This window comes from Sciurus carolinensis, chromosome 9, assembly GCF_902686445.1.
Source record: "Sciurus carolinensis chromosome 9, mSciCar1.2, whole genome shotgun sequence".
In the NCBI taxonomy this organism is placed as follows: Eukaryota; Metazoa; Chordata; class Mammalia; order Rodentia; family Sciuridae; genus Sciurus; species Sciurus carolinensis.
In genome coordinates, this window is record NC_062221.1 from 24,320,046 (window position 1) to 25,353,992 (window position 1,033,947).

The window sequence follows — 1,033,947 nt, forward strand, 5'->3', positions numbered from 1 at the left end:
TTTGGTTCAAAGGAATCATAAATATAATATCTAATAATTATTGAAGGGTGTCTTAGCTCAGATTGCTATAATAAAATACCATAAACTGAATGGGTTAAAGAGCAGAAATTTTTTTTCTCACAGTTTGGGAGTCAGGGAACTCCAGGATCAAGGTGTCAGTCCTTTGGTTCCTGTCCCAAATTCAGAAATATTGGCCTCATCAAGCTGATGATCTCAGCTTTCTGTTGTGGGTCCTTGGCATCTTGTAATGTACAATATCCCCCTGGGAGCAGTAGGAGATTCTCACAATACAGCTCTTTCCACCTTCTTGCCTCTGACAATACTGTATAAATCAGACATTACAAATACAGAGGCTTCCAGGAGCTGAGCAAGCCATGTGGATGACACAGGAACCTGATGAGCAGAGTCGGAGGGATGGAGGGGCTGGAAAGCCTCTGTCCAGAAGAGAGCAGCTGCTACACAGTTCCAAGGGCCATTCGAGGGTGTGGACCTCACACGGTTAGTCCATCTAATATTTCAAAATAAATGAAGAATCTGTTATTTCACATAAAATTTGTTAATTTGCAAATATAAAAATATAATCAAGTTCAAATTTTTTTTAAATTCCTGCAAGGGCCAAAGTATGAGTCATGTGAAAATAGCTCTGGACTTAAGGGATGCAAATTTGGAACCTCTGAGTTATGTCCACATATAGCCCACTCTCCATCAGTTCTCGATGGATACCATGCACTCTTTAGAATCCTTGAGGACTCTAAGAAGATTTTATTTTCTGTGGTTTGTATCTATTGATATTTGATGTATTAGAAATTGAAACTGAAAATGTTAACACAAAAAAGATATCTTAATAAAAATATCTTTTCAAGAGAAAAATAAAATATTTTAACAGAAAAACTACTTTCAAAAGAATAGTGAGAACAGCATTGTCTTATAATTTTACAAATCTTCAGGGTCTTGAATCATACAAGACAGCTGAATTCTCAAATCTTCTCCATGCTCAACCTGTTGTGAAATTGTTTTTTTAAGTTTTATTTTCAATTGACACACAATAATTATACATGTTAATGGGGTGCAGAGTGATGTTTCCATACATGTATATAATGTGTAATGATCAAATCAGGGTAATTCACATACCTATCACTTTCAACATCTATCATTTCTATAACGGAATACTATTTAGCCACAAAAAATGAAAGTCATTCGAGACAACCTGGATGAGCCTGGAGAACATTATGTTAAGTGAAATAAGCTAGGCACGGAAAGACAACTATTGCATGATCTCACTTCTATATGGAATCTAAAAGAGTTGATCTCATAGAAGTAGAGAGTAGAAAAGTGGTGCCCAGAGGCTGGGAAGGGGTGGGACTGGGGAGGGGTTGGTCAACAGGTGCAAGAAGTTTTGGCTGAAATGCAGTGTTGAAAATCCGATCTCACATGGTTACATAGCCGGAAAAGAAAAGGTTGTTTTTAGCATTTTCAGATAATTGTACTTATTCTTCTTTTTACTGCCTCCAAATTTAACAAGCAGTTGTTTTTTGAATGTGGAATATGAAATCATCAATAAAACTTCTCTGGCATTTTCAACTCTTCATTAACCCATGTAGGATTTTGTTTAACATTGTGTCACAGTCATTCGGAAAATATTGAACCACTCAGATGTATTAGATACTCCAAATACTTATATGCTCTACTTCACAACATCAAAAAAAATCATGCTTTATTGCCATTTAATATCAACTAGTCTTTCAAGTATTGAGAATCTGCTAAATTTTGGAGGCAGATTTGGGTTTTCCAAAATTCTAATCTTTTCTAGAAAGTTCAGATGTTATCTTTGGCAGCAACAAATACTGTCAGATGTTTTTCTTGAAGTGACAGGCTCACTTCACTCATTTTCAAGAAAATATCTCCCAAATACTCAGGCCTGAGTGTCTCTACTCTGTCAGTTTTTAGTTGCTGTATTTTGTTTGTTTGCTTGTTTGTTTTTTTAAGAAAGGTGTAATGATGTTCTGTGGGGGGAAAGCAGTTAGTTCATCTCAAAACACAATGACACACGTGCTGTTCTTGGAATAACAATTTTAGATTGAAATGCAGCAAAAGCACTTTACTGGTGTTTTGCAACCCATCACCCAACATATAAAAAGCACGCTGACTCACAGGTCAAGATTTAATGAAATTAAGAATTTTTCTGCTCCATCAAGTGCAACTGCATGAGTTACTATGAAAAATACGATGGTCCCTAGCATAGTGTGATGCCCACTTTCTGGTGTGAGCTAAGATTCCAGAAGTTTTACCTACCGTTACTTTTCACTACAGTTCAAACGTCAGTATACTGGAAAAGGCGAATAACATTTCAGTGTTATTACAAAAATAGATCCAGCTCACAGATTTCCTGAAAGGGTGTCAGGAACCTCAAGGGAACACACTTTGAGAACCACTTGATGTAGACTACTTGATGAAGCGTGGGTTATTTCTGCATAGCACATTACCACAAACTTAGTGGCTTAAAGCAACACTCGTTTATTATCTCACAGTTTTTGTGGGTCAAAAATCCAAAATACTCAGTTGAGTCCTCTAGGGAAGGTCTCATAGGCTTCCATCATCATGTCAGTAGGGTTGCACTTCTCTCTCCAGGCCCTAAAAAGATCTGCTTCCAAGCTTCTTCAGGCCTTCAGTTGTGGCTGTGGAACTGAGGTCTAGCGTCCTTGCTGGCTGTCAGCTGAGAGCAGCATCGTGATCTTGAGAAGCTTCCCATGTTCCTTCACAGGTGGTCCACATGGCCCCCTCCAGCGTTGGTGGGTCAAGTCCTTCTCAAACATTGGATCTCTCTGACTTCTGCCACTGCATCTTTCTGTTTCCAGTCCAAGAAAGTCCTATGCTTTCAAAGGTTCTTATGATTAGATTGGACACTCTGATAAATCAAGATTCACTATCCTGAGATCTGTAACCCTAACTACATCTTCAAAGACCCTTGCATGGTGACAGAACTGGGTTCCAGGCATTGGGCTTAGATGGGATTTGTGGTGCCATTCTTCCCACTCCGGAAGAGATGGAGGACATTGCTGGATGATTCTCAAAGTAAACATGGGGTGTTGAAGAACTGTGAATGGGTTTCCACTGGAAATAGAAGGAGAATGTAGCTGAGGTCAAGGAGTGGTATTAAAAAGTACCTGCTGGTTTCAAAGCTCTGCCTGGGAAAGCTTATCCCAAATTGGTTTGAATACTTCCATTTTCCAGCCTACTCAGCTCTTGCTAAGAATGGTACTGTAGAAATACCAAGAAAGAGCAAATTGGAGGCAAATCCAATGCCTGCTACTTAAGAGTGGGAAGATACCTATAAGCCTCAATTTATTCATCTGTTGAATGAAGAAAAAATTTTTTTTTCTATTGCTCTGAGGGATTGAAATAATGTGTGTGAGCATCTAGCACAATGAGTTCCCTGAAAAGCAAACTCTAAGACCAAGATCAGAGTGCAGGCAGATTACCAAGGAAATAGAAGGAAAAGAGACCACAAGGAGCTTTGAAGCAGGTGGCCCTTCAATGTTACCCCTAGTTGGGGAAAAGGGACCAAGCCTAAATGCCCCTCACAGACCAGCCAGCAGATGTCTCAAGGTTTGTTTAGGGTAAGGCATCTCTCTCTTGAACTGAGGAAATTTCAAAAGAGCTCATTCTATGTCTCAGCACCTGGAGGAATCAACTCTTCAAACCTGAGGAGAATCTGGTTACACAGTTCAACATCCATGATGGAGGATATGGAAATGACAACCCCTAATACAGAGGATATGGAAATGACAACCCCTAATACAGATGGAGGATATGGAAATGACAACCCCTAATACAGTGGCCTGGGAAGAAGGAGAACCAGTGATAACATTGATCCTTCCCCAACGCATTCTTTCCCCATGACAGGTGGATCCCTGGGAAGGAAACGAACATCACCCAACGACAAGACAATCCCCGGGAAGGAGCTATCCATCAACCCTAAAATGACAGTGTCAAGGAAGAATCCAAAACATTGATCCTTCCCCAAATAAATCCCTTCCCAGTGACAGTACTATAGACCCTGGAGGAAAAGACATAAGCGCTGAATGCCGAACTCCAGACCCTCCATCCTGGCCCAGTAAAAACAAATTTTTCAAATTCTCACAAACTATTTCCTGAGTGCCCAGACCGATATGTTCTGATAAAGTCTCCATGGTCAAGTCATCTCCCAGTGTGTGGTCAATATAAGCCCATACCTGCCCTGTAACCAGGGCCATTTTCTACCCAGAAAGTGAGCCTCCGGGGCCTGACTCCACCACTGAATAAAGGCTCTGCTGAGTTTGTGAGGTATGCACTTGTCTCCGTCACTTTGTGCTGACACAGGACACCAGCATATAGCAAGTATTCCATACATTGAGAAATTTACGATTATTATGGTCATCAATTTTTATACTTCTCTTTTTAGACACTGCCCCAACTTAGTTTAACCCTTATCACCTTTTGTCTGGGATATTAAAGATCTTCCTACTGCTGCCTAATCTATGTTGCTTTTACCCAATCTGCTCTCCATTCTGCTACCAGGGATGAAAAAAATCTGAGCATCTCCCTGTTTCTCCCTGCCCAGAAACAAGTCGGAGCCTCTCTCCTTCAGTGGCTCCCTACCAACTTCAGAATGAAGTCCCAACTCTTGACCTTCAACCAAACATGCATGTGATTTTCATCATCTGATCTTTGCCCACTTTTTGCCTACCTCTAGCTACTCTACCCGACACTGCTATGCGCCAGCCTCTTAGAATGACATTTGCTGAACGAGGCTCCATTATGGTTTAGATATGAGGTGTCCCCTAAAATCCCATGTGTGAGACAATGCAGGGATTTTCAGAGGTAAAATGATAGGATCATGAGAGGTGTGGACTGATTAGTGGGTTAATCCACTAATGGATTAACTAAGTAGTACCTGTGCACAGATAGGGTGTGGCTGGAGGCAGGGGATGTGCCTTTGGGGTGGATAATGTCTCTGGTAAGTAGAGTGCTTTCTCTCTCTCTCTCTCTCTCTCTCCTGGTTGCCATGTCCTGAGCTGCTTTCATCCTCCATACCTTTCTGTCATGATGCTCTGCTTCATCTCAGGCTCAGAGCTATGGAGTCAGCTGACTATGGACTGAACCGCTAAAACCATGAGCCAAAATAAACTTTTCCTCCTCTGTGTAGTTCTTGTCAGGTATTTCAGTCAGTGACAAAAAGCTGACTAAAACACCACCGCTTCACCCAGTTAACGACTACTTAGCTTTGAAGTCTCAGCGCAGGTGCCAACTCATCTCAGAAGCCCTCCTGAACCTCCTCTGTCCCAGACTTGGCCAAGTATGCCTCCCATGGGTTCCTCTTTCACCTGTGTATACCTCTGTCAAAACCTCTCCCCAGCTAGAACATTAGTTTCCTCCCAAGAGCAGAGCCTTGTTTTATCTTTCTACATTGGTCCTTAATACGTGATTAGAGCATGAAGGAAAGATCAGTAAGAGAAGCTTTGAGAAGAAAGCCAGTTGTAACATAAAATCACTGCAGTCTTCTAAAAAATTAAGCTGCTAACCAAAATCTGGTGCACTAACTTGTCTTACATCAAAATTCTCAGTTTAGCACAAAGTTTTCTGGGCAAACACTTTTAAGTACAACAAACTTTTAACTTAAGAGAATGTCACCAGTTTCCAAGGTTTATGTGATGTAATCACACAATTCATCCCTGAAATTTCTATAGCCCCCCATCAAAGACCCCACAGGGTAATGAAAATGTTTTGGAACTAGATGGAGGAGGTGGTTTACAACATTGTGAATATAAAGCTGCTCCCCGACCCTTTACACTGCAGTCATTTCCCCCGCCTCCCAACTTACAACCTAGCTTGTCAGTCTGTGAACATCCTAGCTAGCTATTGGTTCATCAGTCAGCTTGCAAGTATCCTTCTCCATTATTGGTCCCCTGTTATCCCGCAAAATTTCACTGCTTAAGAATGGCTCCCCCGACATTTTCTCTCTCTCTCTCTCTCCTCCTCACTTTCATGCTCTCTCCTCCTGGCTTTCACTCTCTGTCTTGAGCACACACTCTCTCTCTCTTTTCCTCTCATTTTCTCTTACCCTACAGGGAGACACTCTGCCTGTTTGCTTAATAAACTCTCGTATGTGAGTGCGCACGTCCAGAGTGATTTCTGGGTTCTTACAATGAATGCATTAAATGCCACTGAATTTCTACTTTTAAGTGGCTAATTTTGTTGTATATGTTATGTGACTATCACCTCAATTGAAAACACACACAATAAAATGTTCTCAGACCCCAGTTCATTAAATTAGCAGACAAACCAGTCACTCATCTGGTTCCCTTTGCAAATACACTCTCAGCTTTTGTTTTCATGTGGCTCCAGGTTCTTCTGCTAATCACCTCCTGCCCTTGTATCTCATTAACAGATTACCAGGAGTCTCCATTTTTCTTTTGAACTATAATTTACTATCCACTACACCTGTCCCCACCATAGACAGTATCCTTGCTTAATTCCCCCAAATAGTGCCAAGATCAGACAGTAGTGTTTAAAAAAGTTTTTCCTGAAACCTTGGTAGTGAACCAAGCAAACTATGACACAAAAGAGATAGACTTCAAACTGGACACTGCATTTGCTTTAAATCATAAGTTATAAAATGTTTCATTAAAAAATTTAAAAATGTTTCATATTTGCCAAAAACACATTTATCCCAAATTCATTCTTCAGTGTCAAAATACACCCATGCTTTCCTTGTACTGTTCAGTTTAAAAGTTCTTCTGCCATTTGCAGTTATACAGATCATCACCAAATAGATATACATATATATACATATACATATATATATATATATACATATACAGGGATTTGTAATTTCATGAGACCCTTATCTTTCTGCATCTTTAAAAGGGATAATATAATTCTGAAACTCACTCAAGAACACTGATGTTTTATAAGCATATTCTTTTGGATGAAACTTACACAGGTTTTTAATTTTAAAAGCCCAGTGTGAATTCATAGAGATACATCAAGCTGCCATTTGATTCTTATCAGGTTCACTTCTGAGAACACAGTAGGCTCCTAAAACTGTAGCCTTGTTCATGGAACAAAGATGCTCTTCACCAGGAAAGTAAATGCAGCTTCCATCTCTGGAATAATTTCTCTAGTCTCACCCAGGAATTTATGAAGAAAAAAGATTTTAAAATATGTTGGTTTCCTTGAGGATACAGTGTCCTCTTATGTATATATGCACATATATTCATTGGTTTTTGCTTTTTTTAAATTAACAGCAAAACTGAATTTGTGGCTCACTCAAAGATGAGTAGACACCATTTTCTCCATTAATGCTCCCATTCTGATCTTGAAGTAAGATTTCTAAGAAACTATTTGTTTTGCTGGTTATTTAAAAGTTTGGTACATTTCAAAAGGAAGTTTTTTTCTTTCCTCTTGCAAAATGAATGATTTTTCCAAGTAACATAAAAATGCTAAAAAGGACTTCCTGCATTCATTAACAACACAAAGGTAAATCCATGGCAACAGTAGGATCCACTGGGATTGTAATCCTCACATCGTGGAAAACAATCAGAGCACTAAATGTCAAACCCAGGTGGACTGGAGTGAGGAATATTAAAAATATGTATGCCCACAGGAACTGAATTAGGCTGAGAAAATAATTTTATAATCTAAACTAATTCATTTAGAATTTAATATGAAGCAAATGAATTGAAAGTGACTAGAAATAACATTAAATTCAGCCACAGTCCAGAAATTACCATTACGTTCTGCCTCGTTGTTTAAAACCTTTGGTTCAAAATGAGCTCAGCTGAGCGGTCATTCTGCAGATTGCAGACCATTCTAGGAAATGCATTTATTCATTCTAACATGAATGAACAAAAAGTTGCCCTAACTCCCATAAGAAGGCAGAATTATGGTTATGAGCAAGAGTTTTTGTGTCCGGCCGAAACATGTTTCCCAGAAACTGTAAGTTGACTTATCTTCTTTGACCCACAAACTTTTCATCTGTAAAATGGAGACAATACTACCTACCTCTTAGAATTCTTGTGAGAACTTGAGATAACAGCTTTAATGCATTTAGATCAAGGAGTGGCAAATCGTAAGGGATCTATAAGTTGTTATTTAAAGCATAAATGGGCAAGTGAGATGGCTTAGGAGACAAAAGCTTGGCCAAAAAAAATGTGTAGGACTGAGAGAAATGCAAAAATCCTATATTATTTAATGACCCTCAGCACAGTGACTGGTTCAGTGGTAGGACTGAGACCTGAGCCTGGTCAGATGATCCAAACCCAGGACTTTTGCTGGGTTTCTCAGAAGATAACTCCTTCAGTTATCTCAGAAGGAATTATCTCAGAAGATAATTCCTACACTGTGAGGACATAAATCTGCAGGTGCAAAGTGCCATCCCACTGCCTCATAGGTCTGAGCCTGAAATAGAAGAAAACAGAACTAGAGAAGAAAGAAGAAAAAGAGAGTAAGATAACATCCCGGTAGTCTCCATCAGGCTCTGGATCCAGTCTTGCCTACAAAAATTTTCAGCTACAAAGGCCTATACAGTTTCTTTTTGCTTAATCCAATTTAAGTTGGACTTTTGTGACTTATAACCAAAGATTTCTGACTGATACAGCTTGGCCCTGAGCAGAGAGGAAATATCGAGGACTGGGGTAGAGGAGGGGTACCATTTCTGCTCATCTCCTCTGGAGAAATGGTCATTCCCCCTCCTTATAGCCATTCCTCTTCCAGCTTCATCAGCCACATAGAATTTCCATTCCCTTGCATTCATTCCTGCCCCCTGAACCTTTGTTGGATGAGAAGTCCCTAAATTAATATAATACTAGTTATCTATTAATATTTTATTATAAGTGTTCTGCTCAGGACCATAGAGAACAGGCTCATCTTTGAGTTAGTTCCCCATAGGGTTTAGCACATAGATATCAGATAACACATAGACGGCAGAGAGAACATAAGATCTAGAGCACAGAATGTGTTCATGGGTATATGAAACAAGTATACAGCCGACTAACCAACATCTATTTCATTTCCTCATATGAGCTGGAAATGAAGTAGAGGAGATACAGACCATTCCTTCTAACCTGGAAGCAATTATTCATGTTGCTACTTCAGGGAGATGTCAAAAGAACAGGTCAGTTTAGTGTCCTTCTCTCTTCCATATTTGGGAGCCCAGTGTCCCTCCCCAGTATTCTCCACTGACCACTCCTTGCTATGTCCCTTGGTGTCCATTATGTGATGGCACGTTACATTTTATTAAATTTCAGGTTCGGAAATGAGATAATTCACACATATGCATGAAACAATGGAGACATTCAAAACAAAACTCTCATTCTCAGAAGCAGGAAGGACATAGTGATTAAGCTTTTTTTCTGAATTTGTTGCAAATCTGAGGGATAGACCTAAGGAAAGTTTAATGGAAAACATCTTCTTGTCCCACAAACTGGCTTATTTTTCCTCCTTAGGAAAAGCTACTGTTTTAGAATCCATGGAATATCCATTATAATTAGTACTTTTCTACTTTTTGCGACCTCCCAAGTGCCCAGTGAGATCAAAGGAGAAAGTCCAGTTTAGTGACCAAGTCTATTTCCCTAAGAATCAACGTCTGATACATTTTAGTTTCTCATATAATCAGGTCCCAAACTTCCTTTTGCAGAAGGACTTACTGATTCATAATGGCATTTTGCATTCAGATATTTCCAATCTAGTTGATATTTCATTTTTAAAATCATTTTCCCCCTTTTCTGCTGGCCATAACTTAAGCAAAGAGCTATTTTATAAATAACTGCTGCTTTCAGTCATCTGAAATAGAAAAATCAAAGGCTGAGCATCATGCAAAGTAGAAAAAAGTGTGATAAGGAACTAGGGGACCTGGATTCTAAATTAGGACATATTGCATATTTAGCTTTCTGAAGAACGTTTACTAGATCTGTGGCCTTGGACAATTTACCTAGCATCTCTAGCCTCAGTAGTTCCCTCATAGATGGTTGTGAGAATTAAATTAAATAATATTTGCAATGCACTTAATATAAGAGTAGACACTATATAAAAGACTCAAAAATTGTATTTCTATTACTATTATTACTACTGTTGAAGTATAATCAATTTCTTTGCCAGTGAGTACATATTCTCTCAAACAAATTATTATTCCCATCAAGATGGGTTCACTCAAAAGACCTGTTCCCTTTTAAGGCCAAGTCTGCATTCATACCTATCATTCTCTGCAATGATCCTAGACTGGAAATTGTGAATTCCAAGGAGCAAGAAAGAGACTGAAGGAAGCAAGGGAAGTGAGCTTAGCATACTGCACCTGATCTAGAAAAAGAACCCTGCCTCCTTGGTGGTGGTGTTAATGTTGATGCTTATAAAACTATTTTTAAACAATGAAAACATTTATTTTGCATATGTTGCATTTACATATGCATATGTTGCATTTCTAATACGAAAAAGTCAGCAAAGGTGAAGATAAGGTATGGTAATTCTGATGACTTTCTCAATATTTCACAATTTCTAGATATTTCTGATGTTTTTGTGGATATATAATTTGAATATCATAAAAGTCATCCTTTGGGGACATTATATTTCAGGTATTGTGTCAAAATACATTCTACTGTCATGTATAATAAAAAGAACAAATTCTTAAAATTTTTTAAAAGTCATCCTTTCAACATGCAGTTTTTAGAGTATTCACAAAGTTGTGCAGCCATCACAATTAAGATTTCCAAGTATTTCTGGAGCCGTTATAAATGTAGTGTTTCTGGGAGAACTTAGGAAATATATGACTCTGCCTATAAAGAATTTAAATTCTTATGAGAAGACATAGTTTATAAACTCAAGTCTTTGCTCTACTTATGATAAAAGATAATGATGCCATGTAAGAGCATGTATACACGTACAGTAAGTGGTAAGAGACGAGAGGAATTAAGAGCCAGGGTTATGTATTATGAGGCAGTCCTCATGCAGGAGGTAGGCCTTGCAGATGAGGGAAAATCGGAGAAAATGTGTGAGCAGGGAGGACCATCAGATGCAAGGAACTGTCAGGCCAAATGACCCAAGTGTTAAACTCTTGTCAAGCATAACTATTTTCCCTACTGAGAGACTGCTGGGACTTCAATAGGAAATAGAAAAGAGATTAGATGAAGCCCAGTGATTTCAGCCAGAGATCGCCTGTTCTATTTGAAAGTAATTTATATAATAGTGACCAGCAGCAACTCTCAGAAACTCAGGTGTAATGCTTATTGGCTTCTGTGGGATGTATGCTTTGTGGAGTGAGGACAGCATTTAGCCCCTGGTTGGAAATTTCTGCTTTAAAAACCCATTTTGTCCCATTTTGAAATAAAGTGAGAGTGAAAGCCGTGCCCCATGATGCTTCATGGTTAATAAAACAGCAAAGCCATTTTTGCCTGGGCATAAAAGATTATTTTAAGCATCGTCTCCCTGGCTCCTCAGTTACTAAGGGAATCCTGTCTCAGCTCAGCAGTGCAGATGGGCAAGTTGCCATGACGATCCTGCTAGGCCTGTTTGGAGTCTAAATACCACAGATGGAGGCACCATTGTCACTGCATGACCCCTGAGCAGCCTGGCAGTGCCCTCTCTGCCCTTTACAGTTTGCCCATTTTTTCTCCTGGACCCACCTTATCTGCCCAGCCCTTGCCTCCGGGGTGCACAGGCACAGTTGGAAGGGAGCTTAAGGTCAGCAGTTCATCCTGTTTGATGGTGACCGTCTCCTTTTGTCCCAGATTGGGTTGTTCATGTTGGGTCATAGTCAAGTCCTCATGTCCTCTGGGCATGTACAATTCTTCAGATACATGAAATTCTTCAGGTCTGATCTTTGCCTCTCTGAATGGAGGAGATACTAGATATTTGTACAGAAACTGCACTTAGGAACAAAAGAAAACATAGAAAAAAATCTTATTTTCTCTCCTTTGAGCCAGCCAGGCATAATCGGAAGCTCTTTCATGGGATAACTCTGCTGGTAGTACAATCCTGCTACCTAAGTGCAACTCCCTTCTTTCGCATGGACATACACATGATATTAGGGGTTATAAGTGGGGCAACAACAACATCTTCCATCCCACATGCTCTTCTTACAATGTGTCTTTGCCACCTTCACAGTCAGTTGGGTCTGTGTCCCTTCACCTCAAAACTGGGCCTGTTTGTGATTGTTGTCAGGTAATATGCGACTTCCAGGGCTTGGTCATAAAAGGTAACACAGTCCACACACATTCTCTTGGGATGCTTGCTCTTGGAAGCCACATTGTGAGGGAGCTCAAGCAGCCAGCATCTACATGCAGGGACCACATGCAGTTGCCAGTATCAGTTGAAAGCCAGCATCTATCATCAGACATAGTCAATAAGCCTACAGATGGTTTTGGCCCCCAGCTGATACCATCCCCATCTTTAAGTCATTTCAGGTAAGGCACCAGGCATCATGAAGCAGAAACACTGTGTCCTTTCTGAATTCCTGGCAAAGAGAATCCACACAGAAAATAAAATGGTGGTTGTTCCATGCCAAGTTTGGAGTGCTTTATTCCTTTGCAATATTTGCTGCAAATGTGTTCCTTTTACTTATAATGCTCTTTTTCTACTCTATGCCTAGGCAATCATCCCCTTCCCTCAAAGAATAATTATGCTACCTCAGCTATAAGTATCAAGTTCAGGTGCTTTGTTCTGCCTTTGCCATTTTCTCTGTTTACTCCTCTGTCTTCCCTGCTACCCTGTGAGTTCCTTGAGCACTGAGGGTTTTTGTCTTGATGTTTTTGAATAGAAGCAAAATCACAGAATAATTGGGAATTTTAGAGTCACGCATAATTATTTTTCAATTCCAGCGGGGCTAGTTTATTAACTGAGTGGGAAAGTGACTTACTCTATGAGTTATGGGTAATCACATATGTAAAATGGTGAACATATCCATCATCATCAGGAGAAACTTTGTGTCTATTCTGAGCCAAGTGCCTGACATATAAAATGCCCAATAAATAACTGGTGTTATCATGATTATTTTAACATTTCCTACAGTTAGTACAGTGTGATTCAAATTCATTTGATTATTCAACCAATATTTTGTTAAGCACCTACTATTGAGAACTATATATTTCATATTGATGTTTAATAAATATTTTAAATATATTTTTAAATAATGCAAATGGCAATGAATTTGGATTCTTAATGGATATGAGCCTCGTTACTAAGAACTATTTTTCTCAGAACTTGAAAAGGAAACTTGAATATAGAAGAGTTATGTTTTGATCTTGATGTCACATCTCAAAATCAAGGCTGTTACATTTTGAACTTTGGTTGATATTAGTTTTATCTTGCTGCTATAACAAATGACCCAAAATTAAGTGACTTAAACAATATAAACATTATCTTCCAATTCCAGAGGTGAAAAGTCTGACATTGGTTTTACTGGGCTACTGTGAAGATGTCAGCAGGGTCACATTCCATTCTGGAAGGCCTAGGGGAGAATCTGTCTAGAAGCCACTACATCCTTGGGCCTTTCTATTGTCCCACACCTCTATAACTTAATCAGTGTATTAATCCATTTGATGGATAGTAATTTGAATGGATTACTGGGTGGTAACCATTGGTAAGTATGGTGTGGCTAGAGGAAGGAGGTCACAGGGGCATTCCCATGGGTTTTATATTTTGTCCCTGATGACTTGCTTGCTCTCTCTGCTTCCTGGCTGCCATAAACTGACAGCTTTCCTGTGCCATGCACTTTTGCTATAATGCTCCACCTCACCTCACCCAGAGCTGTGGAGTCAGCCAACCATGACCTGAACTTCTGAAACTGTGAGCCAAAAATAAAATGTTCTCCTCTAAGTTGTCCTTATCAGATATGTGGAGCCACAGCAACAGAAATCTAACACAGTTCCAATGAACAACTGAAGTCCTAGAGAGGCAAAGTGGTCCCAGAGTCTAAGGCTATTTCTGAAGTATAATATTAGAAATGATGGGAAGCTCCAGATCGGGCACTATGTGTACTAGGGAAGCTTAGGCTGTGTTCTTCAGCAACTAAGACTAGTACTCATCAATTAGAAGCATACTACAGGGACTAAATAAAATATGATGACACCTCACAGTCCCAGGTGGCAATCAGGAGACATGTACTTCATGACAGCAGACAAATCAAGGTTTGCTTTGATTCAGTTCAACAGTGAGTTTCATTTCTTCAAGGTCACCATTCTGGACCAGGAGAGATTTGGTAATAGAGGCAAATGTTATACGGAATGGCTGCCTCATCAATCTTTATGGGCCATTACGTTCGATATATTAACTTACCAGTTTTCTTCTCTACTCTTAGAAGTTTCAAGGCAAGGATGGCAACATATTAGTTATAGAGAAACAAAATTTCTAGAGCACAAGTTCTATTATCACACTGTCCAGATTTAAATCTTTGCTCTAACATTATCTGGATGACCTTATCTAAGTTAGGTAATCTCTTCCTTCCTATTTTCTGAATGGTAAAGTTGACATAGTATTATCACATGGGGTTATTATGAAGATTGAGAAAATATACCAAGAGAGTGAAAATGAATCCTGTTAGCAACAATAATGTAATGTTTATAATAGAATATCAACATAATATTTCTAACATACTATACCACACTACTGCTACAAAATGATTACCAATTCTTTCTTCTGAGTAATTGCACATTCTTTATCTATCCAATTCCATTCTGGTTTTCTTGTCTCCAGAACAAAGATTGAGATGCCTAATTGCTGAACTTACCACTGTTTCTTGATAGCATCCATTTCAAAACAAGTCTCTCTTTCCCTGTTGATACCATGATCATCACCCAGCATATGTCCAAAACTTATAAAAGCCCCTCCCAACTCACTCACATAGCGACATCCCTAGGTGAATGCTCCTTCTTACTATAACAAACTATTAATCTTAACTTTGTATGATTTCATGTATTCTCTCAGTGGTATCTGAATGATGGGCTACCATAACACTGAGCACATGTTACAAGACATTATCTGCACAAGAAATGCTAGCTATTATCAGTAGTAGGGAAGTCTTTTCATTCTCAACTTATTGAATGTAACACACTTCAATACATGTTTATTGAATGAAGGTCCTTTCTTAAGTAACTGTGAATTCAGAATGAGTAGGGTGAAGAGACATACACTTTCTCCATGGTCTAAAGTGTCATTGATAAATTTCCAAGGTAACTGCAATAGCAAAGGATGGAATGGAAGGGCAAAGATTTTGAGACTTACTGAAGTTCAAGTAGTAGCTACAAACTGATCCTTGCTAAACTTTTAAGGTATTTCTTAATTTCTACAAACACTCATCTGACAAATAAGGAACCTGACTAGGGTATAATAGAATGAATGTCCAATGTATATCCATACTGACTAGGCTAGATCCTGAACCCAGAGATTGGTTTGTGCAGAAGTTACATTAGCTCCCTCTTGTTGCATCACTAATCACCCTAAAATTTAGTGACAACAGTATTGATACCGCCGTTTACCGGTGACGAGTTCTGCTTTTTCTAATGTTGAAGATTAAGCACTAGAGAAGCACGCCAAGGCAAGCATATTAAGCAGGTTTTATTTAAAGGTAATAATACAGACTTCTCCCGGCAGGAAGAAGGGGGCCATGGCTGATGTTCTAAAAGTCCCAAGAAGTGAGCACACCCTGCATCTTTTATAGGTTAAAGTCTCTTTTGTTCTCCAGTTCTCTCCCCCCTTATCTCTCTCTCCTTCCTGCCTACATGACTAGGCCCGGTTTTGCATAAGTGAGAAGCCAAGGGCAGGGGGAGGGCCAAGGTGATTCAGGCGGGTAAGGGCCAGGGGGCATTAATTAGCAGCTCCTTGTTTGCAGTCCTTGATAAAGGCAGGTAAATTTGGTAATCAATGGGCTCCGGAGATCTTTGACATTCCATTCTTCCAGGGGCAGTCTCCAACTTCCAAAGGCAGATGGCTTCATGGCTTCATTTCCTCGAATTGACCCGATTTCCTATTTCTACACTAACTACCTGTCCTTAATTCTGGCTTCAGTATTAAGCATTTATTTTCTCAAGCAATTGTGCCTGGTTGGGAATTCATGAACTTCTTGGCTCATGGTTCAGGCTGAAGGGCTTTCAAGAGGTGCAGTCATCTGAAAGGTTGCCTGGGGCTGGTGGATCCACTTCCTACATGGCTCACACATGGTTCACTCATGGTTCACTAGGGGGTTCCCTTCCATACAGGCCTCTCTACAGAGCTGTCTGAGTGTCTGTAGAACATGAACATTGACTTTCCCCAGGGGAGTAGTCCAAAAGACTAAGAAAAAAGTAGCAATAGGTTTTATGACCCAGCCCTGAAGTCGCACAACTTCACTTTGGTCATATTCTATTGTTAACATATGCCAGCCCTGGTTTAGTGTCAACTCTGCCCATCTGCCAGATGTGTTGTTCTGGACCCGCACCTAAATTCTAAATTTGTGTCTCTTCATCTATAATATAAAAATAACAACTTCCTTTTAGAAGTGTTTTGAGGATTAACCAATACAAGATTATCAAAGCACTGCTTAGCACAATGTGTTGTCCCACAGCGAGCACTATTAGAAGTGATTTCTCGTTGTTTAGCTCCTCGGAAAGTCTGTCCTCTGTTCTTCTCATTCCTCTAGAAGTTAAATTCTAAACACACTTCCTCTCCCCCGCCCCGGATACGTGAGTCTATTCCTTCTGCACCGCATTCTATTCAGACCCAATAGTTCAGAACTATTGTCGAAGAGGAACCCTAGTTCTGGGGGGTGACCCGAGTGCCCGGAACTCATTGAGAAACGGACCGGAATTGCCTCCCGACCGGAAGTGGCTCCGTGGTTCTCTTTCCGTCACCTAGGACATTAGCGGACAGTAGCTGTGACGGCTCCTCCAACCCCAGGGCAGCTACGAACGCATGGTGCTTGAGTGTGGACGCTTTTAAAATACAGAGGCGGGGCGCTCGGAGGTGTCGGGAAACGAGTGCCCCTCGGCCGCTTCATGCCAGGTTGGAGGCTGCTGGCTCAGGCCGGCGCCCAGGTGCTGGGCTGCGCCAGCGGCGGCGGTGGCCTGGGTGCTAACCTGAGCTTGGGGTATAGGTAGGTACGAACAAGGGAAGGGGTGTGGGGGTGGTGCAGCTGCACAACAGCGTCCTTGAGCAGTGTCATGGCTTGGCGCGGAGGGGCCTGCCCTGGCTAGAGGAGCAATGGGCTCAGTCCAGACGTGAGGCACAGAATAATAAAGAGCGTTAACTTAGCATCTCCTGGGAGATTGGAGGTGTGATTTTTTTTCCCTATGCTTATGAACCGGCTACTAGCGGCGAATATTATCAGTGGCAATAATATCTTCTAACAAATGAGCATGTAATGTGTGCCAGTCGCTGTGTTCATTGTAGTGTACCATGTAGCCTTATGTGAGCAGCAAACTATCCCACGGCTTACGATAAACCTGAAACTTAGGGAAAGCAACTTACCCAAAGTCATTCAACATATAGTGGACAATCGCGACTCTAGCTTGGCTCTACCTGACTACAAAAGGTAATAGATTGCCAAAAGCTTTACTTCTATTCTGGCCTGCCTCCATGTAAGAATAACACACCTCCTTCCTGACCTTCACCCACTAAGGTCTTTCATGATATGTTCACCTGTTCAGAGACCTTGTCTTTTGGGGTCTTTTAACTTTGTGACGCCCAGTTTCTCCATGTCTGTGAGCCTGGTCCATGCCATTGCTGCATCTTGCCACCTCTACTGGATATAAAAACTATTAAGATATACATCAAATGGATTAGTGACTTCACGTGTCTAGATAGAACTACTTTGTTAGGAATTGGTTTATCCCAGAGGAGCTTAAGAAATTTTCCTCCAGGGAAACCATTTCTGGTAAGATGTGAGCTCCATTTTAATCATAAAGAATATGGGGAGGGGAGATACACAATTCAAACCCTTTCCTCAAGCTGTGACTACATTTTCTAACATGTGGCCTCCCTTACCTTAAATGGGGGAAACCGTGATTTAGATTATTTTTCATTTTTACAGAACAAACCTCTGGCTTTTTGTTAGAAGTCTCCATGGCAAGAGTAGTACTTGGTGGTATGAGCATCTTTCTGAAGAAAATGCCTCATTTGTTAAGCAGTTGGTCTCTGAAGAAAATAAAGCCCAATTAGCAAGTAAACTGAGTCCTCTGAAAGATGAACCATGGCCTATACATCCTTGGGAACCAGGTGATTTTTTTTTTTTTTTAAGGTGATTCTTTTTTATTTGATGAGTTCTCCTAATTTCTGTGTGGCTAGATATCTTTAAAATTATAGGGACCGCTGGATAAATTTTTCATCTCTTAAATTAATTTTCACATCTTTAGTTTGTGTGTTTCATTGTGATTTGGTTTGCAACTTTATTTCTAGCTTCCTAATCTGTTAGTGAAACACCTCCTTGAGAAACTGTTTTGAGGTGAAAGGAGACACATTGTGCATACATTCTCATTTTCTTCAGATAAAAAGAATATAAAATGAACCAGTAAAGAAAGGGTGGAATAAAATGATGTAAAAATTGAAATGTGTCACAAAGATGTTTTCAGTTGGAATGTTCTAACACTCTTGGTTTGCCAAAAATGACCCCAAAATTAGCTCTAGCTCTTTGTATCTGGTGGGATACTAAGCCCATGTGTGGCCGGACCAAGAAGAGTAACGCCTTTCCCATTGAGTGGGTGGTCTCCGCTTGAGTACATTGTGACAGTTGAATTGTATAGTAGCCAGAAGTTCTTAGAGGAGCAACTTGCCAATTTATGCAACAAATGTAAGCGTTGAGATGGAAATTAACATATTTTAGTAATATGACTAGTTGTAACATAACTTCTTAGAATTTAAGTGGTAGATGTGTTTTAGTTAATAAAGTTGGTCATGACTTGATACTACGTAAGCATAATGATGGATTTATATGCCCTATGTATATGCAATTGTTTAAAAACTGGAATGTGCCAGCCTACATATTTTCTTCATTTAGTATAATTTTCTTACATTTGTTCATTTTACAAATATTTATTGAATACCAGTATATTATACCAGGCATAGTTAAAAGTCTGGCATCTATTGCATCTGTAAGGGTCAATCTTGTTTTACCTCATGAATATGCTAGCATATTTTTTATATGCCTGCTCCTTATATTAAAACCAGATTTTCAGAAAGACTGTTAGACCATATTGACAAATGTTGAAAATTTTTGTTTTAATTTCCAGGTTCTTCTAGAGTTGGCCTTATTGCTGTGAAACTGGGTATGATGCCTCTGTGGACTAAGGATGGTCAGAAACATGCAGTCACATTACTTCAGGTAAGAAAAAAACAGAGCTTATAAGTGATTTTAGTATGTCAAGATGTCTTTCTTCAAACTTTCATAGGCATTTTTTGTATTCTGAAATATGTAACTGTGTGGCAAAGAAAAGGGTAATGTCAAACATAGATAATATTAAAGAACTTTATTTATGATGGTTTAAGGAATTTTTGAGTCTTGCCTGAGCAGTGACTGGGTACTGGTATTGGGATAACTGGAGCTGTTCACTGGAGATAAAGTGCAAACCTAGCTTCTCACAGACCTGCCAGTTTAATTCATTATTGGAAGTATCCCAAATGTCCATTAGCAGTAGAATGGGTAACTTAATCATTGCATAGTCACAAAATAAAAATGCTATACAGCAATGCAAATGAACATCATAGAGTTACACACAACACAGATGAACCTTACAAAATGATTTTGAGTGACAGAAGACATGAGAATTTATACAGTCTGAAACAGACAACACTAGATCCATTATTAGGCAGTGCTCCCAGAGATAGTAATTATAGACCAAAGTGATTACTATAAATGTCAAGAGTTATTTCTAGAGCACTGCTTCTGAAATTGTAGCGAGCCTCAGATTTCATCTGGAGGTCTTATACAGCAATGGGTCTGAATTGGAGTTGGAGAGTCTGCACTTTTAGCAGGTTCCCAATTGTTGTGAGTTGTCTGGGGATCACACCTTAGGAACCCCTGCTCTAGAGTGAAAAGGGAGGGAGATGATTGGGAGAGACACAGAAGCTTTAGGGATCCTACTTCTTGACCTCAGTACTAGTTCTATATTATCTTTATAAGGATTCATTTCATTATATATTTATATTTTATGTGCTTTTCTGTTTGTTGTATTTGGCAGTTTTTTAAAGGTTTAGTTGTATATTTTTAAGATTGTGTTTGGCATTAGAGGGATGATGAATTAAATAACTTTGGGGAATTCATAATTATCCTAGATCCTCAATGTGGCTGGTGTGTTATGTTAAAATGTATTTTGACACTTTTTTTTTTTTTAGGTACAAGATTGCCATGTTCTAAAATATACTTCAAAAGAAAACCATAATGGAAAAACCGCAGCCCTAACTGTAGGAGGAAAAACTGTATCACGCTTCCATGTAAGGATATATTTTCCTTCCTAGACTAGTACATTTCATTAATTTCAGATCTAAATGCTTTCATGTTTTGAGATCATTCTATAGCCACAAATTTGCATTTTCTATGAGGAAAATTGTGTGTTTGGGGGGAAGCAGTTTAATGGGTCCATTTTGCTCAGAAGTCTGAGGAAATTTGAATTAGTTAATAGTCCCTCCCCCTTCATCTGGAACAAGTGATTTACCTCTCCAAGCTTAGTATTTGTACATCTGTAAAATGGAGATTAAAAAACTGCCTAACTGATAATGTTTGTCACAAGGATTTAATGAGGTTTTTCAAATTTGTGTGAAATATAACAGACACTCAATAAATTAGGTTATTTTGTTGTTTTATTCTGCTATGCACTTGAAAATTGACAGCATTTGACACCAACAGCATGTGAGGCTTCCTTTTTTGTCTTTTAGAAGGAATTTTCAGTTCTTGGGAGAAAGCTGTGTAGGGACCCTCATCAGATTTTTTTTTTTTTAATAAAACATTTTTTTCTAAGTAGAAAACTAATAGAATGTTGACTATAGTTTAAATTAGAAAAAAACCTGCCCAATTAGTAATCTCTGTTGTGTGACCTTTCTAGATGGTGATGGTTTTCACTAACAAAACATCTTTAGATTTATTGGAACATACTGCTTATCTCTAAGCAAACACTGTTTCATTATAACTTGTTTATGAAATGAATATGGACAAACAGGGTACTAGCAAATGTTTGTTTTCCCACTATTTCCTTGTCATAGTTAACTTTTATTGAGCATTTATTATGTGCTAGTTACATAAGCATTAAGTCTTTTACATTCATTACCTTAAGTAACCTTTTCAGCCTCTTAGGCTAAAGCAGTTAAATAATCCACTGAGGGCAACCCATTAATAAGAGGAATAGTCCAGAATTCTATGTACTTAACTATTTCTTGGTAAGAGAGATGAAAAAATAAATTAGCCAGTTCAGTACAATATTATAAACCCAAGAAGCACAGAACTGGAGATAGCCATTTGGGAAAATCTCAAGTGGTTTCACAAGGAGAAAACCAGAAAGGAAAATAATGCTGAAGGCATGCTAGTGGGAGTGGTTTCTCCAGAGACAAGTGGGTCATGTGTACTTGGGAAGAGAAGCATGATATGAGTGCATCTTAGTGTGTGGGTGCAGATACAGGCGTGGGCCAGTGAACAAGAGTGGCAAGGTAGCTGTCAAGATGAGTGTGAAGGAGTTTAGACTTCAAGGAACTTTCTGAATTTTTTAACCAAGAAAGTAATGTGATCAAATTGTTATCTTGGTTAACTACAATTAGAAGACTCTAGTTTCAGGGAGTACTTTTAGGAAGTTGTTTTAAAAAACTAGGACAGTTTGACTCACCCAGTCCTTTATAATGTGTTCCTTTCAGTCAAAATGCCTTGGTTCAAAAGGACCGGGTAAACTGGACGTGGTGGCACACACTTGTAATCCCAGCAGCTCAGGAGGCTGAGGCAGGAGGATCTCAAGTTCAAAGCCAGCCTCAGCAAAAGCGAGGTGCTAAGCAACTCAGTGAGACCCTATCTGTAAATAAAATACAAAATAGGGCTAGGAATGTGGCTCAGTGGTTGAGTGCCCCTGAGTGCAATCTCTGGTACTCTTAAAAAAAAAAAAAAAAAAAAAAAAAAAAAAAGAGAAAGAAAAAGGACTGGGTGCACATGAAAAATACTTATTTGTCAATAGGTAGCAGTTGAGTCTTTTTAAACTAGCCTGTTTCATAAGTGTTAGAGAAGTTAGGTGGTTTTGCATATTATGGTAGCATAGTCCATTTTTTTAAATTTGAGTTTTGTGGTAATATCTATTCTGCTACTAATTCTTGACTGTTAATTATATCAAACTTAGGTTTCAATTAATAGCACAGTGAGATATTTGTGGAAACTTTAAAAATATCAAGTGTTCGAATTTTTTAGTTGTATAAATGTATATCAGGCATCATGTGAATAATTCTTTGGTTGGACATAATACTACTGCTTTCTAATTGATTTTACTTTGTTTTTGTCTTGTAGTAGTTATTACAAAAATTATACTAGTTAGTATAATTTTTTCATTATCAATTTTGTAAATTCATAACTTTATGGCCTCACTCTAGAAGTCAAACACTGGGTTGGGATCATTTATTCTGCTTCAACATATTTGTGACCATTGCTTCCTTCAAAATAGGAGATAGTGGGAAAACCAGTGGATGTAAACTTGAGTTCCAATCCTGCATTCTGTCTTTAGCTCACTTCACTCATCTTTCGAACATCCCTTTTCTTTCCAATAAAGCAAGGTATAGTACTTGATCTCTAAATCCTCTTCTGATTGTGGAAGTCTCACATTGGTTCTTTGAATTTTAGTTCTCAGGGAAAAAACAAAAGTTCCAAAGTAAATTTGATTGGGAGCTCAGTTTAATTTATTCTATCTTACTTAGTTTTGAAGATGTGTTATGGATAAGATTTTATGAAATAATATTAGTAGTATTGGTATAAATAATGTAGTATTAGTAATTAAAATACTACAGAAATGATACTGTAGTTTCATACTCAAGGCTGTGGTCCCCATATATTTTCTCATGGTTCTTATAGCTTTATCTTCTTCACAGCAAGGTGATTGGGATGTTGGTATTCTTATATTGTATATTTTGCCCCTCTCCTTACATGAGCTTTCAAAACTATTCACTTCTTTAGTATAGGAAGCACCACAAAGGACCTTATGTGATTTCTTCAATGTATAGTTTTTATAGATCCAGAGGACATTTATTACAATATTAAGAAAAAGCTTTTCTATAAGTGACCTTTCTTTACAATGGGATGTGAATATGAAGTTTCAGAATTCTTTATAAATAAAAAATTTTATTTGAAAAGGGGAGATTTTTAAAGTATATAACCATTCTTTTGCATATTTTATGCAAATAGATTCTATAAAGTAAAATAAAGGTGCAAATAGATTGATTATAAAGGGTTTCTTTCAAAGCAAGGTCTATGAATATAAAATATCAAATAGTTAAGCATTCAAAAAACAAGTTTAACACATCAGTTTCATTTATAATAGAGCTAGAACTGTTTTAGGAATTGTGCCTTTAAGGAAGTAGACTACTTTGCTTTTGCTATTTTTGTATCTTATAAATAAAAACTAATATGGTACATACTGTTTTTGAATAGGGAAGTTAAGTGGTTTTATAAGTTGATCTAATCAGTTCATCTTAAGAGCAGAGAAGCATTTTCATTGTGGGAAGGATAATTACAGAGAACGTTGAAGAGGGGGAAATGTGATCTCATCAATGGGGATTATTCAAGTGTGACAATGCTGCCAGTCTTTTAAATTGCCTTTTGAAATCACTTATTTGGAAACTTTAAAAAGAGAAGAGGAAAGAAAAAAAGAAATGTTTCTGGTTTCAACTTAACTTGAGCATTTTTCTCATGACTGAGACCTAATTAGTTTTGTAATATTATGATTTTAACAAAAAAAATTAAACTATTCAATTTTGTTAAAATTGAAAAATAATAAGAAGTAGATGTTACCTTAGTTCTTAAGTCAAGGAAAGAATTTTTCTCAGAAACTTTTTGGTATACTTTGTTGTCTAACCTGTCGGTGCGTGCTTGGATCTAAAGTTAGAGGTGCAGATAATAAAACCATCTAGGTACTCACAGGCCAGCAGGAAGGCAAACAGACATATAAGTAGATAAGTGATAGTGATTCGAAAAATAATATATGCAGGTTCTAGGCTGGTATGGACAAGGGAGCAATACATTCCAGCAAGGTTGTTCAGAGAAGGATTTAGACAGGAACTTTAACTGGAGCTGGGATGAGAAACAGTTAACACAGTTTTAATGAGCTTCGTTTGGAGGTGCAGGGTGGGAAGGATACTACAAGTCAAGAGTGGCAGAGACAGACACAGGTATGGATACATTGCACACCATAGTCCATGGGGGAGCCTGCAGGTCCTTTTATAATTAGAGGGAAAGTTGAGGAAGAGGAAATAGCAGGGAGATAGATATACCGGTGGTGGTTATATTCTGATGAAAGAGGCACTCGTTATGTCAGAAAACATAAAATGGTATGACTTTTTTAGGCAAACCCTATAGCAGTCTTTATTAAGAGTTTCAAATTAATTAAAGGAAGGTTGGAAAACTGGAACATTATTATAAGTAAATGAGATGTCCATTAAGTTTTATTTTCAGGGATATTGATTTTAGTTATATTCACAGTAGCAGGGGGAAAGTTAGGGTTGAGAGGAGCAGACAATAATATCTACCAGAAGCTGGTGATACAGCAGCAACTAAAACAAGTCTCTGCCTTCAGGAAGCTTACATATTGGTGGGATTGGGAAGCTGTTCTATAGAAGATAAAACAATTTTTAAAAGTGTGTCATTTTGAAGATTAAATAAAATATTTAAAATCTTTGAAGGTTAATAAAATCAACTGAGTGGGTGGCAAGTGACAAAAATGGTGCCATTTTAGATCGAGTAATTCAGGAAAGGCAAATTGATATTTAGAGGAAGACAAGTATGGAGCAAGTCACCCAGAATTCTGGTAGTAAAGCTCAGGTAGGCAGGGAAAATCATATACATAAAGGACCTGGGGGCCAGTGTTGGATGTTTTCAGATCAGTAAGGGAGTTCATTTCTTCTGAAGCAGGGTGAGCCAAGAGGAGAATAGAAGATGAGGTCATTGTGTAGATCCTTATAAACCAGGGTCTTAGGACTTGATTCTGCATTGAGGTGGAAGGCACAGTACAGACATGATACAGCTGAAGTTTTAAAATAATCATGGCACCCTGGGAATTGAGAATGGACCAGGGAATCAGGAGTATGGAAACATGGACCAGCAAAAGATTGTGGTATGAAGGGGAGGGGATTTAGGAAGTCATTGGTGTGGGCTGTATTTTTAAATAGAACCTATAGGGATTGCTAATAGATAGGACATGTCATGTGAAAAAGAGCCAAGGGTAACCACAAAATTTGACCCAAACAATAGATGTTGGCATTTACTGAGATTTGGAAGACTGAGGGAGAGCAGTCTTGGGAGGAAGTTGAGTCAATTTTAGTTGTTAACTTTGAATTGCTATTTGATGTTGAGGTAGCGATAATGCAATTGGACATGTGAATTAATAGTTCAGAACAGAATTTGGAATTAAGTTAGAAATGTGAAGACATTTACATGTATGAGAACTAGAAGGGTAATGACTATAAGCCAGGTGAAAGTCTTTCATGGAGGGAGTAGTCACCTGTTACTGACTATCCCTGATCAGTACTGGCCATTGAATTTGAGGATTGACCTGTGTATTTGACCATGTGAAGATCATTGATTACCTTGCAAGCCTCTTTCTATTGAATGTTAGAGGCTGAGAGCACCTAATTAAAGTGGGGTCAGAGGATAGATAGAGAAAAAGTAGACTCAGAAAGTCGTTTGAGGAGCATTGCTGTAAGCAGGAACAGAAAAATTACCTGAAGAATATATGGTCAAGGAAAAGTTTTTTTTCTAATATTTGGGTTATTGTGACATGTTCATACATTAATAGGAACGTTCCAGTAGAAAGGGAGAAATTGATTTAGAAAAGAGTGAGACCATTTCAGGAGGAAAGACAGAATGAGTGAGGAGATGGAACCCATGCTTTTAATAGGAGCATAGACAATTTGTCCATTTTTCAATATGACTTTCAACCTTGGGTTGTTATAGCTTATATGAGGTACTATAAAAAATTACTGGTGCCTACGTTCCACTGTAGAGCAGTGAAGTTAGTCTCCAAGCAGAGGACTGTGACATTTTCTAAAAGCTCACCCAAGTGCATTTCATGTGCAACAAGGAGTGGGGTGGGAGGATAGCAGTACAGTAATTCTGGGGCAGGTAGTTTGACTTATTTGAAGAAGTTCTCTTGATTCTTCTTATTGAACAGCTCAGAGGGAAGAGAATTAAGGAACAGTGCTGGAGATTTTCAAAGAGGATGTGTCATTGTTTTAGTCAGCTTTTTTGCTGCCGCAACCAAAAGACCTAACAAGAACAATTAGAGGAGGAAGTTTATTTGGGGACTTACAGTTTCAGAGGTCTTAGTCCATAGATGGCCGACTCCATTGCTGTGGGCAGAACATCATGGTGGAAGAGTGTGGTGGCACAAAACAGTTGGGAACATGGCACCAGGAAGCAGAAAGAGAACTCTCCTCACCATGACAAAATATAAACTCCAAAGGCATGCCCCCAGTGACCCCTCCTCTACTCAGTTAATCCCTATCAGGTGATTAATTCACTGATCATATTAATTAAGCCTCTTATAACCCAGTCATTTCATCTGTAAACTTTCTTGCATGTCTCACATATAAACTTCTGGGGGACATCACATATCTAAACCATAACAGACTTAATTGCCTTGGAGTGTGCAAGAAAGATTTAGCCAGGGAAATGTGTTTGGTCAGACCACATTTGGGACTTACTTTGAAGTTGGTGCCATAACATTTAAATGTGACTTACTGTGTTTTCTTCCAGTTGTTTTAGAACAGGTGCAGAGTAGACAAATAGTTGATTTCCTGGGGTTGGGGTCCTTGATACAGTCTCTAGTCAGAAATTCAAATATGAGCAGAACTAGTTGTGGTGATACACATCTGTATTCTCTATTACTCAAGAGACTGAGGCTGGAGGATCACAAGTTCAAGGCCAGCCAGAGCAATTTAGGGAGATCTTGTCTTTAAAAAATCGAATATGAGCAGGGCACAACTCTCTTTCTTTTCCTACAGAACAAAGATCTTTACAGCATACTAGTTTTGAAACATACAGATGGTTGGATCCTAAGCAGTTAGATTATTTGTTTCTAGAGTTATAATGGATCATAGACGTAGATCTCACCTCCCTTAAAATGAAGGGAAGTGGGTGTTCTTTGTTCAATAGGGAAATAGTGTGCTTTCATTTTTTTTTTTCCTGACATGTTAGTAACTTGACTTGGATCTCTATGCATTCATCTCCACTTTTTGTATTTAATATGTTACTAATATGCACTGCTTTTCCTCTAGAAACCTACATCTGTATTGGAATTTTACCGAGAACTTGGATTGCCACCAAAACAGAAAACTAAAATCTTCCATGTAACAGATAATGCTGTAATTAAACCAGGTAATCTGAGGTCGGGGAGAGGAAGGAGGTAAAAATACCCAATTATATGACTTGTTTAATGTCAGCTATTTCAATAAAGCTGAATCTAAAATACAAAGTCCCAAACACTTTATTTTTAAATATAAAATGGTATCTGATTTAATCACTAGGAACAAACAGATCCTTGTCTAAGTGGAGAAAACTGTGGGGGACCCTTTGTTTTCTGAGAGAGGGAGGAGCTCTTTTGTTTTTAGTTTTAGAGTTTCTTATTTGAAAAAGCCACTTTCAAATAAATACACTAAGTTTTAAAATTCAAGGTTCATTGCAGGCTGGCATTCTGTTATGTGAAGAATAACTAGGCTCTCCTTTAGTGAGAAAATGTAGCATGAAACAGGAGAGTGACCTTTAACATTAAGATTCTTATTTAAAGTTTTCAAAGTTCCTGATCCATGGAGTGTCAAAAATTAGAAATTGACATATGATTTTATTGGTCACCATAGTTAACAAAATACAACTTTTGAACTTCAGAAAAGTTTCCTGATTTTTTTAATGTGAGTTCTAACAAGATTGTAGACATTTTTAAGTTTTATAACTTGAAGGCAAAAAGTAAATGGAATTAAACTAATGAGTATAAAAATAGGGTAGAATAGAATAATAGTATAAAAATGAGCGTTTTCCATTTAAAAAATAAAAGGATAGTTCTAAAATAATGTATAGACAGTTTGTTCTGAAATGGTTTTAAATAATTCTCTTTGGCATTAACACATCTAATTTTCTTAAATCCTTTGTGTACATTTAAGGTAGAGATAAAAATTGAGTCCACACCAACTTTTGCTGTTGCTCTAACCTTATGAAATTATTGTTTTGTGGGTCAAAAATGATCAAATAGCGGTTCAAGTTGTTCAGCTTCATAGAAATGTACTTTATGTAATATTCTTGGAATGGCCCCAATTTTCCTTTTTTTAAACTCATTTTTGATTGATAGATGATTAACCATATCTTAGTGGGGTACATTGTGATGTTTTGATATATGTAGGCAATGTGGATTGATTAAACTCCTATTTTTTCTCAATTCAAAGTCTTTCTCTTCCCATATAAATCCAGGTTATGTCCTACCTTAAAGAAAACTACCCTCTGAAATTCCATTGTACTTTACTATTATTAAACAAACTTAACTGAAATCAACTTTCAGTTACATTGTCTACTACATTGGTTCCTGGGTTTTTTGTTTGTTTTTCTTTTTTTGATGGCATCTTGTTGATTCTTTAGCAAGATGATAAATTTCTTAAGGTTTGGGGCCATCTTTAATACTTTTGCATTTCTAGCTGTATATGTTTGTAAATGCCCTATGAGTATTTTTAATAATTGCCAAATTAAATAGTTTTCATAAATGTTAATGTTTGATTTATATAAATAAAATATTGTGGAAGTTTTTATCACAGAATTTTAATTTACTTAGTAACTTATTTCCCAAGTATATTTAAAGTAAGATTTTATTTACATATAACTAAATGTGTATAAATAGACATTTTGTAAATGTTTCTATATAGTTAGGAATACCTATATTGACAAATTTTTTGCTTCCAGATATTGGGGCACATGCTAGGAGAACTGTATTTTATTGAAACAATAATCAATACACCAAAAGTCTGATACATATGGGCTTTTTATGGATATTATACATACATACCATACCATAATCATTACCTAGCATGAGGGTCCTGGGTTCAGGTAAAGTTTTTATTTTTATCCAATGGGTGATTAAAGACTTGATCAAGCCCCAATATGTTTTTAGTTCTTATTTTCTTTCTGTGAAATAGATAATATATCCTAGTTCCTTCTACTTATTTACCAAAACAACCAAGAATTTTCAAACTTGTGTGTTCACCAGCAGTCATGGAAATTACTCATTTTGACCACTTCCACTTTGGCCTGTGACTGGTGGCTCACTCCAGCACCATGCCCTCATGCTGGGCCACCATGTTCTTAAGCCTGCACTTAGCCAGCTAAAAGATATGTTTGTTGAATAGTTTCATTGTTTGGGTATTTTTAACGTTTATAATTGTAGAAGAGACTTTCCTCTTTTCTTGAAATCTAATAGCTAGCAGGCTTCCTGGCTGTACTTTGTTTTAAAAGTTTCCAAGCTAACACATTTCATGTTGATTTTTTTCATTTTCTTTTCACAAAGGCACTCCTCTTTATGCTGCTCACTTTCGTCCAGGACAGTATGTGGATGTCACAGCCAAAACGTAGGTCCTCATAGCAGTCTCTTTTACTTCCTATATTAAAAAGGAATAGGGGGGAGTGAAGGTACAGTCTTTTCAAGTCAGTGAATAAAGGATAAATCCTCATAATTTCAGTCTTCAGTATCACTGTACAGGTTTTAAAATTGCACTGAATTAATTGTTTGTGAAGAGTTCACATCAGAGCACAGCTTTTAGTTGAGATGTATGCTTCTTGAAATAAAGCTAAGAGGACAGTCACATTGCTTAGATTCTTCGTGAGTTGGGCCCACTTCTATCTTGAAGACCAAAGACAACATACAGTTTGATGGTGAAATACACCTGAGCAATGCTGATTGAATTCTTTTGAGATTACTGTTACCAATTATAGGAAATAATTAACTTAGTGACATTTTATACTATTTGCAAAAAGTGGTTGTTGCATTTAAGGGTCTCCAGAATAACTAAAAAATACTTTGTAACTGTGTTTAAAGCTTATCAGAAACTATAAGAAGTAACATCACATCTTAATCTTCTAAGCAGCATTTTGTTCCTCAGTGATATAAAAGTGATATTTCTTTGAAAACAAAACTTTTTAAATATGTTAACAAGATTCTAATTTGGTAGACATAACATTTAGTTGTCACTAACAAATGTTGACTTTGAGTCGTATTTAGACTGGACAGTGGTAACTTTGGTACTGTAGCTTTTTCATATCTTAACATTCCTACCAGATGGCTTAGTACTGACTAGAAGAGCTCCAAGAAACACCTAAATGTTTTCACAAATTTTAGAACTTTTCAAAAATTGGTTAATGTTACTTCACTATGGAAGGAAACAATCAAGCTCTTATGTATGTTTCTATAGAAATTATTCTGTATAAGTTGCTGAAATTCAAATGACCTAGAGTAAATAAAACTCCAGGCATTAGCTGTTGTCCATTCCTCTCTTCCCTCACATAGGTCATCCTGTCCCTTCTGTGCCTCTTTGTCGAATGACATTCGTAACGATATTCTGACTTAGAAACCCTTTGAAAAAAACAGGTGATCAGGAGTTGTCTTGTGATCACAGTGGTTGAATAGATTTTTGTTGTTATGTTTTGTTTTGGATATTCTTGTTTTTTTGTGGTATTGGAGTCCAACAGAAAGCTTTTCTCCAAGGATCAGATATATTCTTCATTTCCACACCATCATCATCTATTTTCAATATGGGCCATTGCCAGTGCTGCTAATACCTTTACTTTACCTCTGTTCAGCTGTTTAGAAATGAAGCAGGATAGATTGGAAGGGTGAGTTCTCTTTTTAGAGAGATATATGAACCTGTTCCTTTTTTTTTTCTTCCTAATTATCATGGTCTTGTCCCAAGAAATCGCATGTTTTTTGGTAACTTTGTTCTGCTTTCCTTTTCAAGAACTTGAAATATTGATGCTCTAGAGCTTTGATTTGGCTAGTTGAGGAATCTGTTGTAAATCAGATGATATTATTATATTTCTTAATTTATTTATATTTTACAGAACTAGGATTGAACCTAGTGGTGCTCTACCACTTAAATACATCTCCAACCCTTATTGTTTTGAGACAGGGTTGCCATAAGTTGCCAAGGAAACTGACCTCCAAGTGATCCTACTACCTCCTTGAGTCACTTAGATTATAGGCATGTGCCACCACACCTGGTTAGATTAGTTTACTTTTTTTTTTTTTTCCTTTTGCGGTGGGGGGGTGGTATTGGGGATTGAACCCAGGGGCATTAATCCACTGAGCCATACTCCAGCCCCTTCTGTTTTGAGAGAGAGTTTTGCTAAATTGCTAAGGCTAGCTTTGAACTTGCAATCCTCCTTCCTTTGTCTCCCAAATTGCTGGGATTATAGGAGTGGGCTACCATGCCTGGCACAGATTATTTTACTTTTTAAATTCTGAATTAGTGTATAAAATACATCACAATAATTCTGTTAGTTTACACGTAGTTCATGTTGTGTGAATTTCATTATATGTTTTACAGGGTATATGGGATCTTCTGAGAAGCCATGCAAAGTTAGGAGCTTTTGTTAGCAGATGTCTTGTGGCTGGGTTTGTGGGCAACTTGAATTAGAGCCTAACTTGACAAATGCCTATGTTCAGGAAAAGATTTCATCTCATATGTTGCTATTGAGTTTCCTTGGTTTCTTTTATTTTAAAAGTTATTTTCAAAACTTTAGCCCGATTGTGAGTACAGAGTGAAAGGGAAAGTTCTTTTGTATTCCTAGAAAATAAGAGTGTATAAAGTTGTGTCCCAGTTGCCAGACTAAAGAGCTGCTAAGAGCTGAGAGAATAGCCCAGGGATTTAAATAGTAATCATCAACTCTGGAGAAGGGAGGACCCTCTACACGCATATGAGAAGATCCTCACTATTGCTTTGGCTTCAGTACAGTATTTTATTTAACTTTAACTGTAACAGTGTGTTGGGAGAGTTACCCCACACAGAGGTACATTGTATTCTAGTGTACATACCTTCATGTTGCATTTACTAGGGTCAGATTGAATTGGATTTTTTGCTAAATGTTTCCAGTGACTACAGCTCTTATAGCTGGTATGTTGTTACATTGTAAGATGCTTTCAAGTGCTTGTAAACTTAGAGGATGCCTTATTCTCATGTGGAGCTTGATTTAAATTCCTCTGTGGCATTGGCTCCTGAGCTGCACACAGTCCTAGTTACTTACTGTTGCCTCCTTGCCACCCACTTCCCTGGATTGTAGCATGTGCCCCCATGCCAACGTCCTTTTATATGCATTTGTTTGCTTTTCTTCTATAGGCTCTGTGTCTTCTCAGTTCTTCACCACTGTGACTCATTTAGGGCCAGAGATTTTCTACCTCATCTTCCTTGGTTTTAAAATTTTGAGACACCTAAGCTTCATCCTCTTGATTATTAATCTTTTTACAAGTGCGAATACACTAGAGGAAAAATTTGTACAGTGTCGTGGTTGGGGAGGGGTGATGAGGGGACATGAACTTACAGGCTGAAGCAGTGGCTTTCTCACTTGAGTAGTCTTTAGAATCTCCTGAAGGGCTTGTTAAGGAGACTGATGGGCCTCTCCACAGAACTTCTGATAGTTCTAACAAGTTCCCAGGTGATGCAGATGCTGCTAATCCAGGAGCACACTTTGAGAACCACTGGCCTAGAAAATTGTTGAGCTCATCAGTTAAACAGCTTTTCTTCCTCACTTCTTTACCCAGCACAGAATTCAAAATGCCTTTCTTTCCTTAACTCTGGTCAAGTTGTAACATTCAAATGTGTTTAAAACACACAAGTTAAATTTATCCAATTTCAAATAACATTGCCTGTTTACTTCTTACAGTTTAGCATAAAATTGAAAATTATTATTTGCTTATAGACTTCATTATCTCCTTTTCATTAGAAAAATTTTTAATTATTAATCTCTACTTATATTTTGACTTTCAGTTTTTTTTTTTAAGCTATTATCCTCAGTTTTAAAATGTTGAAAGGAGAAAACACTCTGCTTCCAAAAAAAATTAGTGTTAGTATGTTAGTATAGAATCTGTTTACCTCAGGAAAGAAATTTTCTGCATTTTTTTTTTTTTAAACAGGATCAGTGACCAACAGTAGCAGCTTTTTCTTGAAGATAATAATTTACTCAATTCAGTTATAGTTCTCTGTATAAATAGGTACATTTATCAGTATCATTTTGGGATGTGTGATGTATATGTATTTACTAGAATTCATTTTAGTTTTGACTTTTTTTATTGTATACAAATGGGATACATGTTGTTTCTCTATTTGTACTTGGAGTCAAGGCATACCATTTGTGTAATCATAAATTTACATAGGGCAATGTTGTTTGATTCATTATTTTTTTCCCTTCCCCCCCACCCCTCTTTTCCCTCTATACAGTCCTTCTTTCCTCCATTCTTACCACCCTCCTTATCCCTAACCCTAAACCTAACCCTAACCCTAACGCTAACCCCTCCCACCCCCCATTATATGTCCTCATCCGCTTATCAGCGAGATCATTCGTTCTTTAGTTTTTTGAGATTGGCTTATCTCACTTAGCATGATATTCTCCAATTTCATCCATTTGCCTGCAAATGCCATTATTTTATCATTCTTCATTGAGGAATAATATTCCATTGTATGAATATGCCACAGTTTCTTTATCCATTCATCAACTGAAGGGCATCTAGGTTGGTTCCACAATCTGGCTATGGTGAATTGAGCAGCAATGAACATTGATGTGGCTGTATCTCTGTAGTATGCTGATTTTAAGTCCTTTGGGTAAAGGCCAAGGAGTGGGATAGCTGGATCAAATGGTGGTTCCATTCCAAGCTTTCTGAGGAATCTCCATACTGCTTTCCAGAGTGGCTGCACTAATTTGTAGCCCCACCAGCAATGTATGAGTGTACCTTTTTCCCCACATCCTCGCCAACACCTATTGTTGCTTGTAGTTTTGGTTTTAATACCAGAAAAGCTTTTATACCTATAAAGGGTCAGAGAATACAGGTTGAATTTTGATTGTATGGGAAAAAATTTTTACATCTAGTATGTAAAACCATCTAGCAGAATAGTTTTATATATTTTTATCATACTGTTAATAGATAATAATGCCCAGTCTTTGAACTGTGACTGTTGTATGTAATTCATACTTAGTAAAATTTTTAAACTCACATGTACATATCCTCCACCCCCCACCTCAGTATACTTTTAAAGTTTATTTTCTTTTTCTGTAATAGTAATAATATATTTCATTGTATCTTCTAATAGAAGTAATAATATATTTCCTTGTACTTTCTGAATTAGAAGATAGTTTGGAGTCTTAATATCCCCCTCATTTTTTAATCTCAATTTTGAGGCGGCAGTAGCTATAGATAGTGAACAAGTATAAATAGTGGATGAGATGAGGTATGACTGTTGATTCTATTCCCAGCATAGGACATTTAGCCCATTTTTTCCTATTGTGTTCTAGCAGTGCTTATTATAATTTGTAGTTTCAAAAAAAGAACAAATGAGAAAAGAATGAAATAAAGAACAAATAAAACTAAAGACGCATTCTGCTTTTTTGGGGGGAAGAAGTTATGTCTTTGTCTCAAAGGACAGAAATGGTGGTGATGCATCCCTAACAGTGGACACAGTAGCGGGGCACTTTCCCACCTGGTGTCTTACTAAACTTTGAATTCATGACAGTGCCATGCCTGAAGTAAATTTTTCCTGGTTGTCTGGAATTCTTTTATTTATTATTTAAATATTGAAATCAGAAGTAGCTTATTCCATTACTTAAATGGATGTTTTTCTTTGTGGAAGAAGGATAAAGTAAAGATCTTGTCTACAAGCCTGGGCTAATTGGAACAATCCATGTATTTTCAGATATAATCTGTTTTTTTTTTTTTTTGAGGGGGGGGCGTACTGGAATTAAACCCAGGACTGCTTAACCACTGAGCTACTTCCCCAGCCCTTTTTATATTTTATTTAGAGATAGGATCTCGCTGAGTTACTTAGGGCCTCACTAAGTTGCTGAGGCTGACTTTGAACTTGAGAGCCCCTGGGATTACAGGCATGTGCCACTGCACCCAGTGTAATCTTAATATTTTAAAGGGATTGGTGTCCTTTAAATTCTCATTGCCCTTTGATATCAAAATAGAAAAATAGCTATTCATCTTGATAGTGTTCTCCTTTGTAGTAAAAATTAAGGGAGATGGAGTAGGTGAGATTAACTGATACCACTGGACCTTTGCACATTTATTGAGATTCATTTAGTTTGGACTTTTTCATTAAAATATCAAAATGGATAAAGAAGTCTTGTTACCCATCAAAGCCATAAAGGTGGTTAAAAAGTCAGGGGACTTCTTAAAGGCAAGAACTCCCTGGGTTTTGTGTATATCATTCAGGAAGTCTGCCTACAAACCATCAGAAACCCTTCCAACTGGCTTGTTCTTCTGCTTGTAGATGTTTGCTGTGAACTCTGAATGAAACAAGGTATGTGCTGCCTTTAATATGTAATTACTGACTGGTTCTGTACAATTTTAGTTTAATTTTAATAAATGTTTACTAGCCATTCAGAGCAGTAAATCTGTAAAAATATGAGTGAAATGATTTTCAAAATAAGTGATTAGATTTTTTAGAGAGATAATCTCTTTGAAATATATTCCCTCTTCAATTGGTGAAAGTAAATGTCTGTTTTGAGATAAAGGCTAGAGTTTGGAGAGTAATGTTTTAGAGTGACATTTTGTTGTATTGTCACCTAAATATTTTTTAGAGTAAGTATCTTTAATTTCTTTCCTGCTTAACTCTACAGAGCAACAGTTTTTTCCCCCCTCAAGGTCAACAAATTAAAGACCTAATAAGTAGGAGGCAATATATGGTAGTAGCTAAAAGAATTAACCTTTAAGTAACTCTGTGACCTAGCCAGCTTTCTTCACTTCTTTATTACTTCATCTTTAACATAAGAATAATGATAGCACCTATTTCACAATCTTTTAATATCTGATTGAGATCATTCATGGAAGTTCTTGGTTCAAGGCCTGGCAGATAATAAATGCTCAGAATTATTGGCCACTATCACTTGTTTTAATTTGCTTAAATTTTAAAAGGAAAGTTTTATGTGTCCTCAATAGGAAATACTTTTTTAATTAACAGAAAACATGAAGGCATTAGGAATTAAATTCTGGTGTTTTCTCATACATCACGTATTACCTTCTCACATCAGACTGTATATAGCAATGTAGTAACTTTATAAAACACTAGGTGATTTTAAAAATCACACACCATCTATTACATCTAGAATTTTTAGACTAATGAGGATACCCTTGAAATAGCTTCGTGTTGCTGGGATATTTTTATATTTGTGTTCTAATCTGTTTCTCAAGAGACATTATGACCTGGGTTAAAGTATGACCAGATGTTCTCATTGCCAGGGATTTGATCTTGGGCAAGTGGTTTAACTTGTCTGGATTTAAATTCATTGTCTTTAACATTAGGGAGAGTGTTAAATAGTTTCTAAGGTTTCTTTCAATTCTAAAAATCTGTTTCCAAGAAACAAAAAATAATCCCTTAGTTTTCCAAGTCACATACCTCATCCTTATCAATTATTAATGAAGAAATAATATAATAGTTTCATAGCATGGGGCCATGTCATTTCTATGCTCTGTGGCTGAATTTCTTCAGAAAACTTTTGTCCTTTCATGATATTAAGGAATTGGTTATTCAATGAAAAGCAGACTTCACTCAGAGTAGCACATATTATGTACTGAGTTTATTTAGGACAGTCAGGAAATCAAAGGAACCACTGCATATTTGACCCTTTGTACTATCAGATGAGCAGTTATAACATCAGAAAACCTATAGGCAATGTACTTGGAGAAGACTCTGATTGATAAAAGTGTTCCCCAGTATTGATGGGAGGTTTACAGTTTGGGGACAGAATCCATTTCAGGTCATTCTGTCACAAACTTGTCCTAGAAAGTTAAGCCACAGAAATAGTCCATGCCAGCTTCTAACTAAATGTGACTGGAACACAAAGCAACTGGAAAATTTCACCGTGACTCACTTTTGGATTCAAGAGCCGTTCATTGCTGATCAAATAAGTTTACACAGCAACACTGAATTGGGTAGAAATAAGACTCGGACTTTACAGGAATTTTAGGTAGAGACACTATATATCTTTGAAATGCATGGAGATGAAATTAAGTACATAACATGAGTGTGTTGTTAAATGAGAAGTTACTGACAGAGATAAAATGCTGCCAGACAGGGTAATCATGCTCTACCACTGAACAAAACTCCCAGCTCTTTTTAATTTTTGAGTCAGGGTTTCACTGAATTACACACGCTGGCCTCAAATTTGCCATCCTCCTCCTCCTCAGCCTCCAGAGTACCTAGGCTTATAGTGTACACCACCAACCTGGTACTGTTTCAGTTTACAAAACAGAGGACAGACCTATGTGATAAGATGATCATCTCGGGAAATTCATTCCAGTGGTTGTGAAGAAGGATAGCATGAAGAGGGGGAGATGTTTGCGTTGTTTCTGAAACACAGAAATTGAATGACTGAGGCACTTCTGATTAGATATACTTGGTACATGTGTGGAATGGAATGGTAGCAGAATTCTTGTCAGAGGTGGAACTCTACCTTGTTAGTAATAGCTTCAGGGGTCAACAAACTTAAAAGCCAGATTAATATTCAGGTTTACAGACATTGTAATCTATGTTCTAACTACTAATTTTGCCGTTAGAGTTCTAAAGCACATCTAGACATTGTGTAGAATGTGCATTTCTGTGTTCCAGTGAAACAGATAGCCAGGGCAGTCTCTGCCAACCCTTGGTTTGACCCACAGTGAAAAAAGTATCAGAGGCAGGACTCTGAGATCATCTTTTCATGTAGCAATAGGGGAAAGTGACTTTTCAAAGAGCATAAGGAAGCAGAAAAATAGAGAGCAAATGGTGACCGTGGGGCAGGGGGTCAGAAGAGGAGAGGTAGAGGACACCCCTGTGGAGAGATTCTATTTTAAAAGAGGCCACGAAAATGACACTGGCTTCATATTAAATACAATTACTAATTTTTAAGGTGATAATGGCATTGTGGTTTTGTTCTTTAAATGAATCGTTATCTTTTAGAGCCCCATAGTGAAATATTCATGAATGAAATGATAGATTATCTGGAATTTACCTCAAAATTGGAGTTGCAGGAGAAGAATAGATGAAACATGATAGGCCTTGAGGCAGTAATTGACAGTGGATAATGAATGTGTAGGAGTTCATTGTACTACTCTCTGCTCCTTAATATGTCTTAAAAGTTTCATGATATAAATTATTTTAATAGCAGGTTTGCATTTTGGATTAGGGAATTAATCTCAGTGATTTCCAAACAGTAATTGGAGAGGCAGACATACTCAGAGGGCAGGTAGTAGATGGAGGAGAAGCAGTTTCTTCCCAAAGAGGGAGAGGGTACAGGGAGAAAGGAGATAGGAGAAGCCAGTGGTGAGGAGGAGACTCCCAGAAGGGAGTTTCTGAGTGCCTTCTCAGAGGACTTGGATGTGTATTGGAGCATGTGTATGGTCACTGCTCACCTCATGGACATCTTATTTTGTTCCTATACACAAGTATATCCAGAATCATGCAATGAAAGGTATTGTCCCACAAAGTAAAGAACACATTGGATTTGTTTTAAAACCTATGTGTTTGCTGTTGATGTGTGGGCATTTGTCACAATATGACTAAGGAATGAAATTTCCTTGGTAGTAATTTCTAGAGATTTATAGTCTGCATTGGGAAACATTAAATTATGCATTCCCTTCTGGAAGATTCTTATGGTCATACATTTAAGGCACTCCTCCCCTTTACTTCATGCCGTGTTTTTAAACCAAAAGGCATACCCCTTTACAACATTTGGAGACTATAGGACAAAAGAAAGGGAACTAATCTTCCCTGTAAGTGACAGATTTTATGCTAACTTCTCTGGGCTAGAAATGGAAATAAATAATGCCTGATACTTGGATTTAAAGTATACTAAGGAGAAATGGGCTGAGAAGCAAGGGCAATACATTTTTCTAAATGAAATGCTTCCTCTGATTCTTTTTTTATTAATTTTTGGTTTAACAAGTATAGTTGCTTGAAAATACATTTTAAATGTTTTCCTCCTCTTCAGTTAAATCTCACCAAAGTTGAGATTTCTAACATTGTGTTCTTTTAAACCTAAATTTTCATTCATTTGATTTATTTCTGCAGCCATTAATTAAAAACTGCAGTTGGTAAAGAGTGAGGAAGATAGTGTGTGTTGTATGTAATTTTCAGTAAAATGAAGAGTTTATTCTATATGACATTTGAAAATGTTATACTTGTATTGTGCCTGGGAATGCTAAATATAGCTTAATTCATTTCTTGTTTCTGTTTTATTTTTGTCCTTAAGTTGGATAACAATTGAGAGAAATAATAGTATAGATACCTGTACCACCCATGGATCAACAGGTGCACTCTGTTCTCCCTACACTGAATTAAACCAGTAATTTGTCATGTCATTTGTGTTTTGTCCTTTTGTTTAAAGGTTATCTACTGAAGAGGTTCCCATTGTACACATTATAACTACATGATGTATTCTAGAACTAGATTGAAAAACAATCTGTAATTAGCCGACAGATAATTAGTACTTTTTTAGGATGCCACTTTCATCTTATTATCATTTACTCTTAAAATGAGCTGTTTCTTCTGTAATTTACCTGGCATGCATTTTATTGCATTCATGCTATCTTTCCAAGTAAGAAATAATCAGTTTGAGAACTCAGAGAAACTAGCAAACTTTCTAGCAAGAATGACCAGTATTCAAATGTGGCATTTTTTTTTTTTTAATGTTCATTTTAGAATGGTATTGCTGGTCCTTCTCTCTACTTTTTCTTTTAAGTGTTATTTGCCAAATAATAGCATAGGTCCAATGACTCTTTAGTTTTTTGGCTTGTTTTTTTAGTTACCAAGCTTTTTACTTTCCAGGTGTGCTCTCAAAATTCATTGTTAGAAATATTTGTTAAATTTCTGAAGCATAATTTCAGTAAATTGTTTAATTACCATGGGTTCTCTTCTTCATGTTAATCTCTTTATAAAATTATATTGTTTTTTATTGAATATCTGTTACATTTCTACTTTAGGTCTTTAATCAGGAATAAGCATTATTTTGAATTTTTTTAGTTTAAAAAAATATATATGCATAGTTTCAGAGTGTGTTTAGTTGACTGACATAAAGAAAGTGGTGTAAGCTACATTTATAAACAAACAACTTTTGATGTGTTATCTGATAATGTGTACCTGTTGGGTTCTACACATAATTTGTAATTGTTTTTATGTTAAATTTTTGGCTTATGTAAAGCGAACTGTTTTATCCATGTGGGCTTTCTTCAGTCCATCCTCTGATAAGTCTGTGTTAACAAATGCATAGCATAGCATGGTTTTCATTATCTTTTTCTTTTGGTCCTTTTTGTAATAGGCCTGTAATCATAGCTAACTTTGGTGAGATTGAAGAGCACTGCATTAAAAATATGTTGACATATATAATGAAAGGTGAAAAAAAAAATCTTCATCTTCAGAGTATATAAAAACATTTCTGGTACAGTCTATGGTTCCTTCTAGCTCTGGCATTGTATCATTTGTATTGACGCTTTTGACATTGAGAGATACACTTTAATAATTCTTGAACTTAAGTATTGTTTACTCTCTACCTGCATCTCATAATGTTTCTCTAGCTAACAGAATTTGGAAATAAAATAATTACATTTAAAAATGAGTTTTTAATAAGAAATTTTGTTCTCTGATTCTCTCCATTGGTTTCCTGTTTAACCCTAAGACCAAGAGCCTTAACATTTAGAGCATTTTCATTTGTGTTATTTAGTGCTTTATTATATTAGTTATCTATTGCTATCTAATACATAACCATAAAACCTAATAGCTTAAAATAAGAAATATTACCTCATAGTTTCTGTGGTCAGAAATCCTAGTACAGCTTACCTTGGTGTCTCTGTTATTGTCTCTCACAAGGGTACAATCAAGGAGTTAGCCAGGGCTGCTATCATCTCAGGGTTCGACTCAGGGAGAATCTGCTTCCAAGCTTACTAACATGGTAGTTGGCAGGCCTTGGGGTCCTCAGTTGTTGGATGAAACCATACTTGTCCCACATCTCTCTTATGTGATGGCAGTTAGTTTCCTTCACAACTTAATAAGCAAGAGCTACCAAGATGGAAGCTGCAGTCTCTTTGTAAACAAATCTCAGAAATGACATCTCATCACTTTAGCCATATTTTATTCATTATAAGTGAGTTGCTAGATCTACCCAGATTCAGGGGGAAGAGAATTAAGTGAGGGCATGAGTACCAGGAGGTACTCATGGGGTTCATCTTAATGGCTGCTTGCCGTGTGTATAATAGTACATTGAAACTTCTAGAACTTCATCACTTCATCACTTTTACTTTATCATCTTCACAGGATTATGATGGTAAAATTCATTGTTCAGCTAAAACTTGCTATGCTTAGCTTGCTGTTGTCTCATAATCTTGAATTAATCATTTTATATAGAATTAGACTGCAGGAGAGGGTACAAACTATGACAGATAAAGAATGTTCATTTGCAGTTTTGCTTGTAGAGTAGCCTTTTCTAGTTATTTAGATAAGAAGCTTTGTTCAAACTCTAAGGTTCTATCAAGAAAGTGTACAATTGGGAATGTTTTACACTCTGTTCTTATGTAAATTCTAATGTTTGTTTTGTTCAGTATTGGTAAAGGTTTTCAAGGTGTCATGAAAAGATGGGGATTTAAAGGCCAGCCTGCCACTCATGGTCAAACGAAAACCCATAGGAGACCTGGAGCTATTTCAACTGGTGTGAGTATAACGAGTGGTGTTCTTTTTAATGTAACTGCTCTTATTAATATTATTTAATGTACATATGGTGCTCAGTCATTGCTTTAGATCAAGTCACATAATTTTAATCTGACTCCAGGTGGAGTTACCTTTTTGTGGGTCACCCCTTTTATGGATCCTGGCCTCACTTATTTTCCAGAGACAAACTTGAATTATTTCATTCTGTTCCCCATATTTATGACCAGTACTCCCAATACCTTCCTCCCTACTTTCCCATCCCCTTCCATGTGTTCTGTATGAGATGTTGAAGCCAGCTGCAGAAATAAGGATGCCTTCCTAACTGGTGTCACTGCTTCCTCCATACAATTGTTTTCACCTTAAAGAAAACAGTTGGGAAAGATTGTCAAGGACAATACCATGGTGAGGAGAAAAGCCATAAAGAATATATGGAGAAATAAGTAATAAGAGAGAAGAAACCAGGAAAAGACTCTATATTGCTAATTCAGTCTTGTTCTCTGAGAGGTATAGCATAAAGTACGTAAGGGGATTTTGTTCTTCTTTGGAGCCCCAGAGTAATGCAAGGTCAGCCTCTAAATGTTGGTGATATATTCTGTTTCTTTTAAAGCTACCCTGAGATACTGTGTTCTCACATCGCAGATTGTATTATCAAGCTGCTTAATTTTTGTCATATTATCTAATGAAACATGTTAAAATACGTTAACAAGAGTGTAAGAAAACAGACACTGTCATACATCCCTGATGGGAATACAAAACAGTGCAGCCTTTAAGAAGGAAAATGTGACAGTATTTAATAAAACCACACATGCATTTATACTTGTCAAAGCAATCCTACTTACTAGGAATTTCTATTTTTGCAAAAAGAAGGGCCAGGAAGGTAAACTAGAAACTAAAGATAAATTGGAAGCTACAGGGATGGATGGAAGTAGTATGGAAGGGCCTAGGAGTGGCAGGAATGACACTTCCCTGGGTAGACCTTAAGAGGGGAAATAGAAGAGGGAATATAACCAGAAAATGGACTTAAGTATTTCAAATGAATAACAACTACACTGAAGAGGGAGGAGGAAAAAAATCCCATTAACTCAATTACTTTTGAGCATAGTAGTTTGGTATATACCTTTAGTCTAAATTTTAAAATGTACTCTGTACAAATACTAAATTCTGATTAGGTTTGTTTTTTGCTGTGGTATCAATTAGTTCTGAAGCAATTTTCTGTGAATTGGATGATTGAGCAGTTAAGTAAATATATTGATATAGGAACCAGGTTTCTTTCAGTATATTAAAGATGGTCATTTAAGGCATGAAAAGGGGGTAATTAGAATGAACCCTATAGTGCTGAATTTCAAATTCAATTTCAGATTATAGGTATCATTATATATTTATTTACTCTCTGTGTGTGTAAAGAAAAAGAAATAGATGTGATTCTGTTATTTGTATCTTAGCTCTTTCTGCTAGAATGATCTAAAAGCAAAGGTATTCCATTGCAACGAGTATACCTAGGGCTCAAATCTTGATTTCTAAACACTTTTCCCCACTGTCCTTGAATAACTGACTTATTTAGTAATGCCTGGGACTGAAAGAACACAAGACAAACCCAAAACATCTTGTTCAAGAAAAAAAGTGCTTAACAATGATAGACACACAGAAAGGACATAGAAGCCAGCCTAAACAGGCTACTATTTGGCAAACTGGAACTGTTTGGGCTTAAAACTAAAAGAAATATAGTAAAAGAATTCATCAAATAAAATTAGAGTTTATGAGTTCATGAGTCCACACTGATAGTAACCAAATGAATGAATAGGTAAATAAATAATAGGATAAATGAGGAATGCTCTTTCTTACAGTATCATGCCAGCTAACATAGTAGGAATAATAATATGGTTAGAGTATCAGTTTTTGCCAATCATTATAGAAATAATTGATTCAGCCAGATATATATAGATGCTAAAACAAATGGTGAAAGCTTAATGGGACTAGGTATTTACATAGTCTCAAAACTAATAACCTTGGAAAGGATTAACCTACCTAACATTCTTAACTAGGTAATTAGTTATACATCACCATACCATAGTTAGACAAACCATAACTCCTGATAAGTTTCCCAGAAATGAACACACCATCATGTCTTTGTTGATTCCCACCAAAATGCATCCACCCGAATCTGATTGTCAGGAAAACATCAGACAAACCCAAAGTGAGCAATAATCTACAAAATATAATTGGCTTATGGCCTTTAATGATGTTCAAGGTCATGAAAGACAAGGAAAGGCTGAGGAGCTGTTCCAGATTTGAGGAGGCAAGAGACAGGACAACTAAGTGCAATTCGTAATTCCAAAGTGAATCTTTAACTGGAAAACAATAGCTTATAAACATTATTGAGCCGGGCCCAGTGGGACGTGCCTATAATCCCAGCCTCTCAGGAGGCTGAGGTAAGAGGTTTATGAGTTCAAAGCCAAACATAGGCAACATAGTGAGATGAAGAACATTATTGGAACAGATAGCAAAATTAGAATAGACATGACCATAGTGTTTACTTTTCTGAGTTTTATAATTGCACTATGGTTACATAAAAGAATGTCTTTGGGGCTGGGGAGATAGCTCAACTGTAGAGTGCTGGTCTTGCAAGCACAAGGCCCTGAGTTCGATCTCCAGTACCGCAAAAAATAAATAAATAAATAAATAAATGAGCTTGGTGTTTGTCACCTAATTTAAATGACAGGGAAACATATACAGAGAGAGTAGATAGTAAAGCAAAACAGGACAGTATAAACAAATGGTAAATTAGGGTTAAAAAGTATGAGAATTCTTTTCATGTTGCCACTCTGTAAATTGAAATCATAAAATTATACATGTAAAAATTAGGTAGCTCAAAGACATAAATTTAAGAGCTAAAACCATAAAACAGTTTTGAAAAAACAGGTAAATATTCATGACCCTGAACTAGGCAAAACCTTAGATACAACACCATAAGTACAACAATGAAAGAAAATATATTAGATTTTATCACCAAAATTAAAATGTGCTGCAAATCATACCATCAAGAAAATGAAAAGGCAGCTCACAGAATGCAATAAAAGAGTTGTGTACATCATGTATCTGTTAATACTTGTATCCAAATATATAAGGAACTCTTATAACCAATAGTCCAGAGGTAACCCAATTAAAAGATGGGCAAAGGACTTGAATAGGCATTTCGTCACAGAAGATACATAATTGGCCAGTAAGATGTGAAAATATGTTCAACATCTTTAAACAGTAGGAAAATGCAAATCAAAACTACAGTGAGATTACAACTTTATATCCCGGGATGGCTATAATTTAAAAGACCTATAATAACAAATGTTAGCACAAGGATGTAGAGAAATTGCAACCCTCATACATTGAATTCAGGAATGCACAGGAATGTAAGAAAATAAATTACCACTTGTTAGGAAGGTTAAATATAGAATTATTATGTGACCTAGCATTTTTTTAAGAGCCTTACAGTTATACATAGTAATTGGGTTCATTTTGACAAAATCATACTTACATGGAATCTGATTTATTCCATTTTACTCCTGATTCCCCATCTCTTTTCCCACCTTCCTTCCTCCCCCTGGTCTCTTTCCTCTACTAATCTTCCTTTAACTCATTTGCTTGCTTGTTTGTTTGTTGATTCCAGCAGTTGAATCCAGGGGTATACTTAATCACTGAGCCACATGCCCTGTCCTTTTTATTTTTATTTTGAGACAGAATCTCACTAAATTGCTTAGGGCACCGCTGAGTTTGCTGAGGCTGGCCTTGAACTTGCAGTCCTTCTGCTTCAGCCTCCCGAGTCACTGGTATTATAGGTGTCCACCACCATGCCCAGCTCATTTATTTATTTTCGATTGATCCTTTCTGTATATAAAGACAGAATTCATTGCGTTATATTTATTTATGCACATAACGTAATTTTGTTAAATTCATTCCCCATTTCCTCCCCTTTCCCATCCCTCCTCCCTCCCTCTCAGTCTCCTTCTACTCCACTGAAAATTCCTTTATGATATCCACTCCCCTCTCCTTTTTTTCCCATATTTTACTCTAGCTTCCATGTAAAAGAGAAAATGTTTGAGCCTTGATTTTCTGAGTCCGGCTTATTTCACTTAGCATGATGTTCTTATTCCATTCATGGCAAGCCATAATATTGTTCTTCTCTATGGCTGAGTAAAACTCCATTATGTATATATACCACATTTTCTTAATCCATTCACCTATTGATGGGCATCTGGGCTGATTCCACAATTTGGCTATTGTGAATTGTGCTGCTGTAAACATTGAACATTAAAGTAGCTATCTCTTACTGTATTCTGATTTTAGTTCTTTTCAATTAATACCAAGGAGTGGGATAGCTGAATCCATTCCTTGTTTTTTGAGAAATCTCTATATTGTTTTTCAGAGTAGTTGTACTAATTTGCAGTCCCACCAGCAATATATAAGTCTACCTTTCCCCCACATTCTCACCAGCATTTATTATTATTTGTATTCCATTCTGACTAGAGTGAGATGAAATCTTAATGTAGTATTGATTTGCATTTACCTGATTGCTAGAGATGTCAAACGGTTTTTTGTAAGTTTTTGGCCATTTGTGTTTCTTTTTTAAAGAAATGTCTGCTTAGGGTTTTTTTGTGGGGTTTTTTGTTTTGTTTTTTGTTGTTTGGGGGTTTTGCCCTTTAATTGATTGGCTTATTTGGTTTTTTGGTGTTAGGTGTTTTGAGTTCTTCATATGTTCCAAATGTTAATCCCCTGTCAGAGAACTCGTTGGCCAAGATTTTCTCCCATTCTGTAAACCCTCTTCATGCTGTACGGAGGCTTTTTAATTCAACGGCATTACACTTATTTATTCTTGGTTTTATTCTTGAGCTTTAGGAGTTTTAAGGAAGTCAGTACCTATCTGATTGTTGATCCTGTGTTTTCTTACAGCAGTTACCAAGTTTCTGGTTTGATGGCTAAGTCTGTGATCCACTTTGATTTCACTTTTGTACAGGATTACCTATAGGGATTTTTTTTTTTTTTTTTTTTTTTTTTTTTAGGGATCTTATTTCATTCTTCTACATATGAATATTCAGTTTTGCCAGCACCATTTGTTTAAATGGTTGCCTTTTCTCCAACATATATTTTTGGAACCTTTGTCAAGTATCAGATGACTATAAGTATGTGGGTTTGTCTCTGTGTTTTCTATTGTGTTGCATTGGTCTTCATGTGAGTTTTGGTACCAATACCATGCTGCTTTTGTTATTATAGCTCTTTAGTATAATTTAAGATCAGGTGTTGTGATGCCTCCTGCATTGCTCTCTTGGTCTGGATTGCTTTGGCCATTTTGAGTTTCTCATTTTTCCAAATGAATTTTAGGACCATTTGGGGTTTTTTGTTTTTTTGTTTGTTTTTGTTTTCTAGTTCTGTGAAGAATATCATTGGTATTTTGATGGGGATCCCCTTGAATCTGTAAATTGCTATTGGTAGTATGGTCATTTTGACAATAATTCTGCCTATGTAAGAAGGTGGAGGTCTTTCCATCTTTTGAGATCTTCTTCACTGTTCTGTAATTTTCATTGTAGAAATCTTTCACCTCCATGGTTAGATTAATTCTGAAGCTTTTTTCTTCTTCTTCTTTTAGAATATTGTAAATGAGATAGTTTTCCTGATTTCTTTCTCAGCAGAATCACTGTTGGAGAATAAGAAAACTATTGATTTATGAATGTTGATCCTTCTACTTTGCTTAATTGATTTATCATCTCTAGAAGTCTTCTGGTAGTTTCTGAGTCATTAGATATAGGATCATGTCATCAGCAGAGATAGTTTGACTTCTTCTCTTCCTATTTGTATCCATTTTATTTTATTTTCTTGCTTGATTGCTCTGTCTAGAGTATCAAGAACTATATGAAACAAGAGTAGTGAGAGTGAAAATCCTTGTCTTGATCCTGATTTTAGAGGAAATACTTTCAGTTTTTCTCCATTTACTGTGATATTGGCTTTGAGTTTGTCATATGATGCCTTTATAATGTTGGAGTTAGTTCCTTCTGTCCTTGGTCTCCATGGTTTAACATAAATGAGTGCTAAATTTTATCATCTATGGAAATGATCATGATTCTTGTCCTTAATTTCTTTATGTAGAGAATTCTATTTTTTTAATTTGCATATATTGAAACAACCTTGCATCCCTGGGATGAAACCCACTAGATCATGGTATATTATCTAATCAATATGTTTTTGAATGTGGTTTGCCACTATTTTACATGTGTGTTTATCAGGAATATTGGTCTGTAGTTCTCTTTCCTTGAATTGTCTTTGTCTGTTTTTGGTATCAGGGTTATACTGGCTTAGTAAATGTATTTGGGAGTGTTCCTTCTCTTTCAATTTCATAAATAATTTGAGAAAAAGTTATGCTAGTTCTTCTTTAAAGCTGTGGTAGAACTCATCTGAGAATCCAGCTGATCCTGGGCTTTTTCATTATCAGAAGGCTTTTAATTGCTGCTTCAATTTCATTACTTGATATTTGTCTCTTTAGGTTTTCTGTATCTTCCAGGTTCAATTTGAACAAATCATATGTGTCTAGAAATTTGTCAGTGTCTACTAGATTTTTCAGTTTATTGGAGTATAAATTTTCTAAATAATTTCTAATGATCCTCTATATTTCAGAAGTATCTGTGATGATACCTCCTTTTTCACTTCTAATTTTGTTTATTTGGATCTTTGCTCTTGGTTAAGGATTTATCAATTTTATATTTTCAGAGAACCAACTCTGATGCACTGGTCCTCTATATTTTTTATTCTCAATTTCATTAATTTTGGCTCTGATATTTATTATTTTCCATCTTCTACTAGTTTCAAAATTAGTTTGTTCCTTTTCTAAGGCCTTGAGGTTGAATATAAGCTTATTTATTTGGGATCTGCTTTTTTGTTTGTTTTTTTCTTACCCAATGTAGACACGTAGTGCTATAAATTTTCCTCTTAGAACTGCTTTCACACTGTCCCAGAGAGTTTGATATGTTGTATCTCTGTTCTCCTTGTTTCAAGGAATTCTTGATTTCTTCTTTCATTTCTTCAAAGATCCAATCTTCATTTAAAAGAGTATTGTTCAATCTCTATGTTTTTATGTGGTTTCTTGTACTTCTCTTGCTGTCAATTTCTAGTTTCATTCCATTTATTAACTGACAGAGTGCATGCGATTATATTGATTTTTTTTTTTTTTTGTATCTTCTAAGACTTTCACTGTGTCTTAAAATATGGTCTGTTTTGGAAAAATTCCATGAGCTACTGAGAGGAAAGTAAATTCTTTCTTTGTTTTACGGTGAAATGTTCTGTAGATGTCTGTTAGTTCCATTTGATTTATAGTGTTGTTTAGGTTGGAAATATCTTTATTGATTTTGTTTGGATGACCTCACCATTGATGATAAGGATGTGCTGAAATCACCCTATATTATTGTATCGGGATCTATCTAGAATTTAATGTCAAGAAGTACATTTTTTATATATATAATTAGGTACACTGACATTTTGGACATATATATTTGCTATCATTATATCTTCTTGTTGGATTGTTCCTTTTACCTATGTGTAGCTTTCCTCTTTGTCTCTTCTGATTAATTTTTTGGGGGGGTGATACTGAGGATTAAACCCAGGGACATTTAACCACTAAGCCACATCCCTAATCCTTTTTATTTTTTGAGACAGGGTCTTGCTAAGTTGTTTAGGGCCTTGCTAAGTTGCTGAGGCTACCTCAAACTTAAGATCCTCCTGCCTTAGCCTTCCGAGTCACTGGGATTATAGACATAATCAACATTTCTGATTTTTTCATTGTAAAATTTGTCCAATACAAGAATAGTTATCCCTGCTTGTTTTCATACTCCATTTGCATGGAATTTTTTTTTTTTTTTTTTTTTTTTTGGCATCCTTTTACTTTTAGCCTGTGGGCGTCTTTGCCTATAATTTGAGTCTCTTGCAAAGAGCGTATAATTAGATCTTGTTTTTTAATCCTTTCTGCTAATCTACATCTTTTAATGGGGGAATTGAGACATTTACATTCAGTGTTATGGATACACGTTTATTGTTTCTTGCCATTTTGGTTTGTTTGCTATACTTAATTCTGTTTTGATTTCATTTTGATGGTTGCTCTTCTAGTGATCTTCATCTCTTTGGGAACTTTGGGCTTCATTTTTAGGTTCCTCTGTGTGTAGCATATCTTTGAACATTCGTTGGAGTGCTGGCTTCATGATGACCTAGCACTTTTACTCCTAAAGTTTATATCAAGAGAAATGAAAACATATACACTGAATTTATATGTAAATATTCATAGTATCAGTATTCATAATTCTCCAAAAGTAGAAACAGTCCAAATATTCATCACTTGATGAATGTATAATTTAAATTGGTTTATCTATACAATAGAATATTATTTAGCAATGGAATGGAATGAAGCATTGATACATACTGTATCATGAATGAACCTTGAAAACATGCCAAGCTGAAGAGTCAGACTGCATTATTTTATGATTCCACTTATATAAACTATCCGACCTTAGCAAATCTATGAAGACAAAATTAGGTCAGTGATTGCACAAGGCTGTGGCCACTAATGAGTATGAAATTTTTGTTTTGGGTTAATGAAAATGTTCTAAAATTGATTGGGGTAATATACAACTCTGAATATACTAAAAACATCCAATTGTACAGTTTTAAAGGGTGACATGTGCAGTATGTGAATTATACCTCAATAAAACTCTTTAAAAAATTAGGCATATAGAGGAACCTACTCTTATGACTAAAGTGAGTTATTTATCAGGAAATACTGTACTGTTTATGTACTTTTCTTAAGGATTAGCTAATAAATGACTTTATAATCCTAAGAATGAGGTTATACTTTTAATGAGAGTATAATTTTTACTAGGAAGGCTGAATTAGTCCTTTTTTAGTAACATTAAGTACAGTGCTTATCAAAGCATATATATGTAGAATAAACGAGTAATATTTGGTCTGTTATACTCAGAATTGTCTTTTGAGCTATGTTGGTTACATAGTAACCAACTCTAATACTATGATGAGTCACTTCCACTGGGAGTTTTACCTGTTCCTGTGAGAGTAGCTGATGGAAGTATATTTATAGTCTTAAGAATTCATGTCATGAGAAGCTTTCCATTTTAGCTGTAATTCAAATTTGTTTCCTTAGATGTATAATTATTATCCATTATCAGAGTCTGTGTGAAGTTGTTTGATTTCTATGAATCAGAGACAACCAAGACAAGCTATTCCAGTAACTAATTCTGTCCTTGAAGCATTTTGGTAAGGAAAGCAACATCAAAAGCAAGGAGGGTAGGACCGTTCCAGCAGCAGTGGTGCGGATGAAATCCATTAAGTCAGTTACAGAAGATTACCTGAAAAAGGCCAGGCGAACTTTTTCTTTTTCTTCGAGTAGTGATTTGATGTGTGTGTATATCTCCTTTATTTTTTTTTTCATCATTTATTTATTTATTTATCTCTACTTAATCAGTATTAGGTTACTATTCTCATTATTGAATTCATCTCCTAATTCTGTTCCTTAGTACATATTTGTCAGTATAATCAAATTTGGAATGGAAATCCTCTAATAGTAAGTACATTTCAGTCTCTATCAGTTCCTTACTAGGCCTATCAGAATAGGAGAAAAAATAAAATGTAATAATTCCTGGTCTTTGTTTACATTATGATTTGATCAATACTGTTTGAAATCAAATCTTTGTTTCTCTCATTTAGGATATTGCCAGAGTCTGGCCTGGAACTAAAATGCCTGGACAAATGGGAAACGTAGATAGGACATCATATGGACTGAAAGTAAGTTTGTAAAATGACTCCCTTTAAGAACAGAGTAAGTAAATGCATCAGAGTAAGCAAAGGCATCAGAGTATGTATTTAATGTGTATTTGCATACTGCTGTTCTAGTAGGTTTTATTAAGAGGTGGAGGATGTATGATTGAGTTGTGTGGGCGTGGGTTGTCATGGTAGTACTACTGGTAGTATTTATTCATTTAACATCCAAGCCATAGACTATACAGTCATTAAACAGAAAAAAATCAATGACCTGCTATTTGACCTGGAAGATTTCCATAAGATATTGCATGAAAAAAGAGTAAGAATCAGAAAATTAGGTTTAATACTCTCTTTTTATAAAGAAATGAGCAAAAACTTCCTACACATACATTTTGCTATGTTATTATTATATAATCACCAAAAAGGGTGAGGTTATATACCAGGTTGTCTCAGATTATATGTCAGAAGTGTGGGTAGATGGATGTTTTTGAGTAAGGAGACAATCAAAATAGAAGGAAAAAAATAATACCGAAAAAGGATTGCGAAGGAATACATTTATATATATGTATGTGTCTTTGTATATTTTAAAGAGGGGAAGTTGTGTTCTCTGCGAACTTGAGAAATGTATGTAATATCTAAATGATTTTGAGTTGTACTATAGTGGGTGCTATATAGTTTAATTTTTATTAAAACAAACAATTACTGTTTATATATGTATGCACATATATTTCAAAACATGGAAAGTACAAAGAAAATAAGCACCCAGAGAAACAACACCCAAAGGTAATCACTAACCAGTACATGTTCTTCCAATCTCTGTTCTACATACTTCTTATGTATGAATTTGTTCCCAAATTTTATATAACTAAATTGTATTAGGGTTTTCCTGAGAGAGATGGATGGATGAATGGTTAGATAGACTGATAGATAAGTGATGGGATACATTCATAAAAGAATATTTGAGGGGAATTGACTCTTATGATTATTGAGTCTGAAAAGTCCTACAACAGGCCAGCTGCAAGGTCAAGCTGTTGGGATCCTGTAGCCTGGCTTAGTCCAAAAGCCTCAGAACCAGGGAACCCAATGGTGGAATTCTCAGTCTGAGACAGAAAGCCTGAGAATTAGGCAGGGAGACATGAAGGAATGGTAATGGTGCTGATACAAGCCCTGGAATTCTAACATACAGGGCAGTGTCCCAGCTGTAGGAGAGAGGAAATATTTTTCTCTGCCTTTTTTTGTTCTGGAGAGGGATGGGGTGGGTATACAGCCATTTGGATGGTGCTCACCTATGTTGGGCAGGAGTATCTTCCATACTTAGTCCACCCACTTACACACAAATCTTTGGAAACATCATCACAAATATACCCAAAAGTAATGGTTTACCAGTTCTCTTAGTACTCCACATTGACTCCTAAAATTAACCATCAGATAAATCTAAGACTTTTTTTCTCTTCTTTTACTTTTATACTTACCAAAGCCCATCAGTTTGTCACTGTGTATGTGTGTGTGTGTGAGTGATTTTAGTTTCTGTAGTATTTAACACTGAGCCATTGTTATGTATCAGGTGTCGGTAAAATTTGATTTCCTCTCAGTATCATTTCTTGATCAGTGATTCTTTTCTATTCATGTACTTTTTTTCTCCACCTGAAGATCTTTTGTTTATTGGGTTTTTTTAGTTATACAGGACAAAACAATATACTATGACTTAATTATAAAAGCATCGTTTTGATTCAGTCCCCAATATTTCCTCTTTCCCTTCTTCCTCTCACCCCCTGTTCCTTCCCCTCCAAGGTCTCTCTGCTATTTAATTATAGTTTTTTTTCTTTTAATGAGTGTATGTGGATGTACATGATGGTGAGATTCACTGGGGTGTATATTCATTTATGTCCACAGCAAAGTTAGGTCAGATTCATTCCACTGTCTTTCCCAATCCCATTCCTTCTCCCTTTCATTCATTCCCCTTCATCTACTCTGCTGATTTCCTATTTTTTTTAATCCCTCCCTCTTATTTTGGATTAGCTTTTAAATATTAAAGAAAACATTCAATTTTTGACTTTTGGGGACTGGCTTATTTCACTTGCTATGAGTCTCCAAATCCATCCATTTACCCACAAATGCCATAAAGTCATTGTGAAGATCTTTTTGAAGGCTGTTGCTCATCCCACTTATTTTAGAAATTAGATCTAGTGAGTCGTGAACTCCTAGTTTCTGGTTGCAGCAGGCTAGTATTAACTAAAAACAAAATTGAATTTTCACTTTGCTGTTCTTAATGGTTCCAACAGAGTGCATTGAGATATTCAAGTAGTCTTGATCATTCAGTCAAATGTCTTTTTTTGTTGTTGTTGTTTTGTTTTGTTTTGTTTTGTTTTTTGGTACTCAAGATTTAACCCAGGGACTCATTACCACTGCACTACATCCCCAGCCCTTTTTGTTTTTTTTTTATTTTGAGACAGGGTTTTATTAAGTTCCTTAAGATCTCAGTAAGTTGCTGAGTCTGGCTTTGAACTTGTGAGCCTCCTGCCTCATCCTTGTGAATGACTGGGATTACAGGTGTACACCACTACATCTGACAAAATTTCTATTTTAAATGAGAGTTTTCTGTTTCTTCTATAAGACATATCTGTTATGATCTTATATTATAAATCATCAGATCGCATTTGAAGTTTTTCAGTTCTTACTCAACATTTGATGTGCAAATATTATTATACTTTCATAGGCTACTTTCTCAGCTTTTATAACATAATGCTTATTTTAATATAAGCATATTCTCAAATTTTCAACTTTTTTTTTTTTTCAAAACTTGAATGATATTTTATTACCAAACTTATGCAGGGTTAACTCTTTAACCCAGCTAACAGCAAAAACTGAATCTCCATGGAAATCCAGACCTATAGATTGTCCTTTAAAAAAATATGTATCTGGGCTGGGGATATAGCTCAGTTGGTAGAGTGCCTGCCTCGCAAGCACAAGGCCCTGGGTTCAATCCCCAGCACCGCAAAAAAAAAAAAAAAAAAAAAAAAAAAAAAAAATGTATCTGCATATCTTACAAAAATATGGAATTCTCCAGTGATGCAAGGAAAAAAAAAAAATCCAAGGGAGTTCCAGTCCATAAAAATAGCATCTGGCAATCTGTCCCTCTTTAGAACAACTCAATAGATAGCCCCCCACCCCTCATGAAAACTCCTTAGGGATCCTTGCCTTTACTACAGTCAGGAAATTCTGATCCTTAGCTTCTGGGACAGATTCCTAGAAACTTGGCAAAAGGTCCTCCAGATTCTTCCAGGAAATGGCCTGAAGGCTCCTCCAAATATCAAGGGGACTTCTCTAAACCAAACCACCCAATACCTTGTAACCTACATCAGCTAAAAATGCTAGTAGCAAGCACGTCTCTCCCCGCTTGAACCACAGAGGTGAGGTTGGAGGGAACCCAGTATATGACCTCACAAATGTCTTGAAAGAAGTGTGCTTATTTTAGGCTGAGCCACCTGTGCCTTCCTTGAGCCCTCATCTTATTGTGTGCCCGGAGAGTTCAAATGCAGAAATGGTCAAAATGTCTCTCTCTTGTACCTGGCGAGGCAGCCTGGTTAAATTTTTAACTCTTAAAGGTTGGTTTCATTTTATGTTTTAGGTGTGGAGAATAAACACAAAACATAATATAATCTATGTAAATGGCTCTGTACCTGGACATACAAATTGTTTAGTAAAGGTATGTATAACTATATGTATTTTTTCTTGTTCATAGATATGCCATAAATTCTCCTTTGGCCCAAGTAGAGGGGTGTTTTTTGTTTGTTTGTTTGTTTGTTTTGTTTTGTTTTCCAGATTTCCTCTGCTTCTTAATAGTACCCGAGTAGAGGGAGGAAAATAAATGTACTACAAAGTAATCTTAAGTCCTGTGCCTATAAAAACAAGAACTGTGAAAGAGGTAGAGCCAGTAGGCAGAAGGATCTTTAGGACTATAAAGAAGATATTGGGATTAAACAGTTGCCAAAATAGCAATGTATTTCTGCCTCCCCCCCCAAAAAAAAAAAAACGGTTTTGTTTGGTTTGGTTTTTATTATTGTTATTGTTGTTTTTTTTACTTTGACAGAAGAACTGGAAATGTGTGAGGTGAGAATTTCAGAGTCCATCCAGAAAGGTGGCTCAAGTGAACATTTTCAAAAATGACATTTTATTGTTAGTGCTAGCACTGCTGATTACACCATTAAGTGTTTTCCTAAAATATATATTTTTATTTTAGAAAAATTCAAAAAGGAAAGAAAGAAAACAAACATGCTGTGCAGATGGATTTGAAGGAAAAAATTCTTAAACTCTCAGGGACTTATTCCCATCAAATAAAATGCAAAATAATTATTCCATCTGGGATTTAGGCCAATGTAATACAAATTCTATTACTTCTGAGTTTTGAATCTTCCATTCTGAAACTATATGTGGTAGTAGAAGTGATGTCAGCTAATCCCAGAAGTACAATTCTTCATTGATTTTCTAACAATAGCCACGAAAAGAAAACATGAAACCTCAGGGTTAATTTGTTGGGATTTTTTTGTTTTGTTTTTTGTGATACTGGCGATTGAACATCTATATCACCAGTCCTTTTTATTTTATTTATTTATTTATTTATTTTTTTAATGTTGAGACAGGGTCTCACTAAGTTGTCCAGGCTGGATTCAAACTTGGAATGCTCTTACTTCTGCCACCCTAGTATCTGGAATTATAGGCATGTGCCACCGTGCCCAGATAAACCTGTTTTCTTAAATTGGGTGTTTCATTATGTATTCTGTCATTACTAAAGTAGGGTCCATTAATAGCATAAAATATATATTTTTAAATCTTACAATAGTTAAAAAGTTTTGCCTTTTAAAACTCCTTTTCTGAAATACTTCTCTTCTTACTTGGATTATTCTCATTTATTTTAAAGAAAGAAATGTATTTGATGAATTTCTACAAGTTTTTTTCCCCCCTAAGTTTTCATATTTCACAGTAAGCTTCCAGTCCCTAGCAATCCAGTCATACATAACATTATAGACTTCATAATTCAGTGTATCCCTAGCTCACATTGCCACATCCTGTGCAGCCAAACTTGCGGTTCTGGCGAGGAGCGATGAGGAGTTAGAAAACAAAGACTCACACACTCAGATTTTGAAGATTAAAGCTGGGATCAGGTGGTGTGCTGCTCTCTAAAGAGAGAAGCAGATCTAAAGAGTTAGGCCAGCAATCTTTATTTATATTTGTCTCCTTATCAGTTTAAAGACTATGCAAGCATTATTCTTTGTACTCAGAAAGTTACAGAAACTTAGAAACATCTATCAAGAAGGTCCATTATTTAAAGTTACTTAAGTGGGCAGGCTTAAGAGTAGCAGAGCTGGTGAAACATTGTGGTTGTCTAGTATGAGAATTCCTCTGTTCCCAGGAGCTCTGTGCCTGAGATCAAGGTCAAAGCTGATAGGACTCTTGCAGAGAGCCTCCTCATGCAGAGTATTAACAAAACAGCTAGGCATCCTATGCCTTTGCATAGAAACGTTCCCAGGTACCAGGCATACCACAGCCATGAGGTCAGCAGAGACCCCCAATCTCAGTCACTGCTCTCCCATTCTGTCACCACTCTCCACAACACATTCCAGATTCGTTACTGGATATGAATACCACAGCTTATTTAATACAGGAGGAAAAAAAAGATTTCTTTCCACAATAGAATCATACTGAATAGCAGATCAATCTTTAAATGTTGTCAGAGCTTCCTTTTTTGCCCGACTACACACCAGGTTCTCCACTGGCTTTCTAGCTGACCCTTACCCCTGCTGGGACTTCTTAGGCTGCATAACCCCTTAGGCACCAGCAGAAAGAATAAGTCAATTTTCTTAAAAAAGTATAGAGTATACAATGCTATTGTGATCTGGTCATTACAAATGGTTTATAACCAGCAATACTTATTATTCATATTTACTATCCATGTTAATAAATGATTGCTTCAAAGAACTCTATCCTCTCTATTAACCAATGATGGTTTGTTCTTATGGAAGATATTCAGTAGGCACACTGAAGACTAGAAAGAAGAGTCTAAATGTATTTTGAGAAATTAGAACATCAGAGAAATGTCTAGTCTATAGTAACACACTAGTGAGTATATTACCAACAACCCTCTTTCAATTAAACAAAATAAAAAATAAAAAAATAAACTTTGAATATATGGTACCTAAATAACTTAAACAAATGTCTGTCCCAAAGTTTAAGATGTGGGTTTAGGGGAGTGTCTGGTGGGTTTACTTTTTAAATATCAACTGCTTCGTGAATCTTTTCCCTCCATTGTTTCCATTCTTCCAGTGAGAGCAGGTGAATGAGCCTCCCTTGCAAATGGGGATTGAGCCATTGGCTGGAGGCAGATACATTAACAACGTTGTCTCACTTCTCAGGAAGTTTGCTCCTTCACAGTTCTGGGCTGCCGATAACTTGCTTTTGAGAACCTAAAGTTAGTAAAGATAGTCTTAGGAATGACCAACCTGTTTAATTAGCATGAGTGCTTTCTTTGTGCTGTTTGGATTCACTAAATGTATTAAGAGAACTTAAAGAAGTATTGTTTACAGCATAATGTGGTATATGTTATTAAATTCTACTTATTTATGTTTGATCTTATGTCCTAATACAGAATTTGGGTTTATTTTCATATATGCATGGTTTTAAAGGATGTGAACTAGGTTGCCAGAAGACAGAAATATAAAATGATAGTTGAAGGACTCTTGGTGAAGGCAGGGAGATAATAAAGCCAAGGTAAAATTACAGAAAAACACATACCATACAGTCTTACACACTTGTTAAAGATTGACTACAGACTTGGCTTTTAACTGTAGAATCACCAAGACAAAAATATGTAGATGAGACATTATGTTTCAGATCAATGAGTGATAGTACTGTAGCGTTTACACTTAGAATATATTATCAGTGCTTTTGTTGTCTCAAATATTCCCCGGTTACGATAGAAAATCAACTGTTTGGATCATTTATGATAATTTTTATATATCAAATAAGCACAGAAAGTTTAAATATCATTGAATTTTTTTCCTACTTAAGGCCCAACCCAAAATTAGTGAATTGGAAAATAATAAATAAGTTTATTTTCTTCTGGGCAACTTTACTGATCATTTCTTGGAACAATTTTAGTAAGAGATTAAAATACACCAATTTTTCTATACTTAGTTGTTCTGAGCAGCTGTGTAGTTACTTCAACTAAATTATTCATTTCTTATTGCCAAAATGAATGTGCTTTATTTTATTCTGTGTACATAATTACATTTTTTAAAAATTTCTTTCTCAGTAAAGGCTATGGAATGAGTCAGAAACTTTGAAGAACCCAATAATTTTTCTAAAAATAAAACCAAACATTTGAGATCATATCAATATCAATGCTAAATTCCCTGGGCTATGAAATCACAAACATAATTAGGATTTTTTAAGAACATACAGAGTTAACAGCTATTATAAAGACTTATTAGTTTATTATTGTTTTTGCTAAATATTATTCTCTTTAACTTCTCAATAAGAATGCTGTTTACTAAATGTAAGCTAATTTCCTAAATAGAAGGTGATATTTTTAATTATGTTCTTAGAGTTAAGATTAACATAAGTGCTAGTAAAATTTGTTTTTAAATCTCAGCTCAAAAAATTTATAAAATGTAGAAAATAAAGTTAGAAAAATAGATAAGAAAATACTAAAGTGGATAATTGTTAGGTACCATATTTATAGTTTGTATCATCTCTTTATATTTGAAAAGTGAACCTGGATTTAATTTGTATTTGAGTAGTAATTTTAAAATATGATTTCACAATTGGACAGTTAATTTATGTTATGATAAAATAAAAATTGATAATAGGTGATTTTATTCCGATGAGGTAGCTGATTAACTGGAGTGAGATTGTTTTCTGAAGTCACTGAATTAACCAAATTTATTGGAATTAAAAAGAATGCATTAACTGAGTTCTTTTTATTCTGCATATGTAATCCTTGTTATTTGTTAGAAAAAAATGTAGGAACCAATAATCTTTGGTTATAAATAATAGGTAAAATAGGCTACTTCCTCTCACCTCCCCATAGTACTGAGGACCAAAGGCAGGTCTTTGCAGATGCTAGGCAACACTCTACCCCTGAGCTATATCCCCATTAGACTACCTTTAAGTAGCTTATTGGTAGCACTTACTAAGATTTTTGCCTTCTCCCCCCAGGTCAGAGATTCTCATCTGCCTGCCTATAAGGATTTCAGTAAAAATCTACCATTCCCTACCTATTTTCCTGATGGAGATGAAGAAGAACTACCAGAAGATTTGTATGATGAAGATGTGTGTCAGCCCAGTGCACCTTCTATTACGTTTTCCTAACCCATTGGACTTGGCAGAACCTTTCATAGTCTGTGAACCTTAATGAACCAGAACAATAATATTATATATTTCTTTCATAGTCGCAACAATACTGTACCTGTCAAAGGGCATAATTATATCACCTACCCCAACTGAGTTTTGTTAGAAAAATTCCCCCACATTAAATAAACCAGTTAAGTAGTTTGCATTTGCCAAATTGACAGTTTGTATATTAGCAAAATATTTTTAATTTGCGGACTTCCTTTTTTTTTTTTTTACATATTTCCTGAGCTGTCTTAAGGTGTTTATAAATTTAACTTTCATTAAAGGTTTGTCATTGTTTGTGAAGGGATGATTATGAAACAGAAAAACATATGGGGACTATGGTGTGACCTATTTGGATTAAAAAAAAAAATTTTTCCTAAAACTCATTTTTGTTTTTCTTATACATTTTAGAGCCTTAAAGGGAGAAAATGAGATTTTTATTTAAATTAAAGAAACAATTCTGTTATAAGTCACAACTATGGATAGGGAATACATAGTCCCAGCACTGGCCTGCTTACCTCTTTTGAGCACGGGCAATGCTAGATACCTTCTCTTGAGCAATTTTGAATGTAGAGACAATTCATTTCTCAGTGGTAGAGCCCTCTCAGGTCAAGTTCTGATTTGAGCTTGAACCTAATTTATGACCTCAGATTTTGTCTTGAAGTGGGGAACCTTTTTGTAACTGAACTTCATTCAGTTAGACATTTGTTCCAACATACTTAGTGTTAACTGCAAATAATAAAATAGGGAAAATGCTGAACCTTATGTAATTTCGTAGGCTTCGGGCAAACCAAGAGATCAGACACCTGCTTTAAAGTTAAACTAAGTATTCATAATCCTTCTTCCTTTCCAGGAACTTCCTGCCCCCACTACCTGCTGGGGTAGCAGAAACCTAAATGCTAATATTGATTTGTCCTGTCTCCACAAGGGCACGGGCAGTGGTGAATCTGATAATGTCAGTTGTCACACTAAACTCTCAGTGAAAGCATTTCTTACACATGACGAATGTAAGGGTATATTTACAAGACTAAGAAGTATTTCAGAGTCAATAGGAGTGCTTTTTGAAACCTTCAATACTCAAGTGCAAACAAGGACTAGAATCTAAGGATGACTTCCATGGCTTGTTCCCACAAGTAAATTTAAATGAAACCTGAACTGTGGCCTGTTTTTCTTTTTTTAGTGTAAAGAGTGTTAGAACACAATCACACACAAGAAATTAAGGGTGCCTGATATGCAAAGTAAATTCCACCAGTCTGCAGGAGTATTCACATTCAGCAGCTTATTTTGTTTTGATTGTTTCAGTAGTGAAAGAACCAGTCTTTGAAAACAGATGTGTCAAAATGAGAGCCCTTCCTGTTTCCAGCAAAGCTGGACCTTCATCCTAAATCATTGTGTCGCAGTGAAAACCCAGTGTGGGAGGAAAGAGCCCCATTCAAATTACTGACCTGCATCTATTGTTGGGACCGGGGACAAATATGTGAGTACCTTTAAATGTTTGTATTACTCAAAGTAGAAATACAACCTCAGCTTCTTATGACATCCAGTCTTGGAAAATTGCCTCCTACTCTACAGTGTGATGTCCTCCCACCATCTACCTTGTTTGCTTCTCCATGACTGATTCACTTGGTAGACTGTACATTATTCCAAAAATGTCCACTGCTACCTGTTTTGCCTGAATTCCTCTTTGGAAGTTCTCCCCACTTTTGCAGAACTGTAGCTGCGACAGTGGACTTGTGCTACTTACCATGTTTTTATAAATAGATTTAGAGTGGAGCAGTTTAGTGATGAGGTAGGACATGTTGCTGATACCTGTTTTGCTAAACTGCTGAACCAAGAAACATTTGAAGATGGGCAGGCAGAAGTAGGCTGCCAGGCTCCAAGGCTGCCTTGGGCAGATATGTGCCATTTCATGGCTACCTGTTTTCTGTATAGGAAGATCTTCACAACAGAACAGACACTGTCCAGGGGGTCACAACAAACCATTCCAGTTTTATTGTTGTAAATGACAGTCTCTGAAGGCATGCCTTACCAGACAGACCATGACTACCATTCGGTTTCTGCCTCCAGCAATTTCCTAGGATTCCCTGAAATGAGAGTATTCATAGTGTCCTTGCCCCCCAGAAAGCTGGAGATGTGAGTACGCAGGGTTGCCAGCCTCAATTTCATTTGCTTTTCTACTTTTAGATGCTATTTGCAAAGAACTTACAGCAGTCTGTGTCATGCGTTGTTTTTCATTCTTTTTAGATTAATGAGGTGGTCTACTCAAGTTAGATGGGCCAAATTAATCTTAATGAATGCAGTTCGTATCATCAAAAAAGCAAATCTGATTTTTAACTGGCGAAAGAATCTTGGCATAGGAGGTGCATGAGGAAGTGATGGTTGTGATCTTGATTCTCCAGAAGCAGACTAAGCACCAAGTATATTTTAGGGCATTTAGAAAGTTTGTTGTTTTGAAGAAGAAAAAGAAAAGATAAGGCATCCATCAAGTTCTGACATTGCACTGAATTTGCTTTATTTGGGAAGGAACTAACTAAATACTCCATCACAAAACTCCTGACAAAGAAACATGGATGACTATATTAATGGGACTGTGTCAAAAGGGAACAATAATAAATGGATTCTGTGAGCATGTAAAGCAGTGTGTTAATATGATGAAGTAAAGATGGCATCAAAGCCATTGGCTGACTGTCCATTTTATTCTGCTAACTGTCTGATACCTCACTGCTCTGTGGATCTTCCCCTCCCCCAGTTTGACAGGTTGCTAATAACAGCCAGCCTGCTGCTAAAATATCACCAACAATGAAAGAACAGGTGACAATATATAGGCAAGAGTGAGCAAGTAAGAGGGCTGGTGGGACAGCTCAGTGATAGAGCGTTGGCCTAGTTTGTGCAAGATCCAGAGTTTAGTCCCAGCACTGAAGGGAAAAAAAAAAAGGGAAAAGATCTGTTGTATAAAAACTTAAGTTTCCTGCATACCAAACAGTCAGCATCTCCTCACCTGGCTCGTTTCTCTTTCCCTGGCCAGTAAGCAATGAGGAAGGCTCTGCTGTGAGTTTGATTTGATCTAAAACCCTCTTTTAGACACCACATACCACAAAGAGAGGACCAAGTTTCTGTTAACCAGGAGTCATTAAGATACACATTTATGATGAGGTCAAGAGAAGACAAAGGGAACACACCAGGCACAGGTAATCTCCACAGTGGTACCTTCACCTGGCACAGTTCACTGGTTGCAAGTTAAGACCTCACAGGCTTTTGAAACCACAGGCCAGTATTTCCAGAATCTTGGGGAGGGATCCAGATTCCGGTTTTTAAACCTCCTCAGGTAATACCAATGTACAGACCACCCACCTAAATCTACATGCTGTACAGATAAACAAGTCATTTGTGGAACCCAGGCCAGTTCATTGGGAATCTCCCTAAAGCAACTCAAACTGGAGAAATTTTTATAAAAATGTAATGAGTAATATTTTTTAGGTGTATTGTATTTTGCATTTAAGGTGTTTTTATATTTGTGTGAGAATATTCTCTTGGGAAAATGCTCAACATCCTATAAAACTAAACCAGTGTTAGGTATCATCAAGTGTGTTAGAACAAAACAAGCAGCGGAAAGGGACTAGGCTAGTTTTTGTTTTGTTTTGTTTAAGGTTTTGTTAGTGGCTGATAAAACCTTTTTATTTTGAAGTGTTATTTAATCTCATACCTAAATATGTGTTGTATTGGTTTTGGTTGCTTTAGAAATGTGTTACTCTATACTTCAATATCTTGAATCAATGGTAAAATCACCAATGAAACAAGCAGTCTTAACTTGCCTGAAGTTTCAAAGTTAGCATTATTTTTTATTTACTCTTATTTCTTTTTCTTCTCCTGCACTTGCAGCAAGTGTCAAAAGTTTAGGAAAAATTAAAAAATAATCTGTGTAACTTGACTCTTTTTTCTATTAATTAGGCTAGATCAAGACTACTGTTTTCTTTTTGTAGCCAACATGCTTTAGACATCTTAAGAAAAGCTGGTGTGAAGTTACACCAGCAGATCCTCAGAGTTGACTCAAGCATTGAATCCTCCCTCCCAGGCCTCAGTCGGGCCCTCTCCCTTATGACCTGAAGGTAGGAGTTAACCCACTTGGCATTTATGGTGTACTCATTGTATTGAATGTTTTGCACGTAGTTGCTCATGTAATCCTCAGCCACCCTGCTCCGTAGTTGTTATCTCTGTTTATAGATGAGCACATTGAGACTTAGAGATTATGTGATTTTTCCAAATATACAGCAAGTGGCTAATGTAGAAAAAGAACTGAAGGTCACCTTTGCATTCCAAGTCACCCATTCAGGGCAGAGCCCCAGCTTCCATTTGCACAGATTTTCTACTCATTCTGGTGAACAACCACTGAGAAAAGCCCTCTCTTCAGCTGTGGGGAGACAGGAGTCTCCTGCCCCACGGCTACACCAGTAGACATGGCTTAGGCACATTTTCCTGGAGTTCTTCATGCATCTGAAAGAATCACGAAAGTTACATTCTCCACTTCCCACCTCTCTCCCATCACCTACAGTGGAAAGGGAGCTGTAAGATTGGTTTACCAGAGCTAACCCTCTTCAGAGCTAGACCCACCCAAACAAGAGGACAAAGGAAGGAAGCACATGGGACACACAGGTTCACAAAGCCAAGTCTTAACATTAACCTAGCAAAGTTGTCCACTCTGGCTGCATGCCACAACGTCACAATTTCTAAGACCCCAGTCCAATATTTCCAGAATCTTGAAGGGCTGGGATGGACCCAGACTCCCAAGAGAATGTGAGGAAGAACAGACTTGAATGTGGGGCAATTGACCACTGGAATGTGGAACTGGTTCACGACATTCCTGTTTATAGTTGAGTGAAATCGATGTCTGTCAGCACTCTTCACCATCCTCAAACAGGAAGAAGGTTGAGGATTTGCCTGCTGTCGATGGGTGTTTCGTGGGGCAGTTCAGCAGCACCAACACTCGACAACCACAACTGTGTGTATCTGTGTGAAGTCAGGAGAGGGCAGGGGTTGTCACGGCCCTGCTTCAGAGGACATTCGGTACACAGGGGGCTGCATGACAGTCCCACCAGGGAGAAGTGTTGGAAGATCCTTGTCCCTCCTGTCAGAACATGCTTGCTCAAATCAAGTAATACTGAACCCTTTATGTGTCTTCCTTACTCCCCAAAACTGTAAACTATTTCTAGCCTGGTTTGTGGACTCAGGATCTCTCCCTACTCCATCTTTCCTATCTTTCTTGCACAGCAATAAAATAATTAGTTATGTATATTTTCACGTATATACAGTCTTGCCATATATGTGGCCTTTATGGTAGGTCAGGCTATCTCTCAAAAGAAAGGAAAGACTGAGGAGGAAGGCAGGGATGGAGGCTTTTGTGAGTGACTAATTTGAAACTGGAACTGAATCCTAGGTTCCACTTAGATTTCCTTTATTTCCCTTCCATTTATCCAGAACGATTTGGACATAGTAAATGTTCATTATATTACTGTTCACTGATGACAAATCGAGAAGTTAGGAGAGCACGGGAGGTAGTGTTAGGATGAAGGGAGGGTGAAGGAAGCCCAGAACTGGCACTACAGAGCGGTTACACAGGCCACCTCTCCCCCCCAGACGCACGAGGCTTGCACCTGAAGGCTGCAGCCTAATCTGACAGATGAGTGATCCCAACCACATCCCAGGGCCCCCGGTTCTGCCAGCATTTACAGTAACACAAACTGAAGTCTCTAAACAGACTTGACAGATTCCCAAAGGTGCTGAAAAGCTGATAAAGGCTAAAAAAGGAGTTGAGTGCACCTGAGACCCATTCCTTGTGCAGCCAGTGTTATCTGGTGATCTTAATTGTTTACTGCAGAGCGCAGAAAGCAAAGATCTGCACACTCTCCAATGGTACTGGACGTCTCTGCCCTTTGCAGGCAGTTCTGTTCAGTGGGGCTGGATTTAAAGAGGGAAGCACTCGTGATGAGGTAAAAAGTCAGACATACCTTTTTTCTGCTTTATGTGCTCCTATCTAGCATAAATAAGAACGAATCTCCCCAGCTTGTACATTAACACATCGTGAATTAATAGTATTACATTTTATCAAATCACATCATCAGACTCATTTTCCAGTCAGCACTTCAGCCCTGGTGTGTTAAGCAGGTTTCCTATTTCTATTCTTCTGTCTGATTATCTTATTTGCTTTTCTCTGATCTGGTTTTCCACTCGTGTCCCTTTGTCTACCACAGTGCCTGGCAGGTGATATGTAGGAACTCCAGAAGGTCTATTTGGTGAATAAAATGAACATACTAAAAAATCTTTTAGTTTGTTTTTTCCATTTCCTTGATTATTTCACTTGCTTTGCTCTTATTGATGGCAGAACCACAATGATGTCCTTGTGAAAGTTTAGTCATTCTAGAATCCCACAGAGAAATAGCACATCTGTATACTCTGCTTTTTACAGAATATATGCCCATTAGAAATGTTATTGGCCAGCTTGAAACTTGAATAAATGGAAAGCAAACTTGCTGCTGGTGAAAAGACTACATGTTATAAAAATTGCCCATTACTTGTAAGTTTGTAGATTCACTGCAGATCCATTGTAATCTAATTCCACCAGCATTGAGGGAAGTAGTGAGAATGAAAAGCGTGGGAGTATAATTTTATTAAAATGGTGAAATGTAAAATTCATCCAGAGTAATAAAGCCATAGGAGGAAGACTCATCTTTCCAGACTGTAAACCAGACACTGCTGTAAGAATGAACAAATCTCATGTGGTACAGTCAATAATAAGTAAATTTTTAAATTTGAACAAATCCAGAAACATACTTTTAAAAGTCAGCATACTAATTTTAACAGAAAATGGAAATCCATGGGCCTATACCTATAGTAACAACTCAATGAGGGAGAAGGAGGGCCACTGGCTACAATAGTTGGATAAATATGAAAGGAGCACTAGAGTTGGAAAATTCAGACTTATTATTAACTTTGTGTCATTTTTCAACCATCATGGTAAACATTGGTTCAGACAAGAAACATCAATGGATACTAAATTGAGGTGAGTTTTATTGGGAAGCAGCACATCTATTTGTAAGGTCTTAACGTGTCTCCCCACAAATTGCTTATTATTGAAAGGGAGAAGTACTAACCATAGAGTGACTACCAGGTGGTCAAAATTAGCATGACCTGTGAGGAACGGACAACTGCCATATGTCACCAAATATGATCCACTGAAGAGATAACTCACTTATGTAATATCCCACCTGGGAATGCATCACCTAAATCTACCATTAGAAACATAGGTAGATCCCACCAGAGAGAGAATGTATTCTTCAAAAACATCAGCTTTCTGCTTCCAGATCCCAGACTGCAACCACCCACCCCTCACCATTTCTGAACCCCTGACTCAGCGCCCGCCTGAATCATGGATGCCCCAACGAGTTTGGAGGCTGGTGCAGACATTTTGAATTACCCCTGAGGGCATGGCCACCATCTTTGGATGTGGCAACTCCCATCCTGAGCCACCTGCAGGAGACTGACAGGTACCACGTTCGCATCCAGATATTGAGGACTGGGGGTTTGAGTGGTGGATGACTATGAACCACAGACTTTCTTTTTTTTCTTACTCTATTTTCCTTGTGTTTACCTATTTCCTCAGAGTCTCTTTCTCCCATTTCTCATGCTAAAGACCAACTTCTTTTGATCCCGCTCTCACTCTTCCCTTGATCTGGGACCTCTATATACTCACTTCTTATCGCATTAACAGTTACATCCTATACCCTCCCCCATCCACTTTATCCACCATTAGAAGTTGTAGAACTCATTGCAAGCCTATTGGCTATACTGTTAGATAATAACTGAACTCATCCTATATGTTTTTTACAATACTATTAATGTCTTCATAGGGGCTATCTGGTTTAGGACTGCCTATTGTTTGTATTGGATACTGCTAATATTGATCTCCCCCTCAAAGGAAAGGTACTGGAAACGTACAGGTTACAACAAACCTAGAGGGGGGAAGCTGCAATACCTCAGCTCTTCACTGCTAGAGGGGAATATACAGAAACAATATGAAAAAACAGGGGAAGAAAATGTCCCTAACAAACCAAGATGCTATTTTGATAGAATCTAATGACACCATGGTGGTAGGAATGACAGAAAAAGAGTTTAGAATCTGCATAATTAAAATGATCTGCAAAACAAAAGATAAGAGAGCAAATGCAGGCAATGCATAATCACTCCAATAAACATTTAAAAGAGCAAATGCAGGAAGCAAAAGAGCACTTCAATAAAGAGATAGAGATTCTGAAAAAACTCCAAACAGAAATACTTGAAAGAAACAATAAACCAAATAAAAAACCCAAAAGAAAGCATCACCAACAGAATAGATCTCGTGGAAGTTGGAATCTCAGATAATGAAGACAAAATATTGAATCTTGAAAATAAAGTTGACCAAACTGAGAAGGTAAGAAATCAAGAATGGAACCTCCAAGAATTATCATGAAAAGAACAAATTTAAGAATTCTTGGGGTTGAGGAAGGCACAGAGATACAAACCAAAGGAATGAACAACCTGTTTAACGAAATAATATCAGAAAATTTCCCAAACCTGAAGAATGAAATGGAAAATCAAATGCAAGAGGTTTACAGAACACCAAATGCAAAAAATTACAATGTGTCCACACCAAGGCACATTATAATGAAAATACCTCACATATAAAATATTTATTTATAGGATTTTGAAGGCTGTGAGAGAAAAGTATCAGATTACATATAAGGGGAAACCAGTACAGATTTATTTCTCAGCCCAGACCCTAAAAGCTAGAAGGACCTAGAACAATATATTTCAAGCTCTGAAAGAACATGAATGCCAACCAAGAATCCTATACCCAGCAAAACTAACCTTCAGATTTGATGATGAAATAAAATCTTTCCACAATAAACAAAAGTTAAAAGAAGTTATAAATAGGAAGCCTGCACTACAGAAAATTCTCAGAAAAATATTTCGTGAGAAGGAAGTGAAAAACAACAATACAAGTCAGCAAAGGGAGAAACTACCCTAAAGAAAAAAACCAATAAAAGGAGAAACCAAGTCAAGTTAAAAACCAAAAATAAACCAAAATGACCAGGAGTCCAAATCATATCACAGTAATAACCCTGAATGTTAATGGCCTAAACTCATTAAGCAAAAGACATAGACTGGCAAATTAGATTAAAAAGAAAGACCCAATAATATGCTGCCTTCAAGAGACTCATCTCATAGAAAAAGACATCCACAGAATAAGGTGAAAGAATGGGGAAAAACATACCATGCACATGAACTCAGTAAAAAAGCAGGGGTCGCCATCCTCAGATAAAGTGGACTTCAAACCTAAGCTAATCAGAAGGGATAAAGAAGGACATTTCATACTGCTTAAGGGAAACAAATCAAAAAGAAATAACAATCATAAATATTTATGCCCCAAACAATGGAGCATCTATGTACATCAAACAAACCCTTCTCAATTTCAAGAATCAAATAGACCAAAACACATTAATACTGGAGGACTTTAACACACTGTGCTCTCACCACTGGATAGATCCTCCAAACAAAAACTGAACAAAGAAACTATCAAATTAAATAATATAATCAATGATATAGACAATGGACATGTATAGAGTATTTTATCCATCATTAAGCGAATACACTTTCTTCTCAGCAGTTCATGGATCCTTCTCCAAAATAGACCATAAGCTATGCTACAAAGAAGTCATTAGTAAATACAAAAAAATAGAGATACTACCTTGTATTCTATCAGACCATAATGAAATATAATTAGAAATCAATAATAAAATAAACAAAAACTACTCCAACACCTGGAGACTAAATAATATGCTTTGAATGATGCAATGATAACAGAAGACATCAGGAAAGAAATAAAAAAATTCATAGAGATAAACAATAACAATGACAAAACATATCAAAATCTCTGGGACACTTTGAAAACAGTATTAAGTTCATTGCAGTGAGCTCATACATTGAAAGAATAAAAAGTCAAAAACTAAATGACCTAACATTACATCTCACAGCCCTAGAAAAAGAAGAAAAGAACAACACCAAAAGTAGTGGAAGACAGGAAATAATTAAAATCAGAGCTGAAATCAATGAAATTGAAACAAGAGAAACAATTCAAAAAATTGACAAAACAAGGAGGGACTGTATAGAGGGAAAAGATATGTGGGGGGTGGGGAGGGAGGAAAAAATAACAGAATGAATCGAACACCATTACCCTATGTAAATGTATGATTACACAAATGGTATTCCTCTACTTCATGTACAAACAGACAAACAAGATGTATCCCATTTGTTTACAATAAAAATAAATTTTAAAAATTGACAAAACAAAAAGTTGGCTCTTTGAAAAAGTAAACAAAATTGATAAGCCCTTAGTCACACTAACAAAGAAGAGAGAGAAAACCTGAATTACTAGAATTTGTGATAAAAAAGGAAAGATCATGACAGACACAATTTAAATACATAATTAGAAGCTACTTTGAAAATCTATACTCCAACAATATAGAAAATATCAGAGACATTAACAAATTTCTAGAGACAAATGATCCTCCCTAACTAAATCAGGAAGACATACACAATTTAAGCAGATCAATTTCTAGCACCAAATTAGAAGAAGTCATCAAAAGTCTACCAACAAAGAAAAGCCCAGGACCAGGTGAATTCTCAATCAAATTCTACAAGACCTTTAAAGAAGAACTAGTATCAATACTCCTCAAAGTGTTTTATTAAATAGAAAAGGAGGGAACCCTTCCAAACTCATTCTATGAGACTTGGAATCACTCTGATACCAAAACAAGACAAAGAGGCATCAAGGAAAATTTTAGACCCATATCTCTGATGAACATAGATGCAAAAATCCTTAACAAAATTCTGGCAAATCACATACAAAAACATTAAAAAAATAGTGCACCATGATCAAGTGGGGTTCCATGCTCAAAACACTAGAAAAAATAGGGATAAGTAGAAACATACCTCAACCTTGTAAAGGCTATCTATGCTAAGCCCACAGCTAACATCATTCTAAATGGAGAAAAACTGAAAGCATTCCCTCTAAAAATTAGAACAAGATAGGGATGTCCTCTTTCACCACTTCTATTCAACATTATCCTTGAAACACTAGCCAGAGCAGTTAGACAGACCAAAGAAATCAAAGAGATAAGACTAGGAAAAGAAGAACTCAAGCTATCACTATTTGCCAATAACATGATTCTATTTTTAGAGGATCCAAAAAACTCCACCAGAAAACTTCTACAACTAATAAATGAATTCAGCAAAGTAGCAGGATATAAAATCAATATGCATAAATCTAATTCATTTCTATTCATAAGTGATGAATCCTCTGAAAGAGAAATTAGGAAAATCACTCCATTCACAATAGCCTCAAAAACATAAAATACTTAGTAATCAATCTAACAAAGAGGTAAAAGACCTCTACAATGAGAAATACAGAACACTAAAGAAAGAAATTAATGAAAACCTTAGAAGATGGAAAGATCTCCCATGTTCTTGGATAGGCAGAATTAATATTGTCAAATGGCCATACTACCAAAGGCACTAAACAAATTTAATGCAATTCCAATTAAAATCCCAATGCCTGGAAGAATAAGAGACCTTGAATAGCCAAAGCAATCCTGAGCAGAAAGAGTGAAGCAGGAGGTATCATAATACCAGAACTTAAACTATACTACAGAGCAAAAGTAACAAAAACGGCATGGTATTGGCACCAAAATAGACAGGCAGACAGAATAGAAGACAAAGAGACAAACTCACAAAATACAGTTACCTCATACTAGACAAATGAGCCTAAAACATACAATGGAGAAAAGATAGCCTGTTCAATAAATGGTGCTGGGAAAACTGGAAATCCATATGCAGTAAAATGAAATTAAACCCCTATCTCTCACCCTGCACAAAACTCAACTCAAAACGAATTAAGGTCTTAAAAATTAGACCAGAGACCCTGCACCAAATAGAAGACAAAGTAGGCCTGAATCTTCGTCATGTAGACTTAGGACCAGACTTCCTTAACAAGACTCCCAAAGTATAAGCAAACAAAGCAAGAATCAATAAATGGGATGGATTCAAACTAAAAAGCTTCTTCTCAGCAAAGGATACAATCAATAATGTGAAAAGAGAGCCTGCAGAGTGGGAGAAAATCTTTTCCACACACCCTTCAGATAGAGCACTAATCTCCAAAATTTATAAAGAACTTTCAAAACTTTACACCAAAAATACAAAGAACCCAATCGATAAATGGGCCAAGGAACTGAACACTTTACAGAAGAAGATATACAGGTAATTAAAAAATATATGAAAAAGTGTTCAACATCTCTAGTAATAAGAGAAATGCAAATTAAAACAACTCTAAGATTTCATCTTACTCCAGTTAGAGTGACTATTATCAAGAACAAAATAATAGATGTTGGTGCGAATGTGGGGGAAAAGGCACACTCATACATTGCTGGTGGAGTTGCAAATTGGTGCAGTCACTCTGGAAAGCAGTATGGAAATTCCTCAGAAAACTTGGAATGGACCCATCTTTTGACCTAGTTATCCCATTCCTTGGTTTATACCCAAAGGGCTTAAACTTAGCATACTACAGTAACACAGCCACATCAATGTTTATAGCAGCTCAATTCACAATAACTAGATTGTGAAACCAACCTAGTTGCCCTTCAAAAGATGAATGGATAAAGAAACTGTGGTGTATATATACACAATGGAATATTATTCAGTCACAAAGAAGAATAATATTGTGTCATTTGCAGATAGATGGATGGAGTTGGAGAATATCATGCTAAGTGAAATAAGCCAATCCCCCAAAACCAAAGGTCGAATGTTTTCCCTGATAAGTCGATGATAATACATAATGGGGGTGGGGATGGTGGTGAGAGAAGAATGGGGGAACTTTAGGTAGAGGGAAATGAGAGGGAGGAGGGGGCAGGGGTATGAAAGATGGTGGAGTGAGACAGACATCATGACCCTATGTACATGGATGATTACATGAATGGTATGAATCTACATCGTGCACAAACATAGAAACGAAAAGTTTTACCCAATTTGTGTACAATGAATCAAAATTCAGTCTATAAAAATTTTTTAAAAAACAACTTTTATGAAAGACATATATACCAAAATGAAAGACATTAAAGAGCCATACAACTAAATATACACCTGAAGGTAGACTAGATCCTGTAGTGGGCCAGTTGAATATGAACTTCAGATAAAATGTTAAGTTGACTTAAATTGTAATAACCTGCTGTAGTTACAGAAAAGAAATTCTTATAGATGACAGATACATAGACAGATGATAGCTGGTAAAACAAATGGGGACAAAATTTCACTGGTAGATAAATATGGGTAAAAGGCTTTGGATATTCTTTGTACCACAACTGCAACTTATCTGTGAGTTTGAAATTATTTCCAAGCATTTTTTTAGGGATACATAGTCATGTTTCCATTTCTATGAAGCTCAAGAGTAAGCAAAACTAAGATAGAGAGCTAGATATCAAAATTGAGGCTGGCAGTTTACCTTCACGGTGGAAGGAGAGGATGTGGACTGGGAAGGACCCCACACAACTGGACGGTGATCAGGAGAATGCTGCGCGTCCTGGTCGGGGTGCGACGGCTGTGAGTGTGTACGTTTATGTGAAAAGTGTACGAAGCTCTTCACTTGAAATTTGTGCCCTTATGTGTGTTAGATCTCAACTAAGTGGTAGACTTTAAGCTTTCTCTTATTGATGGTGTTGAGAGCAAGTCTTTTGTATGGAAGAATGGAAATGGGAAGTGGTGGATGACCGAGGGGCTCACAGGCAGGTCAGAGAGGATAATGGAATGGTGGCAAAGAAAACTGTTCCTCAAAGTTTATCTCAGAAATTTCACAGATGTAATAGCTAATCTAAAGTTCCTTGGATGGTAGAATGGTGCAGCTTTACCATCCGAGCTCATCGAATTCTAAGACAGAGAAGGACTGGCAGAGGTGTTGGTCAGGAGAGAGCCCCAGGAGCCTGGAGCCGGAGCTTACAAGAAAATGTAGGCGTTGGGGAGGAAAATAAGTGCTTAGCATAGTTCCACCTGATGCCTCTTCTGTGATCCTTTATGTAAAGTCTGGGGTCTGTGAGCTTTCATTTGAGACCAATTTGGTCCTGTTTTTAAAGCACAAATGTAGAACTGAAAAGAGTCCTATCTATGGGATGAAGAAATAAATGAGAACATATTATCTCTCTGAAGAGAGGCTTTTGAAAAGGACTTTGGTGACAGATTCTCAAAACATAGTCTTCAAGAGAAGGCTGGTGCCGGGTGCAGTGGTGTATGCCTGTAATCCCAGCAGCTCAGGAAGCTGAGACAGGAGGATTGCAAGTTCACGGCCAGCCTCAGCAACTCAGTGAGGCGCTGTCTCTAAATAACATACAGAAAAGGGCTGAGGATGTGGGGCTCAATGGTTAAGCACCCCTGGGTTCAATCCCTACTACCAAAATACAGAAGGCTGGCGCTGAGTTCAACACATTCAGTTAAACCAGCATATGTGGAGAAGCCTCGACCATGTCCTGGATTCTGTGCTAACTCTGGGGAGACCAAGACGTGTAACTCACAGCCCCTTGCCCTCCAAGAGCTCATGTCCATAGGGTTACACAGCAGAAAGCAATACTAAAAATGGCAAGTTGGGATTTTGAGCCAACAAAGTCAAATAAGATCATTCTTCTTTATACCTCCTCTGTCTAAATCATAACAATGATACACAAAAAACATAAATAGACATAGCTATGTTTCTCAAGATGAAATAGAAGAGGAAGACAAAATCATGAATCAGAGAACAAAATGAAGCCCATGCATGACATGGTTAAGAAAGAAAATCGTAGCAGTGGGTTTGAAGGGATAAACATGCTTCCACCAAGAGGGAAGCCAAAGGCAACTTGTTGCATAAATCCAGAAGTTCAGGATACTATCACATTTCAATATCTGTATCAAATACAGACAAGAATGAACTACTGTGCTGCTGTGTGGGCATTTGCTGGCCTGCAGATGTGAGTTACAATCTAAATGTTGCAACCAAAAGATAAACCAAGTTACTACGGGCTCAGTAACTGAATTTGTAAAGTCTGCATTATCATCAAAGGTCAAGGATCTAAGACCCTTCTGAGGAAGGCCCAGGAGTCAAGCAGAAATAACTACAGAATCTTCACATGAGGACAGATAAGCATTGATGTTTAAAAAAAAAAAAAAGGAAATATGTTTTTAAGAGTAAATAAACAAAACACATTTTTCTAAAATGAAATTTACTTTATTTCAAATGAGAGATGTAAATGTACATGCAAGATTAGCAAAGTCGGAAAACAGGATTATAGAACAAAAGGAAATAAAAACCACCTGTAATTATCATGAACTAATTACTGCTCTCAATTAAATACTTTCCAATAATATATGTGTGTCTGTCTATATGTATACATAAGTATAAAATATTAAAACTATATATATATTTGTACTTTTTATATATATACACATATATTATATATACATATCTTCATTTCCTTTCATTTATTTCATATTTTGAGGGTTATCTGATAGATACAATTTCATGTATTTTTTTACATTCAGTATTATACATGGAACACCATTCCCTTTTTTTTTAAATTTTGCTTCATTGTACACAAATGGGGTACAACTTTCATTTCTCTGGTTGTACACAAAGTAGAGTCACACAGTTTCTGTAATCATACACGTACACAGGGTAATAATGTTTGTCTTATTCTATTATCTTTCCTTCCCCTGGTCCCTTCCCACCCCTCATTTTCCTCTGTACAATCCATCCTTCCTCCATTCTTGTCTCCCTCCCACCCCCTGTTATATATCACCATCCACTTATAAGAGAAAACATTTGGCCTTTGGTTTTTTGGGATTGGCTTATGTCACTTAGCATGATATTCTCGAACTGCATCCATTTACCTGCAAATACCATAATTTTTTTCTTTGTGGCTGAATAATATTCCATTGTGTACATACCACAGTTTCTTTATCATTCATTTATTGAAGGGCATCTAGTTTGGTTCCACAATCTAGCTATTGTGAATTGAGCAGCTATGAACATTGATGTGGCTGCATCACTGTAGTATGCTGATTTTAAGTCCTTTGGGTATATGCCAAGGAGAGGGATAACTGGGTCAAAAGGTGGATCCATTCCAAGTTTTCTGAGGAATCTCCACACTGCTTTCCAGAGTGACTGCACCAATTTGCAACTCCACCAGCAATGTATGAGTGTACCTTTTTCCACACATCCTCATCAACACCTATTGTTGCTTGTATTCTTGATAATAGTCATTCTAATTGGGTTGAGATGAAATCTTAGGGTAGTTTTGATTTGCATTTCTCTTATTACTAAAGATGTTGAACATTTTTTCATATATCTGTTGATTGCTTGTAGAAATTCTTCTGTGAAGTGTCTGCTCATTTCCTTAGCCCATTTATTTATTGGTTATTTGTATTCTTGGTGTAAAGTTTTTTGAGTTCTTTATAGATTCTGGAGATTAGTGTTCTATCTGAAGTGTGTGTGGCAAAGATTTTCTCCCCCTCTGTAGGCTCTCTCTTCACATTGCTGATAGTTTCCTTTGCTGAGAAAAAGGTTTTAGTTTGAATCTATCCCAATTACTGATTCTGCTTTTATTTCTTGTGCTTTGGGAATCATGTTAAGGAAGTCTCTTCCTAAGCCAACATGATGAAGATTTGGACCTACTTTTTCTTCTATAAGATGCAGGGTCTTTGGTCCAATTCCAAGGTCCTTGATCCATTTTGAGTTTAGTTTTGTGCAGGGTGAGAGATAGGGGTTTAGTTTCATTCTCTTGCATATGGATTTCCAGTTTTCCCAGCACCATTTATTGAACAGGCTATCTTTTTTCCATTGTATGTTTTTGGCACTTTTGTCTAGTATGAGATAACTGTACTCATGTGGATTCGTTTCTGTGTCTTCTATTCTGTACCATTGGTCTACCTTTCTATTTTGGTGCTAATACCATGCCATTTTTGTTACTATTGCTTTGTAGTATAGTTGAAGTTCTGGTATTGTGATACCACCTGCTTCACTGTTCATGTTAAGGATTGCTTTAGCTATTCTGGGTCTCTTATTCTTCCAAATGAATTTCATGATTGCTTTCTCTATTTCTATGAGGAACACCATTGGAATTTTAAGGAATTGCATTAAATTTGTATAGTGCTTTTGGTACTAAGGCCATTTTGACAATATTAATTTTGCCTCTCCAAGAACATGGGAGATCTTTTTATCTTCTAAGGTTTTCTTTAATTTCTTTCTTTCGTGTTCTGTAGTTCTCATTGTAGAGGTCTTTCACCTCTTTTGTGAGATTGATTCCCAAGTTTTTTTTTTTTTTTTTTTTTTAGGTTATTGTGAAAGGGGTAGTATTCCTAATTTCTCTTTCAGAGGATTCATCCCTTATGAATAAAAATGCTTTAGATTTATGAGAACAATTTTCTATTTGAAATTAAAATTCCAAAACAGAATAAGAAATGTTAAGAGCCAATACAATCAATAATCAGAACAAATACCTCCAAAATAAAATTAAAATATACAAAGATCTTAAAATAAATTCGATCCTCAGCACCCAAAAAAAATAAAATAAAAAAATAAATGAGTTTAGGGTATTGCTATGATCTTAACCTGTTCCCCCCAAATTCATGTGTTACAACTTAATTGCCAATGTGATCATATTGAGAGGTGAATCTTTAGGAGGTGTTATGGGTTGGATATGAAATGTTCCCAAAGACTCCTGTGTTGAAGGTTTGGTCTCCAGTGAAGGAATATCAGAGGTGGGACTCTTGGGAAATAATTGGATCATCAGGTCTCTGGCCTCATCAGTGGATTAATCTATGGATAACTGAATGTACTACTGGGAGGTGGTGGAAACTATAGGTACATGGAGTATGTTTGGAGGATGTAGGTGACAGGGGTCATGCCCTTGGAGACTATATCTTGTCCCTGCCCCTTCCTTTCTCTTTCTCCTTCCTGGCTGCCATGACCTGAGAAGCCTTCCTCTGCCAGGCCCCTCCTCCATAATGTTCTGCCTCACCTCAGGCCCCAAGCAATGGAGTCAGCTGACAATGGACTGGAACCTCTTAAACCATGAGCTCAAATATGATTTTCCTCCTTTAAGTTGTTATTGTCAGGTATTTTGGTCACGGTGATAAAAAGCTACCTAACACAAGAGGTGATTAAGTTATGAAGGCAGAAACCTTATATGAGATCAACACCCTTATAAAAGGGGGGCAACAGAGTTTTTCCCCTCCCACTATTTGACAACACAACAGGAAGCACCATTTTGGAAGAAGAGAGCCCCTTCACCAGACACCAAATCTGCTGACACCTTGATCTTGGATTTTCCCACTTGCAGAACTGTGAGAAAATAAATTTGTTTTTTATAAATTACTCAATCTTAGGTATTTTTCTATAGCAATAGGAACAAACTAGAACATATTCCGAAAGAGGTGACTAGAACTATAAAGTCCATTCAATGTGGTAAGATATTACAAAATAGAGCTAGGTAGAAAGGAAACAAGAATGAATTATTATGAAGAAGAATTCATTTAAACTACTAGAAATGAAAATGTTAATATTTGCTATAAGCATTAGATGATTAAAAGGAAAATTAATAAAGCAGAAGATACTATTGAGAAAATCATGTAAACTACAATAAATGCCAGAGGATTAAGTTTGTCTCTAAAATACAGAGATTATGAGATTAAACAAAGAAGGTTTAAATTTTTTTGAAAGAAACAATATGTATACCAAGAAAGTGTTAACAAAAAGAAATCTAGTGTAACTCTATCAACACCACAAGGCAAAGACCATTAATAGGAATAAAGAGGGACACTAATGGTAAAAGGAAAAATCTACCAGGAAGGTATAAATATTATGAAATGGTATGCATCTAAAAATTTAACTTCAAAATATGTAAAGAGTACACATGGAATTACAAAGGAAAATCATCAGTCCATAAGTAAAATTTCCATAAGTAGGACCTTTTAACATTTTTGTATCAGGTATGTTAAAATAAATTGATGGAAGACAGACCAAACTCAATAAGGATATAGAAGAATTGAGCAACATTATTAACACAGCTAACAAGTCTAGTGAACATTTATGGAACTGCTGCTTCCTAACAGCACAAACTTCTCTGGACTCTTTCAGGAATGCGCTGGCAGTTGCCTCCCTGCTGTAAGTGTCATCAGCACTGCCCTAGATGAGATTCCTGTCATTTATTGCATCAGTGACAATAACAGCAGCTCATATCTATGGATTCAGGACAAAGGATAATTACTTTGATTGCTTCCTAATTTAATCTTCAGCCAATTTTCCGTGGTTGTGCTTTATGGTAGCTACCATCCATGTGTGACTCCTGAACACCTGACACGTGGTTGGTCTGAATTGGGACGTGAGGTCAGCATAAAATGTACACTGGAGTTCTAAAACTTAGTGCAAAAAAAGTTAACTATCCATTGATCATTCTATACTAGACATCATTTCTTGCACTCGGCAGTAGACAGAGCTACTCTATAATCATGATGGAGCAACACAAAACGAGACCACTTGAAGCTGTGTCCAAACACAGACAAAATGAGAACACAACTCAAACCATAAAAATGACCAAGCGTCTCCCTCTCCTAGTTCATATGGGGACTACTTCATAAATTATAGTTTTTACCCTGCTTTATTCCTCTCACCTCCTACATAAAATTATTGAGGTATAATGATTGTTCACTTGCAGACTGCACCCAATCCAGGACAAAACCACACTTTTTTTAATTATTTCCCAAGTTCCCTAACACAAGTTCAAATCCTATAACCCCTCCTAAATCGCTGTTTCTGAGATGCCCCTGACCCCTTGGGATGTGCCGTGCAGCAAGCCACCAAAAGAATTTTGTTTAGTGACCGTGTATTGCCCATGGTCTTGGACTGAGGGGTATCGACACACCCCATTTAACAGATAAGAAAACAGGCAGGGAGAGTCTGCCCATCAGACTCTCTGGAGATGGGGCTTAAGTCTTCGTAAGGTTTTAAATCTTCCCATGGTCAGGCAGCCAAGACTGTGAAACAGCTGATGTCTACAGCAGCCCTTGTCCGATTTCAACATCACCATGGATCACTTGGGAATCTTGTTAAAATGCATATTCTGACTCAGTAATTCTGTGTGGATCTTGAGATTCTGCTTTTCCAACAAGCTCCCAGGTGATGCTGACGCTGCTGGTCCACAGACAGCATTTTGAACAACAGGGTCTAAAATTCTAGAATTCTAAAATTTGCAGCTCCAAAACACTGCCTTTCTAGAAAAGTGCTTAGTTTCTCTATTTACCAAAAAAAGTATTTTATTTATTCATTTATGAAGTCCCTATAGTTCACTGAACACTCTACTAGTTGCTACGGACCCAGCAATGACATAGGCAGAAAATGTCTCTGTAACACAGAGCTTACTCTCTGGGGACTGAGAGGAGGCATCGGCCGACCGATCCAAGCAGGAAGTCTAGGGACTGACGATCAGAGGCCTTGCTCCCCTCTCACTTCATGATGCAGATGATGCTGGGACCTCCATCTCTTCCTTTCAGCATCATCATTTCATTATTTAATTGGATATGGGGAATCATGTTTTTTCCAGAAGCATTTATTTGCTAAAATAGTAGTCATGTAGGTGAAGAAGAAAACCAACACATTCAAGGTCATGAAAATAGAAAGTAGGTTGTTATTAAAAACAAAACAAAACAAAACACTGTAATGGAATTTAAAAGTAAATTATTTAGCATCCTCCAGATAACCGCGGGAACTCACGCAAGAGATTCTATTAAGTGGACAGGCAGAGTGTCTGCACGCAGGGTGAGAGAGAGAGAGAAAGAGAGAGAGCACGCACAAGAGAGGCAGCAAGAGTGAGGAGGAGAGAGCGAGACAATGGTGGGGGAGCTATTCTTAAGTAGTGGAATTTTGCTGGCTAATAGCAACAGATCAATGACTGACTAGGAGGTTCGCGGGCTGACAATCTGTGTTTAAAAGTGATGTGGGGGAGGCAGAATAATGGTGGCAGCAAAATAGCAGATCTGATGCCAATAAAAGTTATTGTTTGTAAATTAAATTATAGAAAATTTGTAAAATGGAGAATAGAAAGGAAAAAAATGATATGCCCACTTTTTTTGGTTTTTTGTTTTTTTGTTTGTTTGCCTCCACCAACGGTTAATGTGTCTGTCTTTCTTTTGCACCAGTTTCCTTGTTAGAAAACTAGTCAGAGAGGTCTACAGTTCCCCACCATCGCCTCTGCAGAGAGCTGGTGCCTGACACACCATTGGACGGGGCCTCCTGCTTCCTGGCTCTCCAGCACTTAACCAGTTTTTATTTTCATCATGCCCTTCTTGGGTGACATTGTTGCTTCCTGGTACATCGAGGGCTCCTCCAGGGACTTTGTCTTGTGCCCAGCCCCAGATGTCCGGCACCACCCATAAATATCTGCAGAGTGACTTAATTGAGGCACTGAGTTGCTGGGATTATAGGCCAGCACCACCAAATCTGGCAAATAATACAGACTTCTTTAAAAAACAGATGAAGAATTGTTGGCTCTAAGATCTGAGACTCCCCTGGGGCACCGCATGGCTTCACACTCTGGGAGCTTTTCATTTTTCTTTTCCATCCACACAAGCCTGGGGAAAGATACATTCATTATGTTCCCTTTTCTATTAATGCTGTATCTCGAATATTTTTCTTATGCCTCTTTAGATGTTAGCCTGCAGAAAATATGATTAATATGTAGTTTCTTCTGAAAAACAAAAGCAAAAGCCTGATTGCCCAGCATCCTCCACACACAGAGAGCCCACTCTGGCTTTGCTCCTGGTCTGCTCATCCCAGTTCCTTCCTGACCTGCAGTCCAGGTAAGGTCATGATAGGGCGGAATCCAGGAAGAAGGGACCGAAAAATGTCACAGATGGTAGAAATAAAGTTTGGATAAAAGGTGCCAACTCTTGATGCAAAGTGGCTAATGTGAAAACTCGGACCTGACAGTTGATTCTCACTATCCAAAGATTCTGTTATTTGTCGTTGCATGTGCACTAAACGTCAAGGCAACCTCAAGGCCGATAATCACAGGCTTTCAAGGTCACTGCTGAAGCAGTGACCAGCAGCAAAGCAAAAGCCTTGCCTCACCAGGTGCGCACATTCCCAGCGCAAATCCCTGAGGTCGAGCTAGGGGGCGCTCTGCCGCCTCATTCCGCCCTCATTCTGGGAACTGGCTGCTTTCCATTGGAATTAGGACATTTCCACGTGTATGTGCTTGTTCTCCGTGATGCTGCTGTAGAAATTGGCCCCAGGTAGTGTGCTTAAATGCTCTCCAGTGGTCCTCGGTCTAAGATAGCTGCTGCTGTGCCTCACAGAAAGAAATACGTATGTTAGATGAGTTTAATACAGGCGTGAGTTATAGTGCCATTGACTGTGAGTTCAACGTTAATGAACCAAATTTTCTTTTAACAGAAATACATGGCTGGGCTTGGTGGCTCTCGCCTCTAATCCCAGCATCTCGGGAGGCTGAAGAAGGAGGATCGGAGGTTTTGTGGACCATGACCGCGGCAAATAACAAGAATTGACTGTATTTCTTTTAAAAAATATTTCTCTGTTCTTTTACATAATTTTATCAGCATGCAAAAAGAAAAACTCACCCATAACAATCATCAGTGTGTGTGTAAGAGGTGGGTGGAGAGAGTGAAACACAAGAGGGAGAGAGAGTCCTGCTTTCTTCTTAGAAATCACCCTTTACATTTACCCACACGTTAAAAATATGATAAAAGGCATCGTCAAGGGGGTTGGAGAAGTTCCAGGGCAAAAGTGGATTAAGGAGGAGGAAGCTGAGACAGGGCCCGGTGAAATCAGAAGTGGTATGCTGCTGTACACAGAACTGGGTTGTATTCTTAGATTAACCTGTTTTCAAATCACAATTCTGTGAGACCTTGGGCAAGTAACTTCACCTCTCTGTGCCTCTGTGTCATGATGATCCCAGAGGCTGGGAAGACTGATATATTCTCCCTTCACTTGTGGTAAAAGTTAAAGAAGGCCGGTTGTGGTGGCACATTCCTGTAATCCCAGCCTCCTGTAATACTCAGGAGGCTGAGGCAGGAGGATCTAGAGTTCAAAGCCAGCCTCACCAAAAGCGAGGTGCTAAGCAACTCAGTGAGACCCTGTCTTGAAATAAAATACAAAATAGGGCTGGGGATATAGCTCAGTGGTTGAGTGCCCCTGAGTTCAATCCCTGGTATCCCCCCCCACAAACAAAAGAGTTAAGGAAGATCATTTATGTAGAGTACTGGTTTTTCTCTATTTTATAAAATTAAATGTCACCATATTGAGCTTTTAAGATTACCATGAAGTAGCTACAAGAATGATTACTAAAAAATTATTAAATAATTTGCTAAACAAAATTTTAATTATAAAATTATTACTTGATAAACTGCAAAACACATTTTTGTATCACTCCTTTCACAGAAGGAATTATTTATAGTTCAGGCAATTATAGAGTTCACAGTTGAGAATGTAGAAGTTTTTACACAGAGACTGCATGCCCTAAATCTGCATAGCCACCAGCAATGGACATGCTACAAATGCAGAATAAGTAATAACATTGTCCTTTGTTCTTTGTTTACAATTTCCAAATACAAAAGTAGATGCTGTCCTAAAATCATACGATATCATTCTGCTTCAAACAGTGCTATTTGCAACAAGAGCAGAATCAAAGGCAAAGGAAAGGCTATTTGGTTTGTGTCACAACAAACATCCAGTATAACTTGCAAATACTTTTGAAAATGCTGTTAAAATGCTATTGGAAAGAGAAGGCGCAAATGTCTGAACACTAGATCCTGGCTGCTTTAGAGAGAAAATGGAACACAAAGCACACTTTCCCTAACCAGTTTCCCTCTGTGACATTCCTCATATGGAGAGCATGTCAATATGAGTCACCTCATTGCATCTCGATGATTGCACAATGAAGGTCTTATATTTCCCCACTGTGTAAATGAGGGGCCTGAAGCTTAAGTAATTTACCCCAAGTTACAAAGTTATTGGTGACACAGTTGGATTGAAACTCAAGCAGTCAGACTCCAGAACCCACACTCTTTAAAGTCAGAACTGTACCCTCTTCTAAAGTATTAGACAAGCAAAAGATGAGACAAACTACTTAGTGACCTGGAAGAGCTGTCTTGAGACCACACTTTAATAGTGCACACATCACTTCAAAATGAGAAGTAGCAAGATCCCTCTGTACAAACCATTATTTAAAACTGAATTGAAGCCAGGTGCGGTGTTGCATGCCTGTAATCCCAGGGACCTGAAAGGCTGAAGAAAGAGGAACACAAATTTGGGGCCATGCTCAGAAACTTGGTGAGACTCTGTCTCAAAATAAAAAATAAAAAGGGCTGAGGATGTAACTCAGTAGTAGAGCATCCCTGGGTTCAATCCCCAGTACTGAATTTTTTTTTTTAATTGCATTGAAAACATTTGAGGGAAAAAAGAAAAAGATATTTCATGAGTTAGGAGGATTTTTCCCACTAAAAGTATAAATTTAGAAGATTTCAACATGTGTAAACTGTAAATAGACCAAGTGCATGGGTATATCTGGGTCCAGGTCTGTGTCAGGGACCACTGGCAGCCACCCCAACATCAGCTCTCTTCTTTGTCACTAACAGCACACCAATTTCGAGGTAAAAATCATACAACTAAAAAAAATTGGATTTCCCAGCCTCCTTTGCATTTGGCAATGACTATAAAATATCAGCAGGTGTGTTTGGTTGTGTTCTTCAAGGAGCCTGGTTCAGTGGGGCACACAGTTTCTTAACCCTTCCTTTTCTTCTATGTCCTTCCTGTAATATGAATGTAATAGCTGGAGCTTCAGCAGAAATCAAGGGGACTTTGACGACAGAGACAAGGAGCTGTTCAAGGAAAAAAAAATATTTTAACGCTTGTTAAAACAATAAGGAAAACTTTATTCAAAACTATTGCAGTAGTGGAGAGAGAACTGACTTAACTCCAAATACAGCAGGGCACATGGGAATTCCAGCCAAGAAGCAGGAGGAAGGATCCATGTGTAGAAACTCACTAACCAAAAGCAGCAAGGTAGGAGGATTCTTGTTAAATGGGCCTAAGACTGAGGCATTGAAGGTCGGGTGAGAACCTGATCAGATATCAAGGGATTCTCTCCAAACTGACCAGCAAGATTCTTGCTAAGGACTGTGTAAGGAATCCCACGAAAACCACGCCGGTCATGGGAAATCACATAAGGAAATTTATTAAGCAATCAGAGTGTCTCCCTGCAGGCTAGCCAGGATGTTCACAGACTGACAAGTGGTTGGGAGGCGGGCAAAATGGCTGTACCTGATGGGCGGGGGAGCAACTTTATATATTACATTCTCCCATTTCTTTTTTTATAAGAAAATCTTTTGCTCTCCAGTTCTTTTTGAAGCCTTCTCTCTCCTTCCTGCCTAAGTGACTGGGGCTGGTTTGCAGGTGAGATGTAAAAAGTCCATTCTCCTTCCAGACTTCCAAAGACAGATGTTTTCACGGACTTCATTTCCTCGATTTGACTGATTCCTTATTTCTACACTAACTGCCTGTCCCCAATTCTGACTTCATTTACCCCTCTAATACTAGGAACTCCTTCACTGCTGTAGGGAAAGGGGGTGATGACCGATCTGGCTTCTTTGAGCTGGAAAGGGGCAGCATGGGGCAAGTAGTTTGGAGTTCCCTTTTTAGAAATCGGGTCAATTGAGGGGTTCATGGTAGAAGTCCGTTTGGGAAGAGCAGGTTGTAAAGGCATCTGGGGATGGGTGCTTCTATGAGAGAAGAACAAAAAGATATGAGTACTAAAATGAGATTGATACAATATAAATGTTGCAGAATCTGGAACATGCCAATGCATATCATAAAGATGACAGAAGTCAATAATTCCTCACCAGGGGGTGGAAGAACTGAGAAGTTGTTCCCATAACAAGGCCTAACAAAGGCTGGAGAGGACAATGCTTTTATTTGGGAACTTTAACATTGTCTAGGTTATCAGGAATGTAAACACATTTAGTAGAGATCTCTATACTTCTGTTACTAGCAAACATAGATTAAGCCTACCTGTGTCTGTAGGCCTTAAACTGACTAAAAACTTCTGACTCTGTCAGTTTCTCTTGATAGTTATCAGGCACATTTGCCTAAGAATCTCTCTTTTGTAGCTTTTAGTCTTTATTCTAGTGGGCTAACGTAAGTGTACATCTTAAGTTACATTTAAGTATTATTTCTTTTAAATGCCCAAGAATGGCTATATTTTGGTTGTAACTGTTTTGCTAGGTGTTTAAGATCAAGTTGGTCAAAGTGACCTGTTCCTGTCTGTTAAAGAGTCAGCTGAGTTCCCACAGAGGTCACTCATAGAGAACTTAAGAGCAGCTTCTTAGCTCCATTAGTGCCATTGTAGGCAGGGTCTCCTCCATGAGGTGGCTTTCCTTGAAAGCACCATGGATGTCTCCCTTTTTCCATGACCCTCCTCTGCAGCAGATACACTGAGTGATTTTTCATCCTCTAGTGGTCTCATTAATCTCCTTGGTCAGGAGGTTGTGTGACCCAGAGTTGCAAAGCTCCTTGGAGAAGTCCTCTTGTTCCCTGGGTTCAGGCTGACTTTGAGGGCAAGACCCAAATATGGACTTTTCTTGACCTCTGTATTTAATCTCAATCTCTAAGTTTGACCTTAACCATCAAGCAAGCCAGTCTCACCAGTCATAAAGCAAGAGAACTGGGCCTTAACTTCAATGTCTATAACTTTACAGTTATTTACCCCCTTTTATCTAATTGGGGTCTACATTATTTGTCCTATAGGTGATGGCTTACTATTCCAAGTTAATTTATGATGTTCACTCTTTTTTTTTTATTGTAAACAAATGGGATACATGTTGTTTCTCTGTTTGTACATGGCGAAAAGGCATACCATTTGTGTAATCACAAATTTACACAGGGTGATGTTGGTTGATTCATTCTGTTATTTTTCCCCTTCCCCCCACCCCTCCCATCCCTCTTTTCCCTCTATACAGTCCTTCCTTCCCCCATTCTTGCCCCCCTCCCTAACCCTCACTCTAACCCTAAAACTAACCCCTCCCACGCCCCATTATGTATCATCATCCACTTATCAGCGAGATCATTCTTCCTTTGGTTTTTTGGGATTGGCTTATCTCACTTAACATGATATTCTCCAATTTTGTCCATTTGCCTGCAAATGCCATAATTTTATCATTCTTTATGGCTGAGTAATATTCCATTGTATATATATGCCACAGTTTCTTTATCCATTCATCAACTGAAGGGCATCTAAGTTGGTTCCACAATCTGGCTATGGTGAATTGAGCAGCAATGAACATTGATGTGGCTGTATCTCTGTAGTATGCTGATTGTAAGTCCTTTGGGTATAGGCCAAGGAGTGGGATAGCTGGGTCAAATGGTGGTTCCATTCCAAGTTTTCTAAGGAATCTCCAGACTGCCTTCCAGAGTGGCTGCACTAATTTGCAACCCCACCAGCAATGTATGAGTGTACCTTTTTCCCCACATCCTCGTCAACACCTGTTATTGCTTGTATTCTTGATAATCGCCATTCTGATTGGGGTGAGATGGAATCTTAGGGTGGTTTTGATTTGCATTTCTCTTATTACTAGAGATGTTGAACATTTTTCCATATGTTTGTTGATTGTTTGTAGGTCTTCTTCTGTGAAGTGTCTGTTCATTTCCTTAGACCATTTGTCGATTGGGTTATTTGTAGTCTTGGTGTTGAGTTTTTTGAGTTCTTTATAGATTCTGGAGATTAGTGCTCTATCTGAAGTATGATTGGCAAAGATTTTCTCCCACTCTGTAGGCTCTTTCTTCGCATTGCTGATAGTTTCCTTTGCTGAGAGAAAGCTTTTTAGTTTGAATCTATCCCAGTTGTTGATTCTTGCTTTTATTTCTTGTACTATGGGAGTCCTGTTGAGGAACTCTGGTCCTAAGCCGACATGTTGAAGATCTGGACCTACTTTTTCTTCTATAAGATGCAGGATCTCTGGTCTGATTCCGAGGTCCTTAATCCATTTTGAGTTTAGTTTCGTGCATGGTGAGAGATATGGGTTTAGTTTCATTCTGTTGCATATGGATTTCCAATTCTCCCAGCACCATTTGTTGAAGAGGCTATCTTTTCTCCATTGCATATTTTTGGACCCTTTGTCTAGTATGAGAAAATTATATTTATTTGGGTTTGTGTCCGTGTCCTCTATTCTGTACCATTGATCTACCTGTCTATTTTGGTACCAATACCATGCCGTTTTTGTTACTATTGCTTTGTAGTACAGTTAAAGTTCTGGTATTGCAATACCCACTGCTTCATTTTTCCTGCGAAGGATTGCTTTAGCAATTCTGGGTTTCTTATTCTTCCAGATGAATTTCATGATTGCTTGTTCTATTTCTGTAAGGTACATTGTTGGGATTTTAATTGGAATTGCATTGAATCTGTATAGCACTTTAGGTAGTATGGCCATTTTGAAAATATTAATTCTGCCTATCCAAGAATATGGGAGATCTTTCCATCTTCTAAGGTGTTCTTTAATTTCTTTCTTTAGTGTTCTGTAGTTCTCATTGTAGAGGTCTTTCATCTCTTTTGTGAGATTGATTCCCAAGTATTTTATTTTATTTTTTTTTGATGCTATTGTGAATGGGGTAGTTTTCCTAACTTCTCTTTCTGAAGATTCATCACTTATGTATAAAAATGCATTAGATTTATGAGCATTGATCTTATATCCTGCTACTTTACTAAATTCACTTATGAGTTCTAAGAGTTTTCTGGTGGAATTTTCTGGTTCCTCTAAGTATATAATCATATCATCAGCAAATAGGGATAGTTTGAGTTCTTCTTTTCCTATTCATATCCCTTTAATTTCTTTGGTCTGTCTAATTGCTCTGGCTAGAGTTTCAAGGACGATATTGAATAGGAGTGGTGAGAGAGGGCATCCCTGCCTTGTTCCAGATTTTAGGGGGAATGCTTTCAGTTTTTCACCATTAAGAATGATATTAGCCATGGGCTTAGCATAGATGGCCTTTACAATGTTAAGGAATGTTCCCACTATCCCTATTTTTTCTAGTGTTTTGAGCATGAAGGGATGCTGTATTTTATCAAATGCTTTTTCTGCATCTATTGAAATAATCATGTGATTCTTAACTTTAAGTCTGTTGATATGGTGAATTACATTTATTGAAAACCTGATGTTGAACCAACCTTGCATCCCTGGGATGAAACCCACTTGATCATGGTGCACTATCTTTTTAATATGTTTTTGTATGCGATATGCTAAAATTTTGTTCAGAATTTTTGCGTTGATGTTCATTAAGGATATTGGTCTAAAATTTTCTTTCCTCGATGTATCTCTGTCTAGTTTAGGTATCAGGGTGATATTGGCTTCATAGAATGAGTTTGGAAGAGTTCCCTCCTCTTCTATTTCATGGAATACTTTGAAAAGTACTGGAATGAGCTCTACTTTAAAGGTTTTGTAGAACTCGGCTGAGAAACCATCAGGTCCTGGACTTTTCTTTGTTGGTAGGCTTTTGATGACTTCTTCTATTTCATTACTTGAAATTGGTCTATTTAAATTGTGTATGTCCTCCTCATTTAGTTTAGGCAATTCATACGTCTCTAGAAACTTGTTGATATCTTTGAAATTTTCTATTTTGTTGGAGTATAGATTTTCAAAGTAGCTTCTAATTATGTTTTGTATTTCAATCGTGTCTGTTGTGATATTTCCTTGTTCATTCCGAATTTTGGTGATTTGGGTTTTCTCTCGTCTTCTCTTTGTTAGTGTGGCTAAAGGTTTATCAATTTTGTTTATTTTTTTAAGAACCAACTATTTATTTTGTCAATTTTTTGTATTGTTTCTTTTGTTTCAATTTTGTTGATTTCAGCTCTGAGTTTAACTATTTCCTGTCTTCTACTACTTTTGGTGTTCGTCGGTTCTTCTTTTTCTAGGGCTTTGAGCTGTAGTGTTAGGTCGTTTATTTGTTGAGCTTTACATCTTTTATTGAATGCGCTCCATGAAATAAATTTTCCTCTAAGTACTCCTTGCATAGTGTCCCAGAGATTTTGATATGATGTTTCTTTGTTCTCATTTACCTCTAAGAATTTTTTAATTTCCTTCCTAATACCTTCTGTTATCCATTCATCATATAATAGCATATTGTTTAATCTCCAGGTGTTGTAGTAATTTCTGTTTTTTACTCTTTCATTTATTTCTAATTTCAATCCATTATGATCTGATAAAATACAAGGAAATGTCTCTATCTTCTTGTATTTGCTAACGTTAGCTTTGTGGCATAATATATGGTCTATTTTAGAGAAGGATCCATGTGCTGCTGAGAAGAAAGGGTATTCACTCTTCGTTGGATGGTATATTCTATAAATGTCTTTTAAGTCTAAATTATTGATTGTGTTATTGAGATCTATGGTTTCTTTGTTCAATTTTTGTTTGGAAGATCTGTCCAGTGGTGAGAGAGGCGTGTTAAAATCACCTAGTATTATTGTATTATGGTCTATTTGGTTTCTGAGATTGAGAAGGATTTGTTTGACATACCTGGGTGAGCCTTTTCATGATATCCCATAGTTCTTGGAGATTCTGTTCATGATTTCTTACCATCTTCTCTGTTTGTTCAACTTTGTTTTAAAGGTTAAATATTTTGTCTTCAATATCTGAGGTTCTGTCTTCCAGGTGTTCTATCCTATTGGTTGTGCTTTCTATGGAGTTCTTAATTTGGTTTATTGTTTCCTTCATTTCAAGGATTTCTGGTTTTTTTTTTTAATATCTCTAACTCTTTATTGAAATGGTCTTTTGCTTCCTGTATTTTCTCTTTTAACTGTCGATTGGTGCGTTCATTCAATGCCTGCATTTGCTCCTTCATTTCATCGTTTGCTTCCCTTATCATGTTAATTATGTACATTCTGAACTCCCTTTCTGACATTTCTTCTGCCATGCTGTCATTGGATTTTATTGATGTAACATCCAGATTTGTTTGAGGCATTTTCTTCCCTTGTTTTCTCATGTCGTTCAGGTATCAGTGGACTGCTGAGATGTTGCAGATTTCCTCTATTGACTTATAATGTCCTTGAAGATTGCTAGTGTATCCCCTCTTATCCTTCAGTAGCCTGAAGTCTTGGAGGAAGTTGATAATGCGGTGCTCCCCAAGGAAGCTGCCTCTCTAGGGGTGGTGGTCTTCAGGTGGGGTATATTCCCTGCTAGAGGGCAGATGTGCCTCCACTTGTTGACCAATGGTCATCCAAAGGGGAACTAGGCTGCGGGCTGAGGCAAGACCTGTTTGTGCCTGCATCTCTGGTTTTACTGTCCTTGTGGGAAAACCTTACCCAGAGGGGAAGACTCACCCGGTGGGGAGGTCTCGCTGGTCAGTCCTCTCCTAGAGTTTCCCGTCAGGCCACAACTACCGCCTGGGCTGGACTGCCTTCCCAGGCAACGTTCCCAGGGGCCCGGACCTACCTCCTGGGCCTGGGAGCCCTGCCCTTCACAGACGAGTCTCCTTAGGTAGCCCCTCCTCAGAGAAGCTGCCCACAGTCCTGGAACCTTTGCTCCGCCCCTCAGCTTGTCTCTGTGTAGCTCTTTCAACAAAAGGCGCCTAGGTCCCCGGACCGGACCGTGCTTTGCTCCTAGTCGCCTGGCTATGTGACCCGTCCTCTGAGCAGCCACTTGGGAGTCTCGTACATATGCTCCAAGCCCCAGTGACCCGCCGCTCGCCTCTTCCTCCAGGCAGCCACCCGGTGTTGTGTGGGCGCTTGGAAACCAAGCAACTCACTGCGCACCTCCACCTCCTCAGGACAGCCCCCCACCCCTGTTGTTCAGGCGGTTGCTGAGTCCAAATAGCTCGCCGCCCAGCTTTTCCTCTGGCAGCCGCCGAAGCCCCGGCAGTTTGCTCTGAAACCAAGTGCTGTGCTGCGTGGCCTCCTCTGCAAAGTTCCCCACTGTCCGTGTTTACCACTCCAGCGGGGGGAGGGGCGTCTCGCCGAGCAACTCTACTTCACAAAATTCCCTGCGTTCCAGGGCTACCGCCCCATCCGGGACGCCTCCCCAATGGGAGAGACTCACCCGGCGGCTTTGAGTTGGTCCCAAGTCACTCACTATCTCTTCTTTTGAATCTTGAGTCCTGGAGCAATATGAAATGCAGCCGCCCTCTAGTCCGCCATCTTGAAACCTGATGTTTGCTCTTGAAGCAATACTTCTGCAAAATATTGATCAGGCAACAATTAGAGTTTACAAGGAAAATACAAAATGGAATCACCAACAGTAAAACATTCAGTTTGTGCAATAGCTATCATGAATTTTGGCTGAGTTCCTATTTGAGATCACAGTAATCTTTACAACAAACATCAAACTTTTGAATACAACTTTAAATGAGTTAAAGTCAGGCTTACTTTGGAGCCATTGTAATGTGTAGCAGGGTTGTGAGGCAGACCCTTATCTCAGGTAACATGGGGCTTTTCAGTGAGGGGCAAAGGAGTATTAGAAAATAAAGGGTTATAAACACAAATTTTGAAGATTAAACTGAGATCAGATGGAGCTCTGGTCTCTGATGGAAATGTGGATCTAAAGAGTTATGTCAGCAATCTTTATTATATGTGCAATGTTAGGTTCCGAAGTTACTGTCAGGTGGGCAGGAACCAGAGAAGGGAGCTGATGAAACACTGGTTATCTAGCAAAAGAATTCCTTCCTGCCCAAGAGCTGTGTGCCTGAGATCAATGTACTGCCACAGCAGTTAGGCATCTTGTGCCCCTACAGGAGCACTCCCAGGCACCAGGCATGCCCCAGCCATGAGGTCATCAGAGACCCCAATCTCAGTCACTGTTGTTCCATTTTTGCTACTGCGCAGTACATTCTTTCTTAAATGTCATTTTACCCTATTGATGACATGTCCTATAACAGAACATTAAATGATAGGTTTACCATTACAGACAAGTTTAATTTGGAGAACAGCAGCTTGGTAAATTTTCTGCTTTAAAGGTTTGTATACCTGGAAACTATGAACACATTAAGTATACAAAGAATAATGTTTTTAAGTATGTTACTCCATGGAATAACTTTATAAATTAATCAGATGTCTCTAACAAACACATTTGAGTAATCCCATACATGTCGACTCTAATTCACTCATCTTATTGTAGAAAAACCAAGATATCAGACAAGTGTACCAACAGTATTTGCTGTCTCTTTCCTGTTGAAGAAAAGTCCTAGAAAAATTGATGTTAGACAATTTATAAACATTAACATTTTATTAATTTGACCACCTAGAGACTTGTGAGTTAATTTTAAGGACTTTTTACTTCTATTAGTTTACCCAATTTAAATTGAACCTCTTTAAATCAGGTGAATTAAAAATATTTGGATCCATTTTAAAATTTTTAATTTTTATGCACACTTATATTTAACATAAAAGCAAAGGCCTTGTAATATTTATCTCCATTGCAATGTAATGGATGTTCAAAAATAACTCTAGAGTTGGATAAAAAGAACTGATCAAAAATCATTAACCTAGGTATGTAGGATCAAAATTGTGAGCTCAAAAATATAACATTTAAGAAAAACAATAGTCCTAGAAGAAAAATGATAATGGTTATTAATTAAAGCATGAAAAAATGAGAAGGAAAGTAAAGGTAAAAGGGAGAAAAGAATTCTGAGTTGTAGCCCAGGAGAAATTTAAAATGGACGCTTTTTTTCCTTGGGTTTCAGACTGGTTTCCCACAACACCTTCCCCATTTACATTTCAATGTAAGCCTTGACTGAGATCTGAATCTGAAAGAGGCTAAAATGTTCCTTTTAATTTAGGTTTGGAGGCGCTTGAGCTTGCAGGAAGAGCCAAGAAGTAAGAAAGAAAAGACTTGAAGATAAGGAATCCCTTTCCATCTGCCCGCTGGCTCACGGAAGCTGTGTGCCATTACACAAACGGATTTTGATGGCTTTAAGTACCAGGGGTTCCCAGGGTGGGATCTGCCGTATTGGAGGACCCAGATTCCATGGTGGGACTGATGCAGCCGAGTCTGTGGCCAGGGCGTCCTGAGGCCAGAGTACTGGGCTGGAGATGAGGGGCAGCACATTGATTGTGTCGTCACACGAGCATGTGGGGCCAGGCAAAAGCCGAGAAGAGTTGAGAACCTGATATCAGGGTTTTCGAGTGTGAACGAGATGAGCTTCAACCCTGAGAGAGATCTCCACCATAAAATCAGGAATCAACCCAGCAGATTAACCAGCGTACTCACCAACCTGAAGTCTGGTGATAAATGCAGAGCACAGCGACCAGGCAGAATGGAAGGTGGAGCCGTGCCCGGGGGGGCACTGGGGCTTAGATGAGGTTCCACTCATGACAGTGGAAGGACCCATCCCAAGTCACGGCACCAGATGTAAGGAATCCCACAAAAACCATGCTGGACACGGGAAATCACATAAGGGAATTTATTAAGCAAACAGAGTGTCTCCCTACAGGGTAAGAGAGAAAATGAGAGGAAAATAGAAAGGAAGAGAAAGAGCGCGCGCTAGAGAGAGAGGAAAGCCAGGAGGATAGAGAAAAGTGTTTAGGACAGACAGAAGAATGGAAAAAAGATGGCGGGGAAGCTGCAGTGAAGCAGTTGAATTCTGCTGGGCTAACAGGGGACCAATATGGGAGAAGGATACTTGCAAGCTGACTGATGAACCAATAGCTAGCTAGGATGTTCACAGATTGACAAGTGGTTGGGAGGTGGGGAAATGGCTGCACCATTACAGACTGAACTGGGCAAGTCAAAGATAGGATGGGGACCCAAATCAAAGCCCAATCAAAAAGGGCTCAAAGAAGCCTGACAAGGATTTGGTCAAAGAGGGAGTTGTTACACTAAAGAAGAGGAAAGAGCTCTGGTGATATCACAGACTCACGTGCAGAAATCTCATACTCATGACCTCCAGGGTCGGTTTGTTTGTGGGAGAGCAAAATCCAATCCCAAATTGATTTGGGAAAAAGAATGGTTTCTGATACTGAGCCAAATATAGTTCCTGAGACTACATCCCTGAACCTTTATCCCATGATAACATGGGTTCAGTTTTACCATACCAAAAACTATTTCTTTATTGCCTACGCCCAATTTTGTTGTCACAGATGGTCCACAGTGCCCCATAGGGCTGGCCGAAGCCTCGTCAATCTGCATCTCTGTTCATCTTCCTCTGTCCCATCCCTCTTTCTGCCCCTGTCTTATAGAGGTATTCATCTTTAATAAGCATGCTGTGCTCCAAAGTCCAGCTCAGCATCTGCTGCAGGAAAATCCACCTCTCTCATCTCTTTCCTGGTCTTGTGTGGACAGACAGGAAGACACACCGTACAGAAGGCAAACTTCGAGGGAATCCTTATCCTTTGCTTTCCAGTGGGTGACCTCGAGTAAAGGACTGAATCTTTACATCTTTGAAAGGCAGATAAAAATCTCTCCTTTAGAGAGTAATTGTGTGAACTAAAATTAGTTAATGCAGGTGAAGTGTCTGGCATATATAATGGTAATTATTATTAATAATATTTTATCTATTCCCTTGGCAACGAAGTGTCGTGGTCTAATCCGCTTCATACATAAGAGTTACATACTCACTGGAATAGAGGGCACCACCAACAGTTGCAATTCCTAAGCAACCTAGCTCTGTGCTCTTGGCCAGCACCCTTGACCATGCCCACGTCCACAAAAAGGGAAACTGGAGCAGTTGCTTTGCTTTGCTCTGACTCCACCCCTAGTCCAGCCTCTAGCAACCATCCCTCTGTGAACGTCAACACCCCACACCAATGAGATGCTGTTGTGCCCAAAGGCTCGAGACCCCACAAAGACCACCAGAGACCATGATCAATGCAAGCAACAAAGAGTCACTTATTAGCAAGCTCGAGCCTGGTCCTCCGCGCCCTCGGTGACCGGTGACGCTAAGAGGCCCCGAGTCCTCGTTTAGCAGGGTTTTTGTAATGAAAGGCAAGCAGTTTTACAGTGTTCTTTTAATTGGTTAACATTTGAACAGCTAAACATTAGTCCTCCTCTGGTTGGGTCCTGCCAATCTATTTGATTCTCATTGGGTCCCGCCAGAACTGAACGGTCCTAGTGGAAGAAGGGAGGAGAGAAGGGGTGAACTATGCAGGAGATGAGTCGGGGCTAAGCGCCCCGTCCTTGATAGATAAGGTTTCCAGGCAACTGCACATTCCTCAGACAAATATCTCTTAACAGCCTTGGTAAGCACGGGGTCCAGCAGTCCCATTTGTCCTGTATTGCCTGCATCTGGGTGATTGAGACAGCAGCACAGATACCACCCTGTTCTCAACAATGCCACTGCTCACTCTCAAGCTAGCCCACATTCTCCCTTGAACTTGCCTCTGCTTTCCTAAATAAACCTCTGCCTGTGCCTCTGACTGGTGCATACTGAAATTCTTTTCTGTCATTTATGCCAAAAACCCAGTAGTCCTGAGTCAACCTCCCCCTTCTCTCCAGGTAGGTACTCCTCTGGACCCTTCGTCTGGGGATAAGGGGGTTTTCTTGTGTGACACTGATACCGCCGGTTACCGGTGACGAGTTCTGCCAAGGCAAGCATATGAAGCAGGTTTTATTTAAAAGTAGTAATAATACAGATTTTTCCCAAGGGAGAGAAGGGGGCCATGGCTGATGTTCTAGAATCCCAAGAAGTGAGCACGCCCTACATCTTTTATAGGTTAAGGTCTCTTTTGTTCTCCAGTTCTCTCCCCCCTTATCTCTCCTTCCTGCCTGTGTGACTAGGCCTGGTTTTGCAGGTGAGATGGACAGGGGGAGGGTCAAAGTGATTTAGTCAGGCAAGGGCCCAGGGGGCATTAATTAGCGACTCCCTGCCTGTAGTCTCTGACAAGCACAGGTAAATTTGGTAATCAATGGGCTCTGGAGATCCTTGACATCCCATTCTCCCAGGAGCAGTCTCCAACTTCCAGAGGCTTCCAATTCCTCAATTTGCCCCATCCCCTATTTCTACACTAACTGCCTGTCCCCAATTCTGGCTTCAACAGCCCCAGATAAGGGGAGGCCAGGGTATTGGAGAACATGAGACATCTGGTGGTGTTGGGTCAGATTGATTGGAGACAAAGCTGTGTGGACTCTGCTCGATGTCTACGCTACCGTCCCTGCACTAGCAGAGCAAGGATCCAAGACCTGCAGAGCCAGGATTTCTTCCCAACAAATATCTTAACCTACTCAAAGAGAGGAGCTGACCACCCTGGGACATGTGAGTGTGTGTGCAAAGAGTAGGAGGAAGGGAGGAGGATCCTCTAGGACCGAGGCTGGTGCCTCCTCCCCCTTTTCTTAGGCTGCAGCCTTCAAGGTTTCCCAGTGCTTTTGAGAAGAGAGAGGGAGAGCCTAAGAAAGGTTTGCTGGGGCTGGAGGGAGTCATGCATATGAATGGGCTCCTCAAGGACCTAACCTTTTCCCTTCTCCAACTGCAGTAAAAATAAATGCTGCTGACATCAATACTTAATGAGATTAAGCTCTGCATGCTAATGAAAACCTCTGTAGAGGAGCCACCTGGAGGGAGGAAAGCTAGGGGAAGTTATTAACTGTCCACCAGTGAGACCACATCCCCCAAAAGGCCTTCCAAGCCAGACAAGGAGGCCCTCCCAACCCTGCCTAGAAGTGAACTTGCTCAGTGATTCTGTGCTGCTGGGGCAGGGGCTTGGGGGAAGGGCTTGACCTTCTTGGGTCACCCCCCCCCCATCAAAGCAGAACCTCTCCCCTGGTTGCCAGTCTCTGCAGTGACAGAGGCCAGGAGAGGAGAAGCAGCTGTGATGGGCCCCTTGGTTCTTTTACACCCCACTGCTCACAGTAAACACTAGCCTAATCCACCTTTTAATTTCATTTCCCAAGGTGTAGGGAGCAGCAATGGAAAGGCAAGACAAACTTGGGTCCAAAGCCTACTCCCAGCATCCATCAGGTGAGCCACTTCTTGATGCCTGTCTCCTTCCTGTCCTGTACTCACAGGAGAGTTCTAAAGAGGAAATGTAACAGTGCTCCACTTTATGCTTTGAATATAGCCCTTGCTGCTGCCTCTACAACTTATTTTTTAAATGGACATGTTTCTTTCTTTTCCTCTCTCCCTGCTCCTCCCTAATCTCTCCCCCTCCCTAATCTCAGGGAAAGCAGGAGTACCTGTAAAGAATTTCCACGGAACCACGCCAGACACGGGAAATCATATAAGGAAATTTATTAAGCAATCAGAGTGTCTCCCTGCAGGGTAAGAGAGAAAATGAGAGGAAAAGAGAAAGGAAAAGAAAGGGCGCACGCTAGAGAGAGAGGAAAGCCAGGAGGATAGAGAAAAGTGTGTGGGACAGACAGAAGAATGGAAAAAGATGGCGGGGAAGCTACAGTAAAACAGTTGAATTCTGCCGGGCTAACAGGGGACCAATATGGGAGAAGGATACTTGCAAGCTGACTGATGAACCAATAGCTAGCTAGGATGTTCACAGATTGACAAGTGGTTGGGAGGCGGGCAAAATGGCTGTACCTGATGGGCGGGGGAGCAGCTTCATACATTACAGTACCTTTCTCCCCCATCCTAGGCAGAGCTATCTCTCCCTGAGTGCACACCCACCATAGGAACAAAGTAACCCAGACTTTGGGGATGGTACCAGAAGATCTCAGAAATGACCATCTCTCAAATTAACAAGTGAATTACAACTCCAGCAGAATGTAGCCCCCGTTCCTGCTGATGGGGAGAATCACAGCCTTTGGTGAAGGAGTCCCCTGTGTTTCTCCTTTGCTAGCAAAGCAATAAACCTTCTTTTTCCTTTTTCTCAAAATCGCATCCTCATTATTGGATTGACATCAGGAATGAGGACTGAGATTTCGGCAACAGAAAAACCATCACAAATAGAACAAAGAAGGTGCCTAGCAGATGGTAGATTACATTTCCTCTTCAAGAATTTGAAGTCCTTCACAATTTTCTCTTTCCCTAAGTCAACTAGAAAAGGGATACCAGAGGCTCATAGTGAGATGAGCAGGAAGATAAATATTTGCAAGCCCCATGAATCAGATAAGGACTTTTCTAAAACAAAACAGCAAACTAATGGAATATCTAAACAAAGAACTACCTCCTCTGCCCAACGTGTGGATCCCAATTTTCTCAGAGTTTCAGGGCAGAAAATGCCCCAAATTTACCCAGTGATGTATATATATACATCAGGGAGGCCCAGAGAACTCATAGGAGGTAGATGATAGTGTTACCATCTGGGGGTGCTGGGTTCACTGTCTCCTCTCAGCAAAGATTGAAGAACAGGATACAGAGTAGCAGCAAGCAGCAGGTTCATTGTAAAAATGACAATAACATACTTCTCCAAAGAGAAGGGGCCCTGGCAAGGAGTCTGGTGGTGGAGTTTTGGCCTGTTCTTCTTATGGTCTCTGGAATTTCCTCCTTCCCTTATCTCCTCTTTGTAAGAAATCCCATGAAAACCACACCGGACACAGGAAATCACATAAGGGAGTTTATTAAGCAAACAAAGTGTCTCCCTGCAGGGTAAGAGAAAAAAAGAGAGGGAGAGAAAGGGCGCGTGCTAGAGAGAGTGGAAAAGCGAGGAGGAGAGAGAAAGCAAGTGAGTAGGAGAGAGAAAAGCATGAGAAAAAATGGTGGGGTAGCTACCGTGAAGCAGTTGAATTCCGCCGGGATAACAGGGGACCAATAACGGAGAAGGATACTTGCAAACTGACCGATGAACCAATAGCTAGCTAGGATGTTCACAGACTGACAGTAGTTGGGAGGCGGGGAAATGGCTGCAATGGAAAGGGCAGGGGGAGCAGCTTTGTACATTACACTCTTGGTCTACGCTCTTCTCAATTTTATTGATTGGTGCCCCCTGTGTCCACACATGTATTTTAGTTTTTCTACTGGATCCCCTGCTTAGGAGCGTGAGTGTGGACTTGTCTGTCTGGTTGGGTCCCCTGCTTATGTCCACAAACACTTTCACCAAGCAGGAAGTTGAACTCAGTAGAAGATCCTCTCCACGCTCCTTTGTTCTGACCCTGTCCCTGACCTCCTCACTCACCATCTTGGCCTGGCTGCCAAGGCCCTTCTACATCTCCCTCAATGGTAGGTGGATGATTGATAGGTAAGTGATAGACAGATATAGAAGAGAGGATTTATTTGGGGAATTGGCTCATGTGATCCTGGAAGCTGAAGAAGTGCCTCGATATTCTATCTGCAAGCTGATGATGTAGTTCAGCTCAAGTTCCAAAGTCTGAAAATCAGGGAAACTGGTAGTGTCTATAAGTCTCAGCCCAAGACCCAAGGCCTGAGAACTGGGGAGCACTGGTGTCAAGTGCTAGAGTCTGAAAGGCCCAAGAACCTGGCATTCTGACACCCAGGACAGGAGAAATGGGCATCTCAGTTCCAGGAGAGGAAGTGAATTCACCTTTCCTCTGTCCATTGATTCTGTCCCAGCCCCTGGATGAAGGCAGATCCTTCCTACTTAATACACTGATTCAAATGCCAGTCTCTCCTGGAAACATCCTCACAGACTGTAAGTGCAAAAGGATGGGAGGCAGACCTCGACGTATTCAGAGAAGTCTTTTTTCCTGTGCAGACTCGGACACCATTGGGGCCCATTTTCTGAATGGGTAAAATGGCCCTAAGTTATGGAGGGATGTAATCATTGGAAGCTGTGTACATGTGGTTTTGACCATCAGGGGCTAGTTGCATAGGTTAAAACTTTAACTTAGAAGGGTGGTTGAAAAGGTTGACTCATTGTTCTTATTCTGGGATCCATCGTTTCCCAGAGTTTCAGTATTTGCTGTGCCTCCATTTAGGACTAATTTGTGAAAGATCTAAGTTTATTAGACAATTTATTGGGAAAGGGTGCACTAGGAGAGGTTTAATGTTTGACCAATTTCCCCTCCCTTCTCCCGAGCCACGCTGTCCCTCTGTTTTTCTTGGGGAGCTGTCTTTTAGGAGTATTATTTATTTTCCACAACCCTTCACAGACATTCCCAGGAATACTTTCCAGCTGTCTGGGTATTCCTTAGTTCGATGACGCTGACCCCTAGAATCAACCGTCGTTGTAATGTGTGGATACGAGAATGAAGTCCAGTCTCATGAGCCTGGTTGCAAAGTCAGCAGAGACATGGCTGCTCATCTCTCTGAGCTGGTTTCACTGTGTAGAATAGAGCTGCTCTGCTTGCACCATTCTTTCCTAGAAAGCAAAAGTCTTACACTGCTGGGGGAGGGACACAGATGCCTCCAAGGCACTGACAAAGATCAGTTGCATCAGGGGATGATTAGAAGAAAATCTCTACCCCTCCTCGTGGGCTTAGGGGAAAGCAGCTACCATGCTGGAGAGTATTCACACAACCCTGGGAAAAGGGGAGGTGTGCTCAGCCAACCGCCAGCATCATCTTGCCAGCTGGGTAAGTGGAGTCCTCCTGTCTTTCTGGCCCTGTCAAGCCTTCAGTTGACAATAACCCCAGCTTGATAGGTAGCAAACCAACATGAGCAGCAGGAACATGAGTTTGGGGGATAACTTTATAAACTGGGCTTACTCTGCTGAACCCCAACACACTTTATTTTAAAAAGCAATTTACCAAAGGTCACCCTGGTCCTGCCCTGACTTAAGTCAATAGGATGTATTACATTTTGTAAGCTCGGGGTCATGGGTAGTGGTCAAATAAAATCGGACAGAAAGCAGCCCAAGCAAGCTTTATTGGAATTTGGCTCTCGGGCGAAATTCCCAGCCCCCCAGGGTACAAGTCAGGGTAGGGAGCTGGAAAAATCACATGTGGCCCCGGCTGCCCAGGGTCTTTATAGGCCAGAATGGGCAGGGGGTTGGGGGCGGGTCCTGCTGAGTGATAGGAGGAGGTAGGGGTCAGTGGTGTTATCCTGCCCGTTTGATTGGTTGCCATGTGGTGCACTGTCCTCTGCCTTAGTTGCTCTGCTCTCCCTCATATAGTCGCCCGAATTCCGACCTAACACATTCCACAGTAAACAAACCAGTTTCTGTGAGAGGAAAAATGCAGGCCTCAAAACTCCTCCCTGCTGATAAGAGGAGTACAGGGGGCCTTTTGACCTTTATATAGACCAAAGTTTCCAGGACTTATGAAGAAACAAAGTCCACCAACCGTAAAAAATATAAAAACAATGCACAGGCCAAGTGACCCAGAGCTGCCTTGGATCCTTAACCTGTCGTCCTGTGGGGACCTGGAGGTCTGATGCAATCCTGCTGTCAGTCAGAGTCAAGAGGTGAACATGGTGAAATTCTCTGGAAACTTTCCTGGGATCCCCAGTAAAACCAGAGGTGCATTTGCATTGTCCCTTTGCTCTCTGAGAGGACTCACTCTCTCTCTCCTTTTCTCTCTTTAGGGTGTCTCTTTTTCCCTTTTCCTTTCCCTGCTAATAAACTGCTGCTTGCTACTAGGGTGACTTGATTAAAATGCTTCCTGCTGGATCACAAAGAACCAGTGGTTGCAGATTCCCCATGGCCAACTTGGCTCTGCGGGCAGGTCTCTTTCACCCTATAAGATGCTGACATCTGACTTCCACTTTATAGGGGAGGAAAAAATAACTTCCCCTGTTCCATTCTGAGTTCTTAGCTAAGACCCCTATAACAAAAGAGAGATTAACAAGAGAAGAACAAATGGGAATGTGCTAACATCTATACTTCATATTTACATAGAAGATACCCAAGGGGCAGTGGTTCCCAAAGAGCTGACTTAGGACTCCAGCTTATATCATCTTCATCAAAGAATGCTACAGTTTAGAGAAGAGAGGACAAGGGAATAAGACCTCAAGTTTTTGGGGTGCAAATTGTGGGAAGACAAATTTATGGAAAATTAATGGTAGATAAACACATCTTTGAAAATTTGTTATACAGATTTCTCTGATGTCTTCTCCAGAGTGATAAGGGTCTAAACTCACTTCCAATGATCAACCTTTGTCCTTCCTGGTAAAGAGGGGAGGGGAACACCTTTGTAAATTTATGTCTCCCTTCTAGGCAAATGGGGGAGGGCAGAGAGCTTCTCTTGTACCTGCTCCTTTTCAATCACCTTCTACTTAAAGTCATCTTTATGCCAAAATGCCTGGTGGTTGGGCAGCATATTCTTGCCCCTCACCTACCCAGATCACTCCCAAATTCCCAATTCATGGAAACTTCGGAAGATAAAAAATTAATATTGTTGCTTTAAGCCATTAAGTTTTGGGATGATCTGTTAGACAGCAATAGAAAACCAAGATATTTCAGAATGTCAAATCAAATTTTATTTGAAGAACTCTGTTACTTTAAACACAACAAACAAAATAGTTTATAATAATTTAAACCAACTTCCCTAATTCATTCATAGACAAATGGATTCCAAGAAAAGCCAAGACAAGTTGACTTTAACAAGACAGGGCAGAGTCAAGACCAGCAGGCAGATTGATTTCTGTTTCATTCCAGAATACCTGGCTTTATGCTGCAATGCTCTATGCTGCCCACTGCCAACAATTCAGAGGAGGTGGCCCTGGTCATCTTCCAGACAGGAAGTGCCAAAGAGAGGATTCCATTCAACAAGATCAGATATTCAGGAAGCAGATGCTAAAAGTTTGGAGAGAAGACCGCTTTATACAACTGAGATAGGAATTTAGGATAAAGAGAGAGAGAGAGAGAGAGAGAGAGAGAGAGAGAGAGAGAGAGAGAGAGATGCTGAATCTTAAAGGAAACACCCACAAGCCATTGAGATGCAGAAATCACAGTTGTAAATCTTGAGCAACATGCCCTTATAAAATGAGGGAAATATGTAAGTGCAGGGAAAACTGACAGGAAATTGTGCAGCTCCACCCTGGATGCACCTCCATCTGGCCCCTGATATAGCCCTTCTATAAATACGGGACCCCCAGCCCAAGCCAGGGCTGCTTCTCACCCTAGCGATAGCCGATAGCCGATAGCCAACAGCCGCATTCTCCTTGAATGTGTATCTATCTTCCTAAATAAACCTCTATGCCTTTGTCTTTTCCACACCTTGCCAAGAGCCCTGCTGGTCCTGAGCTGAATTCCTTCTCTTCTGTAGGAACTCCTTGAACCCTTCTCTGGAGACATCTCTTCTCCCACAACAAAACCTGGTTATTAAGGCAAGTGCCAAGATGTTCTTAAATAAAGATTAGATAAATAGGGTCTTCAGTATTGATTAAATGCCAAGCATTGAAGTAAATAATTTAAAAAAAATAAAAGGGGTTACTGTTTATTGCTCTCCTGAACATAAGGAATGATGAATTGGAATTTTAAGGATCTTATTTTTTTTTTAATTTATTTTACAAACAAGTTTAAAAATCATCAATCCATTAACTAAAAGCTTTGCTGCCCCAAACATGGCAATTTCCCAAACATCAAATCAGTGATTTGCAACATAAATAAAGCAATCAGAGTGATGAAAATAGAAGGCTTCCAGCAAAATTCACTCCCGAGAGCTACTGCCGAAGGGAGAAGGAAAACATTTCAAGCTAAAATTTTGACTGAAATGAGTTGAGAATAAGCGGGAAATTATCACCTCTCTCTGAAACCCACGGGTAATTACGCTGTTTCACAGCGAGGTGGGTACAGATGGAGCTGGAATAAAAGAGACATCAGTGTACCTTCAGAGAGAGCTCAAACCACAATTCCTTTGATGGTGTATCACATAGATTTTTCCCTTTTTCAAGCATAGGCTCGGTTGTAAGCACTGTGCTGACTTCAGCAGTCGTTGTGAAATTATTAGATGGCTACAAGACCTTTACCGACACTTCACATGGCCAGGTCCCAGATCTCTCTTCTCAGTACTCCCTTGTCATTGCTTATTCATGCTCCCTGTCTGGAGGCATATGGCAACGTCCTAGGAGCGAACTCACGGGGGCTCTGGGTGCTTCCATAGACTGTCTCAAAGGGGCTACTTTGGGATCTCTAAAAGGACATTGTTTCCCCTGGACTCAAGGTGCAATTTAATTATTATTTAGTCTTTATGTAAATGCCTTCTTTTTACATTAAAAAACAGGTGTGATGGGCCTATTAACACAATTGTACTGACGGGAGTAGCCCATGCGGCAGGATTCTTTATTGAGATATCAATATGTGGGTTTCCCAAATCCACTCTCCTCCAGTTCTAACCTGGTATCCAGGTGGTTAATATTTTTTATCTTAGTGCTTTGGGGGGAGAAAAAAATATGCTTGAAGTGGAAAGCCCTTCTTGATTGTTTGAAATTCTTGAACTCAACGAAGAGCCCAGTCTGAGAGAGGCAGAGGACAGAGTCCCTAGAAAAAGTAGCAAGAGGAGAAACTTCCCCTGAGCCAGGGAAGAGCATGAGCCATCTGGGAGCCAGGGACCCACACCCTTGGAAGGGGTGCCCTTGGAGACCTGGATGTGTAGAGACACTCTCTTCTCTCACTTGTTTTTTTTTTTTTTTTTTTTTTTAATGTTGTTGTTTGTTTGGTTGTTTGGTTGGTTGGTTGGTTGGGCTTTTTTGTTTGTCTGTTCCTATTTTTGTTTTTGTTTTTTTCAATGCTGTGGATCAAACTTGGGGCCTTGGGGCCTTCCCTGGCAGAGAAGCTTGATTCTTCATTTCCACACTTTAGGGTAGAAGAGAAAATACCATGAAATTTCCAAGTTCAACTTGAGATTCCTGCGTCACTTAGTTGATCAGTAGTACATGCTATAGATTTGCAAAGCAAATTCATGGAAGTTTATGTGGTTATTTGATACTCTCTCTGCATCTATTAAATAATCAGGCCAAATCTATTGAGAACAGTCTTTTCTGGGATGATGAAGTATCTTTGCAGATAATTTATGATCACAAAGAAAAAGCATCCTAAACTTGAAAAAAGGAAGAAGAGATTATTGAGTGTTTTCTTGGTGCAATATTCAGAGTAGACCTTTGATTGATTTTCTATTGATCAGGCCATTTTACTTGTTACTGGTTCACTTGTAGAAAATGTACGGCAATGCAAATGATTTTTATCTGGAAGCGATGCAAATGATGCTTGAGAAATGCAAAATTTGACTGTTTTTGAGGCAACTGATTTCCATTTGCAGGAAAGATAACACACAAATTTATAGTTTATCATCTGAGGGATATTAACCAATTTCACATCTATTAACAAATTCATTTCAACACTTTTTTGTCTGACTATGTAAATCTGTTCTTCAAATCATCATTTGAATTAGGTTTATCATGTTACTAGTTCCCTAAGGACAGCAAAAAAAAAAATCTTTGATATGATTATTTGATGTTTATACGAAGGTCATGTACGTAACCTTTTGAAAAGTATTCTTTAACACCTGACTAAAAATATTCCAGCTGTTTTGCAGTGTTCTTCCTTAGCGCAGTCTTACCTTCAGGTCCCAGTATTCAGACAGATTAAACCTCCCAGTTTCCTGCTCTGACTATATTACTTTCCAGCTCAAAACTCTTCCAGATCTCCCTCCTTTTAATATAAGAAGGCTTAAATATTACATTTGTATCCAAAACCTCTTAGCATCATACCCAGCCTCTCTTTATTTATCCTTGGCTGGAGGCAGACAGAATTCTTCCCTTTCCCAGACACATTTCATTCTCATACCTCTTCGTGATTACTTTTATTATTCCCTCTGCATAGAGGGGTATTATTGCCAAAACATCATTCCTTGTCTCCAGTCCCAGTCCAAAAATGTGGACACATTGGATTGGCAATGAGAAAAAGGAAAAAGAAGGCTTATTGCTTTGCAAACAAAGGAGAAACACAGGGGACTCCTGTCCCAGAGGCTGTGATTCTCCCCATCAGCAGGAACAGGAAGCTTTTAAAGAGGTGACTCGAAGGCTATATGCCATGAGTTCCCTGTCTGGAATTGTAAAGCACTGTTACTTTGGGAGACAGTCATTTCTGAGATCTTCTGGTACAATCCCCAAAGTCTGGATTACTTCATTCCTATGGTGGATGTACACTCAGGGACAGAAAACTTTGCCTAGGATGGGGAAGAAAGGTAATCCTGCTTCACCTGAGATTAGGGAGGGGGAGAGATTAGGGAGGAGCAGGGAGAAAGGAAGAGAGAAACATGTCCATTTAAAAAATAAGTTGTAGTGGCAGAACAGCAAGGGCTATATTCAAAGCATAAAGTGAACCACCATTACATTTCCCCACTTTCAATGTCTACATTCCATTTCTATGGAAAAATGGGTGATGACATCTTCAAACCTATTCCTGCTGAAAGGGGGCAAAATTGGGGTACGTAACCCAAAGTCCTTGTTCTCTATCAGGTGGAGCATGAACAGTTAGGGTATTCAGCATCAGAGCAGTTCAGAGGTCCACAGTGGCAGATGGCAGGTGACTGGACAAGGCATATATAGGACAGGGATCATGCTAAGACAATAATAAGACAGCAAAGCATTACTTTTGTGTAAACAATCAGCACAAAAGCAATTAGTATTTCAGCCAGTCTCTGAAAACCATGAGGACAGTAACTCACAATCTTATCAGTGAAAAACAGATCAAGTTTATCAATGTAGGAGTTAGGAAGATTTGTAGGTCTATGAGATCAGAATCAAAATTTGTGACTCTAGAGTCCTCTGTGATCATTATTATTAGGCATTCTCACACAAGAACCCTTCCTTTATAACCTCTAGCTTTACTTACCTTTGGTAAGGCTGACACAAGCATACATCTTAAGTTACATTTAAAAAAGCAGGTATGCTGTGATGACCTGCAGTCTGCCAGCATATTGATGCATTTTTTGAGTGCAGATTGCTCACTGTCAGGCACCTATCATCCACCATTTGCCTGCCTCTCACCTGTCCATCACCCAATGCACAAGGTTCACCTTCTGATCGTCCAACAACAGTCAGCAAACTGATCGCCGACCACCAGTGGAGCACCAGCTGCCTGCTGTTGCCTGGGAGTTCACTCTTACAGTACCTGCAGGTTTGATTACACGTGGCTGCCACCATTTTGAGACAACAGCCAGGCCCTGTAGGACCCCTGGCCGGACTGACTGAGACCCATCTCCAGGATCCCTCAGCCCAACCAATCACTCCCTGCCTCTGGGGCCCTCACATTGACTGACTCTCCCTGCCGCCAGGACCCCCAGACCAACTGACTGTGTCCTATCCACTGGACCCCAGTCCGACTGATTGCACCCAGACTCCAGGATCCCACAACCACACCAAACACACCGGACCTCCAGGAACCCTGCCTGACCAACCGCATCCCGCCTCCAGGACCTCCAGATGACCACGTCCACCCCTGAGCTACAGCTCCCCATTTGCCAACACATTTCGAAGCCAGAGTGGCCATCTTGGATAATCCTGGAAGCTGGAGCTCCGATCTTTAGGTGGGGCAAATCCCATCCTGAGACGCCTGCTGGAGGCTTGAAGTTCATTGTCAGGTACCTCTCATGCATCAGGCTACTGAACACTGGGAGATTTCATTACTATATGACTGTTATACTGTAGATTTTCTTTTTTCTCCTTATAGAAAAAATTTAAGTTTTCATTTCTTTACTTTTATTGCTCTCTTTTCCTTTTGTTTACCTGTTCCCTCAGATTCTCTTTCTCCCTTTTCTGCATACTAACATCCAATTTCTTTTGATTACACTCTCACCCTTTCTATTATCTAGAACTTCTGTATATTCTTTTATTATCCCATTAACAGCCACATTCTACATCCCTCTGCATCCTCTTTGTCCTCCATTAGAAACTGCAGACCTTATTGAAAATCTGTTTGTTTTATTGAAGATAATATTTTAACTCATCCTGTTTATTATGACAATTTTGTTATTGTCCTCATAGGGGCTATTGGGTCTAGGATTGCATAGTGTCTGAATTGGGCACTGCTAATATTGATCTCCCCTTAAAGAAAGGGTTTTGGAAACTTATAGGGCCACTATAAGCCTATAGGGGGAAATTTGCAATACACCAGATCTGCACTGCTAGAGGGGAAGATACATGATCAACATGAAAAAACAAGGGAAGAAAATGATCCAAACAAATCTAGATTCTATATTAATAGAATCCAATGTCAGTATGTTAGAAGAAATGTCAGAAAAGGACTTCAGATTATACATGATTAAGATGATGATTTGCAAAGTAAAGGATGAGATAAGAAAGCAAATGCAGGCAATGAATGATAATACCAATAAGCTGAAAGAGCACCTGCAGGAAGCAAAAGATCATTTCAACAAAGAGATAGAGATTCTAAAAAAAAAAAAAAAAAACAGAAATCCTTGAAATGAGGGAAACAATAAACCAAATTAAAAACTCAATGGAAAGCATCACCAAAAGACTAGACCACTTGGAAGACAGAACCTCAGACAATGAAGACAAAATATTTAATCTTGAAAATAAAGTTGCCCAAACAGAGAAGATGGTAAGAAGTCATGAACAGAATCTCCAAGAACCATGGGACATCATGAAAAGACCAAATTTAAGAATTATTGGGATTGAGGAAGGCACAGAGATACAAACCAAAGGAATGAACAACCTATTCAATGAAATAATATCAGAAAATTTCCCAAGCCTGAAGAATGAAATGGAAAATCAAATACAAGAGGCTTACAGAACACCAAATGCACAAAATCACAACAGACCCACACCAAGGCACATTATAATGAAAATGCCTAACATTCAAAATAAAGATAGGATTTTGAAGGCTGCAAGAGAAAAGCATCAGATTACATATAGGGGGAGACCAATACGGATAGCAGCAGAATTCTCAACCCAGACTCTAAAAGCTAGAAGGACCTGGAACAACATATTTCAAGCTCTGAAAGAACATGGTTGCCAACCAAGAATCCTATACCCAGCAAAACTAACCTTCAGATTTGAAGATGAAATAAAATCCCTCCATGATAAACAAAAGTCAAAAGAATTTACAAATAGAAAGCCTGCAATACAGAATGCTCTCAACAAAATATTCCATGAGGAGGAAATGAAAAACAACAATGGAGATCAGCAAACGGAGGAACTACCTTAGAAAAAACCACTCAAAGGAGAAACCAAGCCAACTTAAAAACCAAAAATAAGTCAAATGACTGGGAATACAAATCATATCTCAATAATAACCCTGAACATTAATGGCCTAAACCTCATCAATCAAAAGACATAGACTGGCAGAATGGATTAAAAAGAAAGATATGCATAAAAACAATATGCTGCCTGCAAGAGATTCATCTCATAGAAAAAGACATCCACAGACTAGAGGTGAAAGGATGGGAAAAAAACCTACCATGCACATGGACTCAGTAAAAAAAACGCAGGTTTCCATCCTTATATTAGATAAAGTGGACTTCAAGCCAAAGTTAGTCAGAAGGGATAAAGAAGGACATTTAATACTGCTTAAGGGAATCATAAATCAGGAAGACATAACGATAGTAAATATTTATGCCCCAAATAATGGTGCATCCCTGTACATCAAACAAATCCTTCTCAATTTCAGGAATCATACAGACCACAACACAATAATTCTGGGTGACTTTAACACATCGCTGTCACCACTAGATAGATCTTCCAAACAAAAACCAACCAAAGAAACCATAGAACTCAATAACACAATCAATAACCTAGACTTAATAGACATATATAGAATATTCCATCTATCAATGAGCGGATTCACTTTCTTCTCAGCATCACATGGAACCTTCTCGAAAATAGACCATATGTTATGCCACAAAGTAGCCCTTAGGAAATGCAAAAAAGTAGAGAGACTGCCTTGTGTTCTATCAGATCATAATGGACTGAGAGTAGAAATCAAAGACAAAATAAAAAACAGAAATTACTCCAACACCTGGAGACTAAAAAATATGCTGTTGAATGAAACATGGATAACAGAAAACATCAGGGAGGAAATAAAAAAATTCTTAGAGGTCAATGAGAATGACGATACAACATATCAAAATCTCTGGGACACTATGAAAGCGTTACTAAGAGGAAAATTCATTGCATGGAGCGCATTCCAGAAAAGAATGAAAAGTCAACAACTAAATGACCTAACATTACAGCTCAAAGCCCTAGAAAAAGTAGAACAGAATAACAGCAAAAGTAGTAGAATACAGGAAATAATTAAAATCAGAGCTGAAATAAATGAAATTGAAACAAAAGAAACAATTCAAAAAATTGACAAAACAAAAAGTTGGTTCTTTGAGAAAGTCAACAAAATACACAAACCCTTAACCACACTAACAAAGAGGAGAGAGAAAACTCAAATTACTAAAATTCATGATGAAAAAGGAAATATCACGACAGACACCACTGAGATATATAACATAATTAGAAGCTACTTTGAAAATCTGTATTCCAACAAAATAGAATCTACCGAAGACATCGACAAATTTCTAAAGATATATGCTCCTCCCAAACTGAACCAGGAGGACATACACAATTTAAACAGATCAATATCAAGCAATGAAATAGAAAAAGTCATTAAAAACCTGCCATCCAAGAAAAGCCCAGGACCAGACAGATTCTCAGCCGAGTTCTACAAGACCTTCAAAGAAGATCTCATTCCAATACTTCTCAAAGTATTCCAGGAAATAGAAAAAGAGGGTACCCTACCAAACTCATTCTATGAAGCTAATATCACCCTCATACCCAAACCAGGAAAAGACACATCAAGGAAAGTAAATTTTAGACCAATATCCTTGATGAATATAGATGCAAATGATATCACTGTTTACTGGTGACGAGTTCTGCTCCTTCTAATGTTGAAGATTGAACACTAGAGAAGCACGCCAAGGCAAGCATATTAAGCAGGTTTTATTTAAAGGTAATAATACAGACTTCTCCCGGCAGGAAGAAGGGGGCCATGGCTGATGTTCTAAAAGTCCCAAAAAGTGAACTCACCCTACATCTTTTATAGATTAAAGTCTCTTTTGTTCTCCAGTTCTCTCCCCACTTATCTCTCCTTCCTGCCTAGTGACCAGGCCTGGTTTTTCATTAAGTGAGAAGCCATGGGCAGGAGGAGGGCCAGAGTGATTCAGGCAGATAAGGGCCCAGGGGGCACCAATTAGCAGCTCCTTGCTTGCAGTCCTTGATAAAGGCAGGTAAATTTGGTAATCAATGGGCTCCGGAGATTCTTGACATTTTATTCTTCCAGGGGCAGTCTCCAACTTCCAGAGGCAGATGACTTTATGGCCTCCATTTCCTCGATTTGACCTGATCCCCTATTTCTACACTAACTATGTTCTTAATTCTGACTTCACAAAGATCCTTAACAAAATATTGGCAAACCATATCCAAAAGCATATTAAGAAAATCGTGCACCACAATCAAGTGGGGTTCATCCCCGGAATGCAAGGATGGTTTAACATCCATAAATCAATAAACATAATCCATCATGTCAATAGACTTAAGGATAAGAATCATATGGCTATTTCAATTGATGCAGAAAAAGCGTTCAACAAAATACAACACCTCTCCATGCTCAAAACACTAGAAAAAATAGGGATAGTAGGAACATACCTGAACATTGTAAAGGCTATTTATGCTAAGCCCATGGCCAACATCATTCTTAATGGAGAAAAACTGAAACCATTTCCTTTAAAAATGGGAACAAGACAGGGATATCCTCTTTCACCACTTCTATTCAACATTGTCCTCGAAACTCTGGCCAGAGCAACTAGGCAGACTAAAGAAATTAAAGGGATACGAATAGGAAAGAGGAACTTAAGCTGTCACTATATGCTGATAACATGATTCTACATTTAGAAGATCCAAGAAACTCCTCCAGAAATCTTCTAGACCTCATCAATGAATTTAGCAAAATAGCAGGCTATAATATCAACATGCATAAATCTAAAGCATTTTTATACACAAGTGATGAAACAGCTGAAAGGGAAATGAGGAAAACAACTCCATTTGCAATAGCCTCAAAAAACATAAAATACTTGGGCATCAATCTAACCAAAAAGGTAAAAGATCACTACAATGAAAACTACAAAACATTGAAGAAAGAAATTGAGGAAGACCTTAGAAGATGGAAAGATCTCCCATGTTCTTGGATAGGTAGAATTAATATTGTCAAAATGGCCATACTACCAAAAGTACTATACAGATTCAATGCAATTCCAATTAAAATCCCAATGATGTTCCTTACAGAAATAGAGCAAGCAATCATGAACTTCATCTGGAAGAATAAGAAACCTAGAATAGCTAAAACAATCCTTAGCAGAAAGAATGAAGCAGGGGGTATCGCAATACCAGAACTTCAACTATACTACAAAGCAATAGTAACAAAAACAGCATGGTATTGGCACCAAAATAGACAGGTAGATCAATGGTACAGAATAGAGGATATGAACACAAACCCAAATAAATACAATTTTCTCATACTAGACAAAGGTGCCAAAAGTATGCAATGGAGAAAAGATAGCCTCTTCAACAAATGGTGCTGGGAAAACTGGAAATCCATATGCAACAGAATGAAATTAAACCCCTATCTCTCACCCTGCACAAAAATCAACTCAAGATGGATCAAGGACCTTGAAATCAGACCAGAGACCCTGCATCTTATAAAAGAAAAAGTAGGTCCAATCTTCAACTTGTTGGCTTAGGGTCAGACTTCTTTAACAGGACTCCCATAGCACAAGAAATAAAAGCAAGAATCAACAACTGGGATAGATTCAAACTAAATAGCTTTCTCTCAGCAAAGGAAACTATCAGCAATGCGAAGAGAGCCTACAGAGTGGGAGAATATCTTTGCCACTCATACTTCAGATAGAGCACGAATTTCAAGAATATATAAAGAGCTCAAAAAACTCTACACAAAGAATACAAATAACCCAATCAACAAATGGGCTAAGGATATGAACAAACGTTTCACAGAAGATCTACAAGCAATCAACAAACATATGAAAAAATGTTCACCATCTTTAGTAATAAGAGAAATGCAAATCAAAACTACACTAAGATTCCATCTCACCCCAATTAGAATGGCGATTATCAAGAACACAAGCAACAACAGGTGTTGGCGAGGATGTGGGGAAAAAGGTACACTCATACATTGCTGGTGGGGCTGCAAATTAGTGCAGCCACTTTGGAAAGCAGTGTGGAGATTCCTTAGAAAAGTTGGAATGGAACCACCATTTGACCCAGCTATCTCACTCCTTGGCCTATACCCAAAGGTCTTAAAATCAGCATACTACAGAGATACAGCCACATCAATGTTCATAGCTGCTCAATTCACAATAGCCAGACTGTGGAACCAACCTAGATGTCCTTCAATTGATGAATGGATAAAGAAACTGTGGTATATATATACAATGGAATATTACTCAGCTATAAAGAATAATAAAATTATGGCATTTGCAGGCAAATGGATGAAATTGGAGAATATGCTAAGTGAGATAAGCCAGTCTCAAAAATCCAAAAGGCAAATGATCTCACTGATAAGCAAATGATGACACATAATGGGGGGTGGGAGGTGGGCAAGAATGGAGGAAAGAGGACTGTATAGAGGGAAAAAAGTGGTGGGAGGGGTGGGGGTGAAGGAAAAAAGTAACAGAATGAATCAAACATCATTACCCTACGTAAATGTATGACTACGCAAATGGTATGCTGTTACTCCATGTACAAACAGAAACAACATGTATCCCATTTGTTTACAATAAAAAATTTTAAAAAAAAGAAAAAGAAAAGAAAAGATAACTCACTGCAAAATCATTCAACTTGGAAAATATCTACCTCAGAAATTTAAGAAATTAAAAAAAACTCTTTTAAAAGATACACTTTGTGCTCACTTAATTAAAATACTATATTAATTTTGATGTATTGTAGCCAAGTACATATGTGTACAAAGTTTTTTAGATATGTTTTTGAAACAAGTATATTTTGTGAAGTTTTGTTTTGTCATTGAACTAGATAACTAACCAACTCTCCTTTCTCTTAATTGTTGATATGGACAATTGTTTAATTATGACTAAAATTCTGTACTTTATTTTATAAATAAGTAAATCAAAACATTTTCCAGAGAATAGTGGAAGAATTTCTGAAATAGAATGGTTGACTAATTTTGACATATGAGAAATAAATACAGTATATTAAAGGAACATATACTGTAAAAAAAAAAAACAAAAAAACATTGTTTTTCCCTTTAAATGTACACGTAGGCTATATTCTCCTTCCAGGTGTTTAAAACCAAGTGGGTCAAAACTGACCTTGTTCCTATCTTTTTTTAAGAGTCAACTGAGATTCCTCAGAGATCACTCTTGGGAACATGTGCAAAGCCTCTTGGCTCCTTTATCTTTCTTCTACCAGTGGTACCATCTGTCAGGATGGGTCAGAGTCCTGCTGACCATATGTGGCTTCTCTTGGAAGCATCAGGGATATTTCCATCTCCAATGACCCTACTCTTTACAGAATGTGCACTGGTTGGTTTCCTGCTCTCTAGGGTCCTCTCAATCTCACTGATCAGCTGATTGGGTGACTCATCAGAGTTGCAGGGCCCAGAGGGTAGTCCTGTTGTTCTCTGGGGCCTGAATGACCTTAGAGGACAAGGGCCAAAATGTTGGTTGCTTTTTCCTTGGCCCCCCAATCCCCTTTTTTTTTTTTTTTTTTTTTTTAGAAACAGTACCCCTGCAAAATACTGGCAGGCAATAGTTATAAAGTTTACAAGGAAAATACAAAATGAAATTAACAAAGCAAAAACATATTCAGTTTGTGTAATGGCTATGACCCAAGAAAAATGACTTTTATAATCTTGAACCTTTACTTAGGTATACATTATATCCCCTGTTTGAGATCATAGTAATCTTTACAACAAGAATCAATCTTTTGAACACAACTTTAAATGGGCTGAAGTCTAGCCTATTTTGTAGCCATTTAAGATGAAGGAAGGTGGGAGGCAGAGCCTTATCTCAGTTAAGGTGGGGCTCTTCACAAATAACACAAGACAACATACGTCTGAACATGAATCAAAGAAAGGCTCAGAGAGCTGTTAACTTTCTTTTTGTAGAAAAAGTGTCAGAAACCTTACATTTTTTTACAATGTCACCTTTAAACAGATCAGGTTCTGTTTATTGTATTCCAAAAATACATTTAAATTTCAATACCAGTGTGAAGAGTAACACAAAATTGTGTGTATGACTTATTGACAAGGTTACTTTATCCAGTTATAAAACATCAAATGACAAGAATAAATACCCACCAAATTTGTTATTTCTATACAAATCCAAGATTTTTGCTACAGATAATGTTAATTTGGAAAACACCAACATGGTAAAGTGCTCTCCTAAGCTTTACATTTAGCTAAGTTTACTTTTAAAGTACAATTTAGAATCCAGAGTGTATGGTAACAATAATCACAGGCCTGCCTGTGTTAGAAAAAAATCAAAGGACAGCCTTGACTCCCTTACACATTTAGGAAACTGTGTTAATGATCAGAAATTGACTTTGTCAAAGCAAACAGATCTTCAAATGACAGTGTGACCCTTCTATGTCAGACACAACTTATAAAGGAGAGCACTTATTGGTTATCTTGCTCATAAAATCATATAAACTTTCTTTTTTTATCACTCTTTTTTATTTGTTCTAATTAGTTATACATGACAGTAGAATGCATTTATGCCTTTTGATAAATCATACATAAGTGGAGTATAGTTTCTCATTTTTCTGATTGTACATATTGTAGGATCATGCCATCATGAATGTATATGAGGTAATAATGTCTTTTTCACTCTACTCTCCTTCCTATTCACATACCCTTTCCCCTCCCTTCACTCCCTCTGTCTAATTCTAAGTACCTCTATTTTTCCCTTGCTCTCCCTTGCCTTATTGTGAATTAGCATCTGCATATCAGAGAAACCATTCAGTCTGGCTTTTGGGGTTTGGCTATATACACACCCACATAAACATATATATATTATATATATAAATATAATATATATATATTATATATATATATAATATAAACCACAGTTTCTTTATCCATTCATCTGTTGAAGGGCATTTAGTTTGGTTTCATAGTTTAGCTATTGTGAGTTGAGCTGCTATAAACATTGAAGTGGCTGTGTCACTGTAATATGCTGATTTTAAGTCCTTTGGGTATAAATGGAAGAGTGGGATATCTGGGTCAAAGGTGGTTCTACTCCAAGTTTACCAAGGAATCTCCATAATGGTCACAGCAATCTGTAGTCCCACCAGCAATGTACAAGTGTACCTTTTCCCCACATCTTCACCAACATTTATTGTTGCTTGTATTCTTGATAATTGCCATTCTGGCTGGAGTGAGAAGAAATCTTAGAGTAGTTTTGATTTGCATTTCTCTAATTTCTAGAGATGTTGAACATTTTTTCACTTATTTGTTGATCAATTGTGTATCTTCTTCTGTGTAGTGTCTGTTCAGTTCCTTAGCCCATTTGTTGATTGTCAGGGACCAAGAAGAAGTTCTCATTTTGAGAACGTTCTGACCTTTACGATAAGCAGCAGCCCAGGGAACATTTTGAGGTTGCCTCCCCTGCGCAAACACCCTGCAGCTGACGCAAACACACTGCAGCTGACGGCTGACGGATTCGCAGAGCGCGCCCCTCCCCCCTCCCAGCTGATAGTTCTGACGATATGGCTCCTATGGCGCCGTCTGTTTCTTCATTGTCTCTTCATTCCTTCTCTCTTAGGTTTGCCGTCCTGCATTGATGTCCCACGGGTCGGGACAGTTGGTGCCAAACATGGTTGACTGGAGCCTTTGCCTGAGAAGTGAACGCAGCCCTCCGGGGAAGCCTTGGCCAAGCACGATTCGGGATTGCCTCGGTAAACGCAACCAGGAGTCAGATCCAGGAGGAGAGTGAGGCCGGCGCAAGGTGAGTGACACACCACGGGACAAGCAGTTTCGTCACACGATTTTTTTCTGATGGGTCTCAAGGAGGCCCTCAAGACTCGGGGAGTGCATGTTAAGAAAAAGGACTTAAAATTATTCTTTTCATACATAGAGGATTTGTGTCCTTGGTTTCCCCTCGAGGGGTCAATTGATGGTAAAATGTAACTCAGAGTAGGAGACTGCCTCAAAGATTATTACGAGACTTTTGGTCCTCAAAAGGTGCCTGTCACCGCCTTTTCTTATTGGAATTTAATTAATGAGATTCTTAAAAGTTCACCCTTTGACAGTGGTATTTTAAAACTTGTAAAAATTGGGGAGCAGGCAATGCAATCCACCTCTCGCCCCTCCTCGGCATGCCCTTTGGTTAGTATTCAAATGCCCTCTACTCAGCCTTCTCAGGACCCTGGGACCCTCCCAGACGCCGGGACCCTCCCAGACCTCACCTTACCAAAGGAGTCCCCTAAAAATCCCCCTAAGATTTATCCAGTTTTAAATCCCTATGATGAGGTGTCCCCAGAGGATGAGGCCACCCTGGAGGAGGCAGCGGCTCAATACCATTCTCCAGACCTGCCACCTCTTAAAAATCCACTTCCCTCTTATATACCTCCTGCCTTTCGTGCTCTGGCCCTTCAGGGACCTACTGCCCCCCTAGACATTTTTTCCCCGCTTCCTTTGCCTAATCTAACCCTTTTACGCGAGTCTCTCCAACATAGGCGGGAATAAATCCAACTTTTAAAAGAACTAAAAGCCCTTGATGCCGAACTTCGCTCACTAGCCTTGGGCACGGAGTTAACACAAACTGGCCCAAAACCCCTCGATACTCGTAAGGTGAAGCCGTGTGGTCAGCCTGTTCTTGCCTCTCCAGTCACTCGCAGTCAAGCAGATCAGCTCGCACAGACTGAGGCAGAGGGTCTAGAAGGAGGTCAGAAAAAGGAATCAGGGGAGAAACAAGAGGTAGAACCAGAGAGAGAATAAGAGGAGGACCAGGAATCAGGGGATGAGGAGGAGCCCACCTCTGTACAGAGTGGAGCCCTTGGTTCTTATAAAGGCTGAGCCTCCGCTTTCTTGAAAGACTTAAAAAGGCTTGTACACAGTATGGCCCCACTGCACCTTATACACTGGCCTTGCTAGAGAACCATAGTACACAATGGCTCACCCCTAATGATTGGAAATTTTTGGCCTGAGCCACCCTCAGTGCGGGTGACTTCCTGTTGTGGAACACAGACTTTAGGGAATACTGTCGGGAAACTGCCCAAAAAAATTCAACCAAGGCTTCCTCTAAATCCTGGACCTATGTTAAACTAGTGGGTAATGCGCCATTTGATACTAACACTAAACAGGCGTGCTTCCCTACTGGGCTCCTAGCACAGGTTCAAACTGCTGGTTTGCACGCTTAGAGACAGCTCCCTCAGAAGGGCTCAGCCACCACCTCCCTAGCAAAAATTCATCAGGGTCCTGATGAGCCTTACAGTGACTTTGTTGCCCGGCTTAATCTAGCTGCGGAGCGCTTACTTGGACCAAGTGAAAGCAAGAGCTCCTTTGTAAAATATCTTGCCTTTGAAAATGCCAACCCAATATGTCAAGATGTTCTTCGGCCCCATAAAGATAAAGGGGACCTTTCTGACTTCATTAGGCTGTGTGCCAGGGTAGGAAAGGCCCATGCCATGGGTCTCGCCATTGGCGCCGCCTTCACCAAGACCCTTCACAAACTTGGCCCACGTACTTGCTTTACTTGCAAACAACCTGGCCATTTTGCAGGAGAGTGCCCAACAGGGAGACTGGGTCAAGGACCCATATCTCCTCAAACAGAGGCTAAACCACCTCTGCTCACCCTTTGCCCTAAATGCAGTAAAGGCCGCCACTGGGCCAAGGAGTGTAGATCCAAGACCAATGCCCTTGGACAGCCTATTCCCTCTAACTTCTCGGGAAACTCCTCTCGGGGTCAGCTCCTGGCCCCAACCGCCCCCAGAACAAACCCAGGGGCAATAAGGTTTGTTCCCTCTCAGACTCCCAACCCAATCCAGGCCCCCTCTCCTTCTCCACAATCACCTCCCTCCAACGCGCTACCCTAGGCAACGCAGGATTGGACCTCTGTGCCTCCACCGATACAATATTAGACTCTATGCAAGGACCCCAAATAAAACCCACTGGAGTTGTAGGCCCCCCCTCCACCTCATATGTGTGCTCTTATTCTTGGGAGAGCTTCTACCACCTTACAAGGTGTTCAGGTCTTCCCTGGCATCATTGATGATGATTACACTGGAGAAATTAAAATACTGGCCACAGCTATTAACGGAATAGCGGCCATCCCTGCAGGAACAAGAATTGCACAATTAATACTCCTTCCCCTCAATTCAGGAAAACTCCTGCCACCCAAAATTCACCACGAAACACGGCCTTTTTAGGTTCCTCTGATGTGTATTGGGTCCAACCTATCTCCCACAAAAAACCCACTCTTACCTTATTTATTGAAGGAAAGAAATTCCAAGGGATCCTAGATACTGGTGCAGACGCCAAAGTTATTTCTCAAAAATATTGGCCTTCAGAATGGCCCCTCACCTCATCACTAACTGACCTTAAAGGAATAGGGCAATCAAAAAACCCCTTAGTTAGCTCCAGGGCACTCAATTGGACTGACACAAAAGATAACACAGGAAATAAAGGAACTGTTACCCCCTTCATTGTTCCTGATCTCCCTGTCAACCTTTGGGGACTAGACATTCTAAGCCAAATGAAAGTTATTCTTGCTAGTCCTGACTCTTTAGTCACTCATCAAATGCTTTGTATGGGCTTTATCCCTGGTACAGGCCTTGGGAGGCTAGGACAAGGACAGGTTGAGCCTGTACAGCCCATACAAAAAACAGACAAACTTGGACTTGGGTATTTGGATTTTTAGTGTCGGTCCCTGATCCTCCTGTACCCCATGCAGACAAAATTATTTGGGAAACTCAAACTCCTGTGTGGGTGGATCAGTGGCCCCTTACCCAAGAAAAATTAGAGGCTGCCTCCATGTTAGTACAGGAACAGTTGACAGCCGGCCATGTGGAACCCTCAATCTCACCCTGGAACACTCCTATTTTTGTTATTAAGAAGAAATCAGGCAAATGTCGCCTTTTACAGGATTTGCACGCTATCAATAAGGTTATGCGCCTGATGGGGGCACTACAGCCAGGCATCCCTACACCGGTAGCTATTCCTAGGGACTATTATAAAACAGTCATCAACTTAAAAGATTGCTTTTTTACTATTCCTTTACATCCTGAGGACAGACCCTATTTTGCTTTCAGCCTCCCCCGCATCAATTTTCAGGGCTCTATGCAAAGATTTCAATGGAAGGTCCTTCACCAGGGTATGGCTAACAGCCCTAGTCTTTGCCAAAAATATGTTGCTCAAGCAGTAGACCCTGTGAGAGAGCGGTGGCCACAAGTTTATATATTACATTATATGGATGATTTGTTAATCGCTGCACCTAATACCTATGATCTTAACAATTGTTATTTGGATCTCTATAAGGCCCTCACTGCCTTGGGACTTCAGATAGCCCCTGATAAGGTTCAGACACAGGACCCCCACACCTACTTGGGCCTCAAACTTCAAACTAATCAAATTCAAATCCCTAATATACAATTGTGTGTGGACCATCTCCACACTCTTAACGATTTCCAAAAATTACTAGGGGATATCCAATGGCTAAGACTATATTTAAAACTACCTACCTATGTGCTTTTGCCTCTTAATGATATTTTAAGGGGAGATTCTGACCCCTCTTCTCCTTGAGAGCTTACTCCCGAGGCGCAGCAAGCATTAATTCAAGTCACAGAAGCCATTGCTCAACAATTTGTTACACAAATATCTTATAACCTTCCTTTGGTTTTGGTTTTATTACACACCCCTCATACACCCATGGGAGTATTCTGGCAGTGGGATCCACATTTTAAAAATAAATGTTGCCCCTTGCTTTGGGTTCATTTGCCCACCACATCCTCTAAAGTTATTGCTGTCTATCCTGCTCAGGTAGCTTCTATCGTTATTAAAGGTCGCCTGCTTTCTCGACAACATTTTGGCAAAGACCCTGATAGCATTTTGATTCCATACACTAAGGATCAGACCCAATTTTTACTACAGACAAGGGATGAATGGGGTATTGCCATTCATCATTCAGGCTTTTGGGGAACAATTGATAACCACCTTCCCAATGACCCCCTTTTGCATTTTGCTCAATTACATCCATTTATTTTTCCTCGGGTTACTCGGAAGGCTCCTATTTCACAAGCCCTTCCTGTTTTTACAGATGGCTCCAGCAACAGCCGTGCAACCTTTGTTGTTGATAATCAGCCTACCACCTTTGACACTGCTTATCCATCAGCACAGCTTGTAGAATTGTTTGCTATAACACAAGTCTTTATGACATTTTTTGATAAACCTGTTAATATTTATACAGACAGTGCTTACATGGCCCATTCTGTGCCCCTATTGGAGATTTCACCTGCCATTAAGGCTTCCTCCAACGCAGCCTTTTTGTTTAACCAGCTTCAACAACTAATTCAGGCTAGAAAACATCCATTTTTCTTAGGACACATTAGAGCACATTCTGATCTTCCCAGTCCCCTATCACGGGGTAATGCTCAGGCTGATGCAGCCACTCGCTCCCTTTTCCCAGTTCTTATTGGATCCATCCAAGAGTCCACAGATTTACATAATCTTCACCACTTAAATTCTCAGAGCCTTCGGTTACTTTGTAAAATTACCAGGCGACAAGCAAGGGAAATTGTAAAAGCGTGTCCTGCTTGCGTTTTCTCCCTTCCTATTCAACATCTGGGTGTTAACCCTCGAGGATTACTGCCCAATCAGATTTGGCAGATGGATGTTACTCACTTTCCTGAATTTGGAAAAACAAAGTACATACATGTTTCCATAGATACCTTTAGTGGCTTTATTTTTGCATCACCGCATTCCAGAGAAGCTACCAAGGATGTCCTTTCTCATCTTGTCTCAGCCTTTTCCATAATGGGAAAGCCAGCACATATTAAGACAGATAATGGCCCTGCATATACCAGTACCAAGTTCAAACAGTTTTGTGCCACTCTTCAAATCTCTCATACTACTGGAATTCCATATAACCCTCAAGGTCAAGGCATTGTGAAACATGCACACCTCACCTTAAAAACCTGGCTTACCCGCCTTAAGGCCTCTTCCCTTGCATTTACCACTCCCAGGGATCACCTTAATCATGCATTATTTGCTCTTAACTTTCTTACCCTAGACAATGAAGGACATTCGGCCACGGACAGACATTGGCATCCCTCTTCTAATTCTGCTCGCCCATCTGTTATGTGGCGCGATCCTTTAACAAATAAATGGAAAGGCCCAGATCCCATCCTCAATTGGGGATGAGGCTCAGCTTGCATTTTAGATCAAGAACAAGCAGCCCCAAGATGGTTACCAGAACGCCTGGTCAAACAGGTCAATGACGGAAACCTTCCCCCTGAGGATGAATCTTCCTCTCTTACAGATGCAGCTGACAATCTATGCAAAAAATCCCCTGAATGGCAAACCCTGTGACTGCACACCATTGCTTCTCTGGATAATGGCTGCCTGTTCACTGCTCTCCCACAGCCATGCAGGACTTGAGGACCCTGCTAAGGTCCTCTCCTTTGCTTGCTGCTTATCGTATCTATAGGTCCTTTGATATTCAACAAGATCATGGCTTTTTTTAGAGCTCATATTGAGGTTATTCTGGCGAAACCTATTCAGGTTCATTACCATCGACTGGAGATGATGGATCGCGATGGTGATCTTAAAAGACCATCACCCCTGTGAGTTGAACTGGACAGCCAATGATGGGTAAGATTCATGAGAGCTCATACCAACCTAAGACAGGAAATGAGGGCTAGAGCCTCATTATCCAATGACGGGTAAGGATGTTGCTCTGCCACGGACAACCTAAGACAGGCGCAGTTCCCGAGGGATTGTCACTCCAGCTCTGCACCTGTTCAGGCAGGCCACGCCCCTGCCTCGCCACATAGCCTCTATCACCCCCTTAAAATATGGCTATCAGAATATGGTCAATAATTTTATATAAGAAAGGGGGAGTTGATTGGGTTATTTGTGTGTATGTGTTAAGTTTTTTTTTTTTTTATTTCTTAATATATTGTGGAGATTAATGCTTTATCTGAGGTGTATGTGGTAAAAATTTTCTCCCATTCTATAGACTCTCTCTTCACATTATTGATTCTTTTGCTGAGAAGATTTTTCATTTGAATCCATCCCATTTATTGGTTCTTGTAATGTACGAATCTGCTCCCCCGCCCTTTCTGTTGCAGCCATTTCCCCCGCCTCCCAACCACTTGTCAATCTGTGAACATCCTAGCTAGCTATTGGTTCATCAGTCAGCTTGCAAGTGTTCTTCTCCGATATTGGTCCCCTGTTAGCCCGGCGGAATTCAACTGCTTCACTGTAGCTACCCCGCCATCTTTTCTCACGTTTCTCTCTTTCCTACTCACTTTCTCTATTCTCCTCACTTTTCCACTCTCTCTAGTGCACACCCTTTCTCATTCCCTTTCTTTTCCTCTCATTGTCTCTCTTACTCTGCAGGGAGACACTTTGTTTGCTTAATAAACTCCCTTATGTGATTTCCTGTATCCGGTGTGGTTTCCTTGGGATCCCTTACATTGGTGCTGTGACTTGGATGGGATCTTCCACTGTCTCTTAAGCAAGTGGAACCCCACCTGAGCCCCAGTGCCCCCCCGGACACAGCCTCACCTTCCATTCTGCCCGAACGCTCTACTTTCCATCCATCACCGGACTTCAGATTGGTGAGTCCCCCAGGCGAATTCCCCTAGGCCGATTCACTCCCAGCCATGCCTGGCCCCCTTAGTCAGTCTTTTCTGCCGGGTGGATTCCTGATTTTATGGTGGAGATTCTCTCTCGAGTTGAGGATCATCTTGTACTCACATTCACAATCGAAAACCCTGATATCAGGTCCTCAACTCTTCTCGGCTTTTGTCTGACCCCACATTGATGTTTGTGTGATGACACCATCTATGTGCCACCTTCTTGTCTCCAGTCAACTACTCTGTGGCCTTGGGATGCCAGGGCACAGTCTCGGCTGTATCAGTCCCCACCATGGAATCTGGGTCCTCCAATCTGACAAATTCAACTCTGGGAACCCTTCGCCCAACCCCCAACTTAAAGCCATCAAAATTTGTTTGTGTAATGGCACACAACTTCTGTGAGCGAGTGGGCAGATGGAAAGGAATTCCTTATCTTCAAGTCTCTTCTTTCTTGCACTTATATGCTCTTCCTGCAAACACCTCCTTCTTCTCTCCCTCTTAATCCCTCCTCCTCCTCCAACTTTAACTCAGCTGTTTCTGTTTCCATTCCCCAGCCCAGCCCACCTAGTCCCCCTGCCACAAGGTCCTGCATACCCCAGTGTGGAGGGAGTAATCAGTCCAACCATCAGTGGCATGTCCCGGTAAGGAGTATGATATAACAGCCCCATTCCCCACAAGTAGTGGGAGATAATTGTTTCACAATTTTCTGTGTCCAAGCCTAAATTGATTACTAACCAGGAAAAAGGGTTAAAAGGCCCTAGGCATCAAATTTCTGCTAGAACATTTTAGCCCCTTTCAGATCCAGATCTCAGTCAAGGCTTACATTGAAATGTAAATGGAGGAAGCCAGAATGCTCAGTGGGAAACCAGTCTCAAACCCAAGGGAAAAAGTGTCCATTTTAAATTTCTCCTGGGCTGCAACTCAGAATTATTTTTCTCTCCCTTTCACCTCTTCTCTCTTTCTCATTTTCTCATGCTATAATTAATGACCATTATCATTTTTCTTCTAGGACTTTTGTTTTTCTTAAATGCTATATTTTCAAGCTCACAATTTTGATCCTACATACCTAAGTTAATGATTTTTTATCAGTTCTTTTTATCCAACTCTAGAGTTATTTTTGGACATCTGTTACATTGCAATGGAGCTAAACATTACAAGGCCTTTGCTTTTGTGTTAAATATAAACGTGCATAAAAATTAAAATTTAAAAAATGGATCCAAATGCTTTAATTCACGTGATTTAAAGAGGTTCAATTTAAATTGGGTAAACTAATAGAAGTAGTTTATGTCCTTAAAATTAACTCACAAGTCTCTAGGTGGTCACACTAATAAAATGTTGATGTTTATAAAATGTCTAACATCAATTTTTCTAGGACTTTTCTTCAACAGGAAAGAGACGGCAAATACTGTTTACACTTGTCTGACATTTTGTTTTTTTACACTTGTCTGATATTTTTTTTTTTTTACAATAAGATGAGTGAATTAGAGTTGACATGTATGGGATTACTCAAACGTGTTTGTTAGCGACATCTAATTAATTTACAAAGTTAACTTTGAACAGTGGACTTCCTTAAGAGCTACACAGAGCTCCTAACATTGCATTTTGCAGCTCTGAAAAAAGTTATGTTAATGTCCTAGTCTCTGTAACTTTCCTGAAAACAAAGAATAATGCTTACATACATATATAAAGATTGCTGACATAACTCTTTAGATCTGCATTTTAATCAGAGAACAGAGTTCCATCTGATCTTGGCTTAATCTTCAAAATCTGTGTTTATAAACCTTTATTTTCTAATACTCCTTTGTCCCTCACTGAACTTTAGAATTTGGTCATGCTGGTCATGGCAAAAGAGGAAGTCCTGCCTTACCTGAGATAAGACTCTGCCTCACAACCCTGCTGCACATTAGAATGGCTCCAAAGTAAGCCAGACTTTAACTCATTTAAAGTTGTGTTCAAAAGTTTGATGTTTGTTGTAAAGATTACTGTGATCTCAAAGAGGGGATAAAATGAATAACTCAGCCAAAATTCAAGATAGCTATTGCACAAACTGAATGTTTTACTGTTGGTGATTCCATTTTGTATTTCCTTGTAAAAGCCATCACCTATAGGACAGATAATGTAGGCCCCAATTAGATGAAAGGGGGTAAATAACTGTAAAGTTATAGACATTGAAGTTAAAGTCCAGTACTCTTACTTTATGACTGGTGAGACTGGCTTGCTTGATGGTTAAGATCAAACTTAGAGATTGAGATTAAATACAGAGGTCAAGAAAAGTCCATATTTGAGTCTTGCCCTCAAAGTCAGCCTGAACCCAGGGAACAAGAGGACTTCTCTAAGGAGCTTTGGAACTCTGGGTGGGTCACACAACCTCCTGATCAAGGAGATTGATGAGGCCACTAGAGAATAAAAAGTCACTCAGTGCACCTGCTGCAGAGGAGGGTCATAAAAAAAGGGAGATACATTCCTTTATGCTTCCAAAGGAAGCCACCTCATCAAGGAGACCCTGCCTAACCAATGGCACTAATGGAGCTAAGAAGCTGCTCTTAAGTTCTCTATGAGTGATCCCTGTGGGAACTCAGCTGACTCTTTAACAGACAGGAACAGGTCACTATGACCAACTTGATCTTAAACACATAGCAAAACAGTTAAAACCAAAATATAGCCATTCTTGGGCATTTAAAAGAAATAATACTTAAATGTAACTTAAGATGTAAACTTGTGTTAGTGCACTAGAATAAAGACTAAAAGCTACAAAAGAGAGATTCTTAGGCAAATGTGCCTAATTACTATCAAGAGAAACTGACAGAGTCAGAAGTTTTAGTCAGTTTAAGGCCTACAGACACAGGTAGGCTTAATCTATGTTTGCTAGTATCTCCACTAAATGTTGTGTTTACATTCCTGATAACCTGGACAATGTTAAAGTTCCCAAATAAAGGCCTTATCCTCTCCAGCCTTTGCTAGGCCTTGTTATGGGAACAACTTCTCAGTTCTTCCACCCCCTGGTGAGGGATTATTGACTTCTTCCATCTTTTTGATATTCATTGGCATGTTCCAGATTCTGCAACATTTATATTGTATCAATCTCATTTCAGTACTCATGTCTTTTTGTTCTTCTCTCATAGAAGCACCCACCCCCAGATGCCTTTACAACCTGCTCTTCCCCAACCAGACTTCTACCGTGGACCCCTCAATTGACCTGATTTCTAAAAAGGGAACTCCAAACTGCTTGCCCCATGCTGCCCCCTTCCAGCTCGAAGAAGTGAGATCGGTCATCACCCCCTTTCTCTACAGCAGTGAAGGAGTTCCTAGAATTAGAGGGGTGAATGAAGTCAGAATTGGGGACAGGCAGTTAGTGTAGAAATAGGGGATGAGTCAAATCAAGGAAATGAAGTCCATGAAAACCAATTGCCTTTGGAAGTCTGGAAGGAGAATGGACTTTTTACATCTCACCTGCAAAACCAGCCCCAGTCACTTAGGCAGGAAGGAGAGAGAAGGCTTTGGAAAGAACTGGAGAGCAAAAGATTTTCTTATAAAAACAGAAACGGGGGAATGTAATGTACAAAGCTGCTCCCCCGCCCTTTCTGTTGTAGTGATTTTTCCCACCTCCCAACCACTTGTCAATCTGTGAACATCCTAGCTAGCTATTGGTTCATCAGTCAGCTTGCAAGTGTCCTTCTCCATTATTGGTCCCCTGTTAGCCCAGCAGAATTCAACTGCTTTACTGTAGCTACCCGCCATCTTTTCTCACACTTCTCTCTCTCCTACTGTCTCTATTCTCCTCGCTTTCCACTCTCTCTAGTGCGTGCCCTTTCTCATTCCCTTTCTTTTCCTCTCATTTTCTCTCTACCCTGCAGGGAGACACTTTGCTTAATAAACTCCCTTATGTGATTTCCCATGTCTGGCATGGTTTCTGTGGGATCCCTTACAGTTCTTGGTTTAACTTCTTGTGTTTTAGGGGTCTTGTTAAGGAAGTCAGATCCTAGACTGACATGGTGAAGATTTGGGCCTACTTTTTCTTCTTGAAGTCACAGGGTTTCTGTTCTAGTGCCTAAGTCTTTGATCCACTTTGAGTTAAGTTTCATGCAGGGTGAGAGATAAAGGTTTAATTTCATTCTGTTACATGTGGTTTTCCATTTTTCCCAGCACCATTTGTTGAATAGGCTATCTTTTCTCCAATGATTGTTTTTGGTGCCTTTGTCTAGTGTGAGATAACTGTATTTATGTGGGTTTGTCTCTGTTTCTTTTATCTGTACAATTTGTCTATGTGTCCATTTTGGTGCCAAATATCATGCTGTTTTTATTACATAAACTTTCATAGTATAAACTTTTACATAACACTGAGACAATGCTTAGACAGATATAGTTCTCAGATGCATACATATACCTAACTGCATATATTTGGGGTGTCAACTATAATGTGATAGCCTAAGTAACAGTTGTTTAACCAGTTTCAAAGTAATCATTTAAGACTTTAAAACAGGTACAAACCCTAATCCTTTAAGACTTAGTTTCCCCAAATAATAAAACCTAGCAAATACAAGAAAATTATCTTGATAGGAAAGAGCAGATTACTGTTTCAGACTTTGCTTCATATCAATACATTAAAGTTCAAATAATTTTGAATGACTGTACTAATTATAGTCAATTTAATCACAAACACAAACTTCTTGAGCTTTAACTTCTGAAAACCTTTTGCGACTTACTTAGGCATTCACAACTTTACATCCTTAGTTTTGTCCTCTTTCATCTTGGACTTTCTCCCAAGAATATTACTTTACCAGACAAAATGCTTTCTCATCTAGAAACATTTCTTTTACCTTCTAATTTTCAATCCAAAATATATTTCTATATCTATAACTTTCTTTTATCTTTTCTAGTTTGGGACCCTTTCTTAAATTTATATTTTGAAACAGACCTTATGAATGTTATCAGTGCATTTAATTTACACAACAAATTTCATCCCAGGAGAGGGATCAGACAATCTGGCATATACAAAACTGTGTCTTAATCTTCTCCCTCCCAGGTGGCCCTTCTGGGGTTAGAGCATAGGACATATTTGAGTCTGGCCTGTCTGCCTTATCATTATCATGATGCCATCAACTTTAAGCTAGTTCCCCGCTGTCAATTGTACCCAGAGGCTCCTTTTTCTTATACGAGGCGTATTGATATGCAGTGGAGGAGGCCCTTTCTATACTTTCCTTTAGGCTTCCTTGAAGATCCCTTTGCAGAGGTTGCCTACAAAACAAGGGTGGGCCTTAGTTTTGTCTTTTTCTTTTCTAGGTGCAGCTGTTTATTCTGCCAGCCTCCCCAGGCATTTAGTTTGATGGCATAATATTATAGCATGAATTGCTTTGCCCCAGTGAATATCCCCTAGCTAAATGGGGTGTTATGTCAGTTCTTAACAGGTGAGACTATTCTGGTCTCCAGGTCATAACTGACAGTACTGAAACCTACTGCCACACCCTTTGAGGCCAGCAGCCTCTATCCACCCCCAGGAGCAAAAGGGGCAGGAAGGCCATGTAGAGGCCATGTTCTCTTTGGTCATTCTACAACCCAGGCAGTTTTCCTGGGATTTTTGTTTTGTTTTGTTTTTTGTTTTTTGTTTTTTGTTATTTTTTGTGCTGGGGATTGAACCCAGGGCCTTGTGCATGTGAGACAAGCACTCCACCAACTGAGTTATATCCCCAGCCCTTAAACCTTTTTTAACCCTTTCTTCTGGTGTCCTTCTGTCCTTGCATACCAGATTCAGTGCCTTTTGGCACCTTCAACTTAGTTCCTGACGATTCAGGTCCCTTCATGCAACTGCATAAATGCCTGTACACACACTCATATACTTTACCCCTGATGGACTAACTCCAACTTCAGAATTGTATAATAATCCAGAAAAACCATTCAAAGGCCCTCTTTCTCTTAGATAGGCCTGTCCCTATAGGTGGCCCATGCAGCCAAGAACTCTCCACTCAAGAGACGACCTGTAAGATCAATGCCGTGTGGCCCATGTCTTAGGGCCAGTAACAGATACAAAAGACACAGACGAGAAAGGATCACAAAACCAGGACTGACAGGAACCTTTAAAACAGACAGACCTGCACATACAAATTTTTTCCACTTACTTTACCTTTGACAGACCACTCCAACTGCAGGATTGTACAGTAATCCAGGGAGTTATTCAAAAGTCAGATCATTACTCTAAAACCTTATTTTAGGCAGACTGATACCTACAGCTGCACATCATGAAGGGTGTGGAGCACCCCCACGTGGTGTGGTTGCTGGAAATCATGACACCGCTGTCACTTCCTATGTGATGGAACTTGTGACTGGGGGGTCAACTGCTGTAGCACATCCCGGAGGCCATGGCCTGCAGAAGGAAGAGGCCCACAGGGTGTTCGGGCAGGTGGCCAGCATCCTGGGCTACTGCCATGGTCTGCTCTGCAGGTTCACAGCAGAACGGAAGCTGGACGTGCTCTGTGGCATTGTCCCTACTGGGCCCTGAAGCTGTACCAGTGTGAGGAGTACAGAAGGCCCTGCGGTGGACGTCTGGAGCCTGGGTGTCCTCCTGTTCCTCATGCTCCCCGTTTACTGGGACCATCTTTGCACAGGCCAAGAAGCAGGTGCTGCAGGCCAGGTAGGACCTCCCCTCCCACCTGTCAGCTGAAGCACGAGGCCTCATCTCTGGGATGCTGACGATGGAGCCGGTGCCCAGGCCCACGCTCGAGCAGATCCTGGAGCACCAGTGTCTCAGCATCTGAGCCAGGGTGAGAAATCTTGCCGAGTCCTCCAGCTGAGCTGCCCCCCAAGCACCCGGACACCTCCATCTTGCTGGCCATGTTGGACCTGGGTTACAGGCTGCAGGAAACCTGGGTGTTAGTGTCCATGGGCCGATTTGACCAAGGCCATGGTGACTACCTCCTGCTACACCACCAGACAACCCAGGGGGCCGGCTGCAAGGTGAAGCCAGGCCTAGGCGGCTGCAGGTGGGGCCTTACCCATCCTCCTCCATCCCTTCCAGCTTGGCTCTGGGCCCAAGGAGGCACACCAGTGGGCCTGCCTTTAGCTCTTGGCCCCTCTGGACCTGTGAGCGACAGCCACCTGAGGAGTACAAGCCCTCAGGGCAGAGGGGCAGCAGAAGAGCAGGTCTACCTGCAGTTCCCACGTGCGACTTGCCGGCCAGCGCCCCCGCTCCCAGTCCTGTGGCTCCTCTGCCCAGCTGCTGGCCTAGAAGCAGCGGGCCAAAGGCACAGAGCGAGTCCCCCAAGACCCTGGCCTTGGAACCAAGCTCCCACTCCACCGAGCAACACCCCGCAGGCACTGGGACCCCTGGCCCAACGGACCACTGCCAGGGGCTGGAGGCGAGAATGGCCACCTGTCTGGGTGGGCTGTGCTGCTGCATACAGGCCCCCAGATGCCAAAACAGAGTGGCTTCTGGCCAGGATGTCACACACCACCAGCCACATTGACAGACCCCTCACCCAGTGACTTCACCCAATGGTGGGCAGGCCCACAGAGAACCTTCAGGACCAGGGTGGCTTCCTGGCCAGCGCACTGCTGATGCCCGCAGAGCCAAGTAGGTGGGGTGGTGCTGCCTTTGAGTTCACGTTTGCCTTGATTCGTGTCATTTCCAAAGGACAAATCGGCACCTTCCACACTTGCTGGGTGTGGTTAGGTCCACCTGGGCGCCACGGGGTGGTTCACTCTGGCCCCTTCCCTGATCCGCGTGGGCAGACAGATGACAACCGGGTCTCACTTGGGAGGACCAGCTGCTGGAGGGAGAGGTGCGACCTGCCGTGGCCGCAGCCTCACTGGTTCCAGGCGGGACACCCGAAGCCACCTGGAAACCACGGGCCCTCCGCCCCACCCGGAGCAGACGTGGGACACCTGGCCGTGCCCTGCTCTTTTTTTTTTTTTTTTTTTGTTTAATTAGTCATACACGACTCTGCTCTTTCTCCCGTGTTTCTGGGGTAAAGATGCTTCCCAGTGTGTTCTCGATCCGTTTCCGTTTCCGTTTCTCACAACTCTTCTCATAAATGTGGTGCCCCATCCATGATCAGATATTCATTCCTTGGCCTCCTCCTGGCAGCGTAGGAAGAGGGGGTAGTAACGTCTTAGCCGGAATGTGTGACTGCCGAGCCCTGCGGAGGTCTCCCAATGGCAACGCGTGACTCAAAGTGTTCCAACGGGACAAGACTGAACTGCTCCGGGGGCAGAAGGCGGACCTTGTGTGTGACCTGACACCAATGGTGCCCAATTGCCATTTTCAGAAGGGAACCATCGACAGGAGGAGCCCTCAGCAGCAGTTCATCCTGCGGAGACACCCAGAATAGCACAGGGAGGCCCCCTGTCACAGACCACGATGGCTGTCCAGGTAGCACCGGGTGCCTTCCCCAGAGGGACTTGGGGGCTGATGCTTGCTCTGTTGTTTGACCGTATGGTGCAGAGAGTTCAGTCCTCCTTTGTCCTCTCTATTGCAGCTCCACAGGGTGGTCCCTTTGAGAGTCCTGAGCCAGGGGTGGGCCCTTCAGCCACCCTGAGTTTCCCAGGGGTCCTGAGCAGTGAGCCAGACAGCCTGGAGGAGTGAGGGGTGGCTGGCTTGCCCTCCTGGGCAAGGCTTTGGAGGAAAACCTTTCTGTTTCTCATCACTTTAACTTGGGGCATGTGCTCTGGTCCTTTCTTTGTGATTCCCGTGGGTTTTCCATTTAACCTGTGAAAGAGATCCGAGTTTGCTGTGAGTCTACAGCAGCCTCACTTCAATGATATACTAAATGCTGCTCCTGTACAGCCCAACCCCAGCCCCCTTGGTCACTGATGTCACAGAGTCCCCGGTGTATGCACAGTGTGTCAGTATCATAAACTCTTAAGTGTGTTTTCTAAATTAGTCCCTTACATGTAGACAACAAAAGTAAGTCCAGCTGTTATAATTGTCATGAATTTCTGTGTCCAGACTGTGTCTTCACCCACCTCTGAGTCCCTGTCTAAGGTCATTCAGTTCATCATGAGGGACTCCTCTCATGAAGAGCAGGTCCAGGGGCAACCGAGTCCCTGGCCTTTTGTTTCCCTACGCTGTAGTGTAAAGAGTGTGTCCCTCCAAAAGTACTGTTGAAACTTCAATGCCAGTGCAGCATATGGAGAGGAGGGCCTTCAGGAGGTGGCGAGGCCATGAGGCTCTCTCTGCCTTCCTGGACAAGAGGTGAGTCTTACAGCCAGACATTGTCCAGAGGCAACAACAAGGTCTGGGTTCCACCCTCAGCACCGCACGTGTGCATGTGTAGGCACACATGCCTACACACCACACACACGCACACACACACACACACACACACACACAGACTTATAATGCTGGGCATGGTGGTAACTGCCTCTACTTCTTGTTGGTTGGGAGGCTAAGGCAGGAGAATTGCAAGCTCAAGACTAGCCTAGGCAATTTAGTGAGACCCATTGTCCAAAGAAAATAGAAAGGGCTAGGGAAATAGCTGAGGAGTAGAACACTAGCCTAACATGTATCACATCCTGGATTTAAAGACAGTGCAGGATCCTGCTTAGAGCTATCCCAGCCAAGCAGCGAGGATGTTGGCGGGTACTAATCTACCAATTCCTTGTCTGTCTTTGGTGAATGCTATTTCTAGGGACGTTATCTCCTGAAATTGCAATAGGCCAACCATAGTCCTGTGGCCAGACAAAAACTCTCAAGCTGAGAGTCAGTGGAATTCACATTAGGCAGTCATCAGTGTGCCCATGGAATATGGGTGGGGCCCTAGAGCCCAGGCTGTAATGGGCAGAGAATCTCCCAGTCAAGTAACTCAATGTATTTACTCTAGATAAAAGGAAAATACAAGCACCACTCTCCTGTGGACTCTCTAGGTGTCTTAAGCTGAATTTTTGCCTCATCATATTCTAACAGCACAGGGTTCCATTACAGTCCTAGATTTAGCATTATGGTTTTGGAAATGTTAAAGGGTCTTAGGAGTTCATGCTTGGCCATGAAGGAAACTAGATGTCTGCAATTTTTTGCTAAGATTGCATAACATCTCAATTATGAGCATATGAGGTTGATTGGGACTCCTGTTTGCCTTAATGGCATTACTTCTCCATGCATTTAATTTGCTCCCTCTGGGCTCTGTTTAGCATGCAGATTACTATGCTGGAAAGCAGAGGGGGGGAGAAAGGTCAAATGCTGGAAATCTGAATCATCCTCCTTAAAAGATATTCTCCATTGCAAATGAGGAAGGAGAGGAAAGAGGCTCATATCCCTTTACAAGAGGTGCTGAAATAGAGACCAAAATGGAACACAGCCTTGGGAATCCAAAGGATCATAAAGAATTCCAGCTGGTGACAAAACATAACCACCAATGTGCTTCAGTACAGGTAGAGTAAGGCTGACTCTTGGAGAAATGCTGTAACCCCTGAGCTGCCAGGACACTACCATTTCCCATTGTCTCTCCTTTCCGTTTCCAGCATGCTGATCTCCCCAGGGTTGCAGCGTTCTTAGAGAACATTCAGATTCGCAGTTGTACTCAAGAAAAATGTTTCCCAAACTTTAGCCACATGAGAATCTCCTGGAAGTCTCGTTAAACACAGATGACTCCACTCTACTCCAGAATTTCCAATTTCCAATTTCTGGGATGAATTTACATCTCTAACCTGTTTCTAGATGAGGCTGATACTGTTGATCCAGAGATCACACTTTGGAAACTACCACTGTAGAAAGAGGAGGGCCCTGGAATTGGATCTGCAGAGGTCTGCTAGTCCTCATAGAACTGGGTCCTGAGGATCTGGCTCCAGTAAATGGTAGACCGCTGGAGATCAGGGCCTCCAGTTAGACCAACAACTTGGCCCCACTGAGCCTTCATCCTGCAGGGAAGAGGCCAGAGGAGGCCAGAGTGGGGCCCTCCAAAGCCCAAGGTCCACAGTCTGAAAAAGGTACTGACCTTGGCCAATTATTTAACCTGTCTGCACCTGTTTTCTCTTTTACTATAAAATGAGGGTTAAAATAGCACTTATCTCCTAGGATCGGCATGAGAACTAAATATGTTAATATTTGTGCAGCTTAGTGTTGGCCTGGAAGTGTTTCATAAGGGTTGTAACAAACTGAGCGAACTCTGGCACCTTGAAGAGCACACTGACCTGGGAGGCTAACATTCTAGACTCTAATCCCTGCTCCACCATCTATTAACTCAGGGCCATTCCCTCTCCTTTCTGAGACTCAGTTTCCTTGTCAGTAAACATGGGAATTGAACCAAGTAACCTTTAAGTTTCCTTAATTTACCAAGGCTAATTTTTTCAACTACTGAAGATTCCAAAAGGGATCTAGTAATCTCATGGGAGGGAAAGATGAGATGATATCTATAGGGGGAAACACTTGTATCTAGACCTAGTCTTTTTGACTGAATTTGAATTTTAACCACATGCAATCAAACATCATTGAAATTTTTCCCTCCCTGGAATAGGTACTTGGCAAGGTCTTTGTGTTAATTATTGGGGTTTATTTTTTTTTTTTTTTGGTACTGGGGCTGAACTCAGAGGCATTCAGCCACTGAACCACATCCCCAGCCTTGTCTTTTTTTTTTTTTTTGTATTTTATTTAAGATAGGATCTCAGTTGCTTAGGGCCTTGCTAAGTTGCTGAGTCTGGCTTTGAACTCACAATCCTCCTGCCTCAGCCTCCCGAGCCACTGGGGTTACAGGTGTGCACCACTGCACCCCGCTTGGGATTTAGTATTTTGAAGACATTTACATTTGAAGAATTTCAGGCTGATCTTCCAAGGCCAGAGGCAGTGGAATGACATGCCACCCAGCAAGGCTACAGATTTGCCTGGCAGTGAGGTCCCACATAGGTGGTATCCAATCTCCACAGCTAGTCTAGCCTGCTTCTTCTTCTTCTCAGCAGTGGTCAAGGATTCTGTAGCAGTTAATCCATCACTGGGTAATAAACTAGCTCAAATGTGGCATAAACAGAAATTGTCATTTATTTTCATCATCTTTCACATGTCTGGAGGTTGACTAGGCAGATAGGTGGTTCTTTCTCAGGTCTCTAATGCATTTATGATCAGCTGTTGGTCAATCATGGGGTCATCTCAAAGGCCTCTTCATCCATATGTCTGAACTGGGAAGGTTCAAACAGATGAGAGCTAGACCAGCTAGGGTTGCTTAGACATTTCTCTCAGTCTCTCTATGGGTTCTATACATGGTCTCTCCACTACACAGCTTTAGAATACCCCTACTTCTTCCATGGTAGCTCAGGGCACCAAAGATGCACATCCTAAAGAAAGGGAACTCTATCGCTTTTTACCTACTCTTGAAAGTCATATAGCATCACTTTTGCCACGTTCTGTTCTCTAGAAGTCATTGTTAAAGTGTATTAGTACATTTTCCATTGCTATAACAAAGTACTTGAGGCTGGATAATTTTAAAAGTAGAGGATTATTTAATTTACATTATTGCAGGTCCAAGAACATGGTGGCTTTAGCTTGACTCTGGTGAGAGCTTCATTGCAGGTGTACCAGGGTGGGAGCTACAGCAAACTCTGAATAAATAACTTCTGTTTATTTTCATTAGAATGGTCTTCAATGATTTCCAAAACCCAAGGTGGGAAGACAGACTCATTCCAGGGAGGAGAAAGAGCATGTGCAAAGTTTTTGTGGAAGGAAGGAGATTGCCACAAGGGACAGAAAGAGCCAATTTTGACTCTGAGCTGAGAGGTGGAGGGGTAGGGTCGTCTCATAAAGAAAGGTAGTCAAGGGTCAAACCATTAGGCCAGGGAAACATACACAGATTTTTTTGTTCGTGTTTTTGTTTTTCCTAAAAGCAATAGGAAGTCATTGGAGGATTTTAAGTGTGGAATCTACAGTATCAGATTGGTTTGGAATACAGGTTTCCAGAAGCCATCCTAGAGATTCTGAAGGCTGGCTGAGTCCTAGATTGCCTGCATTTTCAGCAAGCACCCTAGAGTATGCTGTCACCTGCAGCAAACTCTTGAACCCTGTGAACATTTTGAGAGTAAAAATGGAGTCACCTTTGTCAAACCCCAACAATAAATATCTATATAAAACCAGGAGGTCAGGAAGGGTTTCACACACCTATGCCTGATAACAAGACTGCCACATCCACAATGATGCACAAAAGCCATGACAACCTGACACAGAAAATACTTTGATGAGGATGTCATCCAGCGTAGGACTGATCCAAACCTTGCTATTGATCTTTTTATCCAAGAATGTTCAGTTCAAAGCAACTTATGTAATTCTCCTTATTTTGGCTTTTAAAAATGTCCCCTTGCTTCAGCCTCTTTGAATGCACTCCTATTAATTTACTAAGTTATGTGGATTGCAATGCTTTGGAATTCCAAATAAACTTTTTAATCTTTAAAGAATCTCTCTCCATTTGTTATTTAGGTTGAGAGCCCCTGCTTGAAAGACTGGAACTCTCCGATACTGCAAAGCGTTAAGCATCCAGTAACACTGAACAAGACTTGGGCATTGCAGAAATTTGCCTTGGAAAGGGACACCCATGGGGTTTTATCAAGGCCAGATGGTGCCCGATTAAAATAGGGGAGGGAATACAAGGAGAGCTACCTTGCAGGGACAAAGACAGGGGACTGTCAGTCAGTTAATCAAGTGTGTGCTCCTGATTTGAGCTTCCTTCCTGTTCATGGTTGTTAAACCCAGAATTGATTTTCTAGAAGGTGATTTTCAAACTGCAAATTCATGATTCCCTACTCAGCCTGATTATCTAGCAGAAATCAAGACTTGTGTGAAAGCATCAGCTCCAAACATTGAGCAATGCTCATCCGTGATCCTCTCCCAACTCTCCTAATGCTGGTACAATCTCTTCTCTGAGAAGCCAATGGCCGCCATATTTGCTTCATCTGCTAATTTGTTGGTAACTACCACTAGCTCAGCCTAACTTCCCTCCCCATCTAACACACAAGGATATGCCTGCATGCTCCTTGAATTCTGGAACTGAAAAATAACAAAATAATCAGCAACTGTGAATTCATTACCTCTCATATTTGAAGGTGTATTAAAAACATGATTCAAAGGATATACAGACAAACAGATACTTTAAGGCTTTTTGTTATTCTTCTGAGAATCAGGGCAGGTGGCAATAGTTTGAACTGAAGTTGTGATGGTAAAGAGGGAGAAAAATTGATAAATTTGTGAAAAAATTTGGAGGCAAAGCAGCTGCAATTCCACCATGAGTCATTTGCCTAGATTGCAAAACAGTTATTAAATATTGGAAATCAATCCAAACTTTAAAAAAATATTCTCAGAGGTGGAAAAAAATAAAAGAAAAATAGGATTCATAGGCCAAACTTTGCAGTACTTTTGGAATTTCTATTCTAGTATCTTTCAACTGTAACTCATTTTAATCTTTCCTTTAATCCTATGAGGTTAACTATGATGTATCTATTCTGCTGATGAGAAAACAGAAGCTCAGAGAACCTGCTACATGCTCTGTATTCATCTGGGATGGTGGCCCTGAATTTCTATGCCTGTAAAATGAGGACATCATGGTTTCTGAATCCCTGAAGTTGGATGCATAGGTCTATACAAATGGAAATTTGGGCATTTTTCTTAGAAAAAGATTGATAAGCTTCATCATATTTTCAAAGAGATCCCTGACCCAAACAGGTGAGTATCACTAGCTGAGGATTGAGCAAATGACAGAAGGTAGTCAGATGTCCAATAAACAGGCAGATTCTGGGCTTCTCTGTAGTGGGAGGAATGCCAGAGAAAGAAATGAACTTGACTTAGAGATGAAGCCATGCATGTCTAAGTACGCACTGTGGGGACAGTAGATCTGTAAATGGCTCATGAAATCAGTCACGGTTCCTTTGGTTGCTCACGTCTCTCTTACTTGCGTAACTGTGGCAATTCCAGAGCCAATGCATGCCCACTTGTGCCCAGCAGCAGCACGATTTCTATGCACCAAACTTAAAGGAACAGTGTAAAGCTACGTGCTTCAGGGGATGTTATTCAAAGCCAGTTCCCAGGGTCTGAAAACTTTTTGTGTCTTTTTAATCATTTTATAGTACCCTGCCCTGTTCTTTACAAAAAAGGACTTTCAATAATAAACATGAAAGGAAAACTAATGATAGTAATGATCACAAAAGAAATAAAAAAAGACTCACAGTTCGTTTGTATTTGTTTCTTCTACCCTTTTGTAATGTTCAGATGTTTCTATAGTTATTAATTAGTCAACCAGGTAAAAAATCAGGGAGAAGCAGTGTTTGTACTGATTAAAGGTTCAGACTTGCTTTCAGACAGCCTGGTTCAAATCGTGTCCTTGCTTATAATTTTGAGCAAATTACTTAAACTCATGTTAGTTTCCTCACTGTGCTTCAAGTTTCCTGACCTGTAAAATGGGCACGATTATAATCCCTATCTCATGGGGCTTTTTGTGATTAAATAAGCTTATATATGTACTTTGAACAATTTCTAATGCATGCAAGTGTTTGATAAGATTAGCAAACAGAAATATATCAGTTGTACATGTCAAGGTCTGAGTTTCAAGTAATAGAAGACTCTGGCTAAGGAATTTACTAAACAGATACTGGCGAGCTCACAAAAATGTTGATCCATTTGGAGGATCGGAGTCAAGACCTAGAGAGCAGGTGAAGCCTCACTGACTGGCTCTGGTGAGAAAGTCACTGGATGCAATATATGTTGTGTGGAAGCCATCACCTCCCTTCCGTTCCGAGGTAAAAGTCCTGCCTGCCTGCATGTATCAGTTTGGCGGAAACTAGACTATATCTGCACCAGCTGCAAGGGAGTCTGTAAAGGCAAACTCTACACAGCACTTCAGCTTCTTCTGGGAAGATAGCCATATGTTAGGAGCTCCCCACAAATGATAATATGTATTATACATTACATGTAAAAGGACACACACACTATAAATTCTTTTCAAGCCAGAGAAAGGCTGGGGAGAAAGAGAAACTAATGTAAAGTTGTTAAGTAAGCCTGGATTCTGGGATCATCGAATAGCATTTAAAAGATAACTGTTTTACTGGGCCCGCCCCCTGCCAGAGGCTTGACTCTGAGGTCCCAATGGACTAGATTTGGTCATTAGGTTGCATCAGGAGTCTAGTTAACAAAAGAGGGAAGTGGTAAAACAAAAAGAAATGAATTTATTCATAGTTTGGCCAAACCCAAAATAGAACATAATTTTATAGGAGGAGAATACAAGCCGAGGAACAAATACGTTGCAGCTTCGATTTGTAAATCCAGTTCTTCTGGCAGGTTTAGGGGCAGGGTTCATCCTCAACATGCAATGAATCTTTGCCAGAAGAAGGAAAAACTTAAAAAGTGCAGGTTCCCAGCCTGTACTTAAGAGATATCTATTGGACTTGGAAGCCCAGCTACTCCAAAGGTCAAGGCAGGAGGATTTCAAATTCAAGAACAGCCTTAGCAGTTTAGATCAGGAGGAGGTTGAAGGACTCCAACCCTTGACCACCCCAGTCCTAGCCCAACCACCCTGAGAATGGAGTGCACCAGCAATGCCACCATCAGTATCTCTTTCATGGTTCATCAATGTGTGAAGGGCTCCTTGGAAAGCTGAGGCCTGACCAATGAGAAAATTAGGTTAATGTAGCAAAGCACTCTGTACATAAGATTTTCCAGGAAGGATCTGCTGCAGCATGCAATGGATCAGAAAGGGTACGTTTCATGAAAGTGAAGAGACGGGTGGAATAGCCCAGCACCCATCAACAGGAGAGTAGTTAAAGAAACTTGTATATTCTCACAATGGAATTATCTTGTCAAGAAAAAGGCAAGAAGTACTGATTCCATGCAGGCACACAGGTGAATGTCAACACTAAGAGAGTGTCTCACAAGGCAACAAACTCTATTTTTCCATTTATGTGAAGTTTTAGAACATCTGAAACTAATCTTTGACAGTGAAGTGGGATGGGGTGGTGAAAGTGGGGGTTGACTGGGGAGAAGCATGGAGGAAATTTCTGGGGTGCTGCAGCGCTCTTTATCTTTTTTTTTGGCGGGGCTGGGGATCGAACCCAGGGCCTTGTGCATGCAAGGTAAGCACTCTACCGACTGAGCTATCTCCCCAGCCCCTCTTTATCTTGATAAGGTTTGGGTTACACAAGTGTATGCATTTGTCACATAAGATTAGTGCATTTCAAGGTACGTAAACTTTATCTTAAAAGCAAACAAAACACAATAAATAATTGTTGAAACTCTAGTTAATGATACACATGCTGAAATTTTTAAGAGTGAAATATATTGGTGTCTGTAACTTACTTTGAAATGCATCAAAAAACATTTGATAGAGTTGGGCATCCTGGAATCCCAGTTATTCTGGAGGCTGAGGTAGGAAGATTGCAAGTTTGAGACCAACCCGAGCACTTTAGTAAGACCGTTTCAAAATAAGAAAGGGCTGGGGACGTAGCTCAGTGATAGACTGCCCCTGGATTCAGGATTCAATCCCCAGCGCTGGGGGGGAAAATAGTGAAAAGATGGAATGATGAATGGATAAGGGAATGGAGAGACAGACAGAAATGCCGTACAGCAAGTAAAATAAGTTAGCAGTAGCATCTAGAAGGTAGGTCTATGAATATTCATTATCTAATTGTTTCAACTCTTCTCTTTGTTTAAAAATATAATGCAATATTAGATAAAATATCAGTAAAATGATAATAATGTGGGAAACTCAAAGCATTTTTTTATTCTCTTCAGGGTAGGAAAGTTCTTGTGTATTTATAGATGCTAGAGAATTCTAGACTGGTAGAAGGCCTAGGAGATCATTTCAGTTTATCCATTGAGTAGATCAGGAAACAGAGAAAGAGAGATTAAGGAACTTACCTTAGGTCACTCAGCCAGCTGAGGGCAAGCCATGACCAGGCAGCCAAGCCGAGTTCTATTATTCCTCGATTATTTAGGAGACATTTTGGTCTCAAACAGGTGCACGGATATAAAATGTGTTTTAAAATCATGGACTTTTATTTATGTATAATAATATATTTCTGCAAATTATAATCCTTGAGATCTACCCAAGCAATTAGTTCAAACACTATTTTGAAAGTTTATAGACACTGGGTTAAAAAAAGAATGAAATAGTACCTTATTTTAAGTAGCTTAATTAAGGTCTTTAGCTACTCATCTATTTATTGCTTTATTCTAAAGTATTTTACAATACCCAACTGCTTTGGCAGAGCATAGAGAAATACAGTTATTAATTACTATTATCATAACCACTTGAGAAAGCAGTAAGTGCTCAGACCTTCACCCATACTTTCTGGGAGCCAACGCCTCACACCAACATTCCTCAAAGACAAGTAACTTCAGAGTAAAATATTCCTATGAATCATCAAGAACTATTTATTAAATCCTTTTCTGTCCTTTCCAGGGTTTCTGAGTCATTACCTATAAGAAGATTTAGCTTAGGCTTAATTTGAGGAGAAAGTAAGAGCTAACATTTAATATTTTTTTTCTTCTCCTCTAAAAAGTACTGGTCCTGTACCATGTTTCCTTATGTCGCACGCCCTACCACTTCTCTGAAGAAGATGCCAAGGTACACTGGTCTTCTACAAATGAGAAATATGACTGCAAAGAATGTGTTTAGGCTTTTCCTAGGTCAAGGGCTGCTGGCTCCCTCCCCCAAGACCTACTTTAGAACAACCACAGAGGCAGATGCAAACACGGATCTAAGAAAATTATCAGTCACACCCCAAACCATGAAAAACCCCTGGGAAGGGAGAAGGCTGTCTAGAGCAGCTTTGTGGGTACAGCAATAGATAGACAGAATGGTTAGGGAAGGTCTCTAAATTCTGCTCTCACCTCTCCACTGCCTGGCTTTGAATGGATCATTGGAACGAGCAGCGTAGGTGTTTGGGTTTGGATGTGAGGTGTCCCCCAAAAGCTCACGTGTGAGACAATGTAAGAAGGTTCAGAAGAGAAATGACTGGGTTTTGAAAGTATTAACCTAATCAGTGAATTAATTCCTGATGGGATTAATTGAAGTGGTGGGGTGTGGCTGGAGAGGTGGGAATTGGGTCATGGCTATGGGTATATATTTTTATCTGGCAAGTGGACTCTCTTTCTCTCTCCCTCTCTCCCCTTCCTGATGATGCCAGCTGCTTCCCTCCGCCACGCTCTTCCACCATGATGTTCAGCCTCACCTCGAGCCCTGAGGAATGGAGCTGGCCTTCTGTGGACTAAGACCTGTGAAACTGTGAGTCCTCAAATAAACCTTTCCTCCTCTATAATTGTGCTGGTCAGATCATTTAGTCACAGTAGTGAAAAAGTAGACTAAGACAGAAAGCACAGCCTGCCAGGGTTGTCAGGGTATCTGAAAGTACTTCAAAATCCCTGCTGGGCTGAGGTTTGGTGAAAACAGAACCAACCAACTGGTTTTTAGCATCCATTCATTCCCCTCTTCCCAATTCCAGAGATGGTAGATTTTAATCTAGGAGATTATTGTCTGCAGGAGTTGCCTCTAGTGTGACACCAAAAATAATCATCTGTTAAATTACACAGTGTCTGGAGCATCCAGTATGGGGCTTATCCCTTCCTCTCTCCACTAAATCCTCCTGAAAGGATTCAACTCTTCTGCAAAACACATTGGCAGATAGGGAACAAGATTTCCCAGGCAAAAAAATCTTTTCCACACACATCTTAGATATAGCAGTAATTTCTAGGATATATGAAGAACTCAAAAATAACAACAACAAAATAACCCAATCAACAAATGGGCAAAGGAACTAAACAGACACTTCACAGAAGAAATACAACACTCATACATTGTACACTCATACATCGCTGGTGGGATTGCAGATTGGTCCAACCACTCTGGAAAGCAGTTTGGAGATTCCTCAGAAAACTTGGAATGGAATCACCATCTGACCCAGTTATACCATTCCTAGGTTTATACCCAAAGGACTTAAAATCAGCATATTACAGTGATGCAACCACATCAATGTTTATAGCAGCTCAATTCACAAAAACTAAACTATGGAACCAAACTCAGTGCCCTTCAACAGATGAATGGATAAAGAAACTGTGGTATATAAACATAGTGGAATATTACTCGGCCTTAAAAAAGAATGAACTATGGCATTTGCCAGTAAATGGATGGAATTGGAGAATATTATGCTAAGTGAAATAAGCCAGCCCCAAAGAACCAAAGGCTGAATTTTTCTCTGATATGCAGAAGGTAATTCACACAGAGGTATTCAATAGAGGTATTCAATAGAGGTATTTTGGACTAGACAGAGAGTAGTGAAGGAAGGGGAGGAGGCATGGGATAGGAACGATAGCAGAATGAATTGGACATTATTACCCTATGTGCATATATGATTACATGACCTGTGTAAAATCTACATCATGTACAACCAGACAAATGAAAAGTTGTACTCCATTTATGTATGATGTGTCAAAATGCATTCTACTATCATATACAACTAATTAGAACCATATAGATAGATGAAAGATAGATAGCTAGATAGATTATATATAAAATAGTGTACCTGATAGTGTACCTGAAATAAGTCTGTGTTCATAAATCATATTTAAAAAAAAGATTTTCCAGGCAAAATAACAATCCACTACAAGCAAGAAATTGAACACAATGAATATTAATTGGAACCTAAGGAGCAAGAGCTTAAAGCAAACATAATAACTGAAAGAGATAAGAAATTAGCATTATGAGACAGGCGAGAGAAAGCACAAAAGAAATGAATGATAATATTAAGGATTTAAAATGTAATAATTATAAAAAGAAGATGATTTTAAAAACAGGATGGATTTAATTGATAAGTGAACTTATGAGTTAGAAAGATCAGTTGAGAAATTTTCCTAGATGGTAACAGGAAGGAAAGAGTAAAGATAGAAAATACAAGGCATGGGTGTAGAGGGTAGAGACAGAGGCACTAACATTAAGAGGAGAATATATTTGAAGAAATAATGAAATAATGAAAAAAATTCTTAAAGTTAATAAAAGGTGTAAGGCATCAAATTGGAAGGTCTTATATAGTCCCAAACAGCAAAGATCAGGAAAAATCCACACCTGTATACATTATGATAAAATTTAATAATATCCCAGTACAGGAGAAAGTCTAAAAGCATTCAGGCATTTAAAAGAAAACCCAGCCAGGCACAGTGGCTATAATCCCAGCAACTCAGGAGGCTGAGGCAAGAAGGTCACAAGTTTGAGCCCCACCTCTGCAACTTACTGAAGCCCTAAGCAGACTAGTTAGGATCAATATGAAATCAGACTTCTCAATATTAACACTGGCTTCAGAAGAGGTTTGGGGTTTTTTTGTTTTTTTCTTGTTTGTGTTTTGTAGACCTCTGATTAGCGAGTTCTTTATTCACCAGCGGAGTCAATCAGTCAGACACCTGATGTGGCTCATTTTTGTGGCTCATTTTGGTAAAATGACTGCTGGTACCACAAGGGTCTGATACGTGCAGCCTTAGCAGAGCCAGGTCATAAGAGGAGAAGAAGAATTTTAATTATTAGAGAAAAGAACTTTGAATGTAGATTTTTGTGCCAGACTAAACTGTCTTTTTAAACGTGAGAGTGTGATAAAATATTCTAAGCCATATGGGGGCTCAGAAGATTTGCCACCCAAACAGAAATTAAACCAGACTTCTCAATATTAACCTTTTAATTGACATTTTTAATTTTATTTTGAGACAGGGCTTCCCTATAGTTGTATAACATAGTTATGTATAGTTACATTTTATAATAGACATATATCCATTAGATATATATTGCATTCATTCCCATAGGGGTATATGAATATGAATATGACCTTAAGAGTAACAACTATAAAAATTAAATTTAAACCTGCAGAATATTGATCTAGTCAGTGATGAACAAGGAAGCAAACAAGAGAGAGAAACAAGACGAAAATATAGGGTAACTGGAGGAAAATACAAAGTAAAATCATTTAGGTCAACTACCCCGAGGACAGCAGAGGATTCTGAGGGAGCACAGGTGGCCCATGTGTGCCCAACACAGTCTCAGAGGGTCCTAAAATGTGGCCCTGCATAAGGTGCCTCAGATCTCCAGGAGGAAGAGGTGTGGACCTGGTCAGCTGTTAAAGACCTGATAAGGTTTTGGTTTAAGGATGACAAATTGATGTCTAAGTGTTCTGGCCAAGTACAGCCCCTGAAATAAATCCACAAGGCTGCCATTAATTTGAAGTCTAACCAGATGACTAATAGTCACTTAAGCAAATAAATGCTTCAAAACACTCTTTCTGGCCGATTTTGTGATTTTTTTTTTCTTCTCTGCGGTGCTGGGGATCGAACCGAGGGCCTTGTGCTTGTGAGGCAAGCACTTTACCAGCTAGGCTATCTCCTCAGTCCTTGTGATTTTATTTTTAATTGACAGTTTGAGATATTGCTGCTGGGGTTGCAAGATTTATTTTTGACTTAAAGTAGAACAGTAATGACTGACAGAGAGGCCCTTTGACTCTTTTATTTCTGCCCAAGTATTCCAAACAATAAAACTAGGGACAGGAGATCAGCTATCTTAACTAGCTACCGTGGCATATAATTACAAAGTCCCTTTCTGACTTCAGTGTCTTATAAAATATGGGTGGAAGTGGGGAGACTGAAAGAGAATCAATGGTTTCACATAAATCTTTTGATTTCAGGGAACTGTTTAAAATCAGGCAGAACAATACAAGTTTTGTCTTGTCCCTTTCATACTTTGTCAAAAAAAATTATGTACTTAATTCAGAGACAATGTTTTGCTTTACATGGTGCCATTATTGCCAGTTCAGACACTATAGTTTTCTTCCCCTCCTCATTGAAGAGCAGCCATGAAATGTGAAGAGACTCAAACCCCCACTTAATCTTATTCCTCTCAACACAGTGATCAATTTAGGTCATTAAAGTCAATCAGCGTGTAGCCTTCCTCTGACTACAGCAATTGGTTCAGGGGTGGCCAAGGATTCTCCCTTGGATACAAATAAGGGGAACCAACCTTGAGATGGAGTTCTCACTACACATATTAGACTCAAGAGGAAAAAAAATCGAGTCATTGAGGTCCTGTATTAAATGATCCTGAAACCCACATATCTCTGAGTTTTCCAGGTATATGAGCTAAAAGGTTTAAATTGGATCTTCTGTTACTAACAACCTCAAAGTTCATAAATAATATGATCAACAAATGGAAAAATATTTGCATTTCCAAAATTGTATTTGATTTCCTACATGTCATGACAGGAGGCTTAGCCCACAATTCCCTGAAGTGGTATGTATAATAAAGGTAGATGGTCTTGCTTAAGCAAAACTCACGTTCGAAGTGGAAGTCAGGTCTTGAGTTTGCAACTTTGTGCATGAATTTTGCATTTAAGCTATGAATTCCCATCATTTTGGCCACTTCCATGAAGGCTGATTGGACAGTAAAACCCCAGAAAGTAATGCAGAATTGGGTCCGGCACCTACCTGATTGGTCCAACACGAATTAGGCAACCAGTCAGTCAAAACACCTTACCATCTATTGGCAATGAATGGGTCAGTAGAAATTAAGGGGAGTGCCAACCACCTCTACAGGGCTCAACTCGAGAGGACAACCTCTCTTTCTTGCTTATCATCAAGAAAGAGAAGATGGGTTTTGTTTGAAGAGTTTGGGATGAAGTTTATCACTGAGTTACTTGCTCTTTCCTACTTGTGCATCTTGTTGTCCATACAGAATGAGAGAGCAACGTTTACTAACAAATGTCACTGAAATGAAGTTCTGGAGTAGGTTTCCCTTCCTGCTCAGAGATTCAGTCAGAACCACCCAGATACCCAAAGCTCAATTAATAATATATATGAAGGCAAGAACAATTGGATAATAATTGGGTAAGTCTAGTAGCTTGTGTTTTTTGTTTGTTTGTTTTTTTGTTTGTATTTTAATGTTCCGTTCTTTGAAAACCCTGAATGTTCTCACTGGAAAGATAACATTGCAGGCCACAATCATCTTAAATGATACCTGAAAAATCCACCATTCTTCTAATAGACTTGGTTTACCACTTAAGTTGAAAGGAAATGATACCTGCTATGACAGGTATCTTTGAAAAAGATATTGGGTGAATTGTATAAATGTCTTTCTTTTTTTTGTTGTTTTGTTTTGTTTTTTGTTTTTTGTTTTGGTATGGGGGATTGAACCCAAGGGCACTTAACCACTGAGTCGCATCTCCAATCTTTTTTTATGTTTTATTTAGAAACAGAATCTTGCTGAGTTGCTGAGGGCCTCGGCCACCAGAGCCACTGGGATCATAGGCATACACCCAGCATGTATTAATGTCTTCATTCTTCACTCCTGTGATCTTTCCATTCACACTCGTTATCATGTGACTTTGCAGTTCCTCTTAGCAAAAGGCAAAGTACATTTTCCCACTCCTTGACTTTGGTCCTGCCATGTGACTTGCTTTAGCCAATGGAATGTTAGCAGTTGTGATGTGATCAAAGTCTGGAAAAGTTCTCTGTAGTTACTCTTTGCTCCTCAAATGTGACGTGACCAAGAGAAGAACACTTTGCTCCAGTCGGCTACTCCCAGGAGGATGAGACACACATGGAGCCAAGTTAGTTCCAGCCAGCTCAGCCCGGAACAGCTGACTCCAGGCTGGCTGCAGGGCTCCAGACCAATGAGCCAAATAAATGCTTATGTTGCACAGTTCAGATCGGATGACTGTTAGGTAGCATTATTGTGATGATTATTACTCAATGGAGTGTTGTTCAGTTAATTACTATTTAATGGAATCCAGATGCCCCTGGCCTTCTGAATATGCCCTCCTAACCCCAGCCATTTTGGCAATACCTCTCTCCCTCTCCTCTCTCTTTCTCTTCAATTTTTATCTTTGAAACGTGTTTTCTCCCCATTTAAAGAGTACACTTCCAAGCCCGACACAGTGGTGCATGCCTATAATCCTAGCACTGGGAAGGAGGCAGGCAGGCAAGAGGATCACAGGTTCAAAGCCAGCCTCAGCAACTCAGCAAGACTCTGTCTCAAAATAAAATAAAAAAGGGCTGTGGATGTGGCTCAGTGATAAAGTGCCCCTGGGGTCCATTTCTAGTACCAAAAGGAAAGGGTGCGCTTCCAGATCTTTCTTCATGCACTGATATAAATGAGTGATACTATCTTAATAATCTAAGTCTAAATCTAAATATCCAATACATGGTCCAAGGGAGATGTGACCTGCCTGAGATTTTTAGCATAGACTTTTGTCATATAATTAGCTACAATATAGGAACTGCAGGCCTAACCCTCCCACCACAACTAGTGTATGACAGCCACCAGATGTCAGGCTAGCAGATCCGATGCAAGGATTTACTAATTTAATTCCCTTCAAATAATGTCATGAAATTGAAGCAATATGACCCTCTCAACTCACCAATGTTATCTTTAAAACTTCCAAGTAGTCAATACATAACGATATTTATTCTGACATTGGGCATTATTGAAAAAATTCACGGAAGTTCTATTTTTGTTAAAGGACATACAGGCCTTCACAAGGCAAATAACAGCATTTGCCAACAACTAGAAGGGAATATAAACAGCATCTCTGCATACCATTAGGACATTATTACATTATTTCAAGAAGACTAGTCCTGAGTTCTGAACCTCAACATGCACCTTAGGTGAGCTCATCTGCATTGTACCCATCATTTAATGATAGGAAGGATAACAGTTGCTAGGATACCTTCAGGCATTCTTATGAATTAACTTGTAGCCTATGAATTTAAAATGCATAAGTAGTTTGATTAGATGAGGTAAAGGAAAGTGTTTCTTTGAATGATTAGAAAGTCAAAGAAGGACTTTTGAGATAATTAATCCTATCCATTCATTTGTTTTGCAGATTACTTTTTTCAAATAAATATTTATTGAGCACATACTATGTTCCAGGCTCTGTGCTCAGTAACTTGAGATGTTTACAATGTGGGGACCAAGACCCAGCAAAATTAGAGAGTTGTCCAAGGTCACATGTCCACAGATTTGAATCCTAGTTCAGTGCTATTTGCTATAACATGAAAAGACTCTTTGGAAAAGAATTCTTATGAATTAATATTCAAAATGAACTTCTATATTGAGGCTTGTTTACTCTCTTTAAAAGTAAGGACTTCCAAGAAACATGCATTCGATAAGCTTTTTACTGAGTGCTTATTGAATCTACTTTATAAACAACATAGCAGATGCTGGGGACATAAAGTGGTGTTCTAGTAGGGCCAGAAGCAATTTAAAGAGTAATTGCTGGGCAGTGCAATATGTCGCTTTGAAGAGGCATGCTCGGGTTGCCTTGGCAGCCCAAAGAAGGGGGGCAAAAGCTGTCTTAAGGGATGATGAGTTTTGAAGGACCAGTGGGCATTGGAGGGACTGGGGACCAGTGGGACATTTCAGGAATGGACAGCATGTGAACTGCAGTTGTAAATGATAGGCCTAAAAAGAGGATTGACATTTTCTCAGTGGTGCCCGGGAACAAGGTTCCTGATACCTATGGAAAGCATGCATTCAGTTTTAAACATTCACCTCCTTTGTCCTCAACAGTTGGAAGCACCTCGACAGATGACAGATCATACTCTAAGAAATGAGGAAATGAAGCCAACATTTGAACAGATCTTAACATACAAGGTGCTGGAGTCTCTACAAGTGGTTTAGGTGGCTAATTTATTCTGAACAAAGCATTTGACCTAACTGCAAAACCAAATGCCATATTCATTCCTATAAGCAACAGATCTAAAAAGGTTTCGATTCTGCCTGTGCCTGCCTCACCAAGTCCACCCTTCCTAACCCACTAGTCCACTGTCTTTTGAGACAGGTGCTCTTCATCTGTAACCTTCCTCCCATGCTTGACTGGGACCTACAGTCCCTTCCATAGGATACTTCAAACTTGATCAGGTCATCCAGGGTATGAATAAGCAGAAGGCGCTCACAATCCCAAACCCTGAGCCTTTTTTTCTAACCACCTTCCCATTCCGTGCTGAAGAGGCCTGACCCAGCGTAAAGCTCCAATGTCCCCCAGTGCTGCTTTAAGCACAACATTGTTTTGTCATGACCTGGACCCCTTAGTTTCCACGCTCAGCATTGCCAGGTCCTGGACTCTGCCCTGATGCCCCAGGGAGGGGAAGAGCACACAGCCTCCTCCATGGCACCTCTATCTCCTTGTCTCTCAGACATCACTGAGACCACTGACTGTGTCTTAGAAGTTACTTGCAACTCAGCTGCCTCTGAGGTGAGAAACAGGCTTAATTTCCTCTCGCATTTCGCCCACTCCAAGGCAAAGTGCAACATGCCTTATTCATTGCACCGTGCACTATTATTTAATCTTCATTAAGAAAGTGATTCATTTGGGGCTGGACAACAGATCTTCCCTGAACTACACAAACTGCCATGTTCTTCTAGGATGGGTCCCACATCCAGCTCTGAATCCTGTTCTTGGTTCTTTAGATTTTGTTGGCTGGTTTTTACAAGCTCATTAAGAGAAATATTTTTCTTTTTATTTTTTAACTAGTCATTTTATAAGCATAGAATACAAAGGTATAGTAAAAGATTTTGAAAATATGAAAAAGAAAAATCTAATAATGAAAAAATAATACAAATGCAGTGTGTCTATCCATGGGATTTATTTGTTTTATTACATAGTGGTCAAAGAACACGGCATGTACTCTATAATTTCCAGAATTCAATAAAAGAATAAAGAGGATTTACTGAGGTTTTATAAGGCCCAATATGACTAACTTGGTAAATGATTCCAGAGTCCTTAATGGTCTATTTTATCCTTAAAGTTTCAGAGATTGATATTTATTTGTTGGCAAAAGTATATTAATTATATTGTTGACTGTGGGTTTTTATTTGTACTATAGAGATAACAGTATCTCTACCCCATAAGGTGGTTTTAAGGACTAAATATGTTAATACATGAAAAGACCTCAGAATAGTCCCTGCACACAGAGAGTACCCCCAAAATGTTGGTGGTTATCATCATCATTGGTTTTATTATTTTTGGATCCTAGATACCCTTACTGGCATTTATCATCAAGACATTAGAAATATGTTTAAACCTCATTCCTGCATTTCCAATAGATTTTGTGATATATAATCTGAAATTCATGATAATTCTCTGATTATTATGGCCCTCCGGATCAATTAAAAATTTTTATAGTTTTAACAAATCACATTTCATTATTAAATGATGATGATTTCTTGCTTTATGGCCATAATAATCTGACATTCTTTGCCCACCCTTTCATGTTCGACCAGAATCATGTTGCTAGCATGTCCCTACAACTAGTAAAATTTCAGGTTTTCCCCTAGACTTAGCATTTTGTAACTTAAGAAGGCAATTAGTACCCACTCCTTTCCCAGTGAAATAAGTACCTTTTTATTATTATTCTCCTCTCTTCTTTACTGTCTTTGAGGGGAGTAATCTAGTATTTTGAAGTTAGCATATTAATCAAATTATTTTTTTACTTTTACATTATGCATATTCTCTTTCAATTTGTGCCATTTACATTGTTTGACAGCCATCGTTAACCTAATTACTTAGCACTAGATAGTATGTAACAGGAGGTACTACTCACGACCAACTCACTGACAGCTCACTCAATTGCCACGGGTCCACTCTTTACTGAGACTCACCTTATACATTGCTAAGAAACACCTGCCTTGTTTTCAGATTGAGTACAAGAGTAATACCCATGTGTTTGCCAGGGAGGTCATTGTAGACAGATGTTAGTCAGTTGTTTTGTCACTGTGACCAAAGGTCTGACAAGAACAACTTAGAGGAAGAAAGTTTGTTTTGGCTCATAGTTTCAGAGGTTCAGTCCGTGGTCAGCTGACTCCAAAGCTCTGGGCCTGAGATGAGCCAGAACTTCCTGGCGGAGGGGTGTGGCAGAGGAAAGCAGCTCAGGACATGGTAACCAGGCTCCTCTCACTAGGGACAAAATATAAACCTCAATGGCATGCCCCCAGCGACCTGCTTCCTCTAGCCACACCTTGCCTGTCTAAAGTTAACACCCAGTTAATTCGTCAGTGGCTTAACCCACTGATCAGGCTAACACTCTGATAATCTAATCATTTCACCTCCGAAAATTCTTGCATTGCCTCACACATGAGCTTTGCGGGGACACCTCAGATCTACACCACCACAGCAGATATGAAGTTAGTTCTACTAACTAACTAAGCTAGGTGATCTCATTTTCCTACCTCACAAATGTCCTGCAAATGAAAAACACTCTGAGATTATTTTCCACCGTCGTCTTTATTCCACTGAATGGTGAGTTCTGCCAACCTACAGTTGGAGATTCTTACAGTGTAGGGAAGATTTCTTCTTGCTCATTCTAATGTCTTGTACTCTTATGGTGTATCCTGCCAGTTCCTGTTTCCATTTTATCAATTAACAGTATGCTGAATTTCCACCGTTTGATCTCTATTTCTATCACGACCTCTGGCAACTTTCCTTGCTTTGTACTTTTTCTTAAGGTATTAGGGCATTTTAGTAAGTCTGCTTTCTGCATTAGAGGTACTTCTTATTAGTGTGATTATGCTCCGAGTTCTCTAGAGTGTTGTTTTCTGACAGATTCATCTCCTCAGATCCCTCCCTTGCTGCTGCCAATTGTCTACAAGCCTTATCTCCTCTTGCATCTCATTTCAGTCTTCCTTAAATTCCCTGAGCAGCCAGGTGTGGTGGCACATACTGCCATCCCAGCAGCTGAGGCAGGAAAATCACAAGTTCAAAGCCAGCCTCAGCAACTTAGTGAGGCTCTAGGCAGCTTTAAAAGACCCTGTCTCAAAATTAAAAAAAAATAAAAACTAAAAAGGCCGGGAATGTGGCACCTCTGGATTCAATCCCTGATACAAAAAAAAAAAAAAAAAATCATCACCTACTGTCACCTACTGTTTCTGTTTCTGTGCCCAGGAGTATATTTTCCAGAGCAAGCTTTTCATTATCTTTATCATGGACATTCAGAGTTCACTTCCCTTCCAATTTTGTAGCATGTGGGAATAGACCCAATGCTATTTCCTGTTTACTGACATGGATTGGAGGCAATTTTTCCACTCTTTAGTCTCCAACACAGGTCATTCACTCTTTCTCTCCTCCCTGTTCAACAGGCCTTTGCCAGCACACACCCCAGAATCAGGACTAGATACCAGGATGTTGTACATCTGCCTGGTCTGTCCTTCCAGAAGCCTAGGGGAGGGGTGGGACCTGGGCATGTGAGGGACAGGGTCCTGCTGGGGACTCTTGATAATTGTGGAAACCCCAGGAAGTGCTTGCTGGGCTCAGTGGCAGCACAGTGTCCTTGACTACTGCAGGGAGAGGAGGAGAGCCTGTGCTGGGCCCTGGGTGGGCTGGGGCTTGCCACAGCCATCAGGGGAGCGGGCACTATGGGGAAAACCTAGGCCCACAGAGGCCATGGGGCCCTGGAGCTGATGGGTGAGGAGCTTCCTGTGTGTCTCACTCCTTCCTGGGCCCTTCACTACTTCTGCTCTTCACGGGTGTGGGAGCAAGTGTGAGTGGGGCTGTGGGTGTGCTCGTCTCTGCCCACGTGGTCTCTGCCAGACTGTCCACCACTGAGGGAGCAGGAACTGCCACTTTCCTGCAGGTCAGAGGGAGAGGGGGACCCAGGAGAAGGCCAAGTGGTTTCTTTTTGGAGTGAGGTGAAAGGGAAGGGGTCCAGAGGTTAGAAATCTATGGAGTACAGTCTTCCTCCTTTTCCTTATCCATTCATCCTTGCCTCAATAGTGGTGTTATGGGGAGCAACTTAAGAACAGACCAATCAAAGTCCAAATTTGAGAGTCTTTATTAAGCCGGCCACTGACTGTCTCACACAATGCCCCAAAAAACGGCTATTGGGAGAACAGCCCCGACCACAGGGTTGTAGGGGTTCTTATACCAAAAATCACATCAATCATAAGTGTCTGTTGCTATGATTTGAAATTACAAACTAACATCATGAGATCATCAACAGAGGGGGAAGTGGGTCAAAATGACCCTTACCTAGGTACAAACTAAAGAATGGTTACTAACATCCACACAATCACCATTCACATGGTACATTGTTTAGGAGCAATAGGAATCAAGAGAAAACAATTTTTCTTCTCATAAGAATTGTCATTTTATAATGCTAAACATGTCATGCTAAGTAACTGATGATGGGCACAGAGGCGCAGCGTTCCCATGGGAGAAGCTTATTTCCTACATAACATGGAGTCTCAGAGCAAAATGGAGTCTGTTTAGTCATTTCCCTTAGAGTCTGGCCTATAACATTCTCATGGAACCAGATCTGTCAACCCATCACAGTGACAGTGTTTTAAATACAAGCCCAACATCCTGACTTCCATCCCTCTGTAATGGAATATGACCCAGAATCTTTTACTTTGGCTCAAATTGATGCCAACTGTGAATTCAATCACAGGTGGAATGCATTACCCACATTATTTGCCAACCTGTCCCCCTCTTCTCTGGTCTGTGTGGGGTACAGGGTTTAAATGTTTTCCATGCAATAAACTAACGAAAACCCTGCTTTCCCCTCATTCACTGGTCTCGTCTGGGCACAGTCACTCTTTTCCCAAATGTTTCAGCCCAGAAGTAGCAGAAGCACTTTGGCTCAGGACGAGAGGCAGCCCTAAAGTGTCTCCTCTGCCCCAGCAGCCAGCATGCTGCAGGGAAAAGGCAGGGTTGACACGTGGAAAACGCCTGCTGATTATGCTGAGAGGCAGGGAGGTGGCCTGGGCCTCTCAGAAGCACATCCACTAAGGAGCAGGAGGGAACTGGGGTCCTGTGCTGATGCAGTTCTGTGCATTTCTCCAAAGCTCATGCCCAGTGCCACCTCCATTAACCCTCACCCCAGGATCCACAGCCCAACCCTTCAGATAAGGAAAGGAGGTCCAGAGTTGAGCTCACAGTCCTCACAGCAGTTAGCAGAGGCTGCAGCGGGGGGTGAAGGGGTGTTGCATGGAGCCTCCATCTTCTTTCCACTCCACAGGACTGGACTGCACAGGGCCAGGGAGCATCTGAGTGGCAGCCTCCCCTGGCTTATTCAGCCCTCAGCAGGATGGGAGGAGGTGGGAGGAGGAGAAATGCAGAGTCTGAGCTAGCCTCTCCTCCTCTGGTCCATCTGCACACTGCTGGGAACAAGCCGGTGACATTAACTCAAAGCGCCAATCAACCACCTTTATGATGGCTGGTGGAGAAGTCACCTACTGCCTGGCCGGTACATTTGCTGGAGAATTCACACACTTATGGACACCTCCCCTCACCACCTCCAGGGACCAAAGGAAGTTTAATGGAGATAGAAGTCTGTAAGGACCAAAAAACTGGTGAACATCATCAGACCAGATTGAATCTGAGGATGAGTTCTGGGTGCCATCACATGGGGACCAGTCCTGAGCTGAGGGGCCTGTTAGAGGAGGGACCACAGGTGACTTTCTCTGGTCTCTCAGTCTCAGGGTCCTCTCGTCCCTTCACAGAGATGATGAGGCCCAGAGGTGTCAAGACAGATGAAGCTGGTCCATCGGGGACCCTGGTGACACTCATTGGTCCCTTGTCTCTGGTTTCCACCCTCAGAGTTTAGATAGCAGGGAACAAAAGGGACAGGTGTAGAGAAGACAACAGAGTAATTAACCCCTTCAGAATCTACTGGATCTTTACCGCTGCTCCCCATCACGCTCCCCTAAACTTCAAAGGCCAGGAGCTGCCCCTGGGGCCCATGTGGCTCTCCAGTGCCCTTCCAGACCACGCCCCACCCCCAACTTCAACTGCCTCTTTCCTGGGAGGCTGTGTCCTGACGCCCACTTTCACCTCATGGCAGCTGTCACTGGCCGTGTGGTCACTTGTCTCAGTCACTGAGGATGCTGGCTCTTGATTCATGCCATCCTCTCCAACATCTCCGTGTCTGGGCTCCTCACCCAGAGGGTGCTCATTCCACCCTCTCACCTCACTGACTCTGGCCAACCATCCCCTGTCCTGACCTGGACCTTGACTTTACCTAAGATCACCCCGCCTCTCAATGTCCAAAATACTCATCTCTGGCTCAAATAGAGCTTCTGCTCCCCCTCACCTTGCTGGAGTTCCTGCCTCAGCCAGACTTCTCATTTCCTAGTCCACGGCACTGTTCATGTCTCCTTTTATCCAGATTAAACTTTGGCCCCACATCCCATCATTATTTCTCATCTGCCTGTCGTCTCAACCACCTCACCTCTCTCCCTGTCTTTGAGTCCCCTGCAAAGCCCCAGCTCAGCAGCCTCTGCACACTGGTGAGGGGGAAGCAGGTGTGTGCTCAGCCCCAGGGCCATGCATGCACCCAGCCCAGGGCCTAGCTTCCCACTCTAGCAGACCACCTTGCAGCTCCATCTTGCCCTGCCATTCTGCTGTGTTTAACCAGCTTGCTTCTGATAAGGAAGGAGGACTTCATGCCCTCTAAGATTATCCTCACCCATGTTGTGTTGATGGTCTCACTCATTTCATCCAGGAGAGTTTGAGGCTGGGGAGATAGCTCAGTCGGTAGAGTGCTTGCATTGCAAGCACAAGGCCCTGGGTTCGGTCCCCAGCACCAAAAAAAAAAAAAAAAAAAAAAAAAGACTGAAGAGTTTGAAAGTTCATCATGCTGCCTTTATTTTAGGCATGCTAATCTCTATTCTTGCCCCATCCTCTGGAACTGACCTGAACCTCTTCTCCTTTCTCTGTATGGATGACTTCAAGACAGAATTTCTATACTGTCTTCATGTAGGTGACTCACAAATACGTGTTGCTGCATATCTCAATCTCTGTCTTGGGCCTGTCCCCTTCAAATCTTTTTTCCTCTCCAATCAGGTTTCCTTTCATACACACCTTGAATCCCTTAAAGCACAAACTAAAAAGTCACCCTTGAATCCTCTCCTCCAGCATCCAGTCCATTAGCGGGCCCTGCCAATGACCCCACCTTGACCACTCTCCAAAATGTCCACTTCCATCCATATCCACTGCCCCCACCCTTGTGCAGGTCACCACCTTCTACCCTGGATCCCACTCTGTGTCTTCCTTCCTCTTCTGTCCCATTCCAGTCCATATTCCAAACAGCAGTAGTGGCTTCCTTGAAACAAACACCAGACTCCTCACTATGGCCTAAAGGCCCTGTGCCACCCAGCTCCAACCTACTTCTGCTGCTTTAGCCTTCTGTTTACCTTTGCCTAAAGACACTTTTCTTCCTAGACCATCTTAGTCAGTCCAAGTTTTATATAAATTCTTTGCTATTTCTCTATCTGATCCCTCATCTCCCATCAAGAAATAGAGTCTAATCCCCACTTGAATGTTAGCTGACCTTAAATGACTTGCTTGACCAACAGTGTGACAAAAGTGACACTATGCAGGTTCCAAGGCCACATCAGGAGTCTTTGGGTTTCTATCTCGGCCCCCAGGATACTTCTCTGGGAGTCATGAGTCATCATGTAGGGATTTCACCTACCTAGACCATGTTGCTGAGGCCACACACAGGAATGTTGGTCCCACTCTGCCCAGTCTTCCCTTCATCCCTGCCATGGTGCTAGACCCGTGATGGAAGGTACTAGGACACTGCAGACACCTTATCTGCCAGCCCAAAACCATCAGGCCTGTTCAAAGGATCTGCAACCGAGTCACGTGGAGCAGTTACCAGCAGGGCCCCTTAAACATTTCTGATTCACAAAATCATGAAATCTAATGAAATGGTTATTGCTTAAAATATTAAGTTTTGGGATGGTGTGCCAAGACTCTTCCCCCCTCAAAGCCTTGACACATGCTTCTCGCTGTGTCAAAACAGTTCCTACCTATGTGATCACTTCCTTCTCTTATCTGCAATGTTCACCAAAGAGGACCCTTGCAAACCAGCCCAACTAATTTAAAAGTACCAAAATGGGACTATAGCATAGCTTATTTATTTGCTTGTGAACTTAACAAGTAAACAGGCACAAATAAATTATTAACCTTACTTCCCTCCCAGAGCAGACATTTAGTAATCTATAGATCAGAGGCTAGACAACTGCTCTTTTATTAGTTTCTTATTGGGCTACAGTAACACAAATAGATTTATGCATTAGTATTTTTGTTGTTTGTTTTTCTGAGGATTAAGCCCAGGGGTGCTCTACCACTGAGCTAGAACCCCAATATTTTTTTAATTACTACTTTTTTGAGACAGGATCTTGCTAACTTGCCAAGACTGGCCTTGGACTTATGATCCTCCTGTCTCAGTCTACTCATTAACTGGGTTTATGGACAAATGCCACAAGATTTGATTTTTACAGGTAATTTTGACATGGCAGAGTAAAGAAGTTGCCACTGAAACCATGTGACAACAAAGCCTAAAATATTTACTATCTGGCACTTTACTGTCTGCTCAACCCTTGCTCTGGAATCTTGAAGAGCAAGAGATATGAATACCTACACTTTATGGTACCTGGCAGTCTTAGGTACATAATTAGTGTCTGTTGAAAGAATTGAAAACTTCAGTTGCCCAGCTATAGTTCTTCCTTACTGAGAGGCTCTTTGTAGTATGGCCAGGCTGGTCAGGGGCTGGGTCAGTTTCCTGCTGAGTTCCTCAGTGACTAAGGCAATACAAAAACAAAAGCCCTGGAGGCCAGACACCAGGACTGAGTGACAGCTCCATGATCAGCTCAAGAAGACCTTGAGACTGTGTGACCACTTATGCTCATCTTTGAGGGAAGAAAGGGTGAGGTATCCATTAGGAACTCCGCCATTTTCAGGAGCCCACGGCTATGGTCACCCCTCAGGTAAGGGTGGGGGCATCTCAGGGAGCAGAGGGTCCTCTGCCTCTGCCCTCCCCAGTGAATATGGGCTGGGCTAGACCCTGGAGAGCAGCCATGCAGGAGAGGGGAAAGCCCCTCCTCAGGAAGGGGCAGGGAGGGTGCCAAGGCCGGCCATACACATGCCACTTCCTGGTTAACCTGGACATCATGGGACAGAGGGTCAGGCTGTGTGTGGTCACAGGCTGTACATGGGCAAGCCTGGGGTTTCCAAGCTGTGTGTGCACGTGCACAAAGAGGAAGCAGACCCTGAGAATCTGCCAGGACCACTGGGATGATCTATGGATTTCTGCCCCTGATGCAATGAGTTGGGAAAGCCATCTGCTCAAAACATATTGCACACACATCTCCTTTTAATCTGGTATACCATCTCTCAGGCCCAGAAGAGAAAATATTCCCCTTTCCCTCCCTAGTACCAAGGTCCCCATCAGGTTCCATGGGTCCATAGAGGGTTGCATTTAGTGATGAGCTGGGGTCTTAAGGCCTGAGAAAGAGCTAGATTCTAGGAGGCCCAAGTCTTGGAGGGCTTCCAGTAGCTGTTCCCGGGCAGCACCAATAAAGGAATTCTCCAGGAAGGCAGGCAAGCCTCCCACACCATCTCGCAGGGTATAGAGAGGCACCCGCACAAGGCCCAGCACCTGTGAAAGCAAGGAGACAGGAGACATTTGGACCCCATGTAGCTCATCATGTTGCCTCAATCCCTCTGCAACAGATCTCTCTGGAGCAGAGGTCTTACCTCCCTTAACAATCAGGCAGAACCAGTCCCAAGGCTCATACCTCAGTGAAGCAGACTGGGCTCAATCCTGAGCATGCAACTGACCCACGACATGCTCTCCAGCTCCATAAATGCTAATCCTTCCTACCTCTCTACTTGAAACCTTTAGTGACACCTGCCTCTAGGATGCAGGCATGGCTCTATAGCACAGATTCTTGAATGTGGAACCTACAGCAGTTGTATTAGCATCACTTGGGACCTAGTACTTCCTCCAGCCCTACCTCTCACCAGCAATTGGAAGAATGGGGTTCAGGAATCACTGAGTATATGTTGCCAAAGTGAGCACAGTAATCATTGTTTTCATAGCTTCTCCTCCCTGTGATTCTGATATGTGCCAGAATTTGAGAAAATATCTCTATATGCAATCTGTCTCTCCTAGCCTTTAGTATGAGCCATATTTTTTACCTAAAAAAACAAAGACCCAAAGTTAAGTGCTTAGGGTGTCTCGACTGACCATTATTATATTATCAATAAGGAACAGCGGAGAAACTTGGATGGATGTGCTCTAGAAAGATCTCAGTAGAAGCTGGTATCCTGGGGGAAGAGGGCAGACCTCCACAGGGAGACTGGTTTGACAGTACTATTCTGATTAGAGATGACCAAAATCCCAACTACTCCTAGAAACTGGGGAAGACCCCAAGGTCTGAGGGGTTATAACCTCCTTCCAGGGGTGTTTTCCTTGGGCAGGGGACCCGGGATGGCCCCACCTCCAGCCCATGGTCCTTGGCTTGTGGTGCGCCAGCTTCCACAGCCTCCAGCTGCTCTAGGGTCAGACGTTTGGCATAGAAGTGGGCCACCACCCGCGGTCTGGCCCCGGCGTGTGAGCTCCGGTAATCAGTGCGCTCCACACGGAAGGCAGACACCGCTTCGCCGAGCTCCTCGCGCAATTCTCGGTTCAGCCCGTCCTCCAGGCTGCTGTCCTGAGCGTCCACAAAGCCGCCTGGGAAGCCCAGGCGTCCGTCGAAGCGCATCTGCATCTGAGGGAGGGGAAGTGGGGTTGGCTGGGGTACCCATAGGACGCGCCCCAGGGATGGTGCAGGGCTGGAGAGGGGAGTGGCCAGGCGCGCCCCCTCCTCACCAGCACGGCGTACCGCAGCGGGATGCGGCCGAAGAGCATCCCCGGGTCGGGCGCGTAAAGCAGTGCGTGGCACGCATGCCTCCAGCCAGACCCCAAGGCCAGGGCCTCCGCCAGCTCCACCTTGCGACCCCCGGCCATGGCTGGAGGATCTCTCTTCCTGGTCTGGGTGGACCACGTGGTTTTGCCGGGGGCGGGGCGTCTCATCTCTCACCTATAGGGTTCTGGGCGGGGCTGCCAGGGCCAATCCCTGCAGGGTGTATGGGCGGGACCGAAAAAAAAAGGCTGTACTACCGCAGCAGCCAATCAAGGCGGGGCTTTCAGGCAGAGTCGCTCGACAATGGCTGTGGGGAAACTGAAAGCTCTCTCTGGGTTGGGCATTAGACCGAGGCGGGCCTGAAGGTGAATCTGGAGCCCTGAAACTAGCCAGGCCAGTAAATAGATGCTTACGTCACAGTCTGAATCTCAGGCATTTCCGGGCAAGTCTTTAAAGCTGGGAAATGCTCCTTTGTACCCTAAGCAGGATTTCATTGCCCTGGAGTCCCGGTAGTGGGAGGAACAGTATAGCATGGTTTACTCTGACTACAACAGTGCAAGGGGCCTGGGGTTGAGGGAAGGAGGGACATAGGCCAGTCTGGCTTCAGTGGCCTATAAGAGAGGTGGAGTGATCTGAGGTACAAGAAGCCCCGAAGGCTTTCTGGATTTTACCCATAAACACCCTCAGACCTTTGAGCAGTGAGGGAGGGTGGGAGACAGGTGGCTCACCCTACCACAGGGCAGGGACTTCTCCAGGCATGATGCTGAGGACTAAGGATTCAGGATCTGGCACCCCAGCTGAGGTTGTCCCTGCGCCAAAAGTCTATATGTATTACACAAAGGAAAGGAGGAGACAGCTCCTTGAGAGGGACCTGGGCATAAAGTCACAGCCAGGAAGTGACAGCCCATGGGGAACCCAGAGCTGGCCCAGACACAGCCTTGTGACTTAGAAGTCACTTAACCTCTCAGGCCCCTGGCTGCATCTGTTCCATGGAGATGATACCGACCAGTTAGGATGCTGAGAGGTGTAGAGCACTGTGCACGGTGCCAGGCACAAAGTGAACGTAGCCCCTCTTGGAACTGGGTGGGGGCCCGGTGCTGTCTTAGACTGAACACCAGGTTTGGAACTTAGCTCGACTCCTGAGCCCTCTGCTCTGCTAAGGAATGAGCTCTTCCTGGCATCATCTTTCCTAGCTTGGTCTTCTGAGTAGCAGGGCAACATCTAACATCAGGCAACTGGATGGAGAAGATGGGACCCTAGGTGTGGTGCAATCGTCATCATCCCACTAAGAGTTCTAGGGGGCTGGAAATGCGGCTGGGAAATGCCCCTGGTTAAACATAGGGTCACCTTGCAAAGAGATTATAAAAGCTTGTAAGAACTTAACAATTCCTGGGTCTTAACCAGACCAATTAAATCAAAGTTCATGGGGGTGTTGCAAGGGGATGGGTGGTTTTAAAAACATGTTTCAGTTGACAAACAACCAGGGTCGAGAACCAATGCCATCACCTCCTCCTTTCCCTCCCACTAGCATTCCGGGGTGATTTAGAAATGGGCTCCTTTAAGTATATAGGGTCAAACATGCCCTTTCCAGAGCATTAGCTCTTCTGTTTTTCTTTCCTCATTGCTTGAGAATTGTAAAGATAAATTTAAGTATTTCTAAGGCAACATAAGTAACTAAAATCAGGGAACCAGATATATAGGAATTAATGACTTTGTAGACCAGAGCTTTTCCAGGATGAATTGATTTAGAAGCACTTAAGATCTCCCAACCTTGCCAAGTCTTTTGAATTGCTGTCTGCCTATGACCCAGCTCCCACTTCCCAACCCCTGTTCCACCATACTCAGGCAGATTTCCCTGTAGTCAAGGTTAGAAGTAGAGGGCAGAGCCTAAAGAGCTGCCCCAACTTCATAATGGCACTCAAAAAGAATAATTGCTTAGCGGTTATCCTTGAAAGATGCTGGTGAACTAATTCATCTTTTTTTTTTTTATTTTTAGGGGGGTGGGTTACCTGGGATTGAATTCAGGGGCCCTCAATCACTGATCTGTATCCCCAGCTCTTTCTTGTATTTTATTTAGAGACAGGGTCTCACTGAGTTGCTTAGCGCCTCACTGTTGCTGAGGCTGGCTTTGAACTTGTGATCCTCCTGCCTCAGCCTCCCAAGCTGCTGGGATTACAGGCATGCACCACTGAGCCCGGCTCATTATTTTAATAATAAAGAAGAATTAATCATCTCTGTTACTTTTAAAAATATGGACTCCACCTTAAGGTTATCACATAGTTGAACAGGAGAAATTTCTATTATGCAAGTGTTTTGGCTAATGAAAGCAGGAACTAATCAAGAATTTGCCATTTTTAAATTTTAAATAGTTAATGGATCCTAGGCAATATTCACCAATGGTTTCTAACCTCACAAAAGATCACCCAGCTATTGTATATATCATGATGGATGAAAACACCATATGGTACGAATAGGCTTGGGTCATATTCCTAAAAGACAGAATCCTGAATCCCATAACCCCAATGTTGACATTATGAAAGATCAAAATTCATAAACTCCCCAATCTTGAAATGTCAAAATCCCCAAACTATAACTCTGGAAAAAAGAATTAAAATATTCTTTAAGAGACATTCATTTACATTTCTAAAAGGTGTTTTATTGGAAAAACATAAGAATACAAGAGAACACTTCCTAGGCCACTTTGTACAATAGAATAGATAATAAAAATATTTTTACAAGCATATTCATATATGCTAATGTACTCTACTATATTAACAATAGTTGCATGGGTATAACATTTATGAACAGATGAGCCATATTCACTAAGAAATGGGTTGACAAAGTTAACTGTATAAACACATATCACTGGTTAGTAATTGTGTGCACCCAGATTTACAACTAATCATCTGGAACTTTGTGAGTCTTGATGAAGTTTAAAAAAACTGCAGTGAGTCACCACTGCACTTTACCCAGCATGTGTAGTTTCCCAGAGCTGAGATCTCAAAAATTTGTTTCATTAAATGCAGATGTACACACAGGACATCTTGTTCATTGAGGAGTCAACATTATGATAATGCACTTTCTTGGAATCAAATTTGCATAAAATGAGTTAGAACACCCAAAGTCTTTACACAATTTATAGCTTCCTTATTGGAAATGACACAAAGATAAAATGATTTCATAGCCAAGTGTAGAGAGAATGCTGGCAATTTTAAATGATGAGGAAAAACCTCAAAAAAACTTTGACACACTACAAAGACATAGTACAGAGATAAATTATGGGCAGTCGCACAGAGGAAGTCCATCAGAACTGGCCGACCTTCAGGATCATTATATTTTGAAGTCTTGCATCATGATAAATATCTGCTCTCTTTCTTTTAAGGTTTGGCTCTCCTTAGCGAACATATAGGCATTCATTTTCCATGTGGTGCTTTTCTTTTTGAAATTCTTTTATGATTTGATATCCACTGACATGATCATTCCCTATTAAGTTTTCCCGTCTTCCACACTATGTGTCTGTGGTGTTTGGGGAAGGTGTTCTGCACATACTTGTGTACAGAACCCAGATTTGGTGGAACTTAGCCTGGTGATCGAACAGCATCATTATTTCAGGTCTTCTTATCCCACAGTGCACACGATTTCAAAACAGTAGCTTCACTGGCTTTTTCAGGCAAATGCCACTTTAATTCATTTAAAATTCCTGGAGGCTGGGGATGTAGCTCAGTGCAACACTTGCCTAGCATGCATAAGGCGCTGGGTTCAATCCCCAGTGCGAGTGCACGCACACACACACACACACACACACACACACACAGTTTCTGGAATTCCGTTAGCTAGAAGGAATGCTAGTGCAAATGAAGGAATGTTTAAAGGGAAGTTTTCGTTGTTGCTATATTTTATGGTCAATCCATTCATCTGATTTTTCTGCCAAATGTACTGGTCTAAATGGAAAAAACAATCTTGACTGATAACACCTTAGAAATTGACTTTTAGAAGCCTTGATTACACCTAATTCCAAATCTGTCATTATGGTTTGAAAATTTACAATTCACATTCTTCTTCAAAATCCACCAAATCTTCAAAAAAGCACTTATAAAGTACTTCACTTTTTCCAAGCATTAGCACATAGATGAACGTATAAACTCTAGAAATTTCACATCCAACAGGAGGGTAAATTGTATATATCTGATTAAAACAGGGGAGTTTCAAAAGCGCCATCCATTACCCAAAGTAAATCATGTGCTTGTTTTTCTATGTTAGATTTAGTGTTAAATGTAAGAAGCCTGTCTTCCTCAAAAGTCAAATCTCTAACCAAAAGGAGTTCGGTAATTAAAAAAATTATTTATATATAAATATTTTATTCATATATATATATTTGGTACTGGGGGTTGAACCCAGGGATGTTTTACCACTAAGCCACATCCCCAGCCCTCTCTATTTTTCATTTTGAAACAGGGTCTCCATAGTTGATTAGAGCCTCATTAAATTGCTGAGACTGGCTTTGAATTTGCAAAACTCCTGCCTCAGCCTCCCAAGCCACTGGCTCCCAAGCCCAGCAACAATAGTTCATCATTTAACACACTTTGTAGCACTGGAGCAACCTCTATATGAGCAAGTGTCTTGTAGAAGGTTACTGAACTTGTTGAATTTTTATTCTCTGTCAAAGTGTTTTTTTTTTTTTTTTTAAAGCAAGCATGGTGCTCTGTGTGAAGGGGCACACCACTGAATAATTTGGCAATTATCCTCTGTACCACTGAAAATGTACAGTTACCTTCCCCAGAATTTGACTTTGTATTGCTCTTATATACCCTCCCTGCCCCCAACCCCCACCCCATGGGGATAGCAGTTTTCAGGATTTCAACATTTGGGATTATGGTGTTCATGACGGTATCTTTCAGGATTATGATCAGGATTGCTATTACTATTAATTCTTCTTGCTCCTGAATTGAATTTAAATTTCAATCTTAATGCCAATTTATAAGAAACACAAAAATCTCTTTATCAAGAGAGTAGAATGATCCAAAAAGTAACAGATTGGAGTTTGATACAATGTATGAATTCATGCCAGGCTTACACAGATAGATGACTACATGTATACAAACACACACAAGGGTTAGCATGCACACTTAAATTCCTTGCTCCATCAGTTGAGAAGCAACAAGGAGACCTTCAGTAAGAAAAAGCATACCCAGTGCCCAGATCTTGGGTTATATCACAATTTTCCAACAAAAGGAACCAAGGCTCCATGAAGAAAGGCCTAATCCAGCAGAGTTGGGCAGGAATATTCATGATGAGGATATGAAGAGCTTGGAGCATCTTGTGATGTCTGAAAATAAGGAAGTTCACACTGCCCCCCATCAAAGAGAAGGAGAAATCACATTGATAGGGGTACCGCAAAGGGACAAGGACACAGGAGCCTACTGAAAGAGTGGCCAGAGTTGAAATAATTTGAGAAATAAATTAAGAGTACTGAATTGTAATTCAAAGTAGAAAGTAAATAAGTACACAACCATACTGCTGTACAGTACAAAAGAATAAGGAATTAGTAAATATATGGGGTAATCTCCCATGTAGAAGAATGGGAAATAATATATGCAGCTATTCTGTCCTTGAATAATTTATGTAGCATTACCTACCTGCTCCCTATGCTTGTGTTTGAATAGTGACTTCCAAAGAGTATGGTATGGAACCAGGAGGGTTGGGTATTCCTAATTTTGTAGAGAAATTTGACAGGTATTACCTCACCAAGGCGTTCAAGGTCAACACCAACACTGCTACGTCATGCTGGGAGACTGTACCCTTGATATACTGTGATGAAGATGGTACTTTGGGCTGTGATCCTTCTTCCCAAAAGATAACCCTGATGGATTCATGACAAAAGCACCAAACAAGTCTCAGGAGAGGAACACTCCTCAAAATGGCCAAGATCATCATCTTGGACTGTTAGGGCTGTGGAATAAAAAACACCATAGACTGGATGCTTACAAACAACTGAAATTTATTTTCCACAGTTCTGGAGGCTGGGAAGTCCAAGATCAAAGGCCTGGCAGATTTAGTGTCTGGTGAGGGCTCATTCTTGCTTTCCAGAAGACAGACTTGTTGCTGAAGCCTCACAGGTTGGAGAGGTCAAGGGCGCTCCCTCGGGTCTCTTTTTTAAGAGTACTAGCCCTATGCATGAAGGCTCCACTCTCATGACCTACTCACCCCAAAAAGGCCCCACTTCCTCTTACCAACACAGTGGGGGTCAGGATTTCTACATATGAATTTGGGAGTAGGAGTTACAATATTCCATCATGAAATACAATGAAAATCTGAGAAACTGTCACATTAATAAAAGAAGAGCCTAAGGAAACAAGACACAACTAAATGAAGTGTGGTATCCTGGAGCAGAAAAGGGACATTAGATAAAAACTAAGGAAATGTGAATAAAGTATGAACTTTGGTTAATAATAATGTATCCAAATTGACTCAGTATTGTAAGAAATACACCATATTAATAATGTAAGATTCTAATAGAAGAAACCCGATAGAGTATATGAGATTTCTTTGTACTCTTACCTTTTTTTTTCTGTTAAGTGTAAGCTGCTGAAAACTAAGCTTACTTTTAAAATATCAGGAGAAAAAATAAAAATAAAAAATTATCAGGAAGGTGCAGTCAGTAAAAACAAGATGAAGGGAAGTTTCAGAACAAATGACCTGGTTTCTACAGTAAATGAATCACGGTGAGAAAAATGACAATGGAGGCAGCATCTTACAGTAAAAGAGAGTCAGGAGACATCAACTGATGCTGGTAAGAGAAAAATGCTGAGATGTCCTAAAGGAGAGACAAGAGAAGCTACCCAGCTAACAGCATGGGCTGCCACTGGGGGAGTTCTTGCAGAGGGCACCTTGATTCAGGACAAGAGCGATCCTTGGTATACATGACAGAAGAGAATTTCAGCACCTGCCAGTCAAAGGCACAGGCAGAGCCTTATTTAGGAAAGCAGATATATGCTCAAGGGAGAATGTGGCCATCTCCAGGGGGACAGACCCCAACCCCTTAGACTGGGGTGTTAATGTTTATAGAGGGAGAGTAGCTAAGGGGCTGGACTAAAGAGGGAGTCAGAGAGGAATCACACAATTTTGTGCCACTTTTCCTTGCATTTGTGTGTTGCCTGATCTTGCTTTCTACAGGCAAGGATGGGCCAGGGATGTGGGTTAAGGACCTGGGCTGGGTTGCTTCCTGGAGTGCTTGTTTTGCATTCAAAGGTTCAAGGGCATTTCAACCATTCCAACAGTTCTTGGGCACCTTGAGGCTCAGTATATCCTTCTTTTTCTGTATCCCCAAGTTCCTTTCTCAGGGCCAAACAAAAAAATCTGCTTCACATTCCTAAACTTGAGTTACCCTTGACTCCAACCCCACAAGCATGACCATCAGAACTTAGGACTCAATCAAGGAGCAGCAAATACTTCTCATGGAGGTTCTCCTATCCCAAAGTTTTCTGGGCTTCTTGTGATTCCACCTCTCTTAGGTACAGCCAGTGCTGGGTCAATGAAAAGAGTGCTTTCCTTCCCTGACATTTATAAAAAACGCTCTTAGTTGTTGGTCCAGGGGACGTTTTCCAGCTGCTAGTTAGCAGGAACCTGTCCCAGGACCTGGTCCTCTTTTTTCTGCCTAGAATCTGTGATGGCTCAATAAGCTCTTTTATTTCAGGGAGTCCCCTGGTCTCAAGAGTTTTTGTTTAACAAAACAAATGAGCCCTATTTGAATTCTAATTTGAACAAAGAAAAACACACAGTGGGGGATATGTGGATACTGATTGAATATTCATATGCAGTAATTATTATTTGAGGTGTAATAATAGTACTGTGGTTATATTTTTTTAAGGGTTCTTTACCTTTTAAAGATACCTACTAAAATATTTATGATTAATGTGGTAAAAATAATCCAGGAAACTGATAGGGGTTCAGGGAATAAATAAATTTTTTAAAGCTGGGTTATGAATCCATTAAGGGATTATTACATTATTCTTTTATACAGTTCGATGCTTTCCATGATAAAAAAAAAAAGTAAAAATAGAAAGACCCTTGACTTCTCAAGAAGGTAAAGGTAAAGGTTACAATTTACATTTGAATAATACTTTGCATTCACAAAACCCTTTCACAGGATCCGTTTTGGTCTAGGAGACTGAAAGAGAGGTAAGGGTCTAGTTTCACTTTTTAGGCATGAAAAAGACAACCAACACCTATAATCTCTTTTTTTCTGTTGTTGTTTTGGTTTTGTTCTTGGTATTGTGGGTTGAACCCAGGGTGCTTTACCACTGAGCTACATCCCCAGTCCTTTTTATTTATTTATTTTTAAATATTTTGAGACAGGGCCTCACCAAGTTGCTCAGGCTGGCCTTGAACTTGAGGTCCTCCTGCAAAACTTAGTCTGCCAGGTAATTTTACCCCATTCCATTTTAATACTCATAAAATTTTCCAGGTGCTTCAAATGCAGGGCCAAATTTGAGAACCACCTGGGGGAGTGAGGAAAGGAGGTTCCCCCAGGAAAGAGCTACCAGCTAGAGCCAGTTGGGGTTATTCCCATGGGACTTCCTGTAAGGACAGTCCACCTTGCAAGGGTCATTTTGATTGCTTCCAGTTTGGAGCTATTACAAAGAATACAAGTAAGCAAAGCCCCTCCCTCTACTATGAAAGCTAAGGGCAGGCAAATACTTCTCTCTGGTCCTTGGTGCCAGAATGCAGGCTCAAGATGAAAGCATAGCGAATCAGGTGTCCCCACCTAGGGCATTGGTTTGGAGGAAGCAACACAAAGTATATGATCCTAAGTAATGGTTCAATCCCACAGTAGCGAGCATGCAAGGGATGGTGCCCGCGAGCGATAGCAGGAGTGCTGAGTGGGGAAAGCTCAGGAGGCAACATTCCAAGCCTTCAGTCTGAGACCTGCCCAATCCTGTTCCCCTTCTTCCTTTAATAGTGAGCATCCGGTACCTTTCCAAAGAACTAAAGTTCTGCATAAATAAACCAGGATCCATTTCTGTCATTCACAGCTAAGAACCTGGAGGACGACAAATACTGAACGACAGATGAAAATGGATGATTGAAAACTGTGCCAAGTGGTGTGAAGAGAAGAGGCAGGGGTGAAGGCTTTCGGAAGGGGCGGGGGCGGGGAATGCTTTCTTTCCTCAGGGACTTGGAAACATAAAAGACAGAGTTGGTGAGGAAAACGTGGGGAGGGGGAAGGGGCTGGAGGGGCAGGGGAGTGGGAGCTGCTTTGCCAGGAAGCCTGCCACCGGAATGGCTTTCTTAGCCTGTGACGAGCTGGATGGTAAGCAGCTAAAGAGGACGTGAGACAGTGCAGGACAGTGCAGGCGGAACGCCCCCGGGGAACCCCGGGATCCTTGTGGAGACCACGTGGCAACATGGAGCAAGGCGTACACTTGAAAACTAGAGATGGGCAGTTTCAGAAGTATGGGATCGCACGACTGAGGTCCCTACGGGAACGAAGGGAAGGTTGGGGTGCTGGCCTTTCCTCCCCTGTGTGGAGGACCCCAGGTCTGTGCCCCATAGCCACACTGCCTCCACCCTTGCAGACTGCTCCTTCCCCAGAACTTGATCTTCCAGGCTGCCATTCACAGCTCTCCACCCACCAGGCCACTCTGAGGGTCAAGGACCCGGCCTGGCCAGTCAGACTGCAGGATCCAGTGACCACAGGGAGGGCCCCAGAGGAGCGGTGACCCAGACTCACTCACTCAGGCTTTTCATGGACTTCTCCATTTCTGGACAAACAAAAGATTTTGCCTGAACTCCACACATTGCCCCAGTGTTCTTCCGGGATGGGACCCATATCCACCTCTGAATTTTTTTTTTTTTTTTTTTTTTTTTTTATTCCTTAGATTTATTTGCGCTGGTTTTTATAAACTTACAGGAGAAAAAAAAGTAAGTTTCCTTCTTACTTTTTCTTAGCTGGTCATTTTATCACCATGGAATACAAATGTATTGTAAAAGATTTAGGAAATGTTAAAAAAAATGTACAGTGCTATTCCTGAAATTTATTTCTACTTCTATTATTTGGTGGTCACAGAACATGGCAGGTACTCTGTAATTTCAAGAAGGTGATAAAAGACTGAAGAGGATTTACTGAGTTTTAATAAGGCCCCAAATGACGCATTTGAAAAATGCTTCCTGGGTCCTTTTTAACTTTTTAAAATTTTTTTGATTCATTGTACACAAATGGGGTACAACCTTTCATTTCTCTGGTTGTATACGAAGTAGAGTCACACCGTTTGTGTAATCATACATGTACATAAGGTAATGATGTTTGTCTCATTCCATTATCTTTCCTTCCTCGCCCCCTTCTCACTCCTCATTTCCCTCTACACAATCCATCATTCCTCCATTCTTCCCTTACCACCTCCCCCCACCCCATTATGTATCATCATCCATTTATCAGAGAAAACATTTGGTCTTTGTCTTTTGGGTATTGGCTTATCTCACTTAGCATGATATTCTCCAACTCCATCCATTTACCTGCAAATGCCATAACTTTATTCTTCTTTGTGGCTGAGTAATATTCCATTGTGTATATATATCACAGTTTCTTTATCCATTCATCAATTGAAGGGTATCTAGGGTGGTTCCACAATCCAGCTATTGTGAATTGAGCTGCTGAAAAAAAAAACATTAATGTGGCTTTGTCACTGTAGTATGCTGATTTTAAGTCCTTTGGTTATAGGACAAGGAGTGGGATAGCTGGGACAAAAGGTGGTTCCATTCCAAGTTTTCTAAGGAATCTCCACACTGCTTTCCAGAGTGGTCGCACCAATTTACAACCCCACCAGCAATGTATGAGAGTACCTTTATTCCTACATCCTTGCCAACACCTATTGTTGCTTGTATTCCTGATATCCTGGGTCCTTAAAGGTAATTCTCTCCTTGAGGTTATAGACATCAATATTATCAATATTTATCTTTTGAGCAAAATATATTAATATATTGTTGGTCATGGATGTTCTCTCTCTCTCTCTCTCTTTCAGAACTGGGGATTTAAAAAAAAAAAAAAAAAGAACTGGGGATTGAACTCAGGTGCCCAAGAGTGTCCTACCACTGAGCTACATTCCCAGATCTTCTTTTCAACTTATCTCTTATTTTGAGACAGGGTCTCGCTACATTGCTCAGGCTGGCCCTAAGCTTATGATCCTCCCACTCAGCCATCTGAGTAGCTGGGATTACAGGCATTTGCCATGATTGCTGGCTTGGGTTCTTTTTAAAATATGCATTATGGAGATACAATATTCCTATCTCAGAAGGAATATTGTTTTAGTACTAAATATGTTAATACATGTGAAGAGCTTAGAATAGTCCCTGCACACAGTGAGCACCCCCAAAATGTTGGTTGCCGTCTTCATCATCATTGGTTTCATTGTTTTTAGATCCTAGACATCCATGCTGACACCTTGACAATCATCCGTCAAGACATGAAAGAAATGTTAACTGCCCCCCAATGTTAGTCTGTCAATTAATTCTGGCATTTCCTATAGATTTTGCTGAATATAATCTGAAATTCATAATAATTCTGATTATTGGGGATTGCTAGATTAATTTAAAAATGCCAGTGCTTTTGAACATTGAATTTTGATATTAGTACAATGGTGATTCTTTGCTTTTTGACTGTAATCACCTGGTATTCTTTGCCCACATTTTCATACACAACCAGAATCATATTGCTCTGGCATGTCCCTGGAAATACTAATAAGTTTCAGGTTTTACTCCTTGAAAGATCCAAGAGGATTTACTGTGGTTTTATAAGGCCCAATATGACTAATCTGATAACCAAGCATCTTAACTTCAAAAACCAAATAAACCCACTAATTTCCCCAGAAAACTTGGCACATATTTATGTTTCTTCTCATACTTCCCTACTATCTATTAGGGAAACGAACTAGGATATTGAGACTAGCACATTAATCAAATTATTCATTATTTTATTTTTACCTTACGCACATTTGCTTTCTATTGGTTCCGTTTATATTGTTTTACAGCCACACATTGGGCCGATAATGGGGGGCTTCTCACGACAAGCCCACGGAGCGCTCACACATTTTCCCAGTTGATCAGTTCTTTACTGCAATTCAACGTGTACATTGCTAAGACACAACTGCATTATTTTCCAGGAGAGTACGTGGGGAATGTCCATGCTTTTGCAGGTGAAGTCAGTTTAGAAAGATGTGAAGTTTGTATCTAATTGCCCTACCTCTTAAATGTCTTTAGAATGATAAATTTGACTTGTTTGGATCTTAAATGTCCCCTAAAAGCTCATGTGTTAAAAGTCTGATCCCCGATAGTAGTCCACTTTAGGAAGTGGGCCTGACTGGAGGAACCAGATCTTTGGGGGTGTGCACACAAGGGGTACCCTGGGCCCTGGCACCTCCTCCCCTTCCGTGCTCTGTCGTCCCTCTGCTTCCTGGCTGCCATCAGCTGAGCAGCTTTGCTGTAGTACATGCTCCCCATGTCCCCACAACATGATGTTCCACGTTGCCAGAGGCACAAAGTCATGAGGCCAATTCCCCATATGCTGAAACCTCTGAAAAAAATTCACCAAAATAACTCCTTCCTCCTTTTATTTTTGTCAGGTATTCTGTCACAGCAAAGTAAAGGTGACTAACACAAGTGTCATCTTTATTCCCCTGAACAGTGAATACTGTAGCCTATAAGTGCAGGCTCCTTCAGTCTAGGGAAGTATTCCTCTTGGTTATGCTGAAGTTTTAGGTCTCTTACACGTGGACACATGTTAATATTTTCATTCTATCAATCAATAGCATGTTGACTTTCCACTATCTGAATTTTTTTTTTTAACTTGAGATTGAACCCAGGGGTGCTCAACCACTGAGCTATATCCCCAGCCCTACACACCCTCGTGGCTGAGGCTGAATTGCATACGGAGATACTCCTGAGTAGCTGAAGTTAGAGGCAGGCACCATCATGCCCACGTCTTACTGATCTCTGTTTCTGCCACGTCTTCTGGTCATATTATTTCCTGTTTACTGACATGGATTGGAGGCAATTTTTCCACTCTTTAGTCTCCAACACAGGTCATTCACTCTTTCTCTCCTCCCTGTTCAACAGGCCTTTGCCAGCACATACCCCAGAATCAGGACTAGATATCAGGATGTTGTACATCTGCCTGGTCTGTCCTTCCAGAAGCCTAGGGGAGGGGTGGGACCTGGGCATGTGAGGGACAGGGTCCTGCTGGAGACACTTGATAATTGTGGAAACCCCAGGAAGTGCTTGCTGGGCTCAGTGGCAGCACAGTGTCCTTGACTACTGCAGGGAGAGGAGGAGAGCCTGTGCTGGGGCCCTGGGTGGGCTGGGGCTTGCCACAGCCATCAGGGGAGCGGGCACTATGGGGAAAACCTAGGCCCACAGAGGCCATGGGGCCCTGGAGCTGATGGGTGAGGAGCTTCCTGTGTGTCTCACTCCTTCCTGGGCCCTTCACTACTTCTGCTCTTCACGGGTGTGGGAGCAAGTGTGAGTGGGGCTGTGGGTGTGCTTGTCTCTGCCCACGTGGTCTCTGCCAGACTGTCCACCACTGAGGGAGCGGGAACTGCCACATTCCTGGAGGTCAGACAGAGAGGGGGACCCAGGAGAAGGCCAAGTGGTTTCTCTTTGATTGCAGTAGGGGATCCAGTGGCCAGAAGCCCAAGGGGACAGACTCTTGTTTCCTGCAATCTGCCCACACCTGCCTGCTCCAATACTGTGCTTTAAATAGAACGCCCCACCTCCTGCTCTTCTGTTCTCCTGAGGCGAGTCCAGTTCCGCATGTTTCAGTTTGCCAACTGTGAATTCAATCACAGGTGGATGCTTTACCCACATTATTTGCCAACCTGTCCCCCTCTTCTCTGGTCTGTGTGGGGTATAGGGTTTAAATGTTTTCCATGTAATAACCTCACGAAAACCCTGCTTTCCCCTCATTCACTGGCCTCCTCTGGGCACAGTCACTCTTTTCCCAAATGTTTCAGCCCAGAAGTAGCAGAAGCACTTTGGCTCAGAACGAGAGGCAGCCCTAAAGTGTCTCCTCTGCCCCAGCAGCCAGCATGCTGCAGGGAAAAGGCAGGGTTGACACGTGGAAAACGCCTGCTGATTACACTGAGAGGCAGGGAGGTGGCCTGGGCCTCTCAGAAGCACATCCACTAAGGAGCAGGAGGGAACTGGGGTCCTGTGCTGATGCAGTTCTGTGCATTTCTCCAAAGCTCATGCCCAGTGCCACCTCCATTAACCCTCACCCCAGGATCCACAGCCCAACCCTTCAGATAAGGAAAGGAGGTCCAGAGTTGAGCTCACAGTCCTCACAGCAGTTAGCAGAGGCTGCAGCGGGGGGTGGAGGGGTGTTGCATAGAGCCTCCATCTTCTTTCCACCCCACAGGACTGGACTGCACAGGGCCAGGGAGCATCTGAGTGGCAGCCACCCCTGGCTTATTCAGCCCTCAGCAGGATGGGAGGAGGTGGGAGGAGGAGAAATGCAGAGTCTGAGCTACCTCTCCTCCTCTGGTCCATCTGCACACTGCTGGGAACAAGCCGGTGACATTAACTCAAAGCGCCAATCAACCACCTTTATGATGGCTGGTGGAGAAGTCACCTACTGCCTGGCCGGTACATTTGCTGGAGAATTCACACACTTATGGACACCTCCCCTCACCACCTCCAGGGACCAAAGGAAGTTTAATGGAGATAGAAGTCTGTGAAGGACCAAAAAACTGGTGAACAACATCAGACCAGATTGAATCTGAGGATGAGTTCTGGGTGCCATCACATGGGGACCAGTCCTGAGCTGAGGGGCCTGTTAGAGGAGGGACCACAGGTGACTTTCTCTGGTCTCTCAGTCTCAGGGTCCTCCCGTCCTTCAGAGATGATGAGGCCCAGAGGTGTCAAGATAGATGAAGCTGGTCCATCCTGGGACCCTGGTGACACTCATTGGTCCCTTGTCTCTGGTTTCCACCCTCAGAGTTTAGATAGCAGGGAACAAAAGGGACAGGTGTAGAGAAGATGACAGAGTAATTAACCCCTTCAGAATCTACTGGATCTTTACTGCTGCTCCCCATCACGCTCCCCTAAACTTCAAAGGCCAGGAGCTGCCCCTGGGGCCCATGTGGCTCTCCAGTGCCCTTCCAGACCACGCCCACCCCCAACTTCAACTGCCTCTTTCCTGGGAGGCTGTGTCCTGACATGCCCACTTTCACCTCATGGCAGCTGTCACTGGCCTTGTGGTCACTTGTCTCGGTCACTGAGGATGCTGGCTCTTGATTCATGCCATCCTCTCCAACATCTCCGTGTCTGGCCTCCTCACCCATTTAGGTGCTCATTCCACCCTCTCACCTCACTAGCTCTGGCCAACCATCCCATGTCCTGGCTGCACCTTGACTTTACCTAAGATCACCCCACCTCTCAAAGTCCAAAATACTCATCTCTGGCTCAAATACACCTTCCCCTCTGACGCGGTTCAGCGGAGTCAATTTGGTGGGGGAGACAAACGGGCAGCGAGACTCTTGAATTTGAAGCAGTTTGTTGATGATTCAGGAACCCGGAACAACGGCGCTCGAGGAGAGCCGGCTTATATTCCCTCTAGGAGGCGGAGGGTAGGGCCAACACTAGCTAAGCAAAGATCAAGTGAGGAGCTAGCTGACCAATCACGGTAAAGGTCAAAAAAACGAGCAGGCAGGAGCAGGAGCACTCGGGAACACATGTGCACGCGTTGTGTGTGTGAACTTAATTGAATACGGCCAATGATAAAACACCTGGGTGTGCTTATGTTAACCCACTTCCTCACCGCCCATGTGATCAAAACAACTTCTGGCTGGTTGCCAGGCGCCATCTTGGCGTAGTCCACATGGCATAGCCCCCAACACCCCTTCCCCTCACTTTGCTGGAGTTCCTGCCTCAGCCAGACTTCTCATTTCCTAGTCCACGGCACTGTTCGTGTCTCCTTTTATCCAGATTAAACTTTGGCCCCACATCCCATCATTATTTCTCATCTGCCTGTCGTCTCAACCGCCTCACCTCTCTCCCTGTCTTTGAGTCCCCTGCAAAACCCCAGCTCAGCAGCCTCTGCACACTGGTGAGGGGGAAGCAGGTGTGTGCTCAGCCCCAGGGCCACTTTTCTTCCTAGACTATCTTAGTCAGTCCAAGTTTTATATAAATTCTTTGCTATTTCTCTATCTGATCCCTCATCTCCCATCAAGAAATAGAGCTTAATCCCCATACCTTTGAATGTTAGCTGAACTTAAATGACTTGCTTGACCAACAGTGTGACAAAAGTGACACTATGCAGGTTCCAAGGCCACATCAGGAGTCTTTGGGTTTCTATCTCGGCCCCCAGGATTCTTCTCTGGGAGTCATGAGTCATCATGTAGGGATTTCACCTACCTAGACCATGTTGCTGAGGCCACACACAGGAATTTTGGTCCCACTCTGCCCAGTCTTCCCTTCATCCCTGCCATGGTGCTAGACTGGTGACGGAAGGTACTAGGACACTGCAGACACCTTATCTGCCAGCCCAAAACCATCAGGCCTGTTCAAAGGATCTGCAACCGAGTCACGTGGAGCAGTTACCAGCAGGGCCCCTTAAACATTTCTGATCCACAAAAATCATGAAATCTAATGAAATGGTTATTGCTTAAAATATTAAGTTTTGGGATGGTGTGCCAAGACTCTTCCCCGCTCAAAGCCTTGACACATGCTTCTGTCTGGAAAATACTTCCCGTATTCCTGCTTAACTACTTTCTTCTTTTCCTTCAGCTTATATGTTCTCCAATGAGTGCCCTTCTAGACTGGCTCAACTAAACGTTAAAAACATCAGAATGGGACTGCACCAGTTTCTTACTTATTCCCTTGTGAACACTTAACAAGTAAATAGGCATCATGGTTAACATTATTGATCTTACCTCCCTTCTGTGCTGAGGGTTAGCAAACTACACTGCCTAACAAAGAACTCAAAATAATTGCTTCAAGAAAGCTCATCAAATATCAAGAAAATACAGATGTACGATTCTTGAACATCAGGAAAACAATAAATGACCCAAAATAGAAATATGAGAGATGTTGAAATTATGAAGACACACACATGCAATGAAAGACAGTGAATGAAGTGATAAATGAAATGGAGTGCTATTTTTAGTTAGTTTTCTGTTATGATATTGTACTTGAGACTGGATAATTTATAAAAATAAGTTTATTTTGGCTCATGATTCTGGAGGCTGCAAAGCAGAGCATGGCACTGGCATCTGCTCAACTCCAGATGAGAGACTCATGCTGCATCATCACGCGGAAAGCAGGAAAAACAAGTTCATCCATTAGAGAGGCAAAACATGGGGAGTGGCTTACTTTATAGTGACCCACTCTCGTGGTGATGATTCCAGTCCCATTAGAACTGCCTTGATCTCTCTTAATGACAAAATTACCTCTTAAAGTTCCCATCTCTTCTCAATACCATTACACTGGGAATTAAATTTCAATATGACTTTTAAAGGGAACAAACCTTATTTGAAACCATAGCAAGTGCTGACAGAAGAAGTGATCAAACAGAAGAAAGTTTGTGAATTCAGACAGGTTATTGGAAAGCACAGAAGAAAAAAGAATGAGTAAAAAGAAATGAAGACACCTTACAAGGTTTATGGAACAGCATCAAAAGGACAAATGTTTGAGTTACAACAGTGAAGAGGAAGGGGGGGAAATAAAGGGGTAGAAAGTTTATTTAAAGAAGTGAAAATAGAAAACTATCCAATCTAGGGAAACCTATAAAAAGCTACATAAAGAAAAGTCAAAGATCTTCAATCAGGGAATACTACTCAGTCATAAAGAGAAATTTAATTATGGCATTTGCTTGTAAATGGATGGAACTGGAGACTATCATGCTAAGTGAAATAAGCCAATCTCCCAAAAACCAAAGGTCAAATGTTCTCTCTGCTCTGCAGATGCTGACTCACATAAGCAGGTAGGGGTAGGGAAGAATAGAAGTACTTTGGATTAGACAAAAGGGAATGAAGGAAAGGGAGGGGAAATGGGAATGGGAAAGATAGTAGAATGAATTGGACATAACTTTCCTCATTCATATATGATTATGTGTATTTCTACATCAGGTACAATCAGAAGAATGAGAAGTTATACTCCATATATGTATAATATGTCAGGGTACATTCTACTGTCCTGTATAACTAATAAGAACAAATAAAAATGCAAAAGAAAAAAATCTACAATCGGATTCAATACAAACAAGAATATACCAAGACATATTAAAATCAAACTGTCAAATGTCAAATAGAAAGAGAACATCCTGAAAGCAGCAAAATATAACATATAAGGGAACTCCAACAACACTGGCAGAAGATTTTTCAGCAGAAACTTATAGGTCAGGAGAGAGTGGAATGATATATTCTGAGGACTGAAAGAAATAAACTTCTAAGGGCTGGGGATATAGCTCAGTTGGTAGAGTGCTTGTCTCGCAAGCACAAGGCCCTGGTTTCAGTTCCCAGCACCACCAAAAAAAAAAAAAAAAAAAATTTAAACTTTCAGCAACATCCAGGAAAACTGTCCCTCAGAAATGAAGGAAAGAGGCTTCTCTCTCCTACACACTTGCTTTTTCCTCCTCCTCGCTTTCCACTCTCTCTAGTGCTTGCCCTCTTTCCTTTCTCTTTTCTTCTCATTTTCTCTCTTACCCTGCAGGGAGACACTCTGTTTGCTTAATAAATTCCTTTATGTGAAAAAAAAAAAAAAAAGAAATGAAGGAAAGATAAAGACTTTCTTACATAAGTAGAAGTGAGGAAGTTCATTACTACCAGACCTGTTTTATAAGAAATATCTTCAGTTCAAGCCAAAAGTAAAGTATGATTATTAGTAACACAAAAATATATGAAAGTGTAAAACTCATTTGACACATAGTCAAGTTCAGCATATTTTAATACTGTTATGATGGTGTGTAAATCACTTATATCTTGATTAAAGTTAGAAAGACAAGATTATTAATAGTAATAATACCTGTAATTTATTAAAGAATATACAATATAAAAGAGGTAAACTGTGACATTAAAAACATAAAAGAGGGATGGATTAAAAATGTAGAATTTTTGTATCTGATTAAAGTAAGGCTGTCATCAGCTTAAAGTGGCCTATTATGGTTATGAGATATTTTATATATGCCTCATGGTAATCACAGAGCAAAACTATAGTAGATACATAAAAGATAACAAGAAATCATAGCCTGCCATTAAAGAAAATCACCTAATCACAAAGGAAGACAGTATGAGTGAAAGGAACAAAAGAGCTACAAAATAACAAGAAGACAATGAACAAACTGGCAATAGTTCTTACCTATCATAATTACCTTGAATGCAAATGAATTAAATTAACCACTCAAAAGACAGAGTGGTTGAAAGGATTTAGAAAACAAGACCCAACTATATACTACCTACAAGAGACTCGCTTTGCTCTTAAGGATACAGATATATGGTAAGTGAAGGGATGAGAAAAGATATTCCATGCAAATGGAAGCCAAAAGAAAGCAGGAATAGGTATACATATATCAGATAATATACTTATTTAAAATAAAAAAAAAAACTGAGCTAGGGGTGCAACTCAGTGATAGAAACATGTTTAGCAGTTGCAAAGCCCTGGGTTTGATCCTTAGTACAATTAATTAATTAAATAAAAATGAAGTGAAACTAAAAACTATGAAAGAGACAAAGTCTTATAATAAGAAATTGGTCAATTCATCAAGAGGATATAGTAATTATAAATACATATGTATTCAACATCAGAGCATCTAAATACATAAAGCATATACTAAGAGATCTTAAGGGAAAAGTTGACACTAAAACAAAAATAAGGGACTTGAATACCCCACTTTCACCAATAGACAAATCATACAGACAGTAAATCAATAAGGAAACATTGGGCTTATACTACATGTTAGACCAAATGGACATAATAGACATATACAGAACATCCCATTCAGTAGCAGCTTCAGACACATCATTCTCGAGAATACACAAACATTCTTCAGGACAGATCTTATGATAGACCACAAAAAAGTCAACAAATTTAAGAAAAATGAAATCATATCAAGGTTTTTCTTTCAACCACAATGGCATGAAGCTAGAAATTGGTAATAGGACGAGATTCAGAAATCACAGATCCATAGGGATTAAAACTGTTTCTGTACAACCAATGGGTCAAAAAATAAATGAAAAGAAAAATTTAAAAATATCTTGAAGCAAGTGAAAATGAACACACACCGTACCACAATTTATAAGATGCAACAAAAGCAGTCCTAGACAGTAAGTTAATAAGAATAAATGCTTACATCAAAAAATGAGAAATATCTCCAATAACAACCTAATGCTGCACCTCCAGGAACTAAAAAAAGGACAAATTAAGCTCAAAGTTAGTATAAGGAAAGAAATAATAAAGCAGAGAAGAAATAAGTGAAATTAAGCTAGAAAAAGGATTAATGGCACCCCAAGTCAGTTTTTCAACTGATAAATTGACAAAGCTTTAGCTAGATTAAGAGAAATTAACTTGTTAATAAAATCAACATGAAAGAGGAGATATTAGAACTGATATTATAGGAATACAAAACATCCCAACAGGCAATAATGAATAATTTTTTGCCCACAAATTGAATAGAAATGGAAAAAATCCTGGACACATACAACTTACTAAAACTGAATTATGAAGAAAAACAAAATCTGACAGACCATTAATAAGTAAGACTGAATTAGTAATAAAGTTTTTCTCATCAAAGAAAAGTTCAGGCTTCACTACTAATTCTACCAGACATTTAAAGAAGAACTAATATAAATTCTTTCCAAACTCTTTCAAAAAATATTGAAGAGTAAATACTTTCAGATTAATTTTATAAGGATAGCATGACCCTGATACCAAAGTCAGACAAGGTCAGTATAAGAAAACTGTAGATCAATATCCCTGTTGAACACAGATGCAAAAATCCTCAATAAGATAATAGCAAACTGAATTTAACAGCATGTTAAAAGATTCATTCACCATGATCAAGCAAGATTTATCCCTAGGATGCATTGATGGTTCAAAATATACAAATCAATAAACATGATATACCATGTTAACAGAATAAAGAGGGAAAATTATTGTGATAGTTGCAGAAAAATATTGACAAAGTTTGACATTCTTTCATGATAGAAACTTTCAATAAATTAGGTAAATAGAAAAGCTCAACACAGTAAAGGCCATATATGACCAATAGACAGCTAACATCATAGTCAACAGTGAAAATTGAAAGTTTTCCTTCTAAGATCTGGAACAAAACAAGAATGCCCATTCAACATAACACTGGAAGCCCTACCCAGCGCAAACAGGCAAGAAAAAGAAATAAAAGGCACTCGAATTGGACAGGAAGAAATTAAATTGTCCTTGTTTGCAGGTCACTTTATTGTATACATAGAAGCCCCTACAGACTCCACCAAAAAGCTATTATAACTAATTTAAAAATTCAGTAAATTTGCAGATATGATGCCAAACAAACAAAAATAGGCAGAATTTCTATGCATTGATGACAAACTATCTGAAAAAGAAATAAAGAGAACAATCCTATTTACAACTGATTTTCAACAAGGTGCAAAATAGGGAAAGGAGACTCTCCAATAAACGATGTTGGGACAACCCTGTATCCACATGCAAATACGCCTGTAATCCCAGGAGGCTGAGGCAGGAGGATTGTGAGTTCAAAGACAGCCTCAGCAAAGGCAAGGCGCCAAGCAGCTCACTGAGACCCTGTCTCTCTAAATAAAAGTACAAAACAGGTCTGGGGATGTGGCTCAGTGGTCGATTGCCCCTGAGCTCAATCTCCGGTACTCACCCCCTCAAAAAAGAATGAAATTATACCTTTATCTCACACCAAATGAAAAAAAAATTAAAATGGATGATAGATGTAATTGTAGAACATGAAACTGTAAAACTACTGGAAGAAAATAAAGGGAGAAAATTCCATTTTTTTTTTCCCCTATGGCCTAAAAAATACAGGCATCAAAGGCAAAAGTAGAGAAATGGAATTGTATCAAATGAAAAAGCTTCTGAACAGTATACAATAAACAGTGAATAGGCAATCTACAGAATGGTAGAAAATATTTGTAAACCAAACATCTGATAAGGATTTAATATCCAAAATACATAAAGAACCTAACTCAATAGCAAGATAACAGCCTGATCAAAATTGGGCAAAAGGCCTACATACACATTTCTCAGGAGAAGACATACAAAAGGCCAACAGGAATATGAAAATACACTCACATCACAAATTATCAGGGAAATGCAAATCAAAATCATAATGAGCCATCACCTCACACCTGTTAGAATGGTTATTATGGAAAAGTTAAAAGGAAAGAGTTAGCAAAGTTGTAGAGAAGAGGGAACCCTTGAACTCTGTTGGTGGGAATGTAAATTAGAACAGTCATTATTGAAAACAGTGTGGAAATTCCTAAAATCATTAAAAATAAACCTACCATGAGATCCAACAATCCCACTGCTGAGTATATATCCAAAGGAAAAAAAAATCAGAATGTTGAAGAGATTTTTGCCCTCCCCTAGTTCATTGTAGCATTGTTCACAATAGGCAAGATGTGGAAAGTACTGCATGTTCTCACTCATCTGTGGGATCTAAAAAATTAAACTCATAGACTCAGAGAACAGAATGCTGGTTGCCAGGGACTGGGGTAGATTGGAGAGATCTTCATCAAAGGATACAAAATTTCATTTAGGAGTAATAACTTCAAGGGCTAGATCCATAACATCCTGCCCATAGTTAATAAACAATGCAGTGTGTTCTTCAAAACTGTTGAGTAAATTTTATGAATTCTTACCACAGAAAGAAATGATTAGTATATGAGGTAATATATACATTCATTAGCTCACTTTAGCCATTCCACAATGTATACATACTTTAAAGTCTTGTTGCATGTGATAAATATATACAATTTTTGTGAATTAAAATATAAATATTAAAAATGAGACTCGCAAAGCTTAAAATATTTATTTGTGGGGTAATTTAAAAGAAAAAAATTTTGGCCAGGCCAGGGTGCACGCCTATAATCCCAGTGGCTCCGGAGGCTGAGACAGGAGGATCTCGAGTTCAAAGTCAGCCTCAGCAAAAGTGAGGTGCTAAGCAACTCAGTGAGACCCTGTTTCTAAATAAAATACAAAATAGGGCTAGGAATGTGGCTCAGTGGTTGAGTGCCCCTGAGATCAATCCCCAGTACCCCCCCTTCACCCCCGGCTCTGAAAAAAAGAAAAAGAAAAAAAAAATTGACCCTGTTCTGAAGCCTTGAAGAGCTGGAGAGATGGCTTTCTGTACCGTTTGCCATAGCTGGCATTTAGTAGTTACCTAACTTTTGAAACAACAGAAGGTCTCAAGGCCCAGCTATCAGTTCTGGGAAGGCTTTTGACAGGGAAGGGCTAAACAGGGACCCGGACAGTTCCCTTCCTCAGAGACTAAGGCAGCTAATAGATAAAAGCCCTGGAGGCCAGACACTAGGACTGAGTGACAGCTCCATGATCAGTTCAAGAAGACCTTGAGACTGTGTGACCACTTATGCTCATCTTCAAGGGAAGAAAGGGTGAGGTATCCATTAGGAACTCCGCCACTTTCAGGAGCCCACAGCTATGGTCACCCCTCAGGTAAGGGTGGGGGCATCTCAGGGAGCAGAGGGTCCTCTGCCTCTGCCCTCCCCAGTGAACATGGACTGGGCTAGACCCCGGAGAGCAGCCATCCAGGAGAGGGGGAGCCCCTCCTCAGGAAGGGGCAGGGAGGGTGACAAGGCCAGCCACACACATGCCACTTCCTGGTTAACCTGGACATCATGGGACAGAGGGTCAGGTTGTGTGTGGTCACAGGCTGTACATGGGCAAGCCTGAGGTTTCCAAGCTGTGTGTGCACGTGCACAAAGAGGAAGCAGACCCTGAGAATCTGCCAGGACCACTGGGATGAGCTATGGATTTCTGCCCCTGATGCAAAGAGTTGGGAAAGCCATCTGCTCAAAACAAATTGCACACACATCTCCTTTTAATCTGGTATCATCTCTCAGGCCCAGAAGAGAAAACATTCCCCTTTGCCTCAATCCCTCCATCTCTCCATCCCTAGTACCAAGGTCCTAGTCTCAGGTTCCATGGGTCCTTGGAAGGTTGCATTTAGTGAAGAGCTGGGGTTTTAAGTCCTGAGAAAGAGCCAGGTTCCAGAATTTCTAAGTCACGGAGGGCTCCTAGTAGCTCCTCCCGGGCATTGCCAATAAAGGAATTCTCCAGGAAGGCAGACAGGCCTCCCACACCATCCCGTAGGGTATACAAAGGCACTCGCACAAGGCCCAGCACCTGTGAAAGCAAGGAGACAGGAGACATTTGGACCCCACAGAGCTCATCATGTTGCCTCAATCCCTCTGCAACAGATCTCTCTGGAGCAGAGGTCTTACCTCCCTTAACAACCAGGCAGAACCAGCCCCAAAGCTCATACCTCAGTGAAGCAGACTGGGCTCAATCCTGAGCATGCAACTGACCCAGGACAAGCTCTCCAGCTCCATAAATGCTAATCTTTCTTATCTCTTTCCCCGAAACTTTTAGTGATTCCTGCCTCTAGGATTCAAGCATGGCTCTATACCAAAGGTTCTCGAACGCGGAACCTACAGCAGTTGTATCAGCATCACTTGGGACCTAGTGAAAAATGCAAATTCTCAAAACTTCCTCCAGTCCCACCTCTCACCAGCAATTGGGGATACGTATGCTGTTTTAATATATGTACTGCCAAAGTCAGCACAGTAATAACTATTTTAATAAGTTTTCCTCCCCTTGATTCTGATCTGTGCCACAATTTGAGAAACTACCTCCATATATAATCTATCTCCTTACTGTCCTAGCCTTAAGCATCAGGGCTATATTTTCTACCTATAAAAAGCAGGGTCCCGAAGATAAGTGTTTAGAGTGTCTCAAATGACCGTTATCACATTATCAATAAGGAGCAGCAGAGAAACTTGGACCGCAGAGGCCAGTAGGTGGGGAAGAGGAGCGACCTCCTTAGGGAGACCAGGTTGACAGTACTCAGTACTATCCAGATTAGAGATGACCAAGAACCAATTACTCCTGGAAACTGGGGGAGAGTGCATGGTTTGGATGGGTTTTTCCTTTGGCTGGGAACCCATGGGGAAAGAGAGAGAGGCAGATTGGGTGTGGGGCGGGACCTTGGCTGACCCCACCTCCAGCCCATGGTCTTTCGCTCGTGGTGCGCTAGCTTCCACAGCCTCCAGCTGCTCTAGGGTTAGACGCTTGGTGTAGAAGTGGGCCACTACATGTGTTTTTGTCGCAGCGCGTGAGCTCCGGTAATCTGTGCGCTCCACGCGGAAGGCAGACACCGCCTCTCCCAATTTCTCGCGCAACTCTCGGTTCAGCCCGTCCTCCAGGTTCCTGTCCTGAGTTTCCACAAAGCCGCCTGGGAAACCCAGGCGTCCATCGAAGCGCATCTGCATCTGAGGGAGGGGAAGTGGGGTTGGCTGGGGTACCCATAGGACGCGCCCCAGGGATGGTGCAGGGCTGGAGAGGGGAGTGGCCAGGCGCGCCCCCTCCTCACCAGCACGGTGTACCGCAGCGGGATGCGGCCGAAGATCATCCCTGGGTTGGGCGCGTAGAGTAGTACATAGCAGAGGTGTCTCCAGTTGGGACCCATCTGCAGGGCCTCGGCCAGTTCCACCTTGTGGGACCGGGCCATGACCCTAGAATTCCTTCGGTTGTGCTGTTGGCCCAGGTGTTTAGGCTGGCAAGCCTCGCCTAGGAGTCGGGTCTGGGCAGGGCTGTTAGGGCTGATCTCTGCAGGGTGCATGGGCTGGACCGTGGCGCCTTGGGGCGGGGCGTAGTTCCTGGGTCGGCAGCCAATCAGGACGGGGTTCTCAGGCCAGGGGGATTACGAGGGCCAAGGGACCCTTGGGAAATTGAAAGCTGTCTTGGGGTTGGGGCCTTAGGCAGGGCGGGGCTAAAGGTGTGGCTGGTGCTCTGACTAGAGCTCAGCTGGTAAATGCTTAAGTCACAGTCTGGTACCAGCAGGAGGTCCCAGGGAGCTGCGGGGCACAGGTGTTGTAGTGTGAGCAGGATGTAATTACTAAGGAGTCCTGAGAGCTGAAGGAACTAGGATGATGAGAGAACTACCTCCGGTTGGATCTGGATGGAACCCGAAGCAGGAGGGTTGGATTTGGTTTATGAAAGAAATGAAGCTAGGCTGGCTTCATCCTACGGCGACGGGAATGGAGAGGAGAGATGGGTGTAAGAACTACCTTGAATGGTGACGTGTGAATGAAAATTGGGGGAGAGTTGGGCTAACTTTAGGCTGTGGTGTATGGCCCGGCTGAGTAGGGCTGGCATTTTCCGAGATGGGATGGGATGGTAGGAGAGATTTTTCTAGGGAAGGGAGGGAAAAGACGGTGCTGTTGTGAGCTCCGTGGCCAGGGAAGAGAGGTGGAGTGGTCTGAGGTACAAGAAGCCCGGAAGGCTTTCTGGATTTTACCCATAAACACCCTCAGACCTTTGAGCAGTGAGGGAGGGTGGGAGACAGGTGGCTCACCCTACCACAGGGCAGGGACTTCTCCAGGCATGATGCTGAGGACTAAGGATTCAGGATCTGGCACCCCAGCTGAAGCTTCCCCACCCTGAATATTGCCCCTGTGCCAAAAGTCTATATATATTACACAAAGGAAAGGAGGAGACAGCTCCTTGAGAGGGACCTGGGCATAAAGTCACAGCCAGGAAGTGACAGCCCATGGGGAGCCCAGAGCTGGCCCAGACACAGCCTTGTGACTTAGGAGTCACTTAACCTCTCAGGCCCCTGGCTGCATCTGTTCCATGGAGATGATACCGACCTGTTAGGATGCTGAGAGGTGTAGAGCACTGTGCACAGTGCCAGGCACAAAGTGAACGTAGCCCCTCTTGGAACTGGGTGGGGGCCCGGTGCTGTCTTAGACTGAACACCAGGTTTGGAACTTAGCTCGACTCCTGAGCCCTCTGCTCTGCTAAGGAATGAGCTCTTCCTGGCATCATCTTTCCTAGCTTGGTCTTCTGAGTAGCAGGGCAACATCTAACATCAGGCAACTGGATGGAGAAGATGGGACCCTAGGTGTGGTGCAATCGTCATCATCCCACTAAGAGTTCTAGGGGGCTGGAAATGCCCCTGGTTAAACATAGGGTGACCTTGTAAAAAAAGGTTCTAAGAACTTCCAGGGTCCTACCAGAATCTATGGGGTTGTCTCAGGGACATGGGTAATTTTTTCAGATTTGTTTCAAGTGAAAACCCAGGACTGAGAACTGCCATCTCCCTGCCACTTATCACTCCAAGGTTGCTTGGTTTCTTTCCTAGATGACTTTTTTATAGAATATAAGGCCAGACCTGTCCTTTCCAAATCATAGACTCTTTCATTTTTCTTTCCTGGTTGCTTGAGGCTTTTAAAGATGGATTCATGCATTTCTAAGGCAACATGAGTAACTATAAAACCAGGGGACAAGATATATAGAAATTAATGACTTTGGAGACCAGAGAGTTTTTTCAGGATGAATATAATTTGGAGACACTCAAGATCCACCCCCCCCCAACCTTGTCATGCTTTCAAATTGTTCTGTGCTTATGCCAATCTTGTCCCTATCTCTAACCCGTATTCTGCCATGCTCAGGCAGATGGCCCTGTAGTCAGAGCTGGAGCTAAAGGCTGAGCCCTGTGCTATAGTGCTATAGTCCAAGATTATAATAGTCCAGAAAGACAAAAATAACTCCATGGTCATCCTTGGAGGATTATACACAGTCAATTCATTATTTTAAAAATATAAAAGAATTAAGCATTTTTCTTCCTTTTTAAATATGGGTTTTACCTCAGGGCTAGTCAATAGTCAAAGAGGGATAATTTCTTTTATAAAAGCATTTCAGCTAATCAAATAAGGAGCAAGTTAATCAAAATATTAAACTTAAAAATGAATGTATCCTAATTATCAGCAATGGTTATAAACATCATAGTTTATTATTTACCTCTTGATGGAAGAACACACCACCTCCTATGAACTATTCTTGCCAAAAGCTTGAAGTTGAATCTCAATCTAATTTAAAAGAAATACAAAGGAACAATATTATAAAATATCAGGGAGAAGCTAGCATGATCCATGCCATAGTGGATTAGAATTGGAGACATTAATGTGAACTAATGTTTAGATATAGATGTTTAGATATACATGTAGAATTATTTACAGGTCTGAATTTGTACAGGGCCTAGTGTACACACTTATAATTCTGTGCTCTGTCATTTGAGGGTCTAGAAGCAAAAACAGTATAGTAACAAGAAGCTCACTTTTTGCCCTGATTTTGGTTTCTAACATTATTTTCTAATTAAAAAAAAATACAAGGTTCCTTAGAGAAATAGCTGATTCTAGTGCTTGGACAGGAAATAATGAGGAAGAGATGATGAGCTTGGAGCACCTGGTTATGCCAGAAGTATGAGAGAGAGAGGGGAGGGGGATGGGAAGAGGGGGAGCAAGTAGATAGAAACATGTGGAATGTCCAAGTGAGAGGGGCACAGGAACCTAAAAAGAGGCTCCATAGAGCTGGTACAACTTAAGTAGCAAAATAAAGTAGTACTGGATTATAACCCGAAGTACCATATATCTACCATTTTATGCTGACATAAATCAATAATGGATATGTAAATAACTATGGGATAAAAGAAAAATCTTCCATGCAGAAGTATTGGAGACACTTTGTGTAGTACTCTGCTGTCAGGGTGGCCCAGCATCAGTTCTCTACCCTCCAGGGTGCACTGTGAATAGTGACTCCTTCCAGAGACACAGGATGAAATCAGGGGGGTTGGGTATTCCTAACTTTGTGGAGAAACTTGACAGGCACTACCTTACCCAGGTGTTCAAGGTCAACACCAACACTGTTAAGTCATGCTGGGAGACTGTACCTTTGGTATACTGTGGTGAAAATGGTCCTTTGGGCTGTGATCCTTCTCCCCAAAAGATAACCCTGATCTAATCATGACAAAAGCACCAAACAAGTCTCAGGAGAGGGACACTATGAAATACTTGACCAGTAAGCCTCAAAACTGCCAAGATCATCATCTTGGACTGTTAGGGCTGTGGAATAAAAAACACCATAGACTGGATGCTTACAAACAACTGAAATTTATTTTCCACAGTTCTGGAGGCTGGGAAGTCCAAGATCAAAGGCCTGGCAGATTTAGTGTCTGGTGAGGGCTCATTCTTGCTTTCCAGAAGACAGACTTGTTGCTGAAGCCTCACAGGTTGGAGAGGTCAAGGGCGCTCCCTCGGGTCTCTTTTTTAAGAGTACTAGCCCTATGCATGAAGGCTCCACTCTCATGACCTACTCACCCCAGAAAGGCCCCACTTCCTCTTACCAACACAGTGGGGGTCAGGATTTCAACATATGTATTTGGGGGTGGGGGACACAAATATTCAATCTATAGTCGTCATGCTATTTCTCAGAAATGACTGAGAAACTGGTATAATAAAACAGTCTATTATCTTGCAACAAAAAGGGATATTAAATAACAAATAAGGAAATCTGAATAAAGAATGAACTTTAATAGTAATGTATGTAATGTACTCATTCTTGGTTCATTATTATAAGAAAGGCATCATACTAACGTAAGATGCCAATAGTGGAACTTGACCGTAGTATTGGGAACTCACTGTACTATCCTCACAATATTTTTGTAAGTATAAAACTTCTAAAAAATAATGTATTTAAAAAAATCATGATGATGTGGTCAATAAAACTAGACTAAGGAAAGTTTACAGGACAAATGACCTGGTTTCGTCAATAAATGAATTACCAGTGAAAAGGAGACATGGAGGCAGAATCCATACATTAAAAGAAATTCAGAAAACAACATCATATTTGAATTTTAACTTGAACAAATAAATTTAGAAAAGGTCATACAGTGGGGGACATGGGAATACTAATTGGATATATGGTATAAGGAATTATTGTTAATTATTTGGGGTATTATAACAATATTATGACTATGCTTTTAATGGCTCTTTATCTTTTAGAGCTACATACTGAAATATAAATGAATAATGGGATAAAAGCAATCCAATGAGGGGGTAGATGTTGTGGGTATAAAAAATAATAGTGGCCATGAATTCATAATTTTTGAAACTGGATGTTGGATTTATTAACAGCTTATTGTGTTATTCTTTTTATAAAGTTGAATGTTTACCATAGTAAAAAGTTAAAGAGACATTTGGCTTCTCCTGAAGTTAAAGGTAAAGGTTACAATTTACATTTGAATAAAGCTTTGCATTTCACACAACCTTTTCACTGACAGAATCCCTTTTGGTTTAGGAGAGGGAAAGAGAGGTAGGCTCACTAGTCTCACTTTTTAGGCAATAAGAAGACTACAGGGACTGGAGTTAGAAGAAGGGTGAATGAACATGATCAATCTACCATATATGCACGTATAAAAATGTCACAATGAATCCCATTGATTTGTAAATATTTGTAAACGTGTTAATTCTAATAAAAGTGGTGGTTAGCAACAAACGAAAAATACCTACCATCTGCCAGGTAATTTTTTTTTTTTTTTTTTTTTTTTTTTTGCAGTACTGGGGATTGAACTCAGGGCCTTGTGTTTGCGAGGCAAGCACTCTAACAGCTGAGCTATCTCCCCAGCCCCTGCCAAGTAATTTTAACCTGTTCTATTCAATCCTTGTTTAAGAGTTTCCATGTGCTTCAAATGTAGAGCCAAGGTTGAAGCACTGATGTAGAAAATTATATGATGGGGTAGGGAGGAAGAGGTGCCACCAGCCAAGAGCCATTTGGAGTTTATCTAATAGACTTCCTGAAAAGGCTGGGTGATATTATTTTTTTCGGGTATTCACTTACCTGAAGTCACATGCAGCAGCCTCAAAGGCGATGGCATTCTCAAGGAGCCAGCTCTGGTTTTGAACATTGGTGTGGACAGCCTCAAACATATCTTCTGTGTGTTGTCTGGTGTCATTAAGTAGATTCATTTCACCATAAGGGCTAACTTTCTAAGACACTTCCAGTGTCAGGCCTGGATCTTTTCACTGCAATACCTGAGAAGCACCTCTAATCCGATACACCCCAGACTGAAATCAGCATTTCTTCCATCTTCTAGTCAGCTTCTTTCTGTATCCCAGTTCTGAATCCCCCACCCAGCCTCCTTGCTAGAACCTAGGATCCTCCAGGACATCTTCACCTCCTCTCCCTATCTAGTTAGTCCTAGGTTGTCTCTTTTCCCTCTCATCTCAGAGTACCTGGACTTCATCAGATGCAAGTCAGGTCTTCATCTTTACTCACTTGGACTACACCTCTTACCAACTCCATTCCTACCTTCCTCAAACACATCCTCACAGGGTGCCATGATTCATCCAAAAGTCACATACATCAATACCTCATGTCTGTCCCTGACTACAGAGCACAGCAGAGCAGATTCAAGAGCTCACATTAGAGCTTTGCCTTCTGTTAAGGTGATCTATTGCTAAAACATTGTAGTGATGACACAAGCATTATTTCAGTGTCTGGAGGTAGGAATTAAGGAATGGTTTATCTGAATGGTTCTGGCTCAGGGTTTCTCATAAGGTTTTAGTCCAGATGTCAGTCAGAGCTGCAGCCAAATAAAATCTTGACTAGGGCTAGAGATTTGATTCCCATAGCTCATTGATGTAGCTGGCAAGATGGTGCCTGATATTGGCAAAAGACCTGTTTCACACCACATGGATCTCTCTCCATAAGGTTGCTTGAATGTCCTGCCAACATGGTGGCTGGCTTCCTCTCCAGTGGGTGATCCAAGAGGAAACAAGATGGAATCTGTCTTTTATGACGTAGTCTCAGAGGTCATACACCATCATTTGTACTGTATTCTATTGGTCACACAGGTTACCTGATGCAGTGTGATAGGGATCTATACCAGGCATGGATATCAGAAGTGAGGATTACCAGAGGCCATCTTGGAAGCTGGTGATCATGTCTTCCTCTCTAAATCTTACATAATCACACTTCATATGCCACCAGCACCAAAAGATTTCAAGTCCTAGAATCCCACATGAATCTGTCCTTCATTCTTGTGTTCCTTATGCTTACAAGATCTTTTCCTATTATTTGCTAGGTAGATTCTTATCACTCAAAATTGTGTGCCTAAATTTAGAGCCTGATATAAGATGGGAACGGAATACACATTGAGCTGAAATTTAAAGTAGAATTAGACCATAGCTGCAGAAAAGATGATCCAGGTAGGCTCCATGTGCCCCATGAACATTGCCTTGAAACATACTGAAAGCCAGGAAAGATAGCATTCATGGTTCACCTGGGCTGTTTTGAAAAGGGATATCCCTATTTCTTTTCCTAAGAAGTCAAAGTAATTTCATTGATGATAAACTTTCCCCAGATTTATAAAAATAAATGCCCCAAAGCACAAAGCTTGAGGATTTGGTTAAGTGTTAGAAGAAATGATGTCAGGAGAGGAAAGGTATTGGTTAGCTTGTTGCCATAATAATCTGCATAACAGTCACAAAACCTGAACAGCATACAATAACAAACAGTGGTTTCTTGCTCAGAAGTTTGCAGATTGCCTGAAGTGACCTTTGCTTTATTCCATAGTGGCTGGGGTGACATCGCATCATTCTATGGGTTACCTCCAGAGCATTCTGCTCCAGTTCTCTTATCATCCTCCCCTAATACGTGGGCTAGCTGGCAATGACAGATGTGCAAGTGAACACAGTCATCTGCACCAACACATTTCCAACCCCGGTGTACACCACTCAGCCAAGACAAATTCCATGGCCAAACTCCGAGGGAAGGGATTGGGAAAATATCAAGAACTACAAAAGTGACAAGGCAACAGTCTGGAGTATCAGGAGGGAAGAATCCAGCTGGAAAATTCAAGCCATTGAGGCAGGAAAATGTCACAGTATTTTGGAAAGACAAAACTTTCTCTAGCTATAGGAAGATTGCCTCCCAAAATACACCCACAAATTTACTTTGAAAATATTCCTGTTAGAGTCAGGTTTTCAATTCTGGATGTCTCAGTCTGTTTTCTGTTGCTGTAATTGAACACCACAGATTGGGTAATTTTATAAAGAAAAAGATCTATTCAGATCATGGTTCTAGAGGCTGGGAGGTCCAAGATCAAGAAGCCACACCTGGTGAGGTACTCTGCAGAGTCCTGAGGTGGCACAGGGCATCACACAGTGAGAAGGCTACTTAAAAGAGATAAAGCCAAACTGGCTTTTATAAGACACCCACTCAGGAGAAATACCATTAGCCCATTAGTCCATCACTCCATTAATGGACCAGCTGTGAGGGCAGAGACCTCCTGGTTTCATCACTTCTTAAAGGTCACACCTAGTGCCACCTCTTACTACCTCACAATGGGGATTACATTTCAACCTGAGTCTGAGTAGGAACATTCAGACCCTGACTATGGTACTTTTAGTGAATATTTGTGAATATATTATTTTATAATGTATATTTTTTGGACCAAATTTATAAACTTCCTTATAAAATTAGGGAATAACTGGGAATCCTGGGTTCTGGTAATGATTACTTTGACATCACATGGGCAGGGTGGTGAGATGTAAAACCGGTTGAGACTGTAAAAGGCAAAGCTGGTCCCAGGAGCCCACTCACTTGCCTTTTCTGAGCTGCTCGCTGCATGGTTTTCTCACTTGTTTGCTAGTTCCCAACTAGTCAAGTGCTAGCTGAAAATGTCTGAAAGTGATTTCAGGAGTGCATTTGTATAGAAATAGCAGGATCTCAGAAGCCTAAGGAAGCATTCAGGGGTAAAGTACTCATGATGGAAGACAGAGCAGCCTGCAAAAAAGGTGAATGATTTCTCCTCCAACGTTGAGAGCTTTTTACAGCATTTAAAGCACTTCTACGTAATAGGCTGAACCACAATGACAATTTCATTTTATTTAACCCATTAAATTATTTATATTCTCTCCAGCAATGGTTGGACATAGGCAGGAAACAGGCTGAGAGGAAATGACTTGCTCTAGATCACACAGTAAATGGCAAGAATAGGTCTAGAATCCAAGTCTTCTGGCATCAAATTCAATTTTTTTTTTCCTCCATCATACAGGTTGTGGCAGAATTATCTGAAAATATTATTTTCTCTGTCCACCCCAGTCTTCCTCTTCCCCATTCTCTTATTCTCTCTCTCTCTCTCTCTCTCTCTCTCTCTCTAACACACACACACACACACACACACACACCCCACAACTCTGCTCCTTCCCATTGTCTCCCTACTGCTCCTTTATCATCTTTGTAGTCTGGTCCCATTCCCTTCTGACCCACTGGTCATCCTATCACCTTAAAAGACTGTGGTGTGTCCCCCTGCCATCCTCCCCCTTGAGTTACTGCCTAATTTGTCTGCTTCCTTTATCCTGAGCCCACTGTGATGGCTGAACTCCTTCATAAAAGACCTAGAGCTTTTGCTCCAGCCTCAGTCCCGAAGACATTAAATAATTAACTTCTATCACTCTCCTTTATCTCTGCATCACCCAAAATAGCTGGTGGCATTTCCTCTGCATAAATAGAAAGCAGAAAGGTCAAGACGTTTGTGAAATGTGTGTGTGTGTATTTTTTATAAAGCAGTGAGGCAGCAAGTTCCCTTATTCCCTGATACCTGTAACTGTTTCATACCAGCAACTTCCTAGTTCTTTGATTAGTTATTAATTCCCACACTGAAATGACTTCAAATTAAGACTGGGTATAGCTAAAGGAGAAAGAATTTTCCCAGTGGTAATGATAAAGAAATATTTCCTTCAAGTCTTGTTAAATTATTCTCCCAACTCCTACCCCAGTAAATCAAAGGAAAGATAAACCTGAATGAGCTTCCCTTAAGAGGCATGGAATGATGATCCAGAATATTTCCCCAGCTCTCTTTTCTTATAAGCCTGAAGTGGTATATACAACACAAATCCCTGGAGGGTAAGATATTTTAAGTCTGTACTTATCTCCTTAGAAACAGGTTCTAAAGTGCAGGGCATGATTCCCCAGGCATGTTAATCTGTTTGTGAAAGATGGTAGAGACAGAATTTGGCAATTTCCTTGTCAGACCCAGCAATTGGCACAAGCCTTCTCCTGCTCTAATGTTGTAAAAACCATCAGCAGGAGGATTTATAAACTTTTCATTAACTTAAATTCACTTAAATTCCCCCTTCTTCCAGACCTATCTGCAATCCATTTGGTCATCGAAGGCCATGGGGACTGCAGGGGGCTCTTCCTTGGGTGAGGTCTCCTCCCTGTTAACATGTGCTTTCTCCTCTCCTCTCCTCTCAGTAATAATTATTATTTGATGGTTGCATTACTTTTAACAAGATACTTACACATAAGGAAAAGATAAAAATAGGTGATTTTGTAACAACGGAATATATATTTATTACAAATAAAAGTCTTCAATTCTCCATGGATAAGTCCAGGGAATAAATCGCAGAAGGGAACTTTTTGGATTTTTAATCCAGGTCTTTGTAGTCATGTACCTCTTGCTTGCTAGTCATGTAAGGGAAACATGGACAAAAACAGGTGCTCAGCAAAAAGAAGCAGCAGCAGGGTGGGAGAGCAGGAACCCTTGTGAGGAGCTGTCATCTGGGCAGAGACCCTTGTGAAAAAAGGGAAATACAGGGGTAAGAGAATTTGGGTCCCAAAGCTAAAATGTGTTGGAGAAACAGCCAGAAGCCTAGTATGGCCAGTGTGAGGAGAAAACAGGTGAAAAGGAGCGTGAGATATAAAATCAAGTAACAGTTAATAGTAAAAAATAATAATTGGGGGGAGGAGGGGGAGAGAGAGACAGACATGGTTGACTCCTGGGCAGCTCAGCTTGTCAGAGGCCAGTGTCCAGCAGCCCTTCCAAGCAAGCTGGTCACAGTGCACTGAAACTAAAGGCAGCCAGGCCTAAGCTCTGTCCTCCAACTAGAAATAGTGAAGAGCTGCTGGCTTCTCCCCAGGTATCATCAGAGCATGATCCAACCCTGTCGGAAGCCCTGAGGCACACCTAAGGAAAATCCTTTTCAGGATGCCAAGCTTGATATATAAGCTTATCTCAGGACACAGATCAAGCAACACATAAGACTCATGACTCCAAGAATAGGCAGCCACGCTTACTACTCTCTAAAGGAGGCATTCAAGAGTGAAGTTAAAGATGGTAGTCCAGTTATGTGCCCATTTCCCATAATAAAGTCCAGCTTATATAGTTCATGGATTTTCACAGAAATTCATCTATTTGAACTTCTGCTTGTTTTCCACAGTTCGTTGGTGAGGGTCCTGGAGAGTGGGCTCTTTCCCCATAGTGATCAATAACTGTTCCTCAAAGTAGAGGAGCTGGTCAACTTCAAAGCAGTCGCTGGCCCGAGGGACCACTTTTTCGAGACACTCGCGGATCTCTGTTTCACTGGCATTCTGATGCCTTGCTCTCTTGAGGTAATCGTAGACCTCCTCAAATACTTGTGCTCCCAGCTTCTGCATGGCTGATCTACCAAAAGAGTTAGAAAAGATTATGAAGAGTTAGACCTGGAGATGGCCTGCCAGAAAATATGGTTTTAAAATCATTGATTATACAAATAACATTGTCATCCTAGGATTTAGAAAGAAGAAAAGTGAGATACAATGTCTCACCTAAACATTCAAAACTATTCAACAAAGAATGCCCGATTAATTAGCATTAATGCTAACTAGTAATGATGGAAATGTTGACAATAACATTGAAGGCATTAGAGATTTTTCATTTATTTTATAAGTTTTTCCTGTTTGGGTGGTAGAGTTTAAACACAAGTGCAGATCTCAGAAACAACCTCCCTTAACTTTCACATACCTCTCAGCTCCCTGCCTTCTCGACCAATCTCTTTCTTAGATCTCTAATCCCATTAAAACTTTCTGAAAGAATTCTGTAAAGTTCTGTTTCTACTTTTCTCTCCACATTCGTTCTCAATCCACCCCTCTGAAGACTTGCTCCTCCATACTTCCCCCAAACGACTCTTGTAATGGTGCTAATAATCTCTGTTCGGCCAATTCCCCTGGTCACTCCTCTGTGGGTGTGGGTGTGAGTGTGTGTGTGCGTGTGTGTTTTTCTCTTAAAAAAAGAAAACAGTTGGGGTAAAATTCACATAACATAAAAAGGAACTATTTTAAGATAAAAAATTAAGTGTCATTAGTGCATTCGCAATATTGTATAAACATCACCTGGACCTAGTTCCAACATCAGCATCACCCCGACAGAAAAATGTTAGTTTATTCAGTTTTTTGTTGCTGTGACCAAAAGACCTGATGAGAACAACTTAGGGGAGGAAAAGTTTATTTTGGTTCAGGGCTTCAGAGGTTTAGTACATGGGTGGCCAACTTCATTGCTCTGGACCCAGAGTGAGGTAGAACATCATGGTGGAAGAGCATGGTGGAGGAGTGCAGTTCTGAACACGGCAACCTGGAGGCAGAGAGCACTCCATTCAGGGATAAAATAGGAACCCAAAGACATGCCCCCAGTGACCTACTTCCTCCAGCCACATCCTACCTGCCTACAGTCACAGACCAGGTTGCCCAGTCTTGCGTTGGTCCCATTCCTTCTCTCTATGGCCTGATTTCGCCCTGTGGAATGGAAATGTTTACTCTGTGTCATTATATGTTCAGCATATGTAACTTTATAGGGGAAAACATCTAAGAGTTTGCTTTGAGTCTCAGGGGAGACTTTGTCCTTGGACTTTTGGGTAATGCTATACCTCTTAAGACTCTGGGGACTCTTGAAAATGAACTAAATATAATTTTCATTGTGAGATAGGCATGAGCGATGGGGGGCCAGGGACAGAATATTATGGTTTAGATATGAGATGTCCTCTGAAAGCTCACATGTGAGACAATACAAGAAAATTTAGAGGTGAAATGACTGTGTTATGAGAGCCTTAACCTAATCAGTGGATTGATGCACTGATTAGGTTAAGGCTATTTCACTTATCACAGTTCTTCCACTTATCACAATGTTTTCAAAGTTCATCTGCATTTCAACATTTACTAATACTTCATTTTTATGGCTGAAGAATACTATGTTGTATGGCATACCACAGTTTGTTTATCTACTCACCTGTGGAGGAACATATTTCACATGACATCTCAGGAGCAATAAACTCCTTCCGTAACACACTCCTTTTGTTTCCTCTGGTGATACCACCTTCTCCTGGATTCTCCTGTCACCCTGGGTGCTGCCTCATAACCTCCTCTGCTGACTCCTCTTCTGCCTATCCTGGGTCTCTACATTTAGTAGTACCTCTAGGCTTAGTCCCAGATTCCCTACCCACCTTTTTTTTCTCTATTTTCACACTGCCTAAAAGAAAAGTCACTCCCCCCTAGTCCTAGATCTTTAACGTTTTTCATATGCTGAGGACTTCCCGGGTCTCCACCCTGCCTTTCAGTCAGAACTCCAGGCTTGTGAACTAACTGCCCACTTTATGTCTCCAATTGGTAGTCTAACAGGTATTTCATGTGACTTCAGTATGGCTAAAAAAAAGACTCTTAATTACCTCCTCCCTCCCTTCCTCTAAAATGAATGCTGGTTTTATGATATTTTCTATCTTAAATGACACAAGTAGCTATCCAATTTTGCAAGCCAAGTTATTCTTTTTTCCATATTTTCATTGGTGCATTATAATTGTACATAATGGTGGGATTCATTGTTACATATTTGTACATGCATACAGTATAAACAATATAATTTGGCTAATAATCCCCAATATTTTCCCTTTCCTCCCCTCTTTCCTCCCCCTGGTCTATTTCTTTCTACTTTACTGATCTTCCTTCAATTTTCAGATTTCCCTCTCCCCTTTCTTTTCCTTTTTCTTTTGTAGCTTCAACATATCAGATAAAACACATGAACCTGGACTTTCTGAGTTTGGTTTATTTCAGTTTACATAATGTTCTTAAGTTTCATCCATTTTCCTACAAATGGCATAATTTCACTCTTTTTAAATTTTTTAAAAAATTATTTTTTAGTTGTTGATGGACCTTTAATTTTTTTTTATTGTTTATATGTGGAGCTGAGAATCAAACCCAGAGCCTCACACATGCTGGGCAAGTGATCTACCACTGAGCCACACCCAAACCCATAATTTCACTCTTGGCTAAATAAAGCTCTGTGTGTGTGTGTGTGTGTGTGTGTGTGTGTGTGCACATACACACACATACACACATGACATCTTCTTTATTCATTCATTCATTGATGGACACTTAGGCTGGTTCCATAGTTTGGTTATTATGAATTGTGTTGCTACAAACATGGGTATGTATGTATTGCTATAGTATGCTGACTTTAATTGTTTAAGATAAATACTAAGGAGTGGTGTAGCTGGGCCAGTTATTATGTTTTTTTTTTTAAATTGTATATCTTTCTATTTATTTAGGTCATCTTTTTTTTTTATAAGCCTGGGGGCCAAACCCAGGGTCTCATGAATTGTAGGCAGGTATTCTACCACTGAATTATATCCAAAACCCTTCTTTCTTTTAAAAAATTGTACATATTTAAGATGTACAACATGATGACTTTTTTTCTACAGTTCTAGGGATGGAACTCAGGACTTTGCACATGCTAGGCAAGTGTTCTACCACTAAGCTACATCTTCAGGCCCCATGATATCTTGATATATTTAACTTGCTATACCTTTATTTCTCACATTAATCTCATAGGCATCAGCTAGATTTCTTGTGCTCTACAAACTGTGCTGAAGAAACAGTTTTTCTTTTTTGATTTTTAATTCATCATGGACTGATACATGGATCTATTGATCGTAAATAATAGGTAGTCTATGTCTCAAAAGGACTTTCCTGCCCAAGGAAATTTGACAACATTCACAGTAGTTTATACCCTACTCAATTGGACATGTCCACTTATCATATTTGGATATTGCGGAATGTTAGTCTGTTATAACACTTTCTATAACCTACTTTCTTTCAACTATGGTCCTATATCAGCTGGACTGGGAACAAGAGGTTATAAGTGTACCAGCACTGCTGCTCAGACTACACTTTGAGAAGCATGTTGTTTATCTTATTTCCAAACAAAATCCTAAATCCATTTGCTCTATCTTTATTACTAGCATCACAGTTCAACCTTCTGTCATCTTTCCTCTGAATTTTGGCAATAGCTCCATTTACTACCCAATAATCCATTCCAACAATGCTGTGACTAGTATGTGCTTTTAAAAATGCAAATCAAAGTCTATCATTTTCCTGCCTAAAACACTTTAGTAAACCCCAGTCACTCCTTCTTTTTCAGGCCTTGTTTAAAATGTCTCTGCCTTCCTCTCTCAGCCTCTCTGTCTTGTCCAAACTCTCTCTTAGCAACTGTGTACCAAACACACCCACCTCACTTCTGTTCATTAAATACAGCACAGGCTTATCTTCACCTCCAGGCCTTTGCATTGACTGCAGCCTCTTTCCCAGAGTGCTTTTCCCATTGATCTTTCTATCACTGACTCCTTATTACCATTCAGATCTTGGCTTAAATATTGCCTTCTCAGAGAAACATCTCTTACTACCCAGTCTAAAGTAGCTGTCCAGTTATTCCATAGGATCACATCACCTTAACTATGCATGGGCTCTGCTTCTTGATTGCTATGTCCTGAGCTGCCTTCCTTCTCCATACTCTTCTACCATGATGTTCTGCCTCAACCAGGACCCAGAGCAATGGAGTTGGCCATCTGTGGACTGAGACCTATAAAACTATGAGTACCAAATAGCTTTTTACTCCTCTAAAATTGTTCTTGTCAGGCCTTTTGGTCACAGTGACAAAAAACCTGACAAACAGAAATTGGTACTGACAAGTAGGGTTATGCTGTGACTAACCTGACCAGGTGGTTCAGACTTTGGAGTGGTTATGGCATTTGCAGATAAATGGATGGAATTGGAGAATATCATGCTAAGTGAAATAAGCCAATCCCCCAAAACCAAAGGCTGAATGTTTTCTCTGATAAGTGGATGATGATATATAATGGGGGTAAGGGGGGTGAGAGAAGAATGGAAGAACTTTGGATTACATAGAGGGAAATGTGAGGGGGGTATGAAAAATGGTGGAATGAGACAGACATCATTACCTTATGTACATGTATGATTACACGAAATGGTATGAATCTACATTGTGCACAACCATAGAAATGAAAAGATGTACCCCATTTGTGTAGAATGACTGAAAATGCAGTCTGTAAAAGTAAAAAAATAATTAAAAAAAAAGGTTGGAGATGTAAGCTGGAAAAGTTTTAGAATGTTGTAAATGGAGATTAATGGGCAATTCTTATGGGGGATCAAAAGACCAGAATGTGGACAGAACTGTGAATGGTGAAGACAGGGATCATAAGGTTTCAGAGGAGGAGGACTCTATTGGAATTTGGACTAGAAGTCATTCATGTTATGTTTTGGCTAAGTAGACAATGTTTTTCCCATGTCCTGAGACTTTCTATGAGGATGAATTTAAAGATGGCGGGCTAATTAATCTGGTGGAGGAGATTTCAAAGCGGCACATCATGCCAGGGGTGGCATTGATATTGCTGGTGACTTTTAGTCAAGTTTACTATAATAATGAGCAGCAGAAAACAGAACAGCAATATTTGAAGAAACTTGCAGTTTGGCCAGAAAAATGTGAGTAAAACTGCGGCTAAGGAAGGTGTGGTTGTTAAAGAGATTGCAGCCACTAAAGAGATGCTGCTAAGTACTTTACCCAGGAACAATAGCAAAGATGGCTTAAGGGAATCTTAGGAATTGGCATGACTAAATCTATCTCAGGCTCAAGGATATAAAAGTAAAACTTTCTTTGAGAAGAAACCATGGGGACAAGCTGCTTACTAGGAAGTTATGGCAGCATACTCAGCCACTCAGATATGCTGCAGCATCCTAGGTGCTAGAAGGCTTGTCTACTGCTTGAGAGGGCAGCAGACCTTGGTAGCAACCATGTGGCACTGGTTCTTCAGGAATGCAGTATGCTGAAGTTAGAGGGTCATGGAAGCCTCCACTGAGAATTCAAAGGTAGGCATGGCAGCCAGGTAAAGTGTAGCAGGGTCAGAGTCCTTGTCAGTTGCCTCTGACTGTGTGAGGCATGAAGTGAGAATGAAGCCAAAGTTGCAGTGGAGTATCCCTGGATAAAGAGATGCCAGTAACATGGGGGAATCTGCCAAGGAAAACTGCAGGAATTGAGCAGAAATGAACCAAGAGAGAAGCTGTAGGGGCTGCAACCAACAAGACCATAGAGATGGTGCAGATCTTTGGAGAGAACATCACAATGCACTGTGATGTTGGACATGGAGCCCACAGAATTTGTTTGGCCAATCTTGCATTGGTCCCATTCCTTCTCTCTATGGCCTGATTTCTCCCTTATGGGATGGAAATGTTTAACTCTGTGGCATTACATATTGAACATATGTAACTTTATAGGGGAAAACTTCTAAGAGTTTGCTTTGAGTCTTAGGGGAGACCTTGTACTTGGACTTTTGGGTAATGCTATAACTGTTAAGAGTCGTGAAAATGGACTAAATGTACTTTTCATTGTGAGATATGCATGAGCTTTGAGGGGCCAGGGATGGAATGTTATGGTTTAGATCTGAGGTGTCCTCCAAAAGTTCACATGTGAGACAATGCAAGAAAATTTAGAGGTGAATGATTGTGTTATGAGAGCCTTAATCTAATCAGTACATTCATCTACTGATATGGATTAACTGGGTGGTAACCGTAGGCAGGTAGGATGTGGTGGGAAGAGGTAGAACACTGGGTTTCACTGCCTTCTCTGTTTTCTGATGGCCTTGTCCTGAGCAGCTTTCCTTCTGCATGCTGTTCCACTATGATGTTCTGCCTCATTTCAGGCCAAGAGCAATGAAGTTGACCATCTATGGACCAAGACCTCTGAAACCATGATCCCCAAATAAATTTTTACTCCTCTTAAAAACAAAAACAAAAACTATGCATAGAACTCTGATATTTTTCTGTTATGGTTCTGTGTGCTGTTGGTCTCTCCTCATCTCCTTAATTAGCATTTAAGTTCCATGAGAGCAGAACCCAGTACCTAGAATAGGGCCACATTTGCAGTAGGTGTTCAGGAAACATTTACAGCATAAAGGAATGACCCATAAAGCCAGGAAGGATCATGAGAGAAATATAAAGTGCTATGAAAGTTTACAGTTGGGGAAGTCAGGGAATAATCTATGAGTAAGGAGGAGGCACCATTTAACTTGGGCCATAACAGCTGGAGGAAGCTAGGGAACCAACCGTGGAAGCACTAGGAAATCTGTGGATCAGTTTGGCAGCTAAGTAGGACACACAGAGGAAGATGAGAAACACATGGACATAATGTTTAAAAAACAACCCTAGAATTTGACCACAGGTGTTGGCTGACTTAGCATGGTTTGATTCATGATCTTTTCTTTTTTCACTTTATGATGGTACAAAATAATATGTATACAGTTGAGACTGTATTTAGAATTTTGAATTTTGATCTCCTAATGATATGATTTCTCTTGTGATGCTGGGCAGCAGCAGTGAGCTGCATCTCCCAGATAGTTACATGCTTATGAGAGTAATCAATTTATATTCTATTGCATGCTGCATTGCCAGTGGTTTTTGGCTATGGGTATTCAATTAATTACACAAGATAGTAAGTTTTGTGTTAGATGATTTTGCATAAATGTAGGCTAATAAAAGTATTCTGAGCATTTAAAGTAGGCTTAGGCTAAGTTAGGACATTCAGCATGTTAGTATATTAAACATATATAAATATATATTTTTGGGGGGGTATGGGGGATTGAACTCAGGAGTTCTTGACCACTAAACCACATCTCTAGCCATATTTTGTATTTTATTTAGAGACAAGGTCTCAATGAGTTGCTTAGAACCTCACTTTTGCTGAGGCTGGCTGTGAACTTCAGATCCTCCTGCCTCAGTCTTCTGAGCTGCTGGGATTACAGGTGTGCACCACCATGCCTGGCTAAACACATTTTTGACTTGAGATATTTTTAACTTAGTATGGGCCTATCAGGACATAACTCATCATAGGTCAAGGACCATCTGTGTTGATGTCACCTATTGATGATAAGGGAGTCTAAGAAGGTGCTCTTTGCAACTATAACAACTAACAGTTTTTTGAGCTTTCTCAAATTGCCAGGGCTTATACTAACCACCCCCCATATCATCACTTAAATCTGCATAACGCTTTGAATAGATATTATTGGTATTCTGTTTTGAATGAGAAAATTGAGATGCAAAAAGGGTAAATAAATTTTCCTCTGCCACAGTTTTTAAGTGGTTGATGAGAACTTGCATCTCAGTAGTTTCACTCCAGGGCTTTTTCTTTTCATCAGCCTAATATGGAGTTTGGATTAAGACTTAGGTTGAATCTTAGCTTGGCCCTTCACTGGCTATGTGATCTTTGGCCAGTTATCTAATGTTATAATCTAAATGTTGATATCTCCCCCAAATTCATTTTTTAAATTTTTTAAAAAAATTTTAAAGACTGCATTTTGTTTCATTGTACACAAATGGGGTACATCATTTTTTTCCTATGGTTGTACACGAAGTAGATCCATACCATTCCTGTAATCATACATATACATAGGGTAATGATGTCTGCTTTATTGCATGATTTTTCATACCCCCTCCCTCTCATTTCATTCTACATAATCTAAAGTTCCTCCATTTTTCTCCCACTCCTCACTCCTCCACTCCCATTATATATCATCATCCACTTATCAGAAAAAAACATTTGGCCTTTGGTTTTTTGGGATGGATTTATTTCACTTAGCATGATATTCTCCAATTCTATCCACTTATTTGCAAATGCCATAATATTATTCTTCTTTATGACTGAATAATATTCCATTGTGTATATATACCACAGTTTCTTTATCCATTCATCTGTTGAAGGGCATCTAGGTTGGTTCCACAATCCAGCTATTGTGAATTGAGCTGCTATAAACATTGATATGGCTGCATTACTGTAGTATGCTAATTTTAAGTCCTTTGGCTATAAACCGAGGAGTGGGATAACTGGGTCAAAAGATGGGTCCATTCCAAGTTTCCTAAGGACTCTCCACACTGCTTTCCAGAGTGGCTGCATCAGTTTGAAACTCCACCACCAATGTAAAAGTGTGCCTTTTTCCCCAAATCCATGCCAACATCTATAATTGTTTGTATTCTTGATAATAGCCATTCTAACTGGAATAAGATGAAATCTTAAGTTGTTTTAATTTGCATTTCTCTAATTACTAGAGATGTTGAACACTTTTTCATATATTTATTAATTGCCTGTATGTCTTCTTCTGTAAAGTGTCTGTCCAGTTCCTTGGCCCATTTATTGATTGGGTTCTTTGTATTTTTAGTGTAAACTTTTGTAAGTTCTTTATAAATTTTGGAGATAAGTGCTCTATCTGAAGTGCATGTGGAAAAGATTTTCTCCCACTCTGTAGGCTCTCTTTTCACATTATTGATTTTATCCTTTGCTGAGAAAAAGCTTTTTAGTTTGAGTTCATTCCATCTACTGAGTCTTGGTTTGATTTCTTGTGCTTCGGGAGTCTTGTTAAGGAAGTCTGATCCTAAGCAACAAGATGAAGATTTGGGCCTACTTTGTCTTCTATTTGGTGCAGTCTCTGGTCTAATTCCTAAGTCCTTGATCTATTTTGAGTTGAGTTTTGTGCAGCGTGAGAGATAGAGGTTTAATTTCATTTTACTGCATAAGGATTTCCAGTTTTCCCAGCACCATTTGTTGAACAGGCTACCTTATCTCCATTGTACATTTTAGGCTCATTTGTCTAGTATGAGGTAACTGTATTTTTGTGGGTTTGTCTCTTTGTCTTCTATTGTGTACCATTGATCTGCCTGTCTATCTTGGTGCCAATACCATGCCATTTTTGTTACTATTGCTCTGTAGTATAGTTTAAGGTCTGGTATTGTGATACCTCCTGCTTCACTTTTTATGCTCAGGATAGTTTTGGTTATTCGAGGTCTCTTAGTCTTCCAGATGAATTTCATGATTGCTTTCTCTATTTCTAGGAGGAATGTCATTGGGATTGTAATTGGAATTGCACTGAATCTGTATAGCACTTTGCAATGTTAATTCTGCCTATCCAAGAACATGGGAGATTATTCCATTTTCTAAGGTTTTCTTCAATTTCTTTCTTTAGGGTTCTGTAGTTTTCATTGTAGAGGTCTTTCACCTCTTTTGTTATTTTATTTTTGTATTTTATTTTTTTTTGAGGCTATTGTGAATGGAGTGGTTTTCCTAATTTATCTTTCAGAGGATTCATCACTTATGAATAGAAATGCATTAGATTTACACTTATTGATTTTATACCTGCTACTTTGTTGAAATCATTTATTAGTTCTAGAAGTTTTCTAGTGGAGATTTTTGGATCCTCCAAATATAGAATCATGTCATCAGCAAATATTGACAGCTTGAGTTCTTCTTTTCCTATTCGTATTTAATTTCTTTGGTCTGTCTAATTGCTCTGGCTAGTGTTTCAAGGATGATGTTGAAAAGAAGTGGTTAAAGAGGGCATCCCTGTCTTGTTCCAATTTTTAGAGGGAATGCTTTCAGTTTTTCTCCATTTAGAATGATGTTGGCCGTGGGCTTAGCATAGATAGCCTTTGCAATGTTGAGGCATGTTCCTACTATTCCTATTTTTTCTAGTGTTTTAAGCATGAAGGAGTGCTGTATTTTATCAAACACTTTCTCTGGATCTATTGAAATAATTGTATGATTCTTAACTTTAAGTCTACTGATGTGATGAATTACATTTATTGATTTTCAGATGTTGAAGCACCTTGCATCCCTGGGATAAACCCCACTTGATCATGGTGTGCTATCTTTTTAATATATTTTTGTATGCAGTTTGTGAGTATTTTGCTAAGGATTATTGCATCTATGTTCATCAGGGATATTGGTCTAAAGTATTCTTTCCTTGACGAATCTTTGTCTGGTTTTGGTATCAGAGTGATACTAGCCTAATAGAATGAGTTTGGAAGGGTTCCCTCCTTTTCTATTTCCTGGAATACTTTGAGGAGTATTGGTATTAGTTCTTCTTTAAAGGTTTGCAGAATTTGGCTGAGAATCCATCTGGTCCTGGGCTTTTCTTTGTTGGTAGGCTTTTGATGGTTTCTTCTATTTTGGTACTTGAAATTGATCTGTTTAAATTGTATATGTCTTCCTGATTCAGTTTGGGAGGATCCTATGTTTCTAGAAATTTTTCAATTGTGTCAGTCATGATCTTTCCTTTTTAATCACAAAAATTTGAGTTTTCTCTCTCCTTCTCTTCGTTAGTGTGGCTAAGGGTTTATCAATTTTGTCTACTTTTTCAAAGAACAAACTTTTTGTTTTGTCAATTTTTTGAATTGTTTCTCTTGTTTTAATTTCATTGATTTCAGATCTGATTTTAATTATTTCCTGTCTTCTACTATTTTTGGTGTTGATCTGTCCTTTTCCTAGGACTTTGAGATGTAATGTTAGGTCATTTAGTTGTTGACTTTTTATTTTTTTAATGTATGAGCTCAGTGCAATGAACTTTCCTCTTAGTACTGCTTTCAGAGTGTCCCAGAGATTTTGATGTGTTGTTTTGTTGTTCTCATTTACCTCTAAGAATTTTTTTTATTTCTTCCCTCATGTTTTCTGTTATCATTACATCATTCAATAGCATATTATTTAGTCTCCAGGTGTATGAGTAGTTTTTGTTTGTTATTTTATCACTGATTTCTAATTGCATTCCATTATGGTCTGATAGAATACAAGGTAGTATCTCTATTTTTTTGTATTTACTAATGGTTTCTTTGTGGCATAGCATATGATCTATTTTGGAGAAGGATCCATGAGCTGCAGAGAAGAAAGCATATTCGCTCGATGATGGATGAAATTCTCTGTAAATGTCCATTAAGTCTACATCATTGATTGTATTATTTAGTTCAACAGTTTCTTTGTTCAGTTTTAGTTGGGAGGATCTATCCAGTAGTGAGAGCAGTGTGTTAAAGTCACCCAGTATTATTGTGTTGGAGTCTATTTGATTCTTAAAATTGAGAAGGGTTTGTTTGATGTACATAGATGCTCCATTGTTTGGGCATAAATATTTAAAATCATTATGTCTTGCTGATTTATGCTTCCCTTAAGCAGTATGAAATGTCCTTCTTTATCCCTTCTGACTAACTTAGATTTCAAGTCCAATTTATCTGATGTGAGGATGGAGCCCCCTGCTTTTTTGCTGAGTCCATGTGCATGCTATGTTTTTCCCCATCCTTTCACCTTTAGTCTGTAGATGTCTTTTTCTATGACATGTGTCTCTCGAAGGTAGCATATTGTTGGGTCTTTCTCTTTAATCCGATCTGCCAGTCTTTGTCTTTTGATTATTGAGTTTAGGCCTTAACATTCAGGGTTATTATTGTGATATGATTTGTATTTCTGGACATTTTGACTTATTTTTGGTTTTTAGCTTGACTTGGTTTCTCCTTTCATTGGTTTTTCCTTTAGGGTAGTTCCTTCCTCTGCTGACTTGTATTATTGTTTTTCACTTCCTCCTCACAAAACATTTTGCTGAGAATGTTCTGTAGTGCAGGCTTCATATTTGTAAATTCTTTTAACTTTTTTTATTGTGGAAAGATTTTATTTCATTATCAAATCTGAAGGTTAGTTTTGCTGCATATAAGATTCTTGGTTGGCATCCATGTTCTTTCAGAGCTTGAAATATATTGTTCTAGACCCTTCTTGCCTTTAGAGTCTGGGCTGAGAAATCTGCTAATATTTGTATTGGTTTCCCCTTGTAAGTAATCTGATGCTTTTCTCTTGAAGTCTTTAAAATTCTATCTTTATCTTATATGTGACATATTTTCATTATAATGTGCGTGGATCTGTTGTAATTTTGTGCACCTGGTGTTCTGTTAGCCTCTTGCATTTGATTTCCCATTTCATTTTTCAGGTTTGGGACATTTTCTGATATTATTTTGTTGAACAGGTTGTTCATTCCTTTGGTTTGTATCTCTGTGCCTTCCTCAATCCCAAGAAGTCTTAAATTTGGTCTTTTCATGATATCCCATAATTCTTGGAGGTTCTGTTCATATTTTTGTACCATCTTTTCAGTTTGTTCAACTTTATTTTCATGATTAATTATTTTTCTTCATTGTCTGAGATTCTGTCTTCCACAAGATCTATTCTGTTGGTGATGCTTTCTATTGAGTTTTTAATTTGGTTTATTGTTTCTTTCATTTCAAGTATTTCTATTTGTTTTTTTCAGAATCTTTATCTCTTTATTGACGTGTTCTTTTGCTTTCTGCATTTGCTCTTTTAACTGTTATTGGAATGATCATGCATTGCCTGCATTTGCTCTCTTATCTCATGTCTTTTGCTTCATGGATCATTTTAATTATGCAGATTCTAAACTCTTTTTCTGTCATTTCTGCTACCATGCTGTCATTGAATTCTATCAAAATAGTATCTTGGTTTGTTAGGGACAATTTCTTCCCATTTTTAAATATTGTTTCTGTGTATTCCTCTCTAGCAGCGAAGATCTGAGGTACTGAAGTTTCCCCACTGCAGGCTTATTGTGACCCTGCAGTTTTCCAGTACCTCTCCTTTGAAGGGGAGATCAATATCAGTAGCACCCAATACAGAGAAAATGCAACCCTGAACCAGATAGCCTCTATAAAGACTTTAACATTATTGAATAAACAGGATGATTTTGATTACTATTTACAGTATTTCTAGTGGTGAATGAAGAGGATGTGGAAGGGTGTAGGTAGTAAGTGAGTAAATAGAGGTACCTGTCAAAGGGCCCCCAGTCTCCTATGGGTGTCTCAGGAAGGGAGCTGCCCCTCCAATGATGGTGGCCATGCCCTCAGGAATAATTCAAAATTCCTACACTAGTCTCCAAAGAAGCTGAGGAGCCCCAGCGAGGGTGCACCAAGTCAGTGCTGGGGCAGGGGAGCAGGGGCCAGGCTCCGTGTCAGTCTGAGGTGGGGCCCAAATTCCTTTGTTAAAACTAAATTCCCATTGTGATAGTCTTAAGATGTAAGGCTTTTGAAGAAGTCATTAGATCATCTGCAATGAATGGGCTTACTTGTTCTATAAAATAAATTGAAGGGCGTGTCTGGCCCTTCCATCATACAGGACACAGAAGGCAACATCTATGAGGAAAATTTCCTCACAGACACTGAATCTGCTGGTGACTTCATCTTGGACTTCTAGCCTCCAGAACTGTGAACAATGAATTTTTGTTGTTTATAAATTTCCTAGTGTCAGGTACTTTGTTATAAACAGGAATGGACTAACATAATTAACCTAAACCTGACTTTTTTCATTTTTAAGGGGATTTTACACACATACACATGCACACGCACACATACAGCAGAGAACTTGCCACCAGACATCCAATAGCTATTGCTTTACTATTATGAACATTATTGTTGCGTTCCCAATAATGAGTGGCACAGCAATATTATTTATGTTTAACCGGAAGCCTCAAACAATTTTATACCTTCATCCTTGGTTAAGGAACTGATTAAAATATTTTTTATTTTCTCTAGATGAATTTAGAAAGCATAGAAAACATAAAGAGGCAAGTCTCACAGTAGTAATAGTAAAAACATGTAATTAAATAGAAATAATCATGAAAACTTAAGTTTAGCAGAAAGCATAAAGAAAACACATGAATTGTTCTTCACACATAATTTAAGAAAACTCTGACAATTATTTTAAGTACTGTATGAAATCTTGCACATCAAGTATGTATGAGTCACTGAAGGAATAGTATTGGTGCAACGTATTGCCCCTTTAACATTGCCACTTCAATAGCCATCTGGGGGACTACCAAGCATCAGGGATCTCCCTTAAGGATGACTTTATACCTTTCCTCTCCTCCTCTAGTGTTTTAAATGACTGTGTATGAACCAGCAGGGTGAAGACAGAACGGCTCTCTCCACAGAGGCAGGCAACTCTGCTAGCAGATGCTTTAGCAGCATGCCTCATGCCCAGATGGGACTTTAAGGAACCTTTCTGTCAATGGTGCATCCCTTCTGCTCTATCCACCTCGGGCAGAATCTTGAGTTCAACTGTTGGTTTGGTATCCTGTTAAAGTTAATCCTAAATGAAAGGATTCTTTTATTTGTGACCTAAATTCCCTCTATTACATAATCACAGTAAATGAAGATGGATTAGACTCACTAAAAAACAAAATCCAACTAGGTGCTGTTTATAAGAGACATAACTAAAATATAAGGTCTTGAAAAGATTTAAAGTTAAAAAAAAAAAGGACATCAGGTAAATAATAACCAAAAGAAATATGGGGGAGCTGTATTAATATGAGGCAAATAGATTTTAAATGTAAGAAAACATTGTTAGGGATAGAGTTATTTATGCAATAGTTCAATTTAAAAGGAAGAAATAAAAATTCTAAACTAGTATACATCTTTTTTTGGGGGGTTATCTGGGATTGAATTCTGGGGCACTCAATCACTGAGCCATATCCCCACCCCTATTTTGTATTTTATTTAGAGTCAGGGTGTCACTGAGTTGCTTTGTACCTCCCAGATGCTGAGGCTGGCTTTGATCTCGCAATCCTCCTGTCAGCCTTCCCAGCTGCTGGGATTGTAGGCATGCACCATTGTGCCCCGCTAAACTAGTATACATCAAATAATGTAGAATCAGAATATATAAAGCACCACATAGAGAAACTATCACGTGTATCTTTATAATATAGAATTTTAATATGCCTTGCTCAGTTATTGATAGGTGAAGCATTCGACATATTAGTACTGTTATAGATGATCTGGGTCACATACTTAATAAGCTGGGCTTAATATACACAGGACCCATCCCTCATCAACAACTAGGAACACACATTCTCCTCTGTCTCTTAGGTGACTTTTGCAAACTGACCATCCAAGTCTCAATACATGAAATAAAATTTTTAGAAATATGTAATAAAAATATACACTGCACATTTCCACATATGAACAAATTTTAAAGTTTTTAAAAATAAATTAAGGGTCAAAGAAGAAATTGATCATAAACAAACTCATTTTAGGCCAACAGGGAAGTGAGAAGCGGTCCCGCACTGAAATGCCATGGTGTGTGAACCCATTCTTACACTTGGAAAACACGTGTGATATTCTGCAGTGAGACATCTGAATATTTGGGATTCATGATACAGAAGATTCTATTTAAGGGGACTCTTGCTGCTGGTTATGATTTGAGAAGGGAGGGCAGGGCTCTCTGTGCAGTTCAAATTAGAGGAGTTCAAAGTTTCTTCAGGAGAGAAGTGGGGTTGGGGATGGGGGCAGGGAATGATCCCTTTAATTAACTGGGTCTCTCAGGTAAAAAGAACTTTTTCATTTTTTCCCCATCTATTTCTTTCTGTGTTTTATTTCCTCTTTTAATTTTTTCATCTTGTTCAAGAATAAAAATCTTTTAAGTTTTTTTAAGGAACTATTAAATATCATTTTAGGCTTGTGCAGTGATGCATGCATTAATCCCAGTGGCTTGGGAGGCTGAGGAGGCTGAGGCAGGAGAATTTCAAGTTCAAAGTCAGCCTCAGTAACTTAGCAACTGAGCAAGCCACTTAGCAACTCAGCAAGACCCCTGTTTCTAAATAAAATATTAAAAAGGGCTGGGGATGTGGCTCCATAGTTAAGTGAACCTGAGTTCAATTCCTGGTACAAAAAAAAATAATTAAAAAAAAAGTGTGTGTGTGTATACAAAATTTTAGTCTAAATGCTTCATTTATTGATTAAGTACTTTGCCCAAGAAGCAGTTAGAAACAAACAGAGGACTAGATCCTGGGTTCTAGAAGCAGGCCAGGAATCTTTGGGCTGCATAATGTACCTGAATACAGGAAACCTGAAGGTAAGTTTCCTAAGATTTCAGAGTTTGCACAGCTTGAGGCAAATCCTGACTATGTGTATGGCTGGTTCCCGAGCTGGAAAGCTCCATTCGAATCCAAGCAAGCATTTCCTCTCTCCATTACCCGTCCTCTGAGTGCAATGTTTTGTTTCCAAATCCCTTTACTTACCTCTTCCTGTGCCTGCTTTTCATTTGTAAACATTTTATCACATCTATGTATTTGCCTCATCAATTAATTATTAACTACTCTGTGTGGCCTTTCATTACTTATCTATATCTCAGGGGCTCTGAAGAGGAAGGCCATATGTGCTCAATGAGTTCCACATCACATAAAAATATCCTCACATTTTAAATTTATTTTAATTTTGAAACAATCTTACACTTACATAAAAATTATAGAAAAATTACAAAAAGGTATTTTTGTTCCTGAGTCTTTTGAGAATGAGTTGGTAACCTGATGCCTTCTGCTTTTTGTATATGCAAAGAAACTTTACTACATAACTAAGAACAAACTCATTAAAACCAGAAACTGGAACAATAGGATCCAAGATGGCGGACTAGAGGGTGACTGCATCTCCCGTCGCTCCAGAACTCAGGATTCAAGAAGGGGAGGCATTGAGAGACTCGGACCAACATAGAGCCGCGGGGTGAGACTCTCCCACAGGGTGAAGCTCGGCCTGGGCGGTAGGCCCAGTCAGTGGGCAGCTTCTCGGGGCAGGGCAGGGCAGTGAGAATCTTCCCCAAGCAGCCCTGCTCCCTCCAGCAGCAGGTGCGATCCACAGCCAGCTTCTAGGAGAAGGCCCGCCCAGTGAGAGCTTTTCTGCACAAAGCCAACCCCAAGCCCTGAACCCAGTGGCGGCCCCAGCCCGCAGATGGCTTCTGGGACCGAGGCAGGAGCGAGAGGCTTTCCCCTAGCAGCCCGGCTCCCTCTGGCGGCGGTGGGCCCTGTCTACAGCTAGCTTCTAGGAGCAGGCCTGGCCAAGTGAGAGGATTTCCACGCAGAACCAGCCCTCAGCCCTGGACCCAGTAGTGGGCTAGGGGCAGCTTTCTTCAGAAGCACTGCATTATCAAGTTCCTCCAAGACTACAGGCTACTGAAGGCTGGGAGGTGATGTACTGGAAAACTATAGGGACACTATAAGCCAATAGAGGAAATCTGCAATATCTCAGAGTCCCACTGATAACTGACCAATATGAGAAAACGAGGGAAGAAAATGTCCCAAACAAACCTAGATGATAATATATCAATAAAACCCAATGACAGCACAGCAGAAGAAATATCAGAAAGGGAATTCAGATTGTACATAATCAAAATAATCAGGGAAGCAAATGAAGAGATGAAAGAGCAAATGCAGGCATTGAAGGAGGAGATGAAAGAGCAAATGCAGGCATTGTATGATTGCATCAATCAACTGTTAAAAGAGCAAATATGGGAAGCAAAAGATCATTTCAATAAAGAGAGATACTGAAAAAAAAAAACAGAAACCCTTGAAATGAAGGAAACAATAAACCAAGTTATAAACTCCATAGAAAGCATAACCAATAGAATAGAACACTTGGAAGACAGAACCTCAGACATTGAAGACAAAATATTTAATCTTGAAAACAAAAATGACCAAACAGAGAAGAAATCGTGAACAGAACCTACAAGAATTATGGGATATCATGAAAAGGCCAAATTTAAGAATTATTGGGATTGAGGAAGGCTTAGAGCAACAAACCAAAGGAATGAATAATCTATTCAATGAAATAATATCAGAAAATTTCCCAAATCTGAAGAATGAAATGGAAAAACAGGTACAAGAGGCTTATAGGACTTCAAATATACAAAAATACAACAGACCCACACCAAGGCACATTATAATGAAAATACCTATCATACAAAATAAAGACAATTTTAAAGGCTGCGAGAGAAAAGAATCAAATTACATTCAGGGGGAAACCAATAAGGATATCAGCAGATTTTTCAATCCAGACCCTAAAAGCTAGAAGGGCCTGGAACAACATTTACCAAGCCCTGAAAGAAAAAGGATGCCAACCAAGAATCTTATACCCAGCAAAACTTACTTTCAGATGAAATAAAATCATTCCATGATAAACAAAAGCTAAAAGAATTTATAAAAAGAAAGCCGGCATTACAGAACATTCTCAGCAAAATATTCCATGAGGAAGAGATGAAAAACAACTATGCAAATCAGCAACAGGAGGAACTAGCCTAAAGGAATAGCCAAATAAAGGAGAAACCAAATCATATCAAAAAACAAAAATGAGTCAAATGACTGGGAATACAAAGCATATCACAATAATAACCCTGAATGTTAATGACCTGAACTCATCAATCAAAAGACATAGACTGGCAGATTGGATTAAAAAGAAAAATCCAACAATATGCTGCCTGCAAGAGACTCATCTCATAGAAAGAGATACCCACAGACTAAAGGTGAAAGAATGGGAAAAAACATAACCATGCACACAGACACAGCAAAAAAGCTGGAGTATCCATCCTCATTTCAGATAATGTGGACTTCAAGCCAAAGTTAGTCAGAGGGATAAAGAAGGACATTACATACTGCTTAAGGGAAGCATAAATCAGCAAGCCATAACAATCATAAATATCTATGCCCTGAACAGTGGCTCATCCATGTATGTCTAAGGAATCCTCTTCAATTCCAGAAATCAAATGGACCACAACACAATAATACTAGGCGATTTTAACACACCTCTCTCACCACTGGATAGATCTTCCAAAGAAAAATTGAATAAAAAAACCATCGATCTCAAAACAAAATCAACAATTTAGACTTAACGGACATATATAGAATATACCATCCAACCAAGAGCGAATACACTTTCTTCTCAGCAGCACATGGATCCTTCTCTAAAATAGACCATATTTTATGCCACAAAGCTACTGTTAGCAAATACAAGAAGATAGAGATACTACCTTGTGTTCTATCAGATCATAATGGATTGAAATTTGAAATAAATGACAGAGTAAAAAACAGAAACTACTCCAACACTTGGAGATTAAATAATACACTATTATGTGATGAATGGATAACAGAAGACATCAGGAGGGAAATAAAAAAATTCTTAGAAGTAAATGAGAACAAAGACACATCATATCAAAATATCTGGAACACTATGAAAGCAGTACTTAGAGGAAGATTTATTTCATGGAGTGCATTCAACAAAAGAAGAAAAAAATCAACAAATAAATGACTTAACACTGCAGCACAAAGCCCTAGAAAAAGAAGAGCAGACCAACACCAAAAGTAGTAGAAGACAGGAAATAGTTAAAATCAGAGTCGAAATCAACGAAATTGAAACAGAAGAAACAATCGAAAAAATTAACAAAATAAAGAGTTGGTTCTTTGAAAAAATAAACAAAATTGATAAACCCTTAGCCACACTAACAAAGAGAAGGAGAGAGAAAACTCAAATTACTAAAATTCAGAATGAACAAGGAAATATCAGAACAGACACGAGTGAAATACAAAACATAATTAGAAGCTATTTTGAAAATCTATACTCCAACAAAACAGAAAACCTCGAAGACATCAACAAGTTTCTAGAGACATATGAATTACCTAATCTGAACCAGGAGAACATACACAACTTAAATAAATCAATTTCAAGCAATGAAATAGAAGTCATCAAAAGCCTACCAATAAAGAAAAGTTTGGGGACCAGATGGGTTCTCAGCTGAGTTCTACAAACCTTTAAAGAAGAGCTCATTCCAATACTCCTCAAAGTATTCCATGAAATACAAGAGGAGGGGACCATTCCAAACTCATTCTATGAAGCTAATATCACCCTGATACCTAAACCAGACAGAGACATTGAGGAAAGAAAATTTCAGACCAATATCCTTAATGAACATTGATGCAAAAATTCTCAACAAAATTTTAGCAAACCGCATACAAAAATATATTAAAAAGATAGTGCACCACAATCAAGTGGGTTTTATCCCAGGGATGCAAGGTTGGTTCAACATCTGGAAATCAATAAATGTCATTCACCATATCAACAGACATAAAGCTAAGAATCACATGATTATTTCAATAGATGTAGAAAAAGCATTCAATAAAATACAGCACCACTTCATGTGCAAAACACTAGAAAAAATAGGGATAGTGGGAACATTCCTTAACATTGTAAAGGCCATTTATGCTAAGCCCATGACCAATATCATTCTAAACGGTGAAAAACTGAAAGTATTCCCCCTAAAAACTGGAACAAGGCAAGGATGCCCTCTTTCACCACTTCTATTCAACATCGTCCTTGAAACTCTAGCCAGAGCAATTAGAAAAACCAAAGAAATTAAAGGGATATGAATAGGAAAGGAAGAACTCAAACTATCCCTGTTTGCTGATGACATGATTATATATTTATATAATATATAATTCCACCAGAAAACTTTTAGAACTCATAAGTGAATTCAGTAAAGTAACAGGTTACAAGATCAATGCTCATAAATCCAATGCATTTTTATACATAAGTGATGAATCTTCAGAAAGAGAAGTTAGGAAAACTACCCCATTCACAGTAGCATTGAAAAAAATAAAATACTTGGGAATCAATCTCACAAAAGAGGTGAAAGTCCTCTACAATGAGAACTACAGAACACTAAAGAAAGAAATTAAAGAAAACCTTAGAAGATGGAAAGATCTCCCATGTTCTTGGATAGGCAGAATTAATATTGTCAAAATGGCCATACTACCTAAAGTGCTATACAGATTCAATGCAATTACAGTTAAAATCCCAATGACGTACCTTACAGAAATAGAGCAAGCAATTATGAAATTCATCTGAAAGAATAAGAAACCCAGAATAGCTAAAGCAATCCTTAGCAGAAAGAGCGAAGCAGGGGGTATCGCAATACCATATCTTCAACTATACTACAAAGCAATAGTAACAAAAACGGCATGATATTGGCACCAAAATAGACAGGTAGATCAATGGTACAGAATAGAGGATATGGACACAAACCCAAATAAATACAATTTTCTCATATTAGACAAAGGGGCCAAAAATATGCAATGGAGAAAAGATAGCCTCTTCAACAAATGGTGCTGGGAAAACTGGAAAACCATATGCAACAGAATGAAATTAAACCCCTATCTCTCACTCTGCACAAAACTCAACTCAAAATGGATCAAGGACTTTGGAATCAGAACAGAGACCCTTCATCTTATAGAAGAAAAAGTACATCCAAATCTTCAACATTCTGGCTTAGGACTTCCTTAAGAGGACTCCCATAGCACAAGAAATAAAAGCAAGAATCAACAACTGGGATAGATTCAAACTAAAAAGCTTTCTCTCAGCAAAGAAAACTATCAGCAATGTGAAGAGAGAGCCTACAGAGTGGGAGAATATCTTTGCCACTCATACTTCAGATAGAGCGCTAATTTCCAGAATCTATAAAGAACTCAAAAAACTCTACACGAAGAATACAAATAATCCAATCAACAAATGGGCTAAGGAAATGAACAGACACTTCACAGAAGAAGATGTACAAGCAATCAACAGATATAAAAAATGTTCAACCTCTCTAGTAATAAGAGAAATGCAAATCAAAACTACCCTAAGATTCCATCTCACCCTTATTAGAATGGCAATTATCAAGAACACAAGCAACAATAGGTGTTGGCGAGGATGTGGGGAAAAAGGAACACTCATCCATTGCTGGTGGGGTTGCAAATTAGTGCAGCTACTCTGGAAAGCAGTATGGAGATTCCTCAGAAAGCTTGGAATGGAATCACCATTTGACCCAACTATCTCATTCCTTGGCCTATACCCAAAGGACTTAAAATCAGCATACTACAGAGATACAGACACATCAATGTTCATAGCTGCTCAATTCATAATAGCCAGATTGTGGAACCAACCTAGATGTCCTTCAATTGATGAATGGATAAAGAGACTGATGTATATACAATGGAATATTACTCAGCCATAAAGAATGATAAAATTATGGCATTTGCAGGCAAATGGATGAAATTGGAGAATATCATGCTAAGTGAGATAAGCCAATCTCAAAAAAACCAAAGGACAAATGATCTCACTGATAAGTGGATGATGACACATAATGGGGGGTGGGAGGGGGGCAAGAATGGAGGAAGGAAGGACTGTGTAGAGGGAAAAGAGGGGCCAGAGGGGTGGGGGAGAAGGAAAAAAAACAGAATGAATCAAACAACATTACCCTATGTTAATTTATGATTACACAAATGGTATGCCTTTACTCCATGTACAAACAGAGAAACAACATGTATCCCATTTGTTTACAATAAAAAAAGAAAAAAAAGCAGAATCTGACATTGATAAGTTATTGTCCTCTAATACTCTTATCCTGTATGTAAAAACATTCATTTTCCCCAATTATCCTATAACACTGCATTTTAGCAAAAGGCTCCAGAATAATCATGAGTCACATTTACTTGTCATGTCTCTTCAGTCTCCTTTAATGATCTTGACTCTTGAAGGTTAGAAGCCAGCTGTTTAACAGAAATGTCCCTCAATTTGTGTTGCACATGCACACAGGATTTACCAATTCTTACCCTTAGGCATCCCCCCTTTTATCTATCTATCTATCTATCTATCTATCTATCTATCTATCTATCTATCATCTATCTACCATTTTTCTGTATTTAGATATTAGCCTAAAAGGTGATTTTAGGATTGAGCCCCCCCTCATCTTGGGGTATTATTAGAGCACTCCATGTATACTAGTTCAAGGTTCTCCCTTGTATTGGGTCCAAAAATAAATAAATAAAAATCCCTGGTAGTGTTCAGAGAAGGATCTTGTTGCATGCAGGCACTTGACTAGTGATTCTTCCATACAGCTCTATACCTGTTATACTATAAGGAATAGGACTTCTCTTATGGAAAGGAAGCTGTTTGGAAAGTAAGAGTCCAGTTCAAGAAAGAATGCCCGGACCCAAATGTTTCCCAGCACCCCGTGTCACGTCATGTGAGTTCACACTGCAGGCACACTCAGAGAAAAAGGGATTGCTTCTCAAAGCACCTATTTGCTTCTTAGAACAAGGTTCAGGGGTTACAGAGCTGAACATGATGGGAGGGAACTGAAGCCCGGTCAGGATACCACACACTGGCTGGGATTCTGCCACCACCTTCCTGCATGTGGCATTTTCAGAACCTCAGTTACTTCATTGGCAACTTAGAGTAGAAGACTCTGAGACTTCCTCCAGCTCCAAATGCTCAGACTCTTTTATGGGTTAGAGCTTGGGAAGATATTCTGTCTAGAGGTGACCCATAAATATTTGTTAAAAAATAAGAAAATAAATTCTTCAAAGGCCTCAAACGAGGCACTCTGTAAGCCAAGAATTTTACACTTTCTTAAACTATCAGAAGAAGGAAAGTCTTAAGAACTTGTGATCAGATGAACAAATATTACTCTGGGAAAGAAGGGTGAAAGGGAAGGATACCTGTTGTTTTTAAGTGTTTTAAAGTACCACAAACTTTTTGTTTTGTTTTGTCTTTGTAGGAAAAAAACCCAGATAGCTAGCTAGCTAGCTAGCTAGCTAGATAGATAGATGTGTGTGCATTTAAATTCGAGATAAAGTTACATATAAAATTTCTCCTTTTGAGTGTTCAATTATGAGATAGAGAATAGTTCTATTCTCTACCCACCCCACTAAATTCCCTTGAACCCTTTAGAACTTGATTCATTTCCTTGCCCCTTGATGATAGTGATCTATCTTCCATTCCTTTATTTTTTTATTTTCCAAAATACCATATGACTGGAATAATTTAGAATGTCTGTATAAGTCAACTTTCCATAACTGTAATGAAATACCTGACTTATAAAGTAAATACAGGTTTATTTTTGGCTCACAGTTAAAAGATTCAAGTTCAAGAACAGGTAGTCCCATTGACCTCTAGGGAGGACAGCACATCATGGGGCCAGGGAGTATTGGAGCAAGTGAGGTGGGAGGGGGAGGGAGAGGAAGAGGAAGAGGGAGAGAAGTAGAGAGGGAGAGAAGGAGGGAGAGAGGGAGGGAAGGGGGAGGGAGGGAAGGAGAGAGAGAGAGAGAGAGGGAGGGGGGGGGAGAGAGAGAGAGAGAAAGAAAGGAAGGAGAGAGGCATAACCCCAAAAAACTAAGGACTTCCCATAAGCTCCCATAAGGCCCACACTCCCAGAGGTCCATAACACCTCCCATACCATCTTTTTGGGGACCAAGCCTTTACATATGGTCCTTTGATGGACACTCAACCAAACTATAGCACTTTTTTGAGAACTGGCTTTTTTCACTTGGCATAATTTTTCTGAGATTTATCTAAGCTGTTGTGTTTATCACAGTTCATTCCTTTTTATTGCTATGTAGCATTTATGGATAGTTGTACCACAACTCATTTGTTCATTCACAGACAACATTTGGGTTGTTTCCAGTTCTGGAAGATTATGAATAAAGTTGCCATATATATTCATATATAAGCCTTAAATGTACATTTATTTAATTTCACTTGGATAAATACCTAGGAGTACAATTGCTGGGTTGTATGGCAATTGTACATTTAACTTTATAAAAAATCACCCAACTGTCTTTCAAAGAGACTGTTCCATTTTGTATTGCAACCAGCAGTGTATGAGTTCCAGTTCCTTCATATCCTTGCAAGAATTTGGTATTTTTAAAAAAACTTTTATGCCACGTACTTTATATCTTCCTTTTAATTTATTATTTGTAGAATCATGAGTATGCAATAGAACCCTTATTTTACAGTTGAGGAAACTGAGGCATAGCTATTAAGTAACAATATAAATGGCACTAGATGGTTCTTGTTCACGCTTTGCTCCAAGCTGCCTGTGTGGTCTGGTCCCTCGCCTCTCCAGGCCAGTCACTGTTTTCCTTCATAAAATGAAGCCATTAATTTCTGGAATGAACTCCAAGTTCATCTATAATATCTATGAATCCTTCATAATTTGGAGATATTGCTAATATTTTAATGCATATATAGATGATTTTTATCACCTAAAATTCGTTAACCAAGTCCCCAAATTTATAAGGTTTTTCTAGGGCATCAGAACATGAAAAGATTTACTAATAAAATGGATGTGTATAAAATTATTCCACCATGAAAGATGACTTTCCACTCAACACTAGCTTCTATTTCTCTCCCTCACTCTAAAAGAGCTGTTTCTCATGGGCTCCATGACCAGGTGAACACAAAGAGTAAACCCAATGTAAACTGACTTCAATAAAATGGTAGCACAAAATTGAAAAAGATGCAAGATTTCACAGTGATAAATCATGCTGGAATCTTGTCTGTCATTGATAATCAAGTTTCTAAGCACTTAATAGTAGTCAGCTAACTATTAAAGGACAGAAAGATCACCAACAATGACAACAGATGCCTCAACAAGGCCCTTAAACAATTTTCCAAAGATGATTTTATGATTTTACTACGCTGATTCCTCCATGCCTTCCTGATCTCTCCGTGTTGGGAGTGTCCAGAGCTCAACTGCTGGATCTCTTCTGTCCTGTATCCACATTTACTCCCAAGGTGGTTCATCTAGTCTGAAGGCTTTACAAGCCTCCTATAAGCCAATGGTTCTCAAGCATGTACTTCCAAATGAATTTCTGATCTTTCATCCAAAATATCCTAAAGTTTCAGCCTTCCCCACTTCTGTTTGTCATCTCCTGCCTTCCAGTTGCTCAGGACAAAACCTTTGGGGCATCTTGATCACTGTCTTTCTCTCATACTGTTACTCTTATATATCAGCTCCTTTCCAGGATCTCAACACTTGTCACCATTTCTACTACAACTCTGGTCTCAACTACCATGATTTCCCACTTGACTGCTAGTAGCCTCTCAGTTGTCTCCTGCTTCTAGTCTATCTTCAACTCCACAGCCAGAGTGAACGAGATTCCTTCACTACTTTGAACAAAATTATTGGACTCCATCTCACTCAAAGTAAAAGCAAAGTCCTTCTGGTGGTCTACAATATCCTGAACAATCTTTAATCATATATCTCCAAACCTATCTCTCTCCATTCACTCCACCCCAGCTGCACTGGCTCCTTGCTTTTCCTTTAATACACTAGGCGCATTCCACCCCAGAGCCCTTGTACTTGTAGTTCCTTCTGACTTAAGACTGCTCTTTCTTCAGGTATCCACAGTGTCTCTCCTTCATCTCATTCATATCTTTCAGATCTTCACAGAGATATACTCTGACCATTCTCTTTAAAACTGTAGCTTTTACCTCCATTTTGTACAACTTATCTACCTTCTCGGCTTTTGCATTTTCTTTTTCATACTTCTTACTTTCTAGCATGGTCATCTTTTCCATAATACTTTATGATTTGACCATATTCTATGATAATCCATTAGAATATAAGGTCCATGAAGGCAAGGGATATTTTCACTTTTTTTGTTTATTGCCTAGTGAAGTGCCTGGCACATAGTTAATAATAAATGAATGAATAACTGTCTTGAAAGTCAAATAGGAACAGCATATGGTAATGTCATAAAATTTTATTTAAAAATATACATGCCCCTAGTATTTATTGTATGAATTAGTGAATAGTGAAATTATAACCTAATTTGTAAACATCAGCTCAATTTTATGGTTTTTAGTTGTTGTTTTTAAAGATAAACTCTCCCCAAAGACTAGTTTTCAGTATTTCTTATGATATTTTCATTCCTACTTCAAGTAGATTGGCTCTATGGGGACCACATAATCATCTTTGGATAAAAATTACCTCTGATTATTTCTCTGAATAGGAAGAAACATTTCTTATTTTTAAAAAAATTCTACGTGGAAGGGACTATGTTTTTGCCTGTCTTCCTTCACACTTTGTACACCCAGGCCATCTGAGGAGGAACTGAAATCTGCCCAAAGCTTTGGGGGCCCCTAGCTGCCCTGCCACCTAAGTGAGGCCACCAAGAAGGGCAACTCCAGAGGCCCTCACTTCATGGAGGGGGCCATGCTGACAGTCTGCCATGCATTAAACAAGGCCAAGAGTAGTGCCAGAAGATACTGTACCCTCTGTTCTAAACCGTATTTTAGTTTAACAGCAGAAAATGCTTAGATATCCCCCCTCCTAGAAAAACGATAAACATTTCTCTTCAGGAAGAGGGAAGGGACAGTTTCCATCCGTTCTGGGCCATAAGTTTCAAAGTTCCCTCATCCCTATCCTTTCAGAAAAAATGACAGGAGTTTCATTCCTTTCACCTGAAGCTTGTTTAACTAGCACACTTGTTCTTTGCCTAGAATTCCACCAATAATATTGCTGATTAATTAATGACTTGAGGGATGTAAAACTAAAAGCAAAAGCAATTTTTTTCAGGATGTCTCTGCACTAGAAGCTCCTTGGACAGTTAGCATGTTTCTAGGTCATCTTTGTACCCTGCACAGTCCTGGCACAAAACAGCACCAAATCATTCAGTCAGCAAAATTTCAATGAGCATTCATTATGGGTCAAGTACTGGGAATACAGTCTCCTGCCTCTGACCTCAGAGAGCTCATGTTAAACAAGTAAACAAATAAGATAATTTCAGGTTGTTTCAATACTACAGAGAACATAAATCAGGGGAAAGAAAGAGAGCAATAATGCTAAGAAGATAGGTTGGGTGTGGCTGGAGGAGGTGAATCCCTGGGAGAACGTCTTTGGGGTACATATATTTTGACCTTGGTGAGTTTAAATGCTCTCTGCTTTCTGATGGTCATGTCCTGAACTGCTTTCCTCTGTCATGTCCTTCTGCCTTTTTCTGCCCCATCTTGGGCACAGAGCAATGGAGTCGGCCATATATGGACTGAGACCTCTGAAAGTATGAACCCCAAATAAACTATTCCTCTTCTAAAATTGTTCTTATAAGATTTTTTGGTCATAGTGGCAAAAAAAAAAAATGCTAACTAAAACAAGGAGGGAGGTGTTTGGAGGATGCCACAGGGCCCTGAGCAACCCTCTTGCCTGGGACCAGGGGTAGTATTAGGTATTTGAGGAGGGGAGGCTTTCTGTTCCTGATTAAGAAAAGCTCCTTCCAGGTTGGGATGGGACTGGCATAAAAATGAAGATGAGTCATTCCTGTTAGAATCTGTGAGATGAGCATTCCCAATTTTGGGGAGAAGAAAGCCCAGATCCTATGGCCCTGAATGGAAGAGAAGATGACTTGGTGGTTGGGGCCCAACTGAAAGAAGAATGGTAAGAGATGAGGTGAGATGGTCAGCAGGGGCAGGGACCTGGAGGCCTAGGTAGGGGTCTTGCCTTTACCCTGGGTGCATGTGAAGCCTTTGGAGGGCTGACATGATGGGTTTTGTTATAACAAGATAACTCTGTGCTGTGCAAAGCGGAAGAATAACAAAGAACCACCACCGGAGGAGGAAATCTACAGAAGCACCACCCGAAATGCCACAGTGCCCTTCACATACAGATCCTTGTGATTAGTTCTTCCTCCAATTTTAGAGCCAAGAGAATCCCAACTCTCCCACTGAGCTGATTTCTATTACCCTCGGGGTTTCTCTTGTTTAGACCACCTGAAAGCTCAGAGTTGAGTTTGTGCTTATTTGCAGAGTAAACTGCTCATTTATCAATCTGGCACCCAATCTCCATTTTATATCCAACTACCCAGATGTTTCCATAAATCTTTCTCCAAGTAGTATAAATTATAAGTAATTAATAATAGCAATTATACAAACACAACAAACTGATATCTGACCAGTAGTTCTTTTAGTAACATATATACTGGAAGTTTTTTGTTTGTTTTGTTATTTGGTATGTTGTAATCATGGTGCTGGTAGCAAGATTCTAAATCCACATTAGCCTTTGCTGCTGCAGATTCGTGGTGACTCACTGAGCCTCTATTTCTAATCTACAAAGGTGCACAATGACTTTTCATAACTTTATCATAGGATGTCTTAAAATATTTTAATGGAATACCTTCATTTCATAGACAGGGAAGACGATGTTCAAGAGTGGGAAAGGGGTGGGCCAGTGGTGAGCACTGGGCTACAGAGGGCAGCAGATCCCTCATGGAGCCTCCACTAGGGACTATAAGAAAACCCCTCTTGTTTTTCCTTCTGTTCCCTGAGCCCCACTCAACAATGCACTGTGAAATGAGGGTCATTCCATGAAGGCCTTCCTGGCTGAATTATAAATGTCTTCCCGTGATCAATTCAAACTACATTTAAAAATTTTTTTTCAAGTTAATTTCAGCCCAGCATTACTGAAGTAGAAGCAAAGATCAGAAGATAAAATAGGTTTCCTAATCAAATACAACAAAAATAATTAAAATTGCAAAGGAAAATGAAATCACAAAGGAAAACAAATTAGAACAAATAAGTCTGGAAGAATTTCTCAGAGCAAGGATGAGTTCTTATGACTAGAACAGGGTTTCCTTCCTGTACAGTCAATTGAAAAGCTGCTTTGTCGTGTTGATATTTGACAAGGACTGCCTCCTCCACAACACTTTAATCAGGTTCCTCCTTTCTAAGCCCTTTTCTGGAAAGGCCTCATTCTGCTGAGTCTAGGCAACAAATTTCCCACCTTTGACACCTAACTAAATTTCGCTTTCTCATCCACAGACCCTCTCACCCTGCTCATTGGCTATAAATCCCCAGCTGTCCCTGCTGCATTCAGAAATTGAGTTTAATCGCTCTCCTATTGCAATATTCTTGAATAAAGCCTTCCTTGCCTATTTAATTTGGTTTGGTGCATTTTTCCTTTGACAGATTCACTGTCAGTGCCAAACTGTCACTGAGTCAGTCCCACATCACAAACTGCCTGCAATTAGAATGTCCATGTGTCTCAGTCAGCTTGAGACAGTCCCAGGCCTGATGTGGGAGCACCAGCGGCTGCCCTTCCACTCTCAAAAGCATCTTGGTTTACACAATAAATTATGCTCACCCTCATATGTTGTGAACTCTACTGATTAGAGACTTTCATTAAGAAGAGGGCCTGTTGAACTTTAAAAACAGAGCTACAGCAATATTACAAAGAAAAAAGGAGCAGATTCATTGTTTCTCTGTAAGTAAAAAATGATTTCCACCAGTTTCTTTCTCAAACACATCCAAATGCTTTATTACACCTCTCCTTTGATGATTATAGATGGGTTTATTACTGAACACTTGCCAGGAATGTGACCTGCATTACAGAGGTGGTGGGGGAGGGAAGGAGGGAGAAAGACCAGGAAGGACAATGTGTGGTAGAGGCCTTAGGAAAAGCGGTTGAGACTGGAGAATCAATACCTCATTCTCCTATGAATTGCATTAAAGGACTAAAATGAATTTGCAAAACAATAATTGAAGCTGTCACCTGCTCTTGACAGAAGGGGATGAATCAAGACTGAGCTGTGCTTTAGCACCTGCTGCTATAAGGGGGAAGGGCCGGAGGGAACCTGGTAAATCCTCTCACCTACAGATGCTGGTTTTTAATTGCCTTCTGAAACCAAAGGATTTCATCCTTCATTAGAGTGCATTTTGCTGAGTGGTTTTGAGCAATATTATTATTATTTTTTTTTTTGTTACTTCCACTTATTTGAAAATACCTGCAAGAGGCTCTTATACAACAGAGCTTTACCAGGACCCCTGGGATATGACTAGAATAACAACTGCAGACTCAGTGGTTAAAATCTCAGGAATGAGCTTTCAGGCACAGATAAGAGGGGGAAAATAGGGAAGAAGTTGGATCGGATAATCTCCAAAGCGCCTATAAGGGGAAAGTCTAAGATTCTGCCCTTCAGTGGGCTCTACAACTCCATTTTTACAGGTGGAGTCCAATGAGGTGAGAGCAAGGTCACTAACAGGGAGTGAGACGCTCTTATTGTCAGGGTTGGACCAGTGATCTAGAAAAGATGAACCAAGACCATCATTAGGGTACTTTACTGAAAAGCCTCACCATTCAACATATAATCTAGTATTCTGGGTATAAACTGAGGAGTGGGATAGCTGGGTCTCATGGTGGGTCCATTCTAAGCTTTCTGAGGAGTCTCCACACTGCTTTCCAGAGTGGCTGCACTAATTTGCAGCCCCACCAGCAATGTATGAGTGTGCCTTTTCCCCACATCCTTTCCAACACCTATTGTTGCTTGTATTCTTGATAGTCGCCATTCTAATTGGAGATAGATGAAATCTTAGGGTGGTTTTAATTTGCATTTCTCTAATTACTACAGATGATGGACACTTATTCATATATTTATTGATCATCTGTATATCTTCTTCTGTGAAGTCTCTGCCCACTTCCTTAGCCCATTTATTGGTCAGGTTCTTTGTATTTTTGGTGTAAAGGACTTAAAATCAGCATACTACAGTGATGCAGCCACATCAATGTTCATAGCTGCTCAATTCACAATAGCTAGATTGTGGAACCAACCTAGATGTCCTTCAATTTATAAAGAGATAAAGAAACTGTGGTATGTATACACAATGAAATGTTACTCAGCCATAAAGAATAATTAAATTATGGCATTTGTTGGTAAATGGATGGAGTTGGAGAATATCATGCTAAATGAAATAAGCCAATCTCAAAAAACCAAAGACTAAATGTTTTCTATGATAAGTCAATGATGATACGTAATGCGGGGAGGGCGGCAAGAGAAGAATGGAGGAACTTTGGATGGTGTAGAGGAAAATGGGGTGGGAGGGGTGGGGGGGAAGAAAAGTTAGTAGACTGAGACAGACAGTATTACCCTATGTATATGTATGATGATTACATGAATGGTGTGAATCTACATTGTGTACAACCATAGAAATGAAAAGTTGTACCCCATTTATGTACAGTGAATCAAAATACAGTCTGTAAAAATAAAAATTAGGAAAAAAATATATAATCTAGGCAGTATTGCATCACATGTGAGCTGGTTAGAAATGCACAATTTCGGACCCCACTAGACCTACTAAATCAGAACCTGCATTTAAACTAGACCTTAGGCGATTCATATGCATATTAGAGTTTGAGAAACACTGGCTTGTGCCATGATTCCAGTTTGAGTAGCAAGACTCTAGAAAGCAGTTCAAGCTACAAAGAAGATTTGACAAAATTTTGATTCTCCCCTAGGATCAGGCCAGCTTCCTAAATTCAGAGGCACTGTTTCCCATACCAGAACCTTCTGCTAAAGTACTAAGTTAACCTTTTCACAGTATGAGTTTATCTAAAATTAATAGAAAAGGGACAACTATCAGATTCAGGCTGAAGATTTCTCTTCTCTCCCTCTCTCCTCTCCTCTTCTCCATCTCTGGTGAATAGACTTTTTTAATAGTCGGCTTTGATAAATGATAAATGTCTGAGGTGACAGATATGCTAATTACTCTGATCTGATCATTACACATTATATACATGTACCCAAATACAATTACTATTTGTTAATTAAAAGTAAAAAACATAAAACAAATAATAAATAATTCTTGATTTATAATACACCGTCAGTATTAATCAAACTACAGTTCTGTGTCTTAAGAGGACCCCCTGCGTGGGGCGGAGAGTATACATCAAAGCTTGTTTGGTAGTTCCCTGGGCCTGCCTGCCTAGGTTTGCTCCTGAATCTTAACTCTTCTTTGACTAGAAATCTTTTTGCTTAAATGAGCAGGAAACCTTTCCCCCTTCAATTTGGGAAATACTGTGTTCCAATTTTGTTTTACTGATGATCTGGCTAGGAAGTGTCAAATAGGCATAAGACTATGTTAATAACTTTTTTCTTCTTTTCTTTTTACTGGGGCAGGTATTTCAGAAGTCATTTTGTATAAATCAAAGTTCTGATTAGGTTTAATGTATGGGCAGTTAGGAGGAAATAAGAATTAAATCAAAGGTTTCATGTTGAGCCACATGGAATTGTCACTTTTATAGGTTAAAAAGTCAAATATTGGCAATTTCAAATTCAACCAAATTAAAATATTCATTTTAGAATTTCTTGACCTAAGAAACATTGAGGGTAGACAGTGTTATTTGTGGAGCCAGGTAGCTGGGTTTTCTCCTTTTCTTTCTTTCTTTCTTTTTTTTTTTTTTTGGTGGGGGGTGGGTATGGTTTACCTGGGGTTGAACTCAGGGGTGCTTAACCCCTGAGCCACATCCCCAACCCTTTCAAAATACGACTGCGGTAGGGGTTTTCAAGATGGCGGCCTAGAGGGCGGCTGCATTTCATGTTGCTCCAGGACGCAGGATTCAAAGAGGAGATAGTGAGAGACTTGGGACCAACTCAAAGCCACTGGGTGAGTCTCTCCCGTTGGGGAGGTGTCCCGGATGGGGCGGTAGCCCCGGAACGCAGGGAACTTTGTGAAGTAGAGTCGCCCGGCGAGACACCCCTCCCCCCACTGGAGCGGTAAACACGGACAACTGTGATCATCATAGAGGAGGCGGCTCAGCACAGCGCTTGGACTCGGAGCAACCACTGGGGCTCCGGGCGGCTACCTGAGGAGGAGCTGCATGGCGAGCTGTTTGGACTCAGAGTGATTACTTCTGAACACCGGAGGGCTGCCCGGAGGAAGAGGAGAAGCGCGGTGGGTCACTTGGTCTAGGAGTGACTGCATCACAGCCACAGGCGGTTGCCAGAGGAGGAGGTGAGTGGTGAGTTGTTTGGACTCAAAGCGACCACTCCTGAACACCGGTGGCCTGCCTAGAGGAGGAGCGCAGTGGGTCACTTGGTCTCCGAGCGACCGCTCCTGAACACCCGGGGGGCTACCCCGAGGAGGAGGAGGAACAGGGCAGGTCACTTGGACTTGGAGTGACTGCCTAGGGCTACGGGCGGTTGGTGGGAGAAGGAGACGTGAACCGAGTTGCTTGGACTCCTAGTGACTGCATCGGAACACCGGGCGGCTGTCCAGAGGAAGAGGCGTGTGGCGGGTCGCTGGGTCTCGGAGCGACTGTATGGGGCTCCAGGTGGCGGCTCAGAGGAGGGGCTGCATAGCCAGGTGATTAGGTGCAGAGAAGGGTCCCAGGACCTAGACGGCTTCTTGGTGGAAGAGCTGCACAGAGACACGCTTAGGGCAGAGCGAAGTTTCCAGGACTGAGGGCAGATTCTCTGAGGAGAGGCAGCCTAAGGAAACTCATCTGCGAAGGGTGAAGCTCCCAGGCCCAGGAGGTAGGTCCGGGCCCCTGGGAATGTTGCAGAGGAAGACAGCCCAGCCCAGGCGGTAGTTGTAGATTGAGGGGAACCTCTAGGAGGGGAACTGACCAGTGAGACCTCCCCACCAGGTGAGTCTTCCCCACCGGGTGAGGTTTTCCCACAAGGGCGGTAAAACCAGAGACACAGGCACAAACAGGCCTTGCCTCAGCCCGCAGCCTAGTTCCCCTTTGGATGACCATTGGTCAACAAGTGGAGGCACCTCTGCCCACTAGCAGGGAATATACCCCACCTGAGGGTCACCAAACCTAGAGAGGCAGCTTCCTTGTGGAGCACTGCATTATCAACTTCCTCCAAGACTTCAGGCTACTGAAGGATAAGAAGGGATATACTAGCAATCTTCAGGGACATTATAAGTCAATAGAGGAAATCTGCAATATCTTAATGACCCACTGATTCCTGAACAATATGAGAAAACAAGGGAAGAAAATGCCCCAAACAAATCTAGATGTTACATCAATAAAATCCAATGACAGCATGGCAGGAGAAATGACAGAAAGGGAGTTCAGAATGTACATAATTAAAATGATCAGGGAAGCAAACGATGAGATGAAAGAGCAAATGCAGGCATTGAATGATGAGATGAAAGAGCAAATGCAGGCATTGAATGATAGCACCAATTGACAGTTAAAAGAGCAAATACAGGAAGCAAAAGATCATTTCAATAAAGAGTTAGAGATATTGAAAAAAAACCAAACAGAAATCCTTGAAATGAAGGAAACAATAAACCAAATTAAGTACTCCATAGAAAGCATAACCAATAGGATAGAACACCTGTAAGACAGAACCTCAGATATTGAAGACAAAATATTTAATCTTGAAAACAAAAATGACCAAACAGAGAAGATGGTAAGAAATCATGAACAGAATCTCCAAGAACTATGGGATATCATGAAAAGGCCAAATTTGAGAATTATTGGGATTGAGGAAGGCTTAGAGAAACAAACCAAAGGAATGAACAATCTATTCAATGAAATAATATAAGAAAATTTCCCAAATCTGAAGAATGAAATGGAAAATCAAGCTCAAGAGGCTTATAGGACTCCAATTACACAAAATTACAACAGACCCACACCAAGGCACATTATAATGAAAATACCTAACATACAAAATAAAGACAGAATTTTAAAGACTGTGAGAGAAGAGAACCAAATTACATTCAGGGGGAAACCAATACAGATATCAGCAGATTTTTCAATCCAGACCCTAAAAGTTAGAAGGGCCTGGAACAACATTTTTCAAGCCCTGAAAGAAAATGGATGCCAATCAAGAATCTTAATCCCAGCAAAACTTACCTTCAAATTTGACGATGAAATAAAATCATTCCATGATAAACAAAAGCTAAAAGAATTTACAAAAAGAAAGCCAGCATTACAGAACATTCTCAGCAAAATATTCCATGAGGAAGAGATAAAAAATAAAGAAGCAAATCAACAAAGGGAGGAATTATCCTAAAGGAACTGTCAAATAAAGGAGGAACCAAGGTGTGTCAAAAAATAAATAAATAAATAAATAAAATTTTAAAAATGAACCAAATGACCGGGAATACAAATCATATCTCAATAATAACCCTGAATGTTAATGGCCTGAATTCATCAATCAAAAGACATAGACTGGCAGACTGGGTTAAAAAGAAAGATCCAACAATATGTTGCCTGCAAGAGACTCACCTCATAGAAAGAGATACCCATAGACTAAAGGTGAAAGGATGGGGAAAAACATACCATGCACATGGACTCAGCAAAAAAGCTGGAGTATCCATCCTCATTTCAGATAATGTGGACTTCAAGCCAAAGTTAGTCAGAAGGGATAAAGAAGGACATTTCATACTGCTTAAGGGAAGCATAAATCAGCAAGATATAACAATCATAAACATCTATGCCCCAAACAGTGGCTCACCCATGTATGTCAAACAAATCCTTCTCAATTTTAGAAACCAAATAGACCGTAACACAATAATACTAGGTGATTTTAACACGCCTCTCTCACCACTGGACAGATATTCCAAACAAAAATTGAACAAAGAAACCATAGATCTCAATAACACAATCAATAATTTAGACTTAACAGACCTTTATAGAATATACCATCCAACCAAGAGCGAATACACTTTCTTCTCAGCAGCATATGGATCCTTCTCTAAAATAGACCATATATTATGCCACAAAGCTACTGCTAGCAAATACAAGAAGATAGAGACACTACCTTGTATTCTATCAGATCATAATGGATTGAAGTTAGAAATAAATGAAAGAGTGAAAAACAGAAACTACTCCAACACCTGGAGATTAAACAATATGCTATTATATGATGAATGGATAACAGAAGATATTAGGAAGGAAATTAAAAAATTCTTAGAGGTAAATGAGAACAAAGAAACAACATACCAAAATCTCTGGGACACTATGAAAGCAGTACTTAGAGGAAAATTTATCTCATGGAGCGCATTTAATAAAAGAAGTAAAATTCAAGAAATAAACGACCTAACACTACAGCTCAAAGCCCTAGAAAAAGAAGAAGAGACCAACACCAAAAGTAGTAGAAGACAGGAAATAGTTAAACTCAGAGCTGAAATCAACAAAATTGAAACAAAAGAAACAATACAAAAAATTGACAAAATAAATAGTTGGTTCTTCAAAAAAATAAACAAAATTGATAAACCTTTAGCCACACTAAAAAAGAGAAGACGAGAGAAAACCCAAATCACTAAAATTCGGAATGAACAAGGAAATATCACAACAGACACGACTGAAATACAAAACATAATTAGAAGCTATTTTGAAAATCTATACTCCAACAAAATAGAAAATTTCAAAGACATCAACAGGTTTCTAGAGATATATGAACTGCCTAAACTGAACGAGGAGGACATACAAAATTTAAATAGACCAATTTTAAGTAATGAAATAGAAGAAGTCATCAAAAGCCTACCAACAAAGAAAAGTCTGGGACCAGATGGGTTCTCAGTCGAGTTCTACAAAACCTTTAAAGAAGAGCTCATTCCAATACTTCTCAAAGTATTCCATAAAATAGAAGAGGAGGGAACCCTCCCAAATTCATTCTATGAAGCCAATATTACCCTGATACCTAAACCAGACAGAGGCACATTGAGGAAAGAAAATTTCAGACCAATATCCTTAATGAACATCGACGCAAAAATTCTAAACAAAATTTTAGCAAATCGCATACAAAAACATATTAAAAAGATAGTGCACCATGATCAAGTGGGTTTCATCCCAGGGATGCAAGGTTGGTTCAACATCAGGAAATCAATAAATGTGATTCACCATATCAATAGACTTAAAGTCAAGAATCACATGATTATTTCAATAGATGCAGAAAAAGCATTTGATAAAATACAGCACCCCTTCATGCTCAAAACACTAGAAAAAATAGGGATTGTGGGAACATTCCTTAACATTGTAAAGGCCATCTATGCTAAGCCCATGGCTAATATCATTCTAAATGGTGAAAAACTGAAAGTATTCCCCCTAAAAACTGGAACAAAGCAGGGATGCCCTCCTCCACCACTTCTATTCAATATCGTCCTTGAAACTCTAGCCAGAGCAATTAGACAGACCAAAGAAATTAAAGGGATACGATTAGATAAAGAAGAACTCAAACTATCCCTATTTGCTGATGATATGATTATATACTTAGAGGAACCAGGAAATTCCACCAGAAAACTTTTAGTTATCATAAGTGAATTCAGTAAAGTAGCGGGATATAAGATCAATGCACATAAATCTAAGGCATTTTTATACATAAGTGATGAATCTTCAGAAAGAGAAGTTAGGAAAACTACCCCATTCACAATAGCATTGAAAAAAATAAAATACTTGGGGATCAATCTCACAAAAGAGGTGAAAGACCTCTACAATGAGAACTACAGAACACTAAAAAAAGAAATTAAAGAAAACCTTAGAAGATGGAAAGCTCTCCCATGTTCTTGGATAGGAAGAATTAATATTGTCAAAATGGTCATACTACCAAAAGTGCTATACAGATTCAATGCAATTCCAATTAAAATCCCAATGATGTACCTTACAGAAATAGAGCAAGCAATTATGAAATTCATCTGGAAGAATAAGAAACCCAGAATAACTAAAGCAATCCTTGGCAGAAAGAGTGAAGCAGGGGGTATTGCAATACCAGATCTTCAACTCTACTACAAAGCAATAGTAACAAAAACGGCATGGTATTGGTACCAAAATAGAAAGGTGGATCAGTGGTACACGGACACAAACCCAAATAAATACAATTTTCTCATACTAGACAAAGGGGCCAAAAATATGCAATGGAGAAAAGATAGCCTCTTCAACAAATGGTGCTGGGAGAATTGGAAATCCATATGCAACAGAATGAAACTAAACCCATATCTCTCACCCTACACAAAACTAAACTCAAAATGGATTAAGGACCTCGGAATCAGACCAGAGATCTTGCATCTTATAGAAGAAAAAGTAGGCCCGGGGCTTCAACATATCGGCTTAGGACCAGACTTCCTCAACAGGACTCCCATAGCACAAGAAATAAAAGCAAGAATCAATAACTGGGATAGATTCAAACTAAAAAGCTTTCTCTCAGCAAAGGAAACTATCAGAATGCAAAGAAAGAGCCTACAGAGTGGGAGAAAATCTTTGCCAATCATACTTCAGATAGAGCACTAATTTCCAGAATCTATAAAGAACTCAAAAAACTCTACACCAAGAATGCAAATAATCCAAACGACAAATGGGTTAAGGAAATGAATAGACACTTCACAGAAGATCTACAAACAATCAACAAACATATGGAAAAATGTTCAACATCTCTAGTAATAAGAGAAATGCAAATCAAAACTACCCTAAGATTCCATCTCACCCCAATTAGAATGGCGATTATCAAGAATACAAGCAACAACAGGTGTTGGTGAGGATGTGGGGAGATAGGTACACTCATACATTGCTGGTGGGGTTGCAAATTAGTGCAGCCACTCTGGAAAGCAGTGTGGAGACTCCTTAGAAAACTTGGAATGGAACCACCACTTGACCCAGCTATCCCACTCCTTGGCCTATACCCAAAGGACTTAAAATCAGCATACTATAGAGATACAGCCACATCAATGTTCATAGCTGCTCAGTTCACAATAGCCAGATTGTGGAACCAACCTAGATGCCCTTCATTTGCTGAATGGATAAAGAAACTGTGATATATATATATATATACACACACAATGGAATATTACTCAGCCATAAAGAATGATAAAATTATGGCATTTGCAGGCAAATGGATGAAATTGGAGAATATCATGCTAAGTGAGATAAGCCAATCTCAGAAAACAAAGGAAGAATGATATCGCTAATAAGTGGATGATGACACATAATGGGGGGTGGGAGGGGTTAGTGTTAGGGTTAGAGTTAGGGTTAGGGAGGGGGGCAAGAATGGAGGAAGGAAGGACTGTATAGAGGGAAAAGAGGGGTGGGAGGGATGGGAGGGAAGGGAAAAAATAACAGAATGAATCAAACAACATTACCCTATGTAAATTTATGATTACACAAATGATATGCCTTTACGCCATGTACAAACAGAGAAACAACACATGTCCCATTTGTTTACAATTAAAAAAAAAAAAAGAAAAACCCAGGATCAAAAAAATAAAAAAAATGACTGCATGACCAGTATGATCCTGTAATATGTACAATCAGGAAAATGAGAAATTACATTCCATTTATTTATGACTTATCAAAATGCATGAATGCATTCTACTGTCAAGTATAACTAATTAGAATTAATAAAAATTTTAAAAAGAGAAAAACATTTTATTTAGAGACAGGATCTCTCACTTAGTTGTTCAGTGCCTCACTAATTTCCTGAGACTGGTTTCGAACTTGTGATCCGCCTGCCTCAGTCTTTTGAGCTGCTGGGATTACAGGCATATGCCACCATGACCAGTGAGTTTTCTCTTTTCTTTGAAGATATTTTTGGAAGTTGGTGGAAATGTTTTTAGAGTCTAGACAACCATCTTTCTATTCTGAGCAATCAGGGGAAAATGGGGTATTAGAAAGTCAGGTTTGGCTACAGATTCAAGATGAATGCATGCACATATCCTTGAAGGAGGCTTATTTTTGAATCTGTAAAAGAAATACATAAATGGTGCCAAACCTTGACAGTACAATTAGAGTTAACTTTCTTTTCTACTTCCTTTCCTTTTCACAGGCAGGTGCAGTTCATAACTGAACTATGACAGGAATAAAGAGAGATGTTTCCCATAACAGACCCACCACCAAGTTAATACTATGCTCTAGTTGGAGGTGGGAAAGGAAGATTCAACCAAAAGAATAGTAATCTAGCTCTGATTTGGTTAATGATTACAATGATTACAATTATACTAAGTATGCCGAGTTGCCATTTTGCTGGGCATGAGTCTATAATAGCCCAAATCACATGATAGTGTAATTGTACATTCAAGTGTCTATTTCCTCCATGCCAGTCCAAGATCATACTTTGAGTAGTGAGGCAGAATCAGATCTTATCTGTAATGGTGAGCCCAGTGCCTGTGAGGTAGGTAGACATTAAAAACAGTGGGCATTAATAACTATATTGCTTAAAATTTAAAAGTCTGTCAAATAAACCATTACTCGTTATAACCAATCACATTAGCAAAAATTGAAGTACCTTACTATAAATCTTTGTGGATTATGGAAACCAATATGGCAATATCAAGGGTCATATCCTATGAATCAGTAATTATAATAAAAGGTCACATTCTATGACCCAATAATTATAAGACATTTATCTTAGGAAAGAACCTAAAATTTTAAAATAACATTAGGTTAAAAATGTTTGTTAACATTATAAATGAGTTGGAGAAACTGAAAACAATCCAGAGGGATATTGCATTATAGAGAAAATAATGACTTTGGGGGGACTATTTAATTACATTGGAAAACGCTCAAGAAAGGTGGACAAAAACCTTGACGCTAAGGTCCTTTTTTGTTGTTGTTGCTAGCATTACATCACAAGGATGTCCCAAGTTATTCAAAGTTTTGCCAAAATACTGTTTGTAATGGCTGTAGAATATTGTGTTTGATATAAATATAGTATATTAACTATGCTTTATAAATACACACATGTACAAGTGCACATGCTAAAAAATAACATGTGGGTGGGAATGACACCATGCTTATGGTTCTGTACCTTGCTTTTCTCAGTTAATAGTATAATTTAGAGAGCTCACCACATAAGTACATACAGATCTTTCTCCCTTCTTTTTAATGCCAGGACAGTATTCCTTTACAGAGACATATGCTAATTTTTCAAAATAGTTCTTACTGATACCATTAATCTATTTATAACTTTTTTAAAATTAGAACAATCCTATTAACTTGGTGCAGTGGTTCATACCTATAGTCCCAGCAACTTGGGAGGCTGAGGCAGGAGGATCACTTGAGCCCAGGAATACAAGAGCAGCCTGGGCAATATTATGAGATACTGCCTCAAAACAAAACCAAAAACAAACAAACAAAAAAACCTTTGATAGATACATTGTGCATTTATACAAGTATTGCTATAGCACAAACTCTGGAATTGCTAGATTAAATATTTTCACTTAAAAATTTTGAACAAGCATTGCCAAACTACTGTGCATTATTGCATTAATTAACACTTTTTTTGTTTTTGGTAAGGAGAAAAGGTTTATTTTAGAGGTTCCAGTCCAAGATGGAGGCACTGCTTTGAGGCACTAATGAGGCAGTGCATCACAGTGGGAACGCATGCCAGAACAGAACCAGGCCACAAGCCAGGGAGCAAAGAAGGAAGGGGAAGAGACTCAAGCCCCACAATCCCCTTTGAGAGCATGCCTCAGTGACCAAAGGACCTCCTGGCAGGACCTACCTCCCAAAGGTTCTACCACACTTCAGTAGTGCCACCCTGGGGACCACTTTAGCACATGGACCACTGGGGACACTTAAGATCCAAACTGTAGAAGACGGTACATTAGTTTCCTAGGGCTACTATAGCAAATTTCTACAAACTAGTGACTTAAAATAACAATTTTTTTTTCTCTTCCAATTCTGGAGGGCAGAAACCTGAAATCAAAGTGTTGACTATTTCTTCAGCGACTTTGGGGCAGAGTCTATTTCTTAACTCCTCCAGCTTTTGACTCTGGACATTCCTTGGCCTGTGTAAGCATTACTCCAAACCTGCCTTGTCTTCACATGGCCTTCTCTGTGTCTTTCCTCTCCTGTATGTCTTTTCCTCTTATAAGCACACTGTCACTGGATTTAGGACCCACCTCAATACTTCAAGATGATCTTGGTTCAAGATCTTTAAAATAATTACTTCTGCAGAGACCTCTTACTAAATGTGGTCATATCCACTGGCTCCATGTAGACATATCCTTTGAAAACCACCATTTGACCCACAATAAACATTTTCCCAACCTTGCCATTATTGACATTTTGAGCCACATAATTCCTTGGGGGTACAGAATGGCCTGTGGTCTCTGGAATGTTTACTAGTATCTCTAGTCTCTTCCCATTATATGCCAGTGATATCTTCCCAACCCACCCCAGCTATGACAACCCAAAATGTCTCTAAGCATCATCAAATGTACCAATCAACACTCTAACACTGTATGAAGGTAACTGCTCCATTTTAATATGGAGATACTGAGTGGGATATAATTGCATTTGCATATTTGTGTAGATGTGAAACAGAAGTCAAGAGCTCCAAAAGATGACACAATTGTAAATGAGGTCACCCTCCTTCCTATTTCCCTTCTCACACATTCTTCTTTTCTCCCTCCTTCCCTTCCTTTCTTTCCTGTCTTTCTTCCATTCTACTGTATTATTTTATCTAATGGCAGAAGAGATTGAGGGAGAATTAGAGTGGAGGCCACTGAACAGTTCAGTTCAGTTCACTGGCACTTAGAGGATCAGAAGACAGGGGAAAGAGGTGTGAGCTCCCAATCATTACCACTCAGTGTTGAGGGCTGTGAGCATTGCTCCTGAGACCCAAGGATGCCTCCTGCAAATGTTATGAGGTGACAAAGGTACTGAGCTGGTGCAGTCTATCACTCCTACCTCAGCATCAGCACCAGGAACAAAATCACCACTCCATTTAAAACAGTGCTTAGTTTTTTCAATTCTTGCAAGGAAACAGATGGTATTTGTTTTGCTTCCTCTCCAAAATTTCATGATTTTGTTACAGAATCCCTTGAAATTTCCTTGATCACATACTACCTGGTGCTGCTGACAATGGCCTAGGTCTAAGTGGTAATTCATTATTTGCCTCAGCTTTAGTCCACAAACTGCAGCTTGTGGGACTGAAGTCTTACCCCATTATTTCCATGTAGGATGAGAAGAACAGAAGGTCCAGCAGTTTGAGTAGTTTGAGCACCTCAAATTCCTTCTGGAATTAAACCGTTTTAAAGCTCCTCTCTAACCTCCCCATGTACTACTATCATGTTCTCTGAGGTGTTAATTCCAGCAAAGATGAAATTGCTCACATGTTTAGAAACCAGCAGTTTTGTATTTAATTCTTCCTGTGTGATGGTTTCTTTGCCATCAGTTCTTGCAAATCAAGGGAAATGCAAATGCTAACTTCAAAAATTCACAAACTGAAGTTTAGAGGGACATTTTTCACCTCTCTGATTCAAGCCAGACATGTCTGATGCTGTCATACACAGGTCTTCCCTCTCGGTTGCTGCCTAAGGATAGAGAGACATGAAGACACTGTTTAAAAACAACAACCACATGCCACACACAATCAAAATAAAGGCAGGAACCCAGGGTGGGAGCCTAAAGAAAATTAGTTAATGCATGTTCTGCTTTTAAAAAATATAGGCAAAAGGAGAAAACTTGGAACAGTGTCTCTTAAGAACTTTGTCACCTAGAAAGGCTATTAAGTTTACCCTCTGTGTTCATTCCTAATAACAGAATCAATGTGAGTAAAACAGTGTTTCTCTAAAATCAGGGAGGACATGTAAGCTTAGCTTTATGAGTGAGATACCAATTACAGATACATGTAAGAATCTAATATTCTTGTTTTCACTTTAAATTTTGCTGTAATTAGGGGCATTTAAAAATATGGTGATTAGCAATTAGATTGTTTTTATGCTTGATTCATGCTTTCATTTGCATTAAAAATTCTATTTGAGTAGAAAATCATAGAGGCATAATGTTTCTTTCCTTTTATAGGAAATTAGGCTGTTTGAATCAAAAGTTTATACTAACTACAGAATGACTGTCTACCTGGTATATGGAAGAAAACAAACAGACTTTTGAGAACTGTCTTTGCATATATGTGTACATGTAGAAAGTCATAAAAATCTTTATGCCTTTGTGTTGAAGACTGACTAAAAAACTATGAACATGGAAAGTTATGGAAACAATCTGTGTTGATAAACAGATAAATGGATAAAGAAATTATGGCGTATATATTTGGGATATTATTCAGCCTTAAAAGAGGAGATCCCACTATCTGTAATAACATGGATAAGCCTAGAGGAATTGTGCTAAGTGAAATAAGCTAGACATACAAAGAAAACTTCTGTATGGTCTTATTTATTTGTGAAATACTTTTTAAAATAAAAAACAACCAAATACACAGAATTAGAGAGTAGAATTGTGGTAGTTGCAGTGGAGGAAATGGAAAGATGCAAACTAAAGGGGACAAAGTTATAGTTATATAAGGTGAATAATTCTAAAGATTTTTTTTTAATACCAGGATTGACCCCAGGGGTACTTAACCACTGAGCCAAATCCCCAGCCCTTTTTAAAATTTTATTTAGAGAGAGGGTCTCACTCAGTAGCTTAGGGCCTTGCTAAGTTGCTGAGGTTGGCTTTGAACTTGTGATTCTCCTGCCTCCGTCTCCTGAGCCTCTGGGATAATAGGCGTTCACCACTGTGCTTGGCAATTCTCAAGATCTAATGTACAACATAAAGACTAGAACTGATAATATTGTATTCTATGCTGGTATTCCGCCCCCTCCAAAAAAAAAAAGCAGATTTTAGGTACTTTTACTACACACATAAAGAGAAAAGTAACTCTATGAGACAATATGTATGTTAATTTGCTTGATTATAAGTATATCAAAACATGTTGTACACATTAAATACATGCAATTTTAAAAAGAAGTTAAATGAAAAGTAAAATGTAAAAAGCTCCTCAGCTTTTTTTTTTTAATCCCTTAAGAGAACTATAAGTTACTGGTTTGTTGATTTTTTATGTTTAACTTGAAAATTGTTCAGGTGTTGTACTTGATCCTGAATAATGAGAATATAAAGTAATAAAATAATTGTAAGAAAACATATAAGTGCACTTACAAAGGCTTGTCCCACAACAATAGAATATCAAGATTCTTTTCCACTAATACTAAAGGAATTGCACACTAGCATAATCTGCTCCAAGAACGCCTTTAGTGTGGAGTGGGCAGGCAAGCTGTACCAGTTTTTAAGCTACTGTCTCCACTCCAAACCTATTCTTCTGTACTCTGCTTTGAGGTGATGAGCCCAAGGCTCTGATGAACTAAATTTAGCTTTCCAGTCTCTATACTAGGCTTTGCCAACAGGAGGTGCTAATGAGAGACTGGAAAGTTGGAGAACAGAAAAATCAGGAGTTACTCTACACTGGCAATGCTTTCTCTGTAACAGCAATGGTATCCAGTTTTCAGTTTTTCCAATGCTTGGAGATCCAGTCTCACTGTTTCCCCTCAAAGGCATAGCACAAGCTGGCTGGCACCCACTCCTCCACAATATGGGTACCACTGCACTGGGTCCCTCCTCCAGATTCAGAGATATCAGCAGGAGCTAAACCACACCTCCTCCTTAAAGGTCTGAGTCCTTGCTCCACAGGGAACCCCCACGCCTCTAAGTGTTAATACTTCCAACCCTTCCTTTTATTGTCCCAGCCTACTTCTGGTCCTGCAATTACTATTCCATAATACTCCAGTGTTTTAGTTCACTGGTGTTGCTATAACAAAATACCTGAGACAGGGTAATTTATAAAGAACAGACATTTATAGCTTACAGTTCTGAAGGCGGGAAAGACCAAGATCAAGGAGCCAGCAGATTCAGTGCCTAGTAAGGGCCTATTCCTTATTAACAGTGCCATCTATGTGTTTTTACATGGCAGAAGGGTAGAAAGGCAAAGGGCCTGGCTACTTCCCTCCACAGAAGAATTCGAAAACAAACCACAGAGCTTCAATATGGATGAAGTTCCCTAGAAGAACAACTAAATGAAAATCAAGTCCAAATTACATAGAAAACAAACCAGAATGGCAGGAAATAATGAACACCTATCCATAATAACATTGAATATAAATGGTCTCAACTCTCCAATTAAAAAACATAAATGGACAGATGGATTAAAAAATAAGATCCAACTATATGCTATTTGCAAGAGACTCATCTCATAGGCAAAGACATCGATGGTCTGAAAGTAAAAGGACGGAAAAAGATATTCAGTGCAAATGGAGTCTGAAAATAAGCAGGAATAACTATTCTCATATCTGACAAGCAGATTTCAATCAAAAGTTAATTGGAAGAGACAAAGAAAGTAAAGGAAATGATACAATAAGAAGATACACTAATTGTAAATATTTTAAGCCCAAAATGTCAGTGTACCAAATTACATAAAACAAACACTTCTTGACATTAATCCCAGATAGACCCCAATACAACAGTTCTGGGTGATTTCAACACACCCCTCTCACTCATAGACAGGTCATCCATACATAAAATCAATAATGATACTTCTGACCCAAATGTAACTAGAAATCAAATGGGTAATCAACATCTATAGAATATTTCATTTAAAAACAGTTGAATTCATTTTTTTCTCAGCAGCTCATGGAACCTTTTCCAAAACAGACCACATTCTAGGTCACAATGTAAGTCTTAGCACATACAAAATAAATTGATATAATCCTGTGTACTTTATCAGATCATAATGGAATAAAATTAGAAATCAACATGAAGAAAAATTATAGAAACCATATAAACACATAGAGATTGAAGTAAACTATTTTAAATGAGGAATTAATCATAGAAGAAATGATAAAAAAAAAGTTTTAAAATTTCCTAAAACCAAAATAGAATAGTGGTACAATATATCAAAATATCTGGGACACTATAAAGGCAGCACTAAGGGAAGTTTATAGCGTTAAATGTCTATATTTTTTTAAAAAGAACTTTCCCAAATAAACAATCTGATACTATATCTCAAGACCCAGAAAAGCAGGAACAAACTAATTCCAAAAACCAGTAGAGGACAGGTAATACACTTAGAGTAGAAATTAATGAAATTGAGAATTAAAAAGCAATACAAAGGATCAATGCAATGATATTTGTAAACTCTTAGCCAAACTAACAAAAACAGAGAGACGACTCCAAATCAACAAAATTAGAGATGAAAAAAGATATATCACCATAGACATTGTTGAAATCAAGAAGATTATAAGGGACTATTTTGAAAATATATATTCTAATAAACTGGAAAATCTAAATAATATGAACAAATTTCTAGATGCTTAAGAGCTTCTCAAATTGAACCAAGAGGATATAGAAAAACTAAACAGACCAATGTCAAGCAACAAATTTGAAGTACTAGTAAAAAGTCTTCCAACAACAACAAAAAAAGCCCAGGTCCAGATGGATTCTCAGCTGAGTTGCCAGACCTTTAAAGAAGATGTAACATGAACCCTCCTCATAATATTCCATTTCCCTCCAGAAAGGGAGAAACATTTTACAAACTCACTCTATGAAGCCAGTATCACCTTGATATCAAAACAAGTAAAGACATTGAAGAAACATACAGACCAATATCCCTGATGAATATAGATGCAAAAATCCTAAACAAAATATTAGCAAACTACTTCTACTACTATGATCAAGTGGATTTCACCCCAGGGATGCAATGTTGGCTCAATATATATATTCAAAAAACATATTTCACTGCAAAAATAGAAACAAGGACAAAAATCCCTGATCATTTCAATAGATGAAAAGAAGCCTTTAGAAAATCCAACACTCATTAATGCTAAAAACACTGAAGAAACTAGGCATAGAAGGAATGTACTTGAATATCAAACAGATAAACCCATGCCAACATCATACTGAACAGAGAAAAACTGAATTTCCTCTGAAATTTAGAACAAGATAATGATGTCCATTTTCACCATTCCTATTCAATATTCTTGAAACTTTATCCAGAGCAATCAGGCAGGATAAGGAAATTAAAAGGTCACAATTAGGAAGAGAAGAAGTCAAACTATCTGGGATGTTGACATGTTCCTATACTTAGCAGACCCCAAAAACCTCCTCCAGAAGACTGCTAGAGCTGACAAACAAATTCAGTGACATTGTAGAATACAAGAACAACACACAAAATTCATTAACTCTCCTATACTCCAATAATGAATCTGCTGAGAAAGAAATAAAGAAATACAGAAAACTCTTACAGTAGCCGCAAAAAATTCTTGGGAATAAATCTAACTAAGGAGGTAAGACACTTCTACAATGAAAATTATAGAACACTGAGGAAAGAAACTGAAGAAAACCTTAGGAGATGGGAAAACCTAGGTAGAATTAATATCATCAAAATGGAACCAACTGAGGTGTCCTTCAACAGATGAATGAATAAAGAAAATGCAAATACATATATATATATATATATACATATATATACATATATACCACAAATTTCTAGATATTTAAGATATATATATATATATATATATATATGATGGAATATTACTCAACTGTAAAGAAGAATGAAATTATGGCATTTGCTGGTAAAGGGATGGAGTTGGAGAATATCATGCTAAGTGAAATAAGCCGAATCCCAAAAACCAAAGGCCGAATGTTTTCTCTGACACATGGATGCTAATTACAATAAGGAGGGTAGTGCTAGGAAAGAATAGAGTTACTTTATATTAGGTAGAGAGGAGTGAAGGGAGGGGAAGGAGTATGGAGGTAGGAAGGATAGTACAGTGAAACAGACATGATTACCTCATGTACATATATGACTGCATGATTGATGTGATCCTACAATATATACAATCAGAAAAATAAGAAATTACACTTTTTATGTATGATTTATCAAAATGTATAAATGCATTCTACTGTCATGTACAACTAATTAGAACAAATTAAAAATTTTTAAAAAGAATAAAACGACTCTATTTCCAAGAGCAATCTACAGAATCAGTGCAATCCCCATGAAAATATCAATGATATTCTCAGTACTAGAAAAAAATAGTCCTAAAATTTATATGGAAGAATAAGAGACCCAGAATAGCCAAAGCAATTTGGAGCAACAAGAGTGAGGCTGGAGGCATCACAATACCTGGTTTCAAATTATACTCCAGAGTTATAGTCACAAAAACAGCATGGTTTTGGCATAAAAACAGATAAGAACACCAATGGAATAAACTAGAAGACAGACAAATCCACATAAATACAGCCATCTGATCCTTGGCAAGGCACCAAGAGCATAAGTTGGAGAAAAGATAATCCCTTAAACAAATGGTGCTAGGAAAACTGGATATCCATATATAGAAGAATGAAACTAGATCCTACCTTTCATCCTGCACAAAAGTCAATCCAAAATGGATCAAATACCTAGGAATTAAACCAGAAATAAGAAACTGCTAGAAGAAAATATACAGGCAACATCCCAACACACTTGTGTGGGCACTGACTTTCTTTCAATCTTTCTTTCTTTTTTTTTTTTTTTTTTTGGGGGGTGCTGGGGATTGAACCCAGGGCCTTGTGCTTGCAAGGCAAGCACTCTACCGACTGAGCTTTCTCCCCAGCCCCCTGACTTTCTTTTTTATTTTTATTTTTCATTTGTTCTTTTTGGATATACATGACAGTAGAATATATTTTGACATATTACCCATACACAGAGTATAATTTATTCTAATTAGGATCCCATTCTTGTGGTTGGTACTGACTTTCTTAATGAGACTCTTATAACTCAAGAAATAAAACCAACACTCAGTAAGTGGGCTAGCATTAAATTTAAAAAAACTTCTTCACTGCAAAGAAACCAAGAAAATGAAGAGAAAGACTACATAATGCCATTTACTCTTCCAGTAGGGGATTACCAGAATATATGAAGAAATTAAAAAACTTAACACTAAAAAACTAATAACCCATTCAACAAATGAGCGAAATATCTAAAGAGACATTTTTCAAAAGAAGAAATACAAATGTATGAAATGTTCAACATCCCTAGCAATCAAGGAAAAGGAATATCAAAACCACCCTGAGATTTCATCTCACTCCAGTCATAATGGTAATCATCAAGAATACAAATAACAATAATTGCTGATGAAGATATGGGGGAAAAGGTACACTTATACCTGTTAGGTGAAATTCAAATTAGTATAACCATTTTGGAAAGCAGTATGGAGATTCCTCAAAAGACCAGGAATGGAACCACCACATGACCCATATATCACACTTCTTGGTATTTACCCCAAAGAACTGAAGTCAGCATATTAGAGCAATACATACATACCCATGTTTTTAGTAGCACAATCCACAATAGTCAAGTTATGGAACTAGCCTCAGTACCATCAATAGACAAATGGATAAAGAAAATGTGATATGTATGTATGTATGTATGTATGTGTCTGTCTATCTATCATGGAGTTCTACTGAGTCGTAAATAAGAATGAAATTATGTCATTTGCTGGTGAATGGATGGAACTGGAGACTATCATACTATATGACATAAGTCAGACTCACGAAGTCAAGGACTGAATGTTTTCCCTATATGGAAGCAAGAGAAACATAAGGAATATAAGAAGGGGATCTTGAGAAAATAAGAGGGAGAGCAAAAGAGAGAAGTTGGGGACCAAAGATGTGGGGGAGGCAAAGGGGAATAAGTGGGGAATAAAGGTGACCAAATTATGCTATGTGCTTATATGAATATATCACAATCATTCCAATTTTATATAGAACTATAGTACACCAAATAATAAATAATAAGTAAACAGAAGGAAGATCAATAGTTTAAAGGAAGGAGATTGGGGGAGGGAGAAAGAAAGGGTAATATTGGGGATTGAAATGGAGAAAACTTGTTTTATGTCTTTATGAATATGTCAAAATGAACCCCACTATTATATAAAACTCCAATGCACTAAAAATAAAAAAGAATTAAAGATTAAATTTTATGGGCAAATCCATTATATCTTCAGTGACTATAAATCCTAATCATCTTCTAAGATTTCCTCCCCCTATCTGGTAACTGTAAGTTTCTAATATTTTCCTCAGATATACTAAAATAACCAGTTCCTTAAAAAAAAAAAAAAAAAGAAGAAGTAGGGACCAGGGGTGTAGCTCAGTAGTAGACTATGTGCCTAGTATGCACTAGGCCCTCAGTTCAATACCTAGTACCACCAGAAAAAAATAAGTTCAGGATCTCCAGCTTTTGTGAGTTTCTATTAAATTATACAGCAGCTCTCTAAAACAGGAGCCAGTGGCTTAAAACTTTTGCTAAATCTTCATAGTATCTAGGATGTTCATCACTAGACTTTACTTATTTGCATACACCAAATATTTGCAAGAACTATACTCTTCAAAGACAACTTTGCCAGTGTCATTCTATAGCCTCACTTTCAAGTGGCAAACATCACCTTCCTTGGTATGTTCTGTTATACTTCCGCTTTTCCATATGTACCCAAATCCCTAAAGCTACTCATTTAGCAATACTCAGTCAGCAACATGGAATAAAACAATGTGTCTCTGTTTGCTTTATTGCATTTAATTCAACATTCATAATAAACAAATGGAAGTATTTAACATTTTCTTTCCCATGTTATGGATCAGGAAAGGGACATTCAGAAAGCTCAAATAATTTGTCCAAAGATATAGATCTGGTAAGCCATAAAGGTTATATAAACATTCTGGGTTTTCAAATCTCCCAGGGTTGATACAGATCTGGACACAAACAAGGGATGAGAGATTCTAGGAACCCCACTGATCCAGAGTGAAATTTACATAAGGAGAAAAAGAGCTAACGGGGCAATGGATATTTTCTTTTCCCCTAATTTTGGCATAGGAACAAGGTTTGTGATGCTCAGACTGGGGCTAGAAGTGAATAACTGGACTGCCTATTTATAGATCTTCTGTCAAGGGTATAGACAATATCTGCTTTAAAAAATGAAACATCTTCATTTAATAGCATTTCAGATGGTGCAAACTGCTTTGGATGCCATATCATGTTGTTAAATAACTCCTGTCTTTCCTTATATTTTTCATTCTTCGGTACAGATACACACTGTGCTTTTTCCTGCAGATGTTCAGAAGCAGCTGACAAACACATCCCACTGCAGTTGATAATGGAAAGGTGTGAATACCAGCACCTCTGACATTGATTTCACTTTTAAGTTTCAAAATATATGGGTCATGTACAAAGTAAAAGTAAAAAGCAAACAAGAAAGAAAAATAGATATATAAGAGATTTTTAAAAATAAACTCCTGAGAAGATAATAGCTATGCTGCTCATCAGTGAGACTGTCTTACAAAATCTCTCCCTATCTTAAAGAACAAGTCTTTAAGACCTATGAGGGGTCTCTCATAAAAATATCCCAACTCACATGAAAAACCAGTTCCTCACAACAACCATCCATTTGTCCAAGGAAAACAAATTTACAGGTGTCTAAAAACTTCCCCTAGAGTCCATTTTCCTTAAGCCTATTAATAATCCATCTAGGAGAAACAAGGGCCTGATGAATTGTCACAGATTCATGAGCAACTTTTTGGAGACTCAGGGGTCCAATAAAGAAGAAAACCTATTTTTATATGACCTCATATTTCATTCATTCATCAATTCACTCATCCATCAGCTATTAATTGAGTGTCTAATCTTTGTTCTGAAAATCAGCAAAGAACCAAAGAAACCTGTTTAAACCATTTTAGTATTTTCCTCTGTTGACAATATGCAGCAAGGAAATCAGGTAAGCTTATCTGATTTTGAAAACAATTTTTTTCTGCTTACATTCTTGAGTGAAAGGGGAGTTTTCTCTACAACATTCTTCAGGCTATCTGACAAAATAACTTGCTTCCTAACTTAATTTGCTCATCAGTCATTCTTCCATTTAGGCAGACAATATCGTCAAGGAAAACAATATTAGAAATCTTTTGTTTTGTACTTACATGTCCTAGTCTATAAAGAATCTTGGTATAATTTTGAGGGGTAATGAAACCTCATTGTGTTTACTAACAACACCTTCCAGAGTTACTGCAGGAAGGGAAAAAGGAAGTCTTATGGTGTTCATGCCTATGAGAGTGGAAGATCCATATCAGCCCAGAACTAGGAAATGATATTTTATGCCAATAATTTCTAACAATCCAAATAATAATTTGAGAGCTCAACTTATGTTGCTTTGTTTTTCCCAAAGCTTCATTCTCTCCCTCTCTCTTTCCAAATTGAAATTTCAAAGTGTCTTTCTCAGTACTATGGTATAAAGAATATTCACACAGGGAACAAGAGTCCCAACATTAGAGAAAGCCACAGATCTAGGAAAGAGAAGAAAGCATTCTGGGGGAAACTAAGGAGTACCTAGCATTTTACAGAGTGCACTAAAGGGTGCATGAGTTACAAAATCCAATTTCACTTAAACTAATTGCACAAAAACTGATTGCAGGCCAGGTACAGTGGCACATGCCTGAAAACCCACCAGCTCAGGAGGCTGAGGCAGGAGGATCATGAGTTCAAAGCCAGTCCCAGCAACTTAGTGAAGCACTAAGCAATTCTGTAAGGCCCTGTCTCTAAATAAAAAAAAAAAATTAAAAAGGGCTGGGTATGTGGCTCAGTGGTTAAGTGCCCCTGGGTTCAATCCTTGGTACCAAAAAACAAAAACACAAAACAAACAAAAAAACAAAAAACAACAGAAAACTCAATTGCAAATAGTAATCACACTTAATTTGAATCTCTTTTTAAAAAAATTTTTGTTTATAGTTGTAGATGGACTTTTATTTCATTTACTTATGTGGTGCTGAGGATGCAACCCAGTGCCTCATACATTCGAGGCAAGTGTTCTATCACTGAGCTGTACACCCTCAGCTCCTTAATTTGAATCTTAAGAGTCATTAAGTACACATATAAAAAGCTTTTAAAAATTATAAGTGCCAGGCTGAGGATATAGCTCAGTTGGTAGAGTGCTTGCCCTGCAAGCCCAAGGCCCTGGGTTCAATTCCCAGCACTGCAAAAAAAAATAAATAAATAAAAAATAAAATAAAAATTATAAGTGCCTTTGGGTTCAAACCCTGATACAAAAAAAAAAAAAAAAAAAAAAAAAACAACAAAAAAAAGACTCGTGGAACTAATAAGCAATTATGATTAGGTTGCAGAAAATACAAGGTTAATGAATAAAAGTGAATCAATCACTTTCCTATATACCAACAATAAACAAGTAGAATTTGAAATTAAAACCATAATACCATTTTATTTAATATTCCTCCCAACTTAAATACATAGGCATAAATCTAATAAAACTTGATCAAAATCTATATGAGAAACTAGAAAACTTTGATGAAATAAATCAAAGGAGACATTTAAAAATATTTGCAAAAGACAGATCTAATGAAGGATTATCACACAAAATATACGAAGAACTCATAAAACTCAACAGTAAGAAAAAAAACAACCTGATTAGAAAATGGGTCAAAGACTTTAAACCAAGGCCTCTCCAAAGTAGATACAAAGGTGGGGAATAAGCATATTAAAAGATACTCTGTGTCATATATAATGAGGGACATGCAAATTAAAACAATGCCACACCTATTAGAATGGTCAAAATCCAGAGCACTGACAACACCATGTGCTAGTAAGGATGTGGAGTGAAGGGGATGCTGATTCACTGCTGGTGAGAATGTAAAATAGTTTAGTCACTTTGGAAGACAATTTGGTAACTAAACTTATTTTTATCATATGATCCAGCAGGCATGCTCTTGGCATTTACCTAAAGGAGTTGAAAACATGTTCACACAAGAAAACGGAACATGGATGTTCATAGCAGATTTACACACAGTCACCAAAACTTGGAAGCAACCCATGTCCTTTAGTAGATGAATGGATGAACTGATTGTGATACATCCCAAAATGGGAAACTATTCAGTGTTAAAAAGAAATTAGTAATCAAGCCGTAAAAAGACAAGGAGGTACCTTAAGTGCATACTACTAAGTGAAAGAAGCCAATCTGGAAAAGCTACATATTGTACCATTGTAACTGTATGACATTCTGGAAGAGGCAGAACAATGAAACAGTCAAAAGACCATGTTTACCAGGGTAAGAGATAAGAAAGGGATGAACAGGCAGGGCACAGAGTATTTTTAGGGGAGTGAAACTAATCTATATGATACTGTGATAATACATATCTTTATATATTTGTCCAAACCCACAGAATGTATACCAAAGATAGGCCCCATAGTAAACTATGTGCTTTGGGTGATTATGATGTATCAAGTGTAGGTTCATCAACTATAGCAAATGTATCCCTTTGGTGGGAGATGCAGATAATGAAGCAGGCTGCACATGCGTGGAGGTAGGGGGTCTATGAGAAATCTCTGTACTTTCTTCTCAGTAGGCTATGAACCTATAACAGCTATATAAAATAAAGAGAGGAGGAGATGATGATGGTGGTGGTGGTAGCAGTGGAAATCTTGATTTCCCTAGTCAGCAGTTATCTGATCTTGGAGAGTATGACAGATTTATAGAAATCAAGTGCCAGGTGGGGTCACAGAAAGCATGACAGTTTTGTAGTAGCAGGGGACACCCTGAACCCTCCAGAATGCTAATAGAGAATTGTCCAGGAAATAATAACTGGAACAAGAGACAAAGGAAATAAAACCCTTGGCCAGGGCATGATGAGCTGCATCCTTTCACCTGCCCTGCTTCTCTCAAAACTCAGTTAGCCACTTATCGGATTTTTGTTATGAGAAATATCATAATTTCTTGGGACCAGAGCACTTCTGCTGACAAAATACTGTAAAAACCAACCCTTTCTTCTTTCTTCTTGTGAGGTCATGCAAAAGCAGAAGCACCCATCTTATCTGAAACTCCTTGTGCCCATCTCATTTCTGGTCTGATGTTGGTGAGGTCACACATTATAATGTGATACATGATACACATGAGCTCAGCTTCCTGGCACCAAGACAGGTCTGTGACAAAGTACTAGAGCAGGCTTCATCACACAGCATAATCAACAGTGCAAACAGGTCGAGCCATCTCTGGCTTGCTTGGGAAAATACATTCCATGTCTAATGTTATTTGTATACTGAGAGACCTAGATAAGGTGTTGGATCTCTTCTGGCCTCCCTGGAGAGTTCACTCAGTTGTCTGCTTCCAATCAAAGGATCGCCTCTTTAACTGCTGGACTCAAGAATTTGGACAATTTTACTTGCAGAGGCACTGTTTAGAAACCTGAGTTCTCACTCTGCATTTGGATGACAGGTAGAACAAATGAGGGCAAGCTGTTGCCCTCCTCTCTCTCCACGCTGTGCAGCACCACGACAGTGGGGTCATCAGCATGGGGGTGCCTTATCAAGAGACTCTGGGCAATAACAAAACCATGCTAAGAGAGATCTGTATGGACCTCACTGAGTGTCTTGGACCAGCAGTGGTCAAGACTCAGGTTGAAGAGCTGCTGGCAGGTCAGAAACTGCACCATCCAGAACCCAGGATCTGGGCACAGGGGTGGACAAACATTCCCAGTAGGAGTGCATCAGGCTTGTCCCTATCTGTCACAAGTGACATAAAGGCTACAAACCAAACACTGCCAGTCATGTCTGTTCCATAGATACAGGCCCTTTGGGAGGCATTTGATGGTACCACTATAATAAGTGTAAGTGGTTTCTAGAGACTCATGCCTACCCCTCTGGATTGGAGAGAAAAAGTCCCATAAGAAAACTCTTATACCATGAGTTAAAAAACCCCTCATATTATGGGTTGAATCATATCTCCCCCACACACACACAAAACAAAAACAAAAACTAAAACAAAAACCCCACCATTGAAGACCTAACCCTGAGAACCTCAGAATCTGACCATATTTGAAAACTGGGACTTGAAAGAGGTGATTAAGTTAAAACAAGGTTGTAGGGTGAGACTTAATCCAAACCGACTGGTGTCCTTATAAGAAGTAAGTTGGACACACAAAGAGACACCCATGATGCACATGTGTATAGGGAAAGGACATTTTTCTCACTGTGAAGACACAGTCAGCAAGTAGAGTTCACTGTGAGTTGAGAAGAGACCCTTCAGGAGAAACCAAGCCTCCAGTATCTGATCTTGGACTTTGAACTTCCCAAACTGTGAGGAAGTAAATTTCTTTTGCTTAAGCCATGGTATCTATAGTATTTTGTTCTGGCAGCCCAAACAGACTCATACATTTGATTTTTTGATGAGTTCTGATGAGTTGCTTTTGTCAGGGGACAGTGAACATTTCAATCTCCATGTTGTGATTCTTCTATTTACTTACTTGATACCTTGTTTATTTATACTCTTTCATTTCACAAAGCATTTGAGGAATTCTAAAAAAATAGTGTATAAAATATTAAAATAATTAATTGAAAACAGTGTGAAAAGAAAGTCAGCAAAGCAATAATCTAAGAGTAATATTAATATAGAGAAATTCTACAATATAATCTTAGAGGGGAGAGGAAAATTTGATTGTATGATTTCTGGTGGCCAAAGCACAGAACAAAATATAGTCAGAATGCCCACCTAGCTAAGCCCTCCAATCACCAGTCCATCTGCTTCCCAGATGCTAAACCTAGAGAGAAAGAACACTGTGGAGTGGAGGAGGAGGCCCCGACAACCCTGCACAGTACAGAACCTGACGAGGAACTGACTGGCTGTCTCTGGCCACATCCTTAAGGCAAGTCAACAGCATGAGCTGTAAGCACATTCAGGACAAAAACTAGAGGCGAAAACCAGAGGGTAGAGGTGACCTCGGTCCTCAAACATAGTCACGGTAATGGAATGGGTGGATTCACTGGGAGATTTAGAAGATGTGGAGAAATGGGTGGTGTCTGTCTTTTTGCAGCAAACCTCTATTAATATGGTATCTTACCAGCAGGTTTTTGATGAATATTGGGAAGAAAAAGAGTTCAAGATGGTTTCTATGGCAGGAACTTGGAAATTCTGGAATGCATAATTTCCAGAAGGAAGCATCTCCCTGGGATAAGGAAAGGGGTAGCATTTTTTTAATTTGTTCTAATTAGTTGTACATGAGGGTAGAATGCATTTTGATACATCATATATATATGGAGTACAATTTCATTCTTCTGGTTGTACATGATGTAGAATCCCACTGGTAGTATAGTTATATATGTACATAGGGTAATAACGTCTTATTCATTCTATTCTCCTTTCTACCCCCATACACCTTCCCTCCCTTCACTCCCCTCTACCTAAAATAACTCTTTCCTAGCTCTCCCCCCTCTTATTGTGAATTAGCATCCGTGTATCAGAGAAAACATTTGGCTTTGGGATTGGCTTAGTTCGCTTAGCATGATATCCTTCAGCTCCATCCATTTACCTGCCAATGCCAGAATTTCATTCTTTTTTATGGCTGAATAATACTCTACTGTGTATATATACCATATTTTCTTTATCCATTCATCTGTTGAAGGGCACCTAGGTTGGTTCCATAGTTTAGCTATTATGAGTTGAGCTGCTATAAACATTGATGTGGCTACATCACTGTAATACACTGATTTTAAGTCATTTGGGTATAAACCGAGGAGTGGGATAGCTAGGTCAAATGCTGGTTCCATTCCAGGTTTTCTGAGGAATCTCCTCACTGGTTTCCATAATGGTTGCACCAATTTGCATTCCCACCAGCAATGTATAAGTGTACCCCAATCCTCATGAACATTTATTGTTTTTTGCATTCTTGATAATTGCCATTCTGCCTGGGGTGAGATGAAATCTTAGGGTAGTTTTGATTTGCATTTCTCTAATTGCTAAAGACGTTGAACATTTTTTTCATATGTGTTGATCAATTGTATTTCTTCTGTGAAGTATCTTTTCAGTTCCTTAGTGAATTTATTGATTGGGATATTTGTTTTTTTGGTGTTAAGTTTTCTGGGTTCTTTATAAACTCTGGAGATTAATGCTCTATCTGAGGTGCATGCACAAAACACAACTGAAAGACAGGTACTAGAACAGAGACCTATCAGATGAAAAAGTAGGCCCAGATCTTCACAATGTTGGTCCAGGATCTGACTTCCTTAATAAGATTCCTAAAGCACAGGAAGTAAAATAATCAATAAATGGGATAGATTCAAACTATAAAGCATCTTTTCAGCAAAGAAAACAATAATGTGAAGAAGAGAGCCTACAGAAAGGGATAGCATTTTGAGATACTTTTATGACTCAGATATTAGTTGGCATTTTAGTCAAGGAATAACAATGTAGTCCTTAAGAAATCTCATATGGAGCTGAGCTCAATGCAAGGATCTCTGAGCCAGCTATGATGCAGATCAAATGGTCAAATTTGGTCCAATTTCTACAACACAATCTTGACCCTTTCATCCTTTTTGGCAGGGACCTCTGTACCTGTTGAACACTCCTTAGTCACACCAAACCACATGCCTGCTCTTATAAGGTTAATCTTCTATCCAGCCAGGCTTCTATGGGCACAGGAAGATGGAAACACCTGCTCTTTCAGATGGACTTGAAAATATCATGGTTCATTATTCTTCCACTTTTTTCTAAGGTTTTGCTCATTATTCTGTGCTTACTGAGAGTGCCTGAGGCTGTTCCATTTACACACTCAGGTTGCCCAAGAATTACTTGCCTACATGGACTTTTATACCCAGAGGGGCTTAACAAAGGACAGCTCTGACTCCACCCCACCTTATCAAAAGTCCAAAATAATATTTGTTTAGATTATTTCTTTGTCAGCATCTCATTCTTTACTGTCAGAAGGAAGTTGCCTCTTTTCCAAGATCCCATGAATTGGGATCCCAGATATGACAGTTTATTTCATGCCTAGGAAATAAGAGGCTTGTGTTGCATGCTTTCTCTTTCCAATTTGGCAAACTGAACACTATTAGTCAAGATAATAAGTATAGCAATAAACATGAGACTTCCTGCTTAACTTGGGGTACCTGGTGATGTTAGGGTTTTTAGCATCAGACAAGTTATAGATACTCCAAATAATATTTGAATAGTTATATTAATATACTATAAAACCATTAATAAAATACTTGGAAACCTAATTCAACAATACAAGAAAAAGATCAGACAACATCATCAAGTTGGTTTCATTCCAGGGATACAAGGATGGTTCAATCTATGCAAATCCATAAGATAATACACATAAATAAAACTATAAAACTATATGATCATCTCAATGGATGTAGAAAAGGCCTTTGACAAAATCAAACATCACTTTCAGATTAAAAACCCTGAAGAAGCTAGGGATAGAAGAAACTTATCTCAACATAATAAAGGTTATATATGACCAATCCGAAGTCAACATCATACTAAAAAACAGAAAGCATTTACTCTTAAATGAGGAACAAGAAGGATGTCCACTCTCAGCACTACTATTCATTATAGTATTTGAAATTTTAGCTAGAGCAATTTGGTAAGAGAAAGAAATCCCTATTTGCAGATTATGTGATCCTATACTTAGAAGATCCTAAAGGTTCCACCAGAAGACTATCTAGAGCTGATAAGCAAATCAATGAAAGAGCAGGACATAAAATCATCATAGAAAAATCAATCATCAATAGCTTTTCTCTACATCAATGATTGATCCTCTGAGAAAGAAAGCAGGAAAACAATTCCATTCACAATAGTTTTTAAAAATTCCAAGGAATAAATTTAACTTAGGAAGTAAAAGATCTCTTACAGGGAATGCTGAGGTGTCTATGTGAGAACGAGAGGAAAGCAGATGTCAGAAAATTGGAATGAAGCTGGGGACAAACACCATTCTTCAGACTGGAGAAATCTCATTCTTCGACTACTTGGAGGGACACTGGGAGACAGTCTTGGCCATCAGGCCTCTTAGAAAGTCTCCTCGGTTCCATTCAAGAGTTGCCTTGCCAGAGCTCACATCCCATCCTGTACCCAGGATCCTCAAGCTCAGCCTCCTTGAGCCAACTGGCACAACTACCTGTAGGCTGTCCCGGCTTCAGTGCATTTTAACCTGGTGACCAGCCCTTGCTGAGATCATACACAGCCCGCTCCTCTCTCTACCCAGTCCTGCTTTCTGTCCCTACATAGATGAATCCAGAGAGTCAGTCCTGCCTAGGAAGTTTTCACATGAAAATCATCTTGGAGCTGCATTCCAATGACTCTTCCTGCAATGGATAGCTGAAGAGCAATTTTTTAAAGAGCAGGGATGCTTAATGATTAATTTGAAATAGTTTATGTTCTTATGACATGATGCCTTTGTCATCAGCTTCCAAATCTTTAGAAAAGTCAAGAAGATTTGGTTGAATCAGTGTATTAGGGAAAATGAACAAAGAGGCTAGATTTTCACTCAGACTCAATATGGTACAAATAGGGACAATAGAGATAGAAGGCCACAGAGATCATCACAAAACCGAGGACTTTGCACAATTCTCAAGAAGAGTTTTGAACTACTGTGGGGCATGGATGAGGTTTGAGCCAAAGTTGCCTAGACCTGTGGGTGCAGGGACAAACTGGCTGACAAATGGGTTATGTGGCTAAATTTTTCTTCACAGAAAGGGGTTAAGTCACTCACAGGGTAGGGAAACAGACACAAAAGGTCCTTTCCAGGGAGAAGTGGTCAACTGAAAAGTGCATGGCTACATCCATCCCTTTGGAAAAGACGGGCTCCTTCTCTGAATTTCCGGTGCTGGCTCCACTAAGGTGGCACTTGGCATTAACTCCAATATTGCTGAATTACATGTTCAGTTGTCCATTCTCCCCAGTTAGATTATAAGGGGCTTCTTTGTTGTGTGCCTCATAGTACAATGCTTCATAAATAGCAGACTCAAGAAAAGTACAATTAATTGATTGCAGACCTTGAGACAGCTGATTAAGAGGTTCAATTTGTTCTTTAAAGGACCTCTTAAATCATCTGTGTAAATTTAAGACCGCTGTTATTTGTTGGTTACCAAGTCTTCCTTATGTATAAGCTTTTGTTGTTTTGAAACAAACCAAGTGCTGGTTTCAGTCTGCTGTTCCTTCTGAAAAGTTCCCTGATCCTGACTTTATATTAAAGAAAGAGAATGTTAGAGGTATAACTAACACCTCTTCAGTGATTTTTGGAAAGAGGACAAGGAAAGAACCATTATGTCATCTGTTTCTCCACTGAAGAGTTATTTCAATCAGTGAGAATGAGTTTTATTCATAAAGCGATGGATACTGGAAATTTGGAAAAAGCAAGTTCTTAGTTCAACAAGGGAGACTCCTGGACTGAATGAATGAGATGCTGTCAAAATACAGATGTCAAATATCTACCAACACAGAAAAGTATGTGAAAAGGCATAAATTTTGAGAGCAGATAGACTAGTCTCAGAGCTAACTTGGGACCTGGGTGTTTCCCCTTAACCTCTTCTATATCACAGATTCTTCATTTCTAAAGTGGGTTTGGCATATACTTATTACTACCAAATGGGACCAAGTAGGTTCCAGAGCAAGATTTTAGGTACATAAACAGCTTGCAGTAGTTAGAGGCTCCTTCAGAGTTCCTAATGGGTCCTAGGTTTTTGGGTCAACCAGCTCTCACTGTCCCCATTTCACCCTGGCAAAGCTTATCGCACTGGTTTTTAATCAGAATTATTCAGACTTCTATTTGGAAATGTAGACTTGCTACTTACAAATTGCTGACAGAGGGAAGCTTTTGTAGCCTACTGAAACACAACATCTTTACATGCAAAATGGGGAACCTGCCCATTTCACAAGTATAAGGTGAGAACCACATGGAACAGAAGGTGTCTGGCTTAGCGCATTCCCTGCACAGAGGACAATACTGAAAGCAATCTTCCATCCACATAAAAATTGCAGTGACTTTGGTTTGGTTAAGAATCTGAGTTGATACTATCAAACCTTGGGACACTTTCATGTTTAACTTTCTAGCAAATGTAATGCTCCACTATTATTTTTACAAGTGATTGCTATTGCAGCTTGAACTGTATCAAGCTAATGAGAAGGACAATAAAGGTCATGGACTTCTCATCTTCAATTTAACCTCCCTTGGGCAAGGTCTTTTTGTGATTAAAAGTAAAAGAAAAAAATCTCAAGAACTTGTAAGTCAGCTACCCAAGACTGAACCAAGTGACCTCAGTAACAATGAAGTCAAACCCTCCTTGTACCTTCTGCAGCCTTTAAATAGTTTGCCTCAGCCCTTATCTCAGCACTCTGCCAGGGCTGTTTTCTGACCTTGTTAAGACCTCTCGGACAGCTGACATGGAAGTTCAACACTGAGATTGCCAGGAACTCACCCCAGCCTCTCAGCACTCAGCAAAGCTCTGCAGTCACAACAAGGAAGGCTCTGCAGACACGATTACTGAGTGCCATCTGGCTATGACACACACACACAAAACACAGAAACCAGTTTCAAGCATCCTATGGGGCAAGCACTTACCAACCATATTGACACAGTCAAGTTGATGAGTGTAGCCTGTTAAACATACTAGGGAGCTAGACAGCTTCTCATCTTTTAAAAAGAAAATTCATTGGTGCATCATGATTCTACATAGTAGTGGGATTCACTGTGATACATTTGTACATACACATAACATAACTTGGTCAATTTCACTCCCCAGCGCCTCCCCTTTCTCTCCCGCTTCCTCCTCCTGATCCCCCTCCTCTGCTCTGCTTACTCATGGTCTCCCTCAGTTCTCATCGTCCCCAATAGAGATCATATATGAAACGCCTGTGACAGCAGAAGCAATGCCACGTGGGAATTGTTATGGTTCGGACCTGAAATGTCCCCAGAAGCTCATGCGTTCAACACTTGGTCCCCGATGTAGCAAAGTTCAGAGGTGGGGCTTTTAGGAAATGACTAGGTCATGAGGGCCCTGACCTCATCAGGGGATTAGTTATTGATGAACTCAACATTTGAATGACTGTTGCAAGGTGGTGGAAACTACAGGAGGTTAGGACCCAGGTGAGGGGAGTGGGCCCCAGCCCCTTGCTGCTTCCTCCCTCAGCTTCCCAGTCACCATAAGGTGAGCAGCTTTGCTCTGCCATGCCCACTCAGCTGTAAAGACGGAAGGAGGGAAGAGGGTGAGGGATCAAGGATAGAAGCTAGTCTCTTTATGTATGTTTTTCTTGTATATTTGACTTTGAACCCATGAAAATATGTTGCAGAATTAGTAGATAAAAGTAATAAAATCAAAAACAAGTTCAAAATATTTTGAAAAAAAAAAGAAACCAATAAACTTGTGTATAGGTAACAGAGAGTAGGGATTCAGCCAAGCAGAGATCAGCACGTGCCTGTGAGGGAATTACTGAGGTGAGGGAAGGAGACCTGAAAAGGTTAGAGAATAGCACTCAGAGCTCACAGGGCCAAGAATGGTACCTCTTGACACCTTCACTCCTGCCAATCTGGTAAAACTGATAATTCGTTGGCCTCTGGATAGTGTACACTGAAGGGTCTTGCCTTAGTAGTGAGAAACAATCATCTTTAGCCTAAATTTTGCCCTAGTTTCATATAACGAAGCTCAAAAGTAAGACCCCCCAAAGTAACAAACTATTTCCAAGTAACTCTATCCTAAAATCAAGATCCAGACTACTTATTGGAACACAAAAATATCTTGCACCCAAACAAGGTAAAATTCATAAAGTCAAGGAAACTAAAATAATTAGTATAACTGTATTCTACTTGTTGAAATAGCTAAAAAAAATTAAACATGTTAAGGAGAGGCAGGAAGTACACACACACACACACACACACACACACACACACACTCTCAAGTCAAACGTCTAGAGATGAAAATTAAAATGTTCAAGATGAAAAATACAATGATTGTTCCACTCAATTTTGCTATGAACCTAACACTGCCCTGAAAATAGCCTATTTAAAAATGAATGCATGTGCATGCACACACACATATTAAATATTAATTTTAAATAATATTAATAATTAATATTAATATTAATACATTTAATAATATTAAATAAGATTAACAGTGGAAGAAAAAAATAGTAAATCTGAAGACATAGCAATAGAAACTATCCAAAACAAAATGGAAGGGAAAAAATATTTAAAACAACAACAACAAAGTCTAGAGTTTTTTAAGGACAATTTTAAGCGGCCTAACATATGTATAATTGTAAAGGCAAAGACATACATTCCTGCAGACAAGTATTTTGGTTTTCCTGTGCTCTCTATATGAAATGGCAATATGAAGGTGATTTAGAGTTGTATTACTGTAATTAGAAAATTTCTCAGGAACCAAATGCTTTTCCTACCATCAACTTCAAACTCAAAAAATGGGCTCAGAAGCTTCCCAGACCCTCAGGCCTTCTTCATGGCTTCCCATTCCCAGGCTGAGTCTTGTTGTGGTGGATTCAGTCCCTAATAATCTCAATTGAGCATGACAGTGAAGGCCACAGCACCCCTGTTGTTCCCAGGCACCAACACCTCTCAGCCACTGCAAAATCCTGACAAGTCCTTGACAGTGAGACCGACAGTTTAGCCTTAAACTTCCCTAGATAGCAAGTTCTTTAAACATCAGACTCTTAGTGGAGCCAGCAACTTTAAGGATAGCTGCCAGTGAGGCAGCTGGGCCTTCAACTCAAAACCTGATTTACCTTGTTACAACAAGGGTCCAATACACGACCATCCATAGATCTAGATCCCTATCCACATGGCTATCCAATTACTATTGGCGTCTGTCATGCTATGATAGTTCCACTTATATGACATTCTGGAAAAGGAAAAACTAAAGGGACAGAAAACAGATCAAAGATGCCAGGGGCAGTGCATGACGGAGAAGCTGACTATAAGGGGTAACACGAGTGATTTTGAGGGAAGAAAGAACTGCTCTGTAATCTTGGTTGTGCTGTGGTTATATAACTATTTGCACTTGTCAAACTGATGAAATTATGTACTAAAAGGTGAGTTTTATTAGAATTTTATATTTTATATAAATAAAAGTGATGCTTTGCCAATATTCATAGAACTAAATAATAAAAAGGCAAGTTTTACTGTATATAAATAGTACCTTCCTTATTTAAATGGAAAGCAAGTAAGTTTTTCAAAGCTTAAAAACTTAGAGCCTTTGGAGCCTTTACAACACAAATATATAAATCTATTCTATGTAGTACTGAATTTTATTAAGACTGATTTCAGTTCACGCTTTGGCAAAATATGTCTCCCCAGGGGGAAAGCCCTATTGGTCAATGCTTCTCCAACTTTAAAGTGTATATAAATCTCCAGAGTTTATTAAAATGCAGATTCTGAGTCAGGAGGCTAAGAGTCTGCATGTCTCCCAAATTCCCAGGTGATGTCAGTACTGCTGGTGATGGAGCACACTTTAAGAAGTCAGGCCTGAGACATTAACTAATAAAAGCACGGAGACAGGTAAAGCTGAGGCTGAGGGAACTTTTCATTCGGATTTAACAAGCCCTTCATGGCATAATACATTGTCTTGGCATGTGTGAGTTAAAAAATCAGTCTCTAGGTGACAGAGTGCCACTTACTCTCCTCAGAGCTGAGAGCTACCCGGCTGTCATTCCACAGGACTTCCTTCTTAGCCTCAGTGGGGACCTGGATGCAGGCCTGGACTTGAATCCAAACTTGTGGTGGTTAAAAACAAAACAAAACAAAACAAAACAAAAAAACTAAAAACTTCAACAGAAAATCAGAAACCAAGTACTGAGAGTAGAGATTTCAAGAGGCCCATTAAACCACAAAGACCCATCCATCTGTCCATCTATCCATCCATCCAACCATCCATCTATCCATCCACCCATCTTTAAGCAGCAACCTCTCTTTCAGTGTACATGGGAACTACTCAGTTGGAAAGGAACTCAATACTGATTCCTTGTCATTCTGCCTACATTTCAATGACTTTGACTGATACCACCTAACAACTGTGAGCTAAGAGCCTCCTGTCCTCAGCAGGGACATTTATTTGTGGAGTGGTCTGCCCACAGGAGTAAGAAGTGGCCATGACAGGAAGCCAAGTGTTGGAGGATGGTAAATGGTTGGCTTTTATATTCAACAACTTTCTGATATTTTCCCAGAACTGGCATTGGTTCTCCTTTTTTTTTTTTTTTTTTTTTTTTTTTTTTTTTTTTGTGCTAAAAATTACTGTATAAGTGTCTTCACAAACACCTTCTTCACCCACAGATACCCTCAGGTATAAAACATCTCTTAGCTACTAACACACGGCAACACCTTCAGAAGTTTGGCTTGGGGCTTTTTGAAAGGAAGCAGCTGCAGATACTAAGCATTTATTATAAATTGTTGATACTTATTAAGTATTTACTATGTGATATAACCCTGCTTAGTGCATTGCACACATTTTCTCAACTCACCCTAAAAACAACTCTGTGAGGTAGGAACCATTATTAGCCCCACTTTATAGATGAGAAATCTGGGCACAAAGAGGTTGATTAACTCTTACAAGGACACGTGCTAGTCAGCAGTAAGTAGTATATAAAACCCAGCAGTCAGTCTGCTGCACCTTCCCCCATGACCACTATGCTCAGTTCTAGTCCATGGCTAACAGTGCATCTACAAATACTTGCTAAGCCCCAGAGTGCCCCAGCTGAAAGAACTTGATGAAGGATGGAAGTATGATCCCCAGATGTGTTGTTCCCCAGCTTTCTCACAGAGTTTTGCTCTCTCCAATAGGAAATGACTATGCCCGTAAACCACCAACACTAATAAGCCTTGACAGGCACTGATTGCTAAGCCGCAACATGTGTTCTTACCTAGATCTTACCTTTGCTTATATAAAGATGGGAGAAGTCTGTAGTGGAGAGGTGTGACATAGAAATTCAGTTCAGTTTTGTACATCTGGAATTTGAGATGTTTAATGGACATCAGGGGAAAATGTCAAAGAACATATTTGCATATTTACTGAATAATAATGAATAAAAGATATGATAAACAGAACTTTCTTTAAAGTAATATGGGAGAACAGGTGAAGTATAGAAAAACTGGACTGGTCATGGGTTGACAAGTGTTGAGCTAGTTGGGTCGATGAGTCCATGGTGGTTAATTATACTTAATTAGTACTTTTGTATATATCTGAACCCTTCCAGAATTAAATTTTTAAATTTCAGAAGGTCATACAACATTGCTGGTACATAACACCATAATAAAAGTGCTACCTGGATCTATGATAAGGAAACACAAAGAAAACAACTGCCTATACTCTTCAAAATGTCAATGTCATGAAAGACAAAGAATGACTGAAGAACTGTTCCTGAATAAATGACAACAAAGGCACACTACCACCGAATGCCACATATGATCCTGGTTTGTATCCCAGATCATGAAAACAACTGCTATTATGGATGCTGTGGGGACAATAAAAGAAAAAATTTGAATATGGATTGGTGCATTTAACATCAGTACGTACCTATTGAATTTACCAAATTTAATCATGGTACTGTGGTTATATAAGAGAAGACCTTGCTCTTAAGAATCACACATTTAAATATTTAGGATGAAAAACATGTTGCACAAAGTTTGTTCTCAAATGATTCAGTAATAATAATAATAATAATTCATAAGTATATATTATATACACAGATATAAAGAGAGATCACACGAAAGTGGCAAAATGTTATCAATTGGTAAAGCTAGGTGAAAGATGTATAAGTGTTCATCATGCTCTTTAACTTTTCTATAAGCTTGACATTTTTCATATTTTTAAAATTAACACAATTAACCTGATATAATCATTATCCCCTATATACATTCCTTACCTTCTCTTCCCTTTGGCAGGAAAAAGCTATCTTAACTCCTTAGCAATGTGTCAAGTCTATTTGATTCATTTAAATTGCCACCTGTATGCATCACTTACACGTGTTCATCACTTACTCATCACAAGAAGACCTTGCTGCTAGTCCCCAGATGCCAGGGCTACCATTGGAGATTGTATTTCAGCTATGGCTGAAGAGAAAGTCTTGCTCAGTTACGGTCCCTTTCCTGAAGTGGCCTACACCCAATGTCTGAGTGACTTAGGTTTTCACCCTCTCGCCCCAACTCAGGACAGTTCTGTAGGGCCACCCAGCTTCAGAGCTCCCTATAGGGCCATTAGAGACTCCCACTGAAGCCGTATCACAGCTTGATTCCCCGTGGCCAGTCTGCTTCCTTCCCCCTCCTTTTACAGGTATCAGCTACATGAGCACTCTCTCAAAACCCCTCCTCCTATATTAACCTTCATCTCTGCATCTGCTTCCCAAGGATTCTGCTGTGGCAATAATATTACTATTTTGCAGAGGAGGAAACTGAATCTTGGAAAAATCACTCGCCAAAGGTCAGGAAGTCATTTATTAGTGAAGCCAAGTCTTTGATTACAAATCTGCTGACTTCCGCTTCTCCTCCATTCTTTCCAAATCCTATTCCTCTATGAAGGTCAATGTCAAGTTTCCACTACTCCCAGAAGGCTCCTGACTTCCCTTTCTAACCTTTGAGCTCTCACCATCTGTTTGTTCTGTTTGGTACATGATCATCGTCCCACGTGGGAACTTCTGTTAACCATAATTTCATATTACATAACCACTGATTGTCGTTTAACCTTTTACACTTAAAGTTTTGTAGTTTCTTAACATTATGATCTCTTTAGGGACAAATGTCAGTCATTGGTCTTCTTTGCATCCCTGCATTTGCTGTCCACAGTGCGAATGTTATAGTTTAGATCTGGAATTCCTCCAACAACTTATGAATTGAAGGCTTGGTTTTCAGTTGGTGGCACTATTGGGAGGTGGTGGAAGCCTAAGGTAAGGTCTACTTTAAGGAAGTAGATTACTGAGGGTGTGTCCTTGTGTATATCCTGTCCCAATCTCTTCCCCTAACCCCCTCATTCTCTCTCTCCTAGCCACAATGAGCTGAGTAGCTTTGTTCCACCATGTGCACCCCACCTGATGTTCTGCATCACCACAGGTTTAAAAGCAATGGAGCCAGTCAACCATGAACAAACCCTCTGTTACTGAGCCAAGGATGAATTTTTCCTCCCTAAAGTTGATTTTCTCAGGTGCTTTGTCACAATGATTGAAAGCTAACTAACACACTGAGCATGCAGTATATCACTGCAGTGAAAGAACAGCAAAGTCTTCTTTCTCTGGCTGTGTTCTAAATCTTAGGCACTAAGGAGATACAACATGCACAAAAGATACACAGCTCTGCAGCCTCAATTTCCTTTTTGTCTTTTCTGGAATGTCATAGAGCCTCATGATATGGGATTATAAGGGGACAGCAGGTTATTCTTCTAAAGAAGTAAGCCCATTGGCATGAAAGAAGCCCAGACTATATTGGTCCACATTAAAAAAATGAGCCAGAAAATACTTGGTCAGATTCAGTCAAGCAATAAGGAAAAAAAAATATACCAGGGATAAAATAACTAGAATGCATCTTGGTCATTTATTTTGGCAAAACTACTTTCATTTTAATTACTTAGAACATCTTATAAAGTGCTAGCAAATGGAACATTGCGTACTCTGCAAAAGTAATGAAATCTTAGATCAAAAATATGACACCATATTATTAACTTTTTAAGGATGAAATAAGTGAGCTGCTTTTGTTCTCTTCAAAGATTATCAACTGGAAGATTAGTAAGTCCTTCTGCATTATCTTGTCCTAGCAAGAAGCAGTGGAGGTAAGTAGAGATGGGAAAGATTATTCCAAAATCCCTTACTTCCAATTTCTGGGAATCACTTGTTGCCATGGTAACCATGTAAGACCACTGTGATAATAGGCAGGGCTTGAAAACAATAAGTGTCTAAACCTATTAAAAGTTTTAGGTTTGGAAATAATTTTCAGCATTATTTTTTTCTCCTTTGCTTTCAAACAATAGCCTGAATGACAATATGTTATATTGCAAGGTCAATGTAAATGCAAATCAACCAAAATAATTGCCAAACTTTCCTAATTATTCAATCAGAATCAATATGGGTAGTAGATTTTAGAGAGAAACTCCTGAGTTGGAACATGTATAGTAGGGGCTGGCAAAGTATACAGCCTCCAGGCCAAATCTGGCCCACCATCTGTTTTTGTACCTCCTACAAGCTAAGAATTATTTTTACATTTTCAAATGGTTGAAAAAAAGGGGTGAGGCTGGGGGTGTAGATCAGTGGTAGAACTCTTGACAACTACACACAAGGCTCTGGGTTCAATTACCAGTACCACAAAAAAAAAAATTAAATAGGAATATTTCGTGATACCTGAAAATTATATGGAATTCACATATCAGCCTCAAAGTAACATTTTTCTGAAGCATAATCATGTACATTTATTTACATATTGCCCACGGCTGCTTTTGTGTTACAACAGCAGAGTTGAGTAATTGTGACAAATCATAGGCCTGCAGATCCTTAAATATTTACAGTTTATTCCTTTACAGGGAAAGTTTGCCAACCTCTGATCTAGAGAACATGGGTTGTATGTGAGATGTTGGACTAGGAGGACAAGTATCTCTTCCTTGGAACTTGTGCTTTTCCCGAGATCTTTTGCTTCTTCCATCCACTGTTGCATGTAGGGAGTTCAACTGTATTTTTGAGGAGACCAAATGGAATACTATCTGTAATGGTTTAAATTGTTTGTGTTCCTTCCAAAATTCATGTTGAAACTTAATCCCCAATGCAAGAGTATTAAGGGGTGGAGCCTTTCAGGGGTGTATTAGGCCATGGGGGTTCCATCTTACAAGAATGGGTTTAGAGACTTTATAAAAGGTCTAGGGGGAACCCTTTGCCCTTCTCTCCAAGGTATCATCTTGGAAGCAAAAACTGACCCCCTCACCAGATAGCAAACCTGCTCATGCCTTGACCTTGGACTTCCAAACCTCCATACCAGTGAACAACAAATTTACACTGTTTGCAAATTACCCAGTCTCAGGTATTTTGTTATAGCAGCAAAAGAGGACAGAGAATTTGGTACAAAGCAATGGTGTGTTGCTATAACAAATACCTGAAAATATGAATGCAGCTTTGAAACCAGGTGGTAGGTAGAGGCTAAACTATGAAGTATCATTCTAGCAAGGGCTTGGAGGAAGAGGAAAGCTATGGAAAGAGCTCAGTCTTCTTAGAGATGATCTAATTGTGAACAGAACACTGGGTAGAAACTATGGACAGTAGAGACTATTTTGATACAGTCTAGGGGGTAAATGAGGATGTTGTTATGGGAAATTGGAGAAAAGGCTCTCCCTGTTATAAAGTAGCAAAGAATCTGGCTGAACTGTGTCCATGTCCTACAGCATTTTGGAAGGCAAAACTTGCCAGTGATGAAGTAGGGTATTTACCAGAAGAAATCTCTAAGCAAAGTGTTGAAAGTGTTGCATGATTTCTTTAGACTGCTAACAATAGATTGTGAGACGATAGGAATGAATTAAAGATGGAATTTTAATCAAAAGGGAAGGAGAACTTAAAGATTTGGAAAATTCTCAGCCTGACCAGGTAAAGAATAAAAGAGTGTGTTTGGGAGAGAACACCAAGGAGATCTGTGTGGGGAGAAGGAAGCCAGGTGCTATTCATCAAGACAATGGAAGGGTGATCCCAAGGCTGCTGCCCCACACAGGCCCAGAAAGCCAGGCCTTCACGGTAGAATGGTGTCCATGGAGGGGCCGCGGGTGCCGATGGGATCGTGGGTCTTGTTGCTCAGCACTGCCTCAAGTTTCTGCTCTGTGCGTCTGGACACAGTTCTCTTTTGCCCTTCTACCCTCCACTATGTAAGGAGCAGCAACAAGGCACCATCATGGAAGCAGAGAGAGCCAGTCGTCACCAGACCTGAAAACCACTGGCACCCTGCTCTTGAACTTCCCTGCCTCCAGAACTGTGAGAAGCAAATTTATGCCTTTTATAAATTATCCAGTATCAAGCAATTTGTCCTAACAGCCGAAAGGGACTAAGACAGCACTGCTTGACTCAGTCTCACACTTGGTCAGTACGTTCTAATACTGCACTCTGCTAGGGGTCAGGCCACATGCTACTCACTCCCTCATGTGTTGCATCTTGGTCATGGTCATCGTGCTGTTGAAAATAGCTGGTCCTGGAGACATGTCCGCAGCCAGGCTGGTAATGGTCCTCGTGTCTGAAAATCAATTCACAGTCCTTATTGATTTCATCAACACTCCTACAACCTCAAGGTGATGTTCAAGGGCAATCAGAGAACAGAAGCTAATGTACCTTTGCCACAGGTAATAATACATTAATTAGAGATGAATTCAATTATAACATGCACATTAAGGAGATTTATTTCAAATGATAAGATTATTTACAGTTTCGATATGCACAAGGAATTATAGGACCAAGCCTCTCTCAAAAAGGATTACTAAAATTAAACAGAATATCCTTATTTAAGAGATGAATTTTTTATACTAGAAACCTCAGAGGGAAGTGTCTTTACAGATAAGCAAACATTCCTGGGGAACCTTCAGTCATTGTCATTTAGCAGGTACAGATATTCATTTAAATAACTAGGAACTTTTCTAATACACTTAGCTTTCCTTTATGATAATCTTACACTTGACCATTAGCTTTTTTGCAACAGAAAGCAGAAAGCTGACCAGTGGGTCATCTGCAGCCTTGAACTCTAGCAGAATGGAGTAGAAGTCCAAAGTTAGTTTGGGAAGGTAAGGAGTTGTTAATGAAAGCTGAGGTGTTACGAAATCTGCAGAGAGCTACAGTTTTTCCTGAGACATCCTTAGAAACCCTCAGAAAACATGTTGGGATTCCAGGAAAAGAAACAGACCACTAACTGAAGCAGCACTACTTTCCATTAAGAAATGAAACCTGACTGGAGTCCCAGCTACTCAGGAGGCTGAGGCAAAAGCATTGCAAGTTGAAGGTCAGCCTTGGGCACTAGTGAGACCCTGTCTCAAAATAAATCTTACAAAAGGCTTGGGGTGTGGCTCAGTGGTAGACAATTTGAGCATTTGCTTCCTTTTTCTCATCCCCATTACTCCCTTTTCCAGAACAAGTGGGAACTTTTATGAAAACAGAGCTACAGAGAGATGTCAAAACCACTAGTTCCACTGAGTTTCCTGTCAGCCAGGTCCACTCCCCCCACTAGTCATTCAGACTAGTGGCTCAGTGGTAGACGCCTTGGATTGTCTTCAATACTGAAAAGGAAGGAAGGGAGGAAAGAGAGAGAGATGAGAGAAAGAAAGAAAGAAAGAAAGAAAGAAAGAAAGAAAGAAAGAAAGAAAGAAAGAAAGAAAGAAAGAAAGAAAGAAAGAAAGAAAGAGAAAGAAAGAGAGAGAGAGAGAGAGAGAGAGAGAGAGAGAGGAAGGAAGGAAGGAAGGAAGGAAGGAAGGAAGGAAGGAAGGAAGGAAGGAAGGAAAGAAAGAAAGAAAGAAAGAAAGAAAGAAAGAAAGAAAGAAAGAAAGAAAGAAAGAAAAGAAAAAAGAAAAGAAAAAAGAAAGAAAGGGAGGGAGGGAAGGAGGAAAGGAGGGAACGAAGGAGGGAAGGGAAGAAACTAAGCCTGGCTTATGAGGGCTCAGGGTAATTCAGAGAGCTGGGCCTAAAATTCAGTCCCTGTGCTTCTTGAGCTGGGGGCCTTATACCTCATCGGTAAAAATCTAGTAGCACAGAGCTCTTACTCACAAACCAGTGTCAGTTTCTTTCTCTTTCACTCTAATTATATACATTTATAAGTTATATCCATGCAGTTGCTATGTCAGAGAAGAGACCCATATTGTGAAATTCCTGCTCTTTTTTCAGGGGATCTCATATAGTACTGTCTGACTTAAGGACCAACCAAGGAAGCTGGGACCAGTCTCCATTTTACATATTAGTGAAGGATTTTATTCTTTCACATTTTTAAATGTGAAAAATCAAATGCTAATTTCTAATACATCCTCCTTTTGCACATTCCCTGAAGGCATGCCTTCCACTTTGATACCATTAAGATGACTTATTTTGCTGCTTAATTTTGTAAAAATCCTGAGCTCTCCTCAGGCTAGATCCCCAGGCTAGATCAACAGGTATGACTTTGAACAGGGCACACTACCATTAGTTCCCTCAACAACCCATTCTTCTTAGTACATGACCAATTAGGCTTCCATGTCAAAGACACAAGTCCAAAGACAGACTGCTCCCCTTTCTCCATTCCTGGAAGGGAAACCTGCCTCAGCACTCACTGTCATTGAACAGAAGCATCGACTCAGCTCTCACCTTCCCACCAGCTCTGGCTGGAACAGGTACTTATGCCCAGGGAAGACCTGCGGGGTGGGGAGGAAGGCTTAGGGGTCCACTTCTATTCATGTGGGCTGCTTTCTACAAACATTTTGCCTAGGACCTGAAAAGTTACTAAACCACACCATATCAAGTAACCCTCATGTGAGCTCAAAAACCAGCACTGACAAGAAGGAAAGGTAAGCGCTGCTTTCCAGTCTCCCAGAGAATGCTGGCACAGTCTGAAGGCTTATGCAAATAAAGGTCAAACCAATTTCTAGGAGAGCTGCAGGTTATTTTAAGCTGGCCGCTGTTCCCATCATAAGGCTCTCAGCATTGCTAGGAAAGATACTAAGCCTTGAACCCAAGGGTATAGAACAGGGGAAATATAATTCCAAGCAACAGAGTTGGCAAAGCTTGGGGCTCAGTGTTCCATACTGGCCAGTTTTCTGACCTCTTTATCTCACCTTCTAATATGAACAGTGATTGCTTTATGTCAGAGAAAAGGACAACACATTTAACAAAGATAAAACAACTGGGGCTAGAACTGAAGACATCATCTAATCGGTTATTAAATCCCAGAGTGTGATTTGCTTCTCAAACTTTAATGTGATGTGAATCACCCAGAGATACTGTTAAAAAAGCAAATTCTGATTTAGGTCCGAATGGAGCTGGGGATTCTCTATTTCTAATAAACCTACAAGTAATACCAGTGCTACTGGTCCTGGGACCACACTGAGTAAAAAGCTCTTAGGCTAGCTACAAAACTTATGGCATCCAGTGCTAAGTGGCCATATAGGGCTCCTTGTTCAGAAAGCAAGAGAAAGCTGTTTTGTTTCTTCTGCATCTGTTTCTGCACCTGTCATGGTGTTTTTTTTGCTTTTTTTTTTTTTTCTCCTGAGTATTTAATGTTCTTCTCCCTCAGAACCAGGATACTTGCAGGAAGCCATCCATGACTGGTATGAGAACCAGGTGAAGTTTGAGCCATTAATCAGGAATGCCTGGCCTTAGGAACTCACAGTCAGATATCCACTGTTTGAGAACACCTGAGTCATGTGGTATCCTGTGTTAGCTCACTGCTCAGTGGAGATGGGAGTGACCCACCAGAACCAAATGGCCTGCTTACCCCAACCCCTATCTTATTTTTCTCAAAGAAGCTTCTACCAGTCGCTTTTGATCTGTACCAATATAAATAAAGCAAGCGGGGGTTTCTTCCTTTGTTAGAGCCAGACCCTTCTGGACAGCCCAACTGGTCACAGCCCTGCTCTTAAAATATTCTTGCCTTCTGTCTTATACTTCTGATATATAAATTTCACAGTTTTTATATCAGAGCCAGTCCATTCCTCCACAGGAACCCTTTCCCTCGCCCACGCAGGACGCGAGTTAGAGATACTCTCAAAGGGAATGCAGACACAGCCTGTGAATGACCCTGACTCTTCCCCACTTGTGTCCAACACCCCTCTGAAGATGGAGATGGCAGTGGTCACCAGGCTAGGTTTAGGGAGAGGCTGATGGAGGACACTTCCCCGAAAGGTATCTAGAAGTGAGACAGCACATCAACAAGGCTTTAAAACCCTGGCATATATTCCACTGGACCATTGTGAGCATCACTCACAAAGCACAAATTCAAAGTTAAAGTTTCATGAAGCTCCAAGGGTGGGGTCCCTCCTGAACCCAGGGTCCTATGTAATTGAACTCCTCACATACCCATGAAGGCCTGGTTCCAGAGCTTGGCTTTCTTAAAGATTTTGCTTAAATATAGGTGAATCCTTAATTCCCAAGTTGATTTTTTTTAATTAATTTTCTCTTTACTAATAAGAGAATTGTCATACATTTGAAAAATAGTATCTATGTGTGAGACAGATACTATTTTAGGTGCACTTGTGAGTTCAACCATTTCCTACAATAACTTCAAACACCCTCTCCCACCAAAGATCTAGCCACCATCTATCTACTTTTGATGGCCTTTGTTTTTGCTTTATCTCCTTCTTTTTCTAAAGAACAGTGAATCCTGGTAAGAAGTATTCCTTAAGCAGTATTTTTCTTCTTTCAATTTCTAAAACTAAAGAATATCCACTGACTAACCACCAGACACAGCTCTTACCAATGACAATGATGATTTTTAAAAAGTGATATGTGTAGCTGTGTATAGTGACGCATGTCTGTAATCTCAGTGACTTAAGAGGTTGAGACAGGATGATCCCAAGTTACAGTACAGCCTGGTGGAACCCTGACTCAAAAGAGGGAGTAGGGGGATGCTGGAGATGCCCCTGGATTCAATCACCAGTTAAAAAAAGTGGTACGTGTAAAACTGACCACTCTGCTCTGCCACTTGTAACTTTCTTCTACTCACTCACTGCTCAGGCTGGCTGCTCCTTAGAAGGGGAGACGCCCCCATTAATACATAGGGAGAATGTCCATTGCCACACTGTCTGAGCAGAGGAGAGTGTCGCTGTGCTCAGATCTCAGACCATTGATTGACATAAAAAAAAAAAAAAAACCTTAGGATTCAGAATTCTAGAAAGAAGATGGTGGGAGAAAGGTCACATGGACAATTTGAGCATTTGCTTCCCTTTCCTCATCGCCATTACTCCCTTTTCCAGAACAAGTGGGAACTTTTATGAAAACAGAGCTACAGAGAGATGTCAAAACCACTAGTTCCACTGAGTTTCCTGTCAGCCAGGTCCACTCCTCCCACTAGTCATTCAGACTTCCTCAAATTCTCCTCCCAGGCTCTCTGGTCTGCTCCCTGCTGTTCTTTCCTTGGTTTTATCCTTCAACTCTTCACCCCACCTTTCCATCCTATGTCCCTTTGTCTTCCAGATTCAGAAGTTTAAGTTTTATTTCAGGCTTTGAATCTGTTTATTGCTTTTGCAGACTTGATTTCTATCTAAATTCATTCTGATTCATCATTAACAAGGAAAAAGCAAACCACCACTAAATCAATAATAATAATGGCTAAACCAGATTCTGGGCTAAACATCTCACCTGTATCATCTAGGTAAGGTTTCTAGGAAATAGATACACTTTTCAGTGAGGAAGGTGAGGTGTTAAGACATTAAATAACTTGTGCAATGTTACACAATGGGTACATTCCTTGGCTGGAACTTGAAACCAAGCCTTGCTCTATTCCATAGTCCTGGATGTTGGCTACCTGCTCTATGCTGCCTAGTTAACATTACTCCATAAATAACCACTCTTTGTGACCCCGGAGTTGGGTGCTAGTTGAGTGGCTACTTGCCACATTTTGCATTTTAATACTCTTAGCTATCAATGTCAATCTCTCCCTCACCCTTTCCAACTAGTTAATAAGCTCTTTGAGCACAGAAATCATGTCCTGTTCATCTTTTTAAAAACATTTAAATTCCCTTTTATGTTTATAATCCAAAAGTGTTAATTACATTGATACTGTACAACCATCACCACTATTTCTAAAAATTTTTCATCATCTCAAACAGAAACTCTTTGACTATTAAATAATAACACCTCATTTTCTTCACCTTCCTGCCGCTGGTAATCTCTAAGCTACTTTCTGTCTCTATATATTTGACTGTTCAAAATACCTTATAAGAGAAGAAACAGACAATATGTGACTGTTTGTAACTGGTTTATCTCAATTACATGTTATATCATGTATCAGAACTTCCTTTTTATGGGTGAATAGTATTCCATTGTATGTATATAATACATTTTGTTTATTCATTCATCTGCTGATGATCAACTGGACTGTTTCCATGTTTTGGTTATTATGAATAAAGATCACTGGCTTTCAAATATCTCTTTGAGTTTCTGATTTCTACTTTCATGGTACATACCTAGGAGTAGAATTTCTGAGTTACATGGTAAGTCTGTTTATCTTAATGAGGAACCACCAAAATTTTTTACACCTGCACAGAGATTTCAGCAGTTTATATTTCCACCATCCATGTACAAGGATTCTCTACAAACATGCCAGCACTGCTATTTTCCTTTTTTGTTTGTTTTTAATAGCTATCCTAATGGGCACAAAGTGGTATCTCATTGTGAATTTGATTTTCATTTCCCTGATAACTGCTTAATGTTTAGCATATTTTCATGTAGTGGTTGTCCATCTGTAGATCTTCTTTGGAGAAATTCTATTCAACTCTTCAACCTATTTTTAAATTGAGCTAGTGATCTTTTTCTTGTTGAATTGTAGGGTTCTTTTAATAATCTGAGATTAAATAGAGATAAAATCCACAAATATTTTTGCCCATGTTCATCTTTGTATTTCCAAAGTTCAATTCAGCACAAAGCATATATTGCATAAATTTTATTCTTTAAGTGGAATTATTTTCTTAATTATTTTTTCTTCTCCTCCTCCTCTCTTCCTTCTTCTCTGCCTGTATTTTGAGATGGGGTCTCTCACTATGTTGGTCAGGCTTGTCTTGAACTCCTGGGCTCAGTGATCCTCCCACCTCAGCCTCCTAAAAATTAGGACTACAAACATGCAACAAGTTTCCATTTTTAAACATGTTTCCCCATAACATATAGAAATACAATTGATTTTTGCATATTTATTTTGTACCCTACAGCCTTTTGAATTTATTTATAAGTTTTAATAGTTTTTTGATGATTTTATAGGGATATTTTATATATAAGATCATGGTATCTGCAAAGAGATAATTTAGTTCTTACTTTATAATCTGGATTTCTCTTATTTCTTTTCTTCACCTAGAATATCTAGTACAATGTTAAATAAAAGTGGTAAAAAGTGGTAAAAGAAAAAATTCTTATCTCATTCCTTATTGAAGGGAAAAACATTCCCTATTAAGAATCGTTAAAGGCTTTTTTTTTCCCCATAGATACCCTTTATCAGGTTTTAGAGGTTCTCTTCTATTCCTAGCTTGTTGAGTGTTTTTAATAAGAAAATGTGTAAAAATTTTTCCAAATGCTTTTTCTTCATCTATTGCAATATAACCTTCTCCTTTTATTCTGTTAACATGGTGTACGACATTAATTTATTTTCTGATATTAAGTCACCCTTGCATTCCTGAAAAAAGTGTCACCTGGTCAGTATAACTCTTTTTATGTTTCTGGGTTTGCCTTGCTTGTATTTTGTTTATAGTTTTCATATACATATTTATAATGAATATTGGTAAGTAGCTTGTTTTTCTTGTTATGTCTTTGCCTTGTGTTGACATTAGGGCAATAATACTGCTTTCACAGAATGAGTCGAGAAGTGTTTCCTCATTTTTTTTTCAGAAGAATTTCAGAACGGATGATATTAATTCTTCTTTGAATGTTTGGTAGAATTCACCAGTGAGGCCATCTGATCCTGGGATTTCCTTTGTCAGAAGTTTTTAAATTACTATTTTGATTGCTACTACCCATGATAGGCCTATTCCAATTTTCTATTTCTTCTTTAATCAGTTTCAGTAATTTGTATCTCTCTACAAATAAGCCCATTTCATCTAAGTTGTCTGATCTGTTGGTATACTGTCCATAGGATACATTTATAATTCTTTTTTTTTTTTAAGTTGGTACTAACGTTTCATTTTTCATTACTGATTTACTAATGTGAGTTTTCTCTCTTACTTTCTTCATCAGTATCAGTAAAATCTGTTAATTCTGTTGATTATTTTTATAATCAACTTTTGCTTCATTCATGTCTTTTATTTTCTATAATTTTTTTTTCATTTATTTCATTCTAGTTTTATTATTTTCTCCCTTCTGCTTAATTTGCTCACTTTTTTTAGTTTATTATGCTTAATGGGTGAGAGTTAAAATCAAAGGCAATATAAATAGTAGCTAGGAGCCCTAACCCATAAAAGCCAAATACTAGGCAAGCTACAGGGAATACAAAGAAGTATAGTAATGGTCTATGGAAAAAGCACTAGCCTTTAGGGGGCCACAGTTACTATTCTGGATCTACTCTCAACAGCTCTATGGCCTTCAGACCACTTCCCTGGCCTCAGTTTCCTCATTTTGTATTTAAGTGACTTCATTAAACTTAGAGTCTTCCCTCAATTCTAACCTTCTATGAACAGGCCTAGAGTGTACTAGGGAAGATAATATCTATACAAACAAAGATAAAGAGCAATCAAAGGGACCAAATACTAAAATGCAAATGGCTGGGACCAAAAATAAATGTCAACAAGAAATGCCTGGAACATCAGGAATAATCACCCTCAAGTCTCTTTTTTTTTTTCCCGCCTGTAAAATATAGAATGACAAGGATTATAACACTTGACACTACCCCATGGAGATGTTTTGACAATGAGATGAAAGTAAAATGATATGAAGAGGCATTACGCATCCAGAAGCTGTGTTTTTTAACAATGCAAAGCACAACTCATAATAATAATATTGTCAGGAATCCTCCTACTTCTATCATCTCTTACCAGCAAGAGCTATTTTCCTCATAGAAGTGACAACTTGATGGTTTTGACATTTTGCCAGCAGAGAGAGATTCTTCTTTCATTTCTTTCAAAATTTCCTTCTGAAATTGCTTTTTACTCATTTTAGTTGCTGGACAAATAATCTTGATCATAAAACAAAAAACTGTGTTTGACCTCCTTGCCAAACCTCCTGCATGTGAGTAATAAAAAGCTGATCTAGGGACTGCAGGGGTGGATATTTTGGCAAACAAGATCTCACTTAAGCACCTGGGACATTGCTTACTCAGGATTCCTTACAGACACTGCCTTTGGTGCACTAAATGCTTCCCCTCTAATCTCCTTTAACTCTCTCTTTCTCTCAATTTCCTCAGGCACATTCAAGAAATAGTAGTTGCTTGATAGACACCACTCTGCCCAAATGATAGCAAAGGCATGATCTCATGGTCCACATTTCTCCTCCAACTCCTTGGAATAGAACCTGATAGAAGATTCACCTAGACCAGGGGTCAACAAACTTTTTCTATAAAGGGACAGGTAGTGAATATTTCAGACTTCAGACCAGTCTGAAGTGGAATGACTCCATTCCACTGTTAGAGCATGAAAACAATCATAAGAAATAAGTAAAGAAATGAGCATGGCTATGTTACAGTAAAACATTACTTACAAAAATAGGCAATGAGCTATTTGGCTATAGTTGGCTGATCCCAGTGAGGGGAAAGCAACATGATACTGAGCTGGGGACAACCAAAGAACTTTTCAAGTCAAATTCCTTCAGCTTTATAGATGGGCAGACCAAGAGACGCTATGTGTCTCACCCAAGGTGGCAGAGCTAGGACTACAGCTATGGTCTACTGAATCCCAAAGGAATGCTCTTTTGAATGCCCCACAATAAAATAAGCATTTTTATGTGTTGATTTTGAAAAATCAGATTATCAGACAAATCCCTCCCCCAGAAAGGTTGAAATTTGGGGATATCATTACATCTGCCATCCTATGTCTCCACCCCTCCAGATGACAGCCCTGCAGTTTATCAGGGATAGGGTCATGAATTAGCAGGGTGTTGTGAAAACTGTTCTACTCTGCTGAGAGGAATGGCTGACTCAACCTTTGTGGAGATTTTTTCTTCAGCCATTCTGTGATGAGAGTGAACATTAAGATGGCAATAAAATTATGTAAAAAGACAAAGAAAAGCTGATTGCTATTTTCACTATGGTAACTCAATGCCCCAGGGATGGCGTGGCACTGTTCCCCGGCCCCTTCAAGGAAGGGCTTGCTACCCCAGCCGTTAAGAGTGATGTAAACCAGTAAGCCTGTGGCTGTGGCCTCTTCAGGAATTGCCTCAGTTGTAGAAAGCTTTCTCACCCAAAGCCATGACCTTCCAGGTGGCCTCCACTTATGACTGATGATGGTAGAGGTAGAAAGTCTGACCATTTTTGTCTATTCAGACAACTCTGATGGGTCCAGAATTCCCCATGGGATTGGCTAAGGTTTGTCAGGCCCGTATCACTGCTCAGTTTCTCTCTCTGCTCCATCTGCATCGTTCACCTTTTATCACCAGTGGTCGATCCCAAGGGCACTCCTGCCCACTCAGTTTTGTGTTAAAGACTACTTTCTGAAGAACCCAGGCCCCAAAAACATGGCTCCTGGGGTTGGAGGGGAGTTGTGAAGATGATTGTCTTGGTTCCTCTGATGAGTTGAGGATTCGACAAGAGCAATAACAGACATGATGATGTGACCATTCCTAGCACTCCATGTCCATTCCCATATCTTTCAGAGAGTTGTTTTTATTGTCACAGGGTAGATGCCACCACATAAGGAAGTTGTCATCAACCCTGTAGCAGCAGCAGCTGTATCAAAGCCAAGTGACATCAGGAGTCTAGAGAAGAAAGGGCCAACAGGAGGTGGGAGAATATGGTCTAGGAGGGAACAACCTCAGGGGCTTTCCACTAGGAAGGGAGCTGGGGCACATTAGCATGAATATGTGAGCTGGCTTAGAAGACCTGGATTTGAGTTCTGACTCAGATTTTTGTTCAATAAGTTATAAAACTATAACTCAGTTTCCTCATTATGAGGAAAAAAAAAACTTCTACTTTCTAGGGCTCTAGTAAAAATTAAATGCAATCACATATATAAAGATACATTATTGTTAGCAAAGGACCACGGTGAATTTACACTGCCTCCTCATCCCTGGAGCACCCATCATACTGCTTTGCATAGGGATCTTCGTAATGAATAAACAGCACCCACCATCAATGCCAACGTTAAATGGTTGGAAGAAAGTGGAGACAAGTAAACTCCCCTGTCATCTCATAGGGGAGACAATAAATACTAAAAGATAGGAATTTTTAAAACTGTCTGTTTTTACTAAATGGTTATTTCCCACTACAAATATTCAGCTGAATTTTATAGACGATTAAAAACAACAACAGTTCAGGGATCTGTAAACTTTCAATTCCTTTTGAATAAGCCAGAAGATGCTTCTCTAAGAATAGCACCTATCAAATAAAAAGAAAAAAGGAAGCGTCTGGTTTGGGACTGACATGTAGCAATTAAATGTGGGTGAAAGTGAAGAAGAGATTCGTGGAAGCCAGATCCTATAATTTTTCCTTTTTCCTTCCCTATAGAGACAGCAGCCTGTGTCTTGGGAATTTAATTATTCTAGGCTTCCAACGTGGAAAATCTTAGCTTTTAAACAAAACTTGCTTTTCTGTAGCAGTAAGTTGGGCTGGAATCCAGACTGACTAAAATACTTAAGAATATCAGTACTTTCTTCTCTTTAGTTGAAAATAATCACGTAAGTTGTCCATGTTCATGGCAGACAAATTAGAAAACACAGAAAAAGAAACCCATACAGAGAAAATCACTATCGATGCTTTGAAATTTCCAAATTGTGTGTGCATATGTGTTTTTTTTTTTTTTTGGTGTGTGTGTGTATGTATGTGAAACTATGAATCAACTACAGTTTTGCATACTTCGTTAGTTTATAACAACATTTATGCCAATGAATATGTTGTTACACCATCATTTTATTTATTTTTATGGTGCTGAGACTTGAACCCAGAGCCTCATGCCTACTAGGCAAGTGCTGTATCACTGAGCCACAATCCCAGCCTCTACAGTATCATTTAAAAAAATAAACTGTATAATGTTTTTATTTTAGAAGCTGTACAAGCCCCCATTACTAAGCATTTATTGTGATACCAATTTTTCACTATTATAAACGACACTGCCATCAGTATCCCCGTAGGTTTATCTTTACACACAACTCTGATTGTTTCTTTCTTTCTTAGGTAGAGCGGTAATAAACAAATTTTATTGTTTCTTTAGGATTTGTGATGTAGATTTGTTGGGTCAAAGCACTTTATTCTTTCCAGTTAATAATAACCTAAATATTGAAAGAAAAACTTTTCCTAGGTTGTAAATAACACTCTCTCCAATGGTGTCATAAATATTAAAAATTGAATGTGAGACACTTTTATTGAAAACTTGGTTCAATTTATTAAAATTTATCACAAATGAGCACCCTTTAAAGTCTTAGATGGTGGTGAGGGCAGAGCACTTCCGTCCCTGTTTTTCTATCATGATGGTCCTCATAGGTGGTTTCTGGACCAGCAGCACCAATAGCACCAGGACTAGTTAAAATGCAGACTCTTGGGCTCCACCCCAAACTTAGTGAATCAGAACCTCTGGGGATAGTGCCTGCTAGAGTTTGAGAACCACTGGTCTATCCCATTCCATCTGCCTCATTCATCTGGGAATTCATTGTGAGCTATCTTGAGTTCTAATCATTTGATCGAGAGTAACACTCCTATTAATCTGCAAATTCCTTGAAAACAGAAACTACATCTGATGTTCCTTTGTGTACCCTGCAATGTTTCTGTGCCTGATATATACTTCATAATTAAGTTTCTGCAGGCAAATGTAGCCTTATGTGCACTTCTAACTTTTCACATAAATAACTTAATAGTACTTTAAAGTAACTGGACAAAAATTCCTTTACTGATCTAACCAGAGTGGCCTCAAGAAGCAATTGGTTTGGTGTCTAATTAGTGCCAGAAAGAAACAGCTTGATGTTCTCCCTGCACAATAGGCAGTCTCTAAAGTTCCAATGTTCAGGTTAATTTGCCCACTTAGTACGGCTCACTAGCAACCTTCACGCCCAGGCAGGCGAGATGATGCTTCCCATGCTGCATGCAATCACATACCCTCAGAAGCATGACTGCACTGCTTCTGGGGATGAGTGGATGACAGGGGATCTGCATTCCCACCACTTCTCCTAAGCTCACGTGGAGCTCCAGTCTCGCTGAGCATTTAGCAAGGCAGATCCAGGGCCAAGTTTTTTGGTCCTGCAAGCAGGCATTCCACACAGTCCACCACCAGCTGCCACTGAAGTGGCCTCTCTCCAGGTGAGAACATGGAACAGGTTCTCACGGTTCACCAGTATCAATCGTGACAATTGCTACATGAAGCACATGCTCCCTCTACAGTCAGCAGCACAGAAGGCAAATTTTAAAAAGAATTATCTTGCATCATGTACTCCTTAGCTTCTGTGAAAGTCAAGAGATGCTTCCATAAGACGCTACAAGGACCATTTCTACCTTTTCCAGTTATTTTTAAGATCTATCCTCACAATAATCCTTATTCATTATTTTGAGCCTCACTTCTTCCCTATGGCTTAGGAAAAGATCTTATTTATTTGAAAAAAAAATCAAATTAACTAGATATTCATGACATATTCACCAGTGGGATGATTCAGCAAATAACACCAAATAGAAGCACTTATCATTCCCAGGCAAAAACTGCCAACTTTTTCTACTGTATGGACTCTATCCTTATCCCCTCATGATCAAATCTAGTGTCAGACATTATCTCAGATGCTATCTGATTCTTAGACTTTCCTTCATGACTTCTATCCCCCCATTAAAGCTATCTTCCCCTTTTCTGAACATTCTTGTCTATCATAGTTATTTAGGCCCTTGTTTAAGTTCCACTATGAAATCAAAAGCCAAGGACGGGACCCAAGTCTAACGTCATCTGCGTAACCCCAGTACAATGTGCAGCACTCCCTGTACAAAATATATCAACTTCAAAGAAACCATAAAGTAGAAGTAACGAAGAAATGTAGGATTAATGATTGCTCAGTTTCTCTTTTAGATATAAACTTTATTGCTGGTAGTTTTTCCCCTAGATAATAGGAATACCCAGAACATTCTTTACTAAGAGTGTAGTAGTAAGGATGATTAATACTGTGGTTGTAGGGACTTATTTATATTATGAGGTCTTTCCCTGCCCCCAACCCATCTTCACACATCTATCAAATGAAGGTGTCTGACAAGGTGGCAGACGTGCAGGAGGTTCTCTGTAAATTGCCAGTAATTCTATATCTGCTCATTCTTTCAAGTTTTAAAGAAGTTGGAGAGGCTTAAATTTCTATAAGACATAGACAAAAGGGATAATGACCATCACATTGTGCCTCCACATCAAAATGATCCAAGTGGCTTATGATCCAAAGTATCCCTCCTTTCCTAGGGTTTAAATGTGTGAGTAACCACAGATAAGACACTATGTTGAAATTGCTTCAATTATTATGAGAAATTATTTTCTGTCAAGATGAAAAACACAACAACACAAGGATAAGTGGTTGTCAGTCATCCTACTTAATAGCCTAAAGTTTGATGGGCTTAAGCGAAGGAAGTTTCTAAGGGAGTCAGAAGCCCTTATGCCTTCTCTAGTCTGTATCAGTCATATCATTTAGTAGACATTAATTATATCAACGTAAATGGAAGAGATTCAGGGCAAAAGTTTCCAAAAACCCAAATTGATCAGATATATCGACACACTAAAGGAATCTTAATGAACAGAGAGGTTTGGAGCATCTGTGAAATTCTAATTACTTCTGTCCAATATCCACTTTGAATGTACAAAGCCTTTTATAAATACAGTTTACCAAGGTCATTCATCATTCTGCTGTTGACTACTCTTTTTAGACCTACAACCAATTTCCCAAACACATAAGAATGTTAAACTTCACATATTGCCTTGGCTCATAATGTGGTTACTAGGAAATATGAAGACAGAATTTTCCTTTCTATAAAGTTCAGTGAAAATGAAGGCAGATGTCATCCATCTTTCCTACTAAATGGTGATGGTCTGAACAGTACTATAGTGATATTTGATCTGCTGTGTAATTTTAGTCCTTTAGTTCTCCATCTCACATCACCCCTTTTAAAGCACTGTCCTTATTGTTTATTAAAGGTGAACTTCTCTGATTTTGCTGAAAAGCTAGTGGTATCCTAACCCTCAGGATAAGGTTCAGATTCCTAACTTGGCACATGAGCTTCTCTGTGGTTTTGGCATTGTATACCCGGGTTTGCCAATCTCTTCCTCAATAAGAAGATCCATGAATACATCCAGTTGTTTTGCCCTGCTTGATCCTTTCTAGAGAACACAACTCCTTCCTGCCCACGTGGCAACTCCACACCTATCTTTCCATTAACTTCTTAAATGATTATTGAAAAAACTCTGTGCCATGCTATGTGCGAGACTCTGGGAACACTATAATGAATTTGACCTTGCCCTGTCCTCCAAGATGTAGGAATTACAAACCTTCCTCTCCTCTCTGCAGCCTTCCTGGGCCTTGCCTCACAGTGGAAGTGCACCCCCTCCACTGACACACCCCATCTCCCTTGCTCACTGTGTGGGCTGTGCTAGTTACAGTGCCCTAGGATTATCTGCCTTCCTGGCTGGGAACTCATTAAGGCAGGGATCTTGTTTCCTTCATCACTCTGTGACATCTGGCTTGTCATAAAAATAAGCTTGTAAACATTTATAGGGTAAGGAGCGAAAAGGAAATATAGCTTACACATCTTAGCTATGAAAAAATTATGTTTAAAAGTATTTACCCTCAGTAAAATGACCTCTGTCTAATTCTTAGCTATCCATCCATGTCCTAGTTTCTAGTCTATCCAGTTCCCTTTTAAATGCTCTCCTCCTTCTCTCTCCTGAGTTTGCCTAGAATCACTCAATATCTGGTTTATGACTAGCTAGCCTTACTCCCCTGAGGAATTTTGAAGTGGTGTCTGGACCTGGAACATTAACATCACATGAAAAATTGTCAGAAATACAAATTCTTGGTTACACACCAGACCTGTGTTTTAAGCTTCTAGATAATTCTGATATGTGCTCAAGTTGTGGGAATCACTGAGGTAATCTGAACTTGATATTATAGAGGAGACTAATACATTGAATTTGGAATGCAAATGAACACTTTCTAATGCATAGGTCGCTCACTTGTGATAAAGAAAGGAAAATATACTGTTCCTGTTTGAAGTAAAAATAAAACTAAACCTGGAATGGGGTCAAAACACTGCATTCAACATTTTCAGGGCTGCAAGGTTAAAACACTTTTGCTCATTACAAATCACAAGAAAGGATATCTCTATTATTCTTTCTTGTTGAGGGTTTGGAGAAGCTCTTGCAGAAGTTTGTGGAAGATACTTAACATCTTAATATGCTCAATGGGCAACTGCACATTTCTTTCTTTTTTGCAGGGTAGGGTAGGGGTGGGTGCTGGGGATTGAACTCAGGGGCACTTGAGCACTGAGCCACATCCCTAGCCCTATTTTTTTGTATTTTATTTAGAGATAGGGTCTCACTGAGTTGCTTAGCCCCACACTTTTGCTGAGTCTGGCTTTGAACTCCAGATTCTCCTGCCTCAGCCTCCCAAGCTGCTGGGATTCTTTTTAGTTATACACGAAAGTAGAATCTATTTTGATATATTTATACAAGCATGGAATATATCTTATTCTAATTTGGATCCCAGTCTTGTGGACATATATGAGGGTGAGATTCACTGTGGTGTATTCCAACTGGATATTTCTGAAATGTATAATCTGATGCTGAACATGAGTGAAGTATGAGTGAGTCATCTCATTTCACAGAGGTTTCACTTCAAACTGATAAGCCTTAAACTCTGACATATTTAAGTGTAAATTATCCCTTAGATTTTAACATTCTTACATATATTAATGACCACAATGATTAATAAACTCTATTATTGCAACTTGTGAGTCTCCTAAAACTGTAGTTAGAGCAAAGCAGATATAACTACCTGAGCAATCCTAAACTATCATCTCCTGTACGACCACAAGAGATTGTCTTCATGGTTACTATATAAAGACAGAAAAGTGCTTGGCACTCTGAAAGCAGCAAATTTCTCCTCAGTAATGAGGATTATTCTGTGAGTTTCCTCCCTAGAAAGGTATTTCAAAAGCCTGTGCTCTCATCATCTCAATGCCAGCAGTCACAATAAAAGCACCCCCTTAATCTGAGCAGCAGCATTAGTTAGACTCCACTGCCCTAGAGCAAAAATGTCACCATAAGAGGTCATCACAGTCATAAGAAGCAGTGGAAGGGTTAAGGGGCTTCCTGTCTCGGTTAGTATTAGAAAACAAGCATTAAGCAGTTTACACAAAGTCAATACTAAAATGTCCTATAAATTGTGCCATAGATGCTAGGACACAAGAACAGGGCACTCCAAACTAAAACATTCAGCCTCAGTGATTTTTTTCCCAGAATTTTGCAATGGGACAATCTGGGAAGAAGTTATTTCAACTTCAAGGTACATGTAATTTTTTTGTTTTACAATTTAAGTTTTATTAATCAAGGTATCCAAAACTCCTAATCCAGCCTTGATAAGAATATCAATGAAGTAATGGAAAAACAGAATTGGGTTCTTTGCTTTCTAATGCTCTTTGATGATGATGATGATGATGATGATGATTTTAATTGTGCAATTTATGGTGGGAATATAAGTTAGTATAGACATGTGGAATAGTATGGAGGTTTCTTAAAAACTAAATATATCTATCATATGATCCAGCTTCTGGGTATATATCCAAAGGAAATGAAATCAGCATATCAAACAGATACCTAAACTGGGCAGAGAAGCACACACCTGTAATCCCAGCTACTTAGGATTTCAAGCTCAAGGTTAGCCTAGGCAATTGAGCGAGTCTCTATCTCAAAATAAAATAAAAAGTCGTGGGATGTAGTTTAGTGGTAGAGCACTTGCCCAGCATGAGAGAGCATGGCACTTTTTAAAGCCAAAGTTAACAATTTGATAAAAAAAAAAAAAAGCAGCTTCCTGCTTTGCTTCTAAGTTCCATTCTCCAAAGTCAACCATATTCAGCTCTTTATTTTTATATTTACTTTTGTTTTTCAATATAACATTTATACAACTACTGTTTATTTTATATTTTGTATAATGTATGAACATCCTACTATGCTGTATGAAGAATTTGAATTGTGTGTGCCTGTGAGTGTGTGTGTGTGTGTGTCTATGTGAGTGGTACTGGGATTGAACCCAGGGCCTCAAGCATGCTAGCCAAATGCTTTACCACGGAGCTATATCTCCAACCCTTTTAATTTTATTTTGAAACAGGGACTCACTAAGTCACCCAGGCTGATCTCAAAATTGGGACCCTCAGCCTCCTGAGTAGCTGGGATTACAGCCTGTGCCACCGTATCCAATGGGAATTTGAATTTTGTTGTTTTTCCCCTGTCTCTGTGATCAGGTTCTCTCTCTCTCCCACTCAAATCTTTCCTACATCCATTTTTCCAATATAGTCATAAAAGTTTTAAAATAATTCAATGTTTAAATTACTATGACTGTAAACATTATACACAAACCCTTAGTGTATGCAGATTAAATTTTTTTCTGTTTTTCCCAATTTTCAATTAATAATTGCCTTGAAGTTTTTTACATTGCTTAGTTTTCTGATTACTTCTTCCTAATTCATCCCTTACTCGCCAAAGAAACTGAAAACGACTTTCATTATAGTCAAACCCAGGGCCTTATATGTGGAGCCTTCTGACCAATTTCAATCAGAATGGATTTTTCTACGAGCCTGTTGTCCAGCTGTCACCTGGGGAACAACTTTCCTTTACTGCCACTATAGGAATCCTGCTAACCTCTCTCCTATGTGGGATCCCCCATCACTTGCAGTTCATGTCTAACTCTTTCTTGATTTACTCCTATATTTGGATGGAGCATAACCTCTAAAAACATCCCAAGAAAAGTCATGGAAAGTAGATATCTGAGACCTCATTTGTTGAGACTGCATGTCTGAAAATGTCTTTATTCCTCTCTCACACCTGATTGGTGGTTTGGATATGTAAAAAAAAAAAAAAAAAAAAAAAAAAAAAAAAAGATCCAGGTTAAAACTTAGACAACAAAGCTTTTACTACTGTTGAAAAATAAGACCCCATTCTTTTTCCTGATACCTTATAAATGATCTGTTTTGTTATCTCTACATTTTTCTTATTTCTTTGATTGATTTTTTTTTATTTCCAGGAATATCTATTAATTAGATGCTGAACCACCTAGACTGATCATTTTGTTATTTTATTTATTTATTTATTTATTTATTCCTGGAAATTTTCAACTTTATCTCCCAAACTTTATACTGAATTTTTAAAAATTTTACTATGAAAATTATAATTTCAAGAGTTCTTTCTTATTTTCTGTATATTCCTTTTTGTTTGCTTGTTTCTTAGAGATAATATCTTCTCTGATTTTTTTAAAAAATTAATTTTTTGAAAGATTTCCCCTACATTGTTTATTTCCTGTGTATTTTGTAGATTTTTGTTTTGACTTCCCTCTTTTTTGTTAGATTTCCCCCCATCAGCTACCATTTAGCTATATGTTTATATCTAAGTATGAAACATAAAAAAACAATTTAAGCTCTTTCTCTGGATCCAGTGATCATCACTGGAAGGGTTTGCTCCTGCCATTTTGTTGGGAGAATGTCATTACCTGTAGGATTCCTAGACGGGCACTCTCAGAGAAATACCTTCTGAGGGGGTCCGTGCTGTTCTCCAGTATTTCAGAGCCAAGCAGGGGCAGTATCTGGGGATTTCATCATCCAACATGCAGACTTCCACTTCATCCCGGTTTTCATCACAACACGTCACCCTGCCCTTTCATGTCCCTGGTGTCCCTATGTCTGGCACCACCCTCATTTAATCCCCCAGAATCAAATCTAGTGTCTTCTGCCTTGACTGTGGAGAGGAAGTCCCTGGTAATGCCAGTGGAGGCAAAGGGACTGGGATCTTTTGATCTCTATGCACACTGTCATCGATCCTCCTATTTTCATCTTCATCCACATCTTGCCTTCAGAGGAAACAGGGACTTCCAAATTCTGAGCCTTTCCAAGATCCTGTGGGTTCCATTGGCTTGCTTCTCCTAGTCCTCCACGTGTCCTCTCTTCCTTCCCATATACAGCTTAGGCACTTGGCTTTCAGACTTGTTTTCTAAATCAGTTACCACTCACACCCATCTGTTTTCTCTCTTCTCAAATTCACCAACAGCCTCCTCCTATTCCTTTTTTTCCTGTAGATTTATCTCAGCTTTATTTCTTTACTGTCACTTTAGTGGGACTCCAGGCAGAGATAAATGTACATTTTGTGTCTAATGCTCATTTCTATAAAATCATACATCCTGAAAGGGAATTTAGATATCACCTACCCAACCTGTGTTATTTGCCATTTTTTGTAGTGGAATCTATCTTTTTCAAAACACAATTTTATGTAGAAATTCAATTTATAAAACAGATAAGAGTGAAGCTATTTTGGTTGCAGCTGATAAAGAAAGATAGTTTATATCTAATTGCTTCCAAAAACATTTTAAAATACTTTTGAAGGGTCTTTTATACATCAGACACAATGTTACAGTATGGAAAAACAAAAGACAAGCAGTAAAGACATAGCTTCTCTCCTCATGCTTCTCGGTACACTTCCTGTTGCCCCATCCTGGAGGTTCCAAGGAGCTGGCTACTTTGAAAATTATTGATCTAATCTGAGATGCAGAGAGGGAAGGTGACTTGGTCAAAAGAAATTCTTCTGAGCCTTCTAGACCATCCTTAAGAGTTAAATTTACTTAATAAGTGTCACTAATATGCAATTAAACAGATCACAGGGTGATGGTCAGGAGAGAAAGATCAAAGATCTGTGTTGGGACTGTGAGTATCCACATGCAGATGTGGCATGAGTTAGAAAGAGGCTATAAATTGTACATAAAGCCCCAAATTGTACATAAAGCTCCTAATAAATAGTGGCGAATGCTTGCTCACTTGAAAGCTTCATTGTTCATCTTTAATCCTACCATTTCCTTTGAAGGGAATGCTTCTGGTTACATAATTAAAATTCCTAAAATAAAAACTCACAATCAAATTTAAAAGAAAAAATTATACTCCTTTCATCTAGGACCTTTAAGAATACTCTGAAAATATATTGTCTAGTGCAAAAAGTTATCACAGTTGTGCTTTTTGGATTAAAAAAAAAAAGAAGACACTATGAAATAGGGTTTTATCCTTGAAGCACAGTCATCCCATTTATCGAGACTGACAATGCTAAAGACATTTCAGCTTTGTTTTTCAGACCAAATCTCTTCCAATAACTGACTGACCTTCAGAGTGATGGTCCTTTCAGCTTGACTGAATGCAATCTGCTTCTACAAGACAAGTTAGGTAAGGAGATTCCCCTTCCAGAGATTGTAAGCTAGTTATTATGTACTATCTGGCCACCATTTGATCACAAGGAACTACTGACTTTCAATTATTTCTTCCTTGGAGACTGAAGGTCATTTATAATAATAATAAGCAATTCTTCCTTGAGTTTCCTGACTCTTTAGCCAGACAGTCCCTATTGGCCTCAGTCTCCTCATCTGTAAAATGAGGAGATTAGGCAAAATATAAGATTCTTTCTAAGCTTTCTAACTTCTTGATATTAGAATAGAATCAATAAATAACACTATCATTTGAAATCTGAAGAAACTTACCTAGAGAGGTGCAACCCAGGACATTTTCCAAACACCTGGCTAATGCTTCAATATCACTGTCCTGTCAAAATGAGAGAAAGATTCACTTTGTAAGGTAGAAGAATATTTAGTGACATAGAGATATGTTCTTGGTATATTTAGGAAAACTAACAAAACACACACATGCAAAAACTGGTTGCAAAATTAGTCCACAAGATAATCTTTATCTGTGTGTGGATGGTGCTAGGATCAAACCCAGATATAGATATATAGACATATATATAGATATCTATATATCTATATATATCTGTATCTATATATCTACATCTCTACATCTCTTTCCATATTAATCTCTAGAACTAATGCTCTCTCTGATGAGAAAGACATACACTAAAACTGTAGTTTTCCAAATTTTCTATAATAAACAAATATTATTTTTAACCTGTAAAATAGTAAATATTATTAGAATTATAAAAAGTTTTATTCAATCAATAATTTATTCAGGATAGCAGGAATGAAGATTTTTTTTTCTGGAGATACCATTTCTTAGGAAATTTATGGCCTTCAGGAAGCTGTAAATCTAAGAAATTATAATCTTCATTTTCTTTAACCCTCATAAGAGCCAGACATATCCATGAGGGCTGTATTTGATAATGAATATTGTCTCCAAGGCAAAATAAATATCTATCCTCCACCCAGCAGGTTGGAAATAATCCAAAATAACGTCCTAATGATTTGAGAAAATGTAACCTCTTCATTATTTTCAGATTTGTGGTTATACTGAGGAAAATGATCACTTATGGATCACCTGCTCCATTTTGAATCAAGAAACATGATTCATATTGCAGCAGTATCTGTGGATTTTAGAAACATGTACAACAGTGTAATGGACTGTTCTAAAATGTTATATAAGTGTGCTAGATTTCATTTTATAACATCTGTCAGGGGTTGGGTAGCTACTTTCTATGCATGTGGTAAAACCCAGCATCCTTTTATGCTCAGAATATATAGATAACGCAATGACAAGGAAAGCATGCCTGGATAGTGCTGGTCAATGAGACCGAATCACTCCATAAAGACCTTTGGTGCCTAGGCCAGGAACAGGAAGACAGGTGCCAGGAATAGAAAGAGAAGGAAAAACAGACCCTTTCCTTCTTCCATAGCCTGTGTTCTCCAAATTTAGAGGGATAGTCAGAGAGGAACATAGTAGAAAGGTATGCTAGAGGAAGCAGATGGCTGCACATGCAGGTGATGACACCAACCAAGAAGTCCAGATTCTAAGCCTGGCTTCTCCACTATGAGGTGGCCTAGGCTTGTAGCTCAACTTCTCAGGTCTTAGTTTTTTGCATCTATCGGACTAGGGGTTGTCTTAATCCATCTGGGCTGCTATAACACAATATCAGACTTGGTAGCTTATAAACAACAGGGATTCATTTCTCATACTTCTGGAGGCTGGAAGTTCAAGATCAAGGTGCCAGAAGATTTAGTTGCTGGTGAGGGCCCATTTCCTGATTCATAGATGACACCTTCTTTTATACTCACCTGATGAGGGTCTTTCACTTGGGCCTATTTTGTAAGGGCAATAATCCACTGAAGAGGGCAGAGCCCTCATGAACCAAGCACTTCTCTAAAGGCTCTGCCTCCTATTGGTGATTATATGTCAATATATGAATGTGAGGGGGATGCAAATGTGCAGAGCATGATGGGGTTGAGTCCTCTGGCAGTTAAGGAGCCTTCCAGCTCCAAAACCCTGTTCTCTGGCTACAGAGATACATGGACTGTGAGGGTAACAGATTGTTTTCAAAAATGGCTACAACAACCCCTCCCACCCTTGTGCTCCTATGCCATTCCTCACATCAAGTGAGAGAGTCCTTTTCTCTGCCTTCCTGAATCTATAACTTGCTTTGACTCATAGAATATGGCAGAAGAAATGCTGTGTGACTTCTCTAACAAGGCCTTGAGAAGCCAGGTCGCTTCCCATTTTCAGTCCCTTGGAAGCCAATGACCACATAAAGAAGACCAGACCATGCTACTGGAGTGAACACATGGGGAGAGGCTCTGGAATATAATTCCTGTGAGGGAAACAGAGGACCTCTGCCAACAGTTGGTGCCAACTGCAACGTGTGTAAGTGAGGCCATCTTAGACCCCCAAGCCAAGCTCCCAACTGAAAAAATCTACATGATTGATTTCAAGCAATATCTGAACTGTCTAGTGAGTTCAGGCAACCCACAGAATCATGAGAAACAATAAATCATTATTTTAATCTACTAAGTTTGGGGGTGCTTTCATGTACAGAAAATGATAGACACTAAACAAATGGAAGTTATTGACCAGGAGTTTTCTATTTTTATGTCCTAGGAACCTAGTACAACCCCTGGCAGATGAAAAATTCCAAATGCATAGCTGTCACATTTCTTCTGGTTTCTGTGTTTTGCAAGGAAGTGAACCAGAAGAGCGGCACCGACTCCTTGGGCAGTCTTGTACTTCCCCACTCAGAGCACAATGTTACTAGGAAAGAACAGGACAAGGTTCACTACTTTTTTTTTTTTTTTATTCATCCCTGACATTTCTTTGGCTATATTTGAGCTTCTGAATTTCCATTATAATTTTTAGAACCAACTTATCAGTCTCTACACAAAACCTGCTGAGATTTTCATGGGAGTCAGAATATGATAATTTGCAACTAATTGAAACCTTTACAACATTGAGTATTTTAATTCATGAATATGGCATATCCCTCCAGTTATATCAGATTTTTTTCCTCAGTAACGTTAGCTTTCTGTATAGGGCTCTTACAATTCATTTGTTATTTTTGTTTTTAAGTATTTCATGCTAATAATATAAAAGGTATCCTTTTATCAAATTCTAATATTGATTGATTTTTGTATATTAAATTTGTATCTAGCAAACATACTAAATACACTTATTATTTCTAACATGTAATGTTTTTGGATTTTCTCTATACATAGTTCCATATGCTGCTGTTATTTGCATATGGTTTGTCTCACAAGGGTTTGTCTTGAGACTTTGTCTCCATTGTGTGCTCATAAGAATAGTAGAACCTTTAAGAGGTGGGGCCTAGTACAGATAAATAGGTCATGGGTGACATATTCTTGATAGGGTTTAATGTAGTTCTCACAGAACACTAGTTTCTGAGAGAATGAGTTGCCATTGAAAAAGGAAATTTGGACCTGAATTTATGTTGCTTCCTGTCTTGTTTTGTGATGTTTCCCTCTCACATGCAATCTCAACTTGATTCCATCCATTATGCTATGATAAAGTTAAGAGGCATCTCACCAGATGCTAAACAGATGAAGTTACCTACCAAAACAGTGATCTAAATAAAAATATTTTCTTTGTGAAACACCTAGCCTCACGTATTTTGTTATAGCAATGGAAAACAGATCAATAAATATGAAAAAATGTCCTTATTTTTCACTTTCCAACACTTTTACCTTATTTATATTTTTACTTTATTTCACTGGTTAGGATCTCCAATACATCAAATATAAGCACTGAATGTAAGCAATGGCAGCAGATATTTTTGTTTTCCTAACATTCTCCAGAGGAAAATTTTCAATGTTTCATCATTAAATATGATGTTTGATGTAAGATATTATTTTATATACTATTACTCACAGCAAGGAAATATTCTATTACTGGTTCACTAAAAAGTTTTTTAATAATTTTAAACAGGCATATTATTTTAATCTTAATTCTAATCAATCCATTAGCTTATCCTAGTATTTTTCTTTTATTTTCCTCTTTTCACATTTCTTTTTCATCGATTTTTATCATTTTAATTGATAAGTAACAAATTGATTTTTATTTACTAAAAGATTTTTATAACTCTGTGCAGCGGCACAACCCTATAATTCCAGAGGCTCACATGCTGAGGGAGAATGATCAGGAGTTCAAATCCAGCCTCAGCAACTTAGCGAGGTCCTAAGCAACTCAGCAAGATTCCATTTCAAAATAAAACATACAAAGGACTGGGAATGTGGCTCAGCCGCTAAGTGCCCCTGAGTTCAATCCCCAACACCCCCCAAAAATGTTTTATTATTATAATGAATGCAATATTCAATAACCTTTTATTAAAATATTTTGGAGAAATGTTAAATATATCATGGGAAAACAAAGTAATCTTAAAACTAGATCTATAAATACTTTAATATATTAATTAAATTTTAATATCATAGTATCTTTGTATTCTTAGAATAAACCCAACTTGTTCATAATAATCTTTAATTTTATCACTAAATTAAATTTTATAACATTTATGAACAATTTTATTTTTATTTATTTATTTATTATTGTAAACTAATGGGATACATGTTGTTTCTGTTTGTACATGAAGTCAAGGCATACCATTTGTGTAATCATAAATTTACATAGAGTAATGTTGTTTGATTCATTGTTATTTTTTTCCTCTTCCCCCCACCCCTCCCACCCATCTTTTCCCTCTGTACAGTCCTTCCTTCCACCATTCTTACCACCCTCCTTAACTCTAACCCTAAACCTAACCCTAACCCTAACGCTAACCCCTCCCACCCCCCATTATATGTCCTCATTTGCTTATCAGCGAGATCATTCGTCCTTTAGTTTTTTGAGATTGGCTTATTTCACTTAGCATGATATTCTCCAATTTCATCCATTTGCCTGCAAATGCCATAATTTTATCATTCTTTATGGTGGAGTAATATTCCATTGTATATATATATATATATATGTATATATATATATATATATATATATACATATATATATATATGCCACAGTTTCTTTATCCATTCATCAATTGAAGGACATCTAGGTTGGTTCCACAATATGGCTATGGTGAATTGAGCAGCAATGAACATTGATGTGACTGTATCTCTGTAGTATGCTGATTTTAAGTCCTTTGGGTATAGGCCAAGGAGTGGGATAGCTGGGTCAAATGGTGGTTCCATTCCAAGCTTTCTGAGGAATCTCCACACTGCTTTCCAGAGTGGCTGCACTAATTTGCAACCCCACCAGCAATGTATGAGTGTACCTTTTTCCCCACATCCTCGCCAACAACTATTGTTGCTTGTGTTCTTGATAATCGCCATTCTAATTGGGGTGAGATGGAATCTTAGGGTAGTTTTGATTTGCATTTCTCTTATTACTAGAGATGTTGAATATTTTTTCATATATCTATTGATTGCTTGTACATCTTCTGTGAAGTGTCTGTTCATTTCCTTAGCCCATTTGTTGATTGGATTATTTGTATTCTTGGTGTAGAGTTTTTTGAGTTCTTTATAGATTCTGGAATTTAGTGCTCTATCTGAAGTATGGTTGGCAAAGATATTCTCCCACTCTGTAGGCTCTCTCTTCACATTACTGATAGTTTCCTTTGCTGAGAGAAAGCTTTTTAGTTTGAATCTATCCCAGTTGTTGATTCTTGCTTTTATTTCTTGTGCTATGGGAGTCCTCTTAAGGAAGTCTGATCCTAAGCCAACAAGTTGAAGATTTGGACCTACTTTTTCTTCTATAAGATGAAGGGTTTCTGGTCTGATTCCCAGGTCCTTGATCCATTTTGAGTTTTTTTGTGCAGGGTGAGAGATAGGGGTTTAATTTCATTCTGTTGCATATGGTTTTCCAGTTTTCCCAGCACCATTTGTTGAAGAGGCTATCTTTACTCCATTGCATATTTTTGGCCCCTTTGTCTATTATGAGAAAATTGTATTTATTTGAGTTTGTGTCCATATCCTCTATTCTGTACCATTGATCTACTTGTCTATTTTGGTACCAATACCATGTCATTTTTGTTACTATTGCTTTGTAGTAGAGTTGAAGATCTGGTATTGCGATACCCCCTGTTTTGCTCTTTCTACTGAGGATTGCTTTAGCTATTCTGGGTTTTTTATTCTTCCAGATGAATTTCATAATTGCTTGCTCTATTTATTTAAGATACATCTTTGGGATTTTAATTGGAATTGCATTGAATTTGTATAGCACTTTAGGTAGTATGGCCATTTTGACAATATTAACTCTGCCTATCCAAGAACATGAGAGATCTTTCCATCTTCTAAGGTTTTCTTTAATTTCTTTCTTTAGTGTTCTGTAGTTCTCATTGTAGAGGTCTTTCACCTCTTTTGTGAGATTGATTCCCAAGTATTTTATTTTTTTCGATGCTATTGTGAATGGGGTAGTTTTCCTAATTTCTCTTTCTGAAGATTCATCACTTATGTATAAAAATGCATTGGATTTATGAGCATTGATCTTGTAACCTGCTACTTTACTGAATTCACTTATGAGTTCTAAAAGTTTTCTGGTGGAATTTCCAGGTTCCTCTAAATATATAATCATGTCATCAGCGAACAGGCATAGTTTGAGTTCCTCTTTTCCAATTCATATCCCTTTAATTTCTTTGGTTTGTCTAATTGCTCTGGCTAGACTTTCAAGGACGATGTTGAATAGAAGTGGTGAAAGAGGACATCCCTGCCTTTTTCCAGTTTTTAGGGGGAATGCTTTCAGTTTTTCACCATTTAGAATGATATTGGCCAAGGGCTTAGCATAGATGGGCTTTACAATGTTAAGGAATGTTCCCACTACCCCTATTTTTTCTAGTGTTTTGAGCATGAAGGGGTGCTGTATTTTATCGAATGCTTTTTCTGCATCTATTGAAATAATCATGTGATTCTTGACTTTAAGTCTATTGATATGGTGAATGACATTTATTGATTTCTGGATGTTGAACCAAACTTGCATCCCTGGGATAAAACCCACTTGATCGTGGTGCACTATCTTTTTAATATATTTTTGTATGCGGTTTGCTAAAATTTTGTTGAGAATTTTTGCATCGATGTTCATTAAGGATATTGGTCTGAAATTTTCTTTCCTCGATGTGTCTCTGTCTGGTTTAGGTATCAGGGTGATATTGGCTTCATAGAATGAGTTTGGGAGGGTTCCCTCCTCTTGTATTTCATGGAATACTTTGAGGAGTATTGGAATGAGCTCTTCTTTAAAGGTTTTGTAGAACTGGGCTGAGAACCCATCTGGTCCCGGACTTTTCTTTGTTGGTAGGCTTTTGATGACCTCTTCTATTTCATTGCTTGAAATTGATATACCTAACTTAAATAAATCAATTTCAAGCAATGAAATAGAAGAGGTTCACTACTTTTTAATTTTGTGGTTTCAGTTTTATCATTCAGTCTCTTTAAAGCTGATTTTTCTTTAATTGTAAAGTGAGGAAAATCATGGCCTCTATTTTACACGGGGCTCTTATGAGAAGCAAACACATAAAAAAGAAAGAAAGAAACCCTTTAGTATTGTGTATAACTCATTGGAAATATCCAATGAATGGAAGAAGAGAATTGAGTAGGATGGGATGAGTTGGAAGAGATTTAATATTTAACGACTCCCAATCACTGTGCCTGTTTTAGGACGTAGAGATTCGCAGTGAGTTGAATTAATGCAACAGAAACAGCAAGAGTCGGGGATAGGACTGTACAATGAACATGGATGACTATGCTACATCATTGATATCTTCCTCATACCGTAGTTAGGGAACATCTCACAGGAATTATTAGAAATAATTCTAATAATTCATAAATCATTAGTTGAATAAATCAGTGAATACTCAAGTTTATTAAGGGCTCAATATGTGTCACTCGTACCAATTTATATTTATTAACTCACTTAAACTCTACACAGTTGTGGTATTATTTTCCTCATTTAACAGAAAATTAGAATATGGGAGCTGGGTATGAAAGCACACACTATTATCCCAGCGGCTTAGGAGGCTGAGGCAGGAGGATCACAGTTCAAAACCAGCCTCAGCAACTTAGTAAGGCTCTAAGCAACTTAGTGAGACTCTGTCTCAAAATAAATAAATAGATTAATTAGTTAATTAATTGAGAGTTGGGGATATGGCTCAGTGGTTAAGCATCCCTGGGTTCAATCCCTGGTACCAAAAAAGAAAGAAAGAAAGGAAGAGAAAAGAAATTAAAACATGGGGTTGGAGCTCTGTGTCTCAGTGGTAAAGCTCTTGCCTAGCATACCTAAGGCTCTGGGTTTGATCCCAATATCACCAAGAATAAAAACCATGAACAGGTTTCATAAAATGATGAAGATTGCCCAACTGGTAAGAGGTGAAACAGGCTATTTGTCTCCAGAGCCTGAACTCTTAGTCAAAACATTACACACATAAATTTAGTAAGAGCAGCATATTTTCTTTGGTGTTGTTTTTTTGGTGGTGCTGGGGATTGAACCCAGGGTCTTATGCAGGCAAGGCAGGAACTCTACCAACTGAGCTACACCCCAGCCATAAGAGCAGTGTTCTTAACTCAGAGGAGCTCACAATACTGTTGAGGAACCAGAGTATAAACTCATAAAGAAGACCGAAGAATACTTGGTGAGATATATACAAGATATAATGCAGCCTGGGGACAAGATACAGGTAAGGAGGGGTTGGGTGTAGAGGGGTGGGTTCTTCATCGGGTGCTTCAGACCCCAGGTTCCGAAGAGTGGTTTAAGAAGTTCTTTGGCCAAACATGGATTTGACAGGAGGACATGCACAGTCATGGGCTGGTGGGCATTGGAACCTCTGCTAACTTCCCTTCCAGCCCCTGTAGACTATGGATCCAAAGGTCATGGACAGTGACGGAGCTAAACTTATATTCCCAACAAGGGACAAGTCATTTTCTATCTCATAACTATAAATAGGGGTATAGAGACCGAAATGGCCAAGTGTACCTATTTAAATCTTTTTGAAATTTTAAACACTGTCAGACTTACAGAAAAGTTTCAAAGACAGTACAAAAATTCCTGTATACCTTTAATCCTGATGTAAATATTTTATAATATTTACTTCTCCCATCTATCTATACACAACAGGATTTCTCAACCTCAGCACTATTGACATTTGGGACCAGATAATTTTGTCTAATACACTGCAGGATGTTTAGCATCAACTGTGGTTTCAAACCACTACACAGTAAGACATTCCCATCACACTGTCCCTACCCCTTAGTGGGAAAACCAAATATATCAGGACACCCTGACAAACCTCCAGTTGGGGCAGGGCAAAGTCTCCTCTGGTTGAGACCTACTGATTGATCTATCTCTATATATTGACACATCATTTTTTCCAATTGGTCAAATCTGGAACAATTTGAGGATCAATGTAAGTGATAAATGGATTATAAGCTGTACAATAACAAGGCAACTGTACCTTTTAATGTTTAAATGAAACTTTCTTTACTTTGAAAAAGAGACAATTCATAATAAAGATCAAGACATATTTTATATTAAAAAACTAACTCATGCCTAGCGTTCCAGAAATTATCATTTATTTAAACACAAATGAACCCAACAGAAAGGGGAAAAAATGGAAGTGAAAGTCACACCTTTCCAAGGATAGTTCCTGATATTTTGCCCTGTGTGAGCATTTTAGCAGAGATCTGGCCATAGAAAACATTATCATGAGTGTATTATGGCTGATGTATTATGGGAATTATATTGTTGACAGAAACTTTTGCATTTTTTTGTTTGTTTCACAATTTAAATTGAACTTAGTGGGAGCTAAGCAGCCCAAGAGAACAACTATGACTCAATAAATATCAAAAGTTAGTGCCACCAATCTCAGTCACCTCAGCCAAGTGCTCTGAAAATAACAAAATGCTAGTGAATTAAGATGTTCTTCAAGTCTCTTTCTCCTACAACCATTATTATGGTTTGGATGTGAGGTGTCCCCCAAAAGCTCACATGTGAGATGATGCAAGTAGGTTCAGAGGAGAAATGATTTGTGTTGTAAGAGTCTTAACCCAATTAGTGATTTAATCCCCTGACAGGGATTAACTGGGTGGTAACTGAAGTGGTAGGATGTGGCTGGAGGAGGTGGGAATTGGGGCATGGCTTTCGGGTATTCAAAATAGGATCTGGAAAGTGGAGATTCTCTCTGTGCTTCCTGATCATCGTGTTGTGAGCTGCTTCCCTCTGCCATACTCTCCTGCCATGATGTTCAGCCTCACCTCAGGCCCTGAGGAATGGAGTAAGCCTTCTGTGGACTAAGACCTCTGAAGCCGTGAGCCCTCAAGTAAACTCTCCACTATAGTTGTTCTGGTCAGATCTTATAGTCACAGCAGGGAAACAGCTGACTAAAACAACCATCAACCCCTTCATAAAAGAAAAGTGCTTTAGAGGCATGAAGAACACCTTGCAATATTTAATTCTGAAAACCTGTTGCACAGCTTCAAGTTCAGTCAAATGCCCATATTTTTTCCAGAACAGATGTGGACAACTGGCTAATGAATTAGAAATTGCTTCTAAGGAGGAAAGGGGAGCTGTTTTCCACAGGACCAGTCAGACCCATAATGTACATGATAACTATCAATGCTTGCCCAGCAGCTATCTACAGCAATCTCCCCATTTTAACAATATTTATACAGATTTAAAATAATATTTCTGCTAGTAATTCATTTATTTTTTAAACTGGAAATAATAAAAAATCATTGAAGAAAATAAATATCACCCCCAATCTCACTATTAATATTAACACTCATAATTTTTCATATATATATATGAAATATATATTTATATATATACATATATAAATAAGACATCTTTCCCATATATATACACATATATATGTATATCATTTGAAGTTTTATTACATATGTATTGTATATGATACATGTGTCTTTTAGAATTTTGAGATATACTATATATTTATGTTACATATGTATATCCATAAAACATACTATGCATATTTTGTTTGAACCTTTATCCTATGTTATCAAATATTCTTCAGAAACATAACTTTGATAATTGAATAATATTGTATTCTAAAGCTATATTATATGTATTTATCTATATCCCTTTCATTGGACATGTAAGTTGTCTCTATTTTATTATGTTATATATAATATTATAATGACTATCTTTACAAATATTTACTTCCCACACACTCCCAAGTAGTATATTTCGTCCACAAAAAGCTAAAATGTCTTCATACTTTTTTTCATCTTCTTCTCTCCTAAAATCTGCTTTCTTTCAAGAAAAGATATGGTGGATCCATTAAAGCTAAAATGAATGATAAGGCTCATTATTTACCTCAGGGCATTTAGATTTCATAAGGGATATAACCTCATGTTAGGAGAAATAATTTCTAATAGCAAAAGCTTAGGCAACAGGAAACAGGCATATCAAAGGAGGAAGTTACATGGGGACTTCATAGGATTGTAACCCTGTGCTGCAGCGGGGTGTGGTGGCATACACCTATAATCCCAGCTATTCAGGAGGCTGCCAAGGTGATGATCACAAAGCTCAAGACCAGCCTAGCAACTGGAATGTAGCTCAGTAGTTGAGCAAGAGTATGCCCAGCTTGTGTGGGGCCCTGGGTTCAATCCCCAGCAGCAATGAAAAAATAAAAATCCCATTGCATGAATCTTCATTTGGTTATCAGGCAGTTTTGCTTTGTTAAATAATCTAGATTATTTCCTCATTTTAGAGAGAGTTGTGGTAAAAGATTTAATTCACAAGAAAAAATGTGTCACATTACTATTCAGCTTTATTTCATTCAAAAAACATTGATTATAAATGGGCTAAGGAACTGGGCAGACACTTCACAGAAGAAGATAAAACAGGTGATCAACAAATATGTGAAAAAGTGCTCATCATCTCTAGTACTTAGAGAAATGCAAATTAAAACCACCCTAAGATTTCATCTAACTCCAATTAGAATGACTATTATCAAGAACACAAGGAATAGTAAGTGTTGGTGTGGATGTGGGGAAAAGGTACACTCACATATTGCTAGTGGAGTTGCAAATTGGTGCAGTCACTCTGGAAAGCAGTATGGAGATTCCTCAGAAAACTTGGAATGAACCCACCTTTTAACCCAGCTATCCCACTCCTCAGCCTGTACCCAAAGGACTTAAAATCAGCATACTACAGTGATGTAGTCACATCAATGTTCATAGCTGCTCAATTCACAATAGCTAGATTGTGGAACCAACCTAGATGCCCTTCAACTAATGAATGGATAAAGAAACTGTGGTATATATACACAATGGAATATTACTCAGTCATAAAGGAGAATAAAATTATGGCCTTTGCAGGTAAATGGATGGAGTTGGAGAATATCATGCTAAGTGAAATAAGCTACTCCCAAAAAACCAAAGGTTGAATGTTTTCTCTGATAAGTGGATGATAATATATAATGAAGGGATAGTGGGGTAAGAGAAGAATGGAGGAACTTTGGATGGTGTAGAGGAAAATGGTACGGGAGTGGGTGGGGAAGGAAAGATAGTAGACTGAGACAGACAGTATTACCCTATGTATATGTATGATTACATAAATGGTGTGAATCTACATTGTGTTCAACCATAGAAATGAAAAGTTGTACCCCATTTGTGTACAATTAATCAAAATGCACTCTGTAAAAATAAAAATAAAACATTGATTATGTACCAAATGTGTATAAAAATGTGGAAGATGGATGTAGCTTAAGCCAACCACTTTGGGAAAGATGATCATTTTTTATATATGGGAAGGAGAGCCTAGGAAGGACAATACTGTTTCTCTAGGGAATCCCAGTTGGTGCTTTCTTAGGGATTCTCTGCTCGTGCAGCAAGAACCCCGCTCCCCACCCCCATCAATTTCTCCACCACCAGGTGGCTGGTAATATTACAGAAGTCAAGTTGAGAAACCAATGCAAAAGGTCTTTTTCTCTTTATGAAAAGAAAAAGAACCATGTATTCAAAGCCAAAGTAAAACTCCAACAGCTGCCCCTGTTCAAGTGGCCCTCATCTCCTGCCTGAACCCAGCAAGTCTCCTTACTTCCTCTTGTTTTCATTCCTACCTCACTTTAATGCATTTCCCTCACAATATCTTTTTTGAATAATGGAAGGAAAACACATATTACAACAAAATACCTATTTCTTCTTTTCAAATAAGGAAGCTTCTTAACCTCATGAAAACTCTGAACATTGTCTCCCACTGAATTCTTTCAGAAGGTTTTATTGGGATGATTCCTTTTTAAGTCCGCTGACTGGGCACCCTCTGCTTCTCTCTACCTTTTCTCCTTGGTTCTCTTTCTTAGCTCACAAATATTCTATCACAAGGCTATTTTCCGACTGCTTTGGAAGGGACCCCTAGAACGTGTATGACAACATGCCCGCCCCAAGAGGGAACTTCCTTTGATGAAATCTCTGTCACGAACTTTCTAGGAAACTTTCTGTGGCTGCCTCTGGGTTGAAGCCTAGGCTACAATTCTCCTCTCTGTGACCACTGTGATGGTCATAAAAATCAACCTGCAACTGTGGGGTACACAACTGTTGGGGGCCAAGCCTCTCAAGGAGAATGTGAGTGGCAGGCTTAGTTTCTCATCCCAAATGCAGTTTTATGCTTATTAGTGTCTCTTGGGCTCTCCTTGCTTTGTGGTAGGTACTTTCTGGGGATGGTTCACTGTTCTCAATTTCATATTCTGGTAACCTCAAAGTTATTTTTATCACAGATCCTGTAACCCTTGAGAAACTGGGCTTTTTTTTTTTTGATTCATTGTACACAAATGGGGTACAAATTTCATTTCTCTGGTTGTACACAAGTAGAATCATACCATTTGTGTAATCATACATGTACATAGGGTAATGATGTTTATCTCATTCTATTATCTTTCCTTCCCCCTGCTCCCGCCCCACTCCTCATTTTCCTCTACACAATCCATCCTTTCTCCATTCTTACATTCCCTACCCCCCTGTTATGTATCATCATCCACTTATCAGATAAATCATTTGGCCTCTGGTTTTTTGGGCTTGGCTTATTTCACTTAGCATGATATTCTCCAACTCCATCCATTTACCTGCAAATGCCATAATTTTATTCTCCTTTATGACTGGGTAATATTCCATTGTGTATATATACCACAGTTTCTTTATTCATTCATCAATTGAAGGGCACCTAGGTTGGTTCCACAATCCAGCTATTGCAAATTGAGCTGCTATAAACATTGATGTGGCTGCATCATAGTAGTATGACGATTTTTGTGTAGGTCATAGGTTTATCTGCCTTGGCCTTAGATCAAAACTATTCTTCATCAACTCAACCTATGAGACCTTTCCTAGTACTACTTGTTACTCAGCAACATGGACTGGCATTACCTAAGTGTATGCAAAAGAAATATGTCCAAAGAACTTTCTTTAAGGAATATATGAAAATGCCTTGGAAATGCTGCATATTCTTTCTTGGAGATACATAATACTCATGGATATATTGAAAGTTCTAAGAATCTTTCTAGAAAAGAAAGATCTGAAACTTTCATGGCTTCCCAAACCTAATTGGTCATGGAAGTCCCAGTAATATTCTTGGGGAACTCCTCATTGGACAAATAAATTAATAAAGCTTCCTGCTTTTAGTTCATACTTTCTAGTTTTCCTGGTTCATTCTTTATTGAATTTATTTGTCCTGAGATTTCTGTAAGCTTCTAGTCTGCATTATTCAGGATTCCCCAAGGAAACAGAAGAGGAAAGGAAAGGAGAGGAGAGGAGAAGAGAGAAGAAGAAAGGAAAGGAGAGGAAAGGACAGGAGAGAGAAAGAAAATATAAAAGATGGCTTAATTATGAAGGCTGGCAAGTCCCAAGATCTGCAAGGCGAGTCCATAAACTCGAGATCCAGGACAACAAATGGTTTAGTTTGAGCCCAAAGCAGAAAATTCCCCAATATCCCAATCTTAAGGCAGCTGGGCAGAAACGATGATCTCTTAGGAAGGGTGGGTCAAACTTTTTGTTCTCTTCAGGCTTTGAACTGATTACATGCTTACCCACATTATGGTGGAAAATCTGATTTACTCAGTTTACTCAATTAAATATTAATCTTATCCAAAACTCCCCTATGGAAACACCTAGAATAATATTTGCCCAAATATCAGGGCACCCTGTGGCTCAGTCAAGTTGACACATAAAATTAATCATTGAATGGTTCTTACTCTTTTTCTTAACTGACTATAGTGTAAGTATATTTCTATAATCCTAAATCATATTCATTGAAAAAATAAATGAGTCCTAAGAAGGGGTGTGTAAGTATCAAAACTCAGGTATTTTTACCTATCCTACAGGCTCTAAGAACATGATGCTCTTTCTTTGCTGAACTTTACACTTAAAATAGGAGATGTATGTGTCCACATATATATGTGTGTGGGACTTTATAACTATATAATTCACATTGAATCCCTGGATATTAATATATTATGTACCTTATACAGAATATATATTTAAAATGATAACAAAATCTCCCCCTTACCCCTGTTTTCATTGAAGAAACATTTGAGGAACTTGAGTGTGTAAAGTATGGTGTTAGATATATTAGTGATGGATTAAAAAAGCAACAGAATTCAATCAAAAAAGTCATGTTTCCATTGAAGTCTTTTGGGTCAGTCACTTTAACATTGTGAATCCTGTGTACACTGGAAATCAAAAGTTCAATTCAAGTGCTAATTTTGCAAGAACACTTTTTTAATGTTCTGAAACATTTGAGGAATTAAAAAATAATCTGTGCTTGTCAAGCATTTCTATTTTTTTTTTTTTTGGTCAACTTATTTTTGATATAATTAAATAATTCATAATCCCAGAAAACATAACAATCTCCCAACCATGAAGACTTTAGTGGTATAAAAAGCAATTTTCTAATCCAGAAAGATTTTCTACAATCATTATTTTATTTTAATCTAACCCTCTGATAGACACATGAACCAAATTCTCAAAAATACTCATGTTTGAATGCTCAAAGAAGAATCTGGTGGTAAAAATGTATTCATCAAATCAAATTTTATACCAGTAGAGTTATACAACATTTTACATTTTATTTTTTGTTTTTAGAGGCAAACCTCAAAAACTGTCATTTGTCCATACTGGAAGGATTGTTTTGGTCTTTGAAAACTGAAACTCTGATGTGAAACTTAGCAAGATGTTGTTTTGAAAATATAATCCAACAGTATATAATCATATTGATAATAGGTATTACTTTAGAAAAAATAATCTTAGGGAATCTATAGTACTTAGGACAGTTTCAGCTACAAGTAACTGACAATGTACATAAAACGACTTAAAAATTACACCATGTTTCTTTTCAAGCATTCCCAGAACTAACCCTCTTTCCAAAAAACAAAAAATAAAAGCAAATTAAAAATATCCTTACACTTTTGGGCCATGATTGATGGATGTTCATTTTGAACCAATCCCTGAAAAGAGGATATGATGGCCAGGCTGGCTGGAATGAATAAGTGTTTATCTAAATCATAAGGGGAGGGTGACCACTGGCACAAAGCTGAGGTTCTGACAAAATGTGGGGCACAGCTTAGTAAGAACATAGACTTTCAAAGTCCTCCTGCTTGAATTTAAATCCAGTCCTGCCATTTGCATGTGTTTTGAGATATTACTTAACCTTTTCATGCATCTATTTCCACATTTATAAAATGGGTTGCTAGTAGAATCAAATGTGCAAGCATTCATAAAGCACATATACCCATACCTGCATATATTAACCATAAGCCTTTGTTAAACAAAGTGCTCAAAAATAGCATCCCATGTGTGTACTGGTATCTACCATGCCTTCTCTGACATGTCTTTGGGGATCGGCATAGACCCCCAGCATCCTAAAGTGAACCCTGTTTAATTTGCTTCTCAAATTGTTGGAATGGAAGGGCAGTTGAAGAAATCTCTTTCTGAGAAAGTTTGTTTCTCAAATGGTTGCCAATAATCACTCATTCAAGAGATTCCAGTTATGATGTACCATTCAAACAGCCACTGAACTCAGTGAGAAAGGGAAATGAGGAAGGAAAAGAGGTTCTTCCAGTCTATTAGGGAACAAATCAATAAGAAGACACTCATGGGGGAAGCCTAGTACAAAAAGGTTTGCTGTACCAGTCGAAGGTCACTTAAGCTATTATGTGGATGAAGATGCAGAGGACGAGTCAGAGGAAGACAGGCACATAGGCCAAGATGATGCATCTCTCCCTCCTCCACTTTCCCCAGTGAATTCCTTCCTCTTTCTAAATGAGTTAAAAGGAAAAATAATTATAGGTTGGCAAAGAAAAATAAAAAAAGTCTTTGGTTAAGAAAAATGTTGGAGATAATAAATCAGTGGAAGGGGTTTTGGTTTAAAAGTCAGTAAATGAAAACAATTTCTACAGTAGTCATTAAAGCTGAGTATAGGAATAAATAATGGAAAGATCTAGTAATGATATTTGTAAAATGACAGCTGCACAAAATATTGGGTTTGGTGACAAATGCGTGATATTGATAGGTAACAGACATGAGGAGTGAAATCAGGAGGTTCAAGGGAAAATTCTACAGATTGTGCTGACCCCTGCATGCTTTATTTTGAAGGGTGATTTGCCTGAGGCTGCTCTGGCCCTGCCTGGCTTAAGTAGATAGGATATGCTATATTCCTCAGCAAACAACCTGCTATCTGCAGGAGAAATGCAGACCCGAAGGCTCTTCCCTACTTATAAGAAGAACATAAGTTCTTCTGAAGCGGGGGACTTCTGTGATCTTTACACACACCAGATTCCAGAACTCAGAGACAGGAATTGAGAAGCAAAGCCCCCAACCATACAATCTGTAAGAACAAGTCTAATTAGAAGTGGTCAACGCAGGCCAAGGTAACCCAGAGTTGCCTTGGATCTTTAGCATGTCATCATAACAGTAAAATCTCCCCTCCATGGAGGAAGACCATGCAGAGTGGGGACTTGAAAGTCTGATGTAATCCTGCTGTCAGTCAAAAGTCAAGAAACTCTCCTGGGACCCCCACCCCAATAAAACCAGAGGGTAGGGGGGATGCTGTCCTTCTCCAAGAGGACCTGCTCTCCCTTTTTCTGAGAGTATTACCTTTCCCCTTTCCCTGGCTCCTTTAATAAACTCATTCCTGCTACTCGGAGTGACTTGTCTGAAATCCTTCTGGTGTGATCACACAGAATCAATGACCACGGACCTCCACAGTCACTTCAGCTCTGTGGATGGCCTTGCTGTGCAACCACATGAGTGAGTAAATGAAAAGTACCTTGCTTTTATAACAACATGGTTTAGAATGAGGGCCCAGCCTGGGCACAACAAATAGTCACTTTGAGATTGTGTATCTATTTCAGACATTCTCAAGAGCCTCCCAGAGGATTATTCTGTTCACTGGTCCCTCACCTTAGGTAGTGCAAACTCAACCACTGTTTACGTCTAGCATCCTCCGTGCTCTCCTGGCTGGGGGCTCTGCTGACTCCCAGAGGCATATTCAGAGGTTTGGCAGACACTAAAGAGTTTCACAGTTAGAGAAGTGTCAGAGGTTTCCAGTGTCTGAAAGCTGCTCAAAGTGAGTGGGCAGGATGCACGGATGCCTTCGTGGTAATGCTGCCAGACCTGACACCAGGTTCTCCATCTGCTGAGCCACCCAGAGCAGGCACAGATCTATAAATATGTGCACGAAGCAGACACAACCTTCCATGACGGCTCCAACCACAGAGAAGCTGGGCTTCATCCTACTGAGACCCCAGGCACATGTTCACACTCACTGGTCCCCTGTATCAGTGAGTGTATAGGTGTGAGTGGACTGCTATATTTAACCTCGGTCAGGTTACCTCTCTTCTTAGAGTCATCCCTAAAGGAAAAACCAAACCATGCAGAACCCTCTTTCCTACTCATCCGTGATCATTCGGAACCCACCTTTTCCTCCTGAGAGACCTCATCTGGTTGTACTCAGGACCTCCTTGAAGCTGCAAGGATACCCTGACAGCTTCTAGAACTTGCCCAGCCCTTCACCATCAGGGGCCTTTCCACATACTGTTCCCTCTCCCTGAAACACTTCTCACCAACTCCTTTTCCTTATCTCATAGCATCTGGCCCCTTTCTATCCTTCAGGTTACAGCTGAAAAGTCATCTCCTAAAGCTTCTCCCTGACTCTTCTTTGTAAGTCTCTCCATACCCCCTAAATGCTCATATCTTCTACCACTTCAACTTCTCCATTTCATGGTTGCTCTTACTATTTGTGTATTGGCTTACTGATCACCTGCCCCACGAGATTATACACTACAATCATTCATTTATTCATGTACTCCACAGTATCTACTGACTATTTGCTCTGTGTCAAACACTATTGAAGGTTCAGGGAATTCAGCAATAGAAAAAAACATAGCATCTCTGTGCTGCTGTCTTTCATTCTAATATGGAGAGATAGATCATAAATGAACAAGCAAGTAAATAGTGTTAACTCAGATGGTGAGAAAGACTACGGCGGAAAATAAAGAGGAAAGGCAGAAAAATGGATCCTCAGGTCAGAGAATGCTATTTTATTTAAGATAGTGGAATTATCCCCAATAAGAGGACATATAAGTAAAGACTTATAGACAGAGAGGGAAAAAACTACTTGTGCATCTGGTGGAGAGAGCACTCCAGACTTCCAGAGGCAGGAACATGCTTGGTGTGTTTATCAGAGGTCCACAAGACTTCTCACTGCTCCCCAGCACACTAGGTATATGAGTCTAGAGTCCTGGGGAGACAAATGATGAATGGAAGACATGTCGAGGAGCTGTCATCAGCACATACACATGAGACTGAGATGTCCATGAAGGTGGGACTATGTCTATTTGTTCACTATGACAAATCTAGTTGCCTAGAACACTTGAATATGTAATATATAAATGAATGGTCCAAGAACAACTCATCTACTTTCTTTTCTGACAGTTGCATTACTAAGCAATTATTTCCTCTCCTTCAAATTGTATCTACAACAACGTCCCCAAATGTCACTAAGTTACAGAAACCAAAACACCAAGGTGACCTTATCCATTTTCTGCACACTCAATGTACCTTTCACATCTCAGTTTGATCTCATTAAAAGTCAAGCCCTGGCTTACATGCATTCATAATTCATGGGAAGGCAGAGGATGTTGTTTAATGCAAAGTCAGAGGACAGTGCTGATGGCACCTTTGTGGGGGTTGCCCTGGATTCAGGAAGATGAGGTCTTAATTCATATCTCAATGCTGTTGGTTGCCTTCTGTGTGATGGCAACACAGCACTATATCTGCAACACTGGAACTGCAAACAAGCCTCCCCGACTTCCCATAACTCTCAGTGCCTCTACTGCTAAATTCACAATGACTAAAACTTGACTGTCAATGCGTCTCCATTTCTCTGTTTGCATTATTAAACTCTTCTACTTGTAGCTGTCTTAATAATGCCCAGGTTCCCAAGAAGTAAGGGCCTGTGGGGTTGCTTTAGAGTGTCAAAGGCATTCATAAGCATTTAATGACAGAACTCCTAAGACATTTTGGATTATAGCTTTGAAATGTAAAAGACAAAGTGAAGAAAAAGGAAAGTTAGAAGATGAAGTGGTGACATGACACCTGCCCAAGAACATGGGCAATGGATGCTCCGGGAACTGGTGAACTCGGACTCTCCTACACCCGACTCCAAGTTCCAGCAGTGTGGAGGGTGAGCCACCTCAATCGATCCCCTCTGCTTGCTCTGGATTTCTTAATATCTTCACATACCACCTGTCTAGTAGTCTAGGAAAGAAAATCCTGCAATTTAAAGGAGGTTTATTGGGACAAAGAGAGAAATAATTTTCAAATTCCAAAAGGAAGCCCTGATGACACACACTTATTTATTGCAGATTACTATTTTCAACTCCAGTTCTAATTTCTTCTCATTTTGATCCTACAGAGTAAGCAGAAAGTCAGGTCCTGTTATTTAAACATGATATAAAAAGTCAGATCATGGTCCATGTTCACATTTTAGAACTTTCCTTTAGGTCTTAAGCGTCTCCTTTCTTCTCATTTACATACTTCTACACTGAGTTCTATATTTGCCCCAAATGACTAGGGGTTACCACATTTGCTGGTTTGAATCCCAGTTTGTCATTGGATTAAGTGAGCTAGGTTAAATTAATTATCCTCTCTTATTTACAGTTTCTTAATTTGTAAAATGGGATGGAAAATATTAACCCCATAGAGTGCTGGTGAGTACAAGATAGGATAAGGCAGGCAGAGAGCTTAGCACTGCATCTGGAATGCTGCAACATAGTTTTGTTTGATTAACTGTGACTACTGGTTTCTCAAGTATGATGTGGCCCCATGTATCTCGAGATTAGAGGTTATACAGGAAAGATGGAACCTCCAACAATGTCACTGATGTGTCACACTCCTTTCCTTCTGGACTAGGTACCATGAAATGGTATTCTCTCTCCTTTCCTGGTGAATAAAATATTCAGAAAGTTAAATCTTTGTGGAATTTAAAACAAAATAGTGGGATGCTAGGGAAATAAGAATTGGTCTAGGGGAGGAGACGGGGATAAGGTTGTTGGAAAGAAAGTTCTAAAGGTACCACTGCAGTTGGTCTTACCAGTTCTGTAAAATTCTCTACCACTCTCCCCGTAGCTCCAGAAGCAGCACAGCAGAGCACAGAGAATCTCACACTGTAGGTCACTGTCCCTTTGCTCTCCCAACAGTTGGTGAACCTCTGCTCATCCATCAACAGGAGGTTATTGGGTGGTGACCCTGTAACTTCACTCACACTGAAACAAATGCAGAAACTTGAATTCCTGTTCAGTGTGGCTTTGTCTTTATCTACTCTAATGTCTCTCTCTTTTCCATGTTTTGGTATTTGAGCAAGAAATGAGGAAATGTCCTAAAACAAAATAGTGAATCTATTTTTAAAGAATGTAGGAACTGTGCTATGCCCTGCAGAAACAGAGTGAGCAACAAACTGGTTTATCCTGGGGAAGGACCATGATAACCACAAGGGCTGGGATTGGGGCATTAGTAGAAACAGGCACAGTGAAGCCACTTCTTTGAGCAACACACTTTAAGTCTACAGAAGGCCAGTCACCTGGAGGAAGGGCACAGAAAATTGGTAGTATCCATTAACACTTCAGCAAGGCTGGCTGCTTTAGAGCCTGGGACACAGCCCAAGGGAACACTGATGGAGAAATGACTCAAAAGCATGCAATCGCTGGCAGGCTGCTCCTTGAACTAATAACCTCTAAGGTTAATTCAAGACAAAAAGTGTTTTCTTCCATGTATGCAATTAAGTGAGTTAGGTCAGATCATGTAAAACAGTCCTTATTGGGACTAACCAGTTCTAGCAATTTCTATTTAAAAAAAATACATGCATACACATTAGAAGAAGATAAATCTTTATCCCATAACAGAGGAGAGAGGTAGTTTTTTTTTTTTAATTTAATTTCATAATTCACATTGTTCCTAGAACTGGTGTAAGTTTTGCCTTGTACATAGCTTAGTAATTCTGCTTTGTAAAACAGGTCTTGCCACAGCACCAGATAATGCAATGGCCCTCAACTGGTTCCTGTGTTTCCTCTATCCCCAGTGGCAAAGGAGGGATTATCATTGTTGTGTAAAGACTGTATAAAAGAGGGGCTAAACAGAGAGTTGAGGTCTGGTACTTAATAGCTATGTGACCCTGGACAAGTCATCTCCCTAATCCTCAGTTTCCTCTTATGCGAGGTTGGGATGTTATAGCAGTCTCATCTTTCATGGAACCTGAGTTTTATAGTTGGCACTTGATGCAAAATCAATTAAACACAAAATATCTGCCACTGCTTCTGTTTTATTAAGCACCAAATGAGATAGTTGACTTGCACTGAGGAACTATTTTAAAAAATATGCACCTTTAAATCACACTAGACTATAAATGCAGTGCAACAATTCAAGCAACAAGAGAGTCACATTATGAGAGGTCCACAGGAACTGAACTGCAGCAGGGGAACTCCAGATTTATAGCTCACAGCTCATCTCACTCTGGGATAGTCATGTTTGATTGAGGTGTCAGGCAGAATTGCCTAAAATCCCTAACTTGGCCCCTTCCTTTCACCCACCCTCACTTTCTTTCTTACCCTCATCCTCTCCCTTATTAGAATCCAGTTAGTTAGATTCTGGTTTGATACAGTTCACCTAGAACGCATGCATCAAAAGGTCCATTACAAGAATTCAATGACTCATCTGTGGCAGCCACGAGGTGAGTCACATCTTCCTTGGAGGATAGCCTGCAACCATGAGCCCAGGGATCCGACAAGGCCCAGCTGTGTGCCTTCAGGATCATGGGAGGTTGTGCTCTCCTGGATGGTTCCCTGCCAGTACGAGCTCAGAGGGGATGCTACAGCCAGGACATTGCTCCCCAGCGCAGGACTCCTGCAAAAAGAAGTCTTTGCTGTAGGGGTACCTGTATCGGCTGCACTTCAGTCTAAAGTTCTCATCCAATTAATCCTGCCTTCTTTTGTCCCTCCTTTCCTTCCCTTATCCAGTCCATCCTTCCATCCTTCCTTCCTCTCTCCTTCCCTCCCACCCTCAATCTACCCATCCCCCCATCCCTCCCTCCCTTACCATAGTTCGAGGCTCTCCCTATCTACCTCATGGGCTTTTTTCTTTCACTTCTAGTTCTGTCTTGTCATCCACTTCCCAGAGGACCTAAGATGATTCAGAATATAAAGTACTGAGAATAAAAGGAAAGTTCTGGGAATGTTAGCTGCTACTGTCACAATAATTAAAATCTGATTACACTAATGCTTCACTAATAGCAGGAACTCTTAAAGCATCTACCTTCATTATGGTCTGATCCAAGGGTTCCCCAGGGGAACCTTAGGCCTTACCTACCCCATACACAGTTTTCTCTCTGTGGCCACATTTCAAGCAGAGGAGCACTTCTGTTTTTCCTAATGCTTTGGTGTTCAGAGAGAATTTCAGACCACTGAAAGATTTGAAAACTTCTGAATTAGCTGGAAAAAAGATGGGCCTCTGCAGTCCTTCATCTTAGTAAGAACAAACACTGTGATCCCGAAAAGCCTTTTAAAAACAAGCCCCACTGAAAGTGGCATGCATTAAACACAGCCTTTCCTGAGGGAGTTCTGGGTCAAGTCATTATTGACCATCTCGTATGTGTATACTAGTGCATCTGAGCCATTTATTAGTCTTAGAGAGGGAAACAAGGGCAGGGCAGTAAAGGAAAGACAGAAGAATGAATGCAAACACTCAACAGCCTGAAGCCCTAAGACATGTCCATCAGAGCACATGAAACACTTTCAGTGACAGGTCCTACAAATTCTGTGGAGAACCCTGTTGTGATGGCAGCTGTAAACTCCATTCTCCTGAGATCTAAGAGGCTGGTTCAGTCTGGTGACCACGGACTTCACAGACTAGCCTTCAACAATATGATAACAGCTTATGATAAAGGTGTTATTGATGTTTTGCTTATCACAGCAGAAGAACAACTGGCAACCAATAGCAATTAGGTGCTTAACAAAACTGCTTTGGAGATGTTAATGCTGCAAAGATTGTCATGACTGGCACAAAGACTCAGGAATCAATCACAGAGAAGCCTGTGGCTGTTTATATTTCTGAACACACTTCCCCCTCAAAATATGATTCCCATCTGAAGAAAATGGAATTAATTTTGCTCTGATTATTCACAAAAATCCACATGGGTATGATGACCAGCAAAACAGACCCTAGCATGCTTAGGGTTCAAGAGTAAGACAGGAGAGAAGAGGAAAAGAGGTCAATCTCAGAGAAGGCTGTAGGTTTCACACAATTCAAAAAGTGAAGTGATTGGGTCCCTGCACCAAGTTCTGGAGTATAATTAATGTGTTGCTAAACCCCAAATGGAAGAACTAACATCCACAATAACCTCTCACCACCACCTTTGGGAATGGAGAAACTACACTGAATCAGTTCTTAAAACACACACACACACACACACACACACACACAAAACAACAACAACAAAAACAACGGAGCTGGGCTCAAGCTGAAGCAGGAAGATTACAAGTTCAAGATCAGCCTCAGCAATTTATGGAGGCCCTAAGCAACTTGGCAAGATCCTGCCTCAAAATAAAAAGGGCTGAGGATGTAGATCAGTGGTTAAGTGCCTCTGGGTTAACTCCCCAGTACCAAAAAAAAAAAAAAAAAAAAAGACAAGGACCACTGCCAACAAAAACAGGGTTGTGATCACCTTTCTCTTTTACAAATTACTTTATTGTGATTTCACTCCTGTTTATGCCAAATCCATACTAGATTGAAAAGCCTTCGATAGAAGGAAAAACACTGGCTTGGGAATATGACCGCCCTGGGCAGGAAGCATGGTTCTAACCCTTACCCAGCTGGACTGCCGGCAAGTTATTCCTCTCTCAGAAACACACTTCCCTCATCTGGAAACAGGAATAAGAACAACTCTCCAACAGAATGTTGTGAGACAAAACACCACCACATATGTGAGGAGCCTTAGCACCTTGCCCCAGCTGATTACTTGAAGTCAACGCAAACTGTCAAGTAACATGTGACAGATACATAGCCCAGAGAGTGAAATTTCTGCCTTCATACTTATCATCTGCCTTAAGACACAGAAGATGGGATTTTAAAAAATACTACAATTGTAAAACCTTGCCTTAAAGAGTTTTATCAGCATCATAAAAAGGTCACAAGATGACTGGGTAACCTCACAATAATAGCTAAGTTATTACATATTTATTAAGTATATAATTATGTTCTGGAGTCTATTATAAGTATACCAATTATTTCATTTAATCTTAAAATCACTCTATGAGGTAGGAGCCATTATGTTCCCATTTTACAGATTATAAACCAGAGGCACAGTTAAGTTTAGTAACTTGCATGTGACCCACAAGTGACAAAGGCTAGACTCAGACATAAGCAATCTGATTTCCAACCCTAGGTTCTGAAAACTATGGGAAAGATGGAGCTCCCCCCAGAGTTGATAACGTTCTATTTCTTGACCTTGGTGGTGTTTGCAGTATACTTTTTTCATGTGGTTTTCTGAGTTGACTTTATTTTATTAAGAAAATTGAAGCTCTGCACTAATTTCCAGGATATATAAAGAACTTAACACCAAAAAAAAAAAAAAAGGAAAAAATAACCCAATCAATAAATGGGTTAAGGAACTGAACAGACACTTCACAGAAGAAGATATACAACTGATCAACAAATATATGAAAAAATGTTCATCATCTCTAGCAATTAGAGAAATACAAATCAAAACTGCTTTAAGATTTTATCTCACCCAAGTCAGAATGTCAATTATCAAGAATACAAGCGACAATAATTGTTGGTGAGGATGTGGAAAAAAAGGCACATTGCTGGTGGACTGCTGATTGGTGCAACCATCATGGAAAGCAGTGTGGAGATTCCTCAGAAAACTTGGAATGGAACCACCATTTGACCCAGCTAGCCCACTCCTTCGTTTATACCCAAAAGACTTAAAATCAGCACACTACAGTGATGCAGCCACATCAATGTTTATAACATCTTCAATTCTCAATAGCTAGACTATGGAACCAAACTCGTTGCCTTTTAACAGATGAGTGGATATAGAAAATGTGGTACATACACACAATGGAATATTACTCAGTCTTAAAGAAGAATGAAATTATGGCATTTGCAGGAAAATGATGGAACTAGAGACAACCATGCTAAGTGAAATATGCCACCCAAGTGGTAGGTGGTGGGGGGTGGGTAGGAAAGAATGAAGGAACTTTGGATTATTTGGGGAGGGATGGGAAGGATGGTAGAATGAGACAGACATTATTACCCTGTACACATGTATGATTACACTACCAATGTGGCTCTGCATCAGGTACAGCCAGAGGAATGAGAAGTTGGGCTCCATTTGTGTATAATGTGTCAAAATGCATTCTACTGTCATGTATAACTAATTAGAACAAATTAAAAATAAAAAAAAATAACTAAATTGATGCTCTGAGAGCAAAAATTGCATATGAATTGCATATGCAACCCAGGCTCAGAATAAAGTTTCTATAATATTGTAATAACATTTGTTTCAGTTGCTTATACCAATGGCTTAGGAGAAAATGGTAATTTTATTTTCAATTTATAGTAGTAGGTACTGTTTTTTTTCCACAGTAAATTGGAAAAGACAGAAAAATGCTATAAGGAAAGTTTGCATTTTGGCATTCTGAATCTTACCCTACTTTCATTCCATGTTTTTGTTAATAATTTGTTTATATTCTCATGTATTTGTCTCTTAAATTCTTTCATCCTTTCTCTTTTTCTCATCTCTTTCTCTGCTTAGCCTTATACCTTTGCACTACAGTTTCCCTCTCCCTTCCATTCTCTCCTTCTCTTAAATAGAACTTGAGAAACATCACTTGTTGGTTCTGTTGCACGTTACGATTGATTGCTCAGTTTTCATTAAAAATGGCTGAGCAGATTATATATACAACCTTCTCTGCATACCAAAAATCATCTCCCCAAATTAAGTTCCCATTGACTCAGGTACTCCGGATTGACTTTTATTTTAGTAGCTGAATAGTTTCCAGTTAATAAAAAGCTTCTATACCTCATGGTAGTATAGGAAGGGTAGCCAGGCTTATGGTTTAAGAAGAAAGTGAGGTATATGTTCATAAGTTTCCCATAGACATCTGTTTTCTCCTCTCAGACCTCTTGCTTAACTCTCCTACAGACACCCAACAGAGAAAACATATGTCAGTGCTATTTCTTGGCCTATCACTCACATTGGGCTTAGTCATGCCACAATTAAAAAGATCTATTATAAGGACATACACTTAGAAAGGCTCAGCAGTGTATGTAAGGATGGGCCCTCAGAAGCTGAAAGTAGCTAGAAAGATCATCCTTTATGTCCAGAACGAAAGTCAGTCTTTGCCAATTTGTATTTGTACTACATTTGTAAAATAAAGACTCCAAAACTGATTACCAAGCAGAAAAACATATTAAAAATTGCATTGTCCCTTCTAAACAGATATTTGCATTTTGTATTCAACATATGAGGCACTTCTCAGAATGCAAACAAGGTACTGAGTATCATCCCCTTGCTCCTCCAATAAGTGCTATGTATGTCGGTCCTTCCCTTGTCAACAAGGCCCAGAGGAGATTCTCAGAATCCTACCTACCTCTACCCCTTGGAAGATTTATACATGGAGCCGTCATAAAAATCCTACTGCTCCTATCCTCCACTTCAGGTTTTAAGACTTCCTTCAGTCTTCCTGAGGTATTTAGTCAGTGCCTCAGACAATTCTGCTACTTCTGATTGGAGTGTTAGGTACCTGTTGGTTTGTTCTGCAAGCTGGCTGGGGTCCCTCATCCTTGAACTCTCCCTCCAGGCCTGAGAATACTATTTCTTCTTCCTGCTCCTCACTACCTTCAGAGCAGGAATCAAACACATCAGTATAATACTCTTCAGCCACAAGTGGGTCTTCAGGGATTTCTGAAATAAATAAATAAGAAATCACAGTCATTAAAATTATAATGAGGCTAGGATTCCCCAGGTTGTCCCAGAGATGTATATTTTGTTTGCACTGACAAGGCTTCCATGGAGTGTAGGGATGAATCTTAGGTTCTTGAAAATATCTGATTGAATAAACAATAAACACTCAACAAAATGAAACCAGTGGAGGAAAGGAAAGACACTTTCATTTACAGCTACTTTTTGCAGGTAGGAGATAAAACCCATGAAACAAGAAGAAATGGTCCTATTTTAACTCTTTATAATTGGAAACATGAATCCTTAATAAAAATAAGGAGATTAAGGAGAAAAATAAGGGCAAAACACACTGATAGGCCTTATTACAAAACACTCAAGTTTTTAGCAGAGATAGTTGGAATAAAACTATGTTAGCATTCTTCTGGAAATTTCTTTCTTAAATAAAATATTAGTAGTGGGACCAAACAAGATGGATAGGATATATAGCAATGGTATTTTGGCAAGCTGTGGAAAATATCACAATTCTTTTCTAACAGGCTATGAAGGCTTTTGAAATGGAGTTCATTCTGATGGGTCCTATTTACACTGACAAAACATCTATTTTTAAAAAAGGAAAAATAAAAAGGAAAGGATACCCACTTTAGTATGCCAATAACCAGTTACTAGACACAACATTGTTAGTAAATGAAAGAAAATTGGTATTTACAGTAATCTTCAACAAAGAAAGGCCAAGGATAGATCACAAGAAAGTATAGCAATATCAACTCTAATTTGCTAATGGGGGCCTAGAAATAGAGAAATATCTTTGGGCTGGGAGCGGAAGAAATTACATGATGAGATGTTACCAGAGCAAAACAGTGGGCATTTTAGACTTTGCACCACACTCTTATAAACAAAATTATTCTTCTAAATTGTGACATAAAACACTGTTTTTCAATCCATTTTTGATATTTTTTGTCTAGTGGGAAAAACATGGAATTCGGGGTCTAAGAATTAAGGTTTGAATCTATCTCTATCTTCTTGTATAGAAAAAAATCGGGGTAAGATACTTAAACTTATTGAGCTCCAGTTTCTCCAGTAAAATTTACGTAAGGGCAACCTATCCAAGTAGTTAGGAAGATCTAATAGTAAGATGCTTTTGAAAATATCTGTACATATGGAAGCTTCATGCAAATATTCACTCTATTTCCACAAGTGTGAAAATGGGTTTTTCATTAATCAACTCCAGAATCCTTTGAAAGTAAAATACTAAATGGCTGTAGAATTTCCTGGCAAGGAAAGACTTTAAAATCTGTTTGTTATCTGTGTTTTTCACCAAAACTTAAGAGGTTATGCAGTGGAATCAAAATTAGTCTGTTCAAAAGACAAAAATTATATATACTCAAAACTGCCTTTGCCAGCTCTTAGCAAGGGGCATATTGGGGATCTTACACATTCATTAATTTCAACACAGCCTGTTTTCCCCTCAGATCACTGATTTTCAGTTGAGTGCCAAATGAGATAGATGATTTGGAAGCAGGAGCCACGCTTTATAAAAATATTTAACTTGCATTCAGAATGATAATAACAACACAGCATGAGAAATATATGAAAGCTAAAATCCAATGAGAGAGCTCCAGTTTTGCCACCAAGTAGGGGCATATGCTGAATAGAATGGTGGACAGAGTCCTGTGACTTCAATATGACCTCCTCCTCCCTGGACTCTACTTGAGTCTCGATGTCCTTCACAGTTGCCCATCCTTTCCCTCTCCTTGTTCGCTTCTACTGTTTCTCCCTCAGTCTTGTGTCTCTTTATAGTCAGTCATTCATTTAGTTTTTCATACCTTTCCCCTCCTGCATTCCCTTTTTCTCTTTCTCTTTGTTCCTCCCAACCCCAACTTTGCTTTCAAATGAGAGTACGATGCAGTAAGAAATATATTCTATGTTGTTTCCAGTACACAGCAATGTACTTATATTTGTGTATATACATGCGTATCTTTAGAATAAAAACAAAAGTTTCATGTATCAAGGCTTACTACCCAAACTACATGTGCCACACTCTAGTGTTCTCCATTCTATTCAGGTCTTTTAAAATGCTATTTGTAACTCCCTAAAGTAACTCCTCAATCTACAATTTGTTTTAGAATGCTGGCTTGGGCATCAAAAAGACCAGCATCTGAATTAAGACTTAACAATGGCTCCATAACATTGGGCATTAATTAATCTTTCAGCAGTTCAGATTCCTCATTTATAAAATAGAGATGAAAATATTCATCTCACAGAATTGTGTACTCTTCACCATGTTATGGGATGTACCCAATAAATGTTAGTTACTAATACCCATACCAGGAAGAAACATGAAGTTACACAAATACATAACAAGTGTAAATAAGTTATTCAAAACAAGATCAGATTGTGATGAATCCATCTCCAGCACTTTTTAAGAAAACTTAACCTTTGTGCTGCTTAAAAAGGGCTCAGTTTCAGTGGGAGAAGTCAAAAGAAATGTAAGCTTGCTTAAACTGTGTTTGTCCAGCTGCATGTTATTTGTACACAAGCCCAATTTGAAGCCTTGTTAGGCTAAGCCTCATTTCCCCTGTCACAGAGGAGAAAATGGGCTGTGATAAATAACTTTAATTTCCTCACGCCCTGAAGTCAGCCTCATAACAGATGCACCGCAGTGACATTCCAGATCGCCTGCGCTGGGTGGGCAGTGACAGAGTGCGGGTATGAAGGAATCCAATAGTGACTGTCTGAGTTTGGACAATAATGTTGCAAATCCAAGCTGGAGAAAAGGGTGGCCTCTGCAAATCCTTCAATTAAGACACACATAGATCGCTTCCTCTAAGAGTAGACTGAGCATCAGGATCACATGCAGGGCCTGTTAAAACACAGTGCACATAGTGCTGGGCCCCACCCCAAAACAGTTGATTTGGTAGGTCTGGGGTGGTAACTGAGAATTTGCATATCTAACAAGTTCTCAGGTGATACTGATGATGCTGGTCCAGGGACCACATTCTGAGAACCACTGCTGTAGAATGTGACCATTTCAAAGAAAAGTACTATCATATATTATATAGAAACACTATAATAAAATACATAAGATTCTATACTATTTCCACATCTTCCAACCTTCATTTGTTAAAGACAACATGAATGACATAATAAACTTTATTTTAGAAAAGCTCAAATTGTGGTATTAGTTGTCTGAATCACAATCTCCATGGAGTTGTAAGTAATGTGACTAATCCCATTTTATTAATAGGGAAGCACAGAGCTCAGGGTGAGCGGCCCAAAGTTATAGTTTTTGTGTTTGCATAGCACTGCACGCTTTCATAAGCACATTCATAGCCATTTTATCTTTGCAATGACTCTTCAAGTTAGACCAATGACATTTTTCTGACTATTTTTCATATAGGAAAAGTGAGGCTAATAACCAACCATAGCTGCATGCATGGTGGACATGAGATTAGAATGCAAATCACCTGAATTCTTTCTTTCTGCCACTGAATTAGTGCTATATTATGATTAACTAGGAATTTTCATCTTTGCTAGTGAAACTTTCAGATCAAAGTTGTGACTGCCTTCCCAGTAATTCTAAAAGATATTGGACAATAAGGGATAGAGTTTTGACTTATGAAATAGAAAAAAAAAAAAAAAACTGCAGCCTAGTCATCCTGGCAAATTGCCTTAAGGGAGCTTAGAATATTGAACACCAAGGGCCCTCACTCACTCAGCCCAATTCTCACTCCCCTCTATCTCAGATATGCTCAAATTTAAGTGTGCATGAGAATTGCCTAGGAGGCTCGTTCAAACAGATTCCTGGCTCCCATACTTGGCATTTTTGAGTCAGTATGTATGGGATAGGGCCTGAGGTCCTGCATTTCTAATGATGTTGCTGGTCTGGTAACACACTTTGAGAACTACTGCTCTGTCTCATAAGGACTTTCAAAGAGAAAATGACAAACAGGTGCAATTGTTAAATAAAAACTTCCCTGTTCCTTCAGCTATCATGGTACCAGCTCTTTAATCTTCTCAAATGATCAGATATACATTAAATAATTTTTCTTAAAGAGTTGATTTTCATAAAACAGGAACTTAACCCAAAGGTAAAAATAAAATTTTCTCTAAAAACAAACAAACAAAAAAACTTAGTTACTTGGGAAGAAGATCTCAGCCTGTGCACCTGCCACCATCCCAAATGATTCTAAGCATTGATAAACCTTGAGCAAATGTATGTGACAGCCTTGGTAGAATGGTTCTCAAAGGCCCAAGAGTAGCAGCAGCAGCATCACCTGGAATCTTAATAGAAATACACATTCTCAGCCCCTCCCCATCTCTGATCCACTGAATCAAAAACTAGAGTAGGGGTCCAACCACGTGCATTTTAACAAGCCCTCCTGGTGATCATGATGCACACTTAAATTTGAGAACCACTAACTTAGCACAAGGATAGGCACTTAATTGTTGCTCAAATAAAAAATAATTTCTACTAATATTCAGGTAGACAGCAAACTTGAGGAGGGCAGAAACCATGCCTGCCCTGTTTACCAGGGTGTGCCCAGTTCAGGGTTCAAAGTAGACACTACAAACTTATTGTTGAATAAATTAATGTATAATATCTAAAAATAAGGCCTTTTAAACTGTTACATAGTATCATATGCAAAAAAAAAAAATTCCTAATCTTTTTGGAGGGGGGATGTTGGAGAGAGTAAGAGGAGAGAAAGGAGACATTATTTTCCCTAAGAGCTCTGCTTCCTTTCCACTTTCTCACATACTTTGAACTTATTATCTCAGATGTATTCACACCTTTGAACCGAAAAACATTCTCTGCTATGGTTTAGGCTTGGTCCCCATCTCATGATGCTCTTGGGAGGTGGTGGAACCTTCAAGAGGTGGGGCCTAACGAGAGGTCTTAGGTCACTAGGGGCATCCTCTGAAAGGAGATAGTAAGACCCCAGGTTTATTTTTTTCTCTTTCACTCCCTGGCCTTGAAGTAAATGGCTTTGCTTCATCATGTGCTCCCCACCTTTCTGTGCAGCCTCACCCCAGACCCAAAAGCAATGGGGACAACTACCCTTGGGCTAAACCCTCCAAAATTATGAGCTAAAATAAATATTTTTCTCTTTATAAGTTGATTATCTCAGGTATTTGTTATAGTAATATAAAGCTGACTAGCACTTTTTCATACTAAAATATCCAGCAACCTCCAACAGGCCTACAAAGTTGGAGGACTCAGTCAGGATAACCCAGAGTGCGATGGCATGCACTGTGGCTTTCTCCAGGTGCCCTGGACTTTACTCCAGCCACAGGATTACACTGCCTCTGTTTGCATATATTATAATAGTGTCAGAATTAATGTTTGCTGGGAAGGGTGAACAAATGACTTGTGATCTGAGAAATCCAACAGACTCGCTTGCACCCTCCCATAAAGTAAAACAATACCCAAAGATATTTTTTTCAAATGGTTCTTACTATATCCAAACTATGGGGGAAAGAATTCCTTTATAGAGAGAGGATGCTATTTATTTGAGCTTTGGTGGGCAGTCTGGGAGAAGGTCAGCAGCAGTAGACAGCTGCCCAGAGATGTCCTTTATTTTTCCTTTCTTTCCTAGATTTTCTCAAAAAAGGATAATAGCAATATTATAGCAAGCCAGAAAATATTGAACAAAAGCTATTATACAACTGTAATAAGAACAAACCAATTTATTGTTACATGTCAATGTGGCTTCTCCAAAGACCACGAACTCTCATTACAAATTGGGAGTGACAGCACTCAGAACAATAGTTACTTTTACACTGACAAGCAGGTCTGAAAGAATTTCCCATTCTCCTAAAATTGACATTTGTGGATGTAGAAAAGATTGCCCAAATTCATTTTTTAATGAAAAATGTTTTATATAAAAATGTCATTTTCTCATATGGTAGAGAAACCTATCATTAATATGTTACAACCTTCTGAAAACAATAGTGTAAAAGGCAATACCTTGTGAAGGGGTGTAGACATTGATATTTTTTGACTGAGCTGCCTCAAGTTCCTGCAGAAGCCCCACATTGTGCAAGGTGGACACAAATTAGAGGAAAAAAAAACAAAAACAAACTGAAGCCCAAGTTAATTGACAGTATCCGCTGCTTCTGACAAAGACTACCTCCCATTAGCAGAGATGACATGAAGTAGTGATGAGGACAGGCCATAGGGTGATAGAGGTTCGAATCCTGCCTCTGATCCTTATTGGCTGTATGACCTTGGGCAGACTCCTTCTCTCCCCTGGGTCACAGTTTTCTCATTTGTAAGTGAATACAGTGGATACTATTGATGCCCTGCCAAATTGCCACACCAAACACATTCTAAAACAGCATTGTCGCATACATCCTCTGGCTGCTGTGCTAGCTTCTATTAGTCAGCTGGGGTTTCCATAACAAGATATCACAGATTGGGTGGTTTAAACAACAGAAATTTATTTCTCACAGTTTTGGAGGCTGGAAAGTCCATCATCACAGTACAGGGTTGGAGTCCTCTGAGGCCCCTCTGAGGTCCTTGGCTGTCCTCTTGTTGCCTCTTCACACCAGCCCTGGCGACTCTGTGTGTGTCCTAGTCTCCTCTTCTTATAAGGACACCAGTGAAATTGGATTAGGGCTAGCCTAACAGCCTCATTTTAGCTTAGTTACTTCTGTAAAGGACTGAGCTCCAAATGGAGTCACATTCTGAAGTACTGGGTTTGGACTTCAATATATAAATTCTAGGAGGACACAATTCAATCCACAGCAGTTGCTAATAGCACACAGATTTCTCCCTTTGCAAAGAATTGCTATTGTGCCGGGGAAGCCTTCTTATCAATGGAGGATGCCTCCCCTATGCCCCAGGGCCAGTCTTGGCCAGTGGCTGACGTGAGGTAAAACCATCTCTGTGATGTTACTCCTGCTCCAGATCCCTCTGTATGATCAGGCTGGGGCTGTTCTCCAGCTGAGACTACATCCTTGGTCAGCAATGTCCCCTGCCCTGTCCAAACATAGTCCCTAGCCCCATTCTAGTCCCCCAAACCTGAGAGCTCTCCAGTAATAAAACACTGGCACCAGAATATCCATCTCAGGTACTGTTTCTAAGGAATCCAACCAAAGACATGGGTATTATATGATATCTTAACTCATAGCTACAACATAAAATATTATAAAAAATAAGTGATACTATATAGTAAAATAAACATCTCTTAAAGGGAAAACACCATTGCTGGCAAAGTCACATTCTTTTACATTACAACTCTAATCTTCAGAACTCCTAGGAAGCAACAGAGCCCACACCTAGGGACACTGCTATAGCGAGTCATTTATCAGTCACTTAAATTTTCTTTCTTGAAAGCTAGTTCACTGGTTCTGTTCAAAGTCTTCTTAAAATGATCCATCTATCACAATGTCCAGAATATAGAATGCTTAATAAATGGCAGTTATCATTACTATAGCAGGTAGAAAGTATCAGTTTTCTTAATAGGAATGAGACTTCTTCTTAAGAAAAACTATTTAGAAAAAATACCTGACACAAATACAAGGAAAGAAAATTATAATTACTTTTGACATTTTGTTGTTGTTTTTGCAGTTCTGGGGACCAAATCCATGACTGTGCACATTCTAGGAAATGCTCTACCACTGAGCTCTAGTCTCAGCCCTTGTATAACACCTTCTGCTAGAGACAAGTGAGGGGGAGAGGTCAGAGCCAAGGAGATGTGGAATGCTGTGCTCTCTGTGAGATGCCAAACTCGCCAAACACTTGGTATAAGTTTAAAAGATATGTCATATTTGATGTCTGAAGAGATAAGAGCCAGTTGGAGTCTTTGGCCTGAGAACAGAGGCAGAGGTGAGGGAGGCCTGCTGCAGCCAGTCTTCACCAATTATGAAGCCAGCTCTAGACCAGCTGCTATTGGAGCCAAGCATCCCAGGGATGGAGAGGTCCACCCAGGTCACATCATTATTGGTATGCAAAGGGAGGATTTGTATACAAAAAGTCAATGGTGGAGTTGCTGGAGAAAAGCACTCCTGAGGAAGAAGTAGCCTGTCATTCAGAGCCACAGCTGAGCTCCACCTACTGGATAAAAAAGTGCCTAAAACCTTGGCCTCCCACACTCCCCATAGCCAATGAGGGCACTGAGTCCTCGTGATATATCTTCCCCTGCATTATTAGAAGAAAAGGACTAACTCTTTGACACTTCGCTGATCTGGAAAGGTATTTGGTCAGTTTCTAAGTGTCGATTCAAAATATGTTGGATTTTTTCTCTTCAACGTTTGAGAACCATCTTTCTCCAACTGTGAACCACCAACAGGTTGATCAAGGTTATTTAGTGAGTCAATGGCTGGGCCTAAAACTCTCTTCTTATGGTGGCCTAGTTTCCAGTGGCGGACATTAAGATTACTTGTTGGAGCTCAGAAATCATAGAGATTGAAGGATACAGTCTAGGCCCAGCAATCAGTCCTTTCCTTGGTGAGTCATCCCCTTTTATGGATACCATGGGTTCCTGTGGAAGTCCCAGAGAAGCTATTACTCCACATTCCAAATGCCTGCTGCATCTCTATTTCATTACAAAGAGCCCCCTTCTGAGCCCATGGGAAGCAACTGTAATTTTCAATCACCATAACATTTAGTGGGGCTGGAGGCTTGCAGCTACATATTTGCTAAGGAACATTTTGAACCAATATTCAGTCCAGGCGAGAATATGGACAGCCCCCAGTGAAATGAACACATTCATACTCTGAGGGAGAAATGAACATTCCAGATATCTTTTAACACCCAGCTCCGCAATCACCTCAAATCTCCCTCCTCCATCTTCTTACACAGGCTGCTGCAAATCTTGCCTAAAGCACTAACTACGTCATTCTCCCCCTTCAATGACTCCCACACTACAAATAAAACTCAGTACCACAATTTCAGCTTGGCATGCAAGGTTTTCTATCATCTGGTTGCAACCCCACTGTCCCAAACCTGCCTCCCCCTACCAGTGAATCTGGAAGCTCTCATCTCAAAGGATCTACCAAAAAGAACTCTGATAGGTACCCCTGGGTTGGGTCCAGACACCTTTATTTTTCTAAAGTTTTCAAGAGAATTCTCATAAGTACCTGTGGGTCAGAATCAATCTTGGCTTTTGTAACCTGAACACTACATTTTTCTCTGAACTTGCTCTAGCTTTCTAGCTTCATTCATTTAAAGTGCTGCTCCTTCTAGAACTGCCCTGTCTAGAATGGTGGCCACTACACAATACTCTTATTTAAATTAAAATTAGTAAAATTACAAATTCAGGCATAATGGCAACACTTCAAGCCACCTGTGACAAGATCAGAGAGTATTCCCAACATTGTACGAAATTCTATCAGATAGTGCTAAAGTGCTGTATTTAAAAATAATAATAGAGTGTTTATCCCTGCTCATCCACAGCCCCATTTCAATTTGGCTAGATTTCTTTGAAGTCCTGGGTTGCAGGCCACTTCATGTCTCTGATCCCTCACTTTCTTCACCATCCAGCACACCATCCACCCATCAGCAAACCTTATTATGCCTGCAAGGAGAAGGTGGAGCTTTGTATACTGTAGAAACTCCAGCTCTCACACTGCTGGGTTTAGCAGGAGAAAGGCAGTGAATCCATCACCCACCAGTCCAAGGCCAGAGCCACATCAAAGGACTTAGCACATCAAACCTAATCTCTGAGATGACTTCCTCTACCTCCTTTTACACAATATCTATGTATCAAGCTTTATCAGACGCCCAATGCTATCCTTGGCCTCAGAGGAAGGCAGCTCTTGGATCTCCCGGGTCCCACAGTAGACATCTTTCATGGCAAGGATCAAATACACCTTGTCAATAATATCACTAACTACAAGTAGAACAAACTTAAATACACACATTATACTTACAGTCTTAGGGGAAGGTACACTGCAGTTGCTTTGTTTTACATCTCTTCAAGGCTTTCTTCTCTGGCAAACAAGCCATAGGTTAGTGCCTTGACCTTCTCTAAAATAAACCTTCAAAACGAGGGCTAAAATTAACTATGTTGATTAGTTTAGCCTACAGCATCACACATGAGGCTATGAAAAGAAATAATTTTCTTAGTCAAAATGCATATTCATGACCCTTTCTGTATGAAGAGCTAAATTAAGTACAGTACAGTACCTTTTTTATATATAGGACAGCAGTTTCTGCTGTTTTTCACAGTGACATCTCTATATTTGATTAAGGGCACAAAAGGCTCTCTGTTCCCCCTACACACAACACACACACACACGACAGAAATAAGCTCCATGATCTTTGTGGAAGTAACTCTCCCCTGAGCACTGGAGTCTGTGATTTTATCCTATGTGTCAAGAGGATTTTCCCCCAGGCAAAACTGTAACATTTCTCTAAACTTTTTTTTTTTTCTTTTTTCTGCTTTGGAGAGCAACAGCCAAAATGGGTAAAATTTGTCTTTCTCCACCAGATTCAGAGAAATGAACCCACTCTCTGAAGGGGAAATACAGGAAGACAGCACAGAGATCCCGAAAGAGTGATACCACAGCAGGATGCTGTCTTCATTAGCAGAAGACACCTTGTTCGATGACTTTAGGCAACTGGTTTACGTTCTCTGAGCCTTATACATCTCATCTGTAAAACAGGGAGAGTAGTACTCAGCAGCCTAAAAATCAAGAGCCTGAATAGATGATTTCAGATTATTTTTATGCTCTTAGGTTTACAAATTTATGACCTGTAAAGAAACTGTGACCAGTGTTTCAGGCTGCTATAACAGGATATCATAAACTTGGTAGCCTAAAGAAGTCCAAGAAAAAGGTACTGGAAGATCCAGCTTCTAGTGAGGGCACTTCTGGTTTGCAGACATCCATCCTCTTCTTGTATCCTCACATGGCAAAGAGAGATGGAAAGTAAGCTGCTTCACATGGGCACTAATCCCTCATGAGGGCTCCACCCTCATGACCCAAGCTCCTCCTGAAGGCCCCCATCTCCAAATGTCACCCCAATGGGGATTAGGGTTTCAATATATGAACTGGGGCATTGGATGGGTACACATGCAGTTCATTACAACCAGAAACTCAGACTCCTGAATTTCTGACATGCTTAGGGGTGATGGAGATGCTTGCTGGGGTGAAGGTGATGGTCCATGAACTGCACTTTAAGTAGCAAAAGAATAGACCACTGCTTTCTGCACCTGGCCACCAAGTATTTGTCAAGATGTGAGATTATAACTAAGATTTTCATGAAGCTAAATAATTTAAATTGACAACAAAATTAGGCCTCTGTTTTTCCTCACTTACTTTACTCTGGCTGTATTTCCTTCCTTTTACGTACATCAGAGTACATTTGGCAATTTATTTGTTGTAGAGAGAACATCTTGTAAGTCAAATAGCATTTCCTCTTTGATGAAATCCTAGAGTCGTAATTTCTCTTTTCCACCTCCAGTCTCCTAGAAAACATTTGTCTCTCATTGGCAGACCCTCTCTGTTAACTAACCAGCTGGAGGCAGTCAGGAAACTGCCAGAAGATACTTGCTGGCATAAGACAGTCTTAATTCACCAATATGAAGAGGAAACTTTATACAACAAGGCAGGCCAATGATCACAAAGGAAAACACAAGGGAAACCTGGTGCATAGATATCATGGGCATGGTGTTCATATAAAATTTACATAAAGGAAGTACACATCTTGCATATCGGTTGAGGCAAATTTTTCTGATTGCACTTAGGAATTGTTACTATGGCAAGTCTATTTTTTTCCTCGGTAACCTGTACTTTTTTGAGTACTTGCCATTGAAATGTCGATCTGATCACAGAGATCAAGGTAAGCTTAATTTTAAAAGGAAATCTTTCATAGCTATAAACTCTGAAAAAGCTTCCATTTATATGCTTCCAAATTAGAAAAACAAAGTTTTATATGAACAAATATATACACATATATACATGTATGTATATGTGTAAACATATGTAGACAGATATAGAATGTGTTATATATACACATATATGGAGAGAAAGAGATTGATTTTAAGGAGATGGTTCACATTTGAACAATTATGGGAGTTGGTAAGTCCAATATCAGCAGGGTAGGTTGCCAGGGCAGGCCAGCCAGTGGAGACTCAGAGAAGAATTAGCATGACAATCTTAAGTGGAAAGCAACTCTGGGGCAGAATTCCCTCTTCTTTGGGGAAAGTTAGTCTCTTTTTCTCAATTGATTGGATGAGGTCCATTGACATTATGGAGGATAATCTGCTTTACTCAAAAATCTAGTGATTTAAATGTTAACCACGCCTAAAAATCACCTTCACAACAGCATCTACTGGTGTTTGAGGAAACTTCTGGGTACTATAGCCTAACCCAGTTAACATATAAAATGAACCAGAGCACTCTTTTCTAATTGGGATTCTGACACAAGAAATGAAGTTGTCAAAGAATTCAGATCTCCTGCTGAGGCTGCAAAAATCTAACAGTAGAATCTTAGGCCTTGTCTAGGACTGAGGAAATCCTGACACTTAAATGCTGACTTTTAGGCAAGGGTGATCACCAATTTCTTAACAAACTACTATCAGAATCTGTAACCTTCTTGCAAAGCTCTTTGTCTTCAAGTATTCTGAGGAAACTGTGAGGATGCTCTGGTAAGGTTCTTTTTGCTGTCATTCTCAGAAAATTCTTGTCATCTTCTCTCTCTTTTTTTGTTTTTGTACCAGGGATTGAACTCAGGGCACTTAACACTTAACCACTGAGCCATATCCCCAGCCCTTTTTTGTATTTTATTTAGAGACAGGGTCTCACTGAGTTGCTTTGTGCCTTGCTAAGTTGCTGAGGCTGGCTTTGAGCTTGCAATCCTCCTGCCTCAGCCTCCTGAGCTGCTAGGATTACAGGCATGCGCCACCATGCCTGGTTGTCATCTTCTTTTTGGAGTTTTCAAAGCTATCCGGTGTATCTTGAGATACACCGGATAGCTTTGCCCACCACGGACAGAGTCAGGCAAACAGGCCACCTGACAGAATGGTGCCTGAACAAAACTTCCTTTTGGCAGATGGGGTGCTTTGTGTTATACATCATAATGTTTTCCTTACTGACTACTGACATGGTGATCCAAATGGTTATCTTGTTACACAGCACACCAATAATGATCACCATTTTTTTTAATTAAAAGCCTAATTAAGGGAAAACTAGTAAGAAAAACCCAACCATATCTCTTGTAATACCCAGAAAGTACTTCCAACTTTTTGAAAAGCTAGGTGCTTCTGAGATGAAGATTGTGGTGAAAGTCATTTCTTAGAAAGCCAGTATGAAGCAGAGTTCCACAAGGCATAACTTTGGCTTAATCTTATAGAGCTTTAAGGACAATGAACTGGGAGGGTTTACAAAGACTGCCTCTGGGGAGCTGAGGGCTTGGGAGTGTCTTCCCAGGCATTTCTGGCCGTCTTTAAGTACAGGCAAAGTGGGCTCGGGCACCTACCCGCAAACCAGAGAGAACCGTGTAGGAGACTGAACGCAAGAAAATGGCAGAGAGATCACTGGGGTGTGGACAGCGCTCTGACGGAAGGCACAACAGTGGGGGCAACGTTTCCTCCTGACTCCTGACTCCATTCAGCTTTTCCCAGCTCTTTCTTTTGGCAATTCCTCTAATCAGACACCCGCTGCCACAGTCACACACCTTCATTAAGAACAGATCATATCCTTTTGTGCATGAACTTAACCTGACCCGCATCTCCAAACACCTCTTGGCTCTCAGCTCTTGGACCAACTCTTTCACTTGCTTATCATTTACATTTCAGCTTGATTTAATTCCACCCAGTTGTGACTTTGCCTTTACCCAACTCAAATTCCAAAGGCAAATGAATATTTAGGTCTCCTCAAGTCAGGCCCACCCATCCTGGTTAATTCCTCAAGGACAGCCCATCTGCCCCATCCCTCCCTCTGATTCACCCGGCCTCCTCACTTGAACCCAGTCCCTTTGCAGTACCCCGATTTGCTCAGCCATGGTATAAACTTTAATTGACATTTAGCTGATAACTTTCCTAAGAAATCGGCACCCGCAATGGATAAAATCTTGAAGTCACAAGGTTCAGCGCCCTCTCTCTGTTAATATTCCACTCTCGATCCCTCGGAGCATGTGTCTGTGTATCGCCACTCACCTTGTGCTGCAAACCATGAGAAAGCCTAGGGCTTTCCTAATGATTCATATCAAATTCTTTCACAAACAGCAGGGCTAAGTCACTGCACTAGAAAATTAATTTTGCCCTATTTAATAACTAGGGAGAAATAGATATGTTGTACATTTGCATGGTAATAGTATTAAAAGTTTTTGTTGAGTGAAGCCTAAGCCAAGTTTCATTGAATGGAAGGAAAATGTATAACAAGCAAATTTATTTTCAAAATTGACATTTTCCAGTGTTGCTAGTTCATCTACATTCAGAATACAAAGGCAATAGGTAGAAGATGACCGAGGCTAAGGGTCAGCAAATTATAGCCTGCAAGTCAAATATGAGCTGCCTGCTTTTGTAAATATATTTGGATGGAACACAGCCACACCCCATATTGTCTATGGCTGTTTTGTCTCTATATTGCCAAAGTTCAACAGCAGAGTTGAGTAGTTGTATCAAAGGTGGTACGTCACAAAGGTGGTATGTCACAAAGCTTAAAATATTTTCTATTGACTATTTAAAACAGTTCATCAATGCCTAATATTGACAATAGGTAGCAGCTGCTAACTCTGAATAAATATTGCACATAAACCATGAAGCTAGGAGTAGACTTTTGTTCAAATTCCTGACTAATTCCAAAGCATCCAACCATAAGTAAACTTGGAAATTGTTACACTTCATGAGCAGTGAAGCCCAGAATCCCCATTGTGAAGCAACTGAGAAAACTCTTGTTTGAGTCTGTTCTGGATTCAAAGAAACATCCAAGGAGTGAGAAAATTACTTTTAGTATCTGCTTTCAGTTCAGGAAGTCAAATATTACTCAAACAACAGTCCCATTGATGAACCCTTCCCTGGAAGTCATTCAGGACAGGGACAAAATTCTGTGTGAGGCTGTGACCTTCTAAAGGCTATAATTTCTGTGATCAGGTAACTAAACGATCTCTACCAATTAACTAGGGAGATTCAAGAAAACTTTGTTAAAAAAAGACTTCCGAAAAATCAAAACCCCAAATGTAGACTGTGTTTAAAAATCTAAATTTCTACCAGACAAGACTCTGGAGGGATATTTCTACAACCTGCCATTTAGCATTTGCTCAGAGAAAAATCTCCACTAATGATAAGCTCTCAATGCAAAATTACTTACATGCTCCAAACAATGTTGCAATGAACATATAAGTTTACAAGGTTTGCAAAGGTGCAGTAATATGTTTCTTAAGGAGGATATATTCTGAGAAAAGATTCACAATGTGATTTCATTGTGCATGAATATAAATGAATGTACTTATACAAACTAAGATAGTTACAATGTCCCAGGGCAATAAAATCTCATGGGACCAGTATTATATGTGGTCCACAGTTGACAAAAATGCCATATGTGGCACAAGATGGTATTCCTGGAAATGCTGGGTTGAAGGGTCTTCAGAGAGAATCTTTCTCCCAGCTAAGTGCATAGTTTGCTCTTTAAGTCTCTATTAAAATGCTACTCCCTATGCAAAACCATATATGTGCAATATAATGAAGAAAGAGTGAATACTTATAAAATTATATCTAGATCAAGAAATTCAGAATTAATCAATGCCCCAGAAATACCATCCCCAGATTTCATATCCCTACTTGGTTGTAACCCTGCTACTCACCCTAGAAGTAGTCAATATTTAAAGTTTTATGGTAATTACTTTTTTGCTTTTCTTTATGAGTTCCAAACTATGTATAATTTGTAAGTATACCAAAATATGTATATATTCTAAACTAGGTATAATTTGATATAATCTGATATGGTTTTGATGGTTATGTAAAAGAAATCAAAGGGAGTCTTTTGGGTCTTTTAGTTATATTTACATGATTTATCTATGTTGTTACAAATAGTTGAAATCACTTATTTTCACTGTTGTATAGCATCACAATATATGACTATACTATAATGTTTACAAAATAAACATTTGCATTTTTTCTAGTTTGGGGTTATTACAGCATTCTTGTGTGCATCTCCTGGTGTACATATGCATGTATGTTTCCAAAGAATATACCCAGGAGTTAAATTGTTGAGCCACAGGATGTGAATCTTCGTTATGATATGCCAAGATCTATTTTCTAAGGAAGATGTACCAATTTATATTCCTACCAGTAATGGACATGTAATTTGTCTTTGTAGTTCCTCATACCTGACAATACTCAGTATTCTCAAATGTAAAAGTTGTCCTTTTTTGAGTAATATGTACTAATATCTCAGTGTGGATTTTAATTTTCCTTTTCTTGATTTATCCTACATGAATTATAGGTTGGAAGTTTCCATCAGCACACTAGGGATGTCAGTGACTAATACCTCCATTATTTCTATGTTATTATGTCAGCAATTAATTTAACTGTCATTGAGAGCAATTTACTCAATTTTCTCTAGATTTTCTTTTCTTTCTTTCTTTCTTTTTTTTTTTTTTTTTTGGTAGTAGTAATTGAATCCAGAAGTTGCAGTCCTTTTTATTTTTATTTATTTATTATCATTAATATTTTTGTGGTACTGGGGACTGAATCCGGGGTTCTGAGCATGCTAGACAAGAACTTATCCACTGAACTACAGCCCCAACCCCTCTCTGGTTTGGTTTTTTTTTTTTTTTTTTTTTCGGTACTGGGGATTGAACTCAGGGACACTCAACCACTGAGCCACATTCCCAGTCCTAATTTGTATTTTGTTAGAGACAGGGTCCCACTGAATTGCTTACCACCTCACTGTTGCTAAGGCTGGCTTTGAACTCTTGATCCTCCTGCCTCAGCCTCCCGAGCCACTGGGATTACAGGCGTGTGCCACTGCACCTGGATCTAGATTCTTTTAAGAATGCCTACATCTTTGGTTGCCTGGAGTTTTAATATGATGTATAGAGCTGTAGATTTTATTTTGTTACATGACATTTGTGGGTCTCTTGAATTTATTGAATGATATATATCATCAATTCTGGAAGTTTTCCACCTACTATTTCTTGAAATATCATTGACAATTCTTTCTGGGATGATTTTAGGTTTCCAATAAGCTGATTTTAGATTTCACTGGACCCTTCATTTCTTTTGTCCTTCTTTGGTAATTCCCATGTTTTGTCTCTCCATGCTATACTATAATGCCTTCCGACTTTCATTCCAGTTCATTACTTTCTGCTTCAGCTATATCTAATCTGCTACTGAACTCATTGAGTTAATTTCAATCTACTGTATTTTTCACTTCCATACTTTTAATTCTTTTTCTAATAGGGTATAGTCTTTTTTATAGTTTCTTAATTCTTGCAAATATGTTTAAGCTTTTATTTATTTATTTAAACACAGGGAACATTATTATTTTATAGCCTATGTCAGATAATTCCAGTATCTCAAGTCTTTGGGCCCCAATCTAATAAAAATCTAGTCTAGTTTAGTGAAAACTTGTTGAAATTACTCAGTCTATATTATCAGAGGTAGAACTTCACTGTGTTTTATATATAAGATACCATATCTTTTTTCTATTTGTGTTTTTTCTTATTCATTTTCTAACTTCTCCAGAATGCTACATTCCATGAGATTAGGAACGTTTCTTTTTGTTCTTTCTTTTTTGGTACTGAGGCTTGAACCTAAGGAGTACTTTAACACTGAACTACATCCCCAAGTTTTAGTTTGAGAAAGGAACTTACTAAGCCATCCAGGTTGTCCTTGAACTTGCAATTTTCCTGCCTCAGCCTCCCAAGTCACTGGGTTTACAGGAATGCCTCCCACGCCACTCCCAGCAAGAACTCTTTTTTTTTTTTTTTAACCACGGCATCTTCAACAACCATATTATCTTATAAAAACGAGTGAAAAGGGTGTGTAGCTTGGTGGTAGAATGCTTACAGAGTATATATGTGAAGCCATAGGTTCAATTCCCTGAATTATAGCAAAAAAAAAAAAAAAAAAAAAACTTTAAAAATAGTATAAAATATTTCCTCAAAACTATTATGTCATTTGGCCAACAATGTATAAACAATCCTGCTTTCTCCACATATCTGATAACATTGTATATTCTTTGTCTTTTAAGTACTTGCCTGTTTTACAAAAATGTGACATCTTACAGTTTTCGATTTTTACTGATTGATTTATTAATAAGGCTGAATCACTATTAGCCATTTATGGTAGTTCTTCATGAAAAGTAATTTTCTTTGTTCATTCTTCATTTATATTTTCCTACTAATCCTATGAAATAGGTAGATAATCATGTATCTTTTATATATTACAAAATGTATACATTATAAGAATTGCAAATATTTTCTTACTTTGTTAATTCTCACTTGTCTTTTATTATATCTTTTGCTATATAGAGGTTTTGCATTTTATATAGACAATTCTATAAATCTTTTGTGCTTTCTGGGTTTATTTCATAATTCTAAAGAAATTTTTTACTCTAAGATTTTTAAATTATTCTTTGACATTTTATCATTTAATGTTTTATACATTAATTTTTCAATTGATTTGACTTCACTTGTGCAGTATACAGCAGGAATCTGTTTTTTCAAACAAGAATTTTCCCAAGAGCACTTATTTAAATACATCTTCTTTCCTCACTAAATATTTTCATATGTTAAATTTGCATATATATTTAGGCAAGGTTTTAGATTCTTTATTTTACTCTATTGGCCTGTTTATCATTGAATCTCTGTGGAAAGTCTTAAAGATTGCTGATAGGGTACTTGAAAAACACTTAAAAATTTTATATCACAGTAAAACCTAGATATTTTACTAATTAACATTTTCCATATTCTATTCACTATTTATCATAAAAAATAATTATCATAATTACTTCAACTTCAAAAGCTTTCAGTACATTACCACACATAATAGTCATCAAATCCACATGAAACATGTGTTCTCACTCATGCATTAAGCAAATAATTACTACACACATTATGCAAATCACTAACTATGCTGGTTAGTAGGCATAAAAATGATCAAAATTGACAGAACTCCTACTTTCACAAAGTATGCAGAGCAAAGGCAAGGTTAAAAATTTCTTAAATGTATCCATATTCTCAAATATACATATAGTATACATATACTAATCATATATAAGTAGGTATTATATGTATATATACAAATGTTGGGTGCTATAGAGGAAAAGAACAGTTTACAGAATCAACTCACTGCACCACACAGCAGCCTTTATACCATCTATGTGAGTCACTGGGATTGTGCAGTACATAGCAGTTACAACTGTGTGCAGTGGACTTGGGAGTGATAATACAGCAAGAGTAACACATGGGGTCTAATTTCTACCTGTGGCTTTGGGAAGGCTTCTCTGACATTTAAACGGAGGCCCAAAGAATAGCAGGAATGAGCTAGGCACATGGTGAGATAACATGATGTAACGTCCAGGAGAAAAGCTTTTCGGATGGTAGGAAAGATGTGGGCACACCCAAGGACAAGAAAGTCTGTGTGGGTGGATCTCTGGGAGTAGAGGTGTTGAACACTCTGGTTTTCAATGCTAAAGCCAAGAAAGTCCCAGGCAAACTGGGTTGCCTGGGCACCCTACCAGGATTGAGATGGAGCACAGCAGGGGTTGAGGTAGTGGTGTGAGGGGAGTAAGCAAGCAGGGGCCTTGGAGGCTGTGGGAAAGAGTTTCTATTTTTGATCCTATGCACAACAGAAAGTAATTGGAAAGTTTTAAACAAGCACTGGCAAACTCTGATTCACAGTTTTAAATCACGTTGGTAGGCACGTGGAGCATAAACCAGTTGGAGATTGGAAACTAGCTGGAGGCAAGAACAACACACACTCAAGAATCCTGATGACAGAGCCCAGAATCCATTTTATAGCTGACAATGTGGAGACTTGGAAGAGTTAGGGAACTCGACTGATGTCACGGGGGCAACGTGGGGTGGCTGGACTCAACCTCAGACCTTCTCACTTTATGTCCTTGATTTCTTATAAAGAAAACAAACGAACACCCACTGGACCAATGTGTCCAATTGCATGTGGGATGAGTTTCTTAGAGAAATAAAAGGGGAAGATATGTTTTACCTTTTATAGATGCTGTGCTTTCTTCTACTTAATCAATTGTAAAATAATTTAGAATACAAACATAATTCACAGTTAAAATGGTGGGGTAATTACTATTAAATATTTACCTAGAAAAGATATATTTATGAAAACAATGCCAATGGCATGAGTATTGTCTTGCTTCACTCAATAAAATGAAAATGATTATTATGAATGGGAAGGAGAAATATTACCAATATTAGAGTAGGAAAATGTGATACATTTCTAACTCTCGGATCTGAATGAACAAACTTCTATTGACAAAGTCCTAGAACACTCTGCAGGACATAATAAGCCTAGACAATGGAAGAGATGCACATCAAGAAATACAAATTTTATCCCACTGGTGCTTTTGCTGTGCCCTCAACTAGAATTGTGTTTATTCCATCAATACATTAAGTGCCTTTGTCAAATGCACCTAATTTTTCATAAGCCATTCAGCCATTCAGAAAATAATTTCATGTCTTCCACAAGAGAAAATTAAACAAAATAAGAATGTACTCATTTAAGAATATAACTGGAGAAACTGAAATAGAAGATAGATACATGTGTAATTTATCAATGCTGACATAGTACAATCCATCTAAAGATGTTCTCTGAAATCTGAGGCCACCAGGGACAGAACACATTTCACTGTCACCATACCTTTCAGTGTATGAGGGCTTAATTTCCATGATGATAAAAGCTGAAAATAAACCTGCTATAATGTGTTGATTGCATTTGCTGATGTTACAGCTCTCCAGGGACTATTTTTCTGAGCATTTAAAGAGAGCACAAAATAATTTATCAGATAATTTGCATCTTATTTGGGATTCCTTGATGATGAATAAACTGCTGTACACAGCAAATGCTAGAGCCAGGTATTTGGGTGATTGATTTAGAAACTCTTAAACTCTGGGAGAAATATATAAGTAAGTGGATATATTTTACCACATGATTATCCCCATAGGAGGCCCCCTCAAACAATTGCAACTATCTACTTAGCACACAAAATGATGTGGTTAAAGCATAAAAGTACTCCATCTCAGTAAGTCTGCAGGTTTTTATGCCCATTATAATAACACTGGCAACATTAATTCTGTTTATTAATGATTTCCCTCTCATGAAATTTGAGAACAGGGCTTTACCTTACAGCACCCTATTTGTGAAATGGACTCCTACCATATCATTATCCCTTTTCCAGTGTATTACGAAATTTTTATCAGGGCAGTACAAATGGAGAAATTATTCATGACATCCTAGGACAGTTGGTGTTTACTCTTTCAGTTTCTCACTTCATGCCGACAACAGTAGCCCTCAAAGAGTGGTCTGGAGACCCCTGCAGGTCACTGAGGTGCTTTCATGGTCCAAAGTCACTATTTCATAACATCATTAAGAGGTTATTTGCCCTTTTTCCTTTATCCTCTCACTGGTACACAGTAGAACCTTCCAGAAATAATATGGCATACAGTATCACAAGAGTATTCTACTAGGCTTGTCAGTACGAACATCATAAAAATGTAAAATAATGCCACTCTACTCAATACATTTTCTAATTTTGGAAAATGTAATTTTTATAATAAGTATGCCATTTCTGTTAACATGTGATAGGTTTCTTACTGTTACTTTTAGATGACTGCTTTAAAAATTCCTGGGTTTACTGTCTGATACAGTATATATCTAAAATCATAAAGCAGAGAAGAGCATGAGGGCAGAGCTCTCATGAATGGGATTAGGATCCTTAAAAAAGAGTCCAGAAAGATGCCACTATATGAGGACACAGCAAGAAGGTATCACCTGTGAACCAGGAAACTGGCTGTCACCGGACACCTAATCTGCCAATACCTTATCTTGAGCTTCCCAGACTGCAGAACTGTAATAAGTAAACCTCTATTGTTTATAAGCCTCTCAGCCTATAGTAGTTTGTTACAGCAGCCTGAATGAACTAAGACAGTATTTATATTAAGTTCCCATGTCTGCTGTAAGAAAGCACCACAAATTTGGTGGCTTAAAACAACAGAATTTTATTCTCTTATAGTTCTGGAGGTCAGAAGTGAAAATCAAGGCATCAGCTGGGTGGATTCCTTCTGGAGGCTCTGAAGAGAATCTCTTCCATGCCTCCCTAGTTTCTGGGGTGGTCATCAACAGTCCATCATGTTCCTTGGTAGTAGATGATCTCTTCACATCATCTTCTCTGTGTTTGTTTTCTCTTATAAGGTCTGGTCATAGGATTCAGGACCCACTGTAATCCAGGGTGATCTCACCTGAAAATTCTTACTTTAATTATATCTGCAAATATCTTTAATCCAAATAACACATCACATTCTGAGATTCCAGATGAACCTATCTTCTGGGCTCTCACTTCAACCTGATACGGGAACAAAAAGCTTGTGAATAGAGGGAACACTTCCCTATAGGCACCACAAAGGTAGAAAAAAGTTTGTCTTGTTCACTACTGTATTCCCTTCGGTTGAAGGAGGAATGTTGAAAATGATGCTCAGGAAAATGCTTTGCCAAAGGATATGTAAGGCAATTGCAGGGCCAGGAAGATCAAATGGAATACAAAAGTACAAGGACAGTGGCAATGTGAAATTCCTAAAAGAAGGAATTCTAGAAATCCTTAAAGGAAGCGCATGAAGATGTAAAAAGAAAGTAGTTTTGAGATTTCTATAGAAACATACAAGGCAACAGTTTTTGAAAGTCAAAGAGGAAAACTGCCACTTGAGGGGGAGAATAAAAGTCGATTATAGTAAGTTATCAGAGGAAAGAGAAACACCACTGGCTAATTTCTGATCACTGTGAAGAACATAAAATTTTAGCCATGCAGGATCCCCCAAAAGTGGACATTTTAGGCCATATGAGCATCCTGGAGATGGGAGTTCAGAGAGCACCACTGCTATAATTTAGGTGGTATAATAAACAGACCCTCCATCACCCAAGTACACATGAGACACAACCAGGCAACCTGGCACTCCAGGCTGGCTCTGGTCCTGTTCTACCTATCAAGCTCTCCTGGCCTGTGACCTCTCATTAACTCAGCTGTCAGTCACTTGTTCACAAATGTCTCTGATGAGTGTTAGCTACTTCACCTCACCCTTTATCTATAAAAAATACTGCATTCCTTCTTTAGTCTTTCAAAATTTTTCTGGTTTGAAAACTTCTGATTCATCAACATGATTGACTGGTTTTCAATAAATATAAGCCTTGTCCTTCACTGATTAGAAGGGGACTGTCACTAGATAAAATATGAAAGGCTTCATTTTCAATCCATGTGACCTTTAGGGTTTTTACATTCCACATGTTTAGTGTGAGGTACTGTAATGGCATTACAGTATTGGGCCCTCATAATGAGCCAGGGGTGGAACTTTGACCAAGCACTGGTCCTCATTTCTTCAGTTTGGTGGAAAGCTATCATAGCATAGAGGAGAGATCTCTAGACTGAAGAAGTTATAAATCTGGTGCTGGTTTTTGGTTCATGGATACATTTTGTCTTTTATCTCTCAGCATCTCACTGTCCTCATTGAGAAAATGGGAAAAGAGTTATTAAAAACATTCATCAGTGTTTGAGAATTTCAGCAAACTACTACAGGAGACTGAATCGACTAAGGCAAAATTCCCAACTAAAAACTAGAAAATGAGAGAAGTAGAATTTTTTGTGGGTTTGATTTTAAATTGAAATATAAGATCAAAATTTAATAATTGTGGTGATTAGTGAAACATAATTCCCACCAGAATCTCCAATAGAACTTTAAAAAAATATAGGTTGATAGGACTTTCTTCAATGATGAAATGTTCTAAAAGTGTGTTATCTAAAATAGTAGCCACTAACCACATGTGACTAATAAGCACTTGAAATGTGGCTAATATGATTGGGGAATGGATTTTAAGATTTTATTTGATGTTAATTAAAATTTAAAACCACATGTGGTTAGTGACTATTGACTCAGCACAGTTCTAGACAAATTGCTTTCAACGTGTGCTCCTCAAATCAACAGCATCAGCATCACCTGGGAACTCGTTAGAAAGGCAATTCTTGGGTTCTACACCAGAGTTACAGAATCAGTGGCTCTAGGTTGGGCTCTGCTAGCAGTGTGCTGGCAGACAAAATCTCGTACTTGGGGAGAGGAAACCTCTGATTAATAACATTTACCAATGCCCCTGGTGTAAATACTTTCACTACAGCCTGATTTCAAGCTACTTATGTGATTGCACTGAGCATGAGACTGGAAAGAGATGTACATAAAGGACACTGAGAGGCAGTGGGAGCCAGCTTCCACTTGCCACTGAGCCTATCAGTCTGAGTTTCAGCAAGCCTTTCAGGTGACTCTTATGCACAATATAGTTTTAGAACAATTATTCCACATCTTCCAAATCAAAGACAACAGAGGTCATTCTGTTTGCATTTTTAAAATCTCCACAAGGGATTTTGATAAGCAGCCCCATTAGAAATCCTGAACTCAACACACACAAGCCAAGTCACCTTGGGGAGCCAGACTCAAGACTGTTAGTCTCAGTCCTGAGCATGGACAAGACTTAGCCTCTCTTCTCAAAGTGGAGGGCCACATCTAGCCTTTATTCCCTTAGAGTAGCCATTTCCACTATCTACCATCTTGATAAGGTGAATGACATCATAGACATAACCCACTCAAGGGGCACAGTCAAGATATAGGCAATATCAGTTTTCTAGTTACAACTCTACTTTTTCCTCTACCCATTTAAGAAAAGCAGTGAGGATTATAATTAGGATAATTTAGGGTCTGCAGCAATTAATTTTTGCTCTAAGAAAATGTCTTGCAAACTGGACAATTTCTGAAGATACTTTATAACTGTTTACAAAAGTTTTTTTAAAAATATTATCTTAAAAATGCCCCTATGTATCACTTCTAGGGCATGTCCTTCTTTAATATAAATTTGACCTTCCCTATCTCAAAAGACTTGTGATGAAGACTGAAATGATAAAACTATGCACACTAAATCATATCTGAAATATTCCAATGCCAGGTACAGCCCTAAGGGAGGCAAAATCATAGGCTCATTTGAATTGAGCACAGAGTTTCCCCTATCTTAGAAATTCATGCTGTGGGAAAGCAGTCTGCTTCAATTTCTTTATATCCTAACAAAAGGAGAAAATAATAAAAGCAATTCAGAGCAACTTGTCTAAAGCCAGGAGGTCACTTACACATGAGTCTCTGAGGTAGAGGGGAGAACAAATCCTGATGTAACAGGCAAATCACCTGATTTCATTATAAACCCAGAGTAGAGAGTAAAATTAAAATAACTATATGCATTATCTGAATATTTCCATTGCAAAAGTCCTAGTCATGCCTACTAAATTCTGTATTTTAATCTATTGAGTTTGGCCTAGATTCCAAATGAGACTGCTGTGGAAAAACTAATTTATATTCTCATCCTTATTATGCTCCTTAGCACAACATATATTTACATTTATAATGTATTTAGAGAAAATAGCTGGAAATCTCAGCTGCCAGTGTACGGACTCTGATGGCTGGCAAAGTAGCATCTTTTAAAGAAAGAACTTTGTTCCCAGGTATTCCAAATTACAATCTAATTCATGTAGTGAAGATGCTGATGAGCTAAAATCAGGAGTTTTACTGAGTGGTGAAAAACTGAAATATTATTCATCACCACTTCAAAGGTTTTATGTGGAACTGAAGAAACTATTACAACTTGCTTTGATACTAATTTCACTTTTTTGGTAAAAGATTATTGTGCATTTTCTATGTCTCATGTACTATGTTAGTTTCTGTGTACCATTTAATTTATTGTCTCTAAATCCCTACTAATTGGACATTATTGTTCCCATTATACAGATGAGAAATTTAGGCTTGAAAATATTACTTTTTTGCACCAATCCACACAACCAGTAAATAGCAAAAATGAGAAAACGACATAACCTGGCTCCAAATCAGGGTATTAGTGGATTTTTGTGAACTGCCTACAGATATTCCGGCTATTTCCGTCATTCTCATTTTGAAAGTATCAGAGGTAAGTTTATCTCAATTTAGAGAAATATACTATTTATCCAAATACTCATCTCAAGCATATGGAATGATTCAAAAGGACCACTCTAGCATCTGTGGTGGTGCCTCTCGGATTTCCTTTCAAGAATTTGCTGATTAGCTGCAGTGATCCAACAGCCTCCATAAGCAGCATACTGGGGATCCTCGAGCATTTGAAATAAAGAGCATGTCACAGCATTTCTGCCCAATGTGACACTCCTTGATGGGAAATCTTTGAACCAGACCTGCTCTATGCGCCCACAGAGGCTGACCCAGAGCTCCAATGCAGCCTGAAACTCCTCCTACCCAGTTCTCCTTCCTTTCTGCTCACCTTTCACAGGTGTCAGACTTGCTTCACAGCCTGAAGGCTCTCTGCCTGATCCCAATCCTGCTGCTATTTTTCTCTCAAGTGACATTACTCTCAATACATCTATTGTACTTCTGTCTTGGTGAATGTTGACACAACCACTAAAGGGTATTTTCACATAGTGAAATAGGCCTGTTGGGTCTGCTAGTTAAAAACAGTGATGCACCAATCAATGTTTGCTCATGCTCTGTCAAATGATGTGTGCTATCATGAACTCCTCAGGGAAATCAAGACAAATGTTCACCTGTAATACAAACCGTACTTCATACAATCATTTTATTCATATGAATTCATGGGCAACAAATACATTTAGAAGTCTTGAAAGATTATTTTGTGGTGGTGTCGCCTCTTCTATTATATACTATTTTATGCTTGTTATAAAAAATAAAATTACATTTTTGCACCATTGGAGGTTTACATAAAAGATTAAGTGTGGGGTATCTATAAAAAAAGAAAGAATAGCTAGGGGACTCAAAAAATATGTGTGGATGATTGGATGATTATATTTCCATGTCTCAGAAACTTATTTACTTTTCATCTTTCTGTTATCCATCTGGTGAAATAAAATTACAATCTCCCTTAACAAGAAAGAGAAATATTTTAGGGGAACACTGATGCACACAAATTAGCCTTTCCTGGAAACTTGTTATTTTACTTTTACCCAACTGAATTAATCTCTGCAAGACATATATGCTATTTATTAGTGTTCTTCATAGCACTTCCCTCCTAGATTTGGTCTTTGATACAACATTTACCAAGCATGAACTCCAAGTTTGTCACTGTAAATAGGTAGAGATAAAATGATGAACAAGACATACATGGTCTTTGGACTTAGAATCTAGATTTGCTTTTCAAACCTCAATTTATATAAAACCACTGGAATTTTGTTAAAAAGACATCTCCTGATCCTATAAGTCTAGCATAGGTGCCAAGATTCTGCATTTCTAATAAGTCCTCAGAATGTTAGTGATGTGGATCCACATCCCATGCTTTGAGTAACAGAGACTGCTCTCCGATGCTGCGCTCTAACATACTTCCATATGGTAAGCACTCCTCAGAAATACCACCCCTAAGAATTTGAGTGAGTGAATATTGCCAAAACAATGGGAAATACATATGTTTCCTAGGAGGCCTCCTTGATGGAGTTTTGCACTGAGAGAGCAATGATTGTAGAGTATGATCTACTGAGAGCACAAAGTAAGAAGCAAGGCAAGGGATGATATCAAGATGGCTCAAAGGATGATGGAGTTCCCAGGGACAGGTAAGAATGTGGCCTGGGAACTTGGGAACACAGGCAGGCACTCGCACAGTCTCCTCACCAATGACACAGAACTAACAGCAACAGGAAATATTTTTTAGAAATGTTCTAAGATCTGCCTTAATCAGTAATCACCTTTCAGCCCTCTCAAGTCTACTACTAAAATTTCTCATTCAAGGTGTTATGAAAACTTGGTCTTATTTCGAATGTGCCATCTCACAAATAAAAGGAGGCTAAATATATGGCTAGAGACCATATGTTCATAAGCAACTGCTTATGCCAACTGCCAAATTATTATATCTGAAAATGGAGTTGTGGGGAGGTGGAGAGAAGCACTGGGTTAATTTAATTCTATGCTATTGGAAGCCAGGAAAACAGGTCATATGGAAATAAACTGGGAGGAGGCTGAGGGTTCATTTTTCCTAGACTCAAAGGAGAAGTCTCCTTGAGATACAAAGAGAGTAAGTCTCTTTGATCCCTACAACCCAAAATGCCCTGGTGCAAAATGCAATGAAAGATTACAAGAATCCAAAACTCATCTACAAATATTTGCTTTGCCAGCTCACGTTTAATAGTAAGAATTTCCATTAATAATTTAAAGGAGTCACGGCCAGGAAAAGTAATCTGGATGGGTCAATGTGGTGGCAGAAAAGGGGGATGAAGACTAGCTCTGAGGCTGGGTCTATATATTTACACTACACATATATTCCCACATGTGGACACCAATGCACAGAACAATAAGATGGATTTATGAAGAATCCATCCTGCCATCTCAGAGACAAGTCCACATGGTGAGCTGTAAATGCTGGTCACTTCACAAACATACTTTCCTGCAGTCAGATGTGAAAATAACTGCTTTTATAATAAATCCAATTTATTATACTATTCATACATAGACACACTACAATGAAACATGACAATCATTTTGGATCTTTTTCTAGGATCCAATTTTTCTCTTCTGAGGGTGATTTTAGAAGCAAGAGAAAAAGAGAAGTCAGTGGGAAATGCTGTTAGTCAGGAGTGACAAAAAGCATTAGATACTGCTGCCATGGTTCCTTGCCAGAAAATTTGTTCATTGGTTCATTTTTCTGGAATTGTGTTATTTCACTTCAAAAAATAAGAGTTTGACAAATAATTCTAGGATACTTTCCCACCTACAACAATTAGTGTCTAGTACTGATGTGGCCCTCACTGTCACAAAATGAGACAAAGAAAATCACTACAGAGACTAAAGGAGAAAAATTTAAATGACCATCAAAACCACCTAAAGTCTGACCTAAATACCAAGAAAAATGTCACTCACCTAACAACAACCTGCAAATCTACAGGGAGATTATACAGATACAATCCAGTATAGCTGTATTAGCTTTCTATAGCTACTGCGACAAATTGTCACAAATTTAGTGACTTAGAACAACTCAAAATTATCATAGTTCTGTAGATCAGAAGTCTGATGCTGATCTCTGAGCTAAGACCCTATTGTTCATGGGTACCTTCCTTTCTGGAACCTCCAGGGAGAGTTCGTTTCCTTGTCTTTTCCAGCTTCTAGATGCTATCTGCTTTCTCTGGTTCATGGTCTTTTCCTGCATCTTTGAAGTCAGTAACTGATATTCAGCCAAGTCCTTTCACTTGCCACCTCTCTCCTTTTTTATTTTTATTTTTTATTTTTCCTCTACTGACTTCCTCTTCCCTCTTAAGGACAACTGTGATTACACTGAGCCTGTTCAAAGTATCAGGATAATCTTCCTATCTTAAGGGCAACTGATTTGAAACCCTAGTTCCATCTGCAACCTTAGTTCATTCCCCTTTGCCAGATAGCCTAACATAATTACAGGCTCCAAGGATTAGGATGTGGGCATCTTTGGAGACCACTCTTATGCCTACTATCATAGCTCTTTTTAGCGGTAGAAATGAGGAGTTAAGGTAGATTACAAATATTGCCCTTACAAATATAACCCTACTCAAGGTTATAACCTTGGCAAGGCTTCATAAGACCCCAAAATAGAATTTTACATATACAAGACTGAAAAAGGCGTTTAAGAACCTACTCAAATGTTTCACATATCTTGAAAGTTTTTCTTTTTAGGTTAAATCATAAAATTTAAAGATTGAAAAATACATTGTTTGTTAATCAGTTTTGTGAAATCTTTACGAAGAAATGAGTTTCCTATTTGGTTCAAGATAATGTATTGTGTGGAAAAACAATACAGGGGTTAGTCTGTCTAACTGATACACAGGCCAACAGACCATTCAAGTACACCTTTGGGCTTTGTTAATTACCCTAACCTCAGAGTCAGGTAACTAGAGAGCCAGCCTGCTGTGCTAGCCATCACCGTGCTCACCTCTTTCTGATTCTATCCTTCTTAGGCACAGGGAGGACAGTACTTTCCACGCCCTTGCTGGGTGACCGAACATGACTAGTTTTAGGCAATGAAATTGAGAACAAGTGATTTCCAAGCTAAGGAATTTGTGTGTGAGTGTTCTACCTCCAGCCTATTCCTTCTGCTGCTGTGGGGACACTGAAAGCCACACCCTGAGGTGGTGGTAGTGGAAGAAAGGAGAAACCTGGATCCTTAATCACTGCATTGGGAAAAGTTGCCCTGGAGAGATTTCTTACCCACACAGATCCTGTTATCTAATTCAATAGGTTTATTTGTCATAAAAGCAAGTCTAGCCTGGCCTGACCAATATAATTGAGGAATACCATATTGTATTTTATTGAATCAAAGACACTATCAATTTTTAAGATGCATGATTACATTATGTATCACTGAGAAAAACACTTTCCATAAAATTTGGAATGCCATCTATTTTGAGAAACATCTCAATGTCACAAATGTTCAAGTGAATAAAAATGTATAATTTAGGCTGGACGAAATATACTACATGTCTAATAATAAAAAAAAAATCTAAAACCTTGCTCCATTTTCTAATAAAAATGTCAAATGTAAATGCCAAATTATTAGGTGTACAAATTAAATTATAAATGTGCAATATTTACTGTTTAGTAACAAATATAAATTAATGTTCTCATATAAAACTAATATATTTAGAGATACTGCTTTTACCACTCTGAAATTTCATGGACACCACTGTCTAAACTCCTCACATACTTACAGACACAAGTGTCCTTGTCACTTTTGGCTACTTCGAGTTGTGCAATCCAATTTTTCAGAGTACTTCTAGATGAGACATTGGATATATAGCTGTCCTTAAGCCTGTGTAAAAAACTGTTATTACAAATTTTATTTTTTGTTTCTTAGTCCTTTGGTGCTACTATAACCAGATACTACAGACTAGGTAGCTTATAAAGAACAGAACTTTGTTTCTTACAGTTTCAGAGGCTGGCAAGCCCAGTGTGAAGGCCTTGGCAGGGTTGTTTATCTGGTAAGGGCTTATCTGTGCTTCCAAGATGGCTCCTTCCTGCTGCATCCTCTGGTGGGGGGAGGAACAATCCTCCCATGGCAGAAGGCATAAGAGCCAGAAGGACAAACTACCTCCATCCAGCCTTTTATAAGGACACCTACTCCCATTCATGAGGAAGGTGCCCCAATAATTCTAATCACTCTGTAGTGGTCCTACCTCTTAATATTGTCACAATGACAACACCTGAATCTTAAGAGGGGACACATTCAGAGCATATCAATCTTAAAGTACAGGTACTATTTGAGTGAAGTTTGGATAGGTTTTTTTTTTTTTTTTTAATGTTGTTGTTTATTCTGTTTCTATAATCTCTATAACTAACCATTTTCTATCTTGGTTTTAAAAGTACTTTGCAAACAGCTTGTTAACAAAGACATTCCAGTTTTACAACCCAGGTTAGAGCATGAGTCAGGTGCACAATCATGGTACTCTTAAGGCAGCATGAGGTAGATTATAAGAAAGGAGAAAAACAATTACTATAGTCAAGGAGTTCTAGCGGGAGACATCAGGAAGACTTCAAAGGAAGCCTTTGAGTCAGGTCTTAAAAAATGAGCTAGAGTGATATGGAATCTCAACATAGTTTGATTTGCATTTCTTCAATTACTAAAGATGTTGAACATCTTTTTCATATATTTGTTGATTGACTGTATTTCTTCTTCTGTGAAGTGTCTGTTCAGTTCTTTAGCCCATTTATTGGTTGGGTTATTTGGGGTTTTTTTGGGTGTTAAGTTTTTTGAGTTCTTTATATATCCTAGAGATTAATGCTTTATCTGAGGTGCATGTAGTAAAGATTTTCTCTCATTCTGTAGGCTCTCTCTTCACTCCAGTCAGAATGACAATTATCAAGAATACAAGCAACAATAAATGTTGGTGAGAATATGGAGAAAAAGGTACACTCATACATTGCTAGTGGGAATGCAAATTGGTGCAATCACTCTGGAAAGCAGTATGGAGATTTCTCAGAAAACCTGGAATGGATCCACCTTTTGACCCAGCTATCCCACTCCTTGGTCTATACCCAAAGGACTTAAAATCAGCATACTACAATGATGCAGCCACATTAGTGTTTATAGCAGCTCAATTCACAACAGCTAAAGTATAGAACCAACCTAGGTGCCCTTCAACAGATGAATGGATAAAGATATTGTAGTATATATAGACAATGGAATATTACTCAGCCTTAAAGAAGAATGAAATTATGGCATTTGCTGGTAAATGGATGGAACTGGAGACCATCACGCTATAAGTAAAATAAATGATCCCAAAGAACCAAAGGCTGAATGTTTTCTCTGAGGCTAGGGAAGAATAGAGGTTCTTTGGATTAGGCAGAGGGGAGTAAAGGGAGGGAAGCGGGTATGCAAGTAGGAATGATGGTACAATGAATTGAACATTATTACCCTATGTGCATATATGATTACATGACCTCTGTGACTCTGCACCATGTACAGCCAGAGGAATGAGAAGTTACACTCCATTTGTATATAATGTGCTAAAAGGCATTCTACTGTCATGTATAATTAATTATAACAAATAAAAAAATTAAAAATTAAAAAAGTGAGCTAGATCCAACAAGTGGACAAAAGGTAATAAGCAGTATGTCTGGCTTGGTAATAATAGATCCTATTATCGATTAGCCAGGTAGAGTAACAGTCATCTGGTACATGTTACCTCACTTAAATTTCACAGTAAAATTCTGAGATTGGCAGTACTAACTCCATTTTCTTGATTAAAATACATAAGTTTTAAAACTACAACCAGAGAAATTAAGGTCTTGCTCAAAGTCACAGTGCTAGCATATAGGAAAGTCAAGATATAGACCTAAATTATTCTCATCTCTGAGTCATGTAGCAGCTTAGCTACCTTCGGGCATCATGATGACATTCTCCAGGTATTAAGTGTGTGACTCAGAGCACAACTGTGAAACTTGCACACATGGGAAATAATCAACTGAAGGAAACCCATATCATGGTATGTCCAAAATACTGTCTGAAACACACATTATGCAAAATTTTACTTTATTATAGATGTATTTTATCTCGCCTAAAAGCCACGATTGATGCGTCTTTGTTTGATTCATTCCAAACGTGAACCATCATAGGCCAAGCAAAGCCTCTTAAGAATGCCCTCCAGGGGCTGGGGTTGTGGCTCAGCAGTAGAGCACTTGCCTAACACGTGTAAGGCACTGGGTTCGATCCTCAGAACCACATAAAAATAAATAAATAAGAATACCCTCTGCCCTATAGGTATGGCCCTTAGTTTAACAACTAAGTATAATTTTATTTAGCTAAGGTGTATGGTCCACAGAATCACATACAGCCTTCCCAGGTGAGAAATTTACTTTGAGAGGTACATAGGTACTGATTCTCTCTGTGAATACCTCATATTCTGGGGATTGTCTCTCCCATGATTTCTATTCCATTTTGTGGTTTAGGAGACCACTGTGAAGTGGCTGGTTGGGCAGGTGTTAGTCTGCATCCATTTTAATTTTTCAAATTGGATGTAATCTTTTAAATTTCAGTTACACAACTGTCATGCAGAAGGAACATTCTAAATTATTAAATATGCCTCAGAGTAGAGAATCAGTACATCTTAATTCAATATTAGATTTATTTTAATTATCCTCTAGAACTCAGAAAATCACTGTGAGACTTCAGCAGCCTTTATTCCTGGGTGTCAATATCAGAGTCAGGTAGAAACACTATCTCGTAACACAAATATAACTCAGCTTAATGTGTGACAAATATGAAATAAAACCACCATTGATTTGTGTTTATAAATCCAATCTTGAAGACATCAAAATCTCTGGAGACCATGGAATATCTAGGAATATGGGAAGACCCTGGCATTTGGTCCTGTTTACTGAGGGCTAAAAAGCCGGCAGTTCCACCAGCTTGTTAGGGGCTAGGTTTAGGGCCTGGGCTAGCATTTTTTGTTCTGTTATGCTCAGGCTGCTTAGGTCCTTTATTATTATTTTTGATCAGTTCTTTTTAGTTATATACATGACAGTATAATCAATTTTGATATAATTATTCAAGCATGGAAGATATCTTATTCTAGTTAGGACCCCATTCTTTTAGTTTTGGTATTGGGGATTGAACCCAGGCACACTTAACCTCTGAGCCACATCCCCATCCCTTTTGTGTATTTTATTTAGAGACAGAGTCTTGTTGAGTTGTTTAGGGCCTTGCTAAATTGCTGTTGACTTTAAACTCGTGATTCTCCTGCCACAGCCTCCTGAGCTGCTGGGATTACAAGTGTGTGCCACTGCACCTGGCAAGGATCCTTTTCTTGTGCTTTTCTTGTGGATATACATGATAGTGGGATTCACTGTGATGCTTTCATATATATATATATATATATATATATATATAAATATATATATATATATATATATAAAATACACACACATAGAAAAATTATGTGATTTGTTCTGCTGTCTTTCCTTTTCCCAACCCGTCTCTTCCCTCCATTCTCCATTGTCTAATTGACTAAACTTCTACTCTCTCCCCTACCCCACTATTGCGGGTTACCTTCCACATATTAGAGAAAACATTGGACCTTTAGCTTTTGTGGGCTTGTTTTGCATTTTTAATACTTACGAATAAGACAGCTAAGAATATTTGTGTACAGATCTTCTTGTACATGTTTTCATTTCTTTCAATTAACTACAAGTGGAATTGCCTGTAGTTACGTGAGAGAAATGTTGTTACTTGAGTCAGTCAGCAGAGGTTTTCTTTTTTAAAAATAAAACAATAAAAAAATACCATGTTTGAGTTCAAATCACCTTATTTCCACTTGGAAGTTTAAAAGGAAGAAATAATGTTGTGAGTCACAGGATAGTCCATGAAGGAGTTAAAGAAATGCCATCTTGAAATAATGCCAGATTGGTGTATTGGTAACATCAAGCTGAAATCACTTGAGGAACTGAAACTGCAAGAAAGGCCATTTGAGCTGTCTTTCCCTAGATGCAGGAAGCCATAAAGATTCTTTTGGGAGCAATATGCTTCACATGCCAAGGTTGGAAAATAGCCTTGATCATTAGAGACTGATAATTGGGGCTGCAACAAACCTAAGGAAATAAACTGTTAGAAGTAATCCTTATCTTCCGCTAGCTTTTATATCACTCCCATATATATCACAGTAACATCCTTAGAATTTACTACTCAAGTTCAGACATCCACATGTCCTGTCATTCCTTCACAAATTTATTGCTTTTTGTCCAAAAGTATAAAAGCACCATGTCTTGTCATTTATTTGGACTTCGCTCTCTTGTGAAGATCTCTGTGTACATGAAAAACAATAAAACTTTATGCTTTAATCTTATTAATCAGTTTTTATATTAATTAGGTTCCTTGATTCAGTCAAAGATCCCACAGAAGAACTAAGGGACAGAAGAGGGGATTTCTCTCTTCCCTACACCCACAACAGAAAAGGGCATGTGGATTTCCTACACACAAGCAAAGTATAAACCCCCTGAGGTCGGAGTTTTCTCCAAGTACTAAAGGGAGGCTCAGGACTTGCTCCAGGAACAGATGAAAGGGAAATTAAGAGGTGGTCGCAGGTCAGGATGTAGGTAGGCATGTAAGGCCTACTCCCCTGCAGCCTTTATGCCTTTCAGTTGTGGGTTAAGGGATTAAGGAATAGGTTGGGCAAAAGGATTATGTCCTGGGCAGGTCCAAGCTCATGAATCTCAGGCTATTTCAACTTTGCAAAAAACACTTGCAAGTCAGAGCTGCTGAAAATAAGACCAGAGTGCAAGGAAAGACTTTTAAAAAATTTATTTGCAAGAAATTATCAGTATTAAATATAAGTAATTACACAAAAATAATTTCTTTAACACTCTAGATGTACTTATTCATTTGAGTATAATAACTTTGGTAACCATAACTTTGGCTAGATGAAATCAGTTATAGCCAACTAAATGCACATCAAATGTAAATAGTGGGCTGAACTTGCCTTCTTTTTCTGCAACTAACTTCATGCATTCCAAAGGGATATTTCCAGCTCAACATCGAAAAATGATTAAATATTTGGTAAAGGAGTTTTAAAAAATAATTGGTAATTTTACTTAATTTTACTTTGTATATACATGCTAGATTAAAAAAATAAACCAAAACTTCCTCTGGGTGCTGAAAGTTGGTGCCAAATCTTCTAAAAAGCAAAGAGATTTGGGAAAATAATTAACCACTTAATCAATCTAATGTTTCAAAAGTTCATGATGCAGCTATGTGATTGACAATTGTCTGATAGTTGCTCACCATTCGAATGAACTATCAAACCCAAAGGCTGCATTTTCACAGATCCAAGTCTCCCTTCCAACTTAATGTTTAAGAAAAAAATGCATTTAGAAAATGTGAGTTTACAGAGAAGAAAAAATAGGGAAAATTCTTAAAGTATTTTACAAGACATCTGACCAACTACTTTTTTGTTTGTTTTATGTTTGGAATTTTGTTTATCTTACAGCTTATTACAGTGATCTAAGTAGTGTTTCCTTGTAGCATAAATAAGGTAGCCAAGGAAATAGATGTGATCATTTCCAGTTTGGCTGGTAAATGAACGTGTTGTCTACCATAATGAAACCTGATGATAAAAGACAAAATGAGAAGTAAGGAGGACATCCGTTCAGGTCTCCCTGTAGCAACGGAGCCTGTGGTCAGAGGTAGCTTAGGAGTAATTTATCCACTACACTTCACAAAAATTAGCATAGAGCCATACAACAAAGACTTTCTACCTTTTAAAAGTCCAATTCACTTATCATGCTTGACTGTTTCTCATAAATCTATTGCTCCTACCCATCACTTTGAGGAAAATGGAAGGGGCGGATGCAATAAAAAACAGGAGCTCTATGGTCCTTGTGAAAACTGTCTTAGTCTTCTCATCTCTGAAATGCATTAATAGGTACTTTTTCCTATTTGAATTCAGGAGGATAAGCCCTAAGTTTTGATCGTAGACTACTCATTCGATATACTGTCCTGGGACAATGGCATTTCCCTACAGCACAGCACAAGTCACCCATATCAGATGCTAAACAAAATGGCCTAACTTTCTCAGTTCTTTATTATTAGAAAGAAGGGTCCATGGAATATTCCTATACTTCCAAATTTCACTTTTGGGAACTAACAAACAATATATTAAAGAAATACCTAAGAAAAGCTTAACCCAAGTCCACCTCATGTACATATTTATTTGTCAATGATATCTGTTTCAAAATGCTGCTGCAGCACCACTGTTAAAAACTGACCTTAAAAGCTTTGTTAGTCTGTATTTAGGTGCGAGTCTCCACACAGCTGAAGGAGGTAGCACAAGCTCTAAGAGCTCTATCAGGAGAATCTCAAGTGCAAATTTGGGCTGGAATGACCAAACAATACAAGCTTCACTATCCTTATTCTCAATTTGAGAAGAAAATAACCTACTGCCCAAGAGAGTTGTTGTATCACTATGCAATCATGTGGGTGCACTTGGCAGAACTCCAACTACAGGGAGTGCAACTGGCCCAGGACCTCCTACTGTGCTCTGAAATCCTCCACATTCTCTCAGAAGCTACCATTCCTCCCCAAAGAGGACAGCTAGACTCCAGTGGATGTCTTTGCTTGAGGACTTTGTAATGCCTTGTGACCTCTGGCTCAGAGCAGAGAGTACACTTCCACCAAGCCTTCTCTCTTTAGTTGGAATAAGACTTTAATCATAGCTGACAGTGTCTGACAGTCTCCCAGCCTCTCTTAGATGCTTTCCTATTACCTTTCATGCAGGTATTTTCCCTAAAAATAACCATGCATTTTAGTCCTATCTTGGTATCTGCCTCCCAGAGGTCTAGACTAATATATTATTCATTCATTTATTGGTTGTTCACTCAAGAAATCGAATGCCTATGTTTCTGGCACTTTATTCTAGGCAACAGGAAAAGTGGTGAGCAAGACTGGGAAGACCCACACATTTATAAACTCCCTACAAAGTGTCATAACTGCTTTTCTTTCTTCAGTTCCTCATGTGTGCTGAGTATTTTTATGCCTCATCTCATTTGTTCTTTACAATAACTCTGAAAAGAGATGTTATTATTCTTGTTTCATGGATAAAGAAACTAAGACCTGGAAGAATAAGTCGCCAGGGGCCTCCCTGATAAGGCTAGCTTTTTTACTCCAAAATCTATGCTTTTAGGTGACAATGTATATCATCCAGTTGGGTTACAGCTCTAAGTACTTTTATTTTCTAGCAATCATTGTCCATCTGAATAGTTGATTTCCACGTATGGTTTCATTTCTTCAATTTATATTTATAAGGGCCAGGGGAATAATCTACAGGAGAGGGAAACAACCCTTCAGAGTCAGCAGTCACAGTCAGACCTACACTGTTTCAAACTCAGGTCAATGATGACAGCGTATAACCCATTCAGAAGTGGTCCCCCACCAGGTTTCCACTTCACTACTACAAAGAAGATAGAAAGGACAGAAAAATGCCTGGTTAGTCTGTTTTTCATCCTGATCATGGCCCATTGCTGGCAAGCTGATGGCAAGAGGTCACAAATATTCAAAGCTTCTCTCAGAGGTTGGCAAGGCCCATTGCAGGCAGCCAAGCACCCTGACGACAGCTGATGCAAACACATACCATGATGTTCAAGGTTGGCTATGACATCTTCAATATTTGAGTCAAGGTCCAGGGAAGGAATAGGCTCAGACTCAGGCAGGTTGTCTGAAGTTGGTTCATCTAATTCCTTGTGGGAGGAAATTGATAATTCATGAGAAGTTGACAGAAATAGCACTACTACAAACGAAGTCATATTCTTGTTTAGAAAGCTATTTGGAAAAAAACACCTACCAATCCTCTCCCTTAAATGTAATAACATTTTCAAACTTTAAGATATTAACTTGGATTAAGAGAAACAGTCCTGAATCAATGAGACAGGTGGCCTTGGGCAGAACATTTAACCTTCATGGCCTGTTTGAGGGCCATGGCAAGGTGGGTCAAACGGGATGCCCAGGGTAAAAAAATTAAAGGCACTAACATTCAGGTTCAGGCAAGGGCAGGCTCCCTTGGGAGCAATGCTTTCTTCTATTTTGCACCCAGGGTACCCCACCTTTGTCATCCCTGCCCTGCTCAGTTTTTACATCCCCAAATTAAAAAGCATTGCATTGGCTTCAATGACTTCCAAGTTCTTGTCTAGCTTTAAAAACTCCACGATTCTATGAATTATAATTTTCTAAAAGCAAAAATCTAAGAGACCACTTACAATTCCTACTTTAAAAAAAAAGGGCAAACTTCACAAACAGGTATTTCAGCAAATCACTGTGTCCTTTGGTCCCTCAGTTTTGAGTATATGTGTTTACAATCTAGAATAGATGGTAAATGGATGTGGAACTATTCTAAGAGTATCTTTTTATTAAGAAGGAAATTAAAAGGAAAAACTAATTTTTATGTTTTTTTGTTTGTTTGTTTGTTGTGCTAGGAAATGAGCCCAAGGTCTGTATGCCAGGCCAGCACTCTACCACTGAGCCACATAACCAGTCCTAATCTTAAATCAATAAGTAAAAAATGAAGATATGCCACACTGTGGTGTAGCACTTGTGAGAATATGGTCATAAAAATGTTATTTAAAAGTTCATTTTCTGTACTATAGACTAATTATTTCAGGAAGGACAATTGATTCCAAATTCAAAGGATCACTGATGGTACACAGAGATCTTCAAGAACAAAGAGTAGAGATTGCACAAAATGTGATTTTACATGTGCTTCAGCAGTTATTTGAAAATAAGTACTTGGACTCGCAAGTGACTTAGATTTGCTAAGGTTCTCTTTGAAGAGAACAGATAGAATTGTTAAAATTGCTTCTTGCAATAAAGAAGGACTTGATCTGATCTTTGATCCCCATTACCACTCCATGCATGATGGAGATCAGTCTGCCACATACTTTTCACAGAAACCCAGCCTCGGCACCAGCACACTATATGTACCACAGGATAAGAGACAAATGGGGCTTGTCTTGTATATTATGGTATATAGTTGTTTTTAAGCTACCATCCTTTAAAGAAATGGTGCCTAATATATTCTACATTCAACTGTGCTTCAAGATTTCAAAGCCCAAATTCAGTCAAGCAGAAATTACCTGCCAAAGTAAAAAAATGTTGTCAGTTAGGGTCTGAAAAACAAAGCAAGTCACTCTCTCAAATGCTTCAAAGAATTTTTATAACATATGACATAGTGAGTCCATTCACTCTCATAACTCTGATTCTCTCCTACAACTGCTTCTGAAATAAAAAGGGGCCTCCTTCAGCCAGTCAAGAGAGAAGGAAGAAAGAATTGAGAAGACAGTCCCCAATGAGATTAGGAAGAAATTAAATTGTAAATATGTGTAGAGGCAAGGGGAAGAAAAGCACTCAAAGATAGGAGCATTTTTCTCTTCTTCACATTTTTCTTTAGCCTCTCACATCTGATTAATCCATTTTCTTTCTAATACTTTATTTCATCTTTTTCAGTTCAACAATGTACAATGTTTAAAACCCTTCAGGCCCCTCCGCAAAGTGTTTGACTTTGGTTTTCTTCCTCCTTTGTTATGTCATTCTTATGTCTGTGAATGTGATTAAACTTGCCTCTCCCCTGCCTGGCTGTCTCTCTCCATCCTTCTCCTGGGGTGAACAAGAAAGTCTTCTCTCAAGTTGCTCCTCCTTTTCTTCTGTTTCCATTAAAGGTTTTTTTTCCTAAAGAGAGTATAAGATCTGTTCATTGGAGGCCTTTCCAGGTCTTCCTTCCTCTGGAGGTAAACAACTACTTTCAGGAGCCCTATTTTCTGTCCATAATTAGAGTATGGTCTTGGGCCAGCAGCCTTGGAACCGGCAGGGTGCTTGTTAGAAATGCAACATTCCAGTCACCCTGCAACCCCAGACCAAATGAATCAAATCTGTATTTTAACAAGATCCATAGGGCTCTCAGGTACATTTTAAATTTTGAGAAGTGTTGCTATAATCCGTAGGAATTTGGGCAAGAGTCAGTTGATTGTGGAGATCGAAGGTCAGAAGGTTTTCCTGAAGAGGAGGTGGACATTTGGAAGAGAGAAGGTGGGATGCTAATAATAGGCCAGAGGAAAATGGCTGATGCAATAGCACAAAAGAGAGCAGGGCCATTTGTGTACAATGTGTCAAAATGCATTTTACTGTCATGTATAACCAATTAGAACAAATAAAAAAGACTGGGGGGCGGGAGAGAGAGAGAGAGAGAGAGAGAGAGAATGTGTGTGTATGCAGGGAGCCTAGATGTATTGAGCATCCATGCAGGGCTGAGCCAGCTTGGAAGAGGACATAATCTGCAAGGAAAATAGATGTAAGATTCTCACATCTACCAGGAGCATTTTCTGCTCCCATCAATACATAACATCAATACATAAACTAGGACGCATGCCTCTGGAAAGCTCAGGTCCAGAGATGTTGGTAACATTAAACCTTAGAAAATCAAAGAATGAACTAAAATCTCTGGCCAGAGCAACACTGGGTACTTCCCTACCTTCTCCCTTTGCTTACTGCTGATAGAAAGAGCATGGAATTGAGAATGCATGAGGAAATTGTGATTTTTGTAAAATCTTCTCTTTGTCTCATTTGTGCCAATATCTGGATGTTTTGTCTAGCTCTCATGTTCTGTGGGATAACATATGGATAACAAAATCTCCTGAGATTCTGCCTGCCATATGGTCTCAGAGTTATCTTTAGTCTTCAGGACACCCAGAGGATTCTGATATATAGGGGGATGGGAGGACATGAAACCAGATAACATATTTATAATACTGATAATAATTATATCAGAGAAAAAAGAACACAAAATTATAATCTTGAAGGGTCAAAGAAGAAAAGCAAAAAGTAACTTATCAGACAATAACATTTAAGATCATACTTGAAAATACACTTTATGTGCGATACAGTAACTTCAGAAATAAAGTCATTTAGTTCATAAAACAAAATATAACTAAGTATACAGTTCTCAATTTCCAATCTTAGTGGGAAAGTCTCTTAGCATCAGGGGTCCCTGAGCATTCCAGAAAAAAGCAACCCAATTTCTGTCCAGAACAAGTAGTTTATGCACATTAACAAACACAGAGTCCTTATAATCCTGCCAGCCTCCTTGTTTGGATCTATGGGAACGTGCAGTTCTCAGTCTCAGAATAAGGGACAAAGAGCCACCTCCACAGGTTCTCCTTGCAGGGCCCACAGAGTAAGAGGAGTTGAAGGAAGGTTCCAGGTTTTCAGAGGGCTTGACTCCTCCCAACATGGTGGCATCAAGTAGGGATCTATCCCTGCTGCTGGTCTCTGGTCCTTTCAGCCAACAATTTCTCCACTAACTAGGGTCTATAACCTCATCTCCCAACTTTCTGGGACCTGCAACAGATTCCACAGCGGGATTCACTTAACGGAGGTACCAGATAGGTGGAGAAGCAGAGTGGGACTGAGCATGTATTACTGGCATTTCCACATCATCTGCTAAACAGAAGGAGATTGTGAGCTCAGAGGAGGCTCTGTCTCCTATTTGGTCCAATATTGAATTTTCAAAACTTTAAAGCCTCTAGAACCCCTAAATATTTGAGAAAGGTAGTTCACTGGCAGTTCTCCTCCTCAGAAGGGCAGAAAATAAGTATTCCTAGGCCTGACTAGCTGAGAGTGAGCTCAGCTAAGGGCTCTTGAAGGTCCCAGGGTTTGGGGCCCTCTCATAATTGCACTACAGCAGAATTAGCATCCTTAGGGTTCAAAGGCTTGTCCTACAGCCTCTGAGGGAGGTTGGTTCTTCCTGTGACAGGTAAGACTCACTTTGACACACAAGTCAAGGGATCTCCACTGAATGAAGAACGAGAAACATCTCTGCCCCAAATTGTTTTTACCAGAAGAGCTATGAGGTGGGTGTTGATGTTGATTAACCAAATACAGCCTCGTAAAGACTACCTTGAGTATCAGAGCTACCCCAAAGCCTATGGAGATATTTTCCACCATTAGTGAAAATGGTATTTGCTATTCAAAGATTTGGAAGACAGAGGATATGAATTTGGGATCCATTTCATGTAAACCTGCAAACTTGTTTATTAACAGTAGTTCTTCAGAGTTTGAATGAAGTCATTAACACAATGTATATGATATAAGTGGGAGAGAGATAATAAAAAGAATAAAAGTAAGATCAATGGACTAAAGAGGTAAGACATCAACATGGGTGGAATTAAAAATTAAATATACATGTATTCTACTATTTAGTTATTTAGCCCATCAACTGTATATTCAGTGCTAATCCTTTATATAATACACAGTAGGCACTCAATATGTGATGGATGCATCACCTGATCCACCTCTAAATGCAGCTGCTTTGAGTTAGTGTTCTCACCAATTGACGGCCTACATTCTAGAGTCCTCCCTGGAATTGGGCAAAGTTGGTCTTGGGTGCTTTTGTTTTCTACCCTGTCCATTTCCTATGCAACTACCTGCAGGAATCTGTAGAATCTGAAGCAAGAAAGAGTTTTATATAAAATTTAAAATAAGAGGTACTTACATGAAGCACATTGATACTCAGCTGCTGAAAGTTCCGAGATCTCAATTCTTGCATTCGTTTGTTATTCTCTTCGTACTTGTCTTCCACGATCTTTCTGCAAATTTAAAGTGAGCATACAAAAGTAACTCAAATTGCCAAAACTGTATCTTATCTACAGACAAGTAATCCCTGTTTAGGGATTATGGGTGGACTAGGCTGTTAGGAAGCCAGGTCATCTGGTCTCTCACTGGGAAAGTGGTATGCTGTGCAGCATACCACACGGGATACTCTGGCTCCTTATTCATTCTTAGAAATTCTCAAATGCAGCAGAAGGAGAAGACAATTCACCCCTGTGCATCCTGAATATGATGATGGGGTATCCTCGGTGCCTGACACATACTAACAACACAAAAAATGCTTTCAGGGTGAACCAACACACAGGAAAAAGAGTTACATATCAAAGAATTTATGAAAAAATATATAGGCATCACTGTGGAAGAAAACTTTCTTCTACAGACAAATTTTGTTTCCTTACTTTGTTTTATTTTTTTTGTTTCCAACTGGGTGAGTTGATTTTAATAGATCTGCTACTAGAACAAAGATTTAAGTTCTTATGATTAGTTGTATGTATGCTAATTTATACTTAGATATTTTTGACAAGTCACTAAACATCCTACCAAATTCTCATGTCTATAAAATAGATACATTACAACCCTTCTGACATCAGTCATTTTCTTGCTAAAAACACGTTCCTTCTTTTATCCTAGAAATAAAGATCAAAATTCCAATACAATTCATTCATAAAATAAAAAAACAAATCTTATGTAAACACTATCACTTTTAAATGTGAAAATATTAGTGCATCAATTGGAAGATTTATGACTTTTGTTTGTCTATAAAATTGTTTTAATCTGAATAATTTGTAATATGCATGTAAATTATTAAGTCTGCCTTTTTAATCCATCCCTATCAGAGATATCCTCAACCATTGACATGAATCATGGTACTGTGAAGATACTAACATTTCTTAAGTATTAGAAACAAATTTGGGACTAAGAGTTGATATAATGGCTCAAGGAATTTGTGTGAATATATTTTCCAAGTAAAACCCACGCTCGGTGCTATAGCAGTTTATAGAAACAAACTAGTATTGGCTCCTATGTACATATCTTCCCAACTGAACTTTCAGTAAAAGGTAGCTAAAATTGGCCATGGTAGAAATATTTACAACACAGGAATAAACAAGCAAGTCAGCTAACTCTAAACCTAGAGCTGGTTGTTAAATGTTTACCAGCATATCACTGTGCTTTGAAGCAAATCTTTCTCCACATATATTAAAGTAAGCATGCATTAAGGGAAAATAGTCTCATAGATTCTTATTTGGTTCATCACAATATTCTTTCTAAGTACAAGGATATCTCTAAATCATGTTCCAGGTGTGTAAACATGGTCACAGAGTAAGCAGATCTGCTATTTGGAATTTTTCTATCCTTCTGGTTCTTGGTTGGGATTTCTAAGTTACCAAAGAGTAGGCAAAGGAAGACAGAAGAAAAATTAGAAAATTGGATAACCTATGAACTGAAGTCTTTGAGAAATGGAGAGTCCAGGGCTCTTTGATATTCTACTCTTTAGACATATATCTTTTTTCAGTTTTAATAAGGTTTAATTGACAGATAAAATAGTTTATATTTATAGTATACATCATGATGTTTTGATATACATATATATTGTTAAAATGATTAGAACAAGTTAATTAACATTCATCACTTCACGTACTTTTTATGGTGGAAACATTTAAGATCTATCACTGGGCAATTTTCAAATCTATAATATCTTATTAATAGTCACTTATTATTAGATCTCTAGAAATCATTCTTCCTAGCTGAATGTAACTTTTACCTTTTGCTTAAATCTCATCCGTGCCCCTTGCCCCTGGTAACTACGTTTTCTACCCTCACAAGTTCCATATTTTTAGATTTCATATATAAGTGAGCTCATGAAGTATTTGTCTTTCTATGGCTAGCTTACTTCACTTAGCCTAATATCCTCCAGATTCATCCAGGTTGGTACAATTGATGGGATTTCCTTCTTTTGTTTAGTTTACTCTCTGAAGAGAATTCTGTTGTATGAACATACCACATTTTTCTTTGATTCCAAATTTGGGCTACTGTGAATAATGCTGCAGTGAACATGGGGATGTGGATCTGTTCAATATTTGATTTCATTTCCTTTGAATATAAACTCAGAAGTACATTTGTGAGATCATGTGGAAGTTCTATTTTCAAATTTTTAGGGAAACTCCATACTGCTTTCCATAATAACTTTACAAGTTTACATTTCTACAAAAAGAGTACAAGGGTTCCCTTTTCTCCACACCCCAGCCAATGCTTGAAATTATACTTTTTCATATAAGTACTCTAATTACCAGCAGCACTGCTCTGAACACAGACTTTCCTAAAGGCTTCGTTTGACAGACCAGAGCTGATTCCATTTTACTGCCTTCTGAAAGCTAATACTTTCCTGCCAGCAAAATCTTCTCCCTGTAGATCAGCTAGGTCTCCTGGTAGAAGAAACATAGCAAGCACCTAGGGGATGAGATTAAAAGAGCAAAGGCTTCTTTTTGGTCTGTTGCATGAGTTTGTGTAGAAGGTATAAGCACCAATGAGGTTTCACTTAAGAGAATGACCCTATTTTCATCACTAATAAATTCCCTAATTTTCAATCTTTCTCTATACTCAAGACTGAAAGCCTGATATATATTGCACCTGCCATCAATTTAAGATTCAATCATCTCTTGACTGAATGAGTAAATGAATAAACAAATAAATATGTAATCATAAGCATTCTGGTTTCTTGATTTTTTTTTCTTCTCTTCTGTGAATTCCTTCATAGCCCTCGAGGTAGCACTGGAGGCATAGGGTACCAGAGGAAAGGCGGCTTACTTCAGCTTCCTGGCTTTCTCATCAGCTGCCTGGAGCTTCCTCAGTCGCATCCTTTCTCTTGGTGTCATTTTCTGCACTTCAGACAGTGCCCGCAGAGTCTGCAGGTGGATCTTTTTTTGCCTATAAATCATAAAGATTCCCCACATACTGACGCACTCAGAATAATTAAACAAATATTTTATAGAAGTATCATTACACTACTGAGAGAGCAAAAGCATCTCAAGACAGGTCAGGTGAAAACTAATAAACTTTGAATAGGTAACGAGCCAACAAGGACTATAGTTAATTGGCAATATTTTTCAATTAGATTTTTGTATAAAAGGAAATTCTGCTCATTTCATTGCTGGTTTTCACAATGTAAGACAAATTAGGATTGTGGTCATTAGGGAGCAAAAAGACTGTCAGAGTAACTCAACCATGTGTATAGTATACAGTCTTTGGGTTAAGCATGGTTTGAATCCCACCTCCATGACTCATTAGCTCTGTAGCCTGGAATGAGAAACGGAATCTCAGTTTTCTCAGCTGTAAAGAATGGTATCATGAGATTATGTATGCACAATATTGGTACCTAAAATGTATTCCAAAATGGTGGTATCATAATAGGTGTATTTTCCTGAGTGTGACTTATACTAGTGCTTAATCACACAAGTTAATAACTTAACCTGGGTTCATATCATACCTCCCGACTTACATTTTATGTGCTCTTGGGCAAGTTACTTAACCTGTGACTATAAAAAAAATACTACCTGCTTCATAGGGTTTTCCTGCATTTAAATGAATCAGTTCATGTAAAGGAAGTCTACCAAATACCAGAGCTGAGTATATGGTTATTAACCACCAAAATGTTAGATAGTATTATTACTTAAGAATCTTTTTCTTCAATTAAAGGAATGTGTTCACATTAATCAAGTATTAAAAGGTCTACAAGCACATTCTCAATGTTATCTGCTTCTGTTCCTGACCTGGTTAGGGACCAATATCACAGAACACCTTTTGCACTTCTCTTTCCTTAAGTACCACTAACAGAAAATTGTAATGATTTTTGTAGGCATTGTCATCCCTCTGTATTATCATCCAGACAGAGTCACCAAGGGAAGTTCAATTCTTCAGGAATATACATACCCAATTTTCTAAAACCAAACAGATTTCCTTAAAAGATCTGTCAAGCCATAGATCTTGAAAATACAAGTGACTGATTGAAATCAATATTTCACAATGTGAAATATCCTCTAAATAATTGAATTCTAGCACACTGTTAATTGTAACTAGGGTCAGGCAAAGAGTCATAACTGCAGTGCAAAATGATAACTAAAATTAGTTCCATATTTTAAAAACAAGATATCTAGTACTCTCACATTTCCAGTTAATAAAATAAAATTTGAAATTCCAACCTTTCTTGAAAGAATAGCTAGTAGTTCAACAAAACAAGGTTATTAGGAGCAATGCTTAAAAATTTGCCCCCTGAGGCACAGTGTACTTCCTCTGGAGATCATGCAAGACACAAAGATTGGATACCTTTGGTGGATAATTTCCTTAGCTTGAATGCGAGGAGGGAAAGGAAACATGGTGTAGTTAAGAAACCACAGGGTTAGGTGTTTGAGAAATACAGCTGGCTATCTGGTCTTGAAGATCAAACTATTTAGGGCCCCTGGTCTCCCCCTACTGCCTTGTATACGGCCAAGGAGTGACTGCTCTGCTCTGTGGGTCTTTATAATATTAAATAAAGCTCTTTTGGCAAAATTATAGATTTAGTCTTTAAAAGCAGTGGTCCCCATTGTGCAGTGCACTGCACGCACAGTCACACATGGTTATTCTGAAGTAACTTACTATTCAAGGTTTTTGCAAGTGATAGCACAAAAATTTTGAATGAGGATGAAGAGAAGTTAGGCCAGGAAATAATTAAGATTCTTTGGAAGACATGCTTTTCTAGTTCTTATATAAGAGGATATATACTTCTTCTGCCAGTTCACATTAAACAAGGTGTGAAAGCCACTTATACTTATGATGGAAGGCTCATTAGCATAAATATTACTAAATGTTTGCAATATTAATTTCTCTGTACACTTACAAGGCAACTGTAGAGCTACCCTGCAGATCTGTAAGTTGTGTAGTGGTTTAAACTTTTATGATTTCAATTGCTACCACCTGGGGCAAATGGCTTTGGAATGCTACATTACTGAGGTTCCTTAATTCCCCGGCAAGACTTAAGTGAATTCTAGGATGCTCCATGCAGTCAGTTTAGTACTAATAGATTTTTAAAGACAAATGCATTTAACGTTTATGCTGAATGGGCTTTTGAAAAACAAAGCAATTACTTACATGGCATTAATTATATGGGCAGCCTCCTTCTGACAATCCAAATCCTTGTCTTCCAGAGTTTTTTCAGAATACATACACATCAGGTGCTGAAAAAAAGAACAACCCTGGCAAACCTAAAGATTCCTCTTCAGTAATGAAAGGAATGAAAGGGCATAAAACTACTTTTTCTGATTCGGGGTATTATTGACTCTGGCAGGGAGATTGAAAAAGGCTATGGTAACTATTTTTCCCTCTAAAAAGGGTTATATAAAATTACATGGTAGCTCATGTGAGCAGATCCTACAGGGTCAGGCTCCTGCCTACCTCTCCAACCTCACCTTGCACGGTTTGCTCTCTTACTCCTCCTCACCACCACCGCAGGCCTTCTCTCAGCTCCAAGAATACTCACACTTTTTCAATCTCCCAGCCTGGAATGAACAATATCTATACTTCTCAGGCCAGAACTAGGGTTAGGCAAATGAGGCACTCACTTTAAGTACAAAATCTAAGTGGGCATCAAAAAACACTCTGACCACAGAAATAATACTTTAATACAATACTATTTTAAAAATCAAAATTAAAGTTAAAAAGCTGTGAAGAACACAATATCAAGTGTTTAAATAAAGACATGATCCAATACTGAACTTGCCCAAATCCATTTCCTTGCTTTGCCCTAATCCTGGTTCTGTTGATCTGTTGTTTAAACTTTAAATATTCTGTTACCAGGAATTATTAGTACTAATTTGGATTTTAGATTATTGCAATAACATATGATTTATCTTGATTGAGTTTTTTGTGTCCTCTTAAGTTTTGCTCCAGGGTAGCTACCTCACTTGCCTCACTCTAGTCTTGGCAGATCCCCTGGGATCTCATGGCACCCTTAGCTAGCACTGAAGTCCCTTTGACAGAGGACAACCGGCAGCCTGCTATGACTGCACATAGGGAGAACTGGAAGTGCCCAGGGACTTAAACCTTCCTCTCCATGTTTTCCTTAGCTTCCCCTGGAGGCATGTGTTTGCATTAAGAACCTTCCCTTCTATGTTCACCTTCCAGGAGCACAATCTAATTTAGGGCTTTTGCACCAGCTGTTCCCTATGATTCAAACTGTTCTTTACGTTGTTCTGGCTGCTTCTCCCATGCTCACAGGTGTTGAAATGGTACCTACTCCTTCTTCGACTACCAAAGCCCCTCCCCGTATCTCACTTTTTATAGCATCCTGTTGACTTTCTTCCTAGTGCTTGTGATCATTTATTTGCCTACTTTTCCTTGGCCATTGGGTTCTCTCACTAGCAGTCAAGCTTCAAAAGAACGGGAACCATACCCATCCCTTTCATTTAGTCTCCCCAATGTCAGCACAGTGCCTGGCACTCATGAGTGAGTACACATCATCACCACCTTTGTTTCCTCTGGATTTAGAACTTGGTCCACTGACGAGAAGATATGCACACTTTGGAAGGTGGATATGCACATTTTGGAATGTGGACAACTGTTTTGTGGTTCTTACTAAAGCTTTTCATGAAATCAGAAGAAACCTGCCTGAGGGAGTTAGTATTGAAAAGGCCTGAGAAGCTAAAAGAAAAGAAAAGAGCCCTCAGGGAGGGAACTATTTGCTTCTTTCTCACCACCAGAGGCAGATCTTCTATATCAAATTTTCTAACCCACAGGAAAACAAAATGAACTCACTTAATAAATAAAAAAAATACTACTGAGTTACATGTAATATAGAGTGGAATAATAAATGCTCAAAGAAAATCCCAAACTTTAGCATCCTTATTGGTACATTCTTGTCCTAGTAGGGATAAAATTCCAATGTGTTGAGGTAACATCTGTCAATTTAAGAACCATACGGTGGATGCTGAGATCAGGCACAAAATGAAAGCTCCAACATCCCATTTCCAGGAACATCTGGGAACTAAAGTTGATGTACAATTGCAAACAGACTGTCTTGAGTAGCTTCTTTTTAATCATCTTCTTTTTAATCTGTTCCTCCTTTCTGTTTCTTAATGCATCTTATTTCCATGGCATATTCTTAAGTCATAGAATGTATATGTAAATGCTAATGCATGTTTCCCAGTATCCCTTTCATTTTAAATACCTGTAGCTGTTCAGCAATGTAAGGGTTTTTTAAAATTTCTATAGCAGATGGTCTCAATGAAGGACTCTTGTTCAACATGCTGTAATGTTCAAAAAGAATATTATTTTTCAAATGAACTAAAGCATAAGTTCATTTAAACAAAATAATAATTTGATTTTTTTGGCAACAGATTTCTTTCCATACCTTTCCATGATGGTATTTAGTTCTCTTGGATATCTCTCAGGGAGGGAAGGTGTGTTGCCCTCAACAATTTTTAAAACAATGGCCAAGAAATTGGAGCCAGTGAATGCATGATCCATACAACACATCTCATATAAAATACATGCCAGTGACCTGAAGAAAAAAAAAATCAAAGAATTTAAGTATTTAAATATGCCCTATTTTAAATGTGCTCATCATCATGAAACCTCAGAGGTACTGGGGTATTGACTGTGAAACACTAACATACATTTCAGTTGTTTGTTTTAAAATTGCAGTTTCAAAGTGTTATTCTCCTATCTAAACAATGTTTCCCCATCAAAAAAAATTAGGAGAAGAAAGAAAGAAAAAGAAATTTTTAAAAAGTACAAAAATAAAGGACAACTAAGTCTGAATGAGTGCTTTTTCCAAAGGAGAATAAACAAACTGACAGAAAGTGCCTACAAATATTTGGTCAATGTACTAAGAAATTTTTGAATTAGACTCTGTGTAGGAAAAATAAAATAAAGCTAAATATTATCTTCCTAAGGCAGTTTTGTTAATATTATGTATGCAAAATAAAATTTTAATTTATCAGCCTAACCTTCCCTTTACAGCATATCCATGCATTTTGATAAGGAAACTAGCATTCCTTATTAGTTTTCTGAATATAATCCATTTGCAAGTACAGTGGCAGAGTAGTTATTTGCAGCTCACATTAAAATGTATAATTCTCCCTTAGGGAGTATGAAACAATATTAAAATTCTAGATCAATCTAACACTGATTTGGATTAGCCATGCAAATCAGCATCTTCTAAACCAGCAGAAAAATATTTTCAAAAGCTCTACATCATAAAGAAAACTAAGGGGTAAATTCATCCCTGAATTTAGTTTTAAGAAATAACTGAGCCAGACACAGTAGCACCCGCCTGTAATCCAAGTAGCTCAGGAGGTTAAGGTAGGAGGATTGTGAGTTTACTAAGTCAGCCTCAGCAATTTAGCAAGGCCCTAAGCAACTCAGTAAGATCTTGTCTCTAAATAAAACATTAAAAAGGGCTGGGGATGTGACCCACTGGTTAAGTGCCCCTGGGCTCAATCTCTGATATGAAAAGAAAAGAAAGGAAATACTGTACTTCTCATAAATAATGGGTTATTTTTATCTTATGGGCATTAGGTATTATATAACTGGCTGGGTTTCCCTTTTCATGTTATTTTCTTGAAATATTAGAAATAAATATATGATTAACCTTGTATAAAGTTACATTTTATGCAATTTTAAATGTACTCAATATAAAGATATAATAAATACATACATGACAACAAAAATTTATTTGTGGTTGCTCATAAAAATGTACAAGTATAAGAAAATTCAGGATTCACACATTGATAATGTTTTTGTTTCAGTAAATAGTAATAATAGCACTAAACTTTTTCAACTAATTGGTACATTTCACAAAGCACTTTCATATATATCTGAACAGAAATCAAAACTTCCCAGTGAAATAGAATAAATATCCTATTTTTTATAGATAAGGAAATTGCCTCAGAGAAGTTAAATGACATGGCCAAGGTCATACAGGTAGTAAATAATAAAATTGACTCTTGAAATAAGGCATTTTTCTTCCCAAATTCTATATTATTTTAATTGGAAAGAAGGGAAATGTTAGGAGAAATACAAAACATTGACGAAAATTATCTGAAGCTCAATAAATGTTGCAGTCATCTGTAAGACGTATGTGACATACTAGCATACATTTAAATTTTTTATACCCAGAAAAAATTTTCCTTCAAATAAAGATAAAATAATGACATTTTTTGACAAGTGAAAATAGACAGTTTACTGCCAGCAGGAAAGCATTAAAAAGTCCTGAGAGGGAGTTCTTATGTTAAAGAAAAATGATCCCAGACAGACACAAGGAATGCAAGAAGAAATAAAGAACACCCAAAAGACTAATTCTGTGAATATGCATAAATATTAAATCTACAAATGATATTAACTATAGCTTGTGGGGTTTAAAAATTTTACAGAATAAAAATTTGTGACAAAAATAATGCAAAGAACAAGAGAGTAACAAGAAAGTCAAAGTATTTTAAGATCCTTGAATTACTGGGAAAATGGTTAAAGTAATTTTTTTTATTGGACAGCAATAAATCAAGGATGCATATAATATTTCTTAGGGTTATCATCAAAAGAATATAATATATATAGTTTGTTTTATATATATATGTATATAGAACAGATAATTACAAGTTACTAGACAAAAAATCAAAATTGAAACCAAAAAAAAGGAGGAAAGGAGAGAAAAATGAACACAAAAAGAAGTGGGACAGGAGGGGATCCAAGATGGGGAACTAGAAGGAGGCTGCATTCCTTGTCACTGTGATTCAGGGTTCAAGTAAAGGAAATACTGATTCTCTGCAAGACAGCCCTCACTGACCACCAATGCCCTGCTCTGACAGCTACCAACCACTGAGCACCTGCCGTTTGCCTGCAGACCACTCACAGCGCCCACTGTCCATTGTTGCCTGGAAGTCCATTATCAGGGTACTGCAGGTTTGGTTACATGTGGCTATCACTCTCTTAGGACACCAGCCAGGACTTGGGAGTCCAGGGCGAAGGGGCCTACAGGTTTGTCGCCACCACTGCCATCTCAGGGTGGGGCTGCCTCAGTCTGGGGTCACAGGCCAGGGCCTGAGATATATTGTTGGAAAACTACAGGTCTGGTTGCACCTGAGGTCTTCCTGCTGGATGTGCCAGGGGCCACCATCTGGCTGCCTCTTTGCAGGGGCACTCCTTTGTGTGAGTGCATCCCTGGTGGTCTCTCTGCAAGATGGAATGGCATTGAGAACTTGGGACTGCAGCAAGGTAGAGCTTGGGGAATCTAAAGCCCAGGTCTGTCAGATTGGAGAAAACCCAGCTCTCTCTAGCTCAGTGAGTCTTGAGGTGCGTGGGGACTTAACGGGCCAGCTACAACGAGTGGGAAGACTGAAAGAGGGTGTGAGGGCATCTTGCTATCAGTTTGCCCAGCCACCCAGTCCAGCAGCCACCTGGTGAAAGAGGACATCCCTGTCTTGTTCTGGTTTTTAAAGGGAATGGTTTCAGTTTTTCTCCATTAAGAATGATGTTGGCCATGGTCTTAGCACAAATAGCCTTTACAATGTTCAGGTGTGTTCCTACTATCCCTATTTTTTCTAGTGTTTTGAGCATGAAGGGGTGTTGTATTTTGTCGAACGCTTTTTCTGTGTCAATTGAAATAACCATATGGTTCTTATCCTTAAGTCTACTGACATGATGGATTACGTTTATTGATTTACGAATGTTGAACCTCCTTGCATTCCAGGAATGAACCCCACTTGATCGTGGTGCACAATTTTCTTAATATGTTTTTGGATACGGTTTGCCAATATTTTGTTAAGGATCTTTGCATCTATATTCATCAAGGATATTGGTCTATAATTTTCTTTCCTTGATGTGTCTTTTCCTGGTTTGGGTATGAGGGTGATATTTGCTTCATAGAATGAGTTCGGTAGGGTACCCTCCTTTTCTATTTCCTGGAATACTTTGAGAAGTATTGGAATGAGTTCTTCTTTGAAGGTCTTGTAGAACTCAGCTGAGAATCCGTCTGGTCCTGGGCTTTTCTTGGATGGTAGTTTTTTAATGGTTTCTTCTATTTCGTTGCTTGATATTGATCTGTTTAAATCGTATATGTCCTCCTGGTTTAGTTTGGGAGGAGCGTATAGCTCTAGAAATTTGTCAATGTCTTCGGTAGTTTCTATTTTGTTGGAATACAGATTTTCAAAGTAGCTTCTCATTATGTTCTGTATCTCAGTGGTGTCTGTCGTGATATTTCCTTTTTCATCATGTATTTTAGTAATTTGAGTCTTCTCTCTCCTTCTCTTTGTTAGTGTGGCTAAGGGTTTGTCTATTTTGTTGACTTTCTCAAAGAACCAACTTTTTGTTTTGTCAATTTTTTAAATAGTTTCATTTGTTTCAATTTCATTGATTTCAGCTCTGATTTTAATTATTTCCTGTCTTCTACTACTTTTGCTGTTATTCTGTTCTTCTTTTTCTAGGGCTTTGCGCTGTAATGTTAGGACATTAGTTGTTGACTTTTCATTCTTTTCTGAAATGTGCTCCATGCAATGAATTTTCCTCTTAGTATCACTTTCACAGTGTCCCAGAGATTTTGATATGTTGTATCATCGTTCTCATTGACCTCTAAGAATTTTTTAATCTCCTCCCTGATGTTTTTTGTTATCCATTTTTCATTCGATAGCATATTATTTAGTCTCCAAGTGTTGGAGTAATTTCCCTTTTTTATTTTGTCATTGATTTCTACTCTCAGTCCATTATGATCTGATAGAACATACAAATGCATTTCTATACATAAGCAATGAATCCACTGCAGGAGAAATTAGGAAAACAATCCCATTCCTAATAGCCTCAAAAAAAGAAAATACTTGGGAATTGATCTCACAAAAGAAGTGAAAGACCTCTACAATGAAAACTGCAGAACACTAAAGAAAGAAATTGAAGACCTTAGAAGATGGAAAGATCTCCCATCTCTTGGATAGGCAGAATTAATATTGTCAAAATGGCTATACTACCAGAAGTGTTATACAGATTCAATGATATTCTTATTAAAATTCCAATGACATTTTTCATAGAATAACAAAAAGCAATTATGAAATTCATTTGGAAAAATAAGAGACCCAGAATAGCCAATGCAATCCTTATTGAGAAAAGTGAAGCAGGGGGCATCACAATATCAGACCTTAAAGTATAATACAGAGCCATAGTAACAAAAACAGTATGATATTGGTATCAAAATAGACATGTAGACCAATGGTACAAAATAAAAGACACAGAGACAACCCCACATAAATATGGTTATCTCATAGGAGACAAAGGCACCAAAAACATACAATGGAGAAAAGACAGTGTCTTCAAGAAATGGTGCTTGGAAAACTGGAAATTCATATGTGACAAACTGAAATTAAACCTCTATCTCTCATCCTGCACAAAAATCAACTCAGAATGGAGGTAAGATTTAGGCACTAGAATAGAAACCCAGAGCCTAATAAAAGAAAAAGTTGGCCCAAATCTTAATGTCAGCTTAGGACCTGACTTCCCTAACAAGACTCCTAAAGCACAAAAAGTAAAATTAAGAATCAATAAATGGAATGGATCCAAACTAAAAAGTTTCTTCTCACCAAAGGAAACAATCAATAATGAGAATAGAGAGCCTATAGAATGAGAGAAAATCTTTACCACATTACCTCAGATTGAGCATTAATCTCCAGAATTTATAAAGAACTCAAAAAACTTAACATCAAAAAAACAAATAATCCTATCAATAAATGGACTAAGGAACTGAACAGACACCTCAGAGAAGAAGAAATACAATCGATCAACAAACATATGAAAAAATGTTCATCATCTCTAGCAATTAGATAAATGTAAATCAAAACTACTCTAAGATTTCATCTCACTCCAGTCAGAATGGCAATTATCAACAATTCAAGAATACAAACAATAATAAATGTTGGTGAGGATGTGGGGGAAAAGGTACACTCATACATTGCTGGTGTGTCGGGGTTTCGGCCGGACCCCTGGCCCTAGGTGGAGCCTGGCCAAGATGGCGCCTGGCAAGCTGCCAGTGAGGTTGAAAAACTGCTATTCTGCACGTATACAACTAACTTCACCTTGAGGAAGTCTCAGTAATTGGTCAGGGCCTCTGCATGATTCTTGCGTGATTCTTAGGTGCTTCAAGTTATACCCATATACGTCTATCTTCTCCCCACATATCATGAATATTCTAATTAGTTGATATAACCTATATAAGTGACAATAACTTCCCTAAAAGAGGAAGAAATAAAAAGAAGAATCAGCTGTTAATAAGGAAGTTTGCCACCCATCACGTCTCCGGGTCGTTCTTGCTGGCGGGAGCGACAAGTGGTGCTGAACCCCGGGAATCTTACGTGCCGCGGAGAGGTGAGTGAGGTGAGCAACGATCCGTGAAAGTGTGCACCCAGATCTGTCAGTGGACAGGGAAGTTTCCTAGAGACGAGAATATTGTGATTGCGATAAAGTTCCTAGGAACGAGAGGTTAAAGTTTCCTCAAAAAATGGGGAACGAGGTTGCTAGATGTAGAATGGAAGGTCCCTTGAAAGAAATTCTTAAAGCTAACGGCACTTCCTTAAAGACAAACTGCTTGGGCATTTTTAAAGCAGGTAGAGGAGATTTCACCTTGGTTTCTGGAAGAAGGATTGTTAACTATCCCACAGTGGGAACACCCGGGGGAAGATTTAAAGCGCTGTCCGGTAACGCTCCCAGGGACGTTAGCAGTTTGGTCATTAGTCAGAACTTGTTTGCGTTCCCCTCGGGAGGCTTTACAAAAGGCAGTTGCGCAGGGAGAGGAAGTGTTAGAAAAGGTAAAAGAAGAGTCACAAAAGGGCTCTGTTAGCACTCAGTCAGATTCTGATGAGAGCGAAGAGGGACTCTCAGAGATGGAGTTAAATAAAATTAGTAAAGAAACAAAGTGTTCTCAAGCTGGTTCAATTAGTCAACAGGCATTAAGGGAATTGGAGGGCATAGGGCAGCAGCTAGAAGACAAAAAAAAGGCGTTACAAAAAAAAGAGTTACTCAAAAGAGTTGAGCTTACAAAAATATGCAGTGGCGCAGTGGAAAAAAAAAAAAAAAAAAAAGGGAGAAAGTACAAATAAAACCACAAACAGAGCACAAAGAGAAAAATCAGTTTAGGGGAGGGTCCCCCTAGGCAGAGAGCTCAGCAGCTCCATTCCTTAAAAGTAGTAAAAAATAATGTTTTGTGATTTTCTGCATTCAAACCTAACCTGATTTCTCAACCAGGTAAAAAAGGGGTTAAAAAGTAAAGTCCTGGGTGATCCTCCCTCCCCCTGCCACATTGGAATGTAACTACAGCGTCTCAAGGAGAAAAGGGGGGTAACCTAAAGATAAGAAGAAAAGAAGAAAAAAAGTGTCCGTTTTAAATTCCTGGGCCGCTGCATAAAACTGACTTATTCTTCAGGATTCTTGTTTTGTTTTGTTTTTTTTCTTTAATGCTGTATTTTTGAGCTCATAATTTTAATCCTACATACCTAGGTTAATGATTTTATTTTTGATCAGTTCTATTTTTTATTCAACTGAAGTTTTTTAAACAGCTGTTTCATTGCAATGAACATTCACCTATAAATTACAAGGCCTTTGATTTTGTGTTATTTGTATGTCGTACTGTCTGGTGTTATGTCTTATCTGCATCAAAACTGAGCGCTCTTAAAATTAAAATTTAAAAATGGATCCAAATACTTTTATTCACATGATTTAAAAGGGTTCAATTTAAATTGGGTAAACTAATAAAAGTAAAATATTTTTAAAAATAACTTACAAGTCTCCAGGTGGTCAAACTAATGAAATGTTAATGTTAAACAATGTCTAATATCAATTGCTTCTAGGACTTTTCTTCAGCAGGAAAGAGGCAACGGATCCTGTTCAGGACACTTGTCTGATATCTTGGTTTTTATAAAATAAATAAATTGGAGTTAACATGTATGGGATTACTCAAATGTGTTTGTAGAGACGTCTGGTTAATTTACAAAGTTAAAATGCTAATTGTTAAATAACATCAAGTACTCTTAACTCCTCAAATTCCATGGGGTATCATACTTAAACATTATTGGTGTTTTCATAGGTTGGTAAATAAAAGGGTTTAAACTTGCTTTGTGTCATCACTAAACTAAAAACAAGGTTACTAAGAGTTATATCCTAACAAGTGGAATTCTATATATAAAGGGTCCCAAAAGTTTCAACTGTGTTTCAATTAAGAGTACTATAAACAACAAAATATTTAATCTTATTAAAATAGGGTGATTTATCTAAATTCAGAAATTTCATAAGAGTTGTTTCAGAATGTGAACAAAAAGGGGTCAACAAATAGGGAAGAGAAAATAAAAGGTTCTGGGTTTAAAAATGTATTTAATAAAAAGGAAAAGAAAATGTTTCTGGATAAAAAAGTCTGTGTGTAACAAAGGGCAAGTTTCAACAAGTCTGTGTGTAACTAAGTTGGTTGTGTGTATGTAAAACAGCTAAAGCTATTTAAGGTTTTTCCTAAGGTGAAATACTAATGTTCTGATATAAGCCAAAGTTTAATCTATATGGTAAAATGACATGGTAAAATGACAAGGATTTCTTAGAAACACCAATTCATTCTTAACTTTGTGTCTCTTAAGTTTTATTAAAAATAGGGGTTTATACAATTATGGTTAAGCAACTGTTAAAAATTTGTACTACGTTATAAAGTCTAAATTTTTCTTTAAAAACTAAAATTGGTAAGAACCAATTCCTCACTAAAATTAAAATAACTCTAACCACAGATGTACCTTATAACCCACAAAAACAAGGTATTGTTGAACATACACATCTCACCCTCAAAAATGTTCTTTATAAACAAAAAGGGGGAATAGAGGAGACCTTCAGGTCCCCTAAAGATAAACTTTCTCTTTGTCTCTTTGTTTGGGGTTTTTTTTTAACTCTGGGTAATAAGGGTAACCCGGTGCTTTACTGGAGCTGCGGCTCAGTTTGTGTGTTTCCACGGAATAAACTAACTTACTACCTCTTTTTAGTCTCTTAGGAGGAACAGTTCAACTATGTAACAAAACAACTGCTTCTTTCAATTGTACTTTAGATTTGTGCTAAAATGCTTCTAGGTTCCTGCTGGCAGACTTAATGTGTGTTCCTACCTTCCTACCAGTCCCAGTCTCTGTTACAGATGCAAAATTGCCAGTGTTACTATCAAGAAACAGGAGAGAATTTGACATCACAGCGGCTATGGTCACTGCAATAGTGGTTTCTGCAACAGCAGCACTAGCAACTGCCATACCTACAACAACAGCAGTCAATCACTTGGCCGAAAATATAGCTGCAGCCTTACAGACTGAAGAGACCCTAAACCAACATCTAACAGCAGGCATACTCCTTATGAACCAGCGAGTGGACTTACTTCAAGAACAAATGGACATTTTACAGGAACTGTTAAACGTGGGATGTATTTATCATCTGGCGGGACTGTGCGTTACACCTGTAGCTTACCATAACTTCAGCTATGCAGCAAACTTGTCTAGAATCTTGTCTGCTCAGCTACAAACAAACTGGTCTTACGAATTTGATAATCTTACTGCTATTCTTAGATCTCAAATTGTTAGTCTCAATGCTACTAGAGTTAATGTAGCCCCTATGTCCGAAGTGCTAAGTTGGCTATCCTCCTCTTTCAGCTTTGTAAGCAATGGGCAGGTATGGGAGCCTTTTGTATGTTCATGGTTATTACTGTTATCTTCCTCACACGCCTTATCATGCGCATGCGCCGAGATCAAGTTAGAGATCGTATCATCTTCCATCAGGCCATGGCTGCCCTAGAGGCCGGCAGCTCCCCACAAGTGTGGCTCGCGAGGCTGGACCATTGACCAGACGGGTAAGGTAGTAGGTAACGCCGTACCAACCTAAGACAGGAGCTGTAGCATGCTCTACAGTTATCTGATGACGGGTAAGGACGGTAGTTGACCACTCCGCCTAAGACAGGCTTGGTCCCGAGCTTTTCTTTTAAAAGAAAAAAGGGGGAACTGTCGGGGTTTCGGCCGGACCCCTGGCCCTAGGTGGAGCCTGGCCAAGATGGCGCCTGGCAAGCTGCCAGTGAGGTTGAAAAACTGCTATTCTGCACGTATACAACTAACTTCACCTTGAGGAAGTCTCAGTAATTGGTCAGGGCCTCTGCATGATTCTTGCGTGATTCTTAGGTGCTTCAAGTTATACCCATATACGTCTATCTTCTCCCCACATATCATGAATATTCTAATTAGTTGATATAACCTATATAAGTGACAATAACTTCCCTAAAAGAGGAAGAAATAAAAAGAAGAATCAGCTGTTAATAAGGAAGTTTGCCACCCATCACGTCTCTGGGTCGTTCTTGCTGGCGGGAGCGACACTGGTGGGACTGCAGATTGGTGCAACTACTATGGAAAGCAGTATGGAGATTCCTCAGAAAACCTGGGATGGAACTACCATTTGACCCAGCTATTCCACTCCTTGGTTTATACCCAAAGGACTTAAAATCATCATACTACACTGACGCAACCACATCAACATTTATAGCAGCTCAATTCACAATAGCTTAAGTATGGAACCAACCTAGATTCCCTTCAACAGATAAATGGATAAAGAAAATGTAGTACATATACACAACAGAATATTACTCAGCCTTAAAGAAGAATGAGATTATGACATTTGTAGGTAAATGGATGGAACTAGAGAATATCATGCTAAGTGAAATAAACCAATCCCCCAAAACCAAAGGTGGAATGTTTTCTCTGATTAGCAGATGCTGATCCATGCAGGGGGGCTGTAAGGAAGAATGAAGGAACTTTGGATTGTGCAGAGGGGAGTGAGGGGAGGAGTGGGGCAGTGAGGATGGAAAGGGTGATGGAATGAGACATACATTATTACCCTATATAAATGTATGACTACACTACTGGTGTGACTTAGCATCATGTACAACCAGAGGAATGAGCATTTATGCTCCATTTGTGTACAATGTGTCAAAATGTATTCTACTGTCATGTATAACTAATTAGAACAAATTTAAAAAAAAATCTCAACAAAGGAATACAAGAAATATAAAAATACAAGGCAACACAACAGCCCGTAGTGTTTATAATTCCCTATAAACTAATTCCAAAGACAGCAAAGTGGATGAAATGCTAGACAAATAATTTAAAAAAATGATTATAAAAAAGTTCAATTAATTCTAAGAAGAGATCAATAAACAGCAGAAGCAATTAAAGAAGACAAGTCAGGAAATGAAAGAGTAATTCAATAAAGAGAATCTCTGAAAAAGAACCAAACAAAAATCTTGGAAAGGTGATCCGAGATGGCAGACTAGAGGGTGACTGCATCTCCAGTCGCTCCAGAACCCAAGATTCAAGAAGGGGAAGCATTGAGAGACTCGGACTAAGATAGAGCCATGGGGTGAGTCTCCCCCACCGGGTGAAGCTCAGCCTGGAGGGCAGGCCCGGATAGGGGTGGCTTATCAGAGCAGGGCAGGGCAGCTAGAGTCTTCCCCAGGCAGCCCTGCGCACTCTGGCGGTGGGCTGCTCCCACACGACCAGCTTCTCGGAGCAGGCCCCCCAGTGAGAGCCTTTCCACACAGAGCCAGCTCCAAGCCTTGAACCAGTAGCGGGCTAGGGGCAGCTTTCTTTGGAAGCACTGCATTATCAAGTTCTTCCAAGACTTCAGGCTACTGAAGGCTGGAAGGTGATACACTGGAAATCTACAGGGACACTATAAGCCAATAGAGGAAATCTGCAATATCTCAGGGTCCCACTGACATCTGACCAATATGAGAAAACAAGGGAAGAAAATGTCCCAAACAAACCTAGATACTATATCAATAAAACCCAATGTCAGTACAGCAGAAGAAATGTCAGAAAGGGAGTTCAGAATGTACATAATTAAAACAATCAGGGAAGCAAACAAGGAGATGAAAGAGCAAATGCAGGCACTGAATGATGAGATGAAAGAGCAAATGCAGCATTAAGTGATCGCACCAATCAACAGTTAAAAGAGCAAATACAGGAAGCAAAAGATCATTTCAATAAAGAGTGATACTGAAACAAAAAACCAAACAAACAGAAATCCTTGAAATGAAGGAAACAATAAACCAAGTTAAAAACTCCATAGAAAGCATAGCCAATAGGATAGAACACCTGAAGACAGAACCTCAGAAATTGAAGACAAAATATTTAATCTTGAAACAAAGTTGAACAAACAGAGAAGATGATAAGAAATCATGAACAGAATCTACAAGAATTATGGGATATCATGAAAAGGCCAAATTTAAGAATTACTGGGATTAAGGAAGGCTTACAGAAACAAACCAAAGGAATGAACAATCTATTCAATGAAATAATATCAAAAAATTTCCCAGATCTGAAGAATGAATGGAAAACTAAGTACAAGAGGCTTATAGGACTCCAAATACACAAAATTACAACAGACCCACACCAAGGCACATTATTATGAAAATACCTAACATACAAAATAAAGACAGAATTTTAAAGGCCGCGAGAGAAAAGAATCAAATTACATTCAGGGGGAAACCAATAAGAATATCAGCAGATTTTTCATCCAGACCCTAAAAGCTAGAAGGGCCTGGAGCAACATTTACCAAGCCCTAAAAGAAAACGGATGCCAACCAAGAATCTTATACCCAGCAAAACTTACTTTCAGATTTGACGACGAAATAAGATCCTTCTATGATAAACAAAAGCTAAAGGAATTTACAAAAAGAAAGCCAGCATTACAGAACATTCTCAGCAAAATATTCCATGAGGAAGAGATGAAAAACAACGATGCAAATCAGCAATGGGAGGAACTAGCCTAAAGGAATAGCCAAATAAAGGAGAAACCAAATCATGTCAAAAAACAAATACGAGTCAAATGACTGGGAATACAAATCATATCACAATAATTACCCTGAATGTCAATGGCCTGAACTCATCAATCAAAAGACATAGACTGGCAGATTGGATTAAAAAGAAAAATCCAACAATATGCTGCCTGCAAGAGACTCATCTCAAAGAAAGAGATACCCACATAGTAAAGGTGAAAGGATGGGGAAAAACATAACATGCACACGACACAGCAAAAAAGCTGGAGTATCCATCCTCATTGCAGATAATGTGGACTTCAAGCAAAGTTAGTCAGAAGGGATAAAGAAGGACATTACATGCTGCTTAAGGGAAGCATAAATCAGCAAGACATAACAATCATAAATATCTATGCCCTGAACATTGGCTCATCCATGTACATCAAACAAATCCTTCTCAATTCCAGAAATCAAATAGACCACAACACAATAATACTAGGAGATATTAACACATCTCTCTCACCACTGGATAGATCTTCCAAACAAAAATTGAATAAAGAAACCATAGATCTCAATAACACAATCAACAATTTAGACTTAACGGACAGAAATAGAATATACCATCCAACAAAGAACGAATACACTTTCTTCTCAGCAGCACGTGAATCCTTCTCTAAAATAGACCATATTTTATGCCACAAAGCTACTGTTAGCAAATACAAGAAGATAGAGATACTACCTTGTATTCTATCAGATCATAATGGATTGAAATTAGAAATAAATGACAGAATAAAAAACAGAAACTTCTCCAATACCTGGAGATTAAATAATACACTATTATATGATGAATGGATAACAGAAGACATCAGGAGGGAAATAAAAAAATTCTTAGAAGTAAACAAGAACAAAGACACATCATATCAAAATCTCTGGGACACTATGAAAGCAGTACTTAGAGGAAGATTTATTTCATGGGGTGCATTGAACAAAAGAAGTAGAAATCAGCAAATAAACGACCTAACACTACAGCTCAAAGCCCTAGAAAAAAAAGAGCAGACCAACACCAAAAGTAGTAGAAGACAGGAAATAGTTAAACTCAGAGCTGAAATCAACGAAATTGAAACAAAAGAAACAATCAAAAAAATTAACAAAATAAATGGTTCCTTGAAAAAATAAACAAAATTGATAAACCCTTAGCCACACTAACAAAGAGAAAGAGGGAGAAAACTCAAATTACTAAAATTTGGAATGAACAAGGAAACATCACAACAGACACGAATGAAATACAAAACATAATTAGAAGCTATTTTGAAAATCTATACTCCAACAAAACAGAAAACCTCGAAGACATCAACAAGTTTCTAGAGACATATGAATTGCCTAAACTGAACGAGGAGGACATACACAACTTAAATAAATAAATCTCAAGCAATGAAATAGAAGAGGTCATCAAAAGCCTACCAACAAAGAAAAGTCCGGGACCAGATGGGCTCTCAGCCAATTTCTACAAAACATTTAAAGAAGAGCTCATTCCAATACTCCTCAAAGTATTCCATGAAATAGGAGAGGAGGGAACCCTCCCAAACTCATTCTATGAAGCCAATATCACCCTGATACCTAAACCAGACAGAGACACATCAAGGAAAGAAAATTTCAGACCAATATCCTTAATGAACATTGACGCAAAAATTCTAAACAAAATTTTAGCAAATCGCATACAAAAATATATTAAAAAGATAGTGCACCACGATCAAGTGGGTTTTATCCCAGGGATGCAAGGTTGGTTCAACATCCAGAAATCATTAAATTTCATTCACCATATCAACAGATTTAAAGTTAAGAATCACATGATTATTTCAATAGATGCAGAAAAAGCATTCGATAAAATACAGCATCCCTTCATGCTCAAAACACTAGAAAAAACTGGGGTAGTGGGAACATTCCTTAACATTGTAAAGGCCATCTATGCTAAGCCCATGGCCAATATCATTCTAAATGGTGAAAAACTGAATATATTCCCCCTAAAAACTGGAACAAGGCAGGGATGCCCTCTTTCACCACTTCTATTCAACATCATCCTTGAGACTCTAGCCAGAGCAATTAGACAAACCAAAGAAATTAAAGGGATACGAATTGGAAAAGAAGAACTCAAACTATGCCTGTTCGCTGATGACATGATTATATATTTAGAGGAACCTGGAAATTCCACCAGAAAACTTTTAGAACTCATAAGTGAATTCAGTAAAGTAGCAAGTTACAAGATCAATGCTCATAAATCCAATGTATTTTTATACATAAGTGATGAATCTTCAGAAAGAGAAATTAGGAAAACTACCCCATTCACAATAGCATAAAAAAAATAAAATACTTGGGAATCAATCTCACAAAAGAGGTGAAAGACCTCTACATTGAGAACTGCAGAACACTAAAGAAAGAAATTAAAGAAAACCTTAGAAGATGGAAAGATCTCCCATGTTCTTGGAGAGGCAGAATTAATATTGTCAAAATGGCCATACTACCAAAAGTGCTATACAGATTCAATGCAATTTCAATTAAAATCCCAATGATGTACCTTACAGAAATAGAGCAAGCAATCATGAAATTCATCTGGAAGAATAAGAAACCCAGAATAGCTAAAGCAATCCTTAGCAGAAAGAGTGAAGCAGGGGGTATCGCAATACCAGATCTTCAACTCTACTACAAAGCAATAGTAACAAAACGGCATGGTATTGGTACCAAAATAGAAAGGTGGATCAATGGTACAGAATAGAGGACACGGACACAAACCCAAATAAATACAATTTTCTCATACTAGACAAAGGGCCAAAAATATGCAATGGAGAAAAGATAGCCTCTTCAACAAATGGTGCTGGGAGAATTGGAAATCCATATGCAACAGAATGAAACTAAACCCATATCTCTCACCATGCATGAAACTAAACTCAAAATGGATTAAGGACCTCGGAATCAGACCAGAGACCTTGCATCTTATAGAAGAAAAAGTAGGTCCAGAGCTTCAACATGTCAGCTTAGGACCAGACTTCCTCAACAGGACTCCCATAGCACAAGAAATAAAAGCAAGAATCAACAACTGGGATAGATTCAAACTAAAAAGCTTTCTCTCAGCAAAGGAAACTATCAGCAATGCGAAGAAAGAGCCTACAGAGTGGGAGAAAATCTTTGCCAATCATACTTCAGATAGAGCACTAATCTCCAGAATCTATAAAGAACTCAAAAAACTCTACACCAAGAATGCAAATAATCCAATCGACAAATGGGCTAAGGAAATGAAAAGATACTTCACAGAAGAAGATCTGCAAGCAATCAACAAACATATGGAAAAATGTTCAACATCTCTAGTAATAAGAGAAATGCAAATCAAAACCACCCTAAGATTCCATCTCACCTCAATTAGAATGGCGATTATCAAGAATACAAGCAACAACAGGTGTTGGCGAGGATGTGGGGAGAAAGGTACACTCATACATTGCTGGTGGGGTTGCAAATTAGTGCAGCCACTCTGGAAAGCAGTATGGAGATTCCTCAGAAAACTTGGAATGGACCCACCATTTGACCCAGCCATCCCACTCCTTGGCCTATACCCAAAGGACTTAAAATCAGCATACTCCAGAGATACAGCCTCATCAATGTTCATTGCTGCTGAATTCACCATAGCCAGTTGTGGAACCAACCTAGATGCCCTTCAGTTGATGAATGGATAAAGAAACTGTGGTATATATATATACAATGGAATATTACTCCGTCATGAAGAATGATAAAATTATGACATTTGTAGGCAAATGGATGAAATTGGAGAATATTATGCTAAGTGAGATAAGCCAATCTCAAAAAACTAAAGGACGAATGATCTTGTTGAGAAGCGGATGAGGACATATAATGGGGGGTGGGAGGGGCTAGTGTTAGTGTTAGGGTTAGGTTAGGGTTAGGGATAAGGAGTGTGGTAAGAAAGGACTGTATAGAGGGAAAAGAGGGGTTGGGGGTGTGTGGGGGGGAGGAAAAAAATAACAGAATGAATCAAACAACATTACCCTATGTAAATTTATGATTACACAAATGGTATGCCTTGACTCCATATATAAATAAACAACATGTATCCCATTTGTTTACAATAAAAAAAAATCTTGGAAAGAAAAGCTCAATAAGTCAGATTAAAACTCAGTTGAATGCCTCATAGACAATCTAGATCAAGTAAAAGAAAGAATATCAGGGCTTGAAGACAAGATTGAAGAATTATCACATTCAGAAAGTAATAAAAAAAATAAGAAAGAATGGAGAGAACATACACATTCTCTTGGATACCATTTTAAAACTAAACATATGCATAACTGGAACAGATGAGGAAGAATAGCTATAAGCTAATGTCATGAAAACCTTTTCAGTAAAATAACAGAAACCTCTCCAAATTTTGAGAAAGACCAAGACATCCAGGTATAAAAGACATTTGGAATCCCAAAAGGACCAGAAAAGAACCTCAGTACAATGTATTGTAGTTAAACTACCAAAAATACAAATCAAAGAAAGTATACTTTAAAATGCAAGAGAGAAGTGCCCAATTATAAAGGTAAACCCATCAGAATAACAGCTTTCTCAGCAGAAGCTCTGAAGACCAGGAGAACATGGAATAATATATTTCAAATCCTTAAGGAAAATAACTGCCAACCAAAACTACTATATCTAGCAGAATTATATCCTTCAGAATCAAAGAAGAAATAAAAATCCTATGATAAGTGCAAATAAAAGAAATTCATGACCACTAAATCAGCATTACAGAAGATACTTAAAGGAATTCTATACCCAGAAGAGGAAGCAAAGATAGGTCTCACTATGAGTAGGTAAGCAAATGAGAATTAAGAATTAACTTGATGTCTGTCTCATTCCACCATTTTTCATACCACCTCCCTCTCATTTCCCTCTATGTAATCTAAAGTTCCTCTGTTCTTCTTTCACCCCCTCAGCCCCCATCCCCATTATATATCATTATCCACTTATCAGGGAAAACATTCAGCCTTTGGTTTTTTGGTACTGGCTTATTTCACTTAGTATGATATTCTCCAGTTCCATCCATTTATCGGCAAATGCCATAATATTATACATGTATGATTACATGAATGGTATGAATCTACATTGTACACAACCAGAGAAGCGAAATGATGTACCCCATTTGTGTACAATGAATCAAAATGCAGTCTGTAAAAATAAAAATAAATAAATAAATAAATAAAACCTGAAGGATACTTTATCATCCCATTTTTCTTCCATAGAGATAATGTCTATTCACTGTTGCTATCTCGGCTTAATATATATTTCTATCTCTATAATTTATAATGGACAATTGCAAAATATAGTGGACAGTTACATAAATTATAAGTCGTCCTCCCTCAGGATTTCCTTGAGAAGAGAAAACAAATATCAACCTTCTTCATTTGTTAGTTTTACAATATCGATGAAATAGCAGGTTATCAAAATTATTTTTCAAATAAATGAATTACTTGCAGAAGACAGATAATTCTTCATTCTAAATTTTCTTCAATAAGAAAAATAAAAATATTCCATCCAAAAAAAAAACAAAAAAAGAATTAGTTTGATTAATTTAGTAACCCATCAAGTTTCTCAGATGAATAAGGGGAAAAAACACCAAACATAAATTACTCAAAACAACCAGAAGAAAAACAACAAAATGACAGGAACAAGTACATGCCTTTCAATAATAACCCTAAGTATAAGTAGTCTTGATTTTTCAAATAAAAGGTGAAAACTGGCTGACTGGATTAAAAACAAAACCTGACAATAGGCCACTTGCAAGAAACTCACCTCACTGGCAAAGACATACACGGATCAAAAGTGAAAGGATGGAAAACTACATTCTAAGCAATAGAATTAAAAGCAAGCAGGAGGGGCTGGGGTTGTGGCTCAGTGGTAGAGCTTGACTAGCACGTGTGAGGCACTGGGTTCGATTCTCAGCACTGCATATAAATAAATAAATAAATAAATAAAGGTCCATTGACAACTAAAAAAATATTTTTTAAAAAAGCAAGCAGGAGTAATATACTCATAACTGACAAAACAGACTGTAAGCAAAATTAAGAAGAGATAAAGAAGGTTACTATATATTCATAAAGGGAGCAATTCCTCAAGAAGACATAACAATTACCCATACCTATGTACCAAATGTCAGCACATCCACTTTTATAAAACAAACACTAATGGACGTAAAGGAAGAGGCAGATTATAATAAAACAATGGGGGGGGACTTCAATATTCCACTCTCACCAACAGATAGATCATTCACATAAAAATCAACCAAGAAGTATCAGTTAAATTACACTATAGATCAAATGGATTTACAAACATCGACAAAGTATTCCATCCAACAGCTACAGAATACACATTATTTCATCAACACATGGAACTTTTCCAAAATATATCATTAGGCCATAAGACAAGTCTTAACAAATTTTTAAAAAACTGAATTGTTATTTTGTATCTTATCAGGTCATAATGGAATGAAACTAGAAATCAATAGCATGAGATATTTAAAAATTATACAAACACATTGAAATTGAAAAATATACCTTTTTTCTGACATTGGAGATTGAACTTAGGACTTTAGGCATGCTAGCTAAGTACTCTACCACTGAGCTATACACTCAGCCTAAACAATACACTTTTGAACAATCAGTCATTGAAAAAAATCAGGGAGGTGGGTGTTGATAAAAACACTCTACAATCAAAGAAAAATTGCAAGACAAGGCTGAGAATGTAGCTCAGTGGTAGAGCACTTGCCTAGCAATGTGCGAGGCCCTGGGTTCAATCCCCAGCAATCCCCCCTGCCCCACCCAAAAAAGCTGAAAATGGAAACAGAAAATAGCAGAAGCTGTAGTGAAAGCAGTATTCAGAGAAAAGTTTATAGCTATGAGTGCCTACATTAAAAAAAAAAAAAAAAAAAAAACAGCAGGGAGATTTCAAATAACTAATAATGCATTCAAGGACTACAAAAAATAGGAATATCCAAAGCCAGACCAATAGACAGAAAGAAGTAATAAAGATCAGATCAGAAATTAATGAAATAGAGACTAAAAGAACAATATAAAGGATCAATGAAGCAAAGAATTGGTTCTTTGAAAAGATAAACAGAACCAACAAACTTTTTTTTCTTTTTTGGGGTATTGAGGATTTTGACAAACCTTTAACCAAACTATGCAAAAGAGAAAGACCAAATAGATAAAATCAGAGGCAAAAAAAGAGGGTATATTATAATAGATACCCTGAAATTCTTAGGATTATTGGTGAATATTTTGAAAAATTATATGACAATAAATTGGAAAATAAAGAAGAAATGGATATAGTTTTAAACACAAATGACTGACCAAAACTTAACCAAGAGGATATAAAAACTTAAATAGATCAATAACAAGCAAGAAGATTGAAGCAATAATTTTAAAAATTCCAACCAAGGAAAATACAGACAGATTCACTGCTGAATTCTATACCAGAAGACTTAATGCCAATGTTCCTCATACTATTCTATAAAATAGAAAGGGAAGGAATCTTTCCAAATTCATTCTACAAAACCAGTATTACCCTGAAACAAAAACCAGATAAGAACACAACAAAATAAAAATCTATAGACCAATATTCTTGACCAAAATAGATGCAAAAATCCTCAATAAAATATTTGCAAATAAAATTCAACAGTACATTTTTTTAAAAAATCATACATCATGATCATCTTGGAATCATTTCAGGAATGCAAGGATGGTTCAATATATACAAATCAGTAAGCATAATAAAACATACAAATGAGAGCAACAAAAAAAAATCACATGATCATCTCAATAGATGCAAAAAAATTTTTGAAAAACATTCATCATCACTTCAAAATAAGATTCCTGAATAAGTCAGATATAGGTGGCTTGTGTCTCAACATAAAGGCTATAGAAGACAAATCTATAGCCAACCTCATACTGGGGAAAAACCGAAAGCATTTTCTCTAAGATCAAGAACAAGACAAGGGTGTCTACTCACCACTCTTATTCAGTAAAACACTTGAAATTTTAACCAGAGTAATTAGGCAAGAGGAATAAAAAAATGAACATAAGTAGGAAATGAAAAAGTCAAATTATTCATATTTGCAGGAATTCCTCTCCACTTAGAAAAGTGCAAAGACTCAGAACTCACAAATTCAGCAAAGCAGAAGGATACAAAATCAGCATACCAAATGAATCACTTTTCTATAGACTAATAGTGAAGTCATTAAGAAAGGTATCAGGAAACCAATCCTAATCACAACAGTCTCAAGCAAAAACAAAAACAAAGAAACCATAAGAATAAACTGAAGAAGGGAAGTGAAAGACCTCCACAATGAAAATTACAAAACACTGAGGAAATAAAATGATGAAGATACTAAAAGATGGCAAAACCTCCTATGTTCATAGTTAATATTATTAAAATGGCCATACTACTGAGAGTGATCTACACTATCAAAATGCCAATGCCATTAAAATATCTTAAAATTCATATGGAAGCACAAAGACCCCACAGCAATCCTGAGAAAGAAAATAGGTGTCACAATGCCTGATTTCAAAATATGATACAGAGCCATACTAACAAAGCAACACAGTATTGGCATAAAATAGATGTAACAGCCAATGGGATAGACTAGAGAACCCAGAAATAAACCCACACAGCTACAGCTAATTGGTTATCATGGAAAATACACACTGGATACAACCAGGGAGAAGCTACACTTGCCCAATTTCAAAAAATCACTAGAATACCTTTGTGTACATAGTAGACTTACAGGTTGAACTGTATCTGAACATATTACTCTATGTTTCAGTAGGCAAATCTCACTAGTACTTCTTAAAGTTAAGCCTTGTTCCTTGCCATAATAAAAAAAAGTCCATTCTGTTAATACACATAAACACACACTGGAGAAAAAGCCTCTTTAACAAATGATGCTTGGAAAAGTAGATAACACATGTAGAAGATTGAGACTATCTCTCAACCTGTATAAAAATTAACTCAAAATGGATCAAAGACCTGAGACTTTCAAACTACTAGAAGAAAACAGAGAAAACACTTAAAGACATTGGCCCAGACAACAATTTCCCAAATGGAACTCCAAAACCTCAGGAAGCAAAGGCAGGGATTGACAAATAGGATTACATCAAACTTAAAGAATTTTTTTCACAACAAATGAAATAAACAATGGAGTGAAAAGACAATCTACAGAATGGGAGAATGCCAGCTATTCATTTAACAGAGGCTTAATATCCAGAATATGCAAAGAACTCAAAAAACTTAACAGCAAAAGAACAATTAACTCAATCAAAAAGTAGGCAAATGATCTGAACAAACACTTCCTGAAGAAGTAAAAATAGTCACTAAATATATAAGAAAAATGCTCAAGATCTTTAGCCATCCATCTCACCCCTGTCAGAAAGGTTATTATAAAAAAAAATAACAAATTCTAGCAAGGATGTGGAAAAAAGGAACCCTTATACACTGTTGGTGAGAATGTAAATTAGTATAGCCACCATGGAAAATGGTATAAACGTTCCTCAAAACACTAAACTTAGAACTACTATATGATCTAACCATACTACTCCTAGGTATTTATCCAAATGAATGGTTAAAGAAAATATTTTTAAGCCACAAAGAAGAACAAAATTATGTCACTCAAAGGAAAATGAATGGAACTGGAGGACATCATGATAATTCAGACACAGAAAGACAAGTATTGAATGTTTTTATCTCAGATGTGAAAACGTAAAACAATTTAAAAAGGTGACCTGGAAGTAGAAGAGGGACTATCAGAGAAAAGGAAGGAACAAGGAAGAGGAAAGGTGAGTCTCTTGCAGGCAACATATTGTTGGATTTTCTTTTTAATCCAATCTGCCAGTCTATGTCTTCTGATTGATGAATTCAGGCCATTAACATTCAGGGTTATTATTGAGATATGATTTGTATTCCTGGTCATTTGACTCATTTACTTTATTTTATTTATTTATTTATTTTTTGACACGACTTGGTTTCTCCTTTATTTGACAGTTCCCTTAGGATAATTCCTCCCTTTGCTGATTTGCTTCTTTGTTTTTTATCTCTTCCTCATGGAATATTTTGCTGAGAATGTTCTGTAATGCTGGCTTTCTTTTTGTAAATTCTTTTAGCTTTTGTTTATCATGGAATGATTTTATTTCATCGTCAAACTTGAAGGTAAGTTTTGCTGGGTATAAGATTCTTGGTTGGCATCCATTTTCTTTCAGGGCTTGAAAAATGTTGTTCCAGGCCCTTCTAGCTTTTAGGGTCTGGATGAAAAATCTGCTGATATTCTTATTGGTTTCCCCCTGAATGTAATTTGATTCTTTTCTCTCGCGACCTTTAAAATTCTGTCTTTATTTTGTATGTTAGGTATTTTCATAATAATGTGCCTTGGTGTGGGTCTGTTGTAATTTTGTGTATTTGGAGTCCTATAAGCCTCTTGTACTTAGTTTTCCATTCATTCTTCAGATCTGGGAAATTTTTTGATATTATTTCATTGAATAGATTGTTCATTCCTTTGGTTTGTTTCTGTAAGCCTTCCTTAATCCCAATAATTCTTAAATTTGGCCTTTTCATGATATCCCATAGTTCTTGGAGATTCTGTTCATGATTTCTTACCATCTTCTCTGTTTGTTCAACTTTGTTTTCAAGATTAAATATTTTGTCTTCAATATCTGAGGTTCTGTCTTCCAGGTGTTCTATCCTATTGGTTATGCTTTCTATGGAGTTCTTAATTTGGTTTCTTGTTTCCTTCATTTCAAGGATTTCTGTTTGGTTTTTTTTCAATATCTCTAACTCTTTATTGAAATGATCTTTTGCTTCCTGTATTTGCTCATTTAACTGTCGATTGGTGTGATCATTCAATGCCTGCATTTGCTCTTTCATCTCATCATTCAATGCCTGCATTTGCTCTTTCATCTCATCATTCAATGCCTGCATTTGCTCTTTCATCTCATCGTTTGCTTCCCTGATCATTTTAATTATGCACATTCTCAACTCCCTTTCTGTCATTTCTTCTGCCATGCTGTCGTTGGATTTTATTGATGTAACTTCTAGATTTGTTTGGGGCATTTTCTTCCCTTGTTTTCTCATATTGTTCAGGTATCAGTGGACCACTAAGATATTGCAGATTTCCTCTATTGACTTATAATGTCCCTGAAGATTGCTAGTATATCCCCTCTAGAAAGAGATACCCATAGACTAAAGGTGAAAGAATGGGGAAAAACATACCATGCACATGGACTCAGCAAAAAAGCTGGAGTATCCATCCTCATTTCAGATAATGTGGACTTCAAGCAAAGGTAGTCAGAAGGGATAAAGAAGGACATTTCATACTGCTTAAGGGAAGCATAAATCAGCAAGATATAACAATCATAAACATCTATGCCCAAACAGTGGCTCATCCATGTATGTCAAAGGAATCCTTCTCAATTTTAGAAACCAAATAGACCATAACACAAGAATACTAGGTGATTTTAACACACCTCTCTCACCACTGGACAGATCTTCCAAACAAAAATTGAACAAAGAAACCATAGATCTCAATAACACAATTAATAATTTAGACTTAACAGACGTTTATAGAATATACCATCCAACCAAGAGCGAATACACTTTCTTCTCAGCAGCACATGGATCCTTCTCTAAAATAGACCATATATTATGCCACAAAGCTACTGCTAGCAAATACAAGAAGATAGAGACACTACCTTGTATTCTATCAGATCATAATGGATTGAAGTTAGAAATAAATGAAAGAGTAAAAGACAGAAACAACTCCAACACCTGGAGATGAAACAATATGCTATTATATGATGAATGAATAACAGAAGATATTAGGAAGGAAATTAAAAATTCTTAGAGGTAAATGAGAACAAAAAAACATCATATCAAAATCTCTGGGACACTATGAAAGCAGTACTTAGAGGAAAATTTATTTCATGGAGCGCATTTAATAAAAGAAGTAAAACTCAACAAATAAACGACCTAACACTACAGCTCAAAGCCCTAGAAAAAGAAGAACAGAAGAACACCAAAAGTAGTAGAAGACAGGAAATAGTTAAACTCAGAGCTGAAATCAACAAAATTGAAACAAAAGAAACAATACAAAAAATTGACAAAATAAATAGTTGGTTCTTCGAAAAAATAAACAAAATTGATAAACCTTTAGCCACACTAACAAAGAGAAGACGAGAGAAAACCCAAATCACTAAAATTCGGAATGAACAAGGAAATATCACAACAGACACGACTGAAATACAAAACATAATTAGAAGCTATTTTGAAAATCTATACTCCAAAAAAGTAGAAAATTTCAAAGACATCAACAGGTTTCTAGAGACATATGAATTGCCTAAACTGAACGAGGAGGACATACACAACTTAAATAGACCAATTTCAAGTAATGAAATAGAAGAAGTCATCAAAAGCCTACCAACAAAGAAAGTCCAGGACCAGATGGGTTTTCAGCCGAGTTCTACAAAACCTTTAAAGTATTCCAATACTTCTCAAAGTATTCCATAAAATAGAAGAGGAGGGAACCCTCCCAAACTCATTCTATGAAGCCAATATCACCCTGATACCTAAACCAGACAGAGACACATCGAGGAAAGAAAATTTCAGACCAATATCCTTAATGAACATTGACGCAAAAATTCTAAACAAAATTTTAGCAAATCGCATACAAAAAATATATTAAAAAGATAGTGCACCACGATCAAGTGGTTTTCATCCCAGGGATGCAAGGTTGGTTCAACATCAGGTTTTCAATAAATGTAATTCACCATATCAATAGACTTAAAGTCAAGAATCACATGATTATTTCAATAGATGCAGAAAAAGCATTTGATAAAATACAGCACCCCTTCATGCTCAAAACACTAGAAAAAATTGGGATAGTGGGAACATTCCTTAACATTTAAAGGCCATCTATGCTAAGCCCATGGCTAATATCATTCTAAATGGTGAAAAACTGAAAGCATTCCCCGTAAAAACTGGAACAAGGCAGGGATGCCCTCTTTCACCACTTCTATTCAATATCGTCCTTGAAACTCTAGCTGGAGCAATTAGACAGACCAAAGAAATTAAAGGGATAGGAATAGGAAAAGAAGAACTCAAACTATCCCTATTTGCTGATGATATGAATATACTTAGAAGAACCAGGAAATTCCACCAGAAAACTTTTAGAACTCATAAGTGAATTCAGTAAAGTAGAGGGATATAAGATCAATGCATATAAATCTAAGGCATTTTTATACATAAGTGATGAATCTTCAGAAAGAGAAATTAGGAAAACTACCCCATTCACAATAGCATAAAAAAAATAAAATACTTGGGAATCAATCTCACAAAAGAGGTGAAAGACCTCTACAATGAGAACTACAGAACACTAAAGAAAGAAATTAAAGAAAACCTTAGAAGATGGAAAGATCTCCCATGTTCTTGGAGAGGCAGAATTAATATTGTCAAAATGGCCATACTACCAAAAGTGCTATACAGATTCAATGCAATTTCAATTAAAATCCCAATGATGTACCTTACAGAAATAGAGCAAGCAATCATGAAATTCATCTGGAAGAATAAGAAACCCAGAATAGCTAAAGCAATCCTTAGCAGAAAGAGTGAAGCAGGGGGTATCGCAATACCAGATCTTCAACTCTACTACAAAGCAATAGTAACAAAACGGCATGGTATTGGTACCAAAATAGAAAGGTGGATCAATGGTACAGAATAGAGGACACGGACACAAACCCAAATAAATACAATTTTCTCATACTAGACAAAGGGGCCAAAAAATATGCAATGGAGAAAAGATAGCCTCTTCAACAAATGGTGCTGGGAGAATTGGAAATCCATATGCAACAGAATGAAACTAAGCCCATATCTCTCACTATGCACGAAACTAAACTCAAAATGGATTAAGGATCTCGGAATCAGACCAGAGACCTTGCATCTTATAGAAGAAAAAGTAGGTCCAGAGCTTCAACATGTCAGCTTAGGACCAGACTTCCTCAACAGGACTCCCATAGCACAAGAAATAAAAGCAAGAATCAACAACTGGGATAGATTCAAACTAAAAAGCTTTCTCTCAGCAAAGGAAACTATCAGCAATGCAAAGAAAGAGCCTACAGAGTGGGAGAAAATCTTTGCCAATCATACTTCAGATAGAGCCCTAGTCTCCAGAATCTATAAAGAACTCAAAAAACTCTACACCATGAATGCAAATAATCCAAATGACAAATGGGGTAAGGAAATGAATAGACACTTCACAGAAGAAGATCTACAAGCAATCAACAAACATATCGAAAAATGTTCAACATCTCTAGTAATAAGAGAAATGCAAATCAAAACCACCCTAAGATTCCATCTCACCCCAATTAGAATGGCGATTATCAAGAATACAAGCAACAACAGGTGTTGGCGAGGATGTGGGGAGAAAGGTACACTCATACATTGCTGGTGGGGTTGCAAATTAGTGCAGCCACTCTGGAAAGCACTATGGAGACTCCTTAGAAAACATGGAATGGACCCACCATTTGTCCCAGCTATCCCACTCCTTGGTCTATACCCAAAGGACTTAAAATCAGCATATTACAGAGATACAGCCACATCAATGTTCATAGCTGCTCAGTTCACAATAGCCAGATTGTGGAACCAACCTAGATGTCCTTCAATTGATGAATGGATAAAGAAACTGTGGTATATATATATATATATATATATATATATATATATATATATATATAATGGAATATTACTCAGCCATAAAGAATGATAAAATTATGGCATTTGCAGGCAAATGGATGAAATTGGAGAATATCATGCAAAGTGAGAGAAGCCAATCTCAAAAAAACAAAGGACAAATGATATCGCTAATAAGTGGATGATGACACATAATGGAGGGTGGGAGGGGTTAGTGTTAGTGTTAGAGTTAGGGTTAGGGAGGGGGGCAAGAAAGGAGGAAGGAAGTACTGTATAGAGGGAGACGAGGGGTGGGAGGGGTGGGGGGAAGGGAAAAAAACAACTAAATGAATCAAACAGCATTACTCTATGTAAATTTATGATTACACAAATGGTATGCCTTTACGCCATGTACAAACAGAGAAACAACATGTATCCCATTTGTTTACAATAAAATTAAAAAAAAAAAGATTATAAAAAGATGTGACATGACATGGCTAAACAGACTACAGAACCGTTAGACCCAGAGGCTGATTCGGTAACCAAATAACTTTGATATGACTACTGTCTTTTTGGAAATCCTCTCTGTTACACTGCATCATGCTGATTTTCATTTTCTGTTTCAGTTTGATCTACGGTATTTGCTTATGCTTGAGCACATGGAGAAGTCTTTGTTCATCAGTCAGTAATCTGCAAAAAAGACCTGCTACGGTTCCAGTGCACCAGCCTGGAATGGGAATGATATATGAGACAAGGGGTATAGAAACCCCCTTGACACTTGGGGTGAAAGGAGTTTTTATTATCCACTTACACATTTAAAAATCTGTTATATGTAATTTTTAATTCTGGTAAATATATGTTTCTATACTTTTACTTTCACATATTTCCAACTGGGCATTTACCTATAGAATTATTATATCATCTCAAATTCCATCCTTTGAAGAATTTTCTCTTATTTGACTCTCAGTTCTTAACTTTGACAATATGAAAGTGTTGGGGGCAGGATGGGGTAAGGAGAGCTGAAAAACACAGTGAGAAGTGCATTTTACTTAGAAGTCTGTGATTTGAATTCCTTTCTCTTACCAAAATACAGCTAACTTTGAAGAGGGAAGTAAATAAGTCCCTGAGAGAATGAGTATAAGCGATAAAAGGGAAAGTTGGGATCAGGTGCACGTGAGGCAAATTATACCTGAATTCCATAAACTTGCCATCTGTCCAAGTCAACCGGAACTACAGGGAGGTTGGCTGAAGTAAAGACTGATAATGAATTGCAAATGCAACTCAGACTTTGTCTTGTCTCTGTGTACCTAAATTTGCCCTTTGAAATCTTCCCAGACCCTGCAAACAGCCTTGCACCTTGCCCGCAGCATTGAATGACTCTGGTTTTTTGGAAAGTTTTAGTGGTATTCTTGATAATAGTTTTATTAGCTGTATTTGAGAAGCACTTTGATAAAACACAATGAAAAAAGAGCACACATAAATTAAGCAGTTGAATACAGTAATATAAATTTAATGAGTAGTGAGTTTTGCTTTAATGTCCATTATCCTAAACAAAAGTCTACTTAGAATTGAATATTAACAAACTCTAAATATTGAAATTTAAAAAAAAACACACTGGTTTCTTGAGCTAATAATCAAGAAACAATATTATATAGAAAGTGTTTATTAAGGGCTGCCATGTCCCTGACTTGTATCATTTCCCTTTAATGTATATACAAATCACCTAGTGATCTTGTTAAAATACTGATTCTGAACATTTGGAATGTCAGTTACAATGGAAATACAGTTTTTTGGATCTTCACTGAATCCTATCATAAAATAGAGAAGTTAGATCTCAAAACCAAAAACTCATAGCCAGTATTTTCACACAAAGTTAAGTGATAAGGTGTCCCCTTAAAGCTCCAAGTAGAAGTGGGTTAAGACAAACTGCATAGCTACATGACTTGCACAGTGTCAATACCTGGGGTGAAAAGGGGAGGGAAGCAACAACAAGACTGAAGGGGCTGAGAACAGGAAAACCTCAAAATAGCCAATAGGCATTCACTTGAATGAAAGAACAGGGGGCCAATTTAAGAATAGCAGCTAAATCAGTAGGGATGCTCCCCAACCCCAAATCAGGGTAAATATTAAGAGTAAGGATAAGGCCAAAAGGAGCTGGAGCAGCTCAGGAATTTTCAGTATAATTTTCTACACTCATAAAAATTTTCTTTACTTCTGTAAACAGTACCACTAGCCACATGGAGATAATGAGCACTTGAAATATGGCTAGTGTGACTAATGAACTGAATTTTAAACGGAATATTTAAAAGGAAAAGTGAATTCATTCCTCCTACCATTATCATACCGACACATCATCAAGTTTTAGAGAAGATCCACAAAATTAGAGAAAAAACATGGCTTGGGTGAATTTTATCCTGCTCATATTAGCTCTTTCTAATTAATTCCACAATTGAGCTTTACAATTTTTTGATTCTCTCATTCCTACCCCAGTGGTAGTTCCATGTCCTCTGTACCATAAGAAATTAGTCAATGGAAGAACAACACCAATACCTAGAGAGAAACAAGGGCACAGAGACAACAGGGAGCCAGAGGGGGGGAAAAAATGGCTAAAAGGGTTTTTTTTCTTTCTTTCTTTCTTTTTTTTTTTTTTTTTTTTTTTTGCATCTTTAGCTATTCTTGAGGTCATAGTCAAGAATTTTATACAAGCCATACAGTTTGGGAAAGGCCCATGGACAGTGCTCAGTCAGGGTGCACAGATGATTGGTAACAGAAATGATCACCGAGGCATCCTCCCGTTCCCAGCTGTTACTCACTCAGACACTCCACTAAGGCTGGATGTGGAACCAGCTTCCACTCCTCATGTGGCATAAACTGCTTCACACTTTGAGTAAGTGGTTATGCTGCAACTGCTTTGATTTTATACAGACTTCACAGGCATTTTAAGATGAATGTCAGAAGTAGTCAAATGTGGCAGGTTAATAGAAGGTCGGCCTATCTCCCTTCTTTAGTCTGTTCCAACCATCCCCTCCAGTCTGTTTCCTACAGTCTAGTCTGGTGTCATGATAAGACTGACTCCCCTGGAAGACTGATAACTCTTGCACTAATTGCTTATCCCTTCCCCCATGGAAGTATCGATACTATAATTGACATGACTTGCTTCAGTCAATATAATATGGGAAGATATGAAGAACGCCACAACTGAGTGGAAGCTTTAAACTCAGGTAAACAGTTTAGCTGAGCCCTTGCTCACTCACTCTAGCACTAGGTAGGTCCCTCCCTTTATGCTCATGGTAAAGCCTGTGTCCTGGAATTAAGAAAACACTGGAGCAGAGTAGGACAGCAGCTTAGAGCAGAGATTTATTTAACCTATAGTCCTCATGTAATGTGGAGAAGAAATACATGTTTTAAGAGTCTAAGTTTTTTTGGAGTTGTTATTTCAGCAAAGCTGACTAATACAACATCCCTTTGCTTAACAGATTTCAGCAGTTCAGCATCTCTCAGAATATAAAACCTGTGCTCCTTAGCATGGCTTACATGTGTCCTTCACCATCTGACCACCACACTCCTCTTCAGTCAGTTCTATCACCACTTCCCTCCACGACACATATATGCATTTTATCCTCAAGTTCATGAGAAGACAATGAGCTTTACAATGAGAAGACAATGCTTCCATGTCCTTAAATACAGTGTCCCCAGAGCCTTCAGGAATCATAGAAGACACAGGGCATTTGCAATTATTTTTAAATTCCTGGTTTATTTTTAAATGAATAAATACCAAAATAAGAGTTTCAAAATGTACATTTGAAATTTTCAATTTAAATAAATTAATGTCTTTAACATATAATTCCTCATTTGGAAACAACTTCAAACACATACATATGAGACCCTTTGTGAGTGATAAGGCCCAATTCAAATGATCCTCTAGCCAATCACTTTCTTTCCCTACACAGTCCCCTCCATCTTCTCCCAGTAGACACCCTCCACTTTTGGTCATTGATACTTTCCCCTCTACCTAAAATGCATTTTGTCAAACTCTTCTCCATCCTTCATCATTGTGAGCAGGCATTACCTAGTCTAAGAATGTAGTTGATACTCTGCACCCCCCACTCCAGCAGTCAATAACTCTCTCCTTTATACTTCAGAGCATTGTATTGTACTGTAACAGCATATAGAATTTTTATATGCCTGCCTATCCTTTGAGGACAGACATGAGATTATATATGTCTTGATGTCTTTCTTTCTATACCACCCCAGGGGCAAGAAGGAGTAAAGCTAAAGGTATTAGATATCCTAGGATACCAGCTTTCTGGGATTGAAGGGGAAACACTAATTTGCAGCATTTATTGATTTCCATGATATAAATACCAATGACAACAGATGTCACTGAACACTGAGTTGAAAATAAATGGGGATAACTGGGTCTTGCGAGCTGGTATGTGCTGGCTCCAGCATATCAGTGGATTGTGTGAGTAATGGAGAGATGATATTGAAGGAAGCTGATGGTCCAGGACTGGGGCTGAGAAACTGATTAACTTCTCATAACATGATAAATATGACAAACAGTGAAGTATTCTATTGCCTTATTCCAATATCATTGGCTTTTGTTTCTCCTACAAAAATGACATATTCCAATTATTCATAGTTTAGATCAATTTGAAGATCTGGCCTAGGAACAGATACATTCATGTTTATATTTCTCTTGTTGAGAAAAAAAAATATTCAGCAATTGCTTATACAAATCAGCTTGTTCAAAGCATTGTCCTCAGTGAACCTATTATTCTCTTTCTAAAAAACTGTCTATTAACTTTTGTAACTAGCCCACTTTTAAGAGAATGACTTAATGTACTTGAGTATTATAAATAATTAAATCCAGAAAGGTTTAACAGAGTGCAAAAGGAAGATAAAGTTACATATGGGCAAGCATTAACAAATGAAAATATAATTAGTAAGAACCATTTCTTCTTTAAGCATTATAAACATAATAATACAGCTATTAGTTGCTAAAGCAAAACACCGATTAATTATTTATGAGTTTTCAATCCTAAGAAAGCATTTTACAATAAACAGATGCTACATGCTAAAATACAGAGACAGGTTCTCATCATCAATCTAATTTTTCTAAGAGTGTCTCCCCAAGATTACTCATCACATTTATGTATCTACCACTACAATTAAAAAATACTTCTCTGTTATTTTTTTCACTTAGGCTTGACAGTAGAAATTTCATTACCAGATAAGCCCATTTTAATTTAGATATAACAAAGGTTATTAAATTCATAATAAGGTGGTTTGGGGGGTCAGGATGATGATGAATCCTCAGTTTACACTTGGTGAAGAGTTAATCATCACTGCAAGGAGAGCTGACCTAGAGCTTGGACAGATAAATTAAAATCTCCCGGCAATTTTGTATTTGGGAGGTTTGGGCTGTTTTAAGATTTGCCTGAGTCAGATATTTTTGTAACCATAAAACATAAAGCAATATTATTTAATATTCCTATAATTCTTCAAACACCAGTAAGAGCAATTTGTGAAAAAGAAGTAGCACTGATGCAACTGAGACAGACTGCGCTTTATTCCTGCCCCTGGGTCCCGTTGTGCAGTTCCCTAGGAGACATCCATAGGACTTGGCAAGCAGATGCAGACACCTCGTCAAAAGGAACCAGGTTGACTTATATCAATTCCCAAAACTTAAATGATGGGTTTCCTAAATTAATTTACTCTTAATCAAATGACAGGATGTAACATCTTCAGATAACCTTAAATCATGAGGATATTATATATTTGAATCTATTTTAAACATCCATAATAATTGTTAAAATTGTGAAGAGAGATATAGGTAAGTAACTGAAATTCAATCTGAAGCCCAACACTGATGTCCTCCAACTGGAGAAAGTAACACCCAACTGAACAAGAGTTCTCAGGAGGAGCAGGAATCCCACTGGTTTTGCTTTTATACTCTAAGGGTTATTGTGCTGTTTTGGACAAACAGTAGATGCTGAATAAAGCAAAATGTAAAGAAATTCATTCCTCTGAACATTGCTTTTAGCTTCTTGTTTTTCTTTGCTTTTGGTTTTCTTTTTCACTTTCCATGGGGACAGGGTGGGAGACAGTGGTTGGGGGAAGGATAAGGGGAAATGATAGGTGAATTGAAAAATACCTGTAGGGCAGAAGCAAGGTAACAAGGACAAAACTCCAGTGAAGAAACTAGAAACAAATAATCACAAGAAAAAACAAAGAGACAAGATTTATGGGGAATTTCCACAGCCAGACCTAAGCTTGACAGTGTTCTCTCCCAGTAGGGAGCACCAAAAGAACAGAAGTAATGACTCTTATGAAAATTCCAAGTCATATTCCCTGTTGTGGTTCACTTTTCCATAACCAGAGAAAAGATAATTTTCTATTTTATCTTCTTTAGAAAAATGAAGTGGGCACATTGCTCATCTTTGAAACTTCAGAACTACTTACATTAATTTGCATACAATAATTATTTACTTAATTAACAAGCTCTCAGCTTGATTGTCCCTTGTCCCTTCAACCCTTAACAAGCTGAAAATTATATAAGATTCCTCTTCAAAGGAAAGACATATTCCTTAAATAGGATCTATTGCTTATAATAGGACTTACTGAACACAATTTTCTACATGGCTTTTGGTGTGAGATTTAAACTGGTTCTATGACAAAGAGGGAGAAATGTCTTCAATAGAAGAGCTCAGAAAAAGAAATCTCAGATGTATCTATCTCTGAAAACCCATGAATTTTGAAATTTAGGTTATCCATAAAGTCAATATCTTTAGTCAAATTCTTAAAAGAACAAGAAAAAAATGCAGAAAAGCAATGTGTTCCCCACAGAGTTTCAAGTTAAGCTTAAAAAACAGTATTTAGGGTTACAAATGCTTTATTTAATAAGTGAGCAGAACATATCAAAATTTAATGCTCCTGGTACATTAAGTACTTTCCCCTGTGGTTCAGGAACTAAAAATCTAAACCAACCAATTAATCTATGAATAAAGAGAATTTTTGAAATCAATTTAATGGAAAATAGCAAGTTCCAAATCCAAAAGACTTTCTTTTACTCTGGTCACAGAATAACTCAAATGTCAAAGGGATAAAGTGAGTGGATATAGTAAGTAAATGAACTTAAAAACAAAATGGATCGTTCTCTCTAGACAACAGATGAAGAAACAATCTGGGCGGCCCACTGCCCACTCACCAGATGTCCGACTTCGTGTCGTAGCCTTGGTGTTTCAAAGCCTCAGGACTCATGTAATGGGGAGTTCCCGTTAAAGTTGTGGCCAGGTCACAGGATCCCATTAAGAGTCGAGAAACTCCAAAATCCCCTAGAAATAATAATTAATCTTTATGAATACTTTAAAACAACAAAAATCAGCACTGGAAACTAAACAGGGAATGTGTGTCTAATTTGATCATTTTATTATGCAAGGCTTCTTACTATTTTAAAGGGAAAGGAAGTTATACTTTAAACTACACAAAGCTGGTAAATAGTTTTTAAAAAACAAGTTTTATAGGAAAAAGAAGACTGAGCCAGGACAACGAATTATATAACCTAAATTTCTTTATTTCTGGAATTATAAACAATTAGACAACTTGATAAAAAATGCTACTTCTAGTCTGAAGTGATTCTGGAAGAGTTGAATATGATGACGGGCAATTTTATCTGAGGAAGGGGTTGGTTTGTTCTTAATTTACAATAAGGGAAAAATGTAAAAGACTTGAAACTATTCATGAGCATAACTATAAAAATTCCAATAAACTGCTTTTTTCTATTTTTGCCTACTTAGATGAATGCCTTTATTCCTTCACTCCCTAAGAACATCTCACACAATGATAGACAATCTAGTAACTATGAGTAAAGGTACAGTTCTGATGAAAGAAACATTATATAGCCACTATGACAACATTTCAATTATCAATAACTGCTTATTGCTTATGATAAAGTCAGTGGGAAACCTATAGTAATTAATCAAATCAGTAAAACAAGTCTAACTACCTACCAAGAAAGTGAACTCTAAGTATATTTAAGCAGGACCAGAAAGTGTATTTTTCAAATCAACTCAGCACATAGTAAATGTCCTATATCTCAATTTTTTATATTAGGTAATCAAAACAAAAATAATTGGGTTTAGCTGGACCCATTTGAGTAAACAAAAATTTAAGAAGTTTAAAGAAATCAATAACTCTAATAGTTCCATGTACCATACTTCAATTTGAAAAAATAACACCTAGAATAATAAACCATTCCATGTTTTTGGAACTCATTTTTAAAACTTACCAATTTTAAGTAAATTATTTTTCAAAAATATATTCTTCGATTTCAAATCCCGATGAAGTATCCTCCTATAAAAGGTAAAATAAGGATATGTGACCATGTAAAATGTAAAATTTTTAAATTCAAATTTAAATTTAAATATTATATATGGTTATATGTGAAATGATTCACAAGTAAATATATACTCCACTGATATCTCTTTAATTTTTGGGGGGGACGGGTAGTGGACATTTAACCCTGGGGTGCTTATCAACTGAGCCACATCCATCCAGCCCCTTTTTTATTTTTTTATTTTTATTTTTTACATTTTGAGATAGGACATTGCTAAGTTGCTTAGGGCCTCACTAAGGTGCGGAGGCTGGCTTTGAATATGTATCTTTAAATTTTTTAAAGCTGCAAAATCATAAACATTTTCTAGTTTCCCTGAGAAGTACGCTTTTTTAAATGAAGGTTTTAGAGGAAAACGTGTAGTTGGGAAATTACAATTTCAATAGGGCAGATCATAATATGTTTCTGTAGCATGATTTATAAAGATTCACAAGACAGGACTATGTATCCCTTAATGTTTACAATCATGTTGGAGATAATTTTAAAGGCACATAAAGAGCTGGAAAAAGCGGAACCTAGTCATTGTCCCTTGATTAAAAATTATGGTTACTAATACAGACATTAACCTAGTGTAAGGAAACATCTTTCCCAACAAATGATTAAAGTACATGCCCACAAAATTAATAAACTATTATTAGTTGAAACCAGAAATACTGGTTATAAAAACAAATTGTTTCATTCTTACAATTAATGATATTGCAAATGTATTAATACCTTTGTATAGTGATTAAACGTCAACCATTCAGAACAAAGTTGAAATTCAGACTAAGGAACAGATCCAAAGAAAGGCTAAGCTTAAATAGTTCACTTCATAGAAGACAAAATGGGCACACAAAAAACAGGGCCTAAGGAATCAGAATTATGTATAATTTGCTGTAGGTTATATAGCCTGTGAGTACAAAATTAGGTCTGTCCAATTCCACAAACCCAATTCCCACCTAGGTCTATTCAACTATAGAAACTACATTTAATCACTATTCTCTCCTGTCTTTGTATATTCCCACAGTACCTAGACCTGGGTTATATATGAGTATGTCATTAATTTCTTAATGATTTAAAACCAGAAAAATTATATATATCAACAGAGAGTTAAATAAAACTTGGCCTATGCTATTGGATACCTACCTGATGAATATTCTCTTCCTCTCCCTTGCCACCATATCTGCTGAGTCACTAAGAAGGCTCAATCCTCCTCAGCCCTGGTAGGGCAGTGTGTGTGTGTGTGTCAGGGGAAGTGGGGTGTATGTATTCCAGAGTGAAGGAGCACAATGTGGTAATTCCTTTTCCCTTGGGGGACAGTGATATGACAAAATTCTCGACAATGTGATAGATACTTTTCAAAAAGGTGAAATAATAAATATTATGAAAATATTAAGTGAACATATGCCAAAGATTTTATTTAACTTGTTAATTAAGGAAAAAAACAGTTAAGGTAGAAAACTGAGTTAGACTTGTTGAGAAGCTACAATATTATTAATAGGAGGATATGAATGCTGACCACACTACAAAACTGGTTAATGAACAACAAAGCCAAAAAACATAAACACTAGGATTACCTCTTCTACTGGACAGAAGGTATTTGCATCTCTAATGAACAAAAATATTCAAGTTTATCTTTTCCTCTACAGAGTTATAAAATAGCCCAACAATAGAAAAGTTTTCAATGTTTTTAAAATAAATTATTTATTTTCATTCATTGTAAACAAATGGAGTACAACTTGTTTCTCTGGTTGTACATGAAGTAGAGTCATACCATTTGTGTAATCATACATGTACATAGAGTAATGATGTTTACCTCATTCTGTTATCTTTCATTCCCCCCACCTCCTCCCACCCCTCTATTTCTTCTATACAATCCATCCTTCCTCCATTCTTGCCTTCCTCCCAACCCCCATTTTGTATCATCATCCACTTATCAGAGAAATCATTTGGCCTTTGGTTTTTTTAGGATTGACTTATCTCACTTAGCATGATATTCTCCAACTGCATCCATCTGCCTGCAAATGCCATAATTTCATTCTTGTTTATGGCTGAGTAATATTCCATTGTGTATATATACCACAGTTTCTTTATCCATTCATCAATTGAAGGGCATCTACATTGGTTCCACAATCTAGACATTGTGAATTGAGCTGCTATGAACATTGATATGTATGCTAATTTTAAATCCTTTGGCTATAGGCCAAGGAGTGGGATAGCTGGGTCAAATGGTTGTTCCATTTCAAGTTTTCTAAGGAATCTCCACACTGTTTTCTAGAGTGGCTGCACTAATTTGCAACCCCACCAGCAATGTATGAGTGTACCTTTTTCCCCACATCCTCTCCAACACCTGTTGTTGCTTGTATTCTTGATAATCGCCATTCTAATTGGTGTGAGATGGAATCTTAGGATAGTTTTGATTTGCATTTCTCTTATTACAAGAGATGTTGAAAATTTTTTAATTGCTTGTAGATCTTCTGTGAAGTGTCTGCTCATTTCCTTAGACTATTTATTGACTGGGTTATTTGTATTCTTGGTGTAGAGTTTTTTGAGTTCTTTACAGATTTTGGAGATTAGTGTTCTATCTGAAGTGTGTGTGGCAAAGATTTTCTCCCACTCTGTAGGCTCTTTCTTCACATTGCTGAGAGTTTCCTTTGCTGAGAAAAAGCTTTTTAGTTTGAATCTATCCCAATTATTGATTCTTGCTTTTATTTCTTGTGCTTTGGGAGTCATGTTAAGGAAGTATGGTCCTAAGCTGACATGATGAAGATTTGGACCTACTTTTTCTTCTATAAGGTGCAGGGTCTCTAATGTGATTCCAAGTTCCTTGATGCATTTTGAGTTGAATTTTATGCAGGGTGAGAGATAGGGGTTTAGTTTCATTCTGTTGCATATGGATTTCCAGTTTTCTCAGTACCATTTGTTGAACAGACTATCTTTTCTCCATTGTATGTTTTTGGATCCTTTGTCTAGTATGAGGTGACTGTATTTATGTGGGTTCATCACTGTGTCTTCTATTCTGTACCATTGCTCTGCCTTTCTATTTTGGTGCCAATACCATGCTATTTTTGTTACTGTTGCTTTGCAGAATAGTTGAAGTTCTGGTATTGCAATACCCCCTGCTTCCCTCTTCCTGCTAAGGATTGCTTTAGCTATTCTGGGTCTCTTATTCTTCCAAATAAATTTCATGATTGCTTTCTCTATTTCTATGAGGTACGTCATTGGGATTTTAGTTGGCATTGCATTGAATTTGTATAGCACTTTTGGTAGTATGGTCATTTTAACAATATTAATCTGCCTATCCAAGAGCATGGAAGATCTTTCCATCATCTAAGGTTTTCTTTAATTTCTTTCTTTAGTGTTCTGTAGTTCTCATTGTAGAGGTCTTTCATCTCTTTAGTTAGATTGATACCTAAGTATTTTTTTTTAGGCTATTGTGAATAAGGTAGTTTTCCTAATTTCTCTTTCAGAGGATTCATCACTTACGAGTAAAAATGCATTAGATTTATGTGCATTGATCTTATATCCTGCTACCTTACTGAATTCATTTATGAGTTCTAGAAGTTTTCTGATGGAATTTTTTGGCTCCTCTAAATATAGATTCATGTCATCAGCAAAAAGGAATATGACTCCCAAAGCACAAGAAATAAAAGCAGGAATCAATAATTGGGATAGATTCAAACTAAAAAGCTTTCTCTCAGCAAAGGAAACTATCAACAAAGTGAAGAGAGAGTCTACAGAGTGGGAGAAAATCTTTGCCACACACACTTCAGATAGAACACTAATCTCCAAAATCTGTAAAGAACTCAAAAAACTCTACACCAAGAATACAAATAACCCAGTCAATAAATGGTCTAAGGAAATGAGCAGACACTTCACAGAAGATCTACAAGCAATCAACAAACATATGGAAAAATGTTCAACATCTCTAGTAATAAGAGAAATGCAAATCAAAACCACCCTAAGATTCCATCTCACCCCAATTAGAATGGCGATTATCAAGAATACAAGCAACAATAGGTATTGGCGAGGATGTGGGGAAAAAGGTACACTCATACATTGCTGGTGGGGTTGCAAATTAGTGCAACCTGGAAAACAGTGTGGAGATTCCTTAGAAAACTTGAAATGGAATAACCATTTGACCCAGCTATCCCACTCCTTGGCCTATAGCCAAAGGATTTAAAATTAGCATACATATCAATGTTCATAGCAGCTCAATTCACAATGTCTAGATTGTGGAACCAATGTAGATGCCCTTCAATTGATGAATGGATAAAGAAACTGTGGTATATATACACAATGGAATATTACTCAGCCATAAACAAGAATGAAATTATGGCATTTGCAGGCAAATGGATGCAGTTGGAGAATATCATGCTAAGTGAGATAAGTCAATCCTAAAAAACCAAAGGCCAAATGATTTCTCTGATAAGTGAGTGGATGATGATACAAAATGGGGGTTGGGAGGGAGGCAAGAATGGAGGAAGGATGGATTGTATAGAAGAAATAGAGGGGTGGGAGGAGGTGGGGGGAATGAAAGATAACAGAATGAGATAAACATCATTACCCTATGTACATGTATGATTACACAAATGGCGTGACTCTATTTGTTGTACAACCAGAGAAAAAACAGTTATACCCTATTTGTGTACAATGAATTAAAAGAAAGAGAGAAAGAAAGAAAGAGAAAGAAAGAAAAAAAAAGGTTATATTTTTGCCAAAATATATTTTTGGCACCTGTGTCGAATATCAGATGACAGCAGCAATGTGGATTTGTCTATGTCTTCTATTCTGTTCCATTGGTCTTCACGTCTATTTTGATGCCAATATAGTGCTGCTTTTGTTACTGTAGCTCTGTAGTACAATTTGAGATCAGGTATTGTGATTCCTCCTGTTTTATTTTTCTTGCTCATGATAACTTGGTTTTTCTGGGTCTCTTTTCCTTCCAAATTAATCTAAGAATTTTTTATCTAACTCTGTAAAGAATGTCATTGGTATTTTGATGGGAATTGCATTGCATGTGTACCCTGCTTTGGTAGTACGGCCATTTTGACAATATAAATTCTGCCTATCCAAGAACATGGGTGATCTTTCCATCTTCTAAGTTTTTCAATTTCTTTATTCAGGTTCTATAATTTTCATTGTAAACTCTTCTACCTCCTTGATTAGATTAATTCCAAAGTGTTTGTTTTTTCTTTTTTGCTTTTTCTTTCTTTCTTTCTTCCTTTTTTCTTTGAGGTTATTGTGAATGGGATGATTTTCCTGATTTCTTCCTTGGTTGCATCAGTGTTGGAGTATAGGAAAGCAATTGATTTACGGGTGTTGATCTTGCATTCTGCCACTTTGCCAAACTCATTTATAAGCTCTAGAAATCTTCTGGTGGCACTTTTTTGGTCTTCTCTTTTCCTATCTGTATCCCTTTGATTTCATTCTCTTGTTTGGTCACTCCAGCTAATGTTCTGAGGATGATATTGAATAGGATTGGTGAGAGTTGAACAGCCTTATTTTGCTTCTGATTTTAGAGGAAATGCTTTTAGTTTTTCTCCATTAAGGATGATGTTGGCTTTGGGTTTGTCACATATGGCCTTTGTGACATTGAGGTAAGTTACTTTCACCCTAAGTTTCTCTCTAGCACTTTCAACATGAATGGGTGTTGGATTTTATCAAAAGTCTGTTTTTGCATCTATTGAGATGATCCTGTGACTTTTATCCTTAATTCTGTTTAAGTGGTACATCACATTTATTGATTTGCTTATGCTGAAACAAGACTGCATCCCTGGAATGAAACCCACTTGATCCTGTTGTATTATCTTTTTGATGTGTTTTTCAATGTGGTTTGCTAATATTTTATTAAGGAGTTTTGCATCTATGTTTATCAGGGATATTGGTCTGTAGCTTTCTTTCCTTAATGAGTCTTTGTCTGATTTTGATATCAGGGTTATAGTGGCTTCATTATAATATGTTGGCAGTTATAAGAAGTCATTGGCTGACAGTGTGGAAACAGAACAATAAATTTTATGCAACAAACCAAATCTATCAAACAACTTGGTAAATACTTTTTAAAATTGTAATTTATTTACATTGGGCTTATAGTAGCAAAAATGGCTCCAGTCACTACTCTAACTCCCTTGTTTCCCTCTCTCTTTTTTCTATTGCTGACAGCCAAATTCCATTCTTTCTCTCCTCCTTTATATTCATACTTCTATTTTTTTTCTTCCCCTTCATCTTTAACAACATATTCTAAGTTACCACTGCATCTGCCCTAATCACCCTTTGAAATTGCAAATACTTTTCTACCCTCCTACCTCTTCTTTGTTCCTCATACCCATCTCTATTCTTAACACCTCTTAATAGTAATTGATATACATAATATCTGTCCCTACCGCCAATGTCACAGCAATAATTAATATGGTGGAAGTCATAGATAACACCTACTGTTTAATTTTAAGCTAGATATAAGGCCTGATAGAAATTGCTGATCCTAATATTTCTGCATATTGTACCAATTAACACTGTGGATATCTAAATAGGAACTAAGTACATAGTCTATTGCTATATGTTGTTTACATATATTGTTGCTATCATTGCCCCCTACTCCAACCTGTGCGGTATTAGTAACGTAGAGGGACACTATAAACTCAGAAGGTAGAAACTCTATAGCTTCAGACCCATCCAGATAGATGGGTAGACATACAAACAATATGAAAAAGCAAGGAAACAAACCGTCCCAAACAACATAGAATACCTCAACAATAGACTTCACTGACACCACAGAAGAGGAAAAGTAAGGGGTGGAATTCAGGAAGTCCCTGGCTAAACTGATCTATGAGATAAAAGATGATATAAGAAATGAAATCAGAGAGAAAATACAAGAAGTGAGAGATGACTTGAATAAGGAGATAGAGATTCTGAAAAAGAATCAGTTGGAAATCCTTGAAATGAAGAAATCAATAATCCAAATTAAAAATTCATTGGAAAGTATCACCAGCAGACTAGATCACTTGTGAGACAAAGTTTCAGGCAATAAAGACAAATACATGATCTGGAAAATAAAGTTGAGCATGGAGAAAAGATGTTAAGAGACCATGAACAGAATTTCCAAGAAATATGGGATAACATGAAAAGAACAAACTTAAGATTTATCAGTATAGATGAAGGCTCAAAGATAGAAACCAAAGGAATGCACTATTTTTTCAATGAGGTAATATCTGAAAATTTCCCAAAGCTTAAGAATGAAATGGAAAATCAAATACAGGAGGTGTACAAGCCTCACAAAATTACATAGACCCACACCAAGGCACATAATTATGAAAATGACTAACAAACAGAATAAGGATAGAATTTTAAAGACTGCCAAAGAAAAACGACAGGCCACATTTAGAAGGAAACCAAATCAGATTTCACAACTCAGACACTCAAAGATAAAATGTCTTGGAATATTATATACCAAGCTCTGAAAGAAAATGGATGTCAACCAAGAAAATTAAGCTTCAGAATTGACCATGAAATAAAAACCTTCCATGGTAAACAAAAGTAGCCTGTACTACAAAACACTCAATAAGATATTTCATGACGAAGAAATAAAAAATAATAAAAGAGAAGATCAACAAAGGGAGGAACTACCACTAGAAGAATAATCAATCAAAGGAGAAACCAAATTCAAATTAAAAACCAAAAATAAATCAATGAAAATGAATAAAAATCATATCACGATAATACTGCATGTAGATGGACTAAATTCATCAATCGAAAGACATGAATGGTAGACTGGATCATAAAACAAGACCCAACAACATGCTGTCTCCAAGAAACTCACCTCATAGGCCAAGACATCCACAGACTAAAGGTGAAAGGATAGGAAAAAAAACCATACCATTCACATGGAACTTGTAAACAAGCAGGGGGTTCTATCCTCATATCAGATAAAGTGGACTTCAGGCCAAAGTTAATCAAAAGGGAGAAGAACATTTTACACTGCTTAATAAAATTATACATCAACAAGACATAACATAACAAGTGTAAATATTTATGCCCCAAATAATGGATATCTACATAAATCAAACAAACCCTTCACAATTTTAAGAATCAAATAGACCACCACCACAATAACACTGGGTAACTTTAATATGCCTCTCTCACCACTGGATAGATCCTCCAAACAAAAACTAAATAACAAAGCTACAGAGCTAAAAAATACAATTAATAATTTAAATGTAACAGACATATGTAGAACATTTTGTCCATCAATGACTAAAAACACCTTCTCCTCAGCAGCACATCGATCCTTCTCTAAAACAGAGCATATATTAGGCCACGAAGAAACTCTTAGTAAACCCCAAAAAATAGAGATAATACCTTGCATTCTATCAGATCACAATGGAATGAAATTAGAAATCAAAAATAAAATAAAAAATAGAAGCTACTCTAACATCTGGAGGCTAAATAATACACTATTAAATGACCAATGTATAGCAGAAGAAATCAGGGATGAAATTTTAAAAAATATTTTGAGATAAATGAGAATAATGACACAACATATCAAAAACTCTGGGACACTATGAAGGCAATTCTAAGATGAAAGTTCATTGCATTGAGCTCATTCACTCAGAGACCAGAAATTCACCAAATAAATAACCTAACATTATATCTCAAAGTCCTATAAAAAGAAAAAATCAACACTAAAAGCAGTACAACACAGGAAATATTAAAATCATAGCCCAAATCAATTTAAAAAAAAATCAAAAAATCAATGAAACAAAAGTTAGTTCTTTAAAAACATAAATAAAATTGATAAACCCTTAGCCAAGCTAACAAAGAGAGAGAAAACTTAAACTACTAAAATTCATGATGATAAAGGAAATATCATGATGGATACTACTGAAATACAAATGATAATCAGAACTATATTGAAAATATATACTCCAATAAAACAGAAACTCATTAAGACATCAACAAATTTCTAGAAACATATGACCTACCCAAATTGAATCAGGAGGACATAGATAAATTTCCAGCAATGAAATTGAAGATGCCATCAAAGGCCTACCAACAAAGAAAAGCACACGGTCAGATGGATTCTCAGCAAGTTCTACAAAACCTTCAAAGAAGAACTAATGCCAATACTCCTGAAATTATTCCATGAAATAGAAAAGGAGGGAACCCTTCCAAACTCATTCTGTGAGGCTACTATCACCCTAATACCAAAACCAAAGACACATCAAGGAAAGAAAACTTCAGACCACTATTCCTGATGAAAATAGACACAACAATTCTCAATAAAATTCTGGCAAATTGCATACAAAAATATATTTAAAAGATACTGCACCATGAACATATGGGGTTCATCCCAAGGATGCAGGGTTCGTACAACATACTGAAATCAGCAAACATAAGACATCACATCAATAGACTTAAGAGACAAGAATCATATGATCATCTCAATAGATACAGAAAAAGCATTTGACAAAATACTGTACCTCTTCATGTTCAAAACACTAGATAAACTAGGGATAGTACGAACATACCTCAACATTGTGAAAGCTATCTATGCTAAGCCCAAGGCCAACATCAGTCTAAATGGAGAAAAATTGAAAGTATTCCCCCTAAAAACTGGAACAAGACAGGGGTGCCTTCTTTTACCACTTCTGTTCAACATAATCCTTGAAACTCTAGCCAGAGCAACCAGACAGATGAAAGAAATTAAAGGGATACAAATGGGAAAAGAAGAACTCAAACTATCACTATTTGCTGATGACATGATTCTATATTTAGAAGATCCAAAAAATTCTTTTAGGACTCATAAATGAATCCAGCAAAGTAGCAGGATATAAAAACAATACCCATAAATCAAATGCATTTCTATACCTAAGCAATGAATCCACTGCAGGAGAAATTAGGAAAACTATCCCATTCTTAATAGCCTCAAAAAAAGAAAATACAGGGGTTCGGGAGATAGCTCAGTCGGTAGAGTGCTTGTCTTGCAAGCACAAGGCCCTGGGTTCGATCCCCAGCACCCCCCCCCCCAAAAAAAAAAAAAGAAAATACTTGGGAATCAAACTAACAAAAGAAGTGAAAAACTTCTACAATGAAAACTGCAGAACACTAAAGAAAGAAATTGAAGAACTTAGAAGATGGAAAGATCTCCTATGCTCTTGGATAGGCAGAATTAATATTGTCAAAATGGCTACACTACCAGAAGTGTTATACAAATTCAATGACATTCTTATTAAAGTCCCAATGACATTCTTCATAGAACTAGAAAAAGCAAATGTGAAATTCATTTGGAAAAATAAGAGACACAGAATAGGCAAAGCAATCCTTATTGAGAAAAGTGAAGCAGAAGGCATCACAATACCAGACTTCAAATTGTATACAGAGCTATAGTAACAAAAAAACAGCAAGGTATTGGCACAAAAACAGACATGAAGACCAATGGAATACAATAAAAGACACAGAGACAAACCCACATAAATATGGTTATCTTATACTAGACAAAGGCACCAAAAGCACACATTGGAGGGAAAATAGCCTCTTCAACAAAAGGTGCTGGGAATATTGGAAATCCATCCATGGTAGAATGAAATTTAACCCCTGTACAAAACTCAATTCGAAATGGATCAAGGACCTAGGCATTACTGAGTCCCTGGGCTTAAAAGAAGAAAAAGTTGCCCTAATCTCCATCATGTCAGTTTAGGAACTGACTTCCTCAAAAAGACTCCTAAAGCACAAGATGTAAAATCAAGAACTGATAAATGGGATCAATTCTAAGTAAAAAGCTTCTTCTCAGCAAAGGAAAAAATCAATAACATGAAGAGAGAGCCTACAGAATGGGAGAAAATCTTTGCCACCTGCACCTCAGATAGAGCATTAATCTCCAGGATTTATAAAGAACTCAAAAACAACAAAAATACAAACAACCCAATCAACAAATGGGAAAAGAAAGTAAACATGTACTTCACAGAAGAAGAAATATGGTCAACAAATATATGAAAAAATGTTCAACATCTCTAGCAATCAGATAAATGCAAATTAAAACTACTCTGAGATTCCATCTCACTCCAGTCAGAATGGCAATTATCAAGAATACATATAACAATAGATGTTGGCAAACATGTAGGGAGAAAGATTCACTCATACATTGCTGGTGGGACTATGAATTGGTGTGGCTACTCTACAAAGCAGTATGGAGATTTCTCAGAAGACTTGGAATAGAAGCACTATTTGACCCAGTTATTCCGCTCCTCAGTATTTACCCAAAGAACTTAAAATCAGCCTACTACAGTAAGGCAGTCACATCAATGTTTATGGCAATTCAATTCACAATAGCTAAGCTATGGAACCAACCTAGGTACCTGATAACAGATAAATGGATAAAGAAAATGTGGTATATAAATGGAATATTACTTGGCCATAAAAAAGAATGAAATTATGGCATTTGCTAGTAAGTGGATGGAACTGGAGACTATCATACTAAGCTAGTCCACCAAAATCAAAGGATGAATGTTCTCTCTGATATGTGAATGCTAACACAAAATAAGGGGGTGCGGACGGAAGAAGAGAAGTTCTTTGGATTAGATAAAGGGGAATGAAGGGAAGGGAGGAGGGATGGGATAAAAAAGACAGTGAAACTCCACATCATGGACAACCACAAGAATGGGACACCAATTAGAATAAGTTATATTCTATGTATGTATAATATGTCAGAATATACTCTGCTGTCATGTTTATTAAACAAATAAAAGATTAGTTTATTTACTTTGTACTTCTAGTAGCAAAAATGGCTCCAGCAAAAAAAAAATGTTAGCATATACTTGGTTAATATTCATTCCTTTAAAGTACACAAATATCGAAACCAAGAAATAATATGGTAGCAAGCAACATAGGTGGCTTATATAAAATCTTTCTTCTTTGAAGTTCAAAGTACTTCTCCATCTGTTATCTCATGTGTCCTATACCACTTCTACACAAGTGGAGAATTCCTCTCATTTCTTTATTTCATGACATTTAAGTGACCTGCTTAAGACTTGACAATAGTTTTTGCCAGAGCCCCTGTTTCTACATCTTCCATCAACCATTCTCCCTCAGCCGGCAAGGCATTTGCTAGAGCAAAGAACAGTCTCTGGAGGTTTAGTGCCAACCCACGTTAGGACTGTGAAGAACGTATGGATAATTTAACCTTCATCTCCCCTTAACCCTCATCTTAATAGTTGCTAAAACTTTGGCTCCCTTCCCTGCAGCTCCGTCCTTCATCTTACAGGGTCTGACAAACTCTTCTTGCCAAAGGTGCTGGTGCAACTAATGACTCCTTGGTAATGCACAGCACAGGCAGCCCCTGCTGCTGGTCTCTGCCATGTGTCCCCATCCTGGACTCTGAGGCACCTGCCTGACTTTCTTAATCTATATCATGGTGATAAGCCCTCTAAGTTTTAAGTCGGGAGCTGGGTCAGGCTTTCCTCATTCGCAATCGCCCACACAGCAAGAATGTGCTTATACCTGGCAAGGAAGTGAGTGCCTTGAAAAAAAAAGTAACCTCAGGACATCCTCAAGAAGTGGGAACCAAGAGGAAGTAAGAGTCTCTAGTTAACCCCAACTTCTCTCTGCTTTTCCATACCCAACCCTGGGACAGGACTCCTCCTTCCCCAGGCATACTTACTGACATGGATCCCAAGTAGGTCCCTTCCCTAGGAACTCACTACACTAAAGACAAGTTCTTTGCCACACATGTTGATGCACACCTGTAATCCCAGCTACTTGAGAGGCTGAGGGAGAAGGGTCACAAGTTCGAGCCCAGCCTGGGAAACACAGTGAGACCCTGTGTTGAGAGAGAGATCTTTACGCCACCTCCCCAAGGGATTATTTTAGCCACTCTAGCTCACACTAAAGTGGTTGGGAAACATGGGGGGCTGGGAGAGATGAGGAAGGCATCTTAAGGAAAGTGCCCAACCTGCTGTCTCCCCTGGTGGAAGTACCAAAGTCAACAAGGCTTCAGGACCACTAGGAAATGAACTCACATCAGAGAGGCTGCTCTGTCTTTTAACTTCAGATATTGAGGCTAATGTACTCCACACTTCTTCAACAATAATTAGTTTTTGTGCAACATTCCCAAATAGCTTTTATTGAACTGTGATTATTCTCAGGTTTTAATAGCATTATTTATGTTTTTATGCCATATGCTACAGATTTTGAGTATTCCAAATATATAAATAAACCAAATTAAAATAAGTGCAGAAGAGCTCCAAAGTTGTGAACAAAATCTTCATTTCTTCTGTCACCTCATTCCTCTTTTTTTTTCTGGGTTGTCTTTATCTCCTCTGCTTCTATACTGTATTAGCCAGGATCCTCCAGAGAAACAAAACTAATATATTATTTATTACTAAGAATTGGTTCCTGCAAGTACAGGACATGAGAAGCCCCACAATTTGGCATCTGCAAGCTGGAGGGCCAGGAAAGCCAACGATGCAATTTGGTCTGAGTCTGAAAGTTTGAGAACCAGGGGCCTAAAGTATAAATCCCTGTCCAAGTTCAGTCGATGAGAGGAGACATCCAGCTCAAACGCAAGACAAGTGAGAAGGAGTAAGTTCTTCCTCTACCTTTTGTCCTATTCAGGCCCTTCATGGACTGGATGATTCCCACCCACACTGGTGAGGAAGATCTACCTTATTGAGTCCATTGATTCAAATGCTAATTATGTTAGTCAACTTTGCTTGGCTGTGACCAAAAGAGGTGAAAAGAACAACTGGAGGAGGTAAGGTTTATTCTGGCTCATAACTGAGGAGGTTTAGTCCTTGGTCTGCAGAGTCCATTGCTCTGGGCCCAAGGCAAGGCAGAACACCATGGTGGAAGGGCGTGGTGGAAGAGTGCTGCTCCATTCATGGCAGCCGGGAAGCAGAGAGAGGGAAGGGAAAGGAGGCCCCAGGGAATGGGTGCCATTCTAGGACATATTCCCAATGATCTGCCTCCTCCAGCCACAGCCCTACCTGGCCACAGTTACCACCCAGTGATTCAAAGTGAGTAGGTTACGACTCTTACTATCCAATCATTTCACCTCCAAACATTCCTGCATTAACACAGGAACTGGTGGTGGGCAGGAGGTTCATCTTTTATCCAATCTATAACACTAATCTTACCCTGAAGACTCTCTCAGATTTGCCCAGAGGCAGGTTTTAATCTGAGCACCCTGTTTTGCCCATTCAAGTTGACATAAAATTAACCATAACATGCACTAAAATATTTTGCAATGCATTAGCAAGAGGTGGTAAACCTAACTTCTTCCCATATAAGTATTATTTCTGAAGTAATCTTCTCCTTAACTCTTAAGTAAGCAATCGATGCAATTTTGAAAATACACTTTAGTGTATACTACAAACTGTATAAGAACAAAGTTAGAATAGTGCTTAGTAGACAGACCTATTTTTATTGGTTATAGCCTGAAAAGCTGAGTGAAACATTAGAGTAAGTTACATTCTTGTTCTCAGATATTCACACCTCTTATGCTTTGCAGTGAATGCTCCCTTTGGGAGGGAAAGGTATCTCCACCCCTCTGCAATTGCGCTTGGTCATGGCTTTCTCTGGGCAATGGCCTAGGAGCAAACAGGACTATTGTCATATCTGAGAAGCTCTAGGAGCCATTGAATGTTGCCCTTTCTTGTTTTTCTCTCTGCCATGAGAAAAGCAAGTCCCAATTAGGAGCTGGCCCTTCAGTTTGGGCACTGGAATAAGAAGACATGTAGAGCAAACTTGTAGATGACCCATGGCTGCCAATCGCAACAAGAGCAAGAAGAGGCACTGAACTAACACTGCGTGACTCCCTCGCTCAGGAATGAGTTTTGCTGCTATGGTCTCAAGGTAACTTTTAGTGGACTGTGACTTTTCCTGGATTCTAATATCATTATTTATAGGTGTTTATGCCACATGCTTAAAAAAATGCCTCATTCTTTTGGATTTAAATGGTTTTAAAATGGGTAATTAGGTATGCTTATTTTCTGAAGGATCTACGTCTTAAATACTGAATTAAATATTGAAAAACTAACAGAAGTAAAAGTAGTTTACATATTTATGACTAGGAAAAATATACAGCATTGTTCCAATCAAAAATTATTCTAGAGGTTGGATCAAGATGGAGACCCTTGCTTTCCCTATCCCATTCAAAATGCCCCAAAATATAAAAAATTATACAAGAGGTAACTCATACTGGTGCTAGAAAACAATGGTTATATATGGCCAAGAATTTTTGAAAAATCCCTGAAAGAATGCAAAAAGAGGAATCCAAAGCCCAAAATACACACAGAGGAATCCTGCCTCTGCATCCCTCCACCCACAGCAGCCACAGTGCGATAAAACACCCGTAGAGCTTTTCCCACTTCTTTGTCTCACTCTTCCCACATGCTGGCTTCTGCTTCTTAAGATCATCTCCTAAATAAACTACTTATATACCAGACTTTGCTTCAGGACTCTGATATTAGAGGAACCCAAACAAAGACAGGCCTCGATATTTCCTCAAGACGTAGACCTCACTTCTAACTCTCTTACCATCCCCCTTTCTTATTCTCTCCTCTTCTCCCTCATTCTCTATGTTCTTCCCTTCAAACTCAACACCATTGTTTTAAGCCTACTTCTTACTCACCGAGGCAGAAAATCTCAGATTCATCTTTGGCTTTCTTCTAATGCATCTCAAATAGGTATTTAAATTTAAAGTCCAGTCATTATAATTCATTAAGTTAATTCTAATCCTTCCCAATCCTGCACACTGCTGCCACCTTGGTTCAGGTCTCATAAACTCATGCATGGGTATTATAAGAGGTTCCTGGTTAACAACCAAAGTTCCCTCTCTCCTCTCTATAATTTATCATCTAATCTTCCTAAAGCAAGTGCTGGTCATATAATTCCACTCAAAAGTCTCCTGTGGCATGCAATGTCTATGCTGCAAAATAAAGCCCTCTGGATCTCAACCTACCTTCTTCCATAACTTCATTCATTCATGCACCCCAAGAGCCTTTCCAGCTGAACCACTACCACTCACTCTAAAAGGGTCAGTTTCCCACCTTTGTGTCTTTGCTCACTCTGTTCCCTAAACCCAGAAAGCGTGGCTCATCTTTCACCACAGTCCAAACCTACATTGTGTCAGATGCCACTTCTTTCAAGAAGTTACATAGAGCTTAACCTTTTGTAAACTTTTTAAATGTATAATACCTCAATATGTATCATCTATAGCCTTACAAAGTTAGCAGGGAGAGTTCCAATATTATCCCTATTTCATAGATGAGGCAACAAAGTCTTGGGAAGCTTGTGAAACTTACCCAAAGTCATGAACCTATTATGTAGTGGAGAAAGTGAATCTTGTGCAGGCTTATAGCGCTATGTGAATATGAGTTTTATCTCTGCTACTTTACTAACAGTTCTTTAAGATTAGAATTTATCAGGGAAAACCTTCAGCCTTTGGTTTTTTGGGATTGTCTTGTTTCACTTAGCATATTCTCCAATTCCATCCATTTATCTGCAAATGCCATAATATTATTATTCTTTATGGCTGAATAATATTCCATTGTACATATACACCACAGTTTCTTTATCCATTCATCTGTTGAAGGGCATCTAGGCTGGTTCCACAATCTAGCTATTGTGAATTAAACTGCTATAAACATTGATGGGACCATGTTACTGTACAATGGGGATGGGGTGTGGGGGTAAGAGAAGAATGGAGGAACTTTAGATTACGTAGTGGGAAATGAGAGGGAGGAGGGGGCAGGGGTATGGAAGATGGTGGAATGAGACAGATACCCGTTGTACACATATGATTACACAAATGGTATGAATCTACATCATGCCCAACCATAGAAACAAAAAGTTGTACCCCATTTGTGTACAGTGAATCAAAAAGGAGTCTGTAAAATAAAAAAAAAATAGATTTTAAAAAACAAAGTATGCAAAAGGAAAAAAATATTAGAATTTATTGTTAATTTACAACTATGTAGTGAATGAATAAATGAACCTAAATTTAAAATTGACATTTCTCTACCTGTACATAAAATCTTTACAATAATTGCTTGTAATAGCAATAAATAAGAGACACCATCATTAGTTATCTAAATTACAATGGATGGTATTTCAGATCCACAAATATCCAAATGTTTAGCCTCATTTAATGATTTTCTTTGAATACTGAAGGACTAAAAAAAATAGAATCTTCCCTTTTAAGGCTTATTTTAAATTCATTTATTTTAATTATTCATTTATCATTTCATTTATTTAATTATTATATAATTAAATTCATTTATTTAATTATTATATAATTACTAAGCAGACTCAAGTGCATCTAATATTTAAAATCAACCAGATTTCAGTTTTATATTTTGCATATGAAAACCAGTCTTCGTGTGTGTATGTGTGTGAGTGTGTGTATGTTGTTTTCCTTATGTGATAAGTTAACATCATGCCTAAAAGTAGTTTAAAACAAAAAGGAACATCAATATGACTATCTGTGCATGGAAGTCTTATAGTCAGCAGCTTTGGGTAGTTTATTAAAAGGTAATTTTTATATTTATTCATAATTGACATTATCCCAAAGATTGCTATGAGTTGTCAATGAATCAGTCTCCATCTGCATCATCAAGCATGTGTTTCAGAAGACACTTGGAAATTTACAGGATAATCTGATTACTTTTTATGCTATTAGGAGAAAAACAGATGACATGTTTAAGCAATCTGATATCCATAAATAGTCAGACCTTGGCGTAGCCTACAATTACCACTTCTGGTCAAGGAAAATGTTATCACACATAATATCACTCCCAAGATAAGAGTTACCATAGGCACCTCAGAGTATCCACTTTATCTGTGTATGTTCATCTTTTCACGTGCATCCAGATGAGTTTATGGGTCTATAAAACATTTAAAATCTAATGTGTCTTATTTTTTAATATAAAAGTTATAATCTTTATTAATAGAATAATATTTTCTGATCTCCTTTTTTATTTTTTACACTTAACCTAAAGAATAATCATAAAAGTTTTAAAATATATCATGTGAGGAAGAAATGATAAAAGTTCTAGACAACTGAAACTCATAAAACATACTTTGACCTTCTTTATCAGATATTTCACATCAAAATTGACTTTTTGTCTCCATATTTATCTCTGTGAGGCCAAAGAATATCTTCCATATCAGTTACTCAGCTCATCTTGGGACATGGACCCAGCTAAAAGTGCACTAATACATTCCAAGGTGACCACACAATTCATTGTGCCACACCAAGGTATTTAAAACCTAATCATGTTATAATATACAATGCATTCATGGCCTGCTAAGGTACAGTGCATTCACAGATGTTCATGTACAAGGAAATGTATTCAATACAAGTTTCTGTCTTGTATTCAAAGCCAATGTGATTTCCAGAACAACAAAAGTTATGAAAGTAAAAACCTCTGGATACAATCATTCAACACTTTCATCAAGAAAAAAGCATAAAGAAGTTTAAAAAGATAGCTAACTATAGCAATTTACCTTTCAGACTTGTTTGCTTTCAAATTGACTTAAAAAATCACTTTTCACCCAAATCCAGATATGACTATTAAAATATATTCTGTCCCCAGTGGCAAATGAACATACCTCTCATGCATGTAGTCAACTCCTAGCAACAGCTGGATAAACCATTCTATTATTTGATTTTCTGAAAAGATTTTCCCAGATTCTTTATATTCCTGAATTTTATAGTCCAGATCTCCACCCTGAAACAAACAAACAAACAAAAATCATCTTTCACATTCATTTAAGACTTGAGATTCTTAAATCAAGCTTTCTTAATAATGGTTAATAAATAGCAATAATTGTTTATCATAAGAAAGTGAGGCTTACTACCATTATGTCACTATCATTAAGATTCTCTTCTTGACCAAACTCTAGCCAGGGTCCTAAAAGCCCTCTCCTCAATTAAGCCTCAACCTTGACCACTAAAGAATTGAAGAAACACTAATATTTCTAGCAACTCAAGGCCCCATCCCTAGAATGACAGGAACCACCCCTTAGAGTGCTTGCCTGAGAAAACTCAGAGCAAAAGAATTTACTGTTTGTTCCAGGAAATACCTAAAGATAGGGCACTTGTCTTCCTGAAGCCATGGAAGGGTAGAAGTCTAATTTTAATAATCACCAGTTAGCAAACCCAATGGGTTTCACATGGACCAACCTCCATCTTCCTATTTTGTTAATTTGTCACTTCTCTAAGTCTGTTCAGGACCCTGTAGTTCTCCCTCTCTTCCCCTTCATTCTCACCAAAAATACCCACTCACCTCTGCAGAAACTGGAATGGAGCTCAGCATTTACCCCACTGACAACAGTTACTGAATACAACCTATTTTCACTGCTTTCACTAAACGTCTGGCTGTGTTTATCTCTGACATCACTCAAGGGTAAAACCTTTATAAAGGAGAAAGTTAACACACATACCTCCAACCAAAATTATTTTTATTATGTTACCCAAATATGAGCCCTAAATAGGATCCTAACATGTATACAAGCTAAAAATGTAAGTCAATAAAATTCAAATCGGTGACATTAATTTAATGTAAAGTGATGATGTTTTGAAACTAAATTGGTGCCTCCACACTGCATTCAACACTGATTGCTATCATACAGATTCTTTTGAGTGTGACATATCCAGACGTGTGGGAAAACTGAATTTCCCTTTTTCTATTTACAGCAAAACTTTCAGGAACACAGCAACTGTTGGAACTATATGGTGTCCCAAATACAACATTTAAGCATTTAGTCAGTCTCTGTCCTATCAATTACTGGTGATAAGTAAAGTAATGATACTTACTATTACAGCCAAAAACTCACCACGATCCAAACAACAAACCTTCAAAATCGCCTGGCAGTGTCTGATATGAGATTCTTTCTAATTATGATTATATTTATGCATTTTAATTGCCATAGAAATAAAAACATTAAAGGTTAACTTCTCCTAAAGAACCTTTATACCAGGTCCCTTTTATTTTATAACTCTGAGAAATCACAGGCAATTTGAGAAATTAGAGACAATTTGCCCTCACTCTATATTGCTGACAGAAAATGCTTTCCTTCACTAATAACACCCCTCGAAAGTTATCACGAAAGTGTGTTCTGAAGGAAAGGATGGGTTAAATGCAATTGTGTCTGGTCTCTGCAGGATGTAAAACACGGGCCCCATGGAGAGGGAGAGGAGGACTCTCCATGTCCACTGGGATTATGAAAGGAAACATGAAGCTACTCACAAACTATTTACGGCAAAGTCCTTATTAGAATCAAAGGAAAAGAATTTATAGGCAATGAGACAATCCAAGTAAAATTATTTGTAATCAAACAATATGAGGTCAATAGACTAATTCACTTATAATGCATTTTTTAATTTCCTTTTAGGGCACTGTGCTAATATATGCTCAGTATTTTCTCTCCTTTCACACGGAGCCATAACAAGTCAAAAGTATATCAAACATTTGCTTGCAGCCTAGCTCAGGCAGTTTCCTGCTGGATTTTCTGGGCCAAGTAGATCAAAGTTTGTTATAAACAAAAGTACAATGAATTCAATATTTGACTCCTCAGCAAAAAGACCAACAATTCCTTCTCATTCCCCATATCTGCTTTTATTTCTCCTCTCTTAAAATCCTAGAGTTTACCAAAATTCTGTTGGATCCTATAAGCTGTATTGTCATGTTTCTATATGTTGTGCAAACATTTTTTACAATAGATCATTATAATGTCCTATAAGGTAGACATGGAAGTCCTTTAAATAAAAAGTGTGTGTGTGTGTGTGTGTGTGTGTGTGTGTGTGTATTTCTAGTCCTGTTCTGCTTTCTATCCAAGAGGACTTTATCAAATCTTTCCCTCATATAAAAAAAAAAGTTTAAAACAAAAAAACAAGCTCTTCTTTCAATATCTTGTAGATTTTTCTGACTGTGGTAAAAATTCTCCAGTGGCAGAAAGATAATAATCAAGGTATCAACATGTCCTCATCTCTTTCCTGAATAGCCTCAGAGGAGTGGGAAGGGAGGAAAAGAGGGAGAGAGATGGAACAGGAAGGAAGGAAGGAAATCAAAAAAGGAAGGACAGAAGGAAAAGGAAGGAAGGAAGAGAGAGAAAAAGAAAAACTGACCTTAAAAAATACCAATGAGCCAGGCATGCTGGTGCATACCTATAATCCCAGCAACTTTGGAGGCTGAAGCAGGAAGATCACAAGTTCAAGGTCAGCCTCAGCAATTTATCAAGACCCTCAGCAGCTTAGTGAGACTCTGTCAAAATTTAAAATTTTAAAAAAGGGCTGGGGATATGGTGAAGTGCATCTGGTTCAATCCCTAATACAAAAAAAAAAAGTAATATCAATAATGTTGACTGACTGCTTCTTGTATCAATCTGACGTTTTTCATTTTAGGAAGGCTATGCCCAAGCATAGTTATCTCTATAAATATGTCCTTCACATATATAATTATCTGCCCCAAGTGTAATAATACTGAAATTTTTAGAAATTTGTGCATTAAAATAACATTCCTTTTAGAAATTTATCCCAAAATTGCAATACTGCTTTCCATTTTCTATTGTCATTTTAAAACTATTATATGAACTTTTACACTTTTTTTGTATCAGCTTCCATGTTGTCTTCTTTGCGAGTGCATAGAATTGCTTCCTCTGGGTAATCTTGCCATAATGATATCATACCCTCTGGGTGACATTAATTGTTGCTCTGCCAATCACCTCTTCACACTTTCTGCTCGGGTAGTAAGTAGAAGGTGTGTGCCTGTTTTTTACACTGATACTAAATGCACAATTTCCTGTAACTTACATAAATACATGTATAGACTACTGAGGGGAAAAAATGAAACTTTAATAATAAGTCTCAAAGTGTAAAACCATATGAAAATGTATCAGTTTTAGTACAAAGTAGAAGACTGATCAGTCAACAGGAAGATGAAAAACCAAAGGCTAAATTAGTCTGAGAGCTGGGTCTTGTACACCTCAAGTTACTCTTTCTACAATTTTCATTTTATATATTTATCTCCAAGAAAACCTATTTGTTTTGCATTTATCATGTTTGTAATAAACACACTAGATTAGTTTTTGAGGATTTAAATAAGACAGATAAATCATTCACAGATTAAGATACAACAAATAAAGCTTCACTAAAACAAAGAAATATTTTGTGAAGCAGTGTGATTTTAAATCAGCAATATGAAAAGATTTTATTAGTTTGTTTCTCTTAACCTGTCTTACAAATAACAACCAAATGTTTTTAATGAAATGGCACTTTTCAGTTTAAGAAGTTCTTACTACAGTATCTGTAAATTCATTTTGGTTTCTTAACTTTGTCTCTGAGAAATATTTAATGGTGACTTTTTTTACTAAAACAACTTTAATGAAGATTATTGACTTGAACTTGAACCAATGTTAACGTTGCCCTTACTCTATATTGCTGACAGAAAATGCTTTCCTTCACTAATATCACCCCTCAAAAGTTAGTACAAAAGCTTTGATGTTACCTTCTAAGGTTTCAAAAAATCTGTAGCTTAAGCTGCCATTTGGTAGATTAATGGTATCTCCTTGCTTCCCCATCCCTAGTTAGCTGACATCAAATGGACTTTGAAGTATCAAGACCTTGAAGAAACAAAGAATGACTCAACCAGTGTTCTAAACCCCACTTGGATTGCCATGAAAAAGTCATAAAATGATTTGATTTTTTAAAATTAATCCATTTTTAAAGTTGTCAATAGAAGGACTTATAAGCAGTTTAAAAGACCAAAGTAGAGCATCCTCAGAAGAAGCCTGAATGCAACAAAGCTGAAGTTCTAACAGACTACATATAAAGGACAAAAATCATCTCTATTTTAAGGCTCAAAGGAGTTTGAAAAATCGCTCTGCCCTATTTCTTCATTTTAAAATTAAAAAGTTGCCCTTATTAATCCAGTGAGTTGATATCTCAGAATGCAGTTCCCTCATGCCCTACTATATCTCCATCCTTCCAATGGATCTCAAATTTTAGTGTGCATCAGAATCACCAAAGATGCTGGTTTATTTTAACTCAGCAGCATGAAAAGCATTTACTAATTTGTTTCTCTTATCTTCCAAGTAAAAACCAAATGTTTTTGATGAAATGACACATCTCAGTTTAAGAAGTTCTTAGTACAGTATTTGTAAGTTCATTTTGGTTTCTTAACTTCATCTTTGAGAAATATTTAATGGTGATACATTGATAAAACAACTTTAATGAAAAGAGTATTAATTTGAACCAATATTAATGTTGCCCTCCTCCTCTACAAAGCATTTTGCATACTCCCAAACCAAATCAACAAAGATGCTAATTCAGTAAATTTGGATAAAGCCATGGAATATATATAATTAACAAGCATTCTAAGTAACTCTGGAGGTAGTTACTTAGATCACAAATGATCACATTTTGAGAAACAATTTTAAACAATAACACAAATGGACCATATACTTAATATTTAGCCCATCAGTAGCAACATTTGTCCAATAGTTCGAACAATTCCAAAGGCAAAAGATGTACTTGGGAAAGACATGATTAAATAAAAATCAATTTATTACCATGTCATATTTTTAAATGCTTTATATTTCAAGGAGAACAGCAATAAATGGAGGATGGGACAGGAGAGGTCATTTGTAATTATATTGTAGAACCTGAAATATTTCCCTAGAAATATGAAAGTTGGCTATAGTGAATTACATAAAACATTAGGAAATGTCAAGCTACATTATACTCTTTAAAGCAAAATAAGAATATCCAATTTTTAAAGGTATTGAAGAATGTCATGCAGTATCACAATGTGTATGTCTAATAATATAAATAAGCATCCTTGGGTTTAGTTGCTAATTATTTTCCAAATTCTTTTAGAGTCCATATTCTTCTTATTGAAATAAACATACACAAATAAGATGTCAGAACTTATTTTTATCTTAAGGAGTGACAGGATAAAGCATGGAGTTAATTTTTATAATAAACTACTTTTAAAACTACTTGAAATTATTCTAGTTCTATTTTTTAACATGTACATATATAAATTTATATGCCAAAAACTAAGGCTATGCCCCAAAAGTCATACATTTTACTGGGCTTAAAGATTATATTTATGCATTAGTAAAAATTATGAATGGATCAGTTTAGGTGTATAAAAACACAAGAAACTCACATTAATTATAGTCTTCCCAAACAGAATAAGTCTAGACCTACAGAATCAGCACAGAGCAAATTTTAGAAGGCCTCTGAATGGATATGCCCAAGAAAATCAGAAAGTCCTGATGTGATCCTGCTCTCTGAAGATAAGTGCCTCAATTCTAGCAAAGCAGGCCACTAAAAAGCAGCTCTAACGTGTGGCCAGCCCATATGTGGGCCCACACCAGGATGGTCATTAATCAATGTTAAAATGGTCAACACCTCAGGAGTATCCTTTATCCACAAATAACCAATTCTGGGTAGTAGTGGCTCCCCAAAGAGCTTTGGGACTATGAATAGTGGCTCTGAAGGATAGAAAAGTAGAACTGATGCACCAGGTATGAAGTTCTGCAAGGAACTTCTGAGAGCTAGTAAGCCTAGTGGCTACATGTTATTACCAAATTCACCTACAATATCTACAGACACCCACTAAGTTTCAAGATCATAAAACTCAATCCACTTAGTTTATTTAAACACTTCTTCATAAACAAGAAACATTATAGAAATTTTTCAAATTTTCTTTTTTTAAAAATGTTTTTACTATACTTTTATTAGTTGTTGATGAGCCTTTGTTTATTTATTTGTATGTGGTGCTGAGAATTGAACCCAGTGCCTCACACATGCTAGGCAAGCGCTCTACCACTGAGCCACAATCCCAGCCCCTCAAATTTTCTTTTTACACTATAAACAGATCCTTGGAAAGTACTTGCCTCAAGTTCTGCTATCAGATCCATTAGTGTTTAAGAATTTGCATGTTTCTTGCTTTTGGCATGAATTCTCATAATAAGGGTTACAAGCCAAAAACTCAAAGAGATAAAAATTAGCATGCCCTCTAGAAAAATGGCTGAAGGGGTTGGGGAAGAATAGCAATGAAATAATGAAGTATTATAATGATAACCTCTATCATTGAAGTCTATCAGAAGCAAAATTTTGACAGTCACTTTTTCAACACTGGGAGGCACTAGGGAAGAATAGAGTTATTTTAGATTAGGTAGAGGAGAGTGAAGGGAGAGGAAGGGGTATGGAGGTAGGAAGGATAGTAGAGTGAAACAGACATTATTACCTCATGTTAGATGTATGACTGCATGACCAATGTGAACCTACAACATGTACAATCAGAAAAATGAGAAATTGTACTTCATTTATGTATGATTTGTCATAATGCATAAATGCATTATACTGTCCTGTATAACTAATTAGAACAAATTTTAAAAATAAAAACATAGCCAAATAAGGTATTGCCATCCTATCTCATGACAGGGAAAAAAGTGGAAAAAATAATTTGTGTCAAGGAAATGAACAAAGACCAATGTCACAGTTCACACATTTTTCACTATTTCAAATCATATCTACTTTTCTATTGAGAGGCTATAAATTACTAATGTCATCATTACATTAAAATACATATCTGTACAAAATGATATACATGTGTCTTGATATATATGTAATGTAGAAAGAGAGATATGTAAAGATACAGAACATAAGTGACAAAAAGCCAAGAAAAGGAGCAGTTTTCCCAGTTTTAGTCCTGGACCTGACTCATCCTAGACAAAATTCAATAATATCCAATCATGTGATCATCAGAAAATAACTCCATGTTTCTGAGATCCTGTTTCTTCAAATGTAAAATATAATTAATAAATAAGAATTTACTTCTCAACAAGAAGACACAGAAGCCAACCTAAAGAAGTCCCAATAGCTAAAGTTAGAACAATATGAGCAACAGAATAAATAATGAAAGTATTGGGTCATAACTTGTAAAATAAAATATAATTAAATACACAAATGGAGAAGAAAGAGCTATCTCTACAGGAGAATCTCAATTAGTAGGTGTAAGAAGAAGAAGGGAAACAAATAATCACAATCAGGCAAAAAAATCATAATAGTAAAAATCACTAAAGGCAACTTCTATTAAAAGATACTAAAATCACAATCAGGTTTGAACAGAATATTACCCTAATATCAAAATATCTTCCCCAAGGTATTTATCAATTACAAATGAAAAATAGTAATTTCACAGGGGAGAGACCCAGAAGACAGAACCTTAATGAAGTGACTGAAGTTAACACCATCAGTAATAAAATATACTAACATCTTGAACTCCTGACCTGACTCAGTGAGAAGGATATCACTATTTCTATGGTAGTCATGCCCTGAATATAGAATCTCAATCTAATCATGAGAAAACATTACACAAACCCCAAATGACAGACATTTCACAAAGTAACTTGCTACTATGCATAAAAAGTGTTAAGGTCATATAAAAATAAGGCAAGACAGAGAGACAGAGTAACTCACGGATTGGAAGAGATTAAGGAAGAATAACTAATGCAATTAAGAATACTGAATTAGATCCTGAAATAAAGAAAAGACAACGGGGGTAGACCTGGCAAAATGTTAATTTCCTGGTTTGGATAACTGTACTATGGTTATGTAAGCTATAACTTTAGGGAATGTGTTTAATTACAAACACATTACAATTAAAGGTAAAGTATTCCTTTGGATCTTAGCAAATCATAATGGAATGAACTTTGAAATAAATGGCAAGAAAAATCATAGAAATTACATAAACATATGGAAACTGAACAATATATTTTTGAATGATGAATTAATCATAGATAAAGTAAGGGGAGACATTTTTAAATAGCCTAGAATCAAATGAGAAAAGAAACACATCAGTCATGGTATGAAAGTAGTTCTAAGAGGGAAGTTTACAGCAATGAGTGCCTACATAAAAAATAGTAGTACCAAATAAACACTCTAATGATATATCTCAAGGTCCTAGGAAAAAAAAAAAACAACAATTTCAAGATAAGTAGAAGGAAGAAAATAATTAAGAGCCAAAAATAATGAAAAAGAGAATAAAAATAATAAAAAGGATCAATGAAATATACAAGATTGACAAGCCAAACTAGTCAAGAGAGAGAAGACCCAGATCAACAAATTTAGAAATGAAAAAGGAGATGTTATCACAGATATTTTTGAAATCCGGAGGATCATCAGGGTCTATTTTGAAAACCTGCAAACCAATAATTTAGAAAATCCAGAAGAAATGGACAAATTTCTAGACACATAAACCCTACAAAAATGGAACCAAAGGAATACAGAAAACTTAATCAGACCCAATAATAATCAATGAGACTAAAGCAGCAATAAAAAGTTTTCCAACAAAGAAAAATCTAGGACCAAATGGATTTCCAGCTGAATTCTACCAGACCTTTAAAAAAGAACTAATACTCAAATTATTCTTTAAAGAAGAACGAATTCTCAAATTGTTCCATGAAATATGAAAGGGGAACACTCCCAAATTCATTCTACAAACCCAGTATCACCCCGATACCAAAACCAAATAAGGAAACATTGTGGAAAGAAAATTACAAGTTAACAGCTCTGATGAACACAGATGCAGAAATTCTTAAAAAAACTATTAGCAATTCATATTCAAAAATATATTAAGAAGATTGTACATCATGATCAAGTTGTTATTACCAAGATTGGTTCAAATCAATAAATGTTGATCCATCACATAAATGGAATTAAGGACAAAAATCATATGATCATCTCAAAAGATACAGAAAAAGTTTTAAGAATAGCTCGCATCCATTCATGTTAAAAACATTGAAGAAATTAGGGATAGAAAAAGCTTACTTAAAAGCCATAAAAGATTATACATGATAAATCCAAAGCCAACACTGTACTGAACAGGGAAAAACTGAAAACATTTCCTCTGAAATAAGGAACAGAACAAGCATGTCTGTTCTGACCACTCATTTTTAATACAGTACTTGAAATTCTAGCAAGAGCAATTAGGCAAGAACTAAAAGAGACACACATAGAAAAGGAAGGAAGCAAATTATTGCTGTTCACAGAAAATATGATCTTATACTTGGAGTATTCAAAAAACTCCACCAGATGATTTCCAGAGCTGATAAATTCAGAAAAGTAGCAGGATAAAGAAAAAAAAAATCACCAGTCCAAGTGGAGCAAGCGAGCCGAGTGGTTGTGTGGTCGCGTCTCGGAAACCAGTAGCGCTACCAGCATGGCTGACCAACTGAATGAAGAGCAGATTGCAAAATTCAAAGAAGCTTTTTCACTATTTGACAAGGATGGTGATGGAACTATAACAACAAAGGAATTGGGAACTGTAATAAGGCCTCTTGGGCAGAATCCCACAGAAGCAGAGTTACAGGACATGATTAATGAAGTAGATGCTGATGGTAATGGCACAATTGACTTCCCTGAATTTCTGACAATAATGGCAAGAAAAATGAAAGACACAGACAGCGAAGAAGCAGAGAAGCATTCCGTGTGCTTGATAAGGATGGTAATGGCTATATTAGTGCAACAGAGCTTCACCATGTGATGACAAACCTTGGAGAGAAGTTAACAGATGAAGAGGTTGATGAATGATCAGGGAAGCAGATATTGATGGTGATGGTCAAGTAAACTATGAAGAGTTTGTACAGCAAAGTGAAGACATTGTACAGAATGTGTTAAATTTCTTGTACAAATTTGTTTATTTGCCTTTTCTTTGAAACTTATCTGTAAAATGTTTCCCCCTACGGTCAAAAACTATGCATGTATAATATTATTAGGACTTCATTCCTCCATGTTTTCTTCCCTTATCTTACTGTCATTGTCCTTATTTCAGAAAATTGATCAAGTAACATGTTGCATGTGGCTTACTCTGGATATATCTAAGCCCTTCTGCACATCCAAACTTTAGATGGAGTTGGTCAAATGAGGGAACATCTGGGTTATGCCTTTTTTTAAAAGTAGTTTCCTTTAGGAATTGTTAGCATGTTGTTGTTGAAGTGTGGAGTTGTAACTCTGTGTGGACTATGGACAGTCAACAATATATACTTAAAAGTTGTACTATTGCAAAACGGGTATATTATCCAGGTACTCGTACACTATTTTTTTGTACTGCTGGTCTTGTACCAGAAACATTTTCTTTTATTGTTACTTGCCTTTTAAACTTTGTTTAACCACTTAAAGAAAATCCACTTATGGCACGATTTGTCTCAAATCCATTCCAAGCTGTAAATTTGTTTTCCAATAAAAAATTTTAAAATTTACCCAAAAAAATCAACATATATATGTCATTAGCTTTTCTTTACATCAATAATGAATCTGCTGAAAAAGAAACCAGGAAAACAAATCCATTTACAATAGCCTCAAAAAATACTTAGGAATAAATTTAACCAAAGAGATGAAAGACCTCTACGATGAAAATTATAGAACACTGATGAAAGAAAACAAAGAAGACACTAGAACTTGGAAAGACCTCCCAAGTTCTTGGGGAGGCATAATTAATGTTGTTAAAATGGCCATACACCAAAAGCAATATACACATTCAATGTAATCCTCATCAAAATACTAATGACATTCTTCACAGAACTAAACAGTCCTAAAATCCATATAAAAGAATAAAAGACCCAGAACAACCAAAGCAATTCTGAGCAATAAGAGCAATGCTGGAGGCATCGTAACTCCAGCTTCAAATTATACTTCAAAGCTATAGTAACAAAAACTGCATGTTAGTAGCATTAAAAACAGACCAAAAGAATGTATGTGTCATCTCTTCCATTTCAAGGATCAGATAACTGTATCTGATAACTGTATGTGATCCTTGACAAAGGTACCAAAAACATTTGTTGAAGAAAAGATAGTCTTTCAAGCAAATGGTAGTAGGAAAACTGGGCAGCCCCCATGTAGAAGAATTAAACTCAAAGTGGATTAATGACCTGAGAATTAGGCCCGTATCACAGCAACTGCTAGCAGAAAACATGAGGTCAACATTCTGACATCTAGGTGCAGGAAACAACTTCCTTAATAGGATTCCTGAAGTTCAGAAAATAAAACCATAAATGAATAAATGGGATGGCAGCAGATGTAAAAGTTTGTGCATAGCAAAGGAAACAGAACTGTAAAAAGGGAACCTACAGAATGGGAGAAAATATTTACTAGCTATTCTGATGGGGAATTAATATCCAGAATACATAAAGAACTCAAAAAACTTAACACCAACAAATAACCCAGTCAATAAATGGGCAAATGATCTAAGCAGACATTTATCAAAAGAAGAAGTACAAATGGCCAAGAAATACATGAAAAAATGTTCAATATCCTTAGTCATCAGGGAAATGCAACTCAAAACTATATTAAGATTTCATCTCACTCCAGTTAAAATGGCAATCATTAAGAATATGAGAAATAATAAGTGCTCACAAAAATGTGGAGGGTAGGGAAGAAACACATATACTTTTGTAGGATTATAAATCAGTAAAACCACAATGGAGATCAGTATGGCATTCCTAAAAAGATTAGAAATGGAATCAGCATATGGTCCAACTATACCACTCCTTAGTATTTATCCCAAAAGAATTAAAGTCAGCATCCTAGAGCAATACATGCATACTCATGTGTTTAGCAGTGCAATTCACAATAGCCAAGTTATGGGACCATTCTGGGAATCCATCAACAGATGAATAGATAAAGTAAATGTGGCATATATACACAATGGAGTTTTACTTGGTCATGAAGAATAAAATGATGTCATTTATAGGAAAATGGATGGAACTTGAGAACATCATGCTAAATTAGATATGCCAGACTCAGAAATTCAAGGGTCATATGTTTTCTCTCATATGCAGAGGTTAGAAAGAAAACGAAATGGAAATAAAAGTGATCTAATGAAAATAGAAGAGAAACCAGTAGTAGAGAAAGGAATCAGGGGAGGAAGAAGCAGAGGGAAAGGAGATGTGCATATATAAATATATATCACAATTAATCTCACTGTTATATATAATGAGAACACACCAATAAAATGCTTTTTAAAAAGGTGACATATTAGGTTCCCAAATCACATCCCATGCTTTTCTACCTCTGATCCTTTTATCACATGGTTCCCCTTAATTGCAAGTCCTTGCCCCATACCAGTTGACTAAACCTTCTCATACTTCAAATTCAAATATAATATGCTAGCCCATGCAATCAGAAGTCATTTCTTTCTCTATTAACTCCAACAGTGCTTCAATCACACCCTTTCCATGATACCAAATTCCCCCTTACATTTTAACCACTGATATAAATGACTCATTTAGCCTACCAGAAAAGTTCATTAAAGAAATGTTACTGTGTTATGTCTGTCACCCCACACTATGTGTAGGAATTATATCTGACACAGAATTGGGGCTTAGTAATGGCTTTTGGAAGGACTCTTGATTACTATTGCCCCTGTGAACTTCAAATTCAGAAGGAACCAAAAAATAATCCAGAAAACTAATTTATTCATATACAATGAGAACTAGAATTGCCAAGGCAACAAGGAGCTCATGTCAGTTTAGGAAGTATATCCTTCTGCTAGAAAAGGCATGTACCAGAGGACAAACTGGAACCAGACGGTTGTTCAGGGTGCAAGGAGAATGACTTGGATAATTTTTATGAACAACAGCAACAAGTTAGGTGACTTAATGATGAAACTACACCCAGAACCAGAGGCAGAATTGCCTAGACTCAGATCTGGGTGTCATCTTTGCTCAGTGGTCCTTAAACATTGACACAGTTTTCTTTTGTGACTCTGTTTCCACAATACCCATTTTCTCTTTTTTGCAGTTCTCAACCCTGGTTGCAAATCAGAATCATCTGGAGAGATTTCAACACTCCTGTTGGCTGAGCCATGTCCCACAGTAATTAAATCAGATTTTCTGGAGGTGTGTCTTGGACTTAAGGATTTTTCAAAGTTCTCCAGGTGAATCTCATGTATAGACAATGTTCATAACTACTAGTGCATCGATATAACTTTGTTTAGCAATGTTAATATCACCAGAAAGGCAACAGAAAAGTCCAAACTTTACTGCTTTTTGCCCCAATACCATATGTTCTTCCCACCACCATGCCCTTCTCTTCTGAATATATGTGATATCTCCTAATCTCTGTTGTATCTACTAATATAATGCCCAGGATTCTGGGGATGCCTTATCCTTACCCAAATGAAAGACCTTCAGACTATATTTGACAGATCTCTAGTTTGGTATATTGTTGGGTGTACCAGCCAAATAAGTAGGACAAACTAGTTTTGATATGTATAACAGACTGAAGCATCCAATATTATATCTTTTTTTCACCAGTGTTTTACAGAAATAAGGTAGGAGGCATCTAGAAGCAAAATGGTGGAGAATTATTTTTTTAAAAAGAGGGAAAGGTCTTGAGTTCTAACTTCTTTGTGGTTTACTATGTAGGACCACGATGTGATAGAAAAATCAATCAGAAAAGGTCAATCTCACATGTTGAGAGTCTGAAATGGTTTATATGATGCATGTTGTGTTAAGCATACAAGATAAAAATGCTGAGAGTTGGGGACATGGTGATGGAGAATGATTTCCAGTCAGAAGATTATGGGAACTTTTGTTTGTGGGAGAAGAACTTTGCTTATGGGAACCTTTGGTTATAGGAGAGGAGGAATTGGAATTTACACTGGACCTGGGATGCTGGGTAGAACTTGAAGATGTGGGGCTGGGAGGAAGGACACTGGGATAGGAAATGGCCTAAGCAGAGATGAAGAGGTATGAAGCCACGGAGGAAAGTCAGAGGACAACAAGTAATTACAATTCCTCCCTATGTGGAGGAAAACAGAAAATACTGATATCTGAAATATTTTGCCACTTTGGTAGTTTAGGAACTATATCCCACCAAAGATGTGGTTAATCTTGACGAATTGTGAAGACTGGTCATTTCCTTTTTTACACACATAATACGAGGTGATGTCTCCAAAGGAGGGTAGTAGATGTAGAGGTCTCATGAATGCATTTACATGTTTCAGTCTTGAAAGGTCCAAAATTAAATTTTATATAAGGGAAATTGGAGATAAAAATATCCATTTCACTGGTGGATAACAATATTTTATAAGGTGCAAGTTTGGCCACCTACCATTTCCTTTAGTATTATTTTACCTTAATAAAAAAAGAAGATAATGCCAGGCCTGTGCAAGTTAAGAGTAAATTTGTATCTGAAATTGAGAAATATCTCTGATAAAGAGAGTGGAGCAATCTGCACACATCATTGCTTAGAAGCCTGGGAAGTGGCAGACTGACAGCTCAGGGACACAGAGAGCCCTGAAAGCCCCACAGTTGTTCTCTAGTGCAGCCTGCAGCCATCACCATGGCAACATCCCCACTGGGAAAGCAGCTCAACCCATAGAAACCACCATCATTTTAAAATTAAAGCAGATGATTCCAGATTGGATCCTGGGCAACAAAATCCATTTTTATAGAAACGTCCTTTCTAAGGACATAATTGGAACAAATGGGCTGAATCTGAATAGGGATTATGAATAAGATGGGTGATTCTCAAACTTCAGCTTATTTCAAACTTACCTGGTGAACTTGTCAAAACACAGATGGACAAGCCTCACCCTCAGAATTTCTGATTCAGTAAGACTGGAGAGCCAAGAATTTGCATTTCTAACAAGTTCCCAGGTTATGTTGATGCTTCCACTCTGGAATTCCACTTTCAGAACCACCAAATTACATACTCGTATTGTTTCTGTGTTAATTTCTCATGTTTTTAATATATGTCTTATATACTGTGGTTATATTAGAAAAGGTCCCTAGCCTTATAAGATACAGTACTACTTGGGGCACAGGGGCTTCATGTCTGCAACTTTGTATTTCTCAGGTTTCCATTACTATGACAAAAGACTTAAGAAAATCAACTTAAATGAGGAAAGGTTTATTTTTGCTCATAGTTTCAGAGATTTCAGTCCATGGTTAGCTGCCTTCATTGCTTTTGAGCCTGTGGTGAGATGGAGCATCACGGTGGGGAGAAACATTTTTGGAGCAAAGTTGTTCACCTCATGGCAGCCAGGAAGAAAAGAAAGGAGGAAGGAGACCAGCATCCCAATATTCCCAAATAACCTAATTTATTTCTACTAGACCCCCACCTCCTAAGGTTCCACCACCTCCTAATAGTAACACAGGCTTTTATACATGGGGTTTCAGGGGACATTCAAGAGTCAAACTATAACAAACTTATTCTCAAATGGTTCAGGAAAAAGTAGATAAATGGAGTATATAGATAAATAAATAGAATGATAAAGCAAATGTGGAAAAATGATAATGATTGGGGAATCTGGAAGAAGAGTATATTATGTTATCCTTGTAACTTGTCTGGCAGTTCAAAATTACATTAAAATAGAAAAAAATCAGGGAACATTATAACATATTATCTAGACCTGTACAATATGTCAGCCACTAGTTACACAGGATAATTTAAATTTAAATGATTTAAAATTGAATAAAATTTAACATCCAACACCTCAATTGCACTAACCAAACTTCAAGACCTAAAAAGCCATGTATGACTAGTGATTAGTGTTAGACAATACAAACACAAACCATTTTCAGCATCACAGTAAGTTCCATTGAACAGTGTGCTGAGTACAGTTTAAAATATTTTAAGATCAGGCAGGAAAGAGTCTTTGAAAGACTAACTGAGCCTAAAGTAGTAGTGGAGGTAGAAGTAATCATCATGAGCAGCAGTAGTTAGTTACTTCTGAAGCAAGAACTTTAGTAACTAAAGGGGCTAAAGAAGAAAATGATTAAATTATAGTCAGTGAATCATAGTACAGTACATAGGCAAGTATCTGTAGTTTTGAATGGATTAGTACCATAATTGCCAGAGAAGTTGTTCAATACTACCATCACTCTAATACACTTCATCATCTATTGATTTTCTTAAGGGTCCATTAGATAAAGGAGAAGATGACATCTAAAGAACCTGGTTTCTTCATTTTCCCTACTTTCCTCCATAAAGAAGAGGGGCAAGATCTAAGTGGGTAAACACCCAGGAAGGATGATCTGGGAAAATGGTCAAGATTTGGAATGTTTCAAACTCATTCAGATAAATTTTGCTATTGGTTTCATATTGGGTGATACACCAGTTAATGTGTAAAGCTGGCAAGGTTGGTTTTCATTGCCATTTCTACTTCTGAGCTTCTTTTCCTTCCCCTGCCTCTGAAATACCTGGCACCTTCAGATTGTATGTGGTTTTCCAAACTTTCTGACCCAAACAAGCATGACTTCTTTAAAGTACTTCTTTCTTCCCAACATTATCTCTATGGGGTCCCAGAAACACCCAAGTGATGAGCTAAGTTGATTCTAAACAGTTCCAAATTCTTCTGAGAAGCATTTGGCTAACCCTAGCTCCCAGAACGCGCTGGGAGATACTTTTTGAGTAAGTTATCTTCAGATATTCCATTGCCTAACTCAACCCTTGTCACCTCTCCCAGACCTAACCCCTCAGGAGTAATGGATCCGCACTACAGCTACACAATTTCCCCTTCTCAGGGCTAAGTAAAATGCAAAGCCTTTACTTGGAAAGAACAGAAAGTAGCAGGGAAAACTGCCAATACCTGAAGCCATAAATCGCAAATCAATATATATGAAGGATATCAGCAGTATGGGGGTGATTATTTGCAGTTTCAAATTTCTACTAGGTAAAATAAGCCATAGACTAGAAGTCAAAACTTCAGGAGATATATCTCTGCTCTGTTCAGGTCTCTGTTAGGGTCTTTAAATGTTCATCTAAGGAGGTTTGTTGCCCCACCCCACCCTGGCCAAAAATATTGAAGCATTCTTCTGCATGTATTTCTCCTTAAATTATATTCATTCTGACTGAGTTTATCAAAAGGTGAAAAACACTCATTAGAAATGAATTTTGTCTGTTACTTTGAGATGATTATTCTTAGCTGTAAGACATGAGATTCCAAGTCTTTGTAGTTTAACTTATAGTTTGATAACTGACATTGAGATATTTCTTTACATAAGGTTTGTGACTATGCAACAGATTTTTATCAAAATTTCCAAGAGAGAAGAAGAGTCTCACCTCACAGTACTCCGTGATAATGCAGAAATTATCTTGCTCCACAAAACTTGCATGGAACTTGACAATGGCTGGATGGTCCAGCTTGGAAAGGAGCTGGGCTTCCAAATTGGCCTGCACAGTCTCATTTGGATTTAGCTCTCCAACAGAGATTTCTTTTAGTACCTTTCTGCAGCCAAAACATTTTAAATACATTCAGAGTTGGAAAACACATTTAACACATATGAGCAAGTGGTGCAAAGTGACCTAATTAATGCCCAGGTTGTGTTCTACTCATAGGTCTAGTGTTGCCTATTACGACTCTGTGTCTTCTGGTGGGCCCTAGGCCTGCTTCCCTGTCCTGGACAGTGACTTGGCCTCCTCATGGTCTCTAACCTGCACACATACAGCTTTGTAGAGGGCAGACATGGAGCTACTCTTGAGCGACATTGCTGGGGTAGCCCTTCTTCTGTCTCACTAGATGGTTTGGTTTCACTTGGTCTCTCTCATGGTCTCTGTTTCTCTGTTTTATGTTTTATTTCTATCCTCATCTCTTTTACTCTGCTTTTCTATTTCTTTCTCTCTATCTCTGTCTCTGCCACTGTCTCTTATATTCATATATATGTATTATTTATGCATAATTATATATAAATATATATACTATATATAAAATATATAATTCTATATAATAATATAAGATTTGATTATATATATCAGATTTTATATATATAAATATGAATTTATACAGTAAAAATATATATATGTATATAATACTATCTCTCTGTATGACTTTTTTCTTTACCTGTCATTTCTGTGTCACTCTGCATCTTTCTGTGTCTCCTGACTATATGTATAAACACACACACACACACACACACCTATCAGTAGAAAACAATATCTACTTATGTTCTATTTAAAACTATTCTTTATATATCAGGCTTTATTATTACCCATATTTAGGAGAAAGAAATTTTAACTGAAAACACTGATAGGAGTATTTAGGATCTCTAGCATGTACAAATAGAAGAATAGCTCATTAAAGCTCCAAATCATTAATTTAAAAATTCAATGAGAAGTGGACCAAAACATTATCTATTCCCATCTAAGAAAAATATTCTGATGAAAAAATCAATTATAGTACCAGAGTATAAACTAGATTGCTGGGGAAAGCACTTTGGAACACCAATTATGTATGCAAACAGATTCTGCTGATTATAAGTGAGCTTTAGCTATTCATTACGACAAATTCTGTAGGACCTGTATTAGAGAATATTTCGAAAAAATGTTCTTAAAGAACTACTATCTATGCATATTAATTTAAATGTATTTACAATAGAAACCCTCTTAATTAAAGGTCCTTTAACCAACTTAGAGATTAGCCAGCAGTCTCCAGTCATGTATAACCGGTGCTCACCCCTGTCCTTGCCATAAGGAGTGCCCATGGCTAGTTGGCTCTCTGGCACACCTATGCACATCTGCCCTTCCAGTTGAGATCTGGGCTTACCCAAATCATTGTGTTTATACCTGTTTATGCCAGTTGTGCTTACTATTATAAATTTATGATTTATATAAATTAATGAAGTATTGGTTTACTTTGATAGGAAAACTGAATCAAATGCTTACTAAAAAACTTAACTGACAAGTTGAAAAAAGTTGCTGTCACTTAATCAACAAAACAGTTCTAAAAAGTTGGTTAGACATGTAAAAATCTAGTATTCTGAGTCCAGATTGCTAAATTCTCATTTCACATTATAGAAAATCAATGTAGAAAACTTAATTAATATATTATGGATGTGGTATATGCCAAAAGTTGAAGGGAGCTCTAATCAGAGGACATTAGATGTTGTCTGTACATTAAAAAATTAAATAAAATGTACCATATGATTTAAACTGATATCTTAATTAATCATGTCATTTTAAAATCATTTCCTCTATTCAACCAAATACCAGTCCCAATCACATTAGATAAGTAGGCTCTTACCATTCTTAAATATATGATTACACTATACAATTTGCATTAATTCAAACAAGCCTTTTTTGTTTTACTGTGGAAGAACAGTAATTTCCTCAAGTAACAGCCTAGGTAAAATTGGCTACTTGTCAGATTCAGGGTCTAGAAGCTTTGATACTGCACTCAGCACACTATTTTGTAGCTTTCCCCCATTCCATTTCTCAGTGAGAACCTATGACCAAAAACAACAACATTTCATAAAATTGTAAGTTAGGAAATCTGTCCTAGAAAATGAGAGCATAAGCAGGAAAACTTTAAAAGTACCCTTATGCTACTTTAGTGTTGGGTGAGTAGCATACAACCTTTTCCCCCACCAATAAAAGCTATTATATTTCTGTTCTCCCCTTCTACTAGAAAATGACTATTGCTAAGTAAAGGTTTCTAAAATGTGAGTCCTCTAACATCTTACTCTTTATAAATGTTTTCCCTAGTCTTTCCATTCCAAATTCATCCCATCCCTAAAGACAACCAACAACAGGCACTAGCTGCTTCCACAAAGAGCAAGTACGATTGCAACAGAAAAGATAGTTCTGCACCATCAGCTTCAGGTCCACTTGGCCATTTACGGGTGCCTTTATGACTGCAATTTAGAAAGTTGTAACATTTGGTTCCCATTTTTGTTAGGTATTGAATACTATATTAGGTCTCTACTTGACAATGAAGTAGATTCTAGAGAAATACATGATTGGTAATTTATTCTGTAGAAAAACTGTTCTATCAAGAATTTGGTGGGTTGGGGCTGTAGCTCAGTGGCAGAGCGCTTGCCTACCACATGTGAGGAACTGGGTTCAATCCTTAGCACCACATAAGAATAAATAAAATAAAGGCATTCTATCCATCTACAATTAAAAAATTTTAAAAAAAGAATTTGGTAACAATGACCTGTTATTAGGAAGGGCATCTCAGGCTGTTGATAGCCCAAAAGGACTTGCAATGACATATGAAGCTATGTTTTTCTATAATTTCTGAAGATTTCAAAACAGCAGGCAAAGCTTCATAGTGATTTTTCAGTAATTTACTGTGCCCCAGGTAGCATGCAGTTGTAAAAGTCACAGTGGTTAAGCATGATAATATAAATCCTTTCACAAACTTGCAATATTTTCTTGCTGTGAAGGAACAAATGCTATAAAAAAACTTTAAGATACTTATTTTTCCTTACAACACCAACTATTGTGCATTGGAGCATGAGATTTTACATGCAGTTAGCTGAGCCCTGTCTGGAAGCCTGACGATAAAGCATAAAATTTCATTTACACACAACTTTGCAGATGTACTTAGGGTTATTACGGCAGGTGATATCTATTATAATCATCTCTAGCTGACACAGAGACATACCTTCCTTGCCTAAAATTGTGTCACTAGACTGATAGAAGAAACTCTCTCCGCATTATCACTCAATACAAGATCCATATCAGCCAAAGACAGCATGGAAGCTTACCAATTCAAGGACAAATTGTCACTTGTTCAGTGATTCTCAGCCTGTCACCCCTCCTAAATAACATGACAGACATTTATTTTGTCAGTCTCTACTATTCAGGAGAAACTTCATGACAGCAGCAAAAACAGGCACCTCCAAAGACTCACTCATTTTGCAAGCCTCATGTTCTCTTTCTCAAGTGGCATGCATTTTCTTTCTAGAACCAGCAGTAAACTGACTTGGAAATTTGGGATAACCAGGGCTAATTCTATTCCTTTAAAATTGGCCAAGTTGATATTTTTGAAAGATTAACTATGGATTATTTTCTCCCAAATTCCAGTGTATTCATTCATATTTTCCCTGTTCAACCAGCAGTAGACACTGCTGCCTCAGAGGAAGAGGTAATCACTATAGAAAATGTAAATCAAATCTATAGCTTTTGAATATCCCAAGGAAAGTCCATGTAATGTATTAAAAGAAAAAAACCTGGAGGAACAGTTAACCAATAGATGAGAATCCTTCCTACCCACAGGTAAAAAATGAAGTCTCCAGATCAGGGGAAAGCAAGAGGGTCAGAAAGTAGATAAGAAAATTGGATTTTTGTTGTTGTTGGTGGTGGTGGTACATATTAATTGTACAAAGTAGTGAGTTTTTTGTGGCATATTCGTACATGCATAGGACATAATTTGGTTGGTTTCAATCCCCAGTACCTCCCTTGTTTATTCCTTCTTCTCTCCCATTCATCCCCTTCCTCTACCTCAATGGTGTCCTTTCCACTTTAATGTCATCTTCCCTTTCCCCTAACCTTTCTTCCCCTCTAGCTTCCCACATATGAAACAAAACATATGACATTTATCTTTCTAAATCTGGTTTATTTTGCTTAACATGATACTCTCAGATCCATCCATTTTCCTACAAGTCCCATAATTTCGTTCTTCTTTGGACTGAATAAAATTACATTGTGTATATATACCACATTTTCTTTATCTAGTCATCTGCTGACAGACACCTAGACTGATTCTATAACCTCAATATTGAAAATTAGCCCTTGAAAGTAGTTGATGTTTTATAGGCCAGGTCAAGAGGGGAGCTAGCCAGAGAACTCCAAGACAGGTTGAGGATCTCAGAGCAGAAGACCTGTGTTCTCTTTCCAAATAGGACAGAGAAAAGCACAGAATCCCCACAATTTCTTGTGTCTAGCAAGGAATAGGAGCTGCAGAAAGGTCAAAGGGCATGTAAGAAGACGGATCAAAGAGGACTTGAAAATATCTAACAACGCCTCATAAGCCTCGCTGGGATACTAAAGATGGGAATTACATCCTAGCAGCCAGGGTCATTTCAGTGAGGGTCAGTTGGTAGGAGATAACTACCCATGGTCCCTTCCCTTGTGACTTAACCATCAACATTTGTTCATTGCATTTATACTCCAGGAAACACCAACAGTGTGTCTACAGTGTAGTGGGCACCGGGCATTCATGGTCCCTACCTCTGTGTGTTCTTGGGCAGAAAGATTATTAAACAAACAGATAAATGCACACAGAAACACAAAAATGTATGTCTACATTGAAAAACTCAAATGGAAATGAGCAATATGAAGTTAAGGTAAAAAAGGGTTGTCTGATTTCAGAACTATAATATAATGTGATCAACAGCTACTGTGTCCATTTAAGACAAAGAAATAGGGTTTTTTCTATTTTTTTTAATTGACACATTACAGTTATACATAATGATGGGATTTGTTATTACACAGCCATACATGTATACAATGCAACAATATAATTTGGCCATTATCATTCTCCAGCACTTCCCCCCTCACTCCCCACCCTCCCACCTATTGGTCCTTTCCTTTCCTAATCTCCCTTTGATTTTCATGAGACCTGCCCCCACCTTTCTTTTCCTTTTTTCCTCTATAGCTTCTACACATGAGAAAAAACATGCTCCTTTCGGAGTTTGACTTATTTCTCTTAACATAATGGTCTCTAGTTCTACCCATTTTCCTGCAAATGACATAATTTCATTCTTCTTTTTGGCTGAATAAAACTCCATTGTATATATACAGCACATTTTCTTCATACATTCATCTGTTGATGGACACCTAGTTTGGTTCCATAGTTGGGCTATTGTGAATTATGCTGCAATAAATATGAGTATGCATGTATCACTGTAGTACTTAATTCTTCAGGGTAAATACCAAAGGGTGGTGTAGCTGGGTCATATGGTAGTTCCACACCTAGTCTTTTGAGGAACCTCCATACTGACTTCTGTAGTGGTTGTACTAATTTATAGTCCCACCAACAGTGTAAGAGTGTTTCATTTTCTCAACATCCTCTCCAGTATTTATTATTATTTATATTCTTGATGACTTTCACTCTGACTGGTATGATACGAAATAAATCTCAGTATAGTTCTGATTTACATTTCCCTAATCCCTAATTGCTAATGATGTTGAACATTTTTTTTTCATGTATTTGTTGGCCATTCGTATTTCTTCTTTTGAAAAATGTCTAATTCATTTGCCCATTTATTAACTGGGGTATTTGATTTTTTGGTGTAAAGTTTTTCAGTTCTTTATATATACAAATATTAATCCTCTGTTAGAAGAGTAGCTAGCAAAGATTTTCTCCCATTCTGTAGGTTCTTTCTTCACATTCCTAATTGTTTTCTTTGTTGTGCAGAAGCTTTTGAATTTGATGTCATCCCATTTATTGACTCTTGGCATTATTTCCTGAGTGCTAGGGGTCCTACTAAGAAAATCATTACCTGTGCCTACATGCTGGAGTGTTGACCCTATTTTCTTCTAGGAGATGCATAGTTCCTGTACTATTTCCAAGGTCTTTGATCCATTTAGAGTAGATTTTTATGCAGGGTAAAAGATAAGGGTTTACATATGGATAACAGGTGTCCCAGCACCATTTGTTAAAAAGGCTGTCATTTTTCCAATGCAAGTTTTGGCACCTCTGTCAAGGATCAGATGACTGTAGATATGTGGATTTGTCTCTGTGTCATCTATTCTGTAGCTTTGGTCTATGTGTCAGTTTATGCCAGTACCATGCAATTTTTGTATACAGTAGTATCGTTTCTGTATATAGTAGTATAATTGGAAGTCAGGTACTGTGATGCCTCCAACATTGCTCTTTTGATTTAGAATTTCTTTGGCTCTTTGGGTCTTTTTTATTCTTCCAAATGAATTTTACGATTGTTTTGTCTATTTCTGTAAAGAATGTCATTGGCATTCTGATAGGGATTGCACTGAATCTGTAGATTGCTTTTGATAATATGACCATTTTAACAATATTAATTCTAACTATTCATGAACATAGAATGGCTTTCCATCTTCTGAGGTTTTTTTCAATTTCTTTTTTCAATGTTTGATAGTTTTCATTGTAGAGACCTTTCACCTCTTTGGTTAGATTTATTCCTAGGTGTTGTTGTTGTAGGTGGTGGTGGTGTGTATGTTTTGTTTCTAGACTATTGTAAATGGAATTGTTCTCCTGATTTCTTTTTCAATAGATTCACTTTTGGAATATAGGAAAGTTATTGTTTTTTTTAAGTTGATCTTGTAACCTACTACTTCACGAAATTTGTTATTAGCCTTAGCAGTCTATTTGTGGAGTTCTTTGGATCTTCTAGGTATAGGATCATATCGGTTGCAAACTTCTTCCTTTCCTATTTTTATCCCTTTTATTTCCTTCTCTTGTAAAATTGCTCTGGTTAGAATTTCTAGCACTGAGTGAGGGCCAGCCCTGTGCCAATCTCCAGTGCTGGCCACCAGTGTGGGCCCCACCCCACACCTCTGCACGGATGATGTGCCTTGCTGCAGCTCCCCATCTAGCAACACCTTGGGACACCTCTGCTGCCATCTTGGATTATCCCCACCACCACTGCTGCCATCTTTAGTGGAGGCAGCTTCCATTTGGGGATACCTGCCTGAGACTAGCTCATTATCAAGGTACCTATAGGTTAACCACTGCTACTATCACCAACTGGGACATAGCTACTTACACACAGGGATAACAGCCAGGACATGAAAGATCATTACCAAGGGTCCTGCAGGCTTGGTTGTATCTGAGATATCCCTGCTAGGTGTGCTAACAGCCACCATCTTGCTGTAGAGACAGGAGAGAATCCCTGCAAGAGGTAAGTAGATGGGAAAAAGATGTGAGGGCATCTTGATCCCAGCTCATCCAACCAACCAGCCCAGAACCCACCGGGGATCCCAGAGACAACTTGGGAGCACTTGTTGGGAACCAACATCAACCTGGTGCACAACTCCATCAAGCACCTGGTCCCACTGGTATGGCAACAAATAGGGTCCTCTGGCTCCTCAATCCCCAGTCTCCTAACAATCCCCTAGCCACCAAGCAGCCCAGTGCCTGCATCTACGTGGTTGACCCACAGCTTTCAATGCCTGGTCCTGATTTGCCCAATACAGAACAGTTTTCCAAGACAGGGGCAGAGGTCCTGGTGCTCAGCCCTAAGAACCACTGAGGAGAGAGGTTCCTGCTTGGAAAATCAAAAAGGCAGGTGCGGGAGAGATACAGCTTAGGGACTAAATTATAGACCAGGAATTGTGGGGTCTACAAGTGAGGGAAGGGACTAAGACGAGGCCCCTGTGTCATACCAGTGGACCCTAAAGAAGAGTCCTGGGATGCAGTTGTCCAGATGACTGGCAATTACTATACGCTGCCTCCAGGAGTCCTGACTCCAGTCTAATCCTCCCACCTTACAAGTGTCATCATCTTGGGGTGGAGTTACCAGAAAACTCCAGACAACTCCGCCTACCAGAAGAGAAGGGAGGCAGAGAAGACACTGAACAACAACAGAAAAAATCGTTCAATTTTCCTTCAAGTCTCTATTCTTTTTTTCTTTATATTTTCTCCATTTATTTTCTTTTCTCTATTTTTGTTTCCTGCTCTCACATTCCCATCATCTTTGAAATCAAGTATCTTTCATGTATCACGCTACTTAAAACTGGGAGGTTTGAATAATATATTACAGTTTTGTTGTAGATTTTTAAATATTTTATGTTTTATCTTTATTTTTTATTTTTCTCACTCTATTTTTCTCTTATTTATCTGTTTCTTTGGAGTCTCTTTCTCCATTTTTCTCATGCTAAAAACCAACTTCTTTTGATTCCACTTTCTCTCTTCCTATGATCTAGTACCTCTATATTCTCACTAATTATCTCACTAAGATTATATTCTACACCCCTACTCCATCCTCTTTGTCCACCATTAGAAATTCTAGACCTTATTGCAAACTGATTGTTTATGCTATAGATAATAATCAAACACATCATCTCTGTTTATGACAACAATGCTGTTAACATCCTAATAGGGACTATTTGGTTTAAGGTTGCATATTGTTTGCATTGGGTACTGTTAATATTCATCTCCCCCTTAAAGGAAAGGTTTTGGAAACCTACAGGGCCACTATAAACTTATAGGGGGGAAACTAATACCTCACATCCACGCTGCTACAAGGGAAGATACACAAACAACATGAAAAAACAAAGGAAGAAAGTACACCAAACAAGCCAGGATGCTATATTAATAGAATCCACTGACAGCATGGTAGAAGAAATGTCAGAAAAGGAGTTCAGAAGGTACATAATTTAAATGATCCATGAAGTAAAGGTTGATATAAGAGAGCAAATGCAGGCAACAAAAGTTCACTTCAATAAACAGTTAAAAGAGCAACTGCAGGAAGCAAAAGATTATTTCAATAAAGAGACAGGGATTCTGAAAAAAAAAAAACAGAAATCCTTGAAAGGTAGATAATTAAAACTCAATAGAAAGTGACACCAACAGAAGAGATCACTTGGAAGACAGAACCTCAGACAATGAAGACAAGATATTTAATCTTGAAAAGGGAGTTGATTAAAAAGAGAAGATGGTAAGAAATCGTGAACAGAATCTCCAAGAATTATGGATAACATGAAAAGACCAAATTTAAGAATTATTGGGATTGAGGAAGGCACAGAGATACAAATCGAAGGAATGAACAATCTATTCAATGAAATAATAACAGAAAATTTCCTAAGCCTGAAGAATAAAATGGAAAATCAAATACATGAGGCTTACAGGACACCAAATGTACAAAATTACAACAGAACCACACCAAGACACAATATAATGAAAATGCCCAACATATAAAATAAAGATAGAATTTTAAAGGCAGTGAAAGAAAAGTATTAGATTAAACATAGGGGGAAACAAATACAGATATCAGCAGATTTCTCACCTCAGACCCTAAAAGCTAGGAGGACCTGGAATGACATATTGAAGCTCTGAAAGAACATGAATACCAACAAGAATCTTTTTTTTTTAATTATAAACAAATGGGGTACATCTTGTTTCTCTGTTTGTATATGAAGTAGAGGTATACCATTTGTGTAATCATATGTTTACATAGGGTAATGGTGTTGGATTCATTCTGTTATTTTTTTCCTTGCCCACCCACCCCTCCCACCCCTCCTTTCCCTCTATACAGTCCCTCCTTCCTCCATTCTTGCCTCCCTCCAACCTCCCATTATGTATCATCATCCACTTATCAGCGAGATCATTCGTCCTTTGGTTTTTTGAGATTGGCTTATCTCACTTAGCATGATATTCTCCAATTTCATCCATTTGCCTGCAAATGCCATAATTTTAATAATCTTTATGGCTAATATTCCATTGTATATATATACCACCGTTTCTTTATCCATTCATCAATTGAGGGGCATCTAGGTTGGTTCCACAATCTGGCTATTATTGTGCATTGAGCAGCTATGAACAATTGATGTGGCTGCATCACTATAGTATGCTGATTTTAAGTCCTTTGGGTACAGGCCAAGGAGTGGGATAGCTGGGTCAAATGGTTTCCTAAGGAATCTCCGTACTGTTTTCCAGAGTGGCTGCACTAATTTGCAGCCCCACCAGCAATGTAAGAGTGTACCTTTTTCCCCACATCCTTGCCAACACCTATTTTTGCTTGTATTCTTGATAATCGCCATTCTAATTGGGGTGAGATGGAATCTTAGGGTAGTTTTGATTTGCATTTCTCTTATTACTAGAGATGTTGAACATTTTTTCATGTATCTGTTGATTGCTTGTAGATCTTCTTCTGTGAAGTGTCTGTTCATTTCCTTAGCCCATTTGTTGATTGGGTTATTTGTATTCATGGTGTAAACTTTTTTGAGTTCTTTATATATTCTTGAAATTCGTGCTCTATCTTAAGTATGAGTGGCAAAAATTTTCTCCCACTCTGTAGGCTCTCTCTTTGCATTGCTGATAGTTTCCTTTGCTGAGAGAAAGCTATTTAGTTTGAATCTATTTCATTTATTGATTCTTGCTTTTATTTCCTGTGCTTTGGGAGTCATGTTAAGGAAGTCAGATCCTAAGCCAACATGTTGAAGATATGGACCTACTTTTTCTTCTGTAAGATGCAGGGTCTCTGGTCTGATTCAAGGTCTTTGATCCATTTTGAGTTGATTTTTGTGCAGGGTGAGAGATAAGGGTTTAGTTTCATTCTGTTGCATATGGATTTCCAGTTTTCCCAGCACCATTTGTTGAAGAGGCTATCTTTTCTCCATTGCATGTTTTTGGCACCTTTGTCTAGTATGAGATGACTGTATTTATTTGGGTTTCTGTCTGTATCCTCTATTCTGTACCATTGATCTACCTGTCTATTTTGGTGCCAATACCATGCCATTTTTGTTACAATTGCTTTGTAGTATAGTTGAAGTTCTGGTATTGCGATACCCCCTGCTTCACTCTTCCTGCTAAGGATTGCTTTAGCTATTCTGGGTTTCTTATTCTTCCAGATGAATTTCATGATTGCTTGCTCTATTTCTGTGAGATACATCATTGGGATTTTAATTGGAATTGCATTGAATCTGTATAGCACTTTTGGTAGTATGGCCATTTTGACAATATTAATTCTGCCTCTCCAAGAACATGGGAGATCTTTCATCTTCTAAGGTTTTCTTTGATTTCTTTCTTTAGTGTTCTGTAGTTCTCATTCTAGTGGTCTTTCACCTCTTTTTGTTAGATTGATTCCCAAGTTTTTTTTTTTTTTTGAGACTACTGTGACTGGGGTAGTTTTCCTAACTTCTCTTTCTGAAGATTCATCACTTATGCATAAAAATGTGTTAGATTTATGAGCATTGATCTTATATCCTGCTACTTTACTGAATTCACTTATGAGTTCTAAAAGTTTTCTGGCAGAATTTCCCGGTTCCTCTAAATATATAATCATGTAATCAGCAAACAGGGATAGTTTGAGTTCTTCTTTTCCTATTCATATGAATTACCTAAACTGAACCAGGAGGACATACATAATTTAAATAGATCAATTTCAAATAATGAAATAGAAGAAGTCATCAGAAGCCTACCAACAAAGAAAAGTCTGGGACCAGATGGGCTCTCAGCTGAGTTCTATAAAACCTTTAAAGAAGAGCTCATTCCAATACTCCTCAAAATATTCCATGAAATAGAAAAGGAGGGTACCTTCCCAAACTCATTCTATGAAGTCAATATCACCCTGATACCTAAACCAGACAGAGACACATCGAAGAAAGAAAATTTCAGAACAATATCCTTAATGAACATCAACACAAAAATTCTTAACAAAATTTTAGCAAATAGCATACAAAAATATATTAAAAAGATAGTGCAGCACAATCAAGGGGGTTTTATCCCAGGGATGCAAGGTTGGTTCAACATCCAAAAGTCGATAAATGTAATTCGCCATATCAACAGACTTAAAGTCAAGAATCACATGATTATTTCGATAGATATATATGCAGAAAAAGCATTTGATAAAATACAGCACCCCTTCATGCTCAAAACACTAGGAAAAATAGGGATAGTGGGAACATTCCTTAACATTGTAAAGGCCATCTATGCTAAGCCCATGGCTATTATCATTCTAAATGGTGAAAAACTGAAAGCATTCCCCCTAAAAACTGCAACAAGGCAGGGATGCCCTCTTTGACCACTGCTGTTCAACGTTGTCCTTGAAACTCTAGCCAGAGCAATTAGACAGACCAAAGAAATTAAAGGGATACAAATAGGAAAAGAAGAACAACAAAGAATCTTATATCCAGCAAAACTAACCTTCAGATATGATGATGAAATAAAAATCTTCCACAATAAAAAGTTAAAAGAATTTACAAATACAAGCCTGCACTATGGAACATTCTTAGTAAAATATTCCATGAGGAGGAAATGAAAAACAACAAATCAACAAAGGGAGGAACTACACTAAAGGAAAAGCCTATCAAAGGAGAAACCAAGTCAAATTAAAATCCAAAAATAAGCCAAATGACTGGGAATACAAATAATATCTCAACAGTAATATTGAATGTTAATGACCAAAACTTATTAATCAAAAGACATAGACTATCAGATTGGATTTAAAAAAAAAAGATCGAACAATATTCTGCCTTCAAGAGACTCATCTCATAGGAAGACATCCACAGACCGAAGGTGAAAGGATGAGAAAAAAACATATCACTCACTTGGACTCAGTAAAAAAGCAGGGGTTTCCATCCTCATATCAGATAAAGTATGCTTTAAGCCAAAGTTAGTCGGAAAGGATAAGGAAGGACATTTCATACTGCTTAAGGGAACCATAAATCAAAAAGAAATAACAATCATAAATATTTATGCTCCAAACAATGGAGCATCTATGTATGTCAAACAAACCCTTCTCAATTTTAGGAATCAAATGGACCACAACACAATAACACTTGGTGACTTTAACACATCTCTCTCACCACTAGATAGATCTTCCAAACAAAAAGTGAACAAAGAAATCATAGAATTTAATAAGTTAGATATAACAGACATACATAGAATATTCCATCCATCAATGAGTGAACACATTATTTTCTCAGCTGCACATGGATCATTCTCTAAAACAGACCATATGTTATGCACAAAGCAACTCTTAACTCATACAAAAAAATAGTGATACTACCTTGCATTCTATCAGATCATAATGGAATGAAATTTGAAATCAATGACAAAATAAGAAATAGAAACTACTCCAATACCTGGAGACAAAATAATACGCTATTGAATAATGCATGGATAGCAGAAGACATCAGGGAGGAGACAAAAAAAATTCTTAAGAGTTAAAAGAGAACACTGATACAACATATCAAAATACCTGGGAAACTGTGAAAGAAGAAAATTCATTGCAGTGAGCTCATTGAATAAAAGAATAAAAAGTTAACAACTAAATGACCTAACATTACATCTCAAAGTCCTAGAAAAAGAAGAATAGATCAACACCAAAAGTAGTAGAAGACAGGAAATAATTAAAATCAGAGCTGAAATCAATGAAATTGAATAAAAGAAACAATTCAAAAAATTGACCACACATAAAGTTGGTTCTTTGAAAAGTAAACAAGGGCTGGGGAGATAGCTCAGTTGGTAGAGTGCTTGCTTTGCAAGCACAAAGCCCTGGGTTCGATCCCCAGCACCACAAAAAAAAAAAAAAAAGAAAAGTAAACAAAATTGATAAACGCACAGCCACACTAATGAAGAGGAGAGAGAAAACTCAAATTACTAAAATTTGTGATGAAAAAGGAAATATCATGACAGACACTACTGAAATAAAAAACATAACTAGAAGCTATTTTGAAAATCTACATTCCAAGAAAACACAAAATCTTGAAGACATCAACCAATTTCTAGAGACATATGATCCACCCATACTGAATCAGGAGGATATATACAATTTAAACAGATCAATTTCAAGCAATTAAATAGAAGCAATCAAAAGCCTATCAACCAAGGAAAGCCTGGGACCAAACCTATTCTCAACCAAGTTCTACAAGATCTTCAAATAAGAGTTAATACCCATATTCTTCAAAGTATTCTGTGAAATCAAAAATGAGGGAACCCTTCCAAACTCATTCTATGCAGCTAGTATCACCCTGAAATCAAAACTAGAAAAAGCCACATCAAGGAAAGAAAACTTCAGACCAATATCCCTGATGAACATAGATGCAAAAATTCTTTTTTTTTTATATATTTATTTATTTTTTTTAATTGTATACAAATGGGATACATGTTGTTTCTCTATTTGTACATAGAGTCAAGGCATACCACTTGTGTAATCATACACTTACATAGGGCAATGATGTTTATTTTTTTTCCCTTCCCCCCCACCCCTCCCACCCCTCTTTTCCCTCTATACAGTCCTTCTTTCCTTCATTCTTACCGCTCTCCTTATCCCTAACCCTAAACCTAACCCTAAACCTAATGCTAACCCCTCCCACCCCCCATTATATGTCCTCATCCGCTTATCAGCAAGATCATTCGTCCTTTAGTTTTTTGAGATTGGCTTATCTCACTTAGCATGATTTTCTCCAATTTCGTCCATTTGCCTACAAATGCCATAATTTTATCATTCTTCATTGCAGAGTAATATTCCATTGTATAAATATGCCACAGTTTCTTCATCCATTCATCAACTGAAGGGCATCTAGGTTGGTTCCACAATCTGGCTATGGTGAATTGAGCAGCAATGAACATTGATGTGGCTGTATCTCTGTAGTATGCTGATTTTAAGTCCTTTGGGTATAGGCCAAGGAGTGGGATAGCTGGGTCAAATGGTGTTTCCATTCCAAGCTTTCTGAGGAATCTCCACACTGCTTTCCAGAGTGGCTGCACTAATTTGCAACCCCACCAGCAATGTATGAGTGTTCCTTTTTCACCACATCCTCGCCAACACCTATTGTTGCTTGTATTCTTGATAATTGCCATTCTAATTGGGGTGAGATGAAATCTTAGGGTAGTTTTGATTTGCATTTCCCTTATTAGTAGGGATGTTGAACATTTTTTCATATATCTGTTGATTACTTGTACATCTTCTTCTGTGAAGTGTCTGTTCATTTCCTTAGACCATTTGTTGATTGGATTATTTGTATTCTTCGTGTAGAGTTTTTTGAGTTCTTTATAGATTCTGGAAATTAGTGCTCTATCTGAGGTATGGTTGGCAAAGATATTCTCCCACTCCATAGGCTCTCTCTTCACATTTCTGATAGTTTCCTTTGCTGAGAGAAAGCTTTTAAGTTTGAATCTATCCCAGTTGTTGATTCTTGCTTTTATTTCTTGTGCTATGGGAGTCCTGTTAAGGAAGTCTGATCCTAAGCCAACAAGTTGAAGATTTGGACCTACTTTTTCTTCTATAAGATGCAGGGTCTCTGGTCTGATTCCGAGGTCCTTGATCCATTTTGAGTTGAGTTTTGTGTAGGGTGAGAGATAGGGGTTTAATTTCATTCGATTGCACATGGTTTTCCAGTTTTCCCAGCACCATTTGTTGAAGAGGCTATCTTTCCTCCATTGCATATTTTTGGAACCTTTGTCTAGTATGAGAAAATTGTATTTATTTGGGTTGGTGTCCATGTCCTCTATTCTGTACCATTGATCTACCTGTCTATTTTGGTACCAATACCATGCCGTTTTTGTTACTATTGCTTTGTAGTAGAGTTGAAGATCTGGTATTGCAATACCCCCTGCTTCGCTCTTGCTACTGAGGATTGCTTTAGCTATTCTAGGTTTTTTATTCTTCCAGATGAATTTCATAATTGCTTGCTCTATTTCTGCAAGGTACATCATTGGGATTTTAATTGGAATTGCATTGAATCTGTATAGCACTTTAGGTAGTATAGCCATTTTGACAATATTAATTCTGCCTATCCAGGAACATGTCTTAGTAAAATTCTGGCAAATTGCACACAAAACCTATGATTGTGCACCACAATCAAGTACGGTTCATCCTGAGGATGTGTGGTTGGTTCAACATTCAGAAATCAATAAATGTAATTCATCACATCAAAAGACTTAAAGTTAAGAATCATATGTTCATTTCAAAAGATGCAGAAAAAGTATTGGATAAAATACAACACCCCTTCATTCTCAAAACACTAGAAAAAGTAGGGATAGGAGGAACATATCTCAACATTGTAAAGGCTATCTATGCTAAGCCTAATACCAACATCATTCTAAATGGAGATAAACTGAAAGCATTCCCTCTAAAAAAATGGAACAAGACAGGGATGCCCTCTTTCACCACTTCTATTCAACATTGTCCTGGAAACTCTAGCCAGAGCAATTAGACAGACCAAAGAAATTAAAGGGATACGAATAGGAAAAGAACTCAAACTACCACTATATTTGCCAATGACATGATTCTATATTTAGAGGAGCCAAAAAAACTCCACCAGAAAGCTTCTAGAACTAATAAATGAATTCAGCAAAGTAGGAGGATATAAAATCAACACTCATAAATCTAATGCATTTCTATAAGTGATGAATCTACTGTAAGAGAAATTAGGAAAACTACCCCATTCACAATAGCCTCGAAAAAAATAAAATACTTGGGAATCAGTCTAACAAGAGACATGAAAGACCTCTACAATGAAAACTACAGAACACTAAAGAAATAAATTAAAGAAAATCATAGATGATGGAAAGGTCTTCCATGTTCTCGGAGAGGCAAAATTAATATTGTCAAAATGGCCATACTACCAAAAGTTCTATACAAATTCAATGCAATTCCAACTAAAATCCCAATGACATTCCTCATAGAAATAGAGAAAGCAATCATGAAATTCATCTGGAAGAATAACAGACCCAGAATAGCTAAAGCAATCCTTAGCGGGAAGAGTGAAGCAGGAGGTATCACAATACCAGACCTTAAACTATACTACAAAGCAATAGTAACAAAAAAAGCATGACAGGCATCAAAATAGGCAGGTAGACCAATGGTACAGAAAAGAAGACACAGAGACAAACCCACAAAAATAGTTATCTCATACTAGACTAGGGGGGCCAAAAACATAAAATGGAGAAAAGATAGCCTGTTCAACAATGGTGCTCGGAAAACTGGAAATCCATATGCAGCAAAATAAAACTGAATCCCTATCTGCACAAAACTCAACTCAAAATGGATCAAGGACCTAGGAATTAGACCAGAGACTCTGCACCTAATAGAAGAAAAAGTAGGTCCAAACCTTCATCATGTCAACTTAGGACAAGACCTCCTTAACAAGGCTCTCAAACCGCAAGAAATCAAAGCAAGCATCAATAAATGGAATTAATTCAAACTAAAAAGCTTTTTCTCAACAAAGGAAACTATCAACAATGTGAAGAGAGCACCTACTGAGTGGGAGAAAATCTTTACCACCCATACTTCAGATAGAGCACTAATCTCCAGAATTTGTAAAGAACTCAAAAAGTTTAACATCAAAAATACAAATAACCTAGTCAATAAATGGGCTAAGGAAATGAGCAGACACTTCACAGAAGATGATATACAATCGATCAACAAATACATGAGAAAATGTTCAACATCTCTAATAATTAGAGAAATGTAAATCAAAACTACCCTAAGATTTCATCTCACTGCAATTAGAATTATCAGGAATATAGGCAACAATAGGTGTTGGCAAGGATGTGGTTTCAGGTACATTCACACTGCTGATAGGATTGCAAATTGATGCAGTCACTCTAGAAAGCAGTATGGAGATTCCTTAGAAAACTTGGAATGGAACCACCATTTGACCCAGCTATCCCACTCCTCAGTTTATACATAAAGGGCTTAAAATCAGCATACTATAGTGACACATCCACATCAATGTTTATAGCAGCTCAATTATAGCTAAATTGTGGAACCAATCTAGATGCCCTTCAAGAGATGAATGGATAAAGAAACTGTGGTATATACACACAATGGAACATTATTCAGTCATAAAGAAGAATAAAATTATGGCATTTGCAGGTGAATGAATGGAGTTGGAGAACATCATGCTAAGTGAAATAAGCAAATCCCAAAAAACCAAAGGCCGAATGTTTTCTCTGAAAAGTGGATGATGATACATAACAGGGGGCAGGAGGGTAAGGGAAAAATGGAGAAACACTGTATTGTGTAGAGGGAAATGAGGAGAGAGGAGGGGGCAGGAGGAAGGAAAAATGGTGGAATGAGATAAACATCATTACCCTATGTACATATATGGTTACACAAATGGTGTGATTCTACATTGTGTACAACCAGAGAAATGAAAAGTTGTATTCCATTTATGGAAAATGAATCAAAATGCATACTGCTGTCAAGTATAACTAAATAGAACAAACAAACAAAAAAATAAGAATTTCTAGCAGTATAGTAAATAGGAGTGGTGAGAAAGGATGTCCTTTTTTTGTCCCAGATTTTAAATACAATGCTTTCAGTTTTTCTCCATTTACTATAAGGTTGGTTTTGGGTTTTTCATATATAGTCTTCACAATATCTTTAGTTTCTTCAGTGTTTTTATCATAAATGGGTATTGACTGAATTTTGTTGAAGGCCCTCTCTGCATCTATTGATATTAACAAGTGATTTTTGTCCTTGATAAATTACATTTAACCATTTTCACATATTAAATCATCCTTGCATCTCTAAAACCAACTTGTTCTTGGTGTAGAAACTCCTTAATACATTGTTGAACATGATTTCCTAATGTTTTATTAAGTATTTTTGCATCTAATTTCATCAGGAATATTAGTCTATAGTTCACTTTCCTTGATGTGTCCTTATTTTGTTTTGGTATGAGAGAGATTCTGGCTTTGTAGAATGAATTTGGAAGCATTCTGTCCCCTTCTATTTCAAGGAATAATTTGAGGAGTATTGGCATTAGTTTTTCTTTAAAGATTTGCTAGGATTCAGCTGAAAATCCATCTGGTCCTGGGCTTTATTTGTTGGAAGCCTTTATTACTGCTTCTATCTCATTACAAGTTATTTTTCTGTTCAGCTTTTCTATGTCCTCTTGACTCAATTTTGGCAGATCATATTTGTCTAGAAATGTATTCATATTTTTAGGTTTTCCACAATTTATTGGAGTATAAATTTTCAAAACAGATCCTAATGATCTGCTGGATTTCGTGATATTTGTGGTTATTTCTCCTTTTTCATCTCTAATTTTATCAATTTGGGTTTTCTCTCATTTTCTTTTGGTTAGTTTGGCTAAGGGCATATCAATTTTGTTTATTTTTTCAAAGAACCAACTTTGTTTCACCGATCATTTTTATTGTTTTTTTATTCTCAATTTCATTGTTTTTGGCTCTAATATTCATTACTTCCTTCATTCCACTTGTTTCAGAATTGGTTTGTTCTTTTTCAAGGACTGTAGGATGCATCATTAGGTTTTTATTTGGGATCTTTCTGATTTTCTTATGTAGGCCCTCCTAGCTATAAACTTTCTTCTTAGAACTGCCTAAATAGCATCCCAAAGGTTCTGGGACTGTGACTCTTTCCTTCCCCAGATGTTAATAAAACATAAGCCAACCTACATCTCCCAATTCTCCTTGAGTTAGGTGCTGACGTGTGGTCTAGGTTCTGCTAATCATTTACATTCACCCGAGGTTTTTGACATGGACGTGAACTATATGAAGAATCAGAGTGCCACAAGGTTTTCCTTTGACTGATATAGGTGACATCAGAAATAGCACAGCCCTGGAATCAGTGGCCACAGGCCACTTTAGTGGTGTCACTCTGGCCTCCAGGCTCCTCCACATGCTCCCAGCATTGCTCTGAGATATCCATGCTCCAGAATATATTCCTTTGTTTAAACCCTCTGGACTATTCTGATTAACACCTGTGAGCCCTGACCAATATAATTATTTATCAAATAAGCACTTGCAGGGATGAGCACAAATCACTGCAAACACTTTAGGACAACAAAAACTAAAACACCAGAGATTTGACTCATTTAATATTTTTCCCTTGAAATTGGATTCTTCTAAAGGATTTAAGGCCACAGTATTACTTTACCAATTCCCCATTTGTGGGTATAAATATCATGACAATGGAAAACATCCTGTTTTATTTACTTACTTTCCTTTAATATGATATATAACTTTAAAAAGTAAAGGGACATCAAAAACATAATGACAGAAAGTGATATTTACTTTTTTAAAGTAGTACACTGATAGAAGAAAAAAATGAAAAAAAATCAGGAAGTAAAGATACCTAAAGGAGTAGTTGGGAGTAGTGAGGGAAAGTCATAAATATTTATTTATAAAGATTTATTTATTTAATGTCTATGACCAGAGAAAAAGACAAAATTATTTAATGGGTTATCACTGTATGACATTAATATGAGCTACTTTTTATTTTCTAACAATTAAATACATGATCCAAATTTATTTGGGGACAAGAACTCTCCAATTCATCTTGTCTATTCCTCTACAACCCTGATACAACCATGTAGCAGTCTCTGGACGCAGTAGGGACTTTAATTACAGGTACTTGTGGCAGACATCAGCAATTGAGGAGCAACCTCTACTGAGACCAAACTTCAGACTCTATACAAGGCTCCAGGCAGCCACTACCAAGGACCTTAGGGTAGGAAATTACAAACCTCAGTTACTTTATCATCTATTGACTGCCTCTGGTATGTGAAACACCATGCTATGTGTTTGACTAAAAAGATAAAATTATGTCCTTCTAAAAGAGCCTGGTCTCATGTGGGAAGTAAACCAGTATTAAAATAGTTGAACAACTTCATGATAAATGCCATAATGGAGCTGGGAGTGAAAGGAACAGGGGTGAGGATTAAATCTCACATACCCACTGAAAGAGTTCCAAAGGTCAGCCAAGACTAAATCCCAATTGGCTGGAACCTCCAATTTAGAACACTGCATGAGCCTTGCTATGGTAGGTACATCATTTGCCAGCACTCCCCAGGATATCCCATCTTATATAGGGAAACAGGAGAGCTACTACAACCAGTTTTGGCTCCAAGTCAACAGCTGGTAGGTTGGCAAGAAATGGAAAGATAAAAGATGTGGGACTTAATGACACCCAGCCCTTGACCCAAAATTTATAGAACCTAAAAATACATAGAGAATGGCATAACAGAATAAGCAATAAAAATTCATCTTTGCCAATAATTTTGACCACCTTTGCAGAAAAAAGACCTTTATTTCTCATTATGAATTCTTTTTCTATCCCTCACTTTTTCCTCTTTTTCTAATTTTATTTTATTTTTTTTTTACTTTTTTCCATTCTGTGTGACTGCATGTGTGTGTGGGTACAGGGATATGTGTGTTCTCACTGTATGGAAAAGTTTGAAAAATACAAATAAACACATATTCTGATCTTTTTTTCTTAAATTTTAATTGCTTTCTTTACCCATTTATTTTTAAGCCTTAGTTTGAGTTTGATGGAATAAAATTTTACATGTGTTTGAGTTGTTTTGATCTTATGTTTCTTTATTTGTCTCTTGGTTTGGGTTCCTCTTATTACACTTTAAACCTCACTCCACACACAAACTAATCCCACTGGAGCCCCAATAATATTTCAACACATAGAATAAAGAAGACTAAAAGCCCAAGCACTTGACCATGCCCCAAGTGGGAACAACTACAGGGAGACCCTTAGACCACACCTGGTCACCTACATACCACAAAAACAGAAGTTCCTAGAACAAAAAAGATAACCACACACCAAAGGACACACATATGAAAGAAAAGAGGAATCTGCATCAACTGATGCACAAGTCCAAGACCTCTGAAAACATGAAACAGGTAAACAAATCTCCCCCAAAATTCACAATCACCCAACAAAGGACTCCACAGACATGGAAGTAGATGAAATTCCAGAGAAAGACTATTAAAAACTATTAGAATCTTCATTGATCTAAAAAAGATCTAAGGAACAAATTAAGAGAGTAAATACAGGTAAAAGATCATTTTAATAAAGAGATAGCAATATTGTAAAGAAACTAATCAGAACTCCTGGAAATAAAAACAACAAAGATGCCCATTTTCACCATTTCATGGTCCTTGAAGCTCTAGACAGAGCAATCAGACAAGAGAAAAAAATTAAAGGGTCAAATTATTTGTCTGCTAACAACATGACCCTATATATAGAAGACCCAAAGAACTTCACCAGAAGACTTCTATAGCTCAACAATGAATTCAGCAAAATATCAGGATAATAGATCAACGCTCATAAATCAATTGCATTCTAATACTCCAATTATGAATCTGCTGAAAAAGAAATTAGGAAAACCACTACATTCACAATAGCTTCAAAAAATATAAAATACTTGGAAATCAATCTAACAAAGATGTGAAGTTCCTCTACGATGAACACTATAGAACATTACAGAAGGAAATTAAAGACCTTAGAAGAGGGAAAGACCTCCCATATTCCTGGACAAACAGAATTAATATTTTCAAAATGGCCATACTACCAAAAATGCTATATAGATTCAATGCAATTCCCATAAAAATTCCAATGATGTTCTTCACAGAACTAGAACACTTATAAAATTCATTTGGAAAAATAAGAGACCTAGAATAGCCAAAGCAATCCTTGATAAGAAAAGCAAAACAGGAGGCATCAAAGTACAAGACCTCAAATTATACTACAGAGCTATAGTAACAAAAGTAGCATGTTACTGGCACCAAAACAGGTGTGAAGACTAATAAAAAAGAGACACAGTGACAACCCCACAAAAATACAGTTATCTGATGCTAGACAAAATTTCTAATAATAAATAATATATAACAAACTCTGAAAGAAAATGAATGCCAACCAAAAATAAAAATTAAGCTTCAGATTTGAAGATGAAGTAAATACTTTCATTCAGAACTAGAAAGCCTATACTGCAAAAGATATTCAATAAAATATTTCATGAAGAAGAAATGGAGAATAAAAATGAATACCAGCAGAGGGAGAAACCATACAAGAAGAACAGTTAAGTAAAGGAAAATCTAATTTAACTTCAAAACTAGAAAGAAATCAAAATGATAGAAAATAAAAATCATCTTTCAATAATAATGATGTAAGTGTACAAAACTTATCAATCAAAAGACATAGGCTGGTAGATTGGATTTAAAAAACAAGATCCAACAATTATGCTGTCTACAAGAGACTTACTTTATAGGCAAAGACATCCCCAGACTAAAGGTGAAAGGATGGGGGGAAAACATATTCACATGGATCTCGTAAAAAAGCACAGGTTTCTATTTTTATATCAGATAAATTTGACTTCAAGCAAAACTAAATCAGAAAAGACAAAGAAGGTCACTTCATACTGCTTAAGGGAATCATAAAACAACAATTATTATTATAACTGTAAATATTTATTCCCCAAATAATGGAACAACTACATACATCAAATAAACCCTTCACAATATCAAGAATCAAATAGACCACAACATAATAATACAGGGTGACTTTAACATGCCTTTCTCAACATTAAATAGATGGTCTAAACAAAAACTGAATAATTCCCTCTAGAAACTGGAACAAGACAGGGATGCCCTCTTTCACCACTTCTATTCAACACCATCCTGGAAATTCTATCCAGAGTAATTAGACTGACCAAAGAAATTAAAGGATACAAATAGGAAAAGAAGAACTCAAACTATCACTGTTTGCCAATGACATGATTCTATATTTAGAGGAGCCAAAAAAATTCCATCAGAAAACTTCTAAGCCTAATAAAGAATTCAACAAAGTAGCAGGATAAAAAATCAACACTCACAAATCTAATGCACTTCTATTCATAAGTGATGAATCCTCTGAAAGAGAAATAAGGAAAACTACCCCATTCACAATAGCCTCAAAAAAAAAAAATAAAATAAAATACTTGGGAATCAATTTAACAAAAGAAGTGAAAGACCTCTAGAATGAGAACTACAGAACACTAAAGAAAGAAATTAAAGAAAACCTTAGAAGATGGAAAGATCTCCCATGTTCTTGGAGAGGCATAATTAATATTGTCAAAATGGTCATACTACCAAAAGTGCTACACAAATTCAATGCAATTCCAACTAAAATCCCAATGACATTTCTCATAGAAATAGAAAAAACAATCATGAAATTGACTTGGAAGAATAAGAGACCCAGAATAGTTAAAGCAATTCTTAGCAAGAAGAGTGAAGCAGGAGGTATCACAATACCAGACCTTAAACTATACTATGGAGCAATAGTAACAAATGCAGCATGGTATTGGCTCCAAAATAGACAGGTAGGCCAATAGTACAGAACAGAGGACACAGAGACAAACCCACATAAATACAATTATCTCATACTAAACAAAGGAGCCAAAACATACAATGGAGAAAAGATAGCCTCTTTAATAAATGGTGCTGGGAAAACTGGAAAGTTATATGTAGCAAAATGAAACTAAATCCCTATCTCTCAACCTGCACAAAACTCAACTCAAAATAGATCAAGGACCTGGGAAGTAGTACAGAGACACTGCATCTAATACAAGAAAAAGTAGGTCCAAATCCTCATCATGTCATATCAGGACCAGACTTCCTTAATGTGACTCCAAAAACACAAGAAAGAAAAGTGGAAACCAATAAATGAAACAGATTCAAACTAAAAAGCTCTTTCTTAGCAAAGGAAACTATGAACAATGTGAAGAGAGTGCCTATAGAGTGGGAGAAAATCTTTGCCACATGCACTTCAGATAGAGTTTATAAACTCCAGAGTTTATAAAGAACTCAAAAAACTTTATACCAAGAATACAAATAGCCCATTCAATAAATGGGCTAAGGAAAAAAAAGACACTTCACAGAAGATCTACAAGCAATCAACAGATAGATGAAAAAATGTTCAACACCTCTAGTAATTAGAGAAATGCAAATCCAAACTAACCTAAAATTTAATCTCATTCCAATTACAATGGTTATTATCAAAAATACAAGCAACATTAGATGTTGGCGAGGATGTGGGGGAAAAGGTACACTCATACATTGCTGGTGGGGTTGCCTATTGGTGCAGTCACTCTGGAAAGCAGTGTGGAGATTCTTCAGAAAACTTGGAATGGACCTACCTTTTGACCCAGTTATCCCACTCCTCGGTTTATAGCCAAAGGACTTAAAATTAGCATATTACAGTGACACAGCCACATCAATGTTTATAGCAGCGCAACTCATGATAGCTAGATTGTGGAACCAACCTAGATGCCCTTCAAAAGATGAATGGATAAAGAAACTGTGGTATATATACACAATGGAATATTATTCAGCCACAAAGAAGAATAAAATTATGGCACCTGCAGGTAAATGGATGGAGGTGGAGAACATCACGCTATGTGAAATAAACCAATCCCAAAAAAACAAAGGTTGAATGATTTCTCTGATAAGTGGATGATGATACATAACAGGGGGTGGATGCAAGAATGGAGGAAGGATGGATTATATAGAGGAAAATGAGGGGTGGGGAGGGGGGAAGGAAAGATATTAGAATGAGATAAACATCATTACCCTACGTACATGCGTGATTACACAAATGGTGTGACTCTACTTCGTGTACAACCAGAGAAAAGAAAGTTGTACCCCATTTGTGTATGATGGATCAATAAAAATTTTTAATAAAAGAAGCTACAGAACTAAAAAATACAATTAATAATTTAGATGTATAGAATATTTCATCTATCGGTAACTGAATACACTTTCTTCTCAGTAGCACATGGAACATTTTCTAAAATATATCACATCGTAAGTCACAAAACACCTCTTAGCAAATACAAAAAAATAGAGATAATACCTTGCATTCTATCAGATCATAATGGGATGAAATTAGAGATCTATAAGATAAAAAATAGAAACTAGCACATGGAGACTAAATCATTTACTATTGAATGATGAATGAATAGCAGAAGATATAAAGGATGAAATATAAAAATACTTAGAAGCAAATGAGACTAGAGATACAACATCAAAATCTCTGGGACAATATGAAAGCAGTTCTAAGAGGAAAGATCATAGCATTGAGCTCATAGAGTAAAAGTATAGAAAGACACCAAATAAATAATCTAACATTACATCTCAAAGCCCTAGAAAAAATAACAAATCAACATCAAAATCAATAGAAGAAAAGAAATATTAAAATCAGAGCCAAAAATCAATAAAATTAAGATAAAGTAATTTTAAAAATCAATGAAACAAAACACTGGTTCTTTGAAATAATTAACAAAATTGATAAACCCTTAGCCAAGCTAACCAAAAGAAATACAGAACAAACTCAAATTGCTAAAATCCATGAGGAAAAAGGAAATATTGCCACATATATGACTGAAATAGAGGATAATTATAAATTATTTTGAAAATTTATACTAAAATAAGCTAAAACACCTTGAAGACATCGACAAATTCCTAGAGACATACAACCTACATAAACTGAACCAGGATGATATAGAAAATTTAACCAGACCAATTTCAAGTAAGAAAATTGAAACAGTCATCAAAAGCCTACCAACAAAGAAAAGCCCAGGATGGGATGGATTCTCAGCAGAGTTCTACCAGACCTGTAAAGAAAAACTAATACCAATCCTCTTCAAATTATTCTATGAAATTGATTTCTGGGTGCTAATTCAACAAAATAGAAAAGGATGGAACTCTTCCAAAATTCCAATGAGAATTGGAATTTTAAAAGATCAAAGTAAAAAAACCGAGGACAGACCCAGCGCAGAGTCCACCAGACAATCGCCCACCCCCACATGGAGGATGGAGCCCGGTAGCTGAGCCTGCCGCCTGCCCCCTACTGCTGAGGGACACTGTGCCTGCCTCTGTGCTGACTCTGCACACCTTTGCTGGGGCTCTCCAGCTTCTTTGGAGGCTGGTGCAGGCATTTTGAATTAATCCTGAGGGGGTGGCCATCATCATTGGAAGGGCAGCTCCCTTCCTGAGACATCTGCAGGACACTGGAGGCCCTTTGACAGGTACCTCTGTTTACTCACTTACATCTTACACCCTTCCCCATCCTCTTGTTCACAACTAGAAATACTGTAAATAGTAATCAAACTCATCCTGTTCATTACAATAATGCTAAAGTCTTTATAGGGGCTATCTGCTTCAGGGCTGCATTTTCTCTGTATTGGGTGCTATTGGTATTGATCTCCCCTTTAAATGAGAGATAGTGAAAAACTGTAGGATCATAATAAGCCTGCAGCGGGGGAACTTCACCTCTCTGATCTTCACTGCTAGAGGGGAATATATAGAAACAATATGAAAAAACAGGGAAAGAAAGTGTTCCTAGCAAATCAAGATGCTATTGTGATAGACTCCAATGACACTATGGCAGGAGAAATAACAGAAAAAGAGTTCAGAATCTGCATGATTAAGATGATCCGTGAAGCAAAAGATGAAATAAGAGAGCAAATGCAGGCAATGCATGACCATTCCATTAAACAGTTAAAAGAGCAAGTGCAGGAAGCAAAACAAGACTTCAATAAAAAGATATTCTTCAGTAAAATAGCAGGCTATAAAATCAACACGCATAAATCTAAAGCATTTTTATATGCAAGCAACGAAACAGCTGAAAGGGAAATGAGGAAGACAACTCCATTTGCAATAGCCTCAAAAAAAAAAAAATAAAATACTTGGGAATCAATCTAACCAAAAAGGTAAAAGGTCTCTACAATGAAAACGACAAAGCACTGAAGAAAGAAATTGAGGAAGACCTTAGAAGATAGAAAGATCTCCCATGTTCTTGGATAGGAAGAATTAATATTGTCAAAATGGCCATACTACCAAAAGTGCTATACAGATTCAATGCAATTCCAATTAAAATCCCAATGATGTACCTTACAGAAATAGAGCAAGCAATCATGAAATTCATCTGGAAGAATAAGAAACTCAGAATAACTAAAACAATCCTTAGCAGGAGGAATGAAGCAGAGGGTATCGCAATACCAGAACTTCAACTATACTACAAAGCAATAGTAACAAAAGTGGCATAGTATTGGCACCAAAATAGACAGGTAGATCAATGGTACAGAATAGAGGACATGGACACAAACCCAAATGAATACAATTTTCTCATACTAGACAAAGGGGCCAAAAAAAATGTAATGGAGAAAAGATAGCCTGTTCAACAAATGGTGCTGGGAAAACTGGAAATCCATATGCAACAGAATGAAACTAAACCCTTATCTCTCACCCTGCACAAAAATCAACTCACAATGGATCAAGGATCTCGAAATCAGACCAGAGACCTTGCATCTTATAGAAGAAAAAGTAGGTCCAAATCTTCACCTGTTGGTTTGGATCAGACTTCCTTAACAGGAATTCCATAGCACAAGAAATAAAAGCAAGAATCAACAACTGGGATAGATTCAAACTAAATAGCTTTCTCTCAGCAAAGGAAACTATCAGCGATGCGAAGAGAGAGCTATAGAGTGGGAGAATATCTTTGCCACTCATACTTCAGATAGAGCACTAATTTCCAGAATATATAAAGAACTCAAAAAACTCTACACCAAGAATACAAATAACCCAATCAACAAATGGGCTAAGGCTATGAACAGACGCTTCACAGAAGAAGATCTACAAGCAATCAACAAACATATGAAAAAATGTTCACCATCTTTAGTAATAAGAGAAATGAAAATCAAAACTACATTAAGATTCCATCTCACTCCAATCAGAATGGCGATTATCAAGAATACAAGCAACAACAGGTGTTGGTGAGGATGTGGGGAAAAAGGTACACTCATACATTGCTGGTGGGGCTGCAAATTAGTGCAGCCACTCTGGAAAGCAGTGTGGAGATTCCTTAGAAAACTTGGAATGGAACCACCATTTGACCCAGCTATCCCACTCCTCGGCCTATACCCAAAGGACTTAAAATCAGCATACTACAGAGATACAGCCACATCAATGTTCACAACTGCTCAATTCACAATAGCCAGACTGTGGAACCAACCTAGATGCCCTTCAATTGATGAATGGATAAAGAAACTGTGGTATATATATACAATGGAATATTACTCAGCTATAAAGAATAATAAAATTATGGCATTTGCAGGCAAATGGATGAAATTGGAGAATATCATGCTAAGTAAGATAAGCCAATCTCAAAAATCCAAAAGGTGAATGATCTCACTGATAAGCGGATGATGACACATAATGGGGGGTGGGAGGGGGCAAGAATGGAGGAAGGAGGGACTGTATAGAGGGAAAAGAGGGATGGGAGGGGTGGGGGGAAGGAAAAAATAACATCATTACCTTATGTAAATGTATGATTATGCAAATGGTATGCTGTTACTCCATGTACAACATGTATCCCATTTGTTTACAATAAAAATAAATTAAAAAGAAATAAATAAAAGAAATCAACTGCTATTTCACTGATCTGAGAAATAAAAGGTAATATGACCACATATTTCCCTGAAAACAAAAAATAAATAAATAAATAAATAGTTAAAAAATAAAGAGATATCTGAAAAAAAGCCAAACAGAAATACTTGAAATGAAAAAACGATAAACCAAATTAAAAATTCAATAGAAAGCATCACCAACAGAATAGATCTTGTGGAAGACAGAATCTCAGACAATGAAGACAAAATATTTAATCTTGAAAATAAAGTTGAACAAACTGGGAAGATGTTAAGAAGTCATGAATGGAAACTCCAAGAATTATGAAATATCATGAAAAGACCAAATTTAAAAATTATTGGGAGAGATGCAAACCAAAGGCATGAAAAACCTGTCCAATGAAATAATATCAGAAAATTTCCTAAACCTGAAAAATTAAATGGAAAATCAAATACAAAAGGCTTACAGAACAGCAGGTGCACAAAATTACAACAAAGCCACACGAAGGCACATTATAATGAAAATATCTCACATACAAAATAAAGATAGGATTTTAAAGGCTACAAGAGAAAAGCATCAGATTACATATAAGGGGAAACCAATACAAATATCAGCAGATATTTCAGCCCAGACTCTAAAAACAAGAAGGGCCTGGAACAATATATTTCAAGCTCTGAAAGAACACGAATGCCAACCAAGAATCCTATACCTAGCAAAACTAACCTTCAGATTTGACGATGAAATAAAATATTTCCACAATAAACAAAAGTTAAAAGAATTTACAAATAGAGAGCCTGCTCTGAAGAACATTCTCAGCAAAATATTTCATGAGGAGGAAGTGAAAAGCAACAATACAAGTCAGCAAAGGGAGAAACTACCCTAAAGGAAAAGTCAATGAAAGGAGAAACCAAGTCAAGTTAAAAACCAAAAATAAGCCTAAATGACCAGGAACACAAATCATATCACAATAATAACCCTGAATGTTAAGGCCTAATTCAATAATCAAAAGACAAAGACTGGCAGATTGGATTAAAAAGAAAGACCCAACAATACGCTGCCTTCAAGAGACTCATGTCATAGAAAAAGACATCCACAGACTAAAGGTGAAAGGATGGGGAAAAACATACCATGCACATGGACTCATTAAAAAAGCAGGGGTCTCAATCTTCATTATCAGATAAAGTGGACTTCAAACCTAAGTTAGAAGGGATAAGGAAGGACATTTCATACTGCTTAAGGGAAGTATAAATCAGCAAGACATAATGATTGTAAATATTTATGCCCAAACAATGGAGCATCTATGTACATCAAACAAACCCTTCTCAATTTTAAGAATCAAACGAATCAAAACGCAATAATAGTGGGGGACTTTAACACGCCACTCTCACCACTGGATAGATCCTCCAAACAAAAACTGAACAAAGAAACTATTGAACTAAATAATACAATCAGTGATAAAGACTTAATGGACATTTACAGAGTTTTTCATCCATCATTAAGTGAATATACTTTCTTCTCTACAGCTCATGGATCCTTCCCCAAAATAGACCATATGCGATGCCACAAAGAAGTCATTAGTAAATACAAAAACAAATAGAGATACTACCTTGTATCCTAACAGATCAACACCAAAAATAGTAGAAGACAGGAAATAATTAAAATCAGAGCTGAAATCGATGAAATTAAAATAAGAGAAACAATTCAAAAAATTTACAAAACAAAAAGTTGGTTCTTTGAAAAAGTAAACAAAATTGATAAACCCCTAGCCACACTAATGAAGAGAGAGAAAACTCAAATTACTAGAATTTCTGATGAAAAAGGAAAGATCATGAAAGACACCATTGAAATACATAATTAGAAGCGACTTTGAAAATCTATACTCCAACAAAATAGAAAATATCAAAGACACTGACAAATTTTTAGAGACATATGATCCTCCCAAACTGAATCAGGAAGACATACACAATCTAAACACATCAATTTCAAGCACCGAAATAGAAGAAGCCATCAAAAGCCTACCAACCAAGAAAAGCCCAGGACCACATGGATTCTCAGCCGAATTCTAGGAGAGCTTTAAAGAAGAACTGATACCAATACTCCTCAAAGTATTCCAGGAAAAAGAAAAGGAAGGAACCCTTCCAAACTCATTCTATGAAGCTAATATCACCCTCATACCAAAACCAGACAAAGACACATCAAGGAAAGAAAACTTCAGACCAATATCCCTGATGAACGTAGATGCAAAAATCCTTAACAAAATACTGGTAAATTGCATACAAAAATATATTTAAAAAGATAGTGCATCATGATCAAGTGGGGTTTATCCCAGGGATGCAAGGTTCATTCAACATTCAGAAATCAATAAATGTAATTCATCACATCAATAGAATTAAAGTTAAGAATCGCATGATTATTTCAATACATGCTGAGAAAGCGTTTGATAAAATACAGCACCCCTTCATGCTTAAAACACTAGAAAAAATTGGAATAGTAGGAACATACTTCAACATTGTAAAGGCTATCTATGCTAAGCCCATGACCAACATCATTCTTAATGGAGAAAAACTGAAAGCATTTCTTCTAAAAGACTGGAACAAAACAGGGATGCCCTCTTTCACCACTTATATTCAACATAGTCCTAGAAACACTTGCCAGAGCAATTAGATAGGCCAAAGAAATTAAAGGGATACAAATAGGAAAAGAAGAACTAAAGCTATCACCATTTGCTGATGACATGATCCTATATTTAGAAGATCCAAAAAACTTTACTAGAAAACTTCTAGAACTAGTAAGTGAATTCAGCAAAGTAGCAGGAATAAAATCAATACGTGTAAATCTAATGCATTTATATTCATAAGTGATAAATCCTCTGAAAAAGAAATTAGGAAACCCACTCCATTCACAATAGCCTCAAAAAAATAAAATAAAATACTTGGGAATCAATCTAACAAAAGAGGTGAAAGACCTCTACAATGAGAACTATAGAACACTAAAGAAAGAAATTAAAGAAAACTTTATAAGATGGAAAGATCTCCCATGTTCTTGAATAGGCAGAATTAACATTGTTAAAATGATCATTCTACCAAAGGCACTATACAGATTCAATGCAATTCCAATTAAAATCCCAATGACATTCCTCATAGAAATTCAAAAAGCAATCATGAACTTCATCTGGAAGAACAAGAGACCTTGAATAGCCAAAACAATCCTGAGTAGAAAAAGTGAAACAGGAGGTATCACAATACCAAACATTAAATAGTAACTAAAACAGCATGGTATTGGCACCAAAACAGACAGGAAGACCAATTAGAATGGCTATTATCAAGAACACAAAAAATAATAGATGTTGGTGTGGATGTGGGGGAAGGCACAGTTTTACATTGCTGGTGGAGTTGCAAATTGGTGCAGCCACTCTGGAAAGCAGTGTGGAGATTCCTCAGAAAACTTGGAATGGACACATCTTTTGACCCAGTTATCCCACTCCTCAGTTTATACCCAAAGTACTTAAAATCAGCATACTATAGTAACACAGTCACATCAACATTTATAGCAGTTCAGTTCACAATACCTAGATTGTGGAACCAACCTAGATGACCTTCAACAGATAAATGGATAAAGAAACTGTGGTATATATACACAATGGAATAATATTCAGCCATAAAGAAGAATAATATTATGGCATTTGCAAATAAATGGATGGAATTGGAGAATATCACGCTAAATGAAATAAGTCACTCCCAAAATACCAAAGACCGAATGTTTTCCCTGATAAGTGGAGAATGATATATAATGGGGGTGAGGGGGTGCAGAGTGAGAGAAGAATGGGGGAGCTTTAGATTATGTAGAAGGAAATGAGAGTGAGGGGGTATGAAAATGGTGGAATGAGACAGACATCATTACCTTATGTACATGTATTATTACACGAATGGTATGAATCTACATCGTGCACAACCACAGAAATGAAATGATGTACCCCATTTGTGTACAATGAATCAAAATGCAGTCTGTAAAAAATTAAAAGATAAATAAAAAAAAGATCAAAGTAAATAAAAACATAAAATTAAAAAAAGGAAAATAATAGAACTTCAGCCCTCAAACACAAAACTTTAATGAACAGGGTATATGAACTTTGAACTTTGAATACTCAGTAGGAAATGAAGGGGAAAAAACACCATAACAAGAACTCTGGGAAAACCTCAGGAGACCAACCTGAGAGTTGTTGGGACAGAAAAGAACATGAAGGTATTAGATAATGGCATTAAAAAGCTCTTCAGTGAAATAACAGAAAATTTTCCCAACCTTAAAAATGAGATAGACACCACATACAGGAGCATATAAAACACTAAATAGTCAAGATCATCAAAGAACTCTAAGATGTATTGTAATCAAAATGCCTAACACAGAAAACAAAGAAAAACAAGAGAAAAACATCAGGTCACATTTAGAGGCAAAACAATAAAGCTCACTTCTGACTTCTTAAAAATATTCTGCATACAGAAGAACTCAAACACAAACTCCAATATTCCCACATAGATGAAGCTCACCAGAAGAGCAACTAACTAAATAAAAATCAAGACCAAGTTAAATATAGCAAACAAAATCATAGGAAATAACAAACATCTATGCATGGCAGCACTGAATGTAAGCAGTCTCCCCAACTAACAGACACAGATTAAGCTGGGCATGGTGGCACATGCCTGTAATCCCAGTGGTTTGGGAGGCTAAAGCAGGAGGATTGGGAATTCAAAGCCAGCCTCAGCAAAAGCAAGATGCTAAGCAACTCAGTAAGACCCTGTCTCTAAATAAGAAACAAAATAGGACTGGGGATGTTGCTCAAGTGCCTTGAGTTCAATCCCTGGTACCAAAAAAAAAAAAAAATTCAACTATAGAGCAAGCAATTATGAAATTCATCTGGAAGAATAAAAAACCCAGAATAGCTAAAGCAATCCTTGGCAGAAAGAGTGAAGCAGGGGGTATCGCAATACCAGATCTTCAACTCTACTACAAAGCAATAGTAACAAAAACGGCATGGTATTGGTACCAAAATAGAAAGGTGGATCAATGGTACAGAATAGAGGACACGGACACAAACCCAAATAAATACAATTTTCTCATACTAGACAAAGGGGCCAAAAATATGCAATAGAGAAAAGATAGCCTCTTCAACAAATGGTGCTGGGAGAATTGGAAATCCAAATGCAACAGAATGAAACTAAACCCATATCTCTCACCATGCACGAAACTAAACTCAAAATGGATTAAGGATCTCGGAATCAGACCAGAGACCTTGCATCTTATAGAAGAAAAAGTAGGTCCAGAGCTTCAACATATCGGCTTAGGACCAGACTTCCTCAACAGGACTCCCATAGCACAAGAAATAAAAGCAAGAATTAATAACTGGGATAGATTCAAACTAAAAAGCTTTCTCTCAGCAAAGGAAACTATCAGCAATGCAAAGAAAGAGCCTACAGAGTGGGAGAAAATCTTTGCCAATCATACTTCAGATAGAGCGCTAATCTCCAGAATCTATAAAGAACTCAAAAAACTCTACACCAAGAATGTAAATAATCCAACTGACAAATGGGCTAAGGAAATGAATAGACACTTCACAGAAGAAGATCTACAAGCAATCAACAAACATATGGAAAAATGTTCAACATCTCTAGTAATAAGAGAAATGCAAATCAAAACCACCCTAAGATTCCATCTCACCCCAATTAGAATGGCAATTATCAAGAATACAAGCAACAACACGTGTTGGCGAGGATGTGGGGAGAAAGGTACACTCTTACATTGCTGGTGGGGCTGCAAATTAGTGCAGCCACTCTGGAAAGCAGTGTGGAGATTCCTTAGAAAACTTGGAATGGACCCACCATTTGACCCAGCTATCCCACTCCTTGGCCTATACCCAAAGGACTTAAAATCAGCATATTACAGAGATACAGCCACATCAATGTTCATAGCTGCTCAGTTCACAATAGCCAGATTGTGGAACCAACCTAGATGTCCTTCAATTGATGAATGGATAAAGAAAATGTGGTATATATATACAATGGAATATTACTCAGCCATAAAGAATGATAAAATTATGGCATTTGCAGGCAAATGGATGAAACTGGAGAATATCATGCTAAGTGAGATAAGCCAATCTCAAAAAACCAAAGGAAGAATGATATCGCTAATAAGTTGATGATGACACATAATGGGGGGTGGGAAGGGTTAGTGTTGGGGTTGGAGTTGGGTTTAGGGAGGGGGGCAGGAATGGAGGAAGGAAGGACTATATAGATGGAGGGGAAGGGTGGGAGGAGAGGGGGGGAAGGGAAAAAATGGCAGAATGAATCAAACAACATTACCCTATGTAAATTTATGATTACACAAATGGTATGCCTTTACGCCATGTACAGACAAACAACATGTATCCCATTTGTTTACAATAAAAAAAAAATTCAACTATATATTGTTTGCCAGAGACTTGTCTAAAAGACTCCCATAGGTTGGAAGTAAAAGGATAGAAAAAATATTCCATGCAAATGAAGTCCAAAACAAGCTGAAGTAACTATTCTCATATCTAATAAAGCAGATTTCAAGCAAAAAATAACCAGAAGAGACAAGGCCAAGGACATATAACAATAGTAAATATTCATGCCCCCAAATTCAGGGCACCTATTTACATATAAAAAATACTTCTTGACATGATATCCCACATAGGTTCCAATATAATCAAATTGTGCAATTTCAATACACCCCATCTCCAATAGGTCACCAAAACATAAAATCAATAATGATATTTCTGACCTAATAATACTATAAATCAAATGAAACTAATAGACATCTAAAGACTGTGTCATTCAAAAACTGCTGAATTCATTTTCTTCTCAGTGGCTCCTAGGACCTTTTCCAAAAAGTTTATAACATTGAGTGCTCACACTTAAAAATTTAGAAATATCCCAAATAAATAATCTAATGCTACACTCCAAGGCTTTTGAAAAGGAAGAACAAACTATTTCTAAAGTAGAAGACAGAAAATAATTAAGAGCAGACCCAAAATTAATGAAATTGAGGAAAACATACAAAGGATCAATAAAACAAAGAATTGGTTCTTTTTAATTTTTATTTGTTCTTTTTAATTATACATGACAGTAGAATGTATTTTGACATAGTAGATATATATGAAGTATAACTTCCCATCTTGTTGTATATGATGTGGGGTTACATTGGTCATGTATTCATATATGAACATAGGAAAGCTATGTTTGATCATTCTACTGTTTTTCCTATTCCCATTCCCCCTCTCTTCCCTTCATCTCTCTTTGCCTAATCCAACAAACTTCTGTTCTTCCCTCCTGCCCCCTCATTTTGTGTTAGCTTCCACATATTAGACAGAAGAGGTGGTTTTTTGGAAAAGACAAACAACACTGATAAACCCCTAGCCAAACAACCAAAATTAGAGATGAAATAAGAGATATCCCCACAGATATTTCTTTTTTTTAAAATTTATCTTTTAATTTTTTTACAGAATGCATTTTGATTCATTGTACACAAATGGGGTACATCATTTCATTTCTATGGTTGTACACGATGTAGCTTCATACCATTCGTGTAATCATACATGTACATAGGGTAATGCTGTCTGTCACATTCCACCATCTTTCATGGCCGCTCCCTCTCATTTCCCTCTATGTAATCTAAAGTTCCTCCATTCTTCTCTCATCCCCACCCCCATTATATGTCATCATCCACTTATCAGGATAAACATTTCGCATTTGGTTTTTTGGGATTGGCTTATTTCATTTAGCATGATATTCTTCAATTCCATCCATTTATCTGCAAATGCCATAATATTATTCTTCTTTAACACTTTCTAATAATGATTTCCTAAGAAAGAATCAGGAAAAGTATTCCATTCACAATAACCTCAAACACACACACACACACACACACACACACACACACTTGGGAATTAATCTAACCAAGGAGGTGAAAGACCTCTACAAGAAAAATTACAGAACACTGAAGAAAGAAAGTGAAGATGGAAAGACCTCCCATGTTCTTGAATAGGCAGAATTAATATTGTCAAAATGGCTGTATTTCCAAAAGTGTTACACATATTCAATGAAATACCCATCAAAATGCCAATGACGTTCTTCACAGAACTAGACAAAAACAGTCCTAAAGCTCGTTTGAAAGAAAATCTTGAGCAAAATGAGTGATGCTGGAGTCATCTCAATACCTGATCTCAAATTACACTAAAGAGCTATAGTAACAAAGGCAGCATGGTATTAGCATCAAAATAGATATGAAGAACAACAGAAAAGAAGATGCAGAGACAAAGTTATCTGATACTTGATAAAGGTGCCAAAAATAAATGTTGGAAAAAAGAGAGCCTATTGTTATGGTTTGGATGTGAGATGTCCCCAAAAACTCACATGTGAGACAATGCAAGAAGGTTCAGAGGAGAAATGGTTGGGTAATAAGAGTATTAACCCAACCAGTAAATTAATCCCCTGATAGGGATTAACTGAGTCGTAACTGAAGTGGTAGGGTATGGCTGGAAGAGGTGGGAATTGGGATATAGATTTGGGGTATATATCTGCATCTGTTGAGTGAAGTCTCTCTGCTTCCTGATCAATATGTGAGCTGTTTCTCTCTCCCATACTTTTCTACCATAATGTTTTGCCTCACCTTGAGCCCCAAGGAATGGAGTCCACTGTCTATGAACTGAGACCTCTGAAACCATGAGCCCCCGAATAAACTTTTCCTCCCCTACAATTGTTCTGGTCTGGTCCTTTAGTCACAGCAGCAAAAAAGATGACTAAAACACCTTTTTAACAAATGGTGCTGGTAAACTATATATCCGTATGTAGAAGAATGAAACTAGAATCCTACCTGTCACCCTGTAGAAAACTCAAAGTGGATCAAAGACTTAAGAATTAGCCTAGAAATTTTGCAACTGCTAGAAGAAAACACAGGATCAACACTCCAACACATTGGTACAGGCACCAACTTCCTCAACTAAATGTCTAAAGTTCAAGAAATAATCAGGACCAGTTACTCCTCTGATTCAGGATTAATATCCAGAATGTATGAAGAACTCAAAGAGCTTAACATCAATAAAGGCCCCAATCAATAAACAGCAAAAGAACTAAACAGACATTTCTCAAAAGAAGAAATACAAATGCCCAATAAATATATGAAAAAAAAAATGTTTAACATCCTTAACAATAAATGAAAACCAAAACCACAAAGCTTTCATCTCATACCATTCAGACTGGCAATCATCAAGAATACAAATAATAATAAATGCAGGTGAGGATTTGGAAGGAAAAGTAAACTCATACATTGTTGGTAGAATTGCAAATTAGCACAATCACTCTCAAAAGCAATATGGAGATTTCTCAAAAGACTAGGACTGGAAGTGACTATGGTCACACTATATGACCCAGTGATCCCATTCCTCAGTATTTATTCAAAAGAACTAAAACCAGCATGCCATAATGGTACAGTCACAGTAATGTTTGTACCAATGCAACTCACAGTAGTGAAGTTATGGAACCAGTCCAGGTGTCTGTAAATAGATGAGTATTAATAAATGTGGTAAAACACTGGTGTTTTACTGAGCCATAAATAAAAATTAAATTATGACATTTGCTGGTAAACAGATGGAACTGAAGGACATCATACTAAGTGAAATAAGCCAGACTCAGAAAATCAAGGGTCAAATGTTTTCTCTCATATGCATAAGCTAGAGAAAAGTAAGAAAAATTAGGTGGGGGTCAGATATCAAAAAGATAAAGAGAAGATTAGTGGCATAGAAGGAGATCAAAGGGAAGGATATAGGGATGAGAAAGGAGAGGAAATGCATAAAGAATTTGACAAAATTACACTATGTGCATGGATAAATATACCACAGTGAATTCCATCTTTATGTATATCTATAAAATACTAATTAATATAAATAAACAAATAAATAAAGACCAATAGAGTAGAGGAAGGAAAATAGGGGGAGGGAGGAGAAAAGGGAGAGCACTAGGGACTGAAATGGAGAACATTAAATTCCATGCATATATAATTATGTCAGAATGAACCCAAATCTTTGTATAACCATAATGCACTAATAAAAGCATACAAATTTTTAAAAACTAGAAGTTTTCTTTAAAACTAGGAATGCACGCAGGGTCAATTATAATTTCCCCCTCAAAACCTGTCATGGCTCTTCCTCTCTCCACTCTTTCTCCCCCACTTTGAGATAAAATGATGAGGAAATTTTCATTTTCTTATTTACACAGATAGGCAACACCATTGAATAGTATGGCTTCATTATTTTAAGAAACATTCATGGTGGTCTCCACACAGTCATCACCTCACATCACTCCATATCTTATGCTCTGGAAGGAAGGGCCCTCTCCCTTGACCCTTGGGTGAATCCTAATTGGTCTAAGCTAATCATATAATCCTATTCTTGCCAGTGACTGGTTTATGCATGTGATATAATTGTGACCTGTGGGAAATGAAGAGGCCTCCTGAAAGTTTTAATAAATATTCCTTTTTCTATAATTGTCTGGTGATAGGCAGGAGTTATAAAGATAACTTTGTTTTACATAGTCTGAAGCCTCAAATTTAATAAACTAAGAATGAAGTCATTAGGTGCTAGAAGCACAAAGTTGCTCATAATTTTCAGAAGAGGTAAAACGAGTTCCAAGAAGCATAGTTCACATTTATTCATGCTGAAGCACTGTAGAAAGCTTTCATCTCAAAACTTTTGATCCCTCCAGGTCAGAGGCCTCTCCCTCTGCATCCTGTGACAACAACTATTTACATTTTTGGCTAATACAATGATGTCCTTTACTGGATTTAAAGGCCAGAATCATACTTTATTCAAATGGAATTCCTAGCTCCTGGTAGTATCTGATGTGTTTGAATGGAATCAAGCTTGCATATTCCTGACCCCTCAAAATTTGGCTTGGTCCACCACAGCAATTCAAACATTGTGCATTATTATATTCATTTATTTGTCTTTCCTTTGACTGATAATAATTAAATTTTGTTCATTTCAGGGTCTCACACAATTCTTGGCACATCTAGATGCTCCAGAAAAGTTTTGGTGATGATCAAGATCAAAATGAAGTCCACCCAAAATGCTGCAGGCAAAGGTAGTAGGAGGCCCAACTTCTGTGCATGATATTTTCCCCTTTTAAACACAGTATCAGCTGAGCATCAATCAGAAAATGAAATTTTATAAAAATTTGCTTTCTAACATACATGATGGAATAGCTCTTATCTGAATCTAATTTACTCATGGGAGCTGACAAGAACATTAGCACAAAGAAAAATGGCAGTTATTGCAACCTGATAAATCATTACCTCAGTTGTTTCACAAAATCTCAGAGAAATAACACCTGCTATAACCACCTTCAAGAGAAGCACAAAGCTACCCAATCTGTCTCTCAATTTTTTTCCCAATTTTGAGACAGTTTATGTGTTTGTATAATTTTAAAGCTTGATGTGACTCTCAGAGGGCAGATAATGAAGGTAACTAACCCTATAAAAGCCCTCAGAAGTAACTGAGTTACAGCAAAGTTGTTATGTACCGGTGAAGGAGCAACTCTGAAGAACAAACTTTTGTCTCCAAATTTAAGTTTCCTTCTTTCCTGTTTCAAGATAGAAAATTTTACCATGTAATAATGAAAATATTATAAAATTTTTTGTTTTTCCAATCATTTTTCAAAGACCAAAAACTCCTGCCAACTACTCTTTTCCTCTACTTAGCCTTAGAGAGAAAAAGAAAACAAAAACAAAAACCTTGTCCTGGTCTTGCTTTTGATGAGGCACTAATGAGGCTATGTCTGTTCTTCATTAATTATTGCTGGAGAGTTACAGAAAAATCTTACCAGTAGTCAACAGTATTGCCAATTATAAAGACCCAAATTTGAGGTTTTGGAAGACACACTACAGAGAAGAGGGAGAAATGTTTCTCAGAACTTTACTAGAAAGGTGGTAAAATCTACACTGTTGAGGTTGTCCTGAATACCATAACCCTGGGTACCAAAAGCCCTTGTAATTTTGTATGTTTGAGGGCCAGTTTTTTAAAAGTTCAACTGCACAAAACTCGTTTTTTAAAAATTGAGCAATGGAGAAGTAGCAATAAGCTTTAAAAATAAAAATAGCCATGATAACATTAATACTCCAGGCAACAAACCACTAATTTGTCACACTTTGAAAAATACTGAGTTTTGAGCATAGATTCTATTTATGTCATCAAGGAAATTAAGGATCATGACAATGTCAGTAAGGATATAAAAAAATAATTTGCCATAGATAATTGGGTCAGTTTTTGTTATGATTGCTGCATGCCCCACACTTGCAATTAATGTTAACTTGATATTCAAAATGCAATATTATAATAAATGATTCATGTTAGATTTTTATTTTGTGGGGGTTTTTTGTTGTTGCATTTTATTATTTTTTTTTTTTTAGTTATGGATGGACTTTATTTATTTTATTTATTTATTTGTATTCAGTGCTAAGGATTAAACCCAGTGCCTCATACATTAAGCAAGTGCTCTACTACTGAGCCACAACCCCAGCCCTTTATTTTGAATATTATGAAAAATACTGGAATTGCGGATTTCATGAGATAAGCAGATGTGATGCAAAAACCTACCATGAAATCAAGACACAGTGACAAATTGAGTTTTAAGAGGCAACAAAAACTGATAAGCTCCATTTCCTTGACTAGGTAAAACCATCAAAAGATCAACACTGTTTAAAGTAAAATTAAATTATGATCTAGGCAAGAAGTCTGGTGCTCAAAAAATAAAATAAAAAATAATCTAGGGTTTCAATGAAATAAAGTCTCATAATTTTGTCTGTAGAAAATGACAAAGTAGCAACATGTTTGTAATTCTAAATTTCAGTCTACGTCAACAGCATGGTAAATATATGGGCTTGAGCTTAAACATTTTCTTTAACTATAGCATAAAGCAAGCTGTTACTGCACTTATTTTGAGATGGTAGGAGAGGAAAATGAAACTGCATTAGCATATTCCCATTAGAGGGTTTAAACAACTGATACTAGGTCTTATATTTTTGCTGAGTAGTACTTATCTGGAAATAAAAGTCTGTTTTTGTGCATCTAAAAAGCTGGGGCCTCACCTAACAATAAAGTGCCAATTAGAATCTACTATCTATCAAGACAGATATGGTTTCCCTGAATGACAGGCTATGCATTTAGTCATTGATTTGTAACACATGAAAAAGTCACTGTAGAATGTGTAAGAGGAGGAGACAGAGAGAGATGTGGCTAACCTGTCTCTGATTACATAAACCTTCATTTTTCAGAGACAGAAAGGTGAGGAGAGCCTGGCTAAAGAAGAATGCTTTGGACACTGTGCACTTAATATAGCTCACAGAGAGCTGTGCAGTTTGTCCTGCATGCCAAAGTAATCCAAAGGAACTTGGCAAAAAAGGCTATCTCCTTAGGTCACAACACTGAACAAAGGACATTAAAAAAAAGGGGGTGGGCCTTGGGTATGGTTTTCTTCTAGTTACTAGAACTTCTGAAATTTACTTGAGGATAAATCAAAGTGTTTTTATATACAGACTGAATTAAAATGTTAGAATAAGGTATGATATTTGAATAAGCCTCAAAGAAGGGCCACAGGGTATTAGAACAGTGCTTCTCAAATTTTACTGTGTCCTAATCACCATAGAATCTGTTAAAATGCTGCTTCCAGAGTAGAATAGTGGACATCAGAGACTTGGAAGGGTTGGGGAAGAGGGTGATGAACAGAGGATAGGTAAAGGGTATAGGGATGCAGCTGGATACAGAAATGACTTCTAATGTTCTATAGCAAGAATAACTGAAAACTATTAATTGTGTATTTCAAAATAGCTAGTATAAAGGATTTTGAATATTTTCAACAAAGCATGATAAATGACTAAAATTATACTAAAATGATAAATATGCCAATTATTCTGATCACATAATGTATTATACATGTATTGAATGATATTATACTGTACCCCATAAATATGTACAGTATGATGTGTCATTTAAGAATAATAAAAATTTAAATTTCCAAACCAGCAGTTCTAAATAGCCTGAGAAGTCAACATTTCTAACAAGGTCCCAGGTGATAGCTGAGGCTGCTTATCCAGAGACAAGGACCAGCAAGTTTCAAGCACACAGAAGTCCAGAAGAGTGTCCCAGAGTTCTTCACAGGCTTGGGGGAGAGGGCCAATAAGAGGAGCAGCCAAGTGAGTGGCATGTGTCTCTTCCTACCCTTACAACCCATGAGATCTCATGTGACAACAGAGGATTAGGGATCATGACTGATTGGGGGCCTGCTCATCATACAGATCAGGACACTGGAACTCGGAGAGCCTGCAGGACATGTGTGATTACATGAATGGTATGAATCTACATTGTGTCCAACCACAGAAAGGAAATTATGCACCCCATTTGTGTACAATGAATCAAAATGTAGTCTGTAAAAACTTAAAAGCTAAAAAAAAAAAAAAAAAAAAAAAAAAAAAAAAAACCACCATTAGGAAAATCTTACTCATGTTTGGCTCTTATTCTTTAAACTGCAGTTTTCAGTGTTTTCTTCTTGTTTTGTTCCCAACAGTGATAAATTACAGCTACCCACTCATCCTTCAAACATTTCTCATTACAGAATTTATTACTTTAATGTATTTACACTCAGCCCTATTGCACAGATGATTTGACATAACTTATAATAATAAAGCAAAAAATTAAGACCAGCAAGAATAGGTGGAAAAAGGAAAGAGGGAAAAGAACATAAATATGCTTTCAAAAGTTGTAGCTCTTGTTGATCTTCAAAGTTAATTCCAAACTTCATAAAATGCAGCAGCATCATCATTAGTGGGACTAGTCTTTTTATTAACACTATGGTTGTTATTGATAGTAACATCACTGATAGAATTCTTTTGAGAGTGATTGTGCTTATTTGCAGTTCTACTAACAATGCACAAGTGTATTTAGCCCCACATCCTCACCAGCATTTATTTTTATATTTTTGATGATTTCCATTCTATCTGGAGATAAAAATCTCAGAAGAGTTTTGATTTGTAATTCCCTGATTGTTAAGGCTGTTGAACATTTTTTATGTTTGTTGATCATTTGTATTTTTCTTTTGAGTGATGTGTTTAGTTCATTTACACATTTATTCAATTGGGTAAATTTGTTTTTTCTTGATGTTGTTTTTTGAGGTCTTTATATATTCTGGACATTTATTCACTGTCAGAAGAGTCATTGGCAAAGATTTTGTCCCATTCTGCAGACCACTGGAACCCTACTTCTGAATCCTAGATACTTTATCAGTACAGTATGCTGCCCTCTGAGGTTATAAAATCAGAGCCCAATAAGCTACACATTGAGAACTCAGCTCCAAAATACATTCTCTGCACATGATTGATAATCTGAAAAATCAGGAAAGAAGGGTGAAGGACTTTCTCTCCAAGCACATGTTCCAATTTTCATACAAATTATCTTTCAAAAATTATACAGCAATAATCCTGACATAAATCTCTGGCAAATTTGAAGAACTGATGATTAAACAGATGGCTTGTAAGCATTTAAAACATGAAACAGCAGCCAGCAGGGACTCACATGGGTTTATGGAGAATAAGCCAAATTAACCTAATTTCTTTTTTATGAGAGGTTACTTGATTGGTAGATCAGAAAGAAGCAATTAGTAGTGCTATATCATGATTTCAGCCCATTTACTGTCACCATGTTAACAGATGTCAAAGAATAAAATCTTCTGATGTCATTTTAAATATGGGAGATTTGCAATCTTCATGTGGATTCATTCATGGATGGTTGAAGAAGCAGAACAAATATGCTAAAGTCTTGTATTACAGGCCATTTTTCAGGTGGTACCTCTTGTAATGCTACTGGGATCTATCCCTAAGGATACCTTCACCAACATTTGATTTATGACTTGAACGAAGACTTAAAAAGACTCTACTCCATGTACAAACAGAGAAACAAGATGTATCCCATTTGTTTACAATAAAAATAAATTTTAAAAAAGACATATTTACCAAGTTTATAGATGACACAAAGTCAGGCAGCCATAATCAGTAGACATAGGCAGAATCAATTTTTCAAAATGATTGAAGAAGCTGGAATATGCGCTGGAGATGAGTAAGAATGCATTTTACAAGAACAAACATGAAGTTCTACATTTAAGAATCACGAAAATTCTCAAATCTAAGACTTGTGACACCTGGCTTAAGAGCAGAAAGACTCGTCTCTAAACACTCTGAGGAGAGTTGTGGGAAGCAGAATTGTGCCCCCCCACTAATTCAGTATGTGACAACCATGTGGCATGACTACTAAAATTGCTCCTGAGACTCTAAGCTGACTTGGAAACATATAAGAGGCTTTATTATCAACAGACTTGCCTCCAACAGGCCTCTTGTGCTCAGACCTGGGAATCTCATGTCAAAGGGAATATTTTTACCCAGGTTAGCTCAAGCAATGATGACTAAGATGGTAAGGGGTCTTAAAATCAGATGATCCAAGGAATAGAAGAACAAGGAGAGGGAGCTAACATATTTTTAGCAGTAACTAGCAAAATCGTGCTAAGAATGTTTTCTGTGTCCTTCCTTTAAGACTTAGAACCAGAGATCTTCCAAGATGGCGCACTAGAGGGCGGCTGCATTTCATGTTGCTCCAGGACGCAGGATTCAAAAGAGGAGATAGTGAGAGACTTAGGACCAACTCAAAGCCGCCGGGTGAATCTCTCCCGTTGGGGAGGTGTCTGGATGGGGCGGTAGCCCCGGAACGCAGGGAACTTTGTGAAGTAGAGTTGCCCGGCGAGACGCCGCTCCCCAGGCTGGAGCGGTAAACACGGACAACTGGGATCATCGTAGAGGAGGCGGCTCAGCACAGTGCTTGGACTCGGAGCAACCACTGGGGCTCCAGGTGGCTGCCTGAGGAGGAGCTGCGTGGCGAGCTGTTTGGACTCAGAGCAACCGCTTCTGAACACCAGGGGGTTGCCTGGAGGAAGAGGAGGAGCGCAGTGGGTCGCTTGGTCTAGGAGTGACTGTATCAGAGCCACAGGCGGTTGCCAGAGGAGGAGCTGTGTGGCGAGCTGTTTGGACTCAGAACGACCGCTTCTGAACACCCGGGGGGTTGCCCGGAGGAAGAGGAGGAGCGCGGCGGGACGCTTGGTCTAGGAGTGACTGCATCAGAGCCACAGGCGGGTGCCAGAGGAGAAGGCGAGTGGTGAGTTGTTTGGACTCAAAGCGACCGCTCCTGAACAATGGTGGCCTGCGTGGAGGAGGAGAGCGGTGGGTCACGTGGTCTCCGAGTAACCACTCCTGAACACCTGGGGGGCTACCCCGAGGAGGAGGAGGAACAGGGTGGGTCACTTGGACTCGGAGTGACTGCCTAGGGCTACGGGCAGTTGGTGGGAGGAGGAGACGCGAAGTGAGTTGCTTGGACTCCTAGTGACTGCGTCGGAAACCAGGAGGCTGTCCGGAGGAGGAGGTGTGTGGTGGGTCTCTGGGTCTCGGAGCTATTGTACGGGGATCCAGGTGGCGGCTTAGATGAGGGGCTGCATAGCCAGGCGATTAGGTGCAGAGCAGGTCCCAGGACCGGCTTCTTGCTGGAAGAGCCGCACAGAGACACGCCTAGGGGTGGAGTGAAGTTTCCAGGACTGCGGGCAGATTCTCTGAGGAGAAGCAGCCTAAGGAGACTCGTCTGCGAAGGGTGAGGCTCCCAGGCCCAGGAGGTAGGTCCGGGCCCCTGGGAACGTGGCAGAGGAAGACAGCCCAGCCCAGGCGGTAGTGGTAGATTGAGGGGAACCTCTAGAAGGGGAACTGACCAGCGAGACCTCCCCACCAGGTGAGTCTTCCCTGCCGGGTAAGGTTTTCCCACAAGGACGGTAAAACCAGAGACACAGGCTCAAACAGGCCTTGCCTCAGCCCGCAGCCTAGTTCCCCTTTGGATGACCATTGGTCAACAAGTAGAGGCACCTCTGCCCACTATCAGGGAATATACCCCACCTGAGGGTCACCAACCCTAGAGAGGCAGCTTCCTTGTGGAGCACCGCATTATCAACTTCCTCCAAGACTGCAGGCTACTGAAAAATAAGAGGGGATATACTAGCAATCTTCAGGGACATTATAAGTCAATAGAGGAAATCTGCAATATCTTAAGGACCCACTGATTCCTGAACAATATGAGAAAACAAGGGAAGAAAATGCCCCAAACAAATCTAGATGTTACATCAATAAAATCCAACGACAGCATGGCAGAAGAAATGACAGAAAGGGAGTTCAGAATGTACACAATTAAAATGATCAGGGAAGCAAACGATGAGATGAAAGAGCAAATGCAGGCATTGAATGATGAGATGAAAGAGCAAATGCAGGCATTGAATGATCGCACCAATCGACAGTTAAAAGAGCAAAATACAGGAAGCAAAAGATCATTCCAATAAAGAGTTAGAGATATTGAAAAAAAAACAAACAGAAATCCTTGAAATGAAGGAAACAATAAACCAAATTAAGAACTCCATAGAAAGCATAACCAATAGGATAGAACACCTGGAAGACAGAACCTCAGATATTGAAGACAAAGTATTTAACCTTGAAAACAAAGTTGAACAAACAGAGAAGATGGTAAGAAAACATGAACAGAATCTCAAAGAACTATGGGATATCATGAAAAGGCCAAATTTGAGAATTATTGGGATTTAGGAAGTCTTAGAGAAACAAACCAAAGGAATGAACAATCTATTCAATGAAATAATACCAGAAAATTTCCCAAATCTGAAGAATGAAATGGAAAATCAAGTTCAAGAGGCTTATAGGACTCCAAATACACAAAATTACAACATATCCACACCAAGGCACATTATAATGAAAATACCGAACATACAAAATAAAGACAGAATTTTAAAGGCTGTGAGAGAAAAGAACCAAATTACATTCAGGGGGAAACCAGTACGGACATCAGCAGATTTTTCAATCCAGACCCTAAAAGCTAGAAGTGCCTGGAACAACATTTTTCAAGCTCTGAAAGAAAATGGATGCCAACCAAGAATCTTATACCCAGCAAAACTTACCTTCAAATTTGATGATGAAATAAAATCATTCCATGATAAACAAAAGCTAAAAGAATTTACAAAAAGAAAGCCAGCATTACAGAACATTCTCAGCAAAATATTCCATGAGGAAGAGATAAAAAACAAAGAAGCAAATCAGCAAAGGGAGGAATTATCCTAAAGGAACTGTCAAATAAAGGAGGGTTTGTCAAAAATAAATAAATAAATAAATAAAATTTAAAAAATGAACCAAATGACCGGGAATACAAATCATATCTCAATAATAACCCTGAATGTTAATGGCCTGAATTCATCAATCAAAAGACATAGACTGGCAGATTGAATTAAAAAGAAAGATCCAACAATATGTTGCCTGCAAGAGACTCACCTCATAGAAAGAGATACCCATAGACTAAAGGTGAAAGGATGGAGAAAAACATACCATGCACATGGACTCAGCAAAAAAGCTGGAGTATCCATTCTCATTTCAGATAATGTGGACTTCAAGCCAAAGTTAGTCAGAAGGGATAAAGAAGGACATTTCATACTGCTTAAGGGAAGCATAAATCAGCAAGATATAACAATCATAAACATCTATGCCCCAAACAGTGGCTCACCCATGTATGTCAAACAAATCCTTCTCAATTTTAGAAACCAAATAGACCATAACACAATAATAGTAGGTGATTTTAACACGCCTCTCTCACCACTGGACAGATCTTCCAAACAAAAATTGAACAAAGAAACCATAGATCTCAATAACACAATCAATAATTTAGACTTAACAGACATTTATAGAATATACCATCCAACCAAGAGCAAATACACTTTCTTCTCAGCAGCACATGGATCCTTCTCTAAAATTGACCATATATTATGCCACAAAGCTAATGTTAGCAAACACAAGAAGATAGAGACCTACCTTGTATTCTATCAGATCATAATGGATTGAAGTTAGAAATAAATGAAAGAGTAAAAAACAGAAACTACTCCAACACCTGGAGATTAAACAATATGCTATTGTATGATGAATGGATAACAGAAGATATTAGGAAGGAAATTAAAAAATTCTTAGAGGTAAATGAAAACAAAGAGACATCATATCAAAATCTCTGGGACACTATGAAAGCAGTACTTAGAGGAAAATTTATTTCATGGAGTGCATTTAATAAAAGAAGTAAAACTCAACAAATAAACGACCTAACACTACAGCTCAAAGCCCTAGAAAAAGAACAGAAGAACACCAAAAGTAGTAGAAGACAGGAAATAGTTAAACTCAGAGCTGAAATCAACGATATTGAAACAAAAGAAACAATACAAAAAATTGACAAAATAAATAGTTGGTTCTTCGAAAAAATAAACAAAATCGACAAACCTTTAGCCACACTAAGAGAAGACGAGAGAAAACCCAAATCACTAAAATTCGGAATGAACAAGGAAATATCACAACAGACACGACTGAAATACAAAACATAATTAGCAGCTATTTTGAAAATCTATACTCCAACAAATAGAAAATTTTGAAGACATCAACAGGTTTCTAGAGACATATGAATTGCCTAAACTGAACGAGGAGGACATACACAATTTAAATAGACCAATTTCAAGTAATGAAATAGAAGTCATCAAAAGCCTACCAACAAAGAAAAGTCCAGGACCAGATGGGTTCTCAGCCGAGTTCTACAAATCCTTTAAAGAAGAGCTCATTCCAATACTTCTCAAAGTATTCCATGAAATACAAGAGGAGGGAACCCTCCCAAACTCATTCTATGAAGCCAATATCACCCTGATACCTAAACCAGACAGAAACACATCGAGGAAAGAAAATTTCAGACCAATATCCTTAATGAACACTGACGCAAAAATTCTCAACAAAATTTTAGCAAATCGCATACAAAAACATATTAAAAAGATAGTGCACCATGATCAAGTGGGTTTCATCCCAGGGATGCAAGGTTGGTTCAACATCAGGAAATCAATAAATGTCATTCACCATATCAATAGACTTAAAGTTAAGAATCACGTGATTATTTCAATAGATGCAGAAAAAGCATTTGATAATATACAGCACCCCTTCATGCTCAAAACACTAGGAAAAATAGGGATAGTGGGAACATTCCTTAACATTGTAAAGGCCATCTATGCTAAGCCCATGGCTAATATCATTCTAAATGGTGAAAAACTGAAAGCATTCCCCCTAAAAACTGGAACAAGGCAGGGATGCCCTCTTTCATCACTTCTTTTCAATATCGTCCTTGAAACTCTAGCCAGAGCAATTAGACAAACCAAAGAAATTAAAGGGATACGAATTGGAAAAGAAGAACACAAACTATCCCTATTTGTTGATGATATGATTATATACTTAGAGGAACCTGGAAATTCCACCAGAAAACTTTTAGAACTCATAAGTGAATTCAGTAAAGTAGCAGGATATAAGATCAATGCACATAAATCTAATTCATTTTTATACATAAGTGATGAATCTTCAGAAAGAGAAATTAGGAAAACTACCCCATTCACAATAGCATCGAAAAAAATAAAATACTTGGAAATCAATCTCACAAAAGAGGTGAAAGACCTCTACAGTGAGAACTACAGAATACTAAAGAAAGAAATTAAAGAAAACCTCAGAATATGGAAAGAGCTTCCATGTTCTTGGATAGGAAGAATTAATATTGTCAAAATGGCCATACTACCAAAAGTGCTATACAGATTCAATGCAATTCCAATTAAAATCCCAATGATGTACCTTACAGAAATAGAGCAAGCAATTATGAAATTCATCTGGAAGAATAAAAAACCCAGAATAGCTAAAGCAATCCTTGGCAGAAAGAGTGAAGCAGGGGGTATCGCAATACCAGATCTTCAACTCTACTACAAAGCAATAGTAACAAAAATGGCATAGTATTGGTAACAAAATAGAAAGGTGGATCAATGGTACAGAATAGAGGACACAGACACAAACCCAAATAAATACAATTTTCTCATACTAGACAAAGGGGCCAAAAATATGCAATAGAGAAAAGATAGCCTCTTCAACAAATGGTGCTGGGAGAATTGGAAATCCATATGCAACAGAATGAAACTAAACCCATATCTCTCACCATGCACGAAACTAAACTCAAAATGGATGAAGGATCTCGGAATCAGACCAGAGACCTTGCATCTTATAGAAGAAAAAGTAGGTCCAGAACTTCAACATGTCGACTTAGGACCAGACTTCCTCAACAAACTCCAATAGCACAAGAAATAAAAGCAAGAATTAATAACTGGGATAGATTCAAACTAAAAAGCTTTCTCTCAGCAAAGGAAACTATCAGCAATGCGAAGAAAGAGCCTACAGAGTGGGAGAAAATCTTTGCCAATCATACTTCAGATAGAGCACTAATCTCCAGAATCTATAAAGAACTCAAAAAACTCTACACCAAGAATGTAAATAATCCAATTGACAAATGGGCTAAGGAAATGAATAGACACTTCACAGAAGAAGATCTACAAGCAATCAACAAACATATGGAAAAATGTTCAACATCTCTAGTAATAAGAGAAATGCAAATCAAAACTACCCTAAGATTCCATCTCACCCCAAATAGAATGGCGATTATCAAGAATACAAGCAACAACAGGTGTTGGCGAGGATGTGGGGAGAAAGGTACACTCATACATTGCTGGTGGGGCTGCAAATTAGTGCAGCCACTCTGGAAAGCAGTGTGGAGACTCCTTAGAAAACTTGGAATGGAACCACCATTTGTCCCAGCTATCCCACTCCTTGGCCTATACCCAAAGGACTTAAAATCAGCATATTACAGAGATACAGCCACATCAATGTTCATAGCTGCTCAGTTCACAATAGCCAGATTGTGGAACCAACCTAGATGTCCTTCAAGTGATGAATGGATAAAGAAACTGTGGTATATATATATACAATGGAATATTACTCAGCCATAAAGAATGATAAAATTATGGCATTTGCAGGCAAATGGATGAAATTGGAGAATATCATGCTAAGTGAGATAAGCCAATCTCAAAAAACCAAAGGAGGAATGATATCGCTAATAAGTGGATGATGACACATAATGGGGGGTGGGAGGGGTTAGTGTTAGGGTTAGAGTTAGGGTTAGGGAGGGGGGCACGAATGGAGGAAGGAAGGGCTGTATAGAGGGAAAGGAGGGGTGGGAGGGGTGGGGGGAAAGGAAAAAATGACAGAATGAATCAAACAACATTACCCTATGTAAATTTATGATTACACAAATGGTATGCCTTTACGCCATGTACAAACAGAGAAACAACATGTATCCCATTTGTTTACAATAAAAAAAGACTTATAACCATAGTTATTATTATTTTTATAGTTCCTTACAGCTTTGGTTTTTAAATGTTTTTATTAGTACATTAAAGTTATACATAATAGTGTGGTTCATTATATTACATGCATTCATATATGCATATAATATGCTCCATTTCAATCCCTCATACTTCCCCTTTCCCTTCCTCCTCTAGCCCCTATCCTCTACTCTACTCTATTTATTTATTATTTTTCAATTGGTGGATTACAGTTACACATAGAAGTGAAATTTGTTGTGATACATGCTTATAGCCTAGTTTGGTCAATTTCATTCCACAGTTCCTCCCCTTTCTCATTCCTCTTCCCTCCCTCTTCCTCTAGTCCACTACTTCCCTCACCACCACCAATTTTCATGAGAAAAACATTCAATCCTTGACTTTCTGAGTCTGGCTTATTTCACTCAGCATAATGTCCTCAAGGTATATGCTTTTATCAGCACATGTTTTGACTTCTTCCTTTATGGCTGAATAAAACTTCGCTGTATGTACATACATCACATTTTCTTTATCCACTCAGTTGTTGACTGGCACTTGGGTTAGTTCTATAACTTGACCATTATGAATTGCATTGATATAAATATTAATATGCATGTATCACTATAGTACGCTGATTTTGGTTCTTTTGACTAAGTACCAAGGAGTGGGATAGAGGAGTCAAATGGTGGTTCCATTCCTAGTCTTTTGAGGAATCTTCATACTGCTTTCCAAAGTGGTTATACTAATTTGCTGTCCCACCAAAGTAAAAATGTGCCTTTTCCCCACATCCTTGCCAGCAATTACTATTATTTGTATTCTTTTTCTTGGGGGGGGGGGTACCAGGGATTAAACCCAGGGACCACTGAGTCGCACCCCTAGCCCTATTTTGTATTTTTTTATTTAGAGACAGGGTCTTACTGAGTTGCTTAGTGCCTGGCTTTTGGGATCCTCCTGCCTCAGCCTCCCAAGCTACTGGGATTACAGGATTATGTGGGAGCACCTGGCTTATTATTTGTTTCCATTCTAACTAAAGTGAGACAAAAATCTCAGTGTAGTTTTGGTTTGCATTTCCCTAATTAAAAAGGATGTTGAACATTTTTTTCATATATTTTTTGGCCATTTGTATTTCTTCTTTTGAGAAATGTCTGTTTAGAGTATCTGCCCATTTATTGATTGGGTTGTTTTCTTGGTAGTTAAGTTTTTTGAGGTTGTTATATATTCTGAATATTAATCCCCTGTCAGAAGAGTCACTGGCAAAGATTTTCTCCCATTCTGTAGGCTACCTTTCATTGCTTTTGTTTCCTGTGCCATCCAGAAGCTTTTCATTTGAGACCATTACATTTATTGAAACTTATATTCCATATACTTATTATTTTTCCCATTTTTCAGATGAGAAAACCAAGACTGATTGCTCGGGTAATTGTCCAAAGTTGGTGGAGAGATTGGAATATAAATGCAGCAGACAATCTTTAACCAACAGTTTAAATTTTGATATTAACTGAAAAAAGATTAGGCTAATAATAAGGGGCAGGAGACCCACATTATACAGCTCCTTGCATATGCCAGTTTCCATGGGGGACATCCTCTCTTCACCCTTTCTCAGTCTGATTCATATTCATCGTACAAATCTGACTCCTGTTTTCTCTTCTAGAGGTCTTCAATCTTTAAAAATGGGGTAAGTGCACCTCCACCTAGCATGCCCTGCAAGTGACTACAAGTGCCTATTTACATCTTTGTTTGCCTGACTGGACTGTAAGTTCTTTGAAGGCAAGATTCATGTTCTAATTTTCTTTTTGTTTATAATAGTTTTTATTGTATAATAGATTTTAATTGTTATATATGATGGTAAAATGTATTTTGACATATTATACATATATGGAGTATAACTTCTCATTCTTCTGGTAGTACCTGATGTAGTGTTACATTGATCATGTAACCATATGGTTTATAACAGTTTTATTTATAATTCACATACCATTAAATTCACCTTTTAAAGCATATAAGTTAGTGGTTTTTAGCATATCCCCAGGGTTTTGCAACATTACAAATATTTAATTTTAGAACATTTTCATCGTCCCTGTTACAGACTTAATTGTGTTCTCCCAAAATTCATGCTTAAGTCCTAACTCACAATATATTAGAATATGACAGTTATTTGGAAGTTACATGTATTCAGGTGATTTAATTAGAATGAAGTCATTAGAGTAAGCCTAGTCAGTGAGTGGTGTCCTTAAAAGAAGAGAGAAACAGAGACACCAGGGGAACTCTTGCACACACAGGAAAGATCACATGAAGACAGAGCCAAAAGGGGGCCAACTGCAAGCCAAGGAAAGTCACCTCAGCAGAGATCAACCTGTCAGCACTTCCATCATGGACTTCCAGGCTCTAGAACTCAGAGAAAATAAATCTCTGTTGTTCAAACCACCCAGGTGTGCTATTTTCTTAAGTCAGTCCTAGAAAACTAATACAATCCCCAAAGAAACCCCATAATCATGAGCAATCACTCCCATCCCCCTTCCCACCTTCCCTGGCAACCACTAATCCATTTTCTGCCTCTATGATTTACCTATTCTGTATATTTCATATAAATGGAATAGGTCTTTTGTGACTGGTTTCTTTCACTTACAATAATATTTTTAATTTTTATTGGTGTACTATAATTTATATAATAGTGGGATTCGTTATGACATATTCATATATGCATATAACATAATTTGGTCAATTTCATTCCCCAGTACTTCTCCTTTCTGTCCCCTCCTCCTTCCCCAAGGCCCCTTTCCTCTATTCTATCGGTCCTTTTAATTTCATGAGAGACCCTCTTTTTCCTTTTATCTCTCTGGCACCCACATATGAAAAATAAACAAAACAGGACCCTTGACTTTCCAAATCTGATTCATTTCATAACACTCTGAAGATCCATCCATTTTATTGCAAATGATATAGTTTTGTTCATTTTTGTGCTCAGGAAAACTCCATTGTATATATATATGCCATTTTTTCTATCCATTGACCTATTGACAGACACTTAGGTTGGTTCCATAACTTGGTCAGCTGATGGACATGTGAATGGTTTCCACCTTTCATTATTATAACTAATGCTGCAATAAACATCTGTACACAAGTTTTTGTGTGGGCATAGGTTTTTATCTTCTAGGCATATACCCAAAAGTAACTGCTGAGTCATTCGGTAACCCTATATTTAATGTTTTGAGGAACAGCCAGATTGTTTTGCAAAGTGGCCACATCATTTTACATTCCTGTCAGGAGCATATAAAGGTTCCAATTTCTCCACATCTGATACTTATTTTTTTAATATTTTTTAGTTGTAGATTGACATAACACCTTTACTTTACTTATTAATTTTTATGTGGTACCAAGAATCAAACCCAGTGCCTCCCATGTGCTAGGCAATTGCTCTACCACTGAACTACAACCCCAGCCCTGATACTTATTTTTTATTCTAGCCATCTTAGTGGGTATGAAGTGACTTCTCATTGGAGTTTTGATGCACATTTCCATGACCACTAAAGATGTTAAATGTTTTTCCATGTTTTTCTTAGCTATGTGTATATTTTTGAGAAATGTCTGTTACTGTTTGTTTTCTTATCCCTAGCCCCCAATCCATCAGAGGACATACAGCAGACAAAAAATTGGAGTCATAAAATACTTGTAGCAGAACCACCCAGAACTCCTAGATCCCAACCGAGACCTACTGAATCAAACTTTCCAGGCTCAGGAATCTACATTTAAACAAGGTTATGAAGGGTTTCTGTCTCACACTGAGGTTTGAGAAGCAGTCTCTTAATGTGGAACTAAAGATTCTTTAAACATCCGAAGAGCCATGACATATTCAGAAGTAAACTTGATCTATGATGTTCTAGACCACAGAAGGGGACTAGTAAACAAGAATCACAAGCAGGAGTTTATTGCTTCACTACATGGTATTAAGTTGAGTTTGCTGGCCCCAACTACCATGAAAGTCACAGAAGAGGTCCCACATAAGGTGGAATGTAGGGCAGGATGTTGTCCTTTGGGGAAAGTATAGTATTTTAGTATCTGGTAGATTCATCTACCTAATTTTAACTCTGCATTATGAGTATCTGAAAGACTTTATCTAATTTAACTCTGAATTATAAGCCAATAAAATATCTTGGTATTGACTATATCTAAAATAGAATGAGTCTCTAGTAAAAGACAATGTATATGGTTTTCCTATGTCTGTTTGCTTTCCCCTACTTCTTCCTCTTCTCTGAAAAGGGGAAAACCAAAAATTTACTGACTCTACACAAACTATCCTACTTTAAAGAATACCAAGACAGGCATACACTCCTTTCTGGGATCTATTAGGTTACTTGGTTTCATACCACAAAATAAGTTTCAGCTCACTGAAACTCCAAAATAACTTATTACAGGTTAGTCAGTGGGTCATTGATTCACTAAGAGTTTTCTGGGCCAAACAAGAGCTAGCCTTCCACCATTACTGGTGCTGGGTCCTATGGCACTGCTGCTCAGGAACTCCATCTTTGCTGCATAAGCACCACCAGAGTAGCCTTTCTGAGGCCTCTGAGTCTTGATGTCATCAGTTCCTAATTTCAAGTGTAAGATACCAGACTGTAGAGTGCATGATGTTCTATTGACAGATAATTGAACTAATAATGAATGAACTCAATGGCACTGAGCACCTTAGAGCTATTTTAAACAACAACAACAACAAAACCCAAAGTCCTAATTGATGGCTTCTAGGAGCTTAGATTTTAGGTAAAACTCTGGCACATACAAAATCTTTAGGCAACAATTACAAGGTTTCCCATAACTGAGGAGTACAGAGTAGGGCATGAGAACAAGGGTGTAGCAATGTAACTGCTATGTTGCGGCATGTACTATGTTAATTTGCATATTACCATAAAACTAAGGAATATATATACTTGGTAGCTTCCATCAGCCCTGGGTTTTTGGTCATCAAAACAGGTATTTTCCAGTCTTGTAATCCGGACCAGAGAACCTTTGTTCTTTGGAACAAAATTCCTTTGTATCCATTCTCTGCTCCATTCTCATCACCATGGCCTGACTTTCAAATCAATTTTCTTGAGGCATATTTTATATACAACAAAACCAGTTTAAGTGTATAGTTTTAATGGTTTTGGCAAATTTACACATTTTAGTAACTACTGCCACAAATAAAATATAGAGCATTTCTATACCCCCCAAAAGTTCCCTCCTGTTCCTTTAGATCCTCCCATCCCTCAACCCAAGCAACTACTAACATGCTTCTGTTACCATTGGTATATCTTTTCTAGAATTTCAAATAAATAGAACCATGGTATGTATTATTGTGCATCTAGACTCTGTCACTCAGCACAGCATCTTAAGAGATTTAGCACCAAGGCCTGATTAAGTAAGTCAGGGTGACAGTAGAGATATAATTCTACATAGCTCTGGCTGTCAAGGAGGGAGAGGAATCACCACATTTTCTCCTCCATTCTTCCCAGGGCCAAGCCCAACCCACTGACAGTCATGCTCTGATAAGGAAACTCAGGCATTCCCTGTAAACAACTACCAAGAAAAATGGATGTAAAGGAATTATGGGGACAGGGTGAACCCAATCAATGAAGATAATCTCCCAAGAAAGTAGGTGAATCTTAGAAATGAATGGAACTTGTATATCACACAACTCCAGAACCTCATTCTATGGTTAAGATACTTCAACAGGTTAGTGTTCTTTCTGGTACCACCTTCTCCATGACCTAAATTCAGGTCCCAAATACAAAGACAACATGGGCAACAGACTATCAGACCCTTTTCTCAGAGTACAACAGAGAAGAAAGGGATAGCATGGGGAACACAAACAAGAAAAACTACAAGAGAGGTGGATCAGGGTGGGAAACATGATTAATATAGTCCAGATAGAGCACAGCTGAAAGAATGTCCTGAAAGTGAGGCATAATAAGTTTGGTCTGACAGGAGGATTCAAGAGCTATAAGATCTTTGCCAAGAGACTGACATTATAAAAGTAATATTTGAAAAATCATGAGAATGTCACATCAGTGTTGGTCACATTTAGCAGACAGGAGCAAGATGGTGACTCTAGAGAAGCAAAACCATGTAAGTGAGAGACTTCAGAGAGAAGCTGCTGAGAAGCAGGCCACGATCCAGATAAAACTAAAAATTCAGAAAACCCTTGTAGAAAATTCTACTAAGTATGAATATGATGGAAGTATTTATGATGGAATGCCATGGTGGGGAGGAATAAAGTAATCCCAAATTGTTTTCGAGAAAAGATCAGAAGTCCAAGTATATTTACAACTTATTAAAAGCAGTTGAGATTAGGAAAAAAGAGAAAAGAAAATACAGAGAAAATAAAAATGGAAAAAGGAGAATTTAATGATAAAGAGGCATTTGTGACATCTGCTTATAAAAAAATACTACAAGAGAGAGCTGAAGAGGCAGAAAGAGAGAGGGCTGCTGCACTAGAAGCATTTTGAGAAAGTCCTCAGTGGAGGAATTTTATAGGCACCTATTAAATCAAGCAGTAGAAGAAGAGGAAATGCCTAAATGCAGCTTTCATGAAGCCAGGTCTAGGGAAAGAGAAGAGAAATCTAGAGGTTATGCCAATGAAGTAAATTCAGTACCACAGGAGCAATGCATTAGTAAACTGGCGTGAAGAAGGAAAATACAGATGCAGACAGTGACTCTGAGGCCAAAAGCAACAAGGATGATGAACTGGGAGATAATAAAAAGAACTGCAAAAGAGAAAAGGTCACAGAGATCTCCAAGAATTACTTCAAGCATCACAGGAATCAAACCCATTGACAGTCATCTAGCAAAGAGGACACAGTGCCAAATACCACACCAAAAGTTCCAAGTCAAAAGGATATGAAAAAAGGGAAGATCGACACCATGAGAGGCAATCTGGAGACCAGGAGAATTATTACACTGACTGTGACCACAGAACAGAAATGAATTCTCTCTGACATAGAGAGGCAGTCATACAGATTCCCACTGGAAGAGGCAGGGAAAAGAAGACAAATGGGGGGAGGGCATCAGGGAGAAAGAAATGACAGAGAATGGAAAAAGGAGGAAGATGGAGAAATATTTCTTTATAAAACAAGAAGAGATAGACAATGAAATGACCATGACTGGTACACTGAGAAAGGAGGAAAGAAGAAAGAGAAAAGCAAAACAAAGAAAGAACACATAAAAGTGAGAAAGATACAGAAATAATAACAAGTACAGAGATACGGAAAAACAAGAAATAGGTGTTCCATCTTCAGAAAGAAATTGAGACAGAAGGGGAGGCAGCCCCAATTCTAGGGCAAGACATGAGTTTCTTGACCAGGAAAGATCCAGTAAATGAGAAACATGAAAAAGGACAAAGAAAGAAACCAAGAAAAACTCTCTAGTTCTGAAACATCACTGGGAGCAAAAGAGACTCACAGAGGAAAAGCAGGAGCAAGGCAAGGAACAAGAGAGACCACCTGAGGCAGCGAGCATGTTTGCAGCGTGTAATAAAGTAAGTCGCAGCACTTAATTTTTTTCAGGTCCTAATGGTGATCTCCTTCTCACCTGGGGAACAAGCAAGACATCAAGGCACCCCTGCCCTCAGAGGGTGACATAGTCTGGCCAGCTTAAAACATCAACCCTGCCTAAGGCTACTCCTCTGCTGCCTTGGAAAGAAGATGAAACAAGCTCAGCCTTGGACCAAGGAGGAAGAGGGCAGGGTGGAAAAGCTGCCCAACTGTACTTTCAAAGGGCAATTTCAAACTGTGGTTTCAAGTATTAAGGGACACCCATCATTAAAGTTATAAAACCCCTTCCTGGGGGTAGGGAGGGAGGGGGAAATGCTGGGAAGTGATGTTGGCCAAATTATGATGTCATACTGTATGCATGTAACAACAAATCCCCCCAATAGGTACGACTATACTGTAGCAATAAAAAATGTGGAAAATAAAAATAAATAAATCCCACCTCTAGCAAGTTTACATCCCTCAGGGGTCTAAATATCTCTCACCAGAGGAACTGCACTTCTGAACTTCCTGCAGTTCCTCCAGGTTTATCATCTGTATCAGGAATTACCACAGAAGAGCCAAGCGTCTTTAGCTCAGGGCTGCAGGTTTATGAAGGGTTCCAAATGGTGACTCTCAACAAGAGCTCCAACTCACCATACACCTTCTGACAGAGACTCACCCACAGCTGGAAAAGATGTTCACCATACAAGTTTAAACGTGCCACATTTATGGGCCACCCCAACTATAATACACTTAGAATAAAATTTACAAGGATCCTACAGTTATCTTGTGAGTCATATAATCACATTGTACTACATTTTTAATGTGTTATTTTTTGTGTTGAATGTAAATATTTAAAACATTCCATTTTTTATTGTCCTAGGTTATATAATCTTACAAAGTTTGACAAACCACAAAAAAATGGAAGACAGATCTCTCTCAGCTTCAAAGAGACTCTAATCTCTCTCACTCCCTTGGCCCTTCTAATATCTACTGGTATTCACAACCTATTTTCAGCCTAAACATCAGTTCATGAAGGTCAATGGATGTGACTGCTTCATCTCTAAGGTCCCAAGATCTCTTTGGTAGCACCAACTAGATGTTTGTTGAACTATTCATTGTTATTCTCATAAACAATAGAGAGTTAAACTGGGTAAATTTTAGGCTTTTTGTTTCTTTTAAGAGACAGAGAGTTTATACATTTATTTATACTTATTTATTTATACTTATTTATTGTGTACATATAAACTAAGAACTTCCATCTAATATATAGATGGCAAGAGAGACCAAACCTATCCTATACTAGTTAAAATGGTCTGTGAAGATAAAAAGATTTCTCTAAATTTACTTCTCAGTTGAATTGTGCTTTTCGTAGAAAGAGAAAAGTATGGTAATGATCTATATTTAGCCTTTTATTCATTTAGCCAGTGAAATTAAAGTATTGAAATTAAAGTAATGAAGACATTTTGGACCTTGAATTAATGCTGTTATTAGAAATACTGCCATGTCTTAACAGTCGGTCTACATGTTACATTACCACCATCTGCTGTTCATGATGGCCAATTTTAAAACAATGACTTCATTCTTATTTCCCTTACTGAATCTTTTGTAAATTCAAACACCACATATGCTTGTGACCGCTAATTTCAACATGGTGTCCATGGTGTCAACATGGGTTTGGGCTCCTCACTACCTATACTAGTGTTAATAAGAATGGCCTGGGATAAGGGATCAGTCAAACAAAATTTGGGAAATGCTGCAGGCTACATCCAGCTATCAGAGTCACAATTTGTCCTAGCAAATTTAAGGATCTAAAGAGTCCTTCAGTAAAGAATCTGCTTTAACTTTGTGGAACCCAGCATTTTCTCAACTTTTTAAATCATGGAATCCTTTTAATGTAGAACATCTGCTAATTATTTTCAAGGTGTCAGAGTTTGGTGCTCTAGGGTTTAAGGTCAGAGAACCCTGAGCCTATTCTGAAATCTTAAAGCTCTAAATGTTTCATTGTGTCAAACACCTTCAAGAAAACTAGAAGAGTTTATAGTATGATTTATGCTTATAAATAATTTGCCTCCAGATTTGCACATGTTCTTATATCACCTCCAGGAAAACACAGTATGGCAAAGTAACTATTGTCACTATCACTTCACAACAAAGTTATTTTATAAAGTGAAAAATCATCCCACCAGTAGGCCTCAAAATTTTTTTTCCAGCAGCACTTCTCAAACTTCTCCAGCAAAACATTCCTAACAGCAACAAAGGATAAACTCAGACTGCTAGGACTATGAAAGGCAAGACATGTCTCTAAAATCTCATGTGTTATCTTAAAAATTCATGCAGGAGCTGAAGAAATAGCTCGTTTGGGAGAGTGCTCGCCTAGCATGCGCAAGGGCCACGGTTCAAATCCTCCGGCTCCTCAGATGAGGAGGAAAAAAAAAATCATGCACAAAATAGTGACATATTTCTGAAATGAAAAATGTTCAGGGTTATTCACTCCAACAGTGTTTTTAATGATAAAAGATGTAAAGCAATCCAAATGCACATCGATGGGAACAAGAGTTAATAAATTGTATTAGAGCCACACCATGGAACACACTGTGGAGCTATTTATAAAAAAGACTGGCAGGGGGCTGGGGCTGTGGCTCAGTGTTATAGCACTAACCTGGCATGCATGAGGCACTGGTTTTGATCCTCGGCACCACATAAATAAATAAAATAAAGGTATTGTGTCCCTCTACAACTAAAAAAAAAAAAAAAAAAATTAAAAATGGGGGAAGTTTGACATGGTAACTCATACTTGTAATCCCAGTTACTCGGGAGGCTCAGAGAGGAGGATCACAAGTTTGAGGTCAATCTGAGCAACTTAGAAAGTCCTTGTCTCAAAATTAAAAAGGGCTGGGGACGTAGCTTAGTGGTAGAGCACTTGCCTAGATAGCACTGTGGTCCCTAGATTCAATCTCCAGTACCCGCCTCCAAGAGGATGGCAGTAAGGGGAAGAAGGTGGAAAGAAGCTCAATAAGAGGCACCAAAACAGAGCCAAAGGATTATTTGGGGTTCTTCTTTAGCACAGTAGAGTAACTATTGGTTAAAATAATCTATGATATATTTCAAAATGACTATAAGAGTATGAAATGCCCAACAGATAAAAATGTTTAATTGATTAATGTTTAAAGAGATGGAAATACTTATTACCCTGATTTCATTACCACACATTGTATATGTACAAATATTCTGTATATATACTAATATGAAAATATTTCCAAGATATTTTTGCATGAAAAAAGAAACAGAAATGTATAATTTGCTAGTTTTTATCAGAAGGAAGAAAAATAAGAATCTATACTCTAAGTTGTTTATATACACATAAAGTAACTCTGGAAAGATTCACAGGAAACTGTTAACAGTGGTACCTTTGGGGAAGAGGATGAGAACTTGTAAAAGGGAAGAAAAGAATGAGAGGAGACTTTTAATGGTATACCTTTTTATAGGTTTTGAGCCACAAGAATGTGTAACCTATTAAAAATTATAAAATTTTAAAATCATGCAAGTTTTTACTCTAATCCATGACATATTTACATTTGTCTAAAAATTTTCCATATATATTCATAATAGTAAAATTAAAGCAGATTTAAACTCATGAGTGGTAGGTTATCTGGGGCATTACATATGGTCCAGTGTGAAGTATGGGTTTAGGTCAGTTAAAATCTACTTAAACATTAAGCCTCCATTCCATTTGGAAAACCAACATCAACACCAAAAATATCTGGAATCGCTACTAAAAATACTTGTTTAACAGTTTGGAATTTTACCTACAAACTGGGATTTTTTTTTTTTTTTCAAACTGGGATTTTTAAAACAAAGCAAATCTCAGTGTCTCAGGACTCATGCTCGAAATTAGAACTTAAGTTACTTTTGAGAATAACCAGAGAAAACACGAAAATATGAAATGTTATAGAGTCATAGCCACCCCTCAGTGCCAACAGTGCCAACAGTGCCTAGTGGAAAGTCAACTGCTTGGGAGGCAAGAAACCCTAAAGGCAAACTTTCTGTCCCAACAGAACTGGAATTTGAAACTCTCCAACTATTTTCTACACATCTTCAAAGGCTTATTGATTATTACAAAATTAATCAGTTTGTATTAAGCCAAACTATTTTCTACTATGTTTCCTGAATTCATAAAGTTTCTTTTCATTATACTTTCATGTCACTGTTACTAAGATGCTTTCTATGTAATATATATGAAAAACATATGGCATTTCTTTATACGAAAGGTAGGGTTCAATAAATAAGTTACAACTCAGATATAACTCTGATGGAACAAGAAAACGCAACGATTGGTGTCAATAAATGGTCTAAGGATACCTGCATCTTATCTCAGAAAATACATTCTAAGACAAGTTTTATACCCTTGTGGACCTCCTAAAAACGGCTTAACAAACCCACTGTGCCATAAACGTCACCTACATTCTCTCAAACTGAAATTTCATTTCTAGGTGTAAATGAGGCCAGAATTAAAGAGACAAACAGCATGAATAGATGAACCAATGCGGCAAGGACAGCAGGGAGGCATTTGTTACTGCATTCATCGATTCTGATTCCATCTCAGAAGGCTGTACTCTTTGGAATCCCTTCAGAGAAACAACAGGCAGTGGGATGGCAAAGACTTAAAACTCCACTGCAATCTCCTGATGATCTCTTAGATATTCATAAGTGGCAAAATGATTCCACCTTTAGATTTTATTTCAGTTGTAATATGAGTTATGAATAATTGATCACTAGGTAATAAATTATTCAGGTAGGCACACAGTTTCCAAGGAATCCTGGAGCGAGTCTGGTTAATGGCATAATAGAAGCCAAAGGCAGCTGTGAAGGGACATCCCACAAAATAACCCCACACTGCAGAGGCAGGGGTAGTTAGTGCCTCTCAGTGTGGGCTTTTCAAGGAGGGGCCATATTAATGCCTTTTGAATTTTTATAAAGTAGCCATTTCCAACTGGGTATCTGTATTGCTATTAAAATATTGAGCCCTGACCTCTTTATCCATCAGACCAGGATATCTGTCATCAGCTAAGCATAACTTTTGCTGCTGAAACTAGTGTTAAAATGAAAAACTAAGAAATCAAGAATGCATATACACACTCACATAAAAGCATGTGTGTGTGTATACATACAAGTTTTTATGATTATGTAAGGTTAGTCAAATAATGCCAAAATAAGCTTTACCTGGGGGAAAATTATCTACTGTTCTGTTTTCAAAAACTTTTCAGTATGTACTTAACCCTTACAATAAACTCAGTACTCAAGTCCTTTAAAGATAGTAAGGCCTACTTAAAATTCAATCTCAGATATGTCAAGTCCAATCCATATTGAACATCCAAATGCTTCACTTTGTCTTGCAAATCAGAGCTGTCATTGTCTTGCAAATCACAGCTGTCATTGATCCATCTTAGAATTTCCATTTCTAAAGTAATTCTGAAAATATTAGAAACTACATACTAGAGCTTGATAATCACTGCACTGAAATATCTTTCAAATGGCAACATGAGTTAAAAGCCGTTAATCACTGAAAAGCAAATCCAATATTATAAAAAAGTGAATTGGCTGACTTGTCCTGAAACCCACAAATACACGTTTGAATAAGGTTCATGAGATGAAAGACAGAGGTAAGACAGGGAATAAAGAACAATCGGGGCACAAATCTGGTGAGGTGAATATGGCTTAAGTGTTCAGGTTTAAAAGGGTTGCTCCAAATTCAAACTAATGGGAAAATGGGAACATCAACCAAAATTAAATTAAAATGCTAAAATGCTAAGTGACTGCTGCAAGTGGAAGAGACTGAGAAAATTGACACCCAAACACAGTCTAATTAGAGACTTAATATTCCAAATTTTCCACTCTTAGAAATTTGAAGCCAGGCACTGTGACACACACCTGTAATTCCAGCATCTTGGGAGGCTGAGGCAGGAGGATCTTGAGTTCAAGGTCAGCCTCAGCAACTTGGGAAGACCCTAAGCAACTCAGTGAGACCCTGTCTCTAAATAAAATGTTTAAAAGGGCTGGAGATGTTGCCAAGTGGTTAAGCACCCCTGGGTTCAATTGCCGGTACCAAAAAAAGAAAGAAAGAAAGATATTTGGAAACCTAGCACATGACAAGAATATCAATGACATTTTGACCTTCCTTTTCCACTTGCCCAATAAATGTCACAAAAAACAAAGCCTGTAATTTTTCTCTGAACTAAAACAATAAGGTTTTTAATTGGTATGAAAGATTAAAAAGAAACTCAGCTTAAACTATCAAATTTCATATTAATCACCACTAGCAACTGCAAATTCAACCAGTTCAACATTCTTAAAGGTTTTCATGTATCATGGTCCAGGGTTTGCATTTTCTAAATTCAATTGTTAAGATATGATTGACATACAATACACTGCACACATTTTAAGTGTGTAATTTTATAAAATTTGACCTATGTGTATACCCATTGCACCACTTCCATAATCATAATAATGAGCATATCCCCAAATGTTTCTTCATGTCCAGAGCTTGCTTTTTTAATAACTAAAATTTAGGTTGGGTTTTTCACATAACCAAGCAAAGCACTGCTGTACTAATAAGTATATAGCATATCAAGTGTTCATAATTATCTATACTTATATTAGGTAATAAGACCTGTGAAGCAGATGAAAAGTACTCAAATACATAATTGTGTTCTTGTTAAACTATGAACAGGAATTCAATTTCACAGTATTTTAATGAAGGTCACATACTGCTTATTTTTACTATTACATGAAATTATTTATGCAATGAATAATTACTAGAGTATACCAACCACTTTTAGAACTCCCTGATGTCAAAAATGTTTGTTTCCCACATAAATATACACTTCTTTCCAAAAATTAAGCTTAGAAATAACTGAGCAAAGAAGCTATTAATAATGTGAGAGGAGTTGTTTTTAATCCCTCATTGACTTTTAAGTTATGTACATCACTCCAAGTTCACTACTTAGACCTGGATGTCGAGGCAACTAAAGTTTTTCCCCTAGAAAAAACAGTTCAGGAGTATTAAACTGAGTCATAAATATAATTTTAAATGAAGAATTTACCCCTTTTCAATCCTTTTAAGTCATACATGTGTATCATTTTAAGTTTTTTAAAGGTAAATGATGTAACAACTAAAATCTCAGTTAAAAATAGTCATAATCTGGGCACTAGCCAAAACTGCTCATACCTACACTCCAGATCCATGCTTTTGTCCAAAAAGGTACCAGATCAGTTAGGAAAAGGACTAAGTTAAGAAGATGCCTCCCTCAGCTGATTCTTTAGGAGTAAAGATGGTAAAGGGAGATTATGCCAGATACAACAAAGTAGGAGGAGGAAAAATTCCCCCAAGAAGGCCACTCAAATAGAATCAATGATCAGAACAGTTAGTTACAGATTATACTTGAGGATATTGTACTTTCTTTGGAGATGGAAAATTAAAGTTAATTAATATTCTCTGAATATTCTGATATCATCAACCATTAAAAACCCTGAATTTTGGCTAATGAAGTTCTCCTGGACCTTATTAAAAATAATCTTAGTCTATACTATCATACATTTGTTCAGAAGAGGTCCTTTTTCAGTAAGGGGGAAAAAAACTTGACTAGACTATACCCATAAAGTTTTGCTCTTGCATATTCTGCATTCATTCTAAATATTTTATTTATTGAATAAGTGAGATAAAATAACATTTTAAATAATAGGCTTTACATATGAGTCTTGTACTTTGAAAATTTGGGGTAGCTGACAATAACATGGACTAGGCACATCTAATAATATTTTTATTATTATTTACTAAAATAGCTTAGATATCCCCCCCATCTCACACATTTAAATGAAGAATTATATTCCTAATTTTGAGGGTATTATTCAGTGTTGGCAAGACTATCAGCTTCTCTATTCACAAGTCCACAAAACATCACAATGGAAAAATGGAATGGCATAAATAAGGAATTAGTCAATCTGAAAATCTAAACAAATATACTATAGTAATCTGAATATACTTTAACTGTCAACATTAATATGTGTGAATATTCAAAACAAATCACTTTTGTTTTCTCTCACAGTGAGAAAATTTTTTGTTTTGTGATTTTTTAAAAAATTTTATTTCTTCCATATTTTTATTGATGTGTTACAATTATGCAGGAGAAATGTACTGTTTTCAAAAAAGAATTTTTGAGTGTTGTCTTATTCCTAAAAGCTTCATAGTTACTAAGTCATCAAAGCAGGATTTTTTGGCTCTCTGCCCAAGCCAAAAGAGAAATTGAGGGTTTCCCTGAATCCCAATCATGCTAAAATATTTTATTTATTAGTTACATCTCATGTGTAAATATTAAAAACTGGGGAGGGGGGTGGGAGAAGTACATGGTTTCTTTAATGCTAACACATGCAGCAAAGTAGCCTCAGGAAAATCACTTACTTTATAATATTGACTTTATTAACATTACTGAAATAAATCAGAGTAATGATGGGCTTTTGCATTTTCTCTTTTTCTTTCCTATCTTCCAAATGTTAAATGTTGAAGATAGCCAAAGCAAAGAATTTGACCTTATCTCAGGCAGAGAACTGGCAAAGCTCAACATGAAGTCCAAGTTCAAATTTGCCCTTTCCAGATTTACCTATGGGGACGCAAGCACAAGAGCCCTTAGAACCTGAACTATTTTTAGAGATATTTTAATATGCTTTCATAATATAATTTATCTTAAAATATAAGATTGAAAAAAATTTAAACTGATCTCTATAATGTAAAAATTGAAGAAAATTGTTTTGAAATCAGGCAGGCAAAATGGAAAAAAATCGTTAGTTTCCTCCAAATTGCTTTCATAACTCTTCACTACATAAACCACTGAATCCTATTAAGTTAACTCAGCCCACTCAATAACCCTAGTCTTCTTTCACAGATACCCACTAGAGAGAAATCATGGCCATAATATAGAAATAATTGCTTTAATAAGAGCACACTGAGCGAGCTCAAAGTTGGATTCATTAAATCTACTGATTGTTTAGACTGACTCAAAACTGGTAATGATATGCTAAAGTGATTAAATAAATCAGACAGAAAAATTCATAAATAGGTATCAGTAGGTGCAAAACAAACACTAGCTTGGGCTATTATGAGTCTATGGTTTAATATCATATGCTATCAGTTATTAAATGGCAGAAATTACTGTCACAATTGAGTTACTGAAAATTTATTTCAGATATTATAAAATCCATGCATTTATAGTAAGAACTATTACTCATTTTAATTATTTTTTACATTATCCAGCTGCTATGATCAATTTATTAATCTTAAGAAGAAATAATGTCCTTTCTTATGAACAGTGAAAACTTATATATAGAAAGGGAGGTTTTATTTATTTATTTATTTTTAGTTTAGTCCTTACAGTATGAAAACTGATTTCTCAAAGTGTCAGAAATAAACTTGAAAATGGATGAAGTGCTTTTTTTTCTAATTACAACTAAGCCTCTCAGCAAATGTGGCCATAATTTAAAACAGACCCCAAAATCCTTCAATTGAATGACACGGAATGCCTGTGACTTCAGCGACTGAAGCACAGTTCATTAGTTTTCCAGAGTCATGCTGTTGACAGGATATGCCAAACTGATCATTATATCAAGTCTCTAAGGACCTGGAAAAGCACAAGAAATAGTCTAAAGAGGATGCCAGAACCTAGATATCCATTAAGAGGGGGCCAAGAGATATTAAAGCCACACAGCGGACTATGATGCAGGCATTCAGAATGGTGCTTTTAGACCCCTACACCATTTTAGGGCCTTTTACACTGAATGGAACTGTTGCCCACATTTTAGCCTAATTCAAAGATCCTCCAAGTGTAGTCCTCTAGCAACCCAGAGCAGCTATTAGACATGCAAATGCTCGAGCTCCTCCCACCAGACTAGCTGAATCAACAACTTTGCAGGTGGGGGGAGCCCAGCAATTTGTATTTTAACAAGCCCTCCAGACAATTCTGATACCCAGTAAAGGGTGAAAACTGCCAGCTACTTCTTAGTCACTCAGTTGAAAGAGTGCTTCCCAGGGAAGCCTTGCCTTGCCCAACCTCATGCTGCCAGCTTAGACGGGTCCATTGTACATCACAGCAACCAAGATTTAATTTACTTTTTAAATTAATTAATTAATTAATATATTTATTTATTTATTTTTGTGCTGCTGGGAATTGAACCCAGGACCTTGCATGTGCTAGGCAGCAACCAATACTTTTCTTTCATAGTAGCAGGTACTGCAATCTATAATTACTTCTTTTTATGATTATAAAATCATGTTTTTATCTCCCACCAGACCAGACACTCCCAAGCCTACTTGCACTTCAATATCCTAGAAGATCTCAAAAAACCCTGATAGCCAGGCCACACTCCAGGCTAAATAGAATCTATTGGCCTGTGACTTGGGCATCTGTATTTTTAAAATATTGTGAGCTTACTGTTCAGCCATGGTTAAGAACCACTACACCAGACTCAAGTTCCTTCAGGAGCAGGTGACCAGTAAATGGTGACCAATATTTGTTGAATAAGTAGGAGGTTTTCTTTGTTTGTTTTGTTTTTTGCATTTTTTATTTTGTGGGTTTTCTGTTTTGTTTTGAATCTTGAACATGGTACAAAATACCAAATGCACAAAAAGGGTTCAGTCAAAAGTAAGTCTCCTTTTCTCCCTATCCCCCATCTCTGGGGCAACCACTGGGACCAATGCCATGTTTCCTTTAAAGATTGAATAAATTTTTGTCAGTGTATGCAGAAAAGACCAAAAATTGGATGGCAGGATATTAGATTATTTTCTGGCTTCTTTATACAAACCTGCATTTTTTTTTTTTTTTTGTAAAATGTACATGTGTTACTTTCAATATTGGGGAAGGAGGCACCCTAAGTATAACTCTATGTGTCTGCATCCAGAACTATTCTATAGACAGTCTGAGGATTCCCAGAAAAATGGAATGTGTTCTGTGTTATAAGGATGAGGCCCTTTTACCTGGCATAGGGGAACAATGGTCCAATTATTCCACTGTTGTCTGGGAAATATTTTCACCTCTGATTAGATATTCAGTCTAATTCAGAATTTCCATAAGAAAATCAAGAAATGAGATACTTTTTATTCTAGGCCTTGAATTAAGAATTAGCATAATGGTTTATAGATCTATCTTGTCTAGACTTAGCATAAGCTTTTCACCAAGGCTGCCTGTCTTTGGGTATTTTAAGATGAAAAGCTGAGGCCTGGTTCCCAGTGTGGTGACTCAAACATGATTCAGTCTTTCAAAGACACTGTCCCTCTTCAACCCCATGCCAGCTGGTGGTTCTATCTCAGTACAACACTTTGGACCTGGGCTGTTAAGTCTGACCCGCCCTCAGGAGAGACTAGGGTTTGGAAAAGTAACTTCACAGTAACTCTGATCCTAAAACTTCGGTTTTTTAAATTGCCTTTAAAAAAATTTATTGGTGCATTAAAATTATACATAATAATGAAATTTGTTGTTAAATATTCATATTGACACACAATATTTAATTGCCTTTTTATGACTTTCCATCTCCTTTACTCTTAGGTCTAAGATCACTCCTCTGTGTTCCAAGTGGAGCTAATTCTAGCAACAACTCCTGGCCCCCTCTCCTCCACTTTGTTTCAATGAATGAGTGGGGAAATCAGTTTGTAAAGACTTAAAAATCCACACAAATGCAGACCCAAGAATTCTCCAAGGAAGCAAAGGCCTGGGGTTCTAGGCATAGGTTTGAGGACATTTCTTTCAAAGACTTCCAATTAAACTTCTGATCCTCATCTCATGTTGTAGACCCAGGAAGGAGGAAGAAATGCCCTCTTGAGAGAGAAAGCATATCTGTGTTTATCATGTTGACCATATGATTTAGGCAAAAGACAAGGTGTAGGGGCCACGGTTAAGTGGGGAAATGTTTGGATATTTACATGGACAAGACCAAGAGGGACAACAGTAAAGTTCTTAGTTCACTGAAACTAGTAAGATAAGGACCATATTTAGCCAGAAAGAGAGCCAGACAGTGGCCACTGCAACATCTCTAATAGCAACCTGTCACACAGATATTTAAGCTTTGTCCTGTCCCATTTCCTAGTTGTTTTATGTCAATTAATTCTGTTTCTTTCAGATTGGAAGTGTCTTATCTTCTGCTTCAGCTTCCTCCCTTGCTCAGTTCAGAGCAAAGATTCAATATTTAAATTGTGTTAAATTCTTAATAGTTGATAAAACAGACCATAGAAGAAAATCAAGTCCACATAGTAGAATCACTGTATCTTAATTGTGATGAAATTTTTTAAAAAATCATAAACTATGAAAGATCATCCAATGCTGATAAGATGAATGTTGAAATTCACTGCAGTAGTGGAAATAATTAGTTATAAGTTTAATCATGTATTTTAGATTTAGTCTGCCTCCTTAGCATCTCTTTTCTAATAAAATACATGCATTGTGTTATGAGCCCAAGCAACCTGATAACTCATCAAAATCTCTGGGGTTTGCCTATACATCTCATAAAAGGTTAACGTCTAGAATATATAAGAAACTTAATAAAAAAAAAAGTAAAACACATAATCTGATTTAAAAACAGGCAATAAAGACATTTCTCAAAAGAAGACAGCCAACAGATAGATGAAAAATATGCAACATCATTAATCATCAAGGAAATGCAAATCAAAATCACAGTGAGAAATCACCCCATTCCAGTTAGAATGGCCATTATCTCACCAACAAGTATTGGCAAGGATGTGGAAAAAACAGAACCTTTGCACACCATTTGTGGGAATGTAAATTAGTACAGAAATTATGGAAAATAGGGTGGTTCCTCTGAAAATTAAAAATAGAACTATCATACAATCCAGCAATCGTACTAGTGATCATATATAGTCAATGTAAATGAAATCAGTATGTCAACTAGACATCTTTGTTTATTGAAGCACTATTCACAATAGTCAAGAAATGTAATCAAACTGAGTATCCCATCAACTGATGAATGGATAAAGTTTGGTACATATACACAATGGAATACATTTATATAATATATATGTATATATACTATGTATACATAAATAATATATAAAAAATTATATATAATATATATAAAAAGATTGAAATTCTGTCATTTATAATAACATGGATCAGCTGGAAAACACTATCTTTAGTGAAAAAAGTCAAAGACAAAGACAAATATCTCATAACATCACTCATATGCCTAAAGAAATTCATCTCATGGAAGCAGAATAAAGAATACTGGTTACCACAGGCTGTAGAATGTATGGAAAAAGGTTGGTTAGTAAATACTAAGTTATAATTAAATATGAGAAATAAGTTCTAATGTTCTATTTCACAGTAGGATGACTACAGATAATGTACTGTATATTTTTAAAAAGCTACAAGACAGGGCGGTGCATGTCTATAATCCCAGAAACTCAAGAGAATCTCAAGTGCAAAGTCAGCCTTAGCAACTTAGCAAGGCTCTAAGCAACTTAGAGAGACCCTGCCTCAAACTGAAACATAAAAAGGGCTGGAGATGTAGCTCAGTGTTTAAGTGCCACTGGGTTCAATCTCTAGTACCAAAAAAAAAAAAAAAAAAAAAAAAAAAGCTATGAGACAATGGTTTCACCACAAAGAAATGATGGTGTTCGAGGAAAGAGCTATATTTATCCTGATTTGAACATTACATTATATCTACATGTGACATGCTTGTGTGTATATATACATACATACACATATATATACATAAACAGAAACAGCACATAGCATTGAATAAATATATACAATATTCACATGTCAATTTAACAGAATCTTTTGGGTTTGCTAAAAAAATACTTTGACATCTCAACAAAAATATAAGATGAAATTGTGAACTAGAACTAGAAAAATCTTTTTAGGAATCAATATAATTACATTAATTAGACTAGAGTAGCTATGTGTATATTTAAAAATCCCAAAAGTTGTTTTTTAAGTTTCAAAATGTATAATACAATAAAGGAAAAACCTCTATCTCATTCACTACTTAATTTAACAGTTTAATTTTATTCTACTGAGATAAAAAAGGAAGTCAGATATTTATGCCAAAAGAAATCTCTCTCCAAACATGCACTAATCAAGTGTAATGCCTGTAGCTTTTACTTTTATCCCATAGCTAATCTGGAAGTCAATAAAAATTTATAGGAATGTAATTAAAGATCACACTATAAACAAAATATCAATGATAGAGTGGTGCCCCCAAGTGGCATAATGAGAAACTGCAATACTCTGATGGAAAAAGCACCATCCATACAACTACTCCATTTTGTTAAAGTCTTTGATTAAATCTAGAAGTTTGTATTATGTGAACATACATTCCATAGGATCTACATACAAGTGTCCTACACCCAAACTCAGACAACGGTCTACTCAAGTCACTCCTTTAACTTTGACACCAATTGATAATATTACATGAAAAGGAATGTTACACCTTCCTTATCAGCTCAAAAGTTTAGGAGTATGTCTCCACTGAAGGAAGTCAGATTTATTCTGATCTATTAAGAAAAAAGCATTCATAACACCATAGAAGTCTTTTTAGCAAGCATTCATCTTTTTCCCACCTCTAACATTAACTTACTCTGTTTGTGGTCTAGCACGTAAAGCAAAAATTAAAACTTCACCTAACCAAATCACTTGGACAATGAATGGTGCTAATAATGTGCTTTGCTCACAAAATGAGGGTACAATTGTCAACAATAAAAAGTATTAGGAGTTTAGTTTCCTGGTTCTATACTAAACACCCCTGGGTTCAATCCTCAGTTAAAAAAAAAATTAACATTCTGAATACAAATTTCTTTTGTCAGTTATGGAAATGTAAAAGAGTAGATTGACAACATAATTATTAAAATGTCAAGAAAAATCCTTGAAGAAGTTTTTAAAATCACATGACTAATATCAAATTACTTCAGGAGATTTTTTTCTCAAAACAGAAGACAAAAGAAAAACTTCCATTTAGTAGTAAATGCAGTCACTGGATAGTGATTAGATAAAGTTTTATTAGACTTCCTTTAATTATTTCATTGACTTGGATTATTTATAATTAAGGTGAATCTCAGCTGTTATTGAGTGATAAGTTTCTGTAAGGTCATGTGATATCTCCATCTTACATAAGTAGGTAGATATTTTATTTAATCTTTAATGTAATTTTATGAGATCTTACATGTTACATGTTACAGATGAATAAAGTTCAGATTAGGAACCAGCATAATATTAACCTCACAGTTAAGAACAGGCCTGCTTTACTCCTTGGCTTGTTTATCTTCTGAGTCATGGTCTCTTTTTTAACATTTTTTTAGATTCATTTATTTATTTTTTATTCATTTATTTATATGTGGTGCTGAGTATCGAACCCAGTGCCTCACACATGCCAAGCAAGCCCTCCGCCACTGAGCCACAATCCCAAGCCCTGAGCCATGGTCTTAAGGACAACACTGTAGTGCTCTCTTTTAGCATTCTCGGAATCCATGAGCAGTCATACCCATTCTCTTCCCAATTTTAGCAAATTTCCAAAAGCAAATGTCTATAAAGGTCAGCAGACAGTGGAAAGCTAAGATGCAGGTGGGCCTAAGGGACATGAAGAGGAACAGGAATGTGGCTAAATTGGAGAACAAAGAATTTGTCTAAAAGGAGTAGTGGCTACCCAGGTCCAGTCCACTGTGGCTACATAGTCACAAATTTTAACAAATGTTACCAAATCTTTGTGTGTGTGTGTGTGTGTGTGTGTGTGTGTGTGTGTTTTTCTGGAAGAGAGGAAATGCTCCATTTTTTGAGAGCTGCCCATTTGAAAATACTAGCAACTAATTTAGGATTGAAAAGAAATCATGCAGGTCAAACAAAACACACCTGAAGGCTGAATGTGACCAGTATGTAATTTGTTTTAGAGATTCTGATTATGAATGATTCCTTTTCCAAATATTCTATACTAGATCTTCTAGTGCCAAATGATTTGACCACTATTATCACCATTGGATTCGTTTCACAACACTAGGATTTGTCTGCCTTCTTCAGCTCAAGTCATGTTTTAAGATTATTTCCGGTACAAGAAAGGTCACTTACAAATCATTTCCAGTCAACCAGCCCCAGAACCCCCCACCTTTGCTTGCTTTCTTTCCCGATACAAACCCATATCCACCCACACACTCTACAGTCAACCATCTCAAGTCTGGAGCTTTCAAGTTTGGTTTTCATACATTTTATTTTAGCTCCTTTTAATCAACGTTTTAGCCCTCCGGTGAATTCTCTTTGAATTGCTTATTAGTTGAAAGAACTCAAATTGGACATGGTCCAAAATGTGGTTTTTACAAATCCTGGGTCAAAATTAAGTCTTACATTCAATGCTGAGGCCTCTCTAATAACTGCCAAAAATTTATCATCCTACTCTGTGCAGCTAAAAGAGCACCTCTAGGATTGAAGAGGAACAAATCCTTTCAGACAGGAGTCATAATGCATTTGTTCTAAAAATGCCAGTAAAATGCTGGCTCTTTCACCATTATTCATGAAGAAATTTATTGAAAATTACTGAAAATAACAACTTTTAAAATTCTAGACAGACTACTTTAAAGGTTGATCTTTAAAATAAAGTAGTAGTATCAGTAACACTTTCATAACTTCTATGACACATGAAGAAGTAGAAAAATATTTATCACACTAACTTTAAATCTGCACTTAAATATCCAGTCAGACAAAGCTGTTATAACCCAGAGTAGCTAAAAATTTCTGAATAAAAGAACAGACTATGGGATGGAAATCTGGTTGTCTAGGGCTAAGGGCTGATTCTGGATCTTTCCTCCTTCTGCTTTCTCTGCCTGTGTTTCTGATGTACAAGTTTCTTACTTCAGTTCCAACTAACTTTCACTGCCAAATTTTTTAAAAAACTTTAAGCTAAAATTTAACGTGTATCTTTATCCATAAGAGATGTTCTATCCAAAAAACGTTATTACATTTTTCTCTGAGAGTTTATGGGGTTCAATCAAAATCGAAGAAACACAGTTTACAAGGGAGTCATCAACATAAGCTAATTTTAAATAGAAGTCTCCATTTGGTTTAAATATTTAGTTCGAGGGCTTTCTGAATACAGATTTTGAAAATTTCTTTCATAAAAAAAATTAGTATGTTTCCTTCAGTACATCCTATTCACTTCAAATGTGAATTACCATTTATTTATATTTCATAACACTTCTAAAAGTACAGTCATAAACAATACTTCTTTTCTTCTTGAAGAAGTTCCAATCAAGTTAAGTGGAAGCAATACTGCCATTGAGACTGTGGTATACTAAAAACTTATCATATAAGCTACCTCATTTCCCTTCTTTAGGTCATTTGGATACTTTATTCACAACTGAAATGCCTTTAAGAACCTTATCTGAGGTTGGGGTATAACTGACTGGTAGAGCATTTGCCTGGCATGCATGAGGTCCTGGGTTCAATCCCCAAGACCACAAAAGTAGAAAAACAAAACATTATCTGTAGAGATAAATGAAGGAATATCTTTTCCAGCTTCTTGCTTTAATGTAAAGAAGAGGCTGACAGTTATCCCATATTCTTAATCAGCTAGTAGCTGCACATACAGGGCAGCCAACTCAAGATCAGTTTGAAGTATTTTTACTTACAATTCCTCTCCTCGTTTGGCTTTCCTATCTGAAACCAGATAGATAGTTCCAAAACTTCCACTGCCAAGTTTCTGCTGAAGCACATATCTTCTTGCAATCAAGGTCTCTGGATAAGTGGAAACAGCTGTTGCTGCACTCACACGCTTAGCCAGCTCTTGGAACTTCAACATCACTCCAAACAAGATAGTACTGACCCATTCATTTATAGAAACTTAACAATCAAGTCTCCTAATAGATGGTCCAATTCATCCAGGAAATGTTGATCAATGCCTGAAATGTGAAAAAAAAAAAATCCACAGATCAGGTCTAAAAGATGCTAAAAAACTCCTAACAAAGTTTTAAACAGTGATACCTACACCTTGATTGACAGAGTGAATGATTCCATATTGGTTAGCTTTAATGACTTCAGAGGAAAGAAAAAAGGCAGAAGCTGCAAACTTCAAGACAAGGCAATCTTTATAGCAAGAGAGTCTGTCTTTGTACATACAAATTTGTCAAAACTAAAAAGAAACAAAAAGACCATCCAGCTGGTCTGATGGCCTATACCTGTAATCCCAGCTACTCAGAAGACTGAGGCAGAACGACTTCAAGTTAAAGGCCAGTCCAGGCAATTTGGAAAGACCCTACGCAACTTAGCAAGACCCTGTAATAAAATAAAAAAATAAAAAGGATGCTCACTTCAGCAGCAGTACATATACAAAAACTGGAACGATACAGAGAAGATTAGCATGGCCCCTGAGCAAGGATGACACGCAAATTTGTGAAGCAGTCATATAAAAATTTTTTTTAAATAATCAAAACAAAAGGTGCTGGGGTTGTAGCTCAGTGTAGTAACGCAGGTACCCCTTGCACTCAATCCCCAAAAGCAGGGGAGAGAAAAAAACAAAAAGAAAACCATGAAAAATGGCCTGGGAACTGTTGAGGGCCGTCTTGGACAAGATGGCACCTGGCAATGAGCCAAAGGGCACTGGGTACCAAAATAAGGAAGTACCCATAAAGGTTGCTTGCCTACTAGTTCCTTGGAGACTTATGACGTGTTGACGCCAGGCTCAAGGATTGGCTATCTAATATCATGCCGCGCGTGGACAGCTCGTGATTCATATAGTGCTATGCTGACATTCCTCTGCATGCTCTCCTGTGTGAGAGAAAGTTTTGCTATAATTGGCTTATAAGCTAGGAGCCTGGGGGAGGAGAGAGGGAGAGGGAAGAAGAAGGGAGATAGTGGCAGAACAAAGGAGGCAGAAAAACAGGGAGGACTCAATAAATCTGGTCAACTAAAGATTGGTGGTGTCTCCTTTCTCCGCGCTGGTTCCGCTGGACGGAACAGGGAACCACACATACATCTGTGATCCCAGTGACCCCAGAGGCTGAGGCAGAAGGATTGCAAATTTGATGCCAGCCTTAGTGAGACCCTACCTCAAATTAAAAAATAAAGGGACCTGGGGATGTGGCTTAGTGGTAAAGTGCTCTTGGGTTCAAATCTCAACAATAAATAAATAATAAGGCTGGGGATCCAGCTCAGTAATAGAGTATCCCTGGGTCAGATCTCTGGCACCACCAAAAAAAAACCCAAAAAACAAAATGCAAAAACCACATATACAGTTGTCATTTCTTTAAGTGTACACACTTACATCAACGTTTCGCAATGCTCTCTTTGTACTTTATGTCTATTATTGTTTATAGAGAGTGAGTTAGGATTAAACCAGATAGCATAATACTGGTTTCCTTTAGATTTTTTCCTATTAATTTTAAATCACAGTCTCCATTTATTTTAATAAATTAGAGGAAGGATAAGGATTCAGAATGAATTTCTTCCCATGCTAAGCAAATTCCGATCCAGTTTCTGTTATACCCACGGGGTAGAGAGTAATCTCTCTGGATTAGAAGTAATACAAAGGCATTTCAAAACTAAATCATATTTTAACATTAGCTGAATGTAAATGTGCTGTAGATAAGCCTGTAATTCCTCAAGGAGCTATGGAATGTATGGCAGAGTTATGAGAAATAAGACTATTTCATGAGTAGGTACATAGTAAAATCATTTTTATTTCATCAAAATGCTGTTTTGCTAGTAATCACGAAAAGTATGTTTTTGTTTTAAATCTATATGGAAATGATTTTAAATTGAAGACTATGCCTTGGGCTTGGATTTTCACATTCCATAATTCCAAAGTAGTAAGTCAAAAAATTATTGTTTATAATGAAGACCTGTTGTCTTTATGTGGTAGTAGTGTCAGTTAACCACAAAAACAAACAACCACAAAATGATTACATATATTCTTAAGGGAGAAAATAAACAAGTAAAATATCCACTTAATACATTTTATTTATTTTAAAAATGTACTAATCAATTGTTTCAACCCATGCCAGTGAGATTAATAAAATGCTCCCCCCCCCATCAAAGAAATATTAGTGAAATTTACTGCTGAGAAAACTAGGAACAGGCCTCCAAATGTCTAACTGTACCTTTTGTTTTCTTCACTGGCATAAAAGCGCTTTCTGGGACAAATGGAGTTGTTCAGGATAACGTATGGACTCACAGCCTTTTCGACTGAAAATAGGCCTTTAGATCCCTCAGTAATTCTTATTTTAGAGAGATTAGGGTCCCCATTTAGCAAAGGACAAAATAGTTATGGGAAGTTCAGTTCCTGAGCTCCTACTTATAAAGAATTTAAACAGTGATATCTACACCTTGATTGACCTACTGAATGATTCCATATTGGTTAGCTTTAATGACTTCAGAGGAAAGAAAAAAGGTAGAAGCTGCAAACTCCAAGACAAGGCAATCTGACTCCGGCTGCAGAAGACTGGGGGTGCGGGCCGGGTTTAGGGTCCCAGCATCCCAACCTCACACTCAGCCCTGCCACCCTGGGTCATCCCAGCCCACCTGTAGGCCATCCCTTCCACTGGTCTCCTCTGTATGTAACCATAAGTCTGCCCAAGGGTGTGCCAGCGTCTAGATTCTCCTGTTCACTTCATCTACCTGTTCTCTCATCAACACCCCTAACCCCTGGATACACTTGAGCGCAAGAAACAAACCTCCTTTGTATCCCGAGGACCTGGCTCAACACCTGACATACACTAGATGTGCGGAAAACGTTAAGAGGGCAAAATCGTGTCCAACAGACCAACCGCCACCCAAGGGGAAAAAAGAGGGATGAATGAGAACCTACAGAAAGGGGGCGGATTATCATCTTATGCAAGTTATCCATGGGAAGTGAAACGAACCTCCCTGGAGCAAGAACAAAGGAAAGGTGAGTGTTTACCACTTGCTGAAACAAAGTAACAAACTTGTGCCGTGGTAATACGACGAGGAAGCTGATTTGGCAACAGGTTCTGCTAAAGTAGAGGTCTAACTGCCTTAGAGGTAAACTTCAACTTTAAGGTAAAACAAACATTTCCTTGCGTCTTCAACTTAAAAAAAGAAATGTACATTTTCGCAAAGTGGGTTCAGGTATGTGGAGGGGCATCAGACACTCCTAATTTTCCCCAGACTAGAGGCGATCGGGGCGGTGACGAGTCGGGGGAATAAGAAGGCGCCAGGAGGGAGGCCTAGGGAAGGGAACCCTGCCCGGGCAGCTCGAACCCAGACCTTCCCCGAGACGGGGAACAGGGCACGCCGCGAGGAGCGCCGTTCGCATTACCTTTGCCGCCGCGGGCGGGGGAACGGCGGCACCCGTGGCATGCCCAAGTCCCCCCTGTAACTCGGCGAGGATCAACTTAGGGGCCGAGACAACCGCCGCGCTCCACATTACCGCGGCCACACTTGTTTGGTGCTGTCGCCAGGGAGATGGCGCGGGACATGCTGGGAAGTCGGGGCGAGGCGTTCACCCAAGCGGAAGTGTCCGCGGACCCAAATAGGTCGAAGGAAAAACGAGGACCCGCGGGCCAAGCTTCCCAGCTGGACAGCAGCCATTTCGGAACGTACGTCCGAACCTTCTTTAACGATTGCGGGTCTCTGGGTCTGAGAGGCACCTCCGCCTCCCCGACCTTATAGTCTGGCCCCCTGGCCTTCACCGAACTCGACCTCCCAGTGACGCCACACCGGCTACTTCCGGTTGCCGTCTTGGGGTTAAACTCTCACGTGCCGGGGCTGCCAGCGCCCTGGGCTCCTGCGGGCTTCTGATGGAGGAGCTAGTCCTCTGCGAGGACTGAGCAGGTGGGCGCCGCTGCTGGTCATGGCGGGTTGTGAGAGTCGGGGTGGCGCGTCGTAGCAAGGCCTGTATTTGAGGAATTAAGACCTTTTGCGCCCCTTTCGCTACCCAGTTCGCATTTGTTGAACAACTCCTGGGTGCACAGCCCTCTAATGGGCTTCGAGCAACACGATCTGTATTCGCAGATGCTTTACACGACCGACTTGTAAAGAAATTAGTACCATGTATAGGACGAGGTGCTGGGAAATGAACAAGGCTGGGACTAGGCAGAATTGAGTCAAGCGAATTATAAGTGGATGCCAAAGAATTTAGTCATCAAGATGATAAACTTTAATGCAGTGTCTCTTAAAAACAAAATGCATTGTGGGCAAAATGTCAGGATTTTAAATAAAGGCAGGATTGGTAATAATACCACGTTAAGCTATATTGAACCCTGAAGCCAAGGGAAAACAACCAGTAATACTGATCCTATGCGTTGTTACCCAAGTGGGAAGAGAAATTGCTTCAGACATATGCAAGATAAGATGAAAAGAGTTCCTGTTTGGAATAAACTGGTAGTTGGACTCCTAGAGACAGGAAGCAGTAGTTTCCTTACCAATTAAGAAGGGCCCACAAGCCCAAGACCTGAAAGACATTCTGAGACATTGATTATCAATAAAAAGGAAAAACTCGATGCCTATCATGGGTTCTGCACACTTCAGTTTACTGAAACCTAGTGCTTTCTATTTTTATGAAGTTGATAAGGTATCATTTTTGTAGCTTAGCACTTTTTTCTTTGCCTCAAAAAGGTAAAATGATGACTGTTACCACAGTGTCAAAAGTCCACAGAACTTATATTCTGATGTATCCATAACAGATTTTAGCTGATTTTCCTTTAGAATCATCAGCAGCCTCTGTGTCCAAAAATCAAAACCCATGAAACCTTTGAGTTTGTGCCTTATATCACACAGGAAAAGCAAAAGAGAATAAAGAGTATTGAGAAACTAGGTAAGAACTCAGAGGTGGTGACAACCAACATACCCTATCTAAGAGCACTTTATAACATTTGCTGTTTATTAATTTAATGGTTCTGGGAGCCATGACTTGGTGCCCCATAACCAGCATCAATTGAAAATGTGTTCCATTGTTTTAAACAGGCAGTTCTTCAGACTGTCATCATGGGGATCCGAGGACTGATGAGTTTCGTGGAAGATCACAGTAATGAGTTCTTTACTGATTTGAAGTTGCGGGACACAAAGATTATCATTGATGGCTATGCTCTTTTCCACCGACTTTGCTTCAATTCCAATTTGGAGCTTCGGTATGGAGGGGACTATGATTCTTTTGCAGATGTTGTACAAAACTTCTTTGAATCACTGTTTGCTTGTAATATATGTCCATATGTTGTATTAGATGGAGGATGTGACATTTCAGATAAAAAGCTTACAACTTTAAAGGATCGAGCTAGAGAGAAGATCCAGGTGGCCCATTCCCTATCTATTGGTGGGGGTGGGTGTGTATGTCCCTTACTCATCCGTGAAGTGTTCCTACAGGTTTTGATCAAGCTGCAGGTACATTTTGTCCAGTGCTTTTCGGAAGCAGATCGGGACATTATGACACTTGCCAATCATTGGAATTGCCCTGTGTTATCATCAGATAGTGACTTTTGCATTTTTGACCTGAAGACAGGATTTTGTCCACTGAATAGCTTCCAGTGGAGAAATATGAACACTATTAAAGGCACACAGGACTACTATATTCCTGCCAAATGCTTTTCCCTTGATGCACTCTGCCATCACTTCAGCAATATGAACAAAGCTCTACTACCTCTCTTCGCGGTGCTGTGTGGGAATGACCATATTAATCTGCCCATCATAGAGACATTCTTAAGTAAAGTACGCCTTCCTCTTAGAGCTACTAGTTCTAAGGGAAGGAGACACCACCGAGTTCTGGGACTTCTGAACTGGTTGTCTCATTTTGCTGACCCTACTGAGGCACTAGATAATGTTCTGAAATACCTTCCGAAAAAGGATCGAGAAAATGTTAAGGAACTTCTCTGCTGTTCCATGGAGGAATACCAGCAGTCCCAGGTGAAGCTGCAGGACTTCTTTCAAAATGGTACTTACGTTTGTCCAGATGCCTTGAATCTGGGTTTACCAGAATGGGTACTAGTGGCTTTAGCCAGAGGCCAGCTATCTCCTTTTGTCAGTGATGCTCTGGTGCTAAGACGGACCATTCTTCAAACACAAGTAGAAAACATGCAGCGACCAAATGCCCACAGAATATCTCAGCCCATCCGGCAAGTTATCTATGGGCTTCTTTTGAATTCTTTGTCACGTACAGAAAACATGTCCTGGAATGCCTTGCCTCCTCAGCCTCTAGCTTTCAGTGAAGTGGAAAGGATTAATAAAAATATCAAAACATCAACTGTTGATGCAGTAGAACTGCCCAAAGATTCTGATTTGAGCAAATTGACCAAGGTAAGTATTTATAATATTAATGAAATTTTAATCACTTTACAGATTATAAGGTGCTTTCATATATATTATTTCTCTTAACATGATAAACTGAGGTTAGTTGCTATCTTGCCTTCATTTCATAGATAAGTAGAACTCCAGTGAATTAGGTAATATCTTAGCCAGTGGGTCAGTGCTAAGACTCTAAGCTAACACTTTTAACTCTAAATCTATCATTTCCACTGTGTTTTCTTTGCAGTTATTACTGCTGTATTGATAGCAGCTATCAACAGAATGGGGTTATATGGCTTTTAAAAAAATAACAAAAAATTCTGAACTACAAAAACAGTGTGCATATAGGCACTTGAGATTGATGTAATATCTCAGACTACATCAGATTTCAATTAAGATTAGTACTGGTGGTTAGGTCTGTTTTTATTGACGAGGACTTTTTTTTTTTTTTTTTTTGGCTTCAGGTTTATAGCATCATGGTGACTTGCTTGGTTTGATACTCATGATTCTCAGCCTCACTTGGCATTGCTTAACCTAGGTAACACTCAAACCAATCCATTTCAAGGGTGAAATGTTCTTATGAATTTTTATATTATGAATTTACATTATGTAAATATACTAAAAATTATAAAATGAAACTGCTTATGTTTGCAATTAAACTTACAAATTAAATGCAGATAAGCCTCCCATAGTACATATCCATTGACCCAGTTCCTGGCCTACACCACTGGTTAGAAACTAGTCTCTTTAGCCTCCCAGTAGTGACATCTTCAGAATGAGGAAAAAGGATTCACATTAAATGGGTATAAGGGCCTCCTTAACACTAGGGACTGCTAATAGGAACAGGATTTCTTTTGGGAGTGGTGAAAATGGTCTGGAATTGGCAATGGTTGTAGATCCTTGTAAATATACTAAAACTGCTAAATTGAACACTTTTAAAGGGTAAATTTTATGACTTGTGAATTATGTCTTAAAGAAAGAGAGTTGCTGGCTCAAAAGCCACCTTCTCCACAGAACCTAATCTTTCTCATGATAATTCCATAGGCAAAGCTTCTGAGGCCCCTGTAAGAGCCATGCCTAATTATAAATTACTATATTCAGAGAAGCCCCAAGATATGGTGTCCACATTAGGTGTATATAATTCATTCATGGTTCAGAGCTGGATGCAGTTTTTTAAGTCATTTTTATCATGCTTAGTAATAAAGTTGACAATCTATAACATTTCTGTTGTTACAGAACTAGAAAGCTGAGCATAAGTCAGATTCTCAAACAAGGAATTAAAACTCTACCCATATCAATAAAATTAAAGCTCTTGTGTTGAGTGAACATGACTAGACTGAGAGCTAGTCAATACATCCTACTTTGAATGGACTACTGTGCTGGGTGGTAACTGTGGGCCCAGGGAGCATGGCTGAAGGAGAGGGATTACTGGGGTCATGTCCTGGAAGGGTTCAACTTCCCTCTGGCCTCCTCTTCTTTGCTTCCTGGCCACCTTGAATGGAGCAGTGCTCCTCTGCCACACCCTCCTGCCACGATGTTCTGTCTCACCTTGGACTCAGCAATGGATTTGGCTGACCATGGACTATATACCTCAAACCATGAGCGCCAAAATAAACTTTTCTTCCTTTAAATTGCTCTCATTGGGTATTTTGGTCACAGCATCATAAAGCTAACACAAAAGTATTCTAAAGAATGATATTCCATTTCTGTTTCTACTCAAATAAAAAAAGTACCACTGAAGTTTTGTATTTTTTAACCTCTATGACTTTACTGAAAAATAGATGTACCATGAAGTGCACATATTTAAAGTGTACACTTTGATGAGGCTTGACATGCTCATATCTGTGAAACCATCCTACAATTAATTTATGTCCCCATGACTTCTCTAAGTTTCTCTTGCCCCTTTGTAATTATTCCTTCCCTAGATATATGTGTATAGCAAAGTGCAGATAATTGTACAGCTGTATTATCACAAATTTGATACATCCATGCAAAAAAACCAAATAATGACTATCACCACCCCAGAAACTTTCCATGGTGACTGGTTCCAGTCACCCCCCTCTCCCACCCTCTGTAGTCATTCTTCTGACCTTTAAACAATGCAGTTGTACTTGTATAACTTTATATAGAGGCATTCTTTTATCCTTTACTTGTGAGATTCATATCTCTGTGAAAAGCTATAGGTCATTCATTTCTCATTGCTGTAAACATTGCATTGTAGGAACATACCACAATTGACTTTTCTGCTTTAAAGGTGATGGGCATTGAGGCAGTTTCCAGTTTGGGCTGTTTCAAATAGTGCCATGAACATTCCAGTACACATCATTTAATGAACATATGAACATATTTCTGTTGCATATATAACTACTAGTGAACCTGCTGGTCATACCCCCATACACGTAAGTTCAGCGTCTAAGAAGTATTTCTACATGCCACTCCAAAAGGTTGTACCAACTAATATTCCCACCAGCATCATGAGAGTACCTCTTCCTTATACCCTTGCCAATGTGTTTTCTTGGCTTTCACATTTTTTTAGCTATTCTGGTGGTTGTATAGTATTATCATTTTAGCCATTTAGGAGGGTCACTTATATTTCTAATGACTTACTTCAGTACCTTTTCATGGGTTCATTACCCATCTGAATATTCTGTTGTGTGAAGTTTTTGTTGAAACACTTTGCCTGTTTTGCTGTGGTTTCACATACCAATCCTTTGTCAGATAGAGTATTTGTGAATAGCCTCACCTGTTCTCTCTTTTCACTCTTTGTTAATGAACAGGCTTTAGTGTAGTCATTTAAATTTTTATTTATGAGCTATTTGGGAAATTATTGCCTACTCCAAGGTCATGAAAATGTTTTTTGCCTTTCACATTTAGATCTATAATCTCTGCAGAACTTCTTGTGTTTGTGTGTGTGGTGTAAAACACATCAGGACACCCATATGGAAAGCCAACTCGATCAATGCAGTGGAGCATGCTGCTGATACTCCTTGACAAATGTTCTCAACACTTACCTGTATTCACAGAAGGGTGAAATTTTAATTCATTCTCTGTGCTCTGGTGTCATCTGGCTTTCCTGTAGCATGAATTAATTTTGTATTTCCCTCGATGCCTTTGGCTCTGATTGGCCCATAATTCCAAATGGTACCAGGTGTAAATGTAATTCCAAACATAAACACAGGTACATTATTACTGTTTGTAACATGCTACGGTAAAAATACTTCATCTGCTTTGTGCCAGAAACTATACAATGTTTCATTTAACTCCCACAGAAACCACATGGGTTACGATTTTAGTTGTTAGCCATGGACAGAACACCTCTCAAGTTAACCAACGGGAGGGTGTAAACCACAAGGAGACATGGAAGTGGATCATTCTTGGTGTATGAGGTGGCACCAAAATCAGCTTCTTTCTGGATACTTCTGCCTTTCTGTGGCAGCTTCTTTTGTAGGCCTGTGTTTTCACTCCCCAAGGGAAAGGGAAAGGAATTGTCACAGGCAATAAAATCTAAGGCGCTTTAAAGGGCTGTGAGCAGAGTAGTCCCCCTTTTGGAAGGCACCAAGGACTGTTGAGTTCCATAATAATATTGTTATAATGCCCATTTTACATATGATCACACAGATTGTAGAAAAGAACAGAACTTGCCCAAAGCCAAGTTGAGGAGTGCAGAACACCTCTGAAGTCAAAGCCCATTCTTTGCTTTGTTCATAAAAGTTGTAACTTGGTTTGAGAATTCAGTAATTTAAGCATTATATGACAGAATTAATGTAGTTTTATGTGCTGCTTTTTTTTTAGTTTAGGAGATGTATTTTTATTTTATTTAATGCTACTTCCAGTAGGCATTGTTATACTAAAAGCACTTCACATACTTCTAATTTAAAAATTCTTACAACGCATTATTGAAACCAGTGTTTAGAATCATCGTACCATTCAAAAGCCCCATGAAGATGAAGCCATTTTGTCAGCTATATTTTATTTCAGGTTAACAACTCCATTCTCAGCTGTCAACCACACTTAATACTGACGGTGTTAGGTACTGAGAAATGTACAAGACTGTCTTGTCCTTCCACAAAGAAGAAAAAAAAATTTTTTTCCTGGCTGCATGTAGGCACTAGGAATACAATTATTAGAGTTTGATTATAAGGTTCCCCTGAAAGTTACCTTTTTAATAGTCTTAATGTCTACTGTAAGAGAGTGACTTCTAAGGTCCTTTATGATTCTTGAAGATTTGAGATCAAGGTAAAATTATTTCTACAAGAACTCAAAGTCATCAGGGCTGTTAACTTCTGACCTTTTATTTGAAGTACACTGTAAAAAGAGTGAGTGTGGTGTTATTATTTTAAGGAGAGTGCAGGCAGTCCTTAAAATATTCCTGTCTCCCTTGGCCACCATTGGACAATCCCAGTATGGGAGAATGCAAAGACAGTAAGACAGTAAAACATTCAGCAGGCAAGGGACAGGAGACAGGACCCAGACAAATAGAAGGCTGTGTAAGTACAAATAACATTTGTCTTCGGAGGTGATCAGGAATGGCACCATAAAGTGGTACCTAAATACTCACCAGCAAGTAAGGGCAGGGTTGAATATAAATCTGTTTCTCAAAGCAGAGTACCTGGACTGCTAAAGTGCTAATTCCTGAGTTCAATGAATTACTGAATCAAAATTAGGGGACAAGGTCTGAGGATTGAATTTCTAGCAACCTTCCCAAGTGATGTGCACACTGAATGTGCTTAGCAGCCTCCAGACAGATGCAAATAGCAACAGGCTTTTTAGAGGGAGAGACCAGACACCCATTCATCCATCTAGTCAGTGTTTTCAATGCTTTGGGTGTGGATGACTTTTTCCCTCAGAAGTAAGTTTCACAGCTGACATTAAATCTCTTCATGCTATTAAAAAGAAGAAAAAAGACATTCCCTAAAGTAATTTGTAGGATGTTTGGTGTGTATTTTCAGGTCTCCTTGGTTAGGCGGCAGTTGCTTCTATTAGAAACCCTAAAGGTGAAACAGACCATCCTGGAGCCAATCCCTACTTCTCTGAAGTTGCCTATTGCTGTCAGTTGCTACTGGTTGCAGCACACAGAGGCCAAGGCAAGGCTACATCATCTACAAGCTCTTCTGCTGGGGATGCTGATGGGGCCCTTGCATGCCATAATCAACAGCCCTGGTAGGTACCTGGAAATTCCAGGAATATGTTTTTGCATGTTGCTTACCAACTGTGTACACTCAAGAATTCACATAAATTCAAATTATTTACCCTTATAAATTCATCAGAACTGAGAGGCACCAAAATGTCATTCATTCATTTTGAATGAACACATTCATATTTCTGAACACTTCCATGTCCTGGGCTCAAGTGCCAGGGGCTTGACTCCCAAGTATACAGTTTAAAATATGTGTTGACACTGCCTTGATCCTGTCTGTTCCGTGGCAATCCTGATGCTTTAACTTGGGTAGCGTGACTGTGTTTTGCCAGTTGCATTTTGATTCCACGCTTCCCACCCCATCATTAAACAGCAACACCATCACAGGAAGCTTATTTAAAATTACCGAAAGTCAAACTTCTGAGTACCTGCAACCACAATAAACATTCATGACTGTGATTCTTTTTTTAATACTAATCTTTTTCCCTCTACTGTGAGTTTTAATTAACATGTAAAGATAGGAAAAAACTTCTATTTCTACTATAGAAATGCACTGAGGCAATTTCATCTGCATTTATCTGGTAAAAATAAATGTTCAAGCATTGGAACACCATAGTATGTTAATGCAACATTCCCTTTAAAATATTATGAGTGCTGTAATGTTATCTAAACAAGTATGAAGTTGTCATACTTAAGAACAGTACTAATACAATAGCTACCAGCCACCTAAAGTTAAAAATCCAACTTCCAATCACGTTAGCCACATTTGAAGTGCTTAATACCTACATGTGAATACAAGATAACCGTGTTAGCACTCATTTACAACACTTCGTAGTGGTTACCACTACTCTATAGTTTACTTTTTTAAAAGAGTAAGTTAAATGAAAAAAGTGAAACAATATGAGCTCCAAAAACACCCCAAATATTAAGAGGCTCAAGTGTGACAGTAGCCATTAGAGGGACTGTGGGTTTTAATAACCAACTTAACAAACTGCTTTAAGAACACAGTTGAGGGTTGTTCCTCTAATAGAGTACAGGAAATTCTCAGAGCACAAGCTATTACCTAAGTAATACCTAGTACCTAAATAGCACAAGCTATTTTTACCTAAGTCCTACAGAAGGGACATGTCAAGGGTCTGTTTCTTTTCTTTTAGGAAATGTGGACCCTGCACCTGGCAGGTTCAGTGCTTTGCTGTTCGCTAATTGGTAAAAGGTGGGCCTCCTTTTTATTACTTTAAAGTTGGTCCAGTTGTTATTTTGTGCACCTCAAATCTAATACACACACACTGAGGTAAACACATGCAGCATTCTTGCCCCATAACATGTACTATGTAAAGAAGCTATTTGTCAAAGTCTGAGACATACTTTATAGTTTTTGTTCCATAAAACAGATTTTGGACACACAGCTGTTTCTTTAAAACAAATGCACTATAGCATGAGGTTTCCGTGAAAGGAAGGTTAGTGAAAGAGAAAAGTAAAGAGAATGTTGTTTAATAGTCACTTGTATTTTTCATAGACAGATTTTGGAGAGTTCACATGCAGACATGTTTAAGGTCAGGTAACAGATCAACAGAAGAGATCTTATTTCAAGGAAAAGATAATTTAGGGTTGAATAAAGCTAGGGTATCATTAAAAAGGTACTTCAGTATAAATGTTTCAATTTATACAGCAAGGCATTTATGAAGCCAAAAGAGAAAAACAGTTAGGTTTTTAAATTAATTTTCTTCTTTGTGGAATCTGAAGTTTTATATGTGGATACAGGCTGATGCACTGTTTTTGGAAATACTGCCTTGGATTCTTTCTTTGTCTAGGTAAGGAAGAGCTGCAGGAAGGTGGTGCTAAGATGTTGTATGAAGAGTTCCAAAGGGTGAAGGAGCTGACGTGGCCGGGCCGGAGACTGGATTTAGACACAGCTCACATCTTCTGTCAGTGGCAGTCCTGTCTCCAGATGGGGATGTATCTCAACCAGCTGCTGTCCACTCCTCTCCCAGAGCCAGACCTAACTCGGTAAGCATCACGGGAAACTTTAGTTCAGATGGATACACACAAAATGAATATTCTTATTTATATCTAAAATAAGAAGTTACTTTAAAAATTAATCTTAGTGGAACTGATCTTGGATCACTGTTATCACTGAAGAGCTAGAAATAGGAAAAATATTATTTTCATATTCCCAAGGAATGTTTCCATAATTAGATCCAATTTTTAAAAATCAGTGGGGAAAGAGAGGCAGTTGTTGGTAGAACAGAACATTTCCTTTAGGTGTTTATCATTTTATAGAAGCTTCTTCTGATGACACTACTGAAATAGTACTCTATATCCCCAGTCACACTTGTCTGTTACTTTATGATTCTTTTTAAATTGCCTTATGTTACCACCTGTCATAGTCTTTACTCATTCATTCCAATATTTATTAATGCCCTACTCTGTTAGGGTTTCAAAAACAACAAAATCTCTGTTCTTGTGGTACTTTTATTCTAGCGAGATGATTATTAGATTTCATTTAGGGTTTTTCTCTTGCCAAAAAATTATAAAGAAAGGAAAGGTTGTAAGGGAGTTAAGCCTGTGTGCCTGGGAGTAGCATTATGTTTGACTCTTGAGTTTAAGCTGGGTAAAATATAAAGAAATGATAGCAGTGGGATTTAGGCCAGTGAAAAAGCTGTAATTAATGGATTGGATATATTTGTAATTACCTTTCTGGGGAGATACTAAAGGAAGAGAGAACGAGGAAAAGGTGATGGTTAGAAAATGAGAGTATTTGAAACTTAATATATGTTGTTTCTCTCCATTCAAATGTAAGCTCTATGAGGGCAGGGACTTGACTATATAATTTATGACTGTAGCCCTAATACCCTGCACACTTTTGAGTGATAATTTAGGAGGTATTCAAAGTATGAGGGTGTAACTCTGAAGATGTTTCAAGATAAAAAGCTTCCTAGCAATAAGTAGTGTTATTAAAATCTCTGGACCTCATCTGACTAACCCCAAAACCCTATGCCAAGTAAAATTAATTGGTTTTTGAACCTGGATTCTTACTCCTTTCCTTTAATAATTTAGGTCATTTCTTTACTGAATCCTCTCTAGCTACCACACATCCCTACAAAACAATAAAAACAAGACCAAACAGTTCTCTTAATAATGATTTCAGCAGGAGGATTGTCCCTGCACCCCAGATAAACCAACACTTTATTTTAAACGATTTGACTGATTAAATGTGTTCTACATTGGCTGATAAGGTGCCAGTTGATCAGCTCTAGCTATAAGTCACATATATTCAATTTGAGAATTCCAGTTAATCCCATCTTCTATTTGTGAAGTAGGTTTTTAGTCCAAGTGAATGAATGACCTTGCAATTATGCCATTACAATTTTCTGGTATCTTAACAAACTGCCTTTTTGGCTTATCAAGGTCATTTTAAATTCTTTTTCTTTGAAGTGTTAAAGAGGCCTACCTGGGGCTAACTGCAAAACCAGTAAGCATCATAATTTGTAATAAAAAGTTTTTATATATCACCAGTCACTATATAATCACTCATAATTCTGAAATTATTTAATAATTTTATAAAAACAATAAGAGCTCTCAGTGTTTAGATAAATTTGTTAAGCCATGTTAATCATACTTGAACAACTGTACTAAACTGATGCTTTAAAGCCATACTTTTTTCTCCTCCTCAACAGACTGTACAGTGGAAGCCTGGTACACGGACTATGCCAACGATTGTTGGCATCAACCTCTGTAGAAAGTCTCCTGAGCATGTGTCCTGAGGCTAAGCAACTTTATGAACTCCTGTTCAATGCCACAAAGTCGTATGCCCCCACTGAACTTTTCTTACCAAAGGGTAAATCAAATTCAAAAAAAAAAAAGCAAAAGAAAAAGAGTACCAACTGGTCCAAGAACAGAGTGGGAAATGCCTCAGATCCCAGGTGCTTGTGTGAGGGAAGCAATCGGTTTGGGCTCTTAATGGTTGAAAACTTGGAGGAACATTTTGAAACCACTGATTTTGAATAAACTTATTCTGCATCAAACTACATGTATAATTCTAACTTAAAATCCTGCTCTTACATACCCTGAAATAATTAACCTTTTTCATTAGAACTAACCATTAGGGGATAAACACAATAACACATAATCTTTGAATTCCAAAGTATTTTGTATTGTATTTTTAATAAAGACAACCTGACTTAAGAAACTTCTGATAGTTCTTAAACACACTTGTGAAAAAGCATGTTTGTACTTCTCATGTTCCATTTTAGTAAGTTATAAATTTTAAATTGCAACAACATAGCTATGTTTTCAGAGAGTAGAAGTCCTACTTCAGTTATTTCCTAAAAACAGTAGCTGGTAATCATTTTTAAAAAATTGTTTTAAGTTTCTATTTTGTTTTTTTAGTATGAAAAGTCTGCACTGTGAAAGACAGGAGTTAGAATGCCAGAGAGAAGTAAAAACTTAGTAGATGAGACCATGCGAGGTTTACAACTCCAGATTTTAGAGCACTGGTTGAAACAAATGGCTCTAAGCTACAGAAGTACCATTCTGAGCTACTAGATACAGAGGAGGAAGAAACAATGAGAATGAAAATATGACATATATGCAGCAAAACCGAACTTTAGATCTTTTTTTTGAAAAATAGTTAATGAGTCATAACCAGGTGTTACTCGTTTTTTTGTTTTTTTTTTTTTTATTATTTTTATTTCATCCTGAGTATCCAACCAAGGGCCACACACACACTAGGCATGTGCTCTACAACATCCCCAACCCCTAACCAACATTTTTTAAATGAAAAAAATTAGACTGGAAAATATCAGATACATATATTAGGTGGTTGTGAAAAATTATTTTGTACTATAATCAAAGTTTGAAAGGCACCATTCTAGAAAATACTAGAGGCTGCTAACATTACAAATACCAACAGATATAGAAGTGCTGGCCAGTTCCAAATAAAGAACATGAAAGTAAAAATAAGCAAGTGGAATGAATATGTTTGGGCAAGAACTAAAACTATTCCAACTTTCATTTATTTACACAACTGTGTTCTTCCTCTCTTCTTCCACTGGTATATTCCCCATCAGTAAGCTAAAGATGGCTTTAAACTGCCATTTTGAACAAGCCCATGTCCTCTTCCTGATACCCAGTAAACAATTCTACACTTTCCTCAAAACACCACACTTAAGAATAAACCCAGCACCAACCAATGTCACACACACCTTGGAAGTGTTAACTGGTTTTAGCCATTTATGAAGGGTAAAAACAATGTCATCTGCACCTGAAGTGCTCAGCCCTAAAAAATGCTTCCATTTCAAGTAAGAGTTTATGAAATATGGAAATTTTTTATCATTTTAGGAAGAATGCAGAGGGCTCCTTAGTGAGGTTTTTATATCTCCAAAGAGATGTTTTATTCTTACAACGATCAAGGAGAGAGATGTCAAGTACATCTGTTTTTAAGAAGTATGTCTTAACCATAGTGGATCTAAGGGGGACAATAAGCATGTTATACCAAAATTGTCTCTCCCTTTTCCTAGAATTTGGGACCAATCTAGAAATTATAATGTCCTATATTTCCTGGCTTATCAACAACATACTTTTTTTTTTTTTTTGTGGTGCTGGGAATTGATCCCAAGGGCATTCTACTATTGAGCTATATACATATATTCCCAGCTTTTTTTATTTTGAGATAGGGTCTCACTAAGTTGCCAAGGCTGGCTTTGAACTTATGATCCTCGTGCCTCAGCCTCCAGAGTCCTTGGGATTCCAGGTATGTGCCACTGTACCCAGCAATCAGTCCTACTCTTTCTGATTCAGTTCAAACAAACGAAATCTCACCTGAGGCTTTGGAAATGTATGTAGTCTTCAATTAGTCCTTCAAGTATCAAAATGAACTCTAGACAGCTAAGATGAATAAATTTTAGGGGTAATATCAGAGAGAAAATCATTTACTTTGTATAATGTAATCACACTCTGTATTTAGTGGTTATAAAATGATATCTGAAGTCTATTTTGTACAAGTTCATTCTGAGTTACCTGGACCCTGAAAATTTATTCATCTGTAAATATCATCTCTATAGTTCTTTTATGCAAACTGATCATCATGGAAAAAGAATTCAAGTTAACTTTAGTATTTCAATTTGAATTTCTAATTCAAATTAATTATAATTTTAGAAGATAAAGACCTTTATTACCAGAAAGGCCTTAGAATTTTTCTTCCTTCATGCATAAAAACAAATTAATTAGAAAATGTCTCAGTTGCCCTTCTGGGTAAAATGAAAATCATAGAGTAAATTATCTAAAGATAAAATAACATTTTTAAGTGCCTGTGTACTTAACAATGGGTGGTAATAAAATAGGTGATAAACAATAGCCATTGTTATGTCCACACATGAAAACCAAAAGTCAGAGATCTGGGAAGAAATGAGTGTTGAGCAGCACAAAGAGCAAGATGCCATGAAACCAGGGTTGTCAAAGCTAAGAGTAGAACTTTGCAAAGGCAAGAGAGATCAAGAATATGACTACAAAAAGGACAAGAATATAAAGGGCAAGAAGTGACACTGAGGCCACACTGGAAAGAATGGAGAACTACCAAGAGAATGAACGGGCAGATAAGCTCAAAATCAGAAAATAATGGAAGACCAGAAAGAATTATCCCCATATTGAATATGTAGTCCCTCCAGTTCTTTTTCCTGTTACCAAGGAATTTTCTGTAGTTTTCAAAACTCAGTTTGAAAGAACCTGGGTATGTTTAAAGATAGAGGGAAAATAATTAGAAGTCGTACTACTTCCTAGGAATCTTCCTGCAACTGCCAGGCTAATACCCTGGCCCTACTCCACAGCCTTAAGAAGGCCAAACCCAGCTTTCCCCTAGTAAGGTTGCCAGGTATCACTGGAGGTTCCCCCTACCACACGCTATTTGGCTAACTAGCACACCATGAACCTAGAGCAGCACCTGGAAGGCAGTCACCACCAAGACCAGGTAAGACGATTTCACTTCCATAAAAGAACACTTACCAATACCAGACTCCAATGTGGCAACCTTGTATTTCTGATGGGATAGATTTGAGTGGAATACTTGGTATTCATCTCATAATGTCTTTAGATGATGTATTTAAGTCATGACACCTAAAAGTCATTTTGCTTTTGAAATTACTATTTCTCTAGGGCTAAAGTATTATAAACAAACCTTCTCACTTTCAGCAACAGCATTCTGAGACATACTGGACAAGTTACTTTTTTTATTTCTGTCCAGATGTCTGAATGATGCTAAAATTCAAGTCCATTCAGCTATAAAGTTATAAGAACCTCAGGCTGAGGAAGGAAGTTTTTTAAATTCAAAGACATGACTGTATCAAGCCACATACCAGGGTGTTACAATGAGAAAACAGATGAATTATAGTTTGAAAAGTGTTTCCAGCTAGTTTCACTGAACTCTATTTTTAGGGAGAAAAATCAAATTTCAAATGAATGCACAGCACTGTACATATACATCTCCTCTATTCTTACTGATCCTGGCAACAATTTATGTATTTGGTTAAAATAGTTTAAGAAACTATATATACACATATACACAGTTTAAGAAACAATTTTCCTATTCCCACTTTTGAGACACAGAAATTTTTTGTGCAGAATTACCCACTGTCAGCAGGATTGAGGAATACCTAGGCATTTTTTTCTTTGGGTGGGAGGGTCATCTGGTTTTAACTTATATACACTTAATAGATTTTTAATTTCAAAGATTAGAATGTACCAATATTGGATTTCTGACAATTTATAACTTTTTAAAAGTTATGCCATCATGTGAGTTACCACACAAGATTAGGAAAATGTTGCAGGTGGTCTGAACATTAGTAATTTTTGGATCATTAACTAAGGGACTAGTACTTGAATCTGGAAAAACAACAGTGTTTCTAAGTAGGCACTCCTCTCCCCACAACCCCTGAATTTCCTGTCTGGCTCATCTGTGTTATATATTATAGGGACTAAATCAAAGAATGTTGATACTAAAAACAGGAAATCTACTTTGTAATGTCTCAGACATGTAATGTTTGCTACCATGGATATAGAATAACAATATGTAATGACGGAGAAGGGGTAATATAATCTACATGTGAGCCGAGGAATTTGCCCTGAAAAATGTAGAAATATTTTTTAAAATTATTTAACAGTACTCAAAAAGGGTGTGGGGGGTTAAGAGTATCAATAAGAGATACTACTAAGTATTGTCAAACCTAAAATAACAGAATTTTTATGTCCTCATTAAAACTTCTATTTTTAAATTCAACTAACTTCTATTTTTAAATTTCTTATTCCATTGTCATTTGTGCAGGGTGGGAAGTAGAAGAATTAGGGATTTGTCTGTGGATATGTTAAGTTAATATACTTTTTAGGCACTTAAGTGGAGGTATCTGTCAGGCAGTTGGATATATATCTGGAGTACAGGGAAAGTCTGGATCTTTGGGTGCTAGATTTTCTCTTCTAATCCTCTATTTACAAATGTATCCAATGCCTGTGTTGTACTTTTTTCATCTGAGAAACCTAAGTTAATAGCTGTACCATCAAGGAAGGATGGCATGGAAAGATCATGTTTTCAACATTGCTTTGATGGCCTGGGGAAAAAAAAAAAAAAAAAATCAAGGGGAGAGAAGTGTTGCAGCTCTTTTAGAATTTGTCTAGCAGGCTTTCTGACTATTGCTTGAAACCCCACCACCACCACCACCACCAAAAACAAAAATCAAGGGGAGGGGTAGCCTCTGGGGTAAAATCTGGAAATGGTGATATCCACAAACCCAGGTTTTAAATCACACAGTACTGATACTGTAGGCCATCTGGCACCCAGACTTATGAAAACTTGTCTTAAACACAAACCAAACTAACTAACCCTATTATAAACCACTGTCTATTTTATAAAGCAGTTAAGTCAGGAGTGGACTGTGAGAAGAATTTGCTGAGAAATATTGTCATCATTTTACCTTAGAAATGATAAATACTATGTAAATACATTTTAACTTAGAATGTTCTATTAAAATAAGTTAGTATTAAATATTTTCTTCTCTAAGATAAAATATACTTTAGCTTATTCAAATTAAACCTTTTTCTCTGGAAGCATCTACTTCTCTTTTGTATCCAAGAAGGTAGGAGAGAACTGACAGTCACACAGGAGCAGAGAGAGGAGGAAGAGGAGGAAAGAAGAGATGGAGGGAAGGAGTTTAGAAACCCAACTCAGCTGGGACAGCATTATCAGTACACTTCACCCAGTGTTAGGAACGAGCAGTCCTGGTAATTATTGGGACTACTAACAGCCAGCATGTCCTCCCTGTTGATGACGTTCTGGAAACAGTCAGACATTCTTCACATAGGAGACCCATGGGTGACTCAGACTGACATCAAATCTGCTACCAAATGCATCTGTCCCAGGGAGAACATCCTGTTGGGAGACTGGAGAGTAGAGAAAATTTTTCTCCAGTCCAGTGAATGTAAAGTACAGGTCTATTTTCTTCTTCTTGAGTATCTATATGAGTAGGTGAGCTTTTTCTACAAAGGGCCAAATAGTTTGAGGCTTCGTGGAGCCATATGGTACCTACCCCTACTCACTTTTACCATTGTGGCATGAAAGTAGCAACAACCGATATGTAAATGAATGTGTGTAGCTGTGTTCCAAGAAAACTTTATTTACAAAAATGGGCAGGGGCTGGGGAGATAGCTCAGTTGGTAGAGTGCTTCCCTTGCAAGCAGCAAGGCCCTGGGTTCAATCCCCAGCACCACAAAAAAAAAAAAAAAAAAAAAAAGGGCAGCATGCAGACTTGTCCTGCATGGCACCATTTGTCGACACCAAAACCAACAGCTCCATGTAGGTAAATTAAGGAGGATTACAATAAACTGTTTCCCTAACCTGTAACACCTCTAGTTAATTAATGGGCCAAACAGGCCAGCCCCATGTAGAAAGACACTTACAAAATCTAATGCCATCCTATTATGCATCCTTCTTAGAAAACAACATGAATGAAAACACAATTTATAACTTTCTAAAACTGATCTAATAGTACTTAAATGTAAAATTTGTCATGTTCTTCCTATCAGGCATACATTTTCTACATAATCACCTATTTAGTTAAAGCTTGCTGTCTGCTGCTCCAAGGATAGTTTTTTAAGACTTGCACACCAAGTGTTTCATATTATGCCTGTAAGATGCAGACTGATGAAAAAGAGTAGTCAAGACACAGTATTGTTTTAATGACCATAAGATGGCACCAAATTGCCACTTCTCAACTAAAGTACACTTTGGTGTACTTATCACAGAAGACTTTAATAGATAATCATCTTTAACATGGTTGAATAGATTTGTATCTTGAAAAAAAACTGTGTTAGAAAGCACATCGTGAATTCAAAAGCTAGAAATACTGAGCCCCAAAATGGACTTCTGGTACACATGCAAAACTGTTACCCAATTTCCAGCATTAAGTGTTCACGTTACTGTGAAATGTGGTTTCTATGCAAAAGGTTACAAAATAAAACAATGCCATTACTGCTTAACCGAAACTGGCAATGGGGCAACCTTGGGTTAGATATGAATGGGAATTCTGCCAGACCTACCAACGAAGGAACCACAGACAAGGTATTTGTCAATTTGGCTAGAATTGACCAAAACAGTTTAAAAATAAAAAAGTCACTACCTGGAGTAGTTGTACAAATAAAGGCCTTTACTAACACATCATACACTCAGGCATATACAGGAACACTGATGGATTTAAGAAATAATTTCTAAGAATGAAAATGGCTCGAATACTTGCTTCCACTTTTCTGTCCCAACTTCAACTCTTAACTTTATCTTTAATAAAAAGAGATAATTATGTCAAATTTCTGTCTAGCTTTATCAACAAAATGGCTTGGACTTATATTTTTAATGTTTTCTAAAAATAAAACAATTTTTATGCTCAATTTTATGGCTGCCTTAACTGTTAATATTATTTACAGGGCACTTTACTACTACTACTACTACTACTACTACTACTACTACTACAATAACACACACGTGCACCACCTTTCAAACAATCTGAAAAGACTTAGTTTGCCATTTCAACTAGGATTTGAAATATAGGTAAAAATTCCGATTATTGGCTGGGAGTTAGCTTAGTGGTAGAGTGCTTGCCTAGTATGCATGAAGCTTTGGGTTTGATCCCAAGCACAAAAAAAAAAAAAAAAAAATCAAATTCTGATTCTCAAAATTGAGGCAGAGGAGTAAGAATTTCAAGCTTAATGAATACTGCCCCAAAAGACCTAGGAGTAGATTGTGTTGGCACACTGAATGGGATATGAGGCTAGAAAGGTCCAAACAAATATGAGCAAGATGGAAAAGGAACCAAAAGATACTGTTTTCTACTCTTCTTCCACAATTACTTGTTTGGAGCAAGTAGCTATTTTCTAATGTTAATGCTCTTCACTCACTGCACAGTAAATTCCATTCTAAGTTATGTAGTTATTCAACATACATACAATCTGCAATGTTTTACGCAAATACCAAGATGATGTGCTACCAATTATTCACATCACTGTTTTCCAATTGGTAACCAAATAACACACTCATTTGGAAAGCTCTATAACAAAAGAGACTTCAATGTTATCTGTGGTCCTTACATTGTGAATTTAGACAACTGTTTACTGATTAAGTAATCACTATGTTAAAGGAACTTTAAAAAAATCTTACTCTGCCAAAGCTAAGTATACTCCCACTTAGTGCTTTAATTTTAGCAAAAATCAAAAATGGGGTGGAGGAAAGCTTTTAAAGGGAAATTGTTTTTCTGCTAGCTTAGAATTAGCCCTGGCTTTGATTATCTGCTTTAGAAACCTCATCTACATGTCCAGTAGAAAATCTCAAGGCTACTATGAACCTCACATTTCAAATGGGCCTGTGTCCCACTTGTATTATTCAACACAACTCAGAGGAGGAAATGTTTATCTGGGCTCACAGTTTCAGAGGTTTAATCCATACTCAGCTGACTCCACTGCCCTGGGTCTAATATGAAGCAGAAAATCATGGTGAAAGGGCATCTCCACTCATGGCAGCCAGGAAGCAGAGAGGTGGGTAGAGCCAGGGACAAAATAAGTACTCCCCTAGGCACGCCCCAGTGACCTACTTCTTCCAGCTACACTTCACCTGCCTACATTTACCACACAGCAATCTATTCAAATTATTAACCCAAACAAATTCCACTGACCAGTCAACAACCATACCAAATTGCTGAGCTCAAGGAAGCTTAACAATCAAGATAATCTGTCACATACCAGTTAGAATTAATATTTATTCATACCATATTTTAGCAGGCAAATCAACTACTGTTTGGATTTTAGTAGCTTTGAAAACCAAAGATTTTCAAAAGCCAATATCAAAGAAAATTTCTAGTGCAATTGTGCTGTATTCATTTTAATGTATGTGTATCTGTTAAATGTGCAGAGATTACTATTAACTTTCTCAAAATAGTTTATCAGTTTTACTACCTACTATCTCTGTCCATGAGCTTCTGAAGAGCAGAGATGCCATTATTTCTCTATTCCTGGTATAGTCAGGTGCTAAAAAAATGTTTCATGAAAAGATAATCAATTCATCCACCTAACTTCTTGGGTGAGTCATATGTGGAAGTAAACTGCACATCAACTGCCAGTTAACAAAGGCAGAAAGAAGGGTAAACCTAATTAAGGTTCTTCTATTTTACACATGGCCAATGCTCACTTATACACTATGTGTAAGAGATTAAAACTTAATGTGATTTCAGAAAGATTATAATTTGAACAGAGACACCATGTGTGGGATGAAAGGTTAAAAACATGTCATACTTCTACAGGTTGTTTAGTGCTATTAAATAAGGGCTGAACTGGAGAAGGGAGGTTCTTTGAGTTGGATGGTTTTAATTGTTTCATCTCTGCGTTATGTAATGCCCAGCACAGATGTGCTCAGTCTTGTTTTTATGTGGCCAGTTTTATCATTTGAGAATTATGTATCTAAATAGTACATTATTACTATTTCTTTTCTTCTCTGGTGTTACTCATTATAGGATCAAAAATGGCATAAAGTAATCAACAGGGAAGAACAATCAAATTTTACCATTAGAGACCAAGAGTCCTAGAGCTAGAAAATGGGGCAAAAATTTAAAATTTCAATATTAGCACATTTAACTCATGCATGCTAGTCTGGATTGATATATTACAAAAAATTGAAATTTGGATCAGTACTATATATTTTACTTCTTTTGAAATCAAAGAATTTCCACATCTTTAGCATCCAAACAGATTATTTTAATGCTAACAGTACTAGTTAGGAGGTAATTAACTTATGAAAAAATCCTTTTATTTTTATAGATCAAAAACCAAATGAAAAGACTGGCACATTAATTTGATACAAGTCATATTCCAAACCTAAAATGCAAAACAAAAGACTGATGTGCACTTACTATGTACTTCACATCTTTGTAACACAGAATAAAAATCATTACAAAATTTAGGTATCAGGTATCAAATCACTAAAGACAGTTGACTAAACAAAGGCTTCCATGTTCCAGCTAATGAGAGAGGATAATGTACATTTGAATATTCAGTCTGAAAGAATAAAGAAAAAGAAAGTGCAGACAACTCATCTCCTTGCACTTACATTTCAATAATAAGGGCTCAAATAATGGATATTTTCCCTGTCAATGACAGTTTTTCAAAGCTAACACTTGCAATTTAATATTGGATAAAAGCTTGAGAATGGTTTATTCTGACAGTTTATAAAATACAGAATTCACTAATTTCAAGAAGAATTAAAGTTATAAGAATCTGAGACTATTTCTCTTTGTACAGAGAAATATTCAACAGGAGAACGGATATGTTTTTGAATTTCTGGCCCAAACTTGCTATACATTCAAAACAAATTAGTTACATCTAACAAATTTAAAAAACTGATGGCATTACACAAAGCAGATATTATCTGTTTCTCTAAGCAAACCCAATGAAACAAAAAGAAGATAAGAGAACAAATGGTGGAAGTAGAAGGGACAGACTCAGGGTTGTGCAGTACCTGATGTGAAAGCTGCTGCCTAGAAGATGTATGAAGAGCAGCCAGCACAGGATCTTTCCTGCAAGCCCTCATTCATAAACCATCTAGAGGTTTGGGACTTTTTTATTATTTAAGTATAGCAGACTACACTTCCTAAGAAATATAATTAAAAATACACATACAAAATAGTAAAAATAATAAAATTCAGTTATTCAGTTGAATTGGATTTATATTTAGAGGATGACAAGATGATATTTAACAAATTATATATTTATATTTAACTCAAAAAGAAGACATGACATGTTAATATAATTCATTATAAATTTCATTCCAGTCTCAAATGTTTTTGAACCTACGACTGTTTCAACTACAGACACTGTTACTGTAACTAGATTGCCACTTGATAGCCCTGCACTAATTCTGCTAAACCAAAGACTCACATCTTAATTTAAAAAAAAAAAAAAAAAAAGGAACCATTTACACTTACTAAGAAAGGCAAACATTTACTTCAAATTGCAGTATATGCTTTTCAATCACAAAAAGAAAGAAAAGAACAGTGATCTGACAGTGGTCACATCCTGTGCAAAAACCTGAAATATAAAAATGGTAGCACAAGGTATCTGAGCTGCTTACATTGCAGGAAAAAGAAAATACAGTAGCTGAAATATGGCACTCCTGGGAATCAACTTCTAAATCAAATAGAATGCCTTTGAAATGATTAAATTTATTTGTGTATTAGTAAGAAAGCCCCACCACCATAAATAGTACAATATTTAAAAATAAAAAATAATTATATCTATCTTAAGATAGTGTATTTGTACGTTAGACTTAAGTGCAGAAGGTGGTTTATGTTTTGCCTCTTTTTTTAATTAAATTACTGCCCATATGCTTTATAAAGTCTCACTCAATCGCAAAAGCCAATTTAAATCAAGGAATATGTTATCAAAGTTGCATAATTTCATTTGGGACTGTCAGCAGGATAAAGTTTCAAATCAAGTCTTTAACATTAATGTTCATTTTAGTCAATGAAAAGTTTAAAAGTTCTCAAATCTTCATTATCCTCTTGAACTTGCCCTTCTAAATGATCCTCAGACTGCAATTCCTAGTTTGCAAATAAAAGAATGCAATATGCATCATACTTCAAGAAAAGACGACGATGTCGAACTAACATGCTTCTGGATCTTTTCCCTGCTCCTTTCAACCTTCTTTATAATTTCTGCCACTATGCACACTGACGAAGTGAGACCCAAAAGAAACAACAGATCTGCAAGAGAAAATAAGGTGGGTTTTACCATTCTTTGACACTTACTAGTCACAAAGTTAGCAGCTTACATTTTGCTAACATTTTTACCACAGTTTTAAAAATATTTTTTTCTCAATTACTTCATGAAGTAAATATCATTACCCTCACCACCCTTCTAGAAATTACTGCTCAAGGAGTTGTAACCAATGTGACTGAAAATGCCTATCTGAAGATTAAATATTTTGCAGCAATATATTCTATTTCAAAGTCTAGAAGACTATATTTCTAATAGTATCCACACTATCTCAATTCTTATTTATTGCTTTAAAAAATGCTTAAAACTGCTTTTAAAGGAAGCACTTTAAATATGGAATTAAAATATTAAAATTAAAATAGCTGAATTTTAAAGTGAATTACACCAAAAAATAAAGTGAAATATTGTAACTACTTTTCAAATTAACTTTAAAAACTCAAGAAATAAAGACAGCATTCCCATCAAATATTCTGTTCCTCACACAGAGGAAAATGAATTTTTTAAATATTTTCTTTTTTTTTTTTTTTCAAGTTGTAGATGGACACAATACCTTTATTTATTTTTATGTGGTGCTGAGGATTGAACCCAGTGCCTCACATAAGCTAGGCAAGCACTCTACCACTAAGCCACAACTCCAGCCCAAGAAAATTAATTCTTAAATGACTGATGCATACATTTAATGCATGGTATATGAAAAAATAAGTGTAATTCACAGAATTATAAAACTATGCTTTCAGGGTCAGAATGACATTTCATAAAATGAGAATGTGCAAATTAACAAGATCAGTTTTTAAAAATTACAGTTTTATACAAGAGCAATTTGTTTTCACTGATCTTAAATCTAGTTCTTTCTTCTTACAAGATGGGAAAAAGTTATAAACTACAATTACCTTTTTTTGGTACAGGACACTTGCTTAACTACCGAGACACATCCCCAGCCCCTCGCTTTTTTTTTTTTTTTTTTTTGAGACAAGATCTCGCTAAACTGCTTAGGACCTTCACTAAATTGTTGAGGCTGGCTTTGAACTTGTGATCCTCCTGCCTCAGGCTCCAGAGCTGCTGGGATTACAGGAATACACCATGGTACCTGGCTAAACTATAATTACTTTATAATAGGTTTTGGTTTGCTGTATTTCAGAAACACCAAATATAATTTTATAACAATTGATAACCTATAAAAAGAAAAAAAACAGGCCAGGCACAGTGGTGCACACTTGTAATCCCAGTGACTCAGGGGTATAAGACAAGAGGATCACAAGTTCAAGACCAGCCTGGGCAACTAAGCAAGGTCCTATTCTCAAAGTAAAATAAGAAGGGGTAGGCATGTATCTCAATGGTAGAGTTCTTGCCTAGCATGTTCGAAGTCCTGGGTTCAATCCACAGTACCGCGAAGGAAAAGGAAAAAAACAAATTTACACCTACAGTAAGGAGAATGATTCCCTGAGCTTCCCCAAATGAAAAAAGGAATCCTCTTTTCCAGGTCATGTCAGTTACCTTTCGCATTTCACTATCTTGAAAGAATTAATAGAACAAACATTGTAAAATACAATTCACCTAAAATATATAAAGACAAGATTTTTTACCCAGTATACTTAGGCTCTCCGTCTGAAAAACCTTCTGAAGTGGAGGGAAGTAAATAACTAGTAATTGTCCCATAATGGATCCAAGAACCGCATAGCAAAACATTTTATTACTGCAGAGTCCAATCTCAAACACAGACTTGGTCTGTTGGCAAAGCAGAAAGTTCAATTATTACTCCTTGGTCATACAAATAACTTCTTTATTATTATACTTATTTTCAATTTTTAATAATTAGTATCACTGGGTAGCTTTGATTATCAATACCATGAAATCTCTTAATTCTAACTATTATTTTGAAATCATTCAGGTAGAAGAAAGGTACATTTTAAAGTAACTTTTATTTATCAATAAAGGGCTTTCTTAAAAAGAGTGAGACTGTATGAGACCACAAAAAGAAAGAAACTCACTTCAGCGTAAAGCACTAAGAAACTTTGTATTTTGCTAAGTCTTTCCTATTCATTCATTGTGGTAGATAATCTAAAATCTTAAAGAATGGACCTAGTAATGTGTATACAGAAAAAGTAAAAGTGCCTTTTATAAAACAAAAACACGAATACTACATCTTCTTCAAAACAGTCTCAAAATTAGAGATAATCCAGTCTTCTTACAAAGTTCTAGTATGGCAAATGGTGACAGGTATAGTTAAAGATTCATAGAGTGCTTTAAAATTTAAACAAATAGTTACTGCCTCAGATAGAATTAGTTTTCAAGAACAATATGCTCTGAAAAAGCACCCTCAAGGTACTAATCCATTATATTCTATTAAAACACTTTAAGACCAAGAAATAGCAATCACACCTACTGTAAGACTTGTGAAGAAAAGTAAAATTAAGTATCCTAAACTTTTACACACTGCCAGAGATTGATGGCAAGCAAATTGTTCTGGTCCTTATTCCAACACTCTCCTAAAATGAGACATACCATTTTAGTAGAGCATATGAGGTTTGTCCTATGTTGAGATAATGTTAACCTGAATCTTTCCTATAGCTACAACTTATAAGGTAAAGGAAGAAAGATATCTGTGATTTTCTTTGATCTTTGAGTTAAAGGTAAGGTTTAGCTCCCCAAGTGCTTCAACCTTATTGTTAACCAATGGCACAAGTTAGTAGGAAGGCTGTGCCTGGCACTGTAATCTGTGGCTGCAAAACCAAGTAAAACTAAAAACTCCTACTTCCTGGCCTCCTCACTAGGAAAAGCAGCTCTATTCAGTTGGGCCAATTAGCTAAGACTGATGACACATACCTGAGATCTGGAACTTAGCGCATTGAACATGTCAAAAAACACAAAGCATGTGAATGTCATTGTTGTGTCTCGAGGTGTTATAACATTGTCTCGCAGCTGTCGACAGAAAAAACAAAATGACTTTTCAATGGCTGAATCAAACGATCACATATTGCATGCTTTTGAAATGTTATTATTTTCCTTCTATTATGATAAATAGCTTTAGTCTAAGATACAAAACATATAAATTCCTTAAATTTCCTATAGCCAGTGAACAATTATAGTCTACATAGTTAAAAGTAAAAAAATCTTTTCATGAACTATACAGTTTTAAATACATTTATTATTTATAATTACAATAAAGTAGTTCTTCAAGGCTCAGTTTTTCTACCCAAAATTTCATGTATTAATTTTATTGTCATATGTCTCTGCAAATTTAAATGATTTCAAGTCCTAAGCCAACAATTCTATTAACCCAGAGAACAAAATAGAATCTTAAATGTTTCTATCATATTTTTTACTCAAAGAGGTCTTTTCAGTTTTCTGTGTAACATACCAAAATAACTAAGAATCCTATCATACAAAATGCACAATATAGCTACTTATCCAGTGAATATACCTCACGCCAGAAGACAAATAAAGTCCCACAAACAATAATTATTGATGAAACAAGTATTTTAAGTATCAAATTTTTAGTCAAAATGCTGTCCTTCCAATTGCGAGGAGGTTTACGAATGACATCTTTATCCACCGGTTCTACTCCAAGACTTAAAAGCAAACAGAAAAAGGAATTACTTTAGGTGTTAAGGCTTGGATCTGTTACTTTTAAAACTAACTAAATTCAGTTATCCAGGAATCTAAATGCTTTCTTATGAAAACAAAATGTTGAATCTTAAGAAAAACTTATTTATGACTAGTCAAAAATAACCACTGCTAGTTCTACCAGCATATGCCTATAGTACCAGGTAAGTCAGGCCTGACATGAGGATTTCTTGTGCCCATGAGTTTCAGGATAGCATGATCAACATAACAACCCCCTCTCAAAATGAAAACAAAAACAAACCCAAGGACTGATTTTATCACTGTCTCTTTCCTCTTTCACACTTATTTAGCTCAATTTGATAGACAACTAATAATCTGCCTTCAAAACGCTAGACAATTTCATTTACATGTAAAATTATTTATTTCAAATGCATGACCTACCAAGAGGGCTTTGAAATGTCTTTCCTACAAGGCGTTTTGACTAGGATGATCTGTTGCAATGGCCAACGATATGTATCACTCAACTACCTCATTGTTGTAAAATAAAACAGACACTCAAATTCTTCAATACTTTCCAAGTCTCTAGTATTAACACAGAACCTAGGTAATGACACTGTACTCAGACATTCCTCCACTGCATTACATCCTTAGCAATAAAAGGCTTACTGCAGGATAGGGGGGGACTTATCTATTCTCTGATATATTCTCAACCAAAGGGTAGGTGAGTGACATAGCATAAAGGCTCAGATTCATGTTACATGAACAAACATTCAAGAGAATAAATGATATGCACATATCACACAATTTATAACAAATATGCTACTGCCAATTTCTGACATTATCCATAATAAAAATTTAAAACAATAATTAGGGCATCACAATTTCCTTAACTTTCTAGTTCAAACATGAAAAAACTAACCTCTGAGCTGGGGGTCCATCCATAATAATATTGATCCATAAAATCTGCATTGCATTGAGAGGATTAGGAAAGTTCATTAATGTAGCCAATGAGATTAAAGTTAATGCTGCTATACTCCTGTTGAAAAAGAGAATCATTTAATCTGTCAGCATAGTAAATTTTCTATTGATTTTGTGGTGATATTTTTCTAGCATTTAAAAATCTCACGTTACTACTGTGCTTTTAAAAGAAGCCCAGAACTCAAGTAACCTATGCTTCATTCATGTGAACATTTAAAACCTAACATTATTTAGCAAAATATTTTCAACAGCAAAGGGAAGAAATTTTTTAAATCTACATAACAGTTTCAACAATATTCAATAGTTTTGTTTGTTTGTTTGGTTACAGAAAGTCCTTCTATTTTGGGGGAAAAAAAAAGAACACTAAGAAGAAACACTGAGATATGACCTATTCCACTCCTTCAATTTCGGAAGCTACTAAATAAATCCTGAAGTTTTATACAGTTGTCCCTCAGTATCCCTTGCGGGATTGGTTCTAGAAATCCCTGAAATACCAAATTCCCAGTCCCTTACATAAAGTGGCACAGTATTTGCATATACCTTTACATATTCCCTTGAATGCTTTAAGTCATCTCTAGATTATTTACAGTACCTAATACAATGTAATGCTACGTAAATTGTGGTTATACTCTATTGTTTCAGGTATAAAAACAAGGAAAGTCTATAGATGTTCAGAACACATACAATTTTTTTTCCAAATATTTTCAACCCATACTTGAATCCACAAATGTGGAAACTGCAAAGGACTGACCAAATACTTTGATGATAATATAGACATCTAATTATCTTATTGAGAATCCACTTATCATGCCATTTCTGTATAGTAATTCTCTCTTTAGAAAACTTACTTATAAACAACCCTCAGTAATACACAGAAGTTTCTAGGTTAAGTTCTACTTTCCTATAATTTATCTAAAAGACCCAAGCTGACAAATTTATTGAAAACTTACGTGCTCAGTTGAAATCTAACAAAATTTTTTATGTTATTATAAATTCCTTTACCCTCTTCAATTGCGGACCTGAAATTTTAAAAGTAAAGATGAAGTCAGAAAATGTCACATAAAAATAAAGAAAATTCCATATAAAAATAAAGATATATCTGTGATAAAAGATTGTGAAGCTATTTTGACAATAAATTTCCAACTAGTATATGTATCAATTAAATAAATTATTAGCCAGGCATGGTGGCACACAACTATAATCCCAACAACTTCAGAGGCTGAGTCAGGAGGATCCCAAGTTCCAGACCAGCTTCAGCAACTTAGTGAGGCCCTAAGCAATTTAGCAAGACCCTGTCTCAAAATTAAAAAACTTTTTGTGTAACTCAGTGGTAAAGTATCCCTGGGTTCAATCCCCAGTGCCAAAAAATAAAATAAAATAAAAGACAAAAAAGTCTATTATTTTCTTCACATAATTAAGATTAGAATATAAAACATTTATTTCAGCAATGAACTAAAATCAAACATATTGACATCTATCTAACTTCACTTTATTTTTTAATTCTTAAAAAGATATTTGAATATTAAAATAATAAACTGCCTCTCCATACAATGCTATACATTTAAAGTACTAAAATGATAATCATCTTTACCTCTTTAAGCTCGTTTTTCTTAAGAGTTAAATTAATATATGTCAGGAACTAAATGGCAATAAGCTATTGTTCCTACATACAAGTATATATAATATATATTACTAGAGAGGAATTAAAGGACATTAATTTACAAAAAGTCATAAATTCTCTTTCATTTGGCTCAATCTAAGAAAATACATATTTTTTAAAACAACTTCTTTCTTCCCAGATTTTTATACAACTTTAAGCAGGGAGAGGAAAAAACATACATCTTTATAAGAGTTTGGCAATGCTCTGAGTTCTGAACTCCCAAGTACATATCTTTAAGACACTATTGGGTAATAAAGTATCCTGGGACATGAAATTATAATTTAGCATTGAAATGAGTAAAGTTCAGGCTACCTGACAGGTTGAGATTACAATGATATCCATCTAAACATTGTGAAACTGACACCAGTGGGTATTAAACTGTGGAGTCCTAAATCAATTGGAAACTGAATGAAACAACGCTACTCAAATTTAATAAATTATATCATGAAATGAGAGCAATATGAATCTACTACTGATATAAGGAATAAGAATGGATGTGAACTTCATAATTTTTAATTCTTACTGTTAAGGTCATACATATGCACATTCCTAAGAACCTGAATTTAACTAAAAGGCCCCTAATGAAGGTCCACTGTTGTACCAGTTTTAGTGCCCAGAACAACATGATACCTAGCTGGCATTCAGTATTTCTTAAAAGATCAGCCCTACCATCTATTATGTCTATTCAATCCATACAAATCATTTTCTCTAGAACTACACACTAGGCCAGAAAACATGATTAATCTAGAAACATGATTTAATTTGCTCAATTTTAAATATTGTTAATTCTTTTCCAGTTGAATCATCTGGGGATGAGATGGGGAACCATCTGGGGAAAAGGACAGAAGATTCTCTTATATGCATTCACTGAAACAAAGCTTACATTATGGTTTGGAAATCATCATCCACCAGGATCATGTCTGCAGCCTCTTTGCAAACATCTGTGCCAGTCTGACCCATTGCGACTCCAATGTCTGCAGCCTTCAGAGCAACTGCATCATTTACTCCATCTCCTGTCATGGCTACAACTGACCCATTTTTCTGTAGAGACTAAAGAGGGGCAGAAAACACACTGGAGTGAGGAATCTGATGATAAAGTTGTTCCGTACAGATATGGGGTAAAAAAACATGCTCAACTATTTTTTTCACAATAACACAAACAACCCATTTTTTCAAAAAACTTAAATGTGGAGTTTTTAATAGAATAAAGTTTAGGAAAAGTTGTTATTAATATTTTCACTTGTGAGAACTATGAGAATATCAACTACTCAATGATTCTCAGAGAGGGACAATTTTGTCTCCTCAGGGATATCTAACAATATTTGAAGACATTTTTGATTGTCTTGGCTTGGGGGAAGCCAAAGTATCTAGCCAGTAGGGGCTAAGGATGCTGTGAATCTACAATACACAAGACAGCCCCTCACAACAAACAACTATCTAGTTCAAAATGTCAAAAATGCCAAACTGAAAAATTCTGAACTATATACAATAGCTGGCAATTGTCATTAATAAATTAAACCCACTGAATACTATGACAATTACTTTTATGTACAGTCATGTGCTACATAATATTTCAGTCAATAATGGACCACATATACCATAGTGGATGGAGCTGAAAAACTTGTAATGCCTATTAAAATCCAAGTCCTCACATTATTGCACAACACATTATTCATGTTTGTGGTAAAGTTAATGTAAACCTGTGCTAATAGTTGTATAAAAAATACAGCACATAAATTACAATATACCTGGTAATAATTATGTATTTACTATACTTTTTACCATTATTTTAGAGTATACTATTTAGTTAAAATAAAGAGAGAGAAAAGTGTACTGTGTCACACCCTTGTGTTTACCACATCTCTTGATTACATCAATAGGCCATGATGAGCCAGGATGGTGGCACAAACCCTAAAATCCCAGAGGCTTGGGAGGCTGAGACAGCAGGATTGTGAGTTCAAAGCCAGCCTCAAAAACTTAGCAAGACCCTAAACAACTCAACAAGACTCTGTCTCTAAATAAAATATAAAAAAGGGCTGGGGATGTGGCTCAGTGGTTAAGTGAACCTGAGTTCAATTCCTGGTACACCACATCCCCAAAAAAAGTGATGCTGAGTGACTGACATACACCATCTAAGTTTAAGTATATTCAAGATATTCAAACAGTGAAAAAAATCACCTTAGTGATACATTTCTAGAACATATCCCTGATGTTAAGCTAAGCATGGGTACATTTGGTTAATAAATCTAAGTAACCACAGTCTTTTAAATACTATTCACACTCTTAAAAAGCTTTTTTTCTTGTATATATTCATTTTTTAACTTATTATCACTATTCCCATTGGGATGATTTGACCATGAACCCTGTCAGAACATACTGCTACACTATTTAAACTGTTTAAAGAAGGTTGTATTTGCGAATATTCATAAAGTTTTCTTCCACATCTTCCTAATTAAATTCTCTATTAGTGTTTCCACATCAAGCTCTTAAAAAACTATGCCAGTTTTGCTTCACAATACTTCTGACTTTGGTGCTCTATCAATACTCCTTGTAATGCAAAGAGGCAGTATTTTGTACAGAGAAATAAAGCAATCTGATTTTTAGACACCTACCTTGATAATTTTCATCTTGTGTCTTGGACTAGCTCTGTAAAATACTGCAACCTGTTAAAACATAGGATGCATTAAAAATTTTCACTTTTAGGAGATATCAGAATAACGCATGCATTTAAAATAACGATGACTTTTTAACTTATAAATTCAAGCTGTATTTAATTTGCCACACAAATCAAACTTAATATGCCATATGTCTGTCAAGACATTTGATGGTCATTTCAACCTTTACCAAAAGTACCACTGGAAATAAGCAATCAAAACAAGACATCCAATTTATATGACAAGGTCTAATAGCCTTATTCTTGGAGTGCTGCAGACATGGAAAAGAAAAAATTCTCCTCCATCTGTTGCTCATGACACTGGTGTACAATTAAAACGATCCTTCCCTTTGCTGTCTTCACTGCTCACTTTTTTATATTTAGTATAATCATTAGCCTTCTTCCAATGGACATCCGCAACTGCTTTATGATTTCCTCTCTCCAAACTATACATTTAAACCCTTCTTTTCTTACCCCTTTTCCCAGTTTCCTGAAACCCTTTCGCTGTGCCCCAAAGTCAGTCAACCAACAAGTGCTATATCTCAACTCTGCCACGTTGCTTTAACCTAGGTTTTTCACAACACTGTACATCCCTTACAGCTTGCAGTACCACACCAGGGCAGCTCAGAGGGGGTGCATGTCCTCCAATCTCCCTTCACAAACACCTCAGTTGTAAATGTCCCAGAAGTTTATACTTGCCACTAACTGCAGGCATTCTCTGTTCCTGTACCTCTCAGTTCACAAAGATCTTAACTTCAGCCTCACTGTCTCTCTCTTCAATACTCACAAGTTATGGTAATTCCAATACCCATAAAATGCACCATAAGCTCTTAGAAGACTAGTTCCTATTAGTTCTCTCTTCTCCTTTCTCCAATCTACCCCTTGCCAGGCTTGCTCTTAACTGACAACCTTATTTCCTACTTCAGAGAAAACAGAATCAGAAGAAAATTTCCATAATTCCCACCACTCAGTGTCTGTCCAGGCACTATCCTTCTCTTGTTTTATGAAAGATGAACTGAATATATCTCTAGTACCAATCAAATATTTCCTTTTCCTACCTATTTAAGACCATTACTCAAGAAATTTTTCTCCATGATGCATCAATTTTTCCCCCTCACTGCTGAATCTTTCTCATCAAGCATGTTATTAATCCTTCCATTATTAAAAAAAAAGGGGGGGACCCCACATCCTGTCCCTTCCCATTACTCCTGCTGTCCCTGTTTCCTTTTCCTTTCTCTTTCTCTTTTTTTTTTTTAATGAAAGGAGTAACAACATGCTTAGGCAGTGATGGTGAAGATGCAGCAATAAAGGAAAAAACTGAGGGGAGAATTTCCAGAGCAAACCTCTGTAGGATGTTACCTATCTCCTGAATCCATCTCAGTCAGGTTCTTACACCACCACTGCACTAAAACCATCATCCAAGGACCACTAACCCACATCACACTGCTAATTAGAATGGTCATGTCTCTCCTAACAACCTCTTAGCAGCATCCTGACAAAGCTGATCACTCCCTGCTCCCAAAACACTTGGTCTTCCTCTTGCTTTTCTGGCTGTTCCTCGATGCAGACTCTCCTGCTTCCCTAGTCTAAATGTTGGAGTACATAAGGGCTTGTTTTTTAGACTTTCCTTTAGATGAGGTCTAAGAAACCCCTATTCATTAGGGAAGCCCATCCAGTCTTACTGCTTCTGAAATCCAGACTGATGAAATCAATCCACCTACTTATTCCACATTTCCTCTTGGATGTTTCATCTCAAACATATCCAAAATTAAACAACTGTTATTTCCTCTGAATCTTATTCCATCCTATCTTCTGTTAATGGCAATTATATTGTTGTAATTGTTAAGGCTCTGAATTTGGGAAGGCATCCTTAATTCTTCCCTTTTTCTCACATGCCTCAAGCAGTATGACAGCAAATCCTGTTGACTCCACTCTCAAATAAATCCAGAATTCAACCACTTACTCCAAATCCATTGCCAACTTCCCCGGGCCAATACTTCTCATCTGATTTTTCTTTTTTCTGCCCTTGCCTCCTGGTATTTGTTCTTAACACAATGACTACAGTGAAAGTGTTAAAACACAAGTCAGATCACAATCTCCTTTGCTCCATCCAATGACTTCTCACTTTGCTCTGTACAAATGCCAGTCTTTTCTTATCTGCCAAGTCCTGCATGAAGTACACACCTCACTCAGTCCTCTTTCATCATTAATCTTTGTTTGCCTGAACTGTTTCTCCCACATACCAAGCACACTCACTTCAAGGCCTCTGCCCTGTTCCTTCTCTCTGCAGTGTTCTTTCCTCAGACCTTACATGGCCTGCCCTTTCATTATACAGTACCTTCTCAGTGAGAACTTCCCAGTCATGCTCTTAAAATTTTGATCTCTGTCTCCTACCTCTATACCTCTCGTGCCTGCTTACAATGGTGCTCTTTAGCACTACCCCCATATATGTACAAAATTTCATTTATGTTAGAATTTAAGCTCCAAGGCAGCACAGATTATGTGTTCTAAAAATATGTGTTAAATGAATTATCAACAGAATAAATCTTAGTATCATCAAGACTTCACAGTTTCACTTTGGTAATACGTCTAAAATCAAAAGATTTTCTAAAAAATAAAAAAGATTCATTGAATTATAACATCACACTGCTGTAGGTCCTCTAGGTCCCATTAATCAAATAACTCATATTTGGAGAATATTTTTCCTTTTAAAATAAAGTTCATTTGGGCATACAGGCACATATCTGTAACCCCAGTCACTCAGGAGGCTGAGGCAGGAGGATCACAAATTCAAGGCCAGCCTGGGCAACTTAATAAGATCCTGTCTCAAAATAAAAAATAGATGGTAAGAGCCAGGAAGGTAGCTCAGTGGTAGACAGTTTGCTTAGTACATCCTAGTTCCTGGGTTCAATCTCCAGTACCACAAAAATAAGTAAATAAATAAAAATAAGGTTCAAAAATCTATATAGAAACTCCTTAGTATATCTTCAAAAAAGACTAAGCTACATATATACTCTAAGTATACTGGTAATCTTTTAAGTGAAAGTTCTAATTACTGCAGAAATTGTGTAGCACACAGCACTAAAATATGACAAAAGTTTTTAACAAAAGCTGCAGACTGAACAGAACATTAATATAAAATGTGTACTTTAAATACTCTGGTTGTACAGAGCAAAATATTGCCTTTGTTCCACATAGTTATTTTTTTTAATTTTTGTAGTTGTAGATGAACAGCATGCCTTTGTTTTATATGTTTATTTTTATGCAGTACTAAGGATCGAATCCAGTACCTCACACAATAGACAAGTGCTCTGTCACTGAGTCACAGCCCCAGCCCCCACATAATTTTTGAAACTTGTGAATCACTCCTTTATAGCTACTGTGGGTTACCAAGAAATAACAAGCCACCAACTGTTGGACTCAAGCCATATTTTTTTTTATATAATAGCAAGTTTATTTGGCATGCATCCAGTACACCTATCAGCTGATTATAAGATTTCAACATTTCAAAGCTTTTAATGGAATCTCAAAAATAAGAGTAGCCACTAGAAGACAAAGTAGATCTCAATGTAAAGTGGAAATATAACCTGATTTTTTACATATGGCCATAACACCACCCAGAGAAACATTTGTTCTTTTTGTCCCAGAAAGAGTAAGTCAATCTTGTTGATTAAAACTACTGAAATTTAACGGACACACGCAAACACCAAAAAAAAAAAAAAAAAAAAAGAAAGCCTAAAAAAATTTAGATCCAAAACACACACACAAGAGAAATTACTAGAAATTGAAATAGAAATTGAATAGAAATCACTAACTCAGAGCTTAGGTTAAACTTGGAAACATAGGAATTTTCTTTTCTTTATATTCTTTTATATTTTATGTCTGTTTTCTCAGTCTAGCAAAAGGGAATAACAGTGACTACACTATACAAATTTGAATTATACTATGGGGACTTGGTTAATAGTTCAGTGGAAATATAAACAAATACCAATGTCAAAATCTGAAAACAGAGAATGACAATTTTTATCACTAGAAAATGTAGCACATACTCAAAGAAATCACAAATGGAAAACACTGAGAGCTCCAGATATATTTAATATATAATTAAGCAAAACTGCACACTCATTTTTAATTGGCTCTAGGTCAAAATGTAGAAAGGTTTAAAAAATGTTCCACAGAATCATGAAAAAAAAAAAAAAAAAAAGCTGAAAAATATTTGAATGAGGAACTAAGATGATTTTAGGATGTGGGAAATTTTCAGCAAACTGATGATTTAGAACAAAAGTTGTTTTATTTGTAACACTAATAAAAGAAAAGCTCCTCAACTTTCTGCAAAAGCAGAAATTCAAGGACATGTTGGTTCTAAGAGTTACAAGATGAAGTGGGGAAAAAAAGTGGGGTGGGAAGAGTCCTGCCTAATTAAAAAAAAACACTTTTTATTATAGTGAATAATAATAAATTATTAAATAATTTCCAAACATAGCTAAATCTCAAATGTATTATGCTAAGCAGATTCCAAAGCCTCATACCATATGATTCAATTTTTAGAGCATTCTGGAAAAGAAAGAAATCAGTGACTGCCAATTGCTGCAAGTAGGGGAAGCACTTGACTATAGAAAGACATAAGAGAATTGGGCAGGTTGATCAAACTGTTACACAGGCTGACTGTGGTTATGGTTACAAGACTGTATGCATTTGTCAAAGCTCATATCTACATATTTTTTAAAAAGGCAAATTTTACTGTATGTAAAAAATGCCCTGATCTTGTTTTTTAAAAAATATACTCTCATACTAAAATAAAAACAAAAGGTTAAGAAATACAAAGTAATGATCTTTATCCATTCTCTAATTTATAAACACAAGCACTATTAAAATCCATAGTATTTCCTCAGAAGGAATGCAGTTCTTGCTCAAGTTAACAATTTTTCAAAATATCCATAATGACCACATCATGTATCACTTGTTCACAAGTAAAGTTTCATTAAGACAATAGTAATGGTCAACAGTCAGAATAAGGCCTCTCAGTCTAAAAGGCTTTAGGGCAGGCCTACCTTTGGTACAATTTGTGAAAGCTGCTGGACATCCATGGCATCTATTTCTTCTCCTGAGACTGACTGGGAAGTTTTAGAATACAATCCCAGACGACTAGCTAAAGTGATAAGAGATAAAAATATAATGAACCAAATTGCTTCAATTTGACCGGTTAGTCAACACCATATTCAATATGATTTTTCACACTTTCTTTTTAAGTATAAAATGTCTTTATATCAAGGAATAACAAGACAAACTACTAGTAAGAAATGCCTATCTGAATATATAGTAAGTCTGAGATGTTATCGGTCTGTTTTGTATTTACTTACAAATAAGAATGAAAAGTGTTCACTGTTAAAGCCAGCAAACCCTAGGAACCACAACTAGGACAATCAGGTTCTGCTCAGCAGCTGAATTCTAACCAAGATCAGAATGCTCTTTAAGTAGAGTATCTGAAGCCAGGCACGATAGTGGTGGATTTGTGGTAACCATGTAATCATATGTAAATGAAAATAACTGTTGAAAAGTTTTCTTCCAATAATACTGTTTCTAATGGTTTTAGATAACATAGTTTGGAACCCATACCCCAGAATATTAATAAAAATCAGAACTAATGGAGTTTAGCAAACTCTTATATTTATCAGTATGAATTATAATTTAGGAGCTCTGGGAAGTAAGTTTTCATACTTTTTTTTTCCTTACATTTCTTAAGGAAATCTTAAGTAACATTCAAATTTTATTTATTTTTATACATGTGTATGTATAAACAATGAAAACAAATTAGTTTCTTCCTATTTATGTATAAGTCTGCTTTGAAAAATCACACTTAGGTTGAAAAGAAAAACTAAATTTCATATTTCCTTTCACATGCATGAGGTAGTACTTTTATCTATCAATATACTGGATTATAAAGTTAAAAATAATCAATTATCTGTATGTGAATAAAATACACGTGATTTCATAATAATTTAGTTTTATTTGTATACGTGTGTGTATACATATGTATGTATATATGTATGTGTGTGTGCATACATATATATTTTTTTAAATTTTTATTTATTTTTTTTAAGGCAGGGGACAACATTGGAGATTGAACCCAGGACTTCAAGCATGTTAGGCAAGCACTCATCACTAAGCTACACCCCCAGCCCTTTTTAAAAACTTTACATTGAGAAAGGGTCTTGCTAAGTTGCTCAGACTTGCCCCAAATTTCGATCTTCCTGCCTCAGTCTCCCAAGAACCTGGGATTACAGGTGTTTGCCACCACACTGGGCTCAGTTATATGTGTTCAATAACATATCACTTTTTAAGCTATAATCAATTTTTGCCTATAATTTCATATAGACTCAGAACAAAAAAGTTTTAAATGTATAATTTCAATATGATGTAAACACAGAACAATACACTGCAGTATTTTAAGAAAAACTTTAAAAATGAAATGAAACAGTCTAGTTATACCAATTGCAACTGCAGTCTCCTGTGAATCTCCAGTAATCATTTTTATCGATACTCCTGAGGCAATGAGTGTTGTAACAGCTTCTTTAACACCAGTTCTAGGAGGATCAATGATTCCCACCAAGCCAAGAAAAGTCAGCTGTCCAAGTTCAGGACCAGAGGCCAAAGCAAGAACTTAGGAAATAATAATAAAATCCAAAGAAGAAAATATAAGTTACACAAACATTAGAATTTAGTTGACAATAACTCACTTAAAATTATAATGTTATCTGTAGATGTCATATCATTTTTAAAAACCAAAAATTTTACACACCAAGACATTATAGTTTAATGGTTCTTTTAAAAAGCTATTAAAAATTAAGACATAAAACTACAGAACTGTTAAGCAGAGAAAGCAACTGAAGGAGAATGAAGAATGTTTTTGCAGATCAACAACATGCAACTACTTTCCACAGAAACTACTGCCTCTTTAGAAAAAAAATTCATTTTTCAGAGAATATATGGGTTTGTTAACCTTTAAAGTCAATTTTAAACAGACACTTTTGATGGTGGCTACTAATGTATCTTTATCTTCCCATCTCACAGTCCTCCAGAAAAATTCAAGTTGGAAAATATGTCTGTATTAATTAGACACAACCCGTTACAACTGCATGTATAACAAACCCTGAAAGGTAAAGTTAATCTATAAAGTTATCATAAGACCAGTAATAAAAAGTTTAGGTTTTTTTCACTCTTTGCAGAACAGCAGTAAGTCTTTCTTGTTTCTAACTGTGGTTCTCTAATAGTATATAATACCACTGTACCATTACTTTAAGTCTCCTGTCATCTCTGAGCACTGAAAATAGAGCATAGAGTACTATTCATTTAGCTCACTCTCAGAATTCTGGAACCTCTGCTAACTATCCTTATGCACCAGAGGGGCATGCCTGCATCTGGGATATTATTAGAAAAGTCCCACAGAGATGAAAAGTATCTATTCTTATTCAAGCAGAAGGTATGGAGAACTAGAAAACTGAGCTCAAAGGCAAGTAACTTTTATTTTTCCAATGTAAGAGAGATACACCTAACTATTTATACAGATGTGGGCCCCAAAGGTTTTCACTCTGAAAAGAATGAGCTGCTGTACACTCAACACCTGGTGCTAGGAAAGAGGCAGATGGTAAAAGAAGGTGACAGTGAATACCAATTTGTACATCTGTAATTCCAGGGAAGGGAGATAAGCTTGGAGTACTCCCAGTGGAGGGGTGAAACTGGTGGAAAGGCTAGTACCCTGTATTTACTTTTTCACATCTTTAGCACAAATGAAGATCTAATGATACCCTTTAGTCAAGGGTAGCTGAACATTTTTCATGTGGAATGCCTCCAATACACAGTCTAATTTCAAAATTTAAGACCACAAGCACTTTAAGAAATAAGTTTTATAAGATGCAACATAAGTACATATCAGTTGAAATTTAAAATGTTTTCTTTTCTTCCATTATGGCAAGCTCAGGGATTGAAGGGAAGGAGAGCACAAAGAGACGAAGATGAAGAATAGAATTTCCCAAACCCTATGAAACAAAAATTTTCCCCACTACCAACTCTAGTCTTCTTCACAATGTTTTAACACAATACTATATATACACAAACCTTCACAACCCTTCAGATGAAAGTTATTTAAAACAAAAAAATGTGAAAACTTTTGTTCCAAAAATTAAGGAAAACAGAAGCAGACATCATAACTTTCAGATCACTTTGAGTTCTCTAAATTCACATCAACCTTGAAACTTTCTTGCTGTACGGTACTAAGAATAACAAAACTCTACCACCTCCTTGTTTTAACAGTTTCAATGTTTTATTAAGGGTTGGAAATAAATCCAACAAACTGAAGGTGAAGACACCACAACAGATCAAGAGGTAAGAAAAACAGATTTGCATTTTGTGTCCCTCACACTTTAAAAATTAAGTGCATCTTAGCAAAAGTGGATAAAAAGAAGAGTCAAAGCCCCATAAGGAGAAAGAGGTAACCCAGGGAGCAACGCCCCTTCCCACCCTTGCATGTGTCTTCTCAGGAACCCCTTAGGGATGGTGCTATTGCCTCTTGATACACAAGGTTTAGCAACAAAGACTGTTCCTGGCTACATAAGCTTCCCTGCAGTGACCCTCAAGTCACCTAAGTTAGCCCTTACTTTAACAATTATAATTCTGGGCCAAACCCTACCAGTTTCATTCTCTCAGACTAGCTTGTGGTGGGAATAGTCTTGTGCCTTGAAATAGGCACAAGGAAGGCAAAGAAATATCACCCTAAGTCAGACACTCTTGAGTTTCCTGTGGCTAGGGTCACTAAACAGTTTTGGTCTGTTCACATTCAGTTCATGTGGAACACTCCTGTGCCCACTTCCCGAGAATATCCAGTAGCACTGCACATTGGCTTGATAAATTAAATTTATTTTTTTAAAAATTCTTGGGTCTCATTTCACTACTCTTAAGCCTGTCCTAGTTCAACCAGAGAAGAGGTTCCTCCTGCCCCAAAACTGATTCTGGGAGAAAAATCTGCTGTGGCCACAGGGATTCTAAAGGCTTGAGAGTTGAGGTGTTGGTCTAGGGGCATGTTTATGACTCAAGTCTGTAGGAAAAAAAAAAAAAAAAAAAATCACTTGAAACTCTAAAATCTTCTATCACCACCTCTGATATTATGGAGGAGGAAAGGAGAAGAAAGTTATTTTCTTTAAAAACATTTTTCTAATATAAAAAGAGATCCATCTACACGAAAATTTTTCAGCCAGGAAGCTCTAACGTTCTCCTTCCTTGGAGACAGACTGTGAGGTTCTGAAATGATCACTATACAGTCCATAACCCAGGTAGGATGCAACAAGTGATAAGGAGGACAGAAGGCGTGACTCTGGCTCAGCAGCCTGGAGAGTGATGCAGAGGCCAGGGAACAAAGCGTGGTAACAGGCTACAGGAGCATGCTCTGATCCCCAGAATACCTTTCTAAACCTAGTTTATCGTAAAACCCGAAGTCCTATTAATCTCTCCAAATGTATGAAAGCCAAAGAATGCCCTCACTTAAGTGAACCACAAATAAGAACATTTTTCATATAACTTGTTTTCCTTTCTCTGAGCAATTGTAGTATTTGACTTACATTTCATTAAAATTGTACAAGGAAGTCAACTCTTCCAATTTCTTTGGGAGAATACATAAATACATATATTCTGCATAAGTCAGATGACTATTTGAAAGGTAAGAATCAGGTATATGCCCCTCTCCACTCAATCCTATACTGTGACCCTAGGAGAAGTGGCCTGATATATGGTACACAGCAGAACCCCACATTTAGGAGATAGGTAGGTAGACAGACAGACAGATAAGCAGAATCTGGACACTACTTCATCTCCCTGGTGAGCAGCAAAAGAACGAAGACAGCAGATGAGGATTAAGTTAGCATCACCTTAGTTTAAAAGATAAATTAGAGGCCCAAGACTTCCATTTTTAGGAAAGTATTTTAATTCTACTAATGATAAAGACAAGTGACAAAATAAGAAAAGGGTAACATTATTTTACCTCTCCCTTCTCACAAGATCAACTTTTTTAAAATAAAATTTCTATCACCCACTCAAATACCACTACAGATCTATAAGAACCAGAAATTTCATATTTCACTGCATTCCTGACCTTCCATCTTTTGGGGGCCAGTTAAACAACTGAACTAAAGCACTTCAGAAATGGCAAGGAATCGAGCTGGACAAAGCCTGGAATAGAACTGAACTGCTCAGATGTGAAGGATGAATTCAAATGCAATTAAAAGAAGGCTATCCCTTTCCATCCTAGGGACTAAGTCAAAATGGCCTCACCTCTGAGTCCAGCTGAACCCATCCGTGCCTTCTCTTGTTGGTACATATCTCTCTGCTGCTGGGTAAGTGTCAAGGTCTGCCCTTTGCTGTGGTATGTAGTACAGTATTTAATCACCTGTTCATAAGCACCCTTCATAAAACAAATCTCTGGTCTGTCCTAAGAAGAAAAATAAGTTTCATTTCAACTTGCATATATCTACTATTGGAATCCAAAAGCAAATGACATGTGTTTCTCATAATCCCCAGGTTACTCAAACCTCTGAATGGTACCTGAACTTTGAAGATCAAAAACTCTTATGTGGCCAGGTATGGTGGCACACACATAATCCTAGTGACTCAGGAGGCTGAGGCAGAAGAATCCCAAGTTCAAGGACAGTCACAGCAATTTAACAAGGCCCTAAGCAACTTAGCAAGATCCTGCCTTAAAAATTAAAAGAAAAAAAGGTGGGGATGGGGAGGGTGCTAGGGATGTGGCTCAGTGGTTAAGTGGCCCTGGGTTCAATTCCTGGTATTTAAAAAACACACACACACACTCAGATGTGGGCCAGGAGTAGGGATGCATGCCTTTAATCCCAGCTCCTCAAGAAGCTGAGGAAGGACCATGGTAAGCTTGAGGCCTCGACAACTTAGTGAGACCCTGTTTAAAAACAAAATAAAATGGGCAGGGTTATGGCTTAGTAGTAGAATACCCCTGGGTTCAACTGTGAATACCACCAAACAAAAACCCGTCACGTGTGGGAGGCTTCTATACCTTCTATAGAAAACAACATTACCCTACCATCTCAAACACTGAGGGAATACTATACTAAGCTCCATCAGGCTCACTGAGATCAGGGAAGAAGCTAATCATAATCCAAAAAGGACAAAAAGATCTAATACCAACCCACAAACAACAGTTCAGGTTTTTTATTAGCTACTATCTATATATCTATATCTACCTTTCTATCTGTGATCCTATTTAATTCTAACAACCACCTTGAAATTGGGGGTATTATTAGACTTTTATTTATCATAATAAAAGAAATATTTGGCCTACCATGCACAAGGCCCTGGGTTCAATCCTTAGCACCACACAAATAAAAACAAAAGGTAATATTTAAAAGTTTATAATGAAAAACTACAGTCCCTACCCAACAGATCTCATCCTCAGTCCTACTTCAAAGAGGCAAGTCAATTTTAACTCTTTTAGTTTCTATCTTCTGTATTTATCATTGTGTTTTTAACACATTTCTATTACTACTCCCTTCAATTATCAATTTTAAATAGTATCTTTTGTGACAACTGTGAATTTGGCTACCCCCACCTATTCCCCCATCCTAATCTTTCTGATACAGTTAAAGCAAAAAGTATCAGTATTCTGTTTAAGATTCCTCACTGTTAAGTCAAGAATGGTAATGACCACAGTGGTTCACAAACATCTCAGTTCTCCTTGCAGGTAGGAATGATTCCCTGCTGCACCCCTTTAATCCCAAAGTGAGATGTAACTTATTTTGCCAAAAAATATGAAAAGTACTTTTGTCACTTCCAAATGGAAATTTAGAGGCCAGTACACAATTAGCTGCTCCTCATCTTTGCCATGACTGTGTATGTGCACAGATAATGAAGCTTCCACCTGCAAGAGTTCCCAAGTAACTACAGTGAGCAAGTGTTTGGGTGTTTAGGGGGTAGCAGGAGAACATGATGTTTCCACAATCAATTCTCACTGATAATGCACGTAAATACTTCTTTTCCCATTTATTTTGTCTCCTAAAGTTAATAACTGCCTTACTTGTTTAGTTTTATTTAAACCACTCAAACTTTCTCAAACTCTTCAATGTGATATAAAACCCTTCCCATTTGATAATTTTCACATGATCAAACAAACAGGTAAGCTATCATTTCTGTAATTTTACTGGAGACCTCCTTCAGTCTTGTTCTCTTTCCCTCTTTTAATCTGAGTTGGCCCATTTCCAGGCCTGCCACACCCAAGTATCAGAAACTTCCTATCACCGCCATCTTCACCATATTCTAACTCTTCCTTTTCCTTGGCTTATTATCAACCATTATTTTTCTAAAGAGGGTATGTGATGTGAGATATGTTTTTATTTTATCCTCACTTTTATAAGTTTAGCTGAAAATAAACTTCCTTTCATTCTAAAGGCTTTGCTGTATTATCTCCCAGTATCTGATGTTGACACAGAAAAATATAAAAAAGGAACTTTTTTTCTAAATTCCTAAACCTTTTTATATATCTTCCCTCCACCTAAACCATTTAATATGACCTCTCCTCCTATCTCAAAAATCTCTGGAAGTTTTTCTAATTCTCCTTCTCCAAGTGTCCTCCAATTTCTTGATTACAGGCCTTGGGTCTATCCCATAACTGCACCCTGCCCCCTTTAACATACTCAATGTGCTGAGCAATCAGAGGCTATTTTATTATAGAACTTAAAATCTTTATATTCTGGAAAAACTTTTGGCATTATTTCACAAAAATCTTCCCATTTTCTGCTCTCCTCCTATTACCACTGTTAGGCAGATATTGAATCTTTAGTATTTTTTAATTTTAATTTAAAGTTTCTCAACTTCTCTCTTATACTACTCACTCTAATTTTTTGTTCTGCTTCTTGATAGATTCCTTATTGATAAATATCCTATTGAAAGTATTTTGTTTTCAAAGTACTTTGGAAATTTTATGGTCTTTGAAAATTTTCTTCAACATCTGGCATTCCTTTTATTTCTCTGAGACCTCTATTTCTGTTGGTTTGGTCAGTGTCTTTTACACTAATGACTTTCCCCAAGTATCTAGCAATCTATGCCAGTCTATTTACATTCAGGATGAAGCAGAAGGACTAAAAGCTCCATGGGTACTGACAGAGTTCATCAACTGGTAGACCTTGACTCTGGGTGATGAGATGAAGCCCAGGAATGGGTAAGCTCTTCCAAAAAACAGATCTTGGTTAGAAGTGTTCTTCAGTGTTGAAATCTTCCTGGGACTAATCGCCTTTTCTAAGATTCGTCAATATTCTAACTTTGGGAATGAGGCTAGGGAGATGCCCGCCTACACACATTCTAAGAGACAAATTAAAAGCTAGGGGCTTATTCTTCAGGAAAATGAAAAGGACTCAATCACTGTGCTTTCAACCGTAAGCCTGATTCCTGCCCTCCACTCCTGTCCCCAAGAGCAGATTTCCAATATTACACAGGCATAACGGAGTACCAATGGCCTGGCCTAAAGAAAATAGAAAAGGTTCTGGGACAGTTCTATTGGCTCCTCTTTCAGAATTATGACTTTCTTGTCTTTAGCCTTATGTCTTATCCTCTGCCTTCAACGGTACTTATGAGTTTATGTCACTTATTTGTTCTAGGAAGAAAGAAGAGGTAAATGTACCTCATCAAATTCAAACAAAAGACCTCTAAAATAAAACTATGTAAGTCACTGTAGTAATCTTTAAATTGGCAAATTTCCCTTACTTGTGTCAGTTTGACTTCTTCCTTATTCTGTGGATTTGGATTTGGGTTATATCTATTTGCTTCACTGTTGGGTTTTTATTTAGTAAAAAGAACTCTTTGGCTTGAAAAAAATGGGAAAAGGAAACACACAAATATTTCCAAACTTATATCCTGCCACTTTCTGTTTACAACTCCTGCAACTAAGAATATTCAATCTTCCCAAATATAACTTTCATAAAACTAAAATTCAAGACTGCTAAAAAGTCAAATCATTAGACATTACATGAGTCACATTATCTTGTGGTGCTAAGTGAACATTTATAAGGAGTAAAATAGATCTGTCCCATATACATTTTGGTTGGTGGGGGCAATATTAGGGACTGAACCCAGGGGCACACTATCACTGAGCTATACCATCAGTCTTTTTTTTTTTTTTTTAAAGCTTTTGTTTTGAGACAGGGTCTCACTAAGTTGCTGAGGCTGGTCTCAAACTGGACAATCCTCCTGCCTTATCCTTCCAAGTTACTGGGACTACAAACATAAGCCACTATGCCCAGATCTACATACTCTTGTCATACAACTATATGGTCAAGGGATATCAACTGAAGACTATCCAAGTCTAGAACAGTTTCTGAAAACTTTATGTTACAACAGTTTCTGAAAACTTCATGTTACAAGACAAAGGTATTTTTTGTTTTTATAGTTTTGTTTCCAACTGTGTCCTTCCCAAGGGCTCCTAAAAGTTCCCTTGGACAGAACATGAGCACAGTTCCTGGTAGAGTGCTTGCTACTAACAAGTTCAATATTGGCAGAGTTGGCCTTTCTTTTAAAACTAGTGTTTCATACTTATTATGGGTCTACAGAGATGTAATATAGCTGTTTCAGAGATGAAAACATATAAGCAATTATTCATTCATATTAAATAAAATGGAAAAGTAACAAACACATTTTTAAGGACAAGTAAATTTAAGCATCAAACTGGTAGCGGTAACTATACATGACATGATTATACACTGTAGATAATTCACAACTCATTATTATGCAAAAATTTCTAACATACCCAGGAACAAGATAGGAACTTGAAATACCAGTGCATGCCATTTTATCAATTTGTAAAATGGATCAACCAACATGAACTACGTACATTTAGAAACCACCTTTTTACAATATAGTATAGGTTTTGTTTGTTCTAAAGACATTCCTTCAATAAAATAATACGTATTGACAACACATAGTCGGAAGAGACCTGTAATGAACTGTCAAAAGAACAAAAAACATGCTGAGAGAACATGATATCACAGGCTCTAAGAGACCAGGCTACAACTCATTTTTTTGTGTACCCAGCATAACTAATATCTATGCTCAGATTCTATAAGAGAAAAGAGATCAAAGACAACAAGAAAATAAGAAAGGATGAGTGCACTAGTAATTATGCATACTTTAAAGCAACATGTCTTTATTTAATGAACACACATTGTTTAAATCTCAAGGCACAGAGTACAATAAAAATAGTCAACTAAGCTCAACAGGATGTAATTATTCTTTAAAAAGAGGGATACCTGCTGTGTTCGGTGTACACACTTAACAGCCATCCACTTTTGCTCAGAGCTAAAAGGATATTCAGCTTTTCTGATATAGTCTTGTTGAAGTCCATCAAGACCCATCTACATAAGGCAAAAAAAAAAAAAAAGGAAATTCTAACCATCATGTGATCATGTAATTATTCTTCCTTTAACAAAAAATTTCATGACTTAGGCTAGTTTGATCAGTTAGAGATAATTGGATTATTTTCCACATAATGGTGAAAGACTAGTTGTATTCCATTTACTTCTACTGTATTTCCCTGAACAACAGCATACATTTTCAACATGAAGACTGGGTATGTAGATAAAGTCTAAGGCATGTTACCTGGACTGTATATACACCAGGTAATATTGATCTACCAGCTAAAGTTCTTACAGTCTGACTAATATATTAACCTACCAGTTCAAGTTCTGGAAAGAAGCAGGATACAAATGCAAAGATACACAACCAATACTGACCAAGAATTTCATAAGTGACAGAAGTTTTGGATCAATCCCACACTTCTTAGGGACTCAAATTTGTCTTGCCTGTTGCTACCATCCTAGTTCTTAATACCTTTACTTCATATCCTGATTATACCAATGTCACATAGCTGTTCTCCCTCCCATCCTTTACATGTTCTTCCAAACATCCAAAAATATTTTTAAACTACTTAAAAATCTCATTTATTGGTTTTTGTTTTCTACTGAAATATGTTTAGAATCTTCTTGGCATTTGAAGGTCTCCTGGAAACCAATCATATGTAGCCTATTTAACAATCTCCCTGGTTACTCAAACACCTTTAGCCAACTGATTAGCCACAACCCATTCTGGGCCTGTTTATTCCTCTATGCTTTTGTTCTAGCTCTTTCCCTAGCTATTTCATCCAATCCCTTCCTACCCTTTAAAGCTCAGCTCTCAGGTCTGAATTGGCAATATTCTTACATGTGACACAATGTTTTGGATTTAATTTTCTAACTCTGCCTTTTTTTCAAGAACGTCAGTTTGACCCCCTACCTAAAATGTGAGGTCTTTGCCCATAAGGAAGTGGTTTTACTTTTTCTCTCTCCAAGAAGTTAATATCTTGTAAATGTTATAATACATGATATTACTTTTTTGATATCTTTTAAAAAGCTATTTAAGCTTTTTAATTACAAGGAGACCAAATAACCAAGAAATATAGTTTTCTATAGGGAAAACACATATAGTCTACAATTATCAACTTATCAATCAAATGTTAAAATAACCCACAATTCTCTATAGGCTCTCATTTCCAGTAACCTCGTTTGGAAGTGTTCTACTTCACACAACTTTCAAAGTTTTCACAAACTACCCTTACAAATAGAAGCAGTGATTTTTGTTATGAAAATAGCAAAATGGAATTTTAGGTTTCTTACTGAAACAAATATAAGACTTAGGATATAAAATTGATTGAGACAGATGTAAAGGTCATTGAGAACATCATTCCTCTCCACAACACAAATTTGAATGTGACACTCATTTTAAGAAACTGATATAGAGGCCTGGGGATATAGCTCAGTTGGTAGAGTGCTTGCCTTGCAAGCACAAGGCCCTGGATTCAATCCCCAGCACTGGGAAAAAAGAAAACAAAGAAAAGAAAAAAAAAAAAAAAAAGAAACTGATATAGGAAGAAAAGGGAATACTGGGAAAAGAAAAGCTGATTCTCATAACTACAAAACATCTTTACACGGAAATGCTACAGAATATCACTTTTTACTCAAGCAAAAGTTAATATTGATCAGCAATTAGAATTATTTATAAAGCGCTTCAAACACAGATCTAAGTAGTATGGAAGACAGGAACAATTTTCATTAAAAAAAAAAATGCAACACTGGTCATAGTTTTCACCTTGCATATAAGGAATGAGGCTAAATCCCCAAAAATCAAAGGCCAAATGTTCTCTCTGATATTCAGATGCTAATGCACAATAAGGGGGGAGGGGAAGAACAGAAGTTCATTGGATTAGACAAAGAGGAATGAAGGAAGGGAGGAGAATGAGAATAGGAAAGACAGTAGTGTGAATCAGACATTACTTTCGTACGTTCATATATGAACACATGACCAATGTACAACCATAAGAATGGGAAGTTATACTCCATGTATACATAATATGTCAAAATACACTCTACTGTCATGTATATCTAAAAAGAACAAATTCTAAAAAAGAATAAGGCTATACTGAAATAGCTCTATGAGTTACATTTCTATGAATAAAATTGGTTCTCAAAGGCAGCAAAAACAATGGAATACTGTCAGTCATCTTCACTCAGTATCTAAAAACTAATGGCCTCACTTATTGTTGTGAGGGTAATGCCTCATGTATCAAAGAAATCAGATACATACCTTCATTGCAAGAGCAATTAAGGCTCCTTCTGTTGGTTTCCCCATTAGAGTGTTGTTCCTAATTACAGCATCATTGCACACACAGCCCGCCTAAGAGAAATACATACAAACTATGAATCCATCATTGTGTCTTAAGTTATTATGAAGAAAGATACCTTCTTGGAGTACAAACTATTTACCTCAACAATTCTGCTAACAGCTGGATTATAGAATCCATGAACAACATCACCATCAACAATCACTTCCCCAAACTGATTATAGCCAACTCCAGTAACCTAAGGAACATAAAGTGGAATCAATAATACATACAGTAGATATGACACTTATGATAATCAAAAACTATCCTGAGCTGTGTTCACAATGTTGTTAAAGTATACACCTAGAAAAGCAATAAAAATTCGTCTTTTAAAGAACATGTAATAGTTAAAGAAAAAAATTCTAATTTTCACAATGATTAACCTAAGGTACTATCTTCTACTTATAAAAAGTATATATAAACCATAAAAATCTCTATGGATAAGTGAGCTTAAATTTATGTAATACTACACTTATGTAGCATAGTTCAAAATGCAAAGGACTCAAATCCATTACCACATTCTAACATCTGACACAAACCTATGACCAAAATAAAAGCTGAATTATTTTCAGAAACATTCAGGCTCAGAGGCATTAAGAAATTTACCTTAGTACTTATAAACTACTTTAACATAGTATATGACATGCCAATTTTAAAAACATAGACAAAACAAGCCAGATATTTAATTCTATATGGCTGGAATCGATCAAGCCAAACAAAAGTAAACTTTACAATAAAAATAATAGTTTAGCAAGAAAATAAATACCTAGTGGTTAATGCTTGAAATATAAAATCATAATGTTAAAAAAGAAACTAATACCTACCTTTCATAACTTGGACCATATAAGCACATATAACCCCAAGAACTCTTCTGAAAGAAGGAACATTCACCAGCACAGCTTTGGGTGTCCTTGACCAAATCTCACACACAAAACAACACTAGTCTCATTTTATGTAAAATGGACCTAAATAAATCCAACTGTCAAACTGTCTAATTCTTACTTTCCTCAGTAAATTAGCTGTAAAAACATTTTAAAATACTGTACCCATATTGAGTAGTGTTAAGAACATTCCAGTTGAAAATCTTGCCAAGACTGAGAGCAAAAGAAACTTGTCTTTAACCAAAGTCAGCAAAAACCACCACAAAGAGAATTGCACTTGAAATTATCAATATATAATTTTTAAAAATATCATTTACTCATTCATTCACTCGTTCAAGTATTTATTACTATGATACAGGTCCTATGCTAGTCAACATAGTTCCTGTTCTAACCCATATAATAACAGGAAAGAGAGTAAATTTCACCTAGGATAAAGACTAAAAAATATGGAATGCTAAGTAAACACATAACGTAGGGCCAGTTGTTGATGGTCCACAAAGCTCTTCTGAACAAGTGAGGCTAGAATTTAAGTGCAAAGGATGAATAGACAGAAGACTATCTGAAGCAGTAAGGACAGCAGCTAAGGTCCTAGGAGGAATTTTGTCACATTGAAAGAACTGTGAAGTCATATATTTGGGGTACAGTAACCAAAGGGGGCAGCATATATGGCTGAAGAAAGAAAAAAAAAAAAAAAAAAAAAAACATGTAGGGTCTTGATATCAGGATCTTGACCACAAGGAAAAACTAGTGAAGCATCTTTCACTTAGGGAGTGATATGTTCAAAATTCAGCTCTAAAACAACCCCTTGAACTGCACAGAGTTGAGTTTATCAAGAATGGATACAGAAAGATTAGCTGAGAGGCTTTATTAGAAGGCCATCTGAAACATGATATACTAGGGAAGTTGACTACAAAATAAATGGCTAGGAAAGTTATTGAGGTGAAAATTGGCAGGATTAGGTGACTGACAGTGATTAAAAGAGGGATATGAAGGAGGAACTAAAGTTTCTGAACTGAACGAGCATCCAAGTGAAGTGAGGTGAGACAAAGACCTAGTAGTCACATGAGAAGGAAATAACTCTGCTACTAATTAATAGACCTTCTGATGCTAAAACATTGGAATTGTCAGGGATGTTAAATACCAAGTTTCTTTACAAAGGTATGGTAGTGTTAAAAAAAATACTATAGAATACCTCAGCATGCAGACCCTCTGAAGTAAATATGTGAGTGACAGTCATTTCATTCTTCGTTAGTGTTCCAGTTTTATCTGAACAAATCACATTACAGCAGCCTAGAGAACAAATCACTGTGTTACCAAGAGATTCAGGGAAAAATCCAGGTTGAATTATAAAATAAATCAGACTCTGGAACCCTGCCTCAGTCTGTGAATTTTATATAGATTAATTCATGGATAATTTTAAATTAATTTCTCACATGATGCTTATTTTACTATAAAGTAATTTTTTGAAATTAAAAATAATTAGATATTCACCTTTTCTTAGTTTCTAAAAAGCTACTCCATATTAATTTTATGCTATGATTGTGTATAATATACTTTCTAGAGGGGTTGGAGGGTTCCTAAATATATATTCACATAATTTTTTCAGTAGAAAATTTTCAAAGTATTTCACTTTCTCTACATTAAAATGCAAACTAGAAATTAAATTTAATATAATTTTGAACCTAAGTATTTTTTTAAATTTCACAGCATATCATGAATAAAGTTATGTTACAGCAATATATGACTACTATGTACTAACTGTTCTTACAAGCAAATTCAATTCATGTATGACACTTTGAGATCTGTAATTACCAATTATTTTCCTCAAGATGTTAAAAGAAAAAATTCTATTCCTCTTACTCTAAGATTTAATTTGCTGTTGATTTTTTACCATGATTTAAGCATTAGAACATTCTACAATGCAAAAAAGATTTTTAAAACCATACCCAACACTACTGTAAGTCAAACATCATTGTGTAAGCCTCTAAGACAAAAACTGTAAAACCCAAACATAATTCACTGATGACGTGAACAAACACATCATTACATAAGAATGCTTTTAACAACAGACTTACCCAGAGTTTCAACAATAGGCAGCTTTTTCACAATGGCCCGTTTTTTCACCATTCTCATAACACCAAGGGCTAATGTCACTGTGACCACAATGGGAAGACCTTCAGGAATTGCTGCTACAGCCAAACTATAATCAATATATACATAGTATTAAGATGCAGGTTAATAGTAAGTATAACAAAAATTTGAATTTAAAAATTACTTAAAACAGACTCCCAAAATTAATTCTGCCAACTCCCTAAAACAGACTTCTCAAAAAGGAAAGGAAAGTCAATTTACTGGACAACCTTTAGCTGCTAGGTTAAGTACAATGGTTAAAAAAATATAGCTTCTGACATGAAATTGCCTTGTTTGGCATCCCTGGATTCACTGTTTTTACTTGTGAGACCTTGGACTACTGGCTACTTATTAATCCACCTATGTAATTTAGTTTCCTCATCTATGAAATATGAATAAGAACAGATGTTAAACAAAAACAACAACTCGTGGGGCTAGGGATGTAGTTCAGAGGTAAAACGCTTGCCTAGCATATGCTTAAGTTCTGGATTCAACCTTCAGCACTAAAAAAAAAAAAAAAAAAAAAAAAAAAATCATGAATGTTTACAGCATTATTCACAATGGTCAAAAGATGGAAAAGGGCCAAGTGTCCATGAACTGCTGAACGTATCATTCAGCCATATAAAGGAATAAAATACTAATACATTTTACAACAAGGGTAATCCTTGAAAACATGTTAAATAAAGAAAGTGAGACACAAAGGTCACATATTATGTAATTCCATTCATATGAAATATTTAGAATAAAAAAATCCCTAGAGACAGAAAGCAGACTAGTAGATTTTAGGGACCAGAGGCTGGAGAGAACAGGAGTGACAGCCTAATGTGCACAGAGTTTTCTTCTAGGATGTTGGAAAAATTAACAAACTAGTAGTGGTGATTGTAAAACACTGTAAATATACTTCGGTGAACTGTACACTTTAAAATGATTGATGGCATATATACTTTATCACAATTATTTTTAATTCACTATTTCCTCTCGTTACTTAACAAAACAAGTTCCATGTTTCACTGTGCCATTCCAAGTATAAAAGTACTCCTATCCTTCATTTTATCACTATTTCCTCTGGTGTTTCTACTTCTTGATTTCTAATACCTACTTTTTTTCAGTTATGATTTAACTTAATGTTATTAACAACCTGTTCTATAGCCATAAAAAACCTTTTTATGGTTTGTTTACAGACTGATTATACAATTTGAAAGTAACCCAGAACATTTACACAGTTATTACCTAATAGTATACACTGCAAAGTTACAACATGTGCTATCATTAACACTTTCTTCTCTCCTTTGGACTACTCTTTAAGAATTTTCTAGTTCAAATGGAATTCATTTCTCTTAATATTTTCACCTATCTTCATTAAGTCAGAAGTGGACATCATGATTTACAATCTACATTCAATGAACCCTTTATACTTGTCATTTTATAAATAATTTATAGAGGAATAAACCTATTGTAAAAATCTCATTAAAATTTTCAATTTCATTTTAATCAAAAACTATCATGGATTCTCAGCTGAATTCTACAAGACCTTTAAAGAAGAACTAATACCAATACTCCTCAAAGTATTCCAGGAAATAGAAAAGGAGGGAACCCTTCCAAATTCATTTTATGAGGCTAGTATCACTCTGATACCAAAACCAGATAAAGACACATCAAGGAAAGAAAGCGTTAGACCAATATCCCTGATGAACATAGATGCAAAAATCCTTAACACAATACTGGCAAATCACATACAAAAATATATTAAAAAGATAGTGAACCATGATCAAGTGGATTTTATCCCAGGGATGCAAGGTTGGTTCAACATCCAGAAATCAAAAAATGTAATTCATCACATCAATAGAATTAAAGTTAAGAATCACATGATTATTTCAATACATGCTGAGAAAGCGTTTGATAAAATATAGCACCCCTTCATGCTTAAAACACTAGAAAAAATTGGAATAGTAGGAACATACCTCAACATTGTAAAGACTATCTATGCTAAGCCCACAGCCAACATCATTCTTAATGGAGAAAAACTGGAAGCATTCCCTCTAAAAACTGGAACAAGACAGGGATGCCCTCTTTCACCACTTATATTCAACATCAGTCTTGAAATAATTGCCAGAGCAATAAGACAGACCAAAGAAATTAAAGGGATACAAACAGGAAAAGAAGAACTAAAGCTGTCACTATTTTCTGATGACATGATCCTATATTTAGAAGATCCAAAAACTCAACTAGGAAACTTCTAGAACTAATAAATGAATTCAGCAAAGTAGCAGGCTATAAAATCAATATGTGCAAATCTAATGCATTCTATTCATAAGTCATGAATCCTCTGAAAGAGAAATTAGGAAAACCACTCCATTCACTATAGCCTCAAAAAAAAAAAAAAAAAAAAAAAAAAAAAAAAAAACTTGGGAATTAATCTAACAAAAGAGGTGAAAGACCTTCACAATGAAAACTACAGAACATTAAAGAAAGAAATTGAAGAAAACCTTCGAAGATGGAAAGATCTCCCATGTTCTTGGATAGGCAGAATTAACATTGTCAAAATGGTCATTCTACCAAAGGCGTTATACAGATTCAATGTAATTCCAATTAAAATCCCAATGACATGCCTCATAGAAATAGAGAAAGCAATCATGAACTTCATCTGGAAGAACAAGAGACCTCAAATAGCCAAAACAATCCTGAGTAGAAAAAGTGAAACAGGAGGTATCATAATCCCAGATCTTAAACTATCCTACAGAGCAATAACAACAAAAACAGCATGGTATTGGCACCAAAATAGACAGGAAGACAAATGATACAGAATAGAAGACACAGAAACAAAACCACATAAATACAGTCACCTCATACTAGACAAAGGAGCCAAAAACATACAATGGAGAAAAGATAGTCTATTCAACAAATGGTGCTGGGAAAACTGGAGATCCATACGCAGTAAAACGAAATTAAACCTCTCTCACCTTGAACAAAACACAACTCAAAATGGATCAAGAACATAGGAATTAGACCAGAGACCCTGCACCTAGTATAAGACAAAGTAGGCCCAAATCTTCATCATGTTGGTTTAGGATCAGACTTCCTCAACAAGACCCCCAAAGCACAAGAAATCAAAGCAAGAATCAATAAATTGTATGGACTCAAACTAAAAAGCCTTTTCTCAGCAAAGGATACAATCAAGAATGTGAAGAAAGAGCCTACAGAGTGGGAGAAAATCTTTTCCACATGCACTTCAGACAGAGCACTTATCTTCAAAATTTATAAAGAACTTACAAAACTTTACACCAAAACTACAAAGAACCCAATCAATAAATGGGCCAAGGAACTGCTGGACAGACACTTTATAGAAGAAGACATACAGGCAATTAATAATTATGTGAAAAAGTGTTCAATATCTCTAGTAGTTAGAGAAATGCAAATTAAAACAACTCTAAGATTTCATCTTACTCCAATTAGAATGGCTATTATGGAGAACACAAACAATAATAAGTGTTGGCGTGTATGTGGGGAAAAAGGCACACTTTTACATTGCTGGTGGAGTTGCAAATTGGTGCAGCCACTCTGGAAAGTAGTGTGGAGAATCATCAGAAAACTTGGAATGGACGCACCTTTTGACCCAGTCATCCCACTCCTCAGTTTATACCCAAAGGACTTAAAATCAGCATACTATAGTAACGCAACCACATCAATGTTTATAGCAGCTCAGTTCACAACAGCTAGATTATGGAACCAACTTAGATGCCCTTCAACAGATGAATGGATAAAGAAACTGTGGTATATATACACAATGGAATATTATTCAGCCATAAAGAAAAATATGGCATTTGCAAATAAATGGATAGAATTGGAAAATATCATGCTAAGTGAAATAAGCCAATCCCAAAAAACCAAAGGCCAAATGTTTTCCCTGATAAGTGGAGAATAATATATAATGGGGGTGGGGGGTGGGGGGTGAGAGAAGAAAGGGGGAACTTTAGATTTTGTAGAAGGAAATGAGAGGGAGGGGGGTATGAAAAATGGTGGAATGAGACAGACATCATTACCCTATGTACATGTATGATTACACAAATGGTATCAATCTACATTGTGTACAACCATACAAATGAAATGATGTACCCCATTTGTGTAAAATCAATCAAAATGCAGTATGTAAAAAATTAAAAGGTAAATAAGAAAAATTTAAAAATACATACTGGATTTGGATATGTGTGTGTGTGTGTGTGTGTGTGTGTGTATACACACACACATATGAATGAAATGGGCAACATCCTTTGGATTCATCAACTAACTATCATTCACAAACCTGGAATACACAGATCTTGTAATACTGATTTCTGATTTCAAAAAAACATTTCTAACAGGTTCTAGCTTATCAATCCTGTTTCTTCTTTTTGCAGTTGTCCTGTCACAAAGCAACACTTCTGAAAATGCTGATGGTTCTAACTTTGCAGAAAAGAGGACAGTCACCTTGCTTCATAAATACAAAATATTTCCAATTTTAGATCTATGAGCACCTAAATGAATTTTTCCTTTTCTGCATGTTTCCTTTTATCACCTTTATATTCACAGTCATCAGCACTTCTTCACTTATATGTAAAAAGTATGACATAATTGTTGGTAAATAAGCATCATGAAGATGAAAGAATACCATCATATATTTTTTAGCAAAGAAGGATGATCCAGATTCTCCAAGGAAAACACTGCATGAGAATGTCCTTTCTGTAGAATGACTAAAAGAGAATGTTTCTTTTTGTCCTTAGAAATACACTGTTTATGCATCAGTCTACATGTCTGAGAAAACTTAGAGAGTATCATTATCTAATAACTCATACTCTTGAGATTTCAATTAATTGATTAATTTTACCCATATCATTATAACTTTCAGAGTTTTTTACCTATCTCTCTGCATTCATCTTCTGATTTGTCTAATAACTGTGTAGTCTTCTCTGTTGATCATCATTATGGGAGAAAGTGAAAAACTGAATTCTCAGCTTTGCTTACTCACTGACTGCTACAAGAAAAAAACTACAAAGATTGTTTCCAGACTTCCTTTATACCTATTTAAATGATATTCTGAGCAACACAATAAAGAGAAAGGCTAATACGATAGTGATAATTTACCTTTTTTTAATTACATCAATCATCTAGGCGATTCCATCATCTGCTTTCTTATTCTTTTAGTCATTTTTAACACATTTGGAAATAATTATTAACATAATTCTTCAGATGATGAAATACCAAAATATTTCAAGAAATAGGAAAAATTAGATCACTAAAGATATCATAATGTATCTTAAATTTATATAAGTCCAATGGACCCAAAGTGGTAATTGCAAAATAGAATGAATTTTATTCTATTAAAAAAGTGTTAAATTTTCTGTACTTTGGGAGATGTTGAAAAAAGAATAAAAGTCACAATATGTGCATCTTTACAAACAAAACTCTCAGAAAATCCTCAAAATTTAAAACTGGGTCCAATCACATGCCAAGGGTGAATATCTCAAATTCATGCCACATTTTTAATTTATTTCATCTTTATCTCATGACATTTTTATACAGACTCTGAGAGTTTTGCACTGCGTTTTTGGTTTGTTTCGTTTTGTTTTGTTTTTAAGTTGTAGGTGGGACACAGTAACTATTTATTTTTACGTGGTGCTGAGTTTTTTTTAATGTAGTTGCTTCCTTATTTGTATTAACTGAATTATCTCTTTGACTAGACATAATCTACAGATTTATAATCATTTCCCTCTAAACCTTTATACCACTGCTTTGTTGTTGTCTAATGCAATCTGATGTTTCTATAGATGGAAGAGTTAATAAAATACTTTTTCCTTTCTTCATTTAGTTAACTCTCTAATTCTGTTCCCCTAGTGACCTGATAAGGTAGTATGTCAAGTACATTGTTAGGCAACACCACTTATGATAGAGAGATCCTCTGACTAATATACTGTCCCTGGACTAGGAAAATCAAAACTATATTACAGGAAGCTCTAGCTCTCCATTTACTGAGAACAAGTGACTCTTATAACCACATATGTGCAGGAACCCTGGAAAGTTTGTTTCAACAAATGTTGGTTCCTGTGGGACAAGAAGTTCATTTTAACCCAGGTGGCTCATGAACTCACAAGGGTGACTCATTTGTGTGTGCTTGAGTGAACTGCTGGCATGTACTACTGTAAGAACTCTCAGAAGAGGGGTGGCTGAACTTAAATCTGCTGTGTTCAGGGCACAGGTACCAGATGTGGTCTATGAAAGTGCTGTGAGTCAAAATGTTTAAGTAGAACCTAGAAAGGCCCTGTCATGGGAATTTCAATTGCTAAAAATAAGTCTAACAACAGCCTAATTATACTTTCTTTGCAGATGACCTGACTTGTTTTCCTTAGTTTCACAATGATGTATGTAGAATTTTTTCCATTGTGCTTGGCAAATTCTTTACTATGTACAAAGACTACTTTTTACTTTAGCTTGAGAAAATACTCTTGCATTCCTTCTTTTTTAAAATTTTTTTGGTTGTCATGGACCTTTATTTTATTTACTTATATACAGTGCTGAGAACTGAACACAGTGCCTCATACATGCCAAGCAAGCGCTCTTCCACTGAGCTACAACCCCAGTACCTTGTATTCCTTCTTATATAATTTTCCCTTACCTTTTTGAAACTCCTACTGAAGTAGTATTTCCTAAAATTATTTTTGTCACTTTTATCTCTATCTTTTAGACCTTTTATTCTGTTTTTGAGAAACTTCTTCAACTTTATACTACAGTATTACAATAGAATTTTTAATTTTGGCCATCAATCTTAATTTCAGAAACTTTTTTTTTTCTCTGATTCTTCTCTACAATACTCTGTTGCTCTATCATGAATGTAAGAAACTTCTGAAAATAGATATTTTATTTTTAAATTTGCCTTCTATTCCTTGAATTCTTTTTCCTCAGAGACTGATTATTCAATTTCTACACTGTGTTCTCTAACTTTCATGCTGCTAGTTTTCTATCTGGCGATCCTTGTCTATTTATATATAAAAATGCAATAGTTGGTTAATAATTCCAGACATCTCCAGTGTCATATATGTAGTTTCTCACTTACCTAAATATCATTTCAATATATGGCTTTTGAACTATTTAAAAAGAAATATCATACTCTCTGGGATCCAGACAGTAGTGACCTCCACAATGAAATGTAAGCTATCTCTACCAGAGAAGTTAAGCAAAAAGAAGCTTCACTTATAAACAAAGTATCAGAACTTACCTTACACTAATAGTAAACATTTCCAGGATATCTTTCCCTAGTAACCAGCCAACCAACATGATGATACCTGGAACAAAATTAGATAGCTATTTTTCCCTTTTCTACAGAATCACCTAGAAGGGATAGAATAACAAGATGAGGACATCTAAAAGATTCCTTCATATGAAATGGAAAGTAAAGCAAAATCACAATTACAAAGGTTTTGCAAAATTCATTAATCAGGGGAATTTAAAGTTAACATTGCTTAAAGCTAATACTGTGCATGTTTTACCTCTGGTTGCCACTGCTCTCCACCCATCCCTCAAGCAATGACTGATGGTTAACAAAACATTACCAGAAATTTTATACCACAGGAAAAAAGGACAAGACAGACCTATAAAATACATAGGTCTTCTATTTTCTATCAACTTTGCAAAAACAAATGTTGTAATTTTACTTTTCTTTTCAGAACTCAGTATCCAGATATCACACATTGAAGTTGGTACAAACATTAAAATTTGTACTACATATGAAAGAAGACTTAGGACCTGGCTCACAAAGGACACAACACATTTTAACATTTAAAATTAATACTTTCAAAGTATTTTTAAAATGCCTAAGATAATTAACATAAACCATACTTTCTGCTTTCACTTTTTATCTTTAAAAAGAATAGGGCAAAAGGTACACCACCAGGTTTTTTTAGGAAATGTCACATTTGATAAAAATAACTACCTCAAGATTATATTTCTAGATCAATACTGAAATTTAAGATGAGTTTTTCCCATCTTTTTATAACTATAATAATCCAGAAAACGGCCCTCTAAAATCCAACCCAAACACTATCCTCATAAATAAATTATATTCAACAAATTATACTAGGAATCAGAAAGCTATAATCTGTGGGCCTACCTGTTTTTGCAAATAGTTTACTGGAACACAGTCATGCCCCTTTGTTTCCTACTGTCTCTGATTATTTTCATGCTGGTGGCAAAGTTAAGTATATCTGACAGAGTCGTATGGACCAAAAGCCTAAAATATTTACCATCTAGGCCTTTACAATCTATGCCTTGACCCCAATCTATGTCTTGACCTTCATCCTATTCCAAAGATTACCCTGACAAGAAAAATTAGGCCCAATGTTTTTTCCTCATATAAAACAAGAAAATCTTAAAGGTTGAAGCATATTTCATCACTAAATTTGAAATGGTTTTATGACAGTGTTAATATAAACTGAAAAGATTTAATTGGGTAGAATATCCTTCAACTTAATATCTACAATCATCAAATTAAAGTAACTATGAGTGCAAAGAGCTGAAAGCAAAAGCAACTATCTTCCTATCTTCTATCTTATGTTTAAAATTACAGCAGATTATCATAAATGTGTATGGATATAAAGATAGAAAAAATAGCATTAATAAAGAATTATGTAACTGAAATTACATAACATAAATATTGCACTGCTGACACTAAAACACTATGATAGCTATAATAATTAAAATGGTAGAATTCCTAACAAGAAAAAAAAGATGTCTCTAAAACTAATGCAGGTATTTAATGAGTATTAATAATTAACTTGAGTAAAAATTTATAACTCTACCTTCAGCTGTAAATTTTAAAATGAATTTTAAATAAAACAGTAAACTAAGTATCAAAAATTAAAACTATTAAGAGGATACAGGAGTAGCTCAATGGTAGAGAATTTTCCTAGCATGTGCAAGGCCCTGGATTTAAACCCTAAATAAATAAATAAGAGAAGAACTATAGTAAAACACTGTTTAAATAAATGAATGTTCTTATAAACATGGAGTCGGTAAAAAGTCCTTATGAACAGAACAATGGCAGAAACCATAATTGCAGAAATTATCAATGAAAGGGTGCTAAAAGTCTCAGGAAGAGAATGTTTCAATTATATCTCCCTTCTAATCAATCACTCCAAGGTAATTTTAAAATTAGGGAAAAAAATACTGAAAGTTAAGCAAGAAAATAATTGATATTCTATTTATATAAAAAGCGGCTACCAACCTAGCCAAAAGAGAAGACAGCACACAAGAAATGGCTAGCAAGTCAAAGTTGAAATAAAAGGGCACAACACACATAGGACAAATTATATGGTTTCTTTAATAATGAATTGCAAAATAAAGTCTTTTTTTTACCTGTGAACTTGATGACAAAAGTCAAAGTTGACCAAAAACTTAAAAATCACATGGATACCCTTGAATCAATAACTTTACCTCTAAAAAATTATCCTAAAGAAATAAAGAGTTGGGCTGAGTTGTGGATCAGTGTTAGAGCACTTGCCTGGTATGTGTGAAGCCCTGGGTTAGATCCTCAGCACCATACATAAATAAATAAAATTTAAGAATCCATTGAAAATAAAAATTATTTTAAAAAAAGAAATGAATAGTTGTTTACAATGAAGTAGCTGCACTTAAGAATTATTTGTGTGTGATAAAAAAATTAAAAACCAAAAGAAATATATAAAAGATGTCTGATAGATTGACAGAATCAATATCATGCAACCTTAATTTGTTTTAGGCAAACCATCTGTTTGATGACAAAATGTTATGATAAAGTATGTTAAATGAAAATCTCAGTACATTAAAAAAATGCTACTACATTTTCATTAAGACTAGAAGAACAAATACTATAATATTTACAGAAATGCTGATTACAGGAATTACAGAGTTCATTTTTCCCCTTATTTGTTTTCTATAGAAAAAAGGCAATGGTTCAGGGTTGGTTTTATAATTTTTTTAAAAAAGTATTAAAGAAAAGCAAATAAATATGACTATAACAACTCTATGGTTCACACTCAGAAAAGCAAACCAAGTAAAAATATAATATATACATACTCACTCTTCTCTTACCTATTATACCAAAGGAGTAAAAGGAAAGTTGTTTTCCTAAGAGGTCCATGCTCTTCTGCAGAGGGGTTTTTGGTGCCTTGACAAATTAGAGAGTGTCACTACAATTAGCTAAATTTAATATACTTTACCAGAAGCTAGGAACTCTGCTAAGAAATTGATATACCCACTCCCAAAAGTTAACCACACAACTCCCCATAAGATAAATAGTACCACCTTAACTGAGGAAACTGAAGCTTAGATTTTAAATGATACCCAAGGTCACACAGTAAGAAATGCAAAAACTCCCAATTTTTAAAACTGTTTATTTGAAAAGATCCATTCTCCTTTCCTTCCCACTGAGAAAAAACCTCTCTCTCCTATCAGTTTCTCCATTTCACTTCATCACCATCAGCTAGCTTCCTTACACTTTCAATTTTTCTCCTTCCTATATTCACAAAAGTGCTAAGAGCCCAAATTATTTATCCTATGAGCTCCCCGCTCCCCGATCACTAACTTTCTTGGAATGAATTTTCACAATGTATCACAAATTCGAGTCTTGGCAAGTTACTTGAGAAATCCAGATTTTGGAAGAATATGACATTTATAGAAGACAACTTTTTTATACATAAAAAAAGTACTTTAAAAGAGAAAAATACCATCTTTAATACTCTTCATGAAAAATACCTTCTTCACTACTTTATTTGGCAATTCCCCTGCCACCCTAAACCTGAAATTATGTAGTTAGAAATTCTGGTAGAAGCAGGCCATATAGCCCATCTCGTAGAGTTCCTGCCTCGCATGCTCGAGGCCGGGGTTCGAGTCCCCAGCACTGTGGGATTGCGGAAATTCTGGTAGAAGACATGTTCTGAGGTACACGCTAAAACATTAATTAGTAAGCCCAAGGTACAGCAGTACGTGCTTAGCACATGCGCTGCCCTGGGTTTAATCCCCAGCACCAAAAAACAAGAAAAAGTAGTCTTTAAAATTGATACAGTAAAGCCAATTTCTACAAAGAGCATGACCTATTAAAAAATATGATTATAAACCTCATTATACTACCATAAACAATGAATAAAGATCAAATCTTTTAGAATACTGACAAATGTAAATTTAGGTACTATCTATTATAAGTTTTCCAGTTACTTTTCTAAGCAGAGACAACTTAGTGATATTCTGAATAAAATATTGCTTTCAATAGTATACACAAGAATCCACTAACATTTCATTTCCTCTACTTATGATGGAGTATCTCAGAGTTGAAACAAATACATCATCAACATATTAAGTACTCACTTCTTCAGCTTGCATCATTTTAAAAACTTCTCCAAATTCAGAATTTTCTCCTGTTCCAATAACAATACCCTAACAGGAAAAACAGGAAAATTCACTTACACTCAGATAGAATCGCTTCTCTCATCCAAAGCAAACACAAACAAACAACAACAACAACAGAAACACCTGCTAGTCCCTTTCTTCAAAGTCTATCTATAGACCTGACAAACACATCCAATGGCTCTCTTAGCAAATTTTTTATGTCATCATCATTAGTATTTACTCCTTATAACACAAACCTTGGAAACAAACAGTTTATTAAACTTATTACTGACATAATTCTGACACCCTCTTTATCTATATTAACATTTATAAAATTCAAATCTGTCTTATATTCAAGAGACATTTTATGGTAGTTTGTTTCCCCTCTTGCTACCGAATGGTGTCTTTTATATTGGTGCAATACTAGACTCCAGAAAACAAAATAGTTGATATTGATCCGTAGATGAACACTATATAGGTAGTCGGAACATTATAGCCATGTTAACTAAGTTAAAAAAAATTAACTAGTAATGAACATGACCATGAACCACTATTTATCTTTAAAAGGAACAGATATGTCATGATTGGGGTATATGCCTGTAATCCCAGTGATTTGGGAGGCTAAGGCCGGAGAATTACAAGTTTGAAGCCAGCTTGGGCAACTAAGTGAGACTCTTGTCTCAAAATAACTAAAAAGGGCCTATATAGCCTATGGAGTTCAATTCGCAGTACCAAAGAAAACAACAGAAAAAAAAAAAAAGGAACAGATAAGGACTATTATCTAGCAAAGGGCAGAACTATGGATATATTTCATGTACTTGTATTTCGGTGACATAGCCTCTCTTCAATCCCACAAATAGCTGACAAGTTAGATTCAATACTGTCTTCTCTTTGTTTTGTGTTTTGAAAAACAAATATAAATTAGGAGAAAATAATTAAGAAAATAGTTAAAATCAAAGGAATGCTTTAAAAAAAAAAAAAAAAAAAAAAAAACAGAAAACTACCTTTGCTTTGCCACATCTGACCAGCGTTCCCATGAAGGCAATGTTACTTCTTGATGCAAGATCTCCATTAGTTGCAGCTGGTTGAGGAGCTGTCACCTTAGAACAAGGTGTTGTCTCTCCTGTCAAGCTAGATTCATCAATGGAAAGATCCACGGCCTTAGGAAACAAAGCATTCCATAAATTCAAGTTTGTTCTCATTTAACATCTTAAGAGTTCATACCCATTACTTCTTCCTTAAATATATATATAAGGGAGGGTACTGAGGGCAAGTATGTTTTGCAAATAGTTAAACAGCTTCCCCAAATGCAGAATTTCCCAAAATCCTCAATAAAGTAGAAAGATGCACCTCACAAGGAATACAGTAGGGATTCCAAGCAAAAGCAGTAGAACCAGTATCACTTCCACCACCTGAGAGCTTACTAATGCAATCCTACTTCAAACCAAGGGTGGGGAAAGTAAATTTAACAGGCTATTACAAACCCGCCATTCTAATGCATCTGCAATTTTGAGATGCAACTTTATTCCAGAAGTTCTTATTCAAGGGTCTAAAGGACACTTTTTGGGAAACTAAGAGCTAGTTCATGATTTTAATAATTCTTCAGGGTAATTCACTTACCCAACAAATATTTACTACAGTATCTATGTGCTAGACACTGGGGTAAATCCTGGAAAGGAAACTAAAGAAATGAACCTCAAGCAGCTGAATTACTGGGCATTCTCACTGTTATTCAAAGCTAAGCTCATATTCTCATCCAGGTATCTAACTACTCAAAATTTTCCCTCTTTTTTTTTTTTTTTGGTGGGGGGTGGTGGGAGAAAAAGGCACATAGAGCAGAAGGGAGGCAGCCACTGGCTCAGTCTGATGCTGCCAAGACCAAAAGGCTAGTAAGTCTCTCTCTTTTTTTTTTTTCCCAGTTCTGGAGATTGAACCCAGGGCCTCTACCAAGCAAGGCACTCTACCACTGAGCTATATGCCCAGTCCAATCACATCTTTCTAAATATTCATTTCCTTATAAGCATAAAAAAAACTCGTCTTAAACAATTATAAAAAAATGGTTCAGATTCTGCTTCCATCTCTGTAACAAAGAGTTCTGATTTAATCAATGCTATTCATTCAACAAATATTTATTAGTGCTTACAATACACCAAGTCCTGTGCTACATCATATACAGTAGGAGAATCAGCAGTGAACAAAACAAAGTTCCTATCCTCAGTTATTACTCTAATGGGAAAAGGATTCTAAAAATAAACAAGCATACTATAGAATCAGGTAGGAAAAAAAAAAAAAAAACACAAGCATAATAAGGACAGGGCAACATTTCAGATAAGAGAAAGAACATTCCTCAAAAGCAAGTAATCCCTCTGCTGAGCCCCAACAGACCTGAGGCCTCCAAAGTTGAGCCGTGATCTGGGAGAAAGCATTCCAAGCAAAGGGAGCAAAAAGTACAAAGACCTTGGAGATAGAACCTCCATGATGTATTTGTACAGTAGGTAAACACATAACACCACAAAGGTAATCAAGAATTTACAATAACAGATTAAGCTCAAATTTATTCAGTATGAAAATCAATTATGTCCTTTAACTACAACATGATGAAACCATGTTAGCATTTCCTAAAAGTTTAGGTAGGATGGCAATGTGATACACTTGAGCATCAGTCTGGGCTTAGAGAAATTATTTCTCAAAAAACAGATCAATACTCTTAGTTTTTAAAAGTGTATACAAATACAAGCCAGGTGATTAAGGATTCTTTACCTCACCAACTATAGATAACAAAAAACCTATGCCATGCTTACAGACAATGGGATTTTTTAATTTTATTTGGCTTTTCAAATTAACTTTAGAACTCAGTAACATTTCCTACCCACATATTTATGACCTAGGTACATCTACACACACACACACGCACATACACAAACACAAATAGCCCTCATAAGACAGGTCAAAGATGATGCGAATACTAAAAGCAATCAGCTGATATTTTATTGCTTACAATCTGCCATGTACTCTGCTACATACCTGTGCTAAATTATCATATTTCAGAAACAAACACTCCGAAAGATTAATTCACCCAACTATGATACTATGAAGATAAAATTCCAGTGTTGAAAAATCTATCTCCAAATTCCTCTTAATTAGGATCAATATACAAGTTATTTCTCTTCCCCAGTTTTATAACTACTTACGGAAGACAAATAGAATACATTAAGAAAAGATACGTAAAACTAGTATATTTTTCTGATTAGAAAGTCAACAAGGAAGCAGTATGGAGATTCCTCAGAAAACTTGGAATGGACCCACCTTTTGACCTAGTTATTCCACTCCTCGATTTGTACCCAAAAGACTTAAAATCAGCATACTACAGTAACACAGTCACATCAATATTTATAGCAGCTCAATTCACAATAGCTAGATTGCGGAACCAACCTAGATGCTCTTCAGTAGATGAATGATAAAGAAACTGTAGTATATATACACAATGGAATATTATTCAGCCATAAAGAAGAATAAAACTATAGCATTTGCAGGTAAATGGTTGGAATTGGAGAACATTATGCTAAGTGAAATAAGCCACTCCCAGAAAACCAAAGGCCAAATGTTTTCTCTGATAAGTGCATGATGATACATAATGGAGGTGGGGAGTAAGAGAAGAATGGAGGAATTTTGGATTATGTAGAGGGAAATAAGAGGGGGGATGGGTGGGGTTATGAAAGATGATGGAATGAGACATCATTACTCTATGTATGATTACACGAATGGTGTGAATCTACATCATGTACAACCACAGAAAGGAAAAGGTGTACCCCATTTGTGTACAATGAATCAAAATGCAGTCTGTAAAAATAAAAAAAAAATTTAAAAAAAGAGAAGTCAGCAAGGTTCACTTTAGTAAACTCTTTAATGTTTGTTACAACAGTAAGAATTGCATGTAATTTTCTGAGACCTTAATTAGAGACTGGCTAATATTTAAAAACAAACAAATGTATGTATCTAAGGAATCTTTCTTTAGAAAGGTAAAATTCATTTTTCCCTTTGAAGATATTTTATTTTAAATACTGCAAATCTTAAGCATGGATAAACATTAATATAAGGTAACTGCCTTCAGAAAGAAAGAATATAAACATAACTTCACTTCTATAAAAAGAGAGGGAATAGCTTGGCTTTATTGGCCCTATTAATGACCTAGCTCTTTAGCTTCAGCCTTAGCAGAACCACAGCCATATAACAGTAAAAAATTTCAGTTAAATCAGACTTTTCTACAGAAAAGAAAACAGATCTTTTTAGCACAAGAGCAATCAGTCTTATCTAGATAAAACAAATGACAGAAAAGGGGGCTTCAGAGCCTTATTGTTTTCCTATCTAATTATAAATAAATAAACTCAAATTATCAAAAACATAAATAATGAAATTTTTCTAAATCATACAGTGTTCCAAACTGCAAAGATTTCAATTGTCCGTTGAACAAGAACATTTTCTAAGTTATTCTCTCTTAACAGTGATTATAAAAGTTTTTACGGCGAGCAGTTCCTAGGAAAAGTGGGAGGAAGGTTATATTTAGTAAAGTAGGTAAGTCTATTAAGTTTAACAAAATCACAATTTAATTCGTCTAAGAAGAAAGATATTAGAATTATTTATCCATTGCATGCATGTGAAGGAAAGGTAGGCTAAAATGAAATCAAAGACCTAACCAGCCCTACTCTCCTAGCCAAGTGTAAACATTAAACCTTCAGAAGAGCTGTTTTGAAGAGAAAAACTGATTTGAACTTTCATTATTCCTCAAACATTCTGGCAGAGGTGTGAACTAAGTATTGAAGAGTACAAAAATCAGAATATAAATAAGAATCAAGGTGCATATATATAATCTACAACCTGAATACTGAACACCTACCCAATAAAAATGACTAAAAAAATTCACAATTAGAAAGTCAACAGCAGGGAGAAAGAAAGTAAATGCCAGTCATAAAGGTTTCCTGAAAAGACAGAAAGGGACTGTTTAAAATAATTTAAGGTTAATATGGAGCAACTGACAGTCACAAATAAATTCTTAAACTAAATAACAATAATACAGTACACTGCTAATGCAATCACCTCTCTGGCCTAGAATTAGAGACAAACCATTCAAAAGCAAACTAGAGAGTTGGGAATGTAGCTCAGTAGCGCTGCAGTGCTTAACATGCATCATGCCCTGGGTTCAACACCCTAGGGTCCAATCCCAGCACCACAATAGAACAAAAAAAAAAAAAAGAAAATTAGAAATCGATTTTTTTTCCCTGTATTTATCTGTAGCTGCCTACAAATTTGATATAATTTCTTACTCTGCTCTTAAAAATTAAGGTTCCTCTTACGATTATTCAGATGAAGGAAAAATGCAATTAAAAATCCTTCATGAGTACTTAGAAAAGTCAAAGAAAGTCCAACCAACCAAGTGTTATAAATTATTGAAAATACATGAAATCTATTTCATTCCATGGTAAATGCATAAATTGCTAACTTTCTGAATGAAGCACACAAATTCAACTTTACCAAGATGTCAAAAATTTAAAGGCCTGTATTTATTTAACAAGGAAAACTGGAGGGAAGAAGGAAAATCTGATGTTCGGAGTTCTAATGCTGTAATAATCAAAACACCCGGTTTTCAACAAAAAACACAAGAAATTAGGAAAGATGCCTCATTCAGAAGAAAAAATAAACTGAGAGAAAGCATTTCTCAGGAAGGCCAGACATTTCAACTTCTAGAAAAGTCAACTGTCTTAAATATGCTAAAGAAAAACAGAGCTAAAGGAAAAACCAGGAAACCAATTCATGAAATAGAGAACATTGATATAGAGTAATTATGAAAAGGAAACAATTAGAATACTGGAGCTGAAAAGTATAATAAAATGAACCATTCACTAGAGGGGTTCAATAGAAAAAAATCAGCAAGCTAGAAGACACGACAATTGAAATTCAACAGTCTGAAAGGCAGAATGAAAAGGAAAGTTTAAAAAAAAGCAGACCCTTAGGGACCTATGGGACACTATCAAACATTTAACAACACACACATTATGGGAGTACCAGAAGGAAACAAGAGAAAGGGTGGAAAGAATAACTGAAGATTTAAGGGTTAAAAACTATCTAAAGGTGATGAAAGACATGAATCTGTACAACCAAGTAGGGTGGATAAACTCCAAATGGACAAACTCAAGGATTCTAAACTGAGAGCCAAAATCAAACTGCTGAGAAACAATCTTGAAAACAGCAAAGGAAGCAACTGTTATCACATATAAGGGAATCTCAATAAGATTAACAGCTTGCTTCTTATCAAAACCATGGAAAACAGCAGCAACAGAGTGAACTATTAAAAAGTGCACAGAAAAAAAAACAAATGCCCAAGGAGAATTTTGTATCTGGCAACACTGGTCTTCAAAATGAAGGAGAAATGAAGAAAAACAGAAGCTAAGAAAATTCATCAATAGAAGGCCCAACTCATAAGAAAAGCTTAAAGAGAGTCCTTTGGACTGAAAAGAAGAGAAAGTAATTGAAATCCAATTAATGCGATTTCCAGTAAAAGTAATTATGTAGGTGAACACATCCTATGAAATTAGGATTTCTATATTTTGAGTGTATAGTTCCTCGTTTGCTTCCTCTATGAAGAAGAAGTAAACACATATAATACTTATAAATCTACGTTAATGGACACAATGTGGAAATATGTAATTTACAACACTAATGTAAAGGTAGAGGAGGATAGCTATAGAGGAACAAAGTTTAGGTATGTAATTAAATCTGGTATCAATTTAAACTAGACTTACAATTTTAGGAAGTTAATTGTAATCCTCATGGTAATCACTAAGAAAATAAGTAAAAACTGTCATGGAAAAGGAACCGAGGAATGAAAAATGTACATTTAAAAAGGAAATCAATCAAACACAAAAAGGGGGGACAGAGTGGAGGAGCTGAGGAACTAGTAGCTCCCACTTATCTACAGTTTTGCTTCCCAAAGTTTCAGTTACCTATGGTCAACAAAAATCCAAAAATATTAAATAGAGAGGTTCAGAAATAAACAATAGGTAAAATTTAAATTATACAGCATTCATAGTAGGGTGAGGAAATCTTGTTCTCGCCCAGGATGAGAATCATCCTTTGTCTAATATAGCCACACTCTGTGTGCTAACCACCCATTAAGGACCCCAAAGTACAAAAAGAGGAATTCGGACATGCCAAAGTCAAAGAGTGTTTCCTTTAAGGAAAAAGATGGAAGTTCTCAACTTAATAATACTATGGTAAGGTTGCTAAGACCTATGATAAGAACTAATTTTCTATCTGTGAAATTAAGGGAGAAAAAAATTCATGATAATTTTGCTGTTACACCTCAAACTGCAAAAGTTATAACCACAATACTTGACAAGCGCTTAGATATGAAAAGGGCATTAAGCGAAATTCCAGGAGGGTGAGCGAGAACTGTGCTTTCATGGGCCTCTCCTTTATGAAGCAAAATGTGTTAAAGTTGCCATAAAGGACATTATACATTACAGTGGTTGGAATAAAAATTGGGATGAATGGGTTCCAGAGAGCAGAGTACTCAAGTACATGGACACCAATCTGCAGAAACAGTGAGAACTCCAAAAGCCAATCGGGAGCAGTATGCAGGGGGAAGATGAGAGGGCTGCTCCAGAAAGAAGACATCTGGTCTGCAACAGACAAATGTTGAAGTGAAGAAAAAAAAAAAAAAAGAACAAACAGAAAACACCTGGAAATGGAGATGGTGGCAGTACCAGTGAGACACACCTCAGTCTCCCCGGAAGAAAAGGGCCCGGGTAGATCCTACTGTTGAAAATGAACAAACATTTATGAACAGAGTTGAGGTTAAAGTAAAGATTCCTGAAGAACTAAAACCATGGCTTGTTGACGACTGGGACTTAATTACCAGACAAAAACAGCTGTTTTATCTTCCTGCCAAGAAGAATGTGGATTCTATTCTAGAGGATTATGCAAATTTCAAGAAATCTCGAGGAAACACAGATAATAAGGAGTATGCCTTTAATGAAGTTGTGGCAAGAATAAAAGAGTACTTCAAAGTAATTTTGGGCACTCAACTGCTCTACAAATTTGAGAGACCACAGTATGCTGAAATCCTTGCAGATCATCCTGATGCACCCATGTCCCAGGTGAATGGAGCACCACATTTACTGAGATTATTTGTGCGAATTGGAGCAATGTTGGCCTATACTCCTCTGGATGAGAAGAGCCTTGCTTTATTACTGAATTATCTTCACGATTTCCTCAAATACCTGGTAAAGAACTCTGCAACTTTGTTTAGTGCCAGCGATTATGAAGTGGCCCCTCCTGAATACCATTGGAAAGCAGTGTGAGGAGGCGCTGTTCGCTCACTTGTGTTTGCATCTCTGTAAACACATTTTTGTTCTTAGTCCTTCTCTTATACAAATGATGTACATTGAAGATGTTAGTGTATAACAGAATTAATGTTTGTTTTCTGTTTGAATTTAAACAGAGAAAATAAAAGGGGTCACTGCTCCCTTTTCCTTTCCTTTTTTTTTTAAATTTCATTTCAAAGTTGCTACCAGTGTATTCAATGATGGACAACAGAGAGACAGGCTGTAGAGTGTTTGTTTGTCTAGTTGACAAAGCTGCTTTTGAACGCTGGTGGTTCTACTCCTTTGACACTACATACTTTTATAATATGTGTTAATGCTATATGACAAAATGCTCTGATTCCTAGTGCCAAAGGTTCAATTCAGTGTATATAACTGAACACATTCATCCATTTTTGCTCCTTTTTTTTTTAATGGTGCCCATCCTTCACAATGAGCCATTAATAAAGAGCCCATTAATAAAGAGCCCAGGGCTGGGGAGATAGCTCAGTTGGCAGAGTGCTTGCCTTGCAAGTACAAGGTCCTGAGTTCAATCCCCAGCACCGCAAAAAAAATAAATAAATAAATAAAATAAAGAGCCCATCCTTCGCAAGTCATCCATGTTGTTCCTTAGGCATTATATCTTTGCTCAAATTGTTGAAGAATGGTGGCTTGTTTCATGGTTTTTGTATTTATGTCTTATGCACGTTTTAACATGATAGACACAATGCATTGTGTAACTACAGTTTTCTGGAAAAGTCAATCTTTTAGGAATTGTTTTTCAAATCTTCAATAAATTTTTTCTTTAAATTTCAAAAAAAAAAAAAAGAAAAGGACATTAAATTTGCCAGGAAAAAACATGGTATAGGGTTCAGTACTATCTACAATTTCAGGCATTCACTGGGAGTTTTGGAATTTATCATCCAAGGGTAAGAGACTATCACAAACAGAAAACAACAGAAGAACAGAACTCCCTCCCCATCCCTGCAAGTTACCACTGTATTTTCATCTTTTTTGCAAATACAAATGAAATAAACCCACTATGTGTATATCCATATAACAGACAAATATATAGATAAAAAAGAAGCAATTAAGTACCTGAATTAAGTACCTGAAAACTTTTTGTTAAGTGAAAAAAGTCACACACCAAAGACTACTTGTTGTATGACTACGTGAAATTTCCAGAATAGGGCAAATGTATTTTAATGGCAAAAATACTGGTGGCTACCAGGGGTGGGGAAAACACAGACTGAATGCTAAAAGGTAAGGATCTTCTTTAGGGAGTGATAAAATGCTTTACAATTACATTGAGATAAAGGATAAACATCTCGGAATATACTAAAAACTATCAAATGGTACACTTCAAATGTGTAAATTGTATGTTAGAATTTTATTTCTATAATGCTGAGGTTTTTGTTTGTTTGTTTGTTTGTTTAATAGGTAAATGGACCAGCACTTTGGGAATGTTAGGTATGTATGCAGAATCTCAGACCCCCTCCCAGATCTGCCATAGTAGAACCCAGTGGATTCCTATGCACATTGAGAGCTGAGAGGCAATGCCCCAGTGCAACTCTATTAAAGTGAGAAAGCAAAACAAGGCAAGTTCAGTAGAAACCATGCTTCATCTTCTGAATTTTGACCTTTGCCTATGTTAGCAATATGCAATTAGAAACTCTCTTGCAGCCAGGTTGGTGGTGCATGCCTGTAATTCCAGCAGCTTGGGAAGAGGATCCTTGAGTTCAAAACCAGCCTTGGCAACTTATCAAGGTACTAAGCAACTCAGTGAGACCCTATCTCTAAATAAAATATAAAAAAGGGATGGGGATGTGGTTCAGTGTTTAAGCAACCCTGGGTTCAATTTCCCACCTCAAAAAAAAAAAAAAAAAAAAAAAAAAAAAAAAACACCTCTCTTGCAATGCTATGCAGCAGCAAGTGACAGCTCCCCAAACAGCCATGCAATTACCAAAGTAAACAACCAGGGTACTGTGTTGCATAAGCTATGATGGTAGGTCAACTGTATTCAATTCATTTGTAACTAACAATGTTACTAACTTAAGATGAGTTAGTCAAGATATAATCCCGCTGTAATCAAAGAGCACTTCCAATGAAATGGTCAGAGCATCTGCACTGAAATGCTCACAGAGATCTGAATAAAGCTGCTCCACTCTCCTATCTCTGTTTAGTTCTACTCTTTGTCACTGCCAAAGCCATGTTGTCTAAGCCATTCTTTACAACTAAAAGAGAAAAATACCTCTCCTTTCCCTAAATTTCCAGACACTATTTTTCGAACTTTTGTTAATTACTAAGTTCTAACTTATTTTATAAGTAATTTGCATACACATACAGTAAGCTCCCTAATCACAAGAGTCCTATCATATCTCTTTTTGTCTCCCACAATGCCTAAAATACAGGTTTTCATAAATATATACTTATTTGCTAAATGCATACATGCCTCAAATAAAGTGTAGGAGAGACAGATATATTTTAAGGGAAAAAAAATGTTTACTTTTGTCTTGTCACTATTTAAACTAGAACACCAATTTTTTGAAAACAATGATGTGTTAATCCTTAAAAATGCTAATTTTTATCCTTTGATACCCACTATTTTCACTCCTCACAAATACATCCTCAAACTTACCTCAAACAAGCGTAAATCAGCAGGAACTCTGTCCCCAACAGAAAGGCAAACCGTATCACCTGGAACCAAGTCACGGGCAAGTGTATGCTCTAATTTTCCTTCACGCACACTGTAACATGAAACAGAAACAACCATGAATTTAGGGAAAAAAAAGTCAAGCCACTTACGTTTTTGTGCTCTTATTAATAAAATGCTCTGACAATAGAAAAACCATTGGGAAAACTGACTAGTCGTTCAAAGGTGAAATGTGAAAAATGCTCAGAACAGTGCTTGGCACATACACACAAAATCTGCCGAATTACACATACATACACACAAAATCTGCCGAATTCAGCCATGTCTCAAGAATATCAAAATTAGAACTTTAAACAGTTCAATTTGGCTACACTGATCAAAGCAAGAATTTTTCACATCATTTAATTGTTTCTCCCTTATGTTCAGACAAAGCAGGGGCTGCAATGGATATTGTACTAGTCACACTCATTTCACACCCTTTCAGAAAAAGGTTCATACCAATGGCATTCTGGTGGCACCAGTTTACTCAATTCTTCAAGAGATTTTTCTGAACGATATTCCTATTTAAAAAAAACAAAAAGAGGACTTAATAGTAATAAAACAGTTAATGCAAATATGTATGTATCTATATATATAATTCCATTTAGACTTAAATATCTCAATAGTTGATTTTAAAATTTTTCCCAATTCTTATCTTTTACTTGACTGGTGCTTATATTCCTTTAAAATGTCCCATATTTTAAAAGGTTAAATTATACCAATCAAACAATTCTGATAACTAAATACTGCCAATTTTACATTTTAATATTCTGGGGGTAAGACTAAGGTTATTTAGAAGAAATTGAAAACTGATTTGTGTGTCCAAAGAATCATCAAAAATTAAGATCAATGAGTCTTACAATTAAAATAATTTTACACTTGGTATACAACCGAAGAAGTCACAAGATCTACACGTAACATTAACATATGCACATGCTAACTGCACTGGTTTAAATAAAAAGTTTGTTTAGAAAGAACAGAGGACAAACAAGGAGAGAGATGTGACTGACCTAACAATGACACTCTCTTCCCAACTCCCTGAATCATATGAAAGGGAAAATTCTCAGGAGCCCTAACCCTGTAATGTTTCGACTTTTTCCATCCACATAACCCATAGCTGAGGGTCAGAGGCAGCCTTCCTGTCACTATTATTTAGCCCATGTTTCCATTAGCACTCTTCCTTCATGAAACACTTGGCCTTTTGTACGCACTAAGCACACCAATCTTTTGACACAATGTTTAAGGGGAGAGGGATAATAGCAGGAACAAAAGGTGAGGAACATTTTAAAGTGGCTCCAGCGCTGGTACTAGCCATAATTTAACACTCATCACAAACTACTTAAAATAAAAATTCAAAGCTCTATGAAAATTACAAGTCCCACCTCCATACACCAAGGATGGTAAAGAATTTGGAAACTTTGCTGGACACAGTGGCACGTGCCTGTAATTCCAGCAGCTATGGAGGCTGAGATGGGAGGATCTCAAGTTCAAAACTAGTCTCAGAAAAAGCGAGGTGCTAAGCAATTCAGTAAGACCCTGACTCAAAATAAAATACAAAATAGGGCTGGGGATGTGGCTCAGTGGTGGAGTGCCCCTGAGTTCAATCCCAGATACAAAAAAAAAAAAAAAAAAAAAAAAGAATTTGGAAATTTTAACCAAAATTTCCATAAAAGGTCAGAAAACACCAATCTTAGATACCAATAATAAATCACACAGAAGCTACCAATCTTTATTTTTTTCAAAGTTATTTTAAGACAGTATAATTATATTACTATACAAAACAAGTCATTTGTATGGCCAAGAAGGAATATAACAGTGTGGGGAGTTGGGATCAGAAAGAGATGGAAAGGCAGGCATAGATATAAAAAGAATGTAAAAGGCACTCTTTTCCTAAGCACAGGTAAAAATACTACAATGATAAAACATTAAGTTTTGTTATATAATTTTGATAAGGAGTTTTCTGTCAAAGCATTATGGCAGGTTTGACTGAATGTAAATAGAATCTTGTGAGAAAGTACTTTTAATTTCTGTATATTGAATTTTTTGTTGGGTTCAAAGGTATTTGGGGGAAAGGAGTTACATATGTGTAACAGATCGAACAATTAGAAACTGTGCTTTTTGTAATGTTTTGGCCTTTTTTTGAAATTCCTATCAAGTGAACCCATCATAAAATATTTAGCAGTCAGTTTTAACCACTGCATTTAAAGTACAAAACATACTATCTCTGTGTAAATTATGTTTAACTGCAATTTTGTGGGGTATTTTGAGGGTAGGGGCTTTTTATTTGCCAAAGAGTACAGGAGGAGGTCTTCTATACACAGTGATAATATTTGCAGGAATTCTTCTGAAGAAGGGCATTTCATACATCCAACACATTATAAAGATGCAAGGGGGTTCCAGTTACTGGCACAATGAGTCATACCACTCACTTGGCCAAATGAATAGCTGCCTAAAAGATGCCTAGACTGGAATGACCTATGCTAGACTAATCAGCTCCATCTGTCCCAATGCAACACACATCTATTCTAAGCAAGAAGATTCTCCCCAAATGAATGGCATAATGGAATTCACAAACTTGCAAATAATCTGATTCCAACTACCTCTCTATGCTAAGATATTATAAAACAAATAACTTACTATATTAGAGATTATCTTAAGAGAGTAGGACAGTAACAGGAAACACCCAGGGAATAAACTGTAGATGTGAGGATAATCACAATCATTCAAAATACAGCATTAGGAATCAAAACAGCATTCACTATGATACAATAGCATTACATTTCTTCATAATTGTTCTAGTCTTATTAACCCTATTTTAGCTAAAAATATGAGAATTACCAAGAGTCTGAAATGTTGTTCTAAAATCTACAAAAGTTGCAGATATTTAAACATAAAAACAAGACTACATTTGTTTATGCCTACACTTTTTAATAAAAATCCTGATATCCTCTCTACATTATTCATAATAGTTTTTAAAAAGAGTTCCTTATTGTGTTTCTTTTAATGTTTCGAGAGCTATGCTGAGTAAGAAGTTTGATACAAATCAGAATATCCCTTGAAGAATGGAATATTAAAAGGGGGAGGGTTGCCAACAGTATTAGAAGCATTTTAACTACCAAAAAAGCCTCAAATAAAATAAGGTCAGGAAATAAATTCATTAATAAGTATACTGTTCTGCTCAAGGAATCAATCACAGAAATCCATAGAATTTTCTTCAGATGATATTTGTACTCTTTGTTTCATCTAGACTTTGCTCTTTTAGGTACTAAAACATAAGAGTATTATAAAACCATAAACCATGACCCAATTTTTTAATTAGAAAATTTTTTAAATTATTGCTGGATTATATTTCTATTACTGTGCTTTTTTGTTCCCATCTGCTTCAATTATTCTTAATAAACTGAAAAGCAGATTTTCTTCATCTCACTACCTGTACCAAAGCAATGCTTTAGTCTCATGAACTTCCTTGAAGAGTTCTCTACACCTGAATTATATCAAATATAAAAAATGAACTATTGGACATGAATCTTCATCATCAACAACTACAGATATCATCATACACCACTTTAATTTTTTAAGTAATTAACATTATTTTTATGGTGGCAAGATAGATTATTCACTCACCTGAACAAAGGCAACTGTAACGACAATAAGTATTGCCTAAAAAAAAAAAAAAAAAAAAAAAAAAAGAAACAGCCTTTTAAATCAGACATCGGTATGGACTATATGCAGTCCCAAGATAAGAGATTATAAATACTGAAGTCAGATGGAAAAGAAATCACAATTTTGCCTTGAAGACTGAAGGGGAACAATCAGACAGTGCCTTGCCATTCCCCAAGAAAGCTTCTCAAACTTTTTGATCTTAGAACCCCTTCAGGCTCTCACAAATTGAGGACCTGCTTTTGTTTATGTGGGTTCTATTTCCTATTTTAAAGACTTTTACAATTACTCTGTATTACTGTCTACTTATTAATTTGTTTAAAAAATAAAAATCTCATTTTATGTTAACACAACTTTTTTCTGAAAAATGTGTTTTCTAAAAAAGTTGTAAGAGAAGTGGCAGATTATTCACTCATTCAGTGGTGATGGACTCTGCACATCCTAGGCAAATGCTTGACCCACTATACTCCAGGCCAAATTTTTCTATATTTAATATCTGACTTAATAGATAACTATTATTCAATCTGTTGCAATATACTGTTCAGGCAGAAGCAGCATAATGAGAGAATTTTTTAAATGAAATATGAAAAAAAAAATCAAGTCTCAGAAAATAGTTGGAAAAGAGAGGAGTACTTTAACAGCTCTTCCAGATGACTAGTCTTCTTAGCTACTACCCTAAAACTTGATCGGTACCACTTTAAGGTAATATGCAATGTAGAATTTAGAACCATATCAAGAAACTTTTCTTAATCTTATATATTAAAATTCACTGATCAATTTTGCATTATTAATTTTCTTTTTTTTTTGGGGGGGGGGGCAGAGGCAGTCCTAAGGATTGAACCCAGGAGAGCTCTACCACTTGTTAATACTGTTCCATTACTAACCTTTCTTAGTTTTGAGACAGGGCCTAAGTTGCCCAGGCTGGCCTCAAACTTGCAATCCTCCTGCCTTAGTCTTCCAAGTCACCAGGATTATAAGCATGCACCAACACACCCAACTTCAATCAAACTTTTACCATTCAAATGTTTTAAATGTTGACTCTTTTCATAATAGTTTTTTAAAAAACACATTTGTTGAAATCACTGCTCTATTAGTCTAATATCTTAGAAAGCTATTTAGACCTCAAGGTAGTAAATAAAATTTATCAGAACTCTTAATTACTGCTCAAAAGCCTGAACATTATCATTAGCAATATTATCCCTTCAAGTAAAAAAACTAGTTTACCTCACATTGTCCACTCCTTTGACCATCATAATTCAATACATGAAAGTGTTTCATATACACTTCCCACTTCATTACACAGATTTTAAAAAACATATAGTCAAGGGTCAAGATTTAATACAATTAATTTTTACTGCTCTATCAAGAACATTCTTAAGAGACACAATGAAAGGAAACAATCACTACCAACACCATTTGGAAGCCTTACATTGATTTGTGCAAAAGTCTACAGGAAAAAAGAAAAATAATGCTTTAGTGTTATTAAAATAGTTTCAACCTCACATAACCCTGGAACAAGACTCAGGGACTCCTGAGTATCCAAAAGCAATAATTTAAGAAATACAATTCTGTATTAATATCTACCACATTCTTAAGCATAACACATTTGCTTTAAAGAATGTTTGAACTTACTAAGCTTTTATACTGCAATGAAATATGATGCAAGAAAAAAATTAATCAAACTAGAATAACCCAGCTGCAAATAATAAAATTGTACATAATAAACAGCGTGCAATGTTAAGAATGTTTTTAATTACAAAGGTCAGGATTAGTTCACAATTGGTCAAAATACTCTCAATTGGAGAGTAAAAGGAATTTAAATTTAACTGGAAAATTATTATGAGCTATTTCATATATACCATCAGATTGTTAAATAATTTTCAGGAGTGCCAGTCATAGACCTTTGAATAATACTCAAGATTACTACAACTGCCAGGCACAGTGGCACATGCCTGTAATCCCAACTCAGGAAGCTGAGATGGGAGGATCACTTGAGCCCACAAGTTCAAGGACAACGTGGACAACACAGAGCCCATCTCAAAAATAAACAAAAATGATTACTAAAACTAAAAGTAGATTTGGATATTGACTAAAATACCTGAACACATTGCTCAATTCACTTTCCAGGAAAAAAAAAAAAAAAAAAAAAACTTATACAACAGATTAAAGTGTGTTTTTTCTTACCACAGTGATACTGACGGCATCATCAAACTGATGCATTAAAATACTGATGACTGCAGAAGCCAGAAGCAGCATAATAAGGGGATTTTTAAACTGGAAGTAAAAACAAATAGCAATTCAACAGTTTTTACACAAATGACAGTTCTTTTCTATCTCAGCAAAGAGAAATCATAAGGACATGATTTGAAAATTATGAGAGTAGACATTTGGTTTATTTTATACATCTTTACAATTGACCATAAAAGGAAGGAAGCTGTATTTAACTATATATAAAAGCGTCATAGTGGCTCCTTTTCAGTAAGAGAAAATATCAATATTTAAACAAAGAATGTCCCAATTTCTGATAGCATACATGTATTTTAGTACTATATTAATTGAATAAATAAAGCTATTCTGAATTTCTACTGCAACTAGAAAAGGCTGAATATGATTTTTTAAGCTGAAGATTTAGCAAAAATATAAATTAGAACACTTAATTATGTGGTTCAAACATTCTCAAATAGGTAAATTAGTGTAGATTACAATGCTGTGGTTGACCTACACGCCACAGAAATAACCCAGAGATGGCCAGGAAAAGACACTAAGATCCACTCCACAAAAGAAAATGAGGACTTTCCTCAAAGCTAGTTTTCTTGTATTTATCTGACAGAAACAAGACCATACATCATGGTCAGCCCAATCAGGCAGAATTTAAATGGCCAACTCACAGAGCCACCCCAAATTCTTCCAGTTAGACTTCACTCCTTAAAGTTCTTCCTATGCTAAAGTAAAACATCACTGTTAAAGTTACAAAATAAAAGGGATACAAAGAATCTTGCCCAGCAAAAGTCCCAGGCCTGAGATGTCACAGTTTTGAGCACAGAAGCCACAGCTCCATTGCTATTGTTTCAATCCTATTTCACTTGAGAATCACAAGAGGAACTTATAACAAATGCCAGTAATGCCCAGGTTCACCAGACCAATTAAATTAGAATCTCTGGGCACTGGATCCAGGCATCAGCATTTTTTAAAACAATCCCTAATTGAATCCAGAGAGTAAGGGGATGGGGGGTGAGTATCACTTCTCTAACAAAATAAAACTACAACTCTTCAATATAGTTAAGGTCTGACAAACCACAACCCAGTGCAGTTCCTGTCATCTGTGTGGCAACTTAATCATCATCCAGATTCATCGCCTAGTGAAATGGAACCTTATATCCAGGAGTTTGTGATAAGGATTAACTAAGAATGTATATTAAGGTACTGTGTAAACCCTAAAACCCCATTCAAAATATTAGCTATTAACCATCACATTTTAAGAGCAAAGTCCATGATCTTTTCTTCCCCCTAAAAAAGCTGTGCCATAGCACACCACTCGATAGGCTGCAGACATCAGACAGGTGTTGACAGAATCACAAATTCAGTGTTCTCTGAAAGGGGTTAAGAGTCACATAGTACTTTGTGATTAACAACTGATATTTTCTAATAATTGTCATTTATGCTTAACTACAATATAGGCACTGTTTAATTTTCAGAAATCCCAAGAGACAGGCACTTTAACTTTGGTAATGGGATCAAGAAAAAATAAAAACCATTCAATCAAACTGCCTTACTGATAAGTCAAAGTATTCCACAGTGAATTATGTTAATACTTTCTAAAGTTTAACATAAGATGGAAATATATTTACCATATGACTATACAATGATGTACAGTAAAAAACATTCCATTAAATAAGACACATACACAAAGATCTTTCAATCCCTAAAATATCAATTTTGCTACTTTAGACAAACTCACTCACAAAGTTAAGATTGGTAAATTTGTGCTTTTTATTAAGGAAGATCCTTTAGAAAAGTTAAACATAAATCTTTTTTAAAAGAACCTTCTGGGAGGATGGGGGGAGAATCTGTTGGTTAGAAGGAATCAAAATTTTCTTCACTAAAAAGAACTGATTTGTTTAGCAAACCAATCCTACTAGTTGAAGTTTTTACACTAACATAATCGTTATCAAGAAAAAAAATCTTACTATCTCCTTAGGTTATTGCCATTTTATAATAAAGAGAGGTTAAAGAAGATCATACAGTTGGTAAGAAATTAAGATGTAAAGTTATACCCAGGGAGTTAGGAGTTTAAATGATTGAATTTAAATAATTCTCTAAGCTGGCCATGATTGCTTTAAAAAATATTTAGCATTCCTATAATTTAAAAAGTATATGTTCAACATCTACAAAGGAAATTACTGCCAACAGTATCATCTTTGTGTGATCTAATAGTGTAGAAAATATTGCCCTTTAAAAGTTAACTAAAAATTACAGAAACCCAACCTAACAGTAAACCCTAACATGGAAATTTTTAGGGAAAAAAAATGTTCTTAAAACTTTATTTTCTTTCTCCATAAATAACTTCACAAAAGTAAACGGCTACATAAAAAAAAAAGTCCACATAAATTACACAGCACAGAAGGAAATTAAAGTATGTTACCTGAGAAATATACTTCTTCCATAGTGGTTCATCTTCACTGATATCAAACTCATTCCAGCCATGGAAGGCTCGTCTATGACTAACTTCACATTTGTTTAGACCATTCTGAAGATCAGCCTATTTAATTTTATTTATAAAAGTTATTGAAAATCTTAGCACAGAACAGAAGAAGAAAAACAAAAAACTACACAGTGTATGAACACATCTACAGAAAGTTTATAACTGTGAAATCTAATGTATGGTTACAGAAAGCTTCTCAGTGGTTACCTGGGACCAGCAGTGATACATAGATAAGGATTAACTCCAAAGGGACATGTGGGAGCCTTTCAGAGTGATAAAATGTTCTGTTTAATTGTGGCGTTAGTCACATTTGTCAAAAGGCAAACTGTACATTTAAAACCACTGGGGCTGGAGATGTGGATCAGCGATGAAGTGCTTGGCATGTGTGAGGCCCTGGGTTTGATACTCAGCACCATATATAAATAAATAAAATAAAAGATCCATTGACAACTAAAAAAAATTTAAAAAAATAAAATCAAGCACTGTAGTTTTAAAAATGTAAGCAACAAGATAGAAGTTTAACAAACTCATGGTTTTCTATGGGAAAAAGAGATAACACAAACCAACCACAATACTTAAGAGAATACAAAATACTACTACATTCTAACCAGCTTTTTTTTTTTTATGTTAGTTTCCTAAAATTACTTTTTCCAAAAGAATATTCAGTAGGTTGTAAATGCCTGCCTCATTCTCCAAGCCTATCAAAACCTTGAGGTTAGTATTTCTTTTTATTCTTGAATTATATAATTATTTTAGGCTGCTTTCTTAAATTATTCTAGGTAATTAAGATGAACTTATTTGTGGGACATTAAAATACCAACTATGCTAACACCACCTAAAACCTTCAGTTACTATGTCATGTTTTCTATGGTAGCTATTATTTAAAAATGAAAATTACCTGCCCCCCAAAAATAACTAGTTGCCCTGTCAGGAAGCTTTATAATAGAGATCAATAATTGAGACTTTCAAAACTTAAACATATTTAAAATAAGTAGTTTTAAAATAAAGTATATAAATAAACAAACAAAAAACTCAAAAAATGGATAGCAGGACTGGTTATAACTCAGTGCACAATGCTTGCCTAGCGAGTACAAAGGCCCTGAGTTAAATCCCTATTATTGGGGGGGAGAAAAAGAGCTATGTTTTTAATGCCACATTTAAAATGTGTGAATGTTGAGAAGGAAAAGTTAAAAACATTCTTTTCTCATATATCAACATATGTGCTTTTTAAAACTAGAAAACAAAAAAATTATATAAGCAAATAAATTTTATTTGCAACTCTGTACTTGCATTTAGCTTTTACTTCACCTTAGAAAACCCTTGTAAAAAAAAGATGAACTCTTAACACTACTTATGTTACTAATTAAATTGATTATTTTCCTAATCCAACTAATGCTTACACAGCAATAGTAGTTTCTGGCAATGCTAGTGATTTAGAGCTGCACTGCCCAATCAGGTAGCCACTAGCCATGGTACAGCTATACATAAGAATTAAATTCAGGTTAGGATTGTGGCTCAATGGTAGAGCACTCACCTAGCATGTGTGAGGGACATAAAAAAAATAAATAAAATAAAGGTATTGTGTCTATCTATAACTAAAAATATATATATTAAAATAGAATTAAATTCAGTTTCTCCATCACATGAGTCAAATTTCAAGTCATACAGTCATGGTTAATTCAGTCAAGTTCAACCACATTTCAAGCTCAACAGTCATGTTTAACTTGTAGCTACTATGTTGTCAGCACAAAACAGTTATTTCTATCATTGAAAAACTATATTCTATTAAACAGTACTGATTTATAAAGCCTAAAAGACTGATTTCACATTACCTATTCCCTTTCTCCCACCAACCACTTACTTGAAGAATGCCTGCAACTTCACTGACTGGTAATTCACTTGCTTTTTTTGATGTCAATACAGGAATCATTGTCTCATTTTCACCATTAGGTATTTTTTGAAAACGTGCAACCTAGGAAATAAAACCAAAGGAAAAATATTTGAATATACTAAACAAGTGTAATGCAATCCAGAATAATAAATGAAAATCCAAAATAACTCATTTTCCACAGTGGAAAAATATTCTCAGCCTAATGAGCACTGAGTCCTAAGAGACACCTTCATATTAACCATAGCCTATTTTTCTTGAAAGTATATTTCAAAAATTAAACTACCAGTGCCAGCTAGAAAACAAAATCTTCACATTAAAAAGATGCTATTTCTCCACCAAGATAAAAGAGTAAAACAGGTGTCCCATCCTTCAGATCCTGATGATTACACATAATCATAATCCTTTAAACTCATTACATTTAACACAAGGCACAAGAACCAGCTAAGCTTTCTCCATTTTAATTACTCCCCTCTATCAGCTCTTCCCTTTTTCACCCAGGAAGGACACCCAGCTACTCCTTCAAAGCAACATGACAGCAAGTCAGACTTAAAGAGCTATTCCCAAACTAGGAGAAAAATGAGATGAGAGACCAGACAAGCAGAGGATGCACAGGTTAGTGAAGAGGTAATGAGTAGAGTAAGTCACAAGAAACAGTAGTAACCAGATTACCTATTCAACCAGGTTTCTTAGCAAATATCTATACAACAGTGTTTAATAGAATTCTAGAAACAAATGCCCAATTCAGATTTGTCTTTGGTCCTAAGCTGAGACATCTTACAGATGAAAAGTTTTCAGTAAGTTGGAGAAAGGGGAAAAACTCTCCACTACTGAAACTTTAGAGAAAAAACACCTCAGTTGCCACACATCCACTTGATTAAAAGAATGCTGAAACTAAAGTGCTCATCCTACTATCCAGATCCATATTTCACACTTACAGATGAAAGGTTTTCAAACTGAGATAATCAACATCTTTATGATAAAGTACTTCCAAAAAATGTTTAAGTAACACTTCTTTAAGACAACAAATGATATCAAATAATAATAATTTAACATTCTATTAGAGTATCAGCACAGAGGCCTATATGCAAAAAGAATCTTTCAATTTAATGCAAAAAGCAGTAAGGGGGGGGGAGTATTTCCTCAGGGTGATCAAATTTCTGGAGCCAAATAGAAGTTTCCTAATCTCATTTATTTAAAAAAAGCAAAGTGGAATGTTTTAAATACCTTGAAACAAAGAGCAAGTTTTTTTCTACTTTTAGTAAGGAGATATTAATGACTAAAAATACTGAGGGAATTAAAGATTACCTTTCTTTCAATGAAAGGTCTTAAAATTATGTTGTTGCAAAATATTTTTACACAATTAAGAAATTGAAAGACAAGAGAAAAACTGGGAATTTTATAAAAGTTGTACACATGTTTAGAGGCACTGAAATGCCCTATTTCAAATCTATGAAACAAGCTAAGTCAGCAGAATTCACTGAACTATTTCTATGTTAAATACTCAGGAAAATGTAATGACAATGAGAATTAAACCACATTTCATCTTGTAAGATTGTAAAGCAAATAAAATGATCAAATGTTTATACTGCCTGCAGTGACAATGAGATTAATAAAAGATCTTGTACTCTAAGATTCCTGAACATCAGTTTATTCACATGTAAAATGAAGGTAATAATGCCTAAACGGAACTTACTGGAGATTAGGTCCACTAATACAGCATTTGACCCACAAGTAATAACTGCTCATCTGATAGCTACTTTTCTCCTAAGAACTATTTAATAGTTTTAGTATATACTTGATAGCATAAATAGCATCACAGAACTAAATCACTAATCAAGGTGAGTCAGATTTACAATAATTTTTCTATTAAAATATATTTTCTATCATTCAGATATTGACTGGAAGTATAGCTCAGTGGAAGAGGGTATGCCTAATATGTGCAAGGCTCTCGGTTAGGTCTCTAACTCATACACACACACACACAAAAGGAGAGGGGGGAAGGAAAATAAGATGGTGAGAAATTGCGAACTCTGGTAACTATGCAGTATAAGAGCCTTATTCATAAAATTTTCAAGTACTCTTTTGGTAGCTGGTACATAGGTAGGGTCTACATTCGATATTTTATATAAAATTCTTCAGAGGTATTTCATGAACCCAAAACTGCTGAAAATTTTCAAAAAGGAAATAAGATTATTTCATGTAATGAAGTGTAAGACACCAAGGGAACACAATGTTAACTCTCTAAATATATGCAAAGGGCTGTTTTGAGATGCTCTCTAACTATAACCCCACCTATCACCGCAAGAGTGTTTATAAGTGGAAGAGTACTAAGCAACTGAAAAGCAAAATCATAAAGTCCTGCACAGAATGCCAGATCACATCTAACTTTGTCATTCCAAGTGAGTACAGTGAAGAAAACGGCAGAAATTTATCCATGAATACAAGGAGGTAATGAGCAACAAGATACGTAGGGGATGATGGACACAAAAGCTGCCCACATGGATGAACTGCTTTTATAAGCCTGCTTACCAAGAGGAGACAGACACACAAAGTAGGAACATCAAGCAGATACTGGCCCAAAGCAACCATTTCTGGGAGTTCACTGAGGAAAGAGAACAGCAGACCCTTTGACAATTAAAAAAAAGAGACATTTTTGAGTTGCAACCATTTTTTATACTGTGTGCAGGTAATGACCTATGAATCTCTGAAGAATGGGACTTGTTTCATGATGAACTGGAAGGCTTTTTTATTTGAATCTATAGATACTTTGCACAGCTTGTCAGTTGGTGTGCTGAGCCTCAAGATGGTAGCTGTCCTCTGATGGGGTGGCAGTGGCCATTTCTCTCCTAAGAAAGCCTACCAATTCCAGGTGCAATCATGAGGACTGGGGAAATGCAACTAAATGGCAAAGTGTTCCTGGTTTCAAGCCCCAGTACCACAAAAAGAAAAAAATAAAAAATAAACAAACAAAACATTGGACCTGCTTTAGGGTTCAAGAATAACCCTAAACAGAGAATAACACCTTGAACAGAGTGGATCTGCCAAGTAGCTCTCCACTACACTATAGATTTACAAAGTGAATCCTTGCGTTTTCTGGTGAAAGCCCCACATTTATGTTAGTTTGGGTTTTGGTTTTTAGTTTTTGTTTTGTTTGGGGGTTGTCTGCCTTTGAGTACCAGGAACTGAACCCAAGGGTGCTTTACTACTTATGTCCCCAGTCCTTTTTATTTTTTGAGACAGGGTCTAAATTGCTGAGACTGGCCTCAAACTTGCGATCCTCCTGCCGTCGTCTCCTGAGTTGCTGGGATTACAAACATGCACCACTGCCTCCTGGCAACATCTGTTTTTATGTTTTCTACTTTGTAATCCCCAACGAGTACACTCGTTCAGTCTTCTGTCTTACTGCACCCAAGCAATACTACTGGGTAATCAAGAACAGGGTCATATATGTTGAGATGTTACTGTTTTGTACGGTAGCAAAATTGTGGAACAACATATATAGAAGATATAGAAGCATAAAATAAAGAGTTGGAAGATAACTCCAAAGGGCTGACAGACTTGGTGTGTGTGTGTGTGTAGCATCTTATCCCTGAACAGAAGCAGTATTCTCAGCTTTGTTGGAAAACCTTGGTTTGGTCATTTCAGACTAGTAAGACAGATCTTCAAGGACAAAGCAGTGTACTGGTAGTTGCTAATACACAGCAATGCTAACTTTGTCTTTAGAATAAAGAAATGGGGGTAAGCCATACATGTTAAATCCTGCTATTCCATATATTAACACAAACTGAGTTTCTGATGTAGCATTGTATTTAATGTTTTAGAATCTCCTAGACTTTCCAACCCAAGCACTTCTTGAAAAATCTTTGTTCTCATGAGGGATTTTGTTGCCAGGTTTTGTGTCTTTTTCTTGTGGGCATTAGCATTAGTCTACCCCTGAATTTTGTAGATAGACGCACATCCAAAAGTTGAAGGTGTTTATTGCAGTGTAGTAAATGATTTGAACAAAAGGTCATGCTCTTCCACTAAAAGAATGGATAAAGGAAATGTTGGTACATACACACAATGCAATATTACTCAGCCTTAATGAAGAATGAAATTATGGCCTTTGCTGGTAAATGGATGTAACTAGAGACTATCAGGCTAAGTTAAATGAGCCAATCTCAGAAAACAAAATGACAGTCTCTCTGATATGTGGATGCTGACTCACAATGGGGGTGAGGAGTAGTGGGGAGTATGGAGGTTCACTGGATTGAACAGGGGGGAAGAGAGGGAGGGTTGGGTAGGGGGGAATGGGGGGCAAGGGCAGGATGGGAAAGGAAGACAGTAGAATGAATCGAACACAACTTTCCTATGTTTATGTATGAATACATAACCAAGAGAACGTCACATCACGTACAGTCAGAAGAAAGGGAAGTTATACCCCAAGTATGTATGATATGTCAAAATACATTCTACTGCCATATATAAAAAAAGAACAAATTTTTAAAAAGAAGAGAGGGTAATGATCCTTAACTTGTTAGAAATATTTTGTCAGAATTTTGCAAATATATTGTTGATCTGTTTCCTGAAGACAACTTTGACATGCTCCTGATGTGTCCATCTACTGTTTTAATTCCCTGGATCCCATCCATTCTTTACCTTAAAGAAAAAACAAGTAATTGTTGCAAAGGTCTCTAATTTGCAGCTCCCTTTTTGTAAGAATCACTTTTTCCAAACACAACAATTGTTTTCTAAAAGAGTTTTGGTGTTAAGATGGAATAACAGCAAGTGTATATGTTTACTAGAATGATCTAACAGAAAAAAAAACTAATAATGTAGATGAGAGATAGGACAATGCAAATAAAAACTACAAGGAGATACCACTCTCAAACTGACTACAATGACTGAAGTAAAAAAAAAAAAAACTAAAAACTAGCGCTGGAGAAAAATGTGGTAAAATGAGAATCTGCACACACTAGGAAGGATTGTTAAACAATGCAGCTACTATAGAGAACAGTTTGATAGCGATTACATATTATTCTTATGTTATTAAACAAACATTTAATCCCTATTAAATGAAGAACTGTCTCATCTTAACATTCTTTGGACAATTCAGTTATGCTTTGATTTTGAGAATTATAAAATAAAAAAGAAATGTCAAGTTCAGTTCAAAGTAAATCATCTTAAGAGATGTCATGTCTTTCACATATTGTTAAAGAAGTTCACTATCTATGGTCCCAGCTTTTAAACATGCTTATCTCATACCTGGCCTCAAAAATATGCTCAGAGTCAGGGATGTAGCTCATCAATGGAGGGCTTGCCTAACCTGAGTTCAAGTTCCAGCACAAGAAAAGACAATCTTGAGTTTAAGTTTATCTTAGTCTCCTCGCAGTTGCTTTACATTTATTAGAATCTACACTTTTTACTACTTAACTCATGCAAACAACAAACATTTACCAGACCACAAACTGCACACACAACCACACAGTCCATAAGCTACACCCTACAGAAGTGAGTAATTCAATTGGAGAGCCAGGTCATACCAAAACTCATATATACATACAAATACACATTAAACTCCATTTCACTTAGATATGGGTCCTATATGCATCAGACCCCATCAGAGATCAACTAAACCCAATTTTGTATTTTACCAAGATCCCCAGATGATTCATTCATATTTGAGTGTAAACACTGCTTTCCATCAGTTTGCAATATAGACACAGATCAGAATTTCAGAAGAGTTGCTACAGATGGGACCATGTCCCTCTAAAATTCATGCTCAAGTCCTAATCCCTGCTGTGATGCTATCTGGCGATGGAGTCTTTAGGGGATAATATGGTTATTAGGGTGGTGCCTTCATGATGGGATTAATGTTCTAATAAAATGAGACACCAGAGAGTTTGCTTCCACTCCCCACCCCCACCCCATGGAAAGACATAACCGGGAGGAAACCAACTGGCAGTACCTTGATCTTAGATTCCTTAGCCTCCAAAACTTTGAAATATGAATGTCTGTTGTTTAAGCCTCCTGTCTACAGTATTCTATTGAGCAACACAAGTAGACTAAAATGGGGGTCTTCTTTTTTTAAATCCAAGTGCCCAGGTTCCATTAGGCCTGAAGTGGAGCCAAAACATACTTATTTTTAAAAGCTCTCCAAGCTGCACTGACTATATGATAATTACTGGCCTAAATGGGGTTAAAAATCATGGTCGAATTAAACTCAAAAATATGAATAATTCACTTTTAAAAGATTAATACCTCCTAAAAGGTGTTACCAACATCAGTTTATATACTACTAGGGAAAATACAGTTTTTGCTAAAAAAAAATTAAAATTCTATACCTCATTCAGAGCAGCACACAGACAGAAATCTGATTTTTAAAAGCAAATCAGCAAAAGAAGCTCAAATTACCCAACAAAAGTCAAAGCATAGGGGGGAAAAAATCTTTCAAAAAAAAAAATATTCATCTTGGCCAACTTCTGTGTGCTAGTATTTAACTTGGAAAAACTAGGCACCTTTTCAGACCATTTCAGCATAGGAAGGCAGGGTCATCCTGAGAACCCTAGAGATCAAACCACACAACTGCATTTTATAAATGTGAAGAAGGCATACTATGGACAGAAAAAAAAAAGAAGAAAAAAAAAAAAGGTAACACAACAGTTCCAAACCAAGAACTACACGCTCACAGCACCTCACAAAAATCAAACAGACCAACACAATTTTAGAAGTGCTTGTTGGTCACAACCAAAAGTGAGTATTAACATCATTCACCTTATGCATAAAACCCAGTCCAGATAGAATCAGCACTTCTAGCACCTATCTGCAAGCCTTATTTGTAGAAAGGCCCATGATGCTACCATTAAGAGGAGTGAATTTTGGTTACAAAATGTCCAACTCCAAATTTCTGTAATCGATCTTCTGGTTGAGAATTAAGACAGCCAGTATTTTTCTGTAACCCTACAAAAGTCCACTTACGTCCACACTATACCACACTCAACTAAGTAGACTAATAACATGATGCAGCATGTATCAAACCAAACATCTCCTTCCGAGCTGGGAAGATAGGACAAGGTCCTAGCATTCGCTCCCAACTTCAAATACAACAGTTCTACTCTTATGTACTACACGCTTAGACTCCATCAAAAGGCTAGTGTTTAAACAAAGGGTTTATAGCTTTAAAACCAGGAAAACCGAAACAGTTCCACAGTCAAGATCGGACATTTTTTTAAATAAAATTCACATTTTATTTAGGTTGAAATAAACTTTACCAAATTTATTTATTCATTTATTTATTTATAACAACAATATTTTCTGTATTATTTCTAGATAGAGAACACATTTATTCTGTGGGGTTTCCAGATTTTGCTTATAAATCTTAAAGAGGCAGTAAATACGGTCATGGAAAATGACAGAAGAAAACTCGTAAGTCAGTTGCCAGTACCCATGGTCTGAATCTGCCCTGACCACAAAGCAAAGTGTTCAACATATACCTGCCATAAAACTTATTAAGAAGAAGACTCAACAAAAGAATGTAATGAACGTCAACCACATGTGGAAAATCAAAGGCAGGCTTTTCCATTTAAACTTACTGTAACTTGTTCTTTTATGTTCACTGGATAAAGATGAAATGTTTCATAAGCTCACAAATTTCTCTGGTTATTCTCTTAACTATCCATTACAGATTTTTAATACACTTACAACTTGTACTAGTCAAAACTCATTGGTGGGCTTCACTGTAACTTTTTATAAGATGAATTCCTTTCTCCAGCAGTGCTTAAGTTATCAAGAGTAAAGAGAACTTCTGGGATTTCATCAGCCTCATGCTCACTCAGAGCATGTTTTGTTTTCCAATGAGAATCAAAAAGACTTTTAAGTAATTTTTGTTTTCCTTCTCTCCCAGGGTTAAAGGTAAAATACCTTCATCCTGCTCATCACCTCCTTTTCTTATACTGGGGTTCTAAGGATTGCTGTTGTTTGTTTCTTTGTGTTTGCTCCTTCAGAAGTTTCATCAGTCTTTTTGTTTCATCCTGATTTCACCTTCACTCAGTTCTTCTGTATCCTGTATCTACTACATGAATTGACCAAATGACTAGTAAGATCAAATATTGTTGACATTGCATTATCTTGAAGAAATGTCCTATAAGGACTCTCCCAAAGGCTTCACAAGTATCTGCTTCAATTAATTTCAAGAAATAAAATAATCCAAACATTCTTTAATTTTCTGATGCCTCTGTAAAATATGTAGTTCTAGGGATCACAGAGGTCTCATAGTGTCTGGCACACAATCAACACTGCTTATTTAAATTACTCGTTTTATCTTCTAAGTCAGCTCTCCTACAGTTCTCTATGCACTTCTAGCATCTGGTGATCCCACAGGAACCTAAATAAGGTCAGACTGGACTGCATGCTCTTCTGCTTGCAATTAGGGCAAAGCACAGAAGTCAGCATCAGGCATCATTCCCCACTGGCCTCACCAACCCCTCCCTGCCCACTCAGGGCAACCCACCAATACGCTCTATCCCTGCAAGGCAAACTAGGCAAGGTCAGACTTAATCCCAATTCATAATCCCAAATCTGTTCTGCCAGCTGTGTTACCCAGAACAAATTGCTTATCTTCTCTGAGTCTTTTTCCTCAGTGGAAAACTAGGATAATACCTATTTTGATTTTAACAAGAACTAAAAGAAATACTATTTATAAAAGTATGTATCACAGTGTCTAGAGTATAACAGGTACTCAAATTCTAGTTCCTTTGCTCTAAAGTAACACTAATGATATAACATTTACTCATCTGTCTCATCCCCACACTAGATATTTAGAAGGATCTGACCTGGTTTTTTGTCATCTTGGTATTCTCTGAAAAATTCTTAATAACAGAAAGCTTCAAAACTATTATTGGGGGAAATACTATTAGGTCATCCTGTCTTAATGGACAATTATGCAGCAAAAAGAATAGCTGTGGCCTTTTAAATGATCATTCAAAGAACAAAAAGATGGCAGAACCAATCAGAAAAATAATTTATTTAATCATCTGTGTATATGTTCTATAAGGACCAGGTGAGTCCACATTTTCACCTTTCACAGTTGCTGAGGTTAAGGATTCTAATCACCAAACACTGTATTTTACTGGCAAATGTAGCAGCCATACAAGCAGGAAAGTCAATCTGTTTCTGATGAAGCTCTTCAAGGATTAGATAGCTGCTGGCAAGGGCCAGAACACAAGTCAGCAAGTATCTCAGAGTGGGCAAGTCTCATTAGATTAGGATCGCTGTTCATCCTCACCCATGTGAGGCATGTGGAGGTAAAGGTACTGTAAACATGATCTTATGAAATAAACTTGTTACCCAGGAAAGTTTATCTCCACTTTAAATACAAGGGTGCAAATTGAAGTCTAGGACCAACAAGATATTCAAACACATTCACAAAATGTCTCCTTTACAATGCAAGTTGATAAGATTCCCTTTTCAACTTCATCTGCCAAAGTCACCAAGAAAAAATTCAGTTTTATCACCTAAAGAGCAAGATGGAATGTGGCAATTCTCAAATTTTGGTGGATTTCAGAATCAGCTGGGAGTGGGGTGCTTATTAAGAATACAGGGAGCTATGAGGTATTATTTCCAAAAAAAATAAAAAGATGAATCAGACCAAGCCTCCAGACTTGCAGTAACTAGATATAGAGCAATGGTTTTCAACTCTTGGCTGCACATTAAGAATCATACGGGAGGAGTTTAAAAATCATATGGGAAGAGTTTTTAAATTCCTATAATCAGAAATCCAGACCAGTGAGATGAAGGTCCATGGGGATGGTGGGTCTCCAGATGAGTGGATCTCAAGGACAGACAGTTCTGAACATTATTTAAGAGATATGTCAACAATTACTGTGTGCAGTTCTTATTTGGCTCCTAATTTAAATAAACTGTTTTTTTTAAATTAAACCAATATCACAGACTGCATGTAATTATTTTGTCCCTTGCCTCCTAAAGTCTGAAACAATTCCTAATTTTTTTTGTCCTTCATGATCTTCATAGTTTTAAAGAGGACTATCAGGCCATTAAGTAGAATATCCCCATTTAACAAAATTACAATTTAGGTTTTTCTAATTTTTCTTAATAGATTTCAGTGATGAATGTTGAAGGGAGGAGTATACCACAAAAGAAATGTTGTATCCTTCTCAATGCATCATATCAAAAAGCATATGTTTGTTATGGAGTAAACTGTGTCCCCTTTCTCCTCCAAAATTATGCTGCAGCTGTAACCTCCAATGTGACTGTATTTCAAAAATAGGGCTTTAAGAAAGTAACTAAGGTTAAATAAGGTCATACTGGTGGGTTTCTAATCCAATAGGATCAATATCCCTACAAGAAGAGGCAGAATTACAAGTACACAGAAGACATATCATGTGAAGACAGCAAGAAAGAGGTTGTCTGACGGAGAGGCTTCACCAGAAGCCAATACCAGCACTTTGATTTTGCTGAGGTTAAGGATTCCAATACTATAGACTCAAATGTAAGTTTAAGCCACAGGGTCTGTAGTATTGACACAGTAGCCCAAGCACACTAACACAATATTGTTTGTCACATTTACAGTGGTGTTGGTTTTGATCATTTGGCTAAAATGTATCTGTGAGATTCTTCCACTATCAAGTTACTATTTTGAACTTTGTAAGTAATAAATCTCTTGTAAGGAGATATTTTGAGACCATGTAAAATATTCTGGACCTTATCATACTTTTGCTCACTACGCAACTCTTGCCTAGAGCAATCATTACCATGATGGTTACCAGATGAAGGTTTTATGACCTCATCATTCTGTCTATATTTATTAACTGGAATCCTACTGAAAGGAAGAACTTGCCTTTCTTCTCTATTTATTCGTATGTGTGTATGTGCATGTGCACATGCATGCATGCAAGCGTGCACACACATGCACACACACACACACCCCTATATACACACATAATCACTTTTCACATCATGGATCTATTTTATTCCATGAACTATAATGCATGACTATCATTCAGTTGCTCAAACTGTCCCATATGTAGCCCACAGGGAGACTTGAATGGGCTGGGTCCTAAAGTCCTTTTGACAAGTGCTCATTAATTTTTGAGCACTTTCTTACTTTGGCACAAGATGTTCCAAGCCTATCTTTTGTATTTTCCAAGCTCTAGCACTAGAATTAACCACTTCTCCAGAGAGCCTTGGTTTCTTTTATTGATTGTGTTCAGAAGTGTTATAGCTTCTGAACAGAGAGTTAAAGACTACATATCTATTTTTTATACCTATCTGTAAATGTTAAAAAACGTGCCAATTCCTATCTAGCTTCCCAGAGGTTCATGCCAATTTTTTCCCTTTGCATACCTGTAAATTCTCTCTCAAAGAATAACAAACCTGATTTTCATTATCACCATAATGTTTTTACTTGCTTCATTTAAAATATATAAAGTAGTTTTGGAATGCTAACCATATCATTGTTTAAAAATCTACTTGCTCAAGCAAAATATTTGTGTAGCTATGTTTATCATTAGTATTAGGTTTGTTTAAGTTAAAAGGTTATTATTCCACTTACCCCTCCTCTCTCTCCTATCCTCTTTAATTTTAAGTATACAAAACATAGAGCCAGGCATGGGACACCTACAACTGCAGCTGGAACATGAGGCTGAGACAGAAGATCACCAGGTCAAGGCCAACCTAGGCAACTTAGACTCAGTCTCAAAATCCAAAATGAAAAGGGTTAGGAATGTAGCTCAGTGCAAAGCACCCCTAGATATAATTCCCAGTACTGGGGGAACAGGAGAGGGAGAGAAAGAAGAAGAAAAATACGTAACTTAGTTCTTATAAATCGTGTGTCACATCCCTCTCCTCCATTCTTTCAATCTCCCTGTGTAACTACCCTCTATGAAACCAACCTGAGTTTCAAATATATACTGCCTGTTTCCTCTTGCACAAATGAGCAGATGAGTGTGATTTACTTCCTCCTCTTTGGCTTAGAGTAACATAATCCAAGATGCTTTCTTTTACACTCAATATATTGTGGAGATCACTCAGTTGTTCAGAGATCTTCCTCATTCTTACTATATGGTGCACAATAGACCAATATGTGCCTGTACTATGACTGTAAACAATGATCCATGAATCATGTACAAATATTTTAACACTGCTGGAGGTGTGCCTTCAGGTAAAATCTCCAGAACAGAAACTGAAAGGACAAAAGGCAAATGATCTATAATATTTTGTTGTACATTACCAAATTCTCCACAAAAAAGGTGCACCAGTTTACCTTCACATCAATAGTGTGTTTTCCTATACACTTGCTCACAGGATAAGGTGTTAAGACTTTGATTTTTGCCAATGTGATAGCTACAAAATGGTTTCTCAGTGTATTTTAATTTGCATTTCTCTATGAGGGAATCTGACATATTCTCTTAGGTTTAGGAGTGACTTTTATGCTTTCATAGACGTTATTATGTGTTACATATTTTGAGCATTTTTCTATCAGGTTACTGTTGTTTTATTCTATCAATTTTTAAGAATTTCTTATATATTAAGGATTGTAGCCCTTTATCTGTGATATGTTGCAGGTATTTTCTTCTAGTGTGTTATATTGACTTTATGCTTTTGCTATGTATAATTTTCATTCTTGTGTAACAAAATTTACAATCCTTTTTCATACTGCCTCTACATTTGAAGTCACTGTTAGAATAAAGAACATATTTTAAGAAAGAACTGTAATGCCCAGTTCCATTAACCATCTGGTACTAAGTAAGTACATAATGACAAAATAAAACATTAGGTAACTTCATAACCTTCAAACTTAATACAGAATCTTTAAGAAAAAGTAAACAGCATATGTTAGTTGTAATTAAAAAAGAGAATCAGTGAAGCATGCCTACGTCACATCATATGCAAATACTAACTCCAAATGGATCAATAGCCTAAATATAAGAAATAAAATCATAAAACTCTGCAGGTTTTTTTTGTTTTGTGGTTTCTGTGAGCAGTTTTGTAGTGTTGAGCATTGAACCCAGAGCTCTGTGCAAACTAAGCACATGCTCTTCCACTGCGCTGAGTTCCACCTCCATCCCCAGATTCTTAAGAAAACATGGTAAATTTTCATGCCTTGATCTTAGGAATAGATACTTAGACATAATAATAAAAGGAGCAACAAAAAAGTAGATAAACTGGACTTCATTTCAATTTAAAACTTCTGAACGTTCCAAGAATTGAGCATTGACATTATCAAAAAAGTGAAAAAAAAAACTACAGAAGAAATTATTTGCAAATATTTTATCAAATAAGGGATTAATAATCAGAACATAACAAAGAACTCCCAAAATTCAAAATAATGAAGTAGGTGTGCAGCTCAGTGACAATATGTACTCAGCATGCACAAGGCTCCGGGTTTGACCCCAGCACCACCAAAAGAAAAAATAAAAAACCCAATTTAAAATGGATGAAGGACTTAATAGACGTTATTCCGAAGAAGACTAAACAAAATGGCTATTAAGCACAAAAAAAGATGTTCAACACAAACCAAAATGACAATGAGCTATCACCGCATACCTGTTAAGAACATGGCTGTTATAAAATAAACAAAATATAACCATTGGTGAGGACAGGGAGAAACTGTACCCTTGCACACAGCTAGTGAGAATGTAAATGGTGCAGTCAATGTGAAACAGGCTGGTGGTTCTTCACAAAGCTAACGAGAAGTCAGCTGTGGTGGATAAAAATTGTAGAATAACTGCATGACCTAGCAATATAATTAGGGACAGGAGCTCAAATACTTGTAATCTCACATTCACTGCACCATTTTTTACAATAACCAAGTGAAAAGAAACCCAGTTTTCACTCACACCCGTGTATAAACACAATGTGGTATATACACAAAATAGACTATTCTAACCATAAAAAATGAAGTTTGACACATGCTACAATATGAATGCACCTTAAAAACTTTATGCCTTCAGAAATAAGTCAGACACAAAAGGACAGATACTGAATAATATAAAATACTGTAGGAATAATACAAAATACTATAGGTATAAAATACTTAAAGCAGTCAAATTCAGACAGAAAGCAGACCGGTGGAAACCAGTGGCTGGAAATGAGGGGATATCAAGAGTTAATGCTAAATGAGTATAGAATCTCAGTATGGGGGGTAACAAAATTTTAGAATAAATGGTGAGAGTTGCAAAGAACTGTGAATTTAATTAACATCACTGAGTTATACACCTAATAACTAAAATGGGATATTTAATATTATATATCTCTTACAATGAAAATGCTTTACAAAAAATAAAATTCAGTGCTCGCTTTGGCAGCACATATACTAAAATCGAAACGATACAGAGAAGATTAGCATGGCCCCTGCGCAAGGATGACATGCAAATTCGTGAAGCGTTCCATATTTTTGAAAGAGCAAATGCAGGCATTGAAGGAGGAGATGAAAGAGCAAATGCAGGCATTAAATGATTGCACCAATCAACAGTTAAAAGACCAAATATGGGAAGCAAGAGATCATTTCAATAAAGAGTTAGAGATACTGAAAAAAAAAAAAAAACAAACTGAAATACTTGAAGGAAACAATAAACCAAGTTAAAAACTCCATAGAAAGCATAACCAATTAGAATACCTGGAAGAAAGAACCTCAGACATTGAAGACAAATTATTTAATCTTGAAAACAAAGTTGGCCAAACAGAGAAGATGGTAAGAAATCATGAACAGAATCTACAAGAATTATGGGATATCATGAAAAGGTCAAATTTAAGAATTATTGGGATTGAGGAAGGCTTACAGAAACAAACCAAAGGAATGAACAATCTATTCAATGAAATAATAACAGAAAATTTTCCAAATCTGAAGAATGAAATGGAAAACCAAGTACAAGAGGCTTATAGAACTCCAAATATACAAAATTACAACAGACCCACACCAAGGCACATTATTATGAAAATACCTAACATACAAAATAAAGACAGAATTTTAAAGGCCACGAGAGAAAAGAATCAAATTACATTCAGAGGGAAACCAATAAGAATATCAGCAGATTTTTCAATCCAGACCCTAAAAGCTAGAAGGGCCTGGAACAACATTTACCAAGCCCTCAAAGAAAATGGATGCCAACCAAGAATTTTATACCCAGCAAAACTTACCTTCAAATTTGACAATGAAATAAGATCTTTCCATGATAAACAAAAGCTAAAGGAATTTACAAAAAGAAAGCCAGCATTACAGAACATTCTCAGCAAAATATTCCATGAGGAAGAGATGAAAAGCAACGATGCAAATCAGCAACAGGAGGCGCTAGCCTACAGGAATAGCCAAATAAAGGAGAAACCAAATCATGTCAAAAAACAAATACGAGTCAAATGACTGGGAATACAAATCATATCACAATAATAACCCTGAATGTTAATGGCTTGAACTCATCAATCAAAAGATATAGACTGGCAGATTGGATTAAAAAGAAAAATCCAACAATATGCTGCCTGCAAGAGACTCATCTCATAGAAAGAGATACCCATAGACTAAAGGTGAAAGGATGGGGAAAAACATACCATGCACACAGACACAGCAAAAAAGCTGGAGTATCCATCCTCATTGCAGATAATGTGGACTTCAAGCCAAAAATAGTCAGAAGGGATAAAGGAGGACATTACATGCTGCTTAAGGGAAGCATAAATCAGCAAGATATAACAATCATAAATATCTATGCCCCGAACATGGGCTCATCCACGTACGTCAAACAAATCCTTCTCAATTCCAGAAATCAAATAGAACACAACACAATAACACTAGGCGATTTTAACACACCTCTCTCACCACTGGATAGATCGTCCAAACAAAAATTGAATAAAGAAACCATCTCAATAACACAATCAACAATTTAGACTTAACGGACATATATAGAATATACCATCCAACAAAGAACGAATACACTTTCTTCTCAGCAGTACATGGATTCTTCTCTAAAATAGACCATATTTTATGCCACAAAGCTACTGTTAGCAAATACAAGAATATAGAGATACTACCTTGTACTCTATCAGATCATAATGGATTGAAGTTAGAAATAAATGAAAGAGTAAAAAACAGAAATTTCTCCAATACCTGGAGATTAAATAATACACTATTATATGAAGAATGGATAACAGAAGACATCAGGAGGGAAATAAAAAAATTCTTAGAAGTAAACAAGAACAAAGACACATCATATCAAAATCTCTAGGACACTATGAAAGCAGTACTTAGAGGAAGATTTATTTCATGGGGCGCATTCAAAAAAAGAAGTAGAAATCAACAAATAAACGACTTAACACTACAGCTCAAAGCCCTAGAAAAAGAAGAGCAGACCAATACCAAAAGTAGTAGAAGACAGGAAATAGTTAAAATCAGAGCCGAAATCAACGAAATTGAAACAAAAGAAACAACTGGAAAAATTAACAAAATAAACAGTTGGTTCTTTGAAAAAATAAATAAAATTGATAAACCCTTAGCCACACTAACAAAGAGAAAGAGGGAGAAAACTCAAATTACTAAAATTCGGAATGAACAAGGAAACATCACAACAGACACGAGTGAAATACAAAACATAATTAGAAGCTATTTTGAAAATCTATACTCCAACAAAACAGAAAACCTCGAAGACATAAACAAATTTCTAGAGACATATGAATTACCTAAACTGAACAAGGAGGACATACACAACTTAAATAAACCAATTTCAAGCAATGAAACAGAAGAGGTCATCAAAAGCCTACCAACAAAGAAAAGTCCAGGACCAGATGGGTTCTCAGCCGAGTTCTACAAAACCTTTAAAGAAGAGCTCATTCCAATACTCCTCAAACTATTCCATGAAATAGAAGAGGAGGGAACCCTCCCAAACTCGTTCTATGAAGCCAATATCACCCTGATACCTAAACCAGACAGAGACACATCGAGGAAAGAAAATTTCAGACCAATATCCTTAATGAACATCGACACAAAAATTTTCAACAAAATTTTAGCAAATCGCATACAAATATATATTAAAAAGATAGTGCACCACGATCAAGTGGGTTTTATCCCAGGGATGCAAGGTTGGTTCAACATTCGGAAATCAATAAATGTCATTCACCATATCAACAGACTTAAAGTTAAGAATCACATGATTATTTCAATAGATGCAGAAAAAGCATTTGATAAAATACAGCATCCCTTCATGCTCAAAACACTAGAAAAAACTGGGGTAGTGGGAACATTCCTTAACATTATAAAGGCCATCTACACTAAACCCATGGCCAATATCATTCTAAATGGTGAAAAACTGAAAGCGTTCCCCCTAAAAACTGGAACAAGGCAGGGATGCCCTCTTTCACCACTTCTATTCAACATCGTCCTTGAGACTCTAGCCAGAGCAATTAGACAAACCAAAGAAATTAAAGGGATATGAATTGGAAAAGAAGAACTCAAACTATCCCTGTTCGCTGATGACATGATTATATATTTAGAGGAACCAGGAAATTACACCAGAAAACTTTTAGAACTCATAAGTGAATTCAGTAAAGTAGCAGGTTACAAGATCAATGCTCATAAATCCAATGCATTTTTATACATAAGTGATGAATCTTCAGAAAGAGAAATTAGGAAAACTACCCCATTCACAATAGCATCGAAAAAAATAAAATACTTGGGAATCAATCTCACAAAAGAGGTGAAAGACCTCTACAATGAGAACTACAGAACACAAAAGAAAGAAATTAAAGAAAACCTTAGAAGATGGAAAGATCTCCCATGTTCCTGGATAGGCAGAATTAATATTGTCAAAATGGCCATACTACCGAAAGTGCTATACAGATTCAATGCAATTCCAATTAAAATCCCAAGGATGTACCTTGCAGAAATAAAGCAAGCAATTATGAAATTCATCTGGAAGAATAAAAAACCTAGAATAGCTAAAGCAATCCTAAGTAGCAAGAACGAAGCAGGGGGTATTGCAATACCAGATCTTCAACTCTACTACAAAGCAATAGTAACAAAAACGGCATGGTATTGGTACCAAAATAGACAGGTAGATCAATGGTACAGAATAGAGGACATGGACACAAACCCAAATAAATACAATTTTCTCATACTAGACAAAGGGTTCAAAAATATGCAATGGAGAAAAGATAGCCTCTTCAACAAATGGTGCTGGGAAAATGGAAAACCATATGCAACAGAATGAAATTAAACCCCTATCTCTCACCCTACACAAAACTCAACTCAAAATGGATCAAGGACCTCGGAATCAGACCAGAGACCCTGCATCTTATAGAAGAAAAAGTAGGTCCAAATCTTCAACTTGTTGGCTTAGGATCAGACTTCCTTAACAGGACTCCCATAGCACAAGAAATAAAAGCAAGAATCAACAACTGGGATAGATTCAAACTAAAAAGCTTTCTCTCAGCAAAGGAAACTATCAGCAATGTGAAGAGAGAGCCTACAGAGTGGGAGAATATCTTTGCCAACCATACTTCAGATAGAGCACTAATCTCCAGAATCTATAAAGAACTCAAAACTCTACACCAAGAATGCAAATAATCCAATCAACAAATGGGCTAAGGAAATGAACAGACACTTCACAGAAGAAGATGTACAAGCAATCAACAGATACATGAAAAAATGTTCAACATCCCTACTAATAAGGGAAATGCAAATCAAAACTACCCTAAGATTTCATCTCACCCCAATTAGAATGGCGATTATCAAGAACACAAGCAACAATAGGTGTTGGCGAGGATGTGGTGAAAAAGGAACACTCATACATTGCTGGTGGGGTTGCAAATTAATGCAGCCACTCTGGAAAGCAGTATGGAGATTCCTCAGAAAGCTTGGAATGGAACCACCATTTGACCCAGCTATCCCACTCCTTGGCCTATACCCAAAGGACTTAAAATCAGCATACTACAGAAATACAGCCACATCAATGTTCATTGCTGCTCAATTCACCATAGCCAGATTGTGGAACCAACCTAGATGCCCTTCAGTTGATGAATGGATAAAGAAACTGTGGCATATATATACAATGGAATATTACTCCGCAATGAAGAATGATAAAATGATGGCATTTGCAGGCAAATGGATGAAATTGGAGAATATCATGCTAAGTGAGATAAGCCAATCTCAAAAAACTAAAGGACGAAAGATCTAGCTGATAAGCAAATGAGGACATATAATGGGGGGTGGGAGGGGTTAGCATTAGGTTTAGGGTTAGGTTTAGGGTTAGGGATAAGGAGTGTGGTAGGAAAGAAGGACTGTATAGAGGGAAAAGAGGGGTGGGAGGGGTGGGGGGAAGGGAAAAAAAATAATGAATCAAACATCATTGCCCTATGTAAACGTATGATTACACAAATGGTATGCCTTGACTCCATGGACAAATAGAGAAACAACATGTATCCCATTTGTATACAATAATAATAAAAAAAATAATAAATAAATAAATAAAATTCAGTGATGTCACTGCCCTTTCCTATCTAAAGAACTGGGATGTGACCTATATTAGTTACCCAAATGAATCTAGTTTATTACTGTAGCACACATTACAAATATTTTAAAATCAGCATAACCAGTATGCATTCAAAGAATTTAGAGGTCTGATTCATTCCCTACAGATGAAACTTGGTTGTAGAATTCACTGGTCATGGTTACTATGACATCCTGAGTATCTAAAAGTCTAAGGGTTATGGTTTGTTCATGATGCATCCCTAGATGTGAGCAGACATGCAATGGTACAGGTTGGTCTCCAAAATAAAAGTTTAATCGGAAATAGTGGTTTCAAAGATTGGGTATTTCCTGCCCTAGCCCTAATTCTCCAATTAAATACTTTAAATCCATCCCCAACTCTTTTTCTCCACAAATTACAACTTTTTCTTCTTCCCCCCAAGTACCCTTCCCCATGCTTATCTAACTCATACTTAATACTTTCTTAAAATAAAAGAGGTAAAAGTAGTAAAGAATATGACAGCTACAATCCCACCAACCTTCCTTTCTACGTATCTAGATCATTATAAATTCAATAATGTTTTACATGGCAGCAACTGATCTTTTTTTCTGAATCATTTAGTCCATATTTGATTCTGGGATTGTTACTGGCAGCCCTCTGCCACCTTCCCAAAAATTCCTCTACCCCAACAGACAGAATTTTCCTTGGTTCTTCACTTTCTTTGACAAATACTGTTACTTCTTATTCCATTATGACACACAACAGACAAAGAATAGGATCACTGATCCTTACAAAGTATAGTTACATTTACTGCATTACCTCCAAATTGAACAAAAATTTTTATTTACATACTTCTATAAAATAAAAAAATAGTCCTTCCTAGAGTGCTTTATAAGGTGTTTGTATCTTTTTCTTCAACAATGCAATAAGAAACCAATTAAACACATTCTCCTATCAAATTCTGATACTAAAATGTATAGGATGTAGCAAAAACAATACTAAGAGGGCAGTTCATAGCAATAAATGCCTATGTTTAAAAAAAAAAAAAAAAATCTCGCCCAGCATGGTAGAACATGCCTAAAATCCCAGCAACTCAGGCAGGAAGTTCTCAAGGCCAGACTCAGTGACTTAGTGAGTCCCTCGGCAACCCAGCAAGACCCTGACTCAAATAATAAAAAGGACTGAGGATGTAGTTCAGAGGTAAAACATCCTTGGATTCAATCCCCAGTACCGAGAAAGAGAGAGAGAGAGAGAGAGAGAGAGAGAGAGAGAGAGAGAGGAAGAGAGAGAGAGAGAGAGAGAGAGAGGGAGAAAGGGAAAGAGCAAGAGAGAGAAAATGAATGGATGAGAAAATATGAGAATTAATGTAAATGTATACCTCAAGAAACTAGGAAAAGAAAAACAATTTAACCCCAAAGTTAGGAGGAAATAACATAGTACTGGAAGTACTAGTCAGCAGCAATGGAACAAGAAAATGAAATAAAAGGCATTCAAATCACAAAGGAATAAGTAAAATTGTCCATTTTCAGACTACACTTTTTATAAAGAACAACCTTAAAGGCCTCCCTAATATAAGAACTGTTAGGACCAATAAATGAATTCAGTAAAGTAACAAGATGTACAATCAACAAAAATCAGTGAAGTTTCTACACTGATAAACTACCTGAATAGGAAATTAGAAAAACAATTCATCTATAATAGCATCAAAAAGAACAACCTACCCAGGAATAAACTAAAGAGGTAAAGAACATGTATACTAAAAATTACAAAACACTGGCTTAAGAAATTGAGAACAAACAAATGGAAAAATAACCTGTGTTTGTGAACTGGAAGACAATATTGTTAAAAATGCTCATATTACCAAAAGTTACTACAGACTCAATGCAATTCCTATCAAAGATCCCAATGGCATTATTTATATCTATATATTTTTTCTTTTTTACAGAAATGGGGAAAATGATTGTAAAATTATATGGAAATACAAACACACATACACACACACACACACACACACACACACACACAAACTTATCTTGTAAAACAAACCTGAAGGTATCACGCTTCCTGATTTCAAAATATACAAAAAGCTGTAGTAATATAAACAGTATGATACTGGCTTTACAGGTACACAGACCAATGAAACAGCCCCAAATAGGCCTATGCATATACTGTCAATTGTAGCAAGGATGCCAAGAACACACAAAGAAGGAAGGGTGCTAAAAAACTGCCTATGTACACGCAAAAGAATAAACCCATCCCTAATCTACCATACACAAAACTCTACTTAAACATAAGGCCTGGAAGTATAAAACTCCTAAAAGAAAACATAAGGGAAAAGCTTCATGTCACAGGTCTTGGCCATTACCTCACGTATGTAGCATCAAAAGCATAGGTAACAAAAACAAAAATAAGTAAGTGGGATTACACAAAACTAAAAAGCTTTTGCACAACAAAGGAAAGCGAACAGAGTAAAAAGGCAACCTATAGAATGAGAGAAGATATTTGTAAGCCATATATATGACAAGAAGTTAAAGCTGTAAAATGTATAAGGAACTCTCCTAACCCTAATAACTCATGTAGAAAATAAGCCAAGGACAGGAACAGATATTTCTCCAAAGACAGACAAATAGTCAGTAAGCATTATAAAGATGCTCAACATCATCAGGAAAATACAAATCAAAATGAGGTATCTCACACCTGCAAGGATGGCTACTGTTTAAAACACAAATATACACAAGCAACTGCTGGTAAGCAAGTAGAAAAATTAGAACCCTTGCATACTGTTGGTAGGAATGCAAAATGGTGTCGCCACTACAGAGGTTCCTCAAAAAATTTAAAACACAGAGCAAGGTATGTTGCTTAGTAGTCGAGTGCTTACCTAGCAAGGTACAATATCCTGAGTTCAATCTCCAGTAACACACATACACAAAATAAATACTAAAACACTGCTCCTCAGCAACACACAAAAATAAATAAAATGAAGGTACTGTGTCTATCTACAACTAAAAATATTGTTTTTAAAAAAACATAGTTATCAAATATTCCAGCAGTCTACTATTGAGTATTTATCCAAGAGAACCAAACTGAAGAGCTCAAAGAGGTACTACTGGCACTCTGATGTTCACTGCAGCACCATTCACAATGTGAAAATAATAGTGTGGAAACAACCAAAATGTCCATCAACAGATTAATAAATAAAGGAAACATGGTATATACACAGGACAGAATATTCCTTGGCCTTCAAAAAGAAAATTCTGCCAAATGTTGCAACATAATGAACCCAAAGGACACTGTAAGCCAGTTACGTAAAAACAGATGCTACAGGAGTCCACTTACACAAAGCATCAAAAATAGTAAAACTTCTAAGAATCACAGTATAATGGTGGTTACCAGGGGCAGGGGGAACGGGACAATGGAGAGTTATTAATCAAAGGGTATAACATAGCATCAGTCAGATGACTAAACCCTAGGGATCTGCCATACAATATTGCACCTACAATCAATAAAAAAAAATTCTATTAATGATTTGTTAATAAGGCAGGTCTCATTGTTTTCTTATCACAATAAAAAATTTGCACAAAAAAGTCACTTCACCTGATCCCAAGCTTAGCTGTTATTTTTAAGTGTAGAAATAAAACAATTTCCATCAGACAGTATCCTTTAAGCAAGATTCAGAACACACTAACATTTATTCCCAACTGTTGTCTGTTGAATACAATTGTAAATCATCTGTAATCCAACTAAAACTAAATTCTCCCTAACATAAATGAGCAAATCAATTCAAAGCAGCTCACATTATTAATCTGTTATTTGAAGGGAAAAAAATGCCCTTTAAACTTATTCTTTGTAGACTCTACAACTCAATCTTTGTTTCTTCTAACCAAAGACTAGTTGCTTCAAGGACACAATCAGGGAAATAAATGTACTGACTGACTAATAAGTCAGGTGTAGAAAAGCCAATCCCCAACATGAATTAAAAAAAAAAAAAAAAGCATACAAGAAAACACCATTTTTTGTGCTTTTTATGGGCAATAAAAAGATAAAGAGAACTGAGAAGTCAAGTTACACAAAAAGCTGAAAAATCAGAGATTCAGACAGTTCTCTGCTTCATTATAGGCAACCTGAATTCAATCTGCACTGATACCAGCTGTTTCCCTCCCAAGGCAAAAGAAACTGGTACTGGGCTTCTGTCACACAATGATTTTAAAAAGGAAAAAAAGAATAAAAATACAAATTTGAGCTCCAATTTAACTACTATAAACAGGACATTCTAAGCCCACCTACCAAGTAAGTCATTGCTCCCACCTCACTTTAAACACTAATACTCCTTGAGTATCACTAAAAAGAATTTTACCTAATTAGAATCCTATTAACTATACTTACATATTATTTGTCACAAAAGTTTGCTTTATATGTCCCAATAATGTTACCCTTCACATGAGCAGAGGGCTAATCCTTCATTATCGAAAAGATACATAAGTCAAATATTTCATGACTTGTATACAACCACAGAAATGAAAAGTTGTAACCCATTTGTGTACAATGAATCAAAATGCAGTCCATAAAAGCTAAAAAGAAAAAATTTCATGACAACTGGATTTTGACTGACTCAGAATGCCTTAGATAAATGAATGGCTAAATAGAAAATATAAAACCACATTACTATAAGCAGCCTACCTAGAGGAGATCTACCACCTAGTTCTGCCTGAAATGCTAGTTCTTGCCTGCAGAAATGAGTGCTGCCTACCAACCCTGTACCTACTAAGCTTTCAGCCCTCATTCCTTCTATAAGTTTTTTTGTGATATCTCTCTGCAACCCTGAACCAACTACTCACTTTCTAGTGCCCCATCTACCTATTATAGCTCCTAAAAACATCTTTTTCCCTCCACTACACTGTAAATTCAATGATTACAAGAAATGCAGGTCACACAAACCAGCAGTGACCATGCCCGGCACATGGGTGGTGTACTGTAACTGTTAAACAAAAGAATAAATGAAAATCAAGCTAACCATTCAGACTTTTCCTTAACTCTTTCAATTAACACTATTGTCCCTAAACAAAACTATATTTTCCTATAATTAAGAATGACTTAATCCCCAGTAAATTCATACTCAAAACTTGTCTTTCCCGATCTATACTGGGGGCAGTAGCTGGTAGTTGGGAGAATCCTGTCATCCAATCTAACTGATGAGACTAAGTTTGAAGTAGCCATCCAAGTACTTCCATGTAAGTACTAATGCTCTGTTTGCTCTGCAATATAACAGCTGCAGAATATTTGTATGGTTCTCCTATTTCTTTGTGAAAAATTGGACTTCTCTCTGTTGAAATCCACAGTCCTATGTTCAAAGTATGTCCTGGGGAAGGAAGGTAGAAGGCAAGAGAAGGGCAATCAAAATCTTTACCAAGTAAGTTACTCATTCCTAGACCACTCCTTGCATAGCACATAGTTTAAATCACTTCACCAATAATGTATACCTACATACTTAATTCCTTGTTTCAACCTCCAATTTTTTTACTAAGATATATTATGTACCTCAAAATGATACTATTGAATACAAGCAATCAGAATAAATCAGTAACTTGAATAAATTTTTAGTTGTAAAACTATGTAGTTTTACCATTAAACTCTAAAGAACAAAATGTCTAGCTATGAAATTTTCATAGGGCACTTTCATATACAAAGGATAAATTATCCTTAATAGAACTACAAGAAATGTGCCTTGATTTTCAAATTTCAGTTCTTTTATTTAAAAAAAAAAAAAAAAAAAAAAAAAAGATTAGGGCTGGGATGTCTCAATGGCAGAAGTTGCCTAGCACGTGCAAGGTCCTAGGTTTGACCCCCGGCACTACAAAAGTTAAAATAAAAAAGTCTAAAACTACCAATTTGGTTTAAAATGTTACACAATAGCAGCTAGATGAAATGTAATAGGAAAGAACAGCACAGTAGTAAGAGGAGGAAGAAGTGCTGGGAAAACTGGATATCCACATGCCAAAGGTTAAAAACAGACCCCTCGCTCTCACTCTATACAAAAATTAAACTCAAAATGGATCAAAGATCTCAATGTAAGACCTGAACCTCTGAAAGGACTAAAAAGGAAAACACTTCAAGATACCGGCATAGGCAACAATTTCCTGAATAGGACTCCAATGACTCAAGAAACAAAAGCAAAAATTGAGAAATGGGGATTACATCAAATTAAAAAGTTCCTGCACAATAAAACAATCAATCAATAGAGCAAAGAGACAACCTAGAGAAAGTAAGAAAATTTTTGTCAACTATCCATCCAACTAGGGACTAATATCCACAATATATAAAGAACACAAAAAACTTGGAAACAAAAGAATAAGCAGTCCAATCAAAAATGAGCAAATGATCTGAAGAGACCCTTCTCAAAAGAAGTACAAATGGCCAATAAATATGTGGAAAATACGTTCAATATTTTTAGTCATTAGGGACATGCAAATCGAAACTACAAGATTTCACCTCAACCAGTCACAATGACTATTATCAAAAGCAAAACAAAAAATAACAAATTTTGGTGAAATCTGGAGAAAAAGGGACTCTTATACACTATTGGTGGAGATGTAAATTAGTACAGCTACTATGGAAAACAGTATGGAGGTTCCACAAAAAAAATAAAAATAGAACTACCATATGATCCCACTATACCACTCCTGGTGTACCCAAAAGAAATGAAGTCAACATATAAAAACAGATACCTGCATAACAATTTTTACAGCACTAGTCACAACAGACAAGATATGGACTCAGTCTAGGTGCCTAACCTCAAGTGAATGAATAAAGAAAAATGGTATATATAAACAATAGTTATTCAGTCATAAAGAAGAAGAAAATCATGTCATTTGCAGAAATATGAATGAACTGGAGGACATCATGTTAACAGAAATACACCAAACACAGAAAGGTAAATATTGTGTGTCTTCTTTTACTTGTAGAATCTAAAGAAAAAAAAGACGACCTGGAAATAGTTGAGGGGGAAGGAGACTGGGGAAGGGGTTAGACACAACCAAAACACTATATATGCATGTATGGAACACCGTCTAACCCAACAATTTGCACAATTAATACAGATTAATAATTATAATTAAAACGAAAATAGGAAGAGAATGGAGAGAACAGGTTTTACACTTTTCAATTGCTGGGTTGATGCCAGAGTGCTTTACTTGTATTATTTCATGTAATTCTCAGAAAATCCTTTGAAGGGGACACTATTCCTTTTCCTATTTCACAAAATCAAAGTAGTAATTTTTCCAAGATAAAAAGAAACTAATTAATAAGTAGCTTAGTCAGTTACTGAACTAAATGTCTAACTCTTAGAGACATCTTTCTTAACTATTATTCTGTATTCAGATTAATCAGGTAATCCAAACACTTCAAAGTAAATAAAGTTCAGGACTAATTTTATTAGCATGAGACTAGGTTTAGGATCTAAGAACAAAATTTCTAAAACCAAATATGGTGGAAAGAGGTTTCTCACCCTCCCAGCTCCCAAAACACACAATAAAGTATCTTGGATACATACTGTTTTTGAAATTTGTGAAAATGAGAAAATAAGGACCATTTAAAACTAACAAGTGTCTAAGAATATTGAGGTTGCAGTCTTAAGATGCAAACAAGACATTTTGTAAATTCTGTCACAAGCCCACAATGAAAACACATAGCTAAACTGGGTAATTTCTAACTAGGTAAGTCAATGGCATTAATAACTAACACTGGGTGTGCCACCAAACTGTATTCTGTTTAATATTTTATCAACAACTTAAATAAACAACCGAATAGCATACTTATTCAAGATGACATCAATACAAAGCTAGAGAGGGATACTTACCTTGCCTCATAATGAAAACAAAATTAAAACGAGCTGATCGAGCCAAACGAATAAATAGAAGCAAAATACCTCCACCTCCACATTTACAAAAGCATATATATAATTATCACAGGTAAATGTAAAAACCTACTACTCAAAAACGAACTACTAAACTACCAGATGCTATAGTCCCAAACTAGTAATTCAGGTACATAGCAGGGTAAGCTGACTTCATCCACCTTTAAAGAGCAAACAAAATATCCTCAGTGTAACTTTATTGCTAAAAAGGCAAACACCATCCTAAACTGTAGGTGAAAAGCTTTTGGACCAAAGGAATGATGAACCCTTGAATACTTCATAATAATCCAAGCACACCATAATGAGTCTATGTTCACTTTAAGGTATATTAGAGCCTGCTCCAAAGCATGGCATACTATAGTATGCATTTCTGGAAATTGGGCTTTAAAAAGACCAATGGGAGGAGTTAGGAATATTTGGCCTAGAGAAGAGAATTATGAAGACAGTGCCCAACCACTAAATGAATTTCAGTAAAGATTTCTAAATAAAGCAGCCATCTTCAAATATTTTAAGAAATATTATACAGAACATGACATTCTGCCTAGATTAAGGACAAAACCAGCATTAACAAGTAAGTTTCCAATCACCAAAAACTTTCTAGAGAAACACTTGAACCATTTTTACATGAACTGGGAAATTGATCCCTTCTAACACTAAAAAGATTCTAGGAATGGTCTAGAACAGTACAGGGGTTTCCCCTTGCCTCCCTTTGCCTATGGTAGGAAAATTTCTGGCAATGAACTTGTAACTTCTGTTAAGGGAGATACTGTAAAATGGTTACCTTCTACATTAAACCTTACATCTCAGATCACGAACCCAAAGAACAGTAACAAAATCAGGGTCACATAAGAACAATATGTAAATAATCCTCAATTTGATGAATTAAAAACTAGCACAATCAGGTCTAGGTGTGTAGCTCAGCGGTAGAGTTTGCCTGGTATACACAAGGTCCTGGGTTGGATTCCCAACACCACACACACACATATACACCAAATCACAACTGTTAACAGATAAACATATTTTTCTCCCATGTTTATAATGCTCAGAAATGAAACAAAGTTCTAAATGTTATTAAGCACTTGTACTCAAAACACTGATCTCCTAATGCCAGTTGAGCAAGAAAAATTACACGCACAAAAAGTGTGTTTACCTCTAGAGAACAGGTATTACACACCAAGAAAATCAAATTGATAGGAAAAACAAAACTCTTATTCCTAAAGAGTAGTATAATTTTAATTATACTGTCACTTTTAATGATTTTTTAAAAAATAAAAACCTGTTCAATGTTAAAAAAAAAAAATAATATAAGAAAAAACTTTAGGGCTGGGGTTGTGGCTCAGTGACAGGGCGCTCACCTAGCAGGTGCAAAGGCACTGGGTTCGATTCTCAGCACCACATATAAAATAAATAAGTAAAATAAAATAAAGTTCCATCACCAACTAAAAAAAAATTAAAAAAAAAAACTTTAATAAGATCTTCAGTTCTACTGCCCAGAGGTAAACTGTTAACTGTTTTTATATACTGCCAGTTGTTTTGTATTCAGGAAAGCATATAAGTATTTGGAGGCTTTTTCTTTTTCTCACTCCTTTTTTTTTTTTAATTACAAATAGAATATACAACAAATACAACATTTATTGAATGAAGATTCAATAAATCCTGAACTATTTCTATGTCACCAAAGAATAATCTGCCTCACAGAGCATTTCATTCTTTAGATGTAGCACCTCAATTTTAACTAGTTCTCTCAAAGACAAAGCACTTACATTGGTTCCTTTTATGGTTTGGATCTGAATGCACCCCAAAGGCCAGGTGCTGAAGGCTTGGCCCTCAGACGGTAGCACTAGAAGCAGTACAACCTCTGGGAGGTGAGATTAAGAGGAAAAAAGTGACATCACAGGAGTTATGCCCTTGAAGAGGATATTAGGATCCCTTCTCTCTCTCAGCTTCTCAACTGCCATGAGAGGAATGAGTAGCTTTGCTCCACAACAAATTCCCCACCATGGAGTTCTGCCTCACCTCAGCCCCAAAGCAAGGGAGTGAGCTGACCATATAACAGAAACTCTGAAACTGAGAGCCAAATAAATCTTTCCTTTTAAGTTGTTTATCCTTTTATGCTGTTTATCTCAGGTGTTTTGTCACCGTGACACAAAGCTGACTAATGAAGTTCCCACCTTTTACTATTACAAATACTGCTGCAATGAACACCCTTATAATAAACCTTTTTCTACATTTGTGCAAGTACACATTACAGTCCTGAAGTGAAACTGTTGACATCTATTTTTTATTTCAATAGCTATTGCTAAATTGATTCCCAAAGGGACTGTGTCAACTTCCAACTACAGCCAGGAGCTTCTATTTTCCCTGCAATCTAGCCAAAGCTAGGCATTACCACACTTTCTAATCTTCGCCAATCCAATGAATAGAAAATTGTTAATTTGTTTTAATTTGAATTTCTTCCCCACTGAAGTTGAACACCTTTTCGTATACTTTTTGGCCATCTGCTATTTTTCCTGAGAAATGCTTCTTCGTATCCTTTATCCTTTTTCCCTACAAGCTATTGACTATTTGTTCATTTAAACTGTTCTGTAGGAAACACCCCTTTGTCGTTTGTTACAGGTATTTTTATAATTGGTTTGCAGTTTACTATTGATTCCCCCTGCCAATCTTTACCACTATTTCATCTCATGCTTGATTTTTCAGTTTTACCATTCTAACCTGACATTCTTCCCCTAAAGGTAAACCAACTGTCCTTATATCATTTCTTGAATAATCCATCTTTTCTCCTTCCAAGTTATTCTTTCTGGGGGGGTGAAGAAAGGAATAATAAATAACACTATTAAACTTTAACAGCCACTTTATATAGTTACCTTAAATAAAGCAATACTCAAATACTCAAAAAGTCCTTATGTTTGTACCTATGGAAGAATACTGTATTCTCAAGGAAGAAGACAATCCAATGCAATGCCTAATGAAAATTCCAACTACCTCTTTCACAGAAATGGATAAGATGATTCTAAAATTCACACAGAAATGCAAGGGATCTAAAATAGACAAAATAATCTTGGGGGGAAAAAAAAAACTATGTTGGAGGTCTCATACTTCTCAGTTTCAAAATTTACTACAAAGGATGCAGTAATCAAAACACTGTAGTACTAGAATCAGCAGACATGCATGCCAATGGAATACAATTGAAAGTCCGAAATAAAATCATAAATGCAAGGGTGCCAAAACAATTCTAACTAACTCAGAATGGATCAAGTGAGAGCTAAACTACAAAATTCTTAGAATAAAACATAAATCTTCATCACCTTCAATAAGCAAGTTTTTCATATATAACATCCAAAGCACAAAAAAAAGCAAAACACAAATTGAACTTTATCACAATTTTAAATTTTGTTATGCAAAACATAACATCAAGAAAAATGAAAAGACGATCCATTGAACAGGGGAAATACTTCAAATCACATCTCTGATAAGGATCTTATAAATATTGGTATAATAAATACTGATACAAATTTCTTTTTATGATGGTATAAATGCAAGATATACATGTATCTGGTATCCAGAATATAACACACACAAAGAACTCTTTTACCTCAAAAATAAAAAGGCAAATAACCAAATTACAAAATACTTAAAGAACCAAACACAGTTCCCCAAAGATACACAGGTATCCAAAAGCATATGTGAAGATGCTTGACATCTTTAGTCATCAAAACTAGAATGTACAACCACCTTGTACCTCCATGACAGCAATTAAAAAAAAAAAGGTTGAGAGATTATGGACAAACTAATTTAATATCTACACTATCAGTGACAATGAAAAATGGTGCAATCACTGTAGAAGTTTCTCAATATAAAAAACAGTATTACCATGACTCAGCACCTTCCACTCCTCTAAGTATACACCCAAAATAACTGAAAAATACATTCCCAGAAACCTGTACATTAATTTCACACAGTATTATTTAAAATTGCCCAAAAGTAGGAAAAAAAACTAATGCTCATCAACTGATTAATGGATAAACAAAACATGATATATCAATATAACTATTATTCACCAATTAAGAATAAAGTACAATAAAACATGCTATAACATGGATAACATTATACAAAGTGAAAGAAGCCAGAAATAAAAGGTCACATATTGCATAATTCTATTTATATGAAATACCCAGAATAGGAAAATCCAGAGACAGAAAGTGGATTAGTGTTGCTAGGGGCTGGGGAGAGGAAAAAATGGGAAGTGAATACTAATAGGTAAAAGATTTCTTTTTGGGTTAATAAAATGCTCTGGAATTAGATCAATATACAATTTTGTAAATATACCAAACATCACTAAATTGTACACTCAAAAAAAAAAAACAGTGAATTTTATGATATGTGAATTATTATCTCAAGAAAAGACAAAAACAAAGGAAGGAAAGAACAAAGTCTGCAAAATAAACCGTGATTTACTATAGCAACAAGAGAATAAGCATTCAGTCTACAGGACTCTGGGTCTAAAACAAGGCACTCAGAATGAAGATTTGTTGGGTGACGGACTTCAACACTGACAATTATGGGATCACAGCTGATATAAATTCCTAAGCGTAGAAGATGTTGAATCAAAAGCTGTAACTAAGAAACTAAACAAGCAAGTCCAAGAGAATAATTGCCAAGGCACAGTTCCTTTCAATTTAACTGCTATTAGGCACTGCAATTACAGTTCTACCTAACTTTAAGGAAATCCAGTTTTGTTTTTTGTTTTTTTTAAGAACAGCTCTTTACTACAGATAAATGAAGGAGGAATATGGTCTCATTTACTTCAAAAAATTTTAAGAAATAATTAAAAATCAAATAGGATTTAGGAGGAATCTAAAACAGAACAAAAACAGCAACAAATGAACTTAATGTTTATTACAAATTAATAACACAACCATACAGAAGTAGACAAGGAAAGAATACAAGTTACTGTGGAAAATAATATTAATCTGTGTGCTATAAAACTAAAACAAATATTATACTCTACTCTAAAAACATGTTTCTCACAGGGGAATGGGTTAGCAATTCTGAAACTACTTTTATGGGCATGTACTAGGATTGAACAAAATAAGTCAATATTGGTGAATGAAAATCAGATTTTTCACCTTTGAAGAAGGAAAGAGGAAAGAGAAAAAGCGTAAGTAGGGAAAAGACTACAATGAACCCTATGGTAGGAGACAGGAACTGGCAGCATCCGTAAGCACTCCCAGTAAGACACACACAGGTGGAGAGAGAAAGAAATAAAAACATTATGTGTATGAATGTTATTTTGTTACTTAATGAGAGAACCTAGAAGCAATGATACTACAGTAGCCCTGAGCACACATAGCACCCAGATCTTGGTTTCTAGATTCCTTTCTCTATAAAATCAAACCAGCTCCTTTGAAAGTGGTTAATTCCATCCTACGGTACCAGAAGGTAAAGCAGTACTCACAAAATGTGAGCACGCTGTAGAAAAGACACAGGTGCAAACTTGAATAACCAAAGTTAGAATGATATGAGCAACAAAACATTGATTTAAACCCATTAAAAAAAGCAAAACAAAACACAAATCCATGTAAATAAATGAATAATTAATAAATGGAGGAAAAGGTACAGTACTACCTTAACAGAATTCCAATTAATGAATATAGTAGGAATGAGGGAAAAAGAAAATCATCATTAAACAAACACAACACAGGTAACTGTTGCCTACAGGAAGCAATGACAGATGCAAAAATTAGTCTGTGGAAGTATGATGAGACATAGGATATTTTGCAGATTCAAAATACCTCCCCACTAGAGGATGGTATTAATTAAAGAACTTACTAATCATTTTTACACCACAAAGGTAAAGATAACATGTTATTAGTTACGAAGGGAAAAACATTTACTTACAATGGAGAAACCTGGCAGACACCACTTTAACCAAGTGATCACATTAACTTCACCAGTCATAAGACATACCAACCATGAATAAACATCTGACCAACTCAAATTGAAGGATATTTTTAAAAACAACAGACCAGTCCTCTTTAAAAGTGTCAAGATCATCAAAGATGAAAAAGAAAAGAGGACTTGAGGATTTAACAGGAGACTAAGAAGATAATAACAACTAACTGCAAGGTGGGATCCTGAACTGGATCCTAGGATAGAAAAAGGATATTTTATAAATATGAATTTCCTGGTTTTGCTAATTATACCATAGTCATAGAAGACGTTACCATTGGGGTAACTGGGCAAAGAAATTATACTATTTCTGTACTTTTTTATGTAAATCTAAAGCTACTACAACACAAAAGTTTAAAAGATTTTAGAAAAATCTTTCCTCTTAAATTAGATTTACACCCAACAGTTAAAACAATTATATCTAAACTATACTGCCATTCTGGAAAGAATTTTGCATTTTTTTGATCATGGAATTAAAAAGGTAGGCATAATACCCCATTTACTAATTCAACTGTCTGTATAAATTATTAAAGGTCGAAACATAAATTTAGTGTAAGTATAGGGAAAGGAATATCAGATCATCTCAATATTTTTTAAACCTGTTAATTTTGTAATATCACAACAAACCTGGCATGGTGGCACACACTTGTAATCCCAGCAATTTGGGAGGCTGAGGCAGAAAGATTACAAGTTTGAGAACAGCCTTAGCAACTTAGTAAGACCCTGTCTCAAAATAAAAAAATACAGCGGGGGATGTAGCTCAGTGGGAGTGCACCCAAATTCAATCTCTAGTACCATAAGAAAGGGAGAGAGTCAATAGCACAGTGGGGAAAAATAAATAAATAAATAAGTAGTAGCACAGTTAAAAAAAAAAAAAGTTTAAAAAAAACTTTTGGACCTCCTTGGTTAAAGATACCACTTTCCTTGGAATCTATGCCACTAACTGTTATACAACTATAGTAACAAATGTTAAGTTTCTTTCAAACCTTCTCATATTTCCATACAACCAAAAACATTCATTTCAGAAATCAGTTAACTGGTAAGTTTCATCTTAAAGGTTATGGCACACCAAACCTCTACGAAATCAAAGTCATTACTAAGGCATCCTTCACAAGGTAATGCTTACTGACATACATGGTTACAGGTACAATGGGAGGTACACAACCCCTTCACAAGTTTACAGTCAGATACAACTGAATCGCACCAAAAAATATAACTCTAAATCCTACAGTGTGAAACTAAATGAGAATTTCTTTGCTGCCACAAAATATACCCTATTACTTGTACATTATTTTCCATTTTAAGTGGTTTCCCAAACGGAATGTTTAATAATCTTAGTTAAATATGAAAAAAAGGAAAAAATTTACTTCTAAATTCCACTTACAACAAAAGACTCATTAATAAGGATCTAATAAACAGTTTACCAAACTCAAACACCTTTACCTATAGCAATCCCAAGCTATAAAGTATAGGATGGTTTTTTCCCTAAAAAAACCAGTATTTTTCCTAAAAGGAAAGAGACAGCAACAAAGAATTTCCAGTGACTCCCTGAAAATGAGGAAAAAAAAAAAAAATATATATATATATATATATGTAAGCAGACATTAAACACTGAGCCTATGACTGGAATGCATTGCTAAGGGAATGGTATTAGAAATGAAAATATAGGGCTGGGGATATAGCTCAGTTGGTAGAGTGCTTGCCTTGCAAGCATAAGGCCCTGGGTTCAATCCCCAGCACCACAAAAAAAAAAAAAAAGAAAAAAAAAAAGAAATGAAAATATAGGTGGTCCTGACCCTAAAAAGACTGCAAGAGCTGAGAGTAACATCACACCTTCCAACAGAGTAAACAGGTACTTAACAAGAAAAGAAAGCCATCTAGTGAAGATTCTAATAAGTAAATTTGAGGAACAGTTCAAATTTCAGGAATTTCTACTTGGAATTTTGTAAGTGGATAAAAAGGGAAAAGACATTACAGACTCAGGAAGCCTGGAACATTCCAAAAGAAATAATTCAGGACACTTCAGTCTTGATTTCAAAGAATGGTAAAACTGCATTCAAATAACAGTTTCAAGAGCAAAAGAACACAATGAAATGTACTTACGGTCTACACCAGACACAGAGCACCACACCTGTAATTCCAGTGGTTGGGAGGCTGAGGCAGGAGGATCTCGAGTTCAAAGCCAGCCTCAGCAAGGGTGAGGCACTAAGCAACTCAGTGAGACCCAGTTTCTAAATAAAAATACAAAATAGGGCTGGGGATGTGGCTCAGTGGGTGGATACTCAAGTTCAATCCCCGGTATCCATAAAAAAAAAAAAAATGTACTTACAGGTTAAAAGTTCAAATTGAGTTGAATTTCATTGACCAGTAGCAACAATTTTTAATCTAGTTTTCAAATTTTTATTTGCTAGTAAATAGACACTAGTAAATAGAAATTTTATTACTAGTAAATAGACACTAGTAAATCATGAAATACTAAAATTCTAAACCAAAGTAGAATCAAAATCAATTTGATAAAGCCATGAAAAAAGCATGAAGATTATAAAAGCTACTATGTTTCCTGGGCATCTCATTTCTCAGAAAAATATGTAAAACCTTGAAATTAGAGGTTAAAAGATCAGTGCCCAAAAGTCATTTCCCTAAATACATTCATTGACTAAGGTAAAGGAAATCAGCCCTGACTTAGCAACTCTTTCATGCCAGGCACTTGTACATTCTGCCCTATTTAATCCTAATAAACCTTAGAAGAGTCATCACCATCTTTGCACAAGTGAAAAAATGAATGTTATGAAGAATTAAATTCCTTTCCTTTGGTTGGAAAAGTGTTTCTCAATCTTGGCACCCCTGACATTTGGGACTAGATAATTCTTTGAGAGAGGTGCTGACTTGTGTATGGTTAACAGCATCCCTGGTGGCATTCCCGCAGTTGTCACAACCAAAAGTGTCTCCAGGCATTGCCAAATGTCCCTTGGGGGAAAATCACCCCAGATGAGAACTACTTAGTTCAAATGGAAGATAACATTATCATTCACTCAAGGACAGGTATGTATCAGACTATTCAGAATAAGGGACAACTTGAAGGTCTCTGCCCTGAAGAGTTCACTTTGAATCCTAGTCTTCCAACTCAACTGGAGCTATTTCAAACCTCCCTCCACACACAGCCCTCTAAAGGCTCACACCATGAACTGTCTGACCCTCTATATGTGCTCCACACCCACAGCTCCTAAATTATCTCACTGCTCCAACTATCATCAGTGGCACCTCTATTCAACCCACTTATGCTGGCTTGACACCTTGTCACTTGTGACTCAATCTTTCCATTAATTCCCCAATTTTATCTGGTCACTACCCAAGTTGTGCTGGGTTTTCCTAAGAGTAAAATGTCTTCCTCAGTCATCCCTACTCTCCATTCCTGTCACTCTAATAGATACAAACCCATCGCTCTTATCTTTCTCCTGACAGAAGAAATATCAGAAAGAACTAATCTCTCAGTCTCTCATGTGAATTAAGGGTATATACCAAGACATCATAATTGAACTATAAACTTTCTAGGGTAGGGTAGACAGCAAAGACCACATCTTTTTCTGGGGTAGGAAGGAAACTGGAATTTCCCATCTCACTGGCTCACAGATACTAACTTCAAAGCCAGATGTTAATTCTTAGTAAATAGCAGCCCTCACAAGTATTAAGAAAAGGACATAGCAGAGATTAGTTTGCATGCCACTGCAAAGTGGCTTGTATGCTATTTCTGGTGCTCTTGCCATGAACAGCTTTTGCCTGCTCCAAGGAAATGTAAAAATGACATTCAACAGAGCAAGTAAGGTACAACTCCCAAGAAAGCTTGAACCAAACAGTTTTTCTGCCCCTGCCAATGTAGAAACCCAGATGAAGGCAGGTAAAGCACTCTGCTAGGAGAACACTAAAATAGACAACCAAACAAAATCTAGCAGAAAAACTGCACACAAGGAGATTGATATATAACATGTATGGATAATATCACAGCATCAAAAGGCTAATTTATTTTACTGAAATTGAAAGGCTAACTTGAGAGGAAATCCAGAACCTGTTAAAACAGTTAATTTAGCCCTCAGGCAGAGAACAGAATTTTACTGTCCCAATGTTCCTTAGGAAATGTCTGATCCTTTTTAACTTCAAGGTCTAAACGATAGACACTACAATAAATCCAATCTGAAATGCATAGACTATTCAAAACTTTTAACTTACATTTCACATTAAAAGAAAAAAAGTTCAAAGAAAGTATAACAGGTAACATCCTAAATATTTCCACTTCAGTTCTTCTGAGTTTTCCTATAAAAAGTTGAACATTAAACCAAAGTACAGAGTAGAGAATACATTCAGTATTTAAGGTCCTGTTGCTATGCTAACTTTATCAGATGGTTTTAAGTAAATAAATAAAGATAATTTCTGTAAGTATATATCTCACAGCCTTCTAAGAATATCATGCTAAATTGCTACATTTTCTCCTGGGGGCCAGAGCCACTAGTTTAAGTCAGGATATTTATTAAATGACCAAATCTCAAACCAAAAGGCTTTACTTACACAAACAAGTACAATTAACAGGCGTATTAAATATTCTACTTTTAATTCACACATTCTCTAACGCCCATCACGGGGGAAAAAAAAAAAGGTAGAGAGCAAAATTAAACTAGAAGCCAGTTACAAGCATCCTAAAATAATGTTCCTGACCCCTACTACTACTGTTCTACTGACAATAACCTATGGCAGCCTTCAGTATTTCATTCAAACTTTTTCTAAATGTATCACAAGTTTTGCCTAAACTAACCTCATTTAACACAACTGGAGTAATTTACTTGTGATTCTAATTTTAAGTTGTCAAGAACAACATAAAACCTGAAGACAGAAGATATATTAGCAACTATATATAAACACTGGCCATAAAAATTCAAGAGGAAGAATGTACTAAATTTCTTTCTTTAAGAAATCCTTTCCTATGTGAATCATGGCATTAAACTGATGTTTATTCAACCAGTTTTTAACTTTACTGTCTTCTACCAATACCTGTCCATATGAAAAGCATAAAGACAACACTGTCATAATTGATTCCTGAAACTATTATAAAAACAATCTCTTTTAACAAAACAAATATATGAAGACCTCTGATCTTAAAGATATCTTTACGATATTATATGTATTAACAATGCAATTTAAAATTCACTCCAGATAATTTTATCAAACCATGATGTTCATTCCACCTTAAAAACAAAAATTAACCTTATAAAGCAGATCACAGTAAACTCAGATCTCAAAAGAAAATCACTCTTGGGCCCCAGGGGTGTGTTCCCTAGGAAACTATTTGTTTCATAATGATTCAGTTCAGAGAGATGAATTCTGCTGATGGTAAATGAATGATAAAAATATTAAGACAAATCAAGTACTTAGGATTCAATTGTCAGAAGGCTACTGCTTACAAATAATAATCTCTTCAAAATTCTTTTTTTGGCTTAAATTACTATATTTATAAAATGCTGCCAAATACACAGTATGCTTTTTTTTTTTAATTTCAAGTCTTTTCCAGAGTACTGATTAAGAATATTTTTCATTAGCCAGACATGACTGCACACACCTATAATCTCAGAGACTCAGGAGGTTGAAGGAGAATCACAAGTTCAAGGTCAACCTGAGACCCTGTCTCAAAATAAAACACACACACGCACATACACATGCATATACACACAAACATATATCACTTTACTGAAAAAGTTGCAAATAAAATAGACTACATTTTTCAGACTTAAACATATAAAATATCTTTATAATCTGGTTTTCAATTTCCAGTAAAGGGAATGTAATGAAGGTGGTCTTTTTTTTCTTTCTTTATAGTTCTACCAATTATCCTAACAGTCTTTTTTTGAGCCAATCCTAGTGATTAAGAATTTGAACTAAGAATTTTAAAAAGTAAATACTATCACTTTCAAATGTCACCAAAAGAGATTCTTTTCTAGACCTCACAGCCCTGCCTACAATTTTAAATTAACTATTAACAAATTCTACAGCTAGAAATTACTTTCTAATAAGTCATCCCTTTAAACATGCCAACAATTTTTAAAAATAAGAAAAAAAAGTTGTTTACCTGTGTATCTCAGATTACTACTTGTGACAAACATGTAAGGAGTTCTAAAGGTCATGGATAAAATCCTTCCTCACAAATGGATGTCTAGGACCAGTCCCTGAAATTCCAGGAAATTAGCACTTCGAATGTTCCTAGTGGTTGGCACTAGGTATTCATGAAACATCCTGGAATCTTTGCCTAAAAACCCATCAAGCATTGATGACAAAGTTTAAGTGGGAGAAAGGTCCAGAAGAATCAAAACTTAAGTACCAAAGAAAATATCACCATTGTTAAAGGGAAGGCACATGGATGAAGCCATTTCCTTCTAAAAAGTGACTGCTGTAGATGTGACACACTACTTAAGAACCTCCATAGTGATGTTTTTCGGAGCTACTACACCATTCTCACCTACAGATATAACTTATCTGTGCACGTCTTATAGGACTCTTTCTGGAGAACAAGAGCATCACTTAATCACTCATGAAAGCTGTGTGCCAACCACTATTCTGGCCATTGCACACCAGGCTTCCTTTATTACACCAACCCTCCAAGAAGGAATTATCCCATTCACAGATGATTAAACTTAGAAGTTGTGAAAACAGAATTTTTAGAAGGGAAAAAAACACCTTTCTCTACACTGGTTTCTGTTTTCTTGGTAGAACCTTACTTTTTCTGTAGGCTTAAAGCACTAAAATTACAGAAAATTCCTTACTTAACTCCACCTGTCACTAATAATGACATCTTCATCTTGAGCATTTTGGCCACCACTGTTTCTACTTCCAACACTGAACTGTCCTAACAATGTTTTTGTAAGGTGACACACTAGTATATATCAAACAGTGCTCCAGACTATTTACAGTTAACATACACTGAACACTGTATGCTAGACAACATCCTAAATGCTTACCACCACCTCATAAGGTAGGTTCTATCATTATCCTTATTTTTACAGATGAAGAAATTGAAGCACAGAAAGCTTTAATAATTTGTACAAGGCCAAATAATGTTAAACAGAGATTCAGTAAACAAGGTTGCCTACTTCCACAACCCATGCTCTTAAAAAAACTCTTCCCCCCACCAAAGATAATTCACACTCTATTTCTCATTTAATCCTGATAAACATGATCAGTCCCAAATAAAACAAGGATAATGGGAGCTCAAAAACATGAAGTAATTTGCCTAAAGTAATTAAGGATTTCAGTAGTTTAGGCAACATTTGAATGCATTTTTGTTTCATGCTTCCAAGCAGTCAATACTACATTGGGTCAAAACTAAAAAGGCAAGAAATATTAATGTATGTATTTTAAGATGATCAATAACTTTAGGAAAAATTCTAAACAAATTCTTCTAAAAATGTTTAAATATGAAAAAGAAAAAAAAAAGGTAGTGATAAATTGACAAAAATAGTCTCCTGATGGTCAAAAATAATGGGGCACAAGTTTTTAAGACTCAAAGTTTTTTAATACAAAGCCACATCATTCATATTTGACCATAAAATACAGACACAAGCATATACCACGCTCCTGTCTCACAACCACCCCCTCCCACCTCAGCAGATAATGACAGTCAGCTTTATTACTCATGCTTTTCTTCCTAAAACATCAAGAAAGAAAGCCAAGAGCTACGAATCCACCTACTTAGGCTACTTTCTTAAATTTGGTAATATTCAGAAAATGAAAGCTCATGAACATACATTGTTTTAGATGTTAAGGTATTTCTACTAAGAAACACATATATTAATGTATTTATTAGTCTTTTGAAAAAAAAGATATTCCTTTAAGTCTATAAACCGAAAACAAAGAGGGAAAAGACTCCGAGAAGTGATTTTTCCATATCACCAGGCAAAAACATTACTGCTTTCAAAAGATGTTTCTCAAGACTCAATTAGACAGTATAACTCTACACTTATATACTTTGGCATTTCAGAAAATGTCTTCCACCAATTATCCACCCAGAGTAAAAATGGGCAATATAATCTTGCCTGTCATCACACTTCCTACTTATCCCAGAGGCTTCAGCATAACAGATTACTGCCATCCATAAGAAACATCTATTTTAAAATTACGAGTCCTACCTAGACAATCAAGCTTACACTCTCAACAATGGAAAAACAAATTAGAAGCAGCTAGCAGTTCAAACGCAGCTCCTTTGTACCAGATACAGATTTTTAAAAACAAAAGACACAGGAGAGAAAACTGTAATTTAAGTATTTTTATAGCATGGAGGGGATTTGGAGGAGAAGGGAGGATGATTACACACAAGCCAGAAATCAGTCCAAAAAATAAGTGATGTTGTTCAGGAGAGGGATGAAAATATTTATTCAGAATTCTTCAACAAAAAAATACCAGTGCTGAATATGAAAATCTTTAATTTTTTTAAAAGGCTAAAGGAAGCATGTAACATGAATGGTAATCTAATGCGTTCAAAGTATACCATGGACAAACAGGTTCCACTGTCAACCTCCTAAAGGATGTTTTGAAATAGGGCGGAACTTTAAAAAGGGAAATCACCTCTCAAGATTGCATTAAACACAAGAGTTTGTGTGTGTGTGAGCTGAAAAAAACTGAGTTTTTTCCCAAGGCTAGAGATTAAGAAATCGTTTTCTTTCTTATAAATGAATCTAGTCACACAACATTATCAAGGCTTGATATGCAAATATACAGACACAATCCATTCCCTTTCCTTCCCGTTTCCACTTCTCCTCCGGTGATTCCTTTCAAATGGCTATTTAAACATGCACGATGCTATCTAAAATGAAAACTTCCTCTCCATTTCCTACACTAAAGAAAACTGGAATTTCCCAGGAAAGGAAAATCATGCTGTCACCCACAGAACCTTAATCCCCGAAATGCCCATGTTACCTACATAAAAGCTAGGTACCCTGAGAAAGCAAACCCTCGGACACTTCAAAAGCAAAGAAAAAAAAATGAAAATCACGAAAACAAAAAGGTGGAAAAAGACAACTTAAAGGCAAACCACCACACCCTCAACTCTGCGTTGCAACCCATCTACCGGGGCCCTTTACCTTCATTTTCCATCGAAACTGCACTCGAGTTGATGGCTACAAAGTCTTTAGTGTCAGCCACGGCCACACTGGGAATAGAGAGGAGAGGAGGACAAGGAAGAGAAGCCCCCGGAATCCCAGGCTGTCACCCCCGCTCCCGGCCACGCGTCCCACGGCTGCTCCCACCACCCCTAGCAGCAGCATCTGCAAGAGAAATCAGGAGAAGCGGAGCTGACGAGAGAGGCTGAGGAGGGCGACCCCCGCCCAGCCGCCACCTCCGGAGCCCCAGAGCCCTCGCCCGCCCCCTCTCCCTCCCGCAACGCCCCAGCTCACACCGGCGGGGCGGCGCCCTAGAGACGCTCTACAGCCCGGGCATCCCCGGACGCCCCCTTCCCTCGGGACCTGGAAGTTTCTGGAAACGGGGGCAGGAGATAATCCCGGTGCCCACCCAAAGCCCAGAACCCCCTCCGCCGGGCAGCGAGGACTCACTCGCGGGGCTCGCGGGGGCGCCCCGCACGCCTCGGGGAAGAGGAGCTGCTCGCAGCGCGGCGGCGCCGGACCGGAGCCTGCTCGTGTCGTTAGGGAGGACGTGCGGGCGGGGAGGGGGAAAGAGAGGAGGTGAGGGGACCCGTCACGGTCTGCCCCGCCGGCTCCGCGCCACCGCGCTAGTCTGCTCCCGCCTCCGCCTCCTGCGCTCCGCCCCTCCCCGCCGCTGGCCGCCCCGGCGCACCCCGCACTCCCGGGCCCGCCGCGGACCGAGCTTTGTAGCTACTACTTCCGCTGCGAGAAGCGCGCGCGCAGGCGCATTCCCACTCACGGGTAGCAAGGCGGAAGTGAAGTGAAGGCCGAGTCGGCTGCCGCGAATGGGCGCTGTCTGGGGCCCGCGTAGTCTGGTAGGGAGGCGCCCGGGGCTGGCGGCCCGACTCGTCCCTGCCTGCCGTGTCGCGGCGGCTCCTCGCTGACCCCCAGAACGGTGCCTGTCCGTGCTACACACCCACTGGGCGCGAGGGTCGGAGGCCCGCCTGCCCCCCGCGCCGGCCACGCATTCCCAGGAGGCGGCCGTGGGGTCGAGCCAGACGGACAGGCACAATCATGGCCGCTGCCCCAGAGGCGTTTGAACGCTCTCAGCAAATTCGACAGGGAAAGCCCCTCCCGTCTGGCGGCCGTCACAATCTCGGCAGGCGACGCGGAGGGCCTCCCGGGGATGGGGCGAGCGCGGAGAGGCGCGGGTGTTCCTGCCATGGACCGCAGTACCGCGAACGACCTCCCGCGCTTCGCACCCTCACTTGCAAACACCTGCTCTGGCTCCTTCACTCTTGTGAGAGCAGGTCATCGCTGGGCTACTGCCCAAAATTCTGACCAGGTGAGGGGCGTGCTTCAGTACCCGAGTGTAATAAAAGGACAAGCTTCTGACTCAACTCGAGGAAAGACTCCTCACCTTTTTCTTTCGAGCGTATGGAACCAGAGAGGTTGAAAGAGCAACTAGAATACAGTACTCAAGCGATGGAAGCTGAGGAACTGGCCTTACCGTTGACAACTAGCTATGTCTCTTGCCACGTGAACCGTTCGCATGCTCAGCACCTCACACAGACCCCTAATAATACTTCTTGATGGACGGTTGGTTTTAATAAGCTTTGGTGAGCCAGCCTCTGTAGCCATTGAACGAATGCTTCTCCATGCACATCCACTAGAGGGCAGAACTACACCTGGTGAGTTCCTGCGCATCCTCCAAAGAACCCTAGGCCACTCAAGAAAACCCCTCCCCTATATGCTAGAGGTGTTTTTCTCCTTCAGCCCATTGCAGATTTGCCGCTTAACTCAGGTCCTGTAACGTATCTCAATATGCTAAGCACATGTCCAGTAACAAATGGAGCAAGTTGCCTGTTTTCATGTTTGGTCCACAGTAAGTTGAGCTAGTCTAGTATCAAAAATTCTGGACAACTAAGTTAACTCTTTCAAAGAAATATTGAGCTTTTATTCACTGATGTCATTTTCAAAGCTGCACTGTCAAGTGGATTTCTAATCTGAGTTACTATTTATGATCCATTTTGGCTTGCATGCTAATGATTTTTGCACAGTGGCATTGACTGACTTGTACACTAAATGTGCTCTTTTGCTCTGATTTTGTAACATTTTATTACAATTTTTACTGTACTTGCTGAAAAGTAAGATAGGAAATTGCTCCATCTAAAACAGTTGATATTAGTATAAGGACTTACAAAGTAGACGGTTGTCTTAATGTACAAAGATTGACTGAAACAAGGTGCTGGGGATCAAACCCAGGGCCTCAACTATGCTAGGCAAGTGCTCTAACATTAAGCTACATCCCCAACTCAGGAGCGTTTCATGTAAGCAACCTCTCTGAATTTTCTTTTATGCCCTGTAATACTCCAGTAGTAACACTGAATCCATAAATAACTACCCCAAATACTTACAGCACTTACACTTTTTGTTTGCCTAAATTCTGAAAGACACAAAAGAAACTGAATAAGGCCAACTTTACCCAAAAGAATTGTTACATACCCAATTCTTTATCCACTGCCAGTCATCTCAGAAATTCCTAGATGTGGAAGCAAGCTAAGAGCCTGAAATGATAGGTGGTTCAACCATTCACTTGATCCTTTAACCTCATCAACATATCTCTACAGAATGATTCTCTATTCTGAACCAAAACATCTCTCCCACCAAGCTAACCAGTATCAGTAGCACTAACTTTGACTTCCTGAGTATATGAAAGATAGCATTTTTTTATGAATGTGGATATGTTTTGTATAGAAAAGATAGCATTAATTAACAGTGTTCAAGGCAGAGCAGTGGGGAATGCTTCCTTCTCCCAGCAGAGGAGACCAAAGTAAACTGACATGAGATCATTGGATAGCCATCTCCACCTCCTCATTTTGTGGGAATAAAATATATGTGCACTTCAAATGTAAATTTTATATACATATGCATACATACTACCCTTCTTTATAAGATTATTATAAGATTTGAAAAAGTGAAGATGTAAATTATAAGTAAATTATAAGCACTATCAAAGTATAAGATTATTATACAAACTAGCAAAAACTGGAATATTAACTAGCTTAACTTGAGATTGATGGCAATGAAATGTATTTTATCCAAATTTTCTGTTATTTATTCCTTAGACACCAATGCTCTAAAATATTGGTTTTACTCATTTTGTTTTGGATATTTGACCCACAATATTAAATGCATCTGATGCAGGCCCTGAGTTAAATCACCACTATGGAAAAAAAAAGCAGGGGGAGTACTCAAGCAATAAGAGAAAATTTTGTCTTCTCTGGAGGAAATATTTACAAATGGGGAAGATTGAGGAAGCATGGTCATGATGTTCTAATTTTATTTATAGTATGACTTATGCCACAAAGAAGGTGAGGCATCTTGTTTTTAATATCGAATTTGATAGCTAACATTTTTATAAACCTAGATGATAAAGGAAGATGTGCTCCTTTAGGATTTAAAAACCAAAACTTGGAAAAGTTTATTTTAAAATCTTTCCTCAATTAATGCCTTTTTTTAAAAAGAACTTTTTATATTGTCCAAAGTACCAGAGATTAATAGTTAAGGAATTTCACCTAGCTGCTCAAAAAGAGATTTGCCTCGTTTTGGGGTTTTTTGTTTCATTTTGGGTTTTTGGAAATTGAAACCAGGGCTAAGCATGTGCTGTATAACCCTCAGCCCCAGAAGTTGTCATTTTTTTTTTATTGAACATTTTATAAAGGACACAGCATTTTTTTTTTCTTTTTCTTTTTTTTGCAGTGCCAGGGATCAAACCCAGGCCCTTGCACATGCTAGGCAACACTTTACCACTGAGCTACACACTCTAACCTACAACACTACTTTTTTTTTTTTTTTTTTTTTTTTTGGGTGCTGGGGATCGAACTCAGGGCCTTGTGCTTGCAAGGCAAGCACTCTACCAACTGAGCTATCTCCCCAGCCCCTACAACACTACTTTTATAAGCTAACCTAACCCAAGAGAACAAGCAGAATCATTTTTCTTCTTACAGAATGAAGAATGTGCTAAGTGTCAAGTTTGGGGAAATATAGTCTTATTGCAAAAAATGTCATATGAAATCAGTGTCCGTAACAACTACCTATCAGAATTGCTATAAATCTGCTTGGTTCCATGTTTTAGCAGTGTTGGAGTAAAAATTGAAAACAAAAAATAAAAGGTTGAAGGGCTTAAATACGAGCTAAGTGTGTTTGGTTGTGTTGTTTTGATGTTTGTGGTACTGGGGATTGAACACAGAGACCCTCTACAACTGAGCCACTCCCCCAACTGTCCTCAAATTTGCAATCCTCCTGCCTCAGCCTCTGGAGGTGCAGGGATTACAGGTGTGTAACAACATGCTCAACTTGGTTGTTTTTAATACCAGATAGATCCACAAGTACTCTGCAAATATTTTATCACCCACAAAATTCCATAGCCTCTTATATACCTACTAGCATTCTAAACAAAATGTTTGATGAAAATGAGAAGAAATTAGAGAATTTGAAGTATACTCTGAATTTTTATTTTCAAAGAAGATTATATTGAGCATGACTTAGTTTCCCCATCCAACAGTTCTGAGGTCTGTACCATTAATTGGGTTGTTAAGTTCATACTATGAGTCTTGTGAGTTGGAGGTGAGAATAGGAGTGCAGTTGAGGGAAAGAAAGGAAAAGAAAAAGAACAAGGTGTGAGTCCAAGTCCAAGAGTCAACTTCATTATTTCTTCGGGAAACAGACATCCAATATTCCAAATTACATAAATCCTAAGAGTTGTTTTGAAATATAAATGTCCCCATTCTGAGCCAGGCATGGTGGCACATACCAGTAATCCTAGCAACTCGGGAGTCTGAGGCTAAAGGATTACAAATTCAAGGCCAGTCACCAAAAAAAAAAAAAAAAATTGTGTGAAAATTTTAACCAGTGGTAAAGCATCCCTGAGTTCAATCCTAAGTACCTAAGGAAAAAAAATGATACCACTCTGAGGACTGGGGGTGTTGCTCAGAGGCAGAGCATCTAGCATTCATGAGACCTTGAGTACAATCCCTACCATACACAGAAAAAAAAAAAAAAATCCTGTCTGGTTTCCAAACTTGCATAATTCATTTCTGTCCTCAAAATATTTAACTGGAGTAAATATGTAATGATGATCTATTGAATAAATGCGTAATCTGGAAAGTGGTCATCCTAAAGCTCTATTGTTTAATACATAAATATAATTTCAGCTACTTGCTTCCTATAATCAAACTAAAACACAAGTTTCTACCTTCCTGTAAAACAAAGGGGAGTTAAGGGATTTTGAAAAGTATAAGAGGAAACATACATCTCCAAAACAACAAAGAAGTTAACAAGGACAACTTGATCTGAACAAGAATTAAGTCCTAATCAGTATTGAGCACTGCCAAGAGCACATAAACTTGCATGCCCAGATTTTGAACCCAGGTGACCATTTGAAACTAAGAGAACAATGCTGAGGTGCTTGTTTCCATGCATGTTGGAAATTTCAGCTGAGCCTGTGCCTTGGATTTTGATGGCATGCCTATCAATGCTTGACAAAACCATTAAGTACTATAATTTCCAAAACACTCTTCCATCATTTCTTTAGAGATCAAGGAATTTACTCAGTGCTTAGACAACTAGGAGGATGTTCATAAATAACAGGTCTTAGAATAGCCATATAAGCTACATTGACACTGATCAGTATATTCTATCACTTGGAAAGCTGATGATTTGTCGTAAATCATTCAATCTGTGGAACAGACTCCATACCATATTTGTAGGTCCCCAGCTGTGTTCACATTTATTACTCATCTTCCATTTAAATGCTTTCTCAATTTCATATCAGAAACATTTCAATCTCTCTTTATCCTACTGCACACTGGGATCTGAGAGAGCTTTGGGTAAGGTTTCATTTCCTCATACCTTTAAAATGGCACATTTTGCACTTACTACCCCAACTAGAAGTCAAATATTCTTTGCAAAGCTTGCATTTTGCTTGAACGTGTTCCATGTCTTTTCATGCCCCCTGCAGAAACCATCTCTCTCCACTGTGCTTCCTATTGTGAAAATAAATGAGAAAAAAGGCATAAAAATGCCATTATGATAATAAATTAGGGAGGTAACAACACAGAAATAGCCTGAGGCTTTACAAGGATCCTGAAGTTTAGCCCTGACTAGTCATGCAGACCATTAGCATACTACACAAAATATGGAACCCAATATCAAAGAGAGAGTTTACAATATACTTGACTTAGAAGGGGGAGTTAGAATTTGGCAATATAGTTTGGGAGATAAAGAAGGGAAGTTAAAAATTGACCGAAAAGAGTTTTTGCAACACAAAATTGTTAGACCTTTAGGAAATTCTTCACTACAAATAAAGATCAGGTGGGAAACTGAAGTATTTACACTATGCCTTCAGATAACTTTATTTTTGTTTTCTGGTTATAAAAGGTAATGCTTGTGTAGCTTATATCAGAAGATGTTTAAATTATTTAACATTGCTAATTGTCCTTTATTAGGGTGAATTGGGAAAATGAAGGTGTCTGGGTTGGGGAGACCTTACTACAGGCTTAGGGACAAATAAGCTGAGGTGCAAACTTGGGGCTTGATCTGGCCCAGTCAGTCCCCAATTCAAGCAAGTGAATGCAAAACTTTTGAAAGAAACTGCTATGTGTACTACTCAGAGTATTGGTATTCTAAATGAACAGTACCCCTGTCTAGAATATTTAACAGGAAGTTTATAAACGAGAAATGGCATCAGGTCCTTTGTGGAGAGTACAGGGATCTCTGTGTTATACTCTGAATGATAAAGTACATTTTGTAATGAACATTATGAGTGATCTTCAAATATTTATTCCATTCCAGATCATTAGTTTCAGTATTTTTCAAAGTGTGACCCTACCAAGCTGCACCAGCAGCACCAGCACCTGGGAACATAGCAGAAATACAAATTCTCAGACCCTACTAAAACCTACAGAATCAGATATTTGGGGGTTTGGAGTCTGCAATCTGTGATTTAACAGGAGTTCACAATGACTCTGAGTGCTGGGAAGTGCTGCAACCACCTTATGACCCCTTCTTCCCCTTTCCCCAGGGAAAAGCTAACAACGACAAAGCAGTAAACATAGGGAACCAATTCCCTTAATAAATAATTAAATTAACACATCAACCAACTCTGAACCCTACCATACCACTACACTTCCATTAATGTGCAAGAAAAAATTTCGTTTTCTGTTGTTTGCAACTAGAAACATTCATATTGATAGATTAAATGAGAAAACTAGCTTAGAAAAATAGGTTAAATTGAATTGGTTGATGCTTTGGCTGAGTTGCTATAAAAGGGTTTAATTTAATATAACAGTTAAATGATGAAATTTATATTATTTGAAATTCTAAAGGCAGTGTTAATCAATGGAAAGTTACAGAGTATAAGTCAAAAAGACTGAACAAGGAAATGTGCGAGTTTTTGTATGTGTTGTGTAAGTACCACATTAGCAAATGAAATAAAACATCATTTATTGACTTTAGAAGTTGTGTTTCTTTTTATCTCCCCCCCCCCCGCACCCGCCCGACTGGTACATTACCTACCACCACGTTTCCTATCACCACCACCACCCCTTTTATTAAGACAGGATCTCATTAAGTTGCCCATGTTGGCCTCAAACTTGCAATCCTTCTGCCTCAGCCTCCTGAGTGGCTGAGATTATAGGCATGCACCACCATGCCTGGTGTTTCTTTTTTTCTAGCTAGGATATTTTAAAATTATGTAACTACTTCATTCCTGAAAATCAGTCCAATTTTAGAAATTTTATTTTCTTAGGTAGTTGCATGCCCTAGCACCAACCTCTTTTTTTTCTCTCTCTCTCTTTTTTCGTGGTGCTCATGATTGAATCCAGGGATTCCCTCACTCTAGGTAAGTCCTTTACCACTGAGCTACACCCCCAGTTATTTCTTTTTCCCTTCTAATTCTCCAACTAATGATTATTTAGTGAAAGATTCTACTATGGAATTGCAAAATGAAATTAAGCTCATCCCTCCCTAAAGCATTGCATAATCTTTTTTCCCAAAAAACTTGACAAGATATTTAATATCTGAAATTTTGCACATTTGTTTCTATTATCTGATTTAGAGCAATTAAAAAGCTATAACAGGGTTGTGGATGTAGGTCCGTTGCTTGAGTTCTTGCATAGCATGCATGAGGTCCAAGGTTGAATCCCTAGTAGTGAAGAGAAGAAGGGGAAGGGGAAGGGAAGGGGGAAGGGGATAGACGAAGACAGAGGAAGAGGAGGAGGAGGAGAAACCTACATGTATTCTTCCCTATTTTATAATTTTCTCTTAGGGCCTTGTGCATACCAAGTTTTACAAAGTCAACCACCGTGCTGAACCACCAAAATTACTCATTTTAACCCTGGAAAAGTGAAAAGGTGCTTGGAAATGTAAAGATTCCAATGTTACATATTTGACTAAAACATTTAAGTTACTTTTAGGGAAATGAGAATCAAATTTCACTGAAAAACCATAAAAATGACACATTTGTTTAGAGCTTTCCATTGACAAGGCACTTCTTTGATGTAATTATATTTAATCTTCACAACACTGTGAGGTTAACAGGCTAGGTCTCATTAATTGCTTTGTATAGCTGAAAAACTAAGACTCATACAGATTGAGTTCGCTGCACAAGAATTTCTCACTATTCAGTATCAAAGTCAAGAATGAAATATCTGTCTTTACTTCATTTGCCTTCGTGCTTCCACCGTGCCCATTACAGAACATAAGAGGCTGCCCTGTTCATTGAATTAACCTTTTTGTAGTTCATCATATTGTTTTGTTAATTTCTTACCTTTTTCAATTCAATGTGGCACCATACAACCTTAATAGAGACCAATTCCTGAGTCTAGGATATTTGCCTCATAGTTCATTTGATGACACACAAGACCATATTAATAAAGTCATTCTTGGTCATTGCCTACATCTATTCAAATGCTCTTATTTAACCTTTAAACACCATTACTGGAGTATTCATGCTTCAAGCAGAAGCTATTCAGGAATCCCTTGGGTTTATCTTCTTAAAGTCTAAAAGTGCTGCTAAAATGGGAGTGCAATCTAATGAATAAATAATCACAGACAAGCACTTTAGAAAGATTATTCAGTAGGTAATTGAGACATGTTCATTAACATGCACTATTGAAAAATCAACAGAATACATTTTAAACATATGTCCTAGATCTAAAAACCACCAAGCAGCACTAGGAATACTGATTTCATCTTTCCAGTTAAACTGTTGTTGTGAGTCTTAATATATTTGCATGTTAACCAGAGTAAAGACAAGGAGCTTTTTTTTTTAAATATTAAGACCTCATAATGACTTTAGATCATATAGAGGACATAACAACTATTATGTCTTCTTTATGTTCCATAATTTAAACCAACAACTAAAATTCTCAGCTACTGCGTCAGTTTAATCAGTAAACAGCTGTAAAAGAAGGAAGTAAATAGATAATATATTTTAGGTTATATTCTTACAGCAAAGACATCGCTTGATCATTTTTTGCATTAGTAAGCATTATTTAACACTAGGCGTGAGACCACTGTGATTGAAAATCGTCATTAAGAACCTGTGAATATGTAAGCCATTACTATTCCTATGGCTTAATGATTTTCCATCTTCTAAAGGGCATACATGCTATTCCTGAGAAGGTATGGCAACTCCTATCAACTTTGATCTTAAAAATATGTATCATCAAACAATCAGCATCGGTAGTTCTCAAATTCTGGTCCCTGCCACCTGGGAACTATTAGAAATGCAAATTATTGGATCCCACCCTAACCCTACTAAATTAGCGACTCTGAAGTTGGGATCCAGTAGTTCTTGGTTTAACTAGTCCCTCAGGTGATTCCAATGCATGCTCAAGCTTGAGCACTGATTTACAAAAAGCATAAAACTTTCATCAAGAAATATTTTGAGGGGCTGGGGATATAGCTCAGTTGATAGAGTGCTTGCTTCACATGTAGATAGGTCCTGGGTTCAATCCCCAGCACCACAAAGAAAAGAAAAAGAAATATTTTGAACTTGGTGTGGTGGTGCACACTTGTAATCTCAGTGACTCAGGAGGGAGGCTGAGGCAGGAAGATCACAAGTTTGAGACTGTCCTCAGCAGGCCTTCAGCAACTTAAGTGGTTGAACACCCCTGGGTTCACTTCCCCACACCAATATCTATCTAGATATGTGTACATCTATGTATGTGCATATCTAGATAAGTATAGATAGTGCTGATAGCCTTTAATTTTAAAGAACAGAGTGAGAGTGTATATCAGTATTTTAAACATCCTCTGGCATTCTTAAACCAGATAGGGCTTTGAACTTCTTTGAGTAGACACATATTGGGCTAAAAGAAATTATTTTAAATGTGAAGGTAAAGAGTATTAAAATCATATTAAGATCACATGTCTCCCTCTTAGGTGACTCTGAGTATCACATTAGCATGGTTTGGGACTATACAGACAAAAGTTAGACAGTAATTTAGGGCGCTATGGTTGTAAACCCAGCTATGAAGTCAGTCTTTGTTTTCTTATTCCAGGTCAGGACTTTTGAAACAATGCTCCTTTGACCAGAGTTATCAGACTTTAGCAATGCCAGTTGGATGAAAGAAGAAAGGGGAGGGGAGAAAGCCTCACAAAGTAAATAGAAAATGTCATTCTCTTGAAACAAGGTCTTTTTCAGAGAAATAGTTTCAGTTTAAAAAAGAAAACTTTTCAAAGCATTTAAAAAGTTTATTGCATTTTGGAGACTATAAACATTTTTTTTAAAGCACATTATACATGTTATGTTGGGGACAGGGTAAAAAGTTGTTTGTTTGTTTTTTTTTTAGTTGTAGATGGACACAGTACCTTTATTTTATTTATTCATTTTATGTGGTGCTAAGGATCGAACCCAGTGCCTCACACGTATGAGGCAAGTGCTCTACCACTGAGTCACGATCCCAGCCCAAAAGAGAAGTTTTTGACACAAGTGAAAGGTCTTTATATTATTCATACTTTTCAAACATAAATGATTTGTAAACTTATGTATTCATTATATAAGACTGAAACATTTATATAATTTACTTTATTTAGAGATGTATTAATAAGCTATGGCCTAGTTCAGTGGTTTCAATATTGTAGTAAAGTCCACAGGTGTAAACACTGCTTACATTTGAAGATGCTTATTCATGGATAAATTGAAAAAGGTGGATTCAAGAGTTTTTGCTAAGAGGAAGATATGTGAAACAACTGGGCATTTGAATACACTACCAAAGAGCAAAACTCAGCAAGAACAGCAAATACAAAGGTGACTTTTTCCAGAGTATCAAACAAGAGTGACTATGTTATAATTACAAATAACAGATGTGTTCGCAAAAGCTTGATTACATCTTAATGAATTTTTAAATACTTTCTTAGTGCTGTTATAATTTTTCTACTGTGTGGTTTTTAACAGCAATAACACTCTTCTTTCTCTGTATTACTGACCTGCTTGGAAGGATAGTAAGTAGTGTGTTTAATATTAATTAGAGTAATATAGGAGAATTGAGGTCTATTTGTGTTTGCAAATAATCCCGTTGCAAACATTAATTCTTGTTCAAAGATAAATGCGGGCACAGGAATCAGGGTCTCTCGAGGTTTACGGATACCAAAACGTCTCTATCTCCATCATTTTGTTTACAAAACACATTGAAAGAGCAACCTCTGCTTCATTCAGTTAGGCTGGGGGCTGAAGCTGCTCAAAACAGGACCTCGTACATCATCTTCTTAAAGCGCCTTATGGCATGGACTCTTGTGAATTTTGGTGTGACGCTATTTTTCTGTTATACACTTCCTCTAGAGCTAGGTTTTCTTAGAAGCCAACAAAGGAGTCCCCTAGTCTATATTCTTTTCTAAAATATAGGAATGGAACATTTTACAGTGCATCAGGTAATTGATAAAAACACTTACTTTCTAGATTTCATCATGTTTGCAGTATTTATCATAAGACCCTGAGAGATGGTCTTATGTTTTGGTAAAACTTGCAGAAGACATCTCAACTGCAATTGATTTTAGAGTACTCTTTTTGATGATTTTCTCTCGATCACAATTCTCCTCTCAGGTAGTACAGAAGTGGCCATGAGAATATATTCTGGATGTGGCTCAAAGGAACTTGAGATGAGGATGCATTTAGATTTCCTCTGGATTTAGTGGAGTATATAAGTGTGCCTTGCAGTAGTGTCTGTGTGTGGTTAAGCTATTGCTAAATGCCGTGATGAAACAATAACACCCAGGAATAAACCTATTATGTACACTAAATCACTGGGCCTGAAATCTTGTTATAAATGTGTCCCATGTTGCCCAGCACCTGAAAAAGGTAGGTAGTAAAGGAGAAACAGAACCAGAAGCTTGTCTATGGTCTTTTCTAGATTCTAATAAAAAACAGATATACATGAAATAAGTTAGAGGATTGTATGCATTTCTGTAATCTCTTCGGAGAAGACTGGAAAATCATTTTTCATCTGAGGAGGTGATTAAAAACCCTATAAGCCAAAAATGTAGGAGCAAAACATTTTACATCAGTTAATTGAAAAATCCTTTTATTTTCTAAATTTTGTAAGGTTGTGGTATTTTTCATTCAAATTTGTAATTTTTGTGACTTCTTATTCTAAGATTCTTTTTTTTTTTTTTTTTTTGCGGTACTGGGGATCGAACTCAGGGCCTTGTGCTTGCAAGGCAAGCACTCTACCAGCTGAGCTATCTCCCCAGCCCTTCTTATTCTAAATAAATATTTGTTATGAGTTTAATATTTATAATATTTTGGTTTTTAATATGTGCCAATTTCACTGGGCCAAATAAATCATTATTTCTGGGTGTATCTGTGAGGGTGATCTGGGATGCGATTAGGTCATTTGAATCAGTTTTTGCCCACAAACCTCAGTTCTCTGATCCATAAAATGGGGATAATACTACCCACTTTGCTGTGTTATCATGAGAACTAAATGACAATATATCTAAAGTACCTCATTACCTGGCACATATAAGGCATTTTAATAAAAATTTAAAATTCCTCATTCTAGAATGCATGATCCAGTTCTATTTCCTGAAATAGCCTTCTAATATGCTGCCTTTGGGAAAAACAGGAAAAAAATTAATTCCAACGTTTTCCCTACTCTTTTCACAGAAAATTTTATACAGTACAACATATGTAGGAAGTTCATTTCTTTTTCTGTCAAGACATGGAACTGTCTGTACAAGGTGTGAAAATATGTCATCTTTCATTCTGAAAAAATTAACAAAGTGATGTAGACAAACTGTCTAAGAAGTGGAACAGGATAATAAAATTGATATACTTTGGATCCTGAATGGGGTCCCCCAAAGGCTGATCTGTTCAAGGCTTGGTCCCCGTCCCCTGACGTTATCTGAGAAACGGTTGAAACCTTTGGAAGGTGGGTCCTAGCAGAAGGAAGTTAGGTCATTGGGGTGTAACCTTGAAGGAGACGTTGGGACCCAGCCCCTCCTCTTCCTATTTGCTTCCCAGCTTCCATGAGGTGAGCAGCTTCCTCGGCCTCCTTCCCCTGCCATGCTGTACGGCCTTGCCATAGGCCCAAAGCCAATGGGTCAACCAACTATGGACTGAAACCTCCAAAACTGTGAGCCAAACAAACTTTTCCTCTTTTTAAATTGTTTATCTCAGGTATTTTGTCCCCATAATGCAAAGTTGACTAACACAAGTCTAGGGATTTTCATAGAAAGCTACATGCTGTTCACACACAAAAAAACAGGGGGTTGTACTTGATTTTATGTGCTGTTTCCAAGGCAGAATAACTGTTCTGGTGCTCATCCATTTACTGACTCCTATGCTTCAAAGCTATCTGAGCACAGTAGATTAGGAAAATGTAAAAACAGATGACAGGATTAGAAATAGCTCAGAAGTCAACAAAAGGTCCAGATGTCTCTCAGGCATGTACCACACTTCACAGCAGTGATGTATGGACAAGAAGGATAGAGCACCATCAGAAGTCTCCATAATAAACAGCAAATTGGCAGCATGACTGCAGGCAGAAAAGATTTGAAGGTATAAGAGTAAGGAAAAAACCCACAGTGGTTAAAACGGCACAAAATCACCTATAATTTTCCAATGTCCTATCCATTAGTGACTGTGTAAGTATGCTTAGTTATTTATCCTTACGCCAGAGAGGGCTATAAAACCTATAAAGTTATGGATAGAAGTAGTTCAATGGTCAATTAGGTTCAGAAAATCTAGTCACTGGTACATGAGTTTTTCATCTGAGGTCTTTGCTTGATGTAGCTATGTTTCCTTTCCTTGCTGGAGGATTACATGACCCGAATCTCCTAAGACATTTGATTCTTTGTCTTCTTTGATATTAGACTCCAGAGCAACATGCTCATACTGTGGAGTATTTACCACTAATCAAATAAAATGGACAAATTCTAACTGATCCATCAGTTTCCCCCTCTTTTTTCCACAGATATCTGAACTGTGCATCTGCCTACTGGATTAGAATCTTTGGGTTAGAAGGAATCTAATAAGTATTCAATCTTCTGTTTGAAACCATTGGAACAACATTCTCCAAGGAGGGGTCACATACCCCCATACTCTGCAAAAGATCATCCCTTTCTTTACCTATCACATATAGAAAATCCATTTTCATTATTATATCACCATCCCACCATGAAATTCTCTCCATCAGTCATGATTATCTCCTCTGGAACCTCCCAAATGTATCCTATCTTTCTTCACAAGTTAGCCCTATGATTCTTATGAAACATACACACAGGCTGAGTTAGGAGGATTGCAAGTTCAAGTCCAACCTCGGCAATTTAGCAAAACCCTGGACCTAAATAAAAAGCGTTGGGGAAGCAATTCAGAAGCAGCCCTGTGTTTAATCCCCAGTACCACAAAAAAAAGAAAGAAAGAAGAAAAAAAACACACAAATACATACACAAAAGTAATCACATCTTGAGTCTCTTCCTCATAGATCTTAACATCCAGGATTCTTTCAAACACTTCTATCTCAGGACAGAATTCACTGCACCCCTCCTTCCCCCATTCACTCATTCTACAAACCTGTATTCAGTGCCTTCTCTCTGACAGACACTTTGCTAATCATCTGGAACCTATCGGGAATCAAATAGCCCCACAAATGGATGCAGAATTGCTATCAGGATAAATACAACAAAGGAGAATTTCTTGCCTGAAGAACAGAACAGATAGTGGTGGTTGCCATTTTCTTAGAAAGAATAGGTTTGTGAGTGGGGAAGATCATGAGGCTGAGTGATGGTGACTAAAAATCCATTAATCTTCATGCAAGTTTTCAATTAAACTCTTAGGCATCTTCTAGGTTATGAGGGAAACCAAGGGGAGCTTTTTTTTAGTAAATATGTAGCCCTCCCCTTTCAGGTAGAGGAGTCTTATAATTACCATGATAAAATCGTTCAATTTTTAATGTCATATTTAATAGTCAGAAATATTAAGGTTCAGCTTCATATTATCACAGCAATTTAACTGTCAATGTTACCTATATATAATTACAAAAATTCCTCTACAAGGGTGGTGTAAAATCTCTACCCTCTGTCTTTAATTCTGCAAAGATAATCTTTTACTCCCACTCCCAAAGAATTAAAGCTTTTCTCTACAGGCACAAGGACACAGGGAAAACACTTTCGGTTTCCCCTCAGATGTCATTTGAACTGACCAATCATGATATTTATTATTATTATTTTTTACAGACCTGGGTATATAACCCAGGGTCTCATGTATGCTAGGTAAAGACTCTACCACTGAGCTAGATCCCCAGATCTCTTGACTTAAAAAAAAAAGATTTAAAAATAGATAACTTCAGTATACTCTCAAGCTATAACCAACTCACTTAAGGAGCTAAAAATTCTTAATATTTCTTAAGGCAAGTTATAGTGAAATGTATATCATTTTTACCTAGTCAGGTAGAGCTGTATCAGCAAATCTAACCCTTTTACAGCATTCCAAGTCTTAGCATAGGTTTTTTGAGCAAAGCAGGGCGTTTATAGTGTCCTTGGTTTCATAGTGTTATTCAGATCAGGAATAAGAGCAAGAATGAAGAATTAAGTTTCTAAAGTTCAAATGAAATTCAAATATTTATTTAACATTCCAACTTTGAAGTTAGTATTCTCTAAGAAACAAAGTAGAAAATAAAAATTCAGTGATCCAGTTTGAATTACAAACATTTTCCCAAGTTTTATTGAAGAGAAACTTCAAAACAATCTTCAAAACAAAATTTGATTCTGATCCATAATTAAAATGTAGTTATAATGCATGTCACCTTAAAATTAGAAGCTCACGCTCCTCATTTTAAGCAGATTCACTGTTAAGTAGGCAAGACTCATTAGGTCAACCCTTAGATAGCATTCTTATTCAGAAAGAAGTCTTTATTTAAGCGAACAAGGCACTATTACTACAGATCATCTTAAATTCTTATCTGTTAAATTAGGTGGCCTATGTTTCCGATCCCTCCTCTGCTTTCCTCTTGCAGGGACATGTAGAGGGAGAGATTCAGTTTGGTGAGGCTGCTGAAGTACAGTACAAGCTGAAGTACAGGGCTCAAAAGCAGGTTCTTCAGTGTCTCAGCCTTTCATCAGAGGAGCTTAATTGTGATGACAAGTTGACATCAAGCATCACCTACTCTCTGGACCCAGCCAGTAGAGTTCTTTTCTCTTTACTTGCTAGCATGTGGCCCTTTTCTATATCTCTGCTCAGGAACTCCAATATATACTAGGAGGAGCACTGAACCTAGGAGTCAAGGGAGGCAAATTCTAATCCTAGGGCTGACACAAATGAACTACGTGATTTTGAGCACGTCTCTTAGTCTCTGAACCAAGTTCCGTATCTCTAAAATAAATTTCTCCAATTAGGCATGGTGGTGTTCGCCTGGACCCAGTGACTTGGGAGACTAAGGTAGGGGGATCCCAAGTTCTAGGCCAACCTCAGCAAGTTAGCAAGACCCTCAGTAACTTAGTGAGACCGAATCTCAAAATAATAAGAACTGAGGATGTAGCTCAGTAATAGAGCACCCCTGAGTTCAATCCACAATATAAATTAATTAATTTTAAAATTTCTCTAGATCTTACCAACTTCTGCTTACTAAGTTTAACAACCTACTTTGTCCGAGAGAAATCTTAGCTCCCTGAAAACCCCTGACCCCACACCTTCTCTAATAATATGAAGTCCTCTTCATTCATTCAATTATGTAAATGTATCTCCCATGTGCCAGATTTATGCTTGGGATGGTGGCTAAAATATCAAATGAAAAGAATCATGTTCTTTGCATTGGAGTGAAATAAGATTTTTATTTAAGAAAATTCTGATTGCTGCAAGGAACGTGACTTGAAGGGTGACAAGAGTGAATGAGGTACATAAATTGGATTGCTATTGTAACCCAAGAAAGAGAGGATGATGTAGAAGGGTTGATAAGGTGAAGATGGAGAAGTCAATAATTATTTCACAAGTAGAATTGACAAATATTATGAAAGTATTGGGAGTGGGGAGGAGAGAAAGAGAAAGGGAAGTACCAAGTAACTCCCAGGTTTCTGGTTTAAGATTTTGTGTTGATTGATAGAGAAACCTAAGGAGGAGAAGGTTTGGGGATGGGGAGCAGGCGAGTATACAGTGACCACGACTTGAACTATGACTTGTGGACTCTTCTGACCTAGTCAAGAGATGGGTAAAGGCAAGAAAGGTGTGCCACAGGCAATCCAGTGTGCACCCTCTGCCCTTGATACGGGTCCCTCTTCACCAGCCTTTGCCAGCTCCTAGGTGACACTGAGGGAATAAAGGACAAGATACCAGTCAGTGTCATCTGTCACTGGCTCTTTGCGGTGCCAAATCCGCGGGTATTTGTCACCGACTGCAGCAACAATTTGCGCGGGTCTTTATCGGTGGTGGACTGGAAACGAACTGCTGCTTCTTGAAGGTGCGTCCTGCATCCTGTGAACTAAAGGTGCGTGCTAGGAGTATGTGCTAAGGGTGTACTGCTTCTCTCTGTTTGCCGCTGCCCCTACTCGCTGCTTCTCTTCTTCTTGCCACTTTTCTCTGTCTGCTGCTGCTCCTTACTGTCACGCCCCCGCCCACTGCCCGCTTATATTCCCTCCAGGAGGCAGAGGGCGGGGCCACACCAGTTGCAATCAGGCGAGGAGCCAGCTGCCCTATCACGGCAAGGGTTAAAAGGAGCAGGCCCAAGCAGGAGTGCTCAGGAACACCTGTGCTCGCCTTGTGCGTGTGGACTGAACTGAATACGGCCAGTGATAAATCACCTGAGTGCACTTATGTTAATTAACCTCCTCACTGCCGATGTGATCAGGCTCGGTTCTGGCTGGCACAGCCCCCAACAGTCATCCATGCATACCTGGACACATGTATGTTCACATGTAACCAAATGATACACTAGATTGTAGTAAGGGCGCTTATTTAAAGCAAATAAAATTATTTGAAAAAGGAAGGGCTGTACTTCACTCTTCCCAGCAGAACCAGAAAAAGCTTTTTCATTAAACCCATGTAACCTGTATCTTGAAGGATATAGAGGACAACTCCAGGTAGGTAAGTCATAGAGGAGGGAATTCTAGACTAGGGGGAAGAGTGAATTTGAATGCACAGAGGTGAAGAAGCAGATGATGTGTCTGGGATAATATTCTCTAAGTATGTGGAACACAGCATTTTTGGTACCTAATGGTGCTAAGTGGGGTGTAGGAGATTTTGGTGGCATGCAGACACCTACAGTCAGTAACAAGGACTCACTGGGGTTTTGAAAATTATCTGCCTTTTAATTTCCTTCTATCCTCACTTGGGAGAGTTTCTGAGTTGGCTACCAAGAAAGCTCTAAACACTTCTTTCTCAGGGTGCTGGGGACCAAACACAGGGCCTAATATAGCACTAGCACTGAGCCATATACCACCGGCCCTATGTACCATTCTTAAAATCTAATCTTCCTTTTTTACAAATGATCAGATTACAGGCTCAGAGATTTTACAGGTAATAGTATCTTGCTAGAATTTAATATTATTTTGCTTTTATTATATTTATTCTTATATTTATGACAAATGACATTACACTTACAGTAATGATACAAAGTTTTCTTTTTATATACATAGGTTTGATTATGAGTGATTTAAGTAAAAATATAGAATATTAAGGAGTTAATCATACAGATAGTGAACATGGTCAGAATTATGACAGTGGAATATCTAAAGTTTTGGGAATAACTTTCTAGGAGAAAGTTCAGTGATTTAATAAGTTAATATCATTAGATTGTTGAGGGATTAAGCATGGTAAAATAAAGTTGAAAATTACAGGTAAAATCTCCTATCTTTGATACTTTGTCACTGGGTGACCTTGGGCAAGATGCTTAAGGCCTTCAAGTCTCTATCCCCTTGCCTTTATAATGAGGAACTGTTTTATAGGAATGTAAGGATCAAAGGCAATGAATATGCAGGTCATAAAATTGAAGACATTATTAACCTTTATAACTTTCCAACAAGCTTTCCAAGTTTAGCCCCAATTGACTCTGACCTAATTTCTCTTAATTCTGCAAGATATTAGATTTGTAGAGCTAAAATTGTCTTTAGAAAGGAATCAAACATGTTATTTTTTCTTTATTTCTCCATTAACTTATAGAGGAAGTTAAGAACTCAGCCTGATAATAATCAAATAATTTTCTTTGTGTATGTGCATGAATATATAACAAATCCCACCATTATGTACAACTATAAGCACCAATTTAAAAATATAGAAAAACAAAACAAATGAAAAAAAGAAAAAAAAAAAAAAAAACAGCCTGACACTCACTCCTACTTGTTCCCAGGTCATTCTAAATCGTTGTAAAATAGGGAGAGGACCACATATCCAGCCCAAATCGCAGACTCCCATGCTAAGTCCTAATGTTCTTCCGAGTGCATTTTGTAGAATTTTTTTTTATTCACTGTACACAAATGTGGTACAACTTTTCATTTCTCTGGTTGTACATCACGTAGAGTCACACCATTTGTGTAATCACACATGTACATAGGGTAATGATGTTTGTCTCCTTCCACCATCTTTTAAATTAAACTTTAAAAAAAACCCACAGAACTCTATAAACAATATAGACACATCTCTCTCTAAAAATACATAATACTGAGAACAGGGGTAAATCACTTAATCCACACTCCACAGCTTCAGCCCCATCCTTTTAGACACCTTTCCTCCTTCTTGAAGAAGTCTGTATACACTGCTGGTTTGGCAAACAAAAACTCAGGGCACCACCAAACAGTTCTCTGACTTTTACCTCAAAAACCAAGTGCATGCCAAGTGCTGTGGTGCATGCCTGTAATCCCAGCAACTCGGGAGGCTGAGGAAGGAGGATCATGAGTTCAAAGCCAGCTTCAGCAAAAGCACTAAACAACTCAGTGAGACCCTGTCTCTAAAGAAAATACAAAATATGGCTGGGGATGTGGCTCAGTGGTTGAGCACCCCTGAGTTCAATCCTCCAGGACCCACCTCCACCCAAAAAACAAACACACAAACAAACAAAAATGAGTGCCTGCTGAGACTTGGGAATCTAAAGATTTTCTCACTCAGTGTAAGAAAGACCAAGAGGTGAAGTGGTCCAACCTCGCTCCCTTAACAAAAGGAGTCTGACTTTTCAGCCCTTGCAAAATCATTAAAGTAGGGGCATAAAAGCAGTTCCCTCTCAAACAGTAGTAATGATTTTCATTTTCCAAATTAGGCATTGACATTTGGGAAACCTGTCATTAAAGGATTTTCTGCCTGCTGCCTTTGCTTTCATTTCCTGGAAGTGTTTTATTAAGTGGGTCATCTCATATCACAAAGGAGGACAAATACAGGCCATTGGTAATATCTCTTGCACAGTTCTGCAGTTCCAGTTATAAGCACAATGGGCAGGCAGTTTATGACTCTCTCAGTCTTCAGTATGGTGATAATTTGTCCTGTACATTTGTATCCCCCTGCCACACGTCTTCCTAAGTGAACCACCAGATTTAAATGGGTCAGCGATGGTTATTTCTTCTAACAATTCTGTACAAGTATAAAAACAGTTTTTTAGAAATACCCTTATCCTAAATTGTAAGGGATGGAATGACATAAATTTCAGGCAGCATAATAAATGCATGATTCTAAACAAGAAGTGATCAGACATTTTAAACAATTTTTAAGTGCTTATGTACCCACATATTAGAAATTGTAGTTTTTGATTGGCACAAAAACATATATTAAGCACAAATACACACAGGAAGACAAGTGTACTTCTAGGGCCTGCTAATGACTTTGCTGAGATATTAATAGTTTAAGAATTTATATTTGAGGCACTGGAAAATGATCAAGGAATCAAAATTTTAACTCTGATACAGTAGTTTAGTTAGGTATTCAGGAAGAAGCAAAGCATATGGTTTCATTACAGAATTTCAGCTTAATCTTGGGATCCAAATGTTTCAAGTTCAAATAAATCCTCACAAGCCTGCCTGCTCTTCTGATTGCCAAGTCTGAACAGCCATAGACAGGATCTGACCTGTGCCTACAAACCTACAAAGAGGAGAAACTTGATCACTAAGCTATGTAAAAACCACACCCAGAAATAAGCAGCCGTTCATTTTAAAGTGAATAGAAACAAAATGATACCTGATCTTCGGCTCTCTGGCTCCTCAGCATCGATAAGTATTTCCTAATTGCGTGGAGAGGGTATTTTTTGAAATAGGAGAATCTAGATGGAGGCAACAGATTATCCATGGTAAGAAAAGCCCGAGGGTCCTTGTCAGCCTCTCCCTGTCAGCAACCATATGAAATCTAGAAACTTTACAGTTCCTCAGATGCCTGAAGATTTGTTTGTAGTTCAGCCACTTCCCTGCAAACAAAGCAGATGTTCTTGTTTCTTTCTCTTTTGGGTAGAGTTCCTGGAGAATCTAGACAGCTTAGCATGAACACCATCTAGAAGCGTCCAGAAATAAGATGCCCAAGGGCAATAGGAGCCAGGAGGAATTTAGAGGCTGGTCCACAGAATGCAAATCGCCTGGCAGTGGTGATATGACTGTCCTATTTCTAGCAACAGTGTTCTGTTGCAAGCTATGTTAATATTAGCTAGCTGGTGACTTTCCATGCCCAAGGACTCTCATGAGGTTTAATTGTAATTCTTCTGACAGTCTTTCTAGTTTTTTTTTTTTTTTTTTTTTAAAGAGGGCAGGACATGTGGTTTTTCCAGTTTCCTTCTAGATTTCTTATCATCATGGACACACACTGAAAACCCTCAGCTGTATCTCAACTCTAAAGTGTTGATTCATTCAGCCTTTGTATTCAGAGACTTCTAAACAACAACAACAAAAAAATGAACAAATTAGTTCACTCTTTATGGTTAGCAAGGCAGGCAGCAGCTGTACTGAGAATGTTTGGTTTGCACTGTGGTGCTTTATGCAACATACCTAGTAACCAGATACTTCACATTAATTGAATAGCTGCAAACAGATTCTGTTCTGAGTTAAAAGGCTTCTCTCCTTGAATCCTTATCGCAAATCCACAGGCTGAATTCAAAAACATTAACTTTCCTCAGACTTTATTCTGCATGTAAGGTAGAGAAGATGTTATGCATTTTCTTTCTTAGATCGCAAAGAGGATCCATGCTTTAAAGAGGAAGAAAGAAAGAAAAAGAACATGACAAGAGGTCTGTGGTCTTAGGGGACATGAAATTTGAAAGTTCATTTTCTTCTTACTCTACGGAGGTCACAGGGTTTCTAAGCTACATCCTCAAATAGACTTTACTCTTTTATCATCCTTTTAAACTTTGCAGTAGCTGGTTCATTTGATGGTCACATTTGGCCACTTCTGAGAAGGGCTGGACGTTGACCCCAAATCATGCAAACTAGAGATTTGCTTTGGGGGTGAAAAGAGAAAACTCGTCTTTCCCCTTTCAGAGAGAGTAGTTATTGGGGGACAGGAGAGGGCAGGCAGAGCTGGGAAACCCATGATGTACCTCAAGCTGTCCCCCAGGATGGGCTGGATGGGCCACTTGCTTCAGGGAACACAGCTGATGGCCTGAAGTGGGCTGTGCCACAAGCAGCCCAGGCCATCTGTCAGGTTGGCCTGGGGCCCACGGGCAAGGTGATCTTCCAGACTCACCAGGGCCAGCTTGGCAATTCCAAGAAGGCATTTACGTGTTGCTGCTGAGGCTGGCTCCTAGGAGGAGGTCCTGCCCTCCCATCACCTCTCTAGGTTCACTGGCCCATGCTTGTGGAGGCTGACTGTGTCCTCCTCGACTCTAGAGATGACAGGGAGACAGTCGTGCGCCGGTGAAGCATCTGAATGCTGCTGGTCCACTCCCTGCCAGTTCACGTTCCAGAAACATACAAAACTAAGAGACCCAAACACCTGGGGCCACCCTGGAAAGAGAGGTGGCCCCAGGGAGAGCGGGGGTCGGCGAAAGTGCCCTTTCTAATTACCCTCCAGATCCACGAGCTGCCCTTTCACTTCTCTTCCAGAATATGCCCTCTTTATTATGGACAGCAGCCGGAAGCCCGTCAAACTCCCGTAGCATGTCTGGTGATCTTTTCCCAACAAGGAGCAAAAAGCAAAGTTCATTTTAGAAGGTTGTTTCACAATCACCTTTTCCTGAGCTGAGGCCAGTGATGAAAAGAGATGAGGACGGGGGGGAGGGGAGTCGATTGATTACATTGACATTATTGTGATACTATCAATTGATAACAAATATGAACTATATCTAATATTTATTGGGCCTTTTAGCCAGGCTACTGTGCTAAATCCTTTACAGTGTCTTATATAATCTTATAGCATCCTTTGGGGAAACCAAGGCTCAGAGAAGGTAAACAATTTGCTAAGGTCACACAGCTACAAATGCAAAGAAAGATTTCTAACCAAGTAGCCCTGACTCCATTCCCAACTGATACACTGCACAGTCTCCTAACTCACACCCAAAAGTGAATTCCTGAGAACCGATGCTCTACTTATTAACCTGAAGGAGGAAGCACAGGGGGTTGCCTCGTTAAAGAGAAATACAAATTCAGACTGCTAGGAATTTACAGACTAAGATGATTAGACTAGAGACCAGGCACATTTTCATGAAAAAAATCATCCAACTTCCTATTCTGAGTTCTCTAAAAATAAAGTTAATGCTCATTACCTGGATCTTGAAGTTTCTTTTATGCAGTGATTTTGGTGATGTTAAAAAGAAGTTGTATTTGTAAATATAGGTTTTCTGCTTTTCAGAATTTGAAAGCCACAGCAGATTCAGTTTCTGTTTAATATAGATTGTAATGCTCCATTTCTCTCTTTTTTATTTTTTGGTAATGGGCACTTAACCACGGAGCCACAACCCCAACCCTTTTTAATATTTTATTTAGAGACAGGGTCTCGCTGAGTTGCTTAGGGCCTTGCTGAGTTGCCGAGGCTGGCTTTGAACTCACAATCCTCCTACCTCAGCCTCTCATGTCCGGGCCCCTCCCTCTATTTTTAATACAAATATGAAGGTTGGATTTTACACACCCTGTCTCTTAGGTGAGAGTCATAATCTGCTCACATGCACAGTAGGACCTCTCCTCCCTTTAGAACTGGAGGAGGGCCAGTTTTGATTGCCACTGTGACTCGGTTGCCTGGGTGAGCAACAGCTGACCAGAGTCCTTAAGACTACATGGTACATCTGCAAGGACCAGAAGGGGCCAACGTATGGGCCTCAGGCGATAAGAGGGATACTCTGCCTCCTACACATGTAGCACAATAAAGACCAGAAGCAATTACCTGTTATTGTGCACAGTTGACTCTCACCCCTTGAGCTCTGGTCTACAGAAAAATAACCAACAGAAGCCATAAATCTAGGAGAGTTACAGATCAAGGCTGCAATCCCACTAGGAAAGGAGAGTCACATGCTCTCTCTAGATTCTAAGAATTACTGCTCTTATATAAATGGCTTAGAATATGGAGAATCCTTGATGTCTTCCCTTGAAAAGCAGCTTAAGGAGGTAAAGCCAATTCTAGGAAAAATAGTGGCAAGGGGTTGAGTAGAGAGTTGTTTTACTTTTTTTTTTCCTTTCCAGTGTTGCTGAAGCCGAAATGAAAATGTGACTTTGTGAAACCATCTAGCACTGTGTCCTGCACACAGTAGGTGCTTCATTAATACATACCAGTACGTATTTATTAAAGTAGAAAGACAAAGAGAAAAAAAATGGGACCTAAGTGTCAAATTGAGGTTGAGAAATAGAAAAGGAAAACAGAAAATGTATCTCCAGGAAACCTTTGAAATATCTCCAAATTTTGATACCTCCAAATTGCAACAAGACAAAAAGTAAAACCCCACTAAATGTACTTCTGATTGGTGCTGAAAATTTCTATCAAGAAAACAACTCCATTCTCTGGGAATAAATCCAGCCCAGATATAGAGTGAAGGGCAAGCAGGCAGACAGAATGATGCAGAAGCTGCTAGCCCAGAAAACAGAAACCATTTTTTTTTTTTTTTTTTATAAATTCCACTGAGAAATTTCTCTCGTTCCACCAGATCTGCAGTTATTGGTCTAGTCTCTTCTCCCAAGGACAGTGTTAAGTGAAATCAGGAAAGAGAAGAATGGGAGGCATTTAACTGTGCTCTTCAGGACAAGTTTATGCAGCACCAGATTCCATCTTATTGCATGATGAAAGCATTTCTGCTACATCACAGGACTTTTTGTTGGGGCCCCTACCACATAGGGAGTAATTATCCTATTGCTGCAAACTTTCCCCAAATCCACATTCCAAATCCCCATGTGTTCCCATTTCAACCACAATCCAGCAACACTGAAGGTTCTAATTTTTCTCTAAGCTATATGGTACTGTATGTCTTTTGCTTTCTAGTTTCAAGTGTTAATTTTTCAAATTTAATAACTATGCATGAGACACTTGTACTCCACTAAAGGCAAAAAGACATTTTCTGTGTAGGTTAGGTCAAATGTGAACATGTGTTGGAATCACCTAGATGTCTTATTAAAGCACAGTTTGCTGGACTCTACTCTCAGAGTGTCCAATTCGGTAGTCTGGGGTAAGGAGCAAGATTTTGCATTTGTACCAACTCCTCTTGGTGTGCTGATCCTACTGGTCTGGAACTCCACTTTGAGAACTACTGGTTTGGGAGCTGTCAGGTAGCAGAGGGGTGGTAAAGGGAATTCCCAGGTGTACTTTGAAGAATAGATGCCCTGTAATTTGAGAACTTCCATCAGATGCTTGCTTTTATTTATTTGTTTGTACTGGGGATTGAACCCAGGAGTGCTCTACCACTGAGCTACATCCCCAGCCCTTTTTACTTTTGTTTTTGTTTTTGTTTTTTTAATTTTGAGAAAAGGTCTCATTAAATTGCAGAGGCTGACCTCCAACTTGGAATCCTCCCATCTTGTAGCCTCCTGACTCACTGGGATGATAGGCATGCACCACCATGCCTGGCCAGATGCCCATTTTAAAATGCACTTTCCCAGTGGGGGTGGTTCCCCCAGGCCAAAGCCCATCTCTTTTCTTGCAGTCATATTTCCATAAGAGAGTCTCCTGCACTGAGAGAGATTCACATGTACCTCCCACCAAGTTCAGTTTTCTGCATGATCTCTTGATCGATTGCTCTCAAAACTCTAACTCAGTTCATCTTATCAAGTTGCAGTGACACTATCAGCTTAAACACCTTTAGATCAAGCTTTAAGCACAGGGTCAGAAACCACAGCCAGTTCTACTCAACACCTTTTCTCTCCCTGCTCTGCCACTAGCTCCTTGTCCCTTTCAAGTTAGGGAGGGAAGCTAAAGGGTTATAGAAAATAATATTCCTACAAGACAACCCCTGGAAGAAACAGAAAGACAGTGTGACTCAGAAGAAGGGAGGGAAATTAACCAAACATTAAACCTCTCCCGGTAAATCCTTTCCCAGTAACAATGGGCCCCCAAGGGAAAAAGCAAACTTTCATCCCTTCCTGGGTTCATCCCAGGATCTCCACCAAAAGTAAATATTCACTCCTTCCTAACCACAATGGGCCCTGGAGGGAGGAGGTGGATACTGAAACACTGGGCCCTGAACTTTTCCCTTTTCCTATTGCCAATGAGTCCAGGAAGGAGAAAAACAAATAGTGAAGCTCTAGGTAACAATGGGTCCCAGAGGAAGGAAGATAAGCAGCGAACTGAGCTTTTCCCAGTGACAATGAATTTCAGACTTTTTACAAACTTTTTTCTGACTGCCCAAACCAACACATCCTGCCTCAGCCTCCAATAATTAATTCACCCTCATTGTAACCTATAAAACACAGACTCCTTCTGTAACCCACGGGCCATGTCTGTCCCCAGGAAATGAGCCTGTCCTTGCCTGATTGAGTGACTCAGTTGCAACATAAAGGAGAGCTCGCTGATTCCTTTGAGGTCTGCTTCTGCCCTGGTTATTTGTATTTTCGTAATGGTGCCAAAATCATGTTGTTTATTTTTGCTTACAAAAGGATTCCAAACCTGAAACAGGGAGCTTCCTCAGTATCAAAAATCCTCAAAATCACAGCCCTCTACAAACCCATCCCCAAGCTTAATCTGTTCATCTTGTTACTGGCTCCGTGGGTTCTCCTTCTTTCCATCAGAAGAATCAGTTAAAGGCACAAATGTAACAGGAACAAGACTACTGGGACTTCTTGCTCAAGCAGAAGGGAGACAATCATTCATGGAGACCTTGTCAAGCTGGCTCCAAGAACAAAGAAAGGAGCTAGCTATTATGTCTGTGCAACCCAAGAAGGGTTGCAGGGGTGGGCTAGAGTCTAGCAATTTTAATTGACTTGGGGCACATTTTCTAAAGTGTTTTCTTGGCAGGTTATGTGCAAGTACTTCAGCCTTGAGCACTGGGAGTTAAGTCTGGAGCCAAATGTCACATCTCTCCCTGTGGAATCATCTTTTCCTTGTAGTAAGGGTAAGTTGCCACAGCCTTAAGGAAACACAGGTGAGTGGGGTGGAAGAAAACGCCAGTCATGTGAGTAACAAGTTAAGGGGCTTGGGAATTCACCCTTCTGGTGACTTCTTAACAGCCTTATCCTTTATGTCGTTTGTCCTTGGAGAATTCCGCTAAGGGGATCCTGGTGTTAATGATGCAACTTGTTTCTGGGGCTAATACGGGTTTGAGAGTGAGTGAGAAACTACAGGGAGGCACCCAATGCACTCTTTTTTTTTTTATTTTTTTACGTATTTATTTATTTAATTCATTTGTTTTTAACAAAACACATGGTTTGATAGATTTGGCCCCTGGGTCCAAATTAATAAGTTTTTTACTTTTTCCGGGTTACAGAATTTAGAATTGGTTTATATATTATCTGGAAAATTAATGTATTATCCAGCTATTTGTGTTTAATTTTTTTCTTTTATTTTTATTGTAAACAAATGGGATACAGGTTGTTTCTGTTTGTACATGGAGTTACAGCATACCATTTGTGTAATCATAAATTTACATAGGGTAATGATGTTTGATTTATTCTGTTATTTTTTCCTTCCCCCCCACCCCTCCCACCCCTCTTTTCCCTCTATACAGTCCCTCCTTCCTTCATTCTTGCCCCCACCCCCCATTATGTGTCATCATCTACTTATCATCGAGATCATTCGTCCTTTGGATTTTTGAGATTGGCTTATCTCACTTAGCATGATATTCTCCACTTCCATCCATTTGCCTGCAAATGCCATCATTTTATCATTCTTTATAGCTGAGTAATATTCCATTGTATATATATATACCACAGTTTCTTTATCCGCTCATCAATTGAAGGGCGTGTAGGTTGGTTCCACAGTCTGGTAATTGTGAATTGAGCAGCTATGAACGTTGACGTGGCTGTATCTCTGTAGTATGCTGATTTTAAGTCCTTTGGGTATAGGCCGAGGAGTGAGATAGCTGGGTCAAATGGTAGGTCCATTCCAAGTTTTCTAAGGAATCTCCACACTGCTTTCCAGAGTGGCTGCACTAATTTGCAGCCCCACCAGCAATGGATGAGTGTACCTTTTTCCCCACATCCTCTCCAACACCTATTGTTGCTTGTATTCTTGATAATCGCCATTCTAATTGGGGTGAGATGGAATTTAATGTAGTTTTGATTTGCATTTCTCTTATTACTAAAGATGGCGAACATTTTTTCATGTTTGTTGATTGCTTGTAGATCTTCTTCTGTGAAGTATCTGTTCATATCCTTAACCCATTTGTTGATTGGGTTATTTGTATTCTTGGTGTAGAGTTTTTTGAGTTCTTTATATATTCTGGAAATTAGTACTCTATCTGAAGTATGAGTGGCAAAGATATTCTCCCACTCTGTAGGCTCTCTCTTCACATTGCTGATAGTTTCCTTTGCTGAGAGAAAACTATTTAGTTTGAATCTATCCCAGTTATTGATTCTTGCTTTTATTTCTTGTGCTATGGGAGTCCTGTTAAGGAAGTCTGATCCTAAGCCAACAAGGTGAAGATTTGGACCTACTTTTTCTTCTATAAGATGCAGGGTCTCTGGTCTGATTTCAAGGTCCTTGATCCATTGTGAGTTGATTTTTGTGCAGGGTGAGAGATAGGAGTTTAGTTTCATTCTGTTGCATATGGATTTCCAGTTTTCTCAGCACCATTTGTTGAACAGGCTGTCTTTTCTCCATTGCATATTTTTGGCCCCTTTGTCTAGTATGAGAAAATTGCATTTATTTGGGTTTGTGTCCGTGTCCTCTATTCTGTACCATTGATCTTCCTGTCTATTTTGGTGTCAATACCATGCCGTTTTTGTTACTATTGCTTTGTAGTATAGTGGAAGTTCTGGTATTGTGATACCCCCTGTTTCATTCTTCCTGCTAAGGATTGCTTTAGCTATTCTGGGTTTCTTATTCTTCCAGATGAATTTCATGATTGCTTGCTCTATTTCTGTAAGGTACATCATTGGGATTTTAATTGGAATTGCATTGAATCTGTATAGCACTTTTGGTAGTATGGCCATTTAGACAATATTAATTCTGCCTATCAAGAACATGGGAGATTTTTCCATCTTCTAAGGTCTTCCTCAATTTCTTTCTTCAATGTTTTGTAGTTTTCATTGTAGAGATTTTTACCTCTTTGGTTAGATTGATTCCCAAGTATTTTATTTTTTTTGAGGCTATTGCAAATGGAGTTGATTTCCTCATTTCCCTTTCAGCTGTTCGGTCGCTTGCATATAAAAATGCTTTAGATTTATGCATGTTGATTTTATAGCCTGTCATTTTGCTGAATTCATTGATGAGGTCTAGAAGTTTTCTGGAGGAGGTTTTTGGATCCTCTAAATATAGAATCATGTCATCCACAAATATCAACAGCTCAAGTTCCTCTTTTCCTATTTGTATCCCTTTAATTTCTTTAGTCTGCCTAATTGCTCTGGCTAGAGTTTCGAGGACAATGTTGAATAGAAGTGGTGAAAGAGGACATCCCTGTCTTGTTCCCATTCTTAAAGGGAATGGTTTCAGTTCTTCTCCATTAAGAATGATGTTGGCCATGGGCTTAGCATAAATAGCCTTTACAATGTTCAGGTATGTTCCTACTATCCCTATTTTTTCTAGTGTTTTGAGCATGAAGGGGTGTTGTGTTTTGTCAAACACTTTTTCGGCATCAATTGAAATAACCATATGATTCTTATCCTTAAGTCTATTGACATTATGGATTACGTTTATTGATTTACGGATGTTAAACCATCCTTGCATTCCAGGGATGAACCCCACTTGATCGTGGTGCATGATTTTCTTAACATGTTTTTGGATATGGTTTGCCAGTATTTTGTTAAGGATCTTTGCATCTATATTCATCAAGAATATTGGTCTAAAATTTTTTTTCCTTGATGTGTCTTTTCCTGGTTTGAGTATGAGGGTGATATTAGCTTCATAGAATGAGTTTGGTAGGGTACCCTCCTTTTCTATTTCCTGGAATACTTTGAGAAGTATTGGAATGCGTTCTTCTTTGAAGGTCTTGTAGAACTCGGCTGAGAATCCGTCTGGTCCTGGGCTTTTCTTGGATGGTAGGTTTTTAATGGCTTCTTCTATTTCATTGCTTGATATTGATCTGTTTAAATTGTGTATGTCCTCCTGGTTCAATTTGGGAGGAGCATATGTCTCTAGAAATTTGTCAATGTCTTCAGTAGTTTCTACTTTGTTGGAATACAGATTTTCTTTCTTTTTTTTTTTTGTCTTGTTTTTTTTTTTCTTGGCAGTACCGGGGATCAAACTCAGGGCCTTGTGCTTGTAAGGCAAGTACTCTACCAGCTGAGCCATCTCCCCAACCCGGAATACAGATTTTCAAAGTAGCTTCTCATTATGTTCTATATCTCAGTGGTGTCTGTCGTGATATTTTCTTTTTCATCACGAATTTTAGTAATTTGAGTTTTCTCTCTCCTCTTTGTTAGTGTGGCTAAGATTCTGTCTATTTTGTTTACTTTCTCAAAGAACCAACTTTTTGTTTTGTCAATTTTTTCAATTGTTTCTTTTGTTTCAATTTCATTGATTTCAGCTCTGATTTTAATTATTTCCTGTCTTCTACTACTTTTGCTGTTATTCTGCTCTTCTTTTTCTAGGGCTTTGAGCTGTAATGTTAGGTCATTTAGTTGTTGACTTTTCATTCTTTTCTGGAATGTGCTCCATGCAATGAATTTTCCTCTTAGTACTGCTTTCATAGTATCCCAGAGATTTTGATATGTTGTATTGTCGTTCTCATTGACCTCCAAGAATTTTTTTATCTCCTCCCTGATGTTTTCTGTTATCCATGTTTCATTCAATAGCATATTATTTAGTCTCCAGGTGTTGGAGTAATTTCTGTTTTTTATTTTGTCATTGATTTATACTCTCAGTCCATTATGATTTGATAGAACACAAGGCAATATCTCTATTTTTTTTGCATATCCTAACGGCTGCTTTGTGGCATAACATATGGTCTATTTTCGAAAAGGTTCCATGTGCTGCTGAGAAGAAAGTGAATCTACTTGTTGATGGATGGAACATTCTATATATGTCTATTAAGTCTAGGTATTGATTGTGTTATTGAGTTCTATGGTTTCTTTGGTTGGTTTTTGTTTGGAAGATATATCTAGTGGTGACAGCAGTGCGTTAAAGTCACCCAGAAATATTGTGTTGTGGTCTATGTGATTCCTGAAATTGAGAGGATTTGTTTGATGTACAGGGATGCACCATTGTTTGGGGCATAAATATTTACTATTGTTATGTCTTCCTGATTTATGGTTCCCTTAAGCAGTATGAAATGTCCTTCTTTATCCCTTCTGACTAATTTTGGCTTGAAGTCCACTTTATGTGATATAACGATGGAAACCCCTGCTTTTTTACTGAGTCCATGTGCATGGTAGGTTTTTTCCCATCCTTTCACCTTTAGTCTGTGGATGTCTTTTTCTATGAGATGAGTCTCTTGCAGGCAGCATATTGTTGGGTATTTCTTTTTAATCCATTCTGCCAGTCTATGTCTTTTGATTGATGAGTTTAGGCCATTAACATTCAGGGTTATTATTGAGATATGATTTGTATTCCCAGTCATTTGGGTTTATTTTTGGTTTTTAAGTTGGCTTGGTTTCTCCTTTGAGTGGTTTGTCTCTAAGGTAGTTCCTTCCTTTGCTGACCTACATTGTTGTTTTTCATTTCCTCCTCATGGAATATTTTGTTGAGAACATTCTGTAGCACAGGCTTTCTATTTGTAAATTCTTTTAACTTTTGTTTATCATGGAAGGATTTTATTTTATCTTCAAATCTGAAGGTTAGTTTTGCTGGGTATAGGGTTCTTGGTTGGCAACCATGTTCTTTCAGAGCTTGAAATATGTTGTTCCAGTTCCTTCTAGCTTTTAGAGTCTGGGTTGAGAAGTCTGCTGCTATCCATATTGGTCTCCCCCATATGTAATCTGATGCTTTTCTCTCACGGCCTTCAAAATCCTATCTTTATTTTGAATGTTAGGCATTTTCATCATAATGTGCCTTGGTGTGGACCTGTTGTGATTTTGTGCATTTGGTGTTCTGTAAGCCTCTTGTATTTGATTTTTCCATTTCATTCTTCAGGTTTGGGAAATTTTCTGATATTATTTCATTGAATAGGTTGTTCATTCCTTTGATTTGTATCTCTGTGCCTTCCTCAATCCCAATAATTCTTAAATTTGGTCTTTTCATGATATCCCTTAGTTCTTGGAGATTCTGTTCATGATTTCTTACCATCTTCTCTGTTTGGGCAACTTTATTTTCAAGATTAAATATTTTGTCTTCATTGTCTGAGGTTCTGTCTTCCAAGTGGTCTAGTCTTTTGGTGATGTTTTCCATTGAGTTTTTAATTTGGTTTATTGTTTCCTTCATTTCAAGGATTTCCGTTTGGTTTTTTTTTGAGAATCTATCTCTTTGTTGAAATGATCTTTTGCTTCCTGCAGTTGCTCTTTCAGGTTATTGGTGTTATCATTCATTGCTTGCATTTGCTCTCTTATCTCATCCTTTGCTTCATGAATCATCTTAATCATGTATAATCTGAAGTCCTTTTCTGACATTTCTTCTAACATACTGACATTGGATTCTATTAATATAGAATCTAGATTTGTTTGGATCATTTTCTTCCCTTTTTTTTTCATGTTGTTCATGTATCTTCCCCTCTAGCAGTGCAGATCTGGGGTACTGCAGATTTCCCCCTATAGCCTTATAGAGGCCCTATAGGTTTCCAAAACCCTTTCTTTAAAGGGAGATCAATATTAGCAGTGCCCAATTCAGACACTATGCAATCCTAGACCAAATAGCCCCTATGGAGACAATAACAAAGTTGTCATAATAAAGAGAATGAGTTCAAATATTATCTTCTGTAAAACAAACAGATTTGCAATAAGGTCTGCAGTTTCAAATGGAGGACAAAGAGGATGCAGAGGGATGTAGAATGTGGCTGTTAATGGGATAAGAAAAGAATATACAGACGTTCTAGATAATAGAAAGGGTGAGAGTGTAATCAAAAGAAATTGGATGTTAGCATGCAAAAAAGGGAGAAAGAGACTTTGAGGGAACAGGTAAACAAAAGGAAAAGAGAGCAAGAAAAGTAAAGAAATAAAAACTTAAATTTTTCAATAAGGAGAAAAAAGAAAATCTACAGTATAATAGTTATATAGTAATGAAACCTCCCAGTGTTCAGTAGCCTGATGCATGAGAGGTACCTGACAATGAACTTCAAGCCTCCAGCAGGCGTCTCAGGATGGGATTTGCCCCACCTAAAGATCAGAGCTATGGCTTCCAGGATTATCCAAGATGGCCGCTCTGGCTTCAAAATGTGTTGGCAAATGGGGAACTGCAGCTCAGGGTGTGGCTGTGGTCAGCAGGAGGTCCTGGAGGTAGGATGCGGTTGGTCAGGCAGGGGTCCTGGAGGTCAGGTGTGTTTGGTGTGGTTGTGGGATCCTGGAGGCCAGGTGCAATCAGTCAGTCTGGGGTCCTGGTAATAGGGCGCAGTCAGTTGGTCTGGGGGTTCTGGTGGCAGGGAGCAGTCAGTCGATGTGCGGGCCCCAGAGGCAGGGAGTGATCGGTTGGGCTGAGGGATCCTGGAGACGGGGCTCAGTCAGTCTGGCCAGGGGTTCTACGGGGCCTGGCTGTTGTCTCAAAATGGTGGCAGCCATGTGTAATCAAACCTGCGGGTACTGTAACAGTCCTAACGCACTCTTGATAGCTAACAAACCATGAATTAAGATCCCTGGGGTGCATTTGCCCTGGAGGCGAGTGTGCCGACTGTCCCAATCTGTCTTCAGTGTGACTGGTTTTTGATGAATTGTCTAGTACCTCCATTTCTATTTATCCAGTCTTCAGAAATTCATTTAATTGCAAACTATATTTTTAGTAGAGAAATCAAAAGCCCCCTGCATGCTTACTGTTTCTGATAGTTTGGGGCAGGTCTTAGAGCGATCTTGCCTTCTTCCGAGGACCTTATCGTGAGTCATGCTTTGTCTTTCTCAGCTGCCTAGACCAACCCCCAAGAAGGGAAAAGAGGCCTTTCCTTTTAAGGAAAATGACTCAACCCCCGGGGTAATTTTTCAAATTGGTGGGCGTCCTACCTATAATTCTGTATGAAAGCAAATGATATGGTTCTCAAAGTAAGAAAAATACGTATGTCCTTAGTAAAATTGCTTTGCCTATCCAGGAGGATGGAGTGAGGGGGTAGGTGGAGCAGGTGGTGTATTCCTGTCTACTGCCTGGTAGTTTCCAAACTAAGGATATAGCTAAAAGCAGAAGTGTGATTGGGCTAGGCTACCTTGGCAGGTGAAGATCCTTGGGATGGGAGAAGTAAATCCCACCCTTCTTCCCCATTTCTTTGACTTCATTTGCCTGGGTAAGTGACCAAATACTGGGGTGCCTAAAATGAACTTCAAATGCTTGTCTTGTTTTCCGGTGGAAAGACCCAGGCCTGCAGAGCTCACTTGTGTACCTCACCTAATTCTCATTCCCACCTCCTGCAAGAACCATAAGTGGGGGTGGGGGAATCTGAAGGAGGTGGCAGGTAATTATATCTAAAAGAAAGATAATGTGCATTTCGAGTCAGGATAGAGAAATTGCTTGTTACAGCAAAGCTTATAAAGTCATATTCCTCTAAAATATTATCCATGAATTTTTTTAAATATGAAAGGCAATTAATCTACACGTGCAAATGATATTTATCCTCCTTCAGCTGGATTACCAAGGAGCAACCCAGACTGTACATTGGTATAATAATATGGGTAATAATTACCAGAATATAAATTTGACTTTACTACTAAATCTTGAATACCAAAATTAGGAGTATATGAGATTATTTATTTATTTATTTATTTATGCCCCCAAAAGACTGATCAGGTGTTCCCAGAAACCATGCTGACATTCCTGTGATCAGGAACATCAATATCCCCTGGTCCTGGGAGCTTGTTAGAAATGCAGGATCTCAGGCCTCACCCCAGATCTACTGAATCAGAATCTGCATTTTAACAAGATCTTCAATGTTTCTTATCATATGCACATGAGAATTTGAGGTCCACTATCTTAAGTATCATGAGGTCTTCGTTGGTCTGTGAATCCAGACTGGTTTTATTAACCCAAATTTTATTGATTCATGTCTTCATTTATCTATGCAGGAACTCCTTCTGTAGCAAACTGCCATCCAGATATTTCTGGGGGCTTTGGGATATGTCTCTTACATAGTTTCAAGCAATGCTGGGCTGTCCAGTTGCTAGATAGTGTCTCTATGCCCTTTGCCTAGTCCTACTTTAGTGTCCCAAACCTGTCTGTCACTGATATTGTCCTCTAGTGTGGTTATTGTAAGAAAACCCACAAAAACCATGCCGGACACGGGAAATCACATAAGGGAGTTTATTAAGCAAACAGAGTGTCACCCTGAAGAGTAAGAGAGAAAATGAGAGGAAAAGAGAAAGGGTGCAAGCTACAGAGAGTGGAAAGCGAGGAGGAGAGAGTCACGGGGGAGAGAAAGCATGAGAAATGATGGCGGGGTAGCTACCCTTAAGCAGTTGAATTCCGCCAGGCTAACAGGGGACCAATAACGAAGAAGGATACTTGCAAGTTGACTGATGAACCAATAGTTAGCTAGGATGTTCACAGACTGACAAGTATTGGGAGGTGGGAAAATGGCTGCACCAGAAAGGGCAAGGAGAGCAGCTTTCAGACTGACAAGCTATGTTGTGATGCAAAGGGCGGGGTAGCAGCTTTGTATTACAGTTATCTCTCTTAAAGTGAGGCCCAAAGATTCTTGAGGTCCAAAGCATCTTCCAGGATCATACCATTTGTTGGGGCGGGCCCCCCAAAGGGTTATAGTTAGGTCTCCTCACCGAGGCTATGTTATGTTTTTCATGTGTAGCCAGGGCTAGGAACTGACTCAGTTATGGTTAGTCAAGGCTAGAAACACTGATTCAGCATATAAACTCAAGGTCATAAACATTAACTGGTGAGTATGCGCCCCCTTACTTAACTTGTTGTTTGATCTGCATATTAAAAAGTTCTTTGGAAAATCCTCAGGGTGAAATGGGCAAAATGAGGGCTAAAATGGAACTGGCTGGGGGCTAAAGTTGAAACTGGAGGCAGAGGCTGTGGCTACAACTGAATAAAGAACGTCTGCTCTCCTAATTGTGTCTTGCATCTTCTTCCACCTGCCGAACCACAGATCTGTTTCCTGGGTCAGAGCCCCTGCATGACACCATGTAACTTAATGCTTTCTGGCCTTCCATGTTGCAGTCATGAACGCTCCTCCCAGGGGTACGCCTCTTCATACATTCTTAGGAGGCTCTTCAGCTGACTCAGGATCCTCTTTCAATCCTACACTTCTCACAACTCACTGCCTTCACAGTGAGTTCCTCACCTGGCAGACTGTCCTCTTGGGCAGGAATCCTTTTACAATGACCCTAGGACAATATTTCTACCCCAGGCTCCATACCTCAGGCCTAGAAGTAAATACGTTTGACCTGCCACCAAAAGGAGAGTCTTCAGTGTAGCACTGTTCAGAGGTGGGCTTTTAGGAAGTAATTGGATCACGAGAGCTCTGAGCTCATCAGTTAATCCATTGAGGTTCACAGTTGAATGGACCACTGGGAGGTGGTGAAAACTGTAGAAAGTGGGAAAAGGGAGTATGTCCTTGGGGTGTGCCTGTTAGGACTTGTCCCAGACCCTTTCCTCCCTCTCTCTCCCTAGACTCTCCCTCTCTCTCTCCTTCCTGGCTGCCATGAGGTGAATAGCTTTGTTCTGTCACACCCTTGCACCTCGATGCACTGCTTTACTGTAGACACATAAACACGGAAACAGCCGACCATAGACTGAAACGTCTGAAGATGTGAACCAAAGTAAATCTTTCTTTCTTTAAGTTGATTTTTGTAGATATTTCGGCAGTGAGGAAAAGCTGACTAACACAATGGGATAAGAGATTTGAGTTGTAAAATACAATTTTGGTTACACCTTGGAAATTGTCAGATGGTTCTAATAAGAAGTGTAATTCTTCTCAATCTTTCACCTGATAGGTCTGGGGTATAGTCTGAGATTCTTCGTTTCTAAAAAGTTCCATTGTGATGTTAATGTTCAGGGTACTCCATTTTGATTAGCAAGAACCCAGGTATCTCTTTTTGAATATAAAATCAATAACACCTCACAGCCTCAGTTAAAACTTCAATTTTAACATCCTGTTATAAGAGTTTCCCCAAGAACATCAATCACAGTTTGCTATTTCTCTATGTTTTTTCTTAGTCTGTTTTGTTGTTGTTGTTGTTGTTGTTTGTTTTGTCTCCACTGGAATATAGGCTGTGCCTTCAACATATGAATTTGGACACAGTTCAACCCATAACAACTCGAATCTGTTTTCAGTTGCTCTGTTTGTCCACTCTTGTGTTATCATCACAGGTATAGACTTAGAGAGTACTTAGATGACAATCTACTATTTAGAATTTTACTCTTCTTAAAAAAGAAAGAAAGAAAGAAAGAAAGAAATTTACTCTTCTTAATGGTTCAGGTGTTATATTCTTTCCCAATTGCTTCTCTCTTCTAATAGAAACAAATACCTCTTAATGAGTTTTATCTGAGCCTCTATAACAACACTGTTCACTTTATAAAGAGGTATGTCAACTTCCTCAAACAAGATTGTAAACTCCCAGGGTTCAAATAATTACTTAAATTATTATTAAATATTGAAATCTGATACTACTAACAGTCATTTGTCAATGACTTATTATGTGTTAAACATTCTATTGTGAGCTTAGCTTGAACCAACTCACAGCTGTCTTGTAACATAGGAATAAGACTCAGAGAAGTCAAGTCATTTGCCTGACAGCACAGCGTTAGTAATTGACACACTTAGGTTTCCAACTTAGTCCTATTTGACCCAAATCCCAAATGTTTAAGCATTACAAAAACTGCCACAATAGCTGTTTTGTATCCATTTCTATTTCTAAGCAGAATGACCTGGTGCACAGTAGGTACCTTATATGTGTGTTGTGTACACACACACACACACACACACACACACACACATAAATGAACTAAGCTGAAAAGCATAGCAATCAATTTTGGGGATGTCATTCTTTCTATTTAAAAGTCCTTGTCACTAGTGAACTATTTTAGGTCTGTATTTCTGTGGCTGGAGTAACAGCTGTAGGATCAAGGTTCTTCCTTATCCCCATGACACAAAGAGCCTGTACTTCCAAACAATGACAATCACTTTTTACTTCCTGTGCATTCCGGGTCTTATGACCTCAACCAAGCTACATTACTGCTGTTTACTTGATGCTATCATTTCTCAGCGTGCCAAATCATGACCACAAAAGGTTTTAATTTAAAGAAATAGAATAACTTTGTGAAAGAGACTAACTAGCACATAGGCAGTCAACAAATACTAAATCTTCGTGATTACTAATGAATTTATGTGGTGCTTTACTTATGGATAGTATACGGTATAACAGTAGATATGATTTGGTGGATCAAGCTGAATTAGGATGGAAACAGAGAGAAGGCTGTCTGTTTTTTGTTGTTGTTTTGTTTGGTTTGGTACTGGGGATTGAACCCAGCGGTGCCCTACCACTGAATTACATCCCCAACCCTTTTAATTTTATTTATTTTTTAATAGAGGGTCTCTCTAAGTTACCCAGGTTGATTTCAAACTTGCAATCCTCCTGCCTCAGCTTCCCCAGTTGCTGGGATGAGGGCAGGCTCCTCTTGATGGAGATGATTGCTCATTGCTGGGCTCTGTAAGTATGACTAGGATAATACCTGTTTATACCCAAATTCCTCCAACTCTCCTATATGTGAGGAACCTATATCTTTATAAAAATTTGAACAATAATAATATTATCTAATCAGAATATATTTATGATATGCTTAAGTTTCCTGAATGAAAGGTCCCTGTATTATTTAATTGTATGACACATTTCATCAAAACGAAAAAAGTAGCCATTACTTTCTATCTTCAGTATTACAATGCAATTCTCACTCTAAGCCACAGTTGCATTGTTTTAAAAATTTCCTGAGTTATTTCCTTGAACTATTCCAAACAATATCTTTCCTTCTTTAATATTAGTTTTCAGACACTCACATATAACTCTATCTCCCCAGAGGTCTTTGTTTATAGTTATAAAATTTTTATTGCTACAGAATTCCTTTTAGCTCTTTATGATTTCTCTTGCTCCAAGGTCCTGTCTACATCTGACATCCTGTGATTCTGAGATGCTTCCCAATGAAAGCAATGTTTTAAACTCTGGGCTTGTCAAGCTCAAGAAGAATATAAGGTTGAAGAGGGGTAAGCAACAAAAGTGCTATTATCACCACCGTCCTCCAGAATTGGAAAAGTAGCTCAAAATGACAGCATGGGTTGAGTCCCTTTCATTTGTTTAGCTGTGAATTCATATACAAGTCTGCTTTTCAAGAGCATGTCAAGGTTTTCTCCTTCCTAAGGATTTTCCCTTAGTGTTTTTATGACTTTCTACCAGACAGCTTATGTAGAACTGATTTGCCACCCGCCCCCACACACTCCTTAACAGCAGGTGCCTAAATTTTGGTGGTCCATCTGCATTGTTTCTCACACCTCTGTCCTTATGAGAAGCTTGCTTCTTTTGTTTTGCCAAGAGGCAGCCTTGTAACAGGTGCCTTTACTTGGCATCTAGCATAGCCAGTTTCCTCTCTTCCATGGTTGGGTTTCTTGCTATTGATGGAGGCAGTTGTCAGGCAGAAACTAGCATTTGAAGTTTAATATGCATCCAATTGACTAGAACATCTGAAGAATGAAGAATTTCATTTTACTAATTTTAAACATGTAAGAGCTAAAGAACACATTTGTCTTAGTCTGTTTTCTGTTGCAATAATAGTACCTGAGACTGGGTAATTTATAACAGAAGGAAGTTTATTTTGGCTCAGGGTTCTGGAGGCTGGGAAATCCAAATAAATCACACGAGCTTCTGCATGGCTTCTGGTGAGAGCCTTGTGGTGCTTCATCTCATGGGGGAAAGTGAAAGGGCAAGCAAGCATATGTGGAAAGAGGCAAATGGGATGGACTTGCTTTATAACAACCTGCTCTCCTAGTAACCATTCCAGTCCTCAGAGTGAATCCTCATGGGAGAAAGCACATGACTAAATGTGTCTAAGTGACTTATTCACCTCTCAACACTGCCATAATGGCAATCAAATTTCAGCACGGGTTTCAGAGAAATGTGTTCAAACCATGGCAACATTTTTAAAGAATTTTGGCAGGGGTCATGGCTCAGTGGTAGAGCACTTTGCCTAGCATGTGTGAGGTCCCTGGGTTCGAGTCTCAGAACCGCATATAAACAAAAATAATAATAAAGATCCATCAACAACTGAAAAAAATATTTTAAAAAAATTTATAGGACACTAACTTCATTTTTGTCCTACCTTGGGTCATCTCTCCTGCTCTCTCCCCTCAAATGAACAGAGTTCACCTTGTCCCTAGAAGAGGGATCACCTATGACAGAAATCATGCCTTACCTTTCCTTTGGGAAGAACAATCAGCTCCATGTGACCACCAAGCAAGACTTAAGACAACCATTCCTTATATGAAAACATTTTCAACATCATTAGCAATTAGGGAAATGCAAATCTATACTGAGCTCCCACAGCAACCAGAACGACGGCATCAAGAATACAAATAATAATGAATGCTGGAGAGGATGTGGAGAAACAGGAACACTTCTACACTGTTGGTGACAATTTAAATGAGTACAATTAGAAATCAATATGGAGGTTCCTCAAAAGACTAGGCGTGGAACCACCATATGACCTAGCCATACCACTCCTCAGTATTTATCCTGAAGATCTGAAGTCATCATACTACAGTGATACATGCATACCCATGTTTAGAGTTGCACAATTCACAATAGAGAAACTATGGAACCAGCCTAGGTGTTCATCGATGAATGAATGGATAAAGAAAATGTAGCAAATATATACACAGTGGAGTTTTATTCAGCCATAAGGAAAAATAAAATTGCCATTTGCAGAAAAATGGGTGGAACTAGAGATCCTTATGTTAAGATAAATAAGTCAAACTTGGAAGGTCAAGGGACATATGTTTTCTCTCATGTGCAGAAGCTTGAGAGGAAAAAGGAAAAGAAAGGTGGGGGAAAATCTTATGAAAATCAAAGGGATATCAGTAGAGGAACAGGACCAGGGGATAGGAGGTGGGAAGTGAGGGAGGAAGTGCTGGGAAGCCATATTGGCCAACAACATATATTGTCATATAGTGTACATGTATGAATATAAAGAAATAAATCCCATCACGTACAACTATAATGCACCAATTAAAAAAATGTGGGGGAAAAAGACGACCATTCCTTGCAACCACATTTTCTGATGAGAACAATAAGAAAGAAAATAAGGTAGCTGGCCACCTGCCTTCCCAAATGAGTTATGTCCGTTATTGTCTCCAAACTCATCATTCTGTAGTCAGTGATGCTGGGATTCTATAAACTGCTTTTCTGCTTTGCCAGGGGAAAGCAATGGCATGCATGAAGGAATAAGAAGGAATCTGCACCTCTTTGTTTCAGGTTGCCTCCTGTTCTCAGATTCGCTCCTGCAACACTTCTGCACCCCAGGGCCTGTACTGCAGCAGCAGTAGTTTACTTCTGTAGTAGAGGTTGAATCCAATTTGTAGTTTTTCACTGCTCCCCAAATCAGCATTATTGCTACCTCTCAGGGGTACTAACATGGCTTCTCCTCAGAAGTCTAGGTTCAAACCCCCATGGCCCTTTTCTGAGTCCAGAGATAAGGGTGTCACATGAGAGTGGGGGCGAAAACTCCAAACCTTGTTTCTTGTGTCAACCAAAGAAAATTTAAAGTCAGACACAAAAAGTCAAGCAAGAGTTGTAAGTGGAGTAAGACTCAAAGAACACCCTCAAAAGAGAGAGTGGGTCATCTCCCAGCAGAGAATGGCAGAGGAAACAATGCTGCATTCAGATTTATTACTATTTGACATTTACTAGGAGAACTGGGTTCTACCTTCTGCAGTGCTTACTGATCAGATGTTTAACTCCTCTTTCCCTGTTGGACAGGGACGTTTTTGGTCCTAGTTGGTCCTCTGTGGAACTGTTATGGCAACCATGCCATTCAGGGGGGCTTCATCTACAAGTCAGTCCTATGTTAATGTGGGTGCTGGGGTTAATGACCCAGTAAACTTTAGCTTAGTGTTTCACTGTTAGTCTGTGCTATGAATGTAATACTTCTTTTGAAATACATTGAGAAACCTGTGACCATAAATCCTAATTTTACAATGACCTCAGTAGACACTGTCAGGAGTTGGTCCACTGATTTTTTTTTTTTTCCTTGACCTATTTCTTAATTGGTTCCCTTTGTTTCCACTTGTTTATTCTCAGGGTTAGTACACCTGTTGTTGTTCTACAAGTTACTCAGTTATTCTCTAAAGGCAATTCAAAGAAACACCGTGACCTTGCTATGTTATTTGTTCACATTTTCACTATTACCTAACAAAGATAGCAGCTGGCTGGTGCTCCCCTCCTCAGAGGTCTGGATCCTAGCCTCTCTCCTCACTTTGCACTTGGAATATTGTGTGGGCCCAGATTTCTTGCACTTACATGCATGAAATCAAAATTCAGGTGATTTTATTTGGGTATATTAAAGGTAATGATGTTGTAAGAAGGCTGCAGCATGTGGGGACATTCAATTTATGTGTTAGTGACTCCCAAACCTATATCTGTTAGCCAAATATCCTTCCCAAGTTTAAATGGAAAAAACTATATGTACCCTGGACTTAGCATGTACAAATTAAATCATTATCTTCCCCCCTGATTTTGACACTATCTACCAGTACCCAGTAAGTTCTGTTTTTTGCCTTTACAGAGACTCTCCAAGTGCTGTCAATTTTAATTCTTTTATTTTTTTATTTACTTATTTATTTATTTATTTTTTGCAGTGCTAGGGATCGAACCCAGGGCCTTGTGCATGCAAGGCAAGCACTCTACCAACTGAGCTATCTCCCCAGCTCAATTTTAATTCTTAAATTTCTACTACTTTCCTTCGCTACTTCACAACCTTAGTTTAGATCTGCCAGATTCACTGGATTATCAGTTAAAACCCTCCTAATTTGTCTCTTTCTTCCCAATTATTTCTCTTCTAATCTAATCTTTCTAGATGGCATATGGCTCTTTAAAAAATCTAAAAATATAATACCATAAAAACTTATTTCCTGGGCACAGTCCCAGATTGGTCTGGTGACTGAAAAACTGTCCCACCACCTTAAATCATTTTAAGATTTTTCTCTTCATCGTTGGTTTTGACCATTATTATCAAGCATCTTGGTATCTTATTTTATGCTTCTCGTGATTGTTATTAATTGAGCTTGGATCTCTGAGCTTTAGTTTTTATCAAGTATGGAAATTTGGGGCCAATATTTATTCAAACATCTCCTTTGCCCTCCTCTTTTGGAGTTTGGGTAACTGTGTATCATGCCACTTGAGTAGTCCCACAGCTCACTGATTTTGTATTTTTTTTCCCCCTGGGTTTGATTTTGGATACTTTTTTTTTTTTTTTTTTTTTTTTTTTTTTTTTGCGGTCCTGGGGATCAAACCCAGGGCCTTGTGCTTGCAAGGCAAGCACTCTACCAACTGAGCTATCTCCCCAGCCCTCTGTTTTCACATTTTCAATGCTCTAATCCTTTACCTTGTCTAATTTGCCGTTAATTCCATCCTGTGTACATTTTATCTTCATCATTTTTACTTTTATCTTTAGAAGTTCTACTTGTATTTATTTTATTATACGTCTCATGTCTCTACTTAATATTTTGAAATAGCTGTTTCAATGTTATTTTTTAATTCTAACATCTATGTTAATTTTGGGTTAGTTTCAATAGAATGATTATTCTCATTATGGGTCATGTTTTCTTATTTCACCTTGATATTTTCGTATTTCTATAAATATTTCTTTCTTTCTTTCTTTCTTTCTTTTTTTTTTTTTTTTTTTTTGATGCTGGGTATGGAAACCAGTTTCTCCACCACTGAGTTATAGTCCTAGCTCTTCCTATAAACACTCTTAAGTTCTATTCTTTTTTTTTAAAAATAGTTTAGCTGTAGATGAACACATGCCTTTATTTTATTTATTTATGTGCTGAGGCTCTAACCCAGTGCCTCACACTCGCTAGGTAAGCACTCTACCACTGAGCCACAATCCCAGCCCCAAGTTTTATTCTTAAATATGGTTTGATGTATCTATACTTAGGAATAATTTGATCTTTTGGGGTCTTGCTTTTATGATTTATTAAGTAGGCACATAGCTGTGTTCAACTACAGCCAATTATTCCCTGCTACTATGAGAAGACCCTCCAAAGTTTTCTCTGGAATATTTATCATTTGTGTTAGGAGTCCTCAAGATCACCCTCTGATTCAAAGATCTACTGGAAAGTCTGAGAACTCAGAAAAACTGTTATATTCATGGTTATGGTTTAGTTCAGTGAAAGGATGCAAATTAAAATCAGAAAAGGGAAAGGGTGAGTAGGACTGAGGTGAATAAGGGAAATGAGGCACAAACTTCTAGTTGTCTTCTCCCAGTAGAGTCACAAGACTACTTAATTCGCAGCAATGATATGTGACAACACATTCAATGTGTTGCCCACCAGGGAAGACCATCTGAGCTCTGGTGCCCAGGATATGTATTGCAAGCCAGCCACATAGACGTACAGTGCCCATATGACTGACCTTACCCACTCAATCTCTAGACCCTCATAGGTCAAACCAATGCAGTGTGTCCCAAAGTCTCAGGCATACAAAAATGCAGTTGCCATAAATTGTATTGCTAGTGTAAACTAGCTGCCATAGCTCCAGGCTTTAGGGACAGAAAGATACTCTTTTCAGTCAGGAACCAGGCTGAGGGCCATTACTGAAGACCTTGGGAATGGACAGGGTTTGAGTAACCCAGGCCTGTAGAGGTTACCCTTTTTGTATATCATATGTTGTGGATGATATTTAGGAAGTTTTAGTTTTGATTAATATGAATAGCGCTGCAATGAACATAGCTGTACATGTTTTTGGTGAGGACTTGTGTGCATTTCTATTGAGTAGTTACTAAGAAGTGGAAATGTAAGTTTATGAAGAAGTAATTGTTCAACTTTCATATATACTCACAGAACTTTCCAAATTGTACTAAATTATGCTTTCAGTATCAGTGTGACTTGAATTTCTGATGTCTTTTTTAGAAAACAATTTTATTAAGGCATAACTGACATACAATAAATTGCATATTAAAATATACAATTTGATAATTTTTGCATACGTATTCACCTGTAAAACAGCTGCCACCGTAAGATAATGAATGTATCATTGACTTCCAGATGTTTCCTTGTATTCCTAATATCCTCCTAATGAATCCATTTTCTGTTAAAATGAGCCAGGATCAGTTTCTGTTGGTTACAACTGAGACTTCCTAGATGATATAATCCTGTTTTGTCTTTGTCCTTGCATTTGTGCCCAACTTGGTCCTCTCTCTGTGTTTCTTTTTACTTCAACAGATTCCTGCTGAGTACCTATGATGTTTTCAAGGCACAAAGACTCTGATTTTTGCCTGTGAAAACCGTACCAGATTCTAGGTCATCTGATTGATGCTTTGTCCTCAGGACTCCTGGTGATTCCACATATTTTTTTATTTCTAAGTCTGGGTGCATACTTATTCCTGAACCAGTCTATGACCCCTGGTCCCAGTCCCTCCTGGTCATCACAGAACTAAACCCCTCTAGGTTCAGCCCCGACAAGGTTTCCTGGATGTTAAAAGGCAACTTGTTCAGCTCTTCAGTGAGTGATACAGAACAGTGTTACAGGTTAAATTATGTCTCCCCAATAAAGGTATGTTGGAGTCCGGACATTCAGTACCTTAGCAAGTGACCTTATATATGGATAGGGTCTTTATAAAGATAATCATATTAAAATAAGATTGGGAGGAAATTTAGACCACGACAAATAAAGGAGAAATAATGTGATGAGACCTGGGGACAAAATGACCATCTTTAGGACAAGGAGAGAGTCCCTTAGAAGGAACCAATCCTGCTGACAGCTTGATTTCAGACTTTCATCCTCCAAAATGGTGAGATAATTATTTTAATTTCCTTCCTTCCTTCCTTCCTTCCTTCCTTCCTTCCTTCCTTCCTTCCTTCCTTCCTTCCTTCCTCCTTCTCCTCCTCCTTCTCTATACTTTCATCTCTTTTCCCTTCCCTCAGGGTCCTTCCTTCTTCAACCCTTCTTCCTGTTTTTAGAGGCAATAATTTTCTGTTGTTTAAACCTCATAGTTTGTAGTACATTGTTATAGCAGCCTTAGTAAATTAAGAAAGGTAGAGGACATATGATATTCTCAATGATTTTCAGATGGTACTAGGTACCACAGAGGACCAGAGGCCAGTCTCTGTCCTTTTGGAAACACTTTGTTACACAAATTGAGGTTGGGAAGGAAAGAATTGAAGGACTGACTAACTCCAGATTATTTGACTTTGGTCATTCATGAGACCCTGAATAAGGCATGGCTAAATCATAAAGTTCTATACTCCTTGTTCTTTTCTTTCTGTTTTCTCAAATTGATAAGCAGGATTCATTTTTGAACAGCCATCTGTGGGAACACATGGACTCCTTCAGTTAGTAACTATTAAGCTCTATTTCACAGTCTGAGGAGTTGATTTGGAAATGTTTTCCTCCCAGGATTTTTCTATGGAAACTTTTCCCAAAAATCAGAAAACTAATAAAATTTTGATGGAGCAAGTACAGCATGTCTTGAAAACTCCCTAATATAGTCTTATCATCTTTAATCAGGTCATCTCACAGGTCATCTCCAAAGAAACTGACTTCAGACTGAGTCCTCTTGGGACTCAATGTTGCTTTATTTTTTAGATGTTGTAAAATCCCAGAACTCTTATTTACCTCGACATCAAACTTTTGATTAAAGAAGGAGAAAGAGAATGACATAAAAAGAAAATAAATTGGAATTATTAAATGCATTTGGAGGAAATGATTTATTACCCTTTCATTTCTACCTGACAATCAAGAATATAATAAATGTATTCCCTAAGACATTTCTTTTCCACTTCAATTTCTTCCTTTAACTATTTCCACCTTCCAATCTCCACCTCCTTTCTTGGTCTTTTGGTCTGCATTTGACTATATTCCAGAAAAACTGCATAATGATCCATTAGGTTGAATCTTAGAAGTCAGATTTTGAATACTTCTTGGAACTGAATTTAGTGATACCTCCTCAGGATCTTCGTCTAGTGGTCCTGAGTGTTTTGGTTTGCTGGAGATCAACGATCCCCTTCCGCTTCTCTGGATCATTTCCCCTTCCTTCCACTGGATAGTAGTACTCCCATTTATGAGGTTCCTTTTTTTTTTCTTTTTTTTAAAAATTGAGATAAATCCACATGACATAGATTCTCATTTTGGCCTTTGTAAGTATAAATCTTTGTGACTTCTAGTGTATTCATAGTATTGTACAACTATCAGCATTATCTAATTCTAGACATTCCCATTATTCAAAAAGAAGCCCTCTATTCATTAGCTGTCATCTTCTGATTCCTGCATTCTTCTTCTCCTGGCAAACACTTCTATCTCTGTGGATCTGCTTATTCTGGATATTTCATGTAAATTGCACCATATAATACCTGGACTTGTCTCTGACTTTTCATTTAGCATGTTTCCAAGATGAAGATAAGGTATCCATGTGGTAGCCTGTATCAGTATTATATTCCTTTTTCTTTGTTTGTTTGTTTTTAGCTTGAAGAACAGAGTTTTATTAGAATCTGGCCATGCCACAGGACTTTGAAAGGAAAAGTTTTTGTTTGTGTGATTTATGACACAGTGCACAAGAAATAGGAAAATTCCAGGAAGTAACTTATTTTTTGCACAGACAACACAAATCAAAAGACCCAACCTGTTCATTTACTGTGTCAACCCAACACCAGCTCAGAGTAACTTTTTTTTTCTTTTGAAGATTCAAGATATTTATTAACAGCTACTACAAACAGTCGGATAGCTCAATTAGATTACCAAGTACAAACTCAACATATAAAAATCAGTGGTTTACATATATTCAAATAATATTTTGGAAGATTTCATAGAAGAAAATATTTCATATATAACAGTAACAAAAAATATATTAATATGTTTGTCAATAAAAATGTGAGACCTATAAAAAGCAAAAATTAAAATACCACTGAAGGCAAAAAAATAACCTTTCTACAAATAGAAGGACTGTATTACTGTGTAAATTAATTTGTAAATTTAACAAAATCTCAGTGAAAACTTAACAGTTTTAAGCTAGATCACCTGATGCTAAATTTAGTGAAAAAAAAAAAACATGGAAGTGGGACTAGCACTAAAACACATTAAGGCATTTTTAAAAGCCTAAATAATTTAAGAATATCATACTGGTCTATTAGCAAAACAGAATGCCCAGAAGTAAGTACACTCAGATATATACAGAAATTGAATGTATAAAGATGACATCATCTCAAATCACTGGGAAAAAGAAGTAGTCAATAAATGTTATAGGAATAAGTAATATCCCTGCCTTACCTCATATACCATGATAAATTCCATATGTACCAAAGATATTTTTTAAATAACACAACCATTAAATAAGTATTATATTCCTTTATGTGACTGCATATTATTCTATTTTATGGCTACACCACATTTTATTTATCTGTTCATCAGTTGATGGGCCCTTGGGTTGTATCTATTTTTGTCTCTCATGAATAATGCTACTACAAATATTCATGTACAAGTTTTTGTGTAGACATTTTCATTACTCTTGGGTATATACCTGCAGTTGGAATTGCTGGGTCAAATGGCAACTCCAGAATTAACTTTTCTGAACTATGAACTGCTTTTTGGAGACTTTTTTTTCCCCCCAAGAAGAATAAGATTGGGCTGGGGTCGTGGCTCAGTGGTAGAGTGCTCGCCTAGCACGTGTGAGGCCCTGGGGTCCATCCTTAGCACCACATAAAAATAAAATAAAGGTATTATGTCCACCTACAACTAAAACAATATATTAAAAAAAAAGAAGATTGATTTCAGATAGACTGATGTTGAGGGGAAGCTGAATTGTCAAAGAGAAAAGTTCATCATGGAGTTAAAGATGCAAGAGTGGAGACCAGGTGAGATGCCAAGGTTGCATATTTTAATATGGGCATCATCCAGATGCAATGATTGCTAAAGCTGTGGGGTGGGAGATGAAGTATCTAAAGGTGATAACAGGTATAAAGAAGGGAAGACAAGAGCCTATCATAGGCTAGGCACTGGATAGCACTGTACTTGGCTTGTGGTGTTAATGTAATCATCACAACACAATACAGTGGATGCTATTATAGCCCCATTTGATAGATGGGGTAACTGAGATTCACTGAGGTTAAGCATATGTATGGGCTTGTTTGTATAGTTTGTATGTGGCAGAGTGGGGATTTAAATGCTGGTAAATATGATAGATGCCACTGAAGAAATTCAGAGGATTAGAGATAGCTTTAAATGTAGGGGGTAGGGGAAGGACTCATTTAGTGTGATAGGAAAGGCTAAGGACTTATTGTGCTTCAGAAAAAAAGAGAGAACTTTATTTGTAATTTCTCCAGAATGAAAGTGAGAAGTTTATTTGTAATAATGTCTAATTATTCCATTTCTGATCCATTACATTGCCCAGGATGTTTCCTATTCAGAATTTAACTAATATATCCTAGGCTAAATGCTGCTGCTGTTGTGCATTTCCTTTGTAGAACACCAGGACAGATGATAAGTGCATTTCAGAAAACATAAGGAAATTCATTATTTACAGAGAAAACAGCTTCACAAAAACTAGAATGTTAAAGCAACATGAGACTTTTCTCATGGTAAACCATGAAGTTAAAGTTTGAATGCATAAGACCGAATAACTCCTAGAACTGTAAGGAGAAGAAGTATATTGTAGTGCTGAAATGAAATGTATTTTATGGATAATGAGGCGGTACTCTCACCTTTCCTCAGTATTTTATATCCTTGGTGTTTTCTCCTCTCTTCAGATGGTGATGGGTGAACCTAAGATTAAAATGCTATTATTTCAGAGCACTGAAGCACAACCACATAATGAAGACATTATGTGAGAAATCTCAGGCAGTTTCAGCCAGTCAGGTCTTTCACATCAGCAGCTCAGCATCGTTGGGGCTAGTTCTCCCACTTGATTAGATTGCTGGTTTACTTAGCACTTAAGGATGTTTTCAAGGATAAAACAAGGCTGAAACCTGATCCATGTAAAGCCAGCCATGAAGTGCTATGGAAAACTGCACAAAAAGATCAGAAACAAAATTGGGAGAAAAATAAGGTATAAATAAAGTCAAACTGATGCTGTATGTCTCTGAATCACAAGCCAATGGATAAGTTAATTCTGCTTAGCTGTTTGACTGTTTTGCTTCCTGCTCAGACAAAAACAGAGTTTGAGCTGGTTGCCCAGTTGCACTGGCACATGTGTGTAGTCCCAGCTGCTCTGAGAGTTGAGGCAGGAGGATTGCTTTGGCTCAGGAGTTTGAGGCCAGCCTGGGCAATGCAGAGAGACCTCATCTCTAAAAATACACCAAAAAGACAAAGTTTAGCTTTTATGGAAAGGAATGTCCTACATATGCACTTTTCAAAGGCAGAGAGGAGGAGGCCTCTTTGGTCTTCTCTGAGATGACCTGGTGTCTGCTGAGATCTCCTCCAGAGATACCGTTGCTGTTGCTACGGCATTTGCAGATACTGATGCCTCAGAAGTGGGATATCTTTCCAAGTACAACTGTGAAGATACAGACCACAAAGCCCTAAGGGAGCATGGGAGAACTGACATTGCTGCTTGGGGCCATGGCCATCAGGTGCTTGGCGTCTCCCTGAGAGGAGACACCTGAGAGGAATATACATTTTTCTCCTCAGATCTTCACTTGATAATTGAATACTAACTGTGGAGAATGGATTCTGTGGTAATCCTCCATCATTTCTGCCTCCTGGTGTTCACACCTTTGTGTAAACCTCTTTCTTTGAGTGAAAATGAGACCTGTGTTTTGCTCCTGACAAACCATAGAATATGATAACGGTAATGGAATATTACTCTCATCATATTATGTTACATAAGAAGGACTCTGTCAGGCTAGATTTGCTTTAGGGACTTTTCCAATCAGCATGGTGAAGTAAATGGCCCTGTGGGAAAGCCTATGTGGTATGGTTTGGATGTGAAGACTAGATCCCAGCTAGTGGCACCATGGGGAGGTGGTGGAAACTTTAGGAGGTGGGGCTATTTAGAAGAGTGGGTCACTGGCAACATGCCTTCAAAGAACATATTTTGTCCCTGGACACTTTCTCTCTCTCTCTCTCTCTCTCTCTCTCTCTCTCTCTCTCTCTCTCTCTCCCCCTCTCTCTCTTTTTCTCTCTGTTTTCCAACTGCCATGAGGTGAGCAGTTTTGCTCCAGAACACCCTTTTTCCTAGCCATGATATTTGACCTCACCACAAACCCAGAAACAGTGGAGCAAAGTGATGATCATGGAATGAAATCTCTGAAACCATGAACCATAAATCCTTCCTCCTCTAAGTTTATTTTCTCAGGTGTTTTGTCACAGCAACAGAAAACTGAATAACACAGACAAGGAACTGCAGGCTGTGTCTGGGGGTTAAAGGTGTTCTCTAGTTAATTGCCGCAAAGAAGCCAAGGCCCTCAGTCTTATGACTATAGGTAAGGGAATTCTGCCAATATTTGATTCAAATGAATTCTTCTCTAGTGGAGACTCCAGATAGGAACGCAGCTCAGGTAATACCTTGATTGCAGCCTTGTTTGATCCTGAACAGAGGGCCTACCTAAGCCATACCTGAACTCTTGACCAATAGAAACTGAGAGATAATAAATATGTGTTGTTTTAGGATACTAAGTTTGTGGTAATTTGTTAGACAGTAAAAGAAAAATAACACACATATTTCATCTACTGGTTCATAAGTATAGTTGTAAGTTTAATAAATGGTCCTATTCTTTGATAACAACACTTAATGAGATCAGTGGTTGACTGCTTTGAGTGAACACCATAGATTCTCAGAATCTGTTAACAGGTTTTATTAAAAGTGTTTTGTAGCCCAGCACAATGGTGCATGCCTGTAATTCCAGTGATTCAGGAGGCTAAGGCAGGAAGATTGCAAGTTCTAGGCCAGTCTGAGCAATTATGCAAGACCCTGTCTCAAAATTTAAAAAAAGAGACTGGGGGTATATTTCTATTTTAAAACATCCCTGGATTCAATCCCAAGTGCTGAAAAAAAAAGTGTGTCATTTTTTTTCTGATGATCAGGCATGCATGCCCAAAAGAGGAAACACAGGACAGGCTCAGGAAAACAAAGGTCATCACACACACAGGTCGTTAAGTACAGAAGGCATGGAACTCCATGCAGGGCCACATGGGAAACACAGGATGGTGAGGAGGCAGAATATAGGAGCCAGGGGAAAGCACTAACCCAGAACTTTGAAGGGTTCCTCAGGAAAGGCAAAGGCAGAGCTGGGTCAACAGTTTAGGGTTGAATAATTTGGACAGGCTCTAAACTAAAGGGGTGCTCTTATTTGTATGGTACCTGGCCCTGGATGATTATAGTTGAGGAACACTGTCTCCTACGGTGTAGGGGCCAGATAGAGGAGGTGTGGCTCTGGATTGGTTTAGTTGGCATATCAGAGGCATGCTCCTGGCTGAGTTCTTTGCTATCTCTAAGAATTGGCCAGCTCTGGGAGGGGCAGTCTCTTCCCAGCTAGAAAGGCTTTTTAATCTGTAACAACATAATAATATACAGAAAAAAAAATTTAAAAATACACTATATAAAAAGTGGGATTTACCCCCACTATTTTTGTTAATGGTCATGAAAAGTCTAAAATAGTGGAATATTGTCCTATTCTGAATATGAAATGGGTATTTATATCAAATTGAATTAAAGAAGGGCTGGGGTATAGCTCAGTGGTAGAGGGCTTGCCTAGCATGCACGAGGCCCTGGGTCCTATCCCCAGTAAAACACACACACACACACACACACACACACACACACACACACAAATTGAATTAAAGGAGAATGTTGACATCTTCCTAATGTAGGCCATTTCCTAACATTAAGTGCACCTATGTTAATGCTTGTTAATTTTTCAAATTCACTATTTCTACTTATTTATCCATAGATGAGCTCTAGCTCTCATCCAAAGGGAGTAATAAAGGAAAATGGACCTAGAATCAAGTTTAGGTGAGCAACACTGAAAGCTGTTAATGTCCCATCATTCTGCAAAAAGTGCAGAATTTGGGCAGCAGAGACAATCTGGTTAATCTAGAAATTCCCAGAGGGATTTCAGCTTCACTCTTCATCTCTCTTACAGTCATCTTTCTCTTCCTTGTCACTGATTTTTTTTTTTTTTTTTTGGTCTGTGCTCTATTCAATCTCTAAGGTTTCATTAGAGTTTTGACATTGAAATTTGACATTTTGAGCATTTTGACTTCTTTTTAAATCTTAAAATCTTTGATTAAGTAAAAAATTCTTCAAACTTATACAAATAGATAAAATTCTTTGCACATTCAAATTGGTATAACATTACGTGAAATGCTGCATTGTTTAAAATGGAATTCACATTTTGATTTAATATTATTCATAAAAGTTCAAAATTCAGTTTTCAAAGATTAAGCAAAGAAATGCTCAGAGCTCATTCATTTCACATCTGCCACTAGGCAATGTCTACAGTTATTAATGATACAGTGTGATTTTCACTGTATTTGCATGCCTGTGCATATATTGGTCACAATCATTATGTGGAACCACTTCCAGCTAACTTTTGGGAAAAATCATGCCTTAGCATCTCAGATGGAGACATGACAGTCAATGGAGGGAATGAACCACGCTTGCAATATTGCTGCTTGTGAGGGTCCTCTCTGCCACATCCCTCGTGGATGAGGAAAGGGTTAACTGTTGGTGGAGGATGTTGGCGGTTTTTCTATCTGTTACCCAAAAAACTAATCTACTCAATGAACACACAAGAGCCAATACACTTTTTTTATGAGTGGGAGCGTGACGGGTCTGGCCATACCAGCTCTGGCCAGACATGGAATTGCCCAACTCTCCGTTCTTTATAACATACAGATAAAGGGGGCAAGGACTGGGAGGAACTTCTTCTGTGATGGACAGGATAGGGTGGAGTTAGGGGAGCCATCCTCTTAAGGGAAAATTCCAGAAGGAGACAGGGAACCACTCCCATGCAACACCACAGGCCTCCGGGCAGTTCCTAGAAGCCAGGCCTCTGTTGGTTCACATGGCTCAACCTAGTCTGATTCTGTTAAATAAGAACAGCTCCCCACAGCTGCTAAAAGAGAGTCCTTTAAAAAAACATTCACTGCTGGCCACCATAGATGAACTGAATGATTTGGGCTGCCTGAACCACACCCCTGATCACAGAAATCTTTTGGCATTTCCAAGACTCAAGATGGGCTACCAGCTCTCTGCTATATAACAAGTAGAGGCTAGTAAGACCTCAGCTACAACATTCAGGAAAGGAAACGGTGGTATCATCAGAGGGAGCTGACTTATAATTGGCCCAGCATATGTTAAGTTTTGGAACCACCATGGGAACTCCTTATAGCTCTGGCATCTAGTTTAGGATTTTTGCAGTTGGTGACAATGAAAGTTTTGGGCTCTAAGGGGCCAGAGATATAGCTCAGTTGGTAGAGTGCTTGCCTCTCAAGCACAAGGCCCTGGGTTCAATCCCAGCACTGCAAAAAAAAAAAAAAAAAAAAAAAAAAAAAAAAAGTATTGGGCTCTAAGTCCACAGATAAATATGTTTTAGCCTAAATTTTCTACATTAACCAAATTATCCACTATTGCTTGAATTTACACACTTGACTTTCTGCAGGATAATGAGATAGCAATAGCTTTTAATGTTATTCATCTGCACTTGATTCCAGGTATTTTTTCCCTAAATATTTTTTTGGTTGATCACTGGAGTTCATCTATTATTTTGTTACATTTTGTTTCCACAACCAGTCAGTTCTTTACACTTTCATAACGTCTTTTCTACCCTTCTTCATCATCAAGGATTTTCTTTGAACCCCGGGCCTTGTACATACCAGGCAAACACTCTACCACTGAGTTACATCCCCATTCCTTTTTATTTTAAGATGAGGTCTTGCTAAATTGCTGAGACTGACCTCAAACTTGTGATCCTCCTACCTCAACCTTCTAAGTAGCTGGGATTACAGAGATTGCAGACATGTGCCATCACACCCAGCTAGGATTTTCTATCCTCTGGCTATAAATGGACACCTTTCCTCCTTTATTTTAGAGTGGTTGCCTATATGACTGTCTTCATCAGACAGAATTTTAGTCACAGGGCATATAGTGACTAATAATCCATCTTCCTGCCTCTGCATAGTGAAGTGATAGCATAAGTAGCGGTTCTTTCCCTTTTTCCAACAAAGAGAAACAAGATTGGAGTTTAGCACTTGGGCTCTTATTTCATGAAGAGTTCAGTGCTTCAGCACAATTGCCTGATCTTTATCATCACAATTCAATTTTTCAGGTTGTAGGGTAAAGAAAAAATATGTTCAAGTTATCTCCCTCTTTGTACAAGAATATCCAACCAAAGCCCCTCCTTCCCACTCTGGGAACAGCAGCCACTCCAGCTACTGAATGCCCTTGGAAATATCAAGATGAGGCCCTTCAGTTTCAAGACGTGACAGCTCTGAGCTTTTTCAGTCACGGAGGGTTGACCTGACTTTTCTTCTTCTGATAGCTTTCTGCAGAGCCCTGCAGAATAACGTTTGCTTTGATTACCCAGTGATTTACAGTCCTTCTCATTTGCTTCTCATATCTCCTTTTTCCAGAGTGTGGGGAGCTCTCCTCTCACCCTGTTGCCTCAAAGCAATTTTGCTTATCTCCCTGAAGTTCAAGGCCCATCTCTTTTATGTACTTCTGATTCTCCTAAATAATGACTGTCTGTTTTCTTTTTCTTTCTTCTTTTCCCTGCCTCTCTCCCTCTTTTCTTCAGCTCCCCCTCCTCTCCTCCCTCTCTGTCTCTCTAGCATAAATGTTTTCATTATAGGGGCAGATTTCATATAAGGATGGAATACAGTAATTTTAAAAATGGTTCTTTAATAGAGAGAGAAAATATAGTCTTGTCTCGTGTTTGCCTGCTTCAGCATCTGCAGTTGTTCTTGTAAACTGCAGAGCTTTGTGGTGACAATTGTCTCAATATTCCTGATAAGTCTGAAAAATAGTATGCTAGCATTCAGATATAGAGAGATATGTTAATAGGGCTCCTTCAAGAAGCAGATCTGAGACAAAAATTGAGTATACAGAATTTATTTGGGATGTTGAGAGTTATGGGCAGAAGACGGTGGAGGAGAGAAAGCGCATGAGTGAAAGTGTGTATGTGTGTAATACAAGAAAGAGGAGGGGGAACACTATCAAGGCAGACGCCATGTTGTTCAACTGAAGTTTAATCCTGTGGAGAAGTTTTTTTTAAAACAGTGTAAATTACATATTTTATTATGATCCCAGTTAAGGTGCAAGGGAGCTGGGGTACTTACAAGTTCTGATTAAGAGATGCTCCTGGTGGTTATATATTACCCGGGCTCTCTGTGTCTGCCTTTCATGGAGGCAAAATAAGCAACAGCAACCCTATAAAGTTATGTATGCTACCTGCTTGAAGGCAGTTTGACATGTGCAGAGTGAAGATATATGGTAAGAACACTGATGTATCTGCTGGAGGGGATCAATGAAGAAAGCTGATTGATGATTGACAAACAATCAATGTGAAAGTCACAGTGGCGGTAGACTATGTTGTAATCCAAATGTTTTTTATAAACAAGAGGCCCAGGTGAGCAGATGATCAGGGTTGGGCAGGCCCAAGTTGGCTATAGTTGGGCTCCCTCATCAAGGCTTTTAGTGGGCTGTTTTTAGTATGTAGTCAGGGTCATGAACACCCTGATCCAGGGTGTGTGCTCAAGGTCATAGACATTTGCTTGTGTGTGAGCACACGCACACTTATGTAGTCTGTTGGCAATGTGCCTTCTTTGTCTGGCCTGCATATAAAAAGGGCTATGGAAGGACCCAGGGGGTTGAAAGCTAGGGGCGGGGGCTGCCACCACCTCTGAATAAAGTGTGTCTACTATCCCAACTACATCTCACATTTTTCTTCTGCTGGGATCCTGAATCTGTTTCCTAGGGTCTGAGACTCAGCCTGACAATCAGTGTGACAGACATATGTCATTCTTCTAGTTACCCAGCCCCCAAAACCTTTCCTGTTGGGGAGGGAGGGAGACTTACATCATTAAGTGGCTTGGTAAAATACTCTCATTCCAGAGGCCAAAAGGTCAGGATAAACTTTTCTTTCCTTGCCTCTTTGTGGTCAGGGTATAGGCAGGTGATCTTAGTCATTCAGTGACTCCTGCCTGAGACTTCTGATCTTCAGGGAGCAAGGCATAGATCAGGAATTGAGGGGAATTGTTCCTGAAGGTGCTGTTGGAAGCCCAGGAGTAGAGGAGTCAGTGGTGCAAGTGTGCCCGGGCTCCCTGGTTTAGACCTGTTTTTAAATGTTCTTCCAACAAATTAATCTTCTGTTTAATTTGGCAAGTGTTTGTTCTGTTAATTCTCAGCTAAGCACCATTGGTTCTTTGCAAAAGACAAAATTTAGGATGCTGGCAACATCCTGCTCTGTGCAGATGACTTTTCTAAGATCCAGAGAGGAGGCTGAGACAGATAAAAAGACAATAGGTGATAGCTGTGTAGTGTCAAACACATTCACAATCTAGTTGGACAAATAAGAAGTGCATTCCGACCAAAAAAATCTGAAATGTACACACATCATCCTGTTTGCATATTATTTCTTTTATATATCTTTTATATATTTGGGATCATTTATCCTCACTAACACTTAACAGGAAGTACTATTGCCCAAGTTTTGCAAAGGAAGAATATGTGCGTGGAAGAATTAAGTAATATTCTGAGAATGCTGCAAAGTAAGTTTCCCAGAATGCTAGAGTCATTACATGACAAAGTTGAGGCTCAAATGCCATTGTCTCCACTATGCCATGTGCTCTTCCCATGAGAGTTCTGTTTAGGAGTACCTTGCTGGACACGGGAACAGGGATAGAGCAGGGGCTGGCACACCCCGTGGGCCAAATCCAGCCTTTTTTTTTTTCTTGGTGGTACTAGGAATTAAATCTAGGGATACTCTACCACCAATCTATATGCCTAGCTCTTTTTATTATTTAAAAAAATTTGAGCAGGGTCTTGCTAATTTGCCCAAATTGACCTTAAACTTGCTATCATCTTGCCTCACCTCCAAGCTAGCTAGGATTACAGGTATGGGTCATGGACCAATTATAGATGTAAGCCCAGCACCAATTTTTTTGTAAATAGCATTTAATTGAAACTCAATCACATCCATTCACTTACGGATTGTCTATGGCTGCTTTCAAACTACCACAGCAGAGTTAAGTTGTTGCAACACAGACCATGTGACCTAAAAACCTCAGACATGTTCTAGCTGACCGTTTTCAGAGAGAATTTTCCAACTATTGGAATAGAGCATTGTTTTAAACTGAATTAGGCTCTTTTTTTTTTTTTATTGTAAACAAATGGGATACATGTTTTTTCTCTGTCTGTACATGGCGTAAAGGCATACCATTTGTGTAATCATAAATTTACATAGGGTAATGTTGTTTGATTCATTCTGCCATTTTTCCCTTCCCCCCCTCCCCTCCCACCCTTCCCCTCCATCTATACAGTCCTTCCTTCCTCCATTCCTGCCCTCCTCCCTAAACCCAACTCCAACCCCAACACTAACCCTTCCCACCCCCCATTATGTGTCATCATCCACTTATTAGCGATATCATTCTTCCTTTGGTTTTTTGAGATTGGCTTATCTCACTTAGCATGATATTCTCCAGTTTCCTCCATTTGCCTGCAAATGCCATAATTTTATCGTTCTTTATGGCTGAGTAATATTCCATTGTATATATATACCACATTTTCTTTATCCATTCATCAATTGAAGGACATCTAGGTTGGTTCCACAATCTGGCTATTGTGAACTGAGCAGCTATGAACATTGATGTGGCTGTATCTCTGTAATATGCTGATTTTAAGTCCTTTGGGTATAGGCCAAGGTGAATTAGGCTCTTGATAATCTTCTACCTGGTGTCATTTGACCCATACTATCCTAGAGACATTAGTGATTATATAACAAACCTAAAAATACTACAAAACCAAAGTCACAATAGCAATTAATAATGTATTAATAATAATGATGATGATATTAACACCATAATTAATGAGAACTTCCTAAGTTCAGGTTCTGTGATGATGCTTTACTAGCATACTTTTACTAGTATAATTTCAAATTCAGAAAGGTCAAGTAAAATTGTACAGGAATAAAGAACTGATAAATGGCTGATTTGGATTTATTCTTCATCTGTCTGTCTCCAGAGGCTGGGCTCTTAACCACCATGCTTTACTTGTTCTTCACTTCCATTGGGAAGAGCAAAAAACAGGAAAAATACTAGTTTTCTAAGGCTACCTGGAGGCAGGCAGATAATCAGGAATGAAATTGGTGCTAATGAGACAGTGGATATCAGATTACTCAGAGTAGGAAAATGTGGTTGCAATGGGCTCTTCCACAAATGTCAAGATTCTATTATAATGACCGATGTAATTTGCTGAGGCTGACAAACCATTCAATGTAGCATTGCTGTAGACACTTAACAAAGTAAACACGGAAAGCCAAATTTGCAATCCCATACTCACTAGTATTTGATTTTCAAGAACTTCTGAGGGGCTGGGGTTGTGGCTCAGTGGTACAGCACTTGCCTGGCATGTGTGGGGCCCTGGGTTTGATCCTCAGTGCTGCATATAAATTAATTAATTAAATATAAGATCTAAACAACTAAAAATATTTCAAAAAGAGCTTCTGAATATTCTGAATGGCCCAGCTCCCAAAACTTTACAACTTCAATGGTAAGATGGAGAGTATTCATGGTCTTTCCACTTTAGCAAAGTAAAAGGGTGCATGGTGAGTCCTCTTGCAGAGGGCTAAAAATGGGGTTGCCTTGTCTTGAAATGTCATTAACACAGTGTCCTACCTTGTGAGGAGATTCCAGGTGGTTTATGACAGTGGTGCTAAGGTCCTACCTTGTCCTTGACCTTGGTTCTCACCTATTTCCCATAGGTAGATTACTCATGCCCCACTGAAAAGCTCAACCTTGCTCAACTCATACAACCTTGGTGTAAGACAACCAAGGAGGTAAGCAGCCTCAGAGTCCCTCACTGCAGCCTAAATATGTGGAGCTCGAAATTGGTCATTTTCAGATGTGGGAATTCCAGTTCTGAGCACAGAATTCCAAAGTTGGTTTTAGAATCTGACAGTGGGCACTGTCAAGGTCAAGGAGAACTTCCTTTTCCTCTGGGTATTATCTGTGCTTGGCATAAACTGCTGTGTAGAGGGTGTTTGGAAAAAGATTTAGTAGACTCCTATGTTGGCCTCAGAGGGATCTGAATCAGAAAGGCAATTATCTTTCTTTCTCCTTTACTTCTGCATGATGTTCCCTGGACTTCTGTGGGATAGGATCTAGGATTGGACTTCAGCTCTTGAGAACCAGCCTGGTGTTCTGGATCTTTTATACCTTGATAATACAATAAAAGAGTTGCCTTTTTAGTAAGAACAATTATTTTATTTGTGATTAACCTCCTATCATTAGGTACATTAGTCGGCTTTCCCTGACTGCAACAAAAACCTGAGATAACCAACTTAAAAAGAAGAAAGGTTTATTTTGGCATACAGTTCTGGAGTTTTCAGTTCATGGTTGATTGGACCTGTTGCTTTTGGGCCTATTGTAAGGAAGAACATCATGGCAGTAATATGTGCTAGAAGTCCATTCACCTCATGGCTGGAATGAATCAGAGGAAGGAAGAGACTGCCATCTCACATGCCTTTTGAAGGCAAGACCCCAGTGACCTAAGACCTTTCACTAGGCCCCACCTTGTAAATGTTTCCACCACCTTCCAATAGTGCCAAGCCAAGCTGAGGGCCAAGCTTTTAACACATGGGCCTTTGGGGACATGCCTGATCCAATCATGGCAGGAGATATTATACCCATTTTGAAGATGAGGAAAATGAGACTCAGGAAAAAAATGAATTTATTCTTAATCCCTGTATTACCTTTCTATTGTTACATAACAAAATACCACAATCTTAGTAGCTTAAAAAACAGTATGTACTTGCTACCTCAAAGTTCCCAAGGGAAGAGTCTGGGCACAGTTGGTCTGGTACTTCTTTCAGGATCTCACGAGGCTGTAATGGAGGTGTTACAATGGATTGTGCCCTTACCTGGACAATTGAGTGGGGAAGAATCCAGTTTCAAGATCATTCAGGTTGAAAAATATTCATTTCCTTGCAGCTGAGTGACTGAGAGCCCCAGCTTCTTATTGGCTTTCAGTAAGAGGCAGCCCTCAGGTTCCTGAGATAGCCCAAAGTTCCCTGTGACATGGTCCCCTTCCAAGGCCATATCCACCCTAGTCTATTGAACACAGTAAGACTATCATTGGAGCGACATCACATCACATTTACCATATTGTATTGGTTAGAAGCAAGTCACAGGCTCTACTTGCATTTGAGGGTAAAAGTGACAGAAGGACATCTCAGGGTGTTCCCACTATAGTAACACAGGGGCTAAGTGTCAGGTCAGGGGTCAGAGGCAACTCCAGATTCCTTCCTTTCCCCATCTTCCCCTGTTGCCTCATGGAACTGTCCCATCTCATGAGTGTCAAGTCATAAGGATGGTCACTCTTCCCTCAAGGTCATGCTCACAGTTCCTTGTGATCAAGTCCTGTCAGTTTTTCAATATAACATCCCTTGAAGAGACTGGGCGCTATGGCACACACCTGTAATCCCAGCAACTCAAGAGGCTGAGGCAAGAGGATCACAAGTTGCAGGCCAGTCTAGGCAACTTACTGAGACCCTGTTTCAAAATAAAAAAAAATTAAAAGGACTGGGGATATAGCTCAGTGAATGTAGCGCCACTGATCTCAATCCCCAATAAAAAAAATTGTTTGAGGAGGGTTTAAAATAGGCCTCCTTGTCTTGGAATGTAATTTAGACCAAATCCACTGTTCCTAGTCAATTTTAGGTGGTCTCTGCTTGTAAAACACCCAGAGAGTTCTTGGCACAAATTTGGGTGGGTATGCTGTATAAACTCAATACTATGTTATGGGGACTAAGTTCTATTTCTCCTGAGACCAACTTCTATATATGTGCAAACAAAAATTTAACAAATATCCAAAAAGAACATGACTAAATGCTATTTTCCAACTTAAATCCATTTAGAGATATTCATGTCTGGATAGAATTTAGTTGTATCCTCCACGAAGAAAATTGCCAATTCATTAGACACCTTCTGTCACAGTGGCACATCATCTCTTTACCTCTGGGGAGACACACCCTGGTACCAGTCCCTCACAACAACCTTATTGTAGAGTTTGCCACATGTCTGTGGATGTGCCTGATTTCTTGACCTTTCTCTTGTTTTTGTTTTTATTTTTGGTACTGAGAATTGAACCCAGGGGTGCTTAACCACTTAAACACATCCCCAGCCTTTTAAAAAATATATATTTTATTTGGAGGCAGGGTCTCGCTGATTTGCTAAGCACCTCACTAAGTTGCTAAAACTGGCTTAGAACTCGTGATCCTCCTGCCTCGGCCTCCCAAGCTGCTGGGATTACAGGCATGTCCCACCATGCCCAGCCCTTCTCTTGTTTTAATTTTCCAAATAGTGATACAGCAGGGATCTGATTTGGTGAACAGACTCCACAGAGAGCTTTGTCTACTGTTTATTAGTTTGTGATGAAAAATATCTCTGCAGAAACATAAAGTATGTTCTACTCCTGAGTCTGAAATTGATTCTAAGTTCATTCAAACACATAAAAAAAGAGAAAAAATCTGAAAAAGGCAATAGTAACCCAAGCTAGTCTTGATAGAAAATTGAGATTGCTTTAGTAGTTATACTAAAGTTTTTGTCACAAGTTAGGCAGCGCAAATACAAATTTTTAATATGCCAGCACACTGTACAATACTGCCATCAATCATAGCAGAATAATGTCACAGTAAAGAAGGCACAGGGGAAAGCAGGGAATTTAGCTGAACTGAATTTATTAAAGTACTGTTAAAGCAGATAGATACCAGTAGCACGCAAAGCTCAGGTCTCTAAAACACCATCATGCAGATAAGAGAAGACAAGGCATTTACTTTTTGCCATCCAAACTTTAAAAAATACCTACACTTTACAAAAGCATCTTTCTTTTTGAATTGCTTTTGCATTATGGAAAATGTTTAAGTAGGTTAAACCAAGGTAAGAAGTGCCAAAATAGTGTTCAAAACTGGAAATTGGATTAAGTTCCACAAAAGAAGGATGATTAGAGGCTAGTTGGTAGGAGGCTGCTGCCACACTGACCTTTTGTCATCCCTCTATGACACAAACTCACAGTGGGAAGATGAAGTTGTCATTTTGGAAGAATGTTCTTGATTCCTACAAAGGCCTTTGTATTCTGAGCTCACTGGAGTCCAGACAGGGATTGATTGGGGGGATTGAGGACTAGAGGAGGAGAGAAGAGAGAGGGAGGGAAGTAAGATGCAGATGTGAAGAAATTTAGACCCAATATGACTGGGCACTGAGGAACAGGTGGAGGTGATAGTATCTTCTCCTATCTCCCTCCCACCCAACCCCAATGTTGGGGAAGAGTTGTGGAGGAAAAAATGTAAAAAATATGTGGTTGGTAATTACTTGATCCCTTAGGATGTCTTCTGATATAATAGAAAATGAAACTGAAGCAATACCATCATTTAAACATCTCAGGTAATAAGAAGTCTGAAGACAGGAGATCCCAGGAATCGTTCAGCATCTCCACATGAGCTGGCACTCTGAAATTCTCTTGGCACTCCCCTTTAGCTGCAAGATGGCAGGAGCTGTTCCAAGCATCATATCCTCCCTGGTTAGGATGGAGGTGGGAGGGAAAGGGATGCACAGAGGCAGTGAAAAGGGTGAATCTCATAGAATCATGAGGAGCCGAAAATCATGAGGAGTGGAATTGGAAAGGGAATATCCTTTAACAAATACAGGGAGTATAGGTGGGATTTAAATTGAATTGGGGAGGGGAGAAGACAATGGGGGAAACACATATAAATTCTGGCTAAATGCTCTGATCTACCGTTGATAGAAGTCATTATTTTGAGAAAGCAAAGAAAAACCAATCACATGCAATTTCCTTCCAATTCGAAAATTTGGATGTATAGAAAACTTGGATATGAGCCAACCTGGGGCCAGAATAAGCTGGCAGGATTTCCATTAAAGCTGTCATCAGAGCAATGACTAAAAGCTACACAATGGCTCAACTCAAACACTTTAAAAGTAAAAAGGATTCCACTCTCATTATATAGGCTTTTAGTAGAACCCAAAATTTCAATTCACAAAGACTCACCAGATAATTCCCCTCTGTGATGCTTGTCAGAGTGTTTCTCCTCATGACATTTATTTTTGTCCTCTCTGTTAAAGCAGTGCCATACTTTCCAGCCTCATGTGTTTTTGTTCTCATTTTAGGTCTCAACTTTGTTCTGTCTAGCTCAGCATCAATGCTGGCTCCCTTCTCAGGGAAACAAATTGTTTCAATATGAGTAGGAAGTTGTTAGACTGAACCCCAGGAATATTACTTGTTACCAGGAAGAAAATTCCCCTAACTCCAGCATCTTACATTTCTGCAGAACCAGCACCACATGGCTGCCATCAAGGTCTGCCAATCTCTTGAGCAGTAACCTCTGAATGCCTGGACATCTGAGCATAGTGAAACAATTTCTTTGGGTCCCTTGTGCAAGTAGGGTGCCCTACTGGTCTCTTTTAAAGGAATTTTTACTTTTGCACCCTTGAGCCTAAGATGGGTGTTATCTTGCCAATTCTTAAGCCACCCACAAACCATCTTTATTATTGTTGCTGGGTAAAGTAGTTAGTAGGGTCTCTTTAGTAGCTGTAATGTCTTTAACAACCACACCTTCCTCAACCCCAGATTTACTCACAATTTTCTATCAAAACTGCCAGTTCTTCAAATATTTCTGTTTTGCTTTCAGCTTCTAATTATAACAATGAATTTGACTTTCTACTCCTAATTATAACAATAAATTTGACTAAAAACCACCAGCAATACCCATGCTACTATCTGAATATTATGCTATTTACAAATTTCTTATGCAAGATTACATTTAGCCTCACAGAAAGTCTCAGGACATGGGGGAAATTCAGGCAACTTATTGATAAGAATGTAACATAAGTGGCCATTAGTTCAATTTCCAAAAGATCCTCCTTCTCCTCTGAAACCTCATGAGCCCAGTCTTTACTGTCCATAGTCCTATCAGCATGCTGATCTTCTGAGCTTTCACCAGAATCACTCATTAAGCTCCGCTTATAACACTCTAAAACTTTCCCAGTTTGCACCTTTCCATTTTTCAAAATTCCTCCAACAAATTCCAAAAAACTCCAAAAGTTCCAGAACCACATGGTCAAGTTAGTCACACAAGAGCCCATGGAGGGCAGGCCCAAGATGGTTATAGTTCGGGTCCCTCACCAAGTCTTCTGGTGTGTTATCTTTTTAGTATCTAGTCAAGGTCATAAACATGCTGATTCAGTGTATGTAGTCAAAATCATAAATATTTGCTTCTGAACATGTGCCCACTTATGTAAACTGTTGGCAATATGCCTTCTTTGTCCTGCATATAAAAAAAAAAGGCTTATGGAAGAATTCAGGGGGCTAAATGGGTCTGAAGCTGGATCTGGGGGCTGACATCCAGAGGCTACTGACACCTCTGAACAAAGCATGTGTACTATCCCAACTTCATCTCACATATTCCTTTATTTACTGGGATCTCAAATGTGTTTCCCAGGGCCTGAGCCTCACCTGGATAACAGGCATGGTTGGCAGAATTTTATGCAAGTGAGTGGTGCTTCAACCTTGGAAGACAGGTGTTATCTGTGGCCACGAAACAATATGTAGCACTCAGTTCCAAGGTTCTAATAGCATGGACTCCTATGGATAGTTGGGATATAGTAGATGGGTTCCCAATGAGCATAGAGAAGGATTTACAAGCAGTTAACTCCCACCTTTGAGACAGTGCCACTAGGAAAGCAAGTAGGTTACATTTTTCTGACTTTCCTGTGGACATATATGGACCTGTTGGGGTGGACTGTGAACAGAGCAGCAGAGCCCAGACTCCACCCTGTGGCCTAGGAGAAAGGTGGTAGCAGCAATGTAGATGGGATTGAGAGGTGGTCTGAGGAGCCATGCACATGGCCACTGGGGCTGAGGGATGACTATTCCTTACAGCACTGAAAGCAGAATCTGATACAGCTTTATGAGAGACTTCCAAGATGAGGGATTTGCAAGATAAAGAAGAGGCCTTGAGAGTCAGAATATAGTCACAGGAGGAGGAGGATCTCTGTACTTGAAAATACCCTTTGGCTTCTCTTACAGTGTTGATGGAATAAGAAGAGGAGGAGGAAGAAAATTAACATCTGCAAGGCTGACCAGTGGTAATGCAGAAAGTGAAATAGCAGCAGCTGATTGTTGAGGGCTCTGGGGGGCAAGTAACCAAGTTCTCCATGCTGTGCCTGTCAAGGAGAGTTGGTGGACGTGGGAAAATAATTTAGTCAGAAGCCAGGAGAGCACGCTGGCAATTCTGTTGTTTTGCCTATGAGATTTAGGGATGAATGGCATTATGTGTAGTGCCCTAAAAATGGAAAGATTAACACTTCTCTTTACAGCAGAGGTTGTAAAATAGTCAATGCCATGGAGGCATTTAGAAGGGCCAGAAGAGCCCAAATATGTTAGAAGCCAGCAGGGACCAAGAGTCGTCCAGGTGTATTAGGAACCTGTAGGGAGTGAAGGGCCAAGCATGTTAGAAGATGGAAGGAGCCAAGAGAGACCCCAAGGGAGCAAACAGACAACAGGGGCAAGAGACCTCATGTACTACAAGTTATTGGTCCTGCACAACCTTGTGACTTAAATGTGCATGTAACCCAAGAAGGGTTTAGATGGGGACTATGGCAGAAATCCAAATGGCCAAGACAGCCTATTGGATTTTGGTCCCAACTGTGGAAGAGTGCAGAAACTGGCTATTCCCTGATAAACAGCTTGCAGCTTTTGAAGACTCCGGTGACCTTGGAGTGTTCCACATACCCAGTGGCAGGATGGAAAAAGAAACGGGTAGTCACCCCAGGACATAGCTCAGAATAAGTATATTTGCAACAACAGAGCACATTGTCAACGAGCCCTGCAGACTTAATTTCAGGAGGTACTAGGAACAATACTTATATAGGTGAACTGCAAACATGTCCATACCTTGGAAGTAAAGAACCTATACTGTCCAGAGCTTGGTGCCCTAAGCTCCAGCTGTAGACAACTGCTTCTGTGGATGGTGGTGGCTGTGCAGTTGGAAACAGACACTGTATTATTTGATATTGGCATAAGACAAAATGGCCAATGAGCTGAGTGAGCTACACACTGGATCGAAGTAGTGAATGAAGCATCCTCATCGTGATATGTACTAATAGTTTTGCTGTGTATCAGGGGCAATTTCTCTGGCAAGTATTCTGGGAACTAGGCCATCAATAACAGGTAACTATAGGGTATGTTACTAGCCAGGCCCCCCGACTGGCCAAGGGAATGATGAAGCAGATGCTGTGGCTAGGGTGTAGCGGATAAAGTGGGAGCCTTCCACCCACCTACCAGCTCGGTTACATCACTGTCTGCAACATGCAGATGTGAAAACGATGTGGAATGTAGTCAAACAATGGGGTCTGCCTTTAAGGTGGAGTGTCCTGGTTGATGCCTGCCAGGTATGTGTGGTTTGTGCTCAGGATCATTCATATCCTCAACACCTTGGAGCCACAGATTACCAGATAACATGTGGACATATCTCCTTAACAAGATGGCAGGTTGACTACATCAGCCCTTTACTGAAGTTGGATGAGGCCATGTTTACTCTAACTGCAGTTAATACAACCACAGGTTTGTTGTTTGCCTGGCCTAGTGACCAAGTGAATCAGCATACTACGATTCACACCCTGACACTGTTGGTGGCCTTATATAATTAATTAGCCCATCACAATAGAGAGTGAGCAAGGCACAGGTCAGGATGTGTATGATGGGGAACAAATTCAGTGGAAGTTGCATTTCCCATAACACCCACAGGCTGCAGGCATGATGGAAAGATATAATGGCCAACTTAAGCAAGGACACAAAACTGAAGTCAACCCACCTTCTATGAAGGGGAAGGCACAGCATTTGTGGGCAGTTATGCAAACTCTGAATGAGTGTCCCTGATGAGGGGGACCAGATCCTGTGGAGGATTTGCTATAATGCAGAGCAGACAGGTTCAGGTAACAATAAATGATGTACTTAAGCCTGGGTTTGGGCAGTAAGGCAGTGTTCTTTTACTGGTTCCCACTGGATTGAATTGGGGGCAAACTGGACATCACCCTGGACAATACCCCATCTTCATTGTGTAGCCCTGCTAAAGTGTGATCTCCTTGTGACACTATGGATGACTAGTAAATGTCCTCCTTGTACATGTGACTTGACCAGGTCCTACAGATGAGACACAGATTTTTAAGGGCACATGTTATTTCCCTTTTGGCCAATTATGAGTTCCCCGGTGCTGGTACACACAGAGCCTGTTGAAGTACAGGATCAAGCTGTATAAGTGTGGTATCACTACCCAGGGAAGACACCACAGGCAGCCACCTTGCTTTCTCAGAACTCAAAACTGGCATGTGTTCTCCCAGATAGATGTGATTTACCTGTACTGGTGCCTGGAACTGCTTTGACCTTTTGTCAGTAGGTGTGTCCTCACTAACACCATCAGGACCTGGGCACATACCTATGCCAGAGTAGCAAACACCTCTGCCTGCTGGGCATGCACCAAAGTGCCTGTGAGTTCTGCCATTGGGCTACCCTGGTGAATCCAGACTATGTCTCTGGACAACTGGATGTGGCTGGGAAAGACTTTTATTGTCACCTCAATATGGGATGAAACTGGCAATGGTTTTAATAATCCTAGGTGATGGGGCTTATCATTTGGTTGTATGTTTATGTTGTTGCAGTTTGTATTGTTGTTGTGACCTGAGGATACAGGACTCTGCCCTCCTCACTAAGGGATCATTGTGGAAGACTTCAGGCACATGGATTGGATGGTGAGGAATCCTAAAGGGGTGGATTCTTGGGCAGACCCAAGATGGCTATAGTTAGGCCCCTTGCTGAGGCTTCTGGTGGGCTGTTTCAATATGTAACCAAGGTCATGAACATCCTGATTCAGTGTATGTACTCAATAATGTTTGTGAGCACGCACGCACTTCTGTTACCTTTCGGCAGTGTTCCTTGTTTGTCTGAATGGCTAGAGGGCTGAATGGGGCTGGAGCAGGAGGCAGGAGGCTGCTGCCACCTCTGAATAAAGCATGTCTACTGTTCCATCTGTGTCCTGAATCTTCTTTCACTTACTGGGATCCCGAATCTCTTTCCCTGGGTCTGAGCCTTTAAAGGACAGGAGCTTTTACCCACTTCTTGGTACGTTTTCTGTTTCGGTCAGCTTTTTTACTGCTATGGCTGAAAAACCTGAACAAGAACAATTTTAGAGGAAAAACAGCATATTTGGCCCTCAGGGTTTCAGAGGTCTCAGTCCATAGATGGTGCAATGGCTGACTGCATTCCTCAAGGCCGAAGGTAAGGAAGGACATCATGGCAGAAGAGTGTGGTAGAGGAAAGTGGTTTAGGACATGATCACCAGAAAACAGAAAAAGCTAAACTTGTTCTTTTCTTAAAAAAAATTTTTTTTTAATTTTTTTTATTTTTATTGTAAACAAATGGGATACATGTTTCTGTTTGTACATGGAGTAACAGCATACCATTTGCATATTCATACACATTTACATAGAGTAATGATGTTTGATTCATTCCGTTATTTTTTCCTTCCCCCCACCCCTCCCACCTCTCTTTTCCCTCTATACAGTCCCTCCTTCCTCCATTCTTGCCCCCCTCCCACCCCCCATTACATGTCATCATCCGCTTATCAATGAGATCATTTGTCTTTTGGATTTTTGAGATTGGTTTATCTCACTTAGCATGATATTCTCCAATTTCATCCATTTGCCTGCAAATGCCATAATTTTATTATTCTTCATAGCTGAGTAATATTACATTGTATATATATATATATATATATATATATATATATATATATATACCACAGTTTCTTTATCCATTAATCAATTGAAGGACATCTAGGTTGGTTCCACAGTCTGGTTATTGTGAATTGAGCAGCTATGAACATTGATGTGGCTGTATCTCTGTACTATGCTGATTTTAAGTCCTTTGGGTATAGGCTGAGGAGTGGGATAACTGGGTCAAATGGTGGGTCCATTCCAAGTTTTCTAAGGAATCTCCACACTGCTTTCCAGAGTGGCTGCACTAAATTGCAGCCCCACCAGCAATGTATGAGTGGACCTTTTCCCCACATCCTCTCCAACACCTATTGTTGCTTGTATTCTTGATAATCACCATTCTAATTGGGGTGAGATGGAATCTTAGTGTAGTTTTGATTTGCATTTCTCTTATTACTAAAGATGGTGAGCATTTTTTCATGTTTGTTGATTGCTTGTAGATCTTCTTCTATGAAGTGTCTGTTCATATCCTTAGCCCATTTGTTGATTGGGTTATTTGTATTCTTGGTGTAGAGTTTTTTGAGTTCTTTATATATTCTGGAAATTAGTACTCCATCTGAAGTATGAGTGGCAAAGATATTCTCCCACTCTGTAGGCTCTCTCTTCGAATTACTGATAGTTTCCTTTGCTGAGAGAAAGCTATTTAGTTTGAATCTATCCCAGTTATTGATTCTTGCTTTTATTTCTTGTGCTATGGGAGTCCTGTTAAGGAAGTCTGATCCTAAGCCAACAAGTTGAAGATTTGGACCTACTTTTTCTTCTATAAGATGCAGGGTCTCTGGTCTGATTTCAAGGTCCTTGATCCATTGTGAGTTGATTTTTGTGCAGGGTGAGAGATAGGGGTTTGGTTTCATTCTGTTGCATATGGATTTCCAGTTTTCCCAGCACCATTTGTTGAAGAGGCTATCTTTTCTCCATTGCATATTTTTTGGCACCTTTGTCTAGTATGAGAAAATTGTATTTATTTGGGTTTGTGTCCGTGTCCTCTATTCTGTACCATTGATCTTCCTGTCTATTTTGGTGCCAATACATGCCGTTTTTGATTACTATTGCTTTGTAGTATAGTTGAAGTTCTGGTATTGTGATACCCCCTGTTTCATTCTTCCTGCTAAGGATTGCTTTAACTATTCTGGGTTTCTTATTCTTCCTGATGAATTTCATGATTGCTTGCTCTACTTCTGTAAGGTACATCATTGGGATTTTAATTGGAATTGCATTGAATCTGTATAGCACTTTTGGTAGTATGGCCATTTTGACAATATTAATTCTGCCTATCCAAGAACATGGGAGATCTTTCCATCTTCTAAGGTCTTCCTTAATTTCTTTCTTCAATGTTTTGTAGTTTTCATTGTAGAGATCTTTTACCTCTTTGGTTAGATTGATTCCCAAGTATTTTATTTTTTTTGAGGCTATTGCAAATGGAGTTGTTTTCCTCATTTCCCTTTCAGCTGTTTCGTTGCTTGCGTACAAAAATGCTTTAGATATATGCGTGTTGATTTTATAGCCCGCTATTTTGCTGAATTCATTGATGAGGTCTAGAAGTTTTCTGGAGGAGGTTTTTGGATCCTCTAAATATAGAATCATGTCATCCGCAAATAGTGACAGCTCAAGTTCCTCTTTTCCTATTTGTATCCCTTTAATTTCTTTGGTCTGCCTAATTGCTCTGGCTAGAGTTTCGAGGACAATGTTGAATAGAAGTGGTGAAAGAGGACATCCCTGTTTTGTTCCCGTTTTTAAAGGGAATAGTTTCAGTTTTTCTCCATTAAGAATGATGTTGGCCATGGGCTTAGCATAAATAGCCTTTACAATGTTCAGGTATGTTCCTGCTATCCCTATTTTTCTAGTGTTTTTAGCCTGAAGGGGTGTTGTGTTTTGTCTAATGCTTTTTTTGTGTCAATTGAAATAACCATATGATTCTTATCCTTAAGTCTATTGACATGATGGATTACGTTTATTGATTTACGGATGTTAAACCATCCTTGCATTCCAGGGATGAACCCCACTTGATCGTGGTGCACAATTTTCTTAATATTTTTTTGGATACAGTTTGCCAATATTTTGTTAAGGATATTTGCATCTATATTCATCAAGGATATTGGTCTAAAATTTTCTTTCCTTGATGTGTCTTTTCCTGGTTTGGGTATGAGGGTGATATTAGCTTCATAGAATGAGTTAAAAAATTTTTAAATTTGTTCTAAATAGGTATGCATGACAATAGAATGCATTTTGACACATCATACATAAATGGAGTAAAACTTCTCATTCTTCTGCTTGTACATGATGTAGAGTTACACAGGTTGTGTAATCATATATGCACATGGGGTAATAATGTTCAATTCATTCTATTATCATTCCCACCCCATGCCCCCTCCCCTTCCTTCACTCCCCTCTGTCTAATCCAAAGTACCTCTATATACCCCACCCTGTGAATTAGCATCCACATATCAGAGAAATATTCAGCTTTTGTTCTTTTTGACTGGCATGCTTCACTTTTCATAATATTCTCTAGTTCCATTCATTTACCTGCAAATGCCATAATTTTATTTATCTTTAAGTCTGAGTAATAATATTCCATTGAGTATATATACCACGGTTTCTGTATCCATTCATCTGTCGAAGGGCACCTAGGTTGGTTCCATAGTTTAGCTATTGTGAATTGACCTGCTAAAAATATTGATGTGGCTGCATGATATGCTCATTTTAAATAAAACTTATTAACATTATTATTATTATTATTTGTACTTTGAATTAAACCCAAGGGTGCTCTACCCCTGAGCAACATCCCTAGCACTTTTATTTTTTATTTTTTAATTTAAGTTGACCAGATGGACCTGGAACTTGTGGTCCTATTCCCTCAGACTCCTGAGTAACTGGGATTACAGGCATGTGTCACCATACCCAACTTAATTTAATTTAATTTAATTTTTATGCTATTCTCAGTGAAATTGATTTCTTAATTTCATCTTGGAACTATTAATTGCTACCATGTAGAAATGTAATCGATTTTTGTATATTAATCTGTGTCCTGAAACCTTGCTGAACTCATTTATTAGTTATAGTGTATTTCTTAGAATTTTCTATATAAAAGGTTATATCACCTACAAATAATGTTTTCTTCTTCTCTTCTAATATTGATGCCTTTTATTTCTTTTTCTTGGTTAATTTCCCTGGCTTGAACCTCTAGTAGGGTGTTGAATGGAAGTAATGAAGCCTGGCATCTTTGTTTTATTCGTGATTTAAAGAGGAACGCATTTATTCTTTTATTATTAAATATGATGATAGTTGTAGGTTTTTAGTCGGAGACCTTATCAGTTGAGGAAGTTTTTTTCTATTCCTAGCCACTTGACTATTTTATCAAAATGATTGTTACCTTATCCTCTTCTTGTCTTAGCTGAATTCTCAGTGAATATTTCAGTGGTCACTTTGACCACCATATTCAATATGTAACCAGCTTTCACTCACCCATACCCTTTACCCAATTCTATGTTTTTTCATCATAAGCTATAATCAACTTATTTATTTATTATTATTATTTATTTTGACTGTGTCCTTGGCTAAAATATAGGCTCCATAAGCCCAGGTATTTAAAAAAAACCTGAAAAACTGATATATCCCAAGTATCTACCATGTAACTGGAGTTCAAGAAATATTTGTTGAATGAATGTAGTAATGCAAAGTGCTTAAAACAGTGTTTTTCAAATAGTAACTGCTAAGTTGCTCTTATTTTTTCCTGCATGGAGAAAGCAATTCAAACATAGTGCTAAAATCATCCTATCATACAGATCCTTAGATTCTTACCAAATATGGTCCTAAACTTTCTGAGTGTTTTTTTATACCCCTAGGAGCTTCATTGTTTATAAAACAAACAAATAAAAATACCTCTCTTTTTACTTCATAGATGGCTTGAAAGTGAAATGAATAATGCAAACTAGATAGAAGAGTATCTCTCTCTTTAACCCATTTTGTCCCATTGTCCCGGATATGAAACACCTATAAAAACTTAAATATAGTATATAAAATATGATTATATGAAGCAATAATATTATTACACTATAATGTGGTTATCATATGATATCAATTAATATAATAATATAGTTATGATTTCCAACCTATTCACTGCACCTGGGTCAATTTAACTGAAACAGACACAGGATTGAAAACTTTGGACTTAATGGGTTAATAGTCTAGCACAATCAGGCCACTTTTTTCCATGAGCTGTTCCAGGTATCATGTGCCTTCCATCCTGTTAGTCTTCCATCTCCTGAAGTATTTCCCCCTATATTGCTACTTAACTAACTAACCTAACACTTACTGGGTTAAAACAAATTTTTTGCTCACACTGGTTTTTAGGATCAGCAGTTTGGTCTGGTCTCAGCTGCATGATTCTTATGTTGGTTTCATCTGGGGTCATGCATGCAACTGTAGTCATCAGGTGGCTCGACTGAGTCTGGGTGATCTAATGTGTGATGCTGATCATATCCCTAAAGACACAATCCTGAATGCCATAATCTCAAATGTGAAAATCTTGAAAATCGATGTACTAGAGGTATAAATTTCATTTGTTTTGTGCATTTTGGGCATATAGACTCCATGAAAGTATATCATCACAGCTTTGTGTGTAAGCATTGTGTATTTGAAAGCACTCAAACTTCCCCAATAAACAAAGAAATGTTCTTTTCATATGTCTGTGATTTGTGAAAGATAAAGTTTCCCAAGATCATGGCTCTTTTGATAATTGCATTTACAGTGGTGACCCATCACAGGTTTTTTTGTTTTGTTTTGTTTGCATACTGGGGATTGAACCCAGGGGCTTGTACATGCTAGGAAAGTGCTCTGACCCTGAGTTCCATTCCCAGCCCTTCCTGGAAATTAAAAAAAAATTATTTATGTATTTTGTGGCATGGGGATTGAACCAGAGGTACTTTACCACTGAGCTATGTCCCAAGCCCATTCTATTTTTTATTTTGAGACAAGGTCTCACTAAGTTGCTGAGGCAAACCTCAAACTTGCAATTTTCTTGCCTCAGTATTCTGCCACTGCCATGGCTCAGGCCCTGGGAAGCAAGGTTCAGGGCTCCAGCAGTTGAAAGAAGATGCAAGGCATGGTGGGATAGCAGACATTCTTTATTCAGAGGTGGCAATAGCACCTAGCCAGTCTAATTTAGCCCTAGTCAGTTCCATTTAGCCCCCTGAGCCATTTCCATAGGCCAGACAAAGAAGGCACATTGCCAACAGGTTATGTTAGTGGGCACATGCGTACAAGCAAATGTTTATGACCTTGAGTACATACACTTAATCAGAGTATTTATGACCTTGGCTATATACTAAAAACATAGACCACTGGAAGCCTTGATGAAGAGCCTAACTACAGCCATTTTGAGCTCCCCTTGCACTCAGTCTCCCTAGTAGCTGAGATTACAGGAGCATGCCATCATGCTGGGTTTTCAGAGCTCTTGATATTGTGACCACATTGTGGGCCAGCTTTTCTCCCTCTTTCCAATTCTACCTTTCTTACTCCCTTAACCATGTATTTTAAGAACACCTCCAATAAATCTTTTGCACACAACTCTCCATCTCAGAGACTATTCCAGGAAACAAATCCAACACACATTCGAGCTGGCACATGCACAAAAAATGGTTTATAATAGCAAAAGATTAAAAATAACATAAAAGCTAGTAGTGGACTGGTTAGGTAAACTGTGCAACCTGTGAAAATAATTATAGAATAAAATGAAAAGATATCTGAAAACAATAATCATGGTAAAAGCTCATAACCATACATAGCACTTTTTAAGTACCAGGCACTGTCCAAAGGCCTTTATGTGAAGGTGCAATTCCTGTGCCCAGGTAAAGAGGAGTAGGGAGTAGAGAGTCTTACAAGTAAATGAAATGGTATATTTGAAGGTTCAGATGCAAGAGCAGTCTTGGAATATTTTAAATGTCAAGAAAAAATAGTACAATAGAAGCCTAGAGTGTGAATGGAAAAAAGACCATAGATGAAGCTGGAGAGTTATAATGGAACTGGATAAAGAAGTTACCATGACTGGAGACAGGGCCAAGTTAAGAGGTTGTCACAATAACTTGGACTAGGATAGTGATGGTGAATGTAGGGAACAAATTCATGGAACTTCATGGGATAAAGTTAATCCAATTTGGTAACATATGTGGGAATGGTGAGGCAGATTTGATTTTATGTGTGTGCTAGTGGTGGAAGAGTTGTTGGGCATTAGGTTTAGACAAAGTGGGTTGGGGATCCCCAGTAGACATCCCTGATAGAAATGCCAAGAAGTCAGTTGTGTGAGTATATGAATTTTAACTTCATTTTAAATCGGAGAGTGAGTTAGCCGTGCATACATGTTATTTAAAGGCTTGAGATTGTTTGAGCTCACTTAGAAAATGAGTGTTGGTGGCTGGGGATGTAGCTTTGCAGTAGAATGCTTGACTGGCATGTGTGAAGCCCTGAGTTCAATCTCCAGAAAAACACACACACACACACACACACACACACACACACACACATACACATACACACACACAAAATGGAAATGAGAATTGGTAGAGAAAGGAAGATGTCTTAGAACTGGTCTGGTAAGTGGTACATATATGTGAATATATTAATAAATATATATGTGAATAAAGGAAGAGTGAGACCCTACCTTAAAATCACTTTGCTTCCCTAAGAGATCAGGCTACCTATTAAACAATATTGGGGGGATATGAAATAGAAGAGGTGTTGGGAGAAATCCTAGTTCTTGGCTCGCAGCAGTTAATGTATCAAGTGTGTAAACTTGCAGAGAGGAGCATTCCGCTCTGACCACCTAGGAATGTAAACAACTGCCCCCAAATTTACCTAGTGTTACCAAGGGAACCTGTATAGGGGCCTGGTGGTCTGATCCCCCGTGGCACATTGTGATTGGCTTAAAAGTCTACGAAATGTATGGTTTTTCCTGCAATAAATGAGTTTGCAGATTGCTCACCACAAGCCTGCTTTTACCCAACTCCCAGGGTCTGGTTTATGACTCCGTCAGCTCTTACCTGCACCTGAGCTAGCCTGGCACACCCTACAAAGAGTCACAGCTGAAGGGTTTGAACAGGTGTGTGAAGAAAAGAGGGAGGGGGAAATCAGGGACGAGGGAGTTTCCTAGAAACCCAGAGAGGAGAATGATTAAGAAATCAACTATTGTTCAAGAGAATTGAGAACTGGTCCATTGGGATTATCATCAGGAGGTCACTAGTCAACTCAACATGAGCAGTTTTAGGTAACAGGCCAGATTATGATAGAGTGAATAGTGAATGTGGAAAGGGAAGGTACAGAAGAGGGAGGGAGAATGGAGGAGGGCAGAAGAAGGGAAAGAAGGAAGAGGGGGAGAGTATGGTATGCATAGAAAGAAGTTACTTAAGGAGAAATAATGGTATTCTATAGCACATTTTCCACACAGAATGACATCTATGAAGAGCATAGCTGCAAGGTCGTTTGAGCAAGTCACTTAACCTTTCCTTCTTCCAGTGGTTCTAAGTACTAAAAACTTTAATACATTATGACATGCATATAATAGATCTTGGTATTTACTACCCGCTCAAAAATGAAAATTCTCAAGCGAAAATAAAAGCTATCATTATTTTTAGCATCATGGAACTATCACGAAGCACCACACTCTTATAAGACAGGGCGGTGAGTCTGAACTTAAATAGATTTTAAAATCTCATTAGTACCAAAACCACAAAGACAAATTAAATAAGATTAGAGAAGAGCCATGGAGGTGAGGATTCATGGCCTTATTCCTTGTTGTTATTTGTCATCCTAATTATCATCAATATTGTTGAACAGGTAGCCAGATCTCTTAGGGAAGCAGGTGACTGCTTTTCTAACTGGAAGTGAAATAAATGGTTCCTCCTGGGAGGTGTTATTTCTTTTGGCTCCAAGGAACCAGCTGGCACTATGAAAACAGTTAATTGGATTTTTCCACCTCCCTCAGAAATAAAGCTTCTAAAAGAGCTCATTCTCTTTTTGTATGGAAATATTTTATTCGCAAAAAATCTCATTTCAGCATCCATCTATTCAAGATTTTAAGAAGAGTTCAGTACTCTCTGCTGGATTACCATGTGCCGTTTTGACTGGAATGAATGCAAATGACTATTGAACGGTTTTTCTTATTGGGAGGAAGGTGAAAAACTTTCAAGAAAGTGAATACAGGGCTGGGAGTGTAGCTCAGTGGAAGGGTGCTTGCCTAGCATATGTAGGTCTTGAGTCTGATTCCCAGCATAGCAAGAAAAAAACAATAAAGAAGTGCATATAGTCTCTTTTTTCCCGCCAAGAGGAAATAAATGCTTAGGTAACTAATGATTCAGTGAATAAAGATGTAACTCAGAAAAAAAAATCACGGTTATAAGACTTTGATTTACATTCATGCTGTCTCATATAACTATCGAGTACTTAAATATGGCAGTGAAACTGAGGGGCTGAATTTTAAATTTTATTTAATTTTTATTAACTTAGAAATGGATACTCAATTGAGTTGTAAAACTTTGAAAATATTTTTATTATTGCATTATAGTCATAAATAGTCGTGAGGTTCATTTTGACATAATCATACACACATGAAATATAATTTGCTCCATTTCAGTTCCTAGTACTTCCTGTTTCTCTCCCTTACTCCCTCCCCCTGTTCCTTTTCCTCTACTCTAATGGTCTTCCTTCTATTTATTTCTTGTATCTTTTAATTAGTGCTTTATAGATATACATAAAGGTGGAATTCTCTGTGATATATTTATATATGTACATAGCATAATTTGGTCAATTTAATTCCACAGCTAAGTTTTGAACAACTTGGGCACATGAATCTCCTTTCTTTTTCTTTTTCTTTTTTTTTTTTTAACAGATATTTATTTATTCAAAGTTGTATATTTTTAAGGTATACATCATGATGTTTTGATAACATACATAGCGAAATGACTATAGCAAAGGAAATTAACCTATACAGCACAGTCACCTTTTAAAAATTGTAATTATTGCCAGGTGTGTTGCACACCTGTTATCTTAGCAATCCTAGGTGAGACATGAGGTTAGCAAGGTTGAGGCCAGTCTCAGCAATTTAGGGAGAACCTCAGCAACTTAGTGAGACCCTATCTCAGAATAAAAATTAAAAAGGGCTGGGGATGTAGCTCAGTGGTACAGCCCTTCTGGGTTCAATCCCTAGTACCCTCCCCAGATAATTATTTTCAGTAAATGCATTAATAATGAATTTCATTGTGATAATTTGATGCATGTATATAACACTTCAAACTTATCCACCCTCCCTATTTCCCTCTTTCCCTCTTTTTTCCTCCCACCCCCTTCCCCCGGTCCCCTTTCCCATCCCAAATAATCTCCCTTCTACTTTCCTAACCTCATTTTTGTTTTTTGTTTTTTTTTTTCTAGATTCCACGTATGAGAAAAAAACATGCAATACTTGTCTGAGTATAGTTTATTTCACTTGACACGATAATTTCCAGTTCCATCCGTTTTCCTGCAAATAACATAATTTTTATCTTTAGAGCTGTGTGTGTGTGTGTGTGTGTGTGTGTGTGTGTGTGTCATATTTTCTTTATCTACAAATGGTCATCTAAGTTGATGCTGCAACTTGGTTATTATGCACAATAATCATGAGTATACAGGTATCTCTTTGGTATGCTAATTTTGATTTCTTCTAATATATATTAAGGAGTGGAATAGCTGGACTGGATCATATGATAGTTCTATTTCTGTTTTGTTTTGTTTTTTGAGAAACCACCATACTGTTTTCCACAGTGGCTATACTAATTCACATTCCCACCAACAGTGCCTAGGATCCATTTTTCCCCACATTGTTGCCAGCATTTCTCCTTTATTTATTTATTTTTTCCTTTTTGCAGTGCTGGAGATCGAACCCAGGACCTCATGCATGTTAAGCAGGAGTTCTACACTGAGCTACATCCTTGGCCCTTTTAATTTTTATTTTGAGACAGGGTCTTGCTGGGTTGCCAAGGCTGACCTGGAACTCGTGACTCTCCTGCTGTAGACTCCCAAGCTACTGGGATTTCAGACAAGTGTCACTGCACCCAGCTGCATTTTTTGTTTTCTTGGTAATAGACACTCTGACTGGGATAAAATGGAGTCACCTTTTATCTGTGGTAAGAGCACAAAATCTACTCTGTTAGTAAATTTTTGGTATAGAGTACAATGTGACAAATTATAGTTCTCATTCTCTACTTCAGATCTTTAAGTTTTTCAATCTATGATAACTGCAAGATTGTACCCTTTGACCTACATCTTCCCATTTTCTCCCTTCATTTCTCTGATAACTGTCATTCGACTCTGTTTCTATGTGTTTGATTTTTTAATATTCTGCCTGAAAGTGAGAGGAAATAGCTTTTATCTTTCTGTGACTGATTTATTTTGCTTAGTATAATGTTCTCCAGGTTCATTCATGTCGTCACAGAAGCACTACCTTCTTCTTAAAGGCTGAATGATATTCCACGCTGTGTATATATACCATGATTTCTGTGTTCATTCACCTGGTGACGGACACTTCCATTGATTTCATATCTTACTTATTGTGAATAATGCTGTAATGAACATGGAAATGCAGATGTATCCACAAGGTTCTGATCTGATTTCTTTAGGTTTTGTCCAGTAAAGGGATTACTAGGTCATAAGACAATTCTGTTTTTGTTTTTTTTGTGTGTGGTGGGGGTACTGGGGATTGAACACAGGGGAATTCTACTACTGAATTATAGCCCCAGGTCTTTTTATCTTGCATTTTGAAAGAGGGTCTCACTAGATCCAGGGTAGCCAAGATTACAGGCATGTGCTACTGCCTACAGCCTGTTTTTGACTATTGGAATAATTTACATACTACTTTCCCAGTGGTGGCACCAATTTATATTCCCATGCACAGTGTTCAAGGGTTCTCTATTCTCTACATCTTTTCAATACTTATCTCTTGTTTAGTAGATAACAGCTATCCTAACAGGTGTGAGATGATATTTTGTTGTGGTTTTGCAGGTCAAAAGGCAGTGCAATGTATATTTTATGTGCTGAAAATAAAAAGTGCCAACCCCAAATGTGTCCCACACTATACCCACAAATGTGTCCTTCAAAACTGAAGGGATCGCCAGGCACAGTGGTGCACACCTGCAATCCCAGCAACTTGAGAGGCTGAGGCAGGAGGACCTCAAGTTTAAGCCTCAGAAATTTAGCAAGACACTGTTTCAAAAAAAAAAAAAAAATTAAAAGGGCTGGGGGGTATAGCTCAGTGGTGAAGTACCCCTGGGTTCAATCTTCAGTACCAAAAAGAAACAAAAAACGAAAAACCAGCAAGAGGGATTATAGACATTCTCAGAAAAACAAAAATGAGGGAATTTTTCACTGCTAGATGGTTCTTATAAGAAATGCTAAAGAGAGTTCTTCATAATGAATCTAGAGAATGCTAAATAACAAGAAGAGAGCTTAAAAACATGAAACTTATTGGAAAAGGTAAATATAAAGACAAAAAAGAATATTACTATAATAGTGAGTAAATCTATTATAATACTACTATATAAGTTAAAAGACAAATACCAAAACAACTATAAATTATATAAATTATGTTAATAAATACATAATACAAATCATTATCAATTGTGACATCAACACCATATAATGTGTGTGTGTGGATAAAAGCATAGCAGTCTTTCATGCAGGGCAAGTTAAGTTGCTATCAGCATAAAGTAGCCTGTTTTTAACTATAAAATATTTTGTGTGTGAGCCCCGTGGTAACCACAAAGAAAATACACTAAGAAGTTGCACAAAAGAAAAAGAGAAATGAACAACTAGCAATAAAAAAACAACTATGAAACACAAAACACAGCAAGAGAGAAAAAGGGCAAAAGAACCACAAGACACACAGAAAGCAGTCAACAATATGCCAATGGTAAATCCTTCCTTATCGAAAATTACTTTAGGCGTAAATGGACTAAGTTTCCCATAACATGATAGAGTGGCTGACTGGTTTAAAAAACAAGATCCAACTACATGCTACTTGCAAAAGACTCTCTTTAGATTCAAGGACATACATAGGCTGAAAGTGAAGGGATGGGAAAAATATGCTGTGCAAATGGTAAACAAAAGAAAGCAGCATACCAGGTATGGAGGCGCACACCTGGAAAAGCAGCTCCTCAGGAAACTGAAGCAGGAGGCTTGCAAGTTCAAGTCCGAGGCTAGTCTGGGCAACTGAGTAAGATCCTGTCTTGAAAATAAAAAATAAAAAGAACTGGGAAGGAGCTCAGTGCCACCCATACACACTCACATACTCAATCCCCAGTGCCCCACCCCCCCACATACACACAGAAGAAAAGAAAAAAGAAAAGCAAGCAAGCAAGCAGGAGTGGCAACACATATCAGCTGAAGTAGATTTTAAGTCAAAAACTGCCTCCAGAGACACAGTCATTATCTAATGATAAAAGGGTCAATTCAACGGGAAGACATAATTGTAAATACCCATGCACTCTACATCAGAGCGCCTACGTTTATAAAGCAAATATTGATGGATCTGAAAGGAGAAATTGATAGCAACGCAGTACCAGTACATAAGTTCTACACTCCACTTTCAATATAGATAGACCATCTAGACAAAAAGTCAATAAAGAAAGAGCAGAGTCGAGTCGCACTATAGACCAAAAGGACTTAGGCACATTTAAAAAAAAATATAGTGAAATATATGGAAATTGATCCCAAAGAAACATCAAAACACAGAGAAAGTTTTATGCAAGATGAAACTCATGGCGGCTTAATTTGTAAACAGGAAAAACTGAAAATTGTCTGCATATACAATAATAGATAAATGGTTGTTAGTTGAATATCATAGAATTATTAAAAGCATTTATGATACACAGTAATACATAGAAAATCACCCCAAAATAAATGAAGAATACAAAATTGTATTTGTATTAAAATTTGAATAAATTTTAAATTATATATACATATAGACATGAACTAAAAAGGGACATGAGGAAAGAAAAGTAGTTGATTTGTTATGTCTGGTGGAAATGTGTGCATGTTTCTTTATCAAAGAGGAGCTTGTCTGTATAATTATTGTATAATAAACATAATTCTTACATTATAATCTTTTTAATTTATTGTAACATTTGCATAATAAATATATAGTAGATCAGAAAATTATGTTAGGGTGAGCAGAAAAATTTGAAAACTTAGTCATTGGAAATGTTTCTAGTAAATCACAATATTTTGACTGAAGTAACTGGGTCTTTCCTTGTAACAAAGGCAGAAATTTCTTTTTCCTTTGGAAAATGTTCCAAGGCCAAGTGTTTCTCTCAGGGTCACATCACCCAGACACATTCCTACTTACTACATATTTTGTCTGGGTGATGTGACCCTGAAGAGAACACTTGGTTTTAGAGAAAGAAAATGGACCTGAAAAGCATTTGGAATGCAATTCTTTGGTTATTAGACGGAAGACCAACTTAAGACTGTCAGAACTGCAAATGTGTGAAGAGCTGCCTTCCAAAGACAGAGAAAAGGGGATGTCACCAGGAGGATAATTTTGTGCTAATGTAGGTGACTATACATGACATGTTCCTCTCTTTTCCTCACCAGATTTTCCTTTTTCTTGTTCCAGTTCATTCTGACAGTGATGTGCAGCCTAATTACTTTTTTTGGCCTGGCTTTAATTGAGGCCCTTTCTCTATCACTTAAACTCAACATTACATAATTGCATTTTTTTCTTTTTTAACCCTTCCAGTAACTGCTTCAGTCAGTGAATTTCTACTGACTTTGAAATCAAAAGGTATTCCTTTTCTTATATTTTTGAAGTCTAAGTAACCTTGTCTAAAACCAGTTAATCAGCAAGACTTGAGGCAGGGCTATAAAGTTGTTATTAGCATATGCAACTCATTAATCATTTCTATATTAAAATGCATTCAACCCATACCACTTCATAAATGTGACTATGAAGGAGAATTAAGTGATTTGGGGGACACAGTTTGAATACTGAAGATGGATAGTTTGTTTAAATATATTAACCTTGGAATAATTTTTAAGTGACAAACTGGCAGGTGCTGATACTTAATTCCTTCCTTATATTTACATAATGTGCAGGAATAATTTTTGTTCACCAATTATATTCAGCATTGCTCAGGCTGGAATTTTAGGGTTTTAGAGTCAGTCTGGTTAATATGAAGGAAGTAGACCTTGGAATCAAAGAACCCATAATCCATTCTCTGCCATCATGCTTTTGGGCAAGTTGCTTAACTCCTACTATCTTCAGTTTGTTCATCTCTAAAATGTGGGAACCTCCCCAGAAACTAGAGAGACTGGGGCAGGAAGATCACAAGCTCAAGACCAGCCTCAGCAAATTATTGAGGTCCTAAGCAACTTAGACCCTGTTTTAAAATAAAAAATAAAAAGGACTGGGGTGTTAAGCACCCCTGGGTTCAATCCCCAGGACACCCTCCTGCCAAATAAATAAAATAAAATATGGAAACTAATAAATATCTCATTGCTTTGTTGAACCCATCAACCACATAGATTTTGCTATGACAGGTTCTTGTTTAGTGGTAGATAATAGCAAGCATTAGGCTCCACCAAGATTTCACTCTACTTTAACAAGACATTCTGAGACACTGAAGAACATACAGAGAAGGGTCAGAGCAAAAGTCCTGCAGTAGAAAAATAGGTTATTCTCAAGTAAATTTTAAGGGGAAAAGGAATTCCAATTATTGGAAATGTATGACAATTGAAGGCATTACCTAATAACCTTCAAATACGTGAACAGGTGTTATGAGGGCAAAAGGAATTCAGATCTTTCCAGTTCCATTCAGGATAGAAGAAAAATAAATAAGCTTAAATTTCCATAGACAATTTAGGCTCAATAAAATGGTGAACATTTAACTGCAAAATCCTAGAATCAATTCTAGGAGAGTTTCGTCCTTTCCTGAATAGATGTGGGTGGTTACACACAATGTTCATTTCCTCCTTCCCCTTCTTTACAGCACCCATGTAGATTCTCCTTTGCTCATCTATCCCTCTTTCATGCAGCCTAAGAGTTTGGAGAGGGACGTTCACCTTTTTCTTACTTCCAATTGCCTTATGTTGATGAACATGGTCATCACCCAGGTGGTTGTGGAATTTAAGAATCAGAGTGGATTTTAAGGTTCCTGTTTGAATTGCAAGGAAAAAAAAAATATATATATATATACATATTTGTACTTAACTGTTTTAATGCGTTTCATCATAAACTGATGCAGAAAAGGGGGCAATACCTGGAAGGGATGTGGGATCCAGAGGGTTTTTTTTTTCTTCTTCAAGCTTTATTGAGGCATAATTGTCAAACAAAATTGCATACATTTAAGGTACACAGTATATAATTTGATATATACATCCATTGTGGAATGATTACCACAGTTGAGTTAACACATCCACTACCTCACAGTCTGTGTGTGTGTGTGTGAGAGAGAGAGAGAGCACTTGTGTGGTGGGAACACTTAAGATCTACTCTCTTAGCAATTTTTAAGTGTACAATTCAGTATTATTAACTATAGTCACCATGCTGTACCCTAAGAGTCTCAGATCTTATAACTGAAAGTTTGTACTTTTTGCCCCAAATCTTTACATTTCACTCCAACCCCATCCCCTAGCAACCACTAATCTACTCTCTGCTTCTATAAATTTGACTTAAATTTCTTTTCTTCAGAATTGTCAGTGTGATGTGAAGCCTGGAACTATGGCAACCATTTCAGGATTCTGAAGGAAGCCAGCCCAAGGGAGGAAGAGTGGAGAATCCAGAAAAACATTAGAACCTGGTGACCAGTTGAACCAACTGTACTCCACCTGATCTTTGAATTTTTCTCACACACAAGCCAAACAATTATTTAAACTAATTTTCTCTTATTGCAACAGGGAGAGTCCTATTGGACATGCAGAGACCATCTATTCTGATGCTTTGCCTCATTTGCAATTATGTTTGTGTTTCTTCTCCAGCAAATGAACTAGAGACATTCTTGGGAGTAGCAGTTATGAATGCTGCTTATTTTGGATCTCCTACCACATCTAATAGCTTATCCTTTGTGCAGTAGACCCTCCAGAAACGTTTGTTTACCGAGGATCATGCCTGGCGGATCCATCTTCATCATATTGCATCTATGATTCTCAGCAGGTGCACAGATTGGTTTTTAGGTTATCTTCAAACCGTTTTCTCACGCTGGGCTATCCCTGTCATTATCTTTCAGACCGAGAAAATGGTTTCAGCAAATGAGTTTGCTACCTTTCATTTAGCTCTCTGCCACTCCGGCATGAGCCAGAACCCAGATTGTCTGGGGAAAAGAAAAAGAAATAAAAGGTTTTAGGCTAAAACCATCACAGCAGTCATAGCTCATTTTTAGGAGGTGCTAAATATCTACAGAAATAAAACTTGTAACTCCCAGAACTCTTGGAAAATTAATATTTTAATTCAACTTTATGCACCAGTTGCTATTGCTCTATTACATATAAAAGAAAAACTGAGCTATTAACTATTTCTCCTTCAAACTGCTCATGGTGTTAGCATTTGAAACACAACTATGGTGGGTAAAATTACACGTGGTATAAATGTGGTTAGTGTTGTTCATCATGTACCATGGGCTTTGAAAATTAGTGCTGGATGGATATCAAACCTTGATCCTGTGTGTGGTTCTTTAACATTTTGCCATTTTCAGTTATGTGAGCATCCCCATCAAATCAGTCTTCCAACAAAAGTAAACCCATAGACTTTGTTTTTCTTTGCCTGAGTAAAGGTTTATGACCCAATGCTTTTGTAATTAATTTAGGCGCTAAGATAATAATTTAGTTTACTCTCAACCTCTCTGAATCCCTTTGGCATTACAAAAGCCATCTTCATCATTCCCACTAAAAAAGACACACTTGTTTAAAAAGATCACAAGTCCAGCCCTTCCCCAATTGGGAGGCACATCTTCTTTCAAGTCGGAGGTTGTAGGACTTAGGGCACGTTACAGAAAATATCCTGGCTTGTAGCATCCGTGGCATTAATAGAATTGGAGTTCTTTAAAGGGCAGGCTTATTGCCAAGTTCATGACCTTTCAAAAGCTTGCAAGGATGAGCATGTGTTCTCAACATAGTGAGGATTCAAGGCCACAGAGAAAAATGAATTATCAAATTCTGAGAGTGATTTTCATCACATTGTCTTCCAAAGCTATCCAGCAGCTTTGGTAAGATGCTATACTCATTATTTTTTTAAGCATCTCTCCTTGCTCCCCATTCATTTTAATGGTTTGTCTGGTTTCCTGACTACAAAGGTCCTTCTCCTTTCCCCCTACCAATTGCAATCCCCACCCCAAGTAACACCGACACATTTTTAATGTAAACTATATATTAAGTACTCTTATAAGTTATCTTGTATATTTTAACTCAATCTTCCTAATAACCTTATGAAGAAAATACTTTTTTTGATGGTGGTACTAGGAATTTAACCAAGTGGTACTCTGCCTGTGAGCTACATCCCCCCCCCCCTTTTTTTTTTTTTTTGAGACAGCGTCTCACTAAGTTGCCAAGACTGGCCTCAAACTTGCTATCCTCTTGTCTCAGCCTCCTGAGTCACTAGGGTTACAGACATATACCACTGTGACCAGCTAGAAGATGCTATTCTTATCTTCATTTTACAGATGGGAAAATTCACATACAGAAAAGTTAAGTAATATGTCTGAGGTCCTACATCTACCAAGTAGCAGAACGAGAATTTAAACTTAGGCAAACCATCTCTAGGAATTTATACTTTTTATGACTGTGTTCCACATTTTCCAACTCACCTCAGATTCTGGGATCAATAGGAGAATTTGTACCTCCAGATCAGCAATCTTCCAGTCTGAAATTCAGACTCTATCTGTTTTGCCTTGGACCTCAGTTCCTATAACTGGGTCTGTGTTTTAATATCACCTCCTGCTCTCCCCAGCCACGGTCCCTGCCCGATATTGTTAATCTTCTGGTATATATGTCTGGGACATAATCCTTCGGACCTGATGTTGGAAACGCCTGCTCCTAGCTTACAAACACTGTGTCCTCACCAACTTGCAGACTCTGCTGCTCACTTCTGCCTGTTGCCTATCACTGGACCTCTCCATGCCTGACTTGGCCCAGTGTTTGCCAAGTTGTTAAGCTACCTACATCTTTGAGGGCCGGCAGGAAGGTCTCTGGACTTCCAGTCTGCATTGGCACCATCTTGACATAGTCCTACTTACCTATTGAGTCTGTGCGCTTATGGCTTTTGTCACCCAGTCTCGTTCAGACCCCTTTTTACTGTTTCCCATTTCTCTTCTGGAAGGGGTCTTCTTCCACCTCTGTCAGATATACCTTTCTCTACCCTTCCACCTTTCTTATGAGCTACATCATTTTCTGTGTTTTCCAATTTTGCTTATTTTTTCAACTCTTCATGATGTCACCTTCTTTGGTTTATCCTACAAGCATCCTAATGTACCTTTTTCATATTCCCTTCAAATTTTCTTTGTTTATCTCAATTCTTACATGTTCTTCTCCTACCGCTATCTGGCTTGGAATTACCAATTTTCTAAAGTAATAGGTTGTTCCCCAAGTCTCAGAATGCTAAAAAATCATTCATGTTTTACAGTCCCATTTATCTGATTTGTAACTTTTGGCACCTTAATTTCCTCGTCTGTTAAACAGAAATAATAATATCTCTCGCAGAGACATCGTAGGGATTGAACAGAATCCCTAATATGGCACTTTGAAAGCTATATTACACTGGACAAACATTAGGCCTTATTAGTGCAAAGAACACTACAAGGAATAAGTGATTTTTACTCTGCACCATAAACCAGGAATTACCAGTCCAGGAATTACCTCACTGTTCCTGTTCCCCAATTTTTAAAGTCCCACGTGTTGACATATAGAGTGAAAAGAACTGAATGGATTAGGACACCTAAGAACTTATAATGGCCATAGGTACTAGATACATAAATCTCTGGAGATTCTCAGCATATTTGTTAAATTCTTCCACACCCTTGTCAAGTTCCCAGCTTTCTTCAATGAACTGGGAATAAATATTTTCTTAGATTAAGGCAGAAATTGCAACTGGTGACTTATTAGCTAAATTTGGCTCTCTGATATACTTCATTTACAAGAAAGTAACCTTTTTTAAAAAGTTGCATATGAATGTATTTAGACAGTATTGTAGGTCAGCAGACTCTGAGCCAAGGATTTAGGTGCAATTGATTTATTAAGAATGTGCTCCCAATAGAAATTGATAAGGAGTTCAGCAAAAGGGGTAAGAAAGGGAGAAGTCCAGTAGGAGTGTGATTTCAGGTCAAGTCCCAGATCCAACCTGATCCCACCGGAAGAACTGAAAGATAAAAGATACCTTGGAGTCTAACCTGCCTAAAGGTAGAGAAAGAGGGTTTTATGTCGTCTGCTCATTGACTATGCACAGGCACGAAGAAGGGAAGGCACTTCCCCTTCCCTCATCACTTATTAATCCCAGTGCCCATAAACAGACCTCTGAATATCACAGGGGTGAAATATCAGCCAAGCATGTAGGAACTGGGGGTTGAGCACATTTGCCAAATGTGCTGAGCTGGCAAATGTAACCTGAGAATTCCAAATGGGGTACCAACAAGGCCCATGACAGACGGGGTGCTGCTCTCCACTTTACCACCAGCCTAGACCAGCTGCAGCTCAAGGATTACTAAAACGGAGGTGCTTGAGCCCAGCACTGTGCCCAGAGAGGGCACTGTCTCTGGTCTGTGCTCACTTAAGTAGGACTATATCCAAGATGACAAAACGTCAATTGTCCACACCTGAGAATTGAGCATGCAAAGAGGATGGTGGGAGTTTGTTTGGAAGTCCTTGTTTCGAAGACTCCCTTCATCTTCATCACCACATTTTACTCACTTCATTTATTTGTACTGACCCCTCAAGACATTTCAGTTTGATAACTACATATATTTGTGTGATGGAAAATTAATGGGATGATGGAATGTCTGAAAAAACTTAGACCATCTGGACCTCTTCCTTAACTTTACAGTGATGAAAAGAGGCTCCAAGAAACTGTCACTCTCATAAGGACACAGAGCTAATCATGGGAGAGACAATGTACTGCTGATGGCTCCTGACTCCCCCAGGGCTACTTGGCTTAGGGCTCACTGTCCAACCCCCGCCGTGCTTCTACCTTGGGGCTACTACCAGTGATTCCACAGAATGCTGGCTGGACGAACTTATGAGATTGTAGAGCACAAAGTAAATGTTTAAGTGTGGCTACGACCTCAAGACATATCTTGTCCTGCTGAAACTGATGCGCTTTGAGGGACGGCAGCTATAGGTTATTACACAGAAAATGGAGGGCATTAAACCTAATTCTCTCCATGATGTCTTTCTAATGTCTCCTAAATGTGTTTTATATCCTTAACATTTTCCACAAATTCATCAGGAAAGGCCTTGCTTGATCTTAGTCCACTGGAGCGATGACTGAGGTGGCTATGAGAATTGGCTTATACCTCACAGTTTTAAAATGTAAATCATTCAATAAGTGTAATCTTCTGAACTATCCCAATCAATCATCAGTTTGTTGAGGATACATCCCTAAACACATGGAAATGACAATTCAGTGAGACAAGAACCAAACTAACATTTAGTACTGTCCTTGGTATAAATAAATCTTTCAATAAATTTGTGGGGTTTTTTTTTTTTTTTTTTTTGGTACTGGGGATTGAACCTAGGGGCACTTGACCACTGAGTCACATCCCCAGCCCTATTTTGTATTTTATTTAGAGACAGGTCTCACTGAGTTGCTTAGTACCTTGCCATTGCTGAGGCTAACTTTGAATTCTCCATCCTCCTGTCTCAGCCTCCTGGGCTGCTGGTATTACAGATGTGTGACCCCGCACCCAGCTAAACTTGTTTGTTCGTTTGTTTTTTGTTTTGGTACCAGCGATTGAACCTAAGGACACTTGCCACTGGGTCAAATCCCCAGTACTTTTTATTTTTTTATTTTGAGACAGGGTCTCACTAAGTTGCTGAGGGTCTTGCTAAGTTACTGAGGCTGTCCTCTAACTCGTGATCCACCTGAGTCACTGGGATTACAGGTGTGTGGCACCACACCCAGTAAAAGTTTTTAAACAACAGCAACTATTTTATAAATGGTTGAGGGCTTCTAATTTAGGCTGGAGTAATATCTTGAGATGCTTTTCATTTTAATATTTTCCAACATCTACATGGGAAGCAAGAGATTTGACCTGGTTGCTTGTTGAAAGAATTTTTCAGAAAAGATCCAGGGAGATCAGGCTGACAAGCGGGCATTATTAGAACTTGAGTCGAGGACAAAGTTGATTGATGAATTGAAAGACAAATCTATGGGTTGAAAAATGAAGGTTCAGGATAACTGATGGGCTAAAGCTAGATCTGGGGTGGGAGCAGAGGGAACCTGGGAAGGAATCTCAGGGGATCAGAGAAAGAGAGCCCCAGTACAGATCAGAGGTGAACACTCAGGACTCCCAGATCCAGGTGTTTTTGTGCAATGAGACCTGTGCTGGTCTGAGGAGGGGGATAAAAACAGCAGCCTCTGGTCTGAATAATTGAGGATCAGACATTCTGAAAGTGTAGAAGGTCAAGTGCTGCCTGCAAAACCCAAGGTGATTCTGGACAGCTAAAAATTGGCTTGGTCTAGAAAACACTTTCCTCTATCTTCATGGCTGACATCTGATGGAGTCAATTAATTCACATCAAACTCTTTGACAAACGATGGTAGGAATGATTTATTTGGTTCTTAAACAACACAAATGTAGCCCAGATATATGGTCTCCCTCTCTTTCCCTTTGGAGGGCAGTAGTTTTTAGCTACAGAGACACACAGAAGATTCCAGGAAGCAGTCCCACTGTCCTGCATCTTTCTTTCTGTTCCTAGCTCTCCACTAGCCACCCTCTCCTCCGCTGGTGCTGCTGAAGTTTGATAACAAGATGGGTTGAGGTAGTATGAGAACAGAGAGGTTCAGTCTCCCTTCTTCTGCCCCACTGACCACTCAGTTCCCCTAACACCATCATGCGAAGCAAGCAGATAGAGGTGAATTTTGTTTGGGGAAGGGTTAAACAATTTTAGTGGTGGGAAGCACTGACTTCTTTTATGCAGTGCTCTAAACCAGGCATAGACAACTCACTTCCTTCTGTTAGTAGACCTTTTATATCAAGTACATGTATGCCTCCCAAACACACACTCTTTCCAACCTGGACCAAACAAACAAGCAAACGACTACAACAAAACAATGCCCACCCTGCCCCCCAACTTTGGAAGGAAGGAAAGATTTCTTGAATTAGCATAGAGTCTTGCCCTCAGCACTTGGAGTCAATGGGTCTCTATTGATTTTGTAGAAGTACATTTGATTTCTGTTCTGCTCTGTTCCTATACCTCCCAAAATAATAAAAAAGCTGCATTGACCTTTAATGACTAATTTATTTTTAATGACATAAAGAACCCCAGATTACATTAAATTCTTTGAATTGCATAATGGGCTCTCGGCTTAACTCTTCTTTGTACCTTCAACACCCTCACTGTAAAATATGTTCCACAGATGTTACTTATGGTAGCAATGGGTTAGATTGATTTATTTTGGCCTTTCTTTTCTTTTCTTTTTTTGGCACTTTGGGAATTGAACTTGGGGTGCTTAACCACTGAGCTACTTCCCCAGCCCCCTTCTTAAAAATTTTTTTTATTTTGAGACAGGGTCTCGCTAAGTTGCTGAGGCTGTCCTTGAACTTGCAAATCTCCTGCCTCAGTCTCTCAAGCTGTTGGGATCACAGGTGTGTGCACCACATCTGTCTGATTTTGGCCTTTCTTTGGTATTCATTTCTCTAATTTTTCTGCTGCCAGACTCTTTCTGAAGAGCATTGGTTCTGTATTGAATTTCTAAATAGATCATGAAAGGTGTCCTAAGTCACCTTTGTTCTCTGTGTTTGCTGCCTCCCTCCATCAATGACAGAAGATCCTCATTCCTCAGAACCTGCTGGTCCAAATCTTCTCCAGTAAAATCTGCTCTTGGATGGAGTAGAGTGGAATCAGTAAGAGTTCGGAGTTACCCTTCCCAAGCTGTGGTTAAAACTGAGATTACCAACTAAAATTCCCACTGGAAAAGACAGATGAGCTTTAACAAGGTAAGTGTGTGGATGAGGCAGAGTGGAAAACTCAGAGCTGTCTATGGCAAAGAGCTGACTCAGCTCTGACTGACTGTGACAATGAGGGAATGCTGGCCTAGCAATGTCAGGCCTTTGGGGTTTTTAGGGGGCAGGGTTATACTTGGGATTGAGCCCAGGGGCACTTTATCCCTAACCTACAGCCCCCGCCCTTTTTAGTTCTGATTTCGGGACAAGATCTTGCTAAGTTGCTTAAGGCCTTGCTAAGCTGCTGTGGCTGGCTTTGAATTTGTGATCCTTCTGTATTTGCCTCACGAGTTGCTGGAATCACAGGCATGTACTACTGTGCCTGGCAGAATTTTTGATTTTTCAGGAAAATCTGGATAGCTCAATTGTATACTCCAAATTTTGTAATGAAATACACAACATGATAACATTTAGGTAAACCAGAATACAAGCACACACCTCCTCTGAAAGAAAGTAGATAGGTTCATTTTAAAAATGTGAAAAAATATTCATAGCAGTCTCATTTATAAAAGACCAAAAAAAAAAAAAAAACCAAACAAACAAACAAAAACAAACAAACAAACAAACAAAAAAACCCAAACAAAAAAACTAGAAGCAGATCAAATGCCTCTTGTTGAATGCTGGCTCCTGAAATTATCACTAAACTCACTGACTGATAAGACAATCTTGAGTAAAGATCCTTGTATAGTCTCCATCGTGTCTCAGGATGGTTAGGGCAAAGTCAGGATTACTGAAATTTTGAAGTTGGCTTTAAGGTTAGTCTCAGGATAAGGGACTGAGTCTTGGATAGGACTAGGTAAAAATATGATGTAGTAGTTTAGGATTGATGGACACAACAAGGAAGAGCTAGAAGTTTTAAGAGACTAGGATTGTAAGTTATCATTTGATGCTTTCTACTAAAGAGTTTCTTTCAGAAAGTTCAAGGACTGAATAATCAAATGGCTTGTGACTTGTCTTCCTGGATAAGAGTTTCTTAAAATAGTAAAGTTATATTCACAATGCTGGTGGAATAGTAAAGTCATCTTAACCCAGTAAATTGTATGAATGTAGATGGTCTAAGTTTTCACTTTCAAGAAGAGAAAGGACAAATTTTAGTATATTTTTAAAAACCAATACCACTCAGCAATAAAAATGAGCAAACTATTCCTATACACAATAGCATGAAAGAATCTTACAGGCATAGGGATGAGTGAAAGAAGTCAAATGCAACAGAGAACAAATTGTTTGATATATTCAAGATCCCGTATAAAGTTCTAGAACAGGCAAAATAGAGATATAGGGACAGGAGCCAGATAGTGATTATTTCTGAAGGGGTGGGGCAGTTGGTAGTGGTGGTATTTGGGAAGGGGCACAGTGTTGGAAATATTCTACATCTAGGTGGTGATTGTGTGTGTGTGTGTGTGTGTGTGTGTGTGTGTGTATGGGTAATCTCCACGCAACATTCAGCTCAATATCTAAAATTAGCATAATTAAATGCATTTTAATATGTGGTTTATTTCAATTAAAAACACGCAACATTCTGCACCATTCAGTTAAAAACAGAACTGTTCTACAAAACACATTCAAATAGAAATATTGTTTGTGGTGGGTGGAGGGAGGAGAAAACGAGACTGTGGTATGGGGATAAAAGGAAATTATGAAAACAAATATGAAAGGGACCTTGCCTTGCCAGAATCGAAGGTGACAAAACATCAAAAACTACAGTGGGCTGGGGGTGGTGGCTCACACCTGTGATCCCAGCAGCTCAGGAGGCTGAGGCAAGAGCATCGCAAGTTCAAGGCCAGCCTCAGCAACTTAGCAAGGCCCTAAGCAACTCAGTGAGATACTGTCTCAAAATAAAAAATAGAAAGGGCTGCAGATGTGGTTCAGTGATTAAGCTCCCCTGGGTTCAATCCCTGGTACCAAAAGCAGAACAAAACACACAAACAAACAAAAAGAACTACAATGGTATAATGATTCACTGAAGTCTCTCTTCTTCGGATCCAAAATTATGCATATTAAAAGATAGATTTTACAGGGTAAAATTAAATATAAAATGTATATGTGTCAAATATTTTAATTTGTTAATGAGGAGAAACAGATGTTATAACAAATTCAAAAAATATTTCAAAGATCAGAGACTTACATGGGGGAAGAATTGCTTTGTGTGTGTGTATGTGTGTGTGTGTGTGTGTGTGTGTGTGTGAGATGATGGCCTTGTGCTTGCTAGGCAAGTGCTGTACCACTGACCACTGAGTTACGTCCCCAGTGTTCTTCTTTTAAATTTGAAACAGGGTATCCCTAAGCTGCCCAGGCTGGCTTCAAACTTGCAGTTGTCCTGCCTCAGACTCCTGAGTCAGGAATGAATAACTCTAAAATGAATTTTCAAATAGATACAAAATGGATTTATCTAAAAAATGAATCTATCTATCCACCTATGCAAGAATCTCATATTATCAGTTTTCTCCAAATCATCGTAGAATTATAAAAAAAATTCAGACAGTGACAGGAAGAGAGATTACTTGATGGGTAAATTAGAGAGAATACCACCATTCAGAATCTAGTAATACTTTTTCAGGGTATATTCATAAATTTAATACTAGGCAGTTTGAGAAAAATATGTATGCAAGTCTTTATTAGCCTAAGAATCTCAAATTTTCAAGTACTGTTTTAGAATGTTCAAATATTGGTTTGCAAAGCAATCTCAAAGGTCATCTATTTTAGAAAGGCCTCAGGCTACAGGAATTGCACTCTATTTGGGGGAATTCCTGGCCACTGGTCAGTACAGGAGAGTCATTTTAAGAGACAGCTTGGTCTTCCAAATTTCCCAACATTACCCCATCTCAGTCACCCTTTTTCTGCTGTATGGCTGACCTTGATTCTGAAATTTGTTTCATGGTGTAATTAAAAAGAATCTCATATGAGAGGTGTTCATGTGACTTCTGATAAAATTTCAAGATGTCTTTTTCATGGTCATTTTTCTTGTTAAGTTTCTGTCTCAGGCAGTGGGAGAAGATGCAGTCAAGATCTTGATCCTGAGCCAGGAGGAAAGGCAGAGAACTCTCAATTTCATGAAAGGAACAAAGCTTCATTTATAGCATACCACTGCACATGATAGAATTTCATGAGTCAGTCGATAAGGATAATTAAACTGTGTAGGTCAAGGACTAGACACAACCATTCAACCTGCTGAAAATCCATTAGACAAAAGCTTGAGGAACATTATTTAAAAGCTGCAGTATTTAATCATTAGTGCCTTCTTTAAAAGTGCTTCATTGCTGCTAAATAACATCTGGAAAATAAAAGCTCCAATCCTCAGCAACAGTACTTAGTCAAAAACAAACAAACAAAATCAACAACGGAAACTTTCAAAACATAGTAATAATCCTTTTTCTAAAAATTCACAATGTGAATTCCCATTTTTGTGCTTTGTTCCTGATGTCTCCTCTCCTTGGATGGCCTTTTGTCTCTTTAAAAATCTTTGTTTTGAAGACAAGAATGTGAACTCATTACTCCTATTTAACATAATGCTAGAAATTCTAACCAGAGCAATTAGGCAAGAGTAGGAAACAAGAGGGATAAAAACTCCACCACAAGACTACTAAGGATAATAAATTTGGCAAAGGAGCAGATAACAAAATCAACATACAAAAATCAATAGTTTTCCTATATGCCAACAATGCATCTGCTGAGAAAGAAATCAGAAAAGCAATTCCATGCACAATTGCCTCAGGAAAAATAAAATACCTAGGAATAAATCTAACTAAGGAGGTGAAGGAACTCTACAATGAAAACTATAAAACACTGAAGAAAGAAATTGAAGAACTCAGAAGATAGAAAGATCTCCCATGTTCATGAATAGGCAAAATTAATATTGCAAAATGGCCAAACTACCAAGTGCATTATACAGATTCAATGCAATCCCCATCAAAATACAAATGACATTCTTCACAGAACTAGAAAAAACAGTCCTATAATTCACTTGAAAGGAAAAAGACCCAGAATAGTCAAAACAATTCTAAGCCAAAAAAGCGATGCTGGAGGCATTACAATACCTGACTTCAAATTACACTACAGAGCTATAGTAACAAACACTGCATGGTACTGGCATAAAAACAGACACATAGACCAAGGATATAGAATAGAAGACACAGGGACAAACTCCCACAGATACAGTCATCTGACCCTTGACACAGGTACCAAAAACATACATTGAAGAAAAGATAGCCTCTAACAAATGATGCTATCCATAAATAGGTTATCCATAAATAGAAGAATGAAACTTGACCCTTATTTCTCCCCCTGCACAAAAATCACTCAAAATGGATTAAAGGCCTAGGAATTCAACTAGAAATTGCAACTCCTAGAAGAAAACATAGAATTGACCCTCCAGCATATAGGCACAGGCAACATCTTTCTTAACATGACCTCTAACGCTCAGGAAATAATGCCTAGAGTTAATAAATGGGATGGCATCAAATGAAAAAGCTTCTGCACAGCATAGGAAACAATTAGGAATATGAAGAGAAAACCTACAGAATGGAAGGAGATCTCTGATAGCTACTCTTCTGACCACAGATTAATATCTAGAATATATAAAGAACTCAAAAAACACCCAAAACATCAAATAACCTAATTAACAATTGGGCAAATGAATTGAAGACACTTGTCAAAAGAAGGCATACAAATGACCAACAAATATTTGAAAACATTCAATATCATTAGCAATTTGGGAAATGTAAATCAAAACTACACTGAGATTTCATCTCACACCAGTCAGAATGGCAGTCATCAAAAATCCAGACAATAATAAATGCTGGAGAAAATATGAAGAAAAAGTAACACTTTCATGCTGTTGGTCATAATGTGAATTAGTAGAATCACTATGGAAATCAATATAAAGGTTCCTCAAAAGACTAGGCATGCAATCCCACAAAACCAAAGGCAGAATGTTCTCTCTGATATGTGGATGCTAACACACAACAAGGGTGGGGAGGGAAGAACAGAAGTTCATTGGATTAGACAAAGGGAAGTGAAGGGAAGGGAGAGGGGTTAGGAATAGGACAGTACAATGAATAACTTTCCTATGTTCATACTGAACACACAACCAGTGTAACTCCATATCATGTAAACCACAGAATGGGAAATTATACTCCATGTATGTATAATATGTCAAAATACATTCTACTCTCATGCATGACTAAAAAGAACAAATAAAAAATTAAAAATAAAAGACTAGACATGGAACGACCATATGATTCAGCTATACCACTCTTTGGTACTTAACCTAAAAAATTAAAGTCGTCATACTACAATGATACATGCATACCCACGTTTATAGCAGCACAATTCACAATAGCCAAATATGGAACCAGCTAAGGTTTCCATCAATGAATGAATGGATAAAGAAAATGTGGTGTATAGACACAGTGGAGTTTTATTTAGCCATAAGGAAAAATGAAAGGATGTCATTTGCAGGAAAATGGAAGGAATGAGAGACCATTATGTTAAGTGAAATAAGCCAAACTCAGAAAGTCAAGGGTTGTATGTTTTCTCTCATGTGTGGAAACTAGAGAGAAAAAAGGAAAGGAGGAATGGGGAATATCATGAAAACCAAAGGGAGATCAGAAGAGGAAAGGGACCAGGGAAGGGAGGGAGGGCTGAAGTACTGGAGAGTGGTATTGACCAAATTATATTGTTATATTGTGTGCATGTACAAATATGTAACAAAAATTTCATCAATGTATACAACTATAATGACCAATAAAAATATGGAAAATAGGTTTTTCAAGATGGTGGACTAGAGGGCGGCTGCATTTCATGTTGCTCCAGGATGCAGGATTCAAAAGAGGAGATAGTGAGAGGCTTGGGACCAACTCAAAGCCGCCGGGTGAGTCTCTCCCTTTGGGGAGGCGTCCCGGATGGGGCGGTAGCCCCGGATTGCAGGGAACTTTGTGAAGTAGAGTTGCTCGGTGAGACGCCCCTCCCCCCACAGGAGCGGTAAACACGGACAACTGGGATCATCGTAGAGGAGGCGGCTCAGCACAGCGCTTGCACTCAGAGCAACCACTGGGGCTCCAGGCGGCTGCCTGAGGAGGAGCTGCGTGGCGAGCTGTTTGAACTCAGAGCGAGCGCTCCTGAACACCGGGAGGTTGCCCGGAGGAAGAGGAGGAGCGTGGCCGGTTGCTTAACCTAGGAGTGACTGCATCAGAGCCACAGGCGGTTGCCGGAGGAGGAGCTGCGTGGCGAGCTGTTTGAACTCAGAACAACTGCTCCAGAACACCAGTGGCCTGCCTGGAGGAGGAGCGCGGTGGGTCGCTTGGTCTAGGAGTGACTGCATCAGAGCCACAGGTGGTTGCCGGAGGAGGAGGCGAGTGGTGAGTTGATTGGACTAAAAGCGACTGCTCCTGAACACTGGTGGCCTGCCTGGAGGAGGAGCGTGGTGAGTCGCTTGGTCTCCGAGACACCGCTCCTGAACGCCCCGGGGACTACCCTGAGGAGGAGGAGGAGGAACAGGGCGGGTCATTTGGATTTGGAGTGACTGCCTGGGGCTGCGGGCGGTTGGTGGGAGGAGGAGACTCGAGGTGAGTTGCTTGGACTCCTAGTGACTGCGTCGGAAGCTGGGCCGCTGTCCGGAGGAGGAGGAGTGTGGCGGGTCTCTGGGTATCTGAGCTGTTGTGCGGGGCTCCGGGTGGCGGCTCAGGGGAGGGGCCACATAGCCAGGCGATTGGGTGCAGGGCAGGGTCCCAGGAGCTAGGTGGCTTCTTGCTGGAGGAGCCGCACAGGGACACGCCTAGGGGCGGAGCGAGGTTTCCAGGACTGCGGGCAGATTCTCTGGGAGAGGCAGCCTAGGGAGACTCACCTGCGAAGGGTGAGGCTCCCAGGCCCAGGAGGTAGGTCCGGGCCCCTGGGAACGTTCAGAGGAAGACAGCCCAGCCCAGGCGGTAGTTGTAGATTGAGGGGAACCTCTAGGAGGGCAACTGACCAGCGAGACGTTCCCACCGAGTGAGTCTTCCCTACCGGGGGAGGTTTTCCCATAGGACGGTAAAACCAGAGACACAGGCACAAACAGGACTTGCCTCAGCCCGCAGCCTAGTTCCCCTTTGGATGACCATTGGTCAACAAGTGGAGGCACCTCTGCCCTCTAGCAGGGAATATACCCCACCTGAGGGTCACCACCCCTAGAGAGGCAGCTTCTTCATGGACCTTCGTATTATCAACGTCCTCCAAGACTTCAGGCTACTGAAGGATAAGAGGGGATATACTAGCAATCTTCAGGGACATTATAAGTCGATAGAGAAATCTGCAATATCTTAATGACCCACTGATTCCTGAACAATATGAGAAAACAAGGGAAGAAAATGCCCCAAACAAATCTAGATGTTACATCAATAGAATCCAATGACAGCATGGCAGAAGAAATGACAGAAAGGGAGTTCAGAATGTACATAATTAAAATGATTAGGGAAGCAAACGATGAGATGAAAGAGCAAATGCAGGCATTGAATGATTGCACCAATCGACAGTTAACAGAGCAAATTCAGGAAGCAAAAGATCATTTCAATAAAGAGTTATAGATATTGAAAAAAAACCAAACAGAAATCCTTGAAATGAAGGAAACAATAAACCAAATTAAGAACTCCATAGAAAGCATAACCAATAGGATAGAACACCTGGAAGACAGAACTTCAGATATTGAAGACAAAATATTTAACCTCGAAAACAAAGTTGAACAAACAGAGAAGATGGTAAGAAATCATGAACAGAATCTGCAAGAACTATGGGATATCATGAAAAGGTCAAATTTGAGAATTATTGGGATTGAGGAAGGCTTAGAGAAACAAACCAAAGGAATGAACAATCTATTCAATGAAATAATATCAGAAAATTTCCCAAATCTGAAGAATGAAATGGAAAATCAAGTCCAAGAGGCTTATAGGACTCCAAATACACAAAATTACAACAGACCCACACCAAGGCACATTATAATGAAAATACCTAACATACAAAATAAAGACAGAATTTTAAAGGCTGTGAGAGAAAAGAACCAAATTACATTCAGGGGGAAACCAATACGGATATCAGCAGATTTTTCAATCCAGACCCTAAAAGCTAGAAGGGCCTGGAAAAACATTTTTCAAGCTGTGAAAGAAAATGGATGCCAACCAAGAATCTTATACCCAGCAAAGCTTACCTTCATATTTGATGATGAAATAAAATCTTTCCATGATAAACAAAAGCTAAAAGAATTTACAAAAAGAAAACCAGCATTACAGAACATTCTCGGCAAAATATTTCATGAGGAAGAAATAAAAAACAAAGAAGCAAATCAGCAAAGGGAGGAATTATCCTAAAGGAACTGTCAAATAAAGGAGGAACCAAGATGTGTCAAAAAAGAAATAAATAAATAAAATTTTAAAAATGAACCAAATGACTGGGAATATAAATCATATCTCAATAATAACCCTGAATGTTAATGGCCTGAATTCATCAATCAAAAGACATAGACTGGCAGATTGGATTAAAAAGAAAGATCCAACAATATGTTGCCTGCAAGAGACTCATCTCATAGAAAGAGACACCCATAGACTAAAGGTGAAAGGATGGGGAAAAACATACCATGCACATGGACTCAGCAAAAAAGCTGGAGTATCCATCCTCATTTCAGATAATGTGGACTTCAAGCCAATGTTAGTCAGAAGGGATAAAGAAGGACATTTCATACTGCTTAAGGGAAGCATAAATCAGCAAGATATAACAATCATAAACATCTATGCCCCAAACAGTGGCTCATCCATGTATGTTAAACAAATCCTTCTCAATTTTAGAAACCAAATAGACCATAACACAATAATTCTAGGTGATTTTAACACGCCTCTCTCACCATTGGACAGATCTTCCAAACAAAAATTGAACAAAGAAACCATAGATCTCAATAACACAATCAATAATTTAGACTTAACAGACATTTATAGAACATACCATCCAACCAAGAGCGAATACACTTTCTTCTCAGCATCACATGGATCCTTCTCTAAAATAGACCATATATTATGCCACAAAGCTAATGTCAGCAAATACAAGAAGATAGAGACACTACCTTGTATTCTATCAGATCATAATGGATTGAAGTTAGAAATAAATGAAAGAGTAAAAAACAGAAACTACTCCAACACCTGGAGATTAAACAATATGCTATTACATGATGAATGGATAACAGAAGATATTAGGAAGGAAATTAAAAAATTCTTAGAGGTAAATGAGAACAAAGAAACATCATATCAAAATCTCTGGGACACTATGAAAGCAGTACTTAGAGGAAGATTTATTTCATGGAGCACATTTAATAAAAGAAGTAAAACTCAAAAAATAAATGACCTAACACTACAGCTCAAAGCCCTAGAAAAAGAAGAACAGACCAACACCAAAAGTAGAAGACAGGAAATAGTTAAACTCAGAGCTGAAATCAACGAAATTGAAACAAAAGAAACAATACAAAAAATTGACAAAATAAATAGTTGGTTCTTCGAAAAAATAAACAAAATTGATAAACCTTTAGCCACACTAACAAAAAGACAAGAGAAAACCCAAATCACTAAAATTCGGAATGAACAAGGAAATATCACAACAGACACGACTGAAATACAAAATATAATTAGAAGCTATTTTGAAAACCTATACTCCAACAAAATAGAAAATTTTGAAGACATCAACAGGTTTCTAGAGACATATGAATTGCCTAAACTGAACGAGGAGGACATACACAATTTAAATAGACCAATTTCAAGTAATGAAATAGAAGAAGTCATCAAAAGCCTACCAACAAAGAAAAGTCCAGGACCAGATGGGTTCTCAGCCGAGTTCTACAAAATCTTTAAAGAAGAGCTCATTCCAATACTTCTCAAAGTATTCCATAAAATAGAAGAGGAGGGAACCCTCCCAAACTCATTCTATGAAGCCAATATTACTCTGATACCTAAACCAGACAGAGACACATCGAGGAAAGAAAATTTCAGACCAATATCCTTAATGAACATCAACGCAAAAATTCTCAACAAAATTTTAGCAAATTGCATACAAAAACACATTAAAAAGATAGTGCACCATGATCAAGTGGGTTTCATCCCAGGGATGCAAGGTTGGTTCAACATCAGGAAATCAATAAATGTAATTCACCATATCAATAGACTTAAAGTCAAGAATCACATGATTATTTCGATAGATGCAGAAAAAGCATTTGATAAAATACAGCATCCCTTCATGCTCAAAACACTAGAAAAAATAGGGATAGTGGGAACATTCCTTAACATTGTAAAGGCCATGTATGCTAAGCCCATGGCTAATATCATTCTCAATGGTGAAAAACTGAAAGCATTCCCTCTAAAAACTGGAACAAGGCAGGGATGCCCTCTTTCACCACTTCTATTCAATATCGTCCTTGAAACTCTAGCCAGAGCAATTAGACAGACCAAAGAAATTAAAGGGATACGAATAGGAAAAGAAGAACTCAAACTATCCCTATTTGCTGATGATATGATTGTATACTTAGAGGAACCAGGAAATTCCACCAGAAAACTGTTAGATCTCATAAGTGAATTCAGTAAAGTAGCGGGATATAAGATCAATGCACATAAATCTAAGGCATTTCTATACATAAGCGATGAATCTTCAGAAAGAGAAATTAGGAAAACTACCCCATTCACAATAGCTTCGAAAAAAATAAAATACTTGGGAATCAATCTCACAAAAGAGGTGAAAGACCTCTACAATGAGAATTACAGAACACTAAAGAAAGAAATTAAAGAAAACCTCAGAAGATGGAAAGATCTCCCATGTTCTTGGATAGGAAGAATTAATATTGTCAAAATGGCCATACTACCAAAAGTGCTATACAGATTCAATGCAATTCCAATTAAAATCCCAATGATGTACCTTACAGAAATAGAGCAAGCAATTATGAAATTCATCTGGAAGAATAAAAAACCCAGAATAGCTAAAGCAATCCTTGGCAGAAAGAGTGAAGCAGGGGGTATCGCAATACCAGATCTTCAACTCTACTACAAAGCAATAGTAACAAAAACAGCATGGTATTGGTACCAAAATAGAATGGTGGATCAATGGTACAGAATAGAGGACACGGACACAAACCCAAATAAATACAATTTTCTCATACTAGACAAAGGGGCCAAAAATATGCAATGGAGAAAAGATAGCCTGTTCAACAAATGGTGCTGGGAGAATTGGAAATCCATATGCAACAGAATGAAACTAAACCCATATCTCTCACCATGCACGAAACTAAACTCAAAATGGATGAAGGACCTCGGAATCAGACCAGAGACCTTGCATCTTGTAGAAGAAAAAGTAGGTCCAGAGCTTCAACATGTCGGCTTAGGACCAGACTTCCTCAACAGGACTCCCATAGCACAAGAAATAAAAGCAAGAATTAATAACTGGGATAGATTCAAACTAAAAAGTTTTCTCTCAGCAAAGGAAACTATCAGCAATGCGAAGAAAGAGCCTACAGAGTGGGAGAAAATCTTTGCCAATCATACTTCAGATAGAGCACTAATCTCCAGAATCTATAAAGAACTCAAAAAACTCTACACCAAGAATGCAAATAATCCAATCGACAAATGGGCTAAGGAAATGAATAGACACTTCACAGAAGAAGATCTGCAAGCAATCAACAAACATATGGAAAAATGTTCACCATCTCTAGTAATAAGAGAAATGCAAATCAAAACCACCCTAAGATTCCATCTCACCCCAATTAGAATGGCGATTATCAAGAATACAAGCAACAACAGGTGTTGGCGAGAATGTGGAGAGAAAGGTACACTCATACATTGCTGGTGGGGCTGCAAATTAGTGCAGCCACTCTGGAAAGCAGTGTGGAGACTCCTTAGAAAACTTGGAATGGAACCACCATTTGACCCAGCTATCCCACTCCTTGGCCTATACTCAAAGGACTTAAAATCAGCATATTACAGAGTTACAGCCACATCAATGTTCATAGCTGCTCAGTTCACAATAGCCAGATTGTGGAACCAACCTAGATGCCCTTCAATTGATGAATGGATAAAGAAACTGTGGTATATATATACAATGGAACATTACTCTGCCATAAAGAATGATAAAATTATGGCATTTACAGGCAAATGGATGAAACTGGAGAATATCATGCTAAGTGAGATAAGCCAATCTCAAAAAACCAAAGGAAGAATGATATCGCTAATAAGTGGATGATGACACATAATGGGGGGTGGGAGGGGTTAGTGTTGGGGTTGGAGTTGGGTTTAGGGAGGGGGGCAGGAATGGAGGAAGGAAGGACTGTATAGGGGGAGGGGAGGGCTGGGAAGGGTGGGGGAGAAGGGAGAAAAATGGCAGAATGAATCAAACAACATTACCCTATGTAAATTTATGATTACACAAATGGTATGCCTTTACACCATGTACAAACAGGGAAACAACATGTATCCCATTTGTTTACAATAAAAAAAAAATCAACCAAAAAAAATATGGAAAATAGAAGGAGGAGGAGGAGGAGGAGGAGGAAGCGGAGGAGGAGAAAATCCTTGTTCTAGGAAGTCATATCTGGAGACTGCAGTATACTAAATCTTTCCCCCATTCTGAATCCTGAATCCTTTCAGCACTTTTAATGCATAGTTTCTTCTAATTTTTTTAAAATATAAATTTTAACTGAGTGGCACACATCTGTAATTCCAGCGACTCAGGAGATTGAGGTAGGAGGACTTAGGAGGACGGCAAGTTCTGGGGCTACAAGTTCTAGGCCAGCCTCAGCAACTTAGTGAGACTCTAAGTAACTTAGCAAGACCTTGTTCCAAAATAAAAAATAAAAAGGACTGGGGATATAGCTCAGTGTTAAAGGACTCCTGGGTTTAATCCCTAGCACCAAAATATATATATTATATACTATTATATATATGTATGTATACATATATATAAAACTATAATTCATATAAAATAAAATGTACTCATACTAAATGCAAGTTTGATGGGTCCTGACAAATGTATAGACTCCTGAAACCACCTCCATAATCAAGATAACAGAATACTGCCATCACCGCAAAAGCTTGCCTTATAGCTTTTGCCATTGATTCCCCTACCAAACCACCACTTCTGACCCCAGGCAACTCCTGATCTGCTTTCAATTACTACAGATCAGTTTTGCAGGCTCTAGAGTTCCATCTGTGGAATCACACAGTTGGAATTCTTTGGTGTCCAGCATATGGGCTCATTATAACATTTTTGATATTAGTTATGTATATCAGGATATTATTTCCTTTAATTGTCAAGTTATATTCTACTGTGCAAATACACCTCAATTAGTGGATACATTTACATTTCGTTGGTGATTTTGGATATTTCCAGTGTTTGCTCCTGTAAACAAAGCTCATATGAACATTTGTAGATAGTCTTTGTATAGGCATATTTTCTTTTTAAAAATTATTTCATTGTATATAAGTAAGATATAAACATATTTTGATATATTATTATAATCAAGAAAATTAACCTATCATTTCTCACAGTTATCTTTTTTGTGTGTATGGTAAGAACACCTAAACTCTGCTTCTTTTAGCATATAGTACAATATTATTAGCTATAGTCCGCATGTTGTACATTAGATGTCTGACTTATTCTTCTCAGATAACTGAAAGTTTGTATCACTTGACCTATATCTTTGCATTTCCTCCTCTTCCCTCCCTCTGGTAACCACGGTTCTAGTTTCTTGTATCAGACTATTTGATAGATTTTTTAAAAGATAATGTGAACAGATACTTCCATTTCTCATATACATCCATGCACACTGTATATACACACACACATACACACACACATATGCACACATATATACACATATATGTTTATACATGATATATGATTGCTTAACAGATGTATGTTTAATTTTGTCAGAAAATTACTGAACTGTTTTTCAAAGTGATTATATCATTTAACATCCCCACTGACTGTGTATTAGGGTTTTGATTGTTTGATTTTAATTTGAATTTACCTGAATACTAGTTATTTTGGGCAAGTTTCCATATGCTTATATGTAGTAGGATATGTGGGATCAGGTTGTAGGATCACATGTATAAGTTAAGTTAGCAGGCTAGTATCCAATAGTTCAGCATTTGACAAACCTTTTCTCCACCTGCCTTCCAAAAAAATGCTAGAACCATTTTCACAGAAATATGTAATTTAAAAAACCCTTTTTGGATTTATTTTATCATTTTATCATTTTCATATGTATGATAATTGAGTGATGCAAAAAATAAAATTAAGTATTGTGAAGTTAACTTAAAATATACTCTTTAATATCAGTAATATATGAAGGGAAAACTTGCCTATTCCCCAATTAACAATGAATACATCCTGTTTAATTTACATTAAGCTCTGTAACTGTGGGGAGTTATCCATGTCCAGCAAAATCAGACTTGGCTGAGCCATAGGATACCGAGGTCTGACGCCCAGGCGGTCAGGAGAGACTGTTCCAGACCCCCGGGGAGTCGGTGGCCCTGTATGGGAGTGGCTCACAGTCTGGAGATATGCTAGTCCCCTAAGCAAACAGCTTCCCTAACTCTACCCCATCCTGTTCCTCACAGAAGAAGTCACTCCTGGTCTTGGCCCCCTTTACCTATGCAACTATAAATAAAGGAGTGATGGGCTATTCCATTTTGTTGGAGGCCAGATCTGGTATGGACCCCTCCTATTTGAAAAGAATATTGGCTTTTGTGTTTATTGACTAGATAAGTTTATTGCAATTGATTTATAGTCAACATCATCCTCCGGCAGTTAAGCCTTCCTTCATCCACAATGGAAGTGGCTAAAACACCCACGTGTAACGAGTGTGATTTTCAGCTAATAAATTAAAATATGAACCTGGTGTCTTGGTGCATACCTGTAATCCCATCTACTTAAGAAACTGGGGCAGGAGGATCAAAAGTTCTAGACCAGTCTGGGCAACTTAAAGATACGCTGTCTCAGAAAACCAAAAACCAAAACAAAACCAAAACCCAAAAACAATAAAAGGGGGTGTAAATAAGTGGTAGAGTGCTTACCAGGTATGTGGGAGACCCTAGGTTAAATCCCCAGTACCAAAACAAAACAAAAACAGAAATTAAGATAGAGTAAGCTGTGTCTGGCTTTGGGGCCAAGAGTTAGAGAATATCGTAGTAAATGAAATAAGCCAAAGCCAAACCCAAACAACCAAAGGCCAAATGTGTTCTCTGATATGAAGAAGCTAATTCACAATAAGGTGTTAGGGGGATAGGGAAAAATAGAGTTACTTTATATTAGGTAGAGGGGAGTGAAGGGAGGGGAAGGGGTATGGGGGAAGGAAGGATAGATAGTAGAGAGAGACAGACATTAATACCTCATGTACATGTATGGCTGCATGACCGATGTGATCCTGCAATATGTATAACCAGAAAAATGAGAGATTACACTCTATTTATGTATTATCTATCAAAATATATAAATACATTCTACTGTCATGTACAACTAATTAGAACAAATAAAACAAAAAAAAATTTTTTTAAAGAATATACTAAAATAAGGGAGTGAAATTTAATTTTGTTATATGGCATCCAAAGATTTCAAATTGCTTCCATAACCTGATATTTGGAATTCAAGCTAAGATACCAACAGGTTTGTGTTTATCTTTCTAAGTTTTGCTTCTTAATGCATGATAGAAAATATGGTTTCAGAATTATCTTGGTAATTGACATATGGCAGATATGTGTTTATGTCCAAAGAATTAACAGCCAAATGGAACATAATTGGCACTCCTTTATTTATTTCTTTTTAATAGTGGAGATTGAACCAGGGGCATTTTAACCACTGAGTTGCATCCCTAGCCATTTTTAATTTTATTTTTGAGACAGGGTATCACTAAGTTACTTACGGCCTCACTAAGTGACTGAGGCTGGCCCTGAACTTGTGACCCTCCTGTCACCTCTCCCAATCCTCTGGGATTACAGGTGTGCAACACTGCACAGGGATCTATTCCTTCTTTTTAACACTGTTTTTGTAATTACTTCATGGACTATCAAACCTTTTGATAAGAATTATGCAATTTAGAGATTAAGAATTATGCAATTTAGAGATCTGTTGAAGTTCCACTTCGTCTAAATTAATAATAGTAGCATTTCTACTTTTTATCACTTTGTTAAATTAACTTCTTCCTTCCCTCCCTCCCTCCCTCTGTCTCTTCCTTCCTTCCTTCCTTCCTTCCTTCCTTCCTTCATAACACTGAGCAACATCCCCAGCTCTTCTTATTTCTTATTTGAGACAAGGTCTGGCTGAGTTGCTGAGGTTGACCTAGGAACTTGTGATCCTACTGCCTTGACCTCCCGAGTTGCTGGGATAATAGGCAGGCACCAATGCATTGAATTTCAATTCTTATGTTCAATAGACGTTTTAACCTTTAATCAGGAGTCCATTTAACTAATTATTATAAAGCAAACATCTTTGAGACCATCCTTTATGTCAGAAGACACTTGATAAACCCTACACATGACCCATCCCAATCTCAGCTCACCCTTGCCACCAAAGTAAACACTATCATGATTTTATAATTACTTACTTATTTTTTTCTGTACAATTTCATAATCCAATATGTTATTGCTAAATTCTGTAATTTAGTTTTTCTTGCCTTTTTTTTAAGGTTTGTCTTTTTTAGTTTTTTTTTTTTTTTTTTTACAGTTTTTCTTTTCATCTCCTGTTTTCCTCCCTTGCAATTATTTGTTGTAGGTACATGATGATTTCTCCTATAGTTTACCACAGCTTGGATTTGCTGATTTTATTTCTCTTTAACATGTTCCTCCTGCCCTCTGTATTTCCATTCATTGGTATCTGAATCTTTTTAAAAGATATATATATATATATATATATATATATATATTTTTTTTTTTTTTTTTTTTTTTTAAGCTGTAGGTGGACACAATACCTTTATTTTATGTGTTACTGAGGATCGAACGCTCAAGCCTCACGCTTGCTAGGCAGGCACTCTGTCACTGAGCCACAACCCCAGACCCAGGTATTTGAATCTTGAAGCTTATTTAGATTGGTCTAGCAAGGTTATTTCATAGGTGGTAGAATGCAATTTATCAGGGGCATACAGTGTCCAGTTGTCTCTCTCTCAGTCCTGAGCAGCTATGGTCACTTAATACCCAGATGATTTAATTCTTTAGGAATTGCAAAATAGCAATTATTTAGGAGGAATTCCCACATTCCTCCTTTATTTCTGTGTTGAAAACTTATGTTTCTACTATTTGCTTTTATAGTGATATAATTCACACAGAAGAGGCAAGATAATTCTTTTTATTTACTATTTCTTAAAATAATTGGTTTGCTAGCAACTCTAGGGTGACCAATTAGCTTTGTGTGTGTGTGTGTGTTGCTAATGAACAACAAATATTACCCTCACTCATGCTAAAAATATCCCATCTTTGGGACAACTGTTCAAGTTGGCTCACGAGTCTTCAAAAGGCATTTGTACCCCCCAACCCCTGGCCGCCACACACACACTTTTTTCCCCCAGTCTTGGAGATTAAACTCAGAGCCTTGCACATGTCAGGCAAGCACTTTGCCACTGCGCTACATTTGAGCTACAATCTCAACCCCCAAAGATGTATTTTAAGTCTTTTAACAAGAACATGGATGTAAGAAAAGACCACAGAGGATCTGGATCGACTCAAGGCATTTTGTTCTGTAACCTGTCGGTACCTTATTTTACTAGAAATTGAATTGTGCTTTAGTGTCTTCAGTCTCACACCCGCACAGATAGTGGATTTACCAAAGACAAACAGTATTAGAACGTGAATCTCAGAGGCTCTACCTGACTTTAAAAGAAAGAAAGATTGTCTGACAGGTCCAAACTATTGCTCTTCCTGGTCAATAACTATGGCTACCCTTGAAGAGGATCCACCTTCCATTCTTGACGGTGCACGGCTGGGATTGATAGTTATTCCACAGTCTCTGGAGCACTGGAGTATCTGGGTCCATTTATCTCCTTAGAAAGTCTCTTTGTTCCTAATTGTAGTTTTCCTTATTAGACTCTGTTGAACTCCTTTGAAACAGCTTAGTATAGGAAAATTGTTGGTTTTTTTTTTTTTATGAAGATATTTTAAGGGCTGGGGATATAGCTCAGGTGGTAGAGTGCTTGCCTCAAGCATACAAGGCCCTAGGTTCAAGCCCCACCCCCACCACACACACACAGAGACATTTTAAATATGCACAAAAAGAACAATTTTACAAACATCTATATAGTGACTACATAGAATTCACAAGTTTATTATTTGCTTCAGATCATTTTTAGGGCTGGGGATATAACTCATTGGTAGAGCACATGCCTAGCATGTGCAAAAAAAAAATAAGAAAGAAAGAAAAGATTGCTTGTAGATCTTCTTCTGTGAAGTGTCTGTTCATTTCCTTAGCCCATTTATTGATTGGATTACTTGCATTCTTGGTGTAGAGTTTTTTGAGTTCTTTATAGATTCTGGAGATTAGTGCTCTATCTGAAGTATGATTGGCAAAGATTTTCTCCCACTCTATAGGCTCTTCCTTCGCATTGCTGATAGTTTCCTTTGCTGAGAGAAAGCTTTTTAGTTTGAATCTATCCCAGTTATTGATTCTTGCTTTTATTTCTTGTGCCATGGGAATCCTATTGAGGAAGTCTGGTCCTAAGCCGACATTTTGAAGCTCTGGACCTACTTTTTCTTCTATAATCTGCAGGGTCTCTGGTCTGATTCCAAGGTCCTTCATCCATTTTGAGTTTAGTTTCGTGCATGGTGAGAGATATGGGTTTAGTTTCATTCTGTTGCATATGGATTTCCAATTCTCCCAGCACCATTTGTTGAAGAGGCTATCTTTTCTCCATTGCATATTTTTGACACCTTTGTCTAGTATTAGAAAATTGTATTTCTTTGGGTTTGTTTCTGTGTCCTCTATTCTGTACCATTGATCTACCTGTCTATTTTGGTGCCAATACCATGCTGTTTTTGTTACTATTGCTTTGTAGTATAGATGAAGTTCTGGTATTGCGATACCCCTGTTTCATTCTTCCTGCTAAGGATTACTTTAGCTATTCTAGGTTTTTTATTCTTCCAGATGAATTTCATAATTTCTTGCTCTATTTCTGTAAGGTACATCATTGGGATTTTAATTGGAATTGCATTGAATCTGTATAGCACTTTTGGTAGTATGGCCATTTTGACAATATTAATTCTTCCTATCCAAGAACATGGGAGATCTTTCCATCTTCTAAGGTTTTCTTTAATTTCTTTCTTTAATGTTCTGTAGTTCTCATTGTAGAGGTCTTTCACCATATGGAAAAATGTTCAACATCTCTAGTAATAAGAGAAATGCAAATCAAAACCACCCTAAGATTCCATCTCACCCCAATTAGAATGGCGATTATCAAGAATACAAGCAACAATAGGTGTTGGTGAGGATGTGGGGAGAAAGGTACACTCATACATTGCTGGTGGGGCTGCTAATTAGTGCAGCCACTCTGGAAAGCAGTGTGGAGACTCCTTAGAAAACTTGGAATGGAACCACCATTTGACCCAGCTATCCCACTCCTTGGCCTATACCCAAAGGACTTAAAATCAGCATATTACAGAGTTACAGCCACATCAATGTTCATAGCTGCTCAGTTCACAATAGCCAGATTGTGGAACCAACCCAGATGTCCTTCAGTTGATGAATGGATAAAGAAACTGTGGTATATATATACAATGGAATATTACTCAGCCATAAAGAATGATAAAATTATGGCATTTGCAGGCAAATGGATGAAATTGGAGAATATCATGCTAAGTAAGATAAGCCAATCTCAAAAAACCAAAGGAAGAATGATATCGCTAATAAGTGGATGAGGACACATAATGGGGGGTGGGAGGGGTTAGTGTTAGGGTTAGAGTTAGGGTTAGGGAGGGGGGCAAGAATGGAGGAAAGAAGGACTGTATAGAGGGAAAAGAGGGGAGGGAGGAGTGAGGGGAAGGGAAAAAATAACAGAATGAATCAAACAACATTACCCTATGTAAATTTATGATTACACAAATGGTATGCCTTTATGCCATGTACAAACAGAGAAACAACATGTATCCCATTTGTTTACAATTAAAAAAAAGATTTTCATGCCAATGCTACTACTCTCAAAATAAAATATAACATTACAAAAGAACAAGCCAGAAATACAGTAAAAAAAAAAAAAAAAAAAAGAAAGAAAGAAAGAAAGAAAAAAGTATGAATAGGCATTTTTGGGGGGCTGGGGTACCAGGGATTGAGCTCAGGGGGCACTTGACCACTGAGCCACATCCCCAGCCCTTTTTTGTATTTTATTTAGAGACAGGGTGTCACTTAGTAACAGGGTCACTGTTCCTGAAGCTGACTTTGAACTAGTAATTCTCCTGCCTCAGCCTCCCAAGTCGCTGAGATTACAAGCATGCACCACTGCGCCTGGCTTAGACCATTTTTAAAAAGAAAGAAAATATTAAGCCAGGCATGGTGGCACACACCTATAATCCCAGTGACTAGAGAGGTTGAGGCAGGAGGATCTCAAGTTTGAGGCCAGCCTCAGCAATGTAGGGAGACCCTCAGCAATGTAGTGAGACCCTATCTCAAAATAAAAAATAAAAAAGACTGGGGATGTTGCTCAGTGGTAAATTCCCCTGGGTTCAATTCCCAATACCAAAAGTGAAAGAAAGAAAGAGAGAGAGAGAGAGAGAGAGAGAGAGAGAGAGAGAGAGAGAGAAAGGAAGGTAGATTAAACATATAGTCCCCTTTATTCTCTGAGCCAGTCCTATTTACCTCCCTCATTATGGAAGCAACCACTTTTCTGATATTGATATGTATTCTCTATGCCTACTCCCCATATGTACACATTTATGAAAAGCATTTAGAACTGTGTGTTTTCAAAGTTTAAATAAGCGTTATCATCCTGTATGGCATCTCCTCCACTGACTTGCTTTTCTCACTGAACATTCCATTTTGAGGATCTGTGCTGATACACCAAGTTTATTAATGTTCCACAGAATTCCATCATTTGAATACACATTTGTTTTTTCCCTTATTAATGGACACTCAGGTTTCTGGTTTTTCCCATTATAACAAAATGCTTCAAATAACATTTTGAATATTGCATGTTAGAGATTTTCTCTGGGGAAACGGTAGAAGAAGAATTTCTAGGGCACAGAGTATCATGTCTTCAACTTTGATATTACCAAATTCATTCATTCATAAAACATTTATTGAAGACCCGCCACATGCCACTAATGCCCTGTAGAAGACAAAGGTAATATAAAAAAGTTAAATGATGCTTAATATCTCTTCTTAAGGTATTGAGGAGAGAAACAGCCACATAACTAAATTGATTAATTTAAAAAATTTTAAAACCGCGGAAGCACAAAGGAGGAAGCTGCCGATTCTAGGAGAACATGTTAGGAAACCTTCCGCGGAGAAGTTAGCAATACGAAATAGAGAACTTCTTAGTGTTTGTCAATAGACCAAGCCAGGAGGAAGCTTCATGGTTACCAGTGTTGGAGAGAACAGGCCTGGGGACGTGGTCAGGCAGGGAGGGTGCTTGAACCAGGTAGTCTCCGGATCTATCAACAGGAGGCAGATGCAAGGTAGACCTTGGGAGGAACCGAAGTCACAACTAGGAATGTGAAGGTATGGTAGAGTTCAAGGCAGGGTTAAGACTCATCTAGAAAATAAACAGTAAATTTGGCCCTCCAGCCCAGAAAAATAAGAGGAAGTTTATTGTCCAGATCTGGTTGGAGATTTAGATTCACTCCAACCAGGAGCCTCTTTGACTATGCTGATCGTCAGCCTTGGGGGGTAGTGTGAAGCTATTTCAGGGAACTCTGCCAAGTTGAACAGATGCCGCCTATTTGCCGGCTCATATTTCCTCTTTATTCTAGTCCATGTGGGTACTCTCATATTTAGTTTTTGCTAATATGTCCTAACGTTTTAAAATTCTGCTTACAAAGAGACCCATTTCTATTGAGCCATATTCAAACAGTACAAATATGACTTACCTGTATCCTATGAAATAAGTCCTTTGGAAATTGTGTTTACTAAGATAGATGTAAAATTACATCATTGCGTTTAAGGGTGTAATGAGGGATTTCTGGAAATAGTGACCAAACTGATGATTCAGTGTCAAGGGTGGTGGCCCAAAAGAGAGAGTTGCTCAGTGTCCCAGTGGCTGGATTAATGGGTCAGATTTGAATGCTGAAACCATGTCAGTGCTGACATTAATCACCAAATGCATGCCAGAGCAGTGGCCCAGTTGGCAAATAACCCACAACACATGCCTTGCTTTCCTGCCTGTGCTACTAATTTGCTTCCCATGGATCAATGGCTGTAAAGCGTGATGAGAATTCTGGCCAGATCAAGAATGATTTATCAGACTCTACAGGAGTGGCCGGCTTTCTGGCAGGGCAGTACCACTTCTGTAACTTTGCCAAAGTTCACAACTGGGGAGAGAGAATTAAGCCCAGGAACTGAGCTCAGAAGTCTTTGAAAGCATCCCATAAGGTTACCTTCTGCTTCAGGATTTGAGGCTGAATTCAAAGGTCACCCTCTGAAAAGTCAGAGAGTACCCAAACCAGCCACATTTAAAACAATAGTCCTAATAAAACCTCTTGAGTGCTGTTTTCATTAATTCAAGGAACACCTGTCTGTCTCTCTTCACATCCCCTTAATAAATTACTTTTGCCCCTAGACAAAGATGTCCTCTGTCACCCTGCCAAGTCCTTACCTACACACTGGATCCACATTAATAAAAGAACCCAGATGGATATTAATTGCTGCCATAAGCGTGCTTTGTCTTCCTGGATATGAGGAAATTAGCTTCTTTGTGGTTTAGGTCTTTCCTGGAATCCAGAGTCAGGCATAATACATAACTACCCTGAATCTAAGATACTAAACAAGGAAGGAAGAAACTTGTTCACAGAAGGATATTCTTAAAGCCATATGTTCTCAATTTTCTCCCCTTAGTGTGGAAACTTAGGAAAGAATAGTGAGACCAGCTCAACCTGCGTAAGTCCTTGTGACCTGGAAGATGAAGGCCAGCGGTGAGCGGGTGGGTGGGTAGGGGGCAACAGAGGGGCATGTGTAGTACTCAATGTGGTTGAATGAGAATCCAACATGTAGAGGAATATCTAAGTAAATGTCAGATGCAGGTATGTTAGATTATGTGCAAATCGTGAGCTCTGCAGTTGCCAGCAACCTCCTTTTCTTTGACATATGTGGGACAAGGTAAATCATATTCATTAAAGGGCCTTCCTTTATTCATTTAGTTTTACATTTCCTGGTATACTGTTCCTAATTATAAGGCAGAATTTCATGACTGTTTTTCCAGCTGCTTCCTTCTCAGTGAACCAAGCACTGGAGTGACTTTGATTCTCAGGAGCCCACTATATCTTTTAAAATCTTGGTTCACCAGGGCTTGGCATTGAGGTGTGGGGCAGAGGATAGAATCTTAGTAGCCAGAGAAAATGAGGTAGAGGCATTTGAAGATGGGTATTGGAGTACAGGTGATGGGGAAGATTATTTCTGTTATCTGGAAGGGGTTCCAGTAGAGGCTCTCTAGTTCTTAGTGTGGGCAAGGGTGTCAACAATGGGAGAGGAGTTAGATGAAAGCTACCATTTTGAACTTGTCTATGCCTGTTGGAATATTCTTTGGCATGCTGATCTTCTTGGACTGTAGGTACCTCATCTTGGTACAGACTGTCTCCTAAGTGCTGTGAAAGATAACTTTCTGAGTGGAAGATAGCTGTGAATTATATCCAAAATGACATGCTAACCAGGCCAGCTTTTGACATTAGGAGTATTATCCCAGCAGATGTAGAATGGTGGAACCCTGAACCAAGATCTTGTGCTGTCAGGTAAATGGTCTGTAGAAGGCAGGAAGTGGAAAGGCACATGAAATTTTTTGAAATCTTTAGTAGCACCCTATAGAGTAAAAATACAATCAGCTACTAAAATGAGAGTTTGTGTGCTTGGCTCTCATGATTTCTTTAATGATTAAAAAGGCAGTATCTGGTACATATAATGAGGACAATAGTGGAGAGGGGACCTATCCACTTTTTAAAGGATTTTTCACATATAGGATAGTTTCCTTGTATGTGCAGGGTAGTGGGCAGTCTGATCTGAAGTCCATTGTGATAATGTCCCTACTTGGATTTACAGTTGGGAAAGAACACATCAGACTCTTATATCTCCTTGGACGATTTTTACTCTCAAAGTCGCTGATGAGTATATTAAGGTTTTTGAATGGAGTCATTCAAGGTAGTCCTGTATGACAATCTTTAAGACTGTGAAACAGAGCAAGTCATCCTAGAGGTCTTTGCAGCCTTCAGCCCTTGCTTCTCCTCTGCATAGCTCTGGAGCTCTAGCAGATGCTGTTAGACCATCTTGGTCAGTGGAAATTGGGTCTGGATGACCAAAGAGTTCTTATATCAATAGTGCCTTAGGGCCATCTGTTGCCATCTATATTAGATTGAATTTTCTGTTTGTTAGGATCAGAGCACATTCAAGAGGACCCAGGGATTCCACCTTAGACTCTCGAGAACTTAAGTTGTGGTTCTATCAATCAAAGAGTGCTCAGATCAAGGAGTTTGTGATTCTGGGCTTGGTGAAAAGATGAGACCATCTATGTCCTATGGTTCTCAAGCATGGAGAATCATCAGAGTTACCTGGGGAACCTTCTGAATTGCAGAATTCAAATCCTTGAGAACTTGGATTATAGGGAAAATTTTTCCTTTCCTCAGGTAGTTCAGATGATCAGATTTAGAAACTACTGATATTCAATAACTTTTGGATTCAGGATGTTGAATAGAATCCTATAATTTGGTAAATTATTGTCCTTGCTAAACTGGGCAAGGTCAAAGGAACCCTGGAGGCACAGCTTCATGCCAGTCAGGGCCACCAGAAAAGCAGGTATCAGAGGATAATTTGAAGCTATGTCATATTTCAAATGCACTATTTAATGTTCTTATATATTGAGGCCCTTATTTTCTGGAGTATGCTCCCATGATAAGAACTTGCCTTGGGGTTCATCAGAGCACATTTGTGATAGGTGGGTAGGTGGGAGGACAGCTTCTTGGCTTCCTAAATATATTTCCTAGTAGTCATAATAAACCTAATGTTCCAAGAGTCCATTACAGGTTAATTACAGAGGCGGGCACCTGCCATCCTTAGTTCATAAGAATGCTTTGTCATTTATGTCTGAAGTTAGAATTCAACAAGGTACAGGAAATCCCTAACTAATTTTCTCTCTATTAATTGGCTAGGTGGGATCAAATAAGTAGGGATATTTTTATTTTATTTTAATTTCCCCAGGAACACACTTCCTAGGAGCTACAACCTCAGCCCTTTTTATTTTATATTTTGAAATAGGATCTCACTAAGTTTCCCAGGCTGGGCTCAAACCTTTGATCCTCCTACCTTAGCCTCTCAAATTGCAGGGATTACAGGCATATGGCATCATGCGCTCCCAATAGGAAGGAGTTTTTTTTTGTTTGTTTGTTTGTTGTTTGTTTAAGGAAGTAATGGCTAGGTGAAGTGGCACAAGCCTGTAATTCCAGTGACTTGGGAGGCTGAAGCAGGAGGAGGCAAGTTTGAGGCCAGCCTCAGAATTTAGTGAGACCCTATCTCAAAATAAAAAATAAAAATGGCTGGGGATATAGCTCACTCCTGAGTTCAATCCCCAGTACTGCAAATAAATAAATAGAATAAATAAAAATTTAAAAGGGAACAATGAGAGTTTTCAAGATGGTGGCCTAGAGGGCGGCTGCATTTTACGTTGCTCCAGGATGAAGGATTCAAAAGAGGAGATAGTGAGAGACTTGGGACCAACTCAAAGCCGCCGGGTGAGTCTCTCCCGTTGGGGAGGCGTCCCGGATGGGGCGGTAGCCCCGGAACACAGGGAATTTGTGAAGTGGAGTTGCTCGGCGAGACGCCCCTCCCCCCGCTGGAGCGGTAAACACGGACAACTGGGATCATCGTAGAGGAGGCGGCTCAGCACAGCGCTTGGACTCGGGGCAATCACTGGGGCTCCAGGCAGCTGCCTGAGGAGGAGCTGCGTGGCGAGCTGTTTAGACCCAGAATGACCACTTCTGAACACCAGAGGGTTGCCCGGAGGAAGAGGAGGAGCACGGCGGGTCGCTTGGTCTAGGAGTGACTGCATCAGAGCCACAGGTGGTTGCCAGAGGAGGAGCCGCATCGCGAGCTGTTTGGACTCAGAACAACCAGTTCTGAACACCCGGGGGGTTGCCCGGAGGAAGAGGAGAAGCGCGGCGGGTCACTTGGTCTAGGAGTGACTGCATCAGAGCCACAGGCGGTTGCCAGAGGAAGAGGCAAGTGGTGAGTTGATTGCACTCAAAGCGACCACTCCTGAACACCGGTGGCCTGCCTGGAGGAGGAGCGTGGTGGGTCACTTGGTCTCGGAGCCACCGCCCCTGAACACCCGGGGGGCTACCCTGAGGAGGAGGAGGAGGAACAGGGCGGGTCACTTGGGCTTGGAGTGACTGCCTAGGGCTACGGGAGGTTGGTGGGAGGAGGAGACGCAAAGTGAGTTGCTTGGACTCCTAGTGACCGTGTCGGAAACCGGGCTGCTGTCCGGTGGAGGAGGTGTGTGGCGGGTCTCTGGATATCGGAGCTATTGTACAGGGCTCCAGGTGGCGGCTTAGAGGAGGGGCCGCATAGCCAGGCGATTAGGTGCAGAGTAGGGTCCCAGGAGCTAGGTGGCTTCTTGCTGGAAGAGCCGCACAGAGACACGCCTAGGGGCGGAGGGAAGTTTCCAGGACTGCGGGCAGATTCTCTGGGAGAGGCAGCCTAAGGAGACTCGCCTGCGGAGGGTGAAGCTCCCAGGCCCAAGAGGTAGGTCTGGGCCCCTGGGAACGTTGCAGAGGAAGACAGCCCAGCCCAGGCGGTAGTTGTAGATTGAGGGGAACCTCTAGGAGGGGAACTGACCAGCGAGACGTTCCCACCGAGTGAGTCTTCCCTACCGGGAGAGGTTTTCCCACAGGGACGGTAAAACCAGAGATACAGGCACAAACAGGACTTGCCTCAGCCCGCAGCCTAGTTCCCCGTTGGATGACCATTGGTCAACAAGTGGAGACACCTCTGACCACTAGAAGGGAATATACACCACCTGAGGGTCACCACCCTAGAGAGGCAGCTTCTTCGTGGAGCTCTGCATTATCAACTTCCTCCAAGACTTCAGGCTACTGAAGGATAAGAGGGAATATACTAGCAATCTTCAGGGACATTATAAGTTGATAGAGGAAATCTGCAATATCTTAATGACCCACTGATTCCTGAACAATATGAGAAAACAAGGGAAGAAAATGCCCCAAACAAATCTAGATGTTACATCAATAGAATCCAATGACAGCATGGCAGAAGAAATGACAGAAAGGGAGTTCAGAATGTACATAATTAAAATGATTAGGGAAGCAAATGATGAGATGAAAGAGCAAATGCAGGCATTGGATGATGAGATGAAAGAGCAAATGCAGGCATTGAATGATCCCACCAATCGACAGTTAACAGAGGAAGCAAAAGATCATTTCAATAAAGAGTTAGAGATATTGAAAAAAAAACAAACAGAAATCCTTGAAATGAAGGAAACAATAAACCAAATTAAGAACTCCATAGAAAGCATAACCAATAGGATAGAACACCTGGAAGACAGAACTTCAGATATTGAAGACAAAATATTTAACCTTGAAAACAAAGTTGAACAAACAGAGAAGATGGTAAGAAATCATGAACAGAATCTGCAAGAACTATGGGATATCATGAAAAGGCCAAATTTGAGAATTATTGGGATTGAGGAAGGCTCAGAGAAACAAACCAAAGGAATGAACAACCTATTCAATGAAATAATATCAGAAAATTTCCCAAATCTGAAGAATGAAATGGAAAATCAAGTTCAAGAGGCTTATAGGACTCCAAATACGCAAAATTACAACAGACCCACACCAAGGCACATTATAATGAAAATACCTAACATACAAAATAAAGACAGAATCTTAAAGGCTGTGAGAGAAAAGAACGAAATTACATTCAGGGGGAAACCAATACGGATATCAGCAGATTTTTCAATCCAGACCCTAAAAGCTAGAAGGGCCTGGAACAACATTTTTCAAGCTCTGAGAGAAAATGGATGCCAACCAAGAATCTTATACCCAGCAAAGCTTACCTTCAAATTTGACGATGGAATAAAATCTTTCCATGATAAACAAAAGCTAAAAGAATTTACAAAAAGAAAGCCAGCATTACAGAACATTCTCGGCAAAATATTCCATGAGGAAGAGATAAAAGACAAAGAAGCAAATCAGCAAAGGGAGGAATTATCCTAAAGGAACTGTCAAATAAAGGAGGAACCAAGATGTGTCAAAAAAGAAATAAATAAATAAAATTTTAAAAATGAACCAAATGACCGGGAATACAAATCATATCTCAATAATAACCCTGAATGTTAATGGCCTGAATTCATCAATCAAAAGACATAGACTGGCGGATTGGATTAAAAAGAAAGATCCAACAATATGTTGCCTGCAAGAGACTCACCTCATAGAAAGAGATACCCATAGACTAAAGGTGAAAGGATGGGGAAAAACATACCATGCACATGGACTCAGCAAAAAAGCTGGAGTATCCATCCTCATTTCAGATAATGTGGACTTCAAGCCAATGTTAGTCAGAAGGGATAAGGAAGGACATTTCATACTGCTTAAGGGAAGCATAAATCAGCAAGATATAACAATCATAAACATCTATGCCCCAAACAGTGGCTCATCCATGTATGTTAAACAAATCCTTCTCAATTTTAGAAACCAAATAGACCATAACACAATAATAGTAGGTGATTTTAACACGCCTCTCTCACCACTGGACAGATCTTCCAAACAAAAATTGAACAAAGAAACCATAGATCTCAATAACACAATCAATAATTTAGACTTAACAGACATTTATAGAATATACCATCCAACCAAGAGCGAATACACTTTCTTCTCAGCTGCACATGGATCCTTCTCTAAAATAGACCATATATTATGCCACAAAGCTAATGTCAGCAAATACAAGAAGATAGAGACACTACCTTGTATTCTATCAGATCATAATGGATTGAAGTTAGAAATAAATGAAAGAGTAAAAAACAGAAACTACTCCAACACCTGGAGATTAAACAATACGCTATTATATGATGAATGGATAACAAAAGATATTAGGAAGGAAATTAAAAAATTCTTAGAGGTAAACGAGAACAAAGAAACATCATATCAAAATCTCTGGGACACTATGAAAGCAGTACTTAGAGGAAGATTTATTTCATGGAGCACATTTAATAAAAGAAGTAAAACTCAAAAAATAAACGACCTGACACTACAGCTCAAAGCCCTAGAAAAAGAACAGACCAACACCAAAAGTAGTAGAAGACAGGAAATAGTCAAACTCAGAGCTGAAATCAACGAAATTGAAACAAAAGAAACAATACAAAAAATTGACAAAATAAATAGTTGGTTCTTCGAAAAAATAAACAAAATTGATAAACCTTTAGCCACACTAACAAAGAGAAGACGAGAGAAAACCCAAATCACTAAAATTCGGAATGAACAAGGAAATATCACAACAGACACGACTGAAATACAAAACATAATTAGAAGCTATTTTGAAAATCTATACTCCAACAAAATAGAAAATTTCGAAGACATCAACAGGTTTCTAGAGACATATGAATTGCCTAAACTGAACGAGGAGGACATACACAATTTAAATAGACCAATTTCAAGTAATGAAATAGAAGAAGTCATCAAAAGCCTACCAACAAAGAAAAGTCCAGGACCAGATGGGTTCTCAGCTGAGTTCTACAAAACTTTTAAAGAAGAGCTCATTCCAATACTTCTCAAAGTATTCCATAAAATAGAAGAGGAGGGAACCCTACCAAACTCATTCTATGAAGCCAATATTACCCTGATACCTAAACCAGACAGAGACACATCAAGGAAAGAAAATTTCAGACCAATATCCTTAATGAACATCGACGCAAAAATTCTCAACAAAATTTTAGCAAATCGCATACAAAAACATATTAAAAAGATAGTGCACCATGATCAAGTAGGTTTCATCCCAGGGATGCAAGGTTGGTTCAACATCAGGAAATCAATAAATGTAATTCACCATATCAATAGACTTAAAGTCAAGAATCACATGATTATTTCGATAGATGCAGAAAAAGCATTTGATAAAATACAGCACCCCTTCATGCTCAAAACACTAGAAAAAATAGGGATAGTGGGAACATTCCTTAACATTGTAAAGGCCATGTATGCTAAGCCCATGGCTAATATCATTCTCAATGGTGAAAAACTGAAAGCATTCCCTCTAAAAACTGGAACAAGGCAGGGATGCCCTCTTTCACCACTTCTATTCAATATCGTCCTTGAAACTCTAGCCAGAGCAATTAGACCAAAGAAATTAAAGGGATACGAATAGGAAAAGAAGAACTCAAACTATCCCTATTTGCTGATGATATGATTGTATACTTAGAGGAACCAGGAAATTCCACCAGAAAACTGTTAGATCTCATAAGTGAATTCAGTAAAGTAGCGGGATATAAGATCAATGCACATAAATCTAAGGCATTTCTATACATAAGCGATGAATCTTCAGAAAGAGAAATTAGGAAAACTACCCCATTCACAATAGCATAAAAAAAATAAAATACTTGGGAATCAATCTCACAAAAGAGGTGAAAGACCTCTACAATGAGAACTACAGAACACTAAAGAAAGAAATTAAAGAAAATCCAAGAACATGGAAAGATCTCCCATGTTCTTGGATAGGAAGAATTAATATTGTCAAAATGGCCATACTACCAAAAGTGCTATACAGATTCAATGCAATTCCAATTAAAATCCCAATGATGTACCTTACAGAAATAGAGCAAGAAATTATGAAATTCATCTGGAAGAATAAAAAACCCAGACTAGGTAAAGCAATCCTTGGCAGAGAGAGTGAAGCAGGGGGTATCGCAATACCAGATCTTCAACTCTACTACAAAGCAATAGTAACAAAAACGGCATGGTATTGGTACCAAAATAGAAAGGTGGATCAATGGTACAGAATAGAGGACACGGACACAAACCCAAATAAATACAATTTTCTCATACTAGACAAAGGGGCCAAAAATATGCAATGGAGAAAAGATAGCCTGTTCAACAAATGGTGCTGGGAGAATTGGAAATCCATATGCAACAGAATGAAACTAAACCCATATCTCTCACATGCACGAAACTAAACTCAAAATGGATGAAGGATCTCGGAATCAGACCAGAGACCTTGCATCTTGTAGAAGAAAAAGTAGGTCCAGAGCTTTAACATGTCAGCTTAGGACCAGACTTCCTCAACAGGACTCCCATAGCACAAGAAATAAAAGCAAGAATTAATAACTGGGATAGATTCAAACTAAAAAGTTTTCTCTCAGCAAAGGAAACTATCAGCAATGCGAAGAAAGAGCCTACAGAGTGGGAGAAAATCTTTGCCAATCATACTTCAGATAGAGCACTAATCTCCAGAATCTATAAAGAACTCAAAAAACTCTACACCAAGAATGCAAATAATCCAATCGACAAATGGGCTAAGGAAATGAATAGACACTTCACAGAAGAAGATCTACAAGCAATCAATAAACATATGGAAAAATGTTCACCATCTCTAGTAATAAGAGAAATGCAAATCAAAACCACCCTAAGATTCCATCTCACCCCAATTAGAATGGCGATTATCAAGAATACAAGCAACAACAGGTGTTGGCGAGGATGTGGGGAGAAAGGTACACTCATACATTGCTGGTGGGCTGCAAATTAGTGCAGCCACTCTGGAAAGCAGTATGGAGACTCCTTAGAAAACTTGGAATGGAACCACCATTTGACCCAGCTATCCCACTCCTTGGCCTATACCCAAAGGACTTAAAATCAGCATATTACAGAGATACAGCCACATCAATGTTCATAGCTGCTCAGTTCACAATAGCCAGATTGTGGAACCAACCGAGATGCCCTTCAATTGATGAATGGATAAAGAAACTGTGGTATATATATACAATGGAACATTACTCAGCCATAAAGAATGATAAAATTATGGCATTTGCAGGCAAATGGATGAAACTGGAGAATATCATGCTAAGTGAGATAAGTCAATCTCAAAAAACCAAAGGAAGAATGATATCGCTAATAAGTGGATGAGGACACATAATGGGGGGTGGGAAGAGTTAGTGTTAGGGTTAGAGTTAGGTTTAGGGAGGGGGGCAAGAATGGAGGAAGGAAGGACTGTATAGAGGGAAAAGAGGGATGGGAGCGGTGGGGGGAAGGGAAAAAATAACAGAATGAATCAAACATTACCCTATGTAAATTTATGATTACACAAATGGTATGCCTTTACGTCATGTACAAACAGAGAAACAACATGTATCCCATTTGTGTACAATAAAAAAAAAAAAGAATAAAACTATAAAAAAAAAAGGGAACAATGAGCTAATCTGGATCATTTGGGCAGGGGAAGTGATGGTGACAGTGGAGATGTTGGTGATGATGGTGATCTTGGGGTGACAATGATGTAGGAATGGTAGTTGTAATCTAGGCAAATACCTGAGATGGCAGCTGTTGCCTGGAGCTGACTTCTAATTGATCTTGTCACATGATGGGTGGGTGAGCCAGCTACTTTTAAAAGGCTAAGAACAGAGTGGACGTATATAAATCAAGTGTTATAAATTAAATATTTCAATTTTGACTCACACTATAATTTCTGAGGCATTAAATCTTTATCTCTGAATGACCTTTCATTGTCAGTGATGGAATATTTTAGCCTTAAGTTGCTTCGGCCCTGTTGCCTCTGTAAAATACAGTTATTTTGTAAAAGAACTAAATGATTGCTGAATGAAAATTTATTTTAAGTGATCATTTTGTAAAGAGTTGTACTATGTGAAAGTGTATCAGATATTTCTGTTTTATCAGATGAAATTTTCTTATACTGAGAGCTTTCAGAAAAACATATGAGGCCATCTCTGAGACTACAGAGCTTATAAGGAGTATTCTTTAAAAGCACTAAAAGACAAATGATTTCTCTCCTGCATTTTTTCCCCCTTGGGATGTTGACAGATCCTTCAGTTAGGCAATGAAAATAAATAGCAAAAATGTGATAATTGTATTCTAGACATTAAAACGACAAAAATAACATTATGTAACAACATGAAAATTTTTTTCTCTTTGGAGTTTAAAGTGTTGAAGTTAGATAAAAACCAGGGCTTCTGGAAGAGAATAATTTAATTTAAATTCAATGAAAAATAGATATTCCATCACAAGAACTCCAATGTAAATTTAACAAGATAAGATGATGCAATAATCCTATAAACAACTCTGTCCAATAAAAACTATTTTGTTTCCTTTTTTAGTATTTTTTGTCATCGTCATCAAAGACGACAAAAAAAAAGCTTTCAAGCTTTCTTTTTTTGTTGAGCAATATTAGATGCTTGATTCTGCGTTGGACACTACGTATATACTCCTTTTCAATGCTTACAACAGTCCAAAGCCTTTTTTTTTTTTTTTTTTTTTTTTTTTTTTTTTTTTTAATACTGGAGGTTTAACCCAGGGGTGCTTTATCACTGAGCCACATCCCCAGGCCCTTTTAGTTATTATTTTTAGAGTCTCACTAAGTTGCTTAGGGTCTTGCTAAGTTGCTAAGGCTGGCCTCTGACTTGCAATCCTGTCTCAGCCTCCCCAGCTGCTGGGATTACAGACATGTGCCACTGTGCCAGGAAGGGACATCTTATGCCTCTGTGTTACAGATAAAGAAACTGATGCTTAGGAGATTTTAAACAATTCATCCAAAGACACACAGCCACTAAGCAATGGAGACAGGTATGAGTCCCGGGTATGACCATGAACAAGAATAAGTTCTTAACTACTATTTGCTCACAAACACACAACAGTTTTCAACCTTAAACTCTTTTCTTTTCCTATCATTTTGTTTTGGTTCTTAGTACTGTGAATTGAACTGAGGGGCACTCTACCACCAAGGTACATACCCAGTCCTTTTTTATTTTTTAAATTTTTTGGTACTGGGATTTGAAGCCAGGGATGCTTTACCACTGAGCAACATCCCCAGTCCTCCTTATTTTGAGATAGAGTCTCACTAAATTGCTTGAGGTTCCTCCTAAATTACTGAGGCTGGCCTTGAATTTGTGATCCTCCTGCCTCAGTCTCCCCAGTGACTGGAATTACAGGCATGCACCACCATGCCGAGTTTTTATTTTTTATTTTGAGACAGGATCTCACCAAGTTGCCCATGTTGGCTTCCAACTTTCATCTTCCTGCCTCAGCCTCCCAAGTCACTGGGATTACAGACATGCACCACTGCCCTCAGCAACATATAAAAATTGTATATAATTTTTTTCATTAACATTATATTGCAAACATTTTCTGTGTTTGCTCTACCATTTTTATTTATTTATTCTTTTGGTACCAGAGATATGAACCCAGGGGGGCTTAACCACTGAGCCACATCCCCAGCGCTTTTGAAATTTTTCTTTTATTTTGAGACAGGTCTTGCTATGCTGCTTAGGGTCTCGTTAAATTGTTGAGGCTGGTTTTGAACTTGTGATCCTCCTGCCTGAGCCTCCCAAACCGCTGAGATTACAGGGATGCACTTATCATTTTAATCATCATTACAGGGATGCTGCTTTATCATTTTAATCAACCTGACATTCTGTGAACATGGTCCTGAACCTCTGCTGGGATGTCCTGCCCTCTAGTGGAATTTTGCTCATAAAGACCTTTTTACCCTCTCCCCCATTCTCCAGGATGAAAAGATGGTCGTGATTTTGTTGTTGTTGTTTTGTTTTGTTTTGTGTAACTATTTGTTGTTACTATTTTATTAACTATGGTAAAATGTAGAAAGGTCTTTTTCCCTCTCTCCTTTTTAATGTAGAGAGAAATTTATTTCTAAGGGAGGAGACAGCATAGAAAAACCCAAGAAAAGTTCAAAATAACCTCTAAGAAATAAGGATTCATTGTGTATGGCCTGTTGAAATCAACATGGCTACAGTTTTCTCAGAAGTTAATAGGATAGTTCAAGCTTCTCCCCTCAAATTACATTTAAAGATTGAGAATATGTCAAATCATGTTAGGACCAGCACTGAGACACAAAGTGTCTCTCTTGGGATCCACAGACAACTTGGGGATATATTCAAAACACAGGAAATTCAAATAGATCAAAATTTGTTTTCCCCTTAGCTTACATTGATTCCTCAATTTTAAATACTTTTCAAATGAATCTCTTTCACTTTGGCACTGTTAAAAATCATCATAATATTAAAATGTGTAATTGGATGGCCTGGGTTTAATTAAGAAGGACTTGGGTTAATAGTGTATTGTATTGCAGCAACAGGGATAGATTCTTTTTTAAGTGAATTAGGCCATTATTTCTGCTATTGTTCATAAAAAAAAAAGCAGCCCTGGGCAAAATTGCTGATGCTATCACAGGAAAAGGGCTGACTGGTGAGTTATAATTGCTTTGTGTGCAGTCAGTGGGCATGCTGAGGAGGGGGGGAACCTGCCAGTTTCATCTTCATTATAGAGCTAGTTCTTAAATATTAAATATCCCTTTTTAAGCCGCAGCAAAGACAAGGTGTTAATGGCATATATATTATCTAATAAAAGACAGTGTTGTCTAAGTGTTCCCAAGAAAATCACATCTCTTCATGCCCTGGAATTAAAACTGTTGATTTCCTCTAAGCTTATATTTCAGGACCAGGAAGAGGATGGTCAAAATGTAACAAAAAAGCAATTTTTAAGACAAATACTCTTTCAGGTAGTGCATGAATAAATTAATCATACAAAGGGTAAAAAAATGTGCCAGGACAAAAGTGTGCTCTGTAAAAATGTAAGCTAGGTAAGACGAGGGTAAATCATGGAACACATATTTAACAAGCTTTTCGTGTCCACTCAGAGTTGAAATGAGATTCAGCATATTACATATGGAATAAAATTTGCCTTGACAGTGATCTTTGCTATTTGTAGATTGTATAGTACATAAATACCACATGTCAAATAGTTGGAAGACATTCAGGGTCTTAATGTTTCCTATAGGTCCCTCTCCCTGCTGTTTCCAAATACTTGTATAGTGTGACTATTCTAAGGCAGAATTTCTCAACTTAAATTGAGGATAATGCTGTGTGTATGTGTGTGGGGGCGCTGTTCTGGGCATTGCAGAACATTTAGCAGCCTCCCTAAGCATGAAGGACTAGACTCCAGTAGCAAATAATACCTCCCCTCCAATTTTTTACAATCAAATGCATCTCTAAGGGGTTGGGGATTTAGCTCAATGACAGTATTTGCCTGGCATGTGCAAGGTCCTGAGTTCAACCCTCAGCTCTGAAGAAAATTTTCAAAAACTCTCCAAACTGGGTATGGTGGCTCATCACAATTTTGAGACCAGCCTGAGCAATTTGGCAACAATCTGCCTCCAAAAAAAAAAAGCAAAAACAAACAAAAAAGGCAGCTCTGAGGGTGTAACTCACCTCAGCTTAGTGGTAAAGAATCTCTGAATTCAATCCCCAGTATTGTGGGGAAGAAACATCTAGACATTACCAATAAAATCCAAACAATTGTGTACTTCTGTATATGGCACGTCTGTTCATTTAAAAGATGGGGTAAATATGACAGATTGTACTTTACAGAGGTGGCTGCCCCAATATATATATTTTATTCCAATTGCTCTTCTTTTTGGGGGGAGGGGGGAACCAGGGATTGAACCCAGGGGTGCTCAACCACTGAGCCACATCCCTAGTCATTTTTGCATTTTATTAAGAGACAGGGTCTTACTAAGTTGCTTAGGACTTAGCTAAATTGTTGAGACTGGCTTTAAACTTGCAATCCTCCTGCCTCGGCCTCCTGAGCCACTGGGATTACAGGTGTGCCCCACCACACCTGGCTCCAGTTGCTCTTCTTGTAATGTGACCTTGACATGCCTCAATTGAAAGATGTGTTATGGAAAGAGGATCTATGTCCCTGTCCTTGGAACTTTGGTATGGCTTTGTAACTGCCTCACTCCACATAAGACAGTAGGGGTGATATTGTGTCACTGAAGCTAGGCTATAAAAAACAACAGCTTCCATTTGACTCTCTCTGGAGAGAGTAGAAACCATTGGAATCCATTTACCATGCTGCATAGAAGCCCAGGTAACATGGAGAGGTTATATGTGGATATTGTGGCTGTCACTTCCAACTAGGCCTCTTCCACATCCTGCACAACCTCCAGATCTATGAAAAATCTTATTAGGTGATTTCAAGTCCCAGTCTTCAGCTAAGGAACCAGACATCATGGAGCAGAGACAAACTGCCCCTATCAAAGTTTCAGATCCATGGACACCATAAGAAATAAAAATTTAAAAAAAAATTAATTGAAACCACTAAATGTTGGGGTGATTTCTTCCACAGCAATATATGATTAAAACATGTAGGTTAAATCTTACCAATAATATCATCTGCCTATATAATTTTTTTAAATAACTAGAGGCTAATAGTAATTAATTAGAATTATGATTACTCCATAATACTGATGTTACACCAATGTTCAAGATTTCCAACAGAATGGAGGACCACAATCTTTCCTGAGTTCCATTAAAAACAAATGATCAAAATCTACTATACCCATCCCCTAACTACCATTTTCTTCCTCCATAACCACCTTCTTTATCACTAGTTCACACACACAAAAATCATATTGATTTATGATATGGCAAGCACTGTCAAACTGAATCAATTAACATTTCAGGAGCATTTTCATTCCTACAAGCAAACCATTTTCAGCTGCTAGAAACACATGAACTAAAGGCCATGGATTTAGTTTTATTTTTCAAGTCACATGGGCTTAACCACCTGCCACAAACAAGAAACCAATAAAGGTCAGACTATAACATAAAAGCCATCTCCAGTATGATTGCAAACCCTGCACAATGATGTCCCCTAGCATTAAGTGACTTTAAAGTACTAGAACAAGATAAATTAGTTAGCTTGTTATAGCACTGAATCAGTTAAGGAAGATCTTCAGTTACAAATAAGAGAAAATCCAACCAACAATGGCTTAAATAAATGTTTCTTTTTCTCATTCAATAGGAAATTTGGAGATCAGCACTGTGGACATTGGTCCACAGGTTTTGACTATCGGAGTTAGCATTACTGTTACTCTCTTGAACTTGTCCTTATGTCTTTTGAATTGTGGCCACATTATGGCTACTGCCACTCTGGATAGTACATCTGCATTCAAGGCTGAAAGAAGGTCAAAGGGAAAAATGGGCTACACCAGCAGATTTCTCCTTCTATTTTATTGGGCAAAACTGTATGCCATAGCCTTTCTTCATTGTAGCGAGGCTGGAAAAAGGAGTATTTGCTTACACATTCTCTATCACAGAGGCAGGCAAGGGAGGAGTTGGTATTGGGTAGTGGATGAGGCTGCAGTATCTGAAATTACACAAAAAATTTATCTTGGTGAAATAGTCATAAAAATCTTAATCAATAGGATGTATACTACACAGGCACATAGCCTTCTATGTACATTTAAAATCATCCTGATTTTATCTATAGATATACACATCCAGGTTCTAAAAACCGCAGAGAGCTTTCAATATGTACACTATGATCCCATTTTTGAAAAATAAAAACAAAAACATAGAAAATTGAAACTGTGAAAGGATTGATTTCAGAACCTCTCTCAGATACCAAAATCTGTGGGCACTCAAGTACTTATATAAAATGGTATGGTATTTGAATATACCCTACACATAGCCTCCTGTACATTCTAACTCATCTCTAGATTACTTATAATGCCTAATACAAGGTAAATGCTATGTAAATACTTGTTATACTGAATTGTTTAGGAAATGATAAGAAAAGAGGTCTTTTCATGCTATCTACAAATACAATTAATAAATGGGTATTTTCAGGGCTTGACAGTCTAGGTCAACGTGGGAGTGCTTGCTTGCCTCACATGCAAGCATGCACAAGGCCTTGGTTCAAACAATAGCACTGCAAAAAAAAATATATATATATATATATGTGTGTGTGTGTGCATTTGGTTAAATTCATGGATGTGAAACCCTTAGATATAGAAGACTGACTGCACACTAAAATATTTACAGAATTATGCTTCTTTGCCCTTTCTACACTGTCCTTTCTATGATAAAAACATATTAAGTGTGAATAATTAAAAAGAGTAATACATATATGGCACTAACATTTTAAGATATAACTCCAAAAATATACACTGATGAGAGAAAATCTCTAACATATTAATAGTCTTTCAAATAGATGCACACATGTTTGAACATTTAATGTGTAAAAAAACCTAAGGTTTGTATTATCTCATTTAACCTAAACAATTGTGTGATAGTTACTATAAAAATGTCTTAATATTCCAAATAGTTATTATTGAAGTGTTGAAAATGGAAATAGCAGTCATAAAATAAAAATAATCACTAATGAACAAACCATCAATAAGCTTAGTGACCGGACATTGTTCTTTACTTAAAACTAGTACATATTCTTATCTAATGCATAAATATTTTGTGTTATTTCATTGACTGCTTTTGACTTATTAGGTTTGTGGTCTCAGGTAGTGTTTTATCTCTCTGTCCTCATTTTAGTATCTGGAAAATGGGTGTAGTAAAATATCTACCTTGTAAAATTGATGAGTAGTTTAAATGAATTAATGCTTAACACATTTTAAGCCCAATACAGATGTTGGTATTTAAAAATTGGTATTGCATATTTAAGTATAAAGGTCAAATAGACATTGAATATATGAGACCAGGGCCTATCCAAGGTTTTGAGTGGGAATAGAAAAACATTGGTATGATCAGCATGCTGATATTTTTTAAAGTTACAAAACTGGAAAAAGTCACCCAAGGAGGGAATTTAGATGAACATCAAATACCTAGAAAAACAGAAGAAGATTCTATCGGTCATAAGTGGTGGGTGCCATGATTGCCAAAATTTCCATTGTAAAACTTTGCTCGTGCAGGGCATAGTGACGCATGACTGTTATTCCAGCAACCTGAGAGGCTAAAGCAGGAGACTCACAAGTTTAAGGCCAGCCTCAGTAACTTAGCCAGACCTCGTCTCAAAATGAAACATTAAAAGGGTTGGGGATGTAGTTCAGTGGTAAAGTGCCCCTGGGTTGAATCCCCAGTACCAAAACAAATAGAAATGGCTATAAAAAATGTTTGTTTTGGTACAAAAAAACCTTGCTCATGAAGTTTTACATGTTAACCAATGTCTTTTCTACAACAAAAAAGGAAAAAAAAAATCTCACTTTGAAATGATTTAAGGAAAAAATTTTCTTTCCATGTTAACTAGTTTCTTTCCCTTTAATGGACAACGAGAACTAGGTAAGCTACAACTATACCTTTCAGGATTAGCTGCCATAATTTCAAAGTTAATTGAAAATTCAACTGATGTTCCAGTCACACATTCCAATTATGATTTCTTTGTTCTTTCTTAATGAATAATTTCTATGTTTGTCATTTGATTTAATTTTATGAAATTACTTCAAATTTGCAGAAGAGAATGGGTGGAGGAATAGAGGTGGAAAAATAGTGAAAAGAGTGACTAAATGGCTTGGATATATAGATTCTGTTTGCCTACCTCCCCTCCGACAGAAGATCACACTCTCAATCCCCCATACTGGCCTTCTCTTTGTTCCTAACGTGTCAAACTTTTTCCCACTGCTGGGCTTCCATATTTACTCTTCCCTCTGCTTATAATACTCTGTCCCTATCCAAAACCTGCTCAGCTTACAAGTTCCAGAGTCAATGTCAACACCCAGGGAAGGTCTTCCCTGACTGCCCTCCAATATATATTCTCATGAATCCTGTACTTTTTCTCCATAGCATTTATTATCATTGAAATAATTTGATTTTTTGAAAAATCATCTTATTTGTTATTTTTTGGTACTAGGGATTGAAGTCAGGGGTGCTTTACCATTGAACTATGTCCCCATTCTTTTTTTTTTTTTTTCTTATTATTTCAAGACAGGGTCTCACTAAGTTGCAAAGGCTGACCTTGAACTTGCCATTCTCCTGCCTCAGTCTCTCCAGTCGCTGGCATTACAGGCATGTGCCATTGCACCCGAACAAATCATCTTATTTTAAAAACCTTCTTTAGTCTTGAATTTCTATTTATTTCAAGAACAGAGTTTTACCCAAAATTATGCAAAGATAATTGGTATCTAGCTCTTCCTACCCTTTGTTTTTTCAATGTATGCTAGTGAAGAGAGCTTTAGGTCATGCAACTTAGGTATTTTTAAAGTACAAGCCGCAGAAGTGATAGAATTACGTAAGTACTGATTTTTAAAAATATTTTTGCCATTTTATTTCTCTTTGAAATATTCAGTCCATATTCAAATTTCCCTGATTATGCATGAAATGTCTTTTATAGTCATTTCTAATCCTAGATCCAACCGAAGCTCATCCACCGAATTTGAATTTGAGGTCTCTTTAGAGTCTTTTAATGTAGAAAAGACCCTCCTTTTTTGTGTGGTATTGACTTTTTGAAGAATCTAGGCTAATGTTCTACTTTCTGTATCTGTCAGATTGTGCCCTGGTAGTATTGCTTAATTTAATTTTTAATCCCTTTCATTTTTTTATAAGCTGGAAAATTAGGTCTAGAGTAGGGTTGTCTAATGAATATGCAACATAAACCCCATTTGTAATTTTAAATTATCTAGCAAACACATTTTTGAAAAAGTTAAAAGCAACAGATTAATTTAAATGAGATATTTACTTAATCCAATATATATAAAATATGATTTCAACATATGAACAGTATTTTTAAAAATTTTTTTATTTGTCAATGGATTTTTATTTAATTTATTTATTCATATGTGGTGCTGAGAATTGAACCCAGTGCCTCACACATACTAGGCAAGCACTCTACCACTAAGCTAAAATCCCAGCCCCACATAAACAATATTAAAAAGATATGAGATGCTTTTTCTTTTATGGTATAAAGTTTTAAAAATAATGTATTTTTCACCCTTAAAGCACAAATTTGGAGAAGGCACACTTTAAGTACTCAATAGTCAAATATGGCTAGTGGCCAGTATACAGAAAAGTGAACTTTAGGGTCTTACTTAGATTCAGGTTAAACTTTTTTGTTTTTGTGTTCTGGGGATTAAGTCCAGAATCTTGTATATTCTAGGTAAACCCTCTACCACTAAGTTGCATCCTTAACACTTTTCATTTTTGTTTGAGATACGGTCTTGCTTAGTTGCCTAGGCTGCCCTTGAACTTTGGGATCCTCCTGCCTTAGCCACCTGAGTGACTGGGATTACAGGCAACAGGTCTAGCATTCTTGGCAAGACAGTGTCAAGGGTAATGTGTATTTCCCATTGCGTTAGATTAAGAACCTCATAATATCTGTGAATTAGTATTAGTGACATTAAGTTTGAGTTCTGATAAAAGGGTTACTGGTAGCTTTTCAGTATAAAAGTTTCATTTCCTACCCCACCATTTTAATTTACAAAGTAATCTTTAGATATTCTTTGGGCACCATGAAAGTACCTTGTTGCCCCACAACCTTTCAAAAGAAGAGTTCAGAATCTACTGACGATCTTTACTAATTATTACCCTGCAGGCTACAAAATGGCGCCATTTAAAATGTATCAGCTGGCATTCTTTTAGAAAAAGGGAAAATATTTACTTTTAACTGGAAGGTGTTGTTTACATCAGGGATTCCCTCTATTTCTTTTCCTTAGGATGCAAAGAGAACAGAGTTCAAGAGAACACCTCAGGATTACAAGCAGCCCAGGAGGGCTGCGCATGACTAGAGATCAGGCAGATGAATGCATTTGGGGCAAGGCTAACTATCTGTTGAATGTCTACCCTGTATTTGGTACTACTTCAGGTACTGAGTATACCCTGGTGAATAAGATTCACACAATCACTACCCTCATGGAGTTTATGGTCTGGAGGAGAAAGAGACATAAAGTTACCTTCCCCAAATCAAATGATTTTAAGGATAATATGTGCTATGATGAATATGGAGTCCTTGTGAATATTGAATGGAGGGCAGTCAGGAAAGACCTTCCTGTGTAGTAGGTATTTAATCTGGGACTTAGAAGATAAGCAGATTTTTGATAAAAAGAAGGGGAAAGGGCATTATAAGCAGAAGGAGGAGTAAGTGTGAAGGGCTAGCAGTTCGAAGAAGTTTGACAGGTTAGGAGTAAAAGGAAGGTCAGTACCGGGGTTTGAGAGGGACAAAGAGTGGCACCAGCTATGGGTGGGGAGTTAGGCAGGGATCAAATCATGCAGGGTTTGTGGGCTAAGCTAAGGATTTTAAACTTCAGTTTAAAAATGGGACTAGCTTCTAGAATGGTATAAGCATACATGTCTTATGATTATAGTTTTATTCTAAATAAAGATCATTCTAAGACTTGCCCCATTGGATATTAAAATATTATATAATTATTACAACTGGACTGGAAGATGAATTAAATAGCAGTTCAATGGCTAGAAGAGAAAATCCAGAAAACCAAAATATTTATAGGAAATTGGTACCTGGTAAATAGGACATTTCAAATAAGTGGGGGGAAATGGATTACTTGTTGACAATTACTTGTTAACGTTTTTGGGTAACTGTCTCTCCAGGAAAAAACCAAATGTTGGATAAACACTTCAGAAATTCAAGAAGACAAAATGAAACATAAAAGAATGCATGGAAAAAATAGGAAAATAATTTTGTGACAAGTAATGCCTTTTTTGCAAAGATTTCAAAAATCTACATATCATGACTATATTCATCAGCTTTTGATTTTTGTGACCAAAATACCTGACAAGAACAACTTAGAGGAGGAAAAATTCATTTTTGCTTATGGTTCCCGAGAATTCAGTTTATCATCTGCCGCTTCATTGCTCTGGGCCTGAGGTGTAGCAGAACATCATGGCATATAGGTGTGGCTAGTCAGGAAGCAGGGCAGGATCCGTGGAAGGGACTTGGGAGAAGATAAATCCTTCTAGGGCACACCCCCAGTGACCTACTTCCTCCAACTAGGTTCCACTTCCCAGTCGTCCATTCAGCTAGCAATGGATTAATCCACTTCATTAATACACTGATTAGGTCAAAGACCTCCTGATCCAATCACTTCCTAAAAGACCTACCTCTGAACCTTGCTATATTGGGGACCATGCTTTCAACATGTGACTTTGGGAGGTATCCCATAATAATGACAATGATAGTTGTTTGATCTAGGCCCTGGAAAGATGGCAGTGAAATGGGTTCATGGTAATTTTGAAGGTGGACTCAACAGCAGCAGGTGACAATTGAATGGAAGGAATGGGGAAGGTAGGGTTAAGGAGGGAGAGAGAAGAAAGATGTCAAGAATGACTTAATTTCTAAATTTATAACTTTAGAAATATAATGGATGGGAATATTGCAGGGATGATAAAAAATTCAGCTTTGGTCAGGTATGGTAATGTGTGCTACTCAGGAATCTGAGGCAGGAGGATCATAAGTACAGGGCCAGTCTCGGCAATTTAGTGAGACCCTGTCTAGAAATAAAATTTTAAAAAATGGTTGAGGATGTAGCTTAGTAATAGAAAACTTTCCTAGCATGTGTGAGGTCTTGGGTTCAGTCCCCAGTACTGAAAAAAATAGTTTTGGTTGGAAACATTTGGTGTTTCAAAAAACATCAAGAAAGTGAAAAGACAACACAGAAAATATTTGTAAATCATATTTCTGATAAGACACTTGTATCCTGAGTATATAAAGAATTCTTATAACTCAAAATTAAGAGATGAATAAAAGGATTTAAATAGATATTACTTTTCTCCAAAGAAGATATATAAATGGCCAATACACACATGAAAAGATGTTCAGCATCATTAGTCATTTGCACAATGCAAACCAAAACCACAATGAGATGCTACTTCACACCCACTAGGATAGCTATGATAAAAAAGATAACAACAAGTGTCAACAAGGACATAGAGAAGTTGGAGCCCTCATACATTGCTGGCAGGAACACGAGACAGTATAAGCACTTTGGAAAACAGTTTGGCAGTTTCTCAAAATGTTAAACACAGGGTTACTATGAAAGCCCACAATTTTACTCCTTGGTTTTTGCCTAAAGTAATGAAAACATATGACCACACAAAGACATAAATGGATGTTCCTAGCAGCATTGTTCATAATAGCTCCAAAGTGGAAACAACCCAAAGGTCCAACTGACAAGTGAATAAACAAAATATGCTAAATTCACACATGCTATGGCATATCAACAATAAAAAGAAACCCTCAAAAATGTGAGGTAAATTGAATGAAGTCAGTCACAAGTTAGGCGTGGTGGCCTATGCATGTAATTCCAGTGACTCGGGAGACTGAGGCAGGAGGATCACAAAGTGTGAAGCCAGTCTCTTGCAATTAATCTAGACCTTGTCTCAAAATAAAAAATAAAAAAGTCTTGGAGTGCAGCTCAGTGGTAGTGTACACCTGGGTTCAATCCCTAGTACAAGGAAAAAAACTCACCAGGACTATATGTTGCATGCTACATATATGAAATGTCCAGATAAAACCCACTGATTAGTATATTTTAAACAGGTGAGTTTTATGAGATGTAAATCCTATCTCAATAAGGCTCTTAAAAATTCATTTTGGCATATATTAACTTTCCTAAACATGCTTGTGAGTTTTCTTAAAGAATTCTGTTATCCACTTTTATACTGTTGGTGGGACTATAAATTAGCACAACTACTATGGAAATCAGTATGGAGGTTCCTCAAAAGACTAGGCATAGAACTACCTTATGATTCAGCTATACCACTCCTTGGTATTCATCTTACAGAATTAAATTCATCATACTACAGCGATGCATGCATATCCATGGTTATAGCAGCACAATTCACAATAGCCAAACTATGGAACCATCCTAGGTGTCTATCAATGAATGAACGAATAAAGAAAATGTGGTATATATACATAGTGGAGTTTTATTCAACCATAAAGAAAAATGAAATTATGACATTTTGCAGGAAAATGGATGGGATTAGAGATCACTATGTTAAGCAAAATAAGTCCAACTCAGAAGGTCAAGGGATGGATGTTTTCTCTCATAACAGAAGCAAGCGAGGAAAAAGGAAAAGTGTGGGGGGGGGGGGACCTCAGGAAAATCAAAGGAAGATCAATAGAGAAAAGGGACAAGGATGCGGGAGGACGAGCAGACGTGTTGGGGAATGATATTGACCAAATTACATTGTTATATTGTGTGCATGTGTGAATATGTAACACAAATCCCATCATTATTACAACTATAATGCATCAATAAAAATTGTAGGGAAAAAAAAAACTGTTCCAGTGAGCTGGAATAAAGAGGCGTCCGAGGAGATTCTGGGGTATGTCTGAACTCTCAGCATTTGGGAATGAAAGAATCTTATTTTCTTCCTCTAACTTCCTCAGCCAGCGCATCCCGGTTTTTTGTCTCCCTGAGCCCATCCTCTCCCTCGTTTCCTAGCAACCAGCTTCCTAGTTTGCTCTTCCTCAAGCCTATGCGTCACTTCCGCTCTGCGACAGGAAGTGAGGTCAGACCGGCTGTTTTCCCGGGAGTTCGGCGTTTGCTGCAAGCTGAAGTAGGTGAAGTAGTATTTTCCTGGAACTGGCTGGCGGTCTCCACCAACCCCCCGGTCCCACCCCCGGTTCCACCTCCCCGCCGGGCGGTGAGGCCTTGGAAGAGGGCTCGGAGGGGTTTGGACCCCGGTGCGAGAGGAAGCGAGGCTCGGGGACGTGGGGCCCCCGGGGCGGGCAGGAGGGGCCTGGCGGGGGCAAGTACTTGGGTATCTTGTGGAATCTTTTCAGTGTGCCTTCGTCTTTCTTCTGCGGACCGCCGGAGAGGAGTTTGGGACATTTCTGCATTCCTTCCCCAACTTCTCACGTCCTGCCTTTGAAGGAAGATCCCTCAGAGAGACAACTTTCCCAGCTGCTGATGCCCTTCACGCCCAGGCCCCCAGGTGTCCTGCCATGCCCCCACTGTGAGCTATCCAGCGATTTTTGACAGTTCTCAGAGGCGTAGGGTAAATGTTTATATGTGCGTAAAGCTGGGGTGGGGGACTTTAATTTTCTGCAAACCTGATAACCCTGGGCAAATGTGTATTTCGGCTTACTTTTTTTTTTTTTTTTTTTTTTTTTTAAATGTGTCTGGCAGGGTTTCTTGGTTTCCTTTGCAAACCAGAGGAATTGGCGCTTTATTTAATTTTTCTTTTCTCTTGGTACTGCGGATTGAACCCGGGGTGCTCTACAACTGAGCTACATTCTCAACCTTTTTTACTTATTTATATTTTTTGACAGGGTCTTGCTAAGTTGCTGAGGCTGGCCCGAACTTGATCCTCCAGCTACAGCTTCTGGAGTCGCAGGGATTACAGGCGTGTGCCACTATACCCCGCTCTGTTTTAGATGGGTGGGAGGACACACTGGAATTAGACTGGAAGGGCCCAGGAAATACTGATTTTGTGGCTCTTATCCTTACCCTTTCAGGATAATCACCTGCAGTAGGTGATTCTTAGTTGTGAGTTTTTAATGTGCCTATTTCTTCTCCCCAAGAAAATTACAAATTCTTGGCAAGGGCTGTGTCATATTTTACTTTTGTGACCCTCATAGCCCCAAGGACAGTAAGAGCTCATGAATATTTCAAATCCAAATATCAGTAAATACACATTTTAACATTTTCAGCTTAATGTTGAAGGGACCTATCTAAGTACATTTGAGCTCCTGGAAAGGACAACATGAAATAACACCATCTTTTTAGATAAAATAGAAGGAGACCTGTGTCTGAAATTTAGAGATTGCTCAGAAAGCTAGGTATTATGCCCTCAGTGGAAGAGAAATATTGTACATCTGTCTTTCTGGAAGAGACCAAGTTGTGTTTCACTGTTTCTTTTTTTCCTTTTCTTTCTTTATTTCTTCTCTTCTCCCTCTCTTGTTTTCTTTTAAATAGGAATTGTGTCCTAACTTACTGACCCAGAAGTACTTGCCATCATGGGAAATCAACTTGCTGGCATTGCTCCTTCCCAGATCCTTTCTGTGGAGAGTTACTTCTCCGACATCCACGACTTTGAATATGATAAGAGCCTGGGAAGTACTCGATTTTTTAAAGTTGCTCGAGCAAAGCATAGAGAAGGCCTGGTGGTTGTGAAGGTCTTTGCAATTCAGGATCCCACATTGCCATTAACCAGCTATAAACAAGAACTGGAGGAACTCAAAATCAGGCTTCACTCTGCACAGAACTGTCTGCCTTTCCAGAAAGCAGCAGAAAAAGCATCTGAGAAAGCAGCTATGCTGTTTAGGCAGTATGTGCGAGACAACCTCTATGATCGCATCAGTACCCGTCCATTCTTAAATAACATAGAGAAACGTTGGATCGCTTTCCAGATCTTGACAGCTGTGGACCAGGCACACAAATCTGGAGTCCGTCATGGGGACATCAAGACTGAGAATGTGATGGTTACTAGTTGGAATTGGGTTCTTCTAACTGATTTTGCCAGTTTTAAACCCACTTATCTTCCAGAGGACAACCCAGCAGATTTCAACTATTTCTTTGATACTTCACGGAGGAGGACTTGCTACATTGCTCCTGAACGTTTTGTTGATGGTGGTATGTTTGCTACTGAGTTAGAATATATGAGAGATCCTTCAACTCCACTTGTAGACTTAAATAGTAATCAGAGAACAAGAGGAGAATTGAAGAGAGCAATGGACATCTTTTCAGCAGGTATTTGAGTTAGTCGCATTTGCTTATTTGCAAATTAGCTCATTTGCAAATTAAAAGCTCATTAAGCTTTTTTAAACTGCCAAAATAAGCTGTAGAAATATAGTTTATTCCTAAGTTGCCAGATGTTCAAAGATTAATTTCTTCATATGTCCTAATGTTCTGTTTTAGATAGATGCATCATTCCTTCATTGGCCATTTTAAGTACCCAGAAAATGCAAAGAACATCTCATTCATTTAAACGTTTAAGAGTATTTGTGTAATTCTAGTGTAGTGTCATATAGTGTTCTAAGTGCTTTTGACATAATGGATAATATATGTTCCTCTTTGAAGATGACATTTCACTTTGGTGTTTGCTATGGTGGTGATAAGCATAGGGTATTGTTACTGAAACACATAGGTGCTTAAATTAAGTTTACATGGGGATTGGATGGGTAGATCGGCAAGATCAGGGAAGTCCTCTATGAGAAGACTGGTCTTTAAATTGAGACCTGCCAGATGATTAGGGGTTAGTTTTGGTAGGTTAATTTGTTTCAAGCAGAAAATCTTGTTTGTACAAAGGCTTAATGACCAAAGGATGATGTACTGATGTGTTAGGGCACTTCAAGTTGATTAGTGTATCAGGAATATAGGAAAAGAGAGGGCATGCCCATGCTAGCCGATTAGATATGTGTTTTAGACAAAACATTGATAAAGCTTGGGGAGTAGATTGCAGGTGGTCCACACTGGAGATAGGAAAACAATTTAGGAGAAAACTGTCACAATCCAGGAAAGACATGATTGTGCCTGACTTTAGTTTATGGCAGAGTTGGAGGGGATAGACAGAAATGGTAATGCTTAAGGGGTAGTAAGTAGAATTCTTAGGATTTTGTGATTGGAAGACAAAGTCAAGAACATTCAACTCCTTTTCCTCTTGGAGAAACTGAGTGGATGGCATTGTTGGTCCTGAGATAGGAGACACACGAGGAAGAACAGGTGAGGGTAGCAAGATGATGTTAAGTTGGAGGTGTTGGGAGACGTGCGTGCAATAGGCTGTGAAAGTTTGGTGAATAGAAGAAATTGGAGATGGAGGTGAATATTTGGGAATTATTAAGAAATGGTATTTGTAGCCAAAGGAATGAGTTTATAAGCCAGGAGAGTTTGTAGAGAAATGATTCTTGATCTCTTTTTGGATCTCCTAAAGAATTTTGGTGAAATCAATGGACTATGTGGAAAAATGTACCATGCATTCATAAACATATGTGTGTGTATATATATATATACACACACATATATACACACACACCACACACACATACACAGACCACAAGAATCTGGGCCAGGGGCTCCAGGTTATATAGGAACTTCTGTGATAGAGAGCAGAAGTGGGTTGAAGAAAGTACTCTAACAGACAGTGTGAACTCTAACATCAGTGTAATTTCTGGTAACTTTTGATGGTTTGATGTAACCTTATTTTTACCCATAGGTTTACTACAGGAAAAATATAAATTGAACCAAAGTTTAGATGATTTAGGAAAAGTAACATGATTAATGAAAAAGACTGTTTCATCTAGGAGAATGAGTAACAATTGTTACTTAGAATTGTACCTATGTTGGTCTGTTCAGTTCATTAACCTGTCTCCCAGTATAACCCTGAGGAGTCTTCTTGATCAGATAGATTCAGCCTCTAGGATGTAAATATGGGTTGACTATGCCTAATCTGAAAACCCAAAATCTTTACAGCATTGTGAATTTTGGATTTTTGGATAAGAGATATTCAAGTACTAAAGTTTATGCAAATATCCCAAACTCTAAAAAACACCCTCCTAATTTGGAACATTTCTGGTCCCAAGCATTTTGGATAGGGATACTCAACATGTATAATAGGATTAAAAATTTAACATGAAGAGGGAGATTTCCAGACCAAATAAAAAACCTGCCATGTGGAAAACTCTGGGTGAACCACTTGTCTCTTGGGTGGACCTAGTCCATTCCATGTGGAACATATTTCCATTTCACTTAAAATTATAAATCGAATTCAGAGTTCCAACTTTGTGTACTAATACATTTATTTCAATTTTTCTTGAGCCATTTTTACTTTTTAAACTTATTAACTTGTGTATTATACAAGTATATTATTAACTTGTATATTATTGACTTGTATATTAACTTGTATCTAGCTTAGAAAGACTTTGATCAAAATTATATTACCAGGAGGCATCATTTATCTTCAGATGCGATACTGAAAAACAACATCACCTATGCAGTATTCCTACTTAGAATAACCTGAATCTGGTCATTGGAAACATCAGATAACACACCTAAAGAAGGAATATTAATTTCTAGCTTTAGGGAATCATTTATAGGGTTTAAAATTTCAAGGTCTGGTAAGTTTATGTTGATCCTTTTTGTGTACTTTATAGTTTTGTACACTTCAACAAAATTCTTACCGCGGGATTTGTTTTTCCAAACTAAAGAGCCCTATGTTATTTTGACTGAAGGTAGGCTTTTCTGTTCCTTTGAAAAATAGATGGATGGTTTCTGTCTTATCTTCCATAACTCTTAAACTTTGAATCTTTGAGTTCGGAATGTTACTCCCCACACCTGTAAGGTGTGTATTCATGGCTCCTGGCTACTGGTTTGGGAGAAGTGAAGTGTATATATTCTGACTCTTGTTACATGGGTAGAGCCCTGCTTGAAATTATTTGGTTTTCACCAGATTTTATATGTACCCTGTGTCCCCCTGTTCCCCATTCTCCACCTGCATCCTTTTTTCTTTCTTTGATGTGTGTTGTAGTTTTGGTGCTGGGGTTTGAACTCCAGCTAACTAAGCATTCACTCTACCATTGTTCTTTTTTTTTGTTTGTTTGTTTTGCTGCTAGGGTTTGAACCCAATGGCTTCTTAACCACTGAGTCACATCCTCAGCCCTGTTTATTTTTTATTTTGAGACAGGGTCTTGCTAAGTTGCTTAGGGCCTTACTAACTTGCTGAAGCTGGCTTTGAACTTGGAATCCTTCTGCTTCAGCCTCCCAAGTTACTGGGATTATAGGCATGCACCACGACACCTGGCTCCCTCTTGGCTCCCCCTCTGTTTTTTAATTGAATAGTCCTTCTTTAGGTCTTATCTGATATTTCCAATGACCAGATTCAGGTTATTCTAAGTAGAAATACTACATAGGTGATGATGTTTTTTTAGTATCACATCTGGAGGTAAATGATGTCTCCTGGTGATATAATTTTGATCAAAGTCTTTCTGAGTTTCTCCCCCTCTGTGGTTACCTTTTGTTTTTCAGTCCTTTGCAACTAATGAGCAACCTATGGGAGTAAATCTAAGAACACAGAAATGCCCTGTCCATCATTACAATTTGGGCCTTAACATCTGTTTGGTATCCACTAGTGATTCTTGCCTGCTTTAGTCTTTAGTATGATGGTACAAAAAGAATGATTTTCCAACTCAAGCATTTCCTCTACACTTACCAGTAGGACCTCAACTTTTACTATACTGTAGTATCTGCTCTTCCCATTTATTTATAATTGGTATGGGCTCATTAATTACTAATTTTTTAGCCAAACGTATTTCTTATGATGCTTAATTATTTTGGTGTACTGGGTGTTTCAGATTTGGCCAGTGGAATCCTCTTTGAACCTGACTCCTGTGTCCTTGTGACATATTCATCATTTTTTTTTTTTTTTTTCTCAGCATTTCTTTCTGGCCCATGACATTGACTCTACCTTGTCCCAGCAGTAGAACCAGATATTTCTCCAAGGAAACCTAGCTCTTTCAGTGTGTAATGAATGATATTAAAAGTTGCCATATAGTGCTTATTGCTATTAGAGTGTCCTGCTACTTGGGTCTTACAGTAGCCAGAGGTGTGGGAGAAGCTTGGAAGCTTCCATGCCCTCTCTGGGCATGCCACCCTCCAGGAACCTTTTATGTGTTTGGGAAGCTATCCGAACCCCATCCTTTTGGTTTTTTTTTTTTTTTTTTTTGAGTTCATTGCATAGGCAAGATTGAAGCATGGACAACTGTGTCAAAATATGATTGGATAAAGAGTATAATCTAATGCCAGTAGACGTGTGGGGATACCCAGGAAGGACTGACTGCTTCGATATTCTTCTTGGCCCTTCTGTGTAGAATTCCTCCTTCAAGGTTATGAGGCAGGACCCCTTTGGAATGAGGAGGGTCTTATGACCTACTCTTGGATAAGGATGGGTCAGAATTTCTTTATGCCCAGCTCCATTTTGATCTTCTTTTATTGTGGTTTGGTATCCTGTTGAAATACATTTAGATTTACTGTTTTTAAATTTATTTTCATTCCCATTCTTAGTGATTTACTTTAATTTGGGGGGGGGAAGGAGTTATTGGGAATTGAACTCAGGCATTTGACCACTGAGCCACATCCCCAACCCTATTTTGTATTTTATTTAGAGACAAGATCTCACTGCATTGCTTAGTGCTTCACTTTTGCTGAGGTTCGCTTTGAACTCTGGATCCTCCTGCCTCAGCCTCCCAAGCTGTTGGGTTTGCAAGTGTGTGCTACCGCACCCAGCTAATTTAATTTTTGAATGGGAGCATCAGTATGCTTTCCAAAGTCAAAATCACACTAAAAGGGAAGTATCCCTTCTACCCCATTTTCCCCTCTCAGTATCTGTAACCAACTTCATTGTTTTCTGGTTTAGTCTTTGTTGTTTTGTTTCTTAAAAGTAAAGAGAAAATATACATATGCATTCACACATATATACAAATGTATGTATACACATCATACATATTTTTCAATTTTCCTTCTAATAAAAGGAAGCATACCATATATGCTTTTTTAAAACAATCTAACTTTATTGAGATATACTATAAAATTTACCTTTTTAAATTGTATAATTCAGTGGTTTTTAATATATTTGTAGAGTTGTATAACCATTATCACTAATTCTAGAACATTTTCATTACTCCAGAACAAAAACCATTAGTATTCACTTCTCTTTCCTTTCTGTGGCCTTTAGCAACTATTAAATCTCTCTACAGTTTTAACCTGTTGTGGACATTTCATACAAATGTAGTCATACAATGTGTGGCCTTTTGTGCGCTTCTTTTTTACTCAGCCTGTTTCCAAGGCTTATCCATGTTTTAACATGTTATGGCTGAATAATAATATTCCCTTGTGTGGGTCCACCACATTTTGTTTATCCGTTCTTTAATTGATGGACATTGTGGTTTCCACTTTTGGACTTTTTTGAATAATGCTTCTGTGAACAAACTTTCATGTATAGGTGTTGGTGAGGACTTGTTTTCAACATATTGAAACTTACCTAGGAGGGGAACTGTAGGATCATATAATAATTTTATGCACATTTTGAGAAATTACCAGACTTTTTCAAAGTGGTTGTGCCATTTTATATTTCCACCAGTAATGTCTGAGGCTCCAGTTTCTCACCATCCTTGTTGACACTTATCTTTTTAAATAGCAATCGTAGTGGATGTGAAATAGTACTTAATTATGGTTTTGATTTGCATTTCCCTAATTACTAGTGATAAACATCTTTTTTCATTTTGTTTTGTTTTTGTGGAATTGGGAATCAAGCCCAGTGCCTTGTACATGCTAGACAGGTGCTCTACCATTGTCCCAGCCCAACATCTTTTCATATGCTTGTTGACAATTCATATATTTCCTTTGGAGAAAGCTCTATTTAAATCTTTCATCCTTTTAAAAATTTTGTCTTATTTTGGAGTTGTAAGAGTCTGTGTATTCTGGATACGAGTCTTTTATTAAAGAAATTATTTGCAAGTATTTTCTCCCATTCTGTATCTTTTTCACTTTCTCATTGGCTAGAACCTAAAGCATGGAATACAAGTGGTGAGAGCTGATATCTTTTTGTTCCTGATCTTAGGAAGAGAGCAGTCAATTTTTCCCTACTAAGTGTGTTATTGGCTGTGATATTTTTATAGGTATCCTTTGTTGAGTACTTTTACCATGAAAGTGTTGGATTTTACAAATGTGTTTTCTGTCTCTATGGAGATGATTTTGTGTCTCCCTATTATTAATTTACATTAATGTGATATATTCATTTTTTGCTTTCATCCATAGGACTTGCTTGCATTCCTAGAATAAATTCTACTTGATTATAGTGTTTAATCCTAGATCTGATTTGCTAATATTTTGGGGATGTTTTGTATTTATGTTGGCTTTTCTTTTTCTTGTGTCTTAAGATTGTTTTGAGCTCTTTCTTCTTTTTTAATATTGGTACTTATAGTGTTGCATTTATTCTACTGCTTTAGTTATATCCCTTAAGTTTCTTATGTTGCATTTTCATCCATTCATCTCAAAGTATTTTATAATTTTCTTTTGATCCATTTAGGAATATGTTAATTTCTATATATTTGTGAATTTTACAGTTTTCTTTTGTTACACATTTCTTATTTTATTGTGGGTTGAAGGGCATTGTATGATTTCATTCCTTTTAAATTTACTGAATGCGTTAGTTCGTTTTTCACTACTCTGACAGAATACATGAGGCAGACTACTTTATTAAAAAAGGAGAGGCTTACTTTTGGTCATGATTCTTGGGGTACAAGGTCAAGGTGCTGGCAGAGTCCTGGGGTGTGGTGCAGGGCTTCATATGGCCAGAGACAAGGAGTGTGTACTTGTGTCTTTGTGTATCTTGTTTCTCTCCCTTTGCTTCTGAAGCTACCAGGATTTAATCATGAGGGCTCTGCCCTAATGACTTGAATCCAGATTACTTGCCAGAGGCTCCACTTTTGAACATCATAATCAAGATAAAGTTTTCATCCTCTTAATACCTCACAATGTGGATTAAAATTCAACACATGAAGGCTTGGGAGACGCTTAAACCAATATCCAAACCATAGCATTGAGCCTTCTGTTGCCTTGTCAATTATGGTGTTTTAAATAGCATAGCAATTTTTTATTCTAAAAATGGAATTTTTTACTCTAAAATTTGGCACTTAATTTTAACAAATTTATTGGATTTTATGTGTCAGAAACTCTCTTATTTTTCAGTAAACAAAATAAATATGTCTTCCTAATGGAGTTTGCTTTCTAGTGAGTGTATAGACCATGAAGAAACACCATATAATCTAACTATTGATGTTGTGGGGAAACATGGTAGTTTATAGGGAAAAAGGAATGTGCCTGGTAAGGAGAATGAGGTAGGTGTGGTGGTGGATTTTGCGGTTTTAAACAGGTGATCAAGAAAGGCAGCTAAGATTATATTTGAGTAAAGTTCTGGGGTGGAGGTTTAAGCCACCCAGATACTTGGGAGAATAGTATTTCATGCAGAGGCATCCGCAGATATGAAGACTGTGAATTTAGGCTATGTAAGGGTCTCTTTAAGACTTAAATGCATGTCATATAATGATTCAGTGAATTCGTTTTGTCCTTTTGGTAATGTAGATGCTTTTTAAAATTTCTGGTTTGAAGATTATCTTAGTGTAAAATAATTGAATTAGTTCTTCTTTCACCTCAGATTTTACTACCACGTGTTAGCACTTCACATTTTGTATTTGTTCATTGATTCATTTTTTTTCTCTCCCTTCTAGAAGGAAGGCTTCATGAGGGCAGGGATTTTATATACTACTGGTGCCTAGTGTAGTAGACACCTAATAACTTCTTGTTTAATGATGAATAAATGAATCCTCAGATGTGACTTCTTAGCAGTTCCTTATGCATTTAATGTCTATAAATCTGTACTTAGAAACAGTTTCTGGTGACTTTATTTTGTTATGTGCATGTATATAAAATACATTATATGATGTCACGATTTTAAATTATAGAACTGGGAAGTAATTTTACATAAGTTACATTTACATAAGTTTACATTTAAAGGGAGAAAAATGCCCCTTTTTTGTTTATATTTTAGAAACTGATGATCAAGCAATAGATATCTACTTGATTATAGTTATATGTTGCATTAAAAATTTTGATTCATTTTGTTTTGGGCTTGGTATTTTGAGTTTTATGAATTTTCTGAATTCTGGTCTACATTGCATGATTTCTTGCTGCTCATTTCTAATGGAATTATATCACTGTTTTCCAGGTTGTGTGATAGCTGAACTTTTTACAGAAGGTGTACCATTGTTTGATCTCTCTCAACTTTTGGCTTATAGAAATGGACATTTTTTCCCTGAACAAGTGCTAAATAAAATTGAAGATCGCAGTATCAGAGAATTGGTAACTATGCTACAGATATTTACCATAGAGTTTTTAATAGGACTGTGTCCCTGCTTTTGCATTTGTCTGCTCTCAGAATGTACAAATTTGGAAAAAAGCAGTAAAACATAGACTACTAAAGCCTATTGTTACTTTGTTAGGGAGAAATATACTGTTGTTTTTCCTGTTATGTGCAGAGATCATTTGACTTAAAAAAAGGGAATCTGTTATCCATCTATCTTCTTTTATAATCTTCAGCTATGTTTTGGATAAATTTGCACGTAAGTGCCTGGATTTTGAAGAGATTATACATAGAGCTTGCTAGTAAGAAATGAAGGAGATAGGGAACATCAATTTGAATATAATACAATAGCGAAGGGCCATTTCATATAGAATTGAATTAGGGCAAACCTGGAAGAGGAGTTATAGAATCAAAAATTGGTATAGCAGAACAGGCATGAGGAATTCTATGGGAGATCACTCAAGACATATGTATGCATTACTGTTTGAGTACTTTTTTTTTTTTTTTTTGGTGTGTGTGTCAGAAATCGGGCACTTAACCACTTAGCCATGTCCCCAGACGTTTTTATATTTTATTTTTAGATAGGATCTCGCTCAGTTGCTTAGGACCTTGCTAAGTTGCTGAGGCTGGCCTTGAATTTGTAATCCTCCTGCCTCAGCCTCCTGAGCCACTGGAATTACAGGTGTGCACCATTGTGCCCAGTTGAGGACATCTTTTTTCAGTTAGTCATATAGTAACTAATGCTAGTGATAATGACTGTGAGTCATGGAAAAGATGATGGTGAATTTAGAATACTCTTTAAGACAGTAGGGAAACATAGAATATATTTTCATTTCTCTTAACCATGGCAAATATTAAACAAGGTGCTTCAGAGGAAGCCAATTTAGCTCATGTGCAGTGAACAGTACAGTGAATTAGAAGTTGGCATTTCTTTGGATGTGACACTTTTCCTATTAATTTGGCTAAGTAACTTCATGTCTTTGAGCCTACATTTTCTTAACTGTGAAAGGAGTGAATTTATTTAATCTTTAAGACTTAATCCAAATGTAGAAGTAATTGTTTTAGGTTATTTTCCATTTAGTACATTTGATCCCCCCAGTTCAGTGCTAAGTTTTTATTTAGAATATAAACAGAAAGCTCACATAACCAGATACATTTTTATGATATTTATATCTTTAAGTAATGGAGAGTTTATATGCTATTTAAATTTTTTTTTTTTTTTTCTGTTTAGTAGATTAGAGCAGGAAAAGGTGAGGGTGGAATGGGTATTGAAATCAAATTCTTTGCATGTATGATTTTGTCATAGTGAACCCAAATACTATGTATAATTACAATGCTCTAATAAAAAATAAATTAAAAATTTATTTCCTTATGGTGCTAGAAAACATAGGATAAATTCAGATTAGGTATGTATCATCTCTAGTGTTCACAGAAATTCGCATCACTTTTACATTATTTTTTATTTTTATTTTTTGTGAGTGTAAGTAATTGAACCCAGGGTCTTTCATGTGCTAGGTAAGCACTCTTACAACTGAACAGTACCTCCAGTTCATCTTTTACTTTATTTGAAAAATTTAAATCACTGATTCCACTGGGATGTGTAGCTCAGTGGTAAAGAACTTGCCTGCCTTGCCCAAGGCTTTGGGTTTAATTCCCAGTACTGCAGAGTAAAAAAAACAGAAACCCTCCAAGTATTCCCCTTTTTGACCAGATCCTACAGATATACTTAAACTATGTATTTTTTCTTTGGATTTGTGACAGGTTTTAAACTAGTGCACTGAACCTGGCATATATAAGTGGATTTCAGGGGTTCTGTGATTCCTTCCAGAATTGTAAATAATTTTTATTTGCCAAAATTGCATGCATATTTTTTTCTCTGGAGAAGATCCATTACTTTTCTTAGTTCCTCAGTGGTATCATCTGCTCAGAAAAGTTTAAGAATCTTTCAGTTGTAGGTGTCAATATATTATTACCCTACATTAATATATGGGGAATGTTGAACATGGTATAACCTCCTCTTTATATGTCAGGACTCTGTAACACATTAGTATGTAATTTCCTGTTACTTTCTAGGATGATAGTAGAGTTGCATATTTTTTAGTATTTACGTTCTAAAAGTAGTTTGTCAGGTAAAGATTGAGGATAGAATTACCTCAGAAACCCTTTAAATCACATGTAAATTGCCCTTATAACTTTCATCTGGTTTAATTTCCTGTTCTTAAATCTATTTTTATTCCCTTTCTCCCCTTGGTATAGGTAACTCAGATGATTCATCGAGAGCCAGATAAACGTTTAGAGGCTGAAGATTACTTAAAGCAGCAGCGTGGCAATGCTTTCCCTGAAATATTTTACACTTTCCTTCAGCCTTACATGGCTCAGTTTGCTAAGGAAACTTTTCTCTCTGCAGATGAGCGTATTCTGGTTATACGGAAGGATTTGGGCAACATTATTCACAATCTCTGTGGACATGATCTACCAGAAAAAACAGAAGGAGAGCCTAAGGAAAATGGGCTGGTTATCTTGGTGTCTGTTATAACATCCTGCCTACAGACTCTTAAATACTGTGATTCCAAACTTGCTGCTTTGGAACTTATTCTCCATTTGGCCCCAAGATTAAGTGTAGAAATCCTTTTGGATCGTATTACTCCATATCTTTTGCATTTCAGCAATGACTCTGTTCCTAGAGTGAGGGCTGAAGCCTTGAGGACGTTGACCAAAGTTCTTGCTCTTGTCAAAGAGGTTCCTCGCAATGATGTCAATATCTATCCAGAATACATTCTGCCAGGCATAGCCCACTTAGCCCAAGATGATGCTACTATAGTTAGACTAGCCTATGCTGGTAAGATTTTATTGTCCAGATTATAGTTACTCAGGTATTTTTAAAGTCAGTGACTAGAATACCTCTGATTTTTCTGATTTCTTTGGAAATTCCAAGTGCGAGCTTGGCTCTTTGAACTATCTGTGTAAATTTTAATATATTTATAGCTAATCTTATTCCTGGGATTCAACTTTTGTGTGTTCTTCCATTTTTGAAGTGGTTACAGTTAACAAGTGAAAAAGTATACACTACAAAGTCTTGTGATTTTACTGGTAGTATTATATCTAACTTGGAATAAGGCTAATGTTTACAACTATGTGCTTCTGATCTAGTGTCTAGGCTTTTACGATGTTTCTTAGAACAAATCTACTTGTGTGGCTCTCAGTTTTAGGTTATAACAATCTATTGCTGTTGAAAAAGTTAGTTTTTTGGAGTATTTTTGTGTTGAAAGAAACCAGCATACTTTCTGAATTTTAGGGTTCTTCTTCCAATTTCTCTAGTACTTAGGGTGTATAGTTTTTCTGTGATGAGATGGTTATGTTATAAACACCTAGTGATTCACTTCTAATTCTTACTCAAAGGCGCAATTATAGAGATTCGTATTTTTAGCTCCCAAAGTTAATTCTGAATGCTTATTTTAGCATGGAAAATGTCCCTGAAACATATACATAATTCTGTATTTTGTTTTCTGTTGGATATCAGAGCTTCTGTTTTGAGGTCTTTGTAGAGAGTATATGGGTTGTATAGAGTCATATTTTTTTCACTTCTTTGCAAGAAACTTGCTTAGTTTATTCATTTTATGATTTGCCTGCCACAGATTTAATGGAACATATAAAAAAATGGTCTTTAGATGCTAGTTTTATCTCTAGGCACATCCACAAAGGGTTTGATAGTTTTGGGGTGTTTTTCTTTTTCCATACGTATCTAGTTATTTATACTTTTCTCTGCCTATTTATTTCTGGTTTCTGGTTTCCATAATTATATAGGTATAAACTTTAGGTCTAGAAATCCAGGATTTCTTTAAGACACAATAGAGCTTATTATTTATAACAAGAATATTTATAATTCATTTGGTAAATATAAATAATGGAACAGATAAAATCAAGTAAGATAAAAGTTTATAAATTTTTAAAAATAAGCTATATCTTTCTTACCAGGGTTTTATGATCCTGTTTTTGGCTAGTGTATTCCATGTGTTTTGATGTATAGGTGCCATATTAACATATTGATATCTAATTACTGTTAACCATAGCAGAATAGCTGCTATTTATTACAGAACCTCCTTGGTGTCAAGGAACCTACTGCTCAAGGTTGTTGCAAGGATTAGTTGTGAGTTGAAGCAGCCTCAAGCAATAAATGTTATAGTGTATTCTTTTTTTTTTTCATGGAGTCAACACTTCAGTGGAAGAGATGATTCACAAGTAAAGAAACCAATCAATGTATAATGATAACATAAGTGTTAGGAGTAACAAAGATGCAACGGTAAAGAATAATGGGACAGAATAAGTTCCCTCCCTGCCCCCACTCACATCCCACCCCCAGAACTGGGTATTGAGCACAGGGGCATTCAACCACTGAGTGTCTTCATTTTAAAGGTTAGGATATTGGGATTAGAAGAGGCTAAATAACATTATCCAACTCTATGTGGTCTAATTCTCAGTTGTTAGAGCTGCTGGACTAGATACTGATTTCAAAGCAGTCCTGCTTTTCTGGTCTTCTTGATCTTAATGGTGACAGTCCATGATAACCTAGGGTCATTGTCAGCACCTTGCATTGTTCCTTCACGGCCCAGTGCTTGATAAAGAAGCCTTTTAAAGGAAGAGTCAGAGCCAGTAGTCTATTTGAACTTGTGTGATTAAGTATAATTAAACCATGCATGACATTCATTATAAAGTTTAAAATCAATGTGATGTTTTTCTTTTTTATCTCAAAGATGCTTGTATAGATTTCTCTCGTTTAAAATGAACTTTCAAGTGTATTGTATTTATGGACCTACATGGGGAAATAATCATAGATCTACTCAGATTTTATAAGTGCCCATGGAAGTAAGAGACTTTTCCTAATAAAGATATATATTTGGTTATCTATAGCCATGGGTTCCTCCTCCATGGATTCATCTGACTATTGATTGCTTAACATGTACAGACTTTAAAATCAGTGTTCCCTAAACAATATAACGTAACAACTATTTATATAGCATTTACATAGCATTATACAGGCATTAGAGTTGTCTGGAGATGACTTAAAGTATATGAGAGGACGTGCATAGATTTATACTGGTACTGTGCTTCTTTATGTAAGAGACTTGAGCATCTATAGATTTGGGTTTCCAAAAGGGGATCTAGTACCATTTCCCTGTGGATACCAAGGAACAACTATCTTCTTAAAGTTGGGATATTTATCTACAATTCTGCTTTCTTATGAGTGTATGGCCTAGAAATTCCCTGTCATTAAGGTGAATAGGCATTATAGGGCACTAAAATCTTGCATACTTAAAGGTAAATATTGGGTCTGTTCAGGGTAGTGTTGAACCTGGAGTGGTGGAGAATGAGAGCCCAAGATGAAGAGAATCACTGTTTCAGACAAAGATTTCAACTGTTACAGGGTGCATTTTTGATTTCATAAATTTAAAAAGTAGGGAAGAAGTCAGTTTTAAGTTTAAGGTAGCTAAAATTTATGCTCAGTGCTCTATTCATTGCTAAGAAGTAAAGGAGTACACAGTCTTTGGTTGTCGTATGTTAAGCACAGAAGCAGGAATGCAAGGGAGGATACACAGGAATAAATAAAAATGAAAATACAAGTGAAGAGCAGATATAATCGATAGTAAATGTGACAGCAGAAATTACTTTGTTCTAAGAACTTCGGAGTATCACTTGCAAAGCAGTCATTGATTCAGTTCGACAGTGGCTCTTTAAGGTAGCTGTGACTCCCATTTATGTGTGAAGAAACCAAGATTCAGATTGTTTAAACAACAAGCTAGTAAGTGGCAGGGTACAGATTTGAGCCCAGGTGTTTCTGATTCCAAAGCCCAGCTTAATGTTAATTCAATGTCAATGTTTCTATGTTAGTCTAATAAATATCTCTGACTTGTCAAGATAATTTTTAAAGGATAGGTCTTTGTAGAGGATGATGCTTTTTTAGAATTTTCCCTCATATTAGGGCACCATATTTTGGGTTATTTTTGTATTTTTAAATAAAGCTGATGTTTCATTACTAAACTGGGAGTTTGGAGATGGTTGTAGATTATGAAATTAGTTACTAAAAATTTGATTAGGTGTTAAATTGAAAAGTCCTAGGTTTCCCCTTAGTTTCATGGTTATTATTTATAATCTTAAAGACTTAGGAAAAGTTATAAGTATCACAAAAATTTAAGGTTGTAATTATTATAAGTTTTTCCCTCTTTATCTTATAGAAAACATAGCTCTACTGGCAGAAACAGCTCTGAGATTCCTGGAATTAGTACAGTTAAAGAATCTCAACATGGAAAATGACCCTAATAGTGAAGAAATTGATGAAGTTACACATTCAAATGGAAATTACGATACAGGTTGTGTAATTTTTTTCTCTTAGAATTCCTGTTAGAATGAATTGCTATTGCTAACTTGTAAAAACTGTCATTTATAGTTTTCATGAAAGATGAGGAAATTGTAGATATATGGATAGGAAGGGTCCCTGGTGACTGTTTTTTTTCTGTTACATACATTATTATCTAGTTGGAAAATGATCAGCTTAACACCATAGATTCCAGACTTAATTGAAAATTTTTTCCAGCCAGAATTGATATATGTGAACAGTTAAGGTAGCTGAATTATCTAATTCTCAAAAAATGTAAACATTATATATCTAAAGAATCTAAACCTTTTCTTATGAGTACATTTTGAGTGTCCTCAGCCACAGACTGCTTTTATATGATATGTCTGAGATTTACTTATCAAAACTCATTGCATTTATTTTAAAGAACAGATGTAATGATAAACTTATTGTTTTATCTTTGATTTTCTTTTCTTTTTTTCTTAGTGGTTGTTTTCATAGTGGTTATGGAGGATTGAACCCAGGGGTCCTCTACCACTGTGTTACATCTCCACCCCTTTTTATTTTTTATTTTGAGACAGGGTCTCTTTTAAGTTTCTGAGGCTGGCCTTGAACTTTAATCTTCCTGCCTCAGCCTCTCAAATAGCTGGGATTACAGGTGTGTATCACCATACTTGGTCTCTGTCTTAGATTTCCACACAACTTATAACAGGTTTTTAGCTAATGTTCATGTGGAAGATTTAGAATGTTCATATCTGCTCCAAGGTGGTTTTAGTTGGGGACAACTAAAGAAGTCTTGTTTATGAATTTTTATGCTATATACAACTGAGCTAGCAAATGAACCTTTTTAGATAATGAATTTAGATATTGAAACTTTTGAGGAGTTAATCTAGTTTTTCTTATTGTGAGCATATAACTTTGCATAGTGACCTGGTCACCTTTTCCCTTGGTAGTAGCTGGATGGAGCAGGAGTAGCCTCCACTTTCTTTCATTTAGTCAACACATATTTGCTCAACTTACGCTGTTCATCAGGCAATTATGAATCTGCTCTAGGCACTGGGGGTGTAGTTGGTGAATAAAAGAATGACCCGTATTCTCAAACTTACATTTTAGTAAATGGAAGAGAGACTAAAGGAATAAATGAAAAGTGGTAGGTGAGTAGAAAACAAGGTCAGGGAAGGCAGCCGAACAAATGATATAAAGCCTTGACAGAATCGGCAGTATGTTTTTTGGCATCTAAAATAATAAATCAACCTGTGAAAATGCTTTCTAAACATTGCTTAGTACCATCATATTTATTATATCCAGAGACATCTGCTCTTTTCCAGTTTTGATTAAGTTATCTTTGGGAGTAATGTCTCCTTTCTGGTACTTCCCTCTAATTTTCTCCTTAAGCTTATAAGCATAGATATTTAATTAGTGAAATAGTAATATGCTTATAGCATCTGCTTGTTAGACTATTCTTCAATTTCTATTTTAGATACCTATCCTTCAGAACTTGAAGAGTGGAAAGCATAGTGGTTTTAGACTTTCCACGGTGGCTTCTGTGATCATCCTATTACTCCAGGGAGTAAAAAAGAAACCTCAGTCTATATTAAGGGGAAAAATTTTTGATTTTTTTTTTTCCTTATTTTTGCAGAACTCCAAGCCTTACATGAAATGGTCCAGCAGAAAGTTGTCACTTTGTTAAGTGACCCAGAAAATATTGTGAAGCAAACTTTAATGGAAAATGGAATAACACGGCTATGTGTATTCTTTGGACGTCAGAAAGCCAATGATGTTTTGTTGTCCCATATGATCACTTTCCTAAATGATAAGAATGATTGGCATCTGCGTGGAGCTTTCTTTGATAGTATAGTGGGTATGTTTTTGTTAAGTCAATGTAGGTTTCAATTTCAAAACATAATTGTTTTTGTTTAATATAAATTAATTGCTAATTCTGCAACTTGAAATCTTTTGAGGAAAAGATGTTGGTGTTTAAAATTAAATAAAACTCTACAATGATAAAAGATTGTTCCTAAAAAGTTAAAAAAAATTCATTTTGTCATGACTTGGTACCAGCCTCACCAGTTTAGCAAGGCTCTAAGCAACTTAGTAAGACACTGTCTCAAAATAAAAAATGAAAAGGGCTGAGGATATGACTCAGTGGTTAAGCACCTCTGGGTTCAATCCCCAATATGAAAAGTAAAATAAAATTCATATTTAAGATTAATAAATTATCTTTTCACATACTTCTATTCAAGCTGAAGGATAGGTAATACTATTATAAAATTCATTAATGAGAGTTCTTAATACTTCTGTTTTCATGTTGCATTTGGATGTTGTATTTTAGTTAATCAAAGGGCTAGTAATTGAATTATCCATCCAAGTGAAGGAATAGCATGTGGTTATTAAAATCTGTGTTTTAAAAGAATTATCACCTGGGAAATACCATGAAATATTTGTTAAAGTGCTTGAAGTAGGTTGTGAGTCTTAAAATGTGATTCCAGTTGTGTAAATGTAACAAAAACAGATTACATTTGTAAAAAAGACAATTACACCAAAGTATAAGAGTGATAGCTCTCAGTCTGAGATAGTAGGTAATTATTCTCTGTATTTCCTGTTTGTCAGATTTTCTACAGTGAATATGCATTACTTTTAGAATCAGAAAATAGTTAGATATTATTATGATTGAAAATCAGTCTATTAGAAAATAAAATTTACAAGCTTGGCTTTGTGTAGACTGAAAATTTTTTTAAAAATTCAGCAGCTTTTCTTTTCTTTGATTTTTGCAACCTCAATTTTCAAATTTACCAGACAGGCATCTTGTATTTTAGTAATATAACTCCTATTACATTTAGATTCAGAATTATAAATAATGAAGTAGATTTTGTTTTCAGTGGGTTAAATCATGCTTGAGATAGGATTTAATATTTTTTGAATAATAACTAATCCCTTTCTTCTTAAGTGTTCTAATCTTTTCAATTTTAGGTTGGGTCAATTATGATATATGCTAAATCCATGTTACTATATCAACTGTTATTTCCCATGTGATTGTAGTAGCTTATCCGTTACTTCCAAAAGTTTAAAGATTCTTCTACACATTGGAAATTGTGGCTGGTTATCCAGACTCTTTCAATAGGTAGCAAAAAGCTAAGGCTTTTAAGTTTTGGCCTCTAGTAATGTAAGAAAGTAAGTGCTATAAAATTAGAATAAGATATATTCCATGCTTGTATAAATATATCAAAATAGATTCTATTCTTTGTAACTAAAAAGAAAAATAAAAAAATAATAAAATTAAAAGGAAGTAGCTCAGTGGTAAAGCGCCCCAGGTTCAATTTCTGGTACTAAAACGTAAAAATAAACAAAATTTAAAAAAATAAAAAAGAAAGAAACCTATGTGGCAATGAGATTGTTATTTCTGTAAATACTATCATATAATGTTTTGGAGAAAAGGATACTTTTCTGGTTTGAAAACTGTTTAAAATGCTTGCTTTTTCCTGTGTTGGTATTTCTGGAAATTACTGTAATTCTCTTTTCTGACATCTGTGTTTTTATTTTTGCATTAGTTTATTGATGCATGTCAGATTTGCATCCAGGACTCTATCCAACTCAGTTCCTGAATATATTATACTTTGCTTCTCACATCTTTTTGTCTTTCTTGCTCTCTTTTCCTCCTTCCAGATAATCTTATTTCTTTTCTTGGAAAAAGGCAGTTCCCAGAACTTCCCCCATCTATTGGTCAATTCATATGTGTTTTGAAATATATATTAGTTCTTTTTCATTTAAAAATAATTTTCATTGATATTTTTTATTTATTTATAAAAGCCATACATATATGCTATAGAAAGTTTGGAGACTACAGAAAACAAGAAAGGAAGCAAATACTTCTAATCCTGCAGCCTACTTACAGTCTTGTTAATGTTTTGGCGTTTTTTCCTACAGGTCTTTCTTTTTTCTTTCTGTCCCATCTGTCCCATTCTGTATATACTAATGGTCAAGAGCAGGCTGTGGAAACAGATTGGAGGTTCAAGATCTAACTTGGTCTCTTATTAGTTTGTGGTTCTTGGGAAAGCTATTTAAATCTTTTTTGTGCCTTAGTTTCCCTGTCTGTAAAATGGAGATATATATCCATTTCGTTGGTTGTTGTGACGATAAAGTAAGTTCACATATGTAGGAGTGCCTGACGTATAAGTGCTATGTATAATAGTACTTCTTAATTTTAATATATTATTTTAAGAACTTTTCTAGTAACCTTCTAAGCAATATCTAAATATCATTAAAATTCTCTGAAACCATAATTTAGTAGATCTAAATTATTCCATTGTATAATTTTATCAATTCATTTAACCCTTATTGAAAATTTATATTATTTTTATTTTTAATCATGTTATGCAGATAGTCTTTTACATATTTAATTAAAATACTTAGGTATTTAAGTAGAGTCATGTGCTGCTTAATGGAGTTACATTCTGAGAAATGCATCTTTAGGTGATCTCATCATTTTCAAATGGGTGTACTTACAAAAACTAAGGGCTATCTGTAATGTCACAAGGTGATATAATCCTGTTGCATAGTTGTTGATTAAACATTATTTTTGGCACGTGATTGTATTTATTTCTGATTATTTTTCTCAGGATAGAAATTAAATACTTTATTTACTGAGTTAAAGAATACTAATGTTTTTAAGACTCTTGTCACATTTTAAATTTAAATTTTTCAAAAAAATAATGTCACTTTCCATTCCCATCAGCATTAAATGCACATACTTCCAGGAAGGAACAGATTTTCATTAATCTATGCTTGCTGGAAGGATAAAATGATAACTTGTTTTATATATATTTCTCTGCTTAACTATCAAATTAGAAATTTTTTTCTTATTTCATGTTTTTTAATTCATTAATGTGAACCATTTTTTTCTCATGGAGGTATTTATGTGTGTTGATTTTTTTTGTCTTTTATATATGTAATAAGCATTAACTTTTTATCATTTTTGAAGGCACATACTTTTCTCAGTTTGTTTTAACTTGTTTTTATGTATTTTCTTAAAACAATTTTTATATAATCAACTTATTTGCTCTTTTGTGATTTTTTTTTTTTTTACATTTGTGCTTTTTTCCCATTCCAGAATTAATCTGTTGTGTGCTTTTCTTCTTTTTTTAATACTTTATTTTGGAAATTTGCTGGTTTAATTGATTTTTCCCCCCTGTGGTGCAAGGCACAATCTAAATTTTATTTTCTTATAAACCAAGCCAGTTTCCCCAATGGTATTTATCAAACATTTTGTTTTGGTTTGTGAGTTTCTTTATCATCTGTTTTGTTCCTCTGTTATAGTCACTTTTCTGGGGGTATACTCTATTCCATTGATCTCTCTATTTTTGTACATATATTATACTCATACCTATTTTATATTTATATTATTACATAATCAACTTTAGTATCTGGTAGGGTAAATTTCCAGATGTTTCTTCATTTCCACAGTATTTTTAGATGTTTAAAATCAATGTACATTGTACATTGTACGTTAAGTTCCTAAATAACCCACTGCTAGAATTTTAGGTAGTATTTTTTCTTTTATTAAAGGAAACAGTTCTGAAATTACTTTCTGTCACAAGAGAAATATACTTTTGTAAGTTATCTAGAGTTTGTTCAAAGTATATAATGTAATATAAGGAAAGCAGTAGTCATAATTTCCAGAAGCACCACTACTTGTGTTTTGGGACTAGTGTATTCAGGTGATTTGTCATCAATATTTCTAAATATTTTCATAATACTGTTTTCAGTATTATTAACTTTCAATACTATCTCTTGAATTTTTTTCTATGCCAGATGAAGATTGAACTGACTCATAACCATGCCTTGATTTCTCTTCCCTTGTCAGTTTTTGAATTCAGTTGATCATTATTTTCCAGAATGCTTTAGTTTTTAAATTATTGTTATAACTATAAGTAATTCAGATTAGTTCTTATTGTCCTACTTTTGATTTGTACTACAAGAGAATTAATGCCACTTTCTTCCACCTTCTTTCTCTCCTTTTTTTTTTTTTTCAGTTAGTTGATTTCTCAATTAGCAATTTCATTGTCATAGGTGATAATATTAACCTTGTGTTTTGTAATGATAACAACGTATTTTGTGCTTTGTGTAGATTGATTCTAAAGAATGAGGACAAAATTTACATGATTATGAATGTGTAAAGTTTTTTGAATGTAGAGCCAAATAGTATATTTGTTTCACCACAGTCCCAGTTCCATGTACCTTCCCTAACTTGAGCATGTGTGTAGCAGTGTCAGTAGATTCTACTTTTTTCCCTCTTTCTTTGATTATATTGCACATTTAGTTTATTTAATGTTTAGTTTCTTTTATTTGTCCAGGGGTTTTACATTCCTTTTTCTACCTTTTTGAGAGAAAAATAATATACTGTCTTCATATTTGTAATATTTAGCTTCATTCTTACCAGTTTTATTTGTTGCTTATAATCTATCCCATTTTTCTTCTTCATGGCATTCTTGAAGTTTATTGGCTTTTATTTATAATTTGGGATGACTGATTTCTAGGTTTTTGTTAGCTATCATCTTTTTTTCTTCCTTGAATTCCTAGCCTATATCTACCATTGATCACATTTTCCATCTTCTTTCTTTCACTGAAATTCATCCTCAAACTTTTTTTTTTTAGGAAGGGTTGCATGGGAGATACACCTCTATGGTCCTTGCATGTCTTGAAAGGACTTATTTTTGTTTTCTTATTTAATTGACAGTTTGGGTATAGAATTTCTTTCATAACTTTGAAGGTCTTGCTCTATTGTCTTCTAGCCTCCATTGATGCTGAAGATCATCTGATGGCAGTCTGATTCTTCTTCCTTTTTAGGAGACCTATATTTTCCTTTTTGTAAGTTCTTAGGATCTTTGCTTTTCCTTGGTGTCCCAGAATATCTTGATGATTTGCTTTGGTATGGGTCTTGTTCATTTATTATGCTGGGTAGGAAGTGCAGTGTTTTTTCCTGGGTTGTTGATCAATATATTTGACTTTTGATTAATTTTAATGTTTTCTTTAGTGATAATGTATACTTTCAGGTATTGAATAATGTGTAATGTTGCTCTTCATTTTCAGGTGTTGCTGCCTATGTTGGCTGGCAAAGCTCCTCAATTCTCAAGCCCCTACTGCAACAAGGTCTCAGTGATGCTGAGGAATTTGTTATTGTGAAAGCTCTTAATGCCCTTACCTGTATGTGCCAGTTAGGGCTACTACAAAAACCCCATGTCTATGAATTTGCCAGTGATATTGGTGAGTTTCTGTTTTGGAAACTTAGAATGGGAAAATAAGGGCATGGGAATAATTTCATAAAATTTCTAGGTAATATAGAGTAAAACTGCAACTTTAGCATTCCAAGTATTGATTGTGGGTGTATGTGTACATTTATGCATACATGTATGCGAGAGACAGGTGGACTCACTTGATTCTTCAGCTCAGGATGGGAAGTATAGCTTGTTTTCATCAGTTGTTAAATCTTCGGGACCATTAGAAAAAACTCAGTGTTTTTTTTTGTTGTTTTTTAACATGATATGGATAAGGTGTTCACTATTCTGTAGATTAAGCATATTTTGGGTCTTGGGTTGTAGCTCAATGGTAGCACACATGCTGAGTAGTTGTGAGGTCCTGGGTTCAATCCCCAGAACCAAAACAAAACAAAGCCCCCCCAAAAAACTTAGTTTTGGGGAACTTGACCATTAGTCAAGTTGACTATTGGATGTGAAGGATTGTTTATGACATCTGTCCTTGCATTTTTAGTAAATAATTCATAGTATCAAAATTACTGTTAGTAATTTTATGAACCAACAGAAGGAATTTATCCTTGAGCTTTGTACATGGATCTCTTTTTCTCAAACTTTTAAAATGCAGAATAATAGCAAACAAATAAATATGACAAATGCTAAAATTAAGAATATCTTGAATTTTTAATGGTATTATTACTTTAAGAAAGAAAGCAGTGTAATATTGCCAGTTGGTTTTGTGTATTGAGAGGACATACAGTCTTAGAAAATTCCCTTTTTACTTAAGATACTTAATTTCTGCAGAATGATTTGGCAGGGAAAATTGATGGAAAGTCAGACTTGGCAAAAGACAAAATTTTCTTTTTAAGGACTGAGTAGTATTTCATTATCTGTGTACACCACATTTTCTTTATCCTCTCAGCCTTTAATGGATACGGGCTATTTTCTTCTCTTTGCTATCATAAGAAGGCTGCAGTGAATATTGGAGGGCAAATATATCTACAAAGGTGCTGAGCTCATTTCCTTTGGGAATATACCCAAAAGTAGTTTTGATAGGTCATTGGTAGTTTGTTTTTTGAGGACCCCTTGTACTATTTTCCACAGTGGCTATACTCATTTACATTCTCAGCAACAGTGTACAAGTGATCCTTTTTCTCCACATCTTGACCAGCACTTGTCTTTTGTGTTTTTGCTAGTAACCATCCTGACATGTGAGGTGATACCTCATTGTGGGTTTGGTTTGCATTTCCCTAATTAGAGACATTGAACATATTTTTCATATCCCTGTTGACCATTTGTATGTATTTTTTGAGAAATGTCTTCTTTGGTCCTTTGCCTCTGAGTTATGTCTAGGTCCTGGGTTGTTGGATTTGGGCCTGGCTCTGGGCTAGGCCTGAACCTGTGTCTAGGTCTGTAGTGGGTAGCCTGGTGCCTTTTGGGTCTTTTGGGTTGGATATGGAGTCTGAATCCTTGGAAATGGACTTGCGTCCTGGGTCTATAAGGACTGACTTGGAGGCTGAGACTGCAGGGGTGTGCTTGGAACCTGGGTTTCAATCCATTTTCCTTTCTTTTTCTTTCCCTTCCATCCCATCTTCTCTCCCTGCTCCCTTTCTCTCTCCCTCTCTTGTGTTGCCAAGGACCAAACCCTTGGCCTTGTGTGTGTTAGGCAAGTGCCTTGTCACTGAGATTACTCTCCTAGCCTGTCTTAGTCTGTTTTCTGTTGCTGTAATTGAATACCACAGGCACAGTAATTTATTTATTTATTTATTTTTAAAAGAGGCTTATTTAGTTTGTGGTTCTGGAAATCTAAGAGCATGGTACCAGTATCTGCTTGGCATCTGGTGGGGAGGGTCTTCCTTTTAGGTCATGACATGGTAGAAGGCATCACATGATGAGACAGAGCAGCCTCACTAAGGCCTTCCCTCTTTATAAATCCACAGCCTCAGTGGATTAGGGTCACACCCTTATGACCTCATTGAACCTTTGTTATCTCCCAGAGGCCCCACCTCCAAATACCACAGTTGGATTGTTTCTACCCTGTTAATATTTGACAGTGATTATTAAATTTTAACATGAGTTTTGGTGGAGGCATTTGAACCATAGCACTGTCTCTCCCTGGGGTAAGCCTGGTGCTGTGGTCCCTAGCAAAGTTGGATGCGCACTTAACTCACCTCCCACTTAGAAGGTATCACTCCAGGCTGTGCTTCCCAGGCTTGGAATAGGGTAATGTGATAAAGTCCTTCCTACCCTCTTCAAGTACATCTTTTTTTATTTTTGTGCTATACTCAAATGCTGTAATCTCTCACCTAGATTCCTTAGATCTTGTGAAGGTATTTCCTATGTGGATAGTTGTGAAAATAGATTTTTCTGCAAGAGGGTGAAAGCTGAATTGTCATATTCTACCATTTTGCTGACATCACTGTTGTAGTGATTTTTAGAGGGAAAGGTAATGATGTTTTTGATAGAGATTATCATGATTCCTTTGTTTAAAAAGCAATATTATTCTCACTTAGATATAAATATTCTCCTCTCATGCTTGTCTTCCGCAAATTAGAATGTGTTGGATAGAGAAAAGATTGGGTATTTTGGTTTGTAAGAAATTCTTTTGATTGAATCTTTTTGTTTTTTGAGTATTTGACATGATTTATGAGTCAGCTAATTACTGATATAATAATGTTGTATATGGGTCAACCACAAAAATCTCAGTAAATACTTCAATAAATGTATCATGCATCTGTGGGTTGTATGGGTGGTTCTACTTCAGGCTATGCATCTCCAGATTGTCTTAGGTGAGTGTGATCCCTCTGTCTCATTATGGGGCCCTGGTTATAGTGACTGTGGCTACCCAGGTTATGTTCTCATTATTTTCAGATGCAAGAGAAGGGATCCTAGGTAAGCAGCACATTTTAGGTTTCCCTCTGTGTTCATATTTGGTAGCATGCATTGGCCAAAGCAGGCAAGATGTTAGAGCTGAAAGAGCAAGGGACCGGGAGGTACGTTTGCATACCCTGAGTGCATACACATTGCATATGTGCGGTTAAGACTTGAGATCAGTAATTTAGTAACATAGTGCCCAATTCCTGTCATGCCATTTTGGTTTTAGCTATTTTCTGAAGGTTCGTGGTATTTTTCAATTTTCATTTTTCCTCTTTGCCAGCCCTCCTTTGTTCGATGGATCACAAATTGTAGGTTTATAAAATAATCAAAAACTTTTTGTGAATTTAGAAGAAATGGAAATGTGAGAATTAAGGAGAGAGAGAGATTAAATGACTTGTCTGCTACCTCTTTTTATTTGAAGTATTCGTAGCATATAGTGCTACTTCTTTATTAATGAGAATTTCTTATGGAATAAATAGTCTGTAAATGTTGGTATCTTTGCATACTCTGTCAGAGCCAATGAAAAGTTTTTGCACTTAGAAATTTGAATTTTCTAAATCAGGTTAGTCTAATTTTGATTAGTTGAAATTGTCGATTTTATGTTTAATACATAAAAGGGAAATTACATGCTTCTCTGGTCAGCTTTTTTTTAATCTCAGTATGTCTTTCCTTTGGTTTGATACATAAAAGGGATTTTATGTTTAATACATAAAAGGCATAATATTTTGTACCTTTTTAGTTTCCATTCATAATACTTTGTGAATGAAATTATGAATTATGTGTTAGATTTTTTCAGACTCTTGCATTTAAAAAGAATTCCAGATAGATCAAGTTGTTCCCTTAATTTTAAGGCTATGGCTTTTAGAAGAAACAGCTTCCCAGTTTCTCTGCTGATTAAATGATAGATACTGTGTCCTTGATCTTCCGTGGGGGTTTAAGTGGGAGAGTTAATGGTTTGCTTTATGTTGTTAAGACTTTTTATGTCTGGGGTCAGTAGTTTTTAATCCAGTGTTATATGTGAGTAGGTGACCACACATCTTCAGCTCTGGCTAAAAAATGGAAATGTAAAATTCTCAGAAAGTATGTAACGTTTTATTCTTTTATGATATTGTTGATCTCTGTTTTAAAGGGATGTTATAATAGTAACTGCACTCAGTTGGTTGAGTTTATACCACAGATGAATTGAGTATGTGAAGAAATCTTATTAGTAACATTGTGTTGTATGGGTGGTAATCTCTGTCGAATTTGTTAATAAAGCAAGAATTTGTCCTGATAATTTGAAACTGTTCGTGAAAGTGCTTTGATCCAAAACTTTTTTCCTCCTCTTTAGCCCCTTTCCTGTGTCATCCCAATCTATGGATACGCTATGGTGCCGTGGGATTTATCACAGTGGTAGCCCATCAAATAAGTACAGCTGATGTCTACTGTAAACTGATGCCTTATCTTGATCCATATATTACCCAACCAATAATACAGGTATACATGTTCCAACTTGGGGAATCAGTCTTTCTTACAAACTGTGTCTCTTAAAAACGTTTTACAAAATTAGTCTTTTTTTTTAGTTTTTAAAGATTTAAATTGGAGGACTGGGGTTGTAGCTCAATGGTAAAGTGCTTGCCTTGTACTTGTGAGGAATTGGGTTTGATCCTCAGCACTACATAAAAATAAAATAAAATAAAATAAAGGTATTGTGTTCATCTACAACTATAAAGATTTAAATTGGAATAAACATCTTCACATTCCCTTCAAGTTAGTTTATGTTCATGGACCAAGCAACCTTTGTAGTTGAGAAAAGTTGAAAAGAATGTTGTCACACATAATATAGTATGCAATAGTTCATGCTTTATTTTCTTTACATAATGTTGTAAAATATGTGTTCTTAAAGTGAAAAGTGTAACTAATTTCAGTCAAGTTATCATTTATAATAAATTAGTATGTGGGTTGTCTCTCTCTTTTGTTTTTAAACCAGCACTAACTGGTTCTGGTTTCTTTTTTAAAAAATCCAATGATTTCTTTCCCATACTTCCAGCCTTATGGCATTTGTTGATAAACTTTGGATCTGTGGTTTGTGCAAAGCAAATTTATTTGCTTATCAGTGTATCTGATGTCTTTCATCTTGTTGGACAGCCAACAATAAAAATAGATTTTTAACTTGAATAGAATATTGAAGGATGAGTCTGGCTGTTAAAGCATATTGCAGCATCCTGTTTTTACTAAAACTCCATCTTCCATTTGGAAGTTTACATGCTTCTCTGGTCTGCTGCTTTTTCTTAGTGTGTCTTTCCTTTGGTTGAAGAAAGCGACGTTGGATGTACTCTGTCAAATAGGAATCTTTGGCTGTGCTGTGTCTTCAGTGTTTTCTTTCGTCAGATTCACCCATTTCTGGGGTTCATCATTATTTCATAGAGCTTATTGAATTTTTTTACAATTTGTATATACAAGAGCAATTTGTATATATTTGGAAAGTGGTTAACACTACCAGAAAATTTATGCTCTTTTGGAAATCAGAGATAGAGGTGCCTTTTCACTAGTTATTCTGTTTATTTTATTATTATTTTATATTTTGAAGGCAGGGATCAGGAATTGAGAGAAAGATTATCCATTTGCTATATAAATCTTTCTATAGTTTAGATTAGACAAAAGATACTCTCTTATGCCAGTTTCCACTGACCAACTTACAAGATAGTCGAATAAATCTAAAAAAGATCCTTTTTGTTTAATGTTAGTAGAGCTTATTCTTTTTATTATTATATGCATTGACAAGGAAAGTATTCTTAGTGATAAAAGAATTTTATGACATCTTTGGATAATAATGCCTTTTTAAAAAATATTTTTTTAGTTGTTGATGGACCTTTATTTTTATTTATTTATATACTGTGCTGAGGATCGAACCTAGTGCCTCACACCCACTTGGCAAGTGCTCTACCACTGAGCTGCAACCCCAGCCCAAGACAATAATGTTTTAAGTGGTTGAATCTATTGGGAAAATATGGAAACTGAAGGGAAAACCTGTGGTTACAGATCATCTTCTCTGGTTTAGCATCTATTGTGTTAGACCTGTGACCTGCAGGTGTTTTTTAGATATAGGAAGTATTCTGTCATATTCGGATCTATAAAAGGTTCTTTTTGACTTTCTGAAATTTTCCAGCATGGCTTTTGTTTTTAGTCTTACACCATGATAGACAGATGTGTATTCCAGTGGTAATAATGAAAAGTAAGAAGTACCTTCCCCTTTAAAGCTCACTATTAGTTTTTTCTTCTGAAAATATTGCACGTTGATATCTTTAATTTTCTTAGAAATTAAATATTTGCATTAGCTTACATGGTTGTATTTACTGAATTTGAAAATAAGTATGCTAAATGTCGTATTTTTTACTGATTCTTTCTATTTTTCTAATACAGATTGAAAGAAAACTTGTCTTGCTCAGTGTTTTAAAAGAGCCAGTAAGTCGTTCTATATTTGATTATGCTTTGAGATCTAAAGATATTAGTAGCTTGTTCAGACATCTTCACATGCGTCAGAAGAAACGAAATGGGTCTTTGCCTGACTGCCCTCCACCTGAAGATCCTGCCATAGCACAGCTTCTGAAGAAATTGCTCTCACAGGTTGTATCACCTTTCTGAAATCTTTTTTTATTAAATGCAAATTTAATAAAAATCTTGAAGCATTCACTTAAATATTGAAAATGTTTTTGATTAGGTTACATCATAACAAATGAAAACAAATCTGGTAAACATGCATTTGCTTTGGTACCTAAGCAGGTGGTGATAAGGCATTGCTTTGAGCTAAATAAGGAGTCATGGGAGACCTATTATGTTTCTTTTGTGATTATTGGCTAAGTAAATGGGAGAGTAGTTTTAAGTAATATTATTGATTCAGTTCTGTATTTCACCAAAATATAGGGAAATCCAACTAGAAGAAACATTTAAAAATATACATACAATATAGAAAAATTCTGTTTCATTTCGGTTCAAATTTTTGTGAAGTTCTTAACTGTATAAAGAAAACTGAAATAACTTGAATTCATAGTGCATCTATTAATAAATTGCTATATTCAAGCCTGTGAATTTGGATCAATTAACAAATCTTTCTTAGACCTAGGAAGTAATCTTCTTACTTTACTTGGCTTTGGTAACAAATCTTTAGAAATTAAGTCTATATTTAGCCTCCTGTTTTATGAGCGATATGTGGGACCCAGAGAGTCAAGACAGGAATAAGGCAAATACTGAGGAACTACGTTAGTGATTGTCTTTAATTCTGCAGAATGTTTTTAGAATGAATACTTGTCAGTTATCTCAGTTTCAGAGAGAATCGTATTTATTTTGTAATACAAATCCTTTCACGTATTATACTTGTTGCTGAATCTCCAGTGCCCTTTTTGGGGGCGGGGGCAGGTAGGTGGGGAGCTGGAGATTGACCCAAGGCCTTGCACATGCCAGGAAAAGCCCTCTACTGTTGAACTACATTGTCAACCCCTCCAAACATTGGTTTGGGTAATTGAACCTTAAAATAGCCTCCCATAGGAGACCGAACAATAACCATTTTGGTTTTTTTAGATATAGATTTTCCTAAAGGCTGGGGCTGCCTCTGAATATCTCTTCTTAGACTGTGGTTCTGTTTCCTATATTCTTTTTTTTTGCGGTGCTGGGGATCGAACCCAGGGCCTTAGTGCTTGCAAGGCAAGCAGTCTGCCAACTGAGCTATCTCCCCAGCCCTGTTTCCTATATTCTTGAAGAGTTAATTTGATAGGACTTGAAATTCTGAAGAGGTTTTTTTCAGTTTTCTTTTAACCCCTCCTACATTAGATCTATTATGTTTTGCTTTTTTTATATGCATGCTGGGCAACCATTCTACCTCTGAGCTCCACCCCCAGTCTACATTAGATGTATTTTATATCTTAAAAAGCAATTTATGGAAAATTTGATTCTGAATCAAATTTTTCTCTTGTCCTAAATAATTCTTACCAAAAACATTTCAGCAGGCAACACAAACTATCCCTTTTTTTAATGTTTCTTCAGACTTGGACATTGTGACTTTTTGTATTTCTTTGTTCCCCTTAAATCCCATATATTAAATTTAAAACCCTATATTCTGAGATGTTCTTTTTATTATAAATGACTAGCTATTTCATGGAGCCGCCCTAGGCCCTTGTCCCTACCTCCCTCCTTGCTAATGTGTAGGTTTTGCCATTGCCAAAGAGGGAGGAGGGAGGGAAGGGGAGAAAGAAAGGAGGAGCAAGTCTCATAGCCTTTCTTCTTTCTGCTTCCTGCTATTCTCCCAGGCATTTCCACTACTGTTGTTCTCTTTGTGCTAGGTCGTATTACTGGGTACCATGACCAAAGCACAACAATTTACTGACTTACATTCCTCTGAAATGTCAGTGCTTGGTATATTTGTCATTTATCCCCTCATTTGTCAGAGTGGACAGAATAGGAACAAATAAATCTGTTTTATGTTGTTTCTGCTGATAATAACATTAGGAGATTCATAAACATTAGAAGATTATACTCTGTTCAAGGGACAGGCATTGCTAGTAGAAAGGAGAGTAGGCCAGAATCCCTAGGATCCTCAGAAGAAATAATAGTAGCTTCCATTTTTGGGAGGACCTTCTGTAGTTGGTGCTTTTCATATTTTGTGACTGTCCTAAAAACAAATGTGAGCAACCAATATTATTCCTGTGTTATAGATGAGGAAACTGAAACACAAAGAAAATAGTTGACTTGCCTGTTCGCATAGTACAGTAAGTTTCACAAAATTGGCACTGGAACCTAAACCTGTCGAACTCCAAAGCACATTCTCCTACACTATATCATGTTGTCACTCATAAAATAAACAGAGGACATAAAGCTAAGATTGAGAAGCAAGCTTGGGTTTTGTATAGACTTAGGAAAAAGTTCATGTGTGGAACATGTCCTCTAGCCCCTTGCAGGCCTTTTTTTCTGACTTCATTCTTTTTGGCTCTTATATTACCTGAATTTCTTAGGATTACTAGCAGAGGTTTTGAGCCAGGGGAGGCCTTGGAGGTAGGAATTGAGTTCTTGTTCCTCAGGGAAGAAAGAATTTTTTCAGCTTTTGCAGTCAGTGTCTCTGAACATTCATAGAGTTTTGTTTTATCTTGGGGTTTAACAATTATTTTGGACAGCTCTAGTTTTGTTTTTTTTTTTCAATCTTTTTCTCAAATTTTTAAAAATTTTATTTGTACAGACTGCATTTTGATTCATTGTACACAAATGGGGTACAGCTTTTCACTTCTATGGTTGTAGCTCTATGGTTCTTGTATGGTTCATCATGGGTAAAATAGGCTTTTCTATCCTGGCATTATTCCTATAGTAAAATATGTTCAGAGTTCCAGATAATAGATTTAAAATAAACCTCTGGAACATCATCCATATGGAAGTTGGACTGTCTGGACTCCAAATTTTCAGTAAGACTTAGCATCAGGAGATGACACATGGCAGGGCTGATTTAGTTAGAGCTCATCTACAAGAGTTTCTTGTTTTATTTGTATCCATTCAATCAGGTACTAATAAAGAATTCAGAATGATTTCATTCCTTAGGTAAGAAAACTTTTTAATGGATTTTTGTTTGTAGTAATTTTTGATCAGTATAAATATATGTAAAATTGAAAAAGTGTAAGAAGATATGTAATAAAATTTAAGTTTTCTTCCATTCATGACCCTCAGCTATCCAGTTTCTTTCTTTGTTGATGTGAATTTTATATTTTTGGGTGCTGAATACCTTTATATAGTTTTGAATTTGTTCTGTTGTACAGTCACTGGAAATTAGTTTCATCCTTTTAAATCTTACTTTTAAGCTTTGTTAGGCCAGGTTTAGAGCAAGCTTTAGTTGGCCAATTTAGCCCAGCTACTGAGAATCCTATGGGCATGATGCTGTGTGTATATTAAGGGTTCTTTCACCTCTGTTTGGAAGATGGATTATTCTCAGCCCTGGGCTGGTTCTAGGAATCATTTGGCCTGCTGCTCTCCTGTTTCTCTTTGCCTGTTTCAGATAATTTCATCATGAATGTGTAGTCTTTGAAGCTCTTGATCTGTGCAGATACCTCTTCTCCATTTCTCTTCCCACAATTTTAGCTTTTGTGGCTTTCTTAAAGTCCGACCTGTCTCTTGAGCTCAGCTCTTACGTACTCTTAGTTTCTTCTCCAGGGCCAGGGCCTGGAAATGCTTCAGGCAGTGTTCTGGAACAGTAATAGGACTCATCTTTATCTTGGAGATTGTCACCCTATTTTCCTAAGTGTTTCATATTTTTGTCCAGTTTTAAAGTTGTTTAAAGTGGGAAGGTAAATCTGGTCCCTGTTACTCCATCATGACAAGAAGCAGAAGTTTGTAGGATGTTTATGGGCTTGAATTCCTATTGCTCTGTAACTTAAGGCTTAATCTCAGGTAGAACAAACTCTCCTTACCTTTATTTCTTTTTCAAGATTGTCTCAGCTCTCCTTGGTCCTTTACATTTTCATATACGTCTTCCATATGATATTTCAAATCATCTCATCATTTTATAAAAAATGTCTCTTGTATTTATTGATATTTCATAAAATTTATAGGAAAGAATTAAAGTCTTAGTAGTATTGATTTTTCCAGTCCCTAAACCTGGTATATGTTTTTGTACTACTAGGTCTTGTTTAATTGATCTCAGTAATCATGTATGTTTTATTTTGTAGAGTTTTATACATCTTGTATTATAAATACTTTGGGTGTTTGATTTTTTAAAATGGCATTATTTTTGGCTTACAGCTGGCATGGAAAATTTTTTATATAGACCTTATGTCCAGCAGATACATAAAACTGATTAGTTCTAATAGTTTGCTTGTGTATTTCTTTTGAGTTTGTACCTTCTTAGTCACATATGTGAATATTTGTTCATTTTCTCCAGCCTAAATACTTTTGTTTGCCTTATTTAATAATATTAATAAGGAACTGAGGAACTCTTTAATAATATTAAATGGGATTGATGATAGTAGACATCCATGTTTCTCATCTCAGAGGGAAAGCTCTCAACATTAGATCTGTTGATGTGATGTTTGCTGCTAATTTTTTGAGACAATTTTTCTATTGGATTTAATTTTTAAAATGTTTGTTTATAAGCTTATTTATTTGGTACTGGGAATTGAACCTGGGGTGCTTTTCTACTGAGGTATACCCTCACCCTTCTTTAAAATTTTGAGAGAGGGTATCGCTAAGTTGCTGAGTCTGACCTCAAACTTACCATCCTCCTGCCTCAGCCCACAAGTCACAAGTTATTAATTTGAGATGGGTTCTTGCTAAGTTGAGAGACTGACCTTAAACTTGAAATCCTCCCTCAGCCTCCTGAGTTGCTGTGATTATAGATGTGTGCCTTTGCATCTGGCCCTTTCTTGGGATATTCTTGTCTGCTGCTCCCTCCACCCCAATGGTGCATTACTAGCATTTTTTATTAAGTCATAATTCATATACCATGCTTTTATGGCATATAATTCCTCAATTTTTTAGTATATTCACACAGTTGTGCAACCATCACCACTGTTAAATTCCAAAACATTTTCATTATCCCCAAAAGAAACCCTATACCCATTAGTCCTCATTCCCCATTCTCCCCTCTCTCCCTGCCCCTGACAACCACTAATCTGCTTTCTGTCTCTGTGGATTTAATTATTTTGGACATTTCAAATATGAAATGACATTCAAATATGAAACATGAGTGTATTTTATTCATTTGTATAATAAAGGTATTTTATAGAATTCTGTGGATGGTTGGAAAGAAGAAAATGCACAGTGGCCACATTTACCTGAGTATTTAAATTGCCTATTGAATTGACTATTTAGATTAATTAATGTTTCCTGCCTTCCCCTGTCTTAGTGTCTTTGGTGGATTAATGCATTAAAATTTCACGATAACCTTACAATATGGTTGTTAGTAATTACCTTCATTTTGTAGATAAGTAGAGGTACAGAGAAATAGGGAAGATTTCCAAAGGTCACACAGTAATGGAACTAGAATTTGAACCTAGGCAATCTGACCATAGCCATTACATAGGATGCTTCTGTGTGTGATGCTTATGTTTGTAGTTCAGCCAGAATTTCTGTCACTTCCTGATGTAAATTGTTGTAGATATCAGAATGCCTTCACCTACAGTTCCATTTAATATTCTCAGCACAAACAGGAGCAAGGTTGAAGTGGTATACTTTGTTTTGCTTCATATTATGTTCATAGTTTTTGTTTAGATAAATGTTTATTCAACAGTTAATTTTAAAGATTTACTGGACATCAAACATTGTGTGAATTTCTTTGAAAATATCAAGGATGAATTTTTTTTATTGATTCTATTTTTTATAAATGACAATAGAATATACTATGACATATTTATAAAAGCATGGAATATAATTTGTTCTAATTCAGTTCAGTATTTCCTCTTCTCCCTTCTTTCTACTTGACTGATCTTTCTGCTATTTACTTACAGGTTTTTTTTTGTTTTGTTTTGTTTTTTAAATGAGTGTCTTGTGGCTGTACAAGGTGGTAAGATTCATGTATGTACATAGGAAAGTTAGGTCAGATTCACTTCACTGACTTTCCCTATCTCATTCTTCCCACCTTCCTTTCATTCCCCTTTGTCTATTCCTCTGATCTTTCTTTCCTTTTTTTAAATTCTCCTGCCCTTTATTTTGGATTAGCTACACATATCAGAGAAAACATTTGACGTTTGACTTTTGGGGACTGGCTTATTTACTTAGCGTAGTTTCCAGTTCCCTGAAGGATGAATTATATTTGCTGCCATTTAGGAAAAAAAAACTGAGATATAAATCATGATACAAAGTAGAAAATGCCCTGAAAGAGTGTTCTGGGAGATCCCAGCAGTGACATATTGTTCGATATTGATACTTTTTCCCTTTTGTTTTCTTACATCATTTCATTATTCCCATTCTTTTGATATTAAATTGGGTGGTTGATGTTGCATTTGTTAATTATTCTGAGTCCTGTTACTACTTTAGAAAATAACCTAAAATGTATGGTTTTATTTGGTTTAGGGAATGACAGAGGAAGAGGAAGACAAACTTCTGGCACTGAAAGACTTCATGATGAAATCTAATAGAGCAAAAGCAAATATAGTAGACCAGAGCCATCTTCATGATAGTAGTCAGAAAGGTGTAATTGACTTGGCAGCCTTAGGGATAACTGGGAGACAAGTTGATCTTGTTAAAACCAAACAAGAACCAGATGACAAACGGGGTTAGTATATTGTGTTTATGTTTATCTTGTTATTATCTTGTTATTATGGTTTCTCTTGCTATTATTTATTTTATAAAAGTTGTTTTTAGCCAATTAATAATAGAACAAAAGCCCCATTATCCAGATAGAGAATTTTCAAATGCCACGACTCTATTACTTAATAGGGAGATGCTGGAGAGGAAACAGAGGCAATGTAAGATTGTGACCTGTCCAAAGCACAGTAGGGCCTTCCAAAGTTCTTCCGAAGTTCTACTTTTATAAAGTAATGTCTCCGTGGAATTGTGTGATTGAAGATAAATTCTATTTTTTTAATCCTTTAACCACCAATTTAAGGCCAGTAGTTTATGTAACAAAGTTTTCTAGTTTGTTATAATTTAAAAGGACAGTTTTGTTATTAACAATGAAATATAGAAGAGTGGATATCAGAAAATCCTTAGTCATTTGAAGTTTTGAAATTTGGAACTTTCAGCTCTTGATGTCATTGACATTATATGAAGTTAAGATTTTGTGCATATTCTTTCTGCATATATATTCACTGCCACGTGCATGCCTTTAAAATTCCTTCTGTTCCAGTATCAGATTTTGAGGATAGCAAATGAATTATATTGAAATAAGCCTCTAATTGCCAAATTTAGGATGAAGTATTTATAGCTTAATGATTTATATCCATAATGTGTAAATAACTCATAAAAATTAATAAGAAATAAAGCAAGCAACCCAAAACAAAAAGGGTGAAGAATTAAACAGACAAGTGATAGAATTAAAATGCATACATATGAAATGGTAAATAATAAAGTACATGTAGATTAAAACAGTGAGATGCCCTTTTCTTCCTATGTAATTGGCATAGACCAGTGATACCTGGTGTTAGCAAAGTTACAGAGAAATAAGCATTTTTCATTCACTGTTGTTGAGATTATAAACTGAGCATACTCTTATTAGAAGGCATTTTGATGTTATCTACTGTAACTTAAAATCTTTCCTATTTGACTCATTGTTTTCAGTTCTGAAAATTTATCCTAAGAAACACTGACAGATGTGAAGAAACATTTAAGTAAGAATGTTCATGGAAAGAGAAAAAAGAAAGTAATATAAGTATTAATAGAGGAAATGGTTACGCTAACGTTCAAAGTATTTAGTTAAGAAGGGGAAAAGGCATATTTTCAAACAGTGTGTATTCTGTTTTTACAAAATAGTATGGATAGTATATCATTAAACTAAAGTATTGATGGTCCTGTCGGAGCACTATACATCAAGATGTTGGAATAATTGGAACAATTCACATTATATTTTGGTAATGCTAGAACTTTGTGTTACTTAATGTATTTTTTGTAATTGGATAAAGATAAAAATAAAGGGTTTCTCATTCATTTGTAGACAGGAGAAAGCTACATAGCAATTGATTTTTTAATTTCTTTTATTTTTTTGTTTGTTTTTGTTTCCCAAGTAACTGATATTAGGAATAGAGAGGGCGTGTATAGCATTATGGTCAGTGACATGAAAGTTGTTTTTATTGTTTCTTTAGATAAAGTGGTTACTTTGAAATTTAACTAACTTTGGAAAACTAGAAATAATAGGGACTAATTATTCACAATCTTGAAGTCTTAGTTGTCCCATCTGTTCTAGAGATGAAGGGAGATTTAATGAGTTGAAACATATCTGAGTAAAGTGGAGATCCAAAAGAACAAATAGGATATGAAGTCCATTTTTGCCTCCCTTTCAAAATAAAAGGAGGGGGTGTGTAGTAAAAGCCCATTTTGGTTTTAAAGGCCATCTTCAGACAAACTTCTGAATATATTTTCATAGCTCGAAAACATGTAAAACAAGATTCAAATGTAAATGAGGAATGGAAAAGCATGTTTGGATCACTGGAACCAGCGAATATCCCACAAACCCTGCCTAAAGGAAGTGACCAGGAGGTGATTCAGACTGGGAAGCCTCCACGTTCTGAGTCCTCTGCAGGCATTTGTGTTCCTTTGTCAACTTCTCCACAGGTAACTGTCACTTAGGCAAAAGTCCTGGTTATTTTTTTGAATTCTGTTTTGCTACTTTGGATATTTAAAGACTGTGTAATCAGTGTGGCAACTTGTCCTGTAGGGAGAACTTATTTCTAAGATAGGTTTACTTCAATTTTATAACCAAGGAGCAATCTAGTTATTGAAAGCATTAAAAAGGTCTCATTTAAGAGTTGTTGCTAAAGGGGCTAGGAATGTTGCTCTTGGTAGAACGCCTGCCTAGCATGCATGAGGCCCTGGGTTCAGTCCCCAGCATTGAAAAAACAAAGAGCTGTTGACCAATAAAGTGATTTGAAATTGTAGGTTGAAGACATTATGAACTATGATTGCAATTAAGCTACAGTTAACCTTCTAAGTCTTTTTTATTTTTCTAGTGAAACATAGTAGTAAGAATACTTGGGGGAAGAAGTTTCAAATTTTCTATGTGTGATAAATGTTGTGATGGTTTTTACATGTGTCTAATGAGTTTGTAATTTAAAGTAACTCTTCCCTAGTCAATCATATTTTAAGTGAAACAGACTGATAAATTGAAATTTCATATCTTCTTTTAACTTAAATTACCGAAAATTTTTGTTTAATGTTATTTTTGTGCTAAAATACATTTTATTATAATGGAGAGGTTTAGAAATGTAGCATTTGAAAACAAAAAGAAAGTAGCATTCATGGTTAATGTTAGGTTTTCATTTAAAAAAAATTGTATTAAAACAGATTTTAAAACTGGTATATTAGCAAGAAAAAAAGCTGGTATAATGCATATATAGAACATTGGTCCATTTTTATCATCAAATATACTTGGCTTCGGACATAAATACTTATAATTCTATTTATTTTGCAGGTTTCAGAAGTAGCAAATGTTCAAAATAAAAAACCAGTCATACAGGTTTTAAGTAGTACAGTTTTACCCTCGACCTATCAGATTCGGATCACAACTTGTAAGACTGAACTTCAGCAGCTCATACAGCAAAAGCGGGAGCAGTGCAATGCTGAGAGGATTGCTAAGCAGATGATGGAAAATGCTGAATGGGAGAGTAAACCACCGCCACCTGGTAAGAGTTCCAGCCTAGGTGCCTAATCTTAGAATGTAATGAAGGAAGCTGATACAGGTTGAGTGTCCCTAATCTGAAAGTCTGAAATCTTAAACTTAGGTTTAGGATTTTGAATTGTTTCTGATTATGAATTTTTCATTAGAGATGCTCACACAAACTTCCAAAATCTGAAACACTTCTCCCAAGAATTTCAGATAAAAGATATTCAACATATACTTTATCATACAACATGTACTTTACTAGACAAAGAGAGTAAGGACAGAGCTGTCACTTGGTAAACCCAGAGAAAAAATCAATAAGTAAGAAATCTCAAGACATTATTTGTGGGGTTTGGATCTTTTTAGCTCTGAGTACAACTTGCAGTGTTGTATTTTAGCCAGTCAGTAATTTAGTCCATCTGTGCTTCATTTTCCCCATTTATAGTAGCAGGTTTTTACCTACCTAGTTTCAATCTCTGCTTTCTCTTTGAATGTCAGGCTTTTTGGAGTAAACTGCTTTTAAATTCTGGAGAGTTGAACATTACATCTATGAATATTAAGAAAAAGGTAGAACCTTTAGAAAATTGTTTTAAAAAGAAAACTTATAAGCCCCCACTTACCAATTATTAACATTCAGATTGGGAAAATGCTTCCTATATTCTGAGAAGATCTAAAAGAAATTTAGAAATAAGAGAAAAATGTGGCTCAGCCATGTTAGCAGTCATGCCCCATGTAATGTGGCAGAGCTACTCTTCAATATTTGATTTGTAGATTTAAAAAATTATTTTCTGAATTTAGATTTTAATAAAAATTTAATTGGGAAACTCAGAAGAAATGCATAGTATGCTTATTTATAGACTTTTAAAAATCATGAATTTTTATGAGCTTTTCATGTGGGCCAGAGAAGATACTGGTTAGAAGTTAGTGATTTAAAGATGTAGAAAATATTTTTAAGTGGTGAGCATCATCTCTAGTCATAAATATTCTAATCAAAATAAATATCCTGGAATGTTTAAACTGTTTCTGTGGTATAAGTCAATGTTATCTACCAGCCCAGCTAAAAACAACAACAAAAAAAAACAGGAAAAAAAGACCATAAGCTATCTACTTTTATGATATAATCTGTCTTTATAAGTGGCATTTTATACTTAAATGGACTTAAGTTGTGCATTTTATTCAGTAACCAGAGAAAATGTGTCAGATTTTGAGATTTAAGAAGAAATGTACAGTGACTGTTGTGTTGGGTTCATAGTTTTTTCTTTCCATACCTGAGTGGTTGTGTGAAATTGATTTTCTCTAGAGGGAAACGTTCAGCCTAGCCTGGCAAGTTATCTAGACTTCATGACCATGTGTTTTTTGGTCACTTCCAGATTTAGCATATTCTCCTTAAAAATCACTTTCAGCACTTCCCTCACAAGTGACCTAGAGGTTCAAAGAGTAAACATTTTGGTTTTTAATCATAGATTACATCAGATTTGGCAGTAGTCTTGGTTTCATTGTTCTTTCTTGGTGAAAAGAAATGATTTCTAAAATAACATTTTTGTCACTTAAGTACATTGCTGAAACCTAATACAGTATGATCTTCAGCATAGTTTTCTGTTTTATTTTAAAATCAAATGTTGAATATTATGGAATGTTAATCTTGATATAAAAATGTTTATTGATCAAACATTGAAGACAGTTATTCAGGGATCTATACTAGGTACTGCAAGTGATTCAGAATGGGTAAGATGTGGAGTTTCTGGCCTCAGGGAATTTATAGTTTGTTAGAAAAAAATTAATCATACACGAAAAGAATATATATAATAAAATGTAGAAAGTTATAGATGTCATGAAATTAATACTGAAAAATCCATAAACATTTTGAGGCTATAACTTATAATACTATTTACATGTTTATATGTCATAGAATACATGATTGCAGGTAGAGAATGAATCAGCCAGCATTGGGATATTTACTGTACTCTAGGGACAGTGTTGGACCCCCCTCCCTTTTTTTTTTTTTTAATTTTTGCTGTTATAGATGGAAAGAAACTTTTATTTTATTTATTTATTTTTATGTGGTACTGCTGAGGGTTGAACCCAGTACCTCACATGTGCTAGGCAAGTGCTCTGCCACTGAGCCCCCCAGTGCTGGACTCTTTAATATATTTCGTTTATTCATATTTCTACCCTTTGGGTTAAGTAATATACCTCTCATTTTACATTTGAGGAAATTAAAACTCAGTAAGTTTTAAATAGCCCAAGGTCACACAGTTAAGTTCTGGTGGAGCCAAGGTTTTGAGACTTTGATGCTTAGGCCACTTCCTCCTGTGTCCATCATTTCCCTGTGCTACTGGATCAGTAGTCAGCTTTTTTAGGAGTAACAAATGATTACTGCGCCCTCTCAGATTCTGGAGAATGACTGTCATCGTCCAGTAGACCTCTGTGTATTGGCTAGCTATCAGTACCCTTTAATGTTCTTAAGCTGGTTTTTGGTCATTGTAGCTGGGAGTGAGAGGAAGATTGTTATTTGTAAACTACAATTTAAGTTATACTCCTTTGCTTTTTCTTAGGGTGGCGTCCTAAAGGGCTGCTAGTTGCACATCTTCATGAGCACAAATCTGCCGTGAATCGAATTAGAGTCTCTGATGAACACTCACTTTTTGCAACATGTTCAAACGATGGCACAGTGAAAATTTGGAACAGTCAAAAAATGGAGGGGAAGACCACCACTACTAGGTAACCATATGATCAGGAAAAGATCAGTGTTCATTCAAATCAGCAGTTACTTATTGAGTGTTTACTCTGTAATCAGCAGTTTTAGGACCCAGGGCTCTGTCATTGCTAAATGGGCAAAAGTCATTCTTCTGTGGAGTTCACCTTCTAGTGAAAAGTACGAGACAGTAAAAAATATAAATAAGTAAAACTTTGTGTTAGATGGTTAAAAAAAATGTTTTGGAGAAAATAGCAGGAAAGGGGAAAATAGAATGTGGTAGGGGTGGGATTGAGTAAAATTTTAAATAAATTGGCCAGAGAATGCCTTACAGAGAAAAAATGACATTTGAGGGAAAGCCTTGAAAAAAGTCAGGGAAAGAGCTACGTGGATAACTTTTGGAAGAATGTTCTAAGCAGAGGAAATGGTAATTTCTGTGGCCCTGAGGAAGAAACATTTGGTGTATGTGTGAGATAGCAGAAAGGTCTGTGTAGCTGGAATAGAGCAAAGAAGAGGAAGAGATAGGTGAGGCCATATTAAATAGGGTCTGGTAGGCTGTTGTGAGCAGAGGAGAGACATGATCTATGTTAGGTGTCAGCACAGTTACTCTGTTGTGTTACTAATTGGTATTTATATACAATGGAATATTAATTCAGTCATAAAGAAGAATGAAATTATGGCATTTGCCACTAAATGAATGAACTGAAGAATATGCTAAGTGAAATAAGCCAGTCCCAAAAAAACAAAGGCAGAATGTTCTCTCTAATATGTGGATACTAACCCACAACAAGGGAAGGGAAGGTTAGAAGTTCATTGGACTAAACAAAGGGGTATGAAGGGAATGGAGAGGGGATGGTAATGGGAAAGATAGTAGAATGAATCAGACACATCTTTCCTCCCCTCATATATAAATACATGACTCATGTACCTCCACATCATGTACAACCACAATAATGTGATCCTAATTGGAACAAGTTATTCTTATCTATGTATAATATTTCAAAATATACTCTACTGTTATATAAAAAGAGCTAAAAGAATAGATTGAAGAAGGGCAGTGTAAAAGCAGTGAGGAGTCTAGTGTATTAGTTAAAGCAGGAGAAGGTAGCCTGGGCCAGGATGGTAGCCGTGTAGACTGCCAGGGAAGTGTTAAGATTCTGAATGTTTTGATGGTGGAGCTGTCACAATTTGCTGAAGAAAGTAGATGGAGTATGAGCCAGAGGAAAGTAAAAAACTGATGGAATGCCCAGTTGAGTCAGGAAAACAAATATTGTACCATTGTTCCACTGCTGTGGACAAGGAGATAATTGATGACTTGAAATTCCTAAGACTAAATATGCATAATGTAATTTAGATAAATATGATTTTTGGAAATATTGTAGATTTGTTTGACTTTATAGTTATGTACCTCCTTGATTTGCAGTCTATCTCCACCTCCTCCTCCCTCTTTCTCCAATTCTTAGAGTTCCACCGTATTCTTACTTGTTTTTTGTCTAGTTTGCTCTGAAAAGAAAGCTATTAGAAATCAGAATTGAATCTCATCTGCATTAAAAGGATGTGGGGAATCTCTGGTGCTTTTTCATAATCAGTTCATTGACCATAATTAACCATAAAATCATCAAACAACAAAGTATCTTCGATAATTAAAATAATTTTAAAAATTTGCTTCTTAACCAGCCTGATGAGATTTTGTACTGATTGGGCGTGTTTTTTTTTTTTTTTTTTAAAAGAACTCTGTTTTTGCACTATGACTTAATTATTATTTTTATGTCCATTATCTCTTGGTCAAAACATAAATAGTCAATAAAAGAATTCTCAGTCTATTTAGCATTTTTAATCAACATTTTATTATGAAAATTTCAAACTTAGGAGAAAAGTTGGAAGTGTTTCATGGTACTTGCCACTCAAATACCAGAGTTAATAATTTACTGTATTTATTGTGTCTTTTACCTCTTATAAGTCCTGTTTTTTTGGTGCTGGGAATTGAACCCAGGGCCTCAATGGTAAAGCATGCACTTTACCACAGAGCTATACTTTTATTTTTTATGATTTCAAAGCTTTGTAGGCATATCATCAACTAGAGTTTAATATTTACCTGTATTTTTCTGATATAAAATTTATATGCTATTAAGTACACAGATTTTAAGTGAATCATTTCTTGAATTCACATAACTACATATACGTCTACAGCTGCACCGCTCTTGAGATACAGAATGTAACCATCTTACCAGGATGTTCCCTTATGTCTTTTCCCATTAAATCCCTTCATGTAACCATTCTTTTACTTTTTTTCCCCAATCATTATTAGCGTTTCGATTAGCATTTTGAACACTTAATCTGATAATTGTTTTCCAAATGGTTCTTTGCTATTATCATCAGTTGTGTTAATTGTCCCTTTTATTAGGAGAATAAGTTTAATTAACATAAGTAAATTTCTCAGATATGAACTTGAAATTGTGTGTTTACATTGCAAAAACACTTTTTGTTAATTCCCAAATGATTTTCATCAGAGTCATGCCTTCTGTATCCTAGTGTCATATTGTAGGCAGCAGTATTACAGTGTCAACATTTCAGACTGTGGTATCCCAAAAATTTTGGCAATTGAGCCTATTTTATAGTCTTTGGGAAGTTGGTATTGTGATCAGGAGATTTGATCTCTTGTGGGAACAGCTGTTCTCCTACTTGGCTGTAACATTTGCTGTCTTGTTTGTGGAATGCACAGTGCCTTGTTTTGGAGGTGCTTCATCCAAGTTCCCAGGGTAGGGAAGAGGGCAAGGGAACAGAATGTATTGCTTTTACCATATGCCTTCATGGATCTGTTAGGGGAGGAGGAAGCAATCATTATTGTAATAGCCAAGTGCGGAACAGCTGGTGGTGGAAAAGACTAGTGAAACTGTGTGTTTTCTTGGGAAATGTTACTAGTATGTTCTGACTACTGACACCCCTCCAAGTGTGGAGGGGAGTGCATTATGTTGGCTGGCTCCTCATTCCCAGCCTTAACTTTCTCATTGAATATTATTTATTTATACTACTTGGATCTTGGTTCTGCTCTTACTTGAGTTGAACTTTCAGTTTGTTTCTTAGGGACTAATTCTTGAAAAATTGCTATTCTTTAAAACTTTTGAACAGATTTTCAACTTACTCCATTATAGTATTCTAAATTATATTTTCTATGTCTTTTTCTTGTGTGATCTTATTTCTGACTCATTTAGCGTCTCAGTTTTAGGGGAGATTGGTGCTTTGTTGAAATTAAAGTGATGCTAAAATATTTAAGTGGAGTTTTGTCAGTGTGAAGAGTTGGAACAATATAAAGTGTGTACAAGGATGATACCAGTGTTAGGGTTAGGATTACATACATTGGATTCATTGAAAGTGTTAGAAGTCAGAGTTTTTGAGTGCTATGGCTATGCTGAAGGGAGGAATATAAAGAGCAGTGAAGGCTTGAGGCTTGAACCTTAAGAAATCCAATTTTTGGGTTAGGAATAGAAGGGACCATTTGTGTTATATCGTGGACTGCAGCAGAAGAAAAACGTTTAAGAAATGGACTCCTAGGCCACTCTCAAATGCAGTAGAAAAGCCAAATGGCATAAAATTCTAGTAAGACTATCAGGGTATTCTTATATGTTGCCACCAGTGGAACGCAATTGATGACATCTTCCTTGGAGGGCTTTTGGACAACATATATGATAATTCTTTATGATGTACATATCCTAAGGAAATGACTAAGTATAAACACAGATGTTAGTTCCAAGGCTGTTATTGCCTTACTTTTAATAGTAAAAAACTGAAAACAAACTAAATGTTCAGCAGTAGGGATAAAATGGGGCAAATAAGTGATGATGCATCTGTAAAAACTGATGTGGAAATAAAATTTTTAGTATGAAAGATATTGAAATATTGTGTAAAAAATGAGTTTCAGAAATATTATATAAAGTTTCTGTTTCTGGAATGGCAGAGTAAGGATCTTCAAAAACTGCTCCTCCATAAAAGCAGCAAGAACACTGGCAAAAGATCAACATTTTCCGTTTTCTTAAGAACTCTGGAAATGAAGTTTCACAATCCTAAGAGTATTTATCAGGAAAAATGTTCTTAATAAGAACAGCAAGCCATGTGGTATTTAACTTAATTTCACCCCCTTCTATCCAACTTTGTGGTAACCTTGAAAACAAATAGTCCCACAAACTATGGAAACTAGCCCCTTAGTAGCCACTGGAGGGGTCATAATGGTTTTGGAACTCTCCAAAAGTCTCATCCCCAGAGAATTGTTGCTATTTGTCCTCTCTGCTGTGTGAAAAGCCCCCTTTTGACTTGCCTCACACCTGTTGTTATTTGAGAAAAACATCTTCACGGGGCATTCGTTGAAGATAAATCTGCATTGTTGGCATGGTGGCACACTACTATAATCCTAGGACTCAGGAGGCTTAGGCAGTAGAATTGTAAGTTCAAGGCCAGCCTTGGCAACTTAGTGAGACCCTCAACAATTTAGTGAGACCTTGTCTTGAAATGAAAGATAAAAAGACTGGGGATGTAGCACTCATGGTAAAGCTCTCCTGGATTCAAGCCCCAGTACCAAAAGGGAGACAAAAAAGAAATAAAAAAGAAAATAATCAGCAGTGGCAGCGACCTAAGGTGGCATTACTCACTGGACATAACAAGAGGCTGATAAAAAAGCCTCTTGGAATGAATAAGAAGTCCCTAGAGGCCTTTGAAAAGTTTTGAAATATTCTTGGGTGTCTGTAAGGCCACATATATGTGCAGGGTTGTAAACATGCCTAGGAAATAATTAAAAAGACCAAATTCTCTCCTCGAACTGACTTGGAAATTCAGGAAATGAAGCAGGAAATGAAGGCTAAGATAGAATTATAAAATATTTGAAAGGGTTGTAGAAGATGAGCTCAAACACAGTTCTCTTAGGAAAAGGCTCAAGGCATTTAAGGCCCAAGGTCTATTCAGTTATTAGACAACCATTAAGCTAACTGAACAGAGACTTCAGTATTCATACATGATGAAGACTACAGACTTTACAGAATTAATCCAAGGAACATCATTAAATAAACAACAAGACCAGAATCATGTTAATTTTGAATGTCCAGTTTTGAACAAAAAAATAAAAACCCTGTAAAGAAACAGGACAGGATGAAATATAGGAAAAAAAGGTGATCAGTGCAAACTTGTATCTCAGTAATCCCAGACATTGGATTTCTTAGACATATACTTTAAATAAACTATTACAAATATATTCAAAGAACTGAAAGAAACCATGTTTATGTTTAAATAATTAAAGGGGGGTTGGGAATGTAGCACATGGTAGAGCACTTGCTTACCATGCACTGGCCCCTGGATTTCATTCCCAGCATTTGAAGAAGTAAAGTTGTAAAAGAAAAAAGGAAAGCATGAAAATAGTGTCTTACCAAAAGACAGTATGAATAAAAAGAAATTGTAAATAACCAAGTATAAATTCTGGAATTGAAAATTGTAATAACTGAAGTGGAAATTTCATTGGACAGACTCTACCACAGATTTCACCTAACAGGAGGAAAAAAAAAAAATCAGAGAATTTGAAGATAAGACAATTGACATTATCCAGTCAGAGTTACAAAGAAAAGGAAAAATGAACAGAGCCTTAGAAACTTGTAGAGGCACCATCAAGCATTCTAGTGTGTGTATAATTAAGAATTGTCACTTGATATCTGTGGGGGATTGGTTTCCGGACTCTGTGGATACCAAAAGCTGCGGGGCTCAAGTCACTTATGTAGAATGACATAGGATTTGCATAAACTGTGCATGTCCTCTTATGTACTTTAAATAATCTCTAGATTACTTATCATATCTAATATATCGTAAATGCTATGTAACTAGGTTCTATATTGTTTAGAGAATAATGACAAGAAAAATGTATGTGCTCAATATAGATACAGGGTTTTTTCCTGAATAATTTTTATTGCAATTGTTTGGATCCACGAAGGTATCCCATGGATACAGACTATTCTGTTGATACCTGTTAGATCAGATTGGTTTGTAGTGTTGTTCAGGTCTTCTGTTTCCTTTTTTATTTTATGCTTACTTGTTCTATCCAAAGTTGGGTATTAAAGTCTCCCACTGTTATGGTTGAATTGTTTGGTTTTAGTGACTGTATTTGAAGTACTAGCTGAAAACTCCCCAAATCTGATGGAAAACATGAATGGGTATATCTAATAATTCAGTGAACTCCAAGTAAGATAAAATCAAAGGAGCTCTCCCTTATCTGGACACATCATAAGCAACTATTGAAAGACAAAGAATCCTGAAAGTAGTTAGAGAAAAGTGACTCATTGCCTCCAAAAGATTTTTAATATGATTAACAAATGATTTTTCATTAGAAGTGATAGGGACCAGAAGTCAGTGAATGTGGATGGCATATTTAGTATATTAAAAGGAAGACAGTCAGCCAGTAATAAATATCTAGTAAAGATGTTCTTCAGAAACAAAGGAGAAATGAAGACACCAAGATAAATAAAAAGAAGGAATTTATTGCAGCATATTTTCCCTACAAGAAATACTAAAGGGAGTCCTTGGTACTGAAATGAAAGGACTTGAGATAGTAACTTGAATTTTTATGAAGAAATAAAGGGAAACAGTAAAGGTAAACATAAGTAAATATAAAAGAAAGTATGAATCATACGTAAGGTATGATTTACATCTGACATTTTGCTATTTGTTTTCTGTGTCTTACATGTTTTTGTTTCTAATTGTTTTTTACCTGCTATGTGCTTTAAAAAGACAGATTCGTAAAGAGATAATTATAAGACTAGGTCACTGGATTTATCATATAGCTGTATAGGCCCAATATTGTATGATGATAGTTGAACAGAGAGGTAAAACAGATATATCAGCAAATGTTTTCTGTATTATCAATATTAAATTGGTTTTTATCTGGTTTTAAAATGTTCATCGTATTTCTCAGGGCAATTGCTTAAGATAACTTGGAAAACTTTTAAAGTTCAAAAACATAAAGGGGGCTGGGGAGATAGCTCAGTCGGTAGAGTGCTTGCCTTGTAAGCACAAGGCCCTGGGTTCGATCCCAAGCACCCCAAAAAAAAAAAAAAAACCATAAAAACAAATTAAAATGGTATGCTAGAAAATACCTATCTAATGCAAAAGAAGGCAGTAATGGAGAAATTGAAGAACAAAACTAGGTAAGAAAACAATAGCAAACTCTTGGATATAAATCATTCCTTAAGTGTGATCACCCTAAATATAATCAAAGGAAGAGTTGGTAGAAATGATGAAAAAACCTGCTTCAATTATATGCTGTGTATAAGAGACACATTTTAGATTCAAAAGGCATAAGTAGGTTAAAAGTAAGGATTGAAAAAGATACACCATGCAAATAGCACTTAAAAGAGAGGTGAAGTATCTGTACTAATATCTGATTAAAAGGTAAACTTTAAGATAAAAATTGATCCTACATACAAATAAGGATATTTTATAATGATAAAAGCATCAGTGCTTCAGGAAGACATAACTATTATATTAAACATATGCATCCAACAATAAAGCCCCAAAATACATGAGGCAAAAACTGACAGAATTGAGTAAAAGCAGACAATTTAATCATAGTTGGTTAATAGTGAAAGACCCACTTTCAATATGAATTAAACAACTACGTATAAGATCATCTAGGAAAAAGAATACTTGAATATCACTGCAAATTAATTGGACTTAACAGATATCAATGGAATGCTGCACGTAATAACAACAAAATATAAATTTTTCTGAGGTGTACATGGAATATTTTCCAGATTAAATTATGTATTTAATCCATAAAAATATCTCAATTAATTTAAAAGGACTGAAGTTATACAAAGTATGTTCTGCAACCACAGTGGAATGACTTAGGCAGCATTAATAGAACGGAAATTGGGAAATTCATAAATATGTGGAGATTAAACAATATATAGCTGAATATCGAGTGGTACAAAGGGAAATTAGAAAATACTTTGAGATAATGAAAATGAAAATACAACATACCAAACTTGAGGGAATGCAGCTAAAGGAGTGTTTAGAAAGAAATTTATAGCTATAAACATCTACATTAAAAATGAAAAATCTCGGGCTGGGGAGATAGCTCAGTTGGTAGCGTGCTTGCCTTGCAAGCACAAGACCCTGGGTTTGATCCCCAGCACCGCAAAAAAAAAAAAAAAAAAGAAAAATCTCAAATTAATAACTTAACCTTACTCATTAAATTTTGAGTTTTCAATTCTGCAAATATTTCAGCGAAATGACACAGGTGCATTAAAATAGGTTGGAAATAATAATCTAGAATGTATATAGACATATATAATGTCAATATTATAACTATATAATTATATTATATACTATATATTTATATTGCATATTATATACTATATTAAAATTGTTATAGGTGTTCCACACCTAGACAGTGGAACAAAATGGTTTATAGAACTAGCAAAAGAAGAGCAGACTTAACCTGAAGTAAGTGGTAAGAAGGAAAAAGACTAAAGGGAAATAAATAAAAAATACTTATGAAATAGAGAATAGAAAAACAAAAGAAGCTGGTTCTTTGTAAAGATCAACAAAATTGTCAAATCTTTATAATAGTGATGAGTTACAGAAAGAGAGAGAAAGGACTCATTATTAAAATCAGGAATTAAACAGATATTACATTACAACTGACTTGACAAAAATAAAAACAAATGTAATATGAGGGTATACCATAAACACTTGCATACTAAGAAATCAGATAAACTGAATGAAACGGAAAAGTTTCTAGAAAGACAAGCTTTTGAAAATAACTCCAGAATTAGAAAATCTGAAGAGACCTTCAATAATCAACAAATTAAGTTAGTAATCAAACCCCCCCCCCCACACCAGGAACAGCCCAGGCTGAGATGGCTTCAGGGTGAATTATATCAAACACTTAAAAAATTGTTGTCCATCTTCTAAAAAAATATATGAGGGAACACTTTTTAACTCATTCTGTGAAGCAGATATTACACCGATATATCACAACCAAATATATCACAAAAAACTGTAGATCTGTACCATAATTAGAATACGTGTAAAAATCATCATCAGAATACTAGTAAACTGAATTCAACATATAAAAAGGATTATAAGCCATAACCAAGTACAGTTTATCCTAGGAAGGCAAGGCTGGTTCAACATATGAAAATCAATTGGTGAACATACCATATGAATAGAATAAAGGGTGAAAAATATGTGTTCATCTCAACAGACTTTCAGGATGCATTTGACAAAATCCAAATATTTTTTTGATTAAAGTCAACTAAGCAAGCTAGTCATAGAAGACAAAGGCCATCTACAAAAGCCCCACAGTTAACATTGTAGTTAATGGTGAAAGACTGAATGCTTTCTCTCTCCATATGAGACACAAGACAAGAACATCCATTCTTGCCAATTTCATTGAGCATTGTACTGGAGGTTCTAGCCAGGGCATTTAGGCAAGGAAAAGAAATTAAAAGTACACAAATTGGAAAAGAAGAAGTAAAACCATTTCTATTAGTAGCAAACATGATCTGGTGTGTAGAAAATCTTAAGTAATAATTCTTTAAAAATGTTTAAGTGGCAGAATACAAGATCAGTACACAAAAATGAATTGCATTTCTGTGCATTAGGGATGAATAGTCCAAATATGAAATTAAGAAAGTAATTCCAATTATAATAACATAAAAAAGAATAAAATTTTTAGAAATAAACACAAAAAGTACAATATTTGTACACTGAAAATGCTTAAGATTATCGAAAAAATCAAAGGAGACCTAAATAAATGGAAAGAATTGCACGTTTCATAGTATAGTTAATAAACATTGTTGAAGTAGTTTATTGCCACCAACAAGTTACTGTATAGATTCAGTGCCATTTATGTGAAGATTCTAGCTTTGTTTTTCTTCTTTCTTTTCTTTTTGGTAAAAATTGAGTTGGATCCTAAAATTCATAAGGAACCCTAAAGGACACAGAATAGCGAAACCAATTTTAAGAGAAAGAGGACCAAATTGGAGGACTTCCAGATTTAACAGTTGCTACAAAACTATAGTAATCAAGATGGGGTGGTATTGGCATAGAATAGATATATAGTTCAATGGAATAGATCTGACATGTGAAACACATTTATGGTCATTATTTTTTGACAAAGGTGCCAGGATATTTCAGTGGGGAAGACTAGCCCTTTTAATGATGCTGTGTTTATAGGGTAGTTACATGCAGAAGGATGAATTTCCACAGAATCATTCAAATTTAATCATAAACCTAAAAGTAAGAAATAAAGCTGTAAAACTTTTAGAAGTAAACTTAGGCATGTAAATCTTGTGACCATAGATTAGACAAGGATTTCTAAGCTGTAAGATCAACACACAAGTGATTTAAAAAATGTACAAATGGAACTTTATCAATAATATAAACCTTCATGTTTCAAAAGACACTATCAAGAAAGTGAAAAGATAACCCATAGAAAGGGAGAAATATTTGCGAGTCACATATCTGATAAGGATCTGTTCCCTGGAATATTTGTAAAACTTTTACAACACAATAGTAAAAAGACAAATGACCCATTAAAAAAGCAGACAGAGATCTGAGTAGATGTTTCTCCAAATAGGACCCATAAGCTCATGAAAAGATGCTTAGCATAATTCGTTACGAAGGAAATGCAAACCCAAACCACAGTGTGATACAATTTCACATTACTACAATGACTATGGGCAAAAATACAGACAATAACAAGAGTTGGGGAGGATTTGGATGCTTTATATATTGCTGATGGGATATAAAATTGTGCTGCAACTTCAGAAAACAGTTTGGCAGTCTCTCAAAATGCTGCATGTGGAGTTAACCATATGACCATACTGTTCCACTCCTAGGTATGTACTGAACTCAAAAGAAAACATGTTCATAGAAGAATCTATACACAAGTGTTCTTAAGCAACATTATTCATATTAGCCTAAATCTGGAACACATAATGTCCATCAACTGATGAATGGAAAAACAAAAGCGTGGTATATTCATACAATGGAAAATTATTTAGCATAAAATGAAATGAAATATTGATTTATTCTACAACATGGAAATGTTATGCTAAGTCAAAGAAGCCAGTTCCAAATGCTGCATTTTGTATGATTCCATTTACCTTGTCCAGAATAGGCAAATTTGTAGAGATTACATGTTGCTAGGGGCTCAGGTGAGGAAAAAATGGAGTAAATGCTAATGGGTGGGAGGACAGTTTATTTGTGGGTTTCTTAGGAATGATGAAAATGGTCAAAAATTAGTAGTGATCTATGCAATATTCTGTTTATATACTAAAAGTCACTGAATTGCATACTTTAAAATGTATGGTGTATGAAAACTATTTCAGTAAAACTGTTACTATGAAAAAGTGAAGTAGGGAAAAATGATTGATAAAAATAGAAAATTCCATATTTAAAAGCAAGTATGAATGTATTATGTATAGAAAACTGGAAGGATATATAACAAAATGCTAAATAGTGTTTCTTTCTGGGTGGTATTATAAATTTTCTATTTCTGTATTTTTTGTATTTTAATAATTTTTGTACATTTAATATGCATTAGCTTGTATAATAAAATCAAATGTACACAATATATGAATAAATCTGGTGATTAAGATACTGTGACCTTTTAGAGGTATGTCCTGTAGAAGAGTAAAGATACAACTTAGAGGAGGAGTAATGAAGGAGGGAATTGATGATACTGGTAGGAACTTTATTTAGATCACACAGAAAATGTCAAGGAGGAAATAATACAGAGCTTGAGAAGTCAGCTTTGTGTATGCGAGAGTGAATATTATAATAAAACCATGCGTTTGTGAGTGTTTTATTGGCTTATATATTTTTTGATCTCCACTGTGATCCTCTTAAATAAGTGGCTGTGATCCTGTTAAATAAGTAGAACACCCTTTGTTTTGGGGGTGAGAAATCTGAGGCACAGTACAGGTTAAGTAGCACAACCAAGATTGTATAGGCTGAGTAATATTCCATTGTATATATATACCACAGTTTCTTTATCCATTCATCAATTGAAGGGCATCTATGATGATACATAATGGGGGGGGTGGGAGGGAGGCAAGAATGGAGGAAGGAGTGACTGTATAGAGGGAAAAGAGGGGTGGGAGGGGTGGGGGGAAGGGAAAAGAAAAAAAAATTACAGAATGAATCAAAACACCATTACCCTATGTAAATGTATGATTACACAAATGGTATGCCTCTACTTCATGTACAATCAGAGAAACAAGTTGTACCCCATTTGTTTACAATAAAATAATAATAATAAAAGATCATATAGGCAGTTGGTAATGAAACTCAGGTCTGATTCATAGAGCCAGACTGTATGTTAGAGATTGTGGGAAAATTTAAGGGCCAAAGAGAGGATGTGTAAAGTATTGCAAGAGTTGAAGGAGAATCAGGACCATAAGTAGGATCAGACCATTAAGTATTGGGGTTCTTATTAAAAAAGAGGAAGGACGCTTGTTCTCTGATAGGAAGGAAGTGTGCGAAGATGACCATTTGAAACAATCAGAAGGAAACTTGAATTTGGACCACTGCTTTTGGGAGGAGATTCTTGTTTTTGTTATGAAATCAGAAAGTCAAAATGGACCTCACAAAGTAATTTTGTTTGCTAATAGCCATGTGGATATTTAATATTAGCAGTAATGTGCTTGTGGCTGTTTCAGAAATAAAATGTTATTTTTCTTTCATTCAGATCTATTCTTACATATAGCCGAATTGGAGGAAGAGTCAAGACACTCACGTTCTGCCAAGGTTCCCACTACTTAGCCATAGCATCTGATAATGGTGCTGTCCAGCTTCTTGGAATTGAGGCTTCTAAGTTGCCCAAGTCTCCTAAAATTCATCCTCTACAAAGCAGGTATCTATCTTTTTGTCTTTTTAGAACTTAGCATTTAGTGCATTATAGTAATTTAATTTTCCCTTATACTCCACAGTGTAGTTGGAGCAACTGAGGGCCTCTTACATTGTATTTCTTTTTTGAGCCCATGGAGTAAATAAATCTGTGCTTCCAATTCAAAACTATGTGGTTAATTTTAAAGAAGATATCTTACTTTTTGCCAGTTAGTCAAAAGGTCAGAAGGGCAGCTCATCCCAGTCTGAAATCTGTCTGAATAATGTAATTACCAGTTATGTCTTCTGTATAACTACTAAAAATACAATTCTGTCTGACCCAGACAGAATATTTTGAATATTCTTGATGAAAGAAGACAACTGTCAGCATACTTCTGCTTGGCATTAAAATCTCTGAAGTTGGTGGGAATATAAAGTTTTTAGGCAGATGATTTCCTCACCATTTTAAAACAGAATGCTGACTGGTTTTATTTAGGAATTTCCTTCACTTTTTATAAATTGTAGCTGCTTACAGATTAAAAACATGTAAAATAAGACATTTAAAGACAAAGAACAGCAATTATTTGGGTGACCAGTATGCACTGAGGATTCCAAAGACTAAATGTCACATATTCTAAGAATCTGTAGACTAGTGGTAGAAATAGATTTTAGTGGAGTGCAGTAATATGCCATGTTACATAGATAGCAGGAGTCCATTTGAAAGAGAGAAGGCAGGTGAGAGTAGATGGGAGCCCCTGAAGCAGGGTGGTTGAAAGGGGCCTGCCAGGCTGACATGGTGGACCCCTACAGAAAGAAAACAAAATGAGGAGACTTTCAGTAGTCATTGTGTAGCTTAAGGCAGAAAGGGAAATTTGTGAGATCACCTAGGATTTTTTTGGTTTTGTTGTTTTGCTTTGCTTTTGCATTTGAAAATGTGTTATTTTTAGGACACTCACTAAACAGATTGAAGCAGCTTTTGTCCAGGACATTTTGTTTATGACCTTTAATAATAAATACCTGCCAGTTTCCTTAAAATTTGTTTCAACAGAGGATGACTGTATACCATTGTACCTATTGAGTTCATTTAAATTATTGACAAACTTTGCAATGTGATGTCTGTGCCTTCAGGTCACACACTCAGATCACATATGCAATTCCATGCAGGATTCTCTCCCAGCTGACAGCACTTTCTACTGTGAAAGTTAATGTCTTTACCTTAAGCAAATTATCCATTGCCTAGATTTGGAGAGCTTGCCAGAATATTTAGATTTTACCACATATGGCTGTGGTATTCTCCAAAGCAACCTTGGCATAAGTCATTTGTTTCATTCAGTCCTATCACCTGTTGTCATGCCTCTTAAGATTTAAAATTTATGGGAAGAACCATTTCACATTTTATTTGACATTGATTTTCTACCATCCCTGTATCTGGAAATACAGTTAGAAGTAGAATATTTGTAAATATAATTATTTATGTAAGACAGGGATCTGCAAACTACAGCCTGTAGCATGGTCCATAAAATAGGAATGTTTTTTGCATTTTTAAAGGGTTGGAAAAAATAAAGAAAAATATGGAAAGGAGATGTATGCAACTTAGAAGGCCTAAAATATTTAATGCCTAACTCTTAATGTAAAACATTTAAGAGACATAAATAAAACAGCCTGTGCTAAGAGCCTCATATGTACCAGTCATGGAGGCTGGCCAGTATGCTTTATGATATGGGATTGAACCCAGTTCATATATATGTAGGCTAGCACTATACTGCTGAGCTATATTCCCCAGCCCTCTGATGTTCTTTTCATTATTAAAATGCCTCAACTTGAAAAAAACTGGAATAGCCATATAATAGAATAGTCCTCTACAGTATAAAGGAATAAATTATTTATAGGCTTATGCATCACTGATGACTCTTAAATACATTTTGCTAATGAAAGAAGTTAGATCCAAAAGGCTCAGTGTTATATGTTTCCAATTATATGACATTCTGGAAAACATTAAATAATAGGGAAGAAAACAAATCAGTGGTAGCCACCAGTTGAGGGGATAATTAGAGGTTAACTGCAAATGGGCTGCACAAGAAAATTTGGGGGATACAGAATATTTTTCCATTGTTACATAATAGAAGATATGTGACTGTATATTTGTCATAACCCATATACTGTATTCCACAAAGAAGTATATAAATTTAAAAAAATCAACTAGTATATAGTGGGAAAGATGTAATGCAGTCTGTGACAAATGTATTTGTTTTACAAATGAATCATATAATCATATTGAAGGGCACAGAGAACAAAGCAACTAAAATATCTTCGGAAAGCAATGTTTTAATTTTATGCTACAAGGTTAATGACTAAAGGAGCTGAACTCAAACATATTCTAATTGGTTGTTTTCATAGGAATATGGTTTAACAGTTCTGAAACTGCTTTCTAGGGGTGAACAAATAAATATGTTGTAGATGATGAGAACCAGTTTTCTCACTAATGGAGAAAGAAGTTACAAATAAGGAAAGGAGTAAAGGCTAGAATGAACTGGTAGTGATGGGAGGTGAAGATTTCACTATGAACTTTTGATTATGATTTACATTACCAGTAATACATCTGAATATCAAGTACTTCCCCAAGTATTGCACTTAAGATAATATGCCATTTCTGTTGTATGCTTCCCAATGAGGTGTAACTTTAATATAATGAGAAAACATCAGACAAACCCAAATTGAAGGCCATAACTAACCAGTAGTCTTAAAAATAAGAAGGTCATGAGAGACTGAGGAACTGTCACAGACTGGAGGAGACTAAGGAGACATACCAACCCAATGCCTTGTGATATCCTGGAGTGGATATTGGGACAGAAAAGGACATTAGTGAAAAATGGATAAAATCAGAATACATTCTGTAACATAATTACTGTATTGTACCAAGATTAACTTCTTGGTTTTGATGAATGTTATATCGCTTTTTAAGATGTTAATGAGGGGAAGCTGAGTAAAAGGCATACAGAAACTTTGTGCTATTTTTGCAGTTCGTCTATAAGTCTAAAATTATTCTTTTAAAAAAATACTTTAGCTGTAATTGTACTGATGGGATCACGTAATTTTTTTTCTTGAACATGGATAGAGTGTATATTCATCTTAAATGGAAACTTGTGCTACATTTTTTGGTGAGAGGAAAAGTCTGTATTTTGCTTTGTGTATTTCTCTAGAATTCTGGATCAAAAACAGGATGGCTGTGTTGTGGATATGCATCACTTCAACTCTGGGGCACAGTCTGTTCTTGCCTATGCCACTGTGAATGGCTCTCTGGTTGGCTGGGATCTCAGATCTTCAACCAATGCATGGACATTAAAGCATGATTTGAAGTCAGGCCTTATCACTTCCTTTGCTGTGGACATCCACCAGTGCTGGCTCTGCATTGGTAAGCTAACTTTCAAGTCATTGGCTGGGTTTGCGTACCACCACTGCCTGCAGTTGCTATCTTGGAAAGCTGTGTTTTTCATTTGTCTTCTTTGGTAATTTCTTCCCATCTCCTTTTCCTTTTTCATAATTGTTATAATTATTCCAATTTATTTATTTTTTCATTAAAAGGCAATTCAAAAGGGTAAAATCAGTATCACAAGGTATAAAACGATTTCCTTCTCCATCTTAAGTCAATCTATAATCATTATAGTGATCAAATTTGCTGGCATTCTCTTATTCTGCCAGGAAGTCAGCAGGCTTGACTTAAAGAAAATAGCATTGGAGTTCCTGCAGACATAGTTAAAACTGTAACCTCAGGCAGGCTATTCAACTCAAGTCTCAGCATCTTCAGTTTCAAATGGGATTAATCCTTTCAAAGGCTGCTTTGAGGATTTAATGAGCTAAAAGCTTCTATCACAGTGCCTGGTGTGGAAGAAGAGCCAGCAATGATTTCTCATGTTATTATCTTTCAGCCCTCTTTTCTGCAAAGGTTGAAAATATACCATGTGATCTTGCTTGCATCTTTCTTCTGTTTTTGTTGTTGTTGGTTTTTGAAAGTGTTTGATGAGTTCTGAAAGATATATATAATGCATAAATATATACAATATACAAAAAATATATATACCACAAACGGGATACAGACATTTCCATTACTTTTTGAAAATTTTCCTCATACTCCTTTGCACTCAGTGCCCTCTTCCAGCTTCTAATAAAACCACTCATCTCATTTCTCTCTCCATAATTTTTTTTGTTTCCATAATTTTGCCTTTTCCAAAATGTCATAAAAATAGAATCATACAATATGTGCCTTTTTTTTTTGCTAAGCATAAATTTTATGAGACTTTTCCTTGTGATTGCATCTATGAAGAGTCTTTTATTTATTGTTGAGTGACATTGCATTTTATTGATAATTTATGTATCTATCACATTCTCCAGTTGATAGATTGTTGAATTGTTTCTGGCTTTTGTTTTGTTCTGAGTAAACCTGATGCAAACTTTGAAAAATAGGTAAGGACATAGATGTCCATTTATCATAAGTACATAACAAAGAATGGTATTGCTGTTGCTAAAATTTTGATTTTTAATTAATAAATAATGATTGTACGTATTTATGGGGCATTACAATGTGATGTTTCAATGTGTCTTCATATTGTGGAATGATTAAATCAGGTAATTAACAGATCCATCACCTCACATACTTTTTTTTGTTGTTGAAAACATTTAAAACTTTTTTTATAGCAATTTTGAACACACAATGCACTATTGTTATGAACAGTCTGCACAATAGATCACTAAAGTTTATTCTGCCTGAGAAACTTTGTACCTCTTATGTCTAAATCTTCTTCCATTTCCCTATTTTAAGTGTTTTCTCCTTTTCCCCCATATTGAACCTGCCCCTTAGGAAACTGTCACATCTTACACTTTCTCATTCAGAAGAGTTACAGTCTTCTGTGACTGAATTTAGGTTTCTTAATTCTCTAATTTATGTTTGCAACAATTATATATCTGCCCTTTTCTGTATTACTTTTTATGTAGTTTATATAGAATGCATTATTTTTTGTCTTTTGTCTCAGTAAACTGTACAGGTACAGGAAGATGTAATATTAGGTCTAGAAAAGTAGGTATTATATACCTAACAAATTAGCAAATGGTAGTGATGCCTTTTAGGCTCCCTGATCAGCTTTTAGAAGGGAAGCTTCTGCTCCCTGTACTATTTGAGTCATTGGATTTGAGTCTTGGATTGGGTCAGTGTGATATGCAAGCTATCTTTATTTAATTACCACCCCTTCCGTCCTATTCCTACCACCAGTATCTCTACTGGAATTGGAAATCAATCCAAGCCTGTGCTCTCATAACCAGTTGCATTATTGTAGGGTGGGCAGGGACTCTCTTCCATTGTAGGGTTTAAGTCATTGTGGGTAGGTGCAAAGACTTTACCCCAATTTCTGCTGTGATTGGACACTCATACTTGTCTCCAGAATGTTTTGGAGAAAAGGGCACATGAAAATGATTGAAATCTGATGACAGCTGCAGAGCTGCTACCTCTTTGGATTCCACAGTGATCACTGGATAAAACAGTATCTGCTATCCCCTTTTACACCATTATTTAAGGTATTCTGAACATTTCAACTTAAAATTCAGTTTACATTTTCTCTAGAGCTTCTGCTTTTGTGAGTACCTTTGGCGATTAATAGTAGTATCGGTAATTAATGAATTACTCATTTTGAATTTACATTTATTAGACAGTACAACATTATGATAAGCACTTTATATCTGTTATTTAACAACTGTAGATGCTGTTTGAAACCGGGAAGACAGTTACATGAGAATGAAGCCTTTTTCTAAGGAATGAAGGCAATTTTAAAATACATTCACATAAAGCTAATATTTTGTATAAATGCTCCCTAGCGTGCTTTGATCATTATATGATAATCTTTTTATGCTTCTTTTTCTTTAAGGTACAAGTAGTGGTACCATGGCTTGTTGGGACATGAGGTTCCAATTGCCTATTTCCAGTCACTGTCATCCTTCCAGGGCTCGAATCAGGCGCCTTTCAATGCACCCTTTGTATCAGTCTTGGGTGATTGCAGGTAAGATGGAGGGCCAGTTTTTGTATATTGGGGGATTTTCTTGGAAATTGTGTTATATCCTGTTGCTAAGACATATGTTTTTTAGGGTTTTGCTTTACATATGAACCAAAGCTTGATTCTGTTCAGATTATGGAAGTTTCCACCATTGACATCTGACTGTCATCTTGTATTTATTCTGTTCTGACTTTGACAATCATGACCACCACCCTCAGATTCTACAAACATCTCTTATTCTATTTATTTTCTTCTGCGTTCCCTATTTTTGTTAAAGCTGCCTAACATCTTCCTAGAAATCTGTTTTAGAAACCTCGACTCATCCTTTTCAATGGCCATTTGTTGTTGATATGTGTTCTGTTGTGTTTCCTGCAAACTACCCTTCCCTTCTTTCATTGGGCCCTCACATTGTTTCAGTGGATTTTGGGTAAGACATTTGCATAAGCCTTTATTTTTCCTCATCTGTAAAACATGGTTGAAAATACTTACCTTATAGTCAGGCATGGTGGCTGGCACATGCCTATAATCACAGTAATTTGGGAGATTGAAAGTTTGAGGTCACCCAGTGACTTGGGAGGCTGAGGCAGGAGAATCATGAATTCAAAGCCAGCCTGAGCTATTTAGCGAGGCCCCAAGCAACTTAGCAAGACCCTGTCTCAAAATAAAAAAAAAAAAAAAATTTAAAAAAAATTTTTAAATGGGCTGGGGGTGGGGTTCAGTGTTAAATGCTCCAGGGATGCTCCAGGGATCATGTCTCAAAATAAAGAAAGAATCAAAAGGACTGGAATGTAGTTCAGTAGTAAAGTACCCCTGGTTTCAATCACCAATACCAAAAATAAATAAATAAAGAATACCTTACAGAGTTTGAAAATTTGAAATAAAATATAGAAAGCACATGGGGTGGCATCCCCTTGATACTTAATAATAGCTCTTTGTATTTCTGTTTCCTCATTGAACCTCTTCTAGGCTTTTTGTGGTCCCCTCTCATACATAGTTCTTCTCATGTATTTCTGATGTCAAAGTCATCATGTTGCCAAATTCAATAACCATTACTGAGTCCTCCTCTTATTTCACTTAACATTTGGTCAGTTTATTTCATTTTTATTTTTTCATTTTCATGTTTTTGAAATACTTTCCTTAGCTGGTTCCAAGGACATTTTTCTTGATTCTCCTACTTCTTGGTCTACTGGTTCCTTTGTATCTTCCTGACTTTTTAAATTGTGACCTGCTTCAGGGCTCGGTTTTTGGTCTTATTCTCTTTTCTGTATTTGCTGTGTGTATGATCTCAGTCTCATGCTTTGAATATCAAATTTATTCAGGTTTTAATATCTATATACTTAAATTTCCCCTAGAGTGCCAAGTAGCCATTGCAAACTTGACATGTTCAAACTGAACACTTGATTTTCTTTCTACTAAGTGTCCCCACCACTGCCTCCTACTTTGAGACAGACGTGCTTTTCCTGTGATGTTCTATCAGTAAATGGAAGCTCTGCTGGGTGCTCAGACAGTAGTCCAATGTCATTCTTGACTTTTTTTTCTTCTTTCTTTTTTGTTACTGGAAATCAAATCCAGGGGCACTTTACCACTGAGCTATATACCCAGTTCTTTTTATTTTTTATTTTTTTAATTTGAGACATGTTATTACTGAGTTGCTGAGACTGGCCTCAAGCTTGTGATCTCCTACCTCAGCCTCCTGAGTTGCTAGGATTATGCATGCTAACTCTTCTTTTTCTCTTTCCACCTCTAGTGTCTTAAAATATATCCAGAATTTGACCACTTCTTACATTACTGGCTCCCTAGTCCAAATCACCATAATCTCTTGTCCTTCCTGATTCAGTATCCTCTTAATTCCCTGCTTCTGTCCATATTTCTTAAGAGTATTATTATTTTTTTTTTTTCTGCTCAATACCTTCTAGTGACTTCTCATTGCAAGTAATAGCCTATGTGGTCCAAAAGGCTGTATGGACCATAAAGAGAGATCAGCCCTCTTAACTACTGTCTGACCTTTTTCTGAATCAGGGTTCCAATGAGAAACTGATGGCATACCAAAGGAAGGATAATTTAAGGATTTATTTTCAAAGAAACTGTTACAAAGGTGTGGATATAGGAATATCATAAGATTTTGCAGGAATACAAGATTAATAATAGCAGAGTGGCAGTAGAAATCATGAATGGAAGGTATGGTTACTGGAATTTGGAAAGAAATGGGATAGAGAAGACCACCTTGAGAGGAACTGTGATTTGGAGGTGAAGGAAACAACCAGCTTGGGCTGACTGATTTTTCTTTCCTCAGGGCTCCTTATGGGCATGTTAGTTTTCCATGACTGCTATAACAAGTTACCACAAACTTGATGGCTTATAATATTTTATTTTCTAGCAATTCTGGAGGCCAGAAATCTGCAGTAGGTTTTGTGGGCCATATCAGGGTAGCAGCAGGACCATATTCTCTCTGGAGGCTATAGGTGAGAATCTGCTTCTTTGCCATTTCCCTCCCACTACTGTTGCTGTACTCCTTTGGCTCATGTTCCCTTCTTTGATCTTCAGAGCCAGAAACAGCATCTTGGGTCTTTGCTCTGTTGCCTGCTGTTGCTGTCAAATCCACCTGTCTCTTACAAGGATTGTGATTGCATTTAGGGCCCACCTGAATAATTCAGAACAGGTCCTCTGTTTTAAGGTCCTTAGCTTAAATCATATCTTCTGTCATTTAAGGTAACATTTACAGGCTGCAGGGAAGAGCACCTAGATATCTTTAGGACCCATTATTTAGGCTCTCACAGTCTGGGCCCACTTAGAAGCCATAGGGTACAAGAGCTTGTTGATATAATTTTTACAGGACAGCCTTAGAGCATTGAGTGGAGAGTAACAAGCACTACTGCCCTTTCTTCTGCTCATCTCCCTTCCTCAGTCTGCTCCATCCACACTGACTTGTTCCTTGAACTGAAAAAAGCACACTCCTGCTTCAGATTTTTAATAACTTTTTGTTTATTGTTCTCACTAGAATTGGAAGTTCCATGTAGCAGGGAATTTTTCTGCTTTGTTTGCCATCTTTTCTGCAGCATCTAGGATAGTGACTAGTCCATAATAATACTATCTCAGTAAATATTAGTAAGCAGATGAAGCCTGTCATTCCCCTTTCACCCCAGTCCTAAGGGATAGTTTCTCTCTCAGACCCTGAGTTTCCAGTTTTTGTGATCTGTCACAAAAACTCCTTTTCCTCTTTACTCATCTTTCTCCAAAACAGTCATAGATTCTTGCTTTAATTTTTTTTCCTCATTTAGTTCTTTCTGACCAAAGTGGTCTACTGACCTTTTCATTTCATACTAAAATACTCTGTCCATGACATGACCTGGATTCTTACCACTGGATGTGATTTTCTAAATTCCCTGTATTCAGGTGGAACTTGCACTTTCTCCCTTGTTTCTTTGTCCTTGTCTTGTTTACATATATCTTTTTTTCTCCACTTCTGGAGAAATCAACAAATTAAACAATCAAACAAAAAAAACATAGGTTTATTGAGGTCAGGATCTGTATGTGATTTGTCTTTCCACCCCATAATTCTCTTCACCAGTTTGGAGACCAGTAAATATTTGTTAGACTATTAAAAACCTTTTTTTTTTTTTTTTTTTATAACTACACTCACCCAGTATGGTGACAGGTTCATGCTGTTGTTTGAAAGTATTAGTATTTCTTGCATGTTGGGAAAAAATGGATGTAGCTATAGGCTGAATTGCTCTACCTATGAAGATGTGAAAGTTTTGAGAGTGAGATCCTCCTGGTCTGAATAATAGCTCTGGCCTTTGTTTCTCTTAGCTGTTCAGGGCAACAATGAAGTGTCCATGTGGGACATGGAGACTGGTGACAGAAGATTTACTCTCTGGGCCAGCAGTGCACCACCGCTCTCTGAGTTACAGGTTTGTCTCCAGTTTTTACTGTAAAGGATATTATTGCTTACATCCTAAGCACTTCCAGGTATTTTAGCAACATGGGATCTCTTGGGCTTGGGGATTATGATTAAATTTGGGTTTTTAATAACATCAAGTATCTTGTGACCATGGCCGCATGCATATTTTCTAATTCCTTAATCTTGTTAGTGTCTGCTTTATTGATTGTTTTGGTTGCTAACTACCTAAGCTTTGTGGTATCTCTTTAGAACCACAGCAAATCCTGGATTGAAGTTTAGATTATTAAAAAATGCAATATGACCATCTAGCATATACAGAGAATCCTGATTTAACCATGGTTTGACCTAATGATTTTTTGACTCTGTGGTGGTAGTGTAAAAGTGATAGACATTCATTAGAAACCATCCTTGGAATTTTGATCTTTTATTGGGCTAGCAGTATGTGGTCCAGTACACTCCTATGGGCAGTGAGCCACAGCTCCTGGTCAGATCACAAAAGTAAACAACTGATACTTCAGGATAGGTGTATTAAGTGTATTTTCAACTTACAATGAGTTTATTGGGACATAATCCTAATATGAATCAAGAAACATCTGTACTTTTGTTTTTAATAGTCAGTCATGTTGTCAGGGTGCTTCATTGGGGCAAAAGGTAGGAAAGATTTTTATTTTGTTTTTTGGTGGTGCTGGGGATCAGACCCACACCCTCCCATGTGCTAGGCAGGTGCTCTGCCACTGAGTTCCATCCTCAACCCTTCCCAGCCCTGTAGGAAAGATATTTTTTTTCTTTAATTGAGGTCTTGTTTAAGGTGGTCCTAAAGAGAAAATTTTAGAAAACGGAACAGGCTGCATTTCTCTGTTCAGAACAATACAAAGCAACTATACTTCAAAGTTCCAAAAAAGTAGATATAACTTATATAACCGGTCCCTCATTTCCTCTGGTAACCAGGTGCCTAATGAAGTATCAGCAGTTAACTTACCTCTAGAAATAGTATTCTGTTAGTGGAAGGCATTGATGTTGTTTACGTGATGCCATCTTTGTTTCTTTTAAGCCTTCTCCTCACAGTGTCCATGGTATCTACTGCAGTCCTGCTGATGGAAATCCTATCCTGCTAACAGCTGGCTCAGACATGAAAATAAGGTATAGTAGCTCAAAAGAACTCTTAAAAGATGGATGGATACTTTGGTTTATGAAAGGTGTTATTATAGGTACTAGTGACAGTTTAATGTTTTAAATCATCAGTGCATTGCAAGGGCAACTATTAATACTTTATTATAATCAATGTTGTGCTCTTGGTTCTAGAAAAATCTTTTTCTAATTACAGTATAAACAATGCATTGGTAAATGTAAGCCAATGAGTATTAGTTCCTCCTATTATCTTGTGAAGGTTATCTTCATTTATTTCCTTTTCCCTAGGTTTTGGGACTTGGCTTACCCAGAAAGGTCCTATGTTGTGGCAGGAAGTACTAGTTCCCCATCTGTGTCCTATTACAGGAAAATAATAGAAGGCACTGAAGTTGTTCAGGTACATTACTTTTTATTTTTCTTTCGTAGACACAAAAATGGGTTTGGGCAAGACTGGCAATATTTTTTTCAATTTAAGAAATGTGGTTTATTTTCTCTTGACTTTTTCATATATTTACAAATTAACTCTTATTAAGGTATAATAAACATAAAACACATATAAGTATATAGCTCACCTTTACAAAGTTAAGGACTGAGAAATATATAACAAGCACTTTTATTGTTTTCCTTTTACAAAAGACAAATTTAGGGACCTTGAAGTTAAGAAATTTTTCTGAGATACAGGTAGTAAACTCAATCTACTGTTAGGCCTCTTAAAGCTTGTGTCCTGGGCTTAGAAATTTCAGATGTGATCTACTAAAAGTGCCTTAACCAGAGAAGCAATTCCTTCATAACAGATACTGAGGAGCTGTAGAAATGCTAGAACATCTGATATGTATTTACTTCTATATTTTGATCATTTTTACTTCTCCCAATTTATACCTGTTCCCTTTTTTATATTTGATGTTAATAAAAATCAACAGGCCAGACTATTGGCCATTTGTAAGTGTTCCGTATTTGTAAGTGGCTACTCATGCACTCCGGTGACTGGAAACTCCGAATGCCGTTTTGGACCCTCTCCTTTTGTGCATTTTGCTCAGTGTGAAAGTGCGAATACTTTACATGAGGTGTTAACTCTGAAGCAACAACTTATCCTAGAAGCAAGAATACTGACAAGAGGCAGAATGTGGTATGGAATTAACTTTGGCTTTCTCCTTGATTTCTAACCATCAAACAGGAGATTCAGAATAAGCAGAAGGTAGGACCAAGTGATGACACCCCTCGAAGGGGCCCAGAATCTCTGCCTGTGGGACATCATGACATTATCACGGATGTTGCCACTTTCCAGACCACACAGGGCTTCATTGTGACTGCCTCCCGAGATGGGATTGTGAAGGTGTGGAAATAAAAGTCTACTGACTTGTGTAAATTGTAATAAAGTTATAAATATACAGTTATTCAAGAGAAAATGTATTTCTAGAAAACAGATGTGAGAACAAATTTATTTGCTTAATTTTAAAAATCATGTCTATATTACTATTTCACAACTAAATAAATGCCACCCAGAATGGTTAACAAAGATGACATGGCTAGTTTACTTGTGCACCTTTCTTCAAGAGTTAGCCAGACAACAGTGTCTTGGACTTTTTATTGTATATGTCTTAGAGGTGAGAAATGTAAAATGCAAAGATGAATATGATCTGTTTATTTTGTATTGAAAAAGATGGTTGTAAGCTATTATAAACATTTTTGCTATTAAAAATGCTATTCAAACTAAACTATACTCAAACATCCCAAGAGCTTTTGTTTGTTTTTGGGTGGTGTTTTAAATAGTAAATATAAGCATAAGGAGGGGAAATCTCTTATTCTGAACCGAACAAATGAACTGAGTGAAACAAGGAAGCAGTGACAGAACTAGGCCTTGGGTCCGAATCTCTGGATGCTCAGAATTGTACTCTTTCTGCTCTGCTATCTCATCTTTCTTCCTGTGTTTTACGGACTGCCTTATTAGCTATTTAACATTGTAAAATTGATTTCTGATGTATCAGCAGAAGAGAAATTGGCTCTTCTTGACCATGATCATTATTTTCTGTAGGTTGGTCTACCAGCTTGCATTTATCCAGTATAGATTATTTATTATATGCTTTGAAAAGAAAAAAAATTAAAAGGATCAAGTGAAAAACATGCCAGAAATCATCTAATTCTGTAGGTTGGTCTACCAGCTTGCATTTATCCAGTATAGATTATTTATTATATGCTTTCAAAAGAAAAAAAATTAAAAGGATCAAGTGAAAAACATGCCAGAAATTTGTATTTGTAGAAGGGCAAAATTGGCCTTTCCCACTAAGATAAAACCCTTAAAGGTAATGGGTTATGGTTTGTATGCAAACCTAATTCTCCACATTTTATTCTTATCTATTTACAGAAGGGTTCATGGTGTTCAAAATATTTGAGTTTTAGTTACATGAGTATAAAAACATTCAGTAGATAATCTGAATCCGGTGCAAAACACTACTGTTAAGAGATACACTAAATAATTTTTTATATTTCTATAATTATTATTATCATTGTTATTTTGAGACATGGTTTTGCTGCTGTGCTGGCCTCTAACTTATGATTCTCCTGCCTTAGCCTCCCAAGTAGCTGGAATTATAGACATGTACTACACACCCAGCTGTATTTCTTTAATTATATAATTCAGCTGTAGTATGTAACAGTTTACAATGCATATAGCTAGCTCTTCAATTCAATAACTTAGTTTTTAAATAGGTAACAATAGAATTGTTGGGAAATGCCAGTCACTGAGACAGGTCAAGAGCGATTGACTCTGACTGGGCCCATAGTTTAGTGGATTAGTAGTCTTTGTATCCTTGGCATTGGCATTGGCATTGGCATGGTGTGTGTTGCCTCAGTTTCCCTTTAAGTCCGTTAAGACCATATTTACAGAGTTTCTAGGTATTAAGTCAGATTTAGAGTCTTCACAGGTTGAGGAAAATTTTTTGATACATAAACTTCCCACAGAGAACAGGCTTCAGGCCTGAAGCTATTAGGTAAGGCATTAGACAAATAAATGTGGGAAATGCTGAGGAAACAATGGAATGGACTGACAGGGATCTGACCCTTTTTCTCTCTTGTCATTCTCTCCTCAATTCCCCAAATAATCATACTTTTTTTAAAAAGGTAATATAATACTGAGTATTATAATGATGCATGTTCAATTACATCTCTTTTTAAAATTCTTTTTTGATAAACATGGCAGTAGAATGTATTTTGACATCTTACATGGAGTGTAACTTATTCTAATTAGAATTCCATTTTTGTAGTTGAACATATATGAACATAGGAAAGTTACATCTGAGTCATTCTACTCTTTTCTCTTCCCATCCCCGCCTTCCCTTGACACACTCTTTTGGCCTCTACTTTTTTTACCCCACATTTTTTTGTTGGTGCATTATAGTTATACAGACTGATGGGATTTGTTGTTAAATATTCATACATGCACACAATACATAGTTTCTCCCCTCCCTCCCCCAAAGTCCCTTTCCTCTACTGATCTCCCTTTGTTTTGTTTTGTTGGGTTTTTTTTTTTTTTTTTTTAAGTCAAGTTTGACTCATAGCTCAGTGCAGAGATAATGGGAGGCTGGTCCATTACAGTCAATTTACATATCTAAGCCCAGATGCATTATGGCTTCTTTGTGTGATTCTAAGTTTAAATAGCACTTTATTAAATTTACATTCACTTAATCTTTGCTGTTTTTCACTTTAGGGGAAAGGTAAATCATGGAAAATGTTAAGCTTAGGAGTTATTTTAAAAAGGAACCTCTATTTGTAGCATGCTTCAAATTCCTTTGCCCATTAACAATTAAAAATATGACCCAAAATGCTAAAAAAAAATCTCAAATCACAAGATAGTATTTGTTTGGTGTACTTTACTTGTGAACACAGAAAAAACAAATACATTTTCAGAGTATTTCCAACAATAAACAGAAGAAAGGTGTTTGTGCTTAATCCAAAGTTAATTAGAAAAGTTCCTGTTATTAAAATGCCTCTTAAATATTGTTCATCGATTTCCTGTACTGGAAACAAATTTTTCCTGAACCCCAAAGCACCATTTAGTATGGATGAAGAAAGATGTTTTTGATTCTTCTCTGTTACCTGAGTATGAACATGACATTTAACTCCTTGGACTTCTTGCTCCTCTGAAGATGTGGGAGCTATCTCCATGGAGTTGCCTGAGTGAGGATGGCAGAAGTGCTTTAAAAACATATTGCAGATGACTCTTTGTTCCAGGCGTTGTAAAAGAGGTATAGAAAAGAAAATCTAGATGAACCCTCCTGGTCTTTGGTCTCACTTATCTCCTGCATGTGTGCAGCTTCCCTTCCTTACCGAAGACAGCGATATTCTGCCTAGCAGAGTCATTGCTACCAGCTGCAGAACCAGCTTGTAGACTGAGGTAAGGTCTGAATATTGTGTCTAAATAAACAGTGCTACTCAGATGTTTAGCTGTTGAAAATTTCATCATAAGAGATGAAATTGAATGGGGATAAGGAGACAAATTCATCAGAGAATGATACTAGAGACTAGGCACTTTGAAGATGTTTTCCTGCTCTGATTTACTCTGATCACTTGGATTTCTTCAATACATATGAATTTTTAGATGAAAGCTTTAAAGATTTTCTTACCTTTTTCAAACTCAGTGTCCATTTAAAGGCTCTTTTTAGAGCTTTGCCAATCCTGTTTTGGTGCTGTTCATTATTGACTGAATAGCTACATGAAGTAACTCAGAGCCTTACCCATGACGAGTTGTGTCTTTACTCTTCTTCTCTAAAGCATACATAGATTAATGAAAATTAATAAGTGACCATAACAAGGAAGAAAGACTGGAAATCCATCAAAATGGCTTAGCAGGAAGTTTTAAAATGAAGATAGAGCATCCAGCTCAAAAGCAATAATTTATGTTCTGGGAAAATTAATGAGTTCCTCAGTGAGTTTAGGAGGATTTAGAGCTTTTAAAAAATTCCCGTTTCTCACCAGTCCAAGCAAACAACTGCAGAGGATGAAAGACAAACTTCTAGCACAAAACCAGTCTAGGCATAATCACTCCACACAGAAATAGGATGTGTTTAAATGGAATAATAATGAAAGGCCAAATTTCCAAAAACATGACCTAAAAACACCATCAATTTCTAGGTAAGTGTTAGAGTTGGACCAAACATTAAATACCTTTGGTTAAGTAGGTGAGCATTAAACAGTGCTAAATTAAGAAAGAAGGCTTGGTTTGCAGAAAACGGACTGATAGAGATCTGCAATCAAAAGACTTAGCATTGGCCCATGTACACACATGCATACACTATGTAAAATTTACCTTCAAATATCTCCATTACGCTTTCCAAAATACTTTCATTCTTCCATTTTCTAATGGTAACAATTCTTAAACATATCAGTCTTAGAGTGCTGGAATTGTCAGGAGTGGTCAAATAAGTGGTAAGATATATCTTAATACCAATGAGTGCAGGGGGTCAAGTTCCCTGTGGCTTTTTCATCCCTCCAGAGTGGAACTCTAGATGCAGGCACATATCCATGTAAAAGTTCCCCAGAGTTCTGGAGTAGATTTAGTTATTATTTAAGTCCAAAGTCTTATCATGCTAAATTATTTGAGCACTTCCTTGAATGTCATGTCTTTTGGGAGTAGGTTTTGTCATCCTTCCATTTTTAGAAGTATGGGATGTGCTCCTGGGAAAATTCCGAATAGCATCATCTCTGCCACCTCTCACTACTCTTGAAAGATATTTCTTATCTTGGAAGAACTTTGTCTGCTTTAATACATCTTCTTTGAGGACAGCTTTATGTGGTCCAGGAACAAAGCTATACAACAAAGAAGAGAACATCATAGAAGATAAATGCCACTTCAACTTTAACAGACTCCATATTAATCTTTTTTTCCTAAGTTAATTGTACTCATTTCCTTATTGCATTCTTCCTCCAGGGTAATTTTTAAAAGATTATTAAACTGGGGATTTACATTGACCCATATATCACAAGCTGACAAAATGAGAAATCTTGTTTTAAAGTATGCAGAAGTACAATTTTGGTGGCAACATTTCTTCTGCATGGAACATGTTCCACCCAGATCTCCATATGGTGGATCTGATTCTTCATATATGGGTTCAAATGGTACCTCATCAGAAACCACCACTTCTATCATTCTCCCAGTTCCTCTCCCACTGTAGTCGCCCAACACAGCATATTTTTCTTTTTTTAAATTTTTAAATTTTATTTGTTCTAATTAGTTGTACATGACAGTAGAATGCATTTATACATTATGATCATACATAAATGCAGTGTAATCTCATTTTTCTGATTATACATACTGCAGATCACATCGGTCATGCGGTCATACATGTACATGAGGTAATAATGTCGGTTTCACTGTACTATCATCCCTTTCTCCATGCCCCTTCCCCTCCCTTCGCTCCCCTCTACCTAATATAAAGTAACTCCATTCTTCCCTATCCCCCCACTTATTGTGAATTAGTATCCACATATCAGAGAAAACATTCAACCTTTAGTTTTTTTGGGTTTGGCTTATTTCACTCAGCATGATATTTTCTAACTCCATGCATTTACCAACAAATGCCAGAATTTCATTCTTTAAAGCTGATTAGTATTCCATTGTGTGTGTATATTTATACATACCACATTTTCTTTATCCATTCATCTTTGAAGGGCATCTAGGTTGATTCCATAGTTTAGCTATTGTGAATTGAGCTACTATAAACATTGACGTGGTTGTGTCACTGTAATGTGATGATTTTAATTCCTTTGGATATAAGCTAAGGAGTGGGATAGCTGGGTCAAATGGTGGTTCCATTCCAAGTTTTCTGAGGAATCTCCATACTGCTTTCCATAATGGTTGCACCAATTTACATTCCCACCAGCAATGTATGAGTGCACCCATAACACTGTCTTAATTTTTATTTACTTACAAACTTATTTGTGAACTGTTTACCCACGTAAACAGAAAGTAAGTTGTGAGACGTTGTCTGTTCATATAGTAATTCTCAAAAAGCATCTGATGAAAACATGAATGAATGCCACACACTTCTTTCCTCCCTCCCCCCATTTCTTCCACCTGTCCATCCATCTCTCTTTCCAAATATTTATTCTCTCCTCTATGTAAGGCCCTTTGTTAGGTACAGTGGGGGGACACAGAGCCCAGTCTGGTAGATACATGACTTATTTGGAAGTCATGAATAACCCAACAACAGAGGAGAACTGGATTCAGACTCTGGAATGCCTTCAATTCCAGGTAAAGAAATTGGAGAATTGTAGAGGCCAAGTGGTAGCTAGAAAGTCAAGCCTGTCCATACAACTTTCTACACTGATAGAAATGTCTTATCTGCCCTAGCCAGTATGGCAGCCACTAGCCACATATATTGAGACAGTGTGAATGAGGAACTGAATTTTCTAATTCATATAATCTTAATTGATCTAAATAGCCACATATAACTAGTGGTCACTGTATTGGGCAGTGCAAGAATAGAGCCATTTCAGACAACTTTAATTTACAGGGATGTAGTAGAAAGAGCTGTGGGTCCAAAAAATGTAATCCAGCACCTCCACTTACTAGCTGAACAGTTCTGGGCAAATCATTACCGAGACTGATCCTCATTTCTTCAGATGTAAAATGGGAATGAGAAACAATCCATGTTTTTGTGAGCAACAATTGAAGTCCCCTAGTCTAGTTGCCATGATGCTCTGTTGGTTATAGATCTGGAAACTAAAGATGCACAGAGGTGAAGGTCATTGGCGGAGCTGGACTATGTCCCAACTTAAACCATGCCATTCATGTTACCTGACACACCTCCACCAAACTGCTATGCACTAGATCCTATATGTCTGGCTTCTGAAACTCAATTCACAAAGTGCATTTCAGTTCACTTCTGTCAGTGCTACCAGAGATACACTAAGAGGATCTGACTCAAGAACAGTAGCCATGGCTGAATTTCAGTGTAAACAAAATTTCTTCCCACATTTTCCCATTTTTGTTCTTCACTGCATTTTTTAAAATTAATTTCCAGACTCTGAATATTATGAATTGAAATTCCCAAAGTCATGATTGTCTATATACACAGAGCATGGTGCCACTGATCATGGGGAGGGCATTCTTTTGTCAGAAGTCATGTTTTCATGGCTTGATTAACTTATATTGTTCTCTTCCACCATCTCCCTCACCACCTTTCCTTTTTTTATCCCCCCCCCCTTTTATGGCAAGTTATCTTTGTCATCTTCTTCTGTCTTTGTTAAGAAAAAAATGTTAAATTGGCAACTGCTTCTAAGCATGACATTGCTAATTTTTCCCTCTCAAATATTTTTATTCTCAAAGGGATAAAACATTAAAACACCCTGCCTTTGAATTTCCATACTTTGTCTTATGCATAGGCATTTGCATTTCATGAGCATTTGATAAATACCATTTAATTACCCAGTTTTGTTTCTCTTTCTCCTACTCTATAATGTTAAGAAGATTCTTTACTGATTGGTGATGCCATCATTAGGTAGTCAAGACAAAGAAATAAGAATGAAATAGTTAATTCATTTTGCATCTTGTGCTCAGCTCTATTAAAGGCTGTGGAAAGAAAGATGTGGCAAATTCTAGATAAATGGGGTGGATAGAACTAATTATAGATTTCGGTTCTCTGATCACAAATTCCTCCATCTATGCAGATAATCAGAAGTGAGCCATGCTGCATTTACTAACTGACTTGCTGCATTGGAGTAGAAAATGTAGACAAGATTGCTTCTAATTCCAGAATTTTTTTTTACCTTAATACACAGAAAACATACTTTGAAAAGCAGAATTGCAACAGATGTGTTATTCATATGGCATTGGTGACTGTGTCCATTTTTATAATTCACTTGCTCTGGCTGTAGCCTGTCACTGCTTTAGAGTCTGGCACAAATGCTTCCCTGACTGGATAAAGCAATAAGCAGGTGGCTTTCTGTCTTTTATTGTCTCTGAGCTGGATCTAAGTGCTTATATAAGAGCCACCCTGCAATCTTACCCTCTGGCCATCTGTCTCCCTGGTAGCTTGTGGTTAATTCTTTTCCATCTGATGAGAACCAGCTTCTTATGCATTTTCCTCAGAATCTCACAACAGAACCATCTTATTCCCAGGCAGGTCATTCTGAGGACTTGGCCAGACCTCTTGCCTAGCAGGCATTCTCATCCCCCACAATCCTGTGTTCAGTTCTGCTTCACTTCTCTTGAATGACTCAAGTGGCAAGTTTCAGAAGCAGCTGGGTGACTCATTACCTTTTATTAGCGTCTTTGGTCATTTAAGAGAAGATCTGGGGAGTCCTGGTCTATTACACCATTGGGGAGTTCACAGACATGGTAGAGATTTTACTTCTCTATTCCTTGATGCCCCAGCCATTTCATCATTTCAGATTCACAGGAGAAGCTGAGCCTCCTGTGTATCTAAGGCAGTGTAGAGAAGGGGTTATAAACTTCCTGTCCAAATTTGCAATGCATCTTCTCTTCCTACTCATATTGCTCTTCAAACACAGAGCATGGTGAGAGTGGTTTCCAGAAATGCCCTTTAATTGTGTGGGTTGACTCTGGCTTCTGTCCTTGCCGTCATGACTGGCTGCATAATACTTGGAGCTCAATGCAAAATGCAAACTTGAGCCCCTAGTTTAAAACATATCAAGAAAATCTCTTTCTTTTCCTTCTGGGTCTCTTGTCTCTCCATCTGCCGTGGACACTTTTTATTTACCATTTAATGCCCAGTTCCCCTGGTATGGGGATTCTCCCATGAGTTGGCCTGTGAAGCCAACTGTCAGATTCCTCCTCCCACCAGCCTCTACACAGTTGTCTGGAAATTGAGCCAGGCATCTCCCCTTCCCTCGGCTGGCTGTCCTAACCCTTGGCAGAGGGGTGATCCCCAAAAATATCACCTCCTCCTTCCTGGAAAGTACTGGATGTTTATATGGAGGAGGACAATGGCAAATGTACAGTGGCCTCACTAGCTTGGAGCAGATGGTCACTGCCTTCCCTCTCCCCACTCTTGAGTATGCCTGACCCCATGCCTTTCTGAGTTTGTGCCTAGGTCCCCCACCAAGTAGGGTGGGCCCAGGGAGCCAGGAGGTTCTGACCTGAAAGAACAAGAACAGGTCCCAGGGAGGCAGTAGAAAATAGAATGGCAAGTAAACGAGGCTCCAAGCCCCCATTTGCCACCACGTGCATTATTGGATCTCAATATAAAACACAAATTCCAAAATAACATTAACAGTGATTGCAGAGTCCTAACCCCAAATGCAGGCCCTGCTGAGCACCAGGCCCGGTGCAAGTGCATAGTACAAAAATTACCCAGCTGTAGCTCTACCACACCTGCCTCAGTCCCACTTTAATACAGCTTTTTAAGACATCCTCCATGTGAAGATGTGGCCTCATTCACTTCCACTTCCCTTTTCTGAACTGCCAGGCACCTGCAGCAGGGGGAGCTCTGCTCCTCCTAGACTGAGGCAAACAGGCCTGTTTTAGGCTGGAATTCAGGAAGTATTTGCTGCTGGACAGTTCCCCTGGACAGCTCTCCCCAGGAGGTGAGCAAGAGGTTGCAGGCAGAGGCCTCCCAGAGGTGCCAGAGCTGGGGCTTCTGGATTGCCTGCCTGGCTTAATTACCACACAGACGTGCACACACTGCACACTACATCACGAAGCAGGCACATGGTCTAAGGTATCCACCAGGCGCTGGTGCACACGTGGTTGTGGTCTGTGGCAGCAAATGTATATGAGTGAGAGTATAGCATGACATCACAAAAATGAACACTGAAAGCTACTTTCCTTCACTTATTTCTAATTTATACTATTCAGAATTTCTAATTTATACTGTTTAGTTTTAATAGAACTTTTACTCTTTTTGATAGTCTCTTTTACATCTTAATTTTAAAAATTAAGCTCTACTTTATATATATATATATTACATACAATAATATATTTACTACAATATTCTTTTCCTTTCTTTGAGTTTAGGTATTTTGTTTTTTCTATAAAATCTTAAGACCAATGCTTAGCTTAGCTTTTAGGGTTTTAAAATTTTCCCTAACACAGGAATTAAAAATGTCCCTAAATCATGACTGTATCCCATAAATTTTGACACAGCATTTCGATTATTATACAATTCTAAGTACTTTTAAATTTTCATTATTTTTTGTCCTGTTATTTATTTAGAAGTGGGATTTTAGTATAAAGGCATCAACTTTAAAACAGTTACTAATTTCTAAGCTAATTGCACTGTGATCAGTGTGGGTTGTGTGACATCAAGTCTGAGAGATGTGTCCACACTAGCTTTATAACTGAAAAACTGCATGATGAACACCATCAACTCTCCACCTCCATTCAACAGTTACTAATGTTCCACGTGTTTAATTTTTTTGTAGAAGGTACTATGTGTGTTTATTAAATCAAGTTTGCTAAGTTTAAATCTTTTATGTATTTATAAATTTATGAATATCAAATGGGTGTACTAAAATCTCCAGTTTTGATGATAGTTAAATGGCAGTTTCTTCCTGTAATTTTTCAGTTTCTACCTTGTATATTTTAAGGTTATGACCCTCATAAATTTAGGATCTTCCTTGTGAATCAGACACTTTTTCATCATGTAGAGACTTATTATTGAGAGCTTTCTAGTTACACATAGTAGTGGGTTCATCCCAACACAATCATACATGCATGTACTTAGAGTTTAGTTCACGATCCCTCCTTTTCCCCTCTCTTTTCCCTTCTGTCCTTCCTCCCCTTCCCTGTTCTTTTTCCTATACTCTGCTAGATTTCCTTTTGCTTGACATACAGACTCTATCTCTGCAAAATGGTTTTGTTTAGAAGTATATTTTGTCTGATATTAATATAGCTATTCCAGCTTTTATAAATATTTGCCTGGAATTATTTTTCCATCATTTTACTTTCAACCTTTCCATTTCCCTGTGTTGTAGATGTGTCTCCTAGAAAAGAGTTAAAGCTAGGTATTGGTTTTTTTTTTAAATCAAATTTATCAATCACTGATCATAACTGGCATGTTTAGGGTATGTATTTTTATTGTGATTACTGACATATTTAAATGGACTTGATTCTGCCACCAGTCATGCCAATGGTCATTTGTGCCTTCTACTTGTTCTTTCTTGCTTTTAGTTTTTTCCCTTTCTTGGCTTTTTATTTTTAAATATTTACATTGGTTTTTGTTTTTATCCCATTTTCCCTTGCTATATTTTTGGTAGTTAGCTACTTTCAATTTTTCCATGTGTGCCCTCAAAACTTTTAATGCATTTTTAAAAGAGTCTTAAAGTTTTTACAACATAACTATCAGTTCAAGTAATATAAGTACCTAGAAACTTTGTACTCTATTTATCTCCCTTTGACTTATGCAATTATTATCCCTTTTTTAGTACCTTTCTTTCCTTAAAGATCGAGTCTTCATTTTTCAATATTAAATGTCATCTTATTATTTGTTGTCCTTTTTCATATTTAATTAGTAAATAAAAATACTTAATAGATACTCATAGTCTTAGTTACCACTATTTTGTCTGTTAAAACCACCAGGTAACAAATGTTTTATTTTCTTATCTTTGTTAAGTACAGCTTTTTGGTAACTCCACAAATTGGACATTACTGTTATTTAAAAATACATATGTTGGGCTGGGGGTTTAACTTAATGGTGGAGCATTTTCCTAGAATGTTTGAGGCCCCAAGTTAGATCCCCAGCACCTCAAAATAAGTAAATAAAAATACGTTTGTCTAGATTTACCTAAATATGGACAAATTTTATTACCATTACTTCTTTTTTAAAATAATATTTTAGATGTTGATGGACCTTTATTTTATTCATTTATTTATATGTGCTGAGAATCAAACCTAGTGTCTCACACATGCCAGGCAAGTGTGACTACTTGCATCTCATTTCTTCCTTCTGTGGTCCTTCCTTCCTTTTTTCTTCTATGTACATGCTTTAGAGTTTCCTTTAGTAAAGATCTCTGTGGTAAACTATTATTTTTAAAATATGAATTATTCTTCCTGTTTTTTATTTTAAAATGTTTTGAAAGGCAATTTTTCTAAATTGACAAATTTTTCTTCTACTACCTTAAAGATACTCAGTAGTCATGTGGATTCCACTGTTACTGTTGTTAATAATTCAGCTCCCAGTCCAATTATCTTTGTAGAAGATCTGGTCTTTCTTTTGGCTGATTTTAAGTTTTCTTCCTCTTGGCATTCTGCCAAGACAGTGCCCTATTCCAAATCTAAATGTTGTTTTCTTTTTATGTATGCTACCCGTTATAGCTTGTCTCTCTTTATCTGTGTACCCGTGTCTTGAGTTCTGAAAAATGACCATTCCTTTATGTCCTTGAATATAGTCTCTCATGTATGATTTTTATTTTCTCCTTCTAGAATTCCAATTAGATATAGGTTTGATCTTTCCATTCTGTTCTGTCTCTTAATCTCTTATAGTAATCATCTCTGCAGTCTGAGTAATTTCTTCAGCCTTTTTCCTAGTTTATGTTTCTCTTTAGATGTATCTATTATTCTGTCTATTCATCCATTGAGTTTTATGTTACTTTTTATTTTGAAAATTGTGAAGTTCACCAAAAATTCAAACAGAACTATAAATTGCTACATGCCTTTTGCCTAGATATGTATGAGCATGTGCACATCCATATCTGTTTGTGTTAATGTGTGTATCCACACACCATCCTACTCTCCTTTAGAAAAATTATCTAAAAGTAGCCTATAACAATAACATATTAAATACTTCAGCATACCTGTCTTAAGAACAAAGACATTCTCTTATACAAGCAGTATCCAAATAGTATCATACTACTATCACGTCAGAGGAAATCCACACAATTCAGTAACATCACCCAACATATTCTTCATACTCAAATTTCCCCACTTGTTCCTCAAATGTCATTTATGTATCTTTTTTCCTGCAGTACTGGGATTGAACCCAGGGCCTCATGCGTGCTAGGCAAGTGCTGTACTACTGAGCTATATTCTTGGTCTGCCAAATATCATTTATATCAGTTCTTTTTTTTAAATCTAGGATCCAATTAAGGTTCATACAATTACATTTGGCTATTCTGTCTCTTTATTCTCTCTTATTCTAGAACAGTACCCCATCCATATCCCTCTGTTCCTAATGACATGAAACCTATGAAGAGTATAGGTGAGGTATTCTTAAGAACATTCCACATTCTGCAGTTGTCCAGTGACCTCCTCAGTAGGCTTGAATTTCCAGACATTTCCAGCAGGAACCTCACATAGCTGATTGTGTGTACCTCACTGCATCCCACAAAAGGCACATAGTATCAGATCCTGATTTTAAGGAGTTCTGCAAGATCTCACTGTATAAGGACACATATTCCTCCTTGTAATCAATAAGTCATCTGTGAGTGCTTCTGTGAGCCCTTTAAAATACACCCCCCCCAAATCTATCATATGGTTTTAACCTCCCTGAACCACCAGTTTTACATTTGTAATTAATTTTTAAGTTACAACTAGTGATTTTTTTAGTTCTACCTTTCCCTTCATGTTTATTAGCCAGTATTCTTAAAGAAGAGTTTTTCCTCCCCTTCCCACTCCACCTTTGGGAATCTTGCTTGGGTTTTAAAAATTCAGTGTGTTTTAGTTCATTACCATTATTATTTTTTCTGGTGTTCAAATTATCCAAGATTAGGTCAGTGGGAATCCTTCCAAAACAACTTACTTGTCCTTTTCACATGACACTGTTAATTTTTTTGTATTTTCTTGCTTCCTGGCACAATAAGTTGCCCTAGGCTATCATTGCAACTTCCCTGTTCCAGCCTAGAATTAGGTATTTCTAAGGAACTAGGAAACCCTGGTTCTATTAAAAAAAAAACAAACAACAAAAACCCAAACATCTCTATTTGGTTATTTTTCAGATTAACTTGATCATTTAAAAAATTCTCTTGTTCCTTTGAATTATATTTTAATATCATAGTAATAGATTTTTATCCAAATAAGATGGAGGTAGAGAGAGAGGGGAAGAAAAGGAGGAGCAGGAAAAGACAAGAAAGGGGTGAGTGTCGATTCATAAATCATACCAAGCAGACAGTACCTTCGAAACTGCCACAGAGGCTGCTTTGGGTCTGTAGAGCTGAGTCTATTGCACTTTGCTTTGAAGTTTATTGGTGGATATTTGTTGATTGCTCCTAGGAAGAGAAAAGGCTATAATGAGTCCCTTCTTCATGGCTATTAACATTACTGCAGTCTGTTCTGTACGCAGTGGCACTTCACTGTTTTCCGTAACCACCAAGATAGATACCAACTAAGGCGATCATATGAAGTGAAAGCAGATTTCTCAGAGGAACTTCTGAAACTGAATTTAGAAAATACATCTCTTCTGAATTTATGGTGCATTCAGCTAACTTTTCAGTAAGATGCCCTTGACTGCTCAAGTTGTTAACTAGGAGAATTTGAAACATCACGAGCCCTTCCTAATGATCTGGTTTTTAATTGATATGAACTAATAAGAATAGTTATTTTTTATTTGTTTCTGCAGAATATTGAAATGTAAAGGGAAAAGGACATTCCCTTTATGGTCTTTGTGTCCCTACTACTAATAATAACATCAATGCAATTTTACAATATCATAGTCATTTCAGTTGGAAGTGTATCAGTTTTTCAAAAGGATAAAGCATGCCTATTGTTTAAAAACTTGAAAACCATTTTTATAGGAAACTTGAAAATGTATTTTTCCTTAAAGCATTAAATAGAATACATTTGTTAAACATAGTTAAATCTCTTCCTGGTAATGCAGGATCTTCATGAGAAGCAAGTTTGTCTGGGCTGCAATACCTCACTGTCTCCAGAGCTGCTACTGCAGGAAGGACAGTGTGCTGTGGACTAAGTGGCCTAAGACTTTGATGCTACCCTTACTGTGCACCTCTTCAGAAGGACCCCTGCCATATTCCTTTCTAGCTTCTCTTTCAGGTTCCTCTTCCAGAATACATCAACATACCTTCCATTCTGGGAGCTAATTTGCCCCCATACCAGTGTTTCTCAAGCCTTAATGTGCATATGAAAACCTGGGAATTTTGATAAAATGCGGATTCTTGTTCCAAATGTCTGTGGTAGGACCCGAAATCTTCATTTCTAACAAGCTCCCAGATGATGCTGCCAGTGCTGGCTCTAGACTCACACTCTGAATAACAGAGGATATAACACTGGCCCCATCAATACTCTCCAAGGCGCCTCCTCCTCAGACCTCCCCCTGCACTGATCAGTCAGTGTCTTGACAGCTCTAACCAGGCTGCTGCAGACACAACTAGGACCTTGCTTGAGCTGCACTAACAGTGGCTGCTCTTGAGCCTGTGTGATCACTTTTTTGTATCTGGACTCCACAGGACCATTTACCATGAGTGCTTTTCACCTTCAGAGTCACATCAGGGCATTGTTTCTTTAATCCATCCTGTTGCACTGAAAATGGACTGTGTATTTTCAAGGCAAGCTCATTCCAAGAAATACAACCCATGTTTATTTCTTCTGGGCACCAGTTACACTAACTACTGGCATCATAAAAAGTCATTAACAAGGCTAAGAAAGTTTTGCAAGGCTGTGTCTTTCATTCTGACAGGTAAAATGGTGTCTCCTAACACTTCAGACTTTGCCTTCGGAACTTGTAAAAGCAAAGCCAAGAATTGCTTAATTTTTCTTTGGCTTTCTCTTTCAGTGTGTTAACTGATGAAACTTTCCATTAAAGGGCAGCATGCTAATGTTACATGGCAAAGGCTCCACTTTGTAGCTAGAGTCCAGGCTGTGACTTCACACCCTCAGACTGCACTGCTCTACACAGACAGATGTGTGAACAGCTGCTTGTTATGATTGCTTCGCCATAGGAACCAGAGGCATAAAAAAGATGAGCCAGAAAATTAAATGCTTAGGAACCAGAGGTTTCCTCCCTCCCACTATCCATTATTACATATTTTCCTTTCTGACCTTGCAATGCCCTTGAAGATAGACAAGAGAGGTTTCCAATAATACATGTTAGCTCATCACCCTTTTTGGGGAAAATACCAAGTATATATTTTTTCCAAGTATATTCATAACATGTAGGAAAGAACAATTTCCATGACTTACGCCTGATTGAGTTTATGAAGGACTTCACAAACTTCACACCATATCTGTGCTCAGGTTTATGAATTCGGCCAAGCTGGATCAAGTGATGGTCCAAAGGGTGACTGGCTAGATCTTCCAGTTCCTTGTCATTCCAAGAGGGGCCAAGGGAAAGCACAAATAGGGCATACCCCTGACACTTGGCTCTCAAGGACTCTTTCTTTAAGGTTTCCCCATCCAAGTAACTGGTTTCCCCAGCAGATATCACAAATATGACTTTGTTTTTTCTCAGATTGGGTGTGGTTAAAAAGACATTGTCCAGAGTCCACCGTAAGGCATGACCAATAAAAGCATCTCCGTTTAGCTGTTGAACAGATTGTTCCACATGCCTCTTCATGAGGCGCTTACTGCTATAGGTGGTAAGGTTGAACTCAGTTCTAATAGGACTCCTCTGAGTGTTGGGTAGGAAGTCAGGGGGAGCATGACTCAATAGGGCCACTCGGTCTCCAGTGACGGAGGTCTCTGGCTCTGAGGTGATTTCAAAGTGATCTAGCAGGGTCCCCAGGAAGCTTCTTATGTCTTCAAATTCAGCATGTCCCACATTCCGGGAGCCATCCAGAAGGAAAGCAGCATCTATGTAAGACTGCACAGGGGGTGGTCTGTCTTGGTCACAAGAAGCATCAGGCTTGCAGATATCTGCAAACCAAGTCACTTAGGGTTACTAAGTACATGTGAATAGAAAAAGAAAGATCACACCTCAACTATCTTGACATCTGGCAACAGCATAGTCTTTAATGTTAAAATTGTTAAGAAACGGCTCGAACACCAACAACAGTAGAATTTCCTAGCATAGTTTCCATCTATCTTCAGAAGGTACAGCTTTTATACCCACCTGTGCCTTCGATTCCATTTGCTCATGCAATCTTTTTTCTTTTTTTAATTAGACTGCTTTCAACAGAAATTGAATCTTGGCAATGTTAAGTTTATAAAGTTTGCAGTGGACACTTTGTCCCATGCATCTACAAGGATACAGCAGTATAATACGAAAGATTTTGATTTCTCCTGGTTGAAAATAAACAGGCTAAACCAGTGGTCCTTGTCACTATGCTCACTATGATTGTTCTATATGCAAAAATAATCAGCTTAAAACGTGAGAGTAAAAAAGCCATTTAAATAAGAGTTTACCACTTCATGTCTATCTGTGGGTATGTACTTAAGGACAAAGCTACAGCTCATCTTTGTGTCTCCATAGTGCTTTTTTGTTAAAAGAACAATGCATGTTTGTTAAATGAATGAATATAAATATTGCTTATTAATGGCCTCCCATAAAATAGGTCATTTTTCTAAATATGCATATCTCCTTTAACAAAAGAATGCATGGTAATGAAGAGTCAATTTCATTGAATTTGACCAAAATAACTATTCCAAGGGATAAAGTAAATTGGTGATGGAAGGATCTTGGAGGTCAATTGATATTCTAATTTTATACAGTAGATTGAGACCAGAAGAGTTAATCATTTTTACCAAAGGACACACCACTATTACCAGAAGTTTCTACATATGTAGTCATGTTTTATTATTAGAGATGAGGCCATGTGATACAGTAGTAGGGAGGCTCCTTGGTCTGAGGGCTGGGATGCCTCAGTCTTGTTGCAGGAACAAACATGCTGTGTGTGTCCAGCCAGGCCCCTGCTGGGCCTCAATTCTGCCATTTCTCTGCACAATTAGGTGGTTGAACCTAACGAGGATCAGATTCACCCAGAGATTCCTTGCCAGGGATGACATTCTCCCTTGTTTTCCAATAACATTAATGATTGAGGGTGAGAATGCCCTCTTTAAGAATCAAAGGGAAAAAAAAAAAAAGAATAATGTGTGCAGACAGCTGGTACTTAGATATAGGATGGACCATAAATAAAAACTATTAGATGAAAGATGAATGACCAGAATGCAGATCCTAGGGGATCCAGCAAACTTCCTCACTTCGCTCAATAAAGACACAGTAAAGATGATGCTGCACAAGTTAGAGTTCCCACAGTGAAATTTAGGGAAACTTTATGACCCATGTAATGGTCAGATGACAGAACAGTCACCTGTGCACAAGGCAGTTTCTAAAATCAGGGACAGCAGGGTGCCCATTTGCTCAGTTTTGTGGGTTTTTTAATTGCAGGAAATGACAGCCAAAATATCTTCCATCATGTGCCTAAGAGACAAAACAAAGGCTTAAGCCAAGAAATGGAGCCAAAATCCATCCCCAGTCACATATGCGCAGTTTCTGACTGTGCAATATACCAGCACAAGAGTGCAGCATGTTGAAACTGTTGTAACCAACGTGTTTGAAGGTGCAACTGAGAATACATAGGGTGGGGTGTAGCTCCCCATGGCATGCTTAGTACTTAATTGCTTTAAGTCAGACTGCCTTCGTCTAAACTAACCCTGTGCAATCAATAGAGAGAAAAGAAAAATTGATTAGAGGGGAGCAGAGGAAAGACAGAAAACACAGAGGCTGTGAGGAGACTGGAAATCCTACTTCTCGACCAGAGTTGCCACCTCCTGATAAGGTCATTTGTACGTCAACCATAGCCTCTCATGGATATCCTTGAAGAAGGAGAGCAATCAGGCATTTGCTTCAGGCCCAGATGGACACTTTCAGGGAGCAGAAAGAGACCTCCATTCCTCATAACCTGCAAGCAGTTTAGAGCCAACCTCCTTGGGTTCTATCTGGCTGTATGGTCCTGGGCAAATGATCACATCTCTCTAAGCTTTATTTTCCTCATCTGTAAAGTGGAGCTAATAATAGCTCAGACATTTTAGAGTGATTATAAGGATAGAATTACATAATTTATGAAAAGTGATTAGAGCACTCTTGGGACATAATAAGCACAGTATCTTAAGTCTTGACTCATCACCAGTATTATGTTAAAGTGATTAGAGCAAGTGCTTGGTCTATAGTAAATGCTTGGTGACCATCAGCTGTCACATCCACCACTAATTTCTGTGGTTTCCACTGTCTTCATAATCATTGGAATGCTCAAATGGAAGATAAGAAAGAGTTTTCCAGTTAGAGCAATACTTGTGTATAGAACACTCCAAACAAATCAATACTGCAAATCTTTCTGATAGTTAACTTTTGGGGGCTCTTTTCAATGGAGATTCATGACTCTCTGCTGTTTCTACTTATACCATACTAAAAAATATCTGCCAGGCATGGTGACCCACATCTGCACTCCCAGCTACTTAGGAGGCTGAGAAAGGGAGATTTCAAGTTCCAGGAAGCCTGGGTAACTTGGCAAGACCCTCTCTGAAATTAAAAATTAAAAAGGATGGGGATGTAGCTCAGTGGTAGGGTGCCCCTGGGTTCAATTCCTGGCACTGGAGGAAAAAAATTCCCCAAGCAGCTAGGATGGTGCTGAATTGATTTAAAGCATCTCTTTGGGGCCATGAACATTTGAGATTTAGAAAATACACATAAAATACTTTATAACATGAAATACCTGGCAATGAGACAAGCTAAGTTTTTCTAAAAAATCATTACTGTTTCCTGGAAGCTGCAGGAAGTAGAGAGGCCTGGAATGTAACCCTCCTTCTGGGACACACAGGAGGAGACCCTGCAGGCTGAGCTAAGAGGCTCCATCTGTTTAAGATGCAGCATGATGAGGTGGGGCCAGAGCCCGAGGGAGGTCCTCTCTACACCAGGCTCATTCTGGCCACAAAGGTCCAGTTGCTGCTGCCAACAGTGACTCAATGGACTTAACAGGCATGATCATATTCTCTCTGTGGGTCTTACCACGGCAGAAAGTGCACCGCTGGAGTCTCTCTAACGCTGGCATATCCTCAGTCCTGGAGGGAATCACGATGACTTGGAATGTGCCCGTGTCATCGATCTGCAAGAGACCAAAGAGAAAGAACCACTTAGTAGGAAAGGGTGTGGAATCTTCCAGTACTGTTCAGAGAAGTGGGATCAGAGAGGGCCACTCTGCTCCTTCTAAGGTCATGACAAGGCACAGCACGGCAGGTGACCAAGAGCACTGCTGGATTTAAACCCCAGCCCTTCCTTTAGCTCTAATTTACCTCTGTTTCCTCTTCTATAAAATGGGAATATTATGATTACTAACTAACAATGCACTGTGTAAGCATCAAATAGGCTTGTCATCTTGTCATTGTGAAGCATTTATTGGCACAGAGTGGGTGTCATGTGGGTCAGTAAGGAGCATAAAGTACCTCATATCCATTATCTCAACAACCCAGTAGGTTAGTTCTTATGTTCAACATCCCCATTTTAGAAAGTGAAGCACAGCAAGGTTAACAGCTGATCAAAGGACACCAGACACTCACAAAATTTAAAGAAGAAAATTAAAGACCCCTGTCCCCATGTCCAAGTACCAGAGATCCGTGTGAAGTCCAGGTTTCCACTGTGCACTAGGCATTAAAACTGGCTTTAACACAGACTCGAACCCAAGTCTAGTTGGCTCTCCTTTCTGGAACTCCCAACCCTTTCCACTTCCTTCCCTTGTTAGCAACCCACTTACAGAGTTTGAGGGCACACAGTAAGAAGAAGATGAGGAGGCTCCAAATAACCAAGAATAATTAACTTGTCCATTAACGACTCACAGATAACTGAAGAAAAATTGTAGGTGTGATCTTATCGAATGTCTCAGGTATAGGTCAGATGACATTTTAAGTTCTGTGTATCCTACTGTCTAAAGCTCATGGCTTCCCTCTTTCTCTAAGAAGTCTCCTTCCTACACTTCATCCACAGAGGTAGGACCTTGGTGTCATGTTTATATGGGGGCAACACCATTTCTCTAAGAAGAGCCAGTGGGACTGGGAAAGAACATCTGAGCTAGCCAGGTCCATTCTATCAGGAATTTGGACCTGGTGTCCTGAGGTCTGCAGGTGCTGAGGGTTGATGTTTAATGAAGAGTTTCTAGGGCAGTCGGCTGGCCACATTGTATCTTTGGACTGAGGAGCATGGGAAATGAGAGAAGGGTGATTCAGGCTCACCTGAGAGAAGGAGCTTTTCCTGAGCCTCATCACTGTTTCTGTCATTTTTTATTCTTTGTACAACAGAGAAATATCTGCTCATCAGATTCCTCTCTGAGAGCCCCCTGGTTTGCTGTCATATGCTTTCTGGGTTGGAGGTGAAGACTTGAATGGAGTATGTGATAACTGAAGATTTTGGCTAAATTTATAGACACAAATACATAGAGAAAAGAACTCACAACACCAGGGAAGGACAGGAAGAAAGAGAAAGTAGTGGAAATGAGCATTGTGTGGTGTAAGAAAAGAGGGGCAAAAAGACCCCATGAGGATAGGGCAGTGGTGGCATAGTGGAATGTATTTGCTCTTAGAAGAAATGCTGAATTGTGCATGCAGGTGGCACAGAGGCAGCCTACCTGGACTCAGGACCAGAGGATACCTTGGGCCCTATTCAGGTCCTTACACTGTGTTTTTCTTATGGTATGTGCACGTGTGTACTTAAGCTACCTTAAACTGGTTTTGGTGATATGTAAACAAAGTGCCTCGGGTAATGCACTAGCAGAAAGAGTCTGCACTGCTCACGATTTCAAGAGATGTCTCTGTGCACAGTGTAAGTCTAGCAAACCCTTGCTCCAACTGTGATGAGTGACGGGGAACAGAACCAGTGTCAGTTCAGAGAACACAGACCATCCAGGAAGGTCAAACAAGCTTCTCATTACCACCTACCAGGATCCAGGGGAAAGAACTTCACAGACCGTTGGAGTTAGAACAAGTCTTAGAAACCATGTAATCCAACCTCATTGTTTTATGGAAAAGCGAGTCCCAGTGAAGAGGGGTAGAAAGTAGAAAACTTCAGTTTAAGTTTTGCTCGTCTCAAACAAGACCTACCTTCCCTTTTCTGCATAAGCTACTTTTATGATTGTAGTTTTATATCAATGAGTCCTAACTTAATTTAGAGCAATGTTTCTCAAGATGTTGCCCAAGGAGTGCTGCCATTTGCTAACTAATCTTGTGTTCTACATGTCTACACTGTAACAATAACAACTTCCATATTTCTGGCTGTGGCCCTAGTTGGCAATTTAGGCTCATGTATCAACATACTGGCATCAACATAAAAGCAGTATCATTGATTCTCGTTGATTCTACTGGGTTGCTTTACTAGGGAGAGTCCACGGGGGGTCTGCATGCTCCTTCAATACCACCCTCAAGGGATCTCTTCGTCAACAACATTTGAAAGATGTTATTTTAGAGATCATTCATCCCATCACTTATCACTGAAGAAACAATAACAACATATTATGGAAAAAATTCCGTAAACAAAATGTGGACTTTTGATTTAAAATAAAAGCATCCTATTGTTTGCTTTTCTTATTGCTCATTTTCTTGTGGATGAAAAGTACCAGCTTACATGAAAGCACAGCTATAACATCCACAGATGGACAGTAGGGGTATTCAGCTCATGGTTCTGAATGATACCCTGTTGTTTCCTCTCTAGATATCACGGGGCCCCCTAGATTGGCACCCTTAAAATTTTTTGATTAATATTATGGATATTCTTTCTTTAGACAAGCTTAAGTTAACAAAGAAAATCCTTTTCAAAATAAAAAGATTGGGTGCACAAAATGCGAAAGTTTCCAATTAAAAAGATGTCCCTCCAATTTCAACTCTGTCTCCAATCACTAGAATCATCTATAATAATATCAAATGCTACATTTAATATATCTCTCACTTGCAATGCCAAACAGCAGAATAAAAGAAAAAAAGTTAGGTTTGCTAAAAAAAAATAAATAAAAAAAAATTAAAAAAGACACATATATTATAAGAATATCAGAAAAGGAGTTGGGTGTGATAGTACATGCCTGTAATCTCAGCTGCTAGGGAGTCTGAGGCAGGAGAATGGCAAGTTCAAGGTCAGCCTGACAAACTTAGTGAGACCCTATCTCAAAATAAAAAAGGGATGTAGCTCAGTGGTAAAATACTTGCTTAGCATACGTGAGATCCACCCTAAATGGAAGTCTTAATGGGGATGTAGCAGAATTTCATCAGAAGAGGTAACTGCCAAACAAATTTAGAGGAAAAATTCGAGTGATGAAACAAAGTGGAGACTGAGGTTTTTCCGGTCAAAAATGGCCTTTCATGTTTCAGCTTGACACTCCACTTTATACCATTGTGAAGTACTTGGAGGATGGTGATCACAGTCCGTGTGCAAAGAAACAAGAAGATTGGTTCTTGCTCTTGGACAGCTGCTTTTGAGGCCCACCACACAAGTCTGCACAGGTACCATATTTCACCTTGACCCACTGAACTCTAGGAGAATTGAGATTTAGAAAAGCCCTGGTAAATATAAAGCAAATTAGGGTTTTAAAATATGGTCCCCAAATAAAAAAGATGCATTGTGTCATTAGACTTCTGAGGTCTGTTCTAAAGAAACAAAACAAAACAAAAACACAACGGAAGAGAATGCATAGAAGACAAAAAAAGGCAGCAAACACAAGTTGCAATTTCTCTTCTGTAATGCCAGACATTGTGCTCTAACCAACTGGTGGTATTTGCCTCCGTTTTGAGCCTTTCCAGGCAGGGCTGTTTAAGGCCCGTCATGTTAGGGGGAACCACCTGGCTTTCTTATCCTCAGAGCCTAGAGCAGCACCTGGTATACAGGCAGTGATCACTAAACATTTGTCAGATGAAAGGACCTTGGGACCAATTCTGACTTCATCAGTAACTCTTCTGCTACTACTTGGTGGTCAGTGTTGCTCAGTTTTATGAAGTTCTATTTTCAAAAATTTGAACCTTCATTAAGAAAGTCTCTAGGCTATTTGGGTAGAATCGAGAAGCCAATTTACCAATCTCTGAAATGACTAACATTCAAGTTCTTAAAAAACAATAAAATACCTCCTCACAAGTAATATACTGTGCACATACCTTTGAGTGGGTGGATGGACTTGTGTCTAAGTTTATATCACAAGTGCCACCAATTGTTTGCAACAAGATGTAAAGTTGTCTCTTGTTTGGTGGCTAAATAAAGCCAGCAGATGAGGGAATCATGAGGACTGTGTATAATCAACATCACTTACAGAATTTTTAAGCTGCTGCTTCTCCCAGCTTCATTTGCATAGCCTTGCCCCCATCTTTTCTAATTTATGTGCATAACTGTCTCATTCTGAGAGTTAGTTCCATGATGCTAATAGCATTTTCAGTTCTGATACTTCCCAGACTTCATGATTTTTAAACAGATTTTGGTTTAATAGTATCAAGCTATTAAGAGATAATAATCATTAAAGCAAAAGCTATCATTCTCAGTGCTTACTACGTGCGAGGCTTCAAACCATCCAATACTTTTCTAGAGTATTTTCTAATATTCTAGAAAATAGGTACTGCTCTCTATATTTTCAGATGACAAATATATTTCAACTTCGTTCTGCTTATTTCAACATTTTCATAGAAAAGTAGAGAGCTGGAAGCCTTTCCAAAAGCCACTTAGTCCTAGCCCCAGTCTCTAGAAAGATAGAAGTTACGCTGACTGGTGAGTCATTACCCCCATTCAAGGCCTTCAGAAAAAGGCACTGTCATAACCACCATTTAATCCAACCAACAGTAAGTCAATTAGGTTCTTTCTTGAACCTAACCTGAAGTTTCCTGATACTATTACCTTGCTTCTCAGTGGTTGAACACCCGAGTTCAACCCCCAGTACTAAAAAAAAAAACAAAAAAAACCTTACTTCTCTAATTGATGAGGTTTTACAAAGTTGAATCACAGCTAATTTTCTGAAGTAATTTTTCACCTACTTGAAGACAATAACTTAGTTGCTTTTTATCTTCTGTTATCTAAATGAAGTAACTTTCAATTGGTTGACCTTTTTTATTTAGCATTCATTTTTCAATACTCTTGTTGCTGCCTAGGGGCCCTCTTCAGAGTCTCTCCACATGAATCGAGAAGCAAACACCATGTTGGACTAACACAGCTGACTGGAAGGATACTTTGCTGGGTCTGGCAGTTCTTTGTAATGGAACCCTGCTATGGAGCAACTATTGACAGGGTATTATGAATTTAATCCCAGGTGGTTTATTTAGGAATGCTACATGTTAAGAGTTTCATCCTCAATTTAGGAAGTTATAATTAGAAATGTCTTTTCTTTTATAAAATCTGGATTTTTTTTATAATGGATGAAGTTTAGCCAATTGGTTTTCACTGTACAGGAATGACTAGTACCCTGGCTAAGTGGCATCTGTGTGTGGTTAGTGGTCTCCTGATTCAGCATCTTCAGATGCAACGCAGGGTAGCTCACGGAAGCACTAGAATAGTAAACCTGCAGTCAAGACCTGGCATTGCCTATGCTTAGCTGTGTGAACCTGAACAAGTAGCTTAACTTTGAAGTAGAGGCTCAGTTTTCTCATTCATAAAGTGAGAACAACTGTTATTCATTTCATACATACTACTTTTGAGAACTAAACAGTATAATGCATATAAGGGTTTAATATGTTCCTGGTATATAAGTAATAAATCAGTCTCCCCTACCTTCCTTCTTTCCCCCCCCCCCTTTTGTGGTACTGAGGATTGAACCCAGGGGTGCTTTACCACTGAGCTAAGCTACATCCCCAGATCTTTTTATTTTATTTTATTTTTATTTTGAGACAGGGTCTTGCTCAATTGCTGAGGCTGGCCTGGAATTTGTCATCCCCAGGAGCTGGGATTACAAGCAGTGCCCGGCAAAATAAATATTTCTAATCCTTCTATTCTGCTAACCCAGGATGACCTTGGTTTTGAGGGCAAGGAAATGTAGTTCTACGCTTTCTCTTGAGACTTCTGAATACAGGAGGAATAAATGAATAAACGTTGAAAAGCTTCACCCTCTCACCGCAAAGGCACGCTTGACGGAGGGCACGTTGCTGAAAGCGATCACCACGGGGATGATGTCCAGCGCGCTGAATTCCATGGTGGCCGTGGCGATGGCCTGGGCATCGGCGGACGGGCCGCTGCTGAAGAAGGTGGCGATTCTTCTCGTGTGAGCGCCTGGAAGCGTCCGCTTGAAGACGTTCCTGGAGATGAACCTCATGGCCTTGCCGATCTCCCTGCCATCTGAGGATCGCTCGAAAGGCACGGCTTCGATCTCCCGGAGGAGCTGGTCCTTCTGGAAGGTGTCGGAGAGGCGCACCAGGTGCCGGGCGTGCGAGCTGTAGGCCAGGACGGCCACGCGCGCTCCCACCGGGCAGCTGTTCTCCCGGACTCGCATGGCTGTCACCAGCGAGGCCACCATCCCCTTCATCCGCCTGAACTCCTCCTCCGTGACATCCCGGGACTGGTCCAAAGCAAACACCAACTCGGTTGGATGCACCGGGCATTCAGGTTTGCCTAAAAGACAAGACCGTGTCCTTAAATATCGCTGATCCTGCTTTACTTAAAACCCCAAGAAGGTGGAGCGATTTTCAGTGCTAACTACTCTAATATTTAAACCTCAAATCATTAATACTTTAAATGTGACAACAAAACATGCAAGATGTCTAATATTTAAATCCTGAATAATTGAAAGTGCTAGTCTAAAAGCCATGTTTGCTCTTTTGAATGAAGCACAAAAGAAAAAAGTCCAGAATTCAATGTGATTGGCTGTGAAATTTGTACCGTTAATTAGCAAATCCCTTCTAAAATAAATAGAGAGCTTCTGGTCATGCCCATTAGCCTACAGAGATTGGATTAAAGGTATTGTATTTTGTTGCTGGAACTTCATGCAAACTAAAATAAATTCTGTCTTAATGAGGAAATGTAACAAGTGTTAGAAAGGAATGACTGTGAAAGCCCCTTCAATAATTTCAGAAAAACTGCAAGTGACATGCAGTAGACAGAACAGAGCTTTAGATGTAAAGAGTAGGCAATAAAGGGTTTTATTTAGAGCCTGACCCAAATGCTAACATATGACCTTCTTCAAATTACTTATCCTCTCTATCAGTTTCCTTTTCTGCAAAATCTGAGTCAAAACTTATTGCTCTGGCCTGTGGTGATAACTAAATGACTCAGCACAAATAAATCACTTAGAACTACAGTGCCTAGCACATAGTAGGTGCTCAGCAAATATTAGCCATTATCATTATAGACTTTGCCATTTGTGACAGAGAATAACTGTCACTAAATGGAGAACATGGAGAGCTTTAACTGATCACTATTTTTTTTGCCAAGGAGCAGGAGTTTATTTTTTGGTACTGGCCTGTGCATGTTAGAAAAGCATTCTACCTCTGCGCTACATCCCCAGCCCTCAATTTTTATTTAACAGTTAAAAATGCTTTGTTTATTGGTAAGAAACTCTGAATTATGCTTGTTAATCTCTAATGTCTAAATTGCAGAGTTATGTATCTTTCTTTATTGGTTCTGATTTATTCTTCTAATTCTAGTACCCTGCACTGATCACAGATGGCAATTTATATTTGATAATCTGATTGTTTCTCCTGTTAACTTATGACATATAGTGATAGGGACTATGCCTTTGTTGATCTTCCAGGTTATTTGTCCCTGCCATCTAATGAACATTGAATGAATGAAAATGAGCCCAAAACAGTTCTTTGTAACAGGTACAGGAAGAAGAATAAAACTTCAGTAACTGTGAGATGGCTCACCTTGGGAAAAAGGGTGGTAAGACGAAACCCCAAGGATAAGTTTCCTTTGGAGGAGTGTCTCCTTTCCTTCACATGCCAGCAAGGGAACTGGAGATAATGAACACAGCCTGAGGCCCACAGGCCCTTCATGAGGAACTCAGGAACTCACACCTGTTGGGGCTTGCCCAAGCCGTCCAAAGAGGAAGTCTCCCTGCTATGAGTCAACTGGACCTGCCCATCCTGGCACTAGGTTATTAGATATTTCTGGTCCTTGACTCTGACCTTCACAGGTGAACGGAGTTATCACATGGCCAGTGAGAATAAATATTTGACCCAAATCAAAGTCACCTCAATGGAGACAGGAAATAACTTATGAACCTCTGAATCTAATTGGTGGACTGAGGAGACTTTTTAAAATTGAGGCCATGTTAATTTTGCAATTAAAAAAATGATTAGAATTATGACCAAATATGAAATTGATTCTGCTTAGCTTTTGATGTTTTCATTTGAGAACAACAGCAAATTTCAGGTGCAGTGCAGAGATACAAGAAAAAAAAAGAACGATTCCTAGCACCCTATGATAGCATGCCAAGCCCAGCGCAATGCAGCCTCTGCTACGGCCCCATGTTTTCATTTGCCAACCGGTCCTGGGGGCCCTGTCAGTTCCAACAAAATAGCTAGAGGTCTTTCCTGCTCCGAGGCCTGTGGGTTTGGAGCTCCTCTGCCTGCCTGACTCCTTCAGCCAGACTTCAAGTTCACTGCCTCAGAGAAGTCTCCGTCCTCTGGGCATCTCTTCTCTCCCTCACATTATCCTGCCCCAGAGCCTCCTCTGCTGAATTCACAGCAGCCATAGGATTCCGAATTCCTTCCGTTGTTCCTTATCCGTGAGAATGGAAGTTTCTAAGGGTGGGAACCTAGTCTATTATTTTAGGTGTCCCCAGCACCTGAAACAGAGACTGGCACATGGTAGGCCTTCAATAAATACTTGTTGAATGAATGCACAAGCAATCAGAGGGCAAGGGTTGGTGGTTTTATATAAAAACTTGAAGGGTTTAAATGCATATCAGGGTGATTATCGGTTTGTACAAAAACAACAGGTAAGAAGCATTTGTAAAATTCTTGAAAAACTAGCACCGAAGGATATAAGGCCAAGTTGGTAATTATCATTAAGCATGAGCTACATAGTTTTGCATTACCCAAGCTGCACATTCCACTTATTTGCTATCTGACCATACCTACTTTATTCTGTTCTCTGTGTCTTAATCCTTAATCACTGATCTACAGAGAGGATATGAGAGAGAAAAAGAGCAAAAGAGAGAGAGAGAATGAAGGGAAAATTTTATTACAAAAAAGGCCTAGCAGGAAGGTAATTGATGATGTTAGCCTTTAAAATATTTTAATACTATGAGAGCCTACCCATTGCTTGAGAAATAGCTGTGAAGTTCAGTTAAAACTGAGTTATTAGAGGCAGGTCTCTGCTACCAGCATGAGGCAGCAAAGAAAGCCCTGATAAAATTTATATCAGCTGGCAGGCAATACATTGTTCTAACTCTTCTTTCCAGATGTATGACATTTTGGAGCTTGATTAAAACATGCTGTAAATAAAGATTACTCACCATGTCTGCCAGCTGGGGAAGAAGAACAAAGGAGACTGGGTTATTATTTGGTAGGAGTATAGAGTTCTCTACTGTGTAGGAAAATTATGGCAGGGAGATCCTGCCTTGTCTGCTTTTTGTAGATGACTCAAAAATAAAGGCGATAGTTAGGGTTTGGAGAAGATGCAGACAGAGCCCAAAATCTTGGTAAAGCACTATTCCTTCTATAAGGAAGAGGGTAGGAGAAGTGGTGGAAAGTATACAGTCATAAATCAGCAGCCTGCTGCCAGCTGTCAGAGGCAGAGAATCTGCCTGGAAGGGTCACGATGTTGTAAGGAACTGCACTGGATTTGGAAAGTTAAAAGTCCTAACTCTACATTTTCCCCATGTACATCTCCTTAACTCTAAAAATTTCCCATGTACATATTATAGCTATCAATTACACACACACACACACACACACACACACACACACACACACAGTTTTGTATATATGTGTAGCATGTGTACATACAGTTTGAGTATCCCTTGTCTGAATGCTTAGGAGTAAAATGTTTCAGATTTCAGATTTCTTCTGCATTCATATGCATAATGAGTTAGCTTGGTGATGGGATCCAAGTCTAAATATGAAATTCACATTTCATATATCTTACACAGCCTGAAGATAATTTTGTACAATATTTTTAGTGAGCCTGTAGTTTGACTGTGACCCATCACATGGGGTCCAGTGTGAAGTTTTCCATGCGTGGTATCATGTGAGCAATCAAACAATTTCATATTTTGGAGCATTGTAGATTTTAGATTTGGGATGTTCAACCTGTATGTGGACATATTTCTATATTATCATATAAACATCAGAGACGAATTTACTTCTTAAGTAAATGATCATTTGCTTTAGACCTCCACTGTGTAATATGGCAGCCCTGAGTCATTGGTAATTATTTAAATTTGAAATAATTAAAATTAAATTTAAAAATTCAGTCTCTCAGTTACACTATCTACATGGTAAGTGTTGAAAGCTACATGTGACTGATGGCTACTCTATTGGACAGTGCAGTGGACACTTCCCATCATTGCAGAACATTCTATTGGACAGCTGCTTTAGGCCTCTTACTTACAGAGGCACCTGGTAAGGCTCTGCCTGCAAGAGACCCTGCCTGGAAGAGGCCCTAGCCATGTTGTTCGAATGATCATGTGCTTTTGTAAAATATGCAGGAATTATGTAAGCTATGTAATCACAACTGCACAATTTCGTTAAATATGCAGTTGTGATTTCCCTTCTTGTTCTAAGTATTAACTTATGAAATAGCTTTGTACCTACTTTTGGATTTTCAATTTTGTATTGAGCCCCTCAGGTGTTAAAAGATCAGGTCCCCTCACACCTGCTTCCTTAGAGTTCACATAGCCCCTGTGTCAGAAAACCTACCGTGCTAATTCAGCTGCAGAACGACCATCCTTGTGACCCAGCGTATCAGTTTTGATCCCCACCATGGTCAATTCTGCTACCAAAAGAGTTCTGAGCTACACTGTTTTTAGAGCTTTGAAAAGTCTGTGTCTTTCTGAACAATGCTGTCTACAGAAATGGGCTTCTGTTTGTCCATCCCCCTGCCTCCTCCTCAAAGGCCTCAAGGAAACTCGTGACTCCTTTCAATCATAGTGATTATTTGGGAAGTACTACGCATATGTAAATGGACATTCCACATGAGGAAAGGTCAACTCTTAATCTTGTACATGGATTTTTTATGGTATCAACACATAGTTTGAGAGCAGAATTTGTTATTAGGGCCTTAAATTCAAAAAAGCATTTGCCAAATCAAAATGCCATCTTGCTTTTAAAATTTCGAAGCGAGAGAAAAATGTATTGGCAGAACACACATTATTTTGAGTTTTATAAGCAAGTCAATCATTCTAACTAAAAGCAATCAAACATATCCTTCCAGGAAAGGCGTCATAAGCCATAAATCACTGAGGGCAAGGCTCACGCCCACCAGGACACCTGCCAGCCTGGCTCTTTCACACCAGTGAATTCACTTCTGTCAGTTATTGTCAGGTGTTAATAATCATTTAAAAGAAGTTCAGTGTGACTCTCCACTGATTGATTTCACCACTATGAGAGCTGAGACCTCAAATCCCAATTTTCCCCAGGTCCAGGGCACTAGCTATATTACTGCTTGTAAGGGCTTGGAACTGGTTCCAATAGACAGGCCGGCAGGAGGTGGGGAGTTAAGAGCCACCAGTCCATGCTGACTCAAATTCATGCAGTGCCATGTCTGATTTTAAGAAATTGGCAGGAAAATCCTCTCGGTCCTGAGTGCAGGACTCCCTGCTTTCCTGTGAAAGCTGACGTCTGGGTGATGGTTTTACCAAGGGTACTTACGACTGTGGTCCCGCACATATTGAATGAGGTCACATGTCTGCAGGTCAAAGAAAAACCAGAATTAACCAACAGACTGCTAGGTCACGAAGTGCAGAATTAAATAAACATAATGGAGCGCTCAGAACTCACAGCGGAAAGAGATACATACGGAAAATGAAGCCAATCCCTTGGCCCCTTTCACACCCTGGGGAAACAAACAAACAATCAGTGTTTTATAGCTTGAGACACATCAGGAGCCAGAAGGTGCACCATCGGAGACTCAGGACCTAATTAAGAGCAGCTGTGCGCAGGGGAAGCGGGGAGGAGTCCCGAGCCTCCGAGGCTGCCCTCCTGCAGCTCCTTCTCTGAAGGACAGGGTTGCGCAGAATCTAGGGACGGAGCTGGCCGCTGCACCCAGGCATGCAGAGCTGGGGAGCAGCTCTAGAGCTCGGCACTAAGTGGATGGAAGCATTCGGGCGTGGCTGCCCCTCCGGGGGATGAGGTTGGAGCCCTTCACCCCAGGCTTTGCCTCTGCCGCTGAGCAGCAGCCCAAGAGGAACCTTCGGCTGTTCCCACCATTGGTTGGATGACAAAGGGACCAGACTCAAACCAGACATCTGGAGAGGTTGCCCTAAGTCATCTTCCAAAAATGAACACATGCATACGTGTTTCTGTACATATACCCACATGTATATGATGCATACATACATGTAAGTATAAATACACATGCATAGATATATTCATCAGGTTGGGAATAGAAAAAAAATAACGGAATTGGTGTTAATTTTAGGCGTTCAATCCCATCTTTGGAATGGGAAGAATCTGGCTTCTCAAGAGACACCCAGGAAAAAATGCAGTGGACTCCTGAAGCAAATAATAAGTTCCACATGATGCCACTTTGATCAAATTCATTATTTATTAATTTCCCTTCATTCACTGATCATGTGTTGAATGTAGGAAGAGGGCAGATACTGAATAGATAAATAAAATTTACTGATAATTGAGCAGTCTCATTTTAGTCTTATACTTTTTATTTCTTCCCCCAGTTTTCCCCACCTCCCTGGAGATAATTTTTTGTTGGCATTTTTTTTTCTCCTTTTGCAAAGCACATGAAATAGCAAAAATAGGGGCCAAAGAGCAGGAACAGGAGTAGTGCGTATTTGGACAATGAAGCTTCCAGGCAATAACTTTTTAAGTGCCAAAGGTTCCAGTATGGTTTTAACTTTCCTACTTACCTTGCGTCCAGGGGGTCCTGGCTCCCCAGGGGATCCTGGTTCTCCTGGAAGTCCAGCAGATATCTCAAAGCAGAATTTATTTATTTAAAATCATATTTACACACACACGTATCTGTTTTAAATTCAAATATCAAAGGTGACAACTGAAAAGTGAAAATTTCACTTTCACTATAAAAAATTGAGAGATTTCCAAAGACACAAAGAATGAAAAAAAAAATAATAATAAAGAAAAACAATTCATGGCAATCCTTTCTTCCTCAGAATCCTTGTTAACATTTTGGTGCCTTTTCTCATGTTTTTGGATATAACTGTATAAATGTGTATATATATATATATATATATATATACATATAATTTTTAAAAACTTATTTGGATCATACTTTTTCCTATTGCCTTTTAAACTAAGAATGTAGCTCTGGATGTTTTCATGTTATTAAATATTCTTTGTAAAATCACTTTTCATGGCTGCATATGGTATTGTATTACATAGAAGTACCATAACTTAATCAATCCTTTATTGTTGGCATTTAAGCTTGTTGTTGTAGTAATCAATACTACTGTCAAATCATATCTGATAGGGAAGACTGCTACTACTGGAATTTCTGGGGCAAAGAAGAAAATTTTATTGAAATGAGATGGAGGTGACTAAAAAGTGAATTTTACAAAAAATAAATAAAAATCCTAGAAAACAAAATTAAAAAGTAAAACCTCCTGAGATGACAACAACAATACAAACATTTAGCAGTTGACTGGAAGGAAAAGTGGATAACAGCAATAATAAAAACAACAGTTGTTATCTGTCTGCATGTCAGAATTTTTTCCATATATTCAACAATATACTTTATCACTGAGAAAACTGGGATTTACTATTTAAAAATAGGATAATATGCTGGCTCAGTGGTGTAAGCCTCTAGTAATCCCAGCAGCTCAGGCAGTTCAAGGGCAGCCTCAACAACTCAGCAAGGCCCTAAGCAACTTAGCAAGACCCTATCTCAAAATAAAAAAAAAGAAAAAAGGTTGGAGGATGTTGCTCAGAGGTTAAGCACCCCGGGTTCAATCCCTGGTACCAAAAAAATATATATTTATTTCCCTATTTAAAAGTCATTACAAGAATAAAAACTGAAGTTGTCTATAATCAACTTAATTTGTAAAAGCATTGCCTATGGAGTAGTAAATAATCGTTGATGTCCTTTGTGTAATGTGACAATATTGACAGTGTGCTGGTTTGAATGAAAAAATAAACTTATTGACCATATTTTACTTAGAAGACATAGGTTCACCTTTCCAAGGGAAAAATGACAGATTGAGTAAGTGAATTTACTTTTGTCCTTCCTAATATCTTCCAAATATATATTGATTTTTTAAAAGGGCAAAAGCAACAAAGATAAGGATTTGAAAGAGTAAGAAAACAATAGACACAAAATTTTGGAGGCTGGAAAGCAGAGGTGTAAGTGTTGGATACTTGGCAAACCTGAAACACCTGTCCTAAGCCAGCAGCAGGGAAAGCCCAGGACCAACGTGTTCGATATCACCCATACCCAGAAGGCTCAGGCTTTGGCAGTACCAGGTACCACCATAAGTGAAAGTGAAGGGAAGAGACCAAACAAGAAGGCTCAATTGAAAAGAACTTTAGGAGTCCCCAAATCTCCTTTCATTTTCCACACTTGGGTGAATGTCTCTTTTTTCCACCATGAAATAAACTGAAGAAAAACTGAGTTGGGACTCAGGTAGAGTGGAGGACCAATGGTACCATACTGAAACAGCAGACTCAGAGAAACTATGCACCATAGATGTGAGATCCTCCAGCTCTCTTTTTCCACATGGCTTCTAGAAAGTTGGCATATAGACCTTTACTCTTCAGGCAGGAAATGGAAAGAATGTTTTAAGGGGAATCTGACTAAAGAAGAAGGTCCTAAAAATACTGATATCAGAGGTTTATTAAAAAAAAAAAAGCCACCACCATGACAACAACAACAAAAAATGAGTTTAGCCAAATCAGCCTCCAGTGAAATATGTAGTTGGTAAATCCCATTCATTTTCTCAGGGCTTCCAATCTGTCTTTTTCTCACATTTAAAAAATGAAGCAATAACTCATTGTTGAGACATATGAAAAATACAGATCAAAATAGAAAAATGCAAGAAACAGAGTATATTGGGCAAAGAAGACTTAAAAATACTCATTTATATCCTCAGAGAGATAAGAAAAAACGTTTCCCCCATGAAACAAGAACAGTATATGATAGAAAAGGAACATGAAGTAAACAAAAACAAGTTCTTAAAGTATGAGAGAAACATTATAAGATAAGGTCAAGGAACACAAAGTAGAGCAAAAAGACAATTAGGAAATAGGAGAGAAGAAGTAAAGGAGTAAATTGACATACAAAATATAAGTATTTAAAAATAGCAATAGGTGGAGGTGGAAGGGAAGGAAATCATTAGAATAATTAATAATACTTTTAGAACTGAAGAGTACACATTTCCAGGTTCACGGGGCCTACCTAATATCCTTGAAAACTGATAAAAATTGACCATACACAGGTCATTAAAGCCATGAAATATCAACACTAGAAACCAAGAGATGATCCAATATGGTTCTAGGGAGAGAACATTGGCCAGGTAAAAAAGTTAGGAATTTGAATTTCCTAGGACTTTCCAAAGTAATGAGAGAAACTAGAAATAATGGAGAAATGACTGCCTTCAAAATCCTGAGGAATTATTTTTCAATCAGAATTGTGTCCTAGTCAAAGTATCCACCCCATCTGAAGGTAGTATCAAGCCATTTTCAGATGTTAGCTATATCCAAAAAATGTACCTCTTGTTCGTCCCCTCTTAGTGGGCTACTGGATGAGTTTTCCATGAGGCAGGGGAGAAATCCAGGAGTCTGGGAATGGGAATGAGAAACAGGGAGACAACCCAGAAGAAAGGTGAAGGGAATCCACAGGTGAAGGTAAAGGCAATTGAACTACAGTGGTTGGTGCCAAGCACAATGGAAACAAGATGAAACTGGTCAGGTGGAAGCGCTGGGTGGGGATTTATAGGTTACCTGCTGCACCCAAATGTTTTCAGAAGGGATTTAGATCAAAGGCAAATGACGAAAGGTAAATCAGCAAGGTTTGCAGTAATGCCCAAAACTTAAAAAACCAAAAGGTTGGTCCACAAGCATGATATTTAGAAGCATGTGGCCAATTCCAAAAGTTAGGAAATGAAAGTGGTTTCTGAGGAGAAGGAAATGGGAGGAGTTGAGGGGGCAGAGAGATTACTTTTTTAGATTTCTTTTTTTTTTTTCTTTTTTATTTGACAGATAAAATGCCATTAAGAACATTAACATTGTGTGGTTATTTGAGTCTTTAAACCAGCAGTTCTCAGCTGGGGAGAATTTTGCCACCCACCCCTCGCTGCCCCAACACATGGCAAAGTCTGCAGAGGTATTCAGGAAGGGTGGTTGAAGCATCCAGCCGGGAGATGGCAGGTATGTTGCTAAACACCCACCAATGCCTAGGCAGTTCCCCAAACAAAGGATCATCCAGCCCGAGTTGCCAAGAGTGCTAAGGTTGAAAAGCCCAGCTTCAAACTCTGTAGACTCGGGTTTTTATGAAAGCACGCATCCAAATAGCACACATCTACGCAAAATAAAACAGGTTAACATCATCATGAATTTTCATTTTCAGAATTTAAGGCAAGGTGCTACCAAAATCTTCCCATAGAAACTTCTGCTCCGGTAGGGGAAAGCCTGAGAATTTTTAATGTGTAAAAAACTTCAACTTCAAATACAAAAATACTTAACAGTGGAAAAAGCAGCTGGGTAAGTGAAAAATATCAAGTTACAAACAGTCCAACATGGAGCACAAAAGAGAAATTCAAATATTTCCAAATGCCAAGAGATAAAGTTGATATGTTTCCTATTAGTTCATTGTTTTTTGTAATGATTAATGTGCCATCCCAGGGAAGAAACCCAACAAAGAGCTGAACTTGTTAGCATGCTTCTGCTGTTCAAGGTTAAACTGTTCTGTTAATAAGCCAAAGGAAATGATCCAGAGATATTTCAATGCAGATGACATCTAGATTAATTTGAAAGTCTTTTCCAATTATTTTTCTAATTAAATCAATCTTTGTCATTTTTTGAAGGCATAATGATAAAGGATAGCCACCAAAAAGTGTTCAAGGAAAGGAATTATAGTGGGAAGCAGTCCTCTTGGGAGAAGGAAGAAGGGAGAGAGAATTTATTTTGTACCCCTAAAATCTACATAAATGTTCTCTATACATAAAGTTCTTGATTTAGTTTGCAGAAAAAAAAAAGTACTAGATCAGAGTAAAATTAATCTTGAAGACAAAACTGGAAAACTACCTCAAGTATAATTTTTTTTTCAAAAATTTTTATTGGTTCTTTTTAGTTATACATGACAGTAGAATCCATTACACAGACATGGAATATAGATTATTCTAATTAGGACCCCATTCTTGTGGATGTACACGATGGTGGGATTCCAGACATGTACGTAGGAAAGTTATGTCCTATTTTTTCCACTGTCTTTCCTATTCCTATCCCCCCTCCCTTCCTTTCATTCCCCTTTGTCTACACTGAACTTCTCTTCTATCCTGCCCCCTTTATTGTGGGTTAGCTTCCACATATCGGCAAAAACATTTGACCTTTGGGTTTTGGGGATTGGCTTATTTCACTTAGCATGATACATTTTTATCAGATATCTTATTCTTGCTAATTCTCTTGACCAATGCTATTATGAAGAAAGAGATGAAGACATTGAGATGCAATTGCCATAATATAATCTTTTTAAAAAAAAAAACAGGCATCTCATTTGTACATAGTCTAAGATATATAGAGTCATGAAATGTAAGCAATCTATTCTTAACTTCTCAGCCTTAGGTGAATTGATGCTTATGACATATACTGGAAAAATATCTTTATTCTCAGTGATCCAAAGTATCAGGCAATAGCTAAGTCCCTCCATAAAATAATAAAGACATATTCAGTTACATACTAAACACAAATGTTCTCACAAAACTCAAGAAATACCCTCCTGAGCTAAATTAAAAAGGAACCTTTTAGCATATACCTTATTAAAAATAATTTAACAATACCTCATTTGGGAAGACAAGATGTCAGTGAGCATTATTAAGTTGCATTAAATCTTCCAGGGAGATAGGATAACTTTTGGCAGTGTAAAACCTGTTTTGGATCACAAGAATTCCTTTAAAAAAAAACAAACCCTAATTTCCAGTGATAACAATGGTACCTTGACAGCCAGAACAGGGAATTTGTTCACTAAAAGGGAGCAGTAGAGAAGTAAAACGATTGATACCTTCTTGCTGGCACTGAGAGATGAGTAGTATAACCACTAAACCACATCCCAAGCCCCTTTTAAATTTTTATTTTGAGATAGGATCTTGCCAAGTTGTTTAGTGTCTCACTAAGTTGCTGAGGCTGGTTTTGAACTCGTGATCCTCCTGCCTCAGTTTCCCGAGCTGCTGGGAGTACAGGTGTGCGCCACCACACCCAGCAAAATCCACACATTTTAGAAGACTTTGGGAACAAGTGACAATTCAAATGACTCTACATGCATGCAGAAGGTGTTCCCGAAGTAGCTGAAGTGGTCAGCAATGGGAATCTGAGAAGCTTACCGTTTTGCCTCTGGATCCTTTGGGTCCAGTCTCTCCTGGACCACCAGGGTCCCCAGTCTCACCCTAAATAAGTGCATTAAAATGAAATGGTTATTGAAATCAAATCTATATCACAGAGATACACTTGTGCTTTTAAACAGATTCCAACATGAAGCCAGTTTTCACGTGTGTTTTTGTCTCCTCCGAAGTGTTTTCTTTTTCCCTGCAAAGCTCTCCACAATGTTGGCACACTGGTCACTGGGTTCACAGTGCATCTTCCCGAACAGAACCCCGGCCATGGGAGACCTTTGTTTTGTCCTTAGACCCTATCACAGGATCCGGCATCTATTGAGTTTAGTAAATGTTTCTAGAAAAACTGAAAGCCCTAAAGTTGAAAATACTTTAAGACAATTTATAAGCATACTGAGAAAATTGAGTCAGGTGAAATCGGATAGTTTTGATTTTCTTTACGTTTTACTTTCCTTTGAGTAAAGAAGAAAATACATATGATAGAGGGGAAGGAGCAACCTGCAGAAGAAAAATTTCAAAAGGATTATTTTTCTTCCTTTACCTATGAATTAAAAAAAAAATCAAGGTATGAAATGTTTTTTAAAAGTCTTATAATTCTAAATAAAGGTATTGTTTTAAAATTTTGGCTCCCCTGTTTTCCCCACAGAGAACGTTTATTTAGCAGGAACAGTCCTTCTGCTGGCCTAGGATATGTTTCCTAACCCCAGGAGTATTTCTGACAGATTTCTAAGTAATGTGAAGTACACAATACCTTAGGTCCACTCTCTCCAGGGAATCCTTCTTGCCCCTACAATTGACAGTAGAGAAGATTAATTACACACATTGCCCAGCAACTTTTTATTCACTTTAATTTATCTGCTGCCTTGTTTAATGCCTCTGAAACAATGAAAGGACAAACAGTTGCAAACTGGAAACCAAACAGCACTGTTTGAGAAACTAACTCCAATTTCTAAATTAAATTACTTACTGGTTTCATCAAAACTTGACAACCTAAGATAAGTGAAAAGGAACTTGAGGCTAAAGTGATCTGAGGAATTACAAATTGCCTCTTCTGCATGCATATAACAGACTACATGGTCATTTGGCCCTGTGTCTCCGGAACAATCTTCTTAAAATGGATTTCCACGGAGAATCTGGAAGCCCAGAGAGTCTAACTTGATTATTCATTGTAGGGGCCTTCCTTTTTATTTTTTAACCTTACTTTGGCCAAAGTCTAGTTGAAGAGGTATGATTCTATTTGATGAAGGAAACACATATTTAAAATAAGGTTTATGTTTTAAGTTTTATTTTTATTTTAACATGTGCCAATTGTACTTATTATTGGGGTCAGTGTGATATTTCAATACATGGAAACAGTGTGTACCAATCAAATCCAGACTCCCTTTATCCCCTTTCTCCTTCCCAACCTCTAGTAATCACTATTCTACAAAAAATTAAGTTGACTTTCTGATTATTAAAATGAATCTCAAACATATATAAAATATGAAAGGATGAAAGAAGAAGTATCACCCAAATCTTACTACCCAGAACCATAATACATATTTTATCCTGTTTGTTTTGAACTTCTCAAAATGCATGTTAGCAAAATTGGGATAAAGTTCTTCTAAGTATATTCCAAATTTTTACTTGAAATTGGAAATATAATTTTAATTATGTTTGAACCTAAAAATTTTAAGCATAATTATAAACATTATACTTTCATTTTGTAGAGTGGCAAATACCCAATGTCAGGCTATTTAATATTTATCCTTTCATGAGATACTAAATTTGTTTTCAATTATTCTTTAACAAACATTTTGCTAGAAATTCCTCATTCCTTAGCTTTATTTCTCAAAAACTTTTAGTTTTTTTTTTGTTGTTGTTCATTTGTTTGTTTTTTTATACTCCCAGACAGCCTCTGGAACGATTCCCATTGGGAATTCACTTGGAATAACACTGATCTTTATGACGTTGTAGATTTTGCAACAGGAACCTGGGCTGCCTCTCCTCTTGCTGAGTTTTCCTTCGTATCCCAGATCATTGTCTTAGGTCTTGAGTTTTTTTTCAGAAAGGAAATCCTAAACCATATTATGTTTTTGAGTATTTTGTAATTATGATTGAGTCTTTTTCATTATTATTTTTTTACTGGTCATTGTTGGTATACAGAAATCACTGGCTTTGGTAAACTTACCTTATTTCCAGGCACTTAATTCAGTGACAATAAAAAAATGATCATTCTGATTTTAAGTTACCACTTGGCCCAATGCATTTAGAAAATCCTGCAAAATTGCTCACCAGTGGCTAAAGCAAACAAGTAACAGGAGGTAAAGTGTGGAATGTCTCCCTGAGCAAACTTGAACCCAGAGCTGCTAACACTAGCAGCCCAGGTCAGGCTGGACCTGGTCAGGCCCTAACCACACACCTCTTCAAAACACACAGAATTCATTTTCATGTTTCAATTTCTGCATCTTAAACTCTCTCATTCTTTTCTCTTGTACATGTCCCCACTGGATATCAGCAAATAGCAAATGCATTATGAAAATACATTTCAAACCACAAGATTGCTTTATTCACTGATTCTTTTTATTTATTTTTTATGTTTGTTATGACAAATAAACAAAACAAGCAATAAAAAGTCAAGGGAAAACATCCAACTTATGGTAGATGTGGCTTACCTTTGCTCCTTTACGTCCAATGCTACCATAACCTGGACTGCCATCATCACCCTGGAAAATGCAATCAATTACAAACCTCTCAGGCTCCAGATAGAGGCAGGATTATTCACAAGAGGACAAGACAACCAGGTTTGAGGTTTGATAGGGGCCACTAGGAAGTAAGATCCTCCTGCTGGGCAGGACACTGATATTTTGTGATGGTGGCACTAAAGTAATCCCACTCATGGTGTTGTTATAGGCATGAAAAGAGAAAGCATCAGGCATACTGTTAAAGGAGGTAGCCATATGACCTCTTCCAGGTAGCATTTGTGTTTTAATACCTCAGGTCTAATATATTTTCATTTTGCTAGGCAAAACCAAGAACTCCAAAATGTCTGGGTATTGGCTACTTCTGACCTTTGTAGAAGCCAGGAGCAATGGGGGCAGATGGACTGGGTTTCTGATAAAGAGATTCTGATGGGAGGAAAGATTGGAAGAAGGGTTACAGGATGCTAAAACCAAGTTTTATCTATTTTACCATTTGGTTTCAAGAGCATGCTGGTCATGATGTTTGGTATTTGGGAATTTGCCATCTTGGAAAAGCTGGTGAGGATGATATCGCTCTGAATTTCTAGCACACTTTAAAGCTAGATTAAGATACTACCACTAAAACTCTTCATAGATTCTTCAGAGGGAGTGTTCAGATACCTATTGAACCAAAAGATTCCAAGGGCCAGATCGAAAGTATGGATAAATTACCCCATTTGTGTATAATTAATCAGAATGCAGTCTGTAAAAATAAAAATAAAAATAAAAAATAAAAATAAATAAATAACTAAATAAATCACAAAACCAACCTGTAAGCCACGAGGACCAGGAAAGCCAATAGCTCCTTTTCCTCCTGGATCTCCAGGCTCTCCCTGTTAAAGAGCACAGTGAAATATGTCTTTATTAAGTGGTTTTGCTGATGGAAATCAGAAATGATGGCACTAAGGCAACATTCAATTGCATCCATGTGTATCCCACACAACAAGGGGTTTGTGCCTGGGGTTTGCATGTTGTGCAAATGACAAAAGAGGAATGACTGGAATGACTGCTGCTGAGAGGTCTCCTCCACTGACATTCGAATTCTCAGAAGTCTGATTTATTGTTTAGTGCAAGTTGCCCTCTTAGCAGCTCAGTGCCATGAAACTGTCTTACCATGAGCCAAGGAGGAAGCTCTGTGCTGTGCAGAAAAATGTTAACAAAATTGCTTTCCATGAGGATCCGTGCAAATCATCTGGCTCCTGCAAAGATGGCAGATTTACTGAACTAGTTTTAAGGTTTCTGAGTATCAGACAACCAGGGTGCACAACAACGCTGGCAATAGTTTCTAACCTCTGACCAGTAGAGCACCTACTGTGGGTTATACGTCAACCTCAGTATTATCTTAGGAAAGTCCAGTTATATGGAAAAATTAACATGAATTTAAAAGGGAAGCTTAGCTCATTTATAAAAATGAAAATTAAAAATTGTTTGGAATAGTTTTAGATTTGCAGAAATGTTGTGATCGTCGAGAGTTCCTAAATCTCCCGCATCCACTTTCCCCTCTTGTTAACATTACATTGGTTGCATAGGACACATTGGTCACAAGAAATGAGTTAATGTTAGGAATTTCATTCAGATTTCCTTAATTTTTACCTAATGTTCTCTTTACCTGATATTCTTTTTCTGCTTTGGCTAGGACACCAAAGGATATCTAGGATCCCATGTGTCATGTGTCTTTAGGTTCCTCTAGACTGGGACAGTTTATCAGACTTCTCTTGTTTTTAATGACCTTGACAGTTTTGAGGAGTATTGGTCAGGTGTCTTACAGAATGTCCCCTAGTTGGGATTTATCTGATCTTTTTCTCATGATGAGCTGGGGGTTATAAGCCACTATGGATGTTAACCTTGACTGTCGAATTGACGTGGAGTTGGTCAAACTTCCTTACCCTCAGGTTATTATCCTACCTCCTTCCTTGTCCTGTTGTACTCTTTGGAAGAAAGTGTATGTGCAACTGACCCTGAAGTGTTTTGGAGTGGCTAAATCATTTTTAAGAACAGAAAGGAAGTCTACTAAGTGTGAGAACTGCAAACAGATTACTACAGCACCGAACTCTGGGGGATAAAACAGAATAGAAAGAGAAGCAGAAGAGCTTTTGATTCTTAGTGTGTGCTCTGGGCCACCTGATCCATGGCCATCCAGGGTTCAAGGGTAAAAGGAAACTCCTGGACCCCATTGGATTAGCCTCACTAGTGTTGTCCAGCAATATGTATTTTAAAGTTAACTTGTCAGCCGATTCATACGCACATTGAAATTTGAGAACAGTTTCAAGGTAGGGAAACAGGGAAAGTCATCTGGCTCATCCAGAGCCAGGCATTTGGTTCCTGGTGAGCTAGGCATTGAGTCCAGGATTAATTGCTGGGTCGCTTGCCTCCGCATGGACGTGAACTTACTGGAGTAAGGTTGGGATGTGTGTTTGGGGTTTATCTCATTAATAATGAATCTAGAGGGTTCAGTCCATCCTGGGGCTGCTCAGAGGGTTTGGGTTTGCTGTGAGGCCCTTACCTCCCAAATTCTTGCATGCCTCCTTAAAAGTCTTATTTATTAATAATGATCTTCAAAGGTATAACTGCCCTGCTTGTGTCTGTCTCCTTCCACACACTCACCTCTATCCAGCTCTGGGGTCCCTCCATTTCTAGCCCTCTTTGGGCCCCTTCTATCACACCCTATGGAGTGGCTTCATTTCACACATGATAGACACACATCCATGTGCACAGCCATGGCATCCGTCACACAGGTCCTTCCTTGCTGCACAGGGAACTTTTCTCAACAGTGACAGCACTTCCCCAGCAGCCTACTCCAGGACAGAAGGCAGCACTGTCTCAGTTCCAAACCCTCTTCCTGACCATTATTGCTGAAATCCCTTCGTCATGAAGCTGACCGTCCTTGTCGTCCGTGCATCGCGTTACCTGCTCTGGTCCACGGTCCTGCATCACTCGACTTCTGGCCTCCGTCGTATCTTGCTAGCAGTTGGCCAACACAGCCTACCCACTTTCCTTTTCAATCTCATTCTCTCTGTCAAGAAGCTCCTGTACTCTAGCAGCTACTGCACTTTTTCTTCCTTCATCTCTTCCTTCCTCTTCTGTGATCCTAAACATGGTACATCTCTCCTGTCGTTGAAAACACATACCCGCTGCTCCAGCCTTTCCTAGACCTTGGTTGTACGGATAGCAATGTCCTCCTCCTCCTGAAGGCCTAATTTCTTTAACGAGTGGCTTGCCACTCTGCCTCCACCTCCCTCTCACCAGCGTGTTGTTCAGTCTTTTGCACTCTGTGTGCCTTCTCTCCCCTCTCAATTGCTACACTTCTGGAACTCTTCTTTGGGGCATCCTTAGCCATCAGGTGGGATGGCTTCTCTGTACCTGTCAGTACTCGTGACTTCCCCTTATATACTCTTCACAGAATCTAGTGAGCTTTTCTATTTCTTTTCCTTCTTTCCTAACAGAGCATCATCTTCTACTTTCTTGTCCACTTCTTACAAATAAGCATCACTGAGAGGAGTTTTTTTTAAACCTTAATGATTCTGCATCTCCAACCAGACCTACCTCCCCCAGCAAAAGATTTTCTTCTTTTGGAAACCCGCGGCTCCTTGTGACTTTCATGCATCTATGATGGCGTCTCCACGGATGCTGGAAGCCCCCAAGTCATCTAGCCACTTCTCCTGCCACAGTTCCCTGTTGGAAGAGTCCTATGGAGTCGTCACTCATGAATCCTCATCCTGTGACGTCGCCCACTCTCTGCTCAGCCCGGAGGCTTCAAGAGTGTACCGACCGATCTCCTTGCTTCCAAGCTCCCAGCCTTCAGAACTCTTCATTGGGTTGCCTGTTTAACATCTCCCAAGTGTGGCCGTGTTCAGACGCTCCATTCACAATCTGTGGATAGCACTGGACTAGCTACTGAAGAAAGTCAGCCACACAGACTGCATTGTGCCTTATGTATCTGCCAGAGAGCTGCCTTCATCAGATCCATCTCTGAATAATCCCTTCTTCCAGGATATTCCAACCCCATGCCTTCTTTGAAGCTGTTTTGTTTTGTTTTAGTTAAAATCACCCATCCTGCCTCTCTGCCAAAGCTCTTATCTTCTAAGTCCACTCACAGTCTATATCTTCTTGGATATATTCCAATCCAGAAATATTTCTACCACTACTGTTTAAACCTCTATGTCAGACCCTTACCCCCCTCGTTTTATGCCCTAGATTATTATCTTGAAATTTTTCTGAATTCTGTTGCTTTCACGTCACACTTATCATACCACCTAGACATTCATTCACTCACTGAGTATTCACTAAGCACAAATCACGTGTCACGTACTGTTCTAAGCAAATAGGGATGCATCAGTGAACCAGACGAAGATGCCTGATCTCCTGTAGCTGACTCTTCAGCTCAGCCAAAGGGAGGGCTCTGTAGAGGGCCTTGGTCTTAAAAGGTGCTCAGCAGAGGTATGTATGAATGGAGGAAAGAAAGGACGGAAGGAAGCAAGCAAGGGAGGAAGGGAGGGAGGAGCAGAAGGAGGGAGGTAAGGGTGCAGAGAGGGTGGGAGAGAGAAAGGAAGAAGGGGCCAGAATAGCCCCCCTCCCTGAGATCCCTCAGCTCCCATTGGGTGTAACCCCTCATGAGATTATGCTGAGCTGGAATCCTGACTTCATCCTGGTCCACACCCATGTCCTTAGAGGTCTCTGGCTCTCTAAGAATCAAGCCAGGGTTTAGGGGCAATGAGATGTGTTTTCCTCTGTGTTGAAAGGGCTCTGGCAAGTGCAACCAGACACAGGTCTCTTGAGTAGAAAACCCCCAACTTTGGGGGGTATAAAGAATGTGACCTACTTTATTTCCTTGGCTTCCCAAACGACCTTGGTTCCCTGCCTCTCCTTCGGGTCCTGCAGGCCCCTGAAACAAAACAAGGATTACAAATATAGCAAAACATAAAGGAACTTCCCCTTAAAACTTGTGTGTCTCTTCTAAGAGGAAAATGAACTACAGATGGGAGAAGAGTTACGGCTGTAAGGATTCTTGGTCTGGAAAAAAGTACTGCAGCTGTCAAATAAAGACTAGTAAATAAGAGAAAATTAATAAAGTAAGTCATGCCAGATGTTGCCTGAATGATTATACATCCTCGTGAGTCTTCTCTTCCAAAGAAATTTCAGGTTCTCACTATTTTGCTCTCAGAGCAGATGTTGCTAAAATGTCTAACATTTAAAGAAGGCATTCCAAGTGATATTTGCCTTAAAAGAAACACATGCTACCAAAGCAAAGGATCAGTCTTTTTACTTTTTTGAATGTAAGCTTATCTATATTTCCAAATAATATGATTTGTTCATTAGAAAACTCAAAACAATTTTACTAAACACAATTAGCGTGGGACCAGTGGTGGAGCACTTTGCCTAACATGAACAAAGCCTTGGGTTCAATCCCCAGCACTGCAAACAAAATACAAAACAAAACAAAAAACCCTAAAAAACAATAACCACCAAAAAAAAAAAATCCACCAAAAATAAGTTAGCATTTTAACAAAATATGCTCAGGTAGCACAGGATATAGTCTGAAATAGTTTCAGAAACTATTAGAAAATAGAAAAGTAAGTGTTAATAAATTACTATTTACAAAAGGGAAAAACGTTATAAAGTACATAGGGTAAATTTAACGAGGAGAATACAAGGCCTTTATAAAAAAGCTTTAAGAATTTTTGAAAACATAATAACACAACTTGAGCAGATGGATAGACATAATATGCATCTAAATGGAAAATCTATTAGACATAATAGAAGTAAATTCTTCCAACATTCTAGAAAGCATGTTTTATTGGAACAGCTTTAGGGCTGAACATTTATAAATCCCAAGTCAAAGACAGCACAACTGCCTTCCTCTGTTATTAGCCCTTGGGATCAGATTTTTCCTTTGGGATATCCAAACATATGTCAAGAGAAATATCTTTTTGCAAAACTGTTTACAGGTACTTCTAAGTAATCCCAACATCTGTGAATTAAAATTTTTCACAATATTTTTGATCATGGTTGCTATAATTTAAAAATAAATAAGCCAATCTCTGTGTAATAAGCACCATGCTTAAATTAATTTTGTTTGGAACCAAAAAATATGTCACATTAACCTTTCATTCTTTAAAAATTAAAAATGTAGTAAGTGGGACATAAAAACATTTTCTTAATAAGAAGGACTGTTGAACAGTTCATTGATTAGTAAGCAAGATAATTTTTCCATAATTCCCTATCTTTTTTCCTCCTTTATCTTGAAAGGAAAGTCTCAATTTCTTTACCTTCTATAGAAAGCTTTTGATCCATTCCCTTTGAACTTTCACCTCCACCACTGCACAGAGCTGTCCCATGATCTTCACGTTCAACACATTGACATTTTTCTGTCCTTACCTTACTTGAGTTTGATCATGTGTTCTTTGAACCTTCCATTAACTTCTGTAGCATCAAGTTACCAAGGCTTCCTGGGCCCTCTCCAGTGTCCTCTCACTAACCTTCAAAAACTCACCTTCTTTGCCTCTTAACTCCCCATTCTCTTGCCTTATTTGCCTCATTTTAACCCCTTTCCTGACTAGCACCCCACAAAATACACATACCACTTCTACATAGTGACCCCTAAATAATGTACCGTTAGTCCGAACCACTCAACTGAACACCAGACTTGCATATTTAAATGACCATAAGATATTCCATAGGAATTGATTATAAAAATAATAATATTTACCTTAAATTGTGCCCCTAGTCTCATATTCTTTTCATCAAGGCATGCTGACACTCTTTACTCCTGCTGAAACCCAAGCCAGAAACCTGAAAATCACCCTAAGTCCCTCCCTCTAGCTCACTTCTCCAAACCACTCAGCTACAAGTCACAAAACAGGGAGAGGTTTAGTCTCTGTCTTCCAAAAATCTTACGATTCGCATCATTGTTTCAGGAAGAACAGCTGAAGCTCCTGGCCTGTCAGGTTGGGTCTCACACTCATCTCACAGATTACTCTACTCTGTATGTAATTGTTAATTTATTTCTCTTTCTTCTTTACTAGAGACTAGACTATACACTTCCTAAAGGATCCTATTGACTTCATTCATTTATCTGCAACATCATACAGTACCTAGGACCCACCAATCCATCCGTCCATCCATCTATCCATCCATCCACTCATCCATCCATCCAGCTATCTCTCCAGGAATGATCCTTGGAGGGATGAAATCATGTGCTAGTTGGTTGGTTTTCCAAGTAAATTCATGTGATACAGAGAGAAAAAGCAGAGAGATTCTAATCCTTGGCAACATGGTACCAGTTGGAAGTTTTGCCTACAAGCTCCCTTTCCATAAAGAACTCTGAGGTGGAGGAGATTTCTGGGAGATTATTTCATGTGCAGTCACCCGAAGCACATGCAAGCACAATGAAGGTTATCCTGATTTAAGAACCTCCAAAATAAAAGATGTCTTGGATGGATGGATAAGTGGATGGATGAATGGATGAATGAATACATATAAGACCTTGTCATCAGCAAATCAGAAAACACCTGATTCTGTCTCCTCTGCAGATCCTACAAAGTAACAACTGGAGATTTGTGACTGATCAAATAGGGCTCACAATTCAACAAATTGTTATCCAGATAAATTACCTACTCAAATACTACTGGTTAGATAAAAGATCATGTTGGTAGTTTCTAAAGGAAAGGAGAAAATTTCCTAGCACCCCTGGATATCAGACTCAAAGAGTTCCCTTGATTTAACATCAAGAACAGACATGGAGTATAAAGGGCATTTAAAGGGACAGGGTGTTAGCTGGAGGTCAAATCTTTGTTGGCTTTGCTGAAATGGCTACCTTTTATGGGGCTTTTTATTCTGTGCAGGGCACTGTGCTAAGTGGTAGATAAAATCTTTAATTTCCACAACAATGTAGCGATAAATTAAAATCAAAAACAGATTCTCGAGGCATTTACCCACAAATCAGTTAACAAGAGGATGAGGTGGGAATTGAACTTCATTCTATCTGCTTCTAAAGACTGAAATACCAGCCACTCTGCTATTGAACAGTTCATCTGTCCATGTCTGAGGCAGAATTCCCAAGGTCTTACATGCATGCACCAGCTTAGATTGGAGGTCTAAAAATATGAGTCTCCAAACTTGATGCAGGAGGCTGAGGTTAAATCAAACCTCCAACATGGGGACTTGGGCTGGAGGTATCTTGCTTGTGTTGAGTTTGTTTCATAGCCCTTGGCAGCCATAAATGCTTTAGTGTTAAGTGAGGATAGAAGGGAACTGTTTAGAATTCAAATGCTTAAAAAATATATCCTTAGCATCTTATTAGAACATATTGCACTAGGAGTTTGGGATCAATGGTTGCAGCATCGCCAAGAATACTTCCACTTCGGCTGGGTCATGATGGCAGGGCAGGGCAAGAGGTGCAGGTTCTCCTCGTGCTTAAAAGAAATACTGATCACTGTGCTTTTTGTTTGTATGAGGATAAAATCTTGCAAAACCTCATGACCAACAAATATCAAACTGAGAAGAAACAAGGGGCTAGGTTTCTATAAGAGTTAGATATAAGCTTTGTCTGAGAACATAAAAATGGAGAGGCCAGTAAGTGATGGACTAATGAAAGGATAAATCCCCAAACATTTGAGAAGATGCCAGTCTTGACCCCACTAGTCTGTGAGACAGTCCTTATTCTTACCTTCAAATGCTTTTCCATGCACCTAATGTTCCAATGCTCCAAAAATACTATGCCATTTATGGTTCCTCAAACTCACCTTGATAGATTGCTTTATATAACCTGGTTCCCTGGGTGCCTGCCTCTTCTTTGGTTAGCTGAAAAATAACTCCTCATTCTGAAAAATGGGATTCACTTATCTCCTCATTGAAGTTCGTCCTTTCTCCCACCACCCTTCCTTGGATAAAACTCTATTTTAACATTTAGTACAATACACCTCTGTTATTTGTTTGCATGAGTCTCCTTTATGAGACGAGGTATACTGGAAGCTACAGTCTATATTGGATTCATCCACATATCCTAGTATAAGGCCTGATACACAGAAAGCACTTACAGTAATTTGTCAAATTAGTGAAAGGAGTTGGTTGATGGACTGTCCAACTTAGATTATGCAGAATGATGAAAACGGAGTGTTGTGATATGAGTTACATATTATTATGTTACTGTTCTGGTTTTCCTCAGAACAGCAACCCACATTCTTTGGCATAAAATATCTCTGTTAAATTAAGTGATATTGACAAAATAGAGTACTAATAACAAACATTTATACAGTGTGACTGTAGGTAATGTTTTAAGCACCTACATATATTAGACCATTTAATTTTCACATCTAATGAGGCAGCTACTATTATTATTCTTATTTTACAGTAGAGAAAAGTGATACACTGAGATATTAAATAAATTGGCCCAAGATCACACAACTAGTAAGGTACAAATCTAGAAAAAATGAGACCAGGTGTACTCGAAGCTAGAGTCTATTTTGGATTCATTCTCATATCCTAGTATAGGGCCTGATAAAAGAAAGTAATTACAGTATTTTGTCAAATTAGTGAAATAACTCCAGACTCTGTGCTCTTGACCACTGTGCTATGCTTTGTAAAGACAACAACAGAAATTCTACCTTGTGCTCCCATTTGCATTGAACAATTCCATCCTTTCTTGATAGTGCATGTGCCGCTAGTGATTATTTAATTGAGACAGCATAAATGTTTAAAGAATAATTACAGTTCCAACTGAAACTGGTGTTTTGTATCTAGTCTTTCCTTCTTTTTTGAGGTGTTGGTTATATTAGGGTAGGATTTTAAGGGAAACCAAACAAAGAGGAAACAAGGGAAGGTACAAAACAATAAGCTATTCCTTCCAAAGCTCTTTCTTCCTTTTCATTGTGAAATGTCTTTCTTTTATATCCTAGTCACATAATGACTGGATGGACACTTTTGATTTATGCAGAACATCCTAATACCGTGTAAGTAAATGAGCCTTCAGAACACCAACATCCCTTTTTCTAAATGTACATCCTGATGGAATCCTTCAAGCCCGCTGTGTTAGAAAACACTTATATTATTCCACTGGAGTGGCTGGTCCTTGTGTGCTACAAACCTGTGGCAGTGAGTTTACAGAGCCAATAAAGAATGCTCTCTTGTACCTCTCATTGCCTTTGTCTCTGTGGTTTTCCTTTGGAAACAGTTTGAGTATCCCATTCACCGTGTACTGAACAGAAAAAAATCCACACATCTTTGAAACAGCATTTTCACTGTGTTGACAAGGCTATTTCATGCAAATCAAACTGAGAAGGAAAATCATGTTCTCCAGCCAGATAAATGAAGAAGAGTGGTACCTCTTAACTAATTCTGGAAATGCCAAGGAGTTGAATGATTTATGACTAGGACCAATATTGCCAAAGAAAGATTAAAGGGCACTCACTCATAGAGGTGCACTATGGGGAAAATGGAAAAGTTACTAGAGTAACAGCCACTGGAATACCATATTGGATTCTAGAACAACAACAACAAAAAAAAAAAATAGCAAGACCTTTGGATTTTGATCCACCTACATCTCAATATTTTACACAAACTAATGAGATAATCACCTGGGATATGTTTTCCTTGACATTGCTACTGTTTTTTTTTTTTTTTTTTTTCAATTCATAGTACCAGGCAAGCTTTTAACAATTCAAGGATGTGAATGCAAAATAGTTGCGTTTTGTCAATTTAGTACTACTATAAAATTATAAAGTTATCATGCTTTTCAAAGGAGCACTTTCATCAAAATTGGGAACAAATATCTTCATGAGCAGTTACTAATATGCTTTAAAACATCATGCCATGTGATTCATTTATGCAAATAACTTTTTAAATATTCTGATGATGAGCACAACCACCTAAGTGTTGGGCCACTGCCCCATTTAACTAATAGGATGCGAAGTAATGAATTCCCTTTATCCTAGTGTTAGTGGAGAGTGCAGTTCCTAAATGTATCTCATTCATTCATTTACTGCTTGATTCATTATACAAACATGTGTTGTTCTCTTCTTTGTGCCAGGTACTGCTATTCTGGGCTCTGGGGATACAGTGTAAATAAAACACTAGACCTCATGGAGGTTTAAATCTTAGAAAAGGAGATAGACAGCTAAACAAATCATATACTATGACAGCAGGCAGGCAAAGGCCAGATCATGTTGGGCCTTGCTACTCAAAGTGTGGACCAGAGACCAGCAGCAGCAGTATCACCTGGAAGCTCACTTTGAAAGTGCAGAATCCCAGGCCCTGCCCAAGAACTCCTGGACTGAAATCTGTATTTTAACAAGTTCTCCAGAGGATTCTCATGCACTTCGAAGTTGGAGAAGTGCTGATGTTGGGCAGTCATTCCCAGCCTTGCGTATATGATAGAGTCACCTGGGGAGAATTTAGAATCTTTGATAGCATTGCCTTATTTCCAGAGATTCTGATTTACATGATCTGGGGAGGGCCCCAGGTGGTGGTATGTTTTATAGTTCCCCCGGGAGCTTCTCCTACATAGGTAGGTTGAGAATCATGATAATAAGCAGAATTCTGAGTGTGATAAGAAGTCCTAAGAGACTTGAGATCAGGGGGCTGATGTAACCTGATTTACACAGAGGAGGAATTCTTAACCTCAGCTGAGCAATGGAGGAAGAGAGCTACACATGATCTTCCACCTCTGTGTATGACAGAATGACAGCCCCCTCGGCAAGATGGGGACCAGAATGTGTGTAGCCACCACACGCAGCACTGAAGTCAAACTAAGACATGGTGTTGGTTCACAGGCTGTAAATAATTCCACCTGCAGGGTTGCAGGGAACCATAGAAAATCCAAATTAAAGCCAAGACCAAAGCCAGATGCAGTCACTTTCTCTCTCATTACATACCTGAGGGCCTTTCATTCCCAGGCCTCCTTTTTCTCCTTTTGCACCAGCCTCTCCTCTTGGGCCCTAAATACATAGAATTCAAGTATTATTTTCTGCCTAAAAGAGAATACTTGAATATTAAATTGAATTTTTAAAATGGAAATGCTGAGTCAGTAACATGGACAGAAATTGGAAAGAGAATTCCAGTTATGCCATTGGTCCACCTGGATCTCTCAAGCTCCCCCTCATCTGTGTGGAGGTACTGTCGTCCAATCTGAAATTTGGGTGCTTGGGCATCTGCAGACAAAGGGAATGGGTCTTGGAGGAAATATTGAACAGGTGAGCTTTTCAGTTTGGCTCTCTAGTTATCCTCAAAATCTTTGTACTATAAACTCATACATTTCTTAGGTTAAAAAAATCCTTAATTATGTAAATCTGGAATCAAAATATTTAAATAGGTTTTCGATTCAATAACCACACTAAAGACTGGCCATAAAGAAGATATAACTAATGGTAAGATGAAATTTAGATATTTCTACTTTGGGAATATTATATTGTCTATTAACTGTGGATTCCTTATGCAGAGAGAAACCTTCATGCTGTATTTCATTTTTGCTTCTCCGTTTAAATTACATTGTGAAAGAGGTCATGTTCTATAAAACCAAAGGAGGGATGCTATAGTATTATTTGCTTAACATGAAATAAAGGCAGTGAATCTATTGAAATGCTTCCCTACACTCCCAGTGGCAAATATTTCTCACTTAAAAATAAGAAAATCGAGCTTTCCTGAGCTGGCAAGTAACAACAAAGAAAAGCAATCAAGCTATAAAGAAATAGTGGTCCAAAGGGAAGCCTCTTCACTGCTTGGATATCTTGGTGAGTTTCTCTTCTGATGCTTAAGGATATTTTGCTGAACTTCTACACACCAAGCTGCCAATATAGAATGCTTTCGTTTTTCTGTGTGTCATAAAATTTTGAAAACTAGCATAACCACATCGTCCTGCCTGTGTCAAACAATACACTTATTTCTCAGGCTTTCAAAACCAAGTTTGAAAAGGAAAGAAAGTCCTCTCTTTTTCTGAGGTCTGGCCTCTCTCTTTCATGTTGGCATTTGCTCCTCTTCTGTTTCCTCTTTGTTGCAGGCTACATTTTGCCCCCTCTGGCACAAGCTTCCTCTCTTCTCCTGTGATCAGTGTAAAGAGCCAACAATGGTTTATTCCTTGCAAAGTAAAAAGTACTCCAGGCGGCTCCCCAGAGAAGTGAGCTGGAAAGGACAGGCTGAGTGCCACACTATAGATCACCGCATAGAAGACTCCAGCTGTATTTGGAGCAATTCTTTCCTAGAGTAGAGCCAATTTTTCTACATCACGGACATCCAGATATGTAACACTGAGCTATTACTGTGCTAAATTGACCACAATTCCCAGATTTGAGGCTCAATATTTTCCTTGGCTCAAGGTCTCCCTGGATTATCCTACAACCCAGAAACCAACCTCTTAACTGGGACAAAACTTAGATAAAAGAATCAAGTGCTTTACAAATCAAAACTGTATTGTTTCCTTACTTTATTACCCTGAAAACACTTTAAACATCTGTAATTCTGCAGGGTGGTTTAAGGGTTTCTATCAAGGTTTCAAATTCGTCCACACCCAAATTCTGCAATTTGGTCTCACAACTGATTGGTCTTGACACATACCTGAGGGCCTTTAAGTCCCCATGAGCCTTCAAGTCCATCTGGGCCCGGAATGCCTGTTTTTCCCTGTGGTGAGAAAGAATTAACCTATTAATGCTGTTTCCTGAGAATCTTGTTTAAGTGCAAGACTGTTAATATTCTTGAGGTCACAATGGCAATGAAGATCTTTGCAAAAATGCACAAAATAAAGACAAATGCAAAGAAGAAAATAGAAATCCAAAGACTCATCAAGTAGAAATATGGTATATTTACTTCTAGTCTTTAAATGTATGTGCACATTCACACACACCTCTACTTTTTTAATAAAATTTGTATTATGCTATATCTTTCTTGGGCATGTGGCTTGAAAATAATGAATAATTTGTTTTCTTCAAACATCTCCCGGTATCTTACAATATCATATTTAAAGTCAAATAGATTAAAATATCTAGAGATAGAATATTAAGCATTCTCTTCACATTGTTCTTAGACTCTGTCCCAGAGAAGAATTCCAAAAAAAGCAAGGAAGGATAATAGAAAGCTTGATTCAGGCAACTATTAGGATAGCCTAGGTTTATATCTCAGTTCTTATACAGTTGGGTATGATTAAATATCCATCACTGATACCTTTTCCTTGAAATCAGAAAGGAGGATTTCTTAACACTTTCTCTCTCTCATTTCATTTATTTCATGCCATTTTGTTGGATTTGCTCTTCTTTCTGTTGAAGTCTAACGTTGAAGTTTGCTATGGTCTGAATGTATGTGTGATCAACCACCCCCTCCCCCCAATCCTCCATGGGACTGATTATATTAAGAAGCAGGACCTTTGGGAGGTGATTATGTCATAGGGGGTCCCACCTTATGATTGGAATTAGAGACTTTATAAAAGAGGCTCAAGGAAGTTGTGAGCTCCTTCCAACATATGAGGGTACTGCAAAAAGCAGAGGAAAGATCAACCCCTCACCAGACATTGAATCTGCTGGTTCCTTGATCTTGAACTTCCTAACCCCTAGAACTGTAAAACCTAAAATTCTGTTGTTTATAAATTACCCATCTTTCGGCATTTTGTTATAGTTTCAGGAACAGACCAAAGCAAATCTGTGTGGTGTGTGTGTGTGTGTGTGTGTGTGTGTGTGTGTGTGAACTCTTCTTGTCTATTGAAAGTGTCTATTTTACATCCACTCATAGTTTAGTTAGGTATAAAATTCTAGGTTACCAGTTATTTTTCCTCTATTCCTGAAGTATACCTATACTACTACTGTTCTCTGAATAAAAATCTGCTACAATCTAATATATTCACTTCATAAGTAAAACTCTTTTTTCTCTGATGAGGATTAAGGATTTTATCTTTAATATGCTGAAGTTTACCATGATGTGATCAAGAGTGGATTTATTATTTATTCTCATTGTACTTTTTTTATTATTATTTTTACAGACTGCATTTTGATTCATTGTACACAAATGGGGTACAAATTTTCGTTTCTATGGTTGTGCACGATGTAGATTCATATCATTAGTATTTTTAATCTGAGGATGTGTTTTTACATCACAGTGGCTCTTCCTTAAAATTGTAGGTTCATAAAGCATGTATAATGTATCATCAATATGTGCAAACGGGATATCATATGATTTTTGATCTAATTTTTTTTGAACAAAGTATTCAGAATATGCACTTGGTATTAAAGTTTCATTGTATTTTCTTGACTTACGTGGGGGTTTCCACAAATTGTAAGTAAGGTTTGAGGGCTAATTGAAAAAAAAAAAAAAACTCTAAAAGAAAGGTTATTCACTGAGTTATTAAAGTTTGTATTTGAAATCCAAACAAAGTTCAACTTATCAATAATTGGGCTAAATACTGCCTTTGGTCATTATTTTTTTTGTTTTTTAATTAAAGTGCTCAACTTTTCATTTTATTTTGAAATTTGAATTCTTGAAATTGTAGCCTAAAACTTTCCAACATTTTATTCTATAATCAATGTTATCAAAAAAGTAAAAGACATTTAGGCTGGAAAGAGACTTTACAGAGCCTTTATCTGGTTGATAGGACAAGAAATACTGATAATTTGGAGTTAAGAAAAATAATCACTGACCTGTGGGCCTGTATGTCCTCTTCGGCCATGAGCTGCCTAAAACAAGAGGGGAAAAATGGATATTCTTAATTTAGTAAATATGCTATTTATATTTGATTTAAATTACTAATGGAAACCTTGAGGCACTGACATAAATAATAGTTCCTACACAGTGCTTAAGACATTCAATTACTTACTGTACCATGGAAGCATTTCTATCCTAGGGCACTAGGTAATTGAAATAATAGACAATTGATATCTATCTACAGATACTTATGAGAATAAGCTGCGGTCAATAGTTTGTCCTTCACTAAACTTTGACTAGAGCTGTTCGCCAGCTGTAAAATTGACTGATTTGAATTTTATTTCTTTTCATTTTCTCCCAAGCTTGTCCAAGTAAGCCAGAAATCAGGAGTGGATTAGTCAAAGGCAGGAAGCCAGAGGAAAACTGGGAGAATTGGCTTCAGGGACTTATAATAGATTAAGTTCAGAAATTAAAGAAAGCCAAACTAGTTTTATTTTTTAAAAGCCAAGTAATATCCCAAGCATTCAACAGTTACTCACTCAGTATATTAATAAAATATCCAATCAAAATAATGGTGCTTTATAATCAAGTGAATTTTTTACTCTGTATGGAGTTAGGAGTATGGGTATTTTCCATATCAGTTTCTCATTGATCAGCAAGTCAAGAGACAATAACAGTGTTGTTTTTGTTTAACTCAATAAGGGCCTAGCAAAACTCACATCCAGGGTTTATAAAATTCAGTAAACATCAGATGACATTGTCTTGATGGAAACTTGAAATGTTCTCTGAGAGGCCAGTATTGCAGGCTTTAAATTATGTGAATCGTATTTTAAAACCTTTTGTTCTTTAAGAAACAAGACTGTGCATTTGGGTAAGTAGAGTTGCATTTCTTTCAAACACTGGTGAGTCATCTTGAGACAAAGTTTAAATTCTGTCAGAGGGAGGACAACAAGCTGTTTCTACTGCTTCAGCACAAGGGTTTGTCTGTTCCAATTCAATTCACTTCAGTTTCATTCAGAAAAACGATGTACTGAAAACATCTACCAGTAGATATTTTCATTCAGAAAAATATTTGCTATTCTTTAAAGTACACTAGATGGGTACCACTGGAGCATAAATATCATATACACAGGTACAATCTTTGACCTCAAGAGACTCTCATTGTTTAGGTTTTGCAGGTAGGTAGATAAGTATTATGAGCTAATTATGGCAAATGTCATAAACATGGGTGAGACATAAATATGAGTTTCAAAGAAATAATTGCACTCAATTTGTCAAATCAGGAGAATTTTCCCAGAGGAAGAGGGTTTTGATATGGGTTCAAGAGGATGGGGAGACGTCTTATATCCTAAAGATGTAAGCAGTCTTTCCAGCACAGGTCATAAGACCTAGATGATGAAGTATTTGGTGGAGGCAGTAAGGCCATTTGGGGGAAGAGAGGGAGGCAGCAGGATGGCTTGGCTGAGCACACTAGGATGAAAGGCTGGTACAACGTGCACCAAGAGCCACTGGGTTCATGGAGTAGGAAGTGTACACGGTCAGACCAGCTTCAGGTGGATACATCTGCTGGCAGCAGGAGGAACTGAAAGGAACCTTGTACCCCAGCACAAGGAAGAGCTTCTGCTATAACTTAAGGGATGTAGACCAGATCTCCATGTTCAAAAGTACTTCTCTGGTTCACGGTCACAATGTTTGAAACATCATCTATAAACATTTGTTCACTTGTGTCTTTAGGCTTAGATTTTGAAAGGGCTTGAATGAAATGAATTATGGCAACATATGTTTATTGAGTCCCTGCTCCTTCCAAGTCACAGATGGGTCTAGGTCACGGTGAGCAAGATCTGACTCTTGTCCCTAGTCAGGAGTTTTCAATCTAACCGAGGAGACAAACTTGAATCCACCAGTCACACAAGTAATGGAAACACACCCAGAAGTAATTGCCTTCAATTTTTGTTAATGGATACTTGGGATTTAAGCTCCATAGGAAAGTCATGGGAGAGATACTTTGGCAGATATGACAGGAAAACAAACAAGCAATGTAATAAGTTAAGACATAATTTTGCAAATGTTTTATAAGTGAAAGATGAAATCTCAATATGCCCCAATGGTTTGCCTGCGGGTGGGTAGAGTTCTGGTAACATCTACACAAACTGACCTATCTTTAAAGCCAATGTGAGTGAGTGGGCACATTAAGAAGGAAAGAACCTGAGAGGAAGAGGAGTCAGTGCAGGGTACTGAGCCCCTGAATTCCTCAGAGTCTGGCTTCCTGGGTGTTTAGCAGGACCCAGTTTCCTAGATAGGGGAGAACTAATTTGGGACAGAGAATCACCAGGACCAAAGCAAGATGATACTAATGGTAAAACATCACAATATTGAATCTTAATGGCAGACTCGTTCACAATGATGCTAAATGGTACCAGAGGGCCTAGGGAGGCCTATATCATAGGGCCAAGCATAACTAACAGCCCTCTGGACTGAACAGGAATGAAGGCATGCTTTGGTTTGAGGTTACAGTTGCTTCTCATTAGCCCTGGCACAAGAATCTTTCTAATCCTCAGCAAAGTGTGGTTCAGAAAGAGCCAGCCCTTGCATTCTCCCCCACTACGCCCCAGCACTGCTGCTTTCTGCCTCTGGTCCTTCCTCCTTGCCTCTAATGGCCCAGTTCAGTCAAGTCTCCTGGTACAGCAGTGACAGCAGTTAACTAGCCCCGCTCAGCACCAATAGTTCTCAATTGAAGCAGGGGGTGGGTTTTGCAAAGTCAGGAGAGATTATTTGTGGTCCCAAGTCAGGGGTGATACTGGCATGTAGTGAGTAGTGGTCAAGGGTGATATTAACCTCCTACAGAGCACAACACGAAGAGTGGTTCAACAAAGGCCAACGGGATTGAGGTTGAGAAACCAGGCTCTTCAACATGGTTCTGAGTTCCTTGAAAGCAAAGGACACACCTTATTTGAGTATGTAACTCTAGTAGTTAGTGGAGTTGCTGGTGCATGTAGGTGTTCAATAAATGATAAATGTTTGTTGAGTGAGTAAAGGTCAAGTCAGTTCAACGCTGCCCTTCATGCCACAATCCTGCCACCAGCCATCTTCTACTCACTCACTTGTTCAGCAGAATCTTACCGCTGAGAAGTCCCCAGTGCTTACCCTCAACTTACATTTAAAATGATTTTGTTTTCAGTGCTGGGGATTGAACTCAGGGCCTTGTGTGTGCTCAGAAAGCACTATATTACTGAGATATAACCCTGGCCCAGTATCTACCTATATTTCACAGTTTTACAGTGAATGGTATAGAATTTTCTTCTTCCTAAAATAATAATGAAAAATCAAAGGGAGATCAGTACAGTAGAGGAAAGGGACTAAGGGGAGGGAAAGGAGAAACACTGGGGAATGATATTGGCCAAATTATGTTGTTATATTGTGTTCATGTACAAATATGTAACAACAAATTCCTCCATTACGAACAACTTAAGATGCACCAATAAAAATACGGAAAAAATAAAAAGACAATAATTTTGACCAAAAGGAAATATTTGTTGATTGATTGATTGATACTGGGTATTGAACCCAGAGGAATTTTACCACAGAGCCATATCTCCAGTCTCTTTTATGTTTTTTATTTTTTAATTTGAGACAGGTTCTTCACTAAGTTGCTTAGGGCCTTGCTACATTGATGAGGCTGGCTTTGAACTTGCAATCCTCCTGCCTCAACCTCCTGAGTTGCTGGGATTACAGGCATCTACCACTGTGCCTAGAAGAAATATCTATCTAAAGCAATAGAAGTTCAGTGGATTAGGCAAAGGGAAATGAAGGGACGTAGGGAATAGGATTAGGAAAGACAGTGGAATGAACCGGATGTGACTTTCCTATGTTCATATATGAACACACGACCAATGAAACACCACATTGTGTACAACCACAAGAATGGGATCCTTTAGAATAAGTTATATGTCACATACATATAATATCAAAATACTCTACTGTCATATATATCTCAAAAGAACAAATAAAAACCACAAAAAAAGAAAGAAGGAAAGTGAAAAAGAAAAAAGGAAATGGAATCTAACAAAAGTTCTCCTAATGAAAAAATAAAAGTAAAATAATAATGACTTTATTGCTACTATAAAAATGATATATGCTGAATTTTAAATATTTGAATAGAGAAAGTATACAGAATAAACCTTTTAAAGTCACCCCAAATTCTCCATACAGAAATTCTAAATAATGGTACTTTGGATGAAAAAGGGATCATATATTTATGCTATTTTATTTTATTTTATTTTGGGGGATACTGGGAACTGAACTCAGGGGCACTTGATCACTGAGCCACATCCCCAGCCCTAGTTTGTATTTTATTTAGAGACAGGGTCTCACTGAGTTACTTAGCACCTCACTCTTGCTGAGGCTGGCTTTGAACTCCCGATCCTCCTGCCTCAGCCTCCCGAACCGCTGGGATTACAGGAGTGCACCACCATGCCCGGCTATTTTAAAATGAAAATATTACATTTAATTTTACCATTTAAGTTTACTTGACTGGAAGAAAAAAAAATAGAAGGAATTACAAATCGAGTGGTCACATTTCCACTATATTGTACTTTGCTCCATTTTTCCCTTCCACTGCTCTCTAAGCACTACCAATTCTCTTCCTTCACTTTCTATTGTCTTGTCACTTCTCTGAATATTTTTTAGAGTGATAATGTTGTTTTCATTTCTTTGAAACTTTGAAGATCTATTTGCCAGAGTTATACTTTTTCCTTGAATAATTCCTCTTCTAATGAGGGTTTATTTACCTGTTGGTAATGATTTTTCTTCTCTCCTAGGCAGCTGCTGATTATTAATTATCTGATTAATTCACAAAAGAGATTGGCAGTATTTCTGATCGTTAGACACCTTTGAATAGGAGCACCTGTTGACTGCAGAATTTACGGGGAGGCGTAGCTGAGATTGAGCTGGTAGCTTTGAGACAGATAATGCTGTTTCAAACACTTTCTCATCACATGAATTCTTTCTTGTACCTCAGGGCTACATCTTCCTTCTGCTTTTGGCATTTAAGAGATTCATGGAACTCACACGAAGGCCCTACAGTCCGGGTCCCTGTGCTGTGATAGGCACTGTTTCCTCTGTCCTCATTGTTCGCAGTCTCTGTGGGCCCTGGCTGTATTTGTAGATAATACCAACGGACTGTTTTTCACTTTCTTGTCCTTTCTGTTCTCCCTCTACTAATTGTGTTTCTAGGGGTGTGTTCCCTGTACCTCTCAAACCCACGGTGCCTCTGGATTTTGTTCCCCAGTGCTTTCTGGACAGTGACAGTAACTCTTACAGAAAGCTGATCTCAACTTGAGACGTCAGTCAGTGTGTGTTAGCCCTCCAAGCCCTTCCTCATTAAGTTCCCGATTTTAAAATAGTTGGTCAGTATTTGTCATCATTTGTGGTCTGAAGCTGTGGCCCTCTTTGTTTCTCTATTTTGAATTTCTTTTGGGTGAGCTGCACAGAAGGGCCGTGGGGTAAAAAACACCTTCACTTTGCCATTTTTAACTGGAATTCCTGCTTTTAACTCCTGTGAACCTGGCTGAATCTACAACGCAAGGAGGGGCCGTGTTTCTCAGCAGTTGTGGTTTAAATACTGCATTAGTCTCTAGAGGCTATAAAACAGTAAATGCTCATCCTCGCACGCCAGGATTTCCTGGATGATAATCTTTAAATTGAAAATATTTTCCAGGGGTATGTAAGCTAGCTACACCCTTTCAGAAAGTGAAATGAATAGCAAATGCAGTTCTTTATACGCATTAAAACAGCATTACTAAAGCGCCTGCCCAGCAATCAAATTCTGCACATTTAAAATGTAATCTCAGTTCTTACTTCCATTTCCTTTCCTTGCAAAGAAGATGGGTAGGCTTTAAGATACAAAGATATTTTCTTGATGGAGTCTAATAGCTAGCTCTGTGAACCATTTCTGCTCAGAAAGTTCAATGTGCAATAAAGGCGACACACTCAACTACTTTTTCTTTGTGCTCAATTGTAAAACATTTTATATTTGGGGGAAGGGGGAGGGGAGGGAACTTGGAGAGGCTGGATAACTAAAGAATGAAAAGAAAAACATTGCAAAACGAGACAAAATAGGCTTAATTTAGACTGACGCAGGTGTCCAAGTGAATTTCATTTAAGTTTTCTCTTATTGGATAAAGATTTTCTTTTACAATCTCTGTGCTTTTCTAAGCAGTGAAGCACAGAAAAAAAAATTTGTAAAGTACACATTAAAAAAACCAATAAAATAAAACAATGAAATAAAAACCAAACAAACCAAAGATATCCACAAAGGGTTCCATAAGAAGTAACTTAACTCTCAGATAGATACAAACACCACAGGCACTTTTCTTCCTTTTTTTTTTTTTTTTTTTTTTTCCCTGACACCATATAGTTGTAAAATCTGGTAAAGGAATGGCCTTTGGACTTAAAAAGGTATCACTTGCAACCGTAGTTAGCCTTGAAATAGGCCAAATGTTGACCACTTTCCCCCTCGTGGGTGGCTTTTTTTCCCTCTCTCTCTCTGGGGCAATCTCTCCTGATGATTATTTCTCCTGCATCCACACTTTCGTCTTCAGTTTAAAAGGCTTTCCCAAGTCCTTCACCAGCCTTATTCTGAGCAACATCCTAATTCAGTGCCCCCAAGATACTGAGACTCAGTGGAACCATTCCACCACCCCTGCAATCAGCCATTGTCATGACAATGTAACTCTGGAACCGGGGGTCTCCTTGTCTGGGACACTTACTGTCTTTCTTCTGGAGCCTGGTGTTCCAGGAGGTCCTGGCCAGCCTCTTCTGCCCTGTTAAAGGAACAAATAAACATGTGAAGGTAATCGCCCAGTGTGGACACAGTTCCTGCTTAACATCAGCTTTATGGGTTCGAACCAGTGAGAGAGTTACCTCCTTTTGGAATGTGGATTAACTTCCAGTGGTCATACATCACATCTCCATGTGGGTGATGTGGACCAGCAGGACAGAACACTAAGGACAAGACTTTACCTCTTCATTGCCACTAACTTGTATCTGGGTACATAGTAGAGTATTCAAATCAGGGACATCCACCACTGGTTTGGATTTCTATCTTTGGATTTCTTTTTTGACTCACCTGTGTAGCTTAACACCTGATGGTGAATAAAATCTCATGATACAAGTCTTCCCAAGATGAAAAACTACATTAAAATTTACAAGTCTAAAAAATCCAAAAGTAGGCTATTCAACCTATTTTGTAGATGAAAAAATTGAGATTTACAGAAAATGATCCGAAGCCACAAAGCTAGTAAGGGATAGAGCTTCCAAAAAGTAGGTTGTCTCCAAAGCAAAAAGTTTTTCCCACCCCATCAGACTTCTTCCCCAGCTGCAGTTATCAAGGGAACTTTCTTATCAAGAGGAATGGTGTATGTCTGTAATTCTAGCAATTTCAGGTGCTAATGCAGGAGAATCGCAAGTTGAGACCAGTCTCAGCAACTTAGTAAGACCCTGCCTCAAAATAGGGTTGGGGACTGGGATGTGGCTCAGTGGTAAAGTACCCCAGGGTACCCCAGTTTCAATCCCCAGTACAAAAAAAAGGGGGGAATCAGACATATTTTTTAGATAATGATTTAAAAAGAAAATCTTGAAAAACAGGTTAAGATGAACCAAACAGTGAGACTTCATGAGATCAATCTCAAGAGATTTGCCTTGAGGGAATGGGCCATATAAATCTACCAGATCTTGTTCTTTTATCACGTTTTTAGAGTATTGTCCTTCGAATTCTGGGAAGGCCCCAAACTCTTTTGCTAGCACGGTTTTATTGCTGTTGTTGTTTTCTAAATCAGCTAGCCCTGCATTTTAAGTTACAGTTAGATGTTTGTATTCATGAATAAAGATCTCAAAGGTACAGCTTGGTGAAGCAGTCGGATCAGATTTTAGAAGAAGAGAATGTTCTTCAAATCTCAGGGAAGATGATAAGCAGGAGTAAAAGATATTATTGCTCCTAACAATGGTTTTCCTGCACCAAGTATATTCAATCTGATTTCAAATTCTCTATCGGGCATTTCACATTCTATTACTTGAACTTGAGTCTCACTGTTGTCACATCATCATTTTATAAGTTTCCTTTCAAATGCCCACATAATTACTTGTCTTCCACGTTCTCCTTTCAAGCCCTTGGGTCCTTCTATGTAATTGTCAAATCCAGGAATTCCCTAAAAAAAAAAAAAAAAAAACAGAAAAAGAAAAGGTCATAGGTTTTGAATATTTCTTCTTAAGAATGTAATTCTATACAACACATTTAAGCATCCCTCAAAAAGTTGACACGAGAAGTCCAACCCATTTGAAAACAGAAATAGGTTGCAAAGACAAATGGCTTTCAAGAGTTTTCTTTTCCTCCCGTGTTTGGCCTTGGCAGAAAGAGAATGGAAACCTAAGGTGAGTGTGTGGATGGAAAGTAAGAGCTCACCACAGAAGGCACAGCCCAGGCAAGGAAGGGTGACAAGCCTCCTGTGGATGTCAACTCATCCTGGGTCTGGAGGTTCCCTTCTTGCTACCCCTTCTCTGCACGATTCCTTTTTCTTGTGGTGTAAATTTATCCTTGAGAATAGGTAGGCTTTGCTCTCCTCTCCCCTGGGGAGAAGGTAAATGCTCGTGATGGGGTCCCCCACAATAATATAAGCATACTGCATAATGCTGAAGTCTATACCTGCCCCTCAACCCTTTCTTTTCCTGGATACCCGGTTGCCCTGATATGCTACCCCCGTAAGCTTGTTCCTACTTTTCTGGTTTTTCAGGAAATTCTGGAATCTTGACTTTTTCCTCAATATTCATGCAAACATTCAAGCAGGAACAGGTTGAAAATAGGCACACATTGCCGGATGTTAGCCTTAGCAGGCAAACTGAAGACTTTCTAACTTGGGTATGGGACCACCGACAGAGTTCTGTGATGCTGAGACAATCAATTGAGCCAATCAATTCCATCAATGCTCCCATAAATTGAGAGGAGACAACAATTACCCAGTCCTGCTGAGTGCCAGCTGCTGGGATGTTCAGCTGATAGCCTCCCAGATTACCTTCATCAATCAATAAGTAATTTGCCATCACCAACGGGGACATATCATTGTTCCAGATACTTTGTAAACAGTTTTTGTACTTACAGAGCCTGTAAGCTAATAGGGTGAAAATGATGAATCTGGAGTTTATTTTATATAACTGATATAACTAAAATATACATGAGAAAGTATTTCTTTCCTCTATGTACCTAAACCTAAGAGTATTTTCTACATTTTAATTTCTCCCCTTAGGTTTAAGTATTTGACTCTGAGCAGAGGATACTTAAATGACAAAGTTGAAATCTTGTATTTTGGTGATTATAGTGAGTGGAAAAAAGGAAGGCAAAGTACAGAATTTTATTCCACTGGACATGCAAGCCCCTAATTGTAGTTTAATTCTACAGAATTTGATTGAAGAGATAATAAAAAAGAATCACACACCAGCATATTCAATAGAACAGAACAACCTAAATTGCATATAGACAGTTTGGCTAGTGTGTTATGGATAGATTTAGTATTTCCATGATCTATGCAAGTGGACAAAAAAATGACCGTTTAACACAAACTTATGATTAAACATGGACTTCTAAGAATGTTGTCAAATGATGAACCTTACTAGACTCTGTAGATCAGGTAAAAGATTTAGCTCAGTTTTCCTCCGCATTACTTGAAATAAACACACATACACACAGATCTTCCTGTCAAAATGGGAAATGCCAAACAGCCAAATGAGCTTTCATCTGATCACAAATTCAGCCTGATTCAATCTGCATAAGCTCAGGTTCTCAGGAATGTGTGCCATTTGCACACATTCCTTTGAATAATCTGATCAGATGTGTATTCTATTTATACTATCTCGCTCTTGCTCTCCTGAATTTTTCCTGAAATAGCAACCCACTAAAACCACACACACAAAAAGCACAGAGAATTGTTTTAAATTTGACATGCATATTCCAAGTGGGTGGGAAGAATTGTTCTGTATTGAAAAGCCATCTGAAGTTAGTGTGGTTGACAAACAGCACATCACAGAAGCTCTGGTGAGTTTTCAGTCATCTTCAAGTTAGATAACTTTTTTTAAAAAAATAAAACAAATTCTTTTACATTATTCAGTTTCTTTTTTAAAAAGTTATATCATCACCAAGTCAAGAGTAGACAAGGGGAAATTCTGATCAAAATCTATGGAAATTATGTATCAATACCCCAAATGAATTTCTGACCATCACATATAGATGACTGAATTGTCTGTACACTTAAACTACTGTTTCTTTTTTTAAAAAAAATTTTTAGTTGTGGATGGATCTTTATTTATTTATATGCAGTGAGGAGGATCGAACCCAGTGCCTCACACATGTTAGGCAAGCACTCTACCACTGAGCCACAACCCCAGCAAACTACTGTTTCTTAATTACTCTTATTTGTATACAGTTTCCTGGTTCTAAATTAAATACTTTGCAGTTGTATCTGCAAAACTCTTAGGTCACCAGACCACTATCAGGAGATGTCATTAAGTGAACAATGTTGTCTTCAAGTCAAATTCCTCTGCTTTATAAATAAATTCATCTTCAGAGTACATCTAACATTCACATTGTCAATATATATTGACAAATTATTTCTGTGATCAACACACTATATATTTGAGGAGGACATGTTAAAAAAAGAAAGTCTCAAGATTCCCAGTTGCCTCCATTCTGTCAGCAGTTGTAAATAAATTTTATAAATTGTAGTGATTTTCATGGGTGTGTAGTACACCTCTTATCCATTGCTTGTAGAAGTGTGAATCAGTGCAAACATTTTTGAAAATTGGTTGTAAAGATTTAGGCTGAATATAGACATCCATGTATTGATCTAGAAATTCTGCTCCTCAAGTACATATTCAATAGAAAGTGTACAAAAATGCACCAAAAAAAACCTGTATAAGAGCATCTACAGCAAACACACTCTATAATAGCAACAACTGGAAACAACCCAAATATCTGTGATAGAATGGATAAATAAATCACGGCATAGTCTCACAAGGGAGCACTATACAAAAAAGAATACATGAACTAAAGTTAGACACGACATGAAGGAATCTCACAAGCATAGAGTAGAGCAAAAGAAGCCAGAAACAGGAGTATACAACAAGTGATCCCGTTTCTATAAAGTTCCGGAACAAGTAAAGCTAATTTAGGTGCTAGGCGGGTGGTGACCGAGGGAGGGTGAACGGTGACTGAGCAGGCATGAGGGGGCCTCTGGGAGGCTGGCCAGTTTCATTCCTTACCTAGGAGGTAAGGCATCTCATGTTCATCAAGCCCTGCATTTAGAGTTGTGCCTTTTTCTGAAGTATGTGACAATTCGACAAAAAGTCCAGCAAATATTTAAAAACAGACTTAAGTCCGAGTCCATTAAGGTTTTGGAGATGTACTCAAGTGGGCATGAAAGTTCTGTAGTACTGATGTTCCATTGGACCTGGCCTGTTCCCTGTGTTGGTGTGTGTCTGCTTGGGTGTATGAAGGTCACGCTTCCTCTACTAGATTGTGTCCCTGTGAGAACAGGCACCTTTGTTGTCAGGTGGTGACTGAATTAAGGCCCTTGAGCAGTCCTGGCCTCTTCTGGGAACTCTCGGTGCGAAGGTGCCGATGCAGACTGCCCAGTTGCTATGGTGACGCCCTGTTCAAAAGGAGGCTTTGTACCAGCCACGGGACTATTAGTTTTTGACCTTGAAGTTCAGACACCAGCTGCCTCAGGGGGCAGAACATTACTGGCACAAGCTGATATTTATAATTGGGCTGTTCATACCTATGACCTTGGTTCTGCTTGTTTGGAAGAAACTTTCTCACAATAACCCTTTTGATGTTAAAACTTCTATAGTAAACATGCTGAGCTGGCTTGGCAGATCTTGAAACTTTGTGTCATAACTTTTGCCAGATTTTGCCTTGGATTCATAGAAATGAGGTTCATATTCTCAATTGAGAAAGAGTCTTGGAGAATAGAAAGAGAGGCAGCGGAGAGAGACAGAGACAGAGAGAGAGAGGTTTGTTTCTTCTTCAGATAATCAAAAGGAAGTGCACTGGAATTTCTTCCTCTCTCTGCAGCACAAGAATGTGAAGAAGATCTAATGCAGGTACCAGGTTTTCAAATTCTACAACAATTATGATTGTGATGTTTTAAACTCAGGATTGCTATTGCACCATAAAAGGGAAACATCTCTCCCTACCAGAAGGGCCCATGGGACCAGTCCTAAAACAGTCCACAGCCCACACAGCACAGGTCTTACCGGATCTCCTCGCAGGCCCTTTGATCCACGGTCACCAGAAGTGCCTCTCTTTCCGGGGTTTCCCTAAAGTTAATGCAAACCAGAATAAGGACAAGATGAGAAATTTTAATGAAATTAATAAGAATATAAACAAAGACCTTATATTCTTCCTGGGTTGAATATTTCATTATTTTTCTACTGAGGTTATTTCTAAATTTGAAAAAGAGAACACCCCCAAAAATAGTTTGGGGGCATTGTATAAATAACTTGGTAGTGAACTTGATTATTCACCACAGTGCTGAGCTCTGTGTTCCAGACTCTGTTGTTGTTTCTAATGTTCTATGAGCTAAGTATTATTCTCTCTCTCTCTTTCTCTCTCTCTCTGTTTGGATGGAGAATTTAACCCATGGGTACAGTCCATTCCCAGCCCTTTCTATTTTTTTATTTTAAAAAATAGACAGGGTCTCACTAAGCTGTAGAGGCTGTCCTTGAACTTTCGATCCCCCTGCCTCAGCCTCCTGAGTCCCTGGGATTAAAGATATGCACCATCACACCCAGTTTATTATCTTTTTTTTTTTTAATAAAACAACTGAGACTCAGAAAGGTCAAGTTATTTGCCCGAGGTGGTTGTATTAGCTAGAAAGTGAATTTCTGACTCAACTGTTCACACTCAAAGACAAAGCAGATGACGGAAGCATGGTTGGTGCTGATACTCTAGATGGGAATGAGTGGCAAGACCCCACGCGCTGCCTGGCCCAGGACCCTTGCCACCACCCTCATTCTGCTTGTATGTGGTGGCCGCCTCAGTGGCCTTAACACCTCACTCCTCCTCGGCTCTGTGTCTTTTCCCACGCAGCTCTGAAACGATTCCAGCTGTGGTGGGCAGGATTCCCTCCCCATGTTTGGCGGAAGGACTGGAGATGGTCAACAGAAAGAGGCTGGAGGGTTGCTGAGAAAGTTCCAAGCAAGGCCCTGAGAGGTCTGGGGTGTTTGCTTCTGCCCTGGCCATAAAAAACTCATGGCCAACATGGCTGGTGAGCTCCTGGTTCAAGAGCATGGGAAACTCATGGAACAAAGCCTCTGGACTGCCTGCAGTCCCAGGAGCCGAGGTCAGCCTCACCCACCCTAGCTCAGCTGAAGCCCCTAGACACGGAAGAAATAAGGTTTAATGTTGCGCGTGACTGGGTCTCATGTGTGATGGTCACAAATCAATTTGTGACGGCAGCTGACTGATACACCTGGAGTCGTCATTTTACTCCATTAATTACCTTTAACTTCAAGGACAGTTTTCAATTTTCCCTTATCGAATCCCTACCTGGGATCCCTCATCACCCTTTTCTCCTTTTCTTCCAGGAAGACCACTGTCACCCTAAAAAAACAGAGAAGGAAAATTCAAGTTCCCATTCTCTTAATGGGAAATCGCTCAGAAGAGTCCCAGTGGTGGAAGGAAAAAGTTCTACCTGTTCTCCATTTAACCCATCAATTCCGTTTTCCCCGTCTTCTCCCTGAAAAGACAGTTGTGATTAGAACACAGTGCATCACATCTGTGTGGAAAGAAGTCAGACAGTAAACAAAAGAGTCCAGTTTTGAACTTTGCATACAACCTATTTGTTAGATTGTGCCTGAGGAATATAAAATATTCCTTTAAGTAAGAGAGACTGTTGACAAATAGTATCCATAGCATACAGTAAAAGAAATAAACAAAATGAGATTGTTGACGCTAAAAAAGAAAGGTCAACAGAAACTTCAGTTGTATGATCTACTGGTCATCAATGATCTCAAAAAGAAAAATATTTCCAGATAACAGAAAAATGAATGGACCTCTGCCATACCTCCTGTCCATTTAGTCCTCTGCTTCCCTGAAAATAGAAAGGATGGCAAAAGTTAGTTTGCAGAAGAGAACCGAGTGTTGAGTAGACAGCGTGACACCTGATGCGACTCCTACCTTCGGACCTTTGGCGCCATAGCATCCCTTAGTACCTTGCTCCCCCACGGCTCCGGGGACTCCTCTCTCTCCCTGAAAAAGAGTTCGTATCCAGATGAACTTTTCCAACTGGAATCTGGGTTCTTTGTTGGACACTGAACACATTTTTTTGTTGTTGTTGCAAAATTATGCCTGTGACTGTTCATGGTTTACAATCTGAATTCGTGCTTATTAAAAACAAAGGATGGAAGTAAATCAGTTACTCTGATGACAGTCCTTTGCTTTTCTTTGGATTCCACCTTCATGCTGCTTGTGTTTGGCTTCTCACTCTGCAGCTGGTCACCAAATCATGTCTTTTCAGTCTTCTTCACCTATCTATTCACACTGTCCCAAGCCAAGATTATCAACTCTTTGCTTTGTGCACATGACTGTGAGACTTGCGCTTGTGACGCCTACCTTATCTTCATGGGTGACGTTGCTTGAGCCTGCTTTCTGAAATCATATTTGCCCTGTCATATGTGCTCCTGTGCTTAACTCTGCTCAATGACTGTCAACTGGAGACACAACCCAAAACTTGTGTAGGGTATTTGAGACTCAAATAACTTCACCCCCTCCTGCAGTGCCCTGGGTTCCAGCCATGTGGACCATGTGCCATTTTGCAAACTTGCAATTTTTTATGCTCTTGAACGTATTGTTCCCTCTGTAGAATGTTCTTCCCCACAAACTTTGCCTGGAGAAATTCCTACTCCTCCTTCCAACTTCTGCCCAAGTCTTACCACCTATTTGCAGTCTTTTCCTCTCAAGTTCCAACTCCCACCAAGGCTGCGCTGGAGGCTATTGGGTTCTTGTTCTCCCACCCTCCTTTGTACCTCTTGGTACCTCTAGTAGAGTCCTAGTGTGTAACAATGAAGCCATTGTCTCATTTGTCCTCCCAGGAGTCTGGAAGTTCCCTAATGTAGGAGCCATATTTTTTTCCTTTTATTTTCTTATTTCTAGGGCCCAGCACTGTGCCTGGCGTATGAGAGACTTAATATACATCAAATGAAAAAAAATGAATGAATGAGTGAGTCATTGATAAGCATCCATGTAGTGAATGGTGAGATGCTTAAATATATACTGTTGAATGAATGGATGTGTGGATGAATGGATAGAAGGAAGAAAGGAAGGAAGGAAGGAGGATAGATGCAAGAAAAAGTGAAGGCTTTGATTAACAATGTGGTAGGTTGGTTTACCTTGGCAAAATGAACCAGAAGGGGAAAAGAAGTACTGATTTGATTTGCCTGGTGAAGAAGATGACTTTTGCATAGAGTTCATTGTGCAATATTAATCCAACAGGAGGCAGTAGGTCAACAAACCTCTTGAAGTTAAGCACAATGAACATTAGGAAGGACCTGATTTTGCACATGAATCCTTAGAACCTGACCTTCCTTGTTTCCCTATGAACTGATACAAGAAATTTCATATTGTAGATATGTTTTTAGGAATAAATGAAGCTGAAAAAAAGCCTTGACTTACAGCAATGCCCTCCTCCCCCAGGTAGCCTTCACTGCCTTTAATACCCGAGGGTCCCTGGAAATAAGAAAAGGGAAAGAACGTTAGCATTCCATAGACCCAAATCCAGAGGTACCAAGCAAACTTCTTTAACTTTACAGTTTTACTTCAAGTGGAGTAGTAAGAGTTTGTAAAAATAAATCCACCCTCCCCAACCCAGGCTCCCACACACAAAAAGAGATATAACTGTGCAACAGATGAATGGATAAAGAAAACACGGTATATAGACACAGTGGAGTATTATCCACCCATAAAGAATGACTTTATGACATTTGCTGGTAGATGGATAGATCTAGAGACTATCATGCTAAGTGAAATAAGCCACTCCCAAAAAAACCAAAAGTCAAATGTTTTCTTTGGTATGTGGAAGCTAATTCACAATAGCAGGGTGGGGATAGATGTTCATTGGAGTAAACAAAGGAGGAATGAAGGGAAGGGAGAGGGGAGGGACAAGGAAAGACAGCGGAATGAATCTGACCTAATTTTCCTAGGCACATATATGAATATACAACAGTGATTCGCACCATCATGTACATTCACAAGAATCAACTAAAAACAAAACTGTGGGTAAATGGGCAGAGGGAAGGGAGCAGGGGTGGGGAGAGGGGGGCAGGAGAGGTACTGGGGACTGAATTAGAACAAGTTCTATTCTATGCTTCTATAATTATGTCAAAATGAAGTCTACTGTAATGCATAACTAAAAAGAACCAATAAAAACAAGAAAAAAGAAAATATTTTAAAAAGAGATGGAATTCCAAGACAAGTATCCTGTATTCAAGTGTGAGTTGTATTCATGTGTGCCTGCGACTCTCCAGGATTGTATATAGTGCCGATGTTTCCTTCCAGACATTCAAACACACAACTCTATTTGCCTTTGACAGACTACAAATATCCTCTTTTCATTAAAAAAAAGTAAAACTTTTTAAGAATTTATGCTACACATAGAAAAACAGACCACACACATTTTTTCCTACTCTTTCCGAGCCCTGTTTTTTGTTTGTCTTTTAATTCTACCATTCTCTTTATGTGAAGTTGAAGCATTCAGGAAATAATTAGTCCAAAAACTTTCTTCATAGACACAGCTCTGTAGAGTCAGGATTTCTAGTGCTGTCCATTAATTATTCAAAAATCAAACACATATGTAAACAAGCTGTATTGAAATCATTATTAAATATATCCCACAGTGTGTGTGTTTTACATATTTGAACATTTCTTAAAGTCCAGAATAATATTTTTACATAAGGGTACATAAACATTTTTTTTGGCTAGGAAATATGTGAATTAATGTTGTTGGTTACTTACAAAAAATTGACCTGTATTTGTGTATGTATCTGTGAAACATCAACATCTTAATATCCGCTATGGTACAGTGACCTGATCTAGCTTGATTTGCAGCAGACAATACAAAATATCTACTAAATTTGAAGACTCTGCCATCATTAAAAATGGAAGCTGAATTGAGCTACTCGTATTCAGGAAGTTTTCATTATTAAACATTAAGGGTTTAGTGTCTGCATCGTGTCATCTCTGCTTGAACACTGGGTAAGCAAGATCTTGACAGTCATTTCTCCTGAGACTTCTATAAGGACTTCAAAGATCCTAATTTAGCATGTCAAGGAAAATTGACAACTATCTATCTTGGCCATAAAAAGAGGAGTGTAATAAATGGTTACCACGGAGGTTCTCACTGGAAGTTAAATCACCCCTCACTGCCATCTAAACCCACGTCCACAAGACATACTACAATTCAAGTACAGGGAGCATGACGCTGACGTAAAATCACCTTCTTCCCTGGTGGACCAGGATCTCCCATTGTGCCATCCCCTCCGATGCACTTGCAGAACAAACAGCAGCAGGTCCTTTCAGCAACATTGACCTTGGGACACGTGAGAAATATGTTACACTTGGTGGCATTGCTTTCTAAATCTCTCTCTCTCTCTCTCTCACACACACATACACACACACACACATACACACACACAAGGCCTGGGGTTGTGGTTCAGTGGTAGAGTGCTTGCCTACCACACGAGGCACCACATAAAAAAAAAGAATAAAAAAAATTTTTTAAATAAAGTTATTACACACACACACACACGCACACACACACACACAATGAACTGACTAATGCTCAACAGTATGACCCAGATTTTGACTGTGGTTTCGGTAGCCTATTCACCATTAAAGTGACTGTGCTCTAGAAAGAACACCCAGGATTCTTTTGCCCCCATCTTTCCTGTTGTGATCTGCATTCTCCACCATCTGAGAAAACCCAAATCCATGCAAAAAATATTTTTGTTTTTTTGAAAATGGTAACAATCTAACCGTGGTCAACTCACTGCGTATTCACTTTTTAGAGTGGTTGCTTGTTCGCATCCCACCATACCATAGAATTGACCATTGTACTGTCGATATAATTCTGCCCCAAATGCTTTGTGCAATAAAATGATACGTGCTATTTTCTCCTTTCCCCGTTTCGTGAAATCTCTCTGCCAGAGGAATTTTAGATAGTACCTGCTGTAACACTGCTTGGCAGGGAGTCTGATGTAAACGCTTCCAGAACACTTTTGATAGGATTTCAAAAACACATGCCAAAATTTTGGAAGCACTTGCTGTAGAGGGTGTGGGCATGAGGAGAATACTCCTCTTTACATAGTGGCCAAAAAAATCACATTATATATTTAAAAATGTGAGTGAATTTCATCCTGGGCTTGGTCATTTCCTGAATAGCTAACATATTGTACTGCATTTTTACAATTAACCCACCAGATTTATTTTTAGGAAAATTCTGTTTGTAGCAAATGCTGTGCTTCACTTTAGAAATGTAAAATTCTCTTTGAATTGCAAAGTTTCTCATTAAATTTCTAGTGCCAATGAAAAACATAAATCTTTTGTTATAACCATTTAGGGATTTTTTTCTTTTTGATTGCTTTCTATTATATAATATTCCTATTATGACATTATAAAATTTCCTTGAAAATTTCAGAAAAAGCAATAAAACTTGAAATATGTAACACCAAACAATGACAACAAAATAAATTCTATGGTTTCATATTAGATATAATTTTGGGGGGGGGTCAGTCACATACCACATTATCAAATACAGTACTATGAAGATTAAAATTGATCTATTTCTGAAATTAAGTTTTTCTTATACAATGTCTCATTTATGTGATATCTAACAGGATTGTTTTGAAGAATAACTTCCTCCATGGATTACCAATACAGATCGCCAAGAGTACTAGAAAAAATACATATAAGATTGGAATTCCAATGAAACTTCCATAATTGTTTAGTAATTATTTTTATGTAATTACTACACTGAAAAAGCTGTGTTTAAACATCTATTTGTATGTAGATTCAATGGTGTTAAAAAAGCAGGAACTACCACTTCTTTGGGAAAGTGTTAAAACCTTACAAATTATTAACAAATAACAAATTATTAGCTGTACATTAAAGAAAAAGTAGTGTCACAAAGCTTGGTAACTTTCTACCACTCAAATTTGAAACTTTGTTTCTGAAAGAAATGACATTAAGATGCATCATATATACAGGCGTCAGAGTCTAAAAACAGAACATTCAGTGAGAACCTCAAGGCTGAAGACAAAACTGTGAAAATCTCTCCCTTGCTCATAAAATACATCATATGGGGTTCATTGTCTTTAGTTTCTCCTCCAGCATTAGAGCAGATTGCTTTCTCTGGTTGAGCTCCATATGGAATTTGCTCTCACTTACAGGCCGTGTTGCTGGTAAAAACATATCTTAAACATTAGAATCCGACACAGCAAGGTGAGCTGGATGCTTAGATCTGCAAGGAATGTGAAATTGACTGGCAGAGGCGACAGGGGGAAGAGCAGAATCATGTTTGCATCTCAGATTCTCTTTGCCACCCATGCTCCTGGACTGTAATTTGGGCAGGATGGCCAGTGCTATTTAAATATTCATTGCCTTCTTTTTTTTCTTTTTCTTCTTTTTTTTCCCTCAAGCATATCACTTAAACTTGCTTTGACCCATCTCTACTAAGCTATATTTCTTTCAAACACCCCTTACATAGACTGCTCACTAATACAGAAAAGCCTTTCTTCACTCCCCAAATGATCAGAATTAGTTCAAATTTATGCACATGAATATTAAACCTAGATACAAGATAATTGAAATATAAAATTTTCAAGTCTTTTCTGAATAACTTACCAGCTGCTTTGACAGTTGACTCCCAAGATCCCTCATGCCAATAGTGAACTGTGTCCTGTACTCAAATCCTTTCCCAAATTCAATGTAGAGGAGATCAGTCAGGTCACTGGAATAGGCAGCTCCATCCAGAGCCACAGTTACGAGTGCATTCAGGCCTATTCAACACAGGTGACAATTTCCCATGTGAGGGAGATGGATTAATCTTTTCACATATTTAAATTGCTATTCTCAATAACCAGTTGCAAAAAGAACACTCACGTTTATTGTCCATGTACCCCAACCACATAATGTAAAGCTAATAAGCAACACAACCACAATAAACGAATTAAATCAGAGAAAATGGAAATAATAATAGAACTTTCAATACCTTTACAATTTGAAGTGAGACAATGAGTTAAAATAAATAAATAAATAAAAGCGTGCTCTCCAGGCACAGGGGTGCACACCTGTAATCTCAGCAGCTTGGGAGGCTGAGACATGAGGATCGTGAATTTAAAGCCAGCCTCAGCAACTGCAAGGCACTTACCAGTTCAGTGAGACCCTGTCTCTAAATAAAATACAAAATAGAGCTGGGGATGTGGCTCAGTGGTTGAGTGCCCCTTAGTTGAATCCCTAGTACCAAAAAAACAAAAAACAAAACACAAAAAAAGGGCATGCTAACGTACAGAGGAAAGTGTAAAAGTTGTACATTTTTGCCACTAAAGGGGGATTCTGAAACCATAATATTTGCATCACCCAGGAGCTTATCAGAAATACAGAATTTCTTGTACCAGGAAAGGTAAAAAAGAATCAAGGAATTGTTAACTTGCAGGAAATATGCATATAATTATTATTTATAACTGCTTTTCTTGCTCCCTTCAGACTCATCCAATAAACAAGTCATGGGATCTTAAGTACATTGTCTTCAATTCCTAAGAATGAATGAAGAAAGAAGAGATTTCAAAAATTTGGAGAATAAAGAACCACTGAGTAGATTCTAGGGTATTCAATTTAAAGCAATTAACAAACTGATTCAAACTTCAGCCCACAAAGATAAGTTATGAAACTATCCACCATCGAGGAAACTTTTTTCTTGTCTCCTCTGGTTACATGGAGATCGTGCAGTTTACATGTGTATATATGTGACCTCATATTAAGGTGACTCTTCTAGATCAATAGATCAGAGGATCCATCAACTAAAGTCATGTATGTTTACAAACTGGGAGCAGGGGTGCTTCTTTTCCATATTGAGAGCCATTTGACACCTTTTAGGGACATTATGACCTTCATTCCTTGATCTCTTTTTCAAAGATGTTAAATTTCTGAGAATATTATTTTAAAAAAATCTAACTTCTGAATTTAACACTGATTTACTACTTTTTCAGTGGGAGTTGGAAGAAAGGATTGGTCTTAGAATTCTAGATTTTCCAAAGCATCCCCTAGAAGAAACTTCAATGCTGTAAGAGATACATCTTTTCACCACAAAAGGAAAACTGAAATGATGGAAAAGAATCATGGCATCTACAAAACTGCCCACCCAAACTAAGTGCTCTTGTTCTCAATCTTAATTAAAATCTCAATTACTTCTCATGATCAGAGACCCAGACTTGATAGAACAGAGTACAGCTGTAATAAATAAAGGGTAAAATAAAAGTTCTCTGTAAGTTCAGAGAACTTTGCAATTTATTGAAGATTGAGGAGAGAGAACCAAAGAGAAAAGATGAAGTCCAGTCAGCCTCCACTAGCTAACCTGGGGGTCGGGTATCTTGGGTCAGTTTCCCTGGAAGCGGAGCCTGAGGTGAGGATTGAATGCATACAATCTGTTGAGGAAGAACTCTAAGAAAAGGGGAGAGGGAAAGAAGGTAAGCAAGCTAGTATTTCAGGTTGAGTCTAAGATGAGTCTGATCCTAGGGCGCTCTGGAGCATAATTTGCACATAGCACTGGTGTCACTTGGAGGCAAAAGTCCAAATATTTGTACTGTATCTGCTGCCCAGGGATGGGGTGAGGAGCAACCTCCCAAGTGAGATGGTGCCCTCTGGCCAAGTCTAATTCTTCAGGGACTGAGTAAGTTGTGAGTTTTTAGTAGCCAATACTCAACAGCGGTTGGCAGATGGGTGGTCCTGCCAATGAAAGGGACCAGGGTGGGATAGCAATAACACCAACTTACAGGGGAGTGTATCCATTCTTAGTCAAACCAGAACACCTGGATCCTTTTGCCTCCACTGATCCATATTTTAATCAGAAAAGACAATAAGTGAGACTGGCCATTGGGTCTGAAAGCCAAAAAAGCATGGTGTCAGAGCTTCAAAACCTCATCAACACCATGGTTGGGCCATCTGTGGTCTGAAGGAGAGAACTGATTATAAAGCCCCAAAACATGAGTAAACATGTCCAGCAACGCTTGCAATTTCTAGAATAAAATAATCTAATTCTCACATTCCTTGGTCAAGGAGAAATAACCTGTTTGCTTCCATTGACACTAAAGATGTAGAAATATTAGGTAATGCAGGGAAAGGGGAAAAGGAACCTTCTCCAGGAAAGGTCGGAAAAAGCAAACACAGTGATCCAAGACAAGGAACTGGACTTGGTATTCAGAGCTGTTTCCGACACCCAGAGCAGGAGGAAAACAGATGTCACAATGTTCTAAAGGACCATGTGTTCTGTTGCATGCATACAAAATAGAAAGATTGTCAAATTCAGTGCTACTCGAGTGCCTGGAAACTTAAGAGCAAGCGTCAGGCTCTGAGATTGTAAAGTTAATAAGTGCCACTTTCCCCACTCCTCCTCCATGTCCAGTACCTTCTTTTCTAAGTTCATCTGATTTTTGTTCAAGTTTTTCAATATCGTCATCCAATCCATCTGAAAATAAAAGGGCCACCTGGAATGTGTTCAAAAGAAAAGAAAGATGAGTCAAAGAAGTTCATTGGGATTGCACAGCAACAAATAAAATCAAGCCATATTATTACCTTTCCTCGAGTCGCTGACTTATTCTGGAATGCGTCCCACAGGGAACTCAAGAGGTTTGCATTGAGAAGAGAAGGGCCTTTAACTGTCACACCCTTCAAGCTGTTCAGGATGTTTTCACTGTAGATCTCAAACTTGGGAGAATATTTTTCCATGGCATTGGTCACTTGGAAAGCCACACTGACCTGAGTCTCTGTGCCCACTTCACAGCTTACCCCGTTGAGCGAGCTGATGGCACGTAAGAGGTCTTGAAGATAGGTTTCCATCCAAGGCTGACCTTCCAGCAAAGTCTGCCCTTTCTGCTGAGTTGAGATATCAAATCCAACCACAATATCCACAAAACAATCTAGGATTCAAGGGAAAAGCATGTCTTACTAAGTCAGCAAACACCTTCACTTGATGTGATGTCTGATTCTAGGCTCCTGGAATTTTTATTTCTATTCCAGTTATAAAATTAGAAAACAAAAAAGGGGAAGGGGAATGGAGACGGCTCAGAATCATTCTTTTACAACCTGTAAAAGTACAAATGTATTATTATTTTTCAGCTGATATGTGACCTAGATGGTTCTATAGCAACCAAATTTCTGAAAGATTATATTGTGGTCATTGAAATAATTCCACTTAAGTATTTCTAAACTATGTTTCAGAAATGTTAATGATCTAAAATAAGAAACTCATCATGCTACTTATCAACTGAGGTCTTTTAACAGATATTGAATTCTAATAAATATAAGGTAAATGTAAAAACATTTTGAATAGAGAAAGTAATTAAGAACAAAATAAATCACAAAGAATTGGTTTTGATGATTTATTTTCCCAAAAAGGATCTCTAATTCCTCTTTTTGACCTTTAATATCCACTCATAAAAGAATAAATAAAAATTTTAAAATCCTTGAGATTTTTCTTGGTTTAAGTCCTAAGAGTGGAAAAAGCAGCAGTCCAATCATCCAGACGTGACCATGTCAAAGGTGGCCTTGCTTCAATAGCTCAGCCCTTCAGGAAGACAAGGGTACTTCCATTTTGGGGTCTATAGGTACTCAGAGAAGTGTTTCATTTAAAGAGCTTTGCTCTTATCCTTATTAACACCATTGGAGAAATCAGAATGGGTCTGACATTTTAAGCTGAGCTACCTAAAGGTAGGTAATTAAAAGATAAACTCATACAACATACTCTTTTTCTTCAAGAGTTTCAAGTTGGCTAAACGTTCTAACCTTTTTCAGCAAACAACATGTACGATTTGCTTGAAACAATAAAGGGGAGAGAGTGATTTTTTATTTGCTTTGCCTAGATCAGCAATTTTTTGGGTATTTTTTGTATGGACATATGCCTGCCTGCATTTCTTCCCAGATATCCTGGCTAGTTGGTCTTTGAAACCAAAATGTCAACTTCAGTTCTTAAAATAAGGGCCATATCTTGATTCATTTTTTTTAAATGAGCAAGGAAAATAAATGAGGGAAAGTAAAAGCCTTATTTGATTATCAATTTTCACCATGAGATTTAAGGTAAGTCAATATGTTATCAAAAAGTCTAGAAGTCTGGCCTTTGTACTTGCTATGTTATACTTTATTAGAAATTCTCATCTTGTATACTCAGAAAGCAAGACAAAAAATAAAAGAAACCAGTTAGGAGGAAACATCAGAGCACATCCTTTCCAATATTCCTTTTAAATTTATATCTTCTCCTATCTTGAGATTGAAAGTTTTATTCCTGAATTGTTTATTCTCTGGAAAGAAAACCAGTCAGTAAGATAAATGGTCCCATGAAATGTGAACAAAGGAATAGAAATTTAGCAAACAACGTGTGTGAGCAGCCAGGTGTCTAAGGACAATTAGAGATGAGGCCTTGCTGATCGAGGGCAATGGCCCTGGAAATGCTAAAGAGGGAACTGCCCTAAGTCAGGAGCCCTTGGAAGTTTTGAGGACTGGAGTCCTCCATGGAAGAGCTGTACCTTGGAATGAATCTGGCAACCGTGATTCAAATGAACTGGATGCAGGGATAGTTTGGGATGTGAGCTAGGGAGAAGGCTAAAACTGATTGACAAGGAAAACAGAAATGGGAATAGAGAAGAGCAATAAAAGAAAATTAAGATGAAAAAAAAAATAGAAGTAAAAGTGCATTCTGAGCCTTTGCCTAGTCCCCCAGTGTGGCAGCCCAGGGGCAGGTCTGGGGAAGACAGGAGGTTTCATCTTGGACATGGGCTGGCCAAGACTCTGTTACTGCTAAACGACTTTGGGCAGATCTCTTGTCCTCTTTAGGCATTACTTTTCTTGATATAAAAACAAAAGGATTATGTATCTCGAAATAAAAACAGAGAAGAACAAAAAAGAGTAGATTGGACTAGACACTCTTATGTATTCCAGCCAGGCCCAAAGCTGATTCTACTTATTCTACTCTTTTTTTTTAAAAAAAAGTTCTTAGTTAGAGTTGAGGACGGCAGATTCTTAGTCTTAAGAAACACTGTTCAGAAGCTATGGTATATTCAGAAGATTTGAAGACAGAATCTCGAGAACATTTTGTGCAGAACATGGGCCTATTGGTAGTTATCAGCTGGGTAGAAGAGAGATTTTCAGGGGTCTTTGAAATGAGGTGTTTCTTTGAAGAAAGAGGAGAAAGAATGATCAGGGAAATACAGTTAGGTGCTATAACAGTCCCAGTTTATGCAACTCCACATCTGCTTTCTCTCTCTGCACAGAACTACAACTTCTCTCCATTGGAAAACTGTGGGAAGCCATCCTTATTTAGCAGAATCAGACTAGGTTGAGCCATGGGACACAGAGGCCTGACTTCTAGGAACTGCTGGGAAGCATGTGGCGCTATGTGGGAGTGGTTCCCTGTCTCCTTCTGGAATTTTCCCCCTAAGAGAATGGCTCCCCTAACTCCACCTTATCCTGTCCATCACAAAAGAAGCTCCTCCTGGTCTTGGCCCCCTTTACCTGTATATCATAAATAAAAGACAGTTGGGCGACTCCATGTTGTAAGAGGCCAGAGCTGGTATGGCCAGACCCCTCACGTCCCCTCTCATTTAAAAAGAGTATTGGTTTTTGTGTGTTTATTGAGTAGATAAGTTTTGGGGTAATTGAGTGATACACAGCCAACAAACTCCTCCGGCAGTTAACTCTTTTCTCATCCGTTTGGGACATGGCAGAGAAGACCCCCACAGAGAACCACAACTTCCATCATCCTTTGGTCTCCTAAGACACAGGATGAGGGGCAGGTTTTGAGGGGGTCTCCATTATGTTCATTGCAAGAGAGCTGCTTTGGTTCTGGTGCCCGTGTGCATGTAATTCGTGTGAACTCCGAGGCTTTGGCTCCTTTCCCACATGTATATGATGGATTCTGGCACTGGTTTCCCCAGCAGTTTCCCCAAGGAGCTGAATAACACAACCTGCTAGTGTGGGAGGGCCAACTCTCCATGGGGTAAATGCTAACCTATGAGAGAAGTAGATGGAAAGATGTGTCTTCTCCTGTACTCCCCGTGCTGGTCTGATCTGTGCAGTGGTTCCGTAGGGCCTCTGGTCATGCTCTGCATGACCAAGGCGCCAGTTGTGCTTTCTTAAGAAGCCATGGGTAGCTTGGCAACATACCACCTTGAACTCACTTTCCCTTCTTTCCTGCATCATTTCTCTGCTAGGCAGTCTTGCTTTACTTTATTGTGTGTCCAATAAAGTATTAGCACATAAACTTTGCTTTGAGTTCTGTTTCTAGAGCATCCAGCAAAGGCAGGAACATAAAGAGCTCCTTGTCAAGAAAAATTGGAAACAATTTTCTATTTTCCCCTTGTATTTCTCAAGCTCTTTGAATCAAGTAAATCCTCAAGTTGTTTCTTACCTCATTCAATTTAAACTGGCCTTTTGCTTAATCTCCTTTTTGATCCATCTATCCATGATTACAGGTGCAAAAGATGAGAAGTACTCCTAACTCCTTTGCAACCTACTCATGGCTTCAGGCCAAAAAGACTGGACGTTCCAATCCTGAAAACTGCCCAAGTTTCCTCTAGGTGGACAGATTAGCTACCCTCAGAGAAAAATTAGGGGAGTAAGCTTGAGTGAAGTAATCAGACTTTGGAGCTTAGCTACTTAGGATAATTTGGCATATTAAATTTGAATATAGCTCTGAAATTTTAAAATATTGTAATTTTTAGGCTGGGGTTATAGCTCAGGGTAGAGCCCTTGCCTGGCATGTGTAAGGCTCTATGTTTGATCCCCAATAATGCAAAAGAAAAATTATCATAAATAAAATAATAGAAAAATAAAAATCATCTTTACACTGTCTAAACTGAGGGCCTTAAGAAAATACAATAAAATATTTAAGTTCCTAAGCTAAAGAACCCTTGGTAAATTGTTCTCCTACAAACTAACCCCATTACTCCAGTTTTTACTTTTGTAAGATCGACAGGTTATGACAGTGGCTAACACTTATTACACTTATTGAACATTTACCAAGCACTTCCCGTTTTTGGTCTTGCTTGTCCTTATAAAACAGGGAACAAATAAAATCTCTCATAATATTCATTTTACAGAAGAAGAAGCTGTGACTTAGGTTTGCCCAAGGTCTCACAGTTATGACTGGATCTCATGCTTGGGATTCAGATCCAGGCTTGTCGGGAGTCCATATGCTGAGCCACCCTATTTTATCACTTCCTGGGTGGCCAGTGATGACAGGTCATGCAGGTTTCTAGTCCTGCTGCTAGATTGTGCTGCTGGAAGTGACAGAAAATGGTTTCTTTCAGGAGCAGCAGCTCATAGGAACAATTTCAATGATATCAATTCACGATGTCTTCATAAACTCCAGCTATGAAATTGGTGAAGCACAACACTTTGACACTAGTCCTTTAGACTGTCAGCCTTAGATAGCCTACACAATAACTATGTCAAGAAAACAGATAAATTTAACAAAAGGAGAAAAAAAAACGGGGTGGAGGGGGTTGGGATCAGACAGACCTAGGTTTTGAAACCTAGGTTTCAAAATGTGCTTTACCTATGATCTGAACCAGACTACCAACATTTCTTTTTCAGTTTCCACATTTATTTATTTATTTTTGTTTTTATTTTTGGTGGTGCTTGGAATTGAACCTAGGGCCTCAGGCATACTAGGCAAGTGCTCTACCTCTGAGCTATATCCCCAGTCCCAGTTTCCATCTCATATAGGGTGTTAAGAGAGTAAATGAGATAATACATTTGAAGTTCTTAGAGCTCCAGCCTTGACCCTTCAGAGATGCTCAAAAAAAAGTACTGATTCTCAGTAACTTCCTGAATATTTCCATGCAGTTGACTTTACTTTCACATTTTGCCATCATAGTCTACAATTAAAGAAAATCTTGGAGATGAGTCAGCTTTACAAATAAGAAAAACGAAGACTTAGAAAGGCAAGTGACTTCTCCAAAATTAGGCATATTTTGTTAAGAAGCAGAGCAAATGGGACCAGGAGTGTAGCTCCATGGTGGAGTGTTTGCCGAGCACGTAGAAGCCCTGGGTTCAATCTCCGTCACCAAAAGACAAGTGAAATAAGAAGTAGAGTGACTGTCCAGGCTCTAAGCTCAGTTTGTTTGAATCACACCAAGCTACTGTCTGACTTCCTAGATTTCCTAGATTTATTATATTGTATTAAAGAATTGGCATCCCTTAATATATTCTCACAGGCCTTTGAAGGTTTATCAGTGCTCATTCCAGCCACATCAGTCCTCAGCTCATAGCTTGGATACAAATCCCTCACATTCTTGCTTGCTGGAGTAATGACTTCAAGTTCATCTTAATTTAGAGTACTTTTCTTATTTAAAAAAATATAATTTTTTTTGCACTCATGGCTATTTCCTTTAAAGATAACTCACTCACTACTTGGAGTTTATATTTTTGTATTTTATGCTCCACATTTTTTTTATGCACTCAAGTAGAAACTAGATTGTTTTAAGATAATTTTCTGCCTAATAACTAGAAATGGGTATTTCATGTGAAACAGGAAATTGATGTAGAAGGTTTGGCTGAGGGAATCAGATACATTCCAAAGTATGAGTAGATAATAAAGCAGGAAGTTCAAAGACAGTCCCTAATCAATGTCAGGGCTCTAAACCGTAAACCTCCAAGTTGGGTCTTATAAAAGATGTGAGATTGGAGCTGAGAAGAGTAGTTATGGAAAGCACTGTTGACATGCCGTGAGCTCTCCCACCACACACACACACACACACACACACACACACACACACACGGGAGAGAATTTCCTCTAAGTCGAGAGAGGAGCTTTCAGAGATAACTTAAGCCTGGAAACTCTAAGGAGTGAGACACAGGATCGTAATTTCCAGTGTTTACTAGGGCAAATGATATGCTACTGTCCCTGGTGGAACTGATATGGCTGAGTATAAGAAAGAGGTATTGAGGCCCCTGTCATCTCCCGTCCAAGAAGCCTACCTGAGGGGCAGAGAGACCTCAACAGAATAAAGCCAGAATCATCACCCAGAGACTGAGGAAGGGATAAGAGACCATCTAGAGTTCAGACATATTTGGACTCCTCAAAGGAGCTATAGTGGAGAGATACCCAAGAAATGGATTTTGGTGGGGGATGGGATGAGGAGGAGCAGGATAGAGGATTTTTGAAGGACCCAGGTTTGGATCAGCTATTGTCAAAGAAAACCAATTCCTGACAAGTACTGTCAAGTAAAAACTTCTATCTACCTCCACGCCCTTCCCCACCCCATTCTGGAATGGCTAGAAATCAGTTTTAGCAAGATGGGGGCAGGGTCTAGGAGAAAGGACAGCAGTAAAAGATGGGGAACAATAAGCAAAGTGTCAATCATGTATGACATCTTCTCATGGCAGGTGAGCAGCCTATGGCAAGCTGGAAAAATGGAATAACCTTGGATAAAGTTTAAAGTTTTAATAGTTACATAGAGATAGACATATTAATCACCAAAAGGAGGTTCATTTATTTCTTGGAAGTGATTAGGGGCAAGGGAAGAGCTAGCCCCCATGAATAAATTTAATGGGTCAGTGGTAGACAAAAATGAAGTGACTTTATAATTACATCCCAGGTGTCATGCTTATTCAAAGTAAAGTTTAAATATGCGATTTCTCATTTAATCCTCACAATGATCTTTAAAACCAGGTGCTGCTATCATTCACATTCCGTGGATGAGACAATTAAACTTAGAGAAGTTAAGCAACCTGACCAGGATAAATTGGCTAGAGCAGGGACTTGTACTCCAGCTATCTGTCTCCAGAGGTCTCTTGATGACCTGTGGCTCTCCTTTCCTTGGTGGAAATCTGGAGTTAATGTTTACCATGCGTACTTAGAATGGTAGCCAACCTGGAGAGTACCTTTATACTAATAAAAAAAAATTACTCTCCTTCAAGACACTTTACTTCTTATTGGGACAATGTCAATATACGCTAATTTGTTAGGATATTTATTAGTTTCTGTGGTATAAATTCATAATAAAAATGTAAATTTCCATATCGGTACCCATGGCACTTGGAGGCCTTGTCTGCTCAACTGCCAGATACCCAATATCACAAGTTCTTATTCATTTGAAACATGTCCTTCAACCTCTGAAACCAGCCAGATGGTAAACAACCACCCTGTCCTCACAAACTCTGAAGCTGAGGCCCTTCTTTCTCAGAGGGAGCCTGCTTTCCCAGGACGGAGGGTGAAAAAAGAGATATAGAATCTAAATATGCTGTTTCTCAATCCATGAGTCACAAAAAATACTTGATGACTGTGAAAAACATAAATGTGAGAACCAGAGGCACAAATCTAAATTCTCCCGGCAGCCCCAGGGGATACAAATAGAGCCTGAGGAAAACGTCAGTAAGGCAGTGGAGGGAATGAAAATGAAGAACTTATTAAATACTTACTGCTCTCACCCCCCGAGGTGCAGATGTTTCGAACAATCCTTTTTTTGACTTTTCTGAGTTCGTCAAAGTTATGAACCGTCAACTTTTTTTTTGCAGTCCCTGTGATCTGAACGAGCTGCTGATCATCCACATCTCCAATGCCCACCGAGTAGATGTCAACACCCTTGCGTCTCAGCTCTTCAGCAGCCTGAGCCACTTCATCTTGGGACTGGCCATCTGTGAGGACCAGCAACACCTGCGGGGTCCCTGCATTTATCCTGCTACCCATGTCTGGCCGGAAGTAATGCCCTACCTCCCTGAGTGCAGCACCAATGTGCGTGTATCCAAAGATCTGCTGAATGTTTTCAATCTGAAAGGATATCTCCTTTTCACCCGTGAATGTTCCCAGTGGAAACTCTGGCTGGTAGGTATGGCTAAACTGGGCTGCTCCTATGCGCACTCTGTTGAGGCTAACATCAAAGTCTTGAACAACAGATGCTAAAAATTCCTTCATCTTCTTGAAGTCACTTGGGTGAATGCTGTTTGAACCATCCATGAGAAAAACAAGATCTACTTTTTCAATTTCGCAATCTACAAAGGAGAGGAAAGGGAATAGCAATGACAAAAACCAGAGTATTATTCTTTCTTTAATCCACCAAGAGTAAATTAAATGTTTGCAGCTACATAGAGACAATGTTTCTGAAAGTGGTTTCTTATCTTAATGCTACTCTCTGGTCATATTGGTTGGAGGGAAGTAAAAACAAATGATCAATTCATACAGGCAGCATGAGGTATGAACCACTCACACATCTCTTGATATTTCTCTTGGCTTGTCCATTTGGTCTGACGCTATTTTCTTTTCTGAGATGCCAGAGAACTGGGAACAATGCTATAGAAAACTTTTTCTCATGTGCCATCTAGTCTTAACCCTTCCAGAAAGCCCAGGGACAGTAGTAGCACAACAAGAAAAAAAACAAAATAACACATATCCATTGAGGAATTCAAACAGAAACAGATGGTTTATGTTATTGACTTGGCCTCTCTGGCCAGATGAGCCAATAAATATTTTTCTGGTTTATTAGTCAAATCAGTGGGAGGGCTTTAAGCATGCCTTCTGGTGTATATCTAGTTGATTTTCTTCTTCTTTCAGACCTCTTACTGATGTATGTAGTCAAAAATACCTACCTGAGGGAAAAAATACTTTTGAGCAAACAATTTAATATGTGAGAGCTACTTCTCTGGTATTAATACAAAACAAAAAAGATAAGAGAGGCCAATGAATGAGTTATGCTTGGCACACACTCCTGTGTGATCCTTGGCTTTCTGGTAAGCATTATCATTTCCCAGAATTCCTCAGTGATCCCACCACTGACCCAGCTTAATTACTTCTCCTTGTCACCTCAGAGAAGATTAAAGGTGTCTGAGATTCCTACAGTCCAGATAAGGAAGACATCAAAACAAATACGGTAGGGACTTCAATAATTGGCTAGCTCATTAAATTCCTTTGTTTCAGATTCAAATACAGGAAAGCAAATACTGTTTTTCTGCTCAAAGTCAAACTTTTAATACAAAAATGCAGTGCCAACTTTGACCATGGACTTGAGAAAGACAAATCAAATTTTAGGCATTAGCCACAAGGAGATTTGTCCTTGTTTTCTGTAAGAGATTTATCCCAGTGAAGATCCAGAAAGATTCTGTTAGTTTCATCAAAGAAAAAGATGGTAACTGCATTCTATGGACGCAAGGCATATGAAAACCAGAAAAGTTAAATGATTTTGAAAAAGAACTACACCAAAATATTGGAATTGTGCATTAACAGCAATCCATCTAATAAAAAGAGTGTTTTTTTAGTAAAATACATCTTGGAAAAAATGCTGAAGCATTTTAGTAACACATAATCTCCCTCTAAACCAAAAAGTATAAGATGACATTATAATGAGCTTGTGCCATATTAGAAATAAGTGAATAAAATGGGGATTCCTAAATGCAGAGGAAAGAAGATTTCATGCTGATTCTTAGAGATAGCATTTGATTTCTTATGTAAACCAGGGAGAAAAACTAGTGGGTAAAGCAAATTTGTGCTCTAATAAATAAAACTTGTTCCAAACTGGCGAATTCCCCATCATTAGAATAGTTTAGGAAAAGTGATTAGGAAGTTGGAGAAGGTACTTCTTTTGAGAGAGGAGGTTGAATGAAGTGAGGATGAGGCCTTCCCACATTCTGGGATCTCACACCTGGGGAGTCTGCTAAAACAACTTTGGCTCCTTCTCTCTTCTTTGGAAAACTTCTCCCTTAGGGACTATCGCTTTGGCATCTCCCTTATTTGGCTCTATGCTCATAATAAGGAAAAACTTGATTGACAAGGCTTACCTACTTTTGAAGAGTTACAGACACTGGCTGACACATCTGAAAAGATCCCCTTCAGGCCTCCAAAAGTCTCCACAAAGTAGTACTTATCTCTGGATCCTGCCATGGCTAACAGCTCCACAGGATTGGCGCCAGCAATCCCCACAGCCAGGACGAGAATGCCTTTGTCCCTCAGAGACTTCGCGGTAGCATTGAGCTTTTCAGCGTCGTGAGATTCCCCATCGGTGATCACGATGAGGACTTGGGGGACCCCCTTGTGCAGGCGGCTGCCCCTAGCTTCCATGAACATGTGGTCTGAGAAAGCTAGTGCCTCAGCTGTGTAAGTGTTGCCCCCCAGGGGCTGGTCATTCTGGAGCACTGAAATCACCTCCAATTTTGTGCTAAGATCACCCAGATAAAACAGCACCTCTGGGTCATCAGCGTACTTCAGAGCTCCAAACCGGACCTGATTCTTTCCAACATCAGCTTTTTTCACTAAGCCAATCATGAAGTCCTTCATGATGTTATATTCATCCTGATCAATGCTGCCAGAGCTATCGATCACAAACACAACATCCAAAATTTCAATCCGCTTGCATTCTAGAAGAGGAAGGGAAAGAAATGTCAAGGTGGGGTTAGCCCTGGGGAGCCCTCAAGCTATTGTTTTTAATTGCTGCTGTTTTCTCTCCATGGACCATGCTATACATCAGAATGTCAATCCCCTTGTTAACATTTGTATATCATTATTTTATTTATTTATTTTTGGTGCTGAAGATCGAACCCAGGGCCTCGTGCATGCTGGGCAAGCACTCTACCACTGAGCCGCAACTCCAGTCCAATTCCCTGGATAACAGAGACACATATACTTTTGCTCTGCCAATACAGAGTGATGATCAGGTAAGCTTTTAGGACAAGGCAGGTATGAAGTGAAACCAGCCAAAGGTTTGGGAGGGTTGGAAAGACAAATACAGAATCTCCAGGAATAAAATTTCAAAAAACTTTGGACTAAAAAATATATCAAAGTTCCATGTAAATTTTCCTGTAAAAATGGTTCCTTCCACATGTGTTTTCATTTATACAAGTTTGTCTTCTTTCTTTAAAGTCATAGGGATCTTGAGATTTTATTCCTAAGATAAACCTTTAGGGAAATGACCAAATAAAAAGTAATTTGGCAACACTCTATACTGTTTTCATGGTTATGATGACTGACTTTCAAGGTTACATTATCCCCCCTTTTGACCTTCTTGAACTATCTATTTTCATATTAGGCTTCAATATTAAAATAAAGCTCATTTCTCACTTGGCCCAGTTTAATTGTCCTAGCGTGACACTCTGAACTTCTTAAACCTGAGGTCAATGCCATGGAAAATTAGAACAGGAAAGACCCCAATTAATAACTCATGAGAAGCATGTTCCATCTAAAGGAGCAAATCAGTTCTGAGTTCTAAAGGCCAACTCATCCATTCTGGTGAGGGTTTATTTTATTTTATAAAAGGGTCAGCCCTTTTGTCCTTATGTAGTACATTGTCTCTGCAGGCCTTAGAAAGGTAGGATCCAAACGTTAACTCATTCCTTCTTGAGAAATGGGACTGTGCGGAAGTACTCCCCTCCCCCTCCCCCTCCCCCTCCCCTCTCCCTCTCCCTTCTCCTCCCCCTCAGAGGCTTTCGGCATCTCCTCCTCTGTAAACCAGTCCTTGGCCCCTTGGCCGTATGCAGGACTTTTAAAAACCCCAGAACCAATGTACCTAACCGCTAATTGGAGGCCTTGTGTACAGAGTCATAAACCAAATTCCAGGAAAGGCTGACTCCACTTAAGAAGGAAGTAGGTCCTATGGCCTTAGGCTGACTGCAAATCATATTTGAATTACTTGGGACTGGAGGGGGACAGGGTTGGAACCCTTCAAAGAGTTCATATTTGTTCTGGGTGGAATTATCAGGGACTGAAAACAAGGTGTACTTCCCTTTCTACAAAACACAGGCCACAATCATCAAACTTTGTAGTAGGAGTTGAACAGAACCCTTATTTGTCTGTTCCTCTCCTCCCCTAAAATTCCATTAAGTTCCATTGCCTACACAGACTTTTCGATATGCTTGCCGTTAAGCCCTAGGGGGGTCATAGGATAAATCAGTCCCTTATATTCGTTGAACTGTTTTTTTTTTTTTTTTTTTATTCTGGAGCATGAACTCAGAGCCTCACTCACATCACAGGTAAGGGCTGTACAGCTGAGCTACCTCCCCAGCCCTGAGCATTTGCTTGATCACTTCCATTATGCTGCAGTATCACAGGAAGAGTGGGGACAGGGCTATTTACTTCCTTCGAAGCATCCATTGTTCAGGTTCCACTTACCACAGTCCTTCTTTATAATACTTAGTAAATATCAAAGTGTTTTCACAAATACCTCATTTGATTAACTGTTGTTTTTAGATATTACAAAAAGAAAAAAAAAACCTGTAGAGACTGGATACCAGGCTAAAAGGGAGTTCCTTTGTATAGAAGTTATGCCCCCTACTGACTGCCTCAGAAACCCACATGAAATCTAGTAGCACAGTGTATGCAGGCTGGATCCCTATTCTGAAGAGAGGACCAATTATGTGGTGGAACTCATGGTGTAAAGCTCCTCGTGGAATCAGGCTGCACCTAGACTTCAGCTAAGATGGACTCCTTGCTTAGCCCTTCTTTCCTTCCTCCTCTTCTGAAAATACCTCCTCAAAAAATCACTTCCATAAGAATTTCTGCTACCCGGGAACCTGACCTAAGACTTAGTATAATACCACTTCTCTTAAATGAAGGATTCATCACCCCAGGTCTTTTTGTCTAAAATAGGAATGAGACCAGATGAACCCAGATTGTTCCTCACTGTCTACAGGACAAAGATTCTAGCATAAACATTTCAATTAAATGAAAAGATTACAGCATCCAAATAGAGCTCTACCTAATTCTAGAAGAAAATGACTCATATCCACATCTGGTACTTGGATATTCCCGCTCATGAACACAGGCATGCCTACCTTCACGGGGACTGCATATTCCGAAAACAAGATCATCTTCAATGTGCTGCAGAATGTCAAAATTCTCAACATAAAAAACCATCTCTGGCCTCCCACTGATCTCCTCGAGCTGGGTGACATTGGAGCCAAATACTCCCACAGAGTAAATAATGATGCCTTCTTGCCGCAGTGCAACTGCTGGGTCCTTTACTATGTCCTGAGCTTCGCCATCTGTGATGAGGATGAGAAACTTCCTGACATTGGGCCGGGCCCCCTTGGCGGGGCTGAAGTACTGAGACACAAAGGTCAGGGCACCACCGGTCAAGGTAGTTTCTCCAATGTGAGCCATTTGGTCTATTGCATTTGAAATGTCACTTTGGGTAGTGAATCTGTTAAGCTGAAACTCCTCCTTATTGATGTCACTGAACTGGACTACACCGATTTGCACTCGATCTGCCCCAATCTGAGATTTGCTCACCAGGTTTTTCATAAATATTTTCATTTTCTGGAAGTTTTCAGGTCCTATGCTGCCAGAGCTGTCCACCAAAAACATAATGTCAGCTTTCATGTCTTTGCAGGCTGCATAAGAGAAATTAAGATGTTTATTCAAGTCGACTCCATGTTAAAAAAAAAAATTGAGCAAACAGGAAAATCCAAATCACAAATAATCTAGTATTGAAGTTAAACATGGGGTTAGTAAGGCTTATTAATAGGTGAATAAAGCATTGGAGACAATAAAGGGAAGACTACTCTGTTATTTAAGAATTTGTTTAAATGTATAACTCAGGGTTTTTCAACTTCGATATTATTGACATCTTGGGCCAGATCCCTTTTTATATGATGAGCAGTCTGCATTGTAGGATACTGAAGGACATTTAGTAGTATCCCTGACCTCTTCCTATTGAATGCTAGCAGGGCTTCATAATTATGACTCCAAAAATATCTCTAGAAGTTAATAAATTCAACCAGCGAGGAATAAACACCTGGTTGAAAATCACTGACTTACAGCCCTAATAGATTTCATAAAAGTTCCACAAAACAGAAACTTAAGTGAACCAGATGTACTCCTTGAAATCTGAACTCATTTGATCATATGAGAGGCATGACATCTAATCACATATCTGGCCTGCAGGGATTTGTTGGAGAAAGCTAATTAATAATTATTAGGAAGAATCTCTCCAAATATCTTTGTTACTTTTCAGATATCAATTAGAACAACACCATAATGGGCTGGTGGGTTTTTTTCCTGGAGACTCAGTTACAGTTGCACAGATCAACAAGTCTCAACTTAGAAATATTATGTCGTTCCCCTTAACCAGCAACGTCAAACATCACCAAAAAGGTAACAAGCAAATTGAAGCCAAAAGGCAAGGTCCACCATTCCTCTTACCTTCTTCAGCACAGATTTCTTGGACAACTTGGTTCCTTATGTCTTTCAAGGCGTCAAAGTCATGCACATAGTACACCCTCTTGTCCTCTCCCGCGATTTCTCGCAGCTGTGTTTGGTTGGCCTCCTTGACCCCAATAGCATAAACACGGATGTTCTCCTCTCTTAGTCTGTTTGCTGGCTCCACGATGCTGTCCTTGGACATGCCATTGGTCAAAACGACAAGGTGGCATGGCACCTTGTTTCCTCGCTGCTTCTTTGCTTTTTGCAATAGCCTCAGTGTGAAATTCAGGGCCGCGCCCGTGTTTGTATTCCCACCCATCTGCCTGATGTTCTCGATGGCCTTTCCCAAATCGTGCTTGTTGGAGTACTTATTGATCTCAAATTCCAAGTCCCAGCTGTCAGCATACTGGACGGCCCCCACACGCACCTTATGGGGAGCAATGTTGAACATCCCTACCACCTCTGATAGGAAGGTCTTCATCTCTTGAAAGTCTGTGGCCTGAGTGCTTCCAGAGCCATCGATGAGCAGATAGATGTCTGCTTCCTCCGTGTCCACACAAGCTGCAATGGAACCAAAAAGCTGAATGTGCATTCGGGGCAAACATGGAGGAGAAACGGGCACAGCAGGGAAGGACAAGCATAAGCCACCACAGGCTGAAAAATGGGAAACGGTGTCTGGGCTTAAAAGGTTTGCTTTCCTAGCTTAAAAAGGAGGATCTTAGCATCAGGTGGGCCAAATGAATGCTTTGAGAGTTTCAGATGATTACCTCATTCTCTGCCATCTATCAAGATAAATCTGAATGTAGTAAAAGATTAGAAAACTTGAAGGTGATCTTTACAAGTCACTTGTTCCATTAGTAAGTAACTGCTTGGCCAAAAGTTGAGTGGTATGTTGTGACATGAAGAAGGTGTTTAACTGGGCATTGTAGACATATGAGCTCCCTTTCCTGGAATCTAGAACAAATAATTTACTCCTCACGGAATCCTAATCAATTAACTAGAGTAGGAATATTGTCAGAAAGCTTATGTATAAAAGATAATGACACTTTTACAGTAAGAATATAAATAACTGTTACAGAATGTATACAAACATGTGGTGTGTATATACATGCATGAAAACATTTACATAGCATCAATGGGTTTACATGATATAGTAAACATAAAATACGCTGCCCTTTCTCTCTCCCTAAACTTGCAGACACTAGAGTGGTACTTCATGACAAATTAATTACTTTGTCTTCTATCCAAATGAGGCTTCCTGTTTATTCTGGAAATTGCAATCTGGGGGTGAGGGCAGAAGAGAGGGGAAGCAAAAAGTACCAAAAAAAAAAAAAAAAAAAAAAGGAAAGAAATAGAGAGAAGGTGAAATTCAGGATGCTGAGGTAAGAGGATCACAAGTTCCAGGCCAACCTGGGCATCTTGGCAAGACCCTGACTCAAAACAAAAAAATGTAAAAAAAGCTGAGGATGTAGCTCAGTGGTAGAGCGCCTCTGGGTTCAGTTTCCAGTAAGGAGGAGTCGGGGAGCAGGGAAAGAAAAAGGAAAAGTTAAAAAAAAGCAAATGATGGTATTCCAGGGGGTGTGGAGAGACCAATGGAATTGGAGCCACACTAGAGGAAATGAGAAGGGAAATCCCTTCTCCCTATGCTGGCACTGCAATAGATTTTATTCTCCCCTAACTGGACTTCATATTATAAAGCTAAAATAAAAATTAGGAACTCATTCTGCCCACCCACATCATAATCATATCCCCACTCATTTGCATATGTGAATTTTCAAAAGACAAGAAAAAAGTGTTAAACAGCCCTTCTCTCGGCAAGACTTTACCCGACTTGAGGGTTTCCGTGCGTTCTGAAAAGACAGAGACGGTGTGTGTTATCTGGTTCCTCAGCTTCTTCAGGAACGTCTGGTTGTGGGCAGCCAGTTCAGAAAAGTTGCTCAGCATGGAGACATACTGCTCGGCAGGGTGAGAAGCTATCTTTTCCAGCTGGGTTTTGCTGGCACCTTCGATGCCTATGGTGAAGACAGTCACACCCTCACGCCGGAGGTTAACTGCTGCCTTGGTCACATTATCTTCAGAAGCTCTGTGGGTCACCAGCACTGCAATCTGGGGCACACCCTGATTCTTCCGACTGCCTTTCTGTGCACTGAAGACGTCCTTCCTGATCTTCCTGATGGCGGCCCCCGTGTGGGCCTGCCCAGCCTGGGGGGAGAGGCTCTGTATACGCTGGAGAACCTCTGACTTATTGATGCCCTTGCTCAGAGAACTGATCACTTTGGTCTCATTGCTGTAGGCCACAAGGCCAACCCTCATGCAGTTCTCCTTGATGTCAAGGGCAGATACACTTTCTTCCAGGAATGCTTTAAGATAGTCAAAGTTCTCCTGGCTGCCATTGATGGACACATCCAACAGGAACACAACGTCAGACACAGAAGGGCCTTGGCAGACTGTGTGGGCAAGGAATGAACAAGCACAATATTAGCTGGAGGTGTGGCATCCCTGCTGAGCATCAGAAGACAGAGAGAACATACACCAGAGCTTGGTTATGTGCTTAAAGAAAGAATGATTAGGTGTATGAAATGATCATAAAGCTGAGATCAAAAGGGCCTGGGTTCAAATGCTGGGTCTTAAGTTCCCAGCTTCAATTTCCTTAACTGTCAAATGGAGATGTGATATTTATCTCTTAGAGATATTATGAGAAGTAAATGAGATAATATGCATAGCATGGGACCAATACATACAAGTCACTTACAATAGCAACAGACAGTAGCTATTAAATATTAAAATCATTGCCATTATAATTAGCAGTTATAGTCCAAATATTACTAAGAATGGTAATGAATACAACTGCACTTTCAATTGTTTTATTTGGGAAAGGTGCTGCTAATAAGGATTCATATTGTCATAGATTATGACAAGAAAAGCATTCTCTACTATTAATAGGTCATTATATAAGTCATCCCAAACTGATATATCCAACAACAATGTGAGTTTCCTATGCTACTTATTTGGACAAGCATACTTGGAGCAAATTACTTTTTATTGGCTCTTCCTCTTCCTCATTTACATGATGCTGGTAACTCTTGACCTTTCTCGTTAATAGAGCAGGACAAGAGAACAGACAGAGTCTGGCTGTGAAGAACACAGAGAAACTAATTCAGAACAGAGCAGCAGAGAGGGAGGCTCAGACTACCTGGCTGGGAAACTGGAGACCTGACCTAGCTCTGACTGCAAATTGCAGCCAGGCCCTGGGTCAGGCCATATCACTGGTAAGGACACCTGCAGATTCTTTCCTGCAGAATAAGGAGTTTGCACAACCAGAAGGTGTTTTTAGCTGTACCATTCTGTGATCACTATTACATGGCTTCAGCAGTCATAGAATTCATTACAAACAAAGTTACTTTTTAAATGAGCCAGTAATGAAACTATGTAACAATTAGAGCCCAGCGAGATAGCTCAGAGGTAAGCTGAGTGGCAGGGAGAGGCTATCCCTGAGTTTTAAGAACTCTAAATGACATGCAACATGGATAAGCAAAGCATGAAAACCAGGACCGGTGAGCATCATTAGATTTAAAATGGTCACAATTATCAGATCCTCTGAACACATGGATATTTAACATCTGAAAATGAAGCCCATTTTGATAAAGGGATATTCAAAGAGTTTCAATTCTATCCCTTTGTTGATTTTTCAAAAGCATTTTATCATCATTCCTACACGTGCATCCCAATTTTACCTTCTACGAGGATATCATTCACTGCTCCTTCTCTGTACTTGGTTGCATCCTTGATGATCTGCGTCATGTTTGAGGAGAACATGCTGAGGTCTCTGACCATCCGTAGGTTGAAATGAAACTGAGACGTGGCCATGGCCCTCAGGTTTTCCTCGGAAGCCTTTTGCATCCCCACAGAGATGATCCTCACCCCATCTTTCCGCAGGGCCTTCGAAGCCTCTTCCACATCATCCTCTGATTCAGCTGAAGCCAGTACCACCAAAATAGGAGGAAACAGTTTCCTGTCTCTTCCATTTGTAGGTGCAGAGAAGTAGGTCTTGTGAGCCTCCCGAAGAGCATTTCCTATCCTCAGGGACCCGCCAATGAACCCGAAGTTCTTCTTGAGGTGGTTCAGCATGGGGTTCCTGCTCCTGAAGGCACTCAGGTTGAATTCATTGTGGAGCGTGTCGCTGTACTGGGCCAGGGCCACACGGTACTTGTTGGCCTCTATGGGGAGACTGTTGATCATTTTATTGATAAAATATTTCACAAATGGGAAGGACTTAACTCCCAGGTGATCAGAGCTGTCCACCAGGAACACGACATCTGCATACTCAGGACCTACGAAACCACAAACAAACATATAAACAAGGCAAAAACTTGTTTAATGCCAGCTATATGGGAGAAAATTTACTTTTTGCTTTCATTATTTTTTAAGAACCTTCTCAATGAGCTGTAAATAATAGCTCCAAACTCACTTTCTCTTGAGAAAAAGAAATATTAGTTTCTTGGGCTGATTCTTTCACACAGCTTTTCATTTGAATGGATCACAAAATTAAGCATGACTTTTGCAAAAAATTAGGAATAGGTAAATTAGAGAAGTAAAATATCCTGGGTGTTTACAGTCTGTTAGTAGATAATTTTCCCATATATATATATGGGAAACCATATATATATATTGGTTTTCAGAATTTGATCTCAATTTATGTCAACAGGATAAAAATTTTAATAGAGAATCAAGTTCCTAATTTATTTGAGTGTTGAAATCTGAAAGTCTTTCATTGTGATTCTCATTTCTGCAATGCAATAGGTAAACTTATAAACATATTAGTTTGTATTCTAAAGTGTCAAGTTGATGAAGTTTACAAATACACAAATCATGAAAATGTGGGATTGGCTTGATCTATTTTAAAGTTATTATATTTTTGAAGACTCATATGATTGACCATTATAATGAATAAATTTATTGTCACATATGCAAAATATGATGGCACCGATATATTTTAGGTTAGAAAAGGGATTATAGTTTTAACTTTCATTTAAAAAATAAATAAATTTTATATGGGAATACAATGTTTTGCTAACTTTTAAAATTTCATTTAATGCTCGATTTTAAGTTAGGAATCTAGAATTGTATATTTACAAGATAGAGAATCACAGGGTTCAAACACTGATGTCATTTACTGGTGGTCTGCTGGTTTAGATCAAGAATTCTCACCACCTTAGCATAAGATCAATTTCTTGTCCAGGGAAGAGATGGAAGTGTCATGTGTATACATGCACATGTGTGTGGTTTAAATTTAAGGAAATACAGCATGTATCAACAAGTAATGAGACCCTGACTCTGTCAGCTAACTCTCCGAGCTCTGTCAAACCATCTGAGAAGCCTGGTCTTTAGTTTCCTCTACTTTAAATAGATTCAACTAGAAAACACCTAAGGTTCCTCCTCACTCTGAGATTCTCACCATCTGAAATGGTTACTAGAAAAATTCTAATCAAATTAAAATAATTCAATATTTTCTTTTCTGCAATTGCTAGGCAACCGCCTTTAGTTCTTTGAGTTATTTCATTTTCTTATAGTGGTCTGATCCAGGCATTGCAGATAAGATAATCCTTTCTTATCTTTTAAATAATCTGATTCCAATCCATCTGAGGTTCCTGTCATGATCATACAACATTGCCGGGGAGGAAATAAGTGAGGGCACATCAGACCACAGGCTGGTTGGCCAGGTGAGCCTTGCTCAAGGTGGTCCACGCAGGACCACCAGGGACCTTTCTGTTCAAGAATAAACCCCCACAGGTTCTGCAGGGAAAGGAGGTGTAGGTGATTGGCATGAGGCCCATTCAGCTTCCGAAAAGGTCCTTCATTATGTCTGAACCACGAAATGACTGGGAGGAAAAGTTGCCTCTTCTTAAAAAGCTTAAGACTCAGTGAGACATCCAAGGACAACTTTCTCTTCACAAAGCTTGCTTCTGAGGTCAGAGTCCTCAAGGAAGCTATGAACGTGGATGTAGGTGGTCCTGGACATGAACTGACCAGCACAAGAACTAGTGATTTGATTAGGTAGTAGAGGTGGTGAAGAAGGCAGTGTTTGGACTTTAATTCCACTGCACACAAATTGCTGACAGACGGTAGGCGGCTACGGAACTTTCTCTCCAGGGTAAAAGCATGTTCTTTGTGATAAACAGACTAACAGTTAAAATTGGAGCAAATTCTGGACACTTAACCAAGACAACCTTTTGGCACAAACGAATTAGAAAGAGACATTCCAAATTTTCTAGGCCTGAACCTAATAGTCACAGAATTTTCATGTAACCTCCCAGAAGACCTAAAATGGGTTGAAACTGAGGACAAAATGACAGTTTCCATATCTTTCTATCATTAACAAAGAATAAGGTCCAGAATTTTCAAAGGAACAGGGTAATCTTGGAAAAAAAAAAAAAGTTGACCTACCACCCCCACCCTCACTACTGTCAAAATCAAAACAAAATGAAACAAAACTTTTAAGTAGGTCAAACTCATGTATTATCTTTTTACTATGATGAAAAGTAAGGAAACAAATTCTTTCCATATTTTTTCCTTACCAGAATCTTGGTTCACGGAAACATGGAAACAAGTTATTATAAGGAACGAAATCAGCCACATTTTCATATTATGTCCTGAAAAATCTACAACTTGAAATCTGAAAAGGCAAAAATAGGAACATCTAAAATGGTCATGGATATCATTTATGAGTCCAGAGTCACATACACAAGAGCACACAGAATGATACAATAAACTGGGTGTGATGGGGGACAGGAATGTTGGAGGTGCACTGACCTTCTAATCTGTGAAGTGCCTTTGAGAAGAATGAACCATCATGAACAGACTTGTAAGAGTTTGTCCTGGACCCCAGACCCTGCAGAGACATGGGATGTTGGGCGGTCAATGGAGGCAGACAGATGCATTCCAGTTCCCACAATATTATGTGTCCCTATCACTCATTTCCCTGAACCCTAGTGTCACTCTGTTCACTCCTTGTCATGACAATTCAGAATTCACAGTTGGGACATAGTCTAAAACCTGCGATGTAATCTCACCATCACGAACATGTAGGTGTGCTTCATCTTTGAATAATACGTATTTCTTAGATGTGGTCAAAATTCCCTCTTTTCCCCTCTTCCTCTCTAATTAGAAAGGTAGCTATCTCCCTTTATCCCTAAATTTGAGAGAACACACACACATCAAAACAAAAAACCAAGCAAAAATCAAAAACAAAGCCATGACATATTTTATGTAATGTCTTTCTCCCTAGAAGGAGGGTCACAATTTGTATCCAACTTCCCAGCAAAACATAAAGCAAAGGTTTTTCAATTCCAGCTACTCCTCCACCATTTTCGGCCACCTTGAAATGTACCTTTCATGGAATGAATACGATGTTAAAGATGTTGAAAATAAATAGCATAATGAAACACAGATTGAGCTCATTTGATCATTTTCCCCTTGAACAACAACAACAAAAAAATGAATGGATCCATTTTGGGATGTGTTAACAACAAGGTCTATGTCCTGCTTACTTGCTACTCACAGATGTATTGCAACACTGTATATATATGGCTTCTAATGCCATGACAGGCAGGGTTGCTAGTGTATAATATTTTACCTTTTCAGGAAAGGGACCTTTGACATAAGAAACGCTTTCCCTTTTCTTTGCCTACTCCACTGTCCCTCTGATATTTTGCACTTTGGGACTTTTGTTCCAGTCCTTCACAAGAAATCTAGACGACACGAAGTTTCGAAGCTGTAAGAAAACCTATCAGTTCTATTGAAGTCTGTGAGCTGGGCGGGGTGAGGTGGGGGTGTGGAGGGGGCTCTTAAGAGGTTATTTTTAGTTCAACTCATTCACTTTAGAGGAACTATGTCCCAAAGCGGATTGCCTAAAGTGCAAACCAGTCATACCATCTGTATATTTTTTCTATTAACGTGTTGAACAATAAATAACAAATTTTACCAGTCATCAAATCTTGTTCTGTGCCATGGTCTGGCTAACAGTCTCACATTTGTTAGGTTTGATATTGACAGCAGCCCTAGTAACAGGTACTATTATTGTTCTTATTGTAGATAAAGAAACTGATTCCTAAAGGAGAAATAAATGATAGCTGCAAAGTCACATGGGTAAATGGGCCGCCACAGTTGAAACTGGAACTCACATCTGTGTGACTCCTGAACCTGTCATTTAAAATTCAGCTACTCTGCATTCCAAACCCAATGTTATGAAGGCAAAGTGCCTCCTCATTTTTTTTTCCATTTTATTTCTTTTTTTCTAAGGAATAAGAGTGGTTGGTACTTGTTTACATACCTTTGTAGTTTTGCTTTTCAAAACCCAGGCTTCACGCTATTTTCTTCTTTTCTGTTTATATTCTGAGCTTTATAAAGTAGTGCAGTCTTTCAAGTTATGAAAGATAAAAGAGAAAGTGTTTGGGATAAATACGTAAGATCAAAGATTTCAGCAGTCAAGATGGAAGGAAACAGTACTGAGCAAAGGTGAAGCACCTGGAGAGAGAAGCAAGGATTAAGGGAGGCCACGAGAGTCCCAAAGCAGCACATGGCATCTACATGTTGCCCCACGCAGATGGTCAGTACCACTGGCCCATTAAAAGGTAAGTTCTCTGGGTAACAACTTTTGCAACAATTTTCTTGCAGCCTTTAAATGGAATCCCAGATTTGGTATGCCACACACAGTGTTGAAGTCCAGTGAAAGTTCTGTGGACATACTATGTGCTCTACTTTGTGTGAGTAGGGACAGTGGTGGCCTAGTTACAGCTGCTCCTTTTACCTAGTACATCATATCCAGATATAGTATAAGACATAACTAAAAACACAAAAAACCACAGTTTTAAAAGAAACAGATGGTGGGACTACACCTCCTGTGGAAGCTCAGAGGCAGGGAGAATGTTTTGCCCACCCAAACAAGTATAAAGTGCTTGTGATCCACATGTTATTCTACTCCTGGAAATGACTGGGATTTTCTGGTAGTAGTAGGACACTTGAATTTTTTATATATCTGATCCCTTGGAGACATGAGGGGAGTATGAAGGAGCTATTTAAAGCAATCAACATAAAATGTAAATTCATAATACACTCCATCCTAATAGAACAAGGAGATTGATTGCCTCTCATTAGAGAGAGGGTCTCTTCAGTCTGAGTTTTGTTGCACTCTATCCATCCTAAATCAAGCAAGCTGAGGTGAATGCAAGTCTTGCATGTGTTATAAAATCCTTTTCAAAAATCTGGATCTCTGTAAACTTTCTGTGGAGAAGGTAGAATGTTTCTAATTTAAACTACAGCTGCAAAGGCAACACAGCCACCCAGGTCTTGGCTTCAAACCCTGAACGTTCAGAACTTGTGTAACCCCTCTCTTGAGGCTACTGAGAAGCGGGGGCTTCAGGGAGACTTCTGCCCTAAACAAGCCAACTCATAAACCAGGTCAGGTCTCCAAAAATAATATTTTAAGAGCCCAGAAGAGATACAAAGGAGACTTCAACAAAAAGTGAAGATAAATACCATTTCTTTTCTATAAAATGAGGCATACAGGATACATGATTTCTAAGTACCCATTTTTTTTTTTCTTTAAAAACAGAATATTATCAGCTGTTTCACAGTAAGAGACAACACTGGGTTCTTTTCTACAGTGTCAAAGATACTTGGTTTTTGGCTTATTTAGCCCTGGATGTTCCATTACTTCCTTTCCTCCAGCCAGTCTACTCCACAGAGGTCAAAAGGTAGAAAGAAAAGCATTCCGAGTGAGGCTTTAAGCTCACATTACAGAGCTGCAGGAGAAGTCCTGGGCACACAGAGATGGCACCAGGGAAACAAAACGCCAGCACTCTGGGAACAATCAAGTCACACAGCTTTCACTCTTCCTTCCAGTTGCATTTTCTGGAGTCACATAGAGGAGCTTCATCCTTGGGTCCTATTTGAACAAGGTCATGCAAGTGATCTTGCCACTTGGTAAGATGAACACTTTTCACGTTGAGGTGGTTGGCTGAGTGGAAGGAACACGGGCTATGGAAGTCTCACCACCTAGGTTCTACTCCCCGCCTGAACAATCATGTGACATTAGACACGTGGCCTCACCTCTCTGAGTTCCTAACCTGAAGCACAAGAAGTTACACGCTCAGCCCAAGAAGCTCCACATTTGAACAAATTCTTGACCTAACAACTCTAACTAAAAGAAGAAAAGAAAAATTACAAGCAATTAAGCCAAGAGCACATGGAAACCCTGAGTATATGTTTTGAAACAGCCTCATGGAGGAAGCTGCCCCTCAGATGAGCACCGGCAGGTCCTGGGGCCATCAACAGCCCAGGTAGGAGGAGGTCTCGGCCACTGATCCTTTCTGGGTCAGAAATTCTTCTGGGATCCTTTGGAGTGTGGGAGACTGAGACTTCAACAAAAATCCACTAGAAATTAACTGTCTAACTTAGAAAACAGAAAAATGCCAAAAGAAATAGAGAGATACTAAAATGCTAAAAATAAGACTAAAAAATCAGCTAACTGAAAAAGTAAAGATAAAATAAAGAAAATTAAGCTTTGAAAAGAGAAATCTCAGAGTAGACTGGTCAGTAAAAAAAAGCATATTGCTCTTCTTAACAAGGTTCACCCTCAGGAGGAACGATTTAAGCAGAGCCCACTGCTGGAGCTTTATCAGAGCCTAATCAACCTGGGAGAAGGGAAATACTCAACTCCTGCCCACTCTAGTATCCAGTCCTGCCAAAGGGTGGGGGAGCTGAGAAATATACGTGAAATCTACAGTCCAGAGACACAGGCTCCCTGGACCACTGAGACCTAATCATAGGAGTATGGTACACCTCTCCTCTGTATGTTACCACCATATTACTCAAGGCCTAGTTACAGCCACTCCTTTTACCAGATATAGTATAAAACATAATTAAAAGATCAAAAAAACCCATAATTTTAAAAGAGGCAAGATGCATTAGAATCAGACTCAGTTATGGCAGGAATGTTGGGATTATCAGACTAGGAACTTAAAATAACTATGATTAATATTCTAAGAGCCATAATAGATAAAATAGACAATATGCAAGTGCCAGGGTCCAGCCCTATCAGGGGTCAGGGGTCCTAGGTGGATGGGAGGCATCGGTGCGGTGGAGAAACAGCACATGGAGACACCAAATGTTCTGAGGCTGAATCTCTATCTTTTTTTTTTCTGCCAGTCTTTTTTTATAGGTATTTTCCTTTAGTAATGACTATATCATTTTTGGTTAGTTTAAAACAAGAAAAACCTTCAAAAGTACAATCTATGCTTCTTCTCAAAGTACACATTCTCTCTGTCTGACAGCCCAGACCAAAACAACCTTATTTCCCAGCTAGATTAAAACAACCTTGTCTCCCAGCTAAACTGAGGGCACCATGATCTGGCAGCCTTTAACCTTCAGAACAAACACATCACTAGATTTTCTGAGAAACCACCCCCACCATGAACTCCAGTGCTTAACAGTGAAAAGTTTTTACTATTATTAAAGGGTAAAGAAATCAACTTATAGTTAATATGTAGTCTATCTATTTCAAATAATGGTGGACTACAATCTTATTCTGATTCTCAAAGAATTAGAGTAAACATAGGAAAAACACAAATTATATTTATGACTAACATAAATATTTTATTATGTAAAGCATCTTTAGAATCGACTATTAAAACTAGGAAAGCAACAAAGGCTAAACACTGTATCCAAGCTCAGAGGAATGCCTCTTTATCCACCTATTATTATACTAAAGTAATCACAGGCTCCTTTTAACTCTAGCACAGCTACAATTGTTTATTTTCATATATATTATCTATGTATTACTGCTAAATTTTTATTGTGTACTATTTTGTGTCCCAATACAGTAATACCTTCCTAATAAGTTTCTAATGATATATTGATTATTAATATTAAAAAGCAACTATACATGGAGACAAGCACACCTATGGCCCCCAAGAGGGAAGACGATCAACAGAACCGTGTCAAGTGTCAGAGTGGCAGGAAATAGATGCAACATGTAAGAAAAGGTGGACAGTGTAAGCAGAGAGATGGTAATAATGAATCAAAATAAAAAGTTACAAGTAAACACTAATAGAAATGTCTTTGATGACCCAACTGGCATACCGGACATGGTTGAGTGAAGAATTTCTGAGACTGAGGATATTTCAATAGAAACCTCCAAAACTAGCCGGTGGAGGTGGCACATGCCTGTAATCTCAGTGGCTTGAGAGGCTGAGGTGGGAGGATCATGAGTTCAAAGCCAGCCTCAGCTACTACGAGGTGCTAAGCAACTCAGTGAGACCCTGTCTCTAAATAAAATACAAAACAGGGCTGGGGATGTGACTCAGTGGTTGAGTGCCCCTGAGTTCAATCCTTAGTACAAAAAAGAGAGAGAGAGAGAGAGAGAGAGAGAGAGAGAGAGAGAGAGAGAGAAAGACAAAGAAACCTCCAAAACTAAAGAGTAAACTGAAAAAATTAACCAGAACAAAATATCCAAGAACTTCAAGACAACCATGAAAGATAAAACATACATATAATAAGAATACCAGGAAGAAAAAGAAAGGAACAGAAGGAACATTTGAAATACTAATGACTGAAAATTTCCCAACACTAATGTCCGACACCAAATAACTGACAAAGGAAACTTGGGGAACATCAAGCAAAATAAATGCCAAAACATTACACCTCAGCCTATTATTATTATTTTTTTTGAACTTCAGAAATAAAGGATAAAAATCCTTGAAAGCCCTTACAGAGGAGCAAAGGTAAAAATTACAGCTGACTTCTTAGAAACCATAAAAGCAAGAGAAGAGTGGAGTGAAATTTAAAGTATTGTGAGAATTCTTTATCCTGTGAAATTATCCGGCAAAAGTAAAGGCAAGGGGAGCAGACACAATGAGAGAAGGGTAGTCTCTTCAGTAAACAGAGATGAGAAATGGAATATCCACTTACAAAAGAATAAATTTGGACCTTTATCTCACAGCACACACAAGAATCAAAACAAAGATCTAAATGTAAGACCAGAAACCATAAAACTCTTAGAAGAAAACGTAGGAGAAAAGTTCCTTGACATTGGCTTTGACACTTATTTTGAATATCACATTAAAAACTTAAGACTTCAAAAGCAAAAGCAAATAAATGGCACTACATCAAACTAAAAAGCTTCTGCACAGCAAAGGAAACAGTCAAAAAACATAAAGGCAGCTTACGGATTGACAGAAAATATTTCCAGACTATATATCTGATGTGTGACAAAATACCTGAGAAAAACAACTTAAAGGAGGAAAGATTTATTCTGGCTCATGGTTTCAGTCCATGGTCATTTGGTTCTGTTCCCTTGGGCCTTTGGCAAGGCAGAACATAATGGCAGGGAGCACATGGTGGAGCTGAGTTGGTCACCTCATGGTGGCTGTGAAACAGGAAGAGAGAGGAAGAAAGAGGGAGGGAGAAATAAGAGAGAGGCTGAGGCAAAAAATACCCCCTTCGAGGGTGTGCTCTCCGTGACCTACTTCCTCCAGCCAGACCCCGCCTCCTGAAGTTTCCACCAATAGTGCCGTAGACGGGCAACAAGTCTTTATTAAATGGCCTTTGGAGAACACTTCAGATCCGACTCATAACAGGGGTCAATATTTTAAAAACATAAAGAACTTTAACAATAGCAAAATATAAAAATAAGATAAAAACAAAAAACAGATAACCTGATTTTAAAATGGGCAAAGAACTTGAATACTTTGAATAGAAATTTCTCCAAAAAATCAAATGGTCAGTGGGTATGTGAAAAGATAGTCAACATCACTTTGCATCAGGAAAATGCAAATCAAAACCCACAATAAGATATCAACTCACATCTGATAGGATCACTATTATTAAAATGATAAGAGAGAACAAGTGTTGGTGAGGGTGAAGACAGAAGGAACTCATACACTGGAGGTTAATAAAGAAATTAAAAATTGATCTAGTCTATGACCCAGCAGTGCCTGCTCTGAGTCCACACCCAAAGGAAATGAAGTCACCAGTATTTAAAGATACCTGCATCTGAAGTTCATTGCAGCACTACTCACAATAGCCCAAGATCTACAGAAACCTAAGTGTCTATCAACAGATAATGGGTAATGACACCGTGATATGTATATTTATATGTAATTATACATAATATGCATTATTCATACATATATAGTGGAATATTATTTATCCTTAAAAAAGATCGTAACATTCGCTACAACTTGGTTCAAACTGGCGGACATCATGCTAATTAAGAAAAGCTAGACAGAAAAAAAGTACTGTGTGGTCTTATTTACATGTGGAATCTAAAAAAGAAAGTTGAATAGAAGAGTGAGTACTAGGGTGTGGGGAAGAATCAGGAAGATGCAGGTCAAAGGATAAAAAAGCACAGATATGTAGAATGAGTATGTCTAGAGGTCTAATGTACAGTGTGAGGATTGTGGATAATATTATATTGTATTCAAGACTTTTGGTGCTCTTGACATAAAAAATGGTAACTTTGTGACATTATGGTTATATTAATTTTCTTGACTATCATAATCATTTCACTATGACTATGTAGTACACCATACACAAACACACACACACACACACACACACACACACACACACTAGAAAAAGGGAAAGAGAAAGACTCTCAGACAAACAAAAATTGAGAAGTGAGGGATTTTTTTTTTTTTTTTTTTTTTTTGTGAGTAGATTTGCCTTGCAAGAAATATTAAAAGAAGTTCTTTGGAGAGCCAGAAAATGATATTGATCAGATCTACATAAAGAAAGAAAGAGTAATGAAGAAAAAATAACTAAAAGTTAAATAAAACCTTTCTTTTTTTTTAATCTTATGGATAACAGTATTGAAAATAAAATCAATAATGTATTTCATTATGTATGCTTATATCTAGGTTTATGTACACTAATGTATATATGAAATGAATAACAGCAAAGTTACAAGGGATATAGGAAGAAATTAGAATTATTTTGTTATTATAAGGTGATTCATTGCTCATGAAGCAAGATAGTATTGTTTGAAAGTGCATTTGGATTAGTTACAAATGTATATTGTGAACTTGAAGGCAATCACTAAAAAATAAAAGAAAATACCCAATTGTCATGCTAGGAAAGGAGTGAAATGCAATAATAAAATGCTCCATTAAAACAAGAAAGGGGGGGGTGGAGAGAGTGGAAAACAAAAATAGAAGCAAAGAATAAGGACATCAACTAGAAACCAGTAACAAATATGGTAGACATTAATGTGAGTATATCAATAATCACTTTGAATGTCAATGGTCTAAATGTACAATTAAAAGACAGAAGCTGTCACAGTGAACAACAAACAAGACCCAACCAATGTTCTCTATTAAAAAAATCTTCAAATATGAAGACACATTTAGATTAAAAATAAATAGATGAAGACTGATGTACCATGATAACACTAACCACCCCTCCAATAAAAAAAAAAAAAAAAAAAAACTGGAGTAGTTATATTAATTTCAAACAGAGCAAACTTTAGAACAAGGAAAATTATCAGGTATGAAGAGGGTAATTACATAATGGGTAAGAGGTCAATTCCCAAGAACATGTAACAATTCTTTATATGTATGTGGCTGAAAACAGTGTCAAAATACATGAGACAAAAATGGGCAGAATTGCAAAGATAAATAGATAAATCCACTGTTATAACTGGAAATTCTGATACTCTTCTATTAGACATGGACAGACCTAGAGGCAGAGAATCAATAAAGGTGTGGTTGAACTCAACACTATCAATCAACTGAATACAATGGACACATATAGACTACTTTATCCATCAACAGCAGAATACACATTCTTCTCTTAAGCTCATGGGGAACATTCACCAAGATAGGCCACATTCTTAGCTATAAAACACAACTTTAAAAATGTAAAGGAAAAGAAAACACACAATATCTGCTCTCAGATGATAATGGACATAAAGTAGAACTCAATAACAAGAAATAGTTGGACAAATCCCCAAATACCTGGAGAGTATACAATATACTTCTAAATAACACATGGGTCAAGGTTCAATTTCAAGAAAAATTTAAAAATATTTTCACAACATGTATCTCATTTGTTTACAATAAAAATAAATTAAAATAAAAAATATTTTCAACTGAATGAAAACAGAAACACAACTTATCAAAATTTATGAAATAATATTAGAAGAAATCAATACTTTGAAAACAAGAAATCAATATAAAAAGTCAACAAAACCACAAACCGATTCTTTGAAAAGATCAATAAAATTGATACACCCCTATCCAGATCAAGAAAAAAGAAAAAGGACACAAATTATCAATGTCAGAAATGAAATAAGATACATCACTATAGAGCCCATGGACATTTCAAAGTTAGGGAATATTACGAACAATTCTATGCCACAAATCTGACATCTCAGATGAAATCGGTCCATTTCCTTGAAAAACATAATCTGCCAAAACTCACACATGAAGAAATAGAATATTTGAATAGGCTATGTCCAATAAATAAATTAAACCAATAACTAATTCTCTTCTAAAAGAGAAAACATCAGACCCACATGTGTTCACAGTAAGTTCTACCAAGCACTTAAAAATAAATGAATCAAAATGCAGTCTTTAAAAATAAAAAGTAAATAAGATAAATCAAATAAAATATACCAGTTCTCTACAATCTTTTTTGGAAAATAGAAACAGACAGAAACCATCCTTCCTCATTTATGGGACTAGCATTACACTAATATCAAAACCCAACAAATATATTATTAAAAAACTACAGACCAATACCTCTTGTGTATGGATGAAAAAAATCCCCCAAAATCAGCAAATCAAATTCCCCAAAATCAGCAAATCAAATCTAACATTGCCTAAAAAGAATTTTATGCAACCAAGAGGAATTTATAACAAATATGTAAGGCTGGCTTAACATTTTTAAATCAACTAATGTAATTCATAACCTTAACGTGCTAAGGAAAAATGTCAATAGACATAAAAAGCATTTGACAAAATCATGCACTCATTCATTATTAAAACTGTTAGTAAACTAGTAGACTAACATTATACTTTAATTGTGAGAAACTAGATTTCTCATTAAGGTCAGAAGCAAGGCAAGAATTTCCCCCTTCCCCACTGCTTGTAAACATTTTAATGGAAGACCTAACTAATGAAGTAAGACAAGAAAAGAAAGCAAAAAGTGTACAGATTGTAAAGGAAGAAACATAATTGTCTTTGTTCACAGGTAACATATTTATCTACATTTGAAAGAAATGACAACAATATGAAGAACTATACTGATTAAACAATTATTGCAAGTTTTCAGAATGTAAAGTTAACATAAAAAAAACAATCATTTTCCTATATACCAACAACAAACAATTGGAATCTAAAATTAAAAATATTGTACTACTTTGAAATTCTTAACATCAGTATTCGAATTAATGAAATCGTAAAAGTAGAACAAAATACATGCAAGATTTGTATGGGGAAAAGTACAAAATTCTGACAGAAATAAAAGAAGAGCTAAACAAATAAAAAAAGATTCCATGTTAATGGATAGGAAGACTCAATATTGCCAAGATGTCAGTTCTTCTCAACTTGTCCTATAACTCATGCAATCCAAATTAAAATCAAAGTAAGTTATTTTGTGGGCACTGACAAATTGATTCTAAAGTTTATATGGAGAGGTAAAACACCCAGAACAGCCAACATAATACTGAAGATCAAAGGTCTGACACTATCTGACTGTAAGCTACAGTAAACAAGACAGTATGGTATCTGTGCAAGATCAGTGGAATAGAATAGAGAGCCCAGAAATAGACACACACAAGTATAGTCAACTGATCTTTGACAAAGAAGCAAAGGAAATATGATGGAGCAAAGATTGCCTGTTCAACAAATGCTTCTGGAACAATGGAATATTTGTGTGCAAAAAAATAAATATAGATTCATATATGAAGAGAAGTCACAGACTGGGAGAAAATATTTGCAAAAGGCATATCTGAAAAACATGCAAAGAAAGTTTAAAACTCAACAATAAGAAAATAAACGACCCAATTTTAAAATGGATCAAAGACCTAAAACAGATAACCCATTAAAGAAGCTATGTAGATGTCAAAAAAAAAAAAAAAGAAACAAATGAAAATACATTCCACATTATAGGTCATTAGAGAAATACAAATTAAAAGCAGATCCCCCTATACATCTACAGACAAAAATTCAGAATACTGACAATATCAAATGCTGCTAGCAAGAATGTGGAGCAGCAGGAACTTTCATTCATGGCTTGAAAGAGCACAAAATAAGCATCACCATTTTACAAGACAGGTTGGTGGTTCCTTACAAAACTAAACGTATTCCTACCATATGATCCAGCAATCGTGCTCTTTGGCATTTCTCCAAATGAGTTGAAAACTTATGTCCACATAAAACCCCTGCAGGTGGATGTTTATAACATCTTTAATTCATAGTTGTAAAAATCTGGAAGCAACCAAAATGTTCAATAGGTGAGTGGATAAAGGAATGTTAGTACCTTTCAGGGAACATCATTCAGCACTGAAAAGAGTGATCAAACCATAAAAAGTCATGGAGAAAACAAATGTTTTTTACTAAGTGGGAAAATAAGCCAGTCTAAAAGGTTTTTTACTACGTGGCTCTAACTACTTAACATTCTGGAAAAGGGAAAATTATGGAGAGAGTAAAAAGATCCATGGTTGCCAGTGGTTAGGGGGTAGGTGAGATAAATAGTAGACTATACAGAATTTTCAGGGTAGTGAATCCACTTAAATACTATCATGGTAGACACATGCCATTCTAAATTTTGCCAAACCCACAGAACACCATCAAGAGTGAGCACTAATATGAACTGTGAACTTTGGGTGATAAAGATGTACCATTTATCAGTTGTAACAAAAGTTCCCCTCCAATGGAGGAGGCTGATGACAGGGGAGGCTGCGATGTATGTGTGGGCCAGGGAGCTATGTGTACTGTGCATTTTCAGTTGAGTTTTGCTGTGATCCTAAAACTGCTCTAAAATATAGCCCATAATTTTTTAAAAAGCAAATGGATAATAAACATAAGGTCCAGAATGGGATTGGGAGGAAACTCACCATAAACACATTACTGCTGATATTCCAGTTTTCATGAGTAGGAGTTCATGTTTTATTTCATTATTAAGAAATAAGCAAATAGCTGGGTGCGGTGGTGCCTGCCTGTAATCCCAGCAGCTTGGGAGGCTGAGGCGGGAGGATTGCAAGTCCAAAGCCAGCCTCAGCAACTTAGTGAGGTGCTAAGCAACTCAGTTGAGACCCTGTCTCTAAATAAAATACAAAAAAGGGCTGGGGAGGTGGCTCAGTGGTTGAGTGCCCCTGAGTTCAATCCTTGGTACAAAAAAATATATATATATAATAATAAGCAAATAAACAAGAACTTTCTACAATGACCCATGGATGAGAATGTGTAATGAACTGAGGGTTAGAATCAATCCAATTCTCTGAGCCTGAGATCCAATTAACGTATATAAAAATACCCACATTTTAAAATTAAATACGGTTAGTGGAAAGGAAAAGCCCTTTGAAATGTTGAGAGTAGGTGTGGAACAGTTACAGGGAGAAATTTGTCTCCCTGAGGCTGTCATGTGTGATAATTTTATAAGTGGGGCAGGAAACAGGGAAGCAAGGAGCTTGTTTTGACAAAAAAAAAAAAAAAAACCTTCCCTGCATCTGTAACTCCCCATGACATCCAGTAGGAACCTAATTAAAGGAACTCAAAGAAATAAAATTTCAACATCAAAAATACCACCTACTAGTAATCACAATTCCTGTGGCAGACACTTCTGGCTGTTCACCAAAAACGTAAGCTGAGCTGCCCCTTCCGTACTGTGAAGTTGCCCCTGAGCCACAGTTGTCAGCTGGGACTGTTTCCCAGTCCTCCTGAAGGTTCAGTGCTGGAGATCTATCCTGGGGAAGGTTAGCAGGAAATCTCCCACGGGATGTCCCTCCAACTCCTTTGGTCTTCTAAGTAGTTAGGATGGATGCAACCTTAAAGCAGCAAAAGTTGAAGGGCAGGGCTGCTCTCAGTGTGGGGATTCAAATGGAGAGGAGCTGTCTTCCAAATGCATTTGTCCACCTGCTTCTGTTAAGTGAATAACACTTTAACTTATCATTGTGTGTGAACCAGTATACATGTGGGGGTTCTTTGCCAGTGCAACTTCCAACACATGATGGTAGGATAACATGAACTAGTAGTGACAGGAAAGGATTTGCGAGCATTAAGGCCTTGTGGACATAGGAGGAGTAGAGCAAATTCCTGGGCAACAGTGGCAGGAGATGGGAAGAGGGTGACTAAAATGACCTGGCAACCCTTTGTGCTGAGGTCACTCCTTCATTACACTAGATCCAGATGTAAGGCAGTGTGGCCTGGTAGTTAAATGTCATGGGTTCTGGCATCAGATTGCCTGATTAAAATCCTGGTTCTGTGCCCCACGATTGCATGGTGAATAAGTAAGTTAATCATATTGAGCCTGTCTTTCATCCATAAAATGGTGTTAGCAACCAAACCCACTTCAAGAAATTGTTCTGGGATTAAATGAACTGGTCTATGCAAAAACAATTGGCACAACATCTACTTTGCAGTAGATATTAAATTAGTATTAGTTTTATTCTTGTCATTGCTGTCCTTATAATAGGACTGCTTCTGAGTAATCTAGAAAAGGCACTCAGGAATACCCTGGAGAGGAACTTTACTCCCTATTCTAAAGTCTGTCTCCTGTAGTCTCCCAAACCTTAATACATATACAGACTTTATAGGTATAACATTTTCACCTTCTCAAGTCCTTTTATAGCCATTTTGCTGAATCCTAATAGCATCCCATTTGAAGCAGGTAGGAATTGTTATTCCGTTTTTACAAAATGAATCCAGTCCAGTGCCTTTCCCACTATGATTTGTTTTCCTTGAGGCAAAGCTTTGCATGATATCCCTTTCTCTGTAGATGAAAGAATTTTATATAATGTGTTAGAATGTACCTGATAATCTATGTTTGTAATTATATTTTTCCTGGTAATTATTTCTTTGTCTTTCTTCTCAATGAATGGATACTAACTGCTGTGAATTTCTGCTGCTGACAGCTGATCCCATTAAGTCTGACCAGAGGTTCTATATCTCCATGTTGCTGTTTTCTGTATTCAGCCAAAGATACAAAAGTGCAGCCATACTAATAGAATTCACAAAAGCCAATGATGACATCAGCTAGTCTGAAATCTGACCAGCAATACCCAGGAGGACCAGAGAGGTAATAAAATACATTGAGTCACTGATAAAATATTCATTAATTGCAACTAAATCAAAAGCATGCATGGTTTAGTATGGTAGGAAGTAGGAACTAGGTCTAACTGTTCCTTTTTAGTATATGAGTGGTCAAGCTTAAAGAAGACATTCAATAACTATCTGCTAATGGTTGACCTCCTAAGGTTCGAATTTGGAAAAGCAAGAGATTCACACATAGAGAATCATTCTGAATCTGGCTTAGATTTTCTCTGTTGGTTCAAGGATTAGGTACCTTTGAAAAATATTCTGATTTTGCACTGAGCAAAGAAAGTAGAGAGTGATATATAAGACTCCTGGTTTGGTTGGCTATCGTTTCTGGAATGAATAAAAAGAACAGCTAATACTGAGCACTTACTATGTGCCAGGCATTATTCTAGAACTCGCACAATTCTCTCAACAATCGAATGAATATTCATAATTATTAGATCTCTTTTACAGATAATATTGAGGGTTAAGTAACTTGTCAAAAGTCATACAGCTATCAATGGGTAGAAGTAGAATTGATTAATCAATTGAATGTGAATATAGCACCAGCTGTTTGCCTGTGTAAAGGGCAATAGGAGACCTACTATCCAAAATACAAAAATACAAAACAATTACAGAAGAATTAACCATTAAATAGTGCAGAGTTGAATACAACTGCCATCTCAGTAAATGGTACTGCTCCTCACCAAGGTGCCCAGGCTAGAAACAGAAGTCATCTTTGATTCCTCTCTTTCCTTAACAAGTCCCAGTAAATACTTCTGGTTTTACTTTTAAAAGGTAGACCTCAGATCCAGTCAACTTTGAACATCTTTGTTACTTCCATCCTATTCTAATGCATCGTTGTCTCACCTGGATTTTAGCAGAAATCTCCTATTTGATCTCCTTGCTTTCACTCTTGTCCAACAGCAGATTATTTTAAACTAAAAACAAGATTTTATCACACACCTACTCAAAATTCCTTACCATCATCATCAAGGCCTTACATGATCTTCCAATCTCATTCTACCCTCCTCCCTATACCACTCCACCTTCACGGATCTTGCTTGCCCTTGTACAGGACAAACTTGTAATAGTTCAGCACCTTTGCATTTTCTGCTTCCTCAATTTCTGTAGGTGTCTGATTAAATATTATGTCCTCTTTCAAGGGATTTTGAGTAAACAAGTAAATGAATGGACAGATGGCAGATGGATGAATGAAAAGAGATAGGAGGTGGCTATGGTACAGGAACGGAAGGACTCAGAAGAAGATGAAACTTGAGTCTGACGTTGAAGACTGAACAGAATTTGGTTACATGCAGAGGAAGGCATGGGGGAAGAATTTAAGTCTCGTGAAAATTCGTAAGTAGAAATCACCATTTCAGACAGACATGGAGAGGTTTTCTGTATATTAGAGTTTGCCAAAGAGTATCTCCTTCTGTAAAATAAAAAATAGAAACACTTGACTTCTTGGCCTAGAGAAATGCTATAATGACATCAAACTCTTCCCACATTCCTGCTACCAGTTAGTATTCTTAGCAATTCCCCATTTTACAGGTGAGGAATTAAGGCTCAGAAAAGATGGATCATGTGTCCAAGGTCCCACAATGAGGAAGAAGTACCAATGAAACTTAAATATCATCAAATTAGAGTTCCAAGTCTTGATCACAGTGTCATACTGGAGCCCTATATTTAAAAAGAAATATAGGTGAGAAAAGAAATTCAAGTCCAGCAAAAAGTAGGTGTGAGGCTTAAATATACAAAACACACATGGTACAACCTCAACCTGAGGAAGTAACGGAATAATTGGTTTTGACTATGAAACTCTGATGCTGCTGTAGCAGTGAAGGCAAAACTACTCTTTGGGGACATTTTCACAACTTTAAGTACATAGAAATGTCTCACACAGTTTAAAAATAACATTTCTGAAGATGCAATCAACAGCAAAGAATTACAACTATAGAATGAATGAACCACTCTGAAAGGGAGGCCAAATGCTACATAAATAGGAGATGTGGCATCCATGAGCATGAGGCAATAAAATAATTTGAAAGAGATTGTAAAATATGTTGAAAGTAGTTAAAGAGATAATAGAAACTATAGCTATCACACTGAGATAATAGAAGAGCATAAAACTACTGGAGCATAAAGAATATAAAACAAAATGGATTTGAAAAACAACCACCAAAATATCTACCAATGGAAAATATATTAACTGGAACTAGAATGGATCAAAATATTGTTTTATTCAGAAAAAAAAATAAAAAGAGTTAGGTACCAGGGTAGAGCAAAGAGAAATAAAGAATTAAAATTTAAAAACAACAAGGAATTTGGCAGAATAGAATGAGAAAAACTGGCATAGGTCTCATAGAAATTCTAGGGGAAAAATAGAGAATGAGAGGCAATGTTTGAAGAGGTCATAAATAGGAATTTTCCAGAATCAAAGGAAAACATGAGTACACTTGGGTTAAAAAAGAAAAGAAAACAAAACAACAACAACAAAGCTTCACTTGAGGAAGTAGAATAAATCAATGAATGAATGAAATTTACTGAGCAGTCATCTCATGTTTGAAGAGGTCATAAATAGGAATTTTCCAGAATCAAAGGAAAACATGAGTACACTTGGGTTAAAAAAGAAAAGAAAACAAAACAACAACAACAAAGCTTCACTTGAGGAAGTAGAATAAATCAATGAATGAATGAAATTTACTGAGCAGTCATCAAGGATGTCCAGCTTCACCACTTCTATTCAATATAGTTCTTAAAACACTAGCCAGAGCAAGTAGGTAAGAGAATGAAATGAAAGAGATAAAAGTAGGAAAAAAAGAAGTCAAATGATCACTGTTTGCAGATGATGTGATCCTTCATTTAGAAGATCCAAAAAGTTCCACCAGAATACTTCTGGAATGAATAGATTCAAGAAAGTTGCAGGATACAACATTAACACATAAAAATCATTAGTTTTCCTATAAACCAATAATGAATTTGTTGAAAATCAGGAAAATAATTCCATTTACAATTGCCTCACTTGGGAATAAATTTAACTAAGGAGGTGAAAGACCTCTACAATGAAAATTATGGAACACTCAAGAAACTGAAAACATCAGATGATGGAAAGACCTCTCATCTTCATGAATAAGCAGAATTTATACTGTTAAATGGCCATACTACCAAAAGCAATCTACAGATTTAATTCAGTCCTCATCAAAATACTAATGACATTCTTCACAGAACTAGAAAAGTCCTAAAATTCATTTGGAAAAATATAAAACCCAGAATAGTCAAAGAAATTCTATGGGGGGGAAAAAGGCAATGCAAGAGGCATACTCGACTTCAAATTACAATACAGAGCTGTAGTAACTGAGTAGAAAACCCACAGAGTCATCTGACCTTTGATAAAGGTACTCAAAACATAAACATTAAAGATGGCCTTTTAAACACAAGGTGCAGGGAAAACTTGATATCCATTATGTAGAAAAATGAAACTAGATTCCACTCTCTTACCCTGCATACGGCTCAATTCAAAATGAATCAAAGACCTAGGAATTATACCAGAAACTTTGCAACTACTAGAAAAAAAAAAAAAAAAAAAACATAGGGCCAATACTCCAACATAGAGGCATAGGCAATGACTTCCTCAGCAGGATTCCTAAAGCTCAGGAAACAATACCAAGAATTAATAAATGTGACGGCATCAAATTGAAAAGTTTCTGGGGCCGAGGTTGTAGGTAGGAGGTAGAGTGTTTGCCTAGCATATGTGAGGAAATAGGTTAGAGCCTCAGTATCACATAAAAATAAATAAATAAAATAAAGGTATTGTATCCATTTACAACTAAAAATTTTTTTTAAAAAATTAAAAACTTTCCACACAACAAAGGAATAAGAGCATGAAGAGACAACCTACAGAATGGTGAAAGTCTTTGCTAGCTACTCATGTGATAGAGGATTAATAACCAGAATATATAAATAACTCAAAAAGTGCCCAAAAAACCCCAAATAACCCAATCAATAAACAGGCAAATGAACTAAAGAGACACTTCTCAAAAAAAAAAAAAAAAAAAAAAAGAACTATGAATGACCAAAAAACATGAAAAAAAAACGTTCAATCATTAGCAATTAGCAAAATGCAAATCAAAGCTATGCTGAGATTTCATCTCACTCCAGTGAGATGGCAGCCATCAGGAATAACAAGCTGGACATGGTGGTGCACCCTTGCAGTTCACCCATGAAGAGGATGAGGCAGGAGGATTACAAGTTCAAGGCCAGCATGAGCAACTTAGTGAGATCCATAATAAAGGACTAGGAATGGGGGCTTAGTGGTACAGCACCCCTGGGTTCAATATTCAGACACCCCCCCAAAAAAATACAAATAACAGTAAATGCAGAGGGTGTGGGGGAAAGGAACATTTTTACACTGTGGGGTTTTAAATTAGTACTAGGACAACAACTTTGGAAATCAGTATGGAGATTCCTCAAAAGACTAGGCATGGAACCCCATATGACCCAGCTATGCCACTTCTCAGTATTTATCCTAAAGAATTAATGTTGGTATATTATACTGATACATGCATACCCATGTTTATAGCAGCCTGATTCATGATAGCCAAATTATGGAACAAGCCTAGCTGTCCATTGATGATGAACAATAAAGAAAATGTATATATGCATAATGGAATTTCATTCCACTATAAAAAAAGAACAAAATTTTGTCATTTGCAGAAAAATGGATGGAACTTGAAAACATTATGTTAAGCAAAACAAGCCATACTCATATGATGTTTCTCTCATATGAGGGAACTAGGGAGCAAAAGGGAATTATGAGGGGGGGATCTCACGATGATAGAAGAGAGACCAGTAGAGTAGAGGAAGTGGACAAGGGGAAGAGAAGAGGGAAGGAGAGGTACCGGGTAATGAAACTGACCGAATACACTGTTATATTGTGTGCATGTACAATTATGTAACAAGAAGTCCACTGTTATGTATAATTCTGATGCACCAGTAAAAAGGGGAAAAAAAGATGTCAGAGAATAATGTCTTTTCTTAGCAAGAAAAACATGGTACTCAGATAATTTGTAATTTAAAAATGAATGTGAATAAAAGCATTTACAAAGAAACTACTTCTAGATTTTCATATAACACCCTACTAAAAGATATATTTCAGTAAGAAGAAAATTAAGCTGGGCATGGTGGTGCATGCCTGCAATCCCAGGAGTTTGGGAGGCTGAAGCGGGAGGATTGTGAGTTCAAAGCCAGCCTCAGCAATTTAGCATTGCCCTTTAGCAACTCGGTGAGACCCTGTCTCAAAATAAAATATAAAAAAGGGATGGGGATGTGGCTCAGTGGTTCAGCACCCCTGGATTCAATCTCTAGTACAAAAAAAAAAAGATGTCCTCAAACAATAATGCATACATATGTTTTAGCAAGAGAAAATGGAATGCAGGAAACCATGAAGAAATAATGTATTGTCTATGGAAAACAATAATTTGGGGTGTTTCAAAATAAAATATAACTAAAATATTCAACAATAACAACATGGAAGATGGAAGGGGTATAATCAAGGAAAATGTATTCTTGGTCCTTGTATTATTTAGGAAAAGCACAGATGTATATTAAGATGCTTCCAAAACAAAATGATGAAATACAAACCAAAAAAACAAAAAAGACTGGAAAAATTCTTGAGGATGACATAGTAAAGTACAGATCGTAAAGGAGACAAGTGGTGAGTGCAAGCACATTCAAACATCAAATATTGTCAAAAGATGATACAAATAAACCAGCAGCTACAGGAAAATATTTAATCAATAATATCAATATCCAGAATATATGCAACATTTCTATAAATCAATAGAAACCACTGAACCCAAAACAAAATGGACAATGGATCTGAATATGTAATTCACAGCAGAATCAATCTGAATGGGACATAGATACATGAAAAGTTCCTTAACCTTACCAGTATTGGTACCACTTCCTGCCTAGCCTGGAGAAAGTTAAGGCGTTTGACCATACCAAGAGCTGACAGGGTGTAGAGAAATTCGCACTCATGGACATGGCTCATGGGAATATCATTTGATACACTACTGCTTTGGAGAGCAATTTGGCAATAGCTAGTAAAATCAAAGATTACATTTAAAGTGTTTTCCTAGAGAAACAGTTGTATGTGCACAAGGAGACATATATGTATGTAAAAGCTGCAGACAATCTAAATGTGCACACAGAGGTAAAATGAGTAATGAAACAGGTGCATACTCCTTCATGGGATTATTAGTCAAGCATCAAATGAATAATTTAGATCTACATGCGTCAGTGGGAGTAAATTCCAAAATCATAGCAAGAAGAGTAGTTCTAGGTTGATGTAAACTATCACAACAGGGCTCCCATTCCTGGAGGAGAAGGTCAGAGAAGTTCCAGAATAAGTGTACCACGATCCGTGTAAAATCATTAAAACACAGCAAGATACAGATGGCCCCTGACTTGCAATGGTTCAACCTGTAATTTTTTGACTTTATCATAGTGTGAAAGACATACACATCGAGTAGAAACTGTACTTCAAATTTTGGATTTTGACTTTTTCTCCAGCTAGCAGTTCATGGTGCCAAACTCTCTCACAGGGCTGGGCAGGGGCAAGGAGACACAACTCTCAGTCGGCCACATGATCACAAGGACAGCCAATCCTCTATAGTGTACTGTGTTGCTAAGCTCTGGTGTTCTGTAGGTTAGGTCTTAAATGCATTTTCAACCTATGGTATTTTCAATATAGTCTGGGCTTACCAGACATAACCCCACTGTAAGCTGAGATGCATCTGTACTATGTATTTGTTTAAGCACATGTACATTAAAGCAAAACTTGAATAAAGCAAATCAGTTTTGGAACAGCGGCTCTCTCTGGGAAGACGAAATGGAAAAATGGGATTAGGGAAGGGGACCAAGGGGACTTCAACACTATCTGTAATATTTTCTTTAGAAGGTTAAAATTATTAATACAAAATAATAGCTTAAACAATTTTAAAATGGGTAAGAAATGTTTATTACATTATTTGATCTGCTTTTCTGTATTTCTGAAGGAAATCATCAAAAAGAAATGCTAGATGGTAAAAATACATGAAGTGAGAAGAAACCAACACAGATTCTTGAAAAAAGAAGTGTTCTTGTCTTATGAAAACCAATCTGATAAAGGATTGTAGAGTAAATGAGAAGCAGATGATGAAGTGATGAAATCCATTAATATTAAACTAGGCGGAGCAATGAAGTCTCACACTTCAGAGGTGGAAAATGAATGGAGAGAAGCGGGTGACTCCAAAAGATAGTTAAGAAAAATTTATGAAGGAAGTATAAATTTGGATGTCAGAATGGAAAAGTAAAAGATGATTTAAAAAATAAAGTATCCAAAAATACTAATTGTGCTTCCATTCTCATTTCAGTGTACATTACTTAAAAAAAAAAATCTGGAAGTAGGGTTGTGAAAGAATTATTACCAAAGACAACAAACTTCACTTGTTAGAAAATATGATAGATCAAGTATGGCAGCCTTTTCTTTGCTACTGTTCCCATGGAGAGGGGAAGTCTCATTTCCTTCCCTTGAATCAGCACTAGTCTGAATAAGCCCTTCAGTGAAAGAAGTCCTGGATGATTTCCTCTGGGTGAAGCCAGACCCAATCCGAGTTCCACTGTTCTGAGACCAACATGCTATGGAAAACCGGAGACAACTCCACGGGGAGGCTCTGGAGAAGTCGGGAGGCCTGCCAGGTGATCCAGCCATCCAACCCAGGTGCTAGACAAGTGACGGAAAAGCCTTCCAATGACTCCAGCTCAGCCACCAATTGACTGAGACCCAGGAAGCAAGACCTGACCAGCAACCCAGTCAACCCACAGAACACGAAAGATAATTGTTTTTAGGGCACTACTTTTTGAAATGGTTTGTTCTGTAAAATTAAATAACTAGTGCAGAAAGGGGAAATGCTGGGTTTAGTTTTTTGAAATGCTGAATTTGAGGTATCCACATATGACGAAGTGGACATGCACCACAGACAAAAGATGGACACATGGTATTGGAGCCTTAGTGAATCATTGTCATTGTCATACTCATACGTACAGTCACCGGCTTTGGCCATTGCACCAGCCCCTGGAAATGCAAACCCAGCAAATACAGTCTGAGACCTAGTGAACTCGGGGCGGCGGACCTGGGCACGCCCCAGGTAAGGATGTAGACAATTAGACAGGAGTCATCTCGGTGCTTTGGCGGAAGAGCTCATGGGCGTTCAGAAATAAAATTTCCCCAAAGTAGCTTCTTCGATAAATTCTGAAAGAAAAATACTCAGTGTCAAGCACAAGTACCCCCTGAGGGAAAAGAGACCTAGACAGTGGGGGTGGGGAGAAATGTTTACGAGGTCCCTCATTTCCAGGAACGTGAAGTCAATAACGAGGAAGATTGCATTGCCTTGGCAACTGCCCCATTAGGTAATTTATATATTAATCTCAGAAGGACAAAGAAAAGACCCTGCCAAAAGCTATCAGAAGGAGAAAATAAATTAAAACAAAATGCAAAATACAGCATGCAAATTTGGTCAGTCATTTGTCCGTTTAGTATTTTTCAAAGGTCGTATTTCATCCTAAGAACGTCGCCCCCCCCACTTTGTGGACAATGGTAAACTTGTTGAATCAGTAGGTCGGTGGGCTCCAGGATTTGCACGTCTAACCGTGATGCTAATGTGGCAGGTCTGAAAATCACACTTTGACCATCTGCCCTGGAACTCACTGGGCTGCCCTCTGCCGAAATGTATGCAAGCCATAAAGATTTACCGAATTCCAGCTGTATGCCAGGTGTTGGAGATAAAAACAATGCCAAGGGAAGAGTGTGTGGGTTACAGGGACAGCTGTGTCACCCTGGCTTGATGGGAAGGAACTTGGGAGAAAATGTTCCCACATTTTTTGTAGTTGTCTGTGCCAGTGTTTCTTATCCAGAGGCAATTTTCCACCCCAAGGACACATTTGGCAAGGTCTAGAGGAATTTTTGATCTTTACTACTGGCATCTAGTGGGCAGAGGCCATGGACACAGCTAAACATCCTACAATGTGCAGGGCAGTTCCCTACAACTTAGCATCAGCTTATTGACACCAGCTCAGATGTCAGTGGTGGAGAAACTACTTAGGTTGAGAAGCGTTGACCTACACACATTTAGCACATTGTATTAGTCATAGTTCTCCAGGGAAACAGAACTAACAGGGTATATGTGTGCATGAGACAGGGATGGAAAAAAGAGAGATTTTAAGGAACTGGTTCACCCGCTTATGGGGACCAGCAAGCCCCACACTGGCAGTTCCAGTACAAGTGGATGTTGCATTCTTGTCTGTAGTCAGAACTCCTTTCTTTTCTGGGGACCTCTGGCTTTCAACTAATTGAATGAGGCCAACCCACATTATGCTTTACTCAAAATCTTCTGGATTAAGTGTAAATTACATTTAGAAACTTCCTTCACAGCCACCTCTAGACTGGTGTTTGCCCAAAGAACTGGGCACCTTGGCCTGGCCAAGGCTTAGGCATCTTAACTTACCCATTACAAGTGCTTAACTTGCAAAACCCTGTGAGGCACACAGTTTGAGCAGATGTTGTGCTAACACTTCTGTGTTGTTATCCATCCAATATCTCTGCTGCTTTTATACCACAACACAGGTTGAGTAGTTGCAAACAGAAAGCATGACCTGTAAAGTCTAAAATGTCTATTTTCTAGCTCTTTATGGAAAAGCCTTGCCAACATTTGTCCTATTTCACCACTTCTCTAAGTGTGACCCGCAGATCTGCATCATCAGCACCACTTGGAGCCTGTTAGAAAGGCAGAGTCTCCTGTCATACACAATCAGAAGTTGCAGTTTAACAGGGGTCCCGGGTGATCTGCATGCACACCAAAGTTTGAGAAGCCCTGTCCAATGCCAGTCTTGACCACTGCCACCCCCTGTGGCCACTTTTTTTGTCCCTCTGTCCTTGCTCCTGCATGGTCCCCATCCTCCAGGTTTTCATTGCATTACTGCTATTTCTTCATTAAATTAGGTCCCCTCAGATTTTTTCCTTTGTAGCATCTTATTATTTTTCGTCAAAGCATTTGTCAAATCTGTGATTAAACACTCCTTTGAGTGTGTATCTCTTTACTGTCTGTCCCCCACTAGACTGGAAGCCTCCTGAGAGTAGAGACTGGGTCTCAGGGCATGAGAAATATCCCTGAAAAGCATAAAGTACACTGGGTGTCACTTCCAAGCGGGGGACAACAAACAGGAAACATGACATTGGAAGTCACTTGATGATGGGTATTTTAGTCGCATCCAGGAAAAGCTGACTAACAATGATCATATTTAATCCTCACAACAAATTACTATTCAGACCAGAGAGAGGCAGCCTGGAAGATTCCGGGTGATGAGCAGCTAGGTTAGATTTCATTCCTCCTTTTGTATTTTAGGGTTAAATATTAGTATTCAATCAGACAGAAATTTCCAAGTGCTTTGGTAAACCTCTGCAGAGCAAGGATCCAATTTTACCATCTGTTCATTAAATGAACTACCCATATATATCAGGAATTTAATTAGAAAGGCAGGGGGCCAAGGATATGATCTTGCCTGAGAAAGCTGCATTTCAGGCAGCTGTTCTCTTCCAAGAGAACAGAGGAAACTCTTGATTACATTCTATTCTCCTTTCTCTCTTAATCAGAGTTTGCCTCAACTGATTTCGTTCAAAATGCCCTTGTGAGGGAGTAAACATTTTTGAATGGCTAACTTCTCGTGTGGAGATTAAGCACAACAGCTGCTCTTGGCTGGAGATCTGTAGTGTCTTTCAAAACAGGACATAAGTCAGATGACTTAGACCGACCTCTTTGGGTCGTAGGCATGACATACATCAATAGTAAGATAAGATCAGTGATCATTAACTGGAAAAGAACACAAGTTTAAAGAAGAGGAAAAATGTCACAGGCTCAAGGGCCCCAACAGAGACTCATTTTCCTCATTGGTAAAATAGTTTTTAGTTTCCATATTTATCCATTCATTCTTTTCATTCAAGTAATATCTTTGAGCATCTGCCAAAGAGTAGGCACCATGTTAAGCAAAGGGTATGCAATAAAAAATAGAACCCCATTTAGGCTTTGTCCTCATGGTGTTTACGGTCCATTGAGGGTATGGGGTATTTAAGAAAGAATTACATCAAAAGTTTAAAGTTACAACTGTGGTACTCTTTAGAAGAGATCTCACTGAAACCCCATAGCCAATCCATCAGCCAGTCGTGTCAATAGTACTTTCAAAATATATTCCAAACCTAACCATGTCTCACCAACTCCCAACCACATCACATATGCTGTGGTGACATAGTCCCCACATAATAAGAATTAACTCAAAGAGATCCCGCCCCTTGAGGGAGTGCAGTCTGAGCTAATGATGAAGGAATGGTGAGAGTTTACCAGGCCAAGAGGAGTGTGGTGTTCCAGGAGGCGGAGATGGCTTATGCAAAGGTCCTGTGGCAGGAAGAAGAGTAGTATGGCCAAAGAATCAAAGGAAGTTGGTATGAGCAGAACACAGAGTGAAGGGGAACAAGGTGCTAAATGAGACCAAGCCATCCATAGCTTTGCAGGACCCAATAATGGTTTATATTTTTTCCCTAGATCAATGAGAAGTCATTAAAGGATTTTAACTAGAGGGGTGGGTAAGAAGAAGACTCAATCACTTTTAATTTCAAAAACTACTTGACATGATTGGTTAGATCCATTTCTCCTCTGAAATTCTGAGAATCTGTGGAAAGTGATTCAGCAAAATTAGAATGGACTCTTGGAAATTTTCAACAATCTCAGCAAAATAGGGAGCAGTGTGAAGTTTTACCACATTCTGCATCAACCCCCACCCTGCCCGGCCACTGGCCAGCTGTCATCAGAACAAATGATGGAACCTCAGACACTCATCTGGGGAGGGGGATGATGTTGGTACTTTTCTGAGTTGTTGCAAAGATTAAATGTGATCATTGTTAGCCAGCTTTTCCTGGATGTGACTCAAATACCCACAAGACCAATTTAGAGGAGGAAAAGTGTATTTTGGGCTCATGGTTTCAGAGATTCAGTTCATGGTCTATCACTCCTGCCTGAGGTGAGGCAGAGGTGAGGCGGAAAGGGTGCTACAAAGGAAAGCTACTCAGCTTACAGCGGCTGGAAAGCCAACGGAAAAAGGGGAAGGGAAGAAGCTCCCTTGCAGGGCACGCCCCCAGTGACCCACCTCCTCCAGCCACGCCCCACCTGCATACAGTGACCACCCACCCAGCCAGTCAGTCCATTCAAACTAGGATGGTCTACAGGTTACAGCTCCCAGGCATTTCACCTCTGAACATTCCTGCACAGGAGCTCTGGGTGCAGGTTGGGGGGCAGCTCATATGCAAACCATAACAATAGTCTATATCAAGTGCTTAATAAGGACTCAGTTAATTGACATAGAAAACTTGGGGAAGTAGGTCCAAATCTTCAACTTGTTGGCTTAGGATCAGACTTCCTTAACAGGACTCCCATAGCACAAGAAATAAAAGCAAGAATCAACAACTGGGATAGATTCAAACTAAAAGCTTTCTCTCAGCAAAGGAAACTATCAGCAATGCAAAGAGAGAACCTACAGAGTGGGAGAAAATCTTTGCCACTCATACTTCAGATAGAGCGCTAATTTCCAGAATCTATAAAGAACTCAAAAAACTCTACACCAAGAATACAAATAATCCAATCAACAAATAGGCTAAGGAAATGAACAGAAACTTCACAGAAGAAGATGTACAAGCAATCAATAGATATATGAAAAAATGTTCAACATCTCTAGTAATAAGGGAAATGCAAATCAAAACTACCCTAAGATTTCATCTCACCCCAATTAGAATGGCGATTATCAAGAACACAAGCAACAATAGGTGTTGGCGAGGATGTGGTGAAAAAGGAACACTCATACATTGCTGGTGGGGTTGCAAATTAGTGCAGCCACTCTGGAAAGCAGTATGGAGATTCCTCAGAAAGCTTGGAATGGAACCACCATTTGACCCAGCTATCCCATTCCTTGGCCTATACCCAAAGGACTTACAATCAGCATACTACAGAGATACAGCCACATCAATGTTCATTGCTGCTCAATTCACCATAGCCAGATTGTGGAACCAACCTAGATGCCCTTCAGTTGATGAATGGATAAAGAAACTGTGGCATATATATACAATGGAATATTACTCCGCAATGAAGAATGATAAAATTATGGCATTTGCAGGCAAATGGATGAAATTGGAGAATATCATGCTAAGTGAGATAAGCCAATCTCAAAAAACTAAAGGACGAATGATCTCGCTGATAAGCGGATGAGGACATATAATGGGGGGTGGGAGGGGTTAGCATTAGGGTTAGGGTTAGGTTTAGGGTTAGGGATAAGGAGTGTGGTAAGAATGAAGGAAAGAAGGACTGTATAGAGGGAAAAGAGGGGTGGGAGGAGTGGGGGGGAAGGGAAAAATAAATAATGAATCAAACATCACTGCCCTATGTAAACGTATGATTACACAAATGGTATGCCTTGACTCCATGTACAAATAGAGAAACAACATGTATCCCATTTGTATACAATAATAATTAAAAAAAAAAAAAAGAAAACTTGGGATTGGAGTATTCAAAATGCACTTTGTGAAGACCTGGAGTCAACCATTGGCTTCTATCTGGGGTAGTCCCAGTCCCGACACCTGTCACTTACTGGCTGAAGCTCGTGCAGTGGTTTCTCTCTGCATACACACCACCCATCTCTTGTCCCACTGGGCAGTTTAGAATGCATAGAAGGTACCGAATCACAGCCTCTCAGTGTCCCATGCACTACCCAACTCAATGACTTGCGGATGATGACTGAGACGACAGCCGCACAGCTGTGCCTAAGGGCGACTTTCTCAGGAAGAAACGAGAGACCTGGTGGGTTGCCCGTAAATACAGTACACAAGCAAATCAATGAAACCCCTCAAGCTTTGGGGTGTAAAAAGGCATCTATTTGAAAGCATTCTGCACCTAGGAATAAATATTTGGGAAGTCATCTATTCTAGTCTCTCTGAGAAAGTGAGGTGGGGCTCCAATACAGACAATACGATCAACCATCAATTTGCCTATTTTTCTTGGTGTAGTGACTGCATTGTAAGTGACTTTGTGTGCCGTAACTTTTTTGCAATACATAGAAACAGATGGGATTTACAAACGTTGATTGGGGCACCTCTGACCCAGTGAGCCTGAAAACTGCTTTGCTATAGACATGAAGTAAGCATGCTAAAGATGTAATTTCCCACCAAATAATCCCTAGGGTTGGGGATTTGGTTCGATGGTAGAGCACTTGCCCAGTATGCGTGGGGCCCTGGGATCTATCCCCAGCACCACAAACAAAAAACCCTTTAAAGGGTTCAGACAGTTCCCTAAAGTGCTATTATCCCAATTTTCACCACAATTATATACTTCACTCACTGCCCACTACTAAGAAGGTTTTGGGGTGTTTTTTTTTGCCTTCATCACTGACCAATGCAAGCCTGTGAATTTGTTTAGAGCTCGCCTCCACCCAGTTAAATCACCTATAATCATGCAACTTGGTTCATGAACATTCTGATGACAGTTCCCTGGAGGCCCAACAATTAGGTGCTTAATGGTGCCATTGCAGGATGATGACAGTAATCATGGAGAAGGGGAAAAACCAAGCAGGAATCACAGTGGGGAGTGCATTTATTAAGGCAAAACTCGTGGGAAAAGCTCTTCAGTTTAGAAGCTGGATTCATGGCATTAATCCAGAGAATGCAGATGTTGAAGCCCCGAGAAGAAGGATCATTTGGAAGAAACTGTGTAAGGGAATTAGATGCCATTACATGTTTTTATATCCTTTATATTTCCAAAAACACACCCTATACAAGATTTGAAAAGACATCAGAAAAATGGGACATTTTAGCTAAATGACTTTTTTTCCTCTCGGTTCCACTCAAAGCCACTGTGTTCTTTAACTTATACCTCTCAAAATGTGACCTGTGCAGTCCTAAAACATAACACAATCAACACAAGTATTATCCTATCTTGCTGAATCCAAAGTAACTCATATTTATTGAGTAGTATGTGTCAGCAATCAAAAAGCCATCCTTCCTTCAAGTGCTCTCAATCACCCTGCACTTGGGTATTATTTCCACTTTGGGTGAGAAAATGGAAGATCAGAGAGGTTATGTGACTTGTCCATGATCATCAGTGAGTAAAGAGCCTGATTTCAGCTCATTTATTCATACAACAGATTTTCATTGGCTATCTCCTAAGTGACTCTCACTGAATTGGCCTGGTGAATGTGAAAGACCAGGAAGTCACAGTTTACCAGGTGAACAATATGACTAAGGGAGCCCCCAGGGTACTGTGAGGACTCAGGGTAACTTATCCCTGTAGAAAGGAAGTAGTAATGCTTTCCCCAAGGAATGAGCTTAGTAGTTAAGGTGTAAAAGGAGAGAAGTAGTTAACCAGTTTGGGCTCTAGAGAGTATTATTCTGGGAAATGCCAGATGCAGATGGAAAGACATGAGAAAGAACAAGTTCTTCTTAGGTGGCAAAGAAATAGGAAGGCATGAGGCAGGAGAAGGAGATACAAGTTTGATGTGGGAGAATTTTCAACCAGGATAAGGATTTTGTACTTTATCCAAAACTACTGAGGCATTTCAGCAGAGAAAAGATGAGCGGATGGTTTTAGGATGTTCACTCAGAATGAAATACGGAGAACACTACAAAGGGATCAAGACTGGAGGAGGGGAGGTGGACCAAGAAGCAGATGTTGTATGAGTGACAGATGATGGCATTTGGGGAGCTAGGAGCAGTGACGACAGGGAGAAGTTATAGAGATCATTAGGAAATTAAACTGATTGTTGATGAGGGCTCAGGAGGACAGGGCTTCCAGGCTGCTTCAAGACTTTCTGGTGAGGCTACTGGATTGCATCACTCACCGGAAGAGGGAAAGGTCTGTGGGGAAGATAAAAAGAACTGTTTGGGACTTCTTGTTTTTGTGGTATGTGATGTTCAAGTGCCTGTTGCAAGTTAGATAAGTAGGTCTGGAGTCTCATGCTAGATCTGGCCCAACGGTATGGATTAAGTCATGGGTGACTTATTATTCATGGGTGAATTAATGGTGACCAAAATGCAGGACATGGGAACAACTAACAGGAATATTGAAGGACCAGCTCTTCCCTCACAGAGCATGTGTGAACCACTTTCCATGACCAGCAAAATGTGTTCTCTACACTATTCTCCAACTCTGGGGCAACAGTAAGCCTTCACTGTTCTGAGATCACATTGAGTTCTCACTGACATCTCCACCATGTCCCAGGACAGTTCCCAAGAGCTGATGGGGATTTAGAATCAGGTCATGACCTACAAACTAACTAACTGACCCAGACACAAGTCAAATGGCATTAGTTAGATAAAATTCTGTTCTTCAGTGTGGAAAGCAAGAATTCCATTTTTGATTTTTAATTTAATTTTTGGCTAGGATGGTGTTCATAAGCTCTTCTTGGTTTACTGAAATAGCTAATAAGCTGATGGCAGGTGAGGGCAAAAGCAGACCGTGGACAAGAATTCATGCAATCATTTTATTCGGGAGGTGATTCCTGGAAGCACTGGTAGAGGGGTGGAGAAGTGAGACGGTGAAGGAAAGGAAGCCAGTGTTAAGGAGCAGGTAATTTACCACTGTGGGCATCGGGAAGTCATTCCATTGGGCACCGTGGAAGAATGTATAGATCAGACCTTAGGAGTTGCCACCCCCAGGATGTGAGCAAATGGAATATTTACTCACCTACTTTCACCTGTTATTGGATAAGGCATTGCTCCCAGGGGTGTTAACACCCAGGCCTCTGTCCTACCCCATATGGGCCAGGCATGTGCCCAAAGCCAAAGAAAGTCTTCAGGCAGAGCCACAGTGCTTGAAGTATGCAGCCTCTAGCATGCACTGAAGGAGGGAACGTGGGCAGAGCTCCAACATCATCTGAAAGCCAGCAGAGAAAGGCCTGGACATCGAGGCCATCTCAATGTCTATATACAGATAGTCCTTTTAGTAGTATAGATCCTAACTATCCCAAAGACAATGTAGAAGTAAATGAGATGATAAAGTCAACTCTACATCTAGCTTAGGGTGAGGTAGGGGTGCCAAAAGATGGTATTTGGGCCATTTGACACACTGTGAGATTTTTTTCCCCTCACCAAACAATAATAGCCAAATATGACTATGACTTGCTTATGATCTTCAAAGTTCAACTGTATTTGGACTCATATAATGGAGACTTTCAGTCACAATCTCTTGCCCAACATTAATCAAGTTGTTTTTAAAGGACTCAATAAGTGATTAGCTTATGGTTTTCCAAGCCAACACAAATGCCTTTGGCAACTAACTCTGGCAAAATCTTCCCCCTCTAAAGTGTAGGATACAGTACTTGGGGTGTTACAAAACATCCTGGAGTCAAATTAACATCCAAATCCTTGACTGCAAGTGGTTAAAAAATGGTTATGTGGATATTTAAGTCTTAAATATGTGACTTAAATGAATGTTGAGGTTTACATTCATAAAATTAAGTTTTCATCTTCTATTTTTCTTCTCTTCCTTCTACCACTTGAGCATTTGGAGAAAAAACTTTCTCATCATGCCAAAATTAAATCAGTAAATTTTCTTAGATCTGTTATTTGGAACCATAAAGAATATTTAACTTTTAGATTTATCTCAGTCAATCGAGGTAACTAATAAAGGTAAGATTTAGAATCAGTAATAATAGACCAGATGTTACTTGCTTTAGCAAGGCTGAACTTCAGAGGCAGGGACATAGATAAAGACGATGCTGCCTCCTTTGTCCCATCTGAGATTTTGCATGCTGTGGGTTTTCTAAGTGCAACTGCTTCAGCTGCACATGAGAAGCATGCCTCAGTTGGAATTTTAGAATTTTAACAGTCACTGATTGATAGAATATTTATTGAGTACCTACTAAATGCCAGGTACTATGAGAAATACAAGTTATCTTTTCTTCTGCACATGATTTATGTTAGCTAAATGGTTTCCATTTTTATTCATGTTAATCTCTTCCAAATCCCATTCCAGGGTTTTGGGGTCACTCCAAGAATAGAACAGTTTTGGAAGGAGGGTGAGAAACAAGGAGAAGGAGTGAGACAAAGACTCTATTATTTCTTCATTTTAAGAGTTTGGCTTTTAATTAGTCACTGTTTTGTAAATGATTCTTTGTGCCTTTTCAAAGTTCCATTACTTGAACAACTTAGGGTTGCTTTTGGAGAGTGTGTTTTAAAATTCTGAAAATTTAAATATAATGTGCTGCTGCTGAAAGCAGAAGGATATTTTTATTATCATATAACCATTATTCATAGAAACAAAAACACCAACTGCACTTTTTAAAGCCATCTTCCTATAGGAACAACTTGACCTCTTTGGGAAAATTTTCCCCTGACTATATGAGAAATAGGTGATGAACTCGGCATAACCACCCGCAACCCCTAAACCATCTCTTCCAGAATGGCAGCTTACCTGAGTGACAGATCTTTCCTTAAACCATCTTTACAAACTGGAACACTTGCAGAAAAGGGGGGAGATTATAACGTTTGGCAAGTTATTCATTTCAGTTAGTCACGTGTTGTATTCCATGGAAATGAGGTACTTAACTGAGGTCAGAACATGGAATAAAATTGGGCTCCACATTGAGTTATTGGGAACAGCTCTATTTGCTGTTCTGTATTCTCCTTACGCTTTGTCACCTCACTACCACCAGCATCCTCATGTATTATCCCCTTGTGCTTGGTATTTTATAAGAATCCTGTTTTTTCTCACATATCCCTGTGAGGTAAGTAGGTATCTCTGTTCCGTGTGACAAGTGAGAAAGGTAAAACTCAGCAGCGAGGTTCAGTGAATTTGCTAAGCTCTTCTCTAACTTGAACCCAGACCTGACTGAGAGCAAAACTATGTCACTTCCTACTTTAAATAACAACAATAACCACAAACAGGTCAGGAAGGGAGAAAAATATTTTGACCAACATTTAGTCACTCTGAAAAAGTCTTATATTCACAACGCACATAGAATTATAAATAGAAGCATAGAAAATAAAATCTTCACTTATTTTTGGGGACTGTAGGAGTGAGTGTTCTTTGATTTCAAGCACCTACTCATTAGATGGGACACTTTTATTTTCAGGGAGTATAACTAACAATCCTGTATTTTCGAGAAATTATAGGGGCAAGTGATATTTACAAAAAGAGTTCTTTTCGGTCATTTTAAACACCATTATGTTAATAGGACTATATAGTATACTGTACACAAAGATGAATAAACAATGTGCCAACTTCTATTCATAATTCTTATAGCCTCACCTGTATTTGGTGATTTCATTAGCTGCTCTTGCTACTGTCTAGGCAAATAATAAATACTTTCTGCCTTAATATTCAAAATAATTAAATTTTTCTGAAACAGACTATCTGAAGATAATGGGAAAACTAAATTGTGTTTCATATTTAACAAAAGTATTTTTTAAACACAGGTAATTTTGAAGAATTACTTCACAAGAAGATACAGCAAAATCAAAAGATTTTTGTTGCTACAAAAAAAAAGTTCACTTCCTAATGAGCACTTATTATAAAACCTTATGAATGTCCATAAAATTTGATTTCACATGGTACAGCATTTAAAACATACCAAACTTTTGAGTGAAAGGGAATCCTTTTTTTCCCAAGTTCTCTTCTGCGTTTTTAATATTTTAGAATGAAAGGAGAGAGGAAGAAGGAACTGACATCATCTTTTAAAAGGATAAAAACTTTTAAGTCTACGCGTTTTAAACCATTTATTTAGAAGTTTCAGGATGTTTATGTATATTCCCCTACCTGTGAAGGCACTAAGCATAAGTTTAACGTTGTAACTTCCCGATGGCCTACTTGGAAGCTTTATATTGAAAAGAGTACTCATCAAATATATACTTAAAAAAAAAAAATCAATGACTGCTATATTCTGTAGCAACAGAAATTCTAAACAAAAAGTTTCTAATATTCTTCCTATCTCAGTGTTCATGATTTTAACCATCTCGGATATTCCTCAACACTACTACCTAAACCCTCTGTCAAATTCCCCACACACTGGCAAAGGTCCTCTTTAAAATTTTCACCCAATAGACTTCTAAAAGGAGAAATGAGAAATATTTGTCACAAGAGGACACAGAAGAAAAGAAAATCACTTCCTAGTCCCAAGATTTTCCCTTTTTCATCCCTCATGGGAATTATTCCCACGGTTGACACTGAGCCAGGCAGCTGAGGCTCCACTCAGAGCAAAATGTAACTGGAATTCATAAAACGTGCATTTCCCCTGCTTTCCCCCTCCCCTCAGACAATAAAAACTCTATCTTTGGTAGGTTTGTGTGGAGTGAAGGAGCAAACGCACGGGCTGGGTATGTACAGGCTTGGCAACCACTGTTCCTGGCTGACGCTGGTTAACCTCATTCATTAGTCCCCCGAGTGGCCCTGCGTGTCTGCCACGCGCCAGGCCCTGTGCTGGGCGTGGGGACACAGCGTAGGGTGAGGCACCTCTCGCCCTTGGAGACCGCCGGGTGTGCGGATAAGCCCGAAGGAGAGAACTATACAACAGACGTACGCAGAAATTTTTAAAGAAGGGCGAGGTGAAGGCAGTTATCTGCAAGGAAGGGGTGAAAAACCAAAGAGGGCAATCTGGGGTTTCTGAAACTCCTTTCCGTGCACCGCATCCTTCTCGTGCAGCCCTCTCCATTCTGGCAGATCCTTTGCATCCAACTACTCCCCACTAGTTCTGGCTCTTAGGGTCCCAGCGGACTTTGGCTCCTGGACTTACCTCGGGGAAACTTCTACGCAGCCCCTAGCCCTGCCCTTCCCAGTCCCTGGACGTGTATCCTCAGCGCGCACCTCTCGGGCAGAGCGCACAGCTGAGAGCGCAGCTCTGAGATCCGCCAGCCAGGAACCACCGCGGAGACCTCCCGGACCTGGAAGGGACTGGCCGTGGCGCGGCGGCCTCTCGCCTCCTGGAGTCCCGCGGACCAGCGGGTGGCAGCTCCTACGCCCCTGCTGCTCGATATATAAACACTTGTCTCCCCGCCCCAGGTCCGACCCTTCCCCGCCCCGGCGGCCCCGGGCCCAGCGGACGTCTCTCGAGAGAGGAGCGCAGCCTCAGTGATGTGACACAGTTGGAGTGGGGGCGATTCTGGGGGCTGTAAGTGCCCCGCCAGCTTCTCTCCGAAGTGGTACTCCTTCTCCCCACTGCTGACTCTGGGAGGAAATCTAGGGCGGGAATTTGGGGAGTTCATGGTGCTCGCCTTCTCTGAGCCCCACAGACAGGCAGGGAGCGCGGATCCAGACGGCTCTGCTACTGTGGCAACTGCTGTCATTTGGCGGTTTTGCCTGTGTTGTGGTGTCTTCTTACATACAGGGCAGGATCTAGCAAGGTAGCCTGAGTCTTTGGGTTGGTGGGAATCCCTCTCCATTCGCGGGAGTGGGCGGGTTGCAGACTCCTGCTGGGGGCCTCACTGCTAGAAATTCACGAGTGTCAAGAATATCCTCTTCCCTTTTGTCTATTGACCTTTTTTTGCTCTCATTTTCTGTTTATTCATTCATTTATCTATTCAGTTATCTGTTGGATAAATATTTGAACAATTACTATGCACCGTTAGGTGCCTGGGATACAAAAGCAACTAAGTTGAGATCTTAGCTCACAGTCTAGTTGGGGAGAAAAGCGTGGAAACGAAAAAGGCAAATTGCTAGAGCACGTAAGTGATGCCAGGAGAATGTAGGAGGGCTCCTCACATAAGCCTGAAAGGCCGAGAGAAGCTTAACTTCAAAACGAAATGTGAAGATTAAGCTAGGCAGAAAAGCCAGGAAAAGAGGGTCCCAAGCAAATGGAACACAACTGGGAGGACAAAGGGAGTGATGTCCCTCTTTCAGGGGAGCCAAAGTTTTTATTAGGTATTCGTTGTTCTCCTAAGTCAAGAAAAATCTAAGGAGAGAGAAGCTTCTAAGTGGTAGAACTGGGATCGGAATGTGGAAAACTGTGGCATGCGTGTTTACCTGCTGTTCTGTGTAAGGCACAAAGCTAACTTAGTTAACTTAGTTCAAATGATTGTTTATGTGGAATAGTAATTGCTCTGGAATCCAAGACATAACTTCAAGTCTCAGGTAGATCCTTCAACAATTGCAACTTGGCCATGTCCTTCACCTCACTTTCTTTCTCAGTGGAGAGTAAATGCTAAAGACTTTCCAGTGACCTTCATTGAGTGTCCTGGACCATAAGGCCTCATGTTCTGGTTCCCACAGTTGGCAGAGCAGTACCAGGACAGGCAGCTGCAAAAGGAGGATTCCTATATGGATCCCTTGATTTGGCCCAAGAAAGTCTGGGAGAACTTCAGAAGAAAAAAAAAAAGAGTAAGCATTAGAATGTCTCAAATTATTCTTGCATTTGTCTAAAGTGGTTAAAATCAAGTATTCCAAGTTTTTATATTCCTTTTTAATTAATATTTAATTGGTGCATTATAATTAGACATGAGTAGGCTACATTGTAACATAATAATACACTCACATAATATAATTTGGTCAATATCCCAGTAACTCCCCTTCAAGTTTTTATATTCTCTATAGTATTATCATTCTAAAAATGATACTTCATAACACAAATATGCTTTCTTCATTCCAGGGTCTATATTGAAAAAGCCAGATGTGTTTCCTGGGTTGCAGCATTTCTAGCCAATTACCAGCTTATCCAAAGCTACTTTTAAAAATGTACTTCACATGCAAATGCAATCCCCATTTTATGATAGCACACAAGAAATCTAGTCTGATAGAAGAGTTCCTGGAAGTTGTAAGCATGTGAGCCATGTCCTACCCAGGACCTAGGATCAGGTCAGTCCCAGTGGAAGGCTTGGTGACTCTGCAAGCCGAATCCCTGAGACATATAGTTTTCAGATATCTCAAAATATTCTATGTGATGCCCTGGACCTTCTAATGTCAAAATCAGTTTTCACAACTAGATTAAACTTAGACCAAAGTAGACTTACTGTCACTCAATCTAAAGCAAAATGTTGCAGAAAGAAGAAGGGTTCTTGGGTTCTGTAAATGCAAGTGGTTGCTTAAAGTGACCCCACTTTTCCCCATTGTGCAATCCTGGATTTCCAGACCAGAGAAATGATGGGCAAGTGGCTAGTGATGGTTATCCCCCGGCCCACACCATTTTCTGCATTTTTTGGAGCTTTTTCAAGACCATCTGTAACTTGTGGGGAAGTATAGGTGTCATGTGTGTTTGGATCAGTTTTTAAAGCCCATGGCAACCTCAGCATACTGGCCACTATTACATCAGAAGAGTTGCTGTTCTGCCATTGACAATGTGGGGCTCTGGGAATTTTGTCCATTTATATTTCAAGTCTTTGGGATAAAGTCAAGTATCATCAGCCTGGGGAGACCGCGTTGATTTCTGAAATGTCTTCAGGACTCAGTCCAACTAAACCTTCACACTTTAGACCTTCAAGATACTGAGGTTGCCTTCTATTTGGTCTTCTGAAGGCTGATCTTCATTTATCCAACTCCTTCCAGTTCATCCTTCATTATTCCTACAGAAAAATCTAAGCCATAATCTGATTAATCACCCTGCTGATTAAAGTTATAGTGGATTCCCCACTGCCTGGAGATCAGAGCCCAAACTCAGGCTCCTTAATCTTCCTTCTTGCATTATTTTCTGCCACCTGCCCCACTGCCAACTATAATCGTGAGCTCCAGTGCCCTAGCAGAGACCCACATTACTTGATCTCATCCTGCATTAGTATCTCCTTACCATTGTCAAGGGTGTTTGCTTTGCATTGATCTATTCATTTAATCAGCAAAATACTCACAGATGCTCCTTCACTTATGACAAGGTGGTATCTCAATAAACCCATTAAAAGTTGAAAATATCACAGGTTGAAAATGCATTTAGTTGACCAAATTGAACCTCCTAGTCCAGCAACACAGCACACTGTAGAGTGTCAGTTGTTCAAACTCTTCTGATTGTGTGGTTGACGAACTATGGCTTGCTGCTGCTGCCCAACATGACAAGAGAGCATTGTACCACACCCTGCTAGATTCGGGAAAGATCAGAATTTAATCCTGTCCCCGAATGAGAATTGAACCTGGAGGCACTCTACCACAGAGCTTTTCCCCCAGTCGCCCCTTTTTTAAATTTTGAGACAGGGTCTTGCTAAGTTGCCCAGGTTGGCCTCAAACTTGCACTCCTCTTGCCTCAGCCTCCCAAGTAGCTGGAATTACAGGCATGCCCCACAGTGCCCAGTCTAAAATCAAATTTTGGAATACATTTTCTATCAAATATGTATAGCTTTTGCACCATCATGAAGTTAGAAAAATCACACATTCAACCTTTGCAAGTTGGGGATGTCTGTATACTGAATACTTACTATAAACCAGGCACTGAAAAGAGTAGAATAAATTTTATAGTGGTAATCTGTATATATTTTTAAATAAATTTAAATAATATACTTAAACAAGATTTTTTTTAGGCTCCATTAGTTTATCATACATAGATTAAACACCTTCTATGTGGTAAATACTTTATTAGACACCAGGATGCATCCAGTCTGTCCTGAGGATCTCAGAGCCTAGTGTTAAGAGCTGGATGTGTAAACTAATTAGTAATGTGACAAAGGTCTGTATCCATTGGACGCTATAGAAGGAATCCTGGAGAGAAGATGATGCTTGGGATAAAGAATGTAACTGAAGCTGGATGAGAAAGTTCGAGAGAGGGGACAGATAGTAAGATAGAACGAGTAGCATATGTGAAGCACAGAAGCCAGTGGCGGCCTGAGTACGGGGTGATGAAGGAGCCTGGTATGAATGAAGCTGGAGAAGGAGGTGGAGAGCCATGACGGACTAGATGTGAGTAGCAGGAGTCTAGGAGAACTCAAAGGTTTCTGGCCTACCTCTTTGTGGGAGCAGCGCCATGTACTGAGATAGTGAACGTAGGAGGAGGAGGAAGGTGGAAGAAAATAATTCTATTCTGGATACTTTAACTTTGAGATGCCTGGGAGCTGTCCAAATAATGAGGTTCAGTGGACACATGTGGGTCTCAGGCTTGGGTTTGAGTCCTGAACTGAAGGCATGGATTTGGGTTCACTGCAAAAATGGGTAGTTGAGTTACAGCAGTGTACGAGGTGGTGCGGGGAGGGTTCATTCATTCATCATTCACTGAAAGAATATTAATGGAGCACTTACTATATGGGAGACGCTGTTCTAGACCCTGGCAACACCCATCAGGGAACAAACCAAATAAGACCACACTCTGGGGTGTCTGGGGAAGGGGCTGAGAGCACCTTAGTGGATGGAAGGGGAGGATGCCATTTTAATGCAGTGAGAAGGTGACTTTGGGCAAAGTCTTGAACAGACATGAGATGTGAGTCCTGAGAAGTCTCAGAAGAAAAAATGTTCTAGGCTGTGGGAACAGTCAGTGCAAAGCCTCTGAGGCAGGAACAGAGTTGTGCATTTGAGCAAAAAGAAGAGGCTGATGCGGCTAAAGCAGGTGGGCGAAGGGAGGAGTGGGAGGACAGAAAATAGGAGAGATAGTGGGAAAGGTGCAGGAAGGGGGAGAAACAGAGGGTTTAGAGCAGGAGTGACATGTCTGACCTCTGTATAGACTGTAGTGGGACTTAGTTGAGAGCAGAGTCCTGGGAAATATTTACAGGATGAGCAAAAGATAAGGGAGTTCAGGGCAGTGGGAAGGTTGATGGAAAGTCTGACTCTCCTTCATGTGGTAACTCACTGTGAGGGGAAGGCCAGCATGGTAGGAGAAGACCAGGGAAAAGACCTGTCTCAGAAGCCAGAGCACTACAGAGAGACTCATGGATGGTGCCAAAGGCCACAGAGGGATCAAGGACAGGTTTGGGAAGCATCTTTTGGACTTGGTCATGTAGCGGGTCCTGTGACTGCTGCTAGAGAAATGGGGGTGGGGGGGTTGGGAGTCAGAGTGTAGTGAGCCATTGGGTGAAAGGAGATAAAGAAACAGTGGACTTTTTCAAAAAATAGGGCCAAGAAAGAAGAAAGAGAGTGGCAGCTTTACTGAGGCATGGCATTGAGGGATGTTCATCTTATTGGTGATAGCATAGCTTTTCTCTCAAGTGCGAGACAAATTCAAGAAGACTTAAGACTCATAAAATAGACAAGAGATGGGAAGAGGACATGAAGAAGATGTTCACAACGCAGGAGTTCTAAGTCTGCACTTTTCAGGGTTGCCATCTCTTTCTGTAATTCAAAAGAATTGGTCAGTTAGTCAGTTGAGAACAGTATAAATGTTTCTTCCTTTACTTTTGTGCCATCTAAGACCATATAATTTTTTTTACAATATTGATTTTCATTGAACTTGCAAAAATGCAGCCTTGAATTTCATGCAGTTGATTTTCAGATTCCACTTACCGTATGGTGTCAGGTGTACTGGTTCAATTACTTACTTAGGGCATGTGTCAAGTCATTCAAAGAGAGAGATCCTTTTTTAAACCTTGAGGTTTCTGAAGCAGCCATGAAGTCATAGTAGAGGAAGACTTTCCCCCTAATCATTCAAATATAAATGCTGAGAAGCTAGAAGCATTGAATGAAATTCTCTCATTGTGTGATTTATTCCATTTGTGTAATTTAAGAGAGGTTAATTCACCCTTACAGGTCATTAGGGTATAATTAGGATTCAGCAGCAATTTTCTAAAGGCTCTTCTTAAAACTTGTTTAAAGAAATAGAGAAGAAACGAAGTCCATGATGGAGTAAAATTTCTCTGGCCTTTCATAAGACAGCCCACTAGTTCCCATAATCAAACTAAACATAATCCTCCAAGGTTGGCAAGGGGGCAGGGGACACCTGGACTTTATGAATCTGACTCTGATCCCTAGGTTTATTTTGTTCATGGGAACTTTCCCTCATAGATGCTGATATTACTCCCAAGTACCCACCTTGACTGTTTGACCCAAGATAGGGCTCACAGGCTTTCCCCTAAATTCTGAATCACAACCAAGAAAGTACAAGAAAGCCCTGCAGAACAGTCTAAAGACTTAGGATAATAACAGAGAAATAATCAAAAAAATAATTAGTAAACCCCATGCAACTGGTTATCTTTTACAGGTAAAGAAATGGGCACAAAAAAAAAAAAAAAAAAAATCAAGGAAACTGCCCAAGCTTAGTTGCACAGCTAACTGCTGATGCAAGATTGGAACATGGAAAATGAGCTAGGAAGTGGGGATGGGGGTGACGTATAAATAACCAAGCACTCTGGTGTACTGGTAGGTCGTGTTGCAGCAATCTCTCCTGTGTCTTTGTCCTTCTGCAGTTCAATTAAACATTTTACTGTCTTCTCTGTGCTAGGCATGAAGACACCTGATTTGGCCCCTACTCCAACTCCAAAGCATATCCAGATACAAGGGTTCGTGTGCAAATAGTTTATGTGGGAAGTGACCCTAGAAGATCTTAGGAGTGGGGAGTTGAGTTTCAAAAGGGAAAGCAGCCAAAAGCGGCTGTGTTATCAACCAAGTTACCAGCATGGACAGCTGCAGCTCAGTCCCACTGGGAAACGCTGGGCAACAGTGCAGAATACACCAAATCCCTGTTTGCTATTGACTGAGAGATGCTCACAGAGAGACAAACTCTCTGGCACTCTGGCTGCCCTAGGAGCAAGCAGGCAGAGCAGCATATAGAATCCAGCATGCAGCGGGGAGGCGGGTGGGGGAGGCACTGACCAGGCCGCTGGTGGACCGCTCAAGTCCGCATGCCTGGGTCATTGTGTGAGCTCCCAGGAGTGTGGAGCAGCAACAGCAAAGAAAATTATGACACAGCTGAGACTCACATCACCCAAGTCAAACAGAATATAAAGTCCTCTTGAGTTGTGGGCAGGCAAGCTCTTATATTGATCCGTCTCTCCTCTCTGAGGCTTGGCTTGCTCCAAATTGTTCTCCCACTTGGTTCCTATTGCCCCTGATGGTCCTCTGGTGCTTATGGTGAAGGGAGCCAACCCCCATCTGCCTGCTAGGATGTTCCCTTAGAAACATTTTACACTTCTATTTCAGGAGCAACAGGGTGAAAGAAGTATCTCTGTGTTGTTCAAAGAAGTTGTGTCCCCTTGGGAGCTGTTAACTGTGGTTGACCATGAGATCAACTGAAAAGTACTGAAAAAAGCAACAAGTTGAAAATCGGTTTATAAAGGGACTCTCCTTTTCCTGATAAGAATTGTTTTTCTTGGATACATCTAAAATAAGTCGGTATGTCGGCTGAGTACTTCCTCCAGATGGCCAAACCTCTCTAAATTGAAAATCACATAAAAATTATGAGAAAGGTTTAAGTTCAAAAGTCAAGTGCCTTCATAGTATGTGTTTTCTTTCCATAAAGAGGTAGATTGAGCTATTACAGTGCATGTTCCAGAGTTTTCTTTTGGGGGGTATGTGCAGCTCGAACGGCACAATTTCATTTTGAGGAGTTGACTCACATGGCTGAGGAGGCTGGCGGTTCCGTGTCTGGGTGTCTGCGATTGGTTTCTTCTGAGTTCTGTCTCCTTAGCTTGCTGTCTTCCCTGTGTGTTCGAATGGTCTTCCCTCTGTAGCTGCGTCTTAATTTCCTCTTCTACAAGGACAGCATTTGTATTAGATCAGTGTTCACCCTAAAGACCCCATTTTAACTTAATTACCTCTTCTGAATTCCTTTTCAATACATTTTTCTTTTCAGCTTTATTGAAGTATAACCGACAAATGTAACCGAATATATTTAAATTGTACAACATAATGATTTGGTGTACCTACACCATGTGAAATAATTATATCATCAGGCTAATTAGCCCATCACCTCCCATAGTTATCTGTGTGTGTGTGTGTGTGTGTGTGTGTGTGTGTGTGTGTGTGAGACCTAGTCTCAACAAATCTCAAGTATAAAATACAGTATTATTAATCATAGTCCCCAGGCTAGACATCGGGTCTTTGGAACTCATTCTTCTCATAAACGAGTTTATCTGCTTTGATCAACATCTCCTGACTCCACCTTCCTTCCTCAGTCCTGGGCAATCATTATTCTCCTCTGTTTTTATGAGTTTGTTGTTTTTCCCCCAAGATTCCACAAATAAATGATATCATAAAGTATTTGTCTTTCTCTGGCTTACTTCACTTAGCACAATGCAGTGCACCAAGAATTTAGCTCTTAGGACACCATCTGAGGTTCTCGAGTCTGTGAGGAAATGCCTTGATGCGAGAGATGCGAGACTCCTTGGAGGCAAACGTTGAAGTTCCTTATCACTTTCCAATTATTCATGGGCTTAAGCTCAGACAATTGTATTTCCACACAGTAAGCCCAGATATTCCATTTGCCAAGACTATAGTTTCATGTTAGTAATAACGACATTTCAGAATTTAAATGTACATGTAGAATAACTAAGGAAGTGTAATCTTTTCCTCAGAAAGCAAGCCATCTGCCCTTAAAACCTTATTCAAGGAGACAGGACAGCAGTTGTAACATGTGATTTAGGAAGTGTGAACACTTGTACTGGAAAGTTATAACCTCCACTCTCTGTTCACACTAACTGTGCAGTTCTTTAAGAAGCATGAAAAGAGAAATATTGAATTTGGAAGAAAGCTTGTTGTATTAGGCACATTGTAAAAAGAGACCAGATAAGTTTTATAAAAATTTTATCTTGAGTTTTTCATGGAATCAGGGGTGGAAGCCCTGTTCTGAAGAAGACTTACCCTGAATTTTTGTTCAGTTACAAGAGATGGCGACATTTGAACTGCCTGAACTAACACCCACTTTAGGCCCCTGGAGAAGCAGCACATATCTATTGTATTCTAAAAAAAGAAATTTCAGGATTTGCAGAAGAATATAATTCATCCTCTTTAGAACAATTAATTAGAGTTGTTGGTGTAAGTTCTGAGTCCTTTGGTGTAAAGTATATACAGCATTTCCACGTTTATAGGAGTATTTAATATACATTCATAGAAACATTTAATAATAGACTGGAGTAAAATCAAGGACAATTAATAAATTGAAAACTTCAATGAACTTTATTGCGTTCATAAATGTAATAAAGTGATTGACATTACTCCCAACTGGTCACTTTTCCATGAGAAAGACTACTGAATAAATATGTGTAAACATCTCCATTTTAAAAATATATTCCAGCAAAACCCCTTTTAAGAAATAATGTGCACCCCTGCAACAAAAGTCTCATAAAACTGATTCTATCTTGTATGTTATTTCTATTCCATAGTCTCTTGTGTTGGACTTCAGTTATTAAGTGTTGGATACAGAATTCTTCCCCCACCCCTTTCCTCTAAAAGCTTTGAAGACGTTCATATTTATTGTGATTAGTCACCCACCCTCTGGGATCCTTGGCAGAGAATTAAACAAACGCACGTACATGGAGAGATTGATATGTGCATTCTTCCAGTTTGCTGAGACCGCATCTTTTGGGGATAAAAACAATTCTCCTTTCCCAGGAGTGATGAGAAAAAAAAAAGTTCTGACAATGTATGAAATCCAAATTTTTCTAAAAAAGTGGAGTACTCAGTAAATGCATCAAGATGTAAAGTTTTATTTTCTGTGACTTAAGCTCGGGGTTTAACTGGTTAGCACTTTGCTGATAGCACAACCTCGGAGCCCTCTGCCTCAGCTACTGTCTTGAGAACAGATGAAGAATTTGCTTGTCTAACTCCCCTCCTGCACATTGCTCACTGTTTGAGGAGAGCCTCAAGTTAAATTTGGGAAATGGGGAGGTAATGATACAGGTTCATTTTTTCTTTCTGAAATTGCAGACTTGCATGCTTCCTAAGTTGGGCTAATAATAATAATAATAATCTAGGAATAAGCCTTATTCCTAGGAAAGACTTCTAAGACATGTCTCTTCATTTCACATTACTAAGGTTTAGAGCAGATTCTGTTGCTGCTGTTGCTAAGGGAAAGCTGTGCAAAGGTTTCAAAGTCCAACGTTCCCACTCTAAAGTCTCTGGGGAGAGGATTATTTCATAGGGGAGAATATTAATTTGCAACCAGAAATATATATGGCATCATTTCCATTTTTTCCAAGGCTGAAACTTTTTCTTTACCTGTACTCAGACTCACAGATGATAAACTTAAAGAAAAAAAAAAACACTTCAAAAATTATCTAAGTTCAACTCCTTCAATTTCTACCTGTAGTAATGAAGGTGCAAGAAGGCAAGTAAGGTCACCCAGCAGATGGTGACAGGTCATAAAGTAAGAAGCACAAAGGAGAGATAATCTGATTTTTCTTTCCTAGAAATTCTCCCTGTAAGTTCCCTATGATTGATTACTTATTTTGAAACTACTTAATTTTCCATAATTAAATTGATACCCCAGAAATATAGAGATGTATTTTTAAGTTTTGATAATATATTTTAATTAAATCAATGTATCCAAAATATATTTCAACAAGAGATAATATAAATAAACTGAAATCTTATATTCATATATTCTTACTATATTTTAAAAATCTGATAACAAGTTTTATTGTGTTTAATTTTTTAACTGATTCATAAAAAAATTGTACATATGAAGTTCTGGTATAGTTTGCACACTAGACTAACTATGGATAATAGTTATCCACCGTGTATCTCAAAAAAATAGAAAAGAATATTAAACGTTTTTACTATGAAAAAATGATAGGTGTTTGAAGAGATAGATACATTTAACCTGATTTCAACTTTGTATCCATCTATCAAAACATCAAAGATTCACAACTAGGCTTCTGTTTTTATACATTTTGTCAAGAAATAAGCTATTGAAGGACACAGATACACCACGTAAACAATGAGATTCAACAGAAACAATCGGTTCTCTATTTCTTTGCTATGCAAGGAAGAAAAAGAGTCAATTTCTTTGATAAGTGAGTGTGTCTGACAGCTGACTGCTCTATCAGAGATTTGTGCTTCATCTTCCCCTGTGTGAAGATTTTTCTGGAAAGCTAGGAACCACAGATCCAAGACTCCTTTCCATCTGTGAATGCCGAGTTTGGGCCAATAGAAACACAAGAGACGGTGGTGAGTTATTTCCAGACCAAAGAGCTGAAGAAGCAAATTTTACTTCCCCACTTACTCTTCCACTTACTCTTTCCCTAAAGAGTGGCTGCATTCATAGGGAAGGGTAGCATCAGGAAATGGAGGAAGCACGTTTCTTCAGAACCTCTGCTTACCATGGAGAAGCTTCTTGCTAACCCCTGCACCAGTACTGGACTATAAATGAGAAATAAATTTCTAATATGTTTCTCTGTATCTGTTATCTATTGCTATGCCACAAACAATCCCCCAAATTAGAGGCTGAAAATAACAATCATTTGTTTATCTCATAAAACGTCATAAAAAATCTGGACAGGGCTCTGCAGGGACAGCTGTCTTCTGATCTTCATGGCATCAGCTGGGGCAGATCTACTGGGGGCTGCAGGACCTGCTTTCAGATGGTCATTCACATGGCTGGCAAGTAAGTGCTGGGTGACAGCTGGGAGCTCAGATGAGCCCAAAGCAGCCCCCACCCTGTCCCCAGTTCCTCTCCATTCTGCACTCACCACAGGCTGCTTGCCTTCCCCAAGATGAGTTGAATTCAAAGAGCAACTGTCCCGAGGCACAGAAAAAAGTCAACACATTTTTGAAGTTTGGGTCCAGAAACAGACATAATTTCACTTTTGTCATAATTTATTGATAAAAAGATCATAGAGCCCAGATTCAAAGTGATGAGACAGGAATCTAACTTTTCAAAGGAAGAATATTAAAGATTTGGGGGGGGGGACGTTCATGTTTTAAAATCATCTCTGAAGCCATGAAGATTTTCAGATTTATAAGTTATAGCAACTGGTATCACAGTTACAATTCTTACAGTGAGAGAGAAGAAAATATGCCAGTCTTGCCATATTTCAATTATAGGTCACCAGCCAACCCACTATTATCAACAATAAAACCTGCAAGGGGGTTGAGATTTAAATTTGTGAATCAAAAAAAAAAAAAAGAGGAAGAAATGATAAGGAGGTTCTGCAAAACCCTCCTGAGTCCAGCTTTAAGATATATTTGAAGATCTCGTATAAGTCAATAAAATAAAGATGAACAGTGATGGAGAAAAAATGGACAAAGAACATGAATAGATGAGCCACAGAAGGGGAAAAGAAGTGCCAATTTAAAAGATGCTGTCACGGTTATTTTTTTAGCTGGATGCCCAAGATCCATTTCCCCTTCCCAACTTATTTCCCTGGAGAAATCAGCACTTTCTATCTAAGGGTAGGTAGCACCCTGATTACAATCCCCCTGGCTGTGGTTCAGTGGAATTGTAACCAGGGTGCTGCCTATTTAAAGCCCCAGGGCAGGCATGTGGTTCAAGGTAAGTCAATTGCAACTCGAATTGCAATTGAGGTATAAGACCAGACCTGCTGGGGCTCCATTCCATTCTTGGACTCCACTCAATGATGCTCTTCTATAAAAGTCAATCACAGAAATACCTGTTTTCTTTCTCACATCCAGAGGCGCCAATGTCCTGCTCATTCCTATACCTGGGTTTCTAGCCTCCCGCTAATTATGTGGGCCTCTAATTTCCTTTCCTGCATTCCCCTGGATTTAAAGCATCTAAAGTTGTTTATTGCCCCCAGTCTGTACTGTACAATGCTCACCTACAACACTAACGAAACAAATACAACTTAAAGCAGAAACAATTTCACTTATTAAATTAGCAAAGCTTCTTAAAAATGAAAGGTACTACCCAGTTTGTTAAGATTTTGGAAAAATGACTTTTCTTACAATTGCTAGTAGTAGTGTAAATTTATATAATCCTTCTAGAAGAAAAAGCCATATATATCGAAAACTTAAAATGTACAACATACTTTGATCAAGCCATATAAAAATTCCATGCAGAGACTTAGTTGCATGAATATTTATTAATTTTTTATTCATAATAGAGAAAAATTAGAAATAACCTACATAATTTGGGTGATCATATAATACATCATGCAAAAGGAGCTTTTTGAAAGCAAAAGGAGGTACTATTAAAAATTATGCCAAGATGAAAAGTTTATACCTGTTTAGCCCTGTTTCAGGCAAACCAGGATAATAATTGTTACCTTGTACATAACCAGTGCCAGGGGTTAGGACCATAATGTTACCACACATTGAAACAAAAGAATTCAAACTACTAAAATATAATTATGTATATTAAAAATATACGTGTATAATATGTATGTATATCTATATTAATTTGAGTTTGTACTGAAACTTTTATATTTTTACTGATTTGCCTATGTCTTTTTGTACCCATTTGAAAACATATTATGGATCTGGGGTATAGCTCAGTGGCAAAGCACCTGCTTAGAATGTACAAGGTCCTGGGTTTGATCCTCAACACCATGCACATACAAAATAAGATTTCAAGGTATAATTTGCTATATGATAAGCAAATTGCCTACTGCTTAATATTAGGTTTTAGCTCTTCCAGATGAATTTATAATAATTTTCTCAAGTTCTACATCCACCTTTCTCAACATGTTAAATTGTATACTACTTTGGAGAGGAATGATTTTTTATTCTGTCTTTGAACAGTATGAGCTCCACCTACTTTTCTTTTCGTTCATATTTCTCAGAGGAATTTTAGAGTTTCTCCCCATTTCTTGTTATACTTATGCCTAAGTATTTTATATTGTTGCTACTGTAAATACTATTATTGCTGTATAAAAGGGTATGAATTTTTCTGTCTGTATAACTAACCACTCTACTAAGCATCCTTTCCAATTATAGTTCTAATTTCATTACATCTTTCTCAGCCTTTCTAGGTAGATAAGCATATTATTTGAAAATAGAATGAAGAAAGTGTTGGAGAAAGAGTATCTCCACATTTTGGTCTAAGTATGTTAGGGCTTTCTTATTTTAGGAATCCATCCGGAGGGTCCTTGACGTTAGTCACCCAGTCGTGGCTTGAATATCATCTTTACAAAAAAACTCACTAACTTTAAAAATACCTTCTGTGAAGGTACTTTCTGTATATTTTTTGATACAATTAATATTGAAATCAATAGACTCTGAGTAAAGCAGAGTATTCTTCATGATGTAAGAGGCCCTAATAAAAGGATTGACTTCCCCTGAGGAAGAGAAATTTCTCTAGCAGAAGACTCTGAACTTGAACTGAAGCATCGGCTCTTCCAGGAATCTCCAAACTGCTGACTTAACTTACGGATTTTGGATTTGCTACTTGTGGGCTGGTAGGGAGCCAAAGGGTGTGCTTGGTATGCCTGGAGAAAAACAGGAAGCTGTTACTATTGGCTACCTGTATGCTTGAGCTCGTGATTGCTTGACCTTTAACAGGATTAGGTGGACATATCTGATCGAAATTGCTTATGCATGAGACTGCTTATATATTGAGGGTGAGACTGCTTTTTGGGGGGTTGTTGTTGTTGTTGGGATCCGAATAAAGAAGAAGCTGCTTCATGACAATCTGAGGTGTACGTGTCTTTATGTCCCGCTGGACGGTGACATTTGGTGGCTCGTACGGGGAATGGTGAGTGCTCAGGTAAGTAACAAAGGAGAAAAATTTTCACTAGCACAGTCAACTAGCAGTCAACTAGCAGGTTTCCCTATTCGAGGAAACAGTGGCCTTAAGGTACTAACGGAAGGCTCCCCTAGTGAGGGAACTTAACAGAAGGCTGTCCCAAGAGACAGCGAAAGACGTCCTGTAGTAAATGAATGTGTGTAAGGTGTTAGTTGTGTTAATATTTTTGTTACTTTTTCTTGTTTGGTTTCTGTTTAAATTTCACAGATTCCCATGGAAGGCTCTCTTAACACCTCTCCCTCTTGGTACTTTGCCTATATGGACATGAGTTCGTTTCTGTCTGACTTCCAAAAAACCAAAATTTCAAGAACAGCTAAGAGAAGGGGAAGAGATATTAGAAACTGTAAAAGAAGAACAATCAAGTCGAGCTTCTGAAAGAGAAAGTAGATGTTCAGACTCAGAACAGGGATGTGACTCTGAAGAACAGGAACTATCTGAGACAGAGCTAGAAAAGTTTTCTCAGTGGCATTTAGCCCCTACCATGCCGCGCCCTCTGGCGTATAATCCAGGTCACCACTCTTTTCCAAGTTGTAGGGGCACATGTACTTGCTGCACAGGGGTGGCCCCCAGACAGTGGGCTGATGTAGAATCTCAATCAGTGTTCCCAATATTCCTGGTATTTGAAGATCAAAACAATCAGAGATATCATCAAATATTAGATATAAAATTAGTGAAACAGTTAAAAGAGGCAGTTATGTCCTATGGAGTACAAGCTGCATTTAAGATTTCTTTATTAGAGAATGTTGCAAGTCAAAATCTTACTCCAACTGATGGGGTAATTTAGCAAAAGCATGTTTATCTGGGGGACAATATCTTATGTGGAAGGTGGCTAACCAGGAGTTATGTTCTGATACTGCCCAATGTAATGCAGCTGTGGGCAATCCTCAATGGAATCTAGACATGCTGACAGGCCAAGGACCATATGAAGGGCAAGGTAATCAGATTAATTTCCACCCGGTGTATATCAACAAATTAGTGCTGCTGCCACTAAAGCTTGGAAAATGCTTTCAGGTGCTGGCGATCTTCACGGACAGTTATCTAAGGTTATTCAAGGCAACAGTGAACCCTATGCCAATTTTGTAGACAGATTGATTCAAACAGCAGGACATATATTTAGAGATGTAGACCAGGCTATGCCTTTAGTCAAATAGCTTGCATATGAGCAAGCAAATAAATGGTGTAAAGAAGCAATAAGACCTTGGAAAAACAAAGACCTTGGAGCCTATTTAAAGGCTTGCAGGGATATTAATGAGGCTTTTATTCAAGGTCAGGTGATGGCTGCAGCACTTGCACAGGGTCTTAGAGGCAATGCCAACTCCTGCCCAGGCCAACAGTGTTATCGGTGTAAATAATATGGACACATAAAAAAGGACTGCCCCCAGGGTCCTGTGCCAAAAATATGTCCCTGATGTAAAAAAGGGAAACACTGGGCAAGTGACTGTAAATCAACTAGAGACAAAGATGGTAACCCTTTACCTCCAAAAAACTGGAATCAGGGCCCCCAGCCTCGGGGTCCACAAATATACAAGGCTATCCAGTCTGTACCTTGGACCCATTACCCCTTGACTCCCCAATTAGACAAACAAGAGGAAACGCAGGATTGAACCTCTGTGCCTCCGCCAGAGCAGTATTAGGTGACATTAACTGGATTAGACCTTACCTTCACTTACCCACCTCAAGTTTGGGCCCCCTGTTTGACATTCTTAAAGGTGATTCTGATCCCCTTTCTAAGTGGGCGCTTACCCCTAAGGCTTGAACAGCTCTCAAGCTTGTTGAAACAGCTATGGAAAAGGTTCATCTTGATCATATTGACCTAGCTAAGCCTTTATCATTCATTGTCTTGGCCACAAATAAGTTACCCACAGGAGTGTTTTGGCAAAAGGGTCCTATTCTATGGGTTCACATGAATTATGCCCCTAACAAGGTCTTATCCTTGTTTACTGAATCTGTGGCAGAATTAATCCTTAGGGCATTAAAAGTATCCCTTTCCACCTTTGGGTCACATCCCTCGACAATAACTACTCCTTATACTACTTATCAGATACAATATCTTATTAATAATTCAAATTCATGGGCTATATTCTTTACTAGTACTTCTGCTGTGTTTGACAATCATTTGCCATCTGATCCTCTTCTCCAATTTTGGAGTCAACATCCTATAATTTTCCCCAAAATCACCCGAAAAGAACCTATTATAGGAGCTACCCTTATATTTACTGATGGATCAAAAAATGGTACGGGTGCTATTACTGTAAATAATGTTATAGAAACATTGCTGTTTAATACTCTATCTGCACAACAAACAGAACTATTAGTAGCTATAGAAGTATTCAGAACCCACGATGAGCCCTTTAACCTATTCTCTGATAGCAAATACATTGTTAATGCTATTCAAAATTTAGAATTAACTGGTCTGCTCTCCCTCACTTCCACCATCACTAAGTATTTACAATCTTTACAAAAACTTATTTGGGATAGAAAAAGCCCTTTTTTTATTGGGCATGTTCGGGCTTATACTGGCCTTCCAGGTCCTCTAAGTTTACACAATGATTTAACAGACATGGCCACCAGAGACCCACATGTCTTTAATGCACTTGAAAATGCAAAAAAATTTCATTCCAAATTTCACATAAATGCTCCTACTCTACGTTTACTCTATCAGATTACTAAGGCAACAGCTCGGGACATAGTCAAGTCTTGTGCTAAATGTGCTACACTTATTCCTAACCCCTCATTAGGAGTAAATCCAAAAGGGCTTCAGCCCAATCATATTTGGCAAATGGATATAACTCATTATTCAGAATTTGGAAAATTACAATTCATCCATGTGTCAATAGATACCTTTTCAGGATTTATTATGGCCTCTGCTCATGCTGGAGAAAAAACCAAAGATGTAATAACACACTGTTTACATTCTTTCTCCATCCTAGGGGTCCCCAAACAAATTAAAACAGATAATGGTCCTGGATATACATCCCAGGCCTTTAAACAATTTTGTTCCACCTTTGGTATTCAACATGTCACAGGAATTCCCTATAATCCTACTGGACAAAGCATTGTTGAGCATGCCCATTTAACACTTAAAAACATGCTTTATAAACAAAAAGGGGGAATGGGGCATCATACAGATCCCCAAAAGAAAAATTATCTGTTGTTTTGTTCATTTTAAATTTTTTAAATCTCGATTCTGAGGGCTGATCAGCTGCTGACCGTCATTCAGAGCCTAATAAAAAACATCTACCTCAAGTGCTCTGGAAGGACATTCTATCGGGACAATGGAAAGGCCCAGATCCGGTATTAATCTGGACTTGAGGATCTGTTTGTGTTTTCCCGCAGGACGCACAATCGCCAATTTGGGTGCCTGAAAGATTGGTCAAGGCTTCCTCAATAGAAAACCAAGAACAACAAAAAGATGTGGAAGTTCCTCCAACTGCTGTTGTTGATGATCCCTCACCGTGTTAATGGAGGAGCCCTGCGTTACCTATGGGGGATAGTAAAGGCGTGGCCTTGCCCTTTGCCCCTTACTAACTCTTCCAATCTATATCCTCCTATTCTTACCACTAATTCCACATTAGGGTTACCTACAGTACCCTTTTCTCCTGACTTAGCACCCTTCCCAAATGGCTCCTACGACTTAGCAGGTTATGTGGGAACCTCCCCCCAAGTTTGGCTATGCTAGACCGGTAGTCAGAGACGGGTAAGATTCGTGAAGAGCTCATACCAACCTAAGACAGGAAATGAAGATATAAGCTACATTTTCCGATGACGGGTAAGGATGTTGCTCTGTCATGGACAACCTAAGACAGACACCATCTTTTTATAAACAAACAGGGGGAGATGTGGGCTGGCAGGGAGCCAAAGGGCATGCTTGGTATGCCTGGAGAAAAACAGGAAGCTGTTACAATTGGCTACATGTAAGCTTGAGCTGTGATTGCTTGACCTTTAACAGGATTGGGTGGACATCGAAATTGCTTATGCATGAGACTGCTTATATATTGAGGGTGAGACAGCTTTTGGGGGGTTGTTGTTGTTGGGATCCGAATAAAGAAGAAGCTGCTTCATGACAATCTGAAGTGTACGTGTCTTTATGTCCCGCTGGACGGCGACAGCTACTCTTTTCCATTTTCCTTAGAGGGCAGGAGAGAAAGAGAGAGAGAGAGAGAGAGAGAGAGAGAGAGAGAGAAAGCGAGAGAGAGAGAGCGTTTAAAGAATTTAAAGAATTCTCTTTCCCTTGATGCATGTGCATATGAGTGTGTGTTTTGTTTCCTTAGAGAATTCTGATTAATAATTTAATAATACCTACCTTAATGCAGTAGATCCATTTGTAAGAATCTATTCCAAGGAAATAATCACAAATATAGTGCCAATTTATATAACAAAAATAGAAAAAAAATAGTGTAAAAAAACTTAATGTTAAAAATCTTTGAGAATGAATAAGTATATCATGCTATACATATTCTTTAATTACCATAACTGAAAATCATGTGTTGGAATAATATTTCTTTTCCCAGAGTCATAGTTACTGATAGGGAGGAGTGCTTACACGTGACATATCCATACCCATGTCCTTATTTCTGTGTCTCTACATACATAACTATCCATCTGCTGTACTGTCCAACACAATAGCCCCTAACCACATATGGCCACTGAGCACTTGAAATGTGATTAATCAAAAATGAGGAACTGAATTTTTAATTTCATTTAATGTTAATTTAAGTTTTGATTTTTAAAAACAATACATATACAATTCAGTTATTAGAAAATTTTAAGTGTATTCAGAACAACTGGGGTATTTCAATCTACTTTTAAAATTATGAAATCTAAATATTGATTCAAAGCTTTTTATGAAAATCGAGTGCCCAAATTGAGAAAAGTCATCACTGGAGAAAACATGCTAGATTTGGTATGAACTACATTTTTGAAGTTCTCTATACTAGGCACACATTATTTTTGTAAAGGAAAACATTATTTCAGAAAGAAAACATAAGTTTGTCTTTAGCAGCAAGAAATAATGAATATGCTTCTGTAAGTGTCTTTCTCAAATGTTCTACTTTTCAGGAATAATTCTCTAGACTATGGGAAAATAGTAATTTATCATCAGTACCTAATATAAGAAGAAACAAGTCAGCCTGGATCTACATGTGGAAATTTGAAAACATTTGTTAGTGTTTTAAATACAATTATTCAACACATTTTATGAGAACTTTTTCTTGAGCCATGAATAATTTTGTCACTCTTCCTGAATTCTGGCTCTGAGTTAATGTTTTCTTATTCCTGGGAGATTTACTAGTTAGATTTTGAAAAGATAAACTGTCTTTGGAAACTGTGTAAAAGCCTCATTTCCAATCAGCTGCATTCTGGTGAAGTCACTTTGCCTGAAGGAAGAGAGAGATTGTAATTTCCACTGACATTCTTTTCTTTCCTTAGCAATGTGAGTTACTAAGCAGTTTCCTTAGCAGTTTGTGAGTTACCTTTGAGGGTTATTCTCCATCAGAAAATTTCTGAAACTGAATGAGTCCACCAAGTTAATCAAATAATCACCTCTATTCAGTATCCATTTTATATTCCACACCATGGGGAAAAATGCCAAGGGTCTTCAGGGATTAGACCTAAGCTATTTGTGATTTTCTTCCTACCTATGATCCAGGTAACTCTCATGTAATCTCCAAAGTAGAAAACATGAATCACTGTGCACTAGCAATGACTACTCATAGGTGGGCATTTTTATGTCTTTTTTAGGACAATAGTGTAGCCATTATGAAGAGCAGTATGGGGATTCCTCAAAAAACTAGAAATAGAAATACTATATAATCCAGGAATTCCACTTCTGGAAAAGGGTGGGAAATCAGTATATTGAGAAGATATCTGCATCACTGTTTACAACAGCCAAGATATGGAGTCAACCTAAGTGTTCATCAACAGATGAACCAATAAAGGAAATCTATATGTGTATACCTTTATTTATTTACACGCACACACACACACACACACACACACACACACAATGGAATACTATTCAACCCTGAAAAATAAGGAAATCCCATGGTTTATGACAACATGAATGAACTTTGAACATATTATATGAAGTGAAATAAGCCAAGCACAGAAAGACAAATACCCACTCTTATCTATGGAATCCCAAAACATAAAACTTATCAAAACAGAGTAAAGGGTGATTACCAGAGGGTGGGAAGGTGGAAGGGATTTGGGAGATGTTGGTCAAAGGATGCAAAATTTCAGCCAGAGAGGAAGAATTACTTCAAGAGATCTATTGTACAACTTGATGACTATAGTTAATAACAATATATTAAATACTTGAAAATTGCTGACAGTTATTGAGTTGTAAGTGTTCTTGATACAGAAATGATCAAATATAAGGTAACTATGTGTTATTGAGTTTTATTTAACCATTTTCCTAGGTATACACATATAAAAACATTATGTTGTATACCAAAAATATACACAATTTTGTTACTTAAAAAACAAAAAAAAAATTAATAATACAAAGAAGATGATTTTTCATAAATATTAGGTGAATAGTAGATGGCAAAACTAGGGTCTAGCCACATATTCCAAATCCAGTTACAGTGCTTATTTTTAACTACAGGGGTCTTAATAAATAAAATGTCATAATAGAAATATTGACTGCATATTATTCATTATAAAATGAAGGAAACATCTGTTTCCACAGGGTGGAAGATCACATACATCTATCTCTTCTAATCTTGAAAACCTTTTAGATGATAAAAAAAATTACAGAATGAGAATCAACACAAATTTTTCAGAGAGCCTCTTAAAGAAAGTGGTGAATTCCTAGCATAATGGAGAAGGTTACAAACAGTGTCAGAAACACAGTACTTCAAAGAAACATGGTTCTTTCTTCAGAACTTGGAAAAGCTCAGAACCTAAGGCTGAAGGATGTGGGTGGGATGTGACACCAAGCACAGGCGGATGAATCGACGTCTTTCGCGCCACGTCGCTGGGGCCTGGGGTTTCCTTCTCCTGCTCAGGACTGGTCAGCAAGCTGCTCCTTCACACAGAGTTTCCAGGCAGCTATTTGCTTCCACATTCTTAAATTCAAACAGGCAGTGAAGCATCATGGATGGTCAAACAAAAGTTTCATGATGAGAAAGATACAAGCCAACACAATAAGCAAGATGGAGAAGACTGAGGCTGTAAAAAAAGCCAAGGATATCTCTGAGAAAGCAGAAAGGAAAGAGGAGTGGAGCCCTGCGTCCTCGCTGCCAGGGGGAGCGGCCTTCCTCCACCGCGCCCTTCTGCTGCGATGTTCTGCCTCACTCAGGCCCAGCGCAGTGCAGGCGGCCAGCCGTGGACTGAGGCCTCCGAAACTGTCGGAAGGAGAAAGCTCCCCGGGCTTCAGCTCTGAGCTCCGCTCATGTGCTTCAGTTCAACGCGAAGGACTCCGCTCGCGCAGGGCATGTCTGGTGAGAACCAGCTCCCTTGGCTCTTGTTTATCTGGTGCTGTGGTTTGAATGTGTGTGTCCCTGAAAAATTCCTGTTGGAATTGGAAACTTCAAATCCAGGGCAACAGTGTTGAGAGGTAGGGTCTTTAGGAGGTGGTTGCACCATGAGGTTCCAACCTCAGGGATAGGAGGTGTACTTCAGAAAGAAAAGAGACCTTGTCTAGCCTGCACAGGTCCTGGTTCCATCCCCAGAACTGCGCACACATAAAAGCACATTTATTAAGCTGGGTGCAATGGCTGATGCCTTGTAACCCCCGGGTACTCCAACCATGGAAGCAGATCACGTTTGAGGCCAGCCAGAGCAACTTAGCAAGACCCTGTCTCAAAATAAAATAAAAAGAGCTGGGCGTAGTGGCAAATACCAATATAATTACAGGAGGCTGAGGCAGGAGGATTCCAAGTTCAAGACCAGCCTCTACAACTTAGTGAGACCCTATATCAAAATAAAAAGGGCTTGGAGTGTAGTATGGTGGTAGAGTGCTACTGGGTTCAATCTCCAATATCAAAAATAAAATAAAAACTAAATGGGGGATGGGGTATATAGCTCTGTGGTAGAGGGCTTGCCTGGTATGTACAAGGCCTGGATTTATTAGGAAGGAAGGAAGGAAGGAAGGAAGGAAGGAAGGAAGGAAGGAAGGAAGGAAGGAAGGAAGGGAGGGAGGGAGGGAGGGAGGGAGGGAGGGAGGGAGGGAGGGAGGGAGGGAGGGAGGGAGGGGGAAGGGAAGGGAAGGGAAGGGAGAGAGAAAGAAAGAGAAAGAAAGAGAGAAAGAGAGAAAGAGAAAGAAAGTGAGAGAGAGAGAGAGAGAGAGAGAGAAAGAAAGAAAGAGGGAGGGAGGGATGGAGGAAGGAAGGAAGGAAGGAAGGAAGGAAGGAAGGGACTTGAGAGAGTGATCTTGGTGAGTCACAGTCTTTCCTTTCCTTCCACGGTGTGAGGACACAGTAAGGAGCCACCAGCCTCTCTCCACACAGTGAATCTCTTGTCAGCCTCCAGAGCTGCTAGAAGTTGATTTCTGTTGTTAATAAATGACTCAGTCTAAGGTATTTTGTTACAGCAGCATGAAGGGACTGAGACATCTGGAACATCTCCATTTCTCTCTCTTATGGGAGGGACACCTTTTCCGGCCAAGATCCTTGGCTGACAGGTTTTGTCCTCCATCACTTTGAACATATCAAGCCTCTGTCTTCTGGGTTCTGGGGCATCTGATGAAGACCTGATGGAGAAATGATGATGAAAGTTGCCTTCCTCTCAGCCATGTGGGTGTTGATAACTCGCCCCGTGGTGTCTTAGGGAACAGATCATTGTGTTACAGTATCATGACACGAGCGAGGTGCTACCATCCTTTTGACACCAGTCATTTTAAGTTGAAGGAAAAGGAATTGAATATCTTGAGTTTAGATACGATGAGGCCTTTAAAAGTCAAAAGTTAATTGCAGAGTTTCAGATTCAAAAGGCCACTGAAGCAACCTATGGTTTTAATTTCTAGAAATAAGTAACCCACTGACACAAACATCTGGAGTCCTTTGTTCTTATTAAAGTAGAAAAGGTCCGAGAGGCCAAAAAGCGAGACCACCACCGTGGGTCATGCCCAGCCTTGAAGGGGCCCTTTCTTCCTCTAACCTCACAAGGAGCCGTCATGCAGGAATTCCAAACACCACCTATATGAGGCCCCAGGTGCCGCTGTGTTTTTGTCCATTGCGTAGGGAATTCTTGGTTGGTGACCCGTCCAACTCTCAGAGAGTTAGCTCATTTGTTGGTTTGGTTTTCTGATTTGTGGGATTTTTTGGGGGGAGTTGTTTGTCTGTTTGAGGGGTGTCTTTGTCTTATTTCCTTTTCTGTCTTCTTCTTAGCTGGCATCACTAGTTGGTGCTGCTACTTACAATGGGTAGAGGGAGGAGGGAGTAGGGAGGGCCTGACAGGGCGAGAGCCTCTGTCAGTGAATCACTGCCAGGGTCCCGAGGGATGTCTGAAAGGGCAGCTTGGCCCAGGGGAACTGCCCCGCGTCTCTTCGCCAGGACAGAGGCAGAGCAGAACTTTCCTGTCATTATATCTGACCTGGATCTAACAGACCGTAGAACACCCACATTTGACCAAGTTACTGAACCCATGGAGAGCACGCCCCTTGTGTGGCACACACCAGTGGGGGACGACCACGCAGCACATCCCAGAGGACCAGAGTGCTCAGGCAGAACCTCTGACACCTAGGTCCCAGTGGCAGGTTCACGGCGGAGCAGAAACTGGACAGGATCTGCAGTACTCTCCAGTACTAGGCCCTAGAGCTTTACTGGCAGGAAGAATCCTGAGCCAGGGTGTTGTTCTGTACTGCAGGATCATAGGGTGCCACCTTTTTGCAGTTGAAGGTGCAGAACCTGCAGGAAAGGTAGAACATACCCTCTCATGTGTGGGTGGAAAGACAAAAAACCATCAGACACTCACGGACCATGGACCCCGGGCAGAGGCCCACCGGAGACCAAATCATGGGGACTCGTGGTGGAGCCAGAGTGAGGAATATTTCTATTTCCAACTCATTCTAGCAAGCCACTCCCCAGCCGCCTGGATCCCACAATAATGATGATCGTGTTTGACGTGGATAACAGCTCCTACCATACCTGGGTATCTTTGGTAAACAGAAAATTAGATGCGGCAATGGCGATGTATCAGATGCTCTAGCACCTGACAGTCATGGGGCAGGCTCACTCCCTGAAGGCCCTTCCACCTTCCCTCTCCCAAGAGTGCCGGCGGGCCTGCCCCTCGCACCCTCCCCTGATTGCTCTTTGAGCATCTACAGTCAGGGCAAAAAGGTGGCCGAAGAGCCAGTCTGCCTATCATTCCCCTCTGCAACCTGCATACAAGGACCCCCACACCCAGAATAGCCCCCCAGTCTGTCCCTGTACCACCCCCAGCTCCTGGACAAGCAGCGGTCAGTGGGAGGCACAGAGTAGCAAGTCCTCCCACGTACATGATGAGAAAAAACTCCCTCTCCACCAACCAGCCCCATGTGGGACCACTGCCTGTTCCCATGACAACAGCATGGGCTAGAAGCGGGTGTCTAGGAGGACTGCCTCCTGGTTTCTACGAACATGTTGCTGCATGACATGTTGCTGGACACTGGCCTGAAAGACAGGTTAAGTATTCAGAAACAAAATGGCTTCAGTGAAAGAGGTCAGATGAGACACACAAAACCAACGGACAGCCAGGAACCCTGAGCTCCGTGGACCATAGCATGAGGGTGGTCCAGGCATGAACTCAAACAGTTGCAGGAGGGAGGTGTACAAACTGCATGGGCTTCTGCATACGGATTCCCATCACCACAGCACCTGAAGCTACAGAGAGATCAGTGGGCCCCTCCGCCTTCACCAGGAGAGACTTTTTCCTGGTATGCTTCCCTCTACCCTGCATTACTCTGCCCCTTCCCTCCATGTTTCTGAGATAGCATAGATCATTCTTAACTAATTTCTGTTTATCACCAAATATATATAAATATATATATATATATATATATATGTGTGTGTGTGTGTGTGTGTGTGTGTGTATGTAAGAAATAAAAGGATAAGAAATTCGGAGAGGTCAATTTTGGAGATATAACTTTCAAAAAAGGAAAAGAAATTGTCAAAGAAATAACAAAAGACTATTTCCCATTTCCCAGTACTTGTCTTACCAGATTGAAAAGGTTCTCCATGTGTCCATCTCAATTAAAGAAAAAGAAGGTAACACACCAAGAAGGCTATTAGTGAATTTTAGTTCACAAAATGAACTCAATTTAGTGATTGACTCTTGGAATACCACGGATGAAGAAATAATAATAAATCTTTGTGCTAGGAGATACTTCACATGCAATGGAATAGGATTTAAAGTGGCGCTAGATTTCTCAAACCCACATTGGAAGCTCTAATGCTGTAAGCAATACTGTCATGATTTTGGAGGCAGCTGGTACTCAACATGGAGTTTTATACCCATACAAACTATGAATTAGTTTTCTAGGCTGGCACAACACAGCACTACAAATTGGGTAGTTTAAAACAACAGAACTTCATTCTGTCACAGTTATAGAACTAGAAGTCCAAAATAAAGGTATCAGCAGGATTGATTCCTTTCAGAGACTGTGAGGGAACCTGTCCCATGTTTCTTGCTGTCTTCTGGTGGTTGTCTGTGGCCCTCGGTGTACAAGGCTTATAGACTCACCACTCCAGTCTCCGCTCCTGTCTCCACGTGGCCTTCCTTCCTTTGGGTTTCTGTGTCTCCGCATGGCTTTCTTTTAAGAACACCAGTCATGGGATATAAGGTCCACCCTAATTCAATACAGCTTTCTATTAACTTCATCTGTGAAGCATTACATGTCAAAATCAAACAACAGAATTATTTTAACTCCAAGAGACTCACATGGCAACATCCAAAAATATCTTCAGGTGCCTGGGAAGTGTCTTTTACCCAGGCAGTTTGTCTCCACTGTCAGAAACCGCGATGACAGTTGCATCCCTCCTATGTTTGGGAAAGGCCGAATCTACCTGCTGGTTGCTAGAAAGCACATGCAAAAGAAATGTCACGGGTCCTGTGAATCTGAAGGTTTCTGAGGTCACATCCCAATCTGTGCAAAGGAGAATCCGAGAATTGTTTGTGATGAATGTGTTTAAGTAAAAGCTGTCACTGAAATCTGCTGCTTCAACAATGTCAGAAATGTCACAGTGACAGCAAGTCTACTGTAAAAGGTTTTAAAAAGCCATGATCAGCTAGTGCTCTCCAAAGTTCTATACAGTCCTGGTCCTTGACCTACCATGAAGGTTCTCTATCACCAGCTTCCCAAACAGAGCCATTAGGGATGGTTCCCAACTTGTGTTGAGATGCTGCCTTGAGCCAACACCTGTATAAAACACTTTACATGTGCCAAATCTCACAAAAGCACTTTCACAGATGAGAAAAACAGAGATTCCAATAAGTTAGGCCACAAGCTCAGCATCAGATGGCCAGCAAATCTTACTTGTTCCATGATTCCAAAAAGCACCTTGCATACATCTTTAAGCCTATGGGGCATCCTATTACAGGAAAAGACCATTAGCATAGAAGCTGCAAAGTGTGGTCCATTTATCACTGCAAATGTGTTCACTAGACAGCGATCCTGCTGATCTGGCAGAAGGACTCTCCTGCAGGCACTGCAGGCATTGCTGAAAACAGCAACACCACCGGACAGGTGTAATAGAGCTCCTGCAAGATTACCAAAACAGACATATCACAAGCCACGGAGGACCAGGGAGCAACCCCAACCAGTCAGACACCCTGCGGGTGGGTGGTGTGGCGGTTATAGGAAGGAAATGGTTAATTATATGAAAAGACCAATTCTGAAGACAAAGTTGATGGTTGAAGAGTTTCAGAAAGTAGTTGCAAATGTCAAAGTAACAAATTCTTAATCACAGTGTTCATAAACTGAAGGAATATTAGGGAAGATTATCCTGGTACCCTCGTTTAACTGATAATAATGATGAAGAAGTAGATCATAAAAGCTAGCATTATTTGAGATTCTTCCTTTGTGTTAGACATTGTGCTAGATATTATCTCACTTAGTGCAAGGAGCTCTGTCACATTGTTATCCCCAGGAGAAAATCAGGCCCAGGGAAATGATAATTTCCTCGAGGTGTCACAACTAGTTAGGCATAGAGCGAAGACAAGGATGTCAGCACCTGATGCCTAACTCTGGCTACTTTTCTATATAGTGTATGGACAATTTCTCTTCCCATGATAGTATATGTAGAGAATCAGGCAAATCCAGATCTCAATTCCCCTTCACTTTGGATTGTGTGACCTCCGCTTTTTGGGTCCTGGAGATGATGACATCTTACTTTAGCTTAGCTGTCAACCTTCCGTGAAGTAATGTATACAGAGTACTTATTGCAGTATCTGACTCATAGAAAGAACTCAGACGATGTGGGTTCTGTTTGTTTTCCTTCTGCCTCTTGCCTGGAGTATGGAAGTAGTGTCTAGTTTCATCTCCTTAGAATCTGTCCTTTTGTATTGGTCTTCCAGATGCATCAGCTACATATTTGCACATGTAATGAAGTATTTGGAGAAAAGAATATGAAGAAATAATTTCAATAAACTCAAGAAACAACAACATGGCTCCTTTATCTATATTCCTAATATAATTAAAAGGTACCCAGCTGGTATTTAGCTGCACTTTAGAATCATGTGAAACTTTGAGAAATGCCCACTTTCCAGTCTGCACCTATGCAAATTCAGTCAGGAAACCTGGAAGTGAGGCTCAGACATCAGTAGTTTGTGATTCCAGGGAGTATCCAAAACAGAGGACCATTGAATTACATGAGAAAAGTGGTTCTCAAAGTGTGGGCCAGGGACCAACAGCATCGGCATCCCCTGTGAATTTGTTAGAAATGCAAATTCTCAGGCCTCCCCCAGATCTACTGAATCTGATTCTCTGGGTCTAGCAATCTATGTTTAATAAGACTTCAGGGGATTCTAATGCAAACTCGAGTTTGAGAATCACAGGTCAACATGCCCTGTCTCTTCCTCTCCCTTATCTTTTATTTCAACCAATGGATAATCACATCCTACTAATTTTACCTTCTGAATATTTCTCTTAAATCTCCTGTAAAAAATAAAAATAAATAAATAGATAATTTTTTTAAAAATCTCCATCTGAGCACCATTATATATTCTTGCCTGGATAACGGACTGATTGCCCCGTGATTAATTCTTTGTCCCTATAATTCCCTCCTCCTCTATCAGCCACTGCAAACCATAAAAAATGTCTGTCCCTTTCCTGGGGACTCCAGTGCCTCCAGAGTAAAATCTAAATTCTTCAGCACTGCACACAAGACCATCTCTGACTGACCCATGCTTACCCTTCTACCTCTTTTCCCATCACCCCTTGATGCAGAGTTAACATACAGAATCCATAGTCACCCCCTCCTCCTCATGAAAGCAATGGGGTTCGTGATTTAAACTAAACCTACTTTAAGAATAAAGGGCCAGGAGAGACTCTTCCTTCTGCCACCAGCAGCCACGCCAGGGAACCTGCCTGGGTAGCACCTGGCTGGATTGGGTACCTTGCCCATATATAAAAAAAAACAAAGAAAATGATGTAAAAAGGAAAAATGAATTGAATGCAGTTTGGCCCAAACTGGGGAGAAGCAGCTCACCTGTCTCTTCTGGTCCTATAGAAACTGTTACAGTTTTTATAAACAAAAGCCAGGAGATTCGCGCATTAGATTTAGGTAGGTTGAGCTAGCCAGAGAACACGTCACAGCTCCTGTTTTCTTAGAGCCCATCTGAGACAGGTGGTAGCTTCTCAGTCTTCATTTTTTGAGTGAAGAAGTTCAGAGAGAGAGAAAAAAAAATAACTTTCACCATAAAGTTGGGGGCAAACAACTCGGGGCTTTTCGTTTCTTTTTTCTTTCTTTTTTTTTTTTTTTTTAAGTTTCTGTCTTGCCAAGTTGAATCTAATCATTTTCATTTAACTCTTTAGATCAAAGGAACTCTCCTTGAGGAAACCTTGTTTGTATTCTGTCTGAGCTGAAGACTCCTTCTCCTTAATCCCATGTGCACCCTGCTACCTTTGCCTCAGCACCACTACATTAAATTGACCTCTTTTTGGGTCAGTCTTTCCCGTTAAACCAAGAGTTTAATGAATATGTCATTTTTAATGATCTTTATGTTCCCTGCCTCTGGCACAATGAATGTTGTATGGCAGATGCTCAATATACCATGTCTCACTGAACTGAACAGCTACCACATGCATCTATTCATTCACAGAGCTTCAAACATATGAATTCTAGACCAGCACTTCTCAAACTTAGATGTACATCATTACTTGGAGATCTTGTTAAAATGCAGAGTCTGACCAAGTAGACTTGGAGTCCAAAGATTCTGCATTTCTAACAAGCTCCCTGGTAATGCTATACTGCTGGTTAATTTAGCTACACTTTGAGAAGCTAGGATTGTGACCATCTAAAGTCATGAAACACAGGGCACTTTATATCATGTAAGAAAAGACTTTTTGGGGGGCTGGGGAGATAGCTCAGCTGGTAGAGTGCTTGCCTTGCAAGCACAAGGCCCTGAGTTTGATCCTCAGTACAGCAAAGGAAAAAAAAAAAAAAGACTGTTTTTGATTTGCAGAAGTTTTGTGACTAAGAGGAAAAAGATGATTTGTGCTGTTTACTAATATATTCTCATAATATTAATCATCTTTGAGTCTTACCCATTTTTTTGTTTGAAAGAGAATACAGTGTACTAGTGAGCCTGTTCTGCACAGCAGTTGTCCCCATTTGTGTTAGTTAGCTTTCAGTTGCTGTTACAAATACCTGAGAAAAATCAATGTAAAAAACAGGAAAGGTTTATTTTGACTCACAATTTTGGAGGTGTCAGTTCATTATTGGTTAGCTCCATTACTTTTGGGCCTGTGGTGAGGCAGTATATCATGGTGGGAGTACATAGAACTGCTCAGTGGAAACTGTTCATATCATGGCAGTTGGGAGGCAAGGAGAGAAAGATGTCATCCCAATATTCCCTTTAAGGGTGTACTCTCAATGACCTAACTTCCTTCCACTAGGCCCCACCTCCTAAATGTTCTACCATCTGCCTGTAGTGCCGTGAACTGAGAACCAAGCCTTTAATACCCGGGCCTTCAGATTCATTGTGATATATTATTATATGCACATAGCATAATTTAGTCAGTTTCACAAAAATTTCACTTTTTATGGGTAAGTATAATACACCAACTAACAAAATAAATAAATAGAAAGAAGACCAGCACAATAGAGGAAGGGGATCAAGGGGGAGGAAGAAGAGGGAAGGGAAGCACTGGGGAATGAACTGGAGCAAATTATATTAGGTGCATATATGAACATGTCACAGTGAACCCCACAATTATTTATAATCATAGTGCACTAATTTTTTAAAAATTTGAAAATACATCAGCCTTGGGAAACATTCAAGATCCAAAAGTAAGAATTGTCTTATTGGCAGCCTTCATGTGAAGGATAACTGCTAGTCCTGCCAAAGGACTTTTTTTCAACATGGAATCCAAATCCCTTTTGGGAAGTAGAAGCTGGGAGAAGAAGAGAAGGAGGCCAACAGGACATTATCCAGCCTCAGCGAGATTGGGCTGATTCATTCATCCCTTCTGGCATGAAGAAAAATAGCTATTAAGCCTCTATTAAGTTCCTAGTGTTCTACAAGGTGCTAGGCCTACCAAAGTGAACCATGAGAGAAGAAATTTCGACAAAAGAAAATGTCAGACTTCTGGAGCCAGATCTCTGATACTCTCAGAGTAGGAGAGGTGTCAGAAAGCTGAGACAGATCACTCTAGAGAGATGGAAAGAGGTTTCAATTTAGGGAGACCAACAGGGGCTGCATAAACTTCTAAACATGACTACTCAACTTTTCACCCCTACTGTCTGCACTTAGATAAAAGATTTATGAATCATATTTAAAATGTCAAATGAAGTTTTCCAGAGATCTCACAGGATTCTTAGTCATCTGTAATTCTGGCCAGCTGTTCTAGTGCATTGTCTCATGTCACATAAGGTTGCAGTGGCTCAGCTATGGGTCATTTCTGCATAAAATCTCTGGGGAAACGGGTACTCAATGCATGCACCATGGGTCCTTTTATAGGGCTGCAATTGGGCTCATGGATCACCCCATATTCAAATAGGTTGGATGTTGTGAAACCGCTTGAGATTTTTTTTTTTTTTTTTTTTTTTTTTTTTTTTTGCCAACTCCTTTTAAAAGCAAAGACAACAAACTTGTTTTTCAGTACCATATTTGCTATGGCCTCAGATTCCCAATGCAGTCACACTGGCCACCATACAAGCCCTGTTCACTCACTGCCCATTTCCCCACTCACCAAAGTACAGACTTATGACTTTCTGGCATGTTTTCTTATTATTGCTCATGTTAATTCCTCTCCTCAGTACTGAATCAAACTATATTTATCCTTCCTGACCAAATGTTCCTTCATTCATCAAATCTTTATTGGATTCCTTACAAGTGCCAGGCACTGTGCTAAGTCTTAGGTGCACAGTGGTGAGCAAGACAGAGAGGCTCACTTAAGTGCCTTGTAGGGACATCAACAAGTGAATAGGCCATTATAACCCACCCTGGTGAGGACCCCAAGGGAGAGATCCAGGTACCAGGAGAATAGCCAGCAGTGTGGAGTTATTTGTCCAGCTTTACTTATGGAAGATGTGCAGTGAAAGTCAGCCCAGAAGAATGAGTAGGAGAAGGGGAAGAAGTTCCTTGCAGTGGGAAGAGATGAGGCTGGTGAGAAAGGTAAAGGACCTTTAGAAACTTCCTTCTAGGACACTGTTATCATAAAGGAGCCTGAAGGAAAGCATTATTATTATCACATTTCATCAGGAAACTGGCATGATCTCATTTATTCCTTAAATTTTCTCCAATTATTTAAACCCTATGTAATTTTTTTCATTTTCTGAATCCCAAACAATTACTGGATCTCTTACTCAGAATTTGTGCACTGCAATATTTTACCCTACGATCATTCTCTGCTGTTGGTTCTTGATTTTTCTAGACCCACAGTACACATGTAGGTATTATATTTCTGTCTTGAATGGCTAAAGTACATACTACACTTATTTAAAGGCTCCTTATAGTTATAATGTAATTGCTCCTCCAGTAAAACAATATCACTTAGTATCATCTCTCTTCCTTCTTATATGCATCCAATTTTTCTATGTCCTATATGCCTTCGAACTATTTATATGTAAAATTTACATCAAAAGTGAATGCAACTCAGAGTGACATAAACTAATTTTATACACTGATCAAAATTATGTGACCTGTCAGTGAAGAGGACAAGTTTTCACCATTATTTTGGAATGTTTTAAACTCTGACAACCTTGGCTATCAGCACACTCTTCCAGGGCAAAGAGATTTATCTATTTTTAAAAATCCCTCCCAATTCCTAACATGGTCTTAGATATAGCATAAGGATTTACTTGAATTTTGAATTTTTTTTTCAGGTCTAATTTTCTTTCAAATTTATGAAACATCAGGCATACAAAAATCTCTAAAGAATAATGTAAGAAATGTGCATGTTTCCATCCCCAGCTTAAGAAATAAGCATTACAATGACAACATGGACCCCTGCTTTACCTTTCCCTGCTGAAAGATAGCCACTCTGGAGTTTGGCGTCTGTCATCTCCATGTGTGCCTCTTAGCTTTCACTAGAGTTGTCAGTAGTCATAAACAATAAGTAGCATTGTTTCCCAGGTTTCAAAATGTAGTATTAATGATGTCATAACATATCCTTCTGCCACTCCTCCTGCCTCGTCATCATCTTTGAGATCTGTCCATGTTTACAGCTGCTGCTCCAGATGCAGCTCAATTTAACCAGTATCATATTCCCTTGTATGAAAATGCTACATTAGGACATTTAGGTTGGTTTCAAATCGTCGCTAAAACCCACAAGACTGCAATGAACATGTTTGTATTTGGTTCCTTGTGTTCCTGAGTGAGGAGCTTCTCACACATGGCTGCATAGAGCTAGGAGCAAGACTGCTGGGTTGTGGGATATCTAACTATGTATTGTTAAAATGCTGTTCAAAGTTGTAACAGTTATGCTTCTCTCAGCAGTGGGAGGTCCTGTGGTTTTCTATTATTGACAACCCATATCACTTTCTGATTTTGGGATCTGATGTATTCATTATGTACACATTGATACCCATTTACACACACATATCAGGGTGCTTGGGGAAAAATAAAAGCATTAAATGAGTAGAGTTTACTATAGA

At 37.9% G+C, this 1,033,947-nt stretch overlaps 8 protein-coding genes, 1 long non-coding RNA gene, 2 other non-coding genes and 4 pseudogenes across 25 annotated transcripts; 10 read left to right on the plus strand and 5 right to left on the minus strand.

The window, feature by feature from the left end:
• Positions 1-16,826: 16,826 nt before the first annotated feature.
• On the plus strand, positions 16,827-63,232 carry Mrpl3 (mitochondrial ribosomal protein L3). Of its 2 annotated transcripts, XR_007110254.1 has the most exons (11): positions 16,827-17,095; positions 18,032-18,216; positions 19,227-19,318; positions 20,329-20,427; positions 27,442-27,541; positions 29,709-29,769; positions 41,973-42,081; positions 51,826-51,903; positions 55,508-55,585; positions 60,094-61,747; positions 62,515-63,232. XR_007110254.1 is itself a non-coding variant. In XM_047564751.1 (10 exons), the coding sequence occupies exons 1-10, from the start codon at positions 16,998-17,000 to the stop codon at positions 60,244-60,246; spliced, it is 1,053 nt and encodes a 350-aa protein (XP_047420707.1). In that variant the 5' UTR covers positions 16,827-16,997; the 3' UTR covers positions 60,247-63,232. The 2 variants fall into 2 exon arrangements, 1 of the variants encoding a protein (XP_047420707.1); XM_047564751.1 differs by having other exon boundaries at positions 60,094-63,232.
• Positions 63,233-97,506: 34,274 nt separating this feature from the next.
• LOC124992489 (uncharacterized) lies at positions 97,507-99,098 on the plus strand. The gene is made up of 4 exons (XR_007110135.1): positions 97,507-97,612; positions 98,248-98,314; positions 98,515-98,614; positions 98,940-99,098. It is a non-coding gene; the product is annotated as an uncharacterized LOC124992489 (long non-coding RNA).
• Positions 99,099-158,510: 59,412 nt separating this feature from the next.
• On the minus strand, positions 158,511-162,709 carry LOC124992878 (U8 snoRNA-decapping enzyme). Of its 2 annotated transcripts, none has more exons than XM_047564195.1 (3): positions 162,540-162,709; positions 162,120-162,438; positions 158,511-161,324 (listed from the first exon to the last, which is right to left on the minus strand). In XM_047564195.1, exons 1-3 carry the CDS (start codon positions 162,675-162,677, stop codon positions 161,182-161,184), a joined length of 600 nt encoding a protein of 199 aa, XP_047420151.1. In that variant the 5' UTR covers positions 162,678-162,709; the 3' UTR covers positions 158,511-161,181. The 2 variants fall into 2 exon arrangements, with proteins under 2 accessions (XP_047420151.1, XP_047420152.1); XM_047564196.1 differs by having other exon boundaries at positions 158,514-161,324; positions 162,169-162,438.
• A 23,201-nt stretch (positions 162,710-185,910) lies between these two features.
• LOC124993228 (U8 snoRNA-decapping enzyme-like) lies at positions 185,911-188,323 on the minus strand. 2 transcript variants are annotated; one of them, XM_047564943.1, is made up of 3 exons: positions 188,186-188,323; positions 187,815-188,084; positions 185,911-186,939 (listed from the first exon to the last, which is right to left on the minus strand). In XM_047564943.1, exons 1-3 carry the CDS (start codon positions 188,321-188,323, stop codon positions 186,760-186,762), a joined length of 588 nt encoding a protein of 195 aa, XP_047420899.1. In that variant the 3' UTR covers positions 185,911-186,759. The 2 variants fall into 2 exon arrangements, with proteins under 2 accessions (XP_047420899.1, XP_047420897.1); XM_047564941.1 differs by lacking the exon at positions 185,911-186,939 and having other exon boundaries at positions 187,441-188,084.
• Positions 188,324-196,528: 8,205 nt separating this feature from the next.
• Nek11 (NIMA related kinase 11) lies at positions 196,529-526,887 on the minus strand. Of its 6 annotated transcripts, none has more exons than XM_047563254.1 (18): positions 526,731-526,887; positions 523,087-523,356; positions 445,003-445,168; positions 427,533-427,651; positions 408,846-408,910; positions 407,766-407,892; positions 373,379-373,528; positions 373,196-373,274; positions 371,122-371,207; positions 368,803-368,922; positions 365,882-365,975; positions 362,956-363,063; positions 360,977-361,082; positions 322,035-322,195; positions 294,004-294,064; positions 272,626-272,722; positions 249,092-249,133; positions 196,529-199,102 (listed from the first exon to the last, which is right to left on the minus strand). In XM_047563254.1, the coding sequence occupies exons 2-18, from the start codon at positions 523,254-523,256 to the stop codon at positions 198,850-198,852; spliced, it is 2,004 nt and encodes a 667-aa protein (XP_047419210.1). In that variant the 5' UTR covers positions 523,257-523,356; positions 526,731-526,887; the 3' UTR covers positions 196,529-198,849. The 6 variants fall into 6 exon arrangements, with proteins under 6 accessions (XP_047419210.1, XP_047419211.1, XP_047419212.1 ...); XM_047563255.1 differs by lacking the exon at positions 526,731-526,887 and adding an exon at positions 523,633-523,826; XM_047563256.1 differs by lacking the exon at positions 249,092-249,133.
• On the plus strand, positions 437,156-437,526 carry LOC124992476 (calmodulin-alpha-like; annotated as a pseudogene).
• Positions 500,203-505,441, plus strand: LOC124992756 (nuclear speckle splicing regulatory protein 1-like; annotated as a pseudogene).
• LOC124993896 (uncharacterized) lies at positions 523,757-523,872 on the plus strand (annotated as a pseudogene).
• Positions 526,888-526,906: 19 nt separating the features above from the next.
• On the plus strand, positions 526,907-539,117 carry Aste1 (asteroid homolog 1). 2 transcript variants are annotated; one of them, XM_047563253.1, is made up of 5 exons: positions 526,907-527,010; positions 528,377-529,699; positions 534,637-534,847; positions 536,636-536,831; positions 538,502-539,117. In XM_047563253.1, exons 2-5 carry the CDS (start codon positions 528,398-528,400, stop codon positions 538,830-538,832), a joined length of 2,040 nt encoding a protein of 679 aa, XP_047419209.1. In that variant the 5' UTR covers positions 526,907-527,010; positions 528,377-528,397; the 3' UTR covers positions 538,833-539,117. The 2 variants fall into 2 exon arrangements, with proteins under 2 accessions (XP_047419209.1, XP_047419207.1); XM_047563251.1 differs by having other exon boundaries at positions 526,939-527,245.
• A 4,337-nt stretch (positions 539,118-543,454) lies between these two features.
• Positions 543,455-543,516, plus strand: LOC124993829 (U7 small nuclear RNA). Its single transcript, XR_007110348.1, has one exon. It is a non-coding gene; the product is annotated as a U7 small nuclear RNA (small nuclear RNA).
• Positions 543,517-547,079: 3,563 nt separating this feature from the next.
• Atp2c1 (ATPase secretory pathway Ca2+ transporting 1) lies at positions 547,080-676,810 on the minus strand. Its single transcript, XM_047563250.1, has 27 exons — positions 676,495-676,810; positions 612,394-612,504; positions 610,473-610,589; positions 608,015-608,104; positions 605,795-605,830; positions 602,630-602,691; positions 602,117-602,225; positions 592,126-592,281; positions 591,101-591,169; positions 589,829-589,904; positions 586,980-587,046; positions 579,679-579,803; positions 578,796-578,893; positions 576,826-576,921; positions 576,647-576,736; positions 574,279-574,383; positions 569,291-569,447; positions 565,460-565,630; positions 564,022-564,119; positions 558,930-558,980; positions 557,201-557,367; positions 555,608-555,676; positions 554,599-554,715; positions 553,537-553,684; positions 552,939-553,034; positions 551,699-551,840; positions 547,080-550,102 (listed from the first exon to the last, which is right to left on the minus strand). The coding sequence occupies exons 1-27, from the start codon at positions 676,600-676,602 to the stop codon at positions 549,972-549,974; spliced, it is 2,862 nt and encodes a 953-aa protein (XP_047419206.1). The 5' UTR covers positions 676,603-676,810; the 3' UTR covers positions 547,080-549,971.
• LOC124992475 (mortality factor 4-like protein 1) lies at positions 598,666-599,728 on the plus strand (annotated as a pseudogene).
• On the plus strand, positions 626,711-626,817 carry LOC124993871 (U6 spliceosomal RNA). The gene has a single exon (XR_007110385.1). It is a non-coding gene; the product is annotated as a U6 spliceosomal RNA (small nuclear RNA).
• A 119,072-nt stretch (positions 676,811-795,882) lies between the features above and the next one.
• Pik3r4 (phosphoinositide-3-kinase regulatory subunit 4) lies at positions 795,883-864,331 on the plus strand. Of its 6 annotated transcripts, none has more exons than XM_047564382.1 (22): positions 795,883-795,941; positions 796,168-796,382; positions 796,657-796,730; positions 797,303-798,076; positions 806,103-806,236; positions 808,494-809,076; positions 812,468-812,602; positions 814,226-814,447; positions 819,673-819,846; positions 824,041-824,186; positions 826,113-826,316; positions 832,731-832,932; positions 834,739-834,926; positions 835,783-835,993; positions 838,527-838,692; positions 851,397-851,561; positions 854,734-854,945; positions 857,446-857,577; positions 861,382-861,482; positions 862,524-862,612; positions 862,889-862,997; positions 863,775-864,331. In XM_047564382.1, exons 4-22 carry the CDS (start codon positions 797,344-797,346, stop codon positions 863,943-863,945), a joined length of 4,077 nt encoding a protein of 1,358 aa, XP_047420338.1. In that variant the 5' UTR covers positions 795,883-795,941; positions 796,168-796,382; positions 796,657-796,730; positions 797,303-797,343; the 3' UTR covers positions 863,946-864,331. The 6 variants fall into 6 exon arrangements, with proteins under 6 accessions (XP_047420338.1, XP_047420339.1, XP_047420336.1 ...); XM_047564383.1 differs by having other exon boundaries at positions 796,168-796,340; XM_047564380.1 differs by lacking the exon at positions 796,657-796,730.
• Positions 864,332-866,204: 1,873 nt separating this feature from the next.
• Positions 866,205-964,709, minus strand: Col6a6 (collagen type VI alpha 6 chain). Its single transcript, XM_047563006.1, has 37 exons — positions 964,629-964,709; positions 964,394-964,491; positions 961,553-962,149; positions 959,645-960,265; positions 957,819-958,379; positions 956,450-957,007; positions 953,465-954,040; positions 951,116-951,685; positions 943,274-943,617; positions 943,107-943,185; positions 940,328-940,482; positions 937,923-938,015; positions 936,104-936,157; positions 934,610-934,681; positions 934,497-934,523; positions 934,125-934,169; positions 933,980-934,033; positions 932,686-932,748; positions 928,524-928,589; positions 927,153-927,206; positions 920,382-920,417; positions 918,316-918,378; positions 916,641-916,703; positions 909,593-909,655; positions 905,544-905,606; positions 904,708-904,758; positions 902,805-902,840; positions 902,045-902,107; positions 896,408-896,470; positions 895,342-895,377; positions 895,194-895,230; positions 892,838-892,849; positions 889,496-889,989; positions 883,447-883,543; positions 879,687-880,358; positions 877,666-877,759; positions 866,205-868,402 (listed from the first exon to the last, which is right to left on the minus strand). Exons 2-37 carry the CDS (start codon positions 964,458-964,460, stop codon positions 868,183-868,185), a joined length of 6,819 nt encoding a protein of 2,272 aa, XP_047418962.1. The 5' UTR covers positions 964,461-964,491; positions 964,629-964,709; the 3' UTR covers positions 866,205-868,182.
• Positions 964,710-1,033,947: the final 69,238 nt, after the last annotated feature.

What these genes read in the sequence shown, in the direction of transcription:
- Nek11 (XM_047563254.1), bottom strand. Translation starts at nt 523,256, where the DNA reads ATGTTGAAGTTCCAAGAGCTGGCTAAGCGTGTGAGTGCAGCAACAGCT. An exon ending in CTAAATACCATCATGGAAAG is followed by an intron (nt 373,275 to 373,378) that starts GTATGGAAAGAA and finishes TGAACATTACAG; the next exon opens with CATGTTGAACAAGAGTCCTT. An exon ending in AAGATGCAACACATGAGGGA is followed by an intron (nt 249,134 to 272,625) that starts GTGAGTAGCATG and finishes TTTAATTCCTAG; the next exon opens with GTATTTGATCCATTTTGGAT.
- Mrpl3 (XM_047564751.1), top strand. Translation starts at nt 16,998, where the DNA reads ATGCCAGGTTGGAGGCTGCTGGCTCAGGCCGGCGCCCAGGTGCTGGGC. An exon ending in GTGGATGTCACAGCCAAAAC is followed by an intron (nt 29,770 to 41,972) that starts GTAGGTCCTCAT and finishes TGTTTTGTTCAG; the next exon opens with TATTGGTAAAGGTTTTCAAG. An exon ending in CTGGAGCTATTTCAACTGGT is followed by an intron (nt 42,082 to 51,825) that starts GTGAGTATAACG and finishes TCTCTCATTTAG; the next exon opens with GATATTGCCAGAGTCTGGCC.
- Atp2c1 (XM_047563250.1), bottom strand. Translation starts at nt 676,602, where the DNA reads ATGGATAATCTGTTGCCTCCATCTAGATTCTCCTATTTCAAAAAATAC. An exon ending in AAGTTGCAGGCATTCTTCAA is followed by an intron (nt 610,590 to 612,393) that starts GTAAGTGGTTGG and finishes AAAATTAAATAG; the next exon opens with GCTGATCTTCAGAATGGTCT. An exon ending in ATGTTTACTATTAGTGTAAG is followed by an intron (nt 579,804 to 586,979) that starts GTAAGTTCTGAT and finishes TATTGATTATAG; the next exon opens with TTTGGCTGTAGCAGCAATTC.
- LOC124993228 (XM_047564941.1), bottom strand. Translation starts at nt 188,323, where the DNA reads ATGGCCCGGTCCCACAAGGTGGAACTGGCCGAGGCCCTGCAGATGGGT. An exon ending in CGCTGCGGTACACCGTGCTG is followed by an intron (nt 188,085 to 188,185) that starts GTGAGGAGGGGG and finishes CCCCTCCCTCAG; the next exon opens with ATGCAGATGCGCTTCGATGG.
- Aste1 (XM_047563253.1), top strand. Translation starts at nt 528,398, where the DNA reads ATGGGGATCCGAGGACTGATGAGTTTCGTGGAAGATCACAGTAATGAG. An exon ending in TGCCATAATCAACAGCCCTG is followed by an intron (nt 534,848 to 536,635) that starts GTAGGTACCTGG and finishes TTCTTTGTCTAG; the next exon opens with GTAAGGAAGAGCTGCAGGAA. An exon ending in CCAGAGCCAGACCTAACTCG is followed by an intron (nt 536,832 to 538,501) that starts GTAAGCATCACG and finishes CCTCCTCAACAG; the next exon opens with ACTGTACAGTGGAAGCCTGG.
- Pik3r4 (XM_047564382.1), top strand. Translation starts at nt 797,344, where the DNA reads ATGGGAAATCAACTTGCTGGCATTGCTCCTTCCCAGATCCTTTCTGTG. An exon ending in AATGGACATCTTTTCAGCAG is followed by an intron (nt 798,077 to 806,102) that starts GTATTTGAGTTA and finishes ACTGTTTTCCAG; the next exon opens with GTTGTGTGATAGCTGAACTT. An exon ending in GGGAAGACCACCACTACTAG is followed by an intron (nt 838,693 to 851,396) that starts GTAACCATATGA and finishes TCTTTCATTCAG; the next exon opens with ATCTATTCTTACATATAGCC.
- Col6a6 (XM_047563006.1), bottom strand. Translation starts at nt 964,460, where the DNA reads ATGAAAATGTGGCTGATTTCGTTCCTTATAATAACTTGTTTCCATGTT. An exon ending in ATGGCGCCAAAGGTCCGAAG is followed by an intron (nt 934,524 to 934,609) that starts GTAGGAGTCGCA and finishes TTCTATTTTCAG; the next exon opens with GGAAGCAGAGGACTAAATGG. An exon ending in TTGGACGTAAAGGAGCAAAG is followed by an intron (nt 902,841 to 904,707) that starts GTAAGCCACATC and finishes TGTCAATTGTAG; the next exon opens with GGGCAAGAAGGATTCCCTGG.
- LOC124992878 (XM_047564195.1), bottom strand. Translation starts at nt 162,677, where the DNA reads ATGGCCGGGGGTCGCAAGGTGGAGCTGGCGGAGGCCCTGGCCTTGGGG. An exon ending in CGCTGCGGTACGCCGTGCTG is followed by an intron (nt 162,439 to 162,539) that starts GTGAGGAGGGGG and finishes CCCCTCCCTCAG; the next exon opens with ATGCAGATGCGCTTCGACGG. An exon ending in GAAAACACCCCTGGAAGGAG is followed by an intron (nt 161,325 to 162,119) that starts GTTATAACCCCT and finishes TTGCTTTCACAG; the next exon opens with GTGCTGGGCCTTGTGCGGGT.